The following is a 1,153,433-nucleotide window of genomic DNA, read 5'->3' as shown; positions in this document are numbered from 1 at the left end:
GGCCTTCCATACAGGATTTTTCTTTTACCTCCTGCTCTCCCCTTTACTCACTTCATGTCACTGCATGTGTCCTTCAGCCACACTGGCTTTCTTTTCTGCTCCTCAAAGATTTCTCTTTCTGGGGCACTTCTCTCAGGTCGTGTGGAAGGCTCATTCTCAGACTTCAGGTCTCAGTTCAAATATCACTTTCTCAGAAGAGACTTCTCCGACCACAGCTATCTAAAGGTTCCTACTTCTGTTTGTCTTAATCTTATCATCCTGTTTGTTTTATTTCCTTTATGGCATTTACCATAGGCCATAGTATCTCAGGTATTGATTAAGTAATTATTAATTAGTTAGTTATTAGTTTCACCTTGTCCATTGTGAAAGTGAGCCAATGATTGGATATCATAGTGCCCAAGTAGGAAATTAAGTAAAAGTAGGCCTAGGGTAAAAGTTAGACTCTAGACCCTAGAAGGTAAAAGCCCCACTTTCTCTTTTTAGCAAAAAACTCGAGATCGAACCAATTAGTTCTCACTGTTGTGGGTTCTTTCAGAGCAGGATTCAACCATTCCAGAAAGAGCTGAATGTATGAGTTGGGATTCTGAGGAGAAACCTTAGTTTAGAGCCTGATACAGTATAGATGTTCATTAAACATCTTTTGAATAATTAAATTAAAAAATGAAGAATTAAGTAGTAATACATTGGTATCTGGGGAATCAATCCAAATTTCCTTTAGGAAAACTGACCTATTTATAACATCCCCATGAAAACAACCTTTGACCTGCTATGAAAAGCTAATGGTCCTCTGTTGAAAGTGCAATCACTATTGTCATATTATCAAGGAGGCAAGATGCTTCCTATCCCATGTATCTCAGAAAAGGAAAAACTGGTATACTTGATAAAGGGAGCCTGCAAGACAGAACTTTTTTTTCTTTTCAGCACTGAAAGAGAACATTCAGAGAAAGGCCAAGACGGCAGATATAAGTGACAAAGGTCTAGCGTAGGGGGGAATAAGGTGAATATGTGAGTAGTGGCTTCTGAGAAGAGGTAGCTACTTCAAGACACCAGAGAAATTTTCTGGAAATGAGAGGTAAATTCAAAGAGAACATTTGTGTATTCAAGTATAACCTATAAAGAGCCCTCTGAACTAACTCTTCCTTGACAAAAATGCTTTGGAGTAGAGGAAGACAATTCAAAAAATGTAATTAAGTTGAGCTTTTGGCAGTTTTTAATCTTCTTTTATTTGAAATTTTCTGTTTAGTTTTATTGCATTTAATCAACTCCGTGTTTCACAAATATTTTGACCCACATTAGATTATGATATGAAAAGAATTTATAGCTGAAGGCATAGAGAATCCACACAACTGATTAGAAAATAGTCTTACATATGATTTAAAACACAACAGTACCCGGTTGTAGAGGCTTCTGAGATACCGAGATCTCATGTTCATGGGTGCTGTCTCCAGGGCATAATCAAAGTACTCATCTTAGCCAAGCCACCAAGAGGCCTAGCTTTTAATAATGCCCTACAGGAGGGCACCAGAAGCTATGGAGAGTGGTAGAAATAAAACCCACATCCAGAACCCAGACCCTTGTCAGCTCAATTGGCCACTTTCACCCTCACCTAATTCCTTATCTGGTGGTTACCACTGACCTGGGATAGTATCTGCATCTTCTCTTGGGATCTAGGATTAAGCTTCTCAAATTGCTGGAACGTGTGATCAGAAGACTAAGCAGGACGTGTCATACCCAATTGGAAAACATGATTTCTGGGCTTTTGGTTTTAGAGATTTTTTATTAGGAGGCTATTGTGACTTTTTGGTATCTGTTAACTGCCTCTCTACTTGCCTGTATGGGTGGCCACCAAACATAGCACAGACATGGATCCTAGCTAAGTATGTCATACTCCCAAGTGGCCTAAGGAAGCTCTTTTGTTCCCATATAAGGGATTGGTAAGATTGGCAATTTTTTCATAAGCAAAGGATATTTCTATGGAACTATTCCAGAAGATTTTAGGATAGTAAACGGGCCATTGACCTGAAAGCCAGAACCAGCAGTTCCAAGCCAGTGCAGTTAACACTTACATACATGTGAGTGTGAAAAGCTTGGCTCAGATAATCAGCATGCAGTTTATCAAGTGATTTTATGCTTTATTTAAAAAACATTGAATAGTAGCTTCACTGGGTCCAATGTTATCCCACCCAGTGAGCCAAAATATTAGTGCATAGTATAAGCTTTAAGAATAGCCCAATTTGGGATTTAGAAGGTGCATTTGAGTTAAGAGCGTAAAATACATTAAACTTTTAAAACTGCAGACTATTGTATCCTTCTAACTCCAGAACTGCTCTGTCTACTGCTGTCCAACTTGGCAATAAAAACAAAATGAAGAAAGCCGAAACACTTTTAGACTCACACCAAGTATGCAGTATTTCAGTCTGACAGGATTATTCCTTGGCTGGAGTGACTTATGTTGGAAAAGGGAAGTTTGCATGAAAATGCCTTTGAGGTTAATTGTAATGTCATTAGTGTGATGCTATAATCACATCTCTGAATTTCCTTCATAAATTTCTTTTCTATTTTTATCCTGTTTTTATTTTCAATATACTATTCTCTTGAAAAAGTCTACTGTAATCTTATAAAAATACACCCCCCTTTTTTAAGCCTCTTGAAAAACCGGTCTCTGCATAAATAATAGCTTGTAAGAGCCTGGTAAGCTGTCCTCTCTTACTTTTCAGTTCCTTTTTATTCCTTTATCAGAACATCCCCCTGCACAATGAGTGACTTTAAATGATCAAATTCAAGTGGCAACAGGTATCACACGGAGGTTAGGAAAAACAAGTCATGTGCTAGTATTTCCATTATGACTTCCCGCTATAGTATCACCCGAAATATGGCTAAACCACCATAGATAATTCTTTTAAAGAAAAATCATCTGTTTCGCCAAATCTGTGGTAGATTTGCGGCACAAACTACAGTAGAGGAGGAACTCAGTCAAAACCACAGAAATTGCTCAGGAACGCTTCAAGATTGTTCTAATCAGATTGCTTCAAGCTACGTTAGCTGTTGTCAGATCTCTCTGTGGGGACGGGAAGCGCAGGGGCTAGCCACTGGGTTCTCCGGCTTTCCCAGCATTGTCTGTTCCCTTGACCTTTGAATGCATTTGTCTCAATTGTCCTTGAGCTCTGGGAGACAGAATCTCAGATGAGAAAACAATTGTTCCCATCGGGTATACTGCTCCAAACCCATACTCTGTTTGGGACTCCTTTTCACAGTGAGGAAGTCCCAAATTTGGCAGTGCTGCCCTCCTCCTGCGTGCTGATTCCCACTTCTGGGAACATATCTTGAAGAGCCTCGTCATGAAATATTGTCAAGTTTCTAATCTTGTTTCTTTTCCAAAACAAGCTATTAGGTTGGTGCAAAAGTAATTGCGTTTTACAAGGTTAAAAATAATTGTAAAAAGCGCAATTACTTTTGCATCAACCTAATATTTCACTCCGTGGTTTGCACAGGTCTGCATCTATTATCAATGGCACTTTTCACTGATATCCCCCCTCCCAGCACGTTTCCTGGGCTAAATTCTGTGTCCAGCCTACCAGTCAGGAATGGCCCAACTTTTGCTCAGGTTGCTAAGAGAGTCTATCTTAAAGTTCTTCTCACTCAGCTATGCTACTTGATTGTCCTGGTTGGAGTCAGAGCCTGTTCGTGACATCCCTGTCCCTGTAGCCAGAAAATCAAACACACTGATACCTATCAGCTCTGATACAAAGAAATGAAAACCAGTACAGAATTTTTCAGTCAGAGACTTTACCCTATAGGGCATTTGGCAAATAAATTTCTGATAGAGGAAAAAAATAGGATGTTGTATCAGCATCACAATAGAGAGGAGACTTACAAAAATATGAATTGTGAAGAATTTGTTTAGAGGTGCTCTCTCTCCCTTCCTTTGCATATCTTATAATCTAAGTATGTATTACAAAGAAAATTTGCATTTTGCTTTTTCAGATCATAAAAATTTTTTTAACGATTTGCTGTTTAGTAAAAACTATCTAGTCCTTTTTCCCATTTGTGAACTATAGCTAATATTAGTGCTGTGTACAGTCTGTGTTCCTTCTCCACACCCCCTCACCCACCCACCCGTACTCTTCACCACGGGCTGTGCTGTTTTCTAAGATAAAACAGTGAGTTTGACTCAATAGCTCAAATATTTGTTTTCAAAGAAGGAAGTTGCAGTGCCCAGACAGTGACTTCCCTAAGGTCACACAGTGAAGAGACTAAAGACTGCTAAGTTAGAGCCCTCCTACGTGCCGGGCAAGGATTTCTTGTCTTTTATAGTCTATACACGAAAATCTTTTCTCAAATCAAATGACTTCAATGACTCTCTTGCCCAGTGCCATGTATACACCAAAACAAAATTTTTTTTTGGTAGGTGGTGGAAATAGAACTGCTTTTAGTGCAGTTCTGAGATAAAGCACAAGTCAGTTAAATTCCTTCTAGTCAATATGAACTTTATGTGGAATCGCTGTTGGTTAACCTGGGAGAATGACTCTGATTCCCCTTTTCATTATTGATCATTGTATATACTCTCTTGAAAAAAACAATATATCCACATTGTAATATTAGGTTAGTGCAAAAGTAATTGTGGTTTAAAAGTTAAAAAATAATTGCAAAAACCGCAATTACTTTTGCACCAAACTCAATATCTGAAGGAGAAAAAATATCGTTTCAATTCTGTGTTACAGTGTTAGTTTTATGACTTTGAGCAAGTTACCTAAATTCTCTATTACTTGGTTTCCTCATGTATAAAATGGAGAGAATAACTGTACCTTCTTGACCCATAGTAGATGATTGATAAATATTAGCTTCAGGCACAGAACCAGTTGGAGAAATTATAGGAAAGGTATATTTTTAAGGGTTAGGAAATAAAATCCATTTAATTCATGAAGTTTAAATAGATAAAATACTTTATATGTATTTATCACAAATTGCTTTATTCACCTTTCTAATAGATCTGGAAAAAAAGAACTACTCTGAGAGAGAACAGGCCCTATGGAAAATTGCACTCTGTTTCCGTCCCTTACTCTTTTTTATCCAGGTCAAATTAGGTAAAATGATTTCCTTCATGGGTTCGTGGTTACCATAACCTTCATTTCACTCTCCTTGGGCTTGGATTAAAAAAGAAACGTGGAGCGGGGGTGGAGGGAACACACTTTGAGGAGAACAAGGAGATAATTGTCAATCTAAGGCAGTGCATGATGGAATATGTGCTCAGAACTTCTGTTAACTTAATGAATAGATGAAAAGAGACAATGGAAGCTTACGTGCTGAAATCAGGAGCCCTTTGCCAATTTCCCTTCTTTTATTTCACAGATACTTTTTGGAACCATTCCCATTGTACACTACTTATTTTTTTTACCAATCTGTGGCCCTTCAAGCAAGGATCTTAGGATATGCCACCAAATATTTTATCTCAATCTGCAGCACAAGACAGTGGGATAGGGGACCTCTGGGTATGGCTCCTTCTTTTGTGTTTGGTGTTGCACACTTAGGAGAAGATACAGCTAAGACCACCAGCTTTTGATAAGGCAGAACTTTTTCTCTGAGTTTCAAAAACATGTTGACCCACTTACTCTCATTGACCCATTTCAACCTATTCTATTCTCATTGGTTTGGAGATGGTGAAGTCCAAGCATGCATCTGTCAGCATCCAGGGCAGCAGAATCCCCACTTAGCTAACATTAGCTAGTAATATACAGATTACGGGATATTGAAAGTAAAATCCAAGTATCTCTCCACTTATACTTAGGATGTATTTTTAATTTTTCCCATAGTTTACATAGTCTTAATATTATATAGTTGTGTGGGTCTCATGCTAAAATTTCCATATTGATACTGAATGATACTATTTCTCTATAAAACTCATTTTAGAGTGCCCCAAATCAATGCATTCATTATGATTGCCAATATCATCTCCGTCTTGATTTACCTGAATATTGTGTTCATTTAAGTTAAGCAAACTTTTAAGTATGAGAAAATCTGACCAATGTACTTAACAGACTTTGTGATTTCTTTTTAAACTTGGTTTTGGAAAATACACACATACATTTTGCCAAGAACTTGCCCCTCAATGTTTAATCTTGTGGCTTTCAGGGGAAATCTAATTTGTATCCTTCGTTTATGCTCAACTCAACAGATTGTTGTACTGTTAGCCAAGTGCTGGATGGCCTTACGGCCCATAGGGCTTTTCAGGTTTTTTGAGTCTCTGTGGGCCCCATTGCCTTGTTTCTCAGTCCCTGGTGGATCACAAATACCATACATTTTAAACTCAGTCCAGCTATTTTAAAATTAAGTCATACTGTAAGCAATGGGCTATCTCAGTATTTTCAAGGATTGGGGAATTATTTTCTCTCCCTTCTGTCTACCGTGTTTCCCCAAAAATAAGACCTAGCCGGACAATCAGCTCTAATGCATCTTTTGGAGCAAAAATTAATATAAGACCCAGTATTATATTATTATATTATATTATGTTATATTATATTATATTATATTATATTATATTATATTATATTATATTATATTATATTATTATACTATACTATATTATATTATGCTATACTATACTATATTATATTATATTATATTGTATCATACTCAGTCTTATAGTAAAATAAGACCGGATCTCATATTAATTTTTGCTCCAAAAGACACATTAGAGCTGATGGCCCGGCCAGGTCTTATTTTTGGGGAAACACAGTATCCCTAGTACCCTCAGTCTGTTTTTATGGTGAAGTTTGTTGGGGGAGATCTGAATAGGATGACTGAGACATAGGGTTTTCCATTAAAGTGATTGACACAGGATAGAACTATGCTTTTCTGTGTGTGGATGACAGAGGCCTGTCGAATGTATTGGGGCTGGGTTTTGAGAACACCATGCTTTCTCCCTCAAGCCATTCAAACACAGAAGCAACTTACTTGGTTTGCATTGTTGGATGACCACTGAAGCTTGACCTGACTCTTGCCATTGCTTTGAATTTCCATCCACTCACCTCTTATTCATGCTTCACCATGGTTGGGCCTTTGATTTTCCGTAGACACTCCTTTATCAGTCTAGCACATAAGCTTAGGTAACAGTATTGTTGGTGGTGAGAGGTAAACAGGAAGGCAGACTTGGAATGGTCCCTGCAGGAGCTGACGTTCTCCATCTCCTCTCAGATTACTTTTCCCCTTAACCACTAAGCTACTTCTTATCATGCTCCTTAGTACAGGTATCCCACCCCATCCTGGATAAAAGGCCCATAATATGTAGTGTGGTTTTCCCTCTAAAATATAACATTTCTATGTCTTGGTGCAAAGACTGGGTATTCCTGGAACCTATGTGCTCTTGGTCTTTTTCTACAAGATAGATAGATAGATAGATAGATAGATAGATAGATAGATAGATAGATAGATAGATAGATAGATTAATCTCTCTCTCTGTCTATATATATATATATGTATGTCTATCTATCTATCTATCTATCTCTCTCTCTCTCTCTCTATATATATATATATATATATAATATATATATAACTTTTAAATATATATATGGAGAGAGAGAGAGAGAGAGAGAGAGAGAGAGAGAGAGAGAATATGTGTATCGCTACCCAGTTAAATTCGAAGAATGACTGAGAAGAAACTTAGGGCATAGTAATCAAATAGAGCATTCCAGGGGCTCAGAAGAAAATTTTAGAGTTGCTGTTTTTCCTTTTCTTGAAAAGAGTTTCTGGCTTTTATTCCTGGCAAGAGTTCCAAGTTTCCCTCAGTGTTTTCCCTCCCATGCCTGGAACTTCCCTTCCCTTCCCTACCTCCCCTACCACACCCTCCATTTCTGCTTTACTTCTCTCGGCTGGGCTCCTATCCTGCTGGAGGTCCTACCTGAGGTCCTAGGAGTCACGACTAGTGGGATGGAACTTGAAGGAGGATAGAGGGGCTGTGGACTCTTAATTAGAAGAGATGAGGTTTCTGACATAAAACATGGATACCGTTTCCTATGCATATTGCTGAATCAAGTGATTGGGTATTATAGTATTGTTACTACCAGTGATAGAATACTTGTTCTGTTATAGTACAACTGTATATCATTGTAATGTCAAATATAACCATGATGTACCATGTCACATTATTTCTAAGGGAAAATGAGTTCTAATTTCCAAGCAATAAATATATAGTTAAAATTATACAATCTATCAAAATTTTAATTGGGATCCATTTTATTTCCAAAGCTCATATTAAAAATATAGGAATTTGGACTTGAAATTTGCCGATATAGAAGCATTGATCCTTATTGCCATCCTTATATCACAGAGCTAGTGAATTACTGTATCTAGTCCCACCATTTTATAGATGGAGAAACTAAGACCCAGAATGGTGAAGTCATGTCTTCTCTGATTCCTTAGTATTCCTTGGCTTTGCATTTTCTTAAAAAAAAAAAAAAAAAAATGTAAAAAAATCTAATTGTTCCATGGAAGAAGGCACCGTTCATTCTTAATGGAATTTCTTTTTATTCAATTTTGTGGTGTCCACAACGAGATTATAAAAACAATAATTTGATTTAGAAATCTTTCCAGCTTCAGCAAGGTTACTTTGTGAAGTTGTAGATAAATGACCAGAAGAAAACTTCACAAAATTAGCGTTTACACTTAATCTGGCAACGAGCTATAATTTGATTGGTAAAAAATTCATTTGGTGTACCTCTGGCCCTTTGCTGCTGGATAATGAAAATTTATATCTGTGTTTCAGACATCTGGGGAGGGCCTGACAGCTTTGGGGCCGAATGAAAGATGATGTCACACTGACCCCTGTCAGCATTTCCTCACAGACTGGTTACCCAAAACCCAACAGCAGTCACACTTTTTTTTTTCTCCTGCCAGAGCAGACTCTCATTTTATTTTGGAAGGTTAATGACACTGTAAATCTAATAGGCCATTTTAGTGCCATCATGTGGATATTAAAAAATCATGTGACCAGTCAGGGCACCATATGTGAGGTTTGCTGTTGTCTAATGGCAGGAATAAGAGGCTGTAACAAGGCACTGAGGGCAGCCAATGTTTGGAATTAATTTCAAAACCATAGGTACCTTTAAACTAATTTGGAATCTCTGCTAATGATTATTGCTTGCTATTTCAATTAAGTTTGCTTTAATAAGCTAGTCAATATCAGGTAATGGTGGACACCAGAAAATTCTTTATTACTTATAAATTTATCAGTAACTCCATCTTCTGTGGAGTAATACCAACCGACCAACAGAACTTTCTGGGATGATGAAAACATTCTCTATGTGTACTGTCCAATACAGTAGTCTTTAACCACAAATATGGCCAGTGGTCTGAGGAAATAAATTTTTAAATTTAATTAAGGTAAATTTAAACCATGACATGTGGCTAATGGTTATCATTTTGGAACGCACATCTATGGAGCAACTGTAAGATAAGACCAGGAATAGCAGAAAATAACAACAACAAAAAAGCATTTTGCTCAGGCCTCTCGTCTGCCTCTCACTGGTGCAATGCTAGCTGGTGACACATATGCAGTCTGATTTATCTTTGTAACCCCCATACTGCCTTTTTACAGAGTCATATATGTAGAATGAATGGACAAATGAATGAATGCAATGAATACATGGGTAATGAATAAATGAAAGCAAGACATTTGAATGATTATTCCTAGGTTGACTTTGTTGCCCTTTTTCTGAGGAGCAAGTTAGGCCAAAAAAAAAAATCATAAAATTTAAAAGCCGGATGACTCCATAATGTTCACTTAGCCCAAACTATTCAAAACCAGACCAAGAGACTTCCAGGAGGTACCCACTGACCCTCCCTGAAACATCTCTTTGAGCCCCAGAAAAGCCTACATGCCCAAGATGGCTAACGGTAATGAACGGACAGTTTCCAGCTACAAAATTCAGATCCTGACACGGAAGGAAGCTGGGGAGGGAGGAAACAATTCTCTTTGAATAGTGGGATCCTTGATTATATAGCCAGACAGAGAATGTAAAAAGAAACTGGAATAATTTGTGAATATACTCTAAAATGTTATTTACTAAATTATTTTAAAATAGCCATTCATGACTGATAATCTAATGCTATCATAAAATTATGCTGAAGACGATGGTTTTGGTGATGATAATAATAATACTATTAGTTAACATTTCTTTACTGAATACTATTTCAGCAATGATGCTAAATTCTATACAATAAGTATTTAATCCACACAATACTGTGAGGTAGTTCTAGTTCCCCCCCCCGCCATTTCACTGATGAAAAGGAGTGTGTAAATAGCCTGCTCAAGGTTATATAACCAATGAAAAGCACAAGGAGGATTTTGAATCAAAAATCTGAAACTAGAATCTACCCCATTAAACATTATTTTATACTGTGTCTGTCTTTAATCTCCCTCTTTGGTTTCATTGATTTGTTTATTCATTCACTAAAAATTTTTTGAGCCCCAGCTATGGGCCAGGTACTATTCCAGTCTCAGGATATACACTAGTCAGCAAAACGGACAAAAATTCCTGCCTTTTTGGAATTTTTCTTCTACTGGTGAAGACAGACAACAAGCAAGTTAAGAAAAATATGTAGCTGAGTATGTAGATGAATGCTAAGAAGATAAAACAAAGCAAGGAAAAGGAATATAAAGTGTCAGCAGGTGAGGGGCAGATAGAAATTCTAGGTAGGTCTCACTGAAAAGGTGATATCTGAGAAGAGGAGCTAGTGAGTGTATTTTCTAATTATACATTAAGGCCTCCTAATATTTTGCCACAAAGAAAATTAGCTGTAAGTTTACCTTATAGCCTGGGAATGATCTTAAGACATTTTTTAAAGACCTGTTGTAGAGTGATATTGAGGTGGAGGCAGAGCAATAGAAAACTCAGTAACTCTGCCCATAAAATTATTTTCAAGTGACTCCTTTGATTCTGTGACACTTCAGTGTTTGCTTTTGTAGCAAGTGAGGATAATGTACTCAATATATAGTTGCTGCAATAAATGGCAGTGACACTGGGTGGTACAGTGTACCAAAGATCTGGTAGGTACAACACACCCAAGAGCTTGACATAATTGAGGCTATTTGTGCAAAGCACACAGGTGCAACTACACGTGTGGTGCTAGGTGAGTGGGTAGTGTGGGAGGAGCAAAAAGAAAGTGCTCATGGCTGAGTTTGTACGCCCACCCAAACCCATTGTAATAATAAATTTAAATTCAATGTGCTGCAACATTCTCTATCAAAATAAAATTATAAAAAGTAATTAAAGAGAGAAAATGTAAATTCCCAGAATGAATTTGGGCAAGAAGTAGCAGACTTTTTGTCTATAAGCTACAAAATGATTAAGAAATAAGTTAACAGTGATACAGACCTCATTCTGAAGTATTTGAACACGAAATAGGAACTTTTCCTAATCTGACATGATGTTTCCACACTTTTGAAATCAGTGTGTGAGACCACAGGTTGTGGGCTTTATCTGAGAGACACTGCCTCCCCCTGTCTCCCCCTGGGTGCATAGCACTCCTTGGGCCATTAAAATACTCATTCCAATCAAAGGGAAGTGTCCTTTTGTGATCCTTGGCATCACTTCCTGTTTTTTCTTACAGAGTTCCCACCCAAGTTGTGGCATTGTTGGGATTATTGTCTGAAGTAACTTTCCATTACATTGCTAAGTCAGTAAGATTTTTAAGGCATGCAAGCACCTGATTTCAGTGTCTTCCATTAAATTTAAATGATTCACTACAAATCAAATAGCAGCCTGCTCTTGTAATCTCTCTGTTGAGAGTTTTATCTTCTAATGTTAAAATTTTTTTTTAGAGTGTCACTAACTGTCTCATAACTTTGATTACATGGAGCATTTTTCTGTAACTTCTCTGAATTCATAGACTTTTAAAAAATTAATGTATTTTTAAAAGCACACATTAAGACTCCTCTTTCCTTAAACATAAAAGATAAAATTTTATCTTCTAGATCCCAAACTACAAGCTATTCTACAAAAGTCTGTCAGTATTCGTAGTGGTCAAATTATTACTATCATAAGCATTAGCTTCACAATACAGGTATTAAAAGAAAAATATGTACTCAGAAGCACTGAGAATTTAGAATGTGTAATGCAATTGTCAGTGCCTGGGCAAGGCTGTAAATACCTGTTATGTTTGTGGGCGAGTGAGGTAAACTACTCTAAGTGGGTAGTTTTATAATTTTTAAATTACAAACTCTATATTTATTTTGTTTTGAGAATTTTGTATAAGTAATGGTTAGGTTATGTTAATTATGGGCAACTTGCAAAAATGCTAAAGATTTTGCTACTTTATCTTTCTGAACTTGAGCAGTGTTGTTTTTAAGTACACTGGTCTATCTTATTACAAACCCAATTTGCAATCCTCTATCTGAATTTTTCCTGGTTTTGTTTTATATCTTCTTGCATTCACAAAACTATTTTATAAAAAAAATCAAAGGAAGACCACAGGAAAACAAATACAGGTCTAGCTACAGTTGACTTGCATAGGCAAGAGGTGAGAAATCTGATCTGTATAGGTCAAGTCAAAGTGAGTACAGAACCACGTAGTCAGTGGGTACTCTGGCCTCATAAGCCACATCATGCAGTCACGAGTTCATTTGTGATGCCGATTATCCACTTTATGGATAATCCACCTTCCTGTTATCTAGCTGTGCAAGGAAGTCCAGATCAACCCATGGGGTGGGACATTCTGTTAATTGTCCTGTATGATACCATTTCTGTTTATTTATGAGGCTATCATGGGAGATTTTTATGACAAATCACGGGGCACTATATTTGTTTTGTTTTAAGTAGTCCATGTAAATGGTGGATATGAAGATGGCTTAATGTCCATTTTTTTTTTTTTAAGAAAGAAGTTTTGCTTAAAGAAGTATTCCCTTTATTTCTTCTCAATTTAGAAATTAAAATAGAAAAGGATGAATGTGGGAAGCTGGGGAAATCCCACACTACATCATGACATGGTGGCCAGTGGTCAGATGTCATGTCAGAGATTTGGAACTGTTTCAACTACTGTTTTTAAGGTATACCTACAAATAAGCACTGCTAAAAACTATACAACTGATTTCTATTTAGGGTTGGTAGGGTACCAAGAGATGATTTTCACTTTCCAAAGAAATTCATCTAAGTTTTCCATACCCGTAAGCTCTGAATAAGGAAAAAAAGATTCCTGTGAATTTGGTTAAAACAGTAAATTCTTTGGGGAAAAACAATCTAAGTGGTGGTCACTTTGACTTCAAACAATGGCAACCAAATGTTATTTTCGCCATGCTACCATTAGAAAAGAAAGATTTGGAACTTAGGAATCAATGATAGCAGCCAGCGAACTTTCTTATTGTGCAACAAACAAGAGGTGGAAACACTGTTGAGTTGACTTCACTCAGAGGTGCAGAGAAATTAAGGTTGACACTAAAATAACTTTGGCTTACATACGACTCACAGCAAATGTTAAATAATGAAAAAATATGTCTTTTAGGTCTAAAATTTTCTGGGTTGTGAGAAAATATGGAGCATAAATCATATCAAACTATTCCTGGCATTAGGCCTTCAGGATGCATTTGTTTGAAATCAAGGGCCAAATTGCCTGGAAGAGCAAAAACTGCTAGATGCCAGCTGAGGCGGCATGCCAGCCTTGGAACTGACACATCATTTCTGGAGAGATCCATATGCATGGCCCTAGTTTGCCTTCAAAGTGGTTCCCTTGAATTGATTTTGTAAATTAACAATATTAGGCTTTCTGTAGGATAGAAAGTGCATTAGTCACAGCGCCCTTACTTTATCCAGCCAGGAAATCTATTGTTCTTTTGTAATAAAATGGTCCTGGGGAAGAGTGAGTGTGAATTTTGCCACATCAGGTAAAAGAAATTGCATTCGGTTTTCAGGCAGATTTAACGAGGAATTTTAATAATCAGGGTAAAAATCAATGAGCACAACTTCCCTAAACGACTCTTAAAGGGACACTGAACTGGCTCCTATTTTTACAAGTTTATGTAACCATCGTTGAATAGATGCCAAGCATCAATTGTTCCAGTGAGTAAAGACATAGGATATGGCAAAAACTCACAGCAATTTATTACCAGAATGTTCTAAAAGAAATGGAAGATTTCAGAGAAGGAGAATTTCCACGGATTCATGTTTAAATTCACCATAAGTGATTAATCTTTGTGTTCCATTTTTTGTCCAAGTCGGTTTTACACACCATGTAAAATCGCTTCTTTTAGAAGAAAGTCTGCTTTTTTCAAAAAAGGAAAGGGGTGGAGGGAGACAACGGGTCTCCTGGAAAATACTTCATAAGACTTCTTTCACATTAGTTTTTTGTCCTTTATTTATGGAAGAGTTTAATCCAAAAAACATTGTGTAAGGAATAATTAAATAGCGTGGAATATAATATGAATTTAAACAAACATGGCTACTTTCAGTAAATGATACTGGCTTTCTAAAAATTGCCCTCTATTTTCAAACTTATACAAGAGAAGCCCAGCATTTGCCTTTGATTTTTGCCGAGGAATTCTACTTTTTTATTTCCATACAGACCCACTAATTCAACAGATATATTTTAAGCACCTAGATAGATTTTAAAAATACATGATATATATTTTATACATTAGAGAGTATTTCCCCTGTAAACTTTCAGACTTATTTATTTTAATTGTAGAAAATTATAATATAAAATATTATATTGGCACCTCTTATTAATGAAAAAATATGTCAATAAATCCAGGTAGAGGTAAATATGTTCAGAATCATCCACTACCACATTTATTAAAATTCATTTTGAATTACTTACCTCATAACATTTATTAGTATTAGGGTGCTCAATGGCTTCAAGGCTAAGTAGAGCCAAAAAGGAACAAGCAAACAAAAAACCTTTTCCCTTTATCAAAATGTAACCAAGAGCTTGTGAAAACTATCACTGTAAAAAGATTTAAGAGTTTGTTTTTAATCAAAATGGAGTTCCCTAGCATTCTTTTTTTTATTTCAAATTTAAGAATAACTGTAGTGCTCTTGGGCTCCATTCTTTCTGTTTGCAAATGCCAATGTGTCCCTTCAAATATGTCTTTTTCATTATTTAATATTAAAGACCTGCTTATATAATTAAACTTGACAAATACATATTGGGCATCCCCTGCGTGCCAGTTTAGGTTTCAGCTGCTAGAACTGCAAGCTGAGTGAGGCCTGCTTAATCCCACTGACACCCCTACGTGTTACTTTTCTTTTTCTTTTTTAATGTTGGCTTTTACAAAGCCACAGAGGGGAACAGATATAGCTGTATTGCCTGCCTTCAACCAAAATACTCTAGCAATTGAAAGATGGGGACAGTGTAGACACTCAAAACTGCTTTGAGATCTATAGATGAATGGTATCATACAGATGTGTATTATTGCTAATTCTTTGTTCTCAATCACTTGTTTTCAAGGACACTAAAATCCATGGAGCCCCTAAAAAAGATAAATAAGGGCAAGTCACTTTTCTTCCTCCAGTCACAGACTAAAGAAATTATTTCAGATAATATATAGCCCTTCAGCCATGGGAGCAGGAAGTGTTTACTGATGAAGTCGGGGTCCCAGTTGGTAAAATAAACGGAAACTTCTGGTTCAGTTTCAGGACCCTCTTTCAAATAAAAACTTCATGTTCTCTGGGCAGATAAATTGGTTTAATCTTGTATTATTGGCAAAAATATTCATTAAGTTGGGACAGTCTTTAAAGAGTACAAAAATATAACTTTGTCCTTTTTTTTCTTCCTCTAAGGGCCAGAGAGGTTTCTTTAAAAAGAAAAACCTAAAACCACTAAAAAAGCCTGTGACATTTTCTTCTCTGATGATCTTTAAAACTGGTTCAGGCTCATAAGTTTGGAGTCATTCAGGTGTGTCCCTGTTTGAAAATAGACCCCCATGTCACTCTCTTAAAAGGGCAAAGACTGAGAATATAAAGTCAAAATGGAGCAAAAAGATGATTATTTCATAGGAGACAAACTTTTTTTTTTTAAATAAGGAAAGTAAAGGAAGTTTTTAAAAAGCTAAAACAGGATAAAGTTAACTAAGCTCTCATATAGTTTTTTCTAATTTTTTTTGCTTTCTTTTTGTTTTTTGATCTTCCAAAATACTTATGAGTTTGAAACTAAACTTAACTCCAAGTTTCACAGGCATAGTTTTCACTTTTTCATTTCCATAAAGACCCATTTATTCAGCAGATACATTTTAAGCACTTACAACATGCTTAAAAGCTACATGTCAAGTATAAAGCAATCAGATAATATTTTTGCCCTCATGGACCTTCAATTTCTGTGGTGAAATTTTATATTCTATCACTAAATAAGTACGCAAATTCCAAGTAGTAAAAAGTGCAAAGAAAGAAAATATGGTGATGTTCAGTCCTGGGGTGGGGGGTGGGGGTGAGCATTGTGATGAGGGGGCTACATTAAAAGAGGAGGTGAGAAAATCTTCCCTGAAGATGGGCTGTTTGAGTGAGGTCTGAATGACAGAAGGAGCTGGTGACAGCATTCCAGGCAGTGGCAACAGCAGGTGGAAAGGCCCTGAGACAAGAAGGAGTTTGCCATATTTAGGGAGCATTATAAAGGCCAGGATCACAGTAAGTAAGGGGGCAGTGGAATAATTGGCTAAGTCAATGGGCTAAGTGAGGACTAGAACTGGTAGCATAGAGGTCACAGAGGGGAGGTAGCTGATGTCCTTTGGTTTCCTATGCTGTTAGCTCTTCATATTGTTTTAAAAGACAGTGTAAATGGTCACTTGTTCAGTTTGGCCCCCTTATAAGCAATTAAGCATATGTTGTCTTTCATCCTGTCCTTTTTATTCATGGACATAACAGTTAACTACAACTCTTGTCCTGTAGGCATAGGAGTCTGGTAGGGCTATAGACGTCATGGTATAAAGACTCTGGATTTTTTTCTGAATGCAGCAGAAAACCATCAGAACATTGTAACAGGGAGATGGCAAGATCCAGTTTATGTTGTCTAAATATCACTCTGGTTGCTCTGAGGAGAACCAATTTTAGGGATGTTAGTGGAGAGACAGCTGCATTAAGTAGTGCCAGCTTTGACGAGTGTAGTGGAAAGAGAGAGAGAAATGTAGACAGTTTCTAGCTATATTTTAAAGAAAGAACTCTTCAAAAGCATTTCCGATGGATTGAAGGTGGATAGAGAGCAAAAGAGAAACCGCGTGTAACAACAATGTGTTTGGCTTGAGAGAACCAATGACAGGTGGAGCTATTTGGGGGATGGAGATGACTGAAAATAGAGAGTGTGAGTGAGGAGTGGGTGGGAGGCACTTCAAGAGTTCCATATGGAGAAAACTAAATTTGTCTATGAAACATACAGATGGGGATGTCAAGTAGGCAACTGGACATAAAGGTCTGAAACTCAAAAGTAAGGTCAAGACTGAAGACATAAATTTGGGAGTCATGAGCATAGATGGTTATTGAAGTCTTGGATCTGGATGAGATATCCTAAGAGAAGAGAATGTGGAGAAGGAAAGGGCTTAAATCTAAACTCTCAGATCCTACAACATCTAAAGAAGGAATTAGTAAAGGAGACAAAGTAGAACCTCTCTGTGAAATAGGAGAAAAATCAGGAGTGGTGTGTCATGGAATTCTCTGGAAGAACATATTTTCAGAAAGAGGTAGTGGTCAATGGTGCTGCAGAGAAGTAACCATTGATTGGTTAATTTAACAAGAACACAGAGGCATGGAGGAGACCCTTACCTTCCCTGTCAGGTGAGAGAGGAAAAGGCCAACAGATAATTGGGATGCTTGATATGTAGTAGAGTGTTTGTTTGTTTTTTGTCTTCATATTTTGCTCATCTGTGTGACCATTGAAATCATGTCCCAGGTTCCAAAGGCAATGTTTAGCCCCATGAAAGTAGAAAGATATATCTCAAAAGGGAGATCTCATACAGTATTCGTAGGAATGTAAAATGGTGCTTCCACTTTGAGAAACAGTTTAGAAGTTACTTACTGTATAGTCCAGTTCCTAGATATTCTCTTTGATATTTACATAAGAAAAATGAAAACATAGAGTCCTCAAAAAGACATACACACACGCTGACTGTACTGTTAATCATAATACCAGGAAACTGGAAACTACACAAATATTCATTAATAGTCAAATAAATAAACAAATTTGGTGTTTTCTACATTGGAGTACTACTCAACAATATAGGAATGAATTATCTATATATATATATATATATACTATGCAATGGATAAATCTCTCAGACTTTGTGAAGAGTGGAAGAAAGCAAACACAAAAGAATACATACTCTCTGATTACATTTACATGAAATTCTAGAACAAGGAAACTAATCTATACTGATTAGTATAGAAAAACTAATCTATACTGATCAATAATTGCCTGGAGTATGTTGCAGAGAAGGGGAAATTGACTGAAAAGAGACATGAGGGAGCTCTCTGGGAAAATGGAACTGTTCTGTGTCAACTGGGATGGTGGTTACATGGCTATACACATTTGTCAAAAGTAATTGACCTACTCACTTAAAATTAATGAATTATATCTCAATAAAATTGATTGATTGAGAGAGAGAGAGAGAGAGAGAGAGAGAGAGAGAAACTGAGATCACTGTTTCTCCTGATTAGTTTTTTTAGCCCTAAGTCATTTTCCTATCACATTTCTGGAATATTCTCCTTGATTTTTATTTTTATTTTATTTTATTTATTTATTTTTTTTATTGGGGAAGGGGAACAGGACTTTATTGGGGAACAGTGTGTACTTCCAGGCCTTTTTTTCCAAGTCAAGTTGTCCTTTCAATCTTAGTTGTGGAGGGCACAGCTCAGCTCCAGGTCCAGTTGCTGTTGCTAGTTGCAGGGGGCGCTGCCCACCATCCCTTGCAGGACTAGAGGAATTGAACTGGCAACCTTGTGGTTGAGAGCCCACTGGCCCATGTGGGAATCGAACCGGCAGCCTTCGGAGTTAGGACCACGGAACTCCAACCGACTGAGCCACCAGGCCGGCCCCTATTATTTTTTTTAACTAAAGTTTATGGAGTGACAATTGTTAGTAAAGTTGCATAGATTTCGGGTGTATAATTCTGTAATACATTATCTATAAATCACATTGTGTGTTCACCACCCAGAGTCAGTTCTCTTTCCATCATCATATATTGGATCCCCTTTACCCTCTTCTAGAGCCCACCTCCCCCCTTACCCCCTGGTAACCACTAAACTATTGTTTGTGTCTATGAGTTTTGTTTCTTTATTTGTTTGTCTTGTTCTTTTGTTGTTTTCAGTTTTATATACCACATATCAGTGAAATCATATGGTTCTCGACTTTTTCTGTCTGACTTATTTCGCTTAGCATAATAATCTCAAGATCCATCCATGTTGTTGCAAATGGTAGTATTTCATCTTTTCTTATGGCCGAATAGTATTCCATTGTGTATATATACCACAACTTCTTTATCCATTCATCTATCGAAGGAGACTTTGGTTGTTTCCATGTCTTGGCCACCGTAAATAAAGCTGCAATGAACATTGGAGCACATATATCTTTATGGATACATGTTTTCAGATTGTTTGGGTAGATACTCAGGAGAGGGATTGCTGGGTCATATGGTAATTTTATTCTTAATTTTTTGAGGAACCTCCACACTGCCTTCCATAGCGGCTGCACCAATCTGCATTCCCACCAACAGTGTATGAGGGTTCCTTTTTCTCCACAGCCTCTCCAACACTTGTTATTATTTGTCTTGTTGATGAAAGCCATTCTAACCCATGTGAGGTGATACCTCATTGTGGTTTTTGTTTGTATTTCTCTGATGATTAGTGATGTTGAACATTTTTTCATGTGTCTATTGGCCATTTGTATGTCTTCTTTGGAGAAATGTCTATTCAGGCCCAATTTTTAACCGGATTTTGTTGTTGTTGTTGTTGTTGTTTCCTTGATTATTTTGAGAACTCTTTTTTTTACCGCTTAATGTCTGTCAATATATCACTCATTACTGATATCTATGTATATTGTATAGATTATTTTCCATAGACTCTTTAGCAGTAATGCCTCCATGACTTTAGAAATATGCTTCTTCTTCTCTACATGGCCAATTTGACCCTTACTTTAACATATAAAGTAATTGAAATAAAATATCTCTAAATATGTTCTAAATGCTGACATTATTAGTTTGGGATACCTATCGCAATGCTATTGACTTGACATCATTTCTGACTCCAATTCCACTGTATCTTTCCTTTTCTAATAACTGACTTCTTGAATCAAAAATAGAGGCTGTTACGAGCTTTGATTTTATAGATAGATAACTAGAGAGAGGGCTTTTTATATAAACTGCACCACAAAGTTCAATAAATATACCCCATTATTTGGCTTAAAAGATTTACAGTACGTATATATAAATAGTATCTAAAAGAGTCCCTTATAATAGAAAGATCAAGGGCTTTGTCACAGAATCAGACCTGAACCTCAGAGTTGCTATCAGCCAGCCCTGTGAGCTCGGGCAAGTTTCTTACTCTCAGTGACTTTTAATTTCCTTATCTATAAAGAAATAGCAATAATTACCTTTCTGTCTTGTTGTAAGGTTTCAAGAGTTTACATCTGTCAACTTTTCTAGCACAGTAGCTGGCTTGTTATAGGGACTCAAATAAGAGAGTTGAAATTCGACAGTTTGTTACTTCTGTTATGCACATTGTCAGCATGCTGAGGGGTGGTGAGGGAATAAGGAAGAGCTGCTTCTGGATTTCTAAAGGATTGCAGGTACTGGGTAAAACTCTCTCTGAATTCTAAACTATAACCTTTGTAATGCCCAGGCAACGTTTGATGGATCCTAACAGAAGACGTAAAGTAATTAGGCGTTACCTAAATCTTTTGAGAAGTTCATGATTTTTGAGCTTTTGAAATGGAATATTAAGAACAATAATTAATATCTTCTATACTAGGAAGCATTCTCTTATTCTTAGAAATTGATATAGATCGTCACCTGCATATATAATAAACACACACACACACATACCACACACACGTACACACATATGTATATATGTAGTAGTGGTTTTATGTTTTTTGCTTAAGAAAATTAAGTCTTTAGACCATGTGCTACCAGGATTCTGAAAGCTAATAAAAGGTCCTGTTATCCTGTAAAATTTTGTATAGTCGCTCTTTTCACATAATATCTATATTTTTCAAAATAGTTTTCTACATGACTAATTCCTGCTCTTCTGATTTTACCAGATATTAATTTTAGTTTACTCTCTGCTTAAGCTCAACTCTTACTGTAAATGTGACTTCCGTCCTCTGTGTATCCAGATGGGATATTCTGAGATAGTCGCTTCTTCCTGAGGATATGAAACTCCTTTCCAGGAAACATTGAGAACTATTCTTAAACTGGAACTCCTATACATCTTGTGTCATCTTTCAGAGATATTGCACCTTTCCTCGCTGCCTGACCAGTCATTTATATACTCACTGTTTATTTTCCAGCTATTTTAGGAATATCTTTCTTCCTCAGTGATGAAAGCACATTACCATGAAGTGAGTAGCTATGGATAGTCTTACAATTTCTTTGTTTAGGAAAGAGGTCACTCTGTTTCAAGATCATTTTGTAGTGCACCCTCTATCATCATTTTGTTTATCTAGAAACAGTTTAAAACTGCTTTTAAAGCCATTTTCTATTGTACATCATTTTCATTCCCAAATATATGTTTACTATTTCCATTTGAATATAATAAAGTCATTATATACCTTCTGGACCAATGCCTGTTAACCCTAGAATGGGAATGGTTTTTCAAATTATGCCTGGGAAATTCTGATTTAACCAATCTATTGTGGGGCCCAGGCTAAATAATTTTAAGCACTCTGCCGGTGATTCTTAAGTGAACCCAAAGTTTGAGAATCAGTGTTCTATGAACAAAACGTGTTTGCAAGCTTTAAAACACCACACCCTTTGGAACAGTAGAGATTTTCTTGTACCCCAGAAGGGTCACCGAAGTACAGGACTAAACCCTCTTTAAGTCAGATGGCATGGGGGTAAGCAAAGCTATAGTAGCCGATGAACCTGATTTTTAGTACTTTCCACTTATTTTTCACTGGGGTCATTTTTCTCTAAACAGGCAATTAACCAAGTAAAGAAACTGTGTTGAAGGAGAATGTGCTGATAGTACAGAGAGGAAAATATGTAAGAATTGACCATAGTTTTATTTCAGCCTTACCATGAGCAAGCTTGGCTACCTGGGCAATATAATCTCCACACAGGATTCACAAACATAAGTACACCAGGGCCAGGAAGGTAACATGAATGTATGAAACAGGAAACCTGGACATTGGCACAGAGGAGGACACATACCCATTCTAAAGGGAACTGCCACTACTGAGCCCCCAGATAATGGCTTCTATTGGAAAATTCAAGTTAAGTGTTACCAAATCTTTCCATTTTTAAAGAGAAATAGAAATTCTCTTTTTGGGGTGAAATTTTCCATGTATTGATGATGGTCATCATTAGATGCCTGCTTTTTAATGTACCGTATTCGTATTGTGGGGTTTCATGTGGCTCTTAGGCCACCAGTTTGCAATGTCTGGGTTAGATGATTTTTGAAATTATTTTAATTCTAACAATCTAAGATTCTAAGGATCTAACTTGGACCAAATGTGAAACTAATTCCTGAAGATAGAAAGCTTCTATTCGAATATATGCTTATTTAATTTACCTTTTACTGAAACTTTCCACTTTACCACCCTTAGTCTACTGCTCCTGGCAGCTTACCTTTCCTGTTTTGACCCATCCTAAAGTTGACATCTCAAGAATTTATATGACTATTGCTAATATATTGTATTTACCATATATAGAGTATCCTGGTGTTATGTCAGAGGAAAACCTTGTCTTAACTTTTCAGAAGGGAACGGAATGTACAGTATGGTGTGGCCTATAAATCATTTTCAAATTTGTATTCTGTACATCTGGAGAAGAGTACATTTCTACTCATGCATAAATTGCCTATGAACACATTTCAAAAACCTATGCTTAATCTTAGCAATGAACATTCAAAAAGTAAATTAATATCTTAAAGGGGAAGAAATACAGTATATTAAACAGGAACCCACTAGAAACTCGATAGTTAAGAGTCTGTCAGCGTTTCCATTATAAACCCTGTTTTTGAGGGGTTTATAACTCACTTATAAAAATTCATTGTAGCCTGGGACTTGGCATGTAAGGTCTCAGCCCAGCAGCTTGACGTGCTATTAGGTCTGAAGGACCTCAGATTCTTGTCAACGAGATACTATTTTAAAGCTCCAAGATGATGTCTAAATAAAGAGCGAGAGAGTGATTTAAAGCCACAGAATCCAGGAACTGCAGAGTAAAACTGAAATAACTGCCCTAAGATCAGCAGGTTGTGGCTCGGTTTTGCAGAACCCCACACCGCTGTCTACTCTGAATTGTACGTCTTGTGCTGCGTAGGGCAAAGTCGGATTCATTTTCTTGTGTGCGTCAGTCACACTCAATGTAACTTTAATTCTCCTTTTAATAGCTTAATATATTGTCTGTTGAGGTTACAGGTTTGGATGCAAGTTTACAAAGAGGCTAACTAACATTGAACTTGTAACTCTTTTTTTTTTCCTTTCCATTTGAAACAAGGTATTCTTAGAAAGTAAGGACAGAGTATAAAAATGTCTTATGCCATTGTAAATTTCTCGTGTAGGTAGCTCTGTGATATGTTGCTCGTTTAATTAGCACAATATGTATTCATTTTAAATATTGATCTTTAAGGAAGTAATGTAATAAATCTGAATACTCTTTTCCATTACTGTTTACATTAGGTCTACTATAGATTAAGAGAGACAGTTGCCTTGTAAATTTGCTTGCAGAGTAAGCAGAGGCATATAAATAATTCTGTTTCCAATTATACAAAACAATGATGGTAAACTATTGGGAGCTGGGACGATTATGCAGAGCTTGGCTGAATCATAGACCCAGACCAGGCCTGTGAGTAACTGATGTGCAGCTGGCGATTGGGACTATTGTTTAGATCAGGAAACGAATGAAAAAGTGTATAAATGTAGCTCCATCAAGATGTAGTTCCTTTCCAGCTGTAAAGTTTCTAAAGAGTTACCAAAACTATTTAAAAACATAAAATCACAATTGTTTGGCTTGGTAATGGTAGCAATTTGTCTGTAACAATGTTAAGTATGTTGTGGTAACCTTCATGGGGAAAAACCCTATGGATGGACTTGGTTGTGGTTTGGGGTTTCCACCTTCTCCCAGTGGTGGTTCTCAGGCTGTGGCATGAACTGGCCTTTGAACAATTTGATAGCTCAACTAAATTTCAGCTAGGAATGTTAAAACATAATGGCTGAAGATTAAGAATAAATTTACACCTAGGCCATATAATTCCAAGGCCAAGATCAACCCATTTCCCTTAACGTTCCCATTATCTATTCTGGAGTGCAAATATTCACATGGAAATGAGGTTGGTTGAAATGTTTAGCTTATATTGGAAAACATATCTGCTAAGCAGCTGAGAAATGTATTCATTTCAGTCTTTCCATTTGACAAGCCTCATTCTCCCAAGTAAAATACTAAGAATGCAATGACAGCAACCAAAGCTGTTCCATTTCCTTTCCTGACTTTAATCTCTCCCTAGGAAAAATATTTCTTGAAATGCTATAATGTGTGTGTACTGATGCTCTTACTTAGATTTTTAAATAGGTTTGAACTTCTATTCTCTATGTCCAGCAAAGTTCTTTTAATGGTTATTTAAAAGGGTGTTTATTATTTTCATGATTAATGGTATTATAACCATATCATGCTTTTCAGTATGTAAAGTTTGTTCATGTGCATTATCATATCATTACATCATTGCCATCATTATAAGAACTTCAAGAAATGAGTTGAATCAATATTATTATTTTTTGTCCTGATTTTTTAAAAGATGAAAAGAACTTCAGTGAGGTTAAGTGATTTGTCCATGTTTATACATCTAGTAAGTGTCAAGCCTATACTCCAAACCAGCTATTAGAACTCTAAATGCCATGTTCTTTCCGCTGTGGTTTTAAAATGCCCTGTATTTTAAAAAGGCTGCATTTAGCAAGGGGAGCCCCATGGAAGATATGTGTAGATCGATTAACATAATACACTTCAAGGATTCTTGCTATTCATCTCTGTGCTGCTTCCTGCCGAGGTAAACTGGGTAGTGTAAACCACTAACGGTTCTGAAATTTGATTTTAATCAATGACTCCAACAAATTTCATGAGTTCCCGTTGGCCACGCTTATCTTCAGTACAACATGAAAATGCCTAGTAAAAGAGTCAAAAGGTGGAAACGAGGGGAAGTTGGTAAGAAAAGGCACGGTGATGGCTCTGTTTATTCCAAGGCTTTTTTGGTTTGCTATTATAGAATTTTATTTGATTGTTCTTTGCAGTCCCTTGTATATTACATTTCAAGAATGTACGCCTAAAAAATCCATCTACTTGCCTGGCAGAGCTAATTTCGATTCTCAGAAACTAGAATTTGATTGTTAACTTTAAATCTTTTCTAGTGGTAAGATATTTTACCAGATGCTGTTAGTACTGAAAAGACCTTTGGGAGCATGGATTAGGGTGGATTTCTTGAGACGTATGGAAACTGAAGCAGTCCGCTGTACACCATCTCCTTGGACATCGATACATTCCCACACAGGGTTGGTTAGAGAGGACTGTACTATAGAAATGATAACTCTATGTAAAGTGTAAAGGCCTCTCTATGCATATCTCAGGAAATCCAGGGTATTACGTAACTGCATTAGTATAAAGGTTTGGATACTGGAATCTTGATTTTAAAAAAGCTTCAATCTTTAACAAATTATATGGAGTTTGATCCATTTTACTTCAAGTCTTTGATTTTAAAGATTTTTCTGGTCAACTCTAGGAAGGAAAACATTCTATAGTAAAATAAAACACTAATGACTCAAGAATACTCTGTGACACCTAATTTGATGACGGCCACCCAAATTTATTTTCACCAGTTGTAAATCAATTATTAGGCATAGTTACAATTATGTTAATAACACTGACTTGCTTTTCTAAATCTAAATATTATATGACGAGGAAATGGTCTGACTCTAAATAGTTTTAATTAAAAAAAAACCTTTTTTTTTAAGGAGGTATATTTTTTATCTTCACCTTTTGTTTTTGGTGCACGTGGTTTTCAAGAAAAAGGAAAGTAATGATTATAGTAAATTACAGGAGTCAGGCAGTGTGGTAATTAACAGGTAATTATCAATAAACAATTTAACCACAAAAGCTTGGATCCCACCTACCACTTGTCAACAATAAAAGCTTAGTAACTCCACATGCCATTGGAAACAGAGTCTACAGGGAGCCCCAGAAAGGACTGCTACTATAAATAAACAATCCTTTCTTGGGAGAATACACAAAGGCCAGGCTGTGAGTGACCACATAGAAGAAGGAAAGAAAAATCCAGTAGACAGGAAAAATATTAGGAAACCAAATATTTGGTTTCAGATTTAGGAGAAAAGTATGAATGTGCTTGGTACTAAAGCCAGAAAAATTATCTATGAATGTCTTTCTCATCCCATACATAAATTTTGTTTCTTTAAGCATGGTTAGAAATGTAAGATTATTTAGCTAAGCCGGCATTTTGACACAGGAAAAAGTGGACCTTATCCAGATTTAAATATAGTCAGCGTGCTTTATAGATTGAATGGTGAATAATCCACCGTAAAATACATTTATTATGGAAATCTACAACTAGGTTTTGAAAGTCCCGCTAAACTTTATGCAAACCTTGATTTGAAAACTCTTCCTTTTTAAAATGGGCCAGGTCTCTATTACTATAGCTTGAGGGGGCAAAACGTTTCTAATTAGTGAGAAAGGAACCATTTAATTCAGACAGAAAGACCTGGACCTACAGAAATGAATAATAATATGACCCTCTATTTCTATTTCATTTAAGCTCTGTTAATGTGGTATTGGCTGTAATTTGAAAATAGCTAAATCAGGGATTGAATTTCATTCCAGGAGAGCTTTTCTCTTTCTGAATTTTATTTTGTCTACACCTCCCCCCTCCCGCCATACACACGAGTATTGTGTGTCTAAAATGACAGTTGAATATATCATAATCAAATGCACTTATTGAATATTATCAACACTTGGCGAAGTGCTAGGCATAATGCAAAATGCATTAAGTAAATATGTTCTCTGTCATCTAAGGTGTGAGAGATAAAACTGTCATAGACCACGTTGGAAAGACATACCTGCAACTAAATAAACATTGAGCAGATGTACATATTCAATAGAGATTTCATTATCTACAGGCCAAGGGGTAAATGTATATTGTGGAGTGATGAGAGTAAGACAGCTTGTGGGAGCTGCAAGGGTAGATAAGGGAGTCTTGAGGAGAAATCACCATCATACCACTGATTAGTTGGGAGAGTCTTTGGGGAAGAAGGGAGGTTCCATGTACCATCTGAATGATGGTCTGCAAAAAGCCTGGAATACCAGGGGTAGAGACCATTCTTGGAAAAGAAGGGCAAAACTAGGATGAAACTAGCATCTCAACAAGAATTGCAGGCTTGGGGAAAGGGTGCTAAGCAATCTAAGGAGGACCTTACTCTAAAGGAACAATTTTAATTTTCAGTGTGAGATTTAAAAAGTCCTGAAACACCTAATTGCCAAAATACCTGACTCTCCTGTGCAGTACATTTTGCCTGAACTTCACCAAAAATCATTTTCATTTTCTCTCTGGCTTGGCATTATGTCTGCCTAAATGTTTTCCTTCAGATTGCCCACATCCGGTTGCATTCATTAGAACTTCATTAAATGCCAAGTTTCCCATGGTTTTCTTAATTCCCTTTTGAATTTCTTTTTTAGACAAATCTAGATCTTGTTAATAATAATAAAAAAAAACCCTCCCACTGTGTCTTCTGTTACAAAAAATTAATTAAATAAAAAGTTTGGATACATCTATCATTTAATTTGAAATTACATATGAATATAAAGAGGAAAAGTGACTTTGAAAGATCAATTCTCAAATTTTGATTTAAGAACTATGTTATTAGCTGAAATAATATGAACTGCGTCCGTTCTTGTGACCTTTGCAAAGTCTAACCTAGTCAATTATTTCAGCAGAGCAGGGAACCAAAGAATGGCTTTGAATTGGTCAGACCCAAACTGATTTAAGTTTGCATGTGGTTAAATAGACATTAGTTAAAAATAATTAATGCTGTCTTTGACCTTTGAAATGAAGAAGGACATTCATGGTGCTCCCCCAACTCCCACCCGATACATATGAATCTAATTAACTCATTTCTTAACTTAAAATAGAGAACATTTTAGTATGCCTTGATATTAAATATCTTGAATAACATAAGCAAAGTTGTAGTCTTCCTAAATGGATGCTGTCAACAACTTTCCTTGGGATATTTACAGCACACTTTTTTCACAGTTCAACAGCTAACTTTGGAAAAAACATGTACCTATATAGTAGATGTTCCATGAAATAACCACTAATCAAATCTCTTTGGCAAGATCCCCTTGCCAGAGATCTTGTTATGAGAAGATCATTGATCATTCCCCTTCCAGATTTTAATAAGCCCCAGAAATGGGTGCCGTTATATTGTTGTGTGTGTTAAACACATACTGTTTTAGGGATGAATTTCTAAATTGCATCTCAATGCTTTGCTACCAGAAGAGAGGATGATGAGTTCTCTCTTCCCCTTTCCTCCTATCATTTTTTCTTCTCCACCAGTTACCACTGCAATGGGCCTCCATCACCAGGAATCCACTCAGCTGTTGCTGGGGTGGAGACAAAAGAGAAAGAGCAGATGTATCTCCAAAGTAGGCTCTAAATAAACCATAACTTATAATGTAGTTTTCATATTTTCTCCAGTGTTTCTGAAATTATTTCTAGTTCAGATGTATTTTGGGGGGTTTAAAAAGTATGTTCCATGTTTTCCCAAATATCACTGTTTTAATTCAACCAATAAAAGACCACTGCAGGTAACATAAGAGACACATAAGAGACAGGCACATAGGAGAAAATAAATATTTAGTGAATGAATGAATGAACAAACGAATCTCATCTGGTACTTTATACATACCACCCCTGGTTGTTCCCTCTTGTTTGTCTGAAAACTTCTGTCTGTTGGTTCCCATTTCATTGTTACTTCACAGGAAGGGCATTCCTGACTGCTCTTCACAGACTAAATTATATCACAATTATGTGTTACCATAGCACACTAAACTTTTACCATAGCTTTTATATCTTATTGGGATTCAGTATTTAATGCCTACCTCCTCCACTGCACAGGCCCGTTATATGTAGTTTACTGTCTAAACCACCCAGCACAGTAATTGGCAAACAGGCACTTGAGCCTGAAAAGTTCAGATGGAAGAGTGGCCAGGAAATAGATTTCAACTGGAAAGAGCAGAAAAGAAATGAGCAGTGGATAAGAAGACCAGCAAAGGATAAAGAATCCACAGCAAGGGAAGAAATTAGACAAAGGAAGAGATACTTGGAATGGAAGAGGGGCAGAGAAATCGAGACTTGGCGATGGGACCTTCATGCCTAAACAATAGAAGAAGTTGTAGCAGCAAAATAGAGGGAAGAAGTATGTTAACAAAAAGAGAAGCAAATAATAATTCACACATATATTAACCAGAATTTAAAAGAGAAGACATACTACAACAAGAAAGACTTCCATGTCTGATTTCCCCCCGTAGGCAAAGGGAGAGAGCAAAGTAAAATGAGAGTTTCATATAAATGTTTCAGTTAAGATAGGTATTCACTCCCAAAGTAAAACCCTATTTTATAATAAGTAAATATAAAGTATTGAAGCATTTTAATAAAGAAGTCATCTATTGTTATGAACTGTTCCCACCAACTTGACACGTTTTATTGTCGTAGAAGTTATAAATAGTTTACATACTTTTTAAATCGAGTTTATTTCTTTAGCATTCATATATATATATATATATATATATATATATATATATTTAATCTAATTTAATGTTGGTGAATAAAAATCTATGTTTTAGGATTTCTGTGAAAACATGTTCTTTATAAAGTTTTGCTCAAAGGGGACAAGACTCTCTATTTGTTTTGACAAATCTGCCATCCACGCAGATGCGCTTTACCACAGACTTTTTAACTCTGCCTCCGTTTAGAAAATTATAGCTCATAAGAAATACCATAGAAAGAACAATGGTAAACCAAATGCATGTCATACTGTTACATCATTACCGCTCTTTGGGGCGGGGGGCAAAATATAGCATTGAGACAGTGCCAAACCAGGATTTTTATAAAGGGACAGTCATTTTCAGAACTCTTTCATCCTTAGTCTTTATTGAGCTCATCACTTTTCAAACTTAAATGGTCTTCTTCTTAGGTTGCACACATACAACGAGCATGCACACCCTTAACACTCTGGAAGTCTATTTCCCTTTCTGTAACTCTCAGAACCACCTATCATCATATAAATTTCAGTTTTAAATACACACAGTCTGAAATGGTCACTAACACTAACATTGGAATTGCCTTGTACTCACATAAACGTTGCTCAGATCCAAAGCTGCTAGAAAATCTGTCTTGAAGCCTATCAAGCCTGTGAGTGAGCAGACACCATCTGAGTGGATTGGAATATGCTGTAACTGTACACTTACTGCAGGTGACACATTGCACTTTATTTTTATTTAAAGTTTGAACACTTCTCATTTTTGTTTTTGTCTTTGCTGCTACTGAATTATGATCGTTTTGTTGTCAAAACTTCCCAATAAGTAATTCTAAAATGAGAAAATTGGTTAATACGAGTACTAAGAAAAAATCAAAACAAGATCATGTCTCATATTAAAGCTTTATGAAAATTGTGAAGCATTCTAAAGTGTAAGGGGTGTGTGTATGTGTGTGTGTGTTTATGTATTTACCACAAACCATTTTTGTGCCATAGCGACTCTATTTTTCAAACTAAAGCTTTATTACTGTTGTTTTAAAATTTTTCTTTTCTCTTACTTAGAATATGATATCAGGACATATAATACCTGAGAATTGGGAAGGAAACATTAGAACTTATGAGCATCAAGTGAGATATAGATATAAAATGCCATCTCATGTAGGTCAGTCACATTTAAAATTATGTTTCCTTTAGTGAAGAATGTACCCACTGATAAGCTATCTCATATAATCAATGGACATAAGTTCCTGTGAACGCTACTCATGCCGAATCCCTGTAAGCTAGCTAATAGCTATAAGAGAGAAGAAACTTGAAATATTCTCTTTTATTTGATAACTATAGAATCCTGGCTAAGTACGAGGTTTAGCCAGAGAGCATATTGGTTTCAGCAGACTATGGTAAAGTTAATTAAGGATGATTAATGGAGCATTTTCCTTCCAACGATATCTGTGACAGAACAAAGCTGTCTGAGGCTTGTCAAGCAGAATTTGAGTTGAATGAGTATTTATGTGATCAAATCTGAAGGCTGCCTCTTGACAGAGCAAGGATTCATCAATCAATTGCTCTGGCTCGCAGTGGTGGGAAATTGGTCTATCCGAGTAGGTTCTGCTCCCATCCCCCAGATTTTTTCATTCAATCATCCCTCAGGCTACAATGCATCTTTAGCTTTTACCTCTGACCACCTTAAGGGCTACCCGAGAAAAGTAAAGCAAGAGCACAAACATCTATTATGATGGTTATTTCTCAGCTGAACTCATACAATTGATTTCTTTTAAGCAGAGGGTTATAAAGTGACACAGGCTTGTGAGGGAATTAATTGGCATTAATAAAAGTTATTTTACAGCCTGACTAGAAATGATGGTGGGCTGAGTCAAAAACTATCTATCACACGGATGTGCTCTTTTTGTGCTTGTACCTTTATTCCTTATAAAATGGGAAGCCATGTCTTAAGCTTCTGTAAAGTTAGTTAATGCTAAAAATAGACTAAAGAAGAACAAGCACAGTTTATGCTCCAGGTTTTTGCTTTTAGCCATATTCTACAATCTGCAGGGATCAGATTTGGATTCTACATGTGGTGGCCACTGGCCCTTCAAGGAAAGGCACTGCTGGCCAGATCTACCTGGACAGCAGGCACATTGTCACTCTGGACAGGCACAGTCTTGTTTAATTACAGTGGAACAGGGGCAGTGCAGAGGTATGATCAGGGATTAACTAAAGTCACAGTATTCATTTTGTAAGGTTCATGCAAGTGGTTTTGCATGCATTATCTGATTAGATGCTCACAAAAAAATTCATGCAAACATGGGATTGTTATTTAATAGATGTAGCAATTGAGGTTGAAAGAGGTCTCATAACTTGCTGGAATAATATGGCAGCACATGGCTGAGATAGGTCGTAAGTCCAATTCAGGGCGCTCCCAGGACACTCTTTTGCCTCTCTTGTGTACAGCGGTCTTCCAGGGTCATGGCTAACTACTTATTTGTGCTCTGTCAAATGATGGCCAAGTATTTGCCCCCAGTATATAAGTGTAATCCTGTGACTTGTTAGTCATCAGTGCCACTTGAGCAAGTTCAGTCTGATATTAAGTAGGCTGGTGCTATATGTAATTATGAGCTTGAGTGGCTGCAACCAGGAGGACAGTATTTCTGGCACAGCGAGGCACTGGAACCCTTAGTGATCTTGGGAGCAGCGCCCATGCTCAGTCTCTTCATAGTGTCAGCGTGAGAAATACACAAATACTGCTTCCTAAAAGAGTAACCCCAGCGATTTCTGAGACTCACTGTTGTTCATCAGAAAAAAAAAATACACACACACGCACACACACACACACACACACACACACACCCATGGTATTGCCATTATTGGTATTTATTTTGTTTATGAAGTGACATTTTTTAAGATTTGGTTTTATATGGTAGAGAAAATACCTTCTTGGTTATTTATCAGAAAATGTCACATGTGTCCCAAATCATGCTTACTCATCTTGAAATGTTCAGTCATCGATTTTATAATCTACATTCCCCCCATCTTTGGGGAGCATGTATGAACAATAATACAATGAAGTTCATATTCAGTTTTATGTAAAAGTGTAATCATGAGCCAATAAAGTATTAGTGTTTTGGGGTAAACGGTTTGTTACCTTTGTTATGTATTTTCAGAGGGCAAAGTGAGATATAAAAAGGAAAAATGATTTAATAAAAGGATTGTCTATATCAATTTCAACTGATATTGGTTTCTTTTTATGTATACATAAACACAAATGTTGATTAGGTTTTTTTGTATCTAAACTGTACTAATGAGCTTAGATTTCTAAAATCTTTTTGAAATGGGTGATTAACATTCTAAACATTTAGGATAAGCCTTAGCTTTTCAGTGGTGGTATCCTTGAAAATTACATTAAGTATTTCATTATTAATTATTTCTTTCTTCAGATTTGTTTTTTTGTGTGTGTGTGAAAATATTGAGGGATGCTGCTTTCATTTGTTTTCTTCTTCCCCCCATATTTTTGTGTAATAATGTTGAAGACCTATTTTGTCTAAATATTTTTAGACTAATAATTCTCTAGTCTATAAAATGTTTTAGGATACAAAAATTTATTTATTTTAGCTTTAGTGTAAAAATCCAAAGAGCAGAAAGGGATGATTCAAGAAAGTAACACAAAGAGCTGAACTCCTCAGTCTTTAGTTTATCCACTCTACCCATTTGACAACATCATTAATGCCAGAAATGTCCTGCAAATGCAGGGTAGGGAACAATTTTTTTCCCTTGTTATGCACGCTATATTTCTAAGACTACTCTTAGATTATGGATTATGGATAATTATACCCCGGTCTGAGCTATAAAACTTGCAGTTATCCAAAATCTCTATGTCTGTGTTATATGAACTATGATTAACTCAGGTCTTTCTGTATTCAGCATTTAGGCAATTAATTTCTTAGAGGTGCTGGCTATTCATGTTTGTTAAATTTTAAAAATTAATATAGACACATAGCTCTGGCCTGGTCAGATAATCTAATATCTGGGTTCTAGTACTTCACGATCTTTCTACTTTTACCCCAAGTCTACTCCCTTAAACTTATGTCACTGGTATCCCCTTACCCCTTCATGCATGTCACTGATAAAATGTTTGAATGGAATAGGACAATTTCTAGATTGTCCCTGTTTGCATATTCTTGAGCTCAATATCTAAGAGACTCCAATGATAAAAAAATGAATAAACAAGATATTACCTTTATATTGCGAATGAATGCACCATGTCATGTTTTAAGTTAGAGTAACAGTGTAGGTAATAGTAATTCAGGGAGGGTTATTTGACAGGTTTGGTAAATTGCACCATAATTACAAAATTGACATTCATACTATATGTGAAAGTATGAGAGTATTCCCAATTAGAGTAGGCATTTTAGTCATTCAATGGATATCGTTAATTAAGGTGAGCTGGAGTTTAGTTTAACTAAACTCTCTTGATTAATCCTACATGATCCAAAACAAATATGGCAAGATACTGGTTTGGCAGTTGACAATTTAAAATGGAAAAGGAATGCCCATGCTTATTTTTTGTATATTCTTTCATAACAATGTCTGCATTCTATTATAACATTTTCAACTGCATTAATTATAGAAAAATAGAACAGAGCATATCAGACATAATTTTCATAACCTGGAAGGCGTAGGAGTATAGGTTAAAATTTTTGATTAAAAATTATTTGAGATTTTGGAAAATGCTTTTAAAATCATTATCACAGAGGAAAAATTTTATATATATAAATAGCCTATATATATAATTACTTTGAGCACCTCTTGTAATTGCAGAAGTCAAACGTGACTTGTATTCATTTTTTGTTACTGGTATATATTGAGTATTACAATTTTTATACAGTTTTTTTCCTTCCTTAAAATGTGTATACATGTTTTTGGCACCTTCTATATAGATATTTCTTTAAAATACTAGTAGTTACAACTGAGTAGTGTCATGTCTTATATATTTGGCATCACTGCTTGTATCATTCAACATATTTTACAAGATTATAACCAAAAGGTCTGGGCTCTGTTGTCCCAATTCCATATTTCTAGAAAAAAAGTTTCAACCAAAAATAGACAAACATTCCCTAGAGCATGGGTTCTCAGTGAAAGATTGAGACTTGATTCTAGGCCTACAATGAACCCTTCACTGTGACACAAAATTTATGCCCAGAGTTTTGCATATTTAGGTTCCTGAACAGTCCAGTAAGTAAAACTTTTAAATTCGAAGGCCAGACAGCATCAGCAGAGATGAATACTTTTGGTTCCATTGAGATGGCCATTACACGTGCATTCTCTCTACCCTAGTCTTTAACTCCAACATACATGTGCTTTTCTCTATTTTTTTCTGAGCAATCCAACATATTTACAGTGTACAAAACCCCACCAAATCAGATTTTGATGCTTTCATTCGCATTTTTCCTTTTTTCACCATGTAACAAGAATCAACCCTCCCCTCTTTCTGTCTCTGTCTCTCTCTCTCTCTCCCCACTCTCCTCTCCACCTCTCTCTTCCCGTTTTCATTGACTCCTTACCTCCTTCTCACTCCATCAAAAACAAACAAAACAAAACTGTCCCAACGTGCTATTATCCAACTCACCTCCAGCCTTGGCTTTTAATACATGACACTACCCTCCTCCATTTATCTGATTAAGTTCTACTTTCCTTTAGGTTTCTGCTTAGACTAGACTTCATGTGGGAAGTCTTCCATGTGTCATCATGACCCTTTACCTTTCAGCCCCTTCCCTGATGCAGGCAGGTGCTCCTCTTATGTATGCCCACAGTCCTGACTGCTTGCTGAGCTATCTGTACCCACCAGCGGACTGTAAGTCCATGATGTCTCGGCCTGTGCCTGCCCTGTTTGCAGTTGAATAGCCTGACATTTAGTTGGAGCTCAATTAAGAATAAGGAATCAAAGAAAGGAAGGAAAAAGAGAAGGGAGGGACAATGCCATTTTTTAGAAAAGCATTTTAAGAACTCTCCAAGTTCATCTTCAGATGGAGCACAACTACCTACCAGGAGTTGCGTAAGGGGTCAGCAGCCCAGATGGGAACCGATCTTACTATTAGAGGCTGAAATACTACACCAAGTCAGAGCCTTCTTATTTGTAAAATCAGCCACTTCCATGCATGTTGAAAGTTTGAGAGTAGAGGCGGCCTCCTATTAAGGTGGATTTGTATTCATATACAATTATACAATATAATTGGCCCCAGGGCCCCCTTCCCAACTACCAGGCTGGTCATTTACCCCTTTATTGCTGGCCATCTTCAAACTATGGGCTAAGGAACTAAGTTGCTTACATACACCATGCAATTTACTCCACATTTCCCTGATTTGAAATCTTTATCCTTTTTTATAAATGGACTAGAGTGCCATGATTAAGAAAATTGCCACCTGTTTAGGAATCAAAAAAGTCTTTTCAAATTTTGGCTCCACTATGTGTTATACTTAGACAAGGTTGTAATGTGACATTGGACAAGTCACTTCTCTGAACTTTCCTTTCCTTACCTGTACAAGCTGGATACTAGCTAGCCCATGTTCAGGTTTTTGAGATGATCAGACTCAGATGAAAATACGTTCCAAACTCTAAGCAAACTCTAAGCACCAGTGAGCTCACAAACTGATACAAATTGACAACAATGTCATGAACAATAAGTTCTCCATCATGTTCGGTTTTCTTTATTATAGAAAACAGGTCATAATATAAAAGGCTTTATTTAATTCTAGAATTATGAAATGGAATCTGGAATGGGAAGGTGTCTGTATTAAGAGATACTCTAAGTGCCCTCCCTCTCTTAATTTGAGTACCTCTGGAAATGGCCTCCTACTTTACTGTTTGCTACTCTAAAAATTTATTCAGATTTTTAAAATACCTTGAATCCTGAATGTTTAGATTTAGATTATGTTTATATTATGGTTGAGTACCATTCTTTCCTTGCCTAGATATGTGAATACTATTTTTGTGTGCGAGTATGCTTAAAAATTGACTGTCTAAATATTTAACCAGAGTTATTTTAAAAGAATTTTATTATTTATCTTCTTTATGATTTATATTATCACATTCTGTGTCTGTAGTTATGGTTTATCATAAGCAGCCCATCTGCTACAACAGCCAAATTGGAACATTCATATAAGATGAGTTCAGATATCATAAACATGACAAGAGATGGATTACATTTAGTCTTTCTCCATGTTTAACCAATTTAATTTGTTTCCTATGCAGAAGAGGCTCTAAATTTACTTAATATATGTTAGCACTTAGGAACGTAGTTAGAAACAAGGCGAAGGTCTTAACCTATTCGTAAATAAATGAGAAGATTCCTGTCGGAGTGAAAGAGAGAGAGAGAATTTATGTCAAACAATCAGGAATTTAATACATAGTGGTCTTTTAGGATGTCCAGTTTGTGTACATACTCTTAAGGCATGATTACGAATAACTTCACTTCCTATAAACAATGTGACTGGAGAAATTGCTCACAGATACAACAAAAAGGGGAAGAAAGGTAAGACGTTTTAACTAAAGCCAATAAGTGAATTACTTTCCCTGAAAAGGTTAAAAATGGCAGATTTATTTTTTGTTGCCATAATATTTGTCTTTGTTGGGTCAGCTATCTGAGGTATTCTCCAGAAGATGCAGGGCTCATTGAGACGTCACCACATGACCCCAGGTTCAAAGTTATAGGAGAGTCCCGAAGGATTTTTTCCCTCTGTTGTTTGGGGACTTAAGGAGCCTTAACTGAAGGCTAAGTCTGTTGGCTGAATGAAAGTATTGATACGGCTGTAGGGAAAGCTTTCAATGATTACACTGGATTTCCCTCTGCCTCTGGTAAAGGTCAAGTAGAGGACTTTTTCGTACAAGCAAAGGTTTCATTCATTTTTCACTCTTTAGGTAAAGGACTTATGTCATATTATTAGTGAAAATGTGATTAACTGTTAAAGCAACATAGGTCTTAATGATCTAGAAAGCCATTTTTCTCAAAGTTATGGATTCATTGCTCTGCAGTACTAAATATATGTTGTTCTAGGATCACGCAAGTCATGAATACTAAAAATAAAAATAAACATATTTCTTTGATGATGATTTATTACCAAACAATTTGGAGCTAATACATTTACATTATAGGATGCAAATACAAATGTGACATAACTGAGTGGGCCTTTAAGATGAAGTGTCATTACTTTTGGAAATATGGGCCGTGCCTCAACTTCATCACAGCCTTTGTAACATAATGTTTCCAGAGCCGGTGACTGATGTTTCAACTTGCAGCAGTTTGGTTCTTAAATTCCATACTTAACAAGAGAATGGTTTCATTCAGCCTCATTGATGACCTAAAAACCCATATGTGGGGACATTATATGCCATTGTGAATTAGTAGTGAAGTTGGTAAAATGAGATTGGATGACTCCTTTTGGGTAAGACACTAAGTTCACAGAGAACACAAAGGCGGAGCCATGGCAGTGGCAGACCCAGCAAAAAATGGGACCACAAACCTCTGTCCATAAGGGAAGGCACTCATAGCTCCTCTAGGGCTATTCAGAAATACACCGACACTAACATCTTGCTTACATATTGTGGTTGTCTTTTATTATCAGAACAAAGCTCTCTAGTCACCCAAAATTATCTGGCAAAGTAAAAAAAAAAAAAGAAAAAAATCTCTACGGAAGGTGAGACTGCATGTCAGGTTGACCCTGTGTTTTTTGACATCTCCACCTCTTCTCTTTTGAGGTCCACAGTTTCTTATTTAACTCTTCATTTCTCTCTTTTTTTCCCCTTTATTTTTCCACTCCCTTCCCTTTTTTGTTCTTTTATTTTTCTTTCCCCTCTTCTTTTCCCGTTCATCCTGTTTCTTGCTTTCGGAAACAACATAGGTGATAAGCTGACATTAGTATATTAAGAATTATACTCTTGGCACTGTCAAGAACTTGCTGAAAGGAAAGATTTTCTGGTATTGAGAGAGAACTGCAGTCCTTAAAACAGTGAATGGGTGATCTCTCTTAATGCTTGTATTGGTATTGCTAATTTTATTACAGGAATCTATTATTTGATCCATTATTTTTTCAGCAATTGTTTATTCTGTTGGTACAATATGAATGATACGATATTGAAAACAGTATTGGTACAAATTCTTTAAAAATAATCTAACAAGTAGAAAGGAGGACAAAAGGAAGCCAACAATGGAGTAAAGTGTACATTATATGAGCACTGCAGACTGCTGTACAGGTTAGATTACTCCAGTGTGCGTCTAATTTATGTAGCTGATAACCCAGGTTAACAGAGACCCTGGCACTATTATGGAGGTAATATTTTCTCAAGGATGTACAGTCTTAAACAACTTCTTCCTGTATTAGGTTCATACATGCTTTTCCTTAACATAAAGCAGGTATGTCTGTTCTCTTGTTCCATTTCATTTTCTTGGAAAAATAAATTTATTGCAGGCCAGCTGAATGGAAATTCTGCTTACTGTTTACGACTGAAGTTGCTTTCCCCCTCCTGTATTACCCAGGGAATTAGTTCAATATAGTCTTATTCCACACCCTTTCTTTATTTTTCCCCTCTCCATCCTTCTTTTCAGGGTCCTGTTTCAAAATCTATATTGCCATAGAGCAGCTGGCAGCATTTAACAACCACCTGCACAAGTAGTTCTGTTTCCAATGGAAGAAAATTTAGCTTACATAAGGCAAAAAACTGTAAGGTGTCGGCTTTTCCATTTTTATTTGTATTTGTGTACATTTTCTTACTTATTGATGAATGTTCTGCTAAGTGAAACTTAACTCTTTGGTAAAGAATGAGAAACAGTATGGTGTAGCAGTCATTTGTTTCAGCAAGGTTTGGTTAAATTGAAACTCTGTCAGTAAGGCGAGAAGTTGATCAGAGCCAGGAAGAGACTCTTAAAATCTGTAACTTCTTTGAAGGGTGAGAAGGCACCCTCTTCAATTGGGCACTTCTACCATGATTTTCCAGGTAACACTCCCAATTGAAGACTGTAACAGGCATCGTGATGGGTGCTGGGTCCCTTGAAAGGCATTGTACAGTCAGATTTTTAATACCTCACAGTAAATAAATTACCTTCCTATTGCTTGGGAATAAGTTTACATCTCTAAGTTTTTATTAAATTGTTCACATAACTACACACTGAATATTGATCGTAACTGCATGAGCAGTGACTAATGTGTCAAGTGACTAATGTGTCAGTGACTAATGTTTCCAGTAGTGACTTTCCTTAAATCAAGGTAGCTATTCCGTAAATGAAACTCCAACCTAAAAGCTGGCCATCTACAAATAATATCTGATGACTAACTTATGTAAAGCCAACTGCAGCTCATAAGTCATTCTTGCTTACCTCTCTCATTTAATCCTCAATCACCATTTCTTTTTTCTCCTTGGTAGAGGAACCGAATCAGAGGAGGCTCGGTGCCTAGGTCAAGGTCACTTAGCTAGTAAGTGTAAGGTCATCCAGATTCTAGCATAGTCTCTTTAGCAGTTAATATTGTTTTATGTTTAAAAGTTATTGAAAGCCACAGACGACAGTTATGCAATTATTCTATCTAGGAATCTGAATCATGTAAATACTATCCAGGAATCTGAACCATGTGTATAAATGTGTGATTTCTTTTTGAATCCAGTTCTGAGATGGAAGGGATCATAGAGGAAACTTAGTGTGATATCATGGCTTTATAGATTAAAAAACCAAAATGTATGACCAAGGTCACCCATTAGTTAATGGCCTTGCTGAGACTAGGACCAATTTAAATTGCTTCCTTCCTTTCTTCTTTCCTTCCTTCCTTCCTTCCATTTTCTCTTCCCCTTCCTTTATTTACTTCCCTCTCCCTTTTTTCCTCCCCTTTTTCTCAAATATTTAACCCCACATTCTGAGCCAGTTACCAGTCTTCTAAGCTAGGTATTGTAAGCGAACTGTGGCAAGTTCGCAAACTTAAATGTCAGATCTTGTATGAGGCCCTTGGTGATTTAGTTCCAAACTCTCTTTAGCTTTCTCTCTCCCCGCTCTCTGGCCCTCACCCTAATCGTCATCCACTCAGAGTTCTCCTACGTCATGACCACTGTGCGTCTTTGTTTGTGCTGGTTTTCCCACATGGAAGTGCCCTATGTTTGCTCTCCAATTTCTCCACTTTCTCTACCTGGTCAATTCCTGATGATTCAACTCAAATTTGCTCTCAGCTGTCCCTGAGGAGGGGCCTGCAGAAACACACTCTTCCTAACTCTCGTTGCAATCCTTAACATTATCAGTTGCCTCCGCCCCAGAGTGCTGTCCCCGTGGCCTCCTAGGTAGCAGAGAGGGAGTCTTATATTTGTACCTCATCCAGTTGTCCAGGATCTGTGATGTAGGAAGTGCCCCTCAATTTATGTGAGCTGTGGCTGTTCCTCCTCCTGTTGCTGTGGCTACAATGGCAAAGCCAAAGGACGCTTTTGAGCAAACGACTGAAATACCAAGACTGGTCTTTCAGGTGTTTAGGACGATTGATCTTAAAGTCAAGCACAGAGTGGATAAGAAGGGGGAAAAGTCTGGAGTCAAGGAGATAGGGGGGTAACAGATTCTCAGAATAGGAAGGTTTGAGATTCAAATCTACAGAATCATTGCTGAACTGATGGGATGAGAGAATATACTTCAGAGGAGAAAGGTAGAAAACTAAAGTTAAGTTCATTTTCTTCAGAAACCCTAATCGTGGCAATGAATGCATTTGTCTATTCCCTTGCATTGTGTATTCACTCCACCGACAGCAGATAAGCGACGAGGTTCAACCAGCCCTCTACATCCCCATCACACAGCCGGGGTGGCAGTAGCAACTGCAATGACACGCCCTGTCACTATGTGCCAGACACTGTGCTGTACACGTTACTCGCACCACTTTCTGAGAGACAGTGAGATAAGTACTGTTATTACCTTCACCTTAGAGACGAGGCCAGGGAGGCTCAGAGAGGTTAATTAGATCGCACAAAGCCTCAGAGCTAGGATGCTGTGGACCCAGGGTTGGAACTCAAGTCTGTCTGACTCCAGAGCCTGACCTCTGTTCCACTCACTGCTCAATCTCAAAAGCTCTGTTTAGCCCATTGTTTTTGGATCGAATATCTGAATACTCACAGATGTTCAGGTAAAATAGCCTTTGTTAATGCAAATCAGGGAGGTTAGAGTTCCAGAGAAATAAAGTTCTCTAGGTATCTGAAGCTCCCCTCTTTGAGCCCTGTGGGTTCTATATTATTGCCATAAAGGATGAAAACTTTTCTAAAATCGTTAGTCCAGGAAAACAGATAGCCAATCTTGTTGGATGGTTGCCCTAAATCAAAGTAAATTGGCACTAAATGACTCTCTTTTAAGAAAAGTGTATAAGTTTTGGCACATGGGCTTAACCTCTGTGCCGTGCAAATTAAAGGCAATTTTCCTACACTTGTGAGTTCTCAGCAAGTCTCATGTGACTGGATTTGTTAGATAGCTTCCCTACAGATGCAGACTCACAACTTGTGGCATTGCTCTAAACCTGTTGAATCTCTAATACTTTTCAAAGTGTGGTCCATAGACCATGTGCATCAAAAATTAGGATACTGTTTTAAAGTGCAGATTTCTGGGCTTAACTTCAGATCTCCCAATTTAGAAACTTTTGGGGTGAGGCCTGAGAACCTGCTTAGTTTTATAAATAACAAGCACAGTGGAGAGGAGTGTGGTGATGGTCCTTCAAATAAAGTGGGACTAAAAGTGCTAAGCACTGTGGTTAAAGTATGCACACATTTAATAATAGCTGTTAGCCTTGGCGTCTCTATTTCATGTTATGCCCTGCCAAATGCCTTTCAGCTAGCGACCTTCTGTGGTAATTCATCTCAAGCATATCCCCTCTGTAAATGTTTAGACTCAGTTCAAGCAGCTCTACACCTGCACACGTGATCCCTCTCCCTCTCCTTCTTTATTTTGTTGTCTAGTTTGATTTGCATTTCTCATCTCCAAATATACGTAAGTAGTTTTCTAAGGGCCTCCTCTGAGCAGTAACTCTACATGTGTCTCATTTAATTCTCATAACACCTTGCAAAGCAGGCGTTATTAGTCCCATTGCACAGGTGAGAAAGCTATGACTTAAGTAGCTTAATTAATGTGAGCAAGGTCACAGAAGCAGGGAGTTGGACCTGAGGTTTGAACCCAGGTTCCCCTGACTCCATAATCCTGTCTTTTCCCATTATGCCAGGTTGCTTCATTCCATTTGGCTTCTTTCCTGATAGGTGCAGCTGTCACTACCTATACCTAGGACCAAGCATCCTATCCAGGACCTCTGGTAGCACTGTCACCAAGACTGTTTCTGTGACACATAGGTCTGTGGTACTTTTTGAATCCTCACCTTATTCACAAAGTTACATCCTAGGTAAGAGCAGGTACATGGTAGCACTTAAACTTTGAGGCATAGTTAAAATCTGGAATTATTTTTAGGAGAAGTTTTGTGTGTTGTTTTTTTTAACCAATTTCACTAACCTAATTACTAGGTGGTATGTGGAGTCAAGGGATGACTTTTTTTCCTGGCACTGCTGCTGAGTTTTGTCAGCGATGACCAAGAGGACTTTCTGCAAAGATACAAACATTCCATATCTGCGTCGTTCACTACAGTTGGCACTGAATGTGACTGAAGAACTAAAGTTTTAATTTTAATGTATGCTTAAATTTACATAACTACTTGTGGCTAGTGGTTCCCATTTTAGACAGTATAGGCCTAGCTAATAGGTCTTCAGGAAGACAGTGAAGTCAAGTGGTTAAGGATTCAAATCTGGAGCCAAATTGACTGGCTCATGAGCGTGTGTCACTTTGTGCAAGTTACTTGACATTTCTGTTTTTCATTACTTGAATATAAAATGGCAATAATAATAGTATGTGTCTCACGGATTCATTATGAGGACTACATGAGCAGACTTATGCAAAGATTCTTAGCACAATGCCCCCAGCACATGGTAAGGGCTCATCAAAGTTAGCAGGTGTTTTTTTTTGTTTGTTTGTTTGTTTGTTTTTTAATATTGCTATTATTAGCTCAGCTTTCTAAGTAATTTGAAGTTGCTTGCCTTTTTTTGTGACTTGAAATCTACTTAGAAGTGCTGAGAATATGGTAGCTGCTTAATAAATATTTATTGGATTAAATTTTTTAAATCTCTCTGATTTAGGACTTTTGATACACTGACTTATATACATACATCAGAAAATTCCTTCTCTTTTTTAGATATGCAACAGGCAAGTGCGAGTCTGGTGGTTAAGATAAATGATAAGGAAAAGAAAGGAAGAGGCTCCAAAACTTAAAAAGAAAAAAAAAATTATTCTCATCTCTTTAGAACCTTTGGTGGTGAGGCTTGAGAACCCACTTATTTTTATGAAATAAAAATAAGCATATTGACTTGTCCCATGCGACTCAAATACCCATTATCTTTAAAAGCCCATTTCAAGTTTGAAATGTGTGAGAAGATGATCAGGGAAGGGACATTTTAATAGGACACATGATAACTTGTAGGAAATTATTTCTCATGAGGCACATTATAAATTGATCTTGATGAATTTTATTAGCCAATGTACAAGTACCTTGTGCATTGAAATTACCGCACATACCTACAGACACTTGCATACCACACAGAGTGGGCTCATACTACATACATCTGTTTGTGCATGCGTATATATATTAATATTGACACTAAAATTAGATAGTAAAACCTTTTCATTTAGTGCCAACGAAGTCTAGCCACAATAAATTAAAAAATCTGGACTACCTTGGCATGCCTTAGCTTTATAAGGCCTTGTAAATGGCTATACAAATATTTTTCTAAATGGAAATCATATTAGACCTGAGGTTTAAAGTACTGTAGATAGGAAAAGTGAGGTAAATAATTGCCTTTTTACTTTGTGACAATATTATAAATGCCAGACAATGGAAAAACTGGTAAAATTAAAAAGGAATTCCTAAAGTAAAACAACACACTGGCTCACAAACTGTCTTTCTTCTTCATCTGCACTGCAGATTAACATTGACTACACCACCAAGGACCTGGTGGAATTGAGAACCACTCACGCTTAAGGGAGGCTGGGCCACAGGTCTAGGGCAGAAACTGAGTGGGGTGTGGGGCTCACGAGACAGCATGCCGTTGATGAGAGCTTATGGCTGCTTGCTTGACAGCTTAGAAAGAGAGACCAACTGCACAACTGAAAGAAACATAATATGTCCTTTTAATGAGTTGAATTTGAAGAACTTTTTCAAGAAAAGGGAACTGATGTCCTTCCTCCAAAGTGCTTCATTGGTCACAGTTGCCAGCCTGCACCTTTGTTAGTTGGTGAAGGTGCCAAGCATAGATATTTTTCAGTTTACCATAAAGGCATTCTCTCCTTTTAAAAACTTTCAGTGGTGTGCTACTGAAATGGCCCTATTGTTCCAGCCTTGCTTCGTTGTTGACTTTGTGTTGATTTTATTATTCACATAGGCCCCACCTATTGTTTCAGAGGTCAACAAGCTTTTTCATTGCATTTTTCTGAACTGCGTGGAGCCTCTGGTCAACCACACTTTCTTCTTAGGCAAACATTCTGCAGCAGCTGTGTTGGAAACTATCATTCCACACATCACAGAAAATCTCAGACAACTTGAGTTTAATTATTCCCTGTTGACTGGCTTTGCCATTACTAAAATCTCTTTTAACACACTGACATTGAGAGTGGAAGTGTAGGGTTTCTGAGCTCTCTCAGCACAAGAGCTTTTGCATCAATATCTCATAGTTTATTTCGTAGAGCATAAGTCTGCTTGCCGTGTCTAAAATTTGTTTAAACATAAATTAGAAAGAAAGGCATGGGTGATACTATATATATATGTGTGTGTGTGTGTGTGTGTGTGTATATATATATATATATATATACACAAATATATATATATACATATATATATATATATATACATATATATAAAGAAAGCCTGTGAATAGTCTTAGATATTTTTTAAAAAGTGCATTCCTCTTATAAAAATTGTTTTTGAACTTTCAAGTACATATCAAAGAGATTTTAATAACTCTTGTTTCTGTCAATTTTTCAGAACACATTGATGTTTTATTACTCTGCTAAATAAATAATGTGTGTATAGTGTGTCCGAAACTGAACTTTTTATCATGTTTAGCAAAGTGTAATTTCGTGATTAATAGTGCCTAATCTGAATGTGCCATGAAAGCCTTGTACAGTGAAAGGCGTTCCATGTTACTAAAGGTTAGCAACCTCACAAAAGGGACAGTTTAGTGATTGTTTCCAAGAAGCTTTATAGTCTTACGAGTTATAAGAAAAAATAATAAAACTTTGGCATTGTATATCTAGCATAACAGGTCCTAGGATTTATTACTACCTAGAAATTAAGTAATACAGAGGGAAAGAATGAAGCAATTTATGTTTTAAATATTCATTTTTGAAATATCAAACATGGGAGAACCAAGCATGCGGGTACTATTGCTTTAAAGTTATTCCTGTGTGTATTTTATGAACTTTATCTTAGCTGCCCAACCCCCCCGATTCCACCAAATTCATGGCGGAATTTGCTGGCTATGCACTGTTGTTTTTTTTTTGCTGGCTATACACTGCTTATTTGCTGGCTATACACTGTTTTCCCCACCCAAGCTCCATGTTCCTGGCTTATGCCAGGAACTGAAATGGGGTGGGATTAACTTTGAGGGACCCAGGTCCTTCTTGATGGTGTTACCTGGACTCTGCTCTATTTGAGGATTAAGGCACATCACCAATTTCACAAGTAGTATTTTAAAATCCCAAATCTGATTATGTCTCTTCTCTGTGAAAACCCTCCAGTGATCTCCCATTGCGTTCGTGATAAAGTCCAAAATTCATATCACCACTTGGGAGGCCCTCCATCATCTGGCTCCTGTAGACTCCTTAGCCTACCACCTCTCTTGATTCTTCAGCCCTACCGGTCCTCTCTCAGTTCCTTAAACTTGCCCGCAGGCTCTCACATATTTTATACATATCTTCATTCATTCATTCATTCATTCATTCACTTATTCCATATGTATTGAGCTCTGACCATGCTAATTACTAAGGCCTGTGTCAGAGGGTAAAATAGACATGGTCTATACCCTCCCCAAGTGTATGAACTAGTCAGGAAGCCAGTAATGGAGCAAATAACCACAAAAGCTCTTCTCTCAGCCTGTTTTTCTCTTGCCCATAACTGCCTCATTGCTATATTTCGTATCTCATTAAACATCCTTTCCTGAGGGAGACATCCCTGATCCTTCCTTTAGGTTAGAACCTCTTGATATGGGTTAAAGAAATAAAACAGAACCAAATTCATACAAACTAGACTTGAAGACTTTATAAAAGCCCAACTTGACTCTGTGGCTTCTGGGTTCTTCTTGAGCTTTCCTTGGTGTCTTTATTCACTTTGTGGTCATTTGTTGAGTACTTCTCCATCATAAATATTTTATTCCTATTGAATTATTTGGTCTTTACACAAACACTGTGAAATGGGTATAGAGAAACAGGAGAACAGAGAACTAGAGATATACCATTCAAACCCACCACTGGGACCTCCCTGTTTCTTCTGTAAACTGGAAATAATAATTTCTATGTTTTAGGATCATTGGGAGAATTACATGAGATAATATGCTCAAAGCCATCGGAATATTTCTAGCACATTTACGAGCTGGCTCTTAGTCCCATGTTGTAGATGAGGAAAAAGTCTTGGAAGGGTTAGGTAACTTTTAAAGATCATGGAGCTAGAAAGATAAACCCACAGAGGCAGTAGTGAGACAAAGGTCTATCCAATTTCAGACCCTAGTATCTACTCTCTTCACCAGAGCAGGTAAATATCCACCCAGTGAGTGAAGGAGACAGAAAAGGCAATCAGTAGTTAACAGAAGAGACAGAGTCTGCTTTTTAAAAGCCCGAGTTTTAAGACATTGTCTCCATTCATGGTTTCTGTGAATCAAGTTGTGTTTGATTTCTTATGAAATGGTCAGCAGTGGTCATTTGCGTAATGTGTCAGATGTTTTTATAAAGGGAAGCAGCATGTTCTTTTGTTTAACTTGTAAATATGATGTGAGTTTGAAAAAGGAAGATAAGGAAGGAATGACCTTGTCTTTCTCTGATAAATTGCTTTATCCAAATGCACCTTCAGCGGGACGTCATCCTACAGAATCCTAGATCTAGTATCTTTCTTTAGAAGGCACAAGGAGTCATGGTTTAGAAAAAAGATCTAAACCTGATATGGATAGGTTTAGCCTGATATGGATAAAATATAATATATATAAATATATATATAAAATATGTAATATATATATATAAAATATTATATATATAATATAGCCTGATATGTATAAAATGTCTTAAAAATTATCTGTAATTGAAATATTACTGATGTTACTGATAATTTAGGTGTAAAATTATTGAGTGTAGGTTTTGGTTTATATAAAGATGGTTTTACTCAAGATTTTTTCTTGCATTATGCCATTTACAATTATTGTTTTGCTACTTAACCTTTGCAGTAGTCCGGAGTATAAGACAGGAAACCTCTGTAAATTTGACGTCAGTCATCCATTCCTATCTTTTATACTAGTGATGTGTAACTGTGCTACAAGAACATGCTTTCTGGGAGAGCCATTATTGATTTGTTCAAAATGTAGTTTTGCTTTAATCGAACATCTGATATAAGCCAGGGACAAAGGTGTATAAGACATTTTTTCCCGGTCTTTGGAAATCTTAAATAAATGTTTTTAAGAAAAGATAGATAAATTTATGGCTGTGAGGCTATGGAAGCACAGCAAAATGCCCACCACTGGGAGTTTGTGAAGTTGCACATTTCCAGAGATGAAGTCTTTAAAATGATGCGTATGAGTTCACCAGGTAAATGGAAGGTAGAAAGGGTGTACTGAGAAGGAGGGAATTGCCAAACCAGAAGCTCAGAACCTGAGCCACAAAAGTGAATGTGAGAACTTACAATTGGCTATGTATGTATGGACTGCAAAACATAAAGAGTAAGAGGATGTGAGTTTGACATGAGTGGTCAAGGCCACATGAAGTGCGTTTTTGTCATGTCAAGTTCCTTGGCCTTCAGGCAGTGAGTTAACATGGTTTGATTTGTGCACAATCTAAATCACTAGCTGCATTTGGCAGAATGGGTCTAATGTGGGCAAGCCTGGATGCAGGGAGTCAACTGTAATTATTAGAGAGAAGACAAGCAAGGATGAAAAACAATGATACAAGAAATACCGTGTTTCCCCGAAAATAAGACCTAGCTGGACAATCAGCTCTAATGCATCTTTTGGAGCAAAAATTAATATAATACCCAGTCTTATATAATATATGATATGATATGATATGATATAATATAAAACTGGGTCTTATATTAATTTTTGCTCCAAGAGACGCACTAGAGCTGAGTGTCTGGCTAGGTCTTATTTTCAGGGAAACACGGTAGTTAGGAAGTACCATTGATGAGGCTTGCGGATTGGCTGGAGTTAGGATGTGGGAGAGGTATAGAGTCTAAGATAGGGCAAGCCAGAGAAAGAGCAAAACAGGAAATGTTTTCAGAGTTGGTCACATTGAATTTAAGATGCTACTGGGACAACTGGATATACCAGTCTGGAGTTCAGAAAGGAGCTTGTGGCTAGACATGTTGTCAGGGTTTATGATTTACCAGTATAGGGAGAGAGGATTAAAGCTTTGAGAATGGTTGGAAGAGAATCTAGTGGCATTTTAAAGGGAAAATGGGCTGGAGACAAAACCCTAGGAGAAACCCATCCTTTACTCAGCAAATGGAGAAAATGACCCCAGTGGAGGATCCTGAAAAAGAATCCAGAGGAGTAGAAGGTAAGCCAGGAGAGAGTGAGTCATGAATGCCAAAGATACAGACCATTTCAAAGAGGAAGTAGTTATTTCTTAGTGTCAAATGTTGTAATTTTCACATTTGGTTTGTGTTCCTATGTTCATTTTTTACTGCATTTGCTAATGATAGAAATAAGTATAGTATGAACAGGGCCAAAATGAAAACATGCATCCTCTCCTCAAGGGAAGCTATGGGAAGACATTTTCATGTAAATAAAATAATTACAACAATCCTTTAATTGATACTTATATCATACTTAGTGTTTGTAAAGTGCCCTGAGATCCAATATCACTTCATTTTCACATGAATTCGATAAGACCATAAGACTTTAGATTTCTTCCTTTTTTCCAGTCATAGATGCCAATGAACAGTGAGGCTAAGTGACTCATCAAAGCTAGCTGCTAGTGCTGTAGAACTCGGACAATACAATGTTATGTCCTCAGCCTCCTGATCCACTGGGTCTTCATGGTACCATGTTAGGAATTCAAATGTGATGAACACTATTGAATACTCCTTTAGCCTATGGACATATAATCTTCAGATCTGTCCTTGGGTTTATTACTTTCCTCCTTACCATTAGCATTCAAAATCTTCAATTTTATAAAATGGCAATAATTAAAATGTCAATTACCATTTTTATATAATTTATTTTCTGTTTCATAGCCCATATCAATAGAAAGAAATTTGCAGTTACAATTTGTTTTTTGTTTTTTTAATTAAGTTTATTTGGGGGATAATTTCTAGACTCTTAAGCCTTTAAATATATCTTCAAGGGTAGCTCCAGAAGCAAATAAAGTGAAAACCAATAATATGATTAAAAAAAAAAAGAAAGAAAAGAAACTGACATTTGTCAGGATTTTCTAGGATATTGGGAAACATTATATTGAATAAAGTAGACAATAATCTGCACAAGACAACTCAAAAAAATTTAAACCCATGTCTTTGAAGGTGGCATGATTACCTTACTTGATACAAGGTTATCTGCCACCCCCGTTCTGAAACATGAGTAGCATTTCTGTGTCAGGTCAAATCATGAGCAGACTTTTTTTTCTCTTTTTTCTTTAATTTTTACATGTAGTCCTCTTAGTAGAAATTTATAGCATCCAGGACAAAAGGAGTTCCTCTTGTTTCTCATTCCTCCACTCTTTCTTTGTCAGTGTTGCCTGTTAGATTTCGTGTGGATTTCACATAAGTTTCCTCTATCTTATACTCTACTTTGGATGGAGCTCATTGCATGAACTCCATGAGTTCATGAGCAATTTCCTATGGCTCATTATGATGTGACCTCGTGTTCCTTTGTATTAATATTTTCTCTCTTGGGAACTTTCTATTTTGCTGGAATCAGTTCTCTGGCTTCCCTTGAAAAAACTAAGACCAATAGTTCTTCCCTGCCCCACCCTTTCATCTATGTCTTAAATAGTTTTCTCTAGTACTTCTTCAGGCAAGTTTCTCTATTTCTCTTAATGGATTTTTCCATTTATGATAGGTGAGAAATAACTTCTTATTTCTGCTATTATACATTTTCATCACTTCCTTTGTCTGATTCAGAGTGACATGGAGTTAAGTGTTTGACAAATAACTATCAAATTATTTATTCCAATAATCATTTATTTTATTTATAATTATTTTCATTTTTCTTTCAGGTCAATTTCCAAATACATTTAAAGGATTATTTTTCCAGTTCTCTTGTTAAAGGATTATAATGGCCATGATATAAAATGTTATAAAACAATATTTCAAACTAATATTTCATCAGACATATAGAGTATCTACTATGTACAAATCACTGGACTGCACACTAAAAGAGATATAAAAATGAAAAGGACCTTGTCTCCAAGAATAATAAAGTCTAATAGACAGTTCAGAATGAATGAAAATCTAACAATCTACATCAATAATTATTGGTTAGTATAGCTTTCTTCCCGGGCACCAAAGCAATTTAGTTCATTTGTAAAATCTCATCAAATATTTTGTAGAATTCACCAGTGAAGGCATCCAATCCTGGACTTTTGCTTTTGGGATGACTGATTCAATTTCCTTACTTTTGATAGGTCTAGGAGTTCTGACAATTAAGTTCGCAAACTTGTTGCAATGATGTTGCTAAACTTTTTTGATATCAGAGGGATTATTCATTATGAATTTGTACCAACTGGACAAACAGTTAACCAAGTTTACTACTTGGAAGCGCTGAAAAGGCTGCATGAAAAAGTTAAATGAAAACGATTTGAACTTATCGCCAACAATTCATGGTTCTTGCGTCATGACAATGCACCAGCTCACATGGCACTGTCTGTGAGGGAGTTTTTAGCCAGTAAACAAATAACTGTATTGGAACACCCTCCCTAGTCACCTGATCTGGCCCCCAATGACTTCTTTCTTTACCCAAAGGTAAAGGAAATATTGAAAGGAGGACATTTTGATGACATTCAGGACATCAAGGGTAATACGATGACGGCTCTGATGGCCATTCTAGAAAAAGAGTTCCAAAATTCCTTTGAAGGGTGGACAAGGCGCTGGCATCGGTGCACAGATTCCCAAAGGAAGTACTTTGAAGGTGATCAAAGTGATATTCAGAAATTTAGCACTTTTTCTAGGATGAGTTCGGGAACATAATTGTCTGACATTCATATTTAGATTTTTCCAGTTCTTCGTGATTCAGCCTAGGAGGCTATATGTTTCTAAGAAGTCCATTTCTTCTAGGTTATTGAATTTGGTGGCATATAGTCTTCGGTAATATTCTTGGATGATCCTTTGTATTTCTGTGGAATCCGTGGTAACTTCTCTTTCATTTCTGATTTTGTTTATTTGTGTCTTTTCTCTTTTTATCTTAGTGAGGCTAGCCAAGGGTTTGTCAATTTTATTAATCTTTTCAAAGCACCAGCTCTTTGTTGCATTATTTTTTTCTATTGTCTTTTTGTTCTCTATTTCATTTAGCTCTGTTCTTATTTTTATTATTTCCTTCCTTCTGCTGACTTTGGGTTTCATTTTTTCTTCTTTTTCTAGTTTTTTAAGGTGTAAGGTGAGGTTGTTTATTTCTAACAAATAGAAAAATACAATATCATTTTACTTGCAACATCTTCTTCCTTCCAATCTTCACTATTGTTTCTTCACTAAAAGAATAAATTATTTTCTCATAGAAAAGTCTCATGTTTAAAATTAAATTATGCATGAGTATATTTAGAGGAGAGAAACATTCTTAAATTAATGCAAAATAATTGGTAAGCATACAGTGATATAAACACAAAAAGAAATTCCAGGATTACATTTCGAGAATTTAGTTTTCAAAGGAAAAGGAAATTTAACAAGATGGAAGGCAGAATATCAATTTTGGAGTTTTAGCATATGCGTGTGGAAGACTGTTCTGTAATTTACAAATAAAACACTGCCCATTAGATTTAGAATATGTAGGCTCAGAATGGAGAATTAAAAGATTTACAGTATTGCCCATTCATTCCTTGGTAGAAAAGGACAGTATGAATAGATTCTCAAAAGCACTAGTAAGTTTATTAAAAATGGGTTGGTATAGTAGTTTGGGTTTCCCTTTGAACTGCTGAGCTCAACAGTGTACCCTTATTCTATAATATGAGGGAGGAAAACCCCTGGCTGCTAACTTTTATTTGGGGAAACACTGAGTTATCCCAGTCCTAGGTAAATAACTGAGGGGCTTCCCTGTGAAGCTTTGTGGAATGTTTCCAGAATTCAAGAAGCTGGCTAATAATGCAGGGTAGAGAAATCACTATAGCTTCAGCTACTCTGTGCTGAATGGAAAAATAAATTTGGCAAAGTTCACATTTTGGCACCCACAAAAGTGTGTATACCTTTGAATTGTGCCTTCATCTGATTTGTAATTAAGTACCATGGGAAACAATATAATTTAAGGGTTACTTCTAAGAGATTGGAGAGGCTTGGTATAGACTTTTAAGGTCTGAGTTGGGACAGACAATTTTAATAATTAAAATAGATATCTAAATCAACAGAAGTAAAAATAGAATAATTCAATCAGAAGAGGGTTTCCAACCTTAGGCATGTATACGTATGAAATAGCTTTTGTGACAGTCTGGGGATTTCATTTCCAGTATAAACTACATAAATGGCTAAATATAATTTTCTTAAAATATTACCTCATTGGACCATTAATAAGATATCATCTTGGCCTTTGTATTTTGGCTGGCTGACATTTTCTCTTTCCCATGAAAAAAAAAAAAAAAGAAGTAGAACTGCCCTCATTATAGAATTGAACAGAACAGAGTAGCGTGCTGCCCCTCTCTGTTTATTAAGATAGACTTCTGATAAGATGGTTAAGCAGGAAGTTAGTTCAGGGAAACTAAAGGTTACTTCTTGCTCTCACTATCTGGGACATATTATTTTACATTTTGGAATTCTATTTTGAAGATTTTTTTTTTTTAAAGTACAATATGTACTGAATTTGGAATGGTACTTTAGGTTTCTTTTCAGTGGGTATTGAATAAGTGTGAAAAAGTCAATATTTTTATTTGTATTAACACTCTGAGGTCAGAGCAAACATTTAGTAATATGAGAGAAAGTATGCCACTTGGGTTGTGGAATGTTTGCAAAGAACATAGCAAAACACACTTGGAATAAAATTACCATTATTTCCATTTAAAAATAATTTCTATAGCATATTGATTATTTCAGTTCAAATTAATGAGATTAATTTAAGTTATTTTTGACAACTCCGGATGTTGACTTTCTTCAATCATACTTTCAAGTCTTTCTTCTACTTAATATGTCTAAATCAGGGAAAGATTTCAACTGCGATCCAGGATAAGATATTAAATATTATATTTGTGCTAAAGATCACGTATAATTTTTCATACATTAAATAATAAAACAGAAAACAAATTCTTCTTGAAAGCTATTTTCCTCAGCTAAAGTACATTGTTAAATTTAATTTAGTCTATTTTTAAGGAGTGAACTTGTGCTACATAAAGGGGAAATATCATCTATAACTTTTTAAAGTGTAGAAATCAAATCTGAGCAAATATAATTTTCTTTATCCTTCCCCACATAGCAGTGTTTCTATTAATATGTCTAAATTTAATGCAGATGAATTTTATCTATAATCTATTATAAATCATAAATATTTGTCTTTTACTATAGTCTTTGAATTTTTATTTGTTAAAGAAATCACCTCTTTGTATGGAAATTTGAATATTTTCCTAGTATTCCAATTTTTCTGTGTGACTTGCCAATTGTCTGGTTTTAGTCAGAAGAGCTCCCTCAATGAAAACCAATGTACTATTTGGTTATTTTTAGCCCAGTCTGAGTATAAGGTTTAAGCGTCAAGAATCTAACAAAATGGGTTAGTGAGGTCTCCAAGACAGTTTGGTACATATATAGTGGGGGTGCCAAAAAAATGTATACCCATTTTAAAAGATGTTATCTATGCTCAAACAGTAGTTCGCCATAATCAGAAGTGTCTGGACACTGATGGTAACCACTTTGAGTGCCTCGTGTAATTGCAGAAGTCAAACGTGACTTGTATTCATCTTTCGTTATCGGTATATATTGAGTATTACAATTTTAATACAGTTTTTTCCTTTCTTAAAATACATACATATTTTCTCTCTCTCTCTCTCTCTCTCTCTCTCTCTCTCTCTCTCTCTCTTAGATGGAAGGTCAACATGGAACCTTTAAGTTATTATAGGAAATAAATTTAGACACATTTTGGTTTACCCATAACAAACTATAATGCATTTGATGATAACAAACTATAATGCAATTGATGTTAACAAATCTGACCTAGCAGTGTTTTAATCTAGAAACAAACGGGCAATTTATCAATTTCATGGGTACAATGATTTAACCTAACATCTCTCAGCCAAACTACAACAAAACAATACCATAATTTAATAAAAAAGCAAGTAGCTTAATTTGAAGCAGCATAAAAAATTAGATAACACTGTAAAGTGGAAAATTATCAGCATTAGCTCTGGAATCTAAGACAACAAAAACTCATGAAAAGTCTAAAACTCATTTTAAAAATTCTTCTAAAAATGATCAAATTATTTACCAACAGAATTTCAGTTGTTTTATAAGTATCTTTTGTTTCCTTACCCATGTATTCATATAACAAGCTGCTATTCTCTTTCAATTCTCAGAGATTTTATTTCTTTCATTTATTTTACTTATTTTATTTCACAGAGAATATTTTAAAGACATATTCTCTTAGAGAATCACAGTCAGCAGCTGGGTAGATAATGTTGCCAGAGCAAAGTCCCTGTGCCTGACACTTCAAAAGGCCAAAATTTAAAATGTTAGAGTTTGGAATAAGAAAAGGTTTATTGATCAAGAAGGCACCAACTGAGAAGATGGGGGACTTAGTGATGCCTCAAACCCACCTTAGGAAAGAACAGAGTTCAGTCTTCCTTTATGTCAAGGGGAGGGAAAATGGGAGTAACAAGAGGTGATTGACAATCACAGACATCTGGGCACCAGCAGGGGTCCCTTACCCTCATAGACACAGACAATAGTTTAGTGGTTGCCAGAGGGTAAGGGCAGTTATAACATTTTCAATTGACATATGAAAACAGAAAGAAAAAGTACTCAAAAGCCATTTAAATGTATCCATTTGGTGTATTTTATTAAAAACAATTTTGAATCTGTGTGTGTGTGAGAGAGAGAAAGAGAGAGACAGAGAAAGAGAGAGAGAGAGAGAGACATGCAGAATCAATTTTCCTACATTAGGGTTGCATGGCTATTCATAGAAGTATAGATCATATACCTACCTATAAAGTAAATTTTTAATTATCCAAGAGCAGTTTGATTATTTTTAGAGGAGGGGTTGGGAAGTAGAGATTAACCATGGTGAAAAGCAATCACACAGGATTTGTGAAAGCAATGTAAATGACTGCTAAGAATCTGAATCATCTAAATATTAGTTGTTTATTATTTAGGACTACACAGTAGTAATACATACTACAGCATTTTTCTTTTACTGTGTGAGACCTTGAATTCCTTGGCCAATCCGATGTGTTGTAGTATAATGGTGCAAAGCTCTCTTCCACTCATTGCCCATCCTTAGCACTTAGCAATGGCTCCTAGAAAAGGCTAGAAGGCCCCAAGGCTTGCAGTAGGACTGGAAGGTGAGGAGAAGGCACAGGGAGTGAATATTCAGCTGGGGATGTGGTTCCATCCAATTCATTCCCTAAATCAGAGACAAATAGATAAAGAAAAAAGTGAAATTTGCTAGAAAACAACAAATAACAGATCATGAAAATAGACAATGACATTTTCATTTCTTGCCAGTTTACATAATTTATCTACATTTATGAATAGAGTTTATTTGCGTGGTTTGTGTATTTAATGTATGCAAACTTTCAAACTATTGTTTTTACTTTTTGGGCTATGAAACTATAAAACTGTTGTTAAACATAAGATGGACTTTAATTCAGTACATTTGCATTAAATAAGTATTCTACAATATTTTGGCTTTTTTAATATCGATTCCTTTTTTCTCACATTGAATTGACATTATGTGTGATTGCCATCCACACCCTCTCATTACCTTACTTTTTATAGTTGTATAAATAAATACTGATACATGCATTTATGTACAACCCCTTACCTGGTAAGGGTTTTGAAAATAATTGTGAAATATTTAGTTGTTCTTAAAAAACTCTTTTTGAGCATCGGGGTGATGTTGAGAGAGCGATAAAAATTTAGGCAATTCAGGTAATGTGTACTAGAATGTTCAGTAGCACCTTTGAGAAAGCTACGGAAGATCCTGAAAATAAGAATGCCATTTCCCTTTCCCTGTTACACATTAATATTATTATTCTGTAGATATTATAATGTATAATGTTATTATACATTAACCTGTTGTTTTCAACAGCTGCCACATAATAGATAGAAAACCATTTGTATTTTTCAAGAAATTTTGTTTTGTTTTGTTCAAGGATAATTTCTTCCAGCAATCACTGCTCTGAGCATTACCAATGAAAAGCTGTGATAATAATGGAACGCTATTAAGATGAACAAGCGGCAAGAATAGGAATAAGAAAGGGAACCTCTCCATGCAATGAGGGAGATGGGATCCTTCAATGAGAGTGGGATTCATGATACACACAGTATGGCCCAGCTGTTTGGGAACATTAAAAATCCCTTCACTTAAGCTGTTGAAAGCTGGAAAAAAGACCAAATGTTTTCCATCTCAAAACACATTTTACTTAGCTGTGTTTTGAAAGCTGTTATCTAAACATTAAAAAAAAAAGAAAGAAAAAAAAAAAGAAAGAAACCCAGCATATTTTAACATGATTTCTTCCTTGGGTGCAAATCAGCAGTTATAATTTAATTTAGGAAAGAAAGTGAAAAAGGTAGAAGGAAAAGGCACATTTTATTCTCCTACCTTCTTGTTTATCTTTCCTTAAAGTACTTGAAGGACATAAAACAGGGAAATAAAAAAGTCACCAGCATACAGTTTTGTTAACTTATCTTGTGAACATTAAACATTATGCCTCAAATTTCGTATGGTACATAAAGTGTTTCGCCCTGCAAGATCATGTATACCGCACTTCAAAAAAGCCAGAAGGACAGCTCACTAAATGTAATGGATGTGTAACAGCAGATCTTTAGATCTCTTGTATTTAGCATGACAACTTTGGGTTCTGTAGGTGCTTTAAACATGATATCTAAAATCACATATTTTTTTCCTAGTGATGAAAAACATAGACTAATTACAAACTTCTCATATGCTGTAGATGGCTTGACCATCCGGTGCAATTGCAACATTTTGATTATACTGTATCCCCTTTTACTGAAAGTAATCGGTTTTACAACTTTGCTTCATTTTCTTAATGCATTTTCATGTTATTTTTCACTAGCGTGAATACTCATTGAGCATAGTCACAGTTTGGAAATGTATTTTGTCTAATGGGTGCAATAAACAATTTATAAACTAACAGTTTTAAGAGGTGAAATCTTAGATGCTTTCCAATTACATGTACCCATATGTGTCTTCACTAAAATTTTTAAGAACTCTCAGTAACCAGTTTCAAAAGATATCTTGAAAGAAAGGAACAGATTTCTACTTTAAGAGTACCTATATATACCAATTTATTTCCTGTCAAGACTTATGCCGGCTGTTGTGTACACAAAACTTTTGTCAGGAAACTTAGCTAGGAACGTGGCTTACACAAGGAATATGACATGGGGTCAATGCATTGCACCCAGGATACAGACCACAAGTGGTTTTTGATGATAAAAGCACAAGGAAATTTCAAACAGTGTAAATGATCAGATAAGGAAGCAGATAGTAAGAGCAGACATGCTAGATTTAGGAGGAAACCACCACTAATTACCCCAAATGACCTTCCTTGGGCTATGAGACATAATTATGGTTTAATGACATGTTAAAAATCAGATTTCATTATTTTTGTTAGCATCCCTATTATGACAGAGTCATAGTTATAGACAGAAAAATAACAAATTGTTTTGTCTTCTTTTCTTTTTATCTTTATGTGTTTACACAAATCTAAGAGAAGAATGTAACATGGGGATATGTGATACACTTTTGAGAACTGTAATAGATTAGAATTTTACTTCTAAGCGGGGCCCTTCTTCTTTGTCTTGAGTAGTAGATTTCTTTTTCATGTGTTTTTTTTATTTTTTAACACACTATAATTAAAATGCATTAATCAATGAGAAAGTAATTGAAAAAAATGGTATGATGCCACAGACCAAGGCACTGGTACAAATTTGTTCTCACTCTGATTATGATTGAGCCTTGAAAATATCATGTTGCTTCTCTGGCCTCTGTTTTCACATTCTTAAAATAACTGTATTAATTACTAATATGCAGTATAGTTTTACTTATGTCTCAGGAGTCTAGATTGGTCTTGAAAATGCTCTTAGTGGGTACATCCTTTACTTATCTAATATTTATTATTAAACTGAGATTAACATTCCTTAGGGTTTCTGCCAATCAGTGAGTAGCTCACAGTGACCCTAAATGCCAACTGTTAGTGAGTTATTAAATAAAATGATGCATAATAAGCACTTGACATAGAGTAGGCACTTAATAAATGCTTGTGTTATAATTATTTTATTTTACCACTTTACCATCATCTCTCCCTTCTATTACTTCACTAGCTTTCTCATTGGTCACCCAGCATCCATTTCCTCTACCCCAATACATTTGCCACATTGTTGCTACTGGGATTTTTAAAGATGAGAATTTGGCAAGGCCAATCAGATGCACCACATAATGGAGTGGTGCTCTCTTCCTCCACTTACTGCCCATCCTTAGCACTTAGCAGGCAGGCAATGTTGGATTTCTTCCCAGAATAAATAAATAAATGAGTGAAATTAACTAGACTGACTAATGTTAGGAATAAAATATTCAAATACACTTGCTTTGAAAATAAAATACAATGGGTATCTTTTATCTATATTTTCAATCTAAACCAAATCATTTATAAAAAGGTTAAATCTGTGGATCGATTTTCAAACACAGAAAACAGCAATGTGGCTTATATACTCAGTCATACGCTTATGATTTAGAAGTGCTTTGTGATTTTTGTTATTATTATTATTATTATTGCAAATAAGTTGACTATAACATAGACTATGTCTTTGGTTGTTAAAACAGGAGAACTCATCATCAGAAATAAAATGTTTCTAGTTAGCTTACATTGCATTATGCTTGGATATGTACGATTAGTATATTACCAGTTATTCATAGATTAAATAATTACTCCAGAAGTTTCATGAACTTATTTACTGCTTTTAGATTTTACCAGAACAATTATTTTTCAACATTCCTTTAATGTATGCTGACAGATTCACCCAACATAGGGTATAAATCTGTCTGTTATATTAGAATCCATCAGCAACATTAATCTCTTTGTTTAGAACACACACATGAACATACATATACCTAGGCTACTACAGTCTGTATTTTTAAAACATATGGGGATGGTTTTTATATACCTGAGGAACAATAGGATGCTGAGTTTTATCAAAGCAATTACCCTAACATTGAAAATACATTTATCCTAACTCTAGCACATGGTAAACTCCCCAGGAGTATTTTTTTCCACTTTTGCCCAGCCTTTGAATGAACGAAAGTCTCACCTCTTCCATAAAGCTTTTCCTACCGTGCCAGCCTTTATGCATCTCCCTCCTGTCTGAATCTCTGCAGCACTTATCACTAGAGCCACATAATTTAGGACTTAATGACTTGACAGTTTGTACTATTTGCTGTTCTTTCAAGTAGCTTAGTCTTGTCTCTCTAAATAGATTGCATAGGCCTTAACAGCAGGGACAATGGTTTACATTAATTTTTTATTCTCTCTGGCTTCTAAACCTTATCTTGTAGCATATTAATTTGGTCATTTTCAACCTGTGAATCAAGAGCCAAGGAATTAGTGAGTGGTGTGGGATTGGGGAGATAACCCAGTTATTCTGAAACACAAGAGTTGGTGTAGAATTGTGTATGAGTACATGTATTTACATGTGGCTGTATGTATGCATAAAGAAATTAGAAAAAGAACTTCAAATTAGATATAGAATAACCTGTAGCATGTCTGTGATAGTGTCACATCTTTAAAAGGAAGTTGTAGAAAAATATATATAGTACAACACTTTGTTTTTGGTAAAAACAAAGGATATATATATATATATATATATATATATATATATATACACATACATATATATAATATTTTATTTATATATTTATATATACTTATATATATTCCTTCATTTTGTGTGAGCAAAGAATACTACGAGAAAAAAAAATACACAGACTAAATATTAATTGGTTCAGAACGGTGAAATACCTTTGTGTTGTATTGTTAGTTGGTAAAAGAAGCATGTATTGCTTTTGTAATTTGAAAGACTTCAAAGAAAATGTTTAAAAATAAAAACTGTAAAGGAAATATCAAAGTGAATTGGAGGGATAAATCAAATTATCAGATTCTCAAAGAGAAAAACACACACAGAGAAACAAATTTATAGCTAGCCTCTTTGCCTGGATAGATGGAGAACAACTGGTATAGTAGAAAAAGCATTAGGTAAGAATTGAAAGTTCTGTCTTCCACCCAAAGGTCTACCACTCATTGGCATTGAGACCCTGAGCAGGTTCTCTAATGTCTGCATCTCTTATTTTTGTTGTGGTGATAATTTTACTTGCTGTTCCCACTCATGGTTTTACATCAGTAGTGACTTAATTAAATCATTTACGTGAAGTCCCTTGACATGGATAATGTGTAATCCCTACTATGCTTTCTGTCCCATCCGATATAGTTCTTAAGCAAACTGATAATCTCTCTGGGAGCTTGTGGAAATGGCAGCCAATAGCCACTTCATCAGAAGTGGCTGCAGCTGCCAGGAGAGGGCCTGCTTCCACAGGCAAGGGGCAAGGTCGTAGTCCATGGCAGGGGTGGAGATGGTAGAGGAGAAACAGAGATTGCTAATGTTATTTTTTCATTGATGCCTGGGGCACTGATACGGTTGTATTGCCTTACTTCTAGATTTGGGCTAAAGTTGGGGGAACTCCTGATAAACAGTTGAGCAGGGCACTTCTATGTTCAAAGATCAACATCTTAGCCATTTTGTAAACAATAACAAAAAAATTAGTCTGAATTGACAAAGCAACTTCATCTTAATTTGGTTCATGCCTCCAAATCATTTAAAAGCTCATGATCCAGCACTTGATGGTTCGGAAGTCTTTCTGCTGGTGTCATAATGTCATCATCATGGTGTCATAATGTTACCACTCTGAAACTTAAAATCCCTGCCTTTTTCTGTTTTCAATCCAATGTAGCCTTAATGCCAACAGGCTCTGAAAAGCTTTCTATAATTTGGCCTAATCAAGTCATATTCACTAACGCTCCTCAACTTTGTGGCTCCTGGGATGTCCTAGTGGGTCTAGTGAACAGCAGTTCATGAGCAGAACCAGAGGCAAGTATTTGTTAGATGAGAGTGTGAAACTGGCCCTTTTAAGCTACAGCAGGGTATGAACAGGCTGAGGCTAAAAGCAGGGAGTGGGGTTAGGGGGGAGAGTACTCCTTCAGGAGCCTGAATTCTCTGATAATCAGAGGAGGCCAGGAGACTGGGAGGAAGAATGTCAAATTGTGAAAGATGATGGAATACACACAAAAGCATAGTTTAAAATCTGTAGTCATTTCAATCTTACCTTCCTGGGCTCATAATTTTGACTTTTTCTATCTCATGATTGGGATCCATGGTTTATTTGTGAATTGGTAGTCCAGATCATATGGGAGAGAAATTATGTGTGAATCAGGGTGCATATTTTTCTTTTTTCTGTAAGTATTGCCATTCAAGTCCCTTCTGGCAATTTTCGCTTCTAGTTGTAGGGCACTGCATTAGCAAGCTTGAATTTGTTTTCCAGCCAAGAACTATATACCAAAACACAAATACCTTTGAGAATCTGCATATTGGAAATTGACCAGTACTTAATTCTGGAGTTTATAGACAGGATATATTAGGACTTTATTTGAAGTTGAATAATTGAACAAAATTTATAGAAATATATTTTTAAAGCCACAGCTGAAATCAATGTCCATATTTCCACAATGATATTGAGATTTTATCAGTACACTAACAACTTTTGGAATATTTTGACATTTTTCCATTTAATATGTATCAAAAGACGTGAATCCCTTTAAATGGATTGTAAGCCCACCACAATTTTCTGGCTCTACAGAGATTTTATTTTTTTATTTTTAAAGTATCTGGAGATGGTCATGGACGTAATAAAATAGAATTTTAGGATTTCCAACATAGAGAAAAGATAAATGTTTCACGAAATCATTGCTAAGAACTTAACATATTGATCATTTTTTTTTTTTTTTTGATAATTCTGTAACAGAGACATCATAACCAGCACCCACCATCAGAACTTTGAAGTGGAGCAATAATTCTGGGGCCAGAGCTGCCTCACCATCCCTCCTCCCTTCATTTAGTGTATGCCTATTTAGTTAGAAGCAAGCACTCTCAATAGATCACATATTAATCACAGCCATTAGTGCTATTTACAGAGAAGATTGTGTGGTTGCTCCTGTGAAATGTTCTGTTCCTCAGGATGATGAGTTAATTCATCTGGAACAATGTTAGTTCACGGAGGTTTGTGGTTTATCTAAAGATCAAATTCCTGTAATTTTGTATGCCATCTGATTTAATGTCCACTTAGTTTAGTGGTTAGACAGCCATCGGCAGGCCCAACACATGAATCCAATACCAAAAAGGGGAGAAAAGGCACATTCTTAAACATTTCATTCAGGCATCCTTAGACTGAGATCGACTTGTTGCTTTTCTTTCTCCTGAGGAAATGCAAATCTAGATAATGCCAAATCTTATTAAGAAAAGCCTGAATAGTATAAAACATTGCTTGTAAATATACCCATGGTTATAAAATCTGTGTTTTAGAAGGGCTTGTAATGGAAGAGGATAGGAAAGAGTGGGTTGATTTTGAAGTGAGATTGTACACATTCCTTTGGAAGGTTCCCAGACCATGTGCTCAAGTATACGTACGATACTTTATAGGCAAAGGATCCATTGGCCAGAGTTTACAGATAACCTACTTTGTGAGCTTGATAGGCCTTCCCAATTCTTTGAAATTAACTGAAAAGCTGAGGCTTGATTTTGTCTTTGTTTATCAATTACTATTTGTAGTTAACATTTTTGATCAAGCGTTAAAAAAAGTCATTTGATAGAAAAATATGTAGGGGAAGGCTCATACGCTTTGCTGAAACAGCAAAGTAATATGAAGCTTTACTTCTGCAACTATTCCCATTAGGTGTTCCGGTAGAAGGGGAAAGGGACTTTCATACATGTTTACATGTCTGTGTTGATGCTTCCTTAAACAAGCCAAATAGGCTACTTTTCGGAAGGACTTAGACTTTGATAGTCTACGAGCATTTATGAAGTTGCTGTTCATTGTGAAGCTCCAAGAGGGAGCTGTCTTTACCTCATTTGACCACAGAACACATTTCCAGGGAATACCTGTTAGCAATTCCCTGACTAGAAAATACTGGTGTGAAGGGCATTTCTTGCCATCAAACAGCTTATAGACACATTGGCAGATAACAGAAATATCCCAAATGACCCTAAATATTATGACTGACTAGTGAATAATTTTAATAATGAGCACTGTAAGAATTTCAAGGAAGGGCCCCTGGAGAGCCATGTATTAGCTTGATGAATAGAACTATTACTTCACCTCCTTGATCTATTGTTTCATTTCCTGAATGCTGTGAATATCAGATAAGAAAAGTGAAGAGCCTGCTTGAACACAGTTAAAGGGCCAAGAGCTTCTATTCTCTATCCCTGGGTGTTAACCAGAGCTAACGATCTGTGTGCTGTGTGGACGGAAGAAGTCAGTACATGAACATGGAAAGATAAATTTGATGTCAAATTATAGAGGAGATTGCATGTTGGATTTGGGGCTTTATTTTCTAGTACATTAGTTTGTTTTTTCTTTGTTTTCTACTTTTTGTTGTTTTTATGTCAAGAAAAACATTGTTATAACTTTGCTATTTCAGGAAGACTAATTTTTGGTGAAAAGATGCCACAAAATTCAGGCTTAGAACGACAAGGGACATCATTAGGCCAGTGACGAGTGGGAAGGTGAAGGGCCTGTAGAAAGAAACACTTAAACAGATTGACCAAGCCAAGAAATGTTCACTGAGAATAAGGGAAAGGGCGGAGTCCAAGATGTTGTCCAGGGCTGGCACCAGATAAGGGGCAGATAGTTGGTACAGAAACAGAAATTTGGGGGTGTGGGGTGGGGAGAGAGAGCAATAAGATACTACTCCTGGAAGTAGCAGTGAAGGAATTTCTATCTCTAAATTCCCTAAAAGAGAATTATGTGCATTAATTGATTCCCAAGGGGAAAGAGCACAGTTTCCTTGGATATTAAATATAGCAATTCCTCAGATATTTAGCCATAATTAATTCACCTTTACAGGGGAAGTTCAGAGATAATTTAGCCTATCAGGGAAAGATGCTACTGAAGATGTCAGTGTGCATAAAACTTGATTCCACCCTTAAGAATCTTACAATGGCCATGAAGAGGACAAGAGGATGGTTGTTTCTGTAATAGAAACAACTGTAAGTTAAGGTAGAACTGGCTAGAAAGCAGGAGAGAAGCACAGATGATTTGAGGTGAAGCATGAAAAGGTCAAACCTGATTGGTAAGAATGAGTGGGCATAAAAAAGAAGGGGCTTTGAAGGACAGATAAGATTTTATTCAAGATAATTGAGGCAAAATGAATTATAGGCTGAGGAACAATAATGATTAGAATTACAATTATAAGAGTAACACCAATAATAATAATAATAGCTATTTTTTATTGATCATATGCTTTGTGCCATGCACGATTCTAAGTGAATTACATAAATTGCTTCATTTAATTAAAAAAAAATGGAATGAGTTTATACTGAATCGTTGTGCCAGTGGTACCCACTGAAGAATTTTGAGCAGCAGAGTGATTAATGTCTGATGCTGGGAAAAATTCAGTGTAGGGTAGAAACTGGTGGGAGGATGAGTGGTGGTCAGAAGCTGTGTTGGGAGGTCATTGTAATAATGCAGATGAAAGGTAACGAGCAGCTAAGGTAGGCATCCAAACTAGGTGGGAATGAAGATCAAGTAAGGACTTGATACGTTTTTTCAACAAACATTGACTAAACACCTACTATATTTCTGGCATTATGTTAGGCTCTGGGCAATAGGGGCAAAAAAGGTAGACCCAATTTCTTGTCATCCTGGCACTTAAAGTCCACCAGAGGATATTGTAGATAAAAAATTTCCAGGCCTTAGTAACAAATATTGACCTAAAATGTGTGTGTGTGTGTGTGTGTGTGTGTGTCCCCTCCTACCCAGGTTTTTAGGGCTCTTGGATCTCAGTGGTATTTTACCTCTGTCTCAGAACTCTCTCTTACTGATTGGCAGAAAACACAGTGGGTGGGACAGAACAAACTCAGCTGCAAGCCAGACAGAAACGGACATCTTCGGGGGTAGCACAGCTTGAGAGAAAAAAAACATTTTTCTTAAAATTCTTCTCTTCCATAGGTCAGGGTAAGGATTAGGGCAACTGGCATTGAAATGGAAGAAAGAAGATAAAAAAAATACTTATACTTTGCTATTCCCCAAAGTATAGACCAGACTATCTTCCTTATTGTGTGTGTATGTAACTCTGTTCTAACTCATTACACAAACACAAATACTGTGAAACTTATAGTATTTTGACCTGTTCCCACGAACTCAGAGCAGTTCACACTTCTATTACCCAATTTATTTTCCCAACACTCCTAGTAGGCTGATATTATGAAATTTTCATGGAAACTGAGTCAAAGGTTAAGCGACTTACCCAAAGGCTTATAGCTAGGAGCGGAAGCAGGAGTAGAGAAAGGTCTTCCAACTAACTTTCCCCTCAAGACTATGAGTCTAAAGGCTCTTTTAAATGGTCTTTCTAAAGCCTCAGAGAAGGAGCTGAGCCTAGAGTTATTGCACAATGTGCTAAATGCTCTCTTAAAAGATTGAATTAATTAAAATTAATAAAGTAATAAAAAATTAATTCCTTACAAAATTGAGGTTAATTCCAAAAGCATTTAGCACCTTAATTCTTTGTTCTAAAGTTAAGAAGAATAAGGGATGTGGCTTTCTGAGGCTAATTATAATCATGATCCAAGTCATCTTCTGCAAAATAAAAAGATAGTAGTACTTTTTGCTCAGTGATCTAAAAATGCGTATTATCTGAACAATCAGATTGGTGTGCTGTGTGGTTTTTTTGTGTGCATATTTGTTTTTCAGTTTTTGTGAACATTTATTTGCTCATTTTTTTCTTGAATATATCTTTTAATGCATACACATCAGAGCTCTTACTATCTAATTTGGGGGATAAAGAAGAGAAAAATAATGGTATTTTGTCTCTTTTTCTCTACCAAAATTTTACTATAATATATTTTACTAAAGTTTTTCTTTTATCACAGTGTTTTAAGCTTGGTATACGTTTCTTGTTGTTGTGCTTTAGCCACAAAATAACCACTCAGTGTAATAGCTTAGGACTGATATACATCAAAATAGCCCAACAAAAATTTTAAATATGGCAGCCTTCCTTAATTGGAGGTTAGGAAATAAATCTTTGAATATAATAATTTATTCACTAGAGCTGTTGTCTCAACCAAGTATTTCATCTTAGTTTTCAAAGAGCTGCTATTCATTACTAAATATATTTAAAGTTGAAGCCAAAAAAGAAAAAAATTCACTTTCATTCTGGCCAAATATACTATAAAATACTCAACTGTTAAGTAAGTCATCTGCATTTTTAAGAAAGATCAGATAGGTGATTATGCTTGTGTAGTTAATTAATAAAAAGGGAAGTAGGTAATGGTTCACTGGGGAAACTTTTATATCACAGTATCTATTATGAGGGATCCCGTGCTGTAATAACGGGGTGCTAATGCTGAACGCACACAGTGCCGTCCTACAAAGACATCAAGATTTGTAGGAAATCAACCCTCCAGCAGTCCTGGCAAGCCAGACTGACCCCAGCAAATGAAAATAATCAAAAGTAATTAGAAGCGTGCTGGACTACTCCTCGGAGAGCCGAGCAGGAGAGTAAACATGCCTGAATCCTCGAGCCACTGCAAAGGCCCATGTCTGAGCTGTTAGGTGCCCTGACCTTGTCCACATAAAGATGTGATTTATGAAGTGCAGGGCACAGCAGCAGGGCTTCTGTCTTCTCCTGGAGAACCAAATTACTGAGGTGGAGATTAACATGCTTTCAGTCGGGCCCATTTCCAGACCAAGGGAAATTTTTTATTTACATCTTTTTTTTTTTACCTTTAATTTCCTCTTTTCTTTTCTAAATAGCTCCCCGCACCCCCCATACAGTAAAACAACAAAAAAAAAGAAGACAAAAGTCTATCAAGAGAGACCAGAAATATCTTCCTTGAGTAGTGGTGATGTGGGTTGGTAACTATAGACATTAAGAGCCCTTTTTGTTTATAAACTCTTATTGTGCTGGACTATTTTGCTGGACCTACCTATCCAGCATGACAGAATTCACCTTCAAGATTAGGGAGCCAAGCTTGTGAAATACTTCCCTGATTACAACATATAAATTTAAATTAAACAGAGTATTACCTTTAATTCCATGGCTTTCTGATCTAGTTTCTCTTGCCTAAACGTTATGCTTCATTATAAGGTTTATTCCTTAAGTAAGAAGGCTTGGGAGAAGAAATTGTAGGTGGTCAAGAACTGGAGGGAAAGAAAGTAGAGAGACAAATTGGAGTTCCTATGTTAGGAGAAATATTTATATGAGAATCAGTGGAAATTCTCTTGAGTTCTAAAGACACACACATACACACACACATATATTTTCTTATCTCAGGTTAGGTAAGATTTTACAAAATTATATTCAGATGTGGAAAAGGAAGCATTGATTTTCTTTTTAAACACACATCAATATGTATACATGAAGCTAATTTAATTAGCAAGCTGTTATTATTCAGCCAAATGCCAATTTCTCACATTATTTCATGCTTCTTGACATCAACTGTATGAAACAGTGCAGGATCTCCATGGATGAAACTGCACTTGAGAAATGTAAAAATGCACTTGTACATTCTTGAAAAACTACAAAACAAAACAAAACAAACAAAAAACAGTGTTAAAACAAAAATGGCAGGCTTTGAGTTCAGTGTATGTTTAGCCACCTCAAGAAACCCAAAGCTACAGAATTAAGGGAACTCTACTTAGGCTGAGGTTATAAAGTACTTTCCTCTATAAACTAAAAACATAATGTCAGGGTGAATGGGAACATACTTTATTAACTTTATGGTATTGAAAACTGCCAGCAAGTTGTCTTGTTTTTAAATATTGTCCTCTGCAGAGTGTTACAGGGCTGTTTGTCCACAGGAAGCCTATTAAAAGTGGACAGTGCAGTCATTTCATCTGGCTTTGGCTGGACTGCTTTTCTTTCCTTTAATGATGTGCTGGAATGTACCATGCCCATAGGGTCTCCATTAGCAGAACTTTTACTTCTGGGACAACCATGAAGTTTAAGGCTTAAAAGAGGCATCAGCTTACAGTCTTGTGGGAATCACTTGAATACTGGAGCACTAACTTCTTACTGCTTTAACTAATATATTGACTTATTTTAAATAAACAGTTACACAATGAAGGCAGAGACAGTGGCCTTATTGGAAATCTTTGAGCCTTTTAAAGATTCTGCAATCAACCCAGATGGGGGAGGAAGGAAGGGACCTGAGGAGGGTTTATGCCCTTTTCAAACCAGGAAGAAAACACATTAACCTCTCCCACCCCAGTCCTGCCATCAGCCAAAGGGGGAATCTTTACAGCTCCCAGAAAATCTATCAGCTCACACTAAAACCTCATATTTTCCAATGCCCCCTTTTCTGGTAAACAACAATTAACAGAACAGGGCAGAAAAAACAGTCATTCCTTCTGGAAAAATATGTTTTCAAAATACGATTCTCTTTTTAAACATTGCTGATGAATCACTCTATTTTCTGCCTTCCCCAAAGCTATGCATTTGTTGTTTCATCTCTTTAATATTTAGATCATCTGTCCTGATACATGTTTGCAAATTAAAGCTGGTTTGAGATTATAGTAAAACCATTATTTTTAATAGCCCATTTCAAGGGCAGCGCTAAACACTGCAGAACGCGCATGTTACTGATTACTGCTGAGCAGACAGCAGCTTTTGCAGATTAATTTGTAACTGGGAACTACTGTAAACAGATTTCACCAGAAATCCCAAGGAATAAAGGGAATTGGTGGTGGTATTTGGCTCCTTGTATTTATTTATTATTTTAGAGATCTTCTGATGGAAAGCAAGTTAACTGGGCAGAAAAACCAGTCCCCTGCAAAACCTTTTCCTCCAGTCCTGTCTCCTCTTCTGTTTCACTTCTGATCAGGTATGCCAGGATCTTCTAAAAGGTTAGTATTTAAATAGCAAAAGGCTCCTTTCATGAGAAACAAGGCCCATCTAGCTACTCTGGGATTTCAGGACCCAATTTTTAAACTTCAAGTTGTGTCATCAAGGAAAAAATGCCTTTAACATGAAGTTATTATATAGTTAAAGGGTAGGGTGTCGGGGGGAGGGAAAAGGAGAGGGAGAGAGAGAGAGAGATTGAGATTTAGTGTTTTCCCGGTCCTTCTGATGATTTCCTTTAGCCTTTCTCATTTCTCACGTTATTCAGTAGAGAACAAGACTGAGGATGATGATATTAGCAAAATACTAATGATGAGGTAACTCCCTCATCTCTCTAGGTAAATCTTTCAAGGTCTCAGAGAGAAAGTGTTCATTCAGTCTTTCGGCTCTATTTGGGGAAGAGAATTTACATGTAGAAATAGCCTTAGCTCATGCCCGCGTCTTTGGGTCCGGACTTCACGGTGCACTCGTCCCGGCTTGAGGCTCCGGAATGCGCGGGATCGTGGGCAAGGCAGAGGGCAAAACCCGGCTGGCCGCGCCGGGCGGCCGGCTGCGGTTTCACCTGGGTGGCTGGAGCCTCGGGCGCCGCGCCTTAATTCGGGGCGCATCGCCATCTACCGGCCTCCTGCCGCATCTGCAAGTTACCCAGACCCTTAAAAGTCGTCCCGCCTCCCCCACCCGAACCCAATATAAGGGAAAAGACTCCGAGGCCGTTTCCACGAAATCCTAATTTAGCAGGACCTGCCACTGATTCCACACAACCCTTTGTTTTACCCACATACGTTTCCTCCTTTTCAGAGAAGCTTTATAAAGGGCAAGGAGGTGGGGGCCGCTGGGCTGGGGAGGAGGATTGGGGCGCTGAGCTCTCAGACCCCCTGATCAGGCCGCACTGTCTGAAGCAATTGGTTCCCCAGATTACTTGTATTTAATACACAATGCATCATAAAACAAATCCCTCATCCTGACAGGAAGAAAATAGAACAGCTCATAGCTCGAGCCGGTCCAATTTATGGCTAAATTAAAAAAAAAAAAAAAAAAAAGGGCTCCGACAATGGGCAAGTTGAGGAAGGGCAGGAAATCAATGGAGGCAAACCCGGAGCTCTTAAAGGTTCTCAAGCACCGAACTCTATGGGAATATCTGACCGGGTTTTAGGTTATTTACAAAGGATTTTTCCTGTCCTACCTACCACTGCTGTGCGATTTTCCCTCAAACAATGGCCATTATCTGAAATAACAGTTCAATGTCACAGATAACAGGCCACCGAAACGAATTAGTCACCACCTCTTGTCATTTGCTCTCCCCCACATCCCTCCCTTTTGTTACTATTTTTGTTTTCAAATCAGCATTTTGGGGGAAATATAGATCTACTAGATTTACACATCTATTTGCACTTGGAGAAAACAAAAAGGGGACTTGTCCCCATTTGCAGATAAAGTTTAACATAAGCAAGTTTTCCATCCCCTCTCTCTCCACCCCTCCCCCTCAAGTGTCCCTTAACTCGCTTGCTTTGCTTAACTTTCCATTGTTGAGCTGAGAACTTGGATTTTGTCCATTTGTTTTTATGAATGGAGATTTGTGATAAAAAGCGTTTATTTTCATTTAACCGATGGGTTTTACTAAGTTTTCCAAGGTTGGCTAAAGTAATTCCAAAGACACTTTTATTTTGCCACGCGTTCCCTATATTCTTTCTTCCAAAGTCGTTTCTGAAATGTTGATAAAAATTGGCCATAGATATTAAAAAGTTATTAATCACTGTATAGTACTGGTCATCAAAAGCAGCATTTATAATGTTAAAAGTTTAAAAATAATCTGAGTTGTCAAATTGCTTAATTCCACTTTTGGGAAGTCATGGTGTCTTAATTAGTGTGTCAAAGAATATGGCAAAAACTCACCAGACAACTGTCAATCTCTCTAAACCCATAATTTTCTATTGGGCGAGTTATATGCAAATAATATTTCAGATCTTTAAATTCCTCTTTCTAAGCAAAATATGATTTGAAAAAGTAGCATGCTCTTCTGCTGACCTAACTATGATAATGGAGGGAATACAGATTAGAGACGAATTTCAATAATAATTTTTAAAAGATGCTTAGAAAACTGGAAATATACATGTCAACTTTTCATTCTTAGGCTGCTGTTTTCTCAGAATTTCTAAAGTAATTATGTTTACCATGAGCCAGCGTCCCTTTACTCTAACCCTCATCCTTGCCCCTCGAGCGCCCCACCCCCAGCCTTGGTGCACACACCCTCACACACCCGAAAGCACTCCTCCACCCCATCACTCCCATCCCCCATTCCTCCCCCACACACACGCACACGCACACACTTACACTTGTGCGTTCAGAACAGTGAAACAGAGGATATTTCCCTGGGGAAAGAAATTCTGCCTAGCGAGATCTCCCCATTGGTTGTTTACCCAGAGAAATCTACATGTTTAAGGGGAATGGTGCATCCATAATCAGTCTGTCCCTATAGGACTTAGGTCTTGGCGACCTTTTTGTGACCTCTCCCGCCAGAGGAGGCTGCTGTCACTTTAAAAATTTACTGAAAGAGGAGCCCGTCTGGCTTCCGATCACTCTGGGCGGCGGGAGATAGCTCCCTTTCTCCCTCGCCCCGGGTTCTTTCTGGATGGCCGAGCAGATCCTCTTTAAAGAGACAGTTCATGAAACAGAAACCCGGCGGCTGAGCTTGGAGTTGCGAAAGGGGACGATCCCGTGAGGGTCTAGGACCGGGGAAAGCGCTGCGGAGGATCTGAAAGGGGGCTAGAGCTCCCCTCACCTCCCCAGGCCCCCCACCTTTTCAAACTCTCCTCCTCCTGCTTGTTTCTCCCCCCCCCCCCCACCTCCTGGAACTGGGAGAGAGAAGTGGAAGAAGTTTTAGTGGGTTTCAGATAACTTTCATTACACATCGGGCTGATAAGAGCAAGAGAAAGTGAGAAAAGAGGGAGGTGATGTGAACCAGAAGGAATAGCTCCGAGCTCATTTAGGAAGGGAGAAAAAGCCAAAACACACCAAATCCGGGTCACCCAGACAAGAGGAGACTGCTTTTCTGGTCTTAAAAATACACTGTTGGCGGACAATAAATCTGAAACGCGTGGTCCTGGCGAGCAGATCCTAGAGACGGACAAAGTTATCAGAAACCCTTTCGGAAACCGAGACGCGAGCCTTTTTTTTTTTTTTTTTTTTTTTTTAACCTCTCGAAATGTGGCTCGGGATCGTTTGAAAGGATTTTCGTGCAGGAAAGCTGGGGGCTGCTGATTATTTTATTTTGTTTGTTTTAATTCTTCTGTGATTGCCTTTTATTGCTGAGTTGAGGCCATAGAAATCTTAAGGTAAGAGAACTCACTTAAAAAAAAAAAAGTCTTGGCGATGTGCATAGTTTGTAACTTCGGACAGTTTCCTGCCTTGGCACCCCTTCTCCCGGGCGCCCCCCGCCCCCCAGCCTGTTTTTCCTACTTGCCCGCAGTCTCGCGGAGCCCTGCTGCTTATCTACGTTGCTGGGACTGGCGATTTCCTTGTTCCTCCTGTGGAACGGTGCGGTCTGGACGCGTCTCCAGGGTGGGTCGTCTGGCCTTCGGTGGGTCTCTCTGCCGGCTGCCGGCCTCTTTTCCTTGCGCTCTTCTCCTGCTTCCCCTCCCTCCGTGTGTCTGTCCGTCGGTATCAGGGACGCAGAAGGTGGGGTTGCCAAAATCTGAATTCCTGGCACCGGCCACGCGACTTTGGAGCCGCTTTCGACCGAGTTCCACCTTGCCAAGTAACAGCTTTGCTGTCCAACACCGTGTGCTGCTTCGCGAGAAAGTCACATTCGGACCCTTTGGCTAGATTGTGGGTTTTTTTTTCCCCCCTTTCGCTGTTGGCTTTTTGAAAGGGCCTTTCTCTAAAGTCCACCTAAAGGGAATTCTTTTTTTTTTTTTTAAAGCTATCTTTGGAACTTAAAAGCTTTTAAAAACACAGGAGTGTGTTAGATGAAATGACGGAAGATGTGTTGTTACTTTATTTTATTCGAGATTTCTGAGACGATTAAGACATTGGAGAGACAAATGCAGTTCTGCTAGCAAATCAAAAGTGAATAATTCACCCGGGGGAGGGGAGACGATTCTAGAGAAAGTTAAGCTTTTGTCTTGGGGCAAGAATATTAACAATAAGAAAGTTAATATGTTGGTGAAATATTTGAATAATCATGTAATAACATATATATGAAAAGACATTCTTTGGAAATGAACCTGTTTTTAAATTAATTTCACTGTTGACAGTGGCAATGGCAATAATGTTAACACGGAATAAAATTACACCTAGAATTTTTATGTGCAGTATATGCAACACTTAACTCCCTGCCCCCGCAAAAAGGGAATGCTCGAAAGCTAAGAGGATAGATGATTCTTGACTTTGAAATTAACAAGTTTTCCACGTCTTTCTGCAAATATGGAATGGAACTGATATTGCATTTCACTGACTTCACCCTATTTCCTTCATTAAATATTTCTCTAGTGTGTCAGAACTGCCTTTTTGCTAGTCAAGAAAACAAACAACAAAAGATCTACCAGAAACCAAACAAACCCAAAAACAAACAAAACAACCCCAACTTTTTACTATTTTAAAATGTGTATTGCTATTGTTATTTATGCTTCTTCTAGACATCTGAGGAGGGAGGAATCCCAAGTTGCCATTTGAGTTACTCAGCAGTGAGAGTCGAAGAAAACAACTTCAAGTTTGCAGTTATAAATAAGAAATTGTTAAAAACTTGTCCTCCTTAGAGAGGGTATTTAATGTAGTAGACTTTTTGTTGTTGGTGTGAAGAAGTGTTGTTGGAAAAAGTGTGTGTGTGTGTGTGTGTGTGTGTGTGTATGTATGTGTGTGTGGTGTGTTGCAATTATTATCCCTATCTTCTGTTCCGATTTTTCGTTTTTAAATTGTGGGACTACTTATTTCCCTTAATTGCCTCATGGCCAAAGGCTTTTTCATAATGCCTCTTGACTACAGCCCGCAGAACACTGGGCTTCTTCTTGAAGTTTGTGGTGAGTTAATGAGTTGAATCTGCAACTGGGTGATTACCTGAATTCTATGCAAAATTGCTTTTGGTTCATATACCCAAGAGTTTAGTTTTAACTTTCATATAAGTATAAGATGCAGCAGAGTTCTATGGGACTTATTTAATTCATCAATTTTTGTTCTAGACTACATTGTTTAGTCTTTGATAGGAAACTTCCTCAAGTTTGCATTAACTGATTGACATTAACATTACCAACATTTGTAGTTATTCACCATCAGGTCAACAACTCTGCAGCTTTTGATATTGATGTTTAAAACATTATTGCTGCTAGTGAATCAGTATAGTTTTGTTTAAGTATGCAGAAGCTTAAAAATAGACTTTTGCCATTTTGATTTTTGTTTAATAAGTGTCCTAAATAATGATTACTATTTAGGATAGGCTGAATGTGAAATATCATGAAAAACAACCATGTATAATGATGGCAATTTACTACAATATTCTTATATATTTTGTTCACAAGTCAATTTTGTTATTTTGCTTACTAAACGTAAAATTGAAATATGCATTGGCATGTGCTAAGACATTAGGTGGCCATATTTTGCATGAGTGTTTACCAATCATTTATTTTCATTTGCTTTTCTTTAATTTAGTCAGAAGCATCTATGAGACAAATGTTACTATCTTCTTCAGTTAGGGGTATGATTTTATGGTAGAGAAATGCAAACTGAAAATGAATTTAAAGATATTTAAAGTTTTTAATTGAATTAATTTAAAGTGCAAAAATGTGAAAGTATACACTTACATGGGAAGACTATCTGAACCTAAAATATTGACTATTTAGTTTAGAAATATTGTTAGTATATGTTATTCACTGTGATTTTTTTAAATAAAAAACATATTGGATAAAATTAAGTCAGTAACATTCTTTTATACATAACAAGGAAGCAAGCATTTTTTGAAACCAATTAATCAGTTTTTCGTAATAATTTACAATTGATTAATTCCTTTAAAAAACAGTACATTGCCACTTTTAAGATAACTTATTATTATTCCTTCTTTATTAATATGCAAGCTGCCTGAATTTTCTCTTTTAAAGATTCAAAGGAGGAATATACATTTGAATAAAATATTTCAAGCAATTAACCATTCTAATAAATGAACTGATGTGAAAATTGATTGTTCTCATCTTCTTCCTTCCAGATCTTAGATGAGTTTTGCAATGTGAAGTTCTGCATAGATGCTAGTGAACCAGATGTAGGAAGCTGGCTCAAGTACATCAGGTTCGCTGGCTGTTATGATCAGCATAACCTCGTTGCATGCCAGATAAATGATCAGGTATGTTGTAAAGATTTTCTTGTCTTTCTTTGAGAGCACTAAAGTATCAGTGAAGCCTGGTGAATAAAAATAACAGTGAGCTGCAGTAGACCCTCGTGGCCTGTTTGTTGATATGGTGAAAAGTAATGCACAAATATAAGTAAGATGCAGAATAAAGTCATTTTCAGTACTATTTTCTTTCACTTCTACTTTTTTGGGTGGTAGGATATTCACTCTGTACCAGTGAACTTCATAAATGCTCCAGTATTCTTAATGTGATTGAATGACTTAGAAACTGAGTACTAATTGTTGCTAGCTGTTCTTTACCTTTTTTTTTTTTTTTACCACCATAACAGGGAGACAGTCATAGAAACTACTGAGCTAATCAAAAATATTTTGTGAATTTACACAGAAATTAGAAATGATATACTTGAAATAATTTTATTAGAAAAATTGGTAGATATATTCGTGTGATCTATGTGTGGACTTACCCGATTATGCATTTTATATTGATTTGCCTAATTATAAATGAGAAGCACCTTTAGATTAATCAAAATACTATTTTTTGTATATGTGAAAAGTTTAAAAATATCACTCCTGGAAATTGCTTTATGAAGGCCCATGCAGTGAGCTTAACTTTAATAACAATGGCTATGAAATAAGATCATGAAAATATCATGAAACATATTTTACACTCAATAAAGTTAGGTTATGAATCTTGTAACTGAGTATGACAATACCTAAAACAACAAGAAGTTTAGCCTGTTAATTTTTGTTTTATAAACATTGTTGGGTTAGAATTTAATTATGTTATCATTATTTATTTCTTTTAACCCAGTGGTTACCTAAATCAAATTACGTTTCAAAGACCATATTAAAATAGTTGCTTGGCAAATCTACTATGAAAATCAGCACCAAGAAAAAGAGAAGTTTAAATTAGATGTTTTCAATTGAAAGCTGTTAAGTAATGCTAGCGTCATATGGTCTAAGACTCTATTTCAATCATCATTATGAGATTATTCTTTGGCATTTTACCAGCTATCAGATAATTTTTACTGACTAAACTGTATAAGAGGTAGTAAATTATAAAATTAAGTTTAAATGGGAATCATTTAAAAATCTTCAACATATATCAAAAATAATAAACCAATCAATTGTTTTTTTCCCTTTGCCGTAAGAAAACAAGAGGCCTTATTGACAAAGGAAAACGTTATTAAATTAGCTATTGATTGTAAGCAGAAAATATCCCAAGTCTGTCATATGAGTTACTGTCACCATCAACAGCAAACATTTTTTGAGCACCCACTATTTGTAGATGTGGGAAATACAATAGATATTATAAATTAGTGAATTATTCATGTTATGTTTCCTAAAAAAGGAACTGGAGGACCTCAAAAGGCAGCTGTAAGATGAAATAATGTAATTATATCATAATAAGTATTTGCTATCCATATTTACTAATAGGAGCTGTTATTTCCTTAGACAGGTAAAACTGTTGTAGGATCAGTGAAAAGATGGTTTAAGAATCGGACTTATAGCCAATTCATTTTTTCATTTATTATTTATGTGCCTAATATTTTATAATAAATATACTCTTGTCATTGGGAACCTTGGTTGCATTAAAAAGGGAAACTGTTTTGCTGTTTCTATCTCTGAAATAGGTTGCTTATTAGAGTAGGCATTTATAATTTTAACACAGTTACTTTTGAGGTACACATTGTAAAATGCATTGCTTTCAAAAAGAAAATATGCTGGCTTCATACTTTAATGAATAACATAGTTACTTATTTGAACTGAAGAACCAGGGAAAATAGTTAATCAGGAAAATCATAAAAGGCCAATATTAGATACATACCTATTATTTCTGTAAGTACTCATTTTAGACTTACATACTATGCTGGCAAAAATCTAGGATGATAACAGAGTGCATATCAAATAACATAATTGTGAAATTGACATTACATGGTCAAGTAAGTTCACCCATAAACAACATGAGAGGACACTCAGAGGTAAAAGTCAGATTTGTGTGATAGGCATGTAGGCATACCATCACACTTAGCTCACTTGACAAGACAAAAGAGAACAGACACCCAAATAATGTATGCATATATTATAAACATATTTATCTATAAGCTTGTATGCATATTTATAAAAGCCAATTAAGACTAACAGCTTTGAAATGTGAAAGTTGGACCAGGTACCATGATAAAAAAGCTGACTAAAGAGATACTCTAGGTCTATTTTTTCACCTTCTCTTCCATGAGGAACAGGAGCTGCCAAATGGTGAATAAACAGAACTCATCACATAATGAAAACTCTTATTGTGGGAGATATTATTTGATATCTAGACATACAGAGAGACCTTGGGTCAGGAGTAATTATTAAACATGAGCAACATCAACTTACCTGCACAACATGAAAGCAAATGAAGCAGTCTGAAATTGTAAAAACTGTTTCTCTTTGCTCTGATTATTAAATGGCACTCAAGTTCATAAAATAAATTTTAATAACATGAGAGGTATAAGTCTTGGACTATAAAAAGGAAAAATTTCAGTGGATCTTTCAACTGCAGTCTAGCCATTATAATGATTAGGGTATCTAACAAAGATGTGAAATGATGACCCAGAACAAAACAAGAGTGGATAAATTAGAGTTTACTTTGCAAAGATAGAGTTTTTAAAAAATTCTAATGTTAATGATCAAGTTTAATCAATTTGGAATAGTTTTATAATGATGTGGGGAGTTGTATAGAAGAGAATAAATGTGCTTGCTAAGATGATAATACAGTTTGACAGTCAAAACATGTATACTGGGTAAAATCCGTATGTGATTTATTTGGGGGTGAAGAAATATTTAGAAACACTATGGATTTTGATTTTCAAATAAAGTTGATAAAGGATGTAATCTGTTTTGTATCATAAAAACAAAGGCCATTCATTTACATTTTTCTAATACTTCTCTGCAAGCATTTTATTTGAGGGTATTTTCCTGAGGTTAAATTTTCCAATAGATTTCTGTGAGTTATTTTATTTCAGGTTTTTGTTCTTTTCGAACCATAGTTAGCTCTGTGGCAGCTTTTTTTCTTGATAATGCTGCCTTGAAAGACTCAATTTATTATTTTTAGATCTCTTTCATTTCATGTTTTCGAAATTATTGCAGTGATGTTTTTAGAGATAGAAATTCAGAAAACACTGGCATAACCATATGCTACATCATATTTTCAAAGTAGCTGCAGCTTCTGACTGATATCCTTATTCCCCCCTGAAACTATTGTGTTAGCTATAGTAATTTATCTTTGTAAAAAAGGGCCACACCAAAGATACTAGTAAATTAAAACCACAGTCATACTCAAGTCATAAAATAGTAGATGCATTAAAAACACTTAAGTTTCCTTATCCTTGAAGTCCGAATGATTTTTGCCCTTATTCCTTAAAAGTTTCTGTACAATGCTACATCGCTGTACTGCTGTGGTACAGTGTCTAGCTGGACATTTTTACTGAGACAGAGAATGCTTCAATATCTTTACACTTTAACAATGTGAAATTGTCCCTGGTTGCTTTCAGGAGCAAGAATTGTCTCTGAGAGGTAGAGCAGGGCAGGAGCAAAAGCAGAGTTGAATGACGAAAGCTCTTTCCAGAATAGGTCTTCAGGAGGACCAAATATGCAGAGGAAGCATGAAAATGGTTTATTAATTATTCAGAGGTTTCATTTACACCTGGAAGCACCCATGTGTTTCATGTCAAGTAGGCCAAACATCTGGATGATTTATTGAGTTTTCTTTTTTTTTTTTTTTTGGTCAGAATATTTTGATGTCCTTTGAGGGGTGGATGTAGCACATCACATTGCTTTAGAATTGGTCTCACCCTGGTCCTGCCTATGCCTCCATCCTTTGAAAAGTTTCCTCCTACCTCCACATTTTTATACCCTTCACCAATATCAAAGGCAAGATGACCCATAAATCCCCCGATCCATCTCAAACAATGCCAGTTCTCATCTATGATATGTTCATAAGTTCTGCATACTTAAGGAATAGCTCTCTGGATACAAGTTTTTCTCTAATATTTCTTCATGATGAAACGATATTGGTTGTAATCAGACAGGTCACTAAGGCACAATTTATGTAAGTTGACTTTTTAGACTTAAACAAGACCTGCCTTTCCACTCATGATAATTAGAACGATCTGGATGTGTGCTTTGGGGTAATATTTTATATGTGTGTATGTATTCGGTATCATAGGAAGGAACATGATTTCATTCAAACGCCTGGCCTGCCCTAACATGGTCTACAAGTAGAATAAAGTTCTCAGAAACCCAAGACATTATTAATCTTGTCATTTACACAAGGTGATAAGTCCTTTCATTTTTAAACAGGCCCTTGACAGCTGGTATTTAGTAAGTAGAATAAGAGAAGTCTGCTGTTCACTCTGAATAAAAAGACATGTGTCGATAAGAGATTATCTAATACCTGATGTATATTTTGAAGAAATCAGATATAGAAGAACGAGTGCCCCTCCGAGAATACAAGGTTGGAATTCACTTAGGACATTCTGCCAGCTCTCTTGTGGTTGATGAACAGCAGCAAGATTCTACAGTGTTTTCAGTTGGAACAGGCATGTTCTCGTTTGTGCTTTACCTTATAAAGTTTTAACTGCTTCCAGGATGATCATGGCTGAATTGGCACACCCGCTTTCCCTCTCCTTAGGTCCATGTCAACGATTCTGTGAGAGCACTGTGACACTAGAGCAGTATTATTATTTCAGGCTTATTATGGGCTCAGTCATCAAGTTATTTTCTTTGGCTTTTTACTGAGAAAAAAAAATTGTGTTTTCTTGCATCATTCAATTATTACAGTTTATGCAAAAAAGAAGGGAAGATCTGCTATGTAAAAATCAAGATGTAATTCGTTAGCCTCTTTCCAATTTTAAAAAATGTTTGCACAGACTGTCAGATAATTTGTTAATTTGCTCTTCCTTTACACGGGTTTCTGTCCACGTTTTCTATGACCTCTTTTGATGTTAAAATTATTATTGGCTTTGAGCATTTTCTTTGCTTTGCTTTTAAGTCAAATTCCACTTTTATACCAAAGTTATGCTCTGCTGTTTTAAGATGAATGCCAGCTGGCAATACCCAGAGACTGGCTTTGTGAATGATGCCCAAGCTGACTTTGGGGGGTGTTGTCTGGCTGATAAGTTACTTCCTTCACCTGAAGATGAAACTGTCTCAGACATAGTTTGCAATTTGATATTTATGTGATAAAACAAATAGCACTGCCTCTCCCCAACCCCCTCAAAGTGTTTTCCTCATGTAATAATGCCCAGGACACAACATTGCCATAACACTACACAGATTAGGAATTTTACTAAGATTCGCAGACCACATAAATGGAAAATAGGACAGCCTGGAGTATTCTGTGCACATTTTAAGTAATTAGTGTTTGCCTGGTATGGAACACCTTTCATGCAGGAAGATCTCAAAACAGCATGCCCATACTGGATTCCAGCCACTTTTGGAATGGCACCAAAAAGATAATCTTCAAAATGCATTACAAGCCACCTTAACTAACATGTTGGTCAAGGTCACAAGAAAAGCCTTCAGCCTAGTGAAAAACCCAAAGATGATCTCTAGCTTCCTCATCATGTAATGATGGAAATCTTCCCAAACGTTCTGAAACCATTCAGAATGATCAGTTTTCACAGAATCAGACGAAATGGCGACATTAAAGACCGGTGGCTAAGGATATTTCTTGTGGGGTCTGTAGAGAGATCTTTAGAGGTTTTTTAAAGGGACAACTTGCAAGGCTTCCATGCTGTAGGTACACTGTAGGCTCCAAGTATATATAATGAGTGGACCTTTATCACTTGCCCTGTTTATACCAACAGTCAATTCTCTGTGTTTTGTTTCATCCAATACATTCTACTTGGTTTTCTCTTCGCATTATTAACAAAGAGCATAAAGAGCTAAAATGTGGGGGGAGAAAACTCCTCCATGAATATTTTTGTTCTGAAAATAACCAGTGGATACCTATTTTTCATTTAGGAAGCAGATATAGCAAGACAATCCCATTACATTTCTCAACATATTTTTAGTGTGTAGCTGTCACCCTAAAGAAAAATATAGGATACCATCTCTTTGGAGAAACTAAAGGAAGTAAGGATGGTTTGCTTTGGCAAAGCTTGGCCACCATAAAGCTTCCACTCTGTTGGACAAATATCTTTGCATTCTGTCATCAATCTCTCTGTCTGCTGAAGACACTTGTTATCTCTTGCTAATTGCGCTAAGAACATATGCTAGGGTCTTTCTTCCAGAAGCTATAAAGTTGACATCAGTTTTGCCCTCCTGAATCGGGATTTCCCACATAGCTGTGGGTAGATCAGAGGTCCAGACTATGTTTCCTAAAGCCAGTCCACGTGCACTCGTTATCTCTGTGGATTTGATGTTACCTCTCGCAGCACCAACACTGACAGATGTGTTCATATCAAATGTTGACTTTGTTCAGATATGCAAACTGTCACCTACTTCCCCTCCCACCTAACCTCCAAACATTAAAGTTCCATTCAGCTTTTCCTAGTCTTCTGACTGGTAAACTGAATGAAGCTATAGAAAATAAAGCATTCAGGCTGAATTTGGCTGAGAGAGGAAGAAATCTACTGTCAACTTCAAAGTGGAAAGACAGCGATAGTCTGAAAAAGTTGACTCTCAGTACAGATTTTTGCAGGGAGTACATTTCTCTATTATTTCAATTATTACAACTTCCTGAATAGGTTGAAGGTCATTCATAATTCACACTTCTGTCATTTTTAGACATGCCAAATGCAGTCTATTAAGCATAAATAAAACTTCCAGTGCTTGACCAGGAAAAATAAACGGAGATTCATAACAATGAGGCCTTGTTCATCCTTTTAAAAGTAAAAGATCTGTTTTCTTTCTCTCTTATTTTCCTTCTTGTACACTGAATTTTTCTTCTGTCTCAATAGTACAAACATAATACTTTAAATCGATCCAAGCATAGCAAACTAGACAGTAAGGCTGGTCTGACGGATTTTAGATTTTTCTATTTTATAGGATAATAAACAAGAACCCACGTTATTACCATTTATAAATACAAATGGTATCATCATCAATTTGATGGAGTACTAGGCTGAAGACAGGCCCTGACAGTATAAAGAGGAATCTGAAAGTCTTTTATGGCCTATTAACTTTCCTATCAGAGTGCTTACAATTGCCAATACTCTCCTTAGTGGCTATCCTCTTCTTGCACTTAAGTAACAAAAGAAAATGGACATTTAATAAAATAGGTTTAATTCCAATTCCAACTGTATATAATATATAACCATATATAATATAGATTACGTACTATATATGATATAATATATAATTACATATAACATGATATATAATTAGAACCAATTAGATGCCATTCAACATTCATATATATTAATGTTTAAAATATGAGATGACTAATATTTAATGCAAATTTAAAAATTTCCCCAAGACACATACTTGTATGTCACATATGAAATATATAACCTATCCAAGCATATATATATTTTTTATATAAAATTGCATGAAAACATACCTTTTGGAAGTCTAAAATTTGCTAAATCAAATTCACATCACCACTTCCTTTTATCTCTACCTTAGCCTTGTGAATATTAACCGAATGGATAGTCTTTTGGCATTTGAAACTAGTTTCAAAGTTTGATTAAAATAAGTTAGTTTAATAATTATGTTTTGAGTAATTCTTATATACATGTATAATATTATATTTATGCCTTAAACTGTGAATTTCAACAGTGGTAAAAATGAACATTTTAGGGGATTTCTGGTTTTATTTTCAAATTTCTGAATGATTTAGAATTTTTAAAAATGTTAAGAAATTTTACTAGTATGCTATTTTAGCAAAATTTAAAAATAGAATAGTACAAAAAGATCTATTAAAATATTTACTGTAAATATTTATTCTTATAAATTGAAGTATCCCGAGATGCACATGTAATATACATACTTACAAAGATAGAAATATAGTTTTTTGGAAAAATAAAAAGAAAAATATGGGGAAAATTAAATTTTTTCTATGATGAAATGAAAAGACCACCTCAACTTTCCAAAGTTTCTAATGTATGGAGAGTTAGGTCATGTTCATAACTTGTTGTATTTCTGGAATTTGGTGTTAACTATCAAATAGAGAACCCTAGAGGAGTTAAAATATTTTATGTTTAAAAATATTTTATCATGCCTTTTAAAAAACAGAATTCCCGTGTAATCCTATTTTCTTATTATAAGGCCCCATTCCTCTTATCTTTCACGTTATGTTGGGAGGATTAAATGTTTTTCCTTCTAATAGAGAATTAGGAGAGAGACACAGCAAAATAACGAATCAACAACCGTTTTGAATCAATTCAAAATTTTTCTAAGTGTTTGAGACTTTTGAGCCCCTCTTTTATGCTTGAGTTGAATTCATCACAAAATCCCAGATCCAGGACATTTTTATTTTGGATCCAGATAACTTTTTCCATAAAACCCCCTGGTAGGAGAGGAGACCTGTTAACTGTTTTATGGAATTTAACGGAGTAATTGATTCCCTTCCATTTTTCTCCAACACAAAAACCAGAGAGGTTATATTAGTCGTGTCTCTGCTTCTGGTACATAACTCAGATGACATATAATTCATAGCTCTACAATATAGCCAAGTTTTTGAGAATACACTGATTTTAAAAGCATTATGGTTTTATTTTTATAAGCATGGTCAAGCATACTTAATATACAAACTGGTAGGAAAAGCTACATAAATCACTTCTGTTCTTTATTATATTTTTATGTGCTGAAACACCTATTTTATGTCCTAAAAGCATAGAAGTGATATCTTATTTTCTGAAAAGCATGATTTCTCCAAGATTACATTTCGTCATTCCCCCACATAATTGTTTTAAGGTAACAAATTGCAATTATATTTTTGTTTGAACTACTCTTCTCAATTCTTAAATCCTGCTGGTGAATTATTATTGCTAGAGAGTAAACTAACTGTATGTGTAGACATCTCTGGTTTCAAGTATTCAAAGTATACTTTGGGGCCATTGTGTTTACAGGAGGAAAAACCTAATTTTAATTAAGTATCTCTAAGATCCTAAGAGATAAGATATAATGAAGATCTCACGCGGCAGCCAACAACCTTGAAAAAAACACTAGATTTTAAGGGTGTGGTAGATGGGACTTCGAGGCATATTCTTATTGCTATATGAGGAAGCATGCCCAGAATCTGCCCTCATTACGTCTGGTGCTAGCCAGTTCTTTTCAAACCTCAGTTTCACGAGCACCATAAAAATTCACTTAAAATCGAAAAGAACACCCTGAAGTTAAAACCCACTCTGCTTTGCCTTGCCTTTCATGGCCTGGAATGTCACCTTTTACCTCCAGTAAATAAAGCCAACATCAACACTCTTCTGTGTCTTTTATTTTTTATGTACTCAATATTCTTCACATGACGATCTAGACACTTAAAGGGAAATTACAGTAGTGATCTATGTCCCACAAAGAGAATTGTCTTTATAATATATAGTTATAATGTATCCATCATTTTCTTTTTTTTCTTGGACTGTTCACATTGGATTGAGTATATTTAAAATGTCATTAATAGTCGACTTAAAGAAATATTGATATCGTAATACTTTCTTAAAATGATCTGGCATGTGTATCTAAGGAGCATTCTGCAACAGAGACAACTGCACTGTTTTACGGTCTTGTAGGGTATTGTCTCTTTAACCTCACTATTTCCGAGAAGCCACTGAAAAGTTCTAATATGTCACAATTCAAATGTCAACATGTTGTTGGAAAGGAAGCTAATAAGTTAAACCTTTGAGAGATGCCAAAAAGAGGTGATTCAAGCTGTTGAGAGAAGTCCATTGTTTTCTAAGGGGAAATAGAACTCCAGAATGAAACAGGGTACTTATAAGCATTTAACTGGAAGGTTTGGGGAAAAAAGCAAATGCACACTATTTTTTTTTTTAATCTGGTAAGTTTTTGAACCCAACTATTTTTCTCAGTGTACTTCCAAAGAAGGGAAAATATTAAGGTTAAGGTTAATAAGATACAAACTGTAAATTTGCTGGGTTTTGTAGAAAGGTCACTTAACAAGGAACAATTTTCCTAAATAGTTTGGATTTTATCTATGGATAGATATAAAGAATCTTAGGTTATATTATAATATATTTTAGCAACATTTTATGTTTGACATTATTTTCTATGAACTAACTTCTCATGGTTAAATTACTGTTGAATAAAAAAAATATTTCAACAGGAAAGAAACTGAGCAGAAAATGCTCTTCATTGAGTTATTTTTTGAATTTAGCACAATTTTGTGCTCTGGTCTTTTAACAGAAAAATAAACAATTGGACTTTAGAGCCACCTACTGGAATAAAGAGGCACACACTTATGTTTAATGTTCTACGCTTCTCAAAAGATAAACAAATACACAAATACAACTAAAGTTATGTACATTTCTGTTGATCTTATAAGACATTAATTTGCTCAACTTTTCTCAGTTCGGAATATCAAATGATCCTACGAGAAACAATAGTTGAGGCAATGTCTTCTAACAATAATCCTTCCAATTTCTTAGTAATAATTTGTGTACTAGTTTGTGTTATGTGATTTTTCTCCCCATTGGATTGAGATTGAGCAAAACTGAATCCTTATTTTGTTATTGTCATTGTTGCTTTTGATGGTATATTGTGTGTGTGTGTGTGTGTGTGTGTGTGTGTCTGTAAATGTAATTGGCTCATCTTTACCAGTTAATTGTATAACTTCATTCTTCCGTAACTTCCATCTGGTAATGAAACTGTTGAAAAATAATCTTAGAAAATTACAAACTAAGAATATGTTTATGGTAAGATGAATAAATACCTTAAATATTTTCATAATGAAATACTTTTTCATTGAGATATACTTAACATATACATTATCTTAGATTCACTTATACAACATGTGGTTCTATATATGTACGTATTATGAATTATATGCTTTTGTAAATGAAAAAACAATCCTGAAACCCGGACAAGTAAATTGGTCAATGACTTGCCTAAAGTCACCGAGGTGTTTAGGGGAAAGATAGGTAGCTCTCAGAAATTACAGGTCAGCATTCTTCTCGCACTTGCCCCACTGCGCTTCAATCAGTCATTAATGGACTTGTTAAATCCTTCCTCTCCTCAACATTTTGCTGGAAAGTAAGGGGAATAAGCACCACACCAAATCCTGGTAAATGAATCAACTGAAAGCGTAATGCCTGTTTTCAAAGAATGGGATTAGGAGCTGGGGCATGAGGGCCGGTCATGTTTGGTGAGAGAGGGACTGAGTTTTAAACAACAAAATGCTTTCTTTTGACTATGTTCTCTACAGATCTTACTGTCCTAACTCTTTATGTCATGTCCTTCTAAACCGTTAGCTTAAAAACACCTTGCTGAGAAGGTGCTACTTTTGAGAGAGAACATGCTCAATCAAGGAGGGTAACAATTGTGCCCCTGCCAGCCACCCTTAGCTAGACCACTGACGGATAATGCGTAACACATTCAACTCTCTGAATGTGTGTGTGGTTCACTAGAATGAGGAATTCAGAGAAGGGAAAGTTCTTTGTTAAACATTACACAGGGTATATGTGACACATCAAGCCTTGCATTAAGAAAATTTGATTTGTGAAGTAGGATTTGGAAAAGATTTGTGAAGTGGCATGAGAGTCATGGCTTTCCAGTTGTCATCAGAGGGCTAATTTTCAGTATATAAAACAGGAAGTCACACTTCTTTTGGTAAAAATAAAAGGAATATTTTTTGTTAAGGTATGAGAAAATGTACAGATATTTTAGTGTATATCGTGCCCTTTCTTAGTATTCACTTCTCTCTCTCTCTTTCCTCCACCCCACCTATTTTATTGTCTTTTGAAGATATTTTATAGAGTAGTGGCAGACATTGCACCGGGAGAGGAGCTCCTGCTGTTCATGAAGAGTGAAGACTATCCCCATGAAACTATGGCACCAGATATCCACGGTTAGTACTGCTCACACCACCATCCTCATCACCCTCGTTTGGAGACTGCTGGAGCATCCAAAAGGGTCCATCTTACTTGGTGTTTGTTAGTTTCCCTGGCTATGCAGTGTCAGTTTTAACAAATTCCTTCTCTTGGTTTAACATCTGGCTAATATTATTGTAAAGCTAAATAAAGTAAGCAGAGGTCTTCCCTGAAGTGGGGGTCAAGGGAATTTTGACTATTTGGATTGGGACATCATATAGTTAAACCTTTTGCCAATGCCTTAGACTAAAGTGAGAGTCCTTTTGTTGTACGAAAGTCATTTCAGAGAGCTTGGTTTCAGACTTTGTAAATCTAGCGGATGTTTCTCCCATCGAATGTTCTATTACATGGAAAAGTGTTTCTACTTGAGTAAAATCCTAGCCAACGAGATCGTAAGGGAGGGAGTTGAGGGGATGGGGATTGGGAGACAGGTAGAGATGAGGAAATTTTAGAGCCAGAGGAATTTTTATTTGCCAGAGACCTATTCTAAATCAAATGAAGAGGGGGATCAAAAAGAATTATAATTACACGCGATGTATGTTTAGGGAAGATTAAGAGAAAATGCTACTTGTATGGATTTGTGTCATTGGGATAAGAATTTAATATTTTTCCTTTCTCTTTTCTATTTCTCTCTCCTGATATAATGTGATGTGGTTCAATATAATGTGATGGTTTCTCTAGAGTGTTTTGTGGTTGGCCACTGGGAAGGGTCACCCATCCCAACTTAGCTGAGAGGTGGGCATTGTACCACCTCCCATCCCTCTGCCATTTGAATGGGAGAGACTCAGCCTCTACTTCTGTTGCTACTGCGAAGGAAGCTACTACTCTTTACTGCCTCTTTACTTGAACTTTTTTCCTTTGGCTGAGCTGAATTCCACCTCCTTGTAGTTTATACTGGTTGTATTTTTGGGAGTCTTTTGGAAATTGTTTCTTCTTTTTAGAAACTCTGACAAGCAAATGTTTTTAAGAAGCCCTATGTTCTCAATGAGCCTGGTAAAGTTTGAACATAAATGGGGAGTCTCACCCAAAAGGGCTCCGTGATAGTGAGGAGTGATTAGATGATAGAAAATATATTCTGGGCTTTCTCCGGTTCAAGGCATCTTTCATTAGTGAATGTTAGATCTAAAAAGGTTTTCAAACAATTATTTTTGGAAATTTTAATGGTTAGTTTACTATTCTAAAAAGCCTAAACAGAAGTAACAAGTTTTCTTTTAGGGCTATGATTTGTAAATTACCTGCTTTTATAACACTTTTGAACCCATCCGTTACTTTTGGTTTTCAATGTGTCACATCTATATCCATCCATATAACCATGTATGTTATATATTATGTTTGTGATGTTTAAATGGTGATTTGTATTTTATAAGTCTAGGATTTAATGTTTCTTAGGAAAGAGAAATTAGAACACACACATCACACATGTACTATATGCTAGGTATTATATACTTTCCATTTATCTGTACATATAGATCTGTACACATAGATCAAACCTGTAAGAAAGGAATTATTTCCATTATACAGATAGAAAAACTGAGGCTACATAGGCTAAGTTAATTGGCAAAGACTACATGCCTAGAAAGTGGTAGAGTCAACATTCAAACTAAGGTCTTGCTATTTTTATTTTTATTTTTTATCATTTTTTTAAAGGCTATTCCCATTTTTCTTTTCGTTTTTTTTAATTGGGGAAAGGGAACAGGACTTTATTGGGGAACAGTGTGTACTTCCAGGACTTTTTTCCAAGTCAGATTGTTGTCCTTTCAATCTTAGTTGTGGAGGGCGCAGCTGGGCTCCAGATCTTGTTGCCATTGTTAGTTTCAGGGGGTGGAGCCCACCATCCCTTGTGGGAGTGGAGGAGTCCAACCTGCAACCCTGTGGTTGAGAACCCACTGGCCCTTGTGGACCTCCAACTGCCTGAGCCACCAGGCCGACCTGAGTCTTGCTATTTTTAAAATGTAGGCTTTTCCATGTATTATGTGGCCTGAAGCTTTTTGCTTAGGTTCAGACTGCTGGCTGAGATCCTAAATGTAAGATCTTAAATATATGAATAGTGTAACAGATGATAGAAAATGTTTATGTGTCTTAATGTCATCGAGATACTTGTCTTTAGAGCTGAGGTGGTTTATTTTAGAATACTTCCCTCTTCTTTAATCTTCTACATCCAAAGTTGACAAACCCTCCTAATTTCTTTACCTTTCTTCCCCCCTGTTGCTAGTTTAAACCAGTAGCATATATAGATGATAGTAGCAACGTCCCATTTGACCATTTTGCTTGGCTTCTCCAGCTGCAATGGAGCTTTCCAACTTTCAGTGGCTTTCTCTTTCCTTCCTAGCAGGGACCTAAAAAGCCCCTAGAGACTTGCTACCCTCTTTAACTCCATTTTCCTCCCCTCCCCTACATGCACCCTATAAACCTGTCATACTTGACTGCAGCTTTGTCTTCCAGGAGCCTGCCACACTCTTTCTTGCTTTCATCATTGGCCCATTCTAACCCTGCTGCCTTAGGTGTCCTCCCTCATCTCACTTCACCTGACTGATTCTTACCCATTACATCTTCTGCACATCTCTCCTTCAGATCAGATGGATTAAGCATGTTCCTCTGAGCTCCTTTAGGCCCTATGCATGCATCTGTCATAAAATATATCACACTCTGTTCACGTGTGTATCCCCTTGAGTTTCTCATATATTAATTCCCTAGCAAAATGCCTAGTATTTGGGAGGTGACTAAAATATTCTCTCAAAACATTCAGTTGATGAACAACTGTCTATAGGTCTACAAAACAGCAATTATCTCTCATATTGTTGCCCTGGTGTCTTTCCACACTGAGAGCTGTTTTCAAGACTTTTGTGATTGTGTCTGTGCAATCTGTGCATAGTAGTATAGCCTCATGAGTGGGCTAAAAGCTATTCAAATGGAAAGAATAGAAACAATACTACACTACCTGACACTTTAGAACCTTGTTATATCTAGTCAAATTCATGATATGTTTGCTATTTAAAAAAGCCACGCCAACTGGCACTGACCCTGGGGTATGATAAATTAGCCTAAAAGAATGCTAAAAACATCCTGTGTCCCATTATAAGTAATGATGAATGTAAAAATGAGGCGTTTCAAATTGCTGATATTAACCAGGCTTAAGCACGGTTCAGATAAGGCCTGTGTGTCCCATGCATCCTCCAGGTAACGTGGCACAGTGAGAAGTGTATGAGACAGAGATGGGTTCAAATCCTGGTACAATCACTTAGCTCTGTAACTTCTGACTGGTTTCAGAACTTCTTTGAGTTTCAATACCCTCATTTGAAAGTTGGGATAAAAATCTGATTCTTCATAATCAGGTTTTAAGGAATATCAGTCATCCAGGTACAGAGCTAAAGAAATAGGTGATTCTCAGTAAGTGGTCATTACGACTTTTAATATCCTGTGAATATTAAATCCTGGAAGGGTTTACTCTACAATTTCTAACCTACGTTCAAATGCAAGTGGTAGAAATGACAACCAAATAGTTCCTATTATGCCTTCAGTAATTCAGTTATATCTGTTGGTTGGTGGTGGTACTTTCTGATCTCCCCATCCTAGTAACACCTGAATTATTTTTACAGAAGAACGACAATATCGCTGTGAGGATTGTGACCAGCTCTTTGAGTCCAAGGCTGAGCTAGCAGATCACCAAAAGTTCCCGTGCAGTACCCCTCATTCTGCATTTTCAATGGTGGAAGAGGACTTTCAACAAAAACTCGAAAGTGAAAATGATCTTCGAGAGATACATGCAATCCAGGAGTGTAAGGAATGTGACCAAGTTTTTCCTGATTTGCAAAGGTTAGAAATGGCAGGTTGCACTAAAAAACATGTTTATTTACTTTACAATAAAATGTTATGCTGAATTTTCAGAATTTATGCTGATGGGAAATTTGGAAGTGCAATGAGCCGGACAAGTGTGTTAATAACATGTTCAGAAATCATTTTTCTCGGGGAAATTGTCATCTGTAAAATATTTACAATGAAGTTGGAATTAGTTATTTTGATACCAGCTAGAATATAATGTTTGTTTTTATTTAAGCAGTGTTATCGGCAACTAAAAGCGTAGCATTGCAGTAAAATATGACTTAGAGGAAGAATCAAGACTGGTGGTGCAACAATGATGCTGATGAAAGTAATCGTATGCCAAAGAGTAAAGCTATCTCTAGAAACACTTAGATGATAACTAACAAAACAAAACAAAAAACAGACTGCTTCTGGTACTCTGAATGAAAGATAGACGGGTCCATTGACAGATCAGTGTAACCTATAGATATAATTTCAACTATGTAAACAGCACATATATAAAAGAATGAGAAAAGCCTGCTCAGTGAAGAAAAGGTTGAATTTCCCAAAAGGGAAAAAAGCAACATGATATAAATGAAATAATTCTTTAATATTTATTTTCAACAAAATGAAAATCATATTTCAGCTATATGTAAACTTTTTATAATCCTTTGAATTTAATTTAAAACATTGTTTTTTATTCCTATTAAAGAAAATAGCAATCCTGGAACCCACTTTCTGAAAACCATACTGATAATCATGCTGCAAAATGGTTTATCAGATCAGAGATGTATATAACGAACTAATAGGTTTTTTTTGGTTTGTTTGTTTTTGGCTAATGGTTTTTGCCTTGGTCCATGAACAGTTTTAATAATTGCATTCATTCTTTTGCTTTTAAATGCGAAAATGATGCTTGGAACCTATAATCAGGATTTCAAGTGAACATAACATCATTGTATTTAAATGCGTATGGTAGTATATTAACTGGACTTATTCAGGAGTGTGAATTACTCACAGTTTGTCTTGGACACTCCACTTATTCAGTTTATCATTTTGTTTCCTTTCTCTCCTTAATACCTCCTCTTTTTTCTCTCCTTTTTAACTCAGTTGATTGCCCTGTATCTGTTTCTCTTGTGAGAACACTTATAGGAACGGATTTCATATAACAGTCGTTCATTATAATGCATAAATGACTAAAAAAGCATCAAGTATAATTCATTCCCTGAGGAGCTTGAATCAAAAGAATTAATCTTTAGCTTTGAAAATTCAGACCTAAGTTAGCTATTAGAGGGAAAACATTTTCGGGAATAAGAGGGCTTTCCGAGTACCCTTTAAACTCATCTTTACTGCTTAACATAAATTCGCATGGAGAATAAATTATTATATATGTTTGGTAAAACATGGATTTGTAATTAAACAAAAAGTGTCACAGCATGTCTCTTAAATATAATTGAGTCCAAATTAAAAAAGCGAAATAAAATTAATAAATTCCAATGGGCAAAACAAGCATTTACACTGTAAAGCAATATCTGTGATGTCAAAGATTAAGCATATTTCCTTCAGTTTTGTTATAAAAAAATAAAGAACAGCATTATAAAACAAAAATTGCCAGGCTAAACACTAAAATGTAATTCTTCCTTCCTCCTGGAAGTGTATGGAAACCCTTCTTAGGGGCAAAAGCTTCTTACGCTGATCAGCTGTAAGATTACGCCTGAGTCAGCTCTACTTCTGCCAAAACTGAGTGTCAGTTTAGCTCCTTCATTCAAACATTCAGTGGAAAACAATAAGGAAACCTAATTATACATTGGATGAACCCTCAAAACGCACTCTTCGGTAGCTCAGTCAGATGGATTTAACATGTCACTCTAAAACCTGATGTCAAGCATCCAAATGGTTATATAATTTAGCCATGTGCAGAACCTACTTTCTCTGAATATTTTCCACTTTATTGAATCCTATAGTGTTGCTTTATACTTTAAACAAATGAAAAAAATCCTTTCTTGACATGATGCATTATTCTGTTCTGTATCTTTTATGTAAAATGATGAGAAAATAATACATTCCCCCACTGAAAAACAAAAGGGGGGGGCAAAAATAAAGGTTGATATGCAAAAGATGGAAAGAACCCGGAGGGCTAAGCAAAGCTCTATAAATTGGGATAAAATTCTTATGAAAAGTGAAGTCTCAGTAATGACTGACTGAATTGCTTCTATGTTTATGAAAAGCGATGTACATGTGCTTTTGTGAGAACCACTTGCCTTTTAATTCTTTCTATTACTGATTATTTGATAGCTGATAATTCCATGGAACAATATGGATTTTATGCTAGCTGAGAAGAAGCAAAGAAAGAAAAATTCCCCGTGCTTTGCTATCTTGTTTCCCACTGCGTGCCATTTAGTATACTCTTAAAGCTATAGCAAACGCTTGGAGTTAGGGGACAGGAAAAAGACTCAATGTATAGGCCAATTTTTTATCACTAGATTTCAGAGCTTATGATGTGACATACATATTGGAATATAATATATGTCATAAAATGGCATGGGTTTGTTAAGGACAGTAGTGAGAATAGCAACCCATACAATGATTTTGGAAGATGTCCCTAACTCAGTTCAATGTTACCTGCAGTTGTTGATTTCTCTCTCTTAACTCTCTTGTTAGCATTTCAACTTGTGTAACACACAGTGTATATAAACATAAGGCCTTTCTTGTGACTCCACACACCTGTACTCTCCTGGTACCTTTTGTTCACAGAGATATTGCCATTTGTGCTCAAATAGAATAGCCTTACCAACTCGAGTGACTCATGGGGCAGGAAACATAAGTTCATGTGCCAATATGAATAGAATTGTAGGGAGGAAGCTGAGGAAGAGAAAAAAATATGGGAAAGGTATTTCTAATTTATCAAGATATGGGAAAGGGCATTTCATTTTTTCACACACTTTCACGCACACAGTCTACACAACCACTGGGTAATATATTCTAGGCGCACAGATGTCTTACTGGGTACTTGAATTTAGAGGTTCATCTTACAGAGAAATAAAACATGGAAGAGAAAGGGTACTTCTTGCATGCTTGGTAGTTTTTTTTTAATTGACTTTTTGTTATGAAAGTTTTAAATATGTGCAAAATTAGAGAGGATTGTATAATAAATCCCCATATGTGCAGGTTCAAGAATTATTATATAAGGCCAATCTTATCTCAGCTACAGTCATTTTGGATTGTTTGAAACAAATCCTGGGCATTATATCACTTTATTCATGAATAGTTTATTATATATCTGTACACAGTATGGACTCTTTAAAAGGTAAGTTCAACACACACTTTAAGAATGATTCCTTAATATAATCAAATGTTCGGTCAGTGTTCATATTCCCCCAATATTTCGTAATTTGTAGAGTGTTGAATTAAGATCAAAACAAGGTACATCACTGCAGTTGGTTGACATGTCTCTTGTATCTCTTTGAATTTATAGCTTCCCTCAAAATCATAAGTCTCTTTCTCTAGCTCTCTCTTCTCTCTCTTTCTCTCTCATTTATCTCTGTATCCCTCTCTCACTATGATTTATTTATACAAGAAATTGAGTGATTTTCCTGTAGCATTTCCTCCAATCCGAATTCTAATTTTATTCCCTCAGTGTTGTTTAACATCTTTCTCCAGCCCCTTTTTCCTGTAAACTCAGATTTATGAGTACATATCAAGCTTGATCACATTTAGGTTCAAAATTTTGGGAAGAATACCTCATTGACAGTGTTATTTATTTCCATCAGAAGGCACATATGGATTGCTGAGATTCGTTAATTCTTTAGGGGCTGCAAAATGAATGTATTCTACTTCTATCATTCTTTCAGTATTTATTATATGAATTAATTATATTCAAAGAAACTTCCCCTCATTGTTTATTTGCTCACCCTGAGGTATAGTTCATATAGAAGGCGCAGGCCATGTGAATGAGCTTTTCATTTTATTTACTAGTTTTCAGAATAATGATTTGGTTTCCCGGCATCTTCCAAGGGTGACAGTGAGGTTCTGTTCTTGTGTTTTATTGTTGTTGAAAGATGAGAATATTATTTTTATTAATGCTTAAATATCCTCATCTTTGGTCAGTGGGCATTTATTTTTTCAAGTTGGCACCCTAATTCTTTTGACATGATCATAACTTTCTTTTTTGCTTTTGCCATAAGAAGATATTCAAGGCACATCTTATACACTTTCTTTTTCAAATTTGAAGCAGGCTATTTCTCTGAGGAGCTCTGTTACTTTCTATGGGGGTAGTGTCCTAATGTGTTATCCATGTGTGTATTTAATTAACGAAAATGTTGCAAACACCTGAATATCACAATAATCCATTATATATATATTTGCTTTTCATTATATTCATGCAGATTTCATATGCATTTTTAGAAAGGGGAGGAAAAGTTTCCTTTGAGCAGGAAAAATATTCTAAGTTTAAAAACAGTAATTATGCTTGTGAAAAACTTCTAACAATGTTTTTCTTTTGAAGGGCTTTAAGAGTGCATCCACTTAAAATATTATATACTTTTCTTCCCTCCTTAATTCATAGGTTATATAATATTTTTCTCTATATAAAAATATTTCTTTATGTATCTATATCAACTTCTGTATCTATACACACACCCATCCATCAGTCCATCTGCCTGTCAGTTGATCCATCCCAGGGTTATAATGGGAAATTGTTTGTTGAATAGTTAGCTTATAGTTCACTTTCCCATATGGTGACATAGATAATACCAAAAGTACTTTTTTGAGTCTAGAAGTTATATATATACATTAGATAGAATACTTGCTTGAATGTTCGTAAGCATTTTCTTAACATTTTCTGTTTGAGTGTTTGTGTTTGACTTAGGTGTTAGCCATGTGTTACTGTTAGGATTGTGTAGTGAATCCAGAACTTGACAAATAGCTAGTTGTTTATCATGCCCATAAATTGGCAATTAATCCCTGCTAGCAGTATCAGATTTATTTTCTAACAACAGGGGTACTTCTCTGCATTACTGAGAGACACAGTCTAGGAAACATAAAACGTACTGTTGTCTGTTGCAAGCCTGTTTCTTCTCTTTCCTCCTCCTCACCTCAACAACTTTTCCTTCTTATTTCTTTAATTGCCAGTTGGACTAGTAGTAAAATGACATTCTGTTTATGAATGTGTTCTTTGTCACCATGTCTTACTAAATTAATTGTTCTCTTAACAGCCTGGAGAAACACATGTTGTCACATACTGAAGAGAGGGAATACAAGTGTGATCAGTGTCCTAAGGCATTTAACTGGAAGTCCAATTTAATTCGCCACCAGATGTCACATGACAGTGGAAAGCACTATGAATGTGAAAATTGTGCCAAGGTACAGTGAATTTGTAGACTACTTGGCCTCTCTGTCATCCTGCTCTCTCTTAATCTATCACTTGCTACGATATATAAAAACAAGCCTTGAGAGGGGAAACTATAAATATCTTGAGAAAAGTAGACTGAGTGTCGTATGCTAAAAGGCATTAGTACAGTGTATAAAAACACTTAGTGGGTATCCTTTTATTTTTGTAAGGGAGGAAGTGAGGCTTAATGGTGAGTTCCAGAACTAGGTGTCAGACATCCTTGGTAAATTCCTGGTTCCGCTACTTGCTTGCCAGCATGGGGTTGTTTTATAGCCTTATGGAGAATGAAAATTTTATCCAATGCAATTACTGATTTCTTTTAATAGCAATTTGTGAGGAAGTCACATAAACTTTCTGAATGCCTATTCAGAAAGAATGGAAGACTCCTACATTTGCAGATTTTTCCACCAAAGTCCCCACTATAAATCATGACTTAATTCTAATTAAAAATATAGTCCCTTAGTGACTAGTGCAGAACAACATAAGAGTAAAATGAATGCATCTCACCTTGATGATTACAAGAACAATAATTCGTATCATTTAATTTTCATGTTTCTCAGCTAGCTAAAAGACATCCTGGTGTCATGAAACTTGATTTCAATTTCCCAAAATTTTCATAGCATTTGCGTATTTTTTCTCATGCCAGTGGAAATTGTGATGTTTGAAATTATCTTTAGAGATGTTTTGCTCCCAGATGTGTAAGTGGCTCTCTCTCTCTCTCTCTCTCTCTCTCTCTCTCTCTCTCCCCCTCCCCCTTACCCACCCTCCCTCCCTCCCTCCCTCCCTCCCTCCCTCCCTCCCTCCTTTCTTGCCTTTCTTCCCAGTGTCCAAAGGAGTAATTTTAGCTTAATGGTAACTGACTAAAACAGTGTTAGAATTTACCCCCTAGGGGAACTCCTTGAATAGATTTGAGATACTTTAGTCAAAATCCCCCCAATGTTGTACATAGCATGTTCTTTAAAGGATGGAGATAGCACACCAGTTTTAATAATGTCATGGCCAGCATGTTATTATTCAACTCCAGTCACTCTAAATGGGATCAAAAAGGCCTGGAATGTGGTCTAATAATGTCATTAATTATTTCATTCAGCTGATACCAATGGACCCTTTGTGCTAAGGATACAGAGCTGAATAATTTACAGTCCCTACCCTAGAGGAGCTTGCACTTTGGAAATATGACTTCTTTTTTGTCTTTGGGAAAAACAAATAAACAAAAACAAAACATGAAAACAAAATTCCTTCTTGAGTCATTCCTGGTCTACTTTATTGTGTCTTTGAATTAAGTTTCTTGATTAATCAGTACTCATTTCCTAGCAGGTTTTCACGGACCCTAGCAACCTTCAGCGGCACATTCGCTCTCAGCACGTTGGTGCGCGGGCCCATGCTTGCCCAGAGTGTGGCAAAACGTTTGCCACTTCGTCGGGCCTCAAACAACACAAGCACATCCACAGCAGTGTGAAGCCCTTTATCTGTAAGTTTTTAACACTCCAGCCCTCCTTCCTGCATCTGTCTCTCATCCAAACGGCAGTGTGATCAGGAGAGTGGCCACACATGGCCATTAGAGGGGTCTTCACATTACCTATTTATGATCCAATCCAGTAGGGCTATTTTCTATTACCAGAAAATCTTTTATAACCAGATTCATGGTATGTTGTCTATGATCCCTGGGGTGTTTTCTTTTGGATGAAATCAATAACAGGTAGAGAAAAGAGAAGTTGTTAAATAATGAAAGGGAAGCCTCCCTGGGTTGTAGGATTTAATAGAGACAACCAGATTTGTCTCACACTGAAAATGTTCATGGCTTTGTAAAACAACAAATAGCAGATACCACTAACCAAGACGAAGTGATAAAACCTGTTCTGGATCAGAAAGCCGGAAGAACCCCACCTGGCAAGTAGGCTTATGACTCTGTGTGTGCGTGTATGTGTTGGGGGGGAAAGGGGGGGTAAATAAAATGCCCTTTACCCGTTGTTGCCGATGACAGGCTGCAGACTGGTAGTTCTCAGTTACTTGAAAAGCAGAACATTCTCACTTTGATGCTGGACATGGTGCTTCTGTAACTCACTGCACTAAAGCAAATTTACAGGCAGTGTGTTTGTGTGTTTTCAGGGGACATCCAATCTGACCACCTACTTAGAATCTCCCTGTACAGAGCATTTTAGTAACACACTTCAAATAAAATAAAGCGAAGTCCTCATTTGCTTCTTCCTCTGTCCACCCACTCCTGTTCTCTGAATTGTGCTGAAATATTTCATAAGGAAAATCAGTTGTTCTCAGCCCATCTGGGCAATGATTCTGGACTTCTTTTGATCCATTGCTCGGCTGGGCATATAAATACAATGACTCATTGAGCTGTGCTACAAACTTCAAGACTGATTTTGGATCCAGATAAGCATAGAACTGGTTGAAGCATACCCAGTAGTTGGCAAGATCTCTGACTTGGGAACTCTTGCAAAACAGTTTTTCTGACAAATACACGATGGCTGTTAGTAGGTATATGAGACACTACTACAGGACCTAATGGAAAAAAACCCAATTTTCAGTGCCAACATGGAGGTGCCAGAGACGAGCCTTCCTCCTTTTTGCCTTAACACAGCCCTCTTTTATGCTTTCAAGCACCAAGAGAGCTTTCCTTTCTCTTGCCAGCTTACACTAGAGTCCTGTTTTGCTCACATGTTCTTCTGTTCCCTGGGTGGAGTGAAGAGGACTAGCGGATAAACAAAAGGGTGCTCTAGACTCCCTTGGGGAAGCTCTGTTGAAAGTCGCAGGAAATAAAGGATACAATAGAAATTTGTGACTTCTTGTCTCAAAAAGGCATTCTTGACTCTAGGTCGTAATGCCTTAAAAATGTCTTTGCAAGTGCTACAGGCATACATAATTCATTTATTTCTGACTTTTCGGAAATAAATTTTATTAAATGTAGTATGCTTTGGTAGCAGAAAGAGTAGCACACACCGCAATGCATTAGGGTCATCCGTTTAATGCTTTCTCTATTATTTGAAATAAAAGTCGGAAAATATCGATTCCTATCATCTAAAATTCTGGGATATGGAATTTTAATTGGGTTGAAGTCAAGTGTTTCACTTTAAAGTGCTATAGGGTGTCCCTTTCCAATCAGATTGCATGAACGATTTCCCATGAAGGTATTTGCAGTAATTATCGGTAAATTTAAATAGCAGATGGCATTCTTCAAATATAAAATCTGACAGAGCACCATGGGGTAATTATAAATAATAGCCATGCAATTTCAGAACAAAAGAGGAGTTGGTATAGCGACTTTGGAGTGGAGGAGGTTCACCTAGAGTTGATATCTATTTCTCACCAGAAGGCCACACACCACGATTTACCCCCACTGGTGTGTTTATGGCAACTGTCTCTTATTACAGTGTACCGCCAAGCTCGAGCCTAAAGTCACCAGCGCTAAGGTAATTACTCACTGCCTTTACAGAAACCTCCAGCCTGCCCAAATAGAAACCACATGCTCTAATAGGCTGAATATATTCAAAATACCTCTTAATTTGTTTAATAAGTAGAAAAATGCAATGTTAACTGCTGGATAATTCCTTATTACTGAGAAAATTACAGTAGAGTATAGACTTCAACATCAATTGAGCCATTTACCTGGAGGCCTGGTGGTTTGTGGTAGGCCAGGCCAGGTCTTCAAGTGAGAAAAATAAAGTCTCTGCCTAAGGAAACATCCCAGATTCTATGTTGTTGAGATCTGACACAGACACCACTTATCTATGTAACAGAGGGTACAACTGGGAAAGTGAAATGCACCGTTTGCTTCTCTGATACAGAGAAGCTCTTGGGTTTCTTCAATCCGTCCAGCTATAAGAAAGAAGTGTGGAGAACATTTATTTGCCAAAAAGTTGCAAACCCTTCAAAAACTTACACCTTGGTTGAATACTCATCAAGACATTTCCTCAATACCTTTTAATGCCCAGAGGAGAGGTGTCACTTTCTTATGAGTACACTTTTATAATTCCAACATTTTATTTACTATTTCTTGTTATTGCTCACAGCTGAGTTAGTGTAACTAGTGAAAGTCTCATGTTTCTACCCGCTACATTATATGGTTTTAATTAGCGTATCAAAGCATTTAAGTAGTATATATATGTATTGTATATGGTTAACTAGTATATATGTTTAAAGCAGAATCTGGTCAATATATTCCAGTAGAATGATCTGAAAAGAAAATACTCACATCTTCTTTTCCTGTTAAAAAGTGTGTTACAGCCTCTATAGTGTTGCAAATCATCCCACAGTTGAAAGCTCCTTTAATATTATTATTACGCATGCTAATATATGTAGTAATGCTTTTTAATTGTTAGTAGTAAATGAAATAGATATAGAATCACTCGATGCTTCCTTTTTGGTAGTGTGTGGGTTATTTCAAGTTCTGGGTGAGTTTTGTGTCACTGGAGGTCTATAATCTCCTTTGAATGAGGTTTATTTTCATTTTTTAAATTTTTTTATTATTGTTTTGACTCAGGAGCTCAGCCATTCTCTGCTTAAAGGTAGTCATCACATGAAAGCAATAAATGTTGTACTTTATCTTCAATTTAATTTCTTATATAAATTTGTTTCCACAATTACCAAAGAGGCATATCATGTTTCTGTATGTATTCAATGTGTACAGAAGCATTAAATTAAGCTCACACATAAAGTGGGCTCATCTTTCCTAAAGTAAAAATAAAAAAGGTGATGCTTAGGGAACAGATCCTATAATCCTGTTGGATTGCGAAATGAGTGAGATTCTTACCTAGCAAAGGAGTCCTTAAGGGTTACAGAGTTTGGTCTTAAAAATATGCTTAGATCTGTTTGCACATATGTGCGGAGGAAGATGTTCTACTTTTTTGGGCAGTTCTCGGTGAAGAGGGTTATTTCTCAGCCACACCCACTGCTGTGTTCTTCTTTTTGGATTAGAGCATTCACAGCACTGCCCTCTGCTTTACCGTAGTTGGCTATAGCACATAGAAGTCAAGCCCTGAGATAACCGGCGAAGATATGACAACAAGTGGACATGTTTCCCAAGGACAGGGGTTTCATAAATGCAGGAAGGTTAGCACAACCGCTGGTGTGAGGGGAAGTCAGAGGACGTGATCATAGTTCATGGGAACCAGCAATGCAGGATGGGCTACATTCAATTTAGTTTCCTTTGCAGGCTTAAAATAGAGCCATTGTAAATTATGTCAGTCTTTCTCAAATCATGAAAATGATTGTTAAAAATGTCTCCGAATACACAATGTGCATTGTTGTGTGGCTTTGATGTGTGAATGATGAGAGCATATGATATAATACAGATTAAATAATGGTAGAGCAGTTACGGGCTTTTTCCCCAAGGGGACAGGGAATAAAGGTGAAGTTTCTGGTCAAGCGAAAGCCTGTTTTATTTTGTTCTGGTGCCTACAATGTAGAATTCTTTAAGTTGTCTATCTAAAATTTTAAAGGGGTTCCTGTTATGTTTCATGTTTAGTACATCTTAAGACTTTAATTTAAAGATTTTGTTAGTGTAGGAATTGGGTGGGAAATCAACGCATGCTGGGATTTGATTTTCTCATAAATATTTAAAGACAAAAGTATGATGCAAAATATTATGCAATGGGGATGATAAAATATTTATATATATATATATATATATATGGAATAATTGTGCTGCCTCAAGACATTTGTCAGGTTGGATGCCTTGCTTTGGAATCTAGTGAAATGGGGGGTTTTCTGTGTTTGGAGCACCCAGATTAGTGCCTCCAACATCTTTTCCTGGCTTCCTAATTGAAATTTTGGGGTAAACCAATTGTGATACTTGCTAAATTCAGAAGCAATTGCCATAAAGCCTGAGATTCTTTTTTGTTGTTTGCACACAGGTGAGGTCTGCCATAAATCCTATACTCAGTTTTCAAACCTTTGTCGTCATAAGCGCATGCATGCTGATTGCAGAACCCAAATCAAGTGCAAAGACTGTGGACAAATGTTCAGCACTACGTCTTCCTTAAATAAACACAGGAGGTTTTGTGAGGGCAAGAACCATTTTGCGGCAGGTGGATTTTTTGGCCAAGGCATTTCACTTCCTGGAACCCCAGCTATGGATAAAACGTCCATGGTTAATATGAGTCATGCCAACCCGGGCCTTGCTGACTATTTTGGTGCCAATAGGCATCCTGCTGGTCTTACCTTTCCAACAGCTCCTGGATTTTCTTTTAGCTTCCCTGGTCTGTTTCCTTCCGGCTTGTACCATAGGCCTCCTTTGATACCTGCTAGTTCTCCTGTTAAAGGACTATCAAGTACTGAACAGACAAACAAAAGTCAAAGTCCCCTCATGACACATCCTCAGATACTGCCAGCTACACAGGATATTTTGAAGGCACTATCTAAACACCCAACTGTAGGGGACAATAAGCCAGTGGAGCTCCAGCCCGAGAGGTCCTCTGAAGAGAGGCCCCTTGAAAAAATCAGTGACCAGTCAGAGAGTAGTGACCTTGATGATGTCAGTACTCCAAGTGGCAGTGACCTGGAAACAACCTCGGGCTCTGATCTGGAAAGTGACATTGAAAGTGATAAAGAAAAATTTAAAGAAAATGGTAAAATGTTCAAAGACAAAGTAAGCCCTCTTCAGAATCTGGCTTCAATACATAATAAGAAAGAATACAGCAATCATTCCATTTTCTCACCATCTTTAGAGGAGCAAACTGCGGTGTCAGGAGCTGTGAATGATTCTATAAAGGCTATTGCTTCTATTGCTGAAAAATACTTTGGTTCAACAGGACTGGTGGGGCTGCAAGACAAAAAAGTTGGAGCTTTACCTTACCCTTCCATGTTTCCCCTCCCATTTTTTCCAGCATTCTCTCAATCAATGTACCCATTTCCTGATAGAGACTTGAGATCGTTACCTTTGAAAATGGAACCCCAATCACCAAGTGAAGTAAAGAAACAGCAGAAGGGAAGCTCTGAGTCTCCCTTTGACCTCACCACTAAGCGAAAGGATGAGAAACCCTTGACTCCAGTACCTTCCAAGCCTCCAGCGACTCCTGCCACAAGTCAAGACCAGCCCCTGGATCTAAGTATGGGCAGTAGAAGTAGAGCCAGTGGGACAAAGCTTACTGAGCCTCGAAAAAACCACGTGTTTGGGGAAAAGAAAGGCAACAACATTGACCCAAGACCGGCAACAGACGGTTCCTTGCAGCATGCTAGACCTACCCCTTTCTTTATGGACCCTATTTACAGGTAAGAGTGGATGGGAGACGATTACATGTGGACAGATGTATGAAAGACAATGTTCGCACCATAAAGTTACAGCTTCTAACAAACCATTGAAATTACTATTATAAAACAGAGAGCAAAGTTGTTTGATCTGGTGAATTCATTTTTTTTATTCAGAAAGTCGACTCATTAGGTTTGGACTTATTTTTGGATGACTCTGAATTTGGGGTTTTGGAAGAGGCCCACGGAGTTCTTTCCCTTGACAATAAATTTATTTTTAAACACTTTTTTTTTTTAAAGTGGAAAATATGGGAAAGCCATATTTAAAGCAAGTTGTCAAGTGGCGGAAGAATGAGGCTCCTGAAGGATTAATGCAAATATGTGTGGGTACTTACATGGGTCAGGTTATTTGGAAGGAGATGGGACACAGAACAGCAAGAGCTTACTCTGTTAACCTACCAACACATCCTTAATAAGTACTGGTCATATTCTCTTTCTAAATAAATCTGTTAGGAGCCCGAAGGAAATGAAATATTAATCACAAAAATGTTTTGTATATAATGTGAGTGATCGGCTTAAAAAAATGTGTCTCTGTTTAGTGCCTTCATTATCCAGTGTCCTTAAATGCATCCAAAAATTCTTTGGGGGATACATATATGCTTAATAAAAAGCCTGTTAGGCAATATACTGTAACATTCACTTGACCATTCAGAATGATTTAGTTTTTAAATACCAGTTTTCTTTAAAAGATATGAATAACAATAATTATACTTATGTATTTTAAATGTTACCAAGTGTTCATATTTACTTTCTCATTCAAATCTTGAACATTGTCCATAGTTAACAGACGAGGTGGATAATTTTTTTGTTGGACTTATTTAAGATGGAAGTATTTGCATATTTTTGCTTGATTCTCTTTTATGAAGAGCCGATTTTGTGCTATTCTTTTGTTCAACAATATTTATCAAGTTCCTATTGCTTAATAGATACTGTGGGGGGGGCAATTTTTTTGCACTCAAAACTGTTTTTCTACCTATATTACCTACAATACATTCACCGAGAAACATTGCCAGCATATTAAGGGCTACTCCCATTTGAACATGACAAAGGAAGTAAAAAAAAAAAAAAAAAAAAAAAGACAATCAAAAACATCTGAGTCATCCGTACCATCCTTGGGCACATTTTTTTTTTTTTCAATTATTGTATCTTAATTCCGTAGCAGTCCTATTACTAGAGAAGGAAAATATTTTATGTGTAGATTATATGTTCCACATTGCCAGTAGGGTTGCATTTCCAACTCAGTGATATATCTCAGTCCTTTGTGAAGATAATTTCTCAGACGTTCTTTCTTAGACACTCCCAATGCCAGTAGGCTTCCAAATTCTCCAAATACCCATTATGTTTTTCTCCATCATCTCCTAATCTTCCTCTTGCTTATTCTAATCTTAATCTTCTCTCCGGTATTTCAGTCCCAAGGCCCTAGGTCATTTTACCTAACTCATGAAAGACCTAAACCCCAGTTTTAATGTAAGACTTGGGTTAATATTTCATCTTTCCCATGTCATAAACATTTTTTTATCCATAAAATGGATATAAGAGCACCTATTTCAGTAAGTGAAATTGTGTGTGCAAAACATAGCATATATAAAATCTCAAGAAGTAGTAGCTGTTTTTATTCATTTTGAGTCTACTTTAAAAGGGTACTTATTCAACAATTTTTATTAGAAAATTACCAACAGTTGATAAAAGCAGTTAATTTAACCCATGATGTCATTTCCTATAAGTGTAATAGAAAATAGAATGACACGTACAAGGGACATGTAGATAAGTTGCATGTCTCTCCCTCTCTTCAAAAAGTTCCTCATCCTCTTCCCACCACCCCGCTTTCACTTGCTCTGTTTATCAGCAGTGGCATCCAAAAGAAGACACTTATATCTCAAAGGGTAGCTAGCAGGGTACACAGCATGCTTAGAAACTCTCTTGCTGTTATTGGCAAATACGGAAGAAATACAGTGACTACTTAGTGCACCTTCTTGGCAGAAAATGACTTCAATTTTCAAAATGAACCCTGTCCTCATGGTTTCAAAATCACCAAGCATTCTTGTCTACATTTGAAGTGGAAAGGTACAAATTTGTGACCAAAGTCTCTGACTTCATGACTCTTCATTTTTTATATTTCCTCATTATTACTACTAGACATTCAATAGGATTTTTCCATTATAAATAGGACCTTCATTTTTTGATCACCTAGAAGTGCCATGAGTTTCTTCAAGAACTTGAACAGATGTCTTTATATTTTTATTAGTGTGCTTCCCAGAAACCTACCATTTGCTTTATTGTTAGCTGTTTTAAATGTCAGTGATTATGTAGTAGTTGATATATGAGATTGATTCATCTCCAAAATCTAATTTTAACTTTTCAGAGTAGAGAAAAGAAAGCTAACTGACCCACTTGAAGCTTTAAAAGAGAAATACTTGAGACCTTCTCCAGGATTCTTATTTCACCCACAAGTAAGTATTATGAATTTGAGACTTCAAGCTTGTAAACTAACTTGTTGATCCTGAAAAGCAGGTGCAATGAAATGAAAGAAATCTTGAGAACATTAGGATTTCCTATGACGCTGGTGTGGAAGAACACAGGAAATTCTAGTAGAATTAAAACCCAAACTCTTTAAAGTAAAAGTAATTAATATATGTATAAAAGTAACATGGTTTTGGTAGTCAATTATTGTCTGTTATTAACTACTTATTGAGCCAAAGTTTATTTTGGAGTGAGCAAAAGTCAGTTAAGAAAATAAATATTGAAGTTGTCTTTTATGCTTAAAAATTACCGATAGTAAGAAATGGATCACACGGAGACTCGTCCCAAACTCATGAAGGTCGTTCATGTTTAGTGCTTAGATAAAAACAGGAAATGAGTCTACCTGACAGTTTGTTACCATAGAGGGTGAAGGAATTTATCTAGAGACCACTGGGCATTCCAGTAAAGTTCTGTAATTGCACAGGAATTCACCACAATACACAGAGCTATTTGCTGAGTGGAATTGTGTCCATTTATCAAAATATATATAATTTCCCATTGCAAGGAAAATACAAAGCAGTGTTATGTAATTGGTTCATCTCCATGTCCCTACGTATTTGGTCATTTAAAAAATTGGTTTATATATCAATCAAAATGTGGAGAATTGTGTTGAAAGAACAAATATATCAGCAGCTTGAATTTGGATTCTTAATTGATATTTTATTTTTATTTTTTTAAAGGCTACAAGCTCTGGTCTTTATAATAGTAAGCAAAAGTTTTATGAAAATGCTTGAAAACAGTAAACTAATTTGTTCTGTTTCAGTATATTCAAACCAAAAATTATGCTCCTCTAATAAAATTGGTGGAATTTTATGCAAGCTGTCTTATAGAAAGTTAGGAGATAATTAAATTATATCATCTTGGGGTATGACTTTTCCCCACCCCCAGTCCTTCCTACTCTCTCTGTTACCACTTCTTCATTTTTTCAAGTACCTTCCCAAAGTCCTGAACAACGGATTATGAAAGCTGAAATACCATCTTCTGGGGTAGCTGCAGAAATCTATCATTGCTCAAAGATCATCTCTATTTCAAACTGAGAAAATATATGGTTTAGTATTATAAGGGTTAGAAATTTTCCAATTAGTATTTATTTTATATAGGAAGGCTAAGAAATGATATTATTTACATAATTACTTTATCGAAAAGAAGCAAGTTCCAAAATAGTAGATGTTTATCAGGTACTTATAATTTATATTTAGGCTGATCTAAGTTACACTTGTAGGCCTCGTGGACTAATAAACCTGAACATAATATGCATTTTGTGTTGGATATTGTACAAAAGATATATCCCTCTTGATATACAAAAGGTATATCTCCCTTTTTAATTAGAACTAGATGCTTATGAGGATATTACAGTTACATACATTTAATTACAATAATCAAATTGTTTATTCTAATTATCTTTAAAATATAGTAATTAATCACTTCAAAATTAAGTGCTATGGATACATGGTATAATGGAGGGGGGAAAAAAAGACTGGGATTCAGTGTCTTTGAACGACTCAGTCTATTCAGGTTTAGTTTCCTTATCTGTAAGATGAGGGAATTGGATGTAAGTTCCCTACCCTCTCTGAAATTCAAAGATTTCTAGCTAGCCATGGTAAACTTACTGGTTCATAAGATGGGAGACTTTGCCTGCTAATCACTCCATATGTGCATGCAACTGTTACAAATATAGTATGTAAATATTTTAAACGAAATAATACAAGAAAATATGTTATCTTTGAATATCCCCAAAGTTAATGAAGGATCATAAAACACAGGACATGTGTACAGTGCTTGGAGCACTGCAGTCATTGCCTCAGATCTTGGGGCAAACACGCTGGTGAGCGCACAGTGCAGAGTGTGTTTTCTTTCCACACCAGAATATCATGCGTTGGTATAAAGGACTGCATCTTGTTGTGTGTTGCTATTAGTGATAATCAAGAGTGATAAAGTATTTAAGATCTGGTATGTCATGAAGATTGATCAATCCGAATGGACTCCTGTATTCTGGAGCAGGGTGCTGGAGCCCCTGCTTCTCCAACAGTTAATGCTTTAGTTGCTGGATGGGGGCGCTGTCTCAGGGTCATTGGGGAGCAGGTTAGGGCAGCAGGAGGACATGCAGGGTGCTTGGGGCAGAGGCCATTTACTAAGACTGCGAAAATACTTTGTTATTTTCTAACCATCATGGCTGTTTCCATGCGTAACGGCTGTACATCACTATGATATAGGTGGCTTAGAGACTGTTGCCTGGGAGAAGCTTGGGTCACTCCATTTTCCTCAAGCCTTCAGAAAAACTGCCTCAAATGTTCTGAAGTTGCAGTATTGTTTTCTGTGTTTTCTAGTACTGTATCAAATTCCATCCTACCCTCAGATCTATGTTCAAACAAACAAAGAAATAAACAAACAGACATTGCCCAGGGTGTGGGGCCAGAAATAAATGCTTCACAACTGGCTTCACTACTGATTAGCGAAAGTGCTTAGGTTTTGAGCAATGTGGTTCATCTCTCTGAGCCTTCTCTATCAGTGTAATGGCAACACCCCTTCCAGATGTACCAGGGTAGCCGTAAGGACCAGTGCTCATGGACTAGCATAATTAACATTGTGCTTGGCATGTGGAAGGACCTACATGAGGAAACACTCTTATTAATAATGGATGCAGAAGTATTCCATTTTAAATATAAAGGAATGTCAATAAAATACCCTTTGGCCAGCTCCTGAGCCAGTTTCTTTGGCGGGGCAATATCATATATCTAGAAGTACTTGTAAAGATGCTCAGTGTGCTCTCGGTGCTGTCTCATTGGGCAGCAACAAGGGTGGCTCAGAGCAAGAAGCCAAAATGGAGGGACTTACCTCTGCTCCCAGGGCTCGCCATGATTTCGTAGCTAAATAAGTGTTTGGATAAGACCATTTATTACTTCATTTTCCATTTACATTTTATTGGAGCAAATCTTGTGGTCCCTCTAGGGCTTCTTTAGTGTCCTCTTCAGAATTAGAATAATACCTACTCTATTTATTTCTCAGGGTTATTATAATAATAAAGAGGAGACCACATATTCTCAATGCTTTAGGGAAAACTTATAAATGGATACATCAATGCTTGGTACTGGTATTCTCTGTTTGTATGTCTTGGTGTTCTATTCAGCATGTCCCTCCCCACTGCAGAATTCCTAATCAATGAAAGGTGAATGGCTCAATAGGTACTTACTGAATTTTATTAAAAGATTATTAGGCCATGTTACTGACTTTTGAATAATAATATATGTTTTAAAAATTCTTGTCCAAAATATCTAGAAGATATAGAAACATATATTATACATCAAAATTAAAAGATAAGTGCTGGCTTTTTATCATTCTCAGGGTCTAATTTCCTCTCTTAGTTCAATTCTTAAAGAAGTATGTTTGCTATATCAGGCCACTAGAGGACTATTGAGCCCTCTATTTTTTCTCTTATAAATAAGTTAGTTTAATGTAATGGAGTAATAAGCACAGTGGAGGTTCTCCTTGGCTAAGTGGTTGAAAATTACTTGTGAAGTCTTAGTTTAGGTTATGATTTTGAAAAGGAGGTACAGTCACAAGTATTATAGATGGGATGGAGTGGTATTACTGTGCGATTTTTGGAATGTCCATTTCATTGATTTCTGTTTTGGGTACTTTTGCTCACATTGGTAGGTCATTTGAATTGCCATTTGGCAATAACATTGTTCTAAAACTGGCTATTATTCCTTGGTTGATTTTCCTATACTTTTAATATTATTTTTGCATTTTATTTTGGTTATTCATGCATTTTATTTTCAGATGTTTGGCTTTGTGTACATCTGTAGCAGGGACTCTGTTTTACTTCTGTTTCTATCCTTCATTCATTCATTTTGATTTTCTTCCTTTTAAAGGGTCTGCCTCTTGTTACTGTTTCCCAAGGAACTGGAAAAAAATTAATCTTTTCCCAAGTTATCATTTATATATTGATGTGAAATCACTTATGTCTTTTGCCCTTCATCTTCTATTTTGCTTTCAACAAATGTTTCTTATTGTTATAGTTCTTTTGTGATAAACCTTTCATCCTTAAAACTATGTATCTTTCTTATTAAAGATACCAGAACTTACGATAGCAAAATATATCCCCTTTAACCAAGAAAAATGGTATTTTTAAGTGTATAACATTTGTTTCCTGGAAAACTTCTCTCTCACTGAAGTTTTCTCCAGTGATTCTTGTCATAAATAACTAGACCTTTGTAGTTTTGAAAATTAATATCCTTAGGTGTTCTGACTACTGATGGTCTGAGTCCTAGGTTAATAAAAATCAAGCAGTGCTTTTCCGAGTACATCATCTTGTGTTACTCAGTGATTCACATTTGGGTAAATATCTTATTTTCTTTGTTATTAACGTTAAAAAAATGCAAGAGACTACATTTTTTCCAAGAAATTACTGAATTTTAGTTGTTAAAGTAAAAGTTAGGAATCTTGTTTTTCACTGAGGAAAAATAAATAAAGAGGATGTATCTATTTTGCTGTTTAAGTGCTGGTAGTAGGTAGTGTTTAGCTTTCTTGGAAAAAAGACAATCTGGTTTGTAACCTTGATTCTAAAAGTTAATTTAGGTAAATAGAGGCAACTCAGCAGTGTTATAAAAATATTCAATTTTCATTTCCACAGCATTTTACTCAAGGTATAGTTACATGATAAGTAAAAATTACTGAGTTAGTATGAATGTTAGTTTCTCAAAGGATAGACTGCAGTAAAGATACTGATACAGAAGTAATTTTTTGTTTTTGTTTCAATTTTGCTCCCAGTTCCAACTGCCTGATCAGAGAACTTGGGTAAGTTTCCTGCTTATACTTCTGACTAAAATAATATAGCTTTATAAAACAACTTCTATACTAAACTGCTGTACAGATATAAGGAATTCTGAGCCCCTTTCCATTAAATGGTATGGCTTCAGAAGATAGTTTTTCAGCTTGTCAAGCTGCAAAATCCTTTGTTATAATTGGGCATTTAGTGTGCTATAAATTGTTTACAGAAAGAAGTTTATTCCATACATCTGACCCATTACACATAATTATACCTTGATGTAGAACTCTTTCTGGGCACTTGGGAGCATATTGTTAGAGAGGCTTTGAGATAGGTCACTAAATGGAAACTACCATTATTTGGGGGAGCCTGTATCAGCATGTTAAAGATGCTTTTGACAAAGCCTTCAAAAGGATAAAACCTGAACTTACGTGTAGACACAGACTGACACTAGAATTTACATCATATATCCCAGGACAGAACTCAGTTCTGACTCTATGGAGAAATAAGATGAAATGTTTAAAAATCTGTATCTAACTAGCTAATGGATCTTTCAGCACTGGGTCTCACTTCCTTAGCTTTCAGTTACTATTTCCAGATACAGTCAGTTGTCAGCTAATGCTACTTAGTATAGGCCATCTTTATTTTTAATTCAAGATTAAATATAGTGCTTATTTAGTTTTCACTGCCAAATAAGCCTTGGGTCAATGGAATCATATACAAATAACATATACTATAAAATTTCCTTTAAATGTATGTGCTTTCACTTTTTCATTCACTTCTTCAAACTATACTGGTTCTGAGGTATGAGTAAAATCTTGGGATAAAGTTCAGTTTTCCTTTGGTTACTATATATAACTATGTAAAAATTGTTTAAGGGGGAGAACTTTAGCATTTACCTCTTCCCCCTGTCTGATGTTCCTTTAGTAGAAATTCCTCCATTTTATTTCTTTTGTGGAATATGTGATGAATTGTGATTGTTCTCATCTTGATAGACTTTTAAAGATTTAAGTTCATTTATTTTACAAGAGAGAGAGAGAGAGAGAGAGAGAGAGAGAGAGAGAGAGAGAGAACCTTAAGCAAAGTTGTGTAGTAGACGGGGTTGTTCTTTGATTGTCTTGGCCTTTTCTGGCAGAGGCACATCCTGAGTATCGTGCTTCACGGTCCTCATTCTTTCTAAGGTAGAGTATTACTTGCCAGTGGCTGTGATTTTGGCTGCTTCAAGCATAAAGTGCTGTCCCCTACATAAATGGCCAACAGTTCTACCAATTTTATAAAGCCAACTTCAGATGTTAAGTTAGACTCCATTTCCTGATAATACAATGATATAGCAACTGCCATCGCAATGCTTTGGCAATACTCCCGTTCCATTGATTCATAGGTTTCTCAGAGCTATGGTTTATATTTGTATTATAAAACATAGATATTAGTGGAAATATTAAATACATGTTTTTTATTACTTTTCAGTGGTAAAAACTCTAAATGATTTCATAATTATGATTGCAGAATGTGATACATGGAGTGAGATAACCATAAAATATGAATACTTACTTCCCCCCAAATGGCCATAATTTTGAGATTTCTCAAGATTATCAAGTGAATAAATATAGAAAACTACTAAATCCACAAACTTTCCCATCATAAGTTATTTATGAAAAGTTATTTTATGATAAAGTCAGTGTAATCTAATTTGTGAAACATTAGGTCACATAATTTATGGTGCTATTGAACATATCATTTCATATAATCAGATTGTCACTTGAATAGTTTTAATGAGAAACTTCTTTATGTCATCATTATTGGCTGCCAGATAATAAATGTTAAGCTAAGTGCTTAGGACACAGTTGATGATATCTTGCCTGCTGAAATGTTTTTAAAAATACTAACTTTATTTGACTAGAGATATAGCTACTTTTTTTTTTTGTAAGAACTAGGGAGTTGTGTCTAAATATTAGTTTGCGTCAGTATAAAGTTAATAGCCTCTTGGGAACTGGAAGGGGGTGAAATGACTTCCTCTTCCCGACATCTGGCTGCAGATACCATCAACAACTATTACATATGTAAATAAAAATTACTGTTCCATAGGAAAAAAAAAACTCATTTACTGATTGGAGATTAGCCTATGACATTAATAGGACACAAGGCAATACATTTCTAAACTATATGATCTAACTTTTTCCTCCTTTATTTTCCCCATTCTCAGCAAATTTCTTTTTCCTAGTAGTACACATTGCCCTCTTCATTGGCTTTTTCATAATTGAAAAATATGTATAGCTAAATGCTGTTCCATTTATCCCAATTCATCTTGACTTTTAAAATACCGTCAGACTTTAAAATGAATGCCGAAATTTGCCACTTCTCTGTGGTAAGAGTTACCACTGTAAAATGAATGTTATTCGAGAAAAAGCATCATATGAGTCAGCCCAGATAGCCAGAGAAAGTTGGGGTTTTAACTCATACACTAGATAAAGCTCATTTTAATCCAACACCTTAATTCAAAATACTGGTTAGGGCTAATGTTGGTCACAAAATTGCTAAATTACTCCAACTGGCAGATGTCTAAGTCACTTCTATCTGTCCCAGTAGGGAAACTTATTCTTTTCAGCTGAGATTAAGTGCTATGAGAGCAAATATCATGAAGATGAAAGGAAGGATTTAGTGATGGCTTTTATGTTGCTTCGGTGGTTGCTAGCTAGACAGAAAGTTGTGTGTGTGTGTGTGTGTGTGTGTTTTAACAGCTACCCTCAGCTCACTTCCCATCTTCCTTCTCTCCCTTTTCCTCACTCCAATTTAATCCTCTTTTCATTTGACACCAGAAGTCCAAAGTGGGGGTGGCTTATAAGAGAGGCACCTGAGTAGCCCCTATTGTTCTTCCTATTATATTTAAGAATGTGGTAATGTAGTCATCAAGCCCATAGTATATTTTCTTATTTCTTGATGGTTTCCCCAAATCGAAACAATTTGAGGTAATCACAGTGATCTTTCTTCAAAAGGAGCTATTAGCAGCTACTAAAGCAAGACACATTTCTCAACAGCCAATTGCTCTTAAATAACTTGAAGGACTTGTAGTTTATATGAGCTAGAGATGAAAGCTGAGAATAATAATAGTCATGAGTAAGCTATTTTCCATATAAAAGGAAAAGTGTTTCTATAAGATGTATCGCCACAGGAATCTGAGTGTGTCGGCAGGGTGGACACTCAAATGATTTAAAACCACTAGATAATGAAACTTTACTCAAATATTAAATGTACATAAATAAAACATTTATAATCATCACCCATGCACTTACTATTCTGTCCAATAAATATATACAATCATGACCCTTCCCCTGGCTTGTTACTGCTAATCAGCTTGAAGGCCAGAGGTCATTTTTCACTCGGACAATTTATTCCACAGTGGGTGGAATATCAAAATGATTTTCTGCAAGGAACAATTAGAAGGAATAAATGCAAATAAAACAGTATCATAAAATATTTCTGGATTGATTTTTAATAAATAAAATCCCAAGTAATAGGAACATGCTAATGCTCTGGCTAGAGGGGGATAATGACCGTATTCTGCAGGGACAGAGTTTCCGCCAACCTCTCTGAGCAGCATCATCATTCCATATCTCTGTCCTGTGATCAGTATGTGTCAAAATCCTTCATAGTGACAAATGTGCTGTCCGCTTGCATCTGTGGAGAATGTTTTAGCAGCTGAGTGATTATGAATCAAACCCCTGAGCTTATAGCTCCTACCGCCTCCCAATGCGTTCACATTTGTCGTCTGACAAGTAAATGTATCTTGACTTTCCTCTGAGATTTTTTTGCACTGTGTTTGATGAAAGACATTTGGCAAATTGGCAGTGGTACCCTGTACGTTGTAATTTGTAGCTAGCATTAGGAGTCTGGGCCTGAAATGGGAGAACAGGCTCCAGGATAAAGGGAAAAGAAAGAGAGCTAACTACAACATGAATAGTCATTTGAAGAATCAAACATAAAATATTCCCTTTGTAAGAAGAGAATCATGTTCAGACCATCCTGTGAAGATTTTGCCCTAGCTTAAGAAGTCAATGGTATTCTGTCCAGATGTGTGTCCATGTGTGTCCATGGAATATATAATTTTGTTAATTTTTCCTTTTGAGTAGAAATTGTTACCTTTTATATTTTACCTGAGTTTGAAATTTAGAGTTTGAAAATTAGGCCTCCGACTCTGTCCTGCCATCTCACGCGCAAAAGAATCATCGTCTTGGGCTGAATGGTTGCTTGAATGTGCAGTTGTTACCATTTTTAATCCTTGCATGGAGTCTTCTGGTCTACCATCCCAGGTCTTTGAGAAACATACAGAGGGCATATAGAGTGCAAACACCTTTTTAACAGCTCTCTGAGCTCTCCAGTGGCATAGTGCCCTGAGAACCAAATAAATAATGGGAGAGTTGATTTAACAAGATGGCTTGAGAGTTTGCTTTTTCTACTTAAAAAGTTCAGTACTAAGCAGCTTCCAAATAAAATGTAAGCACTGAATAAACTTAACATTTTGGGAGTGTTGAAGGAAAGGGGACAGTCCCTCTAACTGTGGACATTAAGGATCAAGCTAACTTTAAATTAAATGTCACCCTCTGATTGTGACTGTCAAATACACGTGCAGGTGGATAAAAACTTGAAGATTATAAGCAAAATAAATTAGGTTGTTTGAGGGGAAGAATTCAGCAGGGTAGTTTTTCTTCAAGAATAGTTCTCCAAGAGTGTGGTTACACTAATTTTTCCCTTTATCTTATAACACCCATGTCAAATTATACTATGTGAAGTTATAATGTTATGTGAACTGTTCTTCCAACTCAATCTTTGCCCAGAACGAATTAATATTTCATCAAAATTCTTTGTATACAACCCCACTTAAAATCTGGTATATCCAAATATTAATTTAACATAGTATTAGGCAAAATACCTCTTACCCATTTAATTTTTCTTTCTGCAATAGACACATTTGGCTTAAGCTGTAGCTTTGGAACACTTGATGTTTTTCATACTGTGAGTTCTTTTCATGGGACTCCATACTTCCCATGGTTTTTATTAACAAGGCAGGCATACAGGACCTTTCCCTATAATTTCTCATCTGCTGTTGGTATCCTAACATAATATTAATGCTCTCACTTAATTTAATAAAAATCTAATTTAGCTTTATTATCTCTCATGTATTTCACTGCTCAATTGTATATCAGATTATTGTAAAATGATCTAACCCAGGTCTTATGAAAAAGTCCACCCAGCATTTTATAAGCGTTATAACCTTTGTTATTTTCAAAAATCAATGAATTCTCTTATTGTTTGTATAATATTGGGACATCACAACCTTTCTACAGACAGTTGCATTCAGCTTCCATTTTATTAATGATGTTCTTGGTTTACTAGAGGTTATTACAGAAGAACGGATGTCAGATGGGCCCCTCATGGTCTTGTGCTTTTGCCTTTCAGATGTCAGCTATTGAAAACATGGCGGAGAAGCTAGAGAGCTTCAGTGCCCTAAAACCTGAGGCCAGTGAACTTCTACAGTCAGTTCCTTCCATGTTCAACTTCAGAGCGCCTCCCAATGCTTTGCCAGAGAACCTCCTGAGGAAAGGAAAAGAACGCTATACCTGCAGGTAACTGCAAAGTTAATTATGGCTGGCTTTCCAAAAATCTCCCCTCTGATTTCAAAGGCACTGCTGTTTGTTTTGGAAATTATTCTTGATTGGATGATTAATAGCGACCATGATAGATCTCAAGCACTTCAAAGTACTCTTTATTTAGTGAGATATAAAAATAGTGGTTTTAAAAAAATTATTATTAAATGAGAATTTTAACACAGGCCATTTGGTTGTGATAAATGAGTTTGGAAACAGTCCAAATACTATCTACTTGTTTCACTTTGATATTTATGAATTTTCTTTCACAGTTAATTATTTTCATCCAAAGGTATAATACTACTGTCCTCAAGCATACATTTATTAATTGTCATGGCATTGAAGAATAAGGCCATTAATGAAGGACGAATAAGGTTGAGAAGTGAAGAAAGCTAGTTAATAAGTTTCTTGTTACTCATCAGTAGTACAATAAAGCTTGTTTTTTGTTTCTGTTTTCTTTTTTAAATAAATTGTGCTTATAATTTCTGAATTGTCCTTAGAAATTTGTGGCATCAGGCATATCAATTTATCTGCTCTTTGGAAAATGTGTCACTGTTTCCAGAAAAGGTTTTATAGCAACATACCTTGATGGATGAGGTCTTAGAATCTTGTCTGATCTGATACCACTCAATGTACAGAGAATTGTCACTGTGGTTAACATGTAAAATGAGTTGAAACATTTGAAATCTGTTTACGTCAACCCAGAATCACAGACCCTTGTCATTTTTGTATCCCCTTGTCTGGTTTAGTTTTGTGAATATAAAGATACAGAGTTAATATAGAGGCGTATGGGGGTCATCAAAACTAAAGTCTATTTTCATAAACTGCATGCTTATGCATGATCAAATTCAACCAGATCTCACAACGCAGTCTTTATTTGTAGAGTTATTTATATCTGTAGAATGGCTTTGTTGCAAATTTTAAATACCAAAGACATGTGAGTTCCATGCAAGATTAATTAAATCAGGAATAAGCATCTGGCTTCTATGTGGCTTGAGTGAAATAAAATCGATTGTGCTGACTTTCTCTTGTAAACATCTTTCCATAACAGATACTGTGGCAAGATTTTTCCAAGGTCTGCGAACCTAACACGGCACTTGAGAACCCATACAGGAGAGCAGCCTTACAGGTTTGACGAGATTTTTACTAACTATCCTGATAACTACTATGATAATTAAAGTGGACGCATTGCCACAATTTTAAAGGATTTTTGTGCATTCTATTTGATTTTGAGTCAAAGAAGAATTAACTAATGGCTAGGATAAAAATTAGAAGAGTCCTCATTTCTTTAATCCAAGCTTCTTATATCTCATTTTAAAAGTTCTAGCAATGTCTAGTACAGAATAAGTGTTTAAGAAATGTTAGCCATTTTGAAGTCATTTTAGAAATTATTTTAGTGCTCTTTCTCAATAATTAGTGTTATTTTGATTGACAGTAATCATAGCAGTGCAGCCTCCTTTTCCAAGCCTTAAATCTCTGCTAGGAGTTAACAATTGGTATATAACTTTGTTTTCCAAGTACAGTTGAGTCAATGTCCACAGGTCCCATTAGAAAATTTAAGGAATAAACCTTAAGCCCCCAAGGAGGAAAAAAATGTGGAACTGGGGTAGAACACATAAAATGGAATGTATTATGAGAAGAGGGGCAATTCTAGCAACAATTTCTAAAGCACCTCTTAGGTTATTCTGTTAAATGTCAAGATCAGTCACGTGACACATGTCTAATTTTAGTATTATGTCTAATTTTAGTAGTATTGTTTACTAAAAAATGAAAATAATCAACATTTTCCAGTCCAATTTAAAAATATAATCTACATTGTTTAATGTGCAATGTTTAGGACATAGTATTAGGTACTCATAAATATTTCTTCAAAGGAATGAATGTTATTTATCTTATGTAATATTATATTAATAATTTCATTTGGCTTTGAAATTCTTATGTATTGCATATGTGTAAAATTATTTTTGTCTGAATGCTCACTTTTTCCATTAAAATAAATAAATGCTTTATCAGGTTTCAAAGACATTTTATATACAAGAATAAGAAAATGGGCAGACCAATACTTATTTGAAGATAATGGAAATTTTATGAGAAAACTAGAGTGACTTAAACTTAGAAAATAACAGCGTTTTCTTAGATTCTTTGCTTTCCTATATGTTTTATAAATCGCTAATCATAAGTGATATTTCTACTTTATATGTGATAGGACGCTCTTGATATAATAGGTCTCAGAGAGATGTAAAAATGGAGTGTTAACAGATTTCCCTTTTCTTTTTTTTAATTTATTGGGGTGACAATTGTTAGTAAAATTACATAGATTTCAGGTGTACAATTCTGTATTACATCATCTATAAATCCCATTCTCTGTTCACCACCCAGAGTAAGGTCTCCTTCCATCACCATATATTGATCCCCATTACCCTCATCTTCCACCCCCCGCCCCCCTTACCCTCTGGTAACCACTAAACTATTGTCTGTGTCTATGAGTTTCTGTTTCTCATTTGTTTGTCTTGTTCTTTTGTTGCTTTTGGTTTATATACCACATATCAGTGAAATCATATGGTTCTCTGCTTTTATTGTCTGACTTATTTCGCTTAGCATCATACTCTCAAGATCCATCCATGTTGTCACAAATGTCCCTTTTTGAGAAAATTTCAGATCCCAGGAATTCTGCTTAAGTAAAGGGAAAGATTTCCACACTTACATTTTGTTATGGCCAAGGGCCTGGTATGCAACTGTGATATTACGCTCGTTTTGCCCTTTCTTTATACTTCAATGCAGTCGTTTTATTCTATCCCATAAATGGTGCTGTTATTGTCTGTGTGCTTTTAAAAACACAAGCCAAAATATTGGCATAGCTGGTGATCTTAAGTATTTACCCAGCTCCCCTGTTTTACAAGTAAAAAATTCAGATCCACAATTGCCATTTGCCTTCTGTATAGTCTGGTACTAACAGATCCAGAGTTAAAACCCAGACCTAGAGCTCTCACGTCAGGGTTTTTATCTCATACTATGATCCCATAGGCTCCCGTGACCCCTATGTTTACATCCAAATTCTTAATTATGTAATGCTCATGATTGTGTTATGTGTTCATTTTAAGCATTTCTGAAACTTAGGCTTTTAACCACCTACTAATTTCTTGGAGTAGAATGGAATGATTTTTTTATTTAGGAGCACTCAATCTTTTGCCAAGACATTAGCAAAGGAAAGATACAAAGTAACAGATAATTATTGGTTAGAACATCCTGATTGGCGAATTTTATTTATATTAGTGTGGATGATGTTTATTAGATTTGGAAAAGTCCCGTTTCATACAGGCAGAAAGTTGGAAGCATGTCAAAGAAAAAAATCTCTCTTCCTCACGATTTGTGTGGAAAATGTTTTGAGTAAAAATTTTTCTGAAATGTTTTGTGGGAGTATATTTTCTCTATCAGTATTTCCTAGGTTGTTCTGCTTATTAGTACAACACAATTGTGGTAATTGTACCATGGTTCTCGTTGCAGTGGGCCTTGGAAGTTGACAAAATTATTGTAGAGAAGGCCATGACTCCATATATATATATATTGTTTTTACCCAAAGGAAGAGGCTAAAATATTATAACTACTATCAATGTAGGGTTTCACAAGTTTTGAAATCAATATTATAAGTGAAGAAAGTTGAAGAACCTCATGATGCCAGAACAGTTTTTTAAGGGGGGAAATTAAATCAGTCTTTGAGTTGGTTTATTGATACTATGCCAAAGTAACTAGTTTAACAGATTTATTTTCCCCACTGAACTAACTAGACTTCTGGCATCACATAGAGACAGCCATAGAAGCCCAAACACTTGGAGTGGAATGGGGTGATTTTTGATGTAGAGAACTTGAGCCACAGAGTCTGCATTCAGAAGTGGGAGGAGAAGGGTTCTTCACACATGGAAGACTGAGCTGAGGATTTTCTGGCTGCTAAATTAGACATTTTCACTTAAAAGTTATCTGGAGAAAATTGATTTTTTTTTTTTTCCCAACAACACACATACCAAAAAAAAAAAAATCACATAAACAAATAATGCAATCTTTATTTTAAGATATTAGAGAATACCCCCTCAATTACCACTTTTCCTCCTCACCAGTAAGAGCTGGCGGGGGGAGAAGGGAGTTATATTTTAATTTTATATATAAAAGAGAACTCCAACATTTATGATTTTTTTTTTTTTTTTTATTTCATGGAAGGCAGAAATAATTAGCTAACTAATAATACGTGCTTTCCTGAAAAACTAACCTGGTTCAGAACTGCCACAGATTCTTTAAAGAAGAGTAGAAATGGAAAACTGGGGGAGTAGGGAGAAGGGAGGTTAATGAAGACCTTTGTTTTTATTCCAAAAGGAGAATTTAGTGGCACTCTAACTTTATTTTGTAACAGTTTAAAGGTTAATAAAGGATTTGGAGGCTCCTAATTTGTACAGATTATGAAAATCTGTATCTTTGCTATCAGACTAAACTATTCACATTTCCTCAGTTTTAAAAGTTTGGAATGTTTATTGTTATTGTGAAGAAGATAAAGGAATTTCCTTTAGGATTCGCAATTGAGAAAGTGAGTTTACTAAGAAATTGTTTACTCAGACTCTGAATTTTGAATTAAAAAATGATCTTTTTACTTTATTTGAAGAATATGTGAATTTGTTCCATGCTTGTTTACAGAGCATTTAGTTGTATTGTCCGAGGAAGAAGATAAAAAAATACTAATATTTCTTAATGTCCTTAATTTTATAAGGTTTATTTAAAACAGTGGAACTGATTACCCTAATAAATTTAGGAGCAATGAAATCACCAGTATTTTATTATCATTTTCCATAAAATCATGATAATCTTTATAAAGTAATCAAAGTCTATTGGAATTGACCGTGTGAATAGTCTTCTTGCCTGTGCCTTTTCTCTAAAGTGGTGTTTTATGGGTGATAATTTTAGATATCTGGGGTACTAGTCTTGAGAAATATCTTTTGATTTGCTTGTAAATTTTCTCTGTGTTTATTTTTCAGATGCAAATACTGTGACAGATCATTTAGCATATCTTCTAACTTGCAGCGGCATGTTCGCAACATCCACAACAAGGAGAAGCCCTTTAAGTGTCACTTATGTGATCGGTGTTTTGGTCAACAAACCAACTTAGACAGACACCTCAAGAAACATGAGAATGGGAACATGTCTGGTAGGTAATCAATTGTGTTATGAGGAGAAGATGGCTTATTTTATTACTTGAAAACATAATCTTTCTTCTCTCATTCCACTTTGACTCTAGAATCAGATCCTATTGTGAACATTTGTTTTTCCTTGAGATTTTAGAGTGATGTGATTGTTGAATAGTATACAACTCAGAGCCTTATTTGAATTATTTTTTATTTTCCTGGATTCATCCCAATGGGCAATCTCAAGCAAAGAGAACCATGATCCAAACTCACAGGAGACTTATAAATCAAGATTTCTTAAATTGCAGGGAACAATCTTTGCACCTATTGGCACAGAATGTGACCCCCAGGAGTGGCAGGGTTTCCAGAAAGCAGCACCAGACTACCACACTCTGAATGTTAGCCTAGAAACCATGGATGCTTTTGCAGAAGGCCTGGAGTTCAGAGAATCTCTCTAGGGTAATGTTTTTAGAGATTAGTGACAGAACATTGTGGATACGATCAGAGTGATTAATAGCAAATGATAGTGGTGTGTGGTTTTGGTCACAAATTCTGTTGTAGAATTAAGTTAAAAAGTGGCAATAAACTTCCCTTAACCCAGACCTGCCAGCACCTAGTTAGCAGAAGAGCTGATAGGTTTTCTTGCCTTTGGCTTCTAATTGTTAGATAGCAAGCCATTAATTACTATTTACCAGCTGGCATATGTGTGTGAAGCCAACCTGTGCAGCCACAATTGGTTTCTAGAGAAGTAGGGAAGTGAATTGGAGATGGGGGAGGAGGAGAGCATGGAGTTCAGGAAATGAGATTTTTAAGAACAGAAAAAAGTTGGATTTACACACAAAGTGGAAACCTTAAGGAAATGATTTTTTTATGAATTCTTCCTCCACTGTACAAGCACATTGCTTATGATCTTGGATGACTACTAAGAGCTATATATACTGTTCATTTCCCTCAAAACCAAAAATCTAATGATCATGGTTTAAAAACATCAAATGTTAGAGACAGAAGTCTAATCCAGTATACAAAACTGGCTATAGTTTAACGGTGTGCTATTATAATTCTTCTAGTCAAAATTACGTCAGAAAAACGATAAGTTAAAAATGTAACATGTCAAAATTGAATATTTGTTGACCCAGGTTATAACTTTATTAAGCTGAGGGATGGCCTAACCTCTTGTTTTTGTCATCTAGATTATTGTGATGAACTATTAAATTGTAGATATTTTGTGGACGAGATAAACAGTATGAAGTGAATGTTAGTATACAGTTTGACCACATATAAAGTGCTTATAACTTTGTAAATTTATGGAAACCTTACAGCAATCTTGTGATGCAGGTATATGATTCTAATTTTGTAGGGAAGGAAGCTGAAGATCATCTTGTAATCATCAAATCTAATATTGTCCTCTTAATACTATACACACAAATCTCTGGACAGTGTATCCTCAGTCTATCCGCAGTTTAGCTCACCAAGTCAGAATGCAGAATTTTCAGCATGTTTTCAGTCTTTATTTGGTAGCATACTTTAGCACAGGAGCAATGAATACATATTGACTACAACTGGACTGTTAAACATATTCTTGCAGAATCCATTTAAGACCTCTCTATAATTTGCTTCACTTTATCTCCTCTTGTATAAATAAAAATGTCCCATGTCACAGTGGGAATAGGAGGGAGCTAGTGGGAGAAATAACATCCCTGAGATACTACACCTCATGATTTCAATGGTTCAAAATATTCCCTAAGGGACTTTCATTGGCATGTGTACTGTGATAAATTAGGAAGACTTTGACCTCCTAAAGTTATTGTTATTAATATTCAAAAGAGCTTGTTTTAGGGGAAAAAAACATTGAACAAATTAAGAAAGAATGAGATTCAAAATAAGTTGCCATATAAATGATAGTCTTTTTCACAAAAGGCTTTCTCTCCCATCAGGTACAGCAACATCGTCACCTCATTCTGAACTGGAAAGTACAGGGGCGATTCTTGATGACAAAGAAGATGCTTACTTCACAGAAATTCGAAATTTCATTGGGAATAGCAACCACAATAGCCAGTCTCCAAGGAACACAGAAGAGAGGTAAAGCTGGAGTTTTCCTTTTTAAACTCTATGCTTTCTGAAATAAACCTGTTTTCAAATACATTTGCTGTGTTTACTTTGGTGACCCTACTATCGACCACCTAAGGCTGGTAGCAGATTAAATATCAAATGCTCTTCAAAGCACTTTACATGTATTAATAATTTCATGACCGTAATAACCCTATGAGATAGTGACTGTTATTGTGTAATATGTATTTTATCTGTGAAGGAATGGAGACATCAAAGTTTAAATAACTTGCCAGAGGTCACGTAAGTCATAAGTGGGATGCACCTGGGCAATCTGGTTCCAAAGCCCTTTTTTTTTCCTTTTACCACCAGTCTGTTCTGCTTCTCTTTACAGCTAATTAGAATATTTTATCAAAACCTGCCAAGTAGAAGGGAAGGTCATCACAGGGACTCAATTGTATCAGTGGTCAATAGTGGTTACTATTATGTAGCATATTATATTAGGATGCTACAGTACATAAAGTAGTATGAAGTTAATTAATGAAAGTACCATTACTTTCTATCACGTAAGTATTATTTTTAGTGTCCTCTATTTTGATGCTATTAAAAGTCAAAGTTAATGATTTTAGGCAGTTTTTCCATTAAGGCAAGCTTCAAATAAACATTTCCCAAGATAACAAATATATGACCACGTCTGTCCTTCAACCTGTATGGCAATGTATCAAAAGTAAAAAGGACTTATCTGCTATTGCCTGATGCTTCAGCCTTAAGAAGTCTGATAAGAACTACAACTTGTGCAGTTGGATGTATCTTTCACTCTGCTCACCCATTTGTGAGTGTGTGTGTGTGTGTGTGTGTGTGTGAGAGAGAGAGAGAGAGGGAGAGGGAGAGGGGGAGGGGGAGGGGGAGGGGAGGGAGAGACAATGATGCAGATAACCAGAGGTACAAAGTAAAGATAAGTAAGAAAAGTAATAATGTCCTTGCATATTAATAATGATATTTACATGATGCAAATAAGAAATATTAAACAGAAAACATCGTTTGGGTTTTGAGAGGTGCCTGTTCAGATTTTCTAGCTCTTAATTGGAGATTTGTGAACCATATAGCTGCAACATCTGGCTTCAACATGTCTAAACAGCACAGAAGTAAGAAGATTGAGTCATCTAACTACCCCCCCATCTCCTATCATGCTACTTTTGACGAATAATTTATCCCCCATAAATTGCCACATTTGAAAGCATAATTAACAAATAGGTTTTCTTAATCATGTTGGCTTTGTTACTTTTGGTTTTTATCCATGCACTCTTTTGTTCTTTTACTTTTTCTTTCATTTTTTTAAATAACAATTTTGATCCATTTAAGCTAGCAAGTTGGCAGTGTAACTGGAAAATAATAATTTATGTCTGTGCAAACCATGTTTTCATCGTTATTTGATAAAAGAGGTTAAGAGATTGGTTGTATAAAAAACTTGATGATATGACCATTGTTGTTCAAATGGATTTTTGCTATAAGCATATGTCACACTCAAATTTTTTTTTTTTTTACCTTGGAAATCTAAATATTAGATGGCACTCATCCTTTTAAATGTGGCAAAGTGATAGGGGTCATCATGTGAAAAATAGTTACATTAAACGTGAAAATAGTACATGACTGTAACAAGAACTTTATTCTTAGCAAGATTTTTGAATTAGTAAATAGGTGAAAGAGCATGACAAAATAGAAAGATTATGAATGGCCCAGGAATCAGGACACCTGGATGCCTATTGGTTTCATCTCTAACAAGTTTTTTGAACTCGGGCAAGTGCCTTAACTTCCCTGGTCATATATTTTTAAAAGGAGACAGGAGAAGATATTCTCTAGTTCAAAACATTTATAATTATTTTGTAACTTAATTTCAACTTTTAAATCTTACTATGAAATTTAACTTGAATTTGCACATATTTTAAATGTTTACTTTAAAGCCTGAAAAGTTTATCCTAGTTACATAAATACTATCAAATGTATTAAATTGGGACATCTATGTAATTAAACTTTTTAAAATAAATTTTATTGGAGAATATTGGGGAACAGTGTGTTTCTCCAGGGCCCATCAGCTCCAAGTCCTTGTGCTTCAATCTAGTTGTGGAGGGTGCAGCTCAGCTCCAAGTTCAGTTGCCGTTTTCTTCTATCTTAGTTGCAGGGGTCGCAGCCCACCATCCCATGCAGGAATTGACCGGCAACCTTGTTAAGAGCTCACGTTCTAACCAACTGAGCCATCAGGCCACCCCTAAACTCTTTTTTTATAATTAAACTTTTGAATCACATATTGCAATCCTTGCAACCACAAAGTAAAATATTACAAGTGACTTTTTAAATATAATAGTCTTTTTTTAAAATCATTATATTAGACATGCTTGCTATGTAAGTTTCAAAAGATATTTGTACAGTTACATTTTTAAATAATTTCCCACCCCAGTATTACCATGGGATGAAGGAATGTTTTACATTCAGTCCATCAAGCATAATTTGAAAATAGCACAAATAAGTAAGCTCTCAATCACTTCCAAGTTTGAGTAGATATTATACCACCAATGTCACCTAGAAATATCAGATACCTGTTGGTCCTTGGCAGCTACTTTACCATTTTTTAAAGTCTTAGATTCACTTTAGGCATGTGTGTCGAAACTTTTGTCAATGTTGTGCAGGGATATGAATTTTCCAAAAACCTATTATTTTAAATGGTGGGTACTTGTATGGTAATTAGGTAACATTATGTAGAGAAAACATCAGTGTGCTTTTTATATCATATGTAACAGTATCATTTATCAGGGAAAGGCCTGATAAGGAATATGAGCCTGAGATTGTTTTTCCAGTTCTGCTGGAGGCTCCATTTATAATCTAACTAATCACCCAATTATTTTTTCTTCATTTTCCTTTTTGTGAGGTTTCATTATTTTCCCATGGTTGCCATAAAGCATAAAAACTAAAATTTACTATAGAAATGTTGAAAATCTAAACTGTTATTAGGAAGACATGCTAATAAAGGTAAATGCATATTTAAACATGAAACCAATAACTGGACCTGTTTCTTTTTTATGGCTTTGAAAGAATGAATGGCAGTCACTTTAAGGATGAAAAGGCTTTAGTGACCAGTCAAAATTCAGATTTACTGGATGACGAGGAAGTGGAAGATGAGGTGTTGTTAGATGAGGAGGATGAAGACAATGATATTACTGGTAAAACAGGAAAGGAACCAGTGACAAGTAATTTACATGAAGGAAACCCTGAAGATGACTATGAAGAAACCAGCGCCCTGGAGATGAGTTGCAAGACGTCCCCAGTGAGGTAAGTGCCTTGGGTGACATTAATAAATAAGCAAGAGTGGATACACGTGGTTATAATTCCTCCTGTTCTGTTCTTCCATTAGAGCAATATTTCAGGTGATAAGCAATTTGTGAGTAACAAGTCATAAAAATTGGATTTGAATTAGCAAAGCATACACAGTGAATTAATTTTAAATAGATGAAAATAATGTAGCCGTCAACATAACCTACAAGCCTATAAATACATCAGTGTTTGTGGAACTCTGATTAACCTGAGGTAGGAAGGATAAATGAAAATTACACAGGTACAAGATCATTTATTTAGATTCTACTGAAAAAAACTTAAAGAAAAATAGAGATTTCAACACTATCTAATTCACTCAATAGTCTGGTTTGTTATTAGTCAAATAATATTGAGATAAATTTCACTTCATTTGACATATATGTAATCTATATAGATGATAGAGTTTTTAAATGGAGAGATTAACCAAACAGTGAAATTAATGGGAATATTATATTTTCATATGGATAATGGGTGCTGATTAAATATTATTGCAACTGGCTTTATTTTAAATGAAAATTATAAACGTATGAATTCTGTCTCCACTGCATTGCTGATTTCACATGTCATTGATTTCACCTCTTTATCTCAAATATGTGCTTGCTTTAGTTATGAAAAATCTTAAAAGAAATATATTTAAGATATAATATTTGTAAACATTTTTAAAGAACCCAATAATTGATGCATGCTACTTTATACTGCAAATATAATATAACATTCAACAACTGTATAGATTCAAATGCAAAGTTATTTGGTTGCATAACAAAATGAAAAAGAAAAAAAAAATCCTCTGTGCTTTCCCATTGGTTCATTTTAGGTATAAAGAGGAAGAATACAAAACTGGACTTTCTGCTCTAGATCATATAAGGCACTTCACAGATAGCCTCAAAATGAGGAAAATGGAAGATAATCAATATACTGAAGCTGAGTTCTCTTCTTTTAGTACTTCCCATGTGCCAGAGGAACTTAAACAGCCGTTACACAGAAAGTCCAAATCACAGGTATATATTTTCCAGCAGTATAGCATTATGATGACATTGTGCCTTTGATGCCAAAAGGCAGATATTCTATGTTTGCAGTATTCTAAAATCTGAACAGGTTCAGGTGCTTTACTCAAAATGTTCATCTTTACTCTATGACCAAATCCAAAATCATTAACTAATACAGCAATTAATATGGCTGCATTCTGCACAGAAACTTTTGTGACAAACCATATCCTACAATAACAATTCCTTTACTTCTCAATTCCCTTATTTCATCTATAGGCCGTAACGTTTCTTTGCACCTACTTATATATTACTTCAGAATTATTTTCTAATTGCTTTGCATCTATAATTTTTGTCAACCTAATTATATTTTAAGATTTTTGAAAAGTGAATTCTGTCCTCTATTTTTTGTCCCCTACTATAGATATTTAATTAAGAAGTCACCTAATTATAGAATTTAGGAGTAAACTGAGGATAAAAGAGGAAGTGAGTTGCCAAAAGTCTGAAGCAACTTAAAGGCACATCTGGAAATGAAACCTATCAATTTTTATTGAATGAACAAATGAATGGTACCCAAATTCATTGGGTTCTACAGCATTCTATCAGCACTATGATAACTAAAACAAATCTATTTAAGGATCCATAAATACCAATTAAAAGAGCCTCAGTTCTCTTATCACACACACACACACACACACACAAAAAGGAACTCAGTACTTTCTGCTTGATATCAACACTCAACCAGATTGTTCATTCAGGTCAATCAAAAACAAAAAAACAAAAACAAACTTCCTGTTATTACCATGTTTGTTGGTCACTTTGGACTAATTGTTTGATCTATTCATCCATTTTGGAGGTGGCCTGACATATCAAACCCTGTGACCATATTGACTTGTCCATTTAGAAATGACTTTCTATTTGGCTGAGATGTTTTGGGCTGGTCTTAGCAGCCAATGTGATGGGGAAAATATTTTGCCAATGGGATAATATAAGTTTTTAAATATCAGTCAATTCAGTAAAAACTCTAAGATATCATGTATGGTGATAGGCACAGTAAATGTTCTTTCTGGATTGAAGTTAAAACAGCCAGCCTCAACACTGGAGTTGCCACGCTCCATGAACTTGAGAACATTACTTCATGACTGTGGGTACCATTTCCTCATTGTAAAGAGAGGTGAAGGGAGAAGATACCTAAGACCCCTTCCTGCTCTATGATTCCGTGGGGATACAAAGGAATTTTTCAGTTTTTAACATTAAAAGTAAACTAGTCAGAGTAGGCATCTCAGTTTCGCTTAGAGACTACCATAAAAGGGGGCTAATATTTTTTTAAACACTTAATTTCCCATTCTTCCTTCCTAGGTGATCAGAGATAACTGGGGGATCCAGGTTTTCTTTTCATTTTTTAATATTTAAAAATTATTCCTCCAAAATACTTTTCATCATAGACACGATACCTAAAAATTCCTTAAACTTTCAGACATGAATAGGAAGCAGAGGGCCTAAAAATCTAGAGCTAATGGGTATGATGTATTTCAGTACCAGCCTTTTGAAAAAAAGTACCTGCCCAGCTAGGCTAACAATTACCGTCACAGAAATAAATATAAGCATTTTGTAATCCCAGCTTATATTTTTACTATTACTTGATAATATCACATATAGCGGTTTGGCAGCAGGCCTTTTGGCAAACTGACTTTCTTGAGACTCTTTATTCATTTGTTATTAACTGTCAGTTATGTGCTGGGCATTGATCCTTACGCATGAAAATGTTTATTTCCTTTGATTATCAAAAAAGGCAGATACTCTATGTTTGCCATTTTCTGTAATCTGAATAGATTTCAGATGCTTCACTCAAAACATTTTACTCAAAACACCCATATATTTACTCTGTGATTTTTATAATGATTAAATCCAAAATTGTTGACCAGTACAACAGTGGCTGCATTCTACCTGGAATCTCTGAAAAACCTGTCCTACAAAAATTAATTTCATGATTATAGGTACTGTTTGTATTAGGTACATTGAGCTAAGCACTTTACGTAAGTTAGTACTTGTGATTCCTCCACAACGCTGGGAGGCAAGATTTTGTTATTACGATCCCTATTTTATACGAGGAAAGTGACCTTGAAAGGTTAAGCAACTTGCCCAACATCACATAGCTAGTTGAGTAGAGACAGGTTAGAAGCCAGGATTAAAATTCAGGATTCCAAAATTTTCTCTGTACTCCCTTCCATCTTTCCAAATATCAGAATGGGTTTGGTTAAAGATTTAGAGATGACCAATCTTTATCTTCATCTCTAAAAGTGAGCACATAATTAGGATGGACAGTTTACATTCAACATTCACTTCATCCATACTTTAAACTGTACAAAGGACAGGGACGCTATAGTATTTATCCTTGAATCCCTGGGACTTAGCACAGTGCCTGAAACAGAAAATAGGTGCTTATGAAATATTTGGTATATATCTGCTGAGATTTTGTAGAGGTCCAGAAGGCAAACTGCGTACATAAAAGTCAAATGTGTACATTTTGAGCAATCACCCAGCAAATCAAAATCAGCCTGCAAGGGCAGATTTTCTAACTGAATGCCATGATTACGGAAGAAACCACAGACCAGCCACATGTCTCAGCATGACTCCCAGAGATGAAATTCTGCTTAACAACAGAGGCATTTTGTCTTTGTTTACAGACAGTGGAATGTCTTTGGCAGGACTTTAATGATTCCACTTCAGCAGCATTTTGACAAGCAAGTTTAGCAATGGATGAGACCAACAATAGCAAATCAACAGTGAAAAGTTCACTCCCAAGTCAAGACCAAACTTTTCATTTGAATATTTTCCTTGGCAACAAATGGGGGATTCGCTGAACACTTATTCAGATTTTGACATGATAATCGGGAAGAAAGAGCACTTCCTCACAGAGCACCTCCCTGCACCTTCTGCTCAGCAGACAGTGGCGCACAAGGAGGTTAGAACGCTGTTGGGTCTTGCGTTTTGTTTCATTTTTGGTAGATCTGACTTGACCTACCTCAACTTTCAAGGTCTTTGGGTGTCAGCATTGAATATTCAAAGCATGGAGGGGAACTGGAAAAAACACTAGATTAAAAGTGGGACAGAAATAAGATTTAATTATGCCTCTCCCATTATCTAGTTGAGTGACTTTGGGCAAGTCATTTCACCTTCAGTGCTCTCAATTATAAAGTGCAGGAGTCGGTTGAACTGTTTCCTCTACTAGACCATCATCCTGTCAAGGCAAGTCTATATCTTATTCATATTTGCAGTTTCGGTCATAAGCACACAATGCTATTTTTGGTGAGTTGATCGTGTGCACAAACAGTGGATGGATGACTGTTATATTTATGGTTGGGAAGGGAGATGACTCCTGTTTCTTAATGGAGGCACAATTGACAGTTTGGGTAGGCTAGCTAGTGTTTTGCTCTGTGGATCGTATCACTTTTGTGGTCCCTAGGCACTGAGGGCCAGCAGTAATTCCATGTCATCATAACACACACACACACACACACACACACACACACACACGTCTGACACTTTTCCAAACTCACACATGAGGGACGCTCCTACTCAGGATCCCTTCTCTTTCTAACCTTCACCAATAATGTTCTTCAAATTAAAAGTGATGTTTTTCAAATGCCATTTACTGAGTCTCTCCTTTTTACCCCAGGCATATGCTATGATGTTGTCATTGTCTGAGAAGGAGTCCCTCCATTCTACATCCCACAGTTCTTCCAACGTGTGGCACAGTATGGCAAGGGCTGCAGCAGAATCCAGTGCCATCCAGTCCATAAGCCACGTATGACATTACCAAGGTTGACCAGAGTGGGACCAAGTCCAACAGTAGCATGGCTCTTTCATATAGGACTATTTAAAAGACTGCTGAGCAGAATGCCTTAGAAACCTGAAGGGTCACTCATTTAAAGTCTGGTGACCTTAAACTGAATGATTAAAAACAGAAAGAAAGAAAAAGAAAAAAGAAAGGAAGAAAAAGAAACTATTTATTCTCGATATTTTGTTTTGCACAGCAAAAGCCGCTGCTGACTTCTGGAGGATCAATGCGACTTAAAGAAATTCAATGAAAATGAAAAACTTGCTGGGGAGAAGGCATCTTCCAGGTCACCCTGCCCTAGAGTGTGGGTGGTGGGTGAGAGGGACAGTTGAGATGGCAGCATTGATATGAACGAACACTCCATAGGAACTGAATTCTTTTTTTGTACAAGATCACATGACACATGATTGGGAACAGTTGCTTTTAATTGCAGATTTAATTTTTTCCTTTGTTAAAGTTTTATGTAATTTAACCCTTTGAAGACAGAAGTAGTTGGATGAAATGCACACTCGATCATTATAGACACATAACAGGGAGTACTTGTTTCCCGTTAACTTTTGCCTTCGTAAGTACTTTGTTTAAAATTAGGGAGAAAGGGTATGTGTATATTGTAAACTATGGATGTTCAATACTCAAAGAGGTTAAGTCAGTGAAGTAACCTGTTCATCACCAGTACCGCTGTACCACTACACTAATACATGTTTGCCAAATCCTTGTAATAACATCTTGATTTTAGACAATCATGTCACTGTTTTTTAATGTTTAATTTTTTTGTGTGTGTTGCGTGTATCATGTATTTATTTGTTGGCAAACTATTGTTTGTTGATTAAAATAGCACTGTTCCAGTCAGCCACTACTTTCTGACGTCTGAGGCACGCCCCTTTCTGAATTTCAAGGACCAAGGTGACTTGACCTGTGTATGGGAGGAGTGCCAGATAGTGTTTGGCTTTTCTTAACATTCCTTTTTTGTTGTTGTTGTTTTGTTTTCCTTCTTAATGAGATAAATATGAATAGATGCAACTTAGTTTTTGTAATACTGAAATCGATTCAATTGTATAAACGATTATAATTTCTTTCATGAAAGCATGATTCTTCTGATTAAAAACTGTACCCCATATTTTATGCTGGTTGTCTGCAAGCTTGTGCGATGTTATGTTCATGTTAATCCTATTTGTAAAATGAAGTGTTCCAGACCTTATGTTAAAAGAGAGACGTAAATAACAGACTGTATTCAGTTATTTTGTCCTTTATTGAGGAACCAGACTTGTTTTCTTTTTGTTTGTAATCTCATTTTGAAATAATTGGCAAGTTGAGGTACTTTCTTCAAATGCTTTGTACAATATAAACTGTTATGCCTTTCAGTGCATTACTATGGGAGGAGCAACTAAAAAATAAAGACTTACAAAAATGGTTATTTTTCCCACTGCGTGGTATTTTCCTTTCTCAAGCAATTTTCGTTTCCCTTTGGGATCCAGTGATTTAAAGATATGGTGTCTGGGGCCTTGATGCCCCTCTACATTCCAGATGCATGGAATGTAGGGCATGTTTATATTGTTTTGAGATGACATAAGGGATAGCCCTTGGCCCGTAAGGAGTTGGGGTATCTGCTGCTCATTGTTTCGAACTTTCTCCATGTGGTACAAAGTCATGCTGTCACGTGCAACACAAAAGTCCTTGGTATCATTCCATGACCGCGGCACCCGTTTTAGTTAGGACAGAGCAACCTACAGTTTTTCTGCTCAGTTTTGCATAGTGCATGCCAAAAGGAGTTCTGTTTCTTATTTTTTCTTTTAATTGCACAAACACTGTTAACTGATTCACAAGGGAGAAAGAAAAAGTAAACAACCCCTATAAATTTTCTATGATCCTTTTAAGTCTTTGTCCATGTGCAAATTAGGTATCAGGTTATAATTAGAGGATAGACATAATTTTGTTTTCTTTCTTTACTGGGGAAAAAAAAATTCCCTGCATATTGCTACAAATTCTTCAAAATACTCATTTAGTAGTTGCTCCATATTCCATCAGGTTTGATCTATAATTCCTTCAATCATTTCAACTGTGTGGCAAATTTAGGTTTTCTGCTTTTCACTTGTGTAAGTTAATAGTATTTTAATTTTCATGCCCATAATTGTTTCTGTGTGTTCATATATGTACACACAGTGTTGAAATGTGAAGAGTGGTATTTTCATATGATAAATTCTCTTGTGAGAGACCAGTTATGAACATAGTTTTTGCTTCTTAAATATAATGCCAATTGTTGTATTATATGGTTATTCTAATTTTGCCTGAATGTAGAGGTTTTAACAAGGACTGAAAAATAAATAAGTGTGACACGTGGAAATAGATCCAGATGAATTTCTTCATTCATTTATTTATTCTTAGCCATAATGCCAGTTACATAGAGAAACTTCCTCATATCCTTTTTAAATGTCAGTGGTATAGGAATTAAATATATGGGGTATAAATATTGATTTTTAAAAATAGAAAGTGTGCACAGGAAGAAGTAGTCAAAAAATACACTTAAGCTATAAATCTGGTCAATATAGAAGAAGAAGAATCCAGTATTTGGGATATAAGAACAACACACTTAAGAAAGTGGAGGTCTAGAATGTGTGTATTTTTCTTTGTGTTAAAGAATATAACTATACATTCTAAAGCAATTTGAATACTCCCAATGCACTGAATTCTTCTTAGACTATGAGCATGACATTTCAGTTGTTTGCTAATACTTAGTCCCTCCAAATTCCGAAAAGGCTTTCAAGCCTTACATTTCTGCTTTCTTTTCCATTCATTTCGCCAGCAGTCCTCCACCACATGGCCCTGTGGGGAGGCAGTGAGATACAGCCGAGACAATATTGGATTTGGAAACTGAAGGCCTGGGTTTGAGTTCTGGCTCCACTACTTTACTGGCTTTGAGGTCTCGGGCAAGTCACATACCTCTCAAAAATCTCATCTGTGAAACCAGGGAAATAATACCTGCTTCTCCTTCTACTGCATTGAGTTTCTGTAAATGTCGAAAATCAAAATGCATTTCTGGAAATACTTGGTAACAGTTCTACGCATGAAAGGCATTTTATAATTTTCATGGTAATAGCTAAGGGGATAGAGTGTGTGTGTGTGTGTGTGTGTGTGTGTGTGTGTGTGTGTGCATATGTACATACACACAGAAACACTATGCTAACAGGACAATTTTAGAATATAACAAGAATCTATTGTAGATTATACCAAAGTGGGAATTGATATTTTCCAGAAAAAATGTTAGAGATGTTTCTTAAGCAAATATGTGGCTTTGAAAAATAAAGAAAGCTCAGTCCTTTGAAAACATGAGACATCTAGTATAATTGTTAAGAGCTCTCAAAAAAGTAAAGGACAATTAAAAACCCATTCAAAGAATAGGCACATTGATGCTTTTATTTTCAGATAATGACCATCAACCAATCTTACTTCTATACAGAATAAATAAAATGAGTTATTAATTTTTAAATTGCCTATGGTGTCAGTGTCATGCCAGGAATATGTATATCCATTGCCTCAGTGAATCACCACATAGACCTGCATGCAAGCAGCATTATTTCTGTTTCACAGATGAGGAAACTGGAGCTCAGAGAGCTTAAGAACGTAGCTTACAGTCATCTGGCTAGGAACTGGCTGGCTGAGAATCTAGGGGTGCCTTTCTCTTTAACCCACACTTAGCCAAGCTTTTCAGACCTTCTGGTTCAGGCACAGTTAAAGAAATCTGAAAAGGAATGTTCCAAACTGAGGAAATGTGCCCACGGAGAGTTAGGCTGTCAGAGATGCAACTGTGCCCGGGAGACATTTAGGCGTCTGAGTCTTGGCTGTGAAGAGTCTGAAAGGTGAGTGCCAAGCACTGGTTCCCAGGCTTTCTTTATTCAGGTTATCTCAAGTCAGAACCAGCAATACTAGTGCTTTTGAAAGATTCTAAATGCCTCCTTAATAAGGGAAGGACCTTAGTCATCTTGTTTGCATATTCCTAGCAGGTGTTTTGAGTTTCCTTCTTACATTTTTTGGGGGAAAAAACCAAAAAGAAACAAAAAAACAACAACCAAAAAACCCAAACTTTTACCCCAAACCTACATTTTGAAATTATTAACATGGCATGAGTTAAACCTTTTATAAAATAGTTAGCAGAATTATCATGAGAGAAAACAAATGTGAAAGCAAGTGACGTTAAGAAGGGTACTTATTTTATTCTCTAGTTTTAAAGAATTGTTAATGGAAGGAATGTGGGGAAAAGTGGGAAGAGTGAAAGGAAAAAACAAATAGACTGAGTCCAGGAGCCCCAAAGAGTGAGTTTCGAAAGCAAGCCAGCTCCCCCAAGAGACTTAGGTTAGTATTCCATTGTTCATTATACTCTGCACAACCCATTTCTGAATACAAAAGACTGTCCTCGGTGCAACATATATTTAGAAAAAGGGTATAAGATGGTAAGTATCAAAAAATTCAGAAAATAACAAATACTGGTGAGACTGTGGAGAAATCAGAACCCTTGTGCACTATTGATGGGAATGTAAAATGGGGAGGCCACTACGGAAAACTGTTTGTCAGTTTCTCAAAAAATTAAAAATAGAACTACCATACAATCCATCAATTCTCCTTCTGAGTGTATATCCAAAAGGAATTGAAAACAGGGTTGCAAAGAGATAGTTGTATGTGTATGTTCATAGCAGCATTATTCACAATAGCCAAAAAGTGGAAGCAATCAAAGTGTGGATTGGATGAATAGATATACAAAAAATAGATATACAAATAGATATTCAAAAGGTGGTATATACAGACAATGGAATATTATTCAGCCTTAAAAAAGAAGGAAATTCTGACACATGCTACAATATGCATAAAACCCCGAGGACATGATGCTAAGTGAAATAAGCTAGTCCCAAAAAGATAGATGCTGTATGATTCCACTCATATTAGGCACCTTGAATTTGATTAAATGCATAGAGCTAGAAAGTCGCATGGTAGATGCCAATGGCTGGGGGCAGGGAGGAAAGGTGAGTTGTTTAATGGGTACAGGGGTTCCGTTTTGCAAGATGAAAAGAGTACTTGAGATCGGTTGCACAACAGTGTGAACACTTACTGCTACTGGATTGCACACTTAAAATGATTAAGATGATAAATTTTATGTTATGTATTTGTTACTACAATTAAAAAGAAAAGAAAAAGTATAATTTCTGTCTATCTATATGATGCTTAAAACTGAAATAATCTAATTCTAGTAAACTCAAACAGAAAAGGAAATTACCAGGTGCGTAGGGAAGAGCTCATAACAATGGGTGCAGATTAAAATTCTAAGCACAGAGAATTAAATTGACCCTAAATAAACCCTACTTGGTCAAGAGCACAATTAAACTCATCTAAAGGCACCAGACAGACAAGGCCAGTTCCCATATAGCCGTATTGAGTAGCTCCTTTCAAATAAGTGGACATCAAAAACAATAAATAGCCACACCATCTGAATGATACGAAAAACTAACAAATATGCAAGGGCCAATATTTTCAGGGCAGGACATGATTTGGTAATGTCAAGGGTAATCAGAGAGATAACATGATAGCACATGCAAAATTAGAACTGTTCCAGAAAACATAGACCTTATAATCCTCACAGGAATCATTGTTCCAGAGAATTTCTGAAGAATCATTTTTGTAAAAAATATTTCAATTATGACACTTACTGATGACTATACCAAGATTGACAATAAAATTGTAGCCAAGTAGTCACGCGCTATTCAGAATTAAAACATATTGATTCATGAAAAGACTTGCAAACTTCTTTGGGGTGCATGCCATGGTAATAATGGCCAGTGAAAAACTAAAGCATTTGTCTGAATCAAAAGACTGCAGGAAGTCAAAGTCTAGAAAGGAAACCAGAAACCACTCTAAATATTTTAAACGGAGAGGGATTTAGTGCAGCAGGTTGTATACCAAAGCTGTGAAGGGCGGGTAGAGCAAAAGGAAGAGAAGAATGTAAACCAGACACCAGGAAGTTCTAACCATGAGGTTGTGGAAGCATAGCTGCTGCTGCTGCCACCCAGAAGCTGTCACTACCGCCGATTGCTTACATCACCTGTTGCTGCGGCTGATGGAGTCACCCTTGCTTCTGCTTTCTCGCCTTCTCACTAGTGCCTTTCATTGTACCTCACCGGAAATCAGCTGGTGAGGGAGTCTGGGGGTGAGGTTTTCAAGCTTTCAGGCCCCTGTCGTACAGAGGAGCGGTGGGAATGAGGCTGGGTACCAACAGACCATATCTGGCACAGGACCACCTAAACTGGACATACCATGCATACTGTTTTAATGGGGAGATCCTCCAATAGCTTCCCATTATTTTTAGAATGGATATCAATACAACATGGCCTCCAGGGCCCTCCATGAGCTAGTTTTTGCCTACCTCTCTAGTCTGTCCCCACTTGTTTATTTGTCTCAGATGTGCTGGATTATTTTTAGACACCAAGTCCGACTGTGCTTTCAAGGACTTCACAAATTGTACTCTGTGAACTTGGAATTATCCCTCTTATCTTCCTCTCAATCCACAACTCCCTCTCCCCAACCCCACCCCTCATATTCTTAGTCTGGTAAATTAATTTACTGTTCGGATTTTAACTTATTTGTTACTTCTTCAGAGAAACTTTCTCTGATACCTTTTCATTCTCTTCAACCTATTAATGTGAATTAAGTAGTCCTGTTTTAGTCTCTCATCAAACCATTTACTGTGTAATGCAGTGCACCTATTACAACTTGTAATTATATATATATATATATACACATATATATATATAGATGATAATGTAAGATCTCTGCTCCTAAAATCTTAAACTCCATAAATGCACTAACTGTGTCTACTTTGATTAATTCTGTAACCCCAGTGACTAGTATAAAGTATGGCACATTGTGACTATTCTATAAATTTTATTGTATCAATGAATAAATAAAGGAATTGCCTGAAAGAATGTACACCAAACCATTATCAGTGGTTACCTATAGGATTGGAGTGAAGAAAGGAAGTTTTTATAATGTATACTTTCAAAGTTTTCAACAAGAATGAATTACTTTTGTGTTTTAAGAAAAAAGCCCACATATTTCATTTTATGAGCATACTTCAGGATCAAGAGAGTCTCAGTTCTAATAATTCATTGTAAGAGACCATTTAGCATTGCATACTGATATTTGCAAACATGAATGTTTATTAAACATTGACAATCAAAAATTATCATGAACATAGAAGTCAAACAAAAGAGACTCAGTGAGGTAAACTGTATTGTCTGCATGACTACAGTTAAATACATGGACATATAATCTCAACATGTTATTAACTGAACAATCAGGTTACGTACAAATGACTGGAAGTTATATAGTGTAACATTTTACTGATTAGTAGGATTATGGGTAAATTAATTTGCTTTTTTCTTTTTATCTACATTTTTATATCATCTAAAAACAAACATGTGTTACTCTTTAAATGAGAAAAAAGCATTACAAAAACAAACAAAAAAGCTTCTCTCAAATTATTAAACAGCAAAAACAGAACAAAAAAGAGATTTTGTCTGAGAAAATTACGAGATGCTTTCAGATCATCGACTTTGTGTTGGTTGAGACCAACCTGCTCACTATGCAAGTGACAACAGTGAGACCTAGAAAGAGTAGTGATGTTTTTGTCCAATGTCCAAGGTCACACAGCTGATTTGGAGTCTAAACTCAAGTTTCTGCTTTCTAGGTCACCACAGTGTGAACTACTCTCATCGTGAGGACGTGGGTATGAGAGGAATGGAGTGAAATTCTGGCGTCCAACAGGGGATCTTGGTTCAACAGTTTCTGTAATGAGTTCAGGAGTCAGATTACCTCCAAATGTGCCCAAATTGACACCCTATTTGAACTTGTTTTTATGTGTTATCGACAAAAAGAAAACATGTTTTTAAAGCAACAAACTTACTGTACGTATCGTTAAAAAAATAGAGTTACAGTATCCATTTTCCACTTGTTGATTCTTGTTGATTTCATTTCCATTTGGGGTTACAACTACTCATCAGATATGGGTTTCCTTTAACTAACTGAATGGTATTGAGCTCATATGAGCCAGAAAGTAGTGAGAAACATCTTGCGCAAAAACCCAATTTGTGCCCCAGTTTGATGTCCTCAAAAGGCAAAGCTGACTCTTAATATTTTCTCTACATTATAGCCCTGCAGGGTAAAATTTTGTCTTCCATTCATCTCTTACAGGCAGCAGCATTTTACAATCAGGATAAATAAACTGGGAGAAGAAAAGTTCAGAGATTTCCCCGAAGAAGCAAAGTGAACAAGCCTAGGAGGAGGCCAGCTGGTGTCATGGCCTCGTCAAAAAATATCTCCTCACCATGACCACTGAAGTCAACCTATTCTGTGACAGTCACCTTCTCTTCACATAAAATAAGAATGGGTTATTCTAGAAGAGTTGACATATTAAGTGATTTCAGTCGGCATTACTTTGAATTAGTGAATCCGATCCTTTTCTCTGTGGTAGCAAAGGGAGAGGATATTTTTATAAAAGGGAAAACAGAGTAGGGTGAAAACAGAATATAAGCGGACAGATTTGAGGCATTCTCTGAATGGGCAAGACTGGGACATAGGAAGTAGTGCACGGTAGCAGCAAACTGGGTGTTCTGTTTATCTGGGATGGGGAAAATGCCATAAGGAGGAGAGGAGAGTGCAGATTTTTATTTTGCTTTGCATTTAGTCAAGAACCAATTTTTTTCATCAAAATTCACTTGCCAAAGACAAAAGTAAGGACTAAGTCTTCAATTTGACAGATTAAAAAAATAACAGAAGAATGAATCAGAAATCTCAGTGAAGAATTTTTGATAAGCAAATCTATTGTGATAGTGTAAATATGTAGAAAGATTCATTTAGCTCTGTGGTTTTGTAAGCCTCTTTTGAGCAAAAAATACTGACGTCTAAAAGATAAAGACTTGGATTGCTTAGCTCTAAATTTTTCAATATGGTCTTTACAGAAAAAAAATCCCCTTTGTTAGCATTGTTAATATAGTGTCTACTGTTATTTAAACTGGTAAATGGGTGATATTTTGTTTGCTGTTCTTTCATGTACTTAAAATCAATACTTTCCTCTTCAGATTTTTCCAATAGGTCCAATAAATTAGCAAAAAGTAGTTGCCAAGTCATTTCATTTTGTTTCTCAAAATGCCATCCAAAGATATAAAAAAATTAAAAAATAATTAGAGAAAGTGGAATTTCTCTCATTAATGTCTTAACTTTCAGAAGAGATTTAGGGCTACTGTGTAGGATTAATTGGTTACTACAGTTCTTGGACAGGAAACAGCAATATAGGGAGAGCACAGAGGTAGAATCAATGAGATCCGAAATTTTATCATTTCTGCCACAAACTAGTTGTATGACCTCATGCAAGAATACTGATTCCCAACGATTTAAGTATCACCACAATTTTTCGTATATGTGTACACCGGCTGAATCATTGTTTACTTCATATTTCTTTGTCATGACTTTTTAATACTTCGATAATTTTATTTTAAAATAACATATAAATAGAAATCCACTTTTCATACATATCACTTAATCTTAAAAACAAATACAATGAAAAACTACAGCAATATTATTAGATTCTAGTGAGATACTTGCAGTCAACGTTACTACTTCCTGGGCATATTGAAAAGCACACATTCCTGTTAGGGAGGGTAAGGCGACTAATTCTGTCTAATGGACTCTAAGGGGAAGGGACATAGCACTTTGGGGTCAAATAATTTAACAAACACAGTTCTCTTAATTCTCTTCCTTTGATTTGGTGAAGAAAAAAGCTTCAAGTTCTAGATGATGTAGTTATAAAATGGTAGAACCTTGACCCTGGTTTTTAATTAGTGGTGGCATAGAATTACTTCTATCCTGAACACCAGACCATTAAGATATAAGCTGTAAGTAAGAAATATACTTTTGTTCAGTTCAGACGCCCACGTAAGACTGGTCTCTTTGTGTACTTGCTCTTTATTGAAAAAAAAAAGAGGATATTAGGAAGTGTCAGAGAGATGTCAGAGAAGTATGAGCTTTACATTCACATTTTCTGCTTCAATATGATGAAAACCTTTTAAATAATTAAAATGAGAACAATTTCTTTTGTGTACTTCCAATGTATCCCTATGTCTTGAAATATACTAGCAAAATATGCAACTCTTTGAACTTTGGTTCCCTTATCATGACAATGAGAGATGCTTTATAATGATGATAGAGAAACATGTGAAGATCGCAGTTACTCAGCACACAATCAAAAAATTTTAATGGGTTTTATTTTAAAGTTACATGACATTAGACAATGTAGTACAAGAATATTTTGAAGAACAAATATTTTTTTAACACTGTTCTAGGCTCTGGGAGATATGCGAAACAAAGGTGTACTTTGGTTGGGCAAGCCTCTCTGAGTTGGTGCCATTCAAGTCAGGACCTGATGCTGGAAAGAAGTCCTTTGTGAATGATCTGAATAAATTGTATAGTGTATGTAGGTGAAGTGTGTAAAGATCCTCATATACCCTGATATGTATGGTGAAAGAATGGAATCGGAGAGACTAGACAACACAGGGAAAAGCTGCGGAAGAGATGAAGAAATGTGTCATTTAGGTTAGATTATAGAGGGAGAGCCAATAGGACCTCCTGATGGTTTGGCCTATGGGGTATTCAAATAGCACCTAAAACAATAATTATGATTTACTGAATCCTTAGAATGTATATAGCACTGAGGATAATGCTTACATTTCTTTTAACTGTCACAACAATCCTCCCCATGAGATAGACAGTATTTTACTCCCATTTTTCATTTAGGAAACTGAAGCTAAAGATGTTAACAAACTTATCCAAGATTATATAGCAGGTTAATGAAAGAACTGTGAACCCTCCCAGGTATATCTGTCTCCAAAGGCTATGAACTCAATCACTCTTCCATCCTGATGACAAGGGATGTTATTTTATTTTTTCCACTGATTAACCAGCAATTACATTTTTCTATATGAACTGTATCCTGCTCCTTGTCTTTTGACTATTTGGAATCTAATCATGAAGACATCCTAAGATATAGCCATGTGCTTAAAATTTTGCCTGTGTAAACAGAACACTTTGCAAAGGAATGTTAGGGTTGAGGGTTGCATGAACAGTCCAGCTATGCAGAGTAGGACGGATGCCACTTAACTTTGACCAATTACTCACATATGTCTTGAGCATGAAAACTATTTGTTGGTTTCCTACAATTATCCATGGAACAGTGCAAAGTTCTGGGTCACTTCATGGTAGGTGGTTGCTTTCCAAACAAAGTCATTTCTGTATGCATATGGGATTGTGTGAGTTTGAGAGGGTGGAGAGGGAATGCAGAGGGGCAAGTTAAAAGATGGATGGATTAGAAATTAGTTAGTGGGATGTGGCGCCATCAAGTTGGCTAGTGGAGTGTGGCACCATCAAGAGAATCTCAGTAAAATGTGTTGCAGCAAGATAAAACAAGGGGCAAAATGTGAGTCGTTTGAACCAGACCCACCCAGATAAAGATCACAGCTATTATATGTTATTAACTAAAGCGCGGCAATGTGGGAATAGTAACAGCTACCACGTAGTAGGGGAAAAGATTGCTAACTTTGATGCATATGAAGAATTTGGTGCATAATCCATGTGTAATAAATAATAACAATACATTACCAGTCACTGTAATCCCTCCTGTTTTTTAAAAAAAATTATCGTTATTTCATTTATATCTTTTGCATAGGTAATATCTACTCATAGTAAAAATTCAAAAATTATAAAAAGGAGAGCAGTAAAAAATAAATTTTCCTTCTGTCCTTATATCCCAGCAATCTGGTTTCCCTTCACAAACACAAATTCTGTTGTGAGATTCTTGGATATCTTTCCAGAAGACATGCATATTACTTCCTTTATGTCTCCCGTAAATGGTAGCATACTATATACTCCCAGATTTTCTTTTTTTTTTTAATTATCTAGGACATCATTGCATATAAATTTAAATAAACTTTTCTTATTCTCCTTTTTTCTTTCTCTCCTTTATCCTTCTCTTCTCTCTTTTGAAGTACATAGTATTCCATTGTACCATAATTTCATTGACCAATCCCCTATTAATGGACACTTAGGGGTATTTCCAATGTTTACAATATTTTACTATTGGGAACAACACTTCAATGAATATTATGATAAGTAGTCATAGAATTGCAAGGTCGAGAAATATAGGCATTAGATTAATTCCCTAAAGAATTCTCACTAATTAATATTCCCATCATTAATGTATGAGAGTGTTTATTTCCCCAAACCCAACAAATAATCCCATATTTTGATCGCTGTCAGTCTGAGATAACAAAACACTGTGTATTTCTTTCATTATGAGTGAAGTTATATGAATCTTTTTGTATATTCAAAGACCATTAATTTTTCTTTTTATGTACTATATCTGTTTAGTTATCTGTCCCTATTCTTTGTCTGTATTTCTATTGAGTTATTGGTTTTGTTTTCCAAGGAGCTCTTTATCTAAGTAAACAGCATTTTACTTGTGATTTTAATAATAATTTTAAGTTATTTTTTTGTCATTTTCTGTTTTTACCTCACAGAGATTATTTTGCAGTGGAATTCACTGATCTTTTCATTCTTTTTCAGTTTGCTCACATATAGACAGAAGTTTCCCATTCTGATTATTTTTAGATTATGTGTTGTTCCATCTATAGTTCTTTTTGGTTTAAGATGTAAGGTACAGATTCTATTTAGTTTCCCCAACATTATTAATAACAATTGATCTTTTTGTAGCTAATTTGAAATGCCACCTTTGCATATACTAAATTCTTACATGAATTTTAGTTTATTTTGGGAGCTTTTACTCTTTGCATTAATCAATCAATCTACTGAGAAGCCAATAATAGTTTTAATCAATATAGAGTTTTAATAGTTTTTATGGTAGGGTCAAACTGTTCTGTGCAATCATGTAGGTTGATCAGATTTGGAATCTAGAAAGCTCACCCCAGGAGAACGGAGTGCAGTGGTTAAGACTAGAAATTGAGTGATCAATTACTTCAATGGTTCTCAAACTTTTACAACTGTTATTCATAGCAAAAAAATATTTTTTAAATTGCAACCCAAGTGTGATATTGTGACAAATAATTAGAAATACATATTTGGTCTTTTCTGCCATTTGTGTCACAGGGCTCCTAAAACACTTGGAATTATTCTAAGTATTGACAACTATAAAGGTGCCTTTGTTATGTTAATGAATTGACCTTTGCACTGCACCTAAGGATGAGTGTTGGTTGCCAATGGAGCCAATCAAGTGGTTGGAGGGTTGGAACTTTCAATTCCACCTCCGGGAAGAGGAGGTTGAATCAGTTCTCAATGGCCAATGATTTAGTGAGTCATGCCCATGTAAGGAAGTCGCCTTAAAAACTCAAAAGGATGGGGTTCCGAGAGCTTCCAGGTTGGCAAATCTGTGGAGATTTAGAGAGAGTGGCTTGCTAGGGGGGTGTGGGGGTTTGAAAGCTCCGAGTACCTTCCCCACACTTTGCCTTATGCATCTCTAAAATTTAGCTGTTCCTGAGTTATATCCTTTATAATAAACCAATGGCTTAATAGGTGAAATGTTTCTCTGAGTTCTGTATGCTGCTCTAGCAATTAATCAAATCTAAAAAGGAGGTTGTTGGAATCTCTGATCTATAGCTAATTCGTCAGAAGCACAGGTAACAACCTAGAATTGCAATTGGTGTCTGAAGTGGGGGTAGGTAGACAGTCATGCAGGACTGAACCCTTAGCCTGCGGAATCTGATGCTGTCTCTGGGTAGGTAGTGTCACAATTGAGTTAAATTATACACCAGCTGGTGCTGGAGAATTGCTTTGATATGTGGGGAAGCCAAGGCCCACCCCAAAATACACACACTGGAATTGGTGTCAGAATCCATATGAGGTAATACATATAATTTGTATGTCTGTACATATAAATTATATGTACATATGAATGTGTATATACTTAAATATAAATAAATCAAAAATTTCAATAAATAGCATTTACCTCTAACTATGCACTTCTCTCTGATATTTTCTATTCTGTTCCATTCTATTCTATTCATTCTAATTTTTAAGAAGTGCTGCTTATGATCCACTACAATGACTTCAGAACCACTAATGGATCTCATCTCATAGCGTGGTAAACATTGAGTTGGTGATGCTATAGCAATCTTGGGGAGAAATGATACATATGTATTAAAAACTAAACATGTCCTAAGAACTGTCTGGCAGAACGGAGAGGAGAGGTTGGTAGTCAATTGGGATTTAAGAAGTAGTGTCAATATTAGTCAGTGAAGGATTAGATATGAGACAGAAAGAAAAGAGTACTCAAGAATAGTTCTAGATTTTTGTTTGGAGAACTAAGTAGACGGTAGTGTCATTCATAGATGTAAGAAATGCAATAGGAGAAATGAGTGTGCAGGGAGGTGGAGAGTGTAATAGTTAGTTCAATTTTGGCTATTTTGAGTCTGAGATGCACGTGAGACATTCAGATGGTATTACCCAATGGAAAGAATTGTCTGCATATAAGAAAATGGGTCTAAGCTGAGACCCATCAATGTAAATTATAGATTTGGAAGTAAAAATCTGTACATGATAGAAGAGAATGTAGGATCAGAAGAAAATAAGCCCAAGGACAGAATTCTGGGAAGTATTACCATTTTGATGACTGATGACAAATGAGGTACCCATGAAAGACAAATACGAAAGGGCAGAGAAGAAGGAGGAATGTTGAGAGAGAGAATGTTGAAGGAGGAGAGTCTGGAGGAGGAATTGGCCCATATAGTCAAATGGAAAGAACTGGAAAAGGATCATTAATGACTTTAACAATAACTGTTGCAAGAGAATGGTCAATATAGGAAGTCAGTTTGCAAATATATTGTATGTCTAGTATCCCAAAGCTGTGAACCAACAGAACAAACTGTTAAATATGTTCTATCCTTATGTTCTACCCTTTTGACTACTTGAATGCCTCAAAGTTTTGCTCTGAAATGTAGTAGATTGAAGAGATCCACCCCAGCCCCCTACAGCCTACAGGAGCCCCCTCTTTCTTCTCCCCACCCCAGGAATCTCCATACTGTGAGAACCCTGCATACATACATATGTATGGCCACCCAGCCCATAAATCCAAATTCTAGCCATACCACCTAGCCTGCCTTCAAGAGAAGTGACCTAAGAAACACTCCTCAAAAAAATGGTGAGCAAAAGCATATCACATGCTTGGGAGAAGAAACTAACCAAGGGGGAGTAGTTGAGAGCTTGAAAAGAATGTGAGTGACTGACACAGCAAGTCCCTGTAGGAAATAGTGGGGGTCAGGACACAGTACGCAGCGACATGAAGAAGGCCTCTATCTCCATGGGAAGGAAAATAAATTATGGATACAGATTGAGATCTAGGTGGAGAGGGAGTTTGATAGTGTTCATACTTTATGTTTTCATTTTCTCTGTGAACTAGGAAATAGTCTCTGTTGAGAAAAAGCAGTTGGGATTGAGCAGGGATAAGGAGAGAAACTCTGATGGATACAGTTGCATTTCTTAGAAAAATCTCCATTTCATTGGCAGGGAGGGGTGCTCAAAGATGAGTAAAAGACCATCAAATGGCCGTCAGTACCCAGCTGAGTTTGGAATAAAACAATTCCAGGTTGCTACAAACTGCCTGCCTGTGGGATTTTTCTTGAATGTGAAGGAACAGGAGACATAATGTTCACGACAAGGTAAATGCAGGATCTCCCTCAAAGGTAGTTTGGTGAACATTTAATGAGTAATTACATGATTTTTGAGATTTTTCCTTAATATCAAGTCACAGGAAATGGAAACAGAAAGGCTTTCCTTCCTCTCCACAAGTGAAAAGCCTTGTTATAAGGACTCCAAGAATGCATGCCTCATTTCCAAAGTCCAGGGTAAGGAAGAGATCGCCATTTCCCTTAGGAATTAGTTTCATAGCTTAACAGTTATTGTAGCCAGGAAGCTTATTTTTTCTCCTCCTGATATTTAGTCCAAATTATGTTCTTCTTGATATCAACCTATTATTGTTAGTCATTTCCTCACGGTTAACTTGGGAATCTCGATCCGTTCCTGGTATTTGCGCCTTCCAAATATTATGCCGACTTATCACCTGACCTGGTGATAACGGCTTAAAAATATACATTTTTGTTTTATATATAGGATGATGGTTTTACATCCTATAAACACACTATACATGGATGTCTAGGGACTCGAGAAAATACACTTTTGTGTGAGTGAAAATATGCAGGCCATTTATACCTGATATATATAATTACAATCTTCATAATCATTCATGTTAGATTTGCCAACTTTCACATGTGGAAATGTTCAATTTGTAATGTGATTATAACACAAAAACAAAGCATGTTTGATACCTGTGGCTTGGTCGTTTCATGGTAAGTGCAGAAAATTCGAAAAACCGTGTTACATTTCTTATTCCCAGCCAAGTCAAACTCTGAAAGTAGCTCTATAATTCTTGGGGAATCTCTTTAAGCAGACTTGTGTCAAGGCCAATTAGAATCCAAACAACCTTTTTCTAATTGGGGTGAGGTATGCAGCTGAATAATTCTGTTATTAAGCAAACCCCTTATAAAGGTTACAACTCCAAGGCAAACCTAAGCCCCAGGGCTGAATAAACACAGGAGGGTAGGAGTACAGCATTCCACAACTGGCACCTTCACTCCATAAGCCCTGGAAAGGGGGATGGGGTTTAATTTCTTTCTATGCTTTTGCCATAAACTTCTTCCTACTTCCCCTGCCTATCTGATACCTGGCAAAGAATTAAGGGGGCAAGTGTAAATTTTCCATTAGCTTTCCCCTTGTCAAGAAGCCATATTTTTATTTATTTATTTATTTTTTTATTTTTTTATTTATTTTTCTTTTTGGGGATAAGTAGTGTTGAGAACTCTACAGAAGTGGTTCAGTTTTGGGGTAAGTCCATGTCTGTTGTAGTATTCTTGGCTATCACAATGTGAACTCTTCTGACTTACCTGGCTCTACCTCTCCTCATATCCCCAAACTCCAGCTGCCATTCACTACTGCCCTTCATAGAATACTCCATGCAAGTCTCCTACCTATCATCTATTATCTGTGTATCTATCTATCATCTATCTATCTATCTATCTATCTATCTATCTATCTATCTATCTATCTATCTATCATCTATCATCTATCTGTCTATCTATCATCTAACTACCTATCTGTCTGTCTATCTAATCTTTGTTCAAGCTATTGCCTATGACAGCAATACTCAACCATTCATAAAGATTTGCAGGTTTGAGAAATTTGCTGACCTGGTTCAATCCTAATTTGATCAATTATAGACTGTGATAATGGGTAAGATGTTTAGCTTCTCTAAGTCTCACTTTACTCAATTGGAATGGTTTACTTTATATTAAACTTATAGTTTATTTTGGGGAATAAACAAGCTTAAATTAATATATATTAAATGTCTAACAATAGTAATAATACCTAATCCTGTGATATAGGTTAGGATCTCTGAGAAAGAAACTTTGAAATGGAGATTTGTATACAGGAAATTTATTGTGGAATATTTTTGGAATCAATATCTTTGGGAGTGAAGGAGATAGGACTGGGCTGAGAGAAAAGTTGAACTGTGATGCAATTACAACAAAGAACTCCCTCCATTTTATGGAGAGCTTTAAAGCTGAGTTGGCCTTTAGAATTGTCCCAAATAGTGGCAAGGCAGATAGCTGGTCCTTTACATCTAGCATCAATTGGATGAGGGCTGGTCCTGAGGAGGGAACATGGTCTGAGATAAGGTGGCTCCTTTCATCTGAGGGCAGTTCCAGTAGCTGAGGACTGAATAATTAGTGCTGAAGTGGGGAAATATGCATAGCACATCACAATGTCCACAAAGACAACCCTTAGCATTGCTCAAATCCACTTTCTGAGAGTAGCTTTTTTATGATTCTGATGGACATATTTTCCTACAGAAACGTAAAAGAAGAACATTAACAGAATGAACTACATCTACTACTGCTATAGTTCATATTGAGGATACAACTGACAATCATCATCTCCCACCTTTATTACCTATTTTAAATTTCCTTGGTTAGTACATAGGCTGGTCTAGGTGACTTGCTTTGTGGAGATGACGTAGACTTTCATCTCTTAGAGGTCTGATTTCATAGTTACCATGTCTTTCTCAGTCCATAATGTTCACTTCTCCATTTGCCATCAAAATTGGCAAGGACGTATCAAGAGACATGCGGGTGGATCACATGAGTACCAAACATATTCCTCCTTGCCCTGTTGGTGTGATGGCAACTCTCCCTCTTCCTGATGATCAGGGTAAATTATCCTGCTAGCATAGCCATCTCTTTTCTTGCTGCTTGTCTCCTGACATGACAAGCTCAAAGTGCCTAGACAGCAGTTGGAACTTCACATTTAATGTCGGTAAAAGCACTTCCTTCTGAGAAACAATGCCTCTAAACCTGCAGTATGGAAAATATAAATTCCCCAAGTCACTGGGAGTCATGATAGTGGGACCGCTCCTATTTCCACTTCTTGGATCTTGGGTTCAGGCATTCTGTGTACTGAAGACAGAGCACCACACAATGATCATTGATTTAGGTTATATACTGCATCATGGAGGATGATGCCCCATCCTCATAGCTTATCTCCCCCAAGTTGGTCCCTTACGTACACTCTTCCATCACTCTACCAGAACAGCTAAGTTGTACGGTATGTTATATGACCAATGGATCCCATGGTCATGTTCCCAGTCCCATACTTTTTTTTGTTGTAGAGTGTCCCTTCCTCCAAAATGATGTTGTGTAGGATCCTATGTTGGTGATGAAACTCTGCACAACCTCAGCTAATGGTGCTGGATGAGGCCCTCAAGCAAAAAAGGCAAATACGTATTTATATGTTGTTTCTGCTCATGATGAATTGCTGCCCCTTTCAAGGTAGAAGAGGTCCAATGTAATCAACTTTCTACCAAAGTTGTTTTCCTTGAAATATGGTATCATATAGAGAACTCAATGTTTATCTCTACTGATGGTATTTTGGACATTTGGCAATAGAAAATCAGCTTCAGTAAAGGAGAGCTTATGCTTTTGGTCCCATGCAGAACCTCCATTCTTCCCATCAGGATATTCCATTTATGCATCTATTATGCAAGAACTGGGGCTGCCAATGACAGGAAGAGCAATGCTATCTGACTGAATAATTCTTTTTATTTTGTTGTTTAGAGCCTCTTTTCTGGCAGGTGTTGTCTTGTAACTGACATTATGTGATACAAAGATCTTCATATTCCATAACCACTCATGTTAATACATCCATATTTCTTTTTCATAAATCTACCTGTCCCTGACTTGCCAATCTTTCTCCATCAGGTTCCAGAATAACCAATCAAATCACTTATAGATCTGTATACATTCTAACATGGACTATTTATTTCTCCATATAAAGGGGGTACCCCAGTGACGAGGATGATCAGGTTCACTGCCCAAAGCTTTTCTCATTAGAAGAATTTCCCATCACTGACCTTTTGCAGTACTACCCATTAGTGAGGTAGTAGTACAGTAGTAATTAATTTTTGGCTTACACAAATAGTTTGAGCCAATCCATTCATGAACTTACTGCAACACTTTTCCTATTCCCTCATCATGTTGCAAAGAATCTCATGCCTCTCACCACGTGATCATAAGTGTGAGCTGAGGAAGAGATGCTTGTACAACAGTGTTGACTGCCATTGGAGTCTGAGCTACATGCTTATGTAGTTTTTTTGTACCTTCTGGCCATGCTTATTACAACTCTGGATGTACTACTTTTATATCATGATGGATCTTGCATCATAATTTGTACCTTCTATGGAAACATTTTTTTGCCTTGGATTTACTCAAAACTATCAACGTTTTGTGTGTGCCAGTATTTGAATCAAAACAGTATTTGAGTCTGTATCCATAAATGTAGAATATGCTACCTCCATAACTCAAAGAGGCCTGCTTTGCATTTCACTTCCTTCTTAGTGATGAGAGGTGTGAAGATGAAACAATTTGTCCTTCACATTGGATGGGAAGTTCTGATGTGTCTCAGGTCACTGCATCTCAAAGATCTTCACTGATATGGCAGTTTTATGAATTTTTATTGGGTTTATTTATAATTTTTAAGAAGGTATGTGACAACATGGATGGATCTTGAGATTGTGATGTTAAGTGAAGTAAGTCACACAGAAAAAGTCAAGAACCATCTGATTTCACTGATATGTGGTATATAAAACTGAAAACAACAAAGGAACAAGACAAACAAATGAAGAAACAACAACTCATAGACACAGACAATAGTTTGGTGGTTATCAGAGGGTAAGGAGGGAGGAGGTAGTAGATGAGGGTAAATGGGATCAAATATATGGTGATGGAAGAACTAACTCTGGGTGGTGAACACACAATGTGATATATAGATGATACACACCTAAATTTAGGTTACAGAATTGCACACCTAAAACCTATGTAACTTTACTAACAATTTTCACCCCAATAAATTTCAATTTAAAAAAATAAAACAAGAGTGTATGTGCCTTAGTAAGATTTCCAATATACTTGCCATTTCTTGATCATTTTGTCTAAATAGTATGACATCACCAATGTGTTGGACCAATGTGATTTTCTGCAGAATATCCATATAGTCTAGGTTCTTTGCACAATCCTCTGACAGGGAATAGGAGAGTTAATATAGCCCTGAGGACAAGAATATGTACATACACTGTTGTCTCTCTCAAGTGAATGCGAATTGTTCTTGATCTTCCTTTCTGATAAAATTACAAAAAAATGCGTTTACCAGATCAATGGCCATATTCAATGTACCAGAGTCTTTATTAATCTGCTCTAGGAAAGATATCATATCTGGCATAGCAGCTAAAAGTGGGGTTAGTACTTGGTTGAGTTTTTAATAGTCCATTGTCATCCTCCAGGGATCCATGCCTTGCCTAGATTCCAGAGGTGAACCTATTCCATTCACTTGGAAAAGGTGAAAAACAAACATTTCAATAACAATTAGATGCACTTTCAGCTGCCTCAGTATCCTTGGTGCTTATTATAATAATTGTTCCCATCTTGCTTATAATATTGTTTTGGGTCCTATCACCTCCATTGTTGTCAGAGAACACAATTCTAAGGACGTGTCCCCTGTCAACAGTATGGCCTATAGAAGACAGCTATTTTGACCTTCTCAGCAATGCTGGTTCCTCTCTGACTTGCACATTCTTTATCATCTTGGAGAACAATGCCCTCTAGCTTTTCCACAGAATAACCATCTGGTGGGGTTTCTAGCCTTATGAAATGTATGAACTGAAGCATGCCTATCTCTCCCAGCCTTTTAAAATTCCTTCTGACTTCTCTGGAATAATAACCTGGTAAATGTACCTCACTTAGCTGAGCCATCACGATCAACAAACTTCCAGAAGTCATCTTAGCAGTATATTCACGCCATCTCTCTAGGTTTTTTGCCAGGTTAAATCCTCTGTCATTGTAGAGTGTCCCCATATTAATAAATTATTCCTTATCTAACTTAATATTCCACCCTCCTTAATCCAGCATCCTCAGGATCTCACAAGTTGTTGGCTTAGAAGACATAACAGGAAGTATATCCTGAAGAGCGATGGCTTGTCTTATCCTACAAGGTAGAGATCTTTGCATCATTTTCAGATAAGAGAGAAGTGTTAGCCTTAAACAGGGAGGGTGGGCCACTTATGCCGGTTCAGAATATTCAGTAGAATCTCTGAATTCATGATATTTTAATGCATCAACCCTGATAATCCCATCCCAAGTTTTAGTATCCCATGCTTCTCACCAAGATTCTGACCTTGGCATTGCAGACATGCTATATTTGAAAATCGAATTTCTTTTGGAGCTTTGTTACTCATAATTAAGCTCTCAGTCTGATCCTTACCTTTTCTGCCTTCTGGCTACAGGAGCTGAGAGTGTCTTTATATATTGCCAAGAAGACTGGTTGATTTTCACAGTTAGTCTTTAAGTGGTGAATAATCCTGGCAAATGTTTTATTTCCTTTCTTCAATGCATCTATTGCCCATATCAGTAGCCATACAATTTGATAGTCCTTATAATTACTATTTTCCCAGTAGTTCTCAAACTTCTGTTATACTGCATCTTTTCATATATTCCTGTCCATCAGTATCTGTATTAGTTATCTATTACTGCATAACAAATTACTCCCATTAGCTTAAAACAGCTATAAACACGTATTATCTTCCATAGTTTATTTGGGCCTCAAATTTGGGAATGGTTTGGTTGGGTGGTCTTTCACTCTGGGTTTGTCATGAGGCTCAGTCACGTGTCAGCCAGGTCTACACTTATGTAAAGGTTTGACTGAAGTTGTAACATTCATTTCTACACAGCTGGCAGATTACTGTTAGCTGCAGCATCTCTCTATAGAGCTGTTTGAGAGTCCTCACAACAGGGCAGCTGGCTTCCTCCAGACAGTGATCTGAGATACTAAGGCAGAAGCTTCAATGCATTAATAACCTAGTCCCGGAAGTCACACACCATCACTTTGGCAGTATTCTATTAGGCACATGGATCACCCTTATTCAATGTGAGAGGGAACTGCCCAAGGGCATGAATATTAGGAGGCATCGATCATTGGAGACCATCTTAGAGGCTGCCTATTACAACACACCATCCAAATATGCCACCAGTGAATATTTCACCGACTGTAACATTACTGCAAGTTAGAGATCATTGGTGCTCTTTATCGTCCTTGATGGGCTTTTCGTTGCCAATTGTTCAGCCATGATCTGCACCAAAATTCTATTTTTGAGCCTGGATAGATAGAGGATAGATTAGATAGATAGATATAGATAGATGTTCATCATCTCTCCCTTTTCCCCTTTTTAAAAAGTTTTTAAAGTCATGTTTGTTGAAGCATAATTTACATTCAGTAAAACTTGCCCTACATTTGACCAATGCACAATCACCACCTTAGTCAAGATATAGAACAGTTCCTCAAAACCCTCTCATGTTCCTCTGCACCGAACCCCTACTTAATCCCTAGTAAGCAACTGACCTGTCTTCTGTCAAAAGTGGAAAATTAATCATTAAAATGATCTATTATGGAAAAATCTGGAAGCATTTAAAATCTAGTTTTTAAAAGGATATTTTGGAACCTATAATCTTTAGAACAGTCAAAAAATGGGATTTAAAAATAACCTTTGTAAATTAAAGCACAGTAGACAAAGTTGTTCTAAAGTAGTTGTAGGATAGCCAGTCTAGTTACTGTGTCAAGTTCAGGCTGGGGCTCATGGGTAGAAAAACTATGTTAAATAATGGAGTACAATTCTATAGAAATTATATCTATGGGGCAGATAGATGTTCTCACAGATATCTGGCAACTTCTGAAAATTCATTACTGCTACTACCATGAAAGGGACAAAGAAAGCAAAAACCCATACTTTGTATATATCAGCCATCACATATTTAAATAAACCTTATGTACTTGAAAAACTTCTTTCAGGCACCGTAAGTCTGTCTTTCAAGCGTCAGTCCTGAAGTTTGTCAGCATTTTAAACTGAACTGAATTGAGTAGCGTGCCTTGGATGAAAGGGCTCCCCTTTCTCTCTCTCTTCTCTGTCTATGGATTTTGTTGACTTTCTACTATCTCCTATTACTCTTGTCCAAATCACCATAATATTTTGTCATGGTCCATAGTGCCCTCGTGATCTGAATCCCAGCTACCCCTCCACACGCCACTGTGAACAAGCTTCTCTTGGCTCACACCTTTCTAACATAAATGTCACCTTAACAGACAAGTCATACCTGCCCCCCTCATCCTAAATACCACATCCTAGCACTCTTCAACTCCTTACACTGCTATATTTTCTTGCATAGCACTTGTTTCCATCTGACATTGTATTAAACGTATTTATTTAATATACGTTTGTCTTCCACACTAGATAGTACTCTATAGGGTTTGTTTTATTGCATTCTTTATCCTCAATGCCTGAAACTGTGCTCGATATAAAGTGGGTACCCAAGACATATTTGCTGAAAGAATGAATGAATTATTGACAAGTGTTTCATGCTATCAATTGCATTGATGACTTCTGTTAGGCATAAATGTCGGTTCTAATTGAACCAATATGAGATGCCACAGCACTTTATTTTGTTCAGAATTATCTTCTCCGAGTTAAATTTGGCTTGAATTTTAAGACAAAAGGCAACATTCTGTTTTCTAAGTGGCCCAATTTCCTTTCACATTAACATCCATTTTGGAGCATGTATTGTGCTGTGAACTTTGCTCTTACAGAGTCCATTGTTTGGCTTGCACCAACATAGAATCCCTTGGAATTAGAACAAAAGAGATTAAAAGGGATATCATATCACCCTATTTTCCACGGTTTCTTTTCAACTCTTGGCATCTAGATTCTCACGTATTCCCATAACCAATCTGATCTGGGGACTGGGTACCTTGGATCTCTCTGCTACCCAGCCTTGTTCTTGTTCATGATTTAAACCCTGGCTGTTCAAAGAAATGAAAAGGGACAAAGTTAGCAAAACTAACTTATTCCTTTAAACCTCTTTGGCAGAATTATTTAGTGTGAGACGCATGAGAATATTTGCCTTTCTGTTGCTTTGAAATTATTTTAAGCTAGTAGTTTAAGTTATTCAGATTCAAATAATATTTAGACAAATCTCTGTAATGGCAAATCTACAAAGAGGTTATATCTACCCAAAGACTTTTCTTTGTGTCTCTCTGCACCACCTAGGAGATTCCCTAGAAAATTAATTGTTAGTAGAAAAAAACAAAAACAAAAAAACACTATTATTTTATAGGTCCACTTTAGAAATATTTAAGTTTTACAAAATTTAGCTAAGTCTGTGTGAACACTTCAGTGTTTTCATTTTTTCCTATTTTTTTTGTGTGTGTATTTGATTAACCATGCTATATTACAAGAGTATAAACTTCATGAAGGCAATAATTTTTTTTTTTATCTTTTTCACCCTGTAGCTCAAATTTCTAGAGTAGTTCCTGGAATATCTTAGGTACTTGACACATAAATTTCTTTGAAGAATTAGAATCTATTATTTTCCTGCTTGTATGAGATGTCTTTATAGTAATGTTTAGTTATATCAAACATAATCCACACAAAATTCTTATTGCTTTTCTTTTCAGTGGAAAAATAATCTCACACTTTAAAAAATATGCTCTTGATTGCAGAAGTTTTCACAAAGTGCCTTGCTTTCCCCTACCATGTTTACAGGTTTTAAAAAGTCTGAAGTTTCCATCATTTTTGAAAAAAAAACAACAACAACGAATTTCACATCTTCAGAATGCTTGGTATTAGATCTAGACTACCATTAATTCTGCCAATATTTATTAAATTATATTTTATATTAAGTGCTGTCATTGCCTTGAAGGCATTAGCAGGTGACCTCATTGATCTTATACTCTGGTGGGAAAGGCAGACATTGAACTAGTGAATTTGACTGAGTTGAATGTTGCAAAAGAGCAATAACAATGTGCCATGGGAGCAAACATTCAACAGAGGTGACCTCCCTGAAGTCATAATACTTAATTTGAAATGTGAAGGCTGGGTTGAACTTATCTAGCCTGAGGGTAGTAGAACAAAGTGTTCCTGGTATAGGAAGTAACAAGTTCAAAGGTCTTGAGGGGATAAAAACCTTGGTATATTTTCATTTTTGAAAATAAACTGTATGGCTGGGGCTCTGAGAACAAAGAGCAAACTAGTATATGATGAGGTCAGAGAGATTGGTGAGACACTAACTGTGTAGATTCTTGAAGGGCAGTTGATTCTGTACTTAAAGCCTGATAAGTCTTGTTTTCAACAAGGGTCAACATGAACAGAATTGGTTGGAAAAGTAGCTCTAGCTACAGTGTGGAAAATGGGGTTAGAATGACCTTGGAAGACAATTTAGGAGACTTGAAATATTTCAGATGTGACACAATGGTGACTTGAAGTAGTATGGCATTAGTAGTCTAGTGAAAAAGTCTATGGAACAATGGGTTATTTAGGAGACAGAATTGTGAGTTTCTGTTGTTTGGGTTTGGGAAGTGAAAGAAAGGGTGGAGTCAAGAATGACTGAATGGCTGAATGGTGGGCACATATATTAAGATGGGAAACACTAGGCTAGATAAATGGGAGTGTGGTCAGTCACCTACTTGGTGTGATCTGAGAACCTGCAAAAAATTCTCCCCTAAAATCTACTATTTATGTTGAAATTTACAAGATCAAAATATAAAAGTTAGAAGGATTTTATAGGTAATCTTCCCAATGTATACATGCCTATAAAATGCTGGGGGATGATTGTTCAGTATTTACTCATCTTGCAGCAGGAGGGAGCTCACTATCATGTTTTAGAGATGCTGGTATTTGTCTCTCCTATACTCCCTTCTACAAGAATCTGCTCCCTGTCCCTGCACTTGATGGAAGGTCTTGACTCTATTGGTAGAACAAACCACTTAGTATAACAAATTGGATCTGGTATGAAACTGGACGCAAGAGAAACCAACTAAAATCCTGTTGGAAAAATTTGAACTATAAGACTCAGAAATGGCAGAGAGATCTGTCGGGGCTTACAATGCTAAGGGAAGATAAAGACAGTAATAGAGTTGTTGCTATGGCAAGCCAGAGCCACATACAAGTTGAAATTATGGAGGTGCAGAAATTAGAAATTTCCAAGGGTCAATCTATTCTGCAGAGAGAAGAATGTAGCAGATTTAAAGACAGAAAGATGGAAAAGAGACTGTGGTTCCCGAGACAAGAAGGGAGAGGAGATGTCTGACACTATTTTGGTTTCCAGGAAGCCTGACCACACTGCCTGTAGTAGAGTTCTGGAAGTGTCTCCTTATTCTTTTTTCTTTCCATAGCTACTTTAAAAAATTATGCTAGAGTGATATTTTGTGCATTGCAACCATTTGATGCCTGTCTCAGATACTCTGATAAAGAAGATTCTTATTTTTAACAGATCCTGTGGATACAGCTTTATTCTATACATTGAGCTGTATCTTTCCTCTTGCAATTTGTGGTTCTTGGGAACCATGCTGAGCAAGTCCAATTCCTCTACTATATCACTGTCCATTGAAGATCATGGGGGTACTTTCTCTCCAAGTCTATCTTTTCCACATAAAAACATCCATAATTACTGTAATTGTTCCTAATGTTGTTTGGTTTTCAGATTTTTCTTTTATTATGTCATACTCTTACAATTTGCCAATCTTTTTAGAATAAGGGGCCCAGAACAAAATGAAACATTTTATATATGAGTTGACAAGCTCAGAGTAGCATTGGGCTATCACTATCTATTGTAACTTTGCAGTTGACTAAATCTCTTTTCAGAAAAATTCTGTACTTGAGCTTTTACTTTTTTTAGCTTATATAATTATCTAGAAAAAAATACCATCAAAAATTAATTCCTTTGGATTAAGACACTGTCAACTGGTAAAATTAAAATACATTGCACAGCAGGTAATGACATTGTCATCAGCTACTCAAACCTTAGCTCATAGTCTTTCCAATGGGTCATCGGCTATCTCTCCATCAAAATGAAACATAACACATTATACACTTTGAGAGAGGAAAGAGGCTTCCTGAGCCAGAACCCATGCAGCAATTCATTGAAGTGGGTGGGGACTAAGTTTCAAAGTTAATGAGAACACTGCATGGATTTGGAAAAGGGATCAGTAAGAGTAAGGACAGAAAGTGACAGGTGGAAAGATATAAAAAAAAGTTGTTATAGGTAGCAGTTCTCTGCTGACAAGGCACTGTCCAGAGCTATATTGAAGTAGCTGTTTTCTTAGGATTAGTCCAGGGAGTGGAGAATAGAGGGCATGCAATTTCTGTACTGATCGTGGGTGGTTGCCTATGAACACTGAAGATGATAAATATGTAGCCGAAATCTTTAAAATTCCAGGGATCGGCTGTAGATCGATTGGGTTCTGCAGCCAGTGTTTACAAGCTGGTACACCACCCTCAATACATCAGATTAGGTAACACTTTAATATCTGATCCTCATAGCTCTTATAGAGGAGAGTCAATGATTGATTGTTAAATTTCATTTTTCTTTTTGTGTATGTGGGAAACAGAGAAGCAAATGTGAGAAGGCTTTTTCCATAGTTATAGATGGCGCCAGGGGCAGAGCCAGGAATAGACACCCCTTTTTCATAAATGGTTCAATTTCCAGCCATGCCGAGCCTTGCCAATTGCAAACTGATCCGGTGTGTGCTGGCAATATGTCCGCGCCCAGAAAGAGAGCATGAGCCCACACTTTCTGCCGAAAGGCATTAGTGTCGGCATTTGGCAAAGGTTGCCTCTGCCAGTGGAATGGCTGCTGGACTGTGGCTGAAGCTAAAGAAGACAGAGGTTTCTCACTGTCTTTCTGAGTCAGATTTGCTTAGGGGGAGAAGTGCTTTGTGAAAACAAGAAGTGAAAGTTAAGACTTGTACCTTCTCAGGTCTGTCTTAGAGACACTCTCTGGAGCTGCAGGTTCCATTTAGCTTTCATAAGGTTACAATGTTTAATCTCAGCAGGGTTATCAGTTCTGTCATGTATTATAAACCCTCCAATCAAGGCAGTGGGAAACAGTGTTTCTATTTAATACCCGGAGAAATGGTGGAAGTCAGCGATTGATACTAACACAATGATGGGAAAAAGTGTCCAGAGGTGCTACTCACATAATCTCGTTTTACAACATCTTGAAAATTCAATAGAAAGGACTCCACTAACAATACCATTACACACTACTGATTATTGTTCTCAAATGTTCCTTAAGCTCTAAAAGCATAACTTAACAATAAAAATGCTCTATAAATACATCCCAACAATGTACGTAATTGTATTTTTTCCTTTAAAAACAAAAGCACACAGTATTAGTCACAAGTCATATAATTTTACTTAAGTAATTTCTTGGCTAAAAGTGCATTATCATTTTTTAAACACTGTATAAATATAAATAAATAAGCTATTCCTCAACATTGGAAAGTTATTTCCAAATAATTTAGAAGAGGTGGAGAACATTGCATTTTAGATTAACTCCCTATTTAATATGTAACCTTTATTGGAAGATATATTTTGCTACTCATGAGGTCTATCTCACTTGCAAATGCATTTGGGGGAAAAGAAGCAAAATTTCCTTGCAAAAAAGCATACATAGTTTTCAAAATTTCTGCTATAAATGTGTCAATGATTCTTGGTTTTATTTTTTGTCATTATGACTTTTGGAATAAGTATATTTTTTAAATGAATTAAAATTGTAGGAAGTTACTGCTATATCCTGTCCAAGAAACAAACAACTGAGAGCTATATATGCAAAGTATGCTCCAGCTCTTGAAAAACGATTTCAAACTAGTTTGGAAAAATATATGTTGTGCTTCCTATTTGTGCTCACACCATGGAACAAAGGGGGTAGTTAGATACCCTTCTACATTATTGAGAAAAACTGCCGATATTATTTTCCCAAGAAAACCATTTTATTCTGTGTTGGAATAAACTAACAAATTAAATTTTACTTAATAATTTACTAAAATGTCTAACACTGCTAATTTTTTAGTTTAACAATTTTAAAATTAAATTATTTTAATACTATTTTAACACACTGAACTATAAAGTTGAGAAAATTCCTAAAACAATTTTCAAACCATTTGGGAAATTCAGTTCCTTTGAAAAAATTCATATTTATATCAAAACTCTTTAAAGTGTCATATGGAACTCCTTAAAATGTGTTGACTTAAAAAAAGTAATGCAAATTAAATTTTAATAGCAATTTAAAGATAAAATCTACACATTTTATTTTTGATAATGTCCTAAAATATTTTATATTATTACATATTAATTCTGCCATTGAGGAATCTGGTGTGCTATTAAAACATATCAAGAATATCTTTTTTATAGCTGGACTATCAAGACAAATTTCCAAAACCTGTTTTCTACAAAGAATCTGCAATGCTACCACCTTATAGTTTATTTAAACATTTATGAAAATGATTATTTTAGGCTATATTCTTAGATGGTAATTTTACATATTCATTCGGTTTGTTTACAGTTTTTATAAACAACATTTATTGGAGAATGCAAGAAGCATCAGAAGAGAAAGTTTTAATTCCTCAAACATAGTAAAATGATCAAATGTTTGGAATAGAATCAAATTGTAAAAATGTGTCTTAACTTAGATGCTTTGCCCTAAGGATTCATGTATGCCTTTGTATTTGATAATTCTTCCATAAACCTGAGTATATTTTGTTTTTTTTGTTTTTAATTGATCCTTTTAATGTAAGAAAGTTGATAGAGAAAGAATTCCACTTATTGAGTTTTTCCAGTAGAAACTGTAAGACTCCATCATAGCACCTTACATTTATGGCACTGGCAGTTGAACTCAGCAGTTGAAAGTTGCCAGTTCTTATTTTGAAAAATGGTGTATCTATATAGGATGCAAATCATCTGGACGAAAATTCAAATCAAATATAAAAATCTGCTTGGTCTTAGATGCTCCATTTGAGCTGAGTAGTAAGAAAGCTAAAATTTCAATGAGACATAAAGTTATGGGAAGAAAAGAGCAAGGAAAAAAGGGGAAAGGAGAAAAGGCAAAAGAAAAAATGGAAAACAAAGAAAACTAGGTTTGATTTGGAAAAGACAGATTCCATTATATGTTTCTTAGTGTCATTCCATCCAAATGGTGTTGCCTTTCCCCCCAATACAGGGATAACTGGTCTACAACATAGACTCTGCATAATCATCTTTGTTGGAAATATTTGACAGTCGATTTTTTCACTTTTCCTTTGGATAGCAAGTGATGTTTTAATGCATTTTTCTTTGCTGAAGAAATTGAGACTATCACTTATATCAATAAAGAGCACTTTTCTAAACCAGATGATCTGATACTTTAAAAAAGAGACAAGAATAAAACTTTAACTTTTTAGAGAACCCTTCATCCTTGATTGATTAGACAGAAGCTGGAGACTATGATTCTAGATATAATTTTTATAATGCAAGGTTATTCTTTACTGTTTTCCATTCTATTCATACTGTATCTATCCAAACTCTCATTTTACATTGATTTATATGAAAACCAATGAACTATTGACTCACTTTACTGAATAATTAAATCAATTTTGAAAGTAAAAGCATTTATGGGGGAACTCTATTGACATAAATAGGGCCTCCTGTGCAATTCAGTTTTGTATGTGCTTTATCTTTCTCGGGACAATGGTTCAAAACCTGCCTTGTAACCAGCAGGAGCAGAGTTACAAAGTAAGGAATTCTAAATAATTCATGGATGTGCATGGAAATAATGTTTCAAAACTGAAGTCAGAAGCAGCTGCTGGGGGAAAAATGTTTTTAAAAAAGAGTCGTAGTCAACAACAGTCATATTATTTCGGGTTAGCTCACACCATTGTGTGCATTTACAATGCAACATTTGTATGCTTCCATTAGTTTGGAAAAGAAAACTTAGAAAACTTAAAGCACACAAACAGCAAATATAAAGAAGCCTTTCTAGTTTTTGCAGACAGTGTGACTCTGGTAAGAAACACCGTTCTGCTTGCAGAAACGATTCTAAAATGTGATTCTATAGGTTTAAAAGTAAATTAAAACCTTGAGTCTTAGGGCAGAGAGTCTCCTTTTCACAAAATACATACAAAAATGAGATGTTCTTTCTTCTCCTTTTTCCCCCCGTTGTTTATTTCACAAATACTTCTTATCCCGACAGAGCTTTAGGAGAAAGGTCATTGGATATGCTTGACAATAAATGCAGAACCACTCACTATCCAATGTAGGGTCATTCACAGTTCTAAAACTGAATAATGGTGTAAAAGCAAATTATTATTTTTCATAATCTCTAGGTTAGAAGTGTGGATTTAGTAATGGAAAGTGGAAAGTAATCAAAAATATTTTAGGATCAGCATTCAAGTAAAATAGGCTACTCTTCAAGGTCTCATTTGGAAAAAAGAAAACTGATAATTACAGAAGTTGAACCATTCATCTTTAATTTATTTAAATTGGTTTTATTCCAACCCCTTTTCATGGCAGGACTGTTGTTCTAGCTCCCTGGACTGACATAAAGATAATACTTATAAATATATTTATCACTGGATTTAGGTGTTGAATGAATCTAAATTACTGTAATATCTCAAATAAAATAATGAATCATAATGATTCAAATACTTTATGGGGAAAAAACACCTCAGCAATCATAGATTAAATAATATAGTCTTAGAAATAATTTTTATATTAATATTTAAAAGTTATTTATACTAAATATTTTCCTTAAGTGATGGTGATGTTGAACCTGTAATTAATTTGGAAAAAATACATTGTTCATCTTTAACACTTAGGAAAGAACTAGCTTCTTATCTTATATAACTCAATGAAAATTTCCACAATTCTAAGTCAGTTTCTCTTCCTAGTAGAACATACATTTGACCTTTGTAAACCATGTGCTTATAGACAGTATATTTTGAGTTTTTAAAAAAAGATATTGAAATGACTAAAATAACATGTATTGTTGAAGGCTAAAAACGAATTATAATATTTTAAGTAGCAATTATTTCTAACCAAGGTTTAGACAGATTTCTGAATTCAAATTGCTCGTTCATGCTCAGATAGTGGCTTTGTTTTAACGTGGATCTATGTTCACTCATAAGATTGCAAATAAGCAGTATGTGAGTCCTAACTCTTTAAATGCACATCTGAAATTGCATTTTTTTCTTCCCCTTTTCATTATTAAAAGTATTGTTCCCTGCTTTTACTTGTTATTAGTTCTCATGTCCTAAAAGAATCTCTGTGCAGTTGATTCAAATCAAACATTTCATCTGGTCTGTGACTTTCATTAATCAGGTCTACCATAAAATTACAATTTAAAACAATGCCACCTCCAACACCCCTGCAAACTGTAGTTACCAGACTAAAGCCATCATACACCCCATGACTTGGCAGTGAAACAGGGTGAATTGGGGGAATGTGGTTTTGATCCCGACTTCACTGAGCACTTTGCATTTCCATTTTGACCATCTTGTTATTGACTAGTCTGTTTAGATAATATGTGCATGACACAAATGAGTTACTTTTACTCCTCTTTTTTTTTTTTTTTTTAACCTTGTCCAGGTTCTTTGACCTTTCATATTATTCAGTGAGATTGAAGACTTTTTCAACTTTAATTTTCTTTCTGGTTAGCGTTCAAATGGGGGAACTACAATTGTCTCCGTCTCAGAAAGTAGACTTACCTACTTTTTTGCCTCTCTGGTAAAACCTAAGAAATCACTCAAATATTCTGATTATATTTAATGGTTAGAAACATTTTCCAATCCAGGTCCGATTGGTCTTAAACTGTTGTATTTCTTTTCACTTGGAGGCATAGCTAATGAATAGTCATTATAGTTATTATAAAAAAAAAATTCTATTTTCTAATTGTGTTCATGAAACAAAAAAGAGAAAGATCTTTTCTTCCCATAAAAGAATATGTAAATTTTGCAGTGTGTTTTTATAAATTCTCTCACATGTATACAGTCGCTGTTTCATCAATAGCATATGTAGAGATACAACCACTCACAAATGTGTCTGATTATTGGGCCATCAATTTCACTCTTACCAAATAAAGTAGTTTGACTTTATTATTTACATGATTCTTAAAATATGCAGGCCACTGACCACACAAATAAACATGTGCTTTTGGATCAGTAGAAAGCCTGGTGTTTATGAACAGGGTTCTTTGTATTTTTAACAATATCTGGCACATTTAGGCAAAACTCTTTACTGAAACGTGGAGCCTAGATAATTGTGTGCTTTGTGATCTATGCTGGGAAGGGGCCCCAACCTCTGCTCTTTAGGCAGACAGGAGTATGAAAATCTGTTATTGCAGTTTGACATTTTCTTTGCATGATTAGTTCAGTTGGTAAATCTCCACTTTGCAGTTCTTAGAAGCCCAGATTTCCTGTTACAAAGCAATGTGGTTCTGATTACAGCCTTAGTGAAGTCCAGACATAGTACCTGTGTTCTGTTAGCAGTTCTACCTCTCATTTTCCATGTTAACAGGAGCAACTTACTGACCCTACCTTCCTCTTCATTGCCTGCAATGGTTGAGGAGTTTGAGAATCCACGGGGTTGTAGTGTGGGGAGTGAAGGCAGAGTAAGTTTTATCCACATTGAAAGTTCTGACACAGTGTTCTTAAGTTGGAGAAGAGAATCATGATGAGCTAAACTCAAAGTGAAAGTGTTTTTCTCATGTAGAACAACTGTGGCTCATCTGTTTTGTGCATTAATTCTGACAGTCACCACCTAGTTTAGCTGGTGAGAAAATATGCTTATCTTTCAAAGGAACGTTGCCAAACACTTCTAGATGTACCACAAAAGGCCTCAGTCCTACTTAGTATCACATGATTAATCTGGTCCATGACACCATCTTTGCTCACCTGATTTATATAGCTTCTTACATCAATTTATATCAACTTCTCAGATAAGCTTATGTAAGCTTACAAGCTGACTTATATGGAGAGCATCTTAACTCATCTTTTCTCTTTCATTCTTAATCTCCTACAATCCATTCCTCACAGAGTAGCCTGAATTTTCTTTAAAAAATGAATGTAAATAAGCTTGTTTCTCACTATTATATAGTTGCTTCATTGACTTACTCGCCTACTTTTTGTCTTCCTACATGAGACTGTGTGCTTCCTGAGGAAAGGGACTTTATCTTATTCTTGATGGGCCATCGCCTAGCCTGGCATAGCCACTCATTCCATGTTTTGTTGGAGGGATGGATGAAAGACCAAATCATTGAGTTTACGTAAGCCCACTAGGCAGAAAAAGCTCAGGACTGGTTTCAGAGTCGTAATCTACAACAACCAACTCAGGGCCCATTAATTTTCATTCCCTTGTTTCTACAGTTGCCTTAATTCTTGCCAGAGCCCTGCATTCATTTAGTTTCTATTAGTGCCTAGAGAGAGAACCCAACACATGCTAGGTACTGTGTGACTGTAGAATTAGAATGTGGCATTTTATTTTAATTAAGTTGAGCAACTTCATATTTGCCATATAACTTATTAACTCTACTTAAAAGCTAAGTTTCTAAACATAAAAAGAGAAAAATTCATAGCACTCTCCCTGTTTTCATGTTGGCAAAGTATATCTCCATGATTCCTGAAATGTGAAGGCTAAGCAAGCTGAGAAATAAAAATAATACTTCGAGTTTTTATGGGAACGTCTTTCAAAGAGATTTATATGTTACTGTATCCACTCGCAGAATTTCTTTAAGGAAGTGTTCTCACATCTCCTTTTTCAGCTGAGATTAATGTTAGGTGACTCACCCAAAGCCCTAGTGAGCTGATAGAAAAGGAAGTACCCTGCGTGTCTAATCCCCCACCCCACCCACAGCCCTTCCCTTCTCATCTCCTACATCTCTACCTTCCTGTTTGAATGTCTTTGCTCTGTTTCATTCCCTTGGAATTTTTTTTAAAGTTCAAACTTATTTTCTTATTTTCAATATATTGTTTAAAAGCATGCACAAAGGCCTGGGAGTGGAAAGAGAGTGCTGTTCAGGGAATGGGAAAGAAAAGGAATGGGAAAAGACAGTGGTATGAATCAGGAGAGCCTCAGAAGTTCAATAAACCTCTTTATCAAAGAGGGCAAAGGCCGGGGCACAGTGAAATAACTCCCTTTCAAAGGTACCCGGAGGAAGTCTGGAAATGACTACGGCATTTACTCATCGTTTATGGCAATGCTATCTCTATTGTGCAACCAGAGTTTCAGTATCCTGCTCCTAAGCCATCTCTTGAGCCACACAGTTTAGAATATTTAAAAGTTCTGGCTATTGAAAGAAATTTAATTGGATACTAAAGACTTATTTTGAGATGTGATGAATAAAACAGAGGCACTCACTTCCTTCTCTACTTTCACATCTCCAGAACACAATTTTTTTATTTTCCTAGGAAGGGTAAAATACTTTTTTTTCATATAAGGAGAACATTACAAACCACTAAAATCTACTCTTCAAAGGCATCGCATAGGCTTTTTATTTTTTTGCATCTGGAAAGGTTCAATGATGGGAGAAACACGGGCCTCAAGTGGCTGAGGAAACGCTATGAAGAAAAAAGTGAGCAATTAGGAAAAAGGGCCTTTTCCATATTTAAAAAAAGAAGAAGAAGGAGGAGGAGGGGGAGCAGGAGCAGGGCTGGTCATTTTGCAAATTCATGATTTTTAAATTCATTTTTAAAATTCATGTCATCCAAAATTTCAAGTGAAAAAAAAATGGCAAAGGTTGTATAAGCAAGGTAGAACAGGAACACATAAAGAATAGGGACGGACCTCAGGGAAAAATAAGGTACCCCTAGATATTATTTAAAATAGTAGCTAAATTACAACATGAGAGAATAATATTATCTATAAAATATATATTTCCTAATAGTTAACATTTTAAAGTGTTGGCCGTGTTCTACAACAGGATGCCAGGATCTTCTAGGGTCTTTCTAAATGGCTTACACGCCTTTCTGACTCGCGTAATCAGAATGGATGGGCCAGGTGACCACTCAAGATGTCCCTTTGCCCAGACTAATTATTTCCTTTTATTTTCATACATGAACTTGATTTGTAAAAGCCCTACTTCAAGGGTCTTTTCAGTTACTTTACTAATGCTATCTATATTGTTTTTTCTAAAGGGCTTTAAAAATTACTAAACTATATTTCTAATCTTAAGAACAAATAGAAGTAGCTCTTTCTTTCAATTCTTCTTAACAGCAAACGACACATACGTAAAGTGTGACTATCAGTCATCTTCCTAAGCTTTAATTTCTTAGTGCTCTCTTGTGGCCATTCAACTGAACTGTCAGATGGCTTTTTTTTTTTTTTTTTTTTTTTTTAACAGATTCTATAATACTAATAGAAAAAAATTTTTTCAAGCAGAATGATCGAATTTTTTTGTGTAGCAAACTGAGTGTTTGACATTTGAACATCCAGACCATAAAATGATTCTTTATTTAATTATTAAGTACTTACTGGGATGAGGTTGCAGAATAAAAAAGGTCTTTAAGATTTTTCTCTATATCAGGTCCTGGGGATACAATCCTAACCACCCTCCCCCTAAGGCGTAGCCTCATAGAGTTAATAGTCTATTGTATGAGACAGATATAATTCATAAAGGGATATAAAATTACAACTATGGTAAATGCTATGAAGAAAGAAATGTGAAGAGGTTATCTGGTCAGCAAGGTTAGATGAGGCTTTTTTAGGATGTGATGATACAGCCCAGGTGTCAAGATAAACAGCAACTCCTGAGGCAAAGAAGAGAAAAAGAGCAGAAGCTCTAGTCTGTGCAAAGTCCCTGTAGTGAGAGGGAGCAAAGCATTTTTAATGAAATTTAACAATCGTCAATGATTCAGTAGTAAGAAAGCACGAGGAAGTGTGAGATGATTTAAAGCTCTTGGGGCACAGTTCTGTGGGCTCTATGAAGGAATTGTTTTGTCTTTATTATGAAAGTATAAGAAAGACATCAAGATGCTCTAAGCAAATAATGATAAGATCTTGTGTTTGAGAATATCATTCTGCTTGATGTGTGGAAAATGGAAAGACAAAGGTCAGCGTGATGAGAAAAGAACACTTTGAAAGCTATTGTAATGGTCCAGGTGAACGATATTGGAAGCATTGGTAGGGTGTTAGGGATATCTGAATAAAAGGATATAATATTCAGGACTTATTGTTGATGGATTGAATATAGGATGTGAGGGTGACAGACGTAGTCTCCTTAGTTTCTAGCTTCAAAAACACATTGACTGCTGGTTATATTTATTGAGAGAGGAATACCAGAAGGTGACCGGTTTGGGGAGAAAGATTAAATTTAACTTCTATGTGAGACATACAAGGGGAAATGTTAAGAAGGCAAGTGGATATGTCAATCATGAATTCAGGTGAAAAGTCTGTCATGAAAGTATGTATTTGAATGAACATGGTATTTTAATGTGCAATTTTTGATGAGATTGCTGAAGGATAGAAAACATAGGAAGAATGGATCTTACAAGTGAAAGTTGAAGAACTTAAGCATTTATTTGTTGAGAGAGAGAGTAAAGGAGAGAGAGTGAGCAAAGGAATAGGAGGAAAACAACTGGAAAGGATAGAATAATATTATGAGAACACGGTGCCACAGAGATCAAGGGAAGATTAGGATTAAAGAAGGAAAAAAAGTTTAAGATGCTAAGTAGTTTAGGCAATAATAAATAGTAACAGCTAAGACCTGTAGCATTTACCGTAATATGTGTCAGATATTTTTTTTCCCATGGTTTTGTGTGGGAAAACCATGGGAAACTCCTTGAACCCTTCTGCCATACTGTGGTGTAGATACTACTATCATCCCCATTTTATGGGTGAAGAACAGAGAGGTGAAGTACTTTGCTTGAGATCACACAACTAGTAAATAGAGGCGTGAGGGTTCCAAACAAGGCAGTCCAACTTCAGAGTTCCATGCTTTGTTTACCATTATGCTGTTCTACTTCTTGACAAGTCAAAGACAGAGAAACAATGTCTTTGACATGAGTACAGGAAGGGCAACCACAACCATACCACAAACTGTTTGAGTGGAATGATAGGGCCAGGCTAGCAACCACGGTGAAGTGAATGGTAGAGCTGGTGAAACGGAGGAGGGAGACGAAAGGGACGCTGCATTTAGGCACAGCTGGATAAGCAGCTGCTGAGAAGCATAGGTCTGGGAAATGTCGTTTGAATCAGTCCCAAGTTAGAGTCATGCATGTAGAACTCCTGTGAGGCCAAGCAACAGTAGAAGACTCCAGAGATTTGGGTCACCTCTAGCTGGATCCAAGGGAGGAGTTCTAAAATGCATCAGGCTCTTAGTTCTGTTTTGGAGTGAGATAAATCATTGGGTAACCTTTGATATTAAATTTCTGAAGTTAAAAACTTATTTATTCACCTGATTATCACTCCTATGACCCAAATCAAGCACTTATCGCAGGGCTTTATGTATAGCAGAGAGAAATGGGGTTCTGGAGAAAGTCACTTTGGAGTTAGAGGACTTGAATGCTTACTCTACTTTCTATTGGCTGTGACTTTAGACAAATCTAAATCTCTTGGTTCTTCAGCTGTAAAAGAGGAAAAAAATAAATAAAAAAAAGCCCCCTGTCAGAATTGTTGGTAAAGTGAAGAATAAAAATACTTTGTTAACTACAAAATGTTATACAAATGTTAGGTGCTAATATAATAAACTGTTATTGAAAGAGGGAAGGAAGGAGAGAAGGAGGGAGTGACCCTGGTTTGAGAATTTCACCAGACTAGAAGAAACACGTATAAGCCTACCTAAAATGTGGGCACACGGTAGGTGTTCAGTAACTGTTGGTGGGTTAATTGATTTTTCCATTTGGGAAGGGCTAGAAACAACAGCATCTATCCCCTGGGGTCAGACAAAGATCACCCTGACTTTGCCTGAACACCATTCACACAAACACATTGGCCAACAGAAGGGAAACTTCATGCGAGCAATAGTGATAGGACAGGCATTTAACATAAATATTTGCTGATTGATTGATTGAACTGGGCATATCATCAACATTGCAGCACAAAAAGTTTCGACAAGTGATCTTGTGAGATTTCAGAGGAATAAGTTTGCCAGCGTTATGGCAGGCAGACATTTCCTGAGTAGTCACACTGTAATGCCCCCAATGAATTGCCCACCAATGCCAATTAAATGTAGTTGTAGTTAAACCTTCAGGGTGGTAGAAAATGATATCTAGGACAGCTGAGGATTCACTGGGGAGCAGCTAGTTCTGCAGTGCTATAGTTTCATACATAATTTGAGCAAGAGGTGGGGGAAGATGAAAGACAGCTAATCGATGTCTGCACGGACTAGAGATTCTTCATCCAGTGCAAGTTTGAGAATGTTTAAATTTTTAGAAATAGTGAGACTCATGGCTCTTTCAGACATTGCACAATGTTCTCTGAATTCTTTCTTCAAGAGTATATAACTTATTAACATATTTGTTACAAGTATCGACTTTTCAAGTGAACAAAACCAAACAAGAGCAACAAGAACAATAACAAATACAGCAAATGAACCAAAGAAAAGAATAATACAATTAAGAAAGAGCATGTATCTACATTCGGGTCTGTGGGACCTGCCTGTGTTAATGTGAAGCACACAAAACTATTGAGAATTCTCTTCATCACATCTCTAGAGTCATCATTCCAGTACTTTTGCATCCTAGAACATAACCAGCTTTCCCTGACATGCTCCAGAGATCTCCAAGTGGAAAAAACCACAGGGATGCCTGGTAGGATCAGGCACTAGAACACATCAAGGTAAACCTTGAGACTTCCTCTTATGCAGTTGCTGATAGAAATAGCCTAAAGGAGGGCTGTCTCTTTTTTCTCTTTCTTTTAGAGACACGTGTGCAGTGTTGGCAGGAGACCTTGAGATAGTTACTTTTTGGAGCCTGGTGTCTCATTCCATGTAAATTCCACTTTGCAATGAGATTTTCTCTCTTTGGACATAAATTGTCCTCTAAATTAATTTAAGCCTGGAGGCCCAAAATTAAAAGCTGGATGTTGCAACACAACACCAGTTGAATTCAGCAGTAAATGTTATGTTAAAAATATAACAGTGTGATTAATTTTAGCAATAAAAATTTGAAAACTAGTATGGTACTGATGTGTGGGCAGTCAAGCCCCTAAATTCCCTTGCAAAATCTATAAATACACCCGTTTAGACCATCCAATTCTTATACGTAACAGATACTTACCTGGAACTTACCTATATTTGCTGGAACCCACTGGTGGAATTGCTGTCTCCCTCACTGGAGGAGTTATTTGCAGCTCCTTGGGACCCTCAGGCTTTCAGGACTTCATCCTTCTCTCTAGCAACACCATCCTGCCTTGCTCAGTCCTGAGACTTTTTTCCTTAAGCCACAGTCTTGCTTTTATCTTTACCTATTGAAACAGAGTTAAATTTAGCTTGCTCTTGTTGAACTCATATTGGGTGACTCTTTATTCTCCATGTAAAGGTGAACTTATTTATATAAAAGAGAACCGCACCTACTTCCAGTTTTCAAACCAGATAACTTGGTGATCTAGCACATGCATATCCAATTGTCATTGTCAGCTCTGGCATAAACTGCATCATTTCTTTCTCACTCAAGAAAATACCAGAATGAAAAATGGTAAGAGTGATGCTACAATAGTGATGGCATTGAATTTGTTTTAATCAAACAAAATAAGTACTAATAAACATCGGTATTTTATTATCAGTAATCACTGGTGATACAGTTACAATTGATTGCCACCATGGCTGAGTAGTTTCCTAAGTGCCCAAGGGAGAGGTTTGACTCAGAAAGAAGAGTCAGCTCGGTTGATAGGTTAGTATTTCTGTGCTCACCATGTCCTCATAACCCTCACCTAGCAAGCCTCAAAGAACCAGATTGAGGGGCTGAGGCAAGAGTTCTATACATGTGGACTGCACAAAAGACTCAGGCAAGGGGGAGAGACCACAGTCAGGCAGACTCTGACATTTCCATGTCTGTCCTGACATCATTCATTTTATTCAGCTCATTACTCTCAAAATGTTATTGGATTATTTTTCTAAATAAAAATGTGCTCTAGTGAATAACAATCTATTCAATATAATCTTAATTATAGTTGTATCAAGAACTTTTAATTACCATAAAATGCTTTCATAGTACTTTTGTTGTCATTTCAAACTATTCATATATCCAAATATTAAATGAGTATTTAATAAACATTTGTTGAGCATCTACATTCTAAACTCTATTCAAGTTCTGAAGATATAACAGTGAACAGAATAGTTTCAACCATCACAGAGTTTACATTCTTAATGGGGAAATAGATTTAAAAACAATCATAACAAAGTTTTATAAGTGTAATAGAGGGTAAGTACGAGGTGCTAAAGAGGTAAATAGTAAAAGGCTGCTAATCCCGTATGCCAGTGAGAGTCCCATTGCTGCCTAGAAGACATGATAACTAAACTGCTGTCTGATGGGTGATTAAGAATTAGTCAGGCAAAAGGATCAGAGGTTAAGGAAGAGAGTTCCAGTCAAATGGAATGCCATGTGCAAAGATCTCAAGAAAAGGGAGAGATGGTGCATGCAAGAAATGATTTATCTGGAGTCAAAAGTCCAGGGTGAGGATTAAGTAGGGCAAGATTAAGTAGAAATCAGAGGATGTAAGACTTGTAAGCCATATTAAGAATTTGGACTTCATTCTGAGGGCAATAAGATCATTGAAAAGTTACATATGTGATAATATTGGATTTGTATTTTAGAAAGATCACTGGGACTTCACTTTGGAGAATACAAAAATCTGTCACTAACCACACTATTATTAGTGGAGCTCATAGTGTCAATTCAGGAGGAAAGCGACTCAGATACATTTTAATACAAGTCCTCCACTCTCCAAACTTTTGCTAATCACCATACCGAATAGATTCAGATAACTTAAGATCCTTCTCCATTTGAACCTTTGCTTTCCAAAGTACAAGTGGGAGATTGGAGTGGAACTATCTAGGTGAGCAGTTAGGTGTTCGAGTCTGAATTTAAGGAAAGGGATTTCGGTTAAAGATACATAATTTATAGCTTTTGACTTATAGATGGTGTGGTAGACACTGCTAGTTGTCCACTAAAATCCGTCCTCCTCTGTTCTCTGAGGAGTCTCAATTGAAGTCCACATTTCCCAACTGTCATTGTGGAGCCCTGTGGTCATTTGACTGCATTCTCACCAGTGGACTGTAAATACATATGAGGTATGCAACTTGTGTGCCATTTACTTAAAAAGTAGTGCCTACCCCTGAACTGTCTTATTTCTTTTTCCCTCCCTCAGGATGCTGAACTTAACAGAAACCCTTTGAACAGCGGACACTGATGCTGCCGATGATGTAGGGATGCAGAGCAGCCAGATGAAAGAAGCTGGGGCCCTGAGTGACTGTGTGGAGCACAGCTGCTGCCATGCTGGACCATGTGCACCTTGATTCTTAGGTGAGAGAGAGATAAGCCTCATTCTGTAGGCCATTTCCTTTTTGACTATAGCTTAGCCTAAAGTGTAGAGATAGCAATTCTATGGGAGTATATTGGCATGGGGAAAGAGCCAGGAGTGCAGTTTCTAGGCTCTCGGCCTCACGTGGAAAGGTGCTCACTCAGGTAGTAAATGGCCATCAACTGTGATTGGATGGCCATCAGCTGTGGCTAGTTGGCCGTCAGCTGTAACCAGTGAGCCACTGGCCACTAATGTAACTGCCGTGGCTATGCTAGCAGCAGATGGTGGCTGGCAAAAAGATGGTGGCTGAGTTGGCAAGCGCGATTGCAGCTAGCAAGTGGGGTTGATTGGTTGGCAGAGAAGCGGACAGCAGGTTGCAGATCGTGTGGTTCGTGCTTCCTGTGTCTCCAACCCAGCTGCCAGTGAAACTCTAGTGGTATGACTCCTCTATCTATGGCTCTGTAGGTGTTCCTTTTTGGCCTCACCATATCCTGCGTTCTTATGTGGAGAGCAGGACCGGAGACCCTGCATGACACCCTGCATGAAAATTGGATATAGTAGGGAGAAGTATGCAGAGTGAGGAAAGACCCTCTGATAGGACCATAGAGAACACCAATATTAAAAAAAAAGTAGGCAGATAAGACTGAAAAAGGGGGTGAAAAGGTATAACCCGAAACATAAGAAGAAATCAAGAGGTGTGTCTCTTTACATAAGCTTGGGAAAGAGTGTTTCAGGAAGAAGAGAGTGGTCGCTCATGTCAAGTGATGCTAATAGGTCAACAAAGCAAGAACCAGGAGGAAAGTCTAGCAGATTTAGTGTTAAGGAGGCCATTGGTGACTGCTGTGAGAACAGATTCAGAGGAGTGGTGGTGGGAAGCGATGGCAGAGAGATGAGGAAATGAAGGTTACAAACACAAAAGATGGTATTTTAAAGTAGTTTGGTATGGCAGGAAGCAGAGAAATGGCGCCACAATTATGGATGGAAATGGGATTAGCAACAATAGCTAACATTTTCTGAGCGCTTATGAGGAGCCGATAATATTCTAAACACTTTACATGTGTTTCTCATTCAATCCTCACAACAACCTTATTAAGTTGGCTCTACTGTGTATATTTTACAGAAAACCAAGGCACAAACATGCAAATCGCTACTGAGGTGTCCTCTAAGTTTTGGGGCACACTTAATCACCTTGTGGTAGAACTGCTGGTCAGCCATCCCAGGGAGATTGTGGAGACAGAGTCCCAGAGAGCAGTTTCCAGGCTCTCGGCCTCACATGGAAAGGTGCTGGCTCAGGTAGTAGATGGCCATCAGTTGTGACTAGCTGGCCATCAGCTGTAACCAGTTAGCCATTGGCCACTAATATAACTGCTGTGGCTAAGCTACCAAGCACGGATTGCAGTTAGCAAGTGAGGTTGAAGGGCAGAGAAGTGGATGGCAGGCTGCGGATAGTGTGGCTCCTGCTTCCTGTGTCTCCAACCCCGCCACCAGCGAGAATATAGCGGTATGAACCCCCTATCTATTGGTGTTCCTTTTTGGCCTCACCTTATCTTGTGTTCTTATGCGGGGAGTGGGACCAGAGACCCCGCATGACACCCTGCATGACAGAGGTTATATATGTTTGCTCTTTCTCTATGAACAACACTTGGGAGCATCCTACTTTAATTGTTCTTCCTGAATATAAGCTGGATTTTAAAGTTAGATAAATAAAATGTGTAACTCCAAGGCAAAGGAGATCAGTTGCACTAGCAAGGCCCAGAACCTTTTGTATTTGCCTCAGTCCCTGAGCCCTGATTAAAGAAGGATGCTTCCAGATGTTGTGCATTGATAATAATCACCATCATCTGTTAGTAACAGCATGGATTGTAGAGTTGATTTGTGGGTCCATTTGGAACTGGATGCCAACATTATTAAGCTTACTTGTCTGTTTGAAATAAGTATCAAGGGATCTAGAAAAATAGCTAGGAAAACATAGCAGGGGGAAAAGGATTTCTGAGATGTGGTGAGGGCCCTCCATTGCTCTTGTGGATACCATGAATTTGTTGTGGGATTTATCCGCACACTTATGTGATTTCTTCCAAATTATGTTCAGCCACTGAGGTAAAAATACTGAGAAGGGAGGTTGTTGGAGTCCTCTAGGCTTGAGCTTCTGACAGTGGACAACGGAAGAATAGCAAGCAAAGGAGTTAAGATATTAAAAGTGGTTGAAATGATGGACTATAGGACTTAAGCTGTGTAGGAAAGAAGATATGGGAAAGTTGAGAATGAAACAGGGTTTTGAATGTAAGCTCCATGAGAGCAGGCATTTTGACTTTCTGGTTCACTCTAGGAAATCCATTGTCTAGAACAATATAAGATACCAATAAGGCTCTTAATACTGTTTGTTAAGTGGTCAAACAATAACACTAAATACTAAACTACTGGAAATAATTAAGCAACAGTCAGAGAATCAAAATTTTGTGTCAAATAATCATAGAGTCTGAATTTACAATTTAAGAGCTGGAGCAGCATCATGTAAAGGTTAAGTCCCAGATTTACACGTGGTGGTGGGTGCCTGAAGAACACTGCATAAGAAAGTAAAAGTCACTGGAGATGAGACTAAGGGTTTGTTTGGGTTGAACCCACATCTTTCCAGGCATTCAGAATGATAACAGAACCTGTGGAAGGGAGCATTGTAAGTCCAGGTGCCAAGACAATTAGTAAGTTAGGAGGAATAATCAGGTCTGAAGACAACATACTGTGAAGGACAGAGAATAGTATACAAGTCAAAGACAAAAATTTCAGCTAGCTTCACTCAATGATAATAATGGTTAATGTATTCCATTCATTCGCCTGGCAAAAGTGGCTGACAGTGGATACTTCATAGCTTGACTTACCTGTTTTCGTGGTGTAAACCGAAATATGATCGACCATCTGGAAAGTTATTTCATTTTGTGCCATATGACATGAATCTTGCTTCTTCTTTTTTTTTTCGTATGCCCAAATTGGATGAATCTATAAGGGTAAATTTATTTGATGTTAATAATCGATTAATCAATTAAAAGATTCAAGCCAGTTTATGAACATAGACATTGTCTCATCTTTGGTTGAGTTTTTAATATTTGTCTAATAATGTGTTCACTAATTATTATTATTCACTATTCTTTCCAGATAAAAATTTTCTATTTGTTTATTTTCTTTGCAATAGTGTGCATGATTTGGAGCAGTGTATGTCAAATATCTTGAGTTGGCCAAGGTCATTTATTTTTTACTGTTATTTATTGTTTACTTGTTGATGCTGCTTGAAATTAACTTCATTCACATTTGACAATACAAAACTTCTTTTTGAGTGATCAGTTCTTATTTTGATGACATTATGTAAAATGCTAAATATTTTGTTGTGTTTTGCAACTAAGTTTTATCTCAACTTTTTTATAATTGCTAGAAACAAATGAACATCACAGTTTCCTTTTTTACATATCTGGGAGAGAAAATGGAAAACTGAGGCAGCCATAACAATAATTTAAATGTAGAAATGACTTGCCTATTTCATTCAAAAGTGTTTCTTCATCTAAGCTATCTGCATATATGTTTAAATCTCCCCATTTTTCTCTTTCCATAAGAGAGTGTCGGAATCAGAAACTAAAGAAAATGTTTCTAATGCCTTGATTAAAGAATGGGTGGAAATGTCTGGTGTCTGTGCTGTAATGTGTAGAAACTCCATAGCCAAAAAATATTAACAAAGGATCTTTTACCTTGATTTTCATTAGCTAGAATTTAGGAACAGAATATAACCAGTGAGTAGACTATTTCAGAAAGAGTGTTTTCATGTTAAACTCTTCATTCCCTTGTCTTTGTAAAGCTGAAAGTCACCAGACACTGTTTGATAGCTTGTTCCACCCTTTTCTAGTATTCTTTTCTTTTCACTATTTCAACTATGCTAGTCAAGTGAGTTTCCATGGCCCTGTCCTTAAAAGTTGTACAGGGCATGATGGCTTGTTTTGCTTGGCAAAATTCTCTAGAACGTGATTCATTGTCTGCAGGTGATTCATGGTTAGGAAATTAATTCTGAACTCTGCCAGTGATTGCGGTTGATTAAAGTCCAGAAGTCCCTGCCGTCTATTCACTAGCACTCTTTGTCAACTGGAATATTTCTATAATAAAAAGAGCCGAAAGTAGATGTGCTTGATGCATGGAATTTACATGCATGTTTGCATCTTTTGAAAGAGCTACTCAAGCCTACACCATTTTAACACTTGGCATGAAAATCATTCTAAAAGTGTCTGACTGAATGAATCACATTTTACAAATAAATATCTGTCAAATGGTGCAATTACTGCAGATCCAGTCATTAAGCAATAAAATAAAGCAGTAAATAGGATACATCTGCTGCAAAGTGCTATAGAAATGCAAGTTTCCTTCTCAAGTTACTTGTCTTTTAATATTTTAGCCTAAGCGGTGGAATGATTCACTAGAAACATCTACCACTCAATCTAATCATAGCACAAAAAAAAAAAAAAAGGAGGGGGAAAAAAAGGTTTCCTAAATCAGTCAATAGCACAAGAAAAAATACACCCACTTACAAGAGAAAAAAGGCAAAAAAAACAGAGGTGGAGCATAAAGCATTCCTTTTATATGCCACTATGAGGAATGCTGTAAGATGAAGGGCCACATCCTCTGAAAAGCAACAATAGCATCTCAAGGTGTTATCTAGTTTCCTTCCATATGAAAACACTGAGTTGTAGAGTTGCAGACATACAAATAAAAGTAAATTTAAGGAGATATTTATATTTATAAGACAACTGAAATTCTTTACTTTGAATGTGTGTTTCTCTAAAATGCTAAAAGTAAATAAACAAAAAAGGATGATACTATCTTCATAATTCTCCACCACTTTATCAGTGGTATAGAGTGTGAGATCATAGAAAATATACAAAAAGGGTGTCAAAAAATGCATACGCATTTTAAGAAAGGAAAAAAAAACTATTAAAATTGTAATACTCAATGTATACTGATAACAAAAGATGAATACAAGTCACATCTGACTTCTTCAATTACAAGAGGTGATCAAAGTGGTTCCCATCAGCGTCCAGACACTTCTCATTACAGCAAATTACTGCTTGAGGAATGTTGACCAAAGTATCCACTTTTATACACTTTTTTTAGCACCCCCTGTATATTGATCTGTGACATAAGGCTCCTAAAACCCTCATATATTCCTAAGTGATAAGAGCATTAGGAGCATCTTTTGTTCTAATGACATGACTCTGGGTGGGCTCCTGGAAGGGAGCTGGTCAATAGAAAGACCAAGCCATAATTAGAAGCTTGGCATTTTTCAGCCCTGTGCCCCAACTCCTCTAGACAAGAAAGAGGGACTGGAAATGGAGTTCATAATTGATCATGCCTATGTAATGGAACCTCCATAAAAATCTCAAAACAATGGAGTTCAGAGAGTTTCCAGGTTGCTAAATACATCCACCAGGAGGGTGACATACCCCAACTCCAAAAGGGTATGTTCAGTTCAGGACTGCAGTTCAGAGCACATCTCCTACACTCAGGACTGTCCCAGAACTTGCCTTATGTATCTCTTCACTGGGCTGTTCATCTGTGTCCTTTAATAAACTGGTAAATGTAAGTAAATGTTTCCTTGAGTTCTGGGACCCACCCTAGCAAATCAATCAAACCTAGGAGGGGGTCATGGGAATCTCAGACTTACAGCTGATCGATCAGAAGCACAGGTGACAACCTGGCTACGTGATTGGCATCTGAAGAGGGGCAGGAGCAGTCTTGTAGGGCTGAGCTCTTCACCTGTGACATCTGAAGTTATTTCCTGGTAAATAATATCAGAATGAGTTAAACTGTAGTACACCCAGCGGGTGTCTCAGAGAATTGCTTGGTGGGGAAAAATCCCACACCTTTGCTGACCACAAGTGTTAGAAGTGAAGTGTTCTGGGTGAAAGTAAAGGAGACACACAGGAGGAAACACCAGGTTTTTCCTAATAAACAGAGTTTATTAGGCAGGCTGGGGAACACATTAGGTAATTATATCCTTTTGACATATAAATAGACATCATAAAATATTAGATCTTCTTTCTCCAGTTGGTTTCCCTTCTATATGAATAATTTTAAAAACATATAAGAAATAGTGAACCTGTGAAAATTCAATTTGGTAAAATATTTAAAATAACTTTTTTTATTGTTGGAATTTGATTATAAAAAGTACATTTTTGTGGTTGAAAGTTTAGAAAAAATAAACAAAAGAAACTTAAAATTACACAAAATCCTATCATTCAGGTAACTAATGTTGTACCTAGATGTCTGTGATTTTTCTATGTTTTTCATTGTATATTTTTAAACTTAGACCTAAAGAGACCTTTTGTTTCTGTTCTGTCTCTTGTACCTCTGACACTACCATAAGAAGAACATGCTCAGGCTTGCCTGCTCTTCTAAGGAGGATGAGAAATGTGGCACAGAGCTGTTCCAGACAATCCACGGACCTACGGTGATGCACAAATGCATGAGTGCTAATAAATGATTGTTGTTTGGGGTGATTTGTTATGCAGCAATAGCTAACAGATATGCACTAAAGTGCATATATATAATATGTGTGTTTGTGAGCATATGTATACATAGATATGCATACATATTTAACAAAATCAGAAGGACAATGTCCTGTAATTTGTTTGTTTTTTTCAGTTAATATTCAATCACACTTATCTCAAATAATTATTTCCAGTTTTGTCTTACTGCTAGAAAGTAAGGTCTGCAAAACTACTGTACGGCAGCACGTGGCCAGGATCTGGCCCATTGTTAGAACTAAATAGGTATGTACAGACTACATTTAAAATTTTCACGACACCATTTTAATTGTTGCATTCTATGCCATTGTATATGCATATATTATGTTGTTTCTAACCAGCCTCGTATTTTCATTTTTGTTAAAATTCTTCAAGAGACTTAGAGTTAAGTCTCTGTACACATTTATGGTTATTTCCTTAAGAAACACTCTTAGAAGTAGAATTTTGGGGGCAAAGAATAGCTACTTAAATAAAAGCCTTTTTTTTTTTTTTTTTAAATCAGCATTTTAGCAGTCCCAATTTGGCAAAATATTTTTTTTCTTTTAACTTATTTTATTCCTAATGTGGCCTTTCTAGGTTAAGGTGAGAAAAAAACATGGTCACAGATTGTGCCCAGTACAAGGAAAATTAAAAGCGGGCGTTTCCCCTCCTTAATAGAGTGTATATAAAAGCTATAACCACTTCCTATTCTTTCATTTTCTCTTTTCTGTGTTTAAGGCTTCCATTCATGTCTGGTCAATAAAAGCCTATTGGGGTTCTATGTGTGGGGCACCTCTTCTTTAAAGGCACTGCCTTGCCTCCTTGATTCCATACTCAGGCGAATACATGAAGTAGCACAGTGAAGAGACTGTTAAACATATAGGTTGAAAATTCCAGAGATAGGACTTATTAAAGCCAGGACAATGGCAATATTACTTGCTTTGAGGCACACTCCTGTTGTCTGGCTTGCGGGGAACTTTCACTGTCTTTCAGTTTAGACCAGAAAGTTGACTAGGGGGGGCAGAGAAAACATCAGCAATCATAAGAGGAAGTGGGCATGCTCTTGCAGAGGGACTTACACCCACACCATTATACTAAGTATAGCCTTTCAAATGGGCCCTAATTGAGTCTGAACCTCTTCCTTCCTCATCTTAGGGATCATTCTACAATGCAGACTTCACAGGGCACAAAGACACTTGCTTTCCCACTTTCTGTGTAGTACCTGTTCGAAGTATAATAGGCTTGTCAATCCATGGTAATGTTATTCCCACATTCTGCTAAGCACTATATTTATTATCAGACATAAGTGATGGTAGGCTGACAGATTTCTTTCTGTACAAGCACTAAATTTTAACTATGCCCAATTCTATTTTAATTGATGTGTATTTCTATAGGGTTTTTTTTTTTTTAACTTTTGTTGGCTGTTTTCTAAACGTGACTAATTTCCATTTTAATGCTGATATGTTCAGTTCAGGGCTGCAGCTAAGGAAATATAATCAGAAGAGTTTAATTCTACCTTGAAATAGATATATGTTTTGTAAAGAGTAGGGGGCAAAAAAAGAGAGGCAGGTTTCTTTCAGTTTCAAATAACTGTAATTTTGGTCAACTCCTGATACCGAAATTGTCTTGAACGGATTTGAATATAACTCTTTTTCACAGCATTGAAACATTTTCTCTAGGACCAGAATTCGATTCTGTACTTAGAATAAAAGCTGAAAGGGCTTTCAACTCTGCTCCACCCCCAGCACACATCCACAAAGAAGGCCATGGCTTGTTACTCTTGTATGAAGTTGAGCTTGTAAGCAGCCTAATTCAAACCAAAATTACAGTGGGAAGTACCATATTTCAGTAAAGATTTTCCCATGTATCCACAAACTTCAATTTAATAATAAAAAAAAGTCACTGGATTTTGAAACAAATCAGAAGGGGAAAATGAAAAATAATACTCTTTATTTAGGTTGGAAAGGTTGGAGACATGATTCAATGCCTACCCTCACCCCCCACCCTCACAAAAAGGGCCAGATTTATACATATATTCAGAATGATATGAATAATTGGGCAATTATTCAGATATGTGGCCTGAAATATTCAGACATACTACATAAAAGTGTTTTGGTACTTTTGGGCTTGAATTATTGAGGTAATTGGACCAATTCACTATTTCACTTTGCCTCTTTATGTATAGTGGTACCTTAATTATAGTCTAATTTACAGGGTTTCTTTTACTCCAGACACTGTAAGAATACTGGATGGCAAATCAGCAGACCTGAGCTTGATTCTCTTTCACTCTTATTAGCCATGTGACCTTGGATATGCCACTTTCCCTTGCTGGATGTGTTTCTTGATCTAGAACAAGACGATAATGTATACCCTACATAGCTGATGAAATTGACAAAAGGCTAAACAACACAACAGGAAGAGCTACCATTTATAGATCATACATAATTTTATTTAATTTTCACAATAGTCATAACTGTGTAAAAAAATGGATATTTATTGAAATTAAGAACCTAGCCAAAGTCATATAGCTAGAACTGCGCCCAGACTCAAACCCCAGATTTGGATTCTGATATACATGTTATATGGTCTCACTAACGAGACAAACTCCTGCACATACATAAAGGATTATTTTTCATATGATTCCAGTAAGAGCAGTGAACCAGGAAACGTATAATGAGTTGAAAAAACTTCCATACTGGTGGGTATTTAAAATTTATGGATTTTTCACCTTTTTTTTCAGCAATGATTCTAGGACACTTGAACAAACGGCTCTTAACAGTGTCACTGTTGGGGCTGTAGCCATATGGTCATGAAGGACATGTGAAACCTGTTAGCTTTGGCACCGTCATCAATAATAACTTTGCCATTTCCCTCAGCTTGAGAATCAATCCCTGGGGTTGGATTTGCTAACACCAGCATGAGGTCCCTTATCTAATCAAAGCTAGTCCTAGCCATATTTCAGTGCATTTGACAAGGAATGACGTAATGGCCTTAGTTGAAAATGAGATATGCATTTGACATTTGAATATCACACAGTAATATGATTGTTAACTGAATTGCCAATAATAGGTTTAGTAAAAACATAGTTTAAAATAGGGTAATGGTTTTTCTCTAGAGCTTTTATCCCTTAGTCACCATGTTACTTACCCACGCACACACACACACACACACATATATATATGTGTGTGTGTGTGTGTTGACACACTTATATACTCACTTATCTATGAAATAATAATGATATGCCTGTGAAAACAACCAGGTTGTGTCTGTTTTAAATATGTAGAAGTCACAATTTTTCCACACTCATGATTTTCCCACAAACTGATGAAAAAATAAGAATCTTCCTGTTTGGAGTCCAGCAGTGAGAATTTCCCCATATGTTCACCATCACTTTAGTCTTTAGATATTTTGAAAGTAACAAAATAGTACATTCCATGCTCTGTGAATTTCCACCAAAATTTCTTATCATAGATAGTGATTTAGGGTTAAGTAACCATAATCCTACATAAAATATATGCAGAATAGGCTAACTCCAACATAAGTAGCTTAAAAAGAAAAGAAAAAAAGTATTTGCACTAAAGGGAATGATCTTTGTAGAAATAATAGATAAAATACAATATATAACACAAGTCCATGAAATATAGAAATGCTACATATAGGCTAATTCTACATTAAACTATTGCTAGTAAAACTACAAACGGAGGTCAATCTTTGACAGATCTAAAAATACAACCATGTGGATCAAATTTTCCAGTCACAGCTTCATCTCTGTAGATTTTCTTTCATTTGTTAAAATCTTGCTGTTTCTGCAGAGGAACTGATTAGACTGTCCACTTTAGTGCTGAGCAATGTATTTCTGAAAATGAACTTCAGCCTACAACAATGCAGTCTATTTGCTGTGTGTTTTTTTAATCTGTCCAAGACCAGCTTTCAGGCCTTACATTTCAGATTTGACAATTTGCCTTCGGCATAAACTCTTTCTTAGTGGCAGCTCCTTGAATTTTCACATAAATAGTATTCTAGTTGAGAACTGTATCTAGATAGCCCTGTCATTGGAACACGTATTTTTAAGCCTCTTCTAATGATTAACATACATTTTCATGTATTGCTCTTATTGAGTTTTGGCTTCTGCTTCAGTAAAAAAAAATATTACCCACTTTCACCTCAATTGATAAACTAATGCTTTAGAACAACTGAGATAGAAGATGAAACAGTTCTTGAAATATTTTACAAAAATATTTTAAAGAACTTCGTTTTATCAAGGACTCAGTTTTTCCATAGGACCTTAATTACACGTGAAAGGGCTTTGTTTCTCTAGGCCATTAGTTTAGCAATTTAATGCTCTAGTAATACTAAGACACTATGGGGAAAAGGCTTTGACTAAAATATATATATATATATATTGTCCCATACCATCATTAAACAATGAAATATCCTAAATAAGTACATTCTCTAGATAATTCAAAATTACTCCACTAAGTGCCCAACTTTTTATGTTTAAAATTTGTTCATGTTTTGGTAGAATTTTCCCTAAAAATTCCTGATTCAACTGGAGGCCAAATGTAATAAATGCTAATTGTGATATCTTCCTGGCTTATAATTTCCTTGCCTGGTCCCTCAGGGCCATTTTGATTCTATGTGAACTCTTTCTCATGGAAACAACTGATTGTCTCATTGTTAGATACCAGATCTAAACTAAGTAGGATCCTTATTTATGATTTTCACTTAAGACTAAAACAAGTTTTAGTCCCTGAAATGTAGAATTATAGGAGCTATAGAGAGCAATGCTAAGGTGCTTCTGGAAGCCATATTATCCACATGGAGGAAGTCATCTACAGTAGGAGAAAATGATACTGAGACAGACCAAGATGAATAGAAAGACTAAAGATGGAAAGAGGGACTCCTGGGGAAGATCAATTGCTTTGTTCACTTATCTCTCAGGCTTAGCTGTACCTCTGTCCTTCCTGTGGTCAGAAAAACAGCCTTCTGGTAAGTTTTGTTTATTGTCTAATCTAGTTCCATTTGAATTTCTGTCACTTGAAGCCAAATGATCCTGATGACATCACATATATGTTGTCCACAGCTGAGTCAGGAAAACTTGTCAACCCCATCACAGAACAGATTAGAAGATTTTTATGTGAACCTCAGTCAGTTTAATTTTCTGAAGCCATGACCAATTTATGGGATTTTTTTTCGTAAAAATGGCAATGACATTGTGTTGCTAGATATAGCATACTGAATACACCCTCATATTGGCTTGATGATGCAGAACGTGTAAACTAAAATGAATTTTAGTTATAATACTCTTATAATTCAGTGATATATTCAAGACCTTTTTAAAATAGAGGTGGCCGTTTGTACCCCCACTAAATGGATGCAGACAGCTGTGATTTTAAGATATTGGATCTGATTTATAGGGAGTCTCAGTCATTCCTTCACTGACTTGTTGGCTGTCATCTCCTGCGTCTAGAAAGAGGTAGTTTAAGAATCAACCTAGTCATTAGAAGTGGAGAGATCTGGCTTGGTCAGAATGTGGACTCTTTTTCTAACTAGCTGTTGGACTTTAGGTAGATTATTTCAATACCTGAATTTATCTCTCCTCTTACAAAATAGGCTTGATAGTAAACTTTTTCTAAAGACTAAATAGTATATGTAAAGCACATATTAGGAATTTTATAAATGTTAGGTCATTTCTGGCAACCACTTACCCCCACTTGTAATTTACTATTTTTAAATTGTCCTGGGCTAAGAAAATAAACGTAAAGATGTGAAATCTGAAGGTTTGATGGTGATTAAAAGGTGACTAAATAAAAAAAAATCACTTTTAAGATTATTTATTTAAAGGTTATTTAACTAAAAATCACTTAACCATATTGAGTACTTTCTACAAAATCTCTATCATATGCTGAGACAAACATTTTCCCACCACACCCCAAAGGATGCATGTTTGTTCATTCTCCTTGGGGCAGCTATGATAACTGGAAAGTTCTACTTACATTGAGCTCATTACACACTGGAATTGGTTTCACTCATCATTACCATTTAGGTGGAAGTATGTGTGTTTGTATATAATGACTATTCAGATATTTGAAGGGTACAGTCTTATACCCAAACATTTCAGCTAGGTTTAAAACGTCTACTATTTTAGATCATCTTCTTTAATCATTTTCTCAGTATCATTAAGTTTATCATTTTTGAAGTAATGTGCAGGAGACATATTAATGTGTTTTCTGAGTTATTTGAAATAGGATCAGATTTCTCTCAGAACAACCCAGGATTTTATTTCTGATAACTAAGCAGATAGTTCTCGGAGAGATATTTGTATTCCAAAATAGATTATCGTTAGTGAATCTAAGTGACAGCCTAGTGTCCTTGTCATGAATTTTTTCACGATCAATCAAAGCTCAGTGTAGTCTCTTTTTATTTTCCCATAAATACAATGGATGCCAAAAAAATGTATACACATTTTAAGAAAGGAAAACTATTAAAATTGTAATTATATATGCCGATAACAAAAGATGAATACAAGTCACATCTGACGTCTGCAATTACAAGAGGTGCTCTAAGTGGTTACCATCAGTGTCCAGACACTTCTGATTATGATGAATTACTGCTTGAGCAACGTTGACCAAAGTGTCCACTTGTGTACATGTTTTTGGCATCCTCAGTATATATCTATGTACCAATTATAAAACTATTTTTCTTACTCATTTCTGAAACTAGATATTTGCATGTTTCTTTGATTTTCCCACATTACCGCATGCACTTTTAATACATTGAGCTGAACTTATTTAGGACATGTGGAATACTAGGTGTTCTTATAATCATGAGTATCTTTTCGATCTAATTCTAATCAATGCAATTCTTCTTCCGTATATTTCAGTCTGGAAAAATTACTACCTTCAGAGAATTGCTGTCTCTATGTCACAAATATTGTTCCAAGTAGGGACCCAATATTTTCTTGATTGCTTTTCTAGCAATATCAATTAAAACTAAGAAACTCTATATTTGACATCGAGTGTGTGTTGGTGTGTGTGTGTGTGTGTGTGTGTGTGTGTGTGTGTATGTGTATATTAAAAGTCAGGTCATTTAGGACTTTTAACTCAAATGACCAGTGCGAGAGTTTAAGCCAACTGCAAAAGTTTAGAAGCAACAGTCCCTGCATGTTTGATAATTTGCTAGAAGGGTCTCAAAACTCACTGAAAATGATTTTACTAATAGTTATGGTTTATTACAGGAAAATCATAGAGAGTCAAATGAACCAAGGGAAAAATGATACAGGGCTGAGTCCAGGAATAGAACCTAACATGGAACTTTCATTGTTTTCTACCTATGGAATGTAGATGTTTCACTTTTCTGGCACTGATGTTTGATAATACACATGGAGTACTGCCAGCCAGGGAAGCTCACTAAACACCAGATCTGTCAGTGTCTTGATCTTATACTTTCTAGACTCTAGAACTGTGAGAAATAAATGTTTATTGTTTAATCCATCCAGTCTATTACTCTGTTATAGCAGCCTAAGCTGACTAAGACATTTATCTCCACAGACTATGACACATAATAGGTGCTCAATAAATATTTTTGACATAAATAAATCAATGTAGGCATAACTCTTCCTGTTTTTACTAGGATCTTACTACTTTCTTACATTCAATTTTTCTTGTGTTCCCTTATCATTTCTCATGTGTCCTTAGAAGCTCTGAGCTCATTTTACACAAAACCAGGTTTTTATCTTCTCTTATAAAATCAGAAGCCCAGGAAGAATCCTAAATGGCAGCAATTGTTAGAGTTGATGAGTAACGACCCCCTTAAGATTGAACAAAAGATCCAAGTTCATCACATTGTATTTTCTGCTATCTATTCACTTTGTGGTGGCCACCTCTTCCTGATAGGAATAAGTTAGTTTAAATGACCAGGGATTCTGACCTAATTTGAGGTTTCAGAGATAGCTTTGCTGGGGTAATAACCAATAATAATCCACTTAGAATAATAAAATGGGAAAATAAAATGTATTTTTTAAAAAAAGACATAAAATTATACTTCAGAATAAACTCGATATATTGAGAGTATCTACAAAGTCTGGCAATTAACGTTCGCGAACTTGCCACCATACACTTACATGGCAGCACTGTACAAACAACTCGGTTAGGTTTCATAACCTTGGTATATCAGTGTCTCACAGCTGTGTTCATGTTGATGTGTGGTGGTGTCTTGCTGAGTGGCATTCATTATTGTTATTGTGTGTTTTTGTGTGACATTGCGAGAATGTCAGAGCTTGAATTGGAGCAATGAACAAACATTAAATTTCTTGTTAAACTTGGCAAGAGTGGAAGTGAAATCAGGGACATGTTAGTCCAAGTTTATGGGATAATGCCATGAAGAAAACAGCAGTGTACAAATGGATTAAACGTTTCTCTGAGGGGAGAGAACTCATCACTGATAAAGAGAGGTCAGGACGGCCAGTAACAAGCAGAACTGATGAAAACATTGCAAAAATTCATTGAATTGACTCTCAAAATCATCAGCTGACTGTGAGAAGCATAGCAGACCAAATAAACATTGATAGAGAAACAGTTAGGAAAATCTTAACTGAAAATCTTGGCGTGAGAAAGGTGTGTGCAAAAATGGTCCTGAAGGAACTCACCGATGAACAAGAGCAAAGAAGAGTTGAAGTTTGCCAGGACCTTTTGGGGAGGCAAGAGGATGTTTTGGGCCATGTTGTCACCGGTGATGAAATGGGGGCGTACCATATGACACTGAAAGAAAGTGTCAAAGTGCACAATGGAAGTCAGCCAATTCTCCACCACTAAAAAAGTTGCCTCAGTCCAAATCAAGAGTCAAAATGATGTTGGTAAACTTTTTTGATATCAAAGGGATTATTCATTATGAATTTGCACCAACTGGACAAACAGTTGACTAAATTTACTGTTTGGAAGTGCTGAAAAGGCTGCATGAAAAAGTTAGATGAAAATGACCTATACTTTTCACCAACAATTCATGGCTCTTGCATCACGACAATGCACCAGCTCACATGGCACTGTCTGTGAGAGTTTTTAGCCAGTAATCAAATAACTGTATTGGAACACACTCCCTACTCACCTGATCTGTCCCCCAATGACTTCTTTCTTTACCCAAGATCAAAGAAATATTGAGAGGAAAACATTTTGATGACAGTCATGACACCAACGGTAATATGACGACAGCTCTGATGGCCATTCCAGAAAAAGAGTTCCAAAATTACTTTGCAGGGTGGACTAGGTGCTAGCATCAGTGCATAGCTTCCAAAGGGGAGTACTTTGAAGGTGACCATAGTGATAGTCAGCAATGAGGTATGTAGCATTTTTTCTAGGATAAGTTTTCAAATGTAATTGTAAGTCCTCGTACAGAAATGTAAAATTTTATTGAGAAACATACAGTTAGGTTTGATTATATATAGATGTATGTCATGTTTCTGAATGCAAATATTATAAAGATGTCAGTCTCCCCAAATAAATGTACAAATGTAAAGCAACTTCAATAAAAATGGATACTAAATCTTCTATGGAAGAATAAGTAAGTGAAAACAAGAAAAAAAAGTTGTGAAAAATTAATGAAGGATGCTTTCAAAATTAGATATTTTATTAATGCTAAAATAATGACTTTGGCATGGTATTAGTATAAGAACATATGAATTAAAGGAAGGGAATTAGAAAACTCAGAAAGTGACCCAAGACACATTCATCACTTTACTCAACCCACCTGTTTCAGGTCAGAAAATATCATATGATGCAAATTTGAAATTCAGGTTGTATTTGAATGAACATAACTGTATGTTTGCATATATATAAGTCAAGTAAGGGGGATGAATTAGTAACCCAGGATGACCAGAGAGAACATGTTTACTCATATGATAAAGAATCCATTTTATTTAGTGGGAAAGAATGGTTTAATCAATGGGAAGTGGGGTGGCATAATTTGTTGATTAATTGGAAAATATAGACCTTTATGTCTACCTCACAATACTTATTTAAAAATGGCAGATGGGTTAAAATGTTAAAAGGGGCATTGTATTAAAGTCATAAAATAAGTAAGAAAGTATAAATGAAAATGTATCTGAGTTTTTGGTAGTAATGCAAAGTAAATAACAAAAAGTAGAAATGTTAATAAATTCAAGTGCATAAAAATAATTTTTAAATAAAATAAAAATAAAGAGGAACTGTTTTTATTTATGAAGAATTTTATAAATTCATAAGAGGAAAACTGATAAAGGAAAATAACAGGCAACTCATCATAAAAGTTATAAATAATATAAGAAAATGTCCACACCACAAAGAATCAAAGAATGCATATTAAAATATTAAATGATTTTTCAGATGTTACATTGGCCTAGACGAAAAAAATGGTATTATTCAGGATTGGCAATGGTGGTGGGAAATGAGTACTGTTAAAAATTATTTCTAGAAATTTAAGATAACACAGTTTTTTAGAGGGCAATATGCATGCGATGTAACAAAAGCCTTAAAAATATTCACACATTTGAGACAGCAAGTTCATTTGTAGGAATGTACTCTAAGAAAATAATTTGAGAAAAAAAGATTTATGATTATTTTTGTTCTTTATAACGTTGCTTATGTTGTTATGAGAATATTCAGCAGTAGAAGTATGGTTAAATAAATTATGGTCAGTGAATGAATTCAATACAATCATGACAAAGTGAGTTGAACAAGTAGAGTATAACCAGAGTTTAATTAAATATATATGTATAATTACACATTTATAAAAATAGAAATGTTCTAGAAGTAAATACAACAAAATATTAGCAGTATTATGCAGAATTTATTGTTTTTACTATTTTTCAAATTTTCAAATTTCCTTTTTGTTTGTTTTTTAATTATAATAAATTACACATAAATATTCTTATGCTAAAAACTAAATTTAAAAAAAAACAATGAAGTCAAATTACCTTATAGCCTCATCTACTCCCATTCTTTTCTCCAGAAGTATGTATTTGCTTGTGTGTCTAGCTCTATAGACTTTTTCACATTAAATATGTCTTATTGCAATCAGCAGTAAAGGCTATTTTAATAAGTGTTGATCCAGACAGAAGAGAGTTCTCTTTCCCCCGTACACATACGTCTAAATATTAAAGACAGTAACTATGACAAACATTATAATGACATAGGGTAACCATATAATGGACTGAATCCATATAAGGATATAGAGAAAGATGTCATTTTGCGTTATACTAAGATAAATCACTAACCTTGATGATCCCCATCTCACTACTCCTTAAAATAGACTTTCATGGTGGTTACTAAATACTCTCAGAATCTAATAAGACGCTCTAGCAGAGGTAGAGAGTGCATAACTTTTCTAACAATGACCATACACTTCATCAAGGAGATGTTTCTCTGATCGTTGGACTATTGCCCTGAATGCAAATTTTTACATAAATTACTACTTGATTTTAAGGAGAAGAAACATATTGCATGTAAACCAAGACCTCATTCTCACCTTGTAAGGAGGAACAAACAATGGACAGACAGAGGTACAGATCAATGATGAATTCTGCTGAGTGTTGTCTGACACAACTACACTACAGGCACTTATTATACATCATAGCGTACAGTATGTATCTGGCTCTTTTCAATTTCTTTTTGAGAATTGTCCATGTTATTGTGTGTATCAGAATTTTATTCCTTTTAATTTCTGTGTAGTATTCCATTACGTGGATATACCATAATTTGATTTTCCGTTCACCAGGGGATGAACACTGGATCAGTTCCAGTTTTTACTATTATGCATTAAATTGCTATGAACTTCTGAGAACAAGCCTTTATGTAAACTTGTTTTCATTTCTTTTGGGTAAATATGTAAGAGTGGGATTGTTGGATTGTATGGTAAATGTATTTTAATTTTATAAGAAACTGCCAAACTCTTTTCCATTGTGAATTTTTCCATTGTGTAGTTTGCATTACTACCAGCAATGTATAATATGAATGTTCTAGTTATTCCACATCCTTCCCTATGCATGCCTTTAAATTTTAGCCATTCTAGTGTGTGATATTTCACTGTGGTTTTAATTTGTATGTCCCTAATGACTAACAATTCTAAGCAACATTTTGTGGGTTTTTTATTTTTTGCCATTTGTAAATCTTTTGGGGTAAAGTTTCTATTCAAAACTTTTGCCAATTTTATTTTTCTTTCTTTTGTCTCCTTGTAGAGTTGTAGGAATTCTCCACATATTTTGAATATAGAGTCTTTATTTAAAAAATTCTGCATATTTCCTCCCATTCGGTGGCTTGCTTTTTTGTTTTCTTTAGTATATTTTAAAGCATAAATATTTTTTTGATCAAATCACATTTATTTATTTTTCTTTAATGGTTTATACTTGTGTTCCATCCAAGAAATATTTTCCTGACCCAAGGTCACGAATAATTTCTCTCTTGTTTTCTTGTTAATTTTTATAGTTTCACCTCTTCACATTTTATCTCTTCCCCATTTCAAATAAGTTTATTTCTGTATGGTGTGAAATACAGGTCTAGGTTTATTTTTTCCCCATGTGGATATCCAGTTTTTATAGCACAATTTGTTTAAAACACTATTTTCACTTGTATAACCTTAGCAATTTGTCAAAAATTATTCGACTATGTGTACATGTTCCACTTTGGACTCCATATGTCTCTCTCTGAACCAATACTTAATTATTGTAGCTTCTTAATAAACCTTGATATAAGGTAATGCAAGTTCTCAAACTTAATAATCATTTTAGTTTCTCTACATTGTTTGACATTCAATACATATTTTAAAATCAGCTTATAAATTTCCAGCAAAGAAGTGCTTGTGGGATCTTACCTGGGGTTCTGTTGTATCTGTGGCTCTATTTGGTCATAACTGAGATCTTAATGATTGATGTTCAGTCTTCTTATACATAAACATGGTACACATCTCCATTTCCTTAGTTCTTCCTTAATTTCTCTCAAAAATATTTTATAGATTTCAGTGTACACATTTTCATTATTTTGATCCATTTAAACCTAAATTTTTATATTATTTGATAATATTGTAAATGGCATGACTTTTAAATTTCAATTTCTAAATATTCATTGTTAGTATATAGGAATGTGATGTGTTTTGGTTTATTGGCCTCGATTCCTGCAACCTTGCTAAACTTACCTTTTAGTTTTAATATTAATAGCATTTTTGTAAATTCCTTAGTGATTTCTACCTAGAGTATGTATTTCTTCCTTTCCAAACTGTATGCTTTTTTTTCTCTTATTGCCTTGCTGTGCTGGATAGAATTTACAATATGATATTGAATATTGAATTAAAGAAAAAAAGAGGAAATATTGGCCTTGTTTTCAATATTTGTATGAAGATAACTAGTTTTTTTGTTGATTCCTTTTATTAGGTTGAGGGTTGTTTTTTTTTTTAGTTTTTAATTTTCAATTTTTTTGTTCTGTTTCCTGAGAGTTTTTATCATGATTAACTCCTAAATTTTATCAAACATAAAAATATTTTGTCAAATATATTTCTGCATTAATTAAGTTGATCATATTTTTTTTGTAGTCTCTACGTATAATGAATCTTTGTGATTGATTTTAAAAGGAAAAAAAAAACGACCTTGCATTCTTTGCTTAAAAACTATGTGGTCATAATGTATTATGTTGTGTATATATATTGCTGGATTTTATTTGCTAAAATCTTGTTAGGATGTTCAGGAGGCTTATTGGTCTCTAATTTTCTTACATTGTCTGTGTCTGTTTTGATATCAGGGTGATATTAGTCTTATAAAGTGAACTAAGAAGTATTTGTTCCTGTTAATTTTTTTGGAAGAGTTTTTGTAGAATTGGTAGTCATTGTATTGTTCATGATTTACCAGTAAAGCCATCTGATGTTGGAAATTTTGTGAGTTTTGTTTTTTGAGAGAAGGTATTAATAGGTTGGTGCAAAAGTAATTATGGTTTAAAAGGTTAAAAACAATTGCAAAAAGCGCAATAACTTTTGCTCCAACCTGATAACTATGCATTCAATTACTTTAGCAAATGTAGGGCTATTCAGGTTATCTGTTAGTTCTTGAATGAGCTTTTGTAATTTGCACATTAAAGGAATTTGTTCATCAAAATTCTCAAATTGATTCATATAAAGTTTTAATATTTTTCATTATTTGAAAAAATACCAGTAGAATATGTCATGAAGTTCTCTCTTTTATTCCTGATATTAATAATTAGTGTATGCTCTCTTTTTTTCTGATCAGTATGGCAAGACATTTGCCAACTTTATTATTCTCTTAAAAGATGTAAATTTTGATTTTGCTGATTTTCCCTATTCTTTTTTTTTCTGTTCTCTCATTGATTTCTGCTCTTTATCATCCTTCTATTTTGTTTACTTTGGGCCTAATTTACTCTTCTGTATTTAGTTTCTTAAGGTACAGGCTCAGATCACTGTTTATAGATCTTTCTTTATTTGTAATGTAAGCATTTAAAGCTTTAAATTTTCCTCTAAGAACTGCTTTAGCTACATACCACAAATTCTTAAATGTTGCATTTAAATTTCCATCTAATCAAAATATTTTCTAATTTCTCTTTTTTAACTATTCTTAGATCCATGTGTGTTGTATAACTTTTTATTATTTTGAGATTTGCTGGGTATTGTTTTTAATTTCTTTTTTTTTTAAATAATAGAAAACACTATTTCAATACTCTTAAATTTATTGAAACTTGTTTTATGGCTCAGGATATGATCTGTCTTGGTGAATGTTGCATGCATATTTAAAAAGAAGATTGTATTCCACTGTTTTTGGATGGTGTGGTCTATAAAGGTTGGTAGTAGTATTTGAATAATCACTAATTTTGCTCTAACAGTACTCATTTTTTGTCCACTTATCTTATGAACTACTGAGAAAAGAGTGTGGAAATCCCCACCATAATAATAGATTTAATGTATATCCTGTTAGCTTTTCTTTTTCTCTTCAGTGATTGCTTTATGTATGTTGAAGCTTTGTTACTAGGTGCATACGCATTTAGAATTTTCTTTTTTTTGTCTTCTTGATGAATTGATACCTTTACCAGTAATCTTCTTATTCTGAGGTTTATTTTGTTTGATATTAGTATGGACACTTCAGATTTTTAAGTTTATGTTTTCATGGTCTATCTTTTCTTTTTCTTTTACTTTTAACTTATTGCTGTGTTTATACTTTGTGACAGTTAATTTTATGTGTCAACTTGACTAAGCCACAGGGTGCCCAGATGTTCAGTTAAACATTATTTTGAGTGTATATGTAAGGGTATTTTTGGTTGAGACTAACGTTTGAATTGGTAGATTGAGTAAATATGGGTGGGCCCCGTTGAAGTCCTGAATAGTACAAAAAAGGAGAGGTAAGGGAGAATTCACTCTGTTTTTGAGCTGGGACACTGGTTTTCTCCTGAACTTGAACTGGAAGTTACACCATTGGTTCTCTTGGTTCTCAAGCCTTCACACTCAGACTGGAACTACACTACCTTTGGTCTAGGGCTAATTCATTCCCACCACCAATGCATGGCCCTTCTGAGGGTTCTGCCCTTTTATTGTATAACAAGCTCTTTCCACTCTGGCCAGTGAGAAAACAAACTACTTTCAGACTAGTTTGAGAATCAGGATTTGTTCTGCCTACTCCTTTCTGGTGGCTCTTTCTCTGAACTTAGATTAATTTTTTCCCAGTAGGCATTATTACTCAGCCAAAAAATAAATAAATAAATACAAGGTATTTTTCTGCAAGTCTTTGGAACTCTCTCTCTGTGCACAACCCAAAGCTCCTTCCTTTCCAGTACTCTACACTTAAATTCTAGTTGACTTGGTCTCCCTTGTTTTTGTCTCTTCAACGCAGAGAGACTACAAGGCACATTTTGGATTTATCCTGCCTGGTTTGCATCTTGAAAACTGCCTTCACGCACTAAATTGGTAGGACTTGATGGTTCACCTTGTTTTTTTCCCTTGTCTCAGACATTATAGTCCTGTGCTTGTGGTGCCTGTTTGTCAATATTTCCCCTCCCTCACTGGGTTTCCACTTGTTTAAGATGAGAGGGTAAATGGCTCCCAGAGGGTAAATCTAGACCTACGGCTCCCTCTTGGCTACAAGTGTAAATCAATATACACTTCTTTTTATGATGGAAAATTAAGTTTTTGAAAACAAATAATCATCTATTAACTGAGTTAAACAAGGAAAGTTATCTAACTGATCAAAGCCTTAATTTTACTGCACATAAAATATTAATAATGATATTATACTTCCCTTCTTGATGGCTAGATTTTAATTAGAATCCATTGCGATAGAGTTTTTTCTAAACTGTAAAGCTCTGTGCAAATGCCAGTATTGAGGGTTGTGGTAAGGATGCAGTGTTGGAAATAGTGATGATTGTTTTACCTCCATAACTATTCAAATACTAAATCTATGTTTTAGAAAGATTTACTTACAAAAAACAAACAAACCAAAAAAAACAACAACCCTGTGAATAGTAGTAATAGCATGGACTCTGGATCTTGTGTGTGAGCAAACAACATCTTTATCCAAACTGGTTTTAAGCGAACAGGGAATGCATTTGCTTATTACCTGGGAAGGCCAAGCCCGGCTAAATTCAGCTTTCCAATATTGTCAGTGTTCTCCCTTTTAGCTCTCTTACCTCTGTTCTGTTTCCTTTTCAGACTTTCTCCAGGTGGCAGCAAGATGGTTGTTGGCAACAGTACTTTATGTTCCAACAGCTTGGCAAAATCAGTAGACAGAATGAGTCTTTCAACAATTGTCTGGCAGAGAATTCCTGACTCTTGTTTGGGTTATTTTCCCTTTTCTGAACTAATCACTGTGACTAGGAGAAAGTGATGTTCTAATTGGCTACATCTCTGAAATCGGGGACCTTTTATTAGCTACTAGAGATTCAAAGCTCAATAGGATATACTCTTCGAGCTTTCAGAATTACTAAAGTATTTAGAGGGCACAATTAGTCATAAAGAAAGTTATGGTCAGTTTTACTCAGCTAGTAATCAGGGTGAAGGCCATGATATGTTTTCTATGTTTTGGTACTTTCTTTAGCATCTTTGCTTGCTACTGTAATATGCTTTGCTACTTTGCTATGTGGAAAAAAAGGCAATGAGCATGAAAGCAAGCTTTGACAAAAAAGATCCTCATAGTAACAGAAAAAATACCAAATCAGGGTATTGCATAAATTACATGAATATAAGAGAAAAGCAATATTAGCATTGACCCACCTCTGTCTTCTTTCCTCTTTATATAGAATATAGTTTAAGTGGTATTTTTTGAATACTATATGACATTGTTATTTTTGCTTGTACCTTAACTTTTTCATACCAGTTCAGACAGTTAACTTCTTAAAGGCAGAGAAGGACCATGTCTTTTTATCTTTCATTCTCATAAGCCTCAGGACAGTATCTTACCCATATTAGGATCTCAATGAATTATTTGTTCCATGAATGAATGACTGAAAAAAATAGCTAAATATGTATGGCATGTAAAGATCATTCTAAGCGTCTTACATATATTTACTCATGGTATCCTCCCTACAATTCTAAGAGATAGATTCTACTTATTCCTCATTTTACCAAGGAGGAAATTAATGTACAGAGAGGCTGCTGATTGCACAAAACTTGCAACTAAGAACTAGGTTTCAAATCTAGGAAAGCTGATTCCAGCTTGATCTGGCTGTGTCTTTGGTTTTGAAACAGTTATTGAAATACTTTACTAAAGAATAGGAGATAAAAAAGAAAAATGAAACCTGAGCATTAATAATAAACAGCTATTGGCCGGAAAGATTATAGTGAGCTTAGAAATTGTCAAAGCACAAGGGTGTTGTCCATTAACTGGATGAGTCAAATGATGATGCACTGAAGGAAAATCTTCAATGGTGAGCTAAGACAGTCACCTGAGTAGTTGTTAGTATTGTGTGTGAACTGAAAAAATGATCGTCTCTTTGTTCTTAGGTGGCCATGTAGAAATAAATAAAATTAAGTGACAGGTTGCTTCAACTCTTGGTGATGCAAAGAAACCACAATCTTAGTTCACTTGTACAATGAATGACTTGACTCATACAATAACGCTTAATAAACCTCAGCTATTGTAGAGAAAACCCAAGGCTTTAACAATAGCAACAACAGCAGCAGTAGGTAAGCATAGGACCACAACAAAAGCAACAAAAGATTCTTGCTTACAACTGTATTTGGAGTTATTTTTATTGTTTACCTATGTCACCTGTGACTATTGCTACTTACCTTAACTCCTATGTTTGAATAACTTGGGAAATCTAGCAAACAATGTTGGATGACTCCAGGAAAAATTGTAATTTGAATAAAGTTTGTCTGTCTCCTTTTCTTTGAGCATTGTCTTAGTATACTTCTGTCTCTATGTAACTGAAACCCAAACTTAAATTAGCTTAAACAATAACAAAATTATTTTACTCATGTCCTTGTCTCTTCCCTGTGATTTGATGGTTTTCTTTAGTGCTATAGTGATTCTTTTCTCTCTTTTTTTTTGTTGTTGTTGTGTGTGTGTGTGTGTGTGTGTGTGTATTTACTGTTTTTTTTTCCTTTGTGGTTCTGTGAGGCTCACATATAACATCTTATGTATACAATAGCCTATTTTAAGTTGACAGTAACTTAAATTTGAACACATTCCAAAGCTTTACAGTTTTACTGCCCACCTAAGTTGTATACCAGGGGTGCCAAAAACATGTATACAAGTGGACACTTTTGTCAACGTTGATCAAGCAATTATGGTGATTAGTTCACCGTAATCAGAAGTGTCTGGATGCTGATGGTAACCACTTTGAGCATCTCTTGTAATTGCAGAAGTCAAACGTGACTTGTATTTATCTTTTGTCATTGGTGTATACTGAGTATTACAATTTTAATGCAGTTTTCCTTTCTTAAAATGTGTATATATGTTTTTGGCACCCTTTGTATATTGATGACACTTTTATTTCTTTTTATTTTTTGCATCCCTTTACTAATTATTGTAATTTGAGTTAATTTTATTACTTTGGTCTTTCAATCTTCATATTTGCTTTAGAAGAGATTGTTTCACTACCTTTACTATGTATTTACCTTTTCCAGTGCGATTTTTTAATTTTTTTACCTTCGTGTGTTTTATTATTAATTAATACCATTTCTTTTCAGCATAAAGAATTCCCTTTAACATTTCCTGTAAGGTCAGTTTAATGGTGATAAACTCCTTTAGCTTTTGCTTATTTGGAAAACTTGATCTCTCCTGTTTTTAATAACCTTGCAGGGTAGAGGATTCTTGGTTATACATTTCTTCCTTTCAGCACTTTGAATATGTCATGCCCCTCCCTTCTGGTCTGTAAAGTGTCTGCTGAAAAAAACTGCTGATGGTCTTATGGGGTTTTCCTTGTACAGGGCACATTGTTTTTTCCTGTAGCTTCTAATATTCTCTCTTTATCTTAACTTTTACCATTTTAATTATAATGAGTCATGTTTGTGATCTCTTTGAGTTCATCTTATTTGGTACTCTCTGGGCTTCCTGGAACTGAATGTGTGTTTTCTTCCCCATAATAGGAAAATTTTCAGCTATTATTTCTTCATACAACTTTTCTGGCCCTTTCTCTCCCTTCTCCTTCTGGGATCCGTATAATGTGAATGTTACTCTACTTGATGTTGCCTCAGAGGTCCCATCATGTATTTTTTTTCACTGTTTTAAAATTATTTTTTCATTTTGTTACTGTTCCTAGATGAGCTCTATTGCTTTGTCTTCCAGCTCACTGATTCATATTCTATTTTTTCCATTCTGCTGTTGAACGCATCTAGTATTTTTTGTTGTTGTTGTTGTTCTGTTATTTCTGTTTGGTGCTTTCTTATATTTTCTGTCTCTCTTGAAATACTCACTGTGTTCACCCACTTTTCTCCAGAGTTAGATGAGCAACTTTATGGCCATTACTTTAAATTCTGTATCAGGTAGATTACTTATCTCCATGTCCTTAAGGTCTTTTTCTGAGGCTTTGTCTTGTTTTCTCTTTTGAAACATATTACTCCATTTTATCATTATTATTTTTTATCTTTCTGTGCATGCTTCTATGTACTAGGTGAAATGGCTACCTTTTTCAGTCTTCAAGGAGAGTCCTTGTTTAGCTGATGGTCCTTCTTGTTCACCCATGCCCTAGATGTCAGTCATCTTACACCTTTCTTATTGTCTAGTCCACCTAAGTTTTTCTTGATATGTCCTCACTGCTGAAGGTGTATCAAGACCTGTCAATGTTCTAAGGGGAAGAATGTCATTTACCACCTGATTTCAGGCTGATTGGAAGCCAGACCCTCAGGCAGTAAGTAGCTTTTATAGTCTGCAAATTTATATAGTCCTATGGTGCTACAACTATTATCTCTGCTGGCCTCCAGACTACATGTCCCCTGGGTGACTGTTGCTGAAATCAGGACAGCAGATGAGTGTTTAAGCTCCTTTCTGGGAAGTCTTGTCAAACTATAGGGAGGCCAAGGGATTACAAAAGGATGGTGTCTCCCTGCTTTTGTTCCCTGGGAGCATCTCCACTTGATCTTAGCTAAAAGGCCGAGAAGCGATTGGGGAGCATCTCCTTAGCTTCTACATATGTGCTGTCCTCCAGGCTAAGTAAATAGACTTTTATTCACAGGAAGACTGGGGTTGTGTTTCAGTCTGCTCTTAGTGCAGTGTTCTGGGGGGAGTGGCCTGCCAAGAACTTTCAGGTTGTTACAGTCCTGTGGAGCTCAGTGACACCAGCATCATTGGCCACCAGGATCAGGTGATCCAGGGGTATTCCCTGTGTGCATTGCACATACCAATTGGATTTAACATGACAGCTTTAGAGTATAGGGGGCAGGGCTCTCTCACCACTTTCAGGAATGCAGCAGGAAAATGTCTTGACTGCATATGCCTGCAGGCTTCAGCAGTGCAATGAGAAAGTGCCTTGTCTGTGCACGGGCAGGGCACCAGCTTTAGACTGGGGGATGGTAGAATGCTGGGACCACTCCTGCCCACCAATCCCAGCCAGGGGGCGAGGGTTTCAAAACCACTTGCACTCAAAGACTTTGGGGAGGGAATGGGAGAATGGCATAATCATTCATGTTTTCCTACCATTCAGGAGGCAGAAGACTGTTTTCAAATACCCACACTCATAGGAAGTTTGTTTCATAAAGGCAGTGGGATAGCACTGCAACTGCTTACCCCCACCTGTCTTAGTAGGGCAACGGGGGGGGGGGACTGCATCTAAACTCACACACTTGTGTTAGCAGGTTAGGTAGGGAGTGCAAACATGGTGGCACCTCTGATTCCCAGCAGCATGTCAACTATCTCCTGCCCCTCCAACTGACAGTTTTAGGTTAACCAGTGAATGTTTTTCTCATACAGTCTGGGTGCTTATTGAGATGTTGTTTTTTGTTTGTTTGCTTGTTTGCTTTTTCTCCCTATTGTGTCTCTGGGCAAGTGAAACCACACACAAGCTGTTTAAGAGGGGAGTGTGACTTCAAGAGCATTTTGGGTCCCCTAGACATCAGCCCCATTGATTTTCTAAGCCAAACATTTTGGAGGCTTGTCTCTCTGGTGCAGCTCTCAGGGGTTGGGGTGCCAGAAGTGGGATACCAACCCCTGGCACCTCTGGGAGAAGCTCCCACCTGGTAAGATCCTCTCTATTGTGGGTAGCTGTGTCAGGGGTGGGGTCTTTTGTGAGACCATGTTTCTACCTCTTCTACCTGTCTCAATGTGGTCCTTACATCCTTTGTTGTGGACAGCAGTTCATTTACCGTGTTTCCCCGAAAATAAGACCTACCCCAAAAGTAAACCCAGTTAAGATTGTCAGCCAGACGGACGCATTTAGTACATTATGATGATGTTCTAGAAGAAGATGACATGACTGTATTTGAATGAATGTGATTGTTGTACATGAAAAAATAAGACATCCCCTGAAAATACACCCTAATGCATCTTTTGGAGCAAAACATAATATGAGACCCGGTCTTATTTTGGGGGAAACACAATAGTTTTCAGACCATTTTCAGAGGAAAATGATACATATGTAGCTGTAAATTTAGTGCATGTTGGGGGTGTGGGCTAGTGAGTTAAGAAAACTTTAGTGAAGAAGATGCTGATATAGGTTTTAGAAAACACAAAGCACTGGATTAGGCATTAGTCTTCTTTTTGGTGGAGGTGAAAGATGATGTTAGCAAAAATTTACATAATCGTTGCCATAAAATTTAAGTTATATCTATAGTTAATCTATTTATTGTCATCATAAAAGAGTATCAGTGTATTTTCAGTGAAAAAGCAGAGTTTTCCTGTGATATTCAAGGTTTATTTTCATAGTTATCTTCCAACTACTAGTAATTTAAATCATTGAGACGTTAGTTAGAATGCCTGTCAATTTGTTGTAGAGAATTATGTGTCTTATTAAGAAATAGTACTTTGCTATGTGTTCACCAACCTTGTGATGCATAACCACACAGTTCCTAATGTTAAATCAGTAGATAAGAGTTGAACATTTTCTTATGGAGTCGAGAACACATTTTGAAAGCATTTCTCCTTATGTAAAAAAATGTGCAACTAGTAACAATCAAAATAAATGACTACCAGATTCATTTAAAAACACAATGCAAAATCTTTTTTCCTATACCTAGAAGTCTTCAGCATGTCTCCTCTTATGTATCATTAGTGATTGTGGATGAAAAAGGGGCCACGTTCCAAACTTGACAAGCACTGGGGTGGTCCTCATGGTGGGCCTTACAAACCCAAAGATTAAAGTAACCCCACAGGGTGGTCTGAATGTAAACATTCTTACCCAAAAGAGGGTCATGGTGGGTTGTCACTTCCTAGGCCTGTAACTTCCTTGACAAAGTTCAGTCTTTAACTTTGAAATTATCTATTATCTTTGTGCATCCAAAGATTACTGTGAAATGTCAGAGTAATCTTTTCCAGACCCCTCAAAGGCACAATTGCCAGAATCAGAGCATGAGGCCACATTGTTATCTTGTTGCCCACATACCATCTCTATATACTATAAATATTAACTATCCACCAATGTAAAAGATGTGTCGCTCCATTGTACTTTATATCCAATCACAGAGATTTCCCCGTTTTGCTTTCTCCCACCTCCCTAATCTACCATCAATGATTTCTATGTAACTCCCCTTATGTCTCCTCCTTTGATTCTAATCTATAAAATAAGCTGAAAAACTGTCATTCTCCATAGTAATATATCAATCCATTGAGATTTTGATTCCCAGCAATTGTCAGTTTGGCTCAGATAAAGTCTTATAAAACTGTTTCTTAGGCTGGATGTTCTTTTGTGGACACTATACATTAGGTACAGACAGACAGACAGACAGACACACACACACACAATTTTATTAATACGAAGTAAATAAAAAATTGTTTTATTTTACCAATCTGTTATACTCTTTGGTTTGTGAAATTTTGGACTAAATGAATTTGCTTTCACCTCTCAGAGTAGTATTAAATGCTATGAATCATATGAGAAGTTATGGTTGCTACATTGACGGACCTTGCCATCTATTTTAGCAAATGATATACATTTATGAGCAATAATTAACAATGTACAACTGTGAGCAGTCGATCTCAAATTCTGTGCGAGGGGTTTTAAATGCCACAGGGAACACTCCAATAAACCAGTTAGGCTCAATGCAATCTAATGTCTCATTGTCTTTGAAACTCCCTCCAGTCTTGGATTTTCAATAAAGGTCCTAATTGGAAATAACTAATCATGTGTATTTGGCATTAACACTTAAGTTCACAACAAAGGGATTATTAAAATCGTATGTTTAACCAGAGTTAATATAAAACGGCAATGATGAGATTAAAATCTAAAACATCAGGGGAAGAGATTCTGTCAACTCATTTTAAAGACACTTTAGGGGAGCAAAATTTGCCACCCCAAAATGTGTCTCTTTGGCATGAGGATTATTTACACTGCGTATTTTGAAGAAACAAAAGACTCAGGAGGTTTTTCTTTTTACCTCCCCCTTAACTGCCTAAAAGAATATAGATAGAGGGCCTCTTCCAGGAAGAAGAGCTATTGCCAGGGATAGCTGCAATGATTTATGAGCTAGGTGTGGTACACTGGGATGAATTTAGTAGGGCCTGATTATTCCAAGTTTTCTCTGTCTGCATCTCTTTGTCTGCATGGCAAGGCAAACATTTGTTTACCAAACATTTACTCTTCCATCTTCCTGTAAATTGTCTTCCTCCCCTTTGAGGTCTCAGACTCCTACTTCTTTCTCCTCAGCTCAAGATGACATATAATCCTCAACTGCTTTACTGCCTGTGTGTCTCATATTCTTGGGGGGTCCTGAAACATAGTAATTAAATTTATTTTTCTGCTGTTAATCTGCCTTATGTTAATTTGATTATTAGACTATCCAGAGAACCTATAAGGTAGAAGGAAAATTTTTCCTCCCCTACAACATTCATTGTGTAACAATGAGTGTTGTGAATTTTATAAAATAAAAGTTACAAAACATAAATACATATAAAATAAAAATATATAAATTATAATATAAAATATAAAATAAAAATATTTGATGTTTTAAATCCCTTAGAATTTTGATTCTGTATGAACTTGTATCTGTGATCTCATTTTTGTTTTTAAGAAACCAAAGGAGAATTTCATATTTCCAGGAGGGAAAAATCCTTTAGTTAAGAGTCAAGTTCTTCACATTGTCAATCAAAGGTGTCAACAGTTATGGGAGATCCATAAGACACAGAACACATATTCCTTGCCCTCAAAAGTTTATAACCTAATGAGGGAGAAAATAATGGGGCATTTGAATGCACAGAAAAGAAGTAAAAAAAGTAAATCACATCTTTTTGTGAAAATGTTTACTAATTCCAACTTTTTTTTTAAAGTCTAAAGTAATTCTCCATGATTGTTTTACTTGCTTAATTATACAAATGATCTATACCAGAATATTCTTGACATTGAGCAGTATTTTATTTAATAGTTATTTTCTAACATTTATTTTCCCTTTTGAGTCTAAGTATTAATCCTTTTCCTACATACTGTGGCAGCCTTAGTAGTATTTCTATGGAGACTTGAGAGGAAATTCTTTAGAATATTTTATATGCACTTGGTTTTTGGGAACCCTTTGTTAACCTTTGTTCCTATTCTGAACAAAGGTCAAATATACCAATTTTGAACTTCGCATTAGGGTTTGTTCTGTCTTTGACATTTTCTTTTAAATGTAAAATGGTCTTAAAAGACCTGCAAAGGATATCTATCTTACACCCTGCCACGGTTCTCCAAGTTTGAGTTGGCTTATTAATCAAAACAAAAAGGAAAAGGGAAAATAAGAGAAGCCAGCAAGCATGAATAAGATGTTTTGCAAAGGGTGAAAAAGTCTGTGTTTTTGTTTTTGTTTGTTTTTCAAATGAGAAAAGTAGAAGAAAAGTCATTAGCTCTTCTGTGCAGATCACATTATGTTGTGAGCTTGTGATGGTGGTGAAAATAAAATAAAGAACTCCTCATTCTCCATCCATGCTCTAACCACTAGACTGCCACTTCCTGCTTAGTTTTCAGAAATATATTTTATCAAACCTAAACTTGTTTGATATATAGAATGAATTTAATAAACTTAAGGCTCGTATAAAAATAAAATATGATTTATCAGTCTAAAGAATTTCCTGACCAAGCACACACTGCATTACCTTAGGAACATACCCCAAACCACATCATTTCTCTAATGGTGCCTTTTAAAAATTCCTGACCTCCCACCACTTCTGCTCTCACAGATTTTTCCTGTTTTAGCAACACTCTCTTATCCCATCAAACAGATTTCAGGGGCATTACTTATTTGGGTAAAAACAACAGTAGTGGAGATGAGGGACTCATTGATTCCAACTTAGAAAAATGACTGAAATTATCTGGTTCAGGAATTTCTTTTTGACTACATGAAACGTCTCAAACATTCATCATATGTCAACTTTTTGACTGCATTTCAATGTGACCATTGTGTTTGTCAGTTCAAATAACTTTCACAGCCCTGTCTCTTTTCTGAAGCTTCTGGTGGTACCTTCAGTTTCATCTCTTGGTCTAGCTTTAGCATGAGTGGTCTTCACCTTAACTTCTCACCACTCTCCCTGGCTGTAGGATTTCCCTGTTCCCTCAAAGCAGAACCCTGTGAAAAGAAGTTCTCTGATGGGTAGGGAAAGGGGCTCAAGTGCTTAGTGGTAGGTTTTGGGTGAGCTAGAAATGTGCTTCCAGACTAGTCTGAGCACATTAGATGGGAACATCTGAACAAGATGGGCCACAGCAGGACAGAGTGAGAAAAGCACTGGTCTGGGAGTGACCTCAGGGGACTGAACAATTACTTAGCATCCCTAACCCTCAGTTTTCTCCATTCATTAAAAACAATAACAACACAGAAGCAATAAATGCCCATCCTATGTACCTCAGCAATATATTGTGGTGATTAAATTTCATGATATATGACAAAATCTTTTAGAACTCTTAAGCCCTTCACAAATGATCAGCTTTCATTAACATAGATTCCCTGAATACTACAAAATGGTTTGCCCCAGGACTGTCGCTGTGTAGTTAGCTTGTTTGGATACAGATACATGGCGTCCTTTCTCCTTCATCTCTGCCTAGCACCAGCTACCTGCAAAAGCAGGACATGATATCTATGGATAGCTATGATAAGAAGGCTGTTATCTACCTCCTCAAACCACATTTCCGGATTCAAAGAAAAACTCATCTGTGAACATTTCCCTCTTTCTTCATTCTTTAATCTGTGAAGCTCTTTGTGATAACTTGGATCCTGGTAGTACGAAAAGAGTTATCTCAGAGTGTTTCTCTTGCAGGAAAAGAATCAAGATATCTGTGGATGACTCACTAAGGTAGTCATTGGCAACCTCTTTCCCACTTCCGGTGGGCTCATTGTTTACCTAATTGCCAGTAATAATATTTCATTGTGTAAAGAATGCTGGCACCAGGGGCCCAGGTCCCAGTTTATTGATGGCTCAGAGTTTGTGAATTGATGCCCTCAGCAGGTTGCTGCCCTGATGAATGGCAATTACTGTGGCTCCCACAGAGGCAATTGTAGCCAGAGCATTCACTCCTTTCAAGTAATTGCCTTGAGAAGCTGAACAGGTAATTGTAACATCTGAAAACCATGCTTTTGGCTCAGAATCAAAGAGTATTAATCTCCATAACAGAGGTGTTTTGGAATGACCCAAAAGAGTTGTTAAAAATGGTCTCCAGAGTGTTTAATTTTAAGATGAATTGGAGAAACCTTACCAAGCTCCCCCCCCTCCACCCCAATGCAAATTAAAATGTTGTAAAGACACCCAGGTAAAAGGAGTGTGCACAGTTTTGAAGTTGTAATAGTGTATGGTGATAGGTTGATTTTAGACTTTATACCTACTATTACCCCTCTTTAAAATGCTTTAAGCACCCTGCTGCAGCCAGGCTAACCTCATTAACCCCTGAAATGTTATGTGGTCTTTCTTGCCCCATAATATTTGTTCATACCCTTCTTTAATGCCATTCAGTAAATGTAGGCAATAAAAAAATGACAAAAAGAATAAACTTATTTGAAATACAATTGAATTTTGCACTATGATTTAGGTGAGTTTAATTAATTACTAAAGGCCCTTCAACATAGACAGTGAGAAAATCTTTGAGTTATGCATATGTCTTCTACAGAATCAAAAGATTAACCAAAGTTAGACCTAGTCTATTTATTTTGGTGCCATGGGAGGGATAGGAAAAAAGCCACATAGTATAGCTTCTTTGCTTAAAGTTTAATTTGGGGGAAAATATTTCACAAAGTTGGAAAGAAATATAAAGAGACAAATCCCTCATTTGTTTTTTATGGGGGGGAAGGAAAGAGTATCAAAAAAGATGTAACTGTAAAGTCACACATACAACTTTGAGGACTTTTATGTAAAATAAGGTCAGAAATCTTTGTGAGATGACAGTGGAGGAAAGGAAGAAAATAAGAAAAACAACCTCTCAAAATATGTAAAGGTATAGAAAGATCATACACCAGTTTTAAATTCTGGAATACTAGATGTTTAAACATTTATTTTTCTCAAATTGTTGGAAATGTCTAGTACGCTGAAAAAAGAATTGCCAGTTTTGCTCTCCTGAAAGGCGATCCGAGCATCATCATTCAAAGTGCCAGGGGTTTAAAAAGTGTTTTGGTATCATCATGTTTCAGACTGATTATAATGCCAAGAGGAATGATTAGGAGACTTCAGGCTGAATTATGAGTCAGTTCAGAAACCCTCAACAATGAGAAGAAAAAATATTTAAAAAAAGAGATTATAAACTTAGGTATATATGGGATAAAATTTTGAACACGGGGAAAATTAAAGTAATTCTACACACAAATGCAGGCACAGCGAGGAGATCTAAAGGAGAATAAGATAAAGTTATTCATGCAACCATAGATGTAAATTTCCTTAATCTTGATTTACCTTAAACTTCAATACTCAAGAGTTTCCCCGCTTATATAATCATGACCTTGTTCTGTTAATTAGATTATTGGAACTGAGAATTTTATAGATGCATAGAACTAGACATAAATTTTAGAGAGCATGTCCTTAAGGGAGATAAATATCTGAACCAAGGATGACAAACAGGTTTTAATTCAGAGACTAATTCCAATCCATTTGCAGCTACAGCAGTGTGTTGAGGTAGGTTCTGGGCTGACACCAGGTTCAACAAGGAGAAGTACTGGGCATGAGTAATGTAGAGGGTGAAAAATCATTAACCCTCTCCCCTTCTAGGTTCTGTGGCTGAGGTGCCCTTGTAGTAAAAGACAGATTAGCATCAGAAAAACAAACAGAAGTTTAATAACATGTATACCTCATGTATACATGAGACGTACCCAGAAAAACTGAATAAAACTCCCCCAAATGGCCCAATCCACCACCTAAAATACCATTTTCAGCTAAAGACAAAAGAAAGATGTTGGGAATAAGGAGCCCAGTAATGGGAGATTATCAGGGAAAGCACAGCAAACAAAGGCAAGGTTGTTACGCTGATTTAATTTAAACAAATTTTCCAATTGATTAGAATTTATTGTGATTTAGAGTCATCCTTCTCTTCCTGATACAGAAAGGGAGACTCCCTTATAAATGGAGATTTCTCATGCAACAGGGTAAATTCTACTTTATATTTAGAGTTTCTTCTGTGTCTCCTTTTTCTCAAAAATCAGCTCAAAATTATCTTTTTGCCAAAGAGGCATACTTTGGGGTGGTACGTTCTGCTACCCCTCAGTAACATCTACCATGGTCATGTAGGAAACTTCTCTGATTTAAATCACTCAGGCTTAGTAATGAGAGCCCAGACATTGAGGAGGAGGCTGGCTTGGATGCCATGTATTTGTCCTTAGTCGAAACTATTTTGGTATAAGGAAGGTAGCGTACAGTACAGATAGTCAATAGATATTGTGGTGTATAATTATATAGTACAGATATATTGAACCTGCCTTTTCTTTTACCCAAAATTATCTTTAACGTATTAGGAGATTTTTAAAATCAGTTTCCATATCTTGAGGAACTCTAAAAGCTTTCATGTCACAAGCTTCTTGCTCTTCATTTTCTTAAGGTTTGGGGATTCTTAAAAAAGGAGAGAGGGTGCAGAGAGCAAGAGTCATATACTTTAGTGAATGGTGTGTCCTGTCAACGGCTATTCTTTACCCCATGCCCTTGTAATTCAGGTGGCTACAATAGCCTAAAGCCTCTGCCTTGTTCATCATTTTTTTCCATAACTAACTCTGCCCAATGCTCAGTTAAGTCAAGCGACCTTAAATGGTAATTATAGTCATTTATCCTAACTGTGAATTATTTATACCTAATAGCCATACAGCATGATAAGAATTGTTCATATTAAAGAAGTCTCCAGTTCATCTTGCGGTATGCTTTATGTGATCAGAACAATGAACTCTGTTGGTTCCAGCTCCTTTTTTATAAGTGGCTCACCTCTATGGCATGGTCTTTTGTTACAATTGAAACAATCAGAGGACATTGAGATCCTCCACTGATTTTCTTGACCGTGAATTACTCTTACCTTCTTCCAATGGGCTTTTCACTCCTTCACTGTGTCCTTTCTTTGCTCTTTCCTTTCCAACTCCACCCTAATTCATTTGCTCATAATTTTAGCAAACGTTCATTGATAATTATTTTTAACCTATTGACTCATATGTGCCAGATACTGAAGTAAGCATATTTTTATACTTTCTCTTGTTTCTTCACAGCAATCAAAAGAGCTTGACATTACTATTCACACTGTATGGTTGAGGAAATTGAGGATCAGAGATGTTAAATAACATATTCAACATCATACAGCTAGGGAATACCCAGATTGGGATTGGGATTTAGCAATTTTCTTTCCAGTGATTCTCTTTCATTTGCAAATCACTGTTTAATATCGTGGCATCTAATGACACACAAGACATTATCCAAACTTTTATGGAACTTAAAAATTGGAAACATACCTAACTCATTATCTATCTATTTCATGTCTTTTACCTATCCAATCATGTGGTTCCATACTGCTCTCCATTGCCACTGCCACTGGCCTGGTCTGGCCCTTGTCACCTCACATTTGGGAACAAAAGCCTCTTCACTAATAACCTAGATGTAATCTACATGCAGAATTTTTCTACTCAAAGACCTGGAGTGCTACTTCAACTGGTTTGTTGAAAATCAATTAAGTGGGTATAAAGGCAAATATGCAATTTACAGTTTATTCCACATATTATTGATTGGTTGCTATCATCTCTGTTCATTAAATAAGCACTTCTTGAATGCATAGCCCTTATTAGGCTCTATCAAATAGATAAAGAAGAATTATATTTGGTTCTTTTGGTCAGGATGCTTTTGCAGAAAAGTGAGAACTTAAAATCCAGACACCAAGAGTTATGACACAAATTAAAAAAATAATCCTGCAATAAGAGAGGTGCAGACTAAGAGTTCATGAAAGAAAACAGCTGGGTCAATCGGGAATCATGAAGGAAGAGGCAGCATCTGGGGTAGACTTTGAGGGGATAGGTTTGGGCCTTGTGGAAATGAGAGAAAAGGCTAAGAACACAGTGTAAAGACATGAGCAGTGGAGCTGTAGGGTGGGTTGGGGTGCCCTGTAGGCCAGCGTGCCCGGAATTGCTGGGGCATGGAGCACCTTCTGCTCCGCCGGCATTATGCTTCTGCTCTGGCACACACTGGGTGTATGTGAGGGCTCTCTTTGGTTTTGGGATACTTGTCACCTGCAGAATTCCATGTGTTCAGTTTCTGGGGTTCCCTCACAAGGAATTATTTTTTCTCTCTTTTTTTTCCTCGCCAGCTAAGTCCTTTTCCACATTCCGAAAAGTTTGATTCTATTGGTTTAGTCAAGGTGGCTATCATTTCTGTGTGCTGATTATCTTCCCAATTGGATTAAAGTCTCTTCAAGGCCAGGGAAGCAATCTTTCTAATCTCACAGAAAATGGCCTAGAGCTGAGCACACAGCAAGCAGTCAATAAACATGGGCTGATTTATTGGGTCTTTAGTTATGAATGAATAAAACTGTCCACAGGAAATGTGGTTGAAAATGTTAAATGAGTATTTCAGATTTATCCCAAATTGTTAGCTATGGAAAAATACTAAATATCAATTTAAGGAAGGACAAGACCAAAAAAAATCTTGGTACACCCTATTTCTGTTAAAAATATTTCATCAATCAAAAACGCTTACGTTGGATGAGTATTGTGGTATGTATCTAGCTTGGAAGGTCGACCTGAGGCAAATAGGAAAGAAAGAAAGAAAAAAAACTTAGTCATTTCCATTTAAACCAATATTTTCAAGCCTATGTTGAAAGGATTCGTACTTCATTATTTACTTAGATTGGGTCGCATGATTTTTGACCAGAATTATTTTCACAAACATAAATAAATCTTCATTTTCCCTACTGAACTTCAACTTCACTTAGTAATGCCAATTATCACCAGGTTAAAATTCAGAATCTAAAACTGCTGGGTGATTTATACAAATTCTGTTATTGAAATCTGCCTATGGGATCACTGTGACAGGCAACTCAGCCTGTTAAAAGAATAACTTGAGAACTACCAGAAAGATGAACACCCAAATTATGTACATACAACTTGAACATATAGTATCTGAACTGAGAGTGCAACTGGTAAATTTCAGAGCCCTATGACCTAAGAAAATGGTGGGACACCTCTTGCTTCCCATCCAAGTAATCTGCTAAATCCTTTATCATGCGAGAGACAGTTTTATTAACTACATGTTTAGTTTTCAGTTTTTCTTAACATTATTTAAAGTTTCATGCATTTTGTTGTTGTTTTGTTTTCCCAACTCAACTGTGACTTTTTTTATGGCAAAAGCTGGCATCTTGTTTTGTATTCCTATTTGCTCTGTCACAGTGTTTTGAACAAGGTTTACTAGTTTTTTAAGAAAACAGTAAGAGAACGAGATATAGCAGTGCAACCTACCTTTTAAAATATATTTCTAATAAAAATGATAATTGATGTTTTTTTAACTACCAACTTAGTCACTATCTCAAACCATTGTCTATCTAGAAATACAGCCCAGGATAAAATCAAACTACAGTATAATGGCACAAATTCTGGATCATACTAGGAATGCCTATTCAATTGTTGAATATATCCATCCAGATGTTGGATTTATGCCTGCATCAAACATGCTCGGTGAATTAGGATTTTCTGTTGTTGTTGAAGAATGCTGCCTTCAGTACTATTGAATAAGGCAGGTTTCCTCTCCTGAAAACTATGTATATGCTCTACATTTTTCGACAGGGTTGTTCCCATGGCATAACCATGCGGATCAAATCTGACGTGCGATACCCACTCAGAGTTCCCCCCAAAACACAGTTATCTTGAGCCAAAGCAATCTTGTTGAAGCATCGATTGAGGTTCCTGGCATTGTTCTTTTATACTTTCTCTTTGACAGCAATTTTGTGGCAACTGCCTTTGCCCTCCATCTCTTTATTTGAGGAGACACATATTAGTGGGAATATATTTTTTTCTCACACAATCTGGTCACATTTAGTAACATTAATTAAATATACAAAAATGCAGGTAGTCAAAGCTGCCTCAAACGTTTCAAGATGACACAAAACATATGTAAATACAATTCGACTTTCAGATCACAAAGTTAGTGCCAAATAAAGCATTTCTGTGTGAGAGATACTTGTTAGGCATTCCAATAGAAGAGTGTATTTCACATATAAAATTATGAACTTGACTCTACATGTTGAAAGGGGTGACTTCATTAAGGAAATGACCCAAGAGCTGAATATTAAAGAATAAACAGGATTTTTCCAGGGGAAGCTGTTGGGTAGTTTAGCCATAAGGATGTGCATAAGCAAAATGAGTAGAAGGTCAGAGTGAAAGTTCAAAAGTCAAAAGGATTCTACTGGTCACATTGTATAAACTATAGACTAAGAGTTGAGGGAAAACAATGATGAATAAAAAGTGATGCCCACCATTATTATTTAGTGAGAAAAGCAATTTAAATGACTCAATTATAAAAAGTATAAATGGGATAAATGAGGACTCACCTAACAAAGGTGAAAGTTGCTGTGGGACTACAAAGAAGGGAGAGATCAGGACAGTTGCTGAAGGAAGGCTGCTCAGATAAAATGGAATTTGAGCTAGCCCTTGAAAAGATGAGTTCGAATGTGCAAGGTGGACTTAGGAGGGAAGGGCATTTCTGGGTAGCAAGGGTGTGAGAATGCATTGGAACAGGCAGAGAAATGTTCCTCTGGGGCAGACGGCGCTGCGAAGGCAAGTGGAGCTCTTTGGTTGCAAGGTGGGGCTGGAGGGAGTAATGACAGGTACAGCTGGAATGGTAGTTTGGAATTGAAAGGCAGAATTGTTTGAATCATGGATCGAGGGCTTTCAACTTTGGGATGAGGAAGGGCATGATTTGATCTGGGTCTTGAGTTAAGATGGGAAACCAGGCTTAGAGATTTGGGGGAATCTGCCATAAAGAAGGGTTAATTGGAACTGTGTTTAATGTGAGGAGACATAGCTGAAGATAGAGCTTGGGAAAGTCTTTCCGAGAGAGAGAAGAGAAAGAAACCAGAGAAGATTAAGAATGGGAGTACATGGAGAGGAGGAGGAATACCTTGTGCATCAAATTTTCATTCTTTTCTTTGAAAACAAATGTGGGCAAATCTCCAGGGACTTTGTGGCACTTCGGTCTGTTAGACCTCAGCAAAGACCTGGCATATATGCTAAGGAACTGTTTGAACTGTTGGGATGTTGTAGGGTTCCTCAACTCATTCACCATGTCATCCAACCCTAAATTCATTCATTCTATAAATCTATAGAATTGTCACCTTCTAAAAACTCCCCATACATAATTCAGTAACTAAACCACAAAGGATAGTTCTGTACTATCGCTGTTAATGGCTTTCCTAATGCCCTGTACTTGTTAATATGAGGGGTAGGAAATGACTACAATGGTTTTCTGAATTGTCCTAAAAGAAATTTCGTCTTAGACTTACACAGAGTATTGATCTAAAACTTATCCTTTGGAGTACCTTAATATCAAGCGAGTAATTAATTTAAAAAATCTTCTCTAGACATTTTCCCATTTATTCACATAAAATTATTCATAATATCCTTTCATTTTTATTTTTAATAACTGTAGAATTTACCATTTTCATTCCTAATATTGGCAATTAATTCTCTCTCTCTCTTATTGATTGATCAGTGTTGCTTTATTGCCATTAATTATATTAATTTTTTAAAAGTAATTATTATGCTTTTGTTGAATTTCTCTATTGCATGCTTCTTTTTTTATTTTATTAATTCCTGCTGTCACATTATGGTTTCTTTACTTTTACTTTCTTTGGTTTTCATTTCTTGCTTTAAAAAAAATTTTTTTTGAGATGATATTTAGATAATTTTTCAACCTTCTCATTTTTTCTAATATATGCATTTGGGGGTATATACACGTGCTTGTATATATCCTTTTAGGCGTAGCTTTAGCTGCAGTATTTCACAAGTGTTGATAGTTGTATTTTTATTATCGTTCATTTAATGTTTTCCCCTACTTTCCATTGTGATTTCTTTGACCCACAGATTATATAGAAGTGTGCTACTGACTTTCAAATATTTAAGGAATTAAAAATAGTTTTTGTTATTTGTAGCTTCACGTTACAGTGATCAGGAAACGTATTTTTTAATGGTTTCAATCTTTCAGATCGGTGAAGATTTGCTTTATGGTTCAATATATGCTCGATTTTGGTCAATGTTTCCAGGGCACTTGTAAAGAACATACACTCTGCTGATGTTTGGTGTAGTGTTTTATAGATGTCATTTAAGTCAAATTTATTAATCATGACATTTCTTTTATATCTTTACTGATTTTTCACTTTTTTCAATTTACTGAGTGAAGTATATTAAAACAATTGTAGATTTTTAAACACTTCCTTCTAATTTTATCAATTTTGCTTTTACTAAGTAGAAAAAACTTAGAATTTTGAACATTATGAAATTTGTATTTTAGATCTAGCAGTGATTCCTACTTTAAGGTCTACTGTGTCTGATATTAGCGCAGTAGACTCCCCTTAGCTGCTTATTCATATCTGAATTCATATCTGAATTGCCAGCATTACTACTCTTCTGCTTTGGGGTCATTATTTAGTAAAATAAAGGTTAATTAAACACAAACATTGCAATACCTCAAAAGTCAGTCTAATAATTGAGATGGCTTCTAAGTGACTAATGGGCAGGTAGCTTATATATTGTAGATATGCTGGACAAAAGGCTGGTTGCTGTCCTAAGTGGTATGGAGCAGAATGGCTCAAGATTTCATCATGCTACCCATAATGACAAGCAATTTAAAACTTATGAATTGTTTATTTCTGGAATTTTTCACATAATATTTTGGACTGTGGTTGACCGCAGGTAACAAGCTGTGGAAAGTGAAACCATAAATATTGGGTGACTACTGAATAGCTATACCAGAATCCTTTGGCTTATGATTTGCAGGATATAACTTTTCCCTCTTTTAAATTTTACACTTTTTATATTTAAAGTATGTCTCTTGCAAATATGATTTTGTTGTTGCTTTTCTTAAAAATACAGTTTGATAATATTTGTATTTTATTGTAGCATTTATTCCACTTTAACACTATTTCTTATATATTTGGTTTTAAAAATATCATCTAGCTATTGTTTTCTATTCCAAATTTTCCACGTCCCTTTCCTTTTTTCTCCTTTATTAGCTTAATTATGCAATTTTATATTCTTTTGTTGCTTACCCTAGATATTTTTAAAAAATCATCCTTGATTTTTATAATCTAATATTAATTGGTACTTATTTCACATTTTCAAATAATACAAGGACCTTAGAATACCTTTACTCCATTTATTATCCTCATGGCTTTTATATTTTTATTGTTGCCATGTATTTTAATTATACATATATTTTAAATTTCATAAGACATTATCTTTATTGTTTTAATCAGTCAATATTTATTTAGATTAACCCTCATATTTACCCTTTCCATTCCTTGCCACATTTCCATTCTTTCCTGAGATTATTTTCCGTCTGCCTGATGAAATCCCTGAGGAATTTCCATTAGTGTGAGTTTGTTGATGCTATATTCTCTCAGGTTTTCTTGTAATAAAATGTTATTATTTTGCATTTGTTTTTGAAGAATATTTTTATAAGGTATAGAATTTTTGGTTGGGAGTTATTTTCTTTTTACACTTTGAAGATGTCATTCGTTTGACTTCTGACCTTCATTTCTTTGACTTCTGACATTTAGGCTATTAGTCTAATTGCTACTAATTTCCAGGAAATAGTCTATTTTACTTGAATTATTTTAAGATATTTTCTTTATTTTGGCTTGGAGTTTCACTGTGATGGGCCTAAATGTTGTTTTCTCTATATTGATTCTATGTGGAGTTCACAGCACTTTTGACTCTGCTTAATGACATTTTTGTTAGGATTTAGAAAATTCCTTTTTCTTTTTTTTTCTAGAACTCCAATTACAACTATGGTAATTTTGTCTTCTCCCCATATCTTAAATATCTTTTTTGTCATTTTTGTGTTTTCTTAAATCATCTTTTTACTCTTCAAGCTTCAGTTTGAATATAACATTTTTCTTTTCCTGATCTGCCTTCTAAGTCAATAATTCCTCCTCTACCCACTTTCATCAATTTTATTCAGTAAAGTGCGGGGAGTTCTAGCCACAACAATCAGACAAACAAAAGAAATAAAAGGCATCCAAATTGGAAAGGAGGAAGTAAAATTGTTATTATTTGCAGATGACATGATACTATATATAGAGAAAATTTCTAAAACTATTAGAATTGATAAATGAATTTAGTAAAGTAGCAGGATACAAAATTAATATTCAGAAATCAACTGCATTTGTATATACCAATAGCAAACTATCTGAAGGAGAAATTAAGAAAACAATCCCATTTACAATTGCTTCAAAAACAATAAAATACTTAGGAATAAATTTAACCAAGGAAGTAAAATACTTGTACTCAGAAAATTATAAGACAATGAAGACAGAAGTTAAAGAAGATACAAATAAATGGAAACATATACCATGTTCATGGATAGAAAGAATTAATATAGTTAAAATGTCCATACTACCTAAGGCAATATATAAATTCAATACAATCCTTATCAAATTACCAATGATATTTTTCATAGAACTAGAACAAATAATCCTAAAATTTATATGGAACCATAAGAGATCCCGAATAGCCACAGCAATCTTGAGAAATAAGAACAAAATGGGAAGTATTATGCATGCTACCTGACATCAAACCATGCTAGTAGGCAATAGTAATCAAAACAGCATGGTATTGGCATAAAAACAGACACATAGATCAATGGAATAGAATAGAGAGTCCAGAAATAAATCTATGGCTATATGGTTATTTAATCTATGACAATGGAAGCAAGAATTTACATTGGGATAAAGACAGTCTGTGTAATAAATGGTGCTAGGGAAGATGGACAGATACATGCAAAAAAATGAAACTGGACCACCTTCTTATGCAATATACAAGAATTAATTTAAAATGGATTAAAGACTTAAATGTAAGATTTGAAACCATAAAACTCCTAGAAGAAAATATAGGAAGTAAATTCACAGACATTACCCTTAGTAATATTTTTACTGATATATCCCCTCAGGCAGGGAAGCAAAAGAAAAATAAACATATGAGACTACAACAAACTAAAAACTTTCTTCACAGCAAAGAAAACCATCAATAAAACGAAAAGACATCCTAAAAGAATGGAGGAGATATTTGTCAATGATGCATCTTATAAGGGGTTAATATCCAACATTTATTTAAAAAAAAAATCTCATGCAAGTCAACACCAAAAAAACAAACAATCCAGTTAAAAAAACGGGCAGAGGATATGAAGAAACATTTCTCTAAAGAGGACATACAGATGGCCAACAGACATGAAAAGATGCTCAACATCACTAATCATTAGAGAAATGCAAATAAAAACCACAGTAAGATACCAGTTCATTCCTGTCACAATGGCTATTATCAATAAATCAACAAACAAGTGTTGGCAAGGATGTGGAGAAAAGGGAATCCTTGTGCACTGTTGGTGGGATTGCAGATTGGTGTAGCCCCTATGGAAAATAGTATGGAGGGTCCTTAAAACATTGAAAATGGAACTACCTTATGACCCAGCAATACCACTCTTGGGTATCTATCCAAAGAAATCCAAACACAAACTTGAAAAAATATGTGCATTTTGTTTATTGCTGTACTATTCATAATAGCCAAGATATTGACACAACTGAAATGCCCATCAATAGACAATTGGATAAACAAACTGTGGTAATTTGTATAATGGAGTATTACTTGGCCATAAAACAAAAGAAACAAACAAAAAACCTACCAAAATCTTACCATTTCAAACAACATGGATGGACCTAGAGAATATTATTCTCAGTGAAATAAGTCAGATTGAGAAAGACAAATACCATATGCTCTCACTTATATGTGGAATCTAAAGAAAAAAAATATTAATGAGCAAACAAGACAGAAATAGACTCAGAGATATAGAGAAAAAAACTGATGGTTGTAAGACGGGAGAGGGGTGGGGATGAGGGATGATGTGAAGGGATTAGAAAATACAAATTTGTAGTCACACTATAGTTGTAGGGATATGAAAGACAGTATCAGGAATACAATCAATAATGTTGTAAAGATTATGCAGGGTACTAGATGGGTACTGGACTTTTCAGGAGGATCACTTCATGGACTGTGTGGATGCCTGATCACAGTGCTATAGACCTGAGGCTGAAGTAGAATAGCATTGAATGACAATGTATAGTTTTTGCTAACGTGCCCTTCCAGAAAATCTATTCAACCTCAGCCTCTTAGCTTCTGTTTCTGAATCAGCAAATGGTGGGAGAGAATGTTGCAAGACTTTAGACTGGTCTTTTTATCCCTTTATATTTCCTTTATTTTGGAAATTTTTATCTTTGCTAGCCTCATTGCCATAGTAGGTCCCTGATTCCTTAAAACAGAAATTATCTATCATCCATCTATATCATCTATCTATCTATCTATCTATCTATCTATCTATCTATCTATCTATCTATCTATCTACCTACCTACCTACCTACCTATCATCTGTCTATCATCTATCAATTTATCATCTATCTGTAGAAAGAGAGATAGAGAGATGTAGCTGTGTGTATATGTGTGTTTCTGTGTTGTTTAGTTTTCCCTATTTTGGGTGGGAGGACTCATCTTGAATAAGCTAAATCACCATTTCCAGAAGATGAAAATACCTGATATAAAATCTTAAATATGAGGTTTGACAATTAAGGTCGCAAAGTCATCCTAGAAAAAGTGCTATATACCTCATTGCTGAATATCACTACTGTCACCTTCAAAGTACTCCCTTTGGGAAGCTATGCACTGATGCCAGCACCTAGTTCACCCTTCAAAGCAGTTTTGGAACTCTTTCTCTGGAATGGCCATCAGAGCTATCATCTTATTACTCTTGATGTCCTGAATGTTATCAAAATATCTTCCTTTCAATATTTCCTTTATTTTTGGGTAAAAAAGGAAATCATTGGGGGCCAGATCAGGCGAGTAAGGATGGGTGTTCAATACAGTTACTTGTTTGCTGGCTAAAAACTCCCTCACAGACAGTGCTGTGGAAACATTGTCATGATGAAAGAGCCATGAATTGTTGGAGAAAAGTTCAGGTTGTTTTCATCTTTTTCACGCAACCTTTTCAGCACTTCCAAATAGTAAACTTGGTTAACTCTCCAGGTGGTACAAATTCATAATGAATAATCCCTCCGATATAAAAAAAAAAGTTAGCATCATTGTTTTGACTCTTGATTTGGACAGAGGGAAATTTTCTGGTTGTGGAGAATTGGTTGACTTCCATTGTGCACTTTGACACTTTGTTTCAGGGGTCGTATTGGTACAACCCTATTTCATCACCAGTGATAACATGGCCTAAAACATCGTCTTGCCTTTCCAAAAGGTCTTGGCAAACTTCAACTCTTCTTTGCTTTTGTTCATCAGTGAGTTCCTTTAGGACCATTTTTGCCCACACCTTTCTCACGCCAAGATTTTCAGTTAAGATTTTCCTAACTGTTTCTCTATCAATGTTTACTTGGTCTGCTATGCTTCTCACAGCCAGTCGACAATTTTGATGCACAATTTAACGAATTTTTGCAATATTTTCATCAGTTCTGCTCATTATTGGACACCCTGATCTCTCTTCATCAGTGACACATTCTTTCCCCTGAGAAAAATGTTTGATTCATTTGTACACTGCATTTTCTTCATGGCATTATCCCCATAAACTTGGACTAACATGTCCCTGATTTCACTTCCACTCTTGCCAAGTTTAACAAGAAATTTAATGTTCGTTGTTCGTTGCTCTAATTCAAGCTCAGACATTCTCATGACGGCACACAAAAACACGCAATAACAACAATGAACACCACTCAGCAAGACACCGCCACACATCAACACGGACACAGCTGTGAGACACTGATATACCAAGGTTATGAAACCTTACCGAGCTGTTTGTACAGTGCTGCCAATGTAAGTGCATGGTGGCAAGTTCGCAAACTTTATTGTCAGACCTCAGTATTCAGTTTGTTTAAAAAACAATTCTCTAAAAATAACTTACATGAAATCCTGATATGCAATCCTGAACTTGAAATTGATCTCATGGAATAGGTTGCTAAAAACAGCAATCAGGAAAGAAAGTGAGGGAGTGAGGGAGAAGACAAAGAGTTTTGTCAGAGAAATTGAGAGCAGAGAAAAAGGAAGGAAAAGGAAAAATGGAGATACCAAAGCAGAGTTGAGACAACAGATCATTACTGGTCTCCAGAAAAGTTTTATCCTGAAACTACATTTCTGTTTTTCTGATTTTTTATTTCATGTATCTTTCTCATTTCTGTCATTTCTTGTCACTTCATTCAACCTGTCTGGAAAGTTTATGACCAACCCAGTTACTGGATGCAACCCACTGTCCTTTATTCAGACTCCTTGTTGGACTATAGATCTAAGGCATACCCTGCCAACACTTCTTGTATGTACTCCAGCTGGGAATGGGACTGAACTCCCCTTTTTTCCTCCCCCACCTCTGACCCTCTTTCAGGCCTTTCTTTGTGTTCCTGGCCATCTGCCTGACATCCAGAGTTGCCTGCATTCTGACAAGACAGAGTGGCTCACCTAGCTTCAGAACAACATCAGAGGTGCCAACACAAAGTAGACCAGATACACCATCCAAAATACCCCTCCATGGTTATTCCAAACCCAGGACTAAGCCAGGAGTTGTTCCAAAAATACATCACTATATTTTGGCCTGAGTGTCACTTCCCCACTTGGCAAGCTAGGGCTAGAGAAATTGGAACAGATAGTTCCTGTTAGCCTCTTTTATATTCTTTCCTTTCAGATATTTATCTTTTACTTGTCCCATCTCCAATATGACACAGTTGCCCCAGCTTTTACAATTCTTTATAGCATATCAGAAAGGAGTGAAAGCTATACATTTTGTCTCGCACCTTTCCCCGAAGAATTGCAGATAAACCCATTCTCTTCCTACTAAACAAATGTTTTCCAGTTAATAAATGATCAACTGAATGAATATTATATATTTGTACTTTTATATCATGGTTCACAGAATTCCCTGACTATATGTGTTTCCTCTTTTTCTTGACCTAGTACAATCATACCCATCCTTTGGGGTCCTCTCAAAACTTGACACCTCTGCTCACTATTCCAGTCTGCTTGATGTTTTCTTGTAAAGTAACTATTAAAGCAGATACTTTTTTGCTACTCGTTGTGATTAATCAAAAACTTACTTTAATTAGTAGCAAAACCATTATATGTAAAGATACCTTGTCTTCAGAAATGAATGGAAAACTCCTTTGGAGCAGGAAAAGGGTCCTTTCCTTATAACACCTATGTGGGCCCCATGTTTTTAGTTTGTGAAGGCTTTTCATCTGCTTGGTATTGTCTCCCTTCATTCTCAAAGACCAGACTAGTGCAGGGTAGTGGTCTTATTTCAATTTTTAAAGTGATGAAGCTAAAATACAGGGAGAATAGTGATTTCTTCAAGGTCATATCCTTGCTAAGTGAAGAAGCCAGGATTGAACCAAACATTCTTACTCCAAAATCTATGGCCCTTCTATTATAGCATACTGTTTTCCACTTTTAAAAATCCTCTTTAGCCTCCAACAAAATCTTTCACAAGTGGTAAGGATTCAATAAAGAATGAACAGATAAATGAATAGATGCATATGTTTTTCAACTCGCCATTTATATATCTATTTAGAAATAGACCTAGTTGATATGTGCTTCCAATTAAAAGGAGAATTCCTCTGAGAAAACGGAATACATATATAAAGATATGAGAATTAATCAATATAAGAAATGATTAGCAACAACTAACAGTCTTAATGCAAAAGATGGATTCCAGGGTGTTATGTCAATGTCTCTAAGTTTTGAATCAAGCTGTTCTCAGACTTGGGTAAATGGGCTTATTTTTAAAAGGCTACCTTCTGATCTTGTGCCTTAATTTACTCTTGTCTTATTTAGAAACACTAATAGGCCCTCCCTGTGCACGGGCACATTTATAGTTGTCCAGAACACACAAGGATAACACAATCAAACTGATAACATGATCATCTTCCCTGACCCGACTCTCTTAGAGATGCTGTGAGGCATTTTAAGTAAGTTCATATAGCAGGAAAAAAAAAAAAAGTTGTTTTTTCAGGTTGAGACCAGATCTTCCAGGAACTGGAGAAGCCAGTTCCTGGAAGGTTTTGAATATGTTAGACTATCTGTACATTGCCTTTCTGACATGTCAGTAGAAATTGCAAACTATTATCACCACCACTAATTTACTTTTCTGACAAAGAAAAAGTATACTTAAAAAAATGAGAAAAGAAAGAGAAATCTTAATGATAGGTTCTTGAACATTATCAGCATTACTGTAAATTAGCTTTTGTGCCAGAACAGCCTGTTTGGTGCCAGGGACAATTCAAAAGCTTTACAATACAAAACGGTGAGGTTAACACAATGTTGTCTAGACAGCAATCATGTGACAGTACAGTCAAACCATTATTGCAAAGTTAAAAAACAAAATAAAATGAAGGATGCAAAATTACTTTTAATTACTTTTTGGTGCCAGATACTGCCCCCCTAAGCTAAGCTATTTTTTTACATTATTTCTTCTGTTCCAGGAGATTTTTTCAAGTAACTACCCTGGCCACAGGTAGTGATTTAAAATGCAAGGGTTTAGGCTTCAGTTTTACTTGTGCACAAATTCAGATTGGCCATGAACTCTTCAGCTCAGCTCTGCCATTGCCAGTTCTTCAATATACCTGTGTTGGGGAATTTAGGCCCACACCCTGCCAAGACCAGGGCCAATTGTTTCATAAGTTGGCAGTCAGGACAGTGTCTTAGCAACCAAGTGACTCACCTCTTAAATTATCTCATTATTCTCTTACCCTAAATTGGGAGAAAGCTCATAATTTCCTTCCAATATATTTTCCTGCCACAATTTAGTTTCTCTTTTAATTATATGCAGGAAAAGAGGGTTTCATTGTGGTGGTGCCTTTCTTTTCCTGACCATTTAGGGTCTTTTAAATTAGAATACATTCTTCATGAATATATATGTATATATACATATACATATACACATAAATTAAAACTTCATCTGTTGCTTCCTTTAATCTCTATATTTTAAAAATATACTTTTTTTTTTCTGTTAGTTTAGGACACGTTCCAACTTCCAATCCCCAATTTAGATTACATGCTCTGAAACTAACTCCAAACATTTACTGAGTTTGAAGGTCACAGTGCTATTGATTGATTTCTAGTTATAATGTATGTTGTCCTAACATGAGTTGTGCTTTTTTTCTGTAACTTTGGGCTGAATCCAAAAATGCAAGGATCAAAGCATCTGGACTTGTTGCTTTCATGTTTGGCATATAAAGGGGCTGGCAGTCACCAATGTGGTCTTGGCTGGGTCCTACTTGTTTTCATTCTCTGATGTGAAACAGTTGGGAATCACAGACCCTCCAACAGCTAGAGTGGACTCAATAAAAATTGGCTTAATAATCTGCCAAGCATTTGGAAGTGCCAGTCTCCACAGTTTTTCAGCAGTTATTGGCCATGACATATTTCTTTCTTTCTTTTTTTCTTTTTTTAAGGAAAGAATTTGCTGTGAAATTAGTTTTGAGATCAACAGTTGAAATAGGTAAACTATTCATCAGAGTAAACTGACTTTATCATCTTTGATCTCATTTAATCCATTATTTTGCATTTCATTTTTCTTATGTGATAGTTTCTTTTATCCACTTGTTTTGTCTTTCTCATGAAAATCAAACATGAAATATAGCAAATAACAGAGAGGGCTTAAACATTTGACAATTCTATCTAAAGTTTACTAATTTAAGAAAGTTATCTAGTTATCTTAACGTTTCCAATTACTTAGATGTAAAACATTCCATATTAAATAATTGAAATTTGATTCCAGTAAAGAATATTTAAATATTTATAAAGCAGTATCATATACGTGAACATCTATTCTGATCAGGGTGAGGGATTTTTCAAATAGATTTTCATTACATTAAACTCTAAAGAAATGTTCTTTATGTTGAATTTTATTACTATGAATACTTTTTTAAAAGTTAAATTGTTAGCTAAGTCTTGTAAATATTTTCATTATTTAGGAATTTCATTTGTTTTCAATATAGTTTTTATATTTACTACATTTTACCTACCTACTACATTTATCTACTACATTTTACATTTATCTACCATTTTACCTTTCTCTACTACATTGTTTTCCACCAAATAGTTGCAGTTGACATACATTTTCTATGGATTGTTAATATCTTCCAAGAGAAGGCTGCACCAGGGTAAATTTCATAGCACTGGGGATGGCGATATAGTCCAAAGTTACTCTGTAGTTAAACTAGAGCCCTAATTTGAATTTCTACTCTAGTCATTGAAATTAGAAAAAAAGGAAGCAATAATAAGCTTAAAAATTGGAAAGGAAGAAAATTATCATTATTTACTAATAATATGTTTACTCATCAGGAAAATTCAAGAAAATGAATTAAAAAGCTTCCCAAGAAATAAATGCTTTGGATAAGTTTGTCGGGGCAATGTTAACATTTCAAAATCATGTATAGAAACAATGGCAAGTTAAGAGATAAAATGGACATCACTTTTACAATAATAATAATAGCAGCCAGAAGTGAAATATAGAAGAAGAAATTAGCAGGAAATACGTAATATCTATGAAAAGAAAATCATAAGATGCTATTAAAGAAACAAGAGTTAAATTAACCAAACATGTATAATCTTTTTAAATAGGAAGATACAACATCTGAAAGAATTTTCTTTCGTCAATTTGTATATTTAATGTTAAATTTATAAGAAAATAATACTTTTTGGAAATAGACATGCTGTTTCTAAAGTTTATGTGGAAAAATAAACAAGCAAGAAGAGCAGGAACAATTCTGAAAAATGAAAATAATGAAAGACCAAGCCCAATGTTAAACCACATTGTAATGTTACAATAATTAAAACAGTGTGATGCTGGCACATGACTAGAGAGATTGATTAATGAAATAGACCAAAGGGGCCACAAACAGACTCAGATATAGATAGACATTAGTGTATGATAAAAGTAGCATTATAAATTAGTAAGGGGGAAAGTTTTATTCTATAACTACATTGGAACAACTGAGTAAATATCTTGAATAAAGTTGAATCGCTACCTCACTTGATACATAAAAATAAATTCCCAAATGGATCAAATACTCAAAGCCATAGGAGAATGTTTTTATAATCTGAGTGGGGAAGAGGGTCTTTTCAAGTAGATGTGAATCTAGAAGCTATTTAAAAAGGAGGATAAATTCAGTTGCATAAGTGTAAAAGAATTCTGCATGGATTAAAAAAAAGCATAAAAATGTAAATTAAAAACAAGGACTGTAATGATGATACAAAAATAAAAAGAATTATTTTCCTAATAGTTGAACATTTCCTTTGAATAATTAGATAAAAGTGAACATAATGAAATTTGGGCAAAGAGTGTCAAAGACTGCAGAACAGGGAAAATAAATGGCTATGTAACAAATAAAAAGATTTCAATCTCATTTATAATGACAATTTTAAATTAAAACCATATAGGGATATACCTTTTACTTTTCCGTTTGGAAAACAGAATCTAAAACTGATATATTACGTTAATATGAATGTGGAAAAACCTTATTTTTCATGAAATTATGTCAATAAATGGAACAATTTGTATGACAAGCAATTTGGCAACACCTAAGCTTTGAAAACATGCACACCCTTTGATCAAGCTACTCTGCTTCTAGGAATTTATTGCACAAATATACGTACTCATGCACAGAATGACATATACCTATTGCAGGATTGTCTTTAATGGGAGCGTTAAAACAACCTAACTGGACTTCAGTGGGAGCCAAGAAATAATGATACTACATTCACAAAGTAGAATATTATGCTGCTGTTAAAAGGATGGAGCATAAATTAGGAATTTTATTTTTCTAATATAAAAGCTGTGTGCTTGTACCAGTGACACCATTATACCAGCAAAAATCCAGTCTTCTTCTTTCTGTCACTCATTAATTCTCACCATGTGGCTTGCCACCTACTTATTGTAAGATGCTTGTTCCATTTCCAACATTTCACTGATATTTTAGGCAGAGTGAATCATACATTCTACACGCTTTCACAGAACATGCCAGAAAGCCCCAGCTGTCAACTTCTGCTTTCTTGTCACTGGCCAGAACTGTATTAAATAGCCACTCAGATGGAAAGTTTCCTTGAAAATATTGTATTTTAGCCGGATACATTTTTACCCAGCACAACCTTCCCTTGTAAGGAAGGGGCGATTGTTTGGGATTGGGTAAGAAAGAGTTTTGTGTTTTTACATCTGTGTGTGTGTTTGTGTGTGTGCCACTTATTTACATGGGGGGTATCTACGAGGAGGAATAAGAAACAGGTGGTTTTATTTTCCTTTTAGGAGGAAAACTGAAGATTATAGATGAGAATAAAGATATCCTTTCTACTGTATAATACTGTCTGTTAAATTTTATACCATATGCCTATATTACTTATAAATTTTTTCATTAAAAAATTAAAGTTCCTTTAAAAATGCCCTTCAGTGAGATTCTTCAAAAGTTCTAATTCACATAATTTCCTTAATTAAATTCTCTATTATTAAAAGGATAATTTCTACCATATAATTTTCACCATTAGAAAAATCTATTAACCCTTTAGTAAATGAGTTTGCCACTTATAGATGGGTTAGAACAAATTACTTGTAATTTCTCTAAGATTTAATTTTCTCATGCACAACATGGGGATAAGGTTATTGTTGGAGCATCAAACTAGATAATGTATGTAATGCATTTTAACATCGTACCAGGTGCATAGTAGATGTTTCACAAATGGTACCTACTATTTATATTATAATAATTATTATTCCTGAGAACATTCATATGAGGCTGTGTACTTTCTCTTCAAATAACATGAAAAAAAATAATAATATAAAGATTGGCTCGTTCAGAAATAGTTCAGTATAAAGAAATCTGCAATAGGAACCATAGTCTGTACTATGTCTTAACCATAGTCTAACACCATCAGAATTTCTACAAGCTTTATGTCATGTCATATGAGCAGCTAGGTCACTAGGTTCAATTCTGTAAAATGGGTATATATCCTCTAGCTTCAATACTATTAATGTTTGGTTCTGGACATGGGAAATGACAAATCAGTGTTGAACATATTTCTGCAGGATTAAAAGGAAATTGAAATTTCTGATTCAACTGTAAATTTGTGACACCTTACCTTTCATTAGCAATTTGTGGCAAAACTTGACTTTCTAAAAAGTCAAAATATAGAGGTGGTGGGTAGTTAACATAAGTGAGAGACATATTTGAAAAGTGAAACGAAAGTAGTAAAACATATTTGCACTTTGACATTCATAGTTAGCCCAAATTCTAAACATCACCACTGGTGTATGTCCCACAAATAAAACGTAATATATTATAACTGTGAAAAAAAAAAAAAGTCTAAATGTTTCCTTTAGACTGTTAATGATTTTGCAAATAAAAGACTAAAGCTATTTATTAAGCAGTTAGTTTTCTTTTATGATCTATTTTCCACAAAGAAACAAAGATATTTTATCACCTAAAAAGATATTTTTGCTTACGAAGATGATAGAAAAATATCAGCTGAACAAGTAGGTGCTGGATGATCAATGAAACTCAAACGCCGTTTATCGTATCAGCTGCACGGTACATCTATCACATTTGTTCCTCAGGAAAAGAAAAAGACAAAATATTTTATGCCCTCATTCTTAAGAACTGACTGTATATTGTGAAAACTTTTAAAGTTTTAAATTTGAAAGCAAGGTGTCTGATCTACTGTAATAGCATGCCAAGTTTAACATTTAGCATAGCTGATTATTTCAGAATCTTATTGTGTTTCTTTTTAAATTAAATATATATTGAAGATTGTCTAATATTGATTTAATGCTGCATGTATATGAAGTTTCAGAAATCTTTGTAAATAAACGTATTCAAATATTTCTACTGTCTTTGGAAATTGGATATAACATTTCCAATATACAGGCAAGACAACAGAAAGAAAGAGATTTGATTTACCCCAAGTTTCTTGAAATGTTAGTGACATCTTTAAAAAGTAACCAAGTTTTAGGCCATTGTTCAGAAAGGTTGTCTTTAACTCTTGGCCAAAATATGCAAGTCTTGCTATTTTCCAAACCATTAACTGTATCAGTAACAGAGATACACAGGGCGGAATGTTGAAATCAAAAGGAGCTGAATACTTTTCTTTGTGCTCCCTTATCCCGTGGCCTTCACCAGCAGGGCTGTGTCTTATACATTTCAGTCTTTAAGATGTTCACTTATCTTCCCCTTCCTTCACTCCAAAGCTCCTGGGGAGGGTTCTGAAGAGGGGAGGGAATGCAAAAACTCTGGTGTAGCACCAGGCCAGAAGAAGGAAGAAGCTAAATAATAATCATTGTAAGCCTTATGTATTTGTATACTAATACTGCTGTTTTTATAGTAAACATTTGGGCATTCATTTCAGAATCTTTTATGAGGTAAAAATTTTAGGGTTGAAAGTATTTCTTTCATCATTTCTTCAAAGCACCAGCACACTTTCAGGTATTTCACAATTTGCACATATAATCTTTAAAACTAAGAGAAGTAACTCTCTGAGGGAGCACATGTGAGAAAAAGGCAGGGGGCTGGGAGAGAGAAGGAAAGAAAACAATGTTAGGTTATACAACTCTTGCATCCTTAAAGACAGCTTGGAGACATGGAAACCATATGTGAACTTTTAGCTAATAAAATAAAATGCCAAAATGTGGTGGCTAAAGCTATTGCACCCAAAATGTAATTGGACATATGCTCATTTACTTGCTTATAATCAAAATATTAAAAAAACAAAAAACTATTTTGAATTCAGGCTAGGTGTAAGTACTGGACTAACTTATTTTATGTAATTATCTCACATGGAAAGAATGCATTTGTGCCATGGTGTTATTATGTTAAGAAAAGTAAACAATGTATAAGCTGGAATAGATAATACTGAAGTAAAACCAAAATGTTCTTATTGCCCATGTTAAAAAATGGAAAAGAACTTATTAATTTCACACTGAAGCTATTTTCCAATGAATGTGCTATTTGGCTTGTGTGCTTGCTGTAGATTTATCATGTTCACGCAAATGAATGTCAGTCTGTTTAGGTAATCAATGCAAATTTCATTTCTTCAGTTAAAAATAACAGCTTTTACAAGTCTGGTAAAATTGCTGGAATGTAAGGTTTTGGTTACTAAACTCAATTTATGTACTGCATAAATCTAGATTTCTCATGTGAATTCATTCAAGAATATCCAAATAGTATTAGGCTTCTCCTACTCAAAGGCTCTTTTGAGTTGGTTGATCTATTTATCTTTGTTTATGTACTTGTTTGTTTATCGGTTGGTTTCTTGAACAGTTAGAAAAAGCACAGTTATTTAAAATAATCAGATCTTGAAATAGGTCATATACACAGGCATTAATTAAGTATTAAATAGAGAAGACAGAGCAAATCAGGGTTTTTTTTAATACAAGCAATTATGAAAAATAATTTAAAAAATTAGACTGGATTAGAAATAAGGAACTACTGGCATATTTTTATTATCTCAGAAAACATTTGAGTAGGAAGTTTAAAAGAGACCAGATGACAGGATTACACGGAAAAAATTAAAACTCAAATTTCCTTCCTCTAAACAAGGTAGCATAAGAAACTAAACAAACAGAGATGAAATGTGTAGAGAACCTTCATAAAGCAGTTTTCAACTTGTGTAGGAGAACATAATCCAAATTGAGTGACAATGGCAGAACTTGATAATAGGCAGTGCTCACATACTTCTGTTAACTCATGTCATATGTATATAAACACATGTTTCACAAAGAATTTGCAAACTATCTGTATATAATCAATAGTTTACTGAAACATAATTCTATACTTAGGACATCGAGAATTATCCTAGGGTGAAGCAAGTCAGCAAAAATATTTTTGGATAAGGCAAATCTGAAGGTAGCTTCCCATCTGAGAGGGAAACACATCCAAGATCTGTGAATATAGAAACAGAGTCACAAAGGCTGGGGCAAACAAGGTAAGAACTGGAAAAAGGACATAGGTGGAGATGGAGAAAGATGTTCTCGTTAGGAGATGGTGCTGAAAAATCAAGGAACATTTTAAGGTACTCAAAAGGAAAAATCATTTTATATTGACTTGAATTGAAATCTGAAAATCAGGTTAATTGATTCTTCACTTTAAATTCAGTGTTGAAGCTTTTAAATTCATCTTCTTCCTTTTTTTTTTTTTTTACATGCCTGGGGAGGGGTGAGAAATAAGTGGATGTGGCTTAGAGAAGGGATGTAGAAGGCTCTATGGTTAATGCTGCAGTTTTATATTCAAGGGGGACTAGCGCTGGGACTGTCCATGAAATAATTAAGGTGTGGTATTGGTTTGTGTGGACAGTAATGGAAGAAGGGACTCTGCCTCCTAGTGTGTAGCCATTGAGTTGGAACTATCCTCATGGCGTCCAGAACACAGAAACTCAGCCACGGAAAGGTTAATTGACAGATCAGCTGCAAAAATGGGAATCCAAAAAAAAAAAAAATTAGGGAAAAAGAATCATAAGATCATCTCAGTTTATAACGAAGATAAAGATGACACAATCAGAGAGGAAATGAAAAATAATTTCATTTAATTTTCTTTTTCTATGAAAGAAAATCATGTCCTGAGGAACAGAGGGAAAAAGATCCTACCCAATGTGAAAATCAACTCTAGAGTAGCTCTGTCATCTCTGAATTTACACTCCATGTTCAGAGGGAAATATTGTTGTTTAAAAGGTTAAAAATAATTGCAAAAATCCTAATTACTTTCGCACCAACCCAATAGATCTTTCTAAATCAGAGACCAGTGTAGCTGCACACTTTATATCTCCAATAGGAAATTCTCAAAGTTTATCGATTTTAGTTTTAGCAGAGAAGTTTGCTTACTCTTAATCACATTTCCAAAAACAAACTCTGAAAAAAATATATGTATATGAACATATACTTAAATATATAAATAATATATAAGTGAAACAGCTCACATATTAAATGTTAATTATATGCCAGGCAATATATCAGATGACTTACTTATGCCACAGTGGTTAAAACTATGTGCTTTGGTGTCAAACTGCCTAGGTTCAAATTCTAACTTAGTCATTACTAACTTTGTTACCTTCTGCCAGGTGTCCTTTCTCTTAGTTTCCTCATTTTTACAAGCCAAGTAATATTTGCTTAATTCTTCATAGGGTTGTTGTGAAAATTAAATGGAATATTACAAACAAAGTGCTTAGAAAAGGGGCCAGTGTATAATAAGCGCCCATTTCATGTTAGTCCTCACAACACTACAAGGAGGTGAAAATTGAAAACTGTGGACTTGAAACATTTATCCAAGTTCATCCATTGAGTTATTAGTCAAGCTGGGAAATTTAACCCATGTATGCTTGGCCAGTCTGTCTTCACAGTGCTTTACTTAATATTCACCACTTGGACCTCTGCCTTCCTCTTCAATTGGCCTGCTAGGTGTTGGTCCACAGAAATGGGTCAGCCTCACAGAGCTCCACTTCCCTCCTGCACAGACTGTCAAACATTCTTTACTCTCCCCTGACCTCTGCAGAATTCAGTGAACCTAATCTACAGAACCAAAAACGTAACTCATTAGAAAAAGGAATAAAAGTTCAAATTTCTTCAGAAAACCAGAATGGCTCTTCAGTTTGTTTGTTTGCTTAGGATCATGTAACCTTCCAAAGAAAACATTTAAGATTTTAGAGAGGGAGTGATTTTCAGTGTTGGGAAAAAAAAATGACATGATAACTGGACAGATTTTGGCTCTAGAGGGGGCAATAGCATCTGAAATCATGAGACACTTCAAGTATCCTGTTAAAGTTAGAAAAATCCATTACCAAGTTGTAGAAGGAAAACAACTTGCGGAAATATCACCGACCGTTTCCAATCACTGGTACTCCATTCATTATATGCTTGAGTGGTTCCAGGAACAACAGAAGACCGTGCACTGTTACAATGCCAAGGACAAGAAAGGCAACTCAGTCTGTCGGACTGACTTCCCTTCACAGCAATCCGAACATTTCAGTCTTCACTTCTCTTGCCCAGATGAGTTAGTCACTGGGGAAGTGAAGCCCTGGCCACGGACATCTTTCTCAGAGAAGACTCGCTGCTCTCTTGTGGACCAGCGGCTGTTTCCAAAGTCTTCAGACCTGACAGACACAAACTCTATTTGGAACTGGCAACAATGCTGTATCAATCCATCTTCATTCTACCTTCCCTCAGTTCCTGATTTTAAGAGTTATCATCAGTTGCACACAATCTTTGTATAGTGTCTCCAATTCTTATATTATTAGGTTGGTGCAAAAGTAATTGCGGTTTAAAAGGTTAAAAATGGCAAAAACTGTAACTACTTCTGCACCAACCTAATACAAAACTGTTTTGTTGTCTGGAAGAGGAAACTGATGCTCCCGATATTAAGTTTAAAAGAGCAGGTACTAGCAAAGTGATGCTAACGGGGCTTGTACTCAAGTCTGTTGAGTTCCAAAATCCATGACCTTTCATATGGCAGGGTTTAGGGTGGTTTGGAAGGATGAAAAATGCAGGCAATAATATAGAATCTATACTAGAGTATAGGGAAAAAGACAAAAGTTTCATTTAAGCCAATCCAAAAAATAAGTGCCATTGAAAGAAATGGAAAATTTTAGGGAGGAGAGCATCCAGCTGGATAAGACAAGAAAAAAAAGTTTCCTAGCAAATGCTTTGTTATAAAAAATTGGGTGGGGCAGGGGAAGGTAAAATTTTAGCTTGCCTAAAGGTCCCACAAATTAGCTTTAAGCGGACATACTGTCAAGGGCCAAAATAAATAATTTTTGAGGCCATACTGAAACTACATTTTTAAATTCCCATTTGGCATGCTTATTCATTTATATTTTTATATTGAAATAGTTAACTTCTTACTGAGCTTACGCACACACATCCCAAACTTAAATTTAGTTAGCAACATGCTTATGAGTTAAATCTTTCAAATGAGAACTTAAACTTGGTTAAAAAAAATCTCTAAAAATTAAGACTGGGTAACCAGTTTTAATATGATGACCTTGGTAGTAAGACTATATTATGTCTAGATAATAAAACCACACTTACCCAAAAATAAAAGACCTAGTTGCTTAGTCTTGAGATGGTCTTATTTGATTTGCATATCTAGTAATTACTGTGTAAGTATGTTGGAGACCCTTGTGAAAAGAATTAGAAACTGGGGTTTATCACACAGATATACCTTGAAAGTTCTCTGACTGTAGAAGAGCCAAAAGATTTTGTTAGATAACTATGCTCTTATCACTGATTCTGGATTGAACGGTTGTGAATTTATCCCTTAGCCTTTTGTTCTTCTCTAAAAAATTGGTAACTTAGAATCATAAAATTGGCATCATTGATTTACTTTATATTTTCTACTCGCTTTAAGGTTTTGTCATAATATCTCCAGCTCATCCAAAAAAAAAAAAAAAAATATATCTCCAGCTCAGGAAAGAATAAATTTATGCAGGGCTTGAGTTAGGGAACAGCTGGTATTGAAAATGTTTCTCTTCTTTAAGCCCTTTCCCTTCCTTATCCAAACAGAGAGAAGACGGATCTGTTTTCTTCTACTCAAAAGGAGTGGAGTGAAATCCAAGTCCTCCAAAAAAGAGACGGAATGCTATTCTACCTCACTATTCACTCCTACTTCCATTTTTAACTTTTGGACTCACATCATTTTTAGAATGTTAAATCATTTTTCAAAGACAGCCTCCTAAAAGGTAGGTGAGGATTAGTTCCAGTTTAAGTGACATTTAAACATGCACATTAAAAAAAACAAAAAACAAAAAACAAAAAAAAACAAAGTAAAACAAACAGGCTGGACACCCTTTTCTTTTCCTTTTTAGCAATAAAGTTATAACATTGAAAACAACCCAGGGTGTTTGCAGCATCTCAAACTGCACCTCCTTGACCTTCCAAGTCCTCCAAAAAGAAGTTTGGGAAGACATGAGCTATTGAGAAGTTGCCAGTTAAGGAGTCAGTCTGGAAGCCACTTTAAACCAAAGTTGTGTAATCAGAACTGTTGGTCTGAAGCATGTGTTTGAGTAATGTATTAAATGGCATTAACATGGACAGTAAAACTCTTGCATTATTTTCTTCCCTGGGGGCATATAATGCAAAAACTTCATTGACTGGAGCCCGTTTGGTAAATGGGGCAGAAAATGCCTATAGAACTTATGTAATGTTATGAAGAAAGTGGAGCGTACGATGGCATATAAACCCTTAATGGCATTGTTTCCTAGATTCTCCATGTGCAGCAAAGGGGATACTGTTGCTGCTTGTAAGGGAACAACTCAATTACAATTAAAGCACCAACATGTACATTTCCTGGCACACATATGACTATGGGGCACAGATTAGAATTCATTTCATCAAGCTTTAATTTCATGTTCAGCCCCTTAAAAGTTCCATATCTCTTAAATATGCTGCCAGCAACCTGTTATCTGGTATAATGAAAAGCAGTGTAACCACTCAACAAATAAAATCCCATATAAAACCTAAACCTCAGTTTCACTTTTCAGGAACTGGTTTCATTGCTTCTTCCACCCACCGTTTCTCTCTGCCAGAGCCTCTAATGAGCAGCAACTCAGGCCAAACCCTGCCAAGTGTGAGCAGGTGGGTTTGATGGGATGTGAAATGTAGTTTGCCTATAACCAGACTACCATTAGCTAGCAAGACCACATGGATATTAGAGAAAGAGTGAGAAAAATTTAAGCGGGATGTTTATAAATAAGAATAAAAATAAACCATACTCTTTAATAATAATCCATTATTCATTTGAATAAAACTCATTATATGCTATAGCACATTTAAAGAAATATTTCTGGAAAGATTTCTTTTGTACTTTGCTAAATGTAAAATTAGTGGATTTCTATAAGAGGGAGGAAGCACATTTTGTTCTATCTTCACAAAGCCCAGAAAAGCAGAAGCTGTTTAAATGATAAAATCATTCATTCATTCTTTTTTTCATTCATTCATTTGCTTTCTCAAAAAAAAAAAAAAGGAAATTCCAAAAATAATTATTTTTACTTATTTCTTAGACAAATCAGTAAATGCAATCGTGGAGCCTATAAAACAAAACCAAGATTATTTTATTGTAACTTTGATTTGATTATCTAGTAACATTTTTAAAAGAAAGATATATTTTCATAGCTAATAATGTTTGGTTTAAATTATGATACATATGTTATGAAAAGAAATATGTTAAAGAAACTCAAGGGTGAATGTGAGAATCAAAACAGATGACGTGATATGGAAAGCATTTTGAAAGTGGTGAAACATTTCACAGACTTACCAGCTTATTATTATCTTTAGAGGTAAAATAGTGTGTGTGTGGGGGGAGTAGACAAAAGAGTGAAAAGTCAAGTATAGTACAAACTATGCAACTAGCCTGAGCATGGACCTGTGTAGGTCGTTTACCCTCTTGAAGACTCAGTTTCTGTTTATTTAAATAGTCCCTCTAACAAGTGCCTTATCCATCCACCACCCAAGCTTGCTGAGAGAGTCAACTATATTTAAAAGCACTTTTTTGAACTGCAAAGAGTAAATAATTTTGAAATCTGTAAAATGTGTTCTTCTTGATTATAGTGACCATTTAGGAGAACTACAAGTGAATTTCAGAAATAGGGACATTTCAGAAGCCTATTTTATACAAATGCAGGAATTCAGGTACTTCAGAAACTTTCATCTATAAATATGATTAGTGTCAATAAAACTCTATCCAATTAAATTACTTTGAACTTAAAAGTATAAACACAAATAAAATTCACATATTTCTTAATTTATTTGTTATATTGATAACAGCCATATTGTTTTTAAAAAGTTACATTTTCCTTTTAATATGTATAAAATATGTATAGTATGTATTATAAATGATATAAAATATAATAACAAATGTGTTAAAAATAATAAAATATACCTAACAACCATGAGCCTAAGAACTAGGACATAAGCAAAAATGTGTATATTAGATGGAGTCCTGGTAGGAAACAAATAAATAAGACTTAAAAGGATTTAACTGAAATGAATTAATACTGCACAGAGAATTAATAGCAGCGATGACTAAGTTTCCATGTTTTCTCCAATTATTGTGCTGTCAAATTCTTAGTTTCTGCCAGTTGAGTGAGTAAAACAGTGGTTATCTCACTACATGTTAATTTGCGTATCCTTGACTACTGATGAAATTGAACTTCTTTTCATGATTTTGCTTGACAAAAACGTTTCCTTTTTAATGAAACTTCTGTTCATATCTTTGTGCCCACTTTTCTAGAGAGGAATTATATTATTGACTAATGAGGTTTCTTTTTAATATTTGAGATAATTTTTTTATTGGTTATCATATTTCAAATATCTTTCCAGAGCTTGTGACTTGTATTTTTATTGTTTTTGTAGGCACGTAAGTTGTTAATGTAATCATATTCATCAATTTTTTTTCTTTTGGGGTCAGTGCTTTTAATGCAGTAAGAAAGTCTTCTTTACCCTAATTTCAGAGGGATCTCACCTACATTTTCTTCAAAAATTTTTAATTTTATATTTCTTACATAAATCTTTAAAACATTAGCAATCGGTTTTAACATAATGAGTGGAAGGGGCCAATTTAATTTTTAAATGTGAATTGAGTTTTTCTTTTTATTTATTTAGTAGTCTTTCATTTCCCAAGGGATCTACCATGCCACCCCTGTAATACCAAGGTTTCTTCTGTGCCTGAAACTGTATTGTGTCTGTCCTATGGGTCAGTCTGTCTATTCATGTGCTGATATCACACTTTCTTATTTACTATAGCTTCATTTTAATTCTTAATATCTGGTAGGATATGAGATCGGTGCTCTTTAAAAGAACCCCCAAGAGCTCTCTTGCCTTTTTCTGCCATGTGAGAACACAGAGAGAAGATGGAAACAGGCTCTAAGCAGGCACCAAATCTGCTGGCACCCTGATCTTGGAATTTCCAGGCTCCAATTTCCAGAGCTGCAAGAAATAAATGTTTACTGTGTAATCCACCCAGTGTGGTAGTTTGTCATAGCATCCTGTACAGACTAAGCCAAGAAGTAAAAACATTGTGCTTGCTTTCAAGAGCTAGAGACCATGCATATAATAGCATGGATTTGGAGATTAAAAAATATGGCTTCAGGTTCTGGCACACTTGTTATGTGACCTTGGGCAAGTTTATTACTATTTCTAAACCTAAGTTATTTCTATAAGTAAGGTGGGGGCAATAATATTTACTGTGCAGTGTTCATTTATTTATTGATAAATATTTGTCTTCACTAATATGTGACTGATTCAATACCAAATGCTGGGTGTGTAGTGATAAACAATGTATGTATTTCCTGTTCTCATAAAATTTATTGTCTTAGATATACAGAATTTTAAAATATCATTTAAATAACAAATTCTCAGGAAAAAGAAATCGATATGCAATAAGAGGCTGTTTTAATGATATTGTGTGTAAAATGTATGGAATTTAGTAAACAGTCAATAAATGATGGTAGTAGTATTACAAATAATAATTTTCCATATCTTTGGAATGACTGGTTTATCATAAATAAGCAATAAATGAACAATGTGTTATGTAACGAAAAAGTAAACTATGTGTTATAAGCATAACATTTCTTTAATGGTGTCAAAATTTGAAATTTGAATAATGGTCCATGCTATTTTCAAAAGTAGAACTTGGTGAAATACAAAATTGGTTAAGTAGATTTTTATCACATTTTAATTATTTCCACCAACTATATAGAATTGTATTTACATGAAAATCATCCTACATTTTCCAAAGGAGCATTTTCATATCTAAACTCAATTCACAAATTTACATAGTTTATTTTTTTTTTATTTTTAGAAATTGAGCGTCACATTTGTTCATGCAATCATTCACTAAATGCATATTACTAAAAGTTTACTATGTACCACATGTATCTTATACTAGGAATCATGTTGTGATATTTTGCAGTGGAATTTGAGAATTGTGTTGTTAGGAGGTGAGGATAGCCCAGAAAAAAGGAATGTGAGTTATTTTATGCTATTTATCAGATTATGAGTCATTCTGTTTTGTTTTATTTTTATAAATACAGAATAGAAATCAATTAACTCATTTTTCACCACACACTTATCAAGTGTCTGCTGTGTGTTAGGCATTGTCCAAGGTTCTGGAAATACAAAAATTAATCAGGTAATCTCCCTGTTCTGCTGTTAACAGCTAATTGGGAAATATTGATGGGTATAATCTGGTGTGATATTTAGAATATAACATCATTAATTATATGATATTTCATATATAATGAATATAAGACAGTATTATATTTAGAATATTTTATTACAAGGTTTCTAAAATAAATTTAGACCAAGAGAAGCGAATCTTACCACATTCCACACTGCTTTTTCCCAACTATTTTCATCTGTTCTAAAAATCAGTGATTCTAAAATGGTCTTTTAAAACATATTAAGATGAAACTATTGGAACCATGTCACAGAAGCTTGTTTTTGTAAGGGATTTGAGAAATACGCATTATGCTTATTATTTGAAGAAAGAAACAAAAGATCTTTTGAAATCTGATACTTATTGGTACATTCAGTATCTCGTATCCAACTCAGCCAAGGTAATCTCAAATTTTCTACGTCTTTAGTTCAACAATTTTTAAGAAAAAAGATAAATCAATAATTTTGCAGGGCAAGGGAAAGAAATCTCTGTGGATATCAAATAGCAGTGAAAGCTTTAAGCTTAGGTGCTAACCTTAGTTGAGCCATGGCTTTATTGTTGGGAATTAAAATTCTCTAGAATATTTGAAACTCAGCATTTATCATTTTCACCCCTTAAAATTACAATGATTTGCTGACCAAATAATAACTGGGTGAGACTAATGGTACAAATAGGCTAATCCAAAAGGGTAGACGTTCATCAATTTATAATTATTTATTGAGTTTTCTGCTCTGCATATGTTATGGAAGTTTTGCTTCCGGGGTTTGCTTTTGATCCAGACATATATAAACTGTGGTTCTTTGTGGAATCAGAGAGGACTGACATAATAGCCACAAAAAGTTTTTAGATCGGAAAGAAATAGTAGGATTAATGATGCAATGACTATAAGATATTTTGACCTTTTAATTTCTGTCTTCATTGACTCTGCCTACACTTTTGTCTTGTTTATTCTATTTTCACTAGAAATGGGGAGGTTGATAGAGTCATGGAGAGCTAAACCTTTTATAGCAGTTTTATTTTTATTTTTTCTAAATAAATGAAGTACTCATCATAGACGGAATTGGTGGCTATGTAAATATTATACTTTTACTTCTTACCAAAGTAAGGTACAGGAAAAACTCTACAAATAGGATGTCTTTTGTTCACTTTTCCTTAAATGCTATTTGAAAATTCCAGTACAGTCAGAGTCTAGATGAATGGGAGTCGTGAAATATATTTCAAATTGTGTCCCAAATAATATTTTGTAGTTCTAGGCACCCTTCCCTATATTAAAGCAACTATGATCACAACAAAATAACTTTTATTCAAAATACTACATTGAAAAATATGTAAAGATCACAGGCTCCTGAGGCTGGTGTGAGGGAAATGTAAGAATATAGATCTGAACATATGGGAGTTTCTAGATGATATATTAAGGATTTGGAGTAATCTTTCACTTTAAAGATGTGGCAGAAGCTTGCTATTTATTCACCAAATTGTTTATCCTTCCCAGGCTCTATTGCAATGCAATGTGGATAGAACTAACGTAAGCTATTTCCAGAGTTACCCTATACAGTCTCCTGACAAATGAGCCTCCATTGTCTCCTTACATTGTCTCTCCCCATCTGTAGGCTGAGTATGGAGAATTCCAAGCACCTAGAAGAGGATAGAGTTACACAAAAACAAAACCATGAGAATTTCTCCTTGGAAGAAAGCTAAGCCTGAAGAACTACTCAACCCAGAATACTGCATTACACTATTGTATGCCTAAGAATAAATTCTCATTGTATCAAGCCACTAACAGAATTGTCTGCCTATGTGTCTCATGACTAATTCAAAAGATTCCAAGAATGAGACAAAGTAGAAAGGCTATCACCAACATTCTAGAATCTGTATCGTTTATGGACACATTAAGCGTAGTCTGGAGGGCTATCAAAATAGACATCATCCCTTATGTTGATGTCTAATGTTGTCAGAATTCCATCATGAGAGTGAGAAGTCCTTTAGTGTCCTTTTCTAAAATGTAAATTTTCAAGGAGAGGAAATGGGCTTTCATGAAGACATTTTCTTACATAACTGGAGAGAAAAGGGTGATTTTGGAGAAAAGAACGCTAAATAAGCAGGGAAAGAGTGAGAAATACCAGGCAATGGCAGACACGAACTACACTTAATTCTCTTTAGGGGCATGGTGTTAAAGGTAATGGAAAACATGACCTCTCTTATAATCCTTCTTGGTTCCATGAGTAATGGAAGATGGGTAATGACATCATTTCGAACAAAATGAATCATGACACTTGATTATTCAAAATCTCTTGTATCTCTGTTGCATTATTTTTCACATTTGTTTTACATTCATTCGATAGCCAGATACTGTGTAGGGACTTTAAGATAAAAAATTTAAAAAAAATGAAAAATAGACACAGCCTCTAACATCATGAAGCTTGCAGTCAGGTCATGGGCAGAGACATAATATATAGATAGGTATATAAATATGTAAGTGCAATTGTGTAATTATAATTTAGCATGAAAGAATATAATAGAGTGATCTGAGTGCTATATTAGAGTTGAGGAAAGAGAGAGCCTCTATGATAACGCAAATTTTCAGTCTGAAAAGAAAATGAGTTTGGCAGGTGGGAGGGTAGAGAAAGAAGGGAGAATCTAAGTGAGTGGAGAAAGGATACAGACAATATCCAAAGACAAAGGAGATGAACAACATCCAAAGAGAGGAACCAGCGTGTGTGCAAGTATGCAAAAACTTGGAGATGAGAAGGAATGTGATATACTCAAGGAACAGAGAAGGCCAAAGGGTTTATAGAGTGAATTAGAAAGGGAGCAGCAAAACATGGAGGTAGAAAGGAGTTGGATCACACAGAGCATTGTAGGTCATTTCAAGGATTTTGAACTTTATCTGAAGAGCAATGGGAGATCATTGAAAACTTTTAAGGAGGGAACCACATGAACTGTTCTGGCTTTTAAAAGGTCATTTGCCTACCGTGGAGAATGCATTTGAAGGAAAAGAATGGATTCAGGAAGAGCTGTTTGGAAGTTACATCTGAAGTCCAGGCAAGAGCTGATGGTGGTTTGTATTAGGATTGTTGCAAGGGAGACAGAAAGAAGTTTGAAAAGTCAATATATATGTGTAGGGGTGAAATCAATAGGAATGATTCTATGTGGACATTAAAGGAGAAGGAGTAGACAAAGCTGACTGCCAGAATTCAGACTTGAGCCATTGGAGGTTATTTTGTTCTGTATTTCTTATATGTCTCTTACTCCCAAATGAGCTTCAGGACAAGACTACTTTCTCCTTCATGTCAACATTTTAGCACCTAGTCTAACAATACAAATATAATAGATGATTAGGATGTTGAAATAATAAATGAATCAATGTATATATGCATAAATAAATGAACACAGAGCATTTTGAATACTTAATTAGTTCATAAACTATTCAACTAAAGCTTCCAAGGCTGATTACAAAATTTCAGATATTAATTTATATCTTTTATCTGTGTATTATTATCCTTTTTCTCTCCTCATTCAACTAGACACCAAGGCCCTGGATTACATTACTTAACAGACATTTGTGCAGGTGAGTTTGTTAGAAAATTCTAAATCTATACAGAGAGGCACTGAGGCTGCTGAGGTTCCTAAGACCTGAAGAGGCCACATAGGTGGTGGCTGTGGGCTTCTTAGGGATAACCTGTGAATAGTCTCTATGACTATACTTGTCATAGTCTTTATGTTAGTCATAGAGGCTATGACTAACAGAGTCTCTATGACTATACCTCCCTACCAGCATCTTAGCAACCTTGACATATTTCTAGGGATAGGGAAATTGCTCAAAATCCCTTAGGTAAATTACCATTCCACCTAGAGTAATGGACGACCAAATAGAAGCTACTTAACTTCTCGTACACTTGGATTTGTGGCCTGACATTCGTATCTATGGTACATACTTTGTGACTGACATAGTGCTGATTAATTTAATATGTTAACTTGGCTAGAACATAGTGCCCAGATATGTGATTAAACATTACTCTTGATGTTTCTGTGAGGGTGATTAAAATTTAAATCGGGAGACTGAGTAAAGCAGGTAATGTAGTGGGCCACATTCAGTTGAAGGCCCGAATAAAACAAAACAAAAGTCTGACTTCCCATGAGCAAGAGTGTTCTGCATGGCCTTTGGAACTAAACTATAATCATGGCTTCTTCCTGATCTCCAGTTTGATGGATTTTGCACTTGATTTGCTGTATTAGCTCTTGTCGGCATCTCCAGACATCCCACCCTTCAGATTTTGGACTTGCCAGCCTCTGTAATTGTGTGAGCCTATTCCTTAAAATATACATATATTTTGGTTCTGTTTCTCAGAGAATCCTGAGTAATCAAGAGATTAATAATTATTGAATGCTTTTGAAGATGTTTTTATATTGTCTCAGGAATCCAGCCATACTTAAAAATATGTATTATTACCAATTTGCCACAATATAATGAATCCTTATAAATTCATTGAGGTTAATGGTTGTCTGTCCACAATGAAATTAATTTAGAAATAACTAACAAAAAATATATGGACAAACTCCAAATATTTGTAAAATAAACAACAACTTCTACATATCCCATGAGTCAAAAGTAAGCCATAATTAAAATTAGAAAACATTTTGAAGGAAATGAAAATTAAAAAAAAAAAAAAAAAAGATATATCAAAATGTGTGGGATGCAGCTCAAACTGCCACTGGAGGAAAAACTATAGTTTCCAAAGCTCATATAAAACAAAGAAAAAGTTTCAAAATCAATTATCTGAGCATCCACATTAAAAATATAAATAAAAAAGAGCAAATTAAATTCAAAGTAAGCAGAAGAACAGAAATAATATAGATGAGAGCAGATATCAATGAAACAGAAAATAGACAATATATAGTAGCAATTAGATTAAAAAAACTGTAATTTTAAAATTTTGATAAGTATTTTGAAGAATTCATGAATCCTGAGCTAGAACGATCAAAGAAAAAAGAAAAAAATACCAAAATTACTAATATAAGGAATACTAGGCAATATTATGTACAATTTTGTGGTAATAAATTTGACAACTTCAATGAAATGCACAAATATTTTAAAGACACAAATTACCAAAATTGTCTCAAAAATAAATAGAAACCTGAAAGGTTTTATATCTATTAAAGAAACTGAATTTGTAATTAAAAAACTTCCCCAAAGTAAATTCCAGACCCAGATAGCTTCACTAGCAAATTTATGCTCAAAACAAGACTTTTCAAGGAAAAACAAAACAAAACAAATAAAACTACAGAGCAGTAACCCTCATAAATATCAATGTAAAAATGTTTAACAAAATTTTAGCAAATCAAATTCAACAATTTTAAAACAGCTGATATATCATGTTAGGGTTTATCCCAGTAATGCATGTTTGATTTACCATCTGAAAAGCAATCAGTGGAATTCATTATATCAACAAAATGAAAGAGAAAAAAACACATGATGATTAAAGTTGATGCAGAAAAATTATTTAACAAAATTCGTCAGCCATTTATGACTAAAAACACCATAATTAGCACTGTTGGTGGGATTGCAGATTGGTGCAGCCACTATGGAAAATGGTATAGAGGTATCTCAAAAAACTGAAAATGGAACTACCTTATGACCCAGCAATTCCACTCCTAGGTATCTATCTGGAGAAATCCAAAACTCTAGTTCAAAACAATCTATGTACCCCAATGTTTATTGCAGGACTATACACAACAGCCAAGACATGGAAACAACCAAAATGCCCATCGGTAGACCACTGGATTAAGAAACTGTGGTACCTTTATACAATGGAGTATTACACAGCCATAAAGAATGAAATTTTACCATTTGCAGCAATATGGATGGAACATTATGCTAAGTGAAATAAGTCAGACAGAGAAAGAGAAATACCATATGATCTCACTTATATGTGGAATCTAAAGAAAAGAATAAATGAATGAACTAATCAGAAACAGTCTCAGAGACATAGAGGAAAAACTGAGGGTTGCTAGATGGGAGGGGGAGATGGGGATAAGGGGGAAGATAAGGGGATTAGAAAGCACAACTGGTAACTACCAGATTGCCACGGGGATGCAAAAGTCAATTTGGGGAATGTAATCAATAATGTTGTAAAGATTTTGTAGGGTATCTAATGGACACTTGTTTTATTAGGGAGACCACTTCAGAGATGATGTACATGTCTGATCACTGCACTGTACATCTGAAGCTGAAGCTGAACAATAATGAATCTCAACTATAATTATATATGTACATATACATATATATATATATTTACAAGAAGTGGAGTACAACAGCATTAGGAATAGAGACAATGGAAATGTAATAGCTTTATGCAATGTCAGAAGGGTAGTAAATTGGGGGAGGGGGTTATCATTTTGTGAGGGATATAAATGATAAATGTCTAACTATTACATTGGTTTGTACACCTGAAACTAAACAAACAAAAAAAAAGAAGGAGAACTAAATAGAAACTTCTTCAACTTGAAAAAGTGCATCCAAGAAAAATTTATACCTATTATCATACTTCTTGATACGTTCAACATTGTATTAAAAGTTCTAGCCAGTTAAGTGAGGAAAAAAAAAAGTCACAAAAATTGGAAAGAAAAATCAAAAGTTCTTTTTTGGCAAATTCATAAATAGAAATTCATAAGGAATCCACAAAATTGCTTCTAGAGCTAGTAAGATAGGTTATCACTGCTATAGGATATAAGATTAATAAACAAAAAATTAATTATATTTCTATATTTCTGTACACATGCAAAAATACGACGATTGAAGTTAGTGGTTAAAATAGTTTCAAAAATATAAAGCACTTAGGGGTAAATTTAATAAAACGTAGGTAAAATACTCATACTCTATACTCTGAAAAATAGAAAACATTTTTGAAAGAAAATAAGGACTTAAATGAAGGAATTATGCCATGTTCATATATTGAAAAACTCAATATTGTTCATATTGATGTATAGATTGAACACAATCTAAATTAAAATCTCAGTGGGCTTTTTAAAAAGTAGGAATTGACAAACTAGTTCTAAAATTTATATGGAAAGCCAAAGGACCTAGTATTGCCAAAAGAATGTTATAAAAAAAAGAGCAATGTTAGAAAACTTAATTATCTGACTTCAAGGCTTACTTATTATAAAGCTATAACAGGACAGTGTGGTATTGGTATAAAAATAGACAATAAGTTAAATGGAACAAAACAGAGAATCTAGAAATAGACTAATGCATATATGGTCAATTGATTTTGAACAAAGGTGCTAAAGTAATTTAATGGAGAAAGGCTATTCTTTCCAATATATGGTGCTAGAACACCGGGTACCCACGTAGGGGGAAAAAAAAATCTCATTCTTTAAGCCACACACAAAAATTATCTCAAAAAGCACAATAGATTTAAATATAAAAGCTAATATAAAAAAATTCTAGAAGAAAATCTTTGTGACCTTGGAGAAGGCAAAGATTGCTTAGATAGAACAATAAAAGTACAAACAAAAAAAAGTTAGTAAATTTGACATCATCAAAATTAAAAATTTCTGCTTTTAAAGACACCATTAAGAAAATGAATAAGCAAGCTGGCAGAAACACATGGGCTGGCAGAAAATCTTCACCCTACATGTATCTGAGAAGGACCTATATTTTACAATTCGATCAGAAAATAAATCCAATTGAAGTAGATAAAAGACTTAAACAGAGATTTTTCCAAACATGTATAAGTGGATATAAAGTCATGAAAAAAGTGCTCAAGCTCATTAGTTCTCATGTAAATGCAAATTTAAACCATAACGAGATACTATTACACAGCCACTCAAAAGGCTAAAATGAATACAAAGTCAGGTATTGATGAGTATGTGGATACAGAGGACCTGGGAACTCATACGAGTATGTTGCTGATGGGGATACAAAATTGTCAGCCCTCTGAAAAACATTTGCGGAGTTTCTCATAAAGTTAAATGTACACTTACTATAGGACTCAGCCCATCTATGCGTAATAATTTACTTAAGAGAAACAAAAATATATGTCCACACAAAGACCTGACATAACTTTATTCTGTAACTGGAAACAAAGTGCCCAATAGGTGATTGTAGTACATCCATACAAATGAGAACTATGCAGCAATAAGGAATAAATTCCTGATATATGCAACAATGTGAGTAACTCTAAAAACCATTATGTTAAGCAACTGACACCAGAAACAAAAGGTTCATACTGTATGGTTCATTTCATATGAAACTCTAAATCATAGTGATAGAAACTGGCTTAGTGGTTGCCTAGGTTTGGGAATAGGGTCAGAACTGAGTGGGGAGGGCACAGGAAATATTTTGGGGTAATAAACATGTTCCAAATCTTCATTATTGCAGTGATTACAGATGTGAATACATTTTCCATGATAATTACATGGGTGTATACACTTAAATGGGTGTATTTTTTGTATGTAAATTGTACTTTAATAAAGCTGATTTTTAAAATCTCAGTTTAATGAGAAAAACATATGCACAAGTAATACACCAAATACTAATATATTATATATGGTCATAGGAGAGATACTCATCATAAATTTCAGGAGTGAAGTCATTTGATTATCTAGTTTTAAAATTATTCTTGTCAACATTCTCTCCATAATTTACTTTTAAAAAACACTAGACCTCACGAACCAAGGCTCTAGGCCAGTCGCTGTGGACCCAGGCTCCAGGTTGACCCCTGTGGATCCAGCTCCAGACCCACACCTGTGGACCTAGGCAGCAGGCCTGCCTCAGTGGACCCTGATGACAGACCAGCCCCTATGAACCCAAGCAGCAGGCTTGCTTGTTACCCAAGTTCAAGGTCTCTTGTCCATGGACTCTGAAAGCAGCCTGTCTGTTGACCTGTCCAAAATCTCTGACTGGGCTGACTGGTTAAGGGCTTTCCCTCCTGAAACCAATCTATAACAACTGGAAAAGGTGACTACTCTTCAAATACACAGACATCAATGCAAGGTTACAAAAATCGCAAAGAATCAGAGATACATCATACTACCAAAGGAAGCAAATAAAGTACCATTAAATGACCCTAAAGAAGGAGATCTATGCATGCTTTCCTGCTTATACTGTCTGAAAAAGAATTCAGTATAATTATCTTAAGGAAGCTCAGTGAGCTACAAGAAAACACAGATGGACAACCAGATAAACTCAGGAAACAATACATGAACAAACGAGAAGTTCCACAGGTACAGAAACCATAAAAAATAATGAAACAGAAATTTTGAAGCTGAAGAGCACAATGAATAAAGTGAAATATTCAATAGAGTTTCAACAGTAGACTTAATCAAGCAGAAGAAAAAATAAGTTAGCTCAAAGACAAATCATTTGAAATTACCGAGTTGATAAGACGCACAAATTGAGAAGCCTAGCTAATTTAAAAAGAAGACATATATAAATAAAATTGTCAATGAAAGAAGAGACATTTCAGTTGACACCACACAGAAAAAAGGATCATAAAAGAACGCTATGTATAATTATACACCAATAAATTGAATAACCCAGGAAAAATGGATAAATTCCTAGAGACATATAATTTACCAAGACTGAATCATGAGGAAATAGAAAATCAAAAGAGACCAATAGCAAGCAAGGAGATTGAATCAGTAATCAAAAACATTCCAGAAAAGAAAAGTTCAGAACCTCATGGTATCATTAGTAAATTCTACAGAACATTTAAAGAAGAATTAATGCTAATCCTTCTCAAACTCTTCCAAACAATTGAACAGGAGGGAATACTTCCAAACTAATTTTACGAGGCCAGCATTATTCTAATACCAAAGCCAGAAAAGGACACTACAAGGAAAGAAAATTACACCGAATCAAAAATCCTCAACAAAACTAGCAAACCAAATTAAACAGCATGTTAAAGAATCATACACTACGATAAAATTGCATTCATCCCTATAATCTGTTTTCATTTTAGTAGGAAATAAATAAAATTAAAAGTGAAAAAAAAAAAGGAATCATACACCATGATCAAATTATTATATTTATCCCTGGGATACAAGGATAATTCACCATAAGAAAATCAATCAATATGGTATAACACATTAATAGAATGAATAACAAAATTTATGTGATAACTTCAATAGATACAGGAAAACCATTTGACAAAATTCAACATCCTTTTATGGTGAAAACTCTCAACAATCTAGGTATAGAATGAATATACTTTAATATAATAAAGTCAACATATGCCAACTCCACAACTAACATCACTGTCAGTGGTAAAAGTTGAAAGGTTTTCCTTTAAGATCAGAAACAACACAAGTATGCATACTCTTGCCACTTCTAGGTAACATTGTACTGAAAAATCTAATCTTAATAATTAGACAAGAAGAATAATTAAAGGCATCTAAATTGGAATGGAAGAAGTAAAATTCTCTGTTTTCAGATGTCATAATATCATATATAGAAAACCCTAACGACTCTACCAAAATCTGTTAGAGCTAACAAACAAATTCAGTAAAGTCTCAGGATACAAAATCAATATACAAAAATCAGTTGTGTTTTTATACACTAACAACAAACTATTTGAAGAAGAAATGAAGACAATTCCATTTACAATAGCATCCAAAGAATAAAATACTTAAGAATAAATATAACCAAAGAAATGAGAGAGCTATACACTAAAAACCATCACATTGATGAAAGAAATTGAAGAGACAAATAAATAAAAAGATATCCTGTGTTCATGGATTGAAAGAATTAACATTGTTAAAACATCCATATTATGTAATCTCTATTAAAATTTCAATGGTATTTTCCATTAGAAAATAGAAAAAAAAATAGAAAAAAAAATAGAAATAGAAAAAAAAAAATCCTAAAATTTTTATGGAACCACCATAGACCTTAAAGTGTCAAAGAAAAGAAAGAAGAAAAAACCCAAAGACATACTTCCTGATTTCAAATTATATTACAAAGCTATAATAATCAAAACAATGGCACGGGCATAAAAAACAGATACAGGTCATTGGAACAGAATAAAGAGCAACCCAGTAATAAATGCATGCATATACATCAATTAATCTTCAACAAGGGCATCAAGGATACACAATGGGAAAAGGATAATTTCTCCAATAAATAGTGGTGGGAAAACTTGAGATCCCCATGCAAAAAAAAAAAAAGAAAAAAAAAGAAATTGGACACACATCATACACCGTACAAAAAATTGAACTCAAAATGGATTCAAGACTTAAACTTAAGAGTGATACTCTAAAACTCCCTCCCAGAAGAAAACATTGGAAAAAAATTATTTGACATGAATCTTGGCAATGGTTTGTTTTAATATAACACCAAAAGCATAGACAACAAAGACAAAAATAAACAAGTGAGATTACAGCAAACTATAAAGGAAAAAAACTATATCGTAAAGGAAACAATTAACAAAATGAAAAGGCAACCTACGGAATGGAAAAAAAAAAAATTATTTTCAACCTGACAGAGGGTTGGTTAATATCCAAATATATATAAGTAACTCCTACAACTCAATAGCAATGAATAAATAAACAAATAAATAAACCAATTAAAAAAATTTCAAAGGACATTTCTTTAAAGACGCATGAATGGCAAACAGGTATATGGAAAGTGCTCAATATCACTAGTCATCACGCAAATGCAAATGCAAACCACAATAAAATATATGTTAGGATGGCTATCATTAAAAAAAGGAAGAAAGAAAGAAAAAGCAAAACAACAGGTACAGGTAACAAGTGCTAGTGAAATTGTGGAGAAAAGGGAACACAGGTACACTGTTGGTGGGAACTTAAATAGGCACAGCTATTACGGAAAAATGTTGAGGTTTTTCAAGAAATTAAAAATAGAGCTACCATATGATCCAGCAATCCCACATTTGGGTATTTATCCAAAGAAATTAAAATTACTATCTTGAAGAGGTACATGTCCTCCCATGTTTATTGCAGCATTACTCACAACAGCCAAGATATAGAAACAATCTAAATCACCATGGATGAATGAATGGATAAAGAAAATATGGTATATGCATAGAACAGAATATTCTATGGTGCCGAATAAGGCCTTAAAAAAGAAGGAAATCCTGCCACCTATGACAACATGGATGAACCTGGAGGACATTATGTTAAGAGAAATAAGCCAGACACAGAAAGACAAATGCTATATAATCTCATTTATGTCTACACATATAATCTTATATGTGTAAAACGTAAAATTGTCAATCTTATGCTAGCAGAGAATAGAATGCTGATTACCAAGGCTGTGGGGAGGGGAAATGAGGAGGGGAGAGTCAAAGGGTACAAAATTTCAGTTATATAAAATAAATAAGTTCTGGAGATTTATTATACAGCATGGTTCCCATAGCTACAATATTGTATACTTGTCTTAGTCTATTCTGACTGTTATAACAAAATACCATAGACTGAATAACTTATAAACAATAAAAATTTATTTCTCTCAGTTCTGGAGGTGGAAAGGTAAAGATCAAGTCATCAGCATGGTTGCATTCTGATGAGGGCTTTCTTCCTGGTTGTAACTTGGGGGCAATTTCTTGCTGTGTAGTTACATGGTGGAAGGAATAGTGAGCAATGTGGGGTCTCTTTTTTATGAGCATTATTAACCCCATTTATGAGGACTACAATCTTACAACCTAATCACCTCCCAAAAGCCCCATCTCCTACTGTGTTTCTCCGAAAATAAGACCTAGCTGGACAATCAACTTTAATGCGTCTTTTGTAGCAAAAATTAATATAAGACCCGGTATTATATTATCTTATATTATACCCGGTCTTACATTAAGACCGGGTCTTATATAAATTTTTTAAATAATACAATTAAATATTTTTAAATAATATAATTAAATAAGACTGGGTCTTATATTAATTTTTGCTCCAAAAGACACATTAGAGTTGCTGGTCCTGCTAGGTGTTATTTTTGGGGAAACACGGTACCTTAATAGAATGGTTTTTAAAACAAACAAACAAAAATACACGCTAGAAAATGGAGGGTTCTGGGAGATCCAAGATGGCAGAGTAAATAAACACTGTGCCTGTGTTCCTCCATGAACACATTAAATTACAACTAAATTATAGAACAATCAACCTGGAGAACCCTCTGAAGTCTAACTGAACAGAAGTTTTTTAACTGAGGATATAGAGAAGACACATCAAGACTGGTAGGAGGGGCGGAAACACAAAATAAGCCCCAAACCTCCCTATGGTGGTTGAGAACTGGGAGGGCTCTCTCAGCCATGGAGGCTCCCCTCAGAGGAACGAGAGACCACAGCCCCACCCCATCCTCCCCAACCCACCCAACCCAGAGTACTGGTGCCAGGAAGAAGAGCCCCCACAACATTTCGTGAAAAAAACACTGGACATTCCAACCATCCAGGCGGGACAGAGGCTGAAGGAAACCCAGGTGTCCTCTTAAATGGCCCATACACAGACTCACTCGTTCACAGGCACTCACCTTGGGCTCCAGTGGAGGGATGGTGACTCAGGGTGAGTTGGAGGCATATGGGGGGGCAGACTGAAGCGTGTGGTTTCCAGGCAAGGGCTGGAGGACTGTAGGCTGTGTAGGAACCTCCTCTCCTGTAGCTGGCAGGCAGACACCATTTTTCCTGTATTGAGCCCGCCCCCACCACAGCCAAATTTGAATCTGATTGGCCTGGTGAGCTCTGCAGCTCCACCCTGCTGACTCACTGAGACCTCCCCCCACCCAACTCTGCCAACCTGGAGGCAACTTCTTGGCCTGTAGCCAGCTCCTTCCACATTGTACTCTTTCTTGGAAAACTGTCAGAGTACAGCAGGCCCCAGCCTGGTAGTGAATGGCTTCTGTCCGTGTGCTCTGAGACTTTTGCTGACTTGCTGCAGGCTCAGCACTGACACCAAACCATAATTTACATTAACCTGGTGACCGTAACTCTCCCCACTCTAGTAACTCCCTGAGAGCCTGTCTCACCCAACTTGCTATCACATGAGGTTCTATCAGCAGCTGAACCTTAAGGGAGTCAGCAGGTAGCAACAGGCCTCGGGATGTTCTGGCTTTTGGCAGAGCTACCCCGGGCCTGGTTCTGGTGACAGACATCTTCATTTCACAGTGCAGCCTCTCCCACGAGCCTCCAGGTACACGATAGGCAGCAACCAACTAGGAATTGCTTTTAGCTCCTACCAGGTACTTCCTGGCCAGTCACAGGGATTGGCTGACCTGGCTCTGCACCAAAGCCTCTCCTGAGAAGCCCCAGAACCAACATACTTGGAGGTTGGCTCAGACCACAGCAGAACACCACCCAATTAGCCCCATAATTGCTTGTGAATTCGGAAGTAAATCCGGGAAGGAAAAAGAAGGACTCATTTGGATGGATTAAGTTAAAAGTAAAGAGGTTTGTTTAAAATGATGAGTATGAAACAGTTGTTTTGACACAATCCATAGTGACAGAAAGTACTAGTCTTTCCCCAGCTTGAGCTCTGTCTTCCCTCTCACATAAGTCTTTTGACATGTGAAGGGAAAATGACGAATAATATCAACAAACAAGGGAAGTAGCATTTAGAACATATCTGACTGTCTTCTAGCTATTCTTATATCATGTTAATGTATTCTTGCACTGGATTCTTTTCAGTCGGGAACAGAATAGAGAACAAATATCTCCCAGGAATGATAGGCCAATTGATTTCATTCTCCAAAATGGTTCTTGTGGCCTTGTTTTTCTTCTCTGACAATGTGGGCGGCATCACCAGATCCTTGTCTAGGTTGATAATATGCACTGTCAGTTCTTATTTCTCCCAAAGTCACATTTATAAGAATCCGGGGAAATAAAACATATATATTTGTCAAGGGAATGTCAACAGTGTTGCTTCTGATGACTAGTCCCGTCCATGCAGCAGCCTGGAGATGGCAAGTTTGGGGGACGCCAGAGCACAGTGATCACACCAGCAGTTTGCGAATTAGGTAGACTGAGGTTTGTGCCTGGCTTTCCTGCTTACTAGCTCTGTCATCTTCTGAAGTCTGCTCCTTCATTTTTCAAATAAAATTTCTAATAGCTACCTTATGGTATTTTGTGAGGACTCAAAGGCATGAAGAATGTAAAGCACTGACCGCAGTTCCTGCTCCACTGTTTACTATACGTAAGGTTTGATGACCTTTATGGGTTTATTAGGAACCTCTGACCTCTAATGCCCACGGACAGCTAAAGCCCTGGACAACTCTTAACCTTTATGCCTCCCTTTCCTCCTCTCTAACTTGGGTAATAATACCTATCTTATCTATCTGATGGGATCATTAAAATGATCGAATGTAAAGGAACTCTGATAATTGCAGTGGGCTGATCAATAATGTGCTAATTACATCATGTTTGTGGAAGGAGGAAGAGTGGGAATCAGGGAAGGTGACACTTTTAAATAACCTTGTTTTTTTCATTGGAGGAGAGAATATTTTGAAGAAGATAAGTTTATAATTGCATAATTGGTTGAATTTGGGTAGGACAAAGAAGGTGAGAAACATGATTCTAATAAAATCAGAATTAAAAATTAGGCATTATCATGAAAGTGTAAATAAATGGAAGAATATTATACTCCAGAAAGTATTGCTTAAGACTGCTAGGAAGTAAAACTCAACTTGGTTTTTTTTTTTTTTTGGCATACTCAAACACACACACACACACACACACACACACACACACTTAATTCCATGTGATTAAGCAGCTTTGTTCCTGTCATTTTCAACATGCCACTGCTTTCCAGAACTTGGGGAGGCATTGAGGGACAGGGCTCTCTGGTTCTCAAATGTCTCTCATTGCACAACTCTGGTTTTTGAAGCGGTGTGCCAGAGGCGAAGTGCATACTTTGTCCCTTCCAGGATTTATGGGGAATCAAATGCTTGAGTCAGAAGTTGTCAAGTACCCATTTCATTTTGATTTAAAAGACAGTTAATGTTTAAAATTGAAAAGAACACAAGTGATTATTACTAAAATAGGTAACGGGAGCTAACAATTGACAAGAAGATCTCTTTTACATGCAGCAGAGGATGCTGATTTGCAGTTAGGGAGCTGAAACAGGCTCCTAATAAAAGGAGACTTGGTTTTCTGAATGACGGTATTCTGTGACTGAGTGTTGTATCTTCTTTGATGGTAAAGAGGCAAATGGGGTATTTTGATATGTTGCTGGAAAGATCATTTCTCTTGCTCTACTATAAAGTTCTGTTCATACCCATGACTTCCACACCACAGTAACTTGGCAAGAAGCTACAATGGCTCACAAGTGGATGCTTGTAGGCATTTAAATTGTCCGGGCTTATTTGCAGCCTGGAGAAAATGAAGGGGGCACATGGTTACTGTAAATGTGGACCTTTCTATTGAACAGTGATATATAAGACGGATGACTAATAAACATACCCTCCGTGGGAAACATTTGAGTGATGACATCTTTTTCCTTTCACCCTTTGAACTAGTCACAATGGCTGGCATTTTATTTAAGGGATATATGGGAAACAGACGAAGCCCCAAGGCAGATCACCCTGGCAGATGTAGAAGAGAAGGTTATGCTTTTTCATGTATGTTACCTGTGTTTTGCTATCATTTTAACATCTGCCAGGGAGATCAGCTTGGGGTCCTGCATGTACACACTGAATGCCCACGTCTGGTAGCCAACTGTAGTTTCCTGCCTTAAGAGAAAAACAGTTTATTAGGCTGTGGCCGTGAGGCCCCTGCCATCAGCCCCATCCATGCTGCTTAGCTTCTTGGACAAACACACTCACAAAGATTCTTGGGAAAAATTCATTGTTAGCTACCTTTTTCTATATATCCCCAACAAGAAAGATGCTTACACTTCCTTGGTCCTCATCGGAGATTAATAATGATCAAATAATAAGATGGCTGTAATTTTGCAAGACATAAAGAGAAATGGAAAATATTACAATATTGACTAATGCCACTTTGAAAAAAAGGAGTTCCCTATGCCCTCTCTATGTGATTTATTGTGTTCAGGTACCTAGATTTGCCCACAGATATATATTTTTCAGGACAAAATTAGCTTGGTTTGCCATTAGACTCTATCATATCACTGAGTATGTTCCTACTCTTTTGTCTGTTCTGTTTTCTCCTTTGTTGCTGAGATTTCCCAAATTTTTCTAAATTAGTACATATAGACTTGATTCATTCTTTTTTAAAAGAAAAATTGAACTATAATTGACATATATTAGTTTTAGGTGTAGAACATAATGACTTGACATATATATATATTGCAAAATGGTTACTACAAATCTGGTTACCATCCATCACCTCACATAGGCACAAATTTTTTTTTTTTTTGTGATAAGAACTTTTAATATCTACTCTTTTAGCAACTTTCAAATATACAGTAGAGCGTTGTTAACTATAGTCACGATGCTATACATTTCATTCCCAGGATTTACTAATCTCATAGCTGGAAGTTTGTACTTTTTGACCAGCTTTGCCCATTTCCCCCAATCCCACGCTCTGCTTCTGGCAACCACCAATCTGTTCTTTGTTTCTATGACTTTAGTTTTTTTAAAAGATTACACGTATAAGTGAGATCATATAGTATTTGTATTTCACTTCCCATGATGCCCTCAAGTTCCATCCATGTCAAAAAGGGCAAGATTTTCTTCTTTTTATGGCTGAATAATATTCCATTGATGTATGTATGAGTACATATATAGGTATAACATTTTCCCCCCATTCATCCATCAATGGACACTTGGGTTGTTGTCATGTCTTGGTTATTATAAATAATGCTTCACTGTGTGACAAACACAAGGGAGCAGATGGCTTTTCGAAACAGTGATTTGCTTCCTTGGGATAAATACTCAGAAGTGGAATTGCTGGTTCATATACTAGTGTTATTTTTAATTTTTTAAGGAGCCTTTGTACTGTTTTCAATAATGGCTGAACCAATTTACAGTTTCACCAACAGTGCATGAGGGTTACTTTTTCTTCATATCCTTGCAGACACTTGTTATCTTTTGCTTTCTTGATGATAGCCTTTCTAACAGGTGTGAGGTGATATTGTGGTTTAATTTGCATTTTCCCTATGATTAGTGATATTGAGTACGTTCTCATGTACCTGTTGACCATTTGTACATCTTCTTTGAAAAGGAAACATCTGTTCATTTCTTCTGCCCATTTTTTAATTGGATTGCTTGTTTCTTTTTTGCTACAGAATTTTATGAGTTGCTTATGTATTTTAGATATTAACTCCTTAGTAGATATGATTTGCAAATATTTTCTTCCAATCCATAAGCTGCCTTTTTATTTTGTTGGTGGTTTCCTTTGCTGTTCAAGAGTTTCTAGTTTGATGTAGTTCAGTTTCTTTATTTTTCCTTTTATTGCATTTACTTTGGTGTGAAATCCAAAAAAAAAATCATTGCCAAGACCTATGTCAAGGAGATTTCTTGCCTCTCTGTTTTCTTCTAGGAATTTTATGGTTTCAAGTCTTACATTCATGTTTTTGAGAGTTGTTTTTCTCTATGGGGTAAGATAGGAGTCCAGTTTTGTTCTTTTGTGTGTGGCTGTCCATCTTTCCCAACACCATTTATTGAACAGGTTCTCCTTTCCCCATTGTATGTTCTTGGCACCTTTGTCATAAATTAATTGACCATATATGTGTAGGCTTGTTTCTGGGCTCTCTATTCTGGTCCGTTGATCTATGCATTTGTTTTTAATGTCATTACCACACTGTTTTGATTACTATAGTTTTGTAATATGTTTGAAATCAGGAAGTGTGGTACCTCCAGCTATGTTCTTTCTTTTCAAGATTGCCTTGGCTACTTGAGGTCTGTTGTGATTTCATACAAATTTTAAGATTGGTTTGTTGTAGTTCTCTGAAAAGTGCCATTGAATTTTGATTGGGATTACATTGAATCTGTAGATTTCTTTGGGTAGTATGGACATTTTAAATATTAACTCTTCCATGTTTTTCCATTTATTTGTCTCTTCTTCAGTTTCTTTCATTAATGCCTTGTAGTTTTCAGTGTATAGATATTTTCACCTCCTTAGTTCAATTTATGCTTAGGTATTTTATTCTTTTTGATATAATAGTAAATGGATTGTTTTTTAAATTTCTGCTTCTGATAGTTCATTGCTAAGGTATAAAATAAGAACAGGTTTATGTATACTGATTTTGTATCCTGCAACTTTACTGAATTCATTAGTTCTAACAGATTTTTGGTGATAGAAATTTTTCTATAAAAAATTTAAATTACTTGCTTAATTCTACATCCTTCCATTCTTGAACCTAAATTAGATGAATCTAAGCACGTAGGCAAATTACTCCAGTTTTCTGGATTCTTTCCTCATCTTGCTTTTTGCTGCTAGAATCAGTCTCTTTAAAAATGAAGAAGAGCACACACCTATATAAAGATCTGGACCACATTATTATTAGGGGATTGGAGGGGGACACTTTTTTGCTCAGATATACAGCCCTCTTATATCAATATGAATATGAACTATGCCAAGACGCCAGATGTCTAAACTAACTCAAACTCTATGAGCCTTCTTATTTTACTTTCATTACATATGACTCAAAGCAGCTCCTCGAGTCCAGCCTCCTGAGAATTGAATGGAAGAAGACCTGGAGGTCAGCATGACCTAACGTGACTAGTAGGTCAACATGACAATTTTCAGGACTAAGTTCTAACATGGTGCATTCAAAGAATAATGCTGTCCCCTTGGTCTTTCATTTTATCACATTTGTTGTTAAGACACATATTTAGAATCAAGATTTCATGTCTAAGATGATATGCAAAAATATATTATAAATTGATAAAGTAAGAAGCTCTTGCCCTTACTCTCCACTCCCTACCTCCAACCTGCCTAACTACATAAACATTAAATACTATGTAGACACTTCATTGTGAGCCTTAAGAAGGTATGTTTCTATTGGCAACTAAGTTCCTAAACATCACTGCACACCAACTAGGAGAGAATCAGGATTGATGAAAACACAAAGGTAAGATTTGTTCTAGATGATTTATTCTTCTATAATTTCTTTCAAGAGCTCCCCAACCCCAACACACACACACACACACACACACACACACACACACACACACACACACCCCTTTTTCCCTTATATAAATAATGAACTTTGGAAGTCCTTTAACTTTTTTTTTCTTTTTCTTATAGACATCATTCTAAAGTAAAATAGAGACCAGTGTATTCTGGAAGTTTATGTAAGTTCCAAAAAAGGAGTCACACTGGTGCAATTTCAACCCTCACTACAGCAGGTTTCTTTATGGTGAGTATGACAAAGGGCAGGCTGTGCTGTGAAAATGCCAGCCATCTCTGGGTTAGAAAACCTTCTATCACTCTTCTTGATTTGACATGAAATATTAAACACCAGTTACCAGCAAAAAGTTATTGAACACAGATGTCCACTATCACTTTCAAATTGCTAAAGTCAATTTAGGTTTATATATTTTCTTTGCTTAAGCGTTCGCATGCAACACAAATGTTCTGTGACAGTAATGATTTCACAATATACTCTTTCAATTAGGAAAGCACATCATATATGTGTTTTCATTTTTAAAATGCCTATATTTTTATTCAAAAGCTCTGGGTCCCTCGCAAAAAATGGGACCTTGAATTGAAAAATAAATAAAAAGAAAGAGCTCCACCTACTGATTCATTTAAAAAAAATTTTTTTCTGCTCTCTTTTTGAATTGAAAATAATCTTTGGCACAACAGGGATATTGTGAGCATGTAGCTCAAAATGTTTGGTTGAAGAAAAGAAAAAAAGATACAGGAGTTACCCCCATGGAAAGAAATAGATTAGAATGGAGCTCTGTCTCTGAAACTAAAAAAAGCCCTCACTCTGCCTTTTCTGTGCCCCTCATAAGCCCTAATTAATAAATCTGCTTCAGGTTTCATGTTTCTCAGGGATATGGCTGGATTTAACAGAATCCCAAAGGATCAGACATTTTGCTCCATTACAATAATCATATTCATGACATTGGCCTCCTCTTCCTTCTGAAGGACTTGGTGGGCTCTCTTTGAAAGTGTTTACAGGACTATTTCTCCCGATGGTGAAACCGAAATTGTTGTGCACCTACCATACTACTCTCCTGCCCCGACCAGTACCCAGACTTAAGTAATTTCATAGAGGAAGTGAAGAAAAACATCCATTGGGAACCTGGGGGGTAATTTAAGGAGGCCAAGAGCAGTTACTTGTGGAGGAACTGCTGCGCCAACCTCCTGGGGGTGAGGGTTGAGAGTAGCCGCTGGAACGTGGCTCTCCGAGACGTCTGCCAGCTCACACCCTGCTACCTCTGATGGTGAGAAGCTTCCAGAACCAGTTTTTAATTCCTGCTTTGAAGCTTCTTTTGTGAAGGGCGTGTTCCCATGAATCTCCCATTGTATGTCAACCCACGCAGCTTCTTGGGATACAGACAGATGTGACTTATTTAGGAAATATCCTGGCAGCTTTGAAGGGTCAGGATGTTCTGCATCTTAGGTACCCACTGCTTCCAGCTTGGACCCGGCTTCCTGAATTACAAATATCTCTTAAGATGAACAAACACCAGACTGTATTCTTCTCTTATGTTTGAGCAGTGGCTATAGAAAATATTACCAATGGGCACCAAGATGATATCTGGAAACACACAATGGAGTAATTTAGATTGAAGTCTCCTACCTTTGACTCTGTCCGCTCAGCCATGCATTCCTACAGACATGATTGACTAACCATAAGACCTAGGAATTCAAAGTCTGAATAGAAAATGTCTATTCTTCCCCCAAATGAATCACACATCACCTATCACTGCAGAGTTGCCAAACTCTACGATTTTCTCGTCAAACATAAATTCAATAGCTGACCACAGTCAGGGACAGAAATTTCTTATAAATCAAATAACTACATACATTGGAGGGAGATGCAGGGGACCCGCTGCCACATTTCAGTCAATCAAAAATATATGTAATGAGCATCTACTGCGTTCAAGTTATGCTTGGTGCTGTGGAGATATTTAATGAAATATGACCTGGACCTAACCCTTAAGCAAGGAAACATCTACTTCACACTGCTGCTATGAGGATTATATGCAATTACCTAGCACGGTGCCTGGCACATAGTCAGTGATGGATAAATGGCCGCTATTATCATTATTAGTAATGTAATATAACATTTATGCAATATTTAAAACATAAATGTTATGGGAGAGATGTCACATGATGAATGGATTACCAAATGATTGACCCAGACACTAATTGTTCTGAGGTCAGAATAAAGGAAAATTCCCAGAGTCTGAAGTAGGTGAAATAGTTTTATGCAGATAATTTCGGCCCTAATTACAATTTACTATTTTTGGAAGCTCCCTAAGGTCTAGGCGCCAGGCTGAGCAATTAACGATTTCATCTCTGTAATGTTCACAATCAAATGATGTAGATATATTCACTCCCATTTTACAGATGAGGAAATGAGGCTCACATAGGCTAAGTAACATACTCTATGTCACAAAGGCCTGACACAGTTTTTCCACTTAATCAAAAGGTCTCCATCATAGAATTACAGACAATTAGAGTTGGAAGGAAATGAAGAGACCACGTTGTCTTAATTGCTGACTTGACAGGTAAAGCAGCAGAGGTCTGGAGAAGAAAAGTAATTCGCACAAGTCTACACACCTAACTGGTGACATAACTGAAATTAGAAACCAAGGTTCTGGTTCCAAGTTGGTGCCATTTCCAATATTTTTTCTAAGTATTTTCCAATATTTATCCTAAATCAATAGTACTTTTAAAATATAAATGTAAAAAGATTATGCTAAGAGAAATCTTTGTACTCCAAGTCAATCTTACATCATCTCTCTCTCTCTGCTGAGCAGCTACCTAGTGATTTACTGTTACTGAGAAATCATTCCCCACCTCACATTCCACCCCACTCCATTACACACACTCTCTCTCTCAAAATACACACACCCTCCTTTTATTCGGAAGGGAAAATGAAAGCTAATTTTATATGACAAGATTTGGAGCGTCTGTTTAAGCCCAGGCTTAACTCAACCATTCCCTCCAAAATTTATCTTTCAGCAGGATTTGGAGCTAATCTCTTTCCTGGGAACTGTATAATTTAGAACAAATATGGCAAATATCTACTAAACAGTAGATGCTATGGTCTGAATGTTTCCCCCAAATTTGTGTTTCCCCAGAATTCATATGTTAAAATCCTAATGCCCAATGTAATAGTATTAGAAGGTAGGACCTTTGGGAGCTGATTAGGTCATGAGGTTGGAGCCTTCATGGATGGGATTAGTGCCTTTTAAGAAGCCCCACAGAGCTGACTAATCCCTTTCACCATGTGAGACACAGAGAGAAGGTGCCACAGGCTATGAACCAGGAAGAGGGTTGTCACCAGGAAGTGACTGTGCCGGTGCATTGATCCTGGACTTCCCAGCTTCCAGAACTATGAGAAAAAATTTCTGTTCAAATACCCAGTTGGTGGTACTCTGTTATAGTAGCCTGGAGGGACTAAGATGGTAGATATTAGTAACTGATCATAGAACACTTTCTTCTTTGGCTCATGAGTGGTTCTAAGATCAGAGTACCGATCAATGAAACTGTCAAGGGAGATGGAACTTTTGCTCACCCTGACCATAGACTCTTCTTCTTGGTCTGATATGATCATACTGCTCTGTGTCCCTTTTCTGTTATCTGTTAATAGTGCTCAATCAATTTCTAGAATTGAGCTAGGATAAAAATCAAAAGAAACATATACCATTCAAAGTACTGGTAATTTTGAGGGGGAGGAAGTAATTAAGAAGGAGCACAAAGGGGTCTCCTAAGCACTGACAGTGTTTTAATTCATGGCTGTGATGAGAGTTACACAGACATTTGCTTTGAGATAACACTCTCAAAAAAGAAAAGAAAAATATTGAATTAGTGAACTGAAATATCAACTACTAGTTTCGTCATAGCTTTCTTGTTAAGAGAGACTGCCTGATGTGTTGTTAAACACTCCAGTTTTTCCTGTTTTAAAACTTTATTTAAATTTTATTGAAACACACCATATATATATATATATTTATATAATTCCTGGCCTCTTTTACTCAACATTACATCCATTCATTCATGGATATGTTGCAAGTTATTTAGCCATAGTGTTGAAGAACATTGTTTTCAGTTTTGATGATGGTACATAATCTTGCAATGCATATTTTTGGGCATGTCTCCTGGTATGCAGGTTCTGCATTAACTTGGGTATATATATATATTGAAGAGTAAAAGTACACGGTCATAAAATATGGTCAGCTTTAGTCAATACTAGTCTGTGAGAATTCCCATTGCCCCTTAATATTTATTATTATCAGTACTATAAAATTCAGCCATTCTTTAGGTGATTTTAATTTGTATTTTTCTGATGAATAATGAGGATGAGTACCTTTTCATATAGTCCATATTTTTACTGACTATTTACTATCATTGTGTGTGTGTGTGTGTGTGTGTGTGTGTGTGTGCACGTGCACGTGTGAGTGTGTAATGCCCATTCAGTTCTCTTGTCCTTTTTTTTATTTTTTTCTGTTGGGTTATCTGACTCTCTCTTTTTTCTATCTGGGAGTTCTTTATATAATCTGGGGAAAAAAACCTCTTTACCAGTAGTATGTGTTGAAAGCATGTTTCCTCTCTTGGTGGTTTATTTTTAACTGTCTTAATGGTATATTTTATGAACAAAAATGTTCAATATTACTATATAACACCATTTATCAATCTTTCCTAATGGTTAGCACTTTTGTTTCACATTTAAAAAAATTTCACCTATAATGAGATTATGAATACAATTCTCCTATATTATCTTTTATGTGCTTTATTGTTTTCCTTTTCACATGTAAATCTATGATACATATGGAATTGATGTTTGTGAAGTTTAAGTTTCTTTTATTTTTCCTATGTATAGCCAATTTTCCAGTATCATTTGTTGAAAAGACCACCTTTCCCCACTGGAGAGGGGCAGACATGAACACAGGGAGAACACCATTGAAGATAAAGGCAGAGATCAGGGTGATGATGCAGCTATAAGCCAAGGGTGGCCAAAGGTTGCCAGCAAACCATCAGAAGCTAGGCAAGAGGCAAGAGACAGATTTGTCTTCACAGAACTCAGAAAGAACCAACCCTGCTAACATCTTGATCTCAGACTTCTACCAGAACTGTGAGACAATTTTGTTGTTCAAGCCACACAGCCTGTGGTCCTTCTTTATGGCAGCCCTAGGAAACAAATACAGTTAAAACAGCTAGAGTAAATAGGATTAAATTTATGACTACAAGATTTTTTTCTAGCAAAATCTTGAAACTCAAAGAATAATTAAAAAGAGAAACTCTAATTGAGAACAATTTCAGATTTAAAGAAAAATTGCACATATACTACAGAGAATTCCCACACATAGTTTCCTCTATTAGCATCTTACATTAGCACAGTGCACTTTTTACAACTAACGAACTGATATCGACACATTATCGTTAACTAGAGTGCACCCTTTACTGAGATTTCCTTGTTTTAACCTAGTGTCCTAGCCCATCCAGGACACCATGTTACATTTAGTTGCATGTTACCTTGTGCTCCCCTTGGTGTGACAATTTCTGACTTTCTTTGTTTTTGATGACCTTGATCATTTTGAGAAGTACTGCTGAGATATTTTGTGGAACATCCCTCTATTGGGATTTGGCTGATGTTTTTCTCATGACTAGACTGAGATGAGGAGGAGTAAGATCACTCAAGTAAGGTCTCGTTTTCATCATATTAAGTCAAGGGTACAAGCTACCAACATGACTTATCACTGTTAACCACCTACCTGAGGGAGTGCTCATAAGATTTCTCCTCTGTAAAGTTACTCTTTCCTCCCACCCCACCCTTTCATACGACGTTCTTTGGAAAGAAGTCACTATTCACAGCTCGTACTTAAGTAACGGGGAGTTATGCTCCACCTCCTTCGGGGTAGAGTACCTATGTACATTATTTGGAATTCTTTTGCACAGGAGATTTGTCTCTTCTCCTCAGTCTAAATTGTAATTACCTAGAATTATTATTTCAATTCCCTGAAAATAGGGAGATTCTACAAAGAAGATAATTTAAAACTTTTACTAGACAATTTCTCTTTAAAATGAAACAGTATTACCATTTTACCTAAAACGAAGCAAATGTCCTGGTCCAGGTAAATAGAAAGAATAATAATATATACTTTTCAAAGGCATCTGTTGAGTATACAGTCTGTCAACATAAGAAACTTCTAGATTTTTATAAGAATTTATTTGAGCCCAAACTGATGACAATCCTGGGAAGATCTCCAATGCTCCAGAGAAGGACAGTTTTTCAGTTTCTTTTATATCTTTGGAATTAAGGAGGGAACTAAGGAAGATTACACAAAGGTAGGAGAAAGATATAGGATAGTTAACAAGATTATGAGTCTGGAAAGAGGATTACTTTTGGCATCTAAGTGTGTGTTACTGGGGATGCACAAGAACAATGGACAGGGCTTGCTTAAAACTTTTACTAAAGAAGTTACATGCCTGAGACATGACTACCCACCATGACCTGCCCAGTTAGGAATTTATAATCAGATCACCCTGTGAGGTTACTTTCAGTTGCATGTATTACAACACCCCTTTTTCATCTACGAGTCTTAATTTCTCTCCACTACAGCATGTATTCTTAACTACCAAGAGCTTATAATCAATTCCCAATTACAAAGAAAATTTACGATTGGAATAAGATGTTTTAACCTCTTCCATTGTCACAGGGAGGGTTCCATATCCTTGTTTATGACTTAACACTGCCCTTTATTTATGATTATCCTCCATCTGAGGTAGAACATTGGTTAGAATGAGAGAGAAAGCCTTAAATTTTCCCCAAGATGGTAGAGTGTGTCACTAACTGTGGGTGTGCCTCAATTCAGATGTTCTAGATTTTGATTTCCAAAGTATGGAGTTGTAATCTTCATCTCCTTTCTCAGGTAAAACTAATAAAAATATTATAAAAAAATCTCATGCTTCAAAGACCCTAATAGAGTATATTTGATACATCAGTTTTATTAATTCAGCCAACATTTCTGGAGGGCCTGCTATGTGCAAGGCACTATGTTTGGTTCTAAGGAAGAAGCACTGCTAAAGTATAGATAAGGTTTCTGTTTTGACATAGTTTCATATTTGATGGTGGAGAAGACAGGCACTGATAAGAATGAAAAGTGGTAGGTCATATGAAGAAATTTAGGGTGCTATGAGGGTGTAAATGTGATCATGTAGTGGGGTAGTGGGATGGTTAATTTGGTGCAGAGAAGCAGAAGATTTCTTTGAGAAAATTACGTTTAAACTAAATTCTGCAGGATGCATATGACTCAGGTAAACATGGGATGTCAAGTTGGGGAAGAATTATCCTATTAAGTGATATAGTCCGGCTTTGTGAAAGTTAAGTTTCTCTTTGCTTTACAAGGTAGAAAGAAACTTTAGAAAATATCTAAGAAAAGGCTACTGTTGGAATATTTTTGGAAAGCCAGTTGAAAACTCTTTACCCTGAAAATTTATTATAATAGTTAGGGAAAACTCACACTGGTATCCGCTCTTTAAAATCCCGATGGAAATAGCAGCAATACAATACTTCTATAGTAGATAGTGGTTTACAATAGTCAGCCTCTCATGCAAATGATTAATTTGTGTGGTTGTCAGGATATTTGCTACAAAGGGAGAAAAAAAATCTGAGACAGTAATTTCCCCAAATGTGGTGACAATCTAATCATACAAGAATATTCTACTTCATTGTTATGAATATGTGAATTATTCCAATGGTTTACTGTAAATATTTTTTTACTATTTACAAGAAAACATCTGCTACAACTAGATGAATGGTTAGTTACAAAACATATAGCAATTTTGTTTTTAAGAATTGCTTTCCAAAGTACCCCGATTTTACCCTTCACTTCATTCAGGTGCATTTATAACGACATAGGAGGTAATGTCTCAGAATTTAAGCATTTCTAGAGAAGACTCCATTTCATTTTCATAGAGTTCTATCCCTCACCCTGGCTACCTCCCAAGACATATCTTCAAGGTTAATGTTTAAATGTTAATTAAGCCTCCCCATCTCTGAAGAGATAAGTAAGTTAGCAGGCTACCCATGATAACAAGGTTTCTAAGACTAAACATAAAGAAATGTCAATGCATTTTTCATAATGGAAACAATACATTTATAATCTTACACTTAAAGTAACTATGGTTACAAAACCTTGTGCTGATTCACCGTCACTTGATTCTTTTCACTGGGGATCCACCTCTGTCATCAGGAGAGTCTCTTTGTCTAATGGCCCTCAGTTTGTCATCATGAGAATACAAAGATTAAACACCCTATGAATAGTGAGTGTAAATTTCTTTATCTGCCTCAGAAGTGTCTTTTAAAGAAGGAAGACTTGGTCAACAAAGAGGAGAGAAGTGTTCTTAGTTTAAACCAACTTTCTAAATAAAAAATACTGGCTTTCTATTGTTCCTGAAGTGTTTTGTTATCAGTGATTACTGGCAAGTGCTTTACGTCTTTACAGCCATAGTCCTGATGTTGACTAAGTGCTTCAAAAAGAATTTCTGTAGATATGTAGGGTGAAGGGATAAAATTTAGATTTAGGATGAATTGCTACAGACATTTTCTCAAAGAGTGTTAAGTGTTCAAACCATAATATTAGAAACAAAGTAGGATTGTAGGATTCAAAATATATACCGAATCCATTTTATTAAAATGTTATAAAATATATAAAGATGATAGGAAGAACATGAAAATGTAAACAGGGGTTATCTCAGAGGTGGGATTATGGGTGACTTGCCACAATAACCATATATAACTTAAATAATCAGGGAAAAAAAGTTTTATATAATAATGTATTTTAAACAATATCTACAGTTTTGGCAATTATAAAAAGGACTCACTGTCAATCTGGGGCACTTTCAGAGGAGGCTGGCAAATGATATCAGGAGCTGTTAAAGCAGGGATGGTTTTTCACCTGGAGAAGAAAGAGTAATGAAGCATGAAAGCTGGCTTCAACCATTTGAAAGATTGTCAAGTAGAGGAGTATCAAGACTTGTTTTCCAAAGACTCGAAGTTCTGTGGAGTCAGCACTTGTCTTTATTTAAGAAAGACACTTTTAACAGTAAAGGAACAGACTGATATTCAAAAACTACTAAAGGCATTCAAGGAGAAGTTGGGTGGATATCAGAGGTACGGTTATAAAAATGACTGCTTCACTGAGTGAGAACCAAGACTATGGGGTTTTCAAGGTCCTTCTAACCTTCAGATTTTATTATTTTAAACATTGCGAACATATTTGCCCAACACTCTAGAGGTCAGAAGTCTTGGTTTTTCTTTTCTTCTCTTTTCTTCCCCCAAACCCACTCCCACTTCCTTCTCATATTGACAGAACATGCTGACTATGCAAGGAGTCACTGGGGCAAATTGCCCTTCAGAACAATGCTAAAAGAGCAGTAAATCCCTCATAATAAAGCGTCTGATTGAAGCAGAATAGAAGTGACAGAGTATGGTGACTTGTCTAATTTACCACAATGTGTCAATTATGTACCATAAATGCTAGGATGGGGTTCCCCTGGCTTAGGCTTTGTAGGGGCTAAAGACAAATCACAAAGAATAAGATGGGCTTAGATTTTTACAACACATCTGATCCCTTGTGACCCATGTTATCCGTCCTTTTTTTCTATTACATCAATTTCTATACCATTTTACTTTAAAACGGTCAAGACATTCTCTGATCAACCTTCCCAGACATCCCAGCCTCTTGTGTGATCCCCAATGAATATAACATCTTCAACTATTGTTGGCCCCAGTTTGGAAGTAAAGATTCTTGTAACACCATTCTTTCAGGAATTGGCCGAACAGTATTAGAAACTTCGTTCCAAATACAAAACCAATTTATGTTCGAATAAAAATAATAGAATATACATTTAAAAGTTTGGGCAATTAAGATATATGGAAAACTTATTCTACTCAAACGTATAAATACTAGAGGGATGATTCAGGATTTTGGATACACTTCCTTGATAAATATTAAAAATGTGTATTTTATTTACCGGTGACTCTTGAACAATGTTGACCCCCTGCACAGTCAAAAATCTGCATGTACCTTGTCTTAAGAAAGATAACGCTCTTTCTAACGCTCCCCCAAAAGTTAACTACAGTCACCGCTAGGTTTCTACTGGGGATTGGATCCAAGATCCCTTGTGGAAACCAAAATCTGCAGATGTTCAAATCCCTTGTATAAAATGGTATAGAACAAAACGTATAGCAGGCTCTCCACATGCACGGATTCCCAACTATGGGTTGAATATATTGCTATATACCGGGAGTGACAAAAAAATGTATACACATAACTTGTATTCATCTTTTGTTATTGGTATATATTGAGTATTACAATTTTCATACAGTTTTTTCCTTTCTTAAAATGTGTATACATTTTCTTGGCACCGCCTCTGTGTGTGTGTGTGTGTGTGTGTACAAAACAGGTGTTTGCCCTTAATATATATATATATATATATATATATATATATATATATATATATATCATATTTTATTAATATAACTGTTATATTTATTGGAAAAGAAATCCACGTATAAGTGGACCTTAGTAGTTCAAACCCATATTGTTCAAGGGTCAACTGTATTTTGCTTCTGGAATATAAAGACATGTCATGGAAGAAGAACTATAACTCTTAATTCTTGGTTATGAGATTTGAATTTCTAATTTCAAATATACCATGTTGAACTTTCCATTCTCACTTCCCATATTCTGATTTTTAATTTGGAGAGTACTGTCCTGCACAAGATGTTATTTATGAGATTGCAGACTTACTCTATATAAATAAAAGCATGTAATGAGATTACTTCAAGCGTTGTTACAGAAATTATGAAGCTAATGAACATACAGTGCTTAGACCAGCTTTTTTGCACGCAGTCAGAATGCACAATCTGTGTGCTGTTGTCATTATTGTCAACGGTCTCACTACTAACTGGTAAAACTTGTAGTAATAGTCCAGATTCCACTTATATTTATTATCTATAGGCTCTGTGCACTGGGTGCTCTGTTTTCATTTAAACTTCTTGCTAATTTGGGTGAAGAACTTTGTCTCGCGCTCTGTCCAGATAAGTAAAAATGAAGTTTAAAAGATTAAGTATTTTGCTTGCTTCACACAGCTGCCCAAAGGTAGAGCTGGGATGCAAAGTAAGGTTTCCTGACTCTGATACTGAGGCACAGAATTTTAAAAATGCATTTATATATAATTACTCAAACATCCTATTATGTTTCATAATGATAATATAAAAATGTCAACATTAACTTGTAAGTTAGATACGACCTGAGTTATTCCCTGCCTGAGACAGACATGTCAAACTACTGTCAAAGATACTCAGTTAGTACTGGAAAAATATGGGATTCTAAGTCATATTTTTGCACAGTTTATCTCCATCCTGCTATGAAGGAGGATTATGTGATGTATTAAGGAAAATAATGCATCTCAACAGAGGCAATCCCCAAATAACTCGGAATCTTTGCAATGCCTTTACAAAATGTATAAGGTCGAACAATTAAATTCGCGAACTCACCCTAGAAAAAGTGCTACATACTTCATTGCTGAGTATCACCACGGTCACAGTCAAAGTACTCCCCTTGGGAAGCTATGCACCTACACCAGCGTCTTGTCCACCCTTCAAAGCAATTTTGGAACTTTTTTACTGGAATGGCCATCTGAGCTGTCGTCGTATTACCCTTGATGTCCTGAATATCATCAAAATGCCTTCCTTTCAATATTTCCTTTATCTTTTAGTAAAGAAAGAAGTCATTGGGGTTTAGATCAGGTGAGTAGGGAGAGTGTCCAATACAGTTATTTGTTTACTGTCTAAAAACTCCCTCACAGACAGTGCTGTGTGAGCGGGTACATTGTCGTGACGCAAGAGCCATGAATTGTTGGCGAAAAGTTCAGGTCATTTTCATCTAACTTTTGCACACAGCCTTTTCAGTCTTTCCAACTAGTAAACTTGGTCAATTGTTTGTCCATTTGGTAGAAATTCATAATGAATAACCCCTCTGATATCAAAAAAAGTTAGCAACATCATTGCAACAGGTTCACAAACCTAATTGTCAGACCTCGTACATTACAATGAATTTTTATCAATATAGATCTTTTTTGTTAACTATTAAAATCCTTTGAATAAGTTGTATTTCAAATGATCCTATTAGTATACAAGAAAAAAAAATCATCAAAATGAAAGTCCAAAAATTGAGACAGAAATTTTGGCCAAGAAAAGAGAGAACAGGTGTTTGCCCTTATTCTACACTCCTTCAGACTGGAATATGGAAGAACAACACTCTTGTTTTTGTCGACATTTACTAAAGAAAACAGAAACATCCAGCCAAGTTATGCAGTGAGTCTTTTGAATATATAGAGAAATGTTTACTTGTCTTGAGTTGAGAATGGAATTCTAGTCCCCTTAGACTGTGAGCCAGATTTTAGAAGGCCAGAATAAGCCCACTTGAATTTTCTACTCATTCTCTCTTCTGGGAACATTCTAATTTAGCTAAAACCAGGATTTGGATTTGGCCTAGCTATAAATTAAAAGAATACTACATGGCTCTGCAGCTCTGCTCAAGAGTTTATTTGCTCTTACATTAAAAAATAACTCAAGTTACTCTCAATGGATTCATTAAAAAAACCTGATTTCTCCACTTTATAGCTATTTTGCCTGGCAGATGGGATCTGGTTTTTTCCTTATGCTGCATTTTTTGAACTAAATATATATGTTGGGATAGCAGTATACTCTCCCGCCAGCAAAAAAGCCACATGCATATTTCAATAAAATTGCATTATTTGGCATCTACTGTCCACATATGTTCATTTGGCTATTGCTAGTCCAAGCCAATTATAGCCGCAAGGGAAATGAGTGTTTGAAATTTAAAGAAGGAACTTTAAATTTTGTAAGAGAGAAGAGGACTCTTGACAGGTAGATCAGTCTTTAATTCATTTTTAATGCAGTTGACAATTCCATAAATCACTGTTTTTCTCCCATTATGTGCCAGCTTCTGTACTATAGAAGCCCCAAAATAAAACTGCTTTATATTTTTGGGTGGGGGAGGCAGTTTAAGGCCAGATAAAACTCTTTATTTGAGCTTCTAAGGATGGATAACTTTACCAAGCTGAGGGAAAGAAAAAGTATTTCAAGCAGAGAGAATGGCATGGAGGTGTGGTGAGTTCAAAGGTAGAGCAAGTTATCTGATGTGTCTGGAAGGTAAATGTTGTAATGGATGTAGAAACATAAGTTGGACGGGGATGGTGTGGGTGATAGATTTCTTGGTAGAAAGTGCCATCATCAAACATTTTAAAATGAGGAATGTAAGCTCTAACCCTGTGAATCTGGAAAAATGGAGTATTCCATTCCCACAAATGTGAAAAGAAAACCTGGTGCCCTCTTCTCAGCGAAAAATACCTATAACATAGGTCTGAAATTAAGTGAATAGATAAGTAGGGGCAAAACTTATCTGGAACTATTGTTGTAAGCTAAGAACCGAAGTGTTCAATACCTTAGACTACCCAATAACTTTCTTTTTATTCTGACTTTTAAGAATCTGTTTGGGAATTGAGAGAAAACAAAGTACAGACAGAATTAATGTGATTTTTTTTTTCGTCTAAAGTTAAGTTCACCCAGAGATACCATCTTTTTTATATGTATATAAAAAAAATAGGCACACACATGTATTGTTTATGCACCAAAAATAATGGTGGTTGAAAATGGTACTAAATCCATGTGTCTTAATTAACATCTGGGGTATGAACCTACTCTCATTTGGATTTACCGAAATTTTATTACTTTCCAAGTTTTTTAGCTATAGATTTCATTCTATATGGTAGTTTTAGAATTACATGCATAAGAAAGAGATTGGCCCCCAGAATAAGACAAACCTGAGCTCTTTCCCACTTGGAAGTTATATGACCTTAACAAGTTATTAAATTCCTTTTAAGCCTTAACTTTCTCAACTGTTAAAAAAAAAAATCAGATGCAAACTCATATCTACCAAATAATTACTGTGAAGATTAAATAAAATGCTTGAAAAATGCTTATGATGATGTCTGGTATATATTAAGAACTTGATAAATGTCATTAGCCAATTATATAATTATTATTATCACCCAAAGATAAACACACATAATCAGTTTGAGAAAAAACATCTGTAAAAACCATTTTATCTGTACACTGAGCCAGTTGATTCACTACATTTTGCTTGATTAAATAATGATGAAAAGGGTAATAATAACATATATATAATACTTTAGTGTTTAAGGAGTATTCCCTCATGAACAAATAATTTGGCACCAACCCTGTGAGTTAGAAAAGATAAGATATTCTAATTGTTCACAAAGAAGAAAAAAAAAATCAGGATAAAACATCTGAGGGAAAAATACCTATAAATGCCAGAATAGCCCACGGAGATGAAGGAGAAAGAAAACCCTCTCAAAATGATTAATTTGTCACAATAAATACTTTCACGTAATCAGAGTGAAAAAAAGAATAACATCAGCCAGTGAATTAACATTGTCAAATCAAATAATGGTGATCTAACAAATACCAGAATTATTTAACCATTCTTTATAGCTAGCTATCGATTTCTCCAGTTTAAACAATTCATTCCAAAAGTAATATTTTAGTTATGCTTATGACTCTTAACACATACATTATCACAAAGAAAATATATCATAAAAACATTTATTTAAAATAAGTACCATTTTTATAATATATAGGTTTGTTTTAAAAAGTACATTATTGAGTAAAGTTTTAGGTTCTCTAGTTTCAAAAATTGGGCACTTATAGATTAAAATACAGTCGCTATATTTTATGCATTATTTAAATTATTGATCAGCAAACCATAATATAGACTTTGGAGCAATAGTTCTCAGACTATGCAATGGTGTACTGAAAACTAGAAAGGGTTCTATTGCTTAGTTAAATATGCTCAACCTTTCTCCAATTTCCTATTTGATTAAATTTTCTTTAACATTTTGACCAATAAAAGTTTTTCTTTAAAAAATTGATGTCTAATAATTGTTAAACCTGGCAAGGTGAATGTGTAAGTATTATAAACTGTATTGATGGAATTTCTCAGAAAGGTGATTGTGCCTAATTGAACAGTTAATAAATTTTTGTGGTTATATATATATTGTATTTAAGATTTTTGTATTATATACCTATGTGAGAGTTATAGTTGCTCCAAGCAGTATTGATTCCAGCTCATATAATATCATTAAATATTTCAATAATTCATTTTCTACCTTGAGCGCCATGATATTCAGATGTTCTGCTTCTTGACTCAAGTTTGATAACCATTGTTTTAGAAGTATACTCATATTCAGATAATTTTTATTTAACTATTTTTTAATTATTTAAATTTCCTTTACTATGTCTTTGTTGAGTAAGTAAAATATAAGGCAATACACTTGGTTAGTTAGTTATTATGCAGAATAGATTCATTCATGTCTCTGGGGTTTCCATCCCAAGTTGTCTCATACTAATGGAACAAAAAGTTACTGCAACTTTTCTTTATGGCTACAAGTAGGGCTATTAAGCAATAATGCTTCTCAGAGGTTTCTTTGACTTTTACTTAATAAACTTAAATAAAGAGTTCGTGTGTGTGTGGCTTAAATCTAGGAATTGTGTTTATCACTCATTACAGAAATTAATAGTTGTAGCAAATTAAGATATTGTTAAAATATGTAGGCTGTGAGTCTTTTACAATGTAAAGTTTTAATAACATATGCCAAAGAAGATATAAAAAAATGTTTAAAATCCAGATGATTTTTCTTGGAAGGCAGTGAAATCATTACATGTCCTTGAAGTTCTCATTGGCTTCAATTCCTTATATTCGCATTTAACTACTGCTCCCAGATATAGTGTAACTACCTACTAAATGGTGACACTGCCAGTTTGGAAGTTCTATGATAGTAAATCTAAAATTCAAAGGGATTTCTGTAAGGCAAAGTTCATTGACCCTCCTAGCCAAAAGAATTTCTCACATGTCTCGGAAAGGCAGCAACTGAGAGGCAAAAGATGAAAGCCATGAGACCAGAAATAAGAGACAGGAAAGTGTTGGTTCTGTGATATATTCTCTGTGGGACCTAATTCTCTGAGCCTCGGTTTCCTTGCCTATAAAACAAAGACTAGAGGGGCTTTAAGGTCTTTTCTGATTCTGTGCTTCTGCATATACAGAAGATTGTCTACTCCATAAGTGTAAGTGTTGCTACCTTGTTTCGTTTGGTTTTCTAACACACGATATAGCTAGGTTATCGTATCTCACATTTTGACTGGGTGATGTATTGTAGCCTGATCTGTATGAATTGTGATTCATATCACAATTTATTAATTTTTAAATACATATATATATACATATATATACATACATATATGTCATGTAGAACTGGAGGTGTTTATAAGTGAGAAAGACAATTTTTCTGAATACTACAGTATGTACATCTATTTGGAATAATTTGGAATTTTTAATAAAGTGTTAACAGAAAGTATCTTAAATGTATAATCCAAAAGGAAATTCTCCATAACTTTTCACCACCAACAACATAAATGTGTGTGTGTGTGTGTGTGTGTGTGTGTGTGTGTGTGTGTAGCAAGCTGGGGGTAATTTATGTAAAACATTTAATAAATGATATGAAGATCATTAAAAAGCATAGAATGCAAAAACTCTAATATTATTAGAATCCACACACTTCAATTATGACATGACCACAACATATATAACTGCTCAGTGATGTTCAAAAAAGATTATACTTATTCCAGTGTGTTATTGAACATTCTCTCTTTGGGGTATTTAATGTATTTAAATAAACTTTGGTCTTTTATTTTTTTATATGTATTCCTGTAAAATTTTATAATATTTTATTTAAAAATAATACAATTTATTTCATATCTTCCTAATTGTCCTTAATGTTTAAAGAAGTATTTACTAAATTTCTCATATTTATCTGACAAGCAAGAAAGGCAGATCTCTTTCAAGAGCTTCATCAACAATTTACTTTGAATTTCTAAAGCTCTATTTTGAGAAATACTTACTGACTCATAGCAGACCCATGGGAAACTATAAAGTAATATAGGCCTTGCTTAGAATTCTCTCAGGAAATTACTATAAACACCACAAAAATGTGTAATCAGAATATCCAGACCCAGGATGTTTCTGAAGGCTTCACTTAAGTACACATTTATTACCATATTCCACAAAACGTGTTTCTTGGGACACTAGTGTTTCAAAACGCTCCTGAAAAAAGGGACTCCTAATTAAACATTTGGAATTCTTTAAATGCTGTGTCTTCCTATTGGAAGACAGTAACATAGTATTAGCGCTCCTAACAAGTATTGTAGTAAAGTATACTACTCTAGTTAACTCAGAGTTTCTTAGTTTTTTTGGTGTTATTATTGATTATAAGACCCAAGCAGTTCTCCTCTACCTTCCCCCCTTTCTCCTTTACTAAATGCTATGAATTTGTAATTCCATGGAATACTGATTGGGAAACACTGCTTGAGGCCTTAAGGCCTTGGGAGCCTCCAAACCACAGGCTGGGAACTGTGAATGCCTGAAGGCCAGAGTGGAGTCCAGGGAAGAGGGATTTAGAAAAAGGTTGCAAAATCAGGGAAACCCATGACGATTGTTCAAAATAGAATTACTAGTTTGATTAATATCTCCTAGAGTACAATGAGTTTGCGTGCTGCTTTTCCAGCACGTTTAGAAATATGATAAAGTGGATGATCTATAACTGTGATATATTTAGTGCAAAACAGCTTCTCTGCTAGGCACATGATCCCCAGAAAAAGTATAACTGTTGAAGTGTAAAAATGTCTCTGTTTCAGACATTCTTAGCAAATAAGAAGAAACATATAGAAAGTATATTTTCAAATAATCAAAGTAGTCACAGAATATGAAAAAATTCACAAGTGCAGGCAGTACACGAATTAAGTTATTCAAGCAGACGGACAACTTGTACTAAACACTCTACACATTACTCAATTGGCATCAAGGAGTTGTTCCTATATTAAAAGAAATGATCCTTGGTGATTGTAGCAGAACAATATGAGTGTACTTAATGCCACTGAGATGTACACTTAAAATGTCTAAAAACCCTCTTCTATTGTTGGGAAGCATTTATCTTGACCACAAGAGCAGGTAATATAGATGCCAAAAAGGATGTGATAATTGTCAAAATAAGAGAAATATTCTTTTTTTATCCTCTTCTTCCACTGCCTAAATCCCCATGCTATTAGGGCTGCAGCAACAGGTTGAAAGTGGACTTTCCTTTTACACTGCAAAAAATAATATAGTTTTCTCTAAATGTAAAATGGCATTTCACAAATTAAAAAAATTTTTTTTCATTTCCTGTAGATGCATCGAGTAAAACCTGCTAAGTGGTTTTTTTAGTTAGGTAGAATACATTTGATTTATCAAAGTATGCATTAATATAAGAGAATTAACAAATTTGTGACAAATACTCATAGACTTGGGAAAGGATAAACTATTAAAGGATTGATGAACTATAAAACTGAAAAGCTAAGAATGTTTAAAAGCATTGCTCTCATTGGCTAATATCACCTACTAGACTGTAAGTTTATGAGGGCAGGGAACACATCCATCTTGTTCACCACTATATTTTTCATGCTTTCAACTGTGTCTGGTGTTGCAGACACTTAATAAATATTTTTGAGTGAGTTAGTAAATTCAAGATAGAGTTAAAATACAGAAAATTGCTTTTTAGGCAATGGTTAAAAAGTGACACTAACGAAGGCATTTTTCAATCAATAAGTGCTTTGAAATATCACCAATTGACCATTTAGATAGATAATCAGTCACAAGTTTCATTATTCATCAAATACATGTTCAGCACTAACTACCAGTCATCCAAATCTTGCATATGGAATTTTATTCACAAACCAATGCTCTATATTTCAAGAGACCAATATTGTCAACACTTAAGTACTTAATATCCAATTCTTCACATGAATCTTTCTGTCTGATGGACTATTGTTGAACTTTTCTCATAAAGCCTGAGCAATAAAATTATATTTCATGAATATTCTTATATTGTTTTTAAGTAGAGGCATTAAGAAATTTTCTATATATTTTTAAGATATCCAATGGAAGAATATTAATAAAATGCTAATATTAGTTATTTGAATTAGTTAATACTCTTCAAAATTTGTGCCATTTGCATACAAACATTAAAATTAGGAATTATTAAATGGTGTTTTATGTAATCCTGACAAAAGATTTAGAGATGAAACAGTATGTCAGTCTTTGGAAGAACATAAAAAAAGAGGTATCTACTGCTTTTAAATACGTACCTTAGACCTTAATTATTGATTTTTGTGTTATTTTTTTAAAAACAAAAATGTAAACAGGAAAACTAGGAAATAGTTGCTGCATAACTAACTAAAAGGGTCAAAACTTTGGAATAGCTTTGAGATCTATTTTAAAAGCTCAGCTACTTAGATTTTTTTTTTCTATTATAGAACCATGAAAAGTTATGTCAACTGAATTGTATACATAACTCCTAGAGTGTAGACAGTTGCTATTATTTGTTCACTTCATCAAAATGCTTTTTCAAATTCTTGCTACATCTGTATTACCAGGTCCTGGAGAAACCAAGGTGAAAGAGGCCCAGGAGAAGCCAAACCCTCTTTGCTATTTCTAACAAAGGAAATGCCATTCTTGCCACTAACTCTTGGAATGATTTCCAAGTTCTCTAAAAATAATTTAACCTGTGTCAAATAGCTGTCTCATCTGGAAAACTCAATAAATGAATGTAGAAGTTAGAAAGAGTAGGGGAAAGTTAGGTGTTAAACTGAAATGGTATATCCCAGGCATGTTAGATGGAAACTCCAAATTAGCCAGCACACTTCCATACATCTGCTCAGTTTTCTTTAAACTTGAGCTATATTATTGCAGAAAAGCATAATAATCCCCACTCTGATCTTGTGTTTCAAATGAAAGAGCCTGAAACATCACAGCATAGGCACCTTTGTAAAGGGGTATTATGAGTGGATGAATTTCTTTTGTGGTCAGCATTTCTAAATTCAAAGAGCAGATTATATAGGGAGGAAAAGTGGGAGGAGTAATATGAAGTATTACCCAATGACAATGATTCTAATTTGACATTGAACTTTAGTTTAAAGAGGACATGCCTGTTAAATCACGCTTCACTATTAAGCATGAGTTGAATTTTTAAAAATTCTCTGCAAATTATTTCTTGTTAGCCAAATTACACTTTGTTATACCCAAATTACTGTTTACATGTAGAAAGCTCAGTTAAATCCTTATAAAAGTAAAAGGGATGCTTTATTTATTTGCTCATAAATGTGGGTTATTGTATACTATTTTCCTAATTTGAAGCATTTTTTTACATGGGAGTTATTAAAAAATAATTTTTAAAATTCTAGTTGTATAACTTTGCAAGAAAATTCTGTTTCATAAATTTCTGTCTGTTACATTATTTAAGATGAACATTTATTTTATGTCGGCCCATGAATAAAATGTCATTGCTTACAATGATTCTCAGACATCTGCTAGTGTCCTCAAGCAGATGAATTGAATATTTTTAGAAGGAATGACTTATCACATGACTATTAGCTTCTGTAGGGTACCACCTAAACCAAAATTTTTCAAGGTAATCAAACGTAAAATGGAAACATTCTTGATTTTAAACATTTTCGTATTTTCTTTTTTGATGTGAAACACAACCTATAAAAAATTTGTAAAGAGAAGTGGCTACAGTAACTTGCACTATTTCCTGTTGACTAATATGAGGATGAAAGTGAAATTCAATTTGTTTAATATGATAATGTAAATACAGGTTGATACTATGACTTTGCTTCCCCACTCTTATAGTTTGTTTTAGAGCTTGGGGTGGAAAGGGGATAAAAAGAGATAATATATGGACCATCTGCCATTTGCCAAGAACTGTGCTTAACATATTACATATGTTAGCTTCTTATTTATAATGAATTATGAAATAGATAAGAAAAAAGTTCAACCAAAAAAAAAAATCCCTTACTTTTTTCCCCCTCCAAATCTAGAGTTTCTCATGTACCCTAATAGGAGAGAACATCCCTAGTAAGGAAGAGAAATCAGTTTCTTGCTTTTTCTCACTGTTTTGTTGTTGTTGTTTGTTTGTTTTGGCATGAAATGAGGGGAATCCAACAGTGAATAATGGCCCAAGAGAGATATCTGTTTTTACATATTTTATTGTCTTTGCAGATCAGATGGGGATAGCTGAGGGATTAAAAAATGAAAGGTAAGAAAAATGAGCACATATTCAGAATAAAGCATAGTATTCAATTGATTTGATTAAAATAGTTATAATGAATTTAAATACAAACATAAAACTTTAATTCCCAATGCTGTAGGTGGAGAAAAAAAAGAAAAGGATAAGTTGATTGTGGCTCTTTTAAGACCAAACTCAATTTATAATCTCTAAGGAAGTTATTTAATCAGGTCCTTTATAGCATTTCATAACATTAAATTTGGCATGGCTGTCAATTATAGGTATGCTATATCTCTCTTAAATATGCTGAGACATAGGAAGATAAATGTTAAGTAAAGATCAGAAACTATACTGAATTGATAACACCAAGTATTTTTCATAAATCCTTCAGTCGATTCTATCCTACATTAATTTTGATTTAAAAGCTACTCTAGAGAATACACATTAGTCATATAATTTCAATATTTCTCTATTTTTATCTCAATAAAGCATGAGTAACCTGAGTAACAACATTTCCAATCAAGAAAATACTGTTACCTAATACGAATTAACCAATAGTCTGAAATTTTAAATGCTTTTAAACTACTTGAGAACAAAAATACAGTTGTATTTATTGCCATATCTTTCTTGGGCTCATCACAGGTCTCATGCTTACAAATGGCAGTAAAGCTGACCTAAATGAGAAGCAATTTGGATGAAGATTACCAATGCGGATTAAAGGTTTGATTCTGGTCAGGTCCTACTCTATGGGAAATTTGTGTCCCCCAGAGCAGGCTAAGCAGTCGCCTTGATCATTTCTACTACCTTTTTTTTTTCTTGTTTGCTGACCAGTGATAAGAAGAACACCACTAAACATTTTGATGATTCATCGCAAGTGTGCACGTCATACATTTACCCAGATCTTTATGTGGCTAAAGTCTTAAGAGTCTCCCACACCAAAAGTCATGTTTGAAATACAAGACATTAACAATCTGAAGCAGGCTTAGCTGTGAGGCAGCATACTGAGAAAAATTAGGTGAAATTCTAGACATTTCTACAGAGAATCCAGCTACTTAATGACCACTGAGGTCTTCAGTGAATAGGTGTGAATATTTCAGTGCAGTCCAACCTGAACTGGAAGGCAGTTCTTACTTCCAAATTTAAATACCGCCTGTGCATATAAAAAAATGTTTCATTTATTAGTCCAAAATGTTACTATGATTGGGATCTTTGAAAAACATTCTTTTTTTCTTGGGCATGTTCTTCAGCAAAAGAAAGTTAGGAAGGGTAGACTAGAGAATTAAACTTATGCTTGGAGGCCATAAAATTGAGATGTCCTGTTTTTCACCTCAAAACACATGAGGTTGGGCTGAACATGGTTGAGTAAGTACATTTCTTTGACAGAGTTAAGATGATGAATCATGAATCATGGGTGAACCTCAGCAAAATTCTATTCACCCGCTAAAAAGCTGTTAGCATATGGTTACTGCGGATCGTCCAAACCATTTTCTTCACAAGTTGGACCCATTCTCTTTGAGGGGCAAGTGCAGCTCCCATTGAGAGGATTACAGTGAGCTCTGTGAACACACTGGCACTTGAGAGCACAGTTAGGTCCATACTGGCCTGACCTGCATTCTGTGAGGTAAAAATAAAAAAATAAAAGCAATTCAAGTACGCTTTTCTATCAAACAGTATTTTTACTGCTATTTCTTGGAATTCAATAAGATAATGATAGACTTGCAAAGAATTCTGGTTAACCATGGGGTATCTTTTTCCCGTGCTAGAATGCTATACAATAAAAGTAAGGTCTTTAATGGAAAACAGGAGGCTGGGGAGTGTCAAGGAAAGTAGTGACCAAATTGAAAAAGGGAGAAGACAGGACAGAAATTTAAATTTTTAAAGTGCCTTCTCAGAATTAGATTATTCAATAGAACCTATAACAGTCACATTGTGAGGGACACAGTAAAAATGGATTAGTTGTTCTGAGGTCAGAAAAAGGCAACACTCACCCAGAGTACACAATATATGAAATTTGTCCTTAGGTTGAAAATATGATTATTTGTGCTTGTGTTGATGAAAATGAAATGGCTACACATTCAACTCTTTCACCTCATAAAATATGTCGAAAGGGCCAGAGATCCCCCGTGTACCTACCTCTCTAAAATCCTGCCATATATCTCAAGGGATATAACTATCTTTTAGTTGAATTGCATTGTAATTGTAACCAGTAGAGAAATGAAGGGAGGGGATAAAAAGTGTTAGCTTTATCAAAGTAATTAAATGTGGACTAAAAGGTGCCTCCAAACATCACATCCCAGCCTGGGCATTTGGTTTTAGTCTGATATTCAGCAGACCATTATCCGAAATTAACAGGTTCTGTTTCTGAAGGATCGTGAAGTTATGAAGAAAGCTCAGCCTGGCCCATGGAAACAGAAAATGGGTTCAGATTCAGTAAGGCTAGACTGGAGAGTAATTCAACTTACTACCACTGTTTAAGAATCAGAAAAACTTAACTTTGCAGCATTGAGTCACTAGATTTAAACAATTTACAATTGGGTTCCTAATACATTCACTCGGTTGGTTCTAGCAAACCTGTGAGATAAGCAAGGCAGTGAGGAAAGCTTTCTCTTTGTAGAGAGAGAAACTGAGGTTTGGCATGGCTTAAGGGACCTTTTCAAATGTTATATCCTTGGCAAATGGCAGAGCTGGATTTCTGAATTCTCAGCTGGTGCTCATTCCTCATTCTGCACCACCATGTGGAAAGACACAAGGTATCAAACATATGTAGATTAAAGCCCAAACAAGGAAGTGGAGAGGTGGAAAGTGGAAATTCTAAAAATAGCAATATAAACAGTGAGGCTAAGGGGACTAGAGTACATTCTGAGTGTGTAGGAAAATTTTTGTTAACATTTCTTTGTTGCCTCAAAATGCCTTTTGCGAGGTTGGAGAATCAAACTAAGTACTCCATGAACCATTGCATGTTTGCTTATTGCTCTTTTGGATAATGAAGGTAGGTTAAGGTGTGGTCTAGCTCTTTTGTCTTAATTAACTAGTTAGACTTTAAATACAAGATAAATGAAAACCTATAAATCAATTTTGCAATTAATTCTTTTTACAGAGCAAACAGCAATTCAATCCCTTACTACATGAAAGAACAACTGGTAGGTAAAAGGAGTTTTGGCGGTGACACAACGCTATTCTGAAATGAATCTTTTCTTTAAATGATCGAAGTTTATCAAAATTGAAAAAAAACTCTTGTGTCATTTCAAATTTAATCCAGTGCATCCACCTCTGCCCAGTGTGTAGGATTATTTAGCTTAGTGGTAAGACCTAGTCTTCTTGTTTGAAAAAGAATTGAGTTAGAATCTCTCCTGAGCAGTTCAGAATCTGATTTTAATTTATAAAAATACCACATTTTCATGTTAATAACGATGTGTATTTAAGACATCTGTTTGAATGTCTGCAAATGTTAATTTACCAAAGGGGTGGGGAAATAATCCAATAAAAAGCTGTTACATTCTTTTATGAATTAACATTATGGTTGTTTAATAGGTCCTTTACCAGAGTTCAAATTAAAATGAGGTCTTTTATCTTTACAGTGCCTGCATAGACACAGCTGCTCACAGTTAATATCGCAGATGAACTGTGCCTAATTGAAAATAAAAGTGCAAATAAAAGTCCCTGCAGTACATCTGTGTAGGCTGTGGTTCCCCAAATTGCTTATGACAAGAGGAGTGTTCGGGTGCCCACAGAGAATGGGCACGTTAGCACATATGATCCACTGTCACATGGCAATTTACCTGTGGATGAGAGTGACTATGTGATTTGAGAATTTAGTCCATAGCAAGTCCATAGAGTGAGGCTTTAATTTCCAGCCTGTCCACAAGCTCTCTTGGTTTAGTGGCAAGTTTTGAGCCCCCGTTGAGTGCTGTCCAAAGAAATGCCTGCAATGAAGAAGACGCTCTATGCTGCGCTTTACAATACTGTAGCTACTGATCATCTGTGTCCACTGAGCACTTGAAATATCATGTGTGACTGGCGGGGGGGGGGGGGTGAATTTTAAATTAAACTAAATTTGAATTAAAGAGAAACCTATAGTTAATGGACAATACATATTGGACCATGCAGATATGTAACCCAAAGCAATTTCTGTTCCTTTCTTTCCCTTGGGAGGGGATATTAAAAGTCTGGCTCTGGATGCAGAAAGCCTGTTTCAAATCCTCAATCTGCCACTTAACCTTGAGCACGTTACTTAACCTTGTTGTGCTTCAGCTCCCTCATCTATAAAATGGAAATAGTGATGATAGCGAAGGCGCCTAGTGTAAATTAAAATGCCTGGCATATAATATACATTCAGTAAACATTAGTGACTTCTTCGGTATTTAGATGAAACCACAATTACTATAAGCATTCTGCCTTTGGTGACATGTATACTGTGGCTTCACCAATATGTCATGCTGATATTCATTCTGACAGATTTAGTTTAGCTATGACAAGGTTCAGGTACTTGTTTACCACAACTCCATGAGGAATGCTGAAAAGAAAAGCAAGAATTCCTTCAACAAAATTTGCTGAAGACTCTCATGTGCTAGACCTAAGTTTTTCTTTTTGATAAAAGATTAACATGGATCCAACTCTCCAGAAGCTTGTAGTTCAGTGAAACATAGGATTCAAGATTTAAACAAAGCAGCTTCGCAAAAATGAAATGTCAACATCAGTAAGCTTCTGAATTGGAAGATCCCAAAGGATTCCAACTCGATATTCAGAACTCCTCGGCCTTATTTTAAAAGTCTATTAAAAAGGGATAGGAAAGAATATAAATCTCTTGATGAGCCACTGGAGCTTCCCTGTACTGGACTGCATACAGACATTCACATGTACAGTATTGTCTAATAAAGCATCACCCACGGTCCAGAATCAGACTGCCTAGGATTACATCTCGGTTCTGCCTCGGACTACTTCTCTGTGCATCAGTTTCTTCACCTGCCAAATAGGAATAAAACTAGAACAACCTCATAGGGTTGTGGCAAAGAGTAAATGAAAACACAAATGTTTAGGATGGTGCCTAGCATTCAAAGAAAGTAGCTTTTATTGCTATTTCTGTGAAGCAAAGTGACATGAGGGAGATGGTGCTGGGTGGATCGCATTCTTCTGTAGCCTGGAAAGTTACTATGGCTGTCTCAGCATTACTGAGATCTCAGGTTACAGAATCATAGATTGGTGCTGGAAATGATCTTAGAAATACATAACCTCAACCCTTCTTTTTTGCAGATGAGGAAAGTAAATTCTGAGATTCATTGCTCTACTTTAGGTCATAATCTATGGCAAGTCAGTCATTTAGGGCTGTTGAGAATTATATAAAACCTTTTCATCTAGAGAGCAACCTAGATGAAAATTCAATAGGAAGTGATGAGCCAATGATTCACTCAATCTACTTTCTCCTCATCTTAAGACACTCCCTAAAGATTTAGAACTTTACATTCTAGGTAGTCTTCCTGTGAATGGAAAAGGGAAACAACAACAACAAAACAAACACACACACACACACACACACAGAAGTATAAATCTCAATTCCCAAAGAATAGCTGAGAACTTGGGTCTCAAGACTACTACCAGGGCTGTACCTTAATTACCTTAATTCTAGTGATTTCTCTGAATAACTTTTGTGATCAGGGTGTTTAACTGCATCACCTTGAGATACTTACAGGGTGTCCTCTGTCAGTTGCAAGGCTAACATGGGTTCCTGTGTTATAACAACTACATATGCCACTTAATCATACTAAGGCAAGGTGACAAGCAGTGGTGGTGTGACGTTCTTTGAGTAATGTTTCTAGTATAAAAATGTATCTATAGCATCTCTGCATGACCCATGAGTCAGAGGGACATCATGAGTTACTTAGCTCATACCAGCTTCACATCTGGTTCCAGTTCTCCCAGGCGGGCAGAGGCATTTTCCAGTTACTGGGTGGCAGGAGCTTTCATTTTCACAATCACAGAGTTGATGGCAGTTGTCTCCAAACATTCCAGGTGAGCACTCTACCAAGGAAAGAGAAATACTGAAACATTAACCCCTTGAGCTTTCACCGATGCCTGTCAATTGAGATTAAAAATAGAATTTCCTCAAGATTGAGCCCCAAAGAGCAAAATGGGCTGATAAAATGAGATTTGCTGGTCAGAAGAAAAGAGGAAAGTTTTGGAATTCTCAGAAAGAAGCTTCATTTTATACCTGATTTCACAGGCAGGTCCTAAAATTGATTTGCTTTGACCTGTTAGAATATTCTGGAAGCTTTTTGAAGACTGGAACTTAAGGAAGGGGATCGAGTCAACTAGCCAAGTGTATTACTCTTAATATTTTTCCTTAGCATATTATTTATTTATTTGCTGTCTATTTCCAGAGAAGACTGTAAGCACCACTATACATATATTCCTAGGCTGTAACACTAAATAATGAATGGCTCAGTGACTAAAGGATTAACAAGAGGCGATATATGTAAAGCTCTTAATGACATGTGAGGCTATGGTATGGGATGAATACATGAATCTTTTTTAAAGGCAATAACTCTGATTCAAACAAAGTCCAATTACCACTATCATTATATTAGAATTACCATTCTAGTGGCTGCCGTTAACCACGTGCACAAGAGCACACCTGATGTAGGCTAAAATAGGACTTGGAACTACGTAGTCTGGCATTGTTTTGAACAGGCTTGATCAGTTGTTTAGGACTTCATGATATTCTGTTTCAAACTAAGTAACACAAATTCTCAGCTTACCTCTCTATCGTCAGCCACATTCATGGCTTCAATTACTTTTTAGGAATAAATGCTTTATCCACATCTTTAAATATTTTTAATAAAGCCCTTGTATCTCTTTCAATACCTTTGAACCCAATACATTTCATTCTTTTAAAAGCACTTAATACCATTATTATCATTCAGAGGTGGAATCTTTGATTACTGAGGAGTAACAGCTTGAGGTGTTTTGAGATATTAAACACTTTTTGGGGGAGTATAAATTTTTTGAATTATCCGCAGCAAAACCAAAAGGACGCAGAACTCGTATTGTCTGTAGAGTGAATTCCTGTTGCTTTAATGTCCAAGCTAGAAGTTTAAGTGATTATTCCATGTTTTTGATTTGGGTTTATGTTTGTCTGAAGATAGAAAGATCTAACAGTCACACAGAATTCCTCCATTCATGAGCTTAAAAATGCTTAAAAATGCTCTGGCCATACCTTTTTCACACTGGCTGCCATGGAAACCTGCTGGGCAAATGCACTGTCCACTCGTTGCATCACAACTAGCTCCATTTTTGCAGTCACAGATGTGAGCACAATTCAAACCATAAAATCCAGGAAGGCATGCTGGAAAATAAAAATGTCAAAATGCTATTTTGGCTTTAAGAATAAATACAGGAAAAATTAAAGGATGTGCTTTAGGTCATTTGTTTCCCAGGACCAAAGAAGGAGATGAGAGTAGAAAATTAGAAAACAATAAAAAGTCATCTGGAGAAGCACATTGACAACACTTTAGTCATTTAGATGAGTGATTCTATTAAATGCCATTTTCTACAAATAATCTTGAAGAATCCATAAAATTTAAAATATCTTCAAGTAGATAAAATTTATTTGCTATGATGTGCTATAGTCTGGCAAAGACCACCAAATTCCTGTAATACCCTAAACACCTAGAAGAGCAATGTTTTAAAAATTTAGGTACAGGATAAATTTAGCAAGAAAGTTTTTTTTTCTTAATTCAATTTAAATAATTAACTAAATAAGAGTATTTGTGGAAGGTGATTCATATAGCTCTTGATATTTGAAGTTCTGGGAATGGATGACAGAGGTAGGTATGAGGGAAAGTGAGGAGGGAGGGAGGGAGAAGACAGAATAAAAGAGAGAGTATATGATGTATAGTAGGTTAACATCTTATGAGAAAGTTGTCTTTTAAAGTGGGTAACATTTTTTTAAAATTAAAGTTTACTGGGGTGACAATGGTTAGTAAAGTCACACAGGTTTCAGGTATACAATTCTGAAATTTAATCTTTTAAAAACTTACATATGGCCCATAAGGTAGATTTGTTTCTTAGTATGTCCAGTATAACCTGTTTTTTTCCCATAGTTTGAAGAAGATAAATATTTTTGTGGCTTAACACCAGAAGAAGTAATCGATTTACATTTAGAGACCATGTCATCCAAGCAAATGTATTTCGTTGACTGCTAAATTTGTCATGTGCCCTGGGAGATGCTCACTCTGAAAGCGCTAAGCTTGACTACAGATAAATATATCCATTTCCTCTCTTGAGTTTTCTCTAAGGTTATGCTCATCACTCACCAATGGGAATGTGAGGGGGATGAAATTTCCTCACACTTCAATTATCCATTCTCTCTCTTCTCTCACTCTCTCGTTCTCTAACTTTCTCTCTTCGTTCTTTCTGTCTGTGCCCCCCACCCCTCTCCCCAGGAACCTAGAATTGGATTTGTCTAGGCTTCATGGGTATGACACTTCCCCAGCAGGCATGGTGTTACAACATTAAGAAAAAAATGTATTCGGGGAGCAGGAAAAGGAGGTGAAACCAAAAAGAGATAAGGAATGAATTATTTTATATAATATATACCCTTACATTTTTGGTCTTATTATAATTCTTTTAAAAATAAATAACAAAGGAAGATCCAGTGCAGGGTTCCTTCTGCTTGTTCTTGTGTAACTGTTATTCAGAATACATAGAAAAATGAAATCTCCTTTATCTTCTTTATTTTAATTATATACAAAACTGAGCTCCTAAAGGTTGTCTTACTTGACTTCTGCATTTCTCTACATAATACTATCATTTTTCCAGATTCCTTGGCTTGCAACTTTAGAGCCATCTTTGATTCCTTCATTTTCCTTACCTCCATATTCAAATCAATTGCCAAATATAGTCAATTGTTCTTCCAAAATATTTTGCTCTTTCATTTCCATTTTCATCCAAGTCCAGAATTAAAAAATCCTAGCCTATCACTATAGCTTCCCACATGAACACTACTTATGACTCCTTCTCCTAATAATCAATAATGTACCCACTTTACAGTTTCAGTTCACTAGAGTGTTGTCTCTTGTCTGTTCAAAATCTTCCTTGATACCACACCTGTAGGATATGTAGGATGCAGGATGTATATAGTATGACATTTATGAACTTTGAATAGATGCTTTTTTCCAATCTGTGTCTCTTATTTCAATTTGAAAACAAAACAAACAAATAAACAAATGAAAACCACAAGATGTTTACATCCATACTCTCTGACCCAAGAAACCTCAGAATGGTTGGCAAGCGTACTAAACCTCAAAAGCCTTAGTAAGATTTGTTTCTGTGAAATATGTTTACCAAATCCTAAAAACAAGTTGAAAAACAGAAACAACTTAAACATTGTTAATATCACCTCAGAGGCTTTAAAAAGTTACTTCCTTCTCAATAATTAGTATGAGTGGAGATTTTGCAACATGCCTCAGTGCTAAATGCTTATATGTATATATATTTTTAATCCTCATGATAACCTTTTAAGGTAGGTGTTATTATCCCCATTCTACAGATTATGAAACTGAAACTTGAAGTCAATAGTTTATACATCTTTTATATGGCCGAGCTAGATCACATATAACTAACTCTAGAGCCTAAGCTCTTACATCTTAATTGTGTTGTTTATCAGGGCTCCCTGACATCTAAGACAAATTATTGTATAATTCTCCCATTTCCTAATAATATGTGAAAGTATTGAGTCCACATGAAGATATAAATAAATATGTTTAAAAAGAACTTGAAGAAGATGTTTCAGAGTTAATTCTAGATTAACATGAAAAAAGCAGCTTCTTTGTCTATATTTTGCCTAAACGTAGTCAGAGGAAGTAGAATGATTTTATTCAGTAACACCAGCAGCTGACTCTTCAGGGTGGGTCTACCTGTATCTTCTACAGATGATCATAAAATCATAGAGGTGTTTTTCAAACAGTAGTTTCAAAAAGAATAAACAAGTCCAATTACTTAATCATGGCAGTGGTCAATACCTAGAACTTAAATTAGAGCTATGAAATACACTGTAAGAGTATTAACATTAAAGCGCTACCAGTTTATCTAATTTGATATATTACTTTTATTATTTAAAAAACAGGTTTTAAAGCTTAAAAGTTATTAATGCGATATCATGCCCACTTGTTTTCTCTGTTTACCGTGTTCACAAACTCTTCCATAGTAACCTTGGAGGCACTCACAGCTTCCAGAAAACCTGTTGCAAACTCCATTGTTCTGACACGTGCAATTAAAATGACAGCCTGGGCCATAATACCCAGGGGGACATTCTGAAAAAGAAAACACCAAACCTTTAGCTCTAGTTAAGACAATTGAATGTAATGAGTTTGAGGACAGAAAAAAACAGCAGAATTAATGAAAAAACAAAGAGTATAACAATCATTAGCTAACCTAATCAAGATAAAAGAGAGAAAGCACAAATACACACAATTTTATAAAAATGTGGAATGACAAAAAGAACAAATGTGAAAATAAAATACAAATAAATATAAAAACCTAAATTAGAGAGGTTTTGGGAACGTACAGAGGGATAGTGGATGGGGGGAGGGGGGTTCACACAGTGTGAGGGATATAAATGATAAATGTCTAAGTTTTGCTTTGTCTTGTGCACCTGAAACTAATTAAAAAAAAAACAAACAACAAAAAAAAACACCCTAAATTAAATGGAAAATTTATAGAAGATAACTTAACAAAATTAACCTAATTTGAGGCAGAAAACCTAGACGGGGTAATTATAATAGAAAAACACTAAAGAAAATAGTAAAATAGCTCTTGAATTAAATAAAAAAAGAAATCCCACCAGTCCTAGGTGTCACAGGAAAATTCTACAATCCTTTACAGATCAGATCATCACTCTATAACTTATACTATTCCAGAATATTGGAAAGGAAGTAAGATTGCAAATACATTTTATTAATTGAGTATAACATCAATTTTAAAACCTGAAAAAAATGCATTAAAAAACTATAGCTCAATTCAATTTATGAATATTGATATGCCAAATTCATAAAAAATATAAGTACATAGAAACCAACACACATTATAAAGTAATATATCATGTCCGAGCAGTACTTATTCCAAGACTGTAATGTCATTCAATATTAGGAAATTCATTAATAAATCCATCATATTTATCAGCCTAAAGAGAAAAATCATATAATTACTTCCAGAGATGCAAAAAAGACATTTGAAAAATAAATTCACTAAAAAATTCAGTAAAAACATTGAGTGAATTAGAAACTCAATAGCTATATCTTAATATGAATATTAATATCTAGCTTTTCACTTAATGAGGAACAAAAATATTGAACAAAATATCACCAAAATTTTGACAACATACTCTATTGATAAAGCTCTGAGGAAACAAGCAATCTGTATATTGCATATGAGGATACAAAATGGTACAACCCCATACAGAGGAGAATTTGTCAATATGTTGCAAAATTAAATTTGTATTTACGCAGTGACTCAAAAATTTAAATGATACAATACAAATAAATTGACAATACATTTTAATAATATTCTAATTTAAATAATTAACTAATAAAGAATAAATTTAAATGACCAAATCAAAGTTAAAATATCCCATCTCCCAAAATGCTGATGTTATCCAACTTAGAATTTGGACATAATGGTACTATTTTTAAAGTACTGCTATTAATTTAATTTAGTAATCTCTAATATCAGAAAATTGAAAAGACATGTCTCCCATGAATTAGGGAGGACATCCATGTTAAAAAAAAAAAAATTCCATGAAAATGACCTTGAATGTTAGACTTAACAGGGAAATGTTAGACTTTGAGTGGGAAAACCAAATCACAGGGAGGCTGTGAAATTCCCAAAGACACAGAGTATAGTGTGAGCTGAGCGGGGTTGGCATATGGGTCTATCCACTCCCACTTCAAAGTGCTTTCTTCTATGCCACCTTGCCAAATTCCATGCCAGTGAAATTCATAGTGAAGGAGGGTGGGTATCACACCTACTGTGATAGTATGTCAGGGCCGAAGGTCTAAAGAGCCATACCCCATCAACCCCATAGTTGAAACCATCTAGATAAAAGTTCACTGGGGATTTTTTTTAATCAGGGTGCCCCAAGTGTAGGGCCCCAGCAGTGCTCTCAGCCACACTCTGCTGCGCTCTTAGAGCCATTCTCCTCTATTCTGCCAAAACACAAAATCATCTCCTGCAATAGTGCACTCTAAGTAGGGTGCGTGCTCTGTAGTGTTTCACAGAATAATCAACTGTGATTCGAACAGAAAACATTAGAATAACTATGAGTATTTATCTTTTCCATTCTATATCAGTTAAACCTTTATATATGTTTTATAACACATATAATGTATTAGTTGAGAAACATGAATGTTACGAGTAAAAATGCATTTATAGTGGTAGACGATTAAATTTTTCTTCATGAAATAAAGTTTAGAGACCTCTGCTCCTAGAGTCCTCCTCTTTATCCCTTGCAGCTGGCCGACTCTTAATGTGAACTAGCTCTGCCCAGGGCCCTGCTTCCTCCACTCCACCTGCCCCACAGCCTCAGTGCTGGTTGAGGCCTGTCAGCCTCATGCCAAGAAACTCAAGGTTCAGCACATTTGCCATCCACAAAGGCTTCAGGCTTCAAAACTGGCTGGAGGGATAGTGGATTTAGGTTTCAGAGGTGCTCTTTCACATTAACACTATTACAATTACTTAAGAGTTTTCATGTGGTATTTTGGTAACAAGGTAACAAAAATCAATCAATATTAATACAACACTATTTTTATTGGGAATGCAATCATAATTATAAACAGCTTGTGTGAACTTATTGGAAAGTAGTTTCTTCACAGGCCTCTACTATATTTTGTCAACCAATGGCAGTATGCTCTAGATTTTTATTGAATGCAAGAAGGTAGTAATCAACTTACCTTTTTCACAATAATTTCCTGCCCATCCAAGGCCACAAGTACATTTTCCATCCACAGGATTGCAAAGGCCACCATTTTTACAGGTACATTTTAGCTCACAATTTGGGCCATACCTTGTTTGGGGACATTCTGTAGTGGAAAAAAAAAAAAAAAAAAAAAAAATATATATATATATATATATATATATATATATACACACACACACACCTAACTGAATAAAAATTTCACATGAGCATATTTCTCTGCTTCAGATAATCATATCTAAATAGTAAAAGCATAAGAAAATGTTCCTATTAAAACAAATACTCAGATTATCCTTAAGATAGTAGGCACATCACTGTCATTCATTCATGTTTTCATTCACTCCATACATATTTATTAGCTCATAATTATGTGTCTGGCAACTGGAGATGCCCTAGTGAACAAGCAGAGGTCAATCCCAGATTAGCAATGGCAGCCTTTTATATATTTCATCTCATAAATGATAAAGAAGACAGATGAGCAGTTTGTTCTTTAATGTCTTCGTGCTGAAATCGGAAAAGCACTTCAGCATACAGTGGTGAGTGACACAAACAAAAATGCACTGCCAAGAGGAATTAAGATACAAGTGAGTGAAGCTGACCAGACAGAAGGAAAATTGAGCTTTCATTGTCAGGGGGAAAATAACCGAATGAAGGAAAGTGCCACCAATGGGAGAGCAAAGGCTTTCTAAGGCAAGTCTAACCACTACTCACATTTAGTTGGTTTCACCGTAAGAATATAGGCTCAACATAGCCAGCTAATATAATTTTTTTCAGGAAAATTAAAAATCCATATTTTATATAAAGTCATCCAATCTTTAAATGTTGGCAACTAATTAAAATAGTTTTATAGTACGGTGGAAGCCAAAACTACATCAGCCAATTCAAACACATTTGTGGCTGGATTTGGCTAAGGGCCTGCCATTTATACCTTCCAGTTTGTAGTATTTTTACATAATGATATTTTCCACATGAATTATCTCATTTAATACTCACAAATATACTATCCCTGTGATGTGGGTACAGTATTCTCTGTTATACTTGAGAAAACTGATGCACTGAGACTTAGATTTTGCTTGGGCTTAAGCAGACTACAGATAAAAACTAAGATTCAAATCTAGAGTTTCCGACTTCTCATCAAGCATTCTTTCTATTTCAGCTAACAGAAGAGACATTAAAGAGTCTTGGGGGTTTTTGTGTGTTTGTTTGTTTTATCTTGCCCCAAAGCATTTGGTTAATACAGAAGACAACGCATACTTGAATTAAATCTGTATGACACTTTCTTGCCTTTATTTGACTGAATAGGGGCGTTTAACTTTAGTACCAAATGGAAAAAGGGTGTTCATTTTGTTTATTTAAATAACAATTTTATATAACAAATGGTTAGATTATCATCACATGTGTAATAGGCTACCTTAAATTAACCGTTAATTATTCATTTTCAGTTTTTGCCTTTAAGGCAAATTAAGCAGAATCAATGACATCAGGTCCTATACTATTAAAATAAACTTTCATCTGTTTCCCTTCTACCCTTTTAAAACAATCTCATCATCCAGGAGGCCTGTTCATCTTTCCACAGGAATGTTGAAAGGCATTGATGAAACTGGTGAATCTGTGAAAATATAGGACTCCAAGGCAATACTTAGGACAAAAAATATAATTGGAAAAGTGAGAACAACCTAGAATGATTTTTTTCCACAGGTTTAAGTCTTAGGACCATATTCATACAGAATTGTTTACATAACTTTACTGTTTTTTTAAAGCTAATGTAATTACCTGATAAGTATTTCAAACACTATATAAAGGTATATTATAGAAGAAAGTATTTCATCTTTGTGCTCTAGTCTTCCAGGTTCCCTTGTCAAACCACCATTGTTACCATCTTTTTTTCTGTACTATAGACCTCACTTCTTCCAAAGAGACTTACTCTGACCACTCAATTAATAATTTCAACCTACCTAGCACTCTCAAGCCCCATATTGTGCTCTATCTTTTATTCCCTATTAACATACATACAATTAACTTTTAATTACGTTATTGTTTATTGTTTCTCTTCTCCACTAGAAAACAGGATATTGTGATTTTATCCATTTATTCAATATGTTTAAAACAGGCATTGTATTCAATAAATATTTATTGAATTGTATAGATAAATGACTGAGTAGATCCAGAAATATTCCATGCCTAACAAGGCATATGTATGTATAGCTCTCTCTTATTCTTTAAACTTTTTTTTAATCCAAAAGGTTAACAAAGATAATGTGAAATTTACTTTCTTCTGTGATAAAATTTTCCAAGATTTTTCTAAATTGGTATATAGAATAGAAGCACCTCATTCTTTTTTAACAGCTGCATAGGATTTGTTGCCTCTAACAAAAATTTATTTTATCACTCCACTATTGATGGACAAGTAGGTTGTTTAAAATATTTTGCTACTATAAACAATGTAATGAAGAGCCACATAGAAGTCTTTATTGATATATAAGTAAATATCAATAAAGACTTCTGTGTGGGTAAGTCTCCAGATGATTTTCTCAATAAAAAGATATGTGCTTCTAAATCATGACAATATTATCAAATTTCCTTACAAGGACATTTGCAAATTTAATACGAAGGATTATCAATGTGCCTATTTTTCAATCTTTAGTCAAACTGGTATAAAAATCTTACAAAAATTATAAAAATATGATAGGTGAAGTGCAACTTTATAATTGCAACTTTAATTTGGATTTCTCACATTATGAATGATACTTATCATCTTTTCATAAGATTTATTGGGTGTCATGAAATTTTTTCTTATTGATATGTAACAACTCTTTGTTTAGTAAGAAAATTAATGCTTTGTTAGTCTTTCTTCTTTCACTTTGATTACCTTTTGACACTGTTTTTATTTTAGTCCTTGAAGAACGTTTTTTTTCTTTTAAAGCAAAACACCATTTTTTTTTCTTTTTCTTCCTTCTGTGGGTTTTGCATTTTTGTCAAGATTTGTATGTGGCCCCCCAAAATAAAATTAAAATCCTAATGGTAATTCTAGCACTGTCAGTTTTGTCATTGTTTTAAGTACTTTATACACTAGGAAGTAATTTTGGTGAATTAAATAATGTAGGGATCCAACTTTATTTTTGTATAGATTGCTGGTCATTTGACTTAACATTAAATAATTCATATTTTCCCTATGTTTTACTTTACTAATTCCTCATTTTAAGTGTATTTTATTGTTCTTTAGTTTTTTCACTTATTTTCATCACTTCTTATTCACTAACGTAAGTATTTTGGAATATAAATTTTACTTTGTTTATTGAATTAACTTTATCCCATAGCTAATTGGGATGTCATTAATTTCTGTTTTTAAACATATGAAATACTGGTTTTGTTTGCTTTTGTTTATATAAGAAGGAGATTTTAAAATGCCCATGTGGTATAGTGTGGTGGGTTTCTTTTCCCCCTGGCAAGAGAGTTAGGTTTGTTATTAGTTACTGTTTTATTGCCTTGTGATCCTAGAATGTCATAAACAATATTTTTTGGAATTGCTTGACTTTTTTCTCAAATTTTGTAAATGTCCCATGGATAGTTAGAATATATAATATCTTTTTCAGGGTGCAGAGTTTAGTTTATAGCAATTAGACATACATTATTAATTATGCTCAAGTTTCTGTAAGATTATTTTTTATGCATATATGTATACACTTATCTGTGTATGGGCTAACATAAAATGAATTAATCTTCTACTGATAAGTTCTTGCTGCCTATTTCTACTTCTAGCATATGGCTTTTGCTTTATGAATTTTGATTCTGTGCTATTCGTTTTACACATATCCATTACACTTAAATCTTCACTGTGAATTTTACCATATATTATGGTAAATGCCCTTTCCATTATATACTTTGTTGCCATAAAAATCAACATTGCTTGATGTTCATGTCATGACAACTGATTTAGTTTTGCTCACATGTGCTTGGTGTATCCGTACCCATTTATTTACCTTCATTTTACTTCAGAGTTGTTTTTTCTAAGCTAAGGTGGGTGTTGTTTCTTTTTTGCTGCTTTCAAAATTTTATTAATTAATTTTAATTAATTAATTTATTTGCTTTCAGAAGTTGATATTGATATGTCTTTTGTGGATTTCTTTCAGTTTATCCTGTTTGGCATTCACATGGCTTCTTGAATCTGTTGGTTTATACTTTTTGTCATGTTAAGGAAATTTTTAGCCATTATTTCTTTGAATACTGGTTCAGTCCTGCCCTCTTTTGTCTCTCCTCTGAGAATCTGATGACATAAATGTTAGATCTTTTTTTATGTTTCCACAAATCCTGAGGCTTTGTTATTTATTTATTTTATTTTTTAAATTTTTAGCTGTTTGTTTTCTTTTCCCTTTCTGTTGTTTAGACTGGGTAACTTCTACTGTTTTATCTTTGAAGTGACTAATGTGTTCCTCTGTCCTATTCATTCTGCTATTAAGCCCACCATCCTTTGAGGTTTTTCTGTTTGTTTGTTTGTGTTTGCTGAGCATTTCTATTTCTTCTTTTATTTATTTTGAAGCATGTCCATAGTTGATCATTAAAGCATTTTTATGATGGCTTCTTTAAAATTCTTATGAGATGATTTTATCATCAATGTTATCTGAGTGTTGTTGTCTGTTAATTATTTTTCTTATTCAAGTTTCTTATTCAAGTTGAAATTTTCCTGGTTGTTGAACATATGATGAATAATTTTCAAATGAAACTTGGACATTTTAAATATGATACGAACCTCTGGATCTCATTTAAATCTCCTGACTTAGTAAATCTCCTATGACACTGCACTGGTGAGAAAAGAAGTTCACCAGATAGAGGTTGAAGTCCATGTTCCCCAATGAGTCTCCAAATGGGAGGGGGATAAACATGACTCATTCCTGCTGGGCCAAGGTGAGAGCTCAGGCTCCCCACCAAGTCTCTGCTGACACTTAACTGACAGAAGGGTAGAGGTGCCTCCTTATAGTTCCCCACTTGGCCTCTACTGACACTGTACAAATATGGGATGGCCTTATCGCTGTTTGGTAGATATAAAAGTCCTGACTCTACTATAGCTCATCCGATGCCACCCTAGCGGAAAGAGGTGGTGTCTCCTTACCATCTGGTGGGGGTGGAAGTTCACACAATCCACATAGTTTGCACTGACACGAGGGTGGGGTCTGTTCCTATCTGGCAGGGATGAAAGTCCCAGCCCTACTAGGTCTTCTCTCACACGATCCTGGTGCAGGGGAAGGGGTGTCTCATTACATCCTGGTGGAGTGTGAAGTGTAGATTCCTCAGTTGGTCTTTGCTGATGGGGCTGGAGTTGAGGATGCAGTTTTAATTTGTAGTGTGCCTGGAGTAGACTGGTTATTGTCTAAGTTTTTTGTCTTGCTAGTTTACTTTATTCCTTGTCTTTTGACTAGAGGAAGCAGGCTTATTTTGAACCTTATTTTATCTGCACTGATTAGCCTTTCTGTGTTTCCGACTTCTCTGCACCCAGTTCAGGATAAGTAAGACAAAAAAAGAAGACCCAGGGAACTCATCCACATGTTGTTTCCCAGATCTCCGCTGTTCCTAGAGAGTCTGCCATCTCTCCACATTTTAGAGATCCTTATATTTGCTTTTTATGTAGTTTCTAAAATTTTTACTGTGTTTGAAGAAAGGAATAGGGAAAGGTGTATATATGCCATCTTTCTCTAAGTGCAAGTCTTATAATTTTACGTAATCTAAGGAAGCTTCTTTAAGCAGTGCATGAAATATTATATAATATCATGAATTTCTTTATTCGGTACATTTGACCCTTCAGTATGAGTGGTGGTGGAATTAATATGATTATGCTGTCTCCTAATTTTACTCATTCCTCTCCTCCACTTGATTTTAGTTGGCTATATTTTTATTCTTAAATTCTCAATGATAGCATTCTAATTTCCAGAATTTACCATTATACATTTAAATATACTTACTGAGTTGTCATAATTAAACAATATGTTTTGACACAGCTCTATTCCTGGCATCCCACAACTACTAATGAAGAAATAACATTAGTATACTTATTCTCCTCCATCTTCTATTCCCTTCCAGTTCATGCTTGTTAAAGTTAGGCTAAAATCACATGTTATAATATTTATATATTTATCTTATATCATGTGATAATGATCCCCACATTTGTTTTAAACTTATCCATAATTAAAATGTATTTCTCACCAATAGTCTTTTTACCAGGGATTTTCCATTTATTACTTGGTGGCTCAAATTTATCTTTTATTAGTTTTTTTCAAAATATTTTATAGCACTATACTCCCAGAAACATTTTATTATTAAAAATAGTTGTTTACCATCACATAATACTTAAATAACAGTTTCACTGTGTATACAATACTCTAGTTATATTTTTCCCCAAGAACTTCATAGGCATTGATTAACCATATTCTAGCAATGAATACTGCTAAGAGGTATGAGGCCAGATTGATTTCCCCCTTATATGAGATCTCATATTTTTTCTTATATTCTCAATGGAGTTTTCCCTTGCCTATGATCAATCCTAATAAGTATTTCCAGGGATAGAATTTATTCATTCAATCTGCAGCATCAGATCTTCTTTCATTTCATCTTGAATATTATATTTGATTATGTTTCTTTTCCATTTCATTATTTTCATTCTCCTCAAGCATATTCTTTATGTACCTGGCTGTCCCGTCAGTGGAACCCATCCTCCTATTACTTGCATTCTAGGTGGCACTAATTCATATGATGTGAGGTTTAATTTTCTGTTCTACTTCTTTCTGAGCTCTGCCAGCTTATTTTTTCATTTTCTTTTGTTGTGTTTTCATTTATTTCATGAACCCTATATCTCTGCATTGCACTCACATTTTATAGAGGACACTTTTTCATTATGTCCTTTGAATTTCTGGTCAATATTTTCATGTGCTCCATAACAAAACTGCTCTGTGTTGAATAGTTTCACATTTTGTTTCTAAAATGAAGAGAGCTTTTTAAAATGTATCAGCTTAGTTTCTCTCTCTCTCTCTCTCTCCTTCCTTCCTTCCTTCCTTCCTTCCTTCCTTCCTTCCTTCCTTCCTTCCTTCCTTCCTTCCTTCCTTCCTTCCACCAACTTAGTTTTCTATTTCTTGGGTATTTGTGGGAAGGTAGAGTGGATTTGGGGCTAGAAAAATGATTTCAGCTGGTAGGAAGCCTCCTGGCCTCCACATGACACAAAGTTGGGAGAGTGTGTGTGTGTGTGTGTGTGTGTGTGTGTGTGTGTGTGTAGGCTTGGTCTTCCTTTAGCTGCAAGGCTGCTTACCGCCCACAGAGTCCTCTGTATCCTAGTACAGAGTTGAAAAGATGACTTGTCTTTTCACTTCTTGTTTTTTTCCCACTTTTCCTGCCACTCTGTTCTGTGGCCTGTCCATGCACCAACTCCTGTGCTTCAGCAGTGGGTCATTAGTTTTGCCCCTCTGTGTGAGCCATGGAGAAGTGGCTGCACACTGCTGGCTGCTCTCAAGTGTTGTAAGGGCCCAGCGTCCTTTCCACATGTCCACAATGTCCTGAAGTTGATACTTCTTCTGTTATTATGAGTACTATGATGATAATAATAAATATTATGATTTAGGACAAGAAAGTTTTGGTTTTAAACAGAGATCATGCTGTTTTTTGTTGTTGTTGTTGTTTTCCCCCGTCTTTTATTTTTCTTTCAGCTTTCAGCAGGCTTCTGAAAGTTTCAAAGGACATGAAACTCTTCTGTTCTTATAATTAGATATCTCTAATACACAATTTCTGGTAATTTTACAAAAGTTAGCCAAAGTTATTTGCAAATCTACCCCTAGTCAAGAGGATGCAGAAATTATTCTTTGTTTTTGTTTTCAATTTTTGTTTATCCTCTGGTAGACTATATCCTATATAGTTCTACAGGAGCATGTACTTTCATGTTATTAAAGCCACTTTTAAGAAAAAAGTATTGTAAACAATGCCCACTTAATTATATTGCCTGGCATAAAATTGGCCTCCGTAGTTTAGCATAGTTAATGCCTGGATGAACAAGTGGCCCTGCAGTCATGGTTACCTTGCTGACACCTGGCTCCCATTCGGCCAGGTGAACACTGGCACCTTCCAGTCACTGGATCGCAGTGTCTTGAGCCACAGGAACAGCGTTGGACACAGTCCTGCCCGTAGTGATCAGCAGGACAAGCTGCAGGAAGGAGCAAAACAAAAGCAGATTTTTCTTATTAAAACCTTTTGCCAGTCAAGATTTTTATAAACTTTTAGATACATGACACTTTCTTTTAATCAACAGATTTCCCTGACTTGTCTTCAATTTGGATTGCAACTTAAAAGTTACTTTGAAAAAAACAAAACAAAACAAGAGGAACTGTTCAAATCGCTGCTTACTTAGTGTAATTTTAGCTGACATCAGGAATTCCAACGAACTATCTAGTGTCAATTACATATATGATACAAATGACTCTTACAAACTCAGTCCCCGTGGCTGTTGTAGCAAGTGTGTATGCAAGTGTGTGTGTGTGTGTGTGCGTGTGCGTGTGCGTGTGTGTGTAATAATCTTGAGTATGTTTTCTCTTAAAGTCCACTCTAGAATTTTAGCTTACACTTTCACACAGTAATATAAGATCCATTATGTTCACATCTCCAAATATTTATTTATGTATTTACTAACTTATTTGTAAATTTATTATTTATTAGAAACCAATAAATGTATTAAATTATCTTTCATAAATTATGTTTATTAAATTAATTATATGAACTAATATAAATTTAAAATCAATTTATTAATAAATTAACACATTTACCAATTTGTTTCATTGTTTTGCTAAAACCTCATTCCACAAATTCATTGAGATGCTTACCAAAATACAGGTAGCAGAGAAAGATAAAATAAATACTGAGAATCAAACGAAGGGAAAATATAGCAACAATATATGCATAAATGAATATCATAATTCCTTGAACTTGTAAGAGGTAGACAGCAAGTTTGGCTCTGACCGACCTAGCCACCAAAACAAAGCAGGAAATGTATTCAGATACAGAATCACAGCTTTTTGAAGACAAAAGTATTCCCAATATTCAGGGAAACCATAGGTTTTGAAGATGCTTTGGCCTGAGAAAATTAGGAAACTTCTGTCAAAGATTCTCTTTGAAGAACAAACACAAAGGAGCCAGTGAGAACCTTGAGGAGATGTTTATGGGTTGGCTTAAATTCAAAGATAACTTGGCTGTTGAGGCCTCAGAGGCAGGATCCACCAGGTTTCAATTTTCCACTACTAGGAGCCAGGACTATGTCTTATTCATCTCTTATCCTCAGAACAGCAGGGTACTGAGGCAGGGTAATTAAAATTATCCTCATAAAAGAACACTGAGCAACTACCTGCCTGGGGAAGATAAGCATTTTGGATATCTTTAGCACATAAGTTTGTTTTTTTAATTTTTATTTTTTAATTACAGTTAACATTCAACATCATTTTATATTAGTTTCAGTCATCCAGCATAGTGGTTAGACATTTATATAACTTACAAACTGATCCCCTGATAAGTCCAGTACCCACCTGGCACCATACATAGTTATTACTATATTATTGATTATATTCCCTACGCTGTACTTTACATCCCCATAACTATTTTGTAATTACTAATTTGTACGTCTTAATCCCTTCACATTTTTCACCCAGTCTCCCAACACCCCTCCCATCTGTCAATCGTCAGTTTGTTCTCTGTATCTTTGAGTCTGTTTCTGCTTTGCTTGGTCATTTATTTTGTTTTTTAGATTCTACATATAAGTGAAATCATATGGTATTTTGTTTATCTCTGTCTGACTTATTTCATTTAGCATAATACCCTGTAGGCTTATCCATGTTGTTGCGAATGTTAAGATTCCACTCTTTTTCATGGCTGAGTAATATTATATAAATATCTATATCTAGATACAGGTATAGATATCTCCACATCTTCTTTATCTAATTGTCTGTTGATAGGCACTTAGGTTGAGTCCATACCTCGGCTATTGTAAATAATGCCGCAATGAACATAAGGGTACACACATAAAATTAAAAATAGAACTACTTTATAACCCAGCAATTTCACCTCTGGGTATTTATCCAAAGAACTTAGCACCTGCCCTATCACAAACTCCATTATCATTCTTCCAAATGAAGAAATCTCAAGTTTACAATCACAGTACTTCTATCATTAATTAAGATCTATTTATGGTTCTTTTACTCTTTTAACTGTGAAGTACAAATTATACAGAATAGTGCAAAAAACATAAATGTACAGCTCAATGAAGGGTCACAAAAAGAACGTCCTTACCATAGTTCAAAGAACATAATATTGCCAGGGCCACATCTCCACCCTGTGCTCTCCTACCAATTGTTTCCTCTATCTCCCCTAAAGGTCATCTCCATCTTGCAAACTATCCAAATATTTATAAAATGGCAGATCTGATAAAAACACATTTCATTTGCTAAGGATATCCCCAAAAAGTCAGTGCATTTTTAAGGGATCTTTAATTTACAACCAGTCACTTAAAGTTTATGTCAATAGTTGTTTTTATGATAAGTAGTTAAGGTCTTTGGATTTTAGGGAGCTTACTTTTCAGTAAGTAAGCGAACTGCTTAATATTGAGCAGGATATTGCAGAGGATAAATGAAATTGTGGAACTTTAGACAATGAGTTTGGCATCGTGCACATAGGAATCCCCACTCTGCTCTGTTCTTGCCAAATAGATTTTTGAATCTTGACTTGAGTCCAGCCTTGCTGGGGCAAGAGTAGTTATGACCAAAGTGCTCTCTTTGGCTGTGTTCACTGACTTCAACTCTCAAACTCCTGAAGTAAGTATTCCTCAACCTAGAATTTAGGCCAATTGGTGTCTGCTGTTACTGTAGCAAATTATTATGTAAAATAATTGCAACAATATTTACTTCTTAAGTGTGGTTTTTTTTTTAAAAAATTCTGTTTTATCATATCCATTTTATAATAGGTAGGGTGACTTACTTTGACTGCAGTCAGCCCCAATAAAGCCGGGAGGGCAGTCACAAGTGCCAATCATGGTGTCACAGTTGCCGCCATTCAGGCACTTGCAAGTCCTTTGGCAATATGGACCATATGTACCTTTTGGGCATTCTGTTGAAGGAGAACAAAACCATATGAGGTACTGTAATTTGAAGCAATCAGCGTTTAAAGTTATGCTCATAGACATGTGGTTAACATTCTAATTACTGTTCTTTGGTATTTTTCAATCACTTTCAACCTATTGATTCAAGGTATGGAATTATCTGAGGATACGAGATGATATAGATAGATGCTTTAGAAAAATAGATGGGACATAAAGTTTCTGATGCTGCTCACAAATAAGATATAAGACACTTAACTTTGACCTTTCTTGGAAATCTACCCACTTTTAGAGAATACTCAGAATAGGAGATAATCACCAAACAGGGCTTTTTCATTCCAGCCTAGATACATTTATTATTTTGATTAATATGTAAGTGTTATAGTTTGTATTGTCAGGAATGATCTGGGTTTAATACAAGTAAGAATTCAAGATGGCCCCAAACAGTGAGGAAGTGTTTATTTTCTGTTAGTTTCTCAATTTTCTAGTTTCATATTCATGACTGTGTGGCTTACCATGATGATCCCTGCTATAGAGATAGATAAATGGCCAGACTTCAAGATCAACGAGACTGAACAGTACAAAGAGTGAGCTGAAAACCACATTATCTGTGCAGTAAATACAAGATTGGAGGTGTTTAGCCAGGAGAACAATCCAATTAAAACATGGGCAAAGGACACGAACAGGCACTTTTCCCAAGAAGCATACAGATGGTCAACACATATATGAAAAGATGCTCAACTTCAGTAGCTATTAGGGAAATGCAAATCAAAACCACAATGAGATTCCACCTCACCTCTGTTAGAATGGCTATCATCAACAGGAGAAGTAATAACGAGTGTTGGAGAGGATGCGGAGAAAAGGGAACCCTCGTACATTGCTGATGGGAATGTGAATTGGTATAGTCTCTGTGGAAAACTTCCAATTTCTAAATTCATAGAAGTTTGAGTTTCAAGAGACTTCAGGTCTATCTGGTTCAACTCTTATTTTAAGATGAGGAAGTTGAGGCCAACAGAGTGAAGTGACTTGAAATATTGACTGCACAAAATTCTTTCACTGATTAAAGATAATCCTCTTTATTCTTGTTACATATTTAAAACATAATGTTGTAGCTAAATTTGCATAGACTGTAATTTGAACCCTATGTCTTTCACTTACAATGTTATGGCTTTGAGTAAGTCCTTTCTTTGAGATTCTGGTCCTTCATACCGAAAGGGATAATAACAAAATCACAGGCCTATTATAGGAACTAGAGTGAAAAAGTAGAGTATCTAGTACATTGCCAAACCCAGATATCTCCCAAGTCAATGGTAGCTGTAATTTTCATTAACTGTGGCAGGATCACTGATAGGCATGTAGCATAACCTTTTCCTTACCTGCTTGACCTGCATAAAAATATTTGGTATTTGCCTTAGTTCCTTTTGCTTGGAAAATCTTTTTACTTGTGGAAGAATAGCTCTGACAATGACTAAGCTAGACAAGATGAATCTTTCTTCCTTCCCTTTTATCTTGTATTATTATTATTATTATTATTATTATTATTATTAGTAGTAGTAGTAGTAGTAGTAGTAGTAGTAAGAATCAGAAGGTAAAGCACATTTTTAAAAAGTATTTCACATGTAGCAGGTTTCAGAGGTAGAAACAACACAAAAAAATGTTTTATTGAGATTCAGATGGTTTATAATCCCCATATATATCCTGTACTAAAACCCATGGTTCTCACCTTGAGTCTCAAACTCAAAGAGTTGCTGCTTCTTTCCTCTCTTCTCTTCTGATTTTAAAACAAAATTCTCCATGATGGAGATGGAAAGCAAAACACTTTAAAATTATTCATACCGAAGGCTATTCTCTGTGATACTTGTTGTATTTCTTTATTCAACTCTGTGAAAAATGATGGATTCACTTCACATTCTCTTCTGTCATTTCCTCCTTCTAAGGGATGCCGATTTGTATAGCTAATTCACACCCCCCCCTTTTTTTTTGGTGCACAATATTCTTTAATTCTCCCAAGAAGTTCTTTTTCTCTCTCATAAAAGTTCAAGAGTGCATCTACAAACAAAATTAGTGGTTAAAAGGAAGTCTCCATCTCCTCCTTTTGTCCTATTCACCAAGATAAAAAATTATTTCATGTCCATCTGGGTCCGTATTTTAGAACATAAATTTTTATAATTTTTATCATTACTATGTATGATGCTTTAAAAAATGTTTAGTTAGCTGCTTAATATTAGAGTAACTACACATAAAGCAAGCTGAAGGCATGGAGTTTGAAACAATGAGGTCTAGTATGTACTGCTGGCCTGTTGCTTCCACAAAGGAGGTTAAATTTATAAGAGTTGATTAGTATAGAAAACTCTGGAGTCACATTACTGTGAAGTGGAAAATGACATGGATTTCTGTGCAAATAAAGAAAAGATCAACACCTGATAAAGTGAAACTTATGAAATTATTAATGAGGAAAATGTTAAACTGTGAATATAATTATGGATATCAAAGAATCAGTATCTCAGTTGAAAGGAAAAAAGAGCTTATGTGTAATTATTTGATAATTTTAAATAACTGATATATGTAAAGGTTTATATTCTGAGATCACTTTTATGTGAGTCGAAGTTACTTAGGAAACATAATTTTCCTCTGATGTATACCCATTTTGCACATTATCTTAATGGTGGTTTTGGTATTTGATAGAATCATCTGTCCCTGTTCTTTTTTTTTGTATTATAAAAAAAAAAAAATCACCCAATTTTTAGCTTTCAACTTAGCCTTTTGAAGTAGGGACACTGAACTTGATGAAATTAACCTGCTAATAAATACACTATCTGTTGAAAGACAGTTTATGTGCTGATCTCTTAGTCCTGCCAATCATTAAATTTATATCGAGTATGGTACTTGTTTACAGAAGTTCCCATAAATTTTTTCCCCAAGAATAAGTAATTTTATGGATAACTCTACTTTCTTACATAGTTCTGTAGCAATGTAAAAGTTTGACTTCTGGAATCATGCACACATCCCTTGCTCAAATGTTCACCAAATTTAATAAGGAAACACATGACCGAGAAATAATGATTTCATTTGGCTTGTTTGAGTGAAATTCGGTCTCCTTGCCCTCATTTCCTAAAGTTCCATCTTGATCATTACTTGGCCTTTGCTTTATCCTTTACAACTAACTACTCCTCCTGGGAAATTTTGTCTCTCTGGCAAGGGCTGTTTAGTTATTTTCCATTAGAGGGTGACTATTTTATCCCATCCTTGCACCATCCCCTCTCCTTGAAGGAGCTTGAATAAGAAGAAGCTTGAATATGAATTCACAGTTCTGATTTGTTTAAGTATTACAGGCTACTGTATACTATGATGATGTAAATGGCTTTCACTAGAAAATCAGAACAAGCAAGGTTGTGACTGTATCCTGAAGCACTTAGCTCTGAAGCAGATAAAATGCATAAGTCTGCTTTTTACAGGATCTGTTTCCCTAGTATTTGACCAAATTACTCACACATAGACTAGCCATTATTATGCAGTTTTATTTGATATTGAAAATAAATATTAAGATTTGGTCTGTCTGAATTTGTATTGTTATGAGCAGGAGCATTAGGTATCAATGTCTTGAAACTTCCTCCTGGCACAGGTAAGCTCTTCCGTTGTCTATGTTTCTCAAAGCATTCTATAGCAAGTGTGATAGCATTTTGTGAATACTGCCAACAGAATTGCCCATGGTTTTAGAGGACCTCATTGCCTTAAATTCTCTCAGAGTCATTATAGACAGTGAGTATTACAGGTTAGAGAAATAAAAGATTTCCAGGGTCCGTAGTCACTTTACAATTTCTTATGGTCAAAAATACATTGCCTGATGAGTTTACATCTACCAGACAGTTTGTTTTGCTCACATGCCATCCACATGTGGAGACTGACCCATTATAAATTACGAACAAGCGGTGAGAGTCCTACTGCACGTTTGTCGGCTTCCTCTGACCTCTGCTGAGAGAAAATTTTGATTCTACACTCTGAACTTGAGAACATGAAAGCCCAGTTGTTTTTGGCTGCTGAAACTTTTGCTTTGAGCCAGCTACACCTTTTATGGATATTTTCTTGAACCCTTTTTCATAGTCCTGTAATTACAGTGGATGTTGCCAAGGAACCTTTGCAGCAACTTCCAACCACGTGTTGCCTGGAACTAAGCCAATCTCACTAGTCAAGGAGCGGCTCCCGGCCTCAGCCTTGCTTTTACAAGGCAAAGCTATCCTCCTTCAACCCAAGGTAGCTTGCCTTCTGAAACAGAAGTACTACCAGCTATTGTAACTTGATATTATTTTATGAATATAAAATATCCTTTCTATCTGGAAGGAATTCTTCCTGAGAAACGTGACAGAATCGAATGTGAGGGAATCACTTCTTTCTCCAGTACCAGGGTAATTGAAATTTGCCATAACCAAAAAATAATTAACATTTTACAAATTTTATATTTTACATCTTCATTTTAAGTTTGAATAACTCCAATAGTTGTGGGCTCCAAATACAATACTAATTGAAACCATTTCATACACACTTAATTGTGTTTTTAGCTGGTAATGTTTAAAATTAGGACAAAAAAGAAAAGTGATATTCAAAATACACATTCTGTGGCTTGTAGAAAATTAAAATCAATAGATTGGCCATAAGTCTAGGTTTTATAGGTGGCATTTGAGGGGGAAATCCAAAAAATCATCCATATACTTGCAGAATTGGAAAGGAAAGCAGAAGGAATCTGCTATGGGAGCAACTAAGGAGAAAAGAGAGTAGAATTGGCCAAGTTGGGGGAAAAAAACGAAACTGAGTCCAAATCATTTTATTCTTAAACCTATAAAAAGTACATTACAAATAATTACAAGCTTAAAAATTAAGTAGCTGACTGAACATTTTAACATGCTCCTTGGGACTTTTGATCATGTGTTCTCCTATAACCATTTTCGATGTTAAAATGTCCTAACAGATCAAAATAAGGTATTTGGTGTAGGAACTATTCTCTTTTTATTACACAACAATGAGCCAACTGGCATTTTATCCTTTAAGAAAGTCATTGTTTTCATTCCAGAATAACAATTTGTTTAATTTGATTGTTCCTAAGGAGATCCTGGAACTTACTTTATGAATCAGTTTAATATGTTGCCAATTTGCTACATATTGATTTATAATAATCAGTTTATATTTTCTTCTTTATTTCTTTCTTTTTATATAGTTCTTGTCTTTTTGGCGGGGGGAGGGGCATATTTTGAATAGAAAAGGCAAGATAGGAGAACAACTTAAACAACAAACTATGTGTTTTCAACCATTCCAATAAAAATTCCCATAAGATTTGCTATGGATTAGAAGGTTGAATTAACACTTGCCTTTTTGCATTTGGAGTGATGGCCCACCTTATTGTTGTCTCCTCAATAAATTACAACTAAAGCAGAGAACACACTTACTGAGATGACAGTGGTTTCCATGGTAGCCAGGCAGACAGGTACATCTCCCTGTGACTGGGTGACAGTCTTCATTCTCGGCTGAACACTGACATACCTGTTTACAGTCCTTCCCATATGTGCCTGGTGGACAAGCTAAGGGGAAGAGGAAATGTAAACCCAATGAATTAAATTTGTCTGTGTAAATATAGCTCTAAAAGTGAAAGCAGGGAAAAATTTATTAAATAAGACTATTGCCTACAGAAGTGTGCTGCCCTTTGGGATTTAGGTTTCATTAAATTTACTTGGGGATTACTTCACTGTTTGATTTTGTTTTGTTCAGTCAATTTGTGACCGACTGTCAAGGGCCGGCTACAATTTTCTTGTCACTGAAGAAAATCATAGTGTGATGTCAGGTAAAATCAACTGAAATAATAGTATAATTCATGAGGGACCACATATCTGGATAAAGATATTTTTTCTGGTGCAGCCGGTTTAAATTCTCAAGGTTGTTTCTCTCTGCACATTAGCATGTACTGTATTTGTGTCACTTGTCAGCTACTCTGCTGGGTTGTGCTGTTTCTTTTTACAGGCCGAACAGTAAAAACCTTTTGCTCCAAATTCTCAATAATATCATGCCATTTTGTTAAGAAAATAAAAAGGCTTTTTGGATATTTTCCAGCTAACAAAACAAAGTCAAGTAGACATTTTGAGTTTTCATGGTTGTGTCTAAAGACAATTCGAACAAATTCAGTGAAAAAAAATATAAATTTGACAAGTTGGTTATTACATATCCTGAAGACCTAATATTGAAAAACAATTTCTGGGTCAACCTTTTTATTTATCACCTAGAGGGTATGGCATCGTGAACGAATGAACCTGTTCTAAAAGATGTCACTTTGGAGATGTTGTTGACTGTCTTGTTCATGGCACCTGTGTTTTTGTTGACTGCCCCTGTGTGCCTATGTTGCCAGCTGTCTTCTTAGCATCCACTATCCTTAAGACTATTTCATCTTCCAGTTTTCTTTAAGTGAATAATGACAGCAGTGGCAGAAATTCTGATTTTAAGGGCCATCGGTTGCTTGTTTAGTATTAAAAACAAAGGCTGATTAAACACAGGGCAATTAGTAAAAAAAAGAGGGTTTTATTTTCCCTTTCTGACTGGGATATATACAAATAAAAGAGCATTAAGTGGAATCTGACTCAGTTTCTGAACAGCTAATTATGTAGTCTGCTGTTGGTCTAGACATTATTTTATCTGAGAGTCACTGATTGTTCCAATACATATCAATAAAGCATTTATCCTGAACTTGCCAGGTATGCCAAAAAGCATATCTGGTTTTACTGCCTGAAGAAGTGGTTAAGCAAGAATAACTGATCATGGCATTTTCGTGGTGACTGGGAGTGGATATATGTGATATGCTTGCTTCTTTCACCTACTGTCAGTAAACACATGAAGGCATCACCTATATGACACTGTGATGGAAGGAGCTCCCTAATGGGAAGTTTCTAACATGAAAGGTGAACCATCAGAAAAATTAAAATATGTTTTATCTAGAAACCTAGAGCTGCAGTTATTACAAATTCTTCCCATCCAATTCCTCCCATCAGTAAGAAAATCTTTTTCTTTTTTGGCATGGAGTTATGTGAGCTAAAGCATGGTTTTCCCGCAGCAAATGCGGCCACAAAACCCTGTGCTCTATGGATATCAATAACACTGAGAAGTCAAAGTGGCTGTGCTGAACACAACAGGGTTTGTGTTTTAAATTCCAGTATCCCTATCTACTTAGCCATTTTCCATCTTGAGGTATGGGGCCGTCTGGCATAGGCCTTTTGAGGGAAGGGACATTTGAACCAGTCTGCTTTGAGAACCATCACGATAACGTGCTGGTCTGCAAGCATCCATTAAATGTTGTGTGGTCTACTAAAGGAAATGGCGTGAACTTTGGGACAAGTAGGCCAATGCTATTGACCTTATCTCTGGCTTTAAATAAGTTATTTGAACTCCAAGACTCTCAATTTCCATTCTTTTTATAGTGGGATTAATAAAATCTATCTTGTGAATTGTTATGAGGAACAGCCTAGTGGATATAGTAACATAGAAGAATCTCATAGTGCCTCAGTAAAATTCATGTCCTTTCCATTGAAACACTTACATTTAAAATCAGAATCAACTAGTTAACAAAGGTGCTATATATGGGCAAACATTATAAAAACATTCAAATATTTATGGAGAAAATTATCCAATATTTAAAAACCATCTTTATATATGTATCTGCTATCAGGAAAAAAATATACATATTTCTAAAAAAACAAGAAAAAAAAACACATTGAAATCACATGACATGAAATTTTTGAAACACATATAAATAAAATTTTCACGCACATTTTTACCTTTGATTCTTGAACTCCAGAGGAAGTAAAATTGCAGAAGATAAAAATAATGTACCCATAACCTCCTAAAACTCTTAAAATCAGTTCTCAAATGGATGTTTAAAGATATTGAAGGAACTTTCAATATATATTGCAAAACAATAAAAAGAAAATGAAAATAAAAGCAAGAAAATACATTCTGAATGTTATCCAAAGAAAAGTTTTGAGAAATATTATAACATTTCTTAGGTAGCATATGCATCATGAAAACATCCATCAATTGCCACCTGGTTAATTAATGATTACATTGACTAACACTTTAGAGGAAATCAAAGTTAATGCAAAACCTGCCTTGTGTCTTCTGAAAGAGAAGATGATTTGTTAGTTTATTGTTTCATGCTTCCAGATAGACTTCACTATGGGGCATGACTTAACCCATATTACAAGACATGCAGAATATTGGAATATTTTCATTCAGGCAAGGAATATTTCTTGAATACCTACAATGTGTTAGGTTCACAGCAGTGAGCAAAAGCAAACAATTCTTATACTCATCAAACTTGCAATAGTGGGGAGATAAACACAATAAAACAATCATTCAAATAAAACATCTAATTTAAAATGTTATAAAGGTACAGGTTGTTATGAAAGAGAATAACATCAGGGACTCCAATTTGGACTTGCAGGTGTGGGATGGGGGGTGTTAATTCCAGATGTTCTCTTTGAGGAGACCACTATTTAACTGAGATCTGAAACACTAGAGAAAGTATATGTAGTGGGAAGTAGAAGGGAATAGGAAAGTGGTAGGGAGATGAAAATTTTCCAGAGGGAGAGACCCAGGTACGTATGAGTTACTGATAAGAGACCTAAATAGAATGTTGGCAATGGTATGCATGTATGTTACCCAATAATCAGGCTTACATTATTTTAAATGTTTCTACATTAATTTCCTATGGCTGCTGTAACAGGTCACCACAATTTTAGTGCTTAAAACATTACAAATTTATTATGTCACAGTTCTAGAGGTCACAAATCTAAAATCAAGGTATTGGCAGGTCTGTGTTCCTTCTGGAAAATTGAGTGGGTGGGGTTTACTTCCTTACCTTTTCCAGCTTCTAGAAGCCACTTACATTCCTTGGCTTGTGGTGCCTTCCTCCAAGCATCTTCCAAGCCAGAAGCTTAGCTTCTTTCTTCTCTGATTGCGTGTTTCCCTCTTATGAGAGGGAACCTTCATGATTACATTAGGCCCATCTAGATGATCCAGGAAAATCTTCTGATCTCTAACTAAATCACTTCGGCAAAGTCTCTTTTGCCTCATAAGACAACATATTCACAGATTCCAGGAATTAGGACATGGACCTCTTTGAGGGTTTGTTATTCCACCTACCACAATCTCTGAACTCCCAAATGTTTCAAGTGGCTTCTGACTTACCCCTTAGAGATTAAGTTATCATATAAGGTCATGTTCTAAACAATAGCTTCACACACAACTCTTTATGGAAATTAATACAAATATATATTTTAAAGACGACATGATATAAAAATTATATGAGAAAAGCATCACCAATTATTTAAAAAATCATTTTATTTAGTAAGGACAGGTTTTAATCAAACTAAGAAGCACTTGGGATTCTTGGGAGAAGGTGGGACCCAGCAAGAACCTGGGAAACTTGAGTCCCCAGATACACCTACAGTGAGACTTAGGAAGAAGAGACTTCTCAATGGCTAAAACTCAGAGAAAGGAAGGACTAACTGCAGATCACAGTAGAAGTGTCTAGATCATGAACTACTTTCTCTTCTTAATGTGCTACATAATAACATTATTTCCCTGTGTATTTATTCTATTTTTAAAATATTTTATTAAAAATATTGTGGCATATAATATTATATTAGTTTCAGGTATACACAATAGTTATTCAACAATTATATGCCTAAAGAAGTGATTACTATAGTAAGTCCAGCAACCATCTGACATCGTATTATGCTATCACAGTATTATTGACTATATTCTCCATGCTCTACATACATCTCTATGACTTATTTGTTTTATACCTGGAAATTTGGACCTTTTAGTCCCCTTCAACTTTCTCCCTCTTTTTAATTTTTTAGTTACAGTTGACATTCAGTATTATTTTATATTAATTTCAGGTGTACAGCCTATGATTAGACATTTATACAATTTAAGAAGTGATCCCCCTGACTAGTCTAGTACCCACCTGGCACTATACATAGTTATTACCATATTATTGACTATATTTCCTATGCTTTACTTTACATGCCCATGATTATTTTGTAACTACCAATTTGTACTCATTATTTCCCTGTTTAAAACAAAAACCAAAAACTTTAGGAGCTCCTCCCTATAAAACAGTATTTGTTTTTATGTATAACTTCTCCTTTTAGCATGTGTTATCATGCACATAAGTAGATATTGAACCACTTGCCCACATGATATGGTTTATAAGTGACAAAACCAGTGTTCTCAAGATTAGCCCTGAGCTTCCCCCCCATCCTCTCAGGGATGCTTCTTAGGAAGTGAGATGGACATTAATATTATATAACTTTGAAGGGATTACAAAGCTGAACAACAGACCAAGTTATGGCTTAATTTACCAGGTAGGAAAATCAGCTTGGAAATATTTATACTGAAAATTTATATTGTTCATCTTGTTTACTAATGAGCCATTCAGACCATTGGAAGAACTGGTCAAACCAGTTTGAAGTAATATAGCTGATGTCTCTTCCTCGCTGAAATCATTCTGGGCAATCAAATGACCACAAAACACCTTAGTGTGGCTTCTGTGTAGATCTCAGCTGCCACTCCATATCAAAACTACATTTTACTCATTTAATTAACCAGTGGATATACTCAAAAATAAGAATTGACAGTGAGTAGGGTAAAATTTATGTCACTTTGACCATGAAGATATAACCTGAATAGATAAATATCCAAAAGATTTTGGAAAGGGAAAATAGTATTTCGTTGGCTTCCCAGGCGTTTGATTAATTTTTATTAAAAATTGAGGAGTCAGTTTTGCTTAGATTCAAGCTAAGACAAAGTGACTTAGAGAAATAAGCACTGGCCATCTCATAAACACTGCCCCTCACCTAGTTTTACTCTAAGGTAAATTTTCTGATAATACTTTTTACTTCTAAGAAGTAAAAATTATCTTCTTCAAGGTGACTTCTGAAAGGTGATTCATAGCTTTAATTTTCCCACTAAGATCTAAAGATAAATGAAGTATTAACTAGAAATTTAATGACCTTGTTTTTATTTAATTGTGTGATCTACTGCCTTTTATCATTATATTCAGTAAGCAACATATCTGGCTGGCAAACATTTTATTAGGTGGCATATAGAAGTCAAATTACAAATATAAGAAATGCAATGAATTGAGTTTTTGTTTGGAAATCCATGACAATTTTAGCATTTGACATGACATAGAATAACTTATTGTTGGAAGACCCTGTCCAGCCTGGCAAGAAGATACATCGTGCAGTCCTAAGATCACAGTCTCTCCACTGTGACAGTTACAAGCTCTGAGGCCATCTATAGCAGCAAAACGTCCCTGACAAGCTAAATAAGCATAAGCAGAAAAGTGTTTTAGATGGTCATAACAAGTACATAACCCTTCCACTAGTTAAACAAACAAACAACACCAACAAAAAACTAAAGCCTATAGGTTTCATGATGGGCAGAGAGATGTATTTAAATTTCATCGAATATTTTGCCTCTCACAAATTAGGATTGACCTTCGGTGGTTTATGACAGCATATTTTGCTCCGGTCTTTATCAAAAGCCTGGTGATAGATCAGCTGTCATCCACCCGTTCCTTAGAATGTCTTTGTATTAAACTAATGGTCCAGCAGAGCAGCCAGGCTGACAGGCAGGTTATTTATTTGCAATCTGGTAAAAGAACTGACAACTTCATTGTTTTAATTGTTCATTTTTCATGGGTTGATGCATTAGCTCACCCGGATCTTTGTGCCTCAGTCAGAGAATAAATATATGGGAGTCAGGGCATCAGAATGCCTGGGTCCATCTTAAAGTTCAAGAAGCTGCAGATGGCCTTGGTGCTGGCTGTGATTCCCAGCATCCCACAGTATTTGGGGATTTTTTTTTTTTTGTCTTATCTTTGTTCTGCATCTCTTTCCTCTCTTTCAGGAAGACCTATGATGTCAGCTACTGATCTGATTGTTTCTTGAAACAATGTTCCTGGTTCTCACAGACTATTAAAGGAGAAAGACTGGAGTGGACCTAGAGTCTGCATGTCTCAATCAGGGTGGGGGCCTGCCAGAGACCTCAGATATCAAGATATCATCAAGAGCAGATATAGCTCAAGTCAGAGCCTCTTAGAATCACCAGCAAAATTTTGCTAAATATACATGGCCTGACCTCATCCTAGGAGATTTTATTCTAATTCATTGAACCTTTGGTGAGGCCAAATAGTTATAATCCTATCATAAACTCCTGGTGGATAACCATTTATCTGGAGTCTAGACCAATATCCTCAAATTACAGATAAGATATCCAGTAGACTCGATCATTTGCCCAAGGTCATAGCTAATCAATAGCAGAGCTAAAGCTAGAATCCAGGGTCCTGATCCTAAGGTCAATGACCTGACCCTCAAGTCATGCTCCACATCGGACTCCATTCTCCAGCAGCTACTGAGATACTTCATGGAGGTTCTACCAACACCTTCACAAATGATAAAGTATCAAGGCACAATATGGAGGTGATCATTTGCACTCAAGGCTCCTCTCAAATGCTGGACCTTGGACAGCAGAAGACATTCCCCACATTCCAGTTATAAACATGAAGAAGGTTCCTGTTAAGCTATTGGTACCCAAATTACATTATTACTTTTCTACTTTACTGTTTTTCTTTCATATTAAAATTGAGAACACCTCTGCAACAAAGGCGATGTTTTATTATTTTTAATGTGCCCGACACTTCATATAGAACCCAGAACACAGAAGGTGCTCAATAAATGTTTGATGAAGGAAAGAAAGAAGGAAGAAAAGCTGCTCTAGTTCAACATACAGATCTGTGTGAAAGCCTGATCCTATATAAAAAGAGAACACTGTCTCCCTCTATGTGTTTATACATTCATTTGTTTATTAAATGATTTTTCAACAGTTAAAATTATTCACAGGGTCTTATACTTGGCACTGATGATAGGAAATTGAATAAGACTAGTATAAAACAGACTAATTCAGAAAGATGTGAAGAATTAATGGAGAATAATCTGACAAGTGCCACTAATACAGACATGTAAAAAAGTCTAAGGTATCTTAAAGAAAAGAAAAGCTAATCCTATCAGGAGGGAATCAGGGTGTCCTCAGAGAGGTGGCATTAGAACTGGGCCTAGAAGAGTGAGTAGGAATTCATCAGTCAGAAGGAAGAAAATGAATGAATGAAGTCTCTCATTGAAAGTGACAGACTTATTTGTTTCATGGCTAAAGAACAGGGTTTAGGAACAAGTATGATGTTGAAGAGTTTTGTTGGTCCTTAGAAAAGAAGAATTTTAATATCAAAGGCTTTAATATCAAATTTTAATACCAAAGGCTTAATCTAGTGCATGCAGTTTGCCATACAAACATCATGATCAGACTGATGACAGTGTACATACTGGATTGGAAGATGGGAGCCCAGCTGGAGGTCATTGCAGGCAGATGAGAGAGACAACATGAACCTGAACTGGAGATTTGGAAAGGAAGGAATGGAGATAAAGAATTGTGCTGAATTTTTTTTTTTTTTTTTTTTTTTTTAGAATGACAGATTGTATAAGAGTGGGAAGGCTCTGTCTGTTCCTAAATATTTCTTTTGTTGTTTGTTGTTTTTAAAAACAGGCCTTTTCAGCTTACCTTGGCAATCGGAACACTGGCTGGAGAGGGCAGACTGATAGAGCAGTGACATAGCAAGAGCCATAGAATGTGAATACTCTAGGGACTCGGGAATGGAAAACAGCATAGCATGTGGATCAGAAAGAACAATGATCCTAAGACAATAGATTGTGAAAGCAAGTTCCACCTGGTTCATTTTTTTTTCGTCTTATTTTTTGAGTATATGCTCATATATAGCACAATCCCTAAGGAAATGCTTGGAGTGTTTCAGTGCTGAAATCAAAGTGATGATGCTCCTTTTTGGACACCTTATGTACCATTGTCAGCGTGGTATCTTATGAGAGCATTGATGACAGCTAATGCTCTTTTTATAGAACTTGGTGGTTGTCGTCCTCCAGATGCGTGGATAGTACTAATAAATATCTAGCAAAAGCATTTCCTCTTCATCAGTGCTCCAGATCAAAGGCAAACAATAAATCAAAATTCTATGACTTTTAACATTTCAATTTAATGCTGATAGATTCTATTAATAATCATAGAAGAAATGCCTCCATTCTGAAAACCAAGGGTTAATTTATTCATGCCTGTTTTTCAATCTTGTGTTTTGTTCAGTTACTAAAAGGTAAAAATAAGTTAAAACTGTGGTTAGGAGATTCTAGATGTTGAGAATGCAGGAACTCAAGTGGGGGGAGAAAAAGAAGATTGCAGAAATAAGAGAAGGTAAGAATGACCAAATAGCAGGTATAAGAAATGAATGTCTTGGAGACCTGAGGAAAGGATCATGATTTAAGAACTGACATTTTCTGAGTAACTACTATGTGCCAGACCTGTTCTAAGCCCTCTACTTGTATCATCTTATTTAAAAACGAAAAAACCTGTGAGGGAACAATTGTTATTCTTTTCATTTTACAGAGGAAACTTAAAGAAACTAATGTGAAGCAATTTGCCCAAAGTGTGCACAGCCAAAAATCAGCATTGATGACTCAATATTATTTTCTTAAACAATACATTACACTTCTTCCTGGCAGCAAGGGAGTGTGAATATACTCTATTGGTTTATAGGCTTTACCCAAGGACCTATGATTAATGTCTTTACCTCATTTCACAGAATCAGGATAGAACAGTGAGAGGAGATCTGGACTGAGCATTTGGAGTTATGGATTCCTACCCATGTTACTCTAGGGAAGTCACCTCCTCCCTGAGGGCCATATTGGATTTTGTCATTTTCATAGTTCTATTTAGTTTTACATTTCAAATAATTTTATTATAAAAATGATCAGTAAAACACCTCTAATGATGGAAATCTGGTACATTCTACTTTAGGATAAGTATATAATAAGTTGACTATCATATATTCCAAACCATAGTAACTAATAAGATTAGCTCCTATAATATTTGTTTATTTATGAACCAATTAGATACTAAGTTTGAGATGCTATGTCATCAATCATTGTTTTCCTCATGATCCATAGAATTAAAAGGATAGAAATAGTAGACAGAAAGAAGGACACTGATTTCCAACCCACTGCATTAGTGGATGGCACCAATCATATCTGATGCAAGAACTCTTCTTTGGAATGGTAATGAAAGCTATCAGTATTATCCTCTTAGAACTCATAAACTGGATGATAAGCAATATGGTGATTAGACAAAGAGGGAAGGACCAGGTAGAGGTAAGAAACCCTGAAATCCAAAATACTTCAGTGTTTGTGCTTCTGTTCAAGTGTGTTAATAGACCCTTAAATGTGTATCCAAAATAAAGTTTGTAGAATCCAGGAACAGCATAATTAATAGTAATTACTTATTTTATTCAGATTTGCTACCAGAAGACAGGTAATAGTTTTTCTGACTATCATCCTAGAGTGTCATTTTGGGTATCCATATAACATGAATTCTTAATGAAAATTTTTTCTTCCTATCAATATTAAGGTTAATGAAAGTCAACAAATGATATTCACCTAATATTAATGAAACTTCTGTATCAGAGATCAGCTCAAACCCCAACTTGACAAACAGATGTCTATTTGGCATACTGAATATTATTTCCTCTTTATCACTATAGAAAAATAAAGCATCAAAAATAGAAACAGAAGAGAAGCAATTAATGCTGCCTTACATGATGCAATAAAATTAGATAATGTAGTAGAGTAAGTAGACTTTTGTCTGTTCAAATCATAAAATTATTGTTTTCAGGTCATGGCTTGTGAAAACAAATGCATTTCTTAATACTGATATTTTAAAGACAGGTATACATACTGATAAACATCCCCTGAGACTTCATTAACTCAATTTGCAAATATTAATTCAACGCTTACCATCTGGCAGGCACTGAGTTTATTTAGGAAAAACTCAAAGTTGACCAGATCTGTTTTTTTTATTTTTATTTCAAAGTCACCCCTTTGTCCGAATTCCTTAAGAATAAGAACAACAAGATACTTAAAGGAAACTGGCCCCTAACGTTTATGAATTGTTCATCTCAACTTCCGCTACTTTGACTGCCAACTCTCCAAAACAAACTCCAATTCTATTAGTAATAAAATATTGCAACTACTCTCTGTGAAGCTCTTTCCTTTCCTAATGGCAGTTTACTTGGTCCAAAGTAAAGGACTGAAATGAACTACTTCACTTTATCACTCTTTCCTTACATATTGTCCTAAATAAGTCACATTCTTTCTTAATAATTTAAAAGCATTTTCATTTGTGACCTGGGAATGACTAGAAGAGCTTTTAATATTATTAAGTCTAGATCAAATCAATCCAGTCTAAATAGGGCATGGGAGTAATGCTTCTTTAACCACTCCTCCTTCTTACCAATTATTCACAACTATATTGGTGGCCTTGTTAGAAAATTCTTGACATCTACGATCAGAGGTGCAAAATGCAGGCCACTTTCATACATTTTGCTGACAACCTTTGAACCAAGCTGCCAAGTCAAAGCTTACCATGGTCTTAAAATCCAAATGGTGATTCATTGTTTGCAAACAGGGAGACAGATTACCATTGTTAACTTGACCTGAGCCTCTAACTCTGAGTCAAAATACTTGAAGACATGGGCATCTTAACTAGAGCAAGATATAAATCAAATTACCTTCAACACCACAAAGAAATGAATGGTTGGCATCTTATGAACTATAAAGTGCAGTGGGTTTTCCTTGGAAGATGAAGTTGAGACCGATGACAAAAGACCCCATTACTTAATTGAGTTTAATAAAATATGGAGGAACAAACTTTGTCATGGTTTCAAATAGTCTGATGACTAAATAGAGTCATTCTGAGAGCTTGCTAACTGCACAGTTCTTGGGAATGAAATTTTCTAAGATTATGAATGAGACAAGAAAAAGAGGACTCTCCAGTAACATGGATAATTTTGTCTTAATTTCCTTGCTGCAACCAAATGAAATTAGTGGATTATTTTGTTTTAATAGACTCACTTGCAGGATTTAGAGCAAGATAAGAATGGGGGAGGGGGGAGGGAACAGAGTAAAAATGCTACTACAGGGAGACAAAGGGAAAGAATTTGTTCCAGAAAAGACAAACAATTTTGGTAAATGAAGAAGGTGTAGTGAGGTTAGGCGAGAGCTACGGCCAGGCCAAACATGATCATCAAGTAAGAATTTTATGAGCATGTTAAATCTCATCATGCATGAGTTAAACGGCAATTTTATTAAATGTTAGTTGAACTGAATCGGGGCAGTGTGGATCCACAATTGCGGAAAAGACTTGGACGTTTAAATAATAACAAATCATTATTGTTTTTGGTATATGACACCAGTTCTGCTTTTTCCAGTGAGTTTTAACTAGAAACTAGAGGTGAAAACTAAAATGTGTATATCATTTTAAAAAATGCTCATGAAATTGTTTGTAAAACCAAACTAAATGAAAATTAAATGTTGAAAAATGTTTAATATTAATAACACTGATCCTAATATTTTGGTAGATTGCATTTATTAGCTACTTTCTGCTTCTGATCTGAGAGGAGAACTTTCTAGATCAGTTCAGACATGTGTGACAGCTCAATATTATTACTCTTGATGTACCCAGAAAGTACTGATTTTGAAAAAAACAAACAAACAAAAAAATAACTTTTGAAAACTGTTCTAGAAAAAAAACAGCAAATAAGCTTTTCAGAAGCTTCTTCCCAGAATGCTCTGTAATTCACTGTCTCCAAGAAAAGATGACACATCCTAGAAAACAGTCTATTTAAAAATAGACTAAAAAAGTGTAAGCTCTTGTGAAATCTGAAAGTTTTAAACATTGGCACAAGCTAGTTATTTAGAAGTATATGAACATTTCTTTGGGTCTCTGGAGAATGGCAGACATGTGCACCTAAGGATGCATTCACCTAAGGATACTGGCAGCATACGTATACACCTAAGGATACTTACACACTCATGCACCTCTTACTGTGACCTTATCAACCTGCTGTCAAAAATGCTGGTTGAAACATGAAATATTCAGTTACTCACCTGGTTATTTTGCCTACATTAATTGGTCTGATTTTTTCCCCCTTTTGAATTACTTGAGCTGATCAGCAGTGTTTGTGTTGTGAAACTGAGTTTATATGATCTTCAAGGATTGGAAATATGTAGCTTTTTTCACAAAATAACCACATAAAGATAATGTTTTAAAAGTAGATACTTTTGCAAGTCAACTCCAGATTAGAGTATTTAAAAAAAATCCATATTTGTGTGTATGTTAATTAACTAAAGTTTTATTCATTTTAAACTGTAGGAATCAATTGGACAAAAAAAAAAAAAAAAGAATTTAAAAGGTGCAAGTGGTGCAAGTGTAATGGGCCCATTTACAAGGGGTGGGTAGAACTGCTCTGTTCACCTCCATTGTTGCCTTTGGCTCCAACCCAGCCAGGAGACAGGGCGATGCCCTTGAGATGGACTGACAGTGAAACATACTTTAGTAACAATTCAACCCCCAAATGTCATCTGTATAAGCCAAAATGGAAACTACAAGTCAACTTGCCCTTCCTCTCTCCCTCTCTCTTTTCCTTCCTTCCTTCTTTCCTCCCTCTTTCCTCCCTCCCTCCCTCCCTCCCTCCCTCCCTCTGTCTCTTTTTCCCTTTCCTTTTTCAAATACAGTTTTTGTTTCTATGTACTACTCCAATGCCTGATAGATGAACCAACTCTTGTTTTAAGGTTTTTGGACATAAACTTTTCAACCACTGGGAAAATTTTAATATTTTTTAAATAGTTTCCCCAATCGTACTGAAAAGCATTTGACCCATCAGCAACAAAACACGGACCATGCTGTGCTTCTAACATAGAGCATGGAGAATTTTACACACAATATCTGTTATAGAGAACATACAACAATTTAAAAATATTCAGTACAAAGGTTATTTTACACAACTGATAAAAAATTACTGCACAGCTGGAGCTTTATAATCCAAAATCACATTTCCAATTCAGAAAGTTATAGCATAAGGCAGAAATAAATTCAAGTTGATCTACATAAATCTCTTTCCTTTCTGGTTTGTATAAATGCATTTTTATTAAATTATTATTTTTTTATAATAACATTCACACTCAGGAATTCATCCCATATACATAACTCATTTTTCAAACAAAAACCATATTCATGTATGTAACACACTCATTTTTCCTTATTCATATGTATTTTCCTTTCTAGCAATGCCATATTTTTTCAAGTTCATAAATTGGCAACTATGTAATAATAATTCTGCCTCATTTCATCTTCTTTATTTCAAATATATTAGTTAATAACTAAAAATGGAACTTACATAGATCAACCTAAATAATTAGAGACCTCGAAAGAAGAAATTATTGAGATACTTAAACTGACATTTATTCTTATCTAGTTAGAGTAGGAGGCAGGAAGGAGGGGGCTGTTTCCTCAATTAGCACCAGTCAGACTCCAAAAAATTTCCCATACCCAGGAAGGCTGGAATGTGGATTTGAAAACTTCTATTTCTAAAACTTGAAGTATGGGTGACCAAAACAAAAACAAAACAAATGAGAGAGAGAGAGAGAGAGAGAGAGAGAGAGAGAGAGAGAGCACAAATTACTAAATTGAACGAAATAGTCATACTCCAGTACATCTAATGCTTGCTTACCATTCTATATTTCTATGTGTGGAATTTCACATTTACACAGAGCCAGAGATGCTCCATGTAAGTGGACACAGAAACCACCTAGGAAATATTCTGTGCTTGATAATTCCCTAAATTATTCCCTTGAGAGAAGCTCTACTTTGAGTCTATTTATATGCGTTCTCCACACCCTGGGAGACATATTCAATTAATTAAAGTTCAGAATATCTCCCTTCCAGTATAGATTACTGGGGTAAAGGTAAACACAGTTAGGTGAGGGTCAAAGGAGGAGAGAGGTATTCAGATGGGAGAAATACACTGAGGAGGGGCGGGGTGGGGATGGGAAGAAAGGGAGGGAAATGGACAAGCCTTGCTTGCTTTGCAGTTTTCCAAGGTGGGTTTGTCCCTTGATAAAAATTTTTGGGTCATGTAGGATATATATGGCTATCACCGAAGGAATTGGTTTTCTGTCAGAGAAAAATGGACAAACTAGCCAACTTTTGTTGTAATTAATTTCAATCTGCTACTTGGGTGTATATTTAACCTAGTAGTAAAAATATTTTGTTAGGAAAAAAATACTTGGCATTTCAATTCTGAGCATTTTGTTCTTTGCCAAAAATCAAGAGGAAAGGGTGGGTGTTGTAGTTTAGAATGGAGAGAAAAGAATGGGCAAATTGTGATAGGTGGTCTCTCTGGAGAAAGGGAGAAACAGGCTTAAGGGGTACAATAAAATTCCTTTCAAGATATTCATGATTCCTTATTAAAGTTCTTTAAACTGAAGATCATAATAGTGATGAAGTAAAAAAGAAGTAAGAAGTTCAAAGATTCATTCTTGTCTGTATGTTAGAAATAATAATATCTACCCATCTTCTTTTACAGAATTTTTATAATAATTTTTTTCAAATGATATAAAAATATTGTGGAAATATTAAATACTGTATTTTGCTGTGTATAATATGCACCCACGTTTTTGCCCTAAACTTTCAGGGGAAAAAGTCTTTTGTTTTAATTTCTTAATTCAAATTTGTGTTTGTTTACATTTAGGTACTCATGTTTTGTATTATAAAGGCATTTTAGCATTCAGTTTTTAACATTATGTAATATGTTAAAATAAATTTTAAGTAATAAATAATTACAAAACACAAGAACAGATACAAGGTACAAGAAATTTTGTGTGCTGGTAACACATTGACGATATTTATATATCATGGAAGGCCAAGAACTCTTCATCGTTGCAAGTTCTTTGTAAGTTCAACAAAACCGATTATGGTATTCCAGGGTATTATTTTGCATATGGTTATTGTTATTAATTTCTAGAGTTACACTTTTACCTCATAAGCATAAATATAAGAATTAAAAACATTATGTAGATATGGAATTAGTACTATTCATGTATAATGCTCATCCTTATTTTTCCCCTCACAAATTCGGGCAAAAAACTGCGCACAATACATGGCAAAATATGGTATTTATTATCGCTAGTTTATGGAAACCAGGTCAGTTTGTCCAGTGATTTTTTTTTTTTTCTGGAACTACTAAAGACTGATCATTCGGCTTCTACCTTCTGATAAAATCTGTAAAACAAATTTTGACAACTTTTTTTCCCAATTTTAAATTTACTTCACTAGTTGAAGTAACTTATTTCAGACCTAGAACAAATTTTAAACTACTGCCAAGATATTATTTGTCCTTAAACAGATTGGCAAATATTACAAGATTTGACATACCCAGTATTTGCCATAGTCAGGGCTGAAAAGCCCTTTCACACAGTGTGGCTGCAAACTAGTGAAAGCTTCTTTTTTATTTTTTCAGAGATAGACACAGTTTGCAATATCTATTAAAATTTTAAATACACAAGCCCTGCAATTACCCAGCTAGAGAACTTAAAGAGAAACTCCCAAATCAGTGCAAAGAAATAAATGCAAGAATGTTCACCACAGCACTTTTTAAGTAGCAAAATACTAAAAACGATCTAAATGTCCCTCTATAGACATTTGGTTTATATTGATTTATAAAACAAATCATTTTAGGGGTATACAATAGAAAATTCTGAAACCATATGGAATAAAGTGTAGATTTCTATGCACTGATAGGAAAAGATGCCCAAAATATACAGTTTAGTGAATAAACAACAAAAAAAACACATAAAATTAATGTTTGGTGCAATTGTATTTGTGTGAAAAAAGCAACTGAGAAGTGGGTTGGGAGAGAAAAATTGTAAGGGAAGCTTTTCACTTTACACACTTTGCATCCATTAGTTGTCTTAAAAAACATTTTTACTTATCATATATATATATATATATATATATATATATGAGATATATAAAACAAAGATTTTTAAGGAAAAATAACGTAACATTTACCCTCCTCCCCACTCCGCCCCCGTTTGTTTTTGAACCATGGTCTGGAAGCACAAGGAAGGAAGGAGCAATTGCCCTCTAGTGGAGAATTTTAGCAATGCACGTCTCTTAACAAGAATCCCACATTCTAAAGAAATTTCAACATCTGCATTTATTTATGCGTCGAATCAACTAGAATTTTATATTAGGTAATATCACGAAATATGTAAAAGGCCAATGCCCTTGAATTTAATTCTTACTTTAAAAATCTTGAAAGCATCCTAATAAAATTTGAATTTATGATGCATTTTCTGTGTGCAACATGACAGTACCCACATATTCAAATACATTTCACGAGGAAGGTCTGAGCACTTTGAGAGTATATTTGCTAGCACAGAGGCTTCAATCACAAGAAAGGCTGACTTCTAATAATTACAAAAGCTTGTTGCTAATTAAAAATTCAGTTGTTGCTTATGCCAATCTCTAAACTAGGATCTATGTAGGCAGCTGTCACCTCAAAAACGGAATCACTGTATGTGAATAATGAAGGTGCTTATTTTCATGGGCTAATCTAAAACATTTCTAACAAGAGAAACTATTTCAAACTATATATGGCTATGTCAACTGCCAAATTCCCTCGGTCCAGTTGAAGGCGTGCAGAGTTTCCTGTCAACTTGTTCTCTGAAGCAGAACAGTCTCCAACCCGACCACTGGGCTTGATCCATACTAAGTATTGGCTACCTTGGAAATGTACCGTCTCTCAGTGTAAAACTCCCCAAAGGGCAATTCAAATCACATTTAGAATTTCCTATTTACATTGCAACGGCCATGGCAGAAGTTTGAATGTCACAGTACAAATCTGGTACCAAAGCTGAGTGTGTTCAACGGATTCAGTTTCAGAATTCACTTCACATGAGCATGTTTTCATCAAGTTAAAGGCGGAGGGGGTGTCATGGGATAAGTTCATGTTATGAACTCTGGTCTTAACTCTTTATCATCTTGAACAAGTAAACTAGTGTTTTCACCCTTGAAAAGAAAGAATTTACCATACTATTTCACATCGTAACCTTGCTTTTTAAATGCTTATGCAAAAATGTTATCAAGCAGAAATAAGCCTCTAATATTTCCAGTTTAATTTCCTGTGTAAGAAAGAGAAATTTCGTTAGAACAGCCCAGCAATTAAGAGGCAATTTTCCTGAAGAGGCATTTTTTTTTTTCTAGACAAGTAATAAAGATTGCTAATTACTTATCTTTCTCAAGCTGTGTCCATACTGATGGAAAATATATGGTGACATCATTTTTCATTCTTAAATATATGAATTTATAGGGGTAGAGTTTTCAGAGTAAATAATCTGACAAACTTTGTTTTGTGTGCTTTGTTTGGCTTTTTTGTTGTTGTTACTGTAAAAAATAATCTGCAAGGAGAAAATGTTATTCCAAATGAACAGTCACACATATGCATACCATCTTAATCTCCAGATTGCAGTCCATCCAACTGAGGTGAATTTGAAAGAGCTCTTCCAGACAAAGCTGGGAGGTAAACCTGGCAGTGAACAGTACTGTTTCATGTCACTATTTAATCCCTGGGTAGTTAAGTTCACATCCACCCAAGGTTCCCTATTGTAGACATGAACCTTTATTTCCAGTTGTTGATGATATGCCTAGCAATTTATTACAATCTGATATTGAAATAATTTTTTCTGACCTGTCTATTTTGAAGTTTGTTTAAAAATAGGGTGTACCTAAAATATGTGTTATCATACACTTCTAGGATCAGAAAAAAAAAAACTCTTATTATTTGGCCTTTGCATGGTTATGGAAAAAATAACATAAGTATCCTTTGGCTAAGGCTGCCTTTGAACAATACTGAATTGGAGACAAATTGCTGCCTTAATTTGCAAACTGATAGAGCCCTTTTGGGGCTGAGACTATGGAAGTTACCATCACATAAAGTACAAGAATTCACAAATATATTTGAAGAGAGTGGAGTTATTGGGGAAAAGAAAATAAGATGCTGTTTGGTATTCAAAACCTACTGGGGTAGAAATTATTTTTTTCTTGCGAAATTTTAAATCTGCTAGAACACTTTGAACCAGTCAGTTATAGTGGATGTTGATAATATATTAGCATGTCAGATTAAAACTTATACTTTCCTAAAACACTGTTATCAATCTTTTTGGAGCTCCAAAGTTCATTCCATAAATTTTGTTTCATTTCAAGTACCAAAACAAATAGTAAAAGAGAAAAGCAGGTCTTTTTATATACCACCTTCAAAGAAGACAGAAGCTGAATACTTCAGAAATAATATAAATTAAAATAATTAGTTATAATTATTATTTCTTTTAATATGAACTTATGCATTATTCAGTGCCATCTTATTTTAATACTCTTGTCATCTAGTTACGAGAAATCCTGTAACTACCCTACTGTACACCATAGTGTAATAAAAAAAATAAGGGGCTTGGAGTTAAACAGATTTGGCTTCTATACTAGCTCTGCAAAATGAAGATGACAATACTTACCAGACATTCTGCTGCCGGGTATTAAAGATAATGTTTTCACCACAGCTGGCCCCAGAGCCTGGCATAAAGTTGGCAACAACTGCAATCAGTAGCTTTACTCCTGAGTGATAAAGGGTTTGCTAAGGGACAGAGGTTAAAGGCAAGAGACCAGAGCTGCCAGAAGGAAAACTATAAAAGTTACAGTTAGAACTCAGGCTGCTTGTCCGAGTTTTCAACCTATGGTAAGTTATTCATTCAAGCATAAGGAGTAATCCATTTCAATGTTTCCCAGTCTTAGTTTATCTATAATCAGATTGTTCCCACAAGAAGGAAAGATTTAGTCAAATTGCACATTATGTAGAAATTAAAGTATATAAGCATTTGAGAATTTTATGCAACTGCTCTTTTTATAAAAAGCCGGATTATGTCACTTCTCTGCACAAAACCCTTCACTGGATCCTCCATTTCATTCAGCCAAAAGCCAAAGAGGTACAGTGGCCCATAAGGCTGTGTATATCAATCCCTCCACTCTACTTTCCTGATTTCATCTCTACAATCCTATCTGTCTCTCCACTCTTGGTCCACTGGCTTCTTACTGTTCCTTAAGTCTCTCACCTTGACTCAAATCTTGCCTTCTCTAGGTCACTTTGACTACTCTTTACTACTTGGCTTTGCCTACCTTGCACCCCCTATCCCATTTACTCTACTTGTCTACTTCATCTTTTATCACTAGCACTTATCACCTTCCATCATGCTACAAAATGTACTTTTCATGTTTATTGCTTATTATCTGTTTTCTCTTGCTAGAATGTAAGCTCTAGGAGGCAGTGCTTTTTGTTTTGCTCATGGGTATGTCTGGAAACCTAGATCAGTACTTGGCCCATAGAAAAATGGGCAGAAGACGTTAACCAACAATTAATGGAAGAGTATAGTTTAAAAAGATGAAAAACCTCACCAGTAGTCAGATAAATACAAACAAAAATAATTTTTCCTTTGAAAGTCTGACAAGTCAGACAACAAAGTAATGTAATTGCAACTCTCGCATACCTGGTGTACCTACTTTGAAGAGCAATATCATAACATTATTAAACAAATTTGGATATGCAATATCCTATGACCCTGCAAATCCACACCTAGAACAAACCATAAAGGAACTCTGCCACATGTGCACATGGAGACACACAGAGATGTTTGCTGAAATGCAGTTGGCCATGCTTAAACAATTTGAAAACAACCTATATGTTCCCCTTTAAGAGAACAGAGAACAAAGTTGTGGCATGTTCATGCAACAGTAGGCTTTTAAGCACTTAAAAGAAATGGACTCAGCCAACATATTAATACAAACAAACTTCCAAAGTAATGCTGAGTTTAAAAAGTTGCAGGTTGAGAAGCACAATATGATGTTATTTGTTAATCAAAGATTAAAAGCTTACACAATAATACTATATGTTGTTAACTAAATACAGTATTAACTTCTTAACTCTGAACTTTATAAAGCACCACACTCCCTACCTCAGCGTCAAAACTTTTCCTCTCACCCTGATTTTGACTCTGCTCCAAATTTGGATGAAGTTCAGTGGTTCTGCCCCCAGTACAAAGAATAGAAGTTGTGCCTCTGAACTGCTTCCACATTGGTTTCACATAAACAGGCTTGTTTGAGTTGACTATTAGGGAGGGCTGCCCTAAATCTCCAAAATTGCACACAATGTTTGCATTAAATAATCTAGGTCATTAGAGTTCAGCCATGACTTTTCTAAAGGGCTGTTTTCATAGACTTTATCTTGTTCCATGTGACATATCTTCAGCAATAGGGCATTTTAGTTGTTTTGTGCAGATATAGCTCTCAGTTTTGGAGGAAATAAAACCATACTGTGGTTCCTAAATGCTAGACTATCAGAAAGAGACCAAAATTTTTAGATACTATCTAAATATGTGAAGCTTTAAGTACATAAACAGGTAACTCATATGCTTTCTAGAATACCAACGACTTCATTTGTTATTTGAAACAGGGCAAAACAACATACCAGTTTCTAAATGTTCAACAAGTCCTTTTTTTTTTCTTTCTTTTGAAACATTCCAATTTTTCACTGAATGTTTTACTTAAGATGGAAATGACCAAGAAGGTCCTTGGCTCCCAGCAAAAAAATCTTCTCTTTTTAAATGTGAACATGTCTCTTTTATAGTAAACATTGACAGGATGAGATTAGGTTGGTCCTAGACAAAATTGTTAAGAAGAAACAGCTTGTTTGTATTCTCAAACTTCATCTACAAGGCTTTCTTCATTGTAACTCCTAGTAACAATGAGTCTCATCTGATTTTCTCTACATTAGTTACTAGTTAGCTGTTAGACAGCTTGGAGTTTCAGGGTTATTAGTTTGAGTCTATGAATTAAACTCAGGGTTATCATGATCTCTCTGGAATTGTTAGTGAAAATGAATACATATATATATATATATATATATATATATATATATATATATATATATATATATATATATATTACTAAGGAGAATTTCCATGGCTTTTGACAGATCCTCTAAGAGGCTGAGCACTGAAAAAAGTTAAAAAAAATGTTTTAAAAATTGAGCATTGCTTCCAGCAGTGGTTTTCGCAGAGTGCAAAAGTTGCTAATTCCTTGGCCAAATCTCTGAGATAGCGATACTGATTAAACTTATCTGTGGTAAAATTCAGGAATCAGTGTTTTTTTTGTGTTGTTTTTTTTAAAGTACCTCAATAGATCCTTTTTTTTAAAAAAATTTTATTTTATTAAATTTATTGGGTGACAATTGTTAGTAAAATTACATAGATTTCAGGTGTACAATTCTGTATTACATCATCTATAAATCCCATTGTGTGTTCATCACCCAGAGTCAGTTCTCCTTCCATCACCATATATTCGATCCCCTTTTCCCTCATCTCCCACCCGCAACCTCCCACCCCCCTTACCCTCTGGCAACCACCAAACCATTGAAATAGATCCTGATATAAGAGATAAAACTAATCTACAGAATAAAATTTAGATTTTTTTAATGTTGCCTTCATGATCTCTGTCCCTAATACATCTTTCTAGTCTTATTTCTTCCACTGTTCACATTTCCCTGCAGACATGTAAACTTTTCTTCCACTTATTTATTCTTGCATTCAAAGAAGCTGTTGGATTCATTATAGGGGTCCTGTGTTATGCTTCAAAGATGCAATGGTTGACAAATACTTTAGTTAAGCTTTTCTTCACATCTATCTCCTCCTCCTTTACCAGGTAAGTGCCTATTAATCCTGGGAGACCCACTTGAAATATCAAATGTCTCGTACAACCATTCTAGATCCTTTGGGGTCTATTTCTTGTTTGTTTTTTTCCCAGTGGATCCCAAGCATTACTTCACACCTTAATTAGACTGTTGTGAGGTTATTGGTTTTGGTTTCTAGTTTCTGGTTTCTGTGCTTCTCACAGTCAGGGATCCAAGTACAAATCTTCAAAGTATCCATCCGGCTCCCTCTGGTTCTAATGCCAAATTCCCAATAATATTTGCTGAATGGATGAGGAAACCATCATGCTTTTATCCCTACCGAGAGTACATTCATTTTACTGAGATACACTTGAAACCTAGAAATCCATGAGGAGAAACAGTAAACTAGACTAGAATTCTAAGCACAATGGCATACAATGGAGGCAAGATACACTAGTTAGTGAATCTTCATTAAATCTGGCAGTGCATCTGAACAAGTTCCCCAAGAGAATCTGTTGCTGTACAGAAGGGTGAGGCTATATCCAGGCATTGGCCCTCGTGACTAGAATAATCTTCAGCTCAGAGTGAACACTGGAACACACCCCAGAACTAGTTCTCCTATCAGACAATTTTAAAGACACTGTCACCAGCGGGGTCACTGGAATTTACTGGATTTGGAAAGAAATCATAGGAAAAAATACTGAGTCCATGTAAAGTTGGTTTTATCCTTAAAGTCTTTCAGAAAGTCTACAAGTTGCAAGGCAATAAGGCTGCATTTTCCGAGTCTTGGATGCAGTGACAACGGTGAGGGTCAAGCCACAGAAAACATGCCTGGTAAAGAAAATTCAGTTGATAACACCTGAACCAAGTCTTACGTTTATGTCAATTCAGCAGCTACCTATTAGGCACTCTTTTCAGAGCCAGGGATAAAAAATATAAGTAAAACATGATTTTTTGCTCCAAATTAGTGCCTAAATTTATTTATGAGCTTGGTATTTTTGAAGTATTTATATGTCCCTAAGAATAAGCTACAATATACGCAATGTACATGTCATTTGTATGTTTTCAGGACATTTATTCTATATGCTATGAAATTTGTAAAATTTAAAAATGCTGTGAAAGTATACATCACATTAGTAGAAATATCATGTATTTTCTTCTTAAAGCATGGATCTTCAGGGATGTACTTCTTGTATTTTCAGTCTCATAGGTCACTGACATTTATTCAGTTTGAAGCTCCTTCATTGCTCAACAGAATGTTTTTCCTGTGTTGGGACATTGGATTTCCATGCTTTGTATATATGTATTCACACATATAGAGATGAAAACACGTGGACACAAATCTCTTAAATACAAGACATGTATGTGGTCATAAATGTGTGTTGAGATTGACAGGCACGCTTTCCCTTCACTGTCCATCCCAGAGATCAGAAACTGGATGTCAGTAGACTGAATCAAACAGGTAGATACCTTTTCATTTTTAAAACTTAAAGATGAACTTAGCATTGAATGCACACTCAGAAACTGGAATATTTCACATAAAAATTCTGATTTCTGGCTTGTCTTGAACATATCAGAAGTCCTGGCAGCCTGGGGCCAACCTTCCTGGGTGGCCACAGTCAGTGGACTGGGAAGCAGCTGAGTGGCCGCCCCCATGACAAGGGAAGGAATCTACAGGACATCCCAGTTTTCCTTAACATCTCTTAGAGCCTGGGGAGCTTTCAAATTTTTAGCTTCCTTTCTTAAAAACTGTCTTTTTAGTGCCTGAAAAGAGTGGCCTTATATATAATACCCACATATATTAGATGCTGCTTGTGTGTGCTCCAATAATCCCAAAGGGCTGAAAGCATTATTCCTGACTGACTATAGCATCTCCCTCAGATGGAGTGAAAGAAAAAAGAAAGAGGAGACACAGCATCTGATTGGAACGGGAACCCTCACAGATGTTCTGTTTCTTTCTTCCCATGGAGGGCGTCAGGGAGCTGGGAGACCATATTCATAGGATGCCCTGGGACCTTCTTCCATCTTCTTCTGGATTTTTTTTTCAGAAGCCAGGAGTAGGCACTATTATATTTAGATCTAAGGAAATACGTGTTAATCTACCCTAAAACAGGTACAATTGTCCGTAGCAGTGGTTCTCAAACTTGAGTAAGCATCAGAATTACCTGGAGAGCTTGTTAAAACACAGATGTCGGTGTCCCGCCTCCAGAGTTTCCGGTTCAGAACTTTGGATGCAGCTGGACAATTTGCATTTGTACCCAATTCCCAGGGGATGCTGATGGTGCTGGTCTGGGGACCTCAGTTTGAGATCCACTTGCCTGTAGATACCTATAGGGAGTTTTTCATATTTTTCTGGATACTGTAAATGTTAGATTTATGCAGAAAAGGTCAATAAAGCTATAATTTTCTAGGAAGCATCTTGATAGCATTCACTGGGTAAAAGCTGAATCTCTGACAAATTATGCAGAATTATTAAAATAGTACCCGTACAGCCCCCTCTAGTTTGCTATCCACCCACCCCCATCCAATCATCTGTGATAATTCATAGAGTACCTGTGGAATTGTTATAGAGGACAAACATACAAGACAATCAGAGATAATACTTGGATAATTATAATTTCCTTTTTGGAAGAGATCATTTTTTATGTTTTTAAAAAATTGAAAAGGATCTTGAAAACCACATGGTGGCAGTGTAATCACATGAGTGACACTTTCATGGCATCGGAGTTGGGCTTCTGAATCCATTATACATCAAGTGATAATTCTGAAAGCTAAGCATCTGCGATTTTGGCTTAACAATTATTGGCCCGTGAAGTGTAAATGACAAGTTGTAGTCAGATACCTCTACAAAATACCTCAGTCAGAGCTTTCAATATTTTTACAATGCCTCAGACAGAATATATTTCCCCCCTCTGCTGTTTCATAGTGTGAAAACAACTTCACAAGAACAAGCAACAGATCATTTCATGCATGAGCTATGTAACAAATTCAATCCAAAATAACTCCTGCTTCAGTTTAGCAAATTGCTGTGTGATACCAAATTCACTTTCAGACTTTAATCATTTTTGAAAAGTGAATTTTTTTTTTTCTCTAGAATTGCTTAATTTTAGAAATTTGCATCTTTATAAGCTTCTCACACTAAAGTAAAAGTAAACTTTCCTAGATTTGTTCATTGAAGTATCTACTCGGACCTTTTCTTCGATAGTGAGATTTTAAAGATGGCATTAAGTCTTCGGTGTGTTTTAAGTTGGCTATGAATGTGTACTTTATAATCTACATAACCCCAATATCATATAAGGAGTATAGGATTCTTAGGAGAACAAGGTCCTGTGGAAGTGAAGGACATTCTCAGTTATTTCACCCTCTGCCCTATAACAAAATATTCTGTACTGTCAGCAGAAATGGCAGATTCCTGGGAGGGGAAAGGTGGGATGGAGTAATATTAAATATTGAAAATGCTTTTCTATTTGCATCTTGATATGATGCTTCTGGTCAAACAATGGAAACTCTCAAATAAGACCTTTGTAAATGCCAAGAGATATGGGTGTCAACAGAAGGGAACAAAGAACGTAGAAACTTCTTGCAACACAGCGTTCAGTTCCAGTTTGCTGACAAAATCTTTCTTTGCTCAAAGATGATGGGGCCTGAAAACATCAACAACCAGACTGAAGCGGGGGAAAAAAGGAAAAATTGCCTTTTCCACAAACTGTCCTTAGCCATCCTCTTAAACACGTGCAGATTTCTCACACCACCACAAGACATCCTGATTCTGGTTTGGGCTGCTGACCTTGCTTACATTTCAGATCAAAGATTCCCTCTGGGAATCCTGAATCAGACAAAATACTCTCTGGAAAGTACCCTGTGACAAGAGATTTCCCCAGATGCTGGGAATGGAGGGGGAAGGTGTTTTAACCTAGACAAAGACAAGACTCAAGGTCTCAAATGATCTCCCCAAATGCAGACCAGAGAAGTCATTAAAATGTTATTTTGAGGATGGAGCTATTGCTCTGATGTGGGGAACATGCGCTGAACTTTATTGCCACGTGTGTTAGGTAGAATAGTAGCTGAGAGCCCACCAGCGCAGTAGTGCTTCATAGTACAGCAACAGCATCTACAGTTTCAGAGGTTACAACTCCCCAGGTCCTCGTTGCAATTGATGGGCTGCACACCGTGTTCAGGATTTCTTATGTGCCCCACATCATCTGGGTTTTAAACCTGCTCTCCTTGTTGAGCTATGCCATATTCGGCCAGCTTGTTTCATAGAGGTGTTCACGTTTGATTCTCTTCTAGCATCTCCAGATCAAGTTTTCAAAGGATAGTAAGATTTTTTTTGCAAAAAAATCAGTCTCATATGTACATTCATCCATAGACAGAGCCAAGCCTCCATAAGGTAGTAGTATCCCCACTTCTGATATAAAGAAACTGAGGCTTTAGGAATGTCAAATAACTTGTCCAGGGATTACACAGTCACTAAGGGGCAGAACTGGGATCAGGTTGGTTTGGTAACTCTAAAGCCTGTGCACTTCATCATTAACAGGATTGGAAAGACTTGTCAGTCATTACACTTCCTACCTTCAAAACAGTTACACTTCTCCCCTACATACTCCTCCTATACGGAGACTGAGAGGAGCAAATGATCTTTTTTTCTCCCCCAAGCATACATTACAGGCAGGTTTTTTAAAAAGTAGATTCTTTCTCCATGTACGTTACTTATTTTTAATACTGACACATACGTTAACGTTTAAAGAACATTCCATGTAATATTTACATGCATAATATGTATTAGCAATATGGTGTTAGACAGTTATAATTTTATCAAAGCTCAATTACTAGGATTAGTATATGAGCTATCATTCTTTTTGACAATTCAATCAGGCTTCAAAATTTCAAAAGAAGTTTAACTTGCCTCATTGATTGATTTACTCATTATTTATACCCTTTCTATTTTCAAAAAAGAATTTAAAATAACTTATACAAAAAGGAGAGACCCGTAAGATAAAATCATTAAAGCAAGGATAAAAGAGTAAGAGCCATGCTATAAAATGGACAAGAGAGTTATGCCAAAAAACTTAGATTAAAGAAAATTACTGTAATCAGACGTGCTTTATCCATGAGTTTCCAGATAGCTACAGCAAAAGCAAATGAACAAATAAAAATACAGTCCTCTGATTTAAAAAAAAAAAATACTATTTTTTTAGAAAAGACACATATCTTTGTACTATTAAAGTGTTTTGATATGTGTGCGTGGTATGAGGTTGAAGATTTTTTCCCCTCTATAAATATTCAAGGGACCCATTGCTATTTATTGAAAAGACCATTATACACTTATTGCACTGTAGCGTAATCTTAGTCATAAATCAATTGACTATGTATTAGAGGGTCATTTGTTCTGATCTTTTTATTGTGTTCCATTGGTCTATTCATCTATACTTGAACCAATACTAAGTTATCTTAATTACTATAGCTTTATCTAGTTATGAAAGTACCCCATCCCTGTCTTGGCTATTCTCAGATCTTTTGTTTTCCAAACACATTTTAGAGTCAGCTTGCCAATTTCAAAAAGACAAAAAACAAAAAAACAAACGAACAAAAAAAAATACCTGCAGGGATTTGATCCTGATTGAGTTAGAATTATAAATGACTTTGAGTTGAATCTTCCAATCCATGGCCATGGTATATGCCTCCATTATTTAGGTGTTCTTTAATGTCTCTCAAAAAATACTTTGTAGGTTTAAGGTATAAGCATTATACATTTTGCCTCTAATTTATTTTTTAGTATTTTATAATGCAATCATAAATGGTATCTTTTAAAATTTTTACTTTCTATTCATTTGTTTCTGGTATATAGGAATACAATTAGTTTGTTCATATACTATATATTGATATAGTATCCAGTGACCTTGCTAAAGTTGCCTATTAGTTCTAACAGCATGTAGTTTCTTTTAGGTTTCCTAGACATAATCATGTCATCTAGTAATAATACAGTTTTACATTCTTTCCAGTAAGTCTTTTTCTTGACTTATTACACTGGATTGGAACTCAAGAGCAATGTTGTAAAGAAGTTGTGATAGTAGCATTTTTGTCTTGTTTTCCTGATCTTGAGGGGATAGTGTCAGCATTTTAACATCAAGAATGATGTTTGTTGCTTTTATTTTATAGACTTAAAAAAATCATACTTAGGAAGTTCTCTTGTTTTCCTCATTTGCTAAGAGAATGTGTGTGTGTGTGTGTGTGTTTTATTATAATAAGTGTTGAACTTTATCATATATTTTTCTGCATCTATTAATATGACCATAAAATGTTATCCAATTTTTTCCTTAATACTGTGATATACTACACTGATTTTCAATTGTAAAGCCACCTTTGAATCTCTTATAATCCTCCTTGGACAATGTGAGTTAATATATATATATAAAATCACATGCTTTATATATATATTAGATTTACATGTGAAAGGTTGGACAATAAAGCTTTTAGAAGAAAACTTTAGTGAATATATTCATAATCTTGAGTAAGCACAAAACTACACAGGGTTCAAAAAGGCTAAAGACAAAGGAAAAATAAAAATAATGACAAATGTGATCATGTCAAAATTAAGAACCTCTGGTTATTTAAAGACATTATTAATAGAGTGCAACTATATGCCACAATGTGGGAGAAGATATATTGCAGTACTTATGTTTTATAAAAGACCATATCCAGAGTACAGAAAGACCATCATCTATAGTCCAATTAAAGGCAGGCAAGCACTTAAAAAGTGGGTACAGTTCTAGAATAGAGAGTCACAAAAGAGAAAATTCAAATGATAATAAGTATATGAAAAAGAAATAAATATCAGTTCTCAGTAAAGTTCAAATTAAAATCACAATGAGATACCATTACACAAAACTAGAATAGCTAAAATGAAAAATACACACACTGTCAGTGTTTTCAAGCACGGAGCAACTAGAGTATTGCTTATAAAAGTATGAATTTTCACAAGCACTTTGGAAAACTCTTTGGTAGTGTCCTACTAAAGGTAAATGTCTGCATAACATGTGATACAGGAATTCAATGAATGTTCAATGGCACACTACTCCTATTAGCCAAAAATGGAAAATTATGCCAATAGCCACAGTGGTAGCCAGCCTCTGAGGTAGTCTGCAATGTCCCGCCTCCTGGTTTTGACATTTTTGTGGTAGTCCCCTCTCACATTGAAACAGCTTTGGTGACCAATAGAATACTGCAGAAGTGTCAATTCTGAGGTTCAGTTATCAAATACTGCAGCTTCCCTCTTGGACTCTCTTCTCCCTACCCCATCCTCCTTGTTCTCTCTCTCTCTCTCTCTCTCTCTCTCTCTCTCTCTCTCTCCCCCCCACCCCCCAGCTCTCTTGGGGAAGCCAGATGCCTTATCATGAGAAACGTTATGAAGAAACCTATGCAGTGAGGAACTGAAGCCTTCTGCCAACAGACACATAAGTGAATTTGGAAACAGTTTCCTCAGTCTTCAGAGATTGAGCCTGGTTGGCAGCATAAACACAATCTCATAAGCGACTCTGAGTCAGAATGCCCCAGTGGAGTTTCTCCTAGGTTCCTTATCCTCTGAAAGTGTAAGAGATAATGTTTATTCTTTTAAGGTGAAAGGTTGTTGCAAATTTGGGGTTACGCAGCAATAGATAACTAATCCATCCATCAACAATAGAATTAAAAATTGTGGAATAATCATGACATGTAATAATAAACAGCAGTGGGAAGGAACAAACTATAACTATGTCCACTGGATAAATCTCACAAATATGTTTAGTAAAAGATATCAGATACTAAAGAGTACATACATTGTGATTTCATTTACATATTCAAAAGCCAGCAGGCAAAACAAATCTATAGTGATAGAAGTCAGGATGGTGGTTACTTTTTCATGAGGCACAGGGGGCCTCTAGGAATATTGATAATGTTCTATTCCATGATCTGAGTGCTGGTGACATGAACGTACATTTTTAAAAATGTAGCATTCTGAACACTTATGATGCATTTACTTTTCTATATGTATGTTATGGTTATGCAGTATAATTATGTTAAAAGGAAATGTATCGTGAATTCCCTTTTTGTCTCTGAACAATATAATGAATGATTGTTTAATGATAGCTTTTAAAAAATACAGAATTACTTTCTAGGTTGTCATTTGTTATACTGATTCTTGATAAAAATCAAACACGAAATAGTGAATTATCGTACCATAAAGACATTCTCTACAGAATTAAATTAATGAGGTCCCAGAATACAGTTTTTAAATAATCAAATATAATTCTGAGATAAGCTTAGCAGTGTTTCTCAAATTTTAATAGCATAGGAAATACGTAGGGGATTGACTTCCCAATGGAGATAGGCCACTTCTACTCCTAGAGAGTCTGATTCAGCAGAACTGACAAAGGTCCATGAATTTGTATTTTTAACAGATATTTTAGTGAAACACTTTGTAAAATACTGAAATAAAATTGTACAGGTGTTTTTCCTTTTTTTTAAACCTTGGTATGTACTTGCATTTCTGATTTCCAAATAGAAACCATAGCTTAATTGCAAATACACATGGTATTGATAATTTAAAAAAAAGAAAAAAAAAAAAGAATTCCCTCAAAATGGCTGTAGACAAAAAATAAAGCCCAAAAACATAAGCTCATATTTTAAATGTCTTTGGCGAATAAAATGATATAAACCAAAAAAATCACATATACTTTACTGATTTTAATATATAACTTCTGTTGCATGCAGAGGGGTGATATCTATAAAAGACACATACCTGTAGTACAATAAAATGTCACTTCAACCTTAACAGCCCCCATACACACACACTTAAAATTGCAGTCCAAATAGACAACTTTGAGTCCTCAATGAACATAAAAATGAGTTAAAAACAAACAAACAAACAAACAAAAACATAGCAAGTTTCAGCAAGATCCCAGTGGTTCCTTAGAAGTTTATCTGTTCCTATGTTGTGTCCCTCACGACAGTTTACAAATCTTCCCTTGGCTGTGAAATGACTGTGGACAACCTGTGATTCTGACTTGGAGGGAAGAATAAGCAATAGCTCTCAAAGGACAAATATCCAAATAACCTGTTTTCATGCAAATGTACACATACCAAATAAAGCAAGGCAAAAAACAACCTGAAGATTATATAAGATATGTAGGCAGAATTATTTATAAACTGTATTATTCTGAAGCTGCCCAGGAGGCATCAGCAAGTCTTTAAAGGTTCCTTACGATCACTGTTAGAAGTACTGCTGGAAAGAGCATAGAGCAGTAATAAACCATGGCTAGCTACAGAAGCAGGCATACCATTTACTTTACCAAATGGGGCTTATTTTTCCTCTGTAGTCTCCTCTTAATAATATGAGCCCCAAAGTGAGGTCTGTGTCTAGATTTATGAAGTAAATAAAAACGGGGAGGTCCCAGGGCCTCGTGCACACCAGCAACTCTGTAATCATGCAACTGCTTGCTGGGCAGGGGATGTGGCTACCTCTGTGTTCTGAGCATTAACTAGGCCTGTTGGTGCTCATTAAATTCTTAATGGGGATGACAACACTAGAACCAATGGAGGATTATAAATGCAGCTCCCCCAGGTGCAAAATTATGGGCCAGATTTTGAGCCCCCTATTGCTGAGTCTATGGATTTTTTTCTGTTAGAACGAATGCATGAAGGGATGTATAAACATGATTGTTAACGTCTTCACCCTCTGTAGAGTAACTGTTTGGCCCCAGTGAGGCAGGTAGCAGCTCCTCCTCCCCTGGTCAGTGACCTTTAGAATAATCAGTAGTTTGGATGGTGCCTCAGAGTGCCAAAGAACAAAACGGATGATGGCATGCTGGCAGAAATGGCATAGGAAAAGTGTATGTATATGTATGTACGCACATTTTAAGAAAGGAAAAAAAAACTGTATTAAACTTACACTGATGGTAAACACTTTGATCACCTCTTGTAACTGCAGAAGTCAGTGTCTTGTATTCATCTTTTGTTATCAGTACATATTGAGTATTACAATTTTAATAGTTTTTTCCTTTCTTAAAATGTGTATACATTTGTTGGCACCCTATACACATATATATATATTCATATACACACACATATACATTTAAATGGAAGAAAGAATAAAAATAAAGACGAAACAGTTTCAGAACAGGTTAAAAATCAAGACCCGTTGATAGAGAAATTACATCTGTATTAAAATAAATGTAGAAATATATTAACTACTGCAAAACAACAATATGGAGCTAGCTAGTTAATTTTTCTCAAATGCTTAACTTCACTGAGGGGTAGAGGTAATTCAAAACCTCACATCTCACTTTTGACCCATGGATCTTACCATGAGGAAAATAGTCGGTGAGGTCTAGTATGGGAGGGGCTAACAATACTGCCCCTCATAATCGGAGAAAGTAATTGTAATCGATGGACTGTAAAATTGTCCCTAATTCTCCTTCCAGCCCTATATCCCTGCCCTTTGTGACCTGACTCTCTTCAAGTGGCAAAGTTTATTTCTTACCCTTTGAATTGTGGTTGGTCTTGAGACTTGCTTTGCCAGTGGACAGCAGAAGTGATTCTGTGCCAGTTCTGAGATTAGACCTAAGAGGCCATCTTGGACCAGCCAACCATAGCTGACCTGCCAGCTGACCACACATATGAGGTCGGACAATTAAGTTCACAAACTCATCCTAGAAAAAGTGCTACATACCTCATTTCTGAATATATCACTACAGTCACCTTCAAAGTACTCCCCTGGGGAAGCTATGCACCAATGCCAGCGCCTAGTCCATCCTTCAAAGCAATTTTGGAACTCTTTTTCTGGAATGGCCATCAGAGCTGTTGTCATATTACCCTTAATGTCCCGAATGTCATCAAAATGTCTTCCTTTCAAGATTTCCTTTATCTTTGGGCAAAGAAAGAAGTCATTGGGGGCCAGATCAGGTGAGTAGGGAGGGTGTTCCAATACAGTTATTTGTTTACCGGCTAAAAACTCCCTCACAGACAGTGCCCTGTGAGCAGGTGCATTGTCGTGATGAAAAAGCCATGAATTGTTGGTGAAAAGTTCAGGTCTTTTCTGTTTAACATTTTTACACAGCCTTTTCAGCACTTCCAAATAGTAAACTTGGTTAACTGTTTGTCCAGTTGGTACAAATTCCTAATAAATAATCCCTCTGATATCAAAAAAGGTTAGCAACATCATTGCAACAAATTCACGAACTTAATTGTCAGACCTCATACACGAGAGTCCAGCTGAGTACAGCCTCAGCCAGCGCAACTGCCCAACTATCCATGAACACTTGAGAAATAATAGATAATTATTGTTTTGTGTGCAATTAAATTTTAAGGCTGTATCTTATACAGCAATAGCTATGCAATCTTTCCAATATTATGGTGAATAAGTTTCCTCTCTAAATAATAGATATATTTTTACATTCTTTTATAGCTATTGTTATCATTTTTGCTATCTAATGCGAGATACTGTTCTCAGTACCTCATACAATGACTACAATTAATGGCTTTAAAAATCCAGATTTCTAGTACAGTGCTTTCCCTAAATGGGAGGTTTGGTTCTAACCACAGAGACACCAGTTTCTTGTCATTGACCTTGGGCATTAGAGAATGTAGTTCAAATGAGCAGCAGCAATTACAGGAAAGCAGTGGGAAGATTAAAAGTGACCCAGGCATGGGGTGACTGAAGACCCAGATGAAAATTGTGCTGCATCATGAATAGGCAGACTCTCTAGTAAGCTTTTTATCCTCAACTGACATTTGGAACTGAAATCAACCTCAAAAGCAAACGATGAAATGTATTCAGAAAAAAATGGTTAGTATCTTTAAAACATCATGGACAGATACCAGCTGGGACATTGATACCAGGACACTCTTTGCAAGTGAGCAAAGACAAACATCCTAATATTCTTTCTTCTAAAAATCAAACTCTAATTGCTGAACAGACTGTTTCCAGGCAAAAAAAAAAAAAAAAATCTGAAAATAACCGGGTAACCAATCCACTACATATTTGAATTCAAATGATAAGAGATAACATATTTTAAATACGGGCTCTCTAAAAACACTGGTGATCAAAACATATTGGAAAATCTGAAACTTGGAAGAGATTGTAAAATATCATAACGACAAAAAAAAAAAAAAATTCTATTCCCTTGACTCCTGCAGATTTATTGCTTTGGCCCAGGGATAGCTTCTACATGAAACCCTCTTCGTGGAGACAGAGACAACAGTGGGAGAGGTCACAGTTGTTACTTCTTTAAACAATCTTCACATGTGCTTCCAAGGTCCAGTTCACAAATACCAGCATCACCAGTTGCAAAGAAACACAAAATTTAAATGAGAATGAATTTCACACTTGAGGCAACAGGCAGCTTTACATTTGGATATGACATTCAGAGCTATGTAAAATTACTACTTTGCATACAGAGTATTGAATGCTTTCCCTTGGAAACCAATTCAGGTTCTGTATGCCAGAACCAAGGAAAAACTGGTGATGCTGACTGGCAAAGCCTTTCACTTAAGTAACAGAATTCCAAGAAAGAATATAATTTTCCCAAAGCACTTTTTTAAGAAGAAAGGAAACGAGTCAACCTTTGGGGGTGGGCTACAAGCACGTACAATGAATGAAACAAACCCTTTGAAAGACAGAGAAACTATAATTTCCCCCAAATTCATAGTGAAATGACTACAAACATTTGCGCAATCGTGCTAAATAACATAGCACAGTTCACTAGATTATCTTTTTTTAAAAAACTTAAAGTTCTTGGAAAGCAGTATCTGGATATTTTAAAAATTACTTGTCTTAATCAGGTCTACAATGAGGATCTACCATGAGGGACTTATGTAGCTGTTTTTATATAGTTACCCTAGTCCTCAAAATAATCCATCAATGGAGGTATTGTTATTTTGACAGAAGGAAAATGAGAGGAAATTGATGTGTAATTCTCCAGTGATCACAATAAAAAATACATTAATGATTAAAACAAATAGTTTTGATTTAAATGATTTTGATGTTGTTTTCTGCTTCCTTCTACATTTGTAATTATTCTTTTTTTTTTTTTTTTTTTGCTGGCTCTATCAACACATCAAAGTCAGAATTATTTCATAACCAAGACAGACTCTTCTAGACCTTTCTTCTCTTTCCCATCTCTCTTTTTTATTACCTGATAGTTCTCAAAATCCCTTTATTCTCCATGCAAGTATCTATTTTTCGTTTCTCTTCGTATTCACAAACTCTTGCTCAACTAAATTTCAAGGTTGCAGTCCTTGAAAATAACACGTGGATTTTAGACAGTGAAGACTTCATTATAACTGGCATGCCTCTAATCAGTCCTCCAGTTAGCAAAGCGAGTTATATACTAGCTTCAGAAGGTAACCTGTCTTCTCTTGAGGACATCCTTCTGCACCACATTTCTTTACTAGCATGCATATCGCCAATACCTTCTCATTTAATTGTTGTCAGAGACACTTGAGTTAATGTTTATGTCTATGTGTTTTAATAAATAAGAATTTAAGGTTGGTAAAGAAGGCAGAATCTTATGCTATGTCATCTTTTCAGAGCAGATGCCTTTTAATTCAGATAACTGAAGAACTTTTTGACCTCAAAGCTGACATGCAATTAATCTTTAATATGTTATTAATATTTTTTGCAAAGTTTTAAAAGGCTTTCCTGCAGCCTAATAAAAATTATTAAAATTTGAAAAATTAGCCCTGAACAGATAAGTGAGATATTTTACTATCTTGTCAGGTGGATGATGTACTTGAATACAAAGTGGGTAGGGTTGTGCCATTTTGAAAAGGGTGGCTTTTGCAAACATTTGGCATGGCATTCTTGAAAGTATTCATCATCTACTGTATCATCTTTTCATATGTTTTCAAATAGAATTGTCTTTCATTTTCAAAAATCTAAAATAGAAGGAAAATGTATATAAAATCAAGATAGTACAATATTAATACTGCACATTAGATCCCATAAAAACATATAATTCAAGACTGATGACAATAATCCTTTAAGACACTAAATATAACTGGAATTTGTTCCTTTACCATTTCCATAGTACTGTAATATTGAAGTGGACATTATTGTTTCTCCTTAGATAATTTCCAAGTTTGAATCAGATGATAGAGGCGAAAAAAGCTTTGCAAAGCATAAAGTATTAAAAATTTTTTCTCATGATACGATTATTAGAAATGTAAATTAGACAGCTTGATCATATCGTTTAAGTTACAGATATTCTCTACAGAAATTCAAACTGCTAAGTGTACTATGTATGGGTATGTTAGCACAATCATTTTGCATTGTCTTAAATTAAAATTAAAATTCAGTAACACATAGTTGAAACATACAATGGAGATCTGTCAGATTTTATAATCTAATGAAATATAATTTCCTGGTATTAGCTAACACACATTTTCCCTGTGGGAATGCACAGGCAATTTCAATGATATTACAGAACTTCTTCCTCAAGATTTGAAAAGTTTTAGACTGAGCTTCCAAAACACATTAATTATGTGGAGACTCTCACAAAGATAGACATCCAGGAAGTCTGATATCTTTGCTGCTGTACTAAAGCGAGGCACATTAAGTGGTCTGCAGGCTTCCTTCCCTTTCTTCTCTATATTCAGACAATTGATTAATGATGGCACAAAAATGCAGTTAGTAAGATCGACAGTATCTTAAAATAGCAGAAGGATTTTTTTTCCCCAGTTTTTTGGGCCTGTCATTTTTATTATAGAAAAAAGCAAATACAGATATCTCAGACTTAGCATCACTATTGTCTCTAAAGCCAACAGGCAGTCATTTATTCCAACTTGGAAATAACTATTATGATCAATCAGGCATTTAAAGTTGAGCCACTTCAAACTGTTTGAAAATTAATATACATATTTCATTTGATTTTTCCCTTCATATACTGTCTTTTTTTGGGCCCGGGAGATACAAATCATTCATAATGTAGTCACAGACACTTTCCTTCAATTTGTTCCTAGAAAATAGACTAAATTAGAGAGTAACAAGGTAATTATATATTGCTGTGTTATCAGTTGTGACACTCCCTAATTTTAGAGATGTTAAAATATCAGAAAAGTGTGACTTAAAATACATAATATATTACATATGTATGCATATGAAAGAAAGGGAGGAAGAGGGAATAGGAGAGAAATGAAAAGTTTACAATAGAAAAAAATTAATGAGTGAAAAAGTTACTTCTCCAAATATCTATCAGCACAATTATTTAAATACAGTCTTTGCAAGTTTCACGTGAAAGCCAATTTCCAGGTATTTTATTTCATTTCAACACTAATAACTCATGGATTCTGAATCAATTCTATCATGATTATGTTGGACCTGACCTGCTAGAGTGAGAGGGATCAAGAATGAGTGAGATTCATCAACAGACAAATGTCATGGGTTGATGACCAGGAGGAATAATGCATTTTAAAGAGGCAAAGAAGATATCAAACATCTGCTGACAGAGGAAAAACAATGGGGTGATGATTTTGTTTCTTTTATTGTCAAGCTCTATCTAGACCATAGTCTATAGGTATTATTTTTACTTCATCACTTTCCATTCATTCTTTAATCTTAACTGGCATGTCATCCCCTTTCCCATGAATGTAGTTTATTATTATTATTATTATTATTATTATTATTAAGTTACCAAGTTCTAAATCACAAACTCTTTGCTTGTTCTCCATTTTTTTCTTTTCCTTTTTAAGCAACGTATGAGAGAGTGATGAGCCTTTTCTTCTTGAAAGTCATCTTTCTCTGGATTTACATCTCTGAGTTCTATTTCCTTTTCACCTGCCCCACCTTTCTAAAGCAGGAGTCACAAACACAGTGCCCTGAACCAGGTGGGTATCACACAAGAGAAAGTGTATGGAGTCTCATCTGATGGATCACCAGGGAATGGATGGAACTACGACCAACTGGAAGGTGCCTGTTCCCAAACCCAAGAGGTTTGAGATAATTTGTTCCCACACAGGAATATAGCCCGGTATTCCTACATCTTTGGATATTTTGAATATCGAACAACATATTTTAAAAGGAATTAGCCTGGCATTCAAAACACGTATGCAAGTCAAATTCAGCTCTAAGGCTGCCAGTTTGTAACAAGTGCTATAAGTAACTGTTGATCTCATTCACTGGTTTCCCTTTCTCTATATTCCCCTAAATGTAGGGAATTTAGCTAGTTTCTGCTCATAGTCTTTTAAGCTTTCCCCTTTGGTGTCTTCTCCTCACTCATCTCATCCAAACCATCCCTATGTTGATGGTCTCACATCTACACTACTAGTTGAGATCGTCCCTTTGAGTTCTTAGGATTCGATTTTCCAACAAATCATTTTTCATGCTTGTCCTACTCAACACATCTCAAATTATGCATACTAAATAATTTTGAAATTTCAGTCATCTTTCATTTCCCACAACTATTCACTAAAACTTGCGACTTGGATTACAATCCTAATTCCCAACTTAGTAACCATGTGGCCTAAGAAAATACTTTACCTATCTGTGCCCTACTTTTCCTGCATGGAAATGGAAATAATAATACCCCACCAAGTTATCATGAGGATAAAACATTATTGACTAGCACATGGTGTAAAGCACAGTATAGGGAATATAGTCAATAAAATGGTAATACAGTGCTATGTGGGTACTAGACTTATCTGGGGAATTATTTCATAAATTATATAAATGTCTAACTACTATGCTGTACACCTGAGACTAATATAAAATAATACTGAATGTCAACTATAATTGAAAAATAAAAGAAATTTTAAAAATAAATAAAAGTGGCAGAAGATCTGAATAGACGTTTTCCCAAAGAAGACATACAGATGGCCAACAGGTACATGAAAAGACGCTCAATATCACTTATCATCAAGGAAATAAAAATCAAAAGCACAATGAGTTATCATCACCTCATATCTGTTAGAATGGCTATTATCCAAAGGACAAGAAAAAACAAGTGTTTGAAGAAGATGCAGAAGAAAGGGGACCGTTGGGGACTGTTGGTGGAAATGTAAATTGGTGCAGCCACTATGGGTAACAGTAGGGAGGAAGATTCCTTACAAAATTAAAAATAGAACTACTATATGACCCAGCAATTCTACTTCTGGGTATTTTCTGATGAAAATAAGAACACTAACTCAAAAAGATATATGCACTCCTATGTTCACTGCAGCATTATTTGTAATAACCAAGTTATGGAAACAACCTAAGTGTCCATTGATGGATGAACGGATAAAGAAAATGTGGTGTATATATATACAATGGAATATTATCCATCCATAAAAAGGAATGAAGTCTTGCTACTTTCCTACATAGAGTACCTTGAGTTCATTGTTTAAGTGAAATAAGTCAGACAAAGATGATACCTCTTATATGTGGGATATTGAAAAAAAACAATCAAACTGAAAAAAAAAATATTGACTAGATAGCAGGATACAAAATGGAATTTTTTTGTTGTTTCAGATTTTGAAAAGAGACCTTAAATCAACGTGTGTTAGACAAATTGATTTATGTCTTGCTAAGGGAGTGTTAATCTAATTTTGTGATTCATAGCTGTTTAGTCACTCTGAGGGTATACAAGCTGTAAGGATTAATTTTTAAATATTGGAAGAAATTTTCTTTAAGGAGAGATTTTTTTAAAGCATATCATTACCTGAGTATAGCTATGTGCTAAATGCCATTCCAAAGGTATATTGTGTATGAACCTATTTAATCCTCATAAGAACCTGATAAAAAAAAGTCCTTTATTAGCCCTTTATTTTACAGATGACAAAACTAAGGCTAATTAAGAACTTCCCTAATGTAACAGAGAACCTAAGTGGAGAAGCCAGAATAGGAGGTCCAAGGTTGCAGAAATTAATTACTGTTCTAGATAGTTTCTTTGGAGTTGTCAGGGACTACTGCCTTCCTTCTCTCCTCTCCATGGAATGCTTTCCCTTCACCTTAAGCCAAGTATAGAGGGCTTTGAGGGAACCACTTTGAGAGCTTGATCTATGCCTCTGGAAAGCTGGAGACTCCTGAGCTGGTATCAGAATCACATTTGAAGAAGAGAGTCCAGAGAGCAGAATTCTACCAAAGGCAACGTACAGTAGCATCTTTCCTACAGGATACATGTCCGTCCCACAGAGGTCATCTTGGAAGGGGACCCAGGAAAAAAATGGTAGAGGACAAAATCAGGGTGAGGATAGAGTGAAGTGTCCACTTTTGAGCTTGAGGTAGGCCTGGGCTAGGCAAGGGAACAAGCTTTAAATTGATTTTGAAATTCGTTTCGATAAGGGGATTTTTAAGTAGATTATACAATAAAAATTGAGAGTGACTCCAAAAGTCATGGGATCTTTCTGGGGCCTCATTCAGAAGCAGGGAAAAATGAAGCAACAGTGAGGCTGAACAGAGCAGAGTATTACTTCCAAAAGTCAGGCTATGTTCTCTAATGTGACATCTGGGGCTTTTCACATTTTGACCCTTATTCTATCCCTTTTACCTTCATCTCCCATCCAAACCTAAATTCAGCCATACTCCAAGGAGAGGCAGGAAAGACATGTGTAGCATTTCACACCATTAGGTCTTTCACTGCTCATGTTAATCACGCTGCCTGCCATGGACTTCATACAAGCCCACCCCTCAAATCTGACTCATTCTATAAGGTTCATCTGCTATTCCATGAAGCCTTCAGGGATTCCCCCAAATAAGGTAGTCATAATTTCCAATCACACATCTATTATTTCATCCTCTTTCAAAATATAATTAAAATCAGTGGTTTATACATCTTTGTCATCCTTTAAGTTACAGAAACTAAGAGCCAGAAATACTTGTTCACTTTTCTAAAGTGGTTCTGCTATATTTAAAAGAAAAGATTGCATACATTGGAGGTGAGTACAGAAATAAATAATCTAGAATCTTGACAGGAAATGAATCTTGACAGGAATCATAAGAACATCATCATTGACTGATGTTGTTAGTCTTCTAATTCTTTGAAAAGCACTTTCATAAATGGAACAGAAACCAGTGAGGCTGTGGCGCTGAACATATAACTGCATCTTTCCTTCCTGGTTTGTCATTGATCTCATCTTAAAAGGCCTGACAATTCAATCCAGTTCTGTGTAGTCTGCTAAATATTTTTCAGTACCATAAACTCTCTGTTTCTTGTGTCTTTATTTACTCGGTGGATTATTTCTTTGAAACTTTAATCCCAAACTTCTTTACAAAATTGTCAAGAATGCTCTTGAATTGAATCTAGCATATCTTTAATCAGCATCCTTTGTATACCAAGAGCTGGGGAATATAAAGAACAAACGATAGTTTTAATCATGTACAAATAGACAATTATAATACAATATGCTATGGAAGAAAGGGATTTAGATTTGTTTGTTTGTTTGTTAGTTTATATATATATCAGGAAATAAAAATCCCTGAAGAATTTTAAAGGGCAGTAAAAATTGAGGAAAAAAATTATTAGTGGGAAGAGTAAGAAAAATGGCACCACATTTTAAAATTTCATGGTGCTTGGGGGAATGACTAAAGTATATGAGGTATGTGTGAGAATAGTCAACATGATGTAAGGGACCAGTAGATGATGGCCCTTTAGTATCCAAAACTCTTCATGAAATTAAAGCCTTAGTGGGTTACTGAGGGTTTTAAACTAATGATAGGATTGACTATTAAATTATTTTTATATAACATTTATTATATAATGTCTATTAAATTATTTTTAAAAATTTAATAGACGTTATATAAGGTGATAAGCATAGGGGAAAGAGCAGCTTTTGGGCCCCCTTCAATGGGTCTGTGCCAAAAAATGACAACTAATTCAGATATTAACTTTTTGAAAACACAGGAAGACAAATATCGTGCAGACCAGATCCACAACTTTTCAACTTAATGCCTTTATATCATGGCACCATGACTCCCTTCTGTTTCCACAGATGATGGGAATATGAAACTCAACGGTAATGACATAACCATCAGTTCTCAACCATATCCCTTTTTAAAAACTGAATCTTCACAATAGATTTTTGAAAGACCTGTCACTTCTGCAGTGTCGCCTCTATGTTGCACTTCCCTGTGGGAGCTGACATTTTGCTGATACTTCATCAGGCTGGACTGCCTGCTGAGAACCAGATTGGTAAGGGATATGCATCTCACTGCTGGAAAGGATGGGAGATGTATTATTTAAATACGATTTATTTTATAGCAACTTGAAAAATCAGATTTAGGGCTGCTGCAGAGAGGTTAGAAACATATTATTGCATGTCACCTCTTTGTGCTTCGTGATGGTGCTTAAAACTTTTAATTGTTCTTCAAATAGTTTGTTTTGTTTTGTTTTGTTTTACATATACTCATTTTTCCTGCCTTAGATAACTGTCTTCTTTTTCACAACAATGTGTAGTTCACAACCATAGGTAGTTGGTTCCCTTAGATCTGAGTCAATACTGCAACTGCATGAATTCTAGAGAAAAGGAGTGAAGAGGCTGTGTCTACATACACATAAAGCAATCCAACATTTTTTGCTTGTTTTTTGAGTCTTGCATCAATTCAGCCAAACAATTGAATTTTGTTTTAAAAATAAAATAGGCTAACTAAATTGCAAATTTTTTGTTGCTTAGAACTATCTTTTGATTAATTCAACCCAAACGGTCAAACTAGTTATCTGTTTAAAAGAAGCAAACTAAAATGGATACCTGAAAAGTAATCATTCCTTTATATATAAAGAAAAAATTAAATTAAGAAATCACTCTTTGTGTTCAAAATACAATATTTGCCAGCCCATGGTACACTGGATCTGTTACTAACAGCTCGGGAAAGCCAATTGTTAAATTTTCAGAAATTTTTGCCAGCCAGTTCACATCACATTAGTTGCCTAAAATACTCCATGGTGGGTACTATCACAGTGTGGAAATTAGCAAATGCTACAAACCAGCGTTTTTACATTTCAGAGAACCAGTTGTTAAACATTTACCAGCTTACCTCTACAGAAGGTTTACACCTCTGTTCAGTATGGCTTTCATGATGTTTAATGATGTCTGATCATCATGATTTCATTATGATACATCTTTTCATGATGTTTGATTACATGATGTTTAAAGAATAAACTGTATTTGGAATTAATATTTCCCTTTCAGTTTCTTCTCCCCCATTTTCTCTTATTTTCTTTCCTTCCGTAGTGGAGGGACTTACTTTGTGTGTGTGTATATATATATATATATATGAGAATATGGCAGAATTCAGAGAAGTAATAACAAAATGACTGAGGGATAGCAAATGGAATTCCTGAAGAGAGGGAAATGAAGTGTTCAGAGGAAGCATTACAGGCATACCTTATTTTATTGTTCTTCCCTTTATTGTGCTTTGCAGATAATGCTTTCTTTTTTCTTTCTTTCCATTTTTTTTTTTTTTTTTACAAATTGAAGGTTTATGGCAAACGTGTGTCAAGCAAGTCTATAGGTGCCATTTTCCAATAGGCTCAGGCTCAGGTTAGCATTTTTTAATAATAAAGTATTTTTAAATTAAGGTATGCATATTTTTTAGACACAATACTATTGCATACTTAATAGACTACAGTATAGTGTAAACATAACTTTTATATGCACTGGGAAACCAAAATATCGTGTGACTTGCCTTATTGAGAAATTTGCTTTATTGCAAATTTGGTCTGGAACTGAACCTGTGATATCGCCAATGTATGCCTGTACTACATTCTTTTAGGTTTCGATTTGTTTTGTTTTTTTTTAAGAGTTTTAATGGTACTGCCAAGCAATGCTTAATATCCACAAACTGTGAAACAGAAGAAAACAGTCTTAAATTTAAAAAGCAACGAGTTCAATTAAACTGAAGGAAAACATCTTCACTATTTGGGAATAGTTAAGTCTACCAGACAGTATGTTAAGAACAGACAACTACCTTACTTAGATATTTAGCCAACAAATGATCTGAACGTGATTTATTATGTTCCATGATTGTTAAGGGGGGAAATGGTAAAGTAGTAAATATAGGAAAGACAAAAACATACAAAGAGAAAATATTATCACCCATAGTCCAACCATCTATAGATGGTCACTGCTAACAACTACTGCCCTTTCTATTACAATTTTTGATATGCACACATGGGCACATGTTCGTACAAATTGGATCATTTTTATATACATCGTTTAATGCCAATTTAATGTCAATTCTTCTGACATTACACATTCTTCAAAAACATAAATCTTAATCACCTCAGAATAGTCCACTGATGTGTTACAGAATTTGTTTAATCATTCTCCTATTGGGGGATATTTATTTATTTTGTATTTTATTATTAATTTTATAAATAATACTGGGTTAAAGAAAAATGTGGGACCACTTCTCAAATTACTTGGCAAAATGCCTCATATATAAAGCTAAACTGCCCTTCATAGAGATGGTATGTTCTTATCGAGGGTGTGGGAATGTCCATGAGGCCACAGCCACACCCACCTGCAACACTGTTTAGGGAATGGGAAAAAAATACAACCTATCACAATCCAGAGAGTTTTCTAGCACAGTGAAATAAAACCTTTTAAAACAAAACAAAACAAAAGAACGCTTTTTAATTTCCCCAAGTATTTGTATTTATAACTTCTGAAAATTGGAATTTTATATAAAGCTAATATCTTTAGAAATAGCTTTTTGGTTTCTCCTACCTCTAAAACACAGTACTTTGTGTAGCCTATAAATATTTTTACAGTTCATTATGCAGAGTAACTAGGTTTTAAAATTCTGTAAGCATGATAATTAGGATATTTAGAGAAATGTATGCTTTTCTTCAAACACAAGCCCCTTTTAAAATGCCACACATTCTTTGTGAAATATGCATGAAGCATTTTTAATGAGTCCTATCCTTTGGCTCAATTCATTTTATTAAATATCTTATTATGATGATTCTATCATTTGTGTTTGTGTCTGTGTGTATACAATCAGATAACAAATAGTATATAACATAAAAATTGAACTGGACTAGGAGTTAGGGAAAATTTTGCCTCTTCAATTCAATACATTATCTCATATATCAGATTGCCAACAAAATTAGGATACTACCGTGTTTCCCTGAAAATGAGACCTAGCTCTAATGCGTCTTTTGGAGCAAAAATTAATATAAGACCCGGTATTTTATTTTATTTTATATTATATTATATTATATTATATTATATTATATTATATTATATTAATTATATTATATTAGACCCAGTCTTATATTATATTAAAATAAGACTGGTTATTATATGAATTTTTGCTCCTAAAGACACATTAGAGATGATGGTCAGGCTAGGTCTTATTTTCGGGGAAACATGGTATTACTCGTCAACAAAAATCTCTCAAGACTATCATGATATAGTCTCCTAGAGTTTGAAATCCTAGCATGGAAGAGAGTTGTAACGTAATTATTAAATAAATATTTTAAAGAATGAGCAGTTTATCTCTCTTTTCACTTGTTTTTCAATAGTCTATTTATATCACCTTGACAATTGGAACAGTATAAACTTTGTCACTATCTGCTTAATAATTATTCCATTAGTTGAGTTAAACAAAAGAAAATGTCACATCACTGTGGAAATAGCAAGTAGCTACCTTTGAATATGTAAATTCTTACCTTTAAGCTTTTTTATTTTTTTTTAAAGCAAACAAGTAGGTTAGTGATAGCCAACTACTGTCCAGCACACTTTTAAACTGTTCGAAATGCTTGACAACGGTGCCAGAATGACAGTCCTAAAATAAGACCTACCTAGTTATATTCAGAAAAATAGTCAGTAAAAGACCTTGTCCTATTACTCTTGCTTGAGGGTTATCCTTAGGGGCAGTAATGCATTCCCCAAATGATCAGATGATTAGCTAAGTGCTAAATACTATCCTGGTGTTACATTTTATATTTATGTTTAAGTTTTTGGTTTTATTTCCTTGCTTTATAAAAAGTACTAAGCATGGACAGCTAATTCAGATCATTGTTCACAGCTCATAAAATCACAGACCATCACAAAAAACAGATTTTTTTTTTAAATTTATGGATACAACACAATTTAAAACAAAACAAAACAACTTTTATTTATTTAAGTGTGTTTTTCCAGGACCCAGCAGCTCCAAGTCAAGTAGTTGTTTCAATTTAGTTGTGGAGGGTGCAGCTCACAGTGGCCCATGTAGGGATCGAACCGGCAATCTTGTTAAGAGCACCACACTCTAACCAACTGAGCTAACCAGCCGCCCCACAAACAACAGATTTTTGCTAACATATATTAGACATTTTTTAAATAACAATGTAAAAATAATATTGTAATAACTATGTATGGTGTCAGATGGGCACTAGACTTATTGGGGTGATCACTTTCATAAGTTTCATAAATATCAATTCACTATGCTCTACAACTGAAACTAATGTATTATTGTATGTCAATTGTAATTGAAATTAAAAAAAAAATGTTATATAAAAACTACCATCATTATCATCCAGCCCATGGCTTTCCTCAAGTTTTCGTTACTCTGACCCACTGTGGATAGAGTATAGAAGGTAATAGAAGCAGAATTAACAGAGGTTATATAAGAATCACAAGAAGAAAAATAGATAGCAGAGTAGTAGTTCTACTCGCTCTTTGAAGCAGATTCATTTTAACTAATCACTTTTTATCAGTCTATAATCTGTTCCCACTCTGACAAGAATGATAAGTGCAGTTTAATAGATTCTTTAGAGTGCCTTTCAGTAGAACTTTAAATACTATGGTAGACTGGTTCCAAAGATAGCTGCAACCATATCTCCCAGCTTGCAGGTCTTTTGCAATGAGATTTTGCTACTCTTCTCATCAGGAGGTAGAATCTCTTTTTCCTCCCCTTGTATTTGGCTGGACATATGATTTGCTTTAACCAACAGAATGTGGCAGAAGTGACGATGTGTGGCTCCTGGAGTTAGGCTTTTTGACCTATTATGGCATCTGCTTTCAACACGTTTGGGACACTCCTTCTTGGACTGTTGTCTTGATACTGTCATGCTATTAGAAGCCCAAACTGACCTTGTGGAAACGCGATGTTCGGGGAAGGTGAGGTCCCCTGGTTGACAAGCCCAGTAAAGCCCATTTCCCAGCTGATCCCCTAGCTGGAAGCGTCACAAGTGACACCAGGTGAGACCAACAGAAGCCTCTCAGCAACCCACAGGATCAAAAGAATAAATCATTGTTTTAAGCCACAGAGTACTGGCATGATTTGTTATACAACAATAGATAATTTAAAGATGTACACTAATGTAATATCTCATAGAGCAGTTAGAAAAATCAAGCATTCATAAAGCTAATTATTGACTTTCTTGGTTACCTTGCCTAGGTTAATGACTTACGTTTGGTACAGGCTTTTCCTGTGTAACCAGGGGGACAGTCACAATTTCCAGTTTTTTTGTTGCACTGACCTCCATTCTCACAGGGTCCACAGGAAAACTGGCACTCTGGTCCCCAGAGGCTATCAGGGCAGGCTTGTAAAATAAAAAGAGAAAGAAAGGAGCTAAGACTTTGAATAAATCTCAAGTTGGTCCCAGCTTTCTGCTTGACTGAGTTGGAAAAGTGTTGTGTGTGTGTGTGTGTGTGTGTGTGTGTGTGTGTGTGTGTGTGTGGTGTGTACATGTGTACCACTGAGCTGCAAAGAAAGAAACATTTGAGTAGCCTCTAAGGATTTATAGCACTTCCAAAAATATTCCCTGAAGAAATCAACATGATGTTGTATCTTGTCACTTTGGAAACACAGATACAGAGGTTGGCTCTTTGCTGAAAATATGGTTGTTCAGAGAGTAACAATGGAAGCAATTTAGATGTATGTCTTTGGAGGAAGTTGCACAGAACAAAACCTGAAAATGAGATGTAATTTGTAAAGGATGATTAGGAGGTGCGGTGCTTGGGAAGCTGTCCCCAAATGGTTGTCTGAATCCTGTTCTCCTAGTCTTTGCTTCTTTTGTAGCCAGAATAATCAACCCAGAGGTTTGCAATTTGTGTATTATATAAGAGTATACAATGTAGAAAGTGGAGAAAGAGGAAATGTGTGCTGCTTTGTTGGATGTCCTTTGAAATGGAAAACGATAGCTGATGCTGCAGGGACCACTAAGTGCTTGGTTAGAGGTTTCAGCACATGTCCTACCAATGAAACCACTGGAATTAGCAACCTGGTGGAAAGTAGTCTTTTACACAGGAAAACAGTGAAACTTTTCTAAACATATGACAATTGTGAAAAGTTACGTCAAACCAAGGTGGGCTGTGAAGTATCTTCACGTCCTGAGCAGAGTTTTACTGAATAACAGAATTATTAAATTTTCTGGGATGTTTATATCATTCCTGGCTCTTACCTGTTGATCACGTACTCTGTACCAAACACTTTACCTAAGTTAGCTCCTATTTTCATAAAAATTACTGTATGACATAAGCAACTTTATCTCCATTTTACATAAGAAACTGAGGCTTGGAGAAGTTAAGTGACTTATTCTGGGTCACACAACAAATAAGGAGCAACGTTAGGATATGAACCCAGATCTTCTGGCCTCTAAAACTGGTACTCTTAGGCACTCCACCAAACTTCTGCTAAATACAAGGTACTCTGCTCCTTCAAGTCAATTAACCTGCTCTTAGAGATCCACCAGAGTTCAAAATTTGAAGTTTATCCAATGTGGAACTACTGTAACAAAAATCTGTCCTTATTATGATGGCATGAGGGTTGATTAGGCCTCCTTACATGGACCCAAGGGGTTTGCTGTGCCAGAGCATTCCACATGCAGAGGTGCCTGCAACTGGGGTCCAAAATACCCCAGGCTACAATCTACTCAAAACAAAAAACACTGGCTGTATTTATTTATTTTTTATCCTCACTCTCTTTTTTGCTATTGCATAGATTAGTGTAGAAACCAGCTCTTCTACTCTTAAAAGTCATTGCTGATGGGCTAAAAAAGTCCTGGTGCTGATTGTGGAGAGCACTGTTCATTAGTGCCATTGAAACAATTTGCGCTCTTTAATTAACTATTCATCTGCAATCTAGACACAGGTCTAGAGTCAAGACTTTTAAAGATATGTCTGGCTCTAGGAGCACTTGGGCTACTTCACTCTTTTCAAAAAGAGAGAAAAACAGTCCTGATTTTCATCACGCACAACTCTTGGAGAGCTCTTTTTGCCTTGATTTCAGCTGTCAATCATGGCGGTCCCATTCACCCACTCTGGTCTGATTCATAATTTCATTTTGTGGTTAGACAAAACTATCAGAATTGAACAAAGTTATCTGATTGAAAAATAATATGTTTTCCAGAGATTATGGTGACCTCTCTATTTTGCTGATTTACATATACTTTAAATTCATTTTCCTTCACAGTGGGAATCTTAAGCCTTTCCAATATAGTACATTCAGCCACTGCTTTAAGAAAATGTTATCAGAATAAATTAAATTTACCCAGGTGTGTGTATATGGTCTTGTCTCTTCATTCGTTGACTTTCAGGGCATCACTTCTCCAGTGGGGAAATGAATAAGGGGCCCACTCTAGTCTTAAAAATTGTTTGAAGCAGGGGGAGATTTAGAGATTGGCATGGGACCCACTCTCATACCATATAGAACTCATTCGTGTACTGTCAGCCTTCTGTTTCCCCAAACTTTTTACCCATTGCTTAGAAAGTCACAATCCAGTTCCCTAAATAGCCCTCTCTCCACGAAATCTAGTCGGACATTGTTGCTCAGACTCCAGTTCCACATCCACAGAACAACCTGGAAAGCTCTTACTCCCTTTTAGTTAGCTCTGACAAGCCCTGCAGACTTTCCGAAGATGACAATGCAAGGCAACGTGTAAATACATGAGGGCCAAAGACAACCCTCAAACCCAGGGCGTGTCTCTGTGAGCGGACTCAACAGTATGACAGCTTCCTATCAAATCTATTGAATCTCCTGATTTTAAACAAGATTGTCCTTTGGAGGACTGCAAAGGTAAAAAGTTCACTTCCTGTTAGTTATGATCATTTTATTTGTTATATGTTCAGTTGTTCTATGTATTAAAGAGACAAAACACTGTGACAATTTCCCCTGAATAAAATAGTAACAAGTGCTTAATTCATAATATACAGTAACATGAGAAAATGTATAAAGAATAAAATTAAAGATTTGCATTTATATATTCATTTAAGAACATTCTTATTGAGTAACTCCTGTATGTCAGGATTGTTCTAGGATTTTGGGGGATACTTTGGTGAACAAAATGAACAGATCTCTTTCCCCCATGGAGCTTAGCTTCTAGCAGGAAAGACATATCTAATAAATATTAGACATGATAATAATTAGAGTATATGGTATGTTAGAAGATAATGTGCACTTTGGAAAAAACAGTTCAAGAAGACATTAAAGTTGAAATTTTAAGTAGTGCAATACTGACAAGGTTCAGTGAAAAGGTGGCATAAGACTTTTTAAACGTGTCAAAGACTCATGTAGATATTTGGGGAGAAGATTTCCATAAGTCCACCAAGGAGAGACAGCTATTACTATCATCTGGAATACCTTTTACCAAATTTTATGTCCATGTACACACATATATATCTATACATGTTACTTATAATTAGAATTATGCTATCCATAAACTTTTATATTTATAGGTTTATAAAAACATTTATGTAACATTTAGAAATTTGACAAAGGACCACATTGATAATTATATTTGAATTTTCCAAAATTTTTCCATGGTTAAAATCTTTGAATTGTATTTGTTTGAATGATCTGTCTTTAGATATAAAGAAAACAATTTTTTTAACTCTGAAAGCTAGCAGTGGCCCTTGGTTGATTCGGTCAACTCAAAGAAGTCATTAGCCAGATTTAGTCTTCTTAAGAGAAGATTCTCTGCAATGTGATCTTTCTTCCCTTGCTCAAGCCAGCAAGGGGATAGCTAAAAGCAGAGGCGGAGATGACAAGGTTAAATAACTTTATTGCCCTGTGTCTCAGTTTCCTCACCTGCAAACAGGGGGTTAATAAAGCTTACCCATCTCCTGAGGACACTAGTGGATTAAATAATTAGTGATCATATGATACTGAACAAAGGCTGAGCATTGTTATTAGAGAAGAAAGAAAATTTATCATTAGATTGTACCTTTCTGGCATCGGTTGCCTTGGTAACCAGCTTTGCAGGTGCAACTGCCATTTTTGGCATTGCATTCCAGGGTGTTCTCCTCCACACACTGACATTCGGAAGAGCAGCCAGCCCCGTAGACCCCCTTGGGACAGTCTGAAAGCAGATTGAGGCAAACTCATCACCTGAAAACCACACTTTGCTTTTTTTTTTTTCCCCCCACATTGTTAGTGCACAGTCATGTAGTTCTGTAGGGCCTGATTATGGGGAAAACAAGGGGATCATCCTGACTGCCAAAAAACAAAAAACAAAAATCAGGAAAACAAATGTCTTTCAAATCAGGCAATTCATTTGCTTTTTGGCAACTTGACGTGAACAGTGAAGCCTGAACTATTTAAAAGGCTTTGGTGCTTCCGGGAGAGAAATTGCTTCTCAATGTGCTCCATTGGTGCCTGTAGTTAGTAATCGGCTCTGAGGACTCCGGGAAGGCCTGCCAGGCCCCATATTCATCCTGCCACAGCATGGAGATGATGGACAAGCATTGATGTGAAAGCTCACCATTGTTTTCCTTCCCTTTCATTGTATAGTAATTGGAAATCATTTTACATCTCAGAGCTAACACAGAACTTTCCTCAGGACAGCAGCACTATCTTGGCCACATCTTTGGAGCTTGCCTTTCCCTCATTATTTTCCTCATGCCTTTGAGTTGTAGGAAGGGTAGTTAGCACAGGAATTCTAATTTGAAAAAAGTCCCACCTTTGCATTTAGGGAAACCTACCCTTAGTTTTCTATTTCGGAGTTACTTGCAGTCATTTAATTCCCGATCTAAAATATACCTCTGACAATTTTTTCTCCCCCTCACAGATGCCCAAGGGACTTACCAAATGGAAGATCCTTCAAGTACCTTCCAGGCTCGAGGTAATTGCATTGTATGCCTACATAGGCTTTGCCAAGAAAGCTGCTTTTAGAGAACAAAATAAGCCATTTGACTTTCTGGTGAATGGAAATTATTAACATCTGCTAATATCTGCGATTATTAGCAGAGATAATTTAAAGTGGTGGTTACAGTGCCCTCCTGTAGGGTGATTCTTGCCTCTGCCAGGGATAGACAGATTATCCCCGAAGCAGAACATAATATGAACAGGGCCCCTATTTGCTGTTAATGTTATCCTATTTGGATGACAAATTTTACTATTCCTTTTTTATCTTTCCTATGGCTCCCAAGTTTTGAGTCCTTTCCCAGACCCACTAAGCCCCCAGGTCTCCCAGAGACATTATCTCCTATGGTATGGGCCTCTTTTTGTTCATTCAAGAACACTCACTTTCCTGGATTGACTTCCATGCTCTCACTCTCTCTTGTTTAGCACGTAGATGAGTGGTTCCGAGTGGAACTCAGGCACAATGGAATGCTTAAATGTGACAACTGAGTATATTAAAGACATATAACAGTGGAAATATGCTTAGGATTGAAAAAGGAAAAGTGGAAGAAGTAACCTCTTTTGTCAATTCAGTGTCAATTCAGGGTTTGTTATGCATGGAAATGTGTCCTCCAAAAATTCATGTTGAAGCCCTACCCCCCAGTAGCTCAAAAGGTGACCTTATTTGGAAATTGTGTTGTTGCCAATATAATTAGTTAAAATGAGATCATACTGTAACAGGATGGGCCTCTAATCTGATATAACCAGTGCCTTTATAAATAGGGGAAATGTGGACACAAAGACACTGACACAGAAAATGTCATGCAAAGACTGGAGTTACGGCGTCACAAGCCAAAACGACCGGAAGCTAGGAGAGGAGCCTGGAATTAATCCTCCTCTAGGCCTTCAGAGGGAGCATGGCTTGCTATCACCTTGATCCCAGAATTCCAGCTTCCAGAACTGTGAGGCAATAGATTTCTGTTATTTAAGGCACTTGGTTTGTGGCACTTTTTAATGACAGAAAGCTAATATAGGATTGCAAACTCAAGCTTCTCAGAGCCAGGTAGGTGGCATTAATAAATGAAGCCTCAAGTCTAAGCAATAAGAGTCCTGAAGAACTGTAATGTATATGTTTTTTCTAAAGATGGTCCCATTCAAAATGGTATCATCACTACCACCACCACCTGCTCTTTAAATATGTGACCAGATGAGTTATGATTTAAGTGCTTTTTACAAAACATCTGGTATTGCCTTATAAAATATTCAAAAGTTATTGAAAAAATGGGGTGTATCTTGTTGTCCTAGAGAAACAATAGTAGAAATGGTGCTATCTTTGTTTCTAGGTGAGTTTTCTTTTTTTGGCACGTTCTAAGAGGTATATGATGTTCTGGAACATACCATGTGCACCTGCATTGTTCACATTTAGCCACGCCTTCTCCCCTTCTCTTCCATTTTGCTTACCCAAGTCTAACCTTTCCTCATGATTCAGGTTCAACTTTCCATGATGTCTTCACTGGCTCTCTTTTAGGAATATTTACAATATACTGTGATTTCTAGGGGCATTCCTTTTATAAAATAGGCAAGACCCATGGACATTCAACTAAGAACTAAAAATGCAATAGAAATCTCTAAAAAGTCTCTGCTATTAAGAAATAGGTTGTAGTCCTACTGAGGTTCACTCAGGAAGGATTTTCAGAGGAGGGCATGTGGAACAGATAGAGGACCAGGGTGGAGATTGTTTCAGGCTCACAGGTGCTTGCACACAGCTTTGAGACAGAATGGTGGGCATCTAGAGGTGTCTTACTGGGAGAAATCCTAAATGTTACTGATGGGCTGAATAGTCTGTTGGTGATTGTGTTTTCTCACACATTTTGCAAAATGTGAGTGATGGCCAAAATGCAAAATGAAGAGCCTGTTTTAGAAATTTTAGGGAACGATATTGCAAAGTATAAGAACCCCGAAATAAAAGAGACTTATTCTGGGCCTTTGATATTCAAGTCCTATAAAGTGTCAAATCTCCTTTTAAATGAACTATTAATAATCCCCTCTCATTAGTTGAGGTAAACACTAACTAGAAATAAATGTAAATAATTCAGAAATATTTTTCTTTCATTCATCAAAATCTAGATTCTATAATATAAGGAGGCTAAAAAAAGACTAGAACATAAATCAACATACATATGATATGACCACATAAAATGTATTATGGTTTTTACTCTCTTCCTTTGTTAACATATTTTTGGTACTTTTCTGAGCATCCTTGCTTCACACAGAGAGCAAATTTAGTGCCTGTGACTTACTCAAATGACAAAACCTCCCATAGCGCCCTGGCTCACACACACAGACGCCATACACCCTGTGGCAATGGCCACTGTTGGCACAGTTACATTCCCTTTTGCAGTTCTTTCCAAAGAATCCTTTTGGGCATCCTAGAGGGCGGAAGGACAAACAAAGCATATATTAACCCACATGCAAAACTTGCTAGAGCTGTTGCTACATGAAATAAGGACCTTGCAAAAGGTAAGGTGTTTCCAATCTGATTGGACTGAGGCAAGAAAGATCTTTTAAAAACCACAAATATGATTTTATACTCTCTGTCTAAAATTCTACAATGACTTGCCATTGCTGTCAGGTTAAACTCCAAACTTAACAAGTCCTATGATCTTCTGCATTGGAGGACTGCATGTGGCACTGATATCTCCCTGACTGACTTCTGTTCCACCCAGTGACCTTCTTCTGGTTCCTGTAATGCACCTGACTCTTACCCATTTCAGAGTCTGGCACATGTGGCCTCCTCAGTCTGGAATACTCTTCCCTCACTCTTTCCCTGTCTCATGTCTTCTCATTTTGCAAGCTTCTGCTTAAGTGTCACTTCTCTAGAAAATGCTCTGGCTCTCCCAGTCTGCAGTTTCCTCATGTTCTGACCACGAAACACACATTAATATGTAATTTGTAATACCTACTAATATTTGTAACCTATGTCTGCTTTGAACAAGACTGAAAGTTCCACATGGAAGTGTCCCTTTTAGTTATTTAATTTTTTTTGTTACCATATCATAATGCCTGACACAGTGCTTGCAAAAACTTAATATGCTTATTTTAAATAAATGAATACATATTTTTCAGGGGGATACATAACTAGGACACCAGCAGGAGCCTTCCTGCACCTCTCAGAGAGTGAAGTAAACTTGGTTTCTATCTCTGCAGTTCTGTGAAATGAAGAATCTAAACTCCCCATGATTTTCAGCAATTCCTGAAGACTTATATCTTCATTGACTCTCTGCCTTCAGTTCTGGGGCCTGTATAAGCAATTTCTTTTTTGTGCTTTATCAACCCCTTCACTGGATTCCACGAAAAATCCACACACTACATTCACTGGTATTTTGTGAGTTTTTCATTCATTATTTCTCCTCACTTTTCCTCTCTACCTCCACTCTCTCTCTTTTTTTTTCCCCCATCTCTTTTTCTTCCTGGTTAGCCCTAGAAGCTCCATTTTTTTTCTTCATTTTATTATGCAGAGCAAATAATTCTTTCTAGTTCCTATATCCAAACCTGTACATACAAATTCTACTTTTTGCTCAATGGAAGAAAAAGGCTTTTTCTATATCAGGATTCACTCTGCTTAGTTGGAAGTCTAAATATCACAGTTGGAGATTTAAGTATCACTTATTTTGTTCTATAACACACGTCATCAGTTAAAGCAACTGTACTCTGTATATATATACAGACACAACCTTTTACTTCTTCAGAAAAAGGCTACCTTGAAAAATACATATGCAACTTTCGCTTAGTTTATTTCCCATTGGAGACTTCAAGACCTTAAAGGGTTGTTTCTGACCAGCACCAGACATTCCTACCATGTTCACAGGTTTTCCCATGCACCCCTGGGGGGCACTGGCAGTGCCCAGTTAGAGGATCACACGTGCCTCCGTTCTGACAATCGCAGATGCTTCCACACTCTTTCCCACTGGTCTCTGGGGAACAAGCTATGAAGAAAATGGAGAAGTCGAGTAAGCAATGTAACATACTCATTGTGATACAAATGGAGAAAAAAAAATCTTGTTTTCCTATTAGAATGGATACTGAGTAATCAAAATATCTGTAATTTGTAGACCCAGGAATTATCTCTGGCATGCTCCTAGTTTGGATGGCATAATCATTCCTGGGGGATTACTGATACAGCTAGTTAAAATGATGACTGAGGTACTGCTAAGAAGGTTTACATGCAAAATTTACCTTGCTCCACAAACTCTAACCCTCTCATTTTTAAAGCTTAGATATATCTATGCTGTATAATTCTAACCAAACTTAATGGAAAAACAAAACAAAACAAAAAACCTGCACCTTTTATTTGGAAAGATATAAGAAAATGTAGAGGGGAAATGGCATGCATTTTTAACCAGGAACTAAAACTGTCTTGAGGGTCCCAAGGTATTTTTGCATTGTCAAAGAATGATGAAGTCAAGCAAACAACTGTTTTGTTGGTTTTGGGGGAAGTGTTTAGTATTCCAATAATAAAAATAAGTTGGGAAAATGTCTGTAACTTTATTTTAATTTTAACTTGGGTAAACACAGCTGTTTAGAAAATTTCAGTAAGAATTTTGACATTTTATCGATAGGCTAAATATTATAAAACGACATTTATATAACTGCCTTTACCCTCCCCCCCCCACCCACACCATTCCAGATGCTAATATGGAAACTTGGCTTCTTATTCACTTTTTTCTTTGCTTTTAAGCACTAGGCTACTATAAAAAGGAAATAGAAAGGAAAGAGAAAAACCAAAGGAATAAGAGAAAAAAAAACCTGACAACAAATTTGATTTATGCCTACATTCTTTGAATTCTTACAGCAGCTATAGAAAGGTTAATTTTTAAAAATATATTTGAAAACTGAAGCTAAGTAAATCTAAGGAGGTTTAAATAGCTTGCAGAGTATCTGGATTATAGCAAGTCATTAAATCAACACTACTACCTGGCACTCCCCCAACAAAGAAAAATATGATGTCACATTGTACAAGGATTTGCTAAATACTTCGTTAGCATCAAACAGAGCAATTACCCTGGAGAAACAAATTTGAGAACAAATATGCCCCAAAGCATAGCTGGATAATTTGGAAGGAGTCATGAATCCTCCCCTTCATATACAACCCATACATTTTTTATATGAAAATACTCTTATCCTCCCTTCCTATTGGTGGAGTCTCATGATAAGAAATAAGATAGACAGTATAAAATCTTTTAAAAGTAAATGGAGTTCTGAAATGTGCTATTAAAATTAATATGTGGTAATTTTAAAATTGTTTCATTATAGTTACTTGGAAAAATTCCTAAGATGTCAAAGCAGATATTTTCATCATAAACCAATAAAGGTACTGGGCTAGAAGATCTACTCAGTGGGAAAACTAACATTCCAGATCTCTGCAGAATGTTCTTCTTTTAACTTCCCTTGCTGCATTTGAAGAGCTGGTACTTTTAAAAATAAGGGTAATGAATGATTGGTCAGTTTCATTTATTGTAGTTTATAGGAATTTTTAAGAAAATGTTCTTACTACCTCTTTTAGTTAAAGAATTAGTGAGCATTTGTTTCCATTTGCATTGTTCTGTTTTCATTTTTGTAAAAAAGTTAAAAAATTAAAGACACAGAGGAAATGTAAAAAACATATAATTCTGCTTTCAGGAACAGGTTCTCCTATACAAGGCCATGTGAACACTTAAGATGCTCAAGGTTTTCTAAAACCAAAGAAGGGGTCGCCTTATCTTCATTTATCAGCAAGTTTATTTTCAATATTTCCATATTAATTTTGAATCAAACATGTTTTATTCTGATGCATTTGAGATAGATTTTTAGTTTCATTTCTCATGCTGCCATGTTAGAAATCAAGGGTTTGGAAATTGCATGTTTACCAACAAAACTTACAATATAAGGTTAATATTTACTTCCTTATAATTGTGCAATTACATTTGTTTGGTCCCAGTTTTATATAGTTGCAGGTTAATGTCAAGTTGTAGGTCAATCTAGTTGGGTGCTTTAATACCACATTTTCTTCATTTGCTCATTCATGCACTAGATACCTCCAAACTGGAGAAACATGAATAGGACCTGGCCATGAGCTTTCAGTAGAGTAAGACAGATAGAACAGGAACATAGCTGGCAATAATCCAATGTAGAAAGAGAGAGAGTGACTTTAAATCCACCGAAATATAAATAGTTGTGGTTAGACTGAGGCCATCAAAAAAATTCGTACAATAAGTGACAATAGACAAAGATGGCTTTTAGCAAAAGCCACAAAGATGAAAAGGACAAAGCACTAAGTAGTGAATGGTTTACTTTGCTGGGAATAACAATCTGGGCAAAGAGTTGTAACGAGAATAAAAAGTGAAAAGGGTTTATGAAGGCCTGATTTTAGGTGGTCGCCAGTGAGTAAATCAGAAGAATATGATTTATTGGATCAGGAATGGGGCACTCAAAGTGTTTTGAGCAGCAGAGAAACATGATCGTAGGGATGCTTGAGGACGATCCTCAAATACCCTAACTAGTAACCTTGGTTAAACCACTTGGCTCACTCACTATGTTATGATCCGAGTTTTGCATTTATCTCCTAATAGTAACAATATTTGTGCTCTTTATTCCTATATGCAGGGGGTTCAAAAGAATATCTACTCATATCATCCTCCAGGCTAATCACAAAGATTAAGAAAACTTTTTTTAAAAAAATTTGTTTCAGGTGTACAAAACTGTAATAGTTAGATATTTACACCCAAATAAAAACCACAAAGAAAACTTTTTTATTAAAAAATTGTAAGGTAAACTTAAAAAGAGAACGAGGAAACAAAGATAGTCAATATAGTTTGTTTTTATTACTTGGCAGTTTCAGTACCTGCAAGTATACCTCCACTTAAAATATAAGGGGAAATTTTATTAGAGGGATCACTTTTTAAATCATTGATATTTTTTCATGAGAGACATATGAAAAACTTAAAAATGTGATTGGCTGTACTAAGATATTTTGAAAAGAAAAAGAAAACATAAACAAAAAGAAGCAGCAGTCAAGCAATCCCATTAACTGCACTTGGTAGCACAAATCATTTCTATTTCTTTTTTTTTTCTTTATTGGGACTAGCTTGCCAGGGCCTAATGATTTATTTAAATGGAGGGATTTTTACAGGTCTAGAATATTAGGATCCTTTATTAACTTTTATGTTCCATGGATAAACAAGATACAGCACATCAAGTTTCCCAGGGAACACAAAATCTCCCCTTTTAATCACATGTTCAGTTTCAAACCTCAGTGCTTCATAGGCATTCTTTATGCACCACAAATAAATTGGTTTTTCACCCATATCAATTGCTTACCTTGTTAAAACATTTTAGGGAGAGCACACATAAAGAACTTATCACCAGTAGTTTAGAAGAAATAAAGAAGATCTTTTCACCCTCTTAAAATTCTTCAGTGTATCACTTACTTTCATTACAAAGAATGCCACCCCAGCCAACTGGGCAGGAGCACCCACTCTTTCCTTCCTGGCATCTGCCTCCATTCATGCAGTCCTCACAGCTCAAACTGCAATCATGTCCAAACGTGTGATCTAAACAGACTGGAACATGATACCATCTTAGTTAGCTCATACATACTCCCTACATCACTGAAAATGGAGATGAAACAATTACACACACACACACACACACACACACACACACACACACACACACCCCTGATCCTTGAGCTTCTTTCCTAGAGCCCCAGAAAAAGACAACAACAAGGAGATATCTTCTAAAATAAAGCTTATTTCATCATTTTCAATGATAATATTGAAATACAGAACCTAAAGAATATTTAGAATATTTAAGAAAGTAAAATAATCAATGTTCTTACCATTTGTTTTTCCTCCCAGGCTTTTTTATGCAAAGTTGTTTTTTTCTCCCCAAGTAAACCTGTTTGTTGAGATTTAATATACATGCAGAGAAGTGCACAAATCTCAAGTGTACACTTTATATTTTTTTCAAAAATGTAAATACCCCCTTTAAATGCCACCCAGATCGAGGTAAGGAATATTGTCAGCACCCCAAAAACTCAAAGGTGTCTTGATGATTCTTACTCATTAGCCTCAAAAATTAAGCACTATCCTGATTTCTATCACCATAGATTATTTTTCCTTATTTTTAAACTTTATATAAATGGAATTATAAAGTATGTACTCTTGATATCAAGCTTCTTTCATTCACTATAACGTTTGTGATACTCACCCACATTGTATATACACTCATTTATTGTGACTGTATAGTATTCTATTGTTAAAGGTACCATAATGTGTTTTTCCATTGTATTCTTTACGGAAATTACCTTAATCTGAATAAGGATGGATAGACTTGATTTGAGTTGTTTTCAGGATTGTTTTAATTCAAGTTTTGCCCCTGTTCTAGTGGGGTTTTCAGATGTCTCATTCAGAGTCTGTAATGTTGAGCAAGCCCTCTCTTCTTGAGCAGATCCTGAACTGCAGCTTCTACCTCCCCATCACCAGGATATTGCTGATAACTCTGCTTAGCTCCTCACCCTCTTAACAGCTGTCTTTGAGATTTCCTGGGTTCTCTGCCTGCACAGCCCATGCATTAGCAAACAGCGTAAGGAGAAAAGTAGCCGAGATTGTCCATTTCACCTGTCGGAGTTTCTCTTCTCTCCAGATCTTGGCCACTCCCATTCTGACTGCCTTGGTAGCACTGTACTATTTCTAGTCAGACTTTGAGTAGCCAAAGTATCAGGAGTTGAATTAAGAAACATTAAAGCATTTCTATTTTTAGGCAGATGTATTTATTGATCTTATTACTATGATTCACCATAGCATAAAAATGTTTCTGCCATTTTACTGAATGTACTCTGAGCAATCATCAAGCTCTGACACTGTTAAAATACAACAAATAGAGGGAAAAAAAAAAGAGCATCTCTGTTTTACAAAGAAAAAAAAAGAAGAAGCAGCAGCAGACTGGCTGCAAACTGTTACTTTTTAGAAAGAGGTTATGTTAATTTATTTTGATCAGAAGCGATTTGATGCTTGATTTCTGTTGCGTGGATATAAGCATAGAAAAAAAAAAACCCTGCTCATTTTTAAAGATATTTTCTTGGTCTACTTGAGCATATTAAACAATTGGTTCTTGGCATTTTAAAATCTAGGAATGATCCGTATTTTAAGTTATTTAAGGAAAATTTTAACTATATAAAAGTGACTTCTAGTGGAGTTTTAATGGTTAGAACTAAAAGGTCACAATCCTTCTGTACATTGTATTAATTTAAAGATATTTTTCAGCTCCATTTCACTGTATCACACTTCAACAGCCTCCATCACCCTGCAGCCGCACTTGTATGCATACCTACGTAGCAACCCTTTATTCTGTAAAGGAAAGAAAAAAAAAAAAAAAAAATGATAGATTTGATAGGAAGCTCTGAAGAAATGATTTTGGCCCTACTTTTCTTGCTAACATAATGTTAAAACATTTGATGGCATTAAATACAGATAATGAAATTGTCTATGGAGGAATTGATGTGAATTCTCCAAAAATAAAGAAATGAGATACACTCTTCCTCACCAACTTTCTGCAAAGCAGTCAGTTCTCCTCGAATATCGTTTCCCTCTTCCTCCTCATCTTCTTCATCTTGATAGGCAGGAGGCAGAGACATAGCGACATAATGAAGCAGTCGAGGCAGACTCCTGAATAGAAGGCCTGCAGACCTCACAACTTCCAATTCCTCTTCTTCCTCCTCTAGCTCATCATCATCTAAAGCTAAGACCACACAGGAAAGTGCCTGGATTCAACATGCTGGTTAAAAGAACTGACAATGGAGCAAGGGTTGATGAGAGAAATGAGAGAGTTTGAACTAGACAGCCAAGGCAGGGGGCCACTGAAAGGTAAAACTCTTTGAGGTCATTTCAAAAAGTAAATGAAGGTGAGAAGCATCAAGCACAAAGCTGAAACTGCAGCCGAGAGAACAAAAGGAAAAGAAAGGTCTCAGTCTGTGAAGAGAGAAAGGGGAGGGCAGGATGAGTTAAGGGATGTGTGGTCTCCGTTGCTCCTGAAGAACAAAATGAGGGTGGAGGTAGTTTAGAAGACGTTAAATTTCTTCACAGTGACTTACAGATGCAAGTTTTCCCATCACTTCCAATTCTGTAGCCTTCTTCACAAATACAGTTGTATGTTCCCATAGAATTAATACATAGTTGGTCACAGACTATGCTGATATCCAGACACTCATCCACATCTAGAAAAATTTAAACAATGCCTGCTTTTAGGCACTGAGAGATAAAATAGACATCACAAACTTCTGGGCATATGTATGTTCCCTTGTTACCCTTATTAATCAATACCAATATATTATCACATAGAAAGCATAGCCCCCAAATTCTTTCTCAGGTACATCTTGCCAATTATTTTTCTTTCATTCATTTCCAACTTTACTATAGTTCATCTACATAGAAAGGCCTTTCTGAGACCTTGTTCATAAGGTTTTGATGAAGAATTTAATAAGTTTAATGGTCTCAGGCTCTGCACCATTTTGAATCATGTTCAGTCATTCCTGAATTATCCAATATTTGTGATGAAGCAGTTATTCCACGCATAATTCTGTACAAGGTTTGTGGACAATTTTAGAGATGGAAGAATCCTAAGCCTTGATCTCATGTGACTTCCTAGAGTATGTCCATGTCTGAGCCCAGACTTTGGTCCATGTGTTCACAATATTAAAAGTTCATTTATGAAGCTGAGCTTCTCTTCTAAGCTTTGCTTCAGCATGTGGATACCTTTTCCGCTTGGAAGTTTGTACCCAAGTACATATATTCATGCCATACAATCATCTCTTGGCTCACTCTGTTTAAGAGCAGATGGTTGATGAAATTCAAATTTTTTGGCCCTGTTAATTGGATGGAATGTGGTAAATGGTAATATACTCTACTGTATTTAGAATATACAGATATCATAATTGTGTGCTCTCTGCTGTTATCTACTCTGCAAAGCTAAGGCGCTTGGCATGTACATAAAGAAACACACCGACCATCCTCAGCATTATTCAGGAATTTGTTTTTTTAAGCAAAGAAACACTATTTTTTTCTGAGGTATCAAATTCTTTTTATGTCATGTTTGCTTTGATTTCAAGAAAACTATAGTTCAAAATAATGGTAATAATGATCATAAAATTAAAAGTTAAAGAGTAGATATTTTAAAAATAAAGTTTAAAACATAAACGATAGCAATGACTTAATTGAACTGTTCTTAATGTAATGGTTAAAAAAAAGTAAATTAACTCTACTCACTAAATGCAAACTCTTCTGTGATATTTAAAACAAGTAAAGAACCTAGAAATCATCGCAAAGGTAAGCAAACCAATTTTAACAAGTAAGTTAGAAAATTGTAAAGTGACTTCTTAAAACTTGCATGAACTAGATTAATAACAGATATATAAAGGATTCTGATATAGATTTGGACAGTGGTGAACTGGCAATCCTTTTGCTACTGTTCTCTAATTAAACTGATTTTCAGCCACGAACTTTCTAACTCCAGTCAAGCTTGCCATAGTGATTCCTATGGCAGAGTGCAATAACATGCCAGAAGCTCTCATTTGCTTATATTAGGTAAAAGGGATTATGGGCCAATGAGTATTATAAAAATAATAGCTACTTCTAGTTGAGTGATTTCTCCATGTCAATCACTATACTAGGTACTTCATATTTATTACTTTCCTAAATTTACCCACTAATCCTATTATTGTCTTCAGTTTACTGACGAGGAGACGAGGCTCAGAGCCACGCGAGTTCACACAATAGTGAATAGCACAACCTCACAGAAATCCAAGTCTCTTTAGTGTCAAGTCCTTCCCTTTCCCACCCTAACCCTCTTGCGCTGATGTTCCTCCTTCACTGATTGCCCCATGACCTCAGTGATTTTGTGTCAGATCTCAGGAACTTACCATCACATCCACAGCCATCAGAACTGATCTGAAAGCCTTCCTGACACCTGCATTCATAGCCTCCTAAATAGTTGATGCAGAACTGGGCACAGCAGGCTTCTCCACTCTCACATTCATCAAGGTCTAAAGGGGAAAAGGACACTTCTGTTGTTTAAGAGACAGGGATTTGACTGGCCTGTGGAAGTGCCGACAAGCCTCACTTCTAAATTAAAATAGTTTTACTAATATCCTTCTATTTCTCAGGCTACATAGTACAGACATCAAAGAAAGTGTAAGACCCAAAGAACGATGCCCATATTTGGGTTTATGTTCCCTGCATGCTTCTCTGCGTGTTGTTTATTTTACAAGTATGTACATAATCTCCAAATTCATTTGTAAGCACAGGAAAAGAGATCTCTGCTATTTTTCCAGTTTAAACAGCAATTTGACTAAATAAACAGAGAATTTGAAGAACAATAACAACAACAAAAAGGCAAAAAAAAAAAGAACATCTTAAGAAGAACAAAAAAATTCCCTTGGTGGACATTTGATAGCTGCAAAGAGGAGGCAGTCTTAGACTCGGTAATGTGTTTGTTCTTTTAGAACTTCAGATGAAAGAGCATTTCCAAGCAAAAGGAAATCACACAACTGGGAAGAGAAGTGGTAACTGCAATTCTGACAGAGGGCAGACAATCATTTTAAATATTATGTTTTAAATTACAGAATCTTTCCGAGCACTTGCTTGACCTTTCCAAAGACGAGTGGGTTCAGGGTTTTTTATTACCATCGGTGACACCATTACCCTGGCATGTCCTATCAGATAAATAGCTTTCTAAATGATGATCTTTAAATATCCTTCAGCACTATTCTAGAATTCTAGAATCCTGAATGTTTCTTCCTAAGATATAATTGCCCTAAGGAAAATCAAACTGCACAAGAAGATGTCAAATTGAAACCCTTTAGCTAAAGAATAATTTATTTGGCTTGAGTTGTGAGGTGATCATTTCTAACATAACTAGCTAAGGGATAGCAACAGACTCTTCACTCACTGTTTCCCTTAGGCTAGATACTTGGCAATTGTGTGGTCAGGGTTTTTGGCTATAGGTCCTTGGTTCAATTCAACCCCCTGTGTTGAGCTGTTAAGTTGGGTGGCGTGTCAAAGCTAAGTTTACAAAATCCCATTGCTTCTTAACTGTATGAGAAGCCACAGATATAAAAGGTCAGTGTCTCAATTAACCTTGGAAAGGGTAACATTGTAAGGAATTGCAGACAAAAGAAAGGACCCAAAGAAAATGCAATCAATCAACTAAGGTGAAGGGTCACCATAAAATATCTAAATGAAGGTCACTTGGACACAAAACATTCTTTCTCCTGCAAAATGTCACAAACAGTGCTACCAAATTCTAGGTGATATTTTTTCCTTTCTTATATTAAACCATCCTTTGTCCTTTGGGTTAAATAGCATGAATATAGAGGACAAAAGTACTTTCAAAATTGTTTTATTTCATCTAAAACATTATCCTGTGTTGTTGTTGTTGTTGCTGTTGTTTCCAAGGTTATTTAAAAGTCTTCGCAAATACTACCAGAGCCTCCAAACATAAATGTCTCAGGATTCCCTGTTCTCAGCTATAAGGAGCACAACAGCATTAAAATTGGAAAATGAGTTCCTCGATATATCATTTTATGATTCATTTTGGATTCTTCTATTATCTTCTTCTGTGGCTATTTCTAGTTTGTCTCATACATACCATCTACAGCCTGGAAGTCATCTGAAACCCCATTGTTCTTACATTGCAAGCGTTTGTTAAAATGCCCTGTCCGTCAACATTTATATCACTTGTTTCCTAAATTTCTTAATTTTCTTTTCAGATCTTATTTAGCGAGACCTTTACTTGCTTATAGCCATATTTTTGAAGAACAACAACAATAACAAAATAGGCAAAAAACAGCGTGAGAAGAAGAGCCAAAAAATTCCATTTGATAGCTGCAAAGAGGAGGCAGTCTCAGACTCAGTAATGTGTTTGTTCTTTTAGAACTTCTTCCTCTCTGATACCCATATTTTTCCTACATTGGCCAATATGGCAAATATTACAGCATTGCAGAGAAATTTATCTCTTCATAAAAATTTGGCTCTAAATAAAAAATTAGAGTATCAATTAAAGACAGGCAAAACAATTAAACAGTTCAGTTCTGACCAGAAAAGCGTCAAAAGTAAACCTTAAAAAAGTTCGATCTTCTGTATGTATCTATACATAGTCACTGAATAAAACTGCAAAGGTTAGAAATTAAAAAAAAAAGAAATTCTAATAGCCACCCAATGTTAAATGTAGTGAACTTATTGCTGGTCAGACACTTGCATTTTGTATAGCTGTCTCTCAAATAGTGTTAACACATTTCTAGGTTTTAGTCCTAATACATTTTTGTATTTGGGACCAACCATTTGCCAAATGGATGACTTATTTTCACATTTATTTGTACATTCTCCTATATAAAAAAGTAGATTCTAAAATAAGTTAAAAAGAAAACTCTTTTAATTTCCTTCATGCATGGTTGTTTTTACACATAGCGTCCATGGCCTTAATCTGTTCTCAGGCAAATAAGCAAAGTATGTATATGTACATTCCAAATAAATCATTGCCTTACTCTAGTGAATATTTGGTCTTTAGGAATGAATGTTATTTATTGTTGGGAAATGAAATAAACTTGAGCCATAAACAATATAATATTGTCATGTTGACTGCTGAAAGCTCATAAATATGCAATTTCCTACATTTGACCCTGACAGATGCTATTTTATTTTCTAGCTGTAAATAAAAACTTTACAGAATTGTACATTTTAAAGAATAAGGAAAGATGCAAAATTGTACACTGCAAGCAAAAGATTTAGTGAAATTGCAGTTTCCCTTATCCAATATTCAAAGGGGAAGAAAGACAGGTAGGAAAGAAGGGAGGGAAGGAGGAAGAAGAGAGGAAGCACTTTAGTTTTTCTATAAATATGAATGTTAGCAAGTTAGAAAAATACAAACATATTTTTCATTACATAAAATGAAGCCAGGAAAGCAACTGGCTTCATTAAGTTAACCACTGTAGACTCAGAAAAATGCAGGAGGCAATGTTGGATCAAGAAATACAAGTAATGACATTGTTTTGGTTAAATAATTTATGAAACCAGAATACTTCAAATCCCTCGAAGTTCACTCTGTCACATCATAGTGCCAAACTGAAAAATCCCAAATATTTAGACCTTTGAAATTCACCTCCTCTTTTACGATACTATAATTTATCTCTAACCATATTGATTAGCATAAAATGGTCAAAGATTACTTTCAGTATTCATATTATAATTTTTAAAAGCAGTGATATAAAAAGTATGACAAAAGAAAACAAGCAAATAGGATATATTTCTCAAATCATAGCAAATTGCTTTAGGGGTTTGTAGGTCTCTCCAGATCCAGAGGACATAATAATATAGTTTGATGCTCTCTACCCCTATTTTAGTAGATATTCCTTTTTCTCAGCAGCTCTAGATTAAATATTTCATTATGACAAAAAGCTGGGGTGGAATTTATTTTTCTCATTGTCTCAAATGGCGTAAGTTCTAATAATATGCTAGAAAAGTTATCTATTAAAAATGGGTTTGCGCTGGGATTTCCAAAGAATAGCTTTAAAATTTTCTTTTGGAATGTATCTTCCTACCATACCAAAGCTGAGCATGCATCCAAATCATTACCCAGTTGAAAACCAGTGAATGTAATATAGTTTCTGCTGGAGGTAGAGAGAAGTAGGGTGCTTCGTAGCATTTCTTATTTGAATTACAAATCACACTAAATGGTTAGCTAGGCCTTGGGATATCTTCCTGAAATAAACTATTAAGTCCATATATTTTGTTAAAATGTTTTAAATCTCCTTTAACTTCAAAGTAAATATCTAAACATAATGTTGTCTTCTGCCAAGTAATATTTCTTTTATGTTATCCCGTAGCCAGAGACACTATTCAATTTAATTTCCCGTGCAGTATGAGAGATGTGACTCACATTACAGCAGTAACTATGAGAGAAGAAAGGGCTACGAATCCCGGGCAACTCTGCAGGCAGATGGCATTTACTATACATTACCTATGCATGTTTTCTCATCTGAATCAAGCTGGTGTCCATGGTTACAGGAACAACGGGGCCCACCAAATGCATGTTCACAGTGATGGGAACAACCACCATTGTTCTTTTCACAGCTATTGACAATTTCCAATTCAACCCCTTTCCAAACAAGCAGAAGATGGTTATTAGCATAACAATAGAGAAACTTGAATATACGTCAACAATGGATACACTCTGTTGGGAGGATGACAAACTTGTTGGAAATTTATCAACACTCTACACATATAAAAGTAGAAGTCTGAGGGCTAGCCAGCATTATAAATGTCTACACAGTATCAAAATACTAATGAACTTATAAATAATGTTAAGGTGGCGAAGTGATGCAGAAAGGTAATTAGTCCACCAGTGGTTATTTAACACTTAATCTTAAAGGACACTTACCTCTGGGAATTCTCAGTATTTTCAGGATATTTTAAAAAAAAAGTGTATTGAATCTATAATCAGGAAGCAAATAGATAGTTTGCCAGCTGACATTTCTGTTCTCAAGCTAATGGTATGTTATTATCTGTCCTTTTCAGAGGATAGGAGTACATGAAAATACTGTTAAAAATAGCCTTGGAACAAAAGTATGAACACAAGACCAATGAATTAGTTGGTCATGTTTAACTAGTATCATCTTAATGTGCTAATCAACTTTGAGGTATATGTGAGTCCCTCATTATATAAACACAGTATGACTCTAAAAACCAATTTGCTGATTCAGGTATATGCTAATTAAGGGCATTTTGGGTAACATCAGCCTCAGCATAGGGATGCCAATTGTACTGAGTACATGGCATGGTAATCAGTCATTTTCTAAGTGAGAGAATGAGAAATTTTAAAATGCTTGAATCCGTGTTCGAGTACGGAATTTAGGTACTCTGCTATTTTTACCATTGCCTTCTATTATTCTACATTTGTGTTGCTTTGGGTACACCTCTTATTAATGAGAGTGTCTACATTGGTTCATTTGCTTCTATTCTTATCTCCTGAGTCCTCTGAAAGTAGAAAGATAAAAAAGAACATGACATGGGTACTTGGGATTGCGGTACTTCTTGAAAGTCAATGTCGGCATTGAAACTGCCTAGGTATCTGCTACAGTTTCTGTACAGTGAGAGCACAGAAACCATCCTCCCCCATCCCTGGCCTTCCAACCACAGTATGCAGCAGTGCTACATGTCCCAGAACACCCAGGGCACATTCCTGTCACTGTGCTCATCCTTCTGTGCCATCATCACCTGGATTATTCAGCTGATAACAGATGCTCAAAAAATAGATTGGGAATAATGGAATAAACAAAAGAAGGAGTATGCTAATCAATTTACTATTGAGAGTAAGAACCCCTTTGGGTTTAGAAACAGCTAGTTTAGGACTGAGGAAAAATAAGAAAGCTAAAGGAAAGATTGAAGTAATGAAAGGAACTGATACTTTTCATATGATATGTTAACATACATGCTTTAGGAAGACATCTTTCAAATTTTGGCTCCTATCCTTGTTATTTTTCTGTGATCAGTGATGCTGTAAGACTTCTTGTGGTAATTTGCTTTAAATACAAATGATAATATTTTAACCTCATCAAAAAATATACGGGACTTAAGCAAGGGCATACTAAGATCTATAACTGCCCACTAGAAGTAAGCTAAGATTTTGCGTCCTTGATACAGATGATAATGTTTAACAGTAGTACTTAAAGTAATTATAGTTTAAAAAACTTTTTAAAATAACCCCTGTAGTTTCTCACAGGTAGAAAATAATTATTTACTCAATATATTAAATATGCATTAAATACATATGGAATTTAAGCTCAAGTATATATTGCTTGGTAATTTGGGGGAAGTCTTACTTAACCATGCTGGATCTGGAATTTTCCAACTTTTAATCACAAGACAAGATGGTTCATTCATATCATCACACTATAGGGATTCAATGTTTATGCCATGCAGTGCTTTGAGAGCCTTTGAGAAGAAATTACATAAATATATTGCTTTCCTAGGAAAGAGTTAAAACAATATTTTTCTAAAATAGACTTGTTTTATGAAGGGCACATAATTCATTGTTAAACATCACTATGCTTTGAAAACATTTCCTCCACCTACAGGTTTTGAAACAACTCAAAATACCAGTTTTCATCAAGAAAGTTTTGTATGTCAGTTAGTAAATATTGAAGTCTGGTGAGAGCTACACAAAGAACTTAGCCAAATATTCACATAAGGGAAAGAAATGTAAAAGTACACTTCTACCAAATGTATTCAACTCTAGGGCAAATTGCTTTCCCAAGTAAATTCTACAGAAAACCTGTGCCTCATAACTCATTAGCAACATGATAACTGAGAATGCGCTAGTCAGATTTCAGTATTTTATTTCAGACGTTTGTCAAGTGCTCCCACACCCCAGCCACATTAAAAAACCAAATGATGAATAAGAAGGTAAAACCCCTCCACATTTCTTTGTGCCTGAAATGACTCTGTAGGGCACTGAGAGAAAGACTTGTTTCAGAAGATGTTGTATCCTAATTAGTCGTTAATTCTTCTCTCCCATTTTATTTAGTTTGCTCTTTAAGAGACATGTACCACCATAGAAAAACTGCACTGTCTTTAAGCAGTAGAAATATACCAAGAGATTTAAGGCTTCATTGGCAACCCAGGTATTAAAAAACACAGAATTTTATGCAGTGGAGAAGAGTGAGAATTTGGTGAGTCTAAGAACGTTCTTCATGAGAGAGTTTAGTTAAGGACACAACATTATTTATTTTGTTTATGACTATCTTTACTCTTCTCCCTTAATTAAAACCGATAAAGAGACATGCAATCTATAAAGAGACATGATGACATTGAAAAGATAGTGTATTTGGAGCCTAAAGTCCTAGTTCTGTCACTTACTAATTTTTATCATTGAGTTTTGGGCTTTAGCACTAAGTTGTGGAGAAGTAGGAAGGGCATTTTTGGAACTGAGTCTGCAAGCCAGCAGTTTTGTTTTGGGCCTGTCAAGTTTATCAGTCAAGATGATGATTACATAGTTTGATATATTCACATATGGTTAAAGGTAAAAGACAAGTGACAATAAAAATCTGACAGTGAGAGAGGGGCCAAAGATGGAGAGGAAAACCAGGAAAGTATGAAAACATGAAAGAGAAGAAAGTGTCTCAAGAAGAATGGGGGTTAGTCAACTGTGTTGAAAGCTGCTGAGAGATCAAATAGGATAAAACCGAGAAGTTAACATGCAGTCTGGAAACACAGAGGTCATGGGTGACCATGGAGGGGTAGAGATGATAATCTGTTTAGTCTGGTATGATGAGGGTATGCAAGATGAGAAGGAGGAGACATTAACAGAGTTATTAGAGTGTTGCTGTGAAGGCGATCAGATTAAAGTTCTAGTAGGATGTGGGCTTATTGGAGGGTATTTCAAAGACAGAAGATACTGCACCATGTTGATAGGTGATAAGAACAACCCATTAGATAAGTGCAATAGCAAAGATTTTGAGATAATGATAGAGAATGGAATCCAAAATACAATGGACAAGACAGTTTTTGTTAGCAGCAGACCACTTAATTTATATTGATGGGGTGAAGATTCCAAATCAGTTGCTAGCTTGGGTGGTTGCTTGCATGCATTTTATGGATAACATAAGAGACAAGGTAAGGATAAAGACAGGGGTGACATAAAGATTTGGAAGAGAAAGAAAAGGTGTTACACATTCATTTTAATGAGTATGTAAGTAGACATGTTCTGATAATATAGGTTTGTCCAGCCACATTGCTTAATCATTTAAGATTTATGTTCCTAAATTTCAAATAAAGGCAGTTAACATGGCTGTGTTTTAAACATAGAGAAACTCACCTGCTAAGGTATAGATATGAAATGGGGAAAGAAGGGAAGAAGTCACTGAGAAGAAAGGTAAGATCGGAAGAAGAGGAAGAAAAATCAATTGTTGATGTATCATGATCATGTAAGAGGCAGAGATACAGAAATTGGCCAAATAAAAAAATTCTATCATTTGAAAAAGGAAGGAAGAAGTAGAGGATGGGTGAGGATGGGAAATACAGAGGGTGTCAAAAAATGTATACACATTTTAAGAAAGGCAAAAACTGTGAAAATTGCAATACTCAATATATACAGATAACAAAAGATGAATACACGTCACGTTTGACTTCTGCAATTACAAGAGGTGCTCAAAATGGTTCCCATCAGCATCCACACACTTTTGATTATGGCAAACTACTACTTGAGCAATGTTGACCAAAATGTTCACTTGTATATATTTTTTTGGTACCCCCCGCTATTGAAGTAGAGACCATGGAACATTAAGAAATTTATATTATATGTTTTTTAAGCTTAGTAAAGTAGGAAGTATAGTCATCTACAGATTAAGTAGCAGATCAGCGGGGAGGAGATGAGAGAAGGAAATAGCTGCATTAGTTATTAATAGCAGCTAATAATTCAGCATATTAATATTTTAATATATTCATAATAAGGGATATGTTAAATTGTGTAATTGAGCTTAGGTGAGGAGAAAGCTAAGGTTAGGTGACAAGGATCCTAATTTTTTGAGTAATAGGAGTAGAGGGATGAGTCAGTGAAAGAGAATGAAGAGTCAGAAGCTGCTTAAAGAGGTACATAGAATGGAAATGAATAAAAGAGGGGGAAGGAGGTGAAGGGCTGACATAAAAAGTACTCAGAGCATCCAATGTGTCAGACATTTTACTACAATCTAGAGCTGCTCCTTGGACTGCCGGTTCCTTCACTCCTGCTAGTTCCTCTTCCTTGAGTTCTACATTGGATTTACCAGTGTTCAATAAATATCTCATGGCAGAGGTGATGGACGAAGGCAGACTCTCCACTGGGGGACCAAGGGATCCCTAATCAGAAGACCTGAGACTTAATCCTTGCCATCTACACTGGGGATCATTACACCAACTATTTTCTATTGACTGGGACTCTATTTCTTCAAATTAAAATGAGGAGGTTGGATTTCTAAGCTCTCACCCCTACCCCGCCCCAGTGGAAAACATTCTCAGGAGCTTCTACTTTGGCAGGATATTCAGTGTCATTCTTTTGTTTATTACTCGTGTTTAATACTTGTCAAATGCCACACATTCCCAGGGCTGCGACTGTTGCCACTTACTGTAACACTGTTTTCCATCAGCTCCCAGCTCAAAGCCAGGGTGGCAGGCACAAGTGAAAGATCCCACTGTGTTTATACAGCGATGGCCACAGTGAGCAAGATCCTCTGCACACTCGTTTATGTCTGCAGAGAGAAATGCACAGTGGTTATGTCTTTGGAGCTCAAATTAAGAGTTATGTGTAAACCATAAAAATGAACTAAGCATCCATTTCTCCTCAACCCCCAACATGAAGTGTAACAGTAAAATACCACTTAAGCTCCATATTTGCAAATAAACTAACTGCTAATGACATTAACTTTAGTGTTCGTCTTATGCTCTCAAATACTTATTTTTATCAAAACCTACTCGTATCTGTTAGTTGAGAGAAAGAGAAAACAAATGAAAATAAATATGTCTTATCTGTCTCCTTATAATACAGGTAGAAGTTGTTGTAATTTGAGTTTAGGGATATATGTCACATTCTCAACCAAAAATGGTATCTCCCTGATTTAAGGTAGACAGGACATGTGTCTATAAACACGGCAGATTTGGGGCCGTTGTATGTAGCAATTTACAGTATATGTTGTACATATGATTGTTTCTGGGTCATGCTATTTAAACAGTGGTGCCCTCTCTTTCTCCTGATACCAATAGCCAAGTCTATTCAGTGTCACTTCATTTTGTGGCCCAGGTAGTCCTTTTAAATGGGCCGATCTTTAAATGGACCGATCTCATCATTGTTTTTCCCCACTAGAACTTGCTCCTTGGATTGTCCTGAATGTCATCCTTATCAGGGTGCTTAAGAGAAATACTCATTCTTGTAAGGTATTAGTAAAACCCTAAGTAGGCAGTAATTTGGGGGATAGCCTTCCTAGGAATAATGCACCAGATATTAAAAAAGCAAGCAAACAAACAAACAAACAAACAAAAAACTTTGAAAGAGATTATATAGAGAGATATATGTATATATTTGCCAAATTTCCACAAATATTTAACAAAAGCCTATTCTGCTCCAGATGCTGAGCTGTAAACAGAAGACCAAAGCAGATGTATTCTGTGTCAGAAAAATGTCCTAACACAATCCACAGAAAATTTTATCTTAGCATTGGCTTAAAGAAAAAAACCCCCAAAAAATGAAAAACTAAACACCAATTTTTATGTCTAATTCTTTTTCATTTTCTCAAAGTGTTTATCAGTACCATAAGTCAGGAAACATTTTTATATTTTCATAATTAATCCAAATAAACCGTTTCTCGTGTCACTAAAATGTCATGATAAAAATGAAGGATTCTGTGATTTCTCAAAAGTTATTAAAACAAAGACTGTCCCACAGGAATGACTTCATTTATCAGCTCTGGTCATGGAGTAATTTATCAGTTTCATCTTTGATTTGAAGTATGTCTGTTTTGCTATTTCTAGGAAGAGAAAAATGTAACCTCGTATAGAGTTTCCTTTTGTTTTTTTTTCGTTTGTTTGTTTCAATTATCCCTAACTTCTGAGAACACTGATTTGTAGCACATACTTGCTTTTCAAAGTTTATCCCCACCTATTGTAGCCTATAATAAAAAAAAACAATCCCTGTGTGGTTATGGAAGGTTTTGAAAAATTAATTCTGGAATTCATTTCAGAATGAGAAACAGAAAACAAAAAGCATTAATTCTGAAACTAACCCAGAACTTTTTATTGTAACGAAAAATTTCACTGAGTTTTTATAGTATTATAAAAATACCTTTCAGAATGATCAAATAAGAATACAAATGTTCCTTTTTAAGCACAAATGAAAACACCTTTCTCCTAGCTGTTCTGACTATTCAAACTGAATTACCACAAAATTTCAAACAATTACACAATTAAGCCATCAGCTTCCACTTCCTACCTCCACAGGCCTTTTTGTCTTCAGACAGCTGGTAGCCTGGGTGACAGGCACACCTGGCCATTCCATTCACGCTCTGGCAGATGTGGGCACATCCATTCCCACCTGTGCAGGGGTCCATCTCTAAAAGCAATTAAGTGGTGATCATTTGCAATTAATTAACTTTAGAAAGATATACAGAGTGTAAGTGTGGAGAAAGGTAAAGAAGGAACTGGGGCCATTGGGTTTCTCATATAAAGATGGTAAGGACTCTTGAAAACTCTTTCCTACTTTTAGATGGAACTAATTCATCAAAAAGTTTCCCATTATGTGATCTGAATCCCAAAATTTGGAAGAAAAAAACCCCCTAAAAAACAAAAAACTAAAGGATCAAGGCCAAAGACAAATTAGCTTAATTTCACTCTTCTCAAAAGTCTATCTGCTGCCCCAAATTAAATAGTCAGCAGAAAGTCCTCCACACACTTTTGCTTGTTTTCTCTTTCTCTCCTCATCTTTTCTACAACTCTGAACAGCAGAATTATCCTTAGATAAAACTTTCTACCTCCTCTAGATCTCCTCTACCTCTGGATAAGCAATAACGGCGTGAGGAGAAGGCTGATTGGAGAGACATGGGAGAGTCTTAACTACAGCTGCCATGGAAATGAAATAAAGAAGTTCAGGTCCACTGGAATTAGTCAGCTGACCTCCCCTCCCTCACTTGCCCATCTTAGTATTAGTTATATTCCCTGAAATTCCAAAGGAATGTGAAGCCACACATCCTATGAGGAGTACTTACATACACACAGACCTTATCGAATTCATGAGTTAAGTGATTCTAGTAATTCTATGAATCCAGCCTTGTGTCCATTACAGGCTGCTAGTGTGGAACAGCAGATTTGTACTTCTGCCCTCACCCATACTTAAAAAAACTAATAATACACAGAATATAAAAAACAAAACAACGTATAAAGCTACCCTGTCCCCACATTCTCCCATTTTTAACCTACCCACTACCATACATAACTGCTTTCATTAGTTTCTTGTAAATCCATCCAGACTATGAAAGTACAAGTGATACAAATATCTATCTATCTATCTATCTATCTATCTATCTATCTATCTATCTATCCATCCATCATTTATCATCTATCACAGATATAATATACATTGTTTTGTTCCTTGTTTTTATGGTAGGGAGAGATTGAATTGAATTTGTAGATCAATTGGGGGATTATTGCCATTTGAACAACATTAAGCTGTTTGATCCATGAGCATGAAATGCATTTCTATTTATTTTAGGTCTCTAATTTATTTCAACAATATTTTATAGCTTTCAGTATATAATTTTTGCACTTCTTTTGTTAAATGTGTTCCTATATATTTTATCTTTTTTGATGCTATCATAAATAGAATTGTTTATTAATTTTACTTTCAGAGTGTTCATGGCTAGTGAGACAGGTTAGTCAGCATGTTGTTAGGTAGACAGGAAGGTCCCTGGTGGAATAAACAGAAAAGCAGCCATATCCTGAAACTCCAGGATCTGGAATGTCTCCTTCACTCCAGGACAAAAATATGAGACTATGCCTTGAGGTTAATAAATTATCTCAAATCCCTTTTGGCCGGACAAAGGAGCAGATCTGATAGATAGGAATAGGTTATTTCGTTAATCCTTTCAGGATGGGCAAACAGGACAAACCTGATAGATGAATTCCATTAGCAGCCTCCAAACCCCTTCCCCAAGCAGGAAGGGAAGGTATAAGAGTAAGAACTTTTGCCTCTGTCGCTGGGCTTCCCAGTTTCGGGTACCCCCTCCCACTTGGGAACTGCAACCTCTTCTGCCTCTAATAAACTATCTTCCTTTACAACGTTTTGCCTCTCCCTGGTCTGTGTTTCCATTCTTTGGCTTCACGAGACACGATCCCGGCACTCACCCAGAAAATGTGGACAGATTGAACATCATTTACATCATCTGGGGACTCACAGAGAAATATTCCTGCTTCACTAGTGTATAGAAATCTAACTTATTTTTATGTGTTGATCTTATAACCTTCAGCTTTGTTGAATTTTTTATTGGTTCTAATATCTTTTCAAGTGAATTCCTTAAGATTTTCTATATACGTACAAGATCATGCTTTCTTCAAATAGAGATACTTTACTTCTTCCTTTCAATTTGGGTGACTTTGTTTCATTTTTTTGCTTTTTTTTTGCTCTGGCTGGAACTTCCCGTACAATGTTGAATAAAATTGGCATGGACAGACATCTTTGTTTTGTTTCTGATACTGAAAAGAAGCTTTCAGTATTTCCTTATTAAATATACCGTTAGCTGTGTGTTTTTTTTATAGATTTCATTTATCAGGTTGAAGAAGTCCTTGTCCATTTCTAGTTTGTTGAGTTCTTTGTATCATAAAAGTGTGTTGGATTATGTCAAGGATTTTTTTTTTTCCTGCATCTATTTAGATGATCCTGTGGGTTTTGTCCTTTATTCTATTGATATGGTGTATTACATTAATTGATTTTCAGATGTTGGACCAACTTCGTTTCCCTGAGATACATCCTACTAGATCATAGTGTACATTCCCTTTTATACATTGTTAGTTGTCATTTCCTAGAATTTTGTGGAGCATTTTTTATATCTATATTCACAATCATATTGGTCTATAGTGTTCCGTCTTATGAAATTTTTGTCTTATTTTGGTATCAGCATAATACTGGCTTTATGGAATGAGTTAGGAAGTATTATCTCCTTTTCTACATTTTGAAATAATTTGTGAAGAATTTACATGAATTCTTCTTTAACTGTTTGGTATAATTCACCATTGAAACCATCTGGGCCTGAGTTTTTCTTAATGTGAAGTTTTAAAATTACTAATTCTATCTCTTTACTTGTTGTATGTTTAACTAGATTTTCTATTACCAGAAGCCAGTTTCAGCAGTTTTTGTCATTCTAGAAATTTGTTCACTTCATCTAAGTTATCTAATTTGTTGTGATACAGTTGTTCGTAGTATTACCTTATTCTCTTTTTTATTTCCTTAGGGCCAGTAGTGATGTTCCCTCTTTCATTTGGGATTTTAGTAATTTGAATCATCTCTCTTTTTTCCTGTGTGAGTCTAGAGAGAGGTTTGTCAATTTTATTTATCTTTTCAAAGAATCAACTATTGGTTTTATTAATTTTTTTCTTGTTTTTGTCTTCTCTAGTTTATTAATTTCTATATTAATCTTTATTGTCACCTTTCTTTTTTCTTTCCTTTCCCTGTTCTTTTTCTCCTTGTGTTCCTTCTGCCTAGTATCAACTCTCTAAGAAACCCTTACATTTAAGTCTACAGATTCAATTTGCTCCCCAATTTCTCTCCCTTTCTCTCTTTCTCTCTCATAGACACACACACACATATGCACACACATTGCTGGAACTTTTCAGTTTTGTTTCATTTCTTCATTGCATCTGTATGTTTTGTCAAAGGTTAAGAAAAAGATGTTGACCTACACAGCCATGTTTATACCAGATACTTTATTTCTTTAATCCATATCCCCTACTACCAGCACTCAAGATAATGAGAAAGGTAACTTCGTTTCTTAATTCTGAAAAGTGAGAGGTCAATTCTATCAGATGCAAGATTATAAAGTAGATTGCAATTATCTTTTGTGTACTCTTTTCATTGACCACTACCTCTGGGAACCTCTTCTCTAGATTTACTGTAATCTCCCATTGTCCCTAATGCCTTCTTGATGCCCAAGGTCTCCAAATATGAGATGCCTTATGTGATTCTAAATGTCTATGGAGGAAATAGTTAAATGGAGAAGAGTAAAGGAAAAGGAAGTGAAGTGTTCTGCACTTCACGTGAAGTGGTAAAATGATGCCACTGGTAGAGAAGTTAGCTATATATAATGTAATATCTGGAGCAAACAGTAAAATGATACACTTAAAACTTCTATGAAAGGAACAAAATGAAATTCTAAAAAAAATAAATGATAAAGTAACCTACAGGAAGACAGGACAAAAAAAAAAGCAAAAACAAAAAAACAAAAAACAAACCCAAAACAAACAGAAACAACAAACAGAAAAAATGGCAGACAAGCTATATCATATCAATAACTACATTAATGTAAATGGCTTATTGCACCAATTAAAAGGCCCAAATTTAGGAAGTGGGTTAAAAAACATGACCCAACTATATATCTATATATTGTCTATGTGAAGCTCACTTCAAATATAATGAAATAGGCCAATAAAAAGTAAAAGCATGGAAATGTATATATGTATACATTATATATATATATATATACACACACACATATATGTATATACATATATGTGTATATATATATATATATATATATATATATATATTATGCAAACATCAATTAGAAGAAAGAAGGAATGGCTATATTAATATCAGAAAAAGCAGATTTCAATGCAAAGAAAATTATCAAGGACCAAGATATTATATAATAATAAGAGGAATAACAAAAGTGTCAATACAGCAGAAAGCCATAATAATATATATATGTATAAGCACCAAACAACAAAATTGAAAAATATGCAAAGCAAAAGCTGATAGAAATGAAGGAGAAATAGACAAATGCACAATATAGTTGGAGGCATCATCACCAATTAATAATATAGCAACTAGACAGAAAGCCATCAAGAACACAGAGGAACTTAACAAGACCATTAACCTATAGTATCTCGTTAACAATTATAAAACACTCCACTTAATAATAGCAGAATATACATACTTGACAAGTGCACAGCTAAAGCAGTGCTGAGAGACAGAGATTTATAGAACTAAGTATATTGGAAAAGAGTAAAGGTCTTAAATCAATAATCTAAGTCCCCAACTCAAGAACTTAGAATAAAAAAAAGCAAAATAAACCCAAAGCAAATAGCATGAAGAAAATAAGGAAGATAAGAGCAGAAAGGAATGAAATTGTAAACAGAAAAACAATAGAGAACATTATTGACATAAAGAGCTGGTTCACAGAATAGATCAATAAATTTGACAATAAAAGAGTGACAAGGAAACTATGAGAGAACACACAAATAACCAACATCAGGACTGAAATGGGATATTGCTATATACCCTGATGACATTAAAAGTATAATAAGGAACTACTACAAACAACTCTGCAAACATAAATTTGGCAACTTATGTGAAATGGACTAATCTCTCAAAAGAAATACAAACAACCACAACTTGTTCATATGAAATAGAGAATTAGTATGGCCCTATAACTGTGAAAAAATTAATTCATAATTTAAAGTCTCCTAAAGAGAAATCTTCAGTCACAGATGGTTTCACTAGACAATTCTGCTAAACATTTAAGGAAGAATTAATACTGATTCTACAATTTCTTCCAAAAAACAGGAAATAAAATACTTTCTAGTATACTTTATGAAACTAGTTATTATCTTGATATCAAAGCCAGGCAAAGAGAATACAAAAATAAAAGAAGAAGGAGGAGGAAGAAGAGGAGGAGGAGGAGGAGGAGGAGGAGGAGGAGGAGGAGAAGAAGAAGAAGAAGAAGAAGAAAATCAATACTACAGATCAATTATAATTTGTCAATAATAATGCAAAAAATCTTTCAAATATTAGCAAATAGAATGTAACAATATGTATACAAAATTTATGTAACAAGACCAAATAAAATTTATTGCAGCATGCAAGGCTGGTTCATTATTCAAAAGTCAATCAATGCCACTCTCCATATTTACAGAGTAAAGAAAAAAATTCACATCATCACGTAAATCAATGCAGACAAAGCATTTGATATAATTCAACACACATTTGTAATATAAAGAAAAAAAATGTCAGAATATAGGAAAAACGGGTACCTCCTGAACTTGAGAAAGAAATCCATAACTAAGATTATACTTAGTAAAAGACCAAATGCTTTTCTCTCAAGACTGGGAGCAAGACAAGGATGTTTATTCTCATCGTTCTGTGTAACAGTGCTAAAAGATTTAGCCAGTGAATAAGGCAAGAAAGGGAAACAAAAGGATTATAGATCAGACAGGAAGAAATAAAACTGTTTCTATTTGCTTATGACATGGTTGTCTCAAAATCCTAAGAAATCTACAAACTTCTAGAACTCAAAAATGAGTTCAGCAAGTTAATAGGATGCATGATACACATGCAAAAATCAACTGTATTTATATATACTATTAATGAACACATGGAGAGTTAAATTAAAAAGACAATGACAGCTGCAATCACTAATAAAATGACATACTAGGTGCAAATCTAACAAGACAGCTATAGGATTTGTATGCTGATAACTACAAAACACGGATGAAAGAAACCAGAGATAGATAAATTAATAGATGCACTCACTGTGTTTATGAATTGGGAGACTCAATGTTATAAACACGCATTCTCCCAAAGTTAATATACAGGACTAATGCAAATTCTTATCAAATATCCCAGCAAAATTTTTGTATATATAGATATTTTCCCCAAAAAAAAATATATGGAAGGGAAAGGAAGTATAACAGCAAAACATTTGTGGAAAAGAAGATGAGGTGGGATCAATGCCTCTGCTTGATTTCAAGACTAATTGAAGCTGTGTGGTAATGGGTGAAAGATACATGCAGAAATCAATGGAACAGAATGGAGAGCCCAGAAACAAATTCACACAAATATACCTACTTCATTTTTGAAAAAGGTGCAAAATTCAGTGAACAGGATAACCTTTTCAACCAATGCATAGTCAACCAGATGAATCTTGACCTAAATATCATATCTTAAAAATATTAACCAAAAATGGATCACCAACCTGAAGGTAAAACACACACATACACACACACACACACACACACACACACCCCACACACACACACCCACACACAGAACTATTTTAAAAAAACTTTTTAAAAATCAGCTTTATTAATAACCACTAGAAAATTGGCATCAATCCATATGAAAATATTTAAACAAACAGGTATATCCATACCATGGAAAACTACAGACTATTGCTACATGCAAGTGCTTGGATGAATCCCCAGAAAATGATGCTGAGTGAAAAAAGCCAATCTGTAATGATTACATACTGCATAATTCTATTTACATAATATTCTTGAAAAATGATACATTATAGAAATGGGGAACATATTAGTATTTGTCAGGAGTTAAGGAGGAGATAAGCCTGAAAGGAAAGTGATTGTGGCTGTAAAATTGCAAGATGATGGATTCTTGTGGTGATAAAAATCATCTGTATCTTGACTGTATCAATATCAATATCCTGGTTGTGATATTGTATTATAATTTTTCAAGTTGTCACCATTGGAGAAAACTAGATAACAGTACATGAGATATTGTCTCACAAACTGCATATGAATATAAAATTATCTCAAAAGAAAAAGTATAATGAAAAACGCAAAGCTGCATGAAAACAAAATGAATAGAGTTTCAGTGACCAGTGGAAAAATATCAAAAATAAAATATAATATAACTGGAATCTCAGAAGGAGAGGGGAGAGAATAAAGAAAATAAAAATTTTTGAAAAAATAATGACCAAACATTTTCCAAATTTGATGAAAACTAAACCCACATACCCAAGACGCTCAATGAACCCAAGCTTGATAAACACAGAGAAACCTAACCGTGACAACTCATGATCAAATTGATGAAAACCAGCGATAAAGAGAATATCTTAATAGAAACCAAAGGACAGCAAAAAGAGAAGAAAAGATAAAAAAGCCTTTTGTATCTTGTTGAAAACCATGCAATACAGAAGACAAGGGAACATCTTTAAAATGCTGGGAGAAAATAAAAAGAAACTTAACAAAATATAAGTACATATCCAAAATGGATATGACATAAATAGAGACGACATAAAGACATTTTTAGGAAAAAAAAAAGAAAACTGAGAGTATTCATCACCACCAAACTAAACTACAAGAATGTTGAAGGATGTCTTTTGGGTAGAAGGTAAATGACATCGTATGGAAATTTGATCCTACACAATGGAATAAAGAAAGCAAGAAACTGCATATGTGGATAAAAATAAAGGCAGCTTTTGTAATTCAAAAATATATTTAATATATATTTATGTGGATTAAAACAAACATAATAAAAATGTATTATTGTATTTGTTAATATGACAATAGTACACAGCAATGAAACAAAAAGAAATGGAAGTATATTTTTGTAAGATTCTAACATTACACATAAAGCAGTAAATATCATTTTGAAGATAGACTACAATAAGTTAATGATGTATATTGTCAATCCTAGGATAACAACTATTTCTAAGGAGGTATAACTAATAAAGTAATATCAGAGATAAAATGAAATATAAAAATCCTTAACTAAAGAGAAGGCAGAAGAGAGGAAACAGAAATAATGAACAGATTAGATGAATAGAAAACAAATAGCATTCTCATAGATTTAAACCCATATAGAAAAGTACATTAAATATAAGTAATCTAACTACACATATTAACAGGTAGCAGTTTTCAGACTTGGAAAAGAGCAAGACCAACTATATGTTATCTACAGTAAACTTATTTTAACTGTAAAGAATGAAATATATCTGTTTTTAAAATATACCATTTTTTAAAAAGGATGAAAAGGATATACTATAGTATCAACTGACGAAAAAAGTCTGGAGGAGATATGTTAATTTAGGACAAAGTAGATTTCAGGCAAAGTTGATTAGGATGAAAAGGGACATTCATACTGATAAAGGGATCGATTTTTCAACAAAATATAATACCATTCTAAGTGTGTACGCACTCAGTAACAGAGCTTCAAAATACATACAGCGTAAACTGATACAACTGAGAGAAGTAGACAAGCCCGTACATAGAATTGGAGATTTTAACATTCCTCTACCAACAACTGATAAGACAAATGACAGAATCATAATAGGCGACATATGTAAGTAATAAGCTACAATATTAAGTCTGACTTAAACAACTATCAAATATCTTAATTAACTGACATTTATAACTTTAGTCAATAATTGCAGAATATACATTTTTTCAAGAATATTTAACAAGATAGACCACATTCTGAGCCAAAAACCAAGTCTCAATACATGTAAAATGATTACAGATATACAGAGTATAATACCTGATCAAAATTGAGTTAAAAGAATACAAAATGGTATTTGGAATTTACTCAATATTTAGAAATTTAACAATGCAATTCTGATATCCATGACTCAAGGAATAAACCTCAAGGGAATTAGAAAATATTTTGAAGTGAATGAAAATATCAACAAGATGTGTAGGGGAAAACTAAAGTAGTGCTTAGAGAAATTTATAGTTTAACTGATTATATTATAAAAATAGTAAGGCCTAAAATTTAGAAATTTGAAAAAGAAGATCAAGTCAACCCAAAATAGACAGGGAAATAACAAAGATAAGAATTAAATCAGTGAAATAAATAAACAATATAGACAATCAATGAAGTGAAAGGTTGGTTTTTGAAAAGGTCAATGAAGTTGATAAACCTCCAGCTAAACTGATCAACAATAAAGACAGGATATACCATATTTTCCTGTATACGTTTTTGCCCAAATTTGAGAGGGCAAACTAAGGGTGCACATTATACATGGTTAGTACTAATTCCATATCTATACTATTTATATCAAATGTGTCTTTGTCATATACCACTTTCCAAAGGATGTAATGCATAAACAGCCATAGAGTTATTCTTGAGTTATTTGTAAAATTAAACACATACTTACCTTGTAAGCTACATGGGCCAATTTACACCTCTTAATTTTTAAGAAAAAAAACAAAAAACACAAACACTTTTAGAATCTGTAAAAATATACACTGAAGCAGCTAACTGTTATTTTACTTTAACCAGTGACAGACATTGCAAATTTAAACTCAGGATTTTTTCTCCCTGAAAGATGCTCTATTACACATCCTCAGGTTTTCTAATGACCAGAATTTTGGCAGTTAAAGACAGGATTAAAGATACTATAGAAAGGATCTGGCTACTTCTTTTCTTAGTGTGACTAACTTCCAATACATTCACGTAGCACTCTCTCAAAATTGCTTCTCAAAAACATATGTTGGTAACCTCTGTGCACGTTCCCATAGGCCACAGAGCGTGTGCTAAAAGCATTTACTAGTTAGAGTCCCCTGCTTTCAACTCTCTTTAGATTCACACTTCTTGACTTTCAAAATTTCGAAGCCAGTGAGTCTACTCATAAGGGTGATATATCCATGTGTAACGAAGCACACATGTGGCTAAACAATGCACATCTTCATACAAGAGGGTATAGTGACATTTTACCAGGAACATGTTCTGGCCCAAGAAATACGTTCCTCAGAAAAATTACTTGACTATATGGTAATAAAAAATAGCCACTCTAAAGTTCTGATAGCTTCTTTAATTGTTGACATTTGAAATATAATGGGCTCTTGATTTGTGCAGTAATCCTATAATGTAGAGGATGTCTGGGAACTTCTTGTCTCTGAAACTATTCCTACTCTTCTCTCGAAACTTAGGTGTTATTAGCTCTTAAAAGCCTTCTCTGACCCCCTCCATGCTGGCAACTTGCTCTTAACGTGGGTTCCCATAATATACGAGGCACATCTTCCCCACTGTGCTCCTACAATATGCACTTGTCTCCCTCACTAGACCAGGAGCTTCTAGAGGTCAGGTACATTTGATTTTTGTATCAAAGAACTCTTCATTTCCAACCCCAGTACCTGGCACATAATAGGAATTTGAAAATGCCCCTTGCATGAAGGAAATGGATGGCAAAGCAACATGTGACAGGATGGTGAGGAAAGTAAATCGATTTTCTATCTGGTGACATACCAAATGGCTATCTCAACCTGAAAGAAAGAAATCCTCAAAGTAAAAATGAGATAAAACAATCATTTGGTACATGCTCTTCTAAAAGAGACAGAAAACCCCCCAAGCCTTTAGACTTTCCTTTTAAGTTTTGCTCATTACTAATATTATTCATTTCGTACACTCACTATATCTGTTCAAGTCCCTCAGTGAGTCAAGACTTATTTCTAGCAGAGCATTACGGATCCCTTTCATCTAGTCCTAGATAAAATGCAAGAAACCTACTTAGTTCATGGAGAGAAGCTCGGCTGCCTTTGGAGCTTCTACATGCTTAATGAACTGCATGCTCCCTTTAAAGACTAATCCAAAGCAACTAGAGTTAGGGTCATTACGAGGCTTACAAGGGTGCTCAGACATGAAATGCTTGCTAAGAATCTAACTGAGATTCGTAATTGACAGCATCTCGGTTTATGGGACAGTAAGATTATATTCATCAAAGTACAATATAAGACTTTGTATTGACTGCACGGAGAAACCAGCCACATCTTCCTATGCTGCTATGGTTTAGTCTAGCTGTCAATTTGGCAGTTCCTGGGTTGCAAATTGTGGACACAATTGCTTAACATTCATGTCTGGTTCACATCTCAGCAGTGACAGTTCACCATCTACAATCTTGTTTCCTAACTGCAGTCCAGCCCAGCTGGAGAGCCAATTTCTAACACAATTGCAGCTAGCTCTGACAAGAGGCCTGGTAGTCAAATGCCACATTCTCTGAGGTGCTTGGAGACTATCTGTTTTGTGAAGCATTAGTAGATGCAATGAGAAAGCCAATAGATAGGAACTAAACATTCTTTTAAAAGCTAAGCATCTTATTTAAAAAAATTCATTCCTCAGAACTGCTGTAATAATTATTGTCTAGAATATTCATGTTGACATTTCACATGTTAAACTTTCAAAATGGCATACAGAAAAGATCAAAGAGGCATCAATGTGCAGCCTGACTCTGCCAAAGCCACTAGTTCTGGACCTTGGGACAATCACTTGACTTCTTGGAGCCTAAGTCCCTTATCTGTAAAACAAGCATAATAGCAACTATAGAATTGTTGTGAATATTAAGTGAAATAAGATATGCAAAGAAACTAATACAGTACCTAGATTATAGGAACTCAATATTACATTAGTCATTATTAGTGTAAATATATTTGAAAGTGAAATGGACACGTAATAATAAGTTAGCATCAGAGAGAGAGATTTTAGAATTTAAGATATTTGAAGTAAAACAATTATGAGTGGTAAGAAAAACCAGAGTGTATTTGGGCTTCTGTATAGCTAAACCTGACTGGAGTTGGGAAAATAAAGAATCCTTCTGTATGGAGTTAAAAGAATCAAGAAAAATATTGAAGTCAGCAAAGATTTACTAAATTCTTACTATGTGTAAGATCCTGGGAAGAAAGACAAAGTATTCCCATTGCCCTCAAGGAGTTTATGCTCTGTGGGAGATGAACAAGTATGTACATACAGGAAAAATTGTAGAGGAAGATCGAATATTAGAAACAGAGCTGGAGCCCAGAAAGAATAAGGTCTCAAATCCGAAGGAAGAAACTTTCGAGAAGAAAGTCAAGGGCAAACAGGGTCAATTGCTGAGGGGTGCAGAGTCAACAAAAAGGGCTAGCGTTTTATGAGTGCTTCCGTTGTGCTAAGCATAGTTTCAGGCATTTCTCAGATATTTGTTCATATATCATTCAAGTAAGATAAGTATCTATTGGATGACAGCAGGAAGTAAGGAGATGAATTTGGAAGAGCTAATAGCTCTGAGCTACATGTAGACATCTTTAACAAATAACAATAATTATTATAATTATAGATAAATAATTATTAAATTTAGGGATAAAATTTGTATAGTGCTTAATATGTTCCAAGCACTTTTGTGAAAGCTTGGCATACGTTCATTAATTTAATCTTCACAGCAACTCAACGAGGTAGGTAGAATTTCCATCTCTGTTTCATAGATAAAGAAATTCAGGCAGAAAACGTATCCAAGGTCTCGAAGCTAAAAAGTGACAGAATTGTGATTTGTGGCAAAAGATGGCTTCAAACTTAGGTGACTGAATTCAGAACCTGTTTCCTAACTCTTACACTATATTGGAGGAAGAGAAGCCTGGGTTCTCGCATGACAGCTTTAGAGATGGGCTGCTTACAAAGACAGGCTATAAAGGGTGATGTACCCAGCTGTTGAGAACTTCCAAAAATAACTGAAGAGATAGAGAATTAATGTTGAAGAGAATTAAAGTTGGACGACAATGATGAATAAAGAAGACATAAAAGCTAAAGGAGAAATGGGGTTTTTGTTCCTGGGAGGTGGGGAAAATGGCACTGAGGAAAAGTTTGAGCATATAGAGGAATTTATTCCTAAATCTCAGTAAGAGAGCAATAAAATCCAGTAATAGGGGGCCCTAGGAATGTTGACCTGGATTGGCGATAAGTGGTATGAACACAGGATTTGGTGTCACTGGTAAGTCTGAATTCTAGTCCTGTTGCTGTCAAGAAACAGCTTTGCAAACCTGAAATCTACTCCTTGAGCTTTAGGCTTCTAACCATTTATTGTGAGTCTGGAAACTCACTATGTTCTTCCCGTGCATTATCTTCTTTAATCTTCATTCACAACCTTATGATATATGTACACTTATTATGCCCAAATCACAGATGAGGAAATGGCAACAAGTTTAAATAACTACTCATCGTCACAGTGAGTGAGGGAGCTGGGACTCCAAACTAGCTCTATCTGATCCCATAGTCCTATATACCGTGTTCCCCCCAAAATAAGGCCTAACTAGAAAATAAGCCCCAGCATGATTTTTCAGGATGACATATCCTGAACATAATAAGCCCTGATGCGTCTTTTGGAGCAAAAATTAATATAAGACCCGGTCTTATTTTCAGGGAAACACAGTACTACTAGGTTGTAGGGCTTCCCTAATAACCCAACATTACCAATGAGAAAAAATAGGTTTGAGGATTTTGAACCCAATCCACAATTATGGTGCATAAATACAGGAAGGCAGGAGTTGAGAACAATGGCAGCAGTGCCAATGGGGGATCAGTTAAGTGAAATCGAGTGCATGTGCAGCACCAACCCTGAGGACCCAGTGCTAGTGCTGGCTAGGGAAAACCTGTGCCCAGCGTTGTGAGCAATTTTCTTCTTAACCCATGGCACTTATTGAGTGGATGGTTAGGTAAGGAATGTATAGAAGTAATTTGGAGAGAATGCTACAACATAGGGTGATTTAAAAGTTCAAAAAACAACAAAAATGAATCTTCATTGCATAGCTCATCCTAAATATGGAAATTATTTCACAAGAACTTTCCTTTTAATGGTGCAGGAGGGATCTTGGATAGTACTGGTTTACAACTGGGGATTCTAGACTTTTCAAGGAAAGTCAAATTTCCAGATCACACACACACGACACATATAAGTATAAGTATATATGTATACATAACTATATGTATATATATTAATTTAAATATATATATATATATATATATATATATATATATATATATATATAATTTTAATTTTTAGTTTGGGAAATGCTAAAGTACAAAAAGTTCAAATTGTTTCCAAAGTGCTACTGCAGCTTAATACCTGCCATCAATAATTTCCACATATAAAGGAATTTTCTGACAGACCGATATTAAAAACAAGCACAGTTGGAATTTCTATTAAAGCAATGGTAGATATAATTCCTTGACGTATTTGCTAAAGTACAATAGGTCAGTGAAGACCATTGACCTTAATCCTCCAATATGTCATTTGTGCAGCTTCTAGATGATCTCTGCAATTATCAAAGGATTCAGGCGAACATTTCCTTAGGTCAAATATCACAAAAATAGGAAATACAGGACATTTTCCAGTTCTGGACTAATCAGTCATTATGCCCTTACTGAGAGATTATTATACATGCAGGGCACCTGCACCTTAAGGATTTTGTCAAATTTGAATTCACACGAATGACCTTTTAGACTTCTAAAATATTTCATAACTCTAAGGTCAGAACAGGATTATTAACTTGTTTTCCACAAGATATACAGTAGTGATGTGATTTTCTAGAAATCAAGAAACGATTTGAATTTAATGTTCTATTGCTTCTAGTTTTCAATACATGTATGCTAGGCTGGGCTGCCTGAAGGTTTAAGTTTGCATAAAAATTAGATGCCATAAATTGTACAACTAACCCTTGGACACTAACAATTTTAATCACTGGAATTTATCTTAAAGAAATTATCATGCATGGGAGGAAAAGACTTATCTGTAAGAACATTTATTGCAATTTTCTTTAAAATAAATTAACAGGTACAAATCTAAGTTTCCACTACCAGTAAATTGGAATAGTCCAATTATAAAAATAATGGTATGTTATATACATTATACAGTCAGCTTGAAAAATCATGGGTTACAGAGTTATAGTCCTGGGTTCAAATCCTGATTCTGCCACTTCCATGCTAAGAAATCTTGGGCCAATTTCCCAACCTCTACTGTGTTTCATTCCCTTTTTGTAAAATGGGGATGGGAACAGTGACTACTTTATGTAGCTGCTATGAATTTAAACGAGATAATACATTAAATTTACTTTTTGGTGGTGAATGACACAAAGGTAATTTTAAATGAATATAAGCTACTATTATAGTGCAGTAATTAAAAAATACATAGTAGAAACTTATATTAAATAATGTTTGTAAAATATGTGTATAAAGTGAATTATATAATGGAAGATATAGTATAATCATGTTTCACAGAGGAGTGTTCATTTATGCAAATAAAATACTTGATGCACACCAATATGGTAAAAAAATGTTACTTCTGTGTGGGGTTATGGGTGGTTTCTTTTCTGTTATTTTATTATCCATTTGTTCCAAATTTCCTTCAATGAACCTGCATTGCTTTTATAATAGAAGGTGTAAAGCCATAAAAATAAAATAAATTGCGATGCATACATTGATCCATGACAAAGTTAAAAGGACCTCAGTAGAAGTTGCTGATATCAGTCTGTCAATAGTTCCTGAGGCAAGAGATGCTAATGACACCAAAAAGACCACAGGGACAGGAGAGGTGTGGAGGGAGACTCGGTATTCAATACAAAGTAATAGAATTTGAAGTTGATGACAGTGGCCCAAATAGTCAATGTCTGCTGAAAACATAAAAGGCACAGTTTCAACATTAAGATCACGCTCACTGAAGTACATAATAATTGTTTCTAATGATCTGCAAATGGAGTGATTTTCTTTCAGTTAAATTTGTAAGGCCCTGGTTAAATTAATTACCTACTTTATGCTTCATTTGGGGCTATTTTTATTTTCAGTTCAGTTTTAGATGTCATTTCAGGGTCTGGGCAGGTCCATTTCCATGGTGAAAGGCAGTGGGACACAAAGCTGAAAGGCTGTCTGAACTAAGACCTGTCCTTTTAGAAGACATCTCATTTTGTATGTATACAAGCATCTGTGTGGTGGTTATGATCAATTTCTGCTTCCTCCCCTTGACTGTTTGGTCTTATTAGCTGCTGTACTTCTTCTAGTCCCTATCTCAGTCCATGGCCCAAAGCAGGCACTCACTACATAGTCTAAAGGGATGAGTTTAAATAAAGTATTTAGTGTCTTCAAGACTATTTTTATCCCACTTGTAAGCATAGGGTAACTAGGTTTCAAATCTTTTAAGACCACCATACGCTTTTTAAATAAAATCTTACACAAACACCTAGTGTACGAAATGGTTAAATAGTGGATAAAACCATGGAACAGTTCTACACCTGTATCCTTCCCTTGTCACACACATGAACACACGCAAGTGCGCGTACACAGAGTGTCTTCCTTGAGTACCTTCTTCAAAATATTCAACCTGTTAAGTCCAAGCAAGTTCCGATGAGTTTTTAATTTGAAAACTACTAAACTAGACAATCTCTAAAATTCTTTCTTCCTATGATTCTAGGTCTCAACAAAGGCTGCTCTGCTGTTCTCCTTTCTATTCCACAACCTCTCAACCAATTAGCAAATTACATTCTAATTTATGGAAAATTCAGCCCCTCCCTTAGCCCATTGCTCTTACACCTTTGTTTGTAATGCAAGAAGTGCAAGCATGATACTTACTGATGTTCTCTCAGGCCATCATGGAGATATTCCTAAACTCTCTCCTCTGCCCTGCTTACTTCTTCCCTATTTAACTTGTAATGGTCCCCAAAGTAGATATTTCCTCCACCTCCCTAGCCCCTAATGATCTCAGATTAAGCAATCTAATAATTTTCTCCTTATTGACGTCCCTATTATAATTATACACGTATTACTGTTATGCCTGACTCCCAAATAGGGAACCCTGAAATGCTCTTCTTTTTGTATCTTCAATCTCTCATCATACCCTCTAGTTTCTTCCTCAACTCAGTTATAACTCTTGCTGTTATGTCATTGTTGAATTTTATTTAATAATACCTGATTCATAACAGATTAATCATCAAAATGATTTTGCTAAAATTCCAACTCTATTACGTCACTTCCAAGCCAGCAACAGATACAGGCTCCCCTACTTTCTTTTCTGCATCGAGCCTAAACTCAGCCTGACTTCCAAGACTTCCTCAAATTCAGTGCTTCTACTCTCTTTATAAAACTTTTACATTTACAAATTAAAATTGCATAAAATTATTTTTGTTTATCCACATGCAAGATAAACAAGACTGACAATACCCTGTGCTAGTAGATAGGAAAGAATTAGTCAGCCCTTTGATACACCGATGGGAATGTAAATTGGTTCCCTTTTTAGAAGACAGACTAGTAAATTATTTAAAAAGATTTAAAAAACTATTCATATTTTACATTCAATAATTCCGTATTTAGAAATATATTCTAAGGAAATGCTATGACAAATGTCCAAAGATTATGCACTAGAACATTAACTCAAGTTTCCATTTATCAGGGATTAGTCAGAAAAACTATGGCAACTGGATATTGTGATCTAACAAGAAATATATATATTTGGTCTTCATCCTCTGGTTCCTGGCACAAGAACTTCTAAAATCCTTAGAATTTCCTGAGTTATGGGGATGAGAGAAGCATCTTTTGTTATTCATAATAAGCCCTTTCAATCATATCTGAGTGTATGCTAATGAGATGACTCTTGGTGGGTCCCCAGATGGATTCAGGATAGGAGCTGGTTGCCAGAGAAACCGACCATGTGATTAGAGGGTTGCAACTTTTGGCCTCCCCGGCCCCTACCCTCCTGCCACCCCACATGCACACATTGCTGTACTCCAGGGATGGGGAGGAGGGCAGAGAGGCTAGAGACTGAGTTATTCACCAGTGGCCAAGGATTTAACCATGCCTATGTAATGTGACCTACATAAAAATCCATAAATGATGGGTTTGAGGACATTCGGTTGGTGACCACGTTGAGGTGCTGGGAGGGTGGCACACCCAGAAAGGGCGTGGAAAGACACTCTATAGCACCCCCTCTCAATATCTTACCCTATGCATCTCTTCCATTTGTCTGTTCCTGAGTTGAATCCTTTATAATAAATTGATAATGGTATGTAAAGTGCCTTCTTCAGTTCTGCGAGCTATTCTAGCAAATTATTGAATCTGAGGAGGGGATCAAAGAAACACCTAATTCATAGGCAATGGTCAGAAGCATAGCAGGCCTGGGAGTTGGGACTGGCATCTGAAGGGGAGGCAGTCTTGTGAGGCTGAATTCCTACATTTGTGGTGTCTGTGATAACCCCAGCTAGTTAATGTCAGAATTGAATGGACTTGTGGCACACCCATTTGGTGTCTGCAGAGAATTAAAGAATTTCTTGGTATGGAAAACCCACACATTTGGTGGCAGAAATGTTGTGAGTAAAAACAGTTCATAGCAATCCATACAATGGAATACTAAATATTAAGAGAAAACTATACTTTTCTCATTTGGTAGTAGAGGTTTCACATATTTGAAATTGATTATACTGGTCTTCACATTTTAAAGTTCATATTATGGTAAAATTGAAATATTTCAGAGTAAAATTCTATTTGGAGGAAAAACATGAAGGAAAACATGCTACATAAAATACTTCAAAATGGCAAGAAGTACTTTTATAAACTATGTAAAAAAAATCAAATGATAAATTAGAAAAATATCAGAATCTATATTAACTTTTAAGTGATTCATTTATACTCACAGTATATAATAAGCTACTATATAGCAACAAAAAGGCACATGTCCATAGGAAAATGGCAAAATGGCATAAAGAGATAATACATAAAATGTATTCATATGGCCAAGAAATGCATAAACAAATTTCAACCTCATGCATTAAAAAATCAAACAAACAAAAAAACACAACAAAAAACAAACAAACAGGCAAATAAGAACAATAATCAAATACCTTTGGGCTTATAAAATGGTAAGGCTGAGAATAAATGGTATTTTGACATTCCTAGCAGAATGAAACATGGCTTTATGATTGTAGTTTGGCTACATATATAACCTTATAATATGACTCCATAAGTATATTTTTAAGAATTTAGCTTAAGAAAATAATTGGGCATGTTTGTGAAAATAGAAAAATGTTCACTGCAGCATTGCTTGGGAAAATAAAAGAGTAAAAATCCTTTTTTTTTTTTTTTTTTTTGATAATGAGAAAATGATCAAGGACATTTTGCTATATTCACTCAATGGAATATTGCACAGCTATTAGAAATTATGCAGCAGAATATGTTACACAGGAATATGTGCATAAGATATTAAGAAAAAAACAAGTTAGTTTACAAAACCATACAATTGATATGATCCCAGAATTAATAAAAGGAAAACAAAATGAGTACATATATTTTCTGAAAGAACCCATAATATGATTAAAAAATATATAACCAATAATAACCGCTGTTGAAGTTGTGGGATTATGGGTGAAACTTACTTTTTCCTTTTTCACCCATTGATATTTTATAGTTCATTTTCTACAAATATTTAGTATTGGCTCAATAAAGAAAAAAGAAAAGCCACGGTAGGAACATGAGAGGAAGTCAGAAAGAAATAGCTACACTAAATAATAGTTGATAAGGGAATGCATGTGTATAAATTATTTGAAGAGTGTTTATGGGGGAGGTTTTTGTGCTTTTGCATATTTGTGTCTGGGAAAAAGAGGAAGTATAAGCTGGGTCCGGAAGGATCACGTGGCAGAGACTGGTGATAGCCATCTTCCTTTCTTTTGTGTTCTGGTGGCCATGCCTCAGCCCTAGAGGAATGTAGACCAATGATGAAAATCCTGTTATCCTCTGTTTTATTCTTCTGACCCTAGCTCCTATCTCTTCTTGCCTATTTTCCTTTTTGCTTGTAGATCTCTGCAGCTTCTTGTTTTCAGTAAATAGAGAGAATTTTAGGACAAGTTGGTAAGGAGAAACTGAGGCACAACAAAGGTTCAATCAGTAATAGATAACATTTGAGATCTAGAGAAAAGGGAAGCCCTCTTCTTCATTCCTTCTTACTTTTTATTCCCAAACTCCAGCAATGGAGAGATAAAAATGCCTAATTCACAAAAAGCTGGAATTACTTTGCTAGTAAAGCAGTCAAGCCTTACATACATCCCTCTCAATCCAGTGTTTTGGGGTGTGGATTTGGTGGGCCCTTTTACTCTGAACTTTTACTCTCACGTCTTTAACTCTGCTTACCAAGATTGGACATCTTTAGTGTTGATTTCCCTTATGTATTATTGGCCTTGAATTTTTTTCTGTACACATTTTATGATGTCAAAATGTTTAGTAAAACCACTTCTGGGCTATAAGACTACGTGTGTGTGTGTGTGTGTGTGTGTGTGTGTGTGTATCTCATATATGTTGATAACATCCTTGTTGTTTTCTCTCTACTGCCTTGAACAGTGACACTTTGTCAGCAAAATCACAGCCCTGTGTTTTGAGCACCGAAAACGTCTTTGCAGCTGACATGACTTTTTGTGTGTGGTTCTGAATAAAACGTTAGGTGAACCAAGAATCATCCACAGGAAGATTAACATTTTCTAAACTCAACTCCTTTGGCACAATTGTGTGATTTTGGACTTTCATTAAAAATCGGATGATAAATGTGATTAAATCAGTGAACTCTCAACCATCTGACTTCGTAACTGGAAATAGGGTGAATATAATATAAATAATCCAATATGTTTTGGTAGAAAAACATGTTTAACAGCAAAGTCCCAAACATTAACTTGAAATAAAGTAACTAAACAATGCTGAGACAGTCTAAGTCAGGTGTTGGAAAATGACTCCCCTCCCCTGTCCTGTCTTGTTCAGTATTCCATGATCTACTTCTAGAAAAAGAAATGCTGCTACCTAATGTCAGTTTACAGCTGAACCAGCCTGTCACTTAAATTCATCATGAATATTTTCCTTGGGGCAGAAAAAATCACTGTCATGCCCACTGTCAAACGAAAAGGAGATAATCCATAAATGTTTGTTGAACAAATGAAGAAAAGTCTTTCCATCTTTTTTTGGATTAGGATTAGATGACTGCACACAGAGAATCTGCTTATGTCAACACAGAAGTTAATTAAGCAGAGTAACTGAGATAATGTCAATAGTTGTTGGAAGGCACCTTTGCTTTGGGACTGTTGGAATTTCCTACTAACTGTACTGGGATACCAGAGGAAAACAACTCTGTGTCCCTGATTTCAGCCCAAGTGTAGCAAAACAACAGACTTGGGAAGTTTGTCTACACTATCTAATAAATCAAGTCTTAGTTTACCTACATAATTCTAGAAGCGAGAAACTTTCATATGTCAATAATTATCTTTCTCCCACTTCTTTTCAAAATTTCCAGTTGTTACTTATTCATTGCTGGCAAACTGTGGACTTTATAGGAGATGAACATTAGCCACCACAAGACCATGAAGTTGCACTTGTAAATTCATACTCACCTCCCTTGATGTTCAGCAAAATGGCCCCTGCTATTTACTACTGGTAACACTGAATTACTGCAGCAGAATAATCCACAACTCAAAATGTGCATAGTTGCTCAGATAAAACATGCATAATTTCAGTTGCAAAGGATACTGTTCTTTGCCAACTGTGTCAAAATATTAATAACTAGAGTATTTTTTCTTTCAGTGTATGTTAATAATTGGGGTCTTTGCCTCTCCCTGCCACTTTGCAATATTAAACTTAATCCCTCATCTACCACCCCTCATCTACCACAATAGTATCCAATATATGGTGCTGGAAGGAGAACTGACTCTGGGTAGTGAGCACACAATATGATATATATAGATGATGTACTATAGAACTGTACACTTAAAACCTATGTAACTTTACTAACCACTGTCACCCCAATAAACTTCAATTAAAAAAGAAAACAATCCCAATTGTTCTCTCTCTCTCTCTCTCTCTCTCTCTCTCTCTCTCTCTCTCTCATCTTTTGCTCTGGAAAGTAAATTCTAGGGTCCATGTAAACCTGTCATTCAAGTGGCCTAAAAAGATTCCTAATCAGGAACTCCTAGAATATAGACTGAAGGGAGTTCATATTTTTGATAGAGAGAAAGCTTCGGGACTTGGGACAGAGAAGTGATATAGTACTAAGATCCCAACAGAGGTTAGTAAGGAGATCTTTATTGCCAGGTTGGAGATAGTTGACTAGGAGACTAGAATGGGAGAAACACTGGAAAGTTAGGAAAAGGAAAAAAGAAAAAAAGAAAAAACGAATTTTTGGGAAAAAAGCTGTAACCATCCAGGGAATGAGCAATGGTAGTTCCAGAATTTCTATACAGAAGTATCTTAGGAAAAAGGATTCTATTTGGAAGAGAATGCAATCTTGAAGCTGTGTTTTTAGAGAAACAAGCATCCTATTTATAGTTAGATTTAATGCTAAAGACTAATAAGGCTATTAAACTTTTAAAGGATGGTTTTATCTTATTTTACTTAGGACTGAGAAAAATGTATTGTTTATATTAAAGAAGACACTAATCATTTGGGTGGTACAATTGAGGAACAGATGAAAATTATGGGAGAACGGCTAAAGCCTCCCCATGACAGCCCTACTGAAGGAGTTGAGGCTAGCATGGCAAGGATTTTCAGAGAATTTTAATTAAATAAATAAAAATAAAACCGAAAAGATGTGCTTTTTATCAAAAAACACTACTAGGAATATATAGTTTTTTCTATTGACTCTATAGACCATTTCTTCTTGGCGTACTTTAACAAAACACACAGTGGAGAATAAAAGCCCTCACCCATACTCCATACACAAAATGCTTAGTTTGTGCATGTAAGCATGTTCTAGAAATCTTTCTTTGGGATTTCTTATAAACTCAATGGTATACTTCACATCCTTTAAATTCTTGATTCTGTCACAGTTCATCACCATGAATCACATTGTTATAGCTGGCTGCTCTCTCTTAAAAGCAAGTGAATATGAACCTCGAGCCACAAATGGTTTCAGAGATGAAAAAAGGCAACAGCTGTTTATGGAAAGCAACATGTGAAATAGATTGTAAGGGGAAAAATGATTGTTTTAAACACACAATCTTGCAAAATGGTACATAGTGCTGGAAAACGTATATTGCTTTCAACACATTGTTCCTTTGCTCACTGTGACTTCCTTTCACAGTGTTTGCCATCTCATTTCACCTAGTGGTGTGGAAGGCACCAAGACCTGTAGTATTCATCAGTGATCGAATCCACTCCAGCTCATAGCTCTGTTACTAGAGCAAGAGCTGATAGCTTGAATGCTGGAAGAGGCAAGGAACAAAATAAAACAGATGTCAAAAATCCTTTGCTTGTTTGGGCATAACTAGCATGCTGAGGAATCAACTGCTAAAGGACATCTATTTCTGTCTATTTCCTACCTACTCCTGAGGGTTTTTGGTTAATATATTTTGATTTGATTGCTCCCCGCCAAAGAAAACCATCACATATATATTAGTCCCAAACTCAAGACAAACCACACAATTATTATCTACAACATTCTTTTTCTAATAAGCTACATCGGTCTTCCTTAGTAACAATGCTCACATTTGGAGGACAATATCCTTTCAGAGAGTCAGAGTAATGAGGAGAAAATTTCCAGCTGCTGCTACAATTCATAGCACTTTTGTGCCCACTATACATATGAAAAAACCCCCTCCAAAGGGTCTTTATACTGCTGTTTTAAATAAAAATAAGTTTCTAATCTTATTTTATCTTCACCTAGCTCATAGTAGGGTGTCTTGCATAGAGTGGTCATTTAACAAATTCTGCTAAATGATTTTCCAAGTACATTGCAGTTGAAAAACTATGCTGAAGATTGGGAATGAGTGTAATTACATTTCTAAAATCAATTCTAACTTAGAAAGTTTAATAAATTGGTACTTTTCTGCTTTCATCTGCATTGAATCTGTGAGTTCCACAGATTTAATGGCAGTAACTATATCAGTTTCCTCCACGCTGTAACACCACTGCCCAGCACAAAGTGTGGGTTGTGTTCATTCATGGGTCAGCTTTGAGGGTGTTAAACATATACAATTGCGAAAGAGTCCCACATTTGGTTGAATGCTTGGCCATCACCATATTGAAGTTCTTGATACTTTTTGAACATGGTACCCCGCCTTCTCATTTTTGTACCTGTCCCTGTAAATTATGTAACCAGTACTTCATTCAGTGCATGTCTAAATGAATAAAAACAAATGAAGGAAACCAATGACTATATCTATCTTTTTCATTGTATGAGGTCCACAATTTTCAACTGTTTAGAGGTCTTCAAATTTAGTCTGTGTAACTTCCCTGAAAGTAAATCCAGCCTAAATATACAAAGCCTCATGAATGACAACTCTTTAGAAAAAAGGAGGAAAAGTACATATCTATATTATTTCAGTGCATTTCAATGTAACCTTTTTTTCATATTTTTCTACCACATTGTGAAGTATTCTAGACATGACTTCCAATGTAGAGAAATCAAAAGCTAAGGAGTTGCCACTTAAAGGAAATGATGATCTTATTCCTTCAATACTTGATAAATATTTATTTATATTGTATCATGTGCTCAGTCCTGAGGTACAAAATATGAGGAACTTAAAAATAAACATGAAGCTAAATTATTGCTTTCAAAAATTGTAGGGGAAAAAGGAGAAGACAAGAGAGTGACAGTTTCAAATGGCATTTAAACATCTGTCAAATGGCAAAATGGTCAGAAGTGAAAATATAGATTTGTCCATATAAGAAAAAATACGTAAAAATTTAGTTATCTAAGGTAACCATAATCATCGGTTCTTGTATCAATAGCCCATTCATTCTGTTGGGTTGGGTCAACTGAGAAGTAAGCCATACTATAAAACTATAATAATTTAGTCAATGTGTTTTTGAAAAAAGTATAAACAGGTGAATTCATGAAAAGAATATTGTATAGAAAAAAACTTGGCATGTAAAAGTTAATATACTTAATATATTACAAAGAAAGCTTAAAATCATTGAAGATAAGAAGGATCACTCAAAAATGTGCTGGGATAATTGTTGAACTCTCTGGAAACACACGTAACTTAAGTCCTTGCTAATGCCATATACCAAAATAAATTTCAAATGGATTAAACATTTAAATCTAACAAAATAAAACTAAGAAACTCCTAGATAAAATTATCTGCATTTATCTATAAGCTGGATAAAAGACTTTTAAAACTCAAATGGAAGAAAGAAGTACAAAAGAGAAATATAAATATATTGTGCTATATAACATTTAAACATATATATTAAAAAATAAAAATTAAAAAACAGAAGATATTTGTAACATATGTGATGAGAAAAAAAACAAATCAATCATATATTATCTACATAGAAAAAAGAAAGAAATATTCAGGTACTTCAAAAAGAAGAAATGCATATGGTTAATAGACATCAAATAATACAAATCACGGTAATAATGATATACCATTTTAAGTGTTTAACTATTGTTATGGATACTATAGTGTGCTGCTCAGATTCCATTTGGGGACTGTAATTATAATTCCTTCCGCTACTGGGGGTGTTGGTGACTGACAGATTCCAATTGAGTCCTTCTCTGGAAGTGTCACTAGCTGAAGAGAGTCATCTTGTCCAAGGTCACCTCCCCTACCTAAGCAGTCTGCATCTAATGACAGGTCCAGGGCAAGAGTACAAAGTCCTGCCACCTTGTACAAAGATGGGGCCATCTGAGAAAGCTATTGGAGCTCTGAAGTTTCCACAGAATTAGCTGAAGCTTCTACAGAATTAGTTGAAGTTTCCACAGAATTAGCATCTCAACTCAAGTAATCCATCTGCCCAATTCTGTTTCCCTCACCTCTCACATATGTCGTTCCCAAGAGCACTCTTCAATAAACACCCTGTATGCACATCTCTGAGTCTGTTTCTCAATGAGACCTACCTATGACACTTGGTCATGAAGTAGGGTGAGAGAAATCTAGAACTGTAACGAGAAGAAAGATGTTAAGTATCAGTTTCAGTCTCAAAATCAGCAGCAGTGGCAGGCACTGTAGGTCATTTCACTAACCTTACTCTTGCAAATTGTCATGGAAAAGAAAGCAACCAGAATCCTGGAGGAGCTGTTCCCACTAATTATTATATAAGTCAGGTAGACCTGAGTGGTATAAGGCATAGAATGCAGTAGCATCTCTGGCAACACTACCCAAGCTTTTCCTTCAGAACCACGCTCATTCCTCAACTACTGGCCATATTGGCACCACATAGCTCATGGCCAACTCCTTCTTCAGAAGAGTTGCTCTCAGTTGAAGAGAACCTCCTTGTCAAAGGTCACGTCCTTCCCAGGGTAGCCTGCGGTTTGTTACACGGGTATCAAGTCTCAGTCCCCTTGCCTCAAGACTGGGCTATTTTGAAGGAACCTCCCAACTTCTGAGTTCTCTGTAAAGATCTGTAGAACACTTGTTAAATTGCATTACACTTCAATTTCTCTGTCTTATCCGGCCTCCCTAACCCCTCACTTGTATTGTTCCCAGTAAACCTCCTGCACAAAAATCTTTGTTTTTTAAGAAACTCAACCTATGACACTTAGTATATTGAGAAAAATGATAAAATAAAAGATAATGTGTAGGTTTTATTTGGGCATAATGAAAAAGGGCAGGGTTTTCTAAAGTATTGCTGATAGAAATTTAAATTGATATTTTCTGAGAGATAAATTGATAATAAACATTATTTTTGATGCAGTTATTTTATGCATGCTGATTTATTCTAAGGAAATAATTTTGGAGATATTGAAAGATTTGGCTAAAACTGTGCTCATCAGTGACCATGTTCATATAGAAAAAGACAGAAAGAAAACATAAAAAAATCCAGACAGGTAAATCACTAAAATAATTATTTATTATAAAATTGATTATGAGTCATTATAATGATTTTGTTAAATATGTAATGGTGTGGAAGAGGATATACATTAAAATTTAAAAAGTTTCTTAAACTCATATGAAGTATGATTTCATTTCTGTTGGAAAAAAAAAAAAAGGCTATGCTAACTGACTCCAAAAACTCTTCAACTTTGTCATTTTTCCTCCTTGTGGGGAAAAGATGGGATTAGCAGACTGAGGATACTCTCTACTCGAGGCTTGCACACCTGTCTTAAGGAATCACTTATCTACTGTAAACATTGAGTATTCTGCTTCATTTTAAGGGTCCTTTTTGAAAGTTGATAATTATGCTTGTCTAATTGGTCTCTCCAGAATTTCCTGTTTAAGATCACTGCTTTTAAGCTTTCTTAAAAATGCATACATTTCTACATAGCATCATGGAAATGATTATCCACTAATGTCCCAAAGTTTAAAAATATCTTGAATTAATGTCACCATAGGCCCTGAATTTGTTGCTTTATTCACATATATTCACAACCATATGGAAGGTCAAAATTATTTTTTGAACAGTTCTTAGGTGCGCCTGCTAAAAAAACTTCTGTGTTTAGTTAGTCTTCTGCAAAGAATTGCTTCTGAACTAGCTCTGGGTACCTGAGCAGAATCTTATTGTCAGGCACCACCTATGTCAGGGCAGGTAAAGAGTGGAATTGTTAAAATTAGAGAATACGAAGCGCTAGAACTCTTTGTTAAGTCTTTCCCCTAGAGTTCCTTGCTTTCCATTTGCTACAATTCAAAGAGTTGAGGGACAGTCACATTTACTGAGAAAGGAGTGCAGGGAGTCCTATTTCAAAAGCTCTTAAAACCGTATAGATGATTGATTAATAATGATAGACAAACAGACAGACAGCAAAAGTGCTAGAAGTACATGAATGTCTGTTAGATTTGTCTCTAGTTCTGACCCAAGGATTAATCTAGTTCAATAGGAATATTGATACTGGTTAACTCTGGGTGCTGGTGTTGATGATTTTTTACTTTTTTCCATTTTTTTCATATATATTCTAATTACACACACATATTGCTTTTATACTCAGAATAAAATTATGACTATATATGTATATGTGTGTGTATATATATGTGTGTGTCTATAGATAGATAGATAGATAGATAGATAGATAGATAGATACACAGATAGATACATAGATAGATATGGAAAGTCAGACAATTAAGTTGGCAAACTTTTCAGCATGTACTTACACAGTGGAAAGTTCACGAAATTAATTGTCCCACCTTTCCGTGTGTGTGTGTGTGTGTGTGTGTGTGTGTGTGTGTGTGTGATTTAACACATAGAATTCAAAACTTTAAAAAGTTAGGCAAAGTACCTTAGCAGCAAATTCATGAAAGGAAGTACAAAATAGGACATAATTTTAGAATCTGAACTTAGTGAAAGAAGTATAAGGATGTACATTTTTTCACTTATCAAATTAGTAAAGACTAAAAGGGACAAGAAAATTTGATGCCAGTGTGAATAAGATGGGAACTATTATATAGTGGTAATGGATCAACAAACTGTATTCAAATTTGGAAAACATTTTGACAGTAGGTATAAATAATTTTTTAAAATATGCATTCTGTTAACTTCTTTTCATCCTCTTACTTGAAATCTTGCCTAGAAAACAATAAAATATCTAGATAATATATGCAAATAAATATTAATTTCAGCATTATTTAGAAGAGAAAAATGATCCCTGAGATATCTGTTTATATAAATACATATCAAAAGGTATTTGCCACCATTAAAGTGAGTTATACAAATAATTTTAGGTTAATATATAGTAAGATGTGCATGTGTGTGTGTGTGTGTGTGTGTGTGTATGAGAGAGAGAGAGAAAGACAGAAAGAGAGAGAAAGAAAGAAAGAAACATACACTATATGCTATTATACGAATATAAAATAAAGCAGCATGGTCTCAACTCTGAAGAGAAAAAAACATGTAAACAAGAATCTGGAACAAAATAAACCCAAATGTTAACAACAGTTGTTTCTGAGTGGTGGGGTTATTGTTGCTTTATTCCTTTCTTATTTATACTTTTTTGTGCTGACAAAACTTTTATTACCCATAAGGATGTAATCCTTAGGAAATCAGAAAAAAATAGTAAAAGAACAAACAACAACAACAACAAAATCTAAGCTTTCCACAGAACCTTTCATTCAGTGTGTGTTATTAAACTAAGGAAGATATTACATGGTAATTAGCTCAACAGAGTATTACTCAAAATATCTGGATTTTAATTCTCACTCTAACAGTTTCTGACACCATGACTTTAGTCTTGCCTATTTGCTGATTGTTTGATCACAGGAGATTTATTCAGTTCCTCTGAGCTTCAGTTTTCACATCTTAGAAAGATTATAATGAGTATTTCACAGGATTGTTAGAGGGATTAAATAACTTTAAAGGGGAAAGCACCAAGCAACTGCCTGACGCCCTCTAGGTGTTCCATCATTGTTTGTTGAAGGTAAAACAGCTGGGTGGTTCCACCATTGAAAAATCACATTTTTAGAAGTATAGAAACAGCCTTACTTCACAGTTCTGTGTCACAATCTCCTACCCAGACAAAAGAATATCCTAAATATCTGACCTCTAGAGAATAAACAACTCAATAGAGCAATAGCAGTGGGAATATTAGTCCTGGCTTCATTCAAATCCTTTTTCTCCTTTTTATTATTTTTAAATTTTCTTTTACCTTTTTGTTGTTTGCTTGCTTGATTTTGGGGAATTATTCAGCCTGAATTATCTGCCTAGGATTTATCTTATTCTTTATGTATTAATTAATGGTGATCTTTCATTCATTCTGCATTTGAAACAATATCATTCTATGTATTAAATTCATATAAGATTTTTTTTCTTCAAAAAGTAGGAACAAGGATATAAAAAAGTAGGAACATCTGTATTAATTTCTGGATATTTTCGACATAGTAGTTCCAAAGGCCTGTGGAGCAGAAATTAATCCAACTGCCTGTGGAGTTCTGAGGATGAGCAGGGCAGCAGATCTCATTTAGAATCCTCCTTTGCCATCTATTAAGAAGTGAGCATGGCAGAGCTGGCCATGGGGGAGGCTTTTTGATTCTCAATTCCTCTGAACATTGTCAGTGTTTAATCAATAGCTAGTCTGGGCATCATTAAACATGTGCTCTTGGTTCAAGGTCCTCTGATCGGGATGGTTGAGGGAATTTGCTCAGTTTTGCTGTAAAGTGCAAAAAAGGGTGCCTTCATTCAGGTTAGCCTACTTAAAAGAGAGAAAATTTTAAACCATATTGCATTAAATGAGACCTGTTTTAATGGGTCACCTGGAATATCAAGTATTCTTTTCCCCCCCTTCTTCCGCCTCCCGCCCCCCCCCACTCTTGTTCAAGCTGTGTTTCTCAGTCTAGTTGTGTAGGACACAGCTCCCTGGCCCATGCTGCTATTATGAGCCTTGCGCTCCCCCTCCGCTGATGCAGTCGGTTGCCGGTGGTCGGTCGTCAGTGGTTGGTCATCAGTCCGCCACTCACAGCAGCTCAGGGCAGTTCATGGCAGCTCACGCCAACCTCAAAGCAGCTCAACTCCAGGGAGAGCCATTGTTCACAATCTTAGTTATAGAAGGTGCAGCTCACTGGCCCATGTGGGAATCGAACCAGTGACCTCGGAGTTAGGAGCACAGCGCTCCAACCACCTGAGCCACGGGGCTGGCCCCAATTATTCTTGATTTCATAATTTTTGCTTCCAATACAAGATGTAGCCTACTGAATGTGAGAGTCTGCACTTATTAATTTATGCTTTCTACAAGCAGAAGGGTTAGCAAATACATCAGTCACTGGAATGAAGAAAGCCTATTCTTCCACATCTTAATTTTTGTAGTTTGGTGATTCCACACAATTTTAAAGTGTACTGTGAGTTTAATCAACTGCGTAAGAAGCAGACAGTCTGTTTCAACATTCAGAGTGGGGCTTCATAGGCCTAATACACAATTTTTTCCTGCTAGTTTTAATCCATTGTTCCGATATGTCTGTTATATGGCACTTAGCAAAACTGTCACTAGCCTCATGGAAAGACTAAGAGATGAAATAGTATAGTTCTTATATTACAGGGTCTCATAAAAGTTATGAGACATAAGGAAGATTATTAAATAATTTTCTTCTGGAAATAAGGCCCAGTTGAAATTAGACTGTTTTCAAACTTAAAGAATTTTTTAAAATGTGAGTTGTAGGAAGCAGGGCATTCTCCCTAGACAAAAGAGGACTAATTAATCAGCTTGGTATAAAAATACATTTGCAATCTTTTCCCTGGAATTCAGGAGAAATGTTGACATCTTGAACATTTTTTAGCAATATACAATATAGAAAATGTTAGAGGCAAAAAATCAATCAAGCCATTCCACTGCAATTACTAAAAGTTTGAGTCATATCCTGTAGTCACTCTAATCTAAATTAATGTGGTCACTGAGATTATGGCAAAGCCCAATGGACAAAGGCACTCTTTTTGCTATTGGTTTATAATCTATGAACCTCATTTGGTAGGGACCAACATGGCTAAGGCTTCTAGTATATATGAAACCACATAATACAAAACCTACAAATCAAATTTTTAACAATGTCAAACAAGAATAAGTTTTGGAACCCCTTTTGTTTTATTTTATTACACATACTTGTGTTGTTATTAAACAATACAGCAAAATTTTAGAATTTGATGTAAATTCTTAGAAGGCATATTCAAATGATTTTATTCACTTTGATAAAACTATTAATAATTTTTAAAACTGTGAAAAATAAAACTAAGATATTTAAATGGTCAATATACTATTTTTTTGTAAAATAAAATTTACAAAGCTGAGTATACATAAGAAAAAAAACAAACTGTGGCTTCCTGGCATTCTGTCTCTTGACTCTTATAGTCCAATGTGTCGGGATCTCTCCAAGTCTAGCCTTAGTAGTCTCTTGACTGGTTCTCCCTGATTCCGAGTATGCCTAATCTATTTTCCACATAACACTGTGATGTGAGCCCTTTAAAATTTAAATGGTATTTTTTCTTCCTTAAAAACAAACACCTAACTTTTGCTTAGACATGTTTATTTGTTTCAACACAGCTGGATTCAATTGATCACCTATGCCTAAAAGGCATACCCTGGTTCTACCACTTACAGGCTGACTGACCTCCCTCAAATTGCTTAAACTTTCTAAGTCTCATCTTTTCACACTGGTAACATAGTGATAACAATAGCACCCACCTCACAGGGTTTTATGAGGTTTAAATGAAACAGTGAATATAAAGTGCTTAACACTGTGCCCTGATAGATAACAAGCACTCCATAAATATTGGCCATTGTTATCATCTAACAACATGCCCACGTTCACACAGCTAGGAGGTGCAATGCTGGGATGTTAACTTAGAGCTTTTTGGTGCCAAGGCTTATGCTCTTTCTGCTAAACACTCTGTATATCAGATGTCTTAAGGGAGATTTGGATGAATGTTGGCTCCCATTCAGTTCACAGTCAAATCCTCTAACACAGGCCTGTAGTGCTGAATTTCTGTATTGTCAATTAAAGTGAGAGCCATAAGATTTAGATACCAGACACTGGGGAAGCAAGATTGACATTCTGTTGTGAAAGCTTAAGAGTTTGACTTGTATTCCTGCCCAGACAGAAGGCCAACCCACCACAGCCCAGACCAACCAGTTGGGTGTCTACAGAATGAGCCAACTCTTTATTTTCTAGGAGGGAACCTAAAGAATCTTATGAAACTCCCAAACTTGGGATGATATAAGACTGTAAATTATCATACCACATAGCCTGGGAGAGAAGTCTAGCAAAGGTTATATGGCAGATGTTGTGTCTCCTCCTGCTGTTTACCTGGCTCCTTTTTCTCCTTCAAAAGGTATAAAGCATACTTCAGTATACTTACTTCCCCACGGTGCCTATCGACTGCGGAACATTAATCTGTAGGGCTGTAAATCCAAGTCTGGGATTCCAAAGTTGTAATATTAACCCCCGTGAACCCCAGTTTCAGTATCTTTAAAACAAGAATAATATCATCCTCTTAAAGTTGTTGCGAGGATTAGAGATAATATTTTATAAACCATAGTAGTTATTATTACTAATGAACATTGCCAAAATTACTTCCAGATTGTAATTACCTAGATTCTAAAGTTTGAATCTCTGGACTAATTAATATGTTTGAAGGCAGAGAACTTGCTCAGCCTCTTGATGGCATGTCAACTCAAAGCACTGAGCCTTGAAGAGCCCTGCCTTTCCCTGGGAGTGCTCCATATGCCAGCAGTCGTAATCTACCCCAACAGAAGGGCGGCGGTGGTAGTGCTGGTGGAGGCGGGGGGTCAGGACACATATGTTCTTGAATGTTAGGTCAATGTTTATATTCTTGTTTTATGGCTGCTAAAGAGATGTACTCTGAAAAGGTTTCACTGTCAGAGTTCAAATTCCTTTCCTACCTGTCTCCTTTGGCTTAAATATGAACCTTAACGTTGGCCCATACCTGAGGATGCCACCTTCACCTTGCCTTCAGATCTCTAATTCTCAGAATTTGTATGTATTTACTTATGATTCAGTACTCAGCCTGAACTTCTGAATAGTGACCCCAGCCCTTTCACTCAGGGTTTGTGTCTTATTCCATGTCCTATCCTCTGATTGGAAATGACACCCTAAATCTCCCCACAGCTTTGCCCTCAACTCCCATTAAGAACCACATTTTATTTATATATTTACACATATATCAATATCTATATCTATCTATATATCAAGCACTCCATAAATATTAGCCATTGTTATCATTTAACAACATTTCCACATTCACACAGCCAGTGGGTGCAATGCTGGTATGCTAACTTAGAGCTTTTTGTGCCAATGTTTTTTGATCTTTCTTATAATAACCATACAAAAACTATATATATATATATATATATATATATATATATATATATATATATATATATATATATATAATATAGCTCAGTGGTGTGGAGGCCAGTCTTTGTTCTCCTGACATTCTCTGTCTCCCTCATGTCTTGGCACTGAGAGTGAGACCTGAGATTTCAAAGAACCAATACAAAAATAATCTAACTGAATGGTAAGATATATCTCTGCTACATCTGGGATTTAAAATATTGTCCAAGATGCTTTTGCAAGGAGCCAGGTGATAAAATCTAGGCTTGAATTTAGTTAGTTTTATTATATTTATATTTCGTTTGCTTCCAAAGATAATTTGAGGCAGCATATGGTCTAAAACATATCTATAATTGACCACTTACCCAAAGGCTTAAAAAGAAAGGGGGAAGGAACCACTAAAACAAAAGTAACAAAGTGGGGTAGAGATAGCTAAAATAGGAACAAAGTGTAAGTGGAGTCTCTATAATTATGCCTTAAATTTAACGTTGGTTTTCCTAGAAGTAAAAGTCATATATTATATAATTCTTATCTAATAAAGAGAAACAGATCATAAGACAGACAAAAGTGTTCCTATTTCTAAACAAAGCATGATATTGCAAAGATCTTTATATTTTAAGCACTGAATGAATACAAAGACACTTAATTAAATTACATACTTTATTTCAGTCACACGCTAGGTACTGAGGATACAAAAGAGATTAAAATCTAATGGGAAAAGCAAGCAAGAGAAATCTTTGTAATCCATTGTGAGAGTTTCTATGTTACAGATGTGCCCTTGACTCTCTGTGTGGTGGTATTATATAGTATTTCACAAGTGCTGTCTTGACTTAGTTTTGAAGTCATGGCTAAAAACTCTCAGTTTCTCTTCACAGATGGTTTGCTAAGCTTCCTCCTTAACTACTTCCCTTATAAGGCTATAATACTTCTGAATTATGATACACACATATCCAACTGCCAGAGGTCCCAGGTACCTAACACCCGTGCACGGCCCCTTATTCCTTGGTCTTTTGGAATTATTCAAAATATCCAATCCCAGGGGGATGGCGAACTCAGACTAACCCCACCCCACTTGCCCTATATAACCTGCCTCCTATAGGTCCAGCTTGCTGTCACCCTGTCTTTGGTGTAGCCCAATGTGTAACCCTGAGTGGCACCTTTCTTTCATCTGGAGCTATAAGTAACAAAGAGTTCCGCCTCTCGTCTATCTTTACATTGTATCCCACCATCAAAAGACTATTCAAATCGTCTAAAACGGGGTGAATTTGGTTTATAATATGGGAGTAGATCTGGAAAGTCTCCTAAGAGGAGGAAATTTTAAACTGAATCTTGAAAGACAAGTAGGAGTTAGGTAAAGAGCGGTATGGAAGGGAAGATTATGAGGAGAGAAAGAAGAGAGTTGACTTGCAAACCAAGGGGCAAGCAGGCGCGGAAGCAGGGTGTGTTTGACAGAGGGAACACGAAGAGGAAAGGTGTGGGGATGTGGAACCTTGTGGCACACTTACATAATTGCAAATTTTCAGTGTGTGAGCCTGGAGTACAAAGTACAAACTAGAAACATATCGGGTGAGACAGAAAAAAAAAAGTCTCAGCCCCTGAAGCATTTTTTTAAGCCATATTAAGGGAATTTTGGATAATTCTAAAAGCTGTGTAGAGGCAATAAGGAGTTTTAAGCATAACAAAATATTTTTAAGTTACGTTTCCAAACATGTTTGTGGAAGTTTATATAATGGATTAAAGGGGGCCAGTATGAAGAATGATGCCAGTTAAGAGTCAAGTGCATTAAACCTTTCTGTAAGAGATTATGAGAGCCTGAATGAAAGCCCTCATAGGGGAGACAACTATTTGGAAGATATTACAAAGGTAGGAGTCCACTGGTCTTACTGGGAACTAGATGTGTGGAGTGAGCAGAGCAGCCATGAGTTATTCCAGCTGTACTTGGGTGGCCTGAGTTGTCACTACTCATTAAGATGGGCAACCACTCTAGTGTGTTAAATACAAGAGAAGAGGAAAGGTGCAAGGGTAGGGGACTCGGGGGGGGGGGGAAGACATATTTAGTTCTAGGTCCACCAAATTTCCAAGGCTGGGGTACATGCTCAATGAGGGGCTCCGACAGTAGCTGGATCTATGGGTCAAGAGAACAAGGATATTGATCAATTTAGTAATGCTGATTTGGGCATCATTTACTTCTAGCTAACTGTAGTAGGTAAAGCTTTGAAAGTGGAAATGATCACACATGAGAGAGTGGAGAAAGGGCCAAAATCAGAATGAGCCAACTCTTTATTTTCCAGGAGGGAACATAGAGAATCTTCTGAAGCTCCCAAACTTGGGATGATATAAGATTGTAAATTATCATACCACATAGCCTGGGAGAGAATTTCAGCAAAGGTTATATGGCAGATGTCATGTCCCCTCCTGCTATTTACCGGTCTCCTGAAGGTCATCAAAATTTTGGAGGCGAGCAGAGGAAAAAGACTACGTAAAAGAAGTTAAAGAGTCAGCATAGAGATGGAAGAGAACCAAGAAAAAGTGTATCCTACAACCGCAGGAGGACAGAATGTCAAGAAGGAAGGAGAAATCATTACTTTCAAGACTTTAAGCAAAATGAATGAAAAGTGCTACTTGAACTTAACAGTTAATAATTTATGAATAACCCTGGAAAAACTAACTTTAGAGAGAAGTTTTGTTTTAAGATAGAAAGAGGTTGATGGTAGAGGAGAAAGAAGGATATACGATTAGGAACAAGCTTCTAAGTGGAGGGCATGCTGTGATTAGACTGAAAAAAACAGCAAAACAGTTTTCCTCTGAGTGGAGAGCAAACTCTCAGACACAGCTGAGAGTTCATTCCAAAGTTTCTGGATGGGAGTAAAAGTGGGGAGTCTCTTTAGTTAAGAATTTCTGTTTTCTCTGCAGAATAAGAGATGTATATTCAGTAATAGATGATGAAATCATTGAATTCCAAAAAATAAAATAAAATAAAATCTCTTTGATGTTAGAAAATGCTAAGTTTGAAACCATGTGTCTCTTTCCTTATGAGCATCCAGAAATCTATACTGAGATACTAGATTTGGATTTCAGTTGTATGCTCATATCTGGTATTTACAAGCACTTAATCCTTCTGCTTTTTTTAGATGTAGGCAACACTAGCTAACGTTATGTCTTTTAACACGTTGCACCCTGGGAAAATGTATAAGCTGCCTGAAGTTTGCTGTGTCCAGTGCTTCTGGAAATAGAGACATATAAATCTTCAACCTAATGATAAAAGAGAATGGGAATATTTTACCATACAATGAAAATATAGTTATGAATATTGCTTTAAAACTTTAAAAGCAGTCAAATAAAAAATAAAATAAAAAGCATGTGAAGCAGGGAGTTGTTAAAAGAATCAATGATGTTATGTTTTTTTAAAAACTCATCAACAGAAAAAAGCCATCCTCTCACCAAAGCAAGTTTATACCTGTAGTGTCTGACCTTCCATAATTTTATTTACAGGTAACTGCAAGTATAGAACTAATATTAATAATATTAGCTAATATTTATTGAGTGCTTGCTCTGTTTCAGGCACAACACTAAGGATTTCATCTATACTGTGACTTTTCTTCACTACCTACCATTATGGAAAAACTGAGTTATGGAACAGTTAAGTGACTAGCTCAAAGTCACACAGCTTCTTTATGGAATAATATAACAAAGTTAATATTGTTAATATTGTTTTCCAAGATATGCTGTTCTCAGATTTGCATTATTTTTCTCACAATCTTAAATCCCGTGCTCTATTTTCATAAATGAATAATTTAAACTCTTGTACTTCTGGCTGCACACAGTTCAGAGTCTCCAATTCTCAGTATCTCTGTGCATTGAATAGGTGCTCTGATTGTGGGGAAATAATGCAAGAGTTGATACACAATAATTATAAATTATTAATTCAAGCCACCATTTACTGAGCATCCACTATGTGCCATATACTGCTTTAATCTCTTCATGTTTAAATTTAACCTACAGAATGGGTATTCTGTAATACACTGTGAAATTATTTATGAAACACAGGAAAACAAAATTATTTATTGATCAATATTAGGGATTTATTATTTGATATAATGTATATTATAAAAATCTTACTTTAAAAAATATTTAATAAATGAAATGAGAAAAAAAATCCTAAAGATTATTCTGAAGGAAGATGTGAAGATACTTTTCCCATAGACAGAAAGAAGAAATGAAAAGGTAACTAACTGGGAAGTATGAAGACTACTATGCTGATGTTTCATCGTTTTGCTTTGTTTTGTTTTGTTTTAACCTCGGATATGGAAGGTAGAGTTCATCATACCGTTCGGTTCAAGGAAAATTCTTATCATTTCCCAGTCCTTGGAAGGAAAACCCTTGTTTTATTTTCAGTCCCAGAGTCCACTCTCAATCTCTCCCATTCCCTATTGGAACATATTCTAGTGCATTAAATACATTCCTCTTTATAAGGTATGTTCAATGTACAATATTGATTTTTGCAAATTATTATCCTGATTTTATTAGGTATAAATACAGATAGACAGAGATGATATGAACTCTGAAGAGCAGAGAGTCCATGATCACACAACTCATCTATGATATAGTAGAATTCAGACAACTGTAAGTCCTACATTCCCAACTCTGTAAACTGCAGAAAAAGTGTAGAAAACAGGAAGATTTATAAATATACTCCTAAAGTCCAAATAGAGGAAAAAAGTTTTTGAACTGGATTAATAGTCAACATTCTGGATGAAAACTTGAGACGCTTATGACTATTTTACAAGGCCACTGACTGGAGACAAGGAGGGCAGAGAGGAAGTGTTCCTTAAATTTATTTTTGGGAATGAAATTTATCATCTACCACACAAAAGTGATTAATATTGTGAGGGCGATGAATCTGATAATGACTGAGAGATGCCATCAGCCTGACAATCTAAACAATTTTTTTAACCTGACATAGCCCTATTCAAGACATCAGCTATCATTTGAAACGAAAGAATGCAACTAATTGAAAGGTAGTTATAATGAAAGTCTTTAACCTCTTTCATCTCCAGTTTGAGGGTAATCTCTTTGCATTCCCTAGAAAGAATCTTATATTCTTTTTATCAAATAAAACTTCAGCATCACTGATGAGAACACTGAAATCAAGAACAAAAGAATCCATTGTGGGAAGACCATCACCTCTAATTGGTTTCTCAATTGTTTTTTCTAAGTTTAGCATTATCTTAAAATGTATAACTCATAAAAATCTAATATAAGAAAATGTATCCAAGTTCAAAGTTTTACTAAGAATATCTTTATTTAACCCAGTTTGGAGGTTGTACCTCTACCTTCTTCTTGCTGCCCAACTTTGCTTATTTGGAATTAAAATAGGATTTCTGACTCTACTATGCACACATAATCACACAGAAAAATCTGCAGTGTTCAGTTCCAAGTAACCATCCCCTGCATTCCCCCCATTTAATGAGACTAAAAAAGGGCCATTGAAAGAAAACAAAAAACAGACCCTAACTATTCCCAGCAACTGAAAATGAAGAATTCTTGTATTAAAAACTAAAATAATTAAAATGTTGTTTATCTGAGGTTTTTCTGTGCAGACATCAGTGATTTCATTTGTTTACATGTGACTACAGATGTTAATAAAACTTATGTGCAAAGGCATGAAAGAGAGGTAAGCAAAATATGCAAACATTAAACTTTCAATCATTTAATTATTTCACTCCTCTGGGAAAGCCAATTTCAACAAATACAACAAGGGAAGGACATGATTATGAATGGAGATTTGAGCTGAGCATATTTCACAAGGTTATTAAAAATGGAAATTCAAGAAAGATTTTGTGAAGTATACCAAATTATAGCTAAAACCTTATGGGGTAGTTGAAATGCAAATTACATAGCAAATACAGAAAAAAAAATTGGGGTGATATAAATTATTTTGATATCTAGCCCCTGGCTGTTAAAAATTATCCATATAGAAAGAGTTTAGTCTACATTATCATTATTAATATTTAGTAATGCCTACTAAAGTCTGCTTTGAAACAAATGAGAAAATCACCAATTAAAGGCTATCAAAGGATAATACGTTTTTATAATAGATAACACTGGCCAAGATTAAAAGCTAAATACACTATAACAATTTGAATTTTACTCCAACAAGAAAACCCATCCGGGTAAAATCCTTATATCTTTGTATGTTCTGTTATAATAATAGCTAACGTTTAATGAATACTTGCCAGATATTTTACATTATTGACTTATTTCTAAAAGGAGAAAAGCAAAATGGAGATAGACTAGAGAGGGGGTGAATAAAGGAGAACAGATGAGGCTATGTTACTGCCATAGCATCATACCATAGATGGGTGTCTTAGTCAACAGAATTCTATTTTCTCAGAGTTCTGGAGGCGAGAAAGTTCAAGATCTAGGTTCAGCAGTGTTTGGTTTCTGGTGAGAGCTCTCTTCCTGGCCTCAGATAGTCACCTTCTCACTTCCTCCTCATATGGTGGGGAGAGAGAATAAGTTCTCTATGTGTCTTCTTATATGGCACTAGTCCCATGATGAGGGCAGCACCCTCGAGAGCTCATTTGACCTAATTATCACTAAGGCCCCATCTCCAAATACTATCACATTGGGACTTAGGGCTTCAACATGTAGATTTGTGGGGACACAATGCAGTCCATAGCAAAGAGAAAAAGATGATCCAAATTCAGAACCCTGGTAACCAGATGTAAGAAGAAAGAGGCAGCAGTTAAAGGTGGAAATTATGCTGTCAGGAAGTCAAGAGGAAGACTTAGAAAAATAGGTGATTACCAGTGTCAGAGGCCATCAAGAAAGGTATGGAAAAGACTCCACTTGATGCTGATAATTAGGAGGCTATCAGTATCTTTTAGTAGGTATGAAATTCAATTACACACATACAAAACTATATGTTAAAATGTGTCATTAAGGCAACATAAAATTACAGAGAGAGAGAGAGAGAGAGAGAGAGAGAGAGAGAGAGAGAGAGAGAGAGAGAGAAGGCCTTGGCTAGGGTAACCAAGGAAGGCTTAACTGGCCAACTGACATTTAATATGGAACACAGTAAGCAGAGTTTTGACAGGCGAAGACTTGGGAGTGAGAGTTTATGTAAAGAGTGAAATAAAGTGTGGAAGTGAAAAGGGCATGGCTTACTTGGAGAATTAAGAGTAGCCAGGCTTGTTGGAACATATCATAGAAATGTAGGAGAGAAGTGGCAAATTTACACTTATAGGCTAGTAACATAAGTAAGGTAGTTTTCTTTTATCAATAGCTATTATGAAAATACATTGTTTTAACCCTCAGCTCTATTTACTAAAATAGAATATGAGAATTTCATTTGACAGTACCTTTATGATTTTTCTTAGTCTATTTTTATATTTATCAGAAATTATTTTAAAACATTTGATCAGGAGTGAAATTAGCCAGGTTTTCCTGAAAACTAATTTTCCCCTTTTCAGAGTAAAAGTTACTTGATCTTTTTAGCTCTCAGACATCTTATCTCTAAGGTAGGAGATTGGTCTAGATTATTCCTTGAATGTCTCTCAGATATGATCCTATAATATAGAAAACAATATTTTTACAAAGGCTTCAAAGTATTATTTTTTCAATAAAAACACTTAAGTTCCACACTCATTTTTTCTTAAAATTCTATAAAATTCTCACACTTTGTTTTTATGCTTGGACTTTCTAAAGTCTAAGTTCTCTAAACACTTTTAAAACAATTACTACACATAATCCAATGGAGTCTAAAAAAATGCAGGTTAGCAGATGATTTTTAAAGAATTAGTAATTATGAAAACTCCATAAAATTACTACACTTTAGAGATGTAGTAACTTTAAAGTCACTTTGTCCAATATCTACATTTTACACATGAGGAAACCAAGATGTAGAGAGATTAAGTGATTTAAGAACTTAAGCTGAAGGCCACATATCAACTTAGATCCCACTATGCTACTGTCCCTACTCCACATGCATAAGATTTAATGGTGGACTAGTAAGAACATAAACATCTCTGTCTTTCCAGTGATTGCTAAATCTAGTTTCCACTGTAAGCTCTTGGTTTCCAAATAAAGTGAAATTTAAAAGTACGTGAATTGCGAGGTAACTAATAGAGACCACCAACAGCAAAGCAAATCTGGCAAGAATTCCACTTTTGTCCACCTCCCATGCTGTGTCTGTGCCCTGTCACCAACCAGGTATAGCAGGTTTCACTTGCTGTGAGCCTTCTCACACGTGGGGCATTTCCTCAGACTGGCTTTCCTAATGCTGACTTTCAGGAGAGACGACAGCAGGCCAGGAACTGTCACATTTCTTGCCACTGCAGCCAGCTACTATGGACTCTTTCTCTTACACCACAGTGTGTGATTATCATTATAGCAGAGGCTGATTAATAACTGCTGGCCGCATGGCACCACACATGCACTGCTCTTAGAGAGGGAACCTGTTTTTGAAATGAAATAATCTGTAACTCTGTAAGTGTTTGGGGGTGCAGAGAGTTTACTTTCCTGTGGCTGTGACTAAAAAAAAGTGTAAAAAGCCCTGGAGGCTCTAATTCAAAAAGTCACACTAGCGTCGATCTAAGGCTGATGGGCAGAAGGGGGCAAAGGAAGGAAAAGAAAAGAAAAGAAGGGAGGGAGGAAGGAAGAAATGGAGGGAATTAATTTCAAGTACTCCAAAATAGTGGACTAGCAAAATTCCGTAACTTCATCTTCTCTTCTCTGACTCCACCATGGGTCACAATGAATTTCTGTCTACTACAATTTTCAGCCTCCTACCATGTAAAAAATCCCAAAGAGAAAGTGATCTAATTCAATTTTCCTGTTTTTAAAAATATCTGAGCCTTCCTACAATATATCTCAAAAATACAGACCAATGTGAAACTCAGTTTTCTAAGTAAACACTTTCCTTCAACACAAATAAGCAAACAAAATGTTCTTGTCCTTAGTCTCAGGTCATTAATCTTTAAATACGAAGTGCTTAAATTCTTCTTGAGCTCATTTTTAACAAGACTGTTGTAATTGTGTCAACTGAGATTCTTAAGACCATTCTTTGAAACCAAACCTTCAGCGCATGCATATGAGAAAGGCATCAAAATTTCCATGAAGGTCAAGTGCCTTCTGTAGAATGACATCCAAGGAGTTAAATGCTTTATTTCTCATAAGCTTAACATATACATATATATATATTTTTTATAAACATATTTTACATATATTTTATATATATATTAAGCTATATATATAAATATATATAAATATATATAGCTTAATATATATATAAAATATATGTAAAATATGTTTATATATATATAAAGCTTTTAATTTGTACACACTGTTGAAATTCTGCACAAGGAGAAGCTCACCAAGTAAAGCTAGAAATAAATTACCATATTATCAATTTATTTGTACAATAGGAATTGAGCTTTAAGGAATAGAAATAGAAAAGATAAACCATAATATACTATCTAACTCCCTTTTGACCTGATATCATTAAAACAAAAATTGGAAAATTCAAGGGCAGTGGTGATGAGGAATAAGGATAGAGCTTAATGATTTTACTAAGAAATAGCTAATAACTACTAGGGTTTAGAAAATTAATTTTACCAATAAGTTTAATTTTGTTGGCTACTTGTGTATTTATTTTGCCTTATCACAAAGACCAAATATCATAGATTTATATAAATCACTACTTTGCAAAATATTTTTTATATCAGACACAAAAATTCACCTGGTCCACCTTTACCGATAAATACCGCAATTGCAAGTAACGATAATCCTGCTGCTCATAAATATTTGTAAGTGAGAGAAGTGATAATGGGAGTTTAAGGATATTACCAGCTGAAGACCTTATAGGTTGGGGATGGGGATGGGAAAGGGATTCCTATTGCTAAAACCGAATCCTGCAAACAGAAAAGGGTATTTTAATTACTTAACTATGCATGTCCTACCACTGTGCCTGCTGCAGATACATTCAGTATGATACTGAGTTCCCTGGATGTTAGGGTATGACTTCTATCTATTTCACTCGACTTTGGAAAAGTCTTTTTTTTTTTTTTACCCTCTCAGAACCTCCACTTTCTGTTATCAAAATCAGACCTCTGACTAGGACATTTTTAGCTATTTCCCTTGGCCTGCTCTCATTTCCTGTAAGACATGTTTAGAAAAAGAAAGACGGAGCACATGTTATAAAACTAGGTGAAATCAGCTGATTTCTATTCCAAGTTTCATAATTACAGAAAAGTTATAAAATACCAATAGTTTTGAGTAGATGGACTACTTAACAAGCCCTAAAATAAATTAGCCAGCAATTAAATTGTGCTATATAAGGTGCTATTCTTTTAATATAATAACTGTTTTTTTAAGGGACCTGGTGATGAAATTTGTGTTTCCCGATGCCATCTGAGGATCATCATTCAAGAACAACAAAAAAACCTTTTATGTAAATTACTTCAGTTAAAACAAAAAATAACATTTGTAAATCATACAGGGAGCATAGTATTTTCAAATTTTACTCTGTTGGTTTTTTTCTTTTGTATGAAGAACATACTCATTTTAAGAAATGTATAGAATTCAGAAACACACCAAGAAGACTTAAAACAATAATGCTAACGCACAAAAAATATCCAAGAACATGTTGATGTACAATAAAGACATACAAACCTCATATTTAATGTATATAGTTTTAACCATTCTTGAGCAACTCTAAACTGCTTGGCATATAACCTGCTATAATTTTTGCTTTTATAATCATGAGTCCAGTTCTGAATCTGGTATGAGATGAGAGAACATTGTAGCTACTGATTGTAACAGGCCAGCATCCTCCCTTTGTTGTGGCTCTGTGCTGTCCTTGCTGTGTATAAGCAACAGTTAGCAAATTTCTACTTTACCACATATGGCACAATGATATACTATGGAAACATTCACCCATTTGGGGATTCAAATTTTGCTTGTGGATGTTAATTTCTATATTTCCTTCCCCATGTTTTTGTCCTAGCTTTCTAATATCAAAAAATCTTTTTATATTCTAAGAAATAGAATTGTACTTTCAAACTGGTAGCTTCTATAGATATTTTTACAAAAACCTTCCCTTCCTGCCTCTACATGGGCAGGTTGATTTTCAATGAAAACGGCTTCAAGCTGGTTCTAATATTTACTCACTTAGGCAGGTGCGTTCATCAGCATGGAGTCTGTATCCTGTATCACATTCACAGTGGAAGGTGCCCAGAGTGTTAATACAGCGCTGCTGGCAGCCTCCATTCACCACCACACATTCATCGACATCTAGAGGAGGAAGACAGATGGCCAGGATTACAATGCCATTCCAATGTCAGCTTCGGAGAAGTGGCACAATGTTTCTTTGATTCACGATATGTGTTATACTGTACAAAGGCACGAACTCTGTTGTCACAAATCTGTGCTTGTTTGATCCATTTTGCTCCATAGTGTAAACAAGGAAATGTAGGTAGAACTTTTATTGAGCTTTTTAAAGCCAAGGAACAATGAACTTAAGGATTGCCTCACAATTTTCTACTTTCACATACTGGTTAATTAGACAGATCTGAGACAGATATTTCCATGGGACAGGAAAACTGGAGGGAAGAATTACAATGAGATGCTCTATCTGAAGCAGCACACCCTAGTAGAGGAACACCTATAATTATTCTGATACTGCTGAGAAAAGCTACTAATAGAGTTAAGCCCTTGAATCTCCTTCTCATGTGCTATGGTGGACATCAGGACAGAGATAGATAAATTAAACTATAATCATTGTTTGGAGTTCTTAAAAATACATCAGTACATTTTCTTCATTGATTCAGCTTCTCCCTTTTCAGTCAGGCTTCCGCTTTCTAAAATACTTAACGTGTTTATGTGAGAGGGTACTTTAATTTTAGAAAAAAGATATTTAAAAAGAGGTCAAGACTCCTGGTCACCTGTGAGGTCAGACAGTTATGTTTGCAAATTCATCCTAGGAAAAGTGCTACATCCCTCATTGCTGAATATCACTAAGGTCACCTTCGAAGTACTTGACCTGGGGAGCTATGTACTGAAGCCACAACCCTTCAAAGCAATTTTGGAACTCTTTTCCGGGAATGGCCATTAGAATGGTTGTCATATTACCCTTTATTTCCTGAATGTCATCAAAATGCCTTCCTTTCAATATTTCCTTTATCTTTGGGTAAAGAAAGAAGTCATTGGGGTCCAGATCAGGTGAGTAGGGAGGGTGTTCCAATATAGTTATGTGTTTACTGGCTAAAAGCTCCCTCACAGACAATGCCCTGTGAGCTGGTGCATTGTCGCGATGTAAGACCATGAATTATTGGTGAAAAGTTCCGGTCATCTAACTTTTTTATGCAGCCTTTTCAGCACTTCCAAATAGTAAACTTGGTTAACTGTTTGTCCAGTTGGTTCAAATTCCTAATGAATATTCCCTCTGATAACAAAAAAGGTTAGCAACATCATTGCATCTAGTTCGCGAACTTAATTGGCAGACCTCGTGTGTCTTATGATCAATCAAGGTCATAATAAATGAATATAATATCAATCTTCTTTTAAGAAAGGCAAACCAATTTATTTCTCAGAATCTGTAATTCCTTGTACCTTCTATAATCAATGCCTATGTATCTGAAATTACTAAAACAAGAATATTTACAAACGTTGGGATAGCTTTTCAGATAATCAGTGGATTAAGAGTTTCTAAATTTTCTTGTTAGGAAAATATTTTTACTCAAAATTTATGTCTTTTGGCACATGTCAAAGTAAAAATCAGGCAGAGAAGTTGACACTGGCATGGGAAAGCATGTTTCATGCACAGAATGTCCCTGAATTCCCATGCCCCAATTCCAGACATTACGGCAAAGAATGTTGAGTATGAATATTTTTCACTAAAATATGTTATAATAGACAATTAGTTTTACATGGAGTGAGGTTAATTCCACAGAGCAAAATCCTTGTTTGAGAAGATATACACATTGAGAAGGAATACTATTGTAATGTCTCATTACAGGACGTTTTCATGCTAAAATCATCTGATCTGTAATGAATGTTTTGTACTATAATAAAACTAGAGGAGTTAACTGAAGAAAGCAAAAACAAAAAAATGTTCTTTTACATGGCAGTGTTATTTTTATGAAAATGAAAATATATACATATGAAAAATATATTGTCACAAAATAAGTTCCACATTTTAAAATTACTAGTCCACTATTTTGTATATCAAACTGGATGTACACAGTTTATCCAATCTAATATTTTCTTTCTAAAATTATATATCCAGGAGTAATTTCAGATGTTTTTAACGTAATCTTATTTTAGAGATAAGAACCACTGACTTTTCCAAGTATTAGAATTTTTATTAAATTTTGAGTCTGTGATAAACATACCTCTAAGTCTTTTTCATATAAACTAATGTCACATCAGAATTCTCCATTTGTTACTTGCACTTTATGCAGGGCTTTAATATTTACGCTAGCTAAATTTTTATCTTTCTAGCTTTAGAGTATTATTCCACAGAGATGATATATACTTTTTAAACTTAATTCTGTCAACCCCTGAATTACATATCCTTTCCAGGTTTTACACATTTTAGACATACAAATAAAATTCCCAAGAGTACTATGTTTTAGATGATAAAACATCAAAAATTGCCATCATCAAAAATTATTATAAGTTTGCGAACTTGTTGCATCAATGTTAACATTTTTTGATATCAGAAGGATTATTCATTAGGAATTTGTACCAACTGGACAAACAGTAAACCAAATTTACTATTTGGAAGTGCTGGAAAAGATGTGTGAAAAAGTTAGACGACCTGAACTTTTTGCCAACAAGTCATGGCTCTTGCATCACGACAATGCACCAGCTCACAGGGCATTGTCTGAGGGAGTTTTTAGCCAGTAAACAAATAACTATATTGGCACACTCTCCCTACTCACCTGATCTGGCCCCCAATTACTTCTTTCTTTACCCAAAGGTAAAGGAAATATTGAAAGGAAGACATTTTGATGACATTCAGGACATCGAGTGTAATACGAAGACAGCTCTGATGGCCATTCCAGAAAGAGTTCCAAAATTGCTTTGAAGGGTGGTATCAGTGCATAACTTCCCAAGGGGAGTACCTTGAAGGAGACTTTAGTGATATTCAGCAATGAGGTATGTAGCATTTTTTCTAGGATGAGTTTGCAAACATAATTGTATGACCTCATATATCACATTTGTGTATTTAAGTACATTAAAATGTCTTAAAGGATGTGTACAGATATAAATGATTAGTTCTGAGGAGTGAATAAAGATATATAGACTGGTAAAGTGCAGGAACTGTATGTGGGGTGTTGGACAAGAGATTTTATCATATCTATGTTATAATTTTTACAAGTAAATATTATTCAGGTATTACTTGTGTAATTAAAAAGTAACTTTATAGAAAGAATATATTATGACGATCTTCCTTTGTCCCTACTTCTCAAGCTTCAATAATTTTCTGACAAAAGAAACCAATTTAGTGTAAAACAGAAAAATCATAAGAGTGGACACTGACTTTAAGAATGAGTTGTCTTTCAATATGTTTTACTTTGGTCATATTCTTAATTGGCCCCGGAACTATAATTAAAGTACTATGTTGGAAACACACACATAAAAATTATAGTGAACCAAACCTCCTCTTGTACTTTGTGTCAGATAATGTTAGAAAAAATATCTAAGTGCTGAATCTCACTGGCCTGTCACCTTGCATTTCTGAGACTCAGTTTTCTCATCTACATAATGACGACCATATGTACTATGCTATGATTTATTTTTTTCCTTTCCTATTCCTGCATAATATTTTGGAATAGATTACTAATGCCATAGATTACATGTAGAATTTTTTTTTAAAGGTAATTTTATTTCATTACATAGTGGAACTAACAATAGAAGGCCATAAAGTAAGAGTGCATGACAGAAACAGCAGCAGCATGGGAATTCAAGGGAGAGAAAATCCATTTGGGCTAGAGTGATGAGGGAATGTTTGAGGTAAAAACAGAACTGAGCACGTGGATAAGAAGGAGTGAGTGCACTCAAAGGTGCAGAGGTGTGAACGTGCCGTGTCTGAAATTTAGCAGTTAGAACTGTCAGGATGGAAAATAAGGTTGGCAAAGGAAGTGAAGTTGAAAAACAAACCTAAAATCTTATTTTAATGAATTTGAATAGCAAAGCGTTCCTCTTCCTGCTTTAAAAATGCAATGGGCAGGTTGAGACTCAAGAGGCTATGTTCATTCACACAGTAGCTAAGCAAACTTATGAACAGTTTTTAAAAAAGCAGTCATTTATAAAATAGTACCAAATACAAAGTAACTGATTTGACTTCCTTTTTCTTTTTGCCCTTTCAGAATTCAGTGAATTTATTTATTGTTTGGGCATTGTGTAGCCCATCGTCCTCATACCAGGCAGCACATTAGAATCCTGGTGAGCAGGTAAGATAACCATGCCTTGGGTCTTTAAAGAGTCTGATTTAATTGGTCCAGGGTAAGGTCTGAGAATCCAACACTTTAAAAGCACCCTAAGTGATTTTGATGTGTAGCCAGAGTTGAGAACCCCTGACTTAGTTAATGTGTTAACCACCCAGGGATCTTGTTAAAATGCACATGCTGATTCAGTAGATCTGGGGCTGGAGGCTGAGATTCTGCATTTCTAATAAAACCGAGGTAATTTTGATGCTGATGGCCTGTGGACCATACTCTGAGAAGAGTGTAGATAATCCTCTGTTCAACCATTAGTGTCACATAGATCACACATGTCATAATTTGAGCCAAGTGAATAAATCAATACTCTGACCAAAATATTATATATAAACTGGGGGTGTCAAAAACATGTATACAAGTGGACACTTTGGACAACGTTGCTCAAGCAGTAATTTGCCGTAATCAGAATTGTCTGGGCGCTGATGGTGACATAGAGACTTTCTGTTTTGATCGAAAAATACAGTGAATGCTGCTGGTGACTACCATCCAATGGAAAGGCAGGGATCTTCAATATGGGAAGCAGCACGTCGAACCTTAGTAATAGTGTGTGACAAGTTTCAATTTGTTTGGTGCAGTCGGTTGTGAGTTACAGTTGAGAGAGGTATGTTTTCAAATGTGCCATCAAATCCTACTCCATCACACATAGCTTCTGGTATAGGCAATTTCTGTCAAATGAAAACATTATGGAGTGTCTTTATCCACCTTATTCACCTGATCTGGCACCGTGTGACTCCTGGCTCTTCTCCAAAGTCAAAATGATTCAGGACATCGAGGCAGCCACAACAGTGCAACTAAAGATACTCATGATAGAGGACTTCCAGATCTGCTTCAGATAGTGGCAAGAATGATGGGTAAGTGTTTTCAAAGTGAGGGGGAGTATTTTGAGGGGGATTAATGGCAATGTGTCTTTTACTGTAATAATTTTTTTTAATTTAAACATTCACCGTATTGTTTGATCACACCTCATTCATAAATATATATTAATTATTTACTAAAACCTCCCAAAATAAACCACCAATATTTTCCAAAATACTCATTCAACAATGGTTAATAATTTTAAGACAATTTTAGCATTATCTGTTATTAGAAATGACTTGTTTCTATAAAATATGAAGGACACATTAGTTCTTTTCTGATAGACTACCTCTGATACAGGATAAAACCAAGTTAAATTGTCATTATATCAGACACTCATGCTGAAGCTGTCACAAGTGATTTTCCTTCCCATCAAGATTCTGCCCAACAGAGTTAAAAACCAGAAATGTCAATATTACATTAAAATGTTATTATAAAGTATACTTCATGGGAAGAAACTATTTCTCCCCAAATTCTGAGTTATATCTTCATGTTTGATGCTTACAGAAAGCCTTGCCCTTAAAATTAGAGCTCCAGGACACTGCTGGGGATAGTGGTAAAGTGATTAGAATTTTTCCAGCATTTCACTATGATATGGACCAAGGATTTCATGACTTTTATACTATAAGAGAATGTCAAAGAAAATCAACCATATCTGCTTTTTTTTTATTTTTTAATGTCCTTTTTATAAATATTTCTGCTGCATTTATCCCCAAAACTATTTCCCCAGATGGTCACAGAATATAATAGCTTAAAGAAATTTACTTTATTATCAAATACATTTTGCACATAAAAGCTCCCTGAGACAACAATGATCCACTTTTGCTTCTAAACAACAAAAATTGTTTCATATTATTTTTCTTAGACTGTGCAACCAGAGTAAGATAAATTATTCTTCCATTTGCCTTTTAACATACTGTTTTCAGAAATCTATTGATTGAAAATAAGTGTTCCTGGATTGCTTTATTGTTGGAGATTACATTGTAGAAGTGTAAGGTTTGAAGGAAATATTGAAGAATGCAGTGAAGATTCCACTAGATTTTTCCATGTGGTTTTATTTTCACTCTGTTCTACCATACTACTTTCACTCTGATACGCTATAGTACATCAAAACTGCTGACTTTTTGGTTATAATTCTGTAGTGCCTGATTGAATGAACTCCTTAAGGTGAAAGATCCTGTTGTATTAAGCATTTTCTGGCATAGAGTCGATATTCCATAAATGTTCTATGACTGAATAAATATATGGGTGGTTTGAGAGTCTTCTCAAACCACAGCATTCAGTCTTCTTTTTTGCCCATATTTTTCAATGGCTTTCTTAGAATTGGACTGTGATGGCACTTACCTCCTCTTTATCCTTGCAGTAAATTCTTGATGTTTGTTTTTGGCCATTTACACATAGCTTTAAAAATCCAGGGCACAAAATAATTTCTAAGTTTGCTAATGAACATATTTGAACTGTGTCTGTAGTGAATATTCAGTGGTTGCCTGCTTGAGACTTACTCATCTTTCTTCTTCACACATATGAAATAACTCCAAAGTTTTCCTTTAGGGAATTTCATCTCTTTCATTTTAGAGAAGTCATGTAGTTTATGTGGGATTGATGAATACCAGTCCTCTCCCAAATCCAAGGTGGACTGTACTGGGTATACTCTCATCTCAGTGAATTGGACCAGGTAATTTCTTTATTAGCAATAAGCTTTCTCAGGAATTAATGAATTCATTCAGATGTGATCCAGTGAGCATGAAGCTCAAAAAAAAAGTCGGGATTCCTGGGACGTAGATGCCCTCTTGCTCTGGAAATTTTAATGTGTGCATGTGAGACATTTTGCAGAAGCCATCTTACTCCATGAGTGAAGCTACACTAAAGATAAAGCAAAAAAACAGGGCAGAACTGAGGACTCACAGAGAACAGAAGTTGGAGCCCTGATCGAACGGTGCCTGAAGTCCTACCTCCTTTGGACTTCTCAGTCAAGTGAATAAATAACTCTCTTTTGTTGTTTACGCATTCTGGGTTTTATAATATGCTTACTTGTAAGTAAAATCATCGTAACTGATACATGAATACTGTAAAACCAGTGTGTAAGAGGAAGTCACCAAGTGCAGCTCAAACTCAGCATATGCTTTTCAAAAAGATTTACTGTTCTCTAGTCAATAAAATGATTTAATCTATATGTCGTCAAGGGTCAGAAAAAGTCATTTAGCTCTTCTTATAGCACGCATTGGAGCAATTCAATCCATCAAAATTCTAATGAAATTGGAGATGTGTCACAATCATTGCTTTTTTTTTTATTACAAATATTAAGGGTTTACCAAACTGCCTGGGCAAAGTTGTGGTACATCTGATAGTTCCAGAGAGGTTGAAGATGTCTTCTTGAATGGCTACTTCACCAGCCCTCTGTGAGTGATCCTTCCTTAGCTTTTCCCCAACGCTTGGCCTCTGATTCCTCCTTCTGTTTCCATCTTGGTAGCTAAAATCTCTGGTAGCTTCATGCTCAGTTAGTAGAAAATAAATGCATGCTTGTGACTTTGAAGATACTACTGTTTCCCTACCTCCTGCCCTTGTAAAAAAAAAACTATATATATATATATATATATATATATATATATATATATATATATATATATATATATATTAATGTTACCAGTTTTCTAGCCTAGATATTCACCCAGAAATAAACTTTTCTCAGCAAAAACCACCAAGTTCACAAAGAGGCAAACAGGACAGTGATGTGTATTTTGAAAAGAAGGACAATATTGGAAAGAAACAAAGCTCAAAAGTCTTGTGCTGAAGATAGCACAGTGCGGGCTTTCATAGAAAATGGAATTTGTTTGGTCTACGTGGAATAAAGATTAAAGGGAAAATGCTAGAGATGTGGCTGGTCCTGATCTTGGAGAGCCTTTTCTGCTATACCAAGGAACTCTAGCTTGACTTCATAGACAACGGGCACCAGCAGGGCAAATAATAGATTAGAGGAATGGGAGACTGAGAGCAGAAAAGCCAAGTAATAACTATTGCCAAAATCCAGATGAAAGATAATGAGGACTGACCTAAGCTAGTAGCAGTGGCAATAGAGACATGTGGACAGATGTAAAAGATGTTAAGGAGAGAAAAATCAATATAACTTGGTTATTAACCAGATGTGATGGAGAAGAAAGAGTCAGGTCAACTGCCTTGATCGATTTTATGGATGGTTGTGGCATTCACTGAAATAGCACAGGAGGAGGAACATTTGATATGGGAAAAATAGTTCAGTTTTGGACATAGATGATTTGATGAGCCAGTGAGATGGGCAGTTGGGTATATGTAGTAGGCAACTGAGTATGTGGACTAAAATCAGGAGAAAAATATGGGCTGATTTTTCAGTTACCATCTATCTACCTGCACAGGCTTAACCATTTGGAGTCATCATTGAGACTTCCCTGTCCTTCACCCATCTCTGATCTAATACCGAATTTTACTATTATAAAACTTACTTCCTAAAACTTATCAAATCTGTCCACTTCTCATCTCCATTGACAGCACTCAAATCCAAGCTGCATGGATGGTTACAATAGACTACTAAAACTCCCGCCACATTCACCATTGGGGCCTCCAATATATTCCTGCTGAACCAGAGCAATGTTTTAACTACAAAAATCTCATCACATCACCCATTCCCCCATTCCTGTCACAGGTTTATACCCTTCAATAACTTCCCATTACTCACAGGATAAAACTGAACAAACACCAACATGATCTGCACATCTCTGTATAGCCTGATTTTCACCTCCTTTTCCAATTTTAACCTCCTTTTCCAATTGTTATCTCTTTCCTTCTACCATTTTTAGCAATAATGACCTTCTTTAAGTTCCTTGAAGACTCTGTACTCCCTTATACTTCCGCCTTCCTTCCGTTACTTACTGAGTATCTACGATTCTTGTAGCTATCCACCCAAGCACCACTCAGGGAGGTCTGCATTTCTCCTTCAATCTAGGCCAAATCTATGTGTTATACTTTTGTAGGGCTATCTTCCTTTCCTCTGGAGCACTTAACTCATCTACAGTAGTATATTTGCATGTGTGATTATTTGTTTGATGTCTGCATTCCCCGTTAATAACTAAGTCCCATGGAAGTAGAACCCTGCCAGTGTTTGCTCAGAATAATAATCCCAGTGTTTGGCACACAGAAGATGCTATATAGATATTTGTTAAATAAGTAAATGAATGAAGTACAGAGTATTAGGTATCTCCATATAGATAACTCAAGCCACAGGAGTGGATTTCACTAAGCAAAAGCATGTAGATAAAGAAGAGAAAGGAGTGTAAAAAAGACCCCTAAGAATATCCACATTTAAGGCAGACTGAGGTAGGATAGACAAAGATGACCAAGAAGGTAATACAGAGAAGTAGGAGGAAAACTGAGAGAATCTGGCATCATGGAAGCTGAGGGAGGGGGAATTTCAAGGAGGAAAAGGTGGTCAACACAGGAGAAAGATGTCAAGTAGCAACTGGAGCATGCCCACTGGATTTAGCAACAATAATTCACTGATGATACTGATGAAGAGGAGAATGCTAATGAATACAATCCACCTAACAATTATTGAACATTTACCATGTGTCATGCACTGCTCTAAACTCTTTATATAGATAGTTATTAACATATTCAATACTGAAGAAAGCCCTATGTAATAGAGACCGTTATTACCCCTACGTATGGGGGCAGAATGTGAGGGACAGAAAGCTGTTTCAGTGGAGTAGCTGAAATTGATTCTAGGTTGCAGTGGGTTGGATTGAAGAAGTGGGAGACAAAGAAGGGAGACAGAGACTTAAGACATGTACTAAGTATAACTGCTAAGAAGAGGAGGTTGTAATTGGACAGGAGGGTGTGGTAGAAGGAGAGGGTTTTTAAGGTGGACGAGTCTTTCAGTAGTTTAAAGTCTGATGGGAAGGGGCCAATAGAGTGGTTTGATTTAAAAAATGTAAGAGAGAGGGAATTCTCAAATTATTGAAAATCTTAAATTACGTTAGTGCATCCCAAGAGAAGTTATACTTTGGGAGAAATCATCCACTATGGGCCCTGAGCATCCCTACACATTTTTGTTGGGTACGCCAAGAATGCAGAAGGCTCTGCTCACTCTTCATACAAGACATTTTTCAGAGCTGTATTTTTACAGAGAGATGAGCTAACATCTCCCTCGAGAAAACGAGCAGGCTTGTTTCCGCTAACTAAAAAAGTGGTGGGTTCCTCAAGTTCAATGTTTCCCTGGTATAATGTGACCAACTGAATCTGCAGTCATCCATAATGAGCCCTTTGTGTTACTGTGGTGGGATTTAGGGGGCATGGAGAATTGACACAAACAAATGAAGCTCTGGCTACTGCTTTTGCTGTGAGGAATGAAATCCTTTGTTTTTGACCCAGGAGTCTCATGTCTCCTGTCAGCATCCATGAAACAGTAAAAGGTTAACTTGCTAGCATGAAAAATAGGGTAAACCCAGACTCTGCCCAGTTCTGGAGACTATACAGAATAGAAATTATACATATAATTGCTCATTACTCTGGATTAGAAAGAGCATGTCCATTGCAGAGTAGAAGGACCTTAGAAGCCACAGAGGATGTTCCTGTCTCCTCTCTGTTTCACCTATGCTTATTAGTTGCTTGTAGCCTTGAAATTATTAGTAAAGCATGATCCTGGGTAGGTCTCTTATATGCCTGAGACCGATTTGCCAGTCTGATCCTTTGTGTTATCTCAGAAGGGAAGAAGGAAATGATGTCATGCTAGTGTGCTGTCCTATGATTTTAAAGAACAGTAAGGGTGCAAATACCCAATCTAGGAAACCAACAAGTTGACTCTATTATTAACTTCTTGGGGACAGGACAGTATGTGTTTTGCTTATCACTGTGTTTCCAACACATAAGTCAGTGTCTGGCCCATGATATATGCACAATACTATTTGGTGAACAATTGGGGGAAAAAAGAATAAACAAGTAATGGATAGCTGAATTTGCAAAGAAAGAGAACTCAGCAAAAGAGACTGAGAAGGAGCAAGAGAAGGTGGAAAGGAGCAGGACAATGTAGAATTCTGGTACTCAAGGAAGAGAGTCTTTTTAAAGGAGAGTGAATGACACTATCAGTGCTGCTGAAAATCAAATAATATGGAGACTGACAATAATATGGTAGATTTGGAAAGTATAAGGTCTTTATGTTAAAGTGCAGAATGTGGATAGCAAGTTAGCCTTTGGGGATGTGTATTTCTTTACATGTTTTTTTTAATTTCCAAGCCCAGAACAACCTATTGAAAACAGAGCTGTCAAGTTCATGCTTTCATGGGTCTATTATATTGCTGCCTCATCTATAACATGACCCAATACCATGCCTAAGGACCACAGAGTGACAAAGTTCTAGTATACTATGACACAATATTGTCATCACGGTCTCTCTGTGTGAGGAAGCAGAAGCAGTGAAAATAAAGCAGAGCTTACTACATAATCATAGTTACTACATAATCTTAATACACAGAGATTACTAAAAACATCAGTTTGACATGTATTTAATGATATGGAAAATTATTTTTGTATTCCATAGTATTAGGCACCAATGGTACAGGAAAGTGGGCAATTCAATAAAATTAAGCCTGAGCAAAAATTCATATAGTTGGTTTTGCTTAACTAATTTTTTTTCTACATACAGTTCAACTCAGTCCAAATACATTGATTCTTTTCCAGTTTTTAAAGGACCAAAACCTCTATGGGCTGAGAGCTAAAAATGTTATTTCCAGGGTATGGCACTCACCCTGGTCGTTGGGTTAGAGAAACAGAAACCTTGAACCAAACCCACAGTTCACTCCCTAAGAGAATAAATGATATGATCTTCTGAGAAAATTTAAGCAGAACAGTGGCTGGTTCTGCTTCTCCCCTTTCCCTTTGAGCCTAACATAACTCTAGCATTTAAGTAGTGCTTAGTAAGTGTGTCCTAAATGAACAGTGAATGGTGACACACACCTAGAGCAGGAGAAGAAGGGCCATAGGAGATGGGAAGACCAACACAAGGCTTGGAAATTGAAGGCAGATCATGAATAATGGTTGTCTGGATGACTGATTGAGATAATTAAGTTCATCTCAAAATTATTCAAGGACCCTTCTAAAGACCATTGAATATCTAACTCTAAGGCTCTCATATGAATGGAGGTTGTGGGGAGGGGGCACCTGGAGCTCTGGATACAAAACAGGTCATCACGTGAAAAGTACGTATTTTCCCAGGTGTTCAGATACAGGACAGAATATATACTGGAGTTCTATTACATAGATATATGGAGGATAGATAGATATATGGAGAGAGAGAGAGAGAGAGAGAGAGAGAGAGAGAGAGAGAGAGAGAGAGAGAGAGAAGCCTCCAAGCCCAAAACTTCTGTCTCTAATTGATTATATGAGTCAATAGGAAAAATCTGAGAAAGTCAATGTGAAGCTAGCATTTTCATCTCAGGTGGCTTGCTTTGATTAGTCTTATCACCACATATCAGATTCAGGAAAGAATAAAATCTTTATGGACATGAGAGAGGAAGAGACAGACAGCCAGCAGCCAGCAGAGAAACTAGGCCTATGGCTGATACGGGGCCTTGGGTGGCTTTTTGTCATGGGGCAGCTGGGAGAGCAGGATGAAGATCCGGAAGCTGGGCATTAAGACTTAGAAAAGAAGCTTAAAAAACAACCTCTCTCCTTTCCAATACCTCTGATTAACCCTACCTCCTTTTAGTCCAGTTCTCCACATCCCAGTTGAAATGATCAAATTGGCTAAAACAAATCGGCTCTTTTAAAACATCCAGAAACCTCACCCTTTATACAATGCATGCATGCATGGCCGTTTGATAGAAACTGTAATAATTTGAATTGGTATTACGACTTCGCAGGGCTCTAGTTATGATTTTACCTGCACAAATCTTTTTTCGTCTTCTCTTTTTCCTGATTACAGAGTTCCTCTCTTGCAGGCTGGTATAGAGGATGTAAGGACTGTTACTACCCCTATACTCTATACTTACCACCAGACTACAGGGTGGGCTCAGGACCCTGACAGAGACAACCTGAGAACACCTAGTCACACTACTTATGGAGGGCACGTGACCCAAGGCAGAAGAAACAGACTCTTAGCATGGACTTTGCGCAAGCAACTAGGAAAGCAGCACTCTTTTCTATAGGATACTTGAAGTTGCTCTTTATTTATATTACAAAAAGTTGACTTTGCCGTATATTTTTGTGAATATAATTAAATTGTATGTCATTTCTAATGCCACCTTTATTTCTGTTTCAGTAAAACATTTATTAATATGCTAGGAATAATTGATTTATTCAATTGTAGAACTTGAAAGGACTGTAAAAGATAAAGCAGTCCAAACTCCTACACACTGCAGGAATCCCTTCTTCAATATTTTTAACAAATGGCTATTCAGACTCTGATTAAACACTTGCAACTGTAGAGAGCTTACTGCTTTATTCCTTTTATGTCTTCTTCCTATTACACTATTACTTCTTTGTCTCCTCCCCCCATCCTTTTGTATTTATGTAACATAAATGCATTACAAAATATTTGAACGAAACAATCGCCAATAACTACATATTTTTTCAATATGAGAAAGTTATTTTAAAACAAAAAAAATTATAAACAAAATAGTGCAAATAAAACAATGCAACATTTCGCTAATTCATTTATTTAGGAAAATTGGTACCTTTCTTTAATTTGTACGTTACTACTTTAGAGAATAAACATTTCATGTTTAAGTTATACTTATTTTTTTGGCAAAATATCTGTTTATGCATTTTGTTCATTATTAAATTACATTCTCCCGTTCTTTCTCTGTACCTTTCCTTGTCTGATGTTTACTCAAACAGGTACCATTTATCATAAAATATCACACTAAAAACAAAATACCTTTTTTCAAAGTTTTTTTTTCCTCTTTGCCAATAGCTTTTAACCAAACTTCCAAGATCAATTTAATTTAAAGTGCACCTCTAGACTACCCAGGATTTAAGCATTTGATTATAAATCCATTAAAATAAGTGTATTCCCTTTTAATGTAGTCACTTAACCTGTAGTTAAATGTGACTTCTATTATTATAAAATAGCTCACGTATAATCTGATGTTCTAGTGCTTAAAATTATCTTAGAAACATTAGTATTTGTAAATTAAGTATAAATGTGCTGAATTCAAACCCTGAAGTTACTATTTACAAAAATTAGTGCACTGATTATATTTAAAAGCGCCAACTGGAACAAAACAATATTTCCATTCTCATTTCTTTTGGAAAGCACAAATTTGAAACTAGGAGAAAATAGTTTAGGGATCTTTCCTTCTTAAAATTTAAGAATCATCTAAAAAGCTTCCCCCCACCCCCGGAAAATGTATTGCCTATGGAATTACATATTGATGATTTCATATATTGTATATCTAGAAAAGCAAATGAATAAAATTAAACATAAAAATAAAAGAGTTATGAGACACATCTCGCCTTCACCTCTAGACCAAAACATTAAACTGTTTTGTTTATTTGAAAGTGTCAACACCTGAAGACCTAGACTATTTCCTAGTATGACTCCAAAAATTCATTTGTTTATTACCCCATTTCTCTTGAGTACTTGCCTCTCCTTTCACTGTGGCTCCACACCCTCATCGAACAATTCCTCATTCCCTCAAGACTTCCCTTCCTCTCTCCTCCCATCCAGGACATCATGCTGTCCCACTGGTCTCCAGAATCCTTTTCCTCTGATCTCATCCCATATCTACTGTGGCGGTTTTGAATGACACCCACCATCCATCAAGGACAACTTATCCATTCGCCTCAGTACCTAGGACTCACAATACTTTCAGAGACCCATACAAATGTTTTAATATCTTAACCTTTTAAGTTGAAGAAAATATTTTAATATATAATATTAATACATTCATCTGTACATCATTATAGTCATAAAATACACGTTTTATTTTATTTTATGTTTTAATGGAAAAAGACACCTAGTAAGACAAAAATACGTAGGGCCCATTGAAATCATAATGTGGCCCTGCCATCCACTGATTCTGCTTTACCTCTAAAGATACCAGCCAAGGATAGTATTACTGAAGAAACTCTCACAACGCTTTCAGCTTATAATAGTTCCCTACTGAATTCTCCAGTGACTATTCTAAGCTTTTTATATGACACACACACAATTACACATGCATGTACACAACACACACACACGCATACACACACACACACACACACACACACACACACTCAGAAGCAGCTCCATGGGCATGATACCAGTACAATGGTAAAGAGCCCTGTGCTTGTGGTTTAATGCTGTCTGTACCCTCCCTGCCTGTACCCAACTGTCTTGAAATATCGAATACTTTTATGTCAGCATTTGTGTTTGATAAGTGAAGTCAGGTGGGACAATGAAGCATGAACCAGGGACTTGGAGACTCAGCTCACCCATCTGTCCATCTCCTACTACCTTACCTTCCCCTTTGGCGTGGTTCTTCCAGGCGGCCCAGCATCCTCCTCCCTGCCTATACCCAACGATCACTGCTACTATAATATTTGCTGCCCCCACCTCTCTATGGGGGCCTGAGCACAGACTGGGAGAGGGTCAGGGTTTGGCGAACCGTATCTGTGGCATTTTGGCAGGTTATAGCAGCAGCTGGCCCCGCTCCAGGCTGGCAGTATCCCAGGGCATGTCTGGAGGGTGACTTTACGGGGGTGAGCCTTCCTCTCAGCCCTGATCCAGGACCAAGTGAGTCTGAGCACAGAGAGCCCTTGGGGTTTGTCCATCCATTGTGCACAGGGGTGTGAGCTAGTTGGAAGGAGAGAGACACTTTCCTGCTCCCAGCCAGGGCACCGGGTGGGTGCTCAGGCACACATGTGCTGGATTGTCACATGGGACTACCTGACACCTATGAATATTTGTACTTCCCCAAGTATCTCCGTGCCCCAGGAGCACAATGCAAATAGATGGGATGAAAGAGAAAGACAATTAAAGAAAACTAAAAGTTTTAGATGATAGTATCTAGAACAGCACTTCCCCCCCAGCCCCTGCTTTCTGAACAAAAGCCACACATTTTCATTTTGCACTGGGCCCTGGATATTAGGTAGATGCCCCTGCATACATTTCTCAGGTTCCAAGAGACGCTCCCCTTTCATCCATTTGTGAACCTTGAGTTAGCTGATGAAAACTTTTCTTTTTCTATCACAAAATGCCTCCTTTTTTCCCTCCTCTTCCTCTTGTTTCTGTGGGTTCTAAGTCAATTCCTCTACATCATGCCCTGAATCCAATTCCATTTCCAACCTCTAGGCTTTGTAACATTAGTTATTCCTTTCAGCTTAACTCTTCCTCTCTCCCTTGCCATTGGCTATTTTTCCCTGTGTCTTCTATTTTCCACCCTCTCTCCCCACCATTGTGCTACTCCTTCAACTTCAAATACCAGCGATCCAACAGTTACTGTCTCTCTTCATTCTCATCCCTTCCTCTGACAGTTTAGCTGTCTCACTCATCATATTGCTAAAACTGTCTGGTCAGAGGTTTCCTAAGATTGCCTAATCGCCAAAGAAAATTGCGTGTCACAGTCCTAGTACTTTGGGCCTTTCTATCGATGTCAATAATATTGACAGCCTCCACTTTCTCATCTCTCTCTCCTACCTTGGATTCACTGTCCTGACACTTTAATGATTCTCTCTCACTTCCCTGACTACTTTTCACAGTCCTGGGCATTTTCTATTTTCCATCCTATCACATACCAAATGGAAGTTTAACAGAATGCCCAGCAGAGATCTGAACATATCTGAAGTTGGAACATTCCATTTCCTGGACCCATAAGTAGTGCATGCTTTTGAGGGTGGATACTGGGGTTCGCCATTGGGATTAACATTGCCTTTTTTTTTTTTTTTTTATAAAAGATTTCCTTGTACTCTTTTATTTATGAAGAAGTCCTTCAGGAATCTCACAATCAGTGAGGTAACTCAAATGCAGATACTTTAGACTGAGAAGTGAAATATTCAGTTTAGTATATAAATTAATACATTGGCAAACTATACTTTCATCAAATCAGTCATTCCTTCTGTCAGAGAATTTTATAACCTGATGCCTGAAAGTTATTGGTTATTTGCTGAAAGTTATTATTATATTAATAATTTCCAAAATTCTCAGTCTTCCTGATGCCTCCAGGATGGTGAACTCCTGATATCCGACTTGAGGTCCGTCTTCTCTCTCGCTATGGCCTTCCTTTCTAGACTGACATCACATTACTTTGCTTTCTGTACTTGAGGCTCTAACCAAACTGTGTCACTCAGTATCGCAGAGGCTTCCCGCTAACTCCATGTTTTGGCTCATTCCAGTCCCTGGACCAGGAGTGAGCTCTCCATTTTCCAGAGGCTGAAATTCTACCACCCTTCAGGTCCCAGCTGAAATTCCTCATCTTCATAAAGACTTCCTTTATTCCTCCAAGTGGACATGATTTAGTTCTCAGAAAAACTCCTATACCATTTTTTCTGTCCTTCCACTAACGAACATTATAACTTGCCTCATAATTATTTGTAAATATTTTTTATTTTCTTCCATTAAAATGTAAGCTCATTAAGGATATAAAACATGAAAAATTAGTTTTTGCAGTTATCACTTTCATTAATCAATGATAAAGCAAATTAGCCTTGTTTAATTCCTGCGAAGTCAATGAAAAATCTATTACCAGTCCCATTTAAGATATGTGTGGAAACTGAAGCGGAGATAAATTTTAAAATTTGGCCAAGGTTTGACAGCACCTAAATGACAAAGCCAGGATTCAAATGCGTAGTTTCTCATGCTAAATCTAGTGTTCTTTCTCTTTGATAATATACTCCCTACAATCCTTATTATGTGATCTAAGGTAAATGACCCCTGGCACTTAGCATAATATCTTCGGTATAGCAGATAGCCAAGTGAGATTTATTAATTAAATAAATGATAATATACATAAATATAAACAAAAGTGTTCACACTGAAACAATATCTCACTTACCATAAAAGAGAGCTAATAAAACAATTCACTTATCAAGAGACGTATCTTTGATCCAAACGAGTGGTGCCAAGAATACAGTTGACCAATGTTAGAAATATTCTAACAAATGTCACAAAATGGACTTAGATTTATGTCATTCATTTTAGACAGTGGATCCAATTTAAGAAAACAAAGCAAACAAACAAACAAACAAAAAAACTCTGTTAGCACCTGACGTGACAGTGTAAGGAAAACACATTTCCAGGTTTATCATTTAACAATTTCTGACTATAGGCAAACAAGACATAGATGAGGTTCTCTGTGAGAATTGAACAAGGAAGATAAATCCGTAGGGCCTGAAGTGCTTTCCTAAAGAAAACATGCATTCTGGCTCCTATGCTCTTTCTTTCACTTGTGTTATGAACGTGATTTTGTGGATTCACAAAGGCAGCACAAATCAAAGAGATGGAAAAGTACAGGCTGGTAACAGTCAAAGGGAAGCAAACGCTGTCTGGATTCAGGCTGATAACGCTGAATTTGTCCAGGGACTGATTCTCTTGAAATTCGCACTTGATGCTCAAGAGGCTGTACCAAGAATTATCAGCTATAAGAAGGCACTCTAATTTAGCTTATGAAGCAGTTAGTGCTCTGGTTGAATGGACATTGATGAGAAATTGGAAGAATGTGCTGTAGTAGGTCAGGTTTTTATAATACATATCTCAGAAATGGAAAGTTTAACTGAAAATACAGACTTTAGAGGTAGACTTTAATTTATAGGATTGCACTGCACTTATTTACGAAGAACTTGGCATTTGCAATTACATATTACATAATGTTGTAGAGGAATTCACATTCTCAGATAAGTGAAAAGCATAGAAGAAGTTGCTTCAGAGAAAAGGAACACATGGAAGAGAAGTATCTAAAAGTATTTTTAAAAATGTAATACAAAATTATTTTACCATTAATATTTTAGTTATAAGAAATATCTAAATAAGAATGCAATATTGAAAGTTTTACACAATTTAAGCTTTAAAAATGGAGACAAAAAGACATGCTTTGATCTTAGAAGGGAATAAAATAATACAAAATTATCCACCTATTTAAAAGAAGAACTGCAATAAATGAAATAATAGTATCTTCAAAAACCTCTTATTTACATGCTTCACACTGGTTAATTAAAAATGGTAAATCCACCATATGGAATACGATGCAACAGTTTTAAAATAATAAGCTCTTTGAAATGTGCTGGCATGAAATTATGTCTGTGTCATAATGCTGAGAGAGAGAGAGAGAGAGAGAGAGAGAGAGAGAGAGAGAGAGCCTGAACAATATATACGGCATATATATGATGTGTGTTGTGTGTGTATATATATTTGTAATCACATATATATGCATAGAAATGTACATAGATGTCTAGAATCTATGATTGTATCCACAGATATATTTATACAGATGCATATTATGTGTATGTTCTTGTAAATGCTTAGAAGACCACCAAGGGTGTGTATACGTAGAACTGATACCAGTCGCTAAATCTAGGTAAAGGAAAGCGTAAGTCCAAAGGGTAGAGTTTCTAAAGAGACAATTTTGCTTTCCCTTTATTATGTATATATTATAATGAGAATGAATCACTTCTACATTTTTTAAATTACATGCAGCATGTCTCCAAAACAGGTAACTGAAATCACCAATGGCACCTGGCTGCTGATCTCTGTTTATTAGACAGTAGATATATATTCTATATATCATACCATAGCTATAACCATGTCTTTCCTATGGTTTCCTATAACTTCCTCAGTAACTTAAGATGGACTGTAGGCAAAGCCTAGTCCCACCATTCAAAATCTAAATTTAAGGAAAGGGCATCAATATTTACCACTCATAAGATTTCTCAAAATTTTTATATAATCAGAAAACGAACGTTTTTTGTTTTTAAGGTTTAATATCTTTCCAAATACCTGCTATAAATACATGATCGATTAAGTTACATCTGATCACTATAAAACCTGTAAGTTTTGTGAGAAGTGATTCTTTACTACTTTTATTAAGGTTTACCCACAAATTCTACAGGAAATAAAAGGGCCAGAAAAGAATCACTACATGTATTTCAAAACTGATTACTGTCCCTTCAGTTTGTCTTTTACATCTGAATCACATTTGATAGTTGGCTAGTTGAACATTCTTTTAGCTATTCCACAGACAATAATTATCCTTCCTTTTATGCTAAATTTTTATGCAAACCATATGGCACATTTAGAAATTTTGCAGGCTCTAATTAAAAGTGTCCATTCAAATTAAACAAGGTCAAAAGAGAAACTATATTAAGATCTACCAAATATTTTTACGGGAACTACACATAGAGAACAATGGAAGCATTGTCAGTTAAATCTGTCCACAATCTTCTCGTTGATTTGTAATGCATAAAAGATCAGAACAAAGCATAACACTGGTCGGTCTTCTAAATATGCAAAGAAAACTAAAATGTCAGGGAAGCAAAGAGGTAGGAAAAGAAAGCAGCATCTGCTCAGTGATTTTGTGTGCCAGAGCTGTGAATGTTCCTTAGCTCAGAACAGCTTGATGTCGACTCAGTGAACACATCCATCTCTGCTCGTGGTAGTCTAGTGTAGTGGACACTATGATATACCACCAAGATCCCCACTTAGGTATGAAAGACTTGTACACAAGATGCCAGGAGTGCTGACCATATACAGCCTTCAGCTGTCATGCCTTTTACAGAAATCCCTCTGCTGAAGATAGCTCCTTATCCAAGGATATGTCCCTTTCTTAGGTTGGCCCAAATCCTATGACATGCATATAGAATATAAAAGCCCAGCCTCTGGCCTCAAGTCAACATAACTCTAACGGGCCATTTCAGAACTTCCCATGAGACCCACTGAAGTTTTTTGTGGGACTGCCATCAGGCCCATTTTCTCCTGCTGCCCACATCTGTTTCCCTCCCATTCTTTCTACAGCCGCTGAAGCTAAGGCCACCTCTGAATAAAATTCTTGTGCATTAATCTCCATTTTAGAGTCTGCTCCCTGGGAACACATCTTGTGACAAACAGTTTGTTTAAAAAATCAGGCTAGAAATAAAATTTGAAACAGAATAATTCACAAGAAAAATTATTCAAAAAATATGGTAAAATATTGTGTTGGGAATACATTTCTGTGAACATACAACGTATTCCTGAACATGTAATATTTCTGTGAAGCAACGTTTTGTTGTTAATTTTTAAAAAGAAGTCTATTGGGGAAGACTATTGAATTTCCTCTGTAAGGCTCTCATGAGGTCAAAACAAAAATGTTCATAAAAGAGAGATAAAAGTATAGTAAGGATTAGATATTTATGAGGTGCAAGCAAAATTACCTATATTTGAAAATAAATGCTACAGTCACGAACTTGAACAAAGCCTCATTGGTAATATAATTGAAGAAGAGAAAACACAGTGAAGGGGAACAGAATATGCCACTCCAAACTGTGTCAATTTGGTGTGCAGGTTATTTTGAGCTGAAGGCAAACAAGACCCCGCAAATTCAAGAACAGCTTTTACCTCTTCCTTAACTACCTGAAATAATTTAGATAAAAAGCCTAGCTAAGAGAAGGCTATTACCAGAGATAACTTTTATCTGAATGACTAACCTATCTGTAAGGCAGGGCAACCATTTAATTACCAAACATCTGCTTTCTTTATCATCCTGTGAATTATCCTCTTCCTCTTTGAAGCTTCAGACCCCTCTCCCATTCCTTACCTCAGGATGGTATATAAACCTTACCTGTCTGACTTGACCTTGGGTCTCATATTTTTTTTAAGGGGCTCCCATACATACAAAATTAAAAATTTGTTTTTCTCCTGTTAATCTGTCTAATGTCAATTTAATTATTAGACCAGACAAAGAACATAGAAGGTAGAAGAAAAATGTTTTTCTTCCCAACAACACCAAAAGAGTGACAAGTTCTTAACCAAGAGATACAAAAAACAACATCTAGAAAAGGCTATTTTTAAGAAACTGCAAACTGCAGATTATTTGATATGTGTTTTGGAAATACTAATGGCAGACACATTTCTGGTTAATTGAATCAGTAATTATTAATAATCATCCATTGTAAAACTTCTACTATAATTGTAATCAACTTGGAAGACAATTGATTAAAAACATATATTGAAATAAGAGTAATAACATTTGGTATTAAGTACAAAAAATATAGAATAAAGATATTAAAGTTTTATTTTTAAAACATTATTTAAAAGTACATTTCAAAATTTAGTGCCATTTTCAGTTCTTTATTAAAAACTTAATAATATGGCTTGACAAATTTAATTGTTCAGAGATGTTTTGAACCCTAAGAAATACTTTAGATGCTTTTAAATATTCTTACATCAAAGTATATGCCTAATAGTCTCATGAATATTTTCACAGAAATTTAATGCACATCTTTCGAACATAAATCACACATTATCAAAACGTTATCTCAAAAGTAATATGTTGAGTCTTTCTATTACCAATGTTTAAAAGCTTTTCTTTTTATTAGGAGCAACTTAAACATTAAAAAGCTTCCATTTGTTTCCTCATACCAAATTCACAAACTTCAAGACCTTAAGCTTAGTGTTTTTACAACAAATATGGGGAAAAAAAGGAGTAATGTAGTAACTGGTCTTAAAAACATTTCTAAACATAGAAAGGGAGAATCAAATTAGTTTGTAATACAGTGAATACGGTTTAGGTGTAGCATGCTCATTAGCATCTTATGCAAACCTCTTAGAATACTTTATTAGAAACCCTGATAACATCCCTAAGGGATAGAGATAATGAGTCATTTTATATAATTATTCCCTGAAATATTAAGGGACAACAGAAAGGGTAAATTCACTTTTCTCCTCTTCCTTTACTCCCACCTCCCCCATAAAATAGAAGACAAAGACCATTCCAGCTGATACATTTTTGGGTGGTTTCTAGTTCACTAAGATTTTCTTTTTATGTTTTGGTAATACTCGTTGCCAAATCTACTAATTCTTTTCTAATATGTCAGTCAATGAGCTCAACGAGAAAGAAGTGAAGAAGACCAAGATTGCAGGTTGGATTCCAGGATGAAATGCAAAGGAATTACTCATGCAAAATTATTGTTCAGAGGCCATTTACTATCTTGTATCCTTAAGCAGCCACTATTTTTTTTGGAAAACACACACACACACAAACACACACAGAAGGTGCCAAAAAAATGTACACACATTTTAAGAGAGAATAAAACTGTATTAAAATTATGCTGATGGTAACCACTTTGAGCACCTCTTGTAATTGCAGAAGTCAAATGAGACTTGTATTCATCTTTTGTTATTGGTATATATTATTACAATTTTAATACAATTTTTTCCTTTCTTAAATGTGTATGGCACATTTTTTTGGCACCCTCTGTATGTGTGTGTGTGAGTATATATATATCTATATATATACTCACACACACACACACACACACACACACACACACACACATATGAATAACTTGGCGCAGCCTGTAAGTGAAAAGCCAAAAATTTATTTTAAAATTATTTTAGCATATGTCATTGTGTATCAGCCAGCACTAATATCCCTATGAAAAGTGACACAGTAGAACCTCTTCAAAAGGAAATGTAGAAATCAGAATTTTAAAAAACTAGAGCTTACTGTGTCTTCTTAATTTAAAGAAGGAGGGCTTTACTTTGTGCTAATTCAAATTTATCTCATGCATAAAAATTTGAACATATTTTTATGATTATAAAAGTAATGCATTACCATTGTTGACAAGATGTGTACACTATAGAAATTTTTAAAAAGGAAATTAAATATCCTATACTACCATTGTCGGGAAAGAGTCTATGTCAACATTTTGGTGTATTTATTTCCAGTCTCACATATCTGATCTGTATCTATATTTCTATTAAAGGGATTTAGAACCAGCCTCCCAAGATGTGCCACTTTGGCATGTGAATTATTTTGAGTTAAAGACAACTAAAAACCTATGGGCATAAGATAAACTTTTACCTCTTTATTAAAGGGTATAAATTGGGGGCCTTGCCCATAGTAAGAATTATTACCATAAATAACTTTTTATGACCCACCTGTGTGGCAGGACAGACATCTAATTACTGAACATCTACTCTTCTTATCATCCTGTGAATTACCTTCCTGAATCCCAGTCCCCTATCCCATGCCTTGGTTCAAGATGCCATATATATCTTTTTTACCTTTCTGTCTTCAAATCTCTTATATGTGGGGTCTCTGTATGTATGAAAATTTTTTTCTCTTCTGTTAATTCGTCTCATGTCAATTTAATTAGATCAGTCAAAAAAACCTTTATAGGGTAGAGGGAAATTCTTCCTCCCCAACAGTGTATTTATGTTTATGAATTGCTTTGCCAGCCTCCTTGTCTCTATCTACATCCCTATCTACTTCAATTTCTGCTTTATTTTTCAATCTTTCTGTACATACATCTATCTACCAGGTAGTGGGTGGATCCTAAATTATCTTCCCATTTCTTTGGCTCTTCCCTCAAGGCATTCATGCAGGAAACTTACTCCCTCATTTTGCTTTTCAAGAAGACAAATAAAAGCAAATTCTCCCATGTCATGCCACTCACCTGTATCTCAACCGAGCACAGTCCCATCACCAGCTAACTAGACTTTCTCAATCGATTTTAATACTCTAAAGAAAACACTGACATGCACCATGGATGCAGAATGCCCATGGAATTGGCCTTCAGGTATGAGAGCTACCTGTGTTAGCAAAAAGGCCCTTCCCATTCCCAAGCTTGGTTCAGGGGTGGCAGAGATGCTACCTGCAGAGCTCCTTTGAGAACCTTGCACGTGAGTAACTATTGTGGACCCAGGAGCAGGGCTCTTTCCCAGGACTTGCACCACCCTGAGGAAGAAGAGCCTCTCCAGCAAAAAGACCTAGAAACAATTTCCTGTATGATGGAGATCAGCTCAGATTATATTTGGTTTAGCAAAGAAGGTAAAATTTGACGCGTATTATCTCTTGTGGTATGTAATAAAGGAAATATCTAACACAAATGTAAAGCACACTTTCTTTTCTTTTTTTTTTTTAAGGGTCTTTTTTTTAATCCATTCTGCCACCCTATGTTTTTTATTTGTTTGCTTTTTTGTTTGTTTTCTGTTTTTTTGTTTGTTTTTAGTTTCAGTTGTACAAAACAATGTAATAGACATTTATCATTTATATCCCTCACACAGTGATAAAGCACCCTGTCTTGGCTTCTTAAGCATGCATGAATTTGATGTAACTTTGTCTCCATGAATGTTACTTACAAGTACATGCACATATTTACCTTTATAAGACAATGTAACATGACACTCTGCTTTTTAGAAGTATTGGGTCTCCTTTTTGTAGTTATTCCACCCCTTTTCCTTTTTACTAAATATCTCCCGGACAATATCATGTCCATCTCTTTCCCAAGGCCCCAGAAATTTCTCCCCACTTCTTCCTCAGGCTGCTTCTGCCTTGTCTCCTTTTTTATACTTCCCTGAATTCTTTCCACACTCCAGAGTCCAGTAAAATTCCCTTCAGATCTGTAGACTTTCAAAACCTGCAGCATGGGAACTACTTTATGAGGCAAGTGGACCCAAAATCCAGGGAAGGGAGTGCATGATATTTTGATTTATAATAAGAATATATATGTTTTTGTCTCAGTTTGTGGCACAGAGCTCCTAAAATTTTGGGGAATTCCTGTGAAAGGAGCTATAAAGGTGTCTCTTGTTATGTTAATGAGGTGACTTCTGTGCCAAACCTAAGAAGCTGGGCTGGTTACCAGGGAACTCAACCATGTGATTAAAGGGTTGAAACTTTTAATCCACCCAACCTCTCTCCCCCACCCACTGCCCATCCCCAGGGAAGAGAGAGGAGCTGGAGGTTAAATCAATCACCAATGACCGATGATTTAATCAATCATGATTATGTGATGAAGCCTCCATAAAAACCCAAAAGGACAATTTGGGAACATTCCAGATTGGTGAACATGTGGCGGTGCTGGGAGGGCATGGAAGCTCTGTACTGTTTCCCTATACCTTTTCCATCTGTCTCTTCCTGAGTTATATCTCTTCATAATAAACCAGTGATTTAGTAAGTAATGAGTTTCCTCAGTTCTATGAGCTGCTTAGCAAATTAATGGAATCCAAGGGGTGGGTCATAGTAACCTCTGATTTATAGCCAGTTGGTCAGGAGGAGTACAGACAACAACCTGAGCCTGCAATTGGCATTCTGAGTTGCAGGGAACCTCCAATCTATAGCTGGTCAATAGAAGCACAGGTAACAACCTGGACTTACAATTGGTGTCCGAAGTGTGGTGGGGAGAACAGTAGGACTGAACACTTAACCTGGGGGACCTGAGGCTATCTCCAGGTAGACTGAGTCAGAATTGAATTGGATTGTAGGACACCAACTGGTGTGTGAGGATTGTTGGTGGAGTAGGGAACCATCCCTCCCTCCTATACACACACACACACACACACACACACACACACACACACACACACAGGAATTGGGTGCTCACAATACTTTAGGATGCCTGTGTAGGTGGGGAATATGTAGGTGGGGAAGAGCAGATGAGAATGGGGAGAGAAGCCTTTCTTTTTTTCCTTCTGAGTCCATGGCAACAAAGAATACATTGCTGTCATTAACAGTGCCATGTGTTATTTTTACTTCCTATAATCTTAACTTAGAAAAGTTTTCATCAAATTAAAACTATTTTGGGCATAAACCTCTAGAAGACTTGGTTATTCTAAATGACTAATTCCTGGAGATATTAAATTATCTTGGTGTCACTGCAGAATTTTTATAAACAAAGGTACATTAACTGATGGCTTTATCCAAAGATACATACCAATCACTCAGAATAGAATTCAAAGACACAAATAGTTAATTTGGCTAATATTCCGTAAGTCATTAGCATGCTACTATTTGCATGTTTTCAAAGATTTAATGAAAAATTCATAGAAGACTCAATTACACAGATGCTTTTGGTTATATTGGACCTTTCTTTATAAACCTAGACAGAATAATGCTAGTAACACTAGTTTATTTTATACCATGCTTTATAATACTTTCAAATAGAGCCTCTTTTCTTACAAGTGTTCTTGGAATGCAAATTGGCTGACAAGACAATGATAAATAAGGGAATGAGATCAATTTAATACATGGGTTCGGATTTGAATTATTTTCTAGCATATTAGTGTTTTGTCCTACCAAGGACCAGCAGTTCAAATACACTACACAACTGAAATACAGAAAATGTAGAGGCCTATGTACTACAAGCAATGCCCACTCACTCCAGATTCTTCCTCTAAACCACGGTTGGCCACCTGCCTGCTCTTGAAAGCACTTGTCCATATACTTGGTGGTCTTTCACCTGTCCTCATAATTCAAAATCTTCGAACTTTTCTTACTCCCCTATTATCAAGCTGCCTTTTCTCTCTCTCTCTCTTTCTCCTTCATGTGTATATTTACTGCAGAATACCTTTTTCTATAAATTTATCTTATGAACCGTAGTAGTAATTTAATTGGTATGGTTGTTTTAGACCAAGCTCGGGTTATACAATTGCATTTATTTTTAGTGTTGTGCCCTTCCTATTCTTAAGACTGCATTATTTTTAAGGCTCTGATTTTCTTTCTTCTTCCTTTTTTTCTTTTTTTTATAGGAATTCATGTTCCAGTAAAAATGCCTGTACATTATGCTTTTTGGTTATCTTAATAAACTAATGAGGTAGGTAGGGCTTTATACAGATGAAGAAACAGGCTCAGAGACCTTAAATGATTCACCCAGCAGCATGTGGCAAGTAAATGGTGGACAAAAAACTGGAGCCCTGGTCTGCTGATTCCTATTTTAGTGTTCCAAACACATTACCAGACTCAACATCTTGTGTAACTATCTTCATAACTTATTTTATTAATTATGACCTGCTTTATAAGGTGGTTTCTCTTGTTGCTTTAAACTAGTATTTCAAGCTTTGACACTTAGGCTTTATGTGTTTACAGCTTGCATGCATGGCAAGTCTTCACTGGTGACTTCCTGAACACCTAAATGAGAGTAGAAGCCTTCCTGAACACCTTAATGAGGGTACTGCCCTCCCATCCCTACCCCCATTCTGTCAAAATACAAACAAAATGACTCAGGGTACTGCTCTTGCCTTGAGGTCTCAAGAAGAAGGTTTCAATTTACAAATGAAAACCCTATCACTGCACACTGGTCCTGGTGTCTCCATAGCTTGACATTTGCTGGAACGGAATTATAGATCTTCCTAGCCAAAAGAAGAGAAAACACACCTGGTTATAGTGGGCATGTGCATTATTGGATCATCTTGTCACCCTCAATAGAGCTACATAGGGATGAATCATTATAGATTCATCCACAGTTATGCAGTCTGCCATTATCAAACACATCCCAGGAATTGGGCAGATTTTGAGGCACTGGAATACAGAAACAAAAAGGAAGGGGGTGGGAGGGGGGGCCCCGCCCTTTCCTGGTTTTTCGTGTCTGGGGTGGGGCCTGGGAATTTGCATTTCTAACAACATCCCAGGTGACACTGAGGCTGCTGGTTACTTAAGCTCACTAAATTTATCACCTGTAAAAATGGGGCTTGTAATACAGGACTGTCTTGACAATTAAAGGAATCAATACCACAGAGCTGAGTACAGTGAGAAGTCAATCAATGTTAGCTTCAATTATTATTTTTCTATTTTCATTATTATTAAGGGGTTGTTTTTTTTTTGTTTGCTTGTTTCTTTGTTTTTTAGGATTCTTCCAAAGTCTGTCTCCTACTTCAGAATGTCTGAAATCTCGTTAATGAAACACTAACTGATAAAAATTAAATAAAATTCTCTGGGAGAGTTTACTTATGGTAATACCAGGAATTAAATCAGTGATATCACATCCTTCCCTTACCCTGCTTTGGAGGAGGTGGAGGCCACTTGGGCTCTAATAGCTGTTGATGAAGGTGAGAGTATTATCCTGAAGAGAACATAGAAGCAAGGACAACAAAAGAACTTGAAGTAACAAATAGATCTTAAAAACTCTCCTGAGGTCTGCCTTATCCCCACTTAACACACAAAATTTCCATCCAACAAATAGAGTTCCATCTGTACTCTACTTGTCTCTGTAAAACCTGTTATTATTTTAATAGCAAAATCATAAAGAAGAAAATGCTAGAATACTTTTTTTCAGTTGAAGGTCTGCTGTTGCAGAACTCAAGCTGTGTCCAGTCCTTTTATATGGCAGACCCCCTGAACATTACCTCAGCAGGACATAACGCATGTTGAAACTAAGGTTATGAAATAAGAAATACAAAAAACAATGATTGATCACCCATGGAAAACAGCTGCTTCTTGTTAATAGCTAAACAAATGCCCTTCTCTGAATTTTTAGAGAAGTCTTAAAACTATATGGAAGTAGAAAAATACCAGCAAAGGTGTATATATTAGGTTGGTGCAAAAGTAACTGCAGTTTAAAAGGTTAAAAAATTGCAAAAACTGCAATTACGTTTGCACCAACCTAATCATTTGAAAGGAATAGAGCAAATGTTTTTTATTGATTTAGTTTAAGCTTAAAGTATATAAAAATCCCTAAACAACAATTAATACCCAAGAAATGTGATGTCTGCCCTACGTCAATAAAATAATGAGACGTTTCTGATGTAGTGAAGATGGTTTCTTCATTACACATAGGACAATGCAGGAAAAAAAGATCTAATTCTAAAATTATTTAAACATTGAGTAACACAAGCAAGCAAATATAGCGTTCATGTGATAAGTTATTTTTTTTCCCCCTAAAGATGTGATGCCCTATTCAAATATATGAAGAATGTAGCTTTTTTGGATTTTAATTCCTAGATACATTTAATTATTGTTCCAAGGGGGAATACAGAGTAAAGTTTCTGTGAGCTTTGGGTCACAACATTTTCATCAATGCATAATGTTGTTTTATGTGAGTTTCGGTTTAAAGACAAATGTTTAATATATATTTTGGGGATCATTTTGAACATTAAAATCACCAACAAAAAAACACAAATATACGAAAAATGTGGCACTAAATAGACTGCAAAAAGAAAACTTGTTTACAGCTTGAAAGCTAGAACAAGAAGGCTTCAGAATATTACCGTGTTTAACTTCATGTGGGAATATATGCATTGGGTCACTCAAATTTTTAGCTGCTCTGTGCATGTCCACAAATGACTACGAAAGCACCACGAGTACTGATTTGAGAGTTACAAATAAATTTTAGTGTGTAGGTGAATTCACAAGTATGCAATTCACAAATAATGAAGATTGACTGCATATTTTTCACCATGCTGAAGATCTTGTTCCGTTTTTTTTTTCTAGACTCTACTATGACAAATCATCTTTCATTTTAGAAGTCTGTCTTTTACATCTTGTTGCTTTTAGAATTTTCTCTTTATTCTTGATGTTCTGAAGTTTCACTATAATGTAGACAGGTATGAATTTAATTTTAATTATCTCTACAACCGCTAGTGTTCATTTCTAATCTGAAAATACATGTCTTTCTCTAATTCAGGAAAAAACATTTTAAAGACATTATCTCTTCAAATATTACTCTCTGCCATTTCTCCCCTATTTCTGGGACTCCTGGTATATAGACACACAATTTCTCAAGATAAAATTTATATATCTTAACTCTTCTTTCACATTTTTAATTTCTTCATATCATTGACTAGGTGCTAAATGAAATCTTTAGCACTATCTTTCAATTCTTCAGCTATATCTTTACCTATATCCACAATATCTGTATGTTTTATTTCATGACCCTTTTTTTGGATTCACATTTGCCAGTTTTGTTTCACTATTTTCTTTTAGTATTTCTTTCTTTTTCAATTCAAGGATTTTGAAACGCTTATTTAAAAGCGATTTTTGACTGGTATATTATTTGCTTGTTGATGGAACTGAAGTTACTTTCTAATTAGCTGAATTTTTTAGCTCTTTTCCTTAAGATTGATTTCTTTTTCTATGCACTTTAGAATTTTAGTTGGCTACCTCAATTTGCATGCAAACATTTTACTTTCTTTACTGTCTCTCTGAGCTCATTGCTCTCCATGTATTGGCTTTGCAGTCACCTGCAGATGGACTCTCCAGAACAGGTATCACATTAGATTAGGGGACATACATTCCTGCAATGGGACTTTCATAGACACAGTCTCTGAAAAAGCAGGTGGTTTGGCTTAGTCATGACTCCTTCTCATGCAAATTAGAACAAGCAGCTTTAGTCAGGCCCCTTTTAAGGATGGGGAAATTCTGTCCTGACCTCTGATTTCCTGCCAGGACTCTGAAAATACCCTGTTGTTCTGGGTTGAATTGTGTCCTCCCAAAATGCGTATGTTGACGTCCCTAACTGCCAGTCCCTCAGAACGTGATATTATTTGAAAATAGGGTCACTGCAGATGTAATTAGTCAAGATGTGGTTATACCAAATAGCGTGGGTCTCTAATCCACTATGACTAGTACCTTTACAAAAAGAATGTCATGTGAAGAGAAAGACACACAGGGAGAATGTCACGTGATGATGAAGGCAGAGGTTGGTGTGATGTTCATACGAGCCAATGGACACTGTAGATGGCCAGCAAAGTAGGATTAGCTGAGAGAGAGGTCTGGAAGAGGTCCTTTCCTGGTACCGTCAGAGGGGGCATGGTCCTGCTCCTGATACTTCAATCTCAGACTGCTAGCTATCAGAACTGCGACACAAGAAATGTCTCTAGTTTAAACCACCCAGTGTGTGGTACTTTATGTCAGCCCTAGCAAAGTGATAAACTCACCATTGGTTTATTTCAGTCTAAGTTCAATTCCTAGTGGCTTACCCTTTTTTAGACTTGGAGCCCCAAAGATTTGATTTTAGCTAGCTCTATCCCCATCCATTTTACAATTATGATTCTGTTTCGTTTTTTGCTATATGAACATTTATATCTTTTTATTTTATTATTGTTGTTATTATTATTATTAGTAGTAGTAGTTTGGTTATTCTTATTTACTTTAAAAAATATATTTTATTTACCACTACCATACTGCTGGAGAGGATGGAGTTTCATATCGGAAATAACCCTACTATCTTTTCCGTAGATGTCTATTTTGTAAGGTATTCTATAAGCAACATATATTCTCTTTATAATAAGAAAGCCTATTTTACAAAAAAAAAAAGAGAGAGATATAACAAAGTGTATTCTGATCCATAATTTTAAGAATATTTTACAAAGGAAAAACAAAAATTTTGAAGGAAAGAAAAGAGAGAGGGAAAGTCAGAAAACAAAGGAAAGAAGGTATTATTTCTCCCCAGAGCATCAGTCAAGATTCCTCTATGTACAGATTCAAAGGAGCAGGTAAATGGGGGGAAAATAAATCAAAATCGACTGTCATGTTTGTTTGCCTTTGATTAATATTAATATTCTTCTGATCCACTGTTCTAGCTCTGTTTGGAGAAAAAAAATACACAAATTTAAAGTGAGTCCCTATGAAATGGTTGTGTGTGGTGCCAAACTTCCCAGGTCTCCTGAGAAGCTGGGCACGATGACATAGTTTTCTACAGACACTAACATCCATATGCATGTGTGCTATTTTCACTGATGAACAGCTTGAGAAGGATTCATTAATAAAACCTTTCAATGACTCCACATTCAGAGTGTCTATAAACATTAGCCATAACCCAGAAACAAATCAAAGCCACCTAGAAATTTTTAAGTAGACTTTAACTCAGTTTGGAATATGCATTATACTATATTCAGTAAACCTGGGATCTAGGTCATACTCATAAAAAATAGACAATAATTACATAAAATATATGTAATAGAATGGCCTGTCATCAAACTTATCAAATTTATGTAATTGTTAAAGGAAGTATTTCTTAGATATTAGTTAACATATTTTCAACTGAAATTCTTTGCAAAATATGTAGATGGAGGCAGGTGGCATTGTGGAAAGAGTGTTAGATTTGGAGTAAAAAAAAAAAAGGCTGGTTCCATAATTTACTGATCATGAGCAAATCTTTTAATCTTCATAAGTCCCATCTTCCTCACAACTGGAATCAGGAATAAGCACCAATTATTCAAATCACAAAGTGTTATTTAGTAGATTATGCTGACATAGTAGATTATGAAAATTACAAAGTGTTATTCAACAATAAATATTTGTTTATGCTATAAAAATTTGGGGGTTTGGGAAACTCAACTGAAAAACTGAAAACAAAAATAACATTTGGTGGCGTAGACTAATGATCTCCTTGAAGAGTAAAGACACATTGTGGCATCATTATTTTGACTTGGGAAAGGGTGTAAATGTGCCTTCTCGGAATGTCCATGAGACTCAGGTGAGTAAAATGGGTCAAGAGAGCCTGGCCCTGATCTTTTGCTCCCTGTTCTGACTCTCAGCATGATGGATTCAGAGGTTTGCCTGCATTGGTTCACATAGAGGACCAGAGAGACCAAGGGCTTATTCATAGGTTCAAATAAATTCCTATTTATGGATATATTAGTAGCTTAAAAGTCTGAACTAGTCTTCACAATGAATGGCTTGCCCGGGGAGTAGGTCTACTCAGGACATCAAATTATAGATGAGAAGCTGGCCCTGTCAATCTGAACAAAGAAAGGCATGCCTTTCACGGTTGGTGTCCTCAAGCTCAACAAACCCAGTGAATTGGCCTCCTCTACTACACATTATGCTTCCTTTTTAAAGCAGGCTGTTCCTTGGGCAGAGTCAGAAACATTCAATTAGCCAACCTTTATTTTCCATGATCCAGCAGTGTGCTGGGTCCTGGATAGATACAAAGATGTATAAAAAGGGGGCTGTACTCAAGGAACTTTGAGTCTAATGAGATAAATGTGTGAACCACTAACTATAATAAAGTGAAGTGATTATTGTGTGAATTTTGTGAGTGTGAGGTGAGTGGTGAAAAAGAAGGGGAAGGAAGCTGACATTTTGGGGGTAGTTAGATTGGCAGGATGGTAGCTATTTTTTACATATTATGCCATTCAATATAACTCTCCTAACAATTCCATGAGCTAGAGATGCAACCCGCATATTAGCTATAGTCACCTAGTTCTCTAAAATTCTGGAGAAGATTGGATCCAATAGTCCTTTTATTTTAGCATAGTGCAAAGGGTTGGTAGACAGATAACGTGACAAATTATAGGCTTTTTCATGGGAGGCTAAGAAGTCTTCCTGTAGGGTTTAGAAAAGAGTGGTTTAAATGTTCTTGCTACTCTGGTGTTTCATTTATTATTATTTCATTTGTTATAAATCACAAATATCTATTTTGTGACATGAAATTTTTTAAAGTTTTAATACTTATAACAATAAAATTGTAATTATTTAAGTACTTCTCCACCCTTTACTCTCTAAAGTGTCCTAGTTTGGGCAATAAACGTAACAAGTATTTTACTGTGACCCCAATGCTCACCTGGCCCAGAGTCCCTGGACACCAATCTATAGCGGCATTCCTGAAATCATTGCAACTACCCTTGAAGTCCCACCCAGCCACAGGGTCCAGAATTTTCACTATTGATATTCAGGTGGGATACAGATTGCCACCCAATGCACCAAACCTCAACCAGGATCAGAACAGATTTTAATCCTCAACCAGGCCAAGAAACTTTCAGTAGCTACATGGGCAAATTAACTCATCATCTCATTAACCTCACTGTAAAAAGGCAGGATTTTATGTCACAAAATTTCCAAAACTATTCTATTGCGATTATATTTTATATCGCCTACTTGCCAGACAGGAAGAAAATATGTTTCCTGAAGCAAATTTTGGTATGCATTAATCAAAAATATGTTTTAGGTATAAATTTGTTTATATAATAAATGTTATAAAATATAAATTTAGTAATGTTCTTAATAAATTACCTTATTAAAAAGAATAAGTTCATTAAATCCAGCCATTCTTTCAAAATTTGGGTCATTCCTTCATTTATATTTTAAAAAAATAATTAATTTAAAACTGGAGTAAGTTGTTTCAAATTATAAATCATTTGATGGACCCTCCTAAATGATCCCAAATTAGTCTTCTCAAGCTCTAGAAAAGGAATAACAACCTACATATAAAAATAAATCCCTAAATCATCTTGAAAGTGTGTCATTAACTTGAAAGGGAGGGTTTCTGATTTCTTTAATACTGAAAATAGCAAGCTAAAATTTGCATTAACTGAACAACAGAATTTAAAAAAAGAATAAAATAAAAAAAAGGTATTGTAGATTTGGTTATAGAGAATACCAGGAACAAAACAAGTGGGAATGAGTCATGCACAAAGTGTAATTTGAAAAGTCCAGGTGCTGCTTGGCATATAGAGATATCATATAAGCTGGTGTTTGAAATATAACAGTTATAATAACCCAGAAACAATATCCAAAAAAGCAAACAAATACATCAAAGTGAAAAACAGGTCTTGTAATTATTACATTTCATGGTGAGCAGGGAGCAAACCTCTTTCTATGAGTAAAATAAGTAATCCTTCCAAGGAAACTAGATTGTTTCTGCAGGGCAGGGAAAAACTATCATTTACTGAATTGTACCCAAGGGCCCAGAATGTTAATTGATCTCATTTTGTACTTCTTGTCTCATTGTGGATGAAGCAATGAGGACAACCAATGAAAGTCAGAGGAGAAATGATTTCAAATATGATGTTTGTAACTTTGCCCTACATCTGGCCTAATGGTCTTTGGGAATTTAAAATAATTTTGGATAAATGATCAGAACTCTAAAATAAATAGATTCAAGTGTTAGACATGTAATTTAGAAACTAATCAAAATAAATGAGAATACATTATTGATCTTCATTCTAATTCTGTAATTCTAAATCTCCCTTTTTGACTACCCTTTCCTATTCTCCCAGACTTTGAATGCATGCTTTTAAGAATTTATTGTAAATTCACCCAGATATTTTCTATACCAATTCTAACACACACATACATGCAAGAATTCATACAGTGTGGACAATTTTTCATTGAAACAAAGGTAACAGTCTCATTCTTTTTGATGATTACCTCATGTGTTCATTTGCTAACATCTTTATTAAGGCAAGAAAGTCTTTTGTAAACAGGTCTGAGGCCCAAAGAAATCCTCCCAGATAAAGGAGTCAATAAAAAAGACAATTATATATAAAAGACAATTACACCTAATGAATTTGCTCATTGTTTGTCCTTTCTGTGAATATTCTGGCTTTTTTGTTTTATATTCAACTGAGCAAACACTGTGTAAGCATGGTGTTATTCTTAAAGCATTTGTGTTTTAACATGCTGAGGAGTATTTTTATTTTAATCAACTATTTCTTCTCATGCAACATCACTTAAACATGTTGGCATTTGCAATGAACTACATATTTCTGGAAATGATTACATGTCTGTACTTTGAAAATAAGAACAAAATGCAATTTTGTTTGTTAAATTACTCAAAATAGCAATCTAACTGGATTTTTGAATAACTGAGCTTCCTGTCCTTTCAACTAGTCTTTTAATATTAAACAACCCCACTAACATTTTAAAGAAAATCACGCCTAATGTAATGATTGAGGTTGGACTGTTAATGAGAACGCTGGCAGATCTGAGCTTCTTACAAAATCTATTATAAATTGTTTCAAAACTTTATTAAAGGTATATCAGATAGGTCCATAAAATATAGGGATGTTTCAATACAGAATGTGACTTTTATTAGTCCTCTCATGAAAAACGGCATCAGTTTGATTCGAGATGGTAATAAAAAAATATATAGCCTGTTCTAGGGAACTCCATTTTCCAGATCTTGAGATGTGTGATTAGTAGGCAAAGAATTTATATCACATAGCAGGCAAGGTAATGGACAAAGTAAGATTTACCTTACCAAACATTTCCACTGAAAGTCAAATCTGAACAACCTGGCAGATACGATATTCCTCCTAATATTTCTTGTAAGCACATTCAAGGATTATATGTACTCTTTTGTCATACTTAAGATTCACAATGAGATGACCCATTTACAGATAGTTAAGTTTGTGCAAAAATACCAGAAAATACTTAAGAGTTCCACATCATCTTTAAGACATCTGAAATAAATGAAAGTTAGTGGTATATTATAATTTAGAATATGTTCAATCCAGATGATTTTAAAGCTTGTTCTCTTCTTTTATAATGTAATTACAATACTCTACACATTGTGACAAAGATTCCTACTCGTAAGCTTTCAGGTTTATATACTAGAGACACCTCTGTGACTTTTATAACACCCAGTCATCCCTGTTATTGCCGCCTAAGAGTACATTCCTTTTTCAAGGAGAGCAGTTAATTTTTGAAGCAGAAGATCATAGTGGTTTTAAGTCTATTTCTAAGAAATGCATCAACTTAAACATAGGAATTCAGACATTAGAAATTAATTACTTTTTCCAGGAGTCTCCTGAAAAAATATCTGAAGTCTATGGACTAACTTTTCTATTAAATTGTATATAAAATTTGTATTTGTTATACCTTGAAAATAGTTCCTTAATATTTAAGAAGTGTAATTCTTCTTTAAAACCTTGCTAAATGCTTTCTTCATCTATGACTTTCCTCTGATCTATTTCTACATTCTTCCCTTCACCTAACATTCATTGAACATTGAGCATCCCCCTGTACTCCTATGCCAGGCTCTGTGATAGGCATTAATCAGAGCTACTAGAGTATTAAGACAGGATTCTTATCTTCAAGGCATTTATAGTCTGGCAGAAAATGTAATAAATAAATACAAAGCATCATGCGAAGTTCTAATAGAGGATTTGCCTAAAAGACAAGGGGATCACAAAGAAACAAAGGGACTAAGTGTTCACTAGATTTTTGGGAAAATCGAGTCCAGGAAAGTTCAGAGTGAAGGGACCATGGGCCGGGTATGTTCCTTCTATTCATACATCTCCGTCTCCAATCTGCCATTAAGCCTCTTTCTTATCATTCTATCTCTTCTTTTTTGAGTGATAATACTATATAATTATTGGAGAGCTTTCTCGCAGTAAATTTCTCTACTGCTTGAGCACACTTTTTTTTTTTTTTTAAATGGGACTTTGGGGAATATGATACCTCCTGATAATTGAAGTTATAATCAGGTTATTGGTGACTTCAGAAGAAAGAGAAATTATATTTCTACCTACCCTTACCTTTAAGGCCTATCCCAATAGCTTGTGTTTCGGTAGTAAGTTATATTTTAAAGATCACATTTCTGATTAAGTCCTACCTCCTTATCCAGGCTGTAGATTTAATGGGATTTAGTAAGATAACAATATACCACCAATCATTTTATAGTATCAAAAACTTTCACATTTGCAAACACCTTTACTATTTACATATCTTTTCACTGACACATTTTCATTTGATTCTCAAAAAAAAAAAAGGTCCTATGACTTTGGTGGGCAGATATTATTATCTCATTTCAGAGATGAGAAAACTGAGATTCTGCAATTACAGTGGCAGAGACTAGACTAGACTTTGTGGCATTTCTCTACCTCCTCATGATGCCTTTCTTTAACTTGCCCAAGTTAAATTAGTTGTATAACTGATGATTATTACGGAAACAGAGTCTGAAAACCCTAGCCAATATTTTTTAATATCTATAGAAATATTCCTCATATGCAAAATATTGTAACTATTTATTTTCCATGTGCTTATATATGTAATATATTTTACATACATGCTAGTATTTGATCAATGCTTTAAAATATTACATGATAAAATCATAGCATGTGAATTCTTGTTTCTAATTTTAATTAAAAATTTTTATTGAGTAGCAGTATGATTTTTCAGGTGAATGAAGGCTGAAAATCTAGTCTCAGATGGCTGGCTGCGCGTGTGTGTGTGTGTGTGTGTGTGTGTGTGTGTGTGTGTGTGTGTGTGTGGTGTGGTAATTTCTTGTTACCAAATATAATAATAATTATAATAGCAGTGTACTCAGAGATGAAATACAGTTATAATGGCTAATATAACAGTGAGTTAGAACATGATTTTCTCCTCATAAATGAATAAGAAAAGAAAATTTATGAGAGTATGAAATTGTCAGAGTGTAGTGACAGCTGAAGAATTGATACTACATTGTTTATCAAAAAAACATTTCCGCCACAGAAAGTTGTATAGAAGTGTACCAGGTCTAGTTAAAAACAGAAAGTTACCCAGCAACAAACCACAACCCAGGATCCCAACTGATTTGGGAACATTTGATTAAGATAAGGTAAAATGAAGTAAATGATAATCTTGACAGCTGATTATCAAAACTGGCAAAGAGAAGAAGTGATAGAATTGTAGCAGAGTCCTTTGCATTAAAGACACAGATGACTATAATATTTTCATATCTGACTTTCCACTGGGGAGTTATACTCAAGCAAAGCTGAGATGTCATCTGGGAAATACCAGCTAGCTGTCCCTTGAGATGTCTCTCAGATTGACAATGCTGGGATAAATTTCCCTCAAGCCAAGGACAGGCCTTGTCCCTCCATTCTATTTCCTTAGTGCAGGGGAATATGTAAAATCAGCAAATAACATAATGGTTTACACTACAGTTTATGCAGCATGATCATAATTAGCCAAATAAAAATCAGAGTTATTTGTCAAGCATCGAAACTGCATTAGTCAGCTTCGGCTATCATAAAAAAACAACCAAAAAAAAAAAAACCCCTCAGGGGTACATAACCATCAATACATTTTCTTCTCTTAGTGATTTACAGATTGGCTGTGGTTCCATTTAGCTCTGTACCTCATTCTGGGACCCAGGTGAAACAGTGTGGGACTTGCTTTCTTCATGGCAGAAGGCAAAGATGCAAGAAGCCATGCGGAAATACACACTCAACATTTTAAAACTTCTGCTCAGAATTGTTGCTGTATCACTTTCATTCAAATGTTATTGGCCCAAGCAAGTCACATGACCAAATTGGCAAAGGGTGGGGGAAACAACTTTGTCTTCAGGGAGTAAGAAAGTACCCGAGTCTACATAACAAAGGAAATGTATTTCTAATCCTTTTATGGGGTTGGGTGAGCATGGTTAGGAATTGTGCCAGTTGTTGATCTATTACTTCCCAGCTCTAAATTCACTTTTTACCCTCTCTGTGAAAATGGATCTGGGTCTGGGCCCTTTAACTCATTTTCCTTTCTCAATAGAGAGCACTGGAGACACACTGTAGACTAAAAGGTTTTCCTTCCTGGCTCCATCTTGCTTTCTAGGCAGGCTCCTGATGCAGCTTTTCCAGTGCCAGGCTCCCTTATAACAGAAGTCTTTACCAGCTTCTGGCTCTTGCAGAGCACAGGTTTTCCTGCTACGCAGCTTTGGGAATATAGGCCGTTTGTATAACATTACACTTCAGCAGCACGGGCAGCTTCTTTAGCATTAGGTTGCTGCTTGTGTGCACAGCTCCTCCAATACTGGCTCCTACAGTGCAGACAGTTTCTTCAGCTCCAGGTTCCTGCAATGACGAGTGGTCAGCAATACCCAACAACCAGCAGCTTCCCCTGACACCCCCTTTGGGCAACACAAGCACTGCAGTGAAGAGACAGCTCTCCAGGAACATTTTTCTCCAGCATCCTAGAGCAGATTTCTGGTGAGTTGCAGAGGTCATATTTCCAGCAAATTCTGCTGGAATATCACCACAGTGCCCTGCCTGCCATCCCATGAACCATGACCAGCCCCTCTCAAGCAACGTCTGGGATCCTCTTCCTTGATGCTCCAGTTCAGCCCGGAGATCGCAGCTGCAATCCTATATTCTTTAGTATTCTCTATATTTCTAACTTGCTATTTCCTCTTTCCTCCAACTTCCTATTATAGTTAATAACTCTTTGTATTAAATTTCCCATGTTCAAATTACTGTGTAGTTTCTCTCTCTCCTAATTAAGCCCAGGCTAATACAGGAACCATATTATAATCTATCACAGATCTAAGAAATGGAATTAGTTAGATTACATTTTTTGTTCCATAGGCTACATGAGCCTATTTGTTGGCATACAGAACTGGGATTCTTGTTGCTTTAAGGCTCCTTTTCTCCTGGGCATGCTTGGCTGGGCTCTGCTGTTTCCATATCCCTGTGTCTAACCACCCTTGATTGCCAAACCCTTTTCAAGCTCTGTGAGCAACTTAAGGTTATGGGAGGCTCTTCCAGTTTCTCTGAGAACAGAATGAACTATTTTTACTCTAATTGATTTTATGTTGACTTTCACCAGACATCTAATTTTCTTTACCTCTTTAAATTCTTGACCTTGGCCTCTGGAACCTTCATTTATGCCAATATCATATGCACAGTAGAAATGACCTATGAAGAGTAATTTTTAAAAGTCACCATTCCCTTAAAACTATAGTTGCTACCTTTCACTTCTGGTACATTCATTGACCTATGATGACTACTAACTGAATTATGTGCATTTGTATAAAGTATATGTAGGAAACACAAGAATAAAATTTTTGATAAAAAGAAGAATCATATGTACCTTTATAATTTAAAATTTATTTTCTGAGAATCAGCATAGAAAATATAAACCATTTTCTTGGGCAAAAAGGAAGTTACCTTGTTTTAGTAATACATAATTTTTATGGAAATATTTATTGAGACTGCAGCTATTCCTCTCAATTTAAAACTGAGTACTTCAAAGAATTACTTGAAGAAATATATAGTGTTTTATTTTCTTGTGTAAAATCTGCTCTAGACTGCCCACTGATGTGAATAACTGATAACAATAAGTTCAACATGAGTATATTGAATATAATAGGTGTCTAAAACTGCTGGAGCTGTGGGACTCCAAGAGAATTTTTTTTTTTTTTCAGAGAGATACAGAAATAAGATTTGTATGGAAAACAAGATTATCTTAAAGCTTTGCCTAAGAGACAGGTGGGATCCATGGCTTTTATAATGTCTGATAAAGTTTAATTGCTGCTTATATTTTGCTCTTTTCCATCCTCTAATTTGACATGATCTCATATCCTATTAGATATCTTAGGTTCTCTGTGTAGCCCCAGGACTAATGAAGAAAAGCTGTGGGGTTCAGGGAAGAAGTCTCTATCCTGTCATTTATCTCCAGAAATCTTTTTCTGGCCTCACTGACAGAATCCCAGCTTTTGGATTACATTTAAAGTTGTAGGTTTATGGTGTGTGAATTATGGAATTTACAACCTGGAAGGAGCTTTGAAATTTCCCATTGAAAATGTCTCATTTTACAGATAAGACTATTGAGGCCCAAAGAGTGGAAAGGATATATTTTGAGTTCCCAGGGGTGGACCTGACGTGATCACTGAAGTGGTCCTCTGATATCTACATCAGTGATCTTCACACAGTCGGAGTTCATGTGGGCAATGAGGGCGAATCTTTAATTATATCAGAGAGCACCACTTGTGAAAATGAATGGAGAATAAATATTAGGTTGGTACAAAAGTAACTGCAGTTTTTAACAGGTTAAAAAATTGCAAAAACAGCAATTACTTTTGCACCAACCTAATGGCTATAGTTGAAGAAAGCATGCTGGCCTGGGGCTGTCTCCGTGTTCTGTGTGTTATGCTGACAATGAGTGTGGCTCTTAGAGATCCATATTTTTACCTAATTTAAGAACCATTTGTCATATTCCTCCTGATATGAACAAGAGTATATAATGAATAATCTGAGATTCTAAGTGTGTCTGTATGTTAGCAAAGGTTTTCTCCTTTTTTCTTTTGAAGCAAACATTTTTATTTGTTTGTTTGATAGCTTGTTTGTACATAAAGAATCTAAAAAAACTGTCATTACTCACTTCTTTTTTCAAACCATCTGGCGATTCCATTTTTCCAATGACATACAACAAAAGAAAGCAGTAAATACAGTAACAGGTCATCTCATCAAAGATAGAACTTACAACTAGGTTTGAGCAGTGCTAAATATTGTGCCCCAACAACATAATTAATTATAACATTGAGGGGAAGTTTTCATCTTTAATCTTACTTCTTCTTAATTTGAAATAGAGTTAATTTAGGATTTAATGGAGAAAAACAGGAACCAGCATAAAAAGAACCTTGGTCCACAATAAAGATAATAAGCACACTGTGCCAGATGGAAACATCAAAAACTATGGCAGGGACATGCACAGAAATCAAGCATTGATTTTCAAATGAGAAATGACAAACAAATGGATGCTGAAATTTTCTCATAATGGTAGAAATTTTTATACAAACATTCTAATAAATCTGGTTGGAATGTATATCTCTGTTCAGTACCATTTCTATCATATTGTACCACTATCAATAATTTATTCCATTTTAGTTATCATCTTATTTACAAAGACTTTGGTATTTCCCCTTTCCTTTGGGTCCAGTTTGTCATCAGAATTTAATGATTCTTATCTCCTTACACATCTTATGGATATCAACAGCTGGACAATTTCAATTGTCTCCCTGACACTTCCTTATCTTCTTATTTTTCTTATTTTTCCATATCATTGTGTATCTCTCTCTCTCTCTCTCTCTCTCTCTCTCTCTCTCTCTCTCTCTCTGTCTCTCTCTATCTATATCATGGCTAGAAATCACATGTTCATCCTATCATAGCTATATTTAAATATCTATCCTTGAAAACCAAACCCCTGCCCATGTACTTATAGAATTTACTTCTTGAAGTGACACCATCCTCTTTCTCATCCAAGCAAATCATATACAAGTTCCCTGAATACACTTTCTGCCTCATCCAATGGGTCTTCTATCTTCAGAACATGCAACTGAACCATTTCTCAAAATGCATTCTACAAAATACCAAATCCTTGAGTTGTAAATATCTCACTTTCAAAGATTTCCAAACACGTTGGGAAACCTGGGTTAAGGAAAGCTAAATGATTGTTCTTTTGCCTGGTTTTCTTTTAGAGAGTTTTGGTATGCAATTTTCCTCAAATTTATTTGACCATGGAACCCTTTTCATAAAGTTAATAGTGTGATGCATACCCTTATGAGGTCTGACAATTATGTTTGCGAACTTGTTGCAACGATGTTGCTAACATTTTTTGATATCAGAGGGATTATTCATTAGGAATTTGTACTAACTGGACAAACAGTTAACCAAATTGACTATTTGGACATGCTGAAAAGGCTGCGTGAAAAAGTTAGACGACCTGAACTTTTTGCCAACAATTCATGGCTCTTGCATCACGACAATGCCCCAGATCCCAGGGTACTGTCTGTGAGGGAGTTTTTAGCCAGTAAACAAATAACTGTGTTAGAACCCCCTCCCTACTCAACTGATCTGGACCCCAATGACTTCTTTCTTTACCCAAAGATAAAGGAAATATTGAAAGGAAGACATTTTGATGACATTCAGGACATCAAGGGTAATATCATGACAGCTCTGATGGCCATTCCAGAAAGAGTTCCAAAACTGCTTTGAAGGGTAGACTAGGCACCTGCATCAGTGTATAGCTTCCAAAAAGGAGTACTTCAAAGGTGACCGTAGGGATATTCAGCAATGAGGTATGCAGCACTTTTTCTAGGGTAAGTTCGTGAATTTAATTGTCCGACCTCGTATAAATATCTGTATTTTTCAATCTTAATTTTTTTGTTTATTTAAATTAAAAGCTCCATGAAAATTAAACACAGAGTTACCAAATAACCCAGTAATTCCACTCCTAGGTATATACCCAAGAGAAATGAAAATATGTACACACAAAATCTTGCACATGAATGTTTATAGCATTATTATTCAAATAGCCCAAAGGTGGAGACAACCCAAATAACCAGCAACTGAAAAATGTGTAAACAAAATGTGGTATATCCATAAAATGGAATATTATTTAGCTTTAAAAGAAGGGAATTTTAACACATGCTCTAATATGAATGAACCTTGAAAACATTACGCTAAGTGAAATAAGTCAGTCCCAAAGAACCACGTATTGTATGATTTCATTTATATAAAAGTCCAGAATAGAGAAATCTACAGAGATGAAGAGGAGATTTGTAGTTGATTAGGTTTAGAGGGAAATAGGAGGTGGGTAGGGATAGGAAGGTAATACTAATGTGTACAGGTTTCATTTTCTTTTAAAAATGTTCTAAAATCAATTGTGGTAATGATCGCATACAATTATGAATATATTAAAAACTATTGAATTGTACATTTTAAAAAGATGAATTGTATGGCATGTGAATTGTATTTTAATGAAACTATTTTAACAAGTTTTTAAAAAATGTCTAGAATAACAGATCATATTATACCATTTTGTAACCCTCCCCCCTACTATGGCTGCATTTTAATTAGTAAGGGTTTAATAATTATCTGGAAAATGAACCGAACAAAAAAGGCTTCTTACTTAGGGTAGTCTCTGGACAACAGCATGTGTCCTTTTGGGAGCCTGTTAGAAATGCAGATTCCCAAGTTGACCGCACACCTGCAAAACTACAATCTGCATTTTGACAAGATCTAAGGTGATTCGTTTGCACATTAATGTTTCAGAAACATTGGACTGTAGTATCTTCTAATTGTTGAGAACACTAAGCTTTTACATAGCTAATTTTCTTTCTTTTGCCTTAGGGCTTTTAATTGGGATTAAATCAATTCACTTTTAATAGGGACAGCATCTAATGAATTACAATTAACCTAATTTTCTCAGCTGCAGTTTTAATGTTTCCCAGTGCTCAGTTAAGCCTCCAAAATGTGATGATTTTTTAAAATATAAGAAATTATATAAAAATAAATAGATAACTTGTTCAGGTCTTTAAGGCCTTTGAATTGTACAGACATACCATCTTTTATAATCACTGATTTAAATGCAAAAGCTTATGGTTAACTTGGTCAAAGAAATGTAAGAAGTTATTTTAAACCAACTTATTTTCCCATCAATGAAAAGCAATTTATAACCTGTTTTTCTTTACTATTGCCAACATTTTTTTTTTTTTAATGAATTAGCAGGGGTCATTTTGGTCATGCTGAAAAAATATTACACATACATGAAACAGAAACAATACTTTTTTTTTTTTTTCATCACTCCACTGAACGGTTTGTGCTACTGCTAGGAATGCTGTAAGATTTGAAGCGCCACATTTCTATAAGCTTGTCAGAACTAGAGAACTTTATAACTGAGAAACTTGTAATTAATTACAGCAGATAATAAAAACATATCAAATGCATTCCTTTCCAGGATTATTCTTGTTTCCCCTCTGTCTTGCCCCTGACCTTTTATGTTCATACAGATAGGCTGAGCGGTCTTGGTTCTACTCTTCTTGATCCCATCTCTGAAATGGGGGCCAGTAGGATCCAGCGACAAACTCAGACCAGGCTAACTCCTTTCACCATCACAGGTGTGCCCTTGAGAAGTGAGGCCTCCTACAATGAGCTGTGACACTCAGTATTGTCAGGTGGTCTGTCGTTGGAGTGTTATCAAAGGGTTTTAGAAAACCAACGAACCAAACAAACAAACTGATTTTCTCAGTTTGCAAGACAGACTATAAATAACAATTGATTTATGATCAATTACCCTGAGTATTTTGATAAACAATCACAGAAGCCTGTGGTTTTATACAATTGCAGAGGCCCACCATCCCCCTTGATGAAAAGAAAAAAAACGCAGTTTACAAAAATTCTCCAGATATGCTTCTTTAAATATATTTTTCCTACTTATGGGGAATGGCAAAATATATGGACATTTATGTTTGTAATAAAATGAAGCACTCCACATATTTACAGTATTTACTATTCTTAGGAATATATTATTATCAATGAGACCCTTGTATGGAAGACATAAAGTAAAAAACAAACAAATAAATATGCATATCACCATGTCCTTAGTTTTACTGGCAATGCATGAGGAATATATCCATTGCATGTATCCACCAGATGTAAAATGAATGGTGACCTTTTCTGTTGATGTTAATTATATTAAAGAAAGTACAGACTAAGCCTGTTAGGAAAATAAAACTAGAATGAATAGTAATACTGAAACTTGACTTGAAAAATGAAGGAAGGTATACAATTTTTTAAGAAATGTGCAGCTTTAATTCTTTCTGTGAAATTCTACACTAACGGGGTTCTCTTCTTCAGAATGTCACAAAAAATCCAGACACATGAAGGCCAATAGTAAAATAAGAAGTCAATTTTAACTAGCTTATTTTCTGATTAAAAAATACGCGACATGTATATTCAGAGTCCCCCTTAGAGTCCTTCTTAAGAAAAAAAAAAAAGAAAAAAAGAAAAAAAGAAAACAAAATCCATTATTTAGAAATTGATGAACTAATTTCTTACAGAGGAAAAAACACTTAATGCCATTTAACGCCATCTTTCTGATAGTAATAGAAAATAACATGAGTCTTGCAAGGGCAGCAACCAATCCTATACATTTCAGAAGTCGAAAATGATGACTCTTTGGAATACAGAATCATATCGATCCTTTGGTGGCTATGATTCGATAATCTAAAAATAATTTAGAGGTAAAACATACATTGAGGAATTCAGGGCAGGGTGATTCAGTTGGGGAATTTTTCTTAGTAAAAATGAAAAAAATATATAACAATATAATCTTCAAGAAGATCAGCTCATTTTAAGATGACTGGATAGAGAAACTCAAAATAATTGTGAATGAAATAAAATGTTTTATTTTTCAGAATATTGGACTCATGTTATTGCTTCCTGGCATACGATAAAAGTCAAAGACCAAGACCTAAACTTTTAAAGTAGTCCCTTCACTGCCCACCATTTCCAGACACACCCACACAGCCATTTGTCCTGATTGGCTGCTTCTGTTTCATCATGTTTTGCAAGTGGCTGGGGCTACTGAGGCAGTAGGTTTTCCTGTGGTTAATTTTTGTCCTGGTGTATTACCAACAAGAAGCTCCTGTAAGAGATGTCTTGTTTATCAGCCACAGATGTCTTGTGAGGGACCTTCCCCCTACCCCCACCCCAGTCTCCTTCTTTTGGCACCACCTAGGTTAGAAGCTATAACTGCTAAACATCTGTGTCCCTAATGAAATTTGGAAGTGAGTCAGCTCATCCTGGAGAATTTATATCAGTTACGGTCTCTTCCAGCTTGTCTCACTTCTAAATACGCTTTTGACTATAATAAGTGTTAGCTGAAAGCTGAGGTGTTGAAATAACTATTCTGAATTATTAGGGGGAAAACAATAGGCTTTATTTAATAGATTAACTTGAAAAGGAATTAAAGTGGATTTCCACTTTCATAGAAGAGTTTCTGATTTGAATTATATGTGTTTTCCCTCCAGTCTAAAAGACACAGATACTTAAGAATACCCTCAGAGTTTCTATAAAGAAAGAGAGTGGGCATCGCAATGGCAGCTTTGCTGTTAAAATCTCAGATGCTTTCTAGTGTCAAAAAAGAGAGGAGAGTGACAGCTGGATGAGTAGTATGAGGCCGTATTCCAATAGGGAATTTTTTAAGGAAATTAAGGAAATTGAAGGAGGACTGTTCAATCCCAGGACTGAAAGATTAGTGTCTGTCCCTGTTGCTTGCAGCCCATTTTGATTCAATAGTGGGTTATCTTTTTCTCTGTTTAATTCCCATAGCACTTAGCTTGTGCCCGCCTTATATTTACTTCTGCAATCTCATGCTATAGCTGTTTGTGTAACCATCTTATCTCCTTTATTGAACTGGGAACTCCTTGGAGAGAGAAAGACAACTTTACACATATTTTTATCTTCAACCACATATTGCATAGGAGGAAATAAAAAAAAGTAAGTAAATAAGAAAAATTTCTTGAGCATTTATTATGCATTAGGCAAATGAAAAGTGCTAGTATATAAAAGGATAAAAATAACAAATTTGTGTTCCCTGCCTGACTTTTAAATTAACTGAGATCTAATCCAAAATAGGCTGCTGTAGACAAAATATCAGCTTTATTTTTGTGAAAGTTAGAACTGGACAAAAGCATTTAGGTGTACAACAATGGCCTTCCTAAAAGCGGATGCAGAATTAAGCCAAACCTGGTCACAGGTGTGTCTGGGAAGCCTCAGTCTTTCCCCTGAGGGGTCCTGACCTAGCTGAACATACATCAGAGCAGAGCAGACCAGGGTGAACACGTTCTCCAAGCATTTGCAGGTCCCAAAGGAGAGCTACAAAGATGGGCTGAACTCCACAGTTTCTTTCCCCAAACTCACCAGTGAGGTAACTTGCTTCTCTTCCCTTGGGAAGAAGGGAGTAAGGGGGCAGAGGCATTTCAGGATTGTTACACTAATGAACATCTCTCTTCCTGTGGGCATGAAGTAGGGGAAAGGATGTTTTCCCATCACTGTGGTATTTCCATACAACTTCTCATTTAATTGCTGAGTCTGTGTCAGGTTAGCTATTGGTATTCTGGTTTAATAGATGAAGAAGGCAAAGCCCATAGATAGGAAAAAACTTGCCCTAAGCCTCACACTTAGTAAATGTCAGAGTCAATATTGAAATCCAAAGTGTGTTCTCTTTGTTGAACATGGTCCACAGTATGTGAGTCAAACACAAGTTTGGTGAATAGATGGATGGATGGATGGATGGATGGATGGATGGATGGATGGATAGATGGATGGATGAAAAGAAAGAAAACGTTGCACACATTTATGTGTCAACTCTGATAAGTCCCAAGTATTTTAAGTGGTTGAAGCTTTTTAAATAAAAGGAATTCCATATTGTAAAGTGTCTAGATAAATTAAAAAAGGATAACCTCTTTTTTTAGTATATGAGGGGAGAGTACATGGGAATTTTCCCAAATTGTTCCCCGTGTATATATCACCCAATAGATGCTCAGCTCCTGGAGGCCAAAGAACTGCTACGACTGTCATTACATGCGCCCTCCACGGGTGGAGAGGTTCAGGGGGGCTTTTACAAATGATTATTCAGAGAAGCAACACACAGAGGTAGATAAATCCTTAATAATGATTTCTTCAAGTAAATTTTATGAACTCAAAAAGCAAACATCTGTGTATTTATGTACATATGCGTAGATGGATGGGTAGGTAGATAGGTAGGTAGATAGATAGATAGATAGATAGATAGATAGATAGATAGATAGACAGACAGATAGATAGAGATATGTTTTTCTACAAGTGCCAACAGCCGCCAGTATTGAGCACGATGTTTTTACAAAGTTGGGAGGGGCACAGTAGTGTGGGAAGAATTACTGTAAAGGAGAGTTCTGGTTGGTAAAGTATTTCTGAACTAAGAAGAAAATCAGAATTGTACACCTGATATCTATGTAACTTTACTAACAATTGTCACCCCAATAAACTTTAATTAAAAAAAAAGAAGAAAATAAAATCACAAAGTCTTAAACTTCAGCAGGAGCAATATAGATTACACATAAGGAGGGAAAGGAGTTACAGAATCCTCCCTTGGAGATCCTGTAATACCATCTGGTTTAGATACAATGCTTCTTGGAGGCAAAGAGCTGGCCTGGGAGAGCTCTCAAAGCATATACTATAATTACTTATATTTTTATTGAAAATATCACAAAATAATTTTATACTGAGGATGCTTAATGATATGGAAACCCTATGGCAAAAGAACCATATTTTGTACTATTCTGGTATTTGCAAATTACCCAACATAGTGTGGAGCATACAGTAGTTGCCCAATAAATGTTTACTGAACAGATGGATCCATCAATTGGGAAGAATGGCAACTGGGAAAAGGAGACTAGAGTCTATTTCTAGCTCCATAAATAAATTGTCTGGGACTTGTTGGAAATCAGTCATTTTCTCCAGGTCTTAATTTCCCTTCTCCATAGATCTTAGCCGCTATGATTTGAGGGTCTCTTGGCTCTTGGCCTCTATAGCACTGTGACTTCATCATTCTGATTAACCTGCTTTGTATCCAGTTCACGCTGCCTATCAATCTCATTGAGAGGAAATAAGAAAGCTTGGCTTCTAGTGTCACTTTGTCACCGATTAGCATTTTGAGCTTGTTTAAATCATTTAATTTCCCTGGGATTCCATCTATTGAAGCCCATTTTAGCCAAAAATTCTATATTTCTATGATAATAGCATACTGAGTTACATTCTATGTTTATTCACACTATAATTTCTAAGATGTTTCAGGAAAGAACTTGGCTCAAAATATTATCAAAATTACTGTTAAATATTTTAAAGGACAATTTATTAAGCAATATACCTCTGTGTTCATTTATTTCTCCCAAATGAAAGAGTTTATCTGAAATGTCTAAACAGTGTTCATTATCTCTGGCAGTTCACTTAATAAAAACACAGTAATGTTAGTTACCACTTCATTTAGAAAAATTCCTTGACTGCATAGGACTACCACACTCCAAAAGTCATACTAGTTATGTTACTGCACAAATAATTTAGATAAGCCACATGAGCAAACTTCAGAAAGTTCAAATTAATAAAGCTAATAAAACTCTGATTTGCTTTCTAGAAGGAAAGATGAGATTTGCCTTTTCAAATGAAATAGATTTGCTACCAGAAAACATTTACACGAAGACCTACTGATACCAAATTGTTTAATTAGTCAGACTTTAAATGATGAATGCAGCATGATTAGAATCTGTAGACAAGGAAATGAATAAAAGGTGTACTAACTGTATGCCTATATGTATTTATATTTGGATGGATATTTATCCATCTGTTCATTTGTTTACTCATTCATTCATTCATTCAATAGCATTTTTGGAATTCTGCTAGCTATTAGACACCTGTTAGCTCAGATAAAAAAGTGATATGATATGGCCATTTCCAAGGGGTTATTTCCAATCTAATAGACAGTACAAATGTATAAATAAGTACAGTGTTCTGTGAGACGTTCCATATTAGTGGTATACACAACATGAAAGGAAAGAGAGCATAATGTCTAGTGTCTTAGAAATAAGAAACATTAGCTTAAGACTTCCTCACAAGGACCATAGATGTTGGAATCAAACACAGAATATAGAATAGCTCTGTGTGAAATAATGGAAGAAAAGGATACAATTATAAAATGAGCATATAAGAGAAAGGAACATACAGATTTGAGAAAAATGAGACCTCTAATAATGTAAAGTTAAATTGCTCATATTTGAAACTCAATACACTGGTTGAGAATATGCAGTAAAGAAAGAAAAGAAAATAGAATATAGAGAAGCAACATGTGAAATAGAATGAGAAGGTCTAACATATGTATAATGGAGTAATAGAAGAAGAGGATGGTTAGCACTATCCTGGCCTCACCCACTAGCTGCCAGCAGTGTACCCTCCCCTCAGTTGTGAAAATCAATATCTTCAAATATTGCCAAACACTTCTGGAGGACAAAATCACCCCAGTCGAGAACCAATGCCTTAAAAATCGTATGAGAAAGACAAATTACTGGCCTATTTCACTCATAGTTATAGACATAAGAATCCTAAACAAAATAATAGCAAATTGGATTTAATAGCGAATACAATGGTAAAATCCAGTTGGATTGTTTCCTGAAATGCAAACATGGTTGCATATTTAAAAAGCTATATATATTATAACTCACATTAATAAATTAAAGAATAAAAACCTCATATACATTATATATGTGTATATACATATATATGCGTAACATAAACACACATATATACATAAACACACACACTGTGTGTGTGTATATATATATACATATATATAGATATATATGTGTGTGTATATATATATATATATATGGTCTGACAATTAAGTTCGCGAACTTGTTGAAAAGATGTTGCTAAATTTTTTTGATATCAGAGGGATTATTCATTATGAATTTGTACCAACTGGACAAACAGTTAACCAATTCACTACTTGAAAGTGCTGAAAAGGCTGCATGAAAGTTAGATAACCTGAACTTTTTGCCAATAATTTATGGCTCTTGCATCATGACAATGCACCAGCTCACACAGCACTGTCTGTGAGGGAGTTTATAGCCAGTAAACAAATGAATGTATTGAAACACCCTCCCTACTCACCTGATCTGGATCCCAATGACTTCTTTCTTTACCCAAAGATGAAGGAAATCTTGAAAGGAAGACATTTTGATGACATTCAGGCATCAAAGGTAATATGATGACAGCTCAGATGGCCATTCCAGATAAAGAGTTCCAAAATTGCTATGAAGGGTGGACTAGGCACTGGCATTGGTGCATAGCTTCCCAAGGGGAGTACTTCGAAGGTGACTGTAGTGATATTTAGCAATGAAGTATGTAGCACTTTTTCTAGGATGAGTTCACGAACTTAATTGTCTAACCTATTATACCTTATAATAATTTACCTGCAGCATGAATTAAAAACTGTGCTTTAGGTTCAGTGTTGTGTAGGAAAGAAGGCAAATCTAATGTCAACTGAGATAATTAGGAGCCTTCTCCACAGATTTATAGCTCTTGAGAGAAAAGTTAAAGAATAAGATTCATTAACAAGGATATTTACAAATGTTTCCATTCCACTGAAGGGTAGACTCCAGATTTACTTTAATGGTACAACAACTGTCTACTAAAATGTTGATCTGTATTTTTAAAAGCAATTCAAATAAGTTAAATTCAATTTATATTAATACAAAAAAAAAAATGTTTTCAAATGTCTGTTTAATTCTATGCCTGTAGCTTTCACCACAATGGTCTTTGAAACAAACTGACCTTTACTGTTAGCATCCAGTAAATAAATATGGGTCACTCATTAGTGCACGCACATGATTGAAATTCTCATTTGCTGTGGCTTTAGAATGTACTCAATTTCAAAATGGCCTCTATTATTTTTTATTTAATTACATATATAAACAAATCTGAGATCATTTAATATTCAACAATAGAGCAAAATGAATTTCTAGTATCACCATGTCTACCAAACAGTCATTTATTTAAGGATATGAAAAGGAAAAGATGCTAAGAATGAGACTGAGAGAAGTGGCTCTCTACTGGTGAGTTGCTTCACTCTGTACCACCATCCCTGGTTCTGCGTCTCCATAAGTAGGAAGTCAACATTCACTCAGCATCAAACTCTCGATTCTCACAAATACTGACCTTACTCTTATTCAGTTTGTACAAATAAACACCAGTTAAATAAAACTATGGAAATTGCTTCTATAAATATTTTGACATTTATATTGAGTAAACTAAGTTCAATTAAAATATGAGATAATTGCATGTAAATGAACTAGTGAGTATAAGGTTTGCTATGCTTTATCAGCCTAATAGAGATTATAAAAATAATAATAACAATTGTCATACCTAACAGGGGCTAATTGCTATGCTGGGCTCTTCAAATATATTTACAATAATGATGAAGAATGTAATAACATGAAGATAGTAAATAAATAAAATGAAGATAGTAATAACATTCAGCCAAAAAGAAATGAAGAGATCGTTGCCAGCCATGGAAAGGGGGGGTCATTATGTAGACCACGCTTCAGTGGTCATTGTCGCACCTTTCATTTGGACACCGTGGGGTCCTTGACTCCTCCCATTCTCTGATATTGAATCGCTACTGGGAATACCATTGCCAAACACTCTCATCAGAAATGAAGAGCATCTCACTTGAATCAAAAAGAGCCTGAGTGAATTTAGGGCATGCCTTTATACATTTATACCCTCCCTGGCAGAGGATCTTGCTTGCGGTGAAGCCTGTCTCAGAAAGGCCCAGATACCGTTGCACTTGAACATCTGTCTGCCTACCTGGAATCCTTCCTTTGGCTGCCTGCTAGAGCCTTGCCAGAGGGACTGAACCACACTGTTTCTTGAGCATCTGATAAATTCTCCAGCCTCCTCACATTTACAACTTGTCCTGTCTTGACAGTCCCAGTTAAACACCCAGCCCCAGCTGCCTTCAGCCTAATGTCTTTTGTTTGTTTTGTTTTCTCTTACCAACTTATTCACACATGCCTCATGAGGGATAGACACTGTAGAAATAGATAGGAAAAATAATTAGAAAGGACAGTTATAAGGCTTGATACAGGGGATCCTTTTAGTTTCTGTATCTCCCCTTTTTGAAAAGAAGAGCAAGAAGCAGTCTCTGGCTCTCATTACATTCCCAGCATGGGCAGAACTGAGTTCATAAATGAGAATACGATTCATAGTTATCATTTGAACACCTACTACATGTCACCACTATGCTAAGTGCTTTTGTGGCATTTTCTTATTTAATTCCCACAGCAACTTTGGGGTTTTACGAACTACCACTATCCTAAACTTTACAAATGAAAAAAAGAGCTTCAGCGAGATTAAATAACATGCCCAAGGTTACATAAACTGTAAGCGACAGAGCTTAGACTCAAACCCAGGTCTTCTTGAATCCATTGCATTCATCCCTGTGCTACAATGCCTTGAAACACAATTCTGGAAGGTTTCAGCTTATGTTTCAATCTTCACTACTAATCAGTGAATTCCTTCAGGGCAGAATTTATTTCTCATTAATTTTTTATGTCCTAGAGCATGGCATAATACCTGATACAGAGCAGAAACTCAATGACTGTCAAATGAACAAAATGATGAATTAACAAATAAAGGAAGGAAGGCATTAATTTAAAAAGGAGACAGAAAATTGAAGTTTGTGAAAAAAGCTAATTCTACACCAAGAATACAATTTCTGTGGTTAGTTCTGTGCTCCTCCATTTCTATTTGTAGCAACAGATGAGTATTTTATGATAAGCACCATTTTTACTATAGAATTAAATGAAATACTTTGAAAAATATGTACTTTCCAGGGATTTAAACGAATGATTGAAATTCCATAATCAGAACACGACACAACCAACCAGTGTATAATCATATGTTTCCTATAATAAGCTACTTGAAGTGTTCTTAGAGTTACAATTTTGTAATCTAGACATGAGAGGAAGATCTGTGCTCTTGACAACATTCAACACAGGCACTTCAACTGGCTCTAGATAAAAGACAAACCCCCTCTTTTGCATTACATAGATGTTCTCTCTTTCCTTATCAGTAAGCAGACAGTTCTGTTACCTTCACATCCTCTGCCATCTCCCTCCAGCATCTGGCCGGCTTGACACTTGCAGTAATAACTGCCAATTGTATTACAGCACTGGTCCTGACAACCACCATTGTCAACGGCACATTCATTTATATCTGCAATTAAATATTTAAACAGAATTAGTCCCTATAAATAGACAAAAAGATTTTAACTGGCTCTCCTAAAAATGTACCATTACAGAGTAATAGCACTCTTTGACCTCATATTAAATGAGATAAAACTATAACATCTTATTTGAATTAGAGCTAATGCACTCTAATTTTGACATAAAGGAAAACGGTCACAATCTTTGGTATTTGAAAGTGTTTTGAGCAGTGTACTAAGGAGTTGTCTAGTCTTACAAAATTTAGTGGCATTCTGTACAGATTCAGAAATTTCACACCCAATTCATCATTTGAGGATGAAATTGAGAACAAAGTGAGAAACTAGTGAGTCAGAACCCATTTGTCCACTAAATATGTTGTTATTGGCTTCTCAAATAAATAATTATTGAGCTCCCACCACTACATTTTTGGAATTGTGGAGACAGTAGGGAAGGTAAAAGGGTAGTTCCATGGTTTCCAATAGCCAGTGGGGGTTGAGGACTAAACAGAAGTGTGATTGGGTTGTGTCCATATACTGAGTATGCCCACAGCCCACTTCTAAACCTGTGGCCCTAAACCATCTTTACAGATAGGGCTCAATATTATGTATTCCCTCATCCAGGTTATAGCTGATAAGTATTCCAACCTATCTGTAGGTTTGATAGTGGTCTGTTCTGCTCAAAAGGACCACCTCTATTGCATGTTCACTGACCTAATACATTTTTGCTTCATGAGTGTGGCTGGAAGAGAAAGGGTGGGAAGTAGGGAGGGGCAGGTAAGGCTGGGAGAAAGAAGAAGAGAGAGGCAGAGAGGGAGTAGGAGAATGGGTTAAGTCAGAAACAGCAGAAGAAGCTGACCAAGTGGAAACAGAGACAAAGGGGAGCTAAGTCATCCTAATTGTGGAACCATGAGAGCAAACAACTGATAATGAAGGCAGTGACCCACAATGCACCTTGACTGGATATAACTGATTTTGTTGGAAGCCTGACGTGCAGCGGTTGAGACTGCTTTTGTTTGTTTTCAGTGAACTTTTCACTGAAGTGTGTCATACACCCTGAAAATTATACAGATCTTAAGTATACAATTTGATGAAACTATATATGAGAGATACAGACTATACCAACGCAGCCACAATAAAAAGAACATTACTAGTACCCAAGGAGCCCCATGTAGCTGAAGGCAACAACTATCTGGATATTTAATTACTACAGTTTATTAGTTTGTCTTTTTGAACTACCGGGAGTGCAAAAAAAAAAATGTATACAAGTGGACACTTTGGTCAACGTTGCTCAAGCAGTAGTTCGCCATAATCAGAAGTGTCTGGATACTGATGGTAACCACTTTGAGCACCTCCTGTAATTGCAGAAGTCAGACTTGACTTGTATTCATCTTTTGTTATTGGTATATATTGAGTATTACAATTTTGATAGTTTTCCTTTCTTAAAATGCGTATACATTATTTTTGGAACCCTCTGTATATATAAGTAGAACCTTACTTTGCATTTTTGTTTTTTGGATCTGGCTTTTTTCATTCAGCATTCTGCTTATGAGATAAATCCATGCTGTTGCAAATACACTTGTAGTTTGTTCATTCTTATTCCTGTATACTATTCAATTGTATGAATCTACGAAAATATTTATCTATTTTACAACTGATGGGAATTTTGCTATTTTCTTATTTTTGGTTATTATAAAAATGTTGCTTTGAACATTCTCATACATATCTTCAATGAACTTACACATGCATTTCTCCTGGATAGTACCTAGGACTAAAATGGCTGGGTCAAGGTATGATATGTTTTGCATTAGTATTTACAGTCAAATAATCTTCTACAAAGGTTATTCTTATATACACTCCCACCAGTGGTGTGTTAGAGACCAGATGCTAGTCATCCAACATTTTGGATATTCTGTTTTATTTTGGTTTGTTTCAGTTTTGCTCTTCTGAAGAGTGTATAATAATATCACATTGTGATTTTAATTGCATTTTCCTGATGATTAGTTAAGCACATTTTCATATTATTGGCCATTTGGATAACATCTTGTTGAAGTACTTGTTCAAATATTTTGTCCAATTGTTTAATTCTTAAAATACTCGTTCTTTTACTGTGGATCAAGTAGAATAATAATAGAAGTGGAGGCAATGATCATTTTTTTCTTGCTTCTAAACTTGAAAGGATAGTGTTTAACATTTCACTGTAGGTATGATGTGCACCATATGTTTTCTTTTAAAAAATAAACTAGTTTCATCAGATTAAGAACATTGCTTTCTATTCCTAGTTTCTTAAGTATCTGCAGCATAAATATGTGATAACATGTTATTTACTCACTTTTCTGAATCCATAGAGCTAATTATATAGTCTTCTTGTTAATTTTGTTAATGTGATAAATAACATTGATTGTTTTTTTTTTGTGTTTTTTTTTTTCATCCCTGCAAGAAACCCAGTCATGATACACAACCATTTTTATATGTTCCTGAATTTAGTCAGCCAGTATTTAGTTTGGAATTTTTGTGACTATATTCTTAAGATAAATTTGTCTGTACCTTTTCTTTCTTGTAATATTATTATTAAATTTTTGCATCCAGGTCATACTGGATGCATAAAACAAGTAGGGAAATTTTTGCTTTTTAAAAATCTCAAAAATCGGAGATTGTTTTCATTTCTTACTTAAATGTTCATTCGTGATGCCATCTGGGTCAGAGATTGTGTGTGTGTGTGTGTGTGTGTGTGTGTGTGTGTGTGTGTGTGTATGTTTAGGTTTTTAATGACAGATTCATTTTCTTTAACAGCTATAGTATATTCATATTTTCAATTAAACATGTAGATGAAATATATGTTTCAAGAACTTTGTCCATTTCATATAAATGTTCAAATGTGTTGCTAAATTGTTCATAATATTCTCATACTATCTTTTTAAATACATGTCCAATTTTTAGTGAGGTCCTTTTTCGTATTCCTTAAATAAACAATGTGTGCCTTGTCTCTTGCTTATTTTTATTTTGAATTTTTGTTAATCATCTTTGGTAGGCATCTGTCTATCTATCTATCTATCTATCTATCTATCTATCTATCTATCTATCGATCATCTATCTCTAATCTATCCATCTACCATCTTCATCTTTTTCAAGAACAACCTTTTGGCTGTTGATTTTTCAGTATTCCTCATTTTTGCATTTCATTAATTTAGCACTGTGATCTTTACCATTGACTTCCTTCTATTTTCTTTGAATTCCTTTCACTGCTCTGCTTCTAACATCTTGAGATAGAAATTTGGATCATTGAGTTTTAGCCTTGCTTCTTGCAAAAATGTCTGGTTTTCTATAAATAAGTAACCCCCCCCCCATCTAATGCTTAAAAAGGCAATTTATTATTATCTTTCACATTTCTGAGGATTGAAAGCCTCAGTTGGGTGGTTCTCATTTGGGGTTCCACATATAGTAGTCAGATGGCGTTAGACTTGCATGCAGGTTTTTTCACTTACATGATGGGGTTTGGGCTGAGATGATTGGAACATCTGTAGGGGCTGGTGGGGCATCTTCCTCTCTCCACAAGCCTAACTTTGATTTTCTCATTGTTTGGTGATCTCAGATATTTTACATGGTGGCTATCATTCCTCAGAGAGATGATTCTGAGAGATCCAAACAGAAGCTGCAAAGCTTCTTATGATCTAACCTTGAAAGTCACACAACAGTACTCTTATATATCTATTGGTTAAAGCAGTCAGAGGTGAGCTGAGATTCCAGGAGGTAGAGGAATTCCTTCCCTCAACTGCAGTGTGGGAATTGCTGTTCAGGGAATACAGAAAGTGATGACAGCCTTCTTAGAGAGAACGTATCATACTAATATGTTCATTTAAGGGTATACATTTTCCTAAAATAAAGTATCAGCTGCATCCCATAGGTTTTGCTGTTACAATTTATCATTCAATTAAAAATACTTCCTAATATACATTATCATTTCTTCTTTGGGTTATTTTGAGATATGTTTTGGGGATATTCCAAACATTTGAGGAACTTCCAATCATCTTGTTACTATGAAATGCTAGATTAATTGCTCTGTGAACGGAGAATACATTCTGTGTGACTTCAATTCTTCAAAAATTTTTAAGACTTGCTTTATATTCCAGGGCATGGTCAATTTTGGTTCTAAAAAAATCTATATTTACAGAACATAAAATATATTCTGCAATTATCAGGTGGTATGTTTTCTGCATGTATGTATGTATGCACATATGTATGCACATATACAAAGTGTGCCAAAAAAAGTGTATGCACATTTTAAGAAAGGAAAAAACTGTATTAAAATGACACTGATGGTAACCACTTTGAGCACCTCTTGTAACTGCAGAATTCAAATGTGACTTGTATTCATCTTTTGTTATCGGTATATATTGAGTATTACAATTTTAATACAGTTTTTCCTTTCTTAAAATGTGTATACATTTTTTGGCACCCTCTGTATATTATGTGTATACATATATAATGTATATATTTCAAATGTATGTAAATATGTATGTTTAATTAGTTCAAGTTTGTTAATCATGTTTTTCTTATATTTAAGAATTTTTAAACTTGTTATTACATCATTGATTTTTAATGTAATTACTGACACATTTGGACAAAATTTATCATTTTACTATTTTTCTAAAATTTCACATATTTAATTTTTATTCTCCACTCTTACAGCCTTTTAAATTTACTATTTTTAGTGTTCCATTTTCACTCTTTATGAGACTGTCAGTTGTACATTCTTTTATTCTTCTTTTAGTGGTTATTCTAGATATTACAACATCTATTATTAAAGTCTAATATAAATTAGTACTTTAATCACTTCCCTGACAATGGTAGAAACAATATTTTAACTCCTTTTATGCTTTTCCTAATTTTTATATTATCATGTATTTTAATTTCAGATATTTGGACCCAAAATGACTTCACTGTTATTATTTCATACAGTCAGTCAATATTAGCACAGGTTTATCCACATATTTACCTTTTCATTATTCATTATTGCTTCCTGAATTTCTGTGCTTTTTTCTGGAATAATGTTCCCTCTGCCTGAAAACTACTCTTAGTATTTCTTTTGATATGGATCTGTTGGCAACTATTTATTTCAGATTTTGTCAGGAAATGACATTCTTTTACCTTAATTTTTAAACTCTAAAAAATGTAGAACAGTCTTAGATTTACAAAAAGATTTACCAAGATAGTACATAGTTCCCATATATGCCATATATTCCATAATCCGCTATTATAAATATCTTAATATGGTACATTTGTCATAATGAATGAGACAATATAGATACATTATTATTAACTAATGTCCATACTTTACCCAGACTTCCTTAGTTTTTAACCCCTTTTAGAACTGTAGCCCCAGTTGCTAATTAATAATCTTTATAGTACTTTTTTTCCTGATCAAATCCTTGCTGTGGTTTCTGTCTCTTATCAGACTCTGACTGGTATACTTGTCTCCAGTATCTTGATCACTCAACATTTGGCTTCTATGATAGCTCTGAATTTCAATTCATATCTCTGCAGCCTAGTATGCCTTTTTCTTCCTACTTTCTTACCTTTTCAGCCAGTCTCATTATGTTACTTATGAATCAATCCCTTGAGGGGGAAACTCATCTCGTTGATTTTTATGGCTGCCATGATATTCTCTGATGTCTTCAGATCAGTGATTTTTATATTACATGCAACTTTTCTAGTTGTTCTCAGGAAGAGAATTGGTCTTTCACGATGTAGACCATCACAGACAATAAAAGAACACCTACTCACTCTATATCTTGATTCTCCTTCATTTCCCTTGCATTAACCCAAAGAAAACCCTTTTAATTGAGACATTATGCACTTATTCATTTTTCTTAATAATTTGATTCAGTCAACAAGGCAGAAAATTATGGCTAATAAACATGAAATGATTGAGAAAGAATACAAGACACTATAAATGGGTCGTGAGCTTTGTGCTATAAGATATCACAGAGAGGAAGAACAGTGAAGATTGGCTTCCTTAGGAGGTTTGGACTACAAATTTACATATAAATTTGGATATTATTCTCTAAGCTTTGTTTGCTGAAAAAGAGCAGATATGTTGGAATAGGTCAGGTATCAAGAGTTGTAATTCCACCCTATAGAATTAATCCAAAAATTGTTCCAAGAGAATTTGACAGTTACACACCTTTCCATATATAATATCACGCAGAATTCATAATGAACTAATAAGATCAAAAAATATTATGCTTATTCATTACAAGTTATAATTGGGATGGCTATAAAACAACATGGAAAACTGTCATGTTGAAATAGATCATCAATTGTTTTTGTGTTTTAGTTACAAATATAAAAGCCATATATTCTTATGGAGAAATCAAGAAAAGATTAAAAATTACATAATTTGACATATAACACTGGTGGATTAATGTCTTTTAAACTTTCAGTTTTATTGTGATATTACTTTTACCATCATTATTTAAAAAAGTAGTTCAGATATTTTTGATAGGTAGCAAAAAAAAGAAAATAAAACAATGATTTACATAATTTTCAGTGACTGTTCATTGGAAAATACTTGTTTTTCAGGAGGAACGGGTTTCTGCTAGCATTAAATTCTTATGGAAATCTGTTATATGAGTTTTAAATATAAGGGTCATTGGATACAAAAACTAACAAAGCATTCAACAGAGGTTTCTCAAAAAAATGCCAAAATTTTATTTATCAATTTTTGATTAATATTGACCTGCACTAAAAGATAAGACGTAATGTAACTATATATTATGGCAAAATAACTTTAATGGAAAGCTAAATCAACATGGCCCAGTCAAATTGCCTTTCCCTGGTTTTACCTGAAATAAAAATATAATTTTTAAAACAAAAGTAACGGCTTCTATAGCCCTGAACAGGGTTTTGGAAATTAATTTATGATTTTAGACTAAACACATAATTTCTACATGTTTTTCAGTTCACCACAGTCTTTCCCACAACCTATTCCTTCTCACTGAGCAACCTCACTCATTTATTTTATTTGGCTAGCTCTGAAGACATCAGACTTTATTCTTCCTGGTTTGAAAGACTGGGTTTCCTATCCTCAAGGATTCACAGAGCTCTTCTAGGGCAGGCCTTGATAGGGATGGAGAGAAGGATGAGGAGGAGAAGCACCCTAGTATATCACCTCTAACTCAGTAAGAGAACAATTGCTTTAATCTGTTTTACATATTGGGCAGCCCTCACCTTAAAATGTGTTTAAGATACGTGGTTGCTTTCGCTACTAAAAACACTTGGAAATCCCTTCCCTGGACTGTTGTTACATCTGGGGATGCAGGTGTTGTAGGAAAGCATTTTATTCCTAAAGAATGTGAATAAGTGTATATCTATGAGATAATATGAGAGAAAACTGCCAATAAAGATACGCAGTTTTGATTCTGAAATACTAAAATAATGTGTAAGAATCCCCTTCCACATATGTCTATTGATCTTAAACCTAATTATTATGCACATTATTAGCAAATGTCAAACTAAATTTGGCCCTTCACAAAACTCATAATCAAAATGATAAGATGGGACTTACACATTGACAAGAGTTAAGAAATAAAAGACAATCAGATGTTTTGCTGGTCAAAATGATTAGTGCATAAAAATGACAATAAAAAGACTTACAATCTCTTTCTTCTGTTCAGGAAGAAATTTAGTAGCACACAAAATAGGGTAAGATATTTTACAAATATGTTTTATATTTTCAAAGCTAAAATAAACCAGTAGGAAAAAGCATAAAAGAAAAGGCTGATAGATTTTCCCACATAAACTTTCAAATCTCCCATCTGGAATGACCAAAATTAAAAGACAAATAAGAACTGAAGAAAATATCATTGACGCACATAAAGCAAAAGGTAGAAATCTTCAATATATAAAAAGTTAATAAATCAAAAGGAAAAAATGAACTCTCCCAAACAGAAATTTGGTCTAAAGAAATGAAATTGAAAAAAAAAATCGGAAATACAAATGTTCAATAAATGTCAAATATTGTTGAACCTGACAAAGAAATTAAAACTAAAATAAAATTAATACCATTCACTCTCTATCAGATTTACAAAGTTTCAAATCAATGCTAATGTGTACAGGGGTTGTAAGGGTGTGGCGAAAGGGATGTACTGTACTCTACTAGTAAGAGCACAAACTGGGAAATAGTTTCTGTGATTCAAGAGTTACAATATGTATATGCTTTTCTACCCAGAGATTCTACTTTCAAGAATATATCTAAGGAGAAAATCACAAGTGTCCCTAAGGATTTATGTAAGTTTTAACACCAGAGGGAGAAACATAAAAACAATCAGAGTAGAATTTTAAGTAAATTATAATACATCCAAAGAAAAAAACCACTGTACAACATCCACATTCCAGGACAAGATTTATTTAACTCTGTAAGTATTTATTTATCTCTGTAAATGACATATTAAGGGTGTATATACTTACATAAACATATAGAAAAGAAATTCAAGGACATACTCAAATATGCTAAAAGTGCCAATCTTTGAATGAAGTGATTATGTATGGGTTTTTTTCTGTTGCTCTGCATTTGCCTGTTTCACAACTTTTTTATATGAGCATACTTTGAAAAAAATAGCAAAGTAAATGTAAAGGTTTTTTTAAAGTTCAGGCCAAAAGGTCCCTACTGCCTCCCTTTCCTTTCTACTTAGTCTCTGCCATAGTGTACAATTACATCACTTTTAGTGTATTAATTTGAATTTTGGAAAACGTAGTATACTTTTTTTAAATGAATGGTCTTAAAGATTTTGCTTTTTAAGTTGCATTGTAAATAGCTTAAAGCCTGATATAAAATGATATAAAAATGTTGGCATTCAGTTCAGTCCATTGCCTTCAGTTGGCTGCTCCATCCTTGAGAAAGCAGCAACGCATGTGAATGTTTCTGAGCTCTGAAGAAATCTTCACATTCAACAATAAGGACAGCACTCTAGAATACTCTCAGTGGAAGGTATTAAGAGACTATGTACTCTCATAAGAATCTGACCCATGCTTATGTACTGAAGATTTGATGAAAGGAAAGGATGTGAAACTGTATATACCAAGAAACTCCTCCCACGTCTAAAGGAAAAACCCTTTGGGGCCACCAAACGTAACAGGCAGATGACTTCCCTAGGCAGGCAACAATTCTAAATGGAATGGCTCTTATCTGGTCTTCATCTGCCAGGACACCTATGAGCATTTTATGAAATGACTATTGCTAATGCAATAGTTTTTAATTTTATCATCTGTATAGTATGGATAAAGAAAGTAAGTATAGCAAGTCCTTAAATAACGTCATTTTGTTCAATGTTGTTTTGTTATAATGTTGATGAGATGGCACAGGAACTTAACTCTTGTTTATATCAATTAGCCTATGGTAAAACTGGTTTCATTACACAGCATTCCACTTAAAGTTGCAGAACATATAGACCATGTACTGAGGTCTTGCTGTAACTACTTTATAAGGCTGATGTGAGAATCAAATTATATGATACATTTAAAATACTTCGCACAGTTTCTAGCATGAAGTAAATTCTGTAAATAGTAGCTATTATTATTATACATTAGCTACTATTATTACATACTTGAGAATTCAAACCTGGTTCATAGAAGATATTCAATTGCTTTCTTGTTTACTTTGTATTGAAAGTGAATTCAGTTTTTATATGGATGGAATTATAAATTTATAGTAGCATATACCACATTTCTTGCTGTACAACACAGAAAGCTCAAAAATGATTTTGCTTTTCCTCTAATAGCACAATTTTCATGCAACCCTGCTGTATTTATATACAATTTGATTTTTTTTAATTCATTGAATAATTGAACCAAAGGATAGACTTCATTACTAGTGCTTGTTCACTGATCAATTACATATTGATATTAATATATATAAAATATGTAAACATGCATTTACACTTCTGCTGCTGTCTAGTTTTCTTTAAAAAGTGAAGAAAGCATGGTAGACATTTGGTGGCCTTGTGTACTCAGAAAAAAATAAATGAAAATATAAGATTGTTGTTACCAATTGAAAAACAGTGTTTATAAGTAAAAAAAAAAAAAGAAATGAAAGTCATTGGCTTTGAAGATAGTTCTGAAAACCAAGTCAATACTTAGGGTTTTAAATTGCAGTTTTATAAGATACTCACTGCATGATAGATTTCAGGCTGTTTCATGTGTCCAATGTCATTCAAGGTTGCAAATAAATTTGGCCTTTCAAAAGCAAGATGAATGACAAAAATTCTCTGACATATAGCAAGTCTTTCAGGTTAGGCATGACAAAAGTTCAATGATATCATCAAGGCTATCAATCCATCTGTAATGACAGACCGCAATCTCTTCAGGAATTTAATATGATGTTTGCAAGAGCAGTGTTGCATTTCCGCTTGTAGGATGAATACAATAGAACTGCAAACATATGAAACGTCTGTTAAATTAGCTGTACAAATAAGCTATGAGTTTCTATTTTTAAACAAAATTTGTGAATTTGGGCTCCTTATATTTGTTCATTTTCCTAAAGTATGCCTCCCTTCTAAAATCATGTGATCCATTTAGTCTGTATTTATACAGTTTTAGTAATAGCTTCTACAGTTCTCAGAAACATTGCAAATACTGAACAGAGGTGCCCACAATGCAGAGCAAAGAAGGAAAATTAGAAGTATTTCAATTTTACTCACTTCTTTCTCTAAACCGAATGTATTTGGCCTAATTTAGCTTGTGCGCTTTTGTGTTAAAAGGATCGTGTGTTTGCTTTGTAAGACATACCCCCCAAAACGCACAGACCTCTTATGTATTATAGTAATTTTCAAATCAATAGGCTTCATGAAGTGATGACCTAAGCTTGTAATTGCAATTAGCTTTTACAACAAATCAGTTGATTTCTCTTTAGGTACCAGGCTTAATGGAATTCTCTAAGGATAAGGCAAGATATGGCATTAATTAAAATCTCTAGGAAAGTCATACCTGCCCAAAATATAACTAGAAAATGTATTTAAATACTGTTTTGTGTCTTTATGACCTCATTTTGAGATTACAGAATTACGCATGAAGTGTACTAGCAATATATCTATTCTGAAGCATTTAGATAATGCCAATGGAATAATTTCTATACATGGTTTTAATTCTAGGATTCTCTTTAAAATGCTCCATTTCATGACTTGAGCAACTTGTTCTATTCCTAGTCACTAGGGAACATACTGAGAATCTCCAAGCAAAATTCTTGACCCTCGTGAGTCTACTGAGCCACAATCAAGTTTCTTTTTATACTATTCATTATTGGTGGTGGAACTAAAGAAAGGAGGGATGTGGAAATGTGTTAAGACTACTGGAAAAAGTGTCAGAGGAGGTTGTTCCTTACAAACCAATGATGTTATTGTTTACATGGCCACTACAAAAAGGAAGCAATGATCCACAACTATAAGGCCATAGAATATTGAACTTCAGGCTCTGAGGATCTAGGTTTGAATCCTTGCTCCACCACTTCTGTGAGATACTGTGCAATTCACTTTACATTTCTGAGCCTCTTCTTATTCATTTGCAAGGGGATATAATGATACTTCATAAACATATTGAGAAGTATAACTATGCTAATACCTATAAAAATGACTTGTAAATTTTAAATCACAACACAAATGCACTTTCAGGGACTAAATATGAATGCTTTATTTTTTCTTTTACATTTCCACTAAATGCATTTTTCAGAAGATTCAGCATAAATTCGTCTACTAAAGGGGATTATGGGAAAAACAAGTTACATTTTGATAGAAAATATCTTACATTAAACAATAGCTACTTTAAATAAGTGAAACCAGAAACATTGAAAAAAGAGCCATTATATTATAGCACATTCATTTAGTGCAGGCTGCATTTCTAGAGATACAGTTATTTTTTAAGAATTTTTCAAAAGGGAACAAAAATATTGAAGCTAAAGTTATGCTGACTTTAAGCATATGCCATAGCTCACTAAATTTGCAATAAATCAGTGAAGTTAAATAGCAACTGCAAAATTATTTCTTTCTTACTATATTTATTTAAAATATCTTGAGGGCATTTACAAAGTTAGTTTTAACTGAAATTTTCAACTTAAACTAATAATCACATACTAACTATGGTGATATGGTCAAGACTATGGTGTTTAGGATGAAAGTGAATATTAGATCCTTTGCTTAGTTGGATAATTCACTTATCTTCTTTATGTTCAGTTTCCTCATCTGTAAAATGAGAGTAATAGCAATAGTACTTGCCCCATCAGTTTGTTGTAAAGATCAACTGACTTATTACATTTAAAACAAATGGAGCCACTTAGTCACATAATAAGGGTGACCTATTATTACTATTGTCATTATTTCCCAAATGTCAGTTACAAAAGAAATTTCTCCCTCTCCCTCTCTCTCTCTCCAATTCATAGCAAGGTAACCTTCTAAGTGCAATTACTTTGAATTAAAATTCTCTATGTAATTTTTATATTATTTTTATCAAGTAGCTGCGAAAAATAGCTGCACTGTATGATACGGAGGAAGGTTATAAGTTTGCAGATTATACAGTATTACTGAATTATTAGTTCTTGTTCATGAAGGCAAATATTCACAGACCAGTCTACAACACAACTAACAAAAAATGATTTGTTCTTTTGGTCTATATTTCCTTTAAGTTATCAACAACACAAGTTAGTCATAATTAACAGTTATAATTAGCAATCATATATTGTTTCACATATTTGCATCATATTCTTACATTCAGAGTTACATTTGAACTTCACAAAACAGGGAGGTAGACTAGGCACTATCATTAATAATGGTAGAATTTAACTTTTTGAATTGAGGTAGCCATGGTTGAGAAACTTCTATTCTAGAAGAGTACTAAGAAATTACATGAGCTTTTGTAGCCTAAAGTAAAATGAGATATCCTAAATCTTTTAGCTGAATTCTCAAATCCTCTTTCATTCATGCATCATTACAGGACAATGGTAGGAACAGATGTCACATTAAGAGCTAACAGTGTTTGTTTTACACATAACATTGATCTATCCGCCAACATGTCAAGAAGATAAATTTTAAATGTAGCTATTCATTTATTTATGAAGTGCAGTCCCCTCCATGACCTAGAAAATTTCTCGGTTCAAGGTATGACAAGTGCAGATAATTTCTCGATTGCAAATTCAACTATTGGTTTACATTTCAAAATAAGAAAATTGAGACTCTAAGAGATTATATTTATTCCTGTTTTAAACTTTACTGAAATTTTTTGACATATAACAATTGTGTATATTTAACAATTGTGTATATACTGATGTTATACATGTATACATTGTGCAAAGATCATCATCATCAAGGTAAATATGTTACCCATCATCTCCCCATAGTTACCAATGTGTGTGCATGTGTGTATGTCTGTATGTGTGTGTGTGTGTGTGTGTGTGTTTTGAGGAGATTTAATATATAAAGAACTCAACAGCAAAATTAATAATAACTCAATTAAAAATTGAGCAGAGGACCTAAATAGGCATTTCTCAAAAGAAGACCCACAAATTGTCAACAGGTACATGAAAAGCTGTTCAACATCACCAGTCATCAAGAAAACGCAAATCAAAACCACAATGAGATATCACCTCAAACTTGTTAGAATGACACTTATCAAAAAGGTAAGAAAATAAGTGTTGGCAAGGATTGGAGAAAACTGAACCCTTGTACACTGTTGGGGGGGAATGTAAAATGGTACAGCTATTATGTAAAACAATAAGAGCATCCTCAAAAAATTAAAAATAGAACTACTATATAATCCAGCTATTCCACTTCTGGGTATATATTCAAAGGAAATGAAATCTGGATCTCAAAAAGATACAAGCACTCCCATGTTCATTGCAGGAGTATTCACAATAACCAAGACTTGGAAGCAACCTAAATGCCCATTAATGGACAGATGGATAAAGAAAAGGTAGTATACACAATGGAATATTAAGGAAGGAAACCCTGCCATATGCAATAACATGGATGTATGTGGAGAGCATTACTCTAAGTGAAATAAGCCAGACATGGAAAGACAAATACTGCATAATCTCATTTTTATGTGGAAATGAAAATAATCAAACTCACAGAAGCAGAAAGTAGAATGATGTTTGGTTGCCAAAGGCAGAGGAGGGTAGGAAATGAGGAGATGCTGGTCAGAGAGTACAAAGTTTCAATAAAGATGAATGAATTCTGGAGATCTAACGTACAATGTGGGGATGATATAGTTAACAACACTGTTGTGTAGTCATTCCTTCACTTAGTAAATATTTATTGAATGCCTTTTTTATAGTGGGCCCAGAGAATCCAGGGATCAAACCTATTATTTATTACTTTGTTTTAAAGATAAACCTTCAATCCCATGCTAAGTAACTTACTAGCTAGTGTGGGAAATGCAATTCGACAAGTTACTGTAAATTAACTAAAGGCAAGATTGAAGTTCACACTCACTAAAATCTAACCTTTCTGGGTTCCAATGTAGTTTCAGTCTTCCACACTCTAAGCTGACTATTCAGAAATTACTGCCTCATTTAAAAAATTCACTGTCTTCCCCCTCTATTTAAACAGCCATGTCATTTTAACAGGGTTTAAAGTCATTACTCAGAGGATGCAAAATATATCTACCCAATCATTAAGACAGTCAGCTTTTATAATTATGACAGTTGATGTGTTTATGATCCCATTAAACATTCTCTTATTCTTCCTTCATTTAAATTTCAACCATAAAAGAAATAGCTCACTATGAAAACCATTTCCTGTCTCTTGGAATATTGATTTGAAGGAGAGATTTTTGCAACACATTCACGTAACATGAAGGTTTTACTTAAACCTGAAGGAATGTCCATAAATTTATTTTCTGGTATGGGATTAAGAATTGCTCTGGAATAACAGTGGGTTCAAATTCTGGCTCTACTACTTATTAGCTGTGTGACTGGGTTGCTAAGCAACGAATTACCCCCAAATTTGGTAGCTTAAAAAGAACAACAATTATTTTGTTGTCTGAGTTACAGTGAATCAGGAATTTGGGACAGGCTTGGCTAGGCAGTGCTGGCTCCAAATTTCTCATGGGGTTGTAGGTAGATAATGTGACTGAAGGCAGAAGGACAGAAGGGGGAATGGACCCGATGGGGTCTGGCAAGTTTCTCTCTCTCTCTCTTTCTCTCCTTGTAGTCTCAAGCTTTACCAGGTGGTCTCTCATTTGGACTAGTTTGGGCTTCCTCAGAGGCACAATGGCCCCAGGGCAGTTGGACTGGCAGCTGACTGCTCAGGACTCCAGCATAGCTATCCTGGTCATCAAGGTAGATGTATCTTCTTTCCTGACCTAGCTTTGGAAGTCACTCTGTGTCACTCTCTGTTGCAATATGTTGGTTTCATGCCAATTGCAGATCCATCCAGATTCAAGCAGAGGCTGTAGACTTCCCATCTTGTGGGAATGGCAAGGTTTGAGAAGAACCTGGGCAAAGGGAGATATGGCTTTGGACGTTTGGAAAATAAAATCTGCCACAGTGACCTTGGTCAGGTCAGCTAACTTTTCTGTGCTTCAGTTTCCTTACCTAGAAAATGCATATAATACATGGCACTTCATAGGGTTCTTGAGATTTAAAGGAGTTATGTATTTTATGTACTTATGACAGTGCCTAGAACAGAGAATGTCATTCCATAAATTTTACTTTTTAACTTAAAGTATTTAATTTAAATGTTATTAATATCTTTAAGTCTCAGCACAAATATCACCTCTTCTGTGGAGCCTTTTCTAGCATTCTCACTGGTTTTTTATTCTCTGCTTAAGCTGAGCTTGGCTTTGAAGTTCTCTGTTTTCTGATGCATCTTTCCAGATTTTATCATAATTATATAATCATGGGCCCAGGTCCTCCAGAGTGCCGTGAACTTCTTGGGAGAAGGGAAAAAAATGGCTGCTCAGTACCACAGGTAGTTTTATTAGGAATGATTCAGTCCAAAGTACAGGCACAAAAAGCAGCAATGAAAATGTAGATTAAGGAAGATGGTGAAAACAAGGTAGAACAACACAAAATAAAGAAGATGCAGATGCATGGATAATGAATGTCTGACTTCCATTTTACTCTTCTGTCAAAGCTTTAAACGTTGCAATTGCCTTAATAAGGGGTTGTAGGAGATGGTGGGATTTTCAGATGAGAAAACAGAGCAGTGAACGGAAAGCTTTTTCCTCAAATTAACATCTTGGAAGTAGATTAAATTTGTTGTAACAGACTAGCTAAGATTTAACTAGCTTTCCTATCACTGTAATTTAAAATTGAAAGTGCGCATAATTAAAAACATTTGCTGAAAGAAAACTGCATTTGAGAATAACTTAAACTTTGAACCTGTAAATGATGTAAATCTGCGGCACTCTATTCATTTTAGAAGAGAAATCAACAGTGATGTCAACCTAATACAACAAAAATATCTGTCCTTGAGTATTATATCAAAATGTACAAAATCTTTAGCAATAAAGATAACTGCCAGCTCCTTTAAGCAACAGGAATGTACCTGTAAATTATTGGAGAGTCCTACAAAATCTAAGCAGGACTTGGTCTCCTGCCCCAAGAGTAATTATTTAAATTCAATAACAAAAGAAAATCATAGTACAAATTTCAAAAAGTCATTTGTGAATAATACAGCTCTAGATTTTTTTTTTTTCCTCCAGAGCCCAGAGATGTTTAAAAAAGATTTTGCAGTTGAACTATAGGAATGTCAGATCTCAGAAACAACAGATGAAGAAACTCTAATTAGCTGTGATGAACGTTGATTATAGAGCACGGATATAACAATGATTACAAAAGAAAAAAAAAAGAGGTGATACATTGGTCCCACATATGGAGTGTGGTTTGTGTAATTAGTGAAATTTAATCACAACAGGCAAATGTGATGTATTTGTATTTATACCATTTTGTAGATTTGCAGTCCTCAGAAAATACAATAGAAATAAAAGTGTCCTTATTTTATATGTTTTATCTTTAAACCACTTAATTCATGAAGGTCTTTTTTTTCTTGTTCATTTTCCAGCCCCTCCCTACACCCCACAGAAACCCATTTCTTTTTCATGAAAATACTCAGTAGTATTATCTTATCAGTGTGATATTTTCAGAATATCTTTAGCTCATGAGGATTAACAGATAATATACATATGCTTATAGGGAAAAATAGGCCCTGTTTTATTCGAAATATTTGATTTTAAAGATATGGTCTCTCATTTGGGTTTTGGAAGAGAAACGAATATGACAGTTGCACTTAAAGATGAGGCCACGAACAGGACTAGTGCCCTCAGGTTCTGTGACATTAGACAGAGCTTTGCGGGTTCATGAATAAATCCCAACATATGAGAAGTCATTTGGTCAGCTGCACTCCCACAGAAGATGCAGTAACCTGTTAAGAGGTCACAGGGTTTATCTTAAACCAGAGTCTGTCTTGAAGCATGCTGTCTTTTGATTTTCTGATTAAGTGATGGATGAGAAGAAGAGGTCACCTAGGCAGTACAGAGAAAAACTACAACAACAAAAAAACCACACACACACACACAAAAACAAAAACCTTGGCTTGCCCAGATTTTTCCCAGCAAGAGATTTCTGCTTTGTACTGATTACTCATACAGCCTTTTCCCCAAGCAAACCTTTCATCTGCATTTTTTTTTGGGGGGTGGGTGTAATGTTCTATAATTAGGTATTTCTGCTAGAATTAGAAAAAAACATGAAAAAGCTTTTCTTGCAATACATTTGTAAAAGGTATCTGAGTTGAGTTATCATTGGTGAAGTTAAATTAAACTATATAATTTATCATTATGACAGTGTATCTGTGTTTGCCTTGGAAACTCCACTTAAGTATAATAAAATAGAAATAGCATGAATCATTAGAAGGTTACACACAGAGAAACAACACACACACACACACACACACACACACACACACACACCTTATGCACTGATACTTGCAGTTTCTTTAACATCCATATATAACAATTTTACTAGACTCAACCTGGTACAATGCAAATATATTCACCTGCATGATAATTTTGCTTAAACTATTCAAGAGTCCATCATCCTGCAATTTAAAGTCTAGAAAAGTTTATCTTGGATGGAAAATGATTTTTCATAAAATATACTGTGAATACATGAAGAAAACCTACCTCCTTTTTCACCTTCCTCTACTAAAGATCTATCAAAACAGGTTTTCCAATTCCCTTTGGTGAGATATTCATGAAATAGATTAGAAGTCATCTCCTCTTCCCCCAATACGCACAAACCAACTAGTTCAGATGCCTGTTGGGACAAGGCAAGTTTCTCAATATATGAGTCAAGCAAGTACTAGATGCAAATGACCTGTTTATACCATATAAGTTGTGGACAAGAATAAGATTGCTGACAAGAAGAAAGGGACTGAGTGCCAGATCTTCTGCTATGTTAAGATAAGTTGTGCATTTCATATGAAATCTCTCAATCTTTAAATGTTGGCACAATTTATATGAACCAAACAAAGCATTATTGTGCCTGATTTGACCCACCAACTGCCAATTTGCATATTCTCCATACTATTGCTGTTAAAATGACTATCAAGTGGAGGGTGAAACCTCAGTGACAGGCTGTAGCCAGAGGATGACAGAGCTGAACCAGACAGATTAGAACCTTGCCACCAACAGCCTTATAGAAAACCTGCCTGGGGTGTGGGGCACTTCAAACTAAATTAAGCCAAATCAATAACATGAAGATCACTGGATGATCAAAGGGTAGAGAGAAATTGGGGTGGGAAGGGAGTTCTTGAGAGGGAGGTGCCAAGAAAAACGGGTTGTTATAGAAGACATTGGTCAGTTGAGGGGCCTAAAGAAAACTGGTTCACTAAACACAACCAGATATCAAGTATTATTCACAGAGGGAGAAACAAATTTCCAGGAATAGCATTAAGAATGAATGAACTCTGACAACACTTATGACAAAGTGAAAATCTTTAAACCACCTGTTTTTGCTTCTTAAAATCAAGGGTACCAGGATGGAACCCAGAAAAAGGGCCTGATGGAAACTAAGACTGCGAAAAATGTATCTGTCACAGCAAGTGCATATTTTGTTAGCTGATAAATTAGCACAGGGACAAACGAGGTCTATAATTTAAGAGTTGACATAAATGACTGTGCAGTAACATGGCAATTGAAATGTGTAAGAGGTCCTCTCTGATGATCTGCAATCGCCCACTTTACTGGAATCCCCTGGATGTTTAAACAGGAGGATGAAAATTAAAATCCTCAGTTTTATTTTAATGTGTTTCATCATTCTCACCTTTAACTGTAGGAATATGGCATACATAAAAGAGAAATGGCACAAAACCTTCTATGCCACCATTAGAACCCACAAATTAAATGTGAAGAACATCCTTTCAATAACTTGAGCGATTTTCTTGAACCAGAGTTTCAGAGACTTGACAGTTTGAGAGGGCTGAAGAGGACTTCTTGACAAGGGAGGAATGCTCCAATGCAAGTTGAGCATGAGGTCACCAGGAGGATGGATGGGCACATTTACTATATTCAACTTAGAAGACAAGCCAGGGCAAAAATAACACCTTGACTATCTCCAAGGTAAGAGGAAATGAGACTGTTTTCTGAAAGAATCTGCTATTTAGAGAGTGAAGGAAAAGTGAGCATTTGGATTAGGAAGCAAAGTCAAGCTAATAAAAGCAGTAAGTAGAAACTGTCACTGTCTAGAAAATAGCACCTAGATTTCAAACCAAATAAAGAGGGTAAATTCTAGTGCTACCTTGCAAAGCCTGAACTATAAAGGAAGGAAAAAAAGAATTGGATTCCCCATGTGTCTTCCCTGGCTAGCTTTAGTTCTCTTTCACAGCTCCAGAATAATATGGTTTTAAAAATCAATGGTATTCAAAGCACATTGTTGGCATAAGAATTCACACTTTCTTTACCATAATCCCAGCAGGCTGTTCTGATCTAGATATCCCAAAAAGGAAAATGAAGCTCTGTCAACTTCCTGGTCACCTAGCTGGTGAGCAGAAAAGGCAGGATTAAAGCCCAATAGGTCGTCAGACACTTTAGTGTAATGACATTTTAAACACACCAATTGTCGACATTACTTATTCATAGGGTCCTGAAATATCAGAGCTTATTCAACAGCACATAACACACATTCTTTCAATGTTCTCCCAACTGTTTGCTTTTTTTATTATTATTATTTTTTATCTTCATCCACATCTGTCTGATTCCTCTGATCTTGCCATCCTTGGATAATTGTCCTCCACTCTGCCTAAGGCACCTAGACAGTATTATTCACTGATCCTGTTATTGTAGGGCAAAGTTGCAATGAACTGTTCAAAGATTTGCTGGCTTATTTGCCCAGAAGTACAGAGCTGAGGCAAAGAAAATGCAACTGACAACAACGAAAACAAATTCTCAAAATGAGGCAAATAAAGTGTTCTACTGCCACAGCAACAGGACTGGAGAAAAATCGGGGCAAGGGAGACAGGAGTTTGGAGTGTAGATCTGAAGACCAGAGAAAATAACAGCTGGAATGTTCAAATGTGAAAGAAACCAGTGAACTTCAGAGAAGGGAAGAAAAACTTGCATATGATAAAAGTTAACTTCCATTTACTGTACTGATATGTCTCTAAAAGTGCACCAGGGAGAAGCAATTTAACAAATGTATCTTTTCTGTTTAGACATCAGTTTTGATTTGTGATAGAAACTTGTCTTTCAAATGTTACATTTTCCATAACTAGAAAAGATCAGAAAAATAAACTCTCTAAGCTGTTTATGAACTAAATTCTATTTTGACTTGTAAAATAGAGGAGAATTTCAATAAAAGATCTACAATAAAAGGGAAAAATAGACACTATGCTTAGTTCACTTTCTTTAAGAACCTGGGTCTCTCAAAAACATAATCAACTAGCATTTTGCATATCATAGATTCAAATTTAAATGAAGAGGAACAAAGACCTAGAATAAACACTTAAATACACTCACACACACAAACACACACACACACACACACACACACACACACACACACACAGCACTACTGTAGCAGGCTAAAGATTGGAAAATAGACACGTTTTTCAAAAGCTTGGGAAGTGAGAAGTGCCTCTCACCTTTCACCTGCAGCCTCATCTCCCAAATGACAAAGCTGCTATTGATCATGATCGGTGTCTAGTGCCTGAAAGCTAAAATCCAAGTAATTACTGCTGATGGTTGAAGAGTTCTGTTTGGGTAAAGAGAGGGAGCTAGATTGAGATCATTATCCAACAATTTACAATTCTTTAAACTGCTGGTCAACCTGGATGTTTTTGAAACTAAGCATCTAAAGCATTTTAATTGCAGAGACACTGTTGGTGTAAAAATCAGCTACTGGTATGTAGGCAAATTAGTTCAATTTTGCATACACGTTGTAAGTATTCATCCTTCTCTTCAATCTCCTCTCCAACCACCGCCCGCCCCCCCAACCCATCCCAACTGCCACAGATACTATGAATTCCTTTCATGTTGGGGACAGCTATGACCATAAAACTTAACTCATGAAAATATTAATACATCTTTATTTTCCCTTCATGCTTTTCTCTCCGTTTATTTATGCAACAAAGAACTGGTTCCCTCCTGACTTTAGAAAGAGAAATCAAAAGATCTCCCAGTTCTTATGACCTTTGAGAAATATCTGTCACTTGGGAAAGTGGACTCATTCACAAAATTTATCATTTTTTGATAAAATTTATTTTATCAAAATAGTTGCTGAACCCCAAATTATAAAATAGGCTTACATATTTAATATTGAACTCCCCAGGCTTGGGTGCTACTGAGTTGGGGGAGACAGAACTTTGGAGCCTAGATCTGAAGACCAGAAAAAAACGAAAAAAACTGGAATTAATTTTTTAGGATCTCTACTCTCAGCAATTTGAATTCCTCCCCAAAGTCACCAATTTCCCTGTTGACACACACTCAAGTTCATTGTGTGTTACTCTTGTATTGTAGTGAATTGCTCATGGCTTCAAAAAAACACTAGAAATAATATTGCTTCTCCTCTGGCTACTTTTCCTTTCTGGTTTTTTTTTTTTTTCATTTTCTGCCTCAGCCCTCATTCCCTACACCCATCACATCTCTTTGTATCCTCAGAAACCTCCTCTTCAAATTCTCTTTAAGCTGGCAGCTGCTTCTATAATTTTCTGAAAAACACATTTTCAACGGCACCAAGAATCTCCTTATTGTGAGCTCAGTGGCTTTTTCTCCACTGCAATTTGCCTTGAGCCATAACAGTTAAAAAAGGAAGTTTCTGAGCTGATGCCAGGTTCTCCACGTGATATAAACACTGTCTCTTTGTTTCCATATTTTCAATCTGTCATGCCCATTTTACTCTTGGTTTCCAGACTAATTGTCCTTAAAATGTATTTGCATGTCATCATTCTCTTGCCCTGATACTGTCAGTTGTTCCCCTTCTATTACTGCATCAAACCTAAATTCCTTTGCTCACCTCACATGGTCCTCCATCAGTTTGTGCACAGAAGTTATTTGTTGGGAGTCAAATTTAAGCAAGATTAACCTGGCAGTTTGTATGCTGTAGCCATTCCCCATGAAGAATGAGAGTATATAGGATAAAAATAGAAGTAATATTCCTTATTCCATTTAGTTGTATTCATATTTAATTTCAGGTTACAACAAATTAGAACTTTAGTCTTTATAAAATACATTAAATTGCTTGAAGGGAAAAAAAAATCTTGTGATCGCTGAGGGATTCATAATCTCATTCTGATAAAAATATTTATTATAGTTTTCTCCAAGTGCCTGTTTTTTAGGAGTGCATTGATGGCTATGAGTGACCAGACGCAAAGCTCCTACATAAGTCTACAGTTATCACATATAACATAAGAGAATGGTTACTATTATGAATTCAATTTATTTGTTAATACTTCATTAGTTTCATGTTAATATTTCTTTCTTGAAGCCTAACCTACAGAGAATTTCATTACCACTACCATTCAGGTGTCAAATCTCTTTCTATGACAAAACAAAGGAAAATCTTTTATAAAAGTTGATCTTTTGTAGACAAAAGAAACAGGAAAAAAAGATTAAATCTTCATCAGTTTAACTCACAAAGCAAATGCGTAGGGAAATAGCATTATTCACCATTTAAATTGTCTAATTTGTCTTGGGAGTTTTTTGTGTTTTTTGTCTGTCTAAGGCAAAGGAATTCTATACCCAGTTAAAATAATGCTAAATTTCTAAATAGTAGATTTAAGTAAATCCTCCACTGAAAGAAATAAATCACTTCCATGCTGAGGATGCTCTATTAAGATACCATCTGAAAGAGCTATCGAGCCCTAAAGTGAAATACATACATTTTTAAAAGGATAAACATAGGGAAAAATGTCTGTTATGCTTTACAGTGACTATATCCATCCAACTATTCAAGAGCTCCCTGATTTATTCTCAAGAAACAACCCTGACTCTTTAAACATTGTTTACGATGGTCATGAGAACATACACAGAGCTTCAATACAAACTACCTGCTAGTACACTTCCTTTTGAGAGTAAAACATTCTTAAAGCATCATTTACTTTCACAAACAGCATATGCTCACCATGTGGCACCATTCTTGTTAACACCAAAGTAGCAATTTGAGCTTAACAGCTTGGGAGCTCTGTTTATAATAAAAATTGTATGTGATGTCAAGTCCTCAGAGTCTCAGATGTCAAAGGTGATCATGAACATAAATGCAAATTCCCCAAATCTGCTCTGTTGGGAAAATGATTCTTGCCAAGGCCAAAGAATCCAGTAGAAATACAAATGCTTGGTTTCCAGCTTCTAATAAGCCCAGGAATTGTCTTTTGAATTTCACTGCATCACCTTCATCTGGTTCTAATGTACACACATGTCTAGTGAATTAGTTCCCTTTGGGGGAAAATTCTGTTGTCTCAAGAGCTTGAGATTTTCAATGAAGTGACAATGATCTGATACAAATTGTTGAAAGTTTTATATTACAACTGTTCTCTTCCTTTTATATGAACCGACTATTTACTTTTTGAGCACCTTCAAACCTTCTAACATTGCAGAATAATGTTTAAAACATGGCATTATTAAGAAAGTTTAAGATTACAGCTGTGAAAACAGACCTATGTCATTATAATCAGTGAGTAAGTCCCTTAACTGGGATTTCAGAATATAAAAGGAGCCCATGGAGAGAATTGGCAGGGAAAGAATCAAAGAAAGAAAAGAGAGAAAGAAAGGGGAAAAAATCCATCAAGCAAAGAGACAGGGTGTTTCCATTCTTGACAACCCATTTGAAAAAATAAAAGTAATTCAGTATTTGAGTACAAGACTTCTCTTATGGGGGAGGGAGATGTAGTTACTACACTGGCTTGTATAATCACTTTGTGTATTACATCTATTAAAGAACTTATTCTTTTCAATTTTAATTGGTTATTTACCTATCTGTTTTTCCTGCAGACTGTGAGTTCTTCAAGTGACAGACCCATGTTGTATGTATTCTACAAACTAGGGCCTAGTTTGTAGGTATTCAATGTTTATGGTTAAATAAATAATAGAGACTAGAAATAATATAGAAAACACATTTTTTGGTCAGACTAAGATTCAGAGGTAGGATAATATTTGGAGAAAAAAATTGTTCTGTACTAGCATTGTATTAATGGAAAGAAATATTCAATATACATTAATATGCTATGATAGATGACCACATAGAATAAGCAAACTATGTAACATTCAGCTGGGGAGACCTCATGTCAAGATAGGCTATATTCTAACAATGTGTGTTTTTCCTTTGGGCATTGAACTCCCTGGTTTCAGGAACAGAGAAGGCACACAGACAGTAGTATATTATTCATGTGACTTGGTTTTAGAGAATGATGTCCTAATAAGTGAGGATAATGAGGCACTCAACAGTCCTACTGAAAGAATAGTTCAGATAAATCCAAACTGGTTAAGAAAGAAGAGATTCCCAAAAGGGGCTTGAATGGACTGATGGATTGGAGAAAGTAGCATCCTATTTCAGCTGTGCCCCAGGCACTGTCCCTCAAGACAGGCATTGCCTGTCTTCTCTTGTCAGATTTCCCAGTGTCTATAAGGAATCATCTTTTTCCTCAAGATCTATAAAGAATGTCTGCAACTCTTACCTTCTTTCATTCCTTCCATCCTAAAATAATGTCTTTCCTTTAGTCTGTTCAATTAAAACATGGTCATTTCCTTTTTGCTTCTTCCATTTTAATGCAAACTTCTTTATCTCCACTTGCACGCCAATCTTTCACTTTTCTACTCACTAGACTCTACCTCCCAGTTCCATCACTCTGCAGATACAGCTCTCACTGAAGTCACCAACGACCTCCTAATTGCCAAGTCTATGGACACTTAGCCCTCATTGTCCTGAAGGTTTCTGTTGCATTTGATATTGTTGATCCCTCCTTCAAACATTGTACAAAATAATTGACAGGGGGTGGCCGGTTAGCTCAGTTGGTTAGAGTGTAGTGCTGGTAGCACCAAGGTTGCCGGTTTGATCCCTTCCTGGGCCACTGTGAGAAGAACTGACAATAATAGTCTAGTTATGAGAATTAATTTAAGTCAAGTGCTTAGCACAGCTTTTTGCATATAGTACAGGCTCTAAAAAATGTCTGCTAATATAATTATACTATTATTTTTCACAGTTGTCTTTGTGATTCCTCTTTCTGTGTCTCCTTTTAAATGCAGGTGTCCCTCACCCAGTGCCATGATCATCCACACACTCTTGCTGAATTATCTTACCCGTCTTTTGATTTCAACAGCTGTTATGAATCTTACATCTCTATCGCCAGCCAAGTGAGCACTCTCTCTCTCTCCCCATATGAATACTGGGGGTGCCAAAAAAATGTATACACATTTTAAGAGATGTTATCTATGCTCAAGCAGTAGTTCACCATAATCAGAAGTGTCTGGACGCTGATGGTAACCACTTTGAGCACCTCTGGTAATTGCAGAAGTCAAATGTGACTTGTATTCATCCTTGTTATCGGTATATATTGAGTATTACTATTAATACAGCTTTTTCCTTTCTTAAAATGTATATACATTTTTATGGCATTCTCTCTGTGTGTATATATACCTACATATATACGTGTATATGTATACATATATACATATATACATCACACACACACACATATATATATATATATATATATATATATATATATATATATATACACACATAGATTTATATACATATAAATCTAATTTCCTGATGGAGAGCTCCATCTTGATTGGCAAGTGTCCTGGGGTGGTAAAACCACCCCCAGTTTGGAACCATATATAAGTGATTAACTTATATATGGTTATTTGTGATTTTCCTCAAGTGACTGTAAATTTTCTGAGAACCAACACAATGTCTCATTCATCTCTGTGTCCCTCAGACATAGCACCGATTCCCACACATACTTAAGCCACAAATCCAACTCTACAGTTCTCAATTTAGAAAATCTTACCTTAATGTGAGATCCTATTTATACCCCATCCCCAAAACAGTCCCTGCATAGACTATTACATTTGGTCAGGATTTCTTTTAAAAAGAAGCATCTGGAATATTTCAATAATGATAAAAATACATCTTAAGTGAATGGTGACTAAAATTTTGAAATAAGAGAATATTGTTAAATTTAGAAATCAGATGAACTTTACTTCAGAAAAGGTTTGAATAATAATATACTCTATTAAAAGAATGATTTGCTGGTTATTTTTAAAATAACCTAAGAAAATAAGAGCTTCTAAAAATTTCCCAGCAACCTAAGAGACTTGAAGAAAATAATAAAGCACGGGGGCTGCTACATCTGAAGCCATCACATCCATGGCTCCATGTCAATTTATAATGGTAAATGTGCCACAGAAACAAATTTGTCATGGGAATTTTCACAGCAATAAATATCACAGTCTGGTGGCAGTAGATGGAGTTATGGATCACACCCTCACAAGTCTTAGGCCTACTTTTGGGAATGTGACATGTTTAAAGCACATTAGCTGAGAGCTTCAAATCTTTTCATGCTTCAGAAACCAGACCAGATTGGCTGAATTGTACAATATGTGTGCTGCAACACAATAAGTTATCCCCATAAGCCACACCCCAACTGACTGTGGCGGACGACTTTGCTAAAAACAGATCTTCAAACCAATATGATACAGCAGTAATGAGGATCAATCTTAAAATCATTTTCATCTAAGAATTATAAAGTTCTCCATTTTTCGAAGGCATGAAAATATTTAAATGGAATATGATTTACTAAGAATATCACCAATTTAAAAGATAAAACATTAGAACATCTAGGTTCCAAAGGTGGTATATCATTGGTCTTAACTTAAAAGCGTTAAAATTGTGGCTCTTATCTAACATCTCTTGTGCTTCCTTCTCTTGCCTCATCCTCCCCTCCCCTACCAAAAACATTGGTTATCTTGCCTTTTTCCTTTTATAAACTTTGTTCTTCTTTCTTTGAATTCTTAATTTAACAAATATCAATATTCTAGACAACAGGTCATATACTTCAGGGGAGCCCGAAGGGAGTCAATAATAGTCTTGCCTTCAAGGAATTAATAATCTACTATTGAAAAACACAAGGACTAAGTGATCCTAAAACTAGCTAGAATATGAAAGCACCATAAAAGGGGAAAACTACGGCCATGGAGGTTTCAGAATAGAGATATCACATCTAATAGGAAGATACCAGGATTCTTAAACAGAGTTTTGTTTGATGACATGATATATTACAAGTAGAAATTGGGTTGGGATATGTTCAGGAAAATAGAAGTCAGCCATTTTTTTAAGTTATGTGAAAACATAAAACACAGTGCATGTCTCATGGTAGACAGTCAAAATTCATTTTCTTCCCTCGTATAGAGGTGTTATGGGCTAAACCATGTTCCTCCAAATTTATATGTTGAAGTTTTAAATATAGAATATGACTGTATTTGGAGATAGAGACGTTACAGAGGTGATTAAGGTAAAATATAGGTGTCATATAAGTGGGTCCTAATGCAATACGATTGGTGTCTGTATAAGAAGAGAAGATTAGGACACAGACACACATGGAGGAAAGAGCATGTGGAGACAGGAGAAGATAGCCATCTATAATACAAGCCAAGAGAGAGACCTCAGAAGAAACCAACCCTCCCAGGGGTTGGTTTGATCTTGGACTTCTAGCCTTCAGAACTGTGAAGAATTAAATGGTTGTTGTTGAAGGCACCCAGTCTGTTACTCTGTTATGGCAATCCTAACAAACTAATACAAGGGGTCAGTAACTATAGGGCTCAGAAGATACCTTAGATCTGAATTGTGAAGGAGCTGAGGTATGGGGACTTCATTTGTTTATCAATAGGAAGCCAAACATGGTTTGTGAGCTGAAAATGTCCTGAAGACCAGAGTTAAGTGAAAAGATTTGGCTTTTGTGCTGGATTGTGATGGTGGGAAAGACAAATTTGGAAGATCAGTTTGGAGACTACTGGGTCAGTGGATCAACAGAAGTACAAAATAACTGGGTCCTGAACTGGCTCATTGATAATGGGAATGTGTACTGAAATAGTGTATTTAACTAAGGAACTGATTATATAAGAGAGCCAGGGAATGAGAAATCTCAATGGTATTAAGTATTTAGCATGATAGAAACATTAATAATAAGAATGTTAGTATAATTTTTAATAAGTTAAAAAACGAGATTGCCCTGTAAACATAGAATGAATATGTTAAAGATCTTATTTATCAATTAATGAAAAAAGCAGAAATACAAACACATGCACACACACACACACACACACACACACACACACACACACCCCATACATGGGTAATTGGGAATGATGAAATGAATTTGCTAATAAGTTCTGTGAAAGTGTCCAAAAGAAAACCACAGGCCCCAAATGGCATCACTCCTGCAAAAGCCCATGACACCAAACCTAGATTTAATATCTGATCTAACTGTAGTTTCAACCTCTCCCAGAAACATAATCTTAATTAACCAGTCTGGAATTTTCTGGTCAAGCTCCAGTAAGGTAATCTATCACATGGGCCTTCTTCATTCCCCATAGAAAGAGGCGATTTGCATGATAAAAACCTATTTCATTTTCTTCTTTCAAAGAAAAGATGGCCCCACCCCCAAAATTAATCCTTTCTTGTCTTTTGTTAATAGTGTATCCTTCTGCCTATAAAAACCTTCCATTTTGTACGACTCCTTGGAGACCGCCTGTAGTTGCTAGAGGGGATGCTGCCTGAATCATGAATTGCTTAATAAAGCCAAATAGATCAATTTACTACATTAAATTTTGTTTTTTGACAATGCAAACTAATTAATATTATAAAGGGCAGTATAATTATTTGGGGCATCTTTTCATAGGGCAGTGATCAAATGTGTGTTTATGAGACAAAATACCTTTGGACTGTCCTGGAGAAAAATCATTTCCATGACTATCAGTTTACTGCAACTTAACTTCTAGGCATTCAGAGTGGTAAAATAATCTAATCAACAGAAAGACAATCACAAATGCACCCTTCTATAGGAACAGATAATCCCCAGAGAGTCCCCTAGACAATGCCTAGCACTACACTGAGAGGACAGATACCCTGTAATCTCTTTCCCATTTCCAAGTCTTGTATTATTTTTACTTATAAAAACCAGGAGAAGCTATGTTGCATTTTAGGTATGTTAAATATGCAGTACCAAGAAAATACTCAGGAGAGAGAGTCCAGCATGCAGTTAGAAGGGTGAGGCTCCATATCAGTAGAGGAACAGATTTGAATAAATTTGTCAGCTCTGCTTGATCTTTCGATACCTCATCAGTGAGTTTATTGAACTGAGATGCAATCATAGGCTGGAATTGGAGGCAAAGGCTCAGAATTCTATCCTTTTCTTCCTCTTTGTTTATTGATAACCTACTTTAACTCTGAGCCCTGTGTCTAACTGGCTTAAACATCTTGGTTCTGCATTCTTGACCTGGCTTCCCTTTTTTTGGCCCTTTGATCCCTGGTGCTAGTTTCCTTTCAGGTATTGAACCTCAATTTTTCTCTTCTGCTAGGGTGGCCCCTTAGACCCAAATTTCAGCTGATACTTCTGGTAGGAAATAATTGCTCCAGTCTAAACCTACAAGGAAGAATCCAAGTCTCATATTGGTCATTTGGCTGGTTCTTGGATGAGCCCTTCCCCAAAACAGAGGGGCCAGAGAAGTAGATAGTGATGAGTCACCTACACAGACACAAAATGTTTCATATAAATGTCAAGAGTTCCAATTTTCTCTGTGGTCTTTAACTTCTGCAGCTCTCTCATGGTCTCCTTTTCTTTCCTATCTATGTACTGAGTATTTATCATGTGATTTGTAAATAGTTCTGGCAATTGCTAAGTAAAACTAAAGTGTTCATTCATTTTCTCATCCATTCTTTCACTCATTCATTCACTTGTCAATAATTACTAAATGCCTCATATGTGCTAAACACTATATTACCGTGTTTACCAGAAAATAAGACTTAACCAGAAAACAATCCCTAGCATGATTTTTCAGGATGACAACCCCTGAACATAAGCCCTAATGTGTCTTTTGGAGCAAAGATTAATGTAAGACCCAGTCTTATTTTCAGGGAAACACGGTAGGTGCCTGAAAATATATAGATACATAAAATATCCTTGCCCTCCAAAACTTAACCACTGAGGGCTATAAAGCAATTAATTTTTGACCTTTTCAAGTATATTCTAGGTCCGCATATGCCCATTCAGAGGCCCTGCACATAAATGAGCCATCTGTCAAAACAAACCAGGCTGTAACCCTTAAATGTTTGGGAATCACAGCTGAACCTCAAGGAGTCCTCCTTGAGTCAAATCCAACTCTCACCCTCAGGATTTTGACAAAGCCATAATAGAACTTCTTTCTAGTCATAAATATTATCTCCCAGTTTTACCTCAAAGATCTCAATTTCCACAAAGAAGTAAAGGTATTGGATTAGCTGATTCGTTTTTTTGTTTTTCTGTTTTTAATTATTTGATTGTGTGATATACTTAAATGTTATATTCAAACAAATTCAGTAGTTTTATTTCTCAGAAACTTGGTTTAATTACCAGTCATCTAAAATGCTCAATCGGTCAGCCTCCATGAGTAGGGAGCCCTCCGGAAGTCATGTGTACATGGGGTCTGTATCTTGACTATTTGCTCTGATCCATTAATATTGTTTCCTGCCCTGCCCCAGTATCACATAGTTTTGATTGTTTTAGCTCTTTTGGATCTTATCTTTTAAGTTGCCCCTCATTTTCTTTTTTAATTTTACTTAAACAAATTTTTTTTGAGTAAGGTGCATAGAACATACTATGCATCATTTTAGTCATTTGTTAGTGTGCAGTTCAGTGGCATTAAAAGTATTCACAATGCTATGTTCTTATCATCATTATCTACACCCAAAACTTTTTCATCATCCCTAACAAGCTCTGTACCCATTAAATAATAATGTCCCTTTTCAAAATAAAATAAAAATAAAATGTTCACTCTAAATCTTTTATTTATCTAATAATTTATCTAATAATTCAAGAATCTTTAATAAAAATAATTTATCCCAATTTTATAGTTTATTTGATCAAAGATGTGTAAACAGCATCACCAAACTAACCAGGAAATTAGTATGAGATAAGAAAAGCATGGGTTCCTCATATTTGATATGTTAAATAAATATAAATTTCTTTTCAATGAAGATAGTTGATGGGTTGCAATTAATATGAAGAGTTGAAGCCAGGTTCTCTTAGTGGAGAGAGAATTCTGTGGCTGTCACTGCTCATAAGTAATTTAAATTTTGTAGACAAGAGATAATAACCTAGTTTTCTAAGGAGACAGCATAGGGAATTGGGTCCGGGGCCAAAGGAATGCCAGATGGTCAGGGAGAACACTGGATAAGCTGACAACAAGAATGCCACGACCCCATCACTCCCTACACAAAAGTGCAAGAGCAGTTGATTATTACCTCCCTTCTAACCACTTCCTTGCAAATGTGGAAACCACTGTCCCGCATGCGCAGTTGATCAAGGTTTGACCACTATATGACCTTACTGGGTGGTAAGTCCACCATCTTGCTCCCACAGCGCATGCGTGAATTTAGTTACCAGGCAACTCAACTAAAAGGGAAGCCTGCCTTACTTGTGCTAGAGCATAAGCTTAATAAAATTTGTCTGGAAATTTTTCTTGCGTTTTCTCTCAATGTCTACCTTGGGGTACAAAGAACCCCAAAACTAGAAAAGAGACTAGAGATACCCATTAGCTCCTTCCCAGTAGACCTTTATTTTTTCTAGAGGTCCTTCAGTTCAAATACCTTGACCAAATGAAACTCCAGAAACCAGATAACAGCTATGTTTGAATCATCTCTGCTTCATCTGAGGCTGCTACAGTAGTGGTAAGATAGGATCCACTCGTGTCTTCCTCTTCCAACCAACTACCATCCCTCCCAAAACACACACACACACACACACACACACACCAAACTTACAAATAAGGTACAAACAGGGGACTAACCATATGGATAGAAATAGAGATAGATATCTCCCATATATAACAGGGATATACGTATAGTGTGTTACCTTTGGTGGTTGTACATTTTGGCATAAGCCAACAAGTTATTTCAGAAAATAAAATTCTCTTTCAAGCTACCATGATAAGAAAATGACAATAACAAAATTATGTCACCACTGAAAGAAACAAAAGCCTTATTTGGTAACTATATATGATGAGGAAGTTTTTGGAGAATTGACTCTAAAGATGAAAAGGAAAAAGCGGGTGGGGGGGGTGCCATATTTATTTTGAACAGTTCCTTTCTGCTTCTTTTTGCTATAGGTATATTTTAACTCCTATACAATTATTGCTATGGTTGTAACAATATAAAACCCCGTATTTTCAAAATTTTATTTTTAAATTATCTCCAAGTAATGGAGGTTATTCCATTTAAATTATCTCCAAGTAATGGAGTGCACAAATAACTATATGTATATGTATTATATACATATAGTAGGGGGATGCATTTTCAAAATTTAACAAGGTCATTAGTGCACCAAATGTAAATAGTCTCCCATTTATCAAATGCCCTGAGGAAATCAGGAGATAATTGAAATGATAGATGAAGAGATGAAACTCTAGGCTAATGGGCTGTATACCAATGAATCAATGTCACATTTAGGAAAGGTTTTGGAAAATGATTCCTATTCTTCGATTATTTCTAAAGTTTTAAACCTTAGGACGGTAAGTTGTAGAAGGAATAAAAACTAAATTAAAAAAGGGACACCACTGATCTACCAAAAACATTTCTGCTATGATTTTTTCAGGATAATTTTCATTTCCCTACACCAATTACAGCAGAATTTATCATGATCTCTACTTTTGCATTTGCATTGACTCTCTGAGATTTTCTTTTTGTGAAATCGTCAGTTCATAAATTATCTCACCTAGGGATCAAGGCTCCTACTTCCTCCCCCTGACAAAGTTATAGAGACGTTATGTAAGGGAAGGTTGGGGGGGGGGGAAGATTAGCATGGTGAAAAACGATTTCAAAACAGAAGATTTTTGCAATTTGATTAAAACTAAGAATTCTTTATTAATACACACACACACACACACACACACACACACACACACACAAAGTCATTAAAATAAATTTAGGCTGACTTAAACTTCCCAAAGAGAAAATTTATTTTCTAGAGGAAGAAGTTAAATCAGACATAAGTCTGTGAAAAACAAATGATACTCAGAAACAAACTTTCTCTGCTCTGAAAAGTGACAGAATTGAGATGGCAATCAAAATACTGGGTAAGTATATAAATCTGTTAAAACACAAATTAATGAGTTTAAAGAATGATAAAGGTGTCTTCCTAGGAGCAAGTGGGGTTTTCTGTCTATTGAACAAATGTGTATTTTGACACTTTTAATTGATTATTTAGAAAGGTGCCTGTGATGAGTCATGTTCCTCCAAGTCAGATCCAGATGTTGGGGCTCAAGTGTCAAGTGTATTGGAGCTGCTCATGAGTTAGAGAAGCACTGATAGGCGGCCGTGGGCACAGGTGATCAAACTCAGAGGACGGCTCCAGTTCTAGGACAGAGGCAGTACCTTGGCAGTGGTTTCCATCAGAAGCCATACAGGAAATGATCTTGCTGATGGTTTCACCAGGCCAGTGGTAATTGCTCCTTTTAGGGCTTGAGCTGGGAAGCATGACCAACCAAGGTTAGCCAAAAGGACAGGATTGTGGGACTCAAGGGAAGAGATGACAGGAAATGCCTGGAAGAAATCTCTTGAAATTGAAAATATTTGAATTCTAAGCTCTGAATAATACTTCAGAATCTTAAATACTGGACACAAACTCCTCAAATAAATATCCTGAAAGAACTTTAGCTGCTGATATGCACACATTTTTAAAAAATATATAGATGTATTTCCATACTGGTTGGAAAGTAGTTTCTGTGCTGAGATCCCTGAGTGACCCCTACTCACTGGACTGCTCCAGTCCCCTCCCAGGGACCTTGAAGACTTCTCCCATCCAGATAATAAATTATTAAAGCCTAGTAGCAGGGGGCCTCAAGGACTCTGGCAGCTCTGGCATCTGTTCTGAATTTGTGGATTTCCTGTGCCATATAGGTTATTAAATAACTTTTAATATTACCTTTGCATAAATCCAACACTTAAAATGAAGTACCATGAATTTTACTGGTTTTCTCATTCCACCTTCACCACAACTGCCTTTTCTTTCATACCAGTCTTCCATACACTTCACAAAAAAAGTAGTCTTTTCCCCCCACCATCACCTGTATCAATAATGTTAACAAAAGGAAATATTAATGTCACTATTTGGTACTGAATTCAAAGCTTCAATTATTGTTTCCAATTCCAATGGCCCTTTCTGAGATTGGCACAGCATGAAATAAAGCAAATAGGAGATGTGACTACAAAGTGATGAAACTGATTTCCCCATGTGGCTTGTGGGATTTCCCTGATTACTTTTTAGTCATGCCTTGTATTAGTTGGTAGGTAAAACTAACCTTCTGAGCAGAAAGGCTTCTTGCACGACCCAAGTAAAATATGCACTCTCTTTCTCATGTCCAAGAGGATTCTTTACACAGGAAATCTTAGTGTTTATAGAGAATTCCAGATGCTAATAATTAGTCTTTTTTGTACCATTAATCTGCTCTTTTAAAATATTTTGCTCCAAGAGCAGGACACAGAAGTTTATCTGGCTTAACAGAACACTATCTATGTCATCGATGGTCAGCAAATCAATTAATGACCAAACTAGCACATTCTCAGTACACAGTTTTTATGAGGATAGAATTCTCAAAGGATGCCAAAGAAATTATATTGAGTGGCTTGGTGTTGTCACCACCAGTCACTCACACACCTTCTCAGACAGTGGCCAAGAGGTATGTAAGAGCAATGCAAAAATGGCAACAAAAGAATTTTTCATGGATACTTCAAGATAGTTATTTGCTCTGAGGTTTTATTTATGGGATGAGCCTTTTCCTTTTCTTTTGCAGAGTTTAGAAGTTAAGGACATGATTTTGGGGTGTGTTTCAGAGGATATGGAGTACTTCTCAAAATTTTATAACCGAACGTAGTTAATGGCATAGCCGAAAAAAGATGAGACAATAGCATTTAGTGTCAGAGTTTCATTTTCCTATCTGAACAGAAACCTAGTATCCTAAGTGAAATCTGCCATTTTTATGCTGTTGAGTCAACCGCCTCAAAAGAATTTCACCTAATATCAATTATTTATTTATAGTAAAAAGCCACAGAGAATCAAGGAAAGAACCAGGGCAGATGGCTGCTTAATCCTATTGTGTTTATGTAAACATGGTATATATCCAAATGGTGACAATTAGGTAATCTTTCTTAATGTCCTGTTAGATATCTTTCAAGTATTTTCACATCTGCTTTACGGAGCAAAGAAAATAACATATGAATATACAATACTATATGTGTGTTGTTTTACTACGATATGATCACACTGCACACTCTCTTTTATGAACTACTTAATTTTATTCATTTAATAATATTCCATGAACATTTTCTTGGTTATGACTGTTCTATAATATTTTAACAATTTTAAGGAAGTACCATGATTTATATAAAGAGCTTCTGATAGGGAGTTTAGTTTATTAATGGAGTTTAGTTTATTTCTATTTTTTCACTATTATCAAATATACTTCTATTGACATCCTTCCAGGTAAATATTTGTACATATTCATGCTTATGATATACTCCTTAATGTTGCTGAAAACAATCAGACACAACTGAGTCTAACTTGTCATTTGTATGCTGGTTTAAAAGTTCTGTCTGCAAAAGAAATATTGCAAGCATACTCTGCACCTGATACTTTAATAATGATTTCAGTGTTCTCTCCTCAGAGAGCTATTTCAAAGTGTCTGCCATGTGTATCCTTGCATTAGAAATGAATATCACAATATTTTGCATTTTTAAAAGTGTTTTGATGTTTCAAATTTAAACTTAAATTTTTTTAGACCAGAGATGGTTGTAGTCTCTGTAAAATCTGAATTGTAGACATAGACAAAGCATCACATATCACAAGGGAATGGTAAATTATTCAATGATTTGTGTTTAAATAAATGATAAGCAATCTTGGGGAAAATTCATTTAGAGCCTCACCTCACACCATTTGCCAAAACAGATTCAGACAGATTAAAGTTAAATATTTTTTAAAACAAACTACTGAAAAATTGGAATTGGATATTCATCAAATCTCTGAAGAGGGGAAGGGTTTTACAATCAGAAGTTACAAAAATCACGAAGAAAATAATCAATGAATTTGTCCTTACAAAACTGTTTTTTAAACTTTTGCAAATGTTGTAAAACCATAGATCAAATGAAAGAACAAGCTGCAATGTTTGAAAATACATCAAAGTAACATATCACTATCCTCAGTAAAGAAAACACACTTATAAATAAGAAAATCACTAAATAAATAAATACAGAAATTCTATAGAGGCAAGTCGCAAAAGTTGGCAATATCCAACTTTAACAAACAAAAAAAACACGACCCTCACTAGAAACCAAGCAAAGCAAATTAATACAATAATAATATAGAATATTTTAGCCAATAAAATATGACAATTTAAAATATAAGATAAGGTGCAATGAAGGGTGTGTGCTTTTTCACATATTTCTGGTTAAAATACATATGGTTATCTAAACTTTTGGAAAGAAATATGTCAATGTGAATCAAATGCTATATGAAATACATATACTTTTATTCATTGAAAAACTGATAACATAAATAGACAAAAATATTGCATACATTTGAATACATCCATGTTGAATGAGGTTTCAATAACTATGAAACCACATAAATGCAAGTATATAAACGTAAAATCACATTAAGTGAAACAAATATCTGTTCCCATAATTGGCCAGCATTGTGTACCTGGCTTGTAGAATTCATGCAATAAATATTTGTTGAATGAGTGAAATACAAATATATTTTAACAATGTGTAGTGAAAAAAACATCTAGAAGGAAATAAGGAAATGTACCAAAATGCCAAAGCATTTGGATTATTAGTATGGTAGAATTTTATGGGTGATAATTTTGGGAGATTCATGTCCCTAATGTCCTTTTATTACTTTTTATGTTTAATTAAAATGATTTTTAAAAGAAAAATTATAATTCAATAGATACATGTGTTAGATTCTGTCCTATCACAGTTGTGCTATTTAACACTGTGGTTCATTCTAATTCCAAGAATGCTACTTAAGGAAGCATAGGGAAGGTGGCTTTACAATGTATTTCCTCTACTCATTCAGTAAATAAACCCCCTATCTTATTTGGGGGATAGGGGAAAAAGGGGGATTTCTGAAAATAATTTTTGGAAGAGGCAATGTTTGAGAGATGGCTAGCCAAACATCCACATTATTCTTGTAATTATTTTACTTATATGTAATTACCTGGAATATTTAAGTTTGTGGGCTTACGAACAGCTACGTCAAATCCCAGAGATGCAAACAGATCAATGTTCTGGAATCAATGACAAATTAGCCAGAGTTTATAGTTTGTGCAGGGTATTTGGTGGAAATCCAGATTGAATTTGACAAGCACATGTGAAGCCACTGGGAGCATTTGAACAGGTGAAATGAATAGCTCCAACAGACGGGTTTGATGGTGACCTCACCGCCTCTCCAAGGTTGCCTTCATGTTGCTCCTTGGAAGTCTCTCTTCCATTCCCATCCCTTTCTTTCCAGTGCCTTTACAATATAATTGATTTCTATTTTTATTCCCTTGGCACTATTCTCTCTGCCATGCAACAGCTGGTTAATCTGAACTGATGTTTCAATAAGTTTCCCCTTTCATATAACAAGCACATTTTAACAAAGGTCTTCGGGGGATAATACCTAACTCAAGACGGACAAAGAAATGTTTATGTATCAGCTCCAATGGATTGAATGTGGATTCTGAAACATTGTGCTCAGATATGATCTGATACCATTTCTGGCCTTGGCAGTAAAAATTACCATGGATAGTAAGTTTGACATTGGCATACGATAGGATCACGATGGTATGGACAGTGTTTGCCATTCTGGCCTTTTCCCAAAATCAAGATGATTATTTCAGACAATGAAAGGGAAATACTCTGCCACATGCAACTCACTGAGAGTGGGCTAGTAACACACAAAAGCAACCAAACAAATATGAATTGCAAATATGCTTGTAGAACATGAAAAACACAAACAAATCCCAGATATTCAAAATCCTTCACAATGAGTAAGTGGTCCCTAAACATTCATCCCTTGACTGGTACTGGTCTACGACCAAGATTTTGTGCTCATTTGCACCAAAATGAAAAAAAAAAAAAACCATGAAGAGGAAAGTATGATTTTTTTCCCCATAAAGTTTAACTCTAATTTAAAGACTTTTTGTTTAATTCTAAGATTGGGTTGTTCCTTTTCTAGGTACTAAAATGATCTTCTATGCAAAATGATGGTAATCACAGATAAATTTTTCTCCTAATGGCCTCACTGTTAATTTCTCATTTAAAAAAAGCAAAACTCACAAAATCTAAATGTCTTGGAAACTTTTCTAGTTCATAACATATTTTACATATTTTATCAGTTTGCTTCCTTACATCATGTTACATTTTCAACTATGAACACAGAAGATGAATCTTTCTGCCATCTCCTCCTCATTAGAAAACAAATACTCAACATAATATCTCATTTCTTGAGAACTCAAAGGCCATCATTGTACTCATTATTTATTGCATTCTATTGGAACAATAAAGAACTTATACTTATTTTAAATAAACCTAGGCTACCTCATGACTTGACTACCCCTATAGGATTTTTCTCCTCATATTTCTTTATCCTTTAGTTTTGGTTCACCAACTTTGAGTGCTCCCTCCTGGAGCCAGTAGTTCATTTGTTCTGGCTGCCTCCTCATCCAGTAACAATTCTGGTAAGAACTAGACAACACAGTTGATGGATGAGAGTGAAGTTCATCACTTTTAGTGTTTGACCTTTGAACCACCTAATTTTGCTTGGGAAAAAAATGTTTCTGATGATTTTATGGTTCTAAGTTGTGTTCTAGAGAGGTATATAGCAGTTACTAGAAAAAAGACCACTCAACATCTACTCCTAACCCCTGTCTTATTTTTTCATTCTTTAGAGGCCTAAAAGTTTTTGCACAGTTAGTGGTGGCCATATGACACAGTCACAGCTTATGGGATATAAACAGAAGTCTGCACAAGATTCCTGGGGACCTTTCCTAATACAGGCATTGACCCATCCTATTTCATGAGCCATGTTTTGGATTGGAATGTAGATAAGACACTGGGAGGTGCAAAAGCCATCTTGAAACCATGGATGAAAAGTTTGAAATGAAAGAATATATTACAGATGCTAAAGTGGTAAAATTAAAAGAGCCTGGGTACTTGGAGGCCTTCTTTTGCCACTTTACAAATCCTGCATGCCTTCTCCCAGACCACTTGCAATGAGAAACAAATAAACTATTAATTGTTTAAGCTTTTCTTAGTTATTTGCAGTTGAACATATTCTACACCATACCTGAGTATCATATACCTGTTTTTTCTAGAGGTAAATACCATTGATTGGTTTTATTCTTAAAATATTCCCCAAGGAGATTTCAGAATTACATAATACAGCCCAAATTACTGAAAAATTGTGAAAGTGAGTTTCATATGAGCATATTGAAAAATGTATAGCCAAAGTACATTAGTAAGTTATACTACAATTTGCATTTGAAGAGTAAAAAGGGTCTATGTAAGCAAATATTCCTAGGAGCACAAGACAAAAGAGCCTTGTATTACTACAAAATGACTCAACTCTATCATTTTACTGTTTCAGAACTGAAACTAATAAAGATAATTTTGTGACATTAAATCGAATGTGCACATATTTTGAAAAAATAAATTTCTGGTGCATCTTTAAATGACAAGTTGTACACTATGGGGAAAAGTGAAAAAGTATCAGAAGACTCAGAGGCACTTATTCAGCAGGCAAGAGTGTGAGGAATTTAAGCAAGTTGCAGAGCATTTCACAATGGATTTAATAACTAACAATTTGGTGCAAATTGAAATCAAATATGTTCCTACAGGATTTTTATCATTGATCCTGCCACCCGCATTCACTTCAATAACAATGACGTTAAAATTTCTATGTGAAATACCTTTAGACACTGAAGAGCTCATTTTGAGGATAAAAAAAAAAAAAAGCTCATGTAAATGGATGAAACAGAAATGTTGGCATCAGCCTCTCTTCATTTTGCATTTTATTACCTGACCACTTATGGAGAGCACAAAAAGCAGAATACTGAGGTCCATGTATTTAGACTACACAAGTATTTGAAATTTTATGCTAAAACCTCCCCATTCTATCAGTGAAGGCCTGAGCAGGAACATCCTTACCCAGTTGGAGGAATTCCCTCACCCCTAAGAGGCAGGCTGCCTGCATTGTGTAAAAAGGACCGACTTTGTATATTGAAAGTACAATTAACAAATCTTGCTCATTCAGAAGTCAACGTTTGAATACAAAAAGAGGTTAATTGACTCAATTTAGCTCTTATTTAGCAAAAATCTCTTTAAAGTACTATTTTAAATAAAAAATAACCACATTGTTTAAAAAAGAATAGAAAAAGCAAAATCATGCATAAGCCTACCAGTCTCAAAAAAACATAATAGCTATTTGCACTTTTTATATTTTCTTTGAGAAAAATTTTCTTTGCTCCTTTTGTCATTTATAAAATCATTCTGTATATATAATTTTGTATTGTGCTTTTTATTGTCTTCTGCTAAGGATTTTCATATTGTCGTAGTCTTTTTAATCATCTTTTTAATGATGACCATAGTAAAATTCACATATAATACAGTACAATTTTCTTACTTTCTTTTGGCATTTAAGTTTTTTCCAGTACCATAATGTTTTGTTAAAAAAAATACTACATTAAAAAATAAAGTCATATATCATGCTCTCTATTTTAGTTAGATTCTTTCTTTAGGATATATTTTATGAAGTGTAATTACTGTATCAAAGGTTGTGGACACTATAATGGCTCTTTGTAGGAACTGTCATATTGTTTTCTAAAACGGTTGTAACAATTACACTCCATCAGAAATATGTGGAAAATATTTATTAAGGGGTTATGTTAGCAGAGAAATTATGCCATTTTAACCAAGTAAGATGGGACTACTCAAATGTCTATTTCTATAATAGCATGTCTTCTCCATAAAATATTCCTAGAAACACTCCTCTCCACTGTTGCTTTCCGAAAAAGGTTTTGGTAGTCAAATATTAAAAAAAACAAAAACATTCATATTAACTTGTCTCTTAGAGATTTGCTTTACACACTAATATATTGAAAGGTCTGTTATATCCTGTTAGAAAGACAATGGTTTAATTTTGTTTAACCACATTTCTCAAAACACACCTCTCACTGAGTGCCCCCACCTTTTTACAGTACCTTTTCTCATTTTGACTTAAAAACATGTTCTAATAGACATGCTTTAAGAAAAGATGAAGTACACATCCTATGTAGTTGTTTAACACACAAAAGTCCCCCCTAAATCTGAATTCATTCTGGAAAATTCCTGCTGCAAAATGATGACAGGACCGGCCTAAAGCAGCTTTAAAAATGCCTAAACATTAGCAGATCTGTATCAGTCCAAAACTAGTCTATATGACTCCAAGATTTCAGGTTCCTTCCGGTGTTTGGGGAGGGCTAGAAAGAGAAGAAAGAAGACATTGTCTCTAGTCTGTTGAGCATATGTTCACAAAAATAATTGTTTTTTCCCTCTTCCTTCTTTTTCTTTCTGGTTGGATTAAACCACTTCCAACTTATCTGACTCTTTTTTTTTTTCCTGCAATGAAACTTCTGCTGTTTCACAAATAAAAACATAACTACAGAAAAAAGAGAAGCCCTAGGATAACAGCCACTTTGATAGAATATTCCACATGAACCACTTGGTGCATGGTGGGATCACATCACAGTGAATGGTACCACTTGCTATTAACAGTAGTGACTACACTTGTTCCAGGCTAATAAAAGGATGAAACAATTTGTCTAAAAGATAAATTGGCAGTTTCTCAGAATTTTCTTTCCATTTGGTATTGGCCCATTAACAATAGTTAAGTATCGTTTTTAGGTACCAATTTTAAATCATTTATTAACAACACTAACTGACACAAATACTTAGTAAAAGTTTGGCAACTAAATGAACTACAAGGAACAAAGATCAACAGACCAAGTTTTAGGCAGAAAATACAAAATGTCAACAGGAACAGAACCAAAGCAACAAAATTAAGCAAAAACAGAATGCAAACTGAATACATTAAACAAATAATATCATCCATGAGGTTGATAACTTCTTGTGAGAAACCAAATCTCTGACATGTAAAGTAGCATTCAACTATACAATGAAGATTTATTGGACTATCAGAGAGAAACACAGTCAAAAAACTATTATTTTGCAGTGTAGATCTGAAAACTTGTCACTAAAATTTCAACCTTATCATGTCCCTCTGTAGTAAATTACCTAATTAATTGACAAAGGAATAAGGAACACAGTCTAAATAGTTTTAATAGCAATATTAGTAGTTTGTTAAAAATGTGGACTCTGAAGCCAAAAAGACCTGGATTCCCACCATTTATAAACATTCAGGATTTGAGGAAGATGTTTATTTTCTTTAGAACTCAGTTTCTTTATATATAAAGTAACACTTAACCTCAAAAGGTTGTGAGGATTAAGTGAGATAATGCATATGAAGTACTTAACACAATGTCTGACACATAGTAAATACTCAATAAATATTAACTATCATTAAAGCCTTATGACTTTTATTTTGAAACACAAATGACAAAATGCAGGAATAATTTTGGGTTGAACCCCAGACAAAAGTAATAGCTAGGGGAAAAGACCTACTACTGAACTGCATTTCAAGCTGAGGCCCAGAGAGTGGCTTTTTGAATTGGTAGAAATCAAGAATTTCAATTCCTAATCTAGAGTCTCTTGACATGACTCAGCACTCCTATACCTCTGGGAGTTACAACTGTGTTAGACGTCACTTCTAATGACAGGAACAATTTCATCAATGTCATCTCTGAGCCATACTTAAGACGGCAAGGCTGGATCACCAATACATAAGATCTTTAATGAAATCAGTCCTCCAGGATTAAAGTGTTATTTCCCAATTTTCTCACACCAGACTTAAATTGAGAAGGGACTACCACACAATATCAAAGGAAAGTCGGTATAATGAGCTAATAGGGGAAGTATCCAAAGAAATGGCAGCATCTTGTTGAAATGACTTCTTAAAGTTTTCTTTTTTATTATTGAAACTTGGCAGTTAGAATATAAAAGCTAAAGCAGATTTCAGTCTATATTAGATATTTTTCCTCATAGGTATTTCCCCTCCTTATTTAAAAAAAAAAGAAATCAAGGAAGCAAGAATCTAAGGCCACATATTTTTTAAAGTTCTGAATCATTAAACATAGCTTTTCAAATAAGATACAGTATCAGATCACCTTTCCTCCACATGAATCTTGGGATAAAGAAATTAAACCAGGAATAAAACAACCTGTTTCAAGTGTAACAGCCCTAGAGAGGAGCCAGTGAAAAGCTGGCTCTACCTAAAACCAACAAAGTTTTGGGATGAGCATTATGAAATGTCTATGTCTTGTTTCCTGAGATGTTGCAGCTGATGTTATAATTCTACCATTAATATGAAAACCCAGGCCCTGCTCTACTGTTTGTTCCATCACTCCTAGAGATGTGAGAAATGAACAAAAAGAGCTGAACAGTGACTTTGGAGGAGTCATTTACATTATAGGGAACCACATCCTCCCACAGTACTCACATATGTTAAACGAGACCAGGAGTATAGGAATGCGGAGCCAATGATTGGAATCTTCCCACTCTTATTCTTTTTGCCCGTAAACTCAATAAACAAAGTATCTTTTAAAAATGTAATCTTTGAATTTACCCATATAAGTCATTCTGCATCACTTTTTCTTAATGGGAATTCTCAAGATGTCATTAAAAATGAATTTCACATATGACACTCAAAGGTGGAGAGTGATAAATCTTACATGCAGTATATGGGATGTTCTCATTGAGCAATGACAGAGGGGAATGGAACAGAAAGTCTCCAAAGTTAAAAGACTAAAATCAGTAGCTTTGGCTGTAAATTAATGGATCTGTATATCTGTGACAAGTTGCTAGAGGAGTTTTCCTATTGCCCCGGAATTGTTGGCTAGCCCCCAAACTAAGACAAAATAGATATTGAGCATCCTGTGTTCTAAAAAGCATTGCCAACAATTGGGGCTCCTTAAGAGGTTGTCCCATTAGTTTTGCTACCCCAATCTTTATAAACAGAAGGCTGAGGGTGGGTGGAGTAGCCTGCATTCCCACCACTTTGCACAGAAATAACGTGACTGCTGAGAGACCTCCAGACAAATAGCACCCTGGCTGTCTGGTCAGTTCCTTCCTAAGACTATGGCCTGCTTGTTCAGGAGACTCCAGCTATGAGGTTCACCAGTTAACAGGAAGTAGGGAGAGTGTGAAAGAATGTCAAAGATGTCAAGTGGAGCCAGAATCTACACCAAGTAACTGCTGTGGGAATTCCCACAGCAACCTTCCCAAGAACACATGCATTTGCCCATGAGAAAGCCGGGAGAGAGCTCGTGCCATACACTTCCTGCTTTTCCTACTATTATCTACCATGTCAGTCCCCACTACATGGCAAGAGCTTCACAGCTGGCTTTCTCATAGGATTCATGAGTCTTCCCCCAGAATCCAAATGTTTGTCTTGATTCCACAATAGTTAGAACCTAAAAGAAGATTGAAAGAGATACTGCCATCTTTAAAGCAGTTCCCTGAAACCTAGGGTCAACCCTAAATTGAGAGAAGAGAGGATACAGATTAAAAATTTAAAAAAAAATAGGACTGAGTTTTTAATAGCCAAACATGACTGGGGGAATATGGAATTTGAATAATACTATAGAGAACATTTATTGAGTGTTTACTTTACTAGGTACTGGGATTTAAACAGAGTAATTCAATGAATCCTCATAACAATTTTTTGAAGTACTGTTATCACTCACATTTTATAGATGTGGAAACTGATGCATTAGAAGTTAAGAAACTTTCCGAAGTCACACAACTAGCATATGCTGGAACCAGGCGGTTCAGGTCCTCACTATTAATCACCACACTCTTCTACCTCCCCCTATTCAGAAAGCTATAAAGGGAGACGCAAAAGTGTGCTTGAATGAGAAGACTGGAAAAACAAAACCATTTCATATTACTATCCTAATGTGTTCAGATGTTCAAGAAACTGGTTAAATATCCACATGAGAGGGTTAATAAATAGTCAATGAAATTTGTTAATTCTGAAGGGACTAGAGACCATCTATCCATCATACCATTTTCAGATATTCTTGTATTTCTAGATGTAAAACATTGTCACTAAACTTATGCTATGTATTGTATTAATGGGAAATAATATAAAGAAAATATAAACAGACACATTTCCCATTTAGCTTAAAGATCAGTAAAAAAAAAAAATTAGTTCACCCAGTTTTCTAATGATAGGCCTATATTTATTACTAATTAAGACATGAATGCTTGATTTGGAAAGAAATGGTCAAGTTCCTTTCTTAGAATGAAAAGAAATTTGGTTAAAGGTACATATTTTCAGCATCTCCTACATTTAAATTTAGTTGCAATAATTTCATTTCCAGCCGTTTGATAATAGTGGGTGAGTTCTCCCAAATGGTTTCTTAAAACTCTGATTTGTGGAGTTTTGTCCAAGAATATTCTGTCCATCTCATTGATTACTATAGGTAATCTATTGCATTTAGCTAAAATGAGTTACGTTTTAATTTTTTGATATTTCCTTTAATGACTATCTCTGAGCCTCTATTTGTGGTTTGTATTTAGAGTCTCTTATTGTACATGCTTTTTTCTTGATCATAATCTAAAAATAAATAGATATAAAGCTAAGCTTTCTGTGTGTCGTGTTATTTGCTTCCCCTCCTTATTAACTGGGGAGCCTGTACATCCCTTTACCTAGCCCTTGTTTCAAAAGTGTTATGAAAGGCTTGTTCCTTCTCCTTGGTGACCTGCTCTAATTGGAACTCATTTTGTGTCCTGGCCTCTCTGACCACCCTGCAGGCTTCTGATATTCCCTTACTCTCATCCTGGATGATCTGCTTTGTTCTATTCAGCAGATAATTGCTTTTTGCATTTTAGATCTTAAAAACAGACTGTGTTTTACAGATGGTGGCCTCCTATGGTTTCTTTATTTTTCTTTTCATCAGCATAGTTATCTTTATGCTTTGCCTTTAATACTGTCTTTTTTTTTTCACTTTTAGAGAAATTTCCAAAACTCTCTCACCACTTTTCCTGTGCCTGTCAGTATCCACAGGATAGCTTCCTCAAATATGTTAAACTCAGTCATGTGTCTTTTTAATCCCTCTGAATTTGGCTCCTCTGTTCCCCTGATAGTTCTGCCATTTCCCCACAAGTGACAGAAAAGGTAACTAAGAACAAGCTATGATAAAAAAAATTCAGTGAATATTTAAATAAAAAAAAATATTATAGTAAAAGACACATTGCCACAAATCCCCCTCAAAATGCCCCCACCCCTCATTTGACACACTTTTCCCACCATTCTTGCCACTTTCTGAAGCAATTCTGGAAGTCCTCTTTCGTGAGTGTCTTTAGTTGTCCTGTCGTTGCTGCCTCGATGTCCTGAATGGATTCGAAAAGTTTACCTTTCATGGTCACTTTGACTTTGGGGAAGAGCCAGAAGTCACACAGTGCCAGATCCAGTGACTAAGGTGGATGAGGACACACCTAATGCTTTTATTTAACAGAAATTGCCGCACCAGAAGCAATGTGTGACAGGGAGCATTGTCATGATGGAGGATGAAGTAAAGACATTCACGAAAGAGGACTTTCAGAACTGCTTCAGAAAGTGGCACAAATGGTGGGATAAGTGTGTTCGAAGTGAGAACGAGTATTTTGAGGGGAATTAATGACAATGTGTCTTTTACTGTAATACTTTCTTTTTTAAACATTCACCATATCTTTTGATCACACCTCATATAATTACTCTACTTGCCATATATTGTACTACCAGTGTGATTTTAGCCTCTTTAATGGCAAATCATTAATGTAACTTCAAACAAATATTATTCCCATTGTGATAAGTCTAAGGAAATAAAACTAGAGCTATACATTGCAGAACATTCTTTTCCAATGGCTGCATTTTCTAAAGTCTAGTTATTTTTTCTCTTATAAACGCCATTTTATAAAAAGGAGTCTCTTTCCTTTATTCCAGTTCAGCTCATCATTTCATTTTTATTTACATATTTATAAGGAGCTTTAGGGACACACAGTACTTTCAAAGCTGTAAAGAGAACCAAAATTAAAACATTGTCTTTGCCCCAAGAGCTTACAATCTATTTTCACATTTCCAGTATTTTTTAGAACTACCCTAAATTAGTCTTTTAGTCGAAAGCTCCTATATACAATAGTAATTGCAGTATCTGCAGAACCCAGACAACTCAGAAATAAATTTATTTTATCCCAGACACAGCTATCAGGGTTGTGAATATGTAAGTAGGTTCCAGTCTTTCACACCTGAATGAATGGATTATACCCTGCAGAAACCTACTTGGTTTGAGAGATTTAATTAAGACAGGAATGCAAGAGTTTCCTTGGCACCAACAGGTTTACAGTGTTTCATAGATAATATGGAAAAAATTATGAACATGTCACAGTTACCAAACTTAACATCAATTCGTTGGATTTTCTTGCTGTACTTCTAGGTGACTTCTGAATGTATTACTGACTGAGCAAAAATCGTGATAGTGATGAAATATTTTGGCAGAGGGAATGGCAGCACACAAGCCAGGAATCTTAGAACAAACAGGCAATTGGAGACTTAGAATTCCATACCCAGTATGTATTTACCAGAAACTTCACTGAAGCCACTCAGAATTAAAAGCATCCTCAAAGATGATTGCCTATAGGGTATGCATTAGGCCTAAGAGAAACCAGAATTATTAGTTCATGGAAGGCAGAGAACATGGTCTGTTTTAGTGAGGACTGCATTTTGGTCACTGTTCGGCACCTGTTCCTCTCACCTTCCATGCGGTTCTCATGTAATTTGTGACTTACAACCTGCACTACTTGCCTGCTTCATGTGCTTCCAGATTCCTGTTATTCCCTAGCATAAGCCTCATGCTGCCCTCGGGTACTGCAATTACAGCTCTGTCTTTACCACGAGACTCTGAATTCTTTGATGGTGTCTTTGATCCTTGTATCCCCAAGGCTTTGCACAGAGCCTGACACAAAACAGGTTTTTCAATAAATGATGGTTGATTGAATAAATGAATTAAGGGATGGATAGATGGAATTAATTGAACTGAACTAATCATAAATGGTAATTTTATGTTCTAAACTTAATCACTGTTCACTCTAACTCTCTTAGGAAATCTATTCATGTTCCTCATTTCTTTTCTCCCTAAATACACAGGAGTCAACTGAATGATTTTAAAAGGTGCTGTACTGATTAGAAATCCTACATTTGCACCCAAAATAGAAATTTTAAAAGTCCTTCTACCCACATCACCAAATATTTTATTGCAAAGTGTGAGCCACTGCCATGCTACTCAAGATGGAACATAAATAATTGGGAAACTTTGCTATTGTTTCTATAGTAATTATCCAGATCACATTAATATCTTTTTGTATATGAACATGTCTTTTATCAAAAGAGGATCACCTTTCAAAACACTCTGGGATAACTTAAAGTATCTCAGAGATTAAAAAGAGAATCATTTAATTCCATTTTGCACTTAGAAAATGTGCAAACTTTATTAATAGTAAGTTTATCGATAGCATGTTTCTGTGTCCCCATGCCAGGTATTATGCCAGATGTATGAAATATAAGAGAAGAGCAACAAAGGAGGGGTTACTCTCTAACCTCATGGATCTTACAGCTCCAGTAATCCTGGATGGCTAGATGAGTTTTCCTAGTCAGGGGCACAACCTGTATCCATCCTTTCCTTCCTAATACCTCCCTGCTCCCTGGTATTTGGTGCACTGTCTCACCACCCCTACACTGTCTGGGAGCCACTACCTCCAAACTACTGCCTTCTGTCACACCAAGTTTTACATAAAAGGGAAAATTAAGCTCTCATTCAACAAATAATTGAGTAACAGGGTAAAATGCAGAGTGCTAGAGGTATAAGACAATTTTCCAACAGTCTTTTAATGTCTTCATGTCAAGTTACAAGATGGGAAGGAGGCAGAGCTGGAAAATAGGAAATAGGGGCTTGTCAGGAAGTAAAATAGAGTCGGAAACCAGAAAACATTAAAAACAATTAAGCCAGTTTTTTTTTCTTTTTTTGTTTTTTTTTTCTTTTTTTATGTTACAAGGGAACTCTTTCATGCTTTGTCTTCCCTTAAAAAATAACCAATTTGAAAACCAAATTTATGGTAAGATAGAGATAGATGGTGAAAGAAAGACATGCTTTCCATTTTCTCTCTTTGAGGCATAAACATGAATTTAATTATATAAAATAAACGGTGTCAAGAAAATAGCAAATTGAGTTTCGTTTGCAAAATCACAATTTGCAAATGGAATCAATTATAGCAACACAGATGCATTTATTGGCTCACCTTCTAGATAAGTGAATAATAATTTAATTTAAAAAATTATATATATCCACTTTGTCACCAACTATAGCTCTCTTCTCCTTAAATATAGGGTACAGTGTCCTTTTGATCATTAAAGAAGTAAAACATACAGATACGCTCTTGGTATTTTGCAAAAGAAAATTCACCTAAAGTCTTGAAGAAATAAAGCAGTAACCTGCAGTAACACGTCATATATTAACACAAGACCCAGTTGCCATAATAGGTAAATTTATCTAGCTTTAAATCATAGATGATCACGGATTCATTCTCATCAAATGACATAAAACGTGATCCACAACTCTCCTCAGCCCCCCTGTGGGAAATTCAACTGAAATGAAATCACTCACTGACTTCCATTTATTCAATTTCTAAAACTTCAGAAAAGGTCAGATTTTAAGAGTCTGCTTTAACTTTAAACCAGTGTATGTGAAGTTGAAAAAAAATATAAAAAAGAGCTTCATTTTAAATTTCCAAACTGGAAGATGAGAGGGCTCACAGATGTAGTGATGGTATATAGCAGTGTTTCCTAAGGTTCCTGATTTATATTCTGCCTAAATCAGAAGTTATCAGAATTGCTACCAAGCAGCGAATCCATGAAAACACCTAAGGAAAATAATCATCTTTCACATTGCTAAATTACTGGTACAATGGGCAACCTAAGTAGCAAGCAGAGAATCAACATGGTCCCAAAGAATTATCTCTCAGAATTTCTTTCTTCTACAACATTTAGTGATGGTAGGACAGTAATAGTACCAGGATGTTGCCCATCCATAACGATTTGTTAAATGTAATATTTCTATTTCTAGACCTGAATTCAACCATGTAAGTATAATCATTCATCTAATTTTCATGTTGTAAAACACTGAGAGGTTGTTCTGCAGGTCAATTAAGAAGAAACTTGAGATATGCAGCTATACTAAAATGTGGAAAGTGGTCAGGACAATAAAACTCAATAAATAAATTAGATTGATAAGAAAATGAAAAAACAAAACAAAACAAAAAACCCCATAGATGTTTGGAGTGAGAAAATTTACTTCCAGGTATGTTACTCAAATAAAGTATCAATAGAGACATAAGATCTGGGTTGGGCATTCCAAGACTCATAGAATTGTACTATTTGCAGATGGAGGGAACAGAGGATGAAGGGGGTGTTATAGGCAGAGATTACATTTCTGTACATTGGCTTCTATGTGTATATGGGGCAGGACCAAGATGATAAATGTTCGAATTTCCTCAGTCTCCTACCACGTCATTGTCTTTATCCCTTTCCAGCTTTTCCCCTTCCTCCCAACTTCTAAGTAGGATTATCCACTTAGGATATTCAGTTAACTTAAGAGAAAAAAAAAAAAATGGGCAGAAGAGGAAAGAAAATGACGTGTAGAATCCAGGAATATTTGGAATAGAGAAGACCTTTTCTCAGAGGCTTTGAAAAGGGAGCAGAACCCTATGAAGGCAGTGAGTAAGAGGCATTTATCCCACAACAAGTACCGTGTTTCCCCGAAAATAAGACCTAGCCGGACAATCAGCTCTAATGCGTCTTTTGGAGCAAAAATTAATATAAGACCTGGTATTATATTATATTATGTTATATTCTTATATTATATTATAAAGACCTGATCTTATATTATAGTAAAATAAGACTGGGTCTTACATTGGTTTTTGCTCCAAAAGATGCATTAGAGCTGATTGTCCAGCTAGGTCTTATTTTCGGGGAAACACGTGCATGAGGTTTTACATTCTTTTACAGAGTATAATGCTTAGGTTCCAAGACTTGAGTAACCTTGTTGAGGATGAAGAGGATCATAATATACCAACCTGAAATATGACAGCTTGGCAGAAGACTATTTTGAGCTGAAGACAACTGAGAAACAGCAAACTGAAAAAAATGATGTGCTTTGCTCTCCCACTATTTGCCTACACAGGAGACAACTGTAGACTATTTCCAGCCCAGACATAGCACTAAGGGGTATCTACCTAACAAACCTTACCAGACAATCCTTATCTTCCATCGGTTCCCCCATATATTTAGCTCTCCACAGTTTGCCATCCCTAAAACCCTAAACCTCTTTTCCTTTGTCTTGGCACTTTTCCACAAACTTGTTGTTCTTTGTTAAAATGGTATATAAGTCACAGGTTCTAGACACTTCTTGGGATTTTCACTGTTTTTTTATGAAGGCCTCCTATCATATGTAATAAACCATTTATCCTGTTTATGTTTTGCTGGTTTAATTTGCAGTATCCTAAATACTGAACCTAACAGGACAGAAGAAAAAGCATTTTTTTCCTCCCTGCAGGGTCATGCAGCTGGTAAGCACCAGGATACAAAATAAATTAAACTGATTTCCAGCCCCAAATTGTCTCTATACCAAATGTTTTCCCTTTGAATGGGCAGGAAAGTATGTGCTGTGGCTGATGCACAGGGTAAAGAGAAGAGCTGGATTATGACTAAGAAGGGGCCAACAGCAGAGGGCCAGAATATCTCCGTAGGAATAAAAGAAGGAAGTATTTCCAGGTATAAATGAAGAAGCTGATCTTCCCCCATCCTTGGAAATGAAGATAATTAGATCCCCGAAATTTAGCCTTAGGAAATGGGGTGAAAAGTGGTGATTTAGGCAGACCACGGATAAACCAAGGGAAAATTCCTGGAACTATAATGGCATATGAACCTTTTAGATACATGCTTCAAAGCTGTGAATCAGTTATTCCAGGTGTGCCTTGCTGGGCTCCACTGCTACTCGTTCTCAGATGCAGACTCTGTATCCAAGAGCTCTACCTTTCTGTTGCCTGCGGTGATCCCAAAATGATCAATCTCGGGCCTGCTTTTCTAGTAATAAAACAGGAGAACAGCACCTGTCCAGTGTTGAAGCAGCAAATACAACAGACACATCAATGCCTAAATGAAGCTTTCTCTTTTCTTTCAAGTCATCAGATGAATCAGGTAAGGAGGTCAGGGTGGAAGAAGGAACTGAAAGAGATGCATTACTGCAACCATCTGAAGTACTTTGTAAAAGGCATGAGTACACCTAGAATGTTTTCTCATATTTATAGGGAATTTTAAAACTTGTATCTTAGGAATCAGGAGAGTAGCCTTTGCACTAAAGCTACCTATTTCTATCTCTACAAGTATTGTCCAAGAATGAAGAGAGAAGGAAACATTTGAGCATGTTTTGATTATGTTTGTTTCTTCTGTCTTTACCTGTTATCTTCAAGTTCACCTCTTGTAATTTAATGACAACTCTGCTTATCATAAAGGTTCAACATACCTTTATTCAAGCTGAGAATTCAGTACTTAAAAAGAGACCTAAGCAAATCGTTTTACAGACTATTTCTGATAGAGCTTGGAATTAAATTGTTAAATGTTCCTCTATTATGTAATTTTGTATAATCACCAGAGAAGTAGCTGTTGGTCATTTATCAGTTTTTCTAGTCACATTTTTTATGCATGGAAAGCATGCATTAGAAGTCTCTACAGGTGGAAAGTTTTATGTAGTAATAGTATATTTTATCACAATTGTGCTCTTTAACTTGCAAATTTTAGAGCATTTTACAATGACAATCTGTCAGCTATAATAACAACCATATCTTTAAATAGTTTAATATAGAACTGTATGTAGAAGAAAGCACTTACCCAGTTCACTAGACTTAGGTAGAGAACATTGTACCTATGATCTCAGTTACTTGTAAATATGTGCAAAGATTAATAGGTGAACATTTAGATTTTATATGTTAGAAGGCATCCAAGGATGGAAAATATATATACTGGATAAAGTCCCTGAAGTAAGTAAAGCTACTTTACATTTTCAAAGTGCTTTTTAGTTTTGCAGAGACATTTATTAATACATGTTTTCCATCCTTTAATCATATTTACAGCTCTCTCTCTATTTTAGAGATGTAGCCACTTAGACCAGGACAACAAGTGCTTTGCTGAAGAGCTCTGGTGACTGTAACTGTCCTCTTCAGGCCATGGCTACACATGGGGGCTTTCCAATGGAATTACTGGGTGATAGAGGAGATTACCTTAGTTTTCCAAATCAGTTTCCTAATCTGTAAAATGGGGCTGTTGTTCCAGATAACTAAATCACCTTCTCCTATAGCTATAAAAACTCTACGAAGTTTAATTCTACATTAATCAGTAGGAAAAGAACCTAAGCTGCAGCATACGCAAATTTTGTGCTTTGGGGGGAGAAAGGGATTATAACTTTTATAAAAAGTTGTATCATTTTATAGAATGCTGAGGTCCATGGAGACAAATGGAGGTCCATGGAGGCTTTTCCTTCTCTTCTCCTTCCTCTTTATCCCCTCCCTCCTCCTCCTTCTCCTTGTTAGCTTTTTATTCATAAGACAAAGAAACTTGCCTCTGTCTGGCAGTGTTTGGGGGTGTCATATTTTTACATTGGATTAGTATTATTTAAACTGAGTCATGACCTACTCACAGCATTGGAAAATAATTTAGGGAGCTATACTGGCTTTTAAAAATGAAATAGAACACTATAGAAAATATCAGAGTGCATCCTATTGAGAAAAAATTAACCAAGTTTGGAAGAAATAAGTAAAAAATTGGGCACTATGACTTTTGACAACATATGGGTGTATTATTTAAGAGGCCCAACCAATTAGAGGAACACACTTTGACTCTACTACTGTTAAAGGGTCCTAAATGTAGTGAAAGCACATATTAACTTGTAGATATTTCTATAGTAGATAACACAAATAATGTCTGATAGAAAAGATAACCCTAAAATTTATCTTTGATTGTACAGTAGCACAATAACCAGCTTTGTATCTAACCTAGCAATCTTAACATATTTTTTTATTAAATATCATATACGTACTCAGCTCCTAGCTCCTCAAATGATCTTTTAACCAATCTTAACATCTTATTGGTGCCCTCGTAATTAATAAGTTGAATGAAATCTTTGATATGTGTTTATTTTATTTTTGTATGAAAATCATGTTTTTAACTTTAAAATTATACTTTGACAATCTTATGTAATAAGGATAAGAATTGTTTTATAAAACTTGGGTTTCAATTATAGCATATGTATGATTATAGTCACATTGTAAATTGTATTTATTTTTGTGGATCATGTTCTAAAGAACTTGAAAGCCTCTGAATTAGAAAATTTATCCCATGACCTCTTGAAATCCCCTCCATTTCTCCAATTCAAATGATCCTGCTTTCGTGCTTCTCCTTATTTTTAAGCTTAAGTTTCAAACAACCAATATCTTTTCATGTTTCTCTAAGAATTACCTGCAAGAAGTCCAAATCCTATGAGTAGTTTTTTAAATAACCAAAGTGTCAGACAGCTGATAGCAAATCTCTTCTTGGGGTGGACGGTCCCCTGGTGTGTGAATTGGTGGTTAGGCCTGCAGCAGCAGATGTCACTTGCTGAAAGGAAGCTCTGCTTCGTGGCCAGCTGATTTACAGGAAGAGACTTGGAAAATGTCAGAAAAAGGGTAAAGCACAGAGATTATAGACCCCAAGTAAATACAGTGGTGGCATGCGGCATTTATTGACTTAGCACAAAATATCATGTGGCATTTTACAATAACAGCAAGATAACTACATGGGAATTCAATTCATAAAGAACTGGAATCCTGGTAATAAAGGCAGCAAAATCAGGGCACAACCACGCTATATTAAAGCCACAACAAGAGGCCCCGACCAGAAATTTCTCATTCAGACTTGGGTTCCATCTGCCTGTTGGCATCACTTTAACTTTGGCATTTACATAAAACCTTCCTTGTGGCCTCTCTGCTGGGAACAGTTTCGCTTCTTTGGTTTGTAACCAAAACAAGGGGATGCAAAAGGTTGGTGAAATTTTTATTGGAAACTGTGTGGCTTTTTCAACTATACTTTATTTTGAGACTATGGAATGGTAGAAATTATTAGGTTGGTGCAAAAGTAATTGTGGTTTAAAAGGTTAAAAATAATTGCAAAAACCTCAATCACTTTTGCACCAACCTAATAATACATTGTTCTCCTGAGGGAGAGAAAAACAATTAATGTAGTGAATTTCAACTGGCAATATGGTAGATGCTTTGGAATTTGCTCTGGTGTAAGTCATAAAATAGCACTCTTTTTTGTATACAATTATCTAACATTTCTATTTAAATTCATTGTTGTTGCTGTTGTTCAGAAGCCCTCACTCACATTTTTTCATGCAGTAGCACAGAATGCCTGTACCTGCAACAGGGCAGATTGCAAACCTGAAAATTTTGTGAAGGGTAACTTGGTCAGATATTATTTGTAAAATTCTTCAGTGACATGATTCATTCATGTCATCAGAAAGCAATTAACAGCCACAATGTTTGAGGAAGAAGTTTGGTATAGTACATAAAGTACAACTCTGATCATAGAAACCATGTGTTATTATAGCAGAAATGATACTCAAGTACATCTGTGCTCTAGCTTTTGTTTTGCCCCTAACTAGCTATATGTCCTTTCCTTGGTCAAGTCAACCTCCTCACATCCATCTCCTCAATTCACAAATGAGACAAATAGTACAAATTCCATAACGAGACAAACAATAATGAAAGATAAGTGAATTAATATAACAATGTATTTTTACAAATTTTAATATGCTAAAAATATAAAATATTTCAACACATTGTATCTTAAAAACATTCTATATGCATATTGAATGTTTTAATTTATGATTTATATTATTAAATTTCAAGTAATATCCACCAAAATTTTATTAACATGACAATATAAAATTTAAACAAATTCCCTGATCTCTCAGGACCCATTAAAAATTGAGCTACTATTTAGGAATTAAAGGTCTCAATGACAGATTTGATAAAATGTACATCTAATCAAATCAAAAAACCCTATACATGATTCCCCAAAGTCAAACATTCTTAATGCGAACAAAAAAATGGACAAACCTTGTACAAAATAGAATCTCTCCTGAAAACTGGGAGTTTTTGTAGTTTTCACAGGTCAGAAAACATGAGATTATATGAGATGGCTGAAGAACATTTAGGTGCATGAAATTTAACATAATATCTTTCATTATAGAAAAAGAAACTGAGAAATTGCACATTATATTCAATTTATTACCTAATGGTTTGGAGAAGTGACATGGACAGTTAGCCTTCTGACAAGCCACTTCTTAACTATGGAAACAACCAATATAATGGGATTAAGCTCTCAGGTGGGAAGCAATGGCTTGGAACTTTATAACCTACGGAAAGAACCAATTTGCTACTTCTCTGAAGACAGAGCTTCTATTAGATCAACAAAGCATGACTTCTACAGATGCCCCACAACCACATTCTGATCAGATGGTATCTGCCACATGTGGATTTTTATATAGCAGAATGCTTTGATAGGGAAACAAGGCTATCCCATAGTGCCTAGAAAGTATGGAATTTGACAGAGCAGTTCAGTTCCTGGTCCCTAGGTTGGCTAGATTTAATGTAGTTTCTAGAATAGTGAATAACCTCAATATACCAACCATTAAAATGAGCAACACTGACCTGTGATTACATTTCAAAAGTCAAGAAAACATGTACAGTAATAGCTCAGGAGATGAGAGTTTGATCTAGATTGGGTTGAAGTGCTAAGAAGAAAAAAGGATTTATAACAAATCCTTAAGAAATTAATGTTTGAAAATATTTGTAACTTAAAAAAACCACAAAAACCCTTTGACATCCTTGGCGGTGGCCCTTTGGGGGGAAAAATCAAGCAGGTTTTGATGTGTTTATTAAAGCAGTACTGACAGACTCTCTCAGGAAAACATCTCTCTCTCTCGAGAGGTATACACACACACACCTGTATTTTTTATTCTTGCTCATTGTACAGATAAGTGCCAATACCACATTTCTTTAAAGGTATCCCATAATAATAATATTTACATGACTATAGATAAGCCTCACAACCCTATGAAGTGGGTACTACAGACATATCTATTTTATATATGTCAAAAGTAAAAATTCCAAAAGGTGAGACAGACTTCCTTATAATCCTTTAACTTATAAATAATGGAACCAACATTACGGTTCAAATTTCATTCAAATGCAAATGAGCTTTCATTTAGAAACGACTTTTGTATATATTAATTTGAATGACTGAAGTTGCACTATATTTAACTGGAATGATATCTCAGGGATAGATAATGAGGTATAAACTTGCTTATTTTCAAATATTTTTTATCCTAACTCAAAGGCAGAATATGCATGTTTTCTTTGCAGAAATACTTGAAAACAGCATACCCAGACTGATTATTAACCCCAATGAGGCAAAGAGTTCCTACAATCATACAACAATGTGACAATGACCAGACGTGCCCAAAAGAAAACCTTAATTTAATGAAAATCAGTTTTTTTTCCATCTCTAAAGGTATGAGAAAGGTCTTGTTTCATTGTTCCCTTTCTACAATAACCAAAAAGAATATCAATTATTTTTGCTGGACAGGCTGTCACTGCCCTGGTAAGTAAATACATTTTAGAAGATTTCATCTGAAAGGAAGTAAAATATATGTCACTTTCCTAATCAGCTGTCAGGCATCTTTTATTCCAACATGTTTTCAGAGAGGAAGATAGAATTGCCATTTTAGAAAAGTGATAGAAACTTTGGGTGTTTTCTGAAAAAATTACTCAAGAAAAGATGGTCTTCAGACATATGGCAAATGGGACAAAGAATGCTTTCTCTCCTAAAGCAGAATAAAAAGAATGAAAAAACTTAAAGGGAATGTCTAATTTTACTCTAAGATGGGATAAAAATGATAAGTAGTGAATCATTAAACATCTGTGATTTGGTGAATAGAGAGGACCAAGAGGTCTTAATAAAGGGCTTTCATATAATTAATAACTGCATAGGTAATCATTGAAAATGTACACTTCTGGGTCTGAGGAAAGTTTCATTCAGAAAAGGAGGGCTTGAGGCAGACTGTTGAGGGCCTTTGATGTTCTGCTAACTTGAATGAACAGATAAAAACAAGCAATCCATTTCATGTCTCTTGACCATCCCCTAAATTCTGCTCTATGTTTATATGTTTAAAAATGAAATGTGAATGTGTTCCTAAGAGAATATGGAAACCCAGAGATCACCCAAGGAAACAGAATAAACACAGAAACTCATGGAATTGTTTCTTTTGATCAATCTTATTAACAGACAGCAAAATGAGAGCTGACAAGAAAAATATTGTTAACAAATAGTGTTTTGTGTACCTACCACATTTGGTGGTTCATTACATATTAACAGAAAAACGCAGAATTTGGGGTTCCTTCTGGTCCATTTAACACAAAAAATTTAACACAAAACAAAATGCAAACACAAAGAAGACAAAAAGGGAAACACTAAGTATGAAGTGATAAGCAACTTTGCCCTTATGGTTCCCATTCATACTTTGTAAAACAAAACTCAAAGTTTCTTGTGATCCAGGTTTCTTTTCAGTTTTGCTGTAACTCAAACTCTGGGGGTGCCAAAAAAAATGTATACACGTGACTTGTATTCATCTTTTGTTACCGGTATATATTATTACAATTTTAATACATTTTTTTCCTTTCTTAAAATGTGTATGCATTGTTCTAGCACGCTTGTATTTTTTAATAGATGAGTGAATTTTCATACTAATCAATGATGTAATTATGCTAGTGCAACTGTGGAATATTTCCTCTCTACTCTGAATCCTTCCATGACATTCAAGTGGCGATAAGCTCCCAGGAAAGTCGGCTAAGGACAAATGCAATTATTTTAACATTTATTTCTAAAACCAGAAATGTACCATATTCTGCCATATATAATGTGCACTTTTTGCCCAAATTTGTGAGGGAAAAACTAGTATGCACAGTACACATGGGTAGTATTAATTCCATATCTATATAAATGTTTCTAATTATTTTACTTATGCTTATGAGTCAAAGTGTAACTCTAGAAATCGGTAACGATATCTGTATGCAAAACAATACTCTGGAATATGATAATCGGTTTTGTTGAATTTATGACAAACTTGCAGTGACAAAGTTCTTGGCCTTCTATGATGTGTAAATATCGTAAATTTGTTACCGGTACATAAAACTTCTTGTAAATTGTATCTGTCCTTGTGTTTTGTAATTATTTGTTACATAAAATTTCTTGTAGTATAATATGTTTAAAAAATGCTAAAATGCCTTTATGATACAATGATCAAGTACTTAAATGTAAACAAATACAAACTTGAATTAAAAATTTTAAATGAAGGATTTTTTTCCCTGAAAGTTTGGGCCAAAAACGTGGGTGCACATTATACACGAGAGCACATTTACACAGCAGAATATGGTAATTTTTTCTTTGGTATGTCAGGTTGGTTTCCTGGATTTACCCAGTTTAATGATTGATTCTGTTTTATTCTGGACAGTCACAGATGTCAAAAATACTCTTAAAATTGTCAATCTCTGGTCAGGATGAAAATCTCAAGATTAATGAAAAAGCTAAACTATATTTTCAAGTGGAAGGAGGAAATCATGAATATTCTAGGGTCACGTCAATATATTTAAAGGATATTATATCCATAGTGGAATCCAACCAGAAAAGGATAATACCAAGATACCTGACAACAAGACTAAAACCTTTTTTAGAGAACCAAACCCTTTCCATGTTCCAAAGAGCTAATACTACTCATAGGCACTCATCAACATAAGTTCCCTAGTATATTAACTTCTTAACAGAAATTAAAAGAAAAAAAATAGAGTAAAATACTTTGATGAGTAAAACTTATAGTACTATTAATGAAAAAAAATTAAATAAAGACTTTTGGCTTTATCGATATTTTATCCAGTTTGGCTTGTTAACTGACTATAGAAATCAAATAAGGATTAAAGGAAAAGGGACTGGCAATTCTACTGCAGATTTAAAAGCTGTATTGTTATTTTCAGAATGCCAGTGATACTTAATTGTCCAGCATTAGCATACTGGTCCACGGTGTAGCATGCAACTGGGACATAAGTAATCAGTGCTGTTATGATTTTATGTTCCCATTATGTTAGGGTGCTGACAGTTCTGGGGACTTCCCATCGCCTGGTTCTTCTGTGAAGACAACAATGCCCTATAATGTAGCCTACTGGCTAAGCACAACACATAGTAAGTATTGAGAGAAAGGAACACTATGAAGGATTCTGCCACTCACCTTGCATGTTCAAAGTGAACAAATACCTTTTTTATCTTAATCAGCATGATCAGTGGGAAAGCTAGGTTTGAGTTTCATTCGCATTTTCAAAGCCCACAGCAAGTAGCACTAATGGCAAATTGATGATTCTGTGTAATGAAGACTGCCTATGATTATTTTTTAATCAAAATAACATTTAACAGCATTTTCTAACCCAATAAAAGATCTTCAGTTGGTTGAGGAAGTTGTCACAGACAAGCTCACAGAAAGAGAGCACTTAGCAACAGCAAATCAAATGCAGCCCTTCAATGAAGTTGTTAGACACACAACATCAGCAACTGCTGCCATGCGAGGGCTTGTTAAAAATCGATTCATTCTCGTGATCAAAGCTGAAAAATCGTTCCTCAGCCTGCTTCATATCAATAGACAATTTTGTGCAGTACATCACACGGACAAAAATAAAGTCTAGTAACAGTGGAGAGCATCAGAAATCTGACTTCCAAAACAATATTTAAAATGGATTTCTGCCAGATGGTAAAGGATGAGCTTAAATAGAACACAATGTCAAATAGAAAGGTTGAGTCTTTCAACATAGTAAAAATAATCAATGGAGTTCTTTTTTAGTTTCAATATGCAAAAATGGGGGGGGCGTCTGATTTTTCAGAATTGGGCTACAACACAGACCTTGATAAGGCTTTTAAAATTTTTTCTTATCAAGGAATACTTTCTTCTGATCTCTAGATATGTTTATATATGTGACTGTATGCATATGTGGATATATGCACACACACATACAACAGCAAATAACTAAGTACTGAGATTAGGAAACGTCATGGCTGATTTTTTTTTTTTTTTTTTTTTAATGAAACAAACTTCAATTTGTTTGCAGCTGCGTAGACATAGTCATGGAATAAACATAGAGATTATTTTCCACAATGCAGTAATGAGAAATACATCCGGTATCTAAGTCTGTTATCTTAAATCATTAAGTTAAAAATAGGTATCTTATACATTTATGTGGAGAAGATCCTCTAGTTATTATTATAAAAGCTTCAGCTAAAATTAAATCATACCATAGCTATTCCAATAAGAATTGAGCAATCAGTCATAATTACAGCCAAAATAAATGAATTGGAAAATAGCTGATTTAAAGAGGTCATACACAGTCTGAGTTTTAATTTGAAATTAATAACAGCATGACTTGTGCCTGGTAACAATTCCTTATTGGAAATGAACTGAGGCAGTGCCTGGAAGTAAAGGTCTCCTATGTTATGGCTTCATTCTCCTGATCAGTGTTAGGAGTTCGAAGAGGATGGGAGACATGGTTATGGCCCCCTGTGGCCCCTCTTCCATTATAGGATAGAGGAAATTGTACAAGTAGATAATGGAATGGTAAGAGGTAGGGAAATCGCAAAGTTTGTAAGTTTGGTATGCTTTATTCAGTTATCTCTCCATCCCAGGAGATCCCATCTACTGATAAGCACATTCTACAGTCCTCATTATTTTAAAGCCTGGATATAAGGAGTTACGAACTCTTGGGAATACTTCAGGACACTCTACCCTTTGGAGAACACATGTTCCCCTCTAAATGAAGGTGTACCTAAGTCCCCGGCCCCTGTGAGGCATTATCTTTGGGTTAAAGTGCATCTCCCCATAAAGCACTGTCCATGCCTTGAGCTGTTATAGTTGGTGCAAAATAATGCATCACTGCCTTTTGTTTATTGTATTTTCCAAAATAGAAATGAATCCCAATCATAATAAACTCTCCCTTCTAAAGCTCACATCTCGTTTACCTTATGATTAGAAACTCAAAACAAAATTTTTGCAATAATGTGTCACATATTTTTCTGAGATTGGATGTATCATAGAAACCACTCTCCAATAAATATTTTTCAAATCCCTGATTAGTTTATGTACATTTACAAACTACCCTTTGATGAACATTTTCAATCCCCTGATTAGTTTAAAAATAATTAGTAGTCACTCTGTAAAATATTAACCAGAATGTGCGTTATATGATTTTCCCTTTCAGTTTGGGCATTTAGTTACTTCTAAATTATGATACTTTTAACACTTACTGTGTTATAGTTCTATTCTGTTTGCTTGTTTAAGCCTCTGACTTCCTCACAATGTCAGGAGCAAATGGAAGACAGAAGTTGTACCTACTTGTCTTCACAGCTGGGCACCCAGGGTAGAGTTTATACATAAGTAATAGGCTGTCACCAAATACTTGTTGAGTTAATGAATGACTTTACTGTCCTGTCCAGCTCTGCAAAGTACAAAAAAAGTCTGTATGTCTCCTGTAGTCCATCGTAACTCCCCCTTCTCTTCTGGGTGCCATTCCAGCCACCATGGGCCCCTTCTCAGGAGCACTTCCTTTGGGACATTCCAGGGACATTATTTATCTTTCACCCCAATTTATTGATAATCTCCATTCTCCAAGGTTTTCCCAAGGCTACAACATCATGGACCCCTACATATATTTATCTGCTTTCTGTCCAGAAACGACACTGAAAACACTGGAAAGGTATATTACTAGTGATAATAAAACGTGAAAAAGAGAATAGGGGAGGGTCTATCTCTGAATGAGAGCGCTCATTACAGTTGTGGAAATTATTTCGATAGGACTGAGAAAATGTAAAAGAGGAGTGGAAGTCAAAACTTAGATGGTCACAGATGAGGAAAAGGCCAGAAAAGAGCCAAGTGGCCAGACAGAAACCTGAAAAAAGTTTGGGACTTGTAGGATTAGTTAAGAGTAGAAAATTGAGGTGAGGTAGGAAGGTAATAAATAGAGGACTAATTGAAAGCTTGCCAAAGAACTGTAGACTGGCCCCCTCTCCCATCCCACACATAGAACAGCAAAGAGGGGAAAAAAAATGATGCATAGGGAGAGGTTGAAAACAGAGTGTAAGATCTTGGAGGTGATCTGATACTTCTCCCTCACTGTTATCGATGGCTTTCTGGAACTTAACTCACTTGGCAAGTCAGGCAAGTCAGCGTCAGAGCTGGGCCAAGAGTGGAGAACTCCCACCTCAGCTCTGTATGCTTCCACCGCACCACGGGGCTTCCAGTTCAAGGGGCCACCCAGTCCTCAAACCCTGGCATTTTTCTAAAGAATGATGAAAAGAATGACTTTGACAGTCTCCTTGCGACAGGAACAATTCATGTGAGATAAAAAAGAAGTTATTTTCTACTTTCCTGCAGAGCTTTTTAAATAGTCATGGTCCACAAAACCATTTTCAAAGGTCCTTCTAGAACTTTAAAGAAGGAAAAATAGTGCTACTTACAGGTTTAAGCACTGTTTTTAAATAAATTATCAGTTTTTCTAGACAGTGGCATGATATACTGGAAAGTATACTAGATGGTCTATTTGGGATAAAATGATAACTTCCCTGAGATGCAATTCATCACATAAACTGAGAAGCATGTCGCCTACCTGAGGACTGATAGTGAAAATCCACATAAAATATTTAAAGATGTTCTTAATACATAGTGTCCTCTTAAAATGTTAGTTTTTCTCCTTCTAAATGAATGTCTATTACTTTATAGTGCTCTGGGGATCCTTATATAGTGAGCTTATTTGACAGATTAAGGCTCACTTCATCTGATTTTTCCTTTTCTTTCTTAAAAAGACCATGGATCTTTATCTCAATTTTGTTAGACTGAGCTCTAGGACAGAAGAAAAACTGTTGTCTTAAAAAAGTGTTTTACAATATCTAGTGCAACTCCCCCACCCCAATATACAGAAAAAGTCCCCAGGAAATAAAGTGACTTACTCAATGTCCCACAATCAATAAGGGGCAGAATTACAGCTTGAATCAAATTATTTAAGTTCAAGTGCAGAGCTCAACATTGCATTAGCTGAATAAACTGGGTTTCAGTGGTTTTACCATTAATACAAACAAACAAACAAACAAATAACTTTGCCTATACCCAAAGTTCTTTCCAGTATAAAGGATTTGGACAGACAAAAGGAACAAACATTTGGACAGAACAAAAGGAACAAACATTTTCTGGGCACCTATCAAGCAGCAGATACTATGCTAGATGACTTGGCAGCTAATTTTACTCCGGCATGTGAATGCTGAGCCTATTGTGAAGACTCATATAGATATGTAACCATACATAATACCATATTTTCTATGGGAAACTTTGGCTGTTTTTATCCTCATCTAAATCACACCATTAAAATGATAATCAGAAAGACAATATGCTAACAACAACAACAAAATGCTAATAGCATAATATGAAGTGAAAAGCTAGTATATAAAATTGCATATTTTCTATAATTGCAACATTAGGTACTAGTCTAAGAGGTCCTTTCGTGTCGAAGTAAGTCTTCATCCTCATCTTCGTGTGGCTGTGTCTGGTCCAGAAGCATTTGTTGAATTCAATTACATTAAGTTAAAAGAAAAAACAAACAAACTTGAGGCTATCTATACCTAGCAAAAGCCTGAACTAATACAAAATGGTAGTGGCTGCTGCTGAGTTACCATAGTAGATTATGAATGAATTTTCAGTCTGATTTTAGCTTTTCACTAAATTAGAGGTGTAAGAGAAGACTGCCCTCCATTTCTGACTCTTAGTTCAACCACTAAAGTATTTAAAAGATTAAGGTATGGTGTTATCAACTCCATATTTCCTTATAGCCAGTTTTTCTCAACTTCCCAACTGTAGAGGAAATTTAGTCAGAAGAAGTGTGGAAAATCTATGCTTTACTAACAGGCTCTTCTCTCCTATCTGGCAGTATTGTGCATCCACCTCTAATTCTTTTTTTCAAGAATTGTAAGTGTCAATCAGGAAAAGATGTAGTCAGCTGAGAAAAACATTATCCTTTAAAAATGGAATGAAGCATTCATTAAAATGGTCACAGTGACAGATAATGCATATTTTAGCATTTCTTCACCATTTATTTTTAGATTTAAAAAAAAAAATTCAATGTAAGAAATCAACCATAGGATGAAAGAGAAGGACAAGAAATATGAACAGAAAGCAGAGCTCAGGCCTAGCTCACAATCTCCCAGTGTCTACTCCCTTTAGATATACTCTGAAAACATATATCAATGATGCATTAAAAACAAACAAACAAGAAAACCCTTCTGTTGCTTGGAAACTCTCCTTACATTGTTGGGAGTAATTATCCACAACTTGGAAATAAGGCAAAAGGATGACTGTGGGTTCTTTCGATGTCATACTGGAGCACTAACAGACCTAATAAGGTTATTTCATGTTCTAGGGCAGAGTTTTTCAACTGGGACACCACTGACATTTGGAGCTGGACAATCCTTTCTTGAAGGTGTGAGAGGAGGCGGGGAGGGCTTGCCCATTCATTGTAGAATATTTAGCAGTTTCCCTGGACTCTACCTACTAGACGCCAGGAGCATCCTCCAGATGGTCAAGAACAGAAATGTCTCCAGAGTTTGACAAATATCCTTCAGGGGACAAAAAAACCCTGGATTCCCAAGAAATACTGCTCTTGGGAAATATATCATTGTTTGATTTACTATTTACTATTGGTAAGTGCACCCAGAGTCTGTCAAATTATTCAACCTGTTGTTTTGCCTGGTAGACATACAAATGATTTCTCTCTGATAGAAAAGATATGCTCAAAGGTTATGATTTTATAGCCCTGTTAAACATTAGTCAGTATTTTCTCTAACTTAGCAAACTTATTTCATTACACCTTTCCCAACTAACTAATCTCTCTCCCTTAAAGACTTAAAGACTCTTAACCAGCTCCACCATCCTGAGGGTTCTCTCATTATTGAGTTAAATAAACTGATATATTCTTATTTGATATTTGTATGAAAACCATGTTTTAAGAATTTTCAAACTATACTTTGACAGCTGTTTCTACCTTCAAAGAAATATGCATGTCATCTTTCTCCTAATAAACCATTTCCATAAACCACGGAGTTAGTTACGGACTCCTGACTGTTCCACCATCAATCATAAAAGTTTTTTCACTTAATGAATGGTGAGAATTAAATGTTTGTATATGGAGAGATAATCTATCTAAATTCCATTTAATTAACATTAAAACATAAGATTATTTAACTGTACAGTTACTTTTCCTGTAAACAACAACAACAACAACCTGTAGATCAAAAGAAGCTTTGTTTCAGTTAGGAAAACAAATAAGAAAGCTTATGCCGTTATCATATAATTTGAAAAAGTAGCCACCAAGAACCCCACCAGCAACTGACACAGACACAGAAATGAACGCAGGCACACATGTGCTTGGTGCAGAACTAAGGGTCCTTGGCTAATTCCTTCCTGAGGCAGTCACAAAACAGCTATAGAGAGGCCAGGGAGAGGTATTACATTTAGCAGTGAGACCTTGTAAATCCCTTTAAAACTGGATGTGAAAGAAAGGCTTTCTCTTTATAGTAATGTGGGCCTATTGCAACGCATACTAATCTCCTTTATAAGAAAGTAAACATGCTCCTGGCTTAGGCAAAGGGTTTGGCTGGAAATTTATAACGTAGTTTAGCTTCTAATTTTAGGTATTTATTTCCCAGTTACCTTTTACTTATGATAACTGATACTGGTTTTTCATTTGCCTTAAATTTAAATATAAAATAACTGGAATTCATAGATGATAGTACAGATGGTAGACGGATATGATAAAAAGTTATGAATGTGTTAAATGAGCAACTAAAGTTTGGGGAATGCTCTGCTAGAAGAAACTGGTATTTAACATGACACTTGGTTTATAATTGCTGGATCTCAAGTTTTCTTTTTAATCAACTGTTAAGAACGATCTCCTCTAGGAGGCAGTCTTAAAGACACACTAGTGAGGGAAGAGCAATAGTTTGATGGTCAGGAAAACCTTCACTTAACTTGTGGACATGTCATCAGCTGGCTGTGAAATCTTGAACAGGTAAGCCTTCAAAATGTCTAAAATTCAGAAATGATTTTTTAGGATCCTTTAGACTCTGAAGTGTGGAGATTGGCTACTATGATCATACTGATCTCACCGTCTTCTACACACCCACTTTGCATAATAGAGTTTAGCACTGATTGATTTTTTAATTATTTCATGCTTGCTAGTTCTGTCTTTCTAACAAGACTGTAAGATTGTTGAGGAGAGGAATCACGTCAAATCCTTTTTTATGGAGTAGTTTATGCAGTGCTGGACAAAGATTAACAGTCAATTACTGTGTAGTCATTGTTTGATAACTAACCAGCTTTTAACTTTCAACAGAAATCTGTTGAGTGTTTTTATTAAAAAATAAAATGAAACCCATATAAATAAGTTAAAACTTGAAAATTTGTTTTAGCTTACTCTTTTGTGGACCGTTTATTGTAGGACATGGTGATGAATTAAAATATATAATGTCATAAAATATATAAACTTAAGCTACTAATCAAAACTGAAGAAATTCATAAGAGGACCTAAAAAGATGCATTTGGTGAATTTTTAACCTAGAAGAAATCATCCAAATGACTAACATACTCTAGAACGGTGCTGTTGAACGCAGTATCCACTAACCACATGTGGCAATATAAATTTAATTTAATTTAAAAGTTTGTTTCCTCAGTTGCACTAGCCATATTTCAAGTGTCCTGGATATTGGCTACCATATTAGACTTCCATTGCTGCAGAATAACCTACCAGACAGTACTTCTCTGGATCATCCAAGAAAAGTTCTCTAATTGAGATAATAGTTCAAAGGAAACTGAGTTTCTCCAATCATTTCCCAACATAGGAAAGTTCTGAGAAAAGAATTTGCTTTAAATCTGAGAGCTCAACAAAATGAGGATGTTTCTTTTCTTGATTTTGCATATTTATAAATTAAATTATCCTACGTGAAACAAAGGAACACTATTTATAAATAGAAGATGTATTAAAAACATGAAAATCAATTAAAGAAATACAGAATATGTCTTTATTAGAAACAACTTTCATATTCTGTAAGTAAGCCTACCAAAATGCATGGCCAGGGATGTAATATGTATTTGGTAGAACTTGCCTTTCTAGTGTTGTTTGTTTGTTTGTTTTTGTGCCAAGAATCCAGGACTTTAGAATTCTGGCTGAGAAAATAGTAAGCAATTTTTAAATGGTTCCTCTGGCCAAAGAGATGACGACACATATCAATAGCGTCATGCCCACCCTATCCTCCCAGCAAAATTAAAGCATATAGGACAAGAAAAAAATAACAAATACCAGCTCAACAAATATAGTTCATAAATTAATTATCAGCAAAGATACAACGTATGCAACTAAATATTCAATGATATATATTTTATTTACCTCAGTTTCTATACTTCTCTTTATTCAACCAGATCGGTTGTTTGAAATAATTCCAATCTCCTACACAGAAAACTCATATTCTGGCAGATTGCTAACTAAAGATTTTTGGCCCTATAGGCAAGCAGCTGTGAGTGAGGATGGATGTGTGAAAGAAAATCTGGTTAGAAAAAGGGTGGATAGACGCCAAAGCATAAATGAAAGAAATCAATACTGCTGTCCTTACATCTTTGTCTAATTCTGTTAGCTATCAAGGAGCTAGACTAGGACCAAGACCATGGTCAAGCTAACCATCACAGCTGGGATAGGGTATGTCCTTGAGGAAGAAGCATCATATATGTACAATGTTTTAACAATCATTAACAGACACATTAAATCGTTATCTGTCAAACTGGTTCCTGTCATTTAGTAATTCTAAAATATTTCATTGGTCAGAAATGTAAAATGATCATGAATTTTATCTCTATTTATTTTTTGTTTCTGTCTGTAATAAAACAAGTTTTCCCTGAAGTTTTCATTTTCTGGAAGGCCTACTATAAACAAAAACACATTCTCTCAAAACCGCAGGTATTCTCGCAGCCTCTGAAACCAAGTATGGGTCGCCTTCCTGTTCTGCACCAGGTCTCACCCACGCTTGATTTCATGGGCCAGGAGAGCACATCTGGCAGGTGTTACAGAAGTCTGAAGTCAGGAGAATCAGCAGAAGAAGGTAAAAGAATAAAGCAAGAGAAGACACAATAACATCATTGGCTAAATAACATTTTACAAAAGACCTGCTAAAAATGGCTCAAAGGAAGATATTTCTGGTACAGTTTCCCATTCAGTTTATCTGTACTGTCTCCAAGATAATTTGTAGTGACAGGTAAATATCCAACAACTCTGAAAATGCATTTTGCATATATTTCTTTACTGTCTATTTTCTATCATTTGGGAAATACAACTGCAGTCTTATCCAATGTACTTTACATCAATCATTCTAGACCTAAATGTTTCACTTTCTCTCTATTATCAAATTGTATTTACAAAGCATCCCCTTCTATATAATCCTTCTAATGTTGTCTTACACTTGTGAGCTACCAAAAGAAAAACACAATCTAAGATATATTGCCAATACAAAATTTCTTCATAATACCTAAAGCTTCATCTGACATATTTGTAGGTCTTTCCAAAAAAAGCATACTATATAATTTTAAGAAAGTCTAAAAATGAGTAATTTCTGTTAATTTAGAATGTTACAAATGTGTATCACAATTTTTCATTATTAAAAACAGAAACTAAGTAAAAAGAAAAACCACACCAACATGACATTTCTAAATTAGTAAAATGTAATAATGGGTCACATAATATTATTGCATAAAAAATAAAAAAGTGTCATAGCACAGAATTGAAAGATACTTGAGAAATAAGTCCCTAGTCTAACCCAAATCATTTAGAGGTGGCAAAGCATTACCGGCCTTCATTTTAATGTGAGTTTGGAAATGGGACACTAGAGGTTGCTGAAATCAATAACCTGTGTCAATGCAACATGTCCAAGTTCCATGCTTCCATGTACCCTCCAAAAAGAATAAACTAAGGACATTTCAATCCTGATCCTCACAGGGGCCCAGAAACCTCCTTGCTCCATTCCCTTCCTGCTCCTATTCAGTTCCATTTTTCAATTTGATACCCTATCCCGCTTCATCTCATTGTCATCAACACTTGCACCATCTGCTAAACCCAGGTGGTCTGGGTCCACCCCACCTCCACTATAACCACCGTGACCACTTCTCAGTCCCACACACTGGAGCTCAGACCCTGGTATAGATACTATGTCTCTCAAATATGCCAGCCTTCAGAGAACGCGCCTTGTCAACAGTTTCCAGTTCTTAACAAGGTCATTGAACTTGACTTCTCCAAGCACTATGCTTTAATTCTCAAGTGGCATTTTACCAACGTTAACTTCTTTGTAGAAAGTTTCAAGTCAAGGTATCATTTGCTTAAATGACATACGACACACAATAGGGATGTTCCATGGGACTGTCACTAATACATAATATGGGATGTGGGGTAGAAGAGTGGAACTAGTGATACAAGAAATGGAAAGGGACTTACCAAGTGGATAATTAAAATAGAAAGGGCCTTCCAAAAAGAGGGAGAGTGGTGTACAAAGGCAAGAGATGTGAAAGGAACTCCTGAAAATTCATTATCACCAGAGAACAAGGAAGAGGGAGAGCTTGGGGACAGATGCAGAAAACAGATAAGAAATTAGCTTTTAAGGGCGACACTATGAAAGGCTGTGAATTTAATGGCAGAGAATTTGGATGTTTTACTAGTAAGTGGTGAGTTACTAGAGACTAGTTAAAAAGCTGTTGCAATGTTCAACTTAAAAATGAGGAGGGTGTTAATTTTGACTTATGGCAGGGAATGTAAAAAAAACCAACCAATGAAACAAAAACAACAACCAAACATTAATAGAGCTTGAAGACTAAATGTTGGGGTGAAGAGAAAATGCATAATGACACTTGGGTTTCCAGCCAACTGAACATGGGGGTTGTGATGCAATTAGTTAACAGCAAGAAGGAAAACATTAAAGAGATTTAAAGAAAAAGGACAATGAGCTTGATTTAAAATATGGTAAATTTGAAAAAACAGTGTTGAGAATCTTGGCTTTCAAAACCAAAAGAATAGTTTAGACAAACCAAGGCCAGCATATAGTGACAGAATAATAAGTGGAGGACAGAAAAACAGGTATCCTAAATTTAAGGAGAAAGTAAAGGGAAAAATAAATCAAGAAAACAACATGCCAACTTTTGCATAAGCCATAGGAAATAATTTTATCATACTAGAAATACTTTAACACTGACAACGTTTTTTATATTGTTTTATCAAATCTCAGCTTTTAAATATATTTGATATCGACAGAAGATATTTACATTTTTGTTACTTTAAAAGCAAACTTCAGCTTGTTTATAACAAGAGCACAATCATTTTCACCATTTCATAAGTGAAATAAATACTGCAATCCAGTTTTCTATTGACTTTCATGTAGTATAATTACTTTGAGGACCTCTAGTAATCATTTACTTCACACTAAGGTATTGTGTAAAAATTGCTTTTCCCATATTCACTCAATGAGATTTTTCCATGAAATCAATTAGTGAAATAATATTTTAAAGCTCATCTGTTCATGTACATCACAGAAAAAGAAGGTGCTTCCTTTTTCTGATTTATTCATCATCTTTACTTCAGGATATAACACTTTGTCCATAATCAGAACTGGGTTTCAGTATAATTCTCCTTAAATATAACACCTGAGCAGGTATCTTACCTTGCCTGAGGTTCCATCCCCCTCACTTCATTGCTATTCACTGTACTGCATAGTTTACATGAAGACCAATCTCATCAGTTTCTGTGTTTATGCTTTGGTCCTCTAATATTACCTCCAAGAAAAGTTTGATACAAACTTTTTAAAGAACAGGTGGCCACCATACAGAAAAACAGAGTTTTAATATAAATTCCCCTCCCCGCATACATAAAAGACACCACAGGGAGCTGTCAGTATGTGAAAAGTAATCAGTCACATAATCTTTATTAAATACAGCACACGCCTCAAAGGACTGGGAATCCTTACACACAAAAAAAGGCCTTTTGCTGCAGATGACTTTAAGGTTAGCTTCAGGATCAAAGGGGTAATTTTATTTTATTTTTAATCCTTAGGCTTAACATAGTGTTTTCTTTAGATGGAATTTTTCATCTGAATGCTGATTTTTCTATGTTAGAGATTTGGGTTGAAGCAAACAGTCTCAGCAAGCAGCGATGGTTTCATTGAACCGTTTTTTCTGGATCCTCTGGAATAAATCAACTCTTATAACTCTTAAGTCCAAAGATTTCATGTCATCTTAAATCTTTGAATGCCTGAATGTATTCTTTACTCCACCAGTAATTACTTTTTAAGGGGGGTTGGAGATATTACCTACTTGGTGATTTCACCCAGTTGAGACATTAATCTTTCACTTCGTGTACAGTATTAGATTACTCTCCTCACTCACAATCAAGTCTTGATTTGGGATGACAGCATTGCACCATCAAGACAGTTTTTCAGCAGCCACTTTTGAAGGTCAACAAATGAATAATCCAATTATTTCAGTCTTTTGTTGAGTAGCTCAGGTACAAACAATTCTGTTCGCTTTGGAAAATACTAGTGAGAAAGGAGCTTTGCTAGTAACAGGCAAAATTGCAGTGGTATCAACATACAAGCTACATTTCTATCCATGTCAGATTATTCTAGAGTCTTGTAAATTCTCCAACTACAGTGGGTAACAATTCTCTCCTATGGCAGTTCTCTCCTATATAAAACAATGCAACTGCACAAATGGATTTCATACCTTTTGCAGATGTGTTTTTTCAATTTCCTGGCAGTAATATATTTAAGACTAATTACAAGAATGTAGCATAGTCCCTCGTTTTTTTGAAAAGCCTCATCAACTTTTAAACAATATACTTTCAACTCTAGCTATATGTGAGTTAAGAATAATATCATTGGGGAAAGAGAGTACAAATTACAAATCTCTAGCTATGAATTTTGTTCTTTTAAACAGAGACCATAAAAATGCATTGCTTACATAAAAATCCTATTACCATTATTTTATCTCTAGCCATTCCACTATCACAATTTTGATTACGTAAGTTAGCTCAAAATAGTGCATTGACATTGATGCTACTTTGCTCTCTAGAAATGTATTCAAAATTAGGAGCCCCATCAGAAAATTCAGACACTTTTTCTCCTATCCAATCAAACAAGAAGGTTATAATTTTTCTACCTTGAGGCACTGCCAATTTATCAGCACTGGCTGGAGTCCCATGTCCAAATCTAACCTTTCTATACTATATTCCCAGACCTCATTATTTCGACACTAGCTTCCAAATCTCTAACCCTTAAAGCAGTGAGTGGTACTAAATCCTGGCTGCACATTTGAGTTTCCTGGGAAGCTTTTACAAACTATGGGTATCTAGAAATTCTGATGTAATTGGGTTGGGATAGGACTTGAGCATCAACATTTTTATAAGCTCCCCAGGTGATCTAAGGTACAGCCAGGTTGAGAACCACTGCCCTAAAGCAATCTCTTAGTAGTCCCATCTTCCATTTTCACGACCTATTTCCCTACTGTAGATCAAGCCACTTTCCCTTCACAAGCACATAGAACCAGAGTTCAAAGCACTGCAGATTTCAGTACATGTCTATCAAGTAATTTGAACAACCTCACAGCATTTTGTATATACATATAGAATAGTATTTCTACACTTTCTATATTCAAATACATATTTAAAAGAAAGTGGTGGGGGAAACAATAGAAGAAGAAACAAATGTCCATTATATATGCCCTCAAGTACTCAAGTTAATTTGCGTTTTCCAACCAAATTTCTACAGTCCTTGCCCCAGGCCTATTTTTCCCCACAATTAGTCATTGTGGATTTAAAAAAAAGAAAAAAGAAAAAAGACCCACCTTGTCTGGGCAAAGATAAGAAGTAGAGATCATGTGCTTTAGAGATGTGTGGTAGATGATCATACAGTATCCCCTACTGACCTGTACTATGCTGTATTCACATCCTTTGAAAAGTGACTTTATACTCTGCCCATTGAGAAGTGAATTTTAGTTCTCCACCACTTGAAAACAGCTGGCCATGGATTTGCTTTTACCAAGAGAATGTGATGGAAATACCACTGTGTGACTTTTCAGACTAAGCCTCAAGAAAACTGCAGTTCTGTTTTTGCCTTCTTGGAATGTTTCCACTACCATTGGAAGAAACCTAGTCTAACCTATTAGAAAATAAGAGGTAACGTGGAGGAGAACCAGGGAGCCACAGCTAACACCAGTATCAACTGTCAGGCATGTGAGTGAGATTCTTTTGGACAACTCAGCCTCAGCTGGATTATCCAATTTTGACAGCTGTACGAGTGAGTTCAGGCAGGATTGTGGGCAGGCCTGGGCAATTAACCCGTCAACTGAGCCTGGTCCAAACTGTAGAACCATAAGCAAATAAAATGTTGCAGTTTTAAGCTAAGTTTTTGGGCAGCTTGTTATGTACCAAGAGGTAACAGATACAGACATTTATGTAACATTGAAAAGAATTTCTGATTACTGTGCTTGCCTTCATATATGTGTATTGTGTGTAATTTGTAAGTAACAAATTTTTGAAGTTGCATCTTCATAAAGTATTTTGAAGTTCAACGTCTCCCCATTAAATTTCATATAAATCATATGTTTGTGTCTCATTTTCTTCATTGATGACTTGTAGGGGGAAAAAGATAACAGTTGAAGTTGTCAAGCCATATTTAGGCCAGGAGCAGAAACCTGATCTTAAAAGCCATCTTGCCTTGATCCAGTTTTGCTTTATCTCCTAGGGGCTTATGATCAGGGGCCTGGGCAGTCCAGATGGCGACCTGGGGCCAGGGTGGGAAGCTGGAGGGTTTGGTCATTCCTTGAAACCCTTTGTCAATGAAAACCCCCTGAAGCATTGAAGGGGGAACAGCCTCGTTTACCCCCTCCTATAAAACTTCATACCCCTCTTTGCTCGGGGAGTTTATGATCTTTTCCCTCTGGTCTAACCCGACCTCCCACAGCTCCAACACACCAAATAAATTCTAATAGACCAATCTTGGTCTCCCGTGACTCATTTCCTCCGGCCGTGCCTAACAATAGTCACCTCTAAAAAAGCGAGGAAACAAGTTAGTCTGAAGTTCCTCTATAATTTCTAAGTTATATCTCACTTCATTCCCCCCGAGAGAACAAGATATAAGAAGAAAAATTCTATGAGGGATTAAAACAAAATTATTCTGTTGTTGAACCTAAAAATATTTCCAAGCTCTGATAACTTGGACAAATCATTTCACTAAATATTCCCCCTAATGGCAAACCTCCTCAGAAACCTTTCTACAGAAATAGTGGTAGCTGGGACATTTTGCAAATATTCCATCAAAATCTTTCTTCAGCATGAACCAAGATTATGGCTGAAGGGAAATGTGGCTTTCTTTACCTATTTTTGGTTTTCTAGTGATTTAGGGAGTAAGAAGCTGTATTAGTTTCCTATCATTGCTATAACAAACCACACTTAAACAACAATTTTTTTTTCTCCTGTAGTTCTGGAAAACAGAAGTCTGAAATTAGTTCTATTGAGCTAAAGTCAAGGCATTGTAAGGGTCACGCTCCCTCTGGAATTTATAAGATAACTATGTTCCTTACCCTTTCCAGCTTCTAGAGCTATCCTCCTTGCATTCCTTGGCTCAAGACCCCTTCCCCGATCTTCACAGCCAGCAGCTGCCTGGCATCTTCAACTCTCTCTTTGCTTTCATCATCACATTGTCTTCTCTATTGTAGTCTCATCTCCCTCTCCTCCTGTTTTGTAAGGACACTTGTGATTACATCATTGGGATCACCTGGATAATCCAGGCTAATCTTCCCATCTCCACATCATTAATTTAATTCCATCTGCAAAGTCCTTTTTGCTGTATAAGGTGACATATTCAAGGAGTCAGAGGATTAGGATGTGGGCTTAAGGGACATTACTTAGTTTATCACACTGCCTGTGGTTCTGTACTATTTGCTACTGAGGTTACAGGTCTTCAAATAACCTCTGTGTTGAACCAACTCAATGGAAGAAAAGTAATGAAAACCCTTAGTTTATTCACCCTACATAGAATTGACTAAACTTCCTGCTTAAACCAAGTGACAATTAAATCATCAATTAACCTTAGGCAAAGCCAAAACCTGACTGGTTAAAAAGAACAGCAAAATTGGTCATTGGGGTAAAGCCGTTCATTTTCCCAGCAATTTATTCTACTTAAGAATATGATTGTTATCATTTGTTTGCCAAGTTCAATAAAAACTTCATCTGGCATGGTTATTTTAGGAAATGCTGGGTAAATATTGTTTTTGTTTCAATTTGAACACAAACACAATTCAGTGCCTTCTTATTTAACTTTAACTATCATTTTTTAATGTATTCTTACCTAACACAACTTCATTTTATTAGCACCATAAAAACAAACTCACACCATAATTTTTCCACTGACAATGTTGCCTACTTGAAGGCATCGTAAACTTATAAGCACAGATTAATAATTCATACATTATTTAAAAAGAAGAGACCCTTAATACATTTTATCTGCAAAACAAAGTAATATATTTCAATGGAAAATTATGTTAGTAGAGAGAACAATTCAATCATGTATGCAGAAGTATTCTGACCATATAACTGGATTATAATATTTACATGTATGAAATCTCATTGACTCAGAAAATAAATAATAAACTTCTTCTAATCTCTGCTAAAGGGAATTTCATAAGGTAAATCAGATAAAGAAAACAAAGCATTAAATGCAAATACTTGCACAAATTACAGGGAATCAGATATGCTTTAAAACCTCTTATTATAGAATAGATAAGATACACTTCAGAACATAATCTAAAATACAACATTCAAAAGCAATAGTGTACAAATTAACTGTTTTCATTTTATATGAGCTCTTAGACTGCTTATTCTTTAGGTTATAAAAATAAATGATAAATGGTTCCAGTGGTTTTAAGAGTATGAAATTTGGGGAAGTTAATATCCAGACTAAAATACTATTAACCAAAGCTCAGAACGGATAAATAAATTAAAAGCATTTACTACACAATACATTTAGCATGTATAAAAAAAGCAAATATTGAGCAGTTTCCTATTACTGGAGAAAAAATATGTATCATCATTAACCCATTCCCTCCCCAAATCTCCCTAAAAATGAAAAATCCTCAAAATTAAAATAAATGAAATCAAGTAGAAGCACAGAAGGGCAGATACAACAGAAGATGGGATATCAGCAGATAAGAGTTAAGTAGATGGAAGTGAGGTTACTGAGTTAGCCAAACAGTGAAACCTCACTGCCTGGGGAGGGAAGGAGATTTACCAGTAGAATGGAAACCAAGTTCAGATGCACAATCCCTGCTAGGCTTAGGAATTAGTTACCAGAGACCCCAGGAGACCAGGGTGCAGGACGAGACTAAAAACAGGATTGTTTTTACATCCACATAAGGGGACTCAGACTTTCAGAATCCATGGTTCACTCAGGTAGCTAATTAATTATCCTTTCCCCATCCTCATAGATGATAGAAAGTTTACTTCTTGAAAAGATTCATGGACACCAGCTGATGGTGGAGTGAAGTACTACACTAAAAACAGGTTACATACACTTTTCATATTGAATGAGAGTCGAGGATTCTTTCCTGGGGAAACTAAGTAGCACAGGTGAAAACAAAACAAAACAAAAAAAAAGACACCTAGAATTTCTGACTGACATTTGGATGGCCTCCAAAAACACAGCTAGTCCTTGTAGTCCTTGTCCCTGTCTATTTACCCAAAGATGGCTCCTTTCACCCATACTGATGACACTGATTATGATCAACCTTTTCAGTACTGTTTTGCACTGAGGTAAAGGCCAAAAATAACAACAACAACAGATCTTCAAAGAAACAGACAATGCAGGAGGAAGAAACCGTGTGTGTTTTGTGTGTGTGTGTGTGTGTGTGTGTATGTGTGTGTGTGTCCTCAGACATAAAAGATATTGCAGATACTGCACCTATGTAATTTTATCAGGAAATTTTAGCACTTGAAAAACAGGAAAAACTCTTAGAAATTAAAATGACAATTGTAAAAAAAAAAACCCAAATCCCAATATAAAGGTTGAAGAAATCTCTCAGAGAGTATAAAAATAACACAAATGAATGGAAAAAAGATTAAAAAACCTACACATAGTAGGCAATCAATCCAGGAGAATAGCATCTAATTAATGGGGGGCAGGAGGGTTCCCGAAAACAGAAAAGAGAGAAAACAGAGGGTCAGAAATGATGCCCCCCCCCCCAAAAAAAAAAAATGAGTACACTCTTCCAATACTGAATGCATGCACTTATGGATTAAAAGAGTCAGCCAAATGCAGAACACAAATGAGAAAAGGCCCACATCAAGACACAATATTGTGAAATTTCAGAACACTAAGAAGAAAAAGTTGGAAAACCTTATAAAAATAATCAGTCAGGTACAACACATAGCATATCTGAAAGCTATCATACTTCTCAAACTGGAAGTTACAAAAGATCAGAATGGGGAATTGCCTTCAAAATTCTGAGGGGCAATTATCCCCAACCTAGAATCTATAAACAGCGATATGATCAATCACATATACATACAAGGTCTGACAATTAAGTTCACAAACTTGTTGCATCGATTATGCTAATTTTTTTAATATTAGAGGGATTATTCATTATGAATTTGTATCAACTGGACAGTTAACCAAGTTTACTATTTGGAAGTGCTGAAAAAGATGCATAAAAAAGTTAGATGACCTGAACTTTTCGCCAACAATTCATGGATCTTGCATCATAACAATGCACCAGCTCACACGGCACTGTCTGTGAGGGAGTTTTTAGCCAGTAAACAAATAACTGTATTGGAACACCCTCCCTACTCACCTGATCTGGCCCCCAATGGCTTCTTTCTTTACCAGTCGATAAAGGAAATATTGAAAGGAAGTCATTTTGATGACATTCAGGATATCAAGGGTAATATGACAACAGCTCTGATGGCCATTACAAAAAAAGAGTTCCAAAATTGCTATGAAGGGTGGACTAGATGCTGGCATCGATGCATAGCTTCCTAAGGGGAGTACTTCAAAGGTGACCATAGTAATATTCAGCAAAGAGGTACATAGCACTTTTTCTAGGATGAGTTCACAAACTTAATTATCCAACCTCATATAGGAATATCAGAAACACTTGGTGAAAGAGTGAAGATTTTAAGCAATTTACCCCTCAGTCAGTCTTTCTCAAGAAGCTACTGAAAGGTGTTCTCCATTAGAAATAGTTAGACAAAAGATTCAGAAAACACGGGTTCCAATACAAGGGTGAGGCAGAAGCAATTCTAGAACAACGGTGAAGACAAGTTCCCAGCAACAACCGTGCTCTGACCTAAGGGAAACCACTCCCACTGGACCAGGGGCTGGAGGGCCCAAGGAGAGTGTCTCCTAGAGAAAATAAGGACTGTTAGATTCCTTCATGGGTTTGACCTACTGAAAGAAGTCTATAAGTTCTCCCAGAAAATTTGCCCTGAATTAGTTACAGAGGAAGATAAACAAATGAGAAAAATAAAGCAATTACTGGCTACATGAAAAAAGTCAGAAAAGAAAACAATGTAATTATAGTACACTAAATGGTTTATCTATGATCAATAGTTATATAATTCATAAATACTGAATATTGATTTAATAAAAACATGTGATGTAAATTTTACGATGACAGAGGAGAGAGAAAATGTAATAACAAGGGGTAGAGAGAGACAGGACATGAGAGGGCTCAATCCTCATTTTCTATAGCAGAAAGACAGAGCATAACTGGAATAGAAATATCAGAAAACAGCAATGCAATCATATTATTTAGAAATATAGAAATGCATATGGGAAGAAGAGCTATGAAAGAGTTGAAATAAGGTCCTGTCTAAGGAACAGAGATTGAGAAATGGAAATGATGGATCAGTAGAGAGCTTTTTTTTTTTTTAAATAATAAGCCTTTCATTATTTTTGACTTTTAAAAATATGAACATGTACGACTTTCATAACATACAAATGCATATTTATTGAAAGCAAACATCTAGTGAAAGTCCTATAATCCACTAATGGCCAGCTCTTTTCAGTGTCTGTGTTCAAAGGAGTAATCCAAACATATTTTGACATTGAATACCAAATGTCACTCGATTTATTTGATTTCAAGCATTTCTATGTCTGCGATGGCAATTTGCAGTGTCTTCAAGATGGCTCTAAGATCATTCCGAAGCTTTTAGTGTAAATTGGTCCTCTTAAACACTGTGCATAAATTTCTCAGGCTCAAACTGACCAACAGCAATCAGAATGAAACACAAAGGGGATGTTAATATTGCCTTATTGCTCAGAGCATAGGCGAAAACAAAGCAAAATGCAACCACCATTCATACCTTTCAGAGAGAATAGATTCCTATTGGGATGATCATGTGTTGTCAAAATGTAGTAATTCAAATGAAGAAACAAATACTTATATCTATTATGTACCAGGCAACCTGCTGGGTAAACAGGAAATATAATGATGCTTAAGACACAGTAACTTCATTCAAGGAGTTTATAAACAAGGAATTGGAAACACTACAAGCTCTCTTAACAGGCTTCCATTTATGTGACTTACTAGAATAGGCCTCACTAGCCATTTCCTCCTTTAAACATAATGACTGATGTCCACAATATGGTAAATACTCAAGCTAGTGACAATTCTTTCACCAATAGTTTCTTCACCCATCAGCTGAGCTGTATGCCTATGTAAGGGAGAAAAAAAAATTCCTCTACCCTCTTAGGTTAAGTTGCTCAGCCTGTGAAATAAACTGACAAAATGAACACCTTAACAAGAGAAAAATAAGCAGAATTTGTCAATGCATACATCATGCAAACACGTGGGAGAACTTAGTGATAAGTAACTAAAATGGTGGTTAGAACTTGTTGCTTATATAGCATTTCAACAAAGAATAATTTTGTAGAGAAGTGACGAGAGAGGAAAAGTGATTTAGTGGGGGAGGCCAATTGTAGGAAGATAAATATATGGGGAAACTAATGATAGGTAAAGGCTAGTTAGTAAGGTTTGTTTGTGTAGACTCTTTCTCGATGCCACCTTGTCTCCATATAACAAGGGTTGTTATTCCCTTCCTGGTATGGAAGGACTGGGGTGGGGGTGGGGGGATGGGGGTGGGGTAGTGGTGGTGGCAGGGGGAAAGCACCCTTACAATGGAAATGTATGTTCTTCTTTTAGGACATATTCATAACTATATATATTTGAGTAAATATTACAAATATCAATAACATTTGAATGTTAAATTAAAACGAACTAGCTGAAAGTTTTGCTAAAGGAGAAAAGTTGAAAAATGCTTTTGAATTAGGTATGGAAAAATATATAAAAACCTAAAAGGGTTTTTCACAGATAACACTGCAAGCATCTTCACATTTCCGCTTCTTTGTCAAGAAGATGAAAGTGGATATGGAGAGAATAAAAAATGGATGTGACTTATCCTAAAGGTACGACACAAAATGTCTAAGAGAGGGCCCATACTCAAAGAAGTCCTGATTCTTCATCGAAAGGTGAGTAATGAGAAGTATATTTATGTGTCTTAACATAAATGCTTAATGTATGTATCATTGATTTTGGATTTTATACTTTAATCGATGTGCCATTAACCAGACAGCTGATCAGATAACAAGTCCTGATCATATTGAATAAGAGGGCTTCCTGTTTTTGTGGATGTCATTTGGGCCTCCAGGGACGTGTTTATAATAGATTCCTTTGGAGGTGATGGATGCTGTTCCAGTCACATTCTTTCACTTAATGTGGCCAACTGTGTTCAGCAAAATTAATTGGTAATGTGCATATGTGCATTTCTACGGTGGCTGGCTATGCTTAGCAAAATAAATAAATAAATAAATAAATGAATGAATGAATGAATGAATGAATAAATAAATTTTAGGGATTTCCTGTAATATCTCATCATTTTGATGATTATTTTCTAAAGCACTGCAAAAACATAGCAAAAACTAATTTCTATAAAAGAATAGATGCAGATCCTCAAGGAAAGAAACATGAAATAGAATATTAGAACATCAAGTCAGAAAAGGACTCAGGTGTCAAATGACCTTTCCCATTCATTATGAATAAAGATATACCTGAAGCGGAAGAGGAAAGGGTAAACAAAGTTCTAAGTGCCCATGGCAGTGGTAATTGATTTCTGATGGCAATTGAAAATGTGTCATCTCAAAACATTACCTATTAGGTCACAGTCTCTTGTTTTAGCTATAAGGAGATGTTTCTGAATGATTTTACTAGCATGTGAAAATTCATCCTCCTCATCAGTCATCCTCTCTTCTGGGAGATCCAGTCTTCTGCCAACACCCACCTTATGGTTCCAGATTTTGCTCTCTACTTTTTTGCCCTAGCAGTTGACTAATAGAGCAAACGTAAAATGTCGCAATTCTCCCATGTAGGGTCAAATGAAATGGTAGTTTCTAAAAATTCTTAAGTTTGAGATTATGAGTTATATAAAATATGAGTTTCTTTTTAATACTGTAAATTTTAAATTCTGTGTACTGGCTTAGAATATATAGGAGATGCAACTTTTTTTCTTTCCCCAGAAGATATAAATTTATATCTATATCCTGTAGGTTAGGTTAGCTGGTCTGGTGTTTTATCAAATTCTTGTAACCAAAAATCTAAAGTACAGAAATATAAACAAAATCATAAAATCTTAGATTGTAAGGAGATTTAAAAATCACCAAGCCCTATCACTTATGCATTAACCCTCTTTACAGTTCTCACACCACGAAGTTGTTCATTGGTTTCAACATTCCCCAAAAATATCTACCTTCTACATTCTACCTTCTGATGCAGCCCCATTCCTTTTGTAGAAAAACAATTACAAAGTTATTGTGAGAGAAGAGCTGTTTCCCCATTCTTTTGAATACTACCCAAAGACCAGTGAGTCTTAAGAGCCAAGGTTCAGAAATTCAAATCCAGCCACTTATTTCCTAACCGCCTTCTGTCTTCCATTGTTACCCATTTACTGAAACAAGCAATGTGACCTCAAGCCACACTCCCCAAATCTTCAGTTTTCTGCCTACATCTTTAGAAATACTAACTGCTTTCTTAGAGCTCTCAGATATTATTAGTGATACTAACCCCGTTACATAAATATACATTTCAGCAAATTATACCTTGTAATGTTATCTATTTTCTTGTGCATGTAATTATCATGAGCAATTTTTTTGTTCTATGTGCAGTTGCATCTATGATGCTCACTCAAAAGAGAATCTCCAATTACCAAAACCTGTTAACCAGTTTTGAGAAGAAATAAGATGTAACAAGGACAAGTTTTTAAGTCCTAGAGCATGCCACTAATAATTTAGTAGTTTATTTTTCACCAAGAGATATAAAAGCAAACAAATAAGCAAATCTAATGTTCTTTACCGTACAATCAATATTGGTTACCAGGGTAAGTGATTACTAATAAAGTTGATTCTACCAACAGAAAACATTCTAAAAAACTGAAATAGATTCTAGTAAAAGCAAGAATCAGTTTGTTTTTAATAGATGTTCTCTTCTTCATCAACATAACGGTTTTGCATTAAAATTGTCAAAGTTTCTGTATCAAGGATTAAGTCCAAAATATTATGATCATTCCATACATATGCATTTCATACTAGTGGATTCATATTCATTTAAATGAGGAATAGAAAAGTTCTGTTTTTTTTCTAGGAAAGATAATTGTCTTCACTTTTGTGATATTACAGTAATAACATTTTAGTAAATGTTCTCTTTAAGCTGTAATATACACACACACACACACATATATATATATACACATATATATCAAACTATTCAATTATTACCATTAATTTCTCTCAAAATCAATCTCTCCTTATGTTTGAAAGACTATTTTACATCTAGAATCAGTTTGCATTTAAATTTTCCATCCTGGTAAAATTCAAAATTAATTTGTTTATTGAAAGTTCAAGGTTCAGCAATTTGTTCTCCAGATTCTATATAAGTTTTGTCATGATCAATTTGCTTCAGGCTTTTTGTTTTGCTGATTTGGCTTCGTTTTCTAATTCCTACTCCCTTAGAACGCACTCTATTCTGTCCTCTGTGAATCGATCTACAGAAACATGCAACATAGAAACTACTCAGGTTTTCTACATGCCATTGCACAAGTTGTTGAAGCAAAATATGTATAGGTTGGAAATTTGATGGAACAATCATCTTATATTTTTCCTTCTCTCATCCATAAAATAAGAGGAGAGGTATTCAGCCAGAAGTATCCCAAAATAACTATATCAAGTAGAGGCATAAAAAAAATATACCTTGTTATAAGGAGAGTGATAAAATCTTTTTGATGGTGTTATCAATTATCTGTTGTGCAGGTGTGTCAGTGGCCTAGACAGCAAAAAGCAGTGTATACAATCATGATCATGAAGAATACCTGGAATTCTGCTGATAATTGACTCATTAATTTATCAGTAAAGTCATTGGTTATTCCTTATAATATATTCCTTATATTCTTCTACCTAAATTGTTCATTCAGTAAAATGGAATATAACACCTGATGGTATTTCCGAATTGGAGCTGAGCATAAAACCCAAATCTTGTAAGACATTTCACATTTTTGAGAGTTACACATAGTTGTTTTAATATTACTTAAAAATGTTTCCATCTCTTTGAATTATTTATGAAAATGATTTCCTTACCTGAGAGGATATGACATTTTTAGTTTTACTGTTAAGAGCACAGAGCACAATTCAACAACCCCTTTTATGAGGTTTTAAGAAAAATGAATATGCAGATGTGTTTCTGGTCTCACATAGATGTAGGTAAAGGAATCTATTCCGGATTATATGCATAACATGCTTATACTGATAGCACATAGAGAAAAAGTATTGCATTAGCCTATTAGCATGTGGACCGAGCTACTAGAAACAAGTGAAAAAGTATCTACTACAGAAACAGATAGTATGGCTTAGTGTCCAAAGACGGGCTTTGTGTTCACATGGAACAGAATTAGAACTGCATTTTGCCTCATGCTAGTATCTTAAATTTAGACAAGTCAATTATTGTGTTGTGTACTGAGGATAACAATGTACACCTCGCCAATTTACCATTAAGACTAAATGATATAACTTTATTCATTCACGTTTCATCCAATTGATATGTATCATGACATATGTCAGGTAGTATTATAGGCACTAGGGATACAATACTGAGTAACGACACAGCCCACTGAGGAGGTGACATTTGGGCTGAGACAATGAAGGATGAAAAGGAACCATTCAAGCCAAGAGACTTCTAGGGGGAGAGATCAGCTGGTTCAAGGGCCCTTTTTTAGAAGGAATTTGACACCTTGGAGTAGGAAGGAGGCTACTGGGGCTGGCAGACCACAGGGAGTAAAGAACACAAGACGAGTATGGGAACACAGGCAGGGTGAATCCTATAGGACCTTGTTGCTCACTCGGTCGTAGTTTACTAGGACCTATAAGTTTACTGGCACACAAGAAGTCTAATATCTTTCAGGTATGAAAATTAATATTACTTAAAATATTTAGAGCCATTTATTTTATTCAGCTCCCTCATCTTTTCTCTCTCCAGGGCTAAGACAAATTGACCAATCTTAAAATTGAACAGAGAGTAAGAAAAAGCTACACAACCCAGAACATCAAGATGGGTGACACTTTGCTGGGCCCCAGATTCCAGATTCCAATTATGGGTGCCACCATTCCACCCGAATGTCCAGATGGGACCAGTCGTACCTCACTGGTGCCAGCCCCAGGAGCTGACCAGATCAACCATACTGTTGCTAATAATCTATCGTCCCACAAGAAACAAAGCCATGTGTGCCCAGTTGGAGAGGAGTAAGGTTGGGATGGGAAAATATCCAGCTTGAACCTTTCCCTAAAAGCTACCAAGTCATCCAAAAGAGATCATTAAAATGGAAAACATCAGTGATGCTCTACGTTAACTAATTTAAGTTTGTTGCCTAGCTCATGAAGGGGTTCAGAGTATGCCACCCCAAAATTTACTACTCTGGCACAAGGATTATTTTGAGGCAATTTAGAGAAAGCAGACAAAAGACTAAGTCACTGCCGGTCACCCCCCTGCCACCGCCCAAACCTGCATCTGCCTAAAAACAGAACATAAATAAGTAAATTCCCCTTGTGAAGTTACTGCACTCCCTTACCTTCCCCTACTGAGAAGTGGATAACAGCCTTATTACCAGAAATGAGATGGCACCAAGGAGTCTACACCAACAAACCTTGCTAACTGGCCCTTATCTACAATTAATTTCCACATATATTTACCTTCCCACACCCCTTGAAACTCTAAGACCTTTTCCTTTGTTTTGTTACTTTTCTACAGATTTACTGTTCTTTTATTAAGATGCTACATAAGGCCAGGTTCCAGCCATCCGTTTGAGTTACTCATCTCTGAGTTCTGTGTGTTTGCATGATGCACACATTAAAAACTCTGTGTTTCTTTTGTTCATCTGCCTTTTGCCAGTTTCATTTGCAGGGCCCTAGCCAATGAATCTAAGATGGGTAGAAGAAAAAAGTCAAGTTTTTCCTTTCCTACATCTGTCTACCTTATATTCAGTAAGATGAGAGCTCATTAGTTCTTGAAAATAAAATCAGAAACAGAATTTTATGTATAAGTTTGCTAATAATTTTTTTCTAATATATACATATGACTTCAAGTAATCTCAAGTTGTGTGTTATATAACAAACTAAAAAGATCATATATGTGTGCTTGAACAGAATTCTGTGTTGAGAATCCAAAAATAAAAAAGGCAGAGCACATTAACAACGTACAGCAAGCTGATGATTTGCATTAAGGATTTTCAATCAAAATTTAATTTTAGCTGTTTATTTTTAACAAACACACCTCAAAGTCATTTAGGTTTAAAAACAACAAAGAGAACTGATGACTTAATTGTAAATGTTTCAGACATGTAAACTTATATAAAAAATGGAGTATAAGATTTCTTAAAGAATAAAATATTTATTTCAGTTGATTTCTCAAACCAATCTAATAGAACCTTTCCCATCTATAATGTTGATATTAAAATTGTTTCATTTTCAATTTCTTTTCTTAACTTCATTCCTCTGAAGCAGTCTTTTTCTGGGAGAGGAAAGATAACCTAATAGATTTTTCTATCTTTAATTTCCTGCGTTCTGTGAATTTTTAATGCTAATGCTTTAAAGAATTCCTCTTATTTAAATAAGATATTTGATGAAAAGTATTCCAGATAATCTTTCCACTAAATCTTTAACAGCCAAGCTTAAAAAAAAAAAAAAAAAGTTATTACCATATGCTCTTTAATGCCTAAAGCAAAGATCTAGTATAGAACTGAGACTCATAATGAGGTCAATCTCAATTCCATCAATGTTATGTTCTATTAAAATCAAATCCAATCACATTCCTCATTTCAACCCAGCATGGCTTGGCTTTGAGGTATGTTCAGAAATGCACTTAAATTAGAAGAGAAACATTAACATTTTATCATATGAATACCACTAATGGCTCAGAAGATTAGCAGTAACACATTCTGGAGACTTCCTGTACTGAAAATGTACTCAGTAATATTCCCACACACCTAACTGTTCACTGTGGGAGGTGTGGTTTCAACTAACAAAGTTCAGGGGCTCTTGTTTAAAAAAGAAAGAAAGAAAAAAATCACTATCAATGAAAACACTGTAGTGAAAATTCCAGTTCCATTGGCCATTTCATCAGAAAATAATTCTTCATTTATATCATCCCCAATTAAGTGAAATAAAGTCGTATAATACTCAGGTGAGTCATGGACAAAACTAGATAGATTATCTACATTACTTTGGGAGGGTTTTGGTGGGTGGGTGTGAGGAGGGGTTTAGGTTTTCTCTACTGCCTAGTGGGAAATGGTACCAAGTCATCATGATTCTATTACTCTTCTCTATACTTTATCTATATAGACATATAGCCCACAAGGCTCAGAACATCGAGATATGATAAGCTTTCAGTTTGAAGTCTGAGACAGGCTGGCCTCACCATAAACAACTTTCCAGTTAACCCTATTCCATGCATCAACAGTACCTCGCTGACAACAGAAATAAGAGATCATCCTTAACTTATGACAGAAATGTATTTCTTAATACTCTATTTGCTTTGAATGAATTCAATTTCTTGAGTGTCTAAATTATAACAAGCATTGTTCTAGACATGTCAGCTATAGAAACCATGGCCTCATGGAGGTTGTAATATATACTAAAGACCAGAAATGCATGCAATTAAAGCTCATAAAGGAGTCATTTTACATCTGTAGGAATTTAAGCCCAGAGAGTTTAAGTGCCTTTGCACAAACCACAAAGCTAGTTAATATTCTGCTGGGACTAGAATCTAGAAGCCTGACTTTGAACCATTGCTCATCCTAAATATGAACAAAGAGAAGAGCTGCAGGGAGAGCCTGTTATGATACAAAATATGCAGATACCAATGCTGTGAAAACTCAAAGTGTGGACAAATTCCCAGGGAAAGGTCATATCTTCTCTCCAATTTTTAATTACTACCGAAATCATCTATTCCTGGCGTTTCAATCACTAACAATTTAACAAAGAGAAGATATGCATTATTCCAAAATATGTTGAAATAGGGGTTCTATTTATGTACATGAAGGAACTCAAAATATGATACCTCAAAATATGCATCTTTGACATACAAATTAGTTTGAGCTAAACACAATTATTTAGAAGAAACAAGCACAGGAAAAGCTCCCTTTACACTAAAGGCAGGATATAACGTCTCCTTTTACAGGGGACAGACTCTTATCAGCCCAAAGATGGCACCAGAGGACCCTGCAAACAAACCTTACTCCATTAGTTCCCTCCCATATACTTACCTTCCCACAGTTTGCTGCCATTGGAAGCCTAAGACTGCTTTCCTTTGTCCTGTCATTTCTCTACAAATCTGCTGTTCTTTGTTGAATAGGCTTTATAAGCAGGAATTCTAAGCCACCATTCTGAGTTACTCTTCATAAAGGTTTCTCCTGCATGAAGTGTGTTGCATGCATTCGTAAACTTTTTTTTTCTTCTTCTTAATCTTTTCGTTCAAAAGTCTCAGCTGAAAACCTAAGATGGGAAGAGGGACAGTTCTGCCTCCCCTACACAAATAAATTCCCTCACAAGCTTAAGAAAGCTCTCACCATCCTTAAGCTCTTCAGAGCTCTGAGCTGAAAAATCTAGGCACTGAACTGACCCCTTTTGGAACACATGATGCCATAGTTTAAGCTGAAGCTAGACAGTCTGCGCAATAATTCTGAAACCCTTTAAGAAAGTCTTCTCAGAGGAGTCAGTGTATTTCGTGGTCACACCTTGGCCATGGGGCTCCATATCGCTTTATGCTCCAGAAATAAGTGGAAATGGGAAAAGAGAAGGCAGTGAAAAGAGGGGAAACCTGAAAGTCAGAATTAGGGAAAGCTAAAGATGGAAGAAACTTCGGGTGTGGACTCCTAAGTTTTGGCAGGAGCAGTGAATTTTGAAAAATATTTTTAAATCATTGGTTCCTTGCTATAAGGTTAACCTTTAACATTTAAAACTATGTAGCATATTATGCTTAGCACAATTAAAATTTTCTGAAACCAACATTTTAAAAAACTCTAGAGAATAAATTTGGTTTATTTTTATTAGTGTGGCCACACAGCAGCCTACCCATCTGTCTCCTTGTACCTGCCCCCAAAGAAAGGAGAGTCTGTGAGACGGATCCTTTCAGGGACTTTGCTACACCTTTGTGTTTGCACCTTATGTCTCCCTGTTTGGCCCCAAAAAGATGGCTGGTCAGGCAATGACGAGTAAGATTCCCCACAGGCTGGGGGAGGGGCAACTCAAGCCAGGCGCAGTCGAGTGGGGACCAACAGGAGAGCCCACAGGGTTCACAGAGGTGGGCACAGCCCCCCACCTTCCCCAGGCTAAGGAAAGCCTCTGCCTCTGAGGCTGCATTCCTTCTCAAACCCTGCAAGGGAAGAGATTCAATGATGTGCTCTCCATCTATTCATATGCATATAGGTTTTGCCCCTTGGGGAAATATGTACATCCTGACATTTATGGTTCAGCTGTCTGCAGGCTTGAATCAGTTTCCTATTATGGTGTATGGAATTCACAGATTTTGAGATTAACAAGCTTTATCCCCACCTAACTAATAAAAGCTAATGTGTTGGCCCAATTAGGCATGTCCAGTCCTTGAGGCTGCAGGACCCTTGGCCCCGCTTCACTCTATTCATGGCTACTGTCTTTTCTTAACCCTGCACCGCCCTCCTCGTTCCCCACAACACTCATCGCGCAGGACACAGCATATTAGTGCACAAGTAGTATATTAAATGTGTTGACAACCAGTTCTTTATTCTAAATTCAGTACTGTATATATGAATATACTCTTCAATATTTGGTCAGTATCTATGAAGTATGGTTGAAATATGCTTAAATACTCAGTCTTTGCAATTGAAGATAATTAGAATGAGAGTTGTGGACCCTAATTTAAAGAAAACAATAATAATAAGGAAAGGCAGTATAAGAAGTTTTGCTCTCTGATTCCCCCCACCCACCTGAAATCTTGGGGGGGGATATATATGTGTATATATATATATATATATATATATATATATATATATATATATATATACACACACACACACACACATATATATCCTTTTCCCCGCCCCGGCTCAGGGAGACGAGGGAGGAAGGAATAGGGAGAGAGAAGGAGAGAGAGAGACCATTGACCATTGACCAGAGCCTGGTACTGAGGCTCAGTGAGTCAGAATGATTCTATCAGAACCCATTAAATGTTGCGGTGGTGCTGGAAGAGCCATAACTGCATAACTGAAACAGAGCACACCACATTTAAAGGCATTTTGTTTTAAGACAATTGGATGAAGATGCTAAAATATTTACTGTGGGAAAAGGATTGGAAAATGGAAATTCTTAAATATAGTAAAAAATTTTTACTCATTTTAAGGCCTACAAATTGCATTAATGTGATGTAGATTTAGTGTGCTGCCTTAATTGCTTTATACTAATGTTCATAAATTATTTATGTAAGAACATTCAGTGGATGACTCCTTACCTCTATCTCCCAACTATTTTATTTTTTATTTTTTTCTCTTATTAGATCTCAAATAACTCAAACTCTAAGTCAGCTAACTGGGAGTTTTCAGAACCTAATCATTATGACAAATACATCTCACATGGTTTCTGCTTTGTAATTTATCCTTCTAGCCTTTGTTAAATTGTTTCTGAAATCCAACCATTCTATTAAATTTTCTTTGATGTATTAAAACATTTTTATTTTCCCATCTCAATTAAGAAACTTCCATGACTCACCCTTTACTTGCCACTATCTAAACAACATCATTTGCTTTATTCTTACCAAGCACATTTATAACTCATGTTAATACTTCCACAATTTCATAGACAGCCTGTACTTATTTTTGAAACACCACCATACCTTTTGTCTTACTCAGGGGAGCATTTGTGAACCTAATCATATTGACAATGTCCATATTCATACCACAAAGCTTATGGTACTTAATAGCACATATTTGTACCAATTAAGTTTTCTACCCATTAATGTGACAAGGGTAAAAATTCAGTGCTCCGTATTATTTTTCTCCTATACTGTTTTTAGTTTAATACTATCTATCGTAATGGAATCTTACAAACTCTTGTAAGACCAAGTGAAATCACTTGTTAAAGGCCTCATGAGTTTCAATGCTTCCAAAGGTTCATGCCTTGCTATTACCCATGTCCTTCTACCTAGACTTTGACAATCTAAGGAAAGTGTGTATAGGGCAAGATCAAGGAAACATATCATCTTTAATGATAAATTTTCAACAAATTATACATAGGTGGCTTATGAAATATTAACTTATAAATAAATATGCCCAATTGCCAAAGGATTAAGGTTTACTCAAGGCCATATAAGCAACTGATGGGAATTAAAATATAAATGAAAAGAAAAGGAGGAAAAAATAACCGCCATATGTTTTCTAAAGCACCATGGTCCACACCAAAAAATGACATAGAAACACACATACATATGTTCCACCCCAAATTATATACTTCTATATCCGTTTCATATTCATTAAATGATCCTTGAATTAAATTTATGATTTCGTGTGTTTGGGATGGAAGATGGAATGGAACCCTTCAGTATAGTAAGCTCCTCTTTGCTGGGATTTTAAGTAACACCTAAGTCTTCAGAGAGACGCAAAGCTTTGCAAATTTTGATTTCTTTGATTGACATAAATTGCAAATGACTCTGCATTGTGTCAGGCAACTCTGAAATGGTTCCCTCTGACTCTGCAGTGAGCCACACTCCGTGGTCAAAAGCACTGTGAGGAACATATCACATCTTTAACTTCAAGCCATAGAGCTCAATCTGCTTTTAAATGAATTGTTTTAAATTAAACACCCCCTAAGTAATTGCACTTAAGATTTGAAAAGTTTTTGCTTCCTTAAACAGCAAGAGCATGCACTAATAGCATTGCCTTTTATAATGTTGAGAATAATAACCATTTGGGGGACCTGAGAAGAAAGGTAGCCTTCAAGGTGTAGGCCTCAAAGCAAGGAATGAAAACATAAAAGCTGTTATGGTCTGCTTTAGACATCTTAGAATAGAGAATAATGGTCTCAGCTCCTGTCCCCATTCTTCCTGTGATCAGAGCTCCATTTGCAGTTAATGGGGACTCCTTCTACAGGAGGCCTTTTAGAGGATGTGTGGATTCTGAACAGAGTCGCAGAACTGAAAAGTGTCATTGAATGTAGCCTCTGGACTGCTCGCCACTTGCAGCTCAGAGACAAAGGAGAAAAGAGAAGCGATACAATCAGCAGGCATTCCAAGAAGCAAGCAGGCCTGAGAGATGGCATCTAAGTGGCACGACGCAACTCACAAAGATGCAACCCTCATACCATAAGGTTCAGATCCTGGCTACCTAGCTTATGAGTTACAGACATAGAAAAATGTTTCTTTGTCTCTCTGAATCTTCTTTTTTTTTTTTAACCTGAGACAGTATGATGATAATAATTCTTCCACTGCATGGCTATTGTTATTATTATGTGAGCTAAAGTCTGTGAGACACCTAGGACAACGCCAGGCACCTACAAAGTGCTCAACAAATGATAACTGCAAGTTGACAAAGGCAGTGACGAAGATGGAGAGGATGCTGACGTGTGATGGCCACGATTACAAAAACTATTTATAGTCCAGTGTGTTATGGTGTGTCTGGCCTTGGAGCTTTAATACACTCTATTTGCTCCTCTCTTGATATGCACTGTTTCTTATCCTTTTCACCAAAATGTCATCATTCTGAAAAATTAGCCAAAGCATTAATGCCTCCAAGGACACTGCCCGGAGCCCATCTGATTTGGATGACCTCTTCTCCTCTTCACATCAACCGGAGCGAAGTGTAGATGGCTCGGTGAAAGCCACCCAGAGAAGCTGGGTTCAAAAACCAGCTTCTGGATTTAAAGATGCTTGGGTTTGTACATATTCCAGGCGCTGTGCTAAAGGACAAGGATCGATGAATAAATGAGACCTGGTTACAAGCCATAGAAACGCTTCCAGTCTAGACTTAAAGCTACACTAAAATTGTGACAAGAGCTATAACTCAAGTATACCACTAGTATACAAGTATACAACTGAAGTATGTATAAAATTCTGTGGAACACCGGAGGGAGAAATTAATTAAGTCAAGGGAAGGCAGGAGAAGTTTTATGGAACATTTCAGTTATAAAATAACGTCTGAGTTGGACCTTAAAGGGTGAGTACAAAAAGTTCCCTAAGAGGATCTTACCACAACAGCTTGTCCTCATATTGATACAGGCAACCCATCTTGGAAGAGTAGCAAGGACACAGATAGCACCCACTGAAATGGCAATAGATTATTTCACTTATGAGCAAATACAGGACAAAGAAGTAGAATAGAGTAGCTTATATTTAGCCTTTCATCTGTTCCAAGGGTGATTTTTAATCAAAGCGAGACTCAACGATGTGAGCACAGAGGTAATTTGGGCGCTAATATAAGCTCAGGTGGTGGTCAGGTTACATTTGCTTCTCAGTGATGGGATTGCTGGGTGGCTAAGTGGATTGATGATTGCAAATTGCTTTGAAAATACACAATGCTAAAGAAATGCCATGAATAACTGTTCTTCAATAAACTCACGAGACAAACTTGTCTCCAAGCAGAAGGTCTCCGAAAGATGGACTATGTTTAAAGGCATTTAGGATCTTTCTTTTTCACAGCAAAGATGAAATTTTTAGCTGGATTTATTCTAAAGCTATCACAATGCCTAAAGATAATCTTTTTAAAATGACATTGTAACAGAGTAAATCTGAAATTGCTCATAAATTCCACTTACAGGAAACGTGAAGAAAAAAATGCATTGAACAAACAGTTTTGCCATCTCACTTAAAAATAAATTATAAGACAAAGAAAGCTTCCCATGGAAATGATAGCTCTGATAGTAAAGAGCAAATAAGAAATGAAGCCATCTAGCCCATATAAACATATAGAGAGGATTCTTTTTAAAAAGATGATAGAAGAAACTGCTAGGAGAAACCCACATTGGATTTGAATAATCAACCATTGCTTACTTCAAATGGTTATCAGCAATGTTTGTCTCTATCAACTCCAGCCAACATTTACAAGTCATATAATAACGGTAGTACTATTGATAACACCTTAAATTGTTATTATACTTTCTAATTTATACAGTAAATTTAAAGTTAATACTCAACACACTGTGAAGTAGATAAGGCAGGTGTTATCTTTCTCTTTTAAATTTTAAACAGATAATTGAGGTAAAGAGAGGTTATATGACTAGAAACATTGGAATCCCAGAGCTAACAAGTGTCAGAATTTAGGTGACAACGAGTTCTTCTAATTTCTAGGCCAGTAATCTAATGACATGATTTTTTAAACAATGAGATCTTGTAAAAATCTTTATCCAAATAGCGGACAAAGTTGAAAAGAAATAAAACAGATCTCTTCTGATATTACAATAGAATATTTATAGTAACTAATTTTTAAATTAAGGAAAATTATTTTTTAAAAAAGTGTATTTACATAATAAAATATAAAGGTAACAACGAATTAGACAAATCTTTCCCAAACTGTACTCCGTGGAACACTCATTGCACAAGATGCCAATAAGTAAGCTGTAGGGAAAAAAGTTTTATGGTAAAATATATTTGGGAAATGCTGCATTGTAGGTCTCTTCTTTCTCACTTTCTATTAACACACACACACACACACACACACACACACACATAACCAAAAGAACCCTCTAGTATCTGCAGCCAGATACTAGATATGGCCTCCAAAATTCATTTTCTATGTCTGTTTCTTAAACTGTGATAAGCATTCATCTGAGTTAAGGTTAGACCACCATGTGACTGATACCCAAAAGTACGCACTTAGTATGGTACTACCTCTGTAGTGACAACTTATATTTTATTTTACTAAAAAATAAAACACATGAAACATCATTTTTAAATTAAAACAAACAAAAGGCTACTACTCTAAAGCACTTTTGCTTATAGGTGGCTGCTCTATCCACAACCAGAAGAGGAAGAGTCTACTTTCGTCTGCCATAATGATGATTTCAGTAGAAATGTTTGTGAAGGAATGAAATCCGAAACCTGGAGACAATTGGCATGTCCTATGTTCAAAACAAGTTTCACACGATCCTAGGTTTGTATTGATCAGTTAAAAATCAAAAAAATAAAAAAAAGAAGAGGAGGAAAACATGCCCAAAGAAACACACTGCATTCAAGAACGCTTGTTTGCTTACTGTATCTTCTGCAGAAATTGCATATTTCGCTTTGATTGTGAATGCAAACTGCAATCCTATGTGTAGTTATGCAGATTTAATCAGGTATGAATTTTTCCCATCTACTTTAAGGCAAGCATTCGATTCTGTCAACCAGTAACTCAATTAGAGCAGGTTGGAGATGAATAATCAACCACATTTAAAACGAGTTTTCATAATTCCTAAGTAAGTTGCAACAATCTAAATAGTTAGAACCATGGATCCCCTTGTTTCTTGAACAGGTAACTTTGTATTAGAAATTATGGAGGGATTGTAATTTGTATAAAGAGTCCTGTATGTATCCAGTTGGAAAGTTCTGAAGCTGGGGTTGTCCTGTACAACATATAGAAATAAAAGTAAATGCAACTACAATTTAGTATACTGAGGTCCAGAGCCCTTCATCTTGGTTCCTGCTTTGCCTTAAAATGGTTCAGTGTTTCTAGCTGAAATCTGACGTTAGCTGAGGTAATCACACAGTTCATTTTTGAAGGCTGAAGGATGACCACACACACAGATGCTGGCACACATGTGTGCATGCACGAGCACGCACATCAACTCTAACATCAGAATGTGAAGCACAATAAAAAGACTCATTACCTAAGACTTGGATTTTTCCATAATGTGACTCTTAGAATATTACATGGTGTCTCACACATGGTAGCCACTCAATAACCAACCAGTAATTGAACTGATATGGTAATGGAGGGTCAAATATTTTTAAAAGAGGCACCAAATCAAAAAGGCTAAAGAAATGGTGGCTGGCAGACATGAAAAAAGAATATAAAAGGAGCAATATATATATATATAGAGAGAGATTAGAAACAAAATGAAGTGGGGCCTGCTAATTACTGATAAGGAGTCAGAAAGAATGCTAAGAAACTGTCAGTGAATATCTGGCTTGAAATTTCACACACAAACAATAGAGCCTTGAGGACCGCAATAAATCAGTATAAGAGGGATATTTTAACATTAAATAAAGATATCAATGTAAGAACTAAAAGAGGAGGGAAAAAGAAATTCTTGTTTTAAGAAACTTAAAAGATTTCATCAAAGAAGGAAGGCAGGAGATTTACTTTCCCAAATATGTGTATGTGTACATATATACATATATGTATATATATATGTATATATATTTATACTGTTTGGACTTTTATCATATGTAGTAATTTCTTTTCTTCTTTTTCCTTCCCTTCCCTTCACTTTTTTATCTTTAGTTACTTGGAAAAACAGCTTTCTAACAAACAGTTTTTAAAAAGAAAATGAAAGATTTTTAAGTATTAGAGTCCCGACTAACCAGTTTCTTTAAACAAATATATTTATCTTAATAAACTTGGAAAATAATTAATTTGCCAGTAAATGCTGGCATAAATATATCAAAATTGAATCTATAATTAGTTTCTTTCAGAAAATAAATAAGACAAGATACAGAAATAAATAACTTCAGAATTTTGATATTATATTCATTCAAAATCCAATGAATCAGTACCTCATTGTGGAAGTTTAGGCAACTGCAAAGTTAGAGGCGACAGACTGTCCCCAAGACTGCCCTCACACTTCTGGTTGCCAGTTGTGGGTATTTCAAAGTCACCTCAGGCTCAATAATTCTCTAGAAAGACTCACAGAACTCACTGAAAGCTGTTGTATTTGGCCACAGTTTGTTATAGGGAAAGGATACAGAGGAAATTCAGCCAAGGGAGGAAGCACACATGGCAGACACAGAAAAGTACCAAACATGGAGTTCCCATATCATTGTCTTCTCGTGGAGTCAGGGCATGTTACTTTCCTGCCATTGTGTGACATTATGCACTGAGGGAGCTCACCAAGCCTCAGCATTCAGAGTTTTTACTGGCGCTCCGTTATATAGCATGATTGATCACATGGTTGCTTTCCATCTCCAGGTTGACTGGTACCATGTGACTCACAGGCTTTGTCCTAAATCACTTATCATTCTCATATCACAGTTATGACCAAAAATTATGCAATAGATACAAAAATACTTCAAAATTTCATAATTGCCTTACAAATACAGGTTAGTATCAGTTTATTTCCTGTACATTTTCTTTTAAAAAATCAGATAAGTCCAAACAAAACAAACTGGCACCAATGCTATAATTAAAAACAACAACATAAAAAATAACAGGCACCGATGCTATAATTCAATCATGCTTTAAAATGCAGAAATTATTTTAAATTATTTATGGTAAATCAACATTTTGCAATTAAATGCTGTTAAATATTAATAAATATTAAAGAGATATTGCAATATGATGGAATAAATTAATAAAAGCTACTTTTATATCTAGCATTTGATAGTCCAAAGAAAAACCAACTATGTTACTGTATAGGACATAATGAATTCAGTCTATCACCCTTTCTCTTTAATGTTCACCAAGAGGTTATCTTTGGCTATATAGCCAGGGTGCCAAAAAAATGTGTACAAGTGGACACTTTGGTCAACACTGCTCAAGCAGTAGTTGGCCGTAATCAGAAGTGTCTGGACACTGATGGCAACCACTTTGAGAACCTCTTATAATTGCAGAAGTCAAATGTGATTTGTATTCATCTTTTGTTATCAGGATATATTGAGACTTTTTATACAGTTTTCCTTTCTTAAAGTGTGTATACATTTTTTTGCACGCTTTGTATATTCTATTTATTAACACGCTGTGAAACTTCTAATTTTCAGGAATGAGGTGGTTGACCTTACTGGAGAAGAGGTGATATACAAAACATAGGAGATTCTTTCTTTCTTTTTTTTTTTTTTTTTTCTTCCTTCCTTCCTTCCTTCCTTCCTTCCTTCCTTCCTTCCTTCCTTCTTTCCTTCCTTCCTTTTTATTTGACCATTTCCATCCCATTTTGAGAAATTACAATAAAAAATTTAGCTGGGAAGAATACTTACTTTGAACACACATGTAAAGGAGATATAGAAATATAACTTCACATTTTCAAATCATGTATAAAAGTATTTTCCCCTGGTTAATAGCATTCTACTAGAGCTAGTAACTTTGTATTGTCATTCATTCCCTTAACCTGCACAGATATTCAGTAGATGCCACAGAGATATAAAAGATTACAATAAAACCTCTAACTAACAAGAGTTATGGGATGATATATAAATGAATGCATAATGTAGTCGCAGAGAGGAAATGCATGTGTGCTTGCATAAGAAATATGGAAGAAACAACAATGGGATGAAAGAAGGACCCTCAATAGGCTGACAATGCTATTGTTGCACCTTCAGGTGTGTGGAGTCGGAAGTTGGCACACCGAGAGGAAGGCTTTAGAGGCAGGGCTCTTTGAAGCTTCAAACACTCATTGGTCCCAGTCATGAAGACAACACCAATCCAAACCCCACCTTTCCTTGTTCAAAAACTGAGCATATGAGTAAGACCTGCCCTCAGTTCTAGAAATTGAATCTCGAGCTAAACAAAGACCAAAGACTTTGCTCATTAATAACAATTACATGGAACCCTAGGGCTGCCCTGAGTCCTGATGCTTCTAACACTGGGTTTTCTGTTGTTCCTTATATTTTCTGAGCAACCCTGAATAACCTTTGAACAGATCCCAGCAACAGTATCACTTTTTCTTAAGTTAGAAATGGTTTCTGATGCTTGCCATCAAAGAGGTCCTAGGTCTAAGAATGGTAGAAAACCACAATACTGACATCTTCAGTCAGGAACCTGCCAAGCTGACCAATGAAAATTTTTCATGTACCTGACAAGAATCTCAGTTCTGTAAGAAAACCTTAAAGTGTTTTCTATCCCCCCAACCTCCACCAGTAAGCTTTGAATATCGTTAGGGAGACAGAAGTCACATGTGGGATACAATTACAGGACAATGAATAACTTAGTTACTAAAAAGAAATCTAATTCTTCTGTGAAATATCAGTTCTTGGAAGGAAGAAATGAAATTGAACTAAATCTCACAGACTTCCTGGAAGAAGATCAAGATTGAGTACAAACCAAAATCTCAATAAATGGTCCCTGCTATTACAAGTATAAATAAATTCATCTCAATGAAGAAAATGTCTAATGCATACACCTAAACCAGAGTAACAAAATGCATACTATTGAAAAAAAAAGTGTTCTTGGATGGCGATAATGAAGTGAAGGAGTCAGGGTTTCCATTGATAAAATGCACAAAGGTAATGCCATTGGCAGTGTCCGGGTTCACTAAAAAAGGCACCCATAAACAATCCTACCTCTGCTCATCCCCAGACATACCTTGTTCAAAGGTCTCTGCCCAGTCTTCAGAAAAATGGATGAGCAGGAGGCCATGGAAAGGCAATAGGACAGATCCGCAGTGGAGAGAAGATGGAAAAGATGACCTACAAGAGAAGAGTGAAAGTAATGTCAGAAGGAAAGGAGTCGAATGTCAAGAAAAAAAGTTACAGGAGATAAAACAACAGCTTATAGAGGTAGTATTTAAAAGATTTCAGAAGTGACAGATTTGCCTTCAATGCAAAATACAAAGTAAAAATTAACGCTAAATGAAAACAATTAATGTTTATGCACCATTGGATCTTGGTTTTTGAAAGTAAGTCAAATCCTTTAATTTGACAAGAATTTTTTGTTGTTGTTTATTTGTTTTAAGGGTCCCATTAGACATACATTTTTTATGACTCAGGAATTTTATGAATGGCTTGATTGAGGGATGGGCCATTCCTTGGGGTTTCTGTCTACAAAGATTAAGAATAGGACAGGAAATCTAGGGAGACTGAGAAAATTTTACTTACCAGATTTCCCACTGTATATGTTTCAGAAGATATACACTAAGTATGGTGACTACAAAATTTATCATTCAAACTGGGACTCTTTTGAGGGTTATATGGGGGTTATTAATAATTGTGTAATAAGGCTCAGACCACAAAAAAGTCACCTTATTTATAAGCATCTCAGGGAGGGATGGGGAGTAAGGCTCCTAAAAAGAATTTCCCCAAGAATAATAGCACGTGATTTTTAGTTGAGTAATATGCCAAGTCTGGGGCCAGAGTGGTTGCTCAGACAACTGCCAGAGAGGAAAGGACCATTCTCTTGTAGCCTCTGATCCCAGTCTCAGTTTACCCTGTCAAAATAGGCTGAACACATTTTCAAAAGTATTGTTTTAAAAAGGTACTAAAATTATTAGCTTGAATTTACAATATCAGATATATATATATATATATATATATATATATATATATATATATCAGTAAGAATAGATTGTAGAAAAGCAAGACAGTAGTTTCTCAGTAATTTACCATCTGCATAACTAAGCTTTCCTTCTCACACAGATTTCTCCTTGAAACTCTTCCCAACTCTGTCCTCTTTGAAATTTTGTCAGACTTGCCATGTCTTCATTTCATTATGGTTCCTAAAACCTGAGACTACTGAAGAAAGCCCCTTATATATTCACAGCTACACCAAGCAAGACAGAGCCTCCTGGAGTCTGTATTATTACATTAACGAAAGAAAACATCTGATGTGTGTCCTGTTCCAAGTCAGTGAGCTGGGGTAGATGTGGGGAGCAGGGTGCTGAATCATCAAGTTTGATTACAGTTAGCCAATGGTACCAGGTCATTTCCAAACCACGACTGAAATTGATCTTTCTATATTTAACCAGAGACAAAAAGATTGTGTGTGGAGACATGTAATTTGCCCCACAGACAGAGTCCTGAAAGGTCAATGTGACAGCCAAGAAATCTCTGAGGAGAAGGTTTAAAACTCTGCGTGACTCTAAAGCAAGGAAGCGGTCACCTTGTGGTAAGAGATCAAGATGTGATGAGATTAACTTTTCTCATCTCTCCCCTGTGAAGAGAGGGGCAAATGAGTAATAATTGTGGGTAGCACCTGATGATGGGGCCACAATCACCTGAGCATAACCAAACAGACGGCATGCTCCTGAGCCAGAAGAAAGAGCATGGCAAGGGGACCTCATACCCTGGGAGCCTTCAATTTCCCTAATAGTTCTGTAGAAAATCCAAGTCAGGAATGGCAGAGGTCAGGTGGCTGGTTTGTGCCCTCCCTCGGTGACAGCTCCAGGCAATTTTACCATCCAGCTGTTCTATTTTTCAAAACTAAAGTAATTGGAATTGAACTACAGAGCTTTGCTAAAACCCTAGCAATTAACAGTGCGATTTCCCAAATTGCACTGTATTGGGAAAACGTCCATCAATCAACCCAGTGAAACAACACATTTTCTCACCAGATGTGAGATTTAATATCTTCATAACTCTCTGGATTTACCACTTATGAATTGTCAGCCTTGCCTCGAGCTCTGAGAATTAATGGACTACATCCCTGCTATGCAAGGATGGTTTACAGTTGTACAATATCCCCACTTCATTTAGATATATTTGCCAAAATGTTCTTCTTTAAGATGTAAGCAGAAAACATGTTAGATGGGAAAATTTTATTTCTATTTATATGTTACATATTATTATTGTCTAGATAAATACAGTTCCCAGAGTCTCAGCACAGCACACTGTTATAATAAGATAACCAGTTTATTACTGGCAGTGAACAATAAATTACAACGTGAACACACAACAGCTTGAAGTTTTAAACTTTACGGTTTTCTAGATAGAGACCAAAAATATTCTAAGTTTCTCATTCTGTATGTGTGTACAGGTCCTGCTGTTTATCCTGGACTATAAAGAGAACTCAAAGAATCCACATGTTTATCTTGTCACTATCGTTATCAGGTATGTCAGTTCTCATTTTAGCTTTCACTCCAGTTTCAAACATTTGAGCTGTGAGCAGGATGAAACTGCCTCCTAAAAGTGACCTACGCAGATTCCTGGGATGCCAGAACCTCAAACTTTCCAGATTTGAAAACTTATTCTTGCCTCCACCCCACAGGGGGGAAATATTATAACAGTGAAGGTCACTCCACAGGCCTTAACAAATTATTCTTCTACTGCATTGTTCCAGGGCCTGTGATATGTGCAGGGTGTAACAGGGACAAAGAGGGGGCAGGAGAGGCTGCAGGAGACTTGAGCATAGGGGCTTGTGGTGGCTGTTAGGGAAGTCCTGCAGATAAGATGAGGGCTGAGGTCAACCCTACACCACAAAGGAAATATATTGTCAGACATTGGGGCCCTCTAAATGATTGTAGTCATTTCAGAAAAACAAATGAACAAACTAAAACAGTCACAGAACTTTAGAATTTTAAGGAAAACTAGGGACCATTTATTTCATTTCCTAATTTCAGAGGTCCATAAAATGATTCAATGAAAACTGCAATCACACGATTGTGTCAGCTGATACAACTCACAAAGCACAATGTGCTATCCTAAATAATCAGTAGTTCATTCCCAAATGATAATATTTAATTCTTCTTGACCGTATTAATTGGTGTTAGAAGTTAACACAGCTTTTTTTGTGTTTTTTTTGCAAAATGAAACATGAAAACAATAGAGGACATGAAGCAATCATCTTGTCTCAATAATAAAGAAATTTGATACATTTCTGTATAATTTATTCTATCAGAGACTAAAATCACAAAGCAATAATTACATATTAAGAAACATTTCAAAACCCATAAAAATAGACTGATGAAATACAATTGAGATTGGTAAAATCAATTCAAGTGATTATAAGAATCCCCAACAATAGAGAAATAAATTACTATTTAATAAATAGTATTGAGTCAATGTGATACCAGTATGGAGAAAATTATCTTACAGTCATTTCTCATACCATACATTATATTAATTCCGGGTGAGGCACAGTTGAACTTTTCTATTGAAAACTGGAATTAAAAGAACAGTTCCTCTCCAGCTATGGAGAAGAGAGGAATTCCTAATAGTGAGAAATGGAGACTCTTATCAGAGATAAGATACATGTGCACAAATACGTAAAACTAAACCATGCAAACTATAATATATAAAAGAAGAAAGCAACAAATGAAGTCATGCAATAAGAATATATGATTAAAACATACTATCACACACACACACACACACAGGTGTGTATAAAGAATCGACGTGCTGTGGAAATCAGTATCCAGACTGCTGCTCACAAATAAAAGAGGTAAGCAAATTTCCCGTGAATAAAGAGGGAACTATCACAAGGAAGAAAAACACAGCCTTACAAACAATTAAAAGTGATAACTAAAATAACACTAAGGTATCTTGCATACCTACAGATATGGCCAATAAATTAAAAGATGATAAAGCTCAATGTGGGACTTTAGGGAATTAGAATATTCACCTCAGAGGTCACCAGCTGGAGACCTGTTCATGGGCTAGAGCAGGCCAGTAGCATTGCTTCCCACCCCCCCCACACACACACAGTTTAACACTTTAAAATGATTTGCCAATGCTTAAAGTTGTGATATTTCATGCAAAACGTGGATTTTTAGATTTTCCACAAAAATCGGAAGTTCTATACCAACAAGAAAACTGTATTTTCCCAAGGCAGAGTTTAGTAGAGACCGCTGTCCCTTCTGGATGGTGCGTGTCTCTTCTGGGTTGCTGTCCTCACACCCCCATGGTCAAATGCCTGGTCAACCACACTCCCTTATTCCATCAGTTTGGAAAAGTAAGAAAAGCACACGTATTCAGAATTCGAGTTTCGGATTTACGATTTATACATTGCTGAAGTCATTAAACAGTTGTTTGTTTTCTCTAAAGAGCTATCTGTAAATATTTAACAAGAGTTAAAAATCTATGAAACCAACATGTGTCTCTTGAACCCACCCTGCCCGCCCCCACGGAACCTAAAAAATCAGTAAATGTTCACTTCACTCAAAATAGCAAAAAGGAGAATAAATCTAAATATCAACAGTATATGAATAGTTAGATAAACTAAGGCACAACAGGCTTCCATGTAGCTATTACGAAGTAGACTACTGTGTGCTTAGTTTAATGACAATATGAAAATGTGATTAACGAGACAAATGATCATATCAAACAATGCCAACTATACAAAGGTCTAAGGCTTTATACTGACAGAGGTGAGACATGAATGTGGAATGATGTAGATTGAGTTCAACATGTGTAAAAGATCTTCCACATGAAGGTGTTTACAACCATAATAAAAATCTCTAAAAGGAGATAGTTGTCCAATTCCTTATGTTCTTCAGATGGTTGACCTATACAACTGTGACAACTTGCTTCTTGGAGACCTCCAACTCAGCCTGTACAGTTCCTCTTGTAGTTCTTTCACTGTTTCCACACCCTGAAGGTCAAGAACTTCTTCCATGCATCAAATCGAAATCTCTCTTGAGTTAAATGAACATGTATTTTCTCAATGACCTTAAAATTTGAAAGGATGGAATAACTGATCTACACTCATATAAAAATATCACTTGTGTTTGAAGCCAGTAGTCTAATTCTAATATTCAACTCCTACAAGTCACTGAGGGAGGAATGTGTGACGGCTAAAGGCATAGGCTTTGGAACAAGACACAACTGGGTTTAAATTTTACCTCCAAATCCAAGCCACTTGGCCTTTCTGGTTCTCAGCCATCCTGTCTGTTAACAAGGAAGATAATGATTTTGGTCAGTAGAAATGTTGGGAGTGTAAATGAGCTAATAAATATGAAGTGCTTAGTTTAGTGTCTAGCCCATAACAAGTTGTTATAGCAGTGGCTATTAGTTTTATTAAAATCATTCAAGTTTTACTTTATTTTTCCTATGAGCATTCTAAGTCTTACTTTTCTCTATAATAATATTTTTCTTTTCTCAGAACCCCATCAGGATTTTTCTGTCTCCTTCTTTCCAAGTGTGACTTTAGCCATGGGGTGGCAAGCATTCTGCAATATTAGCTTCCAACAGAGTGTTGGTATCCTAAAAAGTGAGGCAAACACTCCATGATAATAGCTGTTATGATCAAGGCCATGAAAGATTTTACGATAACCTTCAGCAATCTATCTTGTAGAAAGCATAAACTACTCTCAAGTCTATGGGAAGAAAAACCTAGACATGATATTACAATAAGAATTTCTTAGTAGAGGAACATTATCACCCCATTAACAAATCAAATAAGCTATAATTTGGCCCACATACACTCCATACGCTCTAAGTATTTTGAAAGAAAATTAGTAACTAGGAAATATAATCTGATACAAATACTAAAGTTATAAGCAAGAAATTGTTACTTAAGTTTATTAATTTATGTACCATTTATCATTCAAAGCCTATTTTCGTGGAACTGACAGCCTAACAATTTTTCTCTAATGTTTTTATATGTAACATATATTTTTTCGCATCTGATCTTAAAATTTAATGAATTAGCTTTTTTCCCCCTGCTTTAAGAAAAGTTAAATGATTGTACAGACTCCATTTGAAGTTGAGGTGACAAGAACATAGTTGTGACATTTCACACCACTAAAAAGAGTTAGGAGACCTAAGGCTCTTTGCAGCTAAGTAAGCTTCTAACTCATGTCTAAATGAAAGTATCATAAAGATTTATTTTTTTCCAAATGAAAAGTAGTCCACTTAAAATTTAAAATAATAATGATAAAAATAAAAGAGTGTAACATTCTGTTTCTTTTTAGTCTTCATTGTGTTTTAAATAGCTTATACTCCATGGAGATTTTAGTAGAAAATATTTAAAAGGTGAATATGAATTCCACTGCATTTGGGAGTGGGAGTAGAAAGGTAAGTCTGTCTTCCTAAGAATTCATAGTGTATTCACATCCAAACAACACATTCGTTTTAAAATTACACTCACTACCAAAAATAAGAAATATGATGGGATATTTAAAAAATACTTGAAACAAGCTACAACTGAAATGTCCATCAATAGATGATTGGATAAGGAAATTGTGGTACATTTATACAATGGAGTATTAGTCTGCCGTAGAAAAGAATGAAACCTTACTATTTTCAATGCCATGGATGGACCTAGAGAATATTATGCGAAGTGAAATAACTCAGACTGAGAAAGACAAATACCATATGAGCTCACTTATATGTGGAATCTGAAGTACAGAATAAGTAAGCAAACAAGATAGAAATAGACTTGGAGATGGAGAACAAATTGATGGTTGCTAGATGGGAGGGGGGATTGGGGGATGAGGGAGAAGCTGGTAGGATTAGAAAGTACAAACTGATAGTCACAGGGAAGTGAAATACAGTATGGAGAATATAATCAACAATGTTGTAAAGTTTATGTAGGGTGCCAGACGGGTATTGGACTTATCAGGGGGATCGCTTCATAGACTGTGTAGAAGCCCGACTACTGCACAGTACACCTAAAGCTGAATAATACTGAAGGTCAACTATAAATATGTTTGTGTATATACATATATAGTCACGGGATATAAAGTAGAGTATAGGGAATATAACCAATGATTTTGTAACAGCTATATATGATGTCAGAGGGGTAGTAGGTTGGGGGGGTTATCACTTTTATGAGGGGTGTAAACATCTAATCATTATGTTGTTTTGCACATCTGAAACAATATAAAAAATAAATTAAATACTTGAAACAAGCTTCATCTGATATCTAAACCAACAATATACGTATTCTATGACTGTGGGGAAAAAAGTGATAAATTTATTTTTGTCAATTGAAAACGAAAAAAAAAAAGAAGGGCGAATGAGTGCCATCTTGTGGGGAGACCTGCACCTACCACATACAAGTTATCAGTGCCTCAAGCTTCTCTTTCTTTCGTTTTTTGCATGCAACGGCTATGAAAAACCCTTTTGCCTTATCTGCCTTTCTCCATTCTTAGTATAAAGGAAATACTTTATTTTTCCAGTGGAAAGGGTACTGTGGGTTAGAATATGCTTGGAAAAATCAATACTGTAGTCTGGGCAACGTTCAGGAAGAGGTCCTGGCTGGAAAGCCGGGACATTCCGAACCATGTACATTTTACAACCTTGTATACAATTGCCAAAGGAGCAATATTCTGTGAAAAAGAGGCAGGTCACAAAGATGACCAAATAACTCATGTGTATGATAGTCCCTGTAGAATCTCATCTGTTCTGTCTTATTTGAGAAATTGAGGCAGCTTACTAGATTCAGCAATTCCAAATTTTATAATCATGGGTTCATGATAACAATGCATTCAAAGCCCCATTCATATATTTCATATTGGATATATTTAGCCTGACAACTTCATTAGAAAGGAGTTTATTTTCAGTATACTTTTATAGGATTAACTGTTGAATAACATAGGAATAATAATAATTTATATGTGAATTATACTGTCAACAATACTAATGATAATAATAATAGTAACTATGATTCATTGAAGATAGCATGACAGATACTTTAGATGTGATATAGAACCATCTTAACAAACTCTGCAAGGTAAGTATCACATTCTTTAACAGTTAAGAAAGTTGAGTCTCAGAGAAGTTAAATAAATCGGTCAAGATTACACAGCTAGTAGAAGCAGAGTTGGGATTTGAATCAAAGCTCACAACATTCCTGACACCAAATTCATTCTCAAGTCTGAAATTTTTGAGACTTCAGAAGCAACTGCAGTCACAAATATAAGCATCTTGAAAAATAAAAGCCTTCTAAAATATGGCCTTAAATCTCATTTTAATTATTCTGGCTATGCACCATTTTCCCAACATCCCAGTCAGGACTAGAATTATGAAAATCACCATATGCTCCACTGAAAAGCAGTTTCATTAGCATAGAATGCAACCTAGCAGTTCCTCAGAGGGGGACAAAAATTACCCTCAGTTATAAAAGCTTGTTAACTAGAGATCACTTTTCAGTTGACTATTTCTATTCAACATTAGATAAATGCTAATTAAGTATAAAGCATGAGATGATTCATTATTAACTTCTACCCCAAAGCAGAATTTTCCAGGTTTCATGTTCTTTATCAGATATTGAAACTTTTTTTTTTTTGAAATGGAAACATTTCCTCCTTAAATTAAAAAAAAAAAAAAAACACACAAAAAACTAAAAACTAAATTTTAATAACATAAATTGAAAAAGTACTCTATGATCCTGATTATTTTAACTTTGCTGAAAGTGTATGTGAAAATTTGTTTTTGTATTATTGTTGTTGTCACTATGCTTTTTTTCCTTTTGGTTCTAATTATCTAGTGATTTTTAATAATAGATTTATTAATAATAATAGAGCATAGATAGGTAATTAGCACAGGGAATTATTAAACTTACAAATATTATTCATAGCAATAGCATATTTTCTGATCTAATAAAAAAACAAAAACAAAAACAAAAAACTATAGGTTGCAGGAAAATGTTTATCTAAAAACAAATGAATACATTTTTATTTGAGCTTTTCCATTTATCTCAAGGCAGGGCTATCTATAAAGGCAAATTAGGTAATACATTTTTCTTTATTCACATTCCCTTTACTTTTATTGTTCAGTTTCTGACTATTTAAACAATTAATTCAGAGATCCCTTTGGGTTTTATTTTTCTCATCTGATTAAAACAACAATATTTAAAATTTTAGATCAATTGGCTTTCAACTTGTAAATTACAGACCACTGTAGATAAGTGGAATGATTGCAAAGAATATGAGAATTCTTATATGTAAATATTTTTGTAGCTTGGATACATTATAGGCCATATGCTCTCACACATATACATAGGCAAATACACTATCAAATGTTTTGTTTTTGATTAATACAATGGAAATTCATTTTATAGTTTATTGGCCTTGCCATTGTCATTATTCTGTATATTCTTAGTTCACCAAGACTAAACATAAATCGTAGATAGGGTCAGGTTGGGAAACATTGTTCAGAAGTGACAGAATTTCTTTTTCCTTAGTGGTCATCTCAGCATCACTCAAAACAAAGAGAGGCATGGAGCTGCCCAGGCAGAGCTTGATAAAGAGGAGAGAGAATGAAAAAGCAATCTCTTGTTTCAACAACTAGTAGTGGCTTTCGTCTGGTTCTCTACTTTTCTATTTCTTCTTCTAAGATGATCTGAGGGTCCATCCAGAGCAAGTGTCACAATTCTAGCTATGACTACTGAATATGGTAGTCATTATGGATTAAAATATCCAAGCACTGAGTAGCCCAAAATTGTTTCTGTTGCTTTCACACAATGCCCAAAACTGACCTTTGAAAACGTTTCATAAAGAAGAAAACCTTATCCATCACACTCAGCATCCTTCTTCTTCACCCCTTTTTTGAAATCATGGGTTTTTGTTTGTTTTTGTCCATTACTCAGGAAATGATCAATGAAAAAGTGAAAGAAGGACCAGAGCAGCCACTGCTCTTTGGTTTGTGGAAAGAAGACAGAGCTGTGCAGCCTGGCATCTTTAGCACTGAGGTACAGACACCACTGAGCTTTCCTGCTACCATGTGTAAGTTCAAAAAGAATAATTTCAATGTAAAAGTCAGTTGGTTGCTCTATAGTGAAATAAATTATTTCAGCTGCTACATTTTGAAGTTACTCTATCAGAATTTTAAATCCTTTTCCATATATCCCCTAAGGGCGTGTGAACTGAACCAAGCCTCCTTTCTGTTTTATGATTTCTAGGCTGACGGGAGTTCACAGCAAAAATAACTTCTGAACATCAATCAAGCCCTGTCCGTCTGCTCTTTTATTTGACATGCTTCCTTTTCATTGTGATAATATACTCTTTTTTACATTTAAAACATGGCATTCAACATCAATCACTCATTAAGAAGAACTACACATGAAATGCAAACCTTATCCAATGTAGAAAAATTAATGGAAATTATGGAGGAAAAAAATGAAAGGGTATAATACAGATTCAGTGGAATTATCTCTTATTATATTTAAAGGGAATACAATACAATCCCATGATGCATTTGAGTGCTTTTGTAGTCTTATTTTGAACAAAAGTATGTGGAGTGCCTTTAATCAATATTAAAGGAGGAGGGGCCTATTACCAGAGAATGATCTGGCGTGAAAATGGAAAATACTAAAAAAGTTAATAAACCTCCTTCTTAAGGCATTTCTAGGTGTTTCAAACAAATCCTTAGTTTGACTCTGGAAAGAAGTAAAAAATGAAGTGTTTACTTCTTGAAATGAAGTGTTTATCAAACTGCATGTTGCAACATTTTAGTGGGCTGTGAAACCAATTTAGTGACATTGGTTAATGAAATAGAACAGATAAAAAATTTCAGAGGACATTATACATGGCAAAAGGTAGAGCTATTTTTGATGTTAAGAATGTGTATGTACTTAGCAATATAAAGTGGATTACACACTGTGTACTGGATCAAAATTTTTGGAAATTACACTAGTACATTTTATATCACCCTAACAGTATATAGCAATGAGGTTCTAGTGAAAAAACAATACCTACAACCTCTCGCTATGCTCAGAGGATCATGTTTTACAAGGTGTTTTGGAATTCTTCCATAGAAATATAATTACAAACCCTGCATAATGTATATTACTTAAGGAAAATGTGCAAAACTCAGCAGGGTATTTTGGGAAACACAGTAATCAAGAATCAGGACTCTTCACTTTTAGCTAATATATCTCTGGTTATTACAAATAAAAAATCAGTATTGCTAACAGATTTACTTAAGATCATGTTTGATATGGAAGGGACAAAATAGCATCTTTTGAGAGCCACATGCACACTTCCAATCTCCATACATTCTGAACACTTGTTAGGAGTTTACATTATATCCAAGAGTCTTAAAATATCTTCAGAGGGAGCCAGTTAACTATCAAGAGAACCCAATGTTTCTCATCATGTAGAGAATTTTAAGCACTTTAATTTTTGTCAAAACTTTGAGTTTAATAACACTGATGATGATAAAATAACATGATATGCAACAAAATTAATAATGGCTGCATTTTTTGGGTAACCTACTATTTGATTAGGCACTATAACTATATCTCATTTAATTTTTTTTTTATTAAATGTATTGAGGTGACAATTGTTAGTAAAATTACATAGATTTCAGGTATACAATTCTGTATTACATCATCTATAAATCCCATTGTGTGTTCATCACCCAGAGTCAGTTCTCCTTCCATCACCATATATTCGATCCCCCTTACCCTCATCTCCCACCCCCCACCCACCACCCCCCTTACCCTCTGGCAACCACCAAACCATTGTCTGTGTCTATGAGTTTCTATCTTATGAGGTTGATATTATGGCTTTCATTTTATGAGAAAAACAAAGTTCAGAGAGATTTAATAATTAGTGGGATGCCTCAGGATTTAAATTCAAAAGCCAATGTTCTTCTCATTGTCTCTCAGGATAATGAAAATTAACACAGCCTGTTCCTCTTCTATATATTAATAATCCAGATTGCTTAGTGCTTCAGGTGGGAGGAAAGAAAGAAGGAAGGAAGGAAGGAAGGAAGGAAGGAAGGAAGGAAGGAAGGAAGGAAGGAAGGAAGATGGGAAGGGAGGGGAAAGGAGGGGGAGGTAGGGAGAAAGGGAAGGAGGAAGAGAGGAAGGAAGGAGAAAATGAATGGATAGATTCAAGATTAATTCTACAAAACTAAATGAAGTGTCAGAATCTGAGAGTCTTTACTTTTAATAACTCATAAAAACAATGAACATGTAATTTTTAATCACCATAGCTCTATTTCACATGTGAATCTTGGTGAATGTAAAGTAACTACACATATGCACAAGAAAATAAAACAGCCATTCTTAGTTATCTCTCAAGAAACAGGAGAAATAAAAAGAAGGGAGAGAATGATTAAGGAAGAAAGAAAAAGCCTGATCAAATAGTGATCTCAACAGTGTTGAGAGGTGACTGAGGACCCCACGTGCTATTCCTTTGCCTGATCTCCAGCATTCACAGAGCCTGAACTACCACTCATGGAGCTAGTCCTCTGAATTAAAGCTTAAACTCATGTGCACTAAGGTAGCCTGGTAAGAGAGAGCTTGCTTTACAGTCTGGCTCTGCTCTTTCTTGGCCACATGACTTCAGGAGAGTTATGAATTAAAACAGTAATTTATGAGGAGCTACCTAGGTCATTGTTTGGCACACAGTAAATACTCACAAACTTGTGGCTTTTATACATTAAAAAGATTCATTAGGTCATTCCCCTCCACAAAGGTATAGCTTCTAATATCTCATCTCAAGATTAGTCAATGAACATCTACCAAACAATATTTTCCACACTTTTCTTATTCCTACCCCATTGTCATTATTTTTATCATCTCAAGTCCCTCCCACATTATGGCTTTCTTAATATTTTTTTTTTACATCAACATTATTTTTACTGAAACAAGTTTTTTTTTACCAAAAATGGGAAATCAGACGCTAACCTATGAAAGATATTTTTCTTAAAAAAAAAAAAAAAAAAAAGAAATATATATATATATATATATATATTAAAATAAAACAGACTATTTATCCTCATTACTGTCTTAAATCATGAAGAGACACACTTGGGGAAATCCCATACTAGCAGATACAGGGAGAAAAGTCTTGAAGGTATTAGGAAAACACAATTTGGCTCAACAAAGAGTGGTGGAACAATTGGATATATACATGTAAAAGAATGAATTTGAGCACCTACCTCATGCCATATGCAATAATTAAATAAAAATAGATTAAAGACCTAAATGTAAGAACTAACACTATAACACTCTTAGAGGAAAATATAGGTGTAAGTCTTCATGACCTTGGACTAGCCAGTGGTTCTTTGGACATGACATCAAAAGTACAAGCCACCAAAGGAAAAAAAAAATGTAAATTTTTAACTACAAATAAACACTTTTGTGTATCAAAAGGATGCTGCTATAAATAAAGTGAAAAGACAACATTTAGAATGGGAGAAAACATTTGCAAATCATATATCTGATAAGTGTTTAGTGTCCAGAATATATAAAGAACACTTATAACACAACAATAAAAAAGACAGATAACTCAATTAAAAATGGGCAAATAATTTAAATAGACATTTCTCCAAATAAGATATACAAATGGCCAATAAGCACAAGAAAAGATTCTCAACATCGTTAGTTATTAAGGACATTGAAATGAAAACGACAATGAGATATTACTTCACACCCACTGTGATGGCTATATATTGTTTTTAAAAGTGGAAGAAAGTTTTGATGAGGATGTGGAGATTTGGGTAGCTTCATACATTGCTGGTGGGAATGAAAAATGGTGCCACTACTGTAGAAAATCAGTTCCCTAAAAAGTTAAAGTTATTGTATGATCCATCAATTCCACAGCTAGACATCTTCACAAGAGAAATAATAACATATGTTCTCAAAAAATCTTGTTCATAAATTTTCATACCAGCATTACTCACAATAGCCCAAAAGTGGAAATAACTCTAATGACCACCGACAGATGAGTGGATAAAATTTCCATGAGCTAATGAATGGATAAACAAAATGTGATATGTTCATATAATGGAATACATTCAGCCATAAAAAAATAATGAAGTACTGATATAAGCTAAAATATGGACAAACCTTTAAAACATTATGCTAAGTGAAAGAAGCCAGTGGAAAAAGGCCACATATTGTACGATTCCATTTATATGCAGTGTCCAGAATAGGCAAGTCTTTAGAGATAGAAAGTAGATTAATGGTTATATTAAACAATATATTGCCAAGAGCTGGAGAGAGAGGAGTGACTATGAATGGATATGGGGTTTCTTTTGGGGGCGGGGATGAAACTATTCTGGAAATAGATGGTGGTGATGAATACATAACTGTTTGAACATATTGGAAATCAGTGAATTGCATACTTTAAAAAGGTGAATGTTACGGTATGTAAATAACATCTAAGTTTTTTTTAAAAAGCAAGCAAAGTTTGGGAGGGTGCGGTGGAGACAGAAAAAAAATATTGCAAAGGAAAATAGTTTGAATATTAGGCTATGATTTAACTCAGTAATTCAACATTGAGCACATACTACGTGCTGGGCATTTCGTCAGTCACTAGAGATACTGAGGGAAGCAATTATCACGGAATATTAGTGTTGTAGAGACTCTGAAATAAAAATAATAACAATAATAATAATAATAAGTTCACTGAATAACAAGGATAATTTAAAGAACATAGGAAGATTCCAGAGGTGAACAATATCTCCACACTAATTTTGCTTGAGGTTAGTAAGGCCAGTAATTAAAAATCATATAAAAAAGCATTATGGATCTTGAGAGAGTAATGCTGAGCGAAATAAGTCAGACAGAAAAAGCAGAGAACCATGTGATTTCACTGATATGTGGTATATAAACCAAAAACAACAAAAGAACAAGACAAACAAATGAGAAACAGAAACTCATAGACACAGATAATAGTTTAGTGGTTGCCAGAGGGTAAGGGGGGTGGGGGTTGGGGGGTGGGAGATGAGGGTAAGGAAGATCGAATATATGGTGATGGAAGGAGAACTGACTCTGGGTGATGAACACACAATGGGATTTATAGATGATGTAATACAGAATTGTACACCTGAAATCTATGTAATTTTACTAACAATTGTCACCCCAATAAATTTAATAAAAAAAAAATTTTAAAAAAAAAGCATTAGGATGGTGGGATTATGTTTAACTTTTAAAAAAATAATTGTGATATTTAATGTCATTTTTAAAAATATTGAAACAGCCCTCCAATGAATTCACCTGTGACTTGACTTGTCCCTTCCTTCATATTGAATGCCAATGCTCAGAAAAGGATGGACTCAAGGTCTGAGGGCCCTTGATGTTTCTGCACCATTCCATACATTTTGTTGAATGGCTACTGGCTCTTATGGCACTAACCATGTGACCTGAAGAAGGCCACGGTGGAAATATGTGTGTGCATATTCTGCTGCTTAAGTCTTTTTCCTCAGTTGTCAATCATGAATGTTTGTTTGGGGCTTCCTCGAATTGACATTTTTCCTTTCCTTCTTAAAGGATGCTTCTTAGAGAATGAAGATATAGACCATTTCATTTGCTATTGCATGGTTACAAGAACATTATATTATGCAATTAACATTTAGTTACGTACATTCGATACAAAAGAATCTGTTTTAGCTGCTCAGCAATTGTTCCTGATGATGAGAATTGACATCACCAATGTGCGACAGATAAAAGTTGTCTCCCCTCAACCTACAAATTCTCTGTTGAAATGCATCTATGAAAAAGTTCACAGAAGGATTATGAGGTTTAAAAAGTGCTTTAATGTGGACTGTTTTTAATAATATGTTTCTTGTTCCCAAAGCCAAGGCTAAAGAAACTATAAATCATCATCATCATCATCACTCTCATCTCCTGAGGTAGCATCTATCTACCGAGCTGTAACTGCCTGTGTGGTTAACACTACATTCTTGTGGTCTCTAGGCCACTAAAAAGCCAGAACAAAGTTTTTACAAAAATCTGTATCAGATGTAAGTTATTGTCAGACATGTAAGATTCCTTTACTAAAACAACTAATTCTATTTTTATTCCTTTTCTAAAATGCTTAGATTTACCTACATTCATCAATTGGGATGGAAATGATTGCACTTATTGTATATATCGCGTGACAAAGCAAGACAAAAACAGATTTCATCATTCTTTCTTTCTTGGAATGGTATATACTGTTACATCATAAGAAGAAGAAAAATTAAAACAAGGGTTGTAGAAGCAGCAGAAAGTATAGGTCGCCATAAGTTGGAAGGTCTGAAGTCCAAGATCAAGTCTATCACAGGCTTTGCTGCAAAACTTAGGCTACCGCTGAGCTGGCGGTAGATTAAGTGTAATCATGCCCTCACAAATTTACTATGAATATTTAATTAGATAAATTATGTGAAAACATGTTCTAAAACAAAAAGAACAAGTACACGCTAACTGGTCATAATAAGTATGCAATATAAATAAGGAAAAGGCATGTTTTATGTTTTCGCCTTTTGTTTGTGGAATTTATGTTAGGTGAGGGCAGGTAGGGATTTCCATCAGGTTTGCTCACCTGTATCTCTAGCACCTAGAATAGTTCCTGGCACAGAGTAGAACTCAGTAACAGTTTGCTGATCTAATGAATGAATGAGTATGGGATAGGTCTATTACTTTCCACTTTGTCTTTTCCTAAAAAATATGACACAGAAGTATATATTTTTACTTCTGCTCCCTATACAGAATAAAGCATAAATGTTTAATTTAGTCAATTACATGAAAGTAATGAAAGAGCACATTTTTAGTACAGGAAGAAGAAATTTGATGCCATACATAAACCAGTATTAACTGAACACGTTACATTAACAGTAAAGGAGAGTTAGAAATATTTCTAATGATTCTTTTCAATTTATGTATTAGAGTCGACTGTGGATCTCAGATGAGCAGGCAAGGAGTGACAAAACTTAGTAATACCTGGAATCTCTAAATCTATACCACATCCCTCAAAAACCATGCACTGCTATTTTTTGACAGCTTATTAGAATCACACAAGAGAAGTATCACCAGGGTCGCTACACTTTTTTAAAAGGCAAAGAGCCTCAAATGCTTTGTCTATGCCTAAATTGAATCTGCGGTTCAAACTTGGCATTGACTCCACTGTTTGTCAGCCCTCTCTGAATATTTGAAGAGTTGACCATTACCTTGAATTCTATTCAGTCTCATTGAGTCTTTGTCCCTTCAAGTCACTCTTCTAGTCTTTTTGCTTTTAACTTGCCAACAGCTGGCCCACCTCCACAAATTAAATCAACCACCAACTAGAAGCTAACTTGGATACCCCACATTTATACACTGCATTCCCTAGTGGCCGCCTGGGAAAATTTGGAGGCCATGTGTAGCAAACTGACTACCACTTCTGGGTCTTTTTCAAGAACTCATATTAAAAATTAACATTTCCTAAAAGTAATGCTACTCAGTGGCCTTCAATCAGCATCTTATTTTCTTATCTCCCTAATAAAAATAACCAGAATTTTTTATTTGATAAGTAATTTTGTTTCACTAGCTACCCAGAATCAGAAAAGTCACATTTCTCTCAATCTTCTGCTCCCTAAAAAGCTTCATTATCTTGGTGCCCATTAATGTTTCTGAAAGAAGCTTCTATCTCAAATTTATTACATGATCTATTCACTTTATTCATAAGTGCTATTTTGAAAGAGGCACTGTTCTTTTCTTATAGAATTTGAGGTTTATCTCTATATAAAGTAGTAGGTTATTCAGTATGATCCTCTTACAAGAAAAAAATAATAAAACCTCATCACCTAAATTATTCTGTTATTTCAAAGGCTGACAGTTCAATTCTCTGTAGAGACATGGAGGGTCAAGCTGCACAAGCAAAAGTAGCAGATTTCAACTCAGCGAAATTTGGTGAGGACAGAGGGGAAAGGAGCAGCAAATCATTCCCTCAGCTTCCATGGGGACAAACATGTCTGCTGATGCCTTGAAGTATGTGTTTTTTTTTGTTTTTCAAGGAGACACATATCCAGTAGATGAGGGTATCATTTTATATTTGAGGCAGAAATCAGGGAATCTAAGAAATAGGACCCCAAATCAGGAAAATTTAATAAGTAACAAAAGGTTAGGAAAGGTGTGGACTCAGGGCTCAGGTACCCCACTGAAAGCAGCACTGGGAAAACAAAAGATCGTATTAGATGGTGGTTTGTCAAAGTATGACTGTAAGTATTGTCATGAACAGAAATATATTTTGAGGAGGTTAAGAAATAAGCACTGATTTCAAAAGAACAAAACTTTAAAAATAGATTTTTCCAGGCAATTCCCAAAATGTTCCTTTAAGCACATGTCTGTTTTTTTATTAAATCATCATCCTGTGTTTAAACTGTTGGTATCACATTAATCCACACTGTAAATATTCCTATTATTTCCTTGAGAAGCTTTATCGTTTAGTGACATGGAAATCAAGGTTTAGAGATAAACCTGGAGATAGAAAATGAACAGATTTGTCAATTTAATTTATCATCTCTCTCACCTTTTTTTCCAATATATATATTTAAAATTACTTCATGTTTTTAATATTTTGTTTAATGTGTTATCTGCTTTGACCTCCCCTTAGTAAGAGTGCTGCTCTTCCTTCTTCTTAAATGGTTTTCAATATCTGGGGAACCACTAAACGTCATAAACAGTATCTGATTGCCTATGCCTAACAAGAATATGGCTACATATTCAGGAAATTGCATTCTGAATTTTGCTGAGTCCTGCTGAAATTTGCTGAGTTATTTAATTTGCAAACAAATGTTTTCATCTACCTTGAAAGGCCTAATTGACAGAGTTGCAGGATTAACTCAGTAAAAATAGAATTGTTTTTGCAAAATTTCCTTTTTTAGCTCTTTGCTGTTTATCACCAGGTGACAAAATTATGCACTTACGTAGGGAAGTAGTTTAAATATGGAGCCAGCTGTGGCATATGACTGCCTCGGGCAGTTAGAAATGTTTCCACTGATACCTCGGAGAGAGAAAATCATCACTCAATCTAACTATAAAAGCTACATAGAGACAAAAATCAATCATTCTAAAAGAGCAAAGAAAAATATCACGTACCATAAATATACACTGGCAGCTATACATTAATAATGGGTACATATTTATATCTTAGATTTATAAGGTATTCTCTCTCCAAAGACTAGGAATGTAATAGGTGTGTACTCATGATGAGTGTGTTAACCAATAACAAACATTCTAATACCCAGGCTAAAATAATTACTAAGTAAAGAATATAGAATTTTATATTTTAAACCCTTTTGTAAATGAGAATAACCAACTCGGAAGCAAACAAAGTTGGTGCTTAAACGCATATAATTAGAGCACACTGTGAGTGAGTCTGTATTTTAATAAGATCACTGAAGACTCAGAAATGTTTTGCAAATTGGCTCAAGTTCACAAATCTTTAAAATGTATGGTCATATTCACTTTATGTATGCAGATACTGTTTCAACTTTTTAGGTGTTTGCCTCTGTTTTATTCCAGGACACAGATTTCAAATTGCTGCAAAGTTAGACTGGCTTAAAGCTACACTTCCACCACTATCACCTTGTAAATCATAACTCAGCTCTCAAAACAAGTATTTTAAAAGTTAAATAAAAAGTGTTGTTATTCTACATCTGTGTTTCCTTGATATCTAATTTCAATGACACCCATCCCCCATTTTCTTTTTTGCGTTGGATAAAGTGATATTTTAAATCCTCGAGTTGTTTTCTGTAATTTAAGAATGTTAAAAAATGCTAATGAACAGAACCACTAAATGCTCATAATCTTAGAAAAGCAATCACAGTGCATAGTAAAAAGTCATCCTTAGAAGACCAACATCAAGATGAAAGGGATATACATCCAATGCATACATACATATATGCATACAGACATACATACACATAAGTATTCATGTCAGAAATTTTTGGCAGGCAACTTTTTCCCGTCTATTTATCACAAAACCCAGGTTTATTTTCCTGCCTTTAAGTTACTAAATAAACAAGCAACAACAATAAAAACAGAACAGATCATTATTTTCAGCCAGGGTTGACCTTCCTTCTTACTTCTCAGAGTTATCTAAAAGGCACAACACCCATGCCTGAGAATCTCTAACATCAGAATGATCTGTTCTCATGATGATGCTTTCTTTGTCAAGCATGATAAAAATCTGCTCTCCAAAGTACTTCTATGGGCAGGTTGCGTCCCCCTTGTGATTTCACACAAAGCTGAAAGAGGAAAATGAGTTAAGGATGCAGAGGCATAAGATCATTTTATGAGAGTTTTATTGCCCTAAAAATAGATACTTCATAAGCTACCCTACATGGGATCTGAAAGGGGTGATCATAGCTTATTTATGGGGAGGAAGAAGGCAAATTAAAAACACTCTTCCCTAAAGAAGACATATTTTCTTGGTTTCAATAACACTACAATAAATCTAATGGTGAAAATATTCCCACTAAATTTAGAAATTTCTCTTAAAAGAAAGACATAGTAAACTTAAATAGACATGCCCATAATTTTCAACCATCAGAAATAGTTATTTCTGCTTAGGAGCAATGGGAACACATCAGTCAGACTTGAGGGAACCACACTACCATGGTTAGTATTGCTTCCTCTTTGTGAACAGCATGAAGTGCTCTTATAGGTTGCTATCATTCTGTATTTCCTTAACTATTAAATATGGTTAATTTGTCACACCTTGAGAATGTTTTCCTTCAACTTTTACCCAGATGATATACAAAATTTATAGTTTGGGTATTCCTCTGATCTACGCTTTTTACACACCTGTCTATTTAGTCATCCCTGCCACTCTCACTGCGTCATAGTTCCTGGGTGGAGAAGTGTGCATGCAACAGAGCAGAAGGGTGGGGGGGTGGGAGATGAGGGTAAGGGGGATCGAATATATGGTGATGGAAGGAGAACTGACTCTGGGTGATGAACACACAATGGGATATATAGATGATGTAATACAGAATTGTACACCTGAAATCTATGTAATTTTACTAACAATTGTCACCCCAATAAATTTAAAAAAAAAAAAAAGAGTTATACAAAAAAAAAAAAAAAAAAAGAAAGAAAGAATTTAACTTCTCATCAGCAAGCCTGTCTCTCTGCATCTGTCCCCACATTCTTTGGCTTTTTTCTGTGGAAGACACATCCTGCCCCAGCTCAGATGGAAGTTTGCATCCTTCAGTTGGGCCTGAGTTCTCTCTCCAACTCACCTCTTGGGGACTCACTCCAATAATTATTCTTTCTGAATCCTGCATCTTCACGTTTTCTCTTTTAGCTGGAATATTTCCACTAGCATAGAAACTGCTCTAAGTTCTCTTCTTTAGAAAATCCATTTCTAGTCTTCTCATCCTTCCTTATTGACCACTGTCCTTCTCTGCTCCACTTTCTCAGTAAAACCTAGCAAGAGTGGTTTACTGACCCTTGTGCTTCATTGCCTCCCATTCACTCTTCTGAAACCAGTGTTCACTTCCCTCCCCTTCACTGAACTTCCTTTTACCAAGCCTTCCTTTACCAAGCCTACCTTCCATTACCAGCCCTCATCGTTCAGTAGCAGCCAATGCCTGTGACCATCTTCTCTTTATTGAAACTTTCTTGTCCGATTGGTTTCTGTGAACCAAGAAACTCTTCTGTTTCTGTGAACCAAGAAACTCTTCTGGTTTCTGTGAACCAAGAAACTCTTCTGGTTTCCTACTAACTCACTGCCCAATGAAAAGTCATCCAAAAGGGAAGAAAATAAAAGTTATCCAAGAGGGTCTTTGTTGGATTCTCCTCTTCTACCTGACCTCTAGACATCAGGTGCTCCTGGGCTGTGCCCTGGGCCTTGTTCTTTCCTTTTTTATTTATTGTGATGAGATCCAGTCCCATGGCATTAATTAAATTCTATCCATTGAAGATGCCTAGATTTATAACTTCCACTCAAACTTCTTTCCTTCATCTCCAGAAAAAGTCTAATAACATCCTTGATATCTCCATGAAAGAACATTTGATTTCTTTTTGCAAAGCCATTCTTTCCACAGACTTCCATTTGTTATTGTACTTTACCATCATCCCCTCCTGCTGTTCAACTTAAAAATTGAGGAGTGACCTTTTCCCTAACTTCTGGATCCAAGCTATCAGCAATACTCATTGGATTTACCTTCAGAATGTACTTCACATCGCTCCTCTCCATCTCCATTCCTACCACCTTAGTTCAAGTCACAATCATCTTGTCTCTGCCAGCTGCCAGATCCTCCTGAAGAGCTCCCTCCTGTTCTACCCATTTCATTTAAAACCCTTTTTCTATACCAGCTAAAATGATCTATTGATAAAAGAAATCATATCAGGTCAATCAGCTGCTTAAATTCTTCAATTGCTTTCCAGTGTTCTTTGAATGACAAAGTTCTTCCATGGATTCTAAGACACTTCCAGTCTACTCTTCTAATTTCATTTCTTGGTATTCGCTCTGTCACTTACTATGCTTCAGCAAAAATTAGTCTTTCTTTTGCTTATTGGATATGCCAAGCTTGTTCCAACTTCATGGAATTGAGTTTTCTCTTTCCCCTTCCCTGAAAGATCTTTCAGATCTTCACATAATGGCTCCTGTACTGTTCAGTTCTCAACTTGCCTGTCCCCTTCTCAAGGAAGGCTTCTATCCCTGTCCTATCAATGTTGCACTCCGCATCACACCAAGCACTCACCACCTTGTTGTCATTTTTATATGTATATGTTAATCACTATCTGAAATGGTCTTATTTAGTTAGTTACTATTTTATTGTCTTTCTCCCTTGATAAGAATGTAAGCTTCATGAGAAGCTCATGGACATTTTCTGTCATGTTCAGAACTGTGTCCTCCAGCACTTTAGGACAGTCTCTGGAAAATTGTAGGTACCAAAACCAAAACAAAACAAAACAATACAGTTGAATGAGTGATCAAATGAATAGGGATGTTTTGCATGATGGATATCTAAAGTGATATGCTCCATGCTACGACATCCATAGAGTGTATCCAGAACCATTTGAAATTTTATTGTTTTTGTTATCTTATGTAGATGCAATAGAATACAATGAAACCTAAGAGAATAAACATTTCTGAATTGATACAAAATCTACATTGTCCTGTTGTTTATCTTGTGGTCCCCAATGACAACTCTCTTTTTCAGGGAATGTCTTAGTGATGGGAAGAAGAGCCATACAGTTTAAAATGCTCCAATAGAAGTGTGGTTTATTTGTATTTTGATTCAGATTAATCAAAATACTCTTTCATAATAGGCTTCAGAAAACTGTTCCTTCCCCCAATATCCCCCATCTTAATAAACTGTGCCACCATTTACTTAGCTGCACAAGCCAGAGATGTGAAAAAAATATTCTTGACCCCTCCTTCTCATTCACTACACCTCTGCTCAATCCATCAGCAAGTTCTGTTGATTCTACCTTCAAATATATTTTGAAAATATATAATCTTTTTCATACTTATTGTTACCATCATATTTTAGCCACCATTTCATTTTCCTGGAACCATTGCGATGTCCTGACTTTTATTCATATTTCCACCAAAACCATTCTTCGTACAGTAATAACAGTGGTCCCACAGACACTTTTAGTTATTTCAGTAACTCATGAGTTTTGCTAGTTTGAACTTTTGCTCATGATGCTTTATTTGTCCATTTTCATTTAACTGTGGCTTTCGCATTCTTCACTTATTATGTTACAGTTATGGATGCTCTGTTGTGCTGAACTGAGATGTCTGACCCCATGCTACTGGGAGTGCCAGTGACTGGGGGTTCTCAACTGAGTCCCTAACCAGGCATTATCCTCATTGAGGAGAGTAACCTTGCCTTATATCATGCTGTTTCTTGAAGGGCAGCCCACACTGCATGCCTGGTAAGGTATGTGTGTGAGGCAGGGGAAAAGGGAGGGGGAAATGTATAATGGCCAAGCCAGGCCCCCTTGCTTCAAGGCAGGACAACTTTCAAGGACCATCCTAGTTCCAGAGCTCTCTGTAGGACTGGCCTAGACTCTGTTACAATTGCACCACTGTTCAGCTTCTTCCCAATTCTGCTTCCACCATGTATCCTCAAAAGCACTTCCCAATCAACCTCTAGATCGCAAATCTCAAAGTCTGTTTCTGGGAACCCAATCTATGACAACTCCTGTTCAAAAAGTTCTTCCCTAATACCTATTAGAAAAACACTCCCACTACATCCACAAACACCATTAATTTCTCTACTAGTATCCTGTTGTTTTTTTTTCCTTTATAACTCCTTATTTCAATTTGCAATTTTGCAGACTGAAAGTCCCATAGGGCAAGAAACAGCTGTATCACAGTGATTGGTATATGTGGTTATTAAATGAAAACCATCCCCTTTTTCCATGGTAACTATCAAGACATTAATAAAACACCCTGTGTCAGACTGGTCTCCAGTGTCCAGATTACTTCAAGGTGCAATCTCCAGATAATTACTCAAAGATGCCAAGGGATCATTGCAACTATTGAACATACCATCATCATTGCTGTAACAATTAGAACCCAAGTATAACATTACAAATTTGGGCCTCACTGTTCCAAAGTAATAAAGATATTTTTTTCCCATTTTCATAAATTAAGCAAACATTTAAGATAATTAAAGACTTAATGTTTACATATAAAATTTCATTTTTAAAAAAATAATCCAATGTCTTCAAAGTTCAGGCTGCCAAAACACAGGTAAATTTTGCCTCTTACACTTGAGAATATAGACCATATATTCCTTAGGTGAGGGTAAAATAGTTGCATTTCAGTTTACTAAAAAACAAAAAACAGAAGGAAATAAAAGCATAAAGAATCGCCCACTCACCAGAGAATTCAAGCAAAAATGCTTAGTGTATGCTCTTTCAGATTTCAGGCACAAAGGTAATCTTGCTGAGTAAAGTGGTTTTATCCCTGACCTTGATCCAAACCTTAAATCTAGCCCAAAGCTAATGATGAATCACATTTCAAAAGTTTTCCGAGGTAATTATTATGAAAAGTCCATTTTAGGAGTCATCTGAAAGAACAATATCATACTAAAACAATAACTTGATTTTTCCCTTCTCTAGAGAATTTCATAGAATAAAGTTCACTGGGTCCACATTTTATAATTGTCATATAATCATTAGAACTACGAATAGCATCTTCTAGTCAAGTGTTTCAAATACCTTATAATCATTAAATATAATCAATCAAAATTTTTAGTCTTTGACCCTGTATTTGAAATATGCTTCTAATATCTGTAAGTGAATATGTGTGTGTTTGTTTGTGTGTGTGTGTGTGTGTGTACAAGAGGATTTAGTAGAATTTCTGTAAGTTACACATATCTTGAAAAAAGAATGGAAATCAAGGATTTTCAGTTGTGATAAATTCTAAATGACAATTTAAGCAATCAGAATACAAAGTCTTAAAAATTAGAAAACACCAACACTTGCATACTCTCAAATCAAAAAATAAATAAATAAAATACAAAATATGAGAATGTAAAAGGACCAACATAATTTCTTGCTTAAGAAAACCCACTGAAAATCAACCATTAGTTTCCTTTTTTTCTTTAGAAACAATATAGTTCAAAGAATCCAGGCAAATGAGAAATAACCCCCTTTGGAAAGAAAAATCACTACTTAAAAATCAGTTTTTACAATATGCTGCTAATCATTCACTTGTGAATAAATATTAAAACTTCATAACATTCAACATAGAGTTAAAATTCTGGAGTAATCATTTCATTTAACACTATTCATTTCTCATATATGACTGCTGAAAGCATATATTAATGAAATATTTATAATGTTTACATACATATGCATCCCTGCGCTTAAGGTGTATGGTCCATTTATACCATGAACCACTGAATTAGAAATGCTTCATGATTGTGGGCTAGAAACACATAGGTTCCTTCCAGTGCATTTTAGGCCCAGTAGTTCATGCTTTTCATGGATTATAATATATATATATATATATATATATATATATATATATATATATATTAGTCTTTGATATATATATATATATAATAGATATATCAGAATATCAATAGAGAAATAAAACTGCAAGAATGTATGTTAAAATGTTAATAGTGGTTATTACCATGGACTTGATCTAGCTACTATATCTCTGCAGAATTTACGTTTACAATAAACAAACATTACTTTTGCAAGCAGAAATATTAATAATGGAACGTTTTCTTTCTTGAAATGTATGATCAGAACTGTTCAGATAATCTCTGGGCAGGCAAGCAATCTGGAGAAATGTATCTGTTAGTATTTGTTGTAAAGTGAAAATTTTTCTTCAGGTTTCTTTCTTTTTTTCCCCCGTAGAGTATGTGTGTGATATTTCAGTGTCTAAGTTAAGGTTTTATTAAGATCTCATTTTCATCAAGGATACATTCATCTGAAGAAAAACCTGCCAACCAAAAGGAAAATCCTTAAAGCACAAGATAACACTGCCAAAGCCAAAGAGCATATGTGCAGTATGAATTCTCTAGCCAAGCTGAAACTGATCGAAGCTGTGCTCTTTGTCAGAGTCATATCACAGCAGTGAAACTTGAGATGTAAAGATGTTCTCTATCTCCCCATTTCTTCTGGAATAAAATCAGAGATGTCCTGCCAACCCTCTCCCATACCAGAAGAGGTAGCAACAAAATATAATAACAAAATTGGTAAGTTTATAGGTGACTATTACCATCTTAACAAGAATCAGCATTTTATAAGAAATATAATGTAATATATATATGTGTGTGTATATATACATATACATATACATATACATATACATATACATATACATATACATATACATATACATATACATATACATATACATGTTGTAGGGTTCAAATCTTGGAAACATGAGCACTTCCCTTAAAGGCATAATTTGGTTGACCAAGATCATAATTAGTTACAACTTTTTAGGGACATACATGGTACAAATTATACTTATATATCACTTTTACTTATATTAGAAATTGGAAAAATATTTCTACTCTGTTTTAATTTGATATTAGCTGTTATAAAGGAAGTTATAATAAAGGCCTCCATCAGCAGCAGTGGATTCGTGGTATTGGAGAAGACAGAAAACACATGAACTATTCATTCATTTATTCACTCATTCATTTAACAGATATTTATTGAACATCCTATGTATTCTAGGCATTGAAATGGGCAATAGGCAGGTTAAAAAAACAAACAAACAAAAAACTATCAGTATCTCAGATGTACAGATACAAACTTTATAGAAAGGTTTTCTTCAAGAATAAATACAATTCACCAAGTGGGAAAGAGGTCATTGTAGCAGAAGTTCAACATGTCCAAAGGCAAGAAATCATGAAACAGCAACCCTTACACAGTAAACTGCAACCATGGAAAATTGCTCGAATTTTCTGTAGCTCAAAAGTGGTAGAATGTCTGCAAGTTTAAAAGGCTTATATTCCTAGTTGGGAATAACTCAATGGAGTGAGCACATGGTGGGGGCGGTGGGGTGGGCGCGGTGAAGGAGGAGCTAGAGACAAGCAGTAACTATATTGTTGATCTGTGTTTGACATGTTTACGAATCTGGCTTTAACCCTCTGTATCAGCGCTTCTCAGACTTTGTGGTCATGCTGCCAGAATGCAGATTCTGATTCAGTAGGTGTGGGGCAGGGGGAGGGGTGGGGGATGCTGAGACTCTGCATTCCTTACAAGCTCTCCAGGGATGCCCACGCTACTGGTCCTAGAACTGTGCTTTAAATAGGAAGGCTCTAGGGCAGGGAGTCTCAGAATTACTTGTGTATAAGAATCACCTGGGAAACCTGCTGCAATACAGATTTGTGGGCATTTACTAATTCCATAGATGTGGAGTAGGTCCAAGAACCTACGCGTGTGCGTGTGTGTGTGTGTGTGTGTGTATTCCAAGTGGTATTATTGAAGGAGGTGGTCCTTCATTTAGGGACATACTCAAAAAGTAAGAAGGCATTAATTCTTGTATTTTAAAAAGTCAAAGGGATATCAAGGTGAAGGAAGGGTGGAGAGTACTAGTTGCTCACTTTTTTTTTTTTTAAAGGCAAGGCAGTGTATATGTGCACAAAGAGGCCTTCAATTAGAAAAAAAAAACCTCAAAATGATGAGACAAATACCTCTGAACTGTAACCTTAACTCTGCTCATAGTACAGATAATTTCATGATTCACCCTTATGTTTGTGTCGTGCGGGAGACCCTGCTTGCTCCTCCATTTGTTGTGCGGGGCGGCCTGCGGGGCCTCTAGTCCTGCTCCCCACATAAGAACGCAGGATATGGTGAGGCCAAAAAGGAACACCCACGGAGCCATAGGTAGGGGAGTCATACCACTATAGTCTCACTGGTGGCACCACAGTCTCAGTGGAGGCCGGAGTCACACAACCCGCAACCCACCGTCCGCTTCTCTGCCTGCCAACCAACCGACCGACCGACCAACCAAGGCATTCGTGGCAGTTATATCAGGGGCTAATTCTCTAACTGGTTAGAGCTGATGGCCAACTAGCCACAGCTGATAGCCATCTACTACCTGAGCCAGCACCTTTCCACGTGAGGCTGAGAACCTGGAAACTGCTCTCTGGGACTCTGTCCCCACAGGCTGAATCTTTGCTCATGAAATAAATGTACATCTTACACTTTAAGACTACCCTAGTGATCTGTTCCAAGGATTCTGCTACTGTGTATAGCTCACAGTTCTTGGAAGGAAACATGATGTAAGTGTAAATTTACCTAGGATAAAACAAATGTCCAGAAGTTTCCGCAGCCTACATTTAGCACTGTTTAGTATGCTCTCGCCAAAGGTGAGTGCTCCTTAGAGTCACATAAAGTATCTATATATATGTGTGTGTGTACTGTACACTCAGTGTAGGTTGCCTAAATGGGTTTAGATTGCTCAATAGATATTATAAAATGCTGAATGAGAAAACTTTGTTACTGTTTTCTAATTTTGGTCGAACATTCATAACACCAAAACCATGTGTTGTGCAGGGCGGCCTGCGGGGTCTCTGGTCCCGCTCCTCACATAACGCAGGATGTGGTGAGGCCAAAAAGGAACACCCACGGAGCCATAGGTAGGGGAGTCATACCACTATATTCTCTCTGGCGGCACTATACTCTCACTGGAGGCTGGATCCACACTGTCCGCAAACCGCCATCCACGCTTGCCAGCCCAGCCACCATCTTCTTGCTAGCCCCATTTTTCTCTTCTTTTCTCTGCTAGCGTAGCCACAGCAGTTATATTAGTGGCCAATGGCTCACTGGTTACAGCTGACGGCCAACTAGCCACAGCTGATGGCCATCCAATCACATTGATGGCCATTTACTACCTGAGCCAGCACCTGTCTATGTGAGGCCGAGAGCCTGAAAACTACTTTCTGGGGCTCCGCCCTCACACCATGCACTGTGCTTCCACAAACTGAACTAAGTGTCTTTCTGCATAGAGTTCCAGAACATTACCATATCCAGGCAAGACCTGAAGCCAGGCATGTGTATATGAACTTGGTGGCTTGGTTCAATCAAGTGTAACAAACGATTAATGAGTATCTTAATTGAGGTGGTAGACAGCAAGAGGTAGTGCCAAGGTAAGGTTTGGTAAAATTTAGACTTTTCAATACTGTTTTTTTTTTTTTTTTTGAATAAACAGATATAGAATTAGAGAATTAAACTGATTATCCTTCCAAAATTCTAAATTTTATACATTGCCTTTATTTAAGTAGGGCTGGAAAATATAGTAACATAAAGGAATTTTGCCATTTATTCTGATTTCATTTTTTAAAAAATCAGCAAAGTACTTTTATCATCATATCTTTTAAAAAATGAATATAATATTTACAATCAGAGGTAGGGCTCACAGGTCAATAACTTATCTTAAAAGCCCTGTTTATGAATTGCAAAACAGTGGGAAACAAGCCACACCTTGGGCTATTTCCTTGATTTTTTTTTTTTTAATGTTGCAGTTCTGCTTAAAATGACTTTAAAGGGTCCATAACCTCTGTTGCAGATTGTATGTGCAAAGATAAATGCAATGCTATTTTACATCCCACATACTCTTCTCAAATGTGATCTTGACATTCCACCAACAAGAGGTGGAATCTAATTCCTCTTTCCTTGTTTCTGGGTTGGCCTTAGTGACATGCTTGACAAATAGAATATGACAGAAGTGATACTTTGAGCTTTCTGAGGCTAGGTCACAGGAAGCCTTGCAGCTTCCACCTGGGCCTCCCAGCATTTGCTCTGGAAGAGTCCCTCTCGGAAAGCAGCTGACAACCTCTGAGAAGGCCAAACCCTCTGGAGAGGCTCTGAGCAGGGGCTCTGACTGACAGGCTCTGCCCACGACTAGCACTAACCCCTCCCCACATTCCTGTTTCACCCTCTGAGCTTTTGAAAAGCAATAATGATCAAGCTCTCACCTCCCAATCAATTAAATCAAAATCTCTGAGTGAAGGGCCCAAGCATCAATGTTTATAAAATGATTTCCAGGTGAATGCAATCTGCAGTCAGGGTTGAAAACCACTGACTGAAAGCAGAAGACAGCCCTCAGATGAAAATAACCAACTTTCTTATATTTATAAGTGCCCCATTCCTGAATTAAATAAACTAAAAGATAGGATTTAAATAATATTCCTGGAACCACATATTTTTGCTTGTTTTGCTTGCCTTTTAATAAACCTATTATGTGCAGTACTGTAACTATAAATACAAGAGACGGAATTCCAAGAAAGATACCACTTCTTCCACCAGACAGCCACTAGTGCACAATCTAGTGAGGAGAAATATTTGTAAATAAGTATTTGAAACACTAAGCAAAAAATACAGCAATTGCAGTAAGTAGTTCACAACAGGAGTGATTATCTTTCAGGGAAGTCTTTAAGGGCATATTTCCAGTGCAGCTGCACTGGAAATACTCTGGTCACCATCTTGAAATTCTTAATCATTTTCTCTTTGAGCTTGTGTTTTGTAGGTGAAGTCCAATGGAGCATGCACCAGAAGCTTGGAACCCCGACTCACACATTCGTCTGCATTTTCTGGACAGGTTCTCACATCTTCCTCCCAACTCAGCCCCTGTCCCACTACAGGATGTTGCTGCTATCTACCTGTGCAAGGGACTACGGGGTTGGTCCCTGGTAAAGAGTCTGGGAGGGGGTGCAGGGACATAAGCCAGGTGTGTGCCAGTGCTCACGTGGGCTGCCAGCCCCACAGTGCACTCATCTGTCCACCTGGTAGGAACCTCTTGCCTATGCCCCACCAATGCCCCTCTTGCCCACCATCAATCCAGGTATCTAGGGCCAGAGGATGCACTCTTTTGAGAATTACCTATCTATTCACCAGACTGATTGTGGGAAAAAGACTGACTTCCTCATATCCTGTGGAGGGTCTTGCTTCCCCCCACCCCCATTTAGCACCATATATTATGTAGTTGCCGCTACTTATCGTTGTTTCTGAAGAAGTGATGCTTACATGAACTCGTTGTGAGAAATTACTGAAGCGGGAACTCAGGCAAGTCTATCTGCAGCATTTTGCTTCAATTACGTATATGTGAAGTGTTAGATGATAGCATAAAATTGGACTAATCACTCATTCACATTTCTCAACAGAGGTGACAAAACAACACTGATGTGCATTAATTGGATGCCAGACAAGTGATGAGAAAGTACAAGTCAGGCGGAAGGAAAATAAATCAAGAAATAATTTATCCTGTTTGAAACCTTCTAATTTTTTTTTTTAAGTTGGAATTTGACCTTTAGCTTTTTGCAGGATGGACAAAAATAAATAATCCCCAGGCACATGATAGGAACAAAGAAAGGTCTAAAACAACCTGCAAGTCATAAAAAAACAAATAAAAAACAAATCTTGTGATTATAAAAGCTGTTATTAGAGGACTGGAATTTGGCATCTAATTTCCTGTCTTAAGAATATCCATCTTGTGACAAATGACCTAGTTACATGAAGATTCTCAAGATTAGCATTTACCTTCATGGAAGGTCAATAAGAACTTTGATGTAACACCTAAAGTGAGATTGATCTTTGATAAGAGGGTGTTAAATATTTGGAATTCTTTATATGTTTTACCCCAAGATGAAATTTGGTTTTATAGAACTCTGATTATCTTTGGAAACATGTCAACAGTTTTTGTGACTTGCAGATACTCATTACAAGACAGTTTCACTTACCAGGCCAGTGTGAAATTGAGGTGTCAGCATACCAAAATATTTTATTAACATCATATCACAGAAGTCTGGGATTGGGTGATTTTATTTTTTTTCCAGTTCTCTTGACAAGTTCCCACTTTTAAAATGGTTGCCATTTGTGGGATTAATTTGGAAAGGAAAATACAGCAAAAAAAAAAAAAAAGTTAAGAAACATAAGTTGCATGTTTCTCAGTATCACAGCCAATAAACTGTCTCTCAAACAGAAGTGCTACTAAAACAGGAGGCAGGGGAACATGAGAAGCCATACAAAGAATGCTAAAACACTTAGAAGAGGAGAAACCGTTTATTGCTTTTCTCACTCTCTCAGTCTTCAATGTGAACAGCAAGTAAGGAAAGATAAATGTCTTCTGAGACACATTTCCTAATGTGTGACAGAAAACTATCAGTCCCAAGTAAAGAGATGGCCGCCCTTGTCTTTGATTAATTAGGTTATGAATCCGGGGAGAATTACCTGTATATTCAAGGACTGCTCGGGACTGCGGAAGAGAGTATAGAAAAAATTCAGACAAGATTCTGAAAACAGAGACTCGAAGGTCTTTTCCTTATCCTCATATCAAATATCAAAATCAGAAAGAAAACTGAAAGGAGTTTCCAAGATTATCCTCTCTGTCCAGTGCCACAGAGACCGCTTCCTTTAACCTGGAGAATTGTTCTCCCTAAAAACTGGGGCCAGAATAGCAAAGGTCTTTAAAAATCCTTTATTAATGTAACTCTTACAGTGTAAAGAATGTCACAACTTCAAAAAGAACATACTATACATAATCCGCTAGAGTGCCTCCACCTCAATCCCAGTTTTATTCTTTTGGAAGTGCAATGTTTGAAAACATAGCATGGGATTTCCAGTCTGCTTTACCACTTATTAACCGGATGGCTTTGGACAAGGTGCCATATTTCATGAAATTTAAACCACCGCTGAATGTAAGATACGTTAGTATTTTATGTGCCACTCAGAAAAATAAGACAAAACTGCCAGTTATCTTTATAAAGTATATTGGTAGTAAGACACAGCCCGATTTCGGAGATGTTAAAATGTGAAAAATGACTATGGTCTGAATGTTTATATCCCCTCCACCCCCCAAACAAACATGTGTTGAAAACTTAATGCTCAAGGTGATGGTATTAATAGGTGGGACCTTTGGGAGGTGGTTAGGGCATGAGGGTAGAGTCCTCAGAAATGGGATTAGTGCCCTTACAAAGAGCAGTAATCTCCACAGCAGACAAATCTCCATAGCACCTTCCTACCATGTGAGGACACAGAGAAGTTGTCAGTCTGCAACCTGAAAGAGGGCCTTCACCAGAGATGGACCGTGCTGGCAGCCTGATCTTGGACTTCCAACCTCCAGAACTGTGAGAAATAAATGTCTGTTTGTGGTATTTTGTTATAGCAGCCCAGATGTACTCAGATGATGTGCATATCAAAATTGATGAAATATGATTCTTAATGTGTGTAAGCCACAGCTTCCTTGCCTGTAGTATGACTAGAAGGAAATTTAAATGATTGAGCATTTAATGAGATGAAGCAGGTTGCACAGCAGCCGACATTTCAGAACATTTCAATCAGATTGAACTATTATTGTTATTATTTTTATTCAATCTACTTGGCCCAAATGTCTTAAAGAATCTATCCAATAGACGAGATCGGATCAATATTCTGACCAGAGTACACTAGTAACAATCTTGTGAAAATTTCTACTAGAAATCCAGTAAGCAAACATAATCTTCTTGAGAAAGGCAGAGTGGCAGAAATGCCAGGAGGCAGTGCCACAAACAGAATCGCCACAAGTGCTTCTGACCGCCTCTTGGCCCTCCCACAGGGGCCTCTATTTTAAAAATGCAGCCAACTGGGCCCCTCCCAGACAGGAGATCTGAAATGATCATAGCCAAAGGTAGTAATGACTGCAGGTCATGATTAATATTGATCCTTTATTTTTTGTGTAGTACAATTGTTCTCTGTGCTCATTATATGAAACTCCTCTTTTCACTTGTGAAAAGGGAACACGGGGAGGGGTTGAAAATGCATGTACTTTTAGAAAAATTCTTAAATTTTTGACTAGCAGTAAAATTAAATCAACTACGTGAATCTATACTGCAGGAGGGATTCGGTGTTATTTTCCTGTGAGTGAAACACCAGAGGCTCAATGCCTTTGAAATGCACTTGCAAGAAGCGTGATTGGCATCAGCTGTGAGGACAGAGTGACCAATATAGAAATAATGAGAAGGAGAGGCCTGCAGGCAGAAACACCATGAAGAGTATGATGAGTGTGTGCATGACTGAAGATCAATATGTTCAGAAGATGATGGAATGGGTTTCAATGAGAAAAAAAAAATTGATTCAGATAGCTTGAGTGTGTGCAAGAAGACTAAGAAGGACTGACAAGCTGACACCTGCCAACACTGACGTGAATGACGTCAGGGACAGAATAGGAGGGTCTCGCCCTTATTCATGGGCTACTTTTCAGTACAAGGTGAAGGTGGGTGTGGTTACGAATGAAGAAATGCATTCTCCATGTTAGAACCAGAGTTTGCATCTTCAAAAGCATTTTCAAACATGTAAGTCAATTCTGTTAAACTAAATCCTAATGGGATGGCTCATTTGTCTAAGGCCTGTAACATGAATCTAAAATAACCAAGCCTTGGAAATAATGGTTAAACTTATCGTCTCTTTTATAGCTTAAAAATCCAAACTTATCTGTGCTAGACCCGAACTGTGTCCCTACTACATCACTAGAACACTTTCTTCTTATGATCAAAGGTCTCTGAACTTAATGCGAAGAGCTACATACAGATTTCTTTCCTTTGATCATTAGAGGGGTGAGCATTACTCATTGCAGCCATAGGCTTGAAGATCTACTTGGAAAGACTTCTTGATCCAAAGTTTGCAAGTGCTAGAAATTACTAGCGCAGACTAGTTGAGTGCCCAACTCATTTTATGAGATGGCTGCATTTCGTCCTCTGATTTTATTATAACATTTCCCCTAATTGCACATTATACTCCTTAATGAAATTTCTGCTTAAACAAATCACAAATCAAGGAACCTTCTGTCTCTTTGCTTTTTCTTCGTATTTGTATTTAGAAGATCTGGACCCCTAAAATTATCACATTACATTTTCAGATTGCTTTTGAACATAATTACTACTAATAAAGAAATCACCAACTTTCCAAAATAAATCTCTAAGTTATCTTAAGCACTTCATATTTGTAATAACAAATGAAACAACATATTTACAATCTTTAGTTCTCATGATGTTGCATGGATTGACTGTAAAATTTTACTCTAAACATTTCTTGGCAGAGTTGTTTCAGTTTTATGAGGCTTTACTTACAGTGTGCAAAATGGACAAGTATTAATGTCCACTAGGACAATATGAACTATTCTTTCAATAAATATACAGAGTCCCTGACTCCACAGAGTTTAAAGTCTCTAGGCTGTTACAGACAAGTACACCTACAACTTAAATACAGTATAATAAAGACTGTGATGAGGTTCATTCTTATGGGAGGAAATATATTGCAGGGGCAACTTACCTACAGTAGTTGTTTAAGGAAGGCTTCTTATAAGAAGTAGTCTCCAAACTAAGGCTAGAACTAATCATAGGGTAAAGAATACGAGGTTTTCAAAGTACCCGTTTTGGTTTTCTGGTTTCCCAGATCATTCATAGTGCCAAATCTCTTCATTTTCCTGACCTGAGGAAGAGGTAATAGTATTCTAGATTTAACTTTTCCTAGTGTCTTATTCATGGCTCTTATAGTTAAAAGCAACAGAATTACTTCAATCTAGTTTAAGTAAAGCAAGGAATGTCTGGGAAAGATAAAAGGTTAATCACAGAAATCTAGGGGAAGAGGGAAAACTTCAGAAAGAGCTCAAAGCAGGATCAGGAAAGCCAAAAGGAATATAAGCAGTGTCTGCCTCTTTCCACCCCCCCACCTCCCACTCTCTGCCTGCTCTCCCTTCCTGCCTCTGATTTCTCTTTCCCTCTCTCTCTCATCTCTTGACAGATTCTCACTGCTGTGACGTACGTGTATAAAGTTAAATAGCACATTCAGAACCTGAGTTTACGTGTCCTCATTTCATGTCATTTACAGAAATAAATGACACATTTTTCATGCTCAAAGGCAAAATTTCCAGAAAAGAGATTAAGATATTCTGATTGGCAGAGCTTCAGTTGTGTACCCATTTCCTCTCTGTGAGAAATCTGCTGTAGCCACTAGAGTGTGGTCAGAGAGCAGAGAAGAGTTTCCGGGGCTCCCCCTTAGAGTAGGATGAGCACAGTGCCCAGCCGCTGAGCTGGCAGACGCTGCCAAGGTGCGCCAAACCCGCCTCCTCATGAACATGGCTTCCCACTTGTTTACCGGCCTTTTTCTATCTTGTAACAACCACTTCAAAACTAACAAACCTGGGCATTCATCTTTTCACCCTTAATGAGCAGTTTATTTCTGCCTCAAATTTCACTGCAAACTCTTCTGGACAAGTTTTCTTTACCTTGCTCTCTAAAGTTCCACATCAAACAATTCTCACACTGCAAAAAACTGTACTTATTATCATGGAATCCTTTGTTTCCCTATCTTGAAACTCCCTCCCCCCCCTTAGGTGTTTAGACCCTGTTTATGACAGTTCTGCTCTTCCTCTACTTCCTCACATTCTTTCAGGTACTTTAGTGTAGGCATCTCTTAAAGCTTGGTCCTTGGCCCTGAGCTCTTTTCCCTCAGAAAAATAACTGCATCTAATTCAATTGTTTTAACTACCCAAATCTCTGTGCCTCAGCCAATGATTCCATTGGGTTTCTAGTCCCCAGTCTCCATACCTTATCATTACTTATATCTCATTAGCTCCTCATGGCCATTACCCAAGCCCTACTGATTCTTTCTATGCAATGTCTTTCAGACTTTTTTGTCAACCCACATCATGCACCTTAGTGTAGGTTTCTCATTACAGTACACCAAGATAACTAAAACAGTCATCTTCCTGGTCTTTATGCTTTTACTTGTGTTATGATAACTCTCAAAATAACCTCCTTAACCAGGATTGTATCCACCTGTTTCTCTGGCTCAAGAACCCAAAACAATTATTACATCTCAAAATAAAGCCAACCTCTAACGAAAGCCTTGAAGCTGCATTTTAATTGGGCCACAATATCATATAATCTGTCTCCACTTTGGTACCTCCTACTCCAGCAAGCCCAGCTTCTTGGTGTGACAATACCTGTCTTGTTCTTCCTAACCCTGCTGCTGATAGTATTGTTCTACATAATCATAATATCTTTCAGATTCCCTTTTGCCCATCCAGATCCAGCATACATTTTTCAAGATCTATCTTGCTTCACCCTACAATGACCATTATCTATGCCTTTCGGTTTTCCGTTTACTGTGTTGTTCACATAATGCTTTATAGGTTTTCTTAAATGTTTGCTTCCTCAATTATATTGAAAAAAACCTTGAGTATAAGTGACATGACGCTTTGCATAACATCAGGCATGCAGCAGACCAATGGTTGTAAATAGGCAGCCTGTAGGCTAAAATGGACTTACTAAGATGTTATGTATCTCATAGAGTTTAAAATATACATATAGTTTCAAACATTTAAATATCTAGATATTTCACCTAAAACACAGGTTTCTAGCTTCTTTTAAAAGTAGAAATACATCCCATGACAGGCAGAAAAAACTGCTCCCCCCAACCCAAAATCCATGCCCTAATCCCTAGAACCTATTAATATTTTATATTATATGACAAGCAGAGATTAAGGTTGTAAGTGGAATTAAGATTGCTAATAAACTGATATTAAAATAGATTATCCTGGATTATCCTGGATTATAGAAGGGGGACCAGGAGCCGTGGAATGCAGGTCCAGGAGCCTCTAAAAGATGGAAAAAAAGCAAGGAAACAGGTTCTCCCCTGGAGACTCCAGAAGGAATCAGTCCTGCCAACACCTTGATTTTAGCCCAGTGAGATTCACTTCAGACTTCTCACCTCTAGAACTGCAAGATAATAAGTCTGTGTTGTTTTAAGTCACCAACTTTGTAGTACTTTTTTACAGTAGTAATAGGGAACTAATACACATGCCCAGGAGGTCAGTGGCAGCTGTACCTTTTGGAGCCCCCACTTTCCAGTTCTTCGGTGATCACCTCTTCCTACTGTTGATGTCATAAGCATTTGACTTCATGACACCTGAAATAGGCATTCCATGACTAGATGATCAAAGGATATATTAACCTATTAGTTCTAATAGTAAATGCTAAATGTTGTTGTGCTTTCTTTTTTCATAAAAGGTAATGGGAACACGTGTTGACAATTGAATAACAATTGTAGGATATTGTGTCTTCAAAATATAGCCCATGAAATTGTAGTTTAAGGTATGGCTGTAGTTTTATGTGATAACATTGCTGAGTAGTAATATTTTGGTGGACTACAGCAAGATTTCAGTTGAGCTAGATAATTTTGTTAAAACACAATGTGCAAACATTATACACTATAGCAAATTTCAGAGAGAATTTCCAAAGCATCATAAACTTGAAACTGAAAGAAAAGTTGAGCATCACCATTGTTATCCACAGACAATTGAGCTAATTGAGCATGTGTTCATCCTGTTATTTAGGAACATCTGATAGCAAGTGTTCTGCAAAATGAACAACTCCGTATGTCCAATACCATCCATTTCCACGTGCTTTACAAGTCTGAAAATACATTATGCGGTGCTCTTTTCCCAGACCAAATTCAGATGGTTAAAGCTTTTTATGATCATAGAACTGCTTTGTTTCATGGAGTAATCCAAAAGCCTTACAAAACATACTTTGTTGTGGTTGGCAAATGGATTATTTCAGAATTATTGTGATTTGAAAACAGGTAAAAGAAAATCTAGGCTGCAATGATTTTAAAGCAAACTGAACTCAAAGAAGTAAGAGTAAAAGCTAATAAGATTCTGTTTTTATAAGTTGAATTAAACCTTTGAATCACTGTGAAACCAGAAGAACACCTCACGTCTGTGTCTTAGTCGAGTCGCTATACCACCAGAGACACTGCTAAATCCAGATAGTGCCCACTGAACTTTTTGGATAAAGATTCAAATAACCATCACTATTCAGACTCTTCTGAAATGTTTATGTAATTTTATAAAACAGTTTTAGCACTACCTTTCCCTTACAACAATTATTCTTTTGAAAAGAGAGTTACAATTCTTTTCTTGCAGTAAAGATTATGGAAGTCAAATAGATGCCATGATGATAAAGTTCTAACCTAATTTCCTTATTCATTAGTTTAGTCTTTAATTGCCACAGACTTGCTAATCTACTTCTGAATCTCTCCCTTCGAAAGACTGTGAATCAAGTTAACCTACTGAATATGAATTTTCTAGGATGAAAACTCAACTTGTTCTCTAGCTAAAAAGAAGCTCTGCACTTGTGAATTTATCAAAGTCAAACTTGAACCCAAACAAATGCTAGAAATTTGAAAACTCACAGTTCTACAACTGTTTGGTACTAAATTGAATAAATTAGTCCAGACCTGTTCATGGTATTCTATGAAAGAATAACTGCCTGCATTTTTCTCCCTGCTGTGAATTCACTTTCTAAAATGGCTACTTTTGAAGCCATTAGCCTTTTCAATAATTAAATCTGAATCACCAAGGGAGACTCCAAATTCAAATACAGAGCTAATATTCATTGAATCACTGCTATTTGGCAAACATTTTCCTAGTCACTTTAAATATGCTTTTTATTTAACAACTTTAATAAGTATTTATTATTAGTTGTTCCAATTTTCAGATTAGAAAACCTAGGTCCAAAGAGGTCACACAGCCCAATGAGGTGAATAGAAAGTCATTCTGACTGCTTGCTCTTTCAATTACCACCATCCCAACTTTCCCCACTATCTACTTTTATATAGCTAGTGCTGGGAAGAAGCTCAGCCAAATCCCCCCACAAGCTAAAATTATCTTTGCACAATTTTCTGTTAGTTCATGAAATATTTTATATTATACACATTTTGCAGTACAAATATTTTAAAACCAGTTTTACACATAGTAGGGCAGTCTCATTTATTACCTCTAAATAATTACTATCTGATTTCATTTTCAGGATAAGAAGTTGGGGATTCAATTATTTTTTAAGCCTTTGCATGTTGATGATATTGCTACATTTTAATTTTTTACCCACACCTACATGCTCTTGGTCATAATATGTTTCTCTCTGAATATGGTTTTATTTGCAAAAAGGCTTCCAGAAGACTCAATTCTTAGGAACAATGTAATATAGTTGGATAATTAATTAGAAATGTACTGGAATAAGCCTTTCCTGCCTCTAATTTATTTTGTTTACAAGCATGACTTTCTTGACATGAACATTCTTTTTTAAAAAGTTATTTATGTATAATTTTCCTATAACTACTGTAATTTCTTACAGTTCATATGTATTAAAGGTAACAAGGAGAACAAGTAATAAAAAAAATTTAAACCCCATCACAAAAATTTTTTTGTTAATATTATATGGATATAGTAGTTTTTATTTTTCTTTAACATAGCAAAATACTTTTCTTAAAACAAAAAAATATAATATGGTCTCATAATCTCCTTTCTCACTTAATTTATCAGGGATAGTTTCCATGTAATTAACTATTATTTTAGATCATAATTTTAATGCCTACTTATGCCATTGTTTGAATAAACAGAATTTCAAGTAATCTGCTATCGTTGATGATGAAAGTGGATACCAACTTTTTGCCCTTAGAGAATAGAACTGCTAGGGAAAAGTGTCATGCTTCCTATAAGAAACTTACTCCCAGCAGCACTCATGAAAACAATATCCCAAAATCTAACACATACTGAGCATTGTCATTATCTAAAATATTTGCCAGTATAATTATCTAAATAGTAGTTTATTTATTTGATTCACTTCTCCCACATATTTTCCTCCTTCTGATCTATACTGCCAATTCTGATCAATGCCTCAGAGCAGCAAAAGTGATGTGAGGTGGTGACTCACTACCAAAATACATTTTATAAGCCCTTCCCAGTCTTCAAAGCAGAGTGACAATGTGGTCTAGCAGGCTTGCTGACTCAATGAGACAGATTTGAAAAAAAAGAACAAAGAAGCATTTAACAAAACAGATATATACTTACGGAGGAACAGGTACATATATGGCTAAGTGCACAACATGCAACCAGCTCACTCTTTTTTTTGGTTTTACTGAGTGGTGCTTTTACTGAATTGACAAAGGGGGCACAGGGTTCAAAAATAGACTCTTTAACAGCACTTTCTGAGCACTTCAGTTCAATTATCATGAATTAACTTTAAAAACAGCATTAACTTTTCAGCATATACAATGTACCCAAGAAAAACAACATACTTAAAAGTCCCTTCCCTGTTATTAAACTTTTTCTCCCTTTTGCTTGAAACCAGTTTGTAGCCTTCAAGAAAGGGTTTCTAGTTCACTGACAGGATGTTACTTATTTTCAAATGGGGCCTAAATCTATCTCTGGCTTGAGATGGCTGGTTGATTGGACAGCACAAAGTACTAAGAGAAAAGTTCAGTTCATTTCTAGACAGAAATGTAGATAAAAATGTGTGAGAGAAAAATCAATCCCCTGGACATTCTACCTTGAGCTCTGGGTCCTCAGATACACAGGTTTGAATCTTATTAACTCACCTGAAGATAATCAGTGATTGATTTATGATCCACAGTTATAATGTGGCAATTATACTTTGTACATTTTTGGAGCCAAAAAAATATGCATTTCATTCACAGGAACTTTTCTTGTCATCAATGTACTTCAGCAAAAAAAACACGTAATTATATTATGTCATTTCTCCAATTAGAGATAATTATATCAGAATCAATTGAGAGACTTTTTACAAATTATACGTCTCTGTATAATATTTCACCTAGACATCCTAATGCCACCCAGAAACTGCTGGCACGTGCCTCTGTTACTGATATGACATTAAATGGTACCCCTCAGCTGTGGTGAGACAAATAAGGACACCTAACATAGTATCGTAGCAAAGGACCTGAATTGTTTCATGGGTCATTCCAACCAGATTCTAGAAAGAGGCATTGTCAATAAATCTTACGGAACACCTGCTATGTGCCAGGCTTTAGAACAGGTAATTTTATTTAACTTATTCCTCATAGCATTCCTGTGGTGGTATCATTAAACTCACCTCAAAGATGAGGAAGAGGGGCAGAGTTTAGCAATATTGCTAGGAATAGATGGTTAACAGGTGGCAAGATGGCACTTAACACATGTCTCCTGATTGCAAAATCAGGTATCAAATCAGTTTTATACTACACAATACACTTTCTAGTTTCCAAACACTTACACCCATCTTGAAGATAAATTATTTCTTTATAATCTTGGTTTTTTGTTTTTGTTTTTATATATCCTTTGTCACCAGCCAACCAAAACATTTCTTTTAAAATTACCTCAAAATGGGAGAAGAATCCTATATTGGTGATATTTTAGATAGCATCTAGAAAATAGGATAAATATAAGTCCATCAGCAACATAAATGCAACTTCACCCTTTAGGTGGCAATACGTCTGCAGTTGCAAATCTCATACATTTTTAATTAACTTTATTTTTATCAGATGACAATTTTTAACTACTATATTTCCCTAAAAATGAGACCTAGTTGGACAATCAGCTATAATGTCTTTTGGAACAAAAATTAATGTAATAACTGGTATTATTTTACTATAAGACTGGGTGTAATATAATATAATATAATATATAATATAATATAATACCCATCATATTATACTATAAGACTGGGTCTTATATAATATAATTAATATAATATAATATAATATAATATAATATAATACCGTGTCTTATATTAATTTTTGCTCTAAAGGATGCATTAGAGCTGATTGCCTGGCTAGGTCTTATTTTCAGGGAAACAGGGCAAGTCTATAAATTCTGTGGCCGTATCTACAGTACTCAAACATACTGAAATTTCCCAGAAAGCTCTGATTGCAAAATTTCTCCTCTTCAATCTTGTGCCCCACTCTTTTATATTAGAAAATACGATGTTTTAAAAAACAAAATAAAAACCTTATCTAGGACATATCTCCTTTCTGATCAAGAAGTTGCAAAAATTATAAAAATGACAGCTCCCAAAATAAAAACCCAGTCGCTTCCTATACTAGACCAAAATGCCTCTCCAACACTCAGCCAAAAACTGATAGACTACAACTACAGAATTTTCTAAATAGCAAGGGTGTACATTAATCAGTATACACAATTCACTATTTTAAAATGTGTCACTAGTCTAATGAAAACCAAAATTAAGTTCTCAGCTAGCTCTATTTTGCTCATTTTGATAAATCATCACATTCCAGTCAAGACAAAGAGATCCCAAGCAATTGTATTGAAGACACGTTACCTGCACACACTAGATTTTTTGGATTCTGGTGAATAGGAACATGTTAGAAGCTCTTTATCTTTTAAAATGAAAGACTTCCCCTCAGAAGCACATCTTCATAAAGCAGAGGTTTTTTGATTGTGATTATGACTACTAAGAACATCTCTCAGTGGTCCTGGGGAAACATCTGCCCCTACTGATGACTAGGACAGGACTCATCCATTATATCTGCTACTGCATGAGTCCCTGAGCTCAATAAAATGAAATTAGGAAACTTTCAAACTTGGTTACAAAAGAAGGTCACGGGTAAAGTTTGCTTTAATAAATTTGTTATTAATGTTTCAAGCAAAAAACTCTGTCATGTAATAAAAATATACATGTATTCTAATGAACTCAGTGATTACAGAAGCATCCTGAAAACTACTTTAAATATCTCTTAAATTTTACTAAATTTTTTCAGGATGCACTCAAAGGGTCCTCCTTTGTAGTAAATACAAAGTTTATAGTCTTTCATTTCAAAGAATTTCTATTCTTTCATGTTTACCGTTTTACTGCTAGCCTCACCCACTGGTCTGCGAACATGCCTACACTTGTCTGACGCCAGGTGCAGGCATAGCATTCTTCAAACTGGGCTTCCCACCTTCCACCTCTGATTTAAAAATGGAGAGAAAGAAAAACAAAATGTTCATTCATGATTTCTTTTTATATCTTCAGAGCATATCTTGGGTCTAGAAATTCTCCACTTAGGGTCCTTCAATTATGCATTAAAAGTCTGTGTCCATATTTGAGGCACCACACAACGCACTCTACTAGCTTGTTTTAATGGAAAGGAGAGCCTCTCCTCACTTGCAACAGTGAGATGTGAGGAAAATCGGAGATGGATGATAAGAAAAGATCTACCTTCATGTATGGTTAAGCCAAATATTTAATATCATTAAGTTCCTCTTAAGTCAAAACTTTGCAACACTCACTCAGCACTTTAAAATTCACTTAAAGCACATATCATGCCAGACCTTACTGCTCTCAATAGGTCAGATGGCCTCAGGGGGCAGGAAGCATATTCTATTTATCTCAGAATCATAGTCCTTAATAGTTGCCCTAAAATTATTGGTTTGAAGTTAATTATTTTTCCCAGATATGTTCTCATAAAAATGAACAGAAAAAAACTCATGGCTTTCATCTAATGAACAAGCTTGTGGGAAGATGACATGTGAACGGCTCTATTACTATCAGGAAAAATTGGGAATGGCTTGAAAGGAGCAAAAGGACCACTCGATGTCCTGTCTAGTGAACGCTTCTTGGTTACCTCTGCCTTTCATTATCTTTGAACTATTTTATAACCCTGTAAATCATAGAAACCTGAAAATAATGCAAAGCATTCCTATCTATAGAAATGCAAGTGAAATGGGTCCTGTGAAACACAATTCATTATTGCTTTGTGGACAGAGCAGTTTTATAGATCTACTTGAATATTCATTTCAGCTTTCCTTTTTGCTCATATGTATGTTTCTTTGAATTTGTCCTTGAACTAGTTGCAATATCATACTGTTTTTTTCATTAATTAATGAGTCAAATAAAATCTCTGACATATGTTTATATTTGTATGAGAACTGTGATTTTATCTTTTTGTAAAAAAAAAAAATAGCTTTTAACAACACACTTCTAACTTTTTTCTAGCCAGTTCATTGAAGTCAAGTGTTTCCTTAAGCTCAATCGGCCATTTTAGCATCTGACTTGAACTCTTAAATGGTACTGGAGTATAAAAATTTAATATATAGTAATAAAGCAAATTTTAAAAATAATGGAATAAAGTATCCTTTAAATTTTATCCTTTAAGCTTCAAATGAGAGCCTAGGAATCAGTGTTTTTAGATCATAACCACAAACAAGAGAGGAAAAGATTAAACTCCTATTCCTGATTGTTGGAAAGCTATTTTCCAGATTCATCTCCCCTAATCTAGCTAAACACTGAACAGACCTGTCTGTATATTGTTTATGTTCCATTTCTGTTCTCTAAATTAAGAAGTAAATTTTTAAATTTTGTTTTAGAAATTGATCTTAGTGAAGAAAACCAGAATTCTTCAGTGTCCCGCATCAGTGATTTAGCTGGGAAAATCGGTATACATACTGAGAAATAATCTGCATAAAAGGGACAAATCTATTTTTTAGAGATCTCCTATATGACAAAATGTTAATCATCAGACTCCCAAACCATTCTCCATACAATTAGGTTGACCATGATATCCTGGCAAATTTCCAAAAGAGGAAATTAATACCCTGGTCACCATTGCTTGATGGGTACTGTCTTTGGAGCAGTTAGCATCATGGTCTATCAGAGGTGGTAGATTTGGTGTTTGTGTAAAATACGCATGTAGTTATTCCCTGAGATCCAGTTTTGCCATGCTGGAAATAAACCCATCATGGGGAACTGTTTAAAATTGGCACATACTGTGCAACTTAATAAAGCACCCAGAGTACAGAAAAGACATATAGAACTTTTTCCAATTTGCTTCATTAAGCCAATAAACCATAATGGTTCTTCAGGAGGTATCAAACTTTGGACATAGCCAACGAAATGGAAGACAGCAGGGGATTATAAGTGTGCCTAAAGCACTGGCATGTTTTCACTCTGAAAATACCTATGAAAAGTTTTCAAATTTATGTAAAGATTCTAGCACAGACACATAAATATTGAACGAGAGAACTGGCTGTTTCTGTATTTTATTGCTTATTTCATCAAAAGGAGTTTTTGAAGGTCTCTTTATCTAATCCCTAGACAATGAAATTACCACAATTAATCTTTACACTAATAAACTCTTCCAATGTATATTTGTGAATGGCCTAGGGAACCATAATTTAAAATAAATTTGATGAATGTTATGCTTTTTGGAAGCCACTCATTAAAGCCAATGGTGGTATTACCTGCTTCTTTGTCTAATAAGATATATTAGACTAAAACCATGAAACAGTAACCTTGAAGGAGAAATGGTGAGTCATAAAATATTAGATGTGTAATTTCTTTTCCACATAGCATTTCTAAGCAAAAAAAGAGGATGTTCTCTTTCACCATGAGGTGGGAAAGGATTCTTTTACCTCATGCAATCTGTTTTAGATGGACAGTCTCTGAACAGCTAAGACTCAAGAGGCATTTCAAAGAGGCATGTGACCTCATTATCCAAAATTTAGAGGAGGCGATAATGACTCAAGAGATAAATGTACTGGGCTTCATTTTCTGGGATTATCAACTTTAATTAACAAAAATTATCCAGCAGAACAGATAGCTACCTAATGCATAAGAATGTACCTACAAAAAAAAAAAAAAAAAATCCAAGAAAATGAATTCACTCCTTTTGCTAACTATCTATGCATAGGTAGTTGTAAAGTAAAGACAAGGATTATAGTTTTTGGCCTAATATACTTATTCTGTAAGAAATTGACTTGTCCTTGACTAACTAATACAGACAAATTCAATATTGTATTACAAAAAAATATGTGAATTTTAATGGAAACAATTTCAATTTGACATGTTTGCTATTTGTTTGAAAGAAAAAATAAACATATGAAGTTAATGTGTTCAAGAAAATTAAAGGAAACTTCTATTCTTATTATAAAAGATGGTCTTTGCCTGAGTTCAGAAGCTGGGTTTGCTGCCGTCTACCCCCACTTGAGGTAGGCTTTCTTTTCTGGTCGATAAGGAGTGACATCAAAGAGCATAGAAGATTTAGAGACAGAAAAGACATAAAATTAACAATTCCTTCCTTGATCTCATAGTTTCCTGATAATTATCAAGTAAGAGGGCACTGTTACTTTGTTCTTATAACAAAGAGAACCATTTATAAAGGTCAGTAAAAGGATGAAGAAGTTCCATACTGGAAAAGAAAATAAGAAAGTGAAATGAAGAAATGATTTAGAAGTTGACTGAAGGAAGGTAGTAAGAGCCCAAGGACACCAGTGAGTTGTTTTAAAACACATCAAACAAATCAGAAGATAATGCTGTTTTAGGTGTGATTCTAACCATTGTTTTTAGGGCATTTGTGAAATAGCTGTTTCATTATAGCTAGAGGATACAGATTTGAATTAAAGCTCAGTATCCAAACCTGCATGGTTTATATATATTTCACAATGTAAAACAACAACACACAAAAATCACATTAATAAAACTAAATGATAATGAAAATAAAAATAAAGTGTCTCCAAGGAAGTTTATTTTGTCAAGAAAAAGGAATGATAAACGCTCCCCCACCAAATGTATATTACAAAATAGTGCTTTCAAAAATGTATAGTGGTTTCTGTAAAATCTCATGAAATTATCTATTACAGTCTAATTTAAAACAAAGACAATTAAATCAACAATGTTTTCAGCCCTATAAAGTGAATATTTATCACATTACTTGGAGATATATTCTAATTCCCAGAAATCCTATAAAACTGCTTAACTGACCTCCTGGCATTACCAAACAGAAGATTCATTCATAAACTCAATCCATTTAATTATTTTGCACTTAAAATTGAATTAAAGTTTCTTTCCTGCTTCTATCACAGTCAAGGGAATTGCATTTGAAACTAACTCAACTTGAGTTGTGTTTGCATATATTATCAATTGGCTCAACAATTAGAGCTGAGATGGTTATTTAAAGCCAAGATATAAAATTCTCTCACAAATAATAACATAATGATATAATGTCATTAATGCTAAAAAATTTTGATGACCTCAGAGCCCACGCTATAGAATTATCCATTGTTTGTACTTTAAAAACAGTTCATTTGGTAGTTCAGTAATTAATCCCATTTGGATAGAGTTCTTCCCCACCATCAAAACAGAAACACACACACACACACACACACACACACACACACACACACACACACAAATGAACCTTCTCTCAAGTTCCCAACAATAGAGTTAATAATGCTCTGATTTAATTTGAGAGAAATGAGATTTCATCTTGTTTGTTATTTTTTAGGAGTTTCTGACTGAAATTCTTAGAGACATAATCATCACTTTACTAATAGAAGCATCTAGTTTTCTTCAGAATAAGAAATGTCCATTTAAATTAAAACTCTAAGTCAGTGGTGTTTAAGCCAATAAGCTAGCTAGGCAAACAACTAATATTTATAGAAAATGAAAGTAAACTCCAACACAGACTTCTTAAAATTATTTAATTTTTAACAATATATGTTCAATATAGGAAATTTGGAAAATATAAAAGATTGTTGAAAATTACAGTCTCATTACCCAGAGACAATCATTTCCACAAATGACGACTGAAGATTGAAACTTATTTCATTTTCAATATCATTTTGGTGATTGTAAGCAGTTTCTAAAATTTAGGGTAGAAAAGTGAATTTTCTCTTAAGGGAATTTTCCTTCTGCAAGGGGCTGCTTTTGCAAGCCTTTTAGTTAATAAGGCATTTGGTCGATACCTTTTTTTTTTTTTTTTAACATTTTTTAATTAGTTTCAGGTGCACAAAACAATGTAATAGTTAGACATTTATCATTTATATCCCTCACACAGTGACAACCCCCCTGTCCCCATCCACTCTGACATGCACACAGCCATTACATTACATTGTTATTGAGAAACTTGCTTCGATTGAGGCACTGAGGGTTCTTTGAAGTGTTATCATTTGGTTCTGTTGGCACTATTATACCTTCACAGAGTTAGAAAATAGTTTATTTTTCAAACCCACATTTGGATTACCCTCTGATAAAGTTTATCTTTAGTGCATTTTGTGCTCTCATCCAAGCTTTTAGTCACAAAGAAATTGAGAGATTCCAATCATGACAGGAAAGGTATGTTTTCCTTATCAACTCATCATTTCATACTTTAGGGGCTTAGGACCTAGGTGGGCTGTTGTGCTCTATGAATTTTATTTAAGACAGAATGATCTAGACTTTGGGAAATGTACTGTGAATGTTGTGATTATCCATAGAGGTCACGGGATCCATGCATCCACCTGTGGGAACAATGCCCTCTGCAGGAAATGGATGTTTTCATCATTAACCATTTTAGATTAGGAAATTCAGGGGGACTGGACTTGAGGTAGAAAAGTCTTCCTCCTCTCTCTGTGTCTGCAGTACATTAGGACCCAGACTCTAGATAGGAACTTGTCTGGAAATTCCTGTTTCTGGAAGTTGAACTAGTCTAGTACATGGAGAGCAGAGAAGGCTAGATATAAGGTTATATCTCGGTTATAAGTGCTATGAGCCACTACTGACAGGGGAAAATCTGTGCTCTACTTCTGTAATATCACTCCCATGTCTTTAATAACATCTGGAATAATTGTGTTATAGGGCATTAGGGAGAGAAGCATCTCCACTACAAGACTTGTATAGCAGTGTTGCCCACAATAATCATTAGATGCAGCCAGTGTCTGTGAAGTGGTGATCTCACAAGGTCCACCAGCAGGAAGGTGAAGACATGAAGGCCAGAACAAAGGCCAGAGGAGAACCTGTTATGAAGCATGGATAGACCTGCCTGTGAGAAAGTCTCAGAGATAACTGAGGGACTCATAATGGCCTTGCTTCATGGCAGGTTGGCTGGTATAGAGAAATAACATATAATCACATTTTAGAGTCTCAGGCTGGTGAGACTAATGGCATATGGGAATGAATACGTAAATGTGTCCATCTACTTCCAGTTTTGTATTCTGCATTTGCTTTGAACTTAATCCTATTACCTGAGCATTTATATGTGTGACTGAATTGTCACTGAATATATCATTTCATTGGTTGCACAATATTACTCGGTATGGATACTATAATTTAAATATTTCCCTTTCAGGATTTAAGTTATTTTTGTGTTCAATAGTTTGGCTATGCCAAACTTATATTTTAAGTGCAATAGTTTGGCTATGCCTATCTTTGTACATAAATATTTTTTGACATCTGTGATAATTTTTCACCTGAATCAGAAATTCTGACTCTCCCTAAGGGGAATAGTCCAAGTCTACAACTAGGATTGGAAATATTGATATTCAAGGACAAGGGACAAAATTTTGATGGGGTGGTCGGTTAGCTCAGTTGGTTAGAGCATGGTGCTCGTAGCACCAAGGTTGCCAGTTCGATCCCCACATGGGCCACTGTGAGCTGCACCTTCCTTCAAAACAAAACAAAACAAAAGAAAAAAACAGTAGCTAAACAAAATCGCTTCTTTCCATATTTTTTAGGGAGACCACTTTATGGACAGTGTAGATGCTTGACCACTGCACTGTACATCTGAAGCTGAGGCTGAATAATATTGTATGTCAACTATAATTTAATATATGTATAGTCATGGGATATGGAGTATAGCATAGGGAATAGAGTCAACGGAATTGTAATAGATACATACAATGTCAGAGGGGCAATAGATTGGGGAAGGAGGGTTATCAATTTGTGAGGGGTGAAATATCTAACTATTGCACTGTTTTGTACACCTGACACTTAAAAAAAATAAAATAAAATAAAATAAAATAAAATAAGACTGTCCATACAGGTTCTGAATGGGGAAACTCAGATGTCAAGGCAGCTTCTTACCCTCTCATAGCCTGTAGTGTTATCTTATTTCTGTTCCTCACTTCCAGTCTGATGCTTTGTCCTGAATTTCTCTGCAGGGCCACTTTATTGGCTTACTTATGATTCTTGCTCCCTGCAAGAATCCCCAGTTTTTAAGTGATTCCATTCTTGCAACAACTCAAGCCCTATATTGAGAACAAGTTTCTTCTCAACCTCCACCTGACTGGAGTAGTTTCTAATTCAAATCTCACACTCATATATCCAGTTGGTTCACCAAGCACAGTACTGGTTTTATATGGGTTCACCACAGTCCAATCATTTGTGGTCAGTGCGGGGTGTGGTCTTGTATTTTATATGGCTATTCCTACCAGTTGCTTTGCCTCTTTCTGGTTCTGCCAAAAGGCAAAATTTGGTGTCAGTTGAAATTGGATAGAATGCTTATAACATTTATAAAGACCAAAAAAATCTACAAATATTTTCTGGAAGATATGTATCACATATTGCATTTTAGAACTATTCTCAGATTTTTTCTTGTAATTTAGAATAGATTTTTATCTTCTCACGATAGATTACTACTAGTATAAAAGAACATGTTACTATGATTATTTTTTGTTTTGTCATTTTCTTAAACTCTTTTTTTTCCAACTCTAAGATTTTTTTCTTGACTCTATTAGATTTTCTGAATAAAGAATCACATTATCTTCACATAACGATAATCACACACACAAATACTTTCCGATAATTTTATCTCCATTTGCTTATGGTCTGAACTCCAGAATTAGATAACCAACTGACACTTGAATCTCCACTTGAATGTTTATTAAGCATACTGATTTTCAACTACTATTCCCTATCCCTGCTCCCACAAGCATTTTATTTCTCATTAAATGATTATCACTATCCATTTAATTGCTTAGGCCAAAAGCACAGGTTTTTGAGACCAAATTTCTTCTCGACCTCTACCTGACTAGAATAGTTTCTAATTCAAATTGCACACTCATATATCCAATTGGTATAACAAGCACAACACTGGTTTTATATGAGTTCATCACAAGTGAACCCATCTTACCACAAATCCATCATTCTGACCTGTTAGTTATCCTCCAAAACATATCCCAATTGAACAATTCTCACAACTCTACTCTGACCATCCTACCTCAAGCTATGATTATTTTCTCACCTAAACTACTGTAATGGCCTCCTACTTGGCTTCCCTCTCTTTCAAACAGAGCAGCCAAGATGTTTCTTCTAAGATGTATACCAGATCAAGACATACTTCTACTTAACATCATCAAAAATTAACTCATTAAAATAAGAATTTTCGACACATCCTGGAGTGACGTCATAAAAATGGCGGCATGAGGTGAGCCTCTGGAAATCTCCCCTGAAATTTACAACAAATTGAACAACTATAACTACACAAAGGACTCCATGTGCAGCAGATAGGCAAGACGAGGAGGCTCAATACTGAAATCACCTAAAGGTGGGCAAATGCGCTAGCAGGAGAGGAGGGAAGGGAGAAGTGCGGAGACGGAGTTGTGCAGGTGCAGGACGCAGACATAGCTCAGTGCTCCTAGCTCACTGCATCCCGGAACTACCGCAGCTGTGGGAGAGGAAAGAACTCGGACTGCTATGGCTCCGCTTATGGCCCACAGGGCTGAGGGGACAGCATATAACACGGCTGAACCCAACACTCACGCCAGAGACCTCAGAGCAAAGACTGAGAAGAAGGCTGAAAACAGTGGTTGAAACCCTCACTGCCCCAGAGAACAGAAGTCTTAGGCATTGAGACTAGCAACCCCCTCCTACCCTCCCAGAGCTCACCCCGCCCCCACCTGTCCAGCGCTAGAAGTGGAACAGTAGCAGTATCAGATCAAAAGAACAGAATATTTGCAGTTCTGAGAATGGTGGTCTGCAGTTCTGAGACATGCACCCACAGCCCAACTAGTTCCACCAACGGGGAGGGAGCTATGGAAGCAGGACTGGCTGTGGTGGTGGTCGCCGTCATTGCTCTGGGCCACCTCTCACAACCCACCCCACCGCTGTCCCCACCTATTTGGGCAGATCCTTGCCGGAGTAAACAGAGCTGCTGAAGCACACAGGCTCTGAATCTGGGGCAGGAAGAGTTTTGGAACCTCAGAAGTTCTCCACATCTCCCCACAGAGGTGGTGCCCTATGACCAAGGCCAACTGTTCACAGAGGAGAAGTCCACCTTCCAGGGAATACCCCCATTGTGTAAGAAGCCACAGTAGTGCAGAGAAAACATAACACTACAGTGTGAGAAAGAATAAAAGTCTGCAGTTAGAGAAAAAATAAAGCATTCTGTCAATACCCACTGGAAAATAAAAGAAAGACCTCTTCCTATCAACCTGTTGCAGAACCCAATCCTGTAGATGTCTAGGAAGAGAAATAATAAATCATTAACGGCCATGAATAACCAAGGGAACAAGACAGCTCAGAAAGAAAATGAAAAGCCTCCAGAAAATGAACTTAAATATATGGAAACATGTGACTTAAATGACAGAGAATTCAAGATTGCTGTTCTTAAAAAACTCAATGAGATGCAAGAAAACACAGACAGGCAGTTTCATGAATTCAGAAACACAATCAAAGAACAAAATGAACATTTTACCAAAGAGATTGAAATTTTAAAAGAGAACCAAATGGAATTTCTGAAGATTAAATAAAAGAAATGAAGAATGAAATAGCCAGCTTAGGTAGTAGAGTTGACCAGATGGAGGAAAGAATCAGTGACATCGAAGATAGAAATCTGGACATGACATGAATGGAAGAAGAAAGAGAATTGAGACTTAAAAGAAATGAAAGAACTCGACAACAACTTTCTGACTCCATCAGAAAGAGCAATATAGGAATAATGGGCATACCAGAAGGGGAAGAAAGAGAGAAGGGGACAGAGAGTATATTCAAACAAATAGTTGATGAGAACTTCCCAAACTTGTGGAAAGAACTGGATCCTCAAATCCAAGAGCAAATAGAACACCTAATTATCTCAATCCCAACAGGCCTTCTCCAAGGTACATTGTATTGAAGCTGTCAAAAATCAATGACAAAGAATCCTCAAGGTAGCCAGGGAAAAGAAGACGGTAACCTACAAAGGCAAACCCATTAGATTATCATCAGATCTTTTATCAGAAACTCTACAAGCCAGGAGAGAGTGGAACCAAATATTCAAACTATTGAAAGAGAGAAATTATGAGACAAGACTAACATATCCAGCAAAGATATCCTTTAGATATGAAGGAGGAATAAAAACCTTTCCAGACATACAGAAGCTGAGGGAATTTTCTAACACATGACCTGCACTACAAGAAATACTAAAGGAGGCTATTCCACTACCATCAACAGGGACAATTTGTGGCAACCAAAATATAAAAGGGAGAAAAATAAAGGCCTGAACAGGAGTATGGGAATGGAGAATGAAAACATGCTGAAGAAAATGGAATACTCTAAATATCAAACTTTCTTTTACACAAACTTAACGGTAACCACTTAAAAAATATCCAGAACTGAAATATATACTGTAATACAGGAAGAAACAGAGGGAAAAAATCATAGAATACCACCACACAGAAATAATAGACAACAACAAAAAGGCAAAGAAACAATGGAGGCATAGTCTTACCAGAACATTAAAGATAGAATGATAGGAAATCCTCACATATCAATAACCACCCTAAATGTAAATGGACTGAACTCACCAATAAAAAGGCACAGAGTAGCAGATTGGATCAAAACATATGCTGCCTCCAAGGGACACATCTCAGCTATAAGGACAAGCATAGACTCAAAGTGAAAGGGTGGAAATTGACACTCCAAGCAAATGGTATCCAGAGAAAATCAGATGTAGCCATACTGATAAAAAAGGTAGCAAGAGACAAAGATGTACATTTGATAATGGTAAAGGGAACTATACAACAAGAAGACATAACAGTCATCAATATGTATGCCCCAAATCAGGGAGCACCAAAATATGCCAAGGAACTACTAACAGAATTAAAGGGAGAAATTGACCAAAACACTATTATACTAGGGGACTTAAATACATCATTGACAGCTTTGGATAGATCATCCAAACAGAAAATAAAGAAAGAAATAGCAGCCCTAAGTGACACATTAGATGAAATGGACATAGTTGACATTTATAGAGCACTTAATCCTAAAACATCAGACTATACATTTTTTTCTAGTGTACATGGAACATTCTCAAAGATAGACCATATATTGGAACATAAAACTAGCCTCAGCAAAATTAAGAAGATTGATATCATACCAAGCATATTCTCTGATCACAAGGCTTTGAAATTGCATATCAACTGCAAAAAGAAAGCAGGAAAAACCAGAAATACATGGAGATTAAACAACATAGTTTTAAAAAATGACCAGGTCAAAGAAAAAATAAGAGGAGAGATCAAAAGATACACAGAAACAAATGAAAATAAAAATACATCCTACCAAATTTTTTGGGATGCAGCGAAAGCAGTTTTAAGAGGGAAATGTATATCATTACAGGCCTATCTCAAGAAACAAGAAAAATCCCAGATAAATAACCTCATGTTACACCTAAAGAACTAGAAAAAGAAGAACAAATGAAACCCAGGGCAGCAGAATAAAGGAAATAATAAAAATCAGAGCATAACTAAATGACATAGAGAACAAAAAGACAATAGAAAAAATTAATATGACAAGTAGCTTGTTCTTTGAAAAGATTAAAATTGACAAACCATTGTCTAGACTACTAAGATAAATAAGATAAAAAGAGAAATAAATAAATAAATAAAGTCAGAAATGAAAGAGAGGAAGTTATCACGGATGCCACAGAAATACAAAGGGTCATCCAAGAATACTATGAAGGATTATATGCCCCCAAATTTAATTAGCTAAGAGAAATGGACAATTTCTTAGAAACATAACTTTCCTAGGCTGAATCATGAAGAATTGGAAAATCTTAATAGACCAATAAACAGTAAGGAAATTGAAACAGTCATCTAAAACCTTCCCAAAAGCAAAAATCCAGGACCAGATGGCTTCACTAGTGAATTCTACCAAACCTTCAAAGAGGATCAAATACCTGTCCTGCTCAAACTCATCCAAAAAATTGAAGAGGAGACAGTACTCCCTAATTCATTTTATGAGGCCAACATTACCCTATACCAAAACTTGGTAAGGATAACACACAAAGAAAAAAACTACAGACCAATATTTCTGATGCAAAAATCCTAAACAAAACTCTAGCAAATCGAATGCAACAATGCATTAAAATGATTATTCATCACGACCAAGTGGTGTTCATCCCTGGGGCACAAGGATGGTTCAACATCCGCAAATCCATCAATGTGATACATCACATAAACAAAATAAAGGATAAAAAATCATATGATTATATCAATTGACACAGAAAAAGCATTGGACAAGATACAACATCCATTTATGATTAAAACACTTAATAAAATAGATACAGAAGGAAAATACCTTTACATAATAAAGGCCATATATGACAAACCCTCAGCTGATATCATAATTAATGGTGAAAAACTGAAGTCCTTTGCTCTACGTTCAGGAACATGACAGGGCTGTCCCCTATCACCTCTGCTTTTCAACATAGTGTTGGAAGTCCTCGCCAGAGCAATCAGGTAAGAGAAAGAAATTAAAGGCATCAAAACTGGGAATGAAGAAGTTAAATTGTCACTCTTTGCAGATGACATGATGCTATGTATAGAAAACCCTAAAGACTCCACCAAAAAGCTATTAGAAACAATCAACGAATACAGTAAAGTTGCCGGCTACAAAATCAACATACAAAAGTCCATAGCATTCCTATATACTAACAATGAAATCTCAGAAAAAAAAAAAAATTCCTTTTGCAATTCCAATAAAAATAATAAAATACCTAGGAATAAACTTAACCAAGGATGTGTAAGACCTATATGCTGAAAACTATAAGACATTTTTAAAAGAAATTGAAGAAGACACAAAGAAATGGAAAGACATCCTGTGCTCATGGATTGGAAGAATCAATGTAATTAAAATGGCCATATTACCCAAAGCAATATACAGATTTAATGCAATCCCCATCAAAATCCCAATGGCATTTTTTAAAAAAGTAGAACAAAAATCATCTGATTAGTTTAGAACCGCAAAAGACCCTGAATAGCCAAAGTAATCCTAAGAAAAAAGAACAATGCTGGAGGTATTACATTCCCTGACTTTAGCTTGTACTGCAGGGCAACAATAATCAAAACAGCATGGTAATTGGTAGAAAAACAGACACACAGACCAATGGGATAGAATTGAGAACACAGAAATAAAACCACATAAATATGGAGAGATAATTTTTGACAAAGAAGCAAAAAAACATACAATGGAGAAAGGACAGCCTCTTCAATAAATGGTGGGGCAGAATTGGAAAGCCAAGTGCAAAAAAATGAAACTGGACTGCTGTCTGCCACCATGTACCAAAATTAATTCAAAATGGATCAAAGACCTAAACATAAGACCTGAAACAATAAACTGCATATAAGAAAACATAGGTACTAAACTTACAGACCTTGGGTTCAAAGAGCATTTTATGAATTTGACTCCAAAGGCAAGGGAAGGAAAAGTTAAAATAAATGAATGGGACTATATCAAATTTAAAAGCTTCTGCACAGCAAAAGAAACCATTGACAAAACAAAGAGTCAACCAACTGAATGGGAGAAGATTTTTGCAAACAGTGCCTCCGATAAGGAGCTAATACCCAAAATATACAAGGAACTCATACAACTCAACAATAAAAAAGCAAACACCCCAATTGAAAAAGTGGGCAGAGGATCTGAAGAGACATTTCTTCTAAAGAGGACATACAAATGGCAAACAGACATATGAAAAAATGCTCAACACCAGTAATCATCAGAGAAATGCAAATAAAAACCACAAAGAGATATCACCTCATCCCAGTCAGAATGGTTATCATCAACAAGACATATAGTAACAAGCGTTGGAGAGGCTGCAGAGAAAAAGGAAGCCTCGTACACTGTTGGTGGGAATGCAGATTGTGCAGCCACTATGGAAGGCTGTGTGGCGGTGCCTCAAAAAATTACGAATAGAATAACCATATGACCCAGCAATCCCTCTCCTTGGTATGTACTGAAAAAATCTGAAAACATTTATCCATAAAGATAAGTGTGCTCCAATGTTCATTGCAGCTTAATTTACAGTGGCCAAGACATGGAAACAACCAAAATGTCCTTTGATAGATGAACAGACAAAGAAGTTGTGGTATATATACACAATGGAATACTATTTGGTGGTAAGAAAAGATAAAATCGGATCATTTGTGACAACATGGATGGATCTTGAGATTATGATGTTAAGTGAAATAAGTCAGACAGAAAAAGCAGAGAACCATATGATTTCACTGATATGTGGTATATAAACCAAAAACAAAAGAACAAGACAAGCAAATGAGAAACAAAAACTCATAGACACAGAAAATAGTTTAGTGGTTACCAGAGGGTAAGGGGGGTGGGGGGTGGGAGATGAGGGTAAGGGGGATCAAATATATGGTGATGGAAGGAGAACTGACTCTGGGTGTTGAACACACCATGTGATTTATAGATGATGTAATACAGAATTGTATACCTGAAATTTATGTAACTTTACTAAACAATTGTCACCTCAATAAACTTTAATTAAGAAAAATCAGAATTTTCCACACTGGAGCTAAGAATTCTAATACGCACTGAGTGGCAAAGCTATGACTTGTGAAGTACCAGAGCTGTCTTGTGTAGGAAACTTGTCTTGAGAGAAGAGATCCCTCAGTCAAAAGAGGAAAGGGGAGAGATGGAGAGAATTCTAGTATCACTTCAGTATCCTCGTGTCAGATACTCCTGATGCCAGACGGGCCTCTCCCTTCACATCATTTGATAACTTAGACTAATACAATCTCCATTTCTGCATGAGCTATTCTGAGTTGAGTTTCTCTCACTTGCATGGAATCTCAACTGTGTAATGTTCTGGGATGAAATTTTAAAATGAGACAAATGCAGCCCCTTCCTTATTTCCTCTTGGGTAAAATTTAACAAGTATTAGTTTTTCTACATGACATAATCGAACCTATTTTGGACAATACATTTAAACAAACATCTGGATGGTATGTTTATTTCTTGTTCTGGTTCTTGCCCTGGCAAGGATCAGACCCAGCGCTATTTATGCGTCCGGTACCTACTGACTGGGTAGCATAAGCAGCAGCAGCAGCAACAAAACAAGTATTGGCTACAGGTTTTCCAGGACTAGCAGCAGGTCAGCTAATGGTGTGGTAACAATAGCTACAGAAGTTGGAAGTAATACATGTGCATGAGAATAACTAATAGATCCGGTGTTACAGAACTAGGCTGGAACTGGGGCAGACAACAAGGATTAAAACCCCAACCAGAGGGCTCCGGAAGCTGATCAAGGAAAACAGGTCTAGATGGCAGACTCCTAATTTCAACCACAGTAAACAGAAAGAATAACTATATGTATATAATTAAGAAATATATTTTTTTAATTAAAGTTTATTGGGGTAACAATTGTTACATAGATTTCAGGTGAATGATTCTGTATTACATCATCTATAAATCCCATTGTGTGTTCACCACTCATAGTCAGTAAGAAATATTCTTAATGTGGTTTCAGAGAAGTTAACAGTTATTTAGAGGCACATGCATTACATTTTTGTCTTTATAAATATTAAGAGTATTAACTACTAAAATTTAATCATTATTAAGAGTCTCAGTTCTGGACTTTTAGAATGAGAATGGCTTGACTGATGCAAAACAGTCCGGATTGTAATTACTGTGTCCTTTGATGTTGCATTTGTAGAATAATTCTGTGAGTCTGTTCGTCTGCTACTTGGGTTTAGGTGACAACAAAAAGAATTTAGGCTAATGACGACAAAATCTTTCTTGACAGTTCAAGTTATTAAACACCAAAATAAGTTATAAAAAAGATTATTAAATCATTTTCTCTCAAAGCCTAAAAGAAAGCATAGATGTCATCTTTCTGGGATGACTTAATAATAGCGGCTTTTATTGGAGGCAGATGTGGGAATGAATAACTGCCAAATTCCTTCAAATTTGATGATTCAAAGCCTATACAGTTTCAGAAAAGACTTCGAATTCTGTGACCAAGCTCTTCATATGCAGCAGGAGTCTACGTCTGAAAGCTACCTTGGAGTACTCATGCTCACCACTTCCATATTTTCATTTTTAACTCAAAACCATAGTTATGGTGGGAAGAAATAAGGAAGCAGGGAGGGACAAAAGAAGAAGAAATAAAATAATATGTATTATATTTTCTTTATTTACGTACTTGGAACTCTATAGAATCAGGATTAAAAGAATACTTCATGAGCACAAATTACAAATATAATATAGGCTTCCATAATTCTGTCAGTGGCATAGGCAATCATTCACTGTATTCTTCTAAATAAACTGCTAACATTATGGCCCAATTTTACTTGGAATTAAAAAAATATAAGAAATAATTTTGTCATTTGGGGAGACTGAGAAAAGAATCTTGAAGTAAATGCCAAAAAATTAAAATATTTCAATCTGACACCACAGTATGAATACTTAATGCTTTCAGGTTCAATGCCAGAAATCTGACTGGAGTAAAATCACCTAACTAAGATGACTCAAAAACTTATTTTAAGGTATCATTTTAATAAAGGACTGCTGTAAATGTTTATCTAAAACATTTATAAGAATATTATGTGTTATCTTAAATTGGAAATTGAGAGAATTAATTTTTGAGTTTGTGGAGAATATTAGATTCTTCTAGCAACAATTATTTTTTCTCAGACCTGTTTTTTTTTTAATAAGCTAAGTGCTGAGAAAATTAATTCTTAAAGTAATCTCACATTTATAACTAAGCTTTTGATCTTATCACTTTAGTGATTGGATGTGGGGAAGATAAAATCTAAGTTTAATAATACCAGTGAAGAGAATGCTTGAAACATGTGAATTGCTTTGAGACTTACATATTAAGTTGGGCCACAGAAACAATATAAATGCAAAGGCAAAAACTGGAATGAAAAGGGTTTCTAAGAAAAATGATTTCAGGTTCTTAGTGAGGTTACCCAATGAATTGCGCATATATTGCTTTTAGGGGGGCATATACATATATATTGCTTTTGGGGGGAAAGAGAAAGGAATGGAGGAAAGAAGGAAGGGAGGAAGGTAAGAAAAAGGAAAAAAATATGCTGATGCATCTTGAATCACTAAAGTTTTAGGCACAAAAAAATATAATTTGTTTAGCATCTTTAATATAAGTGTCATCATAGATGACTTCTTGGAAGCAAACAAATGACTTGTAAATCTTAAGTACACCAAGCCGCCTGTGAGCACGCAATTGTAGTGAGGATACATAAAGCACCACAGAGTAAATGGTGCATCACTCTGATTCAGTGCTTGCTGTCATTTTCACAAAGATACATAGACAACCAAAGGCAATGTATGAGTGATTCTGGAAGGATATTGAAGAGACGCTGAGCAAATATACACAGCTATATAAATCCACTCTCATCCGTAGATAATTTAGAGGCAGAAATAAACCATGTTATTATAACACAATGTAGCTACTCTTGGTACCATAAAGACAATAAACATCAAAAAGACACTTTGAATGGCTCTATGAAGTCATAATGGAAATGACTTTCATATGGAAAATGCTCAAGCACTGTTTTCAAAGATTAATTCACTTGAAATTGATTTGTTTAAAACCATTTCCAACTCCTGCATCCTGACATGCTTGGTTCTTGGTCATTAAGCAATGAACCCTTTTGATGTTAGACCACATAATCACATTAGTGAAATTGAAATGTACGGCAAAGAATTTTATTTAAAAAGTATAACTGCCAAAAGAAAATGAAAATTAAAAGCATTTCTACCCAATCACTGAAAATTGCATTCTCAGTAATTTCCTGGGTTAAAGTGCCTGCAAATATAATATGTCTGTACCGGTATTTAAAATGAAGCAAACAGCATTCTATTGCCACTAGCTGCTGATACACATAGAAGTTTATTGTTAAGTAAGAGAAATCAGTTATTAGGAATAAAGTTGATTCAGCTCTGTGGAATATTATCTCAGAATTGTAGCAGAGGCAAAGAGCAGGACTTCAGGTTGGGCCAGTGTAGGTGTCTTTGTTTTGCCACTTCCTCATTGTTTGACTTTTTGAAAACATTACCTAAAAGCTTTGTAAGCCTCAGTTTTTTCATCATAAAAATGGGAGATAAAAATATGTTGTTTAAGGGTACAAACTTGGAACTAATAGATAAACAAGTCTAGGGGATCTATTGTACAGAATAGTGATTACAGACAACGATACTAAATCTTAAACTTTGAAGTTGGTAAGAAACTCAATCTTAATTGTGCCCACCAGATAAAGGAAATGATCATGATGTGACATGATGGAGGTGTTAGCTAACACTATGATAGAAAACATATGGCAATATATAAACGTATCAAGTCAACATGTTGGACCCCTTAAACTCACACAACATGATATGTCAATTATATCTCAATAAAAATAAAGTAAAATAAAAAATATGGGAGGTAATCATGCCTCCATCATAGATTTGTTGTGGCAATTAAAGACAGTAATGTATATGGAGCACTGATGGCATAGTCTAGACTAGAGAAAGCTGAATAAAAAATTATAAATATGGTGTTTCCCCAAAAATAAGACCTAGCCTGACAATCAGTTCTAATGCATCTTTTTGGAGCGAAAATTAATATAAGACCCAGCATTATATTATGTTATGTTATGTTATGTTATGTTATGTTATGTTATGTTATGTTATGTTATGTTATGTTATATTATACTATATTATTTATACCCAGTCTTATATTATAGTAAAACAAGACTGGGTCTTATATTAATTTTTGTTCCAAAGACGCATTAGAGCTGACTGTCCAGCTAGGCCTTATTTTCGGGAAAACATGGTAGTGTTATTTTTATTTTATTATTATTATTAACCAATTCTTTTTCTATCACATAGGAAAAGTAACAGGATTTCATTGGTCTTTTCATAGGTGAAATAGGTAAGAACTAAAATACCAAGTTCTATAGAGAAAGTGGGAGGAGGTGAGGAGGCAAAAAAGAAGAAAACTAGATAAGGGACGAAATATTTACCAAGAATCTGTGCAGCCCCTGGGCCAGGCACTCATACATGACCTCATTTAATCCTTGGAGTGATCTGGTGAGATATTTATTCCATGCATATGGAGTCTCAAAGAAGGATACCCAAGATTTTTAAACCATGCCTCTTTTTCTATCCCATGATGCTTCCAGGAAAGAAACTATAGATATATTAATACTAATAGTAACAATAAAGACTATGTCAAAGAAAATTTTGAACTTTACACACCTTACATTTAATACCAGGAATTAAGCCATTCTCTAAAATCGTCATAACTCTAATCAAAAATAGAGGCCCAGTCTAGATAATTAACTTGCAGATAAGATTGTAATGAGAAGTCCAATTTATAAAAGCACTGCATTCCAGCAAGGCACGCAGTAACAACAACACAAGAAAGGTAGACAGAGTATACTAGGACCGTGTTACGCAAAGTGTGGTCCATAGATCACTCACTAGACTCTTGGGGTGCCTGCCTGGGTAGATTTGCCAAAAGTTAGTATAGTTTAAGCTTCTTGGATATTTACTGTGAAATCAAACCTAATTTTATACTTGTAAGTTTGTGTCATTTTCTTTCAGAAGACCCCTCCCAAAATTGCATTAATTCCTATAAAAGTTGTATTAGATCGCCCCTCTTTTTATCTATCCAATTGTAGATTCTTGAGTTTCATGCCAGAGTTATTAAATCTCTAGGAGTGGAGTGCAAAATATCTTAATTTTTAATCGGTGACCCAGGTGATTTTATGTTACATTACATTTGAGAATCACTGTTCTGGAGATATGAATTACAAAGTACTGAACATGATGTTTATTCATTTCAATATGAGCTCTCTCTGACTCACATTACAGTAATATAAATAAGCCCTTAGACCTGCTTTTATTTATATATCACTATTTGTGTGTTGGTACTTATATTTGAATAATTTGTGTGTTGTAGTGGGTTTAATTGTGCCGTACCCTCCAAGACATGTCCACCTAGAACCTGTCAATGTGACTTTATTTGTAAAAAGAATCTTTGCAGATACAATTAAGGATCTTGAGATGAGATAATCCTAGAGTACCAAGCTGTACACCAAATCCAATGACAAGTGTCCTTATAAGAGACAGAACAGGAGATGTCAGAAACTGAGAAGAGGGAAAAGCCATGCAAAGATGATGTAGGCAGAGACTGGAGTGAGGCAGCCACAAAGAATATTGAGAGCTACAGGTTTTCAACATTCTGAAGGGAAATAATTATGAGCTTAAAATACTAAACCCACCAAGTTAGCATTCAAGTAGAAGAAGAGAATAAAGATGATTTTTAAGGCAATCAAATACTATTTGAAATAATACCTTGAGAATTCATTTCGATAAATAAAAAGTGGATCCAAGAAAGAGAAATGTGAAACATGAACAAAAGACAGTAAACAAAGGAATCATATACTTGATTATTAATTCTAAAGATGGCTATGAAACATTTGATAATTTTAAAGATGTTCAAGAAAGTGGAGAAATAATATAAAAGAAGTGTTAGGTTCCTGGTGAAATTACAGATGATGATAGTAAAACATAGGAGATATATAAATATTAATTAACATTAGGTGATAAAAAAAACATCTGTTTAAATGTGTGTTTAAATTTTTCAAGATTATTCATTGATAATAAAAATGAAATGAATAAAATCTAAATTATAGTAAACAAAATATAAAATAAAGAAAACAAATTTTAAAAAAAGCAAAAATAGAGAACCCAAGCAGGAATAATAAAGATAGCAACCAGAAAACATAAAGGATACCATGAATCAAAAGTAAACTAATAAATCCAGAAAGGTAATAATGATATAGATGATATAGCTGAAACAAATGACATAGAAAGGTTTAAATTAAAGGATAGAAAAGATACATCAGACTAATATGGAAAGAATGAAATGGCAAATTCAGCAATATTATAGTAATCAAAATTAAATTCACGGACGGGGGATATTTGTTAATTGTATAATCCACCCAAAATATATGCCATTAACCTTTATACACCAAATCATATAGACTTAAAATACATAAAACCAAACTAGGCATACAAGAAGAACTTGACAAATTCATAATGATACTGTATTTTATCCCACATCTGTCAGAAGGCAACAGATCAAGTAGACAAAAAAATAAATAAGGACATGTGATAACCTAGCAAACATGACCACACACACACACACACACACACACACACACACACACTCCTTTGAAATCAAGAAATACAATAGGCACAAAATATCTCTGTGATTTTAGAGTGATCTAACCTCAAGAATGAGAAACACTTCCTTTAGGAACACTCCCTTTTAGAACCATTCTTCGCTGTCAACAAGACAAAATAGTTAAAAGCATTGCTAATGCCATCGATGTCATCCATTATCACTCTCCTACTTTTTAATCTGATTAGGGAATTTGATTTTTCCAAGTACTGATATCTCTTGAATCTAACTAGATCACTCATTAGTACACAGTTTGGATTACCTCAACATGTTTCACTTTGGACATGGAACATAGCAGCACTTTTTTCCCCAACATGGAACAAATGCCTCCCAGTGATTTTCAACCTGCCTAGCAGTTTCCAATGCGAGCTAGCTCTGGAAAACAAACACAGCTTGCGTCCTGGCCAGAATTAGCTTCCTCCTTCCTTCTGATAACCATGCAATCTATAATACCTTGGTCCTGATTTCCATGTATTCCCAATTTCCACCTCAAATTCCCACTGGCATCACCACCACCCTCTGTCTTTTCTTTCTTTCTCAGGAAGAGGGGAAGATGGGACCAGAGGAGAATAACATACTTTCTTGGAAGTTACTACAATGGAAGGTTCCTGAAGAATATGAATTCTTCCAGTCACAAGTATCAGAAATCACCTCTGTGCTAAAATATAGAACTCCTTTTGATCCTATTATGGGCATAATACCATGTTTCCCCGAAAATAAGCCCCAGTTAAGATCGTCAGCCAGACAGACGTCATTTAGTACATTATGACAATGTTCCAGAAGAAGATGACATGACTGTATTTGAATAAATGTAGATTGTTGTACATGAAAAAATAAGACATCCCTGGAAAATACACCCTAATGCATTTTTTGGGGCAAAAATTAATATGTACGACCCAGTGTTATTTTCGGGGAAACACGGTATTTGTATTATTACCATTTAAATTTTATATTAAACTCAATAGAATAGGTAAAATAAACTTAAAATTTTACTTCATTGAGGTAATTTCTCATTCTATCAAACCAAATGAGTTCATTTGCTTTGTGTATGTCAATCAAGTGTAATTATGCAGTTGTTTTCAAAAGAATAATCAATTACAAACAAAAACTTAATCCCATGTAAATAAAATATTACTATGTACCTTGAAGATGTAGAACATTTTTAGTAAGAAGCATTTTAATAAGATGTGGAGTGTTGAATCATCATCTTTTAGTTTGCTTATAATAATTATTTTACGATGAGTAATTTAATTAGTGCTTGCGGGTTTTCATATCCAGCATTGATATTCACTGACTATTCAACAATATCAAGAAGACAATAAAAGTAATGCCACAAAGCAGAGCAAGCTATTAGACTATATTAGAAAAATGGTTTTAAATGTATACATTTTAATATTTAAATCAAATCTGAATTAGTTTTGCAAGGATATTTAAATAAAAAATAGTGCTCCTGGAGGTATTTTATTAGAGATAGGACATTTAGGAAAATATCAGCTCTATATTATTCTTCATGTTGAAGATAATATTTCTGGAAGTTTTCTTCTACCCCATTCACTCATCCAGCAAACACTTACTGAAGGTATTAGGAATTACACTATACCAGAGGATTTCAAAGCTTTTCAGCAGTGAAGCCATTACTATAGATCAGTATATACAACACATAAAATTGGAGCTACTCTAATCCTAAAACCAGGATTCCGGGACCCTGGATAAATGATAGAAACGGTAGAAACTCTTAAGTCTCCAAGGAACACCATTTAAAAAACATTGAAAAAAACATTGAACCTGGTGCATAAAGACAAAAATGACCTGATTTCTGCCTTTCAGGAAACATCTAATAAGTAATAATAATATTAATAATAATATAATTCACTAATTTCCTTGTTCATTCAACAAACATATTTAAGTATCTACTATAAGTCAAGCATTATTCTGGATCTGAGGATATAGCAGTAAACAACAAAGTCATGACATTTCCATTGCAGTGAATTAGAGAGACTAAAATCTAGCAAAAGAATGACTAATATGTCGAGCAATAAGAAATGTGATAAAGAAAACTAAAAGAGGACAAAGGGAAAGAAAGTGAAGGGGGTTCTACTTTAGATAAATTTCTTAAGTGACCTTTGAGCAACAGCTTTGTATGGAATAATTTTGACATTAGACGGAAGAACAACCCAGGTACAAAAAACAGCAAGGGTAAAGTTTTCTAAGTCAAGAGTTTAGATGCCTCAGTCAGAAGAGCAAAGATGCTAATGATGGTAGGGTGAGGGAGCTAAGGGAAAGTGATATAATTGGGTCAGAAAGAGAGCGAAAGGCTGGATCATGAGGGATGATGAAGACGAAGTGCATGTATCCCTCACTTTCCGATCTCTCTCTCTCTCTCTCTCTCTCTCCTCCATTCTCCCTCTCTGAAGTCAGGACTAAGTATATTTAGGTAGCAAAATATAATAATAATTTAAATTTTATGCTAAGTAAAATGGGACCCCATTAGAATGTTGACAGCAGGAAAATCACCTTACCTGATACGCCAAACACTTTCTGCGATTGTCTCAGTAAACACTCTCAACAACTCTAAGTGGCCCTATTTGGTCCCCATTTTATAGATGTAAATGAGGGGAAGAGTCACTTGCCAAAAGTCACAAAGCTATTAAAAGGTAGATTAACAGTTCAGACCCAGAGTCTAACCTCTGAACCACTCTGCTACCCAAATTAGGACAACTGTACTGCGAAAGATACTATACTAAATGTATGTGCACAATTCGTTGGCAGGAAATACTGCTCAGTTGCCCCTGAGATTTTAAGCAGAAATGCTTCCTAAAGTAGGTGGGATTTTATGTCAGCCACAGAGAATGAGTAGGAGTTCTCAGGAGGACAGAAGGAAAGGGCATTTTGAGTAGAGGAGGCAAGTGAATAAAGTCATGAAAGTGTGAAACTACATGATACATTTAAGAATTACTCTTTATTCTCTGTGGTTTGAGCATGAATTCCAAAGCAGGGGCATGGAGAGAGATGAAGCAGGAACAGGCTAGCTCAGGAGGACCCGTAATACGGGTTTGGGATTGAACTGCAAGAAATGGGAGCCATTTGAAAAGTTTTAAGAAAGGCAGTGTCATGAACAGATAAATATTTTAGAAAGGTCACTCTGATCACCCTGACCTGACCATAGTAGATAGATTGATGGGGGTGGAGTTCACTACAGGAAGAAACAGTCATTGGAGGTTATTGCCATAGGTCACGTGGGAAATAAAGAGAACCTGAACATAGGTTGTAGGAGATGGAGAAATGCTGTGGAATGAAAAGGACATGGTTACTAATTACCTGTTAGAGAAATGAAGAAAGCAAGAATGACCCTGGGTGGGCCACTTAATAACTTTGTGCCTCAATTCCTCATATATGAAATGGCAATAATTGTAGTATTTATCTCATAGTGTTGTGTGAAGATTAATAATAGCTACCATTTATGGAGGGGCCACCATGTGTTATAATAGACCTGCTACACATATTATATCGGTGATATTAATACCCAACATAACAATCAAAGGAGAAATAAATTTGCAGGGGAAGAAAGGAGGTAAGTTTATTTCTACACACAGTGAATCTAGGGAGACTGGGAATCCTCCATAAAGATAGTGAGTGGGGGTAGAAAGTACATGTCCTAGGAACTCAGCAGTGATATCTGGCTGAATATACAGATATATGAGTCTAGGACACATGGAAAGTAGTGAGAGAATGTGCAGAGTGAGGAGAGAAGATGGCCAAGGCCAAACCCTGTGGACAGCCATCACTTTGGCATGGGCTAAGAGGCTACCGAGAAATGGTCAGGAAAGTAGGAGGCACACCAAGAGAGAAGCATGTCCAAGAAGTAAGAGCAGGGAGTTTCAAGCAGAAGAGTGTCCACAGTATAAATCCCTGAGACAGGTCAAATCTAGTGAGATCTGGTGATCAGTAATGAAAGCCTAATTCTGGGATGTTGAAGATTAAATAGCGGCAGAGGCTGTAAAGGCAGAAGTTGTAAATGAGTCATATAAAAAGGATGTCTGGGAAGGGAAAGATGGGATAAGGTGATACCTAAGTGAGTAATAGGGATGAGGAGGGGTTTTGTAAAATTCAAAACACTTGAGCTTGTTATATACATAGTAGGGAATGAGACAGTCATGACAGAGTGAAAAGTGCAGGCCAGGGAGAGAAAAAAAAAAAAAAAACTTCAACAAATATTCTAGGTATCAGAAGAGAAGGCAAGAGCTGGGATCGAGAGATGGAAGGTGAAACTTAAAAGAGAAAACGGACATCTTTCCTAAGTCTGGGTGTAACTAAAAAAAGCCACAAGCCTTAACTATAATGTTTACTTTGCCAGAGAACATCCTAGACAAGTACTTGCTTTATCACTTGCAATGTTGAGATAACCCGTTTATTATAGAGTGATACAATGAAAGACAGAAAAAAGACAAAAGGCTGTGAAGTCAGTTGGATACTGAAGGTTCTGTATCCAATTCTAATGTGAGAGATGGAGGTTTCCCCACAAGAAAAAGCAATTCTTTGACACTAATTAGGTGTCCTGCAATCCAACTCAATTCTGACACTAACTCGGAGATAGCATCAGATTCTACATGTAAAGGGCTCAGTCCCACAAGATTGTTCCTGACTTCAGATGCCATCACAAGATGAGGTTGTCACCTATGCTTCTGACTGACATTTTTAGAGTTCCCAGGACCACCTCCTTGCATTCAATTAATTTGCTAGAATTGCTCACAGAACTCAGGAAACCAGTTTGCTCACTAGATTATTGGTTTATTACAAAGGATACTGAACGATACAAACCAATAACCAATTGAAAAGATACATAAGACTAGGTCCGGAATGAAGGAGCTTCTGTCCTAATAGAGTTTGAGGCCCAGCCCAGTGGCACGTGGAAGTAAACTGGTTCACCAACCTGTAGGCTCTCTGAACCCCCACCTTTTGGTTTTTTTATGGAGGTTTCATTACATAGGCATGATTGATTAAATCATTGGCCACTGGTGATTGATTCAAGCTCCAACCCCTCTCCCCCTCTGGAAATCAGGGGTTGAGACTAAAAGTTACAACCTTCTATTCCTGGTTGGTTCCCCTGGCAACCAGCCCCCATCCCTAGGTACTTTCCAAAAGTCACCTGATTAACATAAACCCAGTTGTGTTGGAAAGGGACATGCTATGGGTAACAAGACATCCATTTCACCTTTATGGTTCTGAAGTAAATGCAGGAAAGGAGGACAAGAGACAAAATATTTTGACAAAATAGGCTTCCATTGCTTTTATCACTCAGGAAATTCCAAGTGTTTGGGGACCTGTGAGCCAGGAACCATGGACAGAAAACAAATACGTATGAGAAATATATATTTGGTCATTTTAGTGACCAAATATACATTTCTTATAAATCACAATACTGCAGATACAAAATCACATCTAGTTCTTTCCACTTAGTTGATTTGAATCTTTTAATAGTTTATATAAGGCTTATTTTCTTCACCTATAAAATGTAGATAATATCTACCTTAGAGGGTGTTGTACCAGTTACTGCCAATATAAGCAGAGTGTCTAGACTAATATATGGCGGGCACTCAATAAATATATGGTGCTTCATTTTACTTTATTACTACGACCCTGTGAACTAAGTACATGGAGGGAACTGAGGCTCAAAGAGCTGAAATGACCTTCTTGGAGTCCTGCAGCTGGTAAGCGGAAGACTGAAATCAAATTCATCAGGCCAGTGTTAGGGTGTACTCTCTTCACCATGACAAGAACTCCTTTCTTGACCAGAATTTAGTTCGTCTCCTCTGAGCCCTCTTTTCATGTAGGCCTCAACCTTGGTGCCTGTCCTGTCCTTGGCCTGCCAAGTTCTCTTTCAGCAAATAATTGTGTTAAGCCAGTTTATCAAGAATTTCCAAAAAAAAAAAAAAAAAAAGAATTTCCCACCCTTGATATCTAAGTCCTTGGCCTGCCTTTTGCAAGAATCCTGGTAAGACAGAATCCTCCTACCCTTGATATCTAACCAAATTTCTCTTAGTAATTTTTTATCCATTGACCCTCTGACTACTCTTTGCCAAGAAAACCTCAGCTGTCTTTGTTATATTTAGAGTTGAGTTCAGTCTCTCCACCCTATTGCAATAGTCTTGAATAAAATCCCCCTTGCTATTTTACCAAGTGTCTGGAACAATTCTTTTCTTTCACAATCACTATATTGTATTACCTATAAACATGATGAAATAGCAATTTAGTTGCAATGACATTGAACTCAGTAGAAATGCAGCATAACACAGTAGTTAAGGGCAAAACCAGACTCTCCCTTTGGGTTTGGATATGGCCCTGCTACTTCCTGCATTTGTGACCTTAGGAAAGTTGCCTAGATTCTCTTCTCTGCAAGCTTCATCTGTAAAAAAAAAAAAAAAGTGATAACTATAGTATTTACTTCAAAGGTATTTTCTGTGAAAATTACATGTAAACAGAACATATTGTCTTAAAATTACCATCTATTTTTAAGCTATTAAGAAATTTATTGTTATATATATTAAGTGGAGCAAACCCTAATCACCCTATTTATTCTGCAAAGCATCCTCTACTCCCAGCACCTCTAAGTCTCTGTTATTCTGCTGTATATTTTTCTCTGTATCACTTATTATCTAGCATATTATATGATTTACTTATGCATTATGTTTACAGTTGTTGGGGGCTTTAGTTGGTTTGTTTGTTTGTTTTGATTTTGTCTCCTTTCCTAAATTGTAAATTTCTCAAGAGGAAGAATTTACTTTCCTTGGCCCATTGGAGGAACTCAAGCAATATTTGTTGATTGGATTCATTAAATATTTTTTTAAGGAAAAGCTGGTAAGGAAAAAGATAGACAAAGTTAGTAGAGATTCAGAAAAACATTTAGGGATGTCAAGGCTAAAGCAATGTTTCCTTCCAATGCCCAATTTTCTTTCAAAATATTGACTTTCTTCTCCCTGGACAGAGAAGTGTCAGGTATGAGGTTATTTTCTGACTTGAAAGTAGAACAAAGAGTATACCAAAGATATAAGAGAAAGGAGGTAGGGAGGTTCACCTGAGAAAGAGCAAGAGAAAAATGTGTGAGTGTGTGAGAGGGTGCTTGTTGCAGGATAAGTTCAAAGTATTAAAAGTCAGAAGGAAGCCAACGGGTGGTGGAAAGCTCTTGGGTGGAACAGTCAGTACCCATTACTGCTGCCAGAGCCCATCATCTGGCTGACTGTCACAGCACTCAATGGGCACAAAATGGGAAGAGAACACAGCAACACCTACCAACAAAATCTAGTGAGCGATTTCGTATACATAGCATAGACCTATAAAACAGAGCAGTGTTTCTCAACCTTTTATTCATTATCACCCAATAAGGAGCCTATTTAGGCCTTCCCCCCCAATCAGCTGCCCCATCCCTATGAAATTTTAACATAATAGGTATAACTATATATCTCTTTATGCATTGACCTTTTGACAGCCACAATCCATGGTAATATCTGAGATGGTTTTTGCCCATCAAGAACCAATTTGTGCTCACTTGAAAACCATACTGCCCTCATTGAAAAAGTATGATTTAGAGCCACATGTTTATAACACCACAATTTATTTTAACCAACCTATAGATTAAAGTAGAATTTCTTAACCTCAGCACTACTGACATTTTGGCCCAATGATTCTTTGTTGTGTGGAGTTTGCGTTATGCATTGTTGGATGCTCAACAGTATCCCTGGCTTCTACCTACTTGAGGCCAGTAGCACCCCCTCCAGTCACACCAACCAGAAATGTCTCCAGACATTGTCAAATGTCCCCTTCGGGGTGTGTGGGGGGGATTTTCCCTGGTTGAGAATTCCTGGGATTAAAAAAATGGACAAAAGGGAGTTAAATTATTTTTCCAAAACACAGGAAAGTAAGAAAACTATCCATTATAAAGTAGTTTTTCCATTGCCCAAAAATGTCTTCAAAATAAACATAGTTTATAGCAAGTGTTATGAGAAATGGTTTATCTTAGCAAATTATCATTTTCTAAAAAGCTAATAATCTTCCATTTTATAAATCATTATAAATAATCACCTTGCCTCTCTAATAAATTGTATTCTGAATATCTGACCTGGCTTTTATATTAAAAGTTTCTATAATAATATATAATTTTGAATGTTTTTACCTCTGTTCTCCATCTATATTTATGTCTTTAAAATCATCTATGTAAAAATTCCAGGATTTAAAAGACGAAATATACTAAAAGTATACATTTGATTTACAGAGAGTAAATACGCAAAACTAATGAGAACTTATAGTAGCTATAATATGTAAGAAAGCAAATCTAGGAAGAAAGTTAAAGACTATGCTTTGCTACCAATAATTTCATAGGTTTATCATGTTTTCTAATTACATACAGCCCTGCAGGTAACTATTATTATGTCCATTTTACAGAAGGATAAATCAGTCCAGAGATGCTAAAATAAATTGCCTGGGGTCTGTCATATAGCGAGTGGCAGATTCTTGATTAAATTCAGCCTTATCTGGCTCCAAAATTTCTTTTCAGTTCATACCAGGTTTTTAGATTCAGTTTTCTGAATAACATTAAATAAAAATATTTTCTTTCTCTTCACTCTAATAAATTCCACAGGAGATGATGGAAAATAATTTCATCTCCCTTGAAATCAGACAGAGAAAGACAAATTCTATTTGATTTCACTTAAATGTGGAATCTAAAGAACAAATTCAATGAACAAACAAACCCATTGATACAGAGAACATTTGGATGGTTGCCAGATGGGTGGGGGGTTGGGGATAGGGTGAAAAGGGGAAGGGAATAAGAAGTACATATTGGTAGTTACAAAATAGTCATGGGGATGTAGAGCATAGCATAAGGAATATAGTTAATAACATTGCAATAACTACTTATGGTGTCAAATGGGTACTAGGTTCACCAGGGTGATCACTTCCTAAGTTATATAAACGTCTAATCACTATGTTGTACACCTGAAACTAATATAAAATTGTATGTTAACTGTGATTAAAAACTTTTTTTAAAGACTTTTGTCTTATAAAGGATGTTTGAAAAAACTAACACTTTCTGTCAATATGAGAGATGCCCCTTTATTGACCCTTTAGATGGATCAGTCTTATGTTAAAGCTACTAAAGCAAACAATAGGTAAAGATGAACCTTACATCCAGCAACAATGATTCCAAGACAGTGTTTTATAACTTTTGATGTTTTGATACTAAAGCAAAACAGGGACTATGTCTTTTATATAAAATCTACAAGTTCAAAGACCTTTAAAATCATCACTATAGTGCAGATTTTATTTTAGCTATAAACAAATAGGCATGGTGTACCCAGCTTTGTGATATGTTTAAAGCCCATCCCCAGTTCTTCAACAATTAGTGTCACATTGACCAACAGCCTTCTCATCCTGAACCTCAAATGGAGGCAACGGCTTGTAGCAAACTGCCAACTCAAAGGCCTTCAGAAAATAAGTGAGCCTAAGGAAAACTGAAAAGTCAGATCTTTCAAGAAGACATTCAATCGTAATGTTTGTTTAAATGCAATAGTGTAGAGCTAAAGACTGGGATCCTTGGGTTGAATTTGGGCAAAAGAACTCAGGGTTAGTGATCTAGAAGGTCTTTTCCAAGTTTGCTAGTCTATGATTTGAGAGTTTTACCCTTAAGAAGCTTATGTTTTAATCATATTATAAACATTCATCATATTAAAGTTAGTGTACACTTATATATCTGAATTATATGGTATTAGCTATATAATCTAAAGACTTACTAAGAATATTGTGGCTTCTGGGACCAAAACCCTTGTTAGAAAGACCCCACACCAAAACTGCTAAACCAGAACCTACATTGTTACAAGATCCCTAGGTGATCCGAATACATATGTAAGCTTGAGAAGCCCAGTCAGAAATGGCGTTTCTCCCAGGTTAGATCAACTACAACGGAATTATCCTAGTGGGACACTTAACAAAGATGCCGATACCTGGGCCTACACCAACCTCACCAAATGAGGATCTCTGAATAGAGAGCCAGGAATCACCATTAATCATCAGCACAAGGGATTCTCCTACACAATAACATTTGAGATCCGCCATTCGACGTGATTTAGAGGTCTGAGAGTTAGATCTTAGTGAGGTAGATAGAGCAAAAGAGATAGAAAAGGCAGAATTTTAAAACAAAATATTAAATATTGGAATATTGCTTTCAAAATTCAACAGAGCTGGGGCAAATTGGAGCTAATCATCAACAACAAGCAATTAAGCAGAGGTTAGCTGCAGGGAATGATGGTTGGCAGAATCACTCAGATGCAGTTTTTCCCAGAAGGTAACAAAAAGGTTTCCCAGGGGACCTAGCTGTATGAAATAGTTTTTCAACCTGGGAGACCTCGGAGATAGGGCCACGGAAGGAAAGCTTCCAGTGACCAGAGTTATATTTATCTTCTGCCTAAGGCACTCACCAATTATGTGCACTATAAATGCGATGGCCTCCCTGCTAGAAAAGAAGGCACAAGTGTCGAGGAACGCCTCTCTATGTATGTGCTGGTTTGTTGGAAAAGAACAAGTTCTTAGAAAAACTTGTGAGCAACAACCCCCAAACAAAGTAGGAAAGGAAAAGATTCTAAGAAGATGGTATGGAATTTAAACTGGCATCAAAGTTCTAGGGAGTGGAAGAATATAAAAACAAAGGAAAAGAAAGAGCAATTATATACACTTATGATTACTCACAGCGTGGCCCATGAACCAGCAGCAGCAGCTTCCTCTGAGGGCTTGTTAGGAATGCAGACACTAAGGCTTCCACTTAAATACCCCTGAGAAGAAACTGCATTGTAACAAGACCCAGGTGACTTGTATTCACAATAATGTCTGAGCAGTACTGAGCCACATCAGTAGCTCTCAAAGCTGGCCTGCACATTAAAATTACCTGGGAAGCTTATTAAACTTTGGATGTCCAAAATTTTACACTCCAGACTCTGGGCATCTGATCCCAATCACCGACATTTTTTAAAGTTCTCTTTAAAAAACAGTATTAGCTGAAGACTACTGCTTCATATCCTTGGAGTTCTGAAGTTACATTATAGGTATAAAATTTTGGCCTTTGTTGAAGAAGGTGGCCACTGACCTTTTTGATTAAGCCACAGTATTCTATATGCCACAAAACTTTACGGTGCTAACAGATGAACAGAAATCTGGGTGATGACTTAGCAAATCGCTGCTAAAAATAGGGAAATCACCATATATTGATATATATTTGACAGCTAATAAAGAGCTTTGCTCTCCTGCCAAATGTCTGAAACCCATCAGATAATCATTAGTTCAGGTAATCCTCTGAGAACAAGTGGAAAAGCCTAAAGAAATCTAAAATGTGCCTCTAATGGCTTAAGTATTTGTGAGAACAAGTGGTAAGCGGTATTTGCATCGTTTCTTCTAGTTAAAGGTCATGGCATTATAAGAGAATTGAAGATTTGAGATATGAGTGTGTTTTAATAATCAGATAATCTGTGTCTAAGGTGAAAGGTCTTTGTTCAAACCACAACACACATGTTTTAACTATTATGCAATGAACATACACTGATACTTTTACACGCTGGAAAGCACCTTTTAAAATGGAAATTCTTATGGTAATTCTAGTGTGTTCTTATAGTAAAAGCAACTTAAAATTCAAAGCCATGAGATCATAAAGTAGACTTTCAGTAGGATCTTTTAAATTGATATGTAGACGAGGACTGAAAAAATGCTCAAATAAAGCTATATAATTGGATGTTATGAAAGGCACCACACATAGCCTGAAAAGAACAACCTAGAAGAGGAACTCATCCATTCTCAGTCATCAATAACCGGAGAGGTGGTCAAATGCAATCTTTAAAATTAAAAAACAGGAGAATAAAAAGGATAGAATAATCAATCAAATTAATACTGTGAGTAAGCAAACTCTCACTGGTTTTCCTAAGACATTGGAGAAGATTCATGACTGAATGAAGCAATAAGAAAGAGGGGTACCTTGTACAAAATGCTGTATGACATGCACAAGACAGGCACTGAAGTCTCAAATCTGAGGGTAGGGCACAGAGAAAGCACATGGGTAGGAATAAGGAGAGAAACAGAAGAGATCTTAGTACATAAAAGACTGGGCTATCCATCATTTTTTCCATTGTTCAACAAAAATTTATTGAACAACTATTTATCAGACACTACTATACAAGGCCACAAATAGTTGAAGGATGGTTAACCAGGAGTTTGTGTCAATGTTGCTTTCCTTACAGGAAAGAGAGGATGAACTCAGACACGATGCCAAGTAGAGAAAGACTTCAATTAGCTTGATGTTTTCATCCAGCTAAAAGCAGAGGATCTGATAAATGCTTTACTTGCCTGGCTGACAACTTAGTCTCTTAGATAGTTGAAAAAGCAATGAGACATACCTCTCATAACATCATTCTGACTCAATGGTTGATTAAGAAAATGATTGAGACCTTGAGAGGAAATGATACAGGATAATAAGTAGTTGTGTGTAACACCTATGATACTCATAAGTCCCAAAATTCAGGAAAGTAAAGTGCAAAGATCTCAGAGGAAAAGTGAGGAAAAAACTGTAAAGGAAATGAGTCAAGATTTTCCAAACAATGGCTTCAGTAATAATGAGGTGTTGCTATGAAGAGGCTATGTATACTTCACAAAACTAGTAAGACTATATATATGACAAGAAATTCAACAAACAGATTAAAATGCTGACATTTGAAAACTAAAATTAGAAAAAGAAAAAGACAAGTACCTAGCAAAAATAGCACATAGGATAATGAACATGTGGGAAAAACAACAGGAAACAAATATTTGCTTAGTGATTCTATATATTATGATCAAACTGTCGTTAATATGCAAAGGTAGTAACTGTGATATTGTGATATAATAAATTACATATATTTGATTCTCATCCCATTTCCCGGCATAGAGTTCTTAAATCTCTTGTAATTTCCTGAGTGATAGGGGTGAGAGGAGAGTATTTTGTTACTCACAATAAGACACTTGCAATCATACCCGAGTTTGTGCTAATGAGGTGACTCTTGGAGGATGGGGGCCAGTTGCCAGAGGAACCGACCATTGATTAGAGTGTTGGAATTTTTAGCACCCCCACCACCTCAGGGGAGGGGAGAGGGACTGGAAGCTAAGTTCAATCACCAATAACCAATGATTTAATCAACCATGCCTACATAATGGAACCTCCATCTAAAAAAAAAAAAATTAAACAAAGGAGTTAGGAGAGCTTCCAAGTTGGTAAACACATAGAGCTGCTTGGAAGGTGGCACACCCCAAGAGGGCATGGGAGCTCTGCACCCCTTCTGACAAACCTTGCCCTATGCATCTTTTCCATTGAGCAGTTCCTTTATAATAAACTGGTAATAGTAAGTAAAGCACTTCCCTGAGTTCTGTGAGCTGTTTTAGTAAATCATCAAACCCAAGGATGGGGTCACAGGAATCCCCAGTTGATACATGGTAGGTTAGAAGTACAGGGAACAACCTGGGAGTTGAGACTGTGTTTGAAGGGAGGGGCAGCCTTCTGAGATTAAGCCCTTAAACTGGGGACTTCGCACTATCTCTGGGTAGTGTCAGAAGTGACTTGTAAGATACCCCGTTGATGCTCGGAGAGTTAATTAATTGGTTGGTGTGGGAAAAAGCCCCACATATTTGGTGTCAGAAGTATTATGAGTACAGAACAAGAGATTTTTCTTTTTAGTAATGTACATCATGAAAATACTTAAAAAGTACCATACCCAAACCCCTCCTCTCCAGAAACTATGGATACTTATATTTCTGTGAATTTCCTATGACATCTATTCTTAGAAAAAGAGAAATCAGAGACTATTACACTTTACTATGAGATGTCCCTTCATCCAAAATGTTAATATCCTTGTTTTAAGCAGACTTTTTAACTACCCATACTTTGATTAACCTCCACAAGAGCCAACTTATCATAAGTGTGTTTTGTTGTTCTTGTTGTTGTTTTAGTTTTTTTGTTCCCCTCCTCCCCTAATAGAGTTTTGCATGCACTTTAGAAATTATTTTGGGAAATGGTTAGACTTAAGAGTTACCATAAGAGATGGATGAAATGTGGCATTTATAACTGAAATACAAAAATAGATTGAACTTTTATTAACTTCTAAAAGTAGACGAGGCAGAGTGAGTTTTTACAGTTTTAACTTGAAAGGAATAACACACTGAGTTGTCATTATTCAAAATTATTCACTCAGCTGTCCACGGCCATTCATATCATTTGGTAATACATACTGAGCCATCTCAATTTTAATATACTTTAAAATGTGATACTTCACGTTCGGAGTAAAAGAGCATATTTCATCCCAATTTAATAGTAAAAGGTTAAAAAAAAATGTTCTCTGCAACATGTAAAGGTCTTCTCACAATAGTGGTAAGTAAAATACCAATTTTTAGACTCTTTGAACCAATTCTTGAAATACAAGTCATTTAGAAATGATCACCTTCTGATATAAATGATAAACAGTATTTTATTATGGTTTGACTTCAGTAATGTCCAGTGGCATTTGGAAAATCTTTTAATCTTCCTTTTGAACCATGAATTCAAGAATCCCCAAAATGATCAATCTAAATTTCAAAAACCAATGTGGTGTGTTTTTTTTTAACAAAATTGACATTGAGTATATTTACATTAATAATTGTTTTACTGGTAAGTAAATAATGAACTTCAACTCCTTCCCTATTACTGTCAAGACAAAAATGTATATGACTATAAATAAATTTTTTCCAGAGAATTTTTTTAGAGAAAAATAAGATGCTCAAACATATCTAAATTAGCAAGAGAAAAAAAGCATGACATCATACACACAAGGTTTATTCTAGAATCCACCTAGGCTATTGTTCTTTTCAAATCTGAACTACTGTAACTTCATGTTTGCAACAAGTCATGAATAGCGAACAATAATTTTTAAAACCTAAGCCCCTAGTGAAAATTTAAAAGAATGTTTTAAGAAAAAAATAAATTAATGTACATGTGCCCCATCCTTATATTTATTTAGACTGATAGTGGATAATCCAACCATCCTCAAGAGAAAAATCAAATAAATTTTGACAACAGACTTTTTTTTCAATTGAACACTATTTTCAGTTTCCTTAACACACACACACACACACACACACACACACACACACACACACACTATTGCTTTCTTATACTCCCCCCTTAAACTCTCTATGAGAGAAAGAACAGTGTGAGAACAATAAATGTGGTTATGGGCACTTAATCAGGGAGATTAGTCGGACCTGCTAAGTGGGAGACTTGCCACATAACTTATATCAAGAGGATATTCAGCTCTAACCATCTATTCCCTAGCAGCACTTGGGGAACAATGTTGTCAAATCCTATGATTAAAAAACAAAAATCCCAATCCTTATGTGAATTCTTCTGAAGTTTAAATGCTTGCAATTGTAGGAGTCACAGGCTCTCTTCCTTCTGGGCACATAGCAGTACTGTACTTCTGGGCCCTCCTGCGGTTTGATGGGGCCATGTGGCTAGTTCTGCTCAGTGACTTGTAAGCCAGGTTTTAGTTGTGCATGGATGACCATCCAAAGTCCTTTTCTCTCTTCCATGGCAACTATTAGCATTCCAGATAGCAGTTGCTTTATCAAGGCAGGTCCAGAGAGAAGACAATTCAGTGCAATTGTCCTCCTACGATATATGTGTTACATGAGTAAGAGATCAAATTTTGCTATTTTAAACTCCTGTGTGTGTGTGTGTGTGTGTGTGTGTGTGTGTGTGTGTTTACTATAAAAAGCCTTTTCTGGTTGATATAGTCACTAACATAAATCCACACACCAATGTGGTCCAGAATTTACCCATATGACATCACTTTGCAGTCTAAATCACATAGTTTGCTTAACATGAAAGTGCGTTGCTTTCAGTTCAATAAGCAAAAAGTTCTATATTGTTACATAAAATGTATGATCTTGGCATTAATAAAGAAAGGGGAAGAAGCAAAAGGAGGTGAGGGAGGAAAAGAGGAGGGAAAGAAGGAGAAAAACAAAAAACAGAATGAAACAAAGTGGTCAAAATTAAATATTGATTAGAATGGCCAGACCCGGTTAATATTCTAAAACAGCCAAATCTGTTTATAGTCCAATGTGGGTACCCATCTTACTTTCCACAATTCCCTTTGCCAAATATACTTAGAGCCTTTCTGAAGCCCTAAGTCCACTCAGCCTAGGTTTTAAACCTTTCTGCTCCTTTTTCCCTTTACTGAATGTCTAGGTCTCTGGTCCCCTCTGGGGAAGCCAGTCAGGTCTTTACAAGAACTTTACATTGTTTAGGAATTATGTATTTATGGCTATTAATATATTGTCTTACTTTACCTTAGTGTTTTCATCTCTCAGCCTGAATGTATAAACTCATAGCTTGTAGAAGTAGGAGTATGTAGTATATACCTTAGTAGCAGAAGTTACAGATTCTGGAGCCAGACTACCTGAGTTTGGATGTTTACAGTATGTGGCCTTCAGAAAGTAATGTTTTGTGACTTTGCCCCATTTTGTCATCTGCAAATTAAGGATAATAGGAGTATCTATCCCATCAGGTCCCCTTAAGTAATTAGAAAAGTGCCTGGCATTTGGTAAGTGTCATATAAATGTTTGTTAAATAAATATGTAAACACATAAGTAAACATATACCTGTTGGGAATATTAATCTTCAGATTGCTGTAAAATGTTGGCTGGGAAAGCAGGGAATGGAGTAAATTTCAACATCCTTCAAGTCCCAAGGTATACTACTTTACATGCCTGCTATTCAACTTATTCATTATTTTCAACAATAAAAGTCAGAGTTGTTGTTTCATCTAGGTGAATATTTCTACATCAAGCTTACACTATTGCTGGGAAGAACTGAATTGCTGACAGCCATTTCCATTTTGATACAACAGATAGGAAATAGTATTTAACAATAACACATAAAAAGAGAGAGAAAACCTACTCAGAAGCTAAACAAAACACCTGTCTCTTGCTATTGTCAATATGCTTGAAAAGCTCTAAGCCAACTCTCTGAAAGCCTTGCCTTGTTGCTTAAGCTCCAAAGGAAAAATGTCACTTCAAAAAGTCTTTGCTCTTACCTTAGAAAATGAGTTGGTCTTTCACTTTATCTCTTTTTTATATAGTCAAACATAAAATGTAAAGGGTGTCTTCATCAAAACACTGCTTCCTCATAAAACATCTTTCCCAGTGTGTTCTGTATTCACATTATGCCATAAAAGTAAAACACATGATGATTCTTTCAACATCCCGAGTTATGTTTAAATAATTCCATTGATAATTATCAACAAAAAGTAACAGAAGAAGCTGCTTCTTTGTCCCTCATCCTTCCTCAACCCCCTTGGATTTTTGGTGCACTTGTTGTTTTTATAAGGTTGTGATAACCAATAAAGGATGGATCACAAGTTTATGCAATGAATCTGTGCTTTTGAATCCTAATGCATCCTGCTTATCTTTTTCCAGCAGAGTATGGACAGGTGTACAAACAAAACTTAAAGAAATGTTTGATTTTTCAAACAGATTTAGAAAACAGATTCTGTTTGACTTTTCTAAGCTTAAGAATATATGGGTGGTAATTTCAAGAAACACATTTACAAGTAATGAAGGAAATAATTCTGAAACACCCTGTAGAAATTTTCAGAATTGAGAATTACTTCTGATACTCAAAAAGGAAACCTATGAAGCAAATTGTAAACCAGTCATTCAGCACATTATACTTAATGCAAGTGTCTTCCGTATCTGTCTATGAATCTCCTTTACCTCCTGTAATAAACAAAAGTTGCATTATGAAATTTACTACTTTATGTCTTTTGCTTTGACCTTATTGACAATGTCTGAGAGAATTGGTAGGCTCATAAATCTATTCATCTTTCTTCAAAATACTATATTTAAAACTGAAAACAATTCTGCGGGGTAACTACTTCCAATCTTTACAATATCGCAGTTATGTTTCTTTGTTTTATGAAATAGATTTCCATTTGTTCTTTAAAATCTTTATGAATATCTTTAAACCATAAACTTTCCAGAGATAAAAAGCATGGGCAGTACAGCTTTTTGATGATTAAAACTAAATTACACAATCACCAGTGTAATTGTTTATTTTGTCCATTCAGAACAACGTATGAAATATAAGAAAGCTAAGTATTTTCTTGTTATTTTCTATACTCATGCTAATCAATATCCAAATATAAGAAACTTCAAAGCTACCAATCAGAACTCAAATGACAAAAAAAAAAAAAAAAAAGCATTGAAATATTTTTATTAGATTGATTAGCAGACTAGTAATACATGTTTGGAACTAGAGTCTGCCAGCTATTTTTATAAAAATAATATTTCACATTTTATACGTATACAAATAAGAGCCTCTTCTTCCTTAAATGTCTTCTCTCTTCTATTCCACATTCAACAGAGCGACACAATTAATTCTTGCTCCTAACTGCAAATACATTCATTTTAATGAGAGGTATTGAAAGCCCCATGGGAGATACTGAAACAAAAGTTATTTTCCTTACAACAGAAACAGATGTTCAAAGAAGTGATTCTAGAATTATGTGTGGGAAAAGAGGTATGCAGTGGTTGAATTCCTCTATCATTGGACTCCTCTTGCTTTTTGAAAGTCTAACTAGTAGATTCAACTATTTAGAGGGAGAGTCAGAAGAAACTTACAGGAAGCTTATAAAACTATTTGGATGTTTCTTCTGCCATTAAACAATAGCCATTACAGAGGCCAATGCTTCATTTCCCATTAAATCTATTTGCAAACAAAAGTTCCTGCAGGGCTTCCTAGAATACTAAGTGGCAGCATGAAGACAAGGCCCACATAGAGCCGTCAGAAGTCATAGAATGAGTTCAAGTCTCCCGGCCTTTGGAGATCAGTCTTGGCAGACATCCTCACAAAATAGCAAGAATAACTATGAGAACCAGAAGGAAAATCAAGCTAGCAGCTGTCAGGAGAGCAAATGTAAGATAAAAGGACCACCAGTATTGCATATCAAGTACTTAACACTCTCACTAGCTCTAGGCATGGAAGAAGTTGGTCACTAGCTCTAGTCATGGAAGAAGTTGGGTCAGATAAAACACAGGGCCTGAGGGTTCTTGGAATATTTGCAGCATATAGAATTCATGCATTCGTTGGACATATTATTCAGCACCTACTGTTGTACAAGTGCTGAGATGACAAAGATGAAACAGATTTGGTCTTAAACCTCAAAGAACTGACAGTGAATCGAGAAAGTTGGGTTAGTAAAGGGACACCTAAAACGTAGCCTGATGATATCTATGATCAAAGAAAGTACAAGATGCTTTAGGAACAACACCAATTCAAACTGAAATTACAGAAAACTTTTCCCAAAGGCTCAAGGTGTCTTGAAGAACAAAGGTATATTATTTTTATAAGACATGTTTTGTTTTTGTTTTTTTTTAATTTTGCCACACAAAGAATTGTGGTATTAATAAGAATTAATTAATTAAGAATTTACTCATCCTACGAGGGGCTGAGAGACAGGGCAGTCTAGGTAGAGGAAACTGATGTGAAGACATGAGGTAAAAACACCCACAGCTCACCTGGGGACTTCTACAGCTTTTGGTGTGTCTGGACAAGGGATGGAAATAATCAAAGAAGAAGCTCGATAGATTGTGAGGGTCAGGTTATGAAAGGTTTGGTGCAGTAAACCCAGTAGTCTATATTTTATTCTGCAGATTATGGGGAAACATTGAGAGATTTTAGGCAGTGGAGTGATATGATTAGATGAATGTTTAAGAGCAACTCTTTTGGCAGCCTTAGGAAGAACAGATGGAGAAAGGAGGGGATGATCTACAGAGTGATACGTTAACAGGCTACTGAATGGAGAAGACTTGACAGCTTACACCAAGGCACTGACAGTGAGAGTAGAATGAAGGGACAGATTCATGATGTTTAGGAGACCAAATCAATAGGGTTTGGTGATGGATGGTATAAGGGAAAAAATGAGCCTAGTATGGCTATTGGATTTCCTATTAGGATGTGTCATTCACCCACTTAGATTATACAGGAGGAGAAGCACGTTAGACGGGAGGAGAATAAAAGATTGATTTAGAAGTCCCTGTGAGGTATTCAAAACTATCTGGTATTGAACATGTGGATATAGAGTTTTAGAGTCCAGAGAAGTGGTCTGGGTTAGAGAAACACATTTGGGTGGTTTTGGAAGCACTGGATTTGTATGAAGACAGAGAGAAGAATGTGAATTCAAGAAGAGCAGAGGGCCTAAGACGGAGCCAAGCAAAATAAGAACATTTGAGGGCAGCGGCTTGTGCCTGGCGTGCCTGGATATAGTTATAAAGTGAAGCCAGCTCCAGACTCAAAGGGGCATGAAGCAGATAAACATAGAGTTACCACAGGATCCAGCAATTCCATTCCTAGAAATATACTCAAAAGAAATGAAAACATATGTTCACACAAAAACTGCAAATGGATGTTCATAGCATTCTTCATGGCAGCCAAAAAGTTGAAACAACCCATGTGTCCATGAACTGATGAAAAGGAAGAAAAATGTAAGGTCTATATACAATAAAATTTTAAAGAAATGAAGTACTGATACATGCTATGACATGGATAAACTTAAAAACAATATGCCAAATGAAAAGAGCCAGCCACTTATTATGTGAATCTAATTATAGGAAATGTCCACAATAGACAAATCTATGGAAATAAAAAGTAGTTTCTTGGTTTCCTAGGGCTGGGGGAGGAGGGAATGAGGGATGATGACTAAAAGGTGCAGAGTTTCTTCCTGGGGTGAGGAAAGTTTTCCAAAATTGATTGTGGTAATGGTTTTACTATTCTATGACTCTACTAAAAGCCATTGAATTGTACACTTTAAATGAGTGAATTGGGTGGTATGTGAATTATATCTCAATAAAAATTGAATAAAAACACACTTGAAGGCATAGATTAGATAAGTACAAGCAGAAAGACTTAAAAGTTATTAAATTGTCTCTGAAAGTTTTCCCAGCATCTCTTAAAAAGAATTTCTAAACTCTACCATGGCTTACAGGAGGAAACTTCCTGTACACACCTTGTTTCCTTAGAGGACAGGCTAATCCTGCTGATAGATTACATAATATAATTGAGGAGTTTATTTTTAAATTTTTATTTATTTATTTTGACATTTAATATTATTTACATTAATTTCAGGTGTACAGCATAGTGGTTAGACATTTATATAATTTAAGAAATGATCCCCTGACTAGTGTAGTACCACCTGGCACTGTACATAGTTATTACCATATTATTGACTATATTATTGACTATTTATTATTGACTGTATTCCCTATGCTTCACTTTACATCCCAAGACTATTTTTTAACTACCAATTTGTACTTCTTAATGTCTTCACCTTTTTCACCCTGCCCCCAACCCCCTCCCATCTATCACCCCAATAAATCTAGTACCCATTTGAAACCATACATAGTTATTACCATATTATTGACTATATTCCTTATGCTATACTCTACATCCCCATGATTACTGCATAACAACCAATTTGTACTTCTATCTCCTTCCCCTTTTTCTCCCACCACAAACCCCTTCCTATCTGGTAACCATCAAAATGTTCTCTGTATCTATGAATTTGTTTCTGCTTTGTTTGCTTAATTTTGTTCTTTAGATTCCACATATAAGTGAAATCACATTGCATCTGTCTGACATACTCCACCCAGCACAATACCCATCAGGTCCATCCATGCCACCACAGATAGCAAGAACCCATTCCCACCCACGACCAAGCAACATTCCATGGTATATATGTACCACCTATTCTTTATCCATTCATCCTTCGACGAATACCTAGGCTGCCTCCACATCTTGACCATTGTAAACAATGCTGCAATGAACATATAGAAGCACTTGTCCCCTTGAAGTTGCATTTTGGGTTTCTTCGGATAAATACCCAGAAGTGGGATTACTGGGTCCTTCTTTGTCTTTTGTTATAGCCTTTGTTTTAAAGTCTGTTTTGTCTGGTGTAAGTACTGCTATCTCAGCTTTTTTATTGTTGTTTTGATTATCATGAAATATCTTTTTCCCATCCCTTTACTTTCAGTCTGTGTGTGTCTTTTGATCTGAAGTGAGTCTCTTGTAGGTGGCAGAAGTAATGGTCTTGTTATCTTATCCATTGAGCCACCCTATCTTTTAATTGGAGAATTTAATCCACTTACATTTAAAATAATTGTTAATAGATACGTAGTTACTGCCATTTTATCATTCCTATTTATTTATTCATTTATCTATCTATCTATCTATCTATCTATCTATCTATCTATCTATCTATCTATCTATCTATCATCTATCTTAAAGAAGTCCCTCTAAGATTCCCTGTAATACTGGTTTGGTGGTAATGAACTCCTTTAGCTTTTTCTTTTCTTGGAGCCTCTCTATCTGTCCTTCAATTCCAAATGATAGTTTTGCTATGCTAATCTTGATTATAGGTCCTTGTTTTGCATCACTTTGAATATTTTGTGCCAATCCCTTATGGCCTGCAAAGTTTCTGCTGAGAAATCAACTGACAGCTTTACGGGAGCCCCCTTGTAGGTAACTAACTGCTTTTCTCTTGCTGCTTTTAAGATTCTCTTTGCCTTTAACCTTTGCATTTTAATTATGATGTGTCTTGGTGTGGTTCTGTTTGGGTTAATCTTATTTGGGACTCTGCACTTCCTGGAGTTGTATATTTATTCTCTTCACCAGGATAGGGAAGTTTTCCATCATCATTTCTTCAAATAGGTTTTCAATTCCTTGCTCTCTCTCTTCTCCTGGTACCCTTATGATGTGAGTGTTGGTGCCCTTGGTGTTGGCCTAGAGGTCCTTTAAACTATCCTTTTTTTTTTTTTTTTTTGGATTCTTTTTCCTTTTTGATGTTCTGATTGGATGCTTTCTGCTACCTAAACTTCTAAATCACTAATTTGATCCTCTGCTTCATTTAATCTACTGTTGATCCCCTCTAATATAGTCTTCATTTCTGTTATTGTAGTCTTTACTTCTGACTGTTTTTCAATGTTTTCTATGTCCATTTTTATGTTTCCTATCTCTTTGTTGAAGTTCTCCCTGCACCATGGAGCATCCTTATAACTAGTGTCTTGACCTCTACACCTAGTAGATTGCTTGTCTCCATTTTGTTTAGTTCTTTTTCTGGAGCTTTGTTCTGTTCTTTTATTTGGGACATATTTCTTTGTCTCCCTATTTTGGCTGCCTCCCTGTGTTTGTTTCTGTATATTAGGAAGGGCTGTATGTCTTCCAGTCTTAGTATAGTGGCCTTAGATAGTAGGTATACTGTAGGACCCAGTGGCACAGTCTCTCAGGTCACTAGAGCCTAGTGCTCCGGGTGTGTCCCTTGTATGGATTGTGTGTGCCTTCCTGTTGTAGTTGAGCCTTGGTTGCTGTTTGTATGTCTGTGGGAAGGATTGGCTCTCAGCATGATTAGTTGTGAGGACTGGCCATGACTACAGTGGAGGAGCTGTGGTGCCAGGGATGACCCTACAGAGCAGGATTCACTTTAGCATGGTTCTGGTGCCTGCCCAGTCTGTCCTTTGTGTATGTCATCCTTGGAGGTGGCTGGTTGATGCTCTGGCTTCATCTGAAGCTGGCCACTGTACATGGGAGACCTGGGGCCTCCTGGGAGGGGATCTGCTGCAGGCCAAGTTTATCCTCAGCCTGAACCTGCCACAGAGAAATCTATAGATGTCTGCTGCCAGCACTGGGAATTGCCTTAAGAGGCCAATCTGCAAACTGAGGCCAGCTGTTACTAGCATCAAACTTAGGATGCTCAGCCAGAGATGTGGGACACACCAAAGCCAGATGCTGCTTGTTTGGGTTTTGTGAACCTTTGAGAGATTTTAGGAATGTCTGCAGTATGAGCTAAGACAAGTCGTTTATACAGTAAAGCCACTGGAAGCATCTTGGGTGTGCCCGAAAGTTGGGGGGGTAGGGTATCATGAATCACTAGGATGGGGCAGATCAAAGGTGATAACCAGTTGGATGGAGACTCAGATATGGTGTCTGCCGGTGTTTGCATTCAGGAGGGGGAAGAATCAACAAAGAAACAATGGCTTCCTCCAGCTCCTCCATTTTGGAGAAAGGTGCCCCTGTAGCATTCACCCTAAAGCTTGACAATTCAGTTCCTCCCTGTATGTCCATGGCCCCGTTTCAGCTGCTGCCCCAATGCTGGAGCTCAGAATGAGCGATTCTGTCAGTGAGTAAGGCCATGCATGGGCCATTTTAGAGGAACACGTGGTACTGTAGCCATCCTCCTGCTCCTGCTCACTCATCTACAATCTCTGCTGGTTTTCACAGCCAGAAGTTATGGGGACTTCTCTCTCAGTCACTCAAACCCTGGGCTGGGGAGCCTGGTGTGGGGCTGGGACCCCTTACTCCTCTGGGTGGGCACCTCCACAGACAAGACATCCCTACCGATTTTTAATGGACATATATAGGTGTGGGACCAGACATTTTTGTGTCTCTGCCCCTCCTACCAGTCTCGACGTGACTTCTTCTGTATCTCCATAATTGTAGGGCTTTGGTTCAGCTAGACTTCAGACAATTCTCAGTGATGATTGTTCTGTAGTTACTTGTAATTGATGTGGTCCTGACAGGAGGTGAGCACAGCATTTACCTACTCTGCCATCTTGACCAGGGATAATTAAGTAGTCTTGTTTTCAATGTAGCTTTGACAAATATTTGATTTACCTCATGAACGCATTTAGGCAGGGTTCTCCAGAGAAACAGGACCAATAGGATATATGAATAGGAAGAGATTTATTGTGCAGAATTGGCTCACACAATTATGGAGGCTGAGAAGTCCCATGATCTGTTGTCTGCAAGCTGGAGGCCCAGGAAATCTGGTGGCCTAATTCTAGCCTGAGCCTGAAGGCCTGAGGACCAGGGCAGCAGATGATGTAAGTCTCAGTCTAAGGGCAGGAGAAGATCAATGCCCCAGATCAGCAAGCAAGTAGGAATTGGATTCCTCCTCCTTCCACTTTTTTTTCTATTCAGATCCTCATTGGATTTCACATTGTGCCTCCCACATTGGACTCAAATCTACTTTGAATCCACAGATTCAAATGCTAATCTTATCTAGAAACATTCTCACAGATACACCCAGAAACAATGTTTAACCTGGGTACCTCTTGGCCCAGTCGTGTTGACATATACAATTGACTATCACAATGACAGTACAGTGGGGATACATCACTGCAAAAGAAAAAATGTGTTTTCCTCCTGATGCTTATAGTGTAGTTGAGAAAATAGTCGGTGACCATGTAATTTGTCATCCAAAATGAGATACTACTGAGAATGAAAGAAGATTCTAGTAATAATTAAGCTGGGCTATAATGGTCTGGGACCAACTAAAATATATATTCATATATTTACTCTTTTAGATAAGTAAATAGATATAATAATTTTATTCAAAAAATGACAAGAGGAAGTACAATATTAAAAAAGAAAAAAAAGTATGGATCTTTTTAAACTTTGCTTCCCTACCACTGTATGAAAATTTGGCAGGTCCCATAGCTTTTATCTTTTTTAGTCATCAGAACAGTTCATTTCAATAATTTGAGTATTCTCTCCCAGTGCAGTAATTAAAGCTCTAAACTTAATTCTTCTTAACTATGGTTCTCAGTTGGGGGAGAGGTGTGAAGGAGGAGGGATATTCTACACTTGGGGGATATTTAGTAATGTCTAGAGACATTTTCATCTGTCACAACTCAGGAGAGAGCATGCTACTGGCATCTAGTAAATAAATACCAGGGACGATGCTAAGTATTCTACAATGCACAGGACAGTCCCCAAAACAAAGAGTTATCTGTTCCAAATCTTAGTAGGGTTGAGGATGAGAAAACCTGCCTTAACACAACGACTCTCACTTAGTTGGAGCTCACTTTACATCTGGAAATCTGCAAAAGCAACAGAGGAATGCTCAGATTCCTCTTTCTCCCTTAGCTTTATTACCTTACGTTTGCTACCAGTATTTCTGACCATTAGATTTGGGCCCAGGGGAAGAAGTGATTAAGAAGCAAGGGCATATTCATATAGCTGGTAGGGTTATAATCTAGAATTTTTTCCTCCTTTGAACGTGGTGCACACACAATTGTTGTGGGTATTTGCAACAACATGGGACTAGTTAGCAGTGGACAATGCCTGTCAAGGTCTAAAGATTAGAGAAAGTGTTGACTAAATTTAGTAAAGAGGCAGTCCTTGATGATCTTATTTGGAGGCGTATAATGGGTGAAGCTTGTAAGCAGTAGCAAGATTAAAGAATGAGTAGGAAATAAAACATAGCGACAGTGATTCTATGGACTCATTTTTCTAGACATTTGGCTCAAAAGTGCAGAGGAAAGAGAAGCAGGACTGGTGTTGGGTCTTAAAAGTGGAGATACTGGAATAAGTTTAAATGGAAACAAACAGAGAAAGACAGGGACTAAATGGACAGAGAGAGAGAAAATAAAAACAGAGACAGAGAGAGAAAATGAAAATTTTGATAAAGCATCATTTTTGAACAAATAGGAACAAGAAAGGACAGTATCAAGGCACAGATGTGTGTTTGGCCGGGGGTAGCAGGATTTTTCATCACTTTTTATGACTTTAGAACTATTTTGGTTCTGTTTTCTTTATACCTTTGAGTTAGTTTTTTTTTCTGGAGTTAAAAACTAGTTTTTTTTCTGGAGTTAAGTCAATGAGACAGCTGCCTACATGATAATCTAAGAGGGTAATGGCCTGAAATTTTTGTCGGTAGAATAACCCCTAAGTGTTTAGAAGCTTTGCCTCCTTGAAGGTTCTCTATTAAAATGTAAATAAGTTACCCGAAAAGTCATCATCTGGAAATCCATTAATATATTTTAAAGGATTAGTTTATCAATTGACTAGGACAAGTTCATTATGAAGGTGTTGAGAGTATGAGTATGCACAAAAAGGCACACAGAGTTTTGTGGGAGAAGGGAATGTTACAGAATAGAAAAGGACACAAAGTCTGGACCAAAATATTATCTGAGAAGATTGTGTCAGGGACAGTATAAAGATACTAACAACCTGAAGAGGAGACAAAAGAGCACTTTCAGAGACCCCTACAGTACCAAATCCATTCTCTGTCCCCTGACACTTTTTATCCCAGATGCCTCTCATATTATACACAACTTTCATGGAAGAACTAAAAGCAAAAATCTTGAGATCTACCAGATTCTGTGACTACAAACCCGGGCTCATATTCCCTGGTAGGCTCAGGGTATGTCTGGCTTCTTCAAGAAGTGATCAGGATTTTCCACACACCATCAAAATGTTTGATTGGCTGTCTGAGCAGAGACCATAGTCTGCCATCAAGTCCCTGGCCCTGCTCGCGGCCTTGGACACTCAGATACTTAAACCTTGAGAGCAAATGCTCCCACTCCCAAACCCCTAGCATCCTGCTACTTGCTGTAACACCATCTGTCCTGTCCTATATGCTCCCTATGTGTTAGCTGCCTACATATGTCAGCGGGAGGGGATTCTTTATAATATAGATTCCTGAGCCACCTGATACTTTGCATTTTGGAACCAGTAAAACTGGGGTGAAAACAAGTATCTTAGTCAGTTCAGGCTGCTACACAAAAATACCACAGACTGGACGGCTTAAATAGCAAAACATGTTCTTACAGTTACAGAGGCTGGGAAACCTAAGGTCAAGGTGTCAACTGATTTGGTTCCTGGTGAAAGCTCTCTCTCTGGCTTCTAGGTGGTCCCTTTCTCACGGTGTCCTCACATGGCCTTTTTCAGTTCACGTGGAAAGAGAAATCTCTTTCTCTTCATGTACAGCGACCGATCCTGTCAGATTTGTACCCCACTGTTATGACAACACTTAACATTAATTACCTCCTACAAGTTCTATCTCAAAATACAGTCACATTGAGGGTTAGGGCTTCAGCATATGAATTGGGGGAGGGGGGCATTTTAGTTCACAGCACCAAGAAAATATGCATTTTCAGCCAGCATCCTAGGTGAGTCCAAGAGCCCGGCTTTGAGAGGTCCTGCTTCACAACATATTCCCATACATCTCTCCTAACAGGAACACAAATTAATTAGAATTGACTGTCATTCTAAAATATATAACATCATATACGTCACTACCATTGCATGTCAGTGCTGGTAAGAATAGTACATATCACCTCGTGCAAGCCCTCAGACAGATGAGAAAACTGAAGCTTATGGTGCTGAGTAACTGAAAAAATGTTTGCCATGATTACTATGTTTCAACAACCTTTGAGAAGCATTGAGTTGTGGTGACATCTTTAAACAGTCACTAAATAAGACAAACATGTATTTAAAAGAAACATTACAGTAGCAGAAACCTTTGCTAATTAAATGCAAACAGTTAGTTAATGAGCAGTGCGATTATCTCTTACTCAAAGAATTACATATGGAATATTGCATGCATCATTTCCTTCTTGAAGGAAAACAAATTCTCTTAAATCCACCATCAAATTATCCAACACAAATGGTCCAATCCTTTTGCCAATGGGCTAAAAGCCAGCTGAGCTGACATACTTCCACCCACCCCACACAACCATCTACCTCAGTTATTCTGCACAGTGTGCTTGAGCGTTATCACAAATGTTTGTGGCATCCAACTAACAGTGGATATTTTCTTCTTCACATAGAAAATATCATCAAGCAAACAATTTAACACAGAAATGGATCTTCTGCTATTTTTTCAGAAAAGACTGAATGGTGTCTTGGTATCTTCACAACTACAGAGCACTGCAGATTGGAATGTTGTTTGCAGTTGAGCAACCCAGCAGTGATTGGGTGCAATGAGTGATGAAAAGTATTTGTAGGCACTTAGCTTGCTACATAATGTCAAATCTAAAAACTTTTAGGAGGAAGCATATTTCTATGAAAATGAAATGTGTGTTTTTATACACACACACACACACACACACACAAAGAAGAAAAGGTCAATTAAGTTAACTTAATTATCTGACATTTCAGGTGTGTGTATCTATATATGTGTGTGTGTATGTATGTGTGTATATATATATATACACATATATACATACATACATACATACATGTGTCTATATATGTGTCTATATATATGTATATGTCTATATATATATGTATATGTATATGTATATATATATATGTCTATATATATATGTATATATATATGTGTCTATATATATATATATATCTCCATCTATTTTAAACTGGGCCAAAAATAATATTTTTCAGCTACCACTTAGGAGACTTCCGGAGGTGGGGGGAATGTTTCTGATACTGAGGATTCTTGAAGGAAAAAAGGAAACTTTTAACCGAGGAGTGCTAGGGATGGAGCAAGGACTATCTAAATAAAACAACCATTAGCCATGATAATATGTTTCTCAAATGTAACACCCACATCATCTTTATTAGAAATAACCAGAAATGAGGGTAAAAGAGATACAATATATAATGATGGAAGGAGAACTGACTCTGGGAGGTGAACACACAATGTGATATATAGATGATATATTACAGAATTGTACACCTGAAACCTGTATAACTTTACTAACCATTGTCACCCTGATAAACTTTAATAAAAAAGAAAAAAAAGAAAAGAAAAAAAAGAAATAACTAGGAATGCTTTTGAAAACTACAAATCCCAGGCCCACACCCATTTAGCAAAGTCCAAAATCTCTGGGATCAGAGCTCAGACTTCAATGCCTGGATTAAGCATTTTCTAACAAGTCCTACAACTGCTAACTTATGTTCTGAAGAGCTTGACTCAACTGAGGTGAGAAGTGAATGAAATATAGATTGTCATCTTTTTCCATCATGTCATCCATGATTCTGCAGCCCAGGAAAATCCAAGACAAGTCAAAGAAGTCCATGAATTCCAACAAAAGTAAAAATAATAATAATAACATTTTAACTTAGATCCTTCATTTACCACACAACATAGATTAAGTCTCTTTCCCACTAGCTTCAGATGTCTCTTAGGCACCATGTGGGTCTTTTAAACCACCAAATAATTCTCTAAGTCAGATCCTTGACCACTATTAGGCTCTCCAAGTAAGCTGAAAATCAAACCAGGAAGCTTGTCCTCAAAGGAGAAGACAGTCAGTCTCTCTGTCTCTGCTTGTCTGGTCTCTTTCTCTTCACTCTCTCATTCACAGAGGAGCATGGAATACTGTTCTATCATTTTTCATTTTTCTATGTGGCCTAATTGCCTCTCAAAATTCGATACCTGGTGACATTATAAAGCTCTTCTTTATTGCACTACACACACACACATCTTATTTCCGCTATTATAAAATGCACATTCCTTTTTTACATTTTAATAGCTCTGAGATCAGGGTGCCTCTTACAAATGTTTGGCCTTTTCAAGCAACTGCAAATTGCTCTGTCACTACTTCCCCAATCCTTCGTCTTGTGAGATTAGAGCTGTTCCTTTTTCCATCCTTCCCTTTCCAAGCCAATCCTCAGAGCTTCTGGACTGTAAACGTGGGAGTGTTATGCCAAACAAGCATGCTGCAGGGCCAGGTAGATTTCTTTGCACCATTGCTTGGCTCTGATATCTGCCAGCTGAGTTAGTACAACCATTATAGACTCTTCTTTGTTTGAAGTTGGGTAAGACAGAGTCAGGAAATTCCCCTAGCACTCAGAGCTCTTTAAAGAGCTCTTTCAGTACACATAAAATAAAGTGATAACAAAGCCTTAGTTTACTTGGTATATTTTTCTTTCTTAGGTATACCTAAAATAAAATCACATGTCCTACAATGTAATGGCATGTTAGTTCTGATAAAATACAGGGAATAGTGGCAAACTTTATTAATGACAACTTGAATCAGTGGGATGGGAGGAGTAGAGGACCTTTTGGCCCTCTTAAGTGGGCTATGGCACACACACACATACAAAGTTTAAGATTATTAACTGTAATGTTTTCCTTGTATCTCTGCTGGTATCGTACCTGAGGGGTCTCACAGAAGCTATTGGCACTTCCTGCCTGAACACTGGCCTTGATCTCATTTCTAGGGTATTGTCTCCATAGTTATTAATCCAATCAGACCACTTCCATATTCATCAAGGCGGCCCTCACTGAAAAGAGAACCTTCTGTTTCCACTTGTGTAGCAGCTTTTCCTTAGGTTCCCCAAAGACTGTCGTTGCTAATGCTGTCTTTCTTTCAGTTACCTCTCTTTTTAAAACTGGACATATCGTTTCTGAGTTATACTTGGAAGACATTTTGAGGGGCATAATCCAGAATCACACTAAAAGTATCTGTCAACTCTCAAAATTCACATGTTTTATTTATTTACTTATTTTTTAATTGAGGCAATATTGGTTTACAATGCTATAAATTTCAGGTGTGCAACATTATAATTTGACATCTGTAGATACTACATCGTGCTCACCACTAAAGTCTAGTTTCCACCATCACCATAAAATTGACTCCCTTTACTCCTTTTGCCTCCCTCCAGCCCCCCTTCCCCTCTGGTAACCACTAATCTGCCTCTATGTGTTTGTTTTCTCCTTTATTTTTTATTGTTTGTTCATTTGTTTTGTTTTTTTTTGTTTTTATATCCTACATATGAGTGAAATCATATGGTATTTATCTTTTTCCATCTGACATGCTTTTTAAGATAAAGGTCAGGCATCTATTTTATCCCAGGAGGAGCTCCTGGAGTATTTTGAAAACTCCCATAAAAAAGAATCCTACAGCCAGAGAATAAGACCCTGGATATTTTTTATCTGTTTTTCTAGAGGAACCCTAAGGTCTACAGGCTGAGATACCTCCTTAAACAGGTATCACAGAGGTAGACAAGAAGATGGGTCTTACCCAGTATTTGCCACATCGTATTACAGTTAGTTATTTACCTGTCTGTTTTCTCTAGTCTGTAAGCTCTTAGAAAATAGAGATTGTTGCTACTCATTTATAATTTCCTTAATTGGTACTAGTATAATAGGTGGTAATAGTCCAGATACCCATGTGTCTAGAAATTTTGTCTACTGAACATATTAATGAATGCTTAGTGATCACTACAGCATAGACTGTTATAGCTAAAAGTGATATTAAAGATGTTTAGTACAAAATCTTATGGATTAAGATAAGGAGACTGTATTCTAGAAGTTAGACAATGCTTATGTTCACATAGCTAATAAGTGACAGAACCACAAAGACTCAAACTGAGCTTACCAATGACAGTTATTCAGCTTCTTCCACTAAAAAACACTACAATCTGCTACATTGTCATTCACAATTTTAATAAGATATGTCCATAAATAAGGATATTAAATCAATGCATTTATTGTTCCCTCATCCTGAAGTAATGACAGAGCAGAAGTTAAAAGACCTCAGAATGTTTTTCCTTTAAACCGTTACATACAAATATAATGAGGTTAACTCTTTACAGACATTTTATTTTTACACCCCTACTATAACAAAGCAAATATATTGTGGGGACAGAGGTCCAGAGAGCAGTTTCCAGGCTCTCGGCCTCATGTAGAAAGGTGATGGCTCGGGTAGTAGATGGCGGTCGGCTGTGGCTAGTTGGCCTTCAGCTGTGGCCGGTTAGCCAACTGACCACTGATATAACTGCCGCGGCTGCGCTAGAGAGGGGAGTCAGTCGGTTGGCAGGCAGAAAAGTGGACAGCAGGTTGAAGGTCGTGTGGTTCCAGCCTCCAGTAAGACTGTGGTGGTGTGTCTCCTCTACCTATGACTCCCCTACCTATGGCTCTGTGGGTGTTCCTGTTTGGCCTAGCCATATTCTGCATTCTTATGTGGGGAGCGGGAGCTGAGACCCCGCAGGCCGCCCCGCATGACATATATATACATACATATATATATATATATATATATATATATATATATATATAATTTTTTTTTTTATTTTTTTTTAGGATTTGATCCAAGCAGGAAACAGGCAGGACACATAAAACTAGTGAAATTAAAATTTATCTCATTTTCCCCACATAACTTTTAAGTAGAGGGTGTTGTGCGGGAGACCCTGCTCGCTCCTCCATTTGTCGTGCGAGGTGGCTTGTGGGGTGTCTGCTCCCGCTCCCCACATAAGAACGCAGGATATGGCTAGGCCAAAAAGGAACACCCATGGAGCCATAGGTAGGGGAGTCATACTACTATAGTCTCACTGGTGGCACTATAATCTCACTGGAGGCTGGAGTCACACGACCTGCAACCTGCTGTCCGCTTCTCTGCCTGCCAACAGACATACTCGACTCTCCACTCCCCAACCAGCACAGCCACTGCAATTATATCAGGGGCTAATTGGCTAACTGGTAACAGCTGAGGGTCAATTAGCCACACCTGATGGCCATCTACTACCTGAGCCAGCACCTTTCCACATAAGGCCGAGGGCCTGGAAACTGCTCTCTGGGACTCTGTCCCCACAGAGGGTTGTATAACTACTAACACCAACATTTCCAGCCAGAGTAAAACTGACAGAGGATGAGATGACAACATCCAGGGACCATCCATCATACAGATCCTTGTCAGTTTTTCAGTGGGACGAAGTGGCAGCCATTCTGGGATGCTGACACTAAGTGCCAGCTTTTGCAATAAGTGTTTTAAGATCTTCAGTATTAACTTCTAAATATTATGCTATCCCTTTATTATCATTGCAAATAGTAAAAATACAATTAGTGATAGCCACAATATTCAATTATTGTACAATTTAGGAAAAAAAAGAACTCTTCACTACATATGAGAACATATCCTTCCCAAGGTTCCACATAGCAAAGAATTAAAATCAAACTGCTGATGGTTAACTATTCTATGACTGGCTGCTGTTCACATAGTAGGAAACCTTCAAAATATAACTGCTGTTTCTGCCCCATATTCACCTGATTACTCCTCAAGGCACCAGTCACATTTATCTGACAGTAAGTCTTGATTTGGGGAGGGGAGGGTTGGAAGGCAGAACATTATGGCATTATTACTAAGTCGGAGCCTTCTCTCAAACTGCATAAGACACTGATTTCTTTGCAAAATGAAATACACAAAGACATATCAGGATCCAGCTTCATTCCTGGTAATTGATCACTCTGCCCAGAGGAAATCAGTCCATTTGTTTTTCCTGAACCAGATTGGACAGAGGTTACTATTCATATCTCTCCTCTATAATGAAATAATTATCAAAACAATAGGCACTTAATGAAAAGCATGGTCAAGGAAAAGCATTTGTCATCATTCTTTTGAACTTTCAAATTGTACAGAGATATGAGACTCAGATAATTTTCTCTGCTACCACTTGTTAAACAAAAGTTGGTTTTCACCTTCTTTCTAAATTTTCCTCCAAAAGTTGACCATAAAATTGTTGATCTCACTTTCCATACAACAGATGCCCACACCAAACATGAAAAGTGTCCACCCTCTCAAAGATGTTCTGAGAGAGCCTCACTCTAATTGGTTTGCATGTCTTGAGAAAAAAACATCAGCACACATATAAACAGACTGACAGGTTGTCTGATTCCACTGTGACTCCTACAAGTCCCTGTGTTCCCTAAGCTTCCTGAACATCCTCCGGCGATGCTCATTAGCAAAACACAGCTGATACCTCTCCAAAGGTAATTGGTTGGGGGTAGGGTGAGAGGAAAAGGGTATATCTTTTCTCTCCCTTCATCCAAAGTCCGAGGACTATAAAATCCTACACATACCTCAACTGTAAAATATCCAGTTATCCAAAAAAGAAAAAAAAAAAAGAAAAGAAATAGCAGAAACTTCTCTCCACTAGGTAAGTTTGGCAATCTGGTTCATACCCTATCAACAGCAGTTTCAGATTTCATTTCCTGCCTTGATCCATGTGAAAGATAAGGGCCAACACATGTTGGCACTATCCAAGGCACTGACGACAGATATTAACCCATAGTCAATGATGACCTTTTCTGACAGATTTTAATATACTGACTTCTTACAGACTTAATATACTATCTATTACCCTATTCCCCAAAGGCTGTTATTCATTTAGTTACAACCACTTCAAAAAGAATCCAGTAGATACTACAGTATGTTCAGAAGTGGCTTACGACACCAGGGAGTGTATAATTATTCCTTCCTTGCTATTCTGTTTTGCTGGCAGCAGATCATGATTGTATAGACATACACCCTACATAACCCTAGGGGGCCTTTGAAAGCAACAAATTTTGAAAAAAAATAATGAAAAAAATTCTGGAAATGATGGCAGCCACAACCACAAGCAGAGTACTTAAAATACAATTTGAGTTTTGTCAGAAGGGATGTGGAGATGGGACAGAAAAAAAAAAAACACAGAAAAATATTTCATATTTTCATATATTTATACATATACAGTATATGAGAGTGAAAGAATAGTTCTGCATATCGTGATTCTCTGACTTTTATGTTAATTTTTAAAACTTTTATTTCCTTTTGTAGGAATTAATTAAAGATCATAAAATTTCATTCATCTAGAAAGAGAGAGATGTGATGTGTTAGACTGTTATTTATTTAGCTCACTTCTTCTCCCTCCCACACTGTTACTTCCAAGGTTATAAACAAGTCCACAGAAATGTCAAGAAACAGGCTAGAAGCCTGTACCACAAGTCCCTGGAGATAAGCAGTAGACTCATCACTCACAGCTGTGACTTCTCACTCCGATTCTCTTTACTAGGAAGCTTTGATAAACACTTAACTCTTGTGTACTCCAGTTTCATATTTTGGAAATAAGTTCTCCCATTTCACTTTATCAAAAATCATAATCAATTTAAAAAATAATCTAAACTCTGACATAAAGATCATTAGAATGAGGCACCTAAGAGCATTGGGCTCAGCGGGAGCTCCTGGGCCCTATAGAGGATATGACCATAGAGAAAAAAGAAAAGAAAGGAGTAGGTTTCTTCTACAAACGAAAAGCAATCATAAGGGACCAATAAAGATGAATAAAATATGGCACAGAAAAAATGAATTCCGTACTTAAACTCCCTATGCAATAAGACAGTTAGTATTGACAAGATGCAAAGCGCTCTACTTACCATCAGTCATAAACATCTTTATACACAGTGGTGTCACAGCAATCCCCACTCGTTCTGAGCCTTGGAAAGTACTGCTTTGTACTACTTTCCTCCTTCGGTGATACTCCTTCTAATGACCAAGCAGGATAGGCCAGAACAGAAAAACTTCAAGGTAAAGCCATCTTCTGAGTCCACTTATCAGGAGTCCAGATAACAAGACCGTCAAGTCAGTGAGGGATAAATGAAGATGGTGGAAATACTTTCATGGATTAGATAAAAGATAATTTGGAATAATCCTGACTATCCCTGGCTCAGATAAAATTAGCTTCTTTTATTATTGCTAATTTCCTTTATTTTTTCTGGGCCCTACAGGTCTGCTACAACTATTTCCTCCTTTCATTATATGACTCTTGCTCTGTGTCTTTTAGGATGAGACAAGGAATAAAATAAAAGCATGGAGTAATATAAGTCATCAGTTTGAGTTAAGGAATCTAATAAACATAAAATAAGTAGGCGAGTATCAAATAAGCATACCCTAAGTATATTTACAGCAAAATGAGCATAACATATAGCTTTATGTCTCCTAGTGGACAATGAAAAATGTGAAAATTATTAGATTCATTATGTAATAATCTACAAGTACCATTTCATTCCAGAAGACAAACTTTAGCCAGCGTATTTTAAGATAAATTTATTATGTAGATCTTTATATAAGGATGACAAAAAAAAAAAAAAAAGAAAGGTTTTCTTATAGGTTACTAATAACAGCTCCAGAAACCTTCTTCATATAAACATTTCTTAATCTAACTCCCAGTGACATCAAAATCATTATGTTAAAGCACCAAATAAAACCATTTCCATGAGGTCCAAATATATGGTTAGATGGGGGCCTGACTTTACCCAGGCTTGAGAATCCGGAAGAACAGATATTTAGCACTTCTATGTTCACATCCTGGAATGATCCATATATGGTGCAGACTGCCTACAAGTAAGTGTCTGTGAGGAAAAGGCACCAGGCCTCCTGAAAGGAAGGACAAGGTTGTCAGGAGATCTCTCCAAGTAAATATGCCAGGGGGTGAAATCCAAGATCAGGAGGCCAAAGGATAAATAGAACTGTCAGGGTAAAGAAATAACCAACTGGGAAGGATCCAGACAAGCAAGGGTTGATACTGAAAATTAAGTAAATGAATCAGAGGAAAAAGAGATTCCAGAGAAAAGACACAAATGATGGGCAATTCCTGAGGACATTTATTTTATTTAGGATCTATAGCATCTCTCTGGACTGACAAACATACAAAAATGATATCTAGACTCTTTCTGTAAAAATCTGGAGAGCAGACATTTTGAGACTAAAGTCACAGTGAGTGAATACTTGAAACAGAAAGGTATTCTGTATTGAAGTAACACACCTTTTCCTACAGAAACCAGACATACAAATGGAATAGGTAATATCTTCTTTTTTTTAAAAATTTATTTTATTAAATTTATTGGGGTGACAATTGTTAGTAAAATTACATAGATTTCAGGTGTACAATTCTGTATTACATCATCTATAAATCCCATTGTGTGTTCATCACCCAGAGTCAGTTCTCCTTCCATCACCATATATTCGATCCCCCTTACCCTCATCTCCCACCCCCCACCCCCCTTACTTCTTTTGAAAATTAAAGAGTATGGGTTGCATTCTTACCTAGAATGTAGGAGACTGCCCAGAAGGCATTTGGAATGTTGTGCCCATGTTCAAAATCAGTGCCATAAAACTTCTGCACCGATTTCCCAATATGGCCCCTCAGAGGTCATTAAGAGCCATGGAGTGTATATGCATAATGGCCTGGCAGAGGGGAAGAGTAGGACCCACTCATGAGTCTCTGTTTCAGGACTACATGTACCCTGAAGAAGGGACACCTTTTTCTTATTACTACAAATGCTCTATAAGGGCCACAAATCTTGGGGGCCACAAAGGAAGAACTGAACCAGAGTCCAGACAGAGGGAGACGTTTGGCAGCAAGAGAAAAAATGATTCACCCAGGATGGATTAGCTACAGGAGATAAATTCCCAGAAGAGCCAACATAGCTGCAGAGCTGCATAACTCATGGTTTGGGAAAGAAAGCACATGGGTGGGTATCATAATTTGGCCTATTCTACGAAAACGGAAACTATAAGCAAGGGGGAACTATTACAAGCCACTAGAGGCTGAACTGTCAGAATGAAAGATACATAGGAATATTGAAATTCCAATACTGATTCTTAATATTGTATGAGATATAATAGTGATTAGTGGCAAATTACAGAAGTCACTTAACAATAACTGTTTGACTTGTAATCTATCATAGAAACTGTTAACAGCAATTTTGATTACAATATGCTAAGAATTGAGAACATTGGAATCTGAAGAGACAATGAAATGAAAAAGTAGCTTGATAGAGTCTGAAAGCCTGAATAGACACAGGTGTGATAACTGCAATTCAACTCTATCTGAAGAAAAAATGGTTGGTAACTGCTGGGGATGTCAAGGGTATTTCAGAAATGTATATGAGTACAAATTCCTCAAAAGCTCTACTCATAAACACACTCCATCATTATTCAAAGCCCACTGGATGCCAGACTGACCAAAGTGGCAATCTAGCAAGAAATTATTACGAGATACTGACAGAAATCTGAAAACTCCATTAGCTTTCTAAGAAACATTCAGAATAAGGGCTTTGGAGCAATCAGATCTTGGTTCAAATCCTGCCTCTGCCCTTTAGTAACGTTGCTTTGGGCAACTCACTTAACATTTTATAATGATAATAATAAGTTAAAAGAAATTGTGGAAATATTGACTATTCCTTTACATGTTTAAAGATTATTGAAGAACCCAAAGAGTTTCTGTCTATGTGGGTTTTATCTATCAGTATGCACCATATTTCAAATTTAAACTGAGAATTTAAAAACATTATTTAGTCATTATTTAAATATAACAATAAGAAGCCCATTGCATGTTATGATACATTTTTAATGAAAAATGACTATATCGTCCAAAAAATAGTGACAGTAATGTCGTTTTACATTTGTGTAAATTCTTGAATGTTCTGACTTAATAGAAAACAATTGGATTTTTATATCTATTTCTGAATTCAATAGGTTGCTTTGGTTAAAACATATAATGAAAATTCACATACTGATAGATATGCTGTTAAGAAAGGGAGAAATATTTTAATACCCTTTTCATATAATTATGGATGTTTTTCTTTGATACTATATCAAAAGTAGACAAGTGGTAGTTTCTTAAAGGTTAGCTGCAATGTATAATCTGAAAACATATCAATTAACTTTGTATAGTCTGTTACACTGAAGTCCATAGGTCTACCTTGCACTTGATATGATTTTTTTCCAATGCACCAGAAGTGCTTTTTACAAACATCCCATTTTATCACACACAATATTAAAAAGTCATGTATTTGAAAGTCATGATTTAATACGATTAGTAACTTTACACTTTCATCAAGACATTCCTAAGTGAAACTAGCATTTCTTTTTAGACTTTGAATGTGTGATAGCAATGAATAAAATAACTAAATATAGATCAATTCTACAGTCTTCATTTGTGTTAAAGCACTATATTGCTTTGTACAATCACTGCAATTGTCACAACAGTAATAAAGGCCAATACTAAGGCTAAGTCTTAGTATTATTATGAAAATAACTTGCCCTCACAGAACACTAGAAAATGTCTTGGGATACCCAGGAATCCACAGACCATACTTTGAGAATTGCTTGTCACTTCAGAAAAAACAAAGATTGTGACGAATATGAGGAGCAAAATAAAATCTGGGCACCTATTTTATGCTAAATGCCATATTTTTAAAAAAAGAGTGATATTGCACCTGCATTCAAGATACTTACAATCAAGTTGTAGTAGAGAAACAAACACAAAGAGATAATTTCAAAATGATTTATGATAAGTGCTTTCACATTATAGAGAGTTATTGATAGAGATAAAGAGGTAGGATTCTTCTCTTAAGGACCAAGCATATAAAAATGAAATTTATCTTTGAAATATTTTAAAAGTTTATCCATGTAAAATAATACATGTTCATTATATAAATAAATAAATAAAACATTTTTTTAAACTGCAAAGTAGAAAACGGAATCTATAAGACCCCACTCAGATTTCACCAGAGCTAATTGTTTGACAAATTTGATATTTGTCCTTTTCAATAATTACACACAATTCTTTATTTATATTTGTGATTATCATATATATTATATATATGTACATATATAATATATATCTTTATATGCAGTTTTTATATAAACATTATACTTCAAAGATTTTTCCATATAGCTTGAAAAAACCTCAGACATATGACTTTTAATAACACCATGATATGCTATTGGATGGGTAAATCATCCTCCTATATTAGATTCTTTTTTTTTTATCTCATATGGTGTTCCTTTAATTTGATACAAACACAAATGTGTTTCTGCATGTCAGCGTACATTGCTCAGAATTTGTTCCCTAAAATGGAATCACTGGGCAACAGGTAAGAAGAGTTTTCAGGTTCTTGCCATTAAAGCCAACTTTATTTCAAGGAATGTTATGATTGTCCAGGTTAAGACACAGACCAAACATATGTCTTCTTCCTTTCTTGCACAGGTTCCTTTGAAAAGACAGACAAGATATTTTTGGAAGAAAGAAACCATAACATTTTTTTAAAATGGAAGAAAGTGTGCCAACATAATCTGTATATGTGAGGAACTCCTGAAACATAAAAAATCAGATGTAATCTGATTGTAGAATAATACAGAGCAGAGAAAACCACAGCATCAAACACCAGTGCTTAGCAAGATATTTTCCCAGGGAGCTCTGTAGAAGCCACAAGTTCAAAGTCAGTGAGTACAAAGGGAGAGAGGAGCCAGGATACATCATATGAGTTGATTAATTAAAGCACTGTATCTAAAATGGCTGGGCCAGATAGCCTCTTCTCTTCCTTTGCAGATGGAGACTAGTGACTTCCCTCAGGAGTAAGCCCAGAGAACATTTCTCCTAGGAAAATGGGTCATCTCCCAGAGGAGAGTTCCACATATAGGTGTTGAAACCTGAAAGAAAGAAGAACCTGGCTTAAGGTAATGCTGAACCTCTATAATATATGGCAAAAAGAATACACTGTTTGACTCAGAAATGGAATTTGCTATGATTCACAGTCCCAAACTAAGTCCTCACTTGGCAATGGAAATCTTCATAGGGCAATATACTCTGCCCCGCAACGCCACTGTGCAGTTCCTCCTGTCAACAAAGTATGCCTTTTAGAGTTTGAAATTAGAATCTCACATGTTAGAAATGTTGGGAAAACAGACCTATAAAACTGAGCAGTAATCCCAATCAAGCTAGCTATGCTAATTAAATGAATCCTTTATTCATAAATATAAAGTCAAGCAAGAATCACCAGATATTGGAGGAATATGAAAAGCATGAAAATAAGGAATCAAAATAAATAAATTAATTAACAAACCTGGCAGAAAACTGAGTCAAATCAGGGGGGAAATAGTTCAAAAATATACTTAGTATCTTTACAGAAAGCCAAGAGGTTATAAAGGATATAAATCAAGAAGAGCCTTCTATGACTAGAGGTCAATTCAAGGGCAAAAAGGAAAAGATTTAGAAATTCTTTAACAAAACTATTTAAGGGCTAAATCTGTGGCTTTTAAGCTTTTTTTTTTGACAAATACATTTAACATCATGACACGCTGTGTTTATGTATGGGACTATTATATGCATAAAGCTCCACTAAATAATTCTCCATACAACATTCATACTCTCTATGATAATTCTATTTATTTTTTTAAAGGACTCATGAATCGTTGATGTACTGTGATCCAGAGCTTGAATATAATTGGCTTAGTGGCAGAATAGAACTGAAAACTAAGAGGGTGGTGTATAGGATAAAAATATGGAAATCTCAAAGAATGCAAAGCAAAACAACAAAGAAATGGATAAAATGAGTAATAAATTAAGAGATAAATTCACAGATGAAAAACTCAAGAGGCACTACATCTATATAGGAAATAAATTAGTTAATGAATAGGAGTAAAGAATAAACGAAACAAAATGGAAAAATGTGTTTTTAAATGGGAATGGCTCAGCTAGGGCTGATAAAGACTAATAAGTTTTTAAAAACATAGACACATACCTACACACTTCTTGGTGATTTCAGAATTCCAAGGATTAAAAAAAAACTAAAGCTTCTAGATAGAAAAAAAAAAATAGATACAAAGCAACAAGATATGGTGTATATACCTGACATCACATTCTTCATTATCATCAGTTTCCCTTTAGCAATAAATAGTATATGGATTAACACAAACAAGCAAGGTTTTTCAAATCTTGAAGGAAAATGATAGTACATTTAAAATTTCATACCCAGCCAAACTAGTGGAGGGGGAAAATAAAAATAATTTTTAGAAATGCAAGATAGGACTCTTATGGTGACATCATATATGAACAAAATTTTATCGACATCCCTCTGCCAGGCAAAGCTTAGGTGAAAGGATGGTGGTCTCCCACAGAGCATCTGGCTAACTAACTAACCATATATGTATGATATATATTATATATTATACTAACCGTATATATAATATATAACCATATATATATTATATATGTTATTTTTGCCTTTATAGCAGATTAGTACTTTCAGCTGTTAAAACAGAAACAGAACTGTGACAGTGACATATAGTATTTGTGTGTGTGTGTGTGTGTGTGTGTGTGTGTGATGTAATCTCAGTTAACAGGAAAAACAGAAGAGGTGATTTCAGCCTGGTTCAGCAGGTCAATCATGTCATCAGTAACATAAGCTCATTTTATCTTTCTCTCCATCATCTTTCAAAAGTTTTTCAAACTTGATACCTCATGTTTGCAAAATGTCTGCTGCCACCCCAGACAACACTAAACAAGCCTTCCTCCTCTATCTTATCCTAATATAAGGACACCAATTTAGATTTTCTCAGAGGTCCCCCAGCAGAATTCCCCTTAAGTTCCATTCACCAGAACTGAGTCAATCAACCACACCCATGCTGTAAATGAAGGGCTAGCAAAGAGGAACATAATTGTCATCTTTAGTTTAGAGTTAGACTAATCATGATTAATCACCTTGGGCTTGGAAGATGACAGCACAAAGAAAATAATAATTCTATCAGTAAGGAAAGAGATTGAATGGAGATGGTTCAAGGATAAAATTAATAATGTCTGCTACCACATGTATTCTATTTTGATTTGTGAGTCAAATGCAGTCTTTTTGTACTAAATGTATCATATTTGGTAATCAAAATTAATGCTGGTTTTCTAAAATGGGACAGTCAGCATTCTAAATTTTCCATGCTCTGCAATGGTATATACAAGGATGTCTACACAACTCAGGTAAAATCATCTGCTTTCAGAAACTCTTGTGGAGGGAATTATCTCACTTCTCTTTTCTACTACTTTATTGAGATCATTGATCTATCTAATCTTTTATTTCTGTTACAGTAAATGTTGATAATTGGCATGTTTTCAGAATGTTCCACTTATGTTTTTAAGTATCATAATTTGGAGTTTAATATGTTATTACTGAAAAAATAATATCTCATAATATCTGTATCCTCTTTCTAATTTTAAATAGTTTTTACCTCTTTTATTCTTATTGATTTTTCATAGAACAAGTTCTTAAATACATTGCCATTTTTTAAAAGAACAAGTTCTTAAATGTTGCTTTTCTTTTTAATAATTTATTGATTTCTGCCCTGGGTTTTATTATGTTTCACCTAATCTCTTTAGTCTTGTATTGTTTTACTTCTTCTAAATTTGTGATTAAAATAATTAATTAAATGCTACTATTAATTCCTATTTAATAATGAAAGGACCTAAAGCTAAGAGTTTTCCCTTACATTCCGTTTTGGCTATATGGCTTAAATTAAAATACGTCTTCCATTTTTCTTACATAAGGTAGAGCTTTTTAGTATTGGAGTATGTTTTTTTTCTTTTAAACAATTCACTAATTTCTAGTTCATTTGTGATTTTTAATATTCATTCAGTAGATATGTATGTTATTAAAGAATGTACTCTGTGCATTTTGAGCTTGAAAAATTTGTACATTAGTGTTCTTTAATTCTTCAAAATAGGGTATAAACTTTGAAAGGCACAAAGTTAAATTTTGTGTATATTATTTCAACCTGGTTAATTTATCCTAGTTGTGTTTATTTTATTTTACATAATCTTTTATTGGTTGAATGAATTACTAAGTTCTTCTAAAACATTGATTTTTTTTTCAGTTTTGCTTGTATATCCAATAGTAACTACCTCATTTATTTTTCTGTTGTAGCTTCATCAAAATTGTAAGTTTTCTTTAACAAAAAGTAAATTCTTTCTAGAAAATAAATTTGTCTCAAATTAATTTAGCCATCTCTGTTCTCTTATGTATTTGGATATCACATAACCACTGATTCTTTTTAAAATTCTCTGTTCTTGGACAAGTAGGAAACAGTCACACTTAACAAATATGAAACTCTTATATGCCAACTAAGGAATTTAATTTATTTTATTGCCAGAACTATTATATTTGATCTTCTGTTATATAGTTTTATGCTGTTTTAAAATTCTTACTTTCATTTATAACTTTTGATATATTTTATATTCTCCAGCAATTTGCAAAGTATACACAATATTTATTTTACTTCACTAGAGGTTATCTTTAAATATGTAAGCTATAGATCCCAAATTAGCAATAACCAGAAGACATTGTGTAGCCTTTGTCACTCCACCATACAAGATAAGAAATTCAGGACAGTTTTAGGACAGTTTTACCTCTCCTATACTTTCAGGTAAATTAATATAATCTGTGTGTTCAATTTACTGTCAATTAAATGATAATATTTACATTGCCCATAGTACTTTAAAATTTTAAACTTTTCCATTAAATTTTACTATCAATTAAAAAAACTATTATTATTTAAATTTAAATCCTTGTTTAACTAATTAAACCTTAAATTATCCCCATTTTTTAAAATAAAATGTCCTCATTTTTAACATCTTAATTTTAGGTCATGCCAATTGGCAGAAGTACTCTTCAAAGTGATTAAATTTTTCAAAACAGTTATTTTTATTTATCTTTGCAATTCAAAAATCTGACTAATGAATAGATATAAATATCCTGCCAACAATTTTCTGAATTGCAATGAGCCCTACTCAAGATAATCTGCTTAATTTTTCACCTCACCAATTACCACGAATTGTCCCCGTATTCTGGCAATACATTGATTGCAAATCATGGCCTTCAACGTTATGAGGTGTTTTGTTTTTGTTTCTTTTTTTGTTTTTTGTTTTCCCTCTATGTTTTAGTGGAAATTTTAATGGGAATTCAGGGACTGTTCACAAGATGTCATTTTACCCCAAACTTGAATATTTACTTCTTACTTGACAACTGGGCCTGTTGCTGAACATTTACTTTTTTCTTTTGAAACCAAGTCTCAGACAAAAGTAGGAGTAATATAGAAAGCAAATAAGAAATGCCAAGCAATGACAATCAAAACTTAAGAATGTGGATGACACTTCAACTATTTAAAAATACGAAGAGCATGAGTAGAGAGTGTAAATGTAGTGAACATGGAAGGAAAGCACACTGGTAATACGACCAGTTTGTGACTTGGAAAATGTTTAATATTAAAATAAATTGACACTTGTAATCAAAATAGCCCACTTCCAAATCTCACCCACTTAGTCCAAATTCCAACCCCATTTCCTTCAAAACTCGGCTTAACACATGTAACCATAAAAACAACTTTCCCTAACTTCATTTCAAAAGTAAATTCAAGCTCACTTTGTCACTAGTCGAAATTTGGTGTCCTTCTCCTGTCGTCTGACAGAGCCTAAGCTTGCCTGTTGCCAGAGTCTATATAATATATTTTCGTAAGCAGTGTGGATAATGAGATAAGATATTTGGGGGAATTAAAATGTTAATTATGTGTACAGCTTGGTAAATGAGCTTGGTGATTTGAACCGATTCATTATACAAGCTTACATGATTATTGCAACAGTGAATGTCAACCATTCATTATACATACCTTCATCACAAAATATTGACAACCAAAAGCAACCATGTACTTTCCAAAAATTAACTATAAAATTATTATTGATTTGCTCTTAAATAAGTTCAGAAGGGTTCTTCTGACACTGTGAGCATTCCCCAAAATATCTGTGTCTGGTTTTTCTCTATCTAAAGAAATCAAGAGATACTTCAAATAATATAACATTTGAGCTTAGTGACTAAGTATTTGCCCAATGTCAAACAGCTAACAAGTGGCAAAGACAAAACTTCCAAATGAATGTACCTGATACCAAAATCTATTTTCTTTGTTATGATTTTGACTACCTCCTATATAACAATAAACAACAACTACCAAGTATTGAGTATTCATGCTACTTTATCCATATGGTCCTATTTACTTATCACAACAACCCTCTAGATACACTTATTTTTCCTACTTTGCAGAGAGAAAATTGAGGCTTGAAAAATTTTAAATGTATTGTTTTAGCAACTTATGAGAGAAAAAAAATGTGTAATATTACTGCAAATCACTACCCCTGTGACTTCCCCAGACAGTGAGCATGAAATCTGTCTTGAAATACCTTTGAAGAACAGCACTATTGTTCAGAAAATTTGGGATATGAAAAAGCAAGTCAGAATTCTTATTTCAGAAGGCAAAAAATGTAAACAGAGCTCTCGCAGTCACTGGGACCAAGCCAGCTTGGGCACAGTGGATGCCTATGTGGATTATTCTGGTGTGGCTCTCTCCTTTGGCAGTCAGGGTTTGAGCCAGCAGTACGTCAGGACTTCCCACTTAGAAATACTGTAAATCACTCTTCTCCAGATGGCTATCTTCTCAGCTGCCCTCAGCATTTTGGGAAGTGGAAGTTTCCAACGAGCCCTACCATTTTGCTCAGGGCTAAGTATATGCTCCTTAGAGCCCTATTTGCTTGTCCACTGCCTGTGATATGTGCAACTTTGCTCATGTGAAACACAGATAACTCCCATGATTCAATTAAAGAGCAGCCCCTAAAATAGGAGATAGGATTAAATTCATACCATTATGGGGAAATTGTACAGGTAGAAACTGCTCCACCTTTTACTGGGTATTGAGGAAAATAATAATGCTAACCCTAAAAGACTTGTGTTCTAATTTATAGCTTTGTAGTTTCATTTGAAGTGCTTATGTGGAATACCAATTGTTTAATCTGTATACATATCAATTTTTGAATCATTTATTTTCTATGCTTCTGGTTAATCATATATGAGGTCAGCCTTGCCCACCCATCTGTTCACTTCTTGATTACCAAATTTGATTTCAGCTGGCCTAAGTGGATTAAATAGAATTCCCTTCCATTTTCACTGGTTGCATAGGGGCATCATTATTCTGTTCAAGATTCTATTCTACACATTTATTCATCTTATGTTATATTCACTCTTATCCTTTAATAGGTCACTATCTCTACCAACATTGAGACCTCATTTAAATGAAACCACATAATCCATGACATTGCCACCAACTCTATGCAGAGACAGACTTGTACATATTGTAATGAGCACCACCTCTATCTTAAAACCTCCGAGTGATGAGGGCACTTCAAGAGAACAAGCAATTGATTAAATATCAAACAGTTTATTAACTGTCACCTAAACTTTCTGATTTTGTGCCATTGGGTCAGCATCTTGACCTCTTAATTGCTAGATATCAACGGAAAAAAAAAAAAAAAAAGACAAACCAGTCGTTGTCTACCCCACAGAGTTGTTGCGATCAAAAGAGTCCATGTAAAGCATACCTAAAGATGTGAGTAGAACATTATTTATAGTGTGTAAAAATTGAAACCAACAAAAAATATTCAACATAAGCTTAATGGTTTTCTAAATGTTAATACATTCATATGATGGATTATGTTTTTTTGAGACTTTTATTAAATAGAATAAATGTAATATAATATTATTTTTAAAGAATACAATCTTATCTAAGTAAAAATACATATTTTAAAAATCCTGAAATAAAATACACCATAATGTTTATAAGGTAGTTATCAGTGGATAGTAAGATAATAGTCGGGATACAAAATAATAATTTTCTGAATAAAACTGTAAAAATAAATAGAAAATAAATAAAAGTCACTTGCAACAGAAAAAAATAATAGTTTTCTTTATTTTACTTCTCTAAAATAAATACATATTTTATAATTGTAAAAGTATTTAAAATATATGCAAAAATACTTTCTACGCCATAATATGCTACCTAAATATATGCTAGTTAATATAATTACTTGAATAAAGATAAATAAGAAAGTCTATTTTCTGTAGCTTGTTTCATTTCCAAATATAAATTCCAGTTTCTTAACAATCTAGGATAATACACAGTGTTGTTATTCTAATAGTGCAATTTGAGATATCAAAGCATGAATTCACATCAAGCATAAGGTAAGTATAATATGGGTCTAGTTCATTTAATTAACTCAGATGTTAACATACAATTCTGCTGATAAAATCAGAAAGTTCAAAATAAAGCTACTTAAAAAGTTCAAAGTTCAAAATTAAGCTACTTAAACATGAATTTGTTTATGTAAGTATGGTGGTCAAGCTTATTTAGTCAGCACTATTAGAGCTTTTTTTTCTTAATGGAAATATTACATACCACAAAGAAATCTTCATTAGCTAATAATTCATATTAAAAATCATTAAGTAAGATTCACTCAAACTTATTAAAAGAATTAGTAAGACATTGGGATTATGTAATTATTTTAAATAATTTAAAATATTGAGTTACCAAACATTATATCTGTAGATGTATATCAAATATTTTGGCTCAACAGTTGAATAATTTAAAAACTAATTAAAGTTAAGCGAACACTCTAACAATTTATTTCCAATATGTTTTCAATGAGCTATTATTTGGGAGTTAGAAGAGTCAAAATTGTGAGAGGTAATTATTGACCTCATTTTAAAAATTTGACAATAGTATTCATATAATTGCAGTCTAGTTTTTCTAGAATATCTAAAATGTCATAGCTACAATCTGAAACTATTAATTTATATTCCATTAAGGCTCCAAAAATTCTTTGTATGTGTGGGTGTTTATATTTGATTTATTTTTTATTATAAATAAAAAGAAACATGCTTCAAATGCCCTCTTCTATTAGTCAAGTTGAGGTAAGAAAGTAGTTTGAACAACCTTGAGATATATTTCTTATTCTTTTTCACTACTAAGGACTATGAGCCTTGTCCAAGGCCATCAACCCAGTAAATGGCAGTCTGTCTACAGTCAAAGCCAACTTACATTTTACTAACACAATTGTTGAAATTGCTACAAAAAATATAAAACAATCACCCTCAGGATATCCCCTGAAAAGGAAATTCCCTATGAGGAAATAAAGGAATAAATTAATAATATAAAACTACCATATCAACAATTCTAAGACAACAGTTTCTTCACATTGTAACATATCTAAAGTTAAGATGTATTTTGAAATTGATGAAACCTTTAGCAATCAAGGACATCTTGTAACAGTACTTCTCAAATTAGCTATGGTGAAGGATTAAAGTTTGTATGTTTACCCCTGATTCTTTTATAGCTCTATCCTATTCAGTGAGAATCCGCTATTCATGCATGTTGATGTCTGAGAACGGCCAATTGCTATTAACACTTCTAAATGCGTCTCTCAAACCCTCTTAATACATGTTATAACAGTTTTTGAACCACATTTTCAGTAGCATTGTGTTGGAGTCAATGAAATGTTGTATAGCCAAAGTTTATTTCATATTATTTTGAATCCCTTTCAATCGATATTTTATTACATATAATTTTGAATCACAACTAGTAAATATATTTTCTTAAATTGGGGACAAGAAGTAAAATTGACTGTTTCACTTTCTTTGCCAGAAATAAATTAAATGGCTGAGGGCAGGGATCAAGAAGAAGGAAAAAGAATATTAAGTAATCCACCAATTTGAAACATGGTTCACGAATAATCAAGAAATAGCTGTGTCCGTCAAATTAAATATTTCTTGCTTCCAAGTACAGTCATTTAGTATCTCCTGCTATCCTGGGCTACTTTCTTTCTTGAGTTATTTTGCCACTTGCTTTTCTTCTGTAGTAAAACTTGTGTGTGAAAAATGATTTGCTCACTCATTGAACATAAACTATAATTGATGTTTACTTCCTAATGGTAAAGCTGAATAACTTATGGCACAAAAAAATGCCCCATCTCACTCTGTGCTAAACAACAACATATAAAAATTAAAGATCCTTGAAGTAAAAAGTAAAATATGACACATCAGGCAGGAAATGTGTTTAGAAATAGATCAATGCCATAGCATGGGTAAAAGCCAATCTTAACTTATTAAGATCTTCTAACTTAAATTATTATTTCTCTATCATAATTTTTACTATGATAACTTCTTGTGAATAATGTGTTTTTAAAATTCTTTTGTATGAGCCCACTCAAAATACTGTACAGGTTCTCTTTATTGAAATAGTTCAGGATTCAGAAACTGATATAAATGGAGATTTAACTGCTTTCTCAAAGAAACAGTTTTGTTCACTGCTGCATGCCTCCCATCCACCTCTGGTACTCTGTACATGCTCGGTCCAAATTCTTGTTGACTTCTGAATGAATGACAAAGAGAGATGCCTTCAAAGAATGAAAAGAATACATTGTATACCCTGATTGCTCCATTTCTGCACAAGTGTGTCTTGTACCAATCACAAGGAAAGAAAAGAATACATCCCTTCCAATCCAGGTGGGCTCAACAAATTCAATCCTGGCAACCTGGTCAAAACAAGGTAGGTTTCCCTATAAAATGTCTCTCACCATGTCAGGCACCAATGCTGAATAATAAAGTCTTCTACTTTTTAGAAAAGACGTACATTGATTGGCCCGACTGGCTAATGGGAATCCCAGTTATATCTACAACATAGTATGACTCACAGTTAGGAATGTGCTCTGGAGGCTCATTATTTAATTAAGAGTAGGAATTACAAGAGCACTAAATGCAATGAAGCAGCACAATGTGCAAAGGCTCCAAATATATGGTTTTCATTAATTAGCATAAAGTAGTGTAGGAAAGTGAAATCAAGTGATCTGCTCAGCTATTAGAATTTTGAGAGTTAATTAATATAGTAGCACAGATCATTGAGCTTAGAAATTATGAGTAACATATAGAATTTTAAAGAGTATCATGATCATGTATAATTATAAGATACTCTTCTTCTCCTTCAATTTGTGTTCTTTTGAAGCTGGGCTCCTTAACTCAATGGAAGATCAGATATGGCTAAATCCATATGAAGGGAAACACATTCAGAAAATTTGTGAATTCAATTCTACAAACTCTTCTAATAAATGATTTGCTTATTTACTCAATCAGCTGTGATAATTACAGACCATTAGTAGCCATTAATAAATAAAACTATTTGCATTTCACAAATGGCTTTGAATTTCAGACTTCTCAAATGTCTCACTAGGAAAAGAAACAGAAACAACTGTTCCTATGAGCACAGCTTAAAATGCAGTGGAGTAAATTCTCATTTCTCCTCTGGAATTGAGGTAAACACGAGGAGAATCAGAGGCTGTGTAAATCCCACCACTGCCATTCTATACTTTCTGTGTACTCTGCGCTCACCCCTCATTGGGCTTCTTAATTTAAGAGCTCTAGAGCATTGAGAACAATTGTTCCTCTTCATCTGAGTGAAGAGCTGTGTAAATAAAAGTCAATTCTTGCCATATCCATGGAATATAGCTTGTTAAAAATAGACATGCATTGTAACCTGAATTGAATTTTCTATGATGTCTTTATATCTTAGCCACATTATTACTGAGAAAAAAAAATCTTGTACTTATAGTCAGGACATCAATGGTCTAAAAAATATGTTCTCTCTACATAAGCACAGATTTATATATTTATTTGACAATTATAATAATCATGTACTTAGTACCTAAAATATGCCAGATGCTTTACTATTGCTTTACATGGATTATATCATGATCGGTGCAAATAATCTTGAAAAGTAGGTCCTCATTTTATAAAAAAAGGAAACTGTTATGGGAGGGATTGTTTCCCTTCAAATTCACATGTTGAAGTTCTACCTGCCAATAGCTTAGATTGTGGCTGCATTTGGAGATAGGACCGTTAAAGGGGTAACTAAGGTAAAATGAGGCTGTATGGGTGGACCCTAATCCAATAAGACCAGTGTCCTTACAAGAAGAGGAAAGTAGGACATAGACAACAACACGTAAACCAAGGGACGACCCTATGAGGACGCAGTAAGAGGACGGTCATCTGTAAGCCAAGGAGAGAATCCTCAGAAGATATCAAACCTGCTGACACCTTGATCTTGGACTTCTAGCCTCTGGAACGGTGAGACAATAATTTTCTGTTGTTTAAATCATCACATCTGTGTTTTTTTGTTATGGCAGCCCTAGCAAACTAATGTGGAAACGGTGATTTGGATACAGTAATTCTCAATTCTAACAGCTGGCTTACAGATATTACTAATAACATCTAGGACATGGGTGGGAAAGACGTAAATCCATTCCTCTCTGCTCAAAGACCATGCACTTTTTCACCACTCCAGTGATATAAAAAGAAAAAAAAAAAGTTGTCAAGAGCAAACTTGCACAAAAGCAGGAGATTCAAGCAGATAAAACTGATTCTATTCTATTTTGAATGAAGCATAGGTGAACGTTGGGAACCCACAGCCCAACCTGCTGGGCTGTCCTCTTGACATTCTCCACACTGACCCTCTCTCCTTGGTGGCAGTTAAGAAGGAATCCATTTAGGAAACCACTGCAGGATACTGTGTCATCACTCTTAAGGAGACTTGACTCATTTCCAGATTTAAGCTTTCAAATATCAAAGATTTTCCGTAAGAATTTGCACTTTCTTCCTAATCAATAAAAACGTAAGTAGAAACTTATTAATATACCCAAGAACTTTCTAAGAGCTTGAACTGTCCAAAGTTAATTCACTCCTGTTAAGGGGTCAGTTTCCTACTCAAGCATAGCTGAGATGACAGAGTACCTGGCAAGGTTGTTCTTTAGGGTGTTAAGGTCTCATCTGCTCCAAGGATGAAAAATTGCATTTGCAGAATTTTTCAGTCTTATAGAGCCACTTCCAAAAACAAAAAGGGATTCAACAGAGAGTATTGCTGCTAGGTACTAAGCAACACTAATTACGCATGTCTATGCATTTTACTCTTAGTAGCTAAAATTGTCTGTAAAGATACTCCTCAAGAACTAGCAAAGGCAGCAGAAAGCCCTCATAATTAGCATTTTTAGCAGCATTGTTGAAGTACAAATGATATGTAATAAATCACATATATTTAAAGTGTGTAATTTGGTAAGTTTTGACATATATGTATGCTCCTGAAACCACCATCAAAATCAACGTAATGAACATATTCATTACCCCCAAAAGTTCCCTAGTGCCTTTCAATAATTTCTCCCGCAAACCCTGCTCCAACATTACCTTCCAGATCCACCAAGCGGAAACTGATCTACTTCCTGTGACTAAATATCAATTTGTGTTTCCTATAATTCTATATACTGAAATCATGCAGTATGTTCTCTTTTTTTGTCTGGCTTTCTTCATTCAGCATAATTATTTCACTATTCATCCATGTTATATGTGTAGTAATAATAGTTCAATCCTTTGTATTGCTGAGTAGTATTGCATTGTATGAATATATTAGTTTGTTTAACAACTCCTCTTTCGATGAACCTTAGGGTTTCCCACACCCCCACCCAGTTATGGCTATTATAAATAAAGCTGCCATGAACTTTAATGTAAAAATCTTTATAAGAATATATGCTTTCATTTCTCTTGGATAAATGTCCAGGGGAATGGCATGGGTGTGTTTTTAAATTTGTAAGAAACTGTCAAACGTTTGCAAAGTGATTGTATGATTTTACATTTCCATCAACAGCATATGAAAGTCCCAGGTCCGCCACATTCTTGCCAACATTGTTTCTTTTTAATTGTAGAAATTCTAGTTGATGTGTAGTGATATTTCTTTGTGGTTTTAATTTGCATTTCTCAAATAACTTATAATGTTGATCATCTTTTCATGAGCTTATTTGCCATCTGTATGTCTTCTATCACAATGTGTCTCTTTAAATCTTTTGCCAGTTTTTAGAATTAGGTTGTCTTCTTATTGTTGATTTTGAAAGGACTCTATATATTCAGAATATATATTCTTTATGAGATGTATGTTTTGTAAAGATATCTTTCCATTTTGTGACATCTTTCAATTCTCTTATCAGTGTCTTTGTTTTTCTGACAGCAGAAGTTTTTAACTTTGATGAAGTCCAATTTATCATTTTTATTTTTATTTTTATATTTTTTTAGGATTGTGCTTTTGGTGTCATCTCTAAGAAATCTTTCCCTCACCCCAGAAGATCACAAAGATTTTTCTCCTATGATTTCTTAGGGAAATTTCATTGTTTTAATTTTACATTTAGTTCTATAACCCATTTGAATTAATTTTTTAATGTTTTTCTTGCATATGGATATCCAATAATTCCAACACCATTTGTTGAAAACAAAAGCAAAACTATTCCATGTCCACTGAATTGACTTTGCAGCTTTGTAGAAAATCAGCTGTCTATGTATAGGCATATTTCTGGGCTCTCTCTTCTTTTCCACTGATACATTAATCTACTTTACAGTAATACCGTAATGTCTTGATTATTGTAAATTTAAGACAAACCCTGATATCAGAACATGTTAGTTCTCCAATTCGTCTTTCATTGCAAAGCTGTTTAGCTCTTCTAGGTCCTTTACATTTCCATATGACTTTAGAATGAATTAGTCAATTTCTACCAAAACAAAACAAAAAAATCCTGCTGGGATTTTGATTGGGATTACATTGAATCTACAGCTCAATTTGAAGAGAATTAACTTCTTAGCAGTACTGTGTTTTCTGACCCAAGAACATGACATATGTTCCCCCGTTGCTTACGTCTTGTTTAATTTCTGTCCGCAATGTTTTCCAGTTTTCAGTGTGTAATTCTTTTACATCTATAGTCAGATTCATCTCAAACTATTTCTTAGTTTTTCATTCTTGTAAATTATATTGCTTTGTTAGTTTGAATATCATATGGTTTGTCGCTCGTATGCAGAAACAAACTTAACTTTTGAATATCTTATATTCTGTGACCTTGCTAAAGTTACATTTTAGCTCTAGTATCTTTTTCATAGATTTTATCAAATTTTCTACATAGACAATAATACCAACTGCAAAGACAGTTTCACTTCTTTTCCAATCAAGACAATTTTATTTATTTTTCTTGTCGGATTTTACTGGCTAGAACCTCTATAAATGTTGACCAGAATGGCGGGAGTAGATATTCTCTTTTGTCCCCCATCTTACCATGAAAACATTCAGGTTTTTTATTTCACGATTAATTTGTATGGTAGCAGCAGGTTTTATTGTAGATGCCCTAAGGAGCTTCTCTTTTCATTCCTACTTTGCTCAGAGTTTTATGAAAAGCAATATTGGGTTTTTCAAATGCTTTTTCTGTACCTAGTGTTCTTTTTCAGTTTGTCAATATGATCGACCACATCATGTTACAATCCTGGGACAAATCCCACTTAGTCATTATGTATTAGATAGATAGATAGATAGATAGATAGATAGATAGATAGATAGATAGATAGATAGATAGATTATAGATATTTGGATTAGATATTTTAAAACTTTTACTTCAAATTTTGTGTCAATATTCATAAAGGATATTACTTATTCATGTTTGTTTGATTTTGTTTGTTTCTTGAAATGTCTTTGTCGGCTTGGGTATTGAGACAATGCTGGTCACAAAGAAAAAGTTGAAAAGTATCCCTTAAAATTTTATGGAAGACTTTGTGCAGAATTGGTATTATTTCCTCCTTAAATGTTTGGCAGCATTCTCCAGTAAAAGCCAAGAATTTTCTTTGCTAGAAGTTTTGAACTACAAATTCAATTTCTTTATATATAAAGGGTCTGTTCAAGTTATTGATTTCTCTTGAGTGAGCTTCGGTAATTAATGTCTTTCAATAAATATGCCAATTACATATAAGTTGTTGACTTTATTGGCATAAAGTTATACATAATATTATCTTACTGTCCTTTTAATGGGTGTAGAATCTGCAGTGATGCTATTACCTCTCTCATTTCTGATATTAGCAATTACATCTTCACTCTTTTTTTTTATCAGTCTGGATGGGAGCTTATCGATTTCATTGATTTTCTTAAAGGACCAGATTTTGGTTTCATTAATTTCCTCTATTGTTTTTCTGTTTTCTATTTCAGTGATTTCCTCTCTGATTTAAGTATTTCCTTGCTCCTGCTTACTTTGGGTTTACAAATTGCACTTCTTTCCTAGTTTCTTAAATTGGAAGCTAAAGTCATTGGTTGGAGACTTTTTTTTCATATCCAATATAGGCACTTAGAGCTAAAACTTTCTCCCTAAGTACTGCTTTTGCAGCATCCCACAAATTCTGATTATGTTGTATATTCATTTGCATTCAATTCAAATTACTTTTCATTTCTCCTTTGACTTATGTAACATTGTAATTGATTTTTAAATATTTGGTGAAATTTCTAAATATCTTTCTGTTACTGATTTTACATTAAATCCCGTTGTTGTCAGAGAACATATTTGTATGACTTGAGTCTTTTTAAATTTATTGAGATTTATTTAATGGTCCAAATATGGTCTACCTTGGTCATCGTTCTGTGTCACTTGAAATGATCAATTACTTGGTGAGAGTTTGATTCTTTTGGTCTTAGATGGATTCAGAACACTGTTTATTCTGGAGTTAATTGTCCCCACTATTATTTTACCCAAAGATCTATTAATTATGATTTTTTTCAGTCGGGTTGGTAGAAACAGGCATTTTACTCTGTGAGCATCAGGCACTGTTCCTTTTAATCATTTCAAATGATTATTTTCCCAATGACCCTGGTGTTCAATACTGTGACTTGAGTTGGGGGTGCCATCCTCTGAAGGTCTCCAGCACTCAAACACTGTGTACTTGTCTTCCCTTTCTAGTCCTCTGTCCTAGGAGCCAGACTGCTGAGTCTCCCTGGACTCTCAGGTCTGTCTTCTCAATCCAGGGTGTCGAATGGGCTCTGGTTAGGTTCCTTCTCCCTGTGCAATGGCCTGGAAACTCTCTCAGGGCTATAAACTGGGGCAGTCAGAAGCAATACCTCATTTGCATTGTCTCTCAGATTACCGGCCTTCATGACCTGATGTCCCACGTCTTAAAAACCACTGTTTCAAATATTTTATCTATTTTTGTGGCGTTGTTTCAGACAGGACACCAAATCCAGTTTCTGCTATTCTATCTTGACCCAGAGTGGAAGTCTCTCAAATTAACATTTTTAAATTGTTTGAAATACATTTGCCCCATAGAGGAGTTACTTATAATATAGTATTACTTATTGTATGGACAGCAATGGTTTAAAAAATTTGCATAGAGAATATCAAGTAAGATGAATTTGAGCATGAGGCATTGCCGTGTTACAGAAAGCATTCAACTGAGATGGAATCAGTACTAGGTTTTCCTACTAAGAGGTAATACCTTAAGCAATTAACAACTTAAAGTCAGTTTGTCATGGAAAAACTTAACAAGGTTGGAGGTAATATTTAATCTGTTTCCTATTAAACTGAAAAACTTTGTATGTCTGGGAATATCAGGAATGGGAGAGTGGGCTTAAAAATATTGGACATGAGACAAAATAAGAGGTATGGGTATCTGGAAGGAAAGAGGAGGTGTAAAGTGGGAAAGGTGTCTAAAGAAGAAAGGGAAAGAGAACTCAGGATACACAATTATCCCTACTGCTTCTGTGCATTATTAAAAATCATGCCCATGTTGCTTTTTCCATAGTCACAGGTTGTCAAACCCACTGTTAAGGCATCAGTAATAGTTAGAAATGTGCAAATATCACCTTCCAGAGCTATCTAATCTCCCTGATATGTCCAATCTATATTTCATTACTGAACTCCTTTCTCTTCAGTACAATGTCATGTTATCTCTGGTCACAGAGGAGAAAAAAAAAAGAAAGGATTTCTTAAAAAAAGAGACAGAGATAAACCTGTAATTTTACATAAAGAGAAGAGTGCTTAACAGGTTGACCATTTAATTTTCCATACATTTAGTCTATCTTTCTTTGTTACTCTTTAAAAGTATAATGCAATATTCGTAGAAATTCTCACAAATAAATAAGACTTGTTCATTTATTTTTTGATACGTCCTTGGATTATCAAGGGTTGATATATTTTTTTAAAGTGTGTAACTCTTTGTATACCTATAAAAAATCATTGCTTAGGGTAGCTTTCAATGTATTTTCAATATCCCTTCCATCTAGAAAAACAAAATCATTTTATAATTTAGAAAAAGTAAAAGCTGAGTCTTTCTTTCAAATGTGAGTATTTCTTTTTCACAGACAATGAACAGAACCCACTATGTTGAATGCTTTCCCTTTGATGCTAGAAGCTCAGAACCAGTATAATAATTAACAGAGGAAAGTGCATGGCATGTGTGCCACCCCACCTGCTCCTCTTCCAGACATCATTAATCAAGCATGACAGGCTTTCCCAGCTGAATCCACTTGGACTCAAATCTTTCTCAATATTATATTCTAGGTACCCATGACCAATTGAGCAGAAATTTACACATGATATGAAATGGCTTCAACCAGCCCAGATGATAACTGTATTTGCTATCCCTCCTGCATATGATTTCTTAAATTATGCCTATGCCTATTTGATAGATTTATTGACATATGTCTTTTTATCATAAACATAATCAAAATCTTTTTGGAAACTAAGAGCTTCCTAAGCTCTCATGACTGACAAGGTTTTTTGGTACATGTGTGAATGTACATGAAGAGGCCCCTGAGGATAAATAGTACTTTAAAAACCAAGACAATTGGCAGCAAATTGAAATAAAATGAAGTTCAAAAACTTTATACTTCTTATGCTAAATATTATGAAAAGAAGTTTACATATACACATATATATGCATATACATATGCATATATACACACATCTATAGTTGTAATTGCAACTGTGCTCTAGTTCTAAAAGCAAACAATGAATAGATCAAGCATGTCAGGGGTGAGAGTATAATGTTATTTCTTTCCAATGGAACTGATTGTTAAAATTACACAATCTAATTCAGGGCAACACAAATTATGGACTGGTGTTATTTCACACATTATTTTTTCTGGTCTAAAATGGGATATGTACAGAATTGAGAGTAGGCATTTAGAAACTTTTGCAGCAATCAACATGATATTTTGGTATTGCATTTTACCAAAGTATCAGTCTACATTGTTTGAGGGAAAACAAAAAACTAGTCCTTTACAGTGTTAGAAACACTGACATTCTTTTTCATGTTCAAAGCAAGATCATAACAATGATCATATTTATAAAAACATTTAAGGAATTCACTGACTCTGGGAAGTTATCAGACCTTTCTATGTGCCTAAGATGTCTCATCTATAATACCAGGGACCCATTTCATAGGATTATTATAGGGATGAAATAAAATAATCCCCAAGAGGCACAGCTTGCCAGTGGTCACCTGAGCACGTGGCCAGCAAAATAACTACGACATTTCCTTGCCATCCTTGCAGCTAGATGTGCCCAAGGGACTAGTACTCAGCAACAGTTTAGGAGCAAAGATGATAGGTATAACTTGCAATCTGGGCCCCAACGGGAAGAAAACTACTAGGAGAAATGTACACAGAGACTGGGATTTCTTGGTTGTGCCAATGAGACAAACACTCCAGGGAAACAAAACAACGGCATGGAAGGAACTGGACCTCAGAATTTTGCTGAGCCAGAGCCACAATATCAGTTCAGGCTTTTCAAATTAAGAAAATGAACTTCTGGCTTATTTACACCTCTGTTGATGTGACCCTTTGCCACATTTTGCCAAACCAATGGCCCAACTGAGACTACATGTAAAGCACTTGGAATAGCACTTAGCATATGATATATATTAATGATTGATAATAATAATTATTATTATTGTTATTATCAATCAATATATATTTGACATTTCAAAATTTTCACTCAGAAGCACTATCTACGATCACCCATGATCACTTTTTTCTTTTCTTCATGTAACTGGTATAACTGCCAGATACTGGTTTGTTAATAATTTTGAGAGCATTTCAACAGTTCTCCAGCACTGCTTTTGTGGACTTCATGAAATTCCATTTTTTAAAAAATGAATTCTATATTAATTTAAAAATGTTTTGCATTTTACTACTCAATATAGCCACCTCTAATGATATAGGATATACTGATCAGAGAAGATGTTAACAGGATGGGATGAAATAAGAACAGACATCTGGAGGAAGAGATGTCTGAGTGGAGGTAAATGGTGTAAGTGGTTGGTTCATTAATGAATGGTTCATATTGTGACCCATGTTCCCCTTTATTAATGGATATAGTTCTATAAAAAGAACATTCTTCTTGTCAACTATGTGGTTATCCTGAGGCATAGTTTGTTTAAGAAAAAAAAAACTGGCAAATTCTTGATTCTACTCCTTTACTTACCAGTTTTCAAAATTATTTTTAATAATGACATATTCAAACAAGCTGATGGTAGAGAGGCTTTTCTTATATCTTGGGCTTCTGAGTTCAACTACTGTCCCCTAACATAAAACTTTTCATGACAAGAATTACTTTATTTTGGTGGCAATTAAATGTGAGCACAAATGATGAATTCAAAACTGATAGTGACACTTATCAGCCTGAGTAGGTCCTTCTTTCCAGAGAGGTAAAGAAAATAATACAGGTATACTCTCGACGCTGATTTTATAAAAATTACAGTGACTTCTTTGCTTATCCTTAGGTAAGGATATTTTCTAAAGAGAAAATAAAAGGGCTTAATTTACTCCTATAGTTTATATGACATCAGCCTCCACAGTAGGAGTTCCCCTCCATGAGAAACTACCTCAGTCTACTTCAAACTACCTTTATGGGAGCTGTTACATGAGCCTGGGTGGCAACAACCCAACAGTCACCATGATGTAAAATGTAAGGTAGATCATGTCAGTTCCCTGCTCACATCTCTCCTGTGACTTCCCATTCTACTCAGAGTAGAAGTTAAGATTCTTATAGTGACCTAACAGCCTTTGTGCTTGTACCCACCACCATCTTTCTGATCTGACACCTTCTGTTCCTGCCCTGTCCCATCTGCTCTATGCAGACTAGCCTATGCTGGGGCTGACATCAGACACACTTCTACCGCTGGGTCTCACATTGGTTGTTCCTTCTTCCTAGAATGTTCTTCCACACACAGCTACATGACTTGTTCCCTCACTTTTTTGGATTTTTTTTTAAAATCAAATTCCACCTACTCAGTGATAGATACCATTTCTGGTCACTATTATCAAAATTGCAAAATTTCACCTACCTTCATTTGTATTCCTATTTCCCTGACCTATTTTTTCCCCATCAGACATTACCAACTAACATATTAGAAACCCTACCAATGTATGGCTTATTATTGATTTCTCTATGTAAAGATATGTGCTCCTTTAGGATCCTGTGTTACCAGCACCAAGAACACCACCTAGCCCATCAAAGATATTTCATCACACTGATGGAACAGGCATAAATTAATTGCTTCAACTCCTCACAAAACTGGCAGCAACACTACTTCAGCATCCCTGTTCAGACATGATGCAGTGGCAAAAACTCAAAAAGAGCCTCAAAGACAAGACAACATGGGAAATGTGAGGTATTAAATATACAGAGAGGAAAAAACAACAGTACAACTATAACATTATTTATTTGTCTGTCTTCAATTTCAATTTTATACAGCATGTTCCAAATAGAGATTTATTTAGTCTTTCTCAGTACCTGGATTATGACAGGAAAATAAATGCAAACAACAACAACAACAAAAAGACAACAGCAAATGAACTCCTACCCAAGTAAAAGGTTACTTTAGGAAAGCTAATTATTGTTAAGAACAAATTAGAACAACTCCTCATGTCTCCAATACCCCCACTTTCGGTAACTCAAACATTTAAAAGTCACAGAGGTTATGGCCCACAAAAAACACCTTAGTTCTGCGCTTAGAGGAAGCTGTTTAGCAAGGAACAGTCATCTTTGTCTTTAAGACAGTGTTCTTAAGAAAGTGATTTCTGTATATTCTGTATATGTCTTTAAGAAAGTGATTTCTGTATATTCTTAGATGTCGATAGATGAGAACAAAGAAAGTGTTCCAGTATCAAGTACTAGTTTAAACAAATTTTTTTTTACTTTTGAACTTCTTGGAGTCGTTAATACATATTTAGTAAAAGAGTGAATTTGCCAAAGGAAATATATAGTAGGCAGCATTTCTCAAACCACTTTTGACCATAAATATCACAACCACCACCACCATCATCACTCACCATTTTTTTCCAGAGTGTCGATGGCCCAATACACTTTGGGAAATCGAGGACTCTTAGACTTGAGCCCATAGACTTAGAATTTTGTGTAAAAATCAAGAACTGATTTACTAAACTTAGCTTGCTTTGTTTTCTTTTTTTTTTTTTTTGTCCCCTCTGGAAACCTTTGATTCTTCTAAGAGTATGTCAGCTATTAAGACATAGAGAGGAAGGAAAAAGGAAAGATATATAGAAATATAACAGCTGATGAACAGAAGACAGAATGACTAGGAAGAGCATCAAAGTGGCCTTATTTACCTTTTTTGAGGGCCAACGTAAGTCCAGGACAATTTAATGGCCCCTTAGAACATCAAGGCCTTAAACCAAAGCTCAAATTATTTATGCCATAGATAAATGTTGTACTATGTTCACAGCATGCTACTCTAAAAGGTATGTGAGTTTCCCAGCGTTTCTATGACAAAATTGCCACAAACTGGGTGCTTAATAAAACAGAAATTTGTTCCCTTATAGTATTGGAGGCTAGAAGTCTAAAATCAAGGTACCGGTTTTGTAGAGTTCATTCCTTCTAGAAGCTCTGATGGAAAATTTACTCCATACCTCTGTCCTAGTTTCTGGTGATTGCTGGCAAGTCTCGGCATTCCTTGGCTTTAGATGCATCGCTCCAACCTGTTTCTGTCTTCCCACGGCATTCGCCTCTCTCTGCGTCTGTGTCTGAATTTCCCTCTTCTTAAAAGAACATCAGCATTGGCCTACATAGTACCCCATGATAATCCAGTAGGACCTGATCTTAGTTACATCTTTGCAAAGATCCTATTTTTTTCCAAATAAAGTCACATTCACAGGAGTTCGGTGGACATGAATTTTGGAAGGACTCTATTCAATGCAGTACAGAAGGTAATAGACATGTCATGAATTTTAGAACTATTTCCACAAAATGATTATCTCTTATAAAGTAAAATATGTTTCGGTTAAAGAAGGAATGATTTTAAAGAAAGTAAATACACTGGGGAAGCTTATTTTTAAGTATTTTAATAAAGGCAAGGTTTTTATAATAATGTGGAAAATTATCCCTGAAATTGTTTTGAATGTTTTGATTCCCTATAACAATATTCTCAAAGGAGACTTTTTTGATAGCAAACACTTAGCAAAAGTAGAGTGAAGAAAACCTAATCTTGAAAGTAAAATATTGTTCCATCTCTATGGGTGCTCCGTTGGAAAACACTGCATTTTATATCCCATACAGTCTCAGAGATCTGTCATGTAAAGGCTCACCAACACAAAATGAAACAGGGTCTGATTTTCATCTCACTCAGAGTAACACAGAAAATGAACGTAGAATAACCTCTTCACTTAGCTTCCACCGAAATTTTATTAAGTGATTTTACTCTGGACACCCACATATCTCTATTTATTTTTTACCTTAAGTTATTTTAATTATTACTGAATGAAGGGTAAAAAGAAAAACAAATATGGAAAGACTGAAAAGCTGAGTCAATGCACACTCATCTGCTTTAACAAAGGAGAAAGTTGAGTGGTAAGTGTATTTAATGATTCTGATTTGGCAATGCTCTGATGGCCGTTAGTAATCAATAAATTGCCCCACCCAACACCAAAAACACATTTTATTTCTCAGAAAATCTTTTTTTTTTTTTTTTAATCAAACAAAATCACTGGAAGGGAACTAAATCAAAATGAAAAATCTATAATTTGTAATAAGAGAAGGATTACCACATGATGAGTGGTAGGATTAATCTCACTTAAATTAATGATTTTGTATTCTTATTAAGATGGAATTGTGAGTTCAGGTATACATACTTATTCCCTCTGCTTCAAACCCATAGTAATGAAAGAGACACATGCATACATATTTACAGTTTTTTGTTATGTAGTATAATGTTTGATATTTTATGTAACATGATATACAGTATTTTAAAAGACAAAACTGGACTCAGGAACAAGATAAACATCTTGGAACAAAAACACAAACAGTAAAAGTAACCTACTAGGCTCTCAGATTGACACAAGAAATTTCAGGGTAGAGAGGGAATGACAGGAGACCAAAGTGCTCCCTTTGTGTCAGGGGTCTGGGGCAAGACAGGCTATGACACCAGAAGGTAGGTTTAGTTTTCCTGACTTATGAAAGAAGCCTCCACAAAATAGTGACCATTGCTCAGAGCTGAGACTCTATCAAGCTGTAGTCAGGGCAGTGAGTGGGAGACAAAATTCTTTTTTACCCTGACTCTGGGTCCAGTTATTCTCTGACTCAGAAACAAGATTTGCAACACACCAATATCTCCAGGATTAGAGACACAACATGCCAATATGTGACCTAGTTCTAAATAGAGAGCTCCAAGGGGCTAGATACAGGTAGTGACAAAAACTGGTAGTCAAGGTATATAAGCTTGGGGAAAAGGAAGGAAGGAAGGAAGGAAGGAAGGAAGGAAGGAAGGAAGGAAGGAAGGAAGGAAGGAAGGAAGGAAGGGAAGGAAAAATGGAAAGAAAGGAAGGAAGGAAGGAAGGAAGGAAGGAAGGAAGGAAGGAAGGAAGGAAGAAAGGCAACAATAACAAAACTACTCAAAATGTGTCAACAAACAAAAATTTTATATCATATAAGGAAAAGCACACAAAGGATAGCTGACATTCTGAACAATTGAGATAATTCATTTTGGAGGAATGGAAAACATAACACTATTATCTGAAAATTATTTACAAATAAGTGCATTGAAAATACTCATAGAAGTAAAAAACTATATATATCTATATATCTATATTTATATCTATATCTAGCTATCTATTTACACACACACACACACACACACACACCAGGGGTGCCAAAAAATGTATACAAGTGGACACTTTGGTCAGTGTTGCTCAAGCAGTAGTTTGCTATAATAAGGTTTCTGGACGCTGATGGTAACTACCTTGAGCATGTCTTATAATTGCAGAAATCAAACATAACTTGTATTCATGTTTTATTATGGGAATATATTGAATATTGTAATTTTAATAGTCTTTTTCCTTTCTTAAAATGTGTATACATTTTTGGCACCATATATTAATAATTATATATATATATATATATATATATATATATATATATATATATATATAATTTCAAGTACAAGAAATTATAAATAAATTTTATAAACCAAGAACAGATGGCTATGCTGAAGAAAGAGTTATTAATGCTGGCAAAGAAAAGTACAGTCACTAAAATAAAAACTAAAAAGGGAGTAATCCTGAGTTAAAAAAATAAGTATTCAACTGAAAGATTGTATCAGATAAAGAAATAAATAAAAACCAGGAAAGAATTTTAGGAGATATGCAGAATACATTGAGAGGCTCCCTATTTTATTCAGGATACGACAGGCTACGTTGCAGTAAAAAACATCCCCCAAATCTCAGTGTCTTAATAAAAGTTTATTTATCAATCAGTCAAGGTATTATACTTTCATAATTGCCAAAGCAGAAGAAAAGACAGACTGCAGAGTTACACAGGGGCTTTTCCCTGCCTCAGCATGGAAATGACACACATCATTTTGCTTAAATCTTATTGGACATAATAAGTTATATGGTTCTGCTTAACTCCAAGGGGCTAAAAGTACAGTCACCCATATGCCCTTGAAGAAACAAATATTCAGATATTGGGGAACATTAGTAATAACACTCAGCTCCCACACCTTGCTAATTGGAGTTTCAGAAATAGCAAGTGAAGAGAATGATGAAGAAGCCATATATATATATATGTGTGTGTGTGTGTGTATAATCATAATAATGTCTTAGGATTTTTAAGAATTAAAGGAAATATATTCTCAGAAATTGAAAACTGGGAGAAAGCAGGATAAATTAAAATAAGTTCACATTTAAACATCGTAATAAAATGAAAACATATTAAGGATAAAGAGAAATCTTTAAAAACCTCCTAAGATAATAGATAAATTACAGAGAAATGAAAATTGGACTGACTGCATATATCTCAATAGCTACAACAACAGCCAGGATATTTCAAAATACTGAAAGTAAGTAACTATCAAGTTCAAATTACATACGCAGCTAAACTAACATGGAATCTTCCAGACATGTAAAGACTAGGAGATTTTACCACCGACAGACACTCCCTGAAAGAATTACTAAGGACATATCTCAAGAAGAAGAAAGCCATAGAAAGAAAACATTAATGTATAAAACAGTGACAAAAGTAATTATAAAACGTAATTCTGTATATTAATTCTATAGTTCTATAATTCTAATTAAACACTGAAAATAAAAAAATTTAACTTGAACAGGTTTAGAAATATAAGTGGAATCAAATTTTAAGATATTAGAAATATAGTAGAAAAAGATGGCTAGATAAGGGGCACAGTTCCTTCTCTTATTCTAGAGGAAGATAAAAATACTAAATTAATTTAGATTTTCCTAGAAAAAAATATAAGTTAAGGATGTACACTGAATTAAAAGCTTTTATTTATTAATACCCTCAATATTATTTTTTGAATTTTTATAACCACCACAACAAAACAAACCAAAAACAAAATGTGGTCACTATAATAGTTTTCTTTGTGTTTAATCAATATGATATATATAAAGACTGGTTTGACTAATTGAAAAAAGTATTCAAGTCTAGGTGCTAAAAAATGAAAAGTGAGTAAGACTCTACTGTCAATAACAATATTTGTAAAATTAATATTATAAGGTGATCCATAGAGTAATAATAATAATAATTCAGTGTGAGTTCAAAGGAAAGACACATAGCATTCAGCCATGGGAATCAAGTACCGTGTTTCCCCCAAAATAAGACCATGTCATATATTAAGTTTTGCTCCCAAAGACACTTTAGGGCTTATGTTTGGGATGTTCTCCTGAAAAATCATGCTAGGGCTTATTTTCTGGTTTGGTCTTTTTCCTGGGAAACACAGTAATATAGGTGGTGTCTGAAAGGGGCTGGAATGGCAATGGAAGTATATGGTGGGAGGTAGGGTGAGGGGAAAGGAAGTCATTTCAGAGGGAGGGAAGGTGCTTGTCAACGCAGTAGCATACAAAGGTAAGGCAGGGGAAGTGGTCTGCCCTGGACACAGGCAATTAGGTACCATAATGCCTGTAGATACTCTAAACATTAATAAGGCTGACTAAATTTTTATTATCACTAAGCAACTACAATTCAAAAACCATCAATGACAAAATATCCTGAAAAAATATTTGTTTGGTCTAATTTCTAAATAACTGCATAGGCATTGTTCAGTTTTAATAATGCATATAAGTTTCAAAATCACATACTTTTTAAATTATTTATCCTTTCATATACACTGGATTATACATAGAAGTTTAGAGACCTTACAGTATACAACTATCTTCCACTTATACAACTAATCCCTAATGAACAAGGACTAAACTACACACACCCATTAAAATTGTAATTTTATAATAGTTCAGAATAGTTTGAGTTTCCTTCAGTTGCAATTTATGTCTCCAACATACGAAGTACTATATGAGTACGTTTCCAAATTTAAGCAGTAGATTCAAAATAAGCAATACTAGAACAGTCTGCATAAAGAATAATAACTTGGATTATCTTAATTTTGACATTCTATGCAACTACTTGGAATCTTTACTTGTGTTTAAAATTTAAAGCAGTGAGACAGTACAAATTATAAGGTGTAGTATTTTCATTAGCTAACTGCAAATTTTATTCCACTTGTGGACTATTTTCAATATTTGTATTACAATTTAAAGTTAAAATGTATTCCAATTTAATTGTTTTAAAACTAAAGAAAATAATTATATTATTGACTATCCCATGATCATTACTGAAAACAATATTTTTACGAAGAGGAGAAAGTGTTTAAGTACCCATCTACTACGTACAATATATTAGGTATGCAAACTGTGAAGGTAGGAAGTTATTTCAGTGTATGGTAGAGTAAGTTATATTTACCTCAAATACTGTTTGAATCCAAGGCTTTGTAATTCAAAATTCTGTTTCATAACTTATCTATGTAAAAAACAAAAAATAAGGCACCTGTAACCTACATAAATAAAAAGTGGCTTTACTCTTGCTGAAATCTTAATAAATTTATTTAAAAAAAAACCATAGTTTCTCAAAACATTGAGCAAGCAAACAGTTACAAGGAAAATTCTTTAATGAGATCCCCCAGGATTCCTCTGTAATTGTCATCAAATAGGAAGGTGTGTAAAGTCAGGAGTACCTGGGCATCATTGGGAAAGTCACAGTTGGAGTCCTCTCCAGTCTCCCCTTCCTGATTTCACAACCTCATCCTAGTTCAAGCCCATATTGCGATACTGTAATAACTTAAGAGTATTACCTGGTCTCTTTCATCTCTTCCCTTCCTCTAGCCATCCACAATATAAGTGCCTTCTAACACACAGTTGTTTTGTTTGTTTGTTTGTTTGTTTGTTTGTTTGTTTGTTTGTAACACACAGGACTCACTCCTTCCTATAAGCTACAGAAGCAGGACTTCATGATGGGAACACAAAATAATTTTATAAGCAGCCAAACTACAATGGCCCTAGGACCTAGTCTCCACCCAAAGTGGATGGCTGGCGATGCTTTCTCCTGAATTTGAGCTTTGAGCTCCCATAGGTCATCCAGCCAACAGGGCCTTTCCCTCACTTTCTTCTGCTTAAATTTTATTTGATCCTCAAGACCTAATTCATATATTTCCTTCATAAAGCCTTCCCAATTTATCTAGTTATGATTAATTGCTCCTTCTCCTCATTCCTCTGTTCTGTTGCTTACTAGTTAAATGTGTTTGTGCCAATTAGCCTCTTTGAGCCTCAGATTTGTAATCTATAAAACTGACATACCAAAGATACCAATCTCACAGAATCATGACTGTAAAATGGGATGTGGCCTGCTTTTAAAACGGTACAATCTTAATGCTCCACTTCTTCTACCTCTCTGGTGGCACCTTAATCTTAGACTTCCCAGCATCCATAACTGAGGAAAATAAATGTTTGTTGTTTTAGTCACCCAGTCAATGACATATTTTCATAGTATCCCAAAAGGACTAAGACATCTTCTTAATTCTGATTTGCAGAAAAGGTAATGCCTGTTTCCCACAAAGCATGGGAATACCTCCCTTTGATCCCTTTTCCCCTAGCCCTTGCACCTATACCAGTACTATGTGCGGCCCAAGGTAGGAAATCAACTTTATAATAAGAAACAAAATGTGACTCCTTAGACAACCAGATTTCTCAAAATCTAATTATTCAAAATTGCCTTAATAAATTTAAAACTACTATTCTTAAATTCAAAGTTTTTTTTTTTTTTTTTAATCTTAGCATCTCTCACTTTTTCTCTCTCTTAACCACAAGCTTTAGAAGTACAAAGGCCAAAATTGGTAAGCAGTTTCCTAAAATAGTAAAAAATAAATATCAGGCTGTTAATCAAAATATTCCCAAATTTACCTGCTTGACTTGTCTATGAAATACTAACTCTTTGGCTTTTCTGAACTTTAGGTTTAAACCAATATTGCTGTTTTATATTTGACCTGTCTGAGTTCTATAAATTCTGAGTACAGATTGACAGACAAATATATTAGTAATAACAGCCATTCATTATCACGAGAATAGAAAGTTAAATCCAGAAAGGAAACTGCCTGTCCTTCAAATGAAAGTTAAGTCCAGAGTCTGAAATTAACAACTTGTCTCAGTGTAGAACTAGGGTGATAAATGGAAGCAGGAGGCATAGTGCAAGAGATCCTCCTCCTTTAAACTTAAACAAATATTCACATTCATGACCACTAGCTTGCTATGTGACTTTGAACAAGCTGCTTAATTTCTTCAAATTCCAATTCCTCCTTAGCAAACTGGGTATAATAAGCACCTCAAAAATTGGTGTAGAATGACATCACAGAAATGGCAGTGTGAGGGGTGCTTCTTGAAATCTTCCCTGGAAGTTACCACAAATTGAACACCTATAATTCAACAAAGGATTCTGTGCTCATCACAGGAATGGTTAAGAGATCTGAAAGACAAATTACCTGAAGGAGGGCAAAATCAGGTGAGCAAAAGAAGAGGAAAGGGGGAAGTGTGGAGACATGGCCTCAGGGCCCCAGGACACAGACTGGAGATCACAACAGCTGGAGAGGGAAGAAACCAGGCTGTGGGCTCTCTCCTTTGTGCACCACAGTCCTGCCTGAGGGATCAGCATATAGGACAGCGGGGCCCAGCATTCGAAGCAGAGACCTCAGCTGAGAACTGCAGCTTAAGCCCTCATGGACAGGCATAAAACAGAAAAGACACAGAGTCTGGGTGACTCCCCCACCCTCCCAGAGTTACAAGCAGACTCCTGAAGAAGGAGCAGTGTCAGATTATAGAACAGAAGAACTGCAACCCTAGAGAACTGGCAAAACAGGTTTTACAACCACTGCATAGGGAAAAGGCTGGGGTAGGTGTGACAGTGCTGGGCTGGTCAGAGCCACAAAGGCACCAGCCTATCCAGCCCCCACTTTTTCTGGGCAGATCCCAGCAGGGCCACTAAGACACACACAGATTTAGCAGAGGGTTGCAGTTCTGGGTTTTCAGAAGCTCAGAATTTTTTCACCCTCCATATCTCCCCTTGGAAGAGGCACCCTAACACCCAGGCAACCTGCTCATAGGGAAGAAACTCACCTCCCAGTGGCTGGCTGTGGTGTTCTAAGCAGCATTTGTGTGGGTGGGTGGGTGGGTGAGAGCAGAAACTGCACAGACTTTGTAAAAACTACCGACCACATCCCACAGCCCCACCCACCTACAGCTGCATTGCCAGGGGTGAGCCTGGTGGCCAGCCCACCACCACAAAAACAGCAGAATATGCATTCTTCTCAAGTGCACACAGAATATTTTCTAAGAGAGACCACATGCTAGGCCACAAAACAAGTCTCAATAAATTTAAAAATACTGAAATTATATCAGATATCTTTTCTGACCACAGTGCTATGAAATTAGAAATCAATTACAAGAAGAAAACCAGAAAACACAAAATACATGGAAGCTGAATAACATGTCACTAAATAATGAATGGGTCAATAAGGGATCAAGGAGCAAATCAAAAGACATCTTGAGACAAAGGAAAATGAAAACACAATGACACAAAATCTATGGGATGCAGCAAAAGCAGTTCTAAAGAGGAAAATTCATAGCAATGCAGGCCTACTTAAAGAAACAAACAAAAAAAATATCTCAAATCAATAGTCTATCTTTACACGTAAAGGAACTGGAAAAAGAACAGTAAAATAAGCCCAAAGGCAGTACAAGGAAGGAAATAATAAAGATCAGAGCAGAAATAAATGAAATAGAGACCCCCCCAAAAAAAAAATTACAAAAGATCAAAGAAACAAAGAGCTGTTTTCTGGAAAAGATAAACAAATTGACAAATCTTTAGCCAGACTCATCAAGAAAAAGAGAGGACCCAAATTAATAAAATCAGAAATGAAAGAAGTGAAAACAAACACAACAGAAATACAAAAAAAACTAAGAAAATACTACAAGCAACTATATGCCAACAAATTAGACAATCTGGAAGAAATGGATAAATTTCTAGAAGCATACAATTTTCCAAGCCTGAATCAAGAAGAAACAGAAAATCTGAACAGACTGATTACTACCAATTAAATTGTATCAGTAATCAACAAGCACCCCCCAACTCCTCCCCCCCCCCAAAAAAAAAAAAAGCCCTGGACACACACCTGGCTTCACAGGTGAATTTTGCCAAACACTTAAAAAAAATAATTTTCACCTACTCTGTTCAAACTATTCCAAAAAATCCAGAAAGAAGGAGCTTCCCAAGCTCTTTTTATGAGGCCACTATCACTCTGATCCCAAAACCAGACAAAGACACCACAAAAAAAAGAAAACTATAGGCCAATATCCCTAATGAACATAGATGCAAAAATCATGAACAAAATATTGGCAAACTGAATTCAGCAATACATTAAAAAGATTATACACCACAGTCAAGTGGGATTCATTCCTGGTATGCAATGTTGGTTCATATCTGCAAATAAATTAATGTGATACACCACATTAACAAAATGAAAAATAAAAATCATATGGTCATATCAATAGATGCAGAAAAAGCACTTGACAAAATCCAGCAGCCATTTATGATAAAAACTCTTAGCAAAGTGGGAATACAGAGATCATATCTTAACATAATGAAGGCCATATATGATAACATCATCTGCTATCATACACATATACTCAATAGGAAACAGCTGACATCATACTCAATGGTAAAAAACTGAAAGCTCTCCCCTTAAGATCTGGAACAAGACAAGATTGCCCACTTTCACCACTTTTATTCAACATAGTTCTAGAAGTTCTAGCCACAGCAATCAGATAAAAAAAAGAAATAAAGGCATTCAAACCGGAAAATAGGAAGTAAAATTGTCATTATATGCAGATGACACAATACTATATAGAGAGAAACCAAAAGACTCCATGAAAAAAACTATAAAAACCGATAAATAAATATAATAAAATATCAGGATAAAAAAATTAATATTCAGAAATCAGTTGCATTTGTATATGCCAATAACAAATTATCAGAAGGAGAAATAAAAAAAAAGCAAATCCATTTATAATTGCTTCAAAAACAATAAAATACTTAGGAATAAATTTAACCAAGGAAGTAAAAGACCTGTATTCAGAAAATTATAAGACATTGAAGAGAGAAATTAAAGAAGATACAAATAAATGGAAATACATATCATGCTCATGGATAGGGAGAATTAATATATTTGATATGTCCATACTACCTAAGGCAATATATAGATTCAATGAAATCCCTATCAAATTACCAATGATATTTTTCACAGAACTAGAACAAATAATCCTAAAATTTATATGGAAGCATAAAAGATCCTGAATAGCCACAGCAATTTTGAGAAATAAGATCAAAGTGGGGGGTATCACATTACTTGATATCAAATCATACTACTAGACTATAATAATAAAAACAGCATGATATTGGCATAAAAATAGACACATAGATCAATGGAACAGAATAGAGTGCCCAGAAATAAATCCATACTATAAAGTCTTTAATTTATGACAATGGAAGCATGAATTTACATCGGGGTAAAGACAGTTTATTTAATAAATGGTGCTGGGAAACCTGGACAGATACATGAAAAAAAAAAAAAAAAAAAAAAAAAAAAAGAACCTGGACCATCTCCTTATGCCATACATGAGAATAAATTCAAAGTGGATTAAAGATGTAAATGTAAAATCTGAAACCATAAAAATCCTAGAAGAAAATATAGGAAGTAAATTTGTAGACATTACCCTTAGTAATATTTTTACTGATATATCCGCTCAGGCAAGGGAAGCAAAAGAAAAAATAAACATATACGATTATATCAAAATAAAATGTTTTTTCACAGCAAAGAAAACCATCAATAAAACAAAAAGGCATCCTACTGAATGGGAGAAGATATTTGCCAATGATACATCTGTTAAGGAGTTAATATCCAAAATTTATTTAAAAAAAAAAACTCATACAACTTAACACACACAAAAACAACACAATTAAAAAATGGGCAGAGGACATGAAGAGACATTTCTCTACAGAGGACATACAGATGACCAACAGACATGAAAAAATGCTCAGCATCACTAATCATTAGAAAAATGCAAATAAAACCCAAAATGAGATACCATCTCATTCTAGTCAGAATGGCTATCGTCAATAAACAACATCAACAAACAACAAATATGGCCCAATCAAATGCTACGTATATATACTAGCATTCTTTGGATTTCATATAAAGTAATTTAAATAAAATCATCTGTTGTACCATCTCTTGTTGATTCTAATATTTACTGTGTACACTGGGGCCCATCTAAGGGGAGATGGAAGCTCATGAAACAGAACAACACAAGGAAATCCACATGACTAGTAATTACTGTTCAAGTACATCTGAACTATCATGAACAATAAGACCTTTGGGGCTTGTTTTGCCAAGCATAACAAGTACCTCCAATGTCACCAGTTCCAAATCTAACTCTGACATGGGACAAAGGAGACTGGTGACAGATGGACAAAATTTAACATGCAGCTTGGACGGTCTTTGAGACGGAAGTCTTGTTATCTCTAACTTGCTGCCAAGTCCTGCAAGTTGCCTTATAACAGACACCACTGGGAAACTCTGTACACTCAGCCAAAACACAGACTTGAAAGAACCAGATTTCCTTACTGTTGGTATTTGTAACCCACACCAGGCTCTGCTGTAATAATGAAATAGTTACCAGTATGAATCTGAATGGGAAAAGGCGTTTTGATACACCAGATTGATTTTTTTTTTTTTTTTTTACTTAGGACAGTGGCTTGCTTATCTGATGTGAAATTTGCCATTCCTAAACCAACTCTTCTATATCTACTGAAGTGTTTCAACTTCATTAGTGTTTATGCTAAATGTTGCCCCAAGTATTTTATTAGAATCAGCTTGAAAGAGTAGCATAGACATAAAGTGGAATACAGTTATCCTTCGATTCCTGCAGGCCCTGCGCATGTCAAAATCCACTCAAGCCCTTTATGTGAAATGTCATAATATTTGCATATAACCTACGCACATCTTCCTGTATACTTTAAATCATCTCTGTGTTACTTACAATACCTAATATATATGCTATGTAAATAGTTGTTATATACTGTATTGTTTAGGGAATAAGGACAAGAAAAAAGGTCTGTACATGTTCAGTACAGATGCAAACATCATAGGCCTAACTACACAGTACACATTAGCAACAATGTAACATTTTTCTGCATATTTTTCATCCTCAGTTGGTTGAATCTACAGATGCGCAACCCCTGGAGTTGGCCATTTCTATCAGATCTAAAATATGTTCTCTCTTTATTATTTGCTTATCAAGGTATCTCTGTCCATTACAATAACCACACCACTCTGGCTTTGACAGTTCAGTGCCTCCACTTGGCCCCTGCTACCGTGGGATCCAATTACTCCCATTGCATTTAGGTCTATCCTACAGAGAAGAGTGATCACTGAGCCCTTCAAGGATGCTGGGGCTCTGTTCACAAATTTATTTCTCAAAGTTTTGGTGAAAGGCATGTCTTCTGGACCTCTCAAGGTGCGTAAGTAGGTCTTAAATGACAAATCTGCTCTAACATCACAATATCCCTAAACCTCTGAATCCCTTCCTCTATGTTAAAACAAGGGAAATTGGCATTTCCAATTTGTTCACAGCGTACCAGTTTTTCAGGTCCATCTGTCTTTCAGCCAACCAATCACCCAAAGAAACTGTTAGAACATTTTCTAACTCCCCAAGCTACAATGTTAAATGAAAAAAAAATGTCTGCTTAGTAAGCCCATATATTAGTAAATTTGGCCTGATCCAACTTCATGCTCTTTCCACCATTATCCCATATCCTTAGTATCCATTTCCACATGTTCTCTGAATTTCTGCTTGTATATACTAGAAAACTCAAGTAGTTTTTTTTAATGCAGCACACCTTCTCACAAGTCACACTTTATACCTCACTTTCAGGGGCCTGTTAGGAATTAAGTCTAGTTATAAGTCAAGAAGCAAAGAGGTGTAGTGAGGGTTGGTCCTGAGCAGAATCATTATTGCTTTGCACGAAAACTGCCTCAGTGGAGACAAGGCAGGGTTAATTGTTTCAGTCAGGGTACAAAGATCTATACCACTGGAAGTGGGAAAGCAGCTACCACTAGGGGTGGAGAGGCCACTTCCACTGGCAAAGAAGGCTCAAAATTGAGGGTCACACTATCCCTAGCTTAATCAGGGTTTCCAGACACTTCCTCAACCCAACTTACAGGATCTCATTCTTTCCACTCAAGGCACTAACTTTGACAGCCTTTGGGGGCTGTGAGTTCAACTAGCCTTATAATTCAGCCAATCACAGGATGCGGATCTACGGTTGATTTTCAGCATATTCATCCCTGCAGCTGTAGGAAATCAGGTTCTCCTCCCTCAAGGCACACAGAGAGCTCTTAGGTGAACCCCTGAGCTCATCCTTTTCTTTCACCACTTTGTTCAGACACATTAGGAGCAAGCAGCCAATGTCATTATATTCCTTGGTTTTCCAAAAATGTTCAAATGTATCATATACAAAATCACTTGGCTCCTTGCTTCTAGTGGTTAGTTAGGATTATCCAGTACAGATATTTAACGTAACTCTATAAACAGTTCACACCATGGACTAGCCATGCTCACTTTATTACTTGAAATAGAGTTATTACCATCTTTAAGTCTAATCAGATTAGAGAGCCAATTCCAGAAACAAGAGAACCAATTCAGAAAATTCATCTTTAAAATTCTGCTTCTCTAGAACCACTCTCAGTACCTGAATCCGTACTAGTCAGGGTTCTCCAGAGAAACAAAACCAATAGGAGATGGATAGATCATAGATGATAGATAGATAGATAGATCGATCGATCGATCGATCGATCAATAGATAGATGAGAGAGAGAGAGAGAGAAAGAGAGAGAGAGATGATAGATAGATAGATAGATAGATAGATAGATAGATAGATAGATAGATAGATAGATAGATGATAGATAGATAGATAGATAGATAGATAATCATAGTAATTGACTCATGCAATTATGGAGGCTCAAAAGTCCCACTATATGCCATCTGCGAGCTGGAGAACCAGTGGTATAAAATCAGTCCAAGTCCAAAGGCCCAAGAACAAAAGGCAAAGATGATGTAAGTCCCATACTACAGTGTTTTCCCAAAAATAAAACCTAGCCGAACCATCAGCTCTAATGCATCTTTTGGAGCAAAAATTAATATAAGACCCGGTCTTCTTTTAATATAAGACCGGGTATAATATAATATAATGTAATGTAATGTAATATAATATAATATAATGTAATATAATACCAGGTCTTATATTATGTTTTGCTCCAAAAGATGTATTAGAGCTGATGGTCTGGCTAGGACTTTTTTCGGGGAAACACGGTAAGGTCAAAAGCACAAGAATGGAGAATGGGGAGGGGGAGAGGTACTGACAATGTAAGTTCCAGTCCAAGTCTGAAGGCCCAAGAACCAGGAGTGTCAATGTCCTCTGAAAGTAGGAGAAGATGGATGTCCCAGCTTAAACAAACAAAAAAGTAAATTCACCCTTCCTTTGCTCCCCCCACCCCAATCCAGGCCTTCAATGCATTGCATAATGTCCCTTGCTCTGGTGAGGGAGATATTTATTATTCAGTCTACTGATTCAAATGCTAATGCCTTCTGGAAACACTCTCACAGATACCCCTAGAAGTAATGTTTTACCAACTATCTGGGCATCCCTATCCCAGTCATATTGACACAAACAATTAACCATCACACATAGTATCAGCGATTTTGCAACACCAATATTTCACGTTTATTTTACTATGTCAGACCAGTCTTAAGAACATATTTATGAACAATATATACCAGTATTATATAAATAGCTCCCTATATGTCATATCAGTTATTTTAGATCACATTTCAGAAGATCCTACAATTACTTCCACTATTCCAGGTTCTCTCTGAATCCCTAGACCCAACTCCAACAGAGGATAAATCTTTAAAATGTCCCTTGAGCCTGCTGTATTCCTACCCCACACCCTGAAGGCAGTTCAAAGGTCCCTGAAGTTAATTCAGTTCAGTGGCAACAAGCCAACAAAAGCTGTCATGTGATGGTGGTAGCTCCCAGCATCCTTGGGAGATGGCTGGATTAACATGAATCCTCTACCTGCTGGAATAATCTAATTATGCCTAAAGGTTTCCACTGAAAAGCCTCTACTCCAGGTCCCTGTCACTTTCCCTGTAGATGAAGTCAGCTATCCAGTGACTTTCAAACACTGTCTGCAGGTGGCTTTGTAACACATGAAGAAGTTCCTGAAATGTCAGTCCTAAGGGACAAGTGTCCATGTCACCAAAGCAATGCATCATAACCTCTGCACTTTCTGGATCTTTCAGACAAAAGCCAAAAATTATAAAAGCCACCATAAAATTATTCTTGCTACCCAGAGCTGATATTCCAAAGAGAAATATATGTATGTTAGGGGAGTTATGGGGGTGAATTTGCACTACAGTACCTCCTGTAAAGCCTGTCCTATGAATAAGAAGCCTTCAGTTTCTAAAGCCTGAAAATCTGGTAACATTCAGAGCATATGGATATTCATTTAAATAGGAAAAAAATGTTAAAGTGTGACATTTCTTTTAACCCACAATTTTACAGCTGGAAGAAATCTTTTCCACTCTTAGATGGCATAATGTGACAATCCAAGCAACCAAGCTAAAGGTCTGTAAATTCACCACTTTTCTTCTACTACCAAATTCCAAGATTTATTAGACATCTTCTTTTACACTACTCTGGGCTTTATGAGCAAACCAGATTTGACCTTTAAAATGGTAGACGCATCTGGATTATTTCAATGGATTTTCGCACTGGCAGTTTTCTTTAGTCCTTATTATAGTTTTACTTTCAATCTAACTCCATACACAAAACATGGGGTAGATGGAAGTCTGAAAGATATGTGCATTTCTAATCTTTAATACTTTAAGGTATGTTTAATTAAAAGCATCTGGCCCATAAAAACTGGTGTAGTGCCATAACAGTCTATTGCCATCGATTTCAAAATGCTCATTTACACTCAGCTGCTGACTTGATTTCACTAGTCCTGATTCTATTTCATATTTCTCAGTCTTTGTACCTCTGAAAAAAAATTGTCTTTCATACCGTAGCAGTTGTTCTAAGAACATAACTCCATTTTGGCCCAAACTCAGATCATTAAGATCAAAGATACATTAAAGAAAGTGTGATTTTGGCCCAATGTTACAACTCTCAATTATACACACTCTGGGTTTTTTATCTCAAAGATGGAAGGAGAACTGACTCTGGGTGATGAACACACAATGGGATTTATAGATGATGTAATACAGAATTGTACACCTGAAATCTATGTAATTTTACTAACAATTGTCACCCCAATAAATTTAATAAAAAAAAAAATTAAAAAAAAAAAAGATCTCAAAGGGAGTCTTCTTAGTGGTGCTCCATAATCATAACAGGACCAGTGGAATGAAAAAGATGTCAGGGCGCTGTTGGCAAGTCCAGCTCAGAGTCGTAAGGCCATCATTGACTGAAAAATGGGATAACATCATAACGTTGGGGGAGAAGAACCCCTCTCTGGAACTAAGTCACATGTACTGGATACTAAAAATTTGTCTGTAATCCCAGGCCATCTATAATATTATTTCCTTATCCTACATTGTCTAAAAATAAAACAGGAAAATTGATGCTAACTGACTCAGTTAGTACTTGGGATTCTTCCTGTGGATAAGTCAAACGTATGACTGTATCACACATTTTGTGAAGTCACTATAATGCAACATATCCATGCTTTTGTGTCATTGTAAGAAATAGATTATAGAATTATGGAAAGTACCAACGTGTAGGCAAATCTGGATTCTGGTCCCTACTCAACCATTTATTAATAAGGTCTTGAGTGAGACTTCCTGTTCCTAGTGCATAAAGGACGCATGATCTTGTAGCATTTTCTTCATTCATTCACCCAGTCAATCATTTGTTCGTCCATTCAGTAAACACGTGGTAGAGCCACTGTGTTCAGTACAGTGCTGAGCAATGAGGATGCTGGATATAAGATGGTTCTATGCCATATTCCTTTGCCACCAAAGAATTTCTAAGTGCTGTTCTTGACAAGAACATGACTAGAGTAGACAGAAAATGTATTTATTTTGTCATCATTACCAAATACACTAGCTTCCATTGTAAAATGAGGACAAACACATTTTTTCTAATTTGGGAGTATTTAGGAATTCTTTTCCAGACAAGTAAATTATCTATTTTTATACTGCCTGAATAATAATGACTAATGCTTATTTTAAGCTTATTATAGCTGGAATACATCTGTTTAAGAACATCTTCATAACATTTTATAGAATAAATAGTATTTGTATCCCCATTTCATTGATTACTCGACAAGAAATAAAATGCAGAGATTTGGTACCTTATCCAAGTGGTAAAGTTTTGCACCTAGACCTGTCTGACTCTGAAGTCTAGTTTCTTTAATTTGGATACAAAATAATTTCAAACTTTCTGCATTTTGCAGCAAAGCCTCCATCAGTATTTGCACATATGTTAGTATTCAAAGCATAGATTTAGAAGGCACAGAATTGCAGAAATGGAAGAGATTTTAGAAACTGTTTGGTCCAAACTATTTGTTTACAGTTAAATTGTAGGTTTTGAAATTAGGGCCAAAAATACATACTGAATGAAAAACTGGAAAAAATAAGGAAAAAGCTGAATAAGGAAAAAGAAGTGAAGAATCTTGAATCATTCATCTTTATATTCCTAGTACTTAACACAGTCATTGGCAACTAGGGAAAACTCAGTATATATTTGGTCAATTGTATCACATGTTATAGGTTTTTTTAAACTAGAGTCTTCCAAAGGTCAGGAGAGGCAGGGGATACTTTCATTTGCTTAAGGTTTAAACTACATTAAAAATAAAAATAAAAAATTACAAACTGTGATACAGTTTAAATATTCGATTCTGTCAGTTTATCTTTGTAATTATTTCTCTAGCTTCACTTGGATATAAGGCCTAAAGTATGGCTTGTAGCCGGTGTGTGACAATGAAATACTATGAGATAATATCTCATGTAAGTCTTAGAACAGCCCTATTGTCTTGATATACTATTATCCCCAACAAAGAGTTTAGGCAACTCCTACCACGTTCACACATTTGAAAGTGATGTAACAATTTTATATTCTATCCCCTTAGACTTTCAAAAGCCCAAAAGAGTGTTCTTTAAGATTTTTTGTTTAATTAGCACACACTAAAACACTCTAATTTCAGAAACATTAAATTGCCATTATAGTAAACCAATGAAATTTGAAGTAAAAGTTAAAACAAAATTTCTCCCCTGGATATTTCTGAGTTCACTGATTCTAATAAACATATTTAGAGGATCATCCTCTTAAAATACACTGAATAGAAATTGTACTAAACTATGTGGATGCTTAGAGAGTCCTCATTTGTTGATTACCCAGATGCATGTTAGATTTTGCAGGAATTAGATTTGATATTATCCTCTTATTATGCAAAACCATGAAAAACATTTAATTAAAACTTAATTAAAATCTCTATGATGCTTCAACCCCACAGAGTCCATTTTTCAGCAGCAAATAGCAAAGAAAGCCTTCAGGACAAACTGTTTTTGAAAAATGGTATACAGGAACTCACTTTTCTCAGTACCTATACCTTCACCTTCACCATTTTTTCCATTTGCATCAGCCTGCAGAGTAACAGATGTATATGGACTGTATATTGATATAATTTCAAAACACACAAGCAAATTCATGTAGCATTATGTCTGTCACATAATGGGATCCTAATAAGTACTTATTTAATGAAAATAATAAATATTAGATATGTGTCTGTTAAAAACTCTAAGCCTCTGATATATTTTTCCCTAAAATGTCTGTGCCAAAATATGTGAGCTATTAGTTGTCCTTATGATTGAACAATTTTGTTTATATAGAAATACTTCCTGTAAAAGGATATACTATAGTAAGAACTGGTACACATGAAGGAGAAAATGCTTGAATGTGGCCTTACTTTCTAACTTCTAAGAAGACATTCTATTCTTCCCACACAATTTTAACTTATAATATAAGAGCTAATAACAGAAATATTCATACGTGGCACTAAAAAGGAATGAAGATGCACGCGACATCATGGATAAACCTCCAAAAACACTGCACTGAGGAAAAGAAGCCAGGCACAAGAGAGGACGTCCTTTATGACGCCATTTATATGAAGTTCTGGAACAGGCATAAGAACTGAGATGGTGAAAGAAACAGGAGAAATAGGTTCCTGGGTTGTGGTGGGGACTCAACTCAGGGAATGAGGAAAAGGAGCAGGAGAAACCCTACGGTGGTGGGACTGGTCTATATTTTGACAGGGGTGTGAGTTATACAGGTGTGCGCAATTTTCAAAGCTCATTGAATTGTACACTCATGATCTATGCATTTTACTGTGTGTAAATTACACTTCAAGTTTTAAAAAGTAAATTAGTATATGTACTAGACCTAATTCATCTTACAGAGATTAGTCCTCCAAATATGATGTTGCTGTAGCTCAGAAATTTTCGAATTTCTCTTTTGGAATTGCATTCAGAGATTACAACGCATTTCTTTGATATCAATGGCAGCAGAGCGCCTATGGGTAAGATTAAGTTTCAAAAATATCCAGCATCATTTGGGGTCAAATCTGTTCATTACAAGTGATTAAGCTGGAAAAGAACATTTTTGCATGTCATGCTGGAGTAGTCACTAATTTAATGAGTCTGATTTTTCTCACAATGGGTTACATACACATAAACACAGTTACTCCCAACTGATGGGTATGGTAAATTCAATTTAAGCATTCCAAAAACATTTTGGTTAAATGTGGAATTCCTGAAATAGGTGCCAAAGCCTTCCTAAGTCACTACTTTAAAGGGAACAACTGAGTCACATTCAGAAGGGGCATAGAGTGTAATTGCTCTAATGAATTGTACCTATTGGGTGATGCACTACACTATAAAAGATAAACCTCATATTTTATTCATTATATAGTATCTAAAAGACATAGATATTCTCAGATGAAATTTTAATTTGCAGTTATGCTCAAATTTAATCCGTACTAGGAGGGAAGAGGTTTTCTGTCTTTATTAAATTATATTTACCATTTAATATGTATAATACAGTGATCACATTTGCCCCCCTATTTCTCACCCCAATAAGACTGTAACAAAGTAGACTGAATTTCTAACTCACCGTATGGGATAGTAGTCCTTTCTATTATGCTCTTATTTTATTCCATTATTGGGATGGATAGCATAGATGTTCATAATACACACTACTTGTTAAGGAAAGAAGAAGAAGAAGAAGGAGAAAAAGAGGGGGAGGGGGAGGGGGAGGAGGAGGGGGAGGGGGAGGGAGAGGGAAGAGGAGGAGGAGAAGAAACTGCCAGTATGACGACAGCCTAGCCCTGGAAAAAAACTGGGTACATAAACCGAAGCAGGTTCTGCACAATGATAAACTCTTTGGCTAAGTAGACCTATGAAACCTGAGTTCACTGTCCTATGATCAAATTCATTCTGGCCGAAAAAAGCATCCCAAATTGAAAAAGCTAGTTTTATAGAATAAGCAATGTATTTTAAGTTTGAGTTCTTTATCGGATAGAGTGAAACTACCGAAAATATGAAAGGTTTGAACTAGATGTCCCCCAAAGTGCCTGTCATTGCTGTAATAATATTTTTCTATGAATCTATTTGATATGAATAAGATAGTAACCAAAAATCAATTAAAGTTGCTACAGTTAACAGTCTTACATTAGTGCCACACAATGTGACCAAGTAAAGTCACATAAGTAAATGAAATGTAGATGCATTTCCCCTTCAAAAAAAAAAAAAAAAAAAAAATCAGCTTTCTGCACAGGTAACTTAATAGAATGGTAAATGTATTCTGGGGATTTCAAAAGAACTTAAGGATAATTATGTTAAGTGAGGTATTATATCTGTTCAAATTTATGTAGCATTTCACAATCGTTAAATACATTACAAATAGTTTTATTCGATGTTAATCAGCCATGTTCCCTGGAACACTGGGCACTTCACAGATTAGTAAAATGGTTTTAAAAAATCCTTGCCTAAGAATACAAAAGCATTGAGTACTGATATAAAGATCAGAATTCTGAATTGCTGGCCTGTTTCTGTTCAATCCTGTTACAATTTTATTTTAAAAGAGAGCTCTACAATCCAAGTTGTTCATCTCCCAGTGCCTACAGATTATCCTGTTCATATTTCTATAGAAAACCATCTCAGAAAGTCAAAAATTTATACTATTTTTACAAGCTTTCAGGGAGAGTCTGCAAACTGCCTTAATAATAATTCATTCTAAAATGTAACCACTCTCATTGTCAGGAAATTATCTTTTATGTCAAACATTAATTATGTCACCCAACAGCCTCCTCTTGGTGGAGTTAAACAATCCCAGACTGCTTTTCGTGTGGGTCTTCTTTCCTAATACCTCCTGTATTAGCATTCTATTTTAATATTTGTTATTACTCTTCAAGATTTTTAAGCTTCTCTTCAGACCAGTCTCCATATACTAATGAGTACCTAGCTCAGGGGTTGGCAAATTATAACCCACAGGGCAAATCTGCCTGTTTTTATAAAGTTTCATTGAAACAAAACCGTGATCACTCATTCATATTTTATGTATTGTTTAAGGTGGCTTATGTGCTTGCAACATAAACTGTGTGGTTTGCGAAACAAAAAAATATATATATTTACTACCTGACCCTCTACAGAAACATTTGCAGACCTCTGACCAAGACAATGAAATTATTTAAAATGTGCAATTACCTCAGGTTTCATCTTACTTTTAAAGCAATGTGGCCTGAGCAGTATTATTACATCTTTTCCATTGTTTTCAGACCCTTTCTCTCTCTACTCTAACTTGGGATCTATCAAGCCTGATATAACATAAAATCCTAAAATAGTGGTGGATGGCAAATGCTTAAGCAGGTCATACAAGTTGTGCAACACAAGTCGGTGATCAGTTTCCAGCATTTACTCCAAGCAGACGAATGCTTTTCCATAAAAAGTGTTCAATCTTCCTCCATAATCAGGCACACATAGGAGCGCAGACAGCTGCAGCTTTCTCTCAGTAAAGGCACACTGAGGCCATGTATTCCAAAATCATGTCCCCTCTCTGTGTGCTCTCCTTCCCCAGCAGGAGAACGTATTGCATATACCTGAGGACAATATGTCAAATGCTTCCAAGGGCAGAAAAATCATATAAATGCACAGAGAGGACTGGGGTGAGACGATGGAGCACGCTGGAGACTGTGGAGAACCTGAGTGTACACATGTGTCACAACGTATTAGCACTGATCTGCTCCAAATGACTGTAATGCCATCAGGGAGATAGGTCTTTGGATTTTTCAAGGGAAACAGAAAATTCAAGATTCAAAACTTCTGATACACTGTGGGGGCCAACATTGTAATCACAAAAAAACCCTCTTCTGTGTCCACAAAGATTGCAAAAATCTTTCAGCTGTACAGTACTTGTCAATTGAGATAATGTCTATTGAGGAGACTAGACCTTAATTAAAACTCTTACTTTAGAAAAGAAGAAACTGAGGCTTAGGGAGATTAAATTATTAGTCCAAGGTTATATTGAGTATAGCTAGCCTAGGGTTCTAATTCTAGGATAATGCTACTTTCAACAGACCATTTCGCAAACGCTTCTTAATTTAGAGGTATTCAAGGGACCCGCTGAGGATCTGATAAAAATATATGTACCCCATGAGAAAAAAAATACACATAAGTGTAAATTTGAAATTTGGCTTATACTTTAAAGGATTTTACACACTCATGAAGCTTATCCTTATATATCTCCTTCTTAGGGAGCTGTGGACACCAGGTTTAGTATTTTTTGATACTTCAATAAGGTGAATCTATAATCCTCCAATGATTTCATATCAAAAACAATCAAAAGTCTTCATAACACTCTAGATAGATTTAATTTACTGCTTCCATCCATTTATCTGATTATTATATCACCTCATTCTTTATACAAGAGTAAATTTTGCACATAGAACAAGTTCACAAACTCATAGCAGTGGTTATATAACATTCTTTGTTGTGATTTAAAGTGATCAGAACTTTTTCCAAATTATCATCACTTTTAGAATAAAAATTACCATTTGACTTCAGCCATTCCAAAAGGTATGGAGAAAAATCTCTCCCTTCTTCGACACATTGACATGCATTAATTTTCAATAGCATATAGCTAACCAGTTCCCTCTGGGTGAAGGGAGCACCTCTGCCTTGCTCTCAGAGTTACTTGGACACAGCTCTTGTTGCTTTGGTGTGGGATTTCTTTGCTTATGTATCTCTCTAACTACACCGTGAGCCTTTTGAAGCTGTACAGTAACTTATTAAGCTCTGGACACAATGCCTGCCACATAAGAAGCACCACAGTGTTGGATGGGTTAACACTGTCCTTCCAAGATATTTCACAGGTATGGATTAAGCTGAGGTTTCCACTGAAAATATTACACGGAGATATAGTCAAGATAAGAGTAATATTTTGGTATTGGCTATTTAGTCTCTTTTACAACTTTTTATTTTTTTATAAAGGAAATAAGAGGTAAATGATTAATTTTTAAAACCTTTCTCTATGGAAGATGTGTAGGGAATTAGCATAAAAGGGAGGAGGTTATAAACCATTAGGGGTGTCAGGAAGGACAGAAGCTAATTGTGAAAGAAAATCTCTATTGTCATTCATCTGGCCAAAAGTTTCCCAACTTCCCTTAGAATGGCAAATAGACAGGTAATACACGAACCACTTGGTCTGAATGTTATTTCAGGCAAGGTATCCACTCATGCAAATTATCTTACACTAAGTAAAATAAAGAATATATATATATATATATATATATATATATATATATATAATTATTAAAAAGGAGAAAATAAAACATCAATAAAATTAGAAAACTACTAATGTTGTTCAATCCACTGTATACACAGTATGAAAACAATAAAACACAATTTTGTATATTTTCCTGAATTGGCTTCTTGAAGAAGTTTCTTTTATGGGCAATTTTACAAAAGGTTAAGGCTGAGACTTCTAGAGGAAATGATGCATGAATTATTGGCACATTCAATATAGATACGAAGCATCTATGTTACACAAGGTGTTGTGCTATGGGGAATACAAGCACAGTGTCTTCCTACCTAGGAGAGGAAGAGAAGTACAGAAAACCATGGGAGCAAACTGAAATAGGCTAACATTGTGTAAATCTAGGATAATTTGAGCATCAAAATAAATAAATGAGGGCAAAGGATTATAACACATTGAATAAACATTCAGTAGTCCACCTGATACAAATAAATAAACAAGCAAGCAAACCAACAAAAATGTTTTTTCTTACAGCAGAAATCCAACTAATGAATATAGAAGGAATAATTAAATTGGAAAAATCAGTATTTGGCAAGAATTATCAATCGTGCAAAAATCAGAATGTGAAAGTTTAAAAAACAACACATTATTTCCATTGCCTCAAAATATGTCTAAACCAGATACTTAGTCACTCCACAGTGGTGAAATTTGCCAGACACCACCTTAAGCAAGTGATCCAAATTAACATCACTAGGGATGGTAATTGACCTCATACCTCCTGAGATGATGCATTAAGAATATATCATTTTTGTCATCCTCCTGCCAAAAGCATATAACATGAATCCATTCATAAGGAAATCTATCAGCCAAACCAATAATGAGGGACATTCTACAAAATAATGGCCTGTATTATTCAAAAGTATCAATACCTTAAAATACAAAGAAACACTTTCTTTCCAGAATAATGAGGGAGTATTCCATATTACAAAGACCAAAGAGACATGACAACAGCATACAACACAGGATCTGAGATTTTCTTTTGCTATAAAGGACATTTAGCCAATTGGTGAAATCTGAGGGAGGTCCAAAGATTATAGTATTGTATCAATGTTAATTTCATGATTTTGATAATTATTCTGTTGTTATGTAAAGAATGTATTTGTCCTAAAGAAATACCTACTGAAGAGTTGGAGACATAGAGCCTGCAACTAACTCTAAACAGTTAAAAATATTTAATAAAATATTTTTACATGCATATGTCTGTATATGCATACATCTGCCTAAGTTTCAATCAATGGTTCCCTTTGATCCTAACCTGATTTGAAGTAAAACAAGGAAAAAGAAAAAAAGAAATTTTTGTTACCCCGCCTCCTTTTTGTTAGTATCATTTCCCTGAAAATAAGCCCTAGCATGATTTTTGAGGATGACATCCCCTCAACATAAGCCCTAATGGGTCTTTTGGAGCAAAAATTAATGTAAGACCCGATCTTATTTTCAGGGAAACACAGTAATTTAGAAACAGTGGTCAAGAAAACAGCAGATCAGTCCAAGTAAAATTCAAAACAGCAATTTTGGTTCTACAGTACTACAGATAATCCTGAGTTACTACAGGCAGACAGTAAATTTGGTCTGTATCACACCGTCTTCATTTTCCATTCTAACCCACAACTCCTTTTCCACAAAGAAAAAAAAAATCACTACATGGATAGATATAGGTGTATGGATATTTGAGACCAATTTACAAAGAGAAGACCCTTACTCCCTCACCATACCAGTCACTTAAAAAAAAAAAAAAAAGTGAAGTAACAAATAATAAAAATGCCAAAAGTAGCATATATTGGTCATTTGGCTATCCCCCCACCTCTTTTCCCCTGCCTCATTGCCAATGAACACTGTGGTCTCTCATGGAAGAAATTGTCCATTTGGCACAGTCTTAGCAGTAGGACCTACCTTGCACTGTGGTCTCCCACTAAGGAACAGGAGTGACAGTTGTCCATTACCCACTGCCTGGTAACCTATCAAGCACTTGCTTCAGGCAGCTGGAATCGTATGTAAAGAACACTTCTGGAGGCCAGATTTCTTGCAGCAGCAATCGTCATGCACAAACCCGACTTCTGCTAATTAACTCCTGTGCCCCTCTCCTCCCCCACTAGACTTACAGTGAAATCCTTCTGGGCTTAAAATAACCAGCCAGTTTCTGTTGGTTGGAACCAAGGATCCTAACTGACAAATAGTTATAAGAATTTCTAAAATCTCAACTTAAAAACAGTTACTGTTAGCTCTCCTAAGAGGAACCCAATAGGGGTCTGTTCACATGTGAGCCAATCTCTTTGGGGCACTTGCAGTTGTGGTGAGAAGATTGGCTTCACATTTGGGCATGGCCTCTCTGGCTATTTAGAGATAGGCTTCCATACAGATTAATTCCTGTAAGAGGCAATTAAAGCTAATTTTTTTTTGATGTGCTGGAAGTTGAGATAAAGATGAAAAACTCCCTGACTCTCACTAAATTTGCTAAAATATTTTAATTGAACATGTGGCTGTTTCCAGAGATTGTCCACCTGGTAGAGGCTCTCTTTACCTGGAAAAGTGCAATCACTGTTAGCAACCCACATACCGTACTATCTCTAAAACACCATCCAACATTTCGTCCCAAAATAAAATTTCCTCCTCTGGGGACTATTTTCTGCCACTAAGAGAAGTCTTTGTTTTCACAAAGCAAATGGATTTCACACTTAAAACTTTTAGTCAGTCTTTCTTTATAAATGTAGACTGAAAAGTAATTGAAAATGCTGTTAATTAAAGGGAAAGTTATCATTCGCCCTTTAGCTGCAAATAATATCAAAGCACTCCCAATAACGCTGTGCAGTAATAACTAGCCTGTTGTCATGGTAAAGCAGAAGCATCACAGCAGTGGGACAATATTCTTAACACCAATAGGGTCCAAAGGCATTTATTTTAAATAGATCACACAAGCACGTGTTCATGCTCAGATGTGCAAATGTAGCTGTGTCTGTACCTTTAATCCAAATTAATTTATGTTGTAAACCTTTCTAGGGTAGTTTCATGATAATTAAGGTGTGAGGAAAATTGTTCTCCACACTCATCTATACATATTTGAGGAATTCACAATTTTTCAAAAACATAAACACTGCAGTGATTTTCTTTTCCAAAATGCGAATCTGAGTAAGTCAACCCCTGTGTAATCTTTGAATGATTCACTGCCCACAGAATAAATCTGAGCACCTTGGTATACTATACAAGTATCCTGATAACCTATTGGCTGAAGCTTCAAACATTGTTCTCCCACCATTTCCTTTCCTATGTTCTTACGGCATTTCACCCCAAATCTTCACACGCTTCTCCGTGCATTTACAAAGTCTCTTTCTGCTCTTTGAATGCCTCGTGTTTCTCTCTGTCAAGATCTACTTATGAGTCAAAACCTAACTCTTGTGTCAATGATCCCAGGAGCACAGAGGAGAATCAAGTTAAATGACAGAAGTGAAAATGTATCCACAGTAGTCAGGAAATAAGTGAGCATGATCATTATTTAACATGTGCAATGTGCCAAGCACTGTTCTAGGCAGGGGACGTGACATTGAACAGAACCATCAAAAATCTCTGCCTTCATAGAGCTCCCATTCTAAAGTGATGACAGAAACTTAAAATAAGTGAATGGTATAGTCTGCTAGTCAGTGGTGAGTGCCAGAGAGAGAGAGAGAGAGAGAGAGAGAGAAAAGCAGGTTAAGGAGGCTGGAGTATGCCAGGGAAACAGTTGTAATTTTAAAGAGTCAAGACACCCTTGTGGGAAGGAGACATTAGATGGAGAGAGCCCATCAGGCAAAAATCCAGGAAATGAATATAGGAGTGACAGAGGTCAAGCAGTAGCCAGTGCTCAGCCTGAGGCAGAGCATGCCAGGCATATGTGACGAACAGCAAGGAGGCCAGTGTGATTGGACAGGGGACAAGGAAAAGGAGAAAGAGAAGATGAGTTCAGAGAGATAATAAGGTGGCAGGAACAGATCCCGTGGATGCTTATCCGCCAGCAGCAGTGGGGAGCCACTGCATCCTTTATCAAAGAAGCAGCATGCTCTGGCTAGGCTTTCACCGGGATCACTCTGGTGCTTTGTAAGAAGAGACGGGAGAGCAAAGGTGGAAGCAGGGAGCCAGTTAGGAGGCCACGACAATAATCAAAGCAAAAGATGACAGTAGTTTGGATGAGGTTAGTAGCAGTGGAGGTGGTGAGAAGTGATACGTTCCGGACATAATTTGAACATAGAATTTAAAGGGCTTTTTGAAAGATTGGGCATGGGATGTAAAAGAAAGAGAGCAATCAAAGATGACATCCCGATGTCTGCCCAAAGTAACTGGAAGTTGTACTATCAAGGAAATGGGGAACCCCTTGGGAGGAAGAAATTCAGGAGGAAGGTGAGAGGTTTAGGTCATGTCTAGGACCGGTCGTGTCCAGTCCCCCTTAACAAACCAGGGCTGGGAGAATGGTCATTGAAGACTATTTCAATTTTAAAATTTGGGAAGCATGTTCCCTATCTTGTTATATGTATGCATCATTCTCACACTAGTAAGAAGAGGCAAACTTTAGCTGAAATGATTCAAGAATAAAATTAAGGGTTAGTGCTAAATAAATTAAGCACTAAGTTGTATGTCAAGTAATATGACACAAACAAGTTTTACGTTATAAAGTCTGGGAAATGAAGATACCACTAGCTTTTACCTAATGATACAAACTTTTTAGTTAGCTCACACACACACACACACACACACACACTCACACACACACACATATGAAAAGTAAATTTCAATGACTTTAAAAAATCATTAAGATTCCAATAGAACATATGATCCAAATCTGTTCACAAAACCTTTTTGGACACCTCTACTATAACTTCATAGAGTAATATATGCCTGTGAGGCAAAAAGGAAGCTCAGACACCTTTTGCTAGAATACACCAGTGTATTGAGTGTAAGTGAGGAATAAATGTTAGAATTCAAGTTTAAATACCTATACCACACACTCTATACTTGTTTTCTGCGCCCCCCCCCCCAGGTGATTTACACCTGGATTCCAGATGTACTCGTTGGACAACCTCAGTCTACTTGGTTGTTGATCAACAAAGCAGCCCATGCCAACAGAGACAGACTTTACAATTACTTATTTGAAAAGTCTCCTGTCGTTTCTCAAAATGACAATTTATCATAAATATGATATTTTCTGTTTTTCAAACCTCTAAGCTTTCAGTTTTTTCAAAACTCTAAGTATATTTTATTCTTAAACAATTAAATTTTAAATAGTTACACGTAAATATTTTAGAGAGTATAAATTAAAACTGCATACCATCGCATGCACGGTGCCCCTACCTTTTAAATGCCGTCAATGCAGCCAGTCTTATAAAGAGTGGAAACTAGATGACTCTATCAGGAACCATCATTTATTTTCTAAAGCTTGACCTTATGAAGCTTGAATTTCAATGAATTTTACCATATAGATCAAATCACAGATAAACTGACTCCTTTATTATTTTCATCTTCCTAACCCATTTTACCATCAAATTTCAGAGCCTATTGCTTATTAGGAAGAGAAAAAATATGGCTAAGTGCATAAAAATATTCCAATTCATAGCCACTTTAAATAGGGACACACATGTGCTGCTTCAGTTGAAATCCGTTGCCACTTCCTTCTCTCTCATCAACGCACGCACACACACACACACACACACACACACACACACACACACACAGAAGGATATACACCTCTCAGCAGGTTGAATGGATCCGGAAGCATATGGGAAGGGCTTCCTATGAATCTGCTGAAACTCTACCACAATCAATAAAAAATTAAAATATGTATCCCCCAGGACTGAAAAGCAGAATTAAGCCTGGGAAGACATCATTACTAATGCAAGGAGTAAAGCACAAAGCCAGTATGAGATGGGTTCTTTTTTAATATAAAGTGACATTTTGTATAACCTCTGGACCATGAGTCTACATGTCTGATATAATTTCTTCAGAAATTGAGAACAAATTTGTGTGGGATAGCAGTAAATTGGGGTCGAAATTGAGGGTTCCTGTTTGTCTCTGAATCAGTTCTGCAATGTTCCGATTATGTTTTCATTGGCCTGTAGTTGGGTATTAATAGGATTTTTTGACAATTATGTGTAAAGGATGCAAAAACAGCTCCCCTAGTCTGACTGATGAATATTGTCTTTTCAAACTCTGTCAGCTCTCTAAGCTTGGAAACAGCACAAGATTACTGTGAAGGGAAACAGATTCAGGTCAGCAACCCTGAATATAAAAGCTCCACTTGCAATATATTTGTTGTAATAGTGAGAAAAGCAATTGTCTGTGAATTCTTGGTGAACCAAAAGCAATTAGATTTACAAAAAAAAAAAAAGAAACTGTTCAAAACAAGTCTCCCCCCACCAAAAAAAGAAAAAAAAACCTCAGCACAGACACTATTCCCATTACCGAAGTACATCAGAACTGATAGTGTTGGTATCAGAATATTCCAAACTTGTTAAAAATGAATGGCATCATTTTTATTCAAGGTGACTAAGAAATAAAGTTGGTGTTTCCAACTTCGTTGGTACTGTGACTGGGGCCTGTAGGAATGCATTTTAGGAGGTGAATTCAAAGTCTGTCAGACAACGTAGGGTTTAAATTTCTCAACAAAATGAAATCTAATGCTGTTCCTTTAATGCAAGCTGGGAAAAAGAGTGTGAGTAACAGTTTAATCAACCCCCAACAGCTAAATGGATAGATGAGAGTAGACAGAAGAAGCAGAGTTGCCTGGCACAAGAAGAGCAGGAAGAAAAAAAACAAAATCCTACGTCATATCTTGTGTTATAGAGAGTGCTTTTCTTTTAGGCTTGCAAAACACTTCAAATGACTTCTCTAATTAATCCCTAGAACAATTTACAGAGAGTTGGCTGGGGAGAGAGAGGTTATCTCCTATTATATATAAGAAAACAGGAAGAGTAAATCTCAGCCTGCTCAAGGTCATACAGATGAGAAAGCAAAGAACAGAATTCAGATTTCTGGGTTCTGTCTCTGCATTGAAACTGCACCTGGTCTGTGTGTTCCCATGTTCTTCTTTAGGCAGGAGCTTTGAGATGCGGAGGGGGCAGGGTTGGGGGGGAGATTAAAGTATATAACCAAAAACAAATAAAATCATCCACATGGGGCTTAAGAGGGCTTTTTTCTTTTGAGCCATACTTTTAAAAACAAGCAAACCTTTTTACTTTAATTATTCTTTTGATGTATTAGTCAACATAATGTAGGACAAATTCTCTCAAGATTTTTGAACCTCAGTCTGGTAACTAAGCTACATACAAAGGGAGCCGTGATTCAGTCAGCTGATGTTATTACACTTTTAAAAATGTATTTATTGAATCACACAAAGAAATTAAGGAAATGATTACCAATTAACTTGGCAAGGATTCCTTAATTAATTGCCAGCACTAATACCATGTTATCTTCCCCATTATTAAGACAATGCAACTTCTATTAAAAACTATTCATTAAAGATTCATTTGTTCCTTATTGCATCCTGCTGTTTCATATCTTCTGTAGCTAAAGGGCTGCTTCCTAGAGTATCAGGCACTGCTGTGCGGAGAAGCAAAGCTACAGAATTTATGTTGAGGGACGTTATGCTTCCGAATGCTTTGTCTCGAGTATCATAGGGATATTACTTATAAAAGTAAACAGAGCTAATGTATAGAGGTCTGGTGTGTGTGTGTGTGTGTGTGTGTGTCTGTGTGTGTGTGTCTGTGTGTGTCTGTGTGTGTGTGTGTCTACACAAGCACGTAAACTCTAAGATGTTAGTATTGCCTGCAAGTACCCCCATTTTCTTATGGAAGAATAAGCTGACAACACCAAGGACTTGTTAGGATGAGAAAATTGTTACACCTTCCAAAAGTAACTTGCCTGTATTTCTCTCATAGATTTATAGCAGTGGTTCTCAATGAGGGGCAATTTTGCTCCTTAGGGCACTTTTGACAATATTTAAAGATACTTTTTGACTTCACAGTGGGGGAAGGTGCTACTGGCATTCTGTGCATGGAGGTCAGAGATGCTGCTAAGTATCATACAATGCACAGGACAACCCCCAGTAAAGAATGATCTGGCCCCAAACATGTCAGTAATGCTGCTGTCTCAAACCCTGATTTAGAGGGAAAACAGTGAAGTTCTGATACCACTAGCCAACTCAGTCAAAGCTATGACAAAATTTAGGTTGGTAGTTAGAGAATGACACTAAGATTATTAGGACCTAAGGATTCTTTTCTACATTTCTCCCCGTAAATGAGCCAAATAGGGGCTGGGGTAATTAGCTAACTAAGGATCTCTATAATTGCCACTTAATACTCCTACCTTCATCCGCTTTCCCAATGCACCCGGAATGTTAAGAATGGCTAACACTTTATTAAGTTAGAAAAAATAAAATTCTGTGTCTCTGACATATTTGAATTGAAGCCAAGGAGACAAAAACCAAACCTTAGTCTGCAACCTCCCTTGGGAAATCTTTGTTCATTCTAATACTTGTTCAGTCAGCTGTCTGCCTGAATGACAAGGTTTTTATCTCTAATGTGACTGCCTTTGAAGGCTACTTGCATTATCCATTCCTTAGCAATTGCTGCCGAAACCACAACGTTGCAAACTGATAATTAAATTTAGCTGCCTCTACTATGAATTCAATCATACAAACATTGTAAGCAATCTCAGTGGTTGTTGGTGGGTTCCATTGTTCGTTTCTAGACAACATAATTAACTTCACTAGCCTTCTTAGATTAAACAAAACTCAGAGCTGAAGAATAATATGAATTAAACTATTATAAGTGCTCTTCATGCAAAGGAATGTAGTGGGATCATTACAAAACCAGGGCAATGCTTGCTTGTCTACCCATTTGACCTTTTACACATTAATAGTATGTACAACCTATAGGTATGGTTTCATATTTCACTTGCAAAAGCTCATGTTCACTGACAATTTGCATCATGAAAAATTTAGTCCAGAACATGTAAACCAGACTTAGTTCACAATGCAAAAAAAGCCAACTTGTCAAACACTGAAATGTTCCCACTCAAACAGTATCAAAATATTTTCATATCATTTGAACTAATAATGCAAAAGGAATATGTTCTAATTGACTCCACAGTTCAAATATTTCAAAAGCATCTGATTTTTAAATTGTGATGGCACCATAAGAGTACTTGGCCCCAAATGCACATTGATGTAAGCCATTTAATTAGTATCTGACACTATTAGCACCAAAGAAAATTTTCTGTACTAACATGTTTACTTACACAGGTGAAATAGTTCTTCTATTTTTAAAGTTTTAAAATAAATTAATAAAAAAGAAAAATAAATATTACTACAACCTTGTTATAAGTCTGATTTCTTCAACAGCGATTGCATTAATTTGATATTGGTGCTGTAACAAATTACCAACAACTTTGTAGCTTAAAACAACACAAATTTATTATCTTATAGTTCTGCAGGCCAGAAATCCACCATTGGTCTCTCTAGGCTAATGTGAAGTTATAAGCAGGGCAGGGTTCCTTCTGGAGGCACTAGAGAAGAATCTGTTCCTTTGCTTTTTCCAACTTCCAGAGGCGGCCTGCATGCCTTGGCTAGTGGCCTCTTCCTCCATTTTCACAGCCAACAGCACAACACCTGCATTTTGTGTGCTCTGACCACAGCTGGGAGAAGCTCTCCACTTTTAAAGAGTCATGTGATTAGATCACACCCACCTAGGTAATCCAGGATAACTAAGGAGAGAAATGAAGTTGAGTGGGGGACAGGAAGTATAAGCAGTGGCAGAGATGAGAGGTGAAGGTGTAGAGAGGAAGGCCAGGGCAAGGCTCTCAGAGAAGGTAACGATGTTCAGTGTGGACTGACAACCTCACCTCATTACACAGGACTAGCTCGGGGGAAACACTTCTTCCAGGATCTGCTCTGATGCCTATTCATCTACTGACATTTTGGTTAGATGTCACTTGCTGGTGGTCTCCGGACTCTCGTATTGGAACAAGTCTCATATTCATCTTAGCTTGTTCACATCTGGGTGATTTGTATCACCAGTTGCTAAGATGTCTCCCTCCATACTAATAGTTTTTTAGAACTTTAAAGTCTACTCTGTCTCCATAACATTGACTATCTCTATACTTATTCACCAGAACTTAGATATGTGTAAGGCATTTTGAAGCGTAGGCGTTTTAAAGAGGCACAACTTCCTTCTCTTGCCTGCAATTCAAGATACCTATAGTCTTTTCCTTTCCATTTCTTGTCAATGGGAGAGTTGCATTTTCACACAGTATATGGCATGTTCACACTAAATCATAAGAATAGCTATCGTTTCTGAATGTCAGGCAGCACATGATACATAGCTGGTGCTCTATAAATACTCATTGAATATGAGAACTCTCATGTATTAGGTGTTTTGCATATAGCATCATCCTCATTTTCACCTTACGAGGAGGGACTTATAGGCCCCATTCTAATAGGCAACAAAACAGGCTGAGAAAGGTTAAATCATCTTCCTAAGGTTACACAGATGATGAGCATAAAGACAGGACCTCTGACAAACTCTGGGTCCCCCTCTCCAGCAGGGTACTTCTGCGGCTGATGGCTTCATCCTCCCCTACCCTCACCTCTACCTTCCCCCTCCCATTATTGGTTATCACAGAACATAATCCGTCACAGGGTAGCTGTGGAATAAATCATGCCCTGCTTTCCTCGTTTGTTGGTTTGTTTTGTGATCTGATAATATACAATACACTTGGATGTGAAAATAGTAGTACATTAAGACTAAAAGTAAAATGGGTGTTATTTGGAATTCTTTGAGAATGAACCATTTTAAGTAAAAAAAGGAAAAAAAAAGAAAAAGATTTCTAAATAGCTAAACTCTAAACTCCCATACCTTAATTATAATTTTTAAATAGAAATACTTCTCAAATATACCATGAATCTTGCCTCTTATATATAAGACACTGAGTGGACACTAAGTAATATTATCTTCACTAATCTGGATCATCATTGGGTCATCAATTATTTACTATGTTTGTTATGTACTTACAGATATCAACGCACATACGGTTTGTGCTATTAAGGTCTAGAAAAAGCCCACTCAATCAGGTGACTCTATGATTAACTTGCCCCTTTCACATAAAAGAAACTTAGGAATGTACCCGGCTGCCAGACATTGTAGCAGAGCTACCTTTCTGCCAAATCAGTAAGGATGCAAATGAAGATAAAAATGATAATGATGGTGATGACAGCATTGATTGGGTACTTACTACATGTCAGGAACAGTAGCAAGTAATCTATATAGGTTTTCTCATTTAATCATTCAATAATCCTACGGGGTAAGAACTGCTTTTCTTTTCTCATTTTACAAATGAAAAGACTAAGGTACAGAGAGAGTAAATAACTCTCCCCAAGTTACCAGCTAGAAATCTGCAGAACTCACTAAAAAATCATATAGTTTAATTGAAGGACATTGTTTTAACCACTGCACTCTATTGCCTCAAATTAAAAAATGAAGCAGTATTTATATGGGATGCCCACCTTCTAGAAAGTAATTCTCTTATTCACTGTTGCCTTCTGTTCACCACCATTCAGAGCAGCAGAGAACATTAGCTAATGTTGATTAGCTAATGATGTCAATCAAAGAAGAGACAGAATATAATGGTAAAGAACTTGGACTTTAGAGCCAGGTTGCCTTTGAACCCAAGCTTTTCTACTCACCAGCTGTGTGGTCTTGGGAAAATTATACAACGACTCTGTGCTTCAGCTTTAAGAAGTGATAGAGTATTTACTTCATAGAGACATCGCAAAGATTAAATATGCAGTTTACATGCAAAGTGCTTTAAACAGTGCCTGGCAAATAGTAAGAGCTCAATAAATGATTTCTTAGTGTTTTATCCACACTAAAAAGGAGGAAAAGACTCTAATAACTCATGCAATAACATTGTGGGGATAATTTTTCCATCAAATTCAGCAATTGGAAAATTCCAGCAGAACAAAAGGAAATCAGAGAACACCTTCACTGGGATTCCAGGAACCTGAGATCACATCTCAGCTCTGTCACTAACCTGAATTATAACTGGCACTCAGATGTAGGGGAAGATGCTGAGATTTTCCAAGGGGTTTGCCCTTTGTCTTGGGGTACTTGTGCCTATCTAGAAACTATTAGGTTGGTGCAAAAGTAATTGTGTTTTTTGCAATTGTTTTTAACCTTTTAAACTGCAATTACTTTTGCACCAACCTAATAGTAAACGACTTGCAGCATTCCACAAATCAGCATGTTCTCTGTTGATTAGTCTGTTCTCAGCAATTTGTAATAATGTGCCTGTTCTTTAGAATAGTTAATGAAATACTGTGTTTCTCCGAAAATAAGACCTAGCCGGACCATCAGCTCTAATGCATCTTTTGGAGCCAAAATTAATAGAAGACTTGGTCTTATATAATATAAGACTGGGTAATATAATATAATACCTGGTATGATATGATATGATATGATATGATATGATATGATATGATATGATACCCAGTATAATATAGCATAATATAATATTATATAATACAATATAATATAATACCAGGTCTTATATTAATTTTTGCTCCAAAAGATGCATTAGAGCTGATGGTCCTGCTAAGTCTTATTTTCAGGGACACACAGTATATATATATATTCTAGATCATTTCATTTTGGTCCTAAAACTTTTACTTGAACTATTTATAAAAGCTTTACCAAAATTGATTACATAATTTTCTGAGTTATACAAAATAACAGAGAAGACATGCTCACAAATAAACCATGAACTTCTCAGTGTCAAGTATATACTGTGAGGAAAGCAAAGACATGTAAGACATGATCTCAGGCTTAAAGAGTTTGCATCTAGTTGGAAAGACAAGATTCAGACCACAAATAGACTACTGACCACAGAAGGGGAGAAGTGGCAAATAACTGACAAACATGAAAACTCTATAGGATTTGGGAATACAGAAAAATAAGAGTGAGTTGGTGAAATCAGAGTGGATTTCCTAGAAAAATTAGTACTCAGACTGGAAAAGCTCACAATTTATAAACTTGAGCTCATTCTCTAATCCCAAAATGCAATTTCCTTTCAATGTGCTGACTCCTGTTGATAGAAATTTTGTGGAATTCTGTGTTCAGAAGGATCCTGAAGCCAAATGCAGACTCGATGGGAAATATCTCTATAATTGGTTTTAATAGCTGTTACAGAGACATGAAGCAGGAATGGAAGAGAGCCCAATTCTAAACTTTCTTGACCAACTCTGCTTCCTTCTCACACTTCTGATCCGTACTCCCATTCTTCCTTTGGAGCCACTACCTACTGACCTGTTTCTTTCGTCTCTTCTTCTTGTCTCAGCTTCTCTCATTCTTCGTGGTTTTTCCAGCCAATCAACAAAGCTATCACATTTTTTCTGTTTGTTTTGGTTAGTGTACCAACTAAACACTATGTCCCATTCGACGCTGAAGCTTCAGATGTTAGCTGTCTTTAACAACCAGTTCCTCATCTTGGGCTTTAAGAAACCAAATGTCTACCATTGTGACCACTAGCAAGTCACTACTTAGGCAGGATGGGTTCTCAACAAGATGAGAGCATGAAGGTTGTTGGTTCTGACACAAAAAACTGCCTGCACCAATGCCAGCCTCTCTCAGATCCACAGAATCCATAGAAAGAGAGCAGGAACAGACCTTAGAAATCAAACTTAATTCCTTCCTTGTACTGAGGATGATAATGTCCAAGAAATCAAGTCACTTTCCTAACGAAAATACAAGCATTTTATAACAGAAACAGGGCTTGAGATTAGAACTTCTAAACCCATTTTCTTTTGAATGCTTGGCTCTAATTGTCTGGCTATCCCCACCCCCACCCCCGAAAAACATTGTCTACAAGAAGCTATGTTACTTTGCTGGTCATCCAGTCCACACTTCTTTTGTCCTCTCTTTCACTCACTCTGCTAAACAGCTTCTAGTAGCTCTTGAAATGCATTTGTATATTTATTGGAATCCTCTCTGAATGTTTCCCAAATTTCTAACACATTTTTATCCAAGTGTTGCATTTATATGCAGCACTTGGCTCCTCAATGCCTAGTATAAACCAGATTATACCAACGGTCAAATAATTCTTCACTAAAGCCTATGTATCTGTTACAATTCAGTAGGGTATGTTGAATTTCTGAGGTCCATAAAATTCATATAGAAAGGTTCCATATATAAATGATGATCAGTGTTTTCATTAATTTATATCAATGCTGCATCTAGTCAATATTGATATTTGTTGGAGATTCCTGAAAATAATAATAGTAGGCACTCCTGGTTGGATACTTACTATCTGCTGGCCTGGGTGCTACCCATACATTATCTTACTTTATCCTTTCAACAACCCTGAAACTAAGCATCATTACTTCAGTTTTGCAGATAGGAACTAGGTAGAAGCAATCCAAGAAGTGTGCAGTCCTTCGGAGTGAGTTTGTGAGTGAAGTCACGGGTTTCCTAAACTCAGTCCAATGAAATTACATTATAATAATGTCCTGTACTGTTTATTTCATGTACATTCTACTTTGCTCAGATTCACAGGTTAAACAACAGCATCTCTCTCCCTTCCAAAATGTGTATTTTATTCAGTGTTACTCGCAGAGATACAAAGGAAGCAACTGCCATGTGCTCCTATAGATTTCCCGGGAAAGAGGTTTGATTTTTATGTCTTCAATCCTCTCGTGACCAAAGACGTGACCGAAGAAGCCAAACAGATCACAGGGCAGCCTCAGAGATGCTCCCTGGGCCATGCTTATGGCTCCTCTTTGGTTCAAATGCACTGGCCCAGACCATGGTTGAATCTGTGACCCATTGTTTCATTAGTGGTGGCTTCTAACTGCTCTCACTGCCCCTGACAGATTTACATAATTACATGGCTGCTGAATATATACTTGAAAAGCCTTCAAAGAAAACAGTTTACGCTCTATAAACATCAGTTTTCATACCTCAAGACCATTTCCTACGCCCTTCATTCCAAATAAAAATTGCTTGAAAATGTATACAGGACACTTAAGTGGTTCTTGTTGAGGCTTGCGATAGGATGTTTATGCCTATTTATAAACTTCTGCCATCAGAAATCTTGTTGCCACTATGGCATCTCACACAGTTTGTCTCTTCCATTTTGACTAGGGGGAAAATGCAAACTACTCTCTTCTCTGTTCTACTTTTTCGAGGTTAGCTAGCACTTTGAGCTGGTAGCAATTGACAGCTAGTAGCTAGAAAGTAATTTACTTCAAGTTTTACTCTTCAGAGCCAGTACAATCTGAGCACATTTTTGCACCAAAGACATTAAGGGAGAATTCCTTTTCAAGTGGTTATTCTTGAATTCTTTTACTTTTGATGCACACAATGAAATCCCAATTCCCCTGCCTGCTGCAGTGCCTTTGTTTGCTATTTTGTGCACTATCTCTTTGAATGAACAGCAGCAGAAGTTTCAGAAACTTGTGAGTGCTTCTTCAAGATGGACTATTACCACTGGAACTTAGCCAGCTGATGATTTTTCAATCACCATTTTGCTGCTTCCGTTTTAGAAAGAGTGAAAAGAAAAAGAAGATCCTTACTTTTAAACAGACTCCATAAAGCATTGAAATCTGTGGCAAGTACACTTTCAAGTAATAAAACAACTTCTGATAAATGTCACTAACTATAATGTATAATGTGATAAAAGCCTGAAACACCTCTTCAAATCTATAGGAGATATTCTTATTGGCTAGAAGCCAGAAGCAAGAGAAAGTAAATTTGCATTTCTCAGTCAAACTACGGTAGTATCTCTAACACTACAGATGACAAACAGCACTTTGGGACTAGAAACACAGTGGTGTCAGCCACAAACACGAATTCACAGAAGCATCATTCTAAGAGGTAAAATTACGTTAAGATTATGGGCTTTGCATTTGAGTCCCATCACCTACATGTACACTGATCTTGAGCAATTTATTCAACTGCTTCTTGCCTCCATCTTCTTATCTATAAAATAGGATGATAATAAAATGCATCTTCCACGGAGCTGTTATAAGGAGTAAATAGTAATGTCTCACTAGGTCTGCCTCCTCCATTTTGATGAGGAGAAAAATGCAATCTACTCTCTTCTAAAATACTTATACTATTATAATGGTACATAGTAAAGGCCAAATATATTTTCACTTCTACACGTATATGAAATTGGAGGTCACCTAGAGGTTTAAATTAAAGTGAACTGTAGCCATGGACTGGCCCTATTATATCAGATCTTGGGCTCATGTTTAGTAGCCAGCCATTTCAATACACAAAATATAAAGCCACTCAGTGTGATTAATCAAGCCTCTTGCACCTGAGACCAGCCTGAAGAAGTACCTCTGAAGAACTACAAAATAAATAAAAAAAATGGCAGACATTTTCCCCTCATATCTTTGACTTTTTCAAATTAATCTCTCTCAGTTCAGTCTTTTCATTTCAAATGTTTTACCTTCAAAATATGTCTGTTTCCTTCTTGTTCTCAAATATAAAAATTATGCTTTCAGTATTGGATAAGTTGTGTTTCATTGCAAAGCATAGAGAAAGGCTAGAAGATTTCCTCTATTGAAACTTGTATATTGGTTGTCTAGAGAATTGGAATAATTATAATTTCAGGCTTCAGCATTCACATTTTGTGTGTGTGTGTGTGTTTTTGTTGTTGTTTTTTTTTTTTTTAGCATTCACATTTTAATCTGAAAAATGTCAGCAAGTACAATAATGTCAGTATGTCATAATAATTGAAAAAGAATGCTTTAATTACAGAAATTGGGTATGAATTTAAATTGCTTACCGTAACTTGCAAATGTTTTGTACTTATGCCTCTTTGGTGAGAGGCCTCCCAAAGGGGCACAACTGAAGATATAGAAAGCCACTAGGGCAGCTTGGGCATTGATGCTTTCCAAAAGTTTATGCCTGCAGATAGAGACGTGCACATTCAATATAAGCAGGCGTTTGTGAGAGACTATCAAGCAGGGGCATCTGGTAGACCCATCCCTCCCCCACTCCTACCCAAGCCAGCACAGGAAATGAAAATGTCTCCCCAAATACTAGTGTGCCAGAAAATAATGAGAAAGAGGCACATTTAGACTATGAAACCATGACATCAAAGGCAAATTTACACTAAGAAGATTAGATAGGCAGATTTGCATCCAACTAGCTTCAGTCTGAAATAAGCCAATATGAAAAAAGATTTCATTCTCAAATGTCCATTACAATTTCATCTATGTGCCAAGATCACCTCTAGAGAAATACAAACGAGGCATAAGCCATAAAAGCATATTCTTCTCTTCTTTTATCCCAACAGTTTCACTCTAAAATCAGCAAAAAGAAATAAGGCAAGTATCTTGAGAGTCTCACTCATTCATTCAATAATAAATATACATTGAGTTCCTACAATGGGAGGAGAATCATCCAGAACTATTGTTTAGTAAGGCACAAAATCTATATTTTGAAACTTAATTATATTCTGCTTAAATGTTTACAGGCACAAGGGAGAGCAGGTTTATTTTTTTTTAAAGATTCTGGCTTAAAACAGTCTGTTACAACTGCTATAAGCCTGCGAGAGTTGTTAAAATGGAATCTTAATTCAATGTATGATAAGTTCACAACTGCTGGCTACAAAGGGTGAGGAATTAGGCAAGACAAACAGGTCAAGTGGAGTGAAAATGCTAACACAAGGGAGTCATATTATAGACAGCCATAGGAATGCTTCCATAATCCTCCTCTGAGTTATTGGAGCCAAGCACATGATGTCAAAAAAGGCTGTTTCTCCTTGTGAGGAAAAAAAAAAAAGTTGCAGAGTAGACAAAGAAGCAAGACAACGAAATTGGAAGTCTTCTGATGGAAAATTATTAATGCCTTTTCTTTGAGAAATTGCAAGCAGGCAGAAAAAGGTCTAACCTGAAGAACAGGATCAAAGACTGAAATAAAAGCTTTGATGCCCAAGTTGCTCTGCAGCCCCAAAGCACTGTGGAGCCACGGATGCAGCTAGGAAGATTGTTAACGCCAGAAATATTGTGGAATGAATTGCTTACTTCATCCCTGGGAGGATATACGAGTGGGATTAGGCAGTGATTAGCTGCGTCTGAAATTTAGTGATGCCATTCAATTCGAAACTAGATATTTTATTTCTTTAGATTTTGCTCTAGAGTTTTTACATCTTTAAAAACATAGGCCAATGTTAGGGATTGGTTGATATGCATGTTTTATTTGAATAAAATGTTTACTTCTCTAAAGACAACATTATTGATTGGGTCATGTGGTATAAAGTGAGACCAAGCTACCTACACTGGGACAGCCCAGCTGGGCTAGTGGCCAGCCATAGCCTTCAATACTGTTCATTCTGAGACAAGGCCCTAAACTGCTGCCATAATAACTCAAAGAAAAATAAACAGCTTGTGACGCCCTACTTTACAGCCTCAAACTTAAAGCTATACAACAAGCTAAATGAAATTTTAATTAAACCATTAACTCACTCATTCAACACACACATTTAAAGCTCTATTTGTTTCAGGCCCCTTCTAGGGACCAGATATAAAGATGCTAAGATTCAGTTCTGGCCTCAAAATCGCCATCTAGAGATCATAAAACCTTAGACTTTGAAATAGTTTAACAGGTCGTTTTTTTCTCTACGACTTAGTTTAACTTCGCAATCTGCTTTATGCCAGTCCTATCATGTGGTCATTCATGATCTTTTCGTACCTCTTCAATAAGAAGAAACTTACTAGTTCCCTGGGAAGAAAGTCCTACTTGTTGTTGTTGTTGTTAAAAAAAGCATTTTAAAAAAAGGAAGATTAAGTAGGACTTAAAGTCATGTCCAAAAATAAATAAACTGAAGAAGCCGTCATTTTAATCAAGTCTCTGAAATTGGATTTCATGCGTTTTCTTTTTACTTAGCAAAAATGCTTGTGTAACTCTGCAAAATGTCACACATACATTCTCTTTGTTAATGATCAGATATCAAGAGACGACCTTTAATGTAAAAGACTGCTTAGAATCATAATATTGAGTCTCATCTGTTGATACCCAGCTGGTTCCCACAGGCAAAGTTTCACATTGGAGATAAGTTCAAGCCAGAAGAACCATGTTGTAGTTCAAAGCCATGAAAACATTTCTTGGAAGACTGTTTTCTGTCCAACCTGATTCATTCGTCCAGGACTCAACAGTGCCACAATAGTATATACTGTATTTGTACAGTAGGGAAGGGGAGGTAGGGAAGTCAGACAACACATTTTCAAAAAAAGGGGGAAGTGTTTCAATCTGGTGTACCTTTGGGTATGATGGAGACCACTTTCTTGATTTTTGAAAGGTTGTTTGGTTGTTGTTGCCATTATTTTTCTTGAACTCGATCTTTACTATTCTGTTATAGTAAAATACAATTGATCCAGAATGGATGAAGACTGTACTTAGTCTCAAAAAAAATATGACTAACTTAAGGTCATGTAAATTTTAGAAGGATTTCAAAATATTTTAAAAGTCAATTATATATTTATAAACTAGTTTATGCTTAAAGCTTCAAAAGTCATTTAACAATTTCTCCTGAACACCCTTTTGTGGTCAAAATATCTGGTTAAGGGTCTGGCACAATGATTTGTGGAAGGAAGGAAGGAAGGAAGGAAGGAAGGAAGGAAGGAAGGAAGGAAGGAAGGAAGGAAGGAAGGAAGGAAAGATTAAATGAATGACATCTTCAATAGAGTAGCATAGCTACTCTTTAAGTATCATGATGTCAGTGACTTCCTTAAACACATCTTCATTCTGTCTCAGGACATAAATGACTGAATCATGTAAAACATCATCTATCAATCATTTCCTGTTTAGTAAATATTAGATTTGTTCAGCTTTGATTTCCTTATGATCTAACTTTTCTTATTTGTTAATTGGCTATGAAAAGCCTTCTTAACTCTAACGTATAATATTTGCCCTAAATTATTTATAAAATTTTCACCACTGCTTGTCATGAAAACAAAACAATGTTTAAAATGACACTCATAGCAAAAACTTTTTTTTTCCTTTCTCAGCTGTGCCATAGTCAAAAGTGGGACTATCTAAATGGTGGGAGGAGGGGGGCGAAGAAAAAGAAAAGGGAAAAGAAAAAGAAAAGAAGACTTTGAATCACATTTTTCAAGAGATAACCAATATATAAAGTTTTATATTTCTTATATCAGCGCATTAGTCTTAATTTCTATCACCTTTAGTATAAGGCCTCCATTTGATTTGCTTCCTTTCAGTTTTAATTTCTGTCTTGCTCACTCCTTTTCTTGCATTCTTTTGCAACATGGCTTCCTCTATAGGTGCTATCAGCATTTACCCACACTTCTCTAAGTTAACAATGAAGTTACCATTGAGGTTTCCTGATGTTCAGATATTCTCTAACCCACCGACAGCCATACATTTATATAGTCAAGGTATATGAGCTTGTCATTGTGTGTTTTGTTTCTGGGTAAGTAGAGATTATCACAGCTGATGCCTTATCTGAGTATTTTCTCCTTTGTATGTGTGAGTAACTGAACACCAGCAACCAGGTGAATTCCATATTCTATTAGGGGTGCTCTGTCCACAATGGACATTTACCCTCATTAGGACTAAAATGAACAGTATTTCTCCACTAAACTCCAAGTAGACGGAAAAGGAGCCAGATCAACTTGTACACCGGTTGTAGAGGAAAAATTGTTTTTGTTTTCTCTTCAGGTATTCCTGACACGCTCTTCAGCCAGCTGTAATATATTCGTGCTTAATTCACAGATTTATTTTGACCCTTCTTCAAGGTTAGATGTAATATAAGCATCTCAACATTATAGCAATTGCAGTATCCTGGAGAAGGTTATTTGTGATAAATGAAAGCTAACCAGAGGTCACCAGGACTCATAACATAACACAGATCGTCTCTTCTGTAGAAATGGAAAAATAGCCTTTATTTAAATTACATACCTAAATCTCCAGTTGTTAAATATTCTTTAGTATATAGTCTTTAAAACCATTTTTAAACCATTACAATGACTTCAATAATTATGCGTTCAAAAATGCTGGCAGGCTCTTAAAACTTCAGGTCTATCTGCTTTCTTTTCCAACTCCCCCTCTCCCCCAGTCTCCAGCATTGTTCAGAACTAACAGATTATAAAACTGTTATTTGCGTACTTGCCTTCTGTGGTTTACCATCTGATTCAGTAATGGGCAGGTTAAGCCATTACTTTCCACCCACTTAGTCAGTCCAGACACTGTTGTTCTTCATCCAGAATGAGGAAAGCCCTCAGCCAGGTCCATCTGCACAACTGAACAGAGCACTACTTATTTTCCCTTTGTCCCACACTCACTAGGAAGCAGAACACAAACCCACAGCACTTTATTCTTGAAGGAGAAGAAACAAGAGAAGACACTGCCCTTCTGAGAGAGCTTTGGCAAGCTGAAAAGTTAGAGGAAACAGTCCGCACAAAAGACCACCCTTACTTCTGACACCAACTGCAAATTCAGAAGGTCCCCAAAACCACCATCATGTTCAATAATTTGTTAGAAGGACTCATGCAAATCACTAAAAGCTATTGTATTAAAATCAGCCAAGGAACGAAGTGCCTAGGGCGGAGTCAGGAAATACCAGATGTGAACCTTTCATGTCCTCTCTTGTGGAATCAGAACATTCCTTTCTTGGCATCAATGTGTAACAATACACAAGGGCTGCTGTCAATCAGGGAAGCTCAGCCAAGCCCTGTGTTCAGTCTTTACTGACACTCTATTATATAGGCATGACTGATTCACTGACTGACTGATTGATTGCCCACTTGGTTGATATTAGTCTCCAGTCTTCAGTCCTTACCCTAAAACATGTCCTTGGTCTTTCTGGTGTGGCAAGACCCACAACCTAAGACTACCCAGGCGTGTCCAGCCCCCACCTTAAGTCATATTATTAGATTATCCAGTGACCCAAGATCCCTGGCAAATAAAGATGTTCCTATCTAATGTGATATTCCAAGGGCTTAGAGATTACCTCCCAGAAGCTGAGGTCAAAGGGCAAAACCCTTCTGGCATAAGGTTAAATTCTTTAATACACATCTTCATTTTCATAATCCTTTGATTTGGGGCACTTAGCCTCATACTTACTATGGTTGTAATTATTCCCTCAGGCATTTTGGATGTCAATAAAATAGAGATAAGGAAAGCCAGTTTATAGTAGAATATGCGGGAAGAGAGGGTGGTGGGTATAAAACTCAATAGGATGCCTGGTCAGAAACCCAGACTTTGGCAGAAGCTCTTTTGCTCACTGGTAATAATAAAGGAGTGAACTGCCACCAACATTAGTCCTTGCCTGAGAGGACTAACACATCCTCTTAAGGATTTTAGTAAACACATCCTTAAATCCTTGCCTGAGAGGGGGCAGACATGGCTAGTTCTGCATTTCTGGATGAAGAGAGAAGGAACAGTACCCTGCACAGTACATTTAAAGGAATTCCCTACTCAGTGAGATTGCCCTACCTGTGGACTGCCAGAACTCGTCACCACTTAGGTTATACTTTGTGTTTTAACTGTTAAAATACAAATATGTTAAACCAGTAGTACTCATGAACACTTTGATGTTGTTTGCTGGGATTAGCAATGGAACTAAATTCTGATGGATGAAGGGGAAGAAAGAGAAAAGTATAACCTATGAAAACTCAATGAAGGCCTGAATGGAGAAAAATGAAAAAGAATTCCCCAAACCAACTTTGTCCCATCCATTTTGTAGCCCAGAACAATGCACAGTGTGGCCAAAAATGGGCTCTTGGGACCCATGGCAGGCCCTGCTTATCCCCAGGTAGCTGTGGGACGATACCATAAAACACAAGATTCAAAGATCTAGGTTGAAGTCTTGGCTCAGCTACTAACAAGCTGTGACTTGGGGCCGTCAATTAAACTTACTGAATCTCTGTCACCTCAATTCTAATTTTGGAATAACATGAACTCCCTCACAGAGTGAGTGTGAGGCTTAAATGAGATAACATATGGGAAAGCACCTTGTTAAATGTGTTTTTTATAAACTACTACATAAATATGTTATTATTAATTGAGCAGATTGCGAAATAGTTTTAGCTTTTTTGCATCTAATTTTGTATCTATTTTAATATTATATATATTAAAATAGATACAAAATTAGATGTATCATATATCCCACAGAGCAATTGGGTGCTACAAAATAATGACAATTGAAGAACATTTCCAAAAAACAACAACAAAAAAAACACACAATAATTTGATACCCCACATAAGGGGCAATACAGTCACATGGATTTGGAACATGCAGGACTCTAGATCCTCTTCTGAGGGCGTCACAATACACATTAGTACAGTGAAGACTCTGGAAAGTCCTACAAGAATAAACACTGTAAGGCTACTCGATGTACAATTTCCCAAACTTATTTGAACACAGAAAGTTCATTTCCTTTAACACTTCTTAAAATCTAATGGAAATAGTGATCCAGAGAACACATTTTGAGAAACATAGTAAAGCAGATTGTTCATGTTTTAAAAATATAACAACAAGGCATCATGCCCTGAACATCTAGCTTTGTAGTATGCTTGACCAATAAGGAAGAGGATACCCTGCATAGATGCTCCTGTGGAGAACACGGTCGGAATCTGTGCAGCTAAGTTTATACTTTCATTATCATCTAGTATCTCAATTTTCTTGGTTATCGTTATATTCCTCCCTTCATCTTACCTAGAATTTGATTCTCGGCTTTGTCTTCTCTGGTTTTCTACTTTGCCTCTTTAGTAAACATATCCTTAAATCACCCTCAAAAGCCCATGACCCTCCTGTGACAGGCCCACCAGCTGCCTCCTCCTGCCTCCTACCCACACCAAACAGTCTCACCAGACTGCCCTGAGAGCAGAGAATCATGGGGAGAAGATTCATTTATGATTACCCAACATAAAACACCCCAGTCACTTAGGGAATTGTAATGATTATCATAAGAGTAGTTTCGAACACTGACCAGCCTACAATCTAATAGCGAAGAGTGGAATAGTCCATTCCATCTATAGCCATAGATGCTTTTACATTAGGCTTTTACAGCAGATTAAGGTTAGGGTTTCAAAAACAACTAGGAAATGAAGTTACACCACCCAAATTAAAAAAAAAATACACTCCAGTGGCCATTGTTGGCAGTGATGTTGTTAGTGCATTTATAGTTTCCTATACACAGGTATAAATAAATAAACTTGAGTAAAATCTTACCACACACAGACACATACCTCATATACTTCAAATTCAAATGGCAAACAGAAAGTCAGCTACACCAGTTCAAGAAATACTGAACACTACTGATATCTGCAGTAGAGCATGTTAACTTTGTTAATCCACAATTTCTTCCTTCAAACTAACATTCATCAGGTTTCTTAAGAGAAAATGGGATTTACTTGAAGTCAAAAGTATTCCTTTGTACCTGACAGAATAAGAGAAGTGTGATATTAAAACAAACAAACGAAAAACCCACAACTTTTGGCAGCAAGCAATGAAAAAGGAAAAATGACTACATGCAAGATTTGGCCATTTCAATGATACAACATTTTCTTTTCCTTTGGGTCTTCAGCCTCTTTTCATAGAATGGTAGCTACGTCTTGAAAGCACCCTCTTACACATAAAATGCCCATCTTAAAATCTTTAGCAGCATTACATATCTGAGAAGCTGAGATCCAAAATATTTCGCTGGGCAGTAATGAATGGCACAGTTTGATACACAGTCTCGTTTGCCACAATTCCCCAAGTCCAGCTCCCCACTATGACCTGCTTCCTGTGCCCCTTTTAATGCATTTCTGAGAACACCATTCAACACATTATAATGATTTGTTTTCCTGCGTCTGTAACGAGAATGCAGGGTTTTCAATAACAGAGTTATGTATTTTCTACACAGGTCCTAAGCAGTCACTCAATACATGTGTATATAATGAGCAAAACTTGAAATAAAGAGAATCATTTTGCTCATACGTTTTGTAGGAAGATTTTTATTTTATTTTTTTATTTTTAGCAGACTGACCAGGTTTAACCACTAAAAATAAAGTATAAATCCCTATGTTCCTTTCAGGAAAATGATATCAACTATCTTTTTCATAAACAGGAAAGTGCTGATATTTTAAAGAAATAGCATCACATAGTGGTTGAAAGGACAAACTCCAGAACCAAGCTGCTTGAATCCACACCTTGGCTCTATCATTTACTATGATCTCAGGTAAGTTACTTAATATCTCTTTACTTCAGGTGTGTCATCTGTAATAGGGGATTATTAATGGCACTTACTTTATAGGATTATTGTTTTAAATGAACTAACATGCATAAAGCACTTAGGATAGCACCTAGCATGCAGAGGTATGATTTATGAATTAGCTATTATTGTCACTATTCTCTACCTTCAATGTTTTCTAGTTCATCACTAGTTAGAACCTGTAGAATCAAAGAACCCTGGATGGTGCTAAGTCATTCTACTCTAAGGCTGTCATATTTGCAATAGCAGGCAATTCTCATGCGGTCTTTTTTTAAACTGCAACTATGGTTGGTAACATTGGCCATGGAAAGCCTGGAAGTGTATGCATATGCTAGTAAAAGTACTTCCAAAGCTTCTATTTGCAAATCAATGTCAGAGTTGTAAATCCTCTGCGTCAATTCCAAATAGCAGGATGCTCCTTTACTAGGCTCACAGGAAGATGTCAGATAGTTATTGCTCTACTTTTCTCGTAAACAGTCTGTCTTTCCCTTTATTGTACTTGTTGATACTGCCATATCCTTCAAGTTATGTAAATCAGAGCGCCTTAAACTATGAACTTGCTAGAACCCTGCTGAGGGCTTAAGGCTCTAAAGCAATGTATCTTTATGTGATGAACAAAATAACACTGAATTTTACACTGTTTTTCATGCTAAAAATGCATATCCATTTATCTCCTTAATATAACCTCTGTTTCATTTCATACTATCCCCTAGTAACGCCCATTTAGGATTGCAGATTAATAAGCGTGTTCAATTAATGATCTTGCTTTTTTTTTTCAAATTAAGTCCTCTTCTCACACTAATTTTATAATTCAATTAAAATAAGCCATCAAGTTTTCTTAGCATGATTTGCTCTTTATAAACCCCCTGCCAATTTTTCCCCATTTTCATTGTTTGAGTAGACCTACTGCTGAAATGAAGCTGTGCATAAAGACAAAATGTTTTCTAAACTCTCTATATTAATTTGTCAGAGCTGCTGTAACAAAGTACCACAAACTGAGTGGCTTAAACAAAAGAAATTTATTGTCTCACAGTTCTGGAAGCTAGAAGTTTGAAGTCAAGGTGTCAGCAAGTTTGTTTCCTTTTGAGTGCTGTGAAGAAAAATCTTGGCCATATCCTCTTTTCTAGCTTCTGGTGGTTTGCTGGCATTCCTTGGCTGACAGATGCATCATCCCTGATTTCTGCTTTCGTCTTCCCATGGTAACCACCCTGAGTGCAGGTCTCTGTCCAAATTTTCCCTTTTTATAAGGATATGCGTCATACTGGGTTAGGGGCCCACTCTACTTCAGTATAACCTCATCTTAACTAATTACTTCTGCAACAATCATATTTCCAAATAAGGTCACATTCTAAGCTACTGGGGGGTTAGTATTTCAACATGAATTTTGGGGGAACACAATTCAACCTATACCACTTCCCAAGTGCAACATGCTCCTGGGGACATGACATTTTAAGAAAATCCTTTGATCCAACCTCCTATCCATATAGAACAGATATATCATTCAGAGAGTTCATTGAACTCCTGGACTGGAACCTACTGGTTGGTTCAAAATCACACCTGTGACTCAATACCCAAGGTTTACTTAGATTTCTCTCAGGAAAGGAAGCAAAGCAACAGCAGAACATTACCCCCTTCACTTTGTTCATTCCTCTAAAGATTCTCAGAAAGTTAGCAGTCAAAAGAAAGAAATAATGCTTAAATAATGCTTTTTAGCTTACAGTTCACATGCATTATCTCATATGACTCTCACAAACAACAATCTGGTTTATAGATAATTATGTCAAGTATTAGAAAGGGATCATGACTGGAAAGCTAACCATGCAGACTCTGGATCCAGAACACGTGGACATGGATCCCAGATCCCCTGCTTCTAAGTTGTTTGACCTTGGACAGGTTTGCATCTTTCACTTGGGTTCAAAAATGGGACAAATAAAAGTACTCACCTCATAGACTCGTTATAACAATTAATAATCTAATCCTTATAGATTGTTTAGAATAGTGCCTGGTGCATGGAAGGTGCTCAGGAAAATTTTTAGAACTATTATGATTTTACAAATAATAATACTGAGGCTCAGGGTTAAAAACTGATTTCTCCAAGATAATGCAAATGATCATTGGTTGAGACCCAACCTCTACCCCAGAACTGCTAAAGATTTTCCATGTCACCAGAAAGCACTCCAGCAACACTTCATGTTTATCGTGCATAAGCATCACACTTTGAAGTAATACAGCAGTTTGGGAACTCTGGCATAGGAAGGAGTACATACAGTAACCAAGTAGTACTGTTACATGCTCAAGAAACCCTGACTGTGGGACTGCGTGCTCAGGTAACTGAATTTAGGAAAGGCCAAGTCTTTGCAGAATCAGTTAACCGCCATTGCATATAACCATATGGAGTAGCTGGTTTGGCTGGAACAAGAAATCTGAGGAATTGCTGCCATGGACATAAAGAAAGCCACATTTTTTTTTTATTTTTTTTTACCATGTTCCATGTGCATCTCTTATTGCAACCAAGAAAACTAGTAGTTGTAGTAGTAATAGTAGTAGTAGTAGTAGTATTCCTTGAATTTGCTGTGCTTTTCACATCTCTGGGAAATATTCTATTTGCTATGCTCAATTTCATATTATTGTTCTGTTTATCTTTAAGAATAAGTTGCATTTTGTATTTTCAAATCTTCTGAGAAACCTTCCCTTATCTCCTGTATTGACATAGATACACCCTCTCCTGTCTTCTTTTAGGACAGAAGCTTCCTCCATCAGAGAATTTGTGAGATACATTATAATCACAGGTTTCCTGATTTCTATTTACCAGTATACCAAGGATACTGTATTTATGTTTGATGTCTGCAGAATTATCACATTGTTCAGTGTATAAATATTTATTGACTAACTGGAAGACTGATTAGAAGAATAAATGAATGAATCAATCAATCAATGAAAAAAGAAACAAGCAGATCTTACAGTCTCAGAATGTAATCATTAGGCACATTATAATTCACTGGACTTAAAATTTAACTGACCAGAGAAAGAGAAGATGGAATAAGTGATGAAAAAAGGTGTGATTTGTGTTTAATACTAATCATTTAATGAAGGTCCAAGTCGTTCTGCCTGGATCCAAAGAATTAAGAGAGAGAGAACATTTCACCACCAGCTATCTAGCCTGATTTGCATGTGTTCAAATCTTCAAAGTATTCCCTTTGATTCCTTTAATCAATAGCTATTTTAGAAAGTTCTTCACTACTTTCTAATTGTCTAAATTCATTTTCTTCATTTTTTCCTTATTAGAAGCTGATTTTTCAAATGAGTTTAGTAGATCAGCAATTTTAGAACCATTATTAACTTCAAGCATTTCTCTCAGTTATTAGCATGTCCCTTCTCTCTCTAGGACTACATTCTTTTGTCCATTTTTAAAAGGCAATCTGTTTAATTTTCTCTTTCTTCCACATGTCTGAAATGAAGTCAACTTTGCCCTATACTAACAGCAATCCATATTTACAATAACTGAGCCTAGATACTTCATCAGATATCCAGTTTTGGATAAAGATGCAAGTGATTCCCTATTATGTTAACATATCAAAAAATAAGTAAATAATTAGCATTCATCTAGATTTTAATCTGTCCCAACCAAGGAAACTGGTTCCATTACCATGGCCCACAAAACATTTTACAAATAATTTAAATGAACAACTGATCCTTAAAAATACCAAAATTAAAATACATATTCACAGACCCCAACAATTCCACTGCTAAGAAGCTATATCACAGAAATAAAAGCACCACATTATTGCACACCCTGGTTTTGTGCTAAAAAACTGGAAACAAACTGAATGTCCATGAATAAATGGGTTGCAGAAAATTATGGCACATCGATACCATGGACTATTATGCAGCTCTTTGTATATGATTACATGAGCCCAGAGAAATACTAAAGAGTATTCACCAGGTATGTATATATACATATATATATATATATATATATATATATATATATATATATATATATGTATATATATATATATATATATATATATATATATATAATATATGCCATAATATAGTATATGTGTATACACAAGGTGTGAACAAAACATATGCTGAACGTTTAAATGGAAAAAAAAATTATTACAGTAAAAGACACATTGCCATTAATCCCCCTCAAAATACTCCCCCTTGCTTCAAACACACTTATCCCATCATTCTTGCCACTTTCTGAAGCTGTTCTGGAAGTCCTCTTTCGTGAGTGTCTTTAGTTATGCTGCCGTGGCTGCCTCGATGTCCTGAATCATTTTGACTTTGGGGAAAGTCAGAAGTCACATGGTGCCAGATCTGGTGAATAAGGTGAATAAAGACACACTACAGTGTTTTTACTTGACAGTACTTGCCTTACCAGAAGAGATGTATGACACAGAGCATTGTCATGATGGAGGATGATTTACAGCACACTTTAAAACACACCTTCTTTAACTGTAGCTCCCATCTGATTGACTGCACTGAACAAGTTGAAGCTTGTCACACACTGTTGCTAAGGTTCCATGAGCCATGTCCCATATTGAAGATTCCTGCCTTTCCACTGAATGGCGCTTGGCAGCAGCATTCACAGTATATGCTGATCACAAAGGAAAGGCGCCATGTCATACATCACTTCTAGTGTCAAATAAAAACATTAGGTGTGTCCTTATATGCCTTATTCACTGGATCTGGCACCATGTGACTTCTGGCTCTTCCCCAAAGTCAAAATGACCATGAAAGGTAAACATTTTGAATTGATTCAGGACATTGAGGCAGCCATGACAGCACCACTAAAGACACTCACTAAAGAGGACTTCCAGAACCATTTCAGAAAGTAGCAAGAATGATGGCATAAGTGTGTTTGAAGTGAGGGGGAGTATTTTGAGGGGGATTAATAGCAATGTGTCTTTTACTGTAATAATTTTTATTTATTTAAACATTCACCATATTGTTTGATCACAGCTCATATATATGTATATATTGAGAAAGAGAGAGAGAGAGAAAGTAGTGTCAGTCAGACCAAGGATTATGCACTCATAATTCAGAATTCAAATCCTGCCACTGGAGAAGAGATATAGTATAAGCAATACTTCTAGACTACAATCAACCTGCTTGATAGAGTATATGTTCTATCAACTATATTCTTTTTAAAAACAACCTTTGTTGATTTTTATTTTTAACCCACTTTCAAGCATCAGCTAATGTCATTCCTTCTTAACTGGGTTCTCTACTTGTCTTCCCAAACATTTGATTTCCTAGGAAGTCTGCAAAATTCCTCTATAAATCCCTCTTAAATTTACATACTTTGTGATATTTCATTTTGCTGGAATGTGATACTATGTAGGGCATGCCTGAACTCCTTCTTCAGGATGCATAAGCCTCAGATTTCATCAGTTTTTCTTTTTAAATTCAACAAAAGCTCTACAGTGAGAGAAGAAATGTCAAAATCTAAAGATAAACATACTTGGACAATAATACTGAAAATGTAGTACAGATTTCTGAAATGTATTCTGTATGGTTGGTCTTCTCTCATCACTTCTGGAACTTTGTAGTGTACAAACAAATTCATACAAAAGGCACACTGATTCTGCCTATGTTTAAAATAATGGTATTTTTACCAACTGAAAATTGAAAAATGTGAAGTCAAGCTACTTGAATTTCAGAAAGCACTGTAATTTCTTTGGTACATAAAAGTTGTTAAGAAATTAGGATAATCAAAGTGTTCAAATAGTGATGTAGAAAATAAAGAATAATTTCTAGGTCATTATCATTACCATGTCTCTTTAATTATCTTTCCCCTCAGGGACTTGGTGTTTTGAAAGATCTGTTATACCTCCCCCCAAAAAATGAATTAATAAAATAATAATTAATTAATAAAAAAAGTAATGACATGTGTAATTGCTCATCACTATCAGCTACTGATCAAGATGAGGAAACCAGATTTGCACATGTAGTTGAAATAATTTGTTGTTATGGATCAATGTAAAACTTCTGTTAGCTTTTTTTAAATAATGAAAATACCCTAGAGCTCAGTGTGTACCTTGACCTCTGTCTCAGAATCAGAGTCCCATAGTCAAAGAATAAATTAGGGTTAAAAATCAGCTGCATTTCAATTCACAAATTGCTTAAAAAAATTAAAAAAGCAAATGATCAATTTACAAGAATAGCTGTGAGGTAACCCATGAAAAACTTGAGGCTTAACCTTATGCCTAGAGCAGAAGAGAGAAATGGACGTAAGTGATGAGCTCTCAGGAACCTTCCAATTTCACTTACAAAGATGCAAGTAATAGATAAGAGAAGGTAAAAATGTCAGCATAAGATAATGAATACAATATTTTCGTTGGCTTTTTACACCTATTTTTTTAAATTCTTCTATAAGATCGGTTTTCTTTTGTTTTTCTCTGCCCTGAAAAAATAAATGCAGACACATTCACATTCTCTGAAGACTAGAATCAGATGACCAAGTCACAACAAATCCATTTGAAAGCACCCAATCTCATGGCAGATGTAGGAAAGGATAAATCAGTGGCCACTGTGAGAATTTCCTGCATAAGAAACATCATAAACGCACATATCCAAAATTGACAATTGATAAAGTTCCAACCTTGAAGACTAGGTTACCTAGTTTTGAAACCTTGAGAATCAGGTAAGTGTTGCTTTTATTTATTTATTTATTTACTTATTTATTTATTAGTAAAGGATACAAAAGTAGTAACTACTTTGTTCATTCACAAACCAGAGAGATCTCACACAAAAAATACTGTACCACAACTTTCAAACCATGTCTCCATTAAAGACTTAACATCTGAGGTGAGAATGAAGTGTTCTTATAAAGCGGCTATTTCCTTTATAAAAGGGACCATTTTGTATTTACTGTTACCCTTTGAACTCTTATAGTGAATAATTAAAACTAGACTGTAAAGCATAATTTGTGCCTCTGCGTAAACTGGAGGTTGTAGGTTTTTGCTTAGTTGCTCATTTTAAGTGCTCACCAATCCCCGGTGGGACAACCCTGCCATTAGTCTGAATCAACAAAATTGGCTGGCCCCTAAAAGCAAAGCAGACATCTCTAAATCATAATACAGATGATCCCTGGCTTATGACAGTTTGACAACGATTTTTCAACTTTACGGTGGTGCAAAAGCAATATGCATTGAGAAACTGTACTACGAATTTTGATCTTTTCACAGGCTACTGATACTCTCTTGTAATGGTTGGCAGCAACGGGGAACCACAGGCTCTCAATCAGCTACAAAATCAAGAGGATAAACAACCCATACTTACAGTACATTATTAAGTGCATTTTCAATTTAGGATATTTTCAACTTAAGAGGGTTTATTGGGGACATAACCCCACCATAAGCAAGCAGCATCTGTGAAATGGTCTTGTTGGTGACTCACCATATTGACAGTGGGGTCCCTGAAAACCTTCAGAACACTGGCACCGCTGGGCTTCACTGTCTGAGCATCTCCTTCCATTGAAACAAGTCTCCACTGCAGAGACAGCTAAAAGGAGGTTAAACAAGGGGATGGAGAATGGAGTTGAGGGAAAGAAACAAAAGCCTCAATAGAAATTTCTACCAGCCCCTCCATAGCAAGGTTAAACAGTGTTTTCATTACATATTAAGGCCTTGCTCTCTAACGCCTTGTAGAACTCTATATGTGGTAGCCTCTGCATCACCTCAAAGCTTGTAGAAATGCAGAAACGTGGACTCCGCTGGACCTACTAAGTCAGAATCCACATTTTAACAAGATACTAGGTGATCTGTATTTACTTTGAAAATTTGAGTGGCCCTAGTCTAAAGGTACCCATGGAGAAGATGATTGTGTGGCCAAAACAATCTAAAAATCAAGCAAGAAATACCAGTTAATTTTCAGGAGTTTATAATGTTGTTGAGATGACATCGTAGGCAGATATTTTCACTGAGTGAAACCGACCAGCTGCAGTGGCCAAGCTCTGCATGCAGTGACCCTGGATACACCACTTAACACTAGACCTGCTTAACATGGGAAGTCTCAGCAACTTTTCTAAGCTATTTCAAGAGCAGAAAGCACAGTGCAGAAGGAAGCAGGATGCTGAGAAACTACCCAAGGTACAGGATAGCAAGAGAGATAAATTGTGTTCTGGTGCCAAACTGATTGCAACATATTGAAGCATTTTAAGTGACTTCACAATAACCATAAATGAGTAGGTAAAGGAGATGCTAAATGGAGCCATTTTTCCTGGTATGAATCAACTATGTAATGCTACCAATTCTGCTCTTTGAGCGCTGTCAAACTGCTCCAATGGTTCTGGGATACTCTCACCAGATGTTTGTAAAAGGACTGCATACCTCATCTTAAGAAGTAAACTGTCTCCAGAGTTCTGCAATTAATCATGACATGTACAAGTTGAGAAATCCCATTTAGATATAGTACAGTGATTCCCGTCCGGACTTTTGAATCAACTGTGGATTACAAATTTGATGATATGGGAAAGGGACAAATGGAAAAGGGAGATGGAAGTCAAGGTGTAACTGGCTGGCTTTAAATAAACTGTCTTTTAAATAAAGAGACAGAATATAAAGCAGCAGTTCTACAGATCTTGAGTCCTGACCTTTCATTAGCAACGCTTAACAGAAAAGCTTTTTGTGCATTTTTGCACGTCATGTGTGAATTTTCAGTCCAAAGAGATGCTCTGAAATTGTGGTGATTCTAAAGATGCTTAACACTTGACAAGCATGATATGATTGAAGCCTCAAACAGAATGAAACCATTATTTCAAGTGACAGACAGTTAGACAGAAAAAATTATAACTTACAGCGTAGGCAGCCAGGTTCATCGTCCTGCCGGCTCCAACCAGGGCAGCACCTGAAAATGGTCTGTCGCTCCACACTGTACGCCTGTCTATAGATGGTGTAGTACAGGGTCCTAAGAAATGCAGGGGCCTCCATCAGTAATGCTTCCCCTTAAGGCAAAGCTATTCTCTTCAACCCATTTAAAAATGTCCTCTCCAACCCAAATCCTACCATTTACACACACACACACACAAACGCACAAACATGTGCACACACACACATACACACACACATACACCCATTACTACAGATACAACCAATATTCAAGATGGGTATAGGTTAATGAAAATTAAGAGCATCCCCCATATTCTGTAGTATAAACTATCCTACGGGTCACTCAAACTATCAAAAATGAAACCCAAAACTATGAAGAGAATAATAAATCCTGAAGGATAATAGGGTACGTGCTTTTTCAACTTGACAGTGAAGGCCCATCAGACATCGGTTCCACTATAGCATGTGCTCTCAACAGTGGTGATATCACCCACATGTGATATGTGTGACAATGGGTTCTTGGGTGGGAGGGTGGGAAAAAGTCTTAGCTGATACAATGGTTTGTGGTCCTACAAAGGAGCACAGTACGTAAACAGATATAAATCATAAATCATATCTGTGGTATCGAAACTATGTGGAGGAGGAAGATGATTATTCAAATTTTAAAAAAAGTTTACAAAGGCACCTTAGGGGGATGATAATGAACAAAAGGTTGGAAACGTTAAACTATAGCTATTCGTGCTGACCTCTTAATACACTATAATACCGAAAACCTCTAAACTGGCTAATTTTGTTTCTATCAAATCAATGTCATATTTATTCTTTATGTCTAAAATATTAACATATTCTCTCCCCTTCGTATACTTATCCTTAGACCCCTCTTCTTAAATTCCTTTCATTATTCAAAGCCAATTTCAAATTATACTTCCTCCAATTTCACTTTCCCCAACATGCCAATGTATATTGCTTTTTTTCTTCTCTCAAAAAATAGAACTATTGGCCATACCACTTTTTATGACACTTGTTATTCACCATCTTGAAGTTTAAGTATAACCTAATATTTCGTATGTGTATCTCTCCAATAGGGATATATGTATAGGTTTGCATACTTATACACAAAGAAAAGGGATATTAGTTTGGCAAAGATGCCAAACATTTTTTAACACTGCCTTCACTTCAAAGTCAGTGTCATAAATATTTACTGAATAAAGAAATGGATAAAACCACTAAGTTATTGAGAATAAAAATATTAAAAATGTTTTATATTTTATTCATGTTTGTTTTCCCAAGTTTGAATGTCTACTGGTAGTGAACTTTCTTTGGTGCAGTCAATTATCACCAATGATTAAACCTCATGGGAGGAATACAGAAAATCTAAATGAAAAGCCATTTGCAAAAAATAAAAAATAAAAATAAAATACTGTAACAAACATGTTGAGTCCCTACTGAATAACAACTATTGTGCCACATGTGTTAAATATGTTTTCAGTTAATCCTCATAATGTCAATGCATAGTATTAGCTTTCTAACTTTAGAGACTAAGGTGCAGAGAAATGTAGGAACTTTGCCAGTGGCCACAAAGCTAAATAAATAAGAGAGAGGGGAATTTTTCTCCTTGAAACTTCATTTAAAAGTCCTCAGCATAGACCAAAAAAAGGCTATTCATCTGAAGGTTAAACATACACACACACACATACACACTCACACACACACAAGCACGCATCTGTGACACATATGTAAATATCCAAAATGATAAATTATTTACCCTTATCTTATTTCGCCCTGTATTATCAGTGTTCTTCTATACACTGACAAACCCTGTTATTTATAAATGTTCCCAGCTTTCCTTTGGCAATAGTAGTAGTAATAATATTACTACTAATAAAAAATGTATTAATCTAAATTCATACCTTTTTTTAATCCTGAATTCAGATCCAGTTGATCCATTTACATAAAACTTAATCCATTAGCAACTATTTGTCTTAAGAGGTACTTAGATGTTTTGTAAAACTATTTTAAAACTTTGAAAAGAAAGTCCATATGAAGCTTGACACATGGAAAGCACTGTACTTGTTTTTCCTCTCCTCTCCCAACCCGCTGACTTAATCCTAATTCAAAGGCCATACTGAAGTCAAAGAAGCTCTGGGTTTTAAGATGTTGGAAGAGAACCAAGGGCAGGACAGGTGGTCTTTCATAACCATAGACGCCCCGGATCCAAGTCGTGCTAAATGTAGCAAACCCACACAATATTGCTTGTTTCTGCCAGTGTTCTGATCTTCAGCTCTCAATAGTCTATCAACCAGGTGGTAAAATTGGTGTCATTTGACCCAAAGTACCTCACATACAATTGAGGCTTAAAGTCAATTAATAATATATCCTGTCTCCACAGGAAAATACATTCTAAAAAGTTCCAGGGGACCATATCTTATGCTTGTTTACTTAATTATATCATTATTTTCTACAATGGACGGGATACAATCTTGAGATGCGGGTGAGGCTAACCAAAAGGAAGAGTGAAACGCCTTTACCTTCTCTCATACCCCACACAGCCTCTTGGGCCAGCACAGCTCCGTCTCCACAGCTTGACGGTGTGTGTGAATGCTCGGACACACGGGTGTGCAAGTCCCACCACAGTCAGCTGCTGTTCTTCACAAACGTTTGGCCTTGAGAAAAAAAAAAAAAAAGTCAGTAGTAATGCAATAAAAATAGATTGTTTCTTTATGTTTTATGCATGAATCATTCATTCCTCCATTTCCACAAAAAGCCTTTGGTAACTTACATAAATACATAAAGTAAGAGAGAAAAATCCAAGCGATAGAAAAAAAAAAAAAAAAAATCAGGACCAGGATAAAGAAAAACCAGAATAGATTTTTAAAATAGGAGAAATTTAGAAGATGAATACAAAAGTTTCCATGTCCTTAGAAAAACTGAGCTGCACATTAAGTTCTGAGATCTTTGGTAGACAAAACTTTAAAAGAAATAAAATTACACAATTCTCAATATGCGTGGAGAAAAAGCAGGTTGATTCATCAATAGAAGCTAAGTTTTTCCTAGAAATTATTTCTGAACAATATTTTCCATCGGCATGTGTAGTTAGTTCAGCTTCACATACACGCTTGTTTAAATACAAATATTTTGCAACCAGCACCATTATATTAATATTTCCTTATAGAAAGTTTATACAAATTTACAGGATTTTAGATATGTGATTTTACTTTGAAATGTGTGAGGCTAGATAACATTGATCACTTGGAGTGTCAGAATTAAATCCTTTTGTAATTTGAGGAATGCTTTACTCAGTGATAAATGATTTACTAGTCCATATCAATTGTTTTGTATTTTAAAACAATACTTACTATAAAAGCCAGTTGGCCCAACCACTCATATTTTCGTACATTCAAAGTCACCTACATGCCACGCATTGACCTTACTAGGGTCAGACTGTGATGTTTTCTCTTATTATCAGGAAACTCACAGTCTAACTTAGTCTCCATACTCATAATCTGCTGAAAATAGAAATGATTTCTGATTCGGGAGTCTAAGTCAGCTCCTAAATAACTCTGTGAACTTGTCCAATGACACAGTAATAATACTGATAAGAACCTCTAATAGTACTTCTCACACTAAAATCGGTTACATCTATATCACCTAGATCACCTTTTTTGTGATCACATCTTTCTGTGGCTCTGACTAAATCGCACCATCTAATTTCACTTACAGCCCAATTCTCGCTTCCAGATATATACAGAGGGTGCCAAAAAGGTGTGTACACATTTTAAGAAAGGAAAACTGTAATAAAATTGTAATACTCAATATACACCAATAACAAAAGATGAATACAAGTCACGTTTGACTTCTGCAATTACAAGAGGTGCTCAAAGTGGTTACTATCAGCATAATTTTAATACAGTTTTTTCCTTTCTTAAAATGTGTACACATTTTTTTTGGCACCCTCTACATTTATATATCTGAAAGGACTGCTTGGACTGTTATCATTTTATTCAACAGTTGCACTTTATTTATGAGTTTGCATAGCACATTTTAATGCTTTAAGTAAATATTGTGATAAAACAATAAACGTAAAAACTATACACAAGTCGGGCATCCATTAAAAAATTTAAAAATTTGGCAGTGGGCCTAAACTAAACCATTGCTTTTTAAAATTCCATATTAGAGTCTCTGTAAATTGCCTATTTCAACACCTTTATGTGGGCTTACATTTTTTTTTTTTTTTTTTTTTTTTTGTGAGCCAATTAGCCCCAATTAGACTGAGCTCACTGCACCTTTGTTTTTTCAGTTAATAGTTGGAACCTCATCCAGCCTTGAAATCCATTTTGGAACCTACTCTTCATCTATTATTCCATCCGTCCACACACCCACACACCCACCCATCTATCTATTCACTCATCCATTCAACAGATACTGTCACCTACACGTGACAGAAGCATTCTCACACAAGAATGAATATAAATCATTTATTTTGGAGTGATGAAATCAGGCTGGGAAGGAGCGTTAACCAATAAAACAATGCATTATTGAGCCAGCCAGCACTTTAGGCGACTAGCTCTCCAAAGGGGTGAGGGAGCCTGGGAATTCATACACTAATTCCTGTACGTGATTTGTTGAAGGCTATTTTCTTTCTCACATTTCAGGTGGAAGCACAGGTAGGCAGTGTCAGCTTCCAGAAGCCAAATAAGTCTTCAGGCAAAAAAATGCTAATGCTGGCTGTTGGAAGCTGGGCAGGTATGCCGTGGTAAGGAGAGAGGAAATGGGTGCAGCACTGACAGTTTCAGTTGCATGTGGTACAAAAAAGAAAGGGCATATTTACTTTGCATTGACAATCTAAACAGGAGAGGGAGAGAAAAGGGGGGGGGGAGAGAGAGAGAGAGAGAGAGAGAGAGAGAGAGAGAGAGACTAAATGAATGCAAAATGTGAAGTGCTAGGAAGAAGCAATCAGGGAGCTGAATCAGAGAGAGGGGACGCTCACTAAGATTCATTAATTAGAAAGAGCCTTACTGAAGAGGTGACACTGTGAACTGAGAGGGTCAAGAGAAGCCACCCACAGAAGAGCCAGGGGAAGCCATTCAGGTGGAAAAAATAGAATGAGCAGAGGCTCCAAAAGGCGAAAATGCTTGACCTCCAGATACTCTAAAAGGCCAAATTGACTCAAATGATGAGATGCTTGGTGGGGCAGACAGGGATTTTCAGGCGAGGCGTTTTGATTTTATTTCAGAGTGTGGAAGTCACAGAAAGTTTTCGAATTCTGATTTCTGGCCTAATTTCCTATAGCCTGGATCTGGAGATGCACTTGTGATACTCTCTCTCTGACACCAACTGCAGCTCCCAACCTTAACAATGACTTAGGGTATATCTGCTCCTGGACACTAAACATAAGAGCCCAGCCCAATCCAGCCTTGCCCTCAATTCCAAAAATCCCCCAAGACCCCCTCAGGGATTTTCTGGTTCCTACAAAGGAAGAAGTCTTCAAGGGAAATCTGTACCTTCAGAAAAACCCAATTCCAGCACCAGTGAATATGGAAAGACACAGCACAAATTTTATGAATCACAAGGAAATTGCATTCAACTAAAGTTTCTAGAAAACTACCTGTAATCAAGATTGTTACCAAGTCACTTTTCTGAAAACATCATCAAAAATGTTAACGTGACTTCAGAACTTCACACATTTGGTTGAGATGAGGTTTTATTTTATGTTAACTCATCCTAAGGAACGTTTTTTGTAAAGCAGCATCATTCTTGCCTCCTCGGCACATGTGGCTAGGTAAAGATAGTCAATTTGTTATTCCGCAGGTCTCCTGAGTACATTTTAATTTAAAACAATTAATCTCCTTTCTTAACTATGAAAACTATAAATGCTAGAAGTAAAAAGCCTGAAAATGGATAAACAAGGTTGCCCCCAAGATGCTCCCGTATAACCACTGCTACTTGTCTGATGCATTCATATGCAATTCTTTGGGGGGACATACAAACATTTTTGCATAAATGGTATCACATTCTCCTTGCTATCGTTTAAATTATGTAACAAGTTTTTGGTTTTTTAAGAAAAATTGGTATATAACATTACATAGTTTTCATTGCAATTCGAAACCTGCACACACTACAAAGGGATCACCACCATCCAACACCATACAATTGACCCCCTTCACCATTTCACCCACCTCCCAACCCCCTTTCCCTCTGGTATCCACCAGTCTATTCTCCGTATCTATGAATTTGTTTTTGCTTTGTTTTGCTTTCATTTTTCAGATTATGCATATGAGTGAAATTATACGGTATATTTGTCTTTCCCTCACTCATTTCACTTAGCATAAAATATTTAAGGTCCATCTATGTTGTTACAAATGACAAGATTTCATTTTTTTATGGTTGAGTAGTATTCCATTGTGTGTGTGTATGTGTGTGTGTATATATATATATATATATATATATATATATATATATTAATATATATAAAATACACATATATATATATATAATATCTTCTTTATCCATTCAGTTATTAATGAACACTTAGGTTGTTTCCATGTTTTGGTTACTGTAAACAATGCTGCAATGAACATAGGAGTACATGTATCTTTTCAAATTGGTGTTTTCGTATTCAAATAAATACCCAGAAGTATAATAGCTGGATCATATGGTAGTTCTATTCTTTTTTTTTTTGAAGATTCTCCATGCTGTTTTCCATAGCGGCTACACCAATTTACATCCCCACCAACAGTGTACAAGGGTTTACTTCCCTCTACATCCTTTCCAATGCTGTAACAAGGTTGTTTTGTTTTATTTTTTAACTTAGCAAACAACATGGCATGAATATTTTTCCATTTTGAAGTATACAAAATTACTTTAACCCTTTTCTTCGGAATATAGATTTATCCAAGTAATATAGCAGAATTAATTTAGCCAACATCCTATTAACAGATATTTAGTTGTTTCTAATAGTTTGTGACTATAAACAACTCTGATCTCAGCCCCCTCATATAAACATCTGAATTACAAATTAATTTTTTTCTTGTTAGATTTTTTTATGAAATATTTCTTTAGTCTTTTTATTAATAGTTCAGGTTTTCTTTTTTTTTAAGCCTCTCTCTTCTATGTCTTAGGTTTTCTCAAGTATCAGCACCTACCTATATTTATGCATGAGGCACCAGAAGCAGATTGGGAGCTATGTGTGATCGAAAGGGCTTATAATTGATAGGCTCACTATCAGGTAATTAGAGGTAATTTTTTTTTTTTTTTGAGAAGCTCCTAGATGTAAGTATATAGAAATATGGAAATCTGATTTCTAGGGCCATTAAGTTTTTCCAGAAAAGTATTTATTCCCAATCTGCTGCCCTGAGGAAACAGACACCTTATGGTTCATGCTTGGAGACCAGATAGAGAAAGGGAACCCTGCTGTTTTTAACCCAAACCCACCCCCAGGCAGTGCCACTCTGCACCCCTTCTGAAGCTATTCTGATTTTCATTCTCCAGAGGAAGAAATCAATTCATTCTCTCTCTCTCTCTCTCTCTCTCTCTCTCTCTCTCTCTCTCTCTCTCTCTCCCTCTCTACCCCCCCATCTCTCTCTCTGTCTCTCTCTCATTCTTTTTTTCTCTTTCTCTTCCACACCCACCCTGAGTAGGGTGCTATTTGCCCAGCTCTACAGTTTGGAGGAAGAGATTTGGAGATTCTCACAATTCTACACACAGTCTTCCAAACAATTTTTGTCTCTAGCCCCACACATCTCCCCAGTGCATTTCTTACCTCTACTGTAAAATGTTAAATATTGCAGCTCTCCAGATTCCCTGCAAAGGGACCAGCAACCTGCCAGAATGGTATAAAGATAACATCAAAGTGAAAACATCTGAGCTACAGATGCAAAAAAAAATTGTATCTGACCTTCCCCTATCTGACTAAAGCAGAGATTTACAAAAGTCAACTGCTATAACTAACCCCTTCCATCACCTCACCACTACCTCTCCAGGGAAGTCACCAGTCAGGGAGACAAGTGACCTTGGGCAGTGGGACATTTCAAAGCAAATTTGTATAAACAGATCTCATCAGAACCTTCCATCCTTTGATGCCCTAATACTCCCCACCCCTTATTAAGCTGGTATATAAACCCTTAACCTTAGCTGTTACATGAGCTACTCCCCATACAGTACTCTTGCGTGTTTGAGTAATACACTTTTCTCCTGTTAATTTTTCTACTGTCAATTGATTTGCAAGCTCCCTCAACACCCTACCCTAAGTTAGCAGAGGAAAAGATTTTCTTGCCAACAATTTTAGCAACAAAGATGGGATGATCAGAATTCCTTACTCTTTCTGGAGACTGCAACTGTGCTCTTGGGATCTCTGACCAAGCGAGTGAAGTAAGCTTTCTCAACAGTCAGACTCCCAGATCTCTGCTTGGGATCCAGCTGATCAAAAACGTTAAGAGCCTCTCATCTTTTCAAAACAAAATTTCCCAAAATTTAGATTTACAGGAGAAAACATTTTCATTAGAACTAGTCTAGTTCTTTGGATGTTGTGATTCTTCATTTGGGTCTCCCAGGGATAGCCATTGGGCTTTTTCTGTCACTGTCTTTCATGCTATTGTTTTGTTTGTGCTCTCTATAAGTGTTGCTGGCCATAAGAAGGAGAATCATAGGCTAGAATATAAGCATAGGTCTCATAATCCGGTTGTTCAAGCTGGCCTCGCATACTGGTGAGTTAGTGGTTTTCACAGGACCAGTGTCTGCTTAGGCAAATTTGCTGTGAGTCACCAACAAAATCAGATAGGTTTCTCCATCTGTCTCAATTTTGTGTCCTGAGAGCTTGACTTGGAACGAGAGAGAGAGAGAGAGAGAGCAGTCTCTCTCTGGTTTTCTGCCTGCTAGGGGGCACAGATTGCTGAGTCTGTGCTCAGAGATGGCCAATCATCAGCTTGCAAGTCTGAGATGTGAGGTGTACAAGCAAATCTTTCTGCCAACTGCTGCCAACTCTCAGGGAGACAGTCTAAGTCTAAGTCATAAATGATCTCAACACATAATGACCTTTGTCATCTCTTTTCCCATTGCCTTTGTAGTGCTGAGACTTCCAGTCTCAGTTATCACCCACCTAGTATCACAGATGAGCAGGTCTGTAACTGAGCTGTGTGACTTTTTTGGGAGGACTGGAACTCAGCATTCTTCTTGCCTATAACAACTTGGTTTCCTTTTTTTCAGGTACAGTTGGGAGTGATTTTGGATTACGGGGGCTATATCTTCTGCACCCTCTTCACAGATGACTGTTATGTTCATGACTAAGCCACAAAAGGCTTGCTGGTTTGAGTCACATTTGGAATAGGTGTACCTATGCTGATCCTATTTGTCGATGGCCAGCTCATGGAGTCTTTAATTTGAAAACCTTTTGTATTTAAAGGACTTTTAGAGAGCTTTCATCCTTAACAAATATCCTATGGGTACCTATAGAAGGATCAAATTGGAAGAACATAAAAAGAATCATGGATAGCCTAATACACTACCTTAACAAAATTAAACAGCAGAAGTCATTCAAACTTTAGTCCCCTTGCCCCCATCAGGGGCTCTCAAGGGATTCAGAAAATACCAAAAGCAACCACCTGAGGCTAAAAAGAGGCTAATTGAACACAGACTGGATATTTTAGTCACTCATATAAATTTGGAGATACCAGATGGCTACTTGATGCTTCTTCAATCTCTCCCACAAATTTTAGTCTACAGCCTCCATAAAATTATAGTTTAGGGCAAGAGAAAACCTTAACAATTTTCTCTTTAAATATTGATTGAAAGCTTTTTCTCTTACATTGAGCAGATAACAACTTGTTACATCTGCCAGAAACATAATTAGGATAAAAATATAAAGCAGGGCAAAGACAAGAACCAAGTCTTATATAAACTAGTGTATTTTGCATTACTGTGTTATGCCTAACTCGGGGCTAAAATATTATAATGAAAGTTTTAAGATCTCTGTTTACATCCATCTGTATGTTTATGTTTGTTGTATGTTATGTGATAGCTTTCTACCACTGGATGGTATTACCAAATTAATATATAAAATTTCTTTAAAAAGCTCTATTCTAATTGGCTGAGAAAAAAATAAGCTCTTATATAAATATCCTAAACCTCCCACAAGTATAGGAACTAACCCAAATGTTTTTCAAATTCATGTGCTTTCGGTAAATCTTTGGTAAATAAGACCAGTGCAATATCATTATTGGTTTAATAAAAATGGATATGTCTTCTGAGTTAGCAGCATTAAGTATAATACAAGCATAAATTTTATTTTACCTGGGTTTACTAGTCAAATAAGCTAGTATACCTACTAGATATTTACAAGAATAAAAAAAAATGAATTTGACTTTAGTCAGATTGAATCATTATTTTGAAAACTTTACTTCAATAATGTGTTATAATGCCTGGCTACAAATAGTTTCTAAAAATCCTTCTGAAAACTTATAGCCCTAAAGTGATGCTAAATTAACTAACAGATATTCATTAAATAGCTAAATCATTTCTAAATAAAATCAAATGCTGACATATTCATTATTAAGCTTAAGAATAAATACTTCTGGCTTCTTATTTTTATATGGTACAGAGAGGCTAAAGATATAAGTCTGTAAATAAACATGATCTTTTTACCACAATAAGAAATTGTACTATAATGAAGCATATGTCTTTAAAATTATGAGACAATATATTCATACATTTTGCTAATCTGCTACAAAATGCTGGTATATAACAGATAATTTACAATTGCCTCCTTCCTAGTTTCCTCTATAAAAGAAAGTCTTATTTTAACTCAGGCTGTCATAATAAGAAACCACAGGCTGGACATGTTAAACAACAATCATTCATTGTCGCACAGTTCTAGAGGTTGTAAGTCTAAGATTAAGGTGCCATCATGGTTGATGGAGGCCTCTCTTCTGGCTTTTAGACAGCTGCCTTCTCACAATGTCCTCAGATAGCCTTTCCAAGGTGCACACACAGTGAGAGAAGTCTCTGGTATCTCTTCTTCCTTTAAGGACACTAGTTTCATCAGATTAGGGTGTCACGCTTATAACCTCATTTAACCTGAATAACCTCCTTAAAGACCCTATCTTCAAATAGACTTCAACATATGAATTTGAGAGGGGTCCATAATAGTTACTAATTCAGTCCATATAGCTAACAATGATAAAAATACATTATAATACAAATGTGAATGGAAATACTAGAAATAATAAGGGTGAAGGCAAACTTTGCATGAAAAGTATGCAAGGAATATATAAGGTGTTATAGTTAAAGGAGAAAGGAAATTCAGTCATAAAAATGGCTGTATGAGATAAGCCTCTTGAAATCTCCCCTGCAATTTACAACAAATTGAACAACTATAACTCCACAAACGACTCCCTGTGCAGCAGACAGGCAAGACTAAGAGGCACACTACTGAAATAATCTAAAGGAGTAAACAGAGCTGCTGAAACACACGGGCTTTGAATCTGGTGCAGGAAGAGTTTCGGACTTCAGAAGCTCTCCACATCCCCCCATGGAACCGGCGCCCTATGACTCAGGCGAACTGTTCACAAAGGAGAAGCCTGCCTTCCAGGGAATCCCCCCCATTGTGTGAGAAGCCAGAATAGTGCAGAGAAAATATAATACTACAATGTGAGAGAGAATAAAAGGCTGCAGTCAGAGAGAAAATAAAACATTCTACCAACACCCACTAGAAAACAAACAAAACAAAAAAACCTCATTCTATCAACCTGTTGCAGAATCCAGTCCTGTAGATGTCTAGGAAGAGAAATAATATATCATTAACTGCCGTGAATAACCAAGGTAACAAGACAGCTCAGAAAGAAAATGAAAAGTCTCCAGAAAATGAACTTAAAGACATGGAAATACATGACTTAAATGACAGAGAATTCAAGATTGCAGTTCTTAAAAAACTTCAATGAGATGAAAGAAAGGACAGACAGGCAAAGAACAAAGAAAGAACTCTTGAAAACAAAGAACTCAGAAACACAATCAAAGAACAAAATGAACATTTTACCAAAGAGATTGAAATTTTAAAAAAGAACCAAATAGAATTTCTAGAGACTAAGAACTCAATAAAAGAAATGAAGAATGAAATAGCCAGCTTAGGCAGTAGAGTTGACCAGATGGAAGAAAGAATCAGACACATCAAAGATAGAAATCTGGAAATGACACAGATGGAAGAAGAAAGAGACTTGAGACATAAAACAAATGAAAGAACTGGATCCTCGAATCCAAGAAGCAAATAGAACACCTAATTACCTCAACCCCAATAGGCCTTCTCCAAGACATATTGAATTGAAATTGTCAAAAATTAACAACAAAAAAAGAATCCTCAAGGCAACCAGGGAAAAGAAGATGGTAACCTACAAAGGAAAGCCCATTTGATTATCATCAGATTTTTCAGTAGAAACTCTATAAGCCAAATATTCAAACTATTGAAAGAGAAAACTTATGAGCCAAGAATAATATATCCAGCAAAAATATCCTTTAAATATGAAGGAGAAATAAAGACTTTTCCAGAAGCTGAGGGAATTTTCTCATACATGACCTGCACTACAAGAAATACTGGAGGAGACTATCCAACCAGCATAAATAGGGATAACTTGTGGCAACCAAAACATAAAAGGGGGAAGAGTAAAGGCCTGAACCAGAATACGGGAATGGAGAAAGCAAGCATGCTGAAGAAAATGGAATACTCTAAATATCACACTTTCTTTTACATAAACTTAATGGTAACCACTCAAAAAAAAAAATCAAAAAAAAATCCAGAACTAAAATATATAATTTAATAAAAGAAGAAAGAGAGGGAAAAATTATAGAATACCACCATACAGAAATAGCAGACAACAACAAAAAGGCAAAGAAACAATGGAGACACAGCCTTACCAGAAAACCAAAGGTAGAATGACAGGAAACCCCCACATATCGATATCACACTACTGTACTCCCCAATAAAAAGGCACAGAGTAGCAAATTGGATCAAAAAACTAAACCCAACCATATGCTGCCTTCAAGAGACACATCTTAGCTACAAGAACAAACATAGACTCAAAGTGAAAGGGTGGAAATTGACACTCCAAGCAAATGGTATCCAGAGAAAATCAGGTGTAACCATACTAATATCAGTTGAAACAGACTTCAGGGTGAAAAGTTAACCAGAGACAAAGATGGACATTTCATAATGATAAAGGGGACTATACAACAAGAAGACGTAAGTCATTAATATTTATGCCACCAATTAGGGAGCAATGAAATATACCAAGCAACTACTAACAGAACTAAAAAGAGAAATTGACCAAAACACAATTAGAGTAGGGGACCTAAATACATCATTGAAAGCTATGCATAGATCATCCAAACAGAAAATAAAAAAAGAAATAGCAGCCCTAAATTACACATTAGATGAAATGGACATAATTGACATTTATAGAGCACTTCATCTTAAAACATCGGACTATACATTTTTTTCTACTGTATATGGAACATTCTCAAGGATAGATCACATATTGGGACATAAAACTAACTTCAGCAAATTAAAGAAGATTGAAATCATACCAAATATATTCTCTGTTCACAAGGCTTTGAAAGTAGATATCAACTGCAAATAGAAAGCAGGAGAAACCACAAATATGTGGAGATTAAATGATATACTTTTAAAAAACGACTGGATCAAAGAAGAAATAAGAGGAGAGATCAAAAGATACATAGAAATAAATGAGAATGAAAATACATCCTACCAAAATTTTGTGGATGCAGCGAGAGCAGTTTTAAGAGGGAAATTTATATGACTACAAGCCTATCTCAAGAAACAAGAAAAATCCCAGATAAATAACCTTATATTACACCTTAAAGAACTAGAAAAAGAAGAACAAATGAAACCCAAGGTTATCAGAAGAACAGAAACAATATAAATCAGAGCAAAACAAAATGAAATAGAGTACAAAAAGACAATAGAAAACATAATGTGACAAAGAGCTGGTTCTTTGAAAAGATTAATAAAATTGACAAACCCTTGGCGAGACTCACTAAGATAAAAAGAGAAAAGACACTAATTAACAAAATCAGAAATGAAAAAGAGGAAGTTATCACGGACACCACAGAAATACAAAGGATCATCCAAGAATACTATGAAGGACTATATGCCACAAAATTCAATAACCTAGAAAAAATGGACAAGTTCTTAGAAACATATAGCATTCCTAGGCTGAACCATGAAGAACTGGACAATCTAAATAGACCGATCACCAGTAACGAAATCGAATCAGTCATTCAAAACCTTCCCAAAAGCAAAAGTCCTGGACCAGATGGCTTCCCTAGTGAATTCTACCAAACCTTCAAAGAGGATCTAACACCAATCCTGCTCAAACTCTTCCAAAAAATTGAAGAAGAGACAGTACCCCCTAACTCATTTTATTACCCTGATACCAAAACCTGGTAAGGACAGCACAAAAAAAGACAACTACAGACCAATATCTCTGATGAATACAGATGCAAAAATCCTAAACAAAATTCTAGCAAATCGAATACAACAATGCATTAAAAAGATTATTCATCACAACCAAGTGGGGTTCATCCCTGAGGCACAAGGATGGTTCAACATCTGCAAATCCATCAATGTGATACATCACATAAAATAAAGGATAAAAATCATATGATTATATCAATTGATGCAGAAAAAGCATTTGACAAGATACAACATCCATTTATGATTAAAACACTTAATAAAATAGGTATAGAAGGAAACTACCTTAACATAATAAAGGCCATATATGACAAGCCCTCTGCTAATCTCATAATTAATGGTGAAAAACTGAAGCCCTTTGCTCTATGTTCAGGAACATGACAGGGCTGTCCCCTGTCACCTCTGCTTTTCAACATAGTGTTGGAAGTCCTTGCCAGAGCAATCAGGCAAGAGAAAGAAATAAAAGGCATCCAAATTGGGAATGAAGAAGTTAAATTGTCACTCTTTGCAGATGACATGATGCTATCTATAGAAAACCCTAAAGACTCCACCAAAAAGCTATTAGAAACAATCAACGAATACAGTAAAGTTGATGGCTACAAAATCAACGTACAAAAGTCCATTGCATTCCTATATACTAACAACGAAATCTCAGAAAAAGAAACAAAATAACAATCCCTTTTGCAATTACAACAAAAATAATAAAATGTCTAGGAATAAACTTAACTAAGGATGTGAAAGACCTATATGCTGAAAACTATAAAACATTTTTAAAAGAAATTGAGGAAGACACAAAGAAATGGAAAGACATTCCGTGCTCATGGATTGGAAGAATCAACATAGTTAAAATGGCCGTATTACAGAAAGCAATATACAGATTTAATGCAATCCCCATCAAAATCCCAATGGCATTTTTTAAAGAAACAGAACAAAAAATTATCAGATTTATATGGAACCACAAAAGACCCTGAATAGCCAAGCAATCCTAAGAAAAAATGAGTGATGCTGGCGATATCACACTCCCTGACTTTAGCTTGTACTACAGGGCTACAATAATCAAAACAGCATGGTATTGGCAGTAAAACAGACACACAGACCAATGAAATAGAATTGAGAACCCAGAAATAAACCCACATAAATATGGACAGATAATTTTTGACAAAGAAGCAAAAAACATACAATGGAGAAAAGACAGCCTCTTCAATAAACGGTGCTGGGAGAATTGGAAAGCCACATGCAAAAGAAAGAAACTGGACTGCTATCTGTCACCATGTACCAAAATTAATTCAAAATGGATCAAAGACCTAAGCATGAGACCTGAAACAATAAACTGCATAGAAGAAAACATAGGTACTCATATATAGACATTGGCTTCAAAGAGCATTTTATGAATTTGACTCCAAAGGCAATGGAAGTAAAAGCTAAAATAAATGAATGGGAGTATATCAAACCTGAAAGCGTCTGCACAGCAAAAGAAGCCATCAACAAAATAAAGAGGCAACCAGCTGAATGGGAGAAGATTTTTGCAAACAATGCCTCCGATAATGGGCTAATATCCAAAACACACAATGAACTCATACAACTCAACCAGAAAAAAACAAACAACTCAATTGAAAAAATGGGCAGAGGACCTGAAGAGACATTTCTCCAAAGAGGACATACAAATGGCAAATAGACATATGAAAAAATGCTCAACATCACTAATCATCAGAGAAATGCAAATAAAAACCATAATGAGATATCACCTCACACCAGTTAGAATGGCTATCACCAACAAGACAAATAATATTAGGTTGGTGTAAAAGTTATTGTGGTTTTTGCAATTATTTCTATCCTTTTAAACCACAATTACTTTTGCACCAGCCTAATAACAAATGTTGGAGAGGCTGTGGAGAAAAAGGAACCCTCATACACTGTTGGTAGGAATGCAGATCGGTGCAGCCACTATGGAAGGCAGAGTAGAGGTTCCTCAAAAAATTAAGAAGAGAATTACCATATATGACCCAGCAATCCCTCTCCTGGGTATCTAACCAAAATATCTGAAAACATTTATCTATAAAGACATGTGTGCTCCAATGTTCATTGCAGCTTTATTTATGGTGGCCAAGACATGGACAGAACCGAAATGTCTTTCAATAGATGAATGGATAAAGAAGTTGTGGTATGTATACACAATGGAATACTATTTGGCGGTAAGAAAAAATGAAATAGTATCATTTGTGACAACATGGATGGATCTTGAGATTATTATGCTCAGCAAAATAAGTCAGACAGAAAAAGCCGAGAACCATATGATTTCACTGATATGTGGTATATAAAACTGTAAACAACAAAAAAACAAAGACAAGCAAATGAAGAAACAAAAACTCATAGACATACACAATAGTTTAGGGGGTACCAGAGGGTAAAGGGGGAAGGGGGCTCTAGAAGAAGGTAAATGGGGTCTAATGTATGGTGATGGAAGGAGAACTGACTCTGGTTGGTGAACACACAATGGGATTTATAGATGATGTATTACAGAATTGTACACCTGAAATCTATGTAACTTTACTAACAATTGTCACCCCAATAAACTTTAATTTAAAAAAAAAAAGGAGAAAGGAGAGTAATTTTGTCCTAAAATAAAATGACTGGTTTTCCACAATGAGAAAAACGGAAAAGAATAGGGCAAAACCTGAATAGATAAAGAAAGTTTTAGAAGGTTTGCAGAAAAGGAATTTTTTGTTGAATGGTTAAAGCTGGCTAAGGTTGGATGGATTTATTTATAAGGTTTTACTTTTTAATGAGTTTTTGTATTAATAGTACCTGAATGCCAAACTGTAGTTTGGTTTTCTCTCTATATTAAAATGACAAAGTTTTCTTGGGCTATTGGTCTTCCCTTAATAAGCGATTGTGAAAGGTTTCTCTTTACCCTTTAAGTAGTCTGCCTAGAAAACAAAGATTCTACGTCTCATCAGAATAATTTCTATGCTGTCTTCACCATGTCCTTGACTACATGAGAAAAAAAGTGTTCTCACTATTGAAAGAGTTAAGCTTTTTACAAAAAAAAAAAAGATACTTCCTATAATTACTTTTATAATCTTTTACTGTCATATTGTTGAGTAGATAACTAAGTATTATTTCATAGTGACCTGTGATCCTATTTAATCAAGGATTCAAACTTTTTGACATGTTTGATATTTTGCCTTCTCCAAGTTAAATCCTACATAAAATCTTGATCTTGAACTGACTTTGAAATTTCTCAGAGGGCCCCAGTAAAATCTCAAAGGATCTATTCTTTACCTTGTAAAAAGAGAGATGTTAAAAATTAATTAGGTACGTTGAATTGCATGAAAAGCATCACCAAATAAGAAGAGGGGCTTAACCTTCCCTGGGTTAGATTTAGTAAATGTTGTTAATATAGGTATTCAGAAATTGTACGAAGTCCCTAGAGATTTTCAATGTTCTCACTGTCCATGATATACCCAGGTACTCATTTGCCTGATATTAGAAAACAACAATAAATATTATCAATCATATTTCCAGCTTTCATTTTAAAACATTGTATGTCACAGAAACAACCAAATCTCTTTGTCAATTGCATCACTTTCATAATGAACTCTCATCAGATCTTTAACCACAGTGTTTTTAAGTCTTTATCAGCCACAAATAGTTATCATTTTACTCTGATGCTTTCCTAAAAGTGTTTGCAGTCAGTCATAGGCCAGAGTGCTTATCTTCAACAAAGAGGAACTTTCTCAGAGACCCATGAAAAAGGACTACGCCAGGTACTCTAGAGAATAGGCTTATAATCGCTTTGCTTAAATAACTTTAAGATCATACCACTGAACTAAGTCACGATTTCCAGAATACCAGTGGAGAATCTCAGAGGTTCATGAAACTACTAATCCAACATCATGCAGAACAAGAATTACAGGGGACAGAATGAACTAATAAAGGATGATTATGGCTTTTGCTTGGACTATTGTTACTGAATTAAAAATATATATAGTTTTATTTTCTTTCAAGCTATCTATAACTTACAACAATTTTTGTAAATTATACTTTTGTAAACAAAAATGAAACACTTAAACATTTATATTTTTCTCCTTGCCTAATCCCTCCAGAATTTTGGTAACTCTCATTAGGTATTCTTATTTTCATGGTAAATAGTTATTGGCATAAATTTGATAAGAATCTGTCCACCTTGTAACAGGACATAATTGGAAACATTGGTTATCACCAAGACTTTGACTGGAATGTCATATTTTAAAATGATACATGGGGTTACATATGATCAGACAGTCCAAAGGAATTATGGTTGACTTTCGAGAGGCAATGCTTGCAAAGTCCTCTTGGGGAAACTGACCTGCTACCTGGCTTATAGCATTCCGAGCCTCACAGGTGCGTAAGGAAGGTCACTTCTTGGCAGGCCAGGGATCAGGATATTTTAGAAATCTCGAGTACAAAGAAATTCACTCAAATCTAGACTGTATGTGAAGTCTACTGACATGTTTTTGGCTTGGCTTTCTAGCGTTGAGTGGTTTTAAAATCCAGTCTGAGATTCTTTATGAAAGTTCCAGCAAAGCAAAATTTAAAAAGGCCTGTATGGTCAATTATTGTTCTTGCAGCGCTTACGTAAATAATCAGGTACATGTAATGAAATCAGACTTATTTTGTAAATAAGACTAATCTTACATTGACTACTTTTTATTAAAATTGGTATGATTGTATACAAAAACTGTATGTTCCAGTGCAAAACTATAACTCACCCTTGTGGGTTATCAGATCCTAGTCCAGTTCATTATCTTTGAGGTTTTACTATCTATCTATTAATATGAATTGGACTGAATCCTGCCATCTCAAATATATTGTCAGCCCTTACCAAATTCTCAATTATTCTAGTGCCCTTTTCAGTATCTGTCTGCATCCCTCCAATTTTTCTCCCACTCTCCTAACTGTACATTACTGACAACTAAAACCTGATTAACCCAGACAAGTCTAGGATGTCTTGTAGTTGTTCTTTCCCCTCAGGAAAAAGAAGCCTTGCAAGTTGAAGCTGAATGACTTGATATAAACTTCAAGGGACTCATCACCACAACAGATCATGAATGGGCTACCTTTGTGCCTGGAGTGCATGCTACATAGACTTCTCAGGAAGTTCACCAGAATACCTTCGTTCTTTCATGGTCTGCTTCAGGAAATAACCATGACTATGACATTGATATCTGTGCCATCACCAAAGACATTCAAACTTAAAACCAGGAAATCCACCAGGATGCCACCGACATCCTCTCTCCACCATCTAACAATACTTCAAAGCCAATGTTCAAAATCTTCTCCCTTGGCTGAACTGTGGACTCAGAAACTGGGTTTACAGTCTGCTCCACCCATTAATCTTTGATTTTTTCTTTTCCTTTTTTTCCTCTTTCTAATCTATGTTCTTGTTCCTTCTGCAGATCTCAGGTCTCTTACAACTTCTAACCTGGGTCTTCTCTCCAGAGCAATCAACCCAGCTTCTTTCCAAGATGTTTCACATGGGGGAAATGAAGCAACCAACAACCCACTAGAAAGGTATAAAGACGACTTCAAAGTAAAACATCTGAGCTACAGATGAAACAGGAACCTTATATGAAGTTTCCCTGTCTGACTAAAGCAACAATTTACTGGAGTCATCTGCCACAACCCCCCCCCACACACACACACTCCAGAAAGGTCTCCAGTCAGGGATGCAACTGACCTTGGGTACCAGGACATTCCAAAATAATTTGTAAAAACAAACATTATCAAAACCTTCCATCCTTCAAAGCCTTACCCCCCCCCCCCCCACACACACACACATATGAAGCTGGTAAGTAAATATACACACCCAGGCGGTTCGGTGTGCTACTCCCTACAGAGTAGTCCTACATGCACAAATAAGGGGCTTTTCTCCTGTTAATCTGTCTGCTGTCAATTTGCAGGTTCCCAACCACCAAACCTAAGTTGGTAGAGGACAAGTTTTTCTTCCCAACACATGGAAGAACTGAAAATTGTTGATTTCTAATTAAATTATATGATGTCAAAGGTGATTATCTGGATAAGAGTAATTGTTCAAAATTTATGACTATTAAAATATCTATCACTTAATATATGGACAATTTTTGTGCAGTTGTTTTTATGTTTTGTGTACATGTACATTCAGTAATATGTATTTTTTTGTTAAAGGAACATGAATATGTGCATGTGTATATACACACATACACACACATTCAAGCTTGTGCATTTTGTTGATTAAGTCTCTGTACTTCCTAAATGATTTTCTCTGCTTGATTTTGGATTATGAAAGATGTATATGTATTTAAATCTTCCGTTAGTTATCTCAGACATTACTATTTACAATTTTGACAGTTTAGCACTTTATATATTTTGAGACTATATTGTTAAGAGTTCACAAGTTGATGGTTACTGTTTATATTTGGTATATTACTCCTTTTATCATTATGTAGTGTGTCTTCTAACTCGTGATATTTTTTGTATTGTTCTGTTTTACCTTAAAGCTATTTGTCTGATGTTAACATTGTTATACCAACTTACAATGATTAGCATGCTCTTAGTCATACCTTGTTGTTACTTCATTTTAAATCTTACTATACAGTCTTATGTCTATTGCTGCAGCTAAAAAAAACTAACTTCTTGGTTTCTATCTTTTAATTGGTAAGGTAAATATATTTACATACGTTTTCAGTACAAGTGAAGCTGTATTTATTTTTACCATCTCATTTTGTGGCATCTGTATACAAGCAGTTTGTATTTACTGTTTCTCTTTCTTATGTCTGTTGGACAGAAAATATTCTCTATATTCTCTATTCTCCACAATCTATTTGGCCTAATTCTAAATTTCTAATATTTTAATGGTTACCTTTACCATAGTAAGTGCATTCTTGGAAGTACTCATCATGAGTCCCCTGATGTATTGAAGTCTCATGTAAATGAGTGTTGATTCTGGTGCTTGGATGTATGAAACAAGGTAAGGAGACCATGTTGGAAGGGTTCATAAAGTAGGTCTTGCAGATGCCGAGCTGCAGTAAGCCCGCCGCACATCAGCTCTCCACAAACTCAGGAGGGTTACTTTGGCTTCATGCACAGGAGCACGGAGATGAGAGGAGGGGAAGAAGTCATCAGGCTCCCTGTGGCTACCAGATCAAGTGATCTCTCACCCAACCAAAGAAGTGGTTGGGCATGTGGACCATTGGAAGGACCCAAAGGAAAACTGCAGCCCTTTCTGCAATGATCCTCAGAGACAGACTGGATTAAAGTGAGTGTTTCCCCCAAGAAGGCAGGGTACACCACCTAAAATAGAAGTCACCAATTTCCGATAGAACTAAGCATAATCCAAGTAACATGAAGCACCACCCCATAACTAGCCAGAAGTCAGCCTCCATCACCCCTTCTTCCTACCATCCCCAACCCAGCAGGAGACAGGGCTGTTAGAGGAAATGGGAGGAAAAGAAGACACCTCAGAGCCAGACCACAGCCAGCATGCGCCCTTGTCGATCCCTTCAAGCTACAAAGGCTATCGTTCGAGTCTGTGGTGACAGAAAGGAGCCAGATTTGGAAGACTTAAGTTCAAAACTGTGCTAGAATAACTTAATTAATGAAAGTGACCGGAAATTTTTGGACTCAGTTAGTGACTTGTTGTAAGGATGAGAAAAGAAGAAGCAAACTAACATAATTGAAAGTAATGATTAGAAAAAACTAAAAATAAAAACAGTCCCATGTTATACCGCAGCACACTGAGAACTCTTCTCAATTAGCAGTGCTGGTTAATCTGTAGTTCCTTCCACCCATCCTCCTGGGCACTCAGTCCAGAAGCAGGGGTCTTATAACCCTGCTAGTTCAGTTACTGCTCCCTGACATGAGCAGGCATTCTGTAGACACAGAAACCAAGGCAGCAGGTGGCTTGGCTCAGGTCCTGGTAATTGGGCTGATTCTGTCCTCCCAGTGCTAAACACACAGCTTCCTAGAAATCAATGTCCCAAGCAGCAATCTGGGGAAAGGGGAGTGGCCAGGGAGGGACAGTCCCTATTTCATGTTGTGAGTCTGGCTTTGGGCAATTATTGTTCTCCTCTAGCCTCTCAAGCTCCTAAACCACCTCTTTCTGCTTCTAGACCTAGAGTGTAGCAAGCTCACACTGTACCTAAATTCACCGCTGCTTGTCATTTCTGTACCCTCTCTGGTCCACCTAGAGGTCTAAATTTAAATTTTTAAATAATACTGCTGTTTATTGTGTTTTGAAAAAATGTTTTATAGCTTTGATAGATATTCTTAACAGAGGGACATCAAAATGTGAACTTATAATATCATATTGATCAGAAGTCGGATTTATTTTTATAAACTCTTAAATATGATCATTTTCCTCCAGCTTCCTCTAAAACATTAATGCTTCCAAGCTGATTCAGTGTCTGGCACAGAAACAGTGTTCAGTAGTGTCTGAATGAGTAAATGTGTGACTCTGCCTAAAAAGGGCTCTAATAATCAAAATGACTCAATTGAGTTCACACATATACAGCATTTAGAATAGTGTCTAAAACATGGTAAATGCTTAGGAAATATTGGCTATGGATTTTTTAAGCTTCTAAAGTCTGAGGTTAGATTTCTCAAAGGAAAAAACAAAGCATGGTTACCTGAAGGGTACCATAAGGTATCTAGAAGTTAGAGAGAAATCAAAATGAGGGGTTAAAAATAATCCACTTTTACGTTCCAAAAATTTATTACTTACACCACTTCTCTCTTTGTTTTAATGTGCTAGATCCCACCACAGCTGCAAATTAATTTTTTCTGCTCCCTAAATGAATTACATGTAACTGTTTCTAAAAATGACTACAGACATGAAAGTCATTTTCACTTAATAACTATTAATCTCATATTTCTTGGTGTCATTTTAGTATGAAATGCAAATGAAAATTATGCTAAACATTGCAAATTTATGGCAAACACCAACCCTTGATTTATATTATTATAGATGGTTTATCACCAGAAGCAATCTAAACAAAATTCTATCAAATAGATGTTACAATTTGTATTTATTTCTCCCAGCACTAAATGGTTCTTCAATTTCAGAACTATCATTAATTTCTTATAAAGGCAAATCTCTATTTCTTATTTTAATCTGCAATGATTTCTCTAAATCTTCAGAAGATTAGCTTTTATATAAAATATTCAAATAGCAGTTATAAATGATACTTTGTTTTCCCTGGGCAATCTCTTAGTTATTATACATAAACTATTTAAAAGGAATGGGTAGTCTAAATTGATCAGGGATATAATGGGCTAATAATGTGGTCCTCCTTCCTTTTAAATGATCCCCTCATGCTCCAAATCAAATCATTAAGCTAAACCTTTTCCATGTTTGTGGCTATCTTTAAATGGTTTGGCCTACTTCCTTAATCCTCTTTCATTATATTTTCTTTCAGAATCCCGAAGCTCTGGGAAGACCTAAACCAACACATTGACCTTAATCAAGAGGAAGCTGAAACCATTTATTCTTCACTTCTTTTTTACTGCTGTCTCAAAGCAGCAACACTCATGAATCTTCACCTGACCACACACACACACACACACACACACATGCACACGCAAAGAGCAAAGGAGACAGACAGCTCTGACCACGCTCCAGGATCAGACTCCATGTGTTCTCCTGCTGTTAGTCTGTCCTCAGCCAAACCTGGCCTCCCACACCCAGTTCCCTGCAGTAACTAAAGTTCTGCTAAAATCATTCAGATCTGAGTGCAAATTCTCCACCATTTGAAACCTCCCAGCCCCGCAATTTCTACTAAAAATCGGAAGACAGAACAATAGGATTGTCTGAGCTCTGATCTAACTAGTTTTGAATTCTATTTGTCAGATCTACCCAGCTGACATCCTCCTTAGCCTAAGCCATTCATTGCTGGTCTGTCTTCACTGCTCTTCACCTTACCTTAGGATGGGAGGCCCCTTATGAATACGTTATTGATTCTACAAAGAAAAACACTGGTTAATTTAGATCCTGTGTTTTCTTTAAAACAAAAAGTCCTAGTACTAATGTATGTTCAACATCAAGTCATGGATAGTGACAGCAATAGCTCAAAACTAATGGACATCACAGTGCTTTGAAGATACTGTGATGAAGAATTCATGAATTCACTCCACAGCATTTCCTTGAGTATCTACAATGTATCAGCAATTATGTCGGGGGCCTGTAATACAGTCAGAAGTGAATTGACCTTGAAACTAACGAAACTTAAATTTTTCATTAAAATTTTCAAGTATAAGGTATGTTTGTACTTTTTAAGAGGGTCTCCCAGATTTTATAAGTCTCAGGTCAGGCTCCATGAAAACTGGAATTTACCCCTGATGTCTGAGGAAAAGTTGCATAGCTATTCCACAGGCTGGGTGTTACATGGGACGTTAATTTACTAACTGAAAGACAAAAAAATTGCACCAAAGTGTATCCAATAAATCTCTGATATAAAGTCTTACTCAAAAGAGGCATGCTAAATGAAAATCACTTCTGACTGTCATGTCTGGGTCAGATAAACTTCCTTCCAAGAACTTGGACATGTCCTATTAAACATGTCTTGTACAGGTTAAAAGAGTTCAGCTTTCTCTCATCAAAGATAATTGGTCTTACTATTCAACATCCTTTTGTTTATCAAAATTAAGGTCAATGCTAAGGTACTAAAGTAATATATTACTTAGATTTGGGGTGGAAGGAAATAAAGAAGACTGATAATGATCTTCAATTACCGTATGATGCCACCTTTCCAAAGTAAAAAAGTCTAAGACAAAGGTGAACTAAATTTCAGATAAAGACTTTATAATATATCTTTTCCATTGAAAAACTATTTAAATAAGTTATGAGGAAAGCTATTGCTACCTGAAAACACAGAATACAAAACACAGATTTTCCAGTCTTCCACAGAATCATGGCTATTCCAATGAGAATCCATCCTCCAGTAGTTTTTTGTGTTTTTGTTTGTTTGTTTTCAGATCTACATTTTTAAAAAGTAATCATAGTTTTTCACAGTCAGGGAATCTGCTAGATCAGTGCTTCCCAAGTGTGGTCTCTGGACCAGCAGTATCAGCAAAGCCTTGGAACTTGCTAGACATGCAAATTCTGGAACCCACCCAGATATGCTGAGTCAAAACCTCTGGAGATGGAGCCCAGCAAGCTCTGTGTTTTAACCAGCTCTACAGGTGATTCTTTTTGTTTGTTTGAGTCAGGTGATTCTTATGCATGCTTCGGTTTGAGAACCACCACCCTAGAGATCTACTAAAGATCAATGCCCAGTATTGTACACACTGTCCCCCAGTGGTCATAAGAGAAGTAGCTGACCTCTATAAATTTAAAAAAAATATTTTACTCTAAAAAAGCCAAAACTCAGATCCAGTTTTGTCTAAAGTGGCAGACTCACGTTGTTGTGCAATTTGCAATCATGGAAGAGACATTTTATTGACACATGTCCAGAAACAATCTGCAGTTATAGCTCAAAGTCCCCACTGATTCTCCAACTGTGACAAGGATTGGATCATTTGGGATGCCTGACAAATACCAAAGATGCAGAAGCATTGCTCAGAAAGTCTATCCCATCTCAGAGTCTCAAGACCTGCTGCTACAATCCTGAAACCTGGTTCTAAAGATCGTTAGAGGAAACTTCTCATACCTATCAAGTTCCTGGATTTAAATGAGATAAAATGTTGAATTAAGGAGAAGGAAATATGTCAAAGGACTGTTCTAAAGAAAGTACATTGTAAAAAGAGCGGGGGTGGGGGTGCGGGGAAAGGACAGGCATGTATTCACTCAGGTTTCAAAACACAAGTAATAGCATGAGAAGCTCAGCATAATAAAAGTTGTGCAAAATTCAGCTTATGATATAAGGCCATATTAAGCAGGTAAACATAATACGTAATCATTTGACAATCACTCATTAAGCTCCACTCACTATTCAATTCTCATGACTGGACAAATAGCATGACCCCACTGATTCTAAGACATATTAATCTCTTTAAAAGTCTACTTCTGCATATATTAAGTATTTCCTGGGGTAAAGGATCCTTTCTATTAGTGTTTATATCCACAGTATTCTGCATAGTATCTTACGCATGGTTGGTGCTGAATAAATATATACTAAATCAAGGAGTATTTTCTGTCAGTCATCCCACAGAGAAGGACATGGATTTCCTGGACCACCACGGGCCCAGGGACATTGCATGGCATCCCTAGTCAGTTCAGGTGATAAGGACCTTCCCTCAAACAAGGCTTCAAGGGTTCTCCTAAACTTAGGGTAGTTCTTGGGGTCCAAAGAAATAATCAGGAAGGACACCAAAGGGTGGCTGGGGGAGGGAGCCTTTAATAGCCCCCACTCCCCTAATTTCCACCAAAATCCCCCAAACTACCCCACATAAATACATATAAGCAAACAAAAGCAGTTCTGGGATAAATACCTTGTCTCCCTTTCCAAACATGTTGCCATCCTAATCCTTCACATATGTGAGCTCTGGGCCACTAGAGTCTGGCATAAATGCAGCCACTTTACTACCCAGTGAAGACAAAATATTGTTGACAGTAGAAGCATTCTGTCTGTCTAAAGATGCTCCTTGAATGTTTTCTCTCCTACTGCTTCTGTTTCTGGCCACTTGCAGGTCACATCAGGTCTTAACCTGTCACTTTGCTTTGGCATGTATCTCAGGACATGTGGCAATTAATTCAACTCTTTTCTGTTTCTGCTCCTGTCCAGTCAGCCCTCTAAGAGCCTTTGAACCAGCCAGCTGCCATGATCCATCCCCAGCTTGAGCAACTGCTTCCCTAGTCTGCCCTGCCGGGCACAGGGCCGAATTTCCTGCCCAGCCACTCTCTGGCCTTCCACACTTTGGGGGATGACAGTGGAGGAGAGAAGCCTTGGCACAGAGTGTTCGGTCAGGTTCCAAAACAGGCCTCTTCTCTATGGACACCTCAGGATTACTGTGAAAAGGAATAATGATTATAAACTGGGTCACACTAAAAATCGATTCAACCAAATTCAAGAAGTATGATCCCAACCAAACATATGTATTAACTATATTGTAAATTAGCATAAAAAAGACTGGAAACACTTGAAACCAAATGTTAACAATAGTTTTCTCTTGTAGGATTGCTTGTAGGATTAGAAGTCTTTCTGTTTATTTTTTGTACACTTTATTTTACAGATTTTCTATGGTCAGAGTACATACTTACATAATTTGAAAAATTATCATGCTTTAAAAAAATGCATGAAGGGGCTGAGTCTTGAGTTCAGTCTTGAATTAAGTAAATATGATTCAGACTGGCTGTGGAAGATTTTTTTTTCCATTTTAAAATGATTAAAAACAAAAAAAGAATAGAAAGAAGTTGATGTGATAGAAATATCTTTTTCAAAAATAATCTCCAAATCACTTCACAGTGTATGTGGTTTGCCCTAGATGCATATGCATTTTCTAAGCTGTTTACATTGTTATCTTCCAAGAAATGCAGAGTTGCTTAGTAATAACTGACTCAGTCACTATAATATTGAAAGATTGGCAGGAACTGACTATTGAAAATCAAATTCCTTCCAAATATGTAATCCTCAGTCTTAGATTATCTCACGTGAAATTTTCTCTCTTCTCCCCAGATTAAGTCCCTAAAGGCTTGGAGAAAGGTGGGAGAAAAGGGTGGAGAAGAGAACTAGTGCTTACTAAGCATCTAGTAAGTCTAGCACTGTGTTAGGTACTGGTGATACATGATCACAGTACTACTAGAAGGATCCAGAACACAGGTTTAATGTCTCTTAAAGGGAAATTCCCTAAACACTTACCTCCTCTAGACTTGTTTCCTATTCTTTAGAGTAAGAATCTTTCTTTTTTGTAAATCACGTATGCCTGATTCTATGACCAATGTCTTAGAAGTACTAGCAGAAAGAAAAAGGAAGGAAGGGAGGGAGCAAATAAGTGAGGGAAGCAGGGAAGAGAGAGAGAGAGAAAGGGCAACATCTGTGATGCCTGACTTATATAGGTATACTAATTAAGTGCATATACCTATAGATAGATAGATGATAAAGAGAGAGAGAGAGAGAGAGAGAGAGAGACTATCAACTAAATGCATCAGCTACAGACAGATTTGTTATTCTGTTTGTTTTTCAAATAAGGCTCAAAGAATGAAGAGAGGGTCCACTTAAAGGTCAATTTCCAAGTGCAAACTAGGATTCCTGGCCACCTGTCTTTTGCAGAGCAACTGCTAAGCAAAAAAAAAAAAAAAAAAAATACTGGTATTATCATTTATTTCCTTAGGAAACCTTTGTCTACAATTCTTACCTGTAGTGATCACTTCCTTTCCTGACTTCCTATTTCACTTAGGGCCTAACTTACATTACCTAGCCGTCAATTATATACTATTCCTGGGTTTTTTTGCTCTTTATTATTTGTCCATATTTTAATGTTCTCTTTCCTACAACACTAGTATTTGAGGATTGGGGCCATATTTTAACACCTCCCATCATGCCTACCTCGTAGACATCTACCTAAGGTACCAAATAAATTATTGTATGAGCCCTAGCTTTACAATTGTCCCCTCCTAATGCCCCATGTTGCACTGTTTCCCTCACTGTCACTCACTACATGTATAACTTCTGGCTTTATTTGTCAGCTGTTTAGGCATGAGTCTGTCTGTTCCTGATGCTGTAAACATCTTAAGGGCAGAGTCAGTGCCTTTTTCATCTCTGCAGCCTCCTCTGGGTTTCACAGTGCAACTGGCACATAATAGGTACTCAATATATATTGACTGGCTTAAATAGATTAAGGATGGATGTTCGATGTGTCCCCAAGTGAGCTCTGTATAAACAGGGTTGCTAGGGACCAAGGGGAGGTCAGAAGATTCACCGACCCCTTCCATGGGATTTTTTTCAACATTAATCACACATTTGAAAAGGCCACATAGTTTAGTAGAAAAAAAGCACAAATGTTGGAGTCAGATAGTCCTAGTTGAAATCAGAGCTGCTGCCACTTTCTTTTTCGATATTTTTATTTTCAAATGTTCATTTTAGCAGCAAAAGTCCTTTCTTGATTTTGAAGTTTGTAATTACCCAAGCAACACATTAATTAAAGATTTAAACAATATGAGATTACTGAAAACAAACTTGAAAATATTGTTCTACTTGTGTTTCCCCCTGCTCAGCTACCTCAAATAACCAGTGTCAGCCAACTAGTGTGCTCAACTCTGGTTCTCTTTACACGTGTGTGTGTGTGTGTGTGTGTGTGTGTTCTTTTTTTGCATGTTTTAGATAAATAGGTTTATATTCTACACGTATTGTTTTGTTACATTTTTTCACCTGATCTTCATCTCATTCAATATTCAACATCAATTTCTATGGTTTATCTTGCATTTTAACAGCACTAGCTCTTTGAAGTTACATGCCTTTGAGAATGACAATAAATGCTCTGGGTCTCAGTTTCCGCGTTGGTAAATTGGAAATAGTACCTACTTCAAAGAGTTGGGGTAAAGATTAAATAAAATAACATATGCAAATCACCTAAATGGTTGGTGCTGAATAAAATATAGCCATTGTTGTTATTATTGTTACCTCTGAACCATACACACTGCACTGAAAACTTCCTAGCTTCCTCTCAGTCCGGGCTCCTCCTTAGTGGATTTTAGGGAAGCCAGCAACAGGAGAACTGGAACTCCAATACCCTCGATGCTGTATTCACTGTTTGCAGGAGGCCTTCCTTACCTCACTTATAAAAGCCAGGAAGTCCCTGAGAGTCCGTGGGAACTTGGATTTGCTCACAGTACCTCTGTTCCCATAGGGTTACAGAAGTGAAAGGGTGAGGGAAACTCTCTCTCTCCTAATTGCTTTCCAGGGAATCAACAGTGTGAGTTCACCTTTTCATTAACCAGAGCCAAATCTACAAAGTCCTGCTCACAGCAGTAGCTGCCTGACACTAAATTGTGACAAAAACAATACCCACTAGCAGCTCCAGTCTACAGCTGTTCTCCTTCCACATCTGCCTTCCTGTTAAAAGAAGTTGTGCACTGCATGTCTATCAACTCTGTATTTAAGAGAGCATCTCAATACATACATTTTAAATCAGACTTGAATTGCTGATCACAACTGTTTGAAATTTTTCAGATGCAAGTACATTTATCTACAGCACTTCTAAAAATAAGGGAGAGAAAAGCCCAAACCCTGTCAAAGTTAATTAGATTCATACAAAACTTAACAGTCCTATGTAATGTTTTTTTGTGTGTGTTTTTTAATTCTGTTACGTATAAATGTATAACAATTCCATGAACACTGGGTTTAATTGCTCATAATATTTTAATTAAGGTTATGCTTTGTATAAATATCAACTCATCATTTACTGTGACTACAGTCCTATTTAAGTGATGAAGTCAGTTTGACAGTACATTCATGAAAAAGAGAGCCTTTTAAGAGTTTTGCTCTTATGTGGCCTGGAATACTAATGGAGGTTAATTGCCAAAGCAAGCACAGTCCAGACTTCAGAATTATCTTCACATTTTAGTGATAGAACAATATAAGCACATTTTTATGTGACCTTCTTGACCTACTACCATGAATAACATAATGGCTATTATTAGCTTCCATGTATGCTTCCTGCAAATCAGAGCTCCTTTTTAATATTTACATTGAGTGGCTGCCCTTTAAACAGACACCCTTTAACTACTGTATTTGCGATTCAGATGATCAGATAATTAGATGTAAGATTAGATTCGCCAGAAGAGATGGCTGCCTCAATTAATCTTATAGTCTGTGCCTCTGCAAATCACTGCTTAGTGTGTAACAGAAAATATCAAATTAAGTTTTCAGAGGCAGGGAAATTTCAAGTCTGCAGTCATTTTAAATCCATCTGAGGCAAGGATATAATTTGTTACTGTATTCAGAATTCATGTTCTCTTTTTACAAAACACCAATTTTAATTAGAGTACAGAGACCCAAAAGAGTAGAAATAGAGGGGGGGAAATGACTTGTAGTGTCCCGCAGGGATCACTATCTACTCCTTTTATAGACACTACCTCTTCTAAAGTCCATGGTCACCCTGACTGAATATCAAAAGATTAGATACAGTGAGCCTTTTCCTATCAAGTGGGCCTCACCAGCTTTTGAAACAGCAGTGAGGCATCTCCCATCTGGCAAATACCCCAATTGCTTTTCTTTCTTTTGTTACTGGTTTTCATATTCAAATTTCACAAATCACTTTGTCTTCTAAAATGATCTAGTAGTTTGTCTCATCAAATGGAAGACGATGCAAAAAAATCTCATATTGCCAACTCTATGTAGTTTTTATAAATAGAATAGAATGTTTAACAGAATAGAAACAGGACATAAAAATAGACCTAGAAACTAGAAAACAGATGGCAACAAAAGATACTGGTATTTATCCATGGATGCTATTAAGAGGAAAGTGCAAAATAACCAGCCCATTTTTGATTCTTTTAAGAGTTTTCAATAAAGTAAATTCTTAGAGCTTCTGCTGAAGTCCCAGGGCTTTTCAAGATAGGGAGTGGGTAAGGGATGTTTAAGTATTCTAGTTCACAATTCCCAGGTGTGAAATCGAAGCTTGAATCCTATGCTCAGACGTTACCACAACAAATCCAACCCTAAAATGTGTGAAGCCTTCCTTTCACTTGGGAATGCTGTGTTTGAAAGTTGGGGTTAAGTTAATTTAAAATGTCATTCCATTCATTCAAAAACTATTTATGAAATACAAGAAAGCTTTCAAAAACAAGCAGCTGCAAAATAATTCATAGGGGAAAGAAATCTCCATAAATAACAAGAGGGCAGGAATAGCTTGTCATAAATTTATTTAATATTCCTCTGATCTGTGAATATGAGGGTGACAACACATGGAGATATGCTAACGTCTTCAAGGGTATCTGAAAGAGAAATCTGTTAATAGCAGACTGGAACCAGAACCGATGAGCTTGATCCCGTTTATTATAATTCTTGATGCACAACTAAAAAGAGTACACTTTGCATATTTGCTTCTAAGTTTAGCTCGTGCAGGACAGAGACCTCAACCCATCAGTTTTCCCTTTTGCATTCTCCCAGTAGTCACGTTATCTTTAACTGTGTGCTAATTGTTTCACATTTATAGATAGATGTTATTCCCCAAACTATGTGGTGAGCATTTAAAGGGCAACGGATGTATGTCTTTTGCATGTTTTAATTTCCCTTTATTACTTTAGGCTGAGTAGAGCCAAGCACAAAGCAGAGGTTGCATGTAAGGGACAGAACACGGGATGGGAAGGAAGAAAGAAAAGCAGCCAGAAGAGAAGCAAGCTTTGATTCCAAGAACTTGCTAATCAGTTTCCTTTCTTTCTCTCTAGTTTTGGCAATGGCTGCAATATTCTACCAATCATCCTACTGTCTTTGGTTGTCTCTAAATTATCCCTTGTATCTAACTGCGTTTGTCTTCACAAGTTCTTCCTCATAGCTGCATATTTTCATTTCCTCAGTCTCTTAGCTAGGACATGCAGTCACACCTGTAGCTCCCTAATTGGTCTTCTTATTTCTTCCCCAAAGGTTATCTCCTAAAGCTCTAATGATGCTATTTTCTCCTCAAAAGTCTTTGTTGCCTTTCAGAAAACACCACACTTTACACATAGAGTTTTTATGTACTCTGTGAGTGTACAGAGTACTCACTGATTCTCTGTGCCCCGGGTGCCCAACCCCTTCCCCACCCATACATCTCCAGCAATCAGAAACTCCATTTCCCCTGCAAGGCCCAATGCTGTCCCTCCAGGAGAGCCTGGTATGCTCGCACTTAGCCCAAATTCATGTCTGCCAGCCCTCTGCTCTGTAGAAATGTCTGTGTACTTCTCAGACAGCCCTCACCATACCTGTTACCATCACATCTCGCCGAGGATGTTGCAAACACCTTTTTGAAAATTCATCACGCTTGGTTAAACTTAATATCCCATGCCTTTTTCCACAGTAGTTGCTTAGGAAACATTTGTTTAATGATGTCCTTATGCACTCCCAACCTCGTATCACACACACCACACCAATAATCTCAACAATGGTCAGAGAATCATAATTTAAGGATTGATTCTAGGAGTCTATTGATTTTATCTTTCTACCTGAAGGCACATAAATATCTCGGTCAATTAAGAGTCTACCACTATTTAATACTCGTCTAACATGGCAGTTCAAAATCTTTTAAATAAAAGATATTTACATTTGATACATATTTCCCAGCCACCAAACCAAAATATTTCTACAAGCATGTAACTATTTCCTATAAACACAGCAAGCTGACATTTTAATTCCTTCGCCTTTTTTTTAACCTTTATTCACAGAGTGTTTTGCTTGTCCAGACAGTTCCTTCTGTGCCTCTTTTATATTTTGATAAGCATTAATACCTCTGCTCTTCCACTGCCCATAAGATGACTTTTTTGGCCTAGGAGCAATTCTTTGCTGTTCCTCTTACTTTCTAACAAGTCCTACTAGTTCTTTGTAGCCAGGGCTTGTCTAGGCTTTCACACAACCTTTGCTAACAGCTCTCTGAAGACTTCTCCTGGAATGCATTCAGAAGCCAGGTATGCCTACCCCTCCTCCGCCCCACGTTTAGGCCGGCACTGTCTCTACTGTAACCCTTTCTCCAATGTTTAACAATCCTACTAGAATATGATTCCTTACAGCCAACCTAAATTTCTCAAACTGCAATTTTAAGGACCTTTTCCCCTCCTTTTCTAACTTTGGTGAACACATTAATTTTCCTCACTGAAAATAGGGGGGGAAACCTTCAAGGTCTGTCCCAAGAAACTCTTTTGATATTATTTTTTTCTCTTAAATGATATTGCCTTTTATATTATTTATCCACTAGAAAGAGAGAGAACATCAAATTGTGTCTCTGCCAATGACCTGATATTTCTTTGATCCCGTCTGCACAGTTATCTTGTTTGAGCTGATGGCTCCTGTTTTAAAAATCTATGAAGGATTGAAAGATTCAGCTTTAAGCTTGGTGAACTGTAGTTGCTAATCCAACCTCCACACAACACAGTAGTGTAGCCAACTCCCCTTAAGCCATACATGGTATTAATGAAGAAATGGAGAAATCCAGAAGAGTTTATTAGCTTAGAGGATTTACATACATTAGCAGCACATTTCAAGTGTCCGATTTATATTGTGTTCTCTTATTATATACCAACCAAGCCCTAACAAAGTGTTTGCTCACCTGAGTCTAGAGGTTCCGGCCCTGACAACCCTAGACACTGTACAAGCCTCACGAAATGTACACATAAGATGAGGAAAAGGTTAGTGGAGGCACTCAGAGAAGTCCCTGGAAAGCTTGTGGAGGATCTATAACCAGGTCTAGAGGCCTTCTCACCTTTTGTGCCGCAAACATGACATGACTATTCAAGAATCATTTTAGAACAGGGGACTGCTGATCACTTCCCTCAATTTGAGGACCAAGGAAAAGTTAGTTAGAACTGGTATTTTTCTCAACACATTATTTAGAATAGAGTGATAGGAAACTTTGCTGATAACACCCATAAATTAAAAATCATATAAATAAACACATAAAACCCCTTTAAAGGGAAGTTTGAGTTTTGCTCACAGCCTTGAGATCCATTAGAATGAAGCCTATGCTTTATTCACTTGCTACGTCTCGATCACAGTAGCTCTCTGAAAACAAGAGCCTGTAATCATCCATCTAGCTTCTCAATAAAGAGCAATGCCAGTTTGATAGACTTAGGCTTCTGAAAAATAACCTGATTTATCTTCTGCAACTAAGCAAAGAGAACACTCCCCAACTTAATGTTGCTCTCACATATCAAACTCTCCACTGACCCCATTTGCAATGTCCACTCAAGTTAGAAGCCCTGATATTCACACCACACCTCACATAACTCCACCTGATTGGCACTTAAGTCAAAAGGATCAACTGACCACTTAGTTAGACACTTAATTCCATTTCATTTGTAACCCACTAAGACATGTAAGAAACTTCCGTACACTTTTGTGTTTTCATAATCAACCCAAGACACGCTGCTTGTCATTTCATAATAAGATTAAGTGATAAAAAATAAAAGATGTCATGATATCTCCAAAGTTAATAAAGCAAAGGGTATCTCAATGAAGTAATTATTTTCTATTTACTTGCCACATAGCAATTTATGAGATATGCCTGGAGGAAGCTAAACACACACACAAACACACACACACACACACACACACACACACACTTTTTAATTTCCTTTTCAGGTATTGGTGTTTTAGATAATACATTTTTAAAAAGTCAACCATTTGAGGCAATCTAATACATTGTTGGTTGTATTTTATGTTGGTGTACTTTGCAGGAGGACAAAAATTTGAATTACACACACACACACTCACACACACATACAAACACACACACCAAGAGCTGCAAAAAAATGACTTAGATCTACTTTCAGGACTTTATTCTCAAGAAATTATAAGACTCCTACTCAAAAATTGAGGTACAAAGATGTTCATCATATTTTATAATCATAAAAAATAAGAAATAGCACAAAATTCCAAAGGTAGGAAAACATTAATATAGTGCAACTACAAGATAAAATATTTCACAGCCCTAAAAGTGTATATTTTTAAATATTTGACATGAGGAAATGTTTATGATTAAGTCAAGTAAAAGCAACAGATAAAAAGCAATGGTTAAATAGGATCTGAATTTTTTTATTAAAATGTTCTTTACTATGCATGAAGATCCTAAGTGGAAGTTCACTCACCCAAATATTAATAATTATAATGTCTAGAAAGTAGATTTACAGGTGATTTACATTTTCTTATTTCTGTTTCTTATATATTACAACTGGCCAATAGTGAATTTATTTTATTAATTGTAATCAACCATTTTTCCACCTCCTTAATCTTTGACACACTAAGATTCCTATGTTGTTTATACTCAGACTTTGGAAAACTACACGTGAAGTTTGGCCAGAAAAGTCCTTTCTATTTTTGCCTGTTGTCCTGTTACTAACCACTTCCATACTCAGAGGTGTCCTGGGTTACATAATAAAGTAATGGCGACCCTATCCTAACTAAATGTGTAGGATTATTGATAGGAAGTTTCAAGCAGAAGCAAAGGGCTCTCTCATATATGACCAGTTTTCTGTCTCATGATGTTCTAAAGCTCTATGCCAACTGCAGAGGAGGGATTGAGAGAGAGGCCTCATTTCTATTCATTTATATGTTTCCATTTCAGAATAAAGATAGCTTGTTATCCACTTTGAATTGGCTTTAACTCTAAGGAACCAAGTGTGAGGTAAGCTGCATGATACCATTATCAACATCAATTATTGATACTTAGGCAAAATTTGAATTTTTACACATTGGAAAAACGAGGGTTATCAAAGCAGAACAAATACTCTCTATTGGTGTGGAACATGGCTGTGTTCTAGTGCCTTAACTTTGTCATAAATAATTGGGTGAATGGGATGCATTTTCCATTTCCACAGGAATTAGAAAAATACTTATCTTCCTGTGTGCTGATATGCGGTTTTATTTTCATTAACCTGGGTTGATCTAGAAACCTAGAATCCTAGGTTGGTCTAGGAATATATAATTCATTCTGCTTTCCGGCCAAAATAAAAAAATAATAGATTACAGATTAGTCTTAATTACTCTACAACCAAAATCAGTATCTTAGGAAGTTTTTCTTCAAAAGACAATTGGAATTTATTTGTTTATTTGTTTGCCTAGTTCCACACCTCTTCTAGAAAGTACACTGTGCAGCTAATTCATTTGACTAGATCTTCAGAAAAAGATATTGTTAAAATAAAACAACCCAGAAGAGTTTATTTTTTATTTCTTTTTCATGATGAGTACAGGCCAAAATCACAACGGCCATGCAATGTGGTAGTAATTTTCCAATATTTTTAAGCAAAATGATTTATTTCACAGTTTGTCACATACTCTGCAGAATTCCAATGTATAAAAATAAGTAAAGCCGGACCGCTTAATCTTACCCCTCAAGTCTTTCTTTTCTCCCACCTCCTCACCCAATCAAGTGCCCCAAGACACCTCATCTGAACTCAGACCTTCAAGAAACATGGTGTAGAAATGTATTATGGCTTTTCTCACAGGAGGTTGACTTTACTAGCTTTCTAGCTGATTTCTAAAGCATACTGTGTCCTGCTAAAACTCACAAACAAAAATATTTCTATTCCTGTCCTTTTTTTAAATTAGAATGTGATACCCAGCTCCCTTCAAATTCTGGCTGAGAGAAGTGATTTTAAAATGGAAAACGAAAAAGAAAAGAAAAGAAAAAAAAGCTGCGGTAGCAAAGCAATACTTACACAAGACAAAATAGACTTAGACTTTAAAACAACGGCTATAACAAAAGACAAAGAAGGACCCAGCAATTTCATTTCTGGGCATTTATCTGAAGAAGCCCAAAACGCTACTTTGAGGGCACATGTGAATCAGTATGATCATTGCAACATTAGTCACAATAGCCAAGATGTGGAGGCAACCTGGTTGTCCATTGATGAATAAAGAGGATAAACGGGAGGTGGTATATATATATACAATGGAATATTGGTCAGCCAAGGAAGTAAATAGGTTCTTGCCATCTGCGGTGGCATGGATGGACCTGGAGGGTATAGTGCTAAGTGTATTATGTCTGACAGAGAAAGGCAGATGCAATGTGATTTCACATATATGTGGAACCTAAAAAACAAAATAGACAAACAGACAAAACAGAAACAAACTTATAGATACAGAGAGCATTTTGATGGTTACCGGATGGGAGGGGAATAAGGAGGTGGGTGATAAAGGGGAAGGGATTAAAAAGTACAAATTGGTAGTTATAAAATAGTCGTGGAGATATGAAGTAAAGCACAGGGAATATAATCAATAATATGGTAATAACTATGTATAGAGCTAGGTGGGTACTAATCAGGGGGATCATTTCTTAAATTATATAAATGTTTAACCACTACGTTGTACACCTGAAATTAATATAAAATAATATTGAATGTCAACTGTAATTGAAAAATTTAAAAAGAGGGTAAAAAACGTGAAAGGAAAAAAGAGGTTCAAATTTCCATGTATAAAACAAGTAAGTCATAGGGATGCAATGTACAGCATAGGGAATATAGGCAATAATACTGTGATAGTGTGGTACAGTGTCATTAGATTTATCATGGTGGTCACTTCCTTAGGTATACAAATGTTGAGTAACTACGGTGTACACCTGAAACTAATACAATATTGTTATGTTAGCTATATTTTAATTAAAATCTTAATAAAAATACTGTTGAAGGATATAGAGTCAATCTCTAAATTACTTTGGATCATGTCAGAGCACATGAAATTTGTATACACTGACCACATTAGCTTAGCCCTTCACAGTAACGCCTTTGGTGAATGGATATGTAATGACAATCATTAGAGTTTATTCTTCAGATTGCTTTTAAAATGAATGTTTGTTTCAAACAATATTGTTGAAGGAACTACCTATTAAATCGGTGTTCATTATTGATAGTCTCATGATAAATATCTTTTAAAAATCAGTACTAGAAAAAATTTAACTCTGAGAAGCCTATTTACTTCCTTCTTTTGGATAATAACCGTAATAAGACTGATCATATCTCCTTTGTCATCGTAGCTGCCAAGAGCCTCAGAACTAAACCTGAAGGTCAGTGGTCACATACACACCAGACCTGAAATCTCATATTTAGTTTCTGCTTCATCATAATGTCAATTCTCCACTTTATTTAAATTTTATTTCTTTTATTATAGGTATTCTAATGTAAACTCCTTCAAATTCCTGATGGAACAGAAATTAAAAATTAGTCTTGACCCATGAACTCACACTGTAATTGTATCAGTACAAATCTGTCAATCCAGCTGATGGTATGATAATCAAGTGAATACTGCTCCATTGTGTCCACAACACTATTATCATTTATTGCGTGCCTTTTGAAAAATATCATTTATTTCTTGCCAGACTTCAGAAATATTTCCAAGCTTCCAAGATTACCAAAAATGGTTCTGTCCTAACATATACATATTATGTCAGTAATATGGAATGTAATTAGTCTAGGATTGGAAACCTCAATTTGAGGCTTTCTTACCATCTTCAGATCTTGAAATTCAATTCCCTTTCAACTACTGGTCTATCTTTCCAGTCTGAAGATCATTTTCCTCTTTTAATGGTCAGTGTAATCTAATAACAATTGTTTAATGCTTACTATGTACCAGGCACTGTTCTAACTATCGTATATGTAAGGCCTCACTAAATTCTCATGACTAATGTCACCCAGTTTTAGAGATGGGAATACTATAGCCAAGAGAAGTTAACTATATTACCCAGGGTCACACAGCAGTATGTGGCAAAGCCATGGTGTAAACCCATGTGGTCTAATTCCATAGTTCAAGCTCTTAAGCACTATTCTATATTGCTTCTCTTGAACAGGATATAAAATAACAAGTTTGGATTCTGTTTTAAGAGATTAAGTAAAACATTAATAAGAAAGTTTTAAATCATGACATTATATTTAGGAAGGGGGTACCAGGAAAAGTTTTGAAAACAATTTTAATGGCTTTCAAACTAAGGCAGCATTTCATTTTCTTGAGCTGTCTTTAGTGTGAGGCTGCCTAAAGATAAGAATGGGGAAGACATTCTAAATCTGTCTTCTTGCTGTCACTCTAATTTTTACACTTTTGGCTGAAAGGAGTTTTATTCAAATGATGAGCAATCCCCAAGCCTCTACTTCTTCAACTCTAGTTCAGTATAATTTTTGTAAATAAGTAAGTACGGTTACTATAGCAGATTATAAAATACTATCACTATTCAGGTGCCATTTTTGTGCAAGGGCAGGGTGGCAATAGAAGGCATTAAAATGGAGGAAGGACATTCTCAAGAGATAAAATTTCTTTAAACATATTTTCTGCAACCAGGGAAAATATACCAGCACCCAAAGGAATATAGGAAACTTGACACTACATTTAAACGCAAGCACATTTTCTACTTCTTAATTTTAGAAATGGAAAGGACAGCATTAAAATGTGCATACAAATAAACCAGCCATTTATTTACTTCTACTAATTAACATCTCTTGAGATCTCCAGGGTCTCTTAACATCTCTAGGGTCTCTCTCAAAGGATGATCTTATGGCAATAGAACCAGCAATTCAAAAACTTTTTGAGTCCAGAGGGAGAAATGTCAGAGGAGAAAAGACACCCTTAAAACAAACATGTTAATTAAAAATATGAGATAAACACCAGCATCTTCCCCCTCGACCCACTACCCCTGGGAGGCCAAGGAAAATAGTTTTTCTGCTTAAAACTTTTAAAAGGTCAAATTATGAATGCTCAACAGTTAACATTTGTTCCATATACTCATTACTTCCAAGAAAGGCAACTCATAAAACAAAAGCTAAAAAGCAGTAATAGAAATTTCTAATTGCTCAGATTGAAAATATATGAGACTCACCCAGTGTTAACTCTCAACAGGGTCTGGAAATTCCGTTGGTTATTTCCACTAGTATTAACTGAGAAGGAATAAACTAAGACAGGTAGGAGACATACAAGAAGGAATGGCCAAGGCTGGGAGAAGCCCAGTATGGGGACAGAGCCCCAGAAAGCAGTTTCCAGGCTCTCAGCCTCACATGGAAAGGTACCGGCTCGGGTAGTAGATGGCTGTCAGCTGTGGCTGATTGACCTACAGCTGTTACCAGTTAGCCAATTAGCCCCTGATATAACTGACACAGCTGTGCTGGTTGGTGAGTGAGTCGAGAGAGTTGAGTCCAGTCGGTGGATTGGCAGGCAGAGAAGTGGACGGCAGGTTGCAGGTGGTGTGACTCCAGCCTCCAGTGAGATTATAGTGCCACCAGTGAAACTATAGTGGTATGACTCCCCTATCTATAGCTCCGTAGGTGTTCCTTTTGGGCACAGCCATATTCTGGGTTCTTATGTGGGAAGTGGGAGCTGAGAACCTGCAGGCCGCCCTGCACGACAAATGGCGGAGTGAGCAGGGTCTCCCGCATGATACCCAGTCAGGAACAGGAGGGGAGATTAGGTGAGGCAGTATTTGATTATCTACTAGAACACAGTCATAGTAGAAATACAATGCTTATTGATTGAGATTTAAAAGTGATAGGGTTCAGTACACATTACCCCAAAATATGGCACTTTGGCATATTGAATATTTTAAGGTGAAGGTTTTTGAGAAAATAGCAGAAGCAGGAAGGTCTCTCTGACTTTCTCCTCACCTTCCCTTCTCCCATGAATCAGGTTATAAAACCTCATGTGAGAAGTGCCGTACCTATAACCAGAGGAAAGGAGTATCTTTATCTTCGAAGGGGATGGACAAAATGGCAAAAAGAATCTAAAGGAATAGGCCTTACTAAGTGTCCCCTAGTTTACTACACTTACCGCCTACTTTTTGTGCTATCATATCTTTCCACTACTCTCCACTCTTCAACAAACCTAGCATAAAAACACTCAGTTTTAACCATTTATTCATGTCTGCATGTCCTTATGAAGGTTCCTATGTCGTGTAAAACTGATAATAAATAAATCTGTATGCTTTTCTCTTGTTAATTTTTGTCAGTCTAATTTTTAGAACCAGCCAAAGACCTTAAAAGATTCAAGGAAAACTTTTTCCTCCTCTACAAAAAAAAAAAAATGGGGAAGGATGACAAGAGAGGACAGGAGAGGAGAGAATGAATGAAGTATTTACTGCAGAGTTATTTACAATAGACAAGATATGGAGGCAACCTGGGTGTCCATCAAGAGATGAATGGATCAAGAAGAAGCGGTACATATATACAATGGAATATTACTCACCATAGAAAAGAATGAAATCTTGCCATCTGCAACAACATGGATAGATCTAGAGGGTACTGTGCTGAGTGGAGTAAGTCAAACAGAGAAACACATATGCTATATGATTTCACTCATATGTTGAATCTAACGAATAAAATCAACAAACAAAACAGAAACAAACTCATAGATACGGAGGACATTTTGATGGATGCCAGATGGGAAAGGGTATGGGAGAATGGGTGAAAAGGGGGAAGGAATTAAGAAGTACATATTGGTGGGATGTAAAGTATAGCAAAAATAATATAGTCAATAATATTGTAATAACTACATATGGTGTCACATGGGTACTAGATTCACCAGGGTGATCATTTCATAAGTTATATAAATGTCTAATCAGTATGTTTTACACCTGAAGCTAATATAATATTTCATATCAACTGTTATTAAAAATTACTTTAATAAAAGAACTATAGGGGAAAACAATGGTTGAAAAAATTAAGTTGAAAAATTTTTATGGTACCATTCTGGATTTCTTCTTACTTTTTCTTACATGTATATTTTAAATTTAGAAGCACTATTACAATTTTAGTATAATGTTAAGGCATGATTTTGGGAGGCAGACAGCCCTGAGATCAGATCTAGCCTCTGTCTCTGAGTACCTATGAACTTGACAAGTTACTTAATCTCACATGTTGATAATAACAGTAATGAAATAATTACCATTTTCCCATAAATCTATTGTCATATACATATTTATGACAAAAACATAATGGTAAGTTATTCACAATTTTATCTGCATAAAACAATGTTTCACCTAGCATCATATCTAAGTAATTCCCATGCTTCTAAGACTTCATAAGCATAACTTCCAATGCCTACAAAAATTCTGCCAAGTGGATTCATCACATCCTAGAAGTTTGCTTTCAGTTTCTCCTTTTTATAAACAAGGCAGTTATGAACATCTTCATGCTAATGGTATTTCTCCACATTTTGGGTTATTCCTTTAAATGAGAAGAGCTTCCTGGTAAAGGGTGGTTACTCAACAAAGAGCATAAACACTTCACTTCTAACAAGAAAATGAAGGAGAAATCTAGTTCTGCTCTTACTAATCAAGAGTATCTGATTATGCCGGTATTATTAATTACCATGATCTATAACCAGTGTTTTAGTTTATGTCATTCTGTCATCTTTACAGAGGCTCCTATGCACTTCAAATAGTATTTTGAGTGAATTCCAGGTTCCACATCAATAGTTAGTTCATGAACCTTGCCAGTACTCTCTCCCTTGCTTCACAGATAAACATACTTGCACATACACAGAAGGATGGAGTTTCTCTAGAGAGCTATTTTCCACACCTATCTACAATCACCAGGCTGTCCAATCAATATGAAGTGAAAAATTGCAGCCCAGCGTATTGAGCCAAAATTCAACTATGAGATGTTTGTCTATGGCAGCTTGTGTATTATTTAATCAAGACCTTTATGGCAACTTGTTCCATTGTGGCTTGTGATAAATGCAATCAATCAGCAAATATACACAGATCGATCATTTAACTACTTTGAATTTCTGGAAACTTGGTTAACATGCAAAGGAAAATAAGAACTAAGCAATCTAATTGGTAATGCTGGAGGGAAATCAGACTTGGATGTTTTAAGTGTATGCAGGTGTGAAACATAACTTCCGATCTATTGTTTACTGTCCCTGCAGACCCGGTGTATTTGCTTTAAGTCAAAAGTTCAACTTGATATTTTTTTAGGGAAGCTGGCATTTTTCATATTAATATCTGCTACTTCATATTACTAGTATTTATCTGCAAAGATTACATCTACCTCCTGTCATATATAAATCTCATACTAATAGCTTCCTGGGCAAATAACATTGCGAGTGTGTCACTCTGGATTTAACCACAAACTTTTGAAAGGTCATGATCTACAAGATAGAACTCAAAGAAAAAGAACATAAAACCATTTTCTAAATTTGTAAAATAGTTGTGCCCATCTGGATTTTGCATGAACTTATCTATTCTAAAGCACTTCAAGTTACTCAGTGAGACAGAGAAGTATAATCCCATTTTACAGATAAAAAAAGAATAAAATATAAAATGTGATTTAACATGCATTTGAGTCTTTTTAAATCATACACAAACATTTTGGGATGAGAAAAAAACAATATTAAACATGCAACATATAACTCATTTTTGCAGAAACCATGAATGGATACCATTAATATGTAAGTCAGAGTCCTACGTATTCTTGACACAAAAAAACAGTATTGTGGAAAGAACATGGTATAGTGGAAGATACCAGGATTTGGAATTAGAAGTTTGTGTGTGGACTTCATCATTTAACTGTGTGACTTGCTCAAGGTCACAGTTATCCTAACATCTCTGAAGATTTCTGTAAAATTGGATTCTATCTATCTCACTGAGTTTTATAATAATTAATAATACTTCAATTATAAACTAATCCATGGATTCTAATTATGAATTGTGTTTCTTTGACTTTCTCCAAATATCATTAACATTTGCACTTTAGAAATCAATTTTTCCTACATCTTGTCACTGTCCAGCTCTGCATAAATGAGTCAAAATACAACATTATCTGCCTTTGTCCCCAAATCCTGTGATATTACATGGAGATTAAGAGAGACCAGTTTTACCCATTTAGTGGGTGCTTTCTACAGATTTATAGGTTGAATTGTGAATTTCCTCTAAGGATTTGTTTCCTCAAACATTTTCAGAGACACTGGGAACAGATAAAACAAAAACACCAAGCTTAAGGCATTTCCCTTTCAGATGAAAGAGATATCTATATAAACATACATTTAGCCAAAACTCTGATCAATAATAAATATGCGAGTACTATGGGCATATAGAAAACAAGGCATTTAAACTTTGTCCAGAAGTCACAGGCTTCACAAACAAGAAGACCCCTGAAGGACGAGTAATTAATATCCCCATTCATCATGGCCTCCTCACACTAGCTCAGAACACTGAACAATTAGAAATAATTTGGAATTTACACAATCTCTTCCTTTGTAAAGGCTAAAGGTCTTTAAGCTTAAGTCTTCTAAAAGCACACATTGTCACCTGCAGCTAGGACTACCAGGAAAGAAGCAAATAGGCATTTTTGCAGAGTTATATATACCTTCCCATAAAAAGGCAAAGTGACTCCTGCTATAACTTGGGCTTTAAGACTAGACAGAGCCAGTCTTAACATTCTAAGTTGCAGGTTGTATGACCTTGGGAAATTTGTCTCAGTTCCTCCACTGACGCTGTTTCCTTATCAGAAAAATAGGAAAGTAATGGTGAGGGACTAGCAAGGTGCCTGGCATATCATAGATTCTGGCAAAACATGTACACCTTTCCCTGAAAGCCACCTGAGTGTTCCTCTACCATGGCACTTATCACCATGTACAGTAACTCTGTGACTCCTTCCTGGACTGTGACCTCCCTGTGGTTCAGGGCCTGCTTCTTATTCATGCTTGTATTTTAGTGCTGGTATTAGAGGGGATGTCCCACTGTTTGGAGATTAACATGTTGTCAACACTTGAATAGGAACAAAACAACTATTTCCAAAAGAAATGGATACTACTGTGGAGAATATGCAAAGCAATATAGCAAAATAATTAATGATAATATGACAACATTTAGTTTATTTATTCAACAAGTATTTATTAGCAACTATGCATGCTAGGTACTTTTCCAAATGTTGGCGATAAGCAGTAAACAAAATGATCAGATGCCCTGCCATCATGGAGCTTACATTTTAATGCAGAACATGGACAATAAATAAGTAAACAATATATATAGCATATGACATCATTGTAAGTGCTACGAAAATCACAGAAGAAGAAAGGGGGAAGGGAGGGTTAAGATCTTGAGGAGTTGGAAATTTTGACTGAGAAAGTGACATTTGACCGAAGACTTGAACAGGTGAGAGAGTGAGCAGTATACGAGGTCGGACAATTAAGTTCACGAAACAGCGCTATATACCTCATTGCTGAATATCACTGCAGTCACCTTCGGAATACTCTCCTTGGTAAGCTATGCACCGATTCCAGTGCCTAGACCACCCTTCAAAGCAATTTTGGAACTCTTTTTCTGAAATGGCCATCAAAACTGTCGTCGTATTACCCTTGATGTCCTGAATGTCATCAAAATATCTTCCTTTCAATATTTCCTTTATCTTTGGGTAAAGAAAGTAGTTGTTGGGCACCAAATCAGGTGAGTAGAGAGGGTGTTCCAATACAGTTATTTGTTTGCTGGCTAAAAACTCCCTCACAGACAGTGCTGTGTGAACTGGTGCGTTGTTGTGAATTGTTGACAAAAAGTTCAGGTCATTTTTGTCTAACTTTTTCATGCAGTCTTTTCAGCACTTCCAAATAGTAAATTTGGTTAAATGTCCAGTTGGCACAAATTCATAATGAATAATCCATCTGATATCAAAATTGTTTAGCAACATTGTTGCAACAAGTTCACCTACTTAATTGTCTGACTTCATATATATCTAGGTAAAATGCATTCTAGGCTAAAAAACAATGACAAGTTCCAAAGCCCTGAGGAAGAAGTCCTGGCAACGAGTTCAGTGTGCCCAGAATAGGATGAATATGGAAGAGATGAGTTCAGAGAGATGGGCTGAGAAAGTGAGTGAGAGCTGGACCACAGTGAAGACACTGGCTTTTATTTTCAGTGAGGTAGGAGCCAACTGGGGATTTGATACAGATTGTTTTACATTTTAACAGAATCACTACACAGAGAATGTAGAGAAATGTGCAAGGACATAAATAGGGATGCCAGTTGGAAGGTTAGATCAATTACCCATCAGGATATGATGATGTCTTAGACCAGTGTGACTACATTGAAGACTACATTGAAGTGGTCCAAGTAAGGAGCTACTGTGATGGTAAAGATCTAAGGTTTGGAGATGGAATGCAAAACAGACTGGAGCCAAAAGCTAATGCCTAAGCATTTTGAATGCCATCAAATTTAATGAAACATGAGTTACTTGACGGTCTAAAAATTAAAACATAGGTGGCAATTTTTGAAGAATAAAGGATGACTACTGGCTAGGATCTAAATGAGCAAATAACAGCAATTACTATGGATAAATAACCCTTTGACCACAGCCTGAAAAAGTATGAAAGATATAAAAAAATGGAATGTGTACAGTGTTCAGTAGAGTTTGGTACGCCACCTTCTTAATAGAGGATGTAAGAAAATAGTCATGCTCAGACGAGGACCAGTATCAAGTGTGGTAGGAGGGGAAATACAAAGAGATGGCATGTGAAGGGGACAACTGGAAGAATACTCTTAATGAATCAAAGAAATGGAAGCCCAGAGTTCCCTGTGGTTGCTGGACACAGTGTCCCTTGGTAGTAAAGGCAGGAAAAAGCAGTAAGGAAATGCAAAATGTCCTCATCCTTGGAAAGGTGACTAGTTACTCTGGAATTTGGAAGCAAAAGTGTTTTGCATTGATTTTAGGAGAATTTCTAGAAGCTGGTATCCACACCTACCCGGCCCCAACCCCCAATCCCTTATACCAGCATACAACATTGCAGAAGGGGAAAAGTACAACTGAGAATAATCAAATCATCAAAAGTTTCCATAGGGGTGGCCAGATGGCTCAGCATGAGCTCTGAACAACAGGGTTGCCGGTTCAATTCCCACATGGGCCAGTGAGCTGTGCCCTCCACAACTAGACTGAAGACAATGAGCTGCCGCTGAGCTTCCGGAGGGGCGGCCAGATGGCTCAGTTGGATAGAGCATGAGTTCTCAACAACAAGGTTGCCGGGCTACACCCCCCACAGCAGTGACTGGACTTGGAGCTGAGCTGCACCCTCCACACTTAGATTGAAGAACAATGACTTGAAGTTGATGGGCCCTGGAGAAATGTGCTATTCCCCAATATTCCCCAATAAGAAAAACAATTCCCCATAAAGTGTGAGACAAATGGAGAAAATCTACTTATCCTGCAACCATGGAAGAACAGTTAATTTTTCATTAAAAGAGGAGAAAAAGGAAACTGAAAAGAGCTGTAATCACCCCTTCCTCAGCATTTTACTTACTTTGCACCTATGGGAATGAGACAGTGCAAACACACAATGAATGTGAATGAATGAGTGCATGGAATATTCCATCACACATTCCACAGATCACCTAACAGAGGTGTGGGTTTCACTTGAATATAAATAAATTTTAAAAAAGATTATATTCCTTCCTTCCCCAAATGGAAGAAACACACACACACACACACACACACACACACACACACACACGAATGTTGTAGTCTCCTGGGACCTAAAATATACTAATTTTCAAATTTTGATAATCCAGTTCCCATAGCAACCATAAGTCAGTCTTTTGAAGGACACGTAGGAAAGACATTCTGGCTAGAAACAACATTCTTTGACCACAGAGAAAAAAATAAAACAAATAAAAACCCAAGCCAAATCATAGCAACCCAAGATGGCATTGTTTTAAAGGTCCCAGGTTTCTTCTCTTTCCCAGTATTAATACTAAAGTGGGCAGGGCGTCACATGCTAAGGAAATCTTGAATTCTGAGGAGAACATGAGCACCGAGGGGCGCTGCCTGGCTGGCGGCGGAGCCTCCCTGTGGTGCCCCTGATTGCCTATCGATCCTGTGCCCGGCCAGCCTCTGGTCCACATAGGATAGGCCAGCAGTGAATTTGTACCGGGCATTGACTATGCTCTTTTGGGCAATCCTATTTCCTAACAAACACAGCACGGTGCATTTTCACAGCATCTTTCATCTCTTTCAGAATTCAAACGCACATCAAGAGCTAAATTTCCACACTCCACTTCAAATAATTGCTAGAAAACCTTCACATGAGATTTGAGTCTCCCCTGATTTGCTCAGGAATAACTCTACTAAGGAATGTGAATGTCTCCTTCTATGACACCCTGAACAAAATACTGGAAACTTCACCCATTTGTTAGTATTCACAAACTGGCAATAAAAATAAAATAGATTACATCTGCTCTAAGAGGTGCTAGAAGAATGGCAACTACCACATACAACACTCTGGAGTTCTTTATTGTTAAGTCTAAAATTTACCCAATTAACTGGATTGAAAAGAGCATTTATCAAAAGAAAGTTAGAATTCAATCAAATTTGTTAAAGCACTCCCTTCTACAATTCCTTGACACAAATGCATTTAGTTCTCTCCCTGGTGCTGTGCTTTTTGTGTCTTTTCATTGGCTTTCCAGTAGCTGTTCCCTGATCTGTCCTTTAATACTTTTCCCTTTGAAAATTCAGTTCCTTTTCATCACTTTATGGTGATCCTTTTCAAATGAACCACCTTCCAGGTATTTCCAAGTCATTATTTAGCTCAGCATCTCCTGTTCGGGAGCAAACTGGTTTCTTCTTCCAGGCTACTCCTTTCTCCATTCACGTTACCAGGATAGCGGTCTCATCTACAGGTAACTGCCCAATACACCTCCCTGATTCCAGTTTCTCCCTTGCCTTGCCCACACCATAACCCACCCTACTTACAATCCTCAGAGTCATTTCATTTATACCCTGTTTTCATCTCTGCCTTCTGAGAACAAGAGCCTACAGGGACATCCTTCCGCCCACTTCTGGCCTTAAAGAAAAGGAGATGCAAGATCAAAATCATTGTTGCCCAGTATCACTTAGCTAGTCAGAGGTACAACACTCTCGGTAGTCCAGCCTAACAAAACTTCTTTTAGGTCCTGGAAAGTTCATAATTCCAAGGCTCCATCACTTGCTGTCTCCTCTGCTTAGAAAACTGTTCCCTGCAATTGGCTAATCACAACCTATCATCCAGCTCTGTCTTGCCATCGTTTCCCCCAGGAAGATGCCCTGACCTTCTCCTCAGAGGAGTGGATCTCCACTCTCCCTATGGGAGCATGTGCTTCTTTAGGTACTGCCCTCCCTCACTAGAATGCAAGTTCTTTTTGTTAGACAGCCAACCTCTGTTGTCCCCATTGTTATTCCAGCGCACAGCATATTGTCGGGCATATACCAGGTGCTCAGAGAATATTTTTGAGTGAATGTGAAAGAGACAGAGACAGAGAGAGAGAGAGAGAGAGAGAGAGAAGTTTTTTGTTATATAGCTTTATGTTCTTTTCAATGCAATGTTCTCTCTTTGAAAAAGAAAGTATTCAAAAAAGCGTGTTATCAATGGTCACATAGGAAATAGCTTAGTTAGCATGACTACAGAACAGCCAAACTTGTAGGGAGTTTCCCTCACTCAGGAGGGTCCCGAAACTGTTGTCTGATCTGCTGATGAGCTACTGAGATGACTTCATAGACTTCAGGTCAACACCATGCTTTGCCACTCACCCAGGGCTCCTAGCACCCCTAACCTAGACCCATATTCTCATGAGAGTGTATCAGCCACATAGAGTCAGGGTGCCCCGCAATGCTGTACTTCCTACTCACACAGAAGACAGGGTGGAAGAGTTATAGCCATCTCCCTCTACACAGAGCCTCCGACTACAGTTCCTTGAGAGTTTAGTCAGCTCATGGCCCAGTGCCAGACACAGGATATACTGAGGGAAATGTGATAAATAAATGATGGGCTATTTTAATTCAGTGCATATTCTCTCCCCTATGCTGGCTTTTTCCTCACTAAAATACAATGTTTCTGATTCACACGTCCTTTACAGTAACCACAAACACTCCCTCAACACCACGGAAATCTCCTACCACTGTCCCAACTCGGACTTAAGTTCATGCCTCTTGAAAAAGTTGTCTCCACTTGCTTCCTTCACTCTCACCTTCTGTTCATTCCTCAGACCACTGGATCAGGGTTTTGGCCACATCCCACCAAGCCTACCAGCAAATTCGAATAACGAAAAACAAAGGTCACTTTCCAGCTCTTACTTGCCTTACCTTTCCTGAAACATTTACTACAACTCACCTCCCCTCTTGAAATTCTGGCCCACGTTAATCTTTGTGACTCCTCTCATAGATGTTCTCCTCTACCCCTTTGGCAACATCGATTCTAGATTCTTCACTGGTTCTTTTGTATGTTTGTCCAAGTTTCCCTTAATCATTATAATATGACACTAAAGCTAATGCTATTGAACTTTTACTATGGGCCAGTCCTATTATATACACTTTAATATATTAACTCATTTTATGGTTCACAACCACTGTATGACTCAAATATTTGTCATCCCCATATTATAGATGAGGACAATTGGAAAACAGGGAGAAAACGTAACTTGACCTAGTAACTGGGAGAACTAGGATTTGAACCCAGACAGCAGAGCCCACACTCTTAACTATTATTCTATACTGATCCCTTAAATGATGGTAGCCTTCAAGGGTCCCTCTGAATCTGAAGGTATTACCTGGTGATGTTACCCCCTTCCCTGTTCTCATACTTGTATACCGAGACAATCCCTAAATCTATTGTGCTAGTTCTCTGCTTCCTCTCAGCTCAAGATCCACATGTCCATCCAGCCACTTGCAGAACACATCAAAGCCAAACTCATCATCTTTGGCCTGTCCTCTCAGACAGCTTTATTTAGAGCAGTCTTTGCTTGCAGAAGACGCCACCATGCACCCACTCACCTAACCCAGAGATAATGATGCCATCCTACCCCACCCATTCCTTTGCCCCCCACATCCAACAATCAGCATGTTTATCAGCTCAGCTTCTTCCTCTCCAGCACTTTAGTTCAGATCCTGATTATTTCTTGTCACAACTTAGGGCCTCGTCACACAGCTGCCAGAGTGATTTCTCAGAACCATAGCTGTTCTCCTCATGGCTTGGCTAACAATATTTCCAATGACTCCTCATCCCTTCAGGATAAAATCCCAACTCCTCAGCATGGCACACGATGTCTCCTTGAAAGGCTACGGCTGTTTCTCAATCCTTGATCCACCTTAGACCCTAATCTCCATGACCCTAAACACAGCATGTTTGTTCTCTAGTCCCCAAAATATTTTCCATGTGGCCCCTCTTCCTGAAACATACTTCACCACTCTCCTCCCCCTCACCACTCACCTATCTTCTCTGACTCACCATCACTCTGCTTCTCCACTCAGGCATCTATGCCCAAAGAGTCTTTCCCCCTCCACGTGCTCCAATAGCCCCCCAAGCTCATTTCTCTCCCTGTACCCACCACACTGAATTGTAATTACTTTTTATTTGGTTTTTTTTTCCATCACTAGAATGAATTTCTTGAATACAGAAAGTACATCCTATACCTCTTTGTATTAAATAAGCATCTAACACCAGACCCACACAAAGTACAAGGTGTGATTTAAAAAAAATACATGATGAATGCTTAAGAAATTTAAAAAATAATAATACAGTGAAAGACACATTGCCATTAATCCCCCTGGCTTAGAACACACTTATCCCATCATCTTGCCACTTTCTGAAGCAGTTCTGGAAGTCTTCTCTTGTGTCTTTAGTTGCTCTGTCATGGCTGCCTCGATGTCTTGAAACGATTTACAACATTTTCTTTTAATGGTCATTTGACTTTGGGGAAAAGCTAGAAGTAGAATTGTGCCAGATCTGGTGAATAAGGTTGATGAGGACACACAGTAATGTTTTTATTTGACAGAAATTGCTGTACCAGAATGATGTGTGACATGGAGCCTTTCCATTCTGATCAAGAAATACAATGAATGCTGCTACTGAGCACCATCCAATGAAAAGGCAGGGGTCTTCAATAAGAAAAATGATGTGTCTAACCACAGTAACAGTGTGCAGCAAGTTTCAACTTGTTCAGTGCAGTCAGTCAGATTTGAGCTATGGTTAAAAGAAGGTGTGTTTTACAGTGTGTGTCGTAAATCATGGATCACAAAAATGCATTAACATGAAATGGGCAAATGGTTTCACCCTCCATCATGACAATACTCCATGTCACACATTGCTTCTGGTATAGCAATTTCTGTCAAATGAAAACATTATGGTGTGTCCTCGTCCATCTTATTCACTGTATCTGGCACCTTGCAGCTTCTGGCTCTTCCCCAAAGTCAAAATGATTCAGGACATCGAGGCAACCACGACAGCGCAACTAAAGACACTCATGAAAGAGAACTTCCAGAACTGCTTCAGAAAGTGGCAAGAACAATGGTATAAGTGTGTTCAAAGAGAGGGGGCCTATTTTGAGGGGGATTAATGGCAATGTGTCTTTTACTGTAATATTTCTTTTTATTTAAACATTCACTGTAGTTTTTTATCACACCTGGTAGGTGCTCAATATATCTTTGTCTAATGAAACATCAAATAAAAACATGGCTTTTTGAAGCTGATTCTGCCCCCCTCTCTGAAGTATGTCGGCTGATGGATGCACAGCTAACTGCAACTGTATTTCAAGTGAAAGAAGCAGATGGCTTTAAATCACATCAGCTCCAGTCAAGGAATATATATGTTTTTCCTTTTAAAACATCCTTAAATTATCACCCTCATTATTGGTCCTTTCTGCTTTACAAAGAAAAAAAAAGTTACTTTAAAATGTTTAATCTAAGTATGGAAGAATAATGAGAGCTCTTTGGCATGAAGATACGTAAAGTACAGTAGTGTCTCATTGATATAGCATCATTAAGAAATGAACTGATTAACATAAAATAATTTTCTGGATTAATAAGCTTTTTTCCTTAAAACATCAAAAAAATGTTTTGTTCATCCTTTCTGGAAGAAAATATATTATACACTTCTCTACTTTTATAATCAAAGTATATTTAAAAATATGCTCACACCACATTATGTGGAGGTGATTTTAAAAAGTAAAGCAGAGTCCCACTTTCTTAAGACATAAACATACATATTTACCTTTATGTTTCCATTTGTGTTTATACTGTGTAGCATTTCTAAAATGTTAATAGTTGGTATCTTTGGTGTGAGATTATGAAAGGGTTTTATTTTGTTATTTTATTTCATCTCTATATTCTAATCTTTCTACAATAAAAATGTATGAACTATATAATATAGAAATTTATATAAATTAGGACTATATTGAATTTAATATTTTATTAACAAGATAAATCTATCATCATCAAATTCCTTACTTATTGATACACTTAGAAGATAATAAAGTGAACAAGATGCCTTTACCTAATCAATCCAGAATATAATGCTTTTAGGGCTCTGGGCAATATATTTTAACTTTTTCAGCCTCTCTCACTATCAGTCTATAGACATATGTTTTGTTTGTTTGTTTGTTTGTTTTTACTAACAATTCCTGCTTCTAGATATCCCTTCTCCTTTTTTTAAAAGTATGTTGTTTGTAAATTTGCTAAAGTCATTTGAAAAATAGAGTGATCCTTGCTTGAGATCTTGAAGTAAAAAGCCTAGTATTTTTCTGAACACAGAGTTTGTTACATCTGTTTGAACTTTTTATTTATTGTAATAGTCAAACGTATGTTTGGGATTTGAAATGGTTCAGCTTCTAGCTCCAGAGCAAGTAGCTATGTAACCTTGAATAAGCTACTCAACTGTTCTGAGCCTTAGTTTTCTCATTGTAAATAGGGTGAGCATTAACAATTGCATAGGGTTGTTATAAAGACTAAATGAGGTAATGAGGAAAGTACTCCGTAGAGAGTTTAAAATGATTGCAATTATCCAGTAAATGTTAATTATTATTACTTATGTTACTATTGTTGTTTACTTCTTGATTCCCAATTATTTTCCAGGTATATAGACAACCAGATAGTTGAGTTCTAGGTAAGCAAAATATTTCTTTACGTGAGCAAGTAACTATTTACAGAAGGTCTATCAAAAATTAAGTCGTTAATCTCACCCTTAAGAGTAGAAAAAAAGGTGATAAATTGTTAAAGTATTTAGTAATTTACAGCTCATCTAACAGCTAATAAATTAAACACTAGACTATAACTCTGAATCACTAGCTATAGGTCTGAAGGAGCCATGTTTATGGCCTACTTATTCCTGAATATGCTTATATCAGTTTATTTGGAGCCAGGTTACGAGCTTGGAGCTCATGTGGCATGGTTAGCTCTTCACCCCTGCTCTGGGATACTTGGAGAACCTTTAAACAGAGGAAATTGCCTTTATCTTTTTTTTTTCTTTTAATATCATGGTAATAGATAATAGTTACCCAGATAGATAGTACCTGATACCACATTTTTACTGAAAAACAAGTGAACTGTAAAGATTCTTATCGGAAATACAGTTTGGTGACACTGGTGGCTTCCATGTGATCTTACAAAGTTGTCTTCAAGTGGCTCTGGTCAATAATACATCACAGGTCCAAAAACTATTTCAGAAACAAATAGAATTTTAAAAAAATATTTTTCCTAAGAAAAATTAATACATGTTTATTATAGAAAAGTTGGCAAAAACAGAACTGTAGATGAGAGAATAAAAATTATCTATAATTCACCACCAAAAGACAAACACTATTAAAACATTTTGTGCATTTCCCTCCTTTTATGTTTATTGTCTTTACATTTATACATCAAATCATGTTGTTACAGGCATTAGTATCCTGCTTCTTTTTGACTTATAATGTAAGCATTTTACAGAGCATTAAAATTCTTTGCAACCATCATTTTTTAAAAGCTGCATAAATGTTCCATTGTAAGGATAGATCATAATTTACCTGTTTCCTCATTGTTGGACATTTAGGCTGTTTCCATTTTTCTGCTAACACACAGAAATTTTAGAGATGATTTTCAAGAGAAAACAAATTTTATTTCTTAGGCAAATGAAGTATACAATGAAACAGACAGTGATGATATGTTATTGTAACAGATTCACTGCTAACCTGATTCAGGTTCAATCAGAGTAGGCATTTATCTTTCCTTCAAGCAATAATTCATTTTAATTTAGACTTTCCACTCCTAGCTGCTTCCTCACAAATATGTTTTCCGTGTCACACAATGGCAAGGACTCAACCATAAAGCTCACTTTTTTGACAGGTGGCATTTAATTTGTCTGTAGGTCAAAAGCCCTACTATCTCTTATTGCCACACTGAACAGAAGCAGAAAGACTCACTTACAATTCTACCCATGTGTCACCCTCCTCTCTCATGAGAATATTTACCTTTTTTTCAAGTTCAATTCTTGCTCCATCTGTCAGATGCAAAAGTACCTTCCAGGGGCTTCCGTGGTCCTTTAGAATTAACTTTTCTTCCCAGGCCCTTAGGCTCTCTTGAAGTGTCTGTCTCCATAGGGATCAGAATTATCTATCAAGGGACTCCACCCCATCTTCAGAGGACCCCTATTTCCTTCAGAAGAGGCCTTTTTCCATAGGTGAGGCATTTATGTTTCTGGCATGACATTAGAAAGTCATGCCAGAAACATAAATGCCCCACTTATGCCACCAGATGAAGAGCTTACATTTTGAGATAAGTAGTCACAGCAAGAAGCACATCCTAGGGGAGGCCATTAATAACGCAACATGGGGTCATGTAGATACCACATACAAAGGAAAATATTATAAGCACATTTAATATGAAATGCAAGGACTACAGCAAAGTGAGTTAGGCATTTCAGTTGACTCTCTTTGGAATCTAATCATTTACCAGAGTCAAAACAGCTATGGGTCTCCAACAAGTGCAACCTAAAAATTATCACAGCTTCTTGGATCAAAAAAGGGGCTTCACAAAACAAAATTTATGAAAAAATTAAACAGGAAATTTTATGAGGCAGAGGAGAGCAGAAAACTTCAAAGTCTACTTCTATTAATACTGAGTCTGGTACCAGGAGGTCAGCAGACTGATCCTTACCCTTCAAAACACCAGCACACACTCTGGAATTAGACATCATAAAAAGTAACCAAGAGTAGGACCATAGAATTTTATCCTCACTAAAACCAAGAGTGTAATTGTAATGAATAAAATATCTAAATTGTAGAAATGGTTTTTTTGTTTGTTTGTTTTGCCTTATCACGCTCCCAAAATAATGGTTTTTCAACATAGGAGGCATAGTAGTACTATAGCACAGTGTTTGTTGTCCAGATGGAATAAATGAAATCATATAGAAAGCATTTGCCGTGTTTCCTGGCATGGTGATTCTATTCAATGGATGTCGACTAATTTTGTTTCTTCTTTACAGAGACAGTGGGCTTAATAGAATGATAAGAGAACTTATTTTCATGCTTTACCCTTAATGGATCATCTAACTTCTACCTTCTAATTATTAATATAGAAACTTTTTTAAATGATAAAATCTGAAAAGAAGTACTATTTTTTTTTTAACTTTTGACAAGGTATGTTATAAAATTTTGGAATTTCATATTCAAAAATCCGGTAATATTATTATACTAATGCTATTTTTTGAGAAAACAGGAAGCTGAACCTTCCTTGCTTTACACTAACCAACATCCAAAATTAAATAATAATAATAATAATAATAATAAAGGGGTACTTATTCACTTACAAGCAATTCCTCATTTTATAAAATAATTCTGTTTAAATAAGCAAACTTCTAAAATTTAAACTACCCTTTGAAATTCAGTATGTGCTTTACTCTGGGAGGTGAACACACAATGTGATATATAGATGATGTATTATAGAATTGTCACCTGAAACCTGTGTAACTTTACTAACAATTGTCACCCCAATAAAGTTTAATTAAAAAAAGAAAAAGAAAATCAGTATGTTCTCAAATACCTTACTTACAAATACAAGTTAGAAGTATCTGAATTCCTTGGGGCCAAATTATGTTAAAATTCAGAATTTTTCAGATTTTAGAAAGGCAATATGTTGTATATGTGCCCATAAATGTCTACATTCATATTCTAGTCAAACACATTAATATTTTTTCAGGGAAACTTAACAATTTTCATATAAAATAAAATAAATAAAATCTATACTTAGACTCATGTCAGCTCGGTGTGGGTTTTGCTACCAAATTATTTTGTAGCAAATAACAAGAACAAAAAAGTACCTGCTGGTATTTAGAGCTTTTCAGATTTCAGAATTATGGATAAGGAATTATGAAATTATTTTTTATGTGAACACGCTATCTGGTAAACCAGTCTACTGTGTAAATTTAAGAAAAGTAAATAATTTAAGAACTAAAAAGGGCAGCTTATAAGCTGATACCATGTGTACGAAATACTACTGAAAAAAGCAATAACTTTCATGAAAAATATAAAGCAAACAAGAGTCAGTGAAATTGAAGTATGTATCTCCGAAAACAAAAGGATTTCAAGAGCCTCTAGTGCAGATTCAGCCTGGAAAAGCCGAACCTGGCATAAGATACCTTAAAATCTACTCTAATTGTTATTTTCTACCACTAACCAAAATCTTCTGGCAGTGAGTCCAAAGCCAAACTTTTTGAAGGCAAAGTAGAGTACTTGAAAATTGAATATACAGTGTGGAGAAAGCCCTCCAGGCAATTCCAGAAACCGACAACCCCATAACCATGGTTCACCTCATTCTTCAGGTTCACAAATGCACAGAAATTGCATGCTAAAAGTGAACATATGCTGCCAGTTATTACTGTTTTTGCAAATTTTTCATCCTATCATCACTGCCAAATCCCAGGATTAAGAATAGATCCTTAGCACTCCAATTTATAGTAATAACAATAACTTACAGTAAGACGTTATTGCGTCTCCTAGTTTTTAATGTACTTTGATGATGTAAGGCTTTTGAATCATTTTGATGATAGTCTACTTCTCTCTATCCCAGTTTTCCCAAAGAAAACCAAATTTTCTCCCTATAAGCAATTGAGAGGGTTTCATTATTTTCCATCAGAAACATTCTTTAGAGATGAAAGACCTTTAACTATATCGTATGAGGGAGGGCTTAACATAGGCTGGAGCCAAACAGAAACTGTTGTCTTGGGCAGACATTCTCCTACATTTCAGTGCTCAATGTTAAATAATTGTATATAACAAGTCACATTAGGGGCATATTTTAAGGCTGGTTAACTTCTGAAGCACTTGTATCTCCTGAAACATATACCAAAGTTTTAACAGATAGATGAGAAATGAGAGACCAGAAAGATATAGTCTCACACAGCTAATTTGTAGCACTTCCAGAATAAGAACTCCCAATGCTTATAAATAATTTAAGTTTGGGGCACGTTTTTTTGTCTAAGCAGGGTTGCAGGGAGGCAATATAGGGAGAGTAAAAACATGAGTTGGAGTTAGATTATCAGTGACTAGTTTTAATTCGCGATTACGGGGCTCATACTTTGACCTCAATGAAATTAAAATCTAGCAATAGAATTAACATGGGCATCTAAATAAAAGTTGGCAGAAAATGCTCAATGGGACTTTAGGAGACTCTAGGAATTAGATAAGGGAACAGAGGGAGAGTTTTCTGGTAGAACTGAAATGGGGTAATGCAACAACTTACCTGGGAGCATACTTAACCATTATAAAGAATCCCTCAGTTGCTTGGTGAGCCAAAAATATATTTAGAGCCTTTACAACCTTTCTTAGGTCATTAGAGTAGACTATGAACTCCCTGGTCCCTTAAATTTTAATGAACCTGAGCCCTTTAACAGTGGCACGGAGAGCAACTTTAGCTGTGAAACAATTAAAATGTTAATGGGGCTTCTACTGTAAATAGATTTATGAAAGTAGGAGAATGCTGACTGGGTTGTTTCCTGGCCCTGACTTGTTACTGTCGGTTGAATTCAAGCAAAATGTGTTTTACAAGAGATGTAAGGCATCCTTCTTAAAGCCTGCTGCCTATTGTGTTTCCTATTTCAAAATTCATTTCGGTATTGTATATAACATGCCTAAAGCATAATACAAATACTATTCTGTTATCACATAATTGGCCAATGTGCATTGCTGTGTCTTGGGTTTTCACTTGTTTTATTTTACATATGGTATACCAGTACATTAAAAGGAAACCTGTGTTCATTTTTACTCCTCCTGATACAGGGGGAGTTCAAAAGTTCAAAAGATAAGAAGTGGTTCTCAGCATGAATAAACCGTGAAATGCATTGGAAAATAAATTTTTGATGTCAAGATATATTCCCGGTTTATTCATGCTGAGAACAGTTTCTTATCTTTTGGACTTCGTAAGCTGGGATAACCAAAATTTGTTTAAACTCCACAATAAATAAAGAAGCAATGCAATTTGACTCTTATTTTATTATCACATATCACTTTTATCTATAAGCCAAACCCTTCATAGTCAAAGTACTGTGAATGAATATTAGTGTGTTGAGCTCCAGAAAGGAAAAACTATTCATACTTAGGTTACCTTTGTCCTGGTCAGAATCCACTAAACTAAACCATGAAAACAGTGTTCTTAATAATTCAGAGAAACCAAACCTCAAGTCTGCTGGGATTACCTCTTCCCTCAAGAGCAAAATCCACTAAAGCTCGGAATTACTGTCAATTCTTAATTAACGATATCAGTGAGGAGGAACATTAAACACCACTGAAGAGCATCCACTGAAGAGTGACAGTAAACATTTCCCAGATCACGTGTTGACAAGCCACACAATTTATGTCCAAGGAGCTGATATTACAAAGAGTTATCTGGAAACACCTTATTAATTCCAAATGTGTCCTCACCACTATCATATGGTTATCAAATAGATTTCGCTAAAAGAACTAGAGATCTCTAGATATCTGTGTCAAATTAAAATGTCAGTTAGACTGCTGAGACAGAGAAACATGCAATTAATCCTATCTGAGGGACCTGGAAGTATTTGTGAAATAGATAACTTTCATGTTGGATCTTTAAGATTGGCCTGGAATAGACAGAGGAAGCAGGGAATTCATTCATTTGAGAGCAAGGCCCCACAGCAGGAAAGTGTAGAGTGCATTTGGGGACCCTGAGGTATCCTGGTGAGGGTAGAACTGCAAGTACATGGGGACAATGATGGCAACACCAGTTAACACAGTGTATATCATACCCAGAAGATATTCTGCCTCCAAGGCTTTGCCGTGCTCTGCTGTCTTCCTGTAATGAATGCTCTTCTGCTCCCAATCCTACCTCATCTTCAAATGCCACCACTTCCATGAAGCTTTCCATGATTTCCTCTCATGAATTTGGTTTCTCCTTCCTTTTAAATTACAGTAATACTTTGGTCTAAGTCCTTTATGGTACCTAACTATTCTACAACAAAAAATACAGTATTTGATTAAATTCTCATTGGGGGTGGAGACTCTATCTTATCCATCTTTACAATCGCCACAGAACCAAGAAAAATGTCTTAATGATTGTGAGTTGATCTGAAATTGTGCCCCATCTGTAACTAATTCTTCTGGAGTAGTATAGCAGGCAGTCCTTTCTCCTGTCACTTCTGGTGATGGGAATAATGAGGCCGAAAACGATGGCAAATATGTAGTAAGTGTTTAGTCCTACAAGATCGCAGACCGCCAACACCTGCAGCCGTTCAATAGGTAGTTCCACTTATTTTCACTTAACCAAAAGTGATGGCTATTAGGTTTGAGTTCTCAACTAGAACAAGGTTCTTCTATCAGGTCTGTTTAGGTGACTCTAAGTCAATTATTTTTTCAGTAGCGACATTGTCCACTTTCCACATTCCTACTTCATTTAACTTTCTTGAGGCCTTCCATAGTATTTACCACTCCCTGTTTCCTTCTTCTTAGGCAGTTTCTAAATCTACTCTTTAGGTTCTTTCTCATCTTTCCTCTTCTCATGTATTAAAGTTTTCCAGGCTTTCTTCTTTGATAATCTTTTCTTCTCACTTTTTATATATATATACTTGTCTCCTGCCACATTAACATCCAAATATAGCTCTAGCCCAGACCACTCTCCTGGCCTCAGACCCTTATGTGGAGCCTCTCCAGAATATCTCCATCTGATCCCACAGATACGTAGTGCCCAATGGTCACTGCTGAACTCACCCTTCTCCTCCTTTTCCTGTGTGTTCTCCATTACACAGAGATCACTCTCAAGTCTTCTTTCTCTCTCACTCCCTCATTTCCACTCATTCATCAACTCATCCTGCTCTTCAAACTTCAGCTTTGTTCCTTCCTTTTATTACCACCACTATTTCCTTTATTTATTAGACTCACACCACTTCTCCCTTTCCTACTGAGAGAACCTCTTAATTGGGCTCCCTGCTCTGGCTTCTTCCCTCCCCAGCCCATTCATCATTCAAAAAACAAGTCTGATGACGTCACCCCTTTGCTTTCAGTTAGTCACTTTCTGGATCCTCATTGGTCCACTGCAAAGTCCAAAGTTCTCAACTTGATATGCAAGAACCTTCCTGAGTATTCCCTCTGACCTGCCCTAAGTTCATCTTCTACTGTGGCCCCTTTCATATTCTTCCCACCAAACATATCATTAAGAAAATGATTTACAGTTTTCCTAAAGGGCAGACCTTGCCTCCCACTTTTCGCACATGCTCTTCTCACCAACTGGAAGCCACCACCACCACCATCACCACCTTTACCACCCATCTAACCTCTACTCAAAAAAGTAGTTTCAAAAAATAAACTCTTGGAAACCTACTCTGAGGCCTTGGCTTCTTTCTTCCCTCCAGTTAGGTTACATGTCCCATCTCTGCCAGCTTCTTCTGGTAGGCTCTGGTCTGTTCATTGATCTTCCCACAGATCTATGAGTTGCTCACAGACAGAGGAGCTCCTTATCCTCTCAGTGTCCCTAAAGCCTAGCAAAGTATTTGACATTGAATACATATTTGTTGAATCAAAGTAGTAAGAAAAGAAACCGGCCGCATATTAAGCAACTGGATTAGTGATTTCATTTCAGTTGCAATGGAGAAAAAATAGATATTTGGGATTCGAACACAGCCCCTTGGGTCAGCTTACTAAACCTCTGTGTTCATCTAGTTCCAGAGCCTTCTCACTTATTGAAATAGAATGGCAAAATCCAGGGCTAGATTCAACAAAAGAGAACAAAACTGGATTTAAGGTTTAGCAAAGCCCATGCTGCTGAAATTGGGAAGGAAAATGTTAGGGACGTTGGGAGCCAAGTCTTCAAGGGTTCTTGCATTTCTACGTATTGTGTGCAGAAGCTTGATGGCTTTTGTTCTGGAAGGATGTTTGCATAGCAAACAGCCTTGGAAGAGATAGAGAGTATCTCCTGCAAGGGCTGAAAGCAGAGTTGTTTCCTAGCAGGATAATGATAAATGTCTTCCTCTAATGGCAAAAGTTGGGCTGGTTTGCTAGCAGCCCCCTTATAAGATTGGAGATTTTTTTAAGCCCTGGGTTCCTCAGCTGTGACCTAAGCCCACTGTGTGCACAGCATACATTTGGGCTGTTCCTCATTGTTTGCATGAGGAACTTGGGATGGGGTAAGGGAGGGGCCAAGGAAGCCAGTACAGACATGCTTCTCATGCCACCAGCAATGGCGTGACCAATAAAGTCCTTTGTCTGTGATCCTGGCATCTCAGGTCTTCTGTCAGCACCTATGAACTGGGGCAGACTATCTTGCTACCTTATATGTTGAGTAAAATCTTAGACACTGTGTAGTTGTTGACAAGGAGAAGGGAACTACCATAAAGAGAAATTTTTAAAAAAGTGCTGAATAAGTGTTTATAAAATTCAATATTGTCAGAAATATGAATATAATAGTAAAGAGCACAGGTTCTAGACCCAAACAGGCTGGCTTCATGTCCTAGCTTTTACAGTTATGAACTCTCCTGAGTTTCATACTCTTATATGCAATTATTTCAGAGCCTGAAAATAACTTCCTAGATCCAAATTTCCTTCCCTAGATCCAATTTAACTTCCCTAGATCCAAATTTCCTCATCATGAAATGTAGACACTAATATTATCTTCCAGTAGGGCTGTTGTAAGGCTAAAATGAGCTGTAATATGTAAAATACTTAAATTGTTCATGATATATAATAAATTCTATTTAATAATAATATTCTGATGCCTGAAGTTTATTCCATGGATAATCAAAGTTTTTAAGAAAGGAAATGATGTTAGCAGGTCTTTGCTTTAGAAACCAACTCTGATGAAAATTAAATTGAATATGTATATAAATAAAGAGGATTGGGAGAATACGAAAGAGAAGACCACCCAAGAGACATTTGTAATAGTCTAGGAATAAAAATAGCATGGCTGGGCTTGAGTGTTGGCAACAGGAAAGAGCTAATTGAAGAGTTATTTCATTGCTGGTGTTTATAGGATTTGGCAAATGATAGGAATATAAATATTAATTCACAGTTATCTAATTGTCATATACAAAGGCCTTTTTACAATCATCTCACCTAAAGTTCATAATAACAAAGTAAACTGGGAGAAAAGTGACAGATACAACATTTCAAATATAAAGGAAGGGGAAGATGAACAAAGTACCGAAGGAGGAGAAAATGTAGAGGGACACAGTGACGACTAGAGATGCTGTACGAACATTTTGAGTCTGAAACTCATGGAGCTGATAAATCTATAGTTGAAAATGCAAGTCTGTGACCCTGAAGAGATTGGGGCTTCGATGTACACATCTGGGTCTCATCCAAATTGAACATATGCAGGAAGTCAGTGAAAAGAAAGATAAAACAGGGAAAGTGTAAAGAATGGGAAGAGTAATAAAGATAGAAGGTGGGTGAGTGCAAGGGCCAACGGAGAACTACAGATGATACTAAGTGTACCAAGGAGCAGTACAAGCGAAGAAGTGGAAAAGTGGGAAATAGGAAAGGGAAGTCATGTCACATGCTACTTTCATTTTCAGGCTCTGAAAAGGAATTTTAGCAGAAGAGGCCTGACTGCAATGGGTTAAACTGTCAAAGATAAGAAAGGAAGCAGTGTCAGAGAGCTGTTCTTGAGAAATGGAAGGTGAAGGAGAGAAGCAGCCAGGTCAAGCCAGATCTGCATATAAACACAGACATACCAAAAACATGAAATAGAGAGAGAAACGTAGAAAGGGAGACGCGGATACACTGGGGAGAAAAGGGGGCAACAAACAAACAAGCAAACAGTAGAAAGGAAAGAGTTGGCAATTAATAAGAGAAAAGACTGATCAAGTTTTAAGATGGGATCTGGAACATACAAGGAAGGGATTACCTTGAAAAAAGATGGGAAGCTTATCCTCCATGAGTCACAGAAGAAAGAATTTAAGCTACAGAAAAAAATACAGAAGCCAAGGACAGGAAACCTGTCAAAGTTCACACAATACAATCTCAGTTTCACCCATAAAGTACGGATTGAAGTTCACTGCTAAAACTACGTGGCAGAGGTGAGGATAAGCCCTTCTTGGGACAACAGGAGACAGTCAGCTATTGCTGAATATAAACAAAAAGGCCTAGACTGAGAGGAAGACCAGGGAGGCTGGTAATTTGAGAGTCTAGGAAGGAAAGGTCAAAGGCAGAGAGCCTCCCACAGAGAATAGTGATTAGGAACAGGGCTCTGGAATTGGACAGAATGGGTCCAAAGCCCATCCCACCACTTCTCAGCTATGAGGCTTCAGGCAAGTTACTTAAACTCTTTCTGCCTCAGTGTCCTCATCTGAAAAATAGAGGTAATAGTATTGTCTACCTCATAGGACTGTTGTTAGGATTAAAGATATTAGTCAACACAAACTGCTGAAATTAATGCCTTGTCCACAGGGAATGACCACAGCCTCCTCTGGTTCACTTTTTGCTCCTTTGTTGCTGATCTCACAAGAAAGAAAAATATTTTTGAACTAACTTATACTAACGAGTAAACGACAGAGCACAGGCCATGCGTAAATCATTTGTACATTTAAAAGTGAACTGTTATTAGCCCCAGACATCTCTAACTAGATCCATTTCAGGCTTTATCATAAGAAAAATGAAAAAGAAAACCAAAACAAAATAAGACAAATTCCAACATGGTGTGCGATACAAGAAACAACTTTGTCAATCCCTGTCACAATTCTGGATTATTATAGCTTCTTGTCTTTTTCTATTAATACTTCTAAATGTATAAATTCTTCAAAAATCTAAATCTCTACCACTCTGACCAGAAGTCCCTATATCAGTGACAGAAGATTGAGATGAAACATAGGTGTGTTAGGAGTATGGTTGGGTTGGATAAAGAGTGTAATATTAGGCATATTTTGGATTTATATGTCAAACTACCTGTATTGGGTACCTGCATTAGGGAATGGATGTGAGATGTCCTAACTGGTTTAGGATACTGCTGAGTCACAAAGTGGTCACACCTTTTTAGAATCCCCCCCCGCCCCCCCCCCCCAAGTATCTCAAGTCCCAGGAGCTTAAGATACTGGATCTGACTTTATGCACTTCTGCCTGCATGGTATCTGCAACACGTCTATGTTTACTACTTTTCATCATGTTGTATGCAATAATTATGAAAGTGTTTACAAGAGAGCATTACAAAGGATACACTTTAATAGAGTGTGTTATACAGCCAGTGATGTTCCTTTGATGTCTTAACGATCTGGAGTAGAGTTTATTTCCTTCTATTTAATCCTTCAGAAAACATTTGCAGAGTACCATTAACATAAGTAAACTCTTCAATATCCCTTTATCAAAATGCCATCGCCAGTTACAACACTCTAATTCATAATGCACTTGCTAACGATAGCTTTCTCCATTCCACAATTCCCAGTTTAAGCCTAGTCCGTCATTTTCATATTTAAACACCTACAGCCATGAGAGAGTAAAATCATTTCTTATGAAGAGTCTCAATGAAGAGGAGAGAAATCAGATCTTCTTTGTGAGGAACTATCTTCCCATTGCAATAAAATTAGCATCCCAATCCCCTTCCATACCCAGCACCAAATACCAATAGAACCTTGTAGTTTTTACAACATTCAAAGAAACAACTACAAGGTTTTTTAATACTTACTAGGTAGAAGGTACCCGTCCCACTCCCATTGAGAAGCCCTGACAGTGATTTTTAAAAAGCGTCTTAAAACAGAAGCTGGGCCCGGATGTTCTGAGATGAACCATATTTGTTAAGAATTCCAGCACTGGAATTCAAACTATCTGGATCCAAATCTCGTGAATTTATGGAGTGTGAATTTAACCTTACTATGTTTCTTTCTTCATTATAAGTGGGGATGATAATTGTGCCTACCTCATAGGCCTTTTTTTTTTTTTTTTAGGATAAAATGAAATAATAAAGTAGTGAGAAATTGATCTATAAATTCAAGCAGATGAAGTATTAACTGTGATTTTCAATGTTAACTTACATAGTAGGCACTTAGTCACTCTTTGTGGACTACTGATTTTATGAATCTGTCTAACCTTAGTTATACAAAGTTTCCTAAATGTAGTAAGACAAGGTCATTAGACAGATCAATTATCATTAAAGTTGGAGTATCCATATGTTATACATTTTTTGCTTCATTAATAAAATGTCCTTTGGAAATGAGCTTACCTGTGGAGGAATGTACCATAAATACAATGTATTAAATTTAGGCTGACCTTTATTTAGCTGCACAATCACTTCCTCTTTTCAGTTGTCACCCTAGTTCTAAAATCTGCTGAAGTATAAGATCAGCTACATAAAACTTTTAACTGTGTTAATGACCTATAAGTGCCAGTCAGTAAGTTGATGCGTTCCTATTAGTGGTCCTCACCTCATTAGAAGCCTGCTCTCACTGATAATGGACCTCAGAGGTCAATAAAAATCTTAGGAAGAACTCTCCTTAATTTAATAGATGGGCAGGTGTGTGGAAGCCAAGTGCTATATACATGGTTGTATTCCACATACCTATAACAATTGCAAAGGCATCTGCAGAAACTTACCACTAAATCCCAACGTGGTTCCTGCTGAAGAAACCATTAATTCTAATACAAGGGAGGACTACATACAAATTTGATTGGATTTTTTTCCCATCCAGATTTCAGAAAGTACTAAGAGTCATCAGAGTGATCTCAATAACTCCTCCCAAAAGAGCCTCTCTATTAAACACCCAAGAATTTATATTGATTTTAATATCCAATCTCATCTCACCTGATGAATAAATGAGCTGCCAGTAGCAGTGTCCTTTAATAAAAATGCAATGTCATCCTTCCATTCTTTTCAACGAAAGTATCGATATTGAAACCTGAGATCAAACAGTTAAGCAATGTAAAAAGTGATGTGATAGTTCTCTTATTTCTCAGTGCTGCCCAAAGGGATTATTTGATCTTGTGTGCATGGGCGACCCTGTGGCTAAGTAATAAGACAACCCAGGGTCCACTTTAATGAGGGCACTTGTAAAGGTAAGAGCTGGCTAGCCAGCAAGCTTGCTAAAAAAGCAGTTTCTAAGAAACGAAGGTTTATGCAAGCACAAGCTATCCAAAGCAAGATATGTTTTCTGAGATAAATGGGAGAGGAAGTCTAAATCAACTTTCTCCTCAAAATAAACAAGACACATCTTATCAATGCAAAAGAAATCACCTACTCAGAACTCCATGCATTTCTGTCAAATATGTATTTACAAACTGTGTAGGCAAGAAGTTCTGTGATGCCACAAACACCCTGGCCACGTCTCAAGATTTATAGTTAATGACATTTGCAGTAACCAGGTAGCAAACTGAATCTCGCATGAGAATGATGAAATATGGAAATGGAGTGAACACCCAAAGAGTATTTTCTTACAAGGAGAAGTAAAGCCCTGGAAAGGTATAGATGGCTTTGTGCACTTATCTAAACCATTTCTCTATTATAAAATATTCACATTTCAGGAAATCAAAGAAATAGCAAAGTAGCCAAGATGTTTAAATGTTCAAAATACTCGGGTGCCTGTTCATAACTGCTCAAGAGCAGAAAGGAAAAGCAGAGTAGCTCTGCCTTCCCGCAGACAGTTGGATAACGATCCCTCCTGATGCTACAGATCTAGGGAAAACTTCTCCAGCCAGGCAATCTAGTCAAGACTCAGACTTCCCCTGAGCTTCTCACTATGCTTGACACCATGACCAAGAATTAATATCTCCTTGCCTTCATCACTTGTAATCTGGAAATTAAACCAGGCCGCATCTTCTAAAGATGCGTTTCAGTCATCTTTCTACTCTTTAGTTCTTTCCTAACAAGGCGTCTAAGTGGCCACACACTTAGTCGTGAACATACTGGTCGCCTCAGCAGCTCGCTTCCACAGATGAGTCTGAACTGGGGCTTGCCTCTCATCAAACCTGTGGAATAATCCACTCCTTCGGACTCGACGATACTTCTCAAAAAAAAAAAAAAAAAAAAAATGTACAGGAACTCACTGGTTTCTAGAAAGAACATGTCAAGAAATTCGCTATTCATCATGCTTTCATTTAAAACCCTTTCAGAAAGTGGAATTTAGCCAAATTATTAGCCAATTACTCCCCCAAACATAAAACTAACTGAAACACACACACACACACACACACACACAGAGCACACACGCGCACTACCAAATCTGGAGGAAAATTTTGTCAGGCTGAGAAAGTATCAATCAGGTGGAAAACACAGCCCCCAAACCCGATGAAACACTGGGGACCGCGTTCCCGCTGCAGTCCGCCTGGGACAGCTCGCAGACCCCACCCAGAGACTTTGGACAGCTCATGCCCTCCATCCCGTCCCAGAGGGAACAGCTCTGTCCGCAGCGTTGGCAGTGGGTCAGGGGTGGGGAGCAGGCGCCAACCGGCCTGCTCTCCCCCATGCGTCCAGGAGTGTGCGGGCACCACTTACATGTCCGGTCGGAGCTGTAGGGCGCTGCCTGGCGGCCAGCTAGCGGCCACCCAGGCACAGAAGCACCAGAGCCACAGTCGCCAGGTCATCTCCTCCGGGCAGAGAGGCTCCAGCCACCACCCAGGCTGCACGCCGCGCGCCTCTCGCGCTCGGCAAGTCCGAGCCCGCCGCAGAAGTTGGGCTCGCCGGGCAGAAGTTGGAGTGCGGGGCTTGCAAGACTGGCGAGGTGCGTCTCCCAGCGGAGGGCGCAGCAGCAGCTCGGCCCCACTGGGTATCACACACTACTGGGAGCGCTGGAGAAGCGGCCCGGCGAGCCCCCGAGGCGCTGTGACCGCCAAGATGCGCGCCCCTGCTCTGCCGGGAGCGACTGGAACCAAGCGAGCCCTGCGGCCCCGAAACCCCGCAGCCTCGGTGCCATGGAAACGCGCTTGCAGCCCTCCCGCCCCGACCCCTCCAGAGCGCTTAAAGAGACAGCCCCGCCGCCACCAAGGGCTCGTAGCGCTGCTGGGCGTCGCCCACACCCGTGTCCTCCTCACCCCCTCACCTCCACCCAGCGATGCCACCGAGCAGCAAGGCACGGCGGGGGCTGGACCCTCGGGGTTGGAGAGGCAGCTGAGATACAAAATCAGCAGCTTCGCTCATAGTTCCGACTAACTCTGCTCCCCACCTCTTCCTACTCACCCACCACCCAACACACACACACACACACACACACACACACACACACACACACACACACACACAAATCCCCCTAAAGAGGCGAAGCAGCAATGACTTTTCCCCTTGTACACCAACCTGCTCAGAACACCAAACCAGCTGTGCATCTGCCACAAGCAGAGACCAAAAGAAGGTTGACTTTTGATTCTCCGGTTCCGCTCGCTTCCACCGAGGGTCTCGGGAGTCCTTCAGAACACAGACTGGGGGAGGTGTGTTTGAAGTGGGAACCAAACGGCAGTTGATTGAGTCAAATCTCCTGCCAAATCGACAGTTGCAGGACACATCATGGGTTCATCCAGAAACCCTCGTGACTCAAAATGGGATAATCTCCCTTCATTTTATTTGGCCACCATCTCACCCCTTTCAGCACCAGAGTTATAAGGAGGAGCCAACTCTTTTACAAACCTACTCCCTCCTTTCCTTCAAACCAGCTCCTCTTTCCCCAGATTTACGCAGGAGCAGCCAGTTGCAAGCCCCCAAGGCCTTTCCAGAAGGGTATAGCGTCTGCTCGGAATGGGAAGCTTCAGTTGCGGCGCTGGCCCTACTGCCTAGGACGCACAGCCAAGCGCAGGGCAGTCGCCAGCAGCTCTGGCCTGAGGCTATGCCTCTGCCCGGTGCCAGCTGCTGCCTGGAAGGCCACAAACCTCTGGAGAGTGTTTCGTGAAAATAAAAATCTATGGCGTATCGTGCCCTCCAACAAGGACGTCTCAGGCATAATCTGCAGTTTAACCCAGTAGAAAATGGTTCGATCTGCAGTGGGACAACTTTTTGCTTTGATTCCCAAACTTACCCAAAGTGGCTCTTCAATGACTCGTTCGTAGGCAGATAGTACTTAAAGTGGTACCACCTGATTTCCTCAGTCTTAGAAGCCCTAAAATGATCTTCCCCAAAGGTCTTTTGGGCTCCCTTTTGCCCCTGGTAGTTGGATTAACCATATGGCTCTTAGTTTGTCTTCTGAGCCTTTGTTCTCCCTTCTATTCCCCCCCCCCCCTGCTTTTTTTGCAACTAAAGAAGTAATTGGACACATACAGGAGGAACTGAGGAGCAAACATATGGGATTTCTCTCTGAAAAGAAAGAAAAAGTTGAGGGTGAGCTAGAACCACACCACGGATGAATTCTTAAGCATCTGTGACTCTGCCCTCCTTGATTTGTGCAGTTGAAATTCACACCACCTTGCAGTGTTTTCTCTTTAGACATAGCTATTTATTTTTTTAACCTTTTAAAATTGAAGTTTAACATAAGGGGAAAAATCATAAATATACAACTAGATGATATCTCTAATCTTTTGACAAATGTCTTTCACAAATAGAATTTTACAACAGTTTGCATGATAGTAATCATTATTTGAACCCCCTTATTTCATAAAAGAGGGATTCACTTTCCCTTCCTTTTCTAAACACTGGTTGTTCGTGAACCAGACCTTCCCTAATTCCAAGGGGGAATGGACTTGGGGACAGTGCTGATACCTAGTGTAGGCATGCATTATCTCTTGGCTAACTCTCATTAGTTCTGATAATGACAGGACTGGCATGGGTCAAACACATTGATAATTTTGAAATCTATTTGCACCTCTTAATTTTAACTTCTCCTAAAGCTTTTTGCCACCTTTGTTATTAAGTAACAAAGCTGGGTGCTTAATTTCGCTTCCTACTCTTTTCCCTCTCCTTTTGGTGAGGTGCTAGTGAACAGTGAAATGACCAAAAGCAGACAAGACACTGATGGGGAAGAAAGGGAGAAAAGGAAACTGGATAATTCAAAATAATGTTGGCTCCTGAACTGAGTGTATTGACTATGTAGAGGAGGGGCTGTTTTCTCTCCCTTCTGGGTATAAATAAATGTAGGTGAAAAGATTAATCCCCTCCATTGATTCAATTTCTAGTTTGTTTTTTGCATGAAACCTAAAGACTCCAGGTTGTTTCAATACAGTTTGATCTTAATTGTCTCAATGAAAATTTATAGCACATGTAAAGATGGCATTAGAGATTAACTGTACCCTGAAATTTCCTGTGATTTGCTAAGCTTTTCTTGGCTTCCGGACTAGTTTCAACTCTACAAGGCTCTATCTTCACCTGTCATTCCCTGCTAGAGTGTAAAAAGTTTCTAATCATTTTCTTTCTTTATATGACACAAAGCCTAGCATAAATAATAGACCTCCTTTATTGCAAGGCTAAACTTTGTGTTAGCTACAGACAAATCTCAGAACTATTGTAAGAGCTAAAGAAAAATGGGAAAATGCAGGAATGTATATAAATAATCTGATTGCATGATTGTTTATTAGGAAAGGACAGATGCTTAGGTATATGGAAAGTGAATCAGTAAATTGAAAAGCACAAATTAGAAAATTTTCTTTTTATGTACATTAGTTTAAAAGCATATTTATTCTATATAAACATTTAAAGCACTTCGGATGTGACAGTCTAAATATGATTAGTATTTATTTCATAAAGTGAGGTTGAATTCAAACTGTCCTAGCATGGCTAATATGTGAACACAATATCATGTAAGCAATTATCATTAAATGAAACATACTCTTCCAGTGTAAAAATTTAAAATTTTGCCATGAACTAGGAAAACCTAATTTAATTCAACTCTCCCTTTGCAGTCTATTCATACAATTTAAAAATAATTGGTGACTTGGTTTGATTGGTTGGTTGTGCTATATCTCTACAACAGGGGAGCATTATGAAACCTGTTATTTATAGTCTTGCATATTAAAAGAACAATGCAGTTTGGTCATTTTGGGATGCTATAAATACGCAAAATGAAGTTAAGTACAGCTAAAACAATTAATTCAGCATCTATTGCCTAAAGTGAAAGAAATTTAAAAATTAACAAATGAAGAGAATGAGCCAGATACACGACCAATTTTAAAAATTGAGAGAGAAGTTTTGTGTTGATGGCATCCCCTGCTCAGGCATAAATTTCATGGGGGAAAAACACAATCATCATGAATGGGATTTTATTTTTGTAAATGATCTTTTACAATGCCAAGCTGGACAGGCTCTTAAAAATGGATTTGATATAACAGACAAATGTTCTCTCTGAGAAGCATCCAAAGGATTTGGGGGTACTTCCAGTGGGAATGCCACATGCCACCCTACTCTCTCCAAATCTGCATCAAAGGAGTAATAAATCTAACCAGCTTCCCCCTTGGATGAAGGAGGCGGGGTAAGCCAATTTCATGCTTTATGTATGCTGATTGTAAAAAGGAATATTTACCTAAAAAGAAATAGATCCGACCAGATGTTCTCAAAATCTTCCTCAGCTGCTGCTTTAAGCTTTACAGTCACTGCATACTTTATCTTCTCGTCTATCTTGTTCTAATTGAGAAATTGTTGATCCATGCGGTTCAATAGGCAGGCTCTGAAAACCTTCCTGCCAAAGCTTTTCAGCCCTGCTCTCCGTCTGAAGACAAAAACTTCTAGTGTTTGTATGGGGACAGGAAAAGAGAGTCAGCCACTTCATTCGGCACATGTTATGGGTTGAAAGAGGCGGAGGTCAGAAAGCCGTTCTTCAAAGGACAGCTTCTGTCACCTGAAAGAGTAATAAGTTGCCATTATAGAAATGTCTACAAGCCCTAAGGAGCCATGCACATTTAAATCTTGATGCTAGGCAAAACAGAACAAAATTCACACAGGAGCCAACTGGGATTGTCACACCAAGATGTGGATACTTTTTCATTTTGGTTTTATCTGCCATTAAATTTTGTCCCTACACACCCATAGTGTAGAGTGTTTGTCCCTACACACTCTTTTTTTTTTTTAAGGAAAATAATACATTCAGCATAAAACTTTGAAGATATATATAGTGATTTATACATCAGTGCATTTATACAGTACATTTATACATCAGTACATTTATACATTTATGTATATAATCTATATATCTGTACATTTATCTACATAATTTCTCAGTACTGCACTGCTTATTGGCCATAAAGACTTGATCAATCAGATGTGAGTTATAACAAAATTACCCACTCCAGTATTATATATATTTATTAGAACATAATTAAAAGATTAACCCAGCTACTGGGCTAATCATTGACTTTTTTTTTTAAACTATACCTTGCACAACTAATTTGTGTGTGTGTGTGTGTGTATGTGTATTAAAAAACATGTAACATTAAATTTACTATCTTAAGCATTTTTAAATATGCAGTTCAGTAGTGTTAAGTATATTCAACGGTGTTGTACAATAGATCTCTAGAACTTTTTCATCTTGCAAAACTGAAACTCTAGTCCTGTCAAACACTAATTCCCTCTCCCCCTCTCTGCCTTGCCTTGGCAAATACCTTTCTACTTTCTGTTTCTATGATTTTGACTACTTTACATATTTCATGAGTAGAATAATACAATATTTGTTTTTTTATGACTGTTTTATTTTGCTTAGCATAATGCCCTCAGGGTTCATGCATGTTGTAGCATGTAACAGGATTTCCTTCTTTTTAAAGTCTGCACAATATTCCATTGTATGTGTACACCACATTTTGTTTATCCATTCATCTGTCAATGGACAGTTGGGTTTCTTCTACCTCTTGGCCATTGTGCATAATGTTTCAATGAACATGGGTGTGCAAATATTCTTTGAAATCCTTCTTTGAATTATTTTGGATATATATCCAGAAACAGGATTGCTGGATAATATGATAATTCTATTTTTTTATTTCGGAGGAAACCTCCATACTGATTTCCATAGTGGCTATATCATTATATTCTCTCCAACAGTGCACATAGGATCCCATGTTTCTACATCCTTGCCAACACTTACTATTTTATATTCTTTTTATAGTGGACATCTTGAGCGTGAAGTGATATCTCATTGTGATTTTAATTGCATTTATCTTGTGATGAGTGATGGTGAGCATCTTTTCATGCAGTTTTTGGCCATTTATATATCTTCTTTAGATAATTGTCTATTAAATGCTTTGTCGATTTATTATTATTTTTGCTGTTGTTGCTGTAGAAGTTCCTTATTTATTCTACGTATTAACTCCTTATCAGATATATGTATTTGCAAATATTTTCTCCCATTTCATAGGTTCCCTTTCACTCTTTTGTTTCCTCTGATATTCAGAAGTTCTTAAGTTTGATGTAGTCCCATTTGCCTATTTAATTTTAATTTTTAATTTTATTTTTGTTGCCTGTGTTTTTGGTGTCAACTCCAAAAAATCATGGCCAAATCCAATGTCCTGAAGATTTCCCCCTATATTTTCTTCTAGGTGTTGTTTTTTTGTAGTTTTAAGTTGTATGTTTAGGTCTTTATTATGAGTTGATTTTTGTATGTGGTGTAAAGTAAGGGTCTAACTTCAATCTTTTGCATGTGAATATCCAGTTTTCCCACCACTAATTATTAAAGAGACAACAGTTTCCACATTGTGTAGTCATGACACCCTTATTAAAATTGTTTGTCCATATATACAAGAGTTTATTTCTGGGTTGCCTATTCTATTCCATTGGTCTATATACCTGTCTTTTTGCCAATACCACACCATTTTGATTACTGCTGCTTTGAAGCATGTTTGAAATCAAGACATGTGAGGCCTCCAACTTTGCTCTCTTTCAAGATTGTTTGGCTACTTGTAGTTTCTTAAAGCTTGTTATGGAATACACAAAGTTTACTCACTATTATTTGAGTAAGTCCCACTTTTTCTGAGTCTTGTCTGCCAAAGAGGAAAAAATAAATACCAAAATTTATTCCCTGGCAACTTTTATTCTGAATTCGATTTTTTGTATCTGAATACCTTGGGTAACTCACCAAATCCAAACAGCCACTATCAATGTCTCTACAAGTAACTGTGCTATGAATCTTGAATAGATATGATCATAAAGAAGTACAAATGGAGCAATACAGCTTGATATGTGTTTGATAATGGACCTAGTTATCTAGGATACGACTGCAACAGATAACTGATAATGTGTCATTAGCTTACCTTTTGTAAAATAAGCATTTGAATCCAGGAAAGATTAAAAACAATTTTTGTAATTTAGAGTTTTCCATTTCTTTTCCAACCCAATATGGATAAATCAAAAGAGAATTTCATAAAAGTGGATAAGTATCCAAATTAATGCCTGATGAACCTCAGTATTAATAAATAAAAGTATCCACCTAAGGAAAAATTATCAAACCCAGTATGGTTGCACATTATAAGCCCACCTAAGAAGATAGGAAGGAAAAGAAGAAGAAGAAGAAGAAGAAGAAGAAGAAGAAGAAGAAGAAGAAGAAGAAGGAGGAGGAGGAGGAGGAGGAGGAGGAGGAGGAGGAGGAGGAGGAGGAGGAGGAGACAGGAAGCATTGTCAGCCATTCTTTGTAAGGTTAAGTCCAAATTGCAGTTAAGGCCCCAAATCACCAGCCAAAAGCTAGTGACCCTGAAAGTTTATTATCCTACATTTACATACATATATAGTGCACATTTGAACCTGGAATATTTTCTATAGCTTTATATGTTTTATGCAGTATGAGACAGGTAGCTTCAGCTTTCATAGCTATGGAGCAGTGGTATCCAAAGTGTAGTCAGCACACTATCAAGAAAGTGCAAAGACTACCCACAGAATGGGATAAAATACTTGCAGATCATATATCTGATAAGGGACTAGTAACCAGCATATATAAAGAATGCTTACAATTCAACAATTTAAAAGTGGGAAAATGGTTTGAATAAACTTTTCTACAGGAAGATATATAAATAGCCAATAAGCACATGAAAAGATGTTCAATATCATTAACCACTAGGGAAATGCGATTCAAAACCACAATTTCACATCTATTAGAATGATAATAACCAGTGTTGACAATGATGTGGAGAAATTAGAACCCTCACATATTGATGATAGCAACGTAAAATAGTGCAGCCATGTTGGAAAATAAATTGACAGTTCCTCTAAATGTTAAGCATATGGTTAATATATGACCCAGTAATTCCACTGCAAGAGAATGGAAAATATGGACACACAAAAACATGTACAAGAATATTCATAACAGCATTATTTATAAAAGCCAAAAAGTGAAAACAACCTAAATGTCCCTCAGTTGATGAATAGATAAACAAAATGTGGTACATCCATACAATACACTATTATTCAACTGTAAAAAGGAATGAAGTACTGATACATTCTACAACATGGATGAACCTTGAAAACCTTATGCTAAAGGAAAGAAGCCTACACAAAAGGCCATGTGTTGATTTATGATTCCATTTATATGAAAGATACAAAACAGATAAATCCATAGAGATTTTAAAAATAGTAAAGTAGTAGGTGCTGGGAGAGAAGGGGAAATGAGGAGTGACTGTTAATGGGCACAGGGTTGTTGTTTTTTTGTGGTGATGAAAATGTTCTGGAATTAGGTAATAGTGATGGTTATACAACTTTGTGAATATACAAAAAAGCACTGAATTGTAAACTTTATAAGTGTGAGTTTTCTGGTATGCAAATTATATCCCCATTTTTTTGAAAAGTGTAGTTTGCAAACCAGTGCCAAACAGCAAAGTATTTAACACTTGTCCCTGATGAGATGAGATGAAAATGTCAGAATGAAAGAAGCCTACATCACTAGGCACACTATTTAGTTCTGCTGACATTTTTTTTTTCCCTTCGCATGACTTTCTCAATAAAGTAAGCAGTCCATTGATTTTCCTTCTGTGGTAAGCTCCTTATCATCTGTGGGACCAGGTAATAAAGACTTCACAGAATGGCTGCTTTGAGTAAAGCTGCTATAATCTGCATGCCTGATTTCAAGAAAGCACCTGCCATTGGTTACATGACACACTGATAAATAAATTAAGACAGTCACAATTTCTGAGAGAAACTATTCTCCAATTATATCCTATGTATTGATTGCATATGGTAATATAACTTTAGTTCAGTTGATCATGCCTCTATATGTCAGGCAACGGATGAGAAAATAGAAGTTTTAAAAAGGAGGATCAGGAGAAAGAGTAAGAGGAGGAAGATGAGAAGTGGAGGAGAAGGAAATATGGAGGAGGAGGAAGAAGAATCTAAAATAAGAAGACAGGTGCTAAATGGTTAAAGAATTTTTTCCTAGGGGACTCAGACATCTGACTTGTCTACTATGATTAGTATAACACGAGAAATAGGAATAAAATGTAGAGGAAGCAGGGGTTACTTTGGGGCAGGATGTACTTTCTATACAGTCAGAAAAGTCTTCCAGAGGATGTATATGAGGTGGGTCATAAAGGATGAGTAGAAGTTCAGCAGGCACACATCTGTGGTTCTACAAGAATAGAATCAGGGTTAATTAAACTAAAAGGTCATATATAGAAATTGACATTCCCAAACCAGTGACAGCCACATTTCTTGTGACACTGTTAGAAGTAATTATCAGGCCCATCACCTACCCACTGGATCAGTCTGTGGGTGGGACACACCAAACTGTTTTAACAAGCCCTTCAAGTGATTCTGATGTACACTAAAGTTTTAAAAGCCACTATTTTAGATAACTATAGCAAATTATTTAAAAAATAGATGTTGAGTCTTGGGGAAAAAAGACATAGAGAATGTTCCATTTTAACACAGCAAATTGATCAAAATACTTTATCTCTTCTCCCTCTGAAAACCTCATTAAATAAAGAGTAAAGAAACGTTTCAAGATACTATTCACCAAGGCAGACGAGAAAGGAGACAATAATCAGCCTACAATTTTAAGAAGAGTTTGGAAGATAGAAGCCTGATACAGGATTCTTAACCACGTTGGAAGATAGAAGTCACAAAACTTACAAGAATGGTGCCTGCTCAAGGCAGTGCTTGAGAGAGGAGAAGGGAGCCAGTTTCCCAGACAGAATGCCCAGAAACAGTACTTGAAGACACCTAGAAGGAGTGGGTAACGTGTGAGCCTAAAATGAGGGATCTGATTGTGAAATAAGTAAAGTAGTAGATTCCCTGATATTCCTTTATTCTTATGCCCCTCAAGAGACAGGCGATGTGTTTCCTGGAAAAACTGGACTGCTAGGATCTAGCCTTCATGCAGTGAAAAACAGGGTGAGTCAAGGGCTGAACACAAGACCATTAGGTGAAAGTCCACAGGAAGACCTGAGGGCCCCTCACAAACCCTCTCACTTCTGGTACCCAGAAAACCTTTATCAAAGTGTGTATCTCACACCATGCAGGTAGCTGGAAGATCATTCTCCAGAGACCCCAATGAAAACACCAGTGATTTGATAGCCTTCCAGTAAGGTCTACTATTTGACTATTTCCACCCACAAAGACAGAGCTTCCTTCTAATAATCTCTGTAGTGTTTATTCTTAAACATAATAAGCTGAGTCTCACCAGATATTAAGAAAGCTTCTAGCATACAGAGACCTACAAACGGAAAAAAAAAAAAAGATAAAGTGATTTTGAAAGAAAAGAAAAACGTTCCCTTGCCCTAAAATTATAATTATCCCAGAAACAGAATATATTACATTCATAACACACAAAAAAAGTATTATTCTGAAAAACGAACACTCAGAAATGAGAAGTAGCTTCCTGAAATTAAACACAGGATAAACTTCAATGAAAAAAAAAATGCAATAGAAGGGTTAAATATAAGTCAAGGAAATCTCCCAGAAAGAGAGGAAGAGAGAGAGAGAAACTGGAAAAGAAAAGTAAATAAAATTAGTGGATTAATCCAGAGCATCAGAAAGAGGGGAAAATAAAATAAACAAAGGTGAGGAAAGTATCAAAGAAATAACCTAAGAACCAAAAGACATCAATCTTTCGATGGAACAGGGCCACAGAGTTCCTAGGGCAACAACAAGTCACAGTGATGCACATGATCATGAATTTCAGAACAGCAGGGACAGAGATAGCACACATACAAAGCACATCATTCAAAACAACATTGGACTTCTGAAAAGAAACACCAATTGATATAAAATAGGAAAGCAATAACCTGAAAGCTTTGAGGGAAATACTTTTCAACCTAGATTTCCATACTTAGCTGAACTATCAATCAAGTATAAGAGAAAGACATTTTCAGAAATGCAAAAACTCAAAAAAATTGACTACTCCTCACATATCCTTTTTTGGAACTTACTGGAGGAAACATCTCAGGAAAATGAGTAAGTGAAATAAGATAGGAAAATAAGAAAATCAGAAAATAGGGGCTTTGACACTTGAGAGGCAAAGGGAATTTGCAGGAAGATAGTAAAAGAAATGTTTAAACCCAGGCTGCGAGCCAAAACTAAAAAGCATCCTGCCTGCTGGGAGTAAGTAGGGGTTTAGAATGAGAATCTCTGGAAGATAAGGGGTGGGGGGAGCAGGTCATTTAATGCATTTGAGAGACATAGAAACTATTTCTAGGCATTAGAGCATTTAGGGAGGCAATTACCAATAAATGAGAAAAAAAGAACAACACAGGAAAATGATTAACTGTAGAAAAAAACAAAGTTCATATGAGAAAGAAATATCCTAAGACATTATTTGATTTAGCTGAAAACAATATGCAATCTATAAAATAATATAAATATTGATGCAGATTTGTGATATAACTACTGAGAGACTAAAGGAAAGGAAGGTTTGTGGAGTAGGAGTTTAATAGATTCAAAACAGGAAGGAAGTCAATAAATACAGCCTAATACGATAAAAATTAAAAAATAGCAGAATAAGCTATTCTATTATACAGTGGTATATGTATGGAAAAATAAAAGAATGTTATAGGATAGAAGGAGAAATAAGAGGCAGGATGTTTTGTAGTATTATCAGGCCTTTCCTGAATCTAAGCAGATATCTGAATTCTTAGAAGGAGCTAGTCATGCCAAATTTGAGGGACCAATATTCCAGGCAAAAGTAATGCAAGTGTTAAGATTTTGAGCCAAGTATAAAATTAGTATGTTTTAGAAAGCTAAAAGACCAGTAGTCATTGGGCAAAGTCAGCAGCATGGGAAACAGCAGAAGAAACATATCCAAATGGGAGGAAAAGCATTTGAGCATCAAGACTGTTATAGCTAAGAGATTCCATGATGCAAAGATAAACAAAGGAATACCACATCTGTTTATTTTATTTCATGGATTTCTCCAGCCTTGCATTATTCTATCCTACCTTGTTCACCACTTTAGTACCATCAACCATTAATACCACACAGCCCTCTATTGTAGCAAACACACAGAGAAAAGTTATTTTGGCTGGTGTATCTGCATTGTTTGCATGTCTGGGAGTTGGTCTATTACCACATAAAGTATGCCCCCTCTGTTTTTATCTACTGCATTTTGCATTTTTCAATGTAATTTTCATCATCCCAGTTTCCCATTCTCATTTTAAACAGTAGTAACCTACAAGATTTTACATTTTCTGAAAATACAGGACTCTTGTGTGGAAATTATAATTAGGCTGGCTGGGCAATGTTCTATTATTAGTAAGAATTGTGATTTTTAGAGTTGTGGGTTAATTGCTAGTAACTGTATGCAGTGTTTTCCCTCAAGATGTTTTCTATTACAGTAATTAACTGAGCAGCTGGGAGAGCAGACATTAACCATTTGTCTTCACAGTAGCCTTCACTGGGGACTCTCCCAAAACCTTTGCACATGGCTTTATTTGCTATTCGTTGGGTAATGTAAGAGGGAAGCATAAAAGATATAGTATGTTCTCACTTTGGAGTGGATATCCGATATAAAATGATGTTTTCTAGTTGAAAGGATTCTTTCTTACATGTGATGAATAGATCATGAGAAACAGAATGTCTTTTAGATATATGGACTTATCTGACTAGTTTTTATGTGCTTATTTCTTTAAGTATCTTCATATAATGAAATTTTGTCAGAGTGATTGTATCAGAAGCCTGAGCTACCCTGAAGACACCACTGGTTTATCTGTTTACAAATTAGATTGGACCAGTAAAATCTAGCTGATACTGAAGAAATCCATTCAGTAAAACTTTAGAAGCAACCTTGCCTGAGAGCCCTATTTTTTTTCATGATGCCTGAATTCCCATTGGATGATTAACTCAGCTCTGGCCCTTGATTTTAGTCTCCCAAATCTCCCTCTGGGACTCTTCATGCTTCCTTGTGTGAATTCCTATTTATTGCCTAATGTGGCCCCACTCTCAAGACTATGTGCAAAATCTGATGTTTGACCTCAGTTCTCCTAACCAACTCGCCGTTGCCTGGCTTCCATCTCTGCCAACTTGTATTCTACAGCATGCCTTTCATTAGTGCTAAAGCATTCATTTTTTTTTTTCCAACAGGGAACATTTAATTTAACATATTTTTAAATGAAATGTCCCATACCACAAGTAAAGACTAAGTAGAAACTTTTAAAAAGTGAATAAATAAAACTAGGCTTTAAGAAAATTGTTAGTTATATATGAATTCTTTATCTTCCCTCTGGTTGAATAAAATAATAAATTCACCACTGTTTAGATCTCACTGCTTTTTTTACCCTGTTCTGCCAGAAGCAAGAATTTTCTTTCAAGATTACTCCTTTTCTTTAAATCCAGAAAAGCTCTGGATTTATATTATCGTGAGTATTTGGTTGTAAGAACTTCAATAGAAAGAAAGCTATCTGTTTTACACTATTCCACAGAAGCCACACAAACAAGACCCTGCCAGACCCTCCGACAAACGGTTAGGACCCAGCTTTCCTTTCCCCTCTGAAAAGATACAGGAACTGGACCCCCTATGCTGTGGTTGGTAGCAGTTCAGAACAACTCGTTGGGACCACTAGCTATTGTCAGTGATCAAAAGACCTTCATCCATTCAAGACCACGCTCCAGAGTCTAAACTTTGCAAGTCTCAAAGGCTCACCTTGCACTTTGAAGAGTGATATATATATAGAGAGAGAGTTTGAAAGCATGAGAAGCTGTAGTATAAAGTGAGAGAAACTTGCCATACAGAAATATGTATACTGGAAATCCCACTGAGAGCCTGGGCCATTAGCTGGAACAACCCTGGAAACAGTGACAAGAAACAGGTAGAACCTAGAGTCTGGTATAGATGCACTCAAGAGGGCAAGTTTCAGTGCAGTTAGAGGTGAAAGATCAGGCAGAGAAATTGAACCCTGTGGTCCTCAGGGTCAACAAGAGCTTTAAGCAAAGGCAGAGCAATAACCTGGAAGTCCTCATGGAGAGAGATTGCTCTGACCATTTGGTTGTGGATGAGGGAGTTCTGAGTCACTGTGCTTCTTCCTCCAGAAAACATTGACTCTGCGGACTTGCTCTCCCTGTACAGCATTCAGACCTAAATGATACTATCTGTTTAACTTTTTATAAACAGTGCCTCACAGGGAAACATTTTAATGAATCCTTTTTGATTTACTGGTTGGATGAATCAATTTTGGGAAAGCCCTGCAAAGCATGAATTAAAATACAAATTGAATTTAGAAAATATCAGCTTGCATATTCCAAAGGAAGATAAGCTCTTCTTAACTTGCCCTCATAATTTTTCCTCACGGTAAATCCTTTCCCAATGCACTCCTAATGATAACTAATATTGGGAAGCCAAACAAACAAACAAAAATACGCAGCAGGGTCTGTCCACTTAAAATGAATTTCATATGATAAAAACTGAGTTGATTGTTACAAATTAACATCCAAGTATTCTAATTTTATTGTCCACTTCCTCTGAACAAATTTATTTTAAGCGCCTTAAGATGGAAAATGTCTATTATACTTATTTATATCATTCAAAGTACCAGACTATATTGGGTAAGGTCATGTTGAATGATTGAATTGTTTTAATTAAAACTAAAGTTTTCTGAAGGCCAACCTAGAAAACTCTTTAACAAAAGCGCTGACTTGTACTGTCATTATCACCTTGGTTAACAGGCAAAAAAAAAAAAAAGAAACATGCATAATAGCTATGCTTCTTTTGGCAAAAATACAAACACCATCCCACTTAAGAAATGAGAATAGGATAGCAGTCTTGGTATTTGGTGAGTCCTTCATAAGCAAGAAAACACATGACCTTTTGCTATAATTCAAGAGCCATTCTTGTCAGTGCTTTAAAGAGGGTAGAAATTAAGCTATATTAAAGCCTGTCTTGGCCCAATTATAGAATGAAAGTGAGGCATCTATGGAGTGGCTGCAGGATAGGTTTCAAATCAGTTTGAATCCAGCTATTTGGTCCTTATTAGGACTTCAGGGGACAGCCAAGAATTACATTTAATTCATTATCTTGTTCTGAAAGCACTACAGTGGCAGCTACACAAATTGAAAGCAGCATTTACACAAGCTAATACCTATGGTATCTTTCCAATTTATCTTTTGGGCATTATCACCTCCAATGTACCTCCTTGAAAGTTTGACGTGTGGCCTGAATTCTCATTTTGTAGGATGATAGCTATTCGCCCTGAAGAGAACATTGAAGAAAATGGCCCCACATTAAAGTGCTAAGAATGCTACCTGAAATACATTTTAAAAGATTTGAAAATAGCTATGGTCTTGTGGCAGAAATTGTGTTATATATAAACTTGCCTTCTAGGCAGTCCATTCTTTCTGGATTGAAGCTCCAGTGTTATTGACTTCATTCATTGTTATTTGACTCATGTCTGGCAATCACAGTGAAATCATTGCCCCCCTTTGTGAAACATTCACGACCACTGATTTTAATTTTCCATTCTTAAAAAAAGAGAAAATTTAAACAATATATTTGTCTTTGTGATGTGAAAGTAAATATAACAGGTTGAAATTCAAGATAGGAAAATGTTCCTTTAAGGAACTAGGAAGGATGATACAGACAGAAATGTTGCCCACATGCAGAGTGATTTCTAATAGTTCATTGATCTCACTGTTTTGCGTTCTCTGTTAGAGGGTGCATTCAGAAAAGCCCTGCATAGTTATTAAATTGACAGTATAATCCCAGTGTGTTTTATGTAACTAGACACTAGCAACACAGAGTACTGCATTTACCCCCAGATTTCAGGCAATGGCACTCTAAGCAAATTGTATTAATGCTTTATATTGATATAAAACCTTTCTTCTCAAAGTACAAATCACTTCCTTAAAATTGATTTATTGGGCTTTTTAACAACTCATCAGTGCAAGATATCTGAGAACATGATGTGTTGAGCTGAGATAATATCTTAAGTTTTCTGATTTCTAATCTACTCTTTTAAACATTCCATCACTGATCACCCTGTAGTCCAAAAACGCCCCAAGTTATCCATTCCATACAAGATTTGTAAAAGGTTATATTTTAGAGAAGATTCTTTTAGGGTAATAAACAAGTTTAAAATCAGTTGTATGAGAACTCAAGAGACTTTTTTTTTCAGCTAATAATTTAAGTCTATTATTCCATCCCAAAGAAAAATAACGTGAATGTTAAGGAAAGATCAACAGAATAGATTATTTTCCAGTAATTACACAAAATAGTCCAAAAGTTAAATATATTCTTTATTAATTCAAAGTGCTTGACTAATCTCCACCAGACATTTAAAATCTAAGGATTAGTCATAGTAGGAAATATTTAGGATCATTTTGATATAGATATCAAATGGAAGAATAGTTCTTTCATTCGGAAGGTAATTATGTCTTTCTTTCTTATAATATTATTGCTAGTCTCTGACTTACCAACAAGCAGTGCCTAAATTACAAAATCTGCCACCAGATATAATGAATGTATCCAGAAATGAGCACTAAAAGATGAAACTTTATGCAGGTACAAGGCAAAGGGAGGCTTGGTGGTCTAAAATCAAGGTATATAAGTCAAGGCTTCAACCACTAACTTGTCTTCCTACTTTGTTGAGTTTAATATGATGAACGAAGGCCTATTCCAGTATTGCCCTTCTCTGTTCTTTTTAGAACACATCTTCCTTTACCTCCCTCTTAATCTCTAGGCATTTTGAAGATATTTATATCAATGGGGAGGAAAAATCCTTTCCTAAAGCTAGCAGCTAACAGTCAGCATCTCATCGAAATTTCACAAGGAGGAGCATTAAGCATGCTTTTTTTTCCCTTTGTTTTTTATAAGATGCATGATAGCTTTAATGACATCTGCCATTACAATTTTGTTTGCCCTTTGAATTAAAATATGGCAAAGGAGAAAAATGTATATATTTCATTTAAGTTTAAATGACCTCACACTAGCAAAATCACCTATCATCTTTGCCTTTTCTACATTCCATATACTTTCTCTTTCATTTGGAGCAACAGTGTGTTTGGTTAATAACCTCACTGTTTTCTGCTGTTAACGGAACTGAAGTGCCATTAACACATATTAAAGTACCATTGATTCCATTAGTGCCAACAAGCACTAAATCCCAATTTCTTTTTAAATAAGCATTAAAACAAATGCAGATGTCCTTTATTAACAAGCAACATGCTGAGCAACCCTTATTACAATAGTGTAATATATGAGAGATGTCTTAAAGACCAAGTTAGAATCTTGAGGAGCTGAAATACTAGAACTTGGGTACAAGGAAGGACAAGTGAAGGGATAAGTATGAATTTTCCACATGCACAGGAGCCTCTCCAAAGTACCAATTTTACCTCTCAGATTAGAATCATAATCACTTTTCACCTCCATATGTTTCTGCATTCATATATTAGAACACATATAATACCACAGTAGGGAAGAGACACTGACTGTAGAGTTATAATAAACCAATTTATGAATGGGGAGCTAAGCCCAGAAAATGGGCGTGGCTAAGATGGGCACTCACCTTGTGTCTTCTGCATGCGATGTCCATGATTAGGTGTTCCTAACATATGGTAAGACACTTTCAGTTATGAAAGCAAACTCACAGGGAAAATACTTATGTGCCTGCACATATGACAATCCTAGCAACCTTTTTCATAGCAGAACATGGAAGAGTTCAGCATAAACCTTAGAGCTAAATTTGTGGCAAAAGCAATACATTTTATCTTTTTAACTAATTTCACCTTTAAGCACTATTTCATTTCTTTACCCTTTCCTCCTTGTTTTTCACCTCTCTCTCTCTCTTTCTCTTTCTCTCTCTCTCTCTTCCTATTTCTGATGTGGATTTTGCCATTTGTATGCATTCCTTGAAATCTGTCTTTAATATTTTTTTCAAATAAAGAAGAAGATAAAAATACGAGTGAGATATTAGCTTATTTTGTTTGCTATTGCATATGCAGAGCCTAGAACAGTGCCTGATATATAGGAGGTACTCAATAGTTGTTGAAGAAATGGAAAAATGGTAGATGACAAATAAGTAGATAGAGATGGCTAGTAGGTAGGTAGATAGATGATAGATAGATAGATAGATAGATAGATAGATAGATAGATAGATAATACTGATAGGAAGGTAAGAATGAGGGAGGGAGGGAGGGATGAAGGCCTGTACATTTAGGCAGTTATACAGACTCACAACTCTGGTAATTTTACTCTCCTAAATAAGTTTGATGGACTGGAGGAGAGCTGGAAACAGTAGAACAACAACTGAAATAACTATCCAAGCTAGTAAGTAGCCTTCTACAGTTCCATAGATGCTAAAAAAAGACACAGAGAACTTTATTACAGTAAGAGCAGAAGCAGGAGTATCAGCATAGTGTGCTGGATCCTTAAGCTTTATGTAGCACAGAGACATGCAGAACCAGATAAAAACCTGAACATAGAGTGGAGAGCACCCCAGGAGAGGAGCCACAAGCTTACAGAATCTGCTACTTTCATAGCCAGCATTTCCGGGTGGCCTGGACGGAGAGCAGATGTGTTTTAGGACCTGTGATTCATTCCGCTGCTGTCTAGGATGGCCACTTGAAAGATGCCCAGTCCAGGAAGATGAATAAAAAGGGCAAGAGCATCATGGAGGATACATCTGCTATGGTACGTAGTTTCAGAGATGAAACTGTGTAGACCTATGATTAAGTAATAAGCTGTGATTGTGTGGGCCATAAGAGCTAGAAGGCAAACTGAGAGGTGGCTGGCCAAATACAAGAACAACAGCAAAAAGTTATTTGCACATTCATGGCACAGAATAGCCTTAAACAACTTGGACTACATACAAGTGCCACCCCCCCCATCTCCGCCCCAAAGAAGTGTCCATTTCAGATGGTTTGCACATACACAGGCAAATATAGAAGTCATCGGAATGTTATATAGAGTATGACCAGAAGTGTTGGCCTGGAGTCACAGAGGGTGGAGGACTGTGTGGGAATAGAATTCATAGATTACTTCATTGAAAAACACTGGAGCTAAAGCTGTGTTCACTTTGTGGTTGTTCAAAGGAATGTTCCCATTGCAAAAGGATGGGGGGTGGGGAGCAGGAGTTAAGGCTTGACATCTAAGTCCACGATGGAATGTGCTCTAACCAAACCTCTCCAGTGGTCTGAGTGGGCTTCCTGAAAGAGCTGCTCTGCTAAACCCCTCCTCAGACTCTCACTGTGCGGACTTACATCAACGTTGCCACCTTCCTCCCTTCTTAAAGAATCTTTTGAAAGCATTTTGAGTATATTCTCTTTAGAAAAAAACAAATGTGGCTTATTATATTTGGTTTTTATGTATAGCTACTTTCTAAAGGATTTTGTTGTTAGACAGCAGGGAGGTTGGAAACAGAGGGGCACTAATGATGTTTAAAAAGAACATCTTTTTACCTCTCAGTGTTTTAGCAGCTTTGGTTGCTTTTTTAACTCCTGAAATTCTAACCTCTTGTTTTTGATATAAAATCTTAATTTCAATTCATTGCAATATTGAAAGTAAAATAGACATGATGTTCTTTTTCAGCTGAACAATAAGCAGCAAGCAAAATGAACTCTACATACTTCCTTGCTGTTTTTGTAATCTATAGTTAATAACTTTTCATTCATTTTGTTTTTAAAAAGTCAAAAACTATAGCTTCGTATAGAAATTCAAGTGGAGTAACAACAACAAAAATTGCTCCAAATACAGTGTTTTCTGCACAGGTATTTCCCAACTTTGCTTTTCTGCACAGGTATTTCCAGTCCAGCATATTTCCATCAGCACAATTTTTATTTTTATAATGCTGCATGTGTCACTCTCGCCACTCTGTAGGTATGGGACATCCGAGTTAGAAGGGTCTTCTCTAGAATGCCTTGCCCTAGTTATATCTGCCACCAGCTTATTAGAATTGCATAAACTGAACAGTTGTTTTGGTTTGAATTTTAAGATATAATAATTACAAATCTTCAAGACATTCCACAGATATATATGATAAATACACAGCTCCATGTTTGTTTACAGTATGTTAGATGACTTTGTTCATTTAGCCGTAAATAAAGAAATCTAATAGTAAAAATTCCAAAATGAAGCAAGCAAGAAGATAAATATCAAAAGCATAAAATTTGGCTTCTTGCTTCATTCATAAGTTTGCTTTTATCTTGAATTGCCCTCAAAAGGAAAGTCTTAACATGGCCACAGTCCTAGTGACATTTCTCCCTGGCATGCTTTACTACTTAGCCAAGAGCCATTGGTCTTGAATCACTTTAGTTTTAAGTTTCAGAGCACCTTCTTTCAAGTTGTCGTCCAAATAAAACAACTTGAAGTAGAATGTCTTGTATAGCAGGCAAACGCCTTCAAAAAAATGCATAATGTAAGAAAGGACTGAACATAGCAAACATTTTCCATTTATACTTTTTTCTCATTAATTATGAATTAATAAGTTCATAATCTATAAAAGTTTGCTCCCTACTTATTTAAGGACAAAAATATTCTATAATGAGGAAAAAGAAAACATCAAATTCTCTCACACACTGGTCAGAGGTCAGAGTGGCAAAATTTTGTATAGGAAAGTCTTTCATTTCTTTGCATAGGACAAGAAGTTGACAAACTTGCCTAGATATGAGATTAAACGGTTGATCTTCAGGGAACTTGGAGGGCCATTTTGACTTTGCAAGATTGTAGAGATAATGTATATATGTTAGAGAAGATGGCTGTGATGTAATTTGTCCTTGTTAATTTCACATGTTTGAGGAGATTGTTTGACATTTATGATCAAGCTTTACCCACCAGTATGTATTGCCTTTGTCTGTAAGAAATGTATTTGCAGTCACAGCGGCTTCTTATGGTATGCCTTCAATAGTTGTCTACTTCCATGGTTTAACATATTTTCTACTTTACTAAATTGTTAATATTATTATAACGGATCCAGGAATGTGATGAGAGTAACATTTGGAAAGAGGAGAGATTCTTATATTGGCCTCAGAACATTAGGCTTAAAATATCTCACCCAACAGGTATCAGTGTTGCATTTAGCACATCAGAGTCTCTACAGAGTATCTCGTATTCACCCAATAAAATCAAATTGTAAGTTTTTTCACAGCATATTAGAACTAGGTACTTCTTACTCTTAAAACCTCACCTGACTTCAAACAGAGTTAAAAGAAACTTCAGGTCTACACAAAAGCCACGCAAATGCAGATGGCATTGGGTACTGGCACCCAAGAAGTAAAGAAGGAAGATGAAGAAGGCAAAAGAGATGAAAGATAACCAATCCCAAAATTAGTCTTCTCTTCACAAGTTTTCTAAGGGCAGAATTTTTCATTTCAGTACTGAAGACTCAGTACCACAGGTATGAGAGATCTGATTGGGAATGTTTTCTCCCTGGGAGATGAACCAAAGATGGTTATTAAGCTTTAACTGCAAGAGATTTTCAAGGAAGCTAATGTTTACCACAGCACTCTGTGGTGACCAAGAAAAATAAAATGATTGTAAGGGCAAAAAGAAATACTGATCTTGCTTCATAAAGAGGGTAGTTGTATGTATGTGGCCTGACTGCTATAGTTTAAATATGCATGCATGTGAATTGATTAACAATATAAGACCCAATTTTAATGGCATACATATCCTTATGCTAATTGAGTTGCCTGATATGTGTCTCAAGCACTTAACAGCATGAAGAAAGAGATTGCCAACTGTATAAGGTTGAGGAAATAGGGCCACTGTAAACTCAAAGTAAGAGAATTGGAAAAGCATCTTGATCTGGCCTATTGCTCGCCTCATAACAAGTCCTTTGTTACATTTTGTACTGCCTCCTCCTCTCCCCACCCATTTGTCTACACTGCCTTGCACAAAGTGGGCACTTACCTTTTTTTGGTTGAGTATAATATTGAATAGAATAGAGTCGGAACCGAAAATTAGGAATCCATGATTCTTAACTTACCATTTACCAACAGCTGTATGAGCTTAGAAAAGTCAAAGTGAGCTATCCTACATGGACTCTAACCCTGGTGGGTTCCCTTTGCTTTTGTAAATAGCCCTTTTACTAAAATCCTCCTCAGTTGCCACGCTTGAGGGTGTTATGTGTTTGCTATTGGGATGTTAACTGATATACTCTCCAATCTCCCCCAAACCCAATAAATTATTTATTGTCCACCATTTAAAACCTGTTCACTTTCTTTGACTCCTTACATGAGTCCTGCTAATAAGAGAAATGGAGGCGCCAATAATTGAGAACCCACCACATGCCAAATATGGTGGCTGGTGCATATATAGTGTGGTAATTATTAGCAGTTGGTTGTCTCACCATTGTCCATTTTTTCCCCCTGAAAGGACCCTAATGTGGTGCAAGTATCCACCCTTCCCACACATAACCACATAGAGCTAACCCAATGCCAGCTTCAGAGACTGATTGTTCTAAGGATTATCCCATTGTCCTTGCAAGTGGTGGGCACAGGAACCCAGGCCTGAGCTATTCAGTGACAGGCATTAATTACGACTTTGACTCACAAATCAGCATGTGTTACTTTTTTGTCAAATGAGACATGAAGAGAAGTTTGATGGGAATTTTGGGAAAATATTCCTCACTCCAAAGAGAGAACACCAAAATGGCCTCTTTTCCCCTGAATTTTCTTCGTGCATTATAATGTCTAGAGCTCTTCAGCTGCCTTAGTACTGGTATGAGGAAGAAGTCAGCATGGGCAGCAAGGCAAGTTAGAGAATCACAAAGACCTGAGGCCATCAATTCAATCAGACCTGATCATCACCAACCTTCTGGATTTTCTCAGTTATGCTATCCGATAGATTTCTTAATTTTGAAGAGAGTTTGAGTTGGGATTTCTGCCACTTGTAGCTAAAAGCCTCCTAGCTGAGACATTCATTCAATTTATTCAACAATCCCTTATTTTGTTTTTACTGTAAATGAGACTCTATTCTAGGCATTTGGGGCTTCTGCAATGACCCACAAAGATTAAAACTGACAAGCAGAGTTATGTAGCTAATTTTCATATTCCTCTAAGAGCTACATGTGAGTGTCTGATGCTGACAGTATCTTCTCAGCTGAGAGAGGTTAAGTGATTTTTTTAAGGAGACCAAACTAGAAAGCACTGGAACTGGACCACGTCTGTCTGACCACGGAGTCTTTCTGTTTCACCCCTCCCAGTTTGAATTAGCTATATTATCATTCAGCCACCACTTAATCTAGACCATTGTCCACACAGAAGAGACAGAGTTAGGTAAGTTTTGATAAGGGGAAAGCAGTTAGATAATTAAAGAGTCTAGAATAGTTTTTTTCATTTCAGAGAGAACTGAAATAGATATAGAATTGCCCTCCCCTGATAACTTGGCCCTACCTTGGCTTTTGTGGATTCTGTAAAGCCCTATGGGGCTTATCTACCTTCCCACCTCATCACCTCAGAGCAAGCCCAACGACACTCCACCTTCTGCTTCCCTGTGGGAAGTGAATATCTGCATCGTTTCCATGTCACATAGAACTTAGCCCAGTTATATCCTGCTTCCACTTTTACTCTGTCCCTACATTTCAGTGGAAGCCCGTGTACAACTCTGCTTTCAGATTTCCTTTCAAAATGACTGCCACTTTCCCCGATGCCCTCGGGTTTTCAACCAGAGAAAGGAAGGCATGTCACCATGTCTGACCAATTGCCTGTTCTTATTTCTTAGCCTTTCCTTCTTCCCATTCCCACATGGAGTAGAAGGGGCAGGTTTTACACTCCTGTAGGTCTCTCAAGTGTTTTCCCTATTTCACATCTCTGACTCTCACCCATTGCTGGGACTATAGGGTGCATTGTGTGTGGAGAGATAAGCTGCTTTTTTGAAAATATTCTTCATGAAGCATTCCAGAAACATTTCCCCCATCTCATTACAAATGTTAGCATACTGACCATGTGGAATTGTTCTGAAAATAAAATGAGATTGCATAAAAGCTGTTCAAAAAATGTAAAGGACTATAAAAATGTAAGATAACACAGTAATATGTTAAATAACAAAGGAAATGATCCATTTAGCCCTATATCCCAACATGTTTCTGTACTAAAAACAAATTATAGAATCGAAAGAGGCCATAGTGTTACAATATGGAGGAAGAAACCAATCAATAGATTCTATCTGTAAGTTATTAGTAAATCGTTGACTCATCAAATAATATTTTAGAATGAGATAGTCTTGCAGTCTCAATCAGTGGTTCTCAGCCCTGCTATACAATAGACTCACTTGGGGAGAATTGAAATAATACAGATGGCCAGGCTGTACCTTCAAACAAACTAAGAATTAAATGGTCATTCTTGAGAAGAATAACATCACATGAAAAGAATAAAAATAAAAGAGGCTAAAAGTTATTAATATAAATTAAAAATGTTTAAGTCAGAGCTCTTTGAAAAATCAGGACCTCTGCATAGATCAGTAAATTAAAGCAAAAAACCTGAGAATGCTTAACCAGTTATAAGCTTAGTTTCAGGGCTAAAGAAATAGAAATTATTCTCTCCAGACATTGTTTCATTTTCAAAGAGAGAAATACGAAGACATTGCCAGACTTGTCAGATTTGTCCAAAGTTTTGCTCCATAGGCCCCATTCTAAGTCCCCTGAGTTCTGCCAAGACTCAAAGACAGCGATGGTGTCCTCCTCCCCCACCCCAGAATTCTGTGCCTTCTGACTCTGACATTTCAGCATCAACACACATTTCTTTGCCCCTCATCCAAATGAAAGCACGACTTCAGAGAAACGTGAAGTAGTTCCAGTTCTTCCTCACACTTACGTTGGCCTAAAACACCAGCTGATCAGAAACACAGATGCCTGAGCTAGAAATAGTCCTGTCTCCCTGGCTCTCGGGGCCAGAAGATAAATGGAGTGGAGGCCAGAGCAGCAAAGAAGGTGCTGCTGGAGCCAGCGTCCCAGCAGCAAAGTGAATCATCACTGCCATTCAGAATGCATCTAAAAGAAAACAGAGCTGAGGGGGAGAGGAAGTAGGGTTTTTCATCCTGTGATTCTGTGGAGATGGTGGTGATGGCAGCTGTGCTTCCTCCCCTTAGAAAGTCATTTTAGCATTAGATTTTCCCTAAGGAAGAAGCAGATGGAGAGAAGCTTGACTTGCACATATGTGGCTGCTGCTGGCATTCTTGCTGCTGCTACTGACCCTGGATTATATGGAGAAATGGAGCTTTGGAGCAGGGAGGGAATGATTATTCAGGAGGCTCTTTTCAGCCCTTCTGACCTATAGCCTTGAGGTGCACTAGTATTAGGGGTTAACTGTATACTCTTTGAAATTGTCCGATAGATGATAGCAGTAGGCTATTGTTTTGTGTAAAATGATGGCATCTCCTGATCCTCTGGCAAACATGACAGGCACGGCAGGTGTAATGGGCAAGGTGGATACCAAGATGAAGTGCACAGAGTTCCTGGCCACAGAGTGGTTATGGCCAAATCTAGTCGCATAGTGAACAGAATTGAATCATAGGCTATATTTTGGCATAATAACCAACCCTTTTTTTTTTTTTTTTTTTTTTACAGATAGAACACTTCTCACACTCTTGTCATCCTACAGAGAAGTACCTGGTCTGTGTTGGGCACATTACCCAAAAGAGCAACAGAATTGTGTGAAAAAGTGAACAAGAGAAAAAGGTCTTCCTTCTTTACAACTTTGCTTCTAATGATTTAAGCCTTGAGGATGCAGTGAACTTCTGTAATGGGTAAAACATTGCTCGAAAGATAAAGATTCTCCTTTTATGAAGCAGGGAGGAGAGATAAAAGGGGAGAGAATGAGGGCAGAGAGTTTAATGAGAAAAGAAAGGGAGGGCCAAATCCATTAAAGCCATGCAAACCAAAAAATATTTTCAGCAAAGCAACTGTGATGTGGTTCAGGTATCGGGCGGTAAGTGGAAGCTGAGTTTTCATCCTCAGACTACCAGGCCTGCAAAACATTACATGCTCCCAAGATAATGCTAACAGTTCCTACCACTGGCAACTGCATCTGTGGAGGATTTCCCTTCATGGGCAACCAGCACGTGTCCACTGGATACCCAGCGTTCGACATCTTTCCCAACCCAGAGACTTTGCTCTCACCCTTCTCATGACCTCTCATAGACACACCTGTGCTACATTCCAAAGAATGAGAGTGGGCACTGGTACCTAGCAAGGTAATAATGAATCTCAGAGAGTCTTCACACCTACTATTTAACAATCCTTGGGAACATAAAACAAAAAGTGATCAAAATTATCCCCGAGCAAGGAGACTGGTGAACATATACTATTACAGGTATTACAGAGGGAATGATATCAACACAGACTAGAATGGGAAAGAAAAAGCAGAGGTCATCCATGTTTCTGTGGAAAAAAATAAAAAAGGAACTGCTTCTTTGGGAAGGAATACTGGTCCCCAATCTAGAAAGATAAGTGAGCAGAGGCTTTCCAGGTGAAGGGTGAAACAAGGAAAGCATAGCATTCAGAGAAATAGAAGAACCAGAAAATTGTGTCACATAAAACCCAAAGAGGAGGAAACATAGAAGTAGTTGTCAATCACTGCAAAAGCATCAGAAATTCCCAAGAATCTAATTGACATGGACAGTGTCCATTAGAGTTAGCAATCAGCTATTACGTTTAGCCGTGGGAGACTCTGGTCAGAGCAACGCCAGTGGATGGTGAGGTTAGAAGACACATCGCACTGTACTGAAGAGTGAACTACAGAAGAGGAAGAGAACAGTGCACATGAAGACCAGTAGTTCTCAAAGTGTGTCATCTGGACCAGCAGCAAGCATCAGTGTTACCTGGGAACGTGTTAAAAATGCAAATTTGAACACACCAAGTGATATATAGAGGATGTATTACAGAATTGTACACCTGAAACCTATGTAACTTTACTAACCATTGTCACCCCAATAAACTTTAATAAAAATATAAAATGCAAATTCACACACACACACACACACATATCCCCTAGCCATCAATCTGGTTTTCACAAGCCCTACAGGTGACACTGATATTTAGCAGAGTTTGAGAACCACGTGTCCTAGTAATGAACTTGAGGTCTATTTTATAATAATGAGAAGGAATCTTAGTAAATATTTACTTAAGAAAATTGGGCCGGAATTCACATTACGAGCATCTTGGCTATCGGTGAAATATTTCTTAATGACTTCCAGAAATGGTTCAGGAAGCTCACCTAATAGATGAGATCAGTAATAGGTATATGAACCCAAGAAATTCCTAAGAACAAGTGACTAAAGAGTTGAGAGACCCACCCCAAATCCAGACAAGATGATTCAGGGGAATTTCAAGATTGCAGACCTAAAAATCTATTTGATTAAAACATATTCAATTTTGCCCTTTCTGGAAACAAGAATTTGACAGTGTATATAAAGCTTTCTAGGCAGAGTGGAGGGAGCAGGGAAAGTGCGGGCAGGTGAGAATTGCTGATGAGGAAGTAGAGGGGAGGCAGCAGTCAAGATAAGGGAGGCGAGTGAGTGGTGATGAAGCTAAACTAGCAAGAACTGAAGCAAGGGCAGAGCAGCTGGACAGCCCTAATCAGTGTCAGGAGGGGCTCCACCTGTGGTGTGAGTCAAGGTCACAAACCTAAAGCACCTGAGCCACCTGAAGCCTACTTTGGACAACTAGACTGGCTGTGGCCTCACGTTCTGAGTGCCCTGCCCAAATGGCGTCAAGTTTGCCTCAAGACTGTCCTGACTCTTGGCTGGGTCTCACCTCCCAAAGGAAGGCAGAGAGAGGTCAGTGGTTGGCTATTTTCTGGTCGTATAGATTGAACTTGAGCTGGTGCTGGCTAAGGTGTTCACAGCATGGATGTGAGACCCTTGGTAGGGCAGAGAAAGAATCAGGGATAAAAAGACATGGGTCTGTGGCTATAAAGCACAGATGTAGAGGTTGGGAACCATGAAGCAGACTCCTCCCCAGAAGGAAAGTGGGGAATTCTAATTCTAACCTGGCCTTGTAGATGATGATAAAGTATATTTGTCAAGGTAGGAAGACAGAACACATTTTAATCAACAACATATAGATTCCTTATTAGTAAATACTCAGGTGGTGTTGTGGGCCTCAATTTGTACTCTTGCTCCAGCACCCACACACATTAGGGGTGGGCCTGATAATACGAGGGATGGCCAATCATAAATATTCTCATCACAATAAGAAATGTTTTTTTACGTATATTAATATATGGGTCTTCTTGGGTTTCTATGATGGGTTTCCTAGTTGAAAACTACTTCCTCAACATCTAATCTATAGAGTTCCCTAGCCCTGCGTCCTTGAGAACTCATTTCAGACCATAGGGAACATATGAAGACAATGGCACCCCCATGATTTGCCTAAGTGCTGGCTGGCATCTTGGGTAGCATTGAACTTGTCTATAAGAAGGGTAAGAAATATCAGAAAAGAGGGATAAACTAAAGGAGAGCTGAAGCCAGATATGAGGAACTCTTCTTGCTAATATAGAAAAAAGAAAAATGCCAGCCATTACTCGGCCTCATTGTAAAGGTTTAGAATTAATAACAAAACAACAAAAAGTTCTGATGCACCAATTTGGAAAAATCTGTTATCAAGTACTAAGTGTCCCTTAAGTAAAATTATGGAAAATTGGAATAGAAATTCAATAGATTGCCAAGTAGAAAATTATGTAGGAGGCATAAAAGGAACATGTTGGAATCTACCTAAGCTCTAAAAATTAGGAATATGCTACTGAAACCGTTTCTTTAGTACGTACCAGAGACCACTTAAAGTGACTGAAGCTGATAATGCATGTGGAAACTATGGGGCTAGTAAGGCCAAGCACATGTGGCATTGTCCCCGGGCCTGAGGCTGGTGGTGGTGGAGATCTGTGAGGACCCCCACTGTCAGAGGCAGATCTCTGCACTCTTCTCCTCTGGGGACCTGCCAAGCTGAAGTTGTTTTTAATAAGAATTGTTACAAAGGTAGACAATTTTAATACTTTTCAAAGCCAAAAGGAAGCACTTAAAACATGCAACATGTCAGAATAGTATATTGGTCTCTGGTACATACGCCTGGAAAAACACAATGTTTCTGTATGAGCTAAAAATCACAAGGAATATTTTAGACCATGGCTCAGTTGCTCATAGATAAATATTTGAACACTAGTGGCTCCAGATTGAAGGAATATCACCCTTACTTATCAACACTAATTTTTAGAAAGATCTCAAATATTGTCTATTCCACCCTGTACCAATTTCATTTGAAGGTGTAGAGAGTAGAAAAGAAAAAAAGTAACAAATAGGAAAAGGGAACAAAGTACAGGCAATAGAGTTACACTAGTAACATCTCAGACATGGATATAACACTTCCTTCTGTAAAGGATTTTTACATAATTCTCTTATGTGCTTGTTACAATCAGCCCATGAAGTTAGTATTACTACATTCATTTTATTGCAGGAAAAATCTGGGCCCAGGATTATATGACTTGTCCAAGATCACACAGTGCAGCTGTCAAGAAGCCAGAATTGGCCAGTTCTGCTCTCCTTTGCTCTTCCTCGTTACAGCCCCTTGTCCAAGTTACCTGTCCATCTTTAGTTGTCAAACAGCACGAAAAATCATGGTTATTTTTTCCTATTACCTTCACTTTAGTACCCTTTCTTGCTCCTCTTCTTTCCACACAGGTCAACCTCACATCCCTTTAAAATAAAAAATAGATTTCTTGATGCATTTGGCCCAAACACCAACCTTTTTGCATCCCTTACCAGAATTTTCAATCATCTTTCCATTGGTCTGCATTTCGCTACAATATATTTTCTTTATATCCTAAACAATTAAATATTGTATTTTTTAAATGCATTTTCCTATTTCACTCTATGCAATTTCTGTGAGATTTTCATGTGGGATTGAGTCTGCCCATTTCCTAACAATATCTAGTCTATCTTTCATCTATACACACAGAATATCGGTTCTGTGACCAGCTGAAAGCTGTATTTTCACGCATTTGTAGGGTAGGAGTGGTTATCAGGCACAGTTCTAGCTAACAAAACGTAACCCTAAGATGACTGGGGATATTAGATTGGTGCAAAAGTAATTGCGGTTTTTGCAATTGTTTTTTTTAATCACAATTACTTTTGCACAAACCTGATACCTGGGAAGGTGTTGCTTTCCTGTTAAGGACACCGCCCCTTCCCCCTGGGGCTTTCTTCTGCTTCCGCTTGTGACGCTCAGGGAAGGGTAGACATCACACATCTGGGAACTATGAGGCGAACATGTGGGAAAAAGTTACATGCCAAAAAGGGAGGGGCAGAAAGAGAGAAAGCCCATCTAGACTCTGATGTCACCAAGAGCCCCTGGAACACTCCTGGATAGCTCATCCCTGGTCTACTTTCTGAGAGAAACATAAACTCTTATTGGGATAATTGACTACGATCTGTTTTGTGCAGTTGAAAACAATCTTATCTGACACTGTGTGTTAATACTGAGATAATAGTGCAACCACCCTGGCACCACAACAATAATAGCAAGAAAATTAACAGCAATTAGATCAGAAGAGCACACATGGTGATTTCAGGGGTATGAGTTTATAGGCCAATAATGAAAAATCAAAGCTGATTCCTATGGGCTTGTCGGAAAATAAGAGAGATTTATTAACAAGAGACATAATGAAGAGAGAAAACAAAGAGACATTAAACAAAAACGCAAGTGTAAAAAATGATGTAAAATGTCCAGCAAACATTTTTATTTTACTCATATGTAATTTCTCTATGCGTGTTTAACCTTATATAGTACTAGGGCAAATATCAATCAGTTAAATTTTCTGGGCAGAGCTCTACTTAAAGTCAAAATTGGGAACTTTGGAAATGCTCTCACTGGTGCCCCTAAATGTGGCTAATTATATATTGATAGCTAAAATCCTCAGCCCCTCCAAACGTTCATGACTTCTGATATAGTGCCTCATATGTGTGCCTTCTGAGTCAGTCAAGGACAACCCTCAAAACTCATTTGCTCTGTTTTTTAAACCTTCAAGACCCTGAATTTTGCTAGACAGGGCATGTATGTGCTAAAGCACCCTAATAAGTTAATTAGAAAGTATGTCCCCCTGCTTATAAAATATACTCATGAAGACTTAACATAGGTTTCTGGTAGGCACCTCAATGGGCCTTGTAGCTCCCCTTAAGTGTAGGGAGCTGCCTATTCCAATTTGTAAAGCAGCCCTATCACCAGGGAAAGAAGCCATCACACAGGTGAGTCTGACAAAATGGTAGTCATCACTGAACCTGTCCTGTAGACAGACTTCTTCAGGATACCCAATAATGCCCTTTCCTGAGATTTTCCTACTGAACTCTGCATAGTTCTCTGGTGGGCACGGTTACTTCCTACAGAACTATCTTACTTTGGTTTTATAGCATCCGATCCCAAGCTTAGAATCCCAGCAGTTTCTATAATGCAATGCACCATTTTCCAACACTTTCCTCCTTGCAATTTGTTATTTTACAATATTTTACAATAAATACTTGTTTCTTGAGTCCCTTGGGATACATAGATTAAAATGGCTATTAAAGGAATTAAATTTCTATTTAATTGAAAGTTACTGGTCAGACAAGTGTTCTATGTAATTGTTCACATGGGACATTAAAAGAAAATCCATATTGTATTTTACCAGACCTAAGCAGATCTGTATGATTTTCTTTAACTTTTGATATGCACTTTTTTCCCCCAAACAAACCCTGAACTAAATTACCTCAGCAGTCTAGTTTAAAGCTCTAACTGGGAAGAGTTTGTTTTGCTCTTGAGATTCTTTTGTGACTCCAGCCTTTTTTTTTTTTTCCAATTGATTAGCGGATGAGAAATTTGACATTCATTCAAAATCTCTTCTATGGATGATATTTTAAAATCAAATAATTCTAATTCCACATGGTTCTTCTTAATGACTTTTTATAACTGCAGCTATTTCATCCATTGTTCCCACTTGTTCCTCACTTTAGAGATTGAAATTCAGCATTTGCTAAAATGAAGTACCCAATGAACAATTACAGTTAATGTGTATTTTCTCGTTTTCTGTCTCACAGTATATTGAAGTTATGGATTCAGACAGAATCTCTTTGCAAATGTGGACAGAAAACTGCACTCTGTCTTTTCATGCTGTCATATTCCTTTGTTGATATCTCTGTTTTAAGATGAGTTTGCCCCATGCATCACCAATTGTCTTTTGTTTTCACACTGCAGGGAAGACTGGGCTAATCCATATGTCACTATGAAACTTCAGGCCTCTGTGTTTGACAGGTAGCAAGCCTGACAGCAATCTATTGAAAATGCATTTTAGACAGCAATCTATTGAAAATGCATTTTAGACTATCATTTTTCCAGTCTAATTTACTCTTAATAAAATGACTTTGAGGACAAGGGGTCCACTCTGTGTTGGTTGGCTTCTTTCAGATAATTACATTTTGAGAAAGACACATTGACAGTTTTCAAAAATACAAAAATGATGAAATTCCCTTGGGAATAAAATTAGATGGCTTCACAATAAATAGCATGTTTTAGCCTAAGTAATCCCAAAGCACTTTGGGAACCGTGGACATTCAGTTGACTCCTCAGGGTAGGGAAGCAGCCAAACATTCATAAAACAGTCCATTCTGTGCAATGGAAAAACACAGCACCTACCCCATCATGCACATACACCTTTGCAAAACAAGGAATATTTATGTGCTTTACGTATGTGTATGTGCATACAACAATTGCTGGCAAAATTTTACATAAGTGTATATATTGAAAATATTATAAAGGTGTATACACAAAATTAAGTTACCATCAAATTATTTCTTAACATGACAATTTTTAAAAATTCACTTCATGCTATATTTTTACTCATAGATCATTTTCCCCCTTCAGAGAAAAGTAAATACTGTCCATTTATCCATTTTCTGTGACCCTGGAAAAATCAATCACTTAGAACCCAGATACCCAAATTTGAAAGAATAGCTTTTTATAGATTTTTCCTCACATGAATTTTTTACTAAAATTTGTCAAATGGCCACTTGAAAACTCAACAAAAAGTTTTAATTTATAAGATGTATAGAGGTATGGTATTTTTTAAGCCATTAAAATATTAGCAAAAATTAAAACCTCAAAGTTTCTTAAATTATACCATCAGCCACATAATTGTTAATTGTATTGATTTAGAAAATACTGTCTATTCTCCAGTTAGAGCATAATACCAAGAAGATATATTGCAGTTAATTTCATTAACTATTTTAACAATTTAAATGGTCACCCATACTATTTTTGCTCCATCAATAATAATTAAAATTTGAAATTGAAGAAAAAATGATAATTACATTTCAAAATTGTAAAAAATGATTAATTTTACTCTTGTGTTTAGCTAGGATGTTGTATGCATAGATTTGTTTTCCTGTCTCTTAGTTATTATTTTGATAAGAGGGAGTTATTGTATTTCAGTTCTAGATAACATGCGGTTCTGTAACAAGCAGAGCTTTAGCCCTGAGAAAAGGACAGTGAAGTAAATACTGAGTGAAAATGACAGGGTCCCTGGGAATATTCATGTTCCTCATTTTATAATGTCTATCACATCCTTTTGCCAGAATCTGAAAAGGAAAAATAAAAAAATGATTTCTTTTTTCCTGAGAAAAGTCAGTCTCTCTCTCTCTCTCTCTCTCTCTCTCTCTCTCTCTCTTTCTCTCTCTCTCTCTCTCTCTCCCTCCCTCCCTCCCTCCCTCTCTCTTTCTCTCTCTCTATCGATAAAATTCAATATCAAATATTCTGGGAAGTTGGACTGGTCATTTGAATTTCTGTTGAATTGCACCTGGGACTATTCCTTATCCTCTCAAAGTAGTGGAAGGTTTGGGTTCTCTTCCCTGAAGGTGTAGTGAGGGATTAACACTTGGAATATAATGTTTTAGTGCCATCTGGTGGATCATTTTAAGGTTAGCAGCTTCACTTAAGGATCTAACGTAATGTTTCCGAGGAAAGACAGAAGGTAGGGCCAGAAGAAGGAAGGAAGAAACTGTTAATCTTCTCAAGCCATAGATAATGTGGAACTGGCTGTAAGACATGCTGGAAGTGACGGGTAAGGATGTGGGGGTGCTGGGTGGGAGGCAAACCAGTGGTGATGAAGTCAAATTAGCAAGAGCTGAAGCAAGGACACAGCAGCCAGAGAGTTCTGATCAGTGTCAGGATGGGGCCCACACTATGGTCTGAGCCAAGGTCACAAGCACCTGAGCCCATTGAGGTCTACTCTGGGCATCTGGGCTGGTTCTGGGAGCTGCAGGAGAGAGAAGTCAAATCTGAAGGGCTCAAGGGCATCCCCAATGATGCTAGGCAGTAACACCTGATTTCCAGTCTGTGAAGAGCAAATTTTCCCACAGAATAAGAACTAAGCCACGAATAGGAGAATTAGAGGTAAGGTGTGGCAGGAACTAAATTGAAAAGTCAAAGCTAAAACTCCATAACCAACTTTGAGGTCTCCAGGTTTGTTTTAATTCAAAATTCATGGCCTTCCCTGTCACTTTCAAATCAATCCTTAAAAAAAAAAAGAAAAGAAAAAGAAAACAATAACTAACAATAACAACCTATTCCTAGCTTTCCTTTTCCAATGATGATAAACCATCCAGTTTCCAAGTCAGAAAAATTGTCAGCTTGATGCCCCTACCATTTCTCACCACTCCATAATCAGTCAATCCCCAAAACCTATTGCTCTCACCCCCTAAATAGCTCTTGACTCTGCCCATTTCTCTTTGTCACTACCACCACCTGGTCCAAGCAACTGCTCTCTCACCTGTTTGATTGAACAAACTCCTAACTCTTCCACCTCTTTCCACTTCTCTCACTTCCAATCTGCTTCCCATAGTGCAGCCAGGCTGTATGTCCAAAACACAAGCTGATCACAGTGCCACCCTGTTTAAAATTCTTCTGTCAAAACCCCTTGCCTTGAGACTAAAGATCAAACTCTAACATGTACTGCAAGACTTTGTTTAATCAGTCCACTACCTTTGTACCCTATTCCCCGGTGGTGTGTTCAGCTCTAACCACTCAGGCTTTCTTTACAGCCAATTCTTCTTCTTACCACAGGACCTTTGCATATGCTACTCCTGCTCTCTCGGTACTGTTCCCTTCCTGCTCCATCTAGTTAACTCTTATTCATCTTTCAGAATTCAGTTCTAGGTTGCTAATTCTCCCCTGGTCTTTTAAATCAAAGCCCTTCATCTTAAACTCAAATTTCCCTCATTTGGGTAAAGGTCCTACTTGTGATTTTATTGTTAGAAATTATTTGAATATCTATCCCCCCCAATAGCATATAACTCCTGTGAGGGCAGAGACTACACATATTTCAGTTCACCTCTGTATATCATAGGACTGATACAGTTCTTGGATTAATAAATATTTGATAAAGAAAAAAGGAGAGAGAGAGGACATAAGGAAGAAAGAAATGGCAGGAAATTATAAAAGTGATGACTATAATAAAAACTGAAAGTTTTTCCATGATTTAAGTATATAATTAAAGCTTTTCTGAAGCAGACCATCTTGAACCATCTTTATGATCTGATGCATATTGTGACTGCCCTCCCACAGTCCCTAGTAACTATGGGCCCCGGGAGGCGCGGGGCTGCTGTGTCAGACCCTACATCCAGTCCCGGCTCCTGTGCTCACCAGCTGGGAGATCTCAGGCAACTGCCTTCACCTTTCTAAGTCTCAATTCCCTTATGCACAAAATGGGGATAATAATAATTCCTCCTCACAGGGTTGAGAAGAAGAAATCAGTTAGTCCAAATGAAGCACTCAGTCAGCCCTCCCTCCATCAATACTAGCTTTTGTCATCACCCATAATTGAAGTCTGTTGTAACACACTGTCATCCATGGGTGTCAGCTCAAGACACATTTTCTTTGCTGTGCTTCCCACTCCGTCCCCGCTCCTTGCGATGTGGGCCGCTCCTGGAAAGACCCTCCTCACTGTCAAAGGCCTAATTCAAACATTGCCTCCTTCAGGAGGTCTTCCATGCACATGTGTGGGACTTACAAGAGGTACATGGGACAAGAACCAAATTGTCAATATTTTTATTAAGTAAAAAACACTTAAATGTAGCTATAGTACTAATTAAGAACTAGATAAATATGTCTTTTGTGCAATACTCTCTCAAATGTTATTTCCAAATATAATAACAATAATAATAATAAAATGATATTTATTTAACACTTACCATGGGCCAGCATGGAGCTGTTTTAAAACCTACCCCAGAGAACTGTCTGGGGAATTAATAGGAGAGCAAGCAATAGAGTCTCCACTGTGGACCACTAAGAAAAAAAGAAAAAGAAAATGGACTGAGGGGGAAGTGGCCTACTAAGGAACAATGCACTGCCTGCCTCAGTAGGAGATTCCCAGGGGAGGCCCCAGAAACATACACAAAATGGCCAAGGGACAGTCCATTTTAACCACCTGCCAGGCCCAGAGGTCACAATGCCATCTTACAGCAGTAAGATGAGAACTTCATGTTCAAACAAATGAGAACTTTCCTTTTCCTCCCTTCCCGACTTCCAGATGGGAGAAAGAAGATCTAAGTTTAAATCAAATTTGCAGTTTGTGTTGTTCTATTGGATCAGACCATTTTTCACCATCGAGGTAGTGTTTGCAACGTTGAATATCTGAAAAACTTAATATCTACATGAGAATGAATCCATCAGCCTGCAGTTTCAACCAGCAACAGCGAAAGGACTCCCATACTAAATCGGTTTTAAAAAGAGAGTGGGAGATTAAAATAAAGATGCTTTGTGATTATATCTCATGAGTCCTGCTTATTCAACATGCCACATATACACATATCATTCACTTTAATTCTCATAATACTGTGAGGTAGGTTTAGTATTATTCAGTACTATGTCCATTTTAAAGCCAAAGAAACTGATGCTCTGAGAGTTTAGTAAGTTTCCTCAAGATGCACAGCAAGTAAATTTGAGATTCATGATTTGAACTTAGTGTTTGAAACCAGGTTTTGTTTAACCACTCTGCTATTGGTGCCTCAATATATTATCTTATGCAAGCACATTAAATATTTTAAACTTATTTTTTATATCCAAGTTTCTTATCTTCCCTGAAAATGGAATTCTACACCAAGGTTCCTTTTATTGGCTTTCTAAAAATCCGAGTGCCTGGGATCTCTCCGCTCCAGAGCACCATGAAGCCACGCCTCTCTCCCCGCCCACAGAGGGGCTGCCACAAGGATATGAGTAAGATCTTGCCTTCTCTGGAGCCCGCAAAGTTATCTTCCTTTCAGAACCCAGGAAAATCCTTTTTTCATTATTATGATTATTGGGGAGCCTATCTCTCTGTCTAAGTCTCTCTTCCTAAGTAGTCTGGGGCCAGGAGTTCTTTGTACTAAAAGGTTGGATTTCCAGATTACCTTTAAAAAAGTTGGAAGTCTGGGCTCTCTGGGCTCATGTCCCAAAGAACAAACACTGAGGCAGTGTAACAGCCGCCTTCCTTCCCCAAACCACATGACCTCCAGCTTACCACAGACCCATCCAATGCACACCTCCCATCACTGTATCTGCCAGACCCTTCCAAGTGTTCAGATTTGTTAACCTTGGCTTAAGCTTTTGGAAACAAAATCCAGGAAACTTTACTGTGACTTCTTCTTCTTTGGAAACTGTCATAATCCTCCCTGAAAGGAATGAAGCAGAACAAGCTGCATGCCTTTCTGGATGACAGGGGGGAAAAATTCAGGGCGAGAGGGGAAAAAGCCTCAAAATTTGATCCATCTGCTGCTTCTTCCTAGGAAAGAAAATTTACTTTGTTTCTTGTACACCTGAGTTGGTTGTCTGAAGTACAAAAAAATACAATAAAATAAAATAATCCTAGTGGCTGGCTATATGCAACATTCTGCAGTGTACAAAGTAAGCCTTCAGAAATATTTATTGAATCAAGTTATCCTACTGTCCCCAAGTAGATCAGTACAAAAATATTCAAGATCAGCATCTGTTTTAAACATAGACAAGAATTTGTTCTAGAAATTTTAATTGTATCTAGACTCACTTGCACTAACAAGTTTGCCAACTCCCATCCTTTGGAATTGCAAAGTACACAAGTGTGAAAGACACATATGATTGATGGCAAAATAATTAATTCTCTGGGCCCTAGAACATTATTAAAAAGGGAGTGTTTAGAAAGCTGTCACTGTCTCCCAGATGTGCCACCTATACAGATCAAATCCACACAAAGTAATGGAAGATTTTGATGAGTTACCTAGATAGACTCATTAACCTGGCATTACCTTTGGTAACAGTTCTCCTGACTTGTCAACAAAAGAAGGGCTTATGCTCTTTGCCTAAATGCTCAAAGTAATTCGGTGTATGTATGTCTAACCCAAAAAGAGAAAATGATAGCAAGGAAATGCTGAATGCAATGAAAGCCCTATAGCAGGAAGATGTTTGAAAGGATTCATTGCCCTCACAGCTAATTATAGGCTGCTTCTCCAAGAATTCTCTCTAATGCTGGCTTTTGCTACTAGCCTAGTTTAGCCGAGCAACATACTGCCAGCTTTCCAACCACCTTCCTTCTTCCATTTTTACTTTTTCCACAGGATGGAATATTCAACGATTGAATCATATGAAGCCTATAAGAACAAGTCCCAGACTCATTATATTTTCAGATCTCACTTGCTGTTGATCCTTTATCATAGAAGTTGTTCTGGCTTCTCAGCTGGGTTCAGCAAATGCAATCGAAGGTAATAATAATAACTAGCATTCATTATCTATCAAATGCTAAATGTTTTGCATGTGTGTTAAATATTATCCCATCAATTCCCACAACAACTTGTGTTTTATAAAGGTGGGATCAAAGCTCAAAAAGGTGAAGTGACTGTTCCACAGTTCATATGTGACTGTTCATAGTAATTGAATTCTAAGTAAAAGCATGTCATCTTGCTTTTAATTCATGGTTCAATGCACAATGTACCTCTAAACCCAGTGTACCTCTAAAACACTCTGGGGAGTCCTGGGGAAGGGTCATGGCATTATGACTTTTGATTAAGGGATAGGAAGATGCTTTGTTCTTGCACTTGCTTGAGGCAAGAAATGAAATTCAAGATCCTAAGGATTCATCACCAAAAAGCAGTTCGAGTCAGGGAAGCCAAGCCCGTCATCCGCCAACATTAACCTCCAGCTGCACCCTTGGCTGTGGCTGTGTTGTTGAGAGCTGGCAGTGCACACAAGGTGTTTTCATCAAATCATGTTAAAGTACTTAATTAGCATCTCCTAATTACATCTTATCACATACATGACCCATCTGTTATTTTATCTTAATTCAGAACAAGAATTACTGAGGCCTTGCTGGAAAAATAAAGCAAGAAAACCAAAAGAGGTCTAAGTTTTCCTATCGCATTTTTAAAAATAACAGTTGCAAAATGTCTCAGAAAAGAGTGATTTAGAATTATGTATCTGTAGGATACTTTGACCCTGGGAACAAGCAGAAAACATGTCTCCGTTGAGATTCCAATGGAAGTTTCTAAGTAATCAAGGTTGAGCCATGGTTCCTGGAGATGCCTGGTAGGTAGGTTGTTCTTTCACATGCAAATCTATAGTAAACCATAGACTTTCATAAACTGAGATTACTGAAAGGAGAACAAGGTTGGGGAAATATGAATGATTTTGTCTGGACCAGATAAATAATCATTTCTCCCCAAACTAGAAAAATGTAATAGAAAAGAATTTCTCAAAATGGGCATCTCTAACCACTTGTATCAGGTCATCTGGAAGTGCCTGATCTCCATCCTCAATGTTCTGCATCTATGTCTCTCAAGAGGGGCCCATGAAACTGGATTCTTAACCAGAACCTCCCAAGTGATTCTGATGCACACCAAATTCTGAGAATCTCTGGAATAGAGAATATTTAGACACTTATTGACTACAAAGTCTTGTCTCAAACCATGGTCTGATGGATGGTAAAAAACATTATTAGTGATAACTCTTATATTAAAATCAATTTCTAAATCCTACAGGTAAGAAAAGCATTGAACAGTTATTTGTCATTATTATATAATCCCCAAGTAAGGAATGGTGTGCTGCATAATTGAACTCAAGGAAAGCTCAAGAACAAAATCACGTCTAAGCGGGTATGGGGAGTTGGGTGTACCTATTTTTGGTTAGGTACCATTTGCTAACTAACCATCGCATCGTGTCCATCTGTTCATGTTTGCTTATGCATTTGAACCAGCCTTAATCCTAGCTCCTTAGTCAACTCTTCTTGACCATCCAAGACCAAATATAATAGTCAATATTTATAGAGCAATTCTCGTTTAACAAACACCATGCTTTACACACATGAGCTCACGTAATTTCCACAACCATCCAAGGTGGATTTCATTATCAGCCCTATTAATCTTGAGTAAATTAATATCTTTAAGCCTCAGTTTTCACATCTATAATATGTGTCCACCACTTCAGGTATTGTGGTGATTAAACATGCTAATGTCTATTAAATGTTTTTTTGAGAACTCAATAGATGGTGACTAATATAATTAAGAAAAATAAGTTAAAAGACAAACAGCAATAGTTCTTTCTCTTATCTCCCCAGAGTTAAGTGTCCTTACCAAGTTAACCAGGAAGAATTATGGAATACTCATAATAGTCTCATTTTTCTACAATTTCTTCTTATGAGATTGTGGGTAATAAAATCATTCATTTCAAAAAAAAAAAAAAAAGAGAGAATAGGAAGAAAATTATCTTAGCAAGATCATCTAATCTTTCTCAATGTCCTCATCCATAAAAAGGAGTAAAAACACCTATCAGCATTGCATCGATAAACTTAGTTCATATATGTAAAAATACTTCATAAATTATATGATGCAGTATAAGTTAAAGATATTTTTATTTCTTATTTGGGATAGAAGTGATTGAAGTTATAGGAACTAATTTGAAATACGAGAAGAAAGAACACTGAAAAACTGCCTCATCAAAAAGTGGCATTTCTGTCTAATTTTGTTTCACTTTCATGAGGTCAGCCTACACCACTGCATTTTCTTTAAAACTCATCAATGGCAATGGTAAATTATAAAATTAAAATATCTATTAACTACTGGGAAAGAAGAAACCATTATCATCGCAGGGTCTCATTTCTTTGTAATATCGTTTTCCAGGTATGTTTGATGAAAAGAAAATTACTGAACCTGCCAACTCCTATATTTAGCATTCTGAAATAGACCTTTGATCAACATCTTTTTTCCAAAAGAGACAATGGTGCCTGCAATACATTCTACAATTAGTATTTGAAAGTAACATGAACTTTGCTTAGCTTTGTATATTGGGCTGAAACATTTCTGTCTAAGAGGTATTTTACTAGCACCAATTTGAATTGTTATTAATTATGCTTCACATATATAGCAAAACCTGGTAAAGTGAGCATTGCTGTAGAAGAATGAATTTTTACTCCAGTTTCTTACATATACATTTATATGGAATATGTACATATATATGTATATGTGTGTATATATATATATATATAAAGCCTCTTTTCAAAAAGGCTATTTTGGGCCTGCATGTAAAATCCAGGTGGTTCCCCTGAGTGGGTCTTCAGTAGCACTCACTTTGCCAGTCTGATGAGACTATTATATCCTGTACTTTAAGACTTGAATGTTTATGTATCACAGTTTATTTATTGAAGTGGGTGAAATATTTTTAAACTCTCACTCTCTTTATAGAGGAAACAGTTTCCCTTGGAGAGAAAGAGTATTATTAGCCTGAAAATTAAAAGGTGTGATGATTTAAAAATAGCACAGTATTAACAAGAACGAGTCCTAGAGTCTTACTGACTGGGTCTGAATCAGGCTTGGCATGTGGCAGCTGCGTGACTTTAGGAAATTTCTTAACTATTCTGTGCCTCAGCTCTCTCATCTTTAAACACTTGCTTCATATACACACATTTTCTTTTAAATGTTGAAGATTTAATCCTTAAGCTGAGTGATTTAAGATAAAGGACACCAAAGGCAATAATGAGACCCCGTAGAAAAATTTACATATATATGGAGAGAGAGAGAGTCTTTGTGCAACCAATTTGAGATTCTTTTTTTCCTTTCTAGTAAGAATGCAATAGTTTATACTGACCTTTGCTTAATATAGGCTTTTCAGTTAGTGTCTAATTTTAGTCCAAGAATAATTTCTTTCAGGAGTAAGGCTAAAATTACTACCATGTGGTAGCATGTTTTAATATCTGTGTGTTTGTATACATAGCTTTATTGCTACACGTGAGTTGGCAAAATTCTTTTCTTCCTGTTTATTTCAAAAGATCCATACTTGATGCAATGTGAGTATCTACGTATTGTCTTCTGTGTGCTCTGCACTATCTGGGAATTATGTTTTACATTTCACAGGTATTCCTTCCTTCAAAATGATAACAGTCTAGTCCAGAGGTAGGTAAATTCCTGCCCATCGGCCAAATCGAGTTCACAGCCTGTTTTTATGTAGCTTACAAGCTAAGTATGTGGGTCTTTTATTTTCTTCAATGACTCTGTTCTGTTTGTTAACACTTTAGTTCTGTTTTTAAATTTTTCCTTCTACCCCAACCCCCGCTCCTTTGGCTACCATCAGCTTCCTCTCTGTATCTATAGGTCTGTTTCTGTTTTGTTTTCTTTGTTTATTTGTTTTTGTTTTGTTTTGTTTTTTAGATAACACATAGAAGTTAAATCATATAGTATTTGTCTTTTTCTATCTGACTTATTTCACCTAGCATAATACCCTCTAGGTCCATCCACGTTTTCACAAATGGCAAGGTTTCACTCTTTTTTACTGCTGAGTAATATTATATATATATATATAACATTTTCTTTATCCATTCATCTATTGCTGGACACCTAGGTTGCTTCCATATCTTGTATATTGTAAATAAGGCTACAATGCTTGGAGTCCACTTCAGCGCCAACAAAGGGAGCAAGTAGGATCAATAGGGGGTTACCACAGGCACCTGGCCTCCCTATTTAGCTGCTCCAGCCCTGCAGACCAGTGCCCAAGTGCAGTAAGCACACACCTGGTTTCAGTTGGCCTGCCAAACTACCCGCACACAGAGTCTACAGAGAGGTTGCTTCTACACATGATTACTTAGTCCACAAGAAACAAAAGAGAGACTGTATAGAGAAGGCTGAGAAGCTGTGGTAGTTCTCCAGGATCTGCAGGAATTCTCCAGGATAGAAAGTGCCAGTGAGGCCATTGTTTATGTTTCTCTCTGTCTTGATAGAGCAAGGTGGAGCTCTATCCAGGTGGTCTGGTCTACCAGCAAGGTCACCACAGTTTGTTTCTGGCCACATTGCCCAGAATCCATTTTGTCTTGCTCCATTTGTTTGTGCTGCAAACAAATGGAGCAAGTGGGATCAACAGAGTATTAATAGACACACCTGGCCTCCAAACCTAGAGCTGCTCCAGTCCAGTAGGCTGGCGCCTCAGATGCTGTAAGCACCTGCTCAGCTCCAACCCACCTTCCAAAACTACTAGGCATGCACAGCCTACACAGAGGCTGTTTTCACATAAGCCAATTTTTTCAAGACTGGGAGAAAGAGCTATTTTTTCTAACTTATATAAACAAACATAGAAAGTCAAACAAAATGAGATAATAGAAGAATATCTCTCAAATGAAGGGACAAGAAAAATCACATACACACACAAAACTAATAAAATAGAGATAAGCAATTTGCCTGATAAAGAATTCAAAGAAATGATAATAAGGATGCTCACCAAACTTGAAAGTGGAATAGAAGAACTTAGGGAGAACTTCACCAAAGAATTCAAAGTACAATAAAGAACTAAGTAGAACTGAAGAATACAATAATTGAAATAAAAAACACTCTAGAAGGGATCAACATCAAATCAGCTAACACAAAAGAACAGATCAGCAACCTGGAAGATAGACTAATGGAAATCAACCAATCAGAACAGCGAAAAGAAAACAGAATTTTAAAAATATGGATAGTTTAAGAGACTTCTGGGATAGCACCAAGCACACAAACATTCATATATATAGGGAACCTAGAAGAAGTAGAGAGAAAGGAGCAGAAAATTTATTTGAAAAAATAATGACTAAAAACTTTCCTAACTTGGGAAAGAAAACAGACATCCGGGTCCAGGAGGCACAGAGATTTCCAAACAAGATGAACCCAAAGAGAGCCACACCAGGACATACTGTAATTAAAATGGCAAAAGATAAAGATAAAGAGACAATCTTAAAGTCAGCAAGAAGAAAACAAGTTACATACAAGGGAAATCCAATAGGTTATCAGGTGATTATTAAGCAACAGCTTTACTGGCCCGAAAGGAATGGCAGGACATCTTTAAAGTGTTGAAAGAAAGAAAGCTACAACCTAGAATAACTTACCTGGCAAGGTTATCATTCAGAATTAATTCACTGCATTGATTGATTTCAAGTTTTTTCTCCAAAATGTGTCAAAAATCCACAAAAAATAATTATAGTATTTATATTTTTAAGTAAATACCGTTAAGGTGCTACGTTTTATTAAAATAAATGATTACTTTGAAGTATAAACATTTCCTATTGGTATTCATTCTTGAAAAACACAAAAATATAAAAAAACTGTACATCTGCTTTCCTAAACTTCCTTTCTGGAACACTGAGCTCGTGGGGGTAAAGTCTAACGCCTCCATAAGCAGCATGGAAATATAATTTGACTATAGTCGAACATCACAGCAAAAGTGTTAAGGAAAGATAGTGTCCCAAACTAGCTTTACCTAAAGGAGTTCATCACCATTAAACCAGCTTTACAAGAATAACTTTAAGCAAAAAAGTTCTGCTTTAAGCAAAACAGGAAAAGCCATAACCAGAAATAAGAATATATGACAAAGGAAAAATCTCACACGTAAAGGCAAATATTAACAAACACAGCAAATTAAACATTTAAAAAGGTAGTACAAGGTCAAATGACAAAAGTACCAAACTTAACTCAAACTGCAATATTTACTTAGGAGCTACACGGAACAAAAAGATGTAAAATATGACATCAAAACTATAAAGTGTGGAGTGGGGATTAAAAATGTAGTCCTTTTAGAATATATTTGAATTTCAACACCTATCAACTTAAAATAGACTGCTACAGATACAGAATGATATGCACAACCCTCACAGTAACCACAAACCAAAAATCTACAAATGACACACAAAGCATAAAGAGAAAGGAACCCAAACAAAACACTAAAGAAAACCAGCAAACCACAAGGGAAGAGATCAAGAAAAGAAGAAAGGAACAGAGAAGAATGGTTTTGATTAAATAGGTAGGAAAAACTCTCAAGAATAATATTTCATGACACATGAAAATTATATGAAATTAAAATTTCAGTACCATAAAAAAGTGCTGTTAGAATACAGACATGCTAATTCCTATTTATGTTGTCTATTGTCTTGGCTATTTTTGGGCTGCAACAACAGAGTTGAGTAGTTAGGCAGAAATCACAGCCTACAGAATCTATAATATTTAGTATCTGACCCTTTAAGGAAGTGTTGCTGACTCCTGGTCTAGCCTAAATCTATTCCAGAAAGAAAGGAATATTGGCACTCTAACAAGGTCATAGTCAAGGTTCTACTAAGGAGAGGATAAGGTGGTATTTATCCGATGACAGTAGAATAGTCTTCTACTTCAAGACAAGAGAGAAGAAAAAGAAGTTCTTTGCCAACTAAGAAACTGCACTTAAGGAATTTTCATTATAAGAATTTTCACAAACTGTCTTACCGTGTTAATTTGATCCTAATTATACTAAATGGGAACTTATTTTAGTTATTTCATTATAATATTAAACAGAGAGCCAGTCAGAAATACAGGCAATTGAGACCAAATCCAAGCACACCCCATATCCCAGGCAGTTGATGACTTGTTAAATATTTGCCAGGTTCACACCTCTTCTGGGAGAGTGGTGTAGATAATTCCTCCTGCAGGAGGAACTGCCGTATTGGGTACTGTTGAACATTCATCAACTCTCCTCATGCTCTGTTCCAGGCATTGCTCTTAGTTCTAAGGATACAGGGATGAGCAGGAAAGCAACGTCCCTGCTCTCACGGAGCTTAAAACACAATGGAGGAGACAAGCAATAACAAATGAATAAGGAAATGCTGAAAAATGCTACAAAACACAGAGTATAAAACACTGTATGATTCCACTTATATGAGGTACCTAGAGTTGTCTAATTCATAGAGACAGAAAGATAATGGTGTCGTCAGGACCAGGAGGTGGGGGGAGGTGGTAATGGAGAGTAATTAGTCAGTGGACATAGAGAGTTTTAGTTTTGAAAGTAAAAACAAACAAATGAACTATATATATATATATATATATATATATATATATATATATATATATATATATATATATATATATATAGAGAGAGAGAGAGAGAGAGAGAGAGAGAGAGAATGGACGGTAGTGATAGTTGCACAATAATATGATTATATTTCATACCGCTGGATTGTACATTTAAAAATAGTCAAGATGGTAAATTTTATGCTAGTTTTTATTGCACCACAATTTTTAAAGTTGAGGGGGGAAAAAACTACTAGAGATAAAGAGATATTCCTAAAAGCTTCCATAAAGAGATTTGGGAATAAAAAGACAGATCACCTACAAATAACAATAATAACAACAAAGGAATGTTTAATTTCTCATCAGGAACACTGAACACTAGAAAACAATGAAGAAAAATGTGTTCAAACTTCTGTGCTGAAATTATTTTCAATTTAGACTTCTATACTCAGACAAATTATTAACTAACCATGAAGGTGGAAAAAGTCAATTTTAGACCAATATATATACACACACACAGAATAGTAATGGTGGCTGGCTCAGTAGCTGCTATTCATGTTAATGTATTTTCATTTTTAAAAAATATTTTGATAGGTAATACATAGTAATACATACATTCAAATATCAGAATGTATGAAAAGATAAATGGTAAATCTCCCCCTCCAATGCTCACCTCCATATTCTCAGATTGTTCTCACTGCTCCCCCAGAAGTAACCACTGTTGTTGAATTCTCATGTAACTTCCAGAGTATCATTATACATACATAAGCAAATTTGAATATAGATTTTTTCTTCCTTTTTCTTTCTTTTAAATGGTTGGCTTAAGTGGTCTGGTTAGTCAAAGCCTGAGTAAACAGGAAGATTGAGCCACAGGAAGATCTGGCAGAAGGACGTTGCAGAGAGAAGAGAAAGAGAGACCAGAGGCTCCAAGGCAGGAACTGGTGTCATGTGTTTAAGGATCAGAAGGAAGGTCAAAGTGATGGATGTAGAGTGAATGAGGGAGAGCACGGCAGGAGAAAAGGGAGAACAAGGCCAGTGACTCCACCTGGAATAAGACTTGACAGCTGCCCAACTCTGTGTTTACTGAGAAACTGTCTGCCATGGGAGCCACCTCTGCCTACTCTCCATAAGGACCATTAGGATAGTTTGACTTTAAAAAAAAAAGAAAAAAAAAAAAGGATCCCATGGTCCCCTACTTGTTCCAGGAAATGGTCAGCTACAGAACACCTCCAGCCCTAACACTGTACACTTCTTCCTCTTTTGAAATGTCTCCAGAAAACTCACTTACCCCCTTGAAGCCAACCAAGAAATGTGCCAGAAGTCCAAATGGAAAGGCTCCTCCACTTCCAAAAATCCACTTTCATAGAAAGCTTGCCAGTCAGAGACTGTGATTCCTCTTTTTACTTTGTAAACTTATTCTCCTTTCTACCATCTTAGAAATCCTGCTGAAATGAAAGTTATGACAGATGGGTTCCCTTGCCTGGCTAATGAATAAATGGCCTTTGCTCATTTTGTCTCTGACATCATGAAACTGTTACACCTATGGCCCAAGTACAGGACTCTACCTTAACAGAGCTCCTAAGACGGAGAGAAAAGAGGGGAGGGAGAAATCAGCAGATGCTTATCTTATTTTATTTTTAGTATTCTCTATTCTATTCACATTCTGTTATCTCCCAATACTGTGTCTAAAAACCTATTTTATTCTAGCTCCAAGTTTGGCATTTAGAGTTTTTATTTTTTTTCTTCTTCCTGAAGACTTCTATTTAGGCCAATAGGTGCATAGACATAAACTCATGAAACTTTCCAAGCTTTATTTAAATTGTTCTCTGATGTGGTTTTCAAAAAGCAATATTATGACTCGGTGTGCATATTTAAAGAAATTATGATGATTTATTTTAAAATTCTAATTATAGTTTAAATGACCTAATTGCCTTTCAAAATCAGGCACATTATATACTCAATTCAATATACTTCTTTCAAATATTGCCAAGGATTAAAATAAATTGTAATGTATAGTGCATAATTTTACTTTAGTTATGTATTCCTGTGATTGGTTTCCAGATTTACTATTTCTGTTATCTTTATAAATCATTTTCCTTCTCTCCAGTACTTCTTGCTTGATAGAGGGGTAATGTTGAAAAGATGAAACTCTTTAATTTCTTAAATATTTTTATTATAAATGTAATACCTGCTTACAAAAATTTAAAACAGAGTGGAAATGGGTAAAGTAGGAGGTGAAATTTGTCCCTCTCCTCATGAATTCTACTCCCATGACGTAATCAAGATATGTGTGTGTATGTGCTTGCACGTATGTGTATTAAAAAGACACAATGAAGAATGAGACTTTGTGAAGAGTTTAGCCAATTGCAAAATTAAAGGGCACATAGTGCACGCAAGACTGACCTCACTTCTGACACCAAATGCAAGTTTGTGGGGAATCCCAAAACCACCCTCAGTACTTTTCTAGAAGTACTCACAGAACTCACTGAAAGCTGTTATTCTTACAGTGACAGTTAATTAGAGGGAAAGGATACAGATTAAAATCAACCAACAGACAAAGCACATAGGGTGGAATCCAGGGAAGTACCAGACATGGAGCTCTCAATGTCCTCTCCCCATGGAGTCAGCATACATTAGTTTCCTGGCATCACTATGTGACAATACATATAGAGTATCGCCAATGAGGGAAATTCACCTAAGGTCAGTGTTCAGAGATTTTATTGGATCATGATCCATAGGTTCATTGCCCACATGGTTGATCTCAGTCTCGAAATTATCTGACATGGCATGACCCTAAATAACATTATGGGTTTTCTGGTGTGGTCAGCCCTGACCCTAAGACTATCTATCTGGGTATAGCGAGCCCTCACCATGTATCACGTTGTTAGACTATTGGTTAACTATAAGAGTGCCCAGGACACTCCCATCAGGACTGCCATTCTGAGGGCTTTGCCATTACTTCCCAGAAGCCAAGGGTCAAAGGCTAGAGCTCTTTCTAGGCAAGGTTATTTACTACATGGGCTTCCAAGTACATAAACCGTTAGAGGAGTAAAAGCATCAAAACTGATTCCAGATTTATTCTGTGATGTTCCTTAAAGGAGGAAACCAATAATTTTCTTCTTCCCACCTTACAGAGAATATCAAGGGATCATAGGGGAGAATGGACATTATTTGTTTTAGGCTTTTGCTGTTTGTTACTGTAAGTCTCTATTTCATTTGATTCCACTTTTCTCTTGTTCTGCCTCTTCCAATCCACTGCTATTAGTTTCAATCATTAAAATGTCACTCTATGTCAGGGATCATCTGTCAAATGCCCACAGATGTGGTGGGTAAAGGGGTGAAGCTCCCACTTGACTTTGGTTTGATATTGATATGCTTTGTATGCATAGTAAACATAAAAGAATATCCTTTCCAAGAAAGAAAATCAGTTTTCTTCTCCACTGACCCTCTTTTTTTTTTTTTTAAAGTGTAGCTCTCTCAGCAATTTTTTTCTTTCCCTGCTTTTGATGGAGCATACAGAGAAACAGCTCTCTGATACAGCAACATCAGCAGCGAGGACATGTAGAAAGTTGGCGCTGACTCTTCTTCGCAGATGTGGTCAACAGTACAGAGTCTGGTCTTCTCATCTGAAGGAGTTGTGGCCCCTCAGCTCTAGCTGACAGTTACATGGTGAGAATGAGAGAGCAGTTTCCCAAAAAAGGTAGAAAATCTAAAATCATTCTATTCATTTATGTGACATTCACATAGAATAAAATCAATCATTGTAAAGTGAACAATTCAGTAGTATTTAGTACATTCACAGTGGGTGTTACTACCACCTCTATCTAGTTCCCAAACATTTCTGGCACTTCGAAATAAAACCCTGTACCCATTAAGCTATTACTCCTCATTTGCCCTTCCTTTCAGCCACTGCAAAGCACCAATCTGCTCTCTCTGTAGATTTACCTATTCTGGATACTTAATATACGTAGAATGATAGAATGTTATCTGTTGTGTCTGACTTCTGAAATCTTTCCATTTTAAATGTGGTTACAAGGCAAAAAAAAGTAAAAAAAAAAAAAATAATAATAACCACCAGCACCGGTTTAGATAAACCAAACACGTGTTACAGTGGATAGGCCCACCTTGCTGCCACTTAATAGCCTCTGCCCTCAAGGAAAGAGTGATAGAAGAGGCCATAGCTAGAAATTTGATTAAAAGGAAGGGGTCTGGCAAAGATGTTCTCTAGGAGAGCAAGGACTCAAACATTAATTCATAAATCCAGTCAAGGATACAGAATCTTGTAAAGAGAGCTTCGTAGAATCATAGTTTAGATAGACAAGCCAGTAGTCCAATGTGTTAGAAAGCCCCAGAAAGTAGAGAACAGGGAAAAGTTTTCTAAAGTTGGCCATCAAGTAGACTCCAGACTTTAAAAGCAAAGAGGATTAAAAAGGAAGGTTAAGGTATAAAATAGAAATGTTAGGGATGATGCCAATTGGAAGTCAGCTTGAAGCACAGCTTTGCTTTGATACTTAAGTTTTTATCTTCTGTTTCTCCATCAAAAAAATGAGAATAATTACCCATTGTGCTGAATTGTTGTTAGAACTATAGATATTGTTTATACAATACCTGGCACAAAATAAAAGTCATTAAGTATGAATTATTATAATAAGGAAGCTGGTATCGACAAACAGACTTTAAACCACTAATCTTAGGGTAAATATTTGCTCTCTGGACTGCCTTCCTACTCCCTGCTGGGTGCAGATGGAACATTATACACAGGTAAGGCAGATCCTCCTGTGATTTACTAGGTCCTCACTATAAGCTGGAGGCGTGTCTTACAAAAGTACAGGAAGCAGCTATATCGCTAGTTTAGGGGAATAGTCCTGGGCTTTTACATTCCATCTAAAATAATTTTACTCATTGGAAAGGATGACAGATGGACAGTGTGATCCCGTGTAATCTTTTTCAGTTGTGGAAATGACAGTTAGTGCAGGAATTATCCCTGTCAATGTTACACTGCCAACTGGACAGATCTCAAATTTAGAAGGACAACTTCTGTGTCAGACTAAGTAGGTCAAATTTCTGTGCTTTCTTTTATAAAATCCTCTGCTAAGCAGAAAGGGGCAATTCAGGGACACTTGTCTGTTAGACAACGCTTAGATTTAACTTTTAAAACTACTTTTAGTAATTATCTCAACTTTTAAGGGTAATGGAAAATTAAATCAATACCTCCATAATACAAACAATATTTTGGTCTATTTAAAATCAATTTTGCATCATAAAGGAAGAGATTTATGACACAGTGCTAAGGCCTAACAATTAATGTTATGTAATGCCCATATATTTGAAATTTTGCTCTATATAATGTGAAAACGTGAGGTAGGACCACCTTTTACTCCTTAAAATTCTATTTTCTGATTAGCTTTGTGTTAAAAGTCTAACATCCTTTCCAGAAATTGTCTTTCTATTTCAGTAACTGACTTGAGTTAGTAAAGGGGAAAAAAAAGTATGACGTTTAGAACGCAATACACCAAAGATAAGGAAATCCAAGCTGAAACTGTCATTTGTCTATTATAAAATGAAATGCACAGGTTTGCCCTTTCCTTAGGGTTTTCAGTGGCCCTTGATTTGGGTGGAAGAAAGTATGATGTTGACAGGAAGGATGTGACACCCGCAGGGCAGATTTGGACCCAGTAATTGTAGGAGCAGAGAACTTAAGGCGAGCCACTTTCTGTGAGGTTGTGGGCCTCATGAAGTTAATAAGGCTATTGATGGGACAGGGTAGGAACAAAATTGTAGGGAGTGAGGTCCTAGTTTCTTACTGATTGACTGACTGCTTGATTAGGCTAAGAGTAAACAAGGGCGTAGGAAGGAGGAATCATTTAAACCAGTATTTCCAAAAATACAGTACTTACTACCAGTGTTAAAAAGATAAAGTTAAGTCACATATACATGATATATTAGTATTTTTAATTACTTTTCCTATGACATGTGATACTAATTTTCTATTTATATTGGTGATGTATAGTTTTGTTTTACATTTATTCGTTTGAATGAAAAAAGTTTTAATTAAATAAAAAGTAATGGTCAAGTTTTATGAAACATGCCAAAAATTGTGAAGGTTGTACATGAATGAATGGTTTGTGAAACATTCATTTCAAGCGAAAAAAGCAGATGGTTTTAAATTGAAGCACATGTGATCCTAAGAGGCCTTGGGCACGTGAGTTGACATTCTGAGACTCGGGAGTAAAGACCTATTGGAACCACTGGATTTTTGGAGGGGTCTGGATTTTAATATTTACATTTGTGTGTTTTAAGTCCTATAAATATAGCCTAACAAATAATAAATGGAAAAAATAGAATTTCCCAATATCCAGGGTGAAGATGAATAATGCCGAGAATCAAAAATATCAGTCCCACTGTGAGGACTTTGAATATTAGCTATAAAAATATAATAAAATGCAGCTACTGTGTGAGATCAAAATTTTGGTATTTGCTTGACACATTTACACCTTATAAACTGAAAGTTATACCGACAGTAATACAAAATTGATTCCCAATTTAAAACTAGGTTTAACTTAATTATGTTAATTGTATTTCAAAGATGCATTCATGTGATGGTTTGAGACACAAACAACATAACAATTTTTAAAAGGTGGCTGAGGGTATTGGCATAGAGAAAGATAGCACAAATACAGAGTAGCATAGGATGCAGGCTGTGTGGTCCAAGCTAGAGACGGACTGCAAAGTCAGGTATGAGCATCCTAACTGCCAAAACAAATACAAACATGTAATGAGTTACAATGGGTGGCAAAATATGGCCCTGGGGCCAAATTCCATCCGCAACCTGGTTTTGTAAATAAAGTTTCACTGGAGCACAGCCAAGCTCATTTGTTTCTGCACTGTCAATAGCTGTTTCTCCATGACAATGGCGGCACTCAATAGTACATAGCAACAGAGACCATGTGGCTTCCAAAGCTGAAAATAATTGCTATGGGGCCCTTTCTGTTTGCTATAGTGACTACACTGATCTGCATTCCCACCAACTGTGTATGAGGGTTCCTTTTTCTTCACAGCCTCTCCAACACGTGTTATTATTTGTCTTGTTGATGATAGCCATTCTAACTAGTGTGAGGTGATGTCTCACTGTGGTTTTTATTTGCATTTGTCTGATGATTCATGACGTTGAGCATCTTTTCATGTCTATTGGCCATCTGTATGTCCTCTTTGGAGAAATGTCTATTCAGGTCCTCTGCCCATATTTTTAATTGGATTGTTTATTTTTTTGTTGTTGAATTATATGAGTTTCATATATTTTGGATATTAGCCCCTTATTGGAGGTGTTGTTTGCAAATATCTTTTCCCATACAGTTGTTCGCCTCTTTATTTTGTTGATGGTTTCTTTTGCTGTGCAGAAGCTTTTTAGTTTGATATAGTCTAATTTATTTATTTTAGCTTTTACTTCCCTTGCCTTTGAGGTCAAATTCATAAAATGCTCTTTGAACTCACGGTCCATAAGTTTAGTACCTTTGTTTTTTCCTATGCAGTTTATTGTTTCAGGTCTTTGATCCATGGAATTCAGATTGATGCAGCTGCTATGGAAGGCAGTGTGGAGGACCCTCAAAAAATTAAGAATACAATTATCATATAACCCAGCAATCCCTTTCCTGGGTATATACCCAAAAAATCTGAAAACATTTATCACTAAAAATATATGTGCTCCATTGTTCATTGCAGCTTTATTTACAGTGGCCAAGACATGGAAACAACCAAAGTGTCCTCTAATAGATGACTGGATAAAGATGTGTTATAGGTACACAATGGAATACTATTCTGCCATAAGAAAAGATGAAATAGTGTCATTTGTGACAACATGGATGGATCTTCAGATTATTATGCTGAGCAAAATAAGTCACAGAGAAAAAGTCGAGAACTATATGATTTCACTGATATGTGGGATATAAAACTGAAAGCAAAAAAGGAGCAAGATAAACAAATAAAGAAACAAAAACTCATAGACACAGACAATAATTTAGTGGTTACCAGTAAGTAAGGGAGGAGCGGGGGGGTAGATGAGGGTAAACGGGGTCAAATATATGGTGATGGAAGGAGAACTGACTCTGGGTGGTGAACATGCAATGTGATATATACTTGTACATAATGTATCACAGAATTGTACACTTGAAACCTATGTAATTTTACTAACCATTGTCACGGCAGTAAATTTTAATTAAAAAAAGAAAGGAAAATGATCCAAGAAAAAAAAAAAAAAGCAGGGTTTGCCAAATCCCTTAGTTACAACATTACAGTAGTTCAAAGATTTTTAAAAATCTACTGGCTTAGTTATTAAAAGCTACTATTATTGATTAAAATATTTATAAATATTGATAGGATCTATTTTCGCCTTGAAGTTTATGTTCATATTTCCATACTATTGGAATAGCAGAGTAAGTTACATTTGAAGTTTCAGTTAGCCAAAGCTCATCTCTTATATAAATAAAATACTATATATTGAATATCTCCCTAAAATATTCGTATAAAAAGGGACTGCCTCTATAAGCCCAGATCTAAAACAAATCCATACTGAACAGCTGTCCTTTGCGCAAGGATTTTTAAATACAGTCTTCTCCCCTTTAAGATGCACCACATTAATCATTAATTTCAGAGGAAAAGCAAAATATCAATAAAGGACATTTCCTTCTGCTCAGTCTTAAGCACTGATCAACAGCAACTGTCATATCATGGATTTAGAGCAATTCACTGACAGAAAAGGATGAGAATGTCAACAAAGCGTGGACTTCAGAGAAGGCAGAGGGAAAAAGGAAAGGGAGGCAGACCTCGCTGTGAATGTGCAAAGTATCCATTCTGAGTTTTTACTTCTAGGGGTCTAAATATGAAGCCCATTTTACTACCTGGCAATGCATGCTCAATCCAAAAGGGGATCTTGGATAATCAGATAATCAGATAATCAGATTCTGTCTCCAGAGAATTGGGAAGAGACTAGGAGGTTGGTGCTGAGGCATATCAATGGTGGCACCCAGAGAAAGAAGCTTCAAGCTCTGATACTGAGTGTAGCTGACACAGGAGCTTCTCTGCTTCCTACCTCACTGAGGCCTGTTTGTTCAGGTCTTCCTTAGACTCTTTGAAATCCCATCTTTTCCTAATTTCTATTACTTATGTCTGAATATCCAAAGGAACTGAATATCCAAAGTCAATCTGAAAAAGCCACATATTGTATGACTCCAACTATATGACATTCTAGAAAAGGCACAATTATGGAGAGAATAAAAAAGATCCGTGGTTGCCAGGGATGGGGGCTGGAGTGTGGGGAGGGAGGAATACGCAAAGCACAGAGGATTTTTAGGACAGTGAAGCTACTCTGTATATTATAGTAATGGATGCACACCATTATACATTTGTCCAAACCCCACACATGTAAACTGTGGACTTTGGGTGACTGTGATCTGTATGTAAGTTTATCAGTTGCAACAAACGTACCCCTCTGGTGGGGGACGTTGATAATGGGGGAGGCTATGCATGTATGGGAACAGGGGTATATGGGAAATCTCTATACCTTCCTCTCAGTTTTACTGTGACCCTAAAAAAAAAAAAAAAAAAAAAAAAATGAGTTTGAGAGAGACTAGGTGACTTGGCCAAAGTTACAGAGCCAACAAGTCATGAAGCTGATCTTTAAAATCCAGTCTGGGGCCGGCCCGGTGGCTCAGGCGGTTGGAGCTCCATGCTCCTAACTCCGAAGGCTGCCAGTTCGATTCCTACATGGGCCAGGGGGCTCTCAACCACAAGGTTGCCAGTTCAATTCCTCGAGTCCCGCAAGGGATGGTGGGCAGCACACCCTGCAAGTAAGATTGAACACTGCACCTTGAGCTGAGCTGCCACTGAGCTCTCAAATGGCTCAGTTGGTTGGAGCGCATTCTCTCAACCACAAGGTTGCCAGTTCGATTCCTCGACTCCCACAAGAGATGGTGGGCTGCGCCCCCTGCAACTAGCAATGGAAACTGGACCTGGAGCTGAGCTGCACCCTCCACAACTAAGACTGAAAGGACAACTTGAAGCTGAACAGCACCCTCCACAGCTAAGATTGAAAGGACAACAACTATAAATAAATAAATAAACCCCAATCTGACTCTAAATACTATGCATTTAACTACTATATTTAAGTGCCTCCAAATTTTAACAAAACGATTACTTCCTAAATGTTGATTTTCTGGAACATCAAGTTTTCGGAGCAGATTTTTTTTTATATATTCATTTATATCATTTATTTAAAAAGAAATACTGTATAGAAGAGAACCCGGTAACAAGGTACTAGAAACCCTTTTTAAGGCTGATGTATTTATTTAATCAGCACCTGTGAGTACATTAAATCCACTTTATTGAACTGTTATCAACTCTGCATTTCTCAAACTTTTCTGTAAGGATGAAATAAGTTTTTTCCAAATCCTTGTTTACACTCAGTTACATTATAACTACAATTTCCCACTGATAGAGCAATCAAACCAGTCTGTCAAAAAGAAGTTTTATAACCTTTCTGGAAAAACAATTCAGAAGTACATACCACGGCTTACAAAAATGTTCTTACTCAACCATCTCATAAAATCTTCCTTCAGGAATATATACCAAGGAAATAATTCAACTTTTTGTACATAAATCTTTTTCTGGAGTTAGATTCTTTCATAATTATTATGTGGTTTGTGTTGTTTAGAAAGGTAAAAAAGTAAATATAGTAAATATAATAAAGATGGAATTACAAATTATGTTACAGCACATAACAAACTACTACACAGACTTTTATATAATGATTTTGGAAAATATATATTGACATAGGCAAAATGCTCATGATAAGACAAATGAAAAATAAGAATCCAAATTATACAGTATGATCTAAAATTAAAGCATATTTAACAAGTATAAATGATGTGTATTATATACATGTATAATAAATAGCTTGACTTTCCTATGCATCATTAGCCTGTAGATCTAATGAATAATTATATTATATATAAATATATATTATTATGTATAAATATATATTTATTATACATAAATATAAATATATTATCCAGCCTCCTGCAAAGCTGTCCCCAAGTGTTTCCAAACTACAGAAAGTATTTCTAAAATATATACATTTCTGAATTCAAGTAATTCAAGTATATTTATTATATATACTTATGTATATTCAACTAGTATTTTTCAAGAAATTTAAGTATTTCTGAAATATATCTTTGTATTATCCAGCCCCCTGTATTTGTGAAAGTATTCTGGCAGTGTATATGCATACGTTATTTTAAACATCACTACATACTCTCTCTTACCGTGTTTTTTTTGAGACCACTCTACTGAACATTGCAATCTTCTTCCAGGAACTGCCCCCACTGCATTTAATCAGACACTATTCCTAACTAAATAATGCTCAAAAAAAGAAAGCCTATGTGCTCCCAGTAGCCCCAAAATGTTCTAGATGTCTGCTTTCATGCCTTATTTTCATGATGACTTGTTCATTGTCTGGAACAACAGTTCAAGCTATTGAAAGCTTAGCAAATCACTGAATCCCAAAAATGTTTTGAACTCTTAGACATTGGAATATGGCATGACATACCTGTAAGATTATGACCTATATTTTCTCAGGAATTGTGTTTCCCACCTGTTTAGACACTGAACGTCTCATATATTTTGTGGCACCTGTCAAAGAACAATATTGAGGTTATATCACCAAAACATTTATTCTTGTGCCTGCAAGATATTGCTAATATTATTTTATCATCCACTTCAACTTCTTCCTAATAATTCACAACACTAATCATTTTATCCAATAACCCCTGGAAGGTAACAGATGTCATTAAGATTCCTTAGGGAATCTTTTAAATTTTTGTAGTCTCATGAGGATGAATATCATCTTGACCTTTCCTTTCTTACTCATAGGGATATGAAATATTATTCTGCTGTATACAGTTGTATATGTTGTACACTGCTTGAAAGCAGATAACACAAAATCTAAGGGAGGGCCATTTACATCCTAGTCACTATAGATTTGTAAAAAATATTTCATAATAAGTAAATCATTACATGATGGAAGTTATTATAGATTGTTTTAGGAAGTAGAGTATCTCATGTATGGGAGTAACTTTGTCTAAATTGCAAAAAGGCATTGTGTTGACTTCCTGCAGCCTTAGGACTGATCACAGTCAGTCACCTTTCAGTCCAACTTTGAATGGGCCTGGCTAATACCTAGGTAACTAACAGTGGCTGGGTTGATGTTGAAAAGCACCACTAACCGCGACTGAGAAGGAAAGAATAAATTACACTTTGGAGTTGGAAATATGAGACTAGGACTCAATAGGAAAGTAAGAGTTGGAAGTCTAAAGAGTTGAATTCAGGAGAGTGAATGACATTGCCAAAATAGATGATGTTTATGTGAGGCAAGAATATATGCAGGGATAAGGAGATAAATAACCTAGACCTAAAGAGGCAGAAAGGGGGAAAGGACAGTCAGAAACACAAATAGATAATGGTCAGAGTATTAAGAGAACTAGAAGAAACAATACCATAGATTTAAAAAAGAAAGGATAGCATGCAATCCACACTATCAAGAGAAGAAAATTCAAGGAGAATGAAGAATAAAAACAGGTCATTAGCTTTGATAAATAGAAGGTCTTTGGTACCTTCAGCAAAAGTACATTCTATAGACATATCAGTGTGCAAATTAGACTGCAATGAGTAGCGGAAGAGATGGAAAGTGAGTAACTAGTGGTAATAAATATAGACTAGATTCTTAAGAAAACTTGTTTTGAATGAAGAGAGGTTGTTATTTCAAATGCAGTTTCTCACAGAAAAAAACTGCTACATTAGAGGTCATATCCTAGGTCAGCCTACAGCACTAATTTAGTCTATAATGAAATGTAGAAACTGAAGATTTATGATTAAAACTGGAGGAAATGCTGTTGCAATACTTGTAATAAAACAAAACCAGAATAATTATTTTAATAATAAATGTTTTTTTGTTTTTTTTATGTGTCTTGAAACCTAATAGCTGGGGAAGGTAGGTTTAATTAAAGGATTATGAGTTGGCAGATAGCTTTTATATAAAGATTCTGATATGAACTTCCAGAAATTTTTAAGGTCTTAATTTTATTTCTTTGTGTTTAATTTCACTTCTAAGCAAACAATTGTTTTTTACTTTGATTCATCTGTCATTGGCATTAGTTCCATAGTTTCAAGCTGTATTTAGAGTTGTTTGGGTATTTACAAATATGAGAGAGGAAGAGTGAAAAGCAGTTGCAATGAAAAAGTGTATAAAGAAGTCCGTCTCAAAGACAGTGTGGAGAAAGGAAGTCTGTGCTTCAAAGGCATTTATTTGTTTAAGTACATTCATATTCAAGGCAATCAAATCTTGAAACAATTTCATGTTCCATTTTTTACTTAAAAGTAAAAGGGCAAAAAAGCAAAATAGTGAAAGAGAGGGTTAAAGTTGCAATGGGTCAATAGTGAAGAAAGACTGAGTTGAAAAATGCAGCATTCAGCTGATGAAGACATTAAATTAATTTTTCAAACTAGATTAATGTCGTGAGCACTTACTATGCTGCTAAATAAAATACTTCAACCGCCTTGTGTGAAATGAAAGGTTTTGAAACCTAGTTATCTGTGTTGTCATGGAAAGAACAGTCAACTGTCAAGAGGGAACTTTTTTACTGTAACATAATACTTAATGGTGAAAGATTAAATATTTCCCCTCTACGATTGGGAACAAGGTAAGGATATTCACTTAAACCTTTATATTAAACACTGTACTCAAAGTCCTAGGCAACACAATGAGACCAAAAAAAAAAAAAAAAAAACAAAAACAAAAACAAAACAAACAAACAAAAAAACCTAATTGGGAAAAAAGAAATAAAACTACCCTATTCACAGGTACTATGATTGTCTAGAAAATCTTAAGTCATATACAACAAAGCTGCTAGAACTAACACATGAATTTGACAAGGTTGCAGAACACAAAGTCAATAAACAACTCAATTATAGTCTATATACTAGGAACAACTGGAAATCAAATTTTTAAAAAAAATTTGCAATAGAATCAAAGACCATGAACAACTTAAAGTCATATTTAACAATACTGTGCAAGACATACTGAAAATTACAGGACATTGCTAATATAAATTAAAGAATCCCTAAGTAAATGTGGTGATATACCATATTCATGGATCAGAAAGTTCAATTTCATTCAGCTATCAATTTCCCCTAAACTGAGCTGTAGATTTAGTACAATCTCAAACAAAATCTGCAGGATTTTTTTGTTGTTGAAATTGATAAGCTGATTTTATAACTAATATGGAAACACAAGGAAGAAAAAAATTGAGGACTTTCAGTGTTGTAAAGATAGAAATATAGGTTAATGGAACATAGAGTTCACAAATGGCCCCACACATATATGGACAACTAATTTTTGACAAATATTTGAAGGTAACTCAATAGATAAACAATAAAATTTTCAACAAATGATGCCAGAAGAGCTACATAGTCATATGCAAAAAACGAACCTTGATTGTTACTTCCCACCATAGACAAAAATTACTGTGAAATGTGTCATAAACCTAAACATAAGAGCTAAAATTATCACACTTTTAAAAGAACACGTAATAGAAAATCTTTGTGGCATTGGTTTAGCAAAGACTTCCTACCTAAGACTCAAAAAGCACAAACCATAGAAGACAAAAAGAAATCAATAATTTGAACTTTGTCAAAATTTGTAAAATTTTGGCTTTTGAAAGATACTGGTAAGCTGTTTGTCCAGACATGCTGGCATAGAGTCATTTATCTCTGCTTCTCCCTTTTACATACAACTATAAACACTGTAAGAAGAAGCAACCAACGGAGAACTCTGGAAGGTACTAAGAGGAACTAGGTTGGGATCCCAGGACTGGAAGAATGACACAGGGAAGGACATCTTAGCTGTCTTCCCACCCAATAGAAGAAGACAATCCAGCTCTTGTGTTTCCTAACCCCCAAACTAGTAATAGGAGGCAGTCCAGGTAGGACCATTACATCCCTAGTTCAACAGGAGTCTAGATGAACCTGGCACCATTGGTGAGGAGGACAGGTCTCAGAGCCCTGTACCCAACAGTTGGCCAAGGAAACACTATTTCCCCTCCAGGCCTGAAGCTTCCCTCCCACAACTAGATATGCCAGAGTGGCAGGGGCACCAGAAAGAAGGACCCTGCCACAAGTTGTCCAGCCAGGAAGCCTCTTTGTCCCACAAACCTGAGATACCTCTTCACCACCAAGATATAGCAGGCTGCACAGCCTGGGGGAAAAATTCCATCCCCTCAGGAACGGTAGAGACCAGAGAGAAACCCAGATAAACCATGACAAATAAAATGACACCACAAAGTCCCTGATAATTGAACTGTCATTGGACCCACAGCCCACAAAAATGGGCCAAGATCAGCATGCTAAACGTAAACAGGGTGATTGCCTAATGCAATAAAAATCTCAAAGGAAATTAAAAAAAATACAGAGAACTGAATGAAAATACAACATATCAAAATATGTGGAATGCAGCTAATGCAGTGCTGAGAGGGAAATTTATTTCACTAAATGTTCACATTAGAAACAAGAAAAGGTCTCAAATCAATCATCTAAGTTCCTACCTATAGAAACTAGAAAATTAGAGCAAAATAAACCCAGAGCCAAAAGGATGGGAATTAAAGATATGAGCAGAAATCAATGAAATTAGTAATAGGAAACCAATAGAGAAAAATCAACAAAACAAAAGCTGGTTCCTTAAAAAAATAATAATAAAATTGATAAACCTCTAGCAAGACTAACGATAACGAAAAGAGAAAAACACAAATCATCTCTCAGGAATGAAGCAAGGGATATCACCACAGGTCCTGAGGCTATTAAAAAGCATAATAAGGGAATACTACAAACAACTTTATACTTACATATTCAAAAATTTAGAAGAAATGGACCAATTGCTCAAAAATTACAAACTACCCAAAAGCAATCAAGATGAAATAGCTTAATTTGTCCTTTTCTCATTAAATTACTAATCTAACTAGTAATTAAAAGGCTCCCCAAAAAGAGAAATGTCCAGGTTCAGATGGTTTCACTGAAGAATTCTAGCAAACATGTAAGGAAGAATTAACACCAATTTTACTCGATTTCTTCCAGAACACGAAAAGAGGAAACACTTCTTAGCCTCTTTTTATTGGGCCAATATTAACCTGATACCAAAACCAAACAAAGACAGTACAAAAAAGAAAACTACTATGAACTTAGATGAAAGAAAAAAACTTCACCGGAACATTAGCAAACCAAATACAACAATGTATAAAAAGAATTATACACCATGACTACAAAACACTCATTAAGTTAAGGATGAAGGAGAATTGCTTCATTTTGATCAGTAGCATCTACAAAAAAACCTACAGGTAACATCTTGATAGTAAAAGATTGAATGCTTTCAGACATGGCTAAGATATCTACTCTTACCACTCTTATTCAACATTTTACTAAAGGTCTACTCAGTAACAGAAGACATGAAGAAGAAATAAAAGACAAATAGATTGAAAAGGAAGAAAGTAAACTACGTTTTGCAGGTAATATGATTGTCTAGAACTAATAAGTGAGTTTAGCAAAGTCATAGAATATAAGTCATAGAATACATAGAAAAAATCAACTATATATCTAACAATGAATATGCAAAAATTAAAAACACAATACCATTTATAATTGCTCCAGTGAAAATGAAAAACTTAGATATGTATTTCAAACATATATAGGATCTGTATGCTGAAAATTACAAAATGCTGATGAAGTAAATCAAAGACCTAACTAAATAACATACCGTATTCATGAATTGGAAGATTCAATACAGTATAGACGTCAATTCTCCTCAAATTAATCTATAGATTGGATGAAATTCCAATTAAGATTCCAGCACATTTTTCTTTAGACTTATACAAGCTTATTCTAAAATTTATATGGAAAGTCACAGGCCCTTAAATTGCTAAAGCAATCTTGATAAAGAAAAGAAAGTGAGGAATCACTTTATCCAATATTAAAGTATATTCCATAGCTACAATAATCAAGATAATGAGGTATTGGTAGAGGGATAGGCACATAGATCAATAGAACACTCAAATATAGACCCACACAAATATGCTTAACTTATTTTTGACAAAAGTATAATAGCAATTAAATGGAGGAAAGATAATCTTTTCAACAATTGGGTATTCATAATAAAAAAGAAAAAAAAAAGAATCTCAAACCGTCCCACTAAGCCACATAGCTTATACAAAAATTAACTTGAAATAAATCACTGACTAAATGTAAAACATAACATTATACAACTTTAGAAAATAGGAGAGAAACTTCAGAAATTAGCATGAGGTAAAGTCTTCTTAGACTTAACCAAAGTCACAATCCATAAAAAGAAAAATCCATAAATTAGACCTCAACAATATTAAAAAGTTGCTCTAGAAAAGACTATGTGAAGATGATGAAAAGACAAGCTACAGAATGAGAAAAAATATTTGCCAACTACATATCCAACAAAGGACTGTTATATAGACTATATTAAAAAACTACAAAACAGTAAATCAACAATCCAAATAGAAAATGAGCAAATGACATGAACAGACATTTCACTAAAGGGCATATATAGGTGACAAACAAACACATGAAAAGATGTTCAACATCATTACACACCTATCAGAATGGCTGAAATAAAAAATAGTGATGACAACAAATACTGGCAAGAATTCAGAGAAACTAGATCTCATGCATTGCTGGTAGAAATGTAAAATAGTACAACCATTTTGGAAAGTAGTTTAGCAGTTTTTTTCATGCAATATTACAATGTGATCCAGCAATTACACTCATGGAATTTGTCCTGGAGAAATGAAGACTTATGTTCATACAAAAATCTGTACATGAATGTTCATATCAGCTTTATTCCTAATACTCAAAAACTGGAAACAACCCAGGTGTCCTTGAATGGGTGAATGGTTAAACATAGGGGGGTACATCATGTCATGGAATACTACTCAGCATTTAAAATGAAAAACTATTGATATAAACAATTTTAGAAAATTGTGCTGAGTAAAAAATTCAATCTCAAAAAGCTTCATATTGTATGATTGCACTTAAATAACATTTTGAAATGATCAAATTTTAGTGGTTGTCCGGGGATAAGGGTGAGGGCAAGAAGAGTCAAGTAGCTTTGGTTATAAAAAAGCAACACTAATAATCCTTGTGTGCTCTGATCTCGACTGTGATGGTACATATATGAACGTAGACATGCGATAAAATTTTATAAAACTAAGTCACTCACACACACACACACACACACACACACACACACAGCAACAACAACAACAAAAAACATACAAAAAAAGAAAATAAGGGGGAAAAAGACCAATTTCAAATTACATTTGGAATAAAGACATTCCTTTGCAGGTTAAAAAAAAATGAGGGAAAAAATGGAAAAACAAGCCACAGAGAGTGTGAAATTATTTGCAAAACACATATCTGATGAGAAACATATATCTAAACTATACAACACATATTTAATAATAGAAGACAACGAGCTGCATTTAAAAATGGACAAAGAATATGAACAAATTATTAACCAAAGAAGATAACACACTGAAAATAAGCACATGTGCAGCAATGTTCAACATCATTAGTCAGCATGGAAACACAAGCTAAAACCAAAATGAGGAAGCATTACATAGTCAGGTCAATAGCTAAAGTAAAAATGGTTGACGTATCAAGTGTTGGCAAAGATGTGAAGCAGGTGAAACTCTCATACATGTCTGGTGAGAAAGCAAAACTGTTCAACTGCTTTGGACAATAGTTTGGCAGTTTCTATCAAATCAAACATACACCACATAATGCAGAAATTTTACTTCCAGGTAAAATTAGGGAATTTCATTACCCTATAGAAATGAAAACTAAATCCAAACAATATAAATAAGGCATTCAGAGAAACTAATATTTGCTGTTGCATACAATGCCAGCAGTGGTAGTCTTCACATGTAAGAAGGCTGTTGAATAGTGAACTTTATCTCATCTTCAGGAAAAATGCACCTCAATAAGAAAGAGATATTTTAAAAAGACTTATATAAAAAAAATACAGAAACAAAAACAAAACACCAAATTGATCAAGAAATCAGAGTGATTCTTGATTGGGACTTCTCTGAATTCAAATGTCTGCTTATAAGAAAATCAGTAATCAGCCAATATTACAGCGCTTTGCATACAGTTGATATCCATTTGATATTTGTGGAATTAAACTAAAGTTATCCAAGCCCCACTCTTTCTTCAAATCCAATTGAATTCCCATCTTTTACATGAAACTTGCTGATTTCTTCCCTCTAAGTATTCTTCCTTTTCACCAAAGATATTTCTTGCTCCTTTAAGTTTCAAGATATTTTACTGTGCCTCACTCATTTGGAATTTAATAAATATATACTTATTCGTGATCTATCCATATATATGTATATGACTCATCTCCCTAACTAGGTTGTAGACCCAGTATGACCCATAATGCCTGACAGAGTGAATTCATCTCTTTAATGTTCAAGGTGAGATTTGTTTACTCTAGAGTGACCAGATCGTACCTTAGCATAAGATGGCATCTTTCCATATTTTTTATCTTTCATTTATTTTTTTTAAAGATAGACTTTGTTTTGTAGAAGTTACAGGTTTACAGAAAAATTGAGGAGAGAACAAGGTAGTTCCAGTATATTCAGTATCCATTTCCCCAATTATTAACATTTTTCATCAGTATGGTATAATACATTTGTTATAAATAATCAACCAATACTGGTACATTATTATTAACTAATTTTTTTCAGATTTATTTAGTTTATACTTAATGTCTTCACTGTTCAAGGATTCCATCCAGGATAACACATTACATTTACTTGTCATGTCTCCTTAAGACTCTTCTTGGCTGACAGTTTTTCAGACTTTTCCAAGGAAGTCGTTTTAGAAATTTTCATCATGAGTTAATTTTTCCCTTGAAAATCACCTAGAATATGTAGATTCTTTTCATCTTTGTTGACTGAATCATAATGCTGGTGGGGTGAAAACTGAGGTAAGAAATTCTCACACACATCAAACTGCAGCTTGTCACCCTACATAGTAATTCTCTAAAATACTTAAGGTCAAGAACTAGTGAATAGAAATTTATTTCCAGACATGTTTTAAGGGCACTGACTTAGTCATTCCTCCTGCTCTCCACTTCCACATTCAGGGTCACCACATTTGTTTGGGCAGAACAGTTTACTATACAAAGGAACCCAGACAAGTGGTGACATGAAATCTAGAAACCACTATTTCTCAAGCGATGTACCCCTGGGTTGCCTCTTCCTGTATGAACTGCTTTTGTTTAATTTGCACAAAGGTGCTATCTGGGCTAGGGGTGGTTGGGGCTTTCATGTACAGTTAGTTCCAGTTTTCATTGTCTCTTAAATTGACAAATTCTTCTCCAATGCCTAAATCAGTATTATTTCATGCGTTACCCAAACCACTAAAATATCCTTTTAATTGCAATGCATACGTACAAAATTCTTTATCATAATATACAAAATGATTTGCTAACTGACTTCAGTTTACCCTACTGGCCACATCTGTCTTTCCTGTCCAGCCTGTGATCTAGCCACACAGGGTGATTTGCACATAACAGGCTCTTCCATGCCTCTAAAAAATGGTCAAGAGAAGCCCAAGAGAGAAATGAAAAACCTGAAGTCAAAGGGACCTGTGATCCAGTTCCTAGATAAAGCCAAGAGAGCATCAAGATTCCAGCTTAAAAACGGATGTTGGGCGTCTTAGCAGTTATGGCAGTGACAGCCTTACAGGAGCAGCAGAATGCCTGAGAAGGTATGGAAAATAGCTGAGAGGGAGGCAGACTCGAAGAAACCCTGTGCATATAAACATGAACAGCTTCAGCAGTGATCTGTGAAGGCCAATGTGCAAAAGCAGATAGAAACAAATCCATCTCAGCAGAAGGCTGTATAGACAGCTACTTGGTGTTCTAAATGTGGGTGCCTTGCCACAACTAAACCCCGGAGCTCAGAACTAACGGAGGCAGGGGCATATAAGCACTGAAGTGACTGAGATTAAATTATCATCATCAAATGAGTATTTAGTATACATATCAATTATGTTATAAAAAAATAAAGTTAGAATTCTTGGAAACCTGGGTTTCCAAGAACTTATAATGTTTAGAACTTATTACCGTGTCTGTAATGTGTACACAGCAGATCCTCAATGAATGTTTATTGAAAGAGTGAATAAAACTCATAATTATTTTAAGCCATCTCTAAATTCTGAAATCCTGTTATCATCCATTCAAAATCCTCCAGTGTCCCACTAGGTGGCGTCCATTATCTGGAGTTCTTTACTTCCTGGGTTGCTTCAGGATTTTTCTCCCCAGTGACCCATGGTTTTGTTTTTGCACTTGGCAGAGATCTTTTCGACTATTTAACTAGATTCTTGTATGTTTTCTTTTTTATGCAAAACTACTGGGATTTCCCCCCTCTAATCTTTCCAAGGCTGCCTTTATAACTGTTGAGGAAAAAGAATGAAGAATCTAGCTTCAGCTTGTTGAAACGCCAGAGCGGCAGCGGTAAACACGTTCATTTCACTTTCTTAAAAATGTTCTTTGGGTACAGATTTTGCAGTAATTTTTTTTCTTCTGAATATATATTTCTCAGGCCTGTTTCACTTTTATGCTCCCACCTCTATTTCACCCTCAGAAGTAATATTCTATTTTAACTTAAATATTTTGTAAAAGTTTTTCTATTAGAATTGTCTGAATTTTGGACAAGACCATAAGAAAACAGCTATAAGAAATTCCAAAGCAACCAGAAAAATGTACTTAGAAAACAAGCTTCCCAAAATGTAATTTGAAAACTTTGAACATTATATTTTCACCCTCTTGAAAACAAAACTGCAAGAAAACTTGCAGTTACTTAAAGGTGAGTAAGTGAGGAACTAGAAAGATTAGGGGGAAATCCTGGAAAGATAGTGAAAAATAAAAGCTTAAATAAGTTTAATTCTTTTGGCCTGGACCCTGGGAGAACATGCAGATGATATATATCACTGATTGGTTGTCAATGAATTCTGTGGAATCTTGTTGTTTCTGTGTTCTTGTCCTCGTATTTTAGACTATACACTCTGCTATGGCATCATTCCAGGCAATTTTTGTCACCCACAGATGAAAGTTGTTTCCTGCTGACTCCTCTGCTATATCTACAGCCCGGAATTTACTCCCCAGATACAGACAACCTATTGTTCATCTCCACTTGGATGTTTTCCAAGGAACTAAAATTCAATAGATCCAAAGCTTGACTACCACCACCACCATCACCTCCTATGGTTCCTATGCGGAAGTGATATCACCATCCACCCAAGACAGAAACCCGGGAATTTCTCTCAAATCTTCCTTCTCCCTCACCTCATACCTAATCAATCACCCAGTGCTGGCATTTGGATCTACTCTCTCTCTCTCTCATTTCTGTCCTTTCTACTCCATCCTAATATCCTTCCCTTGGTTTAAGACCTCATCAACTCTCACTAGAAGTAATGCTGTAAACTCTTAACAAATTTCACTGCTTTACCACCCTCCAACTTATCATCCACTGTCCCCAGACTGATCTTTCCAAAACACAAGTGTCATAATGCAACTAACTCTTCTGTTTAAAACCCTGTTCTAATTCTAGAGTAAAAGTCTCTGCATCAGCCCTTGCCTCCTATCATGTCATCCACCACCGCTCCTGACCTGACCCTGCATTCCAGTCTTCCGAACTACTTACACTCACAAAGGGGCCCTGCTCTTTCAAGTGCCATGCTTTTATTAGTGCTCATGTTACATCCTTTCTCTGGAGTATCCTCTTTCTTCTTCTCCCACATTCATCTAGAAAATTCCTGATCATTCTTCAAGACCCAGATCATCCTCCCAACTGATCATTCTGTCCTCTGGTCCTCTGTCCTGTCCTGAAATCTTGTATATAAATCTATTAGAGTGTCATCATCTTTTAATGCCAATACTGTGAGTTTCCTGATAGCAGGGACTGCCTCCTTGTTTTTGTGTTCTTTGTGACAAACACTATGCCTATGCCTGCTAATACTCAGACTATCTCAATGAATGAATAAAGAGGCAGGATATTGATTATCCAAATTTACTGACTGACTAATGATACAAATACTGTGAAAGAACTTTATAAACATTATTTCATTTAATTCACAGTCCAATGAGGTAAGTTCTACAATTATTCTATTTTGCAGATGTTGAGTTTCAGGAAGTTAAGGAATATATGCAAAATCAATATATGCAAGTGAAGGATTCAGATCTTTTTCTTAGTTTGCCTCACCAGAGCTCAATCTCAACTCCAAAAATATGCTGCTTCTCCCAAAACTGAGTATGAGGAAATACTATCCTGACTTTCAAAAAAATATTTTTTAAGGAAGATCATGGGTTCTATAAGCTAACTACTTAGGAATTTGATACTGATTCCAGGAAATAAGCAAGAGTGACTCTCAAGCATGGTTTGTAAGCACTTAGTGAGGGGTGTCTTACTAACATCCGGGGCATTACCACAAAGCAGGATGGTTTCTCTAAGAATGAGCAATCCCAACCCACTTTCATATTTCCTTCTGGGGGAAAAAATTACTCAACGGGAAAACCAGGGAACTAGAGTAGGCATGTACAGGTGTGTAACTGCCTGACATCCTCCATGGTCCTAGCCCATTGTGTAGTAGCCATGCCATTTTGGGTGTTGACCCCAGCATCAGGGGTGAGTACTATTAGGTATAAATAAGTATCTCTCAAAGCACTGGTGTGTAGGACTACCATCTGCAATGCTTGATAGAAAATTTATTTCCCCTTCCTGTGCCAGAAGATTCTGAATCAATAGATCTAGGGGCCCAGGAATCTGTCCCGAGGGGAAGCTGACACGGGTAGGCCAGAACCACAATTCAGAAACATGTGTCCAAACCAATCATGAGTGCCCCTCCCTTTGCCAGGAGCCTTGGCTCAGGACCATCAGGATCTGGTTTTATCCTGGTAGAACAGTTACTGCTCTCAGTGTAAATGCTAGGGTGACCAACCATCCCTGTTTGCCCAGGACTTTCCTGGTTTTAGCACTACAAATCCCACATCCCAGGACATCCTTCACTTCAAACAAATCAGGATTGTTGGTCATTCTAAAGGTGACCTAGGGGGTTGTCCTGGTCAAACTAAAAGAATAGTCTTCTGTTCACACTTTATCCCCTTCTCACCCTCCCTCTGGACACAGACAAGGAAGCATGTTATCCCCACTGTTACTGGCAGCCAACTTCCAACCACAAAGGAAGCTGTCCTGAGGACACATGGGGGAGAAGGTGCACTACAAACAGCAGAACAGACAAACAGCAGAACAGACTAACAGCTCCTGGCTGTGTGATGCCTGGATCCCTCCCCACCTCTGTGCAGTGAAAAATGTCCTTATTGTTTATTCCAGGATGATTTTAGAGTTCCACCTTGTATGCAAAAACATCCTAACCAATGCAGTTTGGCAAATTTGGATGTTAGGAATATGACAAAGTCCCTTTTAGGCAAAATGAAGATGTGGACTGAAAACAGGACAGTAGGGTAAATCTGCCAGTTTTGTACTTGCATAGGGAATTCCTCTGGGTTCTGTCTTATTGAAAGTTAAGGGGGAAAGTGTATGAAAACAAGAATCAATATGTAAAATATTCCTCGAAAGCTGGCACAATGACCTAAATCTAACAACATGAAATTTAATAGCCATAAATGTAAAGCCCCACTTTTAGGCCCAAAACAGCAATTAATTTCACAAGTACAAGATGGCGGAAACATGGCTTAAGAGCAACGCGTGTGAAAGATTTAGGGATTTTGGTTGACTATAAGCTCAATATAAGCCAACGGTGTGATGTGGTTGCCAAAAATGCTAATGTGATTGTAGGCTGCCTTACTAGAAGTGTAACAAAGATTTCCCTCAGGCCACACCAGCCACAATAACCTTTTACAAAAGAGAGTTTCTCTGCTTCTACCACCACCTGTGTTCTCCTGTTCAGCCCGTGGGAATTTTAGATACCCTCCCCCCACCAACTCTTTCTGGAAATCCTTTAGAGTCTATTGTGAGATTATTCCTCTCTTTTTGTAAATGATCTCAACCATGGATTAAGCTAGCTGTCTGCTTTTTACAGTCCCGTATTCAAGATACTAAATACTGAAGAAAATCAGATAAATGATAGCACTACAAACTCACCATCACTATCCCCAGCTAGAACTTCCACGCTGTTCGGCAGTCTTTCATTATCCCAAGACCGGACTCTGTTCTCTTTCACACTGACTTTCACTTTTCTCCTCAAGACCCACACCTCATTTCTCCCTGTGGATGACCTCATCTCTTTCATCATGAAAATGTAATCCGAATTAACATAACCCTTGCCTTCATCTGCTCCCTTAGGACCTCGATCCCATGATTTTCTGAACATGCCCTTGGAGGATCCACCCCAAATGGAGAGATATTGAGACCTGGGGAGGCCAACAAGAATCTCTAGCTGGGCATCCTTTGAGGACTTCCATGTTTTTCATGAATCTCTTTGGTCCCAAGACCTCTGTCATTGCAGTACAAGAAACCGAAGTGCCGAGGTCCTCTAGGTGCCAGGTAGGGCTGTGTTCTAACTAACGCTGTTTCCTGGTGTCAGCTGGTGCCTCCACATCTCAAGAAAAACAGCTCTTTCAGCTTTTGCTGTTGGCCTCCTTTCAGAGAAGCTGGTAGTTAATGCTTCTTCTCTTTTTTACTATCCCCACTATCATTGCCCTCCATCCCACACTGATCCTGGGCAACTAAAACTTTCTTCATCATTTCACCAAACAATAAAGCTTTCCTGGAAACAACCTTATATAACTGACTGTTCCACAGGGTCTGTTTCTTCAATTTCCCCATCATGCCTAAGCATGCCTCAGCCTTGCCATGAATACAACCCAGGCCCAAGATTAATCTCCTCTATGTGGAAAACTAGAGGCCAGTGAACAGGATACTAAATTCCTGACTTAGCACATCTGGGCCTCTCCTCCCTGCTCTCCCAACTCCTCAGAAGTCTCTCTCCACCATCATCACTAATGCTCTCACATCTTCAGAACTTGTTTCTGTCCAGAATCCTCATCATCTTTATTTTCGAAGGTTTTATTTTACACATATACTCACTTATACTCATATAGTCTTTTCAACCCCTCTAAGAAATAGAAAAATTTAAAAAAAAAAAAAAAAATCTCGACTCAGCAGCATAAAATAATAAAAACATGCCCCAGAGTAGAATCTAATGTGAATCCTCCTCCATTAAATGATCTCACATCTTTCTTTCTCCTTTGAGTATTGTAAGTGGAATTGGCTAAGTAATGACAGTCTTTTTTCTTTCTTTCTTTTTTTTTTTTCCTTTTAGGAGGGTTTTGATGTGAGGAGTATAGTAAAGTAAACACAGATAGATGCCAAGTGCATGGCTTCCTCGTTCTCCTTCTCCTTCTCCAGTACTGGGGTTGAATTACAAAAGAAAAGAAGGCAGGTCAGTTTCCTGAGGCTGAGTGCTCTGGGACTGCAGCTCAGTGTGGGCTCTAAGCCAGCGGAGGTTGGCCAGCCCCTCTGTCTGTTCCTGTGGTGGCTCAGCACTGACACATCTTTGTTCTCTTTAGTTCCTGCTCCTGGGCCCCCACAGAAGGGTCCACCTGCACCCCAGCAAGCCTCTTATTCACAGCCTCTCTGCCATCGGCTTAGTTTTGCCAATGTCATCACACTGTAGGCCTCATTAGCTTTTGCCCAGCTTCCCAATGCCCCCACCCTTTCCCTCATTAACCAATTTCATGTTTCACTCCTTACCCTGCCCTATGGAAATTTCTCTCACTGAGGTCCCCGATGACCACCTTGTTGCTAAATTCAATTAACATTATCCAGGCTCTTTATTACTTGAATTCTGTACAATATTCTTTGCTTGTTTTTAGTGAACTTTTCATAAAGTTCTTTTCCATAGCTCACATGAAATCACTTGCTTTAGTTACTCTTTCTACTTCCCAGGCCATTTAATCTCAGTCTCCTTAGTTGCCATCTCTTTTTTCCTTAAGTATTAGTGTCCCCAAAGACTCTGGTCTTTTTCCTTTACTATTATCTCTTCCCTCCATCCTCCAATGATCGTACCCACTCCCATGGTCTCAACCGCCACCCATAAATTGCCAACTGTTAAAGCTACATCTTTAATACTGATCTCTTTTCTGAGTTCCTAATCCATTTTTCCCTCTAAATATAGGTGTATATTGAATATCCAATAAGAGACTTCAAATTCAACCTGTTCAAAATTGAACCCCAAATCACGTTCCCTCCACCCCACCCTAGGCCTTCTCCTCCTCCTGGGATTTGTACCTCTGTTAATGATACTATGTTCACAGACCTGGGTGCAATCTGCAAACTTTCCCTTTCCACCACTCACCCATATTTCTTCTGTACTAGCTTACAACCTCGAATCTTTTCTACAGGCTCAAGTTCCACTGATTTAGTTTAGGCCTTTATCATTGTCTAGATGGTGACAATATCCTCCTAAAAGGTCTCCTTATCTCAACCCAGTGCCCCACCCACTCCTCACTGCCTGTCTATTCTCCTCACTATCTCCAGACAACATCGTTCCTAATGATACAATCATCTCATTTCCTTGCTTAAAGGCTTTCAGTAGTGACTTCTCACAGACTTCAAAACAAATGCCAAACCCCTCATCATGAACTATAGGTCATTATTAACTGCTCTTTCCATCTCTTTATCAGCACTCTTCAATTCAGTCACGTACTATAGCTACAAAGAGTTATCATTCTTGGAATACTCTAGCAGCATGAAACAATATGTGTATGAATAAGTAGGAGATACCAAATCCTTCCTTTCATTAAAAACAAACAAACAAACAAACAAACAAAACATCAGTTTAACCACAAACCTCTTGATTGATTGTGTGCCTATGTTTCTCCCAATACTAGTTTGTGTGGTCCCTAAAGGCAGTAGTGGATTATTTTCCTTCATGTTTTTATCTCTAATGGTTAGCATAGTGCCTGGCCTATTGAATAGTTCAATGAATGGATGGAAGCAAAGACGGAAAAAAAAAAAAAAAAAAAATCAGAGAGCAAAAGAAAAAGAAAAAACAACAAAGATAATTTTAAAAAGACAGAAAGAAAGGAAAGGAGGAAAGGAAGGAGGAAGGAAGGTTGGTCTTAATGGCACTATTTTACAATCTCTTTCAAATCATATCCTGCTATTGGCCAGTCTCAGTGTGTCTTACAAACACATACAGCCCCTAAAGCTTACCATATAATTTTTTAAATCATGGAATCTAATACAAGCATTTTATTTGAGAGACAGAAAGAATATTTACCCTAAGGCATCTAAGAATCTTGTTGAAGAGCGAGCATCTAAGCATCTGCAGATAGCTGGGGATTTTTTTTTAAGAAAAGGAGAAATGCTAGGAATTGAGCAGAATTATTAACTTTGTGTCTCATTAATATTTAATCCTAGGTATATTGTTAGCAAACAGGAGAGAGAATATTAAAGTTCCCCTGTCTAATTGAATAGCCTAAGTATCCTAGACTTCCAATTTAGGCAAAATCAGGAGCCTGGAGTAATATCAGTTACAAATTAAACAAAGTTAGATTCCTTTGTTCTTGTTTTGGTGTCTACAACTCACACCCTGTGATAGCACTTTTCCTTTGTCGCAGGTGTTTCACCTTACCCCTGCTGTTACATAGAACCTAGGATAGCCTGGGTAATGGATGGCCCCATAAGGTGAGGCTGGACATGGGGAAGGGATTTGGGTGCCAAGGTGTCCAGGAAAACTCCCCATTGCTAAAAGGACTGTCATAAGATGTTACCAGCTCATATAAAGATCAGAAGGATTTCCCAGGACAAATTCCATGGGCAAAGGTCAAAAGCTGTGAGATCAAGATAATGTATATGCTCTCCCGATAGCAGCCATATAATTTAGGAGCTCATGAACTAGTGTTGGGAGGGAAAATATTACATACTAGACCTTAAAAGCCTTGGCCAGAAATGTATACTACTTTCAAAAAGTTTGCTTTTCTCTGGTCTATGAGGAAGAAAGAGAGATGAAAATTCATGAATGTCTCAATAAGCTGCAGTCAGTGTGGTGAAACATGGCTGCAAATTGCACATAAGAGAGCAAGTGACTGAAGCCAAGGAGGGGATAGGGTGGCAGGAACCAGGGTGTCTGCACTGAGATGGTGAGGATTTTGGATTTGACTGTCGGCAATGAGAACCCATTAATTGAAAAGTTTTAAGTTCAAAAGTGAAACAGATCTTGTTTTAGGAGGGGGATTCTAACAGCAGGTAGAAGAGAGAAAATGGAGTTGAGGAGATTAGTCAGGTTTCGGCAATAATCCAGAGTAGATATGGTAGAATACAACCTGAGCAGCAGAAATGAAGAGCAGTGGTGAAAAAGATAAATGAGAGGAAGGGAGAAGCTAAGGAAGAGAAATGGGAAGGGTAGTAGGAGACCTTTCCCCCTTGTTTACCTGGCTCCAACCAGGTTGTGCAATTTCACTAGCTGCTCTCCAACTTGATGAGCATGCAAGGTAAGACATCTCTTATGTTCTCTGCACGTCTGAGCATTTAAAGCAGAACTTCTCAGCAGTGTTGCCCATTGCAGTACCTATGGAGCCTTTTAACACTAATGATTCCTGGGCACTCTCTCCTTGTTGCCAATTCTGGCGGGTACTCTTGGTCAACAAAAATCAGTGCTTTAAATTAAAATCACATCAATAAATACATGCTCTAAACATTAGATAGACAAACGTTCCTTAACTCTTCAGAGGCCTCACTACACCATGCATTTTTAAATTGTCCCAACACAAAAATAAGCAACATAATTGCCCGTTTGAATATTTGAAATGTACTTCTTGTTTCATGGTTATTTATAGTGTTCCACTGACGGCTTATGACACATTTTCTTTTGGATGTAATTAAAATAAGAATCAGTGAAAAATAATGAAAATATAAACTTGCCAGATTAATAAATAATTTCACATAAAATAATACACTTTTCCAGTCTTTCTCCTACCTGATGTCTATCAGAATTACATCTGGTGATTGTTAAACATTCACCTTTTGGGATCTGTCTCTAGAAATTCTTAATCAGTAGGATTATAGAAAAAGCCAAAAACTGAATTATATTTAGCTTTCCTGGATAATTTTGATGTGAGTGGCTCATGGGCCATGCTTTGGGAAATGTGTCCTCTCTCCCTTGCACGAGGTTCATAGTGTATCAGTAAAACTTGTTCAACATTTGCCTCAACTAGAAAGATTTCTGACTCCTCCCTCACTGACTCCAGGTGTTATAATTAGTTTGGAAATCAGGCTAATTAAAACTACAGTGAAAAACCTTTGGACATTTTATTTACTTTGTTAAAATGATGACTTCTTATACTGTGGAGAGGGCTGGGTAAATCTATAGTTGCAGATCTGGGTCCCAACTCTCAGGCTGTTCTAATGTTAATGTCCCTGATTGTGGGCTAGATTTGGAAGGAAGGCCCCTCCATGCCCTAGGGGGATTACAAGAATATGGCATTTACTGTGGGATTTAGTTCAGGATCCAAGAGGTAACATGTGATTCACAATAAGAATGGCTCTTAAGTCTGGGTCAGGAACCAGATGAATGGTCAGAAGATACAAACATTTAAGAGGGAAACCAAGAACAAGAGAATGATAAGAGCTTTGGGTGTACACTAGAATCTTCGGCAGAATGTAAACAACAACAAAACAGTATTTAGGTCTCATCCCAGATGAACCAGATCAGTAACTCTGGAGGTAAACCCAAGAATCGCTGTTAGTCTAAAAGTTCTCCAGGTGAGTCTATGTAAAGCCAACGTTGAGATCCACTCCTCCAAATACCTCCTTTCTCTGAATAGCTTATTGCTCTGACTGATGATGTTTATTGGCCCAACTGCAAATGAAAAGGCTCAAATTCTAGTACCTATTGGTCTTTCAAGACTCAGCTCCAATGGTATGTCCATAATGATGTCTTTCCTGACCCCCATCTTAACCTCTTTCTCTCTGTGTGCTCTATCATACACCCTGTATATATGGTTTTCTCATAGCATGTGTAAAATCCATGTACTTATTTGTCTTTTTCACTGGGCTCTCAGAGGGCATGATTTATGTCTTTGTATCCCCATCCTACTTGGCATATAGTCTGGCAGATGACAGACCCTCAATAAACGTTTATTGAATTCTTAAGAATTCATTTATTTATTTTTGAATACATATTTAGCCATCATGTAACTCATTTTCAACATTTATACAAGGAAGATATGGGACTATATTTTATATAATGCTTTAGACCTGTGTTTCCCAAACTTTAATATGCACGCTAATTACCTGTGGATATTATTAAAATGTAAATTATAATTTGGTAGGTCTGTGGTGAGGCATGAGATTTTGTATTTTTAATAAGCTCCTAGGTCACATTGGTGTATCTGGTCAAGGATGGCCAATTGTACTTTGAGTAGCACAATTTTAGGAGATGGAGACTAATCCTGGCCCTCACTGAGTTCACATCATACACTATAAGGCAGATAAGCTACTCCTTTACACTAAACTGTCTGGGTTCAGATCTTGGCCCTGACACTCCTGTGAAACAAGAACTCAACTTACTTGTTACACAACTCATCTTATTGGTGCCTCAACTTCCTCATCTGTAACAGAAGAATAACAATAAGGTTCTTGTGAAATGAACAAGTTAATTCATGCACAATGCTTCCACAAATTGTGTTTCATACGTAAGAAGCACAATAAATATAAGCTCTACAGTTTCACTCCTTTCACTCTGTTTTTTCAGCAGTGGTCAGTTCTGTATATTCAAGAGCCTTGATTTTTTTTGGTCTTGAAATTACTGGAGGAGATATTTTCCCTTCCTTATATTGAAAAAGCAAATACTGGATCCCTAGACCAAGAAAAAAATCTGAAGAGAGAAAAAATTTAACTTGTCCTTCTCCAATAGCATCATTCTCTGACTTTCTATCTCACCACTGCCCCATCGCAACGTTAAAAATGTATAACATTACCAGGTCAGAAAAGGTAAAATGCAGGGATTAAAATCCATAATAAAAAGAAACTTTGGCCAGAGTATACAAATTGACACTCAGCACACCATAAATCTCAGAACAACAACAACAACAACAAACACCTATTTTTTTTAAAATAGTAAGATGCAAAGCTCATTTCCTGATAGTAAGGTATCTGTTCTTTGGCAAGCCAATTGCTTTTGAATGAAGAGTATCAAACTCTTTGGGAGTTGTCAAAATGTAAGGATTGCCTCAACCTAAAATAATTAAATAGCAAGCATAGGGCTCAGTTTCAGAGAAGGAGGAAAAGATAAAAATCAGAGAGTGGGGGTGGGGGGATTACGAAAACAACAAACAAAAACAAAATCTGACGTTAGGAACCTTGTGTTACCTTAAGGAGAAAGAGAAAATGAAGAAAAGTTGTTCAGAACAATCATTACTGAAACCTTATTATGTGCCAAGTGCTTCAAGTATATCCGAGTTTTAGACATCCAGTAACACTCTGTGGAAGGCATCATGAACCTCATTTTACATATCAGGAACCTGAGAGTAGGAGTGTTCCTGCGAGACCTAGGTCTGGCAGAATTGGGATTTGGATCTACTAATATTGGAGACTCTTTCACTGAGTTAGTTCCATCTCCTGAAACAAACTTTGAAAGAACCTCCGGAATTGAGCTTTTTCTAGTTTAAATCAACTTTAAGGTCTTATAACAAATAACAAGCCAGGACAAAATGAAGTAGAAATGAATACATAAAACAGCTGAAATTGTGCCAAAGACCCATTCTACCTTTTTAAAATAGTTTTCATTGAAAGAGTAAATTCTGGGACCCAAACAAGTTAGTTAACCTTGTTACCAGACCTGTGTGCTTGGCTTACATTTCCTCTCGATTCCAGCCTAGTACAATATGGTTTGTACTGGCTGGTCGTCGTCGTTATTATTATTATTATATTATTATTATTTTTCTTTAAGGTATATTTGTAGAATGTCTGCCCTGCTAGGTGGTACAAAGTGCAAAACTCATTAGTAGCTTGAAGTCTGCCCCTGGCTTCTTGTATTGAAACTGAGGCTGCTTGGGTTGTCAACCGTGCTTTGATTAGTGTAAATTCCACTGGCTCTCTGAGCCATTATTAAGGGAAGGAGGTTAACCCAGTGGGAAAAATGAATTCAAGAGGCTTGAAAGATGTTTGGTTTAACATCCAGAGTTTAGTTAACCTAAAGTTTGACCTATGTACTTACTCATTTCTAAGCAAAACAGATGGAAAACTAGGCCTATTGGTTTAATCTTTATCTCATTATGCCATAAGATCCTTTTCATATCCTGATTTATATACATTCTCTGATTACATCACCTACTTTTAATGCTGAACCTAACATGTTCTTCTTGGTTTGAATACACTGGGGGAAAAAACAAAAACAAAAACTCACCCTTATTTAGAATTTTCAGAGTCTATTTTTCACTTAGAAAAGTCCAATTATTTCTTATTCAATATAAGCTACTGTGTTAGAAGAAAAAAAATCACTAATAATGATACTGTCAAGGGGACCAAATAGCTTGGCAATGTTTCATCATTTTTGTTTTCCTAAAGAGAAAACTATCCAAATCTTTTTATTTTAGCTTTTTGTTTTCAATAGGATAGATGAATAAAAGGAAAATAAAAGTTACTCACATTCTATAATAATCAGTTAGAAATTTTTAACTTGCTGTAAAGAAGTACCTGAAATGGAAAATGACTGCAAATTTCTTTTTTTTTTTTTACATAGCCTAGAAATAAGATATTCTAATATATAGAGACGGTTATTATATAAATTGTATATAGATTAATATTTTCAAAAACTTAGAATTTTCTGGCCATTGAAGTGACTTGGAAAATATAATCTTTCTTTGACAAATCAGAAGGTGTTTTAAAATCATTCACATTTTCAAGGTTACCATAATAAACACCAGTTAGCACAATTTAACTTGTTACAGCCAAAACAAAAATGTTATTATTAAGAGAAATATAAGGTAATAGATTATATTTAAAATACTTATTTTAGTGGTCACAAACCTCCACACTCTACAGCTAATCGAAATGCAATTGCATGTGATACCTTACCTATTACATGCTGTCATTACAAAAGTGGGATTTGGCATGACAAACATTCCTCACTGAAATCCCCCGTGACACGAAGTGCCAAATACATTACAAGCCAAATTTCAGATACACAAAAGCAAATCTAAGAGATATAATGTCTTCTTATAAATTGATTTTTCAATCTATTTAAGCAGAGGAAACTTCCCATTCAACTTACAATTTTTAAAGAATTAGTCAATGTTTCTATGTAAACTGGATAGAAAAAACAGATATTGTTTTAAAAGTATTTGAAGTCATTATAAGTCTTGAGAGAAATGTGCTTTTGCAATATTAAAAAGGAAACTTTCTCATTTGAAGAATTTGGAGGATTTCTCTGCTAACTAATATTGATATATTGATTACAAAGAGCAAGTATTCTGTAATGGACTACACTAATGCAATCGGTAGAATTCACTGAATGCATTAAACACTCATCAAACATTAAAAGAGGAATATTGACTGGAATATGTGCATCCACTATGTTCAGAATAAAAACAGACATATTCTTAACATTTTGGTCATAACATTTGTTCTACAATGTTAAATTCCTTTGTAATAAACAATAATTGGATGGGATGCTGATTTGACGCTGGAGAATAAAAAGGACATTCACCATATCAAATGGATCAAAGGGAAAAACTCAAGAAACCACAACTTCTTCATTACAGGACAATGACAAAAGTCGAAAGTGCCACAGAATCATGGAAGAACCCCCTGAAACCGGTTATTTGAAAAATAGTTCTACAACCATGCTGTCAGGAAGGTCTTCACAATTTATATGTATACAAATTATAATTCCATAATCCCCAGTGTCCTATAAACTACATAATTCTATCTTGGTTTCCCGAAGGCCATCTTCAAAATATATCTTTTTAAAAGTATGTTTATAATTTTAAAAATCATCTTCTAAGAGTATAATACTTATATAATCAACTTTAAAAGATGTATTAATCTAAAGTTAAAAATAAAATATATTGATATTACCATTTCTCTTGATTTTCTGTTCTTAGCTTTATTTTTCAATAGGTAATGAATTCACTAGTACAAAATTCAGAAGCTAATAATATTTTACAAACTTCTATATGTAGTTGAGAGACATGACTATAGCCCAAGCAAGTCCTAAAAGCAGTAAACTTCTATTAATATCATGTTTTGCTTCTTTTCCACATCCTGTTAAAATATTTCCGCCCTCTCATTTTAACTCTGTATATGTATTTTCAGTAATCTGAGGCATTCCTTTACCAATATGCAGACTTTTATTATGACATGCTTTCTAAACTGTATAGCACTTAAATTTATGCTTAAGGACTTATGCCATCTCTTAATTCTAATGTGTTACCCCTTCTAGGTACCAAAATGGCCACCAAAATAAGTTGCTTCTCCATCTGCATGAGGAATGTGGATAAGGAATGTAATATAAATAGTGTAAGTATGGTTTATTGAGGAAGGTGTGATAATATTGAGAAACATACCCAGTTTTAAAATTCTTATAAGAAAAACTGTTTGCGTTTAAATTTTTAGAAGCAAAAATCATACTATGAAGACACAAATTAAAGACAAATTTGCAAAGTACTAAATATAGCATACAGTCCAAACCCACGTTGTGATAGATGAGGCGATTTAGGCCCAGAGAAATTAAGCAGCTTTCTTAAAATCACATAGCTAATTAATGGCAAACCTGAGGTTAGAACCAAGTATCTGGAGCCCCAATCCTGATCTTGTTTTTCTGTCAAAATTATTTCCTTTAATGAACATTGCCTTTGAATATCTTGCAAAGATGGTATAGATTCAAGTTATGAATAGGGGGTTCCCTCAGATCTTTGCGGGAAGAAGTAAGTAAATAGGTTTATGAAGAAATTAGATAAATTCATGGGTGACGTACTCACAGTTATATATGAAGAAAATAGAGATATTTGCAGAATGTACTCAAAACTTTCCCCCAGATATGCTGGCTCCACCCTGTGCAAACCGAACTCTCTAAAGTGATGGCCACACCTTAGAGTTCACCTCAGGATTGACTGTCATTCAAGGCTGCCTAGTTCCATCCCTTGTCTTCTGTGACACTGCCTTATCTTACCCATTCCCTTTTCAGCCTCACTCCCTTTCTGCTTTCATCATATTGCCCTTCCTGCTTTCATCATATTGTCCTCGGCTACTTACTTGAACTTCCCTTTCACTGTGATCTATCAATTTTCACTATATTTTTCTTTGCAGATGTGTCCCAAAATTTCTAACTCCTATTCTTCTGTTGACCTTCATCTTGGGTCATATTTCCAAATTTCCATGGAGAATCTCCATTTGAATGTCCTGCAAATACCTCAGATTCGTGGGAATAGCCAGTACAAGAAGGGTTTGAGTAGGAGAATAAGTAATCATTCATGGGGCACAATCTGACAGAAAACAAGCATCCTATACAGAGGTTATTATAATATATTGCTATAAGGCTTAAAATATTAATGGAAGCACAATGCTGGGGTGGTTCCACTGTTCTCTATACCTCTCCAGTATCTCCCAAACCCATTCCCATTAAGTTGCACCCAAGAAAGAAAGTAAGGTACTAGCCAAATAATTTATTATTAATAATTATAAATACGATAAACAAAGGAGAAGTGTACTAGAGAACTCCTAACTGGAAAAAACTCACTTAGCATGCAAATGAAATTTAAAATGGGACCTGAAGGGTGTATAGAACAAAAGGAAATAGGGGAGAGAAGACTGTTCTAGGCAAAATAAACAGCCTGTGCAAAGGCCCTCAGGCAGGAAGAAATCAAGAAAGGGCCCTGAGAAGGTCCCTAGGAGCCAAAGGCCTGAGTATGCCCCTGGCACAACACACAGGGCTTCATTTAGAACCTGAAGGAATTGAAAAGCAGTGAAAGTGTACCTCGTGCTTATCAGGGAATTCCTGAGAATGGCCACAAAGTTAGGGGCTAAGGTTTGACAAAGCATCTGTATCCTGTCTTAATGAGTGTTCAGGACATCTTCTATTTTTCCCAATACCATAATCTTTGGAGGATGTGACAGAGCTAAAAGCTTCTGCATTCTCTCCCATAAAAATAAGGTTTCATGAGCTAACATCTGAGGGGGAGGGAGGTCAGTCCCACCTGATTTATGTTCGAGAAGCCAGAGGTGCTATGGCATCACATTTAATCATGAGCAGTTTCTCAATTAATTGCCTTGATATTCAGATTAAAAAAAAAAACACTGAAGGAGAGTTCGTCCTCTATCTCAGATTTACCTACTAAATATGTTCAGGAAGCCTAATAATAGAATGAAAGACAGATAAAATAGTTATATCAAAGTCTTAAGTTTTCCAAACTTCTAATTAATTAAATGTGACAGAAAAAGTCATGGCTATGCTGCTAAAGTTATTTATTTTTAATTTGTGTCTCCTACACTCACAAAAATCAATGGGAAAGTCTCCAACGGCTGCACTGCTGTGATCACAGCAAAAAGCAGTTTCTATTTTTGAGTTCCTGCTTCCTATTATTCAGAAACACTTTGGAATTTTTTCTCCACAACTGAAACGTTGGTTGCTGCCCTGTTACTTAACCAACATTGCATGATTTTAATTGAGTGTGGCTGTATGGAAGAGAGAAAGGGCACCACCTTTGTTAAGCGAAGGCCATATCAGCATGGCTCAAGACTAGCTAGTTGTTTTTCTGATGGATTTAAGATTTCTACAGATGTTGGAAACTAAATCATCATGGAATCAAAGTCCTCATTAAAATGCTGGCATTTATCACGCTGAATCAATAGGATGCAGTCAGTTAATAGTGGTTTCCCAAAGCAATGAATCAATGGAATATTTTAAAGTTATATATTTAATTCCTTGTTCAGTTATATTGTGAGCTTGTCCAACGATTGCATAATCACTCAATTAGCCTACTATTCTGGGTCCAGAACTCCTGGGAAACTCTCCAGCACATTTTTCTCCCCCATCAAGATAGTTTATTACTAACAGGTTATATAACCTAACAGCTTAAGTGATAAGTGAAACAAATTTCTTCTCCGTGGAATTTAAAATCTAGCAATATTTAATTTTTTAAAAAAACATATTTTCCCTATAGAAACTATAAGTCAACACTAGCCACACTCCAATATAGTTAACAACAATAGGGACCAACAGATATTGCACATAATTCTAGACCTCGCTGCTCAAAAGCCTTCCTCTCATTCTTCTTTGCCAACAGAAACCCATTTTTTTTTTTTTTTTTGGCTTGACAATGAGCCTAAAAGTACACACCTTCTTAGATTCTTGTGCATCTGGGGGAAACTTTGTGACCCAACTGTAGACAGGAAAATATAGGTTAAAATTCTTGGTACGGTTTCTAGGACAACTGTTATTTTCTTGATTTTTTTTTTTTTTTTCCCTAAGGGAGAGAGGAAAGAAGGACTAAAAGGAGGGTGGAAAGGAGGGAGGAAGGAAAGACTTTCTTTTCCTGTTGGGAGCTCAGAAGTGCTGGTTGGCTGTGAAGTAGTCATTCTGCAACATTGAGGTGAAAACCTCCTACTACAGAAGTTGGTATAGGAAACAATACCAACTTCTTGATGTGTCCTTAAGGAGTCCTTTTGAGCAGCTGTACATCTATTTTGCCTAGAACATTTCTTATTATCTGGGAAAAGAAACCCCTTTGTTTCTTTTCTCAGGAGTGGTCAGGATTTGTAACACGTGGTTGAAAGAGGTCCTAACTGATAAAATACCTACTGTATGCATCTAGTGCAGTTGTATTGCACAAGTTTAGGGAGCATCATTTACTTGCATTCTGTACAATCATGTGGCCCTATAGCTGCCAGATGCTAAGAGTGTTCTGGAAATTCAAAAATTAGTGAAATATGGATTCTGCCTTTCAGGAGCTTACAACGTAATGAGACAAATTTGTAAACAGACAGTCACAATGTAATATTATCTGTGAAGTTTAGGATTTCATAAAAAGTGTTCCCCTGGACAGCACTACATTTAAAAAATAGTCTGCCATCATATGTTTGGGAAACTTACTACACCTTCACAATGCACTCTCGCATGCAGGCTCTGAGGAATCCAGTAAAAAGAAGGCTATTTAACTTTCCTTAGCTTACTATTTTTTAAAACTATTTAATAATAAAACCCTTTCCCCCTAGGCAATACCTCTTAATATTCTGCAGACTAGTTTTCAAAACAAACAAACAAACAAACAAAAATTTGAGGAAAATCTGTACTAAGTGATTTAATAAAGTTATAATCTTAGTGCTATGGCAAGTGTTACCTGTGGAAATAATTCAGCCATTTTTGAGTTATATACCATTAGTCCCCACTCCTTTTTTTAACCATTTGTTGTGGGTTGAATTCCCCAAAAGATATGTTGATGTCCTAACCCCTGGTACCTATGTCTGTGACCTTGTTTGGAAATAGGGTCTTTGCAGATATAAATTAAGCTGAGGTCATACTGAATTAGGGCAGGCTCTAAATCTGATCATGGTGTTCCTACAAGAAGAACAAATACATAGACACACAGAGCAGAAGGCCATGTGTAGACAGAGGTAGAGATTGGAGAGATATAGCTGCAAGTGAAGGAATACCAAGGATAGCTGGTAACGACTGGAAGCTAGGAAAGAGATATAGAACAGATTCTGCCTCTGAACCCCCAAGAGGGAACCAACACTGTTGACACCTTGGTTTTGGACTTATGGCCTTCAAAACTGAGAGAGAATACATTTCTGTTGTTTTAAGTTGCCTTGTGTGTGGGATTTTGATATTCCACCCTAGAAAACTAATATCATCATATTTCCTATTTGGTTTCTATGGATTCTATTTGTTCTTAAATTTTTTTTCTTGGCACTTTCTCTCCAGTCTAGCAGCTGTGGGATAGGAAAGGACAATTTTAAACTCCAGAAGAGTTTGAGCCCTGACAGCCTATTTTAACTCTGAATTTTGTCAAGTTATTCAGATGTTCTGAATCCCAATTTTCTCAACTATAAAACAAGGATAGAAATTTTCATTCATTCATCAATTCATCCATTCCTTTCACAAGCACTGATTAAACAGTAAATGTGTACCAAGAACTGTGCAGGGCACACAAATAGATATTAAATAGGCAATTATTAAACCCTGCAAAGGAAAAGCAGATGATGAGAGAGCACAACCTGATCACATAGACTACTCTTGGAAGTGGTAGTGAGGATTAAATGAGAAGTATGTGAATGCACTTTATAATCTGTAACCTCAAAATACAAACAAAGGTATTATTATAAGTAGGATCAGATGGATTAATGAGAATGAATATCTCTGGTCCCTCTGATCAAACTGGTAAATATTAGGTAAAAACAAAATAAAATAAAATAAAATAAAACAAAATCTGGGTTTCAGAAGAATGGCAGAAGAAACTGTTGGAGCATTATGAGAGGGAATAGAAGGATATGACGGGTTTGTGAATTTATTCATCATTTATTCAACAAAGCAGAGCTTGTCATATTCCTCACAGAGTTAAGCCACAGTCCACCTATCATGCATTGTAATTAAGTGAGATGGTTGATAATTGTTCCTTTTTGCCTCCAAAAGGAGATAAAATGCATGTTCATGTTCATGATACAAACAGGAAATAATATCATAATATCAATAACAGGAAGGCAAAATAGCTGTTGGTGTCACATTGGCAAAATGTTTACTAGAACAGGCAAGAATAAATTGTTTTATATCAAAATCTCTGAAGTCATGCAACTAAATATTTGAAAGTTCAAGTTACTGGTACCTGCATAATGAAGGTACAAAAACTCCTCCTTAGTATATATGCCAGCAGTCATCTGATGTCTCTAAAAACCACATAACCATTTGAAAGACCCCTTCCTTGGCATTCAGAAGACTTGACTTTCCCACTCATAAAGTAAGCAGCTGAGAGTTTTCCATGAAAGGACAAGTACAATTCAATTAAAATTTCATGGATTGAGAATCACATGAAGTCTAGCTGAACCAAAGTCCTACAACTAACATCATACAGAAGAAGCCACTTTGATGTGCAAATAGCAACCAAGGCTCAATGACAACAGGAGGACACACATAACCCAAACAAGGGATATACCTGGGGCACCCAGCTCTGGTGACTAGGGAGACTGCACCACAGGGTCCCACAGAACACCACCACATAAGGCACTCTACTAAACCAGAAGGCATAGCAGCCCTACCTAATACATAGAAATAAAAACAGGGAGGCAGCCAAAATGGGGAGACAAAAAAAAAATAAAAAAAAATTCCCAAACGAAAGAGCAGAACAATGCTCCAGAAAAAGAACTAAACAAAATGAAGACAAACAATCTACCAAGATTAGTCTACCTAGTAAAGCTATCATTTACATTCAAAGGACAGATAAAGAGCTTCCCAGACAAGAAAAAGTTAATGGCGTTCCTCACAACCAAACCAGAATTACAAGGACTGTTAGAGGGACTTCTTTAAGAATATATATGTATATGTATATATATATATGCAATAAGTACAAAGCTATGAACAATTGCTTTAAATGTTAATGGATTAAATGCTCCAATCAAAAGATATGGGGGCTGAATGTATAAGAAAACAAGACCCTTATATAAGTTGACTAAAAGATACTCACTTCAGAATGAAATACACACACAGGCTGAAAGTAAAGGTATAGGGAAAATTTATTTAATGCAAATGGAAACCAACAAACAAACTGAGGTAACAATACTCATACCAGACAAAATAGACTTTTTAAAAAAGGCGACAAGTGACAAAGAAGGACCCAGTAATCCCACTTCTGGGTAATTATCTGAAGAAACTCAACATGCTACTTTGAGGGGACGTATGCATTCATATGTTCATTACAGCATCGTTTCCAATTGCCCAGATGTGGAGGCAGCCTGGGTGTCCATCAATGGAAGAACAGAACATTGCTCAGTCATGGAAGGAGATGGGCTCTCGTCATCTGTGGTTACATGGATGGACTTGAAGGTATTGTGCTAAGTGAAGTATGTCAGACAACGAAAGACAGCTGCAATGTGATTTTGCTTATATGTGGACTCTAAAGAACAAAATAAATAAAACAGAAATGAATTCATAGATGCAAAGAACATTTTGACGGTTGCCAGATGGGAGGTGAATGGGAATGGGTAAAACAGGGAAAGGAATTAAGAAGCACAAATTGGTTGTTACAAAGTAGTCATGTAGATGTAAGGTATAGCATAAGGAATATAGTAAATTAAATTGTAATAACTATGTATGGTGTCATATGGGTATCTATCAGGGTGATAGATGGGAAGGGGGTTAGGGGCAGGGTGAAAAATATGGAGCCATTAAGAAGTACAAATTTTTAGTTACAAAATAGTCACAGGGATGTAAAGGAAAGCACAGGGAATATAGTCAGTAATATGATAATAACTATGTATAGTGCTAGGTGGGTACTAGAGTAGTCAAGGGGATCATTTCTTAAATTATATAAATGTCTCACCATTATTCTGTACATCTGAAATTAATATAAAAGAACATTGAATGTCATCTGTAATTGAAAAATTTTAAAAGCGGGGGAAGGTGAAGGTGAATAAGACATTCAAGTTTCTAGGTATAAAGCAAATAAGTCATGGGGATGTAATATACAGCATAGCGAATATAGTCAAGAATATTGTGAGAGCATTGCAGTGTCAGATGGCTGCTGGACTTATCATGTTGATCACTTCATTAGGTATATAAATGTTGAATAACGATGGTGTACACCTAAAATTAATATAATATTGTATGTTAGTTGTATTTTAATAAAAATCTTTTTAAAAAAGCTTTATGAAGTGATATAGAGTCCTATTTTTTCACAAACAAGTCATGCACCTACTCTTCATTAAAATTCCCCACACAAAGGTTCACCCTATAAATAAAGACTGTACTGGAGTACAGAAAGAGTAAGAGAGATGGAGCTCCTGATACATGCATTGAAAAGCTCAAGCTACTTCCCAGCTCGTAGACTTCCCGGTTTTGTAGGTCAATAACTTACCCCCTTACTTTTTTCTCCCAAAATTAAAAAAAAAAAAAGACACAAGAATAAATACTGAAATAATGATAATGTGCATTTGTGCAAACAAATACACCAAAAGCATATATTTCTGGAGATCCAAGATGGCAAAGTAGATAAACACTGTGCCTACTACCTTCCATGAGCACATTAAAATTACAACTAAATTACAAAACAATCAACCTGAAGAATCATCCAAAGTCAAGCTGAACACAACTTTTATATAAGGCGATAAAGAAGAAGCCATAGGAGACCGGTAGGAGGGGCTGAGATGGGAACCGGGCCCCAAACCTCCATGCGATAGTTGAGAACTGGGAGGGATATCTCAGTCACAGAGGTTGCTTCTGGAGGAGTGAGGGACCCCAGTTGCAAACTACTCTCCCCAGCGCAGAGTACTGGGTCTGGGGAAAGGATCCCCTGCCACAACATCTGGCTGTAAAAAACAGTGGGGATTCTGATTATTCAGGTGGGATGGAAGGCTGTGGAAAACCTAGACATCCTCTTAAATGGCTGGCTCACAGACTCTCTCATTTGCAGGCACTCACCCTGGGCTCTGGCAGAGGTTACAGTAACTCAGGGGTTTCAAAGATATATGGGGGCAGTGTGAAGTGTGTGGCCTCATAATGAGGGCTGAAGGACAGTCACCATTTTCCCTGTGTGAAGTCCTTTCCAGGTACAGGTGGCAGACAGGTGCCATCTTTCCTGTGTTGAGCCTTTCCCCACAGGCCAAATATAAATCTGATTGGCTTGGTGAGCTCCACTTGCTCCACCTTGCTGACTCACCAGGACCCTGCCCCACTCAACTCTACTAACTCCAGCAGCTAGCCCTGGCCATATTGCACACTTTCTTGGAAAACTTTTGGAGTCCATGCGCCCCAGGCAGGAGACAACAGGCCTCAGTGTGCTCTGAGACTTCTGCTGAGTAGCTCCAAGCTCAGCACTGGCAATTAACCAAAGTTTACATTAACCTGGTGACCACAACTCTTCTCACTCTAGTGACTCCCTGAGACCCTGCCTCACCCAACTTGTATGTTGCATGAGGTTTTATCAGTGGCTGAACCTTAAGGAAGCCAGTAGATGGCAGCAGGCCTTGGGGTGTCCTGGCATTTTGCAGAGTTACTCCAGGCCTGGTACTGGTGGCAGACATGCTCAGTTCACAGAATGGCCTCTCCCACATGGCACTAGGGTTAGCACAGGCAGTGGACAACTGTGGATCACTTTGAAGCTACTACCAGGTAGTCCCCGGCCAATAATAGGCAGTGGTTGACCTGGGCCTCCCTCGCAAGGGGCCCTAGAACCAACATACTTGGAGGTTGTCTCAGACCACAGCAGAGCACCACCTAATTAGCCCCACAAGCAGCACACCCAGAGGGCAGTCTCAATAGGCACCAGAGCCCACTGGGGCAAATCCCACTCAGTGAGGTAAGCCCCCTGCACAGCAGCCTGCAAGATGTAGACATATTCAAACCCCATAGCCAATCAGCCTAAGGGTCAGTCCTACCCAGTGACATGCCAAAAGCAATCAAGGCTCAACTATAACATAAGGGCACATACAAGTCACAAAAAAGACACTCCTGGTACACCCGGAATAGGTGACCAGGGAGACTGTGCCACTCGGCCCCACAGGACACCTATACTATAAGGCCACCTGGCCAAGACTGGGAGACATAGCAGACCTACCTAATATATAGAAACAAACAGAGAGGCAGCCAAAATGAAGAAATTAAGAAATATATCTCAAATGAAAGAACAGGCAAAAACTCCAGAAAAAGAACTAAACAAATTAGAGGCAAGCAATCTATCAGAGACAAAATTAAAAAGCAACAGTTATGAGGATGCCCAAGGAACATAGTGAGAACCTCAACAGAGATCACAAGCATAAAAAAGGACATAGAAACCATGAAAAAGAACCAATCAGAAGTGAGGAATACACTAACTGAAATGCAGAATGCACTAGAAGGAATCACCAACAGTCTAGATGAAGCAGAGGATCAAATAAGTGATTTGGAAGACAATGTAGCAGAAAACAACCAATCAGAACAGCAAACAGTAAAAAAGAATCCAAAAACATGAGGATAGTTTAAGAGACCTCTGGGACAACATGAAGCTTAACAACATTTAAATTATAGGGGTACTAGAAGGAGAAGAAAGAAAGCAGGGATTGAGAACCTATTTGAGAAACAACGACTGAAAACTTTTCCTAACCTGGTGAAGGAAATAGACATACAAATCCAGGAAACACAGAGAATCCCAAACAGGCCCACAACAAGACACATTATAATTAAAATGGCAAAGCTTAAAGATGAACAGAGGATTCTAAAAGCAGCAAGAGAAAGGCAACTAGTAACTTCTAAGGAAGCTTCAATAAGATTGTCAGCTGAAACAGAAACTTTGCAGGCCAAAAGGGACAAAATATTCAATATAATGAAAAGTGAGGACCTGAAACAAAAGTTACTTTACACAGCAAAGCTATTATTTAGAATAGAAGAACAGATAAGGAGCTTCCCAGACAAGAAAAGGCTAGAGTTCATCACCACCAAACCAGTATTACAAGGAATTCTTTAAGATGGAAAAAAAAAGATCAACATTATGAATAAAATCGCAAAAGCTACATATCTATCAACAATTACTTTTAATGTAGATGGATGAAATGCTCCACTCAAAAGACATAGGGCTGAATGGATAAGAACAAAAAAAGCTTACATATGCTGCCTGAAAGTGAATCACTTCAGACTGAAAGACACACACATATGGAAAGTAAAGGGATGGAAAAAGAGAACAAAACATGAAAAGGGAAACAAAACATGAAAAGAGAAAGAAAACAACAACAACAACCAAAAAGCTGTAGTAGCAATACTTGTATACCAGACAAAATAGACTTGAAAGCAAGGCTATAACATGAGACAAAGAAGGAACCAGCAATTCTACTTCTGGGTATTTATCTGAAGAAACTCAAATGCTACTTCGAGGGAACATGTGCATCCATATGTTCATTGCAGCATTGTTTACAATGGCCGAGATGTGGAGGCAGCCTGGGTGTCTGCCAGTGGAGAAATGGATAAAAAGGAGGTGATGCATATATACAATGGAATATTTCTCAGCCATTAAAGGTAATGGTTTCTTGCCGTCTGAAGTGGCATGGATGGACCTGGAGGGTGTTGTGCTGAATGGAGTGTAAGACAGAGAAAGACAGATGCAATGAGATTTCACTTATATGTGGAATCTAACGAACAAAATAAACAAACAGAAACAAACTCACAGATACAGAGAACATTTTGATGGTTGCCAGATGGGAGGGGAATGGGAATGCGTAAAACAGGGAAAGAGATTAAGAAGTGCAAATTGGTTGTTACAAAGTAGCCATGCAGACGTGGGGTATATCATAAAGAATGCAGTCAATAATATTATAATAACTATGTATGGTGTCAGATGGGTACGAGATTTGTTGGGGTGATAGTTCGGAGGGGGCTGGGGGGCAGGGTGAAAAAGGTGAAGAGATTAAAAAGTATGAACTGGTAGTTACCAAATAGTTATGGGGATATAAAGTAAAGCACGGGAAATATAGTCATTTACATGGTAAGAACTATAAATACTAGTGCCAGATGAGTATTTGACTAGTCAGGAGGAGGATTTCTTAAATTATATAAATGTCTAACCACTACACTGTACACCTGAAATTAATATAATATTGAATGTAAACTGTAATTGAAAATTTAAACAGGAAGGAAAAGAAGAAGAGGAATAAGAGGTTCAAATTTACAGGTATAAAACAAATAAGTCATGGGGATATAATATATAGCATAGGGAATATAGTCCATAATACTGTGATAGCATAATATGGTGTCAGATGGTTGCTGGGCTTATCATGGTGATCACTTCTTTAGATATATAACTGTTGAATAACTGTGGTATACACCTGAAACTAATATAATATTGTATGTTAGCTGTATGAGATTGGACAATTAAGTTTGCGAAGTCATCCTAGAAAAAGTGCTACATGCCTCACTGCTGAATATCACTACGGTCACCTTCGAAGTACTCCCCTTAGGAAACTATGCACCAACGCCAGCTCCTAGTCCACACTTCAAAGCTACTTTGGAACTCTTTCTGGAATGGCCATCAGAGCTGTCATTGTATTACCCTAGATGTCCTGAATGTCATCAAAATGTCTTCCTTTCAATATTTTCTTTATCTTCAGATAAAGAAAGAAGTCATTGGGGGCCAGATCAGGTGAGTAGGGAGGGTGTTCCAATACAGTTATTTGTTTACTGGCTAAAAACTCCCTCACAGACAGTGCCATGTGAGCTGCTGCCTTGTCATGATGCAAGAGGCATGATTTTCTGGTGAAAAGTTCAGGTCATCTAACTTTTTCACGCAGCCTTTCCAGCACTTCCAAATAGTAAACTTGGTTAATTGTCCAGTTGGTACAAATTCATAATGAATAATCCCTCTGATATCAAAAAAGTTTAGGAACATCGTTGCAACAAGTTCACGAACTTAATTGTCAGGCCTCGTATTTTAATAAAAATCTTAAAAAAAAGGATGTATTCCTGCCTATTACAAAAAGGTTTTGGATCCGTTTCAGAAAATATTATTGATTAAAAAAAAAAGACATTCTGCTATTATAGGACTTGTCCTATATTACAGGTTTTATTACGTTTTTAATATCACATATTAAGGCCTTAATGTCACAACTAACATTTTTCATGGCATAAATTTTATTTAAAAAAAAAACCTCAAATCCAATTTCTTTCATCCATTCATGATTCAAAGAAGAATAATCATTGCTCTCAACCTTGCCAGCAGTAATTCAGAATAAACTACCTAATCAGCAAGAGGAGATTTGTTTCATGGACTCTGAGGGCATTCTAGCAAACAAGGCTCATATGTTTAATGAGCATCAAGGATTGTGAGGAAAATATAATGGCGTGAATAGTTTTGAATTATAATTATATCTACCTAGAATCATCTCAATTATATTCATTAAATGTCCTAAAATCATGCATACTTCTGAAGCTTTTCTGCTGTCATATCCCAATCTCTAGTTCCTTTTCTTTAACACTTCCATGGCAGTTCTCATGTGATTGACTTGTCCAGCTGAAACTGAAATGTGGTTTGAATATGATTGAACAGTAAGTGACAATTTGAGGGCTAGTGCATTCTACTCAGAGATTGAAAGTGTGTATAAGAGAATATGGACATGCAGAGAAATCATGAGGAATCACAATAGATCTAGGAGGACATAGACATACATGTCTATACACATGTGCACATATACATTCAGTTAAGAGATGTAACTATGAAATCTTAACTTCAGTTAAAGCTTAGTGTTGAAAAAGGCTTAAGAGACCATCTACTTCATTTTTCTTATTTTACAGCCATCTTAGTCATTTCAGGCTGCTATAACAAACTGCCATAAACTGGGTGGCTTAAACAACAAACATTTCTCACAGTCCTGGGTGCTGGGAAGTCCAAGGTCAAAGTGCTGGCAGATTCAGTTCTAGTGAGCATGCATATCTGGTTTGCAGTTGGCCACCTTCTCATTGTTTCCTCAGGTGGTAGAGCGAGGAGACTCTGGGGTCTCCCCCTCTTCTGATAAGGGTACCAGCACTACTGGATTAGGGCCCCACCCTAATGATCTTATTTAACCTCTTCACAAACATTATCTCTAGATACAGTTATGGTTGGGGTTAGGACTTCGACTTACGGATTTTGAGGACACAGATATTTAGTCCATAACAACAGGTGTGTAACCAAGGGCAGGAGAGGCAAATTTGCTTATTCAAGATTACAAAGTGTGCAGAGCCGGTTGACGATGGGCAAGCCAGAACCTGAAGAAACCGCGGTTCGGATAGAAGCCTGGACGTGGGTGAGCTTGCAGACCTGGAAAGCTTGTACTCCTGCATAGAATCCTCTCCCTCCCTTTCCTCTTCTCCTTTCTATGTCCGAGGTGCTCTTCATCCTGACATCACCAGTCATTTAGCTGCATGTCACTTTACTCTTACTGACAGTCCAAGCATTCACACTTGCTTTTTTACTGGAAACCAGCACGTCAACTACCAGTAATTCCCAGCAATTCTTTACTCACCTGTGTACATCCCACAGTTGTTAAGACATGCTCGTTTTAGTTATTTGATTGCATGATGAAAATCCAGAGGTTTTTCATTTATATCCATTATTTTTTCCTCTTGTGACTTCAAATTCTGCCTTCTTCAAGCGAAAATGTAATTGAAAATGTATATAAACAAACTAACGTTTCGATTTCAATGTTACCACTAATGTTTTCTTCTATACACTACCAGTAGCTGTTTTCTTCAAAAAGTAAGTCACTTTTGAACTCAGTATCATCAATATAATAAAACAGCGCAGGACTGGCAGGTTTGCAGCCCTTTGGCATGAGACTGTCTTGTCTTCTTACTTTTTCTCCTGAGGCCTGGGCTTTGAAGAGAACAAAGTAGTTCTGGAGTTTCTCTCCCTTCCCAGAGTCATTATTATCTGAAGAGCAAAGAAAATAAAGCAGAATATTGCTTCACCACACACTTCTCAATCTTTCATGCTTGTTTCATCTTGTGGCAGTGGTGGCATTGTTCCAGGAAAACAGGGAAAATAGGCTCTCACATGGTGCACTTAAGCAAAGAGTAACTTATTAATACTAACACAGATGAGTACATAGGAACTAAAAGAAATAAGCAAAAGGAAGAAGCCCTTGAGGCACGCTCCCAACAATGAAGCCATTATTCCCTTGAGGGCCACCCTAAGAAAGAGTATTCTCTCTCAGGCTACTCGTCTCTAAAATTTCACACCTTCTGCTTTTTCTCTGCAGCCTCAGTTTATTCGCATCTCCAGTTTACTCCTGGGTCAACTAGCCTGCCTCGGTCAGTCACAACAGAATATTAGAATCAGAAGTATATAAGATATGTTATTTACCGAAGTCACATCAGATAGAACTGCTCCCTAAAAATAATCAACTTTGAAATGGGTTTAGTTTCTAGGCTTGTACTACAAAGTCAATATAGAAATGCCTATCGGACGACTTTTTTCTGTTTAGTCACCGAGGAGAAAGAATTACCCCAGCTATTTTTTTCTGAGATATCAGACAATGGCCCTTTTCATAATTTTTTTTTTATTGTAACACATTTTTAAGTGCAAATCTTTCTAAAATACATAATACGTTTTCACAACTTTACCAGTAGGGTAAACAAACCATAATTTAATTTGTTACTAATCTCAGGATTATCAAAGTGGGCCCCGGTCTTTCAGATGAAGACATTTCTCTGTCAAAGAACAGCATAGCCTGTGCTAAGTAAATCGTAGCAAGCCAGGCAGCTACGAGGTGCAAAGGACCCCTTTGAGTCTGGGCCAATGGTCATCAGATACCTGGCATCAGGACCTTCAACTCAGGCCCTGACATGACTGTTTTCAGAAGTTCTGGGAAGGAGTCCTATTTAACTCCTCCAGAGCAAAGACTTGGCATGAGACCACAGCTACACCCAGAATTACAGATGGGGCCGTCTTGTGATTCTGCAGGAAGTTTGCTTTTTTACTTGGCTTGTGCTCCATAGTATGTCATTTTCTGCCCACAACTTGATGAAAGGGAACTTTTCTGAGCTCCTCTCTAAGCATGTGCACACAATACAAAAGCAAGGCTTCTGAGTGCCAAGTATAACTGGATAAAGGACAAAGTAATAAGATTATCTATTCTTTAAAAATATTTTGAGTAATACAACCCAGAGACTGTACTCTACCTTCAAGCCTATTTCTACTGCAAGTAAATGTAATCATTACCACCCTTGAATTAAGTGGATAATTAAGGATTATAAACATGTTTTAAAATACTAAAAAATAATTCAAACTCAGTCATAGTAATGATTGTCCTATGATTTGGGCAAAGGTTTAATCTTTGAAGAATACAGATACCATAAACAAAATATCTATGAGAAAGATACTAATTAAAATCCCCTCATATACTTGGATATAGTTAGCTAGAACTATGTTTTTTTGGCAGATGTTGATAATGATATTTAAGAAAACATGAACAAAAGAGGTAAACAAAGGTTATAATTCATACTATTAAAGCTTCCTTTCACAAGTTTCTACATTATATACTAGCTGCAATTTTCTGTTTTTAATACTAGCTGTATTTTACAATGTTTTGATCCTCTTCAAAATCATGTCATGGCTTCCTTTTCCCTTATGAAGCCCACATGCATTCTTTTAGTATTTTTAAGTTTATCCACTCAGTAGCCACTATTTGTCTTTCCAATTTAGTTTCCAATCCTCACTATACAAAAGCTATACTCACATATTATTAGGTACTTTATCATTCCTTGAAAGAGCCTTGCATGATCCTTGGGCTATTTCTAATGTCACCTGCTCCATGAAGCCTCTGTGGTCTCTCCAAACAAAAGAGATTGGTCTTTTATCTGAACTTCTGTAGACCTTTGTACTTCCCAGGTAGCACCTGTCATGTATTGTGTTGTATTATTATCTGTGTAATTCTCATCTCTCTTACTAGATTGTAACATAACTTAAGGGCAGAATATGAGTGATTTCCCCATATGGGTATCACCCACAATACCTAACACAGTGCATTGCATATACAAAACACAAGACAATCAAATGGTATTACATATGTATGACTCAGGTCTCTTTCATTAGCAAAATAACAGAAACCCATCTCAAACTGTGTTCATTTCTAAAAGGGGAATTTATTGACTCATATAAATGGCCAATCCAGGGATGCAGCTGACTTCAACTATAAAACAGATTGATTGGCATTAAGAGTTCTCTCTCTTCATCTCTCTGCTCTCTCTATATCGCTTTGTCTTCATTTTCAAGGACATGTTTTACACATAATGGTCAAGAAAGGCACCCGCAGCATCAGGTCACATGCTCCAGGGAAGACAACTATTGGTTCTGCTTGGATTTCATAAAGTCACACCAGATACAGAATGAAAGCAGAGTTTCCTAATGAAACTCAAAGGCAAAAGATAAGAAAGTATGCTGGACAGTGAAACAAAACTGTAAAACTACACTACAAATTAACTTTTTAAGAATTGTACAGACTAACATAAGGGTTAAATTTTAGTGAAAATATTAAATCAAACAGCATCTATTACATGACTATGTATTATGCTCAAGGGTTTCCAATGATATAAAGCCAAAGTATCAGTCACTGAGAAACCATAATGTAGCTGGTGGCTGACAAAATTAAATACATGAGAAATGAATGAATATAAGACATAATATCAACTGCATGTTAAATACTGCAGCACAGATTATAACCCTAATAATAACTCAGGAAAGAAAGGATGATTGGGGACTAGAATAATCATTGAAAGTTTTATGGAGGTGGTGAAACTGTTTTGTTTAATCACAGATGGATTGTTTTCAAATTGTTGAAAGAAGGTGGAAAGGAATGAAGGTAGAAGAGAATAAACGGGCCCAAAGGTAGGTGTTCTATTTGTAGAGACATAATTGTAGACAATAGCTCACAAGTACAAATCAGAATAGTTTGACTTGCACAGACCTATATCGCTGGCTGCTTGGTCCTGTGTTCTAAGAAGTGAAATAGATAAGAAGCCAACACAATTCTTATTTGATTTGTAGCAGCAGAAAAGTTCTAGGTCAAGTGGACAAAAGTCTCACCTGAATCATAAAAACAGAGTCATGGCCTTTCAAACAATTTCAAAATGTTAATCAGTTTTCAGACCTAGAACTCCTTGAATAAAGAGAAAGCTGGGTCTCCTTGAGGAAGGGCCTGGTACACTGCCAAAAACACTGCCAAAAATGTATACTGTTGATCTTTGTCCAACTCTTCACCAAAAGGACATTTAATCTTTTATCAGCGTTTACGATGTACCGGGCACAAGCTAGACAAGAGTGGCAGAGGCAAATGTTGACAGGATACTGCAGTTACATCTGAAGCCACTCACTGGGGGAGTGCAGTTAATGGATCACTGAACGAATGGTGGAGAAAGAGGGGAGGAGGGAAATGTATGAAATGGCAGCCCTTTGCTGGCGATTTTGCCCTTCCTTTGCATAGTGTGATATCAACTCACACCTTACAGAAAAATTAGATCTTATGATCATGGATATGCTCAACAATGTTAAAAACTGAAAATGTATAAAAAACATCATTACCCTGAAGAGAATAAACAGATTTTCATGAGTTATTTAAAACAGCCACATTTTTTTCTCTTCATCTAATTGCTTAAAAGTAGTAAGATATAACAAATTATTTTTCTGTAAGTATGCTAACGTATTATCTATATGATTTTACATTCTACCTTTTTCCATTTAACATTATGAAACATTTGCATGTCATAAACTATTTACTGAACATAGTATCTAATAGTTACACATAAAATGTTTTAAATGGACCAATTACTCTTTTCAAAGCAGTTAGTTTTTCTTGTTAAATAAAGAGATTGTCTTGCAGATTTTCTACTTGTCTATTATCATACAATCATGCCCATTTTTCTAGTGTACATATTTAACCAAAGTGAACTATTACAAGCACACACCACCTTAGGTCCTCAAACAAATTTTTTTTTCCCCAATTATCCCGGCAATCTTTTCAATTTTCCTCTTTTTTTAGTTAACTCTTAAGATCATTCACTCAATAATTTACTGAGCCTCTAAAATGGAAAACGAAGTAAAATAGGGCATTGCCTTAGACATAGTGTCCCATACATTCTAATGACTAAGGCAGACCCTTCTTTGTTTCTTAGAATCTATATTTAAAAGTAGCACTTTGCATCTTTAACCTATCCCTCTCTACCAATCCCCTTCCAAAAATTCTTAAGTGCATGTTAATCCAAACACAAAAACTAAAACAAACACCCCAAACCAAACTCTCTCTTAATCTAGTTTCTTCCTGAAGCTACACCCAATCTATCTTCCTTCCCGCCAAGTATATCAAAAGCAGAGTCCACCTTTACCACTCTATGTCCCTTATTTACCTGTTTATCCATCCGTTTATTCCCCAGCCTATAGCAACCTTCGACCTCACTCCTAGTCAGTTCACTTCACAGCCTTGTTTTAGGCCTATCTTAACTCGCCCTCTCGGTATTTATCAATAACACTCACCTGTCTCTTCAAAACATTCTTTCCCCTACCTTTGGTTTCCCTGTTACTTCTCTCACATACCTTTTCTTCATCACCAATTCCTTCTTTTACTTCACAGGTTGTTTGAATGTATTCTTAAAGCCCTTTACTCCACTTAACCAACTCACTGGATTAGGGGATGCTCTTCCCCTCTTTGTAAATCAGTCCCTCCCCACACTTCAGCTGAAGATCCCTGCCACATAAATAAATCTCTAATTGGCCTGTGCATGCCTACTGAGCTGTAAGCATAGTGGAGATGGTTTGTTTTAAAAACTGTTTTACTCTTGCACTTGCTATTTTAATTATGTAATTTTATCAAATATTGTGTGAACTAATGAAATATGACAGTGAAAAAAGGAGATGTTTCTATGAAAATTCAGATGAGTGCTATGGAAAAGTTCTGTAATGGCTAGTGGCTAAAAAAATCATTGCAGTCAAATTAGGTAAAAAACAAGACCAAGAAAAAAATTATCTCAAATCTAGACATATTTTACATTGAGTTACCTTACCATGCAAGTATCTTTAAGTTCTTGCACCACTCAGCCAAGCTGAAACTGGAATCAGAAAGATGCTCTATGGTGTGAAAGACAAAGCCTAGCTCCAACCAACAGATCCACACACAAAGCAAAGGCCCTGGCCTGGCATCAAAAGAGGATTCAAGGAGAGTACACTTATATGTTTTAAGGTGTCTATGCATTACTTTTATTTTCCCAGCTTTAATTGATTCTACAGATTAACCTGTCCCAATTGCCTTGTCTAAGGTGCCTCCTTTTCTAGAAATATCTTGATTGCATCATGGGCCTCTTCTTTCCTTGCTGTGCTCTCTCTTTGAGAAATGTAATTTCCAACCAGAGCTTCAATTTAGCCTTTAAATAAGTAAGCACCAAATTATCAAGCTCTTTGAATGGAGGGACCATGGTTCATTCATCACCATATCCCCACCTTCCACTTCCCTCCCTGCATTGTGGCTTGCACACGATAACTACATCTAAAATTTGTTGAGCTTTAAAACAAAATGAAAACATTAGTCCTTAAATTACAACCCAAGAATTAGGAATCTGGCTTCAGTAAGTGTATTACAAGAAAATTCCTTTGTTTTGAAGTCATAATTTCCCCCTTCCCAAAAATTAAAGGAAAGAAGCTCAGTTGAAAATAATGATTGAAAAATTAGCATTTTAAATTGAATAGCTGAAGCAAATTTTTTAAAAAATCAACTGTAGTTTTCCAGAAGTGTACAGACAAGTTTAGGTGGACAATGACAAGTACCACTACTAGAATGTTCAGTTTTATCTAAATAAAGTCTGAAAGTTTGCTTCCTTCTTGAATCCTGTGGGCTTATTTTTTCCTGAAACAATTTCTTCTGCACTAGGCAGGACAGATATGATTATCTCTTCCATTTCCAGATGAGAAATTTAATGGTCCTAAGAGTTACTGACTTACTCTTGACCTTATAGATAGTCCGCAACTTCAGTAGGATTCATACCCTGGCACTCGGTATCTTGAAAAATCTATGTAATTTTACTAACAATTGTCACCCCAATAAATTTAAATAAAAAAAAATAAGACAAGGAAGGGTCAGGGGAGGGGGGTAAGGGAAGAGGAGAGAGACAGCATTCTTAATATTCTCATTTTTTGTGGACTAATTCTTTGAAAACGAGATTTCAGCACAGCAGAGTTGACTCTGTACTGTCTTTTATTAACTTGCTCGAGGCCTTGCTAATTCTTATGCAGACACCTATGTCTGTCCTACTTGTATGCTTGTGTGGGCACACTCATGGACATGTAAAGAAGTTTTAAGGGGATCAAGGGAGATCAGAGCAGAGGACGTGGGAAGTTGGATTGGACATTCTTTAAGATTCTTTTTTTTTTAAATCATGTTTTGTCCTAATTTTTTGTTTCTTTTGTCTTTCTATCATCTATTTTTACTAGACTCATTCAGTTACAACTCATAAGTGGACTTAGCTAGTTTTAAAATTCCGTTTTCTTTTCCATCTGTCTGCTAGATTTATTACAGTAGCATCACCTCAACACTACATCTTGACATAGGACTATATAAATCCCACTAACTGAAGCCATAAGATACAACAGAATTCTCCTTTGAGTTCAGGTAATATCACGTGAAGACTTTTCCCTGTATAATTTTTATTTTCTAGTTTTAATAAAGTTCTGTCTACATTTCTTGCAGTGTACACTGGAAATTCTACTTCTTTTTTCAGCATCACCATCCCATTCACACTAACACTCATATTTGTGAATATAAGTAGTGCTGCTACTCCACAGATCTGAGTGTTCAAATAAAATGCTGCTTCATTCCATAAAAAAAAAAAAAAAATGTTCCTAAGCCCCTTCACAATTCAGCAGGAGAATCAGGAACTAAATAGAAAAAATCAGATCCCTCTATCCATAGTTATCATTCATCTATTCACCAGGCTGTCTAGGATAGTACCATTAGAGTTCACTTCTTCGATTTGACACATTTTCTTGCAAAATTCTTGGGAGAAATAAGTTAATAATTCATTCTTTATATCTTCCTATTAATTAACATATCTAATTTTCTTTTCTTTGATTAAGTGGTTACTTGAAGAAAGAGAAAGGGCAGTTATGAGCGTTTTGTGGTAGGATTATTTTCGATTATCCTACTTTGTCTTCAAGAAGAAAAGCCCAGTGTGTATGTATGTATGTGGGTGGGTAACAGAGTAAAGGGCATAGTCATAGATGAGGATTCTGGTAATCCAAAGGGCATTACTAGGATATTGGATGCCAGTTGAGGAGTTCAACTAGAAAATAAAATGAGAAGGTGCACAGTAGCCACAAACAAGTGTTTCTATTTGACAATTTTAATTGGAGCTGAAATTAATGGTTAGGTAATTTGATTCTTTTTATTTTTTATTTGAAAGTTTGCTCTAGTTTATTTCTAAGTAAAATTATTGGCAGTCCCTTTGTTTTAACTTAAAACGTTCCTGAACACTAGAGCATAAAGAATGTTATTGAGCAGATTATGATTTCCCTTAAGAATAGTTCTGAAATTGAAAGTTGAATTTGTGACCCAGGAGTTAGTATTTGATACATCATAAATAAGACCAGCCATGCCTCATGACAATTAAGTAATTACTATAAATACCTATCATATAACATATTAAAATGGTAATATAATTTTATAAAACGGTTATGGATAAACCAACCACGTCTTTTATACAAAGGAATCCAAGAAACTACACATTTTTGGAGGGAACATTAAAAATGTCATGTTTCATTGCTATTGATTTTTTCCGTGGTCTCTCTGAAAACAGGGAGCTAGTAAAAAGCTGCCTAAGTGAGCCAATGGAAAATTTGGAAAGTTCATTTTACTTCTGAATCTCACATATGGTCCCATTCCATTTATTCTAACATTCTATGGAACTATTTTCTAAAATTAAGATGCTAGTTATTATTATTTATTACATGCTAGATACAATAAACGTTAAGCAACAAATTCAAAATAATTTCTTGCGCCACCTTAGAATTTGAAAGTTTTAAAGTCTGCTGGATGGGCCTGCTTTAGAGAGTTGTTAAAGAAGTTTGATAAAATGATAGTTCCTGTTTTTTTTGTTGTTGTTGTTTGTTTGTTTGTTTAGAATAAGTGTATGTGGACAGGAGAAATGTCCAAACCTGTAGAGAATTTTCATGACTCTGTTGAAGCCAAAATGATGACATGCTGGGAAGCAAAATCTCAAAAGCTATCAGTTCCTGTTTCTTTAGTCTAGCTATACATCTTGGGGCAAGCAGGGCCTTCTAAATCATACCCCATTATCAAAGTAGTCCATGTTCAAAGATATTGATTAGTGATACGGTGGTACAGTTTTTCTTATTAAAAAGAATTTTACAATTAAGGGCTAACCATCTACTTTCCCATTTACTATCCTCTAACTCCTTAAATAGTTGAGTTACAAAGTAAGGCACCAAGGCACACTGAGTGGGGTTCAAGTACTTTGTTAGGCATTTAGCCACAGGCTCCACTCCTTACTTTGTTAATTTGCTAATAATTACCACCAGATCAGTAGCAAAATCTTATGAAAAAGGAGTTTCAAAACATCTTTCCCAGAATCCTCAAAAAGATAATACTTTGAATGTAGAATCCTTTATCTCTCAAAATAGGTCAGGTAAGGGCAGCAAGCAGCAGGGGAGTTCCAGTCAAGATGGCACAGTAGGTAAACGCTGTGCTTACCTTCTCTCATGACCACATTAATTACAACTAAACCACAGAACAACCATCATTGAGAATTGCCTAAAATTACTGAACCAAAGCCCTACAACTAAGGACGTGCAGAAGAAGCCACTGCGAGACTGGTAGGAGGGGCAGGGACACAGAGGAGGCTGATCCCACACCCACGGATTACCATTAGAAATAGGGATATCTCAGCTAACACCCCCCAGCCAGAGGATTGGGGGGTCCCAGGCCCTCCCCAACCCAGGGTTCCAGAGTTCGGGAGAGAAGTCCCCATAATTTCTGGTTATGAAAACCAGTGGAGATTGTGACTGAGTGAGACAGTGGGCAGCTGGAGTCCCAAGCGCTCCTTTTAAAGGGACCATACAGGGACATACTCACCAACTGAATCATTGGCTCTGGGCTCCAACACTGGGGCAGCAGCTGGAGAGGCAACAGGGACATATGGTGTGGTACTAAGTTGTCTGACTTAGGGACAGGGCTGGAGGGGCAGCTTTATCCTGGATGGAGGAGCTAGCAGAAACCTTTGTTTCTTTGTTGAGCCCTCCCTCTTTCTGGAATGCAGATGCAGGTGGCTGTCACATCTGAGTCTCCATCTGCCTGGCTAACGAGATTCCTTCACCACACCCTGGTGATTTGAGACCCCGCCCTGCCCAACTTTCAGGCCCACCTAACCCACTTCCAGCGTCATTTTCATACAAACCGCCTGCCTTGGCTCATGCTGCAGACTTTCCTGGGGAATTTCAAAGGTTTGTGGAACCCAGACAAGCATCATCTGGCTTCAGCATGTCCCATGCATCTGACTGAGCCAGCTTTGGTTTGTGGTTTGGCCTCTTGAGGCACTTCCATGCATGGCATGGGTGGCAGCCATTTCTTGATAGCTCTGTGGCTCCTGCTGGGTGACCCTGCGTGGGGCATGGGCTGTGGCTGAACTTCACCTACAGCAGGTCACCACCTAGATGACCCTGGAACTGGTGCCACTCATGGCCAGTGTTGAAACAAGCTGGAGCATCACCCAGCTGCTTTCAAGGACATCACACACAAGGGGTGGGTTGGGCAGGCACCAGAGTCCTGCTGAGGCAGATCCTGCTCTGTAGAATCAGCCCCTGCACCACAACTCCTCCACTGTAGTCACAGCCAGTCCTCACAACCAATGAGCCGTAGGGTCAATCTTACTCACTGATGTGCAAACAGCAACCAAGGCTCAACTACAAGAGGAGGGCACACACAAACCACCCAAGGAACACACCTGGAGTGTGCGCAGCTCAGGTGACAAGGAAGACTTTGCCATGGAGCCCCACAGCACAACAACTACATAAGGCCAGTCTACTAAGACCAGGAGACATAGCAGCCCTACCTAATATATAGAAACAAACACAGGGAGGCAGCCAAAATGGGGAGACAAAGAAGCATGTCCCAAGTAAAAGAACAGAACAAAGCTCCAGAAAAAGAACTAAACAAAATGGGGACAAGTAATCTATCAGACACAGAGTTGAAAACACTGGATATAAGGATCATCAATGATCTCAGGGAGAACTTCAACAACAACAAAAAAATAGGAAACATAAAAATGGAGATAGAAAACATAAAAAAAAAAACAGTAAGAAATGAAGAATACAAAAACAGAAATGAAAAATACGTTACAGGGAATTAATAGATTACATGAAGCACAGGGTCGAGTCAGTGATTTAGAAGATCAGGTAGCAAAAAACATCCAATCAAAACAGCAAAAAGAAGAAAGAATGAAAGAAAATGAGGAGAATTTAAGGGGCCTTTGGGACAACATTAAGCATACCAACATTGACATTATAGGGGTACCAGAAGGAGAAGGGAGAGAGAAGAGAGCAAGGAACTGAAAACCTGTTTGAAGAAATAATGACAGAAAACTTCCCTAACCTGGTAAAGAAAATAGATATACAAGTCCAGAAAGCACAGAGTCCCAAACAAGATGAACCCAAAGAAGAAAAGCAGCAAGAGAAAACCAGTTATTTACCTACAAGGGAGCTTCCATAAGACTGTCAGCTGATTTCTCAACAGAAACTTTGCAGGCCAGAACGGATTGGCAGGATATTCAAAATGATGAAAATAAAAGGACCTACAACCAAGGTTACTCTACCCAGAAAAGCTGTCATTAAGAATCAAAGGACAGATAAAGAACTTCCTAGATAAAAAAAAGCTAAAGGAGTTCCTCACCACCCAACCAGTACCACAAGGAATTTTACAGGGACTTCTTTAAGATGAAAATAATAATAATAATAATAATAATAATAATAGGAAATATGAATAATAAATGCAATAACTACATACCTATGGACCATTAAGTTCAATGTAAATGGATAAAGGCTGCAATCAAAAGATAGGGTGGGGCTGAAAGGACAAGAAAACAAGACCCTTATATATGCTGCCTACAAGAGTCTCATTTCAGATTAAAAGAAACACACAAACTGAAAGTAAAGGGATGGAAAAGATATTTCATGAAAATGGAAACAAACAAACAAAGAAAAAATCAGGGGTAGCAATACTTATACCAGACAAAATAGACTTTAAAACAAAGGCTATCACAAGAGACAAAGAAAGACCTCATAATCCCACTTCTGGGTATTTATCAAAAGAAACCCAAAATGCTATTTCGAGGGGATGTGCTCATTCCTATGGTCATTACAACATTATTTTCAATAGCCAAGATATGAAGGCAACCTCGGTGTCCCTGAACTGATGAATGGATAAAGAAAAGGTGGTATACATATACAATGGAATATTACTCAGCCGTAAAAAAGAATGAAATCTTGCCATCTGCAACAACATAGAGGACCTAGAGGGTATTGTGCTGAGTGTAGTAAGTCAGATAGTGAAAGACAAACATCATTTGATTTCACTTTTAAGTGAAATCTAAAGAACAAAATAAACAAATGAAACAGAAACAAACTCATAGATACAGAGAACATTTTGATGGTTGCCAGATGAGGGGGTGTTGGGGATAGGTGAAAAGGGGAAGAGATTAAGAAGTACAAACTCATTGTTACACAGTAGTTACGGGGATGCAGGGTATAGCATAAGTAATATAGTCAATAATATTGTAATAACTATGTATGGTGTCAGATGGGTACTAGATTTGTTGGGGTGATAGTTGGGAGGGGATAGGGGCAGGGTGAAAAAGGTGAAGGGATTAAGAAATACAAATTGATAGTTAAATAGTCATGGGGATGTAAAGTATAGAAAATATAATCAATAATATCGGAAGAACCATGTATAGTGCCAGGTGTGTACTTATCAGGGGGATCACTTCCTAAATTATATAAACGTCTAACCATTATGTTATATACCTGAAAATAATATAAAATAATTAGAATGTCAACTCTAATTGAAAATTTAAGGAGGGGGAGGGGAGATAAGGAAGAATAAGTGGTTCAAAGTTCCAGGTATGAAACAAATAAGTCTTGGGGGTGCAATATACAGAATAGGAAATATAGTCAATAATAGTATTGTGATAGCATGGTATGGTGTCAGATGGTTGCTGGACTTACCATGGTGATCATTTCTTTAGCATAGGGAATATAATCAATAATGTGGTAATAACACTATATAGTGCCAGGTGGGTACTGTTGAATAACTATGATGTACACCTGAAACTAACATAATAGTGTATGTTAGTGATATTTTAATAAAAATCTTAAGAAAAAAGAAAGGGGTGGCAAGCAGCAAAGCCTGAGTGTTAATTAAGTGATAGCAAATGGGAGAAGTAGCAAAAAGGCAGAGACAAAGAGTGAAGTTTCCTAAAGAGGAATAAGGATAGTTAATTTCTGCCCTTTTCATATAAAAAGTTTAAAAATGTGATTTATTAACACTGAAACACCATTTAAAATTTTATTGATTTCTTTTTTGAGATATAATTGACATACATTAGTTTCAGATGTACAAAACCATGATTCAATATATGTCACAGGCTACAATAGTGTACATGTCACAGGCTAGCTAGGTTGTTAATTGTGAAATGATCATCATAGTAAGTACACTTAATATCCATCACCACAGAGTTACAGATTTTTAAAAAAGATTATTTAACATTCATCAGCTTTTCTTAGGTGTTGACTTCTCTTGCAAATTAAAAAAACTGTGAATTCAATTTATAGTAAAGAGATTTAAATGAAAAAATTCACACACACTGGAAATTATTTACTCTAGGATCCTGAACATCATTAATTTAAAATCACCCATTTTTACAAATTATATACTGGCTGTATTCCTCAGCTATATTTTTCTTGTTTTCTCCTATTTTGAAAATGAGCAAATATTATTAGAATGACAAATTGACTGAAACTGAAGAGAATGCTTAGGTTCCCAAATGTTACCTTAGCCCTTCTCAAATGTAAGAACTTGAATCTCTTTAATTTTTGCCTGCCTTAGATATAAAACATTAAATTAGTGAAGTTCCTTTGGACTTACAATTTTTTAACTATATATATATATATATATATATATATATATATATATATATATATGGCATATAGAATTATAATTATATAATACTATTATTAAAATGATAAACAAAAATAAAACAACAGACCTAGCAAGACCAGTATAAATAGCTCATCTATTACAAGCTCTAACAAAGGCATGTTACGTAAATTCAATTTATAGGCCCTGGGTAGCTTCCCCATTGCTGGCCTCTCATAAACTCTATACTGATATTTTCATGAAACTAGCAGCATACTTCACCTTGGAAAAGTAATATTACAAAGATACTGCCATTAGTGATTTTATGTACTTCTACATACCCTTCTTGAATTTGAAATAATGGATAAGTTCAGGTAATAATTTTTGTTTTCTTTCAACTTTTATGACTAAACTATTGAGTTGTGTTTTATGGTCTACATTTATTATTTTCTGTAGAGTCAGACAGCAGCTTTAGGCAAAGAATACCTTTGGAGTCAGACGCAAAGAAATCAGAGGTTTAAAAGGAGTAATCATGGATTCTGGAAGCATAAGAATTTTCCAAAGTTTTTGAAATACAAGTAAATACTGCGTACTGTATAATATATGAGCAATAATTTCCCAACCCTCTGTACAACTTCTTTTTCTTTTGCGGCTAGGATAATTTTCTATTCAAGTATGGTCGAGGATTATAGCTATAAAATTTCATTTCCTCCAGAGCAGTTTTGGGAGGTTTTTTTTTTTTTTTTTTTGAGTAACAGTTTGTTTAGCAAATCATACACTGGCAATGGCAAGGAATTCTTTCTTATGGGGAATTTAACAACGTTACAGGAATTATCCAGTCTCAATTTCTAAGAATCAAACTGAAAGAGGGACATTTAAAGTTGCAGCTTTCATAAGTAAGGCTATATAATATTTACATGACAGTATGAAACTCTAATATTTCTTTGGATCTTGTTCTTTTTGAACTAGGGTCTCATTTTAATGGACCAGATATAATTTGTTAATATAACTTGTTTTAAAAGAATGAGAACCTGGCTTTGACCAGAGAAAGAGAAGGAAAGCACAGGATTCTGACCTGGATTCTAATCCTGTGAGCTCCCAACTTTTTGCATGACCTAGAAGGTCTTAGAGCTATCTGTCACTTTGGTTTGTTTGTTTACCAAAATGTGAATCTAATACATATGGTCCTCGACTTATGATGGTTTGATTTACAATTTTTCATCTTTACGATGGTAGGAAAACCATACGCATAACAAATTAGATGAGATATTCAACACTTTATTATAAAATAGGCTTTGTGTTAGATAAGGTTGCCTAATTTATCAATATCTGTAGACTAATACGTGTTCTGAGCACATTTAATATAGGCAAGGCTAAACTATGACATTCAGTAGGTTAGGTGTATTCAATGCATTTTTGACTTAACAATATTTTCAATTTATGATGAGTTTATTAGGATGTAACCCCATCTTAAGCTGAGGAGCCTGTGTACTTAACCAAGCTGTGATAAGTGAGATAGTGTATTTCAACATGAAAGCATTTTGAAGAATATACTGTAAGTTATTACTTATTAGAGAAAAGCCCATGCCAGCCACACTTAGTTTTCATGGTACTGTACATGTCACAGGCTAGCTAGGTTGTTAATTCAGTTTATTTTATGGCTTTTAACATCCTCTAACTTCAGAGCCAACCTAAACAAATTCTGTACCAGGGACTGACTTTATGCCGTATTTGGCTAAACAGATCTACCCTCATTTTGAGCACTCACTGGCCATTATTGATAGTGATAACTAAAATCTGGTTAGAAGGTCATAAAAAATTATGCAGTATGTAATAAATTCCACGACACTATGGAGGCATTTGAGAAATAATTTACTTTCTTAGAATGTAGGTCAAGTGCAGAAACAAAATGATCATTTATGCATAACCTCAGTCTTCCTTGCTCAAGTACATAGAAAGAGCAAATACACTATGGATTTTTTTTGAAGAGGTTTGTGGTTACTAAGTTTGTTTTACTTGTTTTTACATAGGGGACCCTTGTTGGCCTTTAAAATGTAATTTAACAATGTAACTGATGTATTTTTGCCACCAATAAAACAAATACATATGACAAAATGAATGCATACTCATTTCAGCCTATAAGATTTGTTTTTAAATTATTCTATTTGCAGCCAGGGGTAAAATGTGAGATCATTTCTTTACTCCTGCCAAAAGTAAGCTGATTTCCTCAACCCACGTGAACAGTTCAGTGTAAGTCTAGCGTGCTAGCGTGTTTGAGTCTCCAGACTCGTGTCCTGCCATCTATGGGCACACAGGCATCCACACTGGTTACACTGGATGGGGCAAGGCTCAGTTGGCACATCTCCAGTTTGACTATGAAGATTGTGCTGACAATGTACGTATCCCTGTGTCTACCGCATCTGCCCGCTGGACAGGGAAAGAAAAGGTACTCGGTAGAATGCAGTTGCTCCCATCCACTCTCTCCACTTATATACAATGTATTACTCCTCTCCCCACGTGCGTTCCGAGTGCTGGATCACACATACGCACACTCACACACGTGCACACCGTACCTCTCCCAGCTGCAGGCCGGCACACGTCCCCGGCGCACCCCAACCACCCCTCTCCAGACTCCGCCGCCTCTCCCCCCACCCCCATCCGCACTCCACGTGGACGCACCCCGGCGCCAGGAGGTCGCGCTGCCCACGAGCCCCTCGCTGGTCCCCGCAGTGGGAGGGAAGGCGCGGCCCAGGGTTCGGACGGACATAGCGGGCGTCCAATCGAGCCCAGTACTGCCTCCCCGAAGGGAGGGAGCGGCGGCTCGGACGGGCCCAATGAGCGGGGAGCCCGAGTGGGACTTCCTCCCGGAATCCCGTTGGCCAGAATAGCGGGGCCGTGGGTGACACGTAAGTTGGGTGGGAGGCGGCGGCGACAAAGGCTCGGCAGCCCAGTCAGTGACACCGGTCTGCAATCCCCCAAACCCGGCCAAGCAGCCGGCCCCCACCCGTCACCCACCGTCAACGCCGCGCGCGGAGGCGTCGCCTGGAGCCCGGGTCCCTTTGTTGAGGGCGCACCCCCTCTTTTGGTGGCAACAAAGTAGCGCAGTGGGAACCGCCGCGAGGGGGCGGGGAGGGGCCGGGGCGGGACTCCGAGTGCCGCCGGGGGTAGCCGGGCCAAAAAGTGGGGAGGAGGAAAGAAGGCCAGCGGCGTCTGGGGACAAGCGCGAGGACAGCCCGCTCAGAACTATGCGGAGGGCCCCCTCCCGGGCCCGGACACTCGCAGAGAGACAGCTTCGCAAAAGTTTGGCGGCGGCTGCCCGGGCGGCGTCGATGGCTGCGCGCCCCGCGGCGCGCGGGGGCTGAGCGGTCGCCACTTCCCCTTCGGCCCGGCTTTTGTGTCTGGCTTCTCCCAGTACTCATGCTGCGTCCGGCCACCTCCTGCGGCGGCCGGTGCTGAGGCGCTCGCTCGGGCCGTGGGGAGGAAGAGACGGCGGCGCCGGTGGGGGCGGCCGCGGCGCGGGGTCCAGGCGGGACTATGGGAAACGGGATGTGCTCCCGAAAGCAGAAGCGGATCTTCCAGACGCTGCTGCTGCTGACCGTGGTCTTCGGCTTTCTCTACGGCGCGATGCTGTACTATGAGCTGCAGACACAGCTGCGGAAAGCCGAGGCGGTGGCGCTCAAGTACCAGCAGCACCAGGAGTCCCTTTCCGCCCAGTTACAAGGTACGGTTAACGGGACGCACGCGGCCAATGGCCAACTTTGCCCCGCGCCTCCGCCACAGCTGGAAAAGTAGCTTTGGTGAGCCGTTGGCCCTGCGGGTGCCACCTCTGACCTTCAGGGACCTGAGAGGCGAGCCCTGCAGGGCGGCCGGGCCCCAGAATGTCAGGGGATGTGACATCCCCGATCTCCCGGCTCCTCGGGCGGTTATGTTTGAAGTGGGCAGGTAGCGCCAGCCTCTGGCCCCGCTAGACTTGGAATGGGCCGGTGCACACTGAGTCCTTTACCAGCACTTAAAGGCCCAGCTACAGTTCACGCAGGCAAACCGGGAACCCTGGCTCCGATTCTGCCAGCCGGTCCCGAAGAGGCATAGCTTTCCTGGTTTCTAGGGATTTCCATTTGACTTTGTTAGTAGCCTAAGAAATGGGGAGCTTGGCAGAGATTTCTCAAACTGGTGTTTTTTTTAAGAGAAATTAAGCCATGACCGGGCTTCCCAAACTGATGGCCCAGTCGAATGGAACCTAGACCTGCTAGTTTCTGTTAATGGGGTGGCTAGGCACGTTGGATGTGTTAGAAAAGTCCGCGCTACCACTCTTCACCATCCTGCAGGTATGTTTTTTTTTGGAAAAAAAAAGTTTGTCTTCTTGAATAACTTAGTTTATCATGGAGTTGGGCGTGTGTGTGTGTGTGTGTGTGTGTGTGTGTGTGTATGTGTATGTATGTATATGTATGTATGTGTGTATGTGTGTATTTTACAATTAGCGTTGAGAAGCCCAAGAGGAGACACAGTTTTCCACTTTGCCAGACACAGCAAACACAACGTGGGCAAGACCTGCAGAAAGACTTAAAGCACCTATCATTTTATTTTAGAGTCTCGTTTAATGTGAATTTCAGAAACATAAATGATGCATGACTGCAAAGTAAGCACCATGTGGACCTGTTAAGCGCATAGTCATCCTATACACGTTGTGAAAGCTTTCACTTGTACTTGTGGTTAATTTTCAACACTTATGCAGCCCTCTCCCCAACCAGAAAAAAAAATGAAAATAAAAAAACTTTGCAGTGAAATGTTGACAGTCTTTGCTGATAGGGCAAATGTAGCTTATTTCATATTAGTAGGAAGATACAAGCTAGATAGATCTGTCCATGTAGGTGTATACAAATATAAAACAGATGCCTTTTCATTGCTTTAGCTATTTTGAGTATATTTTAGTAAAAAAAAAAAATTAAGATGAGAGAAAATGATGCACAGCTGATTGCTTGGTCTTACTTGCTCTTCCCAACTTGGAAGAAAGGAAAGTACTTTTAGCTTATTGAAGCTGCATAGCCACAGGCAGTGAAAATATGTGAGCTGGGCTTGGTTCAAAAGGAAAACCTGTTTTGATATAGTCTTAGATTAAAAAAAACTTTTCTTAAAACTTCTTGACATTTACCCATGGATTATTGTTGGTATGCAAAGTATGGGTATTTATTTACATACTTATTTAGATGATATCAGTGGCTTCCTTGTGAAGTTCAGGGCAGTTAGACCAAGAGGAAAATGTGCTAATAGTACAATGACAGGACTGGATTTTCACACTCATGGTTGGAAGGGGCTTGTGTGGTGAATTATGAGGTTGGTTCTTTGGTCTCTTACTTTAGGAGACCGATGAGAGCAGGCGCTGTCGTATTCATCAACACATCCTGAGCACTGCACAGTGCACAGTGCAGGAGGGGAGCAATATATGTTTATGCAATTAACAAGTAAAATTATCCTAAACTAGTGAGAAAATTAACCCCACACACTTTTGTCTGCTTTCACAGGCTTCATGTCCCTGTCTCTGCTTTTTGAAAAAACAAAACAAAGTAACGACAAAATATTTTACCCAAGTAATGCAGTAGCCTCAACTGCCAGTGCTGAAACTCATTGGCCAAGGCCCTGGTTTCTGAGTCATGGCCTTTATGTTGCAGTATGCCGTTTTGAAAGTCAGTCTCGATTTCTTTTCTACTTTTGTCTTCCTTTGGTGGTGGTAGTGGGGGAGAGTGGTGGTAAGTGGTAATACAGGACTATTAAAATACACATTTGCTCTGCAGCGGGAGATGAAAAATTGTTGTAGCTACTTTGAATGAGTAGCCTTAAAGGCCATTTCTTAATTTACTCATTTGCCATTTCCTCTTGAATTGCAACAATAATAATATGGTTAGGCATGAAAACTTATATCCCAAGCAAGCTACAGGTTTTATTTTTAATGGGTTCACAGTTGACTTCTGTAGCATTTATTTTGGATTTCACATCTGCAGGCCATTTAATGAAGATTTTTCTGGTGGTATACAGGTTGGCTTCCCTTTACCAATGATAAATGGCATTTTACTCAGTAATGCTATGTACCACCTGCATTTGTTTTTAGGGCTTAGACTCTCCCTTCTTCAGTCTTGCTTAGTTACATGAGATGTCTTGACCTGGCTTGGATTTTTTAAAGAAGGCCACTGATAGTTAAGATCAGAGTTAACTATCAGTGGCCTTCTTTAAAAAATACAGTTCTTGAAATGTTGAAGTAGTTTGGCCCTGTAATTTGAAGGTATACATTTGTTAAGTGAGCATATTTAGGTCATCTTCAGTTTAAGAATGGGTTGTACTCCAGAGCTTATTTTGAAAGTAGGTTATGTCTAACTCCAAGTGCATTTTGTAGTAGGACGATTCCATAAATAGGAGATGGTGGGGGGGTGACATGGGGGAAGTTCCAAGATGAGGCAACCCCCTCTCCACTGAAAACAAATGTCTACGTCTGCCAGCCTGTCTATTTACTATCTTCCACCCATGCTCTCTCTTAATTTTTTTGAGAAGCGGGGCAGAGGTTACATATTGGTGGCAGAGGCAGCACTAACAACCTTTGAGCAGCACATTGTTTCCTTACTCTTTTACATTTTTTAAAACTCCTTTCATGTGGGCCATGAGCCATTCTCTGTGTCTACACATAGTGATTCTTAGCTTTGACTGGGCATTAGAATTACCTGAGCAGCTCCCAGACCAATTAAATCACAATCTATGGGGGGAATGGGGGTGGAACCCACCTGGCAGTCTCCCCAGGTGATTACTGTGTGCACCCAAGGTTGAGAATTACAGCTCTGTAATCTTAAAATTGAGCCACTTCACAGTTACTTCACCTGCTTGCCCACAAAGAGATTTGAAGTTTTTTTGTGTGTGTTTTTTTTTTTTCACCTGGAGCATGTGATTCAAATTCTAGTCCTGCAGCTTTTTTGTGAACTTGGGCCTTATTTTTCTCATATAATGGAAATTAGAATGACTTATTCCATAGGGGTATTGTGAGGATAAAATAATTAATCAAATTAAGCTGCTAACTAATATACCTGGCACATAGTAGGTATTGCTCGTTAAAGATTAGCTGTTAACTATTGTCACAGTCCCTGTTTGAGGTGACATATTTCATTTCTTTCTCTTTCCCAGGTTTGTTGTGGGTCAAATTTTAAAATTGATAGAATTTATTTTTATCATTAGCCACCTCTTTCTGTTGTACTTAAATGAACATCAAAGAAACTAGGTAAACTGTTATAAATCTGGGTACTTTACTCTGGAGAAGCGACCTTCCCTGACAATTTAATCTTAGGGAATGGTTACTCATTAACTCTCTTCTGTATCATTTCAGATTAGGAGAGAGTGTAACTGCTAGAGGTAGGCAATAACCGTTTGCAATAAAATCTGGGAGAGAGATACAAGTATTTAAATTTTTAAAAAGTAGGGGCAAGAGCCCCTCATTCTGGAAATACTGTATGACATAATTGCGGCGTTCTTGGTCTTCCCATTGATGACCAGAAACCGTCAAGAAAAGGTTTATGTAAAGTTTTCTATGCTACTGTTCCTGTCAAGTGTATTACAGCTATTTAAAATAAAAAAGTTTGGTGCTTCTAAGAGTCATGTTGTTGTTTACATTAGTTGTCCTTTGGATTGTATTCCCCTAACTGGCAGGATAGATAGCCCACTAGCCTGAGCATGAACACATTATATTGTAACTGGTTACTTTGTTTTCAACCTACCCTGAATCTTTTTTTGTTTTTAAGTTTCTTTCAGCTCAGGGCCAGGCTTCTTTAATTCTTCCATCTCTAGTACCTGGTGCCTGGCATATAGTAGGCACTCAGTAAATAGTAGGTCTATATACCGATCTGGTATTTTCTCTCTGCCTATGAATGTGCTTATATATATTGAGCAATAAAGTGTAATGGCTAAGGACTGAGGAGTCAGGGCACTTGGATTTGATTTCTTGTGGTTTTTCTTTGTTTTGTTTTTTTTTGGTTTGTTTTTTTAAACCAGCTGTGTGATCTTGGGCAAGTTCCTTAAGTTGTCTGTGACCTGTTTTCATCATATGAAGTAATCAGGATAATAGAGCTTCAAAATGGGCTGTCATGAGGACTAATAGTGTCACCCAGCACATAATTCTTAGAAGGGTGTAGCTTGCATTTTGGACTATTGGGGAACCTCAGGAACAAGAGTTGTTCACACAGCTCAGAAATTTAGACCCACAGGGGCGGACAACACATGGTACCGTGTTTCCCCGAAAATAAGACCTAGCCAAACCATCAGCTCTAATGCATCTTTTGGAGCAACAATTAATATAAGACCCAGTCTTAGTTTAATATAAGACTGGCTATAATATAATATAATACTGGGTCTTATATTAATTGTTGCTCCAAAAGATGCATTAGAGCTGATGGTTTGGCTAGGTCTTATTTTTGGGGAAACATGGTAGGTAGGTATGCTCGTTTTCTAGTGCAAAGTTAGAACTTAATAAACATCAATTAGATATTGATGATTAAATAAACACTTTCACTGAAGTACGTGTTACAGTTAAAAGGAGATATTTATCAAGCTATTTTTGTTGCATTCAGCTCTGTTTTAAAAATGGGACAGAATTATTACTCCTTAGGATCAACTAAAAACTTAGTAGTTTTTATTTGTATGTAAAACCCTGCCATAAAATTCATTCCCTGAATAAAAGACAAGAGCTTCTAGATGCTTTTTGAAAATTTTACTCAGTTAAGCATTCTGTTCAATGTATATGATTTGCATAAATAGGTATGAGTCTACACATTGTATCTGCCTTAGTCATCCTTGTAAATTGGAACGTGCCAATACTGGTTGACCACGTCAGAGAATTGCTCATCACCTGTGAACCTTTAGTTTTAGCCCAGATTGGATTAAAAACCTCACTTTGTTTTATATTCTCCCCTGCTTTACCAAGGACAGTTTCTTATAGGGCTGGGGCACAAGACCAGGTTTCAGTGACTTAATGAATGAGTGAATTGGAGTTAGGGTAATGGCAACTGAAGCTGGCGGGGACCAAAACGCAAAGGATTTGTAAGAAACCAAAAGAAAGGAAAGAGAAAAGGGAATTAATATCAGTTCATGAGTTTCAAAGCATTGAGAATGATTCTTACACACATCTTTGTGTCCAAAAAGGAAAGAAACACACTAGTGAAGGGAGTGGGTTTCTGGTCAGATACAATTTGAATGCAACTCTGGTGCTTCCCGGTAGAGTGACCCTGGCCAGGCAGGTAACTTCTCTGAACTTCAGATCCTCATATTTAATTTTGGATAGCAATGTGTATCTTGCACACTGGTATGGATTAGAGACAGTACACCTGAAGTGCCGAGCATGAATCCTGGAGTGCATTCCTGCCACATTTATTAGGCGATCAGGACTACTGTCACTGGATTAGTAGCGGGCTGTCTTTTTCATTTTGCCCACAGTTTACTACATCTCATAAATAATAGTGTTATTGGTTATGTCCTAAATACAGCTCTTTTCAGAACCGTGTGTCCAACTTGGCTGAAACTTTTATTTGATTTAAGATACTCTCACTCTGTCGTTTCTGCCATTTTGACCTTTTTTTGGGTAAGAAAAGACCTGAAAACATTTATGTGGTAGCAACTAAGAGTTACTGTTTTTCATTTTGACAACTAAGTGTTCTTTTATCACTGAGGACATAATGTTTTTGCTTCTTTTGCCAGTCAGTGGTTTGTGGGTTTTGTAGCTTTGTTTGGAAGTGAAAGTTAATGTAACTTTATTATAATAGAAAAATGGCAAACTATATTTTTGTTTCAAGCCAGTGTTATTTGAAGTGAATTGATTGTGACAGAATTTTGCAAGTTTATTTGAAAGAATTAAATTACTGACTCTGGGTGGTGAGCACACAATGTGATATATATAGATGATGTATTATAGAATTGTACACTTGAAACCTATGTCATTTTACTAACCACTGTCACCCCAATAAATTTAATTTAAAAAGAATTTAATTATTTTAAATAGATAACTTTTATTGAGTATCTACTGTGTTCAGGTACTGTGCTAAGCATGTTACATGCATTTTCTTATTTAAAAGTGACACAAGCATTTTAATGTGAATGAGCAATCTGAGGACCAGAGGGGTTAGTTAACATGCCAGTGTCAAGGTCTAATCTAATGAAACTGAGCTTAGAACCCTGATGTGACTTCCTATCTTGTGTTCCTCCACAGTACTCCATCGCCTTCAAAATTATTTTAGTGTTTCATGACACTATTACTGGTTTTGAAAAAGTAGGTTAGATGGGTCGTATGAGGATTCAAGATAAAATTTAGCATCAGAACTAACAGGTGTGACTATTTGATGCCGCATTTCTAGAGTGTAAGGCAGTTGCTGCTGTTACACAGGTGATTTTGGTTGATACTGGAATTGATTTTAGGTTGTATGCAGATCCTGCATAAAATAGCATCGAATCACATAATAAGAAATATATGCCCTTTTAAATCCCCTTTCAGTGTGTTCTTGAGAAGTCAAGGAGAAACTCTCAATTTGATGCTAGAATCATTCTCCTAGATAGAGTTGCTCTTTTTTTCCCTCAGAGCAGGCTTCAGGCAGCCAGCAGCCTGATAGCTAGAATTTAATAATTGTTTTGTTGTTTTATTGCATTGAAATTGAAATCCATTCATGCTGTATAAGTCAGATTTTTCATTTACAATGTACTAGTGCAAAGTTTTCTCTTTAGAAGTTTATTTTAGGAGAAAAAGTGAATATTTGGCATCCCATAAGTAAGAACTCCTGTCTGGAGTACCTGCATATCTGGAGTTTAGGAATTAATTAACTGTTTCAATTTGACATGAACACTGAATTTTCCAGTTAAGAAAACAATGCAGAAGCTGATGAATCACCTACTATGGGTCTCAAGCTAGGCACAGAGCCCACATATCCTGACTTCCCGCGCAATGTAACGTTGCTGCACTATACTCTGCTCTCTCTGGAGAATAGCAGCACCCTCTTCTCATTTAGAACAGAAATCGGTGTTGCTATTTTTAACAATGCTATGTATTTCTGAATGGCATATCTGTGTTCTTTGCTTTTCTCCACCTGTGAGTGCCTATCCAGAGGACATACCAGTGATTGCCCTTCACTAATGAGCCTCACTAAACAGTCTCAGCCTGGAGGGACACGGACATGAAATAAATTGCTGTTTGTAACAATATAACATTAAAAAAATACTGCTTTAACTATTTTTCATATATAAAATGTCAGTATGATAGATAGTGAACAGAAGAAGAGGAGATGCTGTCTGAAGGGTAAGGCATAATAGAACATTCAGATGACATCATTTCTTTTCCTTTGAGAGTTAGTGAATTTCTGAAAAATATATAATTATTTTAGGAGAGTTAAACATTCCATTTCCCATTTCATATCTCATTTAGACCCCTTTCTTAGGTGGAATTTTTGTTATAAACAAAACTGCAAATCAGGATATTTGAGAGAGCATTCCCATGGCTTGTGTACTCTCAACGATAGCTTGTTGCTATAAAATAAATATCCTAAACATAAATTAAAATTGGGTAGCTGATAACTACTTGAGTATTTAGTTTTGTTAGTGTAGAATAGTTTATCATATTTTACATTAGTAAGATTTAACATTATGAATCTGATTCCTATTGTGTCAATCTCTCAACCTATTAACAAGCATTTCAAGAGAATTTTTAAAAGGACTTTATGTGCTTTTTAAACGTTTGATGCTATAAAACATGTTAACTTGTACTGATGTCAGACATCGCTTTTATTGGAAGATGAAAAATAAATCCTCTTTGTAGGTGAGCATCAGCTCAAAATCCAGAAGTCATCTAAGTTTGATCTGGGTGTGGGTGAACAAAGCTCTTTGGGTATAGTTCCTCATGTACAACTTCTCAAGTACAGTTCCTCTTCATCTTTAGATCTGTGAAACTAAAGAGTCAAGATTTTTTATCTCAGCACAACCAACATACAGCAGTGGGGCAGGCATCAGATACCTCCACATTCTTTTTTCAACAAAACAGAAAATCCAAAGTATGTAAGAGTCACTGATTCATAGTAATTCTGAAGTCCAGCTGGGCAAATACTCCTTAACTAGGTTTTCAGGCCTGGGAATACTCCATGGCTGCTGGTTCTACCCTTTGGACTATTGGTGTCACTCTCTGAGTCATCCTTCCTTTTTCATGAAAGATACTATGTGCCTGCAGCCGACTTTTCTCAGCCTGCTTCCAGCCAGTAGAATTTTGGGGACCTTTGACCTGTTTCCATTTTGTACCGTATCTATCCAAACTGGTAGTTTCTGCTGATAAAACACTCTCAAAGCTTTTGTGGGTCTCCTATGAAGCTTGTTGGGATTGACTGTTAGACAAAAAAACACACCCACATATTTCTTGGCAATAAATCCGTCTCTTCCTTGGGCTTCTGCTGAGACAAAGGACAGACAATGCCCTTTAACTTCCCAAAGGCCTCTTGAAAAAGGATCTGTGAGCCACACCCTTAAACTTTTGGGAGATGCCATGGTCTGACTGAATAATACTCCAAGACACCACATTTCAAAGTCTTAACAAGGATTTGAAAACCCACAACCTCAGTCTCATCTTTAGATCATGTTTTATTTTGACAGTTATCTGAATTGGTCTTTGCTTGGAAGCTGTTTCTTAGTTTTAGCATTGTTTGCTGTCAGGAGAGGCTGAGAATTTTCAAAATCATCAAGCCCTGCCTACTTTTTGTTTAGTGGTCCTGTCCTCTATTTATCTTCTCACAATTAACTATAAATCAGGAAGAAGAAACCAAGTAGCACCTTGCACATTTTGCTGAGAAATCTCCTTAGCTATATCACCCAGTTCATGTCGCATGTTTCTTACTCCTCATGCAGTTACAAGTGACTGCAGGTCATGTCACTGTACATAGGTGTGGGTATTGTTAAACCTATCACGACGTAATTTCCAGTTTCAAATAAGATTTTCCTCACTTCCATTTATGCCCTTACTAGCAGTCTCTTCAGAGTGCAAAATTCTGTGAACAGTGTGTTCAAGGCACTTTACACTCTCACTCACACTCTTCTTGAAGCCCACTTCATAGTTCCAAAGCCACTCTCACATTTTAGATTTTTGTTACGGCAGCACCATACTTCCTATTAGTTATCCTATTTGCACAGCAAATTATCCCCAAACTGAATTGCCTTAGAACAACAAATATTATCTTACGGTTTCTGTTGGAAAGGAATCTGGGCTTAGCTGGGTGCTTCTCTGGAGATTTGTCATGATGTTGCATGATGAAGCTGCTGACCAGGGTTGAAGTCATCTCAAAACTCGACTGGGATTGAAGACTCTGCTTCAGGATTCCCAGTGTGGTTGTTGGTAGGCCTCAGAAGATCTGTGTCTGATCTCACTCATCTGGGCCTTTCCATAAGGCTTTCCACAGCTCCAACATGGAACTTAACAACATGATAGCTTCCTTCCCTTGGGGCAAGAGATCCAAGAGACAGAGAGTGTGTAAGAACCCAAGATAAAAGCTGAAAGTATTTTTAGTAACCTAATCTTGAAAGTGATCAAACATTACTTCTACCATATTCTGATCATTAGAATTGAATCACTAAGTTCAGCTCAAGCTCAAGTGAAGTGGTTTTGTGAATGTCTGAATAACACAAGGTGGGGATCATTGAGGATCATCTTAGTAGCTGCCTACCACAAGGTGAGAATGTCGTTACTTTCATTGTTGGCATATCATTACCAAAGTCCTCATAAGCTGACATTTATTGAACACCAGGCACTGTTTTCAATTGTTTTCCTGGATTATGTAACATAATACTTTTGTAAAAAAACATTTTGTTCATATTAAGTTGTGATTTACCATTTAATTTGAAGTATATTAGCAAGAAGTGACATTTGAAATTATGGCAATTCAGAGGAAGAGTATCTGGTGGTTAAACTATCTGACCTGGAAAAATTAAAAGAAAGAGAGTTCCAGATAACTCTGAAGTATAAACCGAACTAGTAGGCTGTCAGGAGAAATCCCAAAGTGGAAGGCACCATGTCCTTGGGGAGTTTCAAAAATCCATTGACAATATGTGAAAATTTCCCACTCCCACAAGTGACAAGTAGATGGGAATACAGCGCAGTTTGTTAGTTCATACAGTATTTTTACTTCTCAATGTTCCTTCTGACTTTATAGACTGCAGTCCTTGGTGAAGACCTTGGTATTTGATAGTCAGAAGATAATTTTTTATAGAGTTGTAATGGTCTTAGATAAAAATCTTTGATTTAAAGAAAGAACATTAACTGCTTGACTGGTAATTTCAACTTATTCATCCCTACTTTGAAAGTCAAGTTTAAAATACTGCAATATATGAATATTCTTTTGTGATATTTATAAAAATAGAGCACAAGAGCATATTATGAAAAAGTTATTAAATGTTTTCTGAACAATTTTAATGCCTAATTCAGTATGACCTTACTCTCCTAAACATATTTTAATAGTTATAAATGCATGAGATAAATACCTATTTTCTTTTTCACTTTCCTAAACGTTTCTTAAGAGATTGGATTGGAAAGTGGATAGAGAATATTTTGTCAAAATGTTTGAGGCCATATTCCATTCAAGAGTCAAGGCAAGTTCTGTTCTTGTCATTGAGAAGTTGCTGTTGAATTTCTGTAGTATAAGTGATTCTCTTCCTGCCCACTCCTATCTGTACAGGTGCCAGGTTGTTGCTGTGACATTTAGTGTCACTTTATGTTGCTGTGGACTTCTCTTGGTAATATTCATATGGATATCACAAGGTTCCTGTGATGGGTGGTCTCTGTTCACTGTCCCAGAAACCAAAATAGCAAAAATTCCCTACATGTTCTACAGTGTAGTGCTAACATGTGCAGTATGGTTCTTAGGGAGATGTACAGGAAATACATATACACATATATATATACACACACACACATGTACACACATACACACATATATATGTGTATATATTTTTTATTGTATTTTTTATATTATGTATTTTTTCCTTTCTCATATACCTTTTACTCCCTGTGTTGTTTAGGGTCCATATGCATTGAACTAGAAGGTGCTCATTTCTGTTGAAACTGTCCAAGGAAGCAGTAGCTAAGAGTTAGCTAGAATAACGGTGTAGCCCTTACATACACCCCAAGAAGTCTTTATCTGAGGGTCCCACGGTAGCAACACTTTGAGTGGAGGCTGAACCTTTAAGAAAAGACTGCTCTGTTTTTATTGTTGGCTTCCAGCTGTTCTTAAAACTGCCTCCTACCCAGCGGTAACTCAATCCTAAGACCACACCGTGGGTCTTGTCTCTGAGGTGACATTTTCAATTTGGGATCCATGGGGGTCCATGAATTTTCTGAAAAATATACGTCACTTTTGTATATGTGCCATTTCCAAGACAGAGCCATAGCTTTTATCAGATCCTCAAAGCACCAGTGACCTGAAAAAGTTTTAAGAACCACTGCTTTAGGGCAAATTCCTCTTTGTGAGGTCTTTTCAAGTCCACCTTGGAATTTGAACTCCCCTGGTCCCATCCTATGAATTCTCTAGAAAGTAACTGGGTTTGTAATGGAGTAATAATGCTCACTACTATTCCCCTAAAGCCCTAACCCACTCCACCCACCTCAGAATTAAGAGGAATCCTGATTAGGGACCTAAATGGCGTTTAATAGTTCTGTTCCTATAATCCGGTTCTAATTGCTTAGTAAATAATAATAATAATAATAAAACATGCTTTACAATTGCATGAGAAACTTATAGTTTTCATATTGCTTTATAGTCATGATATCACTTGGTACTGAAAACAACACTGTGATATAGACTAAGGCAATATGGTATATTATGACCATTTATATTTGGAGAACTAGAAGTCACATAGCAACAGTGACACACTTGGGATTAATGCTCAAACTGTTTTGAATCCTAACCCAAGGCCCTCAGTTTCCCAGGCTCTCTTACTCTGGAACTATAATGCGGTTTTAACAGCATTCGCATGTGGTTTTAACAGTTTTCACAAAACAGAGTTTCTGACTTTGTCTCTCAGGGGGAAGTCTGTCCTTTTCAGATGCTATTAAACAGTTAATATTCACAGTTGGTGACTCACCTGGACTTGAGAACTGGTCTCCTTGGAGTCCACCTGCCACCACCACCCATCCCCACCCCTCCTCTTCCCATCTTTATAGCTAAAGAACGAGCTGATGGCTGCTCAAGCTACTACTTCCTGCTTCACCTCTGCAGCTTTCCACTGTCCCTGACCTGTGTACCTTGTGCCCTTCTGGATTTCACATACCCTGGGAGATCCAGGCAGGCTCCATAGGGATTGGGTATTAAGAGTGGTAGTCTCTATGGTGTAGTTGGTTTCACCACCCTTTCCATTTATCTCTGGCACGTTGTCCTTGATCCAAAATCGGGGGCTGGATTGTTCCTTACTTTAGGATGATTCTATTTCAGACTTGTCTGCATTCTGGAGACAAGGGTTTAAGCTCACACAGAGATCCTCCTGACTTTCACCGCTGGCTGTCACCTCCTGACAGCAGCTACAGCTTCACCTTGACTTTAGAGGAGGCTTTGAAGCTCATGACTCAACTGACTCTCCAGCTGTGTTTTTCAGTTTCCAGATGTAGAAGCCAAATTACTCCTAAATAAATCATAGATTGGAAGAGCAAGAGAGAATGTTTGTAGAACCAGGTTGCAAAGAGCAGCATATGGATATGCTTTGGTTTGTCCCACACAGGGCTCTGAGAAATGTCATGGTAGTTGTCTGCAAGGAAAAATAATATTTTATGTAAACATCCAGATTTCCCACTTTGAAAGTCCTAAGATCCCTGGACATCGGGCTGCATTCCTGTGTGGTGAATGGCTCAGGGGCATGTGGGCATCAGTGGGCAAAAATTCTCACTGGGAGTTCTTTTTTTTTTCTTTCTATTTATTAGGGTGACATTGGTTAGGAAAACTACACAGCTTTCAAGTGTACAATTCTATAATACATCCATATGTTGCATTGTTTGTTCACCACCCAGAGTCAGGTCTCCTCCTGCCACTGTATATTTGGGAAATTCTTTATCTGATTAACTTAGTTTAGAAGAAAGTGAGCCTCAGAGAGATTAATGTGACATCTGTGCTGTGCAATGCGGTAGCCACTGGTCATGTATTGTAAAATCACTTCAAGTGCAGCTAGTATGACTGAGGAACTGAGGTTCAAATTTTTAACTAATTTAAAAGTTAAAGCTAAAACATTGTGAAATATTTTTCGGTGAAAAAACTTTATTGTTTTGGTGGCATTACATTTCAGTTAACAGTTGTGTTGCATTAGATATATTATTGGTGTATTACAGTGCACATATACTCCCTACTTTTTAAAATGTGGCTGCTAGAAGTTTAAAACTTACAAATGTGATTCATGGTGTATTTCTATTGGACAGTACTGACCTGACACAGTTCACAGTTTGTTGGTGCCAAGTCTGGAATTTGCAGATACCCACAGTTCTGACCATAATTTTTTCTCCATGACTAAAGTGTTACCCAACTTTCCCTCTAATTCTCAAAACTTTTTCATTATAACATATATAATCTCACAAATTCCTTATAGGAATCTTTTATGTGCTACATGATACAGAAGTAACTTTATGTAAAAGAAAATTTATCTCTGTGTATTATCAATGATTGTATAATAAAGGTAATTTTAAACATAATAAAATTAAGATTCATGCTATATAAGACCTTTAAATTTTTTTCTCATTTTAAGTGACACTGTTAAATTTTCTCTGAATTTTTAACACATTGAAAATAACAGTGTATTTGATTATGGCACAGATGTATATATAGTTTAAAATTAGTTATATATTGTAGCTTTAAAACTAGACAAAATTACTTTTAGACCTAATATATATTGGACAAGATAAAGAATCACACACTTCACAAATAAAACATTGGGCATGTGAATAGCCCAATCAAATCGAACGTTTACTTTTTTTTTGACATTTTAGTTATTGAACTATGAATTGTAATATATATACATAAAAGTGCACAAGTTGTATGCATACAGCTTCATGAATTTTCACAAACACATTTGTGTCACCAACAACCTGATCAAAGCACGTAACAATATGAGCACCCTGGAAGTTTCCATGAGCCCCTTTTGCTCAGTAACTCAGCCCCACCTCCAAAGGATAATCACCATGGATTAATTTTGCCTAGTTTTGTACTTTAATGATTGAAATCTAAAAATATATATTCTTGTGTTTGATGTCTTGTTTCAATTGAGATTCATCTGAGCTGTTACATGTAGATATAGATTGTTCATTTCTATGAGTAAGTCTATCACAGTTTATCCATCCTGCTATTGATGGACATTTGGTTAATGGCAATCCCTGCTGTTATGAAAACTCTTGTTCTTTTGTCTTTTTTTCCCCCCCAAGGACTAGTAGCAGCTTCTTAATGTGCTTCATGACTGTTTTGAGTTAGATAATGCAGCTTAAGGACTATTTTGAGAACGTTTGCAAAATCATTATCTTTTTATTGCCCCTATCCTATAGTGCTAATTTAATACCTTTATGCATCCTGTCTGTATGCACAGGTCTGTTAGTATAATTTTTAAAATATGGCCAAAAATAAAACAACTAAAACTTAATGTTCAAAACACATGCCTTGATATCATTGTTCAGTCAAGAATGTGCTGCCCAAGGGACTGCCCAGATATGAGCTCGCTTGTTTGTTCTCTCTTCACCATCACTCATGCTCATTTGGTACATCCTTTTTCCATTTGTATTGTGTAAAGGAGTCATTTTTAAAGTAATTAATTTATTTAAAAAGTGGAAATTGGCGAAAGGTCCAATTACTGCCTTTGGCTAAATTAATTTCCTGAAACATTCACAATCCCCCTGGTTTGGGAACACTGCCTGTCACAGGAAAGGTTCAGAGTATAACTGAGCATTCAGGAGGAATATTATGGAGTTAACTCAAACATCTGGAGGGTAGTTGAACTATCCTTAAGAGTTCATCTAAGTTAAAATTTTGTGACTTTTTTTTTTTTTTTTTAATTCTGAGATGTTGGCTTAAGTGAACAAGAATGAAAATAAGAATTACCTGTAGTGACTCATGCTCAGCAATTTGTTAATATATGATACATGGTCACAGTATAGTTTTGATTTATTATATATAAATGGCAGGAAGGGAAAGATGTTCTTGGAATTGATCCATGAAAATCTCATTAATATTACCTTTATAACTGTGATAATTGAATTTTTGTTAAGCTACAGTTTGTTTTTATAAATTATGCTAGAAAATAAAATAAAATATTTGTATAAACAAAAATCTACTCAGATTTAAAATAACAGATTTCTAAATATTTAGGGACATGAAAAGGAAAGATATCCTCCTAGCCAAAGAATTGACAGATGATTCCTATCTAGTGATTCAGGCAAGCCCTGAAAGTATTAGTATTCAAAAGCAAGAAAATTATACTTACTGAACTTTTCCTTAATTCTGGACTTATACTAATTCATACTGCCCCCCCCCCCCCCACACACACACTAGTTAGTTCACACCTGTGACATTTTGAAGGAAAACTATTTGAGACACTGCTCAGAAAACCAGACAAGCGGTTGTAGAATATATCAGGTATTTAGGGAGGTGATTTACTTTTAGTTCACTTGGAGGAATGATTGGTAAATTGTAGAAACATCCAAGGTTACAAAATTATAACTTGTATTTTTTTGAATATGGTTTATTCGCTATATTATAGTTTGTTTCTGGAAATTAGACTTTAGTTATAGAATGAATGTCTTTTTGTGATAACTTTTTCTTTTAAAAATCCTTTATTAAAAAGGTTTCTGATTCTGTTTTCAAAAATAAAAGATAGCCAAAGAAAATTACTATTAGTTTAGGATAGGTAAATTAAGAAGGTGTAGTTTCATGCAACTAATATTACATGAGTAAGCCTTATAAAGATACTGAGCACCAGTATATTAATTTTTGTTTTGCAACGATTACAAAATCTCAGTGGTTTACTGTAGCAAATGTATTCAGGTTTACGAGTTTGCAGTTTGGCTGTTGCTTTGGCCATTATGGACTGGGCTTGGCTGAGCCTGACTTGCCTGGACTTGGGCATAGACAGCAGGTTTCTGGTCAGTTACAGGCAGACTCTGAATGCCTCCTTTCTATGACCTGAGCTGAAAGGACTTCATCTGCCTGGGGGTGTGCTTCTCAGGGTGGATCACAGGAGCACAAGAAGGAGAGTGTTAAGAACATGCGATGCCTCTTAAAGTCTTGGCTGAACTGTCTCACTGTCATTTTTGTCCACATCTCATTGACCAAGCAGGTCAGGTGATAGGTCCCAACATTAATGGATTGGGGTGCGGAAGAGTACTCTGCCCCTAACGGCAGGCACTACAGCAGGAATGGCAGGGTGTGGGTGTATGATTACAATAGTGAGGGGTGTAGAATTTGGAATGATGACCCCATCTATCATAGTCAATTTCAAAATTGGTACAGTGTGAGATAGAAGAAAGCTTTTATTTGAAGAATCATTTTTACAGTGATTTGATATAGACTCTTAAAAATATTAACATTAAGTAACTTGATTATAGTCATATTTGTATTGTCTTGGCAAAGAGTATGAGTTTAGAATGAACAAGCACTTAGTATAAATTCTAAACAAAAGGCAGTAAGTCAACATGTTCTTTTATTCAACGAACTTGTTTTGAAGCACCTACTACCCACAGGCTATCTTGGGAGATATACATTTGATTATCCATGTGCTGGCATCAAGAGATAGAATGTGAATAAAGTAGTCTTTAAAGTTAAAGTCTTTTCTATTAGGTTTTTATGACTCTGCTCTCAATGACGTGGAATAAGTAGACCTACTCTCTCAAAGTATTTGAACATTTAATATGCTGAGTTTAGCAGCAAAAGCAGATGCAATAGACCATAGGATTTACTTTTATACACTAATTTATGTGGATAAAGAGAAAACTAAAACAATTTAGGATATGGACCCATGGGTAGATTTGGGCATTTCAATTTTTTTTGTAGACTTCTCGTGGGTATATGTAATGCTTTGTTTTTTTAAAAAATGTTGCATTTTCACTCAGATTCTTTTGTAAAAAAAATGAAAAATTTATGCCATTAGATTTACCTGAAGGTTCTAGCAATTATATATGTTTATACCCAAGGACTTGTGAGAAAGCTATGGAAAATTCATAGAGACAGATGACTTGGCTGTCTTTCTGTCAGTCTGCCTTTCTGTCTTTTTAAAAACTTGTCTGGTATTACGCATTTATTTAAAACATCCTTACTTTTCACATTATTCCTTTCTTTTAATGTGAGATTGTGTGTGTGTATGTGTGGTTGTATATATGTGTGTGTGACTAGTCCGTTATTATATTGGTCTTCTTGAGTAAGATAATCCTAATAGTAATTTGTTTATATTTTCACTTTTTAAAATATGATTCTTCATGGCTTAGCTTGAGAATATCAGAATTTTCTATCAAAAAAGGGAAGCTGAAGGCAGGTCCGTAGGTACAAAAGTATGACCTTGATTTGGAATTGGATAGTTCCTGTGAGTTGTCCTGACATGCCTTTCGTGCATATGATAGAAGAAGCAGGAGGAAGAGGCAGGTTTTGTTTTTTTTGGGTTTTTTTTTTTCCGATGGGTTCATTTCTGTACTATTTGTGAACAATGCCTGCTCAGAAAATTTTCGGAGTAGGAACATGTGGATTCTTGTTAAGCCCTAATAAGTGAATCTCTAATGCTCTGTGAAACCAGTGAATAGTCGGCCTGTTACCAATATAGTGTTTGTTCTCTAACTTAAATAAATACTTCTTCTCATTAACTTTGTTCCTTTGGAAATATGTTGATGTGGAAAGAAAATCTGGCTTTGATCTTCCTCGTCTGCTTTATTACTTAATATTTGTTTGTTTGTTTATTTATTTATTTTTACTTTGCTAGTTGGTTGCTTAAACACTTTTTTTTTAACCAGTCTGGTTTGCAACAATCAGAACAGTTACCAAAAAGAATACTTCTACTGACTGCTTAATTCTTTTATAAAGAGGAATGTCTTTCCAGGCCCCACAGCATTTAACTACAAGAGGTTACAACTTTTAACTACCATACCTAAAAATTATTTCTTGAATTTTGACTTATGTCTCAATAGATCATACCTAACTTCCTGTCTTTGTAGGTCTATCCTGGTATTATCCTGGTCATTCAAAAACCAGAACCTACTGTCATAGCGTAGGCTACATGGATGATTTTCATATAGTTGTATTGACTCTACTTTCAAAACGCATATCCTGAATCTTACAATTTATAATATTTCTAACATCCTACTCTGACTTACCATCTCTCTGGACTGGACTGATGACAGTAGGCTTCCGCCTGGTTTTCTTGCTTCCACCCTTACTTCCCACATAGTAGCCCAGTAGTTTACAAAGGTTTTTCTTTCTAAAATATAAATTAGATAATGTTTTTTCCCATCCCTCTTTGGAGGAAATTTTAACTCTTCTCTTACCACTTTGTTGTAATTCATCATCAAGATTCCAGTCACATGGGCCTTTGAGCTATTTCGGTGATACCACAAGTTCACCGAGTTTTTATACCTACTGTACTCTCTGTCTGGAATGTTCTTTCCTAACATGTCTTCATCACTGGCTCTTTTTCAGGCCTCGACTCAGATTTTAACTCCCTAGAAAGGCAGCTATATTCGTTATCTATTGCTACATAACAAATTACCCCCAAACTGAGCACCTTTAAGCAACAAACATATAAACATTAACTATTTACAGTTTCCTGAGGTCATGAATCCAGGAGCAGCTTGGCTGGAGAGTTCTGGCACAGAGTCTCATAAAGCCATGACCAAGCTCTTGGCTGGGCTGCCCACGTGTAAGGATTGGCTGTGGAATTCACTTCCGAGCTTATCCATGTGATTGTTGGCAGGCTTCATTCCCTCACTATTGGCCAGATGCATCAGTTTCTCAGGATGGAACACCCCTGCACAGATTGCCCGAGTGTCCTCATGACATGGCAGCTGGCTCCCCATGCAGTGAAGGATCTAAGAGAGGAAGAGCCCAACTTGAAAGCCACAACCTTTTGTAACTTATTCTTGGATCACTTGTGCTGCATGCTATTAGTCACAAAGACCAACCCTAGTACAGTGTAAGAAGGGCATACGTGAGGGTATGAGGTGGGGATTGTAGAGAACTATCTGGAAAACCCATGGGGATTTCACTGGTTACTTTCAAGAAGACTGCACCTTTCACAATTTTACATCTGAACAACATACAGATGTTATAACAACATCTCTTCCTTGATATAAGGGAAGAGCCTGTGTAAGCAGAAAACTGAGAATAGTTCATCCACCCAAGTATTACCTATCCCATTATCCTACGTTTTTATCTTATTTGCACTGATGACTATCTGAAATCTCATGTTGTATCTCTTTGTTTATTGTCTATCTTGTTTGTTTTTCTTTCTCTCTGAGATTGCAAGACCTTAAATTCAGAAATCTGGTATGTCATGTCCACTCTTTTAATCTCTGAGCTTAGAACAATACCTGAAATGTAGTAGATAGTTATTTGATAAATGAATAAATAAGTTTGCCTTTACAAGCCCTGGAAGTTTTATTATAACCATTTTCTATGTCAGTGCTTCTACATGCATCCTGGTATTCTAAAATTGAGCATACTGAACATACGTTTCTTTAGTTATTAATATTTCCTGGGTTTACCTTGTATGTAGAGGGCACTGCTCTAGATACTCTGAAGTTACAAACACAAATAAGAAATGCTTTCCTCCCTCAAGGAGTCCTTTTAGTAAAGAAGGGCAAACTATGTTATGGGCCATATAAGAACAAGTGAAATAAAGAAGCCCACTTCTTTATTTAAATTTAAAATTACAGGGCTAGAGACACGGTGAGAATTGGAAACTACACAATTGGATGCCCTCTTGATGTCTTAGGGTCACTACAGTTTTTTTTGTGCTGTAATATCATATTCCTTTTAGCATGTTCCAAATGTAAGAAAGAAAGAAACCATATTTTGAACAACAAAAATCAGGAAACCTGGTGTATATATAAGTAGATATGGTAAATTATTTAGTTATATATTTTTAAAGATCACCTTGCTGAAATGACTAAAATTATGTGAAATTACGTTTCATTATATGTGGTCGTCAGAGGTAGAGCATTTGCCCACCCATTAAATAGCCCTCAATCAGTGAGGCTTTGGAATTAGTTCTCTGGGTAGTGATTGTTTTCCATAGCATTTTTCACTGTTACCAGCTTCTTACTGTAGACATTCTGTCTCCCTCTTCTTAAAGTTGCTTCATCTAATTTTGCTGTGGACTTGAAAGCCCAGTAACCAGACGTGATAAAATTACGTACCATAAGAATAAACAACACTCTGTACAAAGTTTTCAAGTAGTTGTGTTAAGGGAGGGTTTATTTTTAGTTTAGCTATTTGTGGCCCATGTTTGCATCTTTCTGGTGCTCAGGTATGTTTTAACAACTTAATGGGCAGGATGTTATCTTATTTAGGTTGCCCATTAAATTTTTGTCTCTGTTCAATATATCATACTTGGCTTTCAACTCAGTCTGACTCATGGGTCTGCCAATTTTTGGTTTTATGTTTTTAAACAAGTTGTTGAATCTTTCTGAGCCTGATTTAAAAAAGAAAAAAATGTATCTTCCTTAGCGAGTTGGTGTAAAGAGTAAATTAATATGCCAAGGGCCAAGAATGTTACTTGGCAATCTCTTTCCTTTCCTGCTTTCCTCTTTCCCTAGCCATTTCCCACCAGGTTGAATGGGCTTCACACTTCCCCTAGTGCCTAGGAACAAATGCCTTGGGAAGCGGCATCCATACGTGTGTCACTTTGACAAGGATGCCCTGGCTTATCCCCAGGAATGTAGGGTGGCCTGGGAAGACCAGTCCTGCAGACACTTTTCTTTTGTAAGATTGTCATCGCAACTTGGGGAGCAATCCAAGCTTTGGTTTCACTACAGACTGGTACCAGTAACTTGGACCTATGGGAAATCCAGAGTCCTAGACTAGCCATAAAAGTAGACTTGCTTTCTATGTATCTTTCAGAGATTTGACACCTACAAACAGGTTTAACTGCTCCGTGGCATTTCACTCCCTGCCTGGGGTGTACGACAGTGGAACTCAGAGGCACCTTTGAGAAAACTCAAAGGGGCTTTGGTGGGTGGGGGGGTGTTTCAGTCACTGCAGATACTCAAAGTTAACAAAACATTCAGAGCAAGGAATTTTTTAATTAGAGTAAGTTCTACAACATCCGTGTAATTACTTACATTTTTTCTACTCCCTAAGGTATTTTTTCAGCTAACCCTCCCTTGTGACTCATTCATTAGCAGAACCAGTGAAATCAGCATTCTCTTCTAGTCATCAAACAAAAAATGGGTTAGCTCCCTGGTCTACTGGGTTGTCTGGTATGCCCCAGAGAATCTCCTTTCAGTTTGGGTGTCTTCCTGCTGCCCTATTTCCTTGTTTTCCCTTTGATCTGGTTTCCACTAATCATGAGGAACTTCACAGCATGGCCAGCTCCTTTCACCCCAGGTTGCCTTCTTCTGAAAGTTGCATTTCTTGTAATCAGTCATCATCCACACCTTGAAAGTACTGCTAAGATTCTACCTTTTTCTCTCTTTTAAATTCAGCTGAAATTCGTTGAATATGTATTATGGGCTCTATACTGCATCAGGCCCTGATTCTTACATTATAGATTGAAGAATGAGGCTCAGAAACATTATGTGTCCAGAATGACAAAGATAATGAATGATAGAAGGAATTTGATGCCAATCTGCCAACTCCAAATTTAGCTGTCTTTCTAATTTAGCACAACTCCCCTCTTCCTGGGGGCGTGCCAAGACTTTGAGAAGCATTGGTGATGTGACCTACAGGGCTTCATTAGGTCATGCGTGAATCTGTGTCACTGCCATCATCCCTCCTTCAGCTAGGAGGACTGCTGTGAAGAAATGTGTGGCAGATGTGCCCCAGGTCCATTTTCTGGGTCCACTTCGACTCTGTAATGCCAGCCCCTGGCCTGTAGGATGGAGAGAAAGCTGTCTTCACCATTGATTAAAAAAATAATAATAAAAGTTGATTTAGCAGGTTAGGGTAGACAACCTCCACTCACTAAGAAGACTGAATTTATTATTAAATCTAAAGAATTTGAGGGAATTCCCTGACTTCAGTTATTCAGAATATGGATTTAATCTTTAATCAGAAAGGTGTTACATTTGGCTAAGCTTTCCCTTTCATATTATAAAGCCGTGTGCCTCTAGACAGGTCATAGATTTTTTCTTTTTAACTTTTTAAATAACCTTAATGAAAATGAAGGTGGTTTCTATGAGTTGAAAAATAAGCATTTATTGATTATATTATCAGAAGAGAATATTAAAAATAATTCATTTGGGGTTTCATAATGTATTTTTAGGGTTTACCTTTGAATCTATATTTGATGAGGTAGTAGAAGATTACTTCAGAGATTTTAATGAAGCCACAGTGTGAATACCCAACTCAGGAAGATGAGGAAACTGCACTCTCTCAAAATTTGGAAAGTCTGTAGACCTGGGTTCAAATTTGGACTCCATGACCTTTAGCAAGGTACCTAGCCACTTAGCCTGTTTCATTGCCTGCTCAAATAAGGATTATACTTGCTTTCTTGATTTATGAGTCTAATGAAAGCTTCTATACTGTGGCTAGTACATGGTAGACATTTTGAAAAAAGTTAGTCAACCCCACCCACCATTTTAATTATTTGATAAACTATAAGTTCTAGAAAAACAAAGCACCTGCCTTACTAATGATGACTTTAGTAACTTCATCTTTCTATACAAAAGCTTCATAGTTGAAAAGTAGCTATATGACATCAAAGGTTTTATATAACACTAACTTAGAAAATAAAAATAGGCATGACATAAAGCTCTAATGATATACCCTTTTAAGATCTCCATTAAGGAAAGATTAGCATATTATAAGACATGATTTTTTTAACAAGCATATTTATTTCTCTCACAAAGAACATTTTGGAATGATCTTTGAAAGGCTGCTGTTTCAATTGTTAATTCATTTTATTCAGACTATGAACATCAAAGCACTCAATTTAAGTGAAATAGTCGGGAAATAGGGTATTCTGGTGAATTTAGTTAGTATTAAATAGAAAACTTACTATCTTTTCCACCCATATGGTTTCTGGTCTCTATTTAAATCATTCAGCTGAACCTGAGTTTGTATAAGGTCCGTGGCAAGCTTTTTTTCCCTGGAAAAAAGGAAATAAAAAAAGAAAATTCTGAAAGAAAACCTTTTTTTGTTTCAAGTTATATTATGGAAAAGCATTTCAAACTATTAATTGCTTTACTTCATTGGTAAGAATGGTCATCATTAGAAACATCAGTTATTTTCCATTACTGGAAATGTATGAAGATGCAACTAAATTTATACTGTTCCTAGGACATGGCAACAAATTGGCTTTATCAATAGATTTTGATCTTTCCTTTTCTTCTAGAACTTGACTGCAAAAAAAAACATGTACTTAGTTAAGTTATGGTGAAATGAGCATCAGCATAATTAATTTGATACAGACTTGAAAGAGGAGTTTATGTTTGTAGAGAAATTTGAAAAGTGCAGACAATTTTTAAGATCCAAAAGAAGTCATTGATAAGCTCAACAACCAGAGTAAGTGCTATAAAATTTTAGTGTTCAATCTAGTCCTTATTCACAGAATCAAAGGCAAATGGATGTGCAGTACTTTTTTTAACCTATATAAATTTTTTAAAACCGTTTAAGTTGGTGTTTTGCTTTATGTGTTTTTATTTCCATTTTATGTTTTAGAGCAATTATACAAAAAAAGTGGATGAAAAAACAAATGAAGCTTCCTTTTATGGTTTAAAAAAAAAATCTGTCCTTAATTAATAATATTGCAGTTATCGTATTGGGTATACAGGGGAAAAAAAAAAAAAAAGCCCCAGGATGTTTTTTAAGGTTTTTTTGTTGCCGTTCTATAAGAAGCTGGTATGTAAATAGTAAATCACATATCTGGTTTCAGAATTCAGAAAAAAATGCTCTGAATAATAGAACCATCGAGAAGCCAAACTTTATGAGATTTTTTCCTCTTTTATTTTTCATACTCAGAGTTTTGAATGAACAGTTTTAATCACAGTAATTTTTCGTTGGTTTGCTTTCAAGTTTTTCTCATCACAGTAACAAATGTAAGCCTAATGTGAAAATCCCTCTATGAGTTACCAATATTTGTTTATTTTTATATAAATTAATTCCTGATCACTGGAAAATCTTGTAAAAGTTATTTTAATTCTATAATGCAGTATTATCAGATATATATTTTCATCAGATACATAGTGATATTTTATAAACTCGTTTAAATTCAGAATAAGAAATTAAGCTCATAGCAGCCTTTATTTCTTAGTTCTAAAGATAAGGAACCATAAAATTATTTTTGTATATTTTTAGTGAAACACCAGGCCAGAAAATATTAATATACTCTTGTTAGATATCATCTATGTTCTCTTCAAATATATGAAAAAACTCTGAAGACAAGATGGTGGAAATGCTCAAGTTTACACCTTTGGTAAATATCATATATATTTTGCATAGTCACAATGTAGAATTGTCCTTTCTGCCTTAAAGGATTTTTTAATTATTCCTGGACTTTTAAAAATTTCTCAAATGGCCATGCTATTTTTTTCTGATGCATGTAGTATGAGGATGATTTATTGATATTTTTATGTCTGTGTGTGTGTGTGTGCGCGTGTTGGTAGCTTCAGAACAAAAGCTAACAACTATTTAGTTCTATTTTTTTCTTTGCCTACATAAACTGTCAACTATGTATTTATTTAGTAACTGCATAATGTGAATTCTTAGGTTTATTACTTTGGATCAATGGTTAGAAATCTTTTTTTTTTTTTTTTTTTTCCAGTTACAGTTGACATTCAGTATTATTTTCAATCTTGATGTGGCCTCTTCTTTATATCCTTAGTTACAGGAGTTCTGTTCAGCTAATCTTCAGATGGTTCTCCAGGTTGATTGTTCTATAATTTAGTTGTAATTTTAATGTGGTCACAGGAGAGGGCAAGCACAGCGTTTTCCTACTCCTCTATCTTGCTGGGAACTCTTAGAATTCTTAATTCATAAATTCGTGATGTTGAAGGGATAGGCTTCTTGTAGGTACTATAGTTTTTATTCCGTCATTGAATAAGTAATAAAGTCTCCACAAAATTACCTTCATTAAAAGTAGCATTGAAAGGTAAGTTCTTTAAAATATGAAACAAAAGAAAAATCTGCCTAGTGTGTTCTCAAGATTCTAAGGCAAAAATGAAAGAACCAAGTATGAATATTAACTAAAAATTATCCTAGTTCTCCTATAATTCATATTCAGCAGTAATTACTTTTAACAAAACTTTTACCTAAATACTTGTATTCCTATAGCTTTATGAGGGGTCTATGTTGTATAAGTGATTTAAAGGTAAATTTAAAGATAACAGTCTTCTTCCTTTCTCACCATCTCTTGAATGACACTCACAAAATTACCAGAAAAAGTGGATTCCTTTGCTTATGAAGTTAAGTCTTCAGAAATTCAGAGTAATGGAACCAGACCATACTAAATCACCAAAAAGCTTAGTACTTCTTAAGCATTTTTAAATACTGTGCATGTAAGATGAGCTAATGGCTAAAGGTCTCTAGATCTTCTACTGAATAGGTAGGAGTAATTTCTAATTAGCACCTTGTTCACCCACAAATTACGTGTAAGTTTGATGTAAAAGCTCTTTGTAATATAAACTCTAAAGGGCTATAAAATCACAGTTCATTATGATTGCTACCAAAATGGATTTTACAGGACAATTTTTGCCTTGAATATGGAAATACTCATCTACAAATATATTTAGTCTCTTAGTGACAGGTTTATCTACAGGGTGAAAAAGAATAATATCGAGATCTTTAATGAAATAAATATTTGCTCTTCCTGAGAAATTCTGATTTACACTTTGTCAATGGGGAAATAATGGAAAATCAGAGGTGAAGTGTCTAGTACTCTAATGAATCTTGTTTTAAGCTATAGTTATAATTAGTTTTATTCTTTCTTGCCTGATAATCAGTATGTAGTATAATGGTAAATGTTAACTACTCATATCCAAAATACTGTAAATATTGAATTAGTTGAATCTGGTAACCAGGGAGGTTATTCTGTGCTTGAACTTCCTGTTTTCACCCACCTCCCAATTATTTGCAGCTGTCAAAATAATTGTTATCGTTTTCAAATACTTTGCAGAAGAAAAAGGACTTGAGCCCTTTAGCCCAAAAGATGTTGCCCCTTCTCTTGTCATATTTTGTTATAACCCTTCTGGGTCCCTAGTCGGGCCAGCATTCCTTCTGAACATCACTATTGCACGCTAAGTTCTTAAACATTTACCCAGGTCATTCCACAATTCTGATTCTGTACCTTTGCCTTCTAAATAAAGTACCGCAGAGAACCAGAGAATTTTAGAACTGGAAGAGGCTGTAGGATTCAGTTGGTAAGCCCTTTTATTTTACCAAGGATGAAAATACATCATTAAATAAATACTTTTCAGGTTCAAAATAAAACACACATTTTTGAATTTCTAGCCTTTGACCTGTTCCATCATAACATGTTGCCTCGTTATATGCAAGTAGGCATATGCAGAAATCTACTTACTCCCAAGGAACACCTAACACTTGCATTCTCCCACCTCTGTGTCCAGGCTGTCTACCAAATATGCTTGGTTATTTCCTAGTATGTGAAAAACTTAAGAGCAAATTGAAACTTGTTTATTAGGCAGGGAAGAAACAAGTGAGCACACTCCTTAGACCCATTTGTGACTAGAGTGGCAGTTGCATTTGTGTGTACTAGACTGCTTTTATTATTCATTCAGTGTCAGAAAAGGATAATGTGTTTGTAGTCAAACCTATAGAAAAGGAAAGCCCCACTCTAGAATACCTTAAATGTGACACAGAGTCTTAGTATATATACATAAATTTTATATATGTATATAAAATTATATATATATAATTTTCAAGTTACCGTATTTTGCCATGTATAATGCACAAGTTTTTGCCCAAATTTGTGAGGGAAAAATAAGGATGTGCATTAAACATGGGTAGTACTAATTACATATCTATATAAATGTTTTTAATTCTTTTATTTATGTTTATGAGTTAAAAGTGTAACTCTAGAAATCATAATGATATCCATATACAAAATAATACCCTGGAAGACGATAATTGGTTTGTTGAACTTAAAACAAACTTGCAACATCGAAGAATTCTTGGCCTTCTATGATGCGTAAATAGTGTAAATTTGTCACCAGTACATAAAATTTCTTGTGCCATAATATGTTAAGAAATAAATGCTAAAATTCCTTTATAATGCAAAAAACAAGTACCTAAATGTAAACAAATAAAAATTTGAATTAAAAAATTAAAATGAAAGATTTTTTTTCCCCTGAAAGTTTGGGCCAAAATGTGAATGAGCATTATACACGGGAGCATATTATACACAGCAAAATGTAGTATTGAAAATCATAGGTGAAAGGTAAATCCAAAATAGTATTCTTTTGTCAAAAACCTTTTTAACAAATTCAGAGCCACTCTTAGCATTCTGCTAAACGGAATCTTTCTGCTCTCCTCCAAACATAAATCATTAAGAATTTTCAAAACCAATTTGAAATGATTTATGTATTGTATGTCACTACTCTTTTCCTTTACTGTAAATATGTAATTTAGAATTTTAGCATTGGAAGGACCTTGGAGACTCAACTGTCCAACTACTCTATTTTGCTGCTGAGGAAACAGGTGAAGTTTCTTAACAATGAGGACAGAACTGGTTAGTGTCAGGCAGTGTGGAGCTTAGGAATCTTGGCTCAGGTCAGTATTACATTCCATGGATTACTGGAAAAATGATCACTTGGCCTCCATCTGTTTTGGTCTACTTCTTTGTTAGTCTGTTGTTTTTTGTGTTTTTTTTTTCTTTCTCTCTTTTTTCCTTATAGGCTAATCTGTCTCAGTTCTGTTTAGGTTATTTTCAGTGGATATTATCTGAATTCTAACTATGCAGTGGGGTTGAAAGGAAGGTCTGAAATCTAAATCTAGTTAGAATGCTGGTATCATCAAATATTTTTTTTTTTCCTTCTTTCTTTTAGCATCCAGTCAATTACCTTTCTACAGGTCTGGACTGTTTATTGAGTTTACTGTGCTTTAAAAAAGCCCCATGTAGTTAATTTAAAAAATACATAAATATATTGTCTCTACCTTTCATAGAGAAACTTTAGAGGTTGCTGATGAATTCCTTTCCTTATACTTGTAAAAGTTTCTTAAAACTGGACTCCTGGAAATCTATCTTGATATGTAACCATTAATACTTTTCATAGTAAATTGTATGAAGTAATTAATACGAAGAAGACATTGTTAACATCATGTACTATATGTTATTTGTTTGTATGGTTCAATCATTTAATAAAATTCAGCAGGTACCCCCTTCGTACCAGACTCAAAGCTAGGTGACAAGGTGCACAGATTGTAGAGACCTACTCTCACACAAGTAATCCACATGTAGTAGAAACGACAAATCTACACATAAAGTATTATAAAAAGAGTGGGTGGCAGTATGCCTCGGGCCATGTGGAATGATAGAGAAAGGGCACCCAAGCCTCTGGAATCACAGTGAAAGCAGACATTATATCTCGCGTGTTGAGTGCCACATGGCGGGTGACTGTATTTCCATGATGCGGGCCAGCATGATGGAAGTACATCTAGGCCGACTCCCCAGAATAAGCTTTCACAAAATCTGTATACTTTTCACGTCACATCACCTTCAGAAGTCTCTCAATGTCACCCTAAAACCCACACCTCCTGGTACGTAGTGTGCTCTTCCTTAAATCATGAAGAAAGGATGATGCTTCTCCTTTGCCTTTGAGGGTCTCACCCAGCGATCTGCACCTTTGTTTAAGAGTTTTACATACTGTGCAGTAATTAGTGACTAAAATTATATTTTACTCCCCAATCCTAGTCGTGCAGTGCCCAGGATTTCAGTGTAGAGGCACATTTCTGTTTAGAGCCACATGTGTGCTTAACAAAACATCAGGAAAATATTCACTTTCTAGAGCAAACATTAGGAAAGAAAAGAATTATTCTTTATACTCTTATAAAGGAGAGCTTAAAATTTCCAAAAATGAAAAGAGAATGCAGGATTATCACTAAGAATTCCAACCAAACTGGTGAAGCCAGTTTTAGGCATCCAGTGTCGACTTTGTTCCCACAGTCATTCATCCTTTTAAGTTATCTCGGTGGTAACTAAGTAGTTAAGCAGTTTGGTGGTGGTGGGACAGTAAATGTCAGGAAGAGTAAGTGGCTGTGGGTGGTCAGCTGGTGTTTACCTCAGAGGTAAAGGTCTCAGACTGTAAGTGATGGTGACGTAGATTTCTCAGCAGTGACCTAGCTACCAGCAGCCTGTGTGTTGCTTAGATTACTCTTTACCCTTCTCTGTGCTCTCTAGAAATCTCTATCAGACATTAAACATGTCCAACATGGGAGGCATGATGTGCTCCCCACCCCTTCCTCCTTGGTCCTGGACCCACCTTTTATACAGTAGCCTAAGTCGGAAATGTTTGCACCATCCCTGGATTCACTTTCATGGTGCACTGTGAATCAGTCAGACAGACATTTTGATTTTATTTCCTTAAATATATTTGCTTGTATGCATTCCTCTCCCTCTGTCAATGATTGCTGAATATGCTTGAATATTATAAGGCAAGGTTCCCTTCAGCCTGCAAAATTACACCTCAGAAAAGAGGAGGTCTCGTTGTATTGGAGTCAGTACAAAACCTCTGCTATTACTGGATGCTTTCCCAACTGCTTTACTTGAAACAGCAGAGCACTGTATGAGGAAGACACATTAGCCCAAAATGACCTCGTTTAATGTGGTTAGATGTTTATGGAGGCCTCCTGACAAAATCTTTTCTTTAAAGGATGCAGTAGCATTTAAAACAGTGTGGGTATTTAGTTCCTGGAATATGTCCTCACAATTGCAGATGTCTTTATATACAAATGTTTTTACCAACACCCTCCCCCCCGCCACACACACACACCACAAAACAAAAAGCATCCCCATACCATCAGGAATTAGGGCTATAGGAAGCATAAAAATGCACCTACAGGACAAATGAACAGTAAACTAACTTGTACCAAATACCTGTAGCTTAGGACATGTACAGTGGTGGCATCAGAGATTCCACAAGTGCTGTATCTCCAGTGAAGATGGGTATGCTTCAGAAAACTGCCAGAGGACTTGAAAAACTAACCTGAGATGATATACAGCCAGATGTCAGACATACATCTGAAGAGTTTGAATCAAATCGTTTGGGGAGATGTGGATGGAGAAAAAAGTGACATGTCTAAATGTGTTTTATATTGTATTTCCCCTATGTAACTGAAAATAACAAATACCATGATCTCATATAAACAACTGTCCATTCAGAAAAGTACACAAATCATAAATATATAGCTCAGTGAATTTTCACAAAGCAGACAGTGTAGAGCAGGGATCAGGACATCACCAGCACCCCAAAATGCTCCCTCTTTACCTCTCCCAGTCCTTACCTGCCTACCTCCCACTGCTATGTGCAGTATGAACAGTATCTTCTAGCACCACAGTTACTTATGCTTGTTTTGAACTTTTTATAAGTAGAATCATTTAGTAATTACGACTTTGCTGTCTGGCTTCTTTTCCTCAAGATTGTCTTTGTAAAACTCACCTGTGTTGGTTACACGTTAGTTTGTTTACATTGTTGAGTGGGTATTTCCTTTTTTGAACAACCGCACTTAAGCATTCTACTATGATAGATGTTCATGTTATTTCCATTTTGGGACTATTATGAATAGTGCTTCTCCTAAGATTCTCCTAGATGACTTCTGGTGACTGAATGTCAAGCATTTGGTTGGGCACATAACTAGGAGTGGGATTTGTAGGCTACAAGGCATGCCTTCATCAGCTCTGGTGCTGTCGAACCACTTCTAAAATGGTGTACCACTTTACACATCCCATCAGCAAAAAGGAGAGTTCCGTCTCCCACATTTTTGCTGACTCTTGGTATTGTCTGTCTTTTTCTACTTTAGCCATTTTGATGGAAGAATATTGGTACTGCATTATGATTTAGTTTGATTTCCCTAGTGACTAATTGACCACTTTTTCGTATATTTCATTGCCATTAGGATATATTTAAGTGCCTACTCATATCCTTTTTCACTTCCCATTCTTTTGCACTTTCCAAAAATTTTGTACATCCAGCTGGAAAAAATAATGAACTATTTTTACTGGATAGTGTTACTGGCAAAACTGATATTATCTTGTATCTGGGCAGTATGGAAGTTCAGTCTTCAGGTTACTGCAGTGACCTCCTAACTAATCCATCAGCCTCTACTCTCAGATTCTTTCCTCTATCGTCTACTCTACCCATAAAGTTATTTTTCACAACCATGTAGACCTGATCAAGTCAGTTGCAGCCCTATCTCATTCATTCTTTCCCCACCCTGATTGCCCACCTACCTAACAACCCTAGCTGAACACAGTGTTTCCAGAACTCTCCTGTAAAAGTTCATAGGGAGCAAGTGGGACCCACTTGCTAAATATTCAGATGATCAGGCCTGTTCCCTGGAAACTCGGATTGAGTAGATTCGGGTTGGGGCCTAGGAGTCTGTGATGTGAACAAGCCCTCCAGGTTATTCAGGGAAGTGTGAGGGACACCACAAACAGCTTGTTTTGTTTCTGCCCCAGGGCTCTCGCATGTTCTCTCCACGCAGTCCAGATTGTTCTCTGTCCTTCCTTCATTGTCATCTTTTAACATCCACACAAATGTGACCTCTGGGAGTCTATCTTGACTCCTGCAGGCTAAGAATATTACTCTGCCATCAGCAGGTGCTTATTCCTGATCTTCCTCACAAACCTATTCCCTAGGAGACCTTCCATGTCATAGCTGATAACATGAACTGGTTTTGTCTTGGACATAAATGCAGTGTGTGCCACAGCTTGCAGAAGACTGGCTGTCTTCTATCATTACCTCAGGCTTGGATTTCTGCAGAAGCCTGCTGCTAATTAGTTTTCCTGCTTCTTGCACAGTGCTGTCAGAGTGGTCATTATTTTAAACTCTTAAGTCAACATCACATGTTCCTTCTTAGAACACTCCAGTGGCTCCCCATTTCTCTCAGAGTAAAAGCCATGTTCACTGGCTTCTAGGAGGCCCATTGCAATCCGCCCCCTTCTCCACCTTCACCTTTGACCTTCCAGGCTGTTCTGCCTCAGCAGCACTAGCCTCCTGCTGTTCTTAGGCCATTCCAGGTATGCTCACACTCCGGTCTTTTGTCTGGCCTGTTCCCTCTAGTAGGAATGGTTTCCCCAGGTGTCTGTGGTACCACTCTCACGTTTTTCAAGTGTTGGCTCAGATGTCTTCTCAGTGAGTCCTGCCTTGACTACACTGTTTAAAAATGAAGGCTGACCCATCCTTCCTACACCTCCAATCTCATGCCCTGCTGCCTTTCCCCCCATGGCACTCAGTAACTTCTAGTACATTATTAAGCTTATTATCCATTAGATCACTCTGCTGCAATATGGACTCCCCAAAGGTAGAGAGATTTTTCCGCTGTTGTGCTCACGATGTTATTCCTGAATATGAGAGCAATGCTTGGTGCACAGTAAAGTGCTCAATGAATATTGTTTGATTTGTTGAGTGAAATATTCAGGATGCAATGCGTAAGAGATCTTACACAGTATCTTTTTCATAAGCCAGGTTTTTATGAGACCTGTTGCAAGATATGATGCATATTTTCACATTCTGAAGTGAAATCTTGCCATTGGGAGTTTGGATGAATATGGGGCTGCTTGTGGACTGCTGTGTTGATCTGAAGTTGATCTGAGGGAGAAGCCAGTTGTAGCCCCGCTCATTCTGCCCTTGGTGGTGGGTAGTCTCTGGGTATGGGCTTCTACAATGTAAAAACCTCTTAGCAGTTAATACTCGAGTACTGTATTTTAGGTGGTTTCCTCTTTGTTGGCATTATTAGGTAACTCATGAGAATTAAATGTTTTAGGTTTGATTCAAGTAACCCATTTTGAAAAGCACAGGTATAAATTCATAGTCCCATTATAAAAACAATGCACTTTTGCATATTTTAGCTTATCTCAAGGGCATTCTTATACCTCCTTGCATCAATTTTGGGTGACCAGAAACCTAACCCTCTTTCTCGCATGCGTATTTCCCGAAACACTGTGATCTGTCCTGCTGAAGTCTGACTGCTGGATTAGAAGAACAGTACTGTATAGGGTCTATTTATATACATCTGATTTTAGAATAACTTTTCCTTCTATTACTGTGAGTCCTTCAGTTTCTAATATATATATGTGTGTGTGTATGAACACTATATATATATATATATATATATATATATATATATATATATATATATATATATATATATATATATATATTTACATGTAATTTTTGCTTTGTAGAATGCAGCACTTTTATGGGACAGGAGAATATTTTTCCTCTCAGCTTACAAAGAGCTTATGTTTAGAAATCTGCCGACTCAGCAGGTCACTGTATCATCCCTGCTCACCTAACCTTTGGTGATCTCTGATTGTCTTCTTACTGTTTTACCTGTCTTAGCCTCTTCTCAGAACCTGAATTTATTGATTATATGCTTTTTATAAGAGTAAATCTTACACTTTAGTGTCTCCCAAGGTGCCTGGAGCACTGCTAGGCTGTAATATGATAGCTCTGAGCAGCTAAGAGAAAAAGCCTTTCATGAGGAGTGAATAGATTTTACCTAATAATAATGATTATTAGTGGCTCACTGCTTGAAAGAATGCCAAAAAGAAGACTCATATAGAAACATGACTTAAGTCAGCTAATATAACACTTGTTTGAAAAAGCCAAATCTCAATTAGATGTTGTCATGAGGGAAAGCCTAGGTATAGTTTATCCAAATTAGAAAAGGCAGTTAAGCACCAATTCAAATCATGGTTAAAATTTCCATTTAAATGACTTTGTCAAGTATATGCATAGAAAACTTAAAAATAGACACTTGTGTGAGCTATTATAGGAACTTTATTGTGCAGTAAAGGGGAAAAAAAAACTTTAGTTGCCATGTGGTAGAAAAATACCTTATCAGACTGTTCTTTTTTCTCTCAGCATTCTGAAAGCATCTATATTTCAGGGCTATGATTTAACGAATGCTAATCTTATGAGCCTAAATAAATACACATCAACAGATAAATTTATATTTAATCTCTAGTCTGTTATCTGTTTATTCTCTGAAATATGTGAGTACTAATGAGCCAACAATGTGGAAATTTGGTTTAAAAATGCTAGGACATAAAGGGTGGCAGGCAAATGAGGAAAAGAATGAAACAGTTTCTAAAAACACTCATTTGTTTAACAAGTATTGAATACCACTAGATAATAGTAACTAGGGGCTTGGGACTGAAGTGATAGTCAGGGTTTGGGATATAGAAGAAAAGGAAAAGGGAGATAGCCAATCCCAGCCTTCAAAGCACATACGGTTCGTTCATTGGTTTGTTCATTCACTCATTCATTCATTCATTCATTATCTATTGAATGCTTGCAATCAGTTTACCAGGGATACAATAGTAAAATAAAACAAACCAGAAATTCTTGCATGACTGAGCTTATCTTCTAGTGGGTTAGAAAGGCAATAAATAAGACAAATAAGTAAAAAAATATTGTAGAGTGGTAAGTGCTAAGGAGAAAAATCAAGTAGGAATGGAGACTGGAAGTGTTGAGGGTGGGTGGGAAGCAGGTTGCAATTTTAGATAGGTTGTCCAGGAAAGGACTTGGTGAGTAGGTATCTTTTTAGTAAAGATCTGAAGGAAGTTGGGGAGCTGGTTGTGGAGGTACCTAGAAAAGGAGCAGTGGAAGCACCGGGATGGTGCTGAAGTGAAAGTGTGCCTGGCTTGTTCAGGGAATAACAAGGAGGCTGCTGTGGCTGGAGCAGGATGAACAAACAGGGGAAGCCTTGAGAGGGCTGTGGGTTTCACTTAGTAATGAGCAGCCATTGGAAGGTTTTGCCCCCAGGCTTGGAACAAGAATATGTAATTTAGTAGAGGGAGCCAACCATAAAAAAGGTTAATTAATAATTAAATTCAGCTATAAATTGTCAAGCGGACTGGAAAGGTTGAATTGTACTGGAAGATGTACAACTGGGATGGAGTGAGAAGTGAAAGCTGGATGTAACGGTTTAGGAGTTATCTATGAGAGGTTATGAAGATATATGCACAATTCTAGGAGACTTTGTTGAAAGAGTCGGGGGAAACACTGAAGACAAAGCCTTAGGGAAGCCCTGCCAACACACAGGGGCTGGTGGAAGGATCCAGGGAGGTCCGCAAAATGCTATTCTTTGTTCCCCTTCTGTTTTCTTCTACTTAGTTGTTTGATATGGGTTGTTTTCTAAAGAGATTTCCTGTATTCTCTCTCAGACTTCTTATAAGGTAAAATTATGAAAGCAGGAAGGAAAGATAATTAGAAAACTGTATCTATGATGTTGTCTTCATGCTAGTGACCAACTCTTTCTACAGAGGAGGGGGTGGGTAAATGACTGGCCTTCACCCCACTTCTGATGAGTTAGAACCACAACCAAAAACTGTTTTTAAAGACTATATTAAATGTCTATGATTTTAGGCATAAATACCAAAACAAAACAAACCTCAAAAGTACTGTGTTCTGGGAACTAGATTGATTTCAGTTTATCTGCCTTGCTATCCTGCATACTTTTAAAAGTCTTCATCCACAATTATCCAAAGCACAAATTTGTTCATTTTAATTTTACTACAGAAAAAGCAGAGAACCATGTGATTTCACTGATATGTGGTATATAAACCAAAAACAACAAAAGAACAAGACAAACAAATGAGAAACAGAAACTCATAGACACAGACAATAGTTTAGTGGTTGCCAGAGGGTAAGGGGGGCGGGGGGTGGGGGGTGGGGGGTGGGAGATGAGGGTAAGGGGGATCGAATATATGGTGATGGAAGGAGAACTGACTCTGGGTGATGAACACACAATGGGATTTATAGATGATGTAATACAGAATTGTACACCTGAAATCTATGTAATTTTACTAACAATTGTCACCCCAATAAATTTAATAAAAAAAAAAGAGTATGATGCTGAGCGAAATAAGACAGAAAAAGCAGAGAGCCATGTGATTTCACTGATATGTGGTATATAAACCAAAAACAACAAAAGAACAAGACAAACAAATGAGAAACAAAAACTCATAGACACAGACAATAGTTTAGTGGTTACCAGAGGGTAAGGGGGGTGGGGGGTGGGAGATGAGGGTAAAGGGGATCAAATATATGGTGATGGAAGGAGAACTGACTCTGGGTGGTGAACACACAATGGGATTTATAGATGATGTAATACAGAATTGTACATCTGAAATCTATGTAATTTTACTCACAATTGTCACCCCAATAAACTTGAAAAAAAAAATTTTTACTATATGTAAAATGATAAAGGTACTTGCAAATCTTAATATTTTCACAAGTTGAGTTGTGTGGCTTTCATAGCAAGCCTCTGTTTTGTTTGTTTATTTTTAATAAAGATAAAACTTTATGTTATTGTCAGGACGAAAGCAAAATTACATGGGCTGTTGCTTCTGCCAAAGAAACATTGCCCTCTCTTGCTTTAAGGTGTTAAAACACTTAGCAATGTTTTCTGTCTAATTTTAGTGTTGCTTTCTAATTCTGAATTGGAGCAGTTTGCCCTGAAATGTCATGGATATGTATTTTGCCTAAAAGTGGATGCATACAGCTAATTTCTCTTGTGACTTTCAGATGAAAGTCAAAGTTAAAATGGAAAAATTGCAATAGGAAGCTGACATCTTTTTAAACTCTCGAGTGATTTAAGGTGGAATAAAGCTGCTTTCCATTCTCGACTTCATGGAAAATATTAAAGTCCTTTTCAGTAAGCAGGAGAGATGATGAGTGTTACAGATTTTCCTCCTTTTCTCATGAGTTTTTGTGATTCCAATCCTATTCCTGTTAGAGTGTTATTCTGCATTAAAGATCTTGAATGCTGATTTTGAACCATTATTTGTGTACTTATTTTTCCTTAACTTTGTTTGGTGCTATGAGAATGTTCATTATGTTTTGTTTTTTTTTGTTACAAAGGTTCTAGCAGTATTAGTTCATCTTGACTGATGCCCTTGACTTCAGAGTATAAATAGAAAAATAGAGATAGGTGACAAGGATTGATTAGCAATCCGTTTTCTAAGCGAAACAGTAAGCCTATCTAGAAAAATCACTAGCTCAAAAGCTTGGAGAATGAATTTTTAAAAGAATTAAGGGTAGCGTGGGTGTATGTGTGTGTGTGTGTTTAATTGATAAGGAAATTATCTAGAAGAGCTACAAGGACACAAAGATTCTATCTGGTCTGTTTTACTGTCCTTGAATTTTTATGAAAATATTGGTTTATACGGTTTATTAAACTATTGGAATCGATATTTGCTTTTTTTTAAAGGTGTTTTTTTATTTGTTTTGTTTTGTTTTTAGTAAAAGCAAACTGAAATCAAGATCTTACACCTTTTTGAACTTTTGAATACACACACACACATACACACATGTTTTTTTACTTTATTGTAAAACTTTGTCAGGTTGAAAGGACTCACCTGATTTGCTTCTCTGGTACTTTGTCACCACAGTAGATAGGTGAAAAAATATTTTAGTATTTTCTAGTGTTTACTCTGTTCCAGGCAGTGTTCTAAGCATTTGACATATATTAACTCATTTAACCCTGCCATCCACCCAAAGAGATAAGTATTATTATTTGTCCGTATAAGGAAACAAGTACAACGTGGTTCAGCAATTTGCCCTTTAAGGAGTGGATCTCGGATTTGAACTCAGACGCCAGAGTCTGTGCTCTCAGCCATCATATTACTGCCTGCCTCTTTCCCTCTCTCCTTCTTTCTAGAATTTCCAATTCCAAGGATTAATTTTTCACTCTGACATTCCTTTACCTAATATGGTTTCCTCAGTCTTTAATTTAGGGCTCCTTTTCAGTTTATTTTCTTTTTTCTGACCCTAATGAAGAACTGCACTTTAACTCTCCACCAGTCACTGCTGCTTTTTCACCTTCCCCCTTGGGGATCGTCTCCAACTCTCAAATTATTTCTATGTTCTTAAGTTATATTACATCAGGACTAGAAGCTGATGCTATAATAATGGCTTCACCAGTGCTGAGTAAGATCATATTAATAGGACAATTACCTCATGGTGTCTTACATATATCCTCTATTCCTGTTGACCACATCTTTTTTTTCCTACTGCATTTGCAAAACCACATTCTTCTTGCCTTAGCTCTTGCTCTTAGTGATGCCATTTTATGTTTTCATGAATATGTCTCAGATTTCTCAAGACCTTTGCATTTGGACTGTAATCCACAAACATGTTCGCCTCTTTGTGGATGTCATATAGCATCTATTCAGGTGATTTATGAAAGTTTATAACTGTGTATCCTAGGATCTCCTGGCTCTTGAGACACATTGCCATTCATATGCTGAAAGTGTAAATTCCCATTGAGCGTAAAACTGTCAAAGACTGTTGTGTGATTCAGTATGATAAATAGGTCCCGCGGACCAGCTGTTGGCACATTGTCTTCCTCACTGCGTTGGAGGGAAGAGGAGAAAAAAAGAATGGAGCACTATCTCCCACCCTCCTACACTCAGTGGCCCTCACCCCATCCCCCATGCTCCCTCTCTACTTGGTGTGATCTACTGGACGCTCCACTCTTATTGATCGGGAAATCACACTGATGAGTTTTCTGCTTCCCAAGATAGTCATTACCTGATTACCGAGTCCCATACCACGTTGAGTTCGCAACAGTGAGTTTACAGTGATTGCTGCTGTATGTTATTAAAGACTGTAATTTGTAGAGGCAACTTTTCCCTTCTATCCCTACCTTTTCACAATAATGTTTGGTATTTAGAGTCTGAGGTGGCTGGGGATGAGTGGTGAGCAGTTGCCTAGTATACGTCTTCTGACTCTGTTGCAGGTGTTTTAGTTTTTGTTTTTGTTTTAAATCATGGGTGTTTCTAGGCTGGAATTGTTTTCCCTTAATGGTCTTGACATCCAGAGAGGCCCCCTAGACTCAGGACGCGCTGCTGTCACTTCATTTCCATTGGAGCAAGATCTTGACTACTTTGCTTGTTCCTTTGTTTGAAAGTGATGCACTTTGCTCGTTGAAATCGTCTGTACTATGTCCAATTATTGCACCAAGATTCCCTTTTAACTAGCTTGTTTATAGTCTTGTGACGACCTTCTACCCAGACAGTGGGAGCTTTGGCTAGAGGATTGGAGGTGAGGGGGTGTTTTCCCTTCTAGCTGGGGAGCTTATGTGTTCCTTGGCATCTCGTTCTTGCTTCTGTTACATCATGATAGCATTGTAATTTATTGATTTCCCTGTAAGTTTCCCCCACCTGACTGAAATTCTCACAGACAACGAGCACGCAGTTCAGGGCTTGGCATCACTGTGGTTGTAAAATAGTGCTAAACTTTGTGTTCCCTGCTTCGTTCCAAAACATCATTCAAGATGGTACTGTTAGAACCAATCCACAGAATCTCTTGGTTTTAATAGGTTTTTAGAAATTGGCTGAGGGACTTAAATACCACACGGATATGTTTAAATAAATGTGATTATTTCAACAATGGACTTGTAACCAAGCTTTTAAGAATACAACTACCCTCAGTCCAGTTTCACAGCTCAGTGCCTTTGTCCCTGTGATGTCTTCCAGAAGTGCCTTCTGTGGTGTCCTGTCTACCAAATTGCTCTTCCCTCTCAAAGCCAGCCACGAGAACACTGCCTCTGGGAAGTTTCCTTACCTCTCTCATCCGGAGCTCATCCATGTCTTCCTTGGGCTTAGATGTACTTTTATTATGCCAAAGCTATTTAGCGCTGATGCTTTACAAAACCTGTTTCTCATTTAGATCTGACCTTGAGGCCAAGGCCCATGTCTGTTCATTTTGCATTTCTATTGATAATGTGGTGCCAGGTAAACAACAGGTGCTAAGTAAATGTGGAGTTGTATTGGATTCCTTTATAATAATAGCACTGAGTGGGGGAGTCATCTGATGAATAGAATGGGAACCCAGGAGGAGAAAGGGATTGGAGCAGATATTATTGTGATGACTAGTGGGAGGCTGAGGATGAGAGGATAGATGCTGTCAGGGATGCTGTCAGGGATGACACCTACCAGTTTGGGTGGTGGCTGGAATTTGGGAGTTGTGGACAGAGATGTTAGCAAATGTGAGAATAGAGGCAGGGACTATGGTAGTTGTAGATAGAGCCCTGGGAATAGAAGGTTTATACAGGATGACAAGACAAAGAGATGCAGTGTGGGAAAGTGGAGGACCCACGAGATGGTGACCATATTGGAAGTTGAACAGCAGTAGCTGGTAACTGGCCGCTGTGACGATGAGGAAAGGGAGGGAAGCGGGGCAGGGAATCCCTTCTGCCACCAGGGGTTGTTGCAGGTATGGGGAGGGGAATTCCTGTGACTATGGAAACTTGGGACTGGCGATAGTGTTGGACAGTTGTATAAGCTCTGCATGGTCAGTCAGTGATTGATGATTAAATTGTATCTTGGGCAGTAGTGGGGAGCTAGGACTGGTAAAAGAACCAGATGACAGATTTGGCCTAGCTTGCCAGGGAATGAGATCATGTGTGACCATAATGCTGAACAAACAAGATTAAAAGGGTACATCAGAAATTTATTTTGTTTTCTCCTCCTTTCCCCTCACTGCCTGTTTAAACCGCTCTGTGGGGGTATGTTGTTTGTCTCTGAATAAAATCTAGGACAGCCTTGGTTGCTTCTTAGCTTCTCTCAGATTTAAAACAACAACAAAAAATCTTTCTTGTGTTATAATCATGTAATGTGATAAATATTGCTTACATGGACAATCATACCATGATATATAAATGTGTCAAAGTAGTAAGGTGTCTACCTTAAACTTATACAAGGTTACCTGTCAAATTTATTCAATTAAAAATCCTTTCAATAACTGAAACAGTTTTAGTTTAGTAAGTATCATGTCTGGTCTAGTCCAGTGTAATAATACATATTTTATTCATTCAGAGGTAAAGCTCCTCCGTCTTTTGTAGTTTCATTTGCTGTAGATGTGAAGCCTCTAATGCAGAAGGCTGCTTCTCCCTGTTTCCCCCTAACACATCTGCTCGTCCTTGCCCACTCACCAGGCAACTCTGGCTTTTTCGGAGTAGACTGAGTAAGTAGTGATTGTTGAGAAAGTACAGGAAGCTCTTACAGTATGGCAGACATCACTCTGCCATTGGTTCCTTCTGGCCATGGCAGATGGAAACCTGACTTGTTCGTTTGCGGGCACTTCTGTAGGTCCGTTGGAATGCGGTCCCCTCCACATTTCTCTGGCTCTCTCATCTGTTTTCCTTGCTGTGGGGAAATGCACATCCTCTTTCATTCAGGTGGTATGCTGCTGAGGTTTCCTCACTGACACGTGCAGCCTTAATTCAGATTCAGGTCGTGTTGACTTGGCAGTATTTATGGGATAGTTGCTAGGTGGAAACAGCCAGTAGGTTTTAGGAAGTACTCTTCTAGTGCCTAGAGAGAGGCAGGAGCCAGGAATACAGATGTGGGGTAAACGCCATGCAAGGTGGTGGTTGAAGTCATTAGAGTGGACGTGGTTGCCCAGAAAGAGACATTGAACCTCACAGAGACGCTGTCCTTTAAGAAACAGGAGAAGGAAAAGGAGCTGGCAAAGAAGGTGGGACCCTGTTCCAGAGTATTGGTTCTGTAAAGGGGTCCGCTGACAATTATGTAGATTATTGTCATTTTTTTTAGCCAGAATGTGGAACTTATAAATACATACATTTTTCTTTTAATTATGAAAAGACACTGATTTCCTCCTGTTTTGAAAATCAATGTTAATTTTATTTTAGAATTTCTAATTCTTTGAAGACAAAATTTTAACTCTTTTTTTTTTTTCCAGTTGTGTATGAACACAGATCAAGATTAGAGAAATCCTTGCAAAAAGAAAGACTTGAACATAAGAAAGCAAAGGAAGGTAAATAAATAATGTAATTTGTGTTTTTTTTAAGACTCTTCTTTGAAGCATCGTGTATTTGCTTTACTACTTTTTTGCTAAGAAATTTCTCAAATTAACCACCCAAAGTCAGTTTTGTAGGCAGACAGAGAAAGATGTCAAGCAATATGCTATGTGTTGTGTAATAAGGTAACTCCTGCTTGAGACTGGATTTAGAATCTTTCATTCAGTTTGTGTTTCCATGAGGTAGTCGTATATTGGTTACACATAGTATTTCAGAAATAAACAGCTTTTCATCTAAATGTTATACATATATGTTAACTAATACCTGGAGTTTTTGTCCACAAATATCCACAAATACCTAGTGAAGGCTTTTATTGGACAGCCGATGGATTCAATTTGAAAAATTATCATTTAGCATAGGTATTAGGCAATGGTATGATTTTTATCAGAATTTTTGTATAAAGCTTAAGCTTTATACAGGGTGTAATTTAAAGTTATCTGCATTTATATTTTTATTTATTTATATTTTGTGATAAATCTTTATACTTAGGTGTTCTGTCTAATTAACTCAGTAGGTAAAAGGAAGAAGAATAGGGGAGAGCATTATGGGTTAGAACGTTTTACTGACACTTGGCTTAACTCTGAGAAGAATAGAAGTTTAACATCATTAAAATGCTTTGATAGGATTTGGCATTTCCTTGTCTTCAAATACACAGTGATTTTATAGAGCCATCTAGTGGACAATGAAGCTTTAAGAGCATTCAGGATGGTTTAAATAGCTTGAAGTCTCTTTTCAGGTCCTGAATGACTTTAGTGTGCCATCTAGTGGATAGTAATAAATCATCTCTGTCTTTAGTAAGTGCTTGATGTTTTTGTTTTTGTTTTTTTCTCCTTTAATTTCAAGGGAGTTAATCACAGAGTGCACATTTTAAATGCCCTTTTAATCGATTGGTTATAATGTGGATTTTGTTGATGCAAGATTTACACCTCTTAGATAAAGAGGAAAATTATATAATAGTTTTTTTTCAATTGTTTCTAAAATATTAGGAGGTAAAATCAAGTATACATAAGTCACCAAGTAGATTGAAACTTAGAACATTTTTTGTAAGTCTGAGTAAAGTGAACTTTATGCTTTCAGATGTTTAAAAAATTCACAATGAATTCCTACACTCTATTTTCTCCATTTTGTATTTTCTAGATTTTCTTGTTTATAAGTTAGAAGCACAAGAAACACTAAATAAAGGAAGGGTAAGTTTTCTTTTTCCTTATTTTTTTTTCCATGAAAGTTGGAGGAGAGGGGAATATCGTAAAATGTTTTACTCTGTTGATCATTAGGATTGAGGATTGTGGACTGAAGTACAAGGTGTGATCAAACAATGTGGTAAATGTTTAAATTTAAAAAAAAGACTACAGTAAAAGACACATTGCCACTAATCCCCCTCAAAATACTCCCCCTCGCGTCGAACACACTTACCTCATTGATCTTGCCACTTTCTGAAGCAGTTCTGGAAGTCCTTTTTCATGAGTATCTTTAGTTGTGCTATCGTGGCTGCCTCAATGTCCTGAATCATTTTGACTTTGGGGACGAGCCAGAAGTCGCAAGGTGCCAGACCCTGTGAATAAGGTGGGTGAGGATACACTGTAATGTTTTTTATTTGACAGAAATTACAGTACCAGAAGTGATGTATGACACGGAGCATTGTCATGATGGAGGATGATTTATAGTACACTTTAAAACACACCTTCTCTCAACTGTAGCTCACACCCGACTGCACTGAACAAGTTGCAACTTGTCACACACTGTTACTAAGGTTCGATGCACCACTTTCTGTACTGAAGATCCCTGCCTTTCTGTTGGATGGGTACTCAGCAGCAGCATTCACCATATTTTTTTATCACACCTCGTACATTTTTTTTTTTTGCTACCAAAATATTCCAAAACTAAGACTTTAAATTTTTTTCTTTTAAAACCTCCCTTTGCTTATCATAATATTGATGATAGCGATAAATTGTGAATAGCCTTAATGTTTTAACAGTAAAGAGTAGATTGTTTTTATTCATTTATTTGTCCATTTGTTTATAGTCTCTCTTTGTTATAGAATATAATAGATATTTTGGTTTGCCTTTGCACTTACTGCTACTTACACAGACATCACTGTGTAACATCTGACACGGTACCTAAATGGTCTAGAGTCATCATTCAAAAACACTTGTGGAATGAATGAATTAATAATGATTCTGGCTTTAAATAAAATTTAAGTTCAAATTAACTGGAGAAAAGCAAGTCTTTCTCTTACTCTAAAAATAACCACGTAAGCATTAATTGAATAAAACGGGCATTTTGGGGGTGATAAAACTGAGAAGAGTCAGTTCCTTGGATAGCTGGGAAGCTATTAGCTTTAAACTCTTACTTGCTTTTAAAAGTCTTAACCAACACTGTGTTGCACATTTTATAATGTAATTTTCTTATAAATCAAACTAGTAAAGCAATAAAATGAAGTGATAAAGCAAAAACGCAGTTCATTTTGGAATTTGAGAAAAATTGAAAAAGCAGTGATTGAGGGTGAATTTGTGCTGGCCCTGGGATAAGCAAGGGGGATGGCACGTAAGGACAACACAGTGTGGGGAGAGAAAACCTTCAGGGGTCATGTATACCGACTGGGTATGGCTGCCTAGGACTGCGGAAATGTGTGAGGCCCACGTGTGAAGTTGTTCCCCTGGGACACAGTGATCGTCTACTACTGCTGGTACACAGAAGAATTCAGCCATAGGCTCAGGCTCAAGCTTTAGTCTTGGCTCTGCTACCAAAGGAAATACTTGCCTTTGGCCTGTTCCTTTTCCATCTGTATTTTACTCCGTGAAATGGAATCTCACTGGGGTAAAGTAACATAAGTATAATAGAATTTGGTACCCACTGCAGCTCAGGGGAGGAAAGCCGCTTTTCTCTCCCCTCCCCTAAGCCATGCTAAGTTTCTGAGACCTGGTCCTTGTTGGTTTATTTAGCCCCATTTTCCCTTGGAGCAGTTGGGCACACTGTATTATTATGTATATGCAGTACTGTGTCCCAGGACAAGTTTCTTCATACATCTGGGCCTCAGTTGTTCCTCTAAGTATGAGAAGGAGTAAAGCATCTCCAAGGGCCCTGCCAAGCTCCTATTTTATGATTCCATGTTCTCTTTTTCATTACTAAAATCTAGCAAACTTCTGGGAATGTTAAAACTTTATTTCTGCTATTATATAAAGAGATGGCCTGAGAGACATCTTAGTTCTAGTGTAGAATTCATTTTAGCTTACACAAGTGAAATAAATGAAATTCTTCTGTGTAGTAAGAATTTTAAGCTGTATTTAGCAAAAGCGCCAGATTTGTTTTATCTTTGTGTTAACTATTTTGTTTTCAATTTTCAGCAAGATTCCAATAGTAGATACAGTGCATTGAATGTGCAGCATCAGATGTTGAAAGTAAGTAATTTAAAATTGTTCTTCATGAATGAATGAAAGGATTGACTAACTTAAGTGATTAAGGAAAGTTAGAGAACTTGATTTGTATTATAATGTGGTATGTTAAAGTTGTATTTGACTGAAAATGATTTGTAATTATAATGTCTCATCATATTTATCACCTGATTACAAAGAATATATTTAGTTTACACATTTACACATTTTCTTATAAATCAGGCTCTCTGGTCAACTTAATTTTTAATTTTGTTCTGGTCTGTATTCTTTAAGGCTTTTTGTCTGTTTATTTTCTCAGATGTTTTCTTTATCTTAGGCACATTGGAGGTGGTAAAACTATTAAAATGCTTCCTTTGTGTTTCTAATATTTAATGTGTCCTTTTATCTACCAGAGGGACACAGTTTACAATTAAAGATTCTCCTTCCTTGGTTCTTGGGTAAAATTCATTATTGTGTATCAGGAAAGACGAAAGAAAAAGAGAGAGAGATTCATTATTTCTGTCATGCTAGAGGAGAAGAGTGGTGTGCCATTATGCCATGGCCCCACCCCTCCAACACCCCAGCTTTTTGCTTGTCATTGCCTTTCCTCCTGTGTCAGTAGAGCAAGTACTTTTTATTGAAACTAGAACCTTTCCTATTAAGAAAGCAGTTCATGAATTAAATCAGAGCATCCCTTCACACAAAACATTTGGAGACTGTAGAATTTACCTAGATTGTGATTGCAGCATGATATAATCAGGAGTAAGATAAATAAGAATAACTCGATAAACAATTCATTACTTCCCCAAAGGGGAAGAGTCTTTTTGTTTTTTTAAACTGGGTTACCAGGAAGGCTGAAAATCAAAGAAGGAATATCAAAAATGTTAGGAAAACAACAGATTGAAAGAGGAAGTCTGAAATAGCCACAGAGGGATAATTTTTCCATTAGCTTTACCTTGTTTCCACAGTAATATGAGTGCCTGGGAATTTCCCCACATCCCTCCCTTTTCCATCTCACATGCTCACTTCGAACTTCTTGTTGTTCCCATTGATGTTAAAAATCAGAGAGAAAATTATTTTTGGCCATGATCCCAAGCTATTCATTTGAAATATAAGGGAAATGGAGGGGAACAGCACAAATTAAAAGCAACCTGAGGAAAATGAAACCTCCTTCCTCATTTGTTCTTATTTTCTTGCAAGAGAAAGGTTACGCTATAGAGAAATAGGCTCTGATATAATTTAGAGAATGTACGTCTTTGCTCAAGGTCTCATCTTTGCAGAGTCAGCATGAGGAGCTGAAGAAACAGCACAGCGACTTGGAAGAGGAACATCGCAAACAAGGAGAAGACTTCAGTAGGACGTTTAATGACCATAAGCAGAAATACCTGCAGCTGCAGCAAGAGAAAGAACAGGAACTTTCTAAGCTAAAAGGTATGTGGGACTCTAGTTAGCCAGTTTATATGGAAGTAAGTGTTCAGATGAATGTTTCAATAGAACAGTAGTTTTGGTTTTTGCATACTGGTTGATTTATATTTATCATGTTGTCCTTTACCAGACACTTATTTCTTTGTAACATTTCACATGTATCTTACCTCTTTGGTTTTATTTGGGAAGCAGAATAGAATATGCAGTGTTTCTCAGTGGGATGCCTCGGCCACCAACAAAGAACCATTGGGCAAGACGGTTCTTTGTGTGTGTGTTGATCTCTGATCTCAACCCACAAAATGCCATTAATGCTACCTAGTCATTGTAATGATCAAAAATTGCGATGGTGAAGCATTTCTAAAAATCTCCAAGGGGGGCAGAAAGATTTCGAAGTGATTGCTAACAGTAGCTTTGAAAAGCTCAGGTTCTAGAGTCAGACTGCCCTGATGACGCTTGGCCTCTTCAGTTACTAGTGAGCTGACCATGGGCAAGCAGTGTAGTTCCCACCAGCTTCACTGTCCTCGTCTGTCACAGCTGGGATATTCATCCTCATGTGGGATTGGTGTGAGGATTTAGTAATTTATATCAAGCACCTAGAACAGCTGCTGGTACGTGGCAGACCGTCACTGTGTATGAACTGCCATCAACATCAGCATCAGGTGTTTTCACCTGATGGAACAAAATGTATCACTTCTCAAAGTACATGTAAGTCCTGGAAAAGGGAAACAGCACATACTACACTCACTTATTCGGTGATTCACAAGTATTAAATGACATTAAATTTAAATAAACTGTATAAGTTTAAAGTGTGTAAAATGACTTCAAAATTTTGGCACATGGCTCTTGCAAAAACAATAGTGAGAGTTGAGTAAGGTCTGCAGTCTAGTTAATTGTTCTGTGCCCAACAACAATTTCCTGGTGTGAGTGTAATGTGCTACATTTATAAAATAAGATGTCATCATAGACGGAAGCTGGGTGATGGGTACTTACTTTGGATCACTCTTCTTTTTTATTTTTTTTTTTGCATCGTTTTGCCTATAAATATTTAAAAATAATAAGTTACAACAAAAACACTTATAGGAGTTAAGTAGCCACTGAGGCAATTTACAAAGGGTTAAGGTGATCTTGACTGAATTGGGCTGGCTGTCAGCAGGTGATACCCAGAGATGTAGACATGTAGGGGCTTTGGCTTGTTGGTGATGTGACATGTGGTGGGTGGTCATTAAGATAACAAAATAGGGAAAGGAAGAAAGACGAAACACCAGAAACCCTCACAAAGTATTAGGTTGGTGCCAAAGTAATTGCGGTTTAAAAGGTTGAAAATAATTGTAAAAACCGCAATTACTTTTGTATCAACCTAATAGTATAAAGAGAGAACCAGAGGACACCAGTGTCAGATAGTATTTGCCATGCCCTGGGAAGCTACACCTTTTAGTGGTGAGGGAAGAGACGTTTGGCTTATTGGATGCACTGTTTAGCATTTGCAAACCTGAGGTAAGCTGAGTAAATACATTAAACTATACTGATAAGTACATGCTTTAAGGAATGAGAAACAATTTCTTAGATGCCTGGCCTGTGCTTGGCATACTTTACATAATTAGCTCACTTAATTTTAGCAATATCACTGAAGGGCAGGTTTTCTTATATCTACCCTATATTTACTTTCTTTGAAACAAAATCCACATGTATTAAAATTTTAACAAATTATATGTAGAAGTAAGAAATAACCATGGAAAATAGGACACATGTATGTGAGTTCTATGTATTAATGTAATTCAAGCCCGTAACCCAGTCTGAACTTCCTGGCACCCAGGACAAAAGGGGAAATACAGTGAGTACAGTACTCTTGTCATCAGAAAGAGGGAATATACCAGTACCATGGGGGGCAGGGAGAGACTGAGACAACAGGAAAGTGATGGGGAAAACCAGCAGAGAGAACCCTGTATGTTGCCGGCTAATTTGGGGAAGAAATTTCTTGAAGAGACTTAACCAACAGAGTATGACAATGCCTTTAATGACACTTTTATTTATAAGTAATTTTCACGTCAACAGTTTTGTTTGCTTATGATCCTTGAGAAAGCGTGGGATAGTAAGTTAAAGCGTATGTGACAGATGCAGGTCAGTAGTGGCAAATGAAGGTGCATAGTCCAAGCAGGCTTCGGTACGTTCATGTGACTCCAGGAGAGAGTTTAGAATTCCTCAGGAGATGAGCTGATAGCATATAAGCTTAGATAATTGTTCTTTTTATTATCATCATCATAATAGCTGATACTCAATAAATGTTTACCGTATGCCAGAACCAGGCGAAACTCTTCATGCAGTTATCTTACTTAATTCTCATAATTCTCTGTAAGGCACGTGTTGTGTTTAGCTTAATTTAACAAATGAAGAAATTGAGGCCTACTAAAGTTAAATAACTTACTCAAGGTAATACAGCAATGGCCTGGGAGCCACTGCTATTGTTTATGGTCTGAAATAATTTTAAAAGCTAGCAAAGTTGGGGTGTGTGTGTGTGTGTGTGTGTGTCTGTGTGTGTGTGTGTGTGTGTGTGGACTAAAGCCCCATTCAGGCAATGACATACCTCCAGTCCTTTTGGATGACCAGTGATCCTGTTTTGACCTTGGAGAAAATCCTGTATCACACGTAAGTGGACAACCCAATCACTGGCCACATTTCCCTCCTTGCTCTTGATCTTTCCCCCTAACTCCGTCACAAGTTCAATGCCCAGGAGTCAGGCAAGGACACTAACACTAAAGGAGTGAAAGCGGACAGAAAATGTGATGAAGGATGGTGACTGGCACTTGCCTTCCGTGCTGACTACCACACTGGAGACTTTTGTCTCCACACTGGGTTTTGTGTGCAGGGGGCGGCTGTCACTTCTGGACAGTTTGCTCAGCACGCCTCCTATCCCACCATAATAATTAACAGCACCTCCTTTCATTCTCAAAACTATTCCCATTGGAAAATGAATTGTATGGTCCCCCTGCCACCACTCAACTTCCACTGAGTGTTGCACGTGAGAATTGGCCTAGTGATGCCAGATTTTGTTAGACCCAGATTCTTGATTTCTTTTAATGGTGACAGCTATTCAAGTGTGGAAGACACTATATAAGCCAATACTGCAGGAGAAAAAAAAAAAAAAGAAGAAAAAAGTTTGTGGCTGCCAGTTCATAACATCTAATGTCCAGATACAGGGAATGTAAGAAAATTACCAAGAAGGTAAAAAAGGTGGGTCTAGAATCTGTAAGTTGCTGAGGCTGTACCCTGAGGAGTAGGGCTTGAGGTGGTGGGGGAGATGTTGTTATAGGATGTTGCTATGATTGCTACAGTCTCACATTGTAGCCCTGGAAATAATCTTCCCTAGAGCAGAGAAATTGGATCAGTCGAGAATTCAGTGGTAGTAGAATGAAAGTATATTTAGACTTTTTCAATAGGTACGTGGGATTCTCTGTCTCTTTTTTTTTTTAAATTTTTTGAGTTGCCTTTATGATTGAAATATCTTTTAGGGACAGTGGAAATTATTCATGCTCTGAGAAATAGGGTTTGTGCTTTTTGATAACTTTGTTCTTAATTTGTGAAGCGACTCGCATCTTAGACCACTGCTGCCCATCACATTTTATTCCTAAGGGCTTGCTTATTAACAGAAATATTTCATTTTTAACTCCTGAGTAATTAAAAATTCTTCTGTAGCATGTAGCCTGTTTAAAAGTATTTAAACTACTGAAACAGACTGTATTGGGATGTCCAGATGAATCTATACCCAAACGGTTTAGTTTTCATTGACTTGTAATATTGCCAAAGTTCAAAACAAATCCTAAAACAAGTTATGTAAAACTTTAGATGTGAAAATATTAGAATCAAAAGCCTAAAAAATGTCAAGGCTTTATGTGTGATTTTTCTTTTTCTAAAATAGAAACTGTGTACAATTTGAGAGAAGAGAACAGACAACTAAGGAAAGCACACCAAGACATGCACACACAGCTTCAAGATGTCAAGGTAAAATAAAACCATGCATTTGACTGTTTAGAGTTTGCCTGGTTTACTTTGTGGAATGATTTTAAAAGTCATTCCCTAATTGGCCCGCTTTACGAATCCGAGTTGTGTTATTTTGGGCTTTGCATAAACTGGCGTGTGCCCAATACTTTTACCACTTCTGCATCGTAAACTAAAAGATGGTCTGAAAATCCAAATATGTTCATCAGTACTAAAATGATTCTTTTGCTAGACGGTTGCATTTTAATAAGCTTTTTTATTTAAAAAGCTTTATTGATAATGAGAAGATTTGTTCCTTTACTTTTTAAAAAAATAAATTTTATTGGGGAATATTGGGGAACAATGTATTTCTTCAGGGCCCAGCAGCTCCAAATAGTTGTCCTTTAGTCTAGTTGTGGAGGGCACAGCTCAGCTCCAAGTCCAGTTGTTTTTAATCTTTAGTTGCAGGGGGCGCAGCCCACCATCCCAAGCGGGAATTGAATCAGCAACCTTGTTGTTGAGGGCTCGCGCTCTAACCAACTGAGCCATCCGGCCATCCCCTGTTCCTTTGATTTTGATTTCTTTCTAAGTGCTTATGGTTATTTGTGAGCACTTTTTAGATTTTTGAAATCTACGTTAATCGTAGTCTTCTCTCTACAATGATTTTTAAACTTAACAAATGCTGCAACAACAACAAACAGATAAATAAACAAGCAACGTTTGGGTGGTCATACCACTGTCAGCCAAAAAAGAATTTGTCTTAGAATGTTAAAACTCAACATGTAAAATTCTTTTTTGTGTAGCAACAGCATAAGAATTTACTCTCCGAGCATGAACAACTTGTAGTGACTCTGGAAGACCACAAGAGTGCACTAGCTGCTGCACAGGTTAGAAGGGTAGCAGCCTCTGTGGATCGGTTCTCTTTTAAAGTCTCCTTAACGTTTCTGAATTCCTTTATGCATGTAGTCTCTTAAACGCCAGCCTTCCGTGGATTCCTTGGGACAGAGCTATCCTGATCTGAGGATCATGCATGCTTTCAAATTCAATGAAGAGAATATTAAATAAACCTTTGATTATTTTTTGCACTGGTTGTGCAGTGCCTAATGACTGTTTCTACCCTGCAGCAACCCATACATGCAGCATTCTAATACTTGTTTAAATCACAGAAATTATTCCATATATACATATATATATGTATATATGGAATATACACATATATATATGGTCTCTTGCCTCTATCTGACCTGTGTTGAGTCTTGCTTTAGGATTTATAGGATTTTGCAATGCTAACAACCTAAATGAATTGTCAGAGTTTTTCTTTCTTCCCTTCCTTGCTCCTAGCATTCTAGCTTATACACACTCCTTTTGGGACTAGATTTATGTGGTGTAGGTCAAATTACAGGAAAAAAAAGAAGAGATCTCATGTCAATAGACAAGGGAGAACAAGAGTCATTAAGTTCTGTTTGTTCAAAGCCTAGAACAGGACCTGCCACAAGGAAGGCCCTTAGCACCTTTTTACTGAATGAACAAATGAACACATATAAGTGTTGGAGAGCTTATTAAAGCAATACCATACTGATTATTTGGCAGCTTTCTAGAAAAATCAAAGTAATACAAATGGCTAGCTTAGTCACTATGTCTTCTTAATCATTAGGTCTTCACTTTTCTTCTCTTGGAAGAATTAAGAGGAAATGGCAAAGGAAAACCAACCATCTCTATTTATCAGGAGATGTTGTATTGATTTTTGTCCTTATAAAATTATTAGAAATGTATCATATGGTGGGCCCTGCCCATCTCAGAGCTGTAGCAACTGTGTTTGTGGTACCCGTTTTCACGGTAGTCATTGGTTAGCTATCTTCCTGTGAAACTGTAGCTACATGGTGATTTTTTTTACATGTGTATAAATTAAATTGACTTCAGAGGGAATTATTTCAGCCAAAATCTTCTTTATAACATTTTTGCCAGTATTATTATTTTATATGAAGCTGTTTTTCATACTGAAAATTGTAATAAACCAATTTAAATACTCTATGTGCTATAATGGCCATAAATGTTAAACTGAACAACAATTTGAAAATCCAGAAAAATTTAAGTAAAATAGTTCATTTAGTGACCACAACCAATTTCAGCACACTGGGAGTATTATTGACAGGGTTTTGGCATAGAAAAAAAAATTTTTTTAATAGTTATGCCAGAACGAGGCACAATACTTAATTAGAAGTTCACCTTTAATCCCCAGATTAAAATTTTCCCTAGATCTTAGAAAACAAATGCTGTTCAGACGTCTACGTTTCTTATGTAAATTATCTTTTGAGATTCTGTCTTGACAATTTGATTTTTAAATGTAGTTGAGGCAGAAAACAAGAACAGAATAGAATTTGCATGTTTACAATTGTCAGCGATTGTCATAAGAACTTTATGTACATAATTTTAATTAATATCCACAACCTACTGAGTTATATAGTATTGTGCCCCTTTTTAACTAAATGAAAGGAAATAAAGTAGTTGGCCCAAAATCACGACCAGAACCGAGCTTGAAGCTTATGTCTTCCTGACATTTAAGTCACGTTTAACTCTTAAGCTGGTGGTTTGGAGATTTCCTTCCGTCACAGTTCCCTGAGCCTTGCAAATCATAATTACTTGAGTGAAGGCCCAGGAACCTGCATTTTTAACATGATCCTTCCATGATTCTCAATGCACACTAGTATTTGAGGACCACAGCATGACTGCCTTCAAAAGTATGTATTTATGAGGAGGAGAAAGAAGAAAGGCTAGATTTAAGGTTTGCGTATTCCTCCATACTTACCTTAAAATATTAAAAGTATCACTATGTGGATGTGAGTTGTTTTTTTTCTTTGACCTCCAAAGTTGGTTTGCAGATGTTTTGATAGATTTCTGGGCTAAGGGCCACTGTTAACCATAGGGCACACCTTTGTACAAATTATTTACAAAGAAGCACTCCCATGAGATATATTTAGCGAGCAGCCTCCTTCACCTTTGTGTGAGTTATAAAAAGGCAAAAAAGGCGCTTCTTGGGGTGAAGAGCCCTGTGCAGGTGCTGGGCTCTGGCAATGGGCACTGGCTGGACTCCGGCCCCCATCACCCACTCTGCTGTGCACACTGAGCGGGGTGGCCCTGTCTGGCCAGATTGTTCAGAAAAAGGTTTCTGTGTTCTTTGTATGTTATTTATGTAAGTGTGTGTTGACACACACAGCATGCATTTCTGTTTGGGGATAACAGTGTTGGTGCATATGATGAGCCAAGTATAAAGAGTGGCTATTCATTTTTTTAGTTAAGGTGTTTGATTTTTTTTCCTGCCTTTCTAGGTCCTTGTATTAAAAATATTACACACACGCCCCTACCATGTATATACACAGAGACACCTACAAGAATATTTTCTTTTTTATACCTACATTGTAAAATTGAGGAATAAAACTCCTGCCACATTGTGTGCCTATGCTGTTGCTTTCCAAAAACTACAGAGCGCAGCATGGAGGCATTCTGGAGAGGAAGGGACCCTATTTGAGCACAAGTGGCCTGAGTGATTTTATATACATACATTCAGTTACGTGTTTTAAACCTATGGTTCCTTTCCACTGAAAAGTGTTACTTGGGCCATATTGGTGAAAGATACCTGCCCCTGTATTTGTGTAATTGTGTGAAGTTTTCATAGATTTTTAATGCTATAAAACTTATTGTATAGCTGTCTTTTAATAATGATAGGTATACTAGAAAGTTACTTATAAAAACATCCGACTTTTTTTAATGTAGCATGGGAAACTAACATCTGTCATAGATATTTTTTTCTCTGTTCCCTTTAACTCTGATTCTAATTTGCATGTGCTTAAAAATGGTTGAGCATGTCCAAGTAAGATTAGCTAATGCATGAAAACAATCTGCATATGTTTTTCTAACTTGTACACAGGTGAATTTGTCTAGTCTTCCAGTGAACCCTAATGCCCATCCCTGAATGATACCTTTTTATCTCTTCACATTGTACAATTTATATGCAGACTCAAGTGGCAGAATATAAACAACTGAAAGATACACTGAATCGGATTCCAAGCTTTCGAAAACAAGAACCAGCAGAGCTCCAAAATATTACTCAGGTGGCACATTCTCCACAAGGGGACAGCACAGCAAGGGAGAATCCAGCCAGAGAGCCACAGGAGGTAAGCAGTGTGAACTGGTAACCCCTGGCCAGGTCACTTTTCCTGTCAAGCTGTCATCAGCTGAACTATTCTAAATATTATCAACTCTTCCTGCAGAACAGTTGTTCTCAACTTTTAGCATATATCAGAGTCCCCAGCAGGGCTGTGAAAACACAGATTGCTGTGCCCCAGCCCAGGATTTCAGTCTTAGCAAATTTAGGGTGAGGCTTGAGGATTTACATTTCTAAACTGATTGGGCTGGTCTGGAAAGCACACTTTGAGAACTACTGCTGCAGTATTTTCTTGGAAAGGCTACTGGCTGTGTCTTTATTCATGTGGATTTATTTATTTGAAGGTGTGTTATGTTTGTTTTTAAGGTTTTTTGTTTTTGTTTTTGTTTTGGTGGAGTGAGACAGTTAAATGATCATGAAGACGTTATATGAAAATCAGCCCACTCAGGTATTCAAGTTGATCTATTTGAATGTGATGCTGTGCGAGGTCTACACAGAACGTGCCACACTTTGTATTAAAAGGCCTTTATAAAACTACCAAGGGTATGAGTGTTAGTGTCATGATCCACTGTTTTGTATTCCTGTTCTTCATAAAAATTAAGCCTCGCTTAAGAGTGTGTCATGAACAGGACATCAAAAGTAGTGCCACCTGAATCATTCATTTTTAGAAGTTGTTTTATAATCATAGGCATAATAAAAACGGCAAGTGTGGTGATCTTCCCCCCTGGCAAAGTTGTCAACAATGAAGGTTTGAGAAGACTTGCCTCCAAGTTACCATTTTACGGGAGTGATGAAGTTGATGACTTCATAGGAGTCTTCAGTCCTTGCAGAGCATTTCTTCACAGACAGGTTCTGTGTCCTCCTGGACCCTTGTGCTTTGTCTGGGTCTTAGGTTATTACTAATTGAAGAAAACAGGACCAGATCACTGGCCTGGCAATTGGTATTGTCTTCTACCCTCATTTCACTACCAGTCGACCGGATTAATCTTTTCACGACTCAGATCTTCAGTTATTCCCTTGTAAGAAGTGGAGATAGTGGTTATCTGCTCCAAGGTTCCCCACAGGGATGTTGTGGAAGTAGATGATAGGTGTTTGAGAGCACTTAGCTCTCTGTAGAGAGACATTTCATATAAACCCAGCCCAGTATTATGCTAAACTTGCTAGGAATAGAGGGATGGTAGTAAAGTATACATCTCCAAAAGTTGTCATCAGCTGTCTAAGAAAGGACTTCTCTCCCCAGTTTATTTATTTATACAATCCAGTTTCTCAATTATATTCCTGCTAATTTAAGAAGAGGCCTTTATGTTTATTTCAATTAGGGGAGAGCAATCTCACCAAAGAAGATTTTTTTTTTTTTTCCTTTGATAAAGAAGGTTAGGGGTGGGGAAAGAAGTGAGAGATTTTCCTAATGGTGTTATATCTGTTTTCATGCCTCTTTTCTAAGTAATGATGATCATATAGAAATTCTGAACCTTGCAGGGAAAACTGATTTAAGTCAATCAATTTGAGATGAGGAGTATGCTATAAAAAGAGATACCATTTTTCTGTTTAGAATTTTCTGTATTAACAATATAAAATACAAAAGACTTCCTCTGGGTTACAAAGAAACACTAATACTTTAAAAAGTGCTATATTGTATCTGGTTTAATGGGCACTATTTTTAGCTAACATGGATGTCCATTAGTAAAGGCATTCTCTTTTTTTATTAGCTAATAAAAAATAAACCCAACTCATCCTCAATTTGGTCTTATCCTTTTTTTATCAAATCATTATTGAAAAAAAATTACATTGAAGAAAATTATATAAACATTTCAGCACTTGAAGTTTAAGGCTTTTTATTTTTTACTTTTTATTTTTTTGCTTTTTATTCTATGGGAAAACAGGAACTAGATTGCTTTTGAGGGAAAGGCCTACTGAGGTATGGTCACTTATAGACTTTGCTTTTAGGTTATTTGCTGTATTGTTTTTTGAGATGAAAGTTTCCTTATGTTATCTCTATTTTATAGGTGAGGTTACACAGTGAGAAGAGTTAAATGACTGCATTGTAACCATACTTTTCAGTCAGCGCTCTATATTTCTAGACTCCAGGGTTTTGCTTGTGTTGTAACCCCATAGACATGGTAATAAAGAAGTTATATCACTACTTTTGTAATAGAAGTATCATTACCAGTGATGTGCTTGGTGTAGGTGGCTCAAAATGGTGATGTGTGGCGGAAGCATGAAGCAGTGGCTGGAAGACCAGAAGAAACAAAACCTTATCCTCCCACCCAGAAGGAGGCAGACTTGCAGGCTGCAGCAGAGCTGAATCAGCAGGAAGCAGAAGCCAGAGAGCCTGAGGAGCGTCAGGTGGAGGAGGAACACAGAAAGGCCCTGGAGGAGGAGGCAATGGAGCAGGTCGGGCAGGCTGAACATCTGGAGGAGGAGCACGATCCATCACCGGAGGAGCAGGACCGGGAGTGGAAGGAACAGCGCGAACAAGGAGAAGCCACCAACCTTCTGGAAGGGCGCGCTCGTGCTGAGGAGGTACAAGGTCACCCACTTCAAGTCAGTTCCGATTGGGTTTTGCTGGCTGGGATAGGGAGTGTGCCTTTGTTTTTACATATTAAAGAGAAAGGCTTCCCCATATATGACAGTCTCTAAAATAAAAATGTGAGTGATTTCACAAAACATTACATGCACATATTTAAGTTTTCTATTGTAATGTTACTAGCAGAGTCACTCGCATACTTCAGAAAGATTTTGGAGAAAAAAGAGCGGCCACTGTATGCCTGTGTGCGGTGTCCACATGCACCGTAAGGGAGACTCATGCTCACATCCCTGTAACAGAAGAGCATAGATAAACACCTGATTGGGCACCTTCCCAGTGAGCTCAAGTCCTGTGGGCATCTTGAGGCCGAGGAAAGTCTGCTTTTCTGTGATCAAAGGTTCCTTATTCCCGTTCATTTACTCTCAAGTCGTATGTTGGCTTTTGCCCATTCGCCTTTGCGGTGGTTATGATGTTATCAAAAAGCGGATCCTATCACTTACGGATACTCCACTAAGGAGCACCGTTCACCTGTCTTTACTCAGGCTCTCCCTACTGAGCACACCCCTCTCACATAGGTAAGATTCATTAAAAAATGCATTATTTTGATAATGAAATTTCAGAAGGACTTAAAACAACACTGAATGCAGCTAGGTACCTTCCTTCCACTATCTCTCGGCTCATACCCAACAATAGACTGCCCGGTGTTTGCATAGATCCCGGTCGCCTTTCATTTATAGCTCTGAAGCTTTGTCTGGCCTCAGACTTTCCAAGACTTCAAGCTACTTAAGGCTTGAGGCTGAGAAGGTGTGAAAACCTGTTTTTCACTCTTATAATGTTGAGAAGTTAGCATCAGGAAGCCTCCTCCAGTTGTGTCCTTCATAGCTTTCTTCACTAGGTTTAATTCCCCTTACCATTCACCCTCTTTCCTTTGGTGGAAGTTGTGTGTACTTATTGGGAGATGAAGGAGAGGGCGGTGGGTCTCTCAATGGCAAGCAGAGTTTGAGAATTCCTGTATCAGATTTTCCTTTAATCAGAAGGCACTATCTTCTCATCCATTCTCTATTTCTTTGAGGAAAATTGGTTCTCTGCTTTTCCACACTAATCTGAAATTTTACATTTTTGGCTAAGTTTAACCTGAGATTGGCATAGACCTTACAGAGTTAATTAGAATGGCTATGTCTTTAACTCTTCGTTGAAAAGCCGTACCCTCAAGCTCACGAATTGCCCCAACTAGTGTGAAGTCACCAAGTTCCCACTTGTAGCAGAGCCTTTTGAACATAAATTTAATTAAGGTTCGAAATCGATTTCTTCTCTCGTGTCTTCTTCCATTTGAGAGGGAGCACATTGAACAGCGGCTTGAATGCCAGCAAATCAGGAGGATCAGGTGCTAAAAGAAACCAAAGGCGACTCAGAGAGAGTTGGGAAATAGGAAATCAAGGGCTGGGTGACCTTGGACCTAATGTTTCGTCACAGTTCATCTGGCATAGGTATTAATACACCAACCCTGCCGCCTGAGTTTGTCGTGAGAAACAAATGAAGGGAGAATCCAGAGGACCTGAATGCTCTTACCGCTCCCACTCATTTTCTCCCAGGTGCATCCCTCAGCCAAGCCAGTTACCAAATTCCGATCACTATACGAGGAGCAGCTGGAACAGCAGAGACTGGCTGCGAGGAGGGCTGAGGAGGCCCAGCGGCTGAGAGAGCACCAGGAGGCCCTGCACCAGCAGAGGCTGCAGGGACACTTGTGGAGGCAACGGCAGCAGCAGCAACAGCAACTTCTCGCCCAAGAGATGGCCCGGCAGAGGCAGGCTGGGCATGAGGAGGGGCGGCCACAGCGCCCAGAGCAGCTACGGTAGCCTTCTCATGGGCGTGGACAGCCCCATCTCTGGTTTTTAAAAGCAGATTAAACACAGCTTTGTGTATTTGTTCTCTGTGCACTTGAGGGGCTCATACTGCTCCTGTAGCTGAGACAGAACAATTACCTGAGAATTGGAATTCCAAATATTTAATTTTAAAAATAACTTTTTTTTTTCCTGCTTAAAATTCATAGTTTAGGTCTCAAAATAACCTAGCAGGTTTTGTACTAATTTTATTTTGTCGTTCGATAGGTAGTTTATCTTTCTGAAGGTCTCTTTTGAAAGTATATCCAGAATATGTATCAAACCTAAGCATATAAATTTTTTAAAGAAGTTTCTATGGCATTAGAAAAATGTTGAAAAATTTGTTTATTACTGTCTTTAAAGATAAATGACTTATGTCAAATTGTGCTACTTAATTTGTGTCACTGAGTTGATAAAATTTGTGTCCCTTGCAGGCAGCAAGCTCATTATGATGCTGTGGATAATGATATTGTTCAGGGAGCAGAGGATCAGGGCATCCAAGAAGAGGAAGGAGGTGGTGAGACTTCTTAGATGATGACTGTTTTAATAAAATTGCTTGGTAGTATGTGTCAACTCAATTATATACATATCTGAGTACGTGCAAAGGAGATTTATGTTCCACATTTCTTTTGTTGTTGTTGTTGTTGTGTTTTTCTTAATCCTCCCAAACAGTGCATATGAGTAGCCAAAATTGCCCAAGACATTTTGTTTCCTCTGTAACATTGTAGTGTAGAGAGGAAATAGTAGCTTAAGCTTTTATGTACTAAATAGTTATGTCTTGCACATTACCATGTGACTATCATCCTTTGGGAACTTCTTCACTTTTTTCCTTACCTTGCAGGTTTTTGGATTATTGCCTGAAAAGTTTCAAATTAAGTCAATAGTAGCTTCCGTTTATGGAGTGCATCTAGTATGTAATTTATCAAATATTGGTTCCTGTGATAATAGAACTAGAAAATAACTGTTTCTCTGTCAACACTAACACTTAGATAAGTGTCCTTTTCTAAAGAGTCTAAAGGAAGGTGATTACCCTAACTCCCTCTATAGCCTGTTCTGATATTTTATAGCCCTTATAGTCAAGAAATTGTTTTCCTTATGGCCCCTGTGCAGCACTTTAAGCGTTTTTGTTCCATTATCAGTAAGACTAGAGAATGGTTTGTTCTCTTCTTTATTTAATGAATCCCTAGGTGCACTTGAAACCCTATGGTAACTTATCCTGTATCTTTATTTTCTATAGGTTAAATACTTTCTATCTACTCAACCTTTACTCTTGTGACTTGTTTAAAAGTTATTTGTTCTCTCTGTATGCTCTTATCTAAATTCTCTTTCTCAAAATATTTCTTTTCAAAAAGCAGCAAGTAAATGTCTGTGTGCATATAAGTGTGTGATATATCTGTGCTGCGGCTGTCGCCCTAACTGCCATATCAGAGAATACAGGATGAGCAGTACTTGTCCTTTTTTCCACAAATGGGGTTGTTCTTTCCTTTATTTCCAGAAACAGTGTTATTTTCTTCTTTTGTTACCTTGCTATTTCCTCTGATATTGCCAAAACTTAGTTGGTAATTTTAGCAATGTCCAGTTGACTGGGCTTTCTTTTATTGAGAGAGTTTTGATGATTGTTGTTTTTGCAAAATGGGGATGGAGAATTGCAGTTTCTGTTATAAACATTTGTTTCGGAGAGTTAGAATGGTGCCACTCACACCCACATGATCTCTTTAGACAACACGGTCTGGGAAAAGGACATAATGTTAATCAGAAAAGCTGAGACATGTACCTTATGTTGAGTTAACCTCACTGGAGGACCGATTGGGTGAAACGGTCTCTGGGAAAGCTCACTGGTGACTTTTCTTTGAGTGAAAGTAAAGAATCCTATCTGGTTCATCTGGTCTGATGTTTGCTCCTTTGATTTGCTAGCCTATGAGAGAGACAACCAGCACCAAGATGAGGCAGAAGAAGACCAGGAGAATGGACATGAGCCTCAACGGCAGGGACTCCACGACACTGACCCAGAATCTGAAGTAGATGTAAGTTTCCTCTGCTCCAGTCATGACACTTGGAAACTCATAAAACACACTTGAAGGTTTATTGGACACCACGCCGCTGGCTCCCAATATGCCTGTTCTCTCATCAGTGCCAAAGGAAGGTGGCATGCATGATTATATGATATGAGCAGTGATGTTAACTGTAAACCATGGGAAGTGTGTGTGTATGATGAGAATGCTTTAAAGGTTGCTCTGGGAAAACACCAAAGGCTTCTTTGTATGAGGACTTTTAGATTAATACTATTTTTAAAAACAAAAGTAAAATTGAAAGGCATTGAAAGAGGTAGTAATTCTGAGGGATGAAAAAAACAAACAAAGGCAGATGTGGGTATTGGATAGGAAACCAGAGAAAGGAAATAATTATTATTGAGCATTGTGAGCTATCTGCTAGGCATTATGTGTGTCATGTGACTCTCTAATCTCCCAACAGTCAGTGAGCGTTTTAATATATACATGGATGAGGATGGGTATTTGAGAAGTGAAGAAAACTGTTCAAGTACCATGATGCTATAGAAAAATTAGGATTTAACTAGATATAGACCTAATAACCAGGAATGGAGTGTTTACCAAAAAAGGACCAAGACTTCCAGCTCAGCTGGGTGGTCTGGGGCCTTGGCCTTGCCAACCATTGTGGCATGCAGCTGTTGAGTGGGTGTGTTCTTGTGCTGTGTGTAGGCGGTTTTTACAACTTACTTTATCTCTCCTGTCCTCTTTTGCTAGTAAACCAACCCCGTGTTTATAAAATGTAGTCTGTACCATGCTGTGGGGCCCTGTTTTTATTGATCCAGTGGATTGAAAGGAAGCTCCATATCCTTTCTCGATTATTGTGGAGAAAGTCTTCCTGATGACGGCTTAAAGCCTCATGGATGGAAATGGCTTTTCCACTTAACTTCCATGGAGCTATCTATTGCCTGCCAGCCCCGGAATTAGCATTTTGAAAGTAACGCTGCAGGGAACCCTAGCCCTGAAATATATTCAGGAAAGCGCAAGAGCTATGGAGAGCAGGCGAGTATGAGAGAGCCAGAGAAAGTGAAAGAGCAAGGGAGTGTCCACGAGACAGGAACAGTGAGTGTGCAAAATCCTGAGTGTGTACCTGGGAGGGATGAAGGGGTGAGGAAAGGCTGGGTATTAAAGTTAGTGACATTTGGGAAATGCCGTGTGCTCGGATTACTTGACTGAAATCCTTTACTTTTCTGTCATCCAATACTTGTTCCGGAGAACACTTGGAAACAGCGGCCTTTCTACCATGTTTTCTTTTCATTAGAAATTGTTAGTCTGCTGGTCCTTGTTTTCATCTTACCTGTTTTATTTATTTTTTAATTAAAAAAAATTTTGTCCAACTTTATTGAAGTATAATTTGATTATCCAATTATTTTATTAGAGTTAAACAACCATGCCTGTTAAACTTACTATTTGGTTAGAGTTGGAACTAGTATATGTATTTTTAGGAACTTTCACAAAAGCTTTAGTATTTGATTGCTGAATTGAACGTGTTACATTTTTTTCCCTATGTTTCCACACAAATGATTGATACGTGCACAAAAAAATCCATATGACAAGATTGTGGACTAACTGGAGTTTAGTGTGAAGGTAATGATTTGTCACTCTATATTCCCAGGAAAAGTATCATTTGCACTTGAGTAAAGTGTATAGCCAGGGATGTCCAGATAATAGTTCAGCTGAGACTGCAGTGAGCTCTTGAACATGTTTAAGGCTCTGAAGTGAGTTGAAGTCTGGGGAATGCCGAATGAGACTGAACCTTACTCAGAGGCTTCTCCATCTCTGCAAAGCATTTGCTGCTTCAATTAAATGTCCTATTGGTGAGAGTGGAGCGATGGGAAAGTTCACGCAAGCATCACCATTTCTGCCCAGCTCAGGCTCTGAAATCTGAGTCTTTATGAGGACATGCATTATTTTGGAAGGTGCTTTGGGAGCTTAAGTGGAAAATTGAGATAATTCTAAAATGGATGCTGTGAAGGGCATTTGTTGAACATAGGAACTGAGAACTACTTGGGAGGTGTGGTGGGTCTTGGGAGATACTTTTCAAAATCTATTGCCAAAGATTGGGTTAGCTCGGTTCTTTTTTTTCCATTCCTGGCTATTGCAGCATCTCTCAGTGTTATGGTAATATTTGTTATGAAGAAATTTGATCCATACCAGAAATTGATCACTTACTTTTGAACTAGCCCTCCTCTTATCTCCTTCATAGGCCCTCTTCTTCAGTCCTTTCAGAGTGGGCCTCATTTTTCTTCAACTACTTTTCACCCACTTACATGTAAAGAATAGCTTGCAAAGGAAAGCTTGTCTGTATAAAAATCAACTTAACAGTGAATGTCATTACTGTTTGCCTATAGAAATCTCCCATTGTAATTATTTCTTCTACTTGGTCCTTTGTTTTTTATTAACTATTTTTCTTGTGTTTATGTAGTTATGCTTGCATTATTTGTGATAGTAAAGTTTTGAGGACTATTTTGTAATCACATGCAGACGAGATATGCAATTTCATTGTGATTCATCAGCCTGTCACAAGTAATGCAGGAGTTTTATCTGTTGACAGTGGGGTGTGTACTTACGCACCTTGGCAAGGACAGATCTGAACAATCTGGTGAAGGACGATTTCATTTTCTACCAGTGTGTGGCCTTTCAAATGAAATTGCACTAGATCCCGGGTTTTGAAGTGGTGGTTGCTTTTTATTAAAAATTTTACAGAGGGCAGCTGTGGAGGATATAAACCCAGCAGATGACCCTAATAATCAAGGTGAAGATGAATTTGAGGAAGCCGAGCAAGTGAGAGAAGAAAATTTGCCAGATGAAAATGAAGAGCAGAAACAAAGTCATCAAAAACAAGAGAATGCAGAAATGGAGGAGCATCTGGTGGTAAGCAGCAGCCACTACGGAGTGTGGTTTTAACCTGGGTATTTTAATAAAAGCCTGGTTTATGCAAAAGGTTGGTCATAACCTATGTTAACAGGAGGTTTGCCTCTTTGACTGGATTTCAGGCCATTGTATGAAGTGATGTGCCTGCTCTTAGAGAGACAGGGTGATGGACAGCCTGGGCTTTGTGTTGGGAATGATTATTTACTATTTCCTGGCCACTGAAGCATTGCAAGTACACTTTTCATGGCGGCAGGCTTCTTCCTCTTCCCAGTGTACTGTAAGACACATCTCCAGTGTCAGTAACCTGAGCCTCCCCTTTTGTTTCCACAGATGGCAGGAAATCCAGACCAGCAGGAGGATAACGTGGATGAGCAGTACCAGGAAGAGGGAGAGGAGGAGGTAGGAAGGTGGGATGCCAGACACTGAGCACACTGCTTGGTGCTTCCCGCTAACCTTCCACAAACCTCAGCAGCACCGGCTTAGACCTGTCCTCTGTGCAAATGTTCAGAAAGACTTGGGCAAGATAAGAAAGGATGGTTGCAAAAGGAAATGGGCCGTGGGACCGGAGACATTTGGTTAGAAGATAAGAAAAATGGGGTAACATTATCCTTCTCTCCGGTTCTCACCACAGATTTTGAATTAAGAAGATATTTGGCCTTCAGGAATGGTGGACTGAGATGTCTTTGAGCTTTGTAAGAATATTTTCTCCCGTCTCTTTCCCTCATAAAAGAGAGAAGAGCAAAGCTCTTCTCACTGGAGGAGTCTGGACCAACCCCTGTAACGTTCTCTGTAGACCCTGCCACAGAGCCTGCGTCACAGGGGTTCCCCATAGTATCTGCCCAAAGACACTTCACACCCTCCACACATTTAAAAAAATGTTATGCTGTCTACTTTTAGCCCCTTCCCTCCCAAGAATTTGGTATCCTAATTAAATTTAACAATAAATAAAAGGGAAAATACATAAGGAGCTCCGTTGAATACAATGCATTTGAGTAGAATTTCTTAACATTTCATTTTAGCTTGCCTTTTTTTTTTTTTTATTGTGAACTTCGGGCCTATTATTGTTGATTAGGTTTAGAGCTTCATGGTGCCACGTATGTGTAATTAATTGATGAATATTGTCAGTTGCAGCTGGTTAGTCACAGCACTCGACTGTGTGGACAACAGAAGCTCAGGACTTGGGAAAATGGTATGAATGAGGTCCAGGCCCCATGGTTAGTCTCTCTCTGGACCAATAAATGGCCCAGTAAATTCAAACTTCTGTTTCAGAGGCGTCTCTCAGCCAGGTGTCTTGCTAATGTGTAGCTTTGGCCCAAAGGGGAACCGCATGAGAGGAAGGACAAATGGCAGCCTGAACAAACCTCCGCAGCCACCCGAGACCCTGGTCAGAATACATGTGCTGGGCACTCATGTACACCGTTCCCTTCGCTAAGTCTGCTCTCTCATTCGTGTTGTATTTGTCACCCTTCAGAGCTAATGCTAAGGTTTGTGCTTACACCAGGAAAACAAAAGGATGTCGCTGTTTACCGCCAGTGGCAACATACATCTCTAGTCACGTGCACTCTGACTGGCCTGATCTTTCTGTTTTCTGTCTCTCCTTTTCCTGCTGTTTATCCTAATCAAGATCCTGAGCTGTCTTATCAGAAGAGAGCATTAGAGAAACTAGCAGCCTTGAATGTTAAGACATTTGGCAAGAAAAAGATACTCATCTGGACTTCTCTTGCAACAGCATGTCAAGACTAATATTCCTTCATTTCATTCTGTCAGATGCCAGGAATCCTTGAGGGATTAAAAGAGAAGAGGTTCACCTTGGCTTCTGTTTAAAAATTCAGAAGGGTAAACATAAAATTTTAATCAGTATTTACTGATCGTTTTTTACTTCTATATTGTATCAGCTAAGGTGGAGAGAGAAGTCCTGTGATCCAGGATCCAGAGGGATCAAGGATAGAAAGAAAAGACAGAGAGGCAAGGGGGAAGGAGAATGGTGACAAGGCAGAGGTCACCTGGGCAGCCATCCCTCAGGCCACAGCTCTTCCTCCCTCAAGTGGGCGGAACTGACCAGAGCCCTTCTCCCTGCACCCAGCCCCACGTCCTGCTTCTCTTTTCCTAGTTCCCTGCCTGGAAGTCCTGTGTTTGGCTTCTCTGTTCCCACTTTGTAACCCTCTCTCACATAGGCTGCAGGTGGCTACACCCTCGCATTTAGGACTGTTGCCTTGTGAACTCTCAGGGAAAGCCCAGCACGCCCATCCTCTTCCCTGTGTAACTTTCTTCTCTGTCCCCTGAGCGTCCCTTGTTCAGGCTGTGTCGTATTTTTCTGGTAGTTCCTGAGATGACGATTATTGGATCTCCCCACCTCTTTCCATTGTTCCCAGTTCTTCCCTTGATTAGGGAGGACGAGAGTGGTTCCTAAATACCATTCAAGGACTAGTAATAGTCAGAGATAAAGTTCTCAGTGGGCTGCAGCAAAATGAGAAAAATAAAGAGGAATGCGAGAATACATACTGTGCTGTTTCTAAGTGACGTGTATGGGACAGCATTGATGGGGGCATTGTGAAAACCATAAAAGACTACGCAGTGTACGTCCTTCTTGTCTCCATTAAGCCTGAGAGTCTTCCAGCTGCCCCAGCTGAGCACTGGGATGTAATGTAAGGCTCCTGTCAGGTCCCCACCCTTCTCGGCCATGGTCAAACTGACTTCCATCGGCTTTGCTCCTCGGGAAGCAGCTTCGCATCTTGCCAGGGCTATTCCTATCGAGAGGTACAGCCCGTCAGACTTGTAACTTGTAACTCTGAGAGGAGAGGACTCAAAACAAGTGATTCTGGTCCATTTGCAGTGTCCCTACCCCTACCTTCTTTTATCTTAGTGCAGCAGTGTTACTCGTCTCAGATGCTGTTAAGAAGCATTCATTGTTTGTTGTTTGGGATCGTTCGAGTGAAAGATATTCGTGTGGTGATCCTGTCTTCCTATTACTTACGTCCCAGATTTCTTATCTACTTATGAGCAAACAAGGCAGATTATGACATTACCAAAAGTGTTATGTGCTTTAAAATTATTTAAGTGTTCAAAAAATAGATATAAATGACTGCTTGAAAAATCTTAGTGTTCAGTGTCTCCAGTATAACTGAAAATGGATTGGTCTGAACACTCATGAGAGACAGCGAGCATGAGGTTGCTTGGCTACCTCCAGTAGAGCTGCTGGCCTGTGCATCACCACGTCAGGAAGCTGCCAGATGGCACCCACGCCTGTGAGACATTACTCAGCAAGCACTGGTGCCGTCGCTGTCGCTGATGGTGCTGAAGGCCTTTCCTTGCTCACGTTCCATCTGCCTGTTTGGATCCTAGTATTTGTGACTAGGTTCGGCTCTGGTTCCTGGCGCATCCCCGAACATCTCTGATACGTAAAAGGAAGGCATCAGTACACACCGGGACGGGGTACCAGCTAACGCCCATTTCAGACTCAGCACTTCTGTTTTCTTTTGTTTGGCGACTTTTATTAAACGTTGTCACATCCCATAGGGAACATTTGTAAAATGCCTAAAACCTTAGATTTCAGTGAATAAAAATGAGTAATGAGGAGCGGTGTTGGGAAATCGTTAACAAAATGTTTGCGTCATCTTTAGCAGGATACTAAAGACGGTCGAGTGTGGAAAACATAATGGGTGTGTTTACATTATAAAAAGAGTAACATTTGGCTTCTGGTTATTAGTATAAGCATATTTTAAAATTCGAAACTCCATATCATTTTATTCCTTTTCAGTAATGCCTTTAAGATGAGTTTGAATTACTTTGGCCCCAAACGTGAAGAATATATTACTAGAATAATGTGTATCTGTAGATCTGAAAAAAATGCAAAATTTTCATTTTTGACTTTCTAAAGAGTAATTTAAATCAGTGCTTCCTACCTCAGCTTATATTGATGTCTGGTAAACAACCTAAATTTTCAACAACAGATCCCAAGAGAAGAGACAAAAGAATTTGTGAAAAGGGTATTTATCTCTCTAGCCAGAGATATTCCAGCCAGTATCCATTGTCCCTTAAGTGAATGGCTCTCTGTCTTTGTGGCTAAGAATCACTTTGGAGAGGGTGTGAAAAATACAAATTCCTGGATCAGCCCTTACCCTTGCGTACTTTCATCTTACTTGTGGTGACATGTAGGAGTCAGAGTTTTTCTCCGGGGGGGGGGGGGGGGGGGGCAGCTGATGGTGAGAAGCAGTCCTAAGACAGGTGGCGGCAGCAGGTGGGCTTCGGGAAGTCTGAACTTCCTGAAACTGCTGTGCAAAATGATGTGGATCAATGCCCATTTGCTAAACTTGCGAACCAAAGTCTTAAAAGGGTCCATGACTCCCTCTACTATGCACATACAACACAATTCAAAAACGGTGATTCCTATCCAACTCTTTTATTTTACAGGTAAGAAATTTGAGCTTCACAGAGTTTAGCTAAATTTTCGAAGGTCATCCAGCTCGTTATTGTTAGAACTGTGATTCGAGCCATTAGATTTTAAACGACTATAATTAAGTATACCAAGCACGGTAACTAAATAGTTGGTATGGGCAATTTCTTTAGAGAAGTTTGTGAATGCAGAAGGAATAATGGGATTAGAAAGTCACCGTTTTTGTAACCCTTAATTAAAACAATTGCTTTAAGAGGAATCATCAGCGGATGATGTCACTAGAATGAAACGTCAGGGAATTTTGCCGTGGAGGGATCAGGCTGTCACCATCTGCGCTTACTGACTGATCATCCTTAGTCTCACTAAAAATGGGACAAACATTATGTGCCTCCTGTTGAGATGAAAATAGGAAATCTACAGCATCACCTCTGAAAAACCCTTGCTTTGAAAATTAAATTGAATATGAATTCATTCAAGCCATAAGCTAACTTGCTTTTATAAGAAATGTGGAGGCTAAAGGAATGAGTTAAGTGATGCATCAAAGAAGCACTTAAGTCCAGAATATGGGTCTTTCTATAGGACAGTGAATCTATAGCATTAAAGTCAAAAGAGGGGAGCAGAACCTGTTAGGTGTGGCCTTTGTTTGGCTCATGATTAGAACAAACCAAGTGTAAATAGACATTTTTAAGACAATCAGGAAAATATAAGTGTGGACTAAATATTAGATGATAGCATGGAATTATGCTTATATAAAAAAGTCTATTGTATTTAGATGTATACTGAGATGAGTAGGGGTGAAATTACATGATGTCTAGAACTTTCAAGAATAATTCCTCACAAAATAAAGAAAAGCAATAGGTGATAGAAGTGTGGCAACATTGAGATGACTTTTGAATCTTGGTCATGGCTAGCAGGAGTTCATTGAATTATTTTCTTTATTTGCGTGTGCTTAAAATTTTTTATAATAAAAACAAATGACTCTGTTGTTTATACAGCCAGGGGAGTTTTAGAACCATGGTTTTTGTCCAGTTTTGTCTGATCCATAATCTGTGTTAGGGGACTAGTAAGGAAGGTCTTATTGGAACACAGCCATGTTTTTGTTTACATATTGTCTGAGGCCACTTCTGAGCTACAGTGTAGAGCTGGGTAGTTGCTACACCTTATGGCTGCGGAAGCCTGAATATTTACTATCTGGCCCTTTACCAAAAAGGTGTGCAACCCTGATTTCTATATTCTTTCCACCAGACTACAGTTTCAAAGCAGTCGTCTCAACCCCAACTAAGCCATGTTTAGTGTTCACTAGTATATTTTCATTATTAAGGCCATAGAAGATGTGTCTGTCTGTTCAATGAAATCAACTGGGAAACTATAGCAATTTAACGATGTTTCCATTAGTTAGAGCTTGATAGAGTCTGACATAAGTGCTTCATTGTCTTCATGCCGACATCCTGGAGAATGCTGTTATGAGATTCTGTGACTACGGGCAGAGCGTTGTCATGGACCACAGATGGAGCCTGCCTCCCAGTGTGACAAGTGTGCCTTCTCTTCAGCTTGCCCGACCAGGACATGTGAATACCAAAGATGCTCTATGCCTCTGTGCCCAGAATGAATTTATTGTGTACGAATGTTTAGGGGTTTGAGTCCAGCTGGCATCGGGCTGGTTAGAGAGGTTCATGAAGGCTCGGCTCTGTCTAGGGAATCTTTGCAGGGTCATCTTTGTAGGCTCCTAACAGGCCAGGTTCACTCGACCACTTGTGTGGCGGGTTGTGGTTCATTCCTGTTGCACTTGGGCTGGATACCTTGAGGCAGCCCTCAATTTGTTGCTCCATAATTAGAACACCTGCATACCTCCCTTCTCTTGTCTATTTCTGGGAAGTTTAATACTCGCCCCTGCCCCACAACAACAACAACAAATTTTGTGTGTTATTCAAGATTTACTCTACACTACTGACCTAGGGGAGATCAGGTTTTCTTTTGGTACCAGGACAGTACATTATGCTTAATTGATGGTCAGCAATTGTTTTGAAATTATTCAAATGACTTAAAACTTCTGGCGTACAAATGGTTTTCCAAATAGTTATGTTGGAAACAACATTGATTTTGTATATATTTCAACTTGTTACTTTTCTACTAATTTCCAGATGTTTTGCTGTTAGCCTTTGATAAAATACAGGATTTCAAAATAGGGAATACTGCAGAAATGCTGTGCAAATTTTAAGGAGAATGGCCAGTTTACTACTTTGTTGCCTTTTCGAGGTCCTTATGTATAATTCTGATAGAATTTTAATCAGTCTGTATCGCTGGAATAAGATCTATGTACAGAGTGCCATACAGTTGAAAAGCCATTTTTTTAATCAAGACATGGTTTTTCGGACTCTTCAGATTAGTCAGAAAAATGTTTGGCTTTACTTAAAATTACAGCTGTTCTTCAAAGGAATTAACTTTAAAAGTAAGATAGTACTGAAATTCATGTGAGGGCGTTCTGGACTTAGACATTTCAGTATGCAAACAAGGTATGACACATCAGTGTATTAACCTTTTTGAAGGACTGACCTCTTGTTTAACAACTAATTTAGTATGTATAGGTGGTGGTTTTCTAAGTGAGCACCCATTCTGTTTTTTTTGTGTTTTTTTTCTGAAGTCACCTAGTGATATCCTTGTTTCAGTATCTAGTTCTCTACAGTAATGTATATGTATTTCACCTGTAGGCTCTGTGTCTCAATATTGTAATCACTTTGACGACAAGTGTGAATATGAAGGCATACCAAATTGTATAATTGAATAGGATTATTTTTCAAAAACTATATGATGAAATACATAGGGTGATATGATAGACCCTCATGATTTTTCTGTTTTCTGGGATCGGGTCTGCATTATGTCCACATATAGGTATTTTAATGATTATGGATTGTAATAATCCCTCAAAGATGTTAAAACAAAAATTCTCTTTGGGGGGATAGAAACATATTTCAGTCTCAAGCATAAAGATTTTTAAAAAATATTTAGAATTAGGTTATATAATTCATGTGTGTGGTTTTGTAATACTCTCAAATTAATAAAAACACATTTCAATTTCTACCATTGTATGAATGTAATTTTATTTTCTAATAACCGCACTCATGTAATGGTTTTGATTGTCCCAGTTGAGTGAATATGTATGTATGCATAGGAATGTTATGTTCAAATGTATTTTAGATTTTTCAATAATCATGAATCAAATCTTCCCTTCATGTATAAAAACCCTTTATGTAATGTAAAATGTATAATATTGTACATAATATTAAGAATACAATTATTTTGGTAAATTAGTTTGTATTTTTAATGTCCCAGTTGCAGTATTTAATTATTTGAAACATTGAAACTTGATAATAGTTAATAAAGCTATAAAAAGCAAGTGGTAAATTTTTTAAAGTATGTGATTTCTTAATAGCTTCTGATTTTATAACTTTTTTTTGTTCTTTTTCATCAAAGGAAAAAAAGTTACTAATACATATTAATGAATTATAAAATGCCTTTCCAAACCTGTTCTTATTTTCCTCATCTTTTTCTCTACTTAGATTGCTATGTGATATTTTTCCCCTGTCTTAAAGAAAGAGCTAAGAAATTTTATTTGAGCTTGTTCTGGGAAGAAAAGAGAAATAGGTACAGAAATATAAGAGTGTCACACGTGCGTACAAAATAAACAAAAAATCCCTATTAAATGCCCTCTAGGAAAACAGTAATCACAAACCATACTGCTCTGTATGGCACCGAGTAATAGGGCCATTTTAGCTCATGTTTAGAGGAGAACTAATCACCCAGAGCTGATCTACATTAATGAGATGAGCAGAAATAAAATGTCACTTGTATTTATCTTGCCAGTTAATCTGTGACTGTTGGTGCAACCAATAAGTCAAAGGATTCGGAACCAGTGACATAATGAGAAAGAGAAAAAAAGGCACATTTGTTAAGGGACAAGGTTCTTTTGTAGGTTCTTTTGTAGCTTTAAAAGAAACTACATTAATTAGTACAAACATAATGACTAGACATTTGTAAGTGTGTGAAAAAGATCTAGGAGTAAGAGTATAATCTGAGCCACATGTAAGTCACAGTAACTCACTTTATAAAGGAAAATTACATTTATTGAATAGCTTCATAGGACAAGGCACTTTATTCCTGTAGTGCTCCTTTGAGGTTGATGGAATCTTCCCCCACTCTCAACTAAAGCAGTTTCTTCTAGAGCATTTGACGTAGTTTAACTGCTTTGAGTTCTTTGTTTTGCTTTCGGTTCTCTTATTACGTTGTACATCCATGCTATGGCATGTTGAACAACTATTTTAAAAAAATGAGGTCAATTTCTATTCTTGAATTATCTTCTTTTGGCTTCTGTTGTACTGTCTGTTCCTAGTTTTCTTACCATCCTGGCTACTGTTTCTTAATCTTTTTTGCGGGTTTTCTTCTTATGCTGGCCCCTTAAATGTCTGTGTTCTTCAGGTTTTGTCCTAGGGGTCTGCTCTCTGTTTAGACCTCTTCCCACCTATGTCTTAGACACATGTCTCCTAATCCATCTCTTCAGCCTAGCTTTCTATGACCCATTCTACCTTAAATTTATAATTTTCAAAGCTGAATTTACCTTCTTTACCACCTAAAACCTACCTCTCTTTCTAGGTTCTATAGCTCAATTCACTAAGTTTACACAAACAAGAACAAAGTCTGTCCTTGATTCTGTCTTCTTTCTCTGCAGATGCTCCTAAAATATCTTTAAATTTGCCCTTTTCTCTCCATCCCACTATCCTGGTTCAGGCCCCTGTTATCTTTTACCTGGACCAATGTAACAGTCCCCTAACTTATCATTACTGGCTCCTATCCCTACAATTTGTGCGAATGTGATCTTTCTAAAGTTAACACCAACCCTGTCCCACTGTAAAATGATTTAATAAAATTGCTATTGTACATGGGACAAATTCCAAACATACTAATATGACCTAACAATTTTTCATGATCTGGCATCATCTTAACCTCTTCACCCTTATAATTTATAGTCTAAACTGAATCATAATAAATGTGAGTCATCTTTATCAAGCACATTTCTCTCCTAATGTCTTAGTAACCGACCCTGACCCCTTTCCTTGCAGTAGTTGACTTAAGCAGAGCCAATAACACTTCTCCATGTCCTTGGACCAAGTGATTGATTCACGATGGACACGTGGCTCGAAACACACCAATCTGATTTATTCCCTGGGATTTTTTTGTTGGAGGGCAATCCTACATGGTGTTTCTACATATCTTGTGATAGCTTTTCTCCTCGACTATCTTTTCAAGGATACTTGCCTGGCAAACAGCTAGAAGCTAAAGCTAGTATCTCCCTCTAGGTCAGAGGGCATATTTATTCCCTGATTAGGATAATAAAGAAAGTTTCCCCGTGGGGCAAAGATGGAACAGGTTTGCTAGCAGTCCCTTTATAAGATTGAGAGTTTCCTAAGATCAGGAATTCTCAGCTGTGATACAAGCCAACTGTGAGTGCAGCACCCACCTGGGATGCCCCACATTCTCCCCAGGACACCCGGGGACCAAGGGGGAACTATGTGAACGTGAAGCTCACAGTGCCTGCTCTGCAATGAGAAATCTTTGTCTCTGAGCCAGCAGTCCTCTACCTGGGGCAGGCTAACTTGTTAGCTTGTAAGGTGGGTACAATCTTAAACCTTTCATACTCAGTTGATATTTTTGCAGGCTGGAGCAAATGGAAAATAGCACCTCTCTTTCCAATGGCAAAGCTACTGTGCTATAAATTCAGGACAGCTGGTTTCTATTTTCTCAGTTGCGTGGAGAAAATAGTCTCTAGAAGTAGAGAACAACCTAACCCACAAAGACAAGCAGAAGGCAGAGACAAAGATGCAGTATTTTCAGTCTTTGTATCTTGCCATTCTGGATGCCAGCCAAGTCCACTTGTAGGTTGGTTAATTAGTCAATATATTCTACTTTTTCATTTGAGCTAGTTGGAAATGGATTTGTCACTTGCCAAAAGATTTCTGACTAATACTGTGTTTCCCCAAAAATAAGACATAACCAGAAAATAAGCCCTAGCATTATTTTTTCAGGGAAACACGGTACTTGAATAACATTCAGTTCCTTTAAATCATCTTGCTCTCTTGTATCATGGTAAATTTGCTACCTATTCTCCCTAGAAATACTCTTCAATCCCCACTCACTCTTTTCTCCTTGGCCTGGCTCTTGGCTCTAGGCCTCACCTTAGATACCAGTTCCTCTGGGAAGAGTCTACCACTCGACTCCCCACCACCAGCCCCAGCCTAGTTTGGATTCCTTTTCTATGTCCCCCTATTGTAGCTCATATTTCCTGTCGTAGTACTTACCACAGTGCATGGAAACAACTATAAACTTGTTTATCCTCTCTTTGCCGTATCTGTTCTATGAAGGTGGAGATCTTATTTCTCTTATTGTTGCATCCCAAGCACTGATACCTTCCATAAATATTTACTAAATGGACATCTTACAGTGTTCATCTATAAAATGAGAATGTTGAGTATTTTAATATCATGTGATGCTTTGATTAAGTGACAGCTATGATTTCTTCCCAGGTGTATCTGATTCTGATGTTAATTCCAAACATGGCCAGGCTTGTATGGGTCATTATCCAGTGTGGCATATTCTGAGTTTCACATATTAAGAAGGTGTGTCTTAAATTCTGCAAAAACAAATCTAATGGGAGTTTAAAAAAAAGAAAGAAATCTCAGCCATCGGGTTTTGAGGAAGAACCAAGACATTGGGATTATTTGACCTGAGAAAGATACGGACAAAGGAAGATAACTTTGTATGCCTGTCTTCTTTGAAAACATTAACTATAGCCTGAAGAATAATGAAGTTCTTGAGAAACAGGTGAATGGAGTTGTGCAATCTAGAGAGGTTTTCAAAGCAGAATATATTAGATAATCAATTATAACTCAGAGGCCTGCCTAAGGCAAGGAATAGTTGCAATATCCTCTTTGAATTTCCTTGGCTCTCGTGACTTCTGTGGGAGGGCCAGTTTGTGTGGTCAGGTAGGCTGTGTGTTTATCCACTGGTTGTCCTTTTGTCTGCACACTATTTCCTCTTCTCCTCTTCATGTGCAGAAAGACCTGACCCTTCAAACACAGGGGTAGACCCCTAACCAGTCAATGTACTCCACCTTCTGAGCTTTGTATACTGAGGCTGGATAAGAGAAATGCTTTCTGGCTGCTCTGGTGATGGCAGGAAATATACATTTGGAACTGCCAGAAGTTATACTTTTTTGACGTGGACAAAACCCAGTTGCAGCAAGAAAGAATAAAACCAACACAGAAAAGGGGACAGAATTAGGGCCTAGGGGGAGGGGTAAAATGTGGGAAAGGGAGGGAGGCAGAGACAGAATAATAAAGAGAATGGCATTTAAATTCCCAGGTTGAGATTTCCTTTTATTTTATTTGCCAATAAATCTGCCTTTTTTTTTTTTTTTTCTTAAGCAAGTCTGAAGTTCTCTTCTATCACATACAACCTAAAATATACTGACTGACTTCAGCATTATGTTTTTCTTTATGGGGCAGAACAACAGTAGGGTGAGAGGAAATGCTTTTATTAACTTTTAGTCTTATTGCCCTAAATGTAGCAATTTTTAATAAATAATGACATTCTTGTTTGCCAATCTCTTGATCATTGTTTTCTCTTGGATATGTCTTTAAGGCCCAGATAATCTGTAACAAAACTTTAGAGATTATTGTAATAAAGTTAAAATACTCATATATCTCCATTCTTTAGTCTACACTAAGATTGACAAAGGCAAACTCTTTTACTAGAAGGTCCAGATAGTAAATCTTTTAGTCCTTGTGGGCCATACAAGCTCTTTGGAAACTATTCACTCTGTCGTCGCACTGTGAAAGTAGCCAGAGACACTATGTAATGGAATGAACATGGCTGTGTTCCAATAAAGCCTGATTTACGTAAACAGAAAGCATGCCAGATTTGGACTGTAGACTGCAGACACCTGTTCTATATGATCCAAGTGCTTGCTGTAAAAACAATGATGTCAACAGAAAATAGAGCACTTTGAGCTCTTTAGGCATCAAGGCTTTCTAGTTATTTCCTATAAACCTTTCTATTTTAAGTTGGCAAGCACTCAACATTATCTTAGCTGCTGCATATGTACACTCTTTTAAGTAATTGGAAATAAAATACTTTTGTCCTTTAACATCTTGGCTGACCTTGTTCTCACCATTCCCTATACGGTACTAATGGAGCTTGAAATTAAATGTCATTTCTGTTTATCTGTTAACACATACACAGCATTCCCCATAAAGCACATGTCTTTTAAAGTACTGATTCATTGGAAAACATGGGTTTGAGCAACATGAGATAACTTCTTTTGGTCTGGTATGTTCTTTCTCCTTTTAAGAAAACTTAAGGTAGGAGAACAAATTATCATGGCTGCCCATTAATACATTAACAATAATCAAATTTGTGATCTCAACTCTGAGAGTTTTTTGGGTTCTGTTGGTATCTGATTCTTGTTAAGTTTATTCATCCTAGTGGAATTAGATTTTTTCCCCCTAATGGCAATTAAAGTACCTTTTACATTCCCTTAACCCTGATCAATTATCTTCTGTAGTGGTTTTAAGATTTGTCCACAAATTCTTTGATAGTCTTCCCTTCAAGAGGGGGAGTCTAGTCTCCTTTCCCTTGAGCATGAGCTAGACTTAATTACTGGCTTCTGACAAATAAAATTAAAGGGAAATGATGGTGTGTGACTCAGATATGAGGTCATAAAAGACCATGCAGCTTCCACCATGCATTCTCTTAGAAGCCAGCTACCATGTCAGGAGGACGTTCAAACATGATGCACTTAGATTGAGACCTACATCCATGTGGGAAGAAATCGAGGCTTCTGGGCAACAGCCTGTGAGGAACTGAGGTCTCCTTCTAGCAGCCACGTGAGCCCCAAGTAAGCCACCGGACTACAATGTGATTGTAACGTCATTAGAAATCCAGAGCCAGAACCACCAAGATAAGCCTTCCCGGATTCCTGGCTCACACAACCTTAAGACAATAAATGTTTATTCTGTTAGGTTTTGGAGCAGTAGGTCACACGGCAGCACATAACTAATACATCTTTAGAGTGGAGAGGCCAGTGGTGAAGATGATGTGTAGCCGCAAGGGGTAACTGGGCATCTAGCCAGGTGCTCTGTTGGAAGCCAGCCTAGAGGTGCTGGTGAGGGAAAATGGAGTTTAGCCTAATGAGGTGAATCAATTTAAGCCACATTTATTGGTTTGACATTATTAGATTCTTTTTGACAGATATTAGTAGCCTCTAATAAAGTGGTTCACACACCTGGGGAATTTCTAAAGTAGTGACACCTGGGTCTTACTCCCACAGACTCTGAATTAATTCCACGAGGGTGTTGTCTGGTCATCAGGATTTTAAAATTTCCCCAGGTGTTTCTAATGTGCAGCTAAGATTGAGGACTACTGTTTTATAAGTTAGAAGTTGGAAAGAGTAATATGCCCTCCCCAACATCTCTCAACCAGATGGTAAATTACAATGAAAACAAGTCTCAGACCAAATTTGCAAAGCAAATATTTACAGGCAAGCAGAAACTGATATTAAACTTTTCTGAAATCTCAGTGAATCACAGATGCCTCTCTTAGGCATTCTAGACAAGAACAAGGCATGAAGAATATGGTCAGGACAGACCTCACCGTACTCCAGGAACAGATGTCAGCGAAACTTCTGGTCAGATTCTGTGCCTGACAGTCTGCCCTTAAGAGGCTCAAGTCCTTCTACGACGGGTACTGGGCTCCCCAGCAGCTCAAACTGCTTTATGGGAGGGGATAGGTGCCTGTGCAGGACTTCCTCCAGCTTACCCACATATTTTGAACACCAATCATTTCTAGAATGAAAAACATAATGTTCTCTTTAACATCCACCATGCTATCTAACAAAACACTTTGTGTTGGTTTGAGCTGAAGAAAGTAGATCTTGTGATAGCAGCCTCTCAAATGAGGGCCCTGATGCGAGAACCTATTGTGCAGCCTTGGATGCAGAGTAGAACCCCAGAAGAAACATTTTAAAGAGACCTCAGCCCCGACTTCAGTCTAATTAAGTAAGAAAGTCTGAGGGCATAGCCTGGGCATTGGTATTTTTTACAAGCCTCTCAACAAATGGTGATTGCCAGGGGTTACAGTGGTGGGGAGGTGTGACCCTAAAGGGGAAGCACACACAAGGGAGGTGAAACTCTTCTACATTCTGTTGCACAGATCTATGCATGTACGAAGGTATGACAATTAAGTTCATGAACTCATCCTAGAAAAAGTGCTACATACCTCATTGCTGAATATCACTACGGTCACCTTCGAAGTACTCTCCTTGGGAAGCTATGCACCAATGCCAGCGCCTAGTCTACCTTCAAAGCAATTTTGGAACTCTTTTTCTGGAATGGCCATCAGAGCTGTCATCATATTCCTCTTGATGTCCTGAATGTCATCAAAATGTCTTCCTTTCAATATTTCCTTTATCTTTGTGTAAAGAAAGAAGTCATTGGAGGCCAGATCAAGTGAGTAAGGAGGATGTTCCAATAGTTATTTATTTACTGTCTGTAAACTCCCTCACAGACAGTGACATGGAGCTGGTGCATTGTCGTGATGCAAGAGCCATGAATTGTTGGCGAAAAGTTCAGGTCGTCTAACTTTTTCATGAAGCCTTTTCAGCATTTCCAAATAGTAAACTTGGTTAACTGTTTGTCCAGTTGGTACAAAGTTATAATGAATAATCCTACTGATATCAAAAAAGGTTAGCAGCATTGATGCAATAAAGTTTGCGAACTTAATTGTCAGACCTCATATTCACACTCATAGCATTGTACAACAAAAGGGGGGGAAGCTCAGTCTTAATGTATGATAATTTAAAAAATAAAATATCATAACTATTAAATTATTTTTAAAAACTTCAGATGTTTCCAACATACTGCCAGGGCTGGGTGTCCATGAATCAGATGATTTCAGGGGCTGATTCACCATCTGTGAGACCTACATTCATAGGGCACTGCCAGCTTTTAAGTCCTAAGGTAACAAACCTCCCCTAACCACACAACATATACACACACACACACACACACACACACACACACACACACACATATGTATATGCACACCACATTGTCTATATTGAAGTATTTTAAAGTAAATTATAAATACTGTAATAGTGAGATATAGCTGTCTTGCCAGATTCACACTGGAGAAGTTCAGAATATTGCAGTGGGGAATTCCATGAATCACTAGTGATATTAATCTCTGCTCTCAGAGAAAAAAACCTATATTGTAATTGCTTTGCCTCAAAACAATGTTTCTCAAACCCATAAACTGTGGTTTTTATAGCATAACAAAGAATCCCAAAAGGAGAATAGTTCGGCAGTTTAATTAGTTTCATTTCTGAGTAGGAACCCAGGAAGAAAGAAATACACATCGTATCAGAAAACTGTGCATGAATCTGTGTATATATTATTATAAAAATGAAATAAAAGCTTCAGGAAGCAATTTGTACCTTTCCTATTTTTATTCTATTTCATTTTAGTGTTGGTCATGACTCAGTATCTTGACATCATGATGCACTAATGTTGAGAAAATCAGTTAAAATATTCTGGGAGACTACAGCGAGGTGTCTACGCATCTTCCTGCATGGGGCAGGGAGACAGGCAGGAGTCGGATGCCTGGCAGCACCAGTCTCTAGCTTTCTGCAGTTAGACAGGTTTCTTGATCTTTGTGTGTCTCCATCTGGACATCACGGCAACAGCCTTCAGGTGGTGGTTGGGATCACTGCACCCTCACCTGACACACCCAACTCCTACATTTCTCTTCCCTTCCTCTACATTTAAATTAGGAATCGCTGAGAAAGAGACTGGACATGGAAACCCTGAACCCTTTCCTAGCTTGGAGGCCAGAAGCCTGGACCTGAATTTCTTGTCTTTGTCCTTTGAATGGTATTATGTAGTATCTAGGTCTTCACAGAGCTTTCAACATATAGTATAGTCAAAGCTCTTAAAAGCAGTGTGACTTCTTTAACCTCCAATGATTTGGGACATTCTGGTTGGAGGCAGAAAAATAAGTTCAGCAGTTGTTCTGGCCAAAGAGGACTAAGATCTAAACTGATCTTCCCCATGCACATCCTGACTTTAAAATAACCAGGAAAGTTTCACTTATGGATTTGCCTTATGGAAAACCAATACTAGATGAAGAAAAGAGGAGATGATTATCCTAGTTATGGAAAAAGATGTACAAACAGTCTCAATGGAAGGGCATGGCCTCCTGAACAGGCATATGCTGTTTTCCTTGCCACGGGTTGAATTCCTCACCACTAACTCACCTTCAAGGAGTTCCAGGGCATCTGAGGACCTGAAAAAGGAGGTAGAATTTATTCAGCTATCCACTAGGGCACTTTCTAAAACTTTAGAGATGCAGGGGGAAAAAATACACTCTATGTACAGAAATACAAATCGTGCAAAATGCAAGTGAGTACCAAGAAATAAAATCACAAGACAAAGCAGCTACCTTATTCAGCTTCTGGATTCTGTTACTTTGGGCAGGGGCAGGGAGGGGTGTTGTCCCGTGGCAGCCAGGCCTGTTGCTTAGTCACAACATGGACAGCAGTTCGAATTCACGAACGTCTGCTGTTTAACCCAGTGTCTATTCTATCCGAGGCCAGAAAAATTTCCAAGACATGGAAGATAGTGATCCTCCAGAGTTTGTGGTTAAATTAGGATAGTACAATAGATTTGAATCTCTAAACTGGCTTTTAGATTGAGAAAGCTAAAACGTCTTCAATCCTGAGGGAAAACTGGATGTTGGTTTGCAGCCTTGGGATTTCCTGGATGAAATATGAAACTGGCTCCCATACAGGGAGGGCGTGGAGAGACAGGAGAAAGACGCAGACCACTCCAGGTTTGGAGGTGGCAGGTTTAATAAGAAAATGAGCATTCATCTGAGACTTGTCTTGGGTGTCCACAAAAACAGTAGATCTTTACACGGGCCTGCCAGAATCTTAAAAGTTTATATAGAAGCTTTAACTGCGTTCAGTCCCATATACTGTCCAGATGGTCAACAACACTGCTCTCTCAAGGCTGCATCCTTAAAAAGCCTCTGGTATGGAATGGCAGGCAGAACATACATTCCAAGGACAGGGGAGGAGGTGAGGAACCTCTGATTGTCCAGGTCCAGCTCACAGGTCAACCGATGATCACATCCTCTCCAAGACTTCCTCCAACAGCAGGAGAAATATGTTATTTGACGTGTGACAAAATTACTAATGTGGCTAAGAGCATAATAGATGTTTAATGAGAATGAAAATGTATTGGAAGGAAAATCAGCTATAACACACATTTAGAAAGGTAAGAAATGGAAGTGTTGACCCTGAAAACGATAGGTTTGATCTGCTTGGGGCCATGCAGGAGGGAATGCAAAATGAAATCTTGGCTTCTCACTTTGAAGTGCATTTGAATTTAATGTGTACACACACATTACAGTTTCAACTTTGGCTACCACCAGTTGTTTACACCACTGGGCAGCCTCGGTCAGGAACCTGTACATCTGAATGCCCTGGGAATCTTTTCCGGGCCCCTCTGAGCCTTCCGGGTGCAATATCTCACAGGGTTGCTGTAATTTCAACAACCATAGGAGGTACTCCCAAGTTGTTCTTTCTTCTTGTCTTTTTCTTCCTTCCTTTCTTTCTTGCTTGCTTTTTTTTCCTAACCAACTAGCTTACTATTGTTTTAAATGTCCTGAACTAAACATTGAGACTTGAAGTCCTCAATAAGGACTGAACAATTTGACACAAGATTCTACCTGTACAGAATCTCAGGTAACAAAAAGGGGGTCACTGAATCCTGGAGATTTGGGGTTGGGAAGCTGCTGGGGAAAGGGCCAGAGGATGCTGACTGTCTGGAGGGTGGGGAAGGAGGGCTGCAGACAGGTTCACAGATTCAAAGAAAGCCTGCCCACCTTGTTTGCCTTCAGCTGTGAGTAAAGTAATAAAACTATTTTCTGTTAAAGATAAAAAATGATGACCCCTTGCAAACCTTCGAAGTTGTTACTTTCATCCAACAGATTGCTGACCCTGATTTCTTGGATGGGTTAGCAACTTTCTTCTGCACCCTTACTTTGAATTGGGTTTTAAGAGCCTCTGGGAACCTCTTCTGTTCTTTTCATAGCTTCTTGGCTCCCACTGCCTCAGAGCTATAGGAAGGCACATGGGCATGATCAAGGCTAATGGACTGGAGACTATGGTTCCAGTTCCTTTTCTCTACTGTTCCCTCCCTCAGCTCCACATCTATAAATATTCTTGGTTTTTGAGGACAGAAGAACTGAATCAATAAATGCCTATGCATGCGCACATAGCAGAGAAGGGGCATGTGTGGGCTTCAATCCTTTTAACATTTGCCTGTGGTCTGCTCTCAGCTCTTAAATTAATATGTGCTCCCTGTTTACAAGCAAACTTGGCCGTGGTGCCCTTCCTCTCCACCCTACCATCCATTTTTCTTATACTAGTAGCCTGCTAAAGTCAAGATGTTGTGAGTCAAGATTCAGTGTAGAGGACCAGCTGGCCACTGGCCAACAACAACAACAAAAAACATTTCCTGAACTTAAAAAAAGAAAAACAAACAACAACAAAAACAAACACATTTGATATCATAAGAGTAAAAAATAAGATGAAGTTTACACTAAGCTAGGAGCTAGCTTCTGGAAGGAATCTTAATGTTATACTATTTATTTTTAGATAGTTTAGAAAAGTAAACATTCTATGACTGGATGTTAGTACTAATTTTTCTATAATGCCTGTGTTTTAGAGAGTTTCCCCATTTAATACAGAATTCTCACTAGCCCTTTAACATATCCAAAGACATTAGTAAATATATTCCATGAAAAATACATAGGATAGCATTTTTTGTCTGTCTGAGAGCCTGATATAAGCATATGATCTGTTGTTTTAAAGATTTTTATTAAAAATATGGCTAATTTACAATATCATATTACTTCCAGGTGTACATCATAGTTATTCCACATTCATATACCTGAAGAATGATCAAGGCCAGCAACCATCTGACACCGTATTATGCTATCACAGTATTATTGACTATATTCCCTATGCTGTACATTATATCCCCATGAGTTGTTTTATACCTGGAAATTTGAACCTCTTATTCCCCTTTGTCTTCCCTCTCCCTTTTGATTTTTCAATTACAGTTGACATTCAATATTATTTTATATTAATTTCAGGTGTACAGCATAGTTGTTAGACATTTATATAATTTAAGAAATGATCCCCCTAACTAGTCTAACCCACCTAGCACTATACATAGTATTACCATATTATTGATTATATTCCTTATACTTTACATTCCATTGACTATTTTGTAACATCCAATTGTATTTCTTAATCCTTTCACCTTTTTCTCCCTGCCCCCAGCGCTCTCCCATCTATCACCCCAATAGACCTAGTACCCTAACAGCAAACATTCTTATTATAATATTATTGACTATATTCCTTATGCTGCACCCTATATCCCCATGATTACTGTGTAACAACCAATTTGTACTTCTTAATCCCTTCCCCTTTTTCACCCATCCCCAACCCCACTCCCATCTGGCAACCACCAAAATGTTCTCTAGATCTATGAATTTGTTTCTGTTTCATTTATTTATTTTGTTCTTTAGATTCCACTTATAAGTGAAATCATATGACATTTGTCTTTCACTGTCTGACTTAATTGTGCTTAGCACAATACCGTCTAGTCCCATCCGTGTTGTTGCAGATGGCAAGAGTTCATTCTTTTTAATGGCTGAGTAATATTTAATTGTGTCTATGTACCACCTTTTCTTTATCCATTCATCTATTAAGGGACACTTCATCCATTAAGGGACACTTATCTTAGCTATTCTAAATGATGCAGCAATAAATGTATATATAGATCAACATATTCCCTAAAAGTAACGTTTTGGGTTTCTTCAGATAAACACCCAGAAGTGGGCTTATTAGGTCCTTCTTTGTCTCTTGTTATAGCCTTGTTTTAAAGTCTATTTTATCTGGTATAAGTATTGCTACCCCAGTTTGTTTGTTTCCATTTTCATGAGAGAGCTTTTTCCATCCCTTTACTTCCAGTGGAGGAGCTGTTGTGCAGGGGCTGACCCTATGGAGCAGCATTTGCTTTAACAGGGTTCCGGTGCTTGCTCAGTCTGCGCTTTGGATGTGTCGTCCTGGGCGGCAGCCAGGTGATCCTCCAGCTCTATTCCAAGATGGCCACTGGGTGTGCCAGCCTCAGGGCTACCTAGGAGGAAACCTGTTGCAGGCCAAGTTTAGGAACAGCCTATGCCCTTCCCTGGGCCCCCTGGCTTGAGCCACTGCCTGCACTGCACTTGGAGGTGTGAGAGGCCAAGCCACAAACCAAGTCTGGCTGCCACTAGTGTTGGGCTTAGGGCTGCTCAGCCACAGGTACGGGACATGCTGAAGCCAGGAGCTGCTTGTTTGGGTTTTGTGAACCTCTGAGAGACTTTAAGAAAGTCTGCAGCACAAGCCAAGGCAGGCAGTTTGTATGAAAAAGCCACTGGAAGCAGATTTGGGTGCGGTGTAGTTTCAGAATCACCAGTGCATGGTGAATGAACAGCTTAGCCAGCTGATGGAGACTGAGATCTGGTAGCCACTTGTGTCTGCACGCTGGGAAGGGGGACGGCTCAACAAGGAAACATTGGTTCCCACCAGCTTTCCCGTCTGGGAGAAAGTCGGTCCCCACTCCACACCCTGAAGCCAGACAACTCAGGTCCTCCCTGCAAGTTCCTAACACCCATCCAACCGCTGCCCCAGCGCTGGAGACCAGAGTGAGTGCATTCATCAGCGAGTAAGTCTGTGCGCGGGCCCTTTAAGAGGAGCACCTGGGAGTACAGCCGCCCTCTGTATCACTCAGCCACTATCTCTGCTGGTTTTCACTACCACAAATTATGGGGACTTCTCTCCCTGGCCCTGGAACCCTGGACTGGAGAGCCTGGTATGGCACTGGAACCCCTTACTCCTCCAGTGGGACCTCTGCAGCTGAGATATCCCTTCTGGCTTTTAATGGTCACACACAGGTGTGGAACCAGAATGTTCCACATCCCTGCCCCTCCTATCAATCTCTGGGAGGTGTGGGGACAGAGCCAGGAGTGCAGTTTCCAGGCTCTTGGCCTCACGTGGAAAGGTGCTGGCTCGGGTAGTAAATGGCCATCAACTGTGATCAGATGGCCATTAGCTATTTGGCTGTCGACTGTAGCCAGTGGACACTAATATAACTGCTGTGGCTACGCTAGCAGTGGATGGTGGCTGAGCTAGCAAGCATGGATTGCAGTCAGCAGGGCGGATTGTAGCTAGCAAGTGGGGTTGGTTGGTTGACAGAGAAGTGGACAGCGAGTTGCGGATGGTATGGATCCTGCTTTGTGTGTGTCTTCAACCCAGCCGCCAGTGGGAGTGTGGTGGTATGACTCTCCTATATATGGCTGCATGAGTGTTCCTTTTCGGCCTCACCTTATCCTGTGTTCTTATGTAGGGAGCGGGAGCTGAGAGCCCGCATGACACCCTGCATGACAGTGGTTTCTTCTGTATGTCTGTAGGGACAGAGTCCCAGAGAGCAGTTTCCAGGTTCTTGGCCTCATGTGAAAAGGTGCTGGCTTGGTTATTAGATGGCCATCAGCTGTAACTAGTTGGCCATCAGCTGTAGCCGGTTAGCCATTAGCCATTAATATAACTTCTGTGGCTACCCTAGGGGGTTGGCAGAGAAAGCAGACAGCGGATTGCAGATTGTGTGGATCCTGCTTCCTGTATCTCCAATGCAGCCACCAACGAGAATATAGTAGTATGAACCCCTTATCCATGGCGCCGTTGGTGTTCCTTTTCGGCCTCACCATATTCTGTGTCCACCCGCCGAGAGCAGAACCAGAGATCCTGCATTGCAATGTCCTTAGTTGTATGGCTTTGGTGTGGCAAGACTTTGGGTGATTCTCAGTGTTGATTGTTTTGTAGTTGTAATTTTGATGTAGTCATGAGAGAAGGTAAGCATCGTGTTTACCTACTGTGCCATCTTGACTGGAAATTGCGTATGATCTGTTTTAATGAAGAGGTAACTCAGCAGTGTCATCCATATATAGAACTGATGAATTAAGAGGGATTGCAACATTTACTTGTATATATTTCCCAGTTTACACTTTGAAGGGAAATAATATTATTATTATAATGCTTCTCCAATATTTTTTTCTGCTTAGAAACTATAATGATACCTTTACCTTACATATGAAAAAATAATGAACTGTCATTTATATTTTGATGGGTAGAACTAGTTAACACCCTCATCACACACTTATAACTTTTTCTATTTCCCCAGGGATACAGTTCTAGTATATTCTTAAATCTATAAGTGACGTCAACAGCAAATAAGCTTTTCTAGTGATTCATATACACTTAAGTCCCAAAAGTCAAATATGAAAAAAAAAAAAATCCAACTGTAAATATTACTTTTGTACCAATTGAAAATCATGTATTTCTCCTTGTTGCTTGGAAATGCAGTTAAGGGAAATGCCTCTTAAGGGATATTGCTTAGAAAGCCAAGAAATTGCTAAAATAAAAAAAATAAAAAAGTAAATCTAGGTTCTAATTAATGTCGTCATTATTTTAAAGTATATTTGAGTTATATTTTCAGAATTTAATGCAGTTGTCAAATGGTATCAGAAGCAAAACCTCAACACAAATAATTTTCTTTTGTTCTTTTTATTTCAAACTGAAAATATCCCTGGGGTAAAAAAGGGGGAAGTTGTGTGGTGTGAGCGAATAAAACATAGTTGAAGTGCTTTTTGTGTAATTACAAAATAGCTTCATATAGTCACAACTGACTTTAGCAGTTTTCTTCTTTTGTCAACTTAGTATAATAATTGCCAAATTCATTATTCAATATTTTTTTTTAAAGATTTTATTGGGGAAGGGGAACAGGACTTTATTGGGGAACAATGGTCAAATTGTTGTCCTTTCAATCTTAGTTGTGGAGGGTTCTGTTCAGCTTCAAGTTGTTGTTCTTTCAGTCTTAGTTGTGGAGGGCGCAGCTCGGCTCCAGGTCCAGTTGCCGTTGCTAGTTGCAGGGGGCGCAGCCCACCATCCCTTGCAGGACTCAAGGAATTGAACTGGCAACCTTGTGGTTGAGAGCCCGCGCTCCAACCAACAACTGAGCCATCCAACCAACAACTGAGCCATCCGGGAGGCAGCTCAGCTCAAGGTGCCGTGTTCAATCTTAGTTGCAAGGGGCAGAGCCCACCATCCCTTGCGGGACTCGAGGAATTGAACTGGCAACCTTGTGGTTGAGAGCCCACTGGCCCATGTGGGAATCGAACCGGCATCCTTCGGAGTTAGGAGCACGGAGCTCTAACCGCCTGAGCCACCGGGCCGGCCCCCATTATTCAATAATTTAGTATTTACCTAATTCATTATATTTAGCTTTTAAAATTATTTTCAAAGATATTGTATTATCTATATAAACAATGAAAAAGTAAAAGTCAGTGTTTTGAAAAGATAATGGAAGTAGATCTGACTCGCCTTTCACTAAAGGTTCTATCAAATTAATTGTACCATACAAGAAGCCTAAAGCACTATCTGTTGGGCAGGAATGAACTGATCTATTGTTAATGTTAAAGGAGAAAATATACTACTAGTTTCACATCAATATATAGCAACAAATAATTAACTGGTAGAGATTAAGCTTATTCAAAAGCTTAAATAAAATATTTATATACTGCTTTGAAAGTGATCATTTTAGATAAATTTTAGATTATGTCCATTTATAACAAATAAAAACAGTGATATTTATAAAATAGTTTTTTGTTTTGCTAATGTCTAAATAATTGAAGCATCAGCAAATTTCTATTAAACAATGAACAAATATTAAAATTTACATAAGCGCCTATGTTATTTTCCTAGGGCTGCCCTAACAAACTACCACAAGTTAGGTGGCTTAAAGCAATAGAGACCTAACTCTCTCACAGTTCTGGAGGCTAGAAGTCCAAAATCAAGATGTCTGTAAAGTTGGTTCTTTCTGAAGTTTCTGAGAGGGAATCTGTTTCATGCCTCTCTCCTGCTTCTGGTGGTTGCTGGCCACTCATAGCTATCTTTGACTTGTAGATGAATCACTGTGGCCTCTACAACTTTCATCACATGGTATTCTCCCTGTATGTCTCTGTGTCAACACATTACATTCTTCTAAGGATGCCATTTGTTAGGTTTAGGGCTCAGTGTAATCCAATACAACTTCATCTTAGTTCAGCTAATTTTTAATGTGAATTCATTTCAAAATAAATTCACATTCTGAGGGCCTAAATGGACATACATTTTTTTAGGGGTAGAATGTTCAACCCAGTGCAGTGTCTTAACATTGTAAAGAAAATTAATAGTTTAAAAAAGTGGTTTAGAATATATTTTTGGTATTCATGTGCTTGAACTGGCAGTTAAACAATTTTACTTGGGCTGTTGTTTCATTTTTATCGAATTTTATCTGACTAAAGAATTAGAGGACAACTTAATAATACTATTTTTTAGAAAATGTTGGCATAGTCTCCATATACTTTGTCAGAAATAATCAACAAATATTTATTAAAACTTTACTATGACCAGGATACATCTTTGGGGAATATTGGTCTTTCATTTCTCTGAAACGTGATAACTATTGATTAAAATGTTTGTTATATTTATTCTTGATTGCTTGTAATACATAGGAAGGACAGGGTATGTTGGAAACACAAAACCAGAAAAGATATAGTACTTTTCCTCCAAAGCTTTCAAATAAAGATATACTATATTATAAAGAGGGAGGGGCAGTTTGGTAAGTGAGAGCAAGCCAGGCTGCTACTTACTAGCCAGGGAATCACAGGAGGGTTAGTAAACTTCCCTACACCTCAATTTCCTCATCTATAAATGGGGGCAGCAATATTTGTATCTATCTTAGAAGATTATTAGGAGGACTAAGTGAGTAAATGCATGAAGAATATTTAGAACCATGCCTGAACACGGGAAGCTTTGTATAAATGTTAGCTATTGTTACAAGGAAAACTAGTACCTATAAATATTTAAGAATGATGTGGGACAGTATTGTAAAGTCTTTTGGAGGCCCAAGTATTTTCCAAAAAATGGTTTCCAGAGAATACTAAGTAAGTAACTTGGTAGTTATAAACACATCATTTGAGATGGTAATTGATTTTCTCGATCATAGAAATTATTTGTCCATTTCAAAGTAATGAATAGTTCTGCTTGGATAACATAATGATTTATTCTGGATTGAGCTTGCTCTTAAAAATAAATCAGATGGAAAACCTGAAAATATATGAAGAATTTGAATTGTATTGTTTTGTTATGGATGCTATGTGGGTTTGAATGTATCCCCTTGTGAGGTCCTGTGATAATGGTCGTGATAGAAGACTGACTTCCCCTCTTTTACATCATAGAAAAAGCACTGGCCCAAGCCAAATAGGACAGTCACCTTCAGCATGGGTTATGTGTTCCTGTCTCCAAAGAGAACCCTCTGCTGGGTTGACTTCGCAGACCAACTGCACTTCCAGGGACATCTACTGCCACAGAAAAAAACATACTGCTCCAGAGCAGTTGAATTACCCCCATTTTAATGTTTTCTTTCCCCAGCCCAGCCAAGACTAGAAGGAAAATTAAATGGAGGCTGGGTAACCATAAAGCTTGTATGATCTTATCACTGGCTATGGACAGTGCACTTTTTTTTTTGCATTGACCAGCAATATATAAGTGGAATAATAGGTAGTAGGTGGTGGGAAGAAGTAAATTTAGGTGGTTAAGGTAGGGACATGCAAAGCCTACAGCTATAGATTGTATTAGGTTGGTGCAAAAGTAATAAAAATAATTGTGGTTTTTGCAATTATTTTTAATCTTTTAAACTGCAATTACTTTTGCACCAACCTAATAGATGTGTATTTAAGGTGCAGCTCAGTTGGGGAACATGGGGTATGCATGTTTCCACCACTTACTGGAGGATGGTGGACCAGATACAATTAACAGTGTCCTCAACCTGAAAAAGATAGGCTGCATACTGCATCCTGCTCCCACATGTCTAAATGTGTCTCCATTTTCTTTTACCAAACCTACTTCCTGCAAGTGATTTCTATGGTTGCTATGAAGAAAAAGGACAAGAATAAATTCTCATAAAATTAAACTAATTTTAGATATGGTCTTAAATATTAATTAGGAAAACTGTAAAAAAGCATTTCCCAGGGAATTGATAAATGTTACAGAACAAATGGTTTCCACGGTAAGGCAAGGATGGGAAACATTAGGTTAAACTAATATAAACTAAAATTGTTAGGATGAGCATATAATTTATGTCCAAACTAGGATACTTCTGAGAGAGAAAAGGAGTGTAATTTATAATTATGCCAGTACAAAGGCACAGACCAGTATTGTCCCAGACAAATATGGATATATAGGTTACCCAACTTATTGCATGTCATATCAGAACATTTTGGATGATAATAAATATTTGCTTAGGAAGTAAATAGTATATGGTACTTCCAAAATTTATGTTTGGAGCATGTTGCAGGTCTGGATAGAACAGTGTTTGTGAAATGTTGGTTTAAAATGTGTATTTAGAAAGAGTGGATTCTGTGCCCCCATCCTCAATTTCAAATTTAAAAGAAACTAAGTAAAAACCAAAGGAGGAAATTATTTCTATATAAATTTAAATGCCTGTGGATGATGTTAAATCATTTAATGAGGAACTTAATTCTATAATATAAATCCTTGGGATTAAAGGTTTCTAAGGATGGCTGATATCCCATTAACTTTTTAATAATGTTATAACACCCCAGGAGGAAATTAGTACTGTCCCTGAAGATCATTAGAGCAATCTGCCTATTTTGCCTTCATTTTTATCTTAGTGACTTGATTCCAAGAATATTTTACAGTTGTTGTAGGAAAATGCTTTATTATATAAAGTCCCATTCATTTATGGGCATAAGATCATATAAGTGCAGATCCCCCCCCCCATTGCTGGAACTATCCCTCTCATAATTCTAACAAATGTTTCCAACTTTATAAAATGATAATGAGAGTTTAATGCCTCTCTTCACCCTCAAAGAAAAAATGGTTTCTAGCACATTGGATATATAGGTACTTTGCTTTCTCTGGAATGACAAAAACCAGAATTGACCCCAGTTCTTAAGCTTTAAACCTCCAGTGGTTAATTGGATATTATTCTTAGCATGTTTCAATCTGTTTTCAAGGATTCTCAACCTTAGTGATTAAAAATTAGCAAGAAGAAGGAAAGAGGAGAGAATCATCACTTGAAGCATGAAGAAATTAGGACATCATAGTTCAAAAGACAATTTAAATAATAGAACAGTATGAATAACCTTGTATTGCTTGCTATACCTAGAGCATCAGCTAGAACCAGGATAGCCAAAAAAAAGTCAAGAGTATGATCAGAAAGGAAGGAGCACGGGAAAAGTTTTCTCAGGCAGAGTAATAGTTACAGAGAAAGCTCAGCTTGCTTTAGAATAATAGCTGGAACTTTATAGACAGTCAATAAATCTGTCAATCAATGTTCAGTGAGCATTTGTTGAATGAATGAATGGCTCACTGTGATCACATCTTCCCTCAGTGTTGTGTTAAAGCTAATACATTGATCAGGAAATACTGTTTGCATATAGAGATAAAATAATAATTTAGAACAGTTTGGGGTTTTTTTTATGACATCATACAACAGAGAAGAAAAACATGTGCACACCTTTCCTTTTCCCTTGATTGAATCATTGAGATTCAGATTCTCTCCAATTTTAGATGATAATGTTTGCTCTTCCTTTCTGATCTGCCTCTTTGAGAACCAAATGAGATAGTTGATAAGGACATATTACACAAGCATATTGGATTATTACTCTGAGGGAATATCAGTGATTTCCTTTAGAAAGCTTTTCCTCATCCAGCAATTGATCAAATCTCTACATATGGAGAAGGAGGTGTAATACAGAGATGCATGGCTGCTGCATGTGTATATGTCGATAATGGAGTAGTATGGATCAGTGATTCTGAACTTTTCTGTGTGCATTAGATTCACCTGGACGGCTTTTTACAATTCATCTGTGTCTGTATCGTGCTCCAAGAAACTCTGATTTAATTAGTCTGGGTAGGGCCCAGGTATTGTGTTTTTAAAGCTCCCTAGATGATTCTCTATGTAGCTAGAGTTGAGAACTACTATTGTATACTAAAGTTGGGGGTGTGGGGAGAGAGAAGGGTGAAGAAGATAGAGGCTATAATTTTTCCTATATTAGTTCAACAAATATTTGCTAAATATCTATCACAAGCCAGGTACTGATCTAGGCACTGGGCACATATAGATGACTGACACAGACAAAATCCCTCCCTCCCTCTTGAGTTTACACTCTAGTTGGGAAAGGAAGACAATAAATAAATACAAATTGCACTGATTTTTAAGACACATGTATTTTCCATGATTTACTATCTCTAAAATCCGTAAACAATTACAGCAGTTTTGATAAGAAAGCATTACCTCATATAGATATTAGACAATTTTTTTTCATAGTGATAAATAGAGTAATGACACATTTTATAATTTTTGAGATCTTAAATTCAATGGAATATAACAACATAATATAATTTCATATAAGTAAGGGAAACTTCTCCATAATCAATGAAACATCAACTCACACTATCCAACAGATAAAAATCTCAATTAACTCAGCGGCCATTAATGAATTATTCACCTAGATCAACACTATGATCCCTTCATCAAGGGTTGCTTTCTTGAATCAACACTGTAGATTCTACATATTTTACTGAACAAATATTGTGAAATATTGTACATTATCAGTTTTGATACACAATTCTCCATGAGTCTCATTTTGAGAAGAGAGGTATTGACCTTTATTTTAACTATCTTTTCAGGGCTATTGTATAGCAAACAGCCTTGGAAGACAGACATAGTGTTTCCCTCCAGAGCACAGGGCAGGCATGCTTACTCTCTATATAATAAAGCTAATATCTCCCTCTGAAACAAAAGACAGGCATCTTGCTGCCCATGATAAAAGATTTCATTTCCCTAAGCTCAGAGTTCCTTCCTATAACACCTTTTGCTGCATGTTCAGCTATCATTTGACCCACTTTGCATTGCCCTCTGGGAATTGGGGCTTAGTGAACCAACGCAAAAGATGCTAATACTCTGGATACTACCGGCATACCTCAGAAATATTTGGGATTTGGTTCCAGACCACCACAACAAAGCAAATATTGCAGGAAGGAAGTCACACAATTGTTTTTTTTTGGTTTCCTAGTACCTATAAAAGTTATGTTTGCATTATGCTACAGAATATTAAGAGTGCAATAACACTGTGTCTAATACAATGTACATATCTTAAAAATATTTTAATGCTAAAAAATGCTTACCATTATCTGAGCTTTCAGCATGTCATAATCTTTTTGCTGGTGGAGTGTCTTGCCGCGATGTTGATGGCTGCAGGCCAATCAAGGTGGTGGTTGCGAAGTTTGGGGTGGCTGTGGTAATTTTTAGAAATAAGACAACAATGAAGTTTGTCATATCAATTGACTCTTCTTTTCATGAATGACTTCTCTGTAGCACATGATGCTGTTTGATAGCATTTAATCCACAGTAGAATTTCTTTCAAAATTCAAGTCAGTCTTCTCAAACCCTGCCACTGCTTTGTCAGCTAAGTTTATGTAATGTTCTGAAAACTTTGTAGTTGTTTCTACACTCTTTACAGCATCACTGGAGTAGACTTCATCTCAAGAAACCAGATTCTTTGCTCACTCAGAAACAAACAGAAACTCCTCACCCACTCATGTCTTAGTATGAGATTGCAGCAATTGAGCCACATCTTCAGGCTCTACTTATTTTATTTCTCTTGCTATTTCTACCACATGTGCAGTTACTTCCTCTACTGAAGGCTTGGACCCCTCAGGGTCATCCATGAGGGTTGGAATCAACTTCTTCCAAACTCACCCTAGAACAGTGTTAACATTTTTGCCTTTGAGTGAAACTTCCAAGAAAACTGTAGAGATAGAGAAATGGTATTCCTGATTGCTATGGGATGTTTACGTGTTTGACAGAAACCAGTCTGAGCCTTGCTGTCATTGCTATAGATCCTCTGACAGTGAGGGAGCAGGAGAGGAGTCCTGATTATAGTGGATCACCAACATTCAAATAAATGAATAAATAGATAAATAAATAATCTGACAATTATGAAGACATGTATTCCAGCTTAGGTCAGATCCCAGTAGACAAATATCAGTATTATCCCCATTTATAGATGAGGAACTTAAGGCTGAGAGAAATAAGTCATTTGTCAAAGTGACAAAAAACAAGTCAGAGGCAGAGCTGGCATGGGAATTTGAATATCATTCTAAGGTCACTTTCCTTGCACTTACAGGTGATGAAAAAAAAGTGGTAACAAATTATATTATTCTAACCATGGGAAAAAACTAACACCAAGCCCCAAATTATGCACCAAAAAAAAAAAAAAAAGAATTTGTGCCAAAAATATTACTAATAATCAGTGGGATTATGGACAATTGTTTTTCTGTCTGCTTTTCTTTAGTATTATACAGATTTTCTGCAGCTAGCATTTTTACATTTATACAAACAAGCACTCAAATTTATTTGATTTATGTTTCTTAATTTTTTAATTAAAATTTATTGGGATGACAATGGTTAGTAAAGTTATATAGGTTTCCAGTGTATAATTCTGTAATACATCATCTATATATCACATTGTGTGTTCACCACCCAGAGTCAGTTCTCCTTCCATCACCATATATTTGACCCTCTTTACCCTCATCTATCACCCCCTACCCCCTTACCCTTTGGTAACCACTAAACTATTGTCTGTGTCTATATTTGTCTATATTTGTCTGTTTCTTGATTTGTTTGTCTTGTACCTTTGTTACTTTCAGTTTTATATCCCACATATCAGTGAAATCAAATGGTTCTCAACTTTTTCTGTGTGACTGATTTCTTTAAAAAATGTTTCTGTCTGAAGCAAACTGTTCTATCAATGTTCCTCAAAATAGTATATGTAGAGATAAAAATATATTCACAACCAAATATTTGTCATAGTCCTAAAATAGATTTATACTGTTGACAGAATTCTGGAAGTATACAGAATCCCAGCCAACGTATTATTTTTCTGTTATTAGAGTATTTTTATTTTTTTATAATTCATTTTTAAAAACAGAGCATTGGTTTTGTTGACTAAAATGTAATATTACATATTATTTCAAAGACACATCAAAATGCTAAAAAGGAATAGAAATAAATCGAACCTCTATTTTCTACTTTAAATTTCTTTTTTCATAGTTTATGTGAATATAATAATAAAATGCATTGCAAATCTTGCTAAGAATTCCCTGGAGGAAAGAGGTAGTTATGTTTCCAGTTGTTGTCAGTAGTGAGAGAGCTCATCGCTTACATGCTGTCTGGGTTTCTTAAACTGATGAATTGGAACATTATAAACATGACTGACACTAAGAATTAATAATATCTGTGTAGTGACAATCATTATCCAAAATTGTTTTCAGTAGAGGAGTTTCTCACTGCAGTTTGTATTGCTACTTTACAATGTGCAAGATATTTTAAAATGTAGGCTTATATTTATGCTAAGAAAAAAGTAAGCTAATATGATAACAGGATTTTGTAAAGTAAGTGGGGGAGGATGAACTGGCAAACTCTTGTTTCTCTGATTCTTCTCTCTCCACTTATTTTTGTGCATATGCATTTATGTTTATGTATGTGTGTTTGAACTATGTTTTTATATTACCTTGATATATTTCAGTAAGCATAATGTCTAAAGTTAAAGACATGTTCTGATCTTGGTGCCAAAAAACACCAACAATGTTTCAGTACCAATTGCTGGAACTGCATTATATTACGTAGGCAGTGTCATCTGGACTATTTCTATTTCTTCAATACAAAAGTGAACACATGGATTATGTTGTTAACCTATTAACAAATGTATGAAGACCTTTGCTTTGATGGTAGTGGTCATGAAATAGAATGTGCGACAGTTCATTTGAGACTAACACAGAAATTAATAGAATCATCTTTAGCGCTGCCAGAGAAAGAGACTGAAGCCTCAGTGTGGTTCAATGGCAGATGCGGAGTGCAGCTCTAGCCAAGAGGGGACACTGAAGTCTCACCAGAGCGTAGATTCCAAAGATTTTAAAGCCACCTATTCTTGAATGAGCGACTATACGCCAGGTAAGATAGGCAAAAAAATATGGCTGTGCAAGTAGTCTTTGGCCTGTTACAGTAAAAAATATCTACTGCATAGCTTCTCACCATTTCACTGAAGCATCCCCCTTTTGAACCTCTTTTATATAAAGCAAATATAAATACTGTCATAGAGCACTTGAGGGTGCAATAAAATTCTGCTTAATACCTACTCAACCTAAAAAAAAAAAAAAAGCCAAAAATGAAATAAATTTAAACTATAAATAAAAGGCTAATTTTTGCTTAAATGACCATATAAAAAAGTTGCTTTATCTTTTAGATATAAATTTATCTGATTAGTTTTTGAACTAACAACAATGGACTTTGTTTTCTGTTTTATTAAAGGTGGAAGAACTTTCAACCTATAAATAATTGGTATCTTGGGTTCTGTTTTAATAAAACTAATAACTTTAAAAAGTGTTATAAGTTTCTTTAGTTTGTATTTAAGGTAGCTTTTGTGTGTGTGCTACATTACTTATTTTAAATGAAGATTAATCTCCAGTTTTCTAAGCATTTCTTAAACTGTATCGTCATAATTCGTTTTTGCATATTTCTTTCTGAGTACATTAAAAGTACCTTGAGGGGAGAGATTATTTCTGAATTTTTTAACCTCTATAATGCCAATGATAGAGTCTTATACATAGCTGCACTTCAGTAAATACTTGCTAAATTGAATTGAATTTACACATTTAAAAATAAAGGAAGGAGAGAAAGAGGGAGAGGGGGAGGGGAGGGGGTGGGGGAGGGGGAGGGGAGGGGGAGGGGGAGGGGGAGGGTGAGAGAGAGGAAGTATGGAGGAAGGGAAGGGGAGAAGGAGAGGATGAGAGGCAGAGAGACAGAGAAAAGATGGAGAGAAGCAGAAAAAAGCAACCAAGATGTTATCAATGGGGAGAAAATGTCCTTTTGGAAAAAGTCAAAGTTTCTTTTGTGTTTTAAAGAAATAACCTCATTATAGGTTTCACATGTGAAAAATTAAGACGGGCTTCCCATGCAGCAGACAAATTTGACCTGAGATGATAAAACATTTCTTGGGCTGAAGAATTCTTACAATGATAGCACAAAATAAATAAAATGGTAGTGATCTCTATGATTTTGACAACTGTCAACATTTGGGAAAAAAATTTAAACCAGATGAAAGAGAGATTACTTCCAATGAGGGGAAAGGAGAGAAAAAGGAGGGATTCATAGAGAAGAAGGCAACTAAAATACCATCTGTCCCCAAAAATAAGACCTAGCCAGACCATGAGCTCTAATACATCTTTGGGAGCAAAAATTAATATGAGACCCAGTATTATATTATACCCAGTATTATATTATATTATATCATATTATATTATATTTATTATATTATATTATATTATATTATATTATATTATATTATATTATACCCAGTCTTATATTGAAATAAGATCAGGTCTTATATTTTTGCTCCAAAAGGAACATTAGAGCTGATGGTCCAGCTAGGTCTAATTTTTGGGGAAACAAGGTAGGACTTGAAGAATATATAGCTCTGGGCCCTCACAGTAGAAAGGGAAGGAGAAAGCATGGAAGGCAGGAGGTTCAGCATGAGCAAAGGCGTGGGACTGTGGTGGTGGTGTTGGGGATATTGAATGGGGAACGGCTGATACACAGGAAAGGCAGGATCTGAACCCAGGTCTGAGTTTGAACTCAGGTCTGTTAGACCAGTGTCAATTACCTGCTGGAACTTCAGACCTTGCCCTTTAGTGCTCAGAACTCCTTTTCAACCATGAGACATTTCTTGTGAGTCTTGCAGCATCTGAATATGAAGAATGAATAGAAATTTCCTTCTACAGAAGTTTGAAACTGAGAGAAGTGATAGAGTGGGAATGTTGGGTGGCAGAACCTCCCAGGTTGTCGGTGTTTCTAGAGACCATCTGTTCTCCTCTCTCCTTTCAAATGTATTCTCATTAAAGTCCAGAGAGGTTAGATAAGTTGGACAAAACAAACAGCAGGTTAGATCCAGAGCTAAGCCCACATGCCGGTGGTCTGCCACGTGCTCCAAGGAAGTTCTTTACGGAGGGGCACAGTGGTGTCATGGAAAGAGCCAAGCTGTAGATGGCAGACAGGGCCGGATTCAAACCCTGTGTCCACAGTGCATTACTATGTGAACTAGGGAATTTCACTGAGCTGCTGTCTGCTCTCTAATGTGCACCTTGATCTTGGACTTCCTGGCCTCTAAACCTGTGAGAGTGTTTGTTGTTTAAGCCACCCAGTCTGTGGTATTCTGTTACAGCAGCTGGAACTGACTAGACAGCTTCCTCATCTCTAACAGAAAGATAACAGTACCTATTCGTGGAATTGCTATAAGGTTTAAATTGATTAAATGCCCAAAAAATTGTTAACCCCTGGAAGATTTTAGGACAGAGCCTGACACATAGTTACTGCTTCACAGATATTAGTTATTCTAACCATCATTATTATTTGAGCAGGATTCAAACTCTTCTTTCACCACTTCCTATCTGTTTGCCTTTGGCGAATTTCTCTGTGTCTCAGTATCCTCATCTATAAAATAATAATGTAAGTACCTACGTATGAGTGTTATAGTGAAGATGAAACAAACAAACAAATACAGCAAAGAGCTTCGAGCATGCTTGCTATGGATGGAGCACTGCATAAAACTGCTAGCTGCTGAGAACCACCAACAGATTGCTTTGTGGTTGAAATTTTACATCCAAGTGATATAATTTTATGAAATCTACAAAAATTGTAGAACGACAAGCTTAGAATGAGGTTTAATGTAAATACTAAACTAAGTTTTATGAACTAGTTTAATGAACTAAGGAGAAAAACTTAACATATAAAGGTCTGTGTAAAGAATGATGCAAACCTCAACTATTGGCCGTAAGTAGAGAGGTGACATTATTGAAAATATTAAATTGATATAGCTAAATTCTAGTTACCAGTAATTGCTTATTCTGAGGAACTAATAATTATGTCTCTTTGCCCTGAGGCTCTTCTTATTAAAATTAAAGTGATCATAGCTTTAGGGGAAGGTAGATATTCCAAAGAACAAAGAAGCAATTGCTCAGCTTAGAACAATTTTTATACTATAATTTTTGTGCATACAAGTTTGGACAATTAAGTTCACAAACTCATCCTAGAAAATGTGCTGCATACTTCATTGCTGAATATCACTATGGTCACCTTTGAAGTACTCCCCTTGGGAAGCTATGCACTGATGCCAGCACTTAGTCCATCCTTCAAAACAATTTTGGAACTCTTTTTCTGAAATGGCCATCAGAGCTGTCATTGTATTACCCTTGATATCCTGAAGGTCATCAAAATGTCTTCCTTTCAATATTCCATTTATCTTTGGGTAAAGAAAGAAGTCATTGGGGGCCAGATCAGGTGAGTAGGGAGGGTGTTCCAATACAGTTATTTGTTTACTGGCTAAAAACTCCCTCACAGACAGTGCCATGTGAGCTGGTGCATTGTAATGATGCAAGAGCCATGAATTGTTGGCAAAAACTTCAGGTCATCTAACTTTTTCATGAAGCCTTTTCAGCATTTCCAAATAGTAACCTTGGTTAACTGTCCAGTTGGTACAAATTTCTAAGGAATAACCCCTCTGATATCAAAAACATGTTAGCAATATCATTGCAAAAACTTTGTGAACTTGTCAAAACTTGTATATATTTTTTAGAAGAAAAATATATTTTAACAAATAAACAAATGCTCTTTTAAGATAAAAATTTATGTATTGGTATTTATAGGTTTTATAGTCACATGATTCAAAATTCAAATAGTATAAAAGACTATCTGGTGAAAATTCCCCCTCTCTCTTCTGCACCTTATTCACCCACTTTCTCTCTGCACAGACAATGAAACTAATCGGTTTTAGTGTAACCCTCCAGATGTATCTTGGAGATCTTACAAATCAGTACATAAAAAACCACTTCATTATTTTTCATGACTTCATAGTGTCCCATTTTGTGAATTTACCATATTTTATCCAACCAGTCTCATATTGATGGATATTTAGGTGGTTTCCAATATTTCACTTCTATAAACAATCCTACAATGAAGAAACTAAAAAAAGGACACTGTATGAGAGCATGATTATATCTGTAGTATCAATTCTTAAAGGTAGAATTGCTATTCAAAGCCAGGTGTACTTAAAATTTGTTAAATATTACCAAATTATCTTCCATGGAGGTGGAAATGTATGAAAATTCTTCAAACTAGGCTTCTTAACGTCTACAGCAAAACCATTTTTTTTTGGCTTCCCCAACTTGAGTTGAACTTCTAGAAAGGGGAGTGATGGGGACAATGGAATTATCACTCAAACAGAAATTTCAGTCTGGTGTTCACTTGCCCAGCCATTTCCTGCAACTGTGATGAGCCTCCAGATTTGCCAATTGTATTGGCTCTGCATTCCACATGGCATGGGGGCAGTAGCTTAGGAAGGGTGGGGAGAGGTTTCAGGGCAGGGGGCCTGACAGCAGCTTTGAAGGGCTCCCCTCACACCAGTGAGGCATGGAAGAAACACCTGAGAGCTCCTGGGGCCCACACAAGGCTTGAAAATGCTGAGAGGAGCACTAGAAGAGAAGATGACTGAGTTTGGGACCAGGAAGCTACAGAGGGCAGACATCTTGTAATCAACAGTGATAGCCAGTCTGTTGTTCTTAGTAGCAAGTTACACGCAAAAGACCAGATGAGACCTAACAGATAGCCATGTAGATTTTCTGTGGTCCAACTGAGGGGGACAAAGGACATAGCAGAATGAGACACTGACCAGAGACCAAGTAGGACCAGACATCTGTCCCCTCCCTAATAACGGAATAGTATGTAAACTTGAATCCCACTTGGGGGTAGGGCAAGGACCCCATACTGTCCTGCTTTACCTCCTCCTCTCGAATATTTCATTCCCAATTTGCCCAATGCCTTTACCTTGGATCTTTTATTTCACTGTTTTCTTTGGTAATTTACAACTGTAGTAGCAGGCCACAAAATCTATTCCAAGTAATTTAAACATAGAGACTCATGAAACATTTTTGGGAAACTCACAGGAACTCCAGACCTCTTGGGAACTTGGCTGAGATATAAAACCAGTAGCCAAGCAGCTGGCAGAAAAGTCCAGCAGAAACAAGTCACCACTGCTTACCACTCAGACTCTAGGATGCAGGGGAAGGGATGCTAGAAGTGCAACCACAGCTGCTGTCCCAGAAGATCAAGGGACCTCTGCCACAATGTCTGCCTGTCTGAAAGTTACTTCTTCCTGTGACTGGCAGCGGCCTCTTTTTCACCGTCACATCAAAAACGCTCACAGACCTGTTGGAACCAGGCCACATGTGGAACTGTAGTTGGAAGGGTGCCTAGGAATGACAAGCAAGGTATGTGTCAGAATGGGTGTTGCATAAAACCAAACCGGAGGATTTGCCTTACTCCGCATTTCAACTGTGACCTCTATGTTGAAGAGTTCCAGATATATGTGTATGTATCTAAGCCTCAGATCTGCATTTTCAACTTCCTGCTAGACAGAAAAAAGAAAATGGCTTGTTCAGAGCGTGGAAGCAACACCTCTTTTGAAATAACACCATTTTTTTTTTTTTTTTAGTGATTCTTCCTCCTAACACCAGTTGTTTCCTCTTATATTTAGCATTTTTGGATGAAGTCTCTAGAGACATGTTCTCATCACCCTGTTTCTGAGTTTTTATTTTGAACAGGTCTCCCTGCAATCTTTCTGCTGAAAACAATGGCATGGTTACTGGGTTTCAGCTGGAAAACAATAAACAGATGGACAATTGCTTTTTAAAGACAAGGCATTTTGATTCTGAACTAACACACTAAACAAAAGATGATTAACCATTTAATGCTCTCCCTCTAAACAGACTTCTTTATTTCTTGTGGTTTTCCTGTGTAGGAGGATTTATAGCCTTGGGGTCCTTTGACAACACACACAAAAGCAATTCCCACTGCATCTCACCACTTTTCTAGATATTCTGTTCACAGTCCCTTTTTTACCAGTCATTTGCTGATTTACCATGTACTTTTGATTCTTTTTCTGTTTTCTTCTTACTCCTTTCTCTTCATTCACATGTGTTTCAACATTTCTTCTATCAATTATTTACTGATCTGCTGTCTTTCAGGTGAGACAAGAGTATCTAACTATATATACAGACGAAGTAGGACAATTAAGTTCGCCAACTCATCATAGAAAATGTGCTACATACCTCATTGCTGAATATCACTATGGTCATCTATGAAGTACTCCCCTTGGGAAGCTATGCACTGAAGCCAGCACCTAGTCCACCCTTCAAAGCAATTTTGGAACTCTTTTTCTGTAATGACCATCAGAGCTGTCGTCATATTACCCTTGATGTCCTGAATGTCATCAAATGTCTTCCTTTCAATATTTCCTTTATCTTTGGGTAAAGAAAGAAGTCACTGGGGACCAGATCAGGAGAATACAGTTATTTGTTTACTGGCTAAAAACTCCCTCACAGACAGTGCCCTGTGAGCTGGTGAATTGTCGTGATGCAACAGCCATGGATTGCTGGTGAAAAGTTCAGGTTGTTTTTGTCTAACATTTTCACGCAGACTTTCCAGCACTTCCAAATAGTAAACTTGGTTAACTGTTTGTCCAGTTGGTGCAAATTCATAATGAATAATCCCTCTGATATATATATATATATATATATATATATATATATATATATATATATAGCAACATCATTGCAACAAGCTTGCGAACTTGATTGTCAGAACTTTTATATAGTCTTACAACAAAGGTTTATATCTCATTCATGATACATATCCCATATGAGTTGGGGAGGTCTCTGTTCCACTTAGTCACTCAGGGACCCAGGCTGCAGAATTTGTGTAGGAGGGAGACAACTGGAGGGCCATTCATGTGTTCTTCTATGCTTCATCCTAGAAATGACACAATAACACAGAGTTGCTCACAGCTTGTTCAACAAATTTAGTCACATGGCCCCACCTTAGTGCAAAAAGGCTAGGACATGTTGAAGAATATTAGGGAGCAGCATTATTTATGCCTTAGATCATGTCAGAGGGGATAGAGGAAATTAGCATTCCTACTAATGCCTTTCGGCCCTAGCCTCCTCCTTTTCATACCCTTGTATAATCATAGAATCAGAGACCCATAGCGTATCAGATCTAGACAGCCCCTCAATTTACAGACAGGAAAACTGAGGCTGAGAGAGGGTTTATGATTGGCTCAGGTTACACAGGCATCCCCCGTTAGGCTGCTTCTGATAGCTGCTTCCCAACATATCAATGACCCTCCAGCTCTACTTCCCTTGGTCTCTCCTGATTTGTTCACTGACTCCTTCTCCCTTGTCATTTTCACTTCCTTATGCTCCTCCCCTCCTTCTGCCTCACCACATATTTTAACTGTGACCTTTATATTGAAGAGTTCCAAATATATACATGTATCTGAGCCTCAGATCTGTATTTTCAACTTCCTGCTTCTAGACTTTTGGTGGTTCAGTTTTTCTATATTAATTTTTGTGACTATATTTTACACACAGAAGTCAAGAAGTGAACACATGTTGCAGTAAAAGGAATCTTGTAAGATACATGTGTAAAAGGAACCTTCACTTTGATGGCTGAACCTTAGATTTCCAGAGTCAGTGTGCCAAAAACATGATTATAAGAACCAACAGAGAAAGTTTTAATTTAAACATATATGGAAGTGCCTTTGGATGCAAGGAATGCAGCAGCTTATATTAGCTGATGCTATGAGTATCTTGTCTCCTTTTTTCATTTTAATAGATACTGCAGACTTTCAAAATGCTGAATATGGTTGCATTAGAGGCTTAGGAGACATGACCTAAAGGCTACTGGTGGTTGTGAAATGTTGACTTTTCCCTTTTTGCATTTCACCTTATTTCCTTTAATGAAAAGATTGTGTATCTTTTATTTGGTTTTCTGCCTCTAGCTTCTGAAAAGCTTATTGTACAACAATGACGTTGGCATTTTGCCGGCTTGAGGTCTTCAAGTTAAATAATACTTTGTGAAATGCAGACTCCCTCTTTTTAAATTTTCTTGGCTAACATGTGCTTCAGCCTTGACTATTTAGTAAACTTTGTGAGGAATTACTTAAGGCTTTTGGGCATTAGGAATGGTGCATTAATTATTTCATTTTCAAGAAACAAGTCTTGTAAAAGAACAGAACATGAGTAATTTCCACTTCTCATTATTTTTTAAAGCTTCTCTAGAAAATGCCTTTTTTTCCTTAGGCATAGAAGCTCGTTGTTTAAAGCTACAAGGGTGAGTGATTTGATTTTCACCATAGGATTCTTCCTGCAAAAACCAGATATTGATTCTTTTGTTAGATGTACAGTACAGTCATTAAAAAAAACCTTGTTTCTTCTTTTTCTTTAAAGATGAACATTTTAAATGCATGCTCCTGCTCTTTCTGATAAATCACTGCCTAGCTTAAGTTCTCTACATCATTTCATACTTTTTTGTGTGTGCTCAATAATGAGATAGAAAAGGAATTTGGAGAAGTGAATACAAAAAAGATTTCTCTTGTGTCAAATCTTAGGAATTTCTTCCCTAAGGGTTTTGAGTAAAATCGTTTTACACAAGGCACTGCTAGTGAGAATAAAGGAGTCATAGAAGAGATTTTTAGCCGAAGAAGGATTTTTCACGTAATGAAACAATAGCATCCTGTCTTTCTCCTGTATTCATTGCAGAATAATAGAAAACAGTATTTCTCTTACACAGAGAAAAACTTTATATTGACTATATAATAAAATGTTTATTAATTTAGTCATAAATGTTACCCTCATACATCACTGATAGTAGTGCAATTTGGAACAATTATGAATTATGATTTGACATTCTCCATCAAAATTGAAAGTAAACATGCCTTTAGATGCGGGCACCATTACAAGATGATCTCCAAGGCATTTTTTAAATGAAAAATCAGGGTTAGAATAGTATTATGAGATGTCACAAAGGGAAAAATAAATGTATGTATTACATTTAATATATTGCTAGTATATGCTAGTATGTGCCCAAAATATATTTGGAAAGACATTCCAATAACCATGCATAATATTATTTGCAAGTGGGGAGTAAAATTAGGGTAGGAGACTGAGGATTGGGGAGCTCTTTCCCCAGTGATGTCCTGGTAAATGTTTAACAACTAGGTGGGGGCGGTGGAGTGACTTGATTTGTAGTATTTGCCAATTTCTGTTGTGTCAATACTCCCACCATGTCCACTTTCAAGAGACCAGTGTGATGTCAGTGGACACAGAGCTGGGAAGAGATGTGACGATGGTCCTGGGAGCCAGTGGGTGCCATTTCCAGCACAACACTGTGGACTTTCACTATTTACCATGTTGCAGCTTTTGAATTTCCAATTATGTGGATTCATTACCTATTCAAAAATAAGTTGGTAAAATTTTAAAAATCTAAGTGCTCATGTTGAATTATTTGTTATCTAGTAACCAGATTTTTTTTTCAAGGTACAAGGAATTTTATGTACCGGTAACAAATTTGTGATACTTACACGTAATAGAAAGCCAAGAACTCTTCGTCATAAGTTCAGCAAAACCGATTATCTTATTCCAGGGTATTATTTTACATATGGATATCGCTATTGATTTCTAGAGCTACACTTTTAACTCATAAGCATAAATAAAAGAATTTATGTAGATACAGAATTAGTATTACCCATGTATAATGCATATCCTTATATATGGTGATGGAAGGAAAACTGACTCTGGGTGGTGAACACGTAATGTGACTTATAGATGATATAATACAGAATTGTATACCTGAAATCTATGTAACTTTACTAAAAATTGTCACCCCAATAAACTTAAGAAAAAAATTTGTAACTAGATATTTAAACATCAAAACCAAGGTTTTGCAACAGTAGCAACAAAAATAATGCACCAATAAAATGTATGTATCTTTTCGCCAAACCAAATATTGCTATTAGTGCTGCAAAAAAAAAAAAAAGTAAACCTGAACAGAATTTTGGAAAAGTTGTGAGATTTCTGGTTTTAAAATATTTGACATTATTTAGTAACATTACTTGAGCATTCCTCAGTGTTTGTTTAATATCATAAATCATTCCTGCTCAAATGGAGAGAATTCTCTTAGAGGGTCACTTAATAACAAACACTTTCATGTGCATTTCCTGTTCCATATCCGGGCCTGGAAACCGGCACTACCTTACACTTGGTTACTATTTCCCCTTTCCAAAGTTATTAATTCTCCCACATTGTTTCTCCCACATTGAAGGGAGAAACAAGACTTAGAGGGTCTCTTCCTTACTCTACCCAGAACCTCGTCCTCTTCAACCCATACTTTGTAAGCACTCTTCGCTAGCTTACGGGTACAGGTATGGTCACATGTCTTTCTTCAATGAAATCATTTGAACCCTTCATATCACAGATTTCCAAAAGGTTTATTATCACTTTTTGATCCCCAAGTGAATCAAGAACCCCAAAGTTTTCCTCAATCCAAGAAAGACAGCATTCCTTGCAAATATCATAAGGAGAGACAGTGACACACACTGGTCAATCCAGGTGGCCCAGTTTGGGGATGCCATTGATACTGTTGTTGCCACACAGTGTTAGAAGAAATTAAAAGTAGTTCTGTGAATATAATACATCCTTGTTCACTCCTACAGCAAAACTCATGTTAATCAGACCCATGCTACTCCAGAGTTGTACCATTTTGGGGCTTCCAAGATTACAACTCTTTCATTTATACCTTGTAGTGTAAACCATTGGTGTCCCATTATCTCTTTACAAGACCCACATACACAGCTTCCCACCCCACAGCTTCCAAGAGCTCACAGCTGCAACCTTCTATTCTGGAGTAAGAGGCGCATCTTGTCTGGGAGTTACACTGCACCTTCCAACCCTGGAGTGACCCACAGCCAATCACTGTCTTATTAGAATAAAGAAGGCCAGCCCCCTTGCCTCAAGATGGACTGACTCTGGAGCTAACACAAGGCCTAGAACATAGAGATTCAATAAATAGACGTTGATGAATGAAAAAAATGAAATACTTGAATATTCAATACAGTATATATAAAAGTAACTATTTTAGGAAGACAATGTGTCAATATTTTCTTCTTTGGTTTCTAAGTTGTAAAGCATAGTTAGATCTTCCCACTGAAAAGTTAATGAGGATTCTGCTCATGTTTTCTTCAAGTACTGTTAGGATTTCTTTTCTTATAATCAATGCACGCTTGAGCTTTTCACTAGTGCGGCTAACTCAGCTCACTGCACCACCATGGCTTTGCATATAAACTTGTGTGTCCTCCATATTTGAAGCCAGCTTGAACAGAAACTGAGAGCACTTTTTCAAACTGAAAGCAACATAGATCTGCTCCCACTTACCACTTGGGACAGTGGTAAGTGGGAGTAGATCTATGTTGCTTTGCATCGAGAACTTCCACAGAAGAGGATAGAATTTAAGGAAAGATCAGTTTAAGCCTAATACTATCCCACACTTAAAATAGGAGGGAGGGAGGACAAAGGAGTAACTTTTTCAGGTAGAAGGAATAGCATTATATGGACTCTGAGTTGGAACAATGCATATTTGAGAAGATGAAGGAGGCCAGAGCTGTTGTGAGTGAAGAGGGTAAGAACTTGAGGTGAAGCTCGCAAGACAAGCTGGAGTCAGATTATGCAAGGCCAAAGTATGAAAGGTTAAGTTCTAAAAGTGATATGGCAGCATTATTTACAGTAGGCAAGATATGAAAACAACTGAAATGTCTATCAATGGATAAATTGATAAAGATGTGGTGTATATAGATAATGGATTGTTATTCAGCCATAAACAAGGAGGAAATCCTGCCATTTGTGGCAACATGGATGAAACTTGAGGGCATTATGCTAAGTAAAGTAAGTCAGACAGAGAAATACGCATACTTCATGGTTTCTCTTATATGTGGAATCTAAAAAACTGAACTTATAAAAACAGAGAACAGATTGGTGGTTGCCAGGGGGTGAGGGGAGGGGAAATGGTTGAAGACAGTCAAAGGGTACACACATTCAGTTATAAGATGAATACGTTCTGGGGGTGTCATGTACAGCATGGTGACTACAGTTAGCAATACTGTGTTGTGTATTTGCAAGTTCCTTAGCGAGTAGGTTTTAAAAGATATCACCACAAAAGAATTGTAACTATATGAGGTGATGGATGTGTTTACTAACCTCATTTTGAGTTATATACTCATTTTGCAACATATATATATATATATATATATATATATATATATATATATATACACACATACATATACATACATCAGATCATTGTATTGTACACCTTAAACTCACACAATGTTATATGCCAATTAGATTTCAATAAAATTGGGGGAAAGGGATATGAGTCTATTTAAATATAGCAAAGCTCACTCTAGCTGCTTGGTAAAGAATGAACTGAAGTAAGAAGCAATAAAAGCCTGGAACCAGAGAAGCTGCAGTGAAAATAGATAAATGATGAGATAATATTGTCAAGACTTGAAATCCGTCGATTATTGGGGGCAAGGAAGAAGGAAGAGTGAAAGGTATCAGATATACAGCCTGAGTTGGTTATAACAGGAGGAAGGAAGAGCAGTATGAGTGGAAAGTTGGTTGTACACTTGGTGTACATTATGTTTGTGGGGGCTGTGACATATTTAAGCAATCTGGGGGATATGGCTATAATTCAGAAGAGAGGATAAAGGGGAAAATAGAAGTCTGGGAGCCATCTACCCAGATATTATCCTGTGGTATTATAGCAATGAGGAGGGAGGAATTCTCCCAGAGAGAATAAATATAAAGAAAAGAGAAAAAAGTCTTCAAACATATTCTTGAGAACCTTTACTATGCAATTATAAATTGGTGTTTCTATGCCTTTTTCTAATATGAGTAACTGATAAAGTCTGAATATTTATTTTCCAACTTTCCAATTTAAGCAGAAAGGAGAAATTATTTTAGGGTACTTGCAGCTTGCAACGTGATTAGAAATTAAATGGTATATGTATGAGATACAGATGTTTTGTTTTGAGAAATGCAGAAAGCAGGTCAGACAGAATAAATATTGCTATAAATAAGCATATGCAATAGACAACCCCAATGCATGCTGATTTTTGGAAATCAAGCAATCAGCCATCTAATATTTTGGCAGGAAGAGGAGAGGCTACAGCCAAATGAGAGTTCTAAAGATCAGATGGCAGTCCTCGGGTAGCAAATTTTTAACATAAGTCATAGCAGGCATTTCTCAGTAGGTTGAAAAGATCTTAAATGACCTAAAATTTATTTTAACTTTCTCTGCTTTGATAAAAGAACACCCACCTCTCCAGCCTCCTCAGGCAGTTTATTGTGATAGCTAAATCTCTGAAGATAAATTATTGACCTGAGCTATGTTGACAAGGTGGAAGAGGGCTCCAGGGCAGAGGTTACCAAAATTTCTCTGCTCATGGAACCATTGGTGTCTCAGCATTCTTTTCCACAATGTCCTTAGTCCAAAAGAAATACCTGACAGTTCAGTATATTAATTAGATTCAAACAATTTCATAAGTATTCATGTCCTAACAACTCAGTAGCCATTTGAAAAAATACGTATAAATTGAACGAAAGAAGTAATTTATATTATTCTAGCATCACAACTCCGGGAGAAAGGGAAGTTAGGGTTAGGGTTAGGGCCATGGGTTGGGAATGTCCCAACAGCCAGTGTGCAGAAATCGTTCAGGTTGTGCTTCCTGGGGCTGGACATGGAGTTAATACTATTTGATCGCCTCCATAAAACTCTCAATAGTGCAGGGTTGGGAGAGCTTTCAGGTGGATGAACACACCAACACCGGGAGCGTGTCACAGCTCAACTCCAAAGGGACAAAAGCTCCTGCACTCAGGGCCATCCCAGACCTTTCCCAGTGTCTCACTAATCTGGGTGTTCCTCTGTACCCTTTATCATATCTCTGAATGAACTGGTAAGTGTAAATAAGTATTTCCCCATGTTCTGTGAGCCACTTTAGCAAAGTAACAAATATGAGGAGGGGTCATCTGGAACCTCAGCTCTATGGCTGGTGGGTCAGCAGTACAGGTGAGGACCTGACCTTGAGACTGGTGCCTGAAGTGGGGATAGGGAGGGTTAGTCTTATGGAACTGAACCGGTAATCTGTGAGATCTGACACTATCTCTAGGTAGATAATGTCAAAATTGAGTTAAATTTGCATTTCTCTGATGATTAGTGATATTGAGCATTTTTTCATATGTCTATTTGCCATTGGTATGTCCTCTTTGAAGAAATGTCTCTTCAGGTCCTCTGCCCATTTTTCATTTGGGTTGTTTTTTTGGTGTTGAGTTGTATGGGTTCCTTGTATATTTTGGATATTAGCCCCTTATTGGAGGCAATGTTTGTAAAAATCTACTCCCATTCAGTTCGTTTCCTCTTTATTTTGTCAATGGTTTCTTTTGCTATGCAGAAGCTTTTAAGTTTGATATAGTCCCATTCATTTATTTTAGCTTTTACTTCCCTTGCCTTTGGAGTCAAGTTCATAAAGTGCTCTTTGAACCCAAGGTCCATAAATTTAGTACCTATGTTTTCGTCTATGCAGTTTATTGTTTCAGGTCTCATGCTTAAGTCTTTCATCCATTTTGAATTAATTTTGGTACATGGTGACTATCATCAACAAGACAGATAGTAACAAGTATTGGGGATGATGTGGAGAAAAAGGAACCCTCATACACTGTTGGTGGGAATGCAGACTGGTGCAGCCACTATGGAAGGCAGTGTGGAGGTTCCTCAAAAAATTATGAATAGAATTATCATATGACCCAGCAATCCCTCTCCTGGGTGTCTACACAAAAAATCTGAAAACACTTATCCATAAAGACACGTGTGCTCCAATGTTCATTGCAGCTTTATTTACGGTGGCTAAGACATGGAAACAACCAAAATATCCTTTGATAGATGAATGGATAAAGAAGTTGTGGTATATATACACAATGGAATACTATTCGGCAGTAAGAAAAGATGAAATAGGGCCATTTGTGACAACATGGATGGATCTTGAGATAATAATGCTAAGCGAAATAAGTCAGACAGAAGAAGTAGAGAACCATATAATTTCACTGATATGTGGTGTATAAACCCAAAACAACAAAAGAACAAGACAAGCAAATGAGAAACAAAAACTCATAGACACAGACAATAGTTTAGTGGCTACCAGAGTCTAAGGGGGTAGAGGGGTGGTAGATGAGGGTAAAGGGGATCAAATATATGGTGATGGAAGGAGAACTGACTCTGAGTAGTGAACACACAATGTGATTTATAGAGGATGTAATACAGAATTGTACACCTGAAATCTGTGTAACTTTACTAACTTTACTAACAATTGTCACCCCAATAAACTTTAATTTAAAAAAATAAAAAAAAAGACTTTTCCAAGATTTAAGCTCTAAAAAAAAAAAAAGAAAGAAATTGAGTTAAATTGTAGGACAGCCAGCTGGTGTTGGAGACTTTGGTGTTGGAGACTTGCTTGTTGTTGGGGGTGGGGGCACATTTGGTGACTAGAAGTGTCAGGGTGTATGTGTGAGTAGTAAAGAAGACTCACAAGGAAGAAACAGAAACTCATTGTAGGGAAGAACAACTGGGTTTTTCCCTACATAGGAGAGAAAAATGTGTTTTTGTGTGTGTGTGTGTGTCCCAAACTGTTAATGTAACAACTCCAGTATGAGATGTGGGAGGGAAGACTATACATCAATGTATATACATATTGTGGTAGATTTACAAGCAATTTATTTTTATTTTTCTGTTTTTTAATATTTCTCAAATAAAATAAAAATAAAATTATTTTTTATCACTAAGATAAAATAATTTTAACTCTTTGATGGGCTTCTTTTAATATTTATTTAATCCTCTAATGATGAAATAATCTCATGGTTCTTATAATTTTGGGAACTCACAATCATTGAATATTGAAGTAAAAGCTATGGAACCTCTTTCAAGAAGCTGACACACACGAAAAAGGGTTTTCAGGGATTAATTGATTATCTGAAGCATATCTGGTTTTAAAATGCTGCTATGAAGTAAAGAGATGAATTTTCTTTTTAAAAACATAAGCAAACCTCAAAACATTTCTATTTATGCTATAGTAAGGCTATTTAAAGTAATGATATTTAATAATAAAAAATATACAAGTTAAATTTATATTTATTTTTCTGTATTTAGAGATTATACTCTCAAATATCTATCCTTACCTAAGAAGTTCACTAAATCTTGACTGAATATATTAAAACAGTTTTTAAGTCATTTTAGTCTTTAGGGTGGAAAACCACCACCACCCCCTTTGGTATATGGATATGTACCCTATATCATCATTAAGGTACTATTATTCAGATAACAGGATTTAGCCTGGATTTGCTTTATTTATATGCCGTTCTGTTCAAGTAGCAATGTGTTTTGAATGTGATGTGCATATAAATATTCAAGATACAAATTATGTGTAAACAAAATAAGCTTGTAAGTCAGCATTTCTGTTGGTGATAAGCTAAGGTGTTTTGTAAAAATAATGAATAAACCTTCCTTCCACAAATTAGTAGTGTGTCAAGAATGATTAAAGTAAGAATGCTGTTAGGATTCAAAATATAAAAGACAATGTGAAATGCCTCCAGTGAGTTAGAATGGATTTATGTCTAAGGTGAGGGAAGTTGAATAAGACTTTAAATAAATTTTAAGATTAATTTTCTAAGCTAGAAATGTCAGTTATCAAAAGTCGTTTGTCATAAGCAGGTGTTTAATGCCTCTTAATTAATGTTTTCTCAAAATTATGTCTTAATCTCAAAAATAGTCGTACAGCTTAATGACAGTTTCATCTTGCTGAGAAGTTATGTTCCAATTTCATTTCTCTAGCGATTTTATTTTTTGTAGTTTATTGCAGATCGGTGGATGCACTTGTAAGCCGTGCCATTCTCTATTGCTCTGATTATTCAATAGTACAGTTCTGTTATTTCTAGACATCTTAAAATACTGGCACTGTTTTAAATTTGATAGAAAGTCAGGATCAAGGAGTGGATACAGCCCTTGGTAATAAGGAGGATTAATCCATGGTAATCTGGGTAATATTACGTATGAAACATAAATGAAAATTATGGAGTATTTGAGGTAAGGCTAATCTAACCTAATATTGCATGGGTTAGCAGTTGCTTTGCTTCATTGCTAAAGATGAATGAATACCATGGGAATAAGTGCTCTTTTACTTCACTTGTGCACAAGTGCAGTTTTACACTCAGTCGATTACAGAATGAGTATCAGCCATACTGAGCATTAGTTTATAGCTGGGATTAGGTGACACAAAGCTGTTCCGTCCATTTTACCATTGTGACTTTATTCAGATGGTTTGGTTTATTTGTTTCACAAATTCCATCTTGGCTCCATTAGTTGGCAGGAGCATTTCAGTTTTACAGTTAAAATAAAATTTTAAATGCCATATTCAAAGGACATTTATAAGAGTGTTCCCTGCTGTCTCCATCATTTTCCACCCATCATCAATACTTGACAGTTAGCCTTGTGATGAATACTTTAAAGGAATGAGAAATTTATCTTCTACTAAGAAATGCCACCATTGGGATGAATCAGATTTTGAACAAAAGCTAAAGCGTTAATAATGGATGATATTAGGAATACCGTTTATATCCAGGGTATGCCAAAATATCCTGATTGGCATATTAACGAATAAACTAAACTTATAATGGGTTTCCTGGAGAAGATTCTTATTTTTTTGAGGTATTGTTTTGTTATGATAATAATAACAATAGTAATAGTAATGATAAAGAGCGGTAACTTAAATTAAGCATGTACTATGTGGAAGTGTGCAAAATGTTTTATATGATTTATTTGATAAAGAAATACCATCTTATGAGGTAGTGTTATCATTTTCATTTCATATGTGAGGAAATCGATCCTTTGTGTTTTACTTTTCTATTGCTTCATAACATATCACCACAAATGTAGCAGCTTAAAACATCCATGTATTAATTAGCTCACAGTTCTGTGGGGCAGAAGTCCCAGCAGGGCGTGGCTTGGTTCTCTGCTTGGGATCTCACAATGCTAAAACCGAAGCGCCAGCGACGCTGCTTTCTCTATTAAAGAAACCAGGGAAGAAGGCACTTTCGAGCTCATTCAGGTTGTTGGCAGAATCTAGTTCCTTGAGACTGTGAACTCAGGCCCCAGTTTCCTTGCTGGCTGTCAGCGGAGGGTCACTCTCAGCTCCCAGAGGCTGATCTCATTCCTCGCCATGTGGCCCCTTCATCTGTAAAGCAGGCAATGGTGATGTCTTGTGTCAAATCTCTGACTGCTTTGTCTCTGACCTTTAAACTCAAATTTAGAAGGTCAGGTCCATCCTTTTTTCAGGTCAGCTAGGCCATATGATGTAATCTGATCATGGGAGTGACAGTGCTGCCATATTCATAGTCCACACCCATACTCAAGGGTTGAGTCATTGTAGGTGATGTCAGAATTGTGTCTACTACACCGCTATCACATAGTAACTTGCCTAGGTAGCAAAACTAAAAACTGATGGTACCCAGATTTGAACCATAGCTGTCCGACTCTAGAACTTTAGAAATTTTGCTGTTTAAACACTGTATATTGAATTTCCAGCTACAGAGTAGTGGAGAATATCTGGCCATTACATTTATTATTATTATTATTATTATTATTATTATTATTACTATTATTCTGGAGTGGTCCTGACTACTACTACAAGAGTAGACCATGTTATCTCTTGCTCCATTCTAAATCCATATGTCTGTTATAATTTTTCAATTTTATCATCATGATACATGCATTTATTTAAAAATTCAGAGGGCAACATAAAACTTATTTTTACTTTTTATTTCAAAACAAATTTAAATTGCAAAAAAGCTGCAAATTTTAGAAATCCAATATACCTATCACCCCAGTATCCTAATTGTTAACATTTTACCATGTTTATCTTATTGTTTGGCTAGGCATAGAATTATAAGTTGAATATGTTTTTCCTCTTGAAATTTTGAAAGATATTTTACATTTTCTTTTAGATTCTTATGCTGTTAAGAACAGCATTCTCAGGTTGATTTCTGATTTTTTTATTAAATAATTTAATAATTTATTTTTTTCTTCTGTGGGACCCTTATGCTTACCTCTTTACTCCTAGTGTTCTGAAATTTCATTAGTCTGTGTTTTGTTTGGATTTTTTGTCCTTCACTATGTTGGGTACTCAGGAAACCCATTCCACCTGGAAATTTTGTATTAAGCTTTCTATTTCTCAATATTGTTATTTTGGATGTCATACCTCTTATACAAGTTTACTAAAACATTCATTTTTCTCTCCTAATTTCCTTCTTTTTTTAAGCTATATCCTATGAGATTTCCTCAACCTATCTTCCAGAACTTGCATTACATTTTTTATTTCATATATACACTAATAATATAGAAAAAAATATGTATATGGTTATATATTAACCTTGTCTTGACTGGGCCACAAGGTGCCCAGATATTTGATTAAACATTATTTGTGGGTGTATCTGTGAGGGTTTTCTGAATGAGAAAATATTTGAATCCATAGATTGAGTAAAGTAGATTCCTCTCCCCAATGTTGGTGAGCTCAAGCCAATCAATTGAAGGCCTGAAAAGAATTAATGACTAAGAAAGAATTCTTACTGCCTGACTGACTGTTTTCAAGCTGGGACATTGGTCTTCTACATTTGGACTTGAACTAGAACTTACACCATCAGTTCTCCTGGTTCTTAGACCTTCAGACTTGACTGAAACTATACCATCAGCTATCCTGGGTCTCCAGCTTGCCCATTGTGTACCTTGAGATGTCTTAGATGCCATAATCACATGAGCCAATTCCTTAGAGTAAATATATGTACCTCCTATTGGTTCTGTTTCCCTGGAGAACCCTCACTAATACAGATTTATTTATCTTCTAAAGCTTTTAAATTATTCTCTTAATATCTATTTTAAATAACGTCTTGCTCTTGTTTCATAAATACTATATCTTTTTTTTATATCTCTGGGGAATTAATGACTTTTTTTTTTTTTTTTTTTTTTACATTTTCTCTTGTTCCCTGATTTGTCTGTATTTCCTAGAGTTTTATTGTTTGTTTGTTTCACCTTCTTTATATTTTATCAGAGGCTCAAAAGCCCGATAATTTTTTGCTGTCTGTTCATATTTAAGAAAATGTCACTAGAATACTGATTAGAACTTATGCATGGATGGGCATGACTTACCTACAGGTGAGCTTACTATCAGGTAATCTGTAGTAGCTTTTCAAATGTGAATATCTATAGATCTTTTTTCATGGGCTTCTTAGTTTCCCCAGAGAGGAAACCTTGCTTTTCCCTTGGAGACGAGGCCCATTGACAATATATTGAGAGCCAATCTACAAAAGGAGTTAAAGGGCATTGTGGCCTAAATTTTTGTGTCCCTCTAAAATGTATATGTTGAAGTGACAATCCCTAATATGATTTTATTTGGAGATAAGGCCTTGGTAGATGTAATCAAGGTTAAATGAGATCATAAATTTGAAGCCCTCATGTAACAGGATTAGTGTCCTTATGAGAAGAAACCACAGAGAGCTCTCTCTCTGCCACGTGAGGACGTAGTGAGAAAGTGACTATCTGCAAGCCAGAAAGAGAGCTCTCACCAGAAACCCATCCTGCCAGATTTCGCTCTTGGACTTCTAGCCTCCAGAACTGTGAGAATATAAAATTCTATTGTTTAAGCCACCAGTCTATAGAATTTTGTTATGGCAGACCAAGCAGACTAAAACCTAGTCTCTATTACCTGTTTGTAATATGATGATACTTTCATGCCTCAAATGTTGCTTTGGCTATATCTGATGCCCTTGAATTTATTGTCTTATCTCTGAAAGACTGAACATGAATCTTCTGCTGAGGAAAGGAAGGGGTATGTATCCTGGCCATGCAGAATGTGAGGATGAATTTGGAAGCTTAAGTGAGATATCTAAATACTTTCAACAAATCCTCCTGTTTTCAACGCCACTCTGCACCCTTCCCATCTGAGTGAGAGCTCCAATTTGTGTTTGTCTGGGTTTTGCAGCTTGAATTATCTTATTTCTAGCAATCGTGTTGCCTTCTTCTTTTTCTTTTCTTTTCTTTTGCTTTTTTTACTGTTGTTTCCTGTCCTGCTCCCTGTTTTTGGAAATGTATGTCTTTAAATTTTCTAATCATCATTTTTCTAATGGTCATGTTAATGGAGTCCCTTGTGGGGACCAAATACCAAAAGATCATGGGCTTGATCAATCTTACCAGTTCCCCGATCCTAGGGAGCCATTTATTGGGACCCTGGCAGCAAGAGGTGTCAGAATGGACAGATGTCAGGGACTAAGGAAGAGGTCAAACCCTGACCAGAACCCCTACACCAAGGAAAGGAAGGAGGAAGGCTGTGCCCTGTGATAAAGCCCATATTTAGACAATGGGCTCTTATGGAAATCAGTTGGCCAGAGAGTGTTAAGAAACAGTGATAAAGAACAGAAGAGGGCTGCCATCTGACTCTGAGCCATCCTGTATGCCCTCTTCCTCCCCAACATTAAATGGAAGAAAAAAAAAAACTAAGATACTTACCAAGACTAATATGGGGCAAATTTTCATGTGCAAGTTTTCCTGTGCATATCCAAGGGAAAAAGCTAATAGCTTTGCCTCCTGTTCATGTAGGCCATTATCAGCAGGAAGAACACAGGAAACTGTGGAGGTTGGTTTTCAAAACATCTGTCCAAAGGATTCACTAAACCATAAAATTTCAGTCTTTCTTTGTAACCATAGCTGTGTTGTAACAACATCGTACGTTATTGCATTAAGTATTACAGACACAGGGTAACCATAAATAATTTAGCAAAACTTTTTTAAACCTCAACTTACAGTGTCTGGTTGGGTGACCTTGGACAAGTGAGTAAGTCATTTTTCAGCCACAGTTTTCTCAATTGCTCTATGTGAAGAAGAATAACTACCTTACGGGTTATGAAGATTAAAGAAAATGTCTCACAATGATGCCTACCTCCCATAAATGTTAGTTGTTGATAATCCATTCAATATGAAATAAAGCAAAACAAAATTCCATATGTAGGCACTCAAAAACTAGTTATGATTAAGTCATTTGCCAGTGAAGAATTGGAGAAATGTGCTCTAAACCTGGAAGAGCTGAGTTAGCACAGAAAAAGCATCTGTAACCCAAAAGGCCAAAGAGGAGATGCCAGCAGCTTCCTCAAAACAGAAGGGCCTGCTTGTCACCCTCTTTTGCATCATGCATTAGGAGATTCTGTGCTGGGCACTTTGCAAGTCAGATTTTGCGTAGTGTGGCAGAAAAGGAAATATCAAGTCTGAAGCATTTCTTTTTGTTTCGGACTTCAGATATCACCAGAGGCACTTGGCATTACCATACAAATATTTGTATGGCTCACTGGAAGAAGAAAACGCAAATTCTAGATGTATAAATTTTAAATTTATGTCACATAGGACACGTAGGAGAAACTTTTTGCAGAAAAACTTTTTTAAATCAAGAATTTTTGGAATTAAAGTCCTCTAATGTAGCCAAGTTGTCAGAGTCTTCATGACTCACAAGATTAAATTTTTTCTAGTGAGATGGCAAGACACTGAACACACTTGTCTTAAAAACTCAGGGAGGTCAAACAAGTCTGTTATTGATTTGTTCAAAGAGTGGTTAGTTCAGATGCAAACTGATGATGTGTGTAGCTAGGATGCCAGATTGATCTGCAACTGTGTGCACTGCTGAAGCGAAAATATGACTGGGCACGCCTGGAGGACAACGGGCCCCGGTTCACCAGAAGTCTATTTATATTAGGAATGAAACGCATCTTAGGAGATAAATCATCTTCAGGGTAAGAGGAGTCAGATGTGTGGGGCTGGTAAAGTGGCAAAGACTCAGTCACTCGAGAGGCAAATTTGAGTATCGCATGGTTTGTTACGTAGATTCTCAGCCTCCCTCCCCAACTTCCTCAAATTTCCTGGGATTCATATAAGTTTAAGGGACTATAAATATATTTTTAAACACAAATTTGTTTGTATTAACAGCTCTTTAAGTTATGTGGGTACAAATAGGCCTTTTTGTTTACCCATGTGTCACAGTGTAAGACATGGGGCGTGAGAAGTGAGACTATGTCCTCAAACACCATCCACCTACCTCCACTTGTGCATGAAACATGGACTGTCTTCACTGAGCTCAGGATTCCAGGAAACCAAGATCCCTTTGGTCTCTCAAGGGTCCTAGACCTGTCGGTGTAGCAGTGGTGACCATCAAGAGCTATATCAGCTGTGAGCCTCAGATGGTCTCAGATGTGAGGCAACTTTATTGTGCTACACAGATTCAACCCAGGCCCCAGAAATGACAAAGGAAGAAAATGGCTGACATTCATTCATTTAATACACATTTGTTGACTAATTGACTAAATTCCTAGAATACAGTTCACCCTTGAACAACACAGTTTGAACTGTGTTGGTCCACTTATATGTGGATTTTTCCCCATAAATACTGTAAATATATTTTCTCTTCCTTATGATTCCCTTAATAACATTTTTATAGCTGACTTCATTGTAAGAATACAGTATATAATACATACAACATACAAAATATGTGTTAACTGATTGTTTATGTCATTGGTGAGGCTTCCAGTCAACAGTAGGCAATTAGCCTGGTGATGGTCTTCAAGCTGGGACACTGGTCTTCTCCTGTGGACTTGGACTTAGACTGGAATTATACTATTGCCTTCCCTGGACTCCAACTTGCCAAATGAAGATCATGGAATTTGCAATCTCCAGAATCACATGAGCCAATTACTCATAATATTTTTTTTTATACAGAAAGAGATTGGTTCTATTTTTCTGGAGAAACCAGACTAATACACTTGGATTATATGTACATTATGCAAACAGATACTGTAGAGGAATCTCATTTCCTATTGCAGAACTATTTGAAGTCAAAAGAAACAGAATCTGAAAATTATAGAGCAAGTTCGTGGAAATAAACAATTTCAGAAGAGATTCACCGATTTTGATGACTATGAGCTATGCTTTGACATGCAAATAGCTGCAATAGAGTACAAGCTTCAAACTTATTAATATATTGAGTGTTACTCTATTTCAAGAAGTAATTGTTGAGTAAATAGAAGTTATATCCACCTAAATGATACAGTATCTTTGAAACTTGGGAGCCACTTTCTTCTGAGAAAGTGTACTTTCTTTCACGACACTGCTGAGATCAAAAGGGAGAGGCATTTATGTCTTAGTGAGGTAACTAACCCCTGGGTCAGAATTGAGATACATCCTAACTGAGAAGTCGCCAAGTTGAGTAGTGTTTTCTTTCCTCCTCTATTTTCAGAAAGAGTTTGTGAATGATTGCCATTATTTCTTCCCTAAATATTTGATAGAATTCACCCATATATCCATCTGGGGCTGATTTTTGTTTTGTGAGAATTTTAAATAACTATTTCAATGTCTTACTTGTTACAGATCTGTTCTGATATTCAATTTCTTCAATACGTTTTGGTAATTGGTGTATTTTTCAGAAATTTTTGCATTTCATCTAAATTGTCTAATTTAGTGAATAATATTGTTCACAGTATTTCCTAATAATATATATTTTTTAAAATTCTTGTAGATCTACAATGATGTTCTTTCTTTCATTCCTGATTTGGGTAATTTATGTTTTCTCTCGTTTACTCTTGGTAAATCTAGTTAAAAGTTTGTCAATTTTGTTGACCATTTTAAAGAACCAACTTTTTAGTTTCTGTGCTTCTCTTTGTTGTTTTCCTGTTTTCTTTTTCAGTGATTTATGCCATGATATTTATTATACCTTTATGATATTTTTCTTGTGTTTAATTTGCTCTTATTTTACTAGCTTCTCAAAAGTCTTAGATTATTGATTGCAGATCTTTCTTCCTTTTTAATGTAAGCGTTTAAAGCAACAAATTCCCCTCTAGCACTGCTTTAGCTGCCTCCCACACACAGTTGAGAAATTTTATTGAGAAATAAAATTAATGAAAATAAATACCTACATTTGTGACTCTAGTTATAAAAAGAGAGCCAAGAAGGGAAGAAAAATAACATATTTATTTGAATAATTTTCTCTCTTGGGTTTAATAACTTACTGTTTAAATAAGAGAGGAGAAATTAGTGAGCAGTGGATATTCTCATACAACAGTGGATAATAATAGCACTGCAACCTAAGAAGACATGTTTTCTTTTTAAAGATTAATTTTATTGGGGATGATATTGGTTAACCCTGTATAAGTTTCGGGTGTACAATTGTATAATACACTATCTGTTGTTTTCTTATTTTTTAATTAAAATTTTTTTCAATTATAGTTGACATTCAATATTATATTAGCTTCAGGTATACAGCATAGTGCTTAGACATTTATGTAACTTACGGATTCCCCCAATAAGTCTAGTACCCACCTGGCACTATACAGTTATTACCATATTATTAACTATATTCTCTATGCTTTACTTTACATCCCCATGACTATTTTGTAACTACCAATTTGTACTTAATGCCTTCACCTTTTTCACCCAGTACCCCATCCCCCTCCCATCTGACTGCCATCAGTTTGTTCTCTACATCTGAGTATGTTTCTGTTTCAAAAAGAAAAATGCCATATTTATTTAAATAATTTGCTCTTTTTGGTTAATAAATGACTTACTATTTAAATAAGAGGGAATACTAATAATATTGCAACTTAGAGCATATATTTCTTTCAGGGCATTGCTGGAGTTATTGTTATCCAACAGCAGCAGTTCTTTAGGACCCAAGTCCCTGAAAAATCAATTAAAGTGTGTATATAGTATCTGAAAGAAAATAAATAAACAATTTTTAAAAAAGAGTGTGAATGTATGAGTAGTTGCTTTAAAAGAAGGCTTCCATTGTTCACTCCTGTGAACAATATAGATTATATATAGCATTTGTTTCTGGTAATAATGGCAGTGTTGGTGGACGATAAAAGGAAAGAATTTAATACATACAATGCAAAGGATAAATAGGAATTAAATAGATTCCTTTTTATCACATGATTACTTCACCTTGAATATGAATCCATGCAGCTGGAATTTGCTGGAGAAAAATACTTTCTGCAGTAACTAGAATGACCTTCTAAAATGTATGTCAAATCATGCAAATGCCTTCAATTTCTCCCACCTCATTCAGAGTGAAAGTCAGAATCTTTACACTGGCTTATGAGGCCCTACATGATCTGGCCTTCCATTACTTCTTGGATTTCATCTTTGGTTCCTCTTGCCTTATTTACTGTACTCTAGTCACAAGGGCCCCTTTGCATTTCCTCCAACTTGGGGGCATCTCCCCAAATATAGGCTTTTATATGTGCTGTTCCTTGGGCCTGAATTACTTTCCCTCTGCATATCCATATTGCTTGCTTTCTTACCTCCTTCAGGGTTTTGTTTAAAGGTCTCCTTCTAAGAGACTCCTTTCCTGATTACCTCATTTAAAATTGAGACCTATGCTCAACAATCCAGGCTCCCCTTTAGTGAATTTTTCTCCTTAGGACTTACCACTCTCTAACATACGAATACTACACGTTATGCTTACTTATTGTCTAAATGGCTAAAACAGGCTCCCTGGGGTGCAGCAGCTATTGTCTCTTTTGTTTGCAGTTGTATCCATAGCACATAGAACGGTTCGTAGTACATAGAAGGAACCCAATATACTTTTGGTGAATAAATGAATAATTGAATGAATACTATAAAGATTTATCTAGGAATGAAATGTGTTCAATTTGCTTGTCACAAAGCCAATAGCATTAGAAAGCTTTTATAAATCTTCTGAATCTAAAACTTGTTTGCTATCTCTTATTTTATAGAAACTTGAATATGGGGTGGGTATTAATTTGAAAATCCCATAGCTCTTTCATTTCTTTAAGTTATATTTCTGTTCGGAGCCCCTATCTGGCCCAAATAGTAGAAAGCTCAATATCATTCATCACTGGGCCTCCCTCTCCTTTGCCAGGGTTGTGTATAGGTCCTAGGAATCTAATGAAGTGCAGAAAATTTGGCAAGGGCTCTGTGGTTTATTCCCCTGGGATGGTCACTGATGTGCTTGCATGCTGCCTGGGAGGAAGACAGCAGATACTTTGCCTTGGTTTAGGGTTCAGAACCTTGGATATAGGCTTCCCAGGTTCTCAACGGCTTCCCACCTCCTACAGTTTTGCCACCTTCCATGGTTACTGGAAAGGAGTGAGGCGTGAGCTCCTAATTCTCATGAAACTTTCAAGCATATTCCCCTTGAAAATCCAGGGGACTCATTTCTCCCAACGGCTACCACTACTTTTTCTTCTCCCCTCTGAAAGAGTCTGTTTGGAACCCTTAAAAAGGTAATGTTGGTCTCTCTCATGCAGGGAAAAGAAGATGCTGAAATAGTCAGATTTTCTAATTAAAAAGCCATTTTATAATAAATCATTTTCTTATTTTTCCTAAAGGAAAGTTCTGAGGTGAGGTCAGGGGTTTTGCTAAGGGGTAGCTTAAAGTTATACCGGGACACAGTTCCTGAAATAGAACAGAATGTTAGGGTTTGAATAATGAACATGGCTAAATAAATCTGATTTATACAAAGTATTTTGAAAAAACATATATTGAGAGGTGAGGTAATAATATAGATTACGGATTTAAAATGAATCTTCTCAATCTCTCTCTATATAAATAGATAGATGGATAGACAGATAGATAGATAGATAGATAGATAGATAGATAGATAGATAATTATGTTAAGTGTCAAGTGGGTTCTTTACTCACTGCAAACTGTTGGTTACTGGCTTGCAACACTATAATACAAAGAAAGTATAGAAAATTAGAGTTAAATATTTAGAAACCATTATTGCATTTAGCATACCATGGTATCCAAGTTCATGATCAGAGAACTCATCTCATTTAATAATATATAGATCAGTACAGATTCTGTTGAACTTGATGGTGATTTGGTTGTTCAGCTGCATACTTGTCAAGAGTGATATTTTAAAGTTTGTCAGCTATAACCCAAAAGTATATAAAAATCTGAGAACAGGTAAGCATTAAATATTTATAACATTATTTTTAGTTATTATTCAGATTTTTAAATTTAGTTACATTATTAGCTATGGTTGATAAGTAAAATTTATATAACATGATGTTTAACCCTAATTTATAGATTTACACATGGTCTTTTTCTAAGCCTGAGTCCCTAGATTTTTTTGGGGGGGTGGTGGTCAAAAGAAAAGACATTTATTTTTCTGAATGTGGCAATAAAATATAAGTTATTGCTAAGAAAGGAAGACTTGAAGAACTCATATTGGTTTCAATTGGAAAAAATGATGCCTCACTGTTGATGAAGAAGTGCTAAAACCTCAACGTGTAACTCATGAAAAAGTACTGGTTAACGAAGTAACACAAATCATAAAAATTTAAGCAGTATTTGCATTCAAAGCATAAAGAAGTATGTTTAAATCTAAAAGAATTCTTTAAAGAAAAAACATCAAAATGAAAAGCTGAAGAAAGTACATGTCGACTATTTCAAACATAAACATTGTATTTCATATATAAACATGAGTACTTTATGGGTTACCTATACTGTAGGACTATACAAAATTGCTGAGGCTTAGGCAAAAGCCTGTACTAAAGACTTTTGCTTGAAAATGTCAGGTGACTCTGCTTCAAAGAAGGCAGATGAAGTACTTTGCAATGACACCACAGCCTAACATTTTAAGGAATAGGCGAATGATATGGAAAACAAAGCTAGCAAAATATTTTTCACTACACCTTGACAAAAACACAGATATGGCTCATGACAATTCATGTGTGTGTGTGTGTGTGTGTGTGTATGTGTGTGTGATTTGCACATACTGATGATGATTCTGTCTGTAAATGTGGTTCAGTGTTTAAGTTTAGTTTGGGAATAAATTCTGATGGCATAGCTGAAATGACAGGAAACTAACCTGGAATAGTCACTCAGATTGAGTTTGTGAATCAACTTACTGCTTCCAACATTAATAAAGTCTTGCTTCAAGGAAAAGACAAAAGCCAGCTGAACTATACAGCAAACTAAGTAGTAAAAATTGTGAATTAGGTAAAGGCAAATATGTTAAATTTAGGATTATTCCCTTTATTGTATGATAAAGTAGCTGATCATAAACAACTATATGTGCTGACATAGATGGTTATCTAAGGGGTAAGTTCTGTCAAAAACACTTGAGCTATGGAGCAAACAATGTTTCTATAATGTAACAAACCAGTTTGGCCTCAAATTTTTAAATATCTTTAACAAGATGTCAGACTGGTTTCTTTGATGACTAAAATACTTTTAATGAGATTTAATTTTTTCCATGCAAGGAAGGAATGCAACGTATTTTCCAATGGAAGATGAAATCAAAGGCCAAAATGAACATTAGGCACTTGGAAGAATGGAGGTTTTTATAGATTGTTATGGCATGTCTCATAGTTAAACAGTTTTCTGTGAAGTAGGTGATGACCTTGATGAAGCACATCAACTAAATGAAATTTCCATAGGTTATTTTTTAGAGGTGGAAAATGAGGCACGAGGCATGTTTGTTTTAGGCTATGGATATACATCTATCACATAAGCAATTATTACTATTTTATTCACCTTGGCTTTTTGTTCTATCTTAGCACCTCTCTGTTTAATTTTTAGAAAGGTTAAAGATAGCATAAATAATGTGTCCTTTAGTATTAATAACTTTTATTTGCTAAAAGCATTCATCTTTTTTTGGTAAATTCAGTTTTCTTCCATTGTGCCATATGTGCCTAGATAATACTTGATGATGGTGATGATGATGATGATGGTGATGATGGTGATGATGGTGATGATGATGGTGATGATGGTGGTGATGATGATGGTAGTGATAATGATGATACTACTGTAGATGATTATAATTTAAAAATCTAAAATATGTGTCTTTTGTTTTCTTCCTGGAATAGCAAATTCTACATTTAAGTGTACCATTTGACCCTGTCACCGAAAGTGACACATTTAATCTTTTGAGATATCTTGGTATGATGCCAAAAAGCTTTTAAAGTGGCATTTCAGTGGAGGAAAATATTCGATCAAGAACTACAGTTAGGTGTAAATTTTTCCCCCAAATCACCACAGTTTACTTTTCTTGTTCTCTAATCTGAAACTTGCAGTTAAAGAGAAAAAAACAAGTCTAATTCATCTACTCATTTAGCAAATCACTATAAACCTTTGAATGTTTACCCTGCCAATAGATGTGGTTCTTTGTACTGTTTACTCTCTTTGAAAAAAAAAAAAAAAAGAAGGAATAGTCACCTTGTTTTGACAATTAGTGCAGATGTATGGTGCCAGATCCCACTAGCTTAGTGATCTGTATTAGACAAAGCAAAAATACTGACACTTAGAGATTTTGACACAAGTCATAGTTCTAAAGTTGTGTTCCGTTCTGTAGATTAGAGAATAATAAGGGCTATCCCCCACTTTTCATCTTGAGTCAACACCACACACATGCACCCTTCTCTCCTGCCTCCTTCTAGTCACCCTAATGTGAAATGTATCTCCCCAGGTATTTCACTTTTATAGGATTTAAAGATTTCTACTATTGAGATAACACTCCAGCAGGGAATTATAGCGTCTGGGCTTTACCTTCTGAGGGGATGAGGAAAATGAATTTTAGGTCTAGGCTGAGCTGGAAGTAATCTTGCCTTGTAGCATATGACGTTTCCTACTAGGCCTATTGTGATTGTGCTTCTGATTGATGAAGACACACTCTAGGGTCCTGGAGAACATCCATAAATGGGGGCATGGTAGAGGCATACTGAAAGCCATGAAGACTGTAGGAGCTATAGCAGGCTGATTGGTTCAGTGGTCATAGACCTGGGACTGAACAAACAACCAACCTTAGTAGCTGGATAATCTCAAGCAAGTCACTCTAACCTGTCTGAGTCTCAGTGTCCTGAACCACATAATGGGGATACTACTACCTCATGGACAAGTTATGAAGGTTACATACAATAATATGAGAAATGTTTTATACAGTATACACAAATATATTGCCTATAGTGATAAGCACTGGGAATTGTTCTCATGGGTTTATTTTGTAGTTTACTCTCAAGTCTGCTGCTGCAATCAGTAGCTCTCAATAGGAAATAGCCTTTACTGAACTTTGTATAATTTCTAGATTTTTCTTTGACATTTCTAAAGTCTTCTTTTTTCTTTTCCAAGTAACAATATATCCTTATAGAAGCTTTGTTCTTCTGCTTTGGGTCTTTTTCTCTCTGATTCACAGGCCTTGGATTTAAGCAACTTTTCCCATTTCTCTTCTTTCTATTATCTCCCAACTTCTAGAATGAGTAGCTTGGATGTATTGCATCTGGTTTCTCCCTTCCAATAAATCCTTCAAAACGTTTTACTAAGATTTTGGAGCAATATGGGAAGATGGAAAAATCTTCATGTCAAGGCCCCCTGCTCTGGCTTGGTAGCCAGAGACCTGGGTCTTGCACTTTCCCTCCTAAACCACCTCCAAGATTAGCCAAACCTCCAGAGCTGTTAGTGCTGGACTGGCTGGTAAAGAAAGTGGGACTCCCAAAGTTTCTTTCTTCTTAACGTGCTCTTCCCTAATGGGACCTGGAGGCAGTTTTCCAGGGCTATAGAAAGAGGCCCATCAAATTCAAGGGTACACCATGTTACCATTTATGGGATTCTCTGTGGCTCCACCATTCTGTTTCTACTTCTTCCTGCTTTGTTAATCCTATAACAAGCCTAACTGTGGCCCATTGCACACCTCCTCCTCTCCATTTTTACTGCCACTATCTTCATTTAATTGCTCACTATTTCTTTTTTTATAAAATTTTTATTAAAATATAGCTAACATACAATATTACATTAGCTTCAGGTGTACACTGTAGTTATTCAGCATGTATATACCTAAAGAAGTGATCACCATAATAAGGCCAGCAGCCATCTGACACCATACCACGCTATCACAATATTATTGACTATATTCTCTATGCTGTACATTACATCCCCATGACTTGTTTGTTTTATACCTGGAAATTTGGACCTCACATTCCCCTTCACCTTCCCTCTCTTTTTAAATCTATCAGTTACAGTTGACATTCAATATTATTTTACAGTAATTTCAAGTGTACAGCATAGTGATTAGACATTTGTATAATTTAAGAAATGATCTCCTGACTAGTGTAGTACCCACCTGGCACTCTACTTAGTTATTACCATATTATTGACTGTATTCCTTGTGCTTTGCTTTATATCCCCAAGACTGTTTTGTAACTACCAGTTTGTACTTCTTAATCGCTTTACCTTTTCACCCTGCCGCCAACCCCCTTCTATCTATCACCACAATAAATCTAGTACGAATATGACATGATACATAGTTAATATAACATTATTGACTATATTCCTTATGCTATACACTATATCCTCAACATAACTGTAGAACAACAAACTTATACTTCTTAATCCCTTTCCCTTTTTCACTCACCCTCAGCCCTCCTCCCATCTGGCAATGTATGTTCTCTGTATCTATGAGTTTCTTTCTACTCTGTTTGTTTATTGTTGTTTAGATTCCACATATAAGAAAAATCACATTGCATCTGTCTTTCTCTGTGTGATACTCCACTCAGCATGGTACCCTTCAGGTTCATCCATGCTGCTGCAGATGGCAAGAACTAATCCCCTTCCATGGGTAAGCAATATTCCATTGTATATATGTACCAACTCCTCTTTATCCATTTATGCATCAACAGATATCCAGGCTGTCTACACATCTTGGCCATTGTGAACAATGCTGCAATGAACATGTGGATGCACACATCCCCTTGAAGTAGCATTTGGGTTTCTTCAGATAAATACCCACAAGTGGGATTATTGGGTTCTTCTTTGTCTCTTGTCATAGCCTTTGTTTTAAAGTCTATTTTGTCTGGTATACTGCTTCCCAGTTTTTCGTTTGTTTGTTTGTTTGTTTGTTTCCATTTGCATGAAATATCTTTTTCCATCCCTTTACTTTCCCTCTGTGTGTGTCTTTCAATCTGAAGTGATATTCTTGTAGGCAGCATATGTAAGGGGTTTTGTTTTCTTATCCATTCAGCTCTTCTATGTCTTTTGAGTGGAACATTTAATTCATTTACTTTGAAAGTAATTGTTGATAGATATGTAACTCTTGCCATTTTATTATTCATATTTTTTACTTTTTTTTTGGTCTTTAAAAAGTCCCTCTAAGATTCCTTATAATATTGGTTTCGTGGTGATGAACTCCTTTAGATTTTTCTTGTCTGGGAAGCTCTTTATCTGTCCTTTGATTCTAAATGATAGCTTTCTGGGTAGAGTAATCTTGGTTGTAGTTACTTGCTTTTCATCACATTGAATATTTTGTGCCAATCCCTTCTGACCTGCACAGTTTCTGTTGAGAAATCAGCTGACAATCTTATGGGTGCTTCCTGATAAGTTACTACTTGCCTTTCTCTTGCTGCTTTAGGATTCTCTCTTTGTCTTTAAACTTTGCCATTCTAATTATAATGTATCTTGGTGTGAGCCTGTTTGGGTTCATCTTGCTTGGGACTCTCTGTGCTCTGGACTCATATATCTATTTCCTTGATCATGTTGGGGAAGTTTTCAGTCATTACTTCTTCAAATAGGTTCTCAATCCCTTGCTTTCTCTCTTCTCCTTCTGGTACCCCTATGATGCAAATGTTATTACACTTGATGTTGTCCCAGAGGTCTCTTAAACTATCCTCATTTTTTGTGATTCTTTTTTCTTTTTGCTGTTTCAATTGGGTGTTTTCTGCTATCTTGTCTTCCAAATCACTGATTCAGTCCACTGTTTCCTCTAGTCTGCTGGTGATTCCTTCTACTACATTATTCATTTCAGTTAGTGAATTCTTCACTTCTGTCTGGTTCTTTTTTATGGTTTCTATGTCCTTTTTTATGCTTGTGATCTCTCTGTTGAAGTTCTCACCAAATTCCTTGAGCATCCTTATAACCACTGTTTTGAACTCTGTCTTTGGGAGATTGCTTGCCTCCATTTCATTGAGTTCTTTTTCTGGAATTTTCTCCTGTTCTTTCATTTGGGACATATTTCTTTATTTCCTCATTTTGGCTGCCTCTCTGTTTGTTTCTATAGATTAGTTAGATCTGCTATGTAGTCTTGGCTCAGTGGCTTTATGTAGTAGTTTCCCTGTGGGACCCTGGCACAGTCTCCCTTGTCACTTGCTCTGGGTGCTCCAGGTGTGTCCCTTGTATGGGTTGTGTGTACCCTCCTGTTATAAGTGAGGCTTGATAGCTATTGGTACATCAGTAGGTGGGATTGACCCTCAGGATTATCAGCTGTGGGGTTTGGCCACGTCCGCAGCTTACAGCTGCTGTGCAGGGGGTTTACCCCACTGAGTGGGATTTGACCCACCATGCTCTAGTTCCTGTTGAGACCACCCTTTGTGTATTTTGCTTAGTTCTTTGTTGTGATCTGAGCCAACCTCCAAGTATGTTGGTTCTGGAGCCTCTTACAAGGGACTCTGGTGCAGGCCCAAGTCACCCACTGCCTGTGACTGGCTCGGGACTACCTGGTAGGAGCTACAAAGCGATCCACTGTTTTTTGCTGCCTGTGCTAAACCTGGAGGCATGTAGTAAAGGCCATGCTGAGAACCAAAGATGTCTGTCACAACTACTGAGCCTGGGGTAGCTCTTCAAAAATCCAGGACACCCCAAGTCCTGCTGCCACCTGCCAGCTCCCTTAAAGTTCAGTCACTGACTAAGCATCCTGTGTTTTGCAAATTAGGTGAGGCAGGGTCTCAGGGAGTCACTACTGTGGGAAGCATTGTGGTCACTGGGTTAATGTAGATTCTGGTTTAGCACCAGTGCTGAACCTGGAGTGACTCGGCAAAAGTCTCAGAACGCACCAAGGCCAGTCGTTGCCACCTGATGTCTGTTTTACTCTGATAGTTTTCAAAGAAAGAGTGTAATGTGGGCAGGGCTGGCTGCTGACGGATAAAGTGCCTCAGGTGTTGGGGGCATTGGGTTAGGTGGAGTCCCAATGAGTCAGCAGGGCAAAGCCCTGGAGCTCACCAGGCAAATCAGATTCAGATTTGGCCATGTGAGGGCAGGCTCAACATATTAAATATGGTGGCCGCCAGCCAGCTGCACAAACTAGGACCTCTCACAGGGAAGATCGGACTGGCCTCGAAGCTACACATCTCAGTCTGCTCCCCATATGTCTCCGACATCCCCCAAGTCACCATCCCTGTACTGGAGCTCAAGGTGAGTGCCTGCAAGTGAGTGAGTCTGCATGGCCCATTTAAGAGGATGCCCAGGTTTCCTGAAGCCTTCCATCTTACCAGGATGGCTGGAATCCCCACTGTTTTTCACAGTCAGGTATTGTGTGGGCTCCTCATCCTGGAACCAATACTCCATGCTGAGGAGCTTGGTATGAGGGAATGGGGTCCCTTGCTCCTCTGGGGGAAACCTCCACGACTGAGATATCCCTCCGGTTCTCAACCACCACACAGAGGTTTGGGGCTAGTTCGTTTTGCATCTCCACTCCTCCTACAGGTCTCAGCATGGCTTCTTTATATCCTTAGTTATAAAGCTTCTTTTCAGCTAGACTTCAGATGGTTCTCCAGGTTGATTGTTCTATAATTTAGTCGTAATTTTAATGTGTTCTCGGAAGGCAGTAGGCACAGTGTTTACTCCGCCATCTTGGGTCTCCTTTCTGAAGTCTTTTTGAATCTCTATTTTGAGTTCTCTAAGGGAACTTATTTCAAATTTAATTTGAATGCTTTCTAGTGCATCTGCCTTTTCTCTGCTCAGGAATCTGCTCTTGTTGTGAGCTAGTTGTTTATGCACACAGCTCCTGTCTGGCCCTGCCTGGGCTTTACCCAGACCTCTCACTATGGCCTAAATCCCTGCTTGACCTCTGTCTGGTACCTTCTTGGGAATCTGCTCTCTCCTCCAACACCTCACCCTGTCTCTGGATCTAATATACCTCTCTCTTTCCAGTTGGTTAGAAAAACTGTCCTCTTCACTTTCTTCTTTCAGGGAGGAGGGATAAGGAATCCTAGTGGAAGAATTTAGATCTCTACTGAGAGAGTTCTCACAGACTTAGCATACAGGCTTCTTCAGGCATTCCCTCCATTTCCAGGATACTCCACCCTCATTTCTGATCTGCTACAGTTTTCCCTGGCACAGACTACACTTCACCTAAGACCACCCCCCCAACAATAATTTGAGTGAAAATATGGCTGGCTTGGAAAATAGACACTACCTGTAGCCTAGATAGGCAGTATCAAAATATGTAATTCCTCACAAGCAAAAAGCAAGAAAAAAAAATATACAATCCCAAACTCCTTTTATAGTAATACAGGTCCTAATGCATTGACCCTGTTATCATAATGTGTCTTTTTTTTTTTTTTTTTTCTCTAATAGCAAGTTTTTTCCTTAAAGTCTATTTTTTCTGATATTAGTATAAAGTACACCAGATCTCTTTTGGTTACTGCTTTCATATTACATCTTTTTCTATGCCTTTACTTTCCACCTATGTGTGTCTTTGACTCTAAAGTGAGTCTCGACAACTGGATCCATTTAAAAATTTTCTGCCTTTTGATTGGGGTGTTTAATTAATTAATGTAATCGATCAATTAATGGAATTACTGATAAGGTAGAGTAATAAAACTGGCCAATTATCATCTATTATTCATTCAATTGAAAGAAGACACTATCATCCCCCTACATGCAGACCAAGCAAATGACACAATGAAATATTTCAACCCTCAAATAGTATGATTTTGGTAATTTTCTTTAGTTTTTCCTTTAAAGACTTGTGATTTTTGTTTACTCAGCCAGTCCAGTTGCAGTCTGCCTTTTTTGCATCTTCTTGCCAATAAGCATTTTGCATCTTCTTGCAAATAATTTCATCTGAATCTTTATTTCTTTACTTAAATAAAAATGTTTTAAAAGGAAGCTTTGCATCTCTATTTAAATAAACACCCACCTGCCACATATATAACATATTTTAAATAGAGTGAATAAAAACATTGCTATTAAATATTAGCCTAGTAGCATTGCCTGGTTGAGCCTTTGAGCCTAAAATTTATCATCTCTTTATTAAAATATATTTGCAAGTGTTAGTGATGTAATAAAGATATCCCAGCACTAAAAATATTTTTTCTTGACTAATCAAGGGAAATAAAACAGAATTAAAAAGCAGAAGGCTTCTATCCATGTGATTCATTGTTTTTTAATGCACCATTTAAAATTCCTTATACACAGTCCACATTTTGCAAAATGCTCTACTAGTAGGGCTGGTCATTTTTTCTATTCCTTTCAAAGCACATATTTTCAACAAAGAAAATACGTGGGGCTTCACATATTCAATTTAGCTGAGTCATCGATTGAATGAGGCCCACCACTTTATGGAGGACAATTTGTTTACACAAAGTCCACTGATTTAAGTGTTAAGTTCATCTTTAAAAAAGCACCTTCACAGAAACATCCAGAATTATGTTTGACCAAATATCAGGGCACCATGGCTTAGTCAAGTTGACACATATATTTAGCCCTCACAACTTGCATATGTACAGTTGTGCATATAGCACACCTGCCTCTTTCTCTCTCCTTTCCACTCTGCCCCAGTCAAAACCAAAAGGAGAAGAGTATCTACTCCCACATGGGTTTGAGGCCCCATATGCAAAAGAAATCTTAGAAGACAGTTTTGGAGACTGGAGGGTTTGTATGAGGATTCTCATATCCCGCAGCATTCTTTATTGCTAGAATTACATTTTTAAAAAAGTATGGAAAAGTTACATATGTGATAGCACAGGGTCTAAAATTGCTTGTATAGGGTCTTGAATATTGTGGCTGTTAAATGAGTGTTAGCTATCCTAAATAATGTAAGGTATCTGATTCCTATCTAGTGAGTACCTCAACCACTGTTGCAGCCCATTGTTTGTGGGAAAGGAGTAAACTCGTCATATCGCCTCTAGTTGGAACCGGCAAAAATTTTGCAAAGTAAATAAATAGAGACCTCTTTTTAAACTGAAACACTGAAAGTTTCATAGAAAAATATCAAATAGATCGAAAGATATGAATATTTTACGGAAAGTCTAATTTTGGCGAGAAAATGTCAAAAAAGCCCCGCGTTATGACACGATTTGGCGGGAAAATGCCCGCTTACAAAGTGTTAAATCAGAGCTAAATTACATATGCTTTTTGTGTAGATGAAAGAGCTGTGGAGAGTTAGTATGAGAGGAGCAGGGGTAGGGATGTGCATAAACTTTCCCCCAAAGTTTGGAGTATTCGAACAGCGATGCATGATAAAATTTACTTGCTTTTCATCAATTTATTTCCCCTCACCAATGGACCATTTTCTATGTTTATCCATGGCAATTTACTAAAAAAAAAAAGACACAAAGCTTTCTAAAAATGTGTTTTGGACAGATAATGCTTTTAAAAGCAGGGAAAATATATCTACTTATTGAACAGATGTGTGCTTGCAAAAGGGAAATAAATGAACCTTTTAAAACACAATTTTTCATCAAAATGAGTTTTACTTCTAAAAAATGATGGCAATATACCTTGTGGATACTTAATATATATTCATTTGAAAGTCACCTAGATCTTTTACCTAGTGATCAATTGCTTTGTCTTTATTTTTATTTAAAAAAGCCAAGGAGAGAGGCCATAATCCTTCGAATAACACACACCAATATTCAGCTATTTGGTTGAATTTCAAAGCTCTGTGTGTGAATAAATATACATTAATATTAGGTCGTTATTTAACTCTTAATTTGCACAACAAAGGTTTGCTATGTTATTAGCTTTCTGTGTTATGCAGTATGTGTAGGGAATATATTTTACCTAACTCTGGCCATACTGCCAATAGATTGAGAATCTGCACAAGTGGGACCTATAGAAATTAATAAAGGTATCGTCTTAATTGTTTATAGTAAGTTTTGATATAGATTCAACTCAATTTAATATTTAATATGAAATCTATCAGCATATTTGTATGTATGTATGTTTGCAAACACATACTGTAATATTGAGAGTAGGTTGAGATTGGTATGCTTTTAAAATGATATTTTGGCCATGGGACTCAGAAATACTAGAATCCTTCCCCAGAAAAATACCTCACAAAATTTTCTGGAAGGAAATAAATGAAGAAAACAATGACTAGTTAAACAAAATAACTTTTTATTACAAATTAGTTATCTGACTCAAAAGCCATTGACAAAGTCTAGTCAATTGTACTGGGATTTAGTAGAATTTGCACCCAAGCTGCAAGTGTACCTACCAGTGGGTACCATCCTACTGAGCCCAGATATGACATTTAGAAATGACCACCCCTATAAAACAAAAGGCTAACCTGCCAACTGAGGTAAATATGGGTACAAGCAAGAAGAAAAGAGCTTTTACTCCATTTGACTAGTATGAGTAGGTCCAGATTACCTGACAGGCTTACCTCCCAGACTAGATAAAGTGTCCTGATGAGGGGGAGAGTGGGAGGGACAAAGTTTGTGAGTGTGTGTGTGTGTGTGTGTGTGAGAGAGAGAGAGAGAGAGAGAGAGAGAGAGAGAGAGAGAGAGAGAGAGAGGAAAGGAGGAGAGAGGAGACTGGAGGGGAGGGGAGGGGAGGGGAGGGGAGGGGAGGGGAGAGGAGAGGAGAGGAGAGGGGAGGAGAGAGAGGAAACAACGGAGAGGGGAGAGGAGAAGAGAGAAGGAGAGAGAAGAGAAAGCTGGTTTCCTTACCACTTTACAACTGTGGAAGGGAGAGAATTAGGAAAATAAAAATCAAAGTCTTGAAAGCTCCACTCATAGAAAACTTAGAGGAGTTTGTAGGCAAGGTCCAAATAGTTCAGCCCTTTCTGCTTAGGTGAAGGGAGAAGGTGGGCAGAGCTGCAGGCTTGAGATTTGGTTTAGTCAGGGTTTCCTCTGAGTGAGGGAATGGGTGAAAAGAAGCCTGAAGGAACTCCAAGGCTAACATTCCTCTCACAGAGAAGTTCATGTTTCATTGAGATTTTCAGTTTCCACAAAATATGTTTTTTTCCCCTATAACTTTATTTCTTTAGACTAATAGACATAATTTTTAATACTATTTTCCAGCAGTAGAGATCTAACCTCAAGGAGGATAAACTCAAATTTCACTCATTTAGTTTTTGAAGGGGATAAAGAGGAATTAAGTTGAATCCTGCCCTTTAAGGAACTTGTATTTTATGTTTTCAAAAATAAGTAGAACATAAACTATAAAGTGAAATATATCTTAAAATATGTACTGCTCAAAGACACTGAAAGTTTGGAGAATTTTTTTTTAAAATTAACCATAGATTTCAGTATGGTTTTTATAAAGTAGTATAGTTTTAAAGTGGCCTATTAGACATTTCAAGCACAACTCATAGAATACCACCACTTTTGAAGTGAAAAAAAAAAAAAAAGCAGATAAGCAAATACACACCTGCATGATTTAAATATTGATGCATCTGCTCCAAAGCTCTAAAACTAATTAGAAATTTTGTTTCATGACTGCAATTAGCCTTTAAATACATGAGCATCCATTAACACAGTTTGGTAGTGATATATAATGATAAGCAATTAGTTGTAATTGTATTCTGGAAAGAAATAATAATTGAATGTAGATGACTTCTAAAGGAATTGAAAAATAAGCTTGCTAACTTAATTTTTAAAATTTGGTTAAGGCAATTCATTTTAGGGCTGTTCTCTTTGGGTTTATTATAGAGGACTTGGAAAAACTGTTTTTTCTTGTTTTGGCTCTTTCTAGTTAGCTTTTCTCTATCCTTCTTCCATCTTCTTCATCCCATGAATCCTAGTTTAACCATTAACATTTCCACTATAAGTTAACAGAAAAATGTCAGGGCATTTTCAAGAACCTGGAAGCTGAGAAAAATTCCCTACATAATGGAATTAATTATACTTATTTAAGAGATCTGAACAATTAGTTGGGAGTTGCAGAAGGCAAATATCAGTTCAATATAAAGAACTGAAAATTAGTGTGGATCAAAAACAATGTTCTCAAATGTTTATAGTTCTTCCATTTAGTCAACATAAACTATAACATCCTTTATTAGATGTTCTAGAGTTGATACAAGTTGATTCACTGAGAGCTCATGAGGAGTTGGACCAGTTGACATGTAAGATTTTTTCATGCACTAAATGAGCTTCTCTTACTGAAATTATTTTCTAACAAAAGAGTTACTCAAATTTGCACTATGTCCTCTGTCAGAAAGTTGTGGTATCTACCAAATATAATCACCGCCACTGTTCTGAATTGAGCCATTTAATTTAGAATACATGTGCCATTCAGGGGAAGAATGAAATTGAAACACATAATTAGATGTGAGATGCTCGGCTGCGTTAGGACAATCCTTTTATGCCTATGACCTCAGTATATTGAAGAAGAACTGAATATTTCAGAAGGATGGATGTGCCTAGACATTTTAGAATGGGATCTTGGTGTGGTTTTGTTGAATTGAATAAAATATGGTTAGAAGTTAGCTCTCTTTGGTGCCAATGCACAAAATTCACACAAATACATATTGCTCTATTGCTGATAAAAATCCTTGCATATTTCCCAATATAGTATGTCTGCTGATATGCTTAAACCATGGGAGATAGTGACTCATCTCTCTGGGTGTTACATAAGATGCAAGGAAGTATTACACAGGTCAAATGAGCAGATTTATTTGAAATAATAGCATACTATACTCATTTTAAGAAATCTTAAACAATAAAATTTTGTTGGCTGTCATAATACCCCATAACCTCTGTCTATTTCCAACCCTGTTGCCCTAAAGTTTTTAATATAATACATTTCACCTTAACTTTTGTTGTTGTGTCCTACCTGGCAATTCTACTATCCCAGTCATAGCTTCCTATCTATAGGCATTTATTCATTTATGTTATTTTTTGAGTCCCTACTATGTTATTTTTTTGGGAAAATACATAAATAAATTACACTGCAGCTTCTAAAGGAGTTATATTAGTTGTGAAAGACTAGTCTATGGTATAGCATCAAATGGAATCTCACAGGCTGAGGACACAGGTCTAGCTCTCTCTCGCTATACATCCTCTGGAGGATGAGTGTGGCTCTACCCATTCATAGTCACTGCAGGACTTATGTGAATGGAAAGTCCTCCCTCTGGAAATTTGCCTGCTAGTGAGGCACAAAGAAAGGAAGTATGACAAAGCACAAACTGGTTCTCAAAATGTCTGCCTACAAGTAACCTATGAGTGTATCACAGTCACTTATATTTCACTGGCCAAATCAAGTAGCTTGACACAGACGACTTCAAGGAATACGAGAAGTGTATTTCTCTTCCAGGAAGGACACTAGATATTGCTGAAGAGTAAAGCAATCGGCCACATGATCTTAAATTTTAGAGCAGGGGTCAACAAACAACAGGCTATCACAAACTTTTATTGAGACAGAACGACACCCATTCATTTACACATGATCTACTGTGGATTTTGTGCATTACAGTGGCAGAGTTGAGTGATGATGACAGACCATATGGCCCACAAAACCTGAAATATTTACTCCTTAGTCCTTTTCAGAAAATGTTTTCCCAACCTGATTTATAGAGGCAAAAAAATACATGTATAAACTTCTAAAATGAAATATGTCCAACTTTTTAATTTATTTCTTGAATGAAGCCTTTTGTGGGGGAAGCAGACAAGGTATAATTTTTAAAAAAAATCAAGTGGAGGCATTATTAAGAAAACGTGTCATCAGAAAAATACTATAGGACTTCCGAGGAAACATGATTGAAAAGATGAGGTAAGATTTTTGAAGGAAATAATATTTGAAGTGAGCATTGAAAGGAGAAAAGATTTTCTCAGGAGTGACTGCAAGGGAAAAATATTGCAGAACAAAGGAAAAACCTGAAGGGAAATTTAGGGTATGCTCAGGAATGGTGAGTACTTGATTTTGATTAAATGCTAGAATTTGTGATGACTTTTGGGAGATAAAGCTGTCCCTGGAAACACAAAAAATAAATACCATCTTGAATTTTTAAGTTAGAACTACAGTATTAAAAAATGCAGCAAGGGTGTTGAAAGGTGTTCAGGTTTTCAGTCTTGGCTTTGTCATGTAGTAAGTGTGTGACTTACCTTGTGTGACCTTAAATAATTTACTTAACCTGTCTGAGCCTCACTTATCCCTGCCTAGGAAACAAAAAGTATTAGAACTCATAGTTTTTTGAGGATTTAAATAATGGATGTATATCTGTCCTGTGCCTGATACATAGTAGATGCTCAAAAATTATAGCTATTATTGCTAATAATACTCTTTGTAAAGCATTGTCAATTCACTTCTTTTGACTTTTGTAGCCAGGCCCATTCCTAACTGACACATAACTTCTGGTCTTTGTGCTCCTTTTCATTTGTGCCTACTGACTGGAACAATCTGCTACCTCTTGCTACCTGTGGAAGTCTGCTATCCTTTAGTATCCATCTCAAATAATATTCTTTCTGTAAAGTCCTCAGAGTGATTTCCCGTAATTTAAAATTAAATTATGTGTGCTATCTTCTTCAGTCATTCATAAGATTCTTGAGGGAAGAGACTGTATCTTGGTCTTGTTAGAATTTTTGTTGCAAATTTTTGCAAGCAGAATTCACTCATGGCAGAATAATTCAGAAAATATTTTATTTATTTCTTGCCAGGGTCCCTGGTTAATCAATGAACAATCTTGGAAAAACCTTAGTTCTGCAACGAAGTTGATCTTTATAAATAAACATACAAGGTCATACATTGATCTAGTTGTTAACCTTTCTCTAATTTTTTAAAGCAATTAAATTGAACTGTGTAATTTCTCATTAACATATAGGGAAGGCAGTTTTAAAATTGCATTTATGAAATCCTCTAATCAAAACAGAGCTTTACTGTTTTTGTGTATTTTCTAAGTATTTAATGAATAGCATATAGCTTAGGACCTTTCTAAATTTCTGTTATGTGAAAGTCACTAATGAAAGAAAGAACATTGTCTAAAATGAAGAATCCAAAGTATGTGGCTTAAAGTAAGACAAAACATTTCTGATTGTCCCTTTTCCTCTTGATGGGTTCAGATATTTAAAGAAGTACGTGCAAAATAAGGGGCTCATAATGCCGAGGGTGGACGGGATTAGTCCCTGGAGTGTGGGGGAAACCTTAGCACTCTTACTCATGTTCAATTGTTACCTTATCATTTAAAGATCTCTATTTTTTAATGTTTTAAAATATACATTATATATTTATCTAGTATTTTAAGTATATAATTTCTATAATTGTATATAAAAATAAAAATTAATAATTATATGTGTGTACTCAAAATTTATCTACTGATGGGGTATAGAATTTTTTAAAAAGTGGAGCTCCCTGGTTTAAAAGAAAGCAATATGTGTTACATATACAATAAACAGCAGTATTTAGTCATGCATTTCCTGTGTTTATTAGCTTTTAAGAGACAAAGGTGATTGCTTTCTTTCTATACAGATTGCATTAGGATACAGTACATATTTTAGAAAAAATATTGGTTTCTGGTGGTGAAGAATCTTCTGGTAGCTTCAGGATCCCATCCAGCATTTTTAAGTTTGGCAAACAGGAGAACACTCTAAAGTAAAAGTTAAAAAAAGAAGAAGAAGAAGAAAACAGTAACTATTGAACAAAAGCATTGTTTTTCACTTATTCCCTTTATAAATAAGTGGTCTTTGCCTATTGTTACAAGAAAGATGAGTGGCTATCTCTGTGTTCTGTTTTGTTTATCTTTGCAATGGGGTTACAGTAAAATATGGACTAGTCATGTGCATTGTGCTGATGAGCCTTCAGTAGCTTGCCTTCTCAGGGAGCTACTAGATAGTTCCGTAGATTTGTTAAATATTGATCAGAGAAGTTGGATGGCATACAATCTGTTTTTATAAGAGAACGACACATTCCAGTTTTTACAAAGTATTATAAAGGAAAAAAAAGTTAATGAGTGAAACTAGCCAACTAACCACAAGAGAAAGAATTAGAACATGATACAGTATGTGCATGTTATAAAGTTAGAAATTTTAAAAAGAAAAAGTAAAATAAGCCCATGTTGTTTAGTGATAGTTAAGGAAGAATTCTGCGTGAGAAGTACTATAAGAGAGGAGGTGGAAAATAATATTCTGCTGAGTTATTTTCTCTTGACAAAGAGCATTTTGAAGCTCACATTTCAATTTAGACAGTTACTTCTAGGTTCAGGAAGGGGTCCTTCACATCAATCCAGTTAAACAGTAGTCATAAAGCTAGCAGTGTTATAAAGCAACATTTTGTTTCAGGTGGTCAGCTTTCCTAGGTCTGGGAATTCTGGGGGCTCAGGCCAGAGGAAATGTATGGCACTGGTATTTTCCCAAAATGAAAGATACTGAAACCTCTTAGTAGACTTGCCAAGTTCAGCTAATGATGGTGCTGACCTCCTTGAGTGATCCCATAGGCTGCATGATTCTTTTAGCACCAAATGCTTTCTGCACATTATCTCATTTTATCCTCACAACAACTCTGTCAGGTTGGTTTTTATGCCCCATTTTAAGTAATTTATCCAAGATTGTAAAGTCTGTAGGTGACAGGGCAAAGATTAAAATCTAAGTCTTCTGGCTCCAACGTTTAGACTTAGCTGGCAGGAACTACTCATCACAACTTGTTTTTTAAAAAGTCAAACTATGGTGAACTAAGACCACATTGACTTCTGAAGAATGGCAGAAGAGTTTGCTTGTGGATTTTCCAAGAAGTGGGGCTGCCCTCTACCTCCTGGCACTTACACTATTAGCTCTATCATTAAGTCCTTTCTCTTTTGAACTGTGCTGTCTTCTTAGTGGAGGATCTGAAACAAAGGAGGAAGGGAAAGATAGTCACAATTCTAGGTGACAATGATAAAGAACAGCTTATACTTAATTCTGATGGTAATGTAAAGTGTCATTGAAGGTCTGGCCTTGACACAAAGATACTCAGTGACAAAATGAATGCAGTTATAATCCTCAAAGTACGGATTTTGGGTTAGGTAATTAAACCCAACTTTGGGTGAACTTGGGACTTCAGCTTGTTCCTCAGCAGGAGTGGATACTTAAAAGTCCTTCCTTCATAATTCAAATGGCTGCATCTTTCTGTTTAAAGTAACCTTGTATACCTAAGTCAATACAATTTGGCTTTTTATAGTTTCAGTGTCAGGATATATCTACCTCGGACTCGATCCAATAGACTTAATACAAGAAAAATACAAGAAACTCATTATATCCTTCATCCCCACATCATATCACTCACCACATCATGAATTTTGAAGACAGATTTATAGTGAGACCTCAGGGCATATCAGATTTCAGACAATTAATCTTAATACTATTGTTATAAGGCATTCTTTGAAGAGAGGCAAGTGACTGTGTTGGGACTAAAATGTTTTATAAAATCACACATATAAATTAACAAAACCGACATGTAATAATAATAAATTATCTTCATGACTAGAAATGTGCTTTTTATGACTGATGTTAAAATGTCCAGCTAAACCTCCTGACTGGAGGAAATCTAATTTTAAACTTCAAAACATTATTATAGTTAAATATTAAAGCAAATGTGCTGTTAGTTTTCACTTATACAAGAGCAATTTGAGAATTCATTATCACAGAACATGAAATTTTGCTTTCAGACTCTAGTCATAAGGGAGACAACTGCCGTAATGAGATTTATGTGTAACAGCAGAGGTTAGAATTTTTATGTTGACAATTTTTGACTGTACATCAGAGGTTGAAGAGTCAAATATTATTCAGATCTCTGGAGTATAGTTGCTGTCATGGGAAAATGGAAGGGTGAGAAAGGAAGGTAGTGAGAATTGTGTTTTCTATTGAAATTGAATGTCAGTGAAGGACTATAATCATAGAACAGGAATGGAATTTAGAGATGGTTTAAACCTCTGTATGACAGATTCAAACTGAGAGATGAAAAGACTTGTGGTCACATGGGGGCAAATACAGGTTCAAGACCTCAGGTGCTTTTTTATGCCCTTTTAATTCCTGTAAGTACACAAATAATGGTGCTGGGAATTAGCTGGAGATAAATAGGTGGGCATATTACTTGGTGCATACTCCACAATTGTTTAGATTCCATTATCGTCATTAGAAATGTTCCCAATAGTGACAAAGGAATAAAAATGGTTTATTTTTGGCAGGTTTTCAAGCTCTTTCAACCACTTGAATCAATTACTTCTTTGTATTCAGTTAATGGTGTCCTGTGGCCCAAAGGAGTGAAAATGAAACCAGAGAATAAACAGTTTATGAGATTGTCACATGGGCTTTGATAGGAATTTATATTTAGAAATTTTTAAAAAGACATAATATCTATTGAGCATTATGAAAGAAAATGCATATGATTTGAACGTCTAAAATGAAACATCTTGGTATATGTGAAGTCACGTTACAGGAGGAGCCTAAAATTTGTACAGCGATCATAATTTAACCAAGAGAACAGTGTATTAAGATCAATGTACAAAAATCCATTTTGTCCCTGTATGCTGACAATGAAATTTCAGAAAAAGAAATGAAAAAAAAAACACACAATTCCTTTTGCAATTGCAACAAACAGAATAAAATACCTAGGAATAAACTTAACAAAAGATATGCAGGGCCTATACACTGAAAACTATAACACATTATTAAAAAAAATTGAAGAAGACACAAAGAAATGAAAAGATATTCCGTTTTCATGGACTGGAAGAATCAACACAGTTAAAAGGGATGTATTACCCAAAGCAATATACAGATTTAATACAATCCCAATACAAATACAAATGGTAGTTTTTAAAGAAATAGACCAAAAATCATCAGATTTGTATGGAATCACAAAAGACCCCAAATAGCCAAAGCAATCCTGAGAAAAAAGAATAAGCCTGGAGGTATTATACTCCCTCACTTCAATTTATACTACAAAGTGACAATAAAAAACAAAACAAAACAACAACAAAACAAACAAGCAAAAAACACATGACATTGGCAGAAAAGCAGACACATAGACCAATGGAATAAAATTGAGAACCCAGAAATAAACCCACATAAATATGGGCAGATAATTGATAATTTTCGACAGAGGAGCCAAAAATATACAATGGAGAAAAGACAGCCTCTTCAATAAATGGTGCTAAGAAAATTGGAAAGCCATGTGCAAAAGAATAAAATTAGACTGCTATCTGTCACCATGTACCAAAATTAACTCAAAATGGATCAAAGACCTAAACATAAGACCTGAAACAATAAACTGCATAGAAGAAAGCATAGGTACTAAACTTATGGACCTTGGGTTCAAAGAGGATTTTAGGAATTTGACCTAAAAGGCAAGGGAAGTAAAAGCTAAAATAAATGAATGGGACTATATCAAACTAAAAAGCTTCTCACAGCAAAAGAAACCATCAACAATACAAAGAGGCAATGAACCAAATGGAAAAAGATATTTGCAAACAATGCCTCTGATGAGGAGCTAATATCCAAAATATATAAAGAACTCATACAACTCAACAACCAAAAAACAAACAATCCAATTAAAAAATGGGCAGAAGACCTGAACAGACACTTCTCCCAAGAAGACATACAAACGGCAAATAGATATATGAAAAGATGCTCAACTTCACTATTAGGGAAATGCAAATCGAAATCACAATGAGATACCACCTGGAACCTGTTAGAATGGCTATTATCAACAAGAGAAGTAATAACAAGTGTTGGAGAGGTTCCGGAGAAAAAGAAACCCTCATACACTGCTTGTGGGAATGTAAATTCATATAGCCACTGTGGAAAACAGTATAAAGGTTCCTTAAAAAATTAAGAATAGAATTATTATGTCTCAGCAATCCTTCTTCTGTGTATCCACCCCAAAAATATGAAAACATTTATCTGTAAAGATATATGTACCACAATGTTCGTTGTAGCATTGTTCACAGTTGCCAAGACATGCAAACAACCAAAATGTTCAATAGATGACTAGATAAAGAATGTGTGGTGCAAATACACAAAGGGATATTACTTAGCCAGAAGAAAAGATGAACTACTGCCATTTGCAACAAACATGGATGGATCTAGAGATTATCATACTAAGTGAAACAAATCAGAAAATTCGATATCACTCATATATAGGACATAAAACTGAAACCAACAAATGAACAAAAACAAACAAACAGACAAAAACTCATAAACACAGATAACAGTTTAGTGGTTACCACAGGGTAAGGAGTCAGGAGAGGTAGAAGAGGGTAAAAAGGGTCAAATACATGGTGATGGAAGAATATTTGACTTTGGATGGTGAACACACAATGCAATATATAGATGATCTATTATAGAATTGTACACTTGAAACCTATATAATTTTGCTAACCAATGTCACCCCAATAAATTTAATAAAAGTAAGTAAATAAATAAATTGCTGTACTAGCAAAAAAAAAAAATTGAAAAAGACTGAAAACATCGTTTCAAAATTCTTTAGGTGAAATTAGAAGCATGCAACACTCAACGTGTAGTACATATGATAAAAAAAATGCTGAGTGCGTTTAAGAGAACAACTGTTAAAAGTATAATATTCAAAGAAGGACAAATGGTGACAAGGCACTTGTGGCCTTACCGTTTCCGGTAATTTTGGCGAAATTCGCAAGGGTTCCTCTTGAGCATAAGGGATTCTAGTGGAGTGCACCGTAAACTGGAGAGCCCAGTCAGAGTCTCAATGTGGTTTTCAGCCAAGGATAAATGCTGTATCTGAGGTATCTTTGGCAATTGTTTGAAAGATGTGAGATGATTTTTGTTCATATTTAAAACTCTGCAGCTGGATACAAAATATAAACAGCTTGTCATTTGTCTCCTAAAGAGGGTGATTAAGTACCAAATCTTGCATAGGACTAGTATGCCTCACCTAGACCATAACTCCTCAAAGGTGTGCCAGTGATGCTTTCTACAAATGTGGTTTGTAAGAAAAGAGAAATGTTTACATTAAAATATTAAGAGAAAATAAACAGGATATATAAGACTGTAAGCTTGCTGAGGGTAAGAATCTGTTTTCTTTTCTTACATACACACTCAGTAGTTGACATGGTATTTGGCCCATGGTGGATTCTCAATACGTCCTGAATGAAAGAGTAAACGGCTGCATATAATTTCAGCAATAAAAAGTTCACACAAAGACACATGGTAACTTGTGACGAGTATTGCCTCTAAGTAGTGAGATTATAGTTATTTTCTTTTCTTTCTACTTTTCTGTACTTAAATTCTATATTGAGAAAATAGCATTTTAGAGCAGAAAAAAAAAGTCTGTTTTATATAAAAGAAAACTAAAAGATGTTTCTGATTTGGAGAAGAAATGTGTGTTAGGCATTTAGGTTGAATACATTTTCTGACTAATAATGCTTCTCAATACTTTTTCCTTAAACCCATTATTAAGACTGCGCAAATAGAGAATCTATTCAAAATCTATCACTGACACCTTGCCTTAAGAAAAAATTCCTTTATGTGTAAGTTGGGATTTAATATCCAGAAAGAAACACAAGGTACTTTTTATGAGTCTTGCACCCCACAAAGACAATTGGTAAATGATTATTACTCATAAAGACGACACTAAACAGTGAAAGGACGGCCATGCACAATGGCATTAGAAAAACCAATTCTATTAGAACCCACCCAGGCTTCACTATAATTATTTCACATCTATTTTCATTTTTCTTGTTTCCTTCCATCCCTCTCCATATGGATATTTTACACAGTCCAATCATATCTTTGATAACTTTTGGTTTCTACTCATTTCCAAGCTACATAATCTACAGCAGCACTTTCGTACTAGGACGGTTTCTAATTGAAAAAGCCCAAGCACTTCTTGTGTAACTGCTGTTCTCTCCATTCTTCTCTGAAATCTGTTTTCTCTCATCTGCCAGTCGTTCTTTTAGTTTCACTGTATATCCTGCCACCTTCTCAGCCTCTCAGATTCACCCCATCACAGATTCTGAATCAGTAAAATAATGTTAGAGGAGAAAAGTGGCAAACCAAGTGTGGTTTTGCCCCTGGCACAGAAGGGAAGGAGGCTGTTATGATACATGCATCAATTTCTTTTTCTCCCATAATACATTGATTTGGCAGTTATAAAGTTTGAATTGCAAATATATAATTTTACATTATATTTCCTATTTCTAAAGAATGAAAGGTCAAAAGAATATATCTAGGGAATGCTGAAATTAGGTCAAGTCTTTTCTTTAATGATTGTCTCTCTCTCTATGCATTAGATAAGATTTGGAGGTTTACTGCAATGGATTAGATACTTTAAATAAATTATTTCCTAGTTCAGTGTTTCTAAAGAATGCTATGTTATTGAATTTTTTTCTTTGTATGTTTATTTAAATGTGTATTAGAACAATGTAACTAATGCATCAGTATTGTATCCCTAGAAGAAAGTCTGGGACTAAAAACTGAATAAATCAACATCAGAAAATGCTACTGATTTTTTATTTATAACAGTGGTTTTAAGTTTTTCTTGAAAAATTTTATTGAGCTATTTTTAAATTTGTTATTTAAAAAGATCATGAATAAAATAAAATGCTATGTGAGTCTATCTAAAATTTGGAAGGGGCTTTGAAAATGACCGAAGATGCCCAGACACATTGCCAATTCTGACACTTCCTCTGTCTGCCGGACTGTTTCCCTTTCCTGTGCCGCTGTGATGGTCTCTTCTCGTTGCCTTGTGTCAGCCCAGGCTCAGAGATGTATCTTAACCTGTTCTAGGATTTACTCTTCCTTCTGTAGCTGCTCAATTTCCTTCACCTCTTAATTCTCTCCTGTGGACCTCTGTGTGCCCCTCCGTCTGTTGCCAAGGTTCACTCCACCAACTGTCTATGAAGCAGACATTAGCTCTCTACACAAAAGGCTCTCAAGCAATCCTGCAGAATGAGGTAGCTTATGTTTAACATCAGAAGCTGGGATCCTTGGAAGATTAAGGAGTCTATGTAACTTTGTACAGTTTTGGTTTGTTTCTGTCGATATTCTGATTGGCAGGCCCACCCTTCTGACTTGCTCACCCACCCCTCTGATTGGCAAGCTCACCCCACTCTTAGAATGTGACCTTCAAGCCAAGACTTGCATCAACTACAGTGGTCTTTCCCCACAGGTGTTCAGTAACTATGATTAAAAGTTGCTGTCTTATAACAATAACGTATATGTGTGTGTGTATATATATATATATATATATATATATATATATATATATATATATATATAGTATTTCCAGTTTACAATGCAAGGGACATGGCAAGGTTTTCTGCCAATATGATTCTATGATTACAAATTACTCCCCTAAAAATTGATAATAATAATATTACTTTGGAAAATAATAGATATTTTTCCCTCAAAGATGTAACATTTTGATATGTAAATTTCCCTTTTTGCCTTGCCCAGGTATCGTTTAACACTATCACCTCTAAGACCTGATCATATGAGGTAAGCCACAGTATGTACAGACAATGGTCACATATCCCCAAATAGCAAAGATTTCATTTTAATTTAGTAACTGGACATACTAGAGAGCAGGTACCTTGGCAATCTTATGGCACTTAAATCCACCAGTGAATTATCCACTAACCAGAGGGTTTCAACTCGAATTAGTCTTCTAAGAATCCTGTTAAAATTTGCAACTTGATAAGGGTCCCCCAAATCCTGAAAGGAAAGGTTCAAATTCTGAAGGGGAAAACAAAGAAAAAGCAAGTTGTCAACTTTTCAAAATAGTATTAATTAAGAATATGTTGTATATCTTATTTAAACACAGTGGTTTTCACCCCCACACACACACTTTTTTTTTTCTCTCTAAAATATTCACACTTCCAAACAGTCACAATTTTGTTGCAGATTCCCAAGGTAGTGAGCATGAAGATCCTGACCGAATCCTGATTAAAATTGCATTCAAGGTTAGGGGTCAGGGAGAGGGCAGGGTCCTCAAACAGATTCTGAAATTCTCTGAGGGTAGAGAGTGGAGGGAATAAAACTTTGTTTGGAAATTACTGATTTAAATGATTAATTATCTTTAGACTCCTTGGAGATACTCAAAGATCGCATTTATAAAAGTTTCAGAGTAAAATACCATCATTCAAAAGATGACAACTATGATTTTGTTTCAAAGTAACTAGGGACATATTTAAAAATCACTTGGCATATTTCAAAGATAGTGGATATTTTACTTTTGCTTTTAACATCGGACAACTTTGATGTAAAGAAAATTAAAACCACTCTGAGTAGTAGCATTCCTCTTAAAGGCTCTATTGCCAAAACTTAACTTTACTTTTTATTTCCACAATTTTACCATCAATTTCTGTAATAAAAAAATTATTGAATAAGATGGCAATCCTCTTTTTAAAAATTTGAAGCAAAATATTTGTTATCTTTAAAGAAATACAGAAATATCTATCTTTAAAAAGATCCCTAAGGTCTTGGTATTTTTAGACATTAAACATCACAAAATTTGATACTTTAAGTTCCATTTTCCAAAAGTATAAAAGGTCTTAATTTTGAAATAAAATAAGAAATGATAAATTATATCTATCATTTCTATATTAAATGTCACCTCCTCAGATAGGCTTTTTTTGACCACTATTTCCCACTAAGTTCTCTGTGATAGTTTAAGAGTTTATTTAGCCATTCTGTTAAAGTATAGTTATCTCAAGACCAATTAAATTTTCTGTGATAATTTATTACCAAGCCTCCATTGGCTTTTACAATAAATCCATGGTTTCAATGGCAGCTATAAAGAGTGAACGCATATATACTCTGAAATGATTACCTCTAAAGAGAGTCCTGGGAATGGAGGTCAAAGTTTTAGGTGTATTGTTTAAATTTTTCAAATAAGTAGGGGCATTGCTTAATATTTTAAGAGTAGAATGTATGCATGTATTATGTAAGAATAATTTATTTATTTATTTTTAAAAAGAAAGCACTATGCTTGGAAACAATATTCTAATTTCATATATTTTACTAACAAGTTGTGTGACTTTGGGCAAATCATTTCTCTTTCTGAACTTTCCTCTTTTGAAAGGAAGGAGTTTAGACCAGAACCTCTTTGAAACTCCTTCTTAACCCCTAATTCTATAATCCTATGCCATTCAAGACCAATCTATGAAGAAAAAGAGGCATCAAGAGACCCCAACAAGCAGGTTTTAAACTCAGGCTCATTTTCAAAATCTTCATGAACAACTTGATTGCTTCAGAAAACAAATATATGGGCATGACACATTGTTGGGAAGAAGTTGATTGACTCTTTTAGTGCTACCAAAGCATATCCTTCCCAGTTAAATCTTTAGTTCTCTGCCTAAATATGACTTGATCCAACAGGAATTAATTTGAGTAATTGCCCCAAAGCTTTGTAGTGAGCAGGCTGACTAAATGCAGGACCTATTTCCATGCTAGTGGCTCAGTCAGCAGGGTCTTTTCAGCACCAAGAAATCACAGCTCGTATCCTTCATCGATTAAAAGTTTCATTTGTCCAGCATTGCTCTCTGTTCAGACCAAGCTGGCTGCCCCAGCTGACCAAAATGCATTGTTCAAGGAACTCTAGACTGCACCATAAACTCATTGATAAAGATTATTGTCCAACAATTGACTTTAAAAAAGAAAGAAAAAAGAAAAGGAACAATTTTCTCAACTATTTCACACTTTTCCAAAGTTCAGCAATATCTGGATAAAATAAAGTTTAGAAAATAAGTAATATGTCACGATTTAGAAGGGATTTAAAAAAAGAGAGATGGAGAAGCCCCAATACCACCAGTTTTAGAGACATCTCTAAAGAGATGCTTAAACAATTCATCCTGGTAATTGCCCTTAAAAAAAGTCATAATTTAATGAACGAGGGAAATAGACTTTTTTTTTTCTGTTCTTAAAGCTCTCACCTTACAGTCTTCCCAGTTTTCTTGTAGCCATGTTTCGCATTTGGTTTTTTCAAGGACTCTTTTCCTTGGAGACAAGACACACTCCTCCTGTGTGAAGAGCAACTCTTCTGCAGAGGGTCCTAGGCAAAAGGTCACACAGTAAGATCTTGGAATTAGGTTTCAGGCAAAAGGACAGACAGCTTCATCTGATATTTGACTGGTTGTTTTAAACTTCCATTAGATATCAGAATTGAGGAGACATTATCTGTGAGCAAATAGTGTGTGCAGTAACAAAGAGTTAACTTTTAGCCCTACATAAATTGTTTCTAGCACAGGCAAGTGAGAAGAAATCACCAGTATAGTGAATTTAATCTTCATGTAATTTTCTGTTTGGAGATATGAAGTCACTGTGTTTCTCCATTTAATTAGTCATCTGGTCCTACCAGTTTTTCACTTGAGAATACATCCCTTCATTTTCAATGTCCAGACCCTCATTATTTTTCTACCTGAACTGTAACTATGTTCTCTTGGATCTCTTTGTTCGCAATCTCCTTTCCCTCAAAATAAATGATACAACTGCCATCCAGCCTTCCTAAAGCACAGCTTTTACCATACGATCTTCATGTTCAAAACATTTCAGAAATTTCCTATTGCCTACCAAATAAAGATGTACCATTCTGGCTTGTCAAGCAAGGTTTCCCACAATCTTATCCTAATCCTCATTTCCAAACTCATTTCCCACTATTTCTAACCCTATTGTTCTCCAAATCAGGTTTGCACAAAACTTCCAGGGTTAGGGAAAGGATATCCTATGGCCAATCTGGAGTTGGCTGCTAGGTAATTGTATAACTCCAGATGACTATTTTTAATTTTCTGAGCTTCAGTTTTCCACATCTGCAACAATACAGGAAAAACTGGAATCAAGAACCCAACTTGAGGTGAATTTGGCGAGTAAATATGTTTGTTTGAAGTTCATTATGCTGTATAAAAATACTGATATCTAGTACTTTTTAATACCAAAATACTATCATAGACCGACATATGCTATCTTATTGCCAGAAACCCCTACACTCTATTGTGCTACTCCAGACAAACTTCACTCTGCTATGATGTCAACCAGACCCCCGGCAGCAATCCTAAACTAAATGATTTCAATTCCCTCCCAACTCTAACATATTGTGTTCGCCATGAGTCATATCTGGGACCAGTTTTACACACTTCTAACACTCCATTTTTCTAAAATGCATGATTCCTCTCACTTCAAGGGTGAAAAGAACCCAGAAAGAGGATACTAAAGGCATCAGGAACAAACTTTGTTTGTGTGGCAGGTTTGTCTGGGCTGTGGTGGGAGACAGGGAGTCAATTTGTGAAGGATTTATGGAAAGCAATACGAGAAAGACTCCCATATTTCATTATTTTTGACACAAACATCAGTTCTTTCATTAGGCGCAGGTGGAAAGCAAGGTGTAATCTGCTCTTTCAGGCACTTCTCTCATAATAAACTATTGCCAGCCAGGAAATAACCAAATCCTGAAGGCAGCAGTGTCCCAATCAATTTACAAGTGAAATGTTCTTGTGTTAGGAAACTCTCTTCTTCATTGATTAGGATGATTGGAGTTAAAAGTCATAGAACTGGAAAAACTGGAACAATCAGCTAATTGACTGAGAAGCACTTGGGCTCTATTGTCTTTAACACCAATACCCAGTTTGATAAGTTTCCTTGTGCAATATATACCCCAGAGTTTATTAAACTTTGCCCTATACTGTTCGTTTGACTTCTATTGATCTTCTGCTCTTTCAATTATTTTTTTTAAAGCAGTTTTCAAAGATTTCTTTGAAGGTGGAGGCCAAAAGTCACATCTACTGTAAAGAGTTGCATTAAATTGAATTATTTCTTTTCTTTTTAAAATCAGATTTGATTATAACTGAGGATATATCTTAACAGCCGAAAACTACAGTTTGGAATATCTGACAGCTCAGGGGTGTTGGGTTTCCCCTGCTCTCTCTGAGACTGTTCTTGGTCCCCTCACTGGATTTGTAACTCGTAACAACAGTGACTGAATTAGTTTGCTGAGGGATTTTCAAACCGAAAGTATTTATTCTTTAAAGGATTTCCACCAACAGTTTGCTCTTTTGCTTCATTTAATTGGGAGGAATTGTCAGTCTTGATCTGGAGATCAAAGTCTTGGGAAATTGCTGTTTATCACACACCAGATAACCTTTCTTTTTTTAGGAACTCTTCCTGGATGTACAATGGTGCAGTTGAGACCAACTGAAGTAGTTTTGATGGGTGTTTCAGGATCTAATCTAGAAGGACAGTAATTCTTATCAGAATGCTTTGAAAAGCATTTGTTCTCCTCTCACACACACAAAATAACTTAAACACAATTAAGGGCAACAAACCAGGGAGATCTATTTTTTTATGGTTTAAGGTGATGGGATTTTCCAATATTTTCCATCCCCTAGATCATACTCCATTCTCACTAAGCAAGAGATTGTGTGTTGTTAATGATCTATGGAAGGAAAATGGGCCTTATCTCTGTGCAGAGATGTGTCCTCAGCATGAATGGCCACATTGGTCATTGTGTGGGATTGGATTTGTTGAGGGATGGCCTCAGCACATGACCTGGCTGCTTAAATCAGGGAAGGAGGGAGGCCATTGGACTCTCTTTACACGTTTTCAGTTTACTTCTCCTACATTTTATTCTCTGGTCTTCCCCTCCAATTTCTTCAATTCTGTAGTTCTCTCTAAACCTCACTCTCCATCTGTGTTCAGCATACAATTTATTTTCTCCTCATGTGGCTGCCACAATCATCAGCTACCTCCCTCACACATGTAAATGTCAGCACACTTACTTTATCACTCTTCTTACTTTGTATTTGAATTTCTTCCTTCCCTGCCTTCCCCTATACCTCCTAAACTGGTGTGCCTCATTGTATGGCCCTTACATAATCTGCACCAGAACTTCCTGTGATAATTCTTACAAAGGGAGATACTGGGTCCCCACTCCATACTAACTACATCAGATTTGGGGGTGAGTAGGGCCTGGGAACCTGAATTTTCACACACCTCCACATTCTAAAGTTTAATAGCCAACTGAGCTTAGCCCACTTTAGCTTCTTATGTAGCCCTCTCTTCCTTTTGCTGATGAATTCCTTACATATTTGACACACTGCCTCTACTTCTTCTGGTCTCATTTCTTCCAAATTCCCCATAATTTCTTGCTCTTTGAAAAATATTCTAAGGTCCCCAAAGGACAAATCTAATTTACCTCTAGTTGGACTATCTACTATTATTTTAAAAAATAGGAGTCAGTGCTTAGCTGCAAATAAAGCTGATGGTTAAAACATAAGAACCTATTTTACTCATTTTCAGAAAATGATGCTACTTAGTCTCATTCTTTTGTCAACTAAGTTTGAGTAAAAGAAGAAAGACATTGTGTGAGTAAAGTAATGCAGGTGAGAGGGGGAAATGAGCAGATGAATATATCTAAGCCACTTTTTTTCTAAATCAATATTGTAATTGTACAATGTAACTGCCAGTCTGCAAATACAAATGGAAGATTTCCAAGATATTTGATCTTCTATAAAGACTGAATAATCACTGAACAGGAATGATGTCTAATGTTATTTCATCAGCTTATGGAGGATGCAAAAGAGACATGAAAAATGCATGGCCACTGTTCTTACATTATTTATAATCTATTGAAAGTTACTTACAGAAACCAAACTATAATCTTCCTATACTAACCAATTATGTATATCAAGGCTGCAGACCATGATTCTTCATACTGTCACAGTAATTTTCATATAAAATCTTATTGGATGAAAAAGGAGTATTAAAACATTGGTTATTCTACCAAAGTTAAAATGTTTAGTAAAAATATAAAATGAGATGACCTGGTTTATTTACTCTCTTTTGATACTTTAAAAAAAAGTGCAGAATTAAATCAGGTTAAAGTCATCCATTGAAGTCACAGTGTTATCCATGATCATGAAATATAGTAAATAAACTAACTTTCCAAAAAGCTCATGGTTAAATAAGTTTAATATCCATATGATGGAAATATATGCAACCTTTAATAAACATGTTTTGGGTAATGTTTAATAACATGGAAGAAATACTCACAATATCAAGAGTAAGTGGAAAAACTCAAGAAACAAAATAGTTCATACAATTCTGTAAAAGAATTATATTCATATAATGCTTTTCAAAGAAAGCCTAAATGGAAATAAAAGTCACAGTGACTATTTCTGGATGGTTGAATTACAGGTTCTTCTTTATCTATTTTCCAGTATTTAGTACTGAACATTTATTATATTTATAATCAGATATTACAATATGCTTTTAAAAGTGGCTTCACTATATTAACAATACCATGCTCTTGAAAAAGGAAAATTTTCTACCTCCAAGTAATATTTTTTTATTTCAAGGAATGTCTTTTAATTTGAAAAAAAATCTACTCAGAGCTTGTACACAGAGAATATACACATTTGTTCTTTTACCTTCTCTTACTCTTGGGCAACGCAGTTGACTTCCTTGAATGTCATGTTGTTCTACCTTGTGCCAAGTGAGGTACTTAAAAGAATCTGAGGGAAGCTTTAAAATAAGAAAGAAGAGAAACATCACCTGGCAGTATATATTTCATTTAATTTTATGTGTAAAAGAGATGCAAATCCATGCCAAACATTCAGCCACACAGAACTCCGAGTACCTAATAGTGTGCTTGTAGAAGTCATTCTTTTTCAACTTTGCATCTCCAGTGCCTGCAACTGATCTATGTTTGATAGTAAATATATAAATATATGTACCCATTCACGAATCCACTTTACACCACCTCTGACACATCGTCCTTTAATATTTACTCAGCTCATAAACGTGAGGAATCTAATCCAATTTTAGAAGAGTTCTAATTGTTAGGAGTCTTCTTTCTATGGGCCCCAAAGAATCCATCCATGTGTGACTACTATTTTAAGTGTTGCATAACAGCTATGATCTTGTTCCTAAGTCAATCAATTATTACTCACAGATCATGGTTTGCAAATTGCTACACTTCCAGGAAGAACATGTAGTTCTCCTTGAGACGAGCACCAATTTATTGACATTGTTCTTAAATGTGTAGCCAGTAGTAAATGAAACATTTCAGGTCTGGTCATCTTTGTTGCAGCCAATATATATATTAATGACCAAAATACGTTTCAAGGTCATATTTTGGGCAATTTTATATTGTTTACTATTATTGAGATGGTAGTCAGTCACACTTCTTATCTTACATAGCTTATGCTAGTTTCAAGGCTAACACAAGCATAAAGATATATCATTAGGAAAATAGTATGTGGAATACATACACCACAGATTCATTCTTCTGTTAGCCAGTGTCATACACATATACAAACAAACCTAGAATATTTGATTTAAAGAAATGTCAATAAAGTATTTGGAACAACTGCATTCATCTCACAGAGCAACATTTCACAGAGCTTATGCTTTTTTTGAACAGTAAACCTATGTGACTAACAACATAAAAAACATTTCCACTATTAAATGAGCTTATGAGGCTCTCGATTCAACCAGGTTCAGTATCACTCTTTATTATCAGACTTCTCACAGACTTTAATATTCTAGTATATATTGTGAGTCCGTACTACAAAGGTTTCCCCTGAACTTTTAAAACAAAGAACCTTTTATTCTTGGAGCAGCATTTGGGACTGTGCAGCTTATGAAGCAGAATTGGGGCAAAACTGCCTCAAAATAAATTGGCAAGAGGTGGCTTTTAAATGATCATTTAGCTTTGATCTTTTATTTTAATTACTTACTTACTGAATGGCCTTGGTTGTCCCAGTAAATATCTAAATACCTTCATTAAAAAAATAGAACTAGTAATAATAGCTCTTTACCTTATTAACAATAATACTAAAATATTAATGATTGAGCAACTCTTTGAGATAGACTGATGATTTGCTAACATGCTTTCAAGTGATTTACTCATTCTTTAGAACTATTCTTTAAAAAACTAAGAAACACAAATACATTTTAGATTATTGAGGAATATAGTTCGTGGACTATTTTTGGTTGCTCAGTTTACATGTTTATAGAGGCTTCTTTTCCAAACTGTTACGTGTTTTTTGGAATTTTGTTTGTTTGTTTGTTTTTTTGCTTCTATCACAGAATAAAAACTTCTTAGAAGTTAAATTCCCAGGAGTTGCCACACTCCATTACCTTTTTGTGCTTTTTCTTGAGGCTCCTGCTAGGAATAAAAAGAATCTAGGCTAAAGCTATATTTGAGGAGAACGTTTTTCAACTGACATTTAATTTTGTGCAAAAACCTCTTTATTTGTTTTTTAAAGGAATTATATGTGTGATTTTGGTATTTCTGACATTGTAGGAACATAAGTCATTGCTTTTCTTTGTTTATATCCATGTAAGGTTGTCAATGTGTTATAGTTGTGTGACTTGTTTCTTCTTAAAGGAATAGTGAATATTTGTGCCTTACCCTGCTCTTTTTTCTTTTTTAATTCTGATAGACCAATTGACTGATCTATTGATTCAATAAATGTTTTCGAAACGAGTATGCTTCATTTGATTCATTTATTCAAAAATATATATTGTGCTTCTTAGGCACTCTGTTATGCACTGGGGATACAGAGTAAAATAAAATGTGGCATTTGTGCTTGAAAAACTCATTTTCTATCATTTGAAAGCCAGACATATAAATAACTCATCTTGATCCAGTGGGATAAGTGGAACAATTGTAGATAAAGGAAAGAAGGGAAAAGCCCATATGATTCCACTTAGATGGGTCAGAGACAGAGTCTTGGTAATGGTGAGTTTGGAAAGGGAAAATCTTATGTTGTCAACAAAGGACATTCCAGGAAGAAAAAAACATGTATCTTAGACTAGAGACAGAATTTGAACTTAGTGGGAGAAAGGAAGGAATGTCATTTTTGTTTTCGTGTTATCTTTTCCACTCATCTCTTTATCTTCCCCCACCCCAGCTTCTTTCCATTTCTCCTCTGAGTTGGGATTGAGAGTTTCAACCTTTCATTTGTCCCCCAATTGAAAGGGTCTATTTATACACTTATTAAAAAGTGATAAATATAAGATAAAGTACCTTGTATAAATTTATCTTTGGGTAAAGGGCTAATTAAAAGTATTCACCTGGGATGATATTCCAGAATCTGAACGTGGATGAAATGTTCTGTTCCTTGACAGAGCCGACCACTTGTGTGACTCACTCAGATCTGAGCTGTATGATGAGTTAGATGGATGAATCTTCTCACTGTTTGTGTTTAGACCTGAGGAGCTGAGTGAAAGAAAATGTTTAAAGTATTGTGTATCTCCTTTAAAGTCTTTAAGTATAAATACCTTTGTATAAAATGACAATAGCAATAAATTTTAAGTGCCAACTTTCCCATTTAGAGGAGAAATAGATGATACCCTAGGAGTTTACCTAAATCTTAGGACTTTCACATCTTACCATAGTCCACACTTTTATGGCTAACAGTCACTTAAGATAAATTGTCCCCAAAGTTAAGGGTGTCTATGTAGACTGCATTTCTTAGAAGAGTAGATCTATTGATACACACAAATGCACACACTCATTTATGAGATATGAACAAGGAAGTCAGCCCTCATATTGGAATATCATTCCTGGCAGAACTACCACTACAAATGTGGCACAAGCGAGCCTCTGTAAGCTCCCTGTTGCTTTTCCCATTGAGCTGGGTCTTAGGATTTCCCTGAAATTTTCTCCAAGCCTTTTAGAATTGCTTAAATTGGTGGCAAAGACATTTAAAAATCAGGTTTTTCAATCAATTTTACTCAGTTGGCAATACTACTCAACCATTTCAGTTAAGAACAATCCAGTTCTCTCTGAATTCCCATTTTTATACCACTGAGATATGTCTTTCCTGCTCTCCTATACTAATTCTCTGACTTAATATTCATCGTTATTCTTACACTTTTCTCTTTCTCCCCAACAGTGCAATTGGTACTGTATATTTTTAAGCCAATTTTAAAATAATATATAAATATACCTCTTTATGTTAAGTAAAACTAGAAATCGTATTTCTATTTCTTGCCTCTTTTTACTCTTGATCATTTTTCAGGCTCCATGAATCTTAAGAGACAGCATTCTATATTTTATGGCACAGTTATTGTGCCCCGGTGGCAATTTTGTTTACAAAAAAACTATGCATTTCTTGTATATTGAGGTTGCCTTCATGAGCATTTCTATAATACAGAAATGTCTTCCATTTTTCATTTATTAACTGAGTGGGTACAGTAAAAGAGCACCACCATTACATCATACTCTAAAAAATAGCATGACTGTGACATTAAAACAACAAAAAATATATACATTATCATGGAGAAAATTATTCTTCCATCTGCCATTAAATTTAAAAAAAAAAATTTTGTCTTATGTAAAAAGTCAGAAAATATATGCCTCTCATATCTTCTTTCACTTGAGCAATTTTTTAATAGTTTAGGTATTGTTTCTTGAAATTATGTAAGAGTATCTTGCCTTAGAAACAAATTAACAAACATTAGAACAGTATTAAATTGTGCAAAATTTATTATTCTTGAATCAGGTAAATCCTGCCATCTATAATTGGAGTTTTGGGCAACAATCAGGGAGAAAGAATTGGGGGAAAATAAAATATCAGGGGTGAACGGCAAATTAAACTTACTTTTTTGGTTCATTTGGTTCATTAAAATCTGCTAGCAATTTTATACCAAAATGAAATCAGGGAAATAAGAATAATGAACATGGCTGAATCTTTCTTCAGCGACTAGTGTTTGGTGATTTGAAACTTCAGTCAGTGATGGTTACACAGTCAGAAACTCAGTTAATAGAAAAACCTGGAAGTCTCCCCCTCCCTTGTTTTTTAATCTAAAATGTGAGAAATGGTCTTATTTTTCTTATATAATCTTCCCAAGGCAGGGCACGGGGGAATAATAAGTTCACATAATTAAAATATTTGATAAAAGAGACATAGTTGGTTGGGGTTTTACCGTGCTTTCCTTTCGTAGTGCTATAAGACTAAACAGAATAGCTTCAAGGTGAAATTAAGTTTAAACGTAACTGAAAATTGCCTTGCTAGCTTTGTTTACATCAGATCATTTTTTGAGTTTAAACTAGAAGAAATCTTTATGCCATTATCCTGATGAATGTCAGTCATTATTAATAATAGAAGGTAATTAAAAATTTGCTAACACAATAGGCAACTAACATCCTCCCCCCGCCCCCATCTCTTTGTCTCCATCTCTGTCTCTCTGTGTTCAGAATGATTGATGATTGATGATGAGTTTCAACTAAAGACAAGATTACCTGAGAAGATTCTAATCAGTAGAGGACTAATCTTCCAGTGTGAAATCTGTTTGTAGGCCGCCCAATCTGGTTTTCTCCCCTCACATTCTTATATTTCTCCTGGTCCCATGACAGAGTGTAGTGGCAAAGGACAATGTGCTGGGATGTTGTGGTGAAAACTTTGGGGCATGCTCACAGTCTTGGCTCTGTTACTTCTATCACAAATCCCATACGGAAATTTTCTTAGCCTGCTTTTTTTTTTTTTTTTTTTTTTTTAATCTCAGCAAAATAAGATAGTTTCTGATCTTGTAGTTTAAAAAAAGAAAAGAAAAAAATAGGACATCTTCCAGGTTATATAACTAATCCCAACTCCTCTGTCAGTGCCTTAATGTGCACATCAATGTTGGCAACATTGTGAGATCTAAGGAATCCTGTGAACCCTGTGAATCTAAGGAATAGTTACTACTGCATCCTTGGGCAAGACACTGCATTCTTTCGTCTTTAATAGTCAGATGATGATGTGGACTCTACCTGAGGGACAGCGTTTTTTTGTTTTGTTTTCATTTTGTAACATTATTGCAATGATGACAGTTACTACTACTACTATCATTTCATTGTTAACATTTATTGATCACTTTCCATGTGCCAGGTACTGTAGAAGAGCTTTACATGGATTAACTCATTTAAGCATTGAAATCACCTAATGAAATGAGTAATATAATGATTTTGATTTTACAGATGAGGAAACTGAGGCACAGAAAGGTGACAAGAACTTGCCCAAGTCACACAAGTAAATGACCAAGTAGTTTTAACTACTAGGATTCAAATGAGATTCAGATAAGCTACTGTGGTTCTTTAAATAACCGTAATGTTGTATCATAATTAATGTGCAGTTATTAAGGAAAATCAATAATATTAGTTTTTCCCATTCAATTGCCCCACTTAAGTACGTATAAATAACTGCACTAGTTTATAGAACACATAAATCTGAGCAGTTATTATTTACTGAAAACAAAAGTTAAGCCTTCAGTAGTAGAACCTATGAGAACACTATTACAGATAACATCAAGCTGTTTTTCAAACCCTCTTTTACTTTTCCTCCCTAAAAGAACATAAAACCAGACACATGCAGTTCAGTTGGTATATTGGTTTACCCATTTTTAATCTTTCTGCCTGCAGTGAACAAACAGTTATCATAAATTGCAAATCTAAACCCTTATGAAAGAAGAATTAATATTATTAATGCTCTAATATGAGGCTGCCACGGAGAAGATGCCGCAGCTAAAATTGCATGGCATTCATCAGCAGTGATTTATAGTGTCTTTAAAGTAGGTAACACTATCTGAATTGGCCATCTACGCCTGGTTTTAAAAAGTGTAGAATGGCCAACAAGAAGGAATGAGGTGAGCTGAGACTGCTGGATGATAAACAACAATAATATAACTCATCAATTCATGGGCACCTTTCATCAGAAGATTGCAATGTCCTTTACAATCACGAATTTATAAGCCTCATAAATTGCCAGCTGCCACAGGTGCTATCTGTTTAATTAAAATGTCAAGTTGGTGATTATGTAACTTTGTAAGGTGAGTGAAGGAGGAAGTGACAGATGGCCTACTTTTTATGGTGAAGCTGAACTCTTGAGTTAAAGGAAGCAATCCAGAAGGCCAGTGGGCCCCTTTCAGATACCTAGGGTTGTCAAAATTGTATTGCATATGACTCAATTTCTAAATGTTCTACATATATTTAATGCTGCATCATGAGAGCTTTTTTTTTTTTTTGGAAGGAAGAAAATATCTCAATCTTATTTTTCAGTTAGCAAACTTTTCCCAAATCCTTAAATTCCCTCTCTCCCCCTAAATAGAACTAGGTTCTCAAATTTTGTGGGATCTTAAAACCAGGAACTTCTGAGGTACAGGCTAGAAACAAATCACCGTGGACTCTAGAGCATTAAATTTGGATGAAAGGAAATATCAAATCAGCCTCTTTAATTTCTTTGACAATTATTTTTATTTTTTAAATCCAGAATTCCTGTCCTCTCTATGCCTGTATTTTATTCATTTATGAAATAAGTAATGATTATGCTATCTGCATGCTAAAGATGGTAACGAGATGATAGAGAGTCCTCTGAAAAGAATTCTTATAATGTCAGGAAGGAATTTGATATTACAATTTAGTAGTTTTTGAAATGGCAACTTAAATATACCCGGTTTTTAAATTTGAATGTTATTATGTTTAAGTTTCTATTGGATCCAAATTAAGAACCTGAAATGAAACCAAAAAGTGAGTAAATAATAATATAGCAATGAGCTGTTCTGAAAAACTATGTGTTTTACAGATAGATATTCCAAAAATATTTCAGTCCCCAAAGCCTAGGATTTTAGCAGACAAATCTTAAATTATTTAGATTGTCCATTCTAAACTCATATAATAATATTATAATTTTGAAAAACATACGGCTAAAATTGTTATTTTTCTACTTCTATCTGAATGAGTCACAGTTTAATTTTATGTGACTCTATTTGTATTCTTATTAATTTTGCATGTCTCTGTGGCACCCGCCCCATGCACATTCCTATAAACACAAATAGGCACCCAAATTAAGGTACAGCAAGAATAAAAGAACAAACACCTGTAAAAGTTCTTCAGAGATAAAGCTTGTAAACATCAATAACTATTAGTGGGTTTGTGACATTTATAGAAGCAAAACATATATTCAAATATCAGAAATAATGAAGGTGCAGAGACTGAGATACTGCTATGCTGCCTCTACAAGATCATATTTAGAAGTTTTTACAACTACTAACCACATATATAGCTGCTACTTAGAAGATTTTCAACACTTGAGGAATGTTTTACTACTCCATATGCTGTTACAACTTTGAAAATTCAACCACATACAACACCACAAGAGAGAAGAAGAATATAGGCACTAAAGAATAATATGGGATGGAGCTAGGTTTTGTGAACAGAGGTAAAACTGTAAAATCCCCAATAAAATTGACTGTATATTAGAAAGATGTTATGAATAAAACTTTTGTTTCTTGATATGCAGCAATGTGATTAAACAAAAATACTGGCACTAAGAAAACTTATCCTTCCTTCCTCCCTCCCTCCCTCCCTCCCTCCCTCCCTCCCTCCCTCCCTCCCTCCCTCCCTCCCTCCCTCCCTTCCTTCCTTCCTTCCTTCTTCCCCAATCCCTCCCTCTCTAAAATAATTTTTTAAAGATTTACTAGTTTATAAAAATAGTGCTCTTAAAGGTCACTTTATACAGACCTCACAAATAAACCTCTTCTTGGCACAGTGTAATAAAGGGTGTCGGAAAACAGGGAAAGATAAAGTTTATAATTCTTTACAGAACTTCTACCCATTTAAAAACTATTACTTCACAAGTCCATTTCTACAAATTATGACATAATTTTTAACATTGAAATCAACATGATATCTAGACACTGAGTTTGCTAACAAAAATAGAACTTCTATAATAGAATTGCTTTGGCCTCTAAATCCCTACCTATACGTGCTTCCTCTCTCAACTATAGACAATAAATGAAAGCTACAAATAAGTTTCATACAAATTTTATGAAACCACAGTGTACTTACGCCTGAAAATTAAAGGTACAACTCTCTTTTTTAAGCATGAGAGTCAGGTTATACACCAATATAAAGACAAAAATATTGTCTAATTATCAGCATGATTTGAGAAACATTTACAAAATAGCTATGAAATTTAGGAATGAAGAAATAAGAATTGAATTTTTGCCTCTTTAATATGATTTGTGGCTTTAATGTGCTAGTACAAGCCCTGTTTTTCTGTGGTAGGTTTTCATTTAAACTTAAGTAATAAATATTAGCTAATAAGGAATAACAATTAGCCAATTGATATTTCCTTTTGGTAATCTTGTCTATTTTCATCCTGAAATTCACACATGCTCTCTTAAAGAGCCCTGTGTGTCTATAGGTACATGTCATTACTAAAACAGTAAACCCACTTCCTTCTGCTATAACAATGATCGCAGAAATTGCATTGTACTTGTAACCAGTTGCACCATATTAGGGAAGAGGGTGGCAGTAGGGTTTGCTTCTCTCCCAAAGCAACCATCATCACTAACACAGTTGCATGACTTTACATCTTTAAGTGACATTGAACCCGGTAACACAATCTATGTTGGTTTGTTTTCTCTCAAGTAATGACTTAGGTTACTTTTAACATTTCATTTTCTTACCTCTCAGACATGTCTTGCCGGTACATAAAGTCCCTCTGGCCTTCATAGAGCTATTTTCCTGAAGACATTTTTCACCATGCTCCCAGGAGAGTGTATGAGAGCTGTCCACCAAGAATCTGTAGTCTCTTTTGGGGGTCTTCCATGTGTTCACCGTGACCAGGGAAACAAGCTGTAACTTAGCAACATGACCCTTCAGGAGGTATTGTTACTGATCTCTTAGAGCTCATCAAAGAATCCCTGTGCTCCTGGAGCAGCGTAACACTGAACTTCGTTTCCAAGGAATAGTCTAAACTGTGGTATAAGTAAACCTTGACAACAGAAACATAAATGACAGCAGAGGGAACAGACATCCACAGCATCCCTTAAAGGTTGCTGTCTGCAGTTCCATTATTTCTTGAATGGTTTGCATCTGGCTTGTGTTTATATGAAGTCATATTTGTGCAATACATCCCTCAGTATTTGGTTTCTTGCTTCTGTTCTGTAGTTTCAGAACCAGCAAAGGAACAAAAAGGAAATTATCTAATTCCTACTTGAACGTTGCTCAAATAAAACTTCTTTGAATTAAAGAGAAGGAATTCTGCCTTGTTCAGTACAAGACAGAAATAATAGATTTTTTTTTTCAAAGCAAAGTTTTACAACTTTTGACAGAAAAGGGAGAGACTATCATATTATATTCTACACTCATTTATTGGTCCAACAAGTATGCTCAGAGCGCCTGCTATGTACACAGATGGCACTGTGAATTTTTAATATCATGAGCTGATAAAACAAAAGTCCTCTCTACCTGAAACTTGTATGTCTTCTTTCCACAAACTGAAAAATGTTAGAAGTATTTTTGAGGACTGAAAAACCGTCGTTTGCCAAAAGCACAGCAAATACTGCCATAGTCTTTACTGCTTCAGGGGAACAAGGCATTTAGGAAATATTTTTATTCAAAATCTACTTTCAAAACATGATATATGGCATATCTTGGAAAACCCATTATTCCTTTTTTGCTGTGCAGTGGTGATCCATCCATAGACTGAAAAAGTTTTAGTAAACTTATGAGTGAGTTTCATATCAAAAGAATGTAACATATTCTTCTTCACATGAAATTTTTGTTAGAACTTCAGTTTTATATATACAAAATGTTGCAGGCTGAAACTTAGCGTAAAAACCTCTATGCTAAAAAAAAAAAGTAACATATTTGATAAAGATCACAAATTGATTTGTTTCCATCCAAGTTAGTATAATTTTTTTTAAAAACTATCAAATACCTAAAATGTTATGTCTCAATTTTCTGTAGATTTTTCCCACAATGGGGTTAGAGAAGCCAACTGTCAGACATTTTTTCACCCTTGTCTTTTCTAAGCACTGTAGGAATTTCCCCAAGTCCAAAAGTTGTAGACTGATATTATTCAAAAATTAATTAGTAAAATAAATAAATCACAATTGGTCTTAATCTATCTTTTTAGCTTTGTAGCCCATGACAACTACTCCACACCTCCCGTTCCTCAGACAAAAGCTGTGTAATACTTCAGTGGTGTGATTCTGACTTTTCCTTAGATCATGTTGGGTACTTAAAAAAAAATCCAATGGACAGGGCCTTCCCCAACCAAATATAATAAATAAGAATGTCTTTATAAAAGTGAGCAAGGCCCAGACATCATAATGTTTAAAAGGTTCCTGTCATATACCTTCAAATTCTTACTTACTTGCACCTACCTCTGTATAGCAGAAGGTGGTTCATGACCACGAGTAGTCTCACTTTGAAATGTATAACCACTCACCTTAAGGTGTTGTCTGGAAATAACACTATGTTCCCAGATCCGTTCTCTCCCTCAGTCTCCCAGATGGTCTTCATACCTTCTCCTCTCTCTTCTGACTTCCACGATCTCTGACTCCATCCTCACTCTCACCCAAGAAATCAGAAAAGAATTTCCACAGTATACCATCATCCATTATCCATCCGTTCACATCTGCCCAACCGTTTGTTCTGTTTTCCTCTCTTTAACAGGTATGACTTATAAATTCTTCTTTTGTGGATCAGATTCTAGCCCTTCCTCTCTACCCGAAGCCATCGATTCTCTCCCTTCTGTATCAATTTCTCCTCTCTACTGAATCATTCCCACAAAGATAATAAATGCTGTAATATTTGCCATTTAAAACAAAACATGCCCTTCAATCCACTTCTTCTTTCAGTTTTGATCCCATTCCTTTACGTACATTACAGAGTGCAGGAATAGTGTTAAAAGTATTGTCGTCTATGCTTGTTGCTTCCAATTCTCTTCCCCGCCTCTAGTGAACTCACTCAAATAATGTTTTTATTCCACTACTCCACTGAAACTACATTTGGCAAGGTCACTAATGACTTTCAAGTTACTAAACCCAATGGTCAATCCCTAATCCTTATTCCCTTTATCTAGCCACTGCATTTGAAACATAAAGTTACTCTCTTGTCCCAGAAGCACTCTCTTCATTTGGCTTCTAGGACTCCATGCTCCCCCGGTTTTCATTCTACTATATAATCTCTTTTGCTATTCCTTTGTCAGCCTGTCCCCAATCTCTTAATCAATATGCCCAGAGTTTAGACTTCTTCCTCTCTTAACTCTCTCCATTGATGATCTTATCCATTCTGAGGGCTTTAAAAACCATCTATATGCTAATGACTCCAAAATTTATAACTCCATCTTAGACCTCTCACTTTCTTGAATCCCAGACTCATATATTCATTCACCTGCCTACTTGAAATTCCTCTTGGAAGTTTTATAGTTTTCTAATATTCCAATAATAAACTTCTAAAGCTCCTATTCAAATCAGCATCTTTCATATTTCCATGTATTCAAGCCAAAAATTATGGAATTATCCTCAACTACTCTCTTCTCTCAAACATAATACTCATTCTGAATAAAATTCTATAAGCTCTACCTTCAAAATTCATTAAAAGCTGACCACCGCTCACCCACCCCACAGCTACTACCCTGGTATTTCTTAATAATATTATAACAGGTCTCCTGCTTCAGGCCACACCTCCCTACATTCTATCCTCAGACACAGTGCCCAGAGTGATTCTGCTAATATACCAGTCACTCTTTTAATCAAAATACTTCACTGGTTACCCCATATCACAGAGACAAAGAAAAGATTAGGATACTTACAATATACTACAAGGCATTTCTGTATTGATGTAAAAAATAGTAATTTTAACATGAATTAATAATTTGACATGTTGATGTTATGTACCCTGATTTAATGCACGGAGAAAGATATATCATCACTTCTTTTGGATTTTTGCCAGCATTGCCTAATGTCAATCTAAACATCAAACTCAAACTGAGGGATGGTCTACAAATAACTGACCAGTGTGCTTCAAAAGGCATAGGTCATGAAAGACAAGAGAAGACTGGAGAAGTACCACAGATTAGAGGATAGGAAAATACAATGAGGGATCCTGGATTAGATCCTGGATCACACACACAACAATATTATTGAAAAATTGTTGAAATTCTAACAAGTCTGTAGCTTATTTAATAATATTGTGCCAATATTTATTTCTTGAATTTGATCATTGTACCATGGTTGTGGAAGATTTTGACAGTAAGGAAGCTAGGTGAAGGGTATGAAGGAACTCTGTACTCAATTTGCAAATTTCAGTAAGTCTAAAATGATTTTATAATGAAACATAATAGAGAGCTGAAAACAATACTCCAACACACATATGGTCAATAGGTTTCCAGGTAGGTACAAATGCATTTTAGTGAAAAAAGGTAGACTTTTCAGCAATTGGATAATAATATCCCCTGCTCTCTCTCCCCACTCAATGAGCTTTGATGCATACCTTGCACTGTGTACAGAAATTAGGTCAAAATGGATCATAGACCAACTGTAAAACTTAAAACCATAAAAGTTCTAAGATAACTATGAGTATCCCTTTGTGACATTGGTGTATGCAAAAGTGACTTAGATGTGACACCGAAAACATTATCCATATAAGAAAACAATGATAAACTAGATTTCATCAAAATTAAGAACATTTGTTCTTCAAAAGATACTTATAAAAGAATGAGAGGACAAATCACAGACTTAGAGCAAATATTTTCAAATTTTGATAACCCAGGTAAGCAAAGAACTCTCAAACTCAATAATAATAATGGGGGGAGAAAACAACTCAGTTAAAAAAAAATGTCAATGTATTTGAACACACTTGACCAAAGAAAATATGGATGGCAAATAAGCACATGGAATAATTCTCAAATTATCAGTCATTAAGGAAATCCAAATTACAATCACAATGAGATACCATTACAAACTTATTAGAATGGCTAAAATTAAAAATACTGATCATACCAAGTGTTGGTATAAATACGGAGAAATTGGAACACTCATATACTTTAGATGGGAGTGTAAAATGATAAAACAAGTTTGGAAAACAGTTTGGCAGATTTTTTTTGTTTTGTTTTTTGAAGTTAAACATACACATATACATATATAGAGAGACAGAGAAAGTGTATCTGAGAGACAGAGAGAGGAAGGACAAAAAGGAGGAGCAGGAGGAGGAGGATTGTCTCACTGATTGTTTTTATGAGTAGTGTATGATTAAACTTTAAAATGAGTTTAAATGAATGGACTACTTCCTTGATCTGTTTTATATGTGGAAGTCCCACATAATTTGTTATTTCAGGGTAGCATGGCTTAAAAATATTTTAAAAAATGGGTATTTGACACTCAGAAAACCCTACTAAAATGAACATGTATATTTATGAGAGGTCATGTTAATGAGTTTTGATTTATCAAACTTTACCATGGAGATGGAGTGGTGACTTTCAAATTATCCTCCTTAGAGCCCTAGACAGGCTGGGTTATTCATCTGAGCCCTCTCTTTCCCTTCAACACTTCAGGCCTCTTGTGCTTTTATCTATTTTATAAGTGGGTTTCTGTGTAAGAATTAGATTGATAAAAGCTTATTAGTCATCAGCAATTCCCATGGGAGTGGAACCAGGTGATAGTTGAGAAAATGGAAAGACTCAGAACGTGGTTCTAGGAAAGGGCAGATAAATTTGCAGAACTACAGTGTAGGAAGCTGAGGAAGTGAAACATGAAAAAACATGAAATAAAAAGGATAGATTTGGAGATAGTGCCCCAAAATGAGTTCTTGCCAAACAAGGTCACTTGGGAATAACCTTAAACATCTCCACCAAAATCTTAACAACTAGTCTTCTACTCTTTCCCCATGTTGGTCATTGCTTACTATTTGGTAGCTGACAGTCACAATAGTTTTCCTTCTTTTTGTATTCACCACTAATATCTCTTGTGCCAAACACAGTGACTAGAATATCACAGACATGAAATAAGTATATTTTTAAATGAATAAGTGAAAGTACAGGAGTCTAGTCATCCTGCTGATATGGAAGATGGAGAGAGGTGGTCATTAAGCTGGAGAATACTTCACAGTGTTACTACTGGGAATGTTTGTGTGTTTAAATGTGCATTGTTTATGGAAAAACATTTCAAGAGGCTTCTTTCAGTAGAAATTCACTTTAGTTCCCAACAAATTGACTTGGCAGCTTTTGAAAAAGACGTGTATATTTTTCTATAATAGTATAACGAATGAATAAGTGATCAGGAAACAAGATAAAAGCTGAGAAAAATTCCATAGTATGTTTGTAACATAGACATATGGATCTTGCTTCACATTCCATTTTGGGGAGGAGAAAATATGAAAAAAGCTTTCGTTTTCTTCCTGTAAGGTTAAACTGGAGACAACTTAAAGTTTTGCCTTTTCTTTTTTTCCTGTAGTGTAAAGAGTATGTGCTTGGTCTAACAGAGTTTTTAGTACCTGGCCCAGGCCTGGCATGTAACAGATACTCAACAGTGGCATGAAACCAATGAATTGGAAGTGCTTCAAGAGATTACATTTTCTAGGAGAGAACAAGATCTTACCTCCAATGAAAAATAGGCAAACCAAGAACTTTAACAGCACCCATTTAAAAAGCAAAGAGAGCTCTAAATGTAAACTGGAAGAAATTTTTGTTAGGCAATATGATTGATAGAAAGTATGAGATGGGTCAAGTTCCTGTCATTTTATATCTTTTTGAAAAAGATATGAAATAGTTTCATAAGGTATCTTCTAATAATTATATGAACATGTGTATATATGCAGGTGTGTATTCATATATACATATATAAAATATAGATTTTTCAATCTAAAATTTAATTTAATTAAAAGTAGCTCTTATTATAAAGTCCTATTGTAAAACAGTAATTGCCAATTTGAGTATTTTATAAATACACTACATTTTTTAAATTAAATTTCTCATTTTTCAAATAAGATAACTAAAAAAACAAAAACAACAAAATACCATACACTTTTATCATCATTTCTAAAATTAAAAGATATATTAGGTAATCCAATGGGAAAAACACTATCTTAAAATAAAGAATATTCCTTTAAATTAACAAAATGTCTCTATAAAACTCTACTCAGTTTTTTTGTTTTGTTTTATTTTTTTTGTTTATTTAAATTGTCCTTGTTTGCCCTTGGCTTTGCTGACACGAGCTTGTGGACAGTCTTTGGGTCTTTTGGCATCACTGTTCTGGAGTCCATTCTAGAGAAGGAAACAGGCTGCTGCAGTGTGCATAGCATAGTAGGAACATTCTATCTATTCAGGAGATTTATAATCCTGAAACTCAAAGAGGGCCATAGGGCATGTCATACTAATATAACTCATGTGTTTTGGTATGATAACATCATATGTACAGAAAGGATTTATGTGAAATATGAAGAAAGACTTTCTTATTTTCAGATAAATAATGGGATCAGTTAACAGCTCAACTCCGGAGACCTAAAATATGAGGACAAGATGGTTCTGATAAAAGGTGCAAGAGAATAAACCAAATGATACTTGGGGCTGCCACAATGGTGATATAATAACTCTGTTGTTTCTTGGAATCTTAAAATTTTTCTCATACATATGTCCTCTTGTTTAGCCTGACTGATAAGTTCTATTTTTTTTTTCTCTCTACATGGAAATGACAGCAACTGAATGCCAATGAAATTCACTTTTTAAATTTTTATTTGAAAAATATATGACATAATACGTGCCAAGGGTTCTACTTTGTTTTGCCAAAGTCTGTTAAGTTACTAATATTCCCCTGTCATAATGAGTTGCTTCTTGAGGAAAAAGATTAATAAATGTTCAACATTTAATGAAGCCACTGTATATTCTATATGTCTTTTATTGCACTCTAATTTTTACCTCCAAATTTTTATTACTATATTGATGTTGGCCTATATATCAACTTTCGAAAACAGTTTATTTCTAAAATCTTATAATGTTTTTGTTACTTTCTTTGAAGCCATTAACCTGCTGTGATTAGTAAAATCACTGTTAAGTGCATGTGGACAATCTCTAACAGTAAGATTCCATTTCTGACTCTATTGTGTTGCATGTCCTTTAGACTACTACCTTGCTTTATGTTTTAATATGAGATTTCTAGTCTGGTAGAAATAAGTTTACAGGCACTAAGTAATTACATTGAATCTGAAATCATTTTAATTAACTGAAATTGCTACATAACATGGCTGCTCTGAGAGAAGTGATTAAAAAGAATTATTATGATAAATACCAAACAAAAATCAAATTATGTTTATGTTTTAAATCATATATTTTTATTTTCTGCAATGAAAATCTTCACAGTTCACTCCATATCCAATGGCAAAATATGACAGCATTAATATGGTGAATAAGGTCCACATACTTAATGGTCATTGCTTTATTAAATCATCGGGTAAATCAATTTTTATAAAGAGGCTTCATTTAAACTTAAGTAACCTATTTTTCAGATTAAGAAATTCTATCATTGTTTATTAAAAGCACTTATGCTCCTACTCTGTGTACTAGGCACTATAATAGGCAATACAACAGTAAACAAGTCAGATTTCTTTAAGAAGAAACTTACATTGTAAAGGTGAAAGTAGTAGTAGGAAATCATTAATTCACATGAAAAGAATTATAATAAAAGTGACCACAGAATACTATGGAATTGCCTAGAAGGGACACTTAATGCATTGGGGTAGAGGGACATTAGAGAAAGCCTTCTGAAAGAATTGGCATCTAGGCTAACACTTGGAGTTAATGAGGAATCAAGTAGGCAAAGAAAAGGAGAGGAGTGCTTCTGGACAAAGGATAGTGCCGGCAAAAGGCTGGAGATGAGAGAACACTGTGGTTAGGACATCTAACATTGGTAGTTTAGTATGGCTAAGGTTTATAATGGAAAAATAAATTGCAAGTGAAAAGATGAAGCTGAAGGATCTGTCAGAAATAGACAGATCCAGCAGGCAAAAAATCAGTAAGGTCATAGGTGAACTTAACAACACCATCAATCAACTGGTTATAAAGGACATCAATAGACTACTTCAATAGACTACAGCAGAGCACACATTCATTCAAGTCCACATGGAGCATTCACCAAGACAGACCACATTCTGGACCATAAAACATACCTTAACAAACTTGAAAGACTGGAAATCATATAATATCTGCTCTCAGGCCACAGTGGAATTAAACTAGAAATCAGTAACAGAAGGATAGCTAGAAAATGCCAAAATATTTGAAGATTAAACAAGATCTAAAGTCTATTATCTAAGCTTCCACCTTAGGAAAGTAGAAAAATGAGAGCAAAATAATCCAAAGTAAGCAGAAGAAGAGAAATAATAAAAATTAAAGCAGAAATCAGTGAAATTGAAAATAGGAGATCAATAGAGAAAGTCAATGAAAACAAAATGGGGTTCTTTGAGAAGATCAAAGTCAATAAATCTCTGTCAAGTCTACCTAAGAAAAGAGATGACACAAATTATTAATATTATAAATTAAAGAAGAGATGTTACTACAGTTTCCATAGACATTAAATGGATAACAAAGGAATACTATGAACAGGTCTATGCCCACAAATTTGATAACCTAGATGAAAGAAAAGACCAATTCCTTCAAAGACATAATCTGCCAAAAGTCACACAAGAAGAAATAGACCATCTGAAAAGGTCTAAATCTATTTAATAATTTAATCAATAATTAACAGCCTTCTAAAACCGAAAGCACCAGGTTCAGATGGGTCCATTGGTGAATTCTACCGAACATTTAAGGAAAACATTATACTTATTCTCTACAATATCTTTCAGAAGATAAGAAGAGGGAATACTTTCTAACTCATTCTATGAGGCCAGCATTAACCTAATGCCAAAACCTGGCAAAAACATTGCAAGAAAAGAAACTACAACTAATATCCTATCTCATAAACATAGGTGCAAAAATTCACAACAAAATATTAGCAAATTGAATCCAACAAGAAATGTAGAAAAAGAATTACAGACTAGGACCAAGTGGATTTTATCCCAAGCAGGCAAAGCTAGTTCAACATTCAAAAATCAATTAATGCACTCCATCACATCAACAGGGTAAAGAATAAAAATCACATGACGAAATCAATAGATGCAGGAAAAGCGTTTGACAATATCCAATACCATTCATGATAAAAACAGTAAACTAGGAAAAAGATAGTGAAGTATTTCTTTGGGCTATAACTTAAGCCTTTAAATCAGTTTAGATAGTATTATATTTTTATAACAAGTTGTGTATTTAGATATTGTTTTTCAACTTAAAAAAGTAGATCTTCAAATATTTTAACCATGTGAATATATAGGTGATGATAGATATTTTACTCAGATTTATTGCAGTATAACTTATATACAGTAACTTCATATTTATTTGGCTATTTTGTTCTATAAATTTTGAAAAACATATATAGTCATGTAACCACTAGTACAATTAAGAGGTAAACAGTTCTATTAGTCCCAACATTTTCCTTCTGTGCCATTCTAATCAATCCCTTCATCCCACCTCTATTCACTGGAAATTCTGGTCTGTTTTCTGTCCCTATAGTTTTCCACTTTCCAGAATGTCATGTAATCATACAGTATATAGCATTTTAATTTGAATTATTTTTCTTATTATAATGCACTTGATTTTCTCTGATATTGTTGTGTACCAGCAGTTGTTTCTTTTTATTTATGAGTGATAGTCCAGAAGCATATGGACATGTAAGTCTTACCTAGCTAAACCCAGGGCTGGGGTTATTCACTTCCCAGGTCAAATATGCCTGAGGTTAAATTTTTATTTCACTGCCATGATTTTTGAAAATTGTCTCAATAATCTTTGTCTTCCCAAAGTTGAAATTTATTAGTAAGATTATCCATGTATACAAAAGAAAAGACCACATTAAATCGAAAGTTAGAGGAAAATGGTTTTCCACACAAACAATTTGGATTGAGAAGTGTACATGAAGGTGGCCGGATGTATTCAGTGAGGAAGGCATCATGGAAAGGTCAGATTCAAGGTAGCTGGGAGAATCCACTCCACTACTGAAACCCAGGAGGTTTTACAGGAAATTAGAGTTATGCCAGTGCTCAAAGGAGTTTTCAAAAAAAAAGAAAATCACGATTCTCATACAGATTTAAAAATAAACATGTTTTTAAAATTTTTTAGTTCATTAATAATGAAATGGGTAAGATGTTGCAATCAGTTTATAAGGGAACTCTGAAGAACAGGTATATTTAGAAATCAGAATATCAAATTGAATGTGCAAATAGAGGCAAAACTAGCTTCTTCCACTGTGAATGAGGGAAGTCAGTTGGACCTCTATGGAGAATTTGCATGTCAGGTCTATAGACAAAAATTATTCTGCATATACCAGTTATTTACAATTTGCAGAGTTGCAAATGCCTCCCATGATATTGTACTGAACACATACAAGTTCTAGACAAGAGGCCAGACAACCTACTGCCCACAGGTCAAATGTGACCAAGAGTGGCTTTATATTTTTAGATGACTGTAAAACCAAAACAACACAAACAAAAAACAGCAAAAAAGAAGAATAAGTGACAGAGACATATATGGCCATTAGGGTACAAGTTTGCTGTTCCCATGTGTTGACCCTCTAACACGGAAGTCATCAGAAGAAGCCAGTGGGCCAATGCAGATGGCTGTCAGATTTTGTAAGTTAGGATTTATTGAAACAAAGCCACATGCAGTTTGTTTATTTTTTGTTTTGTTTTGTTTTTAATGTACTGTCTATGGCTGTTCTTGTGCTCCAATGGCAGAGAGTAAAAGTTGTGACAGAACAAAGCCAAAAATATTGACTATCCAGCCCTTGATAAGAAAAGTGTGTGTATACTTCTCTGGATAACACATAGTTCTCCAAGGAAACGCAAATTTATTCCTCCTGTAAAGATCTTTATTTTTTCCTCTTTTTTTTTTTTCCTTTCAGTTCTTTTCTTGCTTTACCCCACTTTTTTCCTTCCTGTCATCCATGATTCTTTCTTATGGTTCCCCTCTTTAACTTTCTTTCTCCTTTAAATAGCCATAGTGTGGAACTGAAATATAATATTTTAAAAGTGATTTATTGAATGAATTTTTAGGTTCCTCCTTGAATCCTAAAGTGAAAAAAAAATAATACAATTCTTTATTCTCACTATGCCCAATGCCCTAAGAGTCTAAAGTTAACTGAAAGTTACTTTTCACTATGTTGTAAACATATGTCTATAAATCAAGTACCGTCCCTTAAAGAAAAGGACTTCCCGTCTAAGAAAACAGGATCTGGGGGCAGGTAGTTGCCATCCCCACTCAGGACAAAAGAAGGAATATTAGTTTACATTTCAGTAAGTGAGAATTGAGAAAGTGACTGAATATAATCTTTCCCTTTGAATAGCTCTTTACTTCCACTGGTGAGTAGATAAAGCAGTGTGAATTTCAGATTGGCTACTCAAAGTGTAACGTCAGATTTTTAAATATAAATGTACAAATAGAATATGATACATGGTATATCATATTTAAAGTGTCAGCATTTTTAAAACCACAATAATCCTAAACAGAAGAGATTTACAAAGAAATGTTTTCTGTCCCCCTCCCCTGTGCTGATTCTCTTTTGCCTCCTTAATTCCTTCCTACTCTCCTTTATGTTTTTTTGTACATGTCTTAAATGTCATTTTTTCCTCTCAGGATGCTGTCCTTGATCCTCTTCTCTTTCTACAGCCTCTGCCTGCGCAGTCTCATCTACTCCTTTCATTTTAACTAACAACTGATACTCTCAGTCTGTCCCTCACTGTGAAATCTAACTAAAGCCGTTGACATTATGTGCACATATGCATAATGCATGTATTAAATTGATATCTCTAATTTAGTGTTATTGGGTCAAACTCAACAAAGCATTTCCATGTTCACCCCATGCACTTTATTTCTACATTCTTCCACATCAAACATAAACTTTATAAAAAACCCATACTCATTTTTAACCATTTTCAATCCTTCTTAGTTTTTCTTTCAATGCAGGGAAGTGTACTAACATCTGCCACTTACATTGATGTGCATAAAATAGATGGCTAGATGAATAAATTGAGCGATAAAAAGGTAAATAGTTATGTGATAATGCGAGTATAATAAAATGTTAATTATAAGATTAGGTGGTGGGTATATGGGTGCTCACTGTAAAAGACTTTAAACTTTTTTGTATGTTTCAGTCTTCTTTCATTAAAAGTGTTAGAAAAAAATTATTTCAATTTGCCCTCAAATTACCTTTAGTGACTGCCACTTTGCCCTCTGCCCTCATCATCTCTCACTTAAACTGCTGCAATAATTACCACAGTATTCCTGCCATCACGTTTGTCCTCATTAGATACTCCCAAAGGAAAGGTCCCTAAAATGTTGCCACTTAAAGGATAGCCCACCAACCTGTATATCACCTGGGAGCTTGTTGGAAATGCAGCCCCTCTCTCTGCACGCCCCCAGATGCTGAATTAGGATTCAGAGTTAAGAAGATCCGCACATAATTTGTATAAAACTTTAAATATGAGAAGCACAGCTCTATATGACATCTCTACTCTGTATTATTTCTTTGCTTCACGCACTTCGGCGGCCCCACATGGAGTACAGGGGGATGTCTAAGACCCCGAGCATGTCCACAAAGGTCTCTGTAGCGTGGCTGATGTTACCTCACAAACCTCATCTCTTACCACTATCGCGCTTCCTCGTTCCCTCCAAGTGATGATATACCTATCATGTTTGCCTATTTTGAGCATTTTTAATATTTCCAAGGCACAGGTATCTTGTTTCCTTCTGTTTCCCCTTTCTGTAACACTTCCCCCACACCTTAACACTTGGCCTAACTTTGTCCTGTTTGTCCTTCAAGGTAATTTAGTCCATATTGCTCCCTTATTATTTTGTGCATGTCTTCATTATGTTCTTGTATTGTATTTTTTTGAAGTAAGAAAGTATTTGTTAGTTTTTCTACTAAGCTGTGAGCCTCAGAAATCAGGAAATATGTATTATTCATGAATATATTCCCAAGTCTTAGCATAGTTCTTGTCATATAGGTGAGATATTTAATAAATGTTTCCTTAACCCAGAAGGAGGTGATCATTACTGAAGTTCCAAAATTGACTGTGGAGTGCTGGCTCAGAATGAGATTGCTATAAGATAAGCAAACAAGTAAAAACAAATTTTATTATAGCTATACTCATTTAGTTATATCTACCAACTTAGACACATCTGTCTTGAGTTCTTGTATCTACTTTCTGGCTTTCTGAATTTATTCATAATAAAACACCTATTTCATTATATATGCTATTTCATTAAAACAGCTATTTCATTATATACATATATATGTATACATATGTACACATATATACATATTCTGAATTAAAAATATAAAAGATTTGCAAATTCACTGACTGTATATATTTATTGAGCATCTATTAAGATAAGGCTAGTCTTATTGAGATGTAACACTGCTTTTGTTAAACTTAAAGAATTCTAAGTGCTTGTTTTCCAAAAGTTATAGAGATTATATTTTATCAATTTTAATAAGTGATAAAGTACAATGTCATATTTATCAACAAAGGCAATAAAGTGTCATTTAAATATTCACCAGGCAATTAGTCATCTGTCAACAAAGCATATGTCGAATCTCATTTTGACCTCTCTGCCTATGAGATTATTACAACTAAATAGAGAATTAAACATTTTGTCTATGTTCCTTTTTAATAAGGTAAATCAGAGTTGAAAGTAAAAGAACAAAAAGATTAAAATTCTTACAATTTGAGTCCTAATCTTATTTTTCCTCCAGCGAAAAACAGCTTTTAGCTATATTAGTAGAATAATAAGACATTTAAAAAAAATTTAAATATAAGTATGTTGTCAGAATTCATCTATATAATAATTTTAGATGCCAACCACACAGAACTAATTAATTATTATTTCATATAAACCTAATAAGCTGAGAAATGTAGATTCTTCCTTGCAACCTCCTTCCTTTCTTCTTTCCTTCCACAACATTTATTGAGCAGTTATATTGTGCAAACATTGTGTTATGCTAGCTTCCAGGGATATGAAGATAAAGCATCTTCATTCATTCCACAAATATTCATCACCATCTATGTTCCAGGCACTGTTTTAGGCCTTGGAGACACAGCAGTTAATGGACAAGGCTGTACTCTTGGAGTTTATATTCTAGTGGGTGAGACAGAGAACAACAAGTAAACAATGGATAAAGAGTACAATCATGATAAGTGCTCTGAAAAATGTAAACAAGATAATGGTATAGGGTATGTGAGTGGGGGAGTGGAGTGAGGATGTTATTTTAGGTAGAATAGCAGGAAATTTCTCTCTGAGAAGAGAATATTTGGATAGAGAAACAAAAGACCTGAAAAAGTGAGCAGTTTGAAGATTGGGGCTGGAGAAAGGCATTCCTGGTAGAGGAAAGAGCAATTCTAGAGACTCTAGGATGAGAGTGAATTTTGGACGTGTTCAGCAAAGAAGAAAGTAAAGCTAGTTGGAAGGCAGGGACCAGAGAGAGCGTGGTAGGACATAAGGTCAGGAAGCTAGGCATGCCCAGGTCATTAGATGAGTTTGGATCTTATTCAAAATGTGCTGGGAAGCCATTAAAGAAATTTAAACAGAGAGTTTGTAAAGTGATTCTCATCTTAAATCACTCTGACTGCTGTGTGGGGAAAGAACCAAAGAGAAACAAATGGAAGCAAGGACTTTGGTTGAGAGGTCATCACCTCATTGCAGGAAATAAGCAGTCTTATATTTGTGTCAGATTTCTCCCCACGTAGGTAGAGAGACACGGTTGAATTGGGGATATACTGGAAAGATAGAGCTGATAGGACTTGTGTCTTGTTTAGGTTTAGGTGAATTCAAGAAAAATAATCAAGGAAGAATCCTGTGGTTAAGTGATGAAGTGAACAGTGAGTTAAGAGGGCTAGAGGAGGCAGAAGTTTATGGGTGAAATTGAGAGTTAGATATAAGATGCCTTTTATCCATCAAAGTGGAAAGGCAAGGCAGGGTATTTGATGGTGTACGGCTGGATCTCAGAGGACAGGTCAGGGCTGGAAGTACAGATTTGGAAGTAATCCACACATAGATGACATCTAGAGTCAATGAGGACGACTGAGAAGGTGCAGCCAGCGATGTATGAGGAAACCCAGGAAGCAGGTAAGGCTTCATGGACATGCAACCTATGCAGCCACGTGCTACTTCGCACGCAGATGGTCCCCATACTTGATTGCTCAGCTATCACAAATTCTTAATAATTTTATCTTTGAACTTGTGTTTGGTAAGTAAAGTTTGATGGGACAATGAAGCATGCAAGGGAGGAGAGAAGGTACTCACAATATGTGTATCCACCATTACTTGACATCCATTCAAATTCATGTTGCCCTGTGAGCACAGATGTTTGGGTATTTGGTAAAACTCAAAGCAAGTACAGATAAGCACATTACACCTACAGCAGAGTAAGCAGTGTTGGTGCTGACAGCCTACAGAGGCTGTGCTTTCTGTTCAAACCAGAATTTTCTTTTAGAGCAAAAAGAAGGCAATGGTGATCTAAGAAACATGAACAACCAAGGAACCCTATCATTACCTTTCTTACTTATGTTCCCTGTGTTAGCCAGTGACTTAACACTGAAAATAACATATAGGAAAAGGGAACTTTAGAGCAACCCATAGATCCTTTTCTTTTTGGTCTCTCCTTACTCATACATAAGCCAAGTTTAGAGAGTATTAGCAGAATGTGTGCGTATCAAGAATATAAATAAAAATAGTTGAGTTAGTTTTATGCAGCATTTCCACTGTTTTGAGAAGAGAGAAAAATCTATGCATATATGAATTACAAAGTATGAATTGTATCATTTATACGAGCTAAATGCTCTTACATTTTCATTTAAATCTGGCATTGTACAATATAAATGGTAAAATTCATGCTGACCATTTTGATTTAAAAATTTTCTTTACTTATAAACTACATTGAAAGCAACAAACACCATAACAAGTTGAGAGAGACAAAGAGAGAGAGAGAGAGAGAGAGAGAGAGAGTAAAGTTTTATAATTTAGCACTTTATCGTCTTTATTTTTTCCTTGCATTTTGAACAAGGGAGCCCACATTTTCATCTTGCTCTGGGCCCACAAATTATGTAGCTGATCCTACCAGGAAAATTTGGTGTCCTGGAAGCCAAGTGAAGAAAATGATTCTAGAAGGAGGGAGGGGTGTAACCACTCTGTCAAATGCCTCTGAGACTTGAGTAAGATAAGGACAGAAAATTACTCATTGCTTTTGATAGAGACTTTTAAAATTAGATAGTCTCTATTTAATTAAAGTTGATTCTGTCAGTTTAGATTGTGAAGTATATGTATATTTTGCAATAGCAAAAATAAGGAGAGAAGTTTATACACTCACTTCTATCTGTGTTGTTTCTATTTAAATACATTAGTTTTATTTATTGTAATTGTATTTCAAGAATGAATTCGCATTTTTTCAGTGTAAAATGGAATCTCCCTAGAACTAAAATAATTTAAGAAACATAATTCAACTATATACTATTTATATCTTCTGTTGTGGCATGTAAAAAATGCTATTTTATTTTTCTTTCTCTTCTTTTTCTTTCTGTTTTTTGTTTTCCCCTTTACTTTGATGATACTTACACTAAAGGGAGTGAATTATTATTAGATTAAATTTGGCTAAAAATAGCTTATTAAGTAAAACAAATGCAAATGAAATGCAATGACCAAAACTTTGCCCTCCTCCACATTATTTACATAAAATGAAATTTCTAGTTCATTATGTAGTAGCTTAAATCAGCCACTAGATGGCATAGTCAACAAACCCTTTCATGAAAAGAAACAGGTTATAAGATCCTTTAGAATGATAAGGTGCAGAAACATAACGTTTTGTTGATTCATCCTCTCCATCCTTCCTACTTTTCAAGAATTCATTTGGGGGAGACTTAGTTCTAAGACAGTTTTCCTTGCATAGAGGTGGAGGGATTAAAGCTTTCTGCTATATACAAGATAGATGATTTTGAAAGCAATTCTGGAATCTTATCAACTCAAAAAAATGTAAAGCAGAATCACAAAACTGGCTAACAAATTGCTTTTAAATGACTATGAAGATGAATGGCAATATTGCACTGGAATGTTTTCAACCAAGGCCAAATGAATAACCTCATTGATCTCACCTCTTATATCTCACAAAGAAGGAAATGACATAAAGTTCACAAAGCAAAGCTAATATATTTACTGTAATGTAAAACTAGAGTTAATTGCATTTTTAAAAAAACTTTTGATATATTGTTTGTTCATTTGATCAGTATTCTGGTTATTTATTCTATACATGGGAGTTTCAATTGAAGAGTACAGTGAGGAAAAAGAAATCTGAGCTTGTAGAATAATGTTATACCACAGTGTTTAATGTTGTCACTCAATTGCTATATAAAAATTAAATTTCAGAATCTGTTACAGATTATCTTTCTAATTAACCAAATTCCTTTTGTGAAGTTGCATATTGCTTATATTTTGACTAATGACTTAAAATAAATTTAAGCAACCTAGGCTTATAAAGTGTGAACCTTTTTAAGTTTATAATTTTCCAAATTGACATACTGATCTTTCCTTATGAAAAAAAATATTTTCTGTTTGATAATTTTGTTAATATTTAATTTCATTAAGACAGCTGATACCCTGCAGTATTGTACACCATGTATCTTTTTTTTTTTTTTTTGGTAAATATTAAAAGAACAGGAATTGATTTACACGGGAAATTTTAAAACTTAAAAATAAAGAATCAGGGTCAGAAAATAAGACAATTCCCTACTGGAACTCTCCATCACTCTCTCCTCCTTGGTACCATGTTGCACTCTCTCCTTGATTTTCCTTCCATCTCTCTGCCTGCCCCTTCTCAATCTCTTCCCTAGGTTCCTGTTATGTCTGCTTCTTTAATTGTTGTGCCCTCAGCTTTTAATTGTTTTAATCACTGTTCACCATTGTTCTAAACATTCTTGAACATTTAATTCATTCCCAGTGCTTTGACTACCATGAATACACTGGTTGCTCTCCAGATCCTGAGAGTTGGCATCGCAAAAGGATTATATGTAGGTTCCAGCATTAGGTTGCCAAGGTTCAAAAGCTGATTTGACCACTTAATGGTTAGGTGATCTTGATAAATTACTTAATTTCATTGTATTAGTTTTCTGTCTTATAATTTGAGAATGGTAAGAATCCTAATATCTTGTTAAATAAGAATGGAGCAATACGTGTAATGCATTTAGCACAGTACCTGGCAAAAAATAAGGACCTAATAAATATTCCATTTAGGACTTTTTCTTAGAAAATAAAACTATATTGACAGATTGTCTCACTCAGATGTCTTATAGAAACCTTAAGATGATATATCCAAATCTAACAAATTAATACGCATATCTTATCCATCCCCAAACCAATTCTCTTTCTTAAAATCCTTACCTAAATTAATAGCAACAATATCACCTAATTTAATCTCTCACATTTATTCTGTACCTATATCCTATCAACTCTACCTGGGAAATATTACCTGAGTTTACTTCCTCCAGTTAATCCCTATTTATTCATTTATATCTTTTTTATTCTTTTATTTATTAAGTAACTATATTGCCAACCGTAATGGGATCTGGATACACGACCATGACAAGACAGATGGTATAGACAGTCTGACATGAAACAGAGAAATTACAGACAACTCTTTTTTTTTTTTTTACTTAAAAAATATATTTTATTTGTAACATGATAAAAACAAGGATGTGATCAGTTGAAAATGAATATGTTCCCCCTTCCAGGAGGAATATTTTCACTTTCTTTTCCACAGGCAGTTATATAAACTAAACTTCAAGGAAGACTGAGCAGTACCATAGATTTGCACAACTGCAGGTGCTCTCATTCACATGGTATTCCATGAAAACTGTCACCCCTTGGAGAAATCCTCATCTACAGTGTGAATGGGGTCTTCAGGGGTCCTGCTACTGAGTGGGGTCCTGATGGAAACGGATTTCTTATTTTTATTATTATTAGTTTCAAGTGCACAAAGCATCGTCAGAGTTAGACATTTACACCCCTCACAAAGTGATAACCTCCCCCATTTACTACCCGTCTGACATTGTGTATAGCTATTATAAGTAACTGTTTATTAGTTTGTTCCATCAGCAATTCCTCATCTAGATTGTTAAAATTATCCTTCAACCTCATCTCCTTCCAAAACATCTGTCAAAATTTCCAGAATTTTCTCTTTAAAACACAAATCTAAATCTTTTTTTTTTTCAATTTTATTTTATTAAATTTATTGGGGTGACAATTGTTAGTAAAATTACATAGATTTCAGGTGTACATTTCTGTATTACATCATCTATAAATCCCATTGTGTGTTCATCACCCAGAGTCAGTTCTCCTTCCATCACCATATATTCGATCCCCCTTACCCTCATCTCCCACCCCCCACCTCCCTTACCCTCTGGCAACCACTAAACTATTGTCTGTGTCTATGAGTTTCTGTTTCTCATTTGTTTGTCTTGTTCTTTTGTTGCTTTTGGTTTATATACCACATATCAGTGAAATCACATGGTTCTCTGCTTTTTCTGTCTGACTTATTGCGCTCAGCATTACACTCTCAAGATCCATCCATGTTGTCACAAATGTTCCTATATCATCTTTTCTTACCGCCGAATAGTATTCCGTTGTGTATATATACCACAACTTCTTTATCCATTCATCTATCGAAGGACATTTTGGTTGTTTCCATGTCTTGGCCACTGTAAACAAAGCTGCAATGAACATTGGAGCACACGTGTCTTTATCTCTAAATGTTTTCAGATTTTTTGGGTAGATACCCAGGAGAGGGATTGCTGGGTCATATGGCAATTCTATTTGTAATTTTTTGAGGAACCTCCACACTGCCTTCCATAGCGGCTGCACCAGTCTGCATTCCCACCAACAGTGTATGAGGGTTCCTTTTTCTCCACAGCCTCTCCAACATTTGTTACTATTTGTCTTGTTGATGATCGCCATTCTGACTGGGGTGAGGTGATATCTAATTGTGGATTTTATTTGCATTTCTCTGATGATTAGTGATGTTGAGCATTTTTTCATATGTCTATTTGCCACTTGCATGTCCTCTTTGGAGAAATGTCTCTTCAAGTCCTCTGCCCATTTTTCAATTGGGTTGTTTGTTTTTTTTGTTGTTGAGTTGCATGAGTTCCTTGTATATTCTGGATACTAGCCCCTTATCGGAGGCACTGTTTGCAAAAATCTTCTCCCATTCAGTTGGTGGCCTCTTTATTTTGTCAATGGTTTCTTTTGCTGCGCAGAAGCTTTTAAGTTTCATATAGTCCCATTCGTTTATTTTAGCTTTTATTTCCATTGCCTTTGGAGTCCAATTCATAAAATGCTCTTTGAACCCAAGGTCCATAAGTTTAGTACCTATGTTTTCTTCTATGCAGTTTATTGTGTCAGGTCTTATGCTTAAGTCTTTGATCCATTTTGAATTAACTTTGGTACATGGTGACAGATAGCAGTCCAGTTTCATTCTTTTGCACGTGGCTATCCAATTCTCCCAGCACCATTTATTGAAGAGGCTGTCTTTGCTCCATTGTATGCTTTTAGCTTCTTTGTCAAAAATTATCTCTCCATATTTATGTGGTTTTATTTCTGGGTTCTCAATTCTATTCCATTGGTCTATGTGTCTGTTTTTCTGCCAATACCATGCTGTTTTGATTATTGTAGCCCTGTAGTACAAGCCAAAGTCAGGAAGTGTGATACCTCCATTAACAAATCTAAATCTTAAATATTAGCCAAAATAATCCAACAGCTCAGTTTTTAAAAAAATGGATATGACCAAGTTAGTGTTTTTGAACATTGTATGGGTGGTCCAATATTAGGAATTCCATTATTGTAATTAATTATATTATTGAACTAAGAAGAAAAACCACATGATTATCTGTGTAGATGTAATAGATACACTAGACAAAATTTAACACCCATTCATAGTAAAAATCTCAATAAACGTCTTTAGTACGTTATACTATATTTATGTCATCCTAAAAACCTGGGGAAACTTTCATGTTTACTATTTAATGTAGTAATAATTTTCCTCTAAAGTCAGGAACAAAGAACCCTGCTATAGTAATAACATTTAGAATTATGTTGTAAATACTAACCAATGCAATTAGACAGGAGAAAGCAATTAGTAGAATATAAATAAGAAACAAAGAAGTTAAACTTTGTTTATTAAGAGATGCGATTACATATCTGGAAAATTCAAAAGAATCCATGGAAAAGACAATAGTTAATAAGAGAATTTGGTAAAGACACAGGTTTAAAATAAGGATATAAAAATTAATAGCAGAATCAGAGTCCTGCCTAATGATTTAGCTTACTCCCTCACCATTACCCAACTCCACAACATTCTGCTATGATTGCATCCAAGGTTTTGCTACCCTTCAAATATGTCATGTATTTCTTTGTATATCCATGCCCTTGCAACATGCTATTTTCTCTGTCTATAGTTCTCTTTTTCTCTGTTTTCTGCTTGGCAAAATCTGCCGTTCTTCCAGAGACACTCAAAGTTCCAGACTGAACTTTCCTTTAGAACACTTTGCTTGTTTCTTGGAGTTCCCACAGCACTTTCTACAGGTGCCGATTAAAGCCCTTCTTACACAGTTCTGTAGCTATTGGCTTTAATGTATGCTTCTGCCATGGAGATAGGGGACTTTCCTGTCCCAATCTCTTTAGTTATTTCCAGTGCTTAACATGATGTCTGGCCCCAAAGAGGCATGCGATATACTTGTTGAATAATGTAATTTTTATACACTTGCCAAAGAGACTTCAGCATTTCCTGCATAAATCTTTCAGGACAGATGTCAAGAGGAATAGAAGCTGGGAAATAGATGTCTTGCAGATTTTGTTTACTTAGCACCCTGGAGTTTTGGCTATTAGTCAGGACTCTTAGTTAAACGACAAAGATTCAACTTGAACTAACTCTGCAAATGGGCAATTTATTTGCTCCTAAAATCAAACCTTGGAAAGTAGATTTGGCCTTAGAGGCAGTGGATTACTATCTCTGTCTGTCTCTGTCTGACTCTCACACATGCACACACACGCACACACACAAACTCACACACACACACACACACACACACACACACACTTCTGCCTTTCTAATTGCTGCCTTCATCCTCTTAAACCTGTGATCTCCATGAGGCAGGAACTGGTAGCAGATCGCTCTGGGCTTATATTGTTAAAGCCTTGTAACTCGCAAGGAGCAGAGCTATTTCCTACCAGTACCAGTTAGAAAACTTCCATAAAAGTACTCTGATTGGCCTGAGTCCCACATCTATCCCTAAGCTACTTTCTCTCCATGCCTGGTAAGGTGGAGTATGTGATTGACCCCAGTCTGGCACCATGCCCTGTCCTGGAGGTGGGATAATGTGATTGGCAGATCCCATGAGGACCATATTTTGGAATGTGAGAGTTACAACTCTTGAAGGTAACTAAGATCTTGTCTGGGCATACAAAAGAATAACTCTTCACTATACATGTAAAAAGAACAATAAGATCAATTGTTGGTAGGAATGTTATGTAATTTTTATGACTAAAACTTTCTTATTCCTGATACGTAAATATTGTAACTCAAATACATGATGAAAATATATCAATGAAAAGAAACAACTGATCAGGAATCTTATTTGGACACTTGCATCTTTTCTTTTTCTTCTCTTTTCTAATTATTTTTTAAATAAGAATCTGCCTAAAGAGTAAAATTTCTAAACTTTCTACTTGTGATAAATTTTATTCTCTTTGTTCTTTCTTCACTGAGCCTGTTTCCCCCAAAGCCAAATATAATATTCAAAAAGAAAAGAAAAATACCAGAAAAAGTTTTTTATGTATGAATAAGTTACTGCTCAGAGATGTTTTGAGAGTAGAAAAATAAATTGAGTAAGTGCTTCCATGATATTTGTTCATCATCGAATTCTCTGATAGCACTTGTAAGGCTGTTTTTAGGATCGCCATGTTCTATGGCCAGAAACCTGGGCTGGCTGGGCAAGTATTGGCACCCAACTTTGGGGACTGCAGTTTGGAAGAGTGTCTGTGGGGTGTTATCACTCTAGTTCGGCAGACCCAACAAGCAGCTTGCTGTTGGATTTATTTGGTCTACATACATTTGAGTGCCCATTACGTGCAAAGACCTGTGATGGACAAGAGAAAGTGCTCAAAGGGTTAACCCTCCATAAGAAGAGAAGTGTGCAAAACAGCTGAGTATGATTTTGAAATAAATAACTTTTCTTAAGCAAGTTAAACCCTTTAATATAAAGATATATGTATTTTGCCGTATTTTTTTTTTTTTTTACAATGAACAGATATTTCCAGGGTAATAAAACAAAATGAAATGAAAACGTATTGTAAAATACAAAAGGGTACACCTCACCTGGCATCAAATTTGTACAAATCCCATTTCTAACAGTCAACTAGCTGTGTGAATTTGGACAAGTTAATTAATCTCTCTAAGCGTTGGTTTCTTGGCCTGTGAAATGGAGCTAATAATTCCATCTACCCAATGAAGTTGTGAGTATTAAATAAGATAAAATATAGCAAAGTGGTTAAAACTGTGCTTGAAATACAGGAAATGCACAAAACAGATTATGTTCATCATTCTTGTTATTCATATGAAAGAAAAATGTCATTTGAGGGCTAGACAAACATAAAATCTAGTAACAAGTGGTACCTAACCCAGTCTGTGCTTTCCCAACATTTGTTCAAGTATGAATTCTCTAGACCATTGCAGCTTGATACTACTGAACCCTCTCAGAAGCCACCCTAGGGTTCACTGCTGGGGGGTCTCCAGAGCTGGAGTTGCTGTTGCCTCATATTTTATTTCTAGCAGAAGGTGCCAGCTAGAACTCCAGCCTTGTTTCTAATTAGAGTCTTCAAACTAAGTGACACTTGTCACCATGCATACCCAACCTTGGATTACGGAAGCCTATGTATGTTTCCCTGTAATTAATACTCAGAGTACCAATAAAATGGTGACTTTACTCTTCCATCTTTTCCTACAACTGTATTTTTTAAGAGTATTCTGGGCGGACGTGGGAAATGGGGACTACCTCTCATTTGCCTCTTCCCTCTTCTCCCCTCCATTCCCCCCTTTCACCTCCAAATTCTGGATGAGCTCTTAGTGTTTCTTCTATGCAATGAGGAAGTTAATTGTTGACTCTCCTTGTACTCAATTGTCCCCAAAATATGTTGACTGCCAAAAAGGGCTTTCTTTTGAGAGGAACCTTTATTTTTTTCTCATAACCAAATCTAGTTTGTTGTTGTTTTGTTTTTAATGCATGCAATTTTATCCATCTTAGAGGTTTTCAGCCAGTTTAGACAGTCAGTCCCTGACTTCAGTTCATTTTTCCCTGACTTACTGTTTGCATAGTTTTTAAGATGGAAGTTATACCCTTGAAGATAGCAAAGCAATTTAAAAACAAAAAACAAGCATAATTCTTACTAACAGAACGCTTAGCAAACAGAATTGACGGCTCTCTAAATAAGGTAGATATTACTAATGGTACTTCTATTAATCAACATTTAATGAGCACTTACTATGTGTCAGGTAGGACCCAGGCATCATTTATTTAATCCTTTTAACAATCTTATGAGTTGCTATGACTTCTATTTTATAGTTGAGGAAACTGTAGCTTAAAGTGGTCAACTAATTGGACCAAGACCACTCAGCTAGTGACTTATGGAGTCTGAGACATGCTAACTAAATGTTTATGCTTAATAGATTCTATGATCTACTCGTATCAGACAAGAATATAACCACTGAATTAAATATTTTCGATGTGTATCAAAGTCCATTCACAAAAGCATGAATTTGGCTCTAAAACCTATTTGCATTAGATGAATAACAAAAACAGTTTATCAATGAATTAAAGCCTACTATCTTTAAGCATAATCTATGTTACCTACTGTTCCAAGTTTTTGGGCTTCTCAGACCACTACAGCTTTTTAACACTGAAAAATAATTTAGAATCTGTCTACTGATTTCCCAACAATGCTCTAAAGCTGTCCAATACAGCAGGGACTGTCTTGAAGGAAGGAAGGAGTGGGTTTCTCTGGTACAACTGAGGTTGTCTGGCTATATAATTTCTTGGTCCTCCATGGAACAATGATGTATAGCTCATTTTAAACTGTGACTGTTCTGTAACTGCTTGGTAAGTAATGGGTAGTTCAACAAGTTTGGACAAGCATCCACCAAACTGGTTATCTGAATGTTTAAGTTTTCAGCCAGTTTTGGTGGTGGTATGACTTTGGTTAGACTTGACAAGAAAGGAAAATATGTCACTCTTCATGAGAATTATGTCCAGGATATATAAACATGGATATTCTCAGGTACTCCCAATTGAATTGCAAACCTTCAGTTCTGTTTTTTAAAATCATCCACTGAAATGTCTCCCAACTTTTAGTTTATCAAAAATAATAACTGAATTAAGTCAGTAAATATTACAAACTGAATTAGTCACAAAAAAATGATGGAATACAAAAAAATGTGAAATTATAAATCAGGGGCCATCTGGCTGCATAAAAGAATTACAATTGCTCATGAAAAAATGTGAATGTCTAGCATTTTGAGTCACAACTCTTTATGAATGTGTCACTTTTCCACTTGTAAAGTTTTGTAAAACCATGATAATCAAAAAGCAGTGTAATTGAGGTTGCAAAGAAAACTGAGGCACTATAAGGTGTATGATGGGATAATCATTATGTGTATTGTGGGCCATTACGTTGTCTACGATCAGAATAAGTTTCAATTATATTCAAAACGATTTAGTTATAATTTAATGTATTATACACCCAGGCAGAAATAAGTTTTCATGTATTTATACAACAAACAGGTACACATATGAATCCGTACATAACCACTAGAGGTAGTAATTAGAGCACGAGTGGTAGGGACTGACTGCCTGGGTTCAAGTCTTGACTCTGCCTCTTACTAGTACCTAAGCTTGAGCAAGATACTTCTCTATGCATCAATTTCCTCCTCTGTCAAATGGGGATAATAATAGACCCTAAATCATATCATTGATGTGAAGATTAAAGGACTTAAAACAGTGTCTGGCATGTACTGTAGTACAAATACTTAGTGAGGCCTGCTGTGTGCCAAACACTGTTCTTCATTCTGGTGACACTGAGGTAAACAAAACAGAGATGGCCTCTGTCCCAGTCTGTAATTACATTCTATTGCAAGAGGGAGATGACCAGGGAGCATATGCTATAAATAAGGCAGATAATTGAAGATTATGGTTAAGTACTAAGAAAAACACTTTTCTGAAGACTAATTGAACTCACAATATAGCTTGAGAAGGATATTTTTTTAATACGAGTAATATAAGCATGCATGCATAAAAGTATATATGATTGACAATTAGCTTTTTGTGCCTCTTTATTAGCGAACTAGTGAAAATATTTTGACAGATGTATTCACTTAATAAATTGACTTCTGCTCAACACAGGCTGGTCTATTCTTGTCCTGTGTACCCCAGGTTCTGTTGTACCTTTTCTTCTATGGGCATCCCATTTATTTGCAGGGCTATGACTTTCCTACCCCTTTGGCCTCATTGTGAGTTGCCATACACTAACTGCTGCAAAGGCAATGGAGAACTGCTAAGGGAGCTTTGCTTCCCTCTCAATCTGTTCTGTAAAAAATTTCTGGGTTAAGACCTTTTATTAACTGGTCCTGTCTTTTCTGTGTTTGCATGATGCTGCTGCTCTTTGCATCTCTCTGATGGTCGCACTGCCTTTCTCTTGCTTGCTTCCTCTGTGTCTTGGTCCATTGTCTTCTGTGGTGTCGTG

General features: G+C 36.1%; 3 protein-coding genes and 2 long non-coding RNA genes across 39 annotated transcripts in view; 2 read left to right on the top strand and 3 right to left on the bottom strand.

Annotated features, from left to right (window-relative positions):
- Positions 1-135,272, top strand: part of MECOM (MDS1 and EVI1 complex locus) — a 537,495-nt gene extending 402,223 nt beyond the window's left edge. The window contains exons 1-16 of one of the 19 annotated variants that reach the window (XM_074327577.1): positions 73,132-74,059; positions 76,918-77,052; positions 88,963-89,065; positions 92,684-92,900; positions 98,096-98,243; positions 99,589-99,742; positions 104,139-105,495; positions 107,894-107,981; positions 112,822-112,848; positions 118,274-118,440; positions 119,513-119,590; positions 123,480-123,649; positions 125,561-125,705; positions 128,760-128,996; positions 129,853-130,036; positions 133,701-135,272. In XM_074327577.1, the coding sequence (XP_074183678.1) occupies positions 89,017-89,065; positions 92,684-92,900; positions 98,096-98,243; positions 99,589-99,742; positions 104,139-105,495; positions 107,894-107,981; positions 112,822-112,848; positions 118,274-118,440; positions 119,513-119,590; positions 123,480-123,649; positions 125,561-125,705; positions 128,760-128,996; positions 129,853-130,036; positions 133,701-133,835 (3,156 nt within the window). In that variant the 5' untranslated portion in view covers positions 73,132-74,059; positions 76,918-77,052; positions 88,963-89,016 and the 3' untranslated portion in view covers positions 133,836-135,272. Of the gene's footprint in view, positions 1-73,131; positions 74,060-74,172; positions 74,305-75,631; positions 75,743-76,917; positions 77,053-88,962; positions 89,066-92,683; positions 92,901-98,095; positions 98,244-99,585; positions 99,743-104,138; positions 105,496-107,893; positions 107,982-112,821; positions 112,849-118,273; positions 118,441-119,512; positions 119,591-123,479; positions 123,650-125,560; positions 125,706-128,759; positions 128,997-129,852; positions 130,037-133,700 lie in introns of those variants that run through there. The other 18 variants (XM_019735633.2, XM_019735676.2, XM_019735667.2 and 15 more) reach the window with 18 other exon arrangements.
- LOC141570577 (uncharacterized) lies at positions 56,437-70,892 on the bottom strand. The gene is made up of 3 exons (XR_012494730.1): positions 69,302-70,892; positions 68,915-69,028; positions 56,437-56,950 (listed from the first exon to the last, which is right to left on the bottom strand). It is a non-coding gene; the product is annotated as an uncharacterized LOC141570577 (long non-coding RNA).
- Positions 135,273-212,398: 77,126 nt separating the features above from the next.
- LOC109449436 (multiple epidermal growth factor-like domains protein 6) lies at positions 212,399-943,400 on the bottom strand. 12 transcript variants are annotated; one of them, XM_074327498.1, is made up of 29 exons: positions 942,999-943,400; positions 905,279-905,361; positions 877,026-877,083; positions 851,596-851,910; positions 848,454-848,631; positions 780,483-780,617; positions 777,924-778,033; positions 776,525-776,629; positions 490,120-490,242; positions 434,134-434,256; positions 388,997-389,116; positions 387,141-387,263; positions 382,001-382,138; positions 377,907-378,029; positions 376,083-376,205; positions 375,536-375,730; positions 373,420-373,551; positions 369,811-369,939; positions 368,254-368,382; positions 365,058-365,192; positions 361,305-361,436; positions 313,634-313,765; positions 308,078-308,206; positions 305,139-305,264; positions 297,066-297,194; positions 294,303-294,431; positions 291,335-291,463; positions 290,011-290,139; positions 284,089-285,738 (listed from the first exon to the last, which is right to left on the bottom strand). In XM_074327498.1, exons 5-29 carry the CDS (start codon positions 848,480-848,482, stop codon positions 285,587-285,589), a joined length of 3,159 nt encoding a protein of 1,052 aa, XP_074183599.1. In that variant the 5' UTR covers positions 848,483-848,631; positions 851,596-851,910; positions 877,026-877,083; positions 905,279-905,361; positions 942,999-943,400; the 3' UTR covers positions 284,089-285,586. The 12 variants fall into 12 exon arrangements, 11 of the variants coding, with proteins under 11 accessions (XP_074183608.1, XP_074183584.1, XP_074183617.1 ...); XM_019735706.2 differs by lacking the exon at positions 877,026-877,083; XM_019735715.2 differs by lacking the exons at positions 877,026-877,083; positions 942,999-943,400 and adding an exon at positions 942,618-942,990.
- Positions 943,401-959,541: 16,141 nt separating this feature from the next.
- Positions 959,542-1,027,030, top strand: GOLIM4 (golgi integral membrane protein 4). Of its 6 annotated transcripts, none has more exons than XM_074327465.1 (15): positions 959,542-960,378; positions 1,002,742-1,002,816; positions 1,003,997-1,004,046; positions 1,006,204-1,006,257; positions 1,007,511-1,007,661; positions 1,011,569-1,011,651; positions 1,012,431-1,012,514; positions 1,015,641-1,015,799; positions 1,017,977-1,018,312; positions 1,019,909-1,020,168; positions 1,020,631-1,020,710; positions 1,022,111-1,022,220; positions 1,024,948-1,025,115; positions 1,025,446-1,025,514; positions 1,026,883-1,027,027. In XM_074327465.1, exons 1-15 carry the CDS (start codon positions 960,192-960,194, stop codon positions 1,026,937-1,026,939), a joined length of 1,923 nt encoding a protein of 640 aa, XP_074183566.1. In that variant the 5' UTR covers positions 959,542-960,191; the 3' UTR covers positions 1,026,940-1,027,027. The 6 variants fall into 6 exon arrangements, with proteins under 6 accessions (XP_074183566.1, XP_074183565.1, XP_019591325.2 ...); XM_074327464.1 differs by having other exon boundaries at positions 1,020,631-1,020,713; positions 1,026,883-1,027,024; XM_019735766.2 differs by lacking the exon at positions 1,026,883-1,027,027 and adding an exon at positions 1,025,747-1,025,898 and having other exon boundaries at positions 1,020,631-1,020,713.
- An 83,288-nt stretch (positions 1,027,031-1,110,318) lies between these two features.
- LOC109449114 (uncharacterized) lies at positions 1,110,319-1,126,414 on the bottom strand. Its single transcript, XR_012495959.1, has 5 exons — positions 1,126,207-1,126,414; positions 1,119,829-1,119,973; positions 1,117,176-1,117,269; positions 1,112,691-1,112,809; positions 1,110,319-1,110,492 (listed from the first exon to the last, which is right to left on the bottom strand). It is a non-coding gene; the product is annotated as an uncharacterized LOC109449114 (long non-coding RNA).
- Positions 1,126,415-1,153,433: the final 27,019 nt, after the last annotated feature.

Source organism: Rhinolophus sinicus, linkage group LG01 (genome assembly GCF_036562045.2).
Source record: "Rhinolophus sinicus isolate RSC01 linkage group LG01, ASM3656204v1, whole genome shotgun sequence".
Taxonomy (NCBI): Eukaryota; Metazoa; Chordata; class Mammalia; order Chiroptera; family Rhinolophidae; genus Rhinolophus; species Rhinolophus sinicus.
Note: the sequence above shows the minus strand (reverse complement) of the source record. Positions and strands in the feature narration are given on the sequence as shown.

Bases quoted from the DNA above. Each gene is read 5' to 3' on its own strand.
- LOC109449436 (XM_019735697.2), bottom strand. From the start codon at position 847,747: ATGACCTGGCGACTGTGGCTCTGGTGCTTCTGTGCCTGGGTGGCCGCT. The intron at 361,437-365,057 runs GTACAATCTAAT...TTATTTTACAAG, and splicing joins AGGCAACCGATGCCAGAAAG to CCTGCCCTGATAGCCTCTGG. The intron at 291,464-294,302 runs GTAAACAGAGAA...TTTATTTTCCAG, and splicing joins TGGAAGAGTTTGTGAACACG to CATGCCTTCCTGGATTTTAT.
- GOLIM4 (XM_074327464.1), top strand. From the start codon at position 960,192: ATGGGAAACGGGATGTGCTCCCGAAAGCAGAAGCGGATCTTCCAGACG. The intron at 1,004,047-1,006,203 runs GTAAGTTTTCTT...TTCAATTTTCAG, and splicing joins AAACACTAAATAAAGGAAGG to CAAGATTCCAATAGTAGATA. The intron at 1,020,169-1,020,630 runs GTAGCCTTCTCA...TGTCCCTTGCAG, and splicing joins CAGCGCCCAGAGCAGCTACG to GCAGCAAGCTCATTATGATG.